General features: G+C 45.8%; 10 protein-coding genes, 1 long non-coding RNA gene and 1 pseudogene across 18 annotated transcripts; 6 read left to right on the top strand and 6 right to left on the bottom strand.

The window, feature by feature from the left end:
- Positions 1-1334: 1334 nt before the first annotated feature.
- On the bottom strand, positions 1335-76359 carry LOC115465948 (zinc finger protein 184-like). The gene is made up of 9 exons (XM_030196882.1): positions 75996-76359; positions 60457-60553; positions 55289-55405; positions 45045-46124; positions 44414-44515; positions 19076-19151; positions 14429-14571; positions 2959-5183; positions 1335-1695 (listed from the first exon to the last, which is right to left on the bottom strand). Exons 2-8 carry the CDS (start codon positions 60524-60526, stop codon positions 3742-3744), a joined length of 3030 nt encoding a protein of 1009 aa, XP_030052742.1. The 5' UTR covers positions 60527-60553; positions 75996-76359; the 3' UTR covers positions 1335-1695; positions 2959-3741.
- Positions 76360-79629: 3270 nt separating this feature from the next.
- LOC115460728 lies at positions 79630-80536 on the top strand (the record flags this gene model as incomplete). The annotated part of the gene is given in 3 exon segments (XM_030190487.1): positions 79630-79756; positions 79952-80360; positions 80362-80536. Coding segments are annotated over 3 exon segments (711 nt in total), but the record flags the coding sequence as incomplete, so codon positions are not given.
- A 10989-nt stretch (positions 80537-91525) lies between these two features.
- On the bottom strand, positions 91526-104389 carry LOC115465414 (zinc finger BED domain-containing protein 6-like). Of its 2 annotated transcripts, none has more exons than XM_030195867.1 (2): positions 104276-104389; positions 91526-96438 (listed from the first exon to the last, which is right to left on the bottom strand). In XM_030195867.1, exon 2 carries the CDS (start codon positions 95155-95157, stop codon positions 91741-91743), a length of 3417 nt encoding a protein of 1138 aa, XP_030051727.1. In that variant the 5' UTR covers positions 95158-96438; positions 104276-104389; the 3' UTR covers positions 91526-91740. The 2 variants fall into 2 exon arrangements, with proteins under 2 accessions (XP_030051727.1, XP_030051734.1); XM_030195874.1 differs by lacking the exon at positions 104276-104389 and adding an exon at positions 100587-100590 and having other exon boundaries at positions 91526-94844.
- Positions 104390-107752: 3363 nt separating this feature from the next.
- LOC115465888 lies at positions 107753-134044 on the top strand (the record flags this gene model as incomplete). The annotated part of the gene is given in 4 exon segments (XM_030196754.1): positions 107753-107773; positions 133149-133202; positions 133205-133330; positions 133526-134044. Coding segments are annotated over 4 exon segments (720 nt in total), but the record flags the coding sequence as incomplete, so codon positions are not given.
- Positions 134045-137204: 3160 nt separating this feature from the next.
- Positions 137205-206098, top strand: LOC115465826. The gene is made up of 3 exons (XM_030196627.1): positions 137205-137318; positions 181737-183776; positions 204868-206098. The coding sequence occupies exons 1-3, from the start codon at positions 137219-137221 to the stop codon at positions 205854-205856; spliced, it is 3129 nt and encodes a 1042-aa protein (XP_030052487.1). The 5' UTR covers positions 137205-137218; the 3' UTR covers positions 205857-206098.
- A 30862-nt stretch (positions 206099-236960) lies between these two features.
- Positions 236961-306292, top strand: LOC115465357. Of its 3 annotated transcripts, none has more exons than XM_030195793.1 (5): positions 236961-237016; positions 254922-255022; positions 271096-271215; positions 275448-277487; positions 304173-306292. In XM_030195793.1, the coding sequence occupies exons 3-5, from the start codon at positions 271116-271118 to the stop codon at positions 305246-305248; spliced, it is 3216 nt and encodes a 1071-aa protein (XP_030051653.1). In that variant the 5' UTR covers positions 236961-237016; positions 254922-255022; positions 271096-271115; the 3' UTR covers positions 305249-306292. The 3 variants fall into 3 exon arrangements, with proteins under 3 accessions (XP_030051653.1, XP_030051646.1, XP_030051662.1); XM_030195786.1 differs by lacking the exon at positions 236961-237016 and adding an exon at positions 252634-252696; XM_030195802.1 differs by lacking the exons at positions 236961-237016; positions 254922-255022 and adding an exon at positions 261558-261589.
- A 12272-nt stretch (positions 306293-318564) lies between these two features.
- Positions 318565-379324, bottom strand: LOC115465375 (oocyte zinc finger protein XlCOF7.1-like). 4 transcript variants are annotated; one of them, XM_030195822.1, is made up of 7 exons: positions 379164-379324; positions 352538-353257; positions 347838-348263; positions 340245-340430; positions 332118-332324; positions 327346-327466; positions 318565-319200 (listed from the first exon to the last, which is right to left on the bottom strand). In XM_030195822.1, the coding sequence occupies exons 2-6, from the start codon at positions 353232-353234 to the stop codon at positions 327372-327374; spliced, it is 1611 nt and encodes a 536-aa protein (XP_030051682.1). In that variant the 5' UTR covers positions 353235-353257; positions 379164-379324; the 3' UTR covers positions 318565-319200; positions 327346-327371. The 4 variants fall into 4 exon arrangements, with proteins under 4 accessions (XP_030051682.1, XP_030051673.1, XP_030051697.1 ...); XM_030195813.1 differs by lacking the exon at positions 318565-319200 and having other exon boundaries at positions 326392-327466; XM_030195837.1 differs by lacking the exon at positions 318565-319200 and having other exon boundaries at positions 326392-327463.
- A 26036-nt stretch (positions 379325-405360) lies between these two features.
- Positions 405361-434760, bottom strand: LOC115465404 (gastrula zinc finger protein XlCGF57.1-like). Of its 2 annotated transcripts, none has more exons than XM_030195846.1 (4): positions 434679-434760; positions 431983-432116; positions 418493-418606; positions 405361-408350 (listed from the first exon to the last, which is right to left on the bottom strand). In XM_030195846.1, exons 2-4 carry the CDS (start codon positions 432086-432088, stop codon positions 407305-407307), a joined length of 1266 nt encoding a protein of 421 aa, XP_030051706.1. In that variant the 5' UTR covers positions 432089-432116; positions 434679-434760; the 3' UTR covers positions 405361-407304. The 2 variants fall into 2 exon arrangements, with proteins under 2 accessions (XP_030051706.1, XP_030051714.1); XM_030195854.1 differs by having other exon boundaries at positions 405361-408347.
- A 61170-nt stretch (positions 434761-495930) lies between these two features.
- On the bottom strand, positions 495931-498429 carry LOC115465753 (annotated as a pseudogene).
- A 1793-nt stretch (positions 498430-500222) lies between these two features.
- On the top strand, positions 500223-1037809 carry LOC115465678 (SCO-spondin-like). Its single transcript, XM_030196374.1, has 114 exons — positions 500223-500278; positions 505655-505864; positions 509210-509292; positions 524464-524634; positions 525539-525786; positions 528133-528235; positions 529149-529307; positions 531246-531331; positions 544480-544608; positions 548375-548537; positions 559565-559805; positions 563319-563457; positions 573708-573834; positions 577951-578123; positions 579149-579370; positions 581478-581643; positions 589602-589851; positions 597142-597322; positions 604847-604941; positions 610582-610838; positions 611804-611938; positions 619942-620144; positions 634363-634490; positions 637836-637945; positions 639555-639704; positions 649312-649405; positions 657194-657588; positions 660899-661129; positions 667366-667554; positions 669340-669576; positions 672951-673073; positions 675454-675557; positions 682773-683010; positions 684222-684374; positions 684508-684648; positions 684840-685022; positions 688764-688914; positions 696678-696837; positions 705931-705989; positions 706922-706942; positions 708676-708684; positions 709375-709430; positions 715152-715370; positions 716842-716969; positions 722368-722509; positions 724548-724676; positions 729055-729244; positions 736571-736722; positions 740125-740245; positions 741546-741762; positions 745214-745355; positions 754453-754641; positions 760285-760440; positions 770505-770684; positions 778165-778329; positions 780813-780992; positions 782685-782807; positions 784694-784823; positions 785564-785689; positions 786490-786581; positions 790425-790607; positions 792783-792953; positions 794215-794467; positions 800060-800106; positions 805181-805351; positions 806712-806843; positions 811128-811270; positions 818155-818249; positions 824683-824732; positions 826156-826326; positions 827566-827733; positions 828499-828507; positions 833023-833102; positions 833324-833493; positions 848865-848911; positions 850055-850255; positions 853822-853992; positions 858263-858460; positions 860740-860836; positions 864188-864408; positions 868160-868309; positions 883034-883200; positions 884826-884986; positions 886009-886229; positions 902462-902503; positions 905253-905420; positions 907074-907283; positions 911152-911319; positions 931397-931528; positions 935398-935638; positions 937619-937771; positions 939082-939128; positions 944309-944483; positions 946185-946351; positions 954769-954927; positions 955286-955416; positions 959108-959247; positions 965109-965155; positions 968034-968300; positions 971460-971621; positions 982943-983059; positions 989554-989692; positions 993846-994048; positions 995494-995664; positions 999601-999728; positions 1011337-1011488; positions 1016317-1016363; positions 1018467-1018631; positions 1019695-1019906; positions 1025218-1025313; positions 1027565-1027625; positions 1030916-1031046; positions 1033878-1034028; positions 1037605-1037809. The coding sequence occupies exons 1-114, from the start codon at positions 500223-500225 to the stop codon at positions 1037625-1037627; spliced, it is 16992 nt and encodes a 5663-aa protein (XP_030052234.1). The 3' UTR covers positions 1037628-1037809.
- Positions 1037810-1041425: 3616 nt separating this feature from the next.
- Positions 1041426-1044831, bottom strand: LOC115465350. Its single transcript, XR_003941401.1, has 3 exons — positions 1044822-1044831; positions 1041852-1041861; positions 1041426-1041518 (listed from the first exon to the last, which is right to left on the bottom strand). It is a non-coding gene; the product is annotated as an uncharacterized LOC115465350 (long non-coding RNA).
- A 19355-nt stretch (positions 1044832-1064186) lies between these two features.
- LOC115465607 (GTPase IMAP family member 9-like) lies at positions 1064187-1064993 on the top strand. Its single transcript, XM_030196251.1, has one exon. The coding sequence runs from the start codon at positions 1064187-1064189 to the stop codon at positions 1064991-1064993; it is 807 nt and encodes a 268-aa protein (XP_030052111.1).
- The last annotated feature ends 29774 nt before the right edge of the window (positions 1064994-1094767 follow it).

Below are 1094767 nucleotides of genomic sequence, written 5' to 3'. Positions count from 1 at the left end.
TCCTGGATATTCTTTGTAGTTAGGCCAACTATGTGGAACACTCTTCCTCTGAAAATGCATCATATTACTTCATTACTAATGTTTGAAAAACAGTTAAAGACATCTGTTTTGAGAGGCATTTCACTGAATAATTGAAGTTAGTTATTTGATGAATTCTGCTATTGTTCTCCATGTTAGGAGTTGTTGTATGTCATATAAACTTTTGTTATCCATTTTACTTTTTATGAGTGTAAATCACAACCCACTTAGACGTACTGGATAATATGTATTGTTACTTGTTTTGAACCTGGTTTGTAGGGATGTAGCAGGATACAGATCTTTAAAAAAAAACCCACAACCTAAACAGGACCAATGTGTGTGTGTGGGGGGAGGAGTCAGAAAATAGCCAAGCTGACATTAACAGTTATTCCCTTCCCCAAATCCGGAGGAACTGGAACAACCGCCTAAGCTTTCTACTCTATATTCACTCTGCTGTAACAGCGCAACAGATAATTCCTATTAAATAAAATATTTCATAGAAAAAAAAAGAGAGGGGTAAATAACCTTAATGGATATATATATATAAGTACAAAATAATCCCAAAGTCTTTTGCATAGATACAAATGTTTGTGACTGTATCTAAATCATGCTACTGCTTCCAGTCAAATGTTTCTGGAGAAAAAGATGTGTTAATGTGCAGTGAAATGCCAAGTCCCCCATTACCCTTAGAAAAGATTACAGGCTGCATCTCCTGAAACGTGGACATATCCAGACTCCTTCAGCTAGCCTCACCCCAGATCCTCACAATCAGTGGGCACATCAAATGAGTTTGGTGGAGGGTGGGGTGGCTCCTGAATGTTTTTCTTATGTATGTGTACTCCTAACTATGTTTTGGCAGTGCCTTTGCTGCATTTTTTAAACATATATATATATATATATATATATATATATATATATATATATATATATATAAATTATTATTAGCATTTGTATAGCGCTACCAGATGTACGCAGCGCTGAACACCTGATACAAAGAGACAGTCCCTGCTCAAAAGAGCTTACAATCTAAATATAAATACATGCTTTTTTTTTTTTTTACAGTACATAATGGAACAGATGTGATCCTAGAGTAAGTAATGCAGATGTATGCATAGGTCTCACCACACACTATGACCTGCTGCTCCCAAAGACTGAGAATAAAGAAATAAAATCAACCATTCTGGAGCTTTAAGAGTGCCTCTAGGTAACTGTCTTTATTCAGCCAGGTGGCCACCTTTGTCCTCTACAATGCCTGCTTGTCCTTTGTGTATTTTTTATTTTTTGTTACATTTGTACCCCGCGCTTTCCCACTCATGGCAGGCTCAATGTGGCGGGCAATGGAGGGTTAAGTCACTTGCCCAGAGTCACAAGGAGCTGCCTGTGCCCGACATCTCAGGAGGCAGCACAAAGCTGTTCCTGCCCTCGATTTTTTTTTCTACACTACTTGGTCTCTGTATGTGCCCTAGCTGTCACAGTGAAGCTCTCTAGCACCCCTCTCTGTACCTACAGGTATTATAAAACCACACTGAGCTCTTTTGGTGATGAGTAAGAAAAGCCATCTACCTCACCCCTCCATGAATGCAAGGGCTCTGCTACTGGGTGGGAATGGTTAGTGTGAGTGGCTGTCTGCCTCCAGTAATCAGCACTGCTCTAGGCTCCACTGTAGGGTGTGGTTTACTAAGGAGTAGAGAGCTGCACGGCTTCCGTCCCCGCGGGAATCCCGCGGAACCCGCGGGATTCCCGCGGGGACGGAGGCAGTTCCTGCGGGGTTCCCGCGGGGATGGAAGCAGTTCTGCGGGGTTCCCACGGGGACGGAGGCAGTTCCTGTGGGGTTCCCGCGGGGATGGAACCAGTTCTGTGGGCCTCCCGTGGAAGTGTAAGCTGCACCTGCACCAGCCTCTCATCTACCGAATACCAATTTATTTGAGTGCTGTCTCCTCTTCCTCTTCTTCCTTGCTTTAACAGCATAAATGTGGAAAGTCTTCCATTAAGGAGATGGTAGAGTCACAAATGATGACGGAATTCAAAAAGGCGTGCTAACCTTAAATGGCTGCATGTGTGTGAATATGTCAAGTGACACTTAGATGGCGACTCTGGCTGTGATGAACTAGAGCTGATACCTGGCAGACTTGTATGGTCTGTGTCTCATACATGGCAATCTGGTGTAGGATGGGCTGGAAAGGGCTTAGACAGCAACTTCAGTGGCTGGAACATAAGGACAGTGCTGGACAGACTTTTACGGTTTGTGTCCCACAAATGAGAACATGAATAGGCTGGAGTGGGCTTCGATGGCAACTCCAGCAGTTGGAACATAAGGATGGGGCCAGATAGACTTCTGTGGTCTTTGTTCCAGAAACACGAAAGAAAGACCATAATCAAGTAGTTAATGTCACACTCGTTGATTTAATGATGAATTGATCATGAGTGTGACTATTGGGCAGAGTGGATGGACCGTTCAGGTCTATTTGCTGTCACTTACTATGTTACTATTAATCCTCTTTGCTCCCAGACTGGTGCACAGACCTCAGCTCTGACACAGGCATGACAATCAGATGTCACCTGACCTACTGGCGCGTGCATGTGGCGACCTCTCAGCACACACTGCCAGTGAATCAGAGACAAATCTTACATGTGCGCACCAGGGTGTTCCAAGTTCCAACTTCCGTTCCTTCCTTGCCTACAGTGCTGTGGCTCAAATCCAGAGAGAGACTGAGGGAGCTGACTGGAACTTTCTTTTATGTACTATTAAATTCTTACGGGGATGGGTGGGGATGGGTTAAATTTTTGCGGGGACGGGTGGGGACGGGTTGGGATGGTTTAAATTTTTGCGGGGATGGGTGGGGATGGGTAAGATTCCAGTGGGGATGGGTGGGGACGGGTAAGATTCCAGCAGGGACGGGCGGGGATGGGTAAGATTTCTGTCCCCGTGCAACTCTCTACTAAGGAGTGAGACGTGCCTAAAATGCTCTCCATCACTGAAGTCCCCCTCCCAAAAAAAAAACCCTTCCCTTATTCATCCATTCTCCATGTCACCACTTAAATAGATTGTGTTGTGTAGACCAGGTGACTAGATTTTCAGCAGCTCAGGTAGGGTAAAAGTACAGTCAGTCTTCTAAGTCCTTTAAAGACATTTCCCTTTCCATTCCCTTTTGCTGCCTCTGAGCATCAAAGATGCATCCAGTCCCACTAGCATAAGTGTTTCTGCCCAGATGCCCTGCTGGGACTGTCCAAGTCTCCTCCTGCCCTCCTCCAGAGGAAGAGCAGATTATTCACAGATCACCAGATTCTGGGGGCCTTCAGCTCATCAGCACTTCTCCAATCCCCGCTGGGACTGTCCGAGTCTCCTGCCCTCCTCCAGAGGAAGAGCAGGAGATTTTTCACAGATCCCCAGATTCTGGGGGCCTTTAAGCTCATCAGCACTTCTCCAATCACCAAAAGCCTCAGGATGCCTCACTCTTACAAAAGAGGGCAGAAACAAAGCAGGTGTTTCTGGCAGCTATTCTGATTTTCTTAGGCATCTTGTCGGCCCTTCAGGCTCCTTCCACCATTTTCCCCAGCCTCACTCCCTCCAGGCAGTATTCCCATTGATCTCTAGTGCCAAGAGCAGCAGCATGTATTTCAACACATGAAGCTACACACTATATGACTGTATGCTTTGGGATTAGCTTTCAAGTACTGCACATCTCTAAGGATTCTGTTGACATCATCAATGCCAAGTGCCTACTAAACCTCCTCCACCTTCACCTCCTTCAGGTGGATTCTTTGGTGAGTGCTGAGATGCTGCTTCAGAGCAAAGATCTTCCCACATTCAGCACATACATACTGTCTGTCCTCCTTGTGGACTGCCTGGTGAACCATGAGAGCAGACCACCAGGTAAAGCTTTTCCCACACTCGTTACAAATAAATTGTCTTTCTCCAGTATGTGTGCGCTGATGCTCCATCATTGTCTGCTGCTGAATGAAGCTTTTATCGCAGTCAGGACACTTGTATGGTCTCTCCCCCTTATGGATTCTTTGGTGGACGATAAGGATTTGCTTCCGACTGAAACTTTTGTCACACTCGCTGCATGCATACAGCCGACCTTCCACATGGGACCTGGGGTTCAGCTTCCCAGACAGGCGCTGTGAGTATCTTGTTCGAATAAATGATCGTTCCTTGAGATGGCCCCTCAAGTGCATCTTCAGGCTCCTCTGACTCTTAAATTTCTTCACACACTCAGGACACCCAAATGGACGGCTCCGGGTATGGGTTTTCTGGTGCTTCTGCAGCTGTGGTTTCTGAATGAAGCTCTTGCCACACTCTGTGCATGCATAGGGTCTCTCCCCTGTGTGGATTGCTAAGTGCCTGATAACATGGTACTTCTGGGTGAATCCTTTCCCACACTCGGTGCATGTATACGGTCTCTTCCCTGTGTGGGTTCTGAGATGTCTCTTGAGATTAGACTTCTGGGTAAAGCTCTTCCCACATTCTGTACAGGGGTAGGGCCTGGTTCCTGTATGGATTCGCTGGTGCATGAGCAGATTGGGCTTCTGTTTGAAGGTCTTTCCACACTGAGTACAGACATATGGTCTTGTTGTATCAAGGACCACAATATGGGTTTTCTGGTGCCTTTTGAGATTGGATGTCTGTGTGAAGGTCTTCCCACATTCTTGGCAGGCATATGGCCGGGTGCCTGTATGGGTCCTTTGGTGTTTCAAGAGATTGGAAGTCTGGGTAAACTCCTTCCCACACTCTGTACACATGTACGGTTTCTTTCCTGTGTGAGTCCTCTGGTGCCTTTTGAGATTAGATGGCTGACTGAACCTCCTCCCACATTCTGTACATAAATATGGCCTTTCGCCAGTGTGGATTCTCATGTGTGCCACCAGGCTGGACTTCTGGATGCAGATTTTCCCACACTCTGTGCATATGAAGGGGCTCTGAGTCAGGGACATGCTGATGACATTGCTGGAGCCTCCCTTCCTGGTGGCTGTGCTTTCCATTTGGCTATGGTTGGAGCTGGGCTCCCGCCACAGTGACACAGGCAGGCTGTTCCAGCCACGGTCCTGGCTGGAGTCACAGAAGGCATCATCACTCAAGGCTTCTGGGAACCTCTGAGTTGACTCCTCTGGGGAACTGCAGGAGTCTGGCTTTTCCTCTTTGATTTTGATGAGAACTCCATCACCTGCAGGAAGAGGGGGCAGAGGTTAGTGTACATCTAGTAGTGCTATAGAAATAATAAGTAGTAGTAGCAGGGACTCGGGCAGCCTTTTTAGTTCAAGCTGGCAGCTCAGACTAAAGCATGGGTGAACATGGCATTGCTCAGTCCCTGGCGCTATGAGAGAGATACAGAGCTTCTACTTCTGACAAACTGGTGCCAGCAACTCCTATCATTAAGCAGTGTCAGGGCTGGCTCAGCCACTAGGTATCCGCCTAGGTCAGCTGCACTTGGAAGGCAGAAGGAGAGCAGCATATCCTTTCCCCACCCTGGACAAGAGTTTACCATTTCCCTCTATTTCCTGTCCCCACTCTACTTCTTACTGTACCCAGGCTGACATTATAAATACTTGGTGCCAATATGGGATCTCTAAATGTAGGCAGTGCTCAAGCACTGCCATGTCCTGCCCTTCACCTGTAAGGAACTCCTGTCTCAGGAAGAGTGTGGGACTCGGCTGTCCTTGAGCACAGGCCTGTGTCTAAAGGTTCCTCGCTGGCACTAAGTGATTACAATGAAGGCCTGGGTCTAGTAAGAAGCAGAGTGGCAGTGGCAAGAAGCTCCTTTGAGCAGGGACTGTCCTTCTTTGTTAAACTGTACAGCGCTGCGTAACCCTAGTAGCGCTCTAGAAATGTTTAGTAGTAGTACTAGTAGATGGTGAACATGGTAAGGAGGGGAAGGGGAGGAGAGATGCTGACTGAGGGGAAGAGTGAGTGTAAGGGGGAATGATGGTCACCTGGAGGGACAGTAAGAAAGAGATGGGAAGTATTGGACTGGAGGGGCAGAAAAGAATAGGGAGGAGAAGAGGAGATGTTGGGACTATAGGGAGTTAGGCACAGGGAGATACTGGACTACAAGGGATAGGACCCTGAGCCACCCCAGGAGGAGGAGGGTGGGCGCATGTCTGAAGGTTCGCACAGGGCGTCAGAAACCCTTGAGCAGTGTACATCTGGGGACTGGTTTACTTAGGGAGTATTTCAAGATTCCCATCCCACAGAAGTTTGAATCAGTGCAGGTTTTACTACAGAAGGTCAAACAAGTACAGGTCCTGCTGACAGGCAGAATTCTCAAACATTAAGTTAGTTCACTAATAATCTATTACCGACAGCTCACTTGCCTTTATTTCTAAGATCCCAGTAGGAATTTAATGAGGAACACCCAAGTAGATAGGTCAAAGCTTTAAACCTGGGAAGGCAATGAAAGCTCTACATTTATATGGATTTTCTAGTGCATTTCAAAGTTACCATCTTGAAAATGACCTGAACCCAAAACTCCAGGTCTTTATTTTTTTATCCAGCCCCCCAGTTTCCTCCTCCTCTTGCGCTTCCAGCACTGTTTGGGACCAGCCTCTGTTGGGCTGTAGTGCCATGAGTCTAATCACAATTACCTGGAACATTTCCCCAATTTTCAAATCCCTCTCCCAATGCAACAGAGCCACTGCAGTGACTGCCCTTAGACAGGGGCCGCAAACCACCTGGCTTCCAGATGTTACTACTGTGCAAATTACAAACTTCCTCCTCTAGCTCCACCACCTCCGTAGCACCCACTGCCCCAGCCAGTGTGAAGGTTCAAAACTAGCCTTAAATGACCTAACCAAAGAAATCTAACCCAGGCCTCCTTCACACAGCTAAGCTAGTGGGCCAGCCCCAGGTTCTAGTCATTTTCCATAACGAAAATTGTACAACCACAGTGGGACCCTCCCCCCAACTCAAATTGCTGACTATGAGGGGCTGATTAGATCTGTCTGGAAGTATAGTGCTTTGTAAATGTCTTCACATCCTTGTATGTTTTTCACACTCTGCTGTCTAAAAAAAACACAATTCAAAATGTTTTGGGAGGTCCTTTTATGAAGCTGGGCTTGCGCTGCAATCGGTACGTGTTTTTGACGCACACTGAGGCCCCCTTTTACCGCACCAGGTAAAAGGCAGGTTTCAATTTTCTTAAAGAAATGGCCATGCGGCATTTGCTGTGCAGCCATTTCGGGGGAGGGGGGGAGCACTTACCACCACCCATTGAGGTGGCAGAAAGGGCTCTCGTGCTAACCCGGCAGTAACTAGGCAGTACACGGCACTGCCAGATTACCGCCGGGTACACACCAGCACTATAAAAATTGAAATCATTTTGCAGCACCGAAAATGGCACACGCTGGGGGAGGGAACTACTAAAGCAGCCCGGCGGTACTTCCCTTTTAGCAAGCAGTAAGCCCACGTTGGGCTTACTGCCACTTTGTAAAGGGGCCCCTAAAGTAGGCATTTACACCAACCCACACTCCCACCTCAATATGGAGGAAAAAATAAAAGTTGGTATCGTCCATGTTGTGGGCCCTCTACACATATTGCTCTGTTGTATTGCCTGTTTTAAAAAATAATAAAAGATAAGGAAAAAAAAGAAGGCATTTGTCTCATTGATTAACATAGTAACAATCAATCACAGATCCTCTTCACTTCAAAAAATATATGCGACAACTCCAAACATACAAGTGAATTTAAGAGCTAACATTCACACTTTTTTTGAAAAAATGGAGGAAAAAGATTCACTGTGAAGAAAACCCTGAATCGGCGGTTATATTTGCACACAGTAAAAATTGTTAATCAGGGGTCAAAAAACCTCCTTTACAAAAAGACTTCAACACATCAGTGTCATACATTTAACAGCACTAAGACTTATCCGTCTACTGCCACATCTGATCAATGGTTCAATCTCAGCGGGATAACAAATTGCAGTACAGTCCCGATGCATCAGCTTCTTCTGGGAATAACACTATGCTTTAAATTCAAGCGAGCTGGAGAATGAATGCTCCCCTGCTGGAACCCTGACACATTCTCCAGCTCGCTTGAATTTCAAGTACCAGTGTTGTCTCCAGAGGAAGCTGATGCGAAAACAGGTCCGTCAGGACCGCACTGGGGCTGGGGAGAAGATCCACCTATCAGTAAGACAATAAGCCTAAGTGTAGAACAAAAGCAACAATGGAGTGGTTCAGCAAGAATAAAGTGAATGTCCTCAATCAGCTCAGTCAAAACTCATACCTAAAACCAACAGGAAATCTGTGGATGAACAGACGGATGCAGAAATGTTAGCGGAAATTAGGGACGCAAACAAACTGGGCAACACAATAATAATGGGTGACTTCAATTACCCCAATATTGACTGGGTAAATGTAACATCGGGGCATGCTAGGGAGGTAAAATTCCTTGATGAAATCAAGGACTGCTTTATGGAGCAGCTGGTACAGGAGCCGAGAGAAGGAATAATTCTAGACCTAGTCCTTAGAGCACATGATCTGGTGCAGGAGGTAATGGTGCTGGGGCCGCTTGATAACAGTGATCATAATATGATCGGATTTGATATTAGCTTTGAAGTAAGTATACATAGGAAATCAAATACGTTAGCGTTAACTTTAAAAAAGGAGAGTATGATAAAATGAGAACGGTGAGAAAAAAAATCTTAGAGAAGCAGCTGCGAGGGTCAAAAATTTACATCAGGCATGGATGCTGTTCAAAAACACCATCCTGGAAGCCCAGGCCAATATTCCACGTATTAAAAAAAGGAGGACGGAAGACCAAATGACAGCCAGCATGGTTATAAAGTGAGGTGAAGGAAGCTATTAGAGCTAAAAGAAAATCCTACAGAAAATGGAAGAAGGAACAGACTGAAAATAATAAGAAACAGCATAAGGAATGTCAAGTCAAATGCAAAGCGCTGATAAGGAAGGCTAAGAGGGACTTTGAAAAAAAAGATTGCGTTGTAGGCCAAAACACATAGTAAAATATTTTTTAGGTATATTAAAAGCAGGAAGCCAGCAAAAGAATCAGTTGGACCGCTAGATGACAGAGGAGTAAAAGGGGCGATCAGGGAAGACAAAGCCATAGAGGAGATATTAAATTAATTCTTTGTTTCAGTCTTCACTGAGGAAGATTTGGGTGGGATACCGGTGCCGGAAATGGTATTCAAAGCTGATGAGTCGGAGAAACTTAATGAATTCTCTGTAAACCTGGAGAATTTAATGGGGCAGTTTTGCAAACTGAAGAGTAGCAAATCTCAAGGAGAGGTTGGCATTCATCCCACAGTACTGACAGAAATGAAAAATGAACTTGTGGAGCTATTTTGTTAGCGTGGTACCAGAAGATTGGAGGGTGGTCAATATAATGCCGATTTTTAGAAAAGGTTCCGTTGGAATTGTGTAGTGAAATTGATTGCTAGTATTACAAAATTGATTATCCCCATGAAAATTGAACATTGCCTGTTACATGTGCGCCCACAGGGAAGTAAAAAATACGCACATCAACTGGCCACACAGATTTTGGTGGCTAGTAAACTAGTGTTGGCGGCAGAATGGAAACAACAGACTTTGCTGGGACTGCGGATGATCCTAAGGAAATTGGACTATATTCAGTTGATGTCTAAACTCACTGCGATGCGACAAGGTCGTTTGATTAAATACCATCATGTTTGGGACCCATATATTGAGTGGTCAGCGCAGCCTGATCCTAGCTTGCCTATTACCTAGGGGGGGGGGGGGGAGAGGGGAGTGGGTGGGGGGAGGGTGAAAATACTTGGGGTTAAAGCTTAAGAGAAGTTACTACAATTTGTTATCAAAGCCACGCTGCAAAAAATCCAAAATCTCCACCACCAAAGCCCAGAAAGGAGAAATGCCACCATCTGCACACCACACCTCAAAACTCCTCCAGGTGCGAATATAATGCAGGGATGTAGATCGGTGACGCGACTGGAGCATGGTTGAAATCACTGGAGCGGAATAACCTCTCTTTGTTAAGCGAGCCCATTCAAGGGCCAGGCCATAAGACAAAATCGAGCTGGATCTGGATGAAGGACCAGGCCTTCCGACATAAGATCCTTGAGATCAGGGAGATGAAGAGGAGGCACAGACTGAAGGCGCTGAAGGTCTGCGTACCATGGACAATGAGGCCAATCGGGTGCCACAAGGACTACCGGACTCTTGTGAGCCTCGATTCTTTGCAAGAGACGACCCAAGAGAGGCCATGGAGGAAACGCATATAGAAGACCGGGAGGCCACTGCTGTAAGAGGGCATCTAACCCCGTTGCTCTTGAGTCTCTTCGACGACTGAAAAAACGGGGAACCTTTGCATTTAGGCTGGAGGCCAAAAGATCCAGGACTGGAACGCCCCACTAATCCACTATCAATTGAAACGCCCGAGGAATAAGAGACCATTCCCCTGGATCAAGGGTGTGACGACTGAGAAAGTCTGCCTGAACGTTTTCGGCTCCCGCCACATGGGAAGCCAAGATGGCGACAGGTGAAGCTCCGCCCATGCCATGAGACTCACTGCCTCCCGTTCCAAGAGTCGACTCTTTGATCCCCCCTGGCGGTTGACATTGGCCACAGCTGTGGCATTATCCAATAGTATCCGCCCCGCCTTGCCCGCTATGAGGGAACGAAACTCCTCTAGAGCTAGACGAATTTCCCTGGTCTCCAACCAATTGATGGACTGGGACACTTCCAAGGGAGACCAGAGGCCCTGCGCAAGCTTTCCTAAGCAATGGGCTCCCCAGCTCCTTAGGCTGGCATCGGTAGTTAACGCTATCCACTGGGGAGACTCCAGTGGCATCCCCCGGGCGGGATTGCCCTCCCGCAAACACCAGAAGAGACTGCTGCGCTCTTGGGAATGCAGGGGCAAACTCAATTGAAGGGAATCCGTCTGAGGAGACCATCTGGACAACAGGGAAGATTGGAGAGACCTCATGTGAGCCCTGGCCCAAGGAACAACCTCTATCGTCGATGCCATGGAACCCAGAACTTGAAGATCATCCCGAGCACAGAGGCCGTGTCTGTGAAGTAACCCCTGAACTTGAGATCGCAGCTTGAGCACCCTGCCCTGGGGAAGGAAAACCCGTCCCTGCGCTGTGTCTAAGGTAACGCCCAAATACTCCAGGGACTGCAACGGTACCAGACGGCTCTTGGCTGAGTTGACCACCCAACCGAGGGACTGCAGGAAACTCATCAGCCAGGCCGTGACCTGCACACTCTCCTGATAAGATTTCACTCTGATGAGCCAGTCATCCAAGTATGGGTGGACTAGGATTCCCTCCTTCCTGAGGGCCGCCGCCACTACTACCATGACTTTGGTGAAAGTGCGAGATGCTGTAGCCAACCCGAACGGCAGAGCCCGAAACTGAAAATGCCGGCCCAGAATGGCAAACCGAAGGAACTTCTGGTGACCGGGCCGGATAGGAATGTGCAGATAAGCTTCCATCAGATCTAAGGCTGTTAAAAACTCTCCCGTACAGAGACCATGACCGACCGAAGGGTCTCCATTCAAAAACTTGTGACTTTGAGAGCACGATTCACGGCTTTGAGATCCAAAATAGGATGGAAGGAACCCTCCTTCTTGGGGACCACAAAGTAAATGGAATACCGGCCTTGTCCGCACTCTAAAGAAGGAAGTGGGCAAATGGCATGAAGGTCCAAGAGCCTCTGTAAGGTGTCCCGAACTGCTCCCACTTTTAGGCGAGAACAACAGGGAGACTCCAGAAAGGCATCTGAAAGAGGCCAGGTGAATTCTAAGACATACCTGTCTTGAATAATTTCCAAAACTCACTGGTCGGATGTTACGTGGGCTCACCTCTGAAAGAACTGCGACAGACGAGCTCCTACAGGGATCAGAGGAGAGACCCTCACCCCTTCATTGGGAAGGACGGGAAGGGGAGTGGAAAGGGGTGCTTGAGTCCCGACCGCCCCTACGTAAACCCCGAAAGGACTGAGTTCTTTTTAAAAAACCTGGACCTCTGAACCTGAGCGCCCCGGCCGGTGCGAAACCTACAGAAATCCCTCGACCGGCCATGGCCAAACAAGGAACCCCGACTATTCGGGCGAGGCCTATTCTCTGGGAGATAAGGAACCCTCGTATCACCCCAAGTACGCACCTGTTTATCCAAATCTTCCCCAAACAACAGAGAACCTTGGAAGGGAAACTTGCTCAACTTAGATTTGGAGGCCGCATCCGCCGACCAGCCCCGTAACCATGGGGAGCGGCGGGCAGCAACCCCCAAAGCTAAGGACTTGGAGGATGCTCTCAGGAGATCGTACAAGGCATCTGTCAGAAATGCAGAGCCCATCTCAATCTTGGCTACCTCTGTATCGATAGAAGTTGGATCATCTGAGGACCTATCTAGCACGCTCTCCGCCCAGTGGAAACAGTCCCTGGCTACCAATGACATGCAGATGGCGGCTTGAACCACCAGAGATGAGACATCAAAACTGTTCTTGCCGAAAGATCTGGTACATTTGACCAAGAGGTCCACCTTGCAGAGTTCTGAGGCCGGGGTCTGGTCCTCCTCGAAATGGAGCGTGGATGAGATTAAGGCGATGAGCTCCTGAAGGTCCTCCTTATGAAAAATCCGGACCACCGAAGAATCTTCTCCCGGAGGCAAGGAAGCCGCCGTGGGATCGGAAGGTAACTGGTCTTCCCAAAACTCTTCCTCTAATCCTTTCTCCTCTCCCAGGAACGGGTCCAGATCCGAAACCAGATCCTCTTCCAGGTCTAAGCAGACTCAAGGTCTTTTAGGAGGAGCAAAGGGTCTGGAGGCCGACTCCCCTATCCCTGCGACTCCCATGCCTGCCTTTTTCATGAGGAAAGCCTGGTACATCTTGAGGACAAACTCATGGGGAAAACCCTCCCGACAATGCCTCAGGCTGAACTGAAGGCTGTGCAGCCGATGGGAGCTCGCGTGCTGCAGAGGCTGAAGTTGCAGGCAAGATGGCCGACTTCCATGCCACACCCTATGGGCCAGCCAGCTCCGCAGATGAACAAGAGGACGCTGAGACAGGCACAGCCTGCGAAGCGTTCGTAGGAAGAGGCGGCTCTGGTACAGCAATCATGGTGCAAAATTTACATACCCCGGGCGCACCTACTCCCCTGCGCTGGCATACAGCACAACGCTTTAATTTCTCTGCCATAGCGTTGTCGCTCTTGGTTTTTGTTTTTTTTTACAAATGCAGCCGTTGCTGAATGCGAGGAAGACAGAAAACTGAAAAGAAGCCAGCAATCACGGAGGAACTGGCTGCTCGTTCGTGCCACGGGGCTTTTGTTTTTTTTTAAACCAGGAGCCGAGAGACGAGAGTAGCCTTTGGGAGAGGCAGCCAAACACCTTTCCTCCGAAAGGGTTAGCCCTTCCCTGCACCAAAGGAAGATAGGGAGGAAGTGGGGGAGGGACCTGGGGATTCCCGAGTTTAGCACCCCAGAGACTGGAGAGGAAACAAGTTGCTATCTACCTAGCCTCTTTAACTAGATTCCTCAGGCACAGGACTTTTTTTTTTTTAACTAGAGAAAGAGAAAGAGAGACTAATAGGCTCACCTCCTACCTGCTGGAGACTCAGAAAATACTGAGGCTAGGGTCACATGGCCAGGGCTCTTATTGGCTCTCTAGAGTCAGAAGTTTCTAAGTCTCTACCTGCTGGAAGGCGTACACAACCCATCAGTCCAACCGTGGGCCGTTCCGGAGGGACGCTAAGGAATTGATCTCATGTATTTTCATTGAGAAAAATCCTGAAAACCCGACTGGGTTGCAGCCCTCAAGGGCTGAGGTTGCCCCCCCCCCCCCCCCCATTGTTCTAGGGCAAGGGGTTGGCCTTCGGTGAGATCATTAGTCACCACCGCTGTGTCTCAGATAGCTTCTATGAAGGTTTCCAACAACTCGTAGCTGTTACTGCTAAATAAACGGCATCCACAAAGTACTGAATCAAAGAATGTAAAAACTTACTTAAAAATTAATTAAGCATAAGAAACCAAAACATTTCTTTGATCTACACAATGTACTCTACACTTTCAACATGAAAGAACAATTAGGCAATCAAGATCAACTCCCACTTTAAAGCATTTTGAATTGGGTTAGACATCAGAATGTGAAAATTGCATAAGGGTGTGAAGATTTTTACAAGGCACTGTACCCTCCAGACAGGCTACACCACATGTTGGAGAAGTAACCTAGTTAGAGCTCTTCCCTGTGTTTTATCATACATTCTGTGCATATTTACACAGCAGGGAAGATTTGCTTTATACATAAGAAATACTTTTCAGTGTAAGCCATTCTGACTTTTCTTTTGCGTTAAGATTTTTCACCTGCAAGAATCTAGCACTTGGCTTCTTACTTGTTCAGTGAGGCTACAGAAGCTGGAGTGGCTCTAGCAGTGGAAGAACTAAAATACTCCCTGAAGCCCCTGTATCAGTCACACTTACGTATGGTGATGGATGTGGTATACAGGTCTCCATCCTCAGTGTCCTCGCCCACATCACCACATGGATCTTCCTCAGTGTCCTCACCCACAGCACCACATGGATCTTCCTCATTCTCCATGCCTGCCGTTTTCCCACGGCATGATCTATGCAATGCACAAACAAAGAGAAGCAAAAGATACTGTAACACACTGAGCTACATTCTGGGCAATTTAAGAAGGAACAGAGCGGAGTCCCTGTCTATGTGCTGAGCAGAGTTCTGCTGGGCCACCAGTACAAAGCCCATGTTCACTCACTGAGCAGAATATTATAACACCCTATCCACTTGCTGAGCCTCATTCCATGGGGTGGTACAGAACCTCTTGTCTATCTACTGAACATGGACCGACAAGGCTTAGTCACTTCAGGAAGCAGACTCATCCTTCAACACTACAGAGTGTCTGCCTGAGATCAAGCAGATGTGATAGTGAGAGATCTTAACACACCCAAAATGGCAAGGACACCACAGACCTGGGAAAAGACCATGGACAATGAGGTATACAATAAAACCTAAACACATAAAACAAATGATGCATGCTTTGACAAAATTCAACTGACCACCGGCTATGGCATGCACTTGCCATGAAAATATCTGGCAAGGTCACACACAAACATGAAAATGAAAGAGAAAGAACCCCTGGCAAAGGAAAGCATGTATTTTAACGCAGTTGGTTTATAAAAAAATCAGATGTGGCAAAACCCTCTTACTGCTTCCTGCTAAGACTCTGCCCTTTGGAGACATCCTGGCTACTGGAAACCTGACCGTGGGGAGTTTCTGCAGATTTGTTTTACAGAGATCCTGCATGATGTCCTATGCTGATATTCTGGTGCATAACTTTTTGAAGTGTAAAAGTCATTTAAAGTTGGCTTTGATCCTATTCTCTTGCTATATAGGGATGCTCTATATTTATCCTATGTCCTTTGAATTCCATCACTGTCTTTGTCCCCACAACCGCCACCGGGAGGACATTCCAGGCATCCACCACCCTTTCATGAAAAAGAGTTTCCTAATTTTGTTTTTAAGTTTACCTCCTTGCAGCATCATGCCATGTCCTCTAGTTTTATAGCTTCCCTATCTTTGAATAGTAACACTGTAACAAACCAGTAAGGTCCAACTAGTCTGCCCAGTAAGATGGGTAGAGTTGTACCTGCTGCTAATCTGTGTGGAACAGGCAGTTTTCCTTCTCCATGCCTTTTTTTTTTAAGGCTGTATAACTTGCAGTTTTTATTAGTTTTTGCTATCTCTTAACAAATGTTCAGTTTAATGTCTGCTGGGTTTTCATTCCTTTCACGTTCTTTGCAGAACATTTTCACAGGAATTGCTCTCCCTGTGTCAACTCCCAAATAAGTACAGGTTGCCGTAATGTCAAAACTACATGTGGTTTTCTATACAATGTCCAGAAATAAAAGGGACCCTCCCCCCAACAGTTTTTCAAAATAACCACAAAACATCCTACTGCAAGCAGAAACTTCTGCCTGAAGTTCGAGATATTCCTTGAGACATTTTGAGTACTTTATTTTTCAACAGGATGGAGCTCCAGCAAATCAAGTTCGCAAACAGTTGAGCTCTTAATTAATGAAACCTCAGAATTCGCTGAGCTAACAGCTCAATGGCAAAGACTTTGTGAACATGTCTGTCAGAACCTGGGGTGAGCCCTTGGGCCACAGCCAAGTGGACAAAACCTAGCCAATCCGAGGGCTAGCTAGACCCTGACTGACTGCTGGCGAGATACTTGGGCAAGGCTGGACTGAAGACAGGGCTGGAACTTGAAGACAAGGCTAGAAACCAATTGGGAGCAAGGCAGGAACACAGGCAGGAACAGGAGACAGGCTGGAACAAGGCTGCAACACACACTAGACAACTCTAGAAGACCTGTTACAAAGGCACTGGCTGGGCGTCAAGAATTTCCTTACATACTACCAGACAGGAAGTGATGACATCAGCTAGCATCCTCTTGCAGGGCTATAAAGGAAGTGCTAGGTTTCCAGGAAGTAAACAGATTCTTCTTGACATGGAATGGTGCTGGAGACCACAGAGAACAAGTAAGAGATGTGACAATAGCTCCTCCCTAGCCTCTTGGGTTTGGGGGGAATAAAAGTGATCACAATGTCTTAAGTACAGGGGCATGAATACTGATAGCAAGTTTCCACAAATTATCCTCCTGACATCTAGAATATTGGGCATACCATAAGACATTTGGGGTCACCAGTATTGATGTACCCCCCCCCCCCAATTGAGGGATCTTCTATTCTGGGCATCCTGTAGACTTGAAGTTGTGTGTCCCTTGTAAGGTCTGATTTCTTGACCACTTGGAGGCTGGAGTTCTCTCCAGAAGTACAATGATCTGGGAGAAGCAAAAATCTTTGTTCATGATGGGTCAGGATTCCAAGGCTAAACCTAGGGTGTCATCTTTCCCTGCTGGAGGTCGTTAGGGTGATCACACTCCCAGTGAGAAGGTAGTTTCATGGCTTGCTTCTTGCTGGAAATGTCTGTACTGGAGGCAGGAGAGGCTGGCGGGTCAAGAGGCTGAGGTGAATCCATCTTAGGCAGGGTTAGCTGAGGTTGAACAGGCGTTAAGAAAGACTGAGAACAGGTTGAGGCCAGGCTAGAATATCTCCAGAGCGTCAGTCAATATGAGTTCAGGTTTCTGCAACCAAGGAAGCACCAAAATGACCTGATGGACAGATCTGGGATGTACATGAAACTTTTATTGTTTCTTAATGCTGAGACCCCACCTGAAGGGAAACAGGTTGAGTAACAGTCCACAAGTGCCCTGGCAGTAGGTCTCCATAGACTGAGGGGTTCTCTGCGGGGATTCACTGAAATGTCATATCAGTGTATCAGCCATTCATCCACAGAGTATCTGGCTGTGCCAGAATCAAGGAGAGCTTGGACAATGATCTGTTTATTTTCTCATTGAAGGGTGATAGGTAGAGTAAAGAACAATTCGGGATGGAACTAGGGAAGTCTCCCCCACCACTCTTAGGCCTAGTAGGTTTCCCGGTTTCCTAGGACATCGCTTAGCACGATGTCCCAGGTCTGCAAAGTATAGACAAAGGTCTTGCACTCTCCAGTGCCTTTTCTCTTCCACCAAAAGTCAAGAATGTTCTATCTCTATGGGAACTTCCTTCAGGGTGGTAGGAGGAGCCAGTGTCTGTGGGTCTTGTAGGGTCCTGAAACTGGGGTATCAACAGCGTAGAACAGCATTTCACTCCAATGCATAGGGAAACCAGGCCATCTAAACTGGATGGGGAGATTCCGTCCCACCAGTTCATCCTTAATATGCCCTGCCAAACCCCACCAAAAAATGGCCACCTGGGCTTCCTGATTCCGTTGCAGTTCCGAAACCATTGTCAGGAATTGAATGACATACTGACCCACAGTTAGTGTCCCTTGTCTTAGGTGCAGGAGCTCAGAAGCTACCAATAACAGACACCCCAGTTTCTCAAATATCTGCCAGAAGCACATGAGGAAGGATGTCAGGTTAGACATAAGCGGGTCATTCTGCTCCCACAGGGGAGACGCCCAAGTCAGCTCTTGTCCAGCAAGCAAGGAGAGAGAGATGATAAAGGTGATCTTGACCCAATCAGATGGAAAGCTGGAGGGTTGAAGCTCAAAGTTTATCATTGCTGGTTAATAAATCCTCGGCATGCCTTGGAGTTCCCATCAATGCGAGGTGGTGCTGAGACTCAAGGCTGAGGCACCGGGTGAGCCAGGAGCGGACCCCAGAGACAGGTTCAGAACCGGAGGTCCTGCAGTTTGCATTGCAGCAAGCTAAGCATAGACCCCCCTCCCCCCGAAATGTTTCTGTAAACGGTCAAAGTTGAGTCAGTTTTAGCTGGACCTCCTGAGTAACATCCTGAAGATGGCCCAGGTGGGTAGTCAGATCCAGAACTGACCCAGACAGCTGCTGAAGCTGGACAGCTGGTTGCTGCTGCAGAAGCTGCAGAGTGGGCGAGTCACATGACCTCATGGCCTTTGCAATCTGTTATGACTGGGGGTAAGCCCTTGGGCTGCAGCCAAGCTGTCACTATCTAGCCAACCTGAGGGCTGGCTAGGCCCTGACTGCCGGCGGGGCATGGCTGCAGCTTGAAAACAAGGCTAGAAACTAACTGGGAACACGGAGCAGGAACAGGACTAGCACATAGGCAGGAAGAAGAGACAGGCTAGAACAAGGCTACAACACATTATATCTATTACACTATGGATGCGGAGGTCAAAGCTCAAAGAGGGTGTTACTCATCAATGTAAAGTGAGAACATCTGAATGTTATATATGGACTGCCTCAAATTTGTTCTGCTCAAAGTACAGCAAGATGTGTATATGGGCTGTACATCTACATAGCAAAAACGTAAGACGTTTAAAAAATCTATTTTATATACACACACATACGCGCGTATATTTTCCATGCATAGGAATGAAATACAAGTCAGTCTGTCTGACGTATTATGTGTGTGCTACACGCATTCGGCTGTCACTCTCACACGAACACCCTTGGCATTCAGGGACCGGTCTCCCATCCCCGTGGTCCTCACATACATACATCTATCTATCTTTCTCTCTCCTCCCCTCCAAACCCATCCTCTGGCCTCCGGTCACACTCAGAGTACCTGAAATTGCCCACAACCAATCCCACAGCTTTCCTTCTCCGGTTCCCCGACCCCTCTGACACAACAAGCTCTATCCCTCACATACATCATTCTCGCCTTGCTAGAAACAGGAAGATGCGTCAAAGGAGGGCGGGGCACTGGAGCAATGAAAAGCTTGCGTCAGAGAAGGGCGGCCGCGGGACCGGCACGTACGCACGTTGGAGAACGGGGTTTGTTTACTGAGGGATAGAAGTAGCTCCTGTGGTTCACGTCATCACGTGCGAGTGTACGTACGAGCCTCTCAATGATCAACTACCTACCGTGGGTCTTCTAAGACGTCCAAGAACTATTTTCTCTTCTCTTCAATAATTCAGTGCAGGGGCATTTGCGCTTTGCCCCCTCTGATGCAGCAAGGCTCACACCAAGGAGGGTTTAAGAGGACAGGAGACGGCATGAGCCTGTCTGGCCCATGCTGCGGGCTGAAGCAAGTGGGCGGAGCTTGCTTGCCGCCATATTGAATGACCCAAAACATTCGCAGAGGCTGTTGTAAACAATAGCAAACATATAAGGTTTATATTGTTTTATTAAACCGGCCTTGGTTTTTTTCTTTCTTTCTGTTAGGAGGGGATGGGGCACAGTGGGGCTTGGGGAGTTTTCAAGGAGTCTATGAAGGGGTGAGGGTTATATTCAAAATGTTTTTGTAAGTGCTCCAGAGCTTGCTTTATTTTTAGTGCTGCATTGTGGATTTTTTTTATTTTTTGTTACATTTGTACCCAGCGCTTTCCCACTCATAGCAGGTTCAATGCGGCTTACATATTATATACAGGTACTTATTTGTACCTGGGGCAATGGAGGGTTAAGTGACTTGCCCAGAGTCATTCAGTACTATATATAATCCCTTTATTTTTTGGTTATGATAATAAAGATATTTCTACATAAAATATAGCAAACGCTTATGCCTACCTATGTGTGATTTGTTTGTTTTTTTTGGCATTTTTTTTTTATTTCTTCGAAAATGGCCCCATATATCTCATGAAATAAAATTGAAAAATCACTAAAACTGCATAAAACAATTAGTGTAGCTGGTAGAAATAGCAGTAATAAACTCTCTAGCTGTTGTGCGCATTTTGTTTTACACAGTTCTATAGAATAGCAAACACTACATAGCCAAATTTCAGTAAGGATAGCCTGGTTCCTGTGGGTTCATCTTAACTGTTGCCTTGGTAAGCCTAGTGTTAACAGAAAGATTTTTTCAGAGGCCTGGGGGAAGGGAGGTCCCTGCCAGTGGGCTAGAGTAGTAGAATGTCCCTGGGTGGGAGGAAGCCCAACCCAAAGGGAGTGCGGTTAAAATAAGTTGCCGAGAGAAAGTGGTTTCTCTGTGGAGAGTGGCAGTAGGGGTGGAGTTTAAGTTTTAATAATAAGAGTCTGGAGCGAGGTACAAGGGGGGGGGGGGGGTTTGGTTGCCTGTACCCCTGCCAGGACCCTTGGGAGCACTGGGGGATCCTGGAGTCCACAGTTACACTTCCTTTTTGTCTTTAGATTAAGTCCCTTTGATATTACAGAAGGAAAAGTTTGCCTTTTTATGGATAATTGCTTACAAGGATATTGAGCAGAACAGGTCCCAGAACTGAGCTCTGAGGCACTCCATGATCATTTTTCATAGTGGCAGGTTTCCCTAAGAACACTCCCTCACTGAGGTTGCAGGTCAGCCACCATACAGTAGGTGGCAGGGCTCAGGCCAGGAGGTGGTTAAATGTTCTAGAGAGAAAGAAAGAAAGAGGCCCCAAGGCGAAAGAGATCCAGAGAGCCAAGATTTCTTGGAGGGAGACCCCAAGGGAAGGAACCCTCCCTAGGGCTGGGCTGCAGTACCTGTGGGGGAGAAAACCAGGGAAGTGGAGAGTGGCCCTAGCTCAGAGGTCTGTACCCTGTAGAAGCCCGGGGAGTACATGAAAGAGGAACTGAAGACTGCAAAAGGTAAAAGCATGTCTTTATTTGCGTGAAGACCCTAGTTCCTGAATGTCCTAGCTGGAGCCAGGCCTGGACCTATGGATGAGTAGTTGGAACTATTGCAGAAGCTAGAAGTGTTAAGAGAGAAGGGAGTAATTGTGATTATTGTCAAGGCGAAAGTGAACCTGTGACAAGAACAGACTGTCTTTTAATTATTTTCCACCAATAAAGTTTTCTTTTCACTTTGTGCTGAACTCTGCCTATGCAGTTTCTATGCCTGTCCGTCGATCATGTTATCACGCACTCCTTAAAGTAAATTCCTTTTCCTAACTCCCTCTGTCAGGCAACCAGACTGTAATCCAGTCCACTACCTTGGGCTGCACCCTCAAACTGCTTTGTATATTGACAAGCCTTCTTCAGTTTTGCTGAAATCCAGGTATGCCACTTCATGTGTTTTTCTGATCTGATTCTCTAATCAGCCAATCAAAGGAATTGATTGTATTTGGTTGAAATGATCCCTCTCTGCTGCAGCCATGCTTGCGTTAGATCCTGTAATATAATGCACTGTGGATTTGAGCAGGCTAGAAATATTTTAAATAAATAAAATCAATCGAACATTCCAAGAAGGTTAGATGGTAGACATCTCACCAGTCTATTTTTTTTAGTAGAGTCTCCATAAAGTTTCCCAGCGCCTAGGTAAGGCCAGCTGGCCTGTAGCTTCATAGAAACAGAGAAAATTGTTGCAGATAAATACCATATTGCCTGTCCATCCGTACCATCTACCAATTTCTACTATCCAATTATAGTCTTTTTCTCCACCAGCTCCTTCAGGAAGCCATTTCATGCATCCACGAACCTTTCCATAAAGAAGTTTCCTTAGCTTACTCCGGGGTTTATCCCCTTTCACCTTCTTCTTATGCTCCCTCATTCCATCTCAAAAAAGATATAGTGGAATTAGAAAAGGTGCAGAGAGGGGCACGGCTTCTTTTCAGTGTGAGTCGAGAGGTGCACATTATGCCTGAATTGAAACTGCTGCACTGGTTATCTGTTGTGCAGCATATTGAGTTAAAGCTTTTGCTGCTGGTATTCCAGGTGTGTCAGGGTGTTGCTCTATTGGCTTTGGTGCAGTGTTTGCAGACTTACTGTCCTGCTAAGGTGTTGTGGGCTCAGAATTTGATTTGCTGGTCGTCCCTTCGCTTCATCAGGTGCGTTTGGAGGAAATTTGGAATCGAGTTCTTGTTGTAGCTGGCCCTTGTTTGTGGAATTCTGTTCTTTTAGCTATGCAACAACTCTCTTCTCTGTCCCAGTTTAAGAAGTAGTTAAAGACCTGGTTGTTTTGTAAAGTGTTCACTTGAGGGGTGGATTTTAGGCTTTTCTGGGGCATTGAATGTTTGTATGTAAATGAGTAAAAAAAAAACGACTTACTTCTACTCATTCTACACCACTCAGGATTTTGTAGACCTCAATCATATTTCCCCTCATCTGTCTCTTTTCCAAGCTGAAGAACCCTAACCTCTTTAGCCTTTCCTCATACGAGAGGAGATCCAGCCCTTTATAATTTTGGTCGCTATTCTTTGAACCTTTTCTACTTCCGCTATGTCTTTTTTGAGATACGGCCAGCAATACTCAAGGTGCAGATGCACCATGGAGTGATACAAAGGCATCAAGAACTCTTGCATCACGTCTCGAAGCCTCGGCTTTGAGGGACTATTCTAGCCTGCAGCAATGCAACTGGTACACATAAATTAACACTGTCTTTCATTGGAAAGTCAAAAACTCTAGGTCCTTTAACAACATGGCTCCTGCTGTACTTCCAGTGTCCTATAGGAACCAGATGAATGCCTGGATGGACAAAGATATTTTCTGTAACTGGTTTTTCAAGGAATTTGTTTCATCAGTAGAGAGGTGTGGTAGCCGTGTTAGTCCACTTTTAAAGGTAATCAATCCATGTTTTATTTTGTTTGATTTCTATTGATTTCATCAGTAGAAAACTTGAAAATGATAAACCTGCCTAGAAAATCAATTTTTCTCTTGGATAATGCACCATCTCACCCTGACAAGGACGAAGTGAGAAGTGCTGACAGAGAGTATTTTTTTTTCTGCCTCCCAATGTCACACGATTGTGTTAGCCAATGGACCAGGACGTAGTGGAAACCTTAAAGAAAAAATATCGCCGTAATCTTCTTCTGATGCGTGTGCACTGAAGGGAAAAGAATGATTGAAGTTTTAAAGAAAGTGACCATCAAAGATGTCATCTACTGGATCGCTCGCTCAGTCATGGGATGAAATCAAACCTCCAACCCTAACAAAATCACGGAGAAAGTTAATTTCTGAGAATAAAAATGAACAAGGATATGACAACAAATGCGGAGCAGCTGAAGAAGATCTCCTTTGTTATAGGTAATACTAGGCTGTGAGAATGCTTGTGAGGATGACATACAAGAATGGATGTAGGTAGATAAGCAAGAAGAGCTAATTGGCAATGATGTGATTGCTCTGGTGAACTGGAATGTGAAAGAAGATGATGCCGAAGACCAGGGCTGCCGAGAGGGGGGGACAAAAGTCCCGGGCCTCCGGGGGGGCCCGGCGCCGCCGCTGCAGTGTGGCCCGCCCGCCTCGCTCCGGAACTAACCTTAAGCCTCCTTCTTTCACTTCGCGCAAGCAGCAGCAGGGCAGGCCACTCCTTCCTTCCGTGTCCCGCCCTCGCCTGACGTAACGTCTGCGAGGGCGGGGCACAGAAGGAAGGAGGAGAGGTCTGCCCTGCTGCTGCTTGCGCAAAGTGAAAGAAGGAGGCTTAAGGTTAGTTCCGGGCCTGGTAGCGGGTGGAGGGGGAGCCCGGCGACCTCGGGGGGCCCGGGGGTTGTCTTGTCCCGGGCCCGGCCCTGCCGAGGACACCTCAAGTGAGGCTGAACATGTAGTAGATAATATTATAAAAGTCAGTCATAGTGAAGGGGTCAAGGCAATTGAGATTGCACTGGCATATGTGAGACAAAAAGAGAAAGTGACTGCTACTGATGTAATGTTATTGAGATACTGGCGAGACCTTGCAGCGAGGAAGAGAAGTAAAATGGGAAAATAAACAATCACAAAATTTTACTAAACAATTTTTATAATTTATGTTTACCAGTTGCATTGCTACTATTAAGTACAGTACTGTTTATGATTGTGGTTTTACAATATTAGTCTTAGTTCACAGTACAGTAATTAAGTTTTAGTGCTCCAATCATGCTTTAGAATGTACTATAACGCTATTAATAAGCAATTTTTGAAAATCGAGAACTCTATGCCGTTGTTCATGTATTGTTTGAAGGGTTAATTCTAAATACAAAACTTCCACCCAATACAAAATTACAATGGTATATGGGGAAAAGCCTCAAAGAGCTCCCAGATCCAATATCAATCTGTCGGAGCTAAAATAGACCAACTGGTCTTCTCTTCATCATAGGCAAAAACCCCTTTTAAGCAGCCCTAGAACAATTTCTTCTAGGACCGCAGTAAATTTTCTAAATTTTTGTTATTTGAAGATAAGAATTTTTAAAGATAAAGCGTGTTATATTGCAATGCACTTAGCTTTTTATTGCTTGATATTCAGTATTGCTACTGCTTCATGCTGCGCTGTTCCCTGTTGAGTTACCCTGAGCCGACGTTGGCCAGCGTTTCGCTGCTTCTTCAAGGTCTCGGGTAATTACTTTAGCTTGAGCTAAGGCTGCAATGTCCAAGAGCTCTTCTTATGAAGTCTCCTCTCTCTCCAATCCTCCTCCACCTTCCCCTGACTGCCACATGGGCTCCTCTACAGACTTCATAAGGTGCAGATGCACCTCTTTGAGGCTTTTCCCCATATACTATTGTAATTTTGTATTGGGTGGAAGTTTTGTATTTAGAATTTGTTCTTATCTCCACACCACCAAATATATTTGTTTGTTTGAAGGGTTACCATTGTTTTCCCTATTATCTGACTTTTCACGTATCCAGCAATGGGTTGGATAATTGAGACTTTACTGTATTTACATTGAGGGAGTGGGCAGATTTATTAGGAAATGGAATTATTTTTCAATAAGTGATTGATAATAAACTAACTACAAATACAGCAACAGAAGTTATTACTGGGGGCAGGAGATGGAAAGTCAATTTTGCTGCTTTTAGAGAGTGTCACTGTCTTCCTGTACACTTGATTTATTTTTAAATTGTAGATTACAATTTATACAGTTATTAGAGGCATGGCTGTATCAGTTTACCTATCCCTATGAGAGCTGCAATCTCAGGGGGGCTTGTAGATTACCCAAACTGGACCCATAACAGCTGGCTACTACAAAGAATCAGATTCTGTTGGGTAGGGCTCCATTTTGGAACTGGTTACTGGAAGAATTGAATTTGAAAAATGATTATCACTCTGGAAGCTTCTTAGGACCTGGATCTTTGAAGATTTGATGAGGATTGGTATTATTTATTTATTGGGATTTATTTACCGCATTTTTGAAGGAATTCACTCAAGGTGGTGTACAGTAAGAATAGATCAAACATGAGCAATAGGCAATTACAGCAGTAAAAGTATTCAAACAACAATACAAAGTATGGCATGGTATACTACTTGCAATGACAACACAATATGTACTAGAACATTATAATTGGTAGTGAAGGGTAAGGAAAAGTTGTAACCTATAGATGAGTGAGAAAGTAGGAAGAATTAGAAAGTAAGGTGATTGATTTGAAGAAAGTTGTACGTGAGGTCAGACAGATGGTTAAATATTAGCTAGGGTAGGGGTGGATAAACATGTCCCGCTGCAGTATGTGCAACCCAAGTCAATCCTTGTGTGTGAGTGAGACTAACAAGTTAGTTACTTATTCCATTAAAAACTTTTTTTTTAGTTCCAATATTTTTATTGTGTTTTATAAATGATAACAAATGGCTAAAATAAAGCAATTAGCCAGCTTAACAAGTTAACAGTAACAAGCATCAGCATACATGTTCAAGTTAGGGCAAGTCAGGGATTATTTCAATAACAGATCATAATCATAAGTCACAGGAGTAATACATAATTTCAATTCTGACAAAGGTTATTACGTAGTGGGTTTAGTAAAGGAGACCATATTTTGTTGTACTTAACAAGTGAGTTACAGTGGTGGAAATAAGTATTTGATCCCTTGCTGATTTTGTAAGTTTGCCCACTGACAAAGACATGAGCAGCCCATAATTGAAGGGTAGGTTATTGGTAACAGTGAGAGATAGCACATCACAAATTAAATCCGGAAAATCACATTGTGGAAAGTATATGAATTTATTTGCATTCTGCAGAGGGAAATAAGTATTTAATCCCTCTGGCAAACAAGACCTAATACTTGGTGGCAAAACCCTTGTTGGCAAGCACAGCGGTCAGACGTCTTCTGTAGTTGATGATGAGGTTTGCACACATGTCAGGAGGAATTTTGGTCCACTCCTCTTTGCAGATCATCTCTAAATCATTAAGAGTTCTGGGCTGTCGCTTGGCAACTCACAGCTTCAGCTCCCTCCATAAGTTTTCAATGGGATTAAGGTCTGGTGACTGGCTAGGCCACTCCATGACCCTAATGTGCTTCTTCCTGAGCCACTCCTTTGTTGCCTTGGCTGTATGTTTTGGGTCATTGTCGTGCTGGAAGACCCAGCCACGACCCATTTTTAAGGCCCTGGCGGAGGGAAGGAGGTTGTCACTCAGAATTGTACGGTACATGGCCCCATCCATTCTCCCATTGATGCGGTGAAGTAGTCCTGTGCCCTTAGCAGAGAAACACCCCCAAAACATAACATTTCCACCTCCATGCTTGACAGTGGGGACGGTGTTCTTTGGGTCATAGGCAGCATTTCTCTTCCTCCAAACACGGCGAGTTGAGTTCATGCCAAAGAGCTCAATTTTTGTCTCATCTGACCACAGCACCTTCTCCCAATCACTCTCGGCATCATCCAGGTGTTCACTGGCAAACTTCAGACGGGCCGTCACATGTGCCTTCCGGAGCAGGGGGACCTTGCGGGCACTGCAGGATTGCAATCCGTTATGTCGTAATGTGTTACCAATGGTTTTCGTGGTGACAGTGGTCCCAGCTGCCTTGAGATCATTGACAAGTTCCCCCCTTGTAGTTGTAGGCTGATTTCTAACCTTCCTCATGATCAAGGATACCCCACGAGGTGAGATTTTGCGTGGAGCCCCAGATCTTTGTCGATTGACAGTCATTTTGTACTTCTTCCATTTTCTTACTATGGCACCAACAGTTGTCTCCTTCTCGCCCAGCGTCTTACTGATGGTTTTGTAGCCCATTCCAGCCTTGTGCAGGTGTATGATCTTGTCCCTGACATCCTTAGACAGCTCCTTGCTCTTGGCCATTTTGTAGAGGTTAGAGTCTGACTGATTCACTGAGTCTGTGGACAGGTGTCTTTCATACAGGTGACCATTGCCGACAGTTGTCTGTCATGCAGGTAACGAGTTGATTTGGAGCATCTACCTGGTCTGTAGGGGCCAGATCTCTTACTGGTTGGTGGGGGATCAAATACTTATTTCCCTCTGCAGAATGCAAATACATTCATATACTTTCCACAATGTGATTTTCCGGATTTAATTTGTGATGTGCTATCTCTCACTGTTACCAATAACCTACCCTTCAATTATGGGCTGCTCATGTCTTTGTCAGTGGGCAAACTTACAAAATCAGCAAGGGATCAAATACTTATTTCCACCACTGTATGTTTTTCAGCCAAAGCATATTCATATTTAGCTAAAATACACACAGAATTCCACCATGATAAATAAGTTACTTTGTCAAGATCTTTCCAACAAAAGAAAAGTGTTCTAAGGGCTTGATGTAACATTAAATCCAGTAATTGTGCTTGATATTTGTCTATTGATGATTGTAACATTAGTGATCCACATATAACTATATTATATGATAAAACAGCTTGAATATTCAAGGTGGAAGATATTGTGTCCCATACAGAATTCCAATATTCTTGAATATATGGGCAAGAATAGATGATATGTTTAAGATTTCCAACATCTTTTTCACAGGTCCAGCATTTATTCGTACTGTTTTTTGGTTTTATTGTGTTTTTTTATATCTACGGAGTTAGTTACACAGTGTTTGAGTTGAACCCATTTATAGTATTGAGAACTTTTAAGACCATATTTTATACTTATTTGGGCAAAAGGTAGCCAAGAATTATCTTTTATAACATCATTGAGAGTCCATACACCAGCTTTTTTCCAAGTATTCCAATTTATGCAACAATTGTTAATTTTGAATTTTGGATTGTTCCAAATTGGGATGTACATAGTATGTGTTATGGGATGTGTGACAACTGAATCAAGTTCATTAAAAACAGTTCTAAGAGTTTTAAACAAAACATTAGAAGAAACATTAGTCTTTCCCTTGGTCTTCCATTAAAGACTTGGTTGAAGAGCCAAGCTGTCACCTGCTTCCTGAAGTAGAGGTAGTCTTGTGCTAAGCGGAGCCTTTCAGGCAATGCATTCCAGAGTGTGGGGGCTACTCCGGAGAAGGCTCGCTTGCGGGTATCACATTGTGTGATGTCTTTTGGAGAGGGTGTAGTTAGTGAAAGTCCTTGGTAGGACCTTAGTGTCCTTGGCGGTGTGTGGCGGATCATCCTATTCTTCAGATACTCGGGGCCATTTCCTTTCAGGGCCTTGAAGATCAGAGTTCGAAATTTAGCCCTGTATTGTACTGGTAGCCAATGAAGTTTTTAGCAAAAATGGTGTGATGTGGTCAAGTCGCAACCTTCTATCAACTAGAGCTGGTGCAGGCCCTTTGTAGTCAGACCATTATATAGTGGAGTGGCCTAGTGGTTAGAGGACTGGTCTTGCAATCCAGAGGTGGCCGATTCAAATCCCGCTGCTGCTCCTTATGATCTTGGGCAAGTCACTTAACCCTCCATTGCCTCAGGTACAAACTTAGATTGTGAGCCCTCCTGAGACAGAGAAATATCCAGAGTACCTGAATGTAACTCATCTTGAGCTAGTACTGAAAAAGGTGTGAGCAAAATCTAAATAAATAAAAAATAGTGCATTGCAGTAATCCAGTCTTGATGTTACCATGGCATGCAAAACTGGGATAAGATTTACCTTCTCAATGTAAGGAGAGAGGCAGCGTAGCTGTCACAAATAGTAGAAGCAGCTCTTGAAGGTTGCTTGGATTTGGGGAATCAGAGTAAGTGTTAAATCTAACTGTATTCCAAGATGGTTCCTGACTTGTGATTTGAGGGGGAGTTCATATTTCCCAAAAGGGATTTTGATGTCAGGTATGTATCCACTTGTGATGTGGTCCCGGAGAAGCTCGGTTTTACTTGGGTTCAGTCAAATTTTGTTGTGTTTAGCCCATTCCTGAATTGATGTTAGACAAGTGATCAGTTTATTCAAGGCTGTAGGTAAGTCAGGTTCAATGGGTATGAGTAGCTGCACATCATCCGCATAGATGTAGAACTGAGTGTCCATTGACCGAATCAGCTCAGCTAGTGGCTTGAGGTAGATATTGAACAGAATAGGTGACAGTATCGATCCTTGTGGTACCCCGCAGGTCAGCGTCCATGGTGGTGATGAGTTGCTGCCAAACATTATGGATTGTTGCCTGTCTGATAGATAGGATCTGAACCAGGCAAGTACTGGTCCATTGATACCTGTTTCTGTCAGTTGTGCTAGCAAGATATCATGATCCACAGGGTCAAAAGCTGCTGAGAAATCTAGCAGTACTAACATCGAGGCAAATCCCTTGTCTCGGTTTCTGTTAAGATCATCTAGCAGGGATACGACTAGGACCGTTTCTGTTCCATAACCAGGTTTGAATCCAGATTGACATGGATCTTGCCAGTTACTCTTTTCTAGCCATTCATTAAGTTGAACACAGACAGTTTGTTTTATGAGTTTCCCTAGAAACGGGATGTTGGATACTGGCCTGTAACTTTCAAGTTTGTTGGATACTGGCCTATAACTTTCAAGTTTGTCCTGGCCAAAGTTGTTTTTCTTCAGCAGAGGGCGTACCATTGCCCTTTTTAATGCTGTTGGTAGTTGCCCATTAGAAAGAGAGGTGCGTGGCTAAGCCTAGAGCGGAATGGCTGCCTGATTCAACAGCTCCCGCTGTTTTCAAGAATCCTGAACTCTCGTCAATGTAAACTTGTTGCCTTTCTGTGTTCAAGGGAAATGGGATTGCTCCCTGCCGACCGTAGTTTCCTATGGCTGTGAAAAATTCAAAACTGGACCTGATGTCGGCCACACTACCAGCTCCTAAGCGGCACAAGCAGGATCTCCGTCCTAACATGGCGACGGCAGCTGCATCGGAGATTTCGCTCCAAGGTATTATGGAGGAACTGCTTTCCATAAAAGCCCTTTTACAGGAGAATCAGACTTCCCTAAAGGATATTAAGGACGAGATCCTGGACATCAAAATGAATCTCTCTCAGACGGAATCTCGCACTTCGGTGCTGGAAAGCAAATCTGAGCGTCAGGAAAATCTACTTAAGGATTTACAAAAGAAGGCCACGGACGTGGATTTCTTAAAAAGAGAGGTCGAAGACCTGCATAACAGACTGCGAAGGAATTCAATCCGGCTGATTGGTTTGCTGGAGGGCGCGGAGGGTCTGAATTTGATCGCTTTCTTAGAAACTTTTCTGCCGAAATTACTGGACCTTCCTACTGAGCAGCGGTTTGAAATTGAACAAGCCAATAGAACGCCATCTTTCAAACGGTTAAATCAACTAATGCCGAGGCCTATTGTTATCAAATTCCTCCGATATCAGACGGCGTTACTCAGCCTGCAAAGAGCTAAAATAAAGGCTCCACTTGCCTATGAAGGTGCGAAGATTTTCATCTTTCCGGATCTTAATAAAGCCACTGTTCAGAGAAGAAAGGTCTTTCTGCTGTTCAGAGATCGACTGAAAGTCCTTGGAGCGCAGTTTGGTCTCCTCTATCCGGTGCGGATGCGGGTGACTATTCATAACACCACTAGAAGTTTTGAGGACCCACAACTTTTGGAATCTTTCCTGGACTCGTTTCGGAAGTGAATTTTTATATTCATTGATGGCTTCTTTTAATTGATTAATGTTTGATGTTAGTTCTCTGTATCTTATTACAAGAGAGGGCAGTGTTCAGCTCTAATTTCCAACTCCCATGTTATCTCGATATCATATCGTTGCTTGCAACGTTTTTCTGTTTATTTCTTGTTTTGTTCTCTGGGGTTCATTTATGTTTGGGGTTTTTTTTTCTCTGGTTTTCTTGATAATTCCATGGCAATACCCATGCTTACGACTCTTTGTGAAGTCATGGGCTGTATCTTTATGGTTAGTGCTTTATTCCAGCTGAGTAGAACTCTCATATGTGCCACTATCACGTTTCTCCTGTCACTTTTCCTTCTCCTGTACTGGGAGGGTTCCTTTGTAGTGGAGATAGCATTTCTCATTTGTCTTGGTTGTCATTCTAGTTTTGTATTTTGCTGCACATTGTCATTTGATGGTGCCCCTTTCCATATTATATATATTACATGCGGACATCACTGGGATGTCATGGCACAGGTATGTTACTTCAATGTACAGAATTCGTGCATGTACCTCTTATGCTTCTTTTATATATGTATAAGACCGAAGTTCTCGTTTTCTCCTTAGCAGTTTTTTCATAATATTTCGTGCCTCAAAACTCTTTTTCAATGATTAATCCTGTACCATTCATGTGTACTTATCTTGTCTTTAGATGAAAATAGTCTCTGTTAATGTACAAGGTTTAAATAATCCTATAAAACGTAAGAAGGTATTGATGTACCTGAGGGGACTGCAGGTTGATATTATTCTAGTTCAAGAGACGCATCTTATTGCATCTGATGTGGCTGGATTCCAAGACCAGTTCTATACTCTTATTGCTGCTTCCTCTGCGGTGCATAAGAAAAATGGAGTTGCAATTCTTGCTCGCACCTCCCTTCCATTTTCCATTATAAACCAATGCTCTGATAATGAGGGGAGATGGATATTAGTGAACTTAAAGTTACATGACTCTAATTGGTTGATAGGCACCTTGTATGCACCAAATTCCGACTCTCCCTCGTTTTTTCACAATATAATCACGGAGATCGTTTCCTTTGGATCCAGCACTATCCTACTTGGTGGTGACTTTAATCAAGTGCAAGATCTTATCCTGGATAGAAAATCCACCTGTCTTCCCAGGATGTCGAAATCTTTAAATAAGATCCAGGACCTTAAGAATGCCCTGGGTTTGGTTGACCCTTGGCGTATTTTTCATCCCACCGAGAGAGATTTTACTTTTTACTCTCCTCCGCACAGGAGTTTTTCAAGAATTGACTACTGTTTGGTCTCCTCGAACTTATTACCTCATATATGTGCTTCAGAAATACTTAGTAAAGTTCTCTCAGACCACTCACCGGTATGTCTTAGCTTAACTGCGGTGTTGCCTAGCCGGGCTGCACCGCCTTGGAGATTTAATTCTCTGTTGTTGCTGGATGTTCCTTTTGTTCAATTTATTACATCCAAGATGGATGAATTTTTTCATTTTAACCCCTTGGAGGAGGGTAAAGCGCTCTTGTGGTGGGATGCTTTTAAAGCTACTATTAGAGGGCACATAATTAGCTATTCTGCCATGAAAACTCTTAGACAGCGAAGAGAACTGGAGGATAAAACTACCCAACTTAAACTATTGGAAAACAAGTTTATTGTCGATAATGATTCGACAACTCTTTCGCTTTTGCAGAATTTGAAGTATGATTTTAACACCACTCTCTCCAAAAATGCGCTGGAACTAATTCATGCTCATAAATCGACATTCTGAGAGTAATAAAGCCAGCCATCTTCTTGCGCAATACCTCAAAACTAAAAGAGGCAGGAATAGGATCTCACAAATTGTTGACTCCGCAAAGGTCCTACGTACCTCAGATGAAGCTATTGCCCAGCAATTCCAGTCCTATTACCACACGTATGCTTCTGAGGTTCATTTCTCTCTAGGATCCTTTGGAGCCTTTGGGAACCATCTTGATAGGCCCCTAATAGACACTTTTCAAAATCACACTTTGGAACAACCCTTCTCCCGTAAGGAGATAATGGAAGCTATTCATTCTCTTTCTAAAGGTAAATCACCAGGGAATGATGGACTCACTGTAGAATTCTATCAGATGTTTGCAGATCTTCTGGCCCCCAAATTGCAAATTGTATATAATTCGCTCTTACTACATGAGGGTCAAACTGGCTCTTTCTATCAATCAAAGATCATTGTTATACCCAAGCCAGATGGGATCTGTCTAAAGTTGAGAATTATAGACCTATCTCTTTGATTAACGTCGATAATAAAATCTATGCGAAAATCTTGGCCCTGCGTCTGCAACATATTGTGCCAGATATAATCCATAGAGATCAAAACGGGTTTACGGTAGACCGGTTGGCTAGTGATAATTCTAGACTCTTTTGGAATATTCTGGCACATGTTGAGGGCTCTCGTGAACCGTTTAAAGAAGTATCACTTGATGCTGAAAAAGCCTTTGACAGAATAGAATGGGATTACTTGTTTCATACTTTGGCCTGGTTTAATTTTGGCCCATCCTTTATTAAAATGGTCAGAGTTTTATATACTAACCCGATGGCCTCAATCTCTGTGAATGGTAATAATTCTCAACTTTTTCCTCTTAGAAGAGGCACTAAACAAGCCTGTCCATTATCTCCTCTCCTTTTTAATATTGCTTTAGAACCATTGGCCATAGCCATCAGGGCTAATTCAAATATAGCTGGGGTCTCTTTGGGAAGAGAGGTATTTAAAGTTTCCATTTATGCTGATGATATTTTACTTTATACCACCCCCAATTCTCTTCCAGCTATTTTGGCTGTAATCAATTCATTTTCATCTCTGTCTGGCTATAAAATAAACTGGTCTAAATCAGCCATCATGCCGTTAAATTCCCTAGTGCATAGATCTCAGATATCTCAATATCCATTTTCCTGGGAACCGTCTAAACTTAAATATCTAGGAATCTGGTATTCAAAATCGGTGGATCAGACCATGTCTCTAATTAAGGATCAAATCTTAACTTTAACCACCTCACTCCTGAATTGATGGTCTCCACTCTATTTAACGTGGTGGGGGCGGAAAGGGGCTATTAAGATGGTTCTAGCTCCAAAGTTAAATTATATATTCAGTATGACCCCCCCTCTCTTTTCCAAATTCGTTCTACACCAAAATAGACTCGTTAATAACTAAGTTCCTTTGGAGACAAAAACCACCTCGCATTGCACTTAAAAAACTCAAACTGCCAAGCCATTTGGGAGGTCTTAATGTTCCTGATTTTAAAAAGTATCACATGGCCTTTTGCCTCACACAATCTTTGCTGTGGTTCCAAAGGGAATTTTCCCATCTGACACCTAGGTGGCAGATTTTTGAGGCTGCCTTGGTGCACCCTTGCCCCCTGTATCTTCTGCCCTCTGCAGATTTGTATCCATATACTAAATGCTTGCGGTTGTTGAAAGCCTCTGCCTCTTATATCCGTACGTTTAGAGCTGGTCTTGGAATTAGCACTAACTCACTGGAAGATGTCTCCCTCTGGTATAACTCTGGCTTGCAGTCTGATCTCCTGCAGTCCCAAAGAGCGGAATGGTCTGAAAGAGGTATATGGCTGCTATCTCACCTATATAATGCAGGTAACTTGTTGTCACCGGATGCTTTGGCTGCATTGTATAATGTTTCCTTACTGGACTCTCACATATGGAAGGACATATCTGCATTTCTCTCGGCCTTTCAAGTCACCAATTCCCTTCTGTCTACTCCTTCAGAATTTGTTGCCCTCTGTCTCAATATTGCAACTGGTAAGAAGAGGGCATCTCTCCTATATAAAAAGCTTCAGGATTTGTATGTTGATGCTGTTGCCCCATTACGCCTGTCTTGGGAAAGGGATCTAAGTTTTGATGCGTCTGACTTTGACTGGTACACCTTTTGGGTTAATTCGATGCATCCTATTAAATCAGCAGCGATATCCCAATCCTCGTACTTTCTTTTCCACAGAGCCTACTGGACCCCTGCTAGAGTAGCACGGATCACTAAGAGTGTCGACCTCCAGTGTAGGTCCTGTCAAGAAAAAGATGGCTCTCTGGCACATATGGTTTTTTAATGTAAGAACGTTAGAGCGTACTGGCGACTCATTTGGGCTAAAATGTGTCTTATTTTTCATCTTCCTGCATCTACAGTGCTCTCTTACAAAGTTGTGATTTTGCGAGCCTCTTATCCTAACCTCTCCATTCTAGAATCCGATAAGAAATTGTTCAATATATTGTTAGCTGTTGTATTACACTTAATTGTATTAAACTGGAAAAATAATGTGAATCTGAATTACAATGAATGGTGGAGTTATGTGTGTGTGATCAGAAAATATGAATCTATTCTGGCCCATAAACACCGGAGAGTTCAGTCTGTGTTGAGGACTTGGGCTCGTTTAGATTCATTTTGTCAGGCTCCTAATAGCGCTCACTGATTGCTGTATAATTGCTGATTGTTTAAGGGTATTGTCATGGACTACTAATACTGTTCTGTCTTTTCAATTATGTTTTATTTCATTTGCCATGGATTGTTGTTATCGTTTGATTTTTCCGTCCTGTTTTATGTTTTGAAAACCTTAATAAAAATATGAAACAAACAAAAAAAAGAGGTGTTCACAATTTTTGTGGCGCCTTCTGTAAGGCCCATACTTGCCTGCTGCACTATCTTTGATGGGCAGGGATCGAGGGAGCATATAGTTGGTCGAAGGTCTCTTAGGATTTTGTCAAGGCTGTCCTCTGTCATTAGGTTAAGTGTTCCATCTGTCTCTGTTAGGAGGGGGTGAGTCTGTGCACCCCTGGTTGACTGGTTGGGCACTGGGTGGGATTGCCTGTAAATCCTGGTGGAGACTTTTAATTTTGTTGGCAAAGTATGCAGTAAAATCATTGCAGTTCAGTTTAGACTGGGCAGGCTGGTTCTGTTGTGGGAGTTGCAGTAGGCTGTTTGGTTGAATTGGCAGCCTATGCAATGCATTGAGAGAGATACTGTTTTTTGGTTGCTGTTAAGGCTTGGCGGTACTTTGCCATGTGCTTCTTGCAGTTTAGTCTGTCTTCATCCGGTGAGATTTACGCCATCTCCTTTCCAGTTTTCATCCTTTGCGTTTAAGGATCCGAAGTTCTGGAGAAAACCAAGGTGAGCGTTTGTGAGTGGGGCATAAGACCTTTTTTTAGTGGTGCTGTTTTCTCTAAGGTCTTGGCTAAATTTGTATTCCAGATGTCAACTTGTTCTGACACTGTTGTCTTTTCATCTACATGTGGATAGTCCAAAGCCTCTAGGAAATTCTCAGCAGTCAGCTTTTTTTTGTCTCTGATCTCCTTCCAAACTCTGGGAGGTGCCATTTGTTTCAGGTGGTCACTTAGGGAGAATTTAATTAGAAAATGGTCTGACCATGATAGGGGTGTTATTTTGATACTGTTATCCCAGAATTCTGGGATATCCACCCCTTTGTAGAATACCAGGTCTAGTATGTGACCCTTTACATGGGTTGGAGAATTGATCACCTGTGTAAATCCTAGTGCTGTCATATTTTAATGCATTCTTGAAGACTTTATGGTTGTTGGTACCATATTTTTCTTTGATTGTGTTGGGAAGTTAATGCTGTAATCTATAATGAAACTGATTTTGGACATAAGTAAAATATAAATGGAAAGTTAAGTTAAAATAAAAAAAAAATAAGACTTAAATCTTCACATCCCTGACTCAGTACAGTTTTATTAAATTTACTATACTGCTCCAACTGGCGAGCAGTGTGGTGGTGTACAAATCAATTAAAAACACATTATAAAATTAGAAAAAAAAAAGGAACTACAATTTTGATAGGGTAGTAAAATCAACAGGCAACAACAAAGGAAAGACTTAAGGACAGGGAGATGGCAACAAAACATAAAAAATAAGAGAGTCTAACTGTCTCTGGGGAACCCTAATTTAAGACCCTAGCCAAAGGCCACACGTCCATTTTTGGCAACAATTTTAAAATGGCATTTTTTGTAGGTGTGCTGAAAAATAATTCTGCGCGCACCCAGAACATGCATCTACACTACCACAGGCCATTTTCAGCACACCTTAGGTAAAGGACCTCTTACTTATTTATGACATTTATATCCCACATCAAACATGAATTAGATTGAAACTTGGGCGCATTTACAATCTTTTTTCCTGTGCCTAGATCAAAAGAAAAAGATGGCGTATGGGAACTTGCTTCTTTTGTTTTGTGGATTGCAGTGGTATGTTATAATCATACACTTGATATTTTTTTATTACTACTATTTAAAAGAGAGATATTGAATGACTCTGGCCTTCTGCACAAAGGTAGCTCTGTCCTCAGTCTAAATGTGGCAACATTGTCCAGTTCAGCACACTATTAGCTATCAAGTTCCTATAAAGTTAATTATGTTCCATGGAAAATAAATCTGTTGACTCAGGCTGCTTGCTAGGTGAATATTCTGTTTTATTATTGCTATCAAGTATTACATATTAAGGGCATTTGCTTTAAACTTTGTGTATCCAGTCCTTACATGTACATGGTTTTGCTTTTTAAACCCAAAGGTGAATCCTAAGGGTGGTTGAACAATTTGGTGTAAACTGTATTGTTTCTGACTTTACTTGTTTTGGACTGCTGTCTGGAATTTTGGAAGATGGAAATGAGAAAATAAAAATTAAGTTTTGGATGTTCTGTGTAGAAGTTGTTTACTTTTGCAATGTGTGTATGGATGCCTGTTCTGGTGTGTGCATGTGATAATATTTGAATAACTGTCTATACTTATGGCTATGATTTCTGAACATGCGGCATCATTAACGGACAGACTTTTAAATGCCCAGTTAGGTATATATGCTAATCTAAACTCTGTTAAACGTTTCTGCCATCCGTGTATATTGCCAGCATGGATAGCAGAAACATTTTTGGGGATTCTTGATATAGCCGTCGGGCGCAGTGGCGTTCCTAGGGGGGGGCGGTGGGTGCGGTCCACCCCGGGTGCATGCCGCTGGGGGGGGGGGGGTGCCGCATGTGCCTGTCCTTTGTTCCATGCTCCCTCTGCCCCGGAACAGGTTTGTTCCTGGGCAGAGGGAGCATGGAACGAACGGACAGGCGCGCGCAGCACCCCCCTAGCAGCGTGCACCCGGGGGGGGGGTTCTTTCGCGGGGGGGGATGTTACGCTGCACCCGGGGGGGGCGCATCGGTGATCCGCCCCGGGTGTCAGCCCCCCTAGGAACGCCACTGGTCGGGCGAAACATGACACTATGTCAAATATAAATATCCCCTTTGAAAACTGTCTTCAGTAAGATAAGTGGCACAGTTGATTCGAAAAAATTTTTATAACATTTGAAATCTTTAAAAGTATAAGTGATTATTGTGAACTTCACAAGACACCTAAAAAGTTTAAAAATTGAGGACCAGTGATGATAGGAGAGTGGCAGCCAAGAAATCATATAGCTCCACAGCTCCGTTTGACTGAGGTCTTCAAAATAAAAAATAAGAACTGCCTTGTACTACATAAGCACCTTTTTGAGATATCATTCAATATGTATTAAGAGCTTATGTCAATATTAGAGCCTTATTTATAGTTGGTTAACAGCTCATGAGCAGCTGTTTATGGAAAGATGGAGATGACTCCTGGGAGGCTAAACAGAGGAATCCCAATCAGGATCCGGGGTGCCACTGAATCCTATACCAGCCTCCCTACTTTGCTAAGGGGTGACCAAACAACACCATGAAAAGAAACCTACAGAAATGAATCACAGTTCTCTGCTCTGCCTACATTCAACTACCAAGCAAGCGCTGTGGTGCTATACCAGAGATCAAATCGCCAGAAGAAACTGGAAGGAATTCATGGCTGAAAAAGCCCATGGGAGTAAAAAAATAGACTGCCTCCCAAGCATTTTGGATCCCTCAAGAGGCTCAGTTCGCTACAGGGTTCTTTAAAGTTCCATATGACCAGGGAGCGAATGTGGCTGGCTTTCTGAAGAGAACTGTAGAGGAGTGACCTATCCCCTCTGTTCCATACTGCTTTGATCATAAATATTCAGGGATATACCCTTTATTTTTTAAACTCATTTAAAATAGCAGGAGAGGCCAAAGGGCAGGACTGACCAGGACCTTTCCCTAGTCCCATAATTCACCTGTCAGGACAGGCATCCACCCATGGAGGAACCTGCCGCATGGCAAGAACCAGGATACTGAAAGCAAGAGCAGTGAAGAACCCCCAGGATGCAGGGACCCCCCTACTGTGAACAGGAGCTCCCTAACATGAACTTCTGTACACACCCAAAGAACAGAACCCATGCTGGACAAATAATCTTCAGGCACAGTTCTTCTCATCCCCCTTTTGATTTTTTTTTTTTTTTTTTTGGGGGGGGGGGGGGGGAACTATTGACCACAGGACCCCAGTAAAGGGGCCACTGTAGTCCAGAAGAAGGAAGTCCCAAGCTTCTGGCTCCAAGCAATCCTAGAGACTTCAGAGGATTCCTGTCCAGCATATTTTGAAAAGCAAAGGAAGTTGCATTCAGGAATAGGAGGGTTTATAATCAAGGTTTGTGCATGAGACGGAGGGTTTATAATCTAGGTTTGTGCATGAGACAATACAGGGGTAATAAGACTTGCCTAACAACACAAGGAAGAGCAGTGGAAAATGATAAAGGGGATGGAATTCCTCCCATATGAGTAAAGGGAAAAGAGGTTAGGCCTCTTCGGCTTCAAAAAGAGACAGCTGAGGGGTGGTATGATTGAGTGAATTGATTTTTCATTCTTTCAAAATGTACAAAGACCAAGGGACACTCAATGAAATTATATGACTATACTTTTAAAACAAATAGGAGGAAATCTTTTTCACTGAAAGAATAGTTAAGCTCTGGAACTCATTGCTGGAGGATGTGGCAACAGCAGTTAGCATATCTGGGTTTAAAAAATGTTTGGACAATTTCCTGGGAGAAAAGTCCATAGAAACGCAAATAGTAGCACCATATCATGCTACCAATCCCAAGGCAAGCAGTGGCTTCCCCATGTCTGTCTCAGTAAGACTGTCACGTACTTGTGACCTGGATTGACACTGTTGGAAGCAGGAAACTGGACTAGATGGACCATTGGTCTGACCCAGTATGACTTTTTATGTTCTCCACATCTCAGCCAGCAGCATCAATCATTAGGCTATTCATCCACTCTTGCCAGATCACCAAGAGGGCACCGCTGTCTTGCCAAGTGGCCTCCTACAATGAAGTAGCCCCTTTTTAAGGGGTGCTACACAGCATGTACTTGCTCAAGGAGTAAAAAGGAGGGGAAGGGCAAGAATTCTGTATGAACCCCTCCCCCCCCCCAGCCTAGCCCTATGCCCTACTGCATCTGCCCCAAAGAATGGAGTTGTGACATATGAGAATTAAGTGACTTGATCAAGATCACAAGGAGCTGTCTTGGGAAGAGGATTTCAGTTTAGATGCATCTGAATTTGATTGGTACACCTTCTGGGTTAACTCCATGCGTCCCACTAAGTCAGCAGCGATATCCCAATCCTCATATTTTACATTCCACAGAGCCTACTGGGCCCCTGCTCGAGTAGCAAGGATCACTACGAGTGTCCACTTCAAATGCTGGTCTTGTCAGGAGAAAGATGGATCATTAGCGCATATGGTCTTTTTCTGTAAAAACGTTAGAGCGTACCGGCGACTTATTTGGGCAAAAACGTCTTATTTTTCACTTGCCCGAGTCTATAGCAATCTCTTATGAAATTGTGATTTTGTGAGCCTCTTCTCCTAATATCTCTCTTCTAGAGTCAGATAAGGAATTGTTCAACATACTGTTAGCGGTTGCTCTACACTTGTTTCAAATTGGAAAAATAATGTGAATCTAAATTACAATGAATGGTGGAGTTATGTCTGTGTGATCAGAAAATATGAAACAATTCTGGCCCATAAACATCACAGTTAAGTCTGTCTTAAAGACTTGGGCTCGCTTAGACTTAATTTGTCAGGAACCCCATAGCACTAATTAACCTTATGTATTTATGCTATTTGTTTAAAGGTATTGTCATGGAAAGACGATAATGTTGTTCTGATCCTTATTTACGATTATTTGCCATGGATTGTTTGACTTTGTGTTTGCTTTTGTGTATTATGTTTTGAAAAAACCTTTAATAAAAATATGAAAAAAAAATAAAAGATCACAAGGAGCCACAGTGGAATCCAAAACCTGGCTCTTCTATTTACCAGTCTGTTGCCCTGGCCATAGGCTACACCTCCACTCCACGAGAGGGCCACTGTTGCCTTCTGTTCCAGCTAGCTAGGAGCATGGGGAAGTCTGCACAGTTCTGCAGGCAGATCAAACAGTGCCAGAGTGGGACAATGAGTCACCCAATCTCCGACACAGGGATCTTGACCATAAGGAGCGTTCTGGCAGCGAAGTTTTAAAGTCAAGATGTTGATCAATAATTTATTATTTATTTAACCGGGCTCCCAATGGGGGCAGGGGACTGCCACCATTACCAAGGCCAAGATTTTGCCCCTCTTAGCCAGCTAGAGCAGCAGTAGACGCTCAGCTAGGAGCCTTGAAGTAATCCCTATGCAGGTCAATATGTTTGCCATTCCCACGCACAGGAACAGGCACCATAAAGCCCGACAGACACAGCCTAGGCACCTGTAGCCCCTCCATGCCAAATATCTTGAGGCATACACACACCACACTGTGTCCATGAGGAATCCAGACTAAACGGGTGAGCTTCTCTTACGTAGCTCTGGAGCGGCACTGGACTTTTAACAAGTTTTGAATGCTGCATCTAATAGCTGCCACCAGCCTCATCATGGGAGTGGGGCGGTGCCAGCACAAGAAAGAAGTGGTGGGAAGGGTTTCATGAAGGCCATCTCTGGGCCTCAATGCCCCTGTAGGATGCTCCCAAACTCACCGGTTCTAGCTGACACTGATATCCCTACTCTCACAAGCCCAGCCGCTGCAGTGACTGTCACCCAAACTGAGATCAACAACTCTTTCCTCACTGAGGAATTTTGGGCACTCTCATGGACCTCATAGTCCCCTCTGCCTTGTCTACTTCTCACACAGCAAACCTATGTCTAGCAAGAAAAAGGTAGGAAGAGGAAGTGGACAACAAAGTGTAAGGAGGCTAAGGAGTTGGAAGAGGGAGGAGGGCGAGGAGTGAGAGCCAGGGGGAGGGGGGGTTGTAGCTTCACAGGACATTCACTCACCTCCACTGCCTGGAACTAATTTTCAACTGTCTCCAAGACAGAATTTAAGACCTGTGAGTCAGAACCCTGTCCTTACCACCCTACAACTAGGGGGAGGAAGGGGGAAGACTGCCTTCTTCGCACTAGCCCAGCCACGCCACAACCACACTGGAACGAGAGCCATAGGCTCAGGGCTAAGGAGAGGGATCAACCCTTCAAGCTCCAGCTAGAGAAAAGTCTATGTACTGATCCCAAGCCTGGATGCAAGAGAGGAAGGGTTAGGTTGCAGCCAGGGAGTCAGGCCTTCTTCAATCAGTCTGCTGCATTGGACCCTCTGCAATACTGTCAAGTTCCCGGACTACGACACCTCATATCCTGATGTTGATGGCACTGAAATGTCAGGTTTTCTCTGCCTCCATCTGCTGTCAGGAAGGGACACAACCCACTTCTATGGACTGCTCTAGCATGATAAAAAGGAATTTGGGTTTGCTATCACTGAAACGTCAGTTTTCTCTGCCTCCATTTGCTGGTCGGGAAGAAACAAAACTCATTTTTCTGGACAGGTCTAGCAGGATGGTAAGGAATTTGGGTCTGCTGTTTCACAGGGTGTGAAGACTTATGCAATTAAAACTTTTTTTTTTTTTAATTGTTAATTAACTTTTGGAATATTTCTATGAATTTGTTCTTCCATGTTGGAAATGTAGAATATGTTCAGTAGATCAGTGAAACAAACTCCCACTTGAATGCACTTTGAAAGACAGTTTTTACACTACCGCATGTGAGAAATGTAGAAAGGAGCACGTTTCGGTCTGGTTTTGGTGCCGAATCCGAAATTGAAATTTGGTCGGCTTCTGCATGGGAGATCACAACCCTGTCTGGTTTTCAGGCTATCCCTAATAACTATGCATGAGAAAGATTTGCCTATAGTGGAAGTAGTAGGTATGCCGATCTCTCATGCATATTCATTATGGATAGCCTGAAAACCCAAATGGCTGGTGGTCTCCCAAGACAGGTTTGAGAACCTCTGCTCTACACTACATAATGCTTCATCAGAGACATAGGCTTGGACATTTTGGTAGGAATTTTCATACGGCTGCATGACAGTGAAAATAAAAGCCTCAAACTGTCTCATGTATCTAAAATCCCATGTTACCAGCTTGGGGTACTGAATGAGCAGAGACAGATTTTGGAATGTGGTTTTGAACACATGCCACCTTAAACAAAAACTGACTTTTCTGATTGGACAATAAAAACAAACTGGATTCTAGCACTTGTTTTAATTTGATTGCAGAATAAATAGGCATTCAGGAACATTTTTCATCAAACAGAGAAGTTCATGTATTCTTTTACAACTGGGTCACAAACATCAGTCCCACATCTCTTATTTTAGGTCTCCGAGGTGCTGAGGATAATAGTGTCGGGTCACGTTACTATCTGCAGCACACACACACCTGTAGATGGAGAATGTCTTTCCAAAGGCCCCAGCACTGGTTCCTTCCTGGAGGTCGTCCTACTGTTAGGAATGCACAACTGGCTTTCCCCTGGCATCGGGGTCTGTGGAATCTTTTAAAGCAAGTGGATCCAGCGGGGGCCCATCAAGGGACGGTTGTACTATACTATACATTGCTTCTAGTCCGCAAACACCTGAGCAGTTCGATTCGGATTACGTGTACAACTAGATGCTAAGGTTACTGAATCAGTCCTGCTTTTTACCACAATACTTGTATGGATGTGTGCTAGCTTCTCTTCTACAGATAGGAATAACTCTGCAGGTGGACATGTGGGGATGTATAAATTAAATCAGGACAGACAACAGTAGAGGCTGACAAAGGACGTATCACGTATTCCTTAGTGTTTTAATAAAGAGGGTCTTTTTCCTTAGTGTTTTAATAAAGACTGCTGGTTTTATATCTCCGCTGGTGATACGTCCTTTGTCAGCCTCTACTGTTGTCTGTTGTGCTTTCCCCTCGTAGAGGTTTTTTTCCTGTTCTATATTTTAAATTAAATCAGGGCCAGCTCACTGTATCTTCGACGGCATGTAGCCTAGCTGCTCACCCTATGGGAATTATTTAAGTTTCCAAAAGTTCATTGTGGGGGGATTTCTAAGAGTTTCTTCTGGGTCTGGTTTCCTTCTTTTACAAGACTCTTCATCTGTCTCTGTGTTTGACCTCTTGTCTCTTAGCAGCTTCACTCACACAGCTTCACTCACATTTACAGCCAGAAACTGGTTTCTCTTCATCTTGTTGCTGAGTAACCTCAATGGTGCAATACTGCTCACACTCAGAACATGAAAATGGTTTCTTCCTTGCAACTGCCAGAAGTGGGTCCTCGTCTTTGACAGGTTTCTTGAGGATTTTTCAGACTCTCTCCTATATTCTCAGCAAAGGGGAGCTCCAAAACAACCCACGCGCTAGACTAAATTTCCAGTGCTAACAAATACCATCAGAAAAAAGAAGGCTTTTAGAATCCGTGAGCAGTGTGTGCACAGCTTTCATGCTGTGGGTTCACAATAACTACTGTGCAACACTCTGCATCTGTCAGTTTTACTTTTCCCAGTTCAGTGTCTGCTACAGGGCATTCTTCATGTCATTTCCTACAAGTAATGAGTGTTCACTTGCAATAAACCACAACATAAAAAAACCATCTGCAAACTACCATGGAATGGGTTTGAAAACTAGGTTTGGAATGGCTTCCAAACGCCAGGAGAGAGTTAAACGAGGGCTGCACCTGGAATATAGCCTCACTTGCAAATCCTCCTGGTTCTCCCTGCCAGCCCCAAACCCATGGTATGGGAGCCCTGCTCTGGCTCGTTCTTGGTACTTGGCCCTGTATTTAAAAGCATACGGCTTCTCTCTTGCAGGGGGTCTCCAGCGTCTCCTTATTCTGGCAGGCCTGCTCACATTCACTACAGACGTGAGCACTCTTGTCTGCCTGTGGCATGGGCTTCTGCGTGAGGTTGGTCTTCCAGCTGAAGGGCCGACCACATTCGGTGCATATATAGACTGCATCCAAGGCGTGGAATCTCTGATGTTTCTTCAGGTCTTTGCACCAGCGAAAAGCCTTTCCACACTCAGCACACACATAAGGCTTCTCCCCCGTGTGAATCCTCTGGTGCCGCATCATATCCTGCTTCTCTGAAAACCTTCTGTCGCACGTCGGGCAGGGGAAGGGTCTCTCCCCCGTGTGGATCCTCCGGTGCGAGACCAGGTTCTTCCTACATATGAACCTCTTCCCGCAGTCGCTGCATTCATGCGGCCGGTTCCCCGTGTGGATCCGGTGGTGCTTCATGAGGTCCTGGCTGTCGCAGAAACTCTTCCCACACTCCGTACATAAGTAGGGCCTCTCCCCTGTATGGGTTCTCTCGTGCCTCATTAGGTTCTGCTTCTGGCTAAAGCTCTTTTCACATTCTGTGCATGCGTAGGGCTTTTCCCCTGTATGAGTTCGCTGGTGGCGGACAAGGTTCTTCTTCTGATTAAAGCGCTTCCCACACTCGGAGCAGTCATGGGGGTCATCAGAGTGGATCTTCCTATGTACAATGAGGTTGTGCTTGTGGGTGAAGAACTTCCCACACTGAGGACACTCATGTGGTCTTTCTGCTGTGCGGACCATCAGAATCTGCAGAGCCCTCTTAAAGCCAGGGAGCTTTTCACTAAAAATGGGGGTGGTGATGGGGGTGGGGTTAGAGGAGGGGGTAGGAGCAGGAGTTGGGGCAGGGACTTCCTTCCAGGCTGGTGGTGCTTGGGAGACAGGCATGCTCTGCTGTTCTTCCTTCTTCGGAAGCTGCTGGCTGATCCTTCTCCACTCCTCATACTGCAAAATCTGGATCTGGTCTTCTGTTAACGGGTTAGTAGAATCCGTCTCCCCGCTATCCTCATCCTCGATTTTCTCCTGTTTGATCACCTTGAGGAGCCCATCATCTGCTGGACAGAGACAAAAAGACTCAGAGTAAGAAGAATGCTTTTCGAGTGTGTACCAGAGGCAGGGGTGATACGTCTTACACAGAACTCAATTTTATGATACACTAAGTGACTGGTAAGGTGATGGTACTGCAGAGGTGGCAGTAAAGGAGTTTTTGATGAACCAGACACTAGTCAGGTACTAGAGTACAAACTAAGAATGGCAGACCTTGGATTTCCACTGGATACAGGGGTTCTCAGTAGGCCAAATATTTTTTTTTTTTTTTGGGGGGGGGTGGGGGGGTGAACTATAACACAATGCTGGCTCTGCCGTTAGAGTGAAAAATGCTGCTCACTTTTCTAAAATCTCAGGGGTGCAGTAGACTATTGGTAGATTGGGGGGGGGGGCAATTTGGTTGCCTCTTTGTTACTTAAGAGGCCTACTGAGATTCAGAATTGTATAAGGATTTCTACAGGTCTGATCTATAGTCCCACCCCTTTTTTTCACTAGAAAGTACAGTTCTCCTGGCATTAATCCCCTTAGGAGAAAGAGGTTGGGGGGGGGGGGGGGGCGTTAGGAGGGGATCTTCCATGCTCATTATCAACAGTACAAATGTGGAGTTCACAGGAAGAAGATAAAGAGGACAGTCCTGAGCCCAGAGATACCCTGAAGCAATGTGACCTCTCAACCTTTTCCTAGTCGGGACACACCAAATGGATGACACTCGCATATGTGACATACTGCACACGTGACGTTTGCTCTGACAAAATATAGCAGCTTTTATGAGTTAAGTGCAAATATACTCTGCATCCACCATCCAACAACAGATGTAGCACACAACATTTCCCAATGGAAGTCACCATACAATAAATATTCTGATTCTCACGTAACTGAAGTAACAGCAACAAAAGCCTGAAAAAAATTCCCACTTAACACATGTGTAGCAAGCACCGCTGATCTGTGATTCAGCAGCAAGAAACCTTGCTTATGAATTGGCAGCACTGTATCACAACACATATCATTTTTAAAGCTCCCTACCCACCAGTGAAATACCTCACCTGTCACACACAGAAACAGCGAGACCTTCAATAGAAATCCACTCTGCACACACAGTGCAAAACTGGAAAACCAGAACCAGAAATAAATTTCCTTCTATGCACTAAAGAAAGTAAAAAATACAGAGATTCACATGCTCACAAAACACATTATGGATCTTTCATCCAATTAAATCCAATCCCCTCTCCTCTCTGCCCCGAACACCAGACTCAGCAATAGTGGGGAGTGAACAATGCAGGGGCAGCACAGACCTAGGAAAAAAGTGTGCAAATGAATGAGGCAGAAACAGCAGCTCTGCCGTGGGAGAAAAGCCTCTGGAACTGCGGTAACCTGAGATCCAGAAATCTGATACCATTTGGCTGCTGCAAATGGCTTTTCCCCATGATTTCCTCCTTAGGAAGATCACCTTTTTGTTTTCCTTACACAATCTGAGATCTATGCATCAAAACCAAAAGCTAGCTGGTTCTGCTGAACTTAGGAGTAGCCTAATGGCTAGTGCAGTGGCCTAAGAACCAGGGGACTGAGCACTGATTGTGTAAATAAATGTGTATAACCCGCACAGCGTATATACCGTGCACCTCTTGCAAATAACCTGCGGGTTATATACTTGAAAATAGAGTCTACGGAATGGCAAGGATACCACACCATTCATGGAAGAAAGCGGACAAAGCAATGAGACCCACTGAGATAAATCCACATATCCTGAAAACTCACAGAGATTCTGGCAAGTCCTCTAAAGCATGTGTTTAATGAATCCTCAAAGATGTAGGAGGTTCTGTGGGACTGGAAAGGGCTGATATGGTTTAAAAAAAAGAAAAAGGTAACAAAGAAGATGTGGGAAACTACTGGATGGTACCTCAGTGCTGAGAAAGGTAATGGAGATGCTGCGGAAGGAAAGGACAGTGAAATTTCTACAATCCAACCGGTTGCAAGATCCGAGGCAACGTGGCTTTACCAAAAAGCAAATCATGCCAAATGAATCCAACTGATTTCTGTGACCGGGTGACAAAAGAACTGGATCGAGGGCATGCTCTGGATGTGGTCTAATTAGATTTCAGCAAAGCCTTTGAATCTGTTCCTTACAGGAGGCTCATGAAAAAAAAACTGAGTAGCTTGAGGATGGTACACAAAGTGGTAAACTGGATCAGAAATTTGACAACTTGACAGGTGACAGAGGGTGGTGGAAAATGGAAGAAAGAAATGTGAGTAGTGGAGTGCCTCAGGGATCTGTCCCCAAGCCGATTCTATTCAATATCTTTGTCAGCGATATTGTTAAAGGGTTAGAAGGAAAGGTGTACCATTTTACGGATGGCGCACAGTAGCGGTGTAAACTGAAGTCCATTTTTGAGGGGTCCCAGTATACTCTCCTCTGTACCCTTCTCCCACCCTGCCATCACAATAAAATATTACCTTTACTGGCAAGGATGCCAAGCCCCTCCGGCTGAAGACATCTCCTGCACAATTCCCGCCTATTACTACTACTACTACTTATCATTTCTATAGCGCAACTAGACGTACGCAGCGCTGTACACTTGAACATGAAGAGACAGTCCCTGCTCGACAGAGCTTACAATCTAATTAGGACAGACAAACAAGACAAGCAGCACTTAAGAACATAAGAATAGCCAGACTGGGTCAAACCAATGGTCCCATCTAGCCAAGTATCTTGCTTCCAACAGTGGCCAATCCAGGTCACAAGTACCTGGCAGAAACCCAAAGAGTAGCAACATTCAATATAGAACCCCAAAGAACTGCAAGATTCTGGAATCCTAAAGAATACAAGATTCCATGCAGAATCTCAAAGAGTAGCAAGGTTCCATGCTACCAAACCCAGGGCAAGCAGTGGATTCCCCCATGTCTGTTTCTATAGCAGACTAACAGATGATAATATTATAATGGATACAGTGGTAGCCCTACCATTGGGCCAACTAAGGTGGGGACCTCAGGCAGCACTCATCATGGGGCAGCATCTTGCTCCTTTCCACACCCCCCACCCCATACTGGCCACGGTCTGCAACTTCCCCCTTTCTTTCTCAATCCCCTTCCCCGAGTCTACCTTCTTTTTAGTCTGCAGCGGTAGCAGCGATTCCCATACGCTGCCCTGCCACCAGCACCAGCTGCTTCTCTCTACTGTGGGCCACAGTAGATAAAAGACGCTGGTGCGCAGGGCAGGGTATGGGAATCGCTGCCGCCACCGACTTTTGGAAGGCAAAAAAAGAAGGGGAAGGGGAGAGATGCCAAATTGGGACAGTGGTGGGGGGGGGAGGAAGTTGGGAGAGAGTGTGAAAGGAGATTTGTTGGACTTTGGGGGGGGGGGGAGCGGGGGCACCATCTCATCCTTGCCTAAGGCAACAGATTGCCTTGGGCCTCCCCTGAATGAATATAACGTACAGAGTTACTGACCTATTGAAGTGCGTACATTTCTGATTAGAATCGCCTTGTGGTTCATAAAAAGGTATTTGCTATGAAGTTGACTAGTATTTCCTTTCCTGTATCACATATTCTTAAATGCCACTGGAGAATTCTGACTGCTTTACCTTGTTTCAAGGATAAGAAGTTGTGGATTGCCTACCAGAGATGACGTAATCTTAAAGAACATTTAAGTAGAGCAATATTACCATATAACTCAACAATCACAAGACATGATGTCTGGCAGATGACGTTTGATGTCAGCAAGTGCAAAATGATGCATGTGGGGAATGCAAGGTTCCACATTAGGAGTCACCGACGAGGAAAAGCATCCAGGTGTCATCGTTGATGATACGTTGAAATTCTCTGCTCAGTGTACAGCGGTGGCGAAGAAAGCAAATAGAATGTTAGGAATTATAAGGAAAGGAATGGAAAATTGGGGGATGGGACTTGATATACCACAGATTACATAGTATATACAGGTACTTATTTGTACCTGGGGCAATGGAGGGTTAAATGACTTAACCAGAGCCACAAGGAGCTGATAATGGGAATCAAACCCAGTTCCCCTGGTTTTCAGGCTGCTGAACTAATCAATAGGCTACCCCTCAACTCCTGTCAACACAGTCACCAGGCGGCCCAAGGTCCTCAGGCCCGTCCTGGTTTTACCCCATAACAAAAAAAGTCAGTGGATACAAGGCTGCAAAACAGACTCACTCAAGCAAGAATCTGGTAACCAAAGGTCTGTGAATCATTGTCTGCTCTGCTTTGTGGAATCCTCTTTTCTTGGTACTAAGCAGTTTGCTTGCTTTTTAAGACAAGGAGAAAAGAACAGTTTAAACCCCTTCTAAGAGATTGGCACATAGAGGGCACAGGCAAGGCCAGCCCAACCATCAGACAGGACTGGGCAGCAGCTTCTGCGGGGTGCCAGGGCAAAACAATGGTTCTTGACAACCATACAAAGTGAAAGAAATAACAGGAACAGCGGGGAGGGTGGCCAGTTTTCAAATACTCCATCTACTCAGATGGGTGTTTGGGTGATCACGAGTGTTGGGGAAGTCAATGGGTTTAAAAGTGAGCTGGCCAAGGCCCAAGGCTGAAGGTTTGCCTAGGCTACCTAAGAGCCTTGCAGCAGCCCTCGGCAAAGGCTTTTCCTTTCATTTCCTCTTACACGGATTTGGGGCTGCTGCACCATTTCCTTGTGAACCCCCACAACGGTGAGCAAACATTTACAAGGACTGGTGCAGAGACAGACCTGCTCAGTAGGGAAATGATCAAGTACAGGCCGGCCTGTGTAACATCGTAAGGAAGCAACAGGAACACGGAAATTGGAATGAAAGCCAGCCTATCTTCACGGATTTCATCTCAAACACCTGTGTAAACAACTCCAATACACTAATACTAGGCGACATAAACCTTCACTTAGAAGACCCCAACTCAGCCAACACACGCGACTGCAGAAACTTCCTACAGTCCTGGGATCTTATATGGCCTCACATGCAACCTACCCACTCCAAAGGACACACACTGAACCTCTTATCATATAAATTGTCCACAGATCACAACCTATCATTAACAGATACCAAATGGTCAGAAACACCTTGGACCGACTACTACAAACTGAACCTATCCCTAAAATGGCGAAAGAAGGGTTCATATCGTACACCAGAATAAACAACTTACACTACAAGAGGGCAATTAGACCCACAAATATTCTGGCAACAGATATACGACAATGACTGGGCAACACGAACCGACTCCTTACAGTATCTCAATCAATGGGAGGATAGATGCAGCAGCATACTTAACGAAATAGCACCTTTAAAAACAAGAATATCAAAAAGACAAAACTCGATACCATGGTTCAATGACGAACTAAAAAAACTCAAAACACAATCCAGAAAATTTGAACGAGCATGGAAAAAAACAAAAGACAAACATACACTTAATGCCTGGAAACAAATACACAGAAATTACAAATATGCAATTAGACAAACCAGAAGGTCCTACAACAAGACTAAATTAGGACCAGATAACAAAGACCTTAAAAAACTATTTCAACTCGCAAATAAGTTACGAGACACCACCCCTGTCACCACATCCAACACTGACATCCCACCCGCAGACAAACTGGCTACCTACTTCAAGGACAAAATAACAAAATTACACAGCACCCTTCCTCCTCACAACAATGACATTGAAAACTTCTTCAATGACTTAGTCCTAATCCCGGGCGGATGCCCAGCTGACCGTATCTGGCATACATTCAACCTACTCACCACCGAATCAGTCCCACAAGCGACTCACAGATTCGCTAACACCCACTGCAAACTGGACATATGTCCCAGTCATCTACTTAAATCCGCCCCCAGCCGATTCACTGAAGACCTCACATCTCACCTAAACTTCATGCTACAACAAGGGTTCTTCCCCGAGGATCATGGTAACATCCTACTTACTCCAATACCAAAAGACACTAAGAAAAAAACTAATGACCTCACCAACTACCGCCCAGTTGCATCTATCCCTCTAATAGTAAAACTGATGGAGAGCCTGGTGACCAAACAGCTTACGGAATACCTTGACAAACACTCAATACTACAAGACTCACAATCAGGATTCCGTTCCCACCATAGTACCGAAACTGTCCTAGTTACTCTCCTGGCCAAATTCAAACAGGAAATAGCCATTGGTAAAAGCATACTCCTCCTCCAATTTGACATGTCAAGCGCATTCGATATGGTAACCATAACATACTACTAAGACTCCTTGGCTACTTCGGGATTGTCGGAAACATACTTAAATGGATCAAGGGCTTTCAGGGAGGAGCAAGATGGCGTCCTAGCTGTGCTCACGGAAGCTGCCGAATTGTTTGTTGGCAATTTTTACTTTTTCCTCGATTTCTATTATGCCCCATACCAAAAGAAAGGGGACGACAAAAGTGCAACCGCCAACTGCACTAACGTCGTCCCCTAACCAGCAGACATTAGACCGCTTCGTGAGAAGCTTACCTCTCGGTTCCGGTTTGGCGAGCCCCGCGTTGGCCGATAACGAAGGAGCGACGTCGGCCAGGGGCCTTGATACCACTTTGTCGCCGCCGACGCTGAACCCGCCTCCTTGTCCCGCAGGAGCCAGAGTTGAGTTAGAGGATCGAGCGGACTCCGAGGAGAGTAACGACTTATCCCTACTTGGCGGTTTCTCTCCTGGAACTGCGGTTGAGAGTGTGCTGGAGCTGGAAAAGCCCCAGGAGGTTACAATGGAAGCTATTTGGACGGCGCTCCAGAGACTGACCATTGAAGTTGCCAAATCTACGAGAGAAATTTCTACGGTAGCTAGTAAGTTGACTTTAATGTCAGAATCTTATGAAGAAATTAAAAGAGAATCTGCTATTCAATTTGCTACAGTAAAAGAAGAAATTAAAACTGTTAAATCAACAGTAGATTCTCTGGTTAATGATAAATTTTTCACTGCTCGTAAATTAGAGCAGATAGAAAATTATAATCGACGCCTCACGCTTAGGATGTTGAATTTTCCTATTTCACCTGCTTTAACTCCTCGAGATTTTCTAAAAAAATATCTACAGGAGATTTTGAAATTTTCCCCTGCTGACATTCCACCTTGCAACAAAGTTTATTATTTACCTAATGTGCAAAAACAAGGAGAAGACTGTCAACCTCCAGTAATAGATATTCAGAATTTAACAGCACTACTAGAAGATTCTATGATAGAAATAACTTCAAGAGGAACTCTTATAATGGTTTTTGAACAGGACTTGAATATGATTATGAAAAAATACTTTAAATATTCGTCAGCCCTGTTTTGTGGTCAGAAAATATGGGTTTACCCCGATGTTACTAAGATAACGCAGCAGAGACGAAAACAATTTCTTATACTTAGAGAAGAAGTAAAAGCGCTCGGTGCAACATTTACGTTAGTATACCCATGTAAATGCATAATTCGAATGTCTGGCATTAAATATGTTTTTTTTGAGCCCTCTCAATTGAAAGTATTTCTGGATGCCAAAAATCCAACTAGCTGAATAAGAAGAACATTTGATATCAGCAAGTATAAGTTAAAGAGAAATAAGAACAGGACTATGCCAATTTTTGTCAAGTTTTCTTTTTCCTTCTCTTTTTAGAGTGACAAATCTCCTTTAGTCTGTTTGACTCCTCCCCCCTTCTTTTTTATGGTGGTCTAAGGAAGAGAAATAAGATAAATACTTTTGACATATATGTTAGAATGGAATGTATTATATATATTTTGATTTTCCTTAAACAATTCTCTGTATTGCCTTACAAACTGGATTTGTTTGTACTATTATTTAAAACTAATAAATATTAAAATAATAAAAAAAAAATGGATCAAGGGCTTTCTAACCACCAGAACATACCAAGTAAAATCAAATTCAAACATTTCACCACCGTGGACAGCAGACTGTGGAGTACCTCAAGGATCACCACTGTCACCGATATTCTTCAACATGATGATGATCCCACTGGCAAAATCCCTATCCAACCAAGGCCTTAACCCGTTCATCTATGCAGATGATGTTACAATCTACATTCCCTTCAGACATGCCCTGACTGAAATAACCAATGAAATCAATGATGGCCTGAACATCATGGACTCTTGGGCAAATTCATTCCAATTGAAACTGAACACAGAAAAAACACACTACCTTATCCTCTCCTCTCAACATAACAACTACAAACCCGCAACCTTAAGCACCCCGGGACTCACACTCCCGATTTCAGACAGCCTAAAAATACTCGGAGTCACAATCGACCGCAATCTCACCCTCGGGAGCCAAGTAAAAACCGTAATAAAGAAAATGTTTTACTCAATGTGGAAACTCAAACGAATAAAACCTTTCTTCCCGAGAGAAACCTTCCGCAAACTAATACAAGCAATGGTCCTAAGCCATGCAGATTACTGCAACGGAATCTATGTGGGATGTAAAGAACAACTTACAAAATAAATCCAAATCGCCGAAAACACAGCAGCCAGATTGATATACGGTAAAACATGATTCGAAAGCGCTAAACCCCTCCAAGAAAAGCTGCACTGGCTCCCAATCAAAGAACGGATCTACTTCAAAATCTGCACTTTGGTCCATAAAATCATCTACGGCTTAGTCCCAGGATATATGACAGACCTTATAGATCTACCAAACAGAAACAGAACCAGATCAGCGCGATCATACCTAAACCTACATTACCCTAACTGCAAAGGGCTAAAATACAAAACAACATATGCACCTAGCTTCTCCTACATGAGTGCACAACTATGGAATGGACTCCCGCATGCTGTGAAAACAATACATGACCACCTAAACTTCAGGAAATCATTAAAAACTCACCTCTTCAAAAAAGCCTATCCCGCTGATCCAACGTAACTCCTCACACCCAGCAACACAACATAATCAAGCATCGTACTGGACAACTTACCATCATCTTCCTCTCGACCCATGACCTCATCTGACCACAATACAATATTGTATTTGTTATCAACCTAAAGGGCAAATGCCTTTACAGTACTTGTAAGCCACATCGAGCCTGCAAATAGGTGGGAAAATGTGGGGTATAAATGTAACAAATAAATAAAAACAGTGGGGCGCTGTGTGGTGGAGTGGAGATCTCTGAGGTGTGGGTTGGTCACTTCAAGAAGATCTGCCAGTGTTTCACCAACCCACCCTTCATTACTCCGCCAGGGTATCACTCACCTGAGGAAGACCCGTGAGTAGCTTCTCCACCCTGGGACTGCTGGGGATCCAGGTCGGCCTCTGCTTTCCATTCCTTCACCTGTGGGGTAACACCTAGCTGAAGAACTGTCTTGCCTGCTTAGAATGGGAGAGAATTAGAGCGTGTCACTTTGCTGTCATTGCCATGCGGCTCTAAATCAGCAAATAAGATTTTGTAAATATGCACGTGCTCACAACCCTTTACAAAGGCCGAAACCTCCTTGTGCTGGGCAGCATTTCGGACACAGACAGAGAGCAACTGCCTCACCCTACACAAAAATCTTAAGAGTCCTTGTGAAAAAACGCATTGAAATCCTCAGCTCAGCATTTGCCAGCATCCAAAAGAGCAAACAGTTTATCGGGAATGATACAGGAAGGAACAAAAAAAACCCCTTCATTATGCCTCTGTATAGATGCCTGGTGCATCTGCACCTTGAGAACTGTGCGCGCTTCTGGCCACCCCATCTTCAGAACTATATGGCAGAACTAGAACAGGTACAGAGAACGGCGACAAAACTGAGAAAGCAGATGGAAACCTCCCTTGTGAAGAAAGGAAAAAAAGGTTAGTTAGGGCTCTTCAGTTTGGAGAAGAGGCAGCTGAGAGGATATGATAAGAGAATTGCAGAATTATGAATGGTGAAACAAGTTAATAAGGGGTGGTTAGTTACCCTTTCAAATCTGATCAGCTCCTCTTCCCATAACATCTAGGAGGTCTAATTTCCCCACTTTTACTTTAGATTAAGACAACAAGGAGTAGAGAGGGCTAAATTCAACTCTATGTCTGACCTTCAAGGCCCTGAAAGGGAATGGCCCCAAGTACCTGAAGATTAGGATGATCCTCCACATACCGCCAAGGACGCTTAGGTCCTCTCAAGGACTATCACTAACCACACCCTCTCCAAAAGACATTACACGATGTGATACCCGAAAGTGAGCCTTCTCCGGAGTAGCCCCCACACTCTAGAATGCACTGCCTGAAAGGCTCCGCTTAACACAAGACTACCTCTACTTCAGGAAGCAGGTGAAAGCTTGGCTCTTCAACCGGGCCTTTAATGGAAGAAGTAACTACTTGTGTCACTCCTTGTGTGTGTGAGTGAGACTGAGCTGCACTTACTGCAGCAGGACATGTTTATCCACTCCTACCCTAGCTGAGATAATATTTAACCATCTCTCTGACCTCATGTGCAACTTTTTTTAAATCAGTCGCCTTACTTTCTAACTCCTCTTACCTATCTATATTCTACATCTTTGCTTTACCCTTCACTATCAATTAAAATGTTCTATTATGTGCTGTGCTGACATTGAAAGTAATATACCATGCCATACGTTTTATTGTTATTTGAATATTTTTACTGCTGTAATGGTCTATTGCTCATGTTTGATTTATTCTTAATGTACACCGCCTTGAGTGAATTCCTTCAATAAGGCGATAATTAAATCCTAATAAATAAATAATGATCATCTCAATGATGCCGCTGTTTGCTTCCACACGGGTGGCACCCAGTTGGATTTCTAAATCAGGTCTTTCATATTCTGGGTCCTTTGGAGATGACGCAAAAACCACATTCCTCAGCTTTTAGTTGGAAGGAAGTAGTGGCCATCAATACAGCTAGATTTAAAGCAAGCAAAACATGGCTCCCAGCCTCAGGGACTGGGCCTGTGCAAGTAAAAGTTAATAGTGCTCTAAAAGAACCTTCAGCCTTACATCCCATGGTCAATTAACTTTCAGCCCCCCCCCCCCCCCCCCCAAAAGACATTATGGGTCTCATTTTCGAAAGAGAAGAACGTCCTTCTTTCGACATAAATCGGAAGATGGACGTCCTTCTCCCAGGGACGTCCAAATCGGTATAATTGAAACCCGATTTAGGACGTCTGCAACTGCACTCCGTTGCAAGGACGGCCAAAGTTCAAGGGGGCGTGTCAGAGGCGTAGCGGAGGCGGGACTTGGGCGTGCCTAACACTTGGACATCCAAAAAAACAAGGATGTCCCTGACGAACACTTGGATGTTTTCACCCGGACCTGTTTTTCTTACGACTAAGGCACAAAAAGGTGCCCGAAATGACCACATGACCACCCGAGAGAATCGGGGATGACCTCTCGATACTCCCCCAGTGGTCACTAACCCCCTCCCACCCTCAAAACACATCTTTCAAAATATGTTGTGCCAGCCTCAGATGTCATACTCAGGCCCATGACAGCGCATGCAGATCCTTGGAGCACTTTTAGTGGGTACTGCAGTGCACTTCAGACGGGAAAACCCAGGCCCATACCCTCCCACCTGTTCCATTTGCTGAGGGAACAGCGAGCTCTCCAAAACCCACTGTACACATATATAGGTGCCCCCCTTCACCCATAAGGGCTATGGTAGTGGTGTACAGTTGTGGGTTTGGGGGGGGGGGGTTGGGGGGATCAGCACACAAGGTAAGGGAGCTATGTTCCTGGGAGAAATTTATGAAGTCCACTGCAGTGTCCCCTAGGGTGCCCGGTTGGTGTCCTGGCATGTCAGGGGGACCAGTGCACTAGAAATGCTGGCTCCTCCCACGACCAAATGGCTTGCATTAGGATGTTTCTGACATGGACGTCTTTGGTTTCGAAAATCGCCGAAAGTCAGAAACGTCCATGTCTAGGAACGACCAAGTCTAGGGACGTCCAAATTTAAGGATGTGGACGTCTCTGATGGTATTTTTGAAACGAAAGTTGGACGTCCATCTTGTTTTGAAAATACGGGTTTCCCCGCCCATGGATTTCGCCATTTTGCAAGGACGTCCAAATCGCAACTTGGACGTCCCTTTCGAAAATGCCCCTCCACGGGGTCCTTTTACAAAGGCATGCTAGTGTTTTCAGCACGCGCTGATTAGAACACGCTAAATGCTAGAGATACCCTTATAAGCATGCGCTAAAAACACTAGCGTGCCTTTGTAAAAGGACCCCTATACTTTTCTCTGGGGGCGTGTCAAAATGGCGGTCTCTGGGGGCGTGTCAAAATGGCGGTCGCGACTCGTGTGTGATCAGGTCGCGTTTAGCTGGTCTCTGAATCTCTTGAAATTATACAAATGAAATAATGCCACATACCAAGAGAAAAGGTCTGGTAAGAATTCAACCGTCGATGAGTCTTACATCTTCACCGGTACAGCTAACGATTGACCGCTTCACAACGAGCCGAGCACCGGAAGCTGGCGTGTTAACCCCTGCAGGGGCCGCCGATGAAGGAGCATCGACGCCCCAAGGGTTTGAAACATCTTTGTCTCCGCCAGAAATCAACCCTCCACCGCGACCAGCTTTTGAAAAGGGTGAGCTGAAGGAGCCGCGAAAACCGGAAAGCGGCGACCACGACTCCTCGTTCGGCGGTAGCTGGCCCCGAGAAGCTGAAACAACAACAAGCTGGGAACGGAAAGTTCCCCAGGTGGTGACGCTGGAATTGATTTGGGAAGCGATTCAAGAACTGACTTTGGCTTCGAGGAAGACAGCTTTAGAGACTGCTTCAATAGTGAGTAAACTTGACTCCTTATCTACTGCGTTTGAACAGTTGAAAAGTGACTCGACATCTCAAATATCTCAGGTTCAAACGGACCTAATAAATTTCAAATCAATGACAACAGCAGTGATGAAAGATAATATGATAATAAACCGAAAAATTGATCAGATTGAAAATTATAATAGGAGATTGAATCTGAGAATATTGAATTTCCCAGTTGTTTCTGGAATCTCCATTCTTGAACTTTTTAAGAAATACCTCATTGAAATACTTCATTACTCATCTTCCTTGTTGCCCCCAATTAATAAGATTTATTACTTACCAAATTCAATAAAATCTATGGAAGATGAGAAAAATGTAGTTTCTTTAGAACAAGAACAAGAGAAAGAACCCCTGGATATTTCTACAATCTTAGAACAGTCACTATCAGATATAAAGACTAGAAGTTCTGTCCTGGTTTCATTTGTCTTCGAACAGGACTTGAATTCCCTGATGAAAATGTATTTTAAAAATGCTTTGACTTTCTTCTGTGGAGCCAGGATATGGATATATCCTGATGTGACTAAAACAACTCAGGACAGACGAAAATTATTTTTGGCTTTAAGAGAAAAGACTAAAGCTATAGGAGCAAAGTTCATGTTGACATATCCTTGCAAATGTATTGTATATTATATGAATAATAAGTATGTCTTCCTCGAGCCTGATCAGCTCAAATTTTTCCTGGATCAGAAAAGTTTAACCAAATAAATTTCCATCGTAAGTTGTATTAATGAGAAACGATGTGCAATTGACCAGGCCATATTTCCTATAAATAAATGCTTCTTTTTGTTCTCCTATTATTTTTACAGCCCTCTACTTTTATTGTGGTCTGAGGCTGAGCTATATTTACTTTAAGTAATACCTGTAATAATTTAGGAAATTCTTTACATTAATTTCTCTCTTTAATTGTTCAAATATTATGATTGGAAAAATATTAGCTCGATATTGCTTGATTCAAGTGTACGCTTGTAAAATTGTAAATTCAATAAAAATAATAATAAAAAAAAAAAAGGACCCCTATACTTTTAAGTGTTAAAATTTGTTTTGTGTGTGTGAAAACTGCCCGCCCTTCCTGCAGGTTAGAAGAAACATTGATGATTCTTTCAGTTTTTGTGGCTGCCTGGATATATTCCTTTGCATGAACTACAGCTGCTTGCTGCTGCCCTAGGCAACTGCCTAGTCTCACCTAATGGTTGGGCTAGCCCTCCTCAGGGCCACTGTTGCAATGACCAGACTTGGAACAGGGGGAGGGAGAGTCTATCCATACGCAGTTCTGAATGATATCAAAATTGCCAGCATGGGTTCAAACTTATGATCCAGGAAAAATAGAAAATGCTGCTGTGCCCAAAGAATAACTAAAAATTAAATTTGAAAAAAGCACAAATGCAGCCCAGATAGCTGAACAATGGAGCGTGGGTAGGAGATATTTAAAACAGAGGCTCAGAGTGAAATATTAATGTCTTTTGTTGCAAGAGTGTGTTAATATATATTTTTAAATACTTTTTATCACAAAAATAAAAAAGAAACAAGAACTGGGAATAAGATGAAGAGAGGTCGTAATGGTGTGGTGGAGTGGGGGTGGGGAGAAATTTGGAAGAATCAAGCTTTCTGTAACGTCCATCTTTTTTCTCTCACCCCAGGAGCTGCTCTGATCTGTTCCTCTTCCCATTGTTTCAGTAAGATGTGCCTTCTCCTCCCATTCCATCTCTGACACGGCCTGCTCCCGGATTACCTGCACCAGTAGGGAAGAGCGGAGCAAAAAACACTTAATAATAAGGTCAAGACTATTGTACATGCATAGCTCGGCTTTCAGAAGCTCTTATCAGATAAATTACACACTTATGATGAACCCTTTATATTTATTTTATTTGTTACATTTCTATCCCCCATTGTCCCACCTATTTGCAGGCTCAATGTGGTTTACATAGTACCGTAAAGGCGTTCGCCAACTCCGGTAGAGAAACAAATACATGGTGATGTTGCGGTCGATTAAGGTTCAGGCACAATGGGAATCGAAGAAAGGAGAGGTTATATAGTGTCCATTACGAGCTTTGGTTTTGCTGTGTTGCAGAGCGTAGGCATTTATGTTGGGTCGGTAGGGTATGCCTTTTTGAACAGGTTGGTTTTTAGTGATTTCCTGAAGTTTAGATGGGCGTAGGTTGTTTTCACAGCTTTTGGCAGCGAGTTCCATAGTTGTGTGCATATATAGAAGCTGGATGCGTAGTTTGCTTTGTATTTGAGTCCTTTGTATGAGGCAGATGAAAGTCTGATTGAACCAGGCTGGGATTTGAAGCTGAAAGCCTCAGGTCTGGCACAGAATTCCACCGACAGCGGCTCTACTTCCAGTCACATGATTGCGACTGATCCTAGAAAAGCTACGATTTGTGTGACAAGCGATGAATATTGCTTCACTGTAGGGCTTCTCAATTTCTATACATTTTTCAGGTTTTGGCTATTATTAGGGCTTACACCTGAGGAGGCCCTGTGGGTCACTCTTGAAAGAGGGGAATAGATTAATATTTATAGTGGAGTAATATACAGACTTCCGTCACAGGTGGAAAAAATGGATAGAGATTTAGGAATTTTGAACTACCACCCGGCTACCGCATGGCCTGGGTGGTAATTTCATTTTTTTTACATGTGTCCACTAAGCGCACCGGAAATTTTCCGACACGTGGCGGTAATCGGGCGATAATCGGCAGTGTATGCGCGTAGACCATTACCGCCCGGTTAACGCGTGAGACTTTACCGGTAGGTCAATGGGTGGCAGTAAGGTCTTGGGCCCAAAATGGATGCGCATCAATTTTTAATTTTGCCGCGCTGAAAAACGGACCTGCGCGTGTCCAATACACCCGTCTACACCGGCGCAGGCCATTTTTCAGCGCACCTTAGTAAAAGGACCCCTAAATTCAGTAAATGGTACCATAAAAATAAATGGTAAGTGCTACTCTATAAACAGCGCTTAGCACCCAGTTTTGAGCGTGAGGATTTTCACCAGCTGAAACCTGGTGTAAATCCTTGCACCTACATTAAGTGTGGGAGTACCACATTCTATAACACTGCACGCAAATTCTAGGAAAACATTCACAAAGTTGCTATAAAAAGGGAGAAGCTCAGAGGACCTTTTACAAAGGTGCACCAAAAAGTGGTCTGCAGTAGTGCGGGCACGTATTTTGGATGCACGCTGGCCCATTCCTCCACCGCATCTGGAAGAAAGGTTTTTTTTTTTTCTTTTGGGCTGGGAAATGGACGGGTGGCAAAATTAAAACCAGAGCGCATCTACTTACGGCCTGAGCCCTTAACACCACCCACTGACTTAGCGGTAAGGGCTCACACGTTACCTGTATGTCAACTGCTGATTACCACCGGAAATTTCCCCGCGGTAGAAAATGATTTTCTACCACGGGGTTTCGACACATGCCGAACTCAGAATTACCGCCAGGTACACGAGCTAGCTGTGCGGTAATGCGAAATTGATGTGTGCTGCATGCGCCTTTGCAAAAGGGCCCCTTGGTGATCCTACTACTACTACTACTACTATTTAGCACTTATATAGCGCTACAAAGCGTACGCAGCGCTGCACAAACATAGAAGTCCCTGCTCAAAGAGCTTACAATCTAATAGACAACAATAATAAAGCAAGCAAATCAATTAATGTGTAGAGGAAAGAGGAGAGGAGGGTAGGTAGAAGCGAGAGGTATAAGTGGTTACAAGTCAAAAGCAATGTTGAAGAGGTGGGCTTTCAATCTAGATTTAAAGATGGTCAAGGATGGGGCAAGACGTAGGGGCTCAGGAAGTTTATTCCAGGCGTAGGGTGCAGCAAGACAGAAGGAGCGAAGTCTGGAGGCAGTAGTGGAGAAGGGAACAGATAAGAAGGATTTATCCATGGATCGGAGCGCACGGGAAGGGGAGTAGGGAAGGACGAGTGTGGAGAGATACTGGGGAGCAGCAGAGTGAGTACAATTATAGGTTAGTAGAAGTTTAAACAGGATGTGAAAACGGATAGGGAGCCAGTGAAGGGTCTTGAGGAGAGGGGTAGTATGAGTAAAGCGACCCTGGCGGAAGACAAGACGGGCAGCAGAGTTTAGACCCGACTGGAGAGGGGAGAGGTGACTAAGTGGGATGTTGATTGGGACAATTGGGTTGCAGGGTCATCTAGAAGCATGGAGATCCTGAATCTCTGCAGACAGTACTAACAACTACTACTAAACATTTCTAAGCAGCGCTGTACAGTTTAACAAAGAAGGACAGTCCCTGCTCAAAGGAGCTTACAATCTAAAGGACAACATGTGCAGACAGTCAAATTGGGGCAGTCTAGATTTCCTGGATAGAGGTGAAATGGATATGCACGGAGGAGAGGGAGGACTCGAAGATGACTCTGAGGTTGCGGGCAGATGAGACGGGGAGGATGAGGGTGCCATCGACTGAGATAGAAAGAGGAGGGAGAGGAGAAGTGGGTTTGGGTGGAAAGACAATAAGCTCTGTCTTGGCCATGTTCAGCTTCAGGTGGCGGTTGGACATCCAGGCAGCAATGTCGGATAAGCAGGCCGATACTTTGGCCTGGGTTTCCGCAGTGATGTCTGGTGTGGAGAGATAAAGCTGGGTGTCGTCGGCATAGAGATGATATTGGAAACCATGAGATGAAATCAGCGAGCCCAGGGAAGAGGTGTAGATTGAAAAAAGAAGGGGTCCAAGGTCAGATCCCCGAGGAACTCAAACAGAGAGCGGGATGGGGGTGGAGGAAGATCCATGAGAGTGTACTCTGAAGGTACGGTGGGAGAGATAGGAGGAGAACCAGGAGAGGACAGAGCCCTGGAACCCAAATGAAGACAGTGTGGCAAGAAGTAAATTATATTTGACAGTGTCAAAAGCGGCGGATAGGTCGAGGAGGATGAGGATGGAGTAGTGACCTTTGGATTTGGCAAGGAACAAGTCATTACAGACTTTAGTGAGTGCCGTTTCTGTCGAGTGTAGAGGGCGAAAACCAGATTGAAGCGGATCGAGGATGGCATGAGAGGAGAGAAAAATCGAGGCAGCGGCTATGAACGGCGGCGCGTTCAAGTATCTTGGAGAGGAAGGGTAGGAGGGAGATGGGGCGATAACAACTGGGGAAGGGGAATGCTGGACCTGGTGCTTACAAATGGGGAAAGTGTTTCTGATGTTGTAGTGATCATCTGCGATCCAGTGATCAGACGCTGTATTATATATATAATAGCAAAAAAGGGGGGGGGGGGGGGAGGAGTCCACTCCAAAAAATAACCATGAAAAGCAAAATGGAGTAATGGTAACCTGACAATATACATTCATTTTGCTTATTTCTCTTATTTTATATTATTTATGTTTCAATTTGTTTATTAAATTTTTAACATTTTAACAAGAATATACTTGTTATTGAAATACAGCCATAATACAATTTATACAGAAATAATAACATTCCTTAAAGAAAAATTCTTACAGAAGTAAAGCCTACTTCAAAAAATAGTCTAAATTCTTAATTAATTATGATAATTATTGCTTCCTTAGACCTCATTATTGGAGGAGACGAAAAGAGTTATGGGGAACATATAACAATAATTCACAAAAATAATAAGGTGGCGTAATATTCCCTTATAATATTACAATTGTTTAGAATCCAGAAAAGATTTAAGGGCATCAGGTGAAAAAAATGTATATTTAACCTGACCCAGTCTCACAAGGCACTTGCACGGATAGGCCAGGAAAAACATCCCTCCTATCTCAACAGTTCTTGATTTCAATGCCAAAAAGGCTTTCCTTCTCTGCTGAGTCGATTTTGTAACATCAGGAAAAATCTGTACTTTAATACCCCCAAAACAGGTTTTTAAATTCTTAAAGTACTGTTTCATTATGTTGTTTAAGTCCTGTTCAAATATTAAAGACACTATCAATGTAGACCTTTCTGTTGTCTCATCAAGTGTTTGTTCAAGTATAGCTGAAATATTTCCAGGATCTATATTCATAAGTTGAGCTTCTTGATTTTTCCCAATCACTCCTTTAGGAGTAGGAATATAATATAACTTGTTAACAGGCGGCATAGCTTCCAGAGGCATTTTCAACACCTCATTCAAATAACTCTTGAATAAATCTAGGGGAGTAATCCCTAGGAGTTTGGGAAAGTTCAATAAACGTAGATTTAACCTTCTATTAAAGTTTTCAACTTGTTCCACTCGTCTCCGAAGTTCAACATTATCTTTCACCACATTTATTTTAAATTCTTGTAAAGAATCTACATTCTTTTGAATAACAGTCATTTTTTCAGCTGTTTCTTCTTTTATCAGGTCTACCTTTGCATTTAACTCACCAAATCTCTTATTAAAGTTACTGACTTCACCTGATGTTTGTTGTAAAGTCATATCCATCCTGTTCAGCTTTACCCAAATCATTTCAAGATTTACCTCCTGCGTTCTCTTTGAGGTTCCTACGACCTCTGCTCCCAGCGTCTTCTGTGGGACTTCCCGACCCTCACCGTGGATCTCACCCGATACACTTCCGGTAGGGCGTTGATCCACATCGGTACTCGCCATCGATGCTGGGCAGGGAGGTTTACTAGTAGATGGTGGAGAGAGAGATACATCCTCTCCCAGCGGGACCTCCACTTCCCCAAGGAGCCCCGCTATGGGATCCACATCTCTGCTTGTTTGGGAAATCGGCCCGAAAAAACGCTCTAGTCCCGTCCGAGTCGATGAAGGAGTCGAGGTAGGTGGGGGAACTATCCTCGTCAACCCCTTCCTTTTAGTATGGGGCATATTGTCCACAATAATTTTTCTCTCAGGCTGGTTCTCGGAGCGAATTTTCGGCGCTGCCTGTTACGCTGCCCTATTTTATATTATTTAAAATTGAGAAAAAAGGCAGGGAGGCATCAGATAATCACTTATAATTAAGAGGCTATTAGATCTCTTATAGCTCCAGCTATTCCCAATCCCAGCCTATGTAACGTGGAGGGGCATAATCGAACGTCGCCAGCGATCTATTTTGGCGGCGGCGCAACAGCTGTCCGGAACTGTATTTTCGAAAAAGATGGCCGGCCATCTTTTTTTCGATAATATGGTTTAGCCCGGCCAAACGCCAGAGTTCGCCGGGTTTCAGATGGCCATTTTTGTTTTTCAGCGATAATGGAACAAAATGCCGGCCATCTCAAACCCGGCGAAATCCAAGGCATTTGGTCGTGGGAGGAGCCAGCATTTGTAGTGCACTGGCCCCCCCTCACATGCCAGGACAGCAACCGGGCACCCTAGGGGGCACTTCTAAAGATTTTTAAAAAATATACAAATACCTCCCAGGTGCATAGCTCCCTTTCCTTGGGTGCTGAGCCCCCCAAATCCCCCCCCAAACCCACTCCCCACAAATGTACACCATTACAGTAGCCCTTATGGGTGAAGGGGGGCACCTACATGTGGGTAAAGTGGGTTTTGGAGAGCTCACCACTTAGCACCACAAGTGTAACAGGTAGGGGGGGGGGGGGGATGGACCTGGGTCTGCCTGCCTTAAGTGCACTGCATTTTTTTTTTCTTACATTTGTACCCTACGCTTCCCCACTCATGGCAGGCTCAATGCGGTAGGCAATGGAGGGTTAAGTGACTTGCCCAGAGTCACAAGGAGCTGCCTGTGTCGGGAATCGAACTCAGTTCCTCAGTTCCCCAGGACCAAAGTCCACCACCCTAACCACTAGGCCACTCCTCCACTCCATTAAAAACTGCTCCAGGGACTTGCATACTGTTGTCAGGGAGCTGGGTATGACATTTGAGGCTGGCATACAGGCTGGTAAAAAAAGATTTTTATTTTTTAGTGTGGGAGGGGGTTGGTGACCACTGGTCATCCCCCATTCCCTTCGGAGGTCATCTGGTCAGTTGGGGCACCTTTTTGAGGCTTGGTCGTGAAAATAAAAGGGCCAAGTGAACCTGGCGAAATACTGCTTAACGCCACTTTTTTTTTCCATTATCCACAAAAGCCAGCCATCTGGTAGCCATGCCTATGCCCGCCCATGTCCTGCCTTCGCTATGCCGCCAACACGCCCCCTTAAACTTGCACGGTGACGGGAAAGCGACGATGCTGTCAAAAAAGCCGCTTTTGATTATACTGATTTCGCCGCTTTTGAGAGAGATCGCCGGCCATCTCCCGATTTATGTCGGAAGATCACTGGCAATCACTTTCGAAAATAAGCCTGATAATCAATCACTTTAGTATTATTATTATTATTATTATTATTATTAAAAACTTACTATACACCCAAACTGACTAAAACTACAAAAAAAATCTGACTATGAGGTGAGTTAAGTCTTATTCCTATGGTTCACACAGCAGAGAGACAAGGGCATACCTACATCAGGGCCTACACTACAAGAGGAAGCCCTGTTCTTTTCAAAAGGAATTCAACAGAGGTGACCCTGGTTTCACTGCTAGTATGGGCTGGCTGGATCATTGGAAGAAAAGATATGGAATAAGACATATGTGGAAAAAGAAGAGGAAGTGACAGCTACTGATGTAACGTTATTGAGACGCTAGCCTGACCTTGAAGCGAGGAAGAGAAGTAAAATGGAAAACGAAGCATTAATCATAAAATCTTACAAAACAGTTTTGTTCATTTATGTTTACCAGTTGCATTGCTATTAGGTATACAGTACAGTATGTACTTTTTCTGATTCTGTTTTTTACAGTTCTGTATTGGTTTTATTTTACAGTACAATACAGTGATTGTAGTTACGTTTTAGAACTCCGATCATGCTGCAGAATGTGCTGTAGTGGTTTTTAATAAAGATTTTTTTTTAATCAAGAATTCTATGCCTTTGTTGATGCATTTTTTAAGGGATCCCCATTGTTTTCCGTATTATCCAACTTTTCACTTATCTGACACCGGGCCGATCCCGGTTATGCTGGATATTTTTATTTATTTATTTTTGTTACATTTGTACCCCGCGCTTTCCCACTCATGGCAGGCTCAATGCGGCTTACATGGGGCAATGGAGGGTTAAGTGACTTGCCCAGAGTCACAAGGAGCTGCCTGTTCCTGAAGTGGGAATCAAACTCAGTTCCCCAGGACCAAAGTCCACCACCCTAACCACTAGGCCACTCCTCCACTCAAGACTCAGTAAAAATAATAAAAAGAAAACAAGCTGAAACTCTAAATATCCTAAGGAAACTAGCAGTATAATGAAAACTCATGATATTTTAATTTTGTTTATTTTTTTCTAATCCTTTTTTTTTTATAAAAAAAAACAATTTTCAAATTGTAAATTTCTGTTCAGAGGTAGCACTCGCTTCAAAGCACAACAATAATACCACGAGGAAAAAGATCTCAATACGCTTACTATGATTTTGGCGTCTTTCACTGGGGTTGTATCATTCATCATTGGTCTAAAAAAAAAAAACCTTCCGATTATTTTTATTTCATTTATTCTTTATTCCTTTCTAATCCTTTTTTTTTATAAAAACAAATTTTCAAATTTTAAATTTCTGTACAGAGGTAGCACTCGTTTCAAAGCACAACAATAATTCACCTACATTCCTGTCTCTTAAGATTGTTGTGATTCTTCGGGAGCAGTTCTTTGGGGGTCGGCTAACTTCTAGTGAAGGGGCTCGTTAGTGCCATGGTCTCTTTGGCATTGAAGGTGATCTTCACCCATTGGAAGTCCTTACACCAGGCCACTTATCTGGAATGGTGGGAACCCATTGCTCCAAATGTACAAATTCAAATTACATCTGGCAAAGAAAACTTCTCGCTTCGCTTCACATAGGGAAAAATGGCTACCACTGGTATCTTATTTTGATTTGGTACAGAGATAAGCACTGAGTTTGATGTATTTTGTGGCCTATGCATGCTTTATACCTTGATTTGTATCCTCCAGCCCTCACCCCCCCCCTTTTTTCCCCCTCTCCTTCTCCTCTTTCTTCCCCTTTTTCTTAATGTGATTGCAGTTGTGGATAGTTGCTTCTTAAATGTGAGCTACAATTTTGCCATGATTTGTAAAATGTTGCTTGTTGTTCTGTGGTGAGCTCTTGTTTTTATTGTATTGTATTGAAATCCAATAAAAGAAATTAAACTTGAAAAAAAAAAAAAGATTGTATTGATGACATAGATGAAACAAGAAAGGTCGAGAAGGTGTCAGTTAAGTGCTCGACTTTTCTTGTTTCATCTGTCATCAATACAATCTTAAGAGACAGGAATGTAGCTGAATTATTGTTGTGCTTTGAAACGAGTGCTACCTCTGAACAGAAATTTAAATTTTTTTAATAAAAAAGGATGAAAAAGGAATAAATGAAATTAAAATATCACAGGGGTCTTTTTAGACCAAGATGAATGATACAACCCCAGTGAAAGACGCCAAAATCATAGTACTACTACTACTTATCATTTCTAAAGCGCTACTAGACGTACGCAGCACTGTACACTTGAACATGAAGAGACAGTCCCTGCTCGACAGAGCTTGCAATCTAATTAGGACAGACAACAGGACAAACAAGAGATAAGGGAATATTAAAGTGAGGATGATAAAATAAGGGTTCTGAACAAGTGAATAAGGGTTAGGAGTTAAAAGCAGCATCAAAAAGGTGGGCTTTTAGCTTAGATTTGAAGACTGCCAGAGATGGAGCTTGACGTACCGGCTCAGGAAGTCTATTCCAGGCATATTAGTAAGCGTATTGAGGTCTTTTTCCTCATGGTACAACAGTGACCATATATTTTTGTATTATTACTGGACTCTTCATTATATTGCTGGATATCGACTCTACTGTATTTGGAAGAGAAATACTTCTAGTGGTTCTACTAATTATTGTGAGTTTTTTGTGCCTCCAAGTGCTTTCCAGAAACAGAGAGGAGGAATAGCCTAACAGAGCAGCAGGCCGAGAACAGAGCTATCAAGTCCCACTGCAGCTCCTCACAACCAGGGACAAGTCACTTAACCCTCCATTACCTCAGGTAGAAACTCAGTGTGTGAGCCTTCCGGGAACGAAAATTCCTACTGTACCTGATAGCTTTTAGGCGCTTGAGAAGAAAATAAATAAATTAATAAATTGGTAAGGTAACGGTAGAAAGAGATGTCACATTGGAAGGAAAATCAGTTGGTATAAATACCAAGCCGAAAGGCAGTTTCCAGTCTGTGGCTGGCCAAGCTACTGCACCCTACAGGACTTCAAGTCTTTGGTTGGCTAAGTCAATGAACCAGTACACAAGTAGTGTTGGGCTCGCTTAGACCACTGCACCTCGCAGTGTATACTCATCAGTTGATTAAGACAACTCTGCCCCCAGACCGCCCACAAATTAGATGGTTTGAGGTCAGGAATCAATTGCAGATAACCAGTTAACTGCCACTGAATATCCGTGGTTAGCATCAGACATATGATTTAAATCGCTTCAAGTATCGACCCCCTAGGATTTTATTGTGAACCGTCCAGGGCTAATAGTAACGATGGCATATAATAATTTTGTTATTTATTATTATTATAAAACCTTGGACTGAACTGGAAGTTTGCTGGAGTGGAAAAACATGGCAGAACGAAAGGTCCCAGGGTCAACAGCCTCCCAGCTGTAGCTGGTCCCATCTCAGAACCCTATAATCCCACGCGTGGAAGACCTAAGCCAAACCAGGCTACCCCCATGAAGTATGTACTCTGGTCTCCCCATGAAATGAAGAGCCACTGGTGAGGCAGCCCAGACCAGGGGGCTCCCACAGTGATCACTGGACACCAGATGAACCCCCTACAATGACATCTGAAACATTCTCCCAAAGCACGAGGGCCAGCATTGGCCTTCCTGTGTGGATTCTTTTACCAGCTGCCTGAACAGTTCTCCCCGCAGAGAAATCCAATATGGCCCAAATTCTAGACAACACTGCAGCAGGGATGCCCCAATCAACGTCCAGCTTAGAAACAGCACCTCCCTATGACGACAATGTTTTGAACATCTTCAATTAAATCTCTCTTTTGTCTGTGAAGGTGGTCTACATCTCACACAAATATAAATCTTTTATTGTATTTATGTTTATTCTTGGTTATTTTACTATCGTTATGCTATTAACAGAATTGTAAGTTTTATGTTAAACTGGACCTGCTGTACACCGCCTTGGGTGAATCTCTTCATAAAGGTAGTTAATAAATCCCAATGAACAAATAAATGGATCTACCGTTCCCTCTTTCATCTCCATTTTTACCTATATTCGGAACTGTTTTCTTCTTATATCTGTCTGTTTAATTTTATTACGTCATCCATGATCTCTATGTAACACCAATTGTTATCTTCCAATCTGGAATGGCGAATGCCATAACGGTACATTGTAAGCCACATTGAGCCTGCAAATTGGTGGGAAAATGTGGGATACAAATGCAACAAATAAATAAATAAATTGATCCACAGCGCCTCCTTCTGAAATCATAAGCCTCTTGCTTTCATATACCATTATAACAAACATGTGAATGTTTAGCTTTCCTTTCCAAATGATGCTTAAGGCAGTGTACAGTATTATTAGAATTGAGGCACAGCAAGTTCCCTGGATCAAAGAATTATAATGTAAGTGGTTACCTAAGGCAAACAAGGGAAAACCTCTGGTTATCTGTGAATGAAGGTACTTGCTGCTGTAGTCCAAAAGTGGCTGGTTATGACTTTGCATTTTTCCCTGTTTCTTTTTTTTTACTTTTGATTTTTTTTTTTTTTGGTTCAACACATTTTAATGATTGAATAAAAATGAGAAAAGTAACACATAGTAACCTAGTAGATGACGGCAGAAAAAGACCTGCACGGTCCATCCAGTCTGCCCAATAAGACAAACATGTGTATACCTTACCTTGATTTGTACCTGCCTTTTTCAGGGCACAGACCTTACAAGTCTACCCAGCAGTATTTCCCGTTTCCCAACCACCAGTCCCGCCTCCCATCACTGGCTCTGGCACAGACCGTATAAGTCTGCCCTCCACTATCCTCGCCTCCCAACCACCAACCCCTCTTCCCCCACCTGCTCCACCACCCAATTTCAGCTAAGCTTCTGAGGATCCATTCCTTCTGCACAGGATTCCTTTATGCATATCCCACGCATGTTTGAATTCCGTTACCGTTTTCATCTCCACCACCTCCCGCGGGAGGGCATTCCAAGCATCCACCACTCTCTCTGTGAAAAAATACTTCCTGACATCTTTCCTGAGTCTGCCCCCCTTCAATCTCATTTCATGTCCTCTCGTTCTACCGCCTTCCCATCTCCGGAAAAGATTTGTTTGCGGATTAATACCTTTCAAATATTTGAACGTCTGTATCATATCACCCCTGTTCCTCCTTTCCTCCAGGGTATACATGTTCAGGTCAGCAAGTCTCTTCATATGTCTTGGAACGCAAATCCCGTACCATTCTCGTAGCTTTTCTTTGCACCGCTTCCATTTTTTTAACATCCTACGCAAGGTACGACCTCCAAAACTGAACATAATACTCCAGGTGGGGCCTCACCAACGACTTGTACAAGGGCATCAACACTTCCTTTCTTCTGCTGATCACACCTCTCTCTATACAGCCTAGCAACCTTCTCGCTACGGCCACCGCCTTGTCACACTGTTTCGTCACCTTCAGATCCTCGGATACTATCACACCAAGATCCCTCTCCCCCTCAGTACCTATCAGACTCTCACCGCCTACCTAACACATAAGTCTCTCTTGGGTTTCTACTCCCTAAGTGCATCATTTTGCATTTCTTCGCATTGAATTTTAATTGCCAAACCTTAGACCATTCTTCTAGCTTCCTCAGATCCTTTTTCATGCTTTCCACTCCCTCCCGGGTGTCCACTCTGTTGCAAATCTTAGTATCAGAAAAACAGAAAGCCAGATACGATGGAATGATAATGAAAATATGAAGTGACAAAAAATGAACTTCGGCCGTGTCAAGAAACATTATTTCTTGCCAAATAATCATCTATGGGCTGCCGAATGGTCATACTTTTCGCGTACCCTTGTGATTTTTCAGCGGCTTTCAATTCGTACTTGAAAACTATGCAAATCATGCGTGGTTTGACTGCGACATTTCTTTCCAGTTATTTAAACGATATTGTACAGCGAGAGAAATTAAAATATCAAATATGTTCTGATAATGCTAAGCCAACACACACAAAAACCCTAACTATAAATGCTCCCTATTTGGTAGCTAACTGGATTATACAAAGCTTAAAATTAAAGTATGGGAGGGAGCCTGGCTGTTAGATTAAGTACTAGACTTCAGAAAAGTGGCCTAGTGGTTAGGGTGGTGGACTTTGGTCCTAGGGAACTGAGGAACTGAGTTCGATTCCCAGCACAGGCAGCTCCTTGTGACTCTGGGCAAGTCACTTAACCCTCCATTGCCCCATGTAAGCCGCATTGAGCCTGCCATGAGTGGGAAAGCGCGGGGTACAAATGTAACCAAATAGATACTATTGGAGATTCTACATGGAATGTTGCTATTCCACTAGCAACATTCCATGTAGAAGCCTGCGCGGCCACATTGGTGATCTGCAAGGGCCGACTTCTACATGGAATGTTGGAATAGCAACATTCCATGTAGAATCTCAAATAGTAGCAACAGTGGAGGAGTGGCCTAGTGGTAATGGAGGAGTGGCCTAGTGGTTAGGGTGGTGGACTTTGGTCCTGGGGAACTGAGGAACTGAGTTCGATTCCCGGCACAGGCAGCTCCTTGTGACTCTGGGCAAGTCACTTAACCCTCCATTGCCTGCCGCATTGAGCCTGCCATGAGTGGGAAAGCGCGGGGTACAAATGTAATCAAATACATACTATTGGAGATTCTACATGGAATGTTGCTATTCCACTAGCAACATTCCATGTAGAAAGCTGCGCAGGCTTCTGCTTCTGTGAGTCTGACGTCCTGCACGTCCAGGACGTCAGACTCACAGAAACAGAAGCCTGCGCAGCCACATTGGTGACCTGCAAGGGCCGACTTCTACATGGAATGTTGCTAGTGGAATAGCAACATTCCATGTAGAATCTCAAATAGTAGCAACAGTGGAGGAGTGGCCTAGTGGTTAGGGTGGTGGACTTTGGTCCTGGGGAACTGAGGAACTGAGTTCAATTCCCACTTCAGGCACAGGTAGCTCCTTGTGACTCTGGGCAAGTCACTTAACCCTCCATTGCCCCATGTAAGCCGCATTGAGCCTGCCACGAGTGGGAAAAAGTGTGGGGTACAAATGTAACAAAAAAAAAAAAAACCCCAAAGATGAAGACAAGTCCATATTTATGTGTATTTCGGCTCCCAGGCTGGAGAGGTTTAAGAGCCCATCCCCCACCTTAATCACGAGGTGAATTTTACCTATTCCACCTATGCAAACATGTTTATTAATCATTATTAATATTATTATTAATGTAACACACGAGTGACACGGGCTGCACATACTACAGCATGACGTTTATCCACTCCTACCCTAGCTGAGATATTTAACCATCTCTCTGACCTCATGTGCAACTCTCTTTAAATTAATCACCTTACTTTCTAACTCTTCTTAATCTCTTACCTATCTATATGTTCTATCTTGCTTTACCCTTCACTGTCAATTACAATGTTCTATTACGTACTGTGTTGACTTAGTATACTATCAGGCTCATTTTCAAAGCACTTAGCCTCCCAAAGTTCCATAGAAACCTATGGAACTTAGCCTCCCAAAGTGCTTTGAAAATATGCCTCTATGCCATACTTTGTATTGTTATTTGAATATTTTTACTGCTGTAATTGTCTGTTGCTCATGTTTGATCTATTCTTACTGTACACCGCCTTGAGTGAATATCTTCAAAAAGGCGGTAAATAAATCCTAATAAATAAAGTATTACATAATGTGTCATTGACATTTCCTATGCTGCTTCAAATGAATGCACATCCCACACAGTCTTATGTACGATGCCTTGGTGATCAGAGTTCAACTCTAAGGCCCACAGCTGCAGGAGAGATCTCCTTCTTACCTACAAATGCATTCAGCCTGCTGCCCCTCACTACCTCTCCTCCCTCATCTCCCCCTATGTTCCCGCCCGTAACCTCCGTTCACAGGACAAATCCCTCCTCCAACACCGCCAACTCCAGGCTCCGCTCATTCTGCCTCGCCTCACCCTATGCTTGGAACAACCTTCCTGAGCCCTTACGCCAAGCCCCCTCCCTGCCCATCTTCAGGTCTTTGCTTAAAACCCACCTCATCAATGCTGAATTCGGCACCTAACTCTTACCGTTCACTAAATCCAGACTGCCCCAATTTGACCGCCCCTATCGGACTATCCGTTCACTTGTCTCTTAGATTGTAAGATCCTTGAGCAGGGACCGTCCCTCTATGTTAAATTGTACAGCGCTGCGTAACCCTAGTAGCGCTTTACTACTACTACTTAACATTTCTAGAGCGCTACTAGGGTTACGCAGCGCTGTACAATTTAACAAAGAGAGACAGTCCCTGCTCAAAGAGCTTACAATCTAATAGATAAGAGTGAGACAAATATAGGACAATCAAGCCATTGTGACATCACTGATGAGGTTGGCTCTTAGGCATTGGTGGAATGAGGCATTATGACATCACAATCTCAGCTCTGGTTAAATCACTGCTATATGTAATACTACTACTACTTAACATTTCTAGAGCGCTACTAGGGTTACGCAGCGCTGTACAATTTAACAAAGAGAGACAGTCCCTGCTCAAAGAGCTTACAAGCTTTAGAAATGTTAAGTAGTAGTAGTAGTAATTTATACAAAGTTATTGTTTTGAGGGGCAATGATAACAAGTGATGTCAACGCTCTCTGTGTTGGCACCCCAGTGCCCACCCCCCCCCCCCCCCGCTTGCATTTTTTTGGGTACATTAGTCAAACACCTGTAATATACAATGCAGTGCAATGCTCTATAGTCAGTATTTGATGCCTGCATCCACCTGGGGCTGGGAGCTCATTCACAACAGCTGAGTCACCTTTGGGTCTTTTTATGGATGCTGTAACATACCTTTTTGGCTGGAGGGGCCAAACAAGCCCCGATGCAGCTCCGCCCCTAAGCTATGATGGGCAAAATGCTGGCTGAGCCAAGGCCCCAATCGCCCCCCTGTCTAGCAGCCCCCAGTATCATAATTACCGGCTACTCCCCTCAGCAGACTCATGCAATACTTCTGATGCCCCAGGATCTCAGCAATTCCAAAGTCAAGCATTTATACAAAGAACCTAGCAAACCAAAAGAGATCTTACCCTTGTAAGAGAGAAAAAAACCCCCACCGACTGATAAGCTTATAGCATAGCAGCTGTGCAGGCTGGGGATCGGGTGCAATTTGAGGCCGGGAGTAAGTGCACGGTTCAATCCTTTCCCCTGTCCTGCTAATCCCCGTGCATAGGCTCAGACCCTCCTCTGCCCCGATCATGCACTGGGCCAGTGTCAACCCTCCATGTTCAGACCCCCCACCAGCTCCGACCTGTCAGCCGGTGAGGGGCGCAGCTCTCCCCCGCCTGGGATTAAGCGCAGCGGCAGTGGTCCCGCTGCCCTCCTCCCGCATGCGATCCGCTGATGGTGGTGGGTGGGTGCGGAGAGCACTGGGTAATGGGGGAGGGGAGGATGCAGCAGGGCCCGGCCGGTGCCCTCCCCTTCCTTCCTCCTGCCCCCGACGCTGTTCTCGCGCGCGGTGCAGTACTGGGACTTGCAGTCCTTCTTGCTCACCATTTACCTGCCAGGGCTGATCGCCGGCCGCTGCAGAAACAATGCTGATCCGATAGCCATCCTGCTTTCCCTTCCAGTGCATTCGTGCCCTGCTGTATTTTGTAGCAAAATAAGAATTAGCTGTGCCCTGCCTGCGGTGGAGTGAAAGCAAAGGATTGGGTCAGCCTGACATGGAGGGACGGTGTAAAAGCCAGATCTGCGGGATCCGAATCCGGGAAGATCCTGAGGATCCCGCTGTATCCGGTTTTTACACCGTCCCCTGACATGGAGGCACAGTGTGTGTGGAAATGTAGCAAGGATGGGTGGATCTTTTTTTTTTTTTTTAACCTTTGGTTTTCTTAACTTTTAGATCAATTTAATCAACATTGCTTCAGTATGAATTGATGTTTATGTCTGCAGGCCATATGAAAATAACACGGTTAAAGTATATACTCCACACTGTGAATCCTCTTATGAAACTGTGGCTAGATAAATCCCACATAGCCCTCTAATGCTTTAAAATCGTGTGTGCTAGCTAGTTTAGGGGTCCTTTTATAAAGCTGTGGTTTTTCTGCACTCTAAGGCCATTGTGGCTGGTTTTCCATTTTACCTACTAATGGCCATGCACTGTTGCCACTGGCGGATGGCTATTAAAAACAAATTACTGCATGAGCTCTTACCGATATCTATTTTGTAGGCGATAAGGGCTCATGTGGTAATCCACTAACCAGTGAGTGTGCAGAAATAAAGCCGTGCTAACTGATTAATGCAGGAACACCCGCCCTCCGCCCCTGATGTGCCCCGCCAAGAAAAAAAAGTATTTTGTAGCACCACTTAGTACGCACCAATTTAGCAGTTACGTCTTGCGGCTAAGAAAGCACATAGAATGTTAGGAATTATTAGGAAAGGAATAGAAAATTGTTATAATGCCTTTGTATCGCTCCATGGTGTGACCGCACCTCGAATACTGTGTGCAATTCTGGTCACCGCATCTACCTGCCCTGTGAACACACCTCAGTCACTACTCATGGCCCCCATTCACATTCTACTCCTTGCCCTGTCCCTCCCTAATCTTTTCCCCCTCCCACCGCTGTATACCACACGATCTCATTACCCATCCATGTCCTCTCCTGTCCTGCTCACTACTGCAATACCCTACCTACCCCTGTGCCCCACCACCTCACCATCCCTATTGTCCTCCTCCTCCTTCCTAGCTCTCAACCTTCAACACCTCCTTCCTGCCATGAACCCTTCCCCATTCCTCCTAAGCACATCCCGTCTTCGTCGCCCTTCCTCACCCACCCTTCTCCGCACTCTCTTGCTCCTCCTGCTATCCGCGGGAGACATCAGTCTCAACCCAGGTCCCCCACACCTGTCCTCGTCCTCATCTCATCTATGCAAACGTTCCCGCGATATCTGCAATCTCATCTCTATTCCCCTCCTCCCCCCTCCCCTTCTCGTGCGCCCTGTGGAACGCCTGCTCAATCTGCAACAAACTTCCCTTCACCCACGATCTCTTCATCTCCCATTCCCTTCAACTGCTCGCCCTAACTGAAACCTGGCTCACCCCTGATGACTCTGCCTCAATCGCGGCCCTATGCCACGGAGGCTATCTTTTCTCCCATTCGCCCCGCCCAGTTGGTCGTGGAGGCGTCGTCGGGCTACTACTTTCGCCCTCCTGCAGTTTTCAACCTCTCCACCTACCTGAGTCTCACTGCTTCTCATCCTTTGAAGTTCACTCCATCCGTCTATTCCACCCGCTGCCACTCAGAGTTGCAGTCATTTACCGCCCCCCCCCTAATAAGTCCCTCCCTTCCTTCCTTACCGACTTTGATGCCTGGCTCTCCGTATTTCTTGAGCCCTCATCCCCATCCCTCATTCTTGGTGACTTCAACATACACATTGATAACCCATCTGACTCATATGTTTCTCAGTTCCTCACTCTTACCTCCTCCTTCAACCTCCAACTGAGCTCCTCCACCCCTACTCACAAATCTGGCCACTGTCTTGATCTCGTCCTCTCTTCTACTTGTTCACCCTCCAATTTCCGCGCATCAGCTCTTCCTCTCTCTGACCATCACCTAATCACATTCACACTTCAGCACCCTCCCCCTCAATCTCGCACAACACTAAATACTACTTCCAGAAATCTCCAGGCTGTTGACCCCTCACCTTATCCTCTAGTATCTCTGATCTCCTCCCTTCCATCATGTCCTCCGAATCTGTTGACAAAGCTGTCTCCACTTACAATGCCACTCTCTCCTCTGCTCTTCCTCTGCTCTAGACACCCTTGCACCGTCCATCTCCCATCCCACAAGGCATACCAATCCCCAGCCCTGGCTGACCCCTTGCACCAGATACCTTCGCTCCTGCGCCCGTTCGGCTGAACGTCTCTGGAGGAAATCTCGCACCCATACTGTCTTCATTCACTTCAAATTCATGCTATCCTCCTTCCAATCCTCCCTATTCCTCGCCAAACAGGACTATTACACCCAATTGACTAATTCTCTCAGCTCTAACCCTCGTCGTCTCTTCGCCACCCTCAACTCCCTCCTCAAAGTGCCCTCTGCTCCCACCCCCCCCCCCCCCTCACTCTCTCCTCAATCTCTGGCCGACTACTTCCGTGACAAGGTCCAGAAGATCAACCTCGAATTCACCACCAAACCTTCTCCTCCTCTTCATCCTATAACCCACTCTCTCAACCAACCAACCCAGGCCTCCTTCTCCTCTTTTCCTGATATCACCAAAGAGGAAACCGCCCATCTCCTCTCCTCCTCGAAATCCACCACCTGTCCTCAGACCCCATCCCCACCAACCTACTTAGCACCATCGCTCCTACTATCACCCCCACCATCTGTCATATCCTCAACCTCTCTCTCTCCACTGCAACTGTCCCGGACACCTTCAAGCATGCTGTGGTCACACCACTCCTCAAAAAAAACATCTCTTGACCCTACCTGTCCCTCCAACTACCGCCCCATTTCCCTCCTACCCTTCCTCTCCAAGATACTTGAACGCGCCGTTCACAGCCGCTGCATTGATTTTCTCTCCTCTCATGCCATCCTCGATCCACTTCAATCCGGCTTTCGCCCCCTACACTCGACAGAAACGGCACTATCCAAAGTCTGCAATGACCTGTTCCTCGCCAAATCCAAAGGTCACTACTCCATCCTCATCTTCCTCGACCTATCTGCCGCTTTTGACACTGTCAATCACAACCTACTTCTTGACACACTGTCCTCCTTTGGGTTCCAGGGCTCTGTCCTCTCCTGGTTCTCCTCTTATCTCTCCCATCGTACCTTCAGAGTACACTCTCATGGTTCGTCCTCCTCCCCTATCCCGCTCTCTGTTGGAGTTCCTCAGGGATCTGTCCTTGGGCCCCTTCTTTTTTCAATCTACACCTCTTCCTTAGGCTCCCTGATCTCATCTCATGGTTTCCACTATCATCTTTATGCTGACGACACCCAGCTGTATCTCTCCACACCAGACATCACTGCGGAAACCCAGGCCAAAGTATCGGCCTGCTTATCCGACATTGCTGCCTGGATGTCCAACCGCCACCTGAAATTGAACATGGCCAAGACTGAACTTATTGTTTTCCCACCCAAACCCACTTCTCCTCTCCCTTCACTCTCTATCTCAGTTGATAACACCCTCATCATCCCCGTCTCATCTGCCCGCAACCTCGGTGTCATCTTCGACTCCTCCCTCTCCTTCTCTGCTCATATCCAGCAGACAACCAAGACCTGTCGCTTCTTCCTCTTTAACATTAGCAAAATTTGCCCCTTCGTCTCTGAGCACACCACCCGAACTCTCATCCACTCTCTCATTACCTCTCGCCTTGACTACTGCAACCTACTCCTCACCAGCCTCCCACTTAGCCACCTATCCCCCCTTCAGTCCATCCAGAACTCTGCTGCACGTCTTCCGCCTTGACCGATATACTCATATCACCCCTCTCCTCAAGTCACTTCACTGGCTTCCGATCAGATACCGCATACAGTTCAAGTTTCTCCTACTAACCTACAAATGCACTCAATCTGCAGCCCCTCCTTACCTCTCTATCCTCATCTCCCCTTACGTCCCTACCCGTAACCTCCGCTCTCAAGACAAATCCCTCCTTTCAGTACCCTTCTCCACCACCGCCAACTCTAGGCTCCGCCCTTTCTGCCTCGCCTCACCCCATGCTTGGAACAAACTCCCTGAGCCCATACGCCAGGCCCCCTCCCTACCCATCTTCAAATCATTGCTTAAAGCCCACCTCTTCAATGTCGCTTTCGGCACCTATTCACAACACCTCTACTCAGGAAATCTAGACTACCCCAACTTGACATTTCGTCCTTTAGATTGTAAGCTCTTCTGAGCAGGGACCGTCCTTAGTTATTAATTTGTACAGCGCTGCATAACCCTAGTAGCGCTCTAGAAATGTTAAGTAGTATTAAGTAGTAGTAGTATATAGCAGAATTAGAAAAGGTACAGAGAAGGGCAATAAAAATGATAAAGGAGATGGGACAGTTTCCCTATGAGGAAAGGCTAAAGTGGCTAGGGCTCTTCAGCTTGGAGAAGAGACGGCTGAGGGGAGATATGATAGAGGTCTATAAAATACTGAGTGGAGTGGAACAGTAGAGATGAATCGCCCATTTACTCTTTCCAAAAATACTAGGACTAGGGGGCATGCAAAGAAGCTACAAAGTAGTACATTTAAAACAAACTGGAAAAAATATTTCTTCACTCAACATGTAATTAAACTCTGGAATTCGTTGCCAGAGAATGTGCTAAGAACAATTAGCGGGATTTAAAAAAGGTTTCGATAATTTCCTAAAAGTCCATAAACCAGGCACAGGCAGCTCCTTGTGACTCTGGGCAAGTCACTTAACCCTCCATTGCCCCAGGTGGAAATAAGTACCTGTATATAATATGTAAGCCGCATTGAGCCTGCCATGAGTGGGAAAGCACGGGGGTACAAATGTAACTAAAATAAATAAAAAAAATTCACAAGTAACTCGATAGCTCTTTGGTCTTGACTAGAGAGCTGCACGGGAACGGGATTAGCGGGAATCCCGCGGAACCCGTGGGACGGAAGCAGTTGGTTCCCACGGGGACAGAAGCAGTTCCTGCGGGATTCCTGCGGGGACGGAAGCAGTTCTGCGGGGTTCCTGCGGGGATGGAAGCAGTTCTGCGGGGTTCCCGCGGGGATGGAAGCAGTTCTGCGGGGTTCCCGTGGAAGTGTAAGCTGCACCTACACCAGCCTCTCATATACCGAGTACCAAGTTCTTGAGTGCCATCTCCTCCTCCTCCTCCTTGCTTTAACAGCACAAATGTGGAAAGGAGGTGGTAGAGACACAAATGATGATGGAATTCAAAAAGGCGTGGGATGAACACAGAGGATCTCTAATTAGAAAATGGAAGTTATAAAAACCTAACCTTAAATGCATGTGTGTGGATGTGTCAAGTGACGCTTAGATGGCGACTCTGGCTGTGATTAACTAGGGCTGATACCGGGCAGACTTGTATGGTTTGTGTCTAATATATGGCAGTCTGGTTTAGGTTGGGCTAGAAAGGGCTTAGACAGCAACTTCAGTGGCTGGAACATAAGGACAGTGCTGGACAGATTTTTACGGTCTGTGTCCCACAAATGAGAAGATGAATAGACTGGAGTGGGCTTCAACGACAACTCCAGCAGTTGGAACATAGGGATAGGGCCAGATAGACTTCTATGGTCTATGTTCCAGAAACACGAAAGACCACAGCGCTGCGTACATCTAGTAGTGCTTTAGAAATGATAAGTAGTAGTGGTAGTAAGTATATAATATCACACTTGTTGATTTAATCATGAATTGATAATGAGTGTGACTATTGGGCAGACTGGATGGCCTGTTCAGGTCTTTATTTGCTGTCATTTACTATGTTACAATTAATCCTCTTTGCTCCCGGGCTGATGCGCAGACCTCAGCTCTGATACAGGCATAAGCATCGGATGTCACCTGACCTACTGGCGCGTGCATGTGGTGACCTCTCAGCACACAGTGCCAATGAATCAGAGACAAATCTTACATGTGCACACCAGAGTGTTCCAAGTTTCAACTTCCATTCCTTCCTTGCCTACAGTGCTGTGGCTCAAATCCAGAGAGACTGAGGGATCTGACTGGAATTTTCTTTTATGTACCATTAAATTCTTATGGGGATGGGTTAAATTCTTGCAGGGACAGGTGGGGATGGGTTAAATTTTTGCGGGGATGGGTAAGATTCCATTGGGTTCAGGTGGGGACAGGTAAGATTCCAGCAGGGACGAGCGGGGATGGGTAAGATTTCTGTTCCCGTGCAACTCTCTAGTCTTGACTCCCAGTCCTTCGACGACCACCAGTGAGTCAGGTTTTCAGGATATCACTATTCTACATGAGAAAGCTTTGCATGTCTATTACCTCCACTGTATGCAAATCCCTCATGCATACAGAGGCCCTGTCTGGTTATATAAACCAAGGGTTCTCAATCTAGTATGCAGGACACTCCCAACTGGTCAGGTTTTCAGGATATCACATAGATTTACATATAGTTGAGGAAGTGTATGCAAATCTTTCTCATGCATATTCATTCTGGATATCCTGAAAATTTGACTGGCTGATTGTGTCCCAAGGAGAGGATTGAAAACTATTACATTAAATAAATAGCAAGATGTCTCTGATGTATTTCTCAAACAAGTTGGGTTAAATTAATTCAGGCTTGGTTGTTTGAACAGAAGTGCCACAGAGAAATACAACTTTATGGTTTATAATGGGCTAGAAAACCCAGATCCTTGTTAAGTCCTGTCTGTTGGGTGTCGAAATATTCAATCATTCTGACTTCAAAGGTTTTGCGTTCCTGTATTGTTTTAAAGTTACCTTTCAGTATTCTCACTGTGAAATCACTGCTACAGTGTCCTGGTTCTGTGAAGTGCTGGGGGCCCTACTGGCTGTATTGTTCATGAGATGTCTATGTAAATTGAATCTTGTCTTAAGCATCTGGCCTGTTTCTCCAATATAGCATCCTTCGCTACATTTTTTACACTGATTGATATATACCACGTTGGAAGATGAGCATGTGAAAGATTCCTTTATGTTGAATATCTTTCCTTTGTGAATGACTGTGGGATCCTGTGAAATGTTTTGCTTATCACCCTCCCCTCCCCACAAACATCCTGCTAGACTATCTATGGAATGCTTTGAAGTCCCCATACACATCTCCTACCCACCCTGCTAGACTGTCTATGAGAGACTGTTATATACACTGTCAGCTACCACATTTGCTTATTTCTGATCTGACGAAGAAGGGCAACCTTTGAAAGCTAATCAAGAAATGTACTAAGTTATGTCCAATAAAAAGGTATCATCTTATTTCTTTTCCATGTTTTAATTTTGTTTGATTTCTATTGATTACCTTTAAGAGTGGACTAACACGGCTACCACACCTCTCTACTTAAGGCTTATTTTCGAAAGAGAAGGACGCCCATCTTTTGACACAAGTCACAAGATGGCGTCCTTCTCACAGGGTCGCCCCAAATCGGCATAATCGAAAGCCGATTTTGGGCGTCCTCAACTGCATTCCATCGCGAGGATGACCAAAGTTCACAGGGGCATGTTGGAGTGTAGCAAAGGCGGGACTGGGACGTGCCTAACACATGGGTGTCCTCGACCCATATGGAAGAAGAAGGGCGTCCCTGATGAACACTTGGACGACTTTACCTGTTCCTTTTTTTCTTACACCAAGCCTCAAAATGTGCCCTAAATGACCAGGTGACCACCGGAGGGAATCGAGGATGACCTCACCTTACTCCCCCAGTGGTCACCAAACCCCTCCCACCCTCAAAAAATTGTTTTAAAAATATTTTTCCAGCCTCAAATATCATACCCAGCTCTATGACAGCAGTATGCAGCTGGAGCAGTTTTAGTGGGTGCAGTGCATTTCAGGCAGGCGGACCCAGGCCCATCCCCCCCACCTGTTACACTTGTGGTGGTAAATGTGAGCCCTTCAAAAACCCACCAGAAACCCATGTTACACACATCTAGGTGCCCCCCTTCACCCCTTAGGGCTATGGTAGTGGTGTACAGTTGTGGGGAGTGGGTTTTGGGGGGGGGGCTCAGCACACAAGGTAAGAGAGCTATGTACCTGGGAGCAATTTATGAAGTCCATTGCAGTGCCCCCTAGGGTGCCTGGTTGGTGTCTTGGCATGTCAGGGGGACCAGTGCACTACGAATGCTGGCTCCTCCCATGACCAAATGGCTTGCATTTGGTCATTTCTGAGATGGGGGTCCTTGGTTTCCATTATTGCCAAAATCAGGGACGATCATCTCTAAGGTTGACCTAAAATTCGCAATTTGGGTGTCCCGACCATATTATTGAAACGAAAGATAGATGCCCATCTTGTTTCAATAATACGGGTTTCCCCGCCCCTTCACCGGGACATCCTGCAAGGACGTCCTTGGGAAAACTTGGGTGCCCCTTTCGATTATGCCCTCCACGTGTCTCCATCCCATGCATTCTTGCAATCTGCCACTGTTTTGGCTCCTAGAACCACAACCAAATCCTGTTCCAGGTGTCCATCACCCTCACAGTAACAGACTTTTTTCTCACATCTACTACTACTTATCATTTCTATAGCGCTACTAGACGTACGTAGCGCTGTCATCCTTGAGCTCCTCTTCTTTGACTTCATATGGCAATCCATGTCTGAGCTATTTGTCCTAAGAAAGATGCTTTCCTCTGGTCCTCTATTGAAGCCTGCTGGATATCTGAATATTAATGTAATATACCTGTTCCCTTTTTCCTTCTTTCTAGAAGTGTTTCAAATTTCTCTTAGAAGCACTCCTAGCCAGTTGGTTTTCAGTATTACCACAGAGATATGGATGGGTAATTCCTAGAGGTGCGTGTGCTGAAGGCCTATTATGTGCAAACCTATCTCAGGTATATTAACTGGGACAGACTGAAGGTCCATCAAGCGCAGTATCCTGTTTCCAACACAATGGGCCAATCCAAGTCACAAGTACTTGACAAGATCCCAAAACAGTAAAATAGATTTATTTCTTTTACCAGGAATAAACAGTGGATTTTCCCAAGTCCACCTTAATAATGGTTTATGGACTTTTTCTTTTAGGACCGTCCAAATCATTTTTAAACACTAAGCTAACATCCTCCTTCAACCTCCAGCTGTGCTCCACCACCCCTACTCACCAAAATGGCCATTGTCTTGACCTCGTCCTCTCCTCTTCCGGCTCACCCTCCAATTTCCACGCCTCAGCTCTTCCTCTCTCTGATCATCACCTGATCACCTTCACACTTCTTCACCCCCCCCCTCAGCCCCATCCAACATTAACCACTACTTCCACGAATCTCCAGGCTATTGACCCTCCCACCTTATCCTCTAGTATTTCTAATCTCCTCCCCTCCAGCATGTCCTCCAAGTCTGTCGCAAGGCTGTCCTCCACTTACAATGCCACTCTCTCCTCTGCTCTGGACACCCTTGCACCATCCATCTCCCGTCCCACAAGGCATACTAATCCCCAGCCCTGGTTGACCCCTTGCATCCGTTACCTTCGCTCCTGCGCTCCGATCTGCTGAACGCCTCTGGAGGAAATCTCGCACCTATTCAAATTTCCTTCATTACAAATTCATGCTATCCTCCTTCCAGTTCTCCCTATTCCTTGCCAAACAGGACTACTACACTCATTTGACCAATTCTCTTAGCTCCAACCCTCGTCGTCTCTTCGCCACCCTTAACTCCCTCCTCAAAGTGCCCTCTGCTCCCACCCCCTCCTCACTCTCTCCTCAATCACTGGCTGACTACTTCCCGCGACAAGGTGCAAAAGATCAACCTTGAGTTCACTACCAAGCTACCTCCTCCCTTTCACCCTTCAACCCTCTCCCTCAACCAACCAACCCTGGCCTCTTTCTCCTTCTTTCCTGATATCACCGAGGAGGGAAACCACTGGCTTCTTTCCTCCTCGAAATGCACCACTGTTCCTCTGATCCCATCCCCACCAACTTAACACCATCTCTCATACTGTCACCCCCTCATCTGTCATATCCTCAACCTCTCTCTCTCCACTGCAACTGTCCCTGACACCTTCAAGCACGCCGTAGTCACACCTCTCCTCAAAAAACCACACTTGACCCTACCTGTCCTTCCAACTACCACCCCATCTCCCTCCTACCCTTCCTCTCCAAAATACTTGAGCGTGCCGTTCACAGCCGCTGCCTTGATTTTCTCTCCTCTCAGGCCATCCTCGATCCGCTTCAATCCGGTTTTCGCCCTCTACACTCGACAGAAACAGCACTCTCTAAAGTCTGTAATGACCTGTTCCTTGCCAAATCCAGAGGCCACTACTCCATCCTCATCCTCCTCGATCTATCCGCCGCTTTGGACACTGTCAATCACGATTTACTTCTTGCCACACTGTCCTCATTTGGGTTCCAGGGCTCTGTCCTCTCCTGGTTCTCCTCCTATCTCTCCCACCGCACCTTCAGAGTACACTCTCATGGATCTTCCTCCACCCCCATCCCGCTCTCTGTTGGAGTTCCCCAGGGATCTGTCCTTGGACCCCTTCTTTTTTCAATCTATACCTCTTCCCTGGGCGCACCGATCTCATCTCATGGTTTCCAGTATCATCTTTATGCTGCTGACACCCAGCTGTATCTCTCCACACCAGACATCACCGCGGAGACCCAGGCCAAGGTATCGGCCTGCTTATCCGATATTGCTGCATGGATGTCCAACCGCCACCTGAAACTGAACATGGCCAAGACCGAGCTTATCGTCTTTCCACCAAAACCCTCTTCTCCTCTTCCTCCGCTCTCGATCTCAGTTGATAACACCTCTCATCCTTCCCGTCTCATCCGCCCCCGCACCTCGGAGTCATCTTCGACTCCTCCCTCTCCTCTCTGCGCATATCCAGCAGACAGCCAAGACCTGTCGCTTCTTCCTCTTTAACATCAGCAAAATTCACCCTTTCCTCTCTGAGCACACCACCCGAACTCTCATTACCTCTCGCCTTGACTACTGCAACCTACTCCTCACTGGCCTCCCACTTAACCATCTATCCCCCCTTCAATCCATTCAGAACTCTGCTGCACGTCTTATATTCCGCCTGAACCGATATACTCATATCACCCCTCTCCTCAGGTCACTTCACTGGCTTCTGATCAGATACCGCATACAGTTCAAGCTTCTCCTTCTCACCTACAAATGCACTCAGTCTGCAGCCCCTCATTACCTCTCTACCCTCATCTCCCTTACGTTCCCGCCCGAAACCTCCGCTCACAGGACAAATCCCTCCTCTCAATACCCTTCTCCGCCAACTCCAGGCTCCGCCCATTCTGCCTTGCCTCACCCTATGCCTGGAATAAACTTCCTGAGCCCTTACGCCAAGCCCCCTCCCTACCCATCTTCAAATCCTTGCTCAAAGCCCACCTCTTCAATGTTGCTTTCGGCACCTAACCTCTATACCTTTCAGGAAATCTAGACTGCCCCAATTTGACTGCCCCCACTTGACTGACTGTACATTTGTCCTTTAGATTGTAAGCTCCTTGAACAGGGACTGTCCTTCTATGTTAAATTTTACAGTGCTGCGTAACCCTAGTAGCGCTTTAGAAATGTTAAATAGTAGTAGTAGTAGTAGTTTTACCACATTCTCTGATAATGAATTCCAGAGCTTAATTATTCATTAAGTGAAGAAATATTTTCTTTGATTTTTTTTTAACATACTTAGTAGCTTCATTGTGTGTCCCCTAGTCCTTGTGAATCTTTTGTTCACTCTTTTCCAAAAGTGCATCTACGTGATCCATTCCACTCAGGATTTTGTAGACCTCCATCATATCTCCCCTCAGCCATCCCTTCTCCAAGCTGAAGAGCCCTAGTCTCTTTAACCTTTCCTCGTAAGTCGTCCCATCACCTTTATCATTTTGATTGCCCTTCTCTGTACTTGTTCTAATTCTGCTATATATTTTTTGAGATGTGGTGACCAGAAGTGCACACAAAATTTGGAGTGCAGCCAACACCACAGAATGATACAAAGGCATTATAATATTTGTGGTGTTCTCCACTCCTTTTTCTACCATCCTATTTGCTTTCTTAGCTGCAACTGCACACTGAGCAGAGGATTTCAATATGATTCTTATGTTCTGCTAAATTCAAAAGAGATTCTAAGAAGATTACAAACAACCCAGATCCTTTTCTGGTGCGGTAACTCCTAAGGCAGAACCTTGCATCATATAGCAATAGTTGGGCTTCTCTTCCCAATATGAACCACTTTGCACTTGCTCAACTTCATTTGGATGCCCAGTCTTGTGAGGTCCTCTTGCAATTTTTCACAATCCTCTTGTGATATAACTTTAAATAACTTTGTCTTGTCAGAAAATGTGATCACCTTACACATTATTCTTGTTTCCAGGTCATTTATAAATATGTTAAAAAACAGCAGTTATAGCACAGAAGCCTGAGGCACTCCACTCTTTACCCTTCTCCATTGAGAATACTGGCCATTTAACCCTACTCTCTTGTTTTCTACCTTTTAACCAGTTCTTAATCCACAATAGGACACTACCTCCTATCCCATGACTTTCTAATTTCAGGAGTTTTTTTTATGAGGTACTTTGTCAAATGCCTTCTGAAAATTCAGATACATAGTATCAACTGACTCACCTTCATTCATGCTTATTCACCCCTTCAAAGAAATATACCAGATTGTTGAGGCAAGATTTCTCTTGGCTTTGTCCTATTAATCCATACCTATGTTCAGTAATTTTGTGGCATACCAACATCAGGCTCACCTGTCTATAATTTCCTGGGTCACTTCTTGCAAATAGCCATTACTTAAAAATATGGAGCATTGAGACTCAACCTTTATTACTCAATGCTATCACTGTTTTTGTATGAGGCCAGCATTCAGATTCCAGACATTTCCTCTTCCTTGAGCTGGAAGAGGCACAGTGCCACAGGAAAGTGTCCCAACCATTGAGCCGAGGTTGGTGCTACTATTAGCCCAGCTGTCTCAAGCCAGTTCTGGAATACCCCCTCTGCAACCAGGTTCTCAGGATATGCACTATGAATATGCATGAGCCAGATTTCCATCCAACTGAGACTGTGCATGCAACTCTATCTCATGCATATCCACAATGATCAGGGCTTATACCAAATATTAATCACAATTGTTATCACAGTGAAATTGATTTAAATATGTGGGAACAGTGCTCAGAACCAGGTGCCCATTAAAATAAGGACAGCCAACCATCTCATCATCGCACTTCACAATCCCTACCAAGTTCTTAATTGAAACAAATTTCTATTGCTCTTGCTGCAAAATAATGATCATTAATCTCATTGATCAATGTCCCCAATGTCCAAAATTCAATAATACTATAGTTCTTCCACTTTACCTTATGCAGCAAATGAAATTTTTCTTCTCAAAATGAAAAAATCCAGTATAATGAATTCATATGAATTGTTCACGTACTTGGAGATATGATGTCAACCAGTTTTGCCACCCATTGCACTGGATTTTTTCATTTGAGAAGAAAAACTGGACAAGAAGCCCTACAACAGATATATTGGATTCATTTAATTTGCTGCAAAAGGTAAAGCAGAAGAACTATAGTATTATTGAATTTTGGACATTGGGGACATCAATAAGATATTAATGATAATTGTTTTGCAGCAAGTGCAATAGAACATTTTTTTCAATTAAGAACTTGGTAAGGATTGTGAAGTGTGATGATGGGATGGGTGGGCTGTCCTTATTTCAATGGGCACCTGGTTCTGAGCACTGTTCACACATATTTAAATCAATTTCACCCTGATAACAATTGTGATAAATATTTGGATTTCTTTTGTATTTGTTTATATAGGATCAGGAGCTATAAGATCTGTTTACCCTTATATATTTATGTTATGCAAATTCACTAGGGTTATCCTGAAAATGAAACAGGTAAGAGGATATTCTAGGGCTGGGTTGAGAAACCACTGGGTTAGATAACTGTTCATGTCATTGCTGGGTTGTACAAGATATTGCAAATGAACTTAAAGTTTGGAAAATTTGGGTCATGGCCAATAAAATCTCCTAGTCCCACCTGAGGCAGGCTCCTATTTTGAACTGGAACCATAAAAGGAGAAAGAAGAAGCCAAGAGCTTCCCAAATTATGAAGAAATTAGTTGAACTTGATTCTTATCTAGAAATTCCACAGCAGTGATATTCCCTATTTTTCTAGCAGGGGCCACCTTGGCAAAAAAAAAAAAAAAAAAACCCTCATTAAAAGAATCAAGATCATTGTTGGGCAAAGTGAATAGCATACTAGGCACAGAATTCCCCTTCCGATGACACAGCTGGTCTGGTAACTTTTCCTGTTGATGCGGTCAGCCTGGCTGCTTACACACATTTAGTGACTCATGTAACTAAAACAAAGTCTACTCCCCACACTCTCTTTCCTCAAGTTCATATCCCCACCCCCATACTCTCTATCCATGTCTTCCATCCCACTACCCCCTATATGTTTCTATTCAGCTCTTCTCCCCTACACTCTTCTCAAACCAAACCAGTCTCAAGTCCACCCACTAGTCCTACTGTCAGCCTTCCCCATCCTGTCTCCACCCTCAACCTCTCATTCCAATTTTCTGATCCCCTTATATTTGCTGCAGAGGTTTGTTGGCCTCTAGATCAGCTATTCCATTTTACCTTCAGCATTTCATGGCTTTTCTCACAAGACTGAAAGAACAGTGAAGGAATCAGGACACCGTACAGTTCAAATTCACTGAAACGTGTGAGGGTTTGGGTAGTACATTGGTTCAAACTTACCAAACACTACGTGGTGTAAGAAAAAAAAAACCCCCAACTATCTATGTAGTACCAACATCAAGTTTTGGGACGGGGTGGGGGGGGGGGGGGAAGAGTCAGTATGAAGGGAGGGTTGGGGGCCATACATAGGGTCAATGGTGGCCACCACTGGGCCCCTTGGCTTTGTAATGAAGAACAATGTTCTACAGCATAAAACAACCCCTCTAGTCACCCTGAAAAATCCATATGGAATCATACAAAGGCATAAATTAAACTGGTGACTAGAACACAGGCAAATTAACAAATAATTACAGAACTTGAAATGTAGAAAAAAAAAGATTGTAAGGAACTTCTTTTATTGAGAAACAAATTCTGAAGAATTGCATTTCCCTCCCTTATTCAACCCCCATTGTTTAAATGTGTCCCTCCATCTGGAATGAATCTGCCTGCACCAAAGCCCCACTGGAAAAAGTAGTCGCCATTAGAGATCGCAGATAGCCTCGCAATCTTATTCCTCATCACTACTGCTCTGTTCCATCTCATTCTCTGAGCAGAAGACTAGAGGAGGCTGAGTATAGTTGGGAAAGTTCTCCAAGTTTGCTTTCAGGAAGATGATGCGCTCCACGCTTTCCGAATCAATGGGGGTTTTCTGGCCGTAAACGAGGCCCTCAGAAGCGTTAAAGAGGCGCTCTGAAAACCCGCTGGAAGGTGGGCAGGTCAGGTAAAAGACACCAAGCTTCGCCAAGGCTGGCCACAGCCATCTTTTTTTCTCCCAATACATGAGAGGGTCTTCCCGGGCCCCGATGGTTTTGTTGTCATGCAGATATTTTTCCACCATTACACATGCAGAGTGACTTTCTGTTGACAGAGAGGCACCGCTCCCTTTAGATGCTAACAGGCCCACACTCTCCAGGTGCTCAATCAATGTTTTCTCCTTCTGTATCAATGGAGGGGCCATGCTGGCTTTCCTCCATACCCCTGAGGCATCCACTACTCCTGTATCCATTTCATGGGGCTTTTCCGTGGCTTGTATCGATTCTGCTTCAAAGTAAGGCTCTTTTATAGCCTGTGTACCAGGGGCAGGTCTGCCAAAATTTGAAGAGGAAGAAGATAAGGAGGGAGAGGGACAATCAAGTAGCATGATCTCCTTCACTTTTTTTACAAGGACTTGTTTCCAGTGATCTATGTCAGAGTCATCTGGGAGTACAGCTTCAATTTTGCCTTTGAAGCGCGGATCCAGCAATGTAGCCAGGATGTATTCTTCCCGGTGGAACATTTCATTTATTCTGCAATCAGTGGAGAGCCTCTGCGCCAAGTTTTCTGCTAGCACAAAAGCAGCACCATCACCAGCGGACTCAAACTGGTCATGTATTTGTTTCAGGAAGATGTGCAGATACCTGACCTCGGGCAGCACCTGGCTGAGAGATGCATTGTCTGCGCTGACCTCCCGCATGGCCATCTCAAAGGGTTGCAAGAGAGCAACCAAGTTGGCGATCAGAGTCCAGTGAGCGGAGGTCAATACAATATCCGGCATCCCTATTCTATGTCTGCCTATATACTCCTGCACTGCCTTCTGCTGCTCCAGGAGCCTCTCCAGCATGTGGTACATCGAGCTCCAACGAGGCGTCATCTCTTGTTTCAGCTGATGCCTTGGCAAACCATTCTGATGCTGAAGCTCGGCTAGAATTCTTCGAGCCCGGATAGAGTGGGTGAAATGACCACAGATTTTATCAGCCACCCCTAACACGTTGGCTACTTGGCAATTACCTTGTAGAAAATCAGTAACCAGTAAGTTCAAACAGTGTGCAAAGCATGGAATATGCACGTAACTTGAATCCTTTATGGCTCGTATCACATTAGAACTGTTGCCAGAGACTAAAAATCCATGGCTGAGGGAGCTGGGAGTAAGCCAGGTATCTATCTGATCCTTCAGTTCTTTCTGGATGTTGCCTTCGAGTTGGTCTTTTGGAATGCCTTTGATACATAATACCGCTTGCTTCCTCTTGTTAGGCTCCTGGCCCTCTGGCTTAAAAACCACCCAGTGTGCAGTTAGTGCCAAATAGTCCACTATCACATCACTGGTGCACACATGAGCTGTAATATGAACTTGATGCCCTTCAGCTCTTTTCAGGTCAAAGGTCATTCTCTCGCACACAGCCTCATGTAGTTGTGGAATAGCTTTTCGAGAGAAGAATGCTCTGGAAGGCACACGGTAGCGCGGGTCAGCCCTGGCCATGAACTTATGGAAAGGTTTGGATGAGACAAATGAATAGGGAAGTGCCATTCCACACAGGAGCTCTGCAATGCTTCGATTCCACGACTGGGCTCGAGGATGGTTAGGTGTATATTTGCCGTTAAAGTCTACCCTTTCGGGCAGCATTTGCTTGGTCCTCACAGGTGATAATCCTGTGGTGCCTGGGTCATTTTTTTTCCTCTTCTGTTTTAGTGTGGTCTCACTTTCACTGTCATATGAAGGAGGGGTATTTTGGACCTCTGAGGGTAGCACAGTTGTGAACTGCGACTGTGAATTAAAGCCTAAAGATCTTAAGGGGCTGAATACATGGGATGAAGCTGGAAACAATGTTTCCATTTGCTCCTCCATTGCCTGATCTTCTTCCTCTTCCTCCTCACCCTCTCCAACACCTATCTTTGGTTTAACTGTCTTTCCTCTACCCCACTCTATGGGATGCTTACCTTCTAGATGGCGCATTAAAGCTGAAGTCCCAAAGTGTCCGCCCTGTTTCCCCCTACTAACACTGGTCTGACACAGGGTGCAAATAGCTCGACATATGTTGTGGCAGTCAATGTAAAAGAACTGCCATACTGCAGAGGTGGACTTCCGTCTCCTAGTCCCAGGGGGCACCAGCGGATAACTGGGGAAACGATTCCCTGAATTTGAGTGATCTACTGAGGCCCCTCCCAAGAATGGCTTCACTATGTCTCTAGGCTTTCTGGTGTATTTGCCACAAGACTTGCTACCCCTGCCTCGGCCCTTAGGAAAGAGGTTCACTTGCCTCTCAATGCCACCCTCATCTCCAGATTCAAACAGCAGATCGGTGCCCATAATCTCTGCCCTTTCCTTCTCTTCTTCTTCCTCCCCTTCCTCACTGGAATCACTGAAATAAAACACGGTGGTAGCACCTGACAGGACCTGAGAGGGCACATTAGTAGACTGAGGGGGAAAACAGGAAGTTCTCTGAGAGCTAAATATTTGGTGTGGTGTTGGGAATAATTTTTCGTATTGTTCCTCCCTCTCATCCTCCTCGTACTCCTCTTCCTCCCCTCTACCAGGGATCTTTTGTTTCATCTCACCTCGCTGTCCCCATTCCAAGGGATGTTTGCGCTCTAAGTGGCGCTTTAAAGCTGTAGTACCAAAGTTCCCTTCTGGTTTTCCCCGGCTGAAGCTCACACCACAGAGACTACAAATAGCCCTGCAGACATCCATAGGGTCACAGTAGAAGAACTGCCAAACCTGAGAGGTGGATTTCCGCCCCCTCTGGACTGATGGCCTTAATGGATGACTGGAGAGGTTGAATCCCAGTAGATCTTTTTGATTTGCCACAAGCTCCTCCATCTCTGAGGGGCATTTCTTCAGCTGGATGCATGGGTCAACTGTACTCTTCCCAGAACTTTCCTGCCCATATGCATGCAAAAGGTCATCACTGCGGACACCTCTCTCTCGCTTCTCCTCCTCCTCTTCATCACTTGATTCCAGCTTGATTTCAATCTCTGGTACATATTCGCTCTGGCTCAGCCCTGCATTGGCTCTGTGGAGGCTAAATTCGGCTATGCTGGGAATAGTCAACGGGTAGTTAGCAGCATGTACAAACTCAAGATGGCTTAAACTGGTGGCGGCTCTCGGTAGAGAAGAATGTAGTGCAGAAGCAGGAGAAGATGCACCGATTCCTCTCCGTTTTCTCTGCATTTTAGCCTGTACCACTTTAAAAGTTGCACGTACAGCGGAGAAGGGAAGCAAGCAAATAGATCACATTCAAACAATACCAAATCAAATAGGCATCTATAAGCCACAAACCTTTAAAGAACAGTAAAAGTCTTTGCTTTTACACATCTTTCCCCAAAGTCAGCTTTGGTCCCAGGGTCCAGACACTGAAAACACTTCTCAAATGCACAATCCAAGGATCAAAAACAAAAACAACAGCACTTTGTACTGTGTAAAGGTTCTATTTTCCAACTTGAGAGTAAAACTTAGTGTTAACGTTCTAGAGGAGGCTGAAGAGGCATAAGCATCCTAGCAGCAAGGATCTCCCCGTTGATAGGATTTGAGGGTGCTATAAATAGAAAGTTCTTACGGTTGTTCCTAAAACTTTGGTTTCTCAGCCTCTCAAGTCTGCTCCCAAACATTGATAAAACTTAAGCCACATCCTCTGACATCCAGTCAAACGATGAAGTGCTTCTGACACAATTCAGACAGCTAATATGCCAAGAGGATGAGAAGAAGATTAAAAACAAAACAAAAAAGGCAGCATTCAAAGGTAATCCAACTTAATAGTACAAGCAAAAAATTTAAATCTGATGCTTTAAAATGAAGGAAGGGCCTAGTGGTAAGAGAAATGGGCCGAGAACTATGAAAAACAGGGTTCAAATTTCTCTTCCAGCACTGATATTCCTTGGTGATGTTGGGTAAATCACTTCATCTCCCACTGCATCAGGTCACTACTTAGATCGTGAACTCTTTGGGAACATGATTTTTGGTACCTGACCCAAATTAATGCTGACAGCTACTCTGACCATCATTTGGAAAGGTGAGCTAAATTCCAAGTCTGCAAATAATCCAGAATACATAACTGAACCGCTCTGGATTTGAAAGTTAAAAAAAAAAAATCAATTTGTTATTTGTACTCTCACACCCTATCGTTCAATTGTTTCCATAATTTATTTTGATGATTTTCGTCTCTGGGTTCATTTTTTTCCCCCTTTCATTTTTGTAGGATTCACAGCAAGGAAGGAAAACATGGGTGTCCCCGATGGGATTCAGGGTATTCTTCTCCTTCCGGTACACTTTTCCATCTCTGGTGCACACTGGCAGTGAGTCCACGATGTTTACTCCAGAAAGGCATTTTATAAATTCTGAGGGGTCTCTGCAAAAGACCACTACAATGACATTACTGCCTCAGAGTCAGGGAAATGTTGATTCTCTGCAGGAATTCTGTCTCGAATCCTGAAGAGCAGCAGTCGTTTGGCATACCTACAAATAAAAATAAGACAGAGAGAGAGAGACAGTTGTGAGGAACAGAGCATCTGCGAAACAAACTTTGGGCCTCTTATTTTAAGCCGCACTAGCAGTCCCAGCCACAGTAATGGGTTTTGTCAGATTTGCCGAACGGGAACTGCTAGCCTGGCTTGATAAAAGAGGCCCTTTAAGGCAACAAGCAAATAATGGGCCTAAGACTCAGCTGACAGTGATCAGCATTTTGCTGCCACCAGCATTAGTAGTGGTGGAGTGGCCTAGTGGTTAGGGTGGTGGACTTTGGTCCTGGGGAACTGAGTTCAATTCCCACTTCGGGCACAGGCAGCTCCTTGTGACTCTGGGCAAGTCACTTAACCCTCCATTGCCCCATGTAAGCCGCATTGAGCCTGCCATGAGTGGGAAAGCGCGGGGTACAAATGTAATAAAATAGATACTATTGGAGATTCTACATGGAATGTTGCTACTATTGGAGATTCTACATGGAATGTTGCTATTCCACTAGCAACATTCCATGTAGAAGGCTGCGCAGGCTTCTGCTTCTGTGAGTCTGACGTCCTGCACGTCAGACTCACAGAAACAGAAGCCTGCGCGGCCACATTGGTGATCTGCAAGGGCCGACTTCTACATGGAATGTTGCTAGTGGAATAGCAACATTCCATGTAGAATCTCAAATAGTAGCAACAGTGGAGTAGTGGCCTAGTGGTAATGGAGGAGTGGCCTAGTGGTTAGGATGGTGGACTTTGGTCCTGGGGAACTGAGTTCAATTCCCACTTCAGGCACAGGCAGCTCCTTGTGACTCTGGGCAAGTCACTTAACCCTCCATTGCCCCATGTAAGCCGCATTGAGCCTGCCATGAGTGGGAAAGCGCGGGGTACAAATGTAACAAAAAATAAAAAAAAAAATAAACCCGGAAATTCAATGCCGGGCCATGTCCAGGCAGCAGCACTGAATTTCGAGAGCCAGCAAACTGCAATATCCAGCACTTAAGTGGCTACAGGGCACAGCATAAAGATAACTTCTATGTGGTCCTATTTATGTGTTGACCTTGGCCAGTTAAGTGCCGAGTATCAGCATTTAACCGGTTCAAGTGCCAACTGCTCCTGGAATGCCTCCAAAATAACTGGTTTTCAAAAAGTTTGGCGCTAATCAGTTATTTTCTGCGGCACCAACCAGTCAAGTGCCACTGAAAATTAGCAGTTAATATTTAACTGGCCAGGAGCTGTGTCTGGCTAGTTAAATTGCTTTGACTACAACCTCTGTATTTTTATTTATTGCATTTGTACCCCACATTTTCCCACCTCTTTGCAGGCTCAATGTGGCTTACAATACATCATGGATAGTGGAAATAAGAAGAGAATATACATTTGGTGTTACAGAAGGATTGGGTTGCATGGTAATGGAATACATGATAGTAATATAGCAGAATACATTATAAGACATTTCAGGATATATGTGAAGAATATTACATGTGTTGATCTTTGTGATATATCTTGTCAAAGAGATGGGTCTTCTGTAGTTTGCGGAAGTTGGTCAGTTCAAAGATCGCTTTTAGGTTGCGTGGTAAACGGGTTCCAGAGTTGCCGTGCTCATATAGGAAAAGGTAGATGCGTGCATTACTTTGTATTTTAGACCTTTACAGTTGGGAAAGTGAAGATTAAGGAATGTGCGAGAAGATTTTTTTTTGTAACACTTCATCTATTCAAGCATAAAAGCAAAACAATTAAAAAAAAGTCCACCTTCCTCCTCATATTTCAGTCAGGACCCTCCCTTCGGATTCCTGCATCAGATTTGTTAGAACCTGCTTCAGTCTCACTTAACATAATGGGAATGGGAAATAGGACTTGATATACCGCCTTTCTGAGGTTTTTGCAACTACATTCAAAGCAATTTACATATATTCAGGTACTTATTTTGTACCAGGGGCAATGGAGGGTTAAGTGACTTGCCCAGAGTCACAAGGAGCTGCAGTGGGAATCAAACTCAGTTCCCCAGGATCAAAGTCCACTGCACTAACCACTGGGCTACTCCTCCACTAGCAACATTCCGTGTAGAAGCCTGCCCTTGCAGATCAGCAATGCGGCCGCACAGGCTTTTGTTTCTGTGAGTCTGACAGAAGCCTGCGCGGCCACAAGGGCAGGCTTCTACATGGAATGTAGTGGAATAGCAACATTAACATTCCATCTAGAATCTCCAATAGGAAAAGGGAAATGGGACTTGATATACTGCCTTTCTGTGGTATTTTGCAACTACATTCAAAGCGGTTTACATATATTCAGGTACTTATTTTGTACCAGGGGCAATGGAGGGTTAAGTGACTTGCCCAGAGTCACAAGGAGCTACAGTGGGAATTGAACTCAGTTTCCCAGGATCAAAGTCCACTGCACTAACCACTAGGCTACTCCTCCACTGTTGATAGTACAGATTAAGTACTACAGTGATTTCTTTTCAGGATCCCTAGGATCCCCCTCCCCCACACACACACCTTCTCCACCTCCCATCCCGTCTCCTCAATCTCCTTCTAGCCAGTGCTGAATCAGCTAAGGACAACAGGGAAAGGTGTTCTCCTTGAAGCCTTGCCTGCACTCCAGATCAACCAGATGTCATTCTGTTGCGACACCTAGGTCTCCCTCTCTTCTGTAGCATGAGGAACTAAGCTGGGTATTAAACCTGGGTTTCCTGTGCAGCTGTGACAGCCCTGCCACCAGAAACTCACTTCACCTAAAACTGTGTACAAAGACACGTGGTCTACCGGTTATAGCTGGTAATCAGGACTTAAGAATTCTTGAGATCAAATCTCCAGTTTTCCACCAGCCATGGGTGCCTTTGGGCAAATCAATTTAGTCTGTAGGTTTAGGTTTATTCATGTATATTCTGTCTATAACTAAGCGGAGTACAGAGCAACACACATTAAAGTATGAATTAACACAAATCATAAACAACAAAAAATATCAGCTATACATAAATATATCTACTACCTTCCTATACATAATCTATACAACCCCCATCTACATAAATCCCACCCTTCACTCAATCATTCAATTTCCATATCTAACCATCAGCCTTTTCCAATTTACTGGAGTCATAATTTAAATTCTAAACTCTGCCTACTCTGTGGTTCCTGAAAGCGTGTCAGATCCATTATACCTTTTACATAGCAACAGCTCTTCAAAAGACTTAAGTTTCTGGAATGGGCGATGCATTCCATGCTCTTGTGCTGAAAAAGATGCAGAAACCTTTCTTTCTTGTTTCCTCCGTGTATAAGTGAAGATTGTAAGCTATGTGGAAATGATATACATTTTTCTGTACTGTTTATAATATGTATTTATTATCAGGGCAATTCTATAAAGAAGGCATCTACATTTAGGTGCCTGATACACGCCTACAAGTTTAGAATTTCGGCAATTAAGAATAGTCTAACGTTGTGCGCTTGTATCAGGCACCTAAACGTAGACGCCTTCTTTATAGAATTGCCCTAATATATAATAACAACGCTCGGATAACAAACAAATGCTACATAGCATGAGTACAGCATAGCTAAAAATGTATGTGTGTGTGAATATTATTATTTATTTAGATTTTGCTCACACCTTTTTCAGTAGCAGCTCAAGGTGAGTTACATTCAGGTACTCTGGATATTTCTCTGTCCCAGGAGGGCTCACAATCTAAGTTTGTACCTGAGGCAATGGAGGGTTAAGGGACTTGCCCAAGATCAGAAGGAGCAGCAGTGGGATTTGACCCGGCCACCTCTGGATTGCAAGACTTGTGCTCTAACCACTAGGCCACTCCTCCACTTGTTATTCTTTAGGGTTCTACATGGAATGTTGCTACTCTTTGAGATTCTGCATGGAATCTTGTCACTCTTTAGGATTCCAGAATCGTTGCTGATCTGCAAGCGTAGGCTTCTGGTTCTGTGAGTCTGACGTCCTGCACGTACGTGCAGGACGTCAGACTCACAGAACCAGAAGCCTGCGCAGTCACGTTGCCAGGTACACTGGATATTCTCTGTCCCAGGAGGGCTCACAATCTAAGTTTGTACTTGAGGCAATGGAGGGTTAACTGACTCACCCAAGATCACAAGGAGCAGCAGCGAGATTTGAACCAGCCACCTCTGGATTGCAAGACCGGTGCTCTAACCACTAGGCCACTCTCCTGCACATATATACCTCATTGCTGCCTAAGTGCTATTCTATTAGTACACCACATACGCTGCATAGTGAACAGTTTATGAGGGTAGGTGTACACACAGGCGGCATCTGGGCTCATCTCTCTGGAACTCAGATGCACATAGGTTCGCCAGCCCTATGTTACTGTGCATCTCACTGTTACCCTAGTATTTTGTAAGGGAATGTAGGAGCCTACATCCCTCTACAGAACAGGATCCTATCAGGTGCCCACTCATAGAATTGCCCCCTATCTGTGAATGATGTAAACCACCTCGATTTAGGAGGAGAGGTGGGTTAGAAATGTTATTAGATGAAATCCTTGTTGAAAGACACTGAAAATAAGATCAAACTACAGAGGTGTCAACCTTTTCTCTCTTTTACGATGGAAACACTTATTTTTGCTATTTTCACTTATGCAGAAGACATTTCCTTACTTTCTCCTGCCTGTACACTTCCTCTTTTCCCAAGTATTTCAGTGGAACATCACTAAGTTATAAACAGTGTTGGTCAAAGTCCTTAAGTAAAAATAAATGTAAATTTTAAAACTAAAAGTACACTAAAAACATATAAAAGTAAAAGTTATTGCTTAATATAATACTTTTTGAGTAGCAAATGCAGCTATTACTGTTAACGTTTTTATCCCAACAACTTTAATGCTCTACATTTCAATCCCATTTGTTTTCAGGAAAACTACATTTTGAAAATGACTGTCACTCATGCGAATGTGTTTGTTAGTCATTAATCTAGCGCAGCTAAAAAGGTGTTAAACAACCGCACTAACAGGAAGTGGAGTGCTCAGGCGGCTAAAAAGGTTTCTTCAAATCAGGCCAGGTTGCACTATTATTGATATCTACTGATTGGATCTGCAGGTATCGATCAATCGCTGTCTGAAACACTTGACTTCCATATAGCAAAGAATATTTTAGCATTATCGTCATTATCATCTGCGTGAGAAGTGGTGCTAATTCATCAGTTGCATCTTCATTACCATTGTCGTGCTAATTACAGAGAAGGCTTTCACAAAGTTGGAATCATTGTCTGTTGTCATTGCTCTACTGATGGCAAATTCTGAATATCTTCGAGAATGTCAAATAGGTGGGAATCCTTAAGCCCAGACAAGGAGACTTCCTCTCTAAAGACTGGCAATCCAGTGTAGAATTTCCCATGGGATGAAAAGCAGTCTGTTGTGGTAGAGACTGACCTCTGATGCTCCTGGCCTGTGCAGGTACCAGCCCGGGCAGAGAACAAGTGCAGCTGTGCTGAATTATTGCAGCGAGGACTCTGAGGACTTGCTGCAGCCCTCAGATGCATTCTGCCTGTTGTGGTAGAGACTGTTCACCAAGAATTGCAACCAGTTTCAGCTTAATCGCTGCTTCAAAGTGACCCAATCATCAATGTTCTGTTTGGGAGGACACCAGTTCAACAAACACAGGCAATTCCACTACTTGCGTGCTTTTTTCCAATAGCAAAATCCAGGTTTTGCTGTTTACTGAGGAATCGTCATTTACATCTCGCTTCTGCGTTTACTTTTAACTACAAGTATAGCTGTAACTGAGTAAAAGTAGTAAAAATTGGGGACATTATTACTTCAGTAAAAGTAAAAAATGTTTCCTGTATCTCTTTACAAGTAAAAGTGACAAAAAGTTTACTTACAGTAAAAGCCATGTTGTAGGTGCAATAGTGCACACTAAATGTTAGCACGTGCTAAACGCTAAAGACCCATAGGAATCAATGGATGTCTTTAGCGTTTAGTGCGAGCTAAAAACGCTAGCGCATCTTAGTTACTATACATCACTGGCTATAAAGGAGTTAAGTTCCCCAAAGAACAGCACCAAACTACAAACCTAATTTAGAATTTAATGAAAACAAAGCGTAACTTTCATTTTTATATTTAGCTCACAACTTTCCAGTGGTAGTCTGTATCGTAATAACACTACATCTTACTTCTCAGCTTGCCTGTATATATGCTCAAGTTATGCAAAAAGAATTATTATATAGAATGTTCAGAACACTAGTGTAACTTGATTGTTTTATAGACAGATTGCAGCAACGGGGTGTCATCTTGGATTGGTAAGGTCCCAACGAGAAGATTACAGTTAACTCAAAACACAAGTGTGAGTGTAATTATCTAAGCTAAAAGAGCCAATGGTATTTCTCCTATCTTGTATTAATTTCACCAAGGTCCGATGAGCTAATATAATACATTGAGAGTTTTCATTCAGTTTCACACACTTTTGCGCACAATTTTCTTCACTACAGCACTCGGAGGGGTTTTGTACAACATTCATGCAGACATTTGCGCACAACTCATTTAAATCCTCAGAGTCAAAATCAACCGCAACCTCACTCTCGAGAGCCAAGTAATACCGTAAAAAGAAAATGTTCTATTCAATGTGGAAACTCAACGAATAAAACCTTTCCTACCGAGGGAAACTTTTCGAAACCTAATATAATCAATGGTCCTAAGCCATGTAGATTACGGCAACGGAATCTATGCGGGATGTAAAGAACAACTCACAAAAATACTCCAGACCGCCCAAACACAGCAGCCAGACTGATATATGGTAAAACATGATTCGAAAGTGCTAAACCCCTTCGAGAAAAGCTGCACTGGCTCCCAAAGAACGGATCATCCTCAAAATCTGCACTTTGGTCCACAAAATTAGCTACGGTATAGTCCCAGGATACATGACAGACCTCATAGATCTACCAACCAGAAATAGAATCGGATCATCACAATCTTACCTAAACCTACATTACCCAAACTGCAAAGGACTAAAATACAAAACAACATATGCATCTAGCTTCTCCTACATAAGCACATAACTATGGAATGGACTCCCAAATGCTGTGAAAACAATCCAAGACCACCTAAACTTCAGGAAATCACTAAAACTCACCTCTTCAAAAAGGCCTATCCCACCGATCCAACATAAATCCCCATACCCAGCAACACAGCATAACCAATGATCGTACTGGACAATCTACTATCCTCATTCCCCTCGACTCCTTAACACCTGATTGACATCTACCTCATTTGACCTTAACATAACTTTGTATTTATCAACCGTATTGGCAACTGCCTCTACAATACTATGGAAGCCACACCAAGCCTGCAAATAGGTGGGAAAATGTGGGGTTCAAATGTAACAAATAAATAAATAAATCCAATTGTAATAAAAGAATCCTAATTATCCCACCAGTTCAGACACTTGGGTTTGCAATGTCCTGCCAGCAGATGGAGACAGTGAACTACTGAGCTGTGATGTCATCACTTTAGAACCCTGTGTAACCCCCCTGGCCAGTCAGTATTTCTCAGACTCCAGCAGGCTTCCAATCCCGGATGACCTCTGGCTCTGGTGAGCTGGTAGGACTTCTATATCCTTTAATTTGGCCAGTCATATTAAAAATAAATAAAAAATAAAGCAGCCTAGGGATTTTTTTTTTCTGGAATTTAAAAAAAAAAAATGAAGTGTTTAATGCCTGGAGGTCCCAGTTCCCCTCACACGCCTAACACCCGTCTTCGCAAGCATTTGGAGACCGATCTCCTCTCACCGTGCACTTTCTATCGCTCTCCCCAGTTCTTTCACCCCCGCCCACTTCCTGTCCGCGATCCGGCACCTCCCCCTCAAAAGCCCTCCCTCAGGCTCATCCTACCGTCAAACTCATACCTGAGCTCGCCCACAACCTATCCCGTAGCTTTTGTTTCCGGTGCCCCGGCCCCTCTGACACAACAACCTCTCTTCCTCAGATGCATCCCGCCTGCCGGAAACGGGAAGTTGCGTCAAAGGAGGGCGGGAGGAGAATTGGAAAAGTTGCGTCAGAGGACGGGGGGAGTCGGACGCCGGAGAAGGAAAAAGTGCGAGGTGCGATCTCGAAGACAGGAGAGCGCTGGGCGGGGTTTGTGGGGTGATCAACTACCTACTCAGGGTCCTCCAAGTACCGCCCCCGGTCGCGTCACTTCAATAATTCAGCGCAGCCGTACTTGGTCTCTGCCGGGCCAAGGCGGTTTAATGACAGGAGAAGGCATGACGTCAAAAAGCTGAAGTCAATGAGCTTGTTCAGCTAATCCATATAAATTTGGTAGATATGTAAGATATGATATGCTAACCAGTAATATACTTCTACCTACTACTACTATTTATCAATTCTATAGCGCTACAAGGCATACACAGCGCTGTACACCATACACAAAAAGCCAGTCCCTGCTCAAAGAGCTTACATCTAGATAAGACAGGTAGACAGAACAATTAAGGGAAAGGGAAATAAAGAGAAGGATAAAAGGACAGGGCACGTGAGTAGTGGTTAGGAGTCAAAAGCAGTGGTAAAGAGGTGGGCTTTAAGTTTTGGACTTGAAAACGGCCAAAGACGGGGCTAGAGTCGCACAGGCTCAGCAAGTCTATTCCAGGTGTGATGTGCAGCAAGACAAAATGGTGTGGTAATGAAACAGGCTAGTGAATCAGAAGACAAAAGGCCAAAATTTGGTTCCAAACAAGGCAACTTTATTGCTAGCAAGTATACAGTACCGAGTAGTCTCGGGACACTGTGTCATACATCATCTGACGCTTACATTTATACTTCCCTACTGGGCCTGCGCATTTGGCCCCTTACACGTCACAACTGGCAATGCGCAGGTAAACATTTGTAGTTCTTACAGTACAAAATTGTAGTCCCAGTACGTACACACGTCATAACACTGAAATGATACTGGCAAGAAAAACGAAACTTAGCAGCTTATGCTTCACACACACACAATGCTTCTTTCTAGCACAGGAGATAAGGTTCGGTTCAGGAATGCAGGGAGGTGTCAGCACCCTCCAAGGTCGTCTATTCAGATGGCGTTGCTACATGCAAGCTGGTCTTGTATAGGCCTTGCTAACTACTGTTACAAGCTATATGTCTAATAGCCCTGCATCCTGTCTTTACATTAGTAAACAGCAACTTCTTTCGTTAGTAAACAGTACAACTGGATAAGGCACAAATGTCCAGTGCAGTAATAAAGTGTGGCTAAACAGCCAAAAGCAGAGGTAGAGTGCATAAGTATAAGTCCATCAGTAGGCACAAAAACATGAGGTTGTCCTGTTGTTCAGTAGTATTCGGGTAGTACTCATAATATTCGAGTAGTATCCGGCGTTCCACTCCTTCATTCCCCCCTTTTGATACTTGAACATCCATTCTGGTGGAGAGTATCACCTCCATGGACCCTGAAAAGGAAAGAAAGGACAAGAGTAGTTAGCGAGGGAGGCAACAAGCGAGCCCTAAGCCCTTGCGCAGCCGTCGGTTGCTTCGCCGGGGTTGAGACGGAGGGCCCCTAGTGGAATCCCCCCCTCTTTGTAGCCGGTCTTATGCTGGCACAAGGGTATTGGCCCATTAAGTATCTCAGGAGGTGAGAAAGTGCACGTCAGCCACAAGGTGCTTCATCGTCAGCTTCATCAGACTGGGGAATGGGGGAGTACATCTGGAGAGCCATAAGTTGTGCCGCAGCTCGGCGGTCAGCGATACTTTCCATGGTGGAGCGGAGACACCTGAAAACTAAGGGGAGAGAGAGAGGAATTAATAGGCAGGACAGCAAAAACAGGCCACCCATAACCAGGAGGCCCTTTAGGCTCCCGGAGGTCGGCAACCAACTGGTGAGGGAGGAGGTCCAATCCCAGGCGCTGTTCCAGGTTTGGATGGGGACGTGGGCCAATTTGACCATCCGGTCAGTTATCTCGCTGATGACGTGGCTTTGGTCATCAATCTGTAAGCAGCAATTACTGAGGTTAAACTTGCCACACACCCCACCCTCATGGGCCAAGAGGTAGTCAAGAGCCAAGCGATTTTGATACACTGCGGTAATAAGTTTAGTGTTCTGTCGGGCTAAAATGTTGAGGGCAAAGGCCGAATCATTGGTAAGGATCTCGAGTACTGCCTGCAAGCGGATAATGCGATTCAGCATGTAGATAGGAGTACGGTACCCGTAGGTGCCATCTTCGGCCCATGTGGCCGGTCCATAGTAATGGATGATGCGTTCTGGCGGCCACTCGTTGTCCTTCCAGTCTCCAATTTGGACTTTGGGTTTTGTGCCGAGAAAGGACCGTTTACGTCGGACACTGTTCTCAGGTCCCTTCTCCGTGTACAAGGGGATGCCCAGTGTCTCGCCGAGTCGCAGGGGCAGAAGGAAGAAACTAGGTCGGACGGTGCCCAAGAGACAGGTACCGTACCAGCGGGCCGGGAGCTGTTCATAGGCCCTGCGCCCGCAAATATAGTAGTAGCCCTCCGGGGCTACCCACTTAAGGGAAGCGTTTCCTCCGTGTGTCCACGTTGCGTTCAAAGTGGGTTCAGTCCAGATGGGCTCCGGTGCAGGCAGGTGGTCCGTCTGCCACCAGGTATGTCGACTGCCGTTAAACTGAAGGACCCCCGTGCAAGCGGAATCTCCCACAGGTACAGAATAACGCTTCGACGGCGCTCGACTAGCGCAGAGGGTACCTATGATATTAGTTCTCAGAGCCCATTCATACGGCTTCGGGCGCTGGGGAAAGGTAATGTTGGTAGTGTTGAGCGCGTCCCACATTTGCTGTCGGATCTCCTTCGCTTCCCAAGGCCATTGCTCTCCCATATCCGTGCCTCCACAAACGAAACAGTTGGTAATTCCCAGGGTGAAGGCGATGTTCTCAGCCAGATTGAGGAACATGTTCCGAGCTTCTGTGGAGATGGGGAACTTAGTCACTGCGTCTTCAGCGCGAGCGATTTCATCGAATACCTCTTGGTACCCAACGACAGTAGTCTGATAGTGCGTGGGAGGCTTTGTTTCAAGGCTTTGATATATGGTAATATACGTCAGCGGATCCATTCCTCCTCCGTCAATGCCAAGGCCCCACGTTCCTCTCAATGGCACGTCGTGGCCTCGGATGGGCCAGTCTAGGGACACATAGTTACCAGGACCTCGACGAAATTCGCCCAGGCCGGTGCATCCGTATATCCTCCTCCCGTGTAAGCGCATACTCGTTCCCAGCCCGAGGCTCGAGTGTCGCCGGCACATTGGGAGCCAAACCCAAGGGGAGCAGCATCTCATGTCTGGACTGAAGGGGCAGACATACTTATGGTCGTTCACATATGCCTGACGCCAACTTTGGCTTCCACACTTACGAGACCAAGGGTGCTTGTCCATGGCGGTACAAACATCGAAGGTGAGTGTAGCCACAGTTTGAATACCGCCAACAAGGATGCGAGTGGAATTAACGTAGTACAAAATGCCATCCCCTTCAACTCCAGGGGGCCCAGCCACATACGCAGGGAGTCCTACACTGAGGGTGACATTGTAATATCTTGGTTTGGTGGGGCTATGGCAGACGGTGAGGTTGCCTTGAAGGCATCTGTGGAACTGCTGGAGGCCATCCGGGGTGATGATGGCACACGCCGGTAGAAGCTTGCAATCACCTTCTGGGGGCTGCGTCTGGTGGATGAGGGTGGTAACCAGGTGATATCCTCCCTCTATACGATGGCGCACCAGGCGCAAACATTCAGTGCAATTCTTGCTCAGGGTGGTAGGATAGCTCGGGACTGAGCAAAGGAGGAGGAGTAGAGTCAGCATTATATATTGGGTGGGAGGTATCTGAGTCTTTGCAGCAAGAAGATTATGAGGCCCACGATGATGGCTACAATGAACGCAGAGCCAAAGACGCAGTGGGTCCAAAAGCTGGGCTTCTGTTGCTGGGCAGGCATGAATCTGTCGTTTCACGTCTTTTCTTAGGGTCAGCCGCAGTGGAGCGTCAGGATGTTGATGCGCAGTCCAACGCTTTGGGGCGCTGCTAGTAGGAGCAGCAGGCTTCAGTCGGGTCCAATGTATCCACACTGGGTTTCCTGCAATTTTAACAGCGGTTGGGGTCGTTAAGAGAACAAGGGAGGGCCCTTTCCATTTGGGTTTCAGACAGTCGGAGTCATCCCACTCTTTTACCCATACCTCATCTCCTACCCTGAACCGATGTGTGGGACTGGTGAGAACCAAGGGAGCTACTCTTTCAGTGTATTGCTGGATGTCTTGCACTACCTCGTGTAATGCTTTCATCTGTCTCACTAAGGAACTCTCGCCCTGTATCTGCAAGGAGTCGGGATAAGAGGGTAGTGGTGGTGGCCTAGCATACATCATCTCGTAAGGAGTAAGGCCGGTAGCCTTAGGGGTACACCTAAGATGCAGCAAGGCCAGAGGAAGCAGGTCGGGCCATTTGGCTTTTGCTTCTTGGCATAGCTTGGCTAGCTGGTTCTTCAGGGATCGGTTAGCCCTCTCCACTACTCCACTGCTTTGGGGTCTCCAGGCACAATGCAACTTCCAATCGAGGCCCAGTCTGGTACTGAGCTGTTGTGTGACTTCACTGGCGAAGGCGGGCCCGTTGTCAGAGTTTATTTGCTTGGGTAGACCGTATCTGGGTAAGATTGGTGAAGCAGTAGGGAGGTGACTTCCTTAGCCATTTCCGTTCTGGTAGGCTGGGCTTCAATCCATCCGGTGTAGGTACACACGACGACGAGGATAGCCTTGTAGCCCGGGCCGGGGGCATGTGTGTGAAGTCAATCTGACAGACTTGGAAGGGGCTTGTGCCTCGGAGGACATGTCCTGGCATAGGACCGGGCCCCGTTCGAGGGTTATTCCGAGCACAGGTTGCGCATCGACTGGAAGCATTTTTGGTCCACAGGGACAGTTTGTTGATGTAGTAGGTCTTCTCGAGCAAGCGCCCCAGAGCGTCCCTGCCCAGGTGGGTGCGGTCGTGAGCCTCCTTGGCCACCGTCCAGGCCAAGGCTTCGGGTATCCATATGCGCCCATCCTGCAGTATCCACCAACCATTGCGTGACTCCAGGCCCTCTTGTCGGGCCCATTCCGTTTCTTGGGAGGTGTAGATGGGGATCTCTGTAGGAGGTGAACAACGAGTACAGGGTCAGAAGAGTGAGTAGAGTGAGGGAGCTGACTTGCCCTTTTTGCAGCATCATCCGCCCGTTGGTTACCGCGGGCAATGGGATCCGTCCGGCCGGTGTGGGCCCTACAGTGCATCACAGCCACCTTCTTCGGTTTCCATACTGACTCAAGTAATTGGCAGATCTCAGTGGCATTTGCAAGTCCTTTCCCCTCAGCTGTCAGAAATCCCCTCTCCTTGTACAAGGCTCCGTGCACCTGGAGGGTGAGGAAGGCGTATTTGGAGTCGGTGTAGATGTTAACAACTTTCCCTTCGGCCCAAAGGAGGGCTTTTGTGAGGGCAATTAGTTCTGCCTTCTGGGCTGACGTTCCAGGCGGCAGGGCCATAGCCTCAATCACATGGTCTTCAGATACAACAGCATAGCCAGCTCTTCGACTTCCCTGTACTACATGGCTGCTTCCATCGGTGAACAGGGTGATGCCCCCTTGCCAGGGTTGGTCCTTGAGGTCAGGTCTGCTAGAATGCACTGTGGCCATTACCTCCTCACAGTCGTGAAATGGTGGTTCAGGGGCCGGAAGGAGAGTAGCGGGATTAAGGTTAGTTGTGTCCAGGATCCGTACCTCCGGATTTTCGCACAGGAGGGCTTGGTATTTAACCAATCGGGAGTTGGTCATCCATCTGGGTCCGTGACTCTCGAGTAGGCCGCGGATGGCGTGGGGTGTGGTCACAAAGAGTGTTTGGCCGAAGGTGAGCTTATTGGCCTCGTGTATCAGCAAGCAGGCAGCCGCAATGCTTCGTAGGCAGCCCGGCCATCCTCGTGCCACATTGTCCATGCTCTTGGAGAGGTATGCTACAGGGCGTTGCCAGGTGCCGACCAGTTGGGTAAGGACTCCAAGTGCCAATCCCTTCTTTTCGTCGATGAACAAGTGGAACGGCTTAGTCACATCTGGCAGTCCGAGCGCTGGTGGGGCCGCAAGGGCATCCTTGAGGTCCTGAAGTGCTTTCAGTTCGCTTTTCTCCCACCGGAGATCTTGGCCCTCGAGTTCAGGTCCTTTCAGTTTGGCATACAAACTGTGGGTCAGGATGGCAAAGTTGATGATCCAAATGCGGCAATATCCAGCGGCTCCGAGGAGTGCCCGTAGTTCCTTCTTATTTGCAGGAGTGGGTTGGTTGCGAATGGCTTGGGTCCGGGGCGTACCGAGCCTTCGGGTCCCTTCTCGGAGGCGAAATCCCAGATACTCGACCTCGATCTCGCATATCTGGGCCTTCTTGCGACTGGCCCGGTACCCCTGGGCTTCCAGGGTCTTCAAGAGGTAAAGGGTAGCTTCTGCACAGTCCGTGTACGTTTCACGGGCCACCAACAGGTCATCCACGTATTGGACGACCGGCCCGTACTCGTCCTGGTACGTTTTCAGGTCCTGGGCCAACTGGTCACCAAAGAGGGTAGGCGAGTTCTTGAACCCCTGGGGAAGCCGGGTCCATGTAAATTGCTGCTTATTTCCCGTCTGTAGGTCTTCCCACGTGAAGGCAAACAGCTTTTGGCTATCAGCAGCAAGGGGGATGGAGAAGAAGGCGTCCTTCAGATCAATGACACTATACCACTTGCTATGGGCTGGCACTTGGGCTAGAATGGAGTAAGGGTTCGGTACAAGAGCAACTATGTCGGCCACCTGGTTGTTGACTTTTCTCAGGTCCTGGACGGGTCTGTACTCCGACGTTCCTGGCTTCTTCACGGGCAATAATGGGGTATTCCAAGCAGATCTGACAGGTCTCAGGACCCCGTGCTGAAGGAGTTTCTGTAGGTGTGTTTGCATGCTATGCCGGGCTGCATAAGGGATGTGATATTGTCCTTGGTTGACAACTTGGGCATTTGGTTTGAGTTCGATCCAGAGGGGGATGGCGTTGACGGCTAGTCCTCCAGGGTTCACTTCTGCCCATACATCAGGCACCTCATCCATTAGGGCCCGTCTCTGCTGAGCAAAAGGGGTGTCCTGGTCGTACCGACAGTCGCCGGGCCCGGCAGGTGGGGGAACGTGTAATCTCCATTCTTCTCTTACTGGGCAGATAAGTGTTACTGGCCGATCTTCAAAGCTGGCTTCCACTTCACCCGTGGTCTTGAACTTTAAGGTGGCCTGAAGCTTACAGAGTAGGTCTCGACCAATCAAAGGGACTGGGCACCCGGGGATGTGTATGAACTGATGAGATACCATTGTCCCTCCGATCTGGACTTGGCGTTCCTTGAGAAGGGGTGCTGCAAGTGATTTTCCCGAGGCCCCCACAATTGGTACGGTTTCTCTCGTGTCCGGGGCTATGGCAGTGGTGATAACAGATCGCTGGGCCCCGGTATCTAGTAAGGCTTTCATTAACTGCGTCCCCACTCGAATTTCCACCAGAGGGTCAGTGGGGACTCTGCCCTCCCGGTCCCTTCATGCGGTACTGTCCCGGGTAGCGTCGACAGCCATCTGCCATTCCCTTTGGTCGTCTCGTCCTCGACCTCCTCGGCCTCGGCCCCGGCCTCGTCTGGGGTCCCCTGCGCGGTCGTTGGTCTCCTCCTCTCTCGGGCGGTCCCAAGGTTCTTCTTCTCTCGGGTGGTCCCGTATCTCCTCAGGACAATCAGCCCACCAGTGTCCTTCTTTTCGACAATTTGCACACTGGTTACGTCCTATGGGGGACCGCGTTCCTCTTGTTCTTCTGCCTCTCCCCTTTGGTCTAGACCTCATCCGTTCTTCCAGCACCGTGGCCAACACATCTGCTTTCTCCCGCATCCGCCTGGTCGATTCCTTTCGGGCCTCCGTCTTCTCTTCCTGGTCGCGATATCCGAACACGCGATCAGCTATAGCTTTCAGTTGGCTGAGGCTCATCCCTTCGAACCCTTCCGTTCTCTGTAGCTTCCTTCGTATATCCGGTGCTGACTGGCTAACAAACTCATAACCACGGTTGGGAGGTTCTTGGGGTCTTCGGGGTTTATTGGGCTGTGCCTTCTAAAGGCCTCCATAAGTCGTTCAAGAAAGTCCCCTGGACTCTCGTCCTTTTGTTGGACTACACTGTGGATTTTCCCCATATTGGTAACCTTCTGCTTCCCCTTCTTTAAGGCGGCCAGGTACGCCTGCTGGTATCGGCGGATAAAGGTTTGGCCTTCAGCGGTTCGGTAGTCCCACGCAGGAGCAGCGATGGGCGCCTCCGTCTCTATTAGGTTCTGTAAGTTGGCATGGGTAGGGTTCGCATCCCGGACAGCTTGCTCCATATTTTGTTGTAAAAGGCGGCGTTCTTCAGTGGTCAGGATGTGGGCACTCAACTGCCTAAGGTCTCCCCAAGTCGGATTATAACTGTATATAATGGCTTCCACCAGCTCTACCAACTGCTCGGGTTTCTGGTCGTAGGACGGCCCATGCAATTTCCAGTTATACAAGTCGGCACTTGAGAAGGGAACGTGGCTATAAACTATTGATTCAATGGGCTGGCCCCCCCCTTCCGCCGCGTTAGGGGTATAGGTGGTAGATTGTCGAACTGGGAATAAGTTGGTGGCTCCCGCTTTCCTGCTCGAAGGAAGGGCATTGCGCGGACTCGATTGGGGGAACCGAGTAATGTTCTTCACAACCCGCTTACTCTTCCGTATGGTTGCGGGGCCAGGTGACTCAGGTGAGTCTGGGCGGGACGTCTCTCCGGCATCCGACTCTGACCCGGAAGCCTCAGCGTTATCCGGGCCCTCCTCCAGGCTCGCAATGTCGGGGTATATCGGGGCATATGGCGGTGGCGCGATGTCGTCTTCGTATGCTTCCGCCGTAGCAAGTATCGGGGCCTTTGTCGGAACCTTTGGAGGCTTCCTTTCGGGCAAACCCTGAACTTTCCCTGGGGTTTTCTTTGGGGGTTTCATTCTAGAAAGTGTGTTGGTCGTACTGGGCGTAGCTCCTGCCTTACCAATGGTAGCAGGGGGCGTGGTCTCGGTGGCTTCAGCGCTAGGGGCGGTAGGCCGTATGGGGGCGGTCCCTGCGGCCTTCGGAACGGCAGCGGTTGCCGAGCTTTGGAGAGCGAAGGCATGGGTCGGCAGGGCTTTAAGTTTAGTTTTCCGGCCTTTCCTCTGCTTTACCAACATGAGGGCGGCCTTTTCTACCTTCCGTTGGGCCCAAGCCGGCGGATCCCGGACTACATCCAACCACGCTTCTATGTATGGAATGTCCTCGGGACAGCCTGGGTTTCCCTCAACTATAACAATATTCATGACCGCCGCCACTTTTTCATACTCGAATGACCCTTCCGGGGGCCATTCAGCAATTCCTAGCCCTGGCCACATAAATTGACATCTCTGTATCATCCCGGCCCTGCTACATTTATCTAGGTCGAACACTTCGCTAAAGTGTTCCGTCATTAAATCTAACAGTGAAGACCCACCCCCGCCCATCCTAACCTGAGTGCCAAAGGACAGGTGACGGACAAAGGGGGAAAGGGGCGGTGGAGGAGTAAGGGGTCTCGTTCCACCAGACACAAAAGGGTCAACACTCGGCCTGACCAGGACGCGGTCGCCCGGCCTGGAACTGCAAGCCCAGTCACACACTTTCATACGCCACAAGAAACCCTCCCATTCGCCGCTCGGTTTCGTCGTCGGAGCCTAGTGAGTTTCGGGACCTAGTCGTATACCAATAGTCCGTATTAGTCACTGGCTAAAAGAGGGTGATCACGCCTCTTCTTCGGTCCTGTCACGGCTGTGGCCGTGACCACCCTCCTACTTACCCTGTTTCTGGGAGTCAGTGGCTGTGCTGGCTTCTGCTTGTCTCTGTGTTTGTCTTTGTCTTAGTTTCTCTCTGGCTCTGTGTGCTGATTGCACTACTGAACCTCACCTGTGTGGGCTTTGCCTCTTCCAAGATGGCTGCTGCCTCTTCGTCTCTGCCAGTATCCAAGATGGCTTCCGCTGTCACTTTCTATGGGATGCCTGCTCTGAGTGTCAAGCCTCTGTTTGGTTGCAAGGTGATTGCTGCACCTGTGGCTCTGGTGTTGGGCTTTATTAGTCATCTGAAGACTACACTCCTGGCCTTTGCATTGCCATTCCTTCGCAGTGCTTTAGGTCCCGAGGTTAGTGTGTTGTTAGCACCGTTTGCTTTCCTTGTTATCTGCCCTGTGGGTCTCCTACCCTTCTGTGGGTGTTCAGCCCTTCTGTGTTTATCGCTTGTGGGTTTCCTGCCCTTCTGTGTTTGCTCTGTGTGAGTTTCTATGTTTGTTTCCAGTGCATGACTAGTTAGCTTAAAGCACCGTCTGGCTTGTTGCCTGTGCTTAGCTCTGCTTGTTCTCTGTGTTTGTCCCTAGTGTTAGATTAGCCAGCTTAGCACCGTCTGGCGGGTTGCCTGTGCTTAGCTCTGCTAGTTCTCTGTGTTTGTTCCTAGTGTTTGACTTGTTAGCTTGGGCACAGCTTTGTTGTTAGTTGATGTACAGCTTACTAGTCTTCTGAGTTTGCTCTGTGTATGTTTCCAGTGTATTACTTGTTAGCTTGGGCACAGCTTTGTTGTTAGCTGATGTACAGCTTTACTAGTCTTCTGAGTTTGCTCGGTGTATGTTTCCAGGGTATGACTGGTTAGCTTGGGCACAGCTTTGTTGTTTGCTGGTGTATAGCTTTACTAAGTCTTCTGCGTTTGCTCTGTGTATGTCTCCAGGGTATGACTTGTTAGCTTGGGCACAGCTTTGTTGTTAGCTGATGTACAGCTTACTAGTCTTCTGAGTTTGCTCTGTGTATGTTTCCAGTGTATTACTTGTTAGCTTGGGCACAGCTTTGTTGTTAGCTGATGTACAGCTTTACTAGTCTTCTGAGTTTGCTCTGTGTATGTTTCCAGGGTATGACTGGTTAGCTTGGGCACAGCTTTGTTGTTTGCTGGTGTATAGCTTTACTAAGTCTTCTGCGTTTGCTCTGTGTATGTCTCCAGGGTATGACTTGTTAGCTTGGGCACAGCTTTGTTGTTAGCTGATGTACAGCTTTACTAGTCTTCTGAGTTTGCTCTGTGTATGGTTCCAGGGTATGACTGGTTAGCTTGGGCACAGCTTTGTTGTTAGCTGGGGTATAGCTTTACAGGTCTCCCGAGTTTGCTCTGTGGGTGTCCTGCCCTTCTGTGTTTATTGTTTTGTGGGCTTCCTACCCTTCTGTGTTATTTGCTTTGTGGGTTTCCAGCCCTTCTGTGACCATTACTTTGAATCTGCCTACTGCCAGGAACCCGGACATTCCCTGCCTGTCTGCCTAGCCATCGCCTAGGGGCCAGTAGGCACTCCTGGACCTTCATTCCTGCGGTTCCTGTAAGTCCTACCGGCTGCCAGAACCTGAGGGCTCAACCCGAGGGAGAAGGCAGTCAAGTGTAGGTGAAGCCTAGGTCCAGTCCGTGTTCCAGTCCAGCGGGTTTCACTCCTGTATGTTCCAGTCCTGTGGGGCCACTCCAGTGTGTCCAGTCCAGTGGGCCCCACTCCAGTGCGCACCCGTCCGGTGCGTTCCAGTTCCGAGTGTTCCGGTGTAGAACTCCAGTCCGGGGTTCCAGTCCAGTCTTGTCTTCTCTCTACCTTGTAGGTGATCTTGCCTGCCACTGCCGCTCCACGGTAGTGGTCCAAGGACTCACGATACCAGTGCTCCCGGGGAAGAAGCCTGACAGTGTGCCAAGGTCCTCGTGCACGTGACAGGTCCTTACTGGGCCGGTCACTACGTAGAGTATACTCGCCTGTCCGCCGGGGTCGCAGGCCGCGCCGTCGTACGCTTCTCCCTGAAATAGAAAAGGTGCCTTGCTGGAACCACACAGCCCCCCTTACAGTCAGGCGGAGTTGATCGGCCCTCCTCCGGGAGATGGACGCTGAAATCAGCGGTGGCCACTCACCACCTTCTCGGGAGGGGATCGATGACCCGATCCGACCGCAGTGGGGGAGGGGAAGAATATAATCCGATTTCCCTTTTGATAACACTCCTGGCTGGCTCGCCAATGAAACAGGCTAGTGAATCAGAAGACAAAAGGCCAAATTTGGTTCCAAACAAGGCAACTTTATTGCTAGCAAGTATACAGTACCGAGTAGTCTCGGGACACTGTGTCATACATCATCTGACGCTTACATTTATACTTCCCTACTGGGCCTGCGCATTTGGCCCCTTACACGTCACAACTGGCATGCGCAGTAAACATTTGTAGTTCTTACAGTACAAAATTGTAGTCCCAGTACGTACACACGTCATAACACTGAAATGATACTGGCAAGAAAACGAAACTTAGCAGCTTATGCTTCACACACACCACAATGCTTCTTTCTAGCACAGGAGATAAGGTTCGGTTCAGGAATGCAGGGAGGTGTCAGCACCCTCCAAGGTCGTCTATTCAGATGGCGTTGCTACATGCAAGCTGGTCTTGTATAGGCCTTGCTAACTACTGTTACAAGCTATATGTCTAATAGCCCTGCATCCTGTCTTTACATTAGTAAACAGCAACTTCTTTCGTTAGTAAACAGTACAACTGGATAAGGCACAAATGTCCAGTGCAGTAATAAAGTGTGGCTAAACAGCCAAAAGCAGAGGTAGAGTGCATAAGTATAAGTCCATCAGTAGGCACAAAAACATGAGGTTGTCCTGTTGTTCAGTAGTATTCGGGTAGTACTCATAATATTCGAGTAGTATCCGGCGTTCCACTCCTTCAGTAATGCTGACACAGCCCATTCACTCTGGAGGTCTTTTAATAAGCAGCGGTAGGCCCAACACGGGCTTAACGCTTGCTAAACCGGAAGTACCGCCGGGCTACTGCAGCAGCCCGGTGATAGCTCCCACCCCCAGCTCATGCCATTTCCACTGCTACAAAATATTTTTATGTTTGTAGCACTGGTGTTTATCCGGCGGTAATCGGCACTGCACGGTTGCCACCGGGTTAGTGCGGGAGCCAATACCAGACCTGCCAAGTCTCCCTCATTCAGTGGGGGACTCCTGCTTTAGCAGGTCATCTCCCGCCAAAGTGGGATAATCTCCCGCTGAGACACACTACACCAGGGGATCCAATGCCGCCACCGCCGCTTCTGCTTCTCTCTTGATGAGCAGCAGCAGCAGCAAAACAAGAAAAACAAGCACGAGGCTGCAGCAGCCTTCAGGCATGAGCTGTTGGCTCTGCCGGTCCTCTGCCCCCAGAACGGAAAATTGACGACAGCGTGGGTAGAGGACAGCAGAGTCGACAGCGCATGCCTGAAGGCTGCTGTGGCCCCACAATTGTTTTTCTTGTTTGCTGGGACCGCTGCTGCGATATCAGGAGAAGCGACAGCGGCCAGGAAACACGGGGTACTGGGTGAAAAGGGTGTTGAGAGGAAGGCAGGTGTTAAATGGAGAGAGCAGAAGGGAGAAAAAGAAGAGTAGGGATGGTGGATGGAAGAGGGATACAGAGAGAGAGAGACAAGTGGAAAGATGGGGAGAGAAAGAGGGGACATGGAAAAGGGCAGGGGAAAGACAAGCTGCTGGGGAGAAGGGAGCAAGGGTTAGACCCTAGCTGGTCAAATGGAGAGAGAAAGAGGAGAAATGCTGGATGAAAGGATGGAGAGAAAGAGGAAAAATGCTAGAAGGAGGGGCAGAAAGAGGGAAGAAGCTGGATGGAAGAGGGGTACAGAGAGATAGGTAAGTGGACAGATGGGGAGAGAAAGAGGGGAAATGGAAAACGGCAGGAGGGAGAGAAGCTGATGCAGAAACTGGGGGAGACCCTAGCTGGTCAGATGGAGAAATGCTGGATGAAAGGAAGGAGAGAGAAGGAAAATGCTGGAAGGAGGGGACAGAAAGAGGGAAGATGCTGGATAGAAGGGTAGGGGAGAGAGAGAGGACATGCTGAATGGAAAAGGGTAGAAAGAGAACTGGCTAGAAGGAAGGGGAGATAGAGGGAGACAATGGATGGAAGGATTGGGAAAGAGTAGATGGGTGGAAGGATAGGGAAGAGAAAGAGTGATGATGCTGGATGGAAGGGTAGGCAAGAAAGAGGGAAGGTGCAGAATGGAAGGATAGGAAGAGAAAGATGAGACGATGGAAGGATGCAAAGAGGGGAGAGAAAGAGGGGAGATACTGGATTGAAAGGGGGAGAGGATAGAGTTACTGAAAGACTGAAGAATAAGAGGAAGGGGCATGGGGAGAACAAAAGTGAGGAAAAGTTAAAAAGCCATAGGTAGATGAAGTAAAAAAAAGGGAAATTAAAGAATAGATAGTAAAAATGAGTTAAATCTGGACAGAGAGAGAGGCAGAAAAATAAATTGAAGAAAACAAAGAAAAAGGAGAGAAAATGGCAAATGGACAGGAAACCCTGGCAAGAGAGTTAAGAGAAGTCAAAGGAAAGCAGAATCGAGAGACTGGGACCAACACAAAAGTAAATGGCTAGACAACAAAAGGTACAGAAAATAATTTTATTTTTAATTTAGGATAAAGTAATGTGTTAATGCAAATAAAACACAAAATAGAAAATAAGGTGATACCTTCACTGATTATAAAACATTTTTGATTAGCCTTCAGAGACATAAGTACATAAGTATTGCCATACTGGGACAGACCAAAGGTCCATCAAGCCCAGCATCCTGTTTCCAACAGTGGCCAATCAAAGTCACAAATACCTGGCAAGATCCCAAAATGTACAAACACATTTTATGCTGCTTATTCCAGAAATAAGCAGTGGATTATCCCCAAGTCCATTTTAATAATGGTCTATGGACATTTCCTTTAGGAAGTCATCCAAACCTTTTTAAAACCCCGCTAAGCTAACTGCCTTCACCACATTCTCAGGCAACGAGTTCCAGAGTTTAATTACACGTTGAGTGAAGATTTCTCCGATTCGTTTAAAATTTACTACTTTGTAGCTTCATTGCGTGCCCCCTAGTCCTAGTATTTTTGGAAAGAGTAAACAGAAGCTTCACGTCTACCCGTTCCACTCCACTCATTATTTTATAGACCTCTATCATATCTCCCCTCAGCCGTCTATGAGACTATGATTGTTGGGGGGAGGAACCAAATGGTCTAAATATTAATTGGAGGGGATGCAAGGCTGAATGTTTGCCTAAGGTGCTTAATACCCTTGCACTGGCCCTGGAAAGCAGAGACTCGGGATCAGATGGGAAATGAGAAGACAGACTCAGGAGCATTCAGATCCTTTGTAAACTGAAACGTCTGACTCGTGCTCTGCACCTGTTTTGGGGGGAAGTTCTATTGGTTGGTCTGGAAATGTCCCATGTGAATGGTTATATTCTATGGGCCAGATTCAGTAGGCACTGGGATGGGCCTGATTCTGTTAGACACCAGGATGATCTGCACTAAATATGAATTCTTCAAAGGCCGTTCCGTGCAGAACAGTCTTTATAGAATACTAGGAAAAAAGGCCCATTTCTGCAACCAAAGAAATGGGTGCTAGCAAGGTATTGGGTTCCTGCAATTAATGTCTTGAAAGGGACTGTTGTGTCTGCCAGTGCCAGCACACAGCCCCGCGAAAACGCAGCATGCGGCTGAGTTCGTGAGAGAGACAGAAAAGAAAACGGTGAAGTGAGGGCCTTACCTTGCGCCTTAAATGTTTGGAGGGGGGGGGGTTGGGGACTGAACCGCTGCATTTTTCCCGCTGTCTCCTGCGGCTCTATCTGCCTTGGTTGTTATTTCTATTTGTCTTTCTCTGCTGGGTTTGGCCGAAAGTTTGCAGGCGGTCCATTACGTTTATTTTATTTTATTCTGGTGGTCTGTGTAGAGGGCGCGTGGCAGAAGTCCAGAACCAACTAAGTAACTCCTCGTTTCTTTTCTCATTACCCGCCCTCGACGTCATCACGTTTAGACGCGAGGGCGGGGCAGAGAGAGATGGTGACTAAGTGGGTTACACACCTACGAACTTACGAACCCTTGAAGCAGTGGTGTGCTGGAGCAGGCTCTCACAGGCTCACAAGAGCCGGTTGTTAAGTTTTTAAGAATTTTGGGAGCCGGTTTTTAAAGTAGGGCCCTCCATGGCTACTTTAACAACTGGCTCCCAAAATGTGGGCTTGGGCCCCCTGCTGAATTCTCTTTTACTTTGCTGGTGGGGATGCTGAGCCCTGCCAGCCAAGTAAATAGACTGCTGCTGCTCCCCGCTCCTTGTTTCCAGCTCTGAGCAGCAGGCTGGGACTTCTCCAGCATGTGTGAGAAGTTTCAGCATGCTGCTCAGAGCAAGACGTTGGGAGTGGTGGCAGTCCATTTATTGGCTGCCAACAAAGGTATGCCTAGTGTACCCGCACAAAGGGAGGGAGGAGAGAGAGGCAAGTGTTGCTCCCCCGGCCACCCCTGGCCCTTCCAACTGCAGAGCTGGCTACGTCCGGAGAAAGAGCCTGTTGTTAAAAGTTTACCAGCACACCCCCTGCCTTGAAGCCATGGAGTCAGCTTCAGAACGTTAAGGGTGCTTTTTATTATAGTAGACTAGGTCAGAGCACATTTCCACATCTAACTTTGAGTGGAAGCATTTAAGCCTGCCATAGGCTGGTGTAAATGCTCGTGCCCAACTAACTGGCAGTTAAGTGTGAAAATGCAGGCATTCCATAACACCGCACCAAAATTCTGGGAATGCCCTCTGACCCGCCCATGCCTCCACCATGACCATGCCCCCTTGGGAGTTGCGCATGAGATAAGTTAGGTGCGCAGGTTATAGAACAGAGGCGTAGAGCAGATCCATGCATAATCTCAAAATAGTGCCAATTAGTGCTTGGTAAGGCTAATTATTATCACCAATTTAGCCAATTAATTTGCACACTGAACACAAATTTACACATCCCACTCTGGGTGACCTATACAGAATTTGGGGATATATGTTTATAACCCTGGGTTTGGTATAAGCATCAGAGGGGCTACACAAATATATTTTCAAGGACCTACTGTGATATATCCAAGATGCATGTTAAATCTAATAGATCTACCACCTAGAAACAGTTCCAGCTTTTCACGATCTTATCTAAACTTACATTATCCAATTTGCAATGGCCTCAAATACAAATCTACCTACGCATCCAGTTTCTCCTTCATAGGCACACAGCTATGGAATGCACTGCCCAAAATCTTTAAAGTCAACTCAGAACCATCTACATTTCAGGAAATTACTGAAGACCACCCTGTTCAAGAAGGCGTTACCTTCCAGACTCAACCTAATTTTACTTGTTTATTGTTACAGCAAAATTAATGGACCCTATTAATCTCTTATTATCTTTTATCATCTTTGTTGTTTTATACGATACCTATATGATTGCCATCTTACTATTACATTGTTTAATTATATTTTACTAAACCGTAGCCTGCTCTACGGTATTGTGTAAGCCACATGGAGCCTGCAACTAGTGGGAAAATGTGGGGTATAAATGTGTTAAAATAAATAAATAAATAAATATAAGATGGAGTTCATAATTATGTTATGGGATTACTTGTGAGAAAATATTTACCCATTGTTGATGGTCCTACTCCCATGAATAAACACTTGAGAATTATTTGTTTTTAAAGTTATAGGATAAGTACGCTTCATTTACAGTTCTGGATGTTATTGGCTTATTTTATAAAGTATGCCTATCAGTCAAATCCTACCTCATCCCTGCCCCCAGGAATGCCTCTGCTCATGCAGCCTAAAGGTAAGGTTTAAGGGTTAATTGAATTTGATTCACCTGAAAGCAGTTTACAAGTTCTTCAATAAAAGTACATAAGTAGATAAATATTGCCATACTGGGAAAGAGCAAAGGTTCATCAAGCCTAGCATCCTGTTTCCAACAGTGGCCAATCCAGATCACAAATACCTGGCAAGATCCCAAAAAAGTACAAAACATTTTATACTACTTAACCCAGAAATAGTGGATTTTCCCCAAGTCCATTTAATAACGGTGTATGGATTTTTCCTTTAGGAAGCCGTCCAAACCTTTTTTAAATCCGCTAAGCTAACCGCCTTTACCACATTCTCTGGCAACGAATTCCAGAGTTTAATTACATGTTGAGTGAAGAAAAAGTTTAGCCGATTCGTTTTAAATTTACTACATTGTAGCTTTATCACATGCCCCCTAGTCCTAGTATTTTTGGAAAGCGTGAACAGACGCGTCACTCATTATTTTATAGACCTCTATCATATCTCCCCTCAGCCGCCTTTTCTCCAAGCTGAAAAGCCCTAGCCGCTTTAGCCTTTCCTCATAGGGAAGTTGTCCCCAGGGCCGTGCTAACCCGGTAAGCGAGGTAAGCATGGCAGGGGGGCGCTTCCCTCTGGGGGGCGCCGCCGCACCATGCTTACCTCGCTCGCCCTCCCCCAACATCCCTTTTCTTTTTAAATTTACCTCCGTGGCGGCGGTTCCGGCAGCGCAGCGTCAGGGAAGGAGGCGGCGCTCCCGCCGTCTCTAGCCTTCCCTTCGCTGTGTTCCGCCTTCTTCTGACATCAAGGATGATGTCAGAAGAAGGCGGAACACAGCGAAGCGAAGGGAAGGCTAGACGTCGGGAGCGCCACCTCCTTCCCTGACGCTGCGCTGCCGGAACCGCCGCCACGGAGGTAAATTTAAAAAGAAAAAAAAAAGAAAAGGGATGTTGGGGGAAGAGAAGAGGGTGGGCATTTGAACAATGAGAGCGGTAGGGCAGGGGAGAAACGACAGCAAGGATGCGAAGGGGGGGCATGGATGCGAAGCGGGGGGAGAAGAGGGCGGGCCAGGCTGGGACATGGGAGAGAGAGGAGCATGGATGCGAGGGGGGGGTCATGGAAGGGAGAGAGGGAAATTGCTGGATAGGGTCAGAGATGAATGGATGGGGCAAGGGACAGATGGGCATGGATTGATGGGAGGGTAGGGCTCAGGGAGAGAATGTAATTGCTGGAAAAGGATGAATGGAGGGGGCAGGGGACAGAGGAGCATGGATGGGCATGGATTGGGAGGGCAGGGCTCAGGGACAGAGGGGAATTGCTGGAAAGGATGGATGGAGGGGGCAGGGGACAGAGGAGCATGGATGGGCATGGATTGGAAGGGCAGGGCTCAGGGAGAGAGGGGAATGCTGGAAAAGGATGAATGGAGGGGGCAGGGGACAGAGGAGCATGGATGGGCATGGATTGGGAGGGCAGGGCTCAGGAGAGAGGGGAATTGCTGGAAAAGGATGAATGGAGGGGACAGAGGAGCATGGATGGGCATGGATTGGGAGGGCAGGGCTCAGGGAGAGAGGAGAAATTGCTGGACATAGAGGGGAGGGAAGAGAGATGAAGGAGATGAAATGAGGGAAAAGAAGAGAGGAGAAAAACTGCACATGGATGAAGAAAATAGGCAGAAGCTGAGGACCAGAAATGAAGAAGAAAGGAGGAAAGGAAAGAAATAAATGGAAAGGAAGCCCTGGAAACGGAGTTAAGAGGACAGATAGCAGCAGAATCAGATACTGGGCCAGCATGATCAGAAAAAGAAAGTCACCAGACAACAAAGGTAGAAAAAAATAATTTTATTTTCATTTTAGTGTTTGGAATATGTCCACTTTGAGATTTATATCTGCTATCTTATTTTGCAATGTATAGCAATTTGTTTCTAAGAATATTGCTGACAATTCCTGTCAGTGTGGCAAGTGGGTGAGCGATCATTTTCACGGGGGGGGGGGGAGGGGGGGGCGCCGCCGCCGCCAACTGATAGTCTGCAGGGGGGCGCCACAGACCCTAGGCACGGCCCTGGTTGTCCCATCCCCTTTATCACAGGATTACAGATAAAACAAACAAAAGCACCAATCCATAGGGCAAGTACACAAGGAGAACAAACACCATAAGTAAAACCTAACCAAAACAATAAACAAAGGTGCATACTATTATTATTAGCATTTATATAGCGCTACCAGACGCACGCAAAGCTGAACACCTGACACAAAGAGACAGTCCCTGCTCTAAAGAGCTTACAATCTAAATAAGGAAGAAAGGGAAAGGAAACCGGAGCCGAGCCACAACCACTGATGTGCTCTTGACACAAACCTGCTTCACTGACATTCTCAAGGGGGGGGGGGGGGGGTGCTTTTATAAATGTGAGCAATTCCTGTGCATAAAACCCTGATCTACATGCAAAAATACTTATAAAAACGAACAGAACAAGGCTTTTATAAAACTGTGGAGATGGATACGTGCGTGCAAGTGAAGAAGAGCAGAAGTGAGTCATTTACACAACCCATTGGCAAAAGGTAAAAAACGGATACATCCCGCAGATCTGCCTTTTTCACGTCCCCAACCCATTATTTCTGAACGTTTCACTTTCAGTCTAACTCACTCAAGCAGCTGCCTTTCCCTCAAGCTGTCGACATTTCTTTCTTATTATAAGGTACGTTGCCTGGTTAATGTACGTACATCCAGCTCATTAAATGTATTCTGAGAACATGCATAAATGCTCACAAGAGAACTCAAGGTAAGTCATTTGCGTCCCCTCCTCGTGAATATTGGGATTTTTCATTTGAATATATTTGCTGCCGAAGCGAATGGCAGATAGTTTTTGCAACTATTTCTCGGGATTTGTTTTGTGATATCCCTCTGTCCTTCCTTGAAAACTTTTCTGCCATCACACATGCCTCCGAGATGTCTGCTTTGCCTTTCACGGAACTGGTGTTTCCATTTCATTTCTATAAAGTGGAAACAAAGAAATACACGTATAGGTAGCGATAGAATGAGAAGAGCAGCGCCTGCGCACAACCCCCCCCCCCCCCCCCATGTAAAGTAAGGCAAAACAAAAGGCGCAGCCTGGGACAACCAAGAGAGGGACAGCACACAAACCTGTTTATTCGAAGGAAGCAGATGCGTTGGCTCTTAATATTGACACCATTCTGGAAATGTGAAAAAAAGGCACCTTTTGGGGTCAGATGAGTTCAACTCAAAAATTAAATGTAGAAATATGGAGACCTTTGTGTTAAAAATAAATGCTGAAAACTTAAAATGGAAAAGCATAAAAATAGCTGTAGAGGATAAGTCAGTGGGCTACACAAATGTTGGATTGGTTGATGGCAGAGCCAAGTTATTGTAGCAAGAAGGCCAGCTGACACAGCCCTCATTCTCTGTGTCTCTCAAACAATAAAGCAGGCCACATAATCAGAGCTGCTTCAATGTGAAGAGTTCACTGCAACTTGGATAGCCAACAGAACAATATCTGCACAAGTATTTACAGTTCCTTGTATATTCCAGTAGAGAGTCTTGCATTGAAAGGTACTAATTTCTGGGTAATCTTCTTCCTTATTCTCCTCTATATACAGTCTCAAAGTATAGGTAGACCTTTCCCAGAGAGAAGTCTGGAGGATTGAGATGGGCTGAGTTCTCCAGATGGATTACTCAGGGGTCCTTTTACTAAGCTGTGCTGAAAAATGGCCTGCGGCAGTGTAGGCGCGTGTTTACTATATGTTTACTATGTTTTGGGCAGCGCAGATCCATTTTTCAGCACACCTGCAAAAAAATGCCTTTTTAAACATTTTTTGCCGAAAATGGATGTGAGGCAAAATCAAAATTTTGGGTCTGAGACCTTATCGCCAGTCATGGACCTATCGGTAATGACCCATGCGGTAACCGGGTGGTAATGACCTACGCGCGTCCAATATGCACGTCTGAAAATAAAAATTATATTTTGGACGCGCGTATCAGACGCCCACCAAAAATGAAATTACCGCAAGAGCCACACAATAGCTGGACAGTAACTCCATTTTGGCGTACGTTGGGCACGCGTAGACGCAGTCACGGCTTAGTAAAAGGGCCCTCATATCTCTTGTCTCTCTCCTTTTCTTCTGCTCCTTGCAGACTGTGTTGACGAACGAACGGGATCCTCATACCTGGGCTCTGTGGAAGCAGTCCAGCTGCTTGTTATCTTTTGAGGCTGGCTCCCCACACTTCCCACTTCTCCGGATCAGTGACTGTATTAGTCCTAGAGCGGTTTTCCCCCAGTGAAGAGGATGTTGGAGGTTAATAAAGATAGTTCCCCAGCATAGTTCTGCTGTAACAGTTCAGGGCTGTGAGCCAAAGACAAATGACCCCTCTTCTGGGCTGAGGATTATAGAAGCCCTGTTTTCCCTCTATGAGATGGATCCTCCGGTCTGACAGGAAAGAAGATAGAACTCCCCACTCTGGAAACTGCAGGATTAGTGGAAGGTCAAAATTATTTCTCTTTCTGGAAGCATGATGAAAGTTTTAGTACTGCTGCACTCTCTCTCTCTCTCTCTGCATATATAATGTAATCAATAGAAATAAAACAAAATGAAACATGGAAAAGAAAATAAGATGATACCTTTTTTATTGGACATAATACATTTCTTGATTAGCTTTCGAAAGTTGCCCTTCTTCCTCAGATCGGAAATAAGGTATCATCTTATTTTCTTTTCCATGTTTTATTTATTTATTGCATTTGTATCCCACATTTCCCACCTATTTGCAGACTCAATGTGGCTTACAATATTACATCATGTCCGTCGTCAATCAAGCATAGATAAACAATTGGATTACATACAAAGAAATAAGTGTAACATAATGGATATAATCAATTCAGAACAAAAAACAACAAGGCACACAACTGCTTACAAAACAGTAAATAAAAAACAACAACAAAGCAGTGGAATCAAATGCATTTATTGGAACAATACCTTTTTTTTTTTTAGCAATACGTTTGTTGAATGTACGTACTGTTTTACCAATATATACAAGTCCACAAGGGCAAATAATTGCATAAACAACCTGAGATGTTTTACAATTCGAATATTGTTTTAGTTCAAATTTTTCTCCTGTCTTTGGATTTTCAAAAAATTTTGCTTTCAAATTTACTGTACAAAAACAACATTTCAAGCATGGGAAAAGTCCCCATACTGGATCTTTCCTTACAGGTACTGGTAATGCTGATGGTGCTAAAAAATCCTTTACATTTCTATTTCTCTTAAATGCTATCATCAGTTGTTTCTCAGAAAAGCACGGTATATTCTGAACAAGTGTCCAATGTTTTCTATATATTTTAATAATATCACATGACCATAGGCGGTCGGTGGCCCAACTGTTTGGGGAGGCTAAAGGGGGCGGGATTAGGGGTGGGGCCAGGGGTGGAGCTTACATCCATAATTGTCTGACAACACAGGAAAAAAAACAAGTAAAAATAAAATAGCTACAATTAATGCCTTTATTTAAATTTAGATATTAGATATGTATCATATGTCAAAGAATAAAGTGGTTGTTCAAAGCATATACTAACCACAAACTGCTACCCTAATAGATCTTCCCCCTTCTGTGCTGAAAGCTAAGATTATCCCTATATCTTTACAGAGACGTACTAAAGTAAGCAATTTACTTTATCTCTGTCCAGTGCATATAGACAAAGCTAGATAGGGTCAATCCAGATAGTAACCTCATCTTGTTAATCAGTTGTAAGCCACATTGAACCGAAATTTGATTTTTGGATACTCGTGGGATACAAGAATGAATAAATAAAAATAAATAAATAAATATTTTCTGCTTTCTGGGTCGCCTATATATGCACAGATAGACAAGGCAAAAAACATCATGACCCATCTGCCACAGCCTGAGAGTTTAGCAAGGACACACGGACACATACATTCACTTTCTCACCCTCATAAGCCGCCTTTTTCTTTGGAAAAGACGCTCAAAAATGAGCCTCCCTAATTTGCTTAGAGCCCGACACAATCTGACTTGACAGCTCCCAGTAGTGTGAGCTGAAGGCGAGCCCAGCCGAGGGCGAGGGGCGACGGGCGAAGAAAGAAGAAGCACGCAGTAAGCACTGCAGGCACACAGGACCAGCGCGCCGGTGAGAGCCCGAGCGGGCGGAACTCAACTGCCTGGGGCCTGGGCGGGCTGAATTTGGGATGGCGTGTCCGTGTCGGCTCGGCGTCATGGTTGCGCGCGTCGGCGTCGCTCCGAAAAAGTTTTGATGAAGATAATCCTGCGGCTGGGCCAAGCAGCGAGCCCCGTGGGCGGAACTGGGGGCTGATGTGGGCGTCGGCGTCATGGTCGGTCCGACCACGACCTGTCAATCATAATTCAACGGTCCTCCGGCTGGGGAGGCTTAGCCTCCCCAAGCCTCTTATACCGGGCGCCTATGCACATGACACATGGTCAAAATACAGGATACCCACAATTTTATCTGCATTCTTATCAGGAATATTATTATTTCCATGGAGGAGGTTACCTCTTTGATGTTCTTTTGTTTTTAATATCCCTTCCTCTATATATCTATGTGGATATCCCCTCTGTTTAAATCTATCAGCCATTACATGCATCTGTTTCTGAAAATCATTAGTATCTGAACATAGTTTTTTAACTCTTAGAAACTGACTATATGGGAGGTTACGTTTCAAACGGTTGGCTATGACAGCTATCCCACATAGCCAACCGTTGAAACGTAACCTCCCATATAGTCAGTTTTTAACAATTAAAAAACTGTGTTCAGATACTAACAGTGTTGCCAGGTGGGCGGTTTTATCGCCCAATTGGGGGGTTTTCCGCGACCCGCTGCGGGAAATTTTTGCCCGCGGCGGGTCGCGGTTTTTTGGGCTTCTTTTTTTTCTTTTCCGCGGTTTTTCCGGCCGCGGGGGGCGGGATTAGTGACGTTTTGGGCGGGGTTAGTGACGTTCTGGGCGGGGCCAGTGACGGGAGAGGTGGGGCCGATGATGGCAGGGGCGGGGTTGATGACGGCGGGGGCGGGGGTGATGACGCAGGGGTGGGGGTGTCAGGGGCGGGGTTTGAGTTTGGCCGGGTTTTGGGCTGTTTTTAGGCTGGATTGGGTGGGAAAAAAATTTTCCACCTGGCAACCCTGGATACTAATGATTTTCAGAAAGGCCAAGGAGAACTACTGGTGAAAGGAAGGCTGTGGTTCCTGATCTGAAACAGATACATTATGTTCAAATGATTAAAAGTGTTTTCTCCATTGCAGGACTGTTGTTGTGGAATAGTCTCCCAGGCCCTTTGCGTTCCTGTTCTTCTTTAATACAGTTCAAGAAGGCATTAAAAGCACATCTGTTTTAACAGGTATTTTAAGTATTTGATAACGCCATTATTGAAAGCTGGTTAACTTGAAATATTACAGTACGTGATATTGTGTTTTTTGCTTTATGTGTATTGTATGTAATTGCTGATTTTATGTATGTACTCTTGTAAGCTACTTAGTATTTTTTAGGCAGGGTATAAGTTTTACAAATAACTATATATAATAATTATACCTTTACAGGACATCTGACCACCACTGTGTCATACCAGTTAGTATGTGTTAGCTTTATAGTTCATTTTTTCAGACTCAGACTGGTCCTGCCTTCTCCACTTCTGCATACTGCCCTCCCCCCGGTGGGACTTCCTTGCCTTCTCCAACTTTGGCTTATTTCCCTCCGGCTGGTGCCCCTGGATCATCCGTTAATCATATAGGGAAGTAAAACCTTGGACTTCCCTTATCTTATATCTGCGAGTCAGGTATTTGGAGAGTGGAGGGGCCATGTTCATCATTTTCAGCTTTGCCCAGTGTAACAGACTTTAAGCTTCTTTTATAAAGCCTCACTGGCGATTCCCGTTCAGCAAATGAGAGGAAGCCCATAGGAAGTGAATGGGCTTCCTCTCATTTGCTGCAGTGGGAATCGGTAGCGCAGCTTTGCAAAAGAAGCCCTTTCGCTTAGCTTTGTGGTTTCCTGCTCTGACCCTGACCTGCTTACTTGCCTTACAATTAACTAAAATGTATGTAAGCTTTAAACCTCAGCTAAAATGTGTTTATGTAGGCCTTAAAAATGTATTTATGTGTCTCCTACTTGCACTTACTTATAATGTATTTAATTTGCTCATAATACTGCATGTTAATCCACTAGCCTTATCCTGCTGTTAGTCCTTTATTATAATGTTCTATATTCTTTTGTTAGTTCCTTATATTTGTGTTATTTGATATTCTCTTAATTTCATCACAAGTTACAGCGCAACCGAAAACAAATCAGCTCCAGAATTGGCTATTTGGTTTCAGAAGAAACCGAAACCAAAAAAGCCCCCTCACCCATGATCACTCTCCATTACCCCTCATCTCGCCCAACCACCCGTAGGCCCTCCCCGTGCTTCTGCTCCCTGGAAATGGCTCTGGTGGTCTAGTGGCCACTTCGGGGGCAGGATCGAGCCCACTCGTTCCTGCCCCATGCCACTGCTTCCTGGGAATGGCATTCAACACATGTAACTTACAGTATTCTTTAAGCTGCACATATAAGTGGACATGCCCATGATCCACCTACACGTACGCCCCCTTGAATTGACACGATAAAGTGCTTATGCACACCTTTATACTGTAAAATAGCATGTAGAGCACTTATACACGTATACTTTTCTGTGCACTTATGTGTGCAAGGCATGTATAACTGCACGCACTTAGTTATAGAACTGCCTTTCCCATTTGTACCTTGCCGAAGATCACAAGGAGCAGCAGCAGATTTTGAACTGGGCTTCCCTGGTTGTTAGCCCAGTGATCGGGACAGTGGCAATATTCAGCCACCAGTCCCCGGATTCTATAAACCGACAAGAGTGGGAGCTATTTTGGATCTAGTCCTTAGTGGAATGCAGAGCATATTTTAAGAGGTAACCGTGTTGGATGTGCTGAGAAACAGTGATCATAATATGATCAAGTTTGAGCTAATATCTGGAGTGAAGCCACAAAGGAAATTGCTGTAGCAGGATTTAATTTTTGAAAGGGCAGCTATGATAAAATGAGGAAAATGGTTAAAGAAAAGCTAAAAGGATCGGCTGCAAAAGTTAGGACTTGAAATCAGGCGTGGCCGTTGTTCAAAAATACCATCTTGGAAGCCCAGACCAGATGCATTCCATGTATTTACAAAGGTAGAAAGAAAAGAAAACGACAGTCAGCATGGTTAAAAGGTGAAGTGAAAGAGGCTATTACAGCCAAAAGAATTCCGTTACCATTTTCCTCTCCACCACCTCCCGCGGGAGAGCATTCCAAGCATCCACCACTCCGTGAAAAAATACTTCCTGACATTTTTCTTGAGTCTGCCCCCCTTCAATCTCGTATCGTGCCCTCTAGTTCTACCGCCTTCCCATCTCCGGAAAAGGTTCGTTTGCGGATTAATACCTTTCAGATATTTGAACGTCTGTATCATATCACCCCTGTTTCTCCTTTCCTCCAGGGTATACATGTTCAGGTCAGCACGTCTCTCCTCATACGTCTTCATCTGCTCGCCCTAACTGAAACCTGGCTCTCCCCTGATGACTCTGCCTCAATCGCAGCCCTATGCCATGGAGGTTATCTCTTCTCCCACACTCCCCGCCCAGTTGGCCGTGGTGGAGGCGTCGGGTTACTACTCTCGCCCTCCTGTAGTTTCCAACCCCTCCTCCTACCGCAATCTCACTGCTTCTCATCCTTTGAAGCCCGCGCCATCCGCCTATTCCACCCATTGCAACTCAGAGTGGCGGTCATTTACCGCCCCCCTGATAAATCTCTCTCTTCCTTCCTCACTGACTTCAATGCCTGGCTTTCTGTTTTTCTTGATCCTTCATCTCCGTCCCTCATTCTTGGAGACTTTAACATACACGTTGATGACCCATCCGACTCTCATACTTCTCAGTTCCTCACTCTAACATCCTCCTTCAACCTCCAGCTGTGCTCCATCACCCCTACTCACCGAAATGGCCATTGTCTCGACCTCGTCCTCTCCTCTTCTGACTCACCCTCCAATTTCCACGCCTCAGCTCTTCCTCTCTCTGATCATCACCTGATCACCTTCACTCTTCTTTACCCCCCCCCTCAGCCCCGCCCAACATTAACCACTACTTCCAGGAATCTCCAGGCTATTGACCCTCCCACCTTATCCTCTAGTATTTCTCATTTCCTCCCTTCCATCATGTCCTCCGAGTCTGTCGACAAGGCTGTCTCCACTTACAATGCCACTCTCTCCTCTGCTCTGGACACCCTCGCACCATCCATCTCCCGTCCCACAAGGCGTACTAATCCCCAGCCCTGGTTGACCCCTTGCATCCGTTACCTTCGCTCCTGTGCCTGATCTACTGAACGCCTCTGGCGGAAATCTCGCACCTACTCAGATTTCCTTCATTACAAATTCATGTTATCCTCCTTCCAGTCCTCTCTATTCCTTGCCAAACAGGACTACTACACCCAATTGACCAACTCTCTCAGCTCCAACCCTCGTTGTCTCTTCGCCACCCTTAACTCCCTCCTCAAGGTGCCCTCTGCTCCCACCCCCCCTCACTCTCACTGGCTGACTACTTCCGCGACAAGGTGCAAAAGATCAACCTTGAGTTCACTACCAAGCCACCTCCTCCCCTTCACCCTTCAACCCTCTCCCTCAACCAACCAACCCTGGCCTCTTTCTCCTTCTTCCCTGATATCACCGAAGAGGAAACCGCCCGCCTTCTTTCCTCCTCGAAATCTACCACCTGTTCCTCTGATCCCATCCCCACCAACTTACTTAACACCATCTCTCATACTATCACCCCCTCCATCTGTCATATCCTCAACCTCTCTCTCTCCACTGTGACTGTCCCTGACACCTTCAAGCACGCCGTAGTCACACCTCTCCTCAAGAAACCATCATTTGACCCTGCCCTTCCCTCCAACTACCGCCCCATCTACCTCCTACCCTTCCTCTCCAAAATACTTGAGCACGCCGTTCACAGCCGCTGCCTTGATTTTTTCTCCTCTCAGGCCATCCTCGATCCGCTTCAATCCGGTTTTCGCCCTCTACACTCAACAGAAACAGCACTCTCTAAAGTCTGCAATGACCTGTTCTTTGCCAAATCCAGAGGCCACTACTCCATTGTCATCCTCCTTGATCTATCCGCCGCTTTTGACACTGTCAATCATGACTTACTTCTTGCCACACTGTCCTCATTTGGGTTCCAGGGCTCTGTCCTCTCCTGGTTCACCTCCTATCTCTCCCACCGTACCTTCAGAGTACACTCTCATGGATCCTCCTCCACCCCCATCCCGCTCTCTGTTGGAGTTCCATAGGGATCTGTCCTTGGACCCCTTCTTTTTTCAATTTACACCTCTTCCCTGGGTTCACTGATCTCATCCCATGGTTTCCATTATCATCTTTACGCTGACGACACCCAGCTGTATCTCTCCAAGCCAGACATCACCGCGGAGACCCAGGCCAAGGTATCGGCCTGCTTATCTGACATTGCTGCATGGATGTCCAACCGCCACCTGAAACTGAACATGGCCAAGACCGAGCTTATCGTCTTCCCACCAAAACCCACTTCTCCTCTTCCTCCGCTCTTGATCTCAGTTGATAACACACTCGTCCTCCCCGTCTCATCTGCCCGCAACCTCAGAGTCATCTTCGACTCCTCCCTCTCCTTCTCTGCGCATATCCAGCAGACAGCCAAGACCTGTCGCTTCTTCCTCTTTAACATCAGCAAAATTCGCCCCTTCCTCTCTGAGCACACCACCCGAACTCTCATCCACGCTCTCATTACCTCTCGTCTTGACTACTGCAACCTACTCCTCACTGGCCTCCCACTTAACCACCTATCCCCCCTTCAATCCATTCAGAACTCTGCTGCACGTCTTATATTCCGCCAGAACCGATATACTCATATCACCCCTCTCCTTAGGTCACTTCACTGGCTTCCAATCAGATTCCGCATTCAGTTCAAGCTTCTCCTTCTTACCTACAAATGCACTCAATATGCAGCCCCTCATTACCTCTCTACCCTCATCTCCGCTTACGTTCCCGCCCGAAACCTCCGCTCACAGGACAAATCCCTCCTCTCAGTACCCTTCTCCACCACCGCCAACTCCAGGCTCCACCCATTCTGCCTCGCCTCACCCTATGCTTGGAATAAACTTCCTGAGCCCTTACGCCAAGCCCCCTCCCTACCCATCTTCAAATCCTTACTCAAAGCCCACCTCTTCGACGTTGCTTTCGGCACCTAACCTCTATACCTTTCAGGAAATCTAGACTGCCCCAGTTTGATGACCCCTACTTGACTAACTGTACATTTGTCCTTTAGAATGTAAGCTCTTTGAGCAGGGACTGTCCTTCTATGTTGAATTGTACAGCGCTGCGTAACCCTAGTAGTGCTTTAGAAATGTTAAATAGTAGTAGTAGTAGTAGTAACGCAAATCCCGTACCATTCTCGTAGCTTTTCTTTGCACCGCTTCAATTCTTTTTACATCCTTAGCAAGATACGGCCTCCAGAACTGAACACAATACTCCAGGTGGGGCCTCACCAACGACTTATACAGGGGCATTAAAACCTCTTTTCTTCTGCTGGTCACTCCTCTCTCTATACAGCCTAGCAACCTTCTACTTACGGCCACCGCCTTGTCACACTGTTTCGTCGCCTTCACTACTACTACTTAACATTTCTAAAGCGCTACTAGGGTTACGCAGCGCTATACAGTTTCACAAAGAAGGACAGTCCCTGCTCAAAGGAGCATACAGTCTAAAGGATGACATGTCAAGTTGGGGTAGTCTAGATATCCTGAATGGAGGTATAACGGTTATGTGCCAAAGGCGACATTGAAGAGGTGGGCTTTGAGTAAGGATTTGAAGATGGGCAGGGAGGGGGCTTGGCGTATGGGTTCATGGAGTTTATTCCAAGCATAGGGTGAGGTGAGGCAGAAAGGGCGGAGCCTGGAGTTGGCAGTGGTGGAGAAGGGTACTGAGAGGAGGGATTTGACCTGAGAGCAAAGGTTTCGAGTAGGAACGTAAGGGGAGAGAGGTAGTGAGGGGCTGCAGATCGAGTGCATTTGTAGGTAAGTAGGAGAAGCTTGAACTGTATGTGGTACCTGATCGGGAGCCAGTGAAGTGACTTGAGGAGAGGGGTGATATGGGCATGTCGGTTCTGACGGAAGATCAGACGAGCAGCAGCGTTCTGAACGGATTGAAGGGGGGATAGATGGCTAAGTGGGAGGCCAGTGAGGCGTAGGTTGCAGTAGTCAAGGCGAGAGGTAATGAGAGAGTGGACGAGTGTTCGTGTGGTGTGCTCAGAGAGGAAGGGCAAATTTTGCTGATGTGGTAGAGAAAGAAGCAACAGGTCTTGGCTATCTGCTGGATATGCGCAGAGAAGGAGAAGGAGGAGTCGAAGATGACTCCGAGGTTGCGGGCAGATGAGATGGGGAGGATGAGGGTGTTATCAACTAAGATAGAGAGTGGAGGGAGAGGAGAAGTAGGTTTGGGTGGAAAGACAATAAGCTTGGTCTTGGCCATGTTCAGTTTCAGGTGGCGGTTGGACATCCAGGCAGCAATCTCAGATAAGCAGGCCGATACTTTGGCCTGGGTTTCCGCAGTGATGTCTGGAGTGGAGAGATAGAGCTGGGTGTCATCAGCATAAAGATGATAATGGAAACCATGAGATGCGATCAGCGAGCCCAGGGAAGAGGTGTAGATTGAAAAAAGAAGGGGTCCAAGGACAGACCCTCAGCCTTCAGATCCTCAGATACTATCACCCCAAGATCCCTCTCCCCGTCGGTACCTATCAGACTCTCCCCGCCTAACACATACGTCTCCCGTGGATTCCTACTCCCTAAGTGCATCACTTTGCATTTCTTCACATTGAGTTTTAGTTGCCAAACCTTAGACCATTCTTCTAGCTTCCGCAGATCCTTTTTCATGGTGACAATTCTGTAAATCAGCGCCATAAATTAGGCACCATGAAAAACCTGCACTTAGTGCCAGTTCTATAATGGCACCGAGGTGTGTCTAAGCTGTCATCGAATACCAGTGTGAGGCAGCACTGGTACACCCAACCTATGTCAACTCAATGGCAGGCGTAAGTGGACATGCCTGAGTGTGCCCTGCCACACGTTCAACTTATTCTATAGGCTGCACATGTTGCTAGGCAAAATGCCCATGACACACACATGCTCTGCCCACATTAAAACTTCCCATGCATTTGCAGACTAAGAAACCCTTTTACTAAGCTGGGGTAAAATCCAGCGTGCAGTTTCTACAGCTTAAATTGGTTTACCGTGGCACACGCTCAAGCGTCCTGTGATGATTTTTGAATCTGCGCATGCAAACTGTGCATTAAAAAATATTTTTAGCACGGGGGGGGGGGGGGGGGTGTATCTGGGGGAGGAGAGTGGATGTTTCTGTGCTAACCGGTGAGCGCATCAGCATTACCGCATGCTAGCACAGAATTAGCGTGTGAGCCTTTGCCACCTACAAAATAGGTGGCAGTATGGGAGCAGGCATCAGAGAGGTGGGCCGCAGTACAGAGAAGAAGCTGCTGCCAGTGATAAGGCAGCGTATGGAAATTGCTGAGGAAGGAAGGGGGAGGAGCCAGACCACAGCCGGTGTGGGGGGTGGAAAGGAGCGATGGCCCGGGAGGAAGGAGAGATGCCACTCCATGAAGATTGCCGCCTGAGGCCCCCGCCTCAGTTGGTCAAATGGCAAGGCCACCACTGTCATCAGGAGTTGGAGTCAGACAGTAGAAGAATAGAGGAGTCAGAGTCGGAATCAAAGGTTTTGTATGCCAACTCTACAGCCCTGGCCACTTACTCCACTTTTTAGATCTGTGCTTCATTCACTTTGTCGCTGCAGATTGAGCTAAAGATGATCTGGCCTGAATACACAAATACATTTCAGGTTACGTTACTACAGTGGTGTGGTGGTTATTGTTGTAAAGTAAAAGAATGGGGTGGGGGGAGAAGGAAGCCAGAGATCACAAATGCAGTTATGTGCTTGGGTGCTGGATTCGGTGACCTTTTGTAATATGAAGTAACACTTGGTAGCTTGCATCTATCTAGCCATGCATTACTGCTTACAACACTTGTTCAATTATTTAATATTGTCTGAATTATAATTTAGGTCTGGGACACTCCAGGACCATGGCCTGTGTTGAAAACAATGCCACTGAAATGCCAGCTCTGGGCCGTCCTTTCCAGCTTGGAATGCTGTACGACTGTCGAAGTGACATTCTTATTCCAGGTAAATGCTTTGTGTAGCACAGTGGTTCTCAAACTTTTTCAGTTCAAGGCACCCTTAGTGTCGGATTGAGAACAGTGCACAAGACAAAGCCGCATCGAAAACTAATGCCAGCTCGGAGCAAGCTTTAGGGTGTTTGAAGAGAGAATTTCTCACAATTCTTTCTTTAAAATCCACTGTTTTTTATTTAATTTGGAAGCAGAAGGAAGCACCTGCAAGCCCCTAAGCACTGGTGGTGAGAGACCAATGTGTGCATGTCAGAGCAAACCTGAACGTGAAAGCACATATTACATAAGTACATAAGTAATGCCACACTGGGAAAAGACCAAGGGTCCATCGAGCCCAGCATCCTGTCCACGACAGCGGCCAATCCAGGCCAAGGGCACCTGGCAAGCTTCCCAAACGTACAAACATTCTATACGTGTTATTCCTGGAATTGTGGATTTTTCCCAAGTCCATTTAGTAGTGGTTTATGGACCTGTCCTTTAGGAAACCGTCTAACCCCTTTTTAAATTTTGCTAAGCTAACCGCTAAACCCAACAGCATACAACTAAACAACAAGTGTAGGCGAACACATCAAGCAGTTACATATCTACGAGCAAGTATGACAGAATAATAAGCAAAAACATCTGACAGCAAAAACTAGGTAACACATGATTCCTTTTTTGTTTGTTTACGACAATCCTTCCACTACCCTCCCACCTCACAACCCCATTTTCTGTTCAAGTTTGTGGAGTATTCAGAATCACCCCTCCCCCCCTTCCTTACCTTAATCTTTACCTTACCAGACAACTAAGATGGCCGGCATCTTATGACCCCAGGCCATCTTGGGAAGGATAACATCCACTACTCCAGTTCCTCCCTCCCCTACCCAAGCTAGGAACCCCGAAACAGTCCTTTATATAACAGTTCCCACTCAGGAAACACTCTGAAACCTATTCAGTAAGTGCTGCTAGCTTTATGGGAGATAGTGGGCAAATAGCAGTTCCAGATAGATATGAAAGCCCTTAGTCCCTTTGGGGAACTCCTAGCAGCCTGTTTCCTGCATTTAAATATAAGCCTTCCAAATGAAAAAAATGGAAAGGCTTATATTTAAAGGCACAAGAAACAAGCACGAATGTGTGCTTCGCTTTCAGGTTTGTTGGCGCATGCGCAGAAGACTTCAGCTTACCGTGACACTCTTGTGGGCATGCGCCAAGCGCGTTCCCCTTTACTTTTGCTATTACAGTACACATATAATTTGAATACCATTTCCTTTGAGCATTGGCGAGCTAGTTTTCTGCACTGTTCCGGAGGTATGGGGTTTGCGCTGTTGGCTTTAGTTTCGTTTCTTGATATTTGATATTCCGCCCTTCAGATTGCATCAGAGCGGTGTACAGTTCAAAATTGTTGAAGACAAAAAAAGGAACTACAGCTTGCACAGGAAAGGGATAGAGAAGGAACCGAAGAGAGAGAAAAGACCATCAATCTAGGTAGGCTTTACCATGGGAGTTCTGAGCATCGGCCCATGAGGTTGGGAAACCAAGAAGGAGGAAATAACCTGTCAGATGCAGGATCTGTAGAGGCAGTTGGAAAGGAGTGTTGCAGCTAACTACTTTGAAGATATGAGAATTTTGCTGACTGAGGAGATCAATGAGAAAGCTAAGCAACTGTCAGTCGAAGAACAGGAAGTGGCACAACGACATCAGGAGATCGAAGGTCTTAATGACCAGATTTATCTTCTGATGGACCATACCCAGGTCTGTTTGGCTGAATCAGAGGCTGCTAGAGGTGAAGCCAGGCAATTGCAATAGGAATGATCTGATGCAGTGCCAAGGTGGCAGTACAAAGAACTACAAAGCCAACTGAACGGAGTTTTATGGAATCATAATGAGGCACTAACCCAAATGTAAAGGTTGGAAGACCCTATTACAAAGCTCCAGATTCAACTGAAGGAGATACGTCTCAGAGAAAGCACAGGAGATAGAAAAAAACAGTACATCAAGAATGTATCCAGCTGACAGAGGGTAATGAGCAGTTCACCCAGCAGCTTACACAATTACAGTTTGTCAGGGCACAGAAGCACCAAGAGAAAGTGGCAGTATTGGACAGTAAGGTATTGATACTAAAAGAGTAGCTCACAAAGACAGGCTCCGCTGGCCCAGGTGGAAGTGTTCAAGAGTGAGATTGAAGAAGCTGGAGGATTTGGTTACCCAGTTTGAGAGAGTTTCTCAAGTAAGGGTCTCCTTGGAGGAATGGACCCATACCTTGGAGGACCAACTTAAAAAAACCATGATGATGCTGGATGAGAAGCAATTGTTACTTGATAGGGAGAAACCAGTATGAATTGGACCTGATGGAAGCTAATGGACAGAGTGATGATGCTAATAACAGAGTGGAAAGCAGTAGGTCCCAGTCGATTCAACTCCTTGTGGATGATAGTTTGAGGCCAGAAGGTCTGTGGCCTTCAGCTGTGGAACTGGACAGTATGTTGGGCAAGGAATGCCTGTCACACAGAATGGTCACTACAAATAAGATATTTAAAGCAGAGGCAGGCTTGGCAGGGACAGAAGTTTCCAAGAAGGTGTTGCCCCAAGAAGATGCTATGTAGCTCAAGAGAGTCCCTTAGGTTCATGCTCCTCTTCCTAATTCCAGTTATTAATACCTCTAGGGAACAGAGAGTCGTAGAACAGGATCTAGAAGCACAGATTGATCCTGATATTACAGAAACTGGGGGGGCTTCACAGAGATACATGAAAGTCATTGGGAAGCAAAGCCAGTGCTGGGCAGACTTCTACGGTCTGTGCCCTGATCGTAGCTGGACAGATTTGGATAGGCTGAAGTGGAGCTTCGATGACAACTTCAGATGTTGGAGAACAAGGCCATTGCGGGGCAGAGTTCTGTGATCTGAGAATGGCAAGGACAAATCAAGATCAAGTATACATATGTAGTATCACATCATACTTTGTGCTATGAATTTATCTTGTTGGGCAGACTGGATAGACCATACAGGTCTTTATCTGCCGCCATCTACTGTGTTGGTTGGTAACACCACATAGGTGATCTGGGCTCCAGACCTCATTGACCATAAGAAGGCTGTGATGGTCACCTCTGCTGCTGGAATTCTCTTAACTAGAGATGGCAATTGGGATTGTGGCATCTGGCAGATGATGTCTCTTGGTATGTGATGGAGAAGAGAAAGAGAACAGAGACATTTATGTACAAGGATGTGTAGCATTCCAGGTGTAGCTTCAGTTCCTGGGCAGTGGAGAGTCAGCTGCCACTGGAAGATGTCTAAGTCTAGATGCAAGAGACTATGAGGCATATTTTATTTTTTTTTTTATTTATTGAATAAAGATCCAACATACAACCACAAATTCAAGTACACAGTCGTGCACCCTCCAACATTTCAGCAACACATCTTCAATATATTTTTTGTTTTTAACCAACTGTGTATGTCCCCCTTTCCCATCATCCCCTCTCCCCCACCCTCCCTCCCCTTTATTGAATTGTCAGGGTAGAGTCTGGTCGTGCCAACCACTCCGTATAGGGGTCCCAAGTTCGATGGTATGGCAGCATATGACCCAGACGCATCGCGGTCAGCTTAGACATCAGCTGAATATAATCCAGTTTATGCAAAATCGGCTTCAGTCCCGGCAAAGTCTGCTGTTTCCATGCCGCCGCCAGCACCAATTTACTGGCCACCAATATCTGAGTGGCCAGTTGATGTGCATACTTTTTACTGCCCTGAAGTCTTATATGCAATAAGCAATTATGAGGCATATTTTCAAAGCACTTTGGGAGGCTAAGTTTCATAGGTTTCTATGGAACTTTGGGAGGCTAAGTGCTTTGAAAATGAGCCTCTATGGGCCTCATTTTACAAGCCCTATTCACATTTGATGTGTGCACAAATCAGCACTTAAAAGTTTATCTTTCATAAACATTAAAAACCCCCATTTTACAAAGCCGGGATATGCATGTATCAGACCCAAGTGCGTGCAAATGGAAGGGGGCATGGTCTGGGCGTATTTTCGGAGGGAGCAGGGCATGACAAGTTCATAGACCTTTATTCCCCATTTGAAAAGGGGACTAAACATCTATGTCCTACAAGATCAATATCAGGAGTTACACGTACTACCAAGCATTTTAGGATTTAGCAAACAGCTGCTATTGAGCAGTGCTCTCCCAGTGGTTTTTGTGTTCCCCCCCCCCCCCACACACACACACACCATGCAGAACTGACAAGGGAAACAGGTCAGTGTGACAGCATCAAGATAATATCCGGTTATGTTTCTAAGATCGCAAAGGTAACTAGTTATGTGCCGGCATTTAACCAGTTATGTTACCATTGTACAACTGTAGGTAGAATGTTATCTAAATAACCCTTATAGGAAAATAACTCCCAACAGAATTATTCAGCCAAGGCCCTATGATACAGAACTCTGCCCAAAGCAAATATTCTGGACTCTTGCCTAGAGGAACGTAGGACCTTGCTTCTGGCGCCTAGCCAGACTTGCCGTTATAGAGAAGTGAAGCCAAAGCTGATATATATTATTTATTTATTAGATAAAGAAGATGTACAAATATAGAATCACTCTGTAGCAAGGCTTAGCAAAATACAAAAATATATATATAACTTGCTGATACTAAAACAGAACTAGATTGCTACTGAATAAGAAACTTACAAACTAATTCTTATTAGAACACTAGCCAGCTCATTTTCGAAAGAGAAAGGCACCCATATTCCGACCCAAATCAGGAGATGGGCGCCTTTCTCTCGTGGGCACCCAAATCGGTATAATCGAAAGCCGATTTTGGGCGCCCCCAACTGCATTCCATCGCGGAGACGAACAAAGTTCCCGGGGGCATGTCGGAAGGGTAGCGAAGGCGGGATAGGGGCGAGCTGGGGCGTGCTTAAAAGATGGGCGCCATCGGCTGATAATGGAAAAAAGAAGGGCGTTTTTAGCGAGAATTTAGGTCACTTTTTTTGGACCTTTTTTTTCACGACCAAGTCCCCAAAGAGTGCCCTAAATGACCAGATGACCACTGGAGGGAATCGGGGATGACCACCCCTGACTCCCCCAGTGGTCACTAACCCCCTCCCACCAAAAAAAAAAAAAAAACTTTTAAAACTTTTTTTCCAGGCTCTATGCCAGCCTCAAATGTCATACCCAGCTCCATCACAGCAGTATGCAGGTCCCTGGAGCAGGTTTTAGTGGGTGCAGTGCATTTGAGGCAGGTGGACCCAGGCCCATACCCCCCCTACCTGTTACACTTGTGGTGGTAAATGGGAGCCCTCTAAACCCCCCCCCCCAAACCCACTATACCCACATGTAGGTGCCCCCTTTCACCCATAAGTGCTATGGTAATGGTGTAGAATTGTGGGGAGTGGGTTTTGGGGAGGATTTGGGGGTCTCAGCACCCAAGGTAAGGGAGCTAATGGTTTTTTTTATTTTTTTAGAAGTGCCCCCTAGGGTGCCCGGTTGGTGTCCTGGCATGTGAGGGGGACCAGTGCACTATGAATCCTGGCTCCTCCCATGACCCAATGCCTTGGATTTGTTCGTTTTTGAGAGGGGCGCCTTCGGTTTCCATTATCGCAGAAAACCGAGGGCGCCCATATCAAATCCGGCCAAATCCTAGGCATTTGGCCGGTTCCAACCGTATTTTCGAAAATACGGTTCGGACCGCCCCTTTTCGTAGACGTTCCCGTTTCGATTATGCCCCTCCACGTAAATTACACAACCTGATTTGTAATACTGAAACTATAGTTCTGAGGTTAATACGGTTATTAGCAGCTCATTCCCTGACCACGAGTTATGACAAAAACCAATCTTTCTGAGATAAATACCACTCACTAATCCCAGACTAGGAAGTAAATCACAGTGATCTCACCGCTGTCTTTCGGCAGTCTTACTATGAGGCAGAAGCAGATTCCTTCATCCTCGAGCTGTTTTTCCCTGCGAGTCTGTGTAGGTCTCTCTGCAGAAAGCAGGTGTCCGTTCCTCCGTGTTGCTTCTCATAGCCAAGATATCTGCCACACGCTATTTTCACCAGCTATGCAGTTCACAAGGTTGTGGGCCTCATCAGGTCTCTCCTGTCTAGGAGATAGAGCAGCTTTTAAACTAGAAATGGGGGGAAAGCCGACAGTCACTGAAAAGTGCATGGTTCGGGATAAGGTATCTTGCAAAGATACCTCACAAACAGGGAAGATAGGGTTTCTGGATAGTGAGGTTGCACAACAGACCGTGGCAGGCCAGGTGCCCTTAAATACAACTAAAGATCAGACAAAAGATGGCAAATCAGTAGTGTCCAGTACTAAGCATCATGCAAATAGGAACAACAAACATACTCTGAAATGTCTATATGTAAATGCTAGGAGTCTAAGAAATAAGATGGGAGAGTTGGAATATATTGCACTAAATGAAAAATTGGATATAATAGGCATTACTGAGACCTGGTGGAAGGAGGATAACCAGTGGGACACTGTCATACCGGGGTACAAAGTATATCGTAGTGATAGGGTGGACAGGACTGGTGGAGGGGTAGCATTGTATATTAACGAGAGCCTTGACTCAGATAGATTACAAATTCAGCAGGATACAAATCACACCTTTGAATCATTGTGGGTTGAAATTCCATGTATAAAAGGGAAAAGGACGGTGATAGGAGTGTACTACCGTCCGCCTCGCCAGGATGAGCAGGTAGACGCAGAAATTATAAAAGAAATCAGAGACGCAAACAAAATGGGCAATGTAATAATAATGGGTGACTTCAATTATCCAAATATAGACTGGGTAAATGTAACATCGGGACATGCTAGAGAGGTACAATTCCTTGATGAAATCAAGGACAGCTTTATGGAGCAGCTGGTGCAGGAGCTGACGAGAGAAGAAAAATTCTAGACTTGGTCCTTAGTGGAGCACATGATCTGGTGAGGGACGTTATGGTGCTGGGGCCACTTGATAACAATGATCATAATATGATCAGTTTTAATATCAACCTTGAAGTAACTATACAAAGAGTCAAATATGTTAGCGTTTAACTTTAAAAAAGGAGACTATGATAAAATGAGAAGAACAGTGGAAAAAAAACTTAGGGGGACAACTGAGAGGGTAAAAACTGTACAGCAGGCATGGACGCTATTCAAAAATACCATCCTGGAAGCCCAGGCCAAACATATTCCACTAATTAGAAAAGAAAGACGGAACTCCAAAAGACAGCCGGCCTGGTTGAAAAGTGAGGTGAAGGAAGCTATTAGGGCTAAAAGAAATGCCTTCAGAAAATGGAAGAAGGAACTGTCTGAAAATAACAAGAAGCAGCATAAGGAGTGTCAAAGCAAATGCAAGGCGCAGATAAAGAAGGCCAAGAGGGATTACGAAAAAAAGATAGCATTAGAGGCAAAAAAACATAGTAAAAATTTTTTTTCGGTATATTAAAAGCAGGAAGCCGGCAAAAGAATCGGTTGGGCCGCTGGATGACCGAGGGGTAAAAGCGGCAATCAAGGAAGACAAAGACGTAGCGGAGAGATTGAATGAATTCTTTGCTTCAGTCTTCACCGAGGAAGATTTGGGTGGGATACCGGTGTCGGAAATGATATTTCAAGCGGACGAGTCGGAGAAACTTACTGACTTCACGGTAAACCTGGAGGACGTAATGGGGCAGTTCAGCAAACTGAAGAGTAGCAAATCTCTGGACCGGATGGTATTCATCCTAGAGTACTGATAGAACTGAAAAATGAGCTTGCGGAGCTACTGCTAGTGATATGCAATTTATCCTTAAAATCGAGCGTGGTACCAGAAGATTGGAGGGTGGCCATGTAACGCTGATTTTTAAAAAAGGTTCCAGGGGAGATCCAGGAAATTATAGACCGGTGAGTCTGACTTCGGTGCCGGGGAAAATGGTAGAGGCTATTATTAAAAACAAAATTACAGAGCACATCCAAGGACATGGATTACTGAGACCGAGTCAACACGGCCTTTGTGTGGGGAAATCTTGCCTGACCAATTTACTTCAATTCTTTGAAGGAGTAAACAAACATGTGGACAAAGGGGAGCTGGTTGATATTGTGTATCTGGATTTTCAAAAGGCGTTTGACAAGGTACCTCATGAAAGGCTACAGAGGAAAATGGAGGTTCATGGGATAGGAGGAAAAGTCCTATTGTGGATTAAAAACTGGGTGAAGGATAGGAAACAGAGAGTGGGGTTAAATGGGCAGTATTCACAATGGAGAAGGGTAGTTAGTGGGGTTCCTCAGGGGTCTGTGCAAGGACCGCTGCTTTTTAATCAAACCTATAAATGGCAAGTGACCGACTCACCTGCAAATGCGCAGTAGAGACTTCCCTCTCTGTCCCGCCCCCACGTCAAGACGTGATGACGGAACAGAGAGGGAAACTCTGCGCTGAGGAGGAGTGCAGTCACTGCCACACGGACCGTCGACGCTGCCGCTAATGGTACCGCTACCCCCCCCCCCCCCGGAGGTCGCCGCTGCCGCTGCCGCTCCCCCCCTGCAGGTCGCCGCTGCCGTCCCCCCCCCCAAGGTCGCAGCCAACCCCCTCCACCAGGCCAGGCCCTCTCTTCTACATTTAACTTACAGCGCCGAAACCGCAGGCAGATCAGCTCCCGTCGGCCTTCCTTCCCAGCCTGTGTGCCCCGCCCTCGCTGACGTTACGTCACACGAGGGCGGGACACAGGCAGAGAAGGAAGGCCGACGGAGCTGATCTGCCTGCGGTTTCGGCGCTGTAAGTTAAATGTAGAACAGAGGGCCCGGGTGGAGGGGGCCGGTGGCGATCTCGGGGGGGGGGGGGGGGAACGGTAGCGGCGACCTCGGGGGGGGGGGGAGGGGCGATAGCAGCGACCTCGGGGGGGGAGGGGAAGGCAGGAGAAATGCTCAGAAGGAGGAGGGGGGGCCTTGCAGCTGGCTGGGAGGGATGGAGGGGGGTGCCCTTGGAGCTGGGAGGGAATCGGGCCTTGGAGCTGGGAGGGAGGGGCCAGTGGCGACCTCGGGGGGGGGGGGGCGGTAGCGGCGACAACAGCGACCTCGGGGGGGGGGGGAGGGGAAGGCAGGAGAAATGCTCAGAAGGAGGAGGGGGGCCTTGGAGCTGCGAGGGAGGGGAAGGGAGGGACGGAGGGGGCCTTGGAGCTGGCTTGGACGGGGGGGCCTTGGAGCTGGGAGGGGAGGGAATGGGGCCTTGGAGCTAGGAGGGAGGGAGGGACTGGGGGCCTTGAAGCTGGCAGAGAAGGAGGGAGGATGCTGGACATGGGAGGTCAGAAGTAGGGGGGCCTTGGAGCTGGGAGGGATGTACAGAGGGGGGCCTTGCAGCTGGCTGGGAGGGATGGAGGGGGGGCCCTTGGAGCTGGGAGGGAATCGGGCCTTGGAGCTGGGAGGGAGGGGCCGGTGGCAACCTCGGGGGGGGGGGAGCGGTAGCGGCGACAACAGCGACCTCGGGGGGGGGGAGGGGAAGGCAGGAGAAATGCTCAGAAGGAGGAGGGGGGCCTTGGAGCTGCGAGGGAGGGGAGGGACGGAGGGGGGCCTTGGAGCTGGCTCGGACGGGGGGCCTTGGAGCTGGGAGGGGAGGGAATGGGGCCTTGGAGCTAGGAGGGAGGGAGAGACTGGGGGCCTTGAAGCTGGCAGGGAAGGAGGGAGGATGCTGGACATGGGAGGTCAGAAGTAGGGGGGCCTTGGAGCTGGGAGGGATGTACAGAGGGGGGCCTTGCAGCTGGCTGGGAGGGATGGAGGGGGGCCCTTGGAGCTGGGAGGGAATCGGGCCTTGGAGCTGGGAGGGGGGGGCCGGTGGCGCCTCGGGGGGGGGGAGCGGTAGCGGCGACAACAGCGACCTCGGGGGGGGAGGGGAAGGCAGGATAAATGCTCAGAAGGAGGAGGGGGCCTTGGAGCTGCGAGGGAGGGGAGGGACGGAGGGCCTTGGAGCTGGGAGGGGAGGGAATGGGGCCTTGGAGCTAGGGAGGGAGGGAAAGACTGGGGGCCTTGAAGCTGGCAGGGAAGGAGGGAGGATGCTGGACATAGGAGGTCAGAAGTAGGGGGGCCTTGGAGCTGGGAGGGATGTACAGAGGGGGGCCTTGCAGCTGGCTGGGAGGGACGGAGGGGGGGCCCATGGAGCTGGGAGGGAATCGGGCCTTGGAGCTGGGAGGGAGGGAAGGAGGAAGGGCGGGGAGCCGAGGGGAGGGAGGGAGGGAGTTATACATCAAAATAGAGCATACCAATACTTGCCCGTTTTAACGGGCTTAACGGCTAGTATATTTATAAATGATTTAGAGATGGGAGTAACTAGCGAGGTAATTAAATTTGCTGATGACACAAAGTTATTCAAAGTCATTAACTCACGACAGGATTGTGAAAAATTACAGAAGGACCTTACAAGACTGGGAGACTGGGCAGATAGATGGCAGATGACGTTTAATGTGAGCAAGTGCAAGGTGATGCATGTGGGAAAAAAGAACCAGAATTATAGCTACGTCATGCAGGGTTCCACGTTAGGAGTTATGGACCAAGAAAGGGATCTGGGTGTCGTCGTCGATAATACACTGAAACCTTCTGCTCAGTGTGCTGCTGCAGCTCGGAAAGCAAATAGAATGTTGGGTATTATTAGGAAAGGTATGGAAAACAGGTGTGAGGATGTTATAATGCCGTTATATCGCTCCATGGTGCGACCAAACCTTGAGTATTGTGTTCAATTCTGGTCGCCGCATCTCAAGAAATATATAGTGGAATTGGAAAAGGTGCAGCGAAGGGCGACTAAAATGATAGCGGGGGTGGGACGACTTCCCTATGAAGAAAGACTAAGGAGGCTAGGGCTTTTCAGCTTGGAGAAGAGACGGTTGAGGGGAGACATGATAGAGGTATATAAAATAATGAGTGGAGTGGAACAGGTGGATGTGAAGCATCTGTTCACGCTTTCCAAAAATACTAGGACTAGGGGGCATGCGATGAAACTACAGTGTAGTTGTTTTTTTTTACATTTGTACCCCGCGCTTTCCCACTCATGGCAGGCTCAATGCGGCGGGCAATGGAGGGTTAAGTGACTTGCCTAGAGTCACAAGGAGCTGCCTGTGCTAGGAATTGAACTCAGTTGCTCAGTTCCCCAGAACCAAAGTCCACCATCTTAACCACTAGGCCACTCCTCCACTCAAAATTTAAATACATTTAAGTAAATTTAAAACAAATCAGAGAAAGTTTTTCTTCACCCAACGCATAATTAAACTCTGGAATTCGTTGCCGGAGAACGTGGTGAAGGCGGTTAGCTTGGCAGAGTTTAAAAATGGGTTAGACTGTTTCCTAAAGGACAAGTCCATAAACCGCTACTAAATGGACTTGGGAAAAATCCACAATTCCAGGAATAACATGTATAGAATGTTTGTACGTTTGGGAAGCTTGCCAGGTGCCTTTGGCTTGGATTGGCCGCTGTCGTGGACAGGATGCTGGGCTCGATGGACCCTTGGTCTTTTCCCAGTCTGGCGTTACTTATGTACTTTGCCAGTTCCAATCTCTCCGATGGTCTCCGACTAACTCCAACTAATTTTTCCTTCTGTTCCCGCTTTTTAGTACCTCTCAGTCAGGTGACAGCAGGAACCCAATCCAGATCTTGCCCTGCTCACTGCATGGGGAAGAAAAGTGCTTTGTTTTGTGACCTTGAAGATGGTAACTTTCTGGTGCTATGGGTCTGACTCCCCTCTCAGCTTCTCAGGATGATATCAGGGGGTGGTTGGAACACAGAATGTCCTTGGCTGTGGCGAGCCTGCCAGTGTTTTTCTACAAGCTGAAAAGCTGGATCTTTCTGACACAGAGATGTACAGGTCAGAGGTTGTAGCAGCCATCTTGTTTGTAACAGGATGCATTAGGCTTGTATGAATCAAGACCAGCTCAGGTGAGATCACAGGGAAATGCCCCTACACCACATAAGTGGTTATGTGCTGGCTTTGAACCCGTTGATATTATATATGTTTATTTTTCTAAAATGGATGTTTATGCTTCGTGCACCCAGCACATAAATCTCCATTTCTCCAGTATTTTAGAACAATAAGTTGGCAGAATCTGTTCTAAAATACTAGTGAAACTTGAAATGTAACAATTCCTGCTTCTATGACCTAAAATGGGGCTGTATACCTGATTGTCTGCATGGACTTGGTGTGGTTCCAAGATGGGGTAGAGTAGTCGGACTGTGTCGATCTGCTCAATCTGGGTTGTAGTTTTAAAGGGGTTTCCTGTCTGGAGCGGGCTGCTGGACTGGGCTAGAGTGCAGTTCCATGGGCCTTGGGTGACAAGGGGGTCCTTGGTTCCCTAGCAGGAAGTTGTCCTTGTCCTTTGCTCAAAGTGGCCCTGGTAGTAGCAGGCACTCACCTTGGGAACATAGTAAATGACGGCAGATAAAGACCTGTACAGTCCATCCAACAAGATAAACTCATTTTACATGGTATGTGATACTTTATATATATACCTGAGTAGAGGAGTGGCCTAGTGGTTAGGGTGGTGGACTCTAGTCCTGGGGAACTGAGGAACTGAGTTCGATTCCCACTTCAGGCACAGGCAGCTCCTTGTGACTCTGAGCAAGTCACTTAACCCTCCATTGCCCCATGTAAGCCGCATTGAGCCTGCCATGAGTGGGAAAGTGCGGGGTACAAATGTAACAAAAAAATACCCGAGTTTGATTTGTCCTTGCCTTTCTCAGGGCACAGACCGCAGAAGTCTGCCCAGTACTGTTCTTGTACTAAGTTCTGAAGCTAACATCAAAGCCCCTTAAAGTTTACACTCCAGCCCATCCCTGTCTATTCAGTCACAATCAGGGCATAGACCGTAGAAGTCTGCCCAGCTCCCATTTTGTTTCCAGTTACTTTCATCGCCACCCAATCTCCGCTGTAAAAAGAGGTCTAAATTTTCTTTGTCCCCTTGCCAGACCAAAAATATGTCATCAATGAACCGGCTCCACATTGCTGCATTCGAGTTATGCATAGAAGGATATACATACATGTTTTCAAATTCTGCCATGTATAGGCAGGTGTCTTGTCTGCAAGGAAGGTGAGCCCTTAGGTCCCGCAAGGCCCCGAAGGACCTCAAAGGACAGCCATGCAACCCCAAGTCTTCACCCGCGGCGACCGCCGTTCACCAAGGGTTGAGCCCCCAGCTGCAGGCGGTCAATGGGACTTCTGGAACCGCGGGGTTGATGAACTGACCCAGGCTGGAACCAGGAGCGAAGAGGGCAGATGGAAAAATGGAGAAGTCCCAAAACAGGCAACAGGTCAGGGCAGGCAGCTCACAGCGTAGTCAGAATCAGGCAAAAGGTCAAGGCAGGCGGCTAGCAGAGTAAACCAGGAACACTCCAAAAGTCAAAACCAGTAGAGCAAGGAAACCAACTGAGAACAAGAACAAACGGAGACTGGCCTCGGGAAACAGAACCAGAAGCAATGTCCTATCTCAGGCCCGCTCCTTAAATACTGTCAGCATTCAACCGCCCAGCCCCCGTAGACATAGCCGGCCAATCAGAACCTGGTTATCGACAGAACCCTTCTGATTGGCTCTGTCCGACTTCCCAGGCGGGACTACAGTACTGGCCTCCCAATCTAACTCCTCTGAGGCGGAGCTTCGGGTTCCCGCGCCCGAGAGTGAAGGAGACGCCGGCCATCGCGCCTCGGCGCCATTTCCCCCACTGAGCAAGCACAGCCCCCATAGCCGGCGATCGAGAGTCCGGCAGCCGCGATCGCCGGCCCCCGGCCTCGGCCCCGGACTGGGCGGCCATCACCGCGGCGAGCCCCAGCTCCCCGCCGCGGCCTCAAGAAAGCCGGCCTTCGCCGTGGCGGACGCCGGCTCCTGCTTCCCGCGGAGGAGCAGCCGGAGGGAGCGACGGATGTGACAGCAGGCTACCGTGGGGGCTACTGTTGCCCCCATTGCTATCCCCTTCACCTGTAATTAGTATGATTGATCATAGCAGAAGTAGTTTCTCTTCAAAACCAACTGACCTATGGACACCAAAAATGATTTTTTATCTGGAGGAATTGATAGCTTATGAACATAGCTTTCTATGACTTCCAATGCTCCCTGTTGGGGGATATTGGAGTATAACGCCTTGATATCCAGCATCACCAATATGACCCGCTTGTCCTCTGGTATCTGACACGTAGTTAGCTTCTGTAGCAAATGAGTCGAGTCCCTTATGAATGAAGGTATGTCACGTAGACAAGGTTGAAGATAGTGGTCTAAGTATTGGGACAGAGGTTCTAGAATAGAATTTTTACCTGTCACTATAGGTCTACCCGGCGGGTTACTCTGAGATTTGTGAATTTTCATTATAAAATATATTCATGTTAGTAACATGCTCCGAACTTCTAACTGATACTGGATTGTCAGATTTATCATGAGTTGTTCATAAAAAGTCCTGTCTAGTAGCTGACGCTGAGCTTCCTGTTTATACTGTTCAACATCCTGCACTACTATTGCTCCTCCCTTGTCTGCCTGGAGAATTACTATTGAAGCGTCATATTGTAAATCTGCAAGAGGTTGCCATTGACTCCTGGTCAAATTATCCCTAGGGTGAAGTACTTTGTGCTCCATTCTGTTTATGTCTTGTAAGACCATTTGGGAGAAGGTTTCTATAGCCGGATCCGGCGGCCCTGGGGGTACCTATACAGAAGGTAGTCTTGTTCATCATCTTGTTGGTTTTCCACGGGGTCTTGTGAATCCTTGAAGTGTAATCTTAATTTTAAAGATCTAAAAACCCTGTGTAATTTTTTTCGTGTCTGAAAAGAGTCATATCTCTGGGTAGGAATAAATGATAGACCCAAACTTAGAACTTGATGTTGTTCTGAAGTAAGCTGTTTGGAGGATAAGTTAAACACTATTGTTTGGTCGTTTTCTGACGTCGTGCTCTGAGATATTTGGAGAGTGCTGTGTCGGGTTGCAGTTGAGCAGTCTGTTGAGTAACCGGTAAAAAAGTTTGTTCAGGTGTATTAATGGAATGAGTGTCTGTTCCTGATGGTTGGTCATTGTTTTCACTAGACGAGTCACTGGATGTATTGAAATAAACTCTCCTATTACGTCTGGGGCGTCTGGGTCTCCTGCTCTTATCCATCCATGGGAATACAAAACCTTCTGTATAATCTGATTCATCTCATCTGAATTTAGCAATTTTTTGTGCCCAGATTTCTTGAGCAAATTTCTTCATCAAATTTTCATGTAGTAAGAGTTGTTGTTGGTATTCCTGTGGTGGTACCGTAGCTTGCAGTGCTCCTAAGGCTGAGTCCAGCTCACTTTGTTGTTCCGTGTTTAGTTTATTCAATTTATCCACCGTCAGTAACATCAAGTCTGGTGAGCACTTGGAGAGAACTTCGTTCCATTGTTTCACAAAATCTGAATCTTCTAGAAATCTAGGCTCTCTATATAGTCGTAATCCTCTGGGGACCCGTAATGCATGGCAATACTCCACCAGAGTTTTTACGTGGTATTGATTTCTAACTAAATTCTTGTTGAATTTTGAAATCTGTGTCCAATCCATCAGAGAACAGTCTTCTGATGTCAAGAATAATCTGTCACTAGATAGTAATTCCTGGATCCGTTCTTCTGTCAAACCCGACTTAGAATCCCACCCTGCAGCCATAATGACCCTCTTTTTGTTAAACACTGTGTTACAATTGGGGTTCTATTGTTCATAACTGGACCGTGTGTTGTAAAATCACCTCACAATTGCTCCAGTACATAGATTTTCAATACTGTAATCAAAACTAATTTTTTTGTATGACGTGGGACCACGTTTCACCACCGTTGGCATCTTCAGGTGAACCTAATGAAGAAATCACATCAATTTATACTTCCATACTATAAAACATACTCTCTCAATATTGGTATACAGCTATACCTTTCACATTGGATATATTCACAATTCATTGCGGCCGCTTATCAGGTAGCGATACCATAGCTCTCCTCTCCTTACTGACAGAGCACTGACGTCTACTTCCTGGTTTTATGTGTTTCTGTTAATTGTGCTCTCCATCTAGAACTATTGAATGGGTTCAGGTGGTAATGGTGATTAAATCAACCAGTCAATTTCCTTGTTCAGTCCTTTAGGGTGGACTGTATCCCACCGATATATGTATATTTCTTCCAGCTGAATTAGAATAGATGTCACATCCCCTCCCCAACGTAACTGTATATGGGATAGAACTACATATTTTAAGTCTGCTTCATTGTGATTGCACAACTCCCAGTGGTCCATCAACGGGGCTTCTTTCTTTTTAGTGCACATAGCTTTCCATGTGCTTAGTGAGTTTGGGTGGTTTTTTTATTTACATGACCTTTCCCTCTGCTATCATGTTTATTCTGGGGGTGACTTTCCAAAATCCCCTGTTTCCTTTTGTCACCCCCACCCTCTAGTTTAAATGTCTAGAAACATACTGTCTGAATTTCTCCCCAAGGATCCTTTTTCCCATCACAGAAAGATGTAGCCCATCATTACTGTACAGCCTTTTATTTTTCCACGTATTACCCCATTCTCCTATGTATCTAAACCTTCTTCCTTACACCAAGACTCAAGCCACTTATTGAATTCCTCTCCCCTCCCCAACGTAGGAATTACTTCAGAAAAAGCCACAGTCCGAACCAAAGATTACAGTCCCTCCCCAAACTTCTGGAATGCTCTCTGTGCTGTAAACTTGCTATTGTTGGCCAGATCATTTGTCCCCAGGTGAATTACAACATCAGCGTTAGAAGCCTCGCTCTCTTCTTGGATCACTTTCAGTATTTGGTCTGTACATCATGTAGCTGAAGATCCTGACATAAGACATAAGCATCGCCATGCTGGGACAGACCAAGGGTCCATCGAGCCCAGCACCCTGACTCCGACAGTGGCCAAAAGAACAAGCATTTCATCCCGCCGTTCCCAGAAATAGTGAATTATTCCCATGTACATTCAATAACATTCTATGGCCTTTTCCTCCAGGAAGCTGTCCAACCTTTTTTTAAACTCCGCTAAGTTAACCGCCTTAACCACTTTTTCCGGCAACGAATTTCAGAGTATAACTACACGTTGAGTGAAAAAACATTTCCTTCAATTCGTTTTAAATTTACTACACTGCAGCTTCATCGCGTGCCCCCTTGTCCTAGTATTTTTGGAAAGCATAAATAGACGCTCCACATCAACCCGTTCAATTCCACTCATTATAGACCTCTATCATATCTCCCCTCAGCTGCCTTTTCTCGAAGCTGAAGAGCCCCAGCCTCTTTAGCCTTTCCTCATAGGGAAGTCGTCCCATCCCTGTTTCATCTTTGTCACCCTTCTCGGCACCTTTTCCAATTCCACTATATCTTTTTTAAGGTGCGGAGAGCAGTATTGAACACAATACTCGAGGTGCGGTTGCACCATGGAGCGATACAGTGGCATAATAATATCCTCATTTTTGTTTTCCACCCCTTTCCTAATAATACCCAACATTCTATTTGCTTTCCTAGCTGCAGCAGCACATTAAGCAGAAGATTTCAACGTATCATCAACGATGACACCTAGATCCATTTCTCGGTCCGTGACTCCTAACACGGATCCTTGCATGACATAGTTATAGTTTGGGTTCCTCTTTCCCACATGCATCACTTTGCACTTGCTCACATTAAACGTCATCTGCCATTTAGACACCCAATCTCGTAAGGTCCCCTTGTAATTTTTCACAATCTTCCTGTGATTTGACAACTTTGAATAACTTTGTGTCATCAGCAAATTTGATTACCTCACTAGTTACCCCCATCTCTAGGTCATTTATGAATACGTTAAAAAGCAGAGGTCCCAGCACAGATCCCTGAGGGACCCCACTAACTACCCTTCTCCATTGCGAACATTGACCTTTTAACCCTACTCTCTGTTTCCTATCTTTCAACCAGTTTTTAATCCATAGTAAGACACTACCTCCGATCCCATGTCCCTCTAATTTCCTCTGGTCTTTCATGAGGGACTTTATCAAACGCCTTCTGAAAATCTAGATACACAATCCTGCTTACAATCGAAAGAGACAAACGCCTATATTGCGACCCAAATCGGGAGATGGGCGTCTTTCTCCCATGGGCGCCCAAATCGGTATAATCGAAAGCCGATTTTGGGCGTTTCCAACTGCAATCCGTCGCGGAAATGGGTAAAGTTGACGGGGGCGTGTCGGAGGCGTGGTGAAGGTGGAACTGGGGCGTGGTTATCGGCCAAGGAGAGATGGGCGTCTTTAGCTGATAATCGAAAAAAAGGCTTTTTTACCGCGATTTTGGGTCACTTTTTTTGGACCCTTTTTTTTCACAAACAAGTCCCAAAAAAGTGCCCCAACTGCCCAGATGACCACTGGAGGGAATCGGGGATGACCTCCCCGGACTCCCCAAGTGGTCACTAACCCCCTCCCACCAAAAACAACCCACTTTAAAAACTTTTTTTCCAGCCTCTATGCCAGCCTCAATTGCCGTACCCACCTCTATGACAGCAGAATGTGTTCTATCCTGTGACAGCCTTTCCCTGGTTCTGATGTGGCTCTTGGGTGAGTGTGACACCTTTTCTGTTATGCGCACCGCAGAGTCACATCAGCAATGCATTGTGGTGGGTGTAGGGTATTGGGCTCCGTGATTCCACTAGCTTGTGGCAAATGCTCACGATGTTGGTAGTTGGTAGGCTCTACTCCCATGGTGCTTTTCCCCCTGCTTACTGGGTCAGAGTGTGCCCTGTTTTGTTTCCGGTAGGTCATGAGGTAGTGGCCATTTTTGTAAGCCATTTTTAGATCCCTTTCACATGTTAGCCACGTTAGAGAATTTAGTTCTTCCCTTGAATGTGGCTGAAAGAGGGCATTGTACAGCATTCTGCCAGCTCTGACCTACTGCTAATCACAGTACCAGCGAGACTCGTTGCCAGTGGGGCACAACCTCTGATCTGCAGTTAACTGTGAGTAAGCGTGCTTAGTCCAATAAAGGACGTTTTCGGAGAGATTAGTCTTCAGGTGTCAACTGGTGTGCCAATGTTATATAGCAGCAACAAGTCCTAGAGGCCTGCATGTATGCAGGTCCCTGGAGCACTTTTAGTGGGTACTGCAGTGCACTTCAGCCAGGTGGACCCAGGCCCATCCCCCCCCCCCCACCTGTAACACTTGTGCTGGTAAATGGGAGGTCTCCAAAACCCACTGTACCCACATGTAGGTGCCCTCCTTCACCCCTAAGAGCTATGGTAGTGTTGTACATTTGTGGGTAGTGGGTTTTGGGGGAGGGGGGTTGGGTGCTCTGCACCCTTGGTAAGGGAGCTATGCATGTGGGAGCTGTTTCTGAAGTCCACCGCACTGACCTCTAGGGTGGCCAGTTGGTGTCCTGGCATATCAGGGGGGCGAGTGTACTACGAATCCTGGCCCCTCCCATGACCAAATGGCTTGGATTAGGACGTTTTTGAGCTGGACGTTTTTAGTTTCCATTATCGCAAAAAAAAACAAACGCCCAGCTGAAAAACGTCCATTTTTTCGAAAATACAGTCTGTCCCGCCTCTTCACGTACCCGTTTTCGGACATAGACGCCCATGGAGATAGGCGTTCGCGTTCGATTATGCCCCTCCACATCAACCAGCTCACCTTTGTCCACATGTTTGTTTACCCCTTCAAAGAATTGCAGCAGATTGGTGAGGCAAGACTTCCCTTCACTAAATCCATGTTGTCTTTCCAGCTTATTTTCGAAAGAGAAAGACGCCCATATTTCGACCCAAATCGGGAGATGGGCGCCTTTCTCCTGTGGGCACCCAAATCTGTATAATTGAAAGCCGATTTTGGGCGTCTCCAACTGCAATCTGTCGCGAAAAATGGACAAAGTTGACGGGGGCGTGTCAGAGGCATGGTGAAGGCGGGACTGGGGGCGTGTTTATCGGCTGAGGAGAGATGGGCACACTTGGCCGATAATGGAAAAAAGAAAGGCTTTTTTAGCGCTAATTTAGGTCCCTTTTTTTGGTCCCTTTTTTTCACGAACAAGTCCCAAAAAAGTGCCCTAAATGACCAGATGACCACCGGAAGAAATTGGGGATGACCACCCCTGACTTCCCCCTGTGGTCACTAACCACCTCCCACCAAAAAAAAAAAACCAACTTTAACAACTTTGTTTTCCAGCCTGTATGCCAGCCTCAAATGCCATACCCAGCTCCATCACAGTATCCAGGTCCCTGGAGCAGTTGTTAGTGGGTGCAGTGGATGTCAGCCAGATGGACCCAGGCCCATCCCCCCCCCCCCACCTGTTACACTTGTGCTGGTAAATGGGAGCGCTCCAAACCGCCCCCAAAACCCACTGTACCCACATCTAGGTGCCCCCCTTCAGCCATAAGTACTATGGTCAATGGTGTAGAGTTGTGGGCAGTGGGTTTTGGGGGGATTTGGGGGACTCAGCACCCAAGGGAAGGGAGCTATGGACTTGGGAGGTATTTTACTTTTTTTAAAAATTGTTACAAGTGCTCCCTAGAGTGCCCGGTTGGTGACCTGGCATGTGAGGGGGAACAGTGCACTATGAATCCTGGCCTCTCCCATGACCAAATGCCTTGGATTTGTTCAATTTTGAGCTAGGCGCCTTCGGTTTCCATTATCGCGGAAAAACGATACTGCCCAGCTCAAATCCATACAAATCCGATGCATTTGCCCGCCACAAACCGTATTATCGAAAAAAAAGATGGACACCCATCTTTTTCGAAAATACGGTCTGTCCCGCCCCTTCACATACTCGTCCTCGGAGATGTACGCCCAGGGAGATGGGCGTTCGCGTTCGATTATGCCCCTCTTTGTCTCATCAGTCCATGCTTTTGTATGTGCTCTGTAATTTTGTTCTTGATAATAGTCTCTACCATTTTGTCCGGCACCGACGTCAGACTCACCGGTCTATAATTTCCCGGATCTCCTCTGGAACCTTTTAAAAATATCGGTGTTACACCACCCTCCAATCTTCCGGTACCACACTCGATTTTAAGGATAAATTACATATCACTAACAATAGCTCCGCCAGCTCATTTTTTAGTTCTATCAGTACCCTGGGATGAATACCATCCGGTTCAGGAGATTTGCTGCTCTTCAGTTTGCAGAACTGCTCCATTACGTCTTCCAGGTTTACAGATATTTCATTAAGTTTCTCCGATTCGTCAGCCTCGAATACCCTATCCAGCACCCATATCCCACCCAAATCTTCCTCAGTGAAGACCGAAGCAAAGAACTCATTTAATTTTTCTGCTATTTCTTTGTCTTCCCTGATCGCCCCTTTTACACCCCGGTCATCCAGCGGGCCAACCGATTCTTTTGCCGGCTTCCTGCTTTTAATGTATCTAAAAAAATTTTTACTATCAGTTTTTGCCTCTAACACTATCTTTCTTTCAAAATCCCTTTTTGCCTTTCTTATCAGCGCTTTGCATCTGACTTGACATTCCTTATGCCGCTTCTTATTTTCGTCAGTCAGTTCCTTCTTCAATTTTCTGACAGATTCCTTTTTAGCTCCAATAGCCTCCTTTACCTCACTTTTTAACCATGCCGGCTGTCGTTTTGTCTTCCATCCTCCTTTTCTGATACGAGGAATATGTTTGGCCTGGGCCTCCAGGACGGTGTTTTTGAACAGTATCCATGCCTGTTGTAGGTTTCTTACCCTCTCAGTCGCTCCTCTAAGTTTTTTTTTTTAAACCATTCTTCTCATTTTATCATAGCTTCCTTTTTTAAAGTTAAACGCTAACATATTTGACTTCCTATGTTTACCTTTTTGAAAGCAAATTTCAAAGCCGATCATGTTATGATCACTGTTGTCAAGTGGCCCCCGGACCGTTACCTCCCATACCAGATCATGCGCTCCACAAATGACTAAGTCTAGAATTTTTCCTTCTCTCGTCAGCTCCTGTACCAGTTGCTCCATAAAGCTGCTCCATAAAGCTATTGTAATGAGATGCACTAACCTTTTCCAATTGCCTTAATGCTGGAAAATGCTGGAAAATCTAACGAGAGGTTTGTACCTGTCGTTGGGGCTGCACGGGATTGGAAAAAATATTAAAATGTAAAAAAAAAAAATCGGGGGACAAAAACGGCCAAGTGCTTGTCATGGACGGCCATTATGGCCATTCTACACCCGAAAACCGCCCAAATGCTTGTCAGGAGTGTTCTTTATAGACGTTCTTCACTATATATATATAAAAAAAAATCAATCAGACTCCGATGCTGCAGGCTCTTTTTTGGACATCATTGAACCCCGGAATAATAAAAACATCCTTTTTGGCCGTGCTTCACTCAGCTGAGAGACCTGGAAGTCTCTTAGCTGAGATAAACGCGCTGTGATTGGCTCAGAGACTTCCAGGTCTCTCAGCTGAGTGAAGCATGGCCAAAAAGGACGTTTTTATTATTCCGGGGTTGAATGATGTCCAAAAAAGAGCCCGCAGCATTGGAGCCTGTTTGATTTTTTTAAATAAAGCTTTGCTTCAAAAACAAATGTCCATTTTGGGTGGCCTCCCCCTCCCCCCGCCTGCAATAATAAAAACGTCCTTTTTGGCCGTGCTTCACTCAGCTGAGAGACCTGGAAGTAAGGGAGAGATGTCCAAGTAAGTAGAGTTGTAGCTGAGTGGTTAGCGCACCAGTCTTGTAATCCAGAGGTGGTGGGTTCAAATCCCACTAATAGGTTTGTTAAAAAAAAAAAAAGGACGAGCACTTGGATTTTTTTTTCCACTTCTTTAAGTTGTATGAAGTCTTTATTGAACATTTATCAAAACAGCATAACAAAATACAGCACTCCAGAACAAGTAAGTAATAGCATAACTGATCAGCTCCAGGTCTCTCTCAGCCAATCCCAGCGCGTTTAGCTGTTAGCAGTATCAACTAAATGCGTTGTGATTGGCTGAGAGAGACCTGGAGGGAGGGTCGTCCAAAAAGTTTTGATTTGTGTCTTCTCACTTCCCGATCTTGGGGGCGCAAGCTGAAAACTGCTTAAGCGTCGCTTGCCTTTGTGCCAGGCTGAAAGAAAATAAAAAGCAGCTTTTCTGGGCTGGAAGGCTCCTCCGTATCGTCAGGTTAGTTTTTATTCTCTTGCCTCTGAACTGTACATTAGCTTGTAGCCTGTAAAAAGAACATCTTTTTAGAGGGAGTTTTTTTTATAGTGAAGGACGGCCATAAAGGACGTCCTTGGCATGCGCAGAGCAGCCAGCATAACGCTTGGCTGCTCTGCGCATGCTCGACTGGCCAATTGGCCGACTGTTTAACGATGGGATAGAGAATGCAAGTGAGCTACAACGAACAGCTCATTTGCATTCCTATTCCTTGATGCATGCCCGTTCCTTACCGATTCGCTAAGGGAATCGGTAAGGGAAGGGCTCTAACGATTGATTAGTGCATCTAGCCCTAAGTCTAATGAAGATACCTGTCCCTTGATTGCCCTATATAAAGGGAGTTTACCTAGGGGTGGGTGGGACTAGGACACAGGTAACCTCAGTTATCAATCAAACCAAGTCTGAAAATGCCCAGCGCAATTCTAAAACCAAGTCTGAAAATGCTCTGGCAATTCTAATGAAAACAGACACCAGATTCACAACCCCAAATACAGACAACATGACTCCCACAACACACAAACTACTCACACAAATAATACACAATATGCATATTCAAAAAATTAAACAATGGTAAAGAAAACCTGCCAGTCATGATCACCATCAACAGAAAGAATCGAAAGGACACAACAAATTTACACACCAAGAAGACAGACAGCTGATAAAAATTAACACTACCTCAAACTCAACTGAACACCACTACCAACAAATACAAATGGGATACATCAATGCCAGATCGGCAGTCAATAAAACCACGATACTAACCGACTGGATCTCAACTGATCATCTCGACTTCCTATTTATCAGCGAAACTTGGATCCATGACCCCAAAGATCCAATAATACTAGAGCTCTGCCCCCCAGGATACAAAATTACCCATTGGACAAGAGAGGGAAAACAAGGAGGAGGAATAGCAATAATTTATAAATCTCAATTCACAGTCACAACAACAGCAGAGTCTATCCTTCCCCAACTCGAAATAGCCTCAGTCAGAATAAACCACCCCAACCTACGTGATCACCTAAACCTAATCTTATTCTACAGACCCCCGGGCAACTGGCAAGACTCACAAACACACTTTCTGGACTTTATATCAAACACCTGTGTTACCACCCAGAACCTCCTCATAGCAGGAGGCATCAATCTCCACCTTGAAGACAATAACTCAAGCAGTGTACGCGAATGCAAAGACTTCCTGCAACTATGGGAACTCCACTGGCGAAACACACAACCCACCCATAACAAAGGACACACGCTAGACATCATCACCCACAAATTTTCACCAGAACCAACTATCACACTAATAGACACAAAGTGGACAGCCAGGCCATGGTCCGACCACCACAGTGCAAACTTCTCCCTCCACTGGAGAACAAAAAAGACACAACAAAAACAACAAACATAAACTACGAGAGGCAAAATTGACCCACTAACATTCTGGCAACAATTCTATACGGACGAATGGACAATACCTACAGACTCACCCCAATTTCTCCAAGATTGGGATAACAGATGCAGAATAACACTAGACAATATAGCACCATTTCAAACCTCACATAGGAAAAACTCAATACCATGGTTGAACGAAGAATTGAAAGAACTAAAAACACAAGTCAGAAGATTGGAAAGAGCATGGAGCAAGAAAAAAGACGAAAACACACACAAAGACTGGAAACAACTACAAAGAAAATACAAATACACGATCAGACAAACTAAAAGGACCTATTACAAAACCAAAATAGGACCAAACTATAAGGATACACACAAACTCTTTTCACTCGTAAACAATCTTCTAAATACTACCAAGGTCACCTTTAACAACGCAGATACTCCATCAGCAACCAACCTTGCGAACTACTTCAATGAAAAAATCATAAAACTCCAACTCAATGGACTACACAATGGACTACACAAATATCCTTGAATGTCTAGACCCAAATCCCGGAGAATACCCAGCAGATCGATCATGGGCCGACTTTGACACGCTCTCATCAAAAGAAATCTCATATTGGCTAAGAAAATACGCCAAATCGCAATGCAAATTAGACACATGCCCTAACAGTCTAATAAGAACCGCACCCAAACAATTCAAACAGACCTCACCAACCACATAAATTACAGGCTCCAAAATGGACTCTTTCCCACGGATAAAGGAAACATCCTACTCACTCAGTTACCGAAAGATGCTAAAAAAAGCACAATGGACCTAACCAACTATCGACCAGTAGCATCCATTCCACTCATGACCAAACTCATGGAAGGCATAGTGACGAAACAATTGACTGAATACCTAAATAAATACTCAATTCTACACGAGTCCCAATCAGGATTTCAGACGAATCACAGCACCGAAACTGTACCAGTGTCCGCAATGAATGCATTCAAACAAGCAATTACGACTGGCAACAACATCCTCCTCCTGCAATTCGACATGTCCAGTGCCTTTGACATGGTTAACCATGATATACTAATACATATACTAGAATACTTCGGAGTTAAATTGGACCGGAGTTAAATTGGACCCGATCGGTGGACTAATAGACCGCGACAGACGGCCTCACTGATCTCCAACACTGGTAAGCGACCTGAGGCTGATTGCGGTTATCTGCCTGCAGCGTGGCCAAGATCAGTCCCCGGCCGTCCCCAGACCGGACTGAAGCCCAGCTGTGCCAAGGCCGACCGACCTCACGACCGACAGCCTTTACGTAGAACAGCCACGAGGCTTGCGATCCCTTGGCCTGGGCCCAGAATCAGAACCGGTGCACAGGGGGATCATCGGAATCTCATTGCACCTGGAAGGCGCGGAACGGGAGGAGACGCCGACCGCCGCGTGGATAGTGAAGAGGAGGAGAGAGGCACTGCATACTTGGCACTCAGCCATAAGCCGGAACGCCAGACTGCAGACCTCCCAAACAGATTGGAATTACCAAGAGACCTACCCAAACTCAGCCTCCCAGTCCGGCATCGACATTGACCTTGCTGAGGACCCACGTGAGGGTGGCCTACCCGCTTAGCGGAGCCGAGTTACCGAGGCCCAAGAACCGGACGGTGGGCCAGTTCTGGTCACGGAGTTGATCGCGGCAGCGGGCCTGCCTCGTGGTCGCGCTGCGTCCCCGACTGCCTTTCTGGTGTGGTCCGAGCCCTCCGGCATCCCCCAGTGCCGGGCGGACAGAGATCTGGCATGTCTCAGTGTACTACCGCTGCACTCCCCGGCTGGAACGGCCCGGGCGCAGACTCACTGGACATGGATCTGGGGTGCACCGACGCGGGAAGATTGCCCGTGGGGCCGGACCAGGTTGTCGAGGTGAGCCGCAATAGCACCTTCTGCGCCCACAGGCTAAGCTCTCATTGCCTCGCAGTCCGTGTCTGTGCTGCAGTTCCTGTGTGCCCCAGATTGTCCCAGCCCTGCTGCTCGGCTGCTCTTTCTCTGCCCCGGCTGCTCCGGTCCGCCTGACCCAACGTATTCCATATACCTGACCCATCCTGTTCCAGTGCATTACGGTCCACCTGACCCTGCCTGTTCCAGTCTGCTTGACCCAGCTTGCCCTAGCATGTTCCAGTCCGCCTGATCCAGCTTCTCCAGCTTGTTCCTGTCTGCCGATTCCAGCCTGTTCCTCCATTCCAGTCTGCCGATCCGGCTTCTCCCTGCATGTTCCAGTCCACCGATCCGGCTTCTCCCTGCTTGTTCCAGTCCATCTGCTCCAGCTTGTACCAGTCCATCTGCTCCAGCGTGTACTAGCCCACCTGATCCAGCTTCTCCCTGCTTGTTCCAGTCCACCGATCCAGGCTCTCCCTGCTCATTCCAGTCCGCCGATCCAGCTTCTCCCTGCATGTTCCAGTCCGCCGATCTGGCTTCTCCTTGCTTGTTCCAGTCCATCTGCTCCAGCTTGTACTAGCCCGCCTGATCCAGCTTCTCCCTGCATCTTCCAGTCCGCCGATCCGGCTTCTCCCTGCTTGTTCCAGTCCATCTGCTCCAGCTTGTACCAGTCCATCTGCTCCAGCGTGTACTAGCCCGCCTGATCCAGCTTCTCCCTGCATCTTCCAGTCCGCCGATCCGGCTTCTCCCTGCTTGTTCCAGTCCATCTGCTCCAGCTTCTCCCAGCCTACTCCAGTCCATCTGCTTGTTCCAGTTCATCTGCTCCAGCTTGTACCAATCCGCCTGATCCAGCCTCTCCCTGCTGGTTCCAGTTCATCTGCTCCAACTTGTACCAATCCGCCTGATCCAGCCTCTCCCTGCTTGTTCCAGTCCATCTGCTCCAGCTTGTACCAGTCAGCCTGATCCTGCTCCTCCCCGCTTGTACAAGTCCATCTGCTCCCTGCTTGTTCCAGTCCGCCTGATCCAGCTTCTCCAGTCCGTTGATCCAGCCTGTCCCATCCGCCTAATCAGCGCGTCTGCTCCAGCTTGTTCCTGCCTGCCTGCCTGCTAGCCAATCAAACCAACCTCCAAAGTGCTACAGCCTGCTCCAGTCCTGCCACCTGCTCCAGTCCATTTATCTCAGCTGGTCTACTTCAGCGTGCTCCAGCCCATCCGTTCCAGTTTACGTCAATCCGTCTGCTCCAGCTGACTCCAGTCCTGCTCCTGCCTGCCTGCCTCCCTGTTAACCCACCAACCAACCTGTCCCGTCTGTGGCCGTGACAACCCTCAGACTTACCCTGTTTCTGGGAGTCAGTGTCTGTGCTGGCTTCTGCTTGTCTCTGTGTCTGTCTTAGGTTCTCTCTGGCTCTGTGTGCTGATTGCCCTACTGAACCCTCACCTGTGTGGGCTATGCCTCTTCCAAGATGGCTGCCGCCTCTTCCTCTTTGCCAGTATCCAAGATGGCTCCCGCTGTTCCTTCCTATGGGATGACTGCTCTGTGTGTCAAGCCTCTGTTTGGTTGCAAGGTGATTGCTGCAGCTGTGGCTCTGGTGTTGAAGGGTTTTATTAATCACTTGAAGACTACAGTCCTGGCCTTTGCATCTCATCTAAAGGTCCTGGTGTATAGAGTGCTCTGTACACAGTTTCAGTGTTTGCTCTGTGTGAGTTTCTATGTTTGTTTAGACTAGCTAGCTTAGGCACCGTGTGGCTTGTAGCCTGTGTATAGCTTTGCTAGTGCTCTGTGTTTGTGTAGACTAGCTAGCTTAGGCACCGTCTGGCTTGTAGCCTGTGTATAGCTCTGCTAGTTCTCTGTGTTTGTTCCTAGTGTTAGACTAGCCGCCCTTGCTAGCCACTATCCCAAGACTGTGATTGTTCCTAGTGTAGACTAGCCAGCTTAGGCACCGTCTGGCTTGTAGCCTGTGCATAGCTCTGCTAGTTCTCTGTGTTTGTTTCCAGTGCATGACTAGTTAGCTTAGGCACCGTCTGGCTTGTAGCCTGTGCATAGCTTCTGCTAGTCTCTGTGTTTGTTTCCAGTGCATGACTAGTTAGCTTAGGCACCGTCTGGCTTGTAGCCTGTGCATAGCTCTGCTAGTTCCCTGTGTTTGTTTCCAGTGCATGACTAGTTAGCTTAGGCACCGTCTGGCTTGTAGCCTGTGCATAGCTCTGCTAGTTCTCTGTGTTTGTTCCTAGTGTTAGACTAGCCGCCCTTGCTAGCCACTATCCCGAGGACTGTGATTGTTTCCTAGTGTTAGACTAGCCGCCCTTGCTAGCCACTATCCCAAGACTGTGATTGTTCCTAGTGTAGACTAGCCAGCTTAGGCACCGTCTGGCTTGTAGCCTGTGCATAGCTCTGCTAGTTCTCTGTGTTTGTTCCTAGGGTAGACTAGCCAGCTTAGGCACCGTCTGGCTTGTTAGCCTGTGCTTAGCTTTGCTAGTTCCCTGTGTTTGTTCCTAATACTTGACTAGCCAGCTTAGGCACCATGTGGCTTGTAGCCTGTGTATAGCTTTGCTAGTGTTCTGTGTATGTTTCCAGTGCATGACTTGTTAGCTTGGGCACAGCTTTGTGGTTAGCTGGTGTATAGCTTCCTAAGTCTCCTGAGTTTGCTCTGTGTATGTTTCTTGTGTATGACTGGTTTGCCTGGGTATAGCGTTCCTATTAGCCTGGGTACAGTTTACTAGTCATTGTGTGAAACCTGCCGACTGCCAGAACCCGGACAGTCCCTGCCTGTCTGCCTTGACTCCGCCTAGGTGCCAGGGGGCACTCCTGGATCTTCATTCCTGCTGTTCCTGCTTGCAAGTTCCAGTTCCGGGTTTTCCTGTAAGTCCTACCGGCTGCCAGAACCTGAGGGCTCAACCCTCGGGGAAAGGCGGTCAAGTGTAGGTGAAGCCTAGGTCCAGTGTGTTCCAGTCCAGCGGGTTTCACTCCTGTATGTTCCAGTCCAGTGGGGCCACTCCAGTGTGTCCAGGCTAGCGGGCCCCACTCCAGTGCGCACCCGTCCAGTGCGTTCCAGTTCCGAGTATTCCTGTGTAGAACTCCAGTCCGGGGTTCCGGTCCAGGGTTGTCTCATCTCCACCTGGAAGGTGATCTTGCCTGCCACTGCCGCTCCACGGTAGTGGCCTATGGACTCACAAACCCCGTGCTCCCGGGGAAGAAGCCTGAAAGGATGCCAAGGTCCCCGAGAGCGCGGCAAGCGTGAGAGACGCGACACAACCTGCCTGCCTGCTTGCTAGCTTGTCAGCCATTGACTCACTTGCCTGCCTGCCAACTTGTCAACCATCGACTTACCTGCTCTCCAGTCCATCAATTCCAAGCCTCCAATCCAGCTTTTCAGCTCTATCTATCTGCTTCACACCTCAGTCTCTACACATACACCTGTTACACCTCAATCCCTACTTATGGCCCCTGTCCGCATTCTCTTCCTTGCCCAGTCCCTTCCCAATCTTTTTCCCCTCCCCCCACCACTGTCTACCGCTGGAACTCATTGCCCACCCATGTCCCCTCCCATCCTGCTCGCTACGGCAATACCCTATTCACCCCCTTCCCTCACCACCTCACCATCTCTCTTGTCCCCCTCCTCCTTCCTAGCTCTTAACCTTCAACACTTCCTTCCTGCCATTAACCCATCACCGTTCCTACTAAGTGCACCCCGTCTTTGTCGCCCGACCTCCCCCCTCCTCCGCACTCTCTTGCTCCTCCTCTTCCTATCCGCGAGAGACATTAATCCTAATCCAGGCCCCCCTCACCTGTCCTCCTCCTATCCATGCAAACGATTCCCTGATGTCTCCAATCTCGTCTCTATTCCCCTCCTTTCCCCCTCTTCCCTCCCCTTCTCATGTGCCCTCTGGAATGCCCACTCGGTCTGCAACAAACTGCCCTTCACCCACGATCTCTTCATCTCTCGTTCCCTTCAACTGCTCGCCCTAACTGAAACCTGGCTCTCCCCTGACGACTTGGCCTCAGTCGCGGCCCTTTGCCATGGAGGTTATCTCTTCTCCCACACTCCCCGCCCAGTTGGCCGTGGTGGAGGCGTCGGATTACTACTCTCGCCCTCCTGTAGTTTCCAACCCCTCCTCCTACCGCAGTCTCACTGCTTCTCATCCTTTGAAGCACGCTCCATCCGGCTATTCTACCCATTGCCACTCAGAGTGGCAGTCATTTACCGCCCCCCTAATAAATCCCTCTCTTCCTTCCTCACCGACTTCGATGCCTGGCTTTCCGTTTTTCTTGAACCCTCATCTCCATCCCTAATGTTAGGAGACTTTAACATACACGTTGATGACCAATCCGACCCTCACGCTTCTCAGTTCCTCACTCTAACATCCTCCTTCAACCTCCAGCTATGCTCCACCACCCCTACTCACCGAGACGGCCATTGTCTTGACCTCGTCCTCTCCTCTTCTGGCTCTCCCTCCAATTTCCACGCTTCAGCTCTTCCTCTCTCGGATCATCACCTGATCACCTTCACACTTCTTCAGCACCCACCTCAGCCCCGTCCAACTCTAACCACTACCTCCAGGAATCTCCAGGCTATTGACCCTCCCACCTTATCCTCTAGTATTTCTAATCTCCTCCCCTCCATCATGTCCTCCGAGTCTGTCGACAAGGCTGTCTCCGCTTACAATGCCACTCTCTCCTCTGCTCTGGACACCCTCGCTCCATCCACCTCCTGTCCCACAAAGCTTACTAATCCCCAGCCTTGGCTGACCCCTTGCATCCGCTACCTTCGTTCCTGCGCCCGATCTGCCGAACGCCTCTGGAGGAAATCTCGCACCCATTCAGATTTCCTTCACTACAAATTCATGCTATCCTCCTTCCACTCCTCCCTATTCCTTGCCAAACAGGACTATTACACCCAATTGACCAATTCTCTCAGCTCCAACCCCCGTCTTCTCTTCACCACCCTTAACTCCCTCCTCAAAGTGCCCTCCGCTCCCCCCCCCCTTCGCTCTCTCCTCAATCACTGGCCGATTACTTCCGCGACAAGGTGCAAAAGATCAACCTTGAGTTCACTACCAAACCATCTCCTCCTCTTCACCCTTCAACCCTCTCCCTCGACCAACCAACCCAGGCCTCTTTCTCCTCCTTTCCTGTCATCACGGAGGAGGAAACAGCTCGCCTTCTTTCCTCCTCGAAATGCACCTCCTGCTCCTCTGATCCCATCCCCACCAACTTACTTAACACCATCTCTCATACTGTCACCCCCTCCATCTGTCATATCCTCAACCTCTCTCTCTCCACTGCAACTGTCCCTGACACCTTCAAGCACGCCGTAGTCACACCTCTCCTCAAAAAACCATCACTTGACCCTACCTGTCCCTCCAACTACCGCCCCATCTCCCTCCTACCCTTCCTCTCCAAAATACTTGAGCGTGCCGTTCACAGCCGCTGCCTTGATTTTCTCTCCTCTCATGCCATCCTCGATCCACTTCAATCTGTTTTTCGCCCTCTACACTCGACAGAAACAGCACTCTCTAAAGTCTGTAATGACTTATTCCTTGCCAAATCCAGAGGCCACTACTCCATCCTCATCCTCCTTGATCTATCCGCTGCTTTTGACACTGTCAATCATGATTTACTCCTTGCCACACTGTCCTCATTTGGGTTCCAGGGCTCTGTCCTCTCCTGGTTCTCCTCCTATCTCTCCCACCGCACCTTCAGAGTTCACTCTCATGGATCTTCCTCCAACCCCATCCCGCTATCTGTTGGTGTTCCCCGGGGATCTGTCCTTGGTCCCCTTCTCTTCTCAATCTACACCTCTTCCCTGGGCTCCCTCATCTCATCTCATGGCTTCCAGTATCATCTCTATGCTGACGACACCCAGCTGTATCTCTCCACACCAGACATCACTGCGGAGACCCAAGCAAAGGTATCGGCCTGCTTAACCGAAATTGCTGCTTGGATGTCCAACCGCCACCTGAAACTGAACATGTCCAAGACTGAGCTCATTGTCTTTCCACCAAAACCCACTTCTCCTCTTCCTCCAATTTCTATCTCAGTTGATAACACCCTCATCCTCCCCATCTCATCTGCCTGCAATCTCGGAGTCATCTTCGACTCCTCCCTCTCCTTCTCTGCACACATCCAGCAGATAGCCAAGACCTGTCGCTTCTTCCTCTTCAACATCAGCAAAATTCGCCCTTTCCTCTCTGAACACACCACCCGAATTCTCGTCCACGCTCTCATTACCTATCGCCTTGACTACTGCAACTTACTCCTCACCGGCCTCCCACTTAGCCATCTATGCCCCCTTCAATCTGTTCAGAACTCTGCTGCACGTCTTATATTCCGCCAGAACCGATATACTCATATCACCCCTCTCCTCAGGTCACTTCACTGGCTTCCAATCCGATACCGCATTCAGTTCAAGCTTCTCCTTCTCACCTACAAATGCACTCAGTCTGCTGCCCCTCACTACCTCTTTACCCTCATCTCCCCTTACGTTCCCGCCCGAAACCTCTGTTCACAGGACAAATCCCTCCTCTCAGTAACCTTCTCCACCACTGCCAACTCCAGGCTCCGCTCAATCTGCCTCGCCTCACCCTATGCCTGGAACAACCTTCCTGAGCCCTTACGCCAAGCGCCCTCCCTGCCCATCTTCAAGTCTTTGCTTAAAGCCCACCTCTTCACCTCTTCAATGCTGCTTTCGGCACCTAACTCTTACCTTCAGGATATCCAGACTGCCCCTATCGAACTGAGCAGGGAATGTCCTTTTAAGTTAAATTGTGCAGCGCTGTGTAACCCTAGTAGCGCTTTAGAAATGTTAAGTAGTAGTAGTAGAGTAGGAGGCACTGTTCTCAAATGGTTCAAAGGATTCCTGACCACAAGATCATACCAAGTAACAATGAACGAGGACAGATCACCACCATGGATACCTGAGTGTGGAGTTCCCCAGGGATCTCCTCTCTCACCAACACTATTCAACCTAATGATGATACCTCTAGCCAAGCTACTAGCCAATCAAAACCTTAACCCCTACAATTATACAGATGTCACAATTTACATTCCATTCAAACATGATCTAAATGAAATCACCAACGAGATCAACCAAAGCCTCCAAATAATGCACACCTGGGCAGATGCATTCCAATTAAAACTTAACGCAGAAAAAACACAATGTCTTGTACTCACCTCACAACATAACACAAAAAACTTCAACACCATAACCACACCATACTGTTCCATTCCGGGTCTTACAGAACTTGAAAATTCTTGGAGTCACCATTGATCGAAACCTCACTCTCGACACCCACGTAAAAAACACGACCAAAAAGATGTTCTACACCATGTGGAAACTTAAAAGAGTGAAACCTTTCTTCCCAAGATACATCTTCCGTACCCTGGTACAGTCAATGGTAATAAGTCATCTCGACTACTGCAATGCACTGTACGCCGGGTGCAAAGAACAGACAATCAAAAAACTCCAAACCACCGAGAATACGGCCGCCAGACTCATATTTGGAAAAACTAGATATGAAAGTGCAAAACCAGTAAGAGAGAAACTTCACTGGCTTCCAATTAAGGAACGCATTGCGTTCAAGATCTGCACGATTGTACACAAAGTCATTCATGCAGATGCCCCAATCTACATGCTAAACCTTGTGGACCTACCTCCCAGAAACGCCACAAGATCATCTCGCAAATTTCTCAACCTGCACTACCCCCAGCTGCAAAGGACTGAAGTACAAAACTGATGCATGCCACTACCTTCCGTACAAGAGTACGCAGTTATGGAATGCATTACCCGCAGACCTGAAAGCAATCAACGAAACAACTATCTTTCGAAAATCTCTGAAAACATTCTTCTTCAACAAGGCCTACAATGAACACCTATAATCTCACTAAGTCACCTCACCAACCCACTCAATTATGAAGCTCACCTTATACAACTATCCTAATCACTCCCTTCCTTCTTCCCTCTTCCCTTCCTTGATCGTTACACATTACTAATTGTATCTGATATCTTGTTATGATGATGTCAACAAATGTATGTAAGCCACATTGAGCCTGCAATAGGTGGGGGGAATGTGGGATACAAGTGCAATAAAATAAATAATGTCACCAGATTAAGTCACAGGTTAAAACAGTTGGCACAGGTTTAAAACACAGTTCCAATTAAAACATAAAAGCATAAAAAGAATAAATCACTAGCATATATTCAAAACACAATTCTCTAAAATCCCTTTAAGGACAATACCCAGCATAAAGTATAAAATCACAGTGCAATATAGGCAATAGGATAGAGACAGATAAAGAACTTATAGAGGTCAGACCCTCTGCAAGTGAAAGGAAAGGTTTTTTTGTGTGTTAATAGGATAGAATAAAAGGGGGGTGAAATAGAATAAAGGACTCAATAGTTTATCAGGAAGATATTAAGAGATATTAAAAGCAGGAGACAGGTTGGTACCAATCAAACCAAGTCTGAAAATGCCCAGCGCAGCTCCCAGCTCACAAGGCAAACTTAGGTTCTACTACCCAGCTCAAAACAAAAAGGGTGAGCTGAGGAGCAGGATATATGATGGAGTTCCTGAAGTAAGTCTGGATTTCCTTAACTGCACTCCACTGGGCCACATTAAGGGAGGCAGTGCTACCCTGCCTAGCCAAGGAGGGCAGGCAGAGATATAGTTAAAATCCCTAGGGTAGAACAGAAGAACAGGGGAGGCCCAGGACATGGAGGAAGGGTTTCTCCAGAGGATTCCCAGGAAGGGTTGAAGTGTCCAAAGACAAGCTCAGGGAAGAAGGAACTGCCCTCTACCTATGCCTCCTTACAAGTGTGTAATGCCAAGTAGGGAAGTCTGTTTCATGAGAATCCTGATCCTGTATGTCCAGGCCAGTTAGGCCTGGCTCTGTGTAAGGCTGTCTTTGAGCTGCTGCATCCCAGGTTTGAGCCTGGCAAGATGACAACCCTGGGAGGGTGTTTCACTGATCATTAAGAGACTTTTAATTGCAAGACAACCAGGCCATGTGCAATAACAGGCTTCAGTATAATTGGTTGAAGCAATAAAGAATTTTTGGTTCACCTTTATCCTTTGTCTGGCTGTTTCTGGGGGATGCTCACTGCAGCTGCCACACCCATGTTATCAAATGATCATAATATAATTTTTTTACTAGAGGGAGGAACCTAAGGAAATCTACTGCACTAGCATTTAATTTTTACTTAAGGGAGTCAATGATAAACTCAGGAGAATGGTAAAAATAAAAACTAAAAGGAGCAGCTGCAAAGATTAAGAGTGTTACATCAGGCAGGAGCATTGTTCAAAATACCATTTGGAAGCCCAGACCAGATGTATTCCATATTTTAGAAAAGGACAGATGGATGGTCAAATGACAGCCAGCATGGTAAAATGTTAGGGGAAAGAGACTATTACATCCAAAAGAACATCTTTCAAAAAATGGAAAAAGGATCTGACTTAAGTAAAGAGGAAGCATAACCATGGGCAAATTAGAATTGATAAGGAAGGAAACAAGAGACTTTGAAAAGAAGCTTGCCATAGAGGTAAAAAGTCATAACAACAACTTTTCAGGTACATTTGAAGCAAGAAGCCTGTGAGAAAGTCAGTTGGTCTGTTAGATGTCCTTGGGGTAAAAAAGTAAACATGAGACCATAGCAACGAGAATAACAGGCCTTTACTGAAGTGCAGTAAGTTTGGACTTAACACACACTAATAGCATAGATTAACGTGCAATTAGTGCAAAGCCTGTCACTAAATGCAGGGGGTGTGCCCTGAATCTAACCTGCATTTACCGCACAGGGCATCCAGTTAGCACATGATGGGCACCATGTTACATGCAGTGCCAGATAGCATGAGAGCACCCACGTTATCAGGCAATGCAGGCCCACTACAAATAATACCCCCCCTCCCCCGGCCACCTCCATGATCCAATCCCCCTGTGACACTCCCAAACCCTCTGAGATCCCTCTATCATACCAAAATCCCGCAATCAAGGCATCACTTCCCCCAAACCCCCCGATCAAGCCTTCATTCCCCCAACAATCCATGATCAAACCGTCACTTCCATGACACCCCCCAGACACAACAACCTCACCCCAAATCAAACTCACTGCCCACAGCCCTACCCTTTCCCCTACCGGAACCTACCTGGGAGTCAGCATAGGTGGTTCAATGAGTCCCCAGCAGCAGAGATTCTCCTCAGGTAGGCACCATCAACCAAAAGAGTGCCAGTGACCCCTAGTGGTAGTCTTGCAATGATATCTTGGATAATAGTGCTGATCCAGGCAGTAGCATAGGAAATAGCTGCCACCAAAGTCCCACTGGACCACCAATGCTGACCCCCAGGTGGGTTCTGGGAGGGGTGTGTGTGAAGAGATGGGGTAGGATAGGGCTCTAGAGGACAAGGTTTTCCTATCAGGGGTGGGGTTGTTGTATCTGGAGGTGTTGGGGTCTGATCGGGTGGTTTCGGGGAAGAGATACCTTGATCGGGGGTGTTGGGGGTGGAAATTGAAAGTCAGGTGTGATCGGATCAGCAAGGATGTGCACTGATCTGGCTGTGGCTGCACTACCGGATTACCAGTAGCACTGCTGCACTTATTGCCTCCCTTAAAGTGGCACTGTGCAGCTGCACAATTGGCAGTTGCCTACAGCTAGCATGCAGTACAGACTTGTGTGGTAGCTGTCACAATGACCATGCCTACGACTCACCCAACTCATGCCCAGTTTCTGCTCGTCCCAGCGTTATGAGGCTAGTGCAGGATTTTGCTGGCTGTTTTAACATTAGTATGGGTCCATGCTAATGCCTACCGTGCGGTAAACCCACGCTAGCTGTTTAACACATCATAGTAAAAGGGCCCCTAAATGAATTTTTTGATTTTGACTTTACTGAGGAAGATGTAAGGGAATGACCCACACCATAAATGCTATTTAATGGTGATGATTAGGCGGAACTGAAACAAATCTCAGTAAACCTAGAAAATGTAATCAGTCAAATCAACAAAATAAAGAGCAGCAAATGTATTTATAAATGACCTAGAGATGGGAATAACTAGTGAGGTAATTAAATTCGCCGATGACACAAAATTATTCAGGGTCGTCAAGTCGCAGGAGGAATGTGAACGATTACAGGAGGACCTTGCGAGACTGGGAGAATGGGCGTGCAAGTGGCAGATGAAGTTCAATGTTGACAAGTGCAAAGTGATGCATGTGGGTAAGAGGAACCCGAATTATAGCTACGTCTTGCAAGGTTCCACGTTAGGAGTTACGGATCAAGAAAGGGATCTGGGTGTCGTCGTCGATGATACGCTGAAACCTTCTGCTCAGTGTGCTGCTGCGGCTAGGAAAGCGAATAGAATGTTGGGTGTTATTAGGAAGGGTATGGAGTCCAGGTGTGCGGATGTTATAATGCCGTTGTATCGCTCCATGGTGCGACCGCACCTGGAGTATTGTGTTCAATACTGGTCTCCATATCTCAAAAAAGATATAGTAGAATTGGAAAAGGTACAGCAAAGGGCGACGAAAATGATAGTGGGGATGGGACGACTTTCCTATGAAGAGAGGCTGAGAAGGCTAGGGCTTTTCAGCTTGGAGAAGAGACGGCTGAGGGGAGATATGATAGAAGTGTATAAAATAATGAGTGGAACGGATCGGGTGGATGTGAAGCGACTGTTCACGCTATCCAAAAATACTAGGACTAGAGGGCATGAGTTGAAGCTACAGTGTGGTAAATTTAAAACGAATCGGAGAAAATTTTTCTTCACCCAACGTGTAATTAGACTCTGGAATTCGTTGCCGGAGAACGTGGTACGGGCGGTTAGCTTGACGGAGTTTAAAAAGGGGTTAGATAGATTCCTAAAGGACAAGTCCATAGACCGCTATTAAATGGACTTGGAAAAATTCCGCATTTTTAGGTATAACTTGTCTGGAATGTTTTTACGTTTGGGGAGCGTGCCAGGTGCCCTTGACCTGGATTGGCCACTGTCGGTGACAGGATGCTGGGCTAGATGGACCTTTGGTCTTTCCCAGTATGGCACTACTTATGTACTAAATCACCTGGACTGAATGGTAAGAACATAAGAATAGCCACACTGGGTCAGACCAATGGTCCATCTAGCCCAGTATCCTGTTTCCATCAGTGGCCAATCCAGTTCAAAGTATCTGACAGAAACCCAAATAGTAGCAACATTTCATGCTACTAATCCCAGGGCAAGTAGTGGCTTTCCTCAATAGCAGACTATGGATTTTTTCCCTCCAGGAGCTTGTCCAAATCTTTTTAAACCCAGATACACTACTGCTGTTACCACATCCTCCGATGAATCCAGAGATGTGAAAAAATATTTCCTCATATTGTTTTAAAAGTATTCCAGTAATTTTCATTGCGTGTACCCTGGTGTTTGTACTTTTGAAAGAGTGAAAATTGATTCACTTTTACCCGTTCTTTACCACTCAGGATTTTGTAGACTCAATAATATCCTCTTCAGCCATTTCTTTTCCAAGCTGAAGAGTACTAACCTTTTAGCATTTCCTCATATGAGAGGAGTTCCCACTCCTTTATCATTTTGGTTGCTTCTTTGAACCCTTATCTAATTCTGCTATATCTTTTTTGAGATATGGCGACCAGAACTGAATTGCAATAATCAAGGTGAGATCACACCATGCAGCGATACAGAGGCATTATAATATTCTTGGTCTTATTTACTATCTCTTTCCTAATAATTCCTAGCATCCTGTTTGTTTTATTGGCCGCTGTCACACACTGGGCATAACATTTCACATATTGTCTACAATGACACCTAGATCTTTTTCTTGGGTGCTGGCTCCTAAGGTGGACCTAGAATCAGGTAACTATGATTCGGATTATTCTCCCCAATGTGCATCACTTTGCATTTGTCCACATTAAATTTTTATCTGCCATTTGGATGCCCAGTCTTCCAGTTTCCTAAGGTCTTCCTTCAATTTTTCAGTCCACATGTGTTTTGTCAACTTTGAATAATTTTGTGTCATCTGCAAATTTAATCACCTCACTTGTCATTCCAATTTCCAGATCATTTATGCTTATACTAGTAAAACATGCCCGTTTCTGGAGGAAATGAAACGGGCGCTAGCAAGGTTTTCCTCCCAAACCGCCCCCCCCCACCCCTTCGGCATTTTGAAGCCACTGACCGCCATTGCTCGCACCTCGTCAATGCACGCCACCTTCATCCACTGACGCCATTGCTCCGCCCTTGACATCATCACGTTGACGCAAGGGTGGGGCCCAGACACAGTGATCTCGGTGGCTTCACCACCACGAACCCTCGAACCGAAGGAAGTGCCCGCAGGAACTGACAGTGACGTCAGTGTCCTCAGAACGTGAGGGTGAGTTTTATTATATAGGATTGTTTATTAGAACTAAGAAAATATACAGAAAACCAACATTTTCTGTGATGATATAATACAAAATTCTTAACATGTACCAATATTTTATATCTGCACCCCCCTTCACCCTCCCCCCCCCTCATACTCACATTGGGATAAGTATGTCTATTTTTAGGTGGATCTGCCTTTTCAACATGCATCAAATGTTCAAAATACAATTTCTTGCACGGGATGGTAATTTAACCTACAATGGTTCACAAGTTGCCTGAAAAATGTTGCCTCTAGGGCTTTGAAGGTCAGACACTCCCTGCCACTCTAAACGCATTTGGATGATTAAATAAGCACACCTTCTGGATAAAGTAGGACCTGTAGACTGCATCCAGGTTAACAGATTAGTTTTAATGTCCAAATAACAGTGCATAATAAAGAAATCTCTTAAATCCATCTACATTATTCCATTAAAAGTATAAATGCCAAATAAAATCTGGATTTTCATGGTAACTTGTACATTCCACAGCTTCTATATCACTTGTAGTAATTTTTGCCAAAACTCATAATCCAGATAATTTGTGTTTAAATTCTATTTTATGATGTTTATGACAACACAAACCATGAAAAATATACATGCTAAATGCATAACACAACACCAACAGTCCTCCAACGTTCCCAGAAACGTCAATGATTTTTCATTTTCTCTCCCCCTCCCCCTGCTTGTTAATATTCAGTGTTTATTGAAACAGCATAACCCATTAACATAGTTGTTTAACCTAACTGGACTCTATGCTATACATTCTCTCTTGCACCCCTTCTTTCCCTCCTCCCCCTTCTCCCCTCCCCCCCTCACCCTCTTCCCCCATCCAGATCATTTATAAATATGCTAGATATCACTGGTCCCAGAACAGATCCTTTCAGTACTCCACTATTCACCCTTCTCCATTGAGAAAAATGGCCATTTAACCCTACCCTCCGTTTTCTGTCCAATACCAATTCCTAATCCACATAAGGACATTGCCTCCTATCCCAAGACTTTTTATATTTCTCAGGATTCTCTCATGAGGAATTTAGTCAGAAGCATTCTGAAAATCTAGATACACTACATCAACTGGCTCATTTTTATCCACATGTTTATTCACGCCTTCAAAGAAATGAAGCAAATTGGTGAGACAGACTTCCCTTGACTGAACCCATGCTGACTCTGTCCCATTTTACCATGTTTATCTATCAGGCTTATTTTCGAAAGAGAAGGGCGCCCATCTTCCGACACAAATTGGGAGATGGGCATCCTTCTCTCAGGGTTGCCCAAATCAGCATAATCGAAAGCTGATTTGGGCGCCCTCAACTGCTTTCCGTCGCAGGGGACGACCAAGTTCACGGGGGCTTGTCAACAGCTTAGCGAAGGCGGGACTGGGGCGTGCTTAAGAGATGGGCCGTCTTCGGCTGATAATGGAAAAAAGAAGGGCGTCCCTGATGAGCACTTGGGCGACTTTACTTGGCCTGTTTTTTTCTTGCGTCCAAGCCTCTAAAAGGTGCCCGAACTGACCAGATGACCACCGGAGGGACTCGAGGATGACCTCTCCTTACTCCCCCAGTGGTCACCAACCCCCTCCCATCCTAAAAAAAAAACTTTTTTTTTTTTTTTTACCAGCCTCTATACCAGCCTCAAATGTCATACCCAGCTCCATGACAGCAGTATGCAGGTCCCTGGAGCAGTTTTAGTGGGTGCAGTGCACTTTAGGCAGGTGGACCCAGGCCCGTCCCCCCCCTCCCTGTTATACTTGTGGTGGTAAATGTGAGCCCTTCAAAACCCACCAGAAACCCACTTTACTCACATCTAGGTGCCCCCTCTTCACCCCTTAGGTCTATGCACCTGGGATCAATTTGTGAAGTCCACTGCAATGCCCCCTAGGGTGCCCGGTTGGTGTCCTGGCATGTCAGGGGGACCAGTGCACTACAAATGCTGGCTCCTCCCACGACCAAATAGCTTGGATTTGGTTGTTTTTGAGATGGGCGTCCTTGGTTTCCATTATCGGCGAAAACTGGGGATGACTATCTCCAAGGACGACCATCTCTAAGGTCGACCTAAGGACGACCATCTCTAAGGTCAACCTATATGTTGAGATTTGGGCGTCCCTGACCGTATTATTGAAATGAAAGATGGATGCCCATCTTGTTTCAATAATATGGGTTTCCCCGCCCCTTCACAGGGCCGTCCTGCGAGGACGGCCCCAGGAAAACTTGGGCGCCCCGTTTGATTATGCCCCTCCATGTGTTCCGTAATTGTATTCTTTATAATAGTTTCCACTATTTTGCCCAGCACTGACATCAGGCTTAGCAGTTTGTAATTTCCTGATTCACCTCTGGAACTCGTTTAAAAAATCAGCGTTACATTGGCCAACCTCCAATCTTCAGGTACTACAGATGATTTAAATGACAAGTTACAGATCACTAACAGTAGATCTGCAATTTCATATTTGAATTCTTACAGTATCTTGGGGTGTATACCATCCAGTACAGGTCATTTATCATTCTTTAAGTTGTTGATTTGGCTCAGTGCTTCTTACGGGTTCACTGAGATTTTTTTCAGTTTACCCTGCATCGTCACCCTTGAAAACCATTTCTGGTATAGTGTTAGGTTTCTATTGGAACCTCTGGGTTAGTGAGCCCTTGGACCATTGCCTAGGAGCGACAGCTGCAGGAGAATCACCCAAACACAAGACAAGGCAGAACAGATGTACCGGCAAACCCAGGACTGGAACTACCAGACGGAGACTGCAGCTGAGGCAACTCAAGCTGGGGCAAGCAGGACAGGAAAACAGCCAAACTTCACCTGCACTTGACCGCCGTTCCCCAGAGTTCAGCCCTTGGGTGCAGGCGGCCGGCAGGACTTAAGGATAGGGCAGGTAGTCAGAACTGCAGGAGTCAGCAGCCGGCAAACCGCAGGTCACTCCAGAAAAACACACCGGAGTCCCAGGCAGGCAGCAAGCAGTGGAGAAAAGCCGGAACAAGCTGGGTCTAGGCAGGCAGCAGACAATAGAATAAACCAGAAGGTAAGCTGGGTCTTAGGCAGGCAGCAGACAGTAAACCAGCAGACAAGCAGGGTCAAAGTCGTAATCAGGAAATAGCACATAAGCACTACAACTAACTCTCACCAAAGGAAACTCCTCTGAGGACCTCTGTTGCAAGGCAAACTAGAAAACTTCCCAGGTGATTAATAAAGGCAGCCTACAAGGGAGTTCACCAGGTACGGGTACTGCTTAGTTCCAAAAAACTCCCAAAACAATCTGGATGGCTGGAAGATCTGGACCGGACCAGAATATCTTCTGGAACATGGGAAACGGCAAGCCATCAGTTCGTAGCAGCCACCAGGTCTAACCACCGGGGGGCGAGGGGACTGAGAGCAAGAAACATGGGCACAACCGTGACATACAGGTAGATCTCTTACATGTTCTTCTGTAAAGACTGAAGAGAAGAATTCATTCAATCCAAGTTTTTGTTCATATTCTCTTTTAACTTTCTTTATCAATGCTTTGCATCTAGCTTGACAGTGCTTTGTTGCTTCTTATTTTCTTCATTTAGATCCTTTTCCAATTCTTTGAAGGATGTTCTTTTGGCTCTAATAGCCTCATTCATTTCACCTTATAACCATGCTGGCTGTTGTTTGCTCTTCTTTCCACCTTTGTTAATACGTGGAATACATCTGATCTGGGCTTCTACGATGGTATTTTTAAACAATGTCCATGCCTGATTTAAAGTCTTAACTTTTGAAGCAATCCTTTTAGCTTCTTTTTAACCATTTTCTTCATTTTATTGTAGTTGCCCTTTCAAAAACAGAAAAAAAGATCGAGGGGACACACTGTTCCAGTTCATAGCTGTGGGTCCTGGCTTCCTCTGACATAATTTCCTGTTCCAGGGCAGAGCCGGTCAGGCGCAAGTGGGAACAGTGCAGCCCTGTGATCTTTTTTTCTGTTTTTGCTGCCACTGCTGAAACAGGGAGTGGGGAGAGCCTGGTGTGCCAGTGGCAGTGGAGTTGTCCGGTGGGGGGGGGGGGGGGGTTGTGTGTTAGGGGGGGGGCTGAAAAAAAGACAGACTGAGACACTGGATAGAGGGAGGAAGAGGACAGATGCTAGATGGAGAATGGAGTGGGGAGGGGGAATAGGTCTGCTGGATGGATGGGAGGAGAGATGGGGCAGATGCTAGATGGAAGGGAGGAGAGATGGGACAGATGCTGGATGGCAGGAGAACAGATGCTGGATGAGAAGGAGAGAGGGGACAGATGTCAGATGGAAAGAGGGAGAGGAGGGACAGATGCTGGATGAGGGGGAGAGAGGGGATAGATGCCCTTGTATTGGTATTTACCCCTATTAAAGTAGAAATATTTCTTTTTCCTAGCAATGCCTCTTGTTTTATTTGTTGTCTCTTAGATAATAATTAAGTTCTGATGTAATATTTGGTAAGTAATGTATTGGGTGGGGTGGTTTTTGTGAGTTTTAGTGTGATTATGCCATAGGTCAGGAGACTCACTACTGCCCCCTAGTACTCACAAAAAAATCCCACCATTCAAACTGGCCCAGTCTCATTTGGCAGTTTTGTCCATATATATTGTGCCAATTAGAGGGACCAGATTTGTAACTAATTAGATATACTCAGGTAAAACTGTGTTGAGCCAGGTATAGCTTTTGAATATCAACCCTTATGCAAGTCTACATCTCCTACTTATCTATTTTTCATATTGTAACTCTGCAGGAATTACACTCTGGAACATTCAGACACTCCTGAAGGATGTAGATTCAAGACCACACCCCAAAAGTGAATTTGAAATAATTGCATCTGACAGCATTGAAACAAAAACTTCTGCTTTGGGTGTCACGGGAGCACTGATGGCTAGTTTCCTGTGTGACCTGATAAAAGTGAATGGATCTGGAAACTATCTGAAAGACATGAAAACATCCAACCAACAGGCCAGAGTTACTCTACAGTACTCCACAACAACAAAGTTTGAACAGCTGACAATGAGTCATTTGGGACCTCAAAATGTCTCTCATCCAGAAGTATTTGACCAAGGGACAGCAACTCATGTTGTCACAGCTGTACTGTATGGGGCCCAGGCTTTCTTTGTCTTTGATCAAGAGGCTTCTTCTGTAGAAAATTTGCTAGATGTACAGGGAAACCTGGAGGCCATGGTAAGGAAGATACCAAAGGTTGCAGTAGGAGGAGATGCATCTCCCCAGAAGAAAAACCAAGATGATACCAACACGAGAAAATTCACTTGTAAATTTTACGGGGATTTCTCTCTGGAAAACAACCCTGTCACTTATCAGGATGCCATTCATACCTATTCAATTCTTCCCAAATTGCTGGGTAAAGATGGAAAAAATGCTGTACCGGTGAAAGTCTGGCTATATCCTCTCAGCCAGCTCAATTCCAAAGCTGCTAAAGTGATGCGTGAAATTCACATAGGGCGCATTTTCAATATACAAGAAGTGACTGAAGAGTTGACTCAGCTGGACATACAGTGCTATGATATGATGAAACATCCAACTGCCATGCACTTCCCTGAAATCAAGCAGAAAATCAAACAGTTCAAAAACCTATGCATGCAATTCAAACAGACCTTCCAGAAAGATCTAGCAAGGATCTTACCTTCTATCCGTGGAGGTGAAAAAGAAGAAAATGAATTGGGTGACATCCTACTTAGGAAGGAGCAATCGCCATTCAACAGTCTATTACTTACAGAATTTATAGATTTAAAAAAGCAAGAGATGAGCTTTGTTACTTTATACCTGGATTTACTGAAGGATGTGAGAGTGCTCTCCTCCAGTGCAGAATTAAACCTAACAGTACAAAATCCAAAAGTTGAGTATGTTGTCTCATTTACATTTACTTCTTTAGATAAAGATGAACGATACTTAGTGGATCTGCAACGCTTCATTAGGAAATCTCGTGAGTCAGATTCAACCAGTAATGATAATGAGAAACGAAATTCCAAGCCATGGTTCAATAATACGAAAATAACTGCTAAAGCCAGAAAACAAGTAGAGCTGTTTTTAAAGTTTGCAAATGGCAGTAAGTCTAATGAGAAGATTCAGTTCGTTGTGGCATCTGTTCCAGATGAGAGCAACCCAGGAGTTTCTATTTATCTTTATGAAAGAGGACAGCTGCTCAACACAAATTTTGAACCTCCATCTATGCCAAATCCTTTTACCATTGAGAGAGTTGGTCACAATAGTATACAACTCCATCGTAAACCAGTGGACTCTGGAAGTGAGGAGATACTGGAGTGCATGATAGATTATAAACATGAAGAGCAGGCAGAATGGACAGTTGTGCAAATAAACAATCCTACAACTGTATGCACCATAACAAATTTAACTCCAGACTCAAATTATCAGCTTCAATACTCTGTGATGTGCAAGCCAGGACTCAGAGCACTCTCCGACAGCATTGACACTGTGAAGACTCTGCCGGTCAGTCCACCTGGAAAGCCATCACTTATCAATGTGTCATCTTCTGCTGTTTCCCTCAGCTGGCAAATGCCAGCTGAAGTTGGGGAAGGAGTCCCCATAAAAGGTTATAAAGTAGAATATCAAGAGGAAACATTTGAAAAAAGTGATGCAGAAAATGAGATATGGCTGGAACAAAGAACAACAAACCAGAGTCATTGTGAGATACAGGATCTGAAACCTGACACTTTGTACAGATTCCGTGTGTCGGTGGTCTGTAACGATGGGAGATTCAGTGTCCCGAGTGATGAGACAGTGGTTTCAACAGAATTACCTGAAAGAGGTAAGGAACACCTCAGAGAAAGTGTTGGAAAGTCTATATGCGGCATAGAATCTAGCATTCAGCCATACAGCTGTGAACAGATGTTTTCTTCTACACTTGGGCTTCCATTGCTGGTATCCCACGCTCCATCCAGTCAATTGCCAGAAACCATGTCCCATAAAGTTTATATTTTTATATTATCTTTCTATTTCCTATGACTCCACTACACATTCTTGACCTGATACTAATTCTTTTCGATCTTATTCCCTACTTCAAACAACTACCCTGTTTCCCCAAAAGTAAGACATCCCCCGAAAATAAGACCTAGTAGAGGTTTTCCTGAATTGGTAGATATAAGGCCTCCCCCGAAAGTAAGACCTAGCAAATTTTTGTTTGAAAGCAGGGCCGCCGAGAGCTGGACAAGGCCGCCCCCGTGCTGCCCCCCCCCCCCACACCTGAGGTCGCTGGGCCCCCCCCTCCACCCACCCTCCGTCGCTCCCGGAACTAACCTTAAACGCCTCCTTTCACCTTCGCAGCAAGCAGCAGCAGAGCAGACCTCTCCTTCCTTCCGTGCCCTGCCCTCCCCTCGCGGATGTTACATCAGGCGAGGGTGGGACACGGAAGGAAGGAGTGGCCTGCCCTGCTGCTGCTTGCTGCGAAGGTGAAAGGAGGCATTTAAGGTTAGTTCCGGGAGCGATGGAGGGCGGGTGGGCCAACCCCAATCCAACCCTGATGTTTCCCCGAAAAATAAGACAGCCCCTGAAAATAAGACCTAGCGTATTTTGGGGGGGGCAAAAATTAATATAAGACAGTGTCTTATTTTTGGGGAAACACGGTACATACCTCAGGACTACCAGTTCTCTACTTTTGTCACCTCACCAGCTCTTTTGTCTTCTACCGTATCCTTTGCTCTTGAGCTTCTACATTTTCTTCCTCTCATTCAGTTATCTACATTCTCTGAGATTATTTCATCCTCATCACAGTTATCATCCTTCCCCTTCTCTTTTCTGTATTCTCCTGCTCCTCTGTCTCCTCTCAAATGGGGATATCAGATCAGTCACAATCTTGGCCCTTCAAGGCAACTCTCATCCCATCTGTGCAGATCAAATTACAACTTCTCCAATCTTACTGATATCCCTCACCTTCCTCCCTCTCTCATGCTCCCCTGTGGAAGGTCCAGTTAGTCTCCAAAAAGCTTGCCTATATTCATGACCTCTTTATCTCTCATACTCTCTCTGAGACTTTGCTTTTCCCTGAAGATTCTGCTTCAGTTGCTGCCATCTGTCGTGGAGGTTACCTTTTCTTCCATGCACCATGGCGGTGGTTTCAGGATGCTGTTCTCTCATTACTGTAGGTTTCAGCCCTTAATTCCGCCTCAACCTAACTCATTTTCTTCCTTTGAAGTCCACTCCTTCTAACTTCACTCTACTGCCTCTCCACATAGTTGTCATTTATCAATTCCCGTTAAGTCCCTCTCTTCCTTTCTCACTGACTTTGACTCCTGGCTTTTCTTCTTTCTTGAACCATCTTCCCCTTCCCTTATTCTTGGAAACATTAACATTCATGCCAATGACACCTTAGACTCTTATGCCTCAAAGCTCCGCTTTATATTCCTCATTCAGTCTCGAATTATGTTTTACTCACCAACATGGCACTGCCTTGATTATGTCTTTTTCTCTAGCTGCTCACTCTCAAACCTTTACACTTCGATTTCTTCCTCTGTCTGACCATCATCTGATAACCGTCACACACAGAAGGGCATTTTTGATATGACGTCTAAAGGTAAAATTATGTATAATCATACCTGATAATTTTCTTTCCATTAATCATAGCTGATCAATCCATAGACTGGTGGGTTGTGTCCATCTACCAGCAGGTGGAGATAGAGAGCAAACTTTTGCCTCCCTATATGTGGTCATGTGCTGCCGGAAACTCCTCAGTATGTCGATATCAAAGCTCCATCCGCAGGACTCAGCACTTAGAGAATTACACCCACGAAGGGACACTCTGCCCAGCTCACCACCGCCGAAACGGGGGAGGGGAATTAACCCAGCTCATCCCCACACAAGTGGGGGAGGGGAATCCGTCCAGCTCATCCCCGCGGAGCGGGGGAGGGACACCACACCCGCCGATGCGGGGGGATCTGGCTTATCCTGCAACCGCAACCGCGGGAGGAGCTGACTGACCCTAACACCGCCGAAGCGGGAGGGGTACAAGCTGCCCTACAGCCGCTCGAAGCGGGAGGGAGTGCCGGCAGAATTTATGTCTCAATCCAGCCCCGTAAAACGGGGGGGAGAGGAATGCAGCAGCTCACTGTAACACAAACTCGTCTCAACTCTTGAAGAATCCAAGTGAAAAAACTTGAACACGAAGTCTTTCTGAAGTAACTGAAGACTACACTTGAACCTGAAATGCAACCAGAATAAAAACAGTACAGATATCTGGGAGGGGCTATGGATTGATCAGCTATGATTAATGGAAAGAAAATTATCAGGTATGATTATACATAATTTTACCTTCCATATCATCAAGCTGATCAATCCATAGACTGGTGGGATGTACCGAAGCAGTACTCACCCAGGGCGGGACATTGAAATCCCTGACCGCAACACTGAAGCTCCAAACCGGGCCTCCGCCCGAGCAGCCACAGTCAAGCGGTAATGCTTGGAGAATGTATGGGCCGAAGCCCAAGTTGCCGCCTTGCATATCTCTGCCAAGGAGACGGAACCGGCCTCTGCCATCGAGGCCGCCTGAGCTCTCGTGGAGTGAGCCTTCAGCTGGATAGGCGGCACCTTCCTTGCGGCCACATAAGCCGCTGCAATGGCTTCCTTGACCCATCTTGCCACTGTAGGCTTAGCAGCCTGCAGACCCTTACGAGGACCTGCAAACAGGACAAACAGATGATCCGATTTCCGGAAATCATTGGTCACTTCCAAGTATCTGATGATGACTCGCCTCACATCCAGATATTTAAGAGCAGAGTACTCCTCTGGGTAGTCCTCCCTACGAAAGGAAGGGAGACAGAGCTGCTGATTCACATGGAAGCGAGAAACAATCTTGGGCAGAAAGGAAGGCACTGTGCGAATAGTCACTCCTGCCTCAGTGAACTGCAGAAAAGGCTCTCGACATGAGAGCGCCTGGAGCTCGGAAACTCTTCTGGTTGAAGTGATAGCCACCAAAAAGACTGCTTTCCACGTCAGGTCTTTCAGAGATGCCCTTGACAAGGGTTCAAAAGGCGGCTTCTGCAACGCTCTTAGCACCAGGTTGAGATTCCACGCAGGCACCACTGAGTGCAGAGGAGGGCGCAGGTGATTAACTCCCTTGAGAAAGCGCACCACATCTGGCTGCGAAGCCAGGGAAGCACCCTTCAGGCGGCCCCTGAAGCAAGCCAGAGCCGCTACCTGGACTTTAAGGGAACTGAGCGACAGGCCTTTCTCCAGACCTTCTTGCAGGAACGCCAACACTGAAGAAATTGGAGCAGTGAAGGGAGAAGTGAGCCTGCTTCACACCACGCTGCAAAGATACGCCAAACCCTGGCGTAAGCAGTAGAAGTAGAGCGCTTCCTCGCTCTTAGCATAGTGGCGATGACCTTGTCTGAGAAGCCCTTCTTCCTCAGACGCTGCCGCTCGATAGCCAGGCCGTAAGACCAAAGGGGGAGGGATCCTCCATCACCACGGGACCCTGATGTAACAGGCCCTGCTCAACTGACAGCCGCAGAGGATCGTCGACTGAGAGCCTGATCAAGTCCGCATACCAGGGACGTCTGGGCCAATCCGGACCCACCCGGATTACCCTGCCGGGATGCTTTGCCACCTGGTCTAGCACCCTGCCCAACATGGGCCAGGGCGGGAACACATAGAGGAGCTCTTGTGTCGGCCACTGTTGGAGAAGAGCATCTACTCCCAGGGATCGAGGGTCCCGTCCTCTGCTGAAAAAGCGCGGCACTTGGCAATTGGCCGATGACGCCATCAGAACTAGGCTCGGCTGGCCCCAGCGCTTCGTGATGTCCAAGAACGCCTGAGCAGATAGTTGCCAGTCTCCGGGCTCCAAGGTATGGCGACTGAGAAAGACCGCCTTGACATTCAAGACTCCGGCAATGTGGGCCGCTGAAAGCTGCTCCAGGTTCGCTTCCGCCCACTGGCAAAGATTCATAGCCTCCTTGGCTAGAGGGGCGCTCTTGGTACCTCCCTGGCGGTTGACATAGACCACAGCCGTGGCATTGTCTGACAGGACCCGTACAGGCTTCAACACCAGTACCGGGATGAACTCCAAAAGCGCCAACCGAATGGCTCTGAGTTCCAGGAGGTTAATAGACCACTTTGCCTCTGCAGGAGACCAGAGCCCCTGCGCTGTCCTTCCCAAGTAGTGGGCTCTCCAGCCCGACAAAGAGGCGTCCGTCGTGACGACAATCCACTCTGGGGTCACCAGAGGCATTCCCGCAGACAACTTGTCTGTCTGCATCCACCACCTCAGCGCCTTGCGCACTGCTGGGTCCAAGGGAAGGCGCACAGCATAATCCTCCGACATCGGAGTCCAGCGCCGCAGCAAAGATTGTTGAAGTGGTCTCCTATGAGCCCTGGCCCAGGGCACTACTTCCATCATGGCCGTCATAGAGCCCAACAGCTGCACATAGTCCCAATCCCGAGGAGGAGAGGCTACTAGGAACTGGTCCACTTGAGCCTGAAGTTTGACAATTCGATTGTCTGGCAGGAACACTCTGCCCACTTGGGTGTCGAATCGAACTCCCAGGTATTCCAGGGACTGAGTCGGGCGCAGCCGGCTCTTCTCCCAGTTGATGATCCATCCCAGGGAGCTCAAAAGAGCAACTACCCGGTTCACAGCTTGCCGCACTCTGCATAAGAGGGGGCTCGGATCAACCAGTCGTCCAGATAAGGATGGACTTGTACCCCTTCCTTTCGTAGGAAGGCCGCGATGACCACCATTACTTTGGAAAAGGTCCGCGGAGCAGTAGCCAACCCGAATGGGAGGGCTCTGAACTGGAAGTGTCGTCCCAGGACTGCAAAACGCAGAAAGCGTTGAAGAGGAGGCCAGATGGGAATATGCAGGTACGCTTCCTTGATGCCCAAGGATGCCAGGAACTCTCCTGCCTTCACTGCCGCTATAACAGAGCGGAGAGTCTCCATGCGAAAGTGCCGCACTTTCAAGGCCCGATTGACCCCTTGAGGTCGAGGATAGGCCGGACAGAACCTCCTTTCTTTGGTACCACAAAGTAAATGGAGTAACGTCCCTTGCCAAGCTGACTGTCTGGCACCGGAACGACCGCGCCCAGGCGGATCAGATTGTCCAAGGTCTGCTGCACTGCCACAGCTTTGACCGGAGACTTGCAGGGAGAGAGTACGAACCCGCTTTTAAGGGTCGGCAGAACTCTAGCTTGTAGCCGTCTCTGATGACTTCCAGCACCCACGCGTCTGAAGTTATTGTGGTCCACTCGCCCAGAAACGAGGACAGCCGTCCTCCAATCTGCACTGGGGCGTGGACCAAGGCCCCGTCATCGGGTACGAGACCCTGGGGGAGGACCGGAGGGAGCACCTCCGGGACGGCGGTCTCTGCGAAAAGAATGCTGCTTGGTGTAGTTTTAAATTCCTCTTGAAGGAAGAAGGGGCAGAGGAGCCCGCTTGCCCGAGCGGTACCGACGGGCTTCCTGCAACCGTCCTCTGAAGGTACCGGGACGAGTACTAGCCCGAGCCCTGACCTCTGGTAATTTCTTGCCCTTAGACGTGCCGAGATCGGTCACGATTTTGTCCAGCTCGACCCCAAAGAGCAGCTTGCCTTTAAAAGGCAATCTAGCCAGGCGGGATTTAGAGGCGTGGTCAGCAGACCAATGTTTCATCCAAAGCCACCGCCGCGCAGAGACTGTCTGAGCCATGCCTTTAGCTGAGGCTCTCAAGACATCATACAGCAAGTCTGCCAAATAGGCTAAGCCCAATTCCAGGGCCGGCCAATCAGCCCTCAAGGAATGATCCGAGGGAGAAGCCCGCTGCACCATAGTCAGGCACGCCCTGGCCACATAGGAACCGCAAACCGAGGCCTGCAAACTTAAAGCAGTCGCCTCAAAGGACGACCTTAAGGCCGCCTCCAATCTTCTGTCTTGGGCGTCCTTTAGGGCCGTGCCACCTTCCACCGGCAAAGCCGTTTTCTTAGTCACCGCAGTGATTAAAGAATCCACGGTAGGCCACAGATAGGCCTCACGTTCACTTTCAGGCAAAGGATAGAGGCGGGACATAGCCCTAGCCACTTTGAGGCTCGCTTCCGGGACATCCCATTGAGCCGAAATTAAGGTGTGCATGGCATCATGCATGTGGAAGGTTCTAGGCGGGCGCTTCGTCCCCAGCATAATGGCAGAGCCAACAGGGGCTGAGGGAGAGACGTCCTCCGGAGAGGAAATCTTCAAAGTGTCCATGGCCTGTAACAACAGGTTGGGCAAATCCTCTGGGCTAAAAAGCCGCGCTGCAGAGGGGTCATCCGCTCCATCCGAGCGGGGATCTATCTCCTCCAAGGAATCCGCAAAGGACCGTTGGGAGACCTCAGACACGCTGCCCTCATCTACATCGGAGGAGACAAAGTCCTCCAAGGCCTGGGAATCAACCCGAGGGCGTTTACCTCTGGGAACCTCAACCTCTTTACCAGACGAGGGAGCAGGGGCAGCGTTTTGCATGAGGAAGGCCTGATGCAGCAGCAAAACAAACTCGGGGGAGAAACCCCCCAGACTGTGCACTTCCGCAGCCAGGGCCACAGCCCTAGACGCACCCTCAACCAGCGCTCGCAAGAGCGGGGGAGAGACATGCTGCGCATCCAAAATGGCGTCCGGCGCGACACTCCGCAAAGGAGCCGCGCGGGAAGAACGGCGCTTAACTTTAGCCGCTTTTGTGCCGTCGCCCAAATTAAGGGCGTTCATGGCATTAATGTCTCCAACCTCAAGGGCGGCCCACGAAGAAGCTGTCCGAGCCGCGTGGCCGGCCAAGATGGCGGAGGCGAGGAGCGGGGGAAGGACGCTTATGGCGGGAAAAACCGCCACGCCGGAGGAAGGACCGGGACATTCATCGGTCACTAAACTGTCACCCATCAAGGGCGAATCAGGCTGTAAAACCCCCGCATCCCCTTTAGAAGCGCTCCAGCGATCCGGGGAGCGACCCTTTGCGCCCTCGCCCTCCGACGCCATATGCCACGAGGAGAAGAATCGGGGAACCCCCTGCCCGCTATAAAAAGGTAAAATTACCTGCTTGCCGCTCCGAGCTGTAACGAACTGGTGTCCCAGTGAGTAGCTGCAATGAACGTTTAAATAAACGTCGAAATAAACGCCTTTAAGGACGTTTAAAATTTTTTTTTTTTTTTTTTTTTTTAAACGGAGCCAGCGGGAGGGGGGAGAAAAGGAGGGACCTGGCACCACCAGGTTTGCACTTGCTCAAAAGAGCCCTCAACCCCAGGCCTCAACAAAACCTAAGGATTAGGCTTGGAGGCCTAGCCAGAGCTGCTGCTGTGTGTGACCACCACCTGCTGAGATAGAGAACATACTGAGGAGTTTCCGGCAGCACATGACCACATATAGGGAGGCAAAAGTTTGCTCTCTATCTCCACCTGCTGGTAGATGGACACAACCCACCAGTCTATGGATTGATCAGCTTGATGATATGGAATCCGATTTTAGATGTTTTGCTGAAAATGCCTAAAAATCAAGTGGCAAACATGGCCATTTTTAAAACAGAAAAACATCTATCTTTTTGTTTCAAAAATGGCCATTTCCTAGACGTTTTGTGCTCAGTGCATTTTTCTTTTGTGACCATTTTTGAAAAAAAAAAAACAAAATCCAAGGGAAAAACACACAAAAACGTGCCATTGAGACATATGAGGGGCCAGCATTCTTAGTAGACTGGCCACACAGACATCCCAGCAGAGCAGTGGGCCACTCTAGGGGGCGCTGCAGTAGACTTCATATAAAAGGTCCCAGGTACACAAGTCACCATTACCCCCTTATATTGTATGGTGAATCCTCCAAAATCCACCAAAATCTTACTGCACCCAACTATACACCATTAGCCCTTATGGCTGCAGGTGTCACCTATATGTGGGTACAGTAGATTTTTGGAGGGCTCACATTTTCCACCACAAGTGTAACAGAGTGGGATATGGGCCTCGGTCCCCTTCTCTACAGTGCTCTGCACTGACCACTAAGCTATCCAGGGACCTGCTTGCTGCTCTAATAGGACTGGCCATAACATCTGAAACTGTCATAGAGGCTGGTATATACTGTTTCTTTCACATCTTTGGAGGGGGGGGGGGGTGGGATGGGTTAGTGATCACTGGAGGAGTAAGGTGGGGTCATGTTTTAATCCCTCCAGTGGTCATCTGGTCATCTAGAGTACTTTTTTGTGACTCAGTCGTGATTGAAACAGGTCTAGACCAAAACGTCTAACTTTCAGCCCTGGATGTTTTTGCTTTGTTTCATTATGACAGAAAATTGTCCAACTTTTGGGAATGCCCAAATCCTGCCCCCAATACGCCTCCTTGTGATTTGGATGCACTGCAGAAAATGGGTTTCAAAAATAGCGATTTGGATGTTTTGGACAAAAAAAAGTCTATCTGCTGTTTTGTACTGCTTTTTGGACTTTTTCTGTTTTGAAAATGAGCACCTTAACCACCCTCCCTCACAATCTTGTCCAATCACCACCAACACATTTAGGAATCTTTAGGCTATTACCCTTGCATGCTTTCCACCACCCTCTCATCTTTCTTCTCATCCACTATTATCAAAGTCTGTCGATGAGACAGTCTTTTCCTATTATATTACACTCTCTTCTTCTTTGGACGCCTTTGCTTCTTCCATTCACTTTCTTGTATGACATACAATCCCAGCCTTGGCTGACCATCAGACTTCATTATCTATGTTCTTGAGCCTATTCTGCAGAGCACTTTTGGTTGAAGTTGAGTTCCCATGCTGACTTCATATATTTCAAATTCTTGCTGACTTCAAGCAAGACTACTAATGGGCTTATTTTCGAAAAACATCCAAAAAGTGTCATAAAGCAGCATTTGGATGATTTTCTTCTCAAAATATCAATAGAAATCTAACAAAATAAAACATGGAAAAGAAAATAAGATGATACCTTTTTTATTGGACATAACTTAATACATTTCTTGATTAGCTTTCGAAGGTTGCCCTTCTTCGTCAGATCGGAAATAAGCAAATGTGGTAGCAGATAGTATATATAAGAGAAACATCAAAGCATTACTTTGACAGTCTGACAGAGTGGGTGTTGGTAGGTGAGAGGAGGGTAATAGAGAAATAAACAGAGAAATACAGCTTTATGGTTTATAATGGGTTAGAAAACCCAGATCCTTATTAAGTCCTGTTTGTTGGGTGTCAAAATATTCAATCATTCTTATTTCAATGGTCTTACATTCCTGTATTGTTTTAAAATTACCTTTCAGTATTCTTACTGTGAAATCACTGGTGCAGTGTTCTGGTCTTGTAAAGTGTTGGCCCACAGGGATGGGGGCTTGACTGGCACCGGCTATTTTCATGTGATGTCTATGCAGGTTGAATCTTGTCTTAAGCATCTGGCCTGTTTCTCCAATATAGCATCCTTCGTTACATTTTTTACACTGAATGATATATACCACATTGGAAGATGAGCATGTAAAATAGTCCTTTATGTTGAATATTTTTCCCTTGTGAATGACTGTGGGGTCTTGTGAAATGTTTTGGCATAGTTTGCAGCTGGATGTGTTACAGGGAAACGTGCCCTTTTCTTTTTCCGCCTGTGTTGGGAGTTTACCTCTGATCAGCTTGTGTTCAAAGTTTTGTGGCTGTTGGAAGGCCAGCACTGGCAGGGATGGGAATATCTCTTTCAGTAATTCATCCCCCTGGAGTAGCGGCTGTAGGTCTCCCATGACCTTCCTCAGTTTCTCCAGCTCTGGGTTGTATGTCACTACAAGCCACAGACAGAATTCCCCTTGTAGTGACATACAACCCAGAGCTGGAGAAACTGAGGAAGGTCATGGGAGACCTACAGCCGCTACTCCAGGGGGATGAATTACTGAAAGAGATATTCCCATCCCCGCCAGTGCTGGCCTTCCGACAGCCACCAAACTTAGAACACAAGCTGATCAGAGGTAAACTCCCAACACAGGCGGAAAAAGAAAAGGGCACGTTTCCCTGTAACACATCCAGCTGCAAACTATGCCAAAACATTTCACAAGACCCCACAGTCATTCACAAGGGAAAAATATTCAACATAAAGGACTATTTTACATGCTCATCTTCCAATGTGGTATATATCATTCAGTGTAAAAAATGTAACGAAGGATGCTATATTGGAGAAACAGGCCAGATGCTTAAGACAAGATTCAATCTGCACAGACATCACATGAAAATAGCCGGTTCCAGTCAAGCCCCCACCCCTGTGGGCCAACACTTCACAAGACCAGAACACTGCACCAGTGATGTCACAGTAAGAATACTGAAAGGTAATTTTAAAACAATACAGGAACGTAAGACCTTTGAAATAAGAATGATTGAATATTTTGACACCCAACAAACAGGACTTAATAAGGATCTGGGTTTTCTAACCCATTATAAACCATAAAGCTGTATTTCTCTGTTTATTTCTCTGTTTATTACCCTCCTCTCACCTACCAACACCCATCCTGTTAGAATATCAATAAAATGCTTTGATGCCCCCATGCATACCCCCACCCTCCCACTCTGTCAGACTGTCAAAGTAATGCTTTGATGTTTCTCTTATATATACTATCTGCTACCACATTTGCTTATTTCCGATCTGACGAAGAAGGGCAACCTTCGAAAGCTAATCAAGAAATGTATTAAGTTATGTCCAATAAAAAAGGTATCATCTTATTTTCTTTTCCATGTTTTATTTTGTTTGATTTCTATTGATAACCTTTAAGAGTGGACTAACACGGCTACCACACCTCTCTTCTCAAAATATCCAAATCGGTATTTTCAAAACCTATTTTGCAGACATTTATCTATGCAATTCGTCTGCAGTATGTCCACATCACAAGGGAGCGTGTCGGGGGGTGTTTTGAAGGCAGGATTAGGGTGTGCCTAACACTTGGACGTTTTACAGCAATAATGGAATGAAACTAAAATGTCTAGGGCAAAAACGTCGACATTTTGGTCTAGTCCTGTTTTTCTAACAGATAAGACACAAAACGGTGGCCTAAATGACCAGATCACCACTGAAGGGATTCAGGGATGAACCCCCTTACTCCCACAGTGGTCACTGACCCCCTTCCCTCCCCCCAAAGATGTGAATAAAAATAGCACTCACCAGCTTCTATGACAGCCTCAGCTGTTATAGCCAGGTCCATTAGAGCAGCATGCAGGACCCTGGAGTAGTCTAGTGGTGGGTGCATTGCACTGTAGACAGGTGGACCCAGGCCCATACATCCCCCTACCCTTTTGTTAGAAACTGTGAGCCCTCCAAAACTCACTAAAAACCCACTGTACCCACATATAGGTGCCCCCTTCACCCATAAGGGCTATTGTAGTGGTGTGCAGTTGGGGGTAGTGGGTTTTGGGTGGGGTTTGGAGGGCTCAGCAGACAAGATAAAGGAGCAACGGTGACATGCGTACCTGGGAGGATTTATATGAAGTTCACAGCAGTGTCCCCTAGGGTGCCTCATTGCTCTCCTCAGATGTCTGGGGGACCAGTCTGTTAAAAATGCTGGCCCCTCCTAAATCCCAATGGGTTGATTTTGTCTGTTTTTAACTTGTGGAGTTTGTTTTAGAAAATGGCCTAAAAAGATAAATGGACAAGGCACAAAACCTTGTTCCACAAGAGTGGAAGCAAGGAGGAGGTTGAGAATTACAGACCTATTAGTCTGACCTCGGTGGTGAGTAAACTAATGGAAACGCTTCTAAAGTGGAGGGTTGTGAGGTTTCTAGAATCAAATGGACTGCAGGACCCGAGGCAGCATGGTTTCACTAGAGTCAGGTCTTATCAGACAAATCTGATTGATTTCTTTGACTGGGTGACCAAACAGTTGGATATGGGAGGGGCACTAGATGTGATGGATTTTATCAAAGCCTTTGACTTGGTTCCACACAGGCGGGGGGGGGGGGGGGGGGGGGGGGGGGGGGGGCTAGAAGGAGAATGAGAGAGACAGGGGCGGGCCCAGGCATTGCAGAGGGATCTGGCAAAGCTTGAAGAATGGTCTAGGAATTGCCAACTCAGATTTAATGCTAAAAAATGCAGGGTCATACACTGACATTGCAAAAATCCAAGGGAAAGGTATAGTATAGGGCAGTGATGGCAAACCTTTCAGAGACCCAAACAGCAACCCAAAATCTAATTATTTATCGCAAAGTGCCAACATGGCAATTTAACCTGAATAACAGAACTTTAAAAGCATTTGGCATGCCATCACAGGTATATTCCCCATCACAGGCATAGGAGCCAAGTTTTCAAAATGATTGGGGGTGCTGAAACTTTTTTTTTTTTTTTACAGGTGGTGCATTCCCCCCTTCCTCTCTCCCTCTCCCTCATTCCCCCTCCCTCTCATCCCCCTCCCTCTCTCCCCTCCCCATCCCCCTCCCCCTCTCCTGGTCTCCCTCCCTCCCTCCTGGCCTCCCTCCGAGTTCCAGGCCCCCTCCCTCCCTCCCTTCGAGTTCCAGGCCTCCTTCCTACTACTACTACTACTGCTATTTATCATTTCTATAGCGCTACAAGGCATACGCAGCGCTGTACACCATACACAAAAAGACAGTCTTATTTTATTTATTTGTTGCATTTGTATCCCACATTATCCCACCTCTTTGCAGGCTCAATGTGGCTTACAATACATCATGAATAGTGGTAATACATGAGGAATTATGCATTTAGTAATAGCAGAAGTGTTTTGGTACATGATAGTGAAATGACATGGTAATATTATAACAAGCAAACATAATAAGAGATATATAGGAGAAATATAAGAATGAAGGAGAGTGTGCATTTAGTGATAACAAGAGATTTTTGGGTAACATGATGCTGAGAAAAAAAGATGGTAGTAATTTGACAACCAAATAAGGTTGGGGTATTTCTGGATATGTGTATAGCATTCATGTTTGTTGATCGTTTTTGTATGTCTTGTTGAAGAGGTGGGTCTTCAGTAGACTTCGGAAGTTAACTTGTTCATAGGTTGTTTTTAGGTTTCGCGGCAGCGCATTCCAGAATTTTGTACTCAGGTAGGAAAAGGTTGATGCATGCATTAGTTTGTATTTAAGACCTTTACAATTTGGGAAGTGAAGATCAAGGAATGTACGGGATGACTTTTTAGCATTCCTGGGTGGTAAGTCTATCAGATCTGACATGTAGGCTGGTGCTTCTCCGTGAATGATTTTGTGAACTAAGGTGCAAATTTTGAACGTGATACGTTCTTTGAGTGGTAGCCAGTGCAAGTTTTCTTGTAAAGGTTTGGCGCTTTCGTATTTTGTTTTACCAAATATGAGTCTAGCTGCTGTGTTCTGGGCTGTCTGAAGTTTCTTGATTATTTGTTCTTTGCAGCCAGCGTAGAGTGCATTGCAGTAGTCTAGATGACTGAGTACCATTGATTGTACTAGGTTGCGGAAGACAGATCTTGGGAAAAAAGGTCTTACTCTTTTTAGTTTCCACATTGAGTAGAACATCTTCTTGGTTATGTTTTTTGCGTGATTTTCAAGTGTTAGGTGTCAGTCAATGGTAACCCCAAGAATTTTTAGGATGTCCGAAATTGGAAAATTCAGTTTTGGTGTTTCAATGGTGGTGAATTTGCTCGTGTTATATTGTGAGGTGAGTATTAGTCCCTGCTCAAAGAGCTTACAATCTAGATAAGACAGGTAAACAGACAGAACAATTAAGGGTAAGGGAATAAATAGGTGAGGATAAAGGACAGTGCAAGTGAGTAGTGGTTAGGAGTCAAAAGCAGCGGTAAAGAGGTGGGCTTTAAGTTTGGACTTGAAAACGGCCAAAGACAGGGCTGGACGCACAGGCTCGGGAAGTCTATTCCAGGCGTGAGGTGCAGCAAGACAAAAGGAACGGTCTAGAATTAGCAGTAGAGGAGAAGGGGACAGATAAGAGAAATTTATCTACAGAACAGAGTACCCAAGGGGGAGCGTAGGGAGAGACGAGAGTGGAGAGGTACTGGGGAGCGGCAGAGTGAATACACTTATCTATATTAATAAATCCCACCTTGAACGTTCTGAAGCTCACTCCAAGGCAGAGAAGCTCACTCCAAGGCAGAGAAGCACAAAAATCCTGTAGTCTTCATAGGCTAGGACCAGTCACCCTCACTCATAGACCCGCCCTCAGCCACGCCCCATCTAATATAATAAAACGCACCGTGAACGTTCTAATGAGGACAACGTTCTGAAGCCATCTGACGTCACTCCCAGGCTGAAGGCTGAAGGGTTCGTGGATTCATGGTGTGAAGCCTTCAAGCCAGCCAGCCGTCTCTGCCCCGCCCTCGCGTCAAACGTCATGACGTCGAGGGTGGAAGAAAAAAAACAAACAAATCCGGCAGCGAGGCGTCAGGGAAGGAGGCGGCACTCCCGACGTCTAGCCTTCCCTTCGCTGTGTTCCGCCTTCTACTGATGTCAAGGATGACGTCAAAAGAAGGCGGAACACAGCGAAGGGAAAGCTAGACGTCGGGAGCACCGCCTCCTTCCCTGACGCTTCGCTGCCGGAACCGCCACGGAGGTAAATTTAAAAAGAACAAAAAAACCAAAAAGGGATGTTGGGGGGACAGAAGAGGGTGGCCAGTAAATTAGAACAATGGGATCGGGAGGGCAGGGGAGAAACGACAGCTTGGATGCGAAGGGGGGGGGCATGGATGCGAAGGGGGGGGGGAGAAGAGGGCGGGCCAGGCTGGGACATGGGAGAAAGAGGAGCATGGATGCGAGGGGGGTCATGGAAGGGAGAGAGGGGACTTGCTGGAAAAGGATGAATGGAGGCGGCAGGGGACAGAGGAGCATGGATGGGCATGGATTGGGAGGGCAGGGTTCAGGGAGAGAGGGGAATTGCTGGAAAGGGATCAATGGAGGCGGCAGGGGACAGAGGAGCATGGATTGGGAGGGCAGGACTCAGGGAGAGAGGGGAATTGCTGGATACGGATGAATGGAGGGGACAGATGGGCATGGATGGATATGGATTGCAGGGCAGGCCTCAGGGAGAGAGGGGAATTGCTGGATACGGATGAATGGAGGGACCAGGTGACAGAGGAGCATGGATGGCCGTGGATTGGAAGGGCAGGACTCAGGGAGAGGGGAATTGCTGGATAGGGATGAATGGAGGGGACAGATGGGCATGGATGGATATGGATTGCAGGGCAGGCCTCAGGGAGAGAGGGGATTTGCTGGATAGGGATGAATGGAGGGACCAGGTGACAGAGGAGCATGGATGGCCATGGATTGGGAGGGCAGGACTCAGGGAGAGAGGGGAATTGCTGGATAGGGATGAATGGAGGGGACAGATGGGCATGGATGGATATGGATTGCAGGACAGGCCTCAGGGAGAGAGGGGAATTGCTGGATAGGGATGAATGGAGGGGACAGGTGACAGAGGAGCATGGATTGGGAGGGCAGGGCTCAGGGAGAGAGGGGAATCGCTGGAAAAGGATGAATGGAGGGGGTAGGGGACAGATGGGCATGGATTGGGAGGGCAGGGCTCACACTCTCTCTCTCATATACAATGTCTTTCTGACTCTCACACACTCTGTCTCACACTGTATCACATTCACTGTCTATGTGCCACACAGTCACACACGCAAACACACACACACACATAAACACACACAAACGCACACACACACAAACACAAACACACACACGCAAACACACACACACACAAACACACACACACACACACACACACACACACATAAACACACACACAAACGCGCACACACAAACGCGCACACACACACACACACATAAACACACACACACACATAAACACACACAAACGCACACACACACACACACACACATAAACACACACACACACATAAACACACACAAACGCACACACACACACACACACACATAAACACACACAAACGCGCACACACACACACACATAAACACACACAAACGCGCACACACACACACACACATAAACACACACAAACGCACACACACACACACACACATAAACACACACACACGCAAACACACATACACACATAAACACACACAAACACAAACGCACACACACAAACACACACACACACACAGAAACACAAACAAACACAAACACACAAACTCATACACACACATAAACACACACACAAACACAAACACACACAAACACACACAAAACACACACACAAACACACACAAACACACACACAAACACACACACACACACACAAACACACACACACACACATACACACACGCAAACACACACGCAAACACACAAACACACACACACACACATACACACACGCAAACACACACACACATAAACACACACACAAACACACACACACACATAAACACACACACAAACACACACACACGCAAACACACACACACACATAAACACACACAAACGCACACACACACATAAACACACACACACACATAAACACACACACACACACGCAAACACACACACACACAGAAACACAAACAAACACACACACACAAAACACACACACAAACACACACACACAAACAAACAAACACACACAAAACACACACACAACACACACACACAAACAAACAAACACACACACAAACACACAAACACATACACACACACAAACAAACACATATACAAATACACACACACAAACAGCCTCGACGGTGCACCTCTAAGTGCCCCCCTCCCGCCGTAACAACCCGTGCAACGGGGCATCAGAAAGCCCCTTCCCCCTTCCCTCCTCGCCGCATCACCCAACCCCTCCCCCACCGCTTCACCAAGCCCCTCCCCCCCACATCGACCGCCTCGCCACCCGCGACCGCTAATACAAACTCTGTCCGGCGGCTGCTGCTGCTTCTATTCAGCAGCAGCAGCCCGTACATAAAGAAAACAAAAAAAAAACAACCTCCTAAAACGCACCTCCATGGAGAACCATCTCACATTGGCTGACGTCTCTGCAGCCGCTCCTCCTCTCCCCTCAACGTCAGTGCCCCTGCCGGAAGACCCCGGAGAAACGCCGAGACGTCAGAGGGGAGAGGAGGAGCGCATGCTGAGACTTCAGCCAATGTGAGATGCTGCTCAACGGAGGTGCGTTTTAGGAGGATTTTTTGTTTGTTTGTTTTCTTTATGTACGGGCTGCTGCTGCTGAATAGCAGAAGCAGCAGCCGCTGGACACAGTTTGTATTAGCGGTTGCGGGTGGTGAGGGGGTTGATGAGGGGGGAGGGGCTTGGTGATGTGCCACGGTGGGGGGGTCGGGTGATGCGCGAAGGGGGGAACAAGGAGCTTTCTTTGGGTGCTGCGCTGGCTGGGGGGGGAAGGGGGGTCTCGCTGGACATGGGTGGCTGGAAGGAAGCAGGGGGAGGGGAGGGTCGCTGCACATGGGTGGCTGCAGGGGGGGGCAGGGAACATGGAGATAAGGATGGGGCTCCACACACCACATGGGTGCCTGTAAGGGGGACAGGGGATACAGGACGGACACTGCAGGGCAAGCAGGGGGACAGAAGGGTTGGTGGTCATCAGGGGGACAGGTGGGTCGATGGACATGGCTGGCCACAGGGGAGGAACAGGGAAAAAGGAGAGGAGTGTCCTCAGACATGGGTGGCTGCACAGGAGAGGAGGGTCGCTGGACATGGGTTGCTGCAGGGGGGGCAGGGGGACAGAAGGGTCGCTGGACATGGCTGGCTGCAGGGAGGACAGGGGAGAGAGGAGGGACGCTGCACATGCGTGCCTGCAGGGGGACAGGAGGGATGCTGGGGGGGCCTGAGACCACATGGGTGGCTGCAGGGGGAGCAGGGGAGCTCCATGGATAAATCCTTCTTATCTGTTCCCTTCTCCACTACTGCCAACTCCAGACTTCGCGCCTTCTGTCTCGCTGCACCCTACGCCTGGAATAAACTTCCTGAGCCCCTACGTCTTTCCCCATCCTTGGCCACCTTTAAATCTAGACTGAAAGCCCACCTCTTTAACATTGCTTTTGACTCGTAACCACTTGTAACCACTCGCCTCCACCTACCCTCCTCTCTTCCTTCCCGTTCACATTAATTGATTTGATTTGCTTACTTTATTTATTTTTTGTCTATTAGATTGTAAGCTCTTTGAGCAGGGACTGTCTTTCTTCTATGTTTGTGCAGCGCTGCGTATGCCTTGTAGCGCTATAGAAATGCTAAATAGTAGTAGTAGTAGTACAGGAAGGACGCAGCAGGGGGACAGGAGGGTTGATGGGCATGGGTGACTACAGAGGGATGCTGGACATGGGTGGCTGCAGGGGGAACACGGGGAGAGGAGGGTCGCTGCACATGCCTGGCTGCAAGGGGGCAGGGGAGAGGGAGGGGGTGAGGGGGTTCCTCACACCACACACGCAGTCACTTATTCTCTGTCTGCCACATACACTCTCACTCACACACTCACTGTCTTTGTCCCTCTCTCTCACACAGTGTCACACAGAAACACAAACACTGTCTCTCACACACTCTCTCTCTCTCGCACAAACACATACACTCTGTCTCTCTCTCTTTCACATTCTCTCTCTGACACACACGCTCCATCTCTCACACACGCTCTTTCTGAAACATACACTCCAAGGAAAACCTTGCTAGCGCCCATTTCATTTCTAACAGAAACGGGCCTTTTTTACTAGTAGGTCAATAAGAGAAGCTTGAACTGAATACGGAAACGGATAGGGAGCCAGTGAAGTGACTTAAGGAGGGGGCGAATGTGAGCATTGCGACTTTGGTGGAAAATGAGTCGCGCAGCAGAGTTTTGGACTGATTGAAGAGGAGAGAGATGGCTAAGAGGGAGGCCGGTGAGAAGCAGGTTACAATAACCAGGTTACAAGATAACCTCCCTCCCTCCTTCCCTTCGAGTTCCAGGCCCCCCTCCCTCCCCTCTCTCTCTCCTTTCCCTCCCCCTCCCTCTGAGTTCCAGGGTCCCTCTCTCCCTCCCCCCGAGTTCCAGGGTCCCCCTTCCCTCCCTTCTTGTAACCTGTAATAATCAGGTTACAAGATAACCTCCCTCCCTCCCTTTGAGTTCCAGGCCCCCTTCCTCCCCTCTCTCTCTCCTTTCCCTCCCACTCCATCCGAGTTCCAGGGTCCCTCCCTCCCTCCGAGTTCCAGGGTCCCCTCCCTCCCCCCCCTGAGTTCCAGGGTCCCCCCACCCTCCGCCCTCCCTCCCAGTTCCAGGGTCGGTCCTCCTTCCCTTCCCCCGAGTTCCAGGGTCCCCCCTCCCTCCTCCCTCCCTCCCAGTTCCAGGGTCGGTCCTCCTTCCCTCCCCCCGTGTTCCAGGGTCCCCCCTCCCTCCCTCCCAGTTCCACAGGATCCCCCCTCCCTCCGAGTTCCACAGGGTCCCCTCTCCCTCCCAGTTCCAGGGTCCCCCCTCCCCTCTCCCTCCCTCCCTCCGATTTTCAGGGTCGTCGTCCCTCCCTTCCTCCCTCCCTCCCTTCCTTCGAGTTCCAGGCCCCCTCCCTCCCTCTGGATTGGCCACTGTTGGATACAGGATGCTGGGCTTGATGGACCTTCGGTCTGTCCCAGTATGGCAACACTTATGTACTTATTCAAAAGCACTAATGCAGTCAACAATCAATGCTAACCACAGGCATGCTTTTTTTTTCTTAATTCTGCACCAGCTAATTGTAAATCTTGGCCAGAGAACTCTATCTCTTTTCAAAATTTATCCATTTAAATTAAGGAGGGGCTAAGGATAGGATCAATATGATGTTCAGAAAGTGGCACAGTTAATAATGCAAACACTAGTGACTCGGAGAGAGGCGACTGCCCTGTAGGAGCAGTTGTCAAGAGGCTTTTGCGTACTCTACCTATTGGTAAATTATGAAACCCCTGTTGTGCAACCTGTAGTGAACCTAAGAACCTAACTGAAACCCTTTTAAGTCTATTCATCAGCCAAGATCTGCAGGGGAGTGTCTGAGTCATGCCCTTTGCTTTCATCTAGTGTGAGAAGTGGTAAGGCTCACTTTATAGGAGGTTCCCTTCTCCAGAGTTCCTGTCTAAAATCAACAAGACATACTGTACAGCTCTGTTTGAGTCATTGAAAACAATTTGTTGTCCTTAGTAGGTCCATTTAATTCTCTATTTTTGTGTTGTGTATTTTGGGAAAATGCTTAAAATTTTGTAAGGCACTGTGGGTATTGGTTGCATATCTAGAAGAAAGGGTCAAGAATTAAGTTGTAGGTGATACCTTTTCATTGGACTAACCCAATACATCTGTGATTAGCTTTCAAGCGCTATCCTTTCTTCAACAGGTCAGTAAGGAAACAGCATAGTTACAATGGGTTTAACAGTACAGCAGCACAAAAGTGCCTCCAGAACTGGAACAATGGTACAATCTTTAATAGAATGGACCTGACACAAGCCATGTTTCGGCGCTCAACAGCGCCTGTCTCAGGGGTCAAATACAATTAGTCTTTACAGGTCTTTAAGTGGTTTCTTAGAATTTCAGCAACGGCAGCTGAGAGTGCTTGGTACAATGTGCTTAAAGACCTGTAAAGACTAATTGTATTTTGACCCCTGAGGCGCCAAAACACGGCCCATGTCGGGTCCATTCTATTAAAGATTGTACCACTGCTCCGGTTCTGGAGGCCCTTTTGTGCTGCTTTGCTCTGTGTACTTTTGGACCCTCTCTTCTTTTGCTGTTTAACAGTACAGCACCAGATAGGCCTATGTACTGGTTCCATAAATTTCTAAAAACATTACTTAAGATACATTTAATTAAAACACTCATATACTGCCTATTGGCCTAAGAAGGCCATTTATTCAGTTTACAGCATTAAAAACAAAACTTATAAACTATGATTCCCATCTTTTCACAACCCCACCAAATTAACCATCATCCCCCTGCCCTACAGCCAGTTCTTCAGTCCTCTATGGAAAAGCTGACAGTCTGATTGAAACAAGAGATCATGGTGGTCTCTAAATTGTGGTATATTTAATACTAATCTTTTTGTTGTTTCCAGGAGATAGCAGAACTGACAGCCGATACAATGGTAGAGATGAACTGAGAATTGTACTTGTGGGTAAGACCGGAAGTGGGAAAAGTGCAACAGGTAATACAATCCTTGGAGAAAAGAAATTTCAAAGCAAGGCTAGCGCCCGTGGAGTCACTCAAACCTGCAGCTATGAAAGCAGCACCTGGCAAGGAAGAACAATTGTAGCTGTTGATACCCCTGGACTCTTTGATTCAACAAACTCCAACGAAGAGACTGCCAAAGAGATTGCCCAGTGCATTTTTATGTCCTCTCCAGGCCCGCACGTCATACTGCTGGTACTGCAGGCAAGTCGTTTCACTCCAGAAGAAAAGGAAACTGTAGAGAAACTCAAAAAAATATTTGGAGAAAAAGCAACCAGGTATATGCTTGTCTTGTTCACCAGAAAAGATGATTTGGAGGATCAGTCAATAGCCGACTATTTAACAGACTCAGAAGACTCGGACCTTAAGAAGCTGATTCAAATGTGTGATAATCGATATTGTGCTTTTAACAACAGAGCTACTGGAGAAGAACGTGAGGGACAGGTCTCAGAGCTAATTGCAATGGTTGACAGCATGGTAGAGGAAAACGGAGGCACATGTTACACCAATGAGATGTACACTCATGCTGAAGAGCACATCGCCAAAAAGGAGACGGAACTGATGAGAAACCTAAAGAATGAAACCTGCAAAACATTAGAAATTGTACGAAAGAGAGATAGTAATCTGCTACACAGACAGTGGAATGAAGGGGCTACAGAAGAGCTTGAAAGCTCCTTCCCATTACTAAGCTATTCTGCTGCCCATGATCTGCGTAGCATTAGAAGTGTTTATGTGACAAGCAGAACTTCGATCAGGAGAACAGCAGTGATTGATACGCTGCCTTTAGCTGTGCAAATTCTAGTAAGACCAATACTTTTTACTTTGTCCTTGATAACAAGTTTAATGTCTGCTTTTGTAAAGCAGCCAGACATTTAACCATAGAACGCAAGTGTCCTTCCACTTATGGGTACTCAAAAAGTAGTACCATCATGTGGAAGTTTTTTTAATGGTTATCATTGCTTATTAGCTCTTAAAAGTACCCAAAGTAATAGGAATACTCCCAGTCAAAATTGGTATAATAAAAATATTTTAGTATGCTTACTGCACCTTGGAATAAGAGACCAAATTTGAAAGGCTTAGTTGAGATCTGCATGCATGAAAAAAGGAATTGTATGGGCAGATGTACTGATTCCATATAAGCGAATTCTAATTTATACATATATTAAAAGGCCAGAGAGGTTTATATTCAGCAACAGATCACCTGTAAAAATGATCTGGTGAACTTGAACTCAATATTCCATACCAGCACTATCCAGTTAAAGTATCACCACGCCTCCGACTCCATCCAGACTTGACCAGTGGAATTTTGTCCAGAAAATTTAGGGCTAAATATCCAGCCAACTGCTGGCGTTATGCCCAGATAATCAGTGCTACGCCATGTCTGGGCACCAATATTGGATATCCAGGAATGTGTGGGCAGCTATCACTTATGTGATTACGGGGTCCTTTTAAAAAGCCACAGTAAAAAGTGGCCTATGGTATTGTGAGTGTGAGCGCTGGGCCACTTTTTACTGTGATTGGGGAAAAGGTCATTTTTTAATGGGCTGGGAAATGGGCGTGGGCATAAATTAAAACTAACGGGTGCCTATTTACAGCCTGAGCCCTTACCGCCAGCCATTGACTTAGTGGTAAGGGCTCACGCACTATCCACGTGGTAACTATGCAGCACGCGCCAACATGGCTGTGCTGCCAATTACCGCTGGGAACGCCCCCTTCGGTAGAAAATAGAAAAATATTTTTTACTGCGAGATTCGGTGTGCATCAAACTCGAAATTACCGCCGGTAGTGACGATTTGGTGCGTGCTACTCGTGCGTTAGCTCTCTCACCTAAGTGCAATATTTGGCACTTAACTGCATAAGTTAAACTGGGCAAAAATAGGACTGGTTTAGGCAGTCCAATGCTGAACATCAGCACTTAACCGCATAGTGCCGATCCCACCTCAGACTGCCCACAAAATCTCCGGCTTCGAGTTTCACAGTTAGTGCTGATATTGAGCAACAGTATCTGGTTAAGTATCGTAGAATATCTGCGGATAGCATCACACAAGTGATTTAACTGGTTAAAAGCAGTACAGAAGTGAGGGGGGAGGGGTCACATAATGCTTCCTAGCTGAATGGACATCTGTCAGCCCTGCTCCACTCTGAATGTACTATAACCTGCAATATTATCGGTTTCCGATCCCCGATGGCTTTGTTTGTTTCACTGCTTGATTGCTTAAGAGCATAGGCAACCCAAGGGCAGCTCACTAATCTCTCTGCGGAATTGTGACGTGGTATGCCGGCGAGAACCCCGAGGTCTGGTAAGGAGCGGGTGCAAGACTGCAAGCCCTAAGATGGCGTCCCAGACTAATACCCCAGTGGTTACCCTACAAGCAGAGGCGGTCCGGGAGCTTACCAAGCAGCTTACTGCAGTTCTTCATGAACGGATCTCCAAACTCCAGGCTTCTGTCGATGATGTTAAAGAAAATCTGGAATGCCAAGGTTTGCGGCTACAGCAAACAGAGGAGAGTGTCACCCACCAGGAAGCTTGCTCTGACTCTGCGGAGGTCCATCTGGCTGCTGTAGAGAACCAGTGCCAACAGCTAATTCAACTGACTGATGATCAAGAAAATAGGAGCAGACGAAACATTCAAATTATTGGCCTAGCTGAAACAGTGCAAGATAGGGAATTATGGGACTTCATTGTAAAATGGCATCCTGCACATTTGGGCCTATCACTATTCGACTCCACCATGCAGGTGAAACAGATATACTGTGTGGGAGCCTTCTGAGAAGGGGAGAAACGCCCGAGGTCGGTCATGGCACATGTGCTCAACTATGCTGACAAAGATTGGCTTATGCAGGTTACCGAGCACGACGCGGAGTATAAAGGCTCTAAAGTGCTCTTATTTCAAGACTATTTGGCACATGTAGCTGATCAATGCAAACGGATGGGCCAGCATTGCAAACAGCTCTTTGAAAAGGGTGCGCGTTTGCATTCCTTTACCTGGTGAAAGTCCGGGTCATGCACAGTAACAAGATTTTTTACTGATGCTAACGATCTCAGAGTATTTGTGGAGAAGTTGCAGTGATTTGCTAATGACATGCTTGGAAGCTCGGGCCTGCTGGTGTGAGTATTGGTGCTGCTGTGCTACAGACTGCTGTGGAATAAAAACGAGTCTCTGAGTAACAGTTGCCTCTCTGCAGGGCGCTGAGACTTTGGATTTTTGTGCTTCCTTACCAGATCTAGTCTGAGAATTGCCCCCTGGGGAGCATTCCTTGATCTCGTTATACCTAGGGTTATCTTGGCCTTTGGGGAGGCATACCTCCATTTAGGGGCCTCGTTTGATGTCATCACATCCTGTTGCTCGAAGCCCTGTTTTCATGCAGTATTGACTGAACATTGACTTCAAGTTATTTTTTTTTCTAGTTTTTCTCTTTTCTTTTATGATGATGTTGTTAGACTTTAATTGTCTCTTTGGGTTGCTGGTGTGACGTTCAGTGTGGGGGTTGAGAGTAATAAGAGGCAAAGGGTACGGAGGATGGGGTGGGGAAGAGTGGTGGGTGAGTGTGGTGTGTCTTGTGTGGCGATGGTATGCTGTTGTGCGTTTGATTTGGGGGGGGGGGGTATTGTACCTATTCTTTGCAGGGGGCAGTGTTGGGGGGATGGGGTGATGGATGAGGGGTACATAAGTACATAAGTATTGCCATACGGACAGACCAAAGGTCCATCAAGTCCAGCATCCTGTTTCCAACAGTGGCTAATCCAGGTCACAAGTACCTGGCAAGATCTCAAAACAGTTGAATACATTTTATGCTGCTTATTCTAGAAATAAGCAGTGGATTTTCCCCAAGTCCATTTTAATAATGGTCTATGGCCTTTTCCTTTAGGAAGCCGTCCAAACCTTTTTTAAACCCCGCTAAGCTAGCCACATTTACCACATTCTCTGGCAATGAATTCCAGAGTTTAATTACACATTCAGTGAAGAAAATTTTTCTCAGATTTGTTTTAAATTTGCTACTTTGTAGTTCTGGAGGGGAGGGAAGAGTGGGTGTCCTGGGTCTCTGTGTGATTTCTTCATGACTGTTTTCTGGGTCTACGGGGCATCGGACCCTTTGTTTGGCCTTGGTGTCTACTTCTCTCATATCTTTGATCCACCTGAAGTGCCCTTGGGAGTTGGGGGAACTCAGCTGGGAGGCTCCCTTGACCCGCTGTTTGCTGACAAACTTTGTCTTGCAATTTATACCTGAATTCCATGGTAATGGCAAGTCTAAAGGCCTTATCTCTAAATGTGGACAGTGTAAATTCCCCTATTAAGAGGACTAGGCTTTTGCAGGCATTGAAGAGACTTCGCACTGATGCAGCAATGCCGCAAGAAGCCCATTTAAATAAACTTGAGCACTTGAAACTAAAACGGGATTGGGTTGGGGAGATTTATTGCTCAGCATTTAATAATCAACAATCGGAAGTGGCTATTTTCATTAAAAAGACTTTGGCTTTCACCCTTCACAAACTTTATCAAGATCCAGAGGAGGGGTTTGTCATCGTAGCTGACACTTTGCAAGGCATGCGAGTTGTCCTGTGTAGCATCTATACCCCCAATACATATTCCAACCAATTTTTTACCCAGTTATGGGCTCGGCTAGCCATGTTCGATGAATGTCCAGTTATTCTTGGGGGAGACTTTAATATCACCAGCGATCCCTCTATAGATTGTAGGCCTCCTAGAAAGCCAAAATACCACACTGTGCACCAAGGTGTTGCTCCAAAGAAAATTTTCTTGTATATAAACGTCTTCAGTCGAGATAACCTCACATACAGTACATTTGGCTGGAGATGGATCCAAACCCTTCATGCATTATCCACTGTACTTCCAGCAGTTGTTTACTGACTTTAACCCCCTCCAAGGTGCATTCAGAGTAAAAGCACCGATGGCAGAATCTCTGGGCTTCATTGCAATATCATGCACATAAAAGACCACTTATGAAATCACCCCAAGTGATGACAAGGAGGCACATACTTTTAAGCGATCCGGGGATAGGCATGTCTGGGGCCATAGTTTTGGCACAGAATGAGTGGAGTCGCAAAGTAGGCCTGTAGGTTATAAAATACTCACCTATGTGCATATGTCATGTGCACACTTTTACATCTGCTTCTGAGCAGGTATAAATGTACGTAACTGCATTTGTGCTGTGATTCTGCAGATTTTGTGAAGCTGTTTTGATAAAGACCCATAGACGCAGACGTATCTTTATCAAATTGCCTCACAACAGGTCCCTGCTTGGCCTCCCAACTAAGGTGCCTTGTTATAAAACTGCCCTCCTACAGGGGGATGATCAGAAGCAAACGCCGGAGCTACTGCCCCATGATCAGAGCCCTCGAGTGCATGAAAGAATGCGCTTGAGGGCTCTGAACACAAGTAGCATGTAAATGCATACTAAACAGGGCATTAGGTATTCCTCCCCAATGATCAGCAGCCAGCGAGCCAAAGATTGGGTCGCTGGCTGTGGCAAACCCTACGCCAGCTCTGAGCTGGCGTTAGGGTTTGCAGATCATTGGGGAGGAATGGTGAGCCCTGTCCAGCATGCATTTGCATGCTGGCAGGCCCCCATTCCCCCCCAACAAGGCAAACCTGCCGGCGACGGGGCTGGAGGTCTGGCGGACTTCCTGTCCCCATGACGATCCCCCCCAGGTTCATGGAGGGCTGGAGATCCGGTGGGTCTCCAGCCCCCCCAAACCCCCAGAAAATGGTCCCTAGTGGTCCAGTGGGTGCCGACCAAACCCCCCTCCCAGCGACAGGGGAGCTGGAGGGCCGCTGGACAGTCGGTCCCCCATGACGATCCCTCCCAGGTTCAGGGAGGGCTGGAGATCCGGTGGGTCTCCAGCCCCCCCCAACCACCCCCCAGCATTGGCTAGGGTCTCTGGTGGTCTGGGATGCGCTGGGCGGGACTACACACCATATAAGGGAAAGTCCCTTATATATTGTGTAGTTTCCAGGACTTTCACCTCGGTTCTAGGGTCTCAGTAGGGGGTGGGCAACCAAAGATCACTACTACTACTACTACTACTATTTAACATTTCTAGAGCGCTACATAGATCACACATTTACCAAAGTTACTTTTATAACCTCTTCCTCCCACCCACTAGGGCTGGGCTTTGTTCTGATTCTCCCACCAGGCTGTCAGTGTGAGCTCTGTTTCCTTAGTGACCTCCCGAAAATCCTTCCACCTCCTGCCTTAATGCCAGAGCCCATTATTGGGGGAGGGGGCACACAGAGTTAGTTTATACACATAACACAGTAACTATTGTTTGTATAGGCAACATCCCTGCAGGTCCCCTCTATGTACACCCCCCACCTGACCCCATAGACCTTTGGAACTAACACATAGACTCCTGCTAAAAAGGAACTGTAGCAAATCAGCATGTGCCATGAAAGAGTGCAGAGAACTCAGAGCTGGAAGTTATGTAAGGCATATACAAGTTGGCATCAAAAGCATCTGATGGAGAGTGGGGGGTCTCAAACCAGTCAAGTCTTTGGGATATCCCTAATGATATGCCCAACCAGTCAAGTCTTCGGGATATCCCTAATGACTAGTTTTATATGCCCAGTATATCCATTATATGCAAATCAGCTCTCTAAAAACCTAACTTTTGATTTGTAGCCTCTAAGGACTGGAATCTGAGACCCTGAATGTAGACTATTGGAAGAATGGGGTGTCTAGCTCTGACCAGCTCCAACCAGAAGCTGTGTGGTGGATTGTGAAAAACCAGAAGCACTAAGAATGCAATTCTAAGGCACATCAAAAGTGCCATTAATTGGCTATTAGGTGCCTGTGTGCCCTAGACGCTATTCTATAAGGTAGCAACAATGTGCTATTCCCTACAGTGGCGTAGCCAGACTGCCAATTTTGGGTGGGCCTGAACCCAAAGTGGGTGGGCACAAAATTTTCTCTCTCCCCCTCCCCCCCCCCCCCCCCCCCAGCAAAATGTAGTCACACTCAGATGCATTTGTCACACAGGGTAAAGTGCTGTTCAGTGCATCAGATTTCAGACAATATATTTAATAGCCTAATCCTTTTCAGTGAGCTTTCAGAGGCCAAAACCTCCTGACTCAGGTCAGTATAATGCTGTTACGGTATCCTCTCCTGACCTAAGGAAGGAAGTATTGGTCTCTGAAACTTTATTAACACCATATTACTTTACCCTAAATTAAAAATAAATTTATTTTCTTTACCTTTGTTGTATGGCCATTTACTTTTTCTCATTGTGTTGCTCCCAGTCTCTAGATTCTGCTTTCCTTCGTTTTCGCTTAACTCTTCTGCCAGGGTTTCCTGGCCATTTCTCATTTTTCTCTCCTTTTTCTTTGCTTTCTTCAATATTTTTCTGCCTCTCTCTGTGTCCAGATTTAATTCATTCTTACTATCCATTCTTTAATTTCCTTCATCTACTTATGGCTTTTCATCTTTTTCTCACCCTTGTTCTCCCCATGCCCCTTCCTCTTATTCTCCAATCTTTCACTACTCCCCCTTTCCATGCAGCCTCTCCTCTTTCTCTCCCCATCCTTCCAATAGTCTCCCCTCTTTCTTTCTGCATCTTTCCATCCAGTGTCACCTCTTTCTCCCTACCCTTCCATCCAGCGTCTTCCCTCTTTCTCTCCACATCCTTCCGTTTTCCCTCTTTCTCTGCCATCCTCCCATCTGTTTTCCCTCTTTCTCTCCCCATCCTTCCGTTTTCCCTCTTCTCTGCCATCCTCCCATCTGTTTTCCCTCTTTCTCTCGCCATCCTTCCATTTCTCTCTTTCTCCCCATCCTGCCATCTGTTTTCCCTCTTTCTCTCCCCATCCTTCCGTTTCCCCTCTTTCTCTGCCATCCTCCCATCTGTTTTCCCTCTTTCTCTCCCCATCCTTCCGTTTTCCCTCTCTCTGCCATCCTCCCATCTGTTTTCCCTCTTTCTCTCGCCATCCTTCCATTTTCCCTCTTTCTCCCCATCCTGCCATCTGTTTTCCCTCTTTCTCTTCCCATCCATCCGTTTCCCCTCTTTCTCTGCCATCCTCCCATCTGTTTTCCCTCTTTCTCTGCCCATCCTTCCGTTTCCCCTCTTTCTCTGCCATCCTCCCATCTGTTTTCCCTCTTTCTCTCCCCATCCTTCCGTTTTCCCTCTTTCTCTGCCATCCTCCCATCTGTTTTCCCTCTTTCTCTCGCCATCCTTCCATTTTCCCTCTTTCTCCCCATCCTGCCATCTGTTTTCCCTCTTTCTCGCCATCCTTCCATTTTCCCTCTTTCTCCCCATCCTGCCATCCATTTTCCCTCTCCCATTCAGGCCCACCAGCCCCAGCTCCCATTGCCGGCCACTGCTGCTTTTCCTGATGAGCAGCAGTGGCCGGCGCTACAAAAGAAGAAGCGCTCAGCTGACTGAGCTGAGCGCCAACGCATCGCTAAGGAAGAGAAAAAAATGTTTTTAAAAAAACGCGGCACTGCACGCAGCCTCGAAGCATTGGCTGCTGGCTCTGCAGGCTCCTTCCGTCTCTTACGTCACTGCCCCTGCTTCGCTACAGGGGCAGTGATGTAAGAGACGGGAGGAGCCTGCACAGAGCCAGCAGCCAATGGTTCGAGGCTGCCTGCGGTGCCGCATTTTTTTAAAAACATTTTTTTCTCTTCCTTAGCGATGCGTTGGCGCTCAGCTCAGTCAGCTGAGCGCTTCTTCTTTTTGTAGCGCCGGCCACTGCTGCTCATCAGGAAAAGCAGCACTGGCCGGCAATGGGAGCTGGCGCTGGCGCTGGGCGGGCCTGGACTGAAATTGGGTGGGCCTGGGCCCACCCAGGCCCACCCGTAGCTACGCCCCTGATTCCCTATCATCAAGCCGATCAATCCATAGACTGGTGGGTTGTTCCATCTACCAGCAGATGGAGATAGAGAGCAATCTTTTGCCTCGCTATATGTGGTCATGTGCTGCCGAAAACTCCCCAGTATGTTCTCTATCTCAGCAGGTGTGTGGTCACACAGCAGCAGCTCTGGCTAGGTCTCCAAGCCTAATTGTTTAGTTTTGTTGAGTACCTGAGGTTGAGGACTCTTCGTGAGCAAGTGCAAACCTGGTGGTGCCAGGTCCCTCCTTTTCTCCCCCCTCCCACTGGCTCAGTTAAAAAAAAAAAAATTTTTTTAACGTTCAAAAGGACGTCCATTTGCAGCTGCTCACTGGAACAAGTCGTCGCTGCTCGGAGCAAGAAGCAGGTAATTTTTACCTTTTACTAGCGGGCAGGGGGTTCCCCGAACGGTCTCCACGTGGCTATGGCCGCGGATGGTAAGGGCGCGAAAAGATGCTCCCCGGAACACGTTCGCGCGCCTAGCGGGGAAGCGGGGGGGATCGAAGGTAGAGTCGCCCTTTCTGGGCGCCCTTTCGGAACCGGGATAGTTCACCGGTTTTTCCTCCAGCGCGGCGGCCTTTCCCGCCTTAGGTGCCCATCCCCCGCTGGCCGCCCTCCCGGTCGTGACCGGCCACGCGGCTTGGTTGGCTTCTTCTTGGGCCGCCCTCGAGATGGGAGACGTTAACAGCATGGTCGCCCTTGAATCGGGCGACAATAAGAAGTCGGCGAAATTAAAACGCCCTTCTTCCCGCGCGACTCCTTCTTGGAGTTTCGTGCTGGACGCCATTTTGGACGCGCAACACGCCTCTCCCCCGCTGCTGGGAGTGCAGATGGAGGGCACCTCTAGGGCCGCGGCACAGGCTGCAGAAATGCACAGACTGGGGGGTTTTTCCCCTGAGTTCATTTTGCTGCTGCATCAAGCCTTTCTTATGCAGAACCCTGCCCACCTCTCTGATCGGGGTGATGAGGCCTCTATGCTTAAGTGCCCTCGGGTGGATCTTCCACCCTCGGGGGATTTGGTCTCCTCTGATGTGGATGATGGCAGCGTGTCTGAGTTCTCCCAGAGATCCTTAGCGGAATCGATGGATGAGACTGATCCTCGCTCGGATGGAGGGGATGGCCTCTGCAGCGCGCCTTTTTTGCTCAGAGGATTTGCCCAACCCGCTTGTGCAGGCCATGAGCATTTTGAAGATTGCGTCTCCGGAGGAAGGCTCTCTCTCAACCTCTACTGGTTCCGCCATTATGCTGGGAACGAAGCGCCCGCGTAGAACCTTCCACGTTCATGCAGCCTTGCAGACCTTAATTTCAGCGCAATGGGATGCCCCTGAGGCGAGCCTGAAAGTAGCCAGGGCTATGTCCTGTCTGTACCCCTTTCCTGAGGGGGAACGGGAAGCCTTTGTCTGGCCCACGGTAGATTCCTTAATCACTGCCGTGACTAAGAAAACGGCGCTGCCGGTGGAAGGTGGCACTGCCCTGAAGGACGCCCAAGACAGGAGAATGGAGGCGGCCTTAAAGTCGTCCTTTGAGGCGGCCGCTCTGAGTTTGCAAGCCTCGGTTTGCGGCTCCTACGTGGCTAGGGCGTGCCTGACTGTTTTGCAGCGGGCTTCCCCCTCGGACCCTTCCTGGAGGGCGGAATGGCCGACCCTGGAGTCAGGTTTGGCCTACTTGGCAGACTTGCTGTATGATGTTTTGAGAGCCTCGGCCAAGGGCATGGCTCAGACAGTCTCTGTGCGGCGGTGGCTCTGGCTTAAGCACTGGTCTGCTGACCATGCCTCTAAATCTCGCCTAGCCAAGTTGCCTTTTAAAGGCAAGCTGCTCTTTGGGGACGAGCTGGACAAGATCGTGACGGAGCTCGGCACGTCCAAGGGCAAGAGGTTGCTGGAGGTCAGGACTTGGGCCGGCAGTGCCCGTCCTGGTTCCTCTAAGGGCCGATTCCAGGAAGCCCGTCAGTATCGCCCAGGCAAGTCGGCCTCCTCTGCCTCCGCTTCCTTCAAACGGAACTTCTCCCCCAAGCAGCATTCCTTTCGTAGGGACCGCCATCCCGGAGGTTCGACCTCCGGCCCGCCCCCAGGGTCGCGTACCCAATGACGGGGACCTGGTCCATGGCCCAGTGCAGATAGGAGGAAGGTTGTCCTCGTTTCTGGGCGAGTGGACCAGGGTAACTTCAGACGCTTGGGTTCTGGAAGTCATCAGAGACGGCTACAAGCTAGAGTTCTGCCGACCCCTAAGAGATGGGTTTGTAAACTCTCCTTGCAAGTCTCAGGTCAAAGCAGCTGCCGTGCAGCAGACTTTGAGCAACCTGATCTGCCTGGGCATGGTGGTCCCGGTGCCAGTAGATCAGCTTGGCAAGGGGCGCTACTCCATTTACTTTGTGGTGCCAAAGAAAGAAGGATCTGTTCGGCCTATTCTCGACCTCAAGGGAGTCAATCAGGCCTTGAAAGTTCGTCACTTCCGGATGGAGACCCTCCGCTCCGTAATAGCTGTGGTGAAACAGGGAGAATTCCTGGCCTCCCTGGACATCAGGGAAGCTTACCTACATATTCCCATCTGGCCGCCTCATCAGCGCTTTCTGCGCTTTGCAGTGCTGGACCGACACTTCCAGTTCAGAGCCCTCCCGTTCGGGTTGGCTCCGGCTCCGCGGACCTTCTCCAAAGTAATGGTGGTCATCGCAGCCTTCCTCCGTAAGGAGGGAGTGCAAGTCCATCCCTATCTGGACGACTGTCTGATCCGAGCCCCTTCCTATGCGGAGTGCGAGAGAGCTACAGACAGGGTCATTGCTCTTCTGAGCTCCCTGGGATGGATCATCAACTGGGAGAAAAGCCAGCTGCGCCCGACTCAGTCCCTGGAGTATCTGGGAGTTCAATTCGACACCCAAGTGAGCAGAGTGTTCCTGCCAGACAACCGGAGCGCAAAGCTTCAGACCCAGGTGGGCCAGTTCCTAGCCTCCTCTACTCTTCGGGCTTGGGACTATGTGCAGCTGTTGGGCTCCATGACGGCCACGATGGAGGTAGTGCCCTGGGCCAGGGCTCATATGAGACCACTACAGCACTCTCTTCTGCGGCAGTGGACTCCAGTCTCAGAGGATTACGCCGTACGCCTTCCTTTGGATCCAGCGGTGCGAAAGGCGCTGAGCTGGTGGCTGAGGTCAGGCAAGCTGTCCGCAGGAATGCCTCTTACGACCCCGGAGTGGGTTGTCGTCACGACGGTCGCCTGTTTGACGGGCTGGGGAGCCCACTGCCTGGGACGGACAGCGCAGGGGCTCTGGTCTCCTGCAGAGACGAAATGCTCCATCAACCTCCTGGAGCTCCGAGCCATTCGGTTGGCGCTTCTAGAGTTTCTCCCGGTACTGGGGCTGAGGCCTGTACGGGTCCTGTCGGACAATGCCACGGCGGTGGCCTATGTCAATCGCCAGGGAGGTACCAGGAGCGCCCCTCTAGCCAAGGAGGCCATGAAGCTATGCCTGTGGGCGGAAGCGAATCTGGAACAGCTGTCGGCGGCCCACATTGCGGGAGTCATGAATGTCAAGGCGGACTTTCTCAGTCGTCATACCTTGGATCCCGGAGAGTGGCAACTGTCTGCTCGGGCGTTCTTGGACATCACGAAACGCTGGGGCCAGCCGAGCCTGGATCTGATGGCGTCCTCGGCCAATTGCCAAGTGCCGCGTTTTTTCAGCAGAGAACAGGACCCTCGATCCCTGGGAGTCGATGCTCTTCTCCAGCAGTGGCCGGCACAGGAGCTTCTCTACGTGTTCCCGCCCTGGCCCATGATGGGCAGGGTGCTAGGCCGGGTGGCAAAACATCCGGCTGGGTGATCCTGGTGGGTCCGGATTGGCCCAGACGTCCCTGGTATGCGGACTTGGTCAGACTCTCGGTGGACGGCCCTCTGCGGCTGCCAGCGGAGTGGGGCCTCTTACATCAGGGTCCCGTGGTGATGGAGGATCCCTCCCCCTTTGGTCTTACGGCCTGGCTATTGAGCGGAAGCGGCTGAGGAAGAAGGGCTTCTCAGCCAAGGTCATCGCCACTATGCTGAGAGCGAGGAAGCGCTCTACTTCCACCACTTACGCCAGGGTTTGGCGTACCTTTGCGTTGTGGTGTGAGGCAGGCTCTATATCGCCCTTCATTGCTCCAATATCTTCAGTGTTGGCGTTCCTGCAAGAGGGGCTGGAGAAAGGCCTGTCGCTCAGTTTGCTGAAAGTCCAGGTGGCGGCTCTAGCTTGCTTCAGGGGTCGTCTGAAGGGGGCTTCCCTGGCTTCACAGCCGGATGTGGTACGCTTTCTCAAGGAGTTAATCACCTGCGCCCCCCTCTGCACTCGATAGTGCCTACGTGGAATCTCAATCTGGTACTACGGACCTTGCAAAGGCCGCCCTTCAAGCCCTTGCCAAGGGCATCGCTGAAGGACCCGACGTTGAAAGCAGTCTTCCTGGTGGCTATCACATCAGCCAGAAGAGTTTCCGAGCTCCAGGCGCTCTCGTGTAGAGAACCGTTCCTGCGATTCACTGAGGCAGGAGTATCGATTCGCCCAGTGCCTTCCTTCCTGCCCAAGATTGTTTCTTGATTCCATGTGAATCAGCAGCTTTACCTACCCTCCTATCGTAGGGAGGATTACCCAGAGGAGTACCCTGCGCTCAAATACCTGGATGTTAGACGGGTCATCATCAGATACTTGGAAGTGACCAATGATTTCCGGAAGTCGGATCATCTGTTCGTGCTGTTCGCAGGCCCTCGTAAGGGTCTGCAGGCATCTAAGCCTACAGTGGCACGTTGGGTCAAGGAGACGATCGCGTCAGCTTATGTGGCGGCGGGGAAGATTCCGCCTATTCAGCTGAAGGCACACTCTACTAGAGCACAAGCAGCCTCGATGGCGGAGTCCAGATCTGTCTCCTTGGAAGAGATTTGCAGAGCGGCTACTTGGTCGTCGGCTCATACCTTCTCACGACATTACCGCTTGGATGTGGCCGCTCGGGCCGAGGCCCAGTTTGGGGCTTCAGTGTTGCGTTCAGGGATTTCCATGTCCCGCCCTGGGTGAGTACTGCTTCGGTACATCCCACCAGTCTATGGATTGATCGGTTTGATGATAGGGAAGGTAAAATTATGTATCATACCTGATAATTTTCTTTCCCTTAATCATAGCCCCTCCCAGATATCTGTATTGTTTGTGTTCTGGTTATATTTCAGGTTCAAGTTCAGTCTTCATTTCCTGTTCACGAGGACTTCGTGTTCAAGTTCTTCCAATTGAAGTCGCTTCGAGTTGAGACGATTTTATGTTACAGTGAGCTGCTGCTTCCTCTCCCCCCGTTTCGGCGGTGGCTGGATTGATAACCAAATTATGCCGGCGCTCCCTCCCGCTTCGTGCAGCTGTAGGGTAGCTTTGTATCCCTCCCGCTTCGGCGGTGTTAGGGTAAGCCAGCTCCTCCCGCGGTTGCGGTAGCAGGATAAGCCAGTTCCCCCCGCGTCGGCGGGTGTGGTTTCCCGCCCACCGCCCCAGCGGTGGTGCGCTGGAATATTTTCCCTCCCCCGCTTCAGCGGTGGTGAGCTGGGCAGAGTGTCCCTTGGTGGGTGTAATTCTCTAAGTGCTGAGTCCTGCGGATGGAGCTTTGATATCGACATACTGAGGAGTTTCCGGCAGCACATGACCACATATAGGGAGGCAAAAGATTGCTCTCTATCTCCACCTGCTGGTAGATGGACACAACCCACCAGTCTGTGGATTGATCGGCTATGATTAAGGGAAAGAAAATTATCAGGTATGATACATAATTTTACCTCGTGCCTAATTGTGAGAGATGGTGTATACATAGGCAGAGCAAGGGTGGGTCATAGGCGTGTCTCAGGTGTGTGCGTAGTTTCTAGAGTACTATAAACTACGCATGTCACTTGGCACACCTAGGCATGCCAACCTACAACAGCCATTGATGTGGCATAAGAAGGCGTGCCTAAACAGGGGCATGCCAATGCCCACTTACACCAGTATTCTTTTTTTTTTATATTTTATTTATTTGCATTTCAATTTTAAACACAAGCATTTACATCTTGTTAAAGTAAATCAGAGCGAAACAGTAAAGAAATACTAAAGGAAAAAATATAACTCTTTCTTAGACCACCTAATCAAAAAGAGCAGTGAGGGCGTTAAGAAACCATGGTGGATTAAATATAACAAAGAAAACAAAGAAAAAAATCAAGGAAGGCCTGGAGAACACCACTTATACTATCTTAAATCCAGCTTTTCTTAAATCTTAGAAAACTATCTAGCAACTTTTTTGATTTTTAAAAATTCTTTCAGTTGCTCGGGTTCAAAGAAAACATATTTTTTATCGAAGTAATTTACGAGACATTTACAAGGGTATGATAAAAGAAATCTAGCACCCAGGCTTCGCGTCTCTTCTCTAAGCAGAAGGAAAGCTTTACGTCTATCCTGAGTGGTTTTCACCACATCAGGATAGATCCAAATTCTATCGCCTAGAAACATTTTTGTAGAATTTCTAAAGAATATTTTCAACAAGAGTTTAAGTCCTGTTCAAACACCATCGAAACCAGCAAAGTTTTTCTTTCCAAAACTGTTATATTGGATTGTTCAAGAAAATCCGTTAAATTTTGTAAATCCACTACTTCTTTCAACTTTTCTCCTTGCTTGAAATCAGGAAGGTAGTAGATCTTACTAATTGGGGGAATTAGGTCTGAAGAATATTGAAGAACCTCCGTTAAATATTTTTTAAACATTTCACTCGCATTGAACTCTGAAGATCTTGGAAAATTCAAAAGGCGTAAATTTAAACGCCTATTATAGTTTTCAAATTGTTCAATCTTGCGGTGTATCATCCCTCTATCCTTTATAAGCATATCAGTTTTAAGTTTTAGATTAGATATGCCCGTCTGGGTGTCTATATTCACTTTTTCTGAATCTTTCTTAAAAGTCTCAAATGCAGAAGTTAGTAAATCCAACTTACTCACAACCGGAGCAACTGTAGTAGTAAGTGTTTGTATTGCTGTCCAGATGGCTTCTAAGGTTATCGCCTCGGGAGCTGTATGCTCGATGTTAATTTCTTTCCCCGGCATTTCAGCTTGTGCTCCAGCAGTTAGATCTTCCTCCACACCAACATCGGGAGTTTCCGGAGCGTCTAGCACATTTCTGAAAGCTGCTGGGCAAGGCGGAGGATTTAAATCCGGCGAGGATAGAGTTGTTGTATTTCCCAGTGAGAGCGGCATTCCACCTGCTTCTCCCAACGCGGGAATCTCACTCGAGCCGGTCAATCGTGGTGTACTGGTGGCAAACCTATCTAGCGTCGTCTGAAACAAAGCGGTATTCACAGCCACTGCCGGTAGGCTCTTCACCGCTCCCTTCCTTTTTGTATGTGGCATTTTAAAAACCGAAAAAAAGTTTTAGCAAGAAACAAATTACTCCGAGGAAAGGTTCAGAAGCTAGAGAGGCGTCCTCCGTTCAATCCGCCATCTTGACACGCCCCCTACACCAGTATTCTATAACAGAATCTTGGTGCAAAAATCCCATTATAAGCCTACAGCATTGAGGCACCTAAACTGTAGCACCAGTTTATAGAATTGCCACCTAAAAGCGCTATTGCTTGAGCTAAACAGCGGGTCCAGAGAACATCTATCGTTTCTGTGCTATTTTATTAGAATAGTTTGTATTGTATTATATAGTGCTGATTTTTCTGAATAAAGAGCTCACATTGTCGCCATTGCTCTACTACTTGTTATGTATTTTACGATTTTTAATGTGTATGTAATTGTGTGAACCACATTGATCACACTGATTCTGTATTAGTTTATAAGTGATTTTAAGTAAATTAATATCAATGCTGTTCTAACAGAAAATATTAAACCTATATACCAACTATACGACTGCTCACTATCAAGTAGTGTGATACTAAAAATCTTACCAATAAAACCATTTATATTTTTACTCTAACTGGCTCTGGTTCATCATTGAAGTGTGTGGGGTGGGGCAGTGGCGTAGCCAAGGGTGGGCTGGGGTGGGCCCAGGACCACCCACTTTAGGTTCAGGCCCACCAAGTAGCAGCACACCTATAATGTGGCTGGCAGGGACCCCAAGCCCCACCAGCCAAAAACTCCCAACAACTGTTTGCTGCCAGTGAAAATCTGCTATTTAAAAGGTATACGGAGGAGAGGGGATGTTTGAAAGACCATATGGCATGCAGGCAAGAGAGGGAGAAACCAAATCACTTGTAGGACAAGGTGGAGTTCTGCCCACCCACCTTGGGTCCAGGCCCACCCAAACTTGGGTGTCTGGCTACGCCCCTGGGGTGGGGGAGAGGAGAGAAGGGGGAGAGAAGGGATGGGTCTGCAGATATCCATTCTATCTGCCTGCTGGAAAATATGAGATTAACTCATCTGGAAATTGTAAGGATTGTGCTTGTATTGTAAGCAGAACTAGCTATAGTATAGTGCTTTGTAGGCACTATAAGAGGGGGTAGGTAAACCATGATCAATGATCCTATGAATTGGATCTCCAGCAATCTTCCTCCCGGGCCTCCTAATTTGACCTTCCTCCTGCCCATCATCCTACAGAGCTACGGATTTGCCCCATTCCAGCCTGCTTCTCAATTCGTCTTTTCGCCCAACCATTAACTCCTACACTAGGGGGTAGGAGTAAAAGGCAGCTCTTGTTCAGTAAAAAAAAAAAAAGGAGCCCTCTGCTGTCCATAGAACAGAGCTGCTGTTTCTGTCTGTCTCCTATCAGCAAGCCATAACCAACTGCAGGGTTCGTGATCCTTGGAACCAGCCTACCTGTACTTTGTAACTGAACTTCAACACAAGCCACACAGTGTCACAAGACTAATTTTGTTTTCCACTAGCAAAGCTCAGATGCAAAGCGATTCAAAATACCAAGCAGATGGAATATTAAAGACATTTATCTACTAGAAGAGAAAGGCAGGCAGCATTTAGCTATTCCTAACCTGTCAGGAGATTGACTCACAGCTCAACACTGTTGTCTATTCTAAAATTCTAAAATGGCTGCTGCTAAATGGACTTAAAAACCACTGGCTCCCTACACCATCACTTAGAATTGCCGTTGCTTGACTGCAGATTGGCCCAATTTTGTCCATCACAGCTTCATTCGGTACTTCGGAGCTCTACCTATTTCTTTTCTACTGGCCTTGGCCCGAAACACCGTAAGAAAGCAATAAATATATCTACCTTAGGGAGCGGTTGTCCATTGCTCCTGATCATCAACTTGTCGGTTGGCCGGTGGAGAGCCTGATTGCATCGGCGGTGCGGTGGTGGGTGCCGGAGTACGTAGACCAGTTCTTGATCGGGAGCGATGCAGTTCTGGGAGCGGGCTGGGCTGGTGGCCGGCTGGTTCAGTTCTTCCTCCAGCCTTTTCGCCAGGCCGATGGTGTCTGTGCATTACATAGTAACATAGTAGATGACGGCAGATAAAGACCTGCATGGTCCATCCAGTCTGCCCATGACAAACTCATATGTGTATACCTTACCTTGAATTTGTACCTGTCCTTTTCAGGGCACAGACCATATAAGTCTGCCCAGCAGTATTTCTCGCCTCCCAACCACCAGTCCCGCCTCCCATCACCGGCTCTGGTACAGACCGTATAACTCTGCCCTCCCCTATCCTCGCCTCCCAACCACCACCCCCTCTTCCCCCCAACTGCTCCGCCACCCAATTTCAGCTAAGCTTCTGAGGATCCATTCCTTCTGCACAGGATTCCTCTATGCATATCCCACGCATGTTTGAACTCCGTTACCGTTTTCATCTCCACCACCTCCCGCGGGAGGGCATTCCAAGCGTCCACCACCCTCTCCGTGAAAAAATACTTCCTGAAATCTTTCCTGAGTCTGCCCCCCTTCATCTCATTTCATGTCCTCTCGTTCTACCCGCCTTCCCATCTCCGGAAAAGGTTCGTTTGTGGATTAATACCTTTCAAATATTGAACATCTGTATCATATCACCCCTGTTCCTCCTTTCCTCCAGGGTGTACATGTTCAGGTCAGCAAGCCTCTCTTCATACGTCTTGGAACGTAAATCCCATACCATCCTCGTAGCTTTTCTTTGCACCGCTTCCATTTTTTTAACATCCTTCGCAAGATACGGCCTCCAAAACTGAACACAATACTCCAGGTGGGGCCTCACCAACGTCTTATACAGGGGCATTAAAACCTCCTTTCTTCTGCTGGTCACTCCTCTCTCTATACAGCCTAGCAATCTTCTAGCTACTGCCACCGCCTTGTCGCACTGTTTCGTCGCCTTCAGGTCCTCAGATACTATCACCCCAAGATCCCTCTCCCCGTCCGTGCCTATCAGACTCTCCCCGCCTAACACATACGTCTCCCTTGGATTTCTACTCCCCAAGTGCATCACTTTGCATTTCTTCGCATTGAATTTTAATTGCCAAACGTTAGACCATTCTTCTAGCTTCTTCAGATCTTTTTTCATGTTTTCCACACCCTCCGGGGTGTCCACTCTGTTGGAAATCTTGGTGTCATCCGCAAAAAGGCAAACCTTACCTTGTAACCCCTCGGCAATGTCACTCACAAATATATTGAACAGAATCGGCCCCAGCCTGCGAGCTCCGCCTGAGCCACTTGCCGCTTGGCTTAGTCACCGGACCAGACCGGGATTGTCTTCTACATTGCCCGTCCCGGCTGCTGCGCGTTGTCAGCTGCTTTGCATTGGAGAGACTTTTCGAGTATGGCTGCACCTTGCTGGGGACTTGCTTCTTTTTGAGTCGCCGGATCCAGCTGATGTCGTCTGCCTCCGGTGACCTCTTCCACTCTTCAGGCCGCATACTGCTGGTTCTTCTGCACCTCACCTGCGCTTCCTGGGCAGGGTTGCCAGGTGGAAAATTTTTTTCCCACCCAAACCAGCCTAAATCCAGCCCAAAACCCACCCAAACTCAAACCCCGCCCCTGATACCCCCACCCCCGCGTCATCAACCCCGCCCCGGCCGTCATCAACCCCGCCCCTGCCGTCATCGGCCCCGCCTCCCCCGTCATCGGCCCCGCCCAGAACGTCACTAACCCCGCCCAAAACGTCACTAACCCCGCCCCTGCGGCCGAAAAAACCGCCTAAAAAACCGCCCAAAAGACAAAAAAGAAGCCCAAAAAACTGCAACCCGCCGCGGGCAAAAATTTCCTGCGGCGGGTCGCGGAAAACCGCCCAATTGGGCGGTAAAACCGCCCACCTGGCAACACTGTTCCTGGGTATTACTACAGTTCCCAATTATGGATTGCCTTGCCTACAGCTGTTTAAGCCACTCTGATCCGTCTCAGCATCTGGTCTTCCACAGTCCATTTTAGACACTCTTACCCTTTCCCTTTTACTTCCTACCCTGTTCCTTTTACCCTGTCTAATGTAATTGTATTTGATTCCTGTGCATTGTAAGCCACTTTGAGTCTGCTTAATGTGGAATAAGTGGGGTATAAATGTTCATAAATAAATACATAAATAAAATGTGTATGGCAGCTTTATTTGTAACTCTAAAATCCCTCCCCAAAAATTATACGAATCCAAATTCTATTGCTCCAGGAACTGACAAGCAAGAAAACAAGCCAATTATTATGAAAATAAAGGCTATTTATTTACATTCAAGTGAAACTGACAAAAGTGAAAACACAGGTAACTAAAAATTATATGCAAAAATGGAAGACAAATGTTCTTACCAGAAAATAGGTCAGAGTGAATGCACATTAAGCCTCCTATCATTTAGTGATAACAGAGCTGTATACAACCTAAATGACAGATGAGGGCACCAGATGAACAGCTGGATGCAGAAGATCCTCGGCAGGTCTCAGCACTGCAGAGTGGATGGCTGGTAGAAACCTGAATGATGGTAATTCAGGCCGAATGGAAAACCAGCTTCCTTTCCCTTCACTTCCAGCACTAAGTAACATGGAGGGGCATAATTGAACGGCGCCGGCCAAATAGACGGCTGACCATCTATTTTGGCAGCGCCGCAAAGAGCTGTCCAGAACCGTATTATTGAAAAAGATGGCTGGCCATCTTTTGTTTCGATAATACGGTTGGGGTCGGCCAAATGCCATAGTTCACCGGGTTTGAGATGGCCGACTTCGTTTTTCAGCGATAATGGAAACTGGAACCGGCCATCTCAAACCCGGTCAAATCCAAGGCATTTGGCCGTGGGAGGGGCCAGCATTCATAGTGCACTGGTGCTTCTGGATGTTTAGATCTTGCTGATCAGTTATCCTATGACTTACTTGTTCTGGAGGGCTGTATTTTGTGATACTGTTTTGAGAAATGTTCAATAAAGGCTTCATACAAATTAAAAAAGTCCCTGATGTGCACTTTCCCTTAATGGCCGTCAGGGCTGTGCCAACTCGGTAAGCGGGGTAAGCACCGCAGGGGGGCGCCTGCCTTCAAGGGCGCCGCTGCGGTGCTGCCCTGCCATACCGCTTGGGGGGTTAGATTTTGTGAAGCCAAGTTGCAGGCAGTGCCTCGCGTCTGCCCTGCTTGTAAAACAAGTAAATCTCTTCTATTCGTCGTCGTCGGGCCTCACTGTGTCCCGCCCTCCTCTGAGGTAACTTCCTATTTCCGCGAAGGCGGGACACAGTGAGGCCCGACGACGACGAATAGAAGAGATTTACATGTTTTACAAGCAGGGCAGACGCCGGCCGGCATCTCCTTCGTCTTGAGTGGAAGTTGCTTCTGTCTCACCTGTTTGGCTTTCCACTTTCTGCGCCCCCTCCCCCTCCGCGATCCCCAGTGCGGGCTTTCTTGAGCACTTTGCACGCCTCCTCCCCCAAAGCACAGGAGAGGTTAAGGGGGGAATGGTGGTCTTGTACACCCTGCTGTACTGAAGGCAGACCCGATCGGGGGTGGGGATCGGAGGCGGCTGCTTCTGCTGCAAGTGCCCGCTTTGCAGCCTGCCATGGACTGTGCTGGCTGATATAATCTCTGGAAGAAGAAAAAAAAAGCCAGCAGTTCTTCTACTCCAAGAGACTGGGCTCCCAGTGAGCCAGCGAGGTCATATGGTGTAAATGAGATAAAGAGACCCCAGTAACAAAGACAGGAACATGCATAATCAAAGCTTAGATCTCTGCAGTTGCAAGGGCTGGCCATTCCTAATTATGTTAAGAGTTTTTAATATGCTAAGTCCCACTGAAAAGCCTCTTTATAAAGGCAGTGCTTTCTCTGGAGAGCAGTGTTAAGAAACAGCAGGAATTGTGTTTATTTTTTTAAACTGCTTTCCTGTGTAAGCTAATTTACACTTTTCTAGTATATGCTTGACATTGAAGGGTGTGGTAGACCCTTTTGTCAGGTCTGGCTGGGCCTGTCAGGTAGCAACCCAGAAACATCTAATGAAGAAGAGACCCGGGGTCTGCAGGAGGGCACCAGAGACCCTTGGCACGGCCCTGCAATGGTTGTCTTTCTGTTTTTGCTCACAGCTTTTTTAGTAGTAACAGTGGGATTTGAACCGGCCACCTCTGCATTACAAGACCAGTGCTGTAACCAGTGCTGTAACCACTTACCACTTGGCTACAGCTCCACTTACTTGGATGTCCCTCCCTTTTGATTATGCCGCTCCAGGACTCTCTCAGCCACTCACAGACGCACTTTGCCATACTGGGAAAGACCAAAGGTCCATCAAGCGCAGCATCCTGTTTCCAACAGTGGCCAATCCAGATCACAAATACCTGGCAAGATCCCAAAAAGTACAAAACATTTTATACTGTTTATCCCAAAAATAGTGGATTTTCCCCAAGTCCATTTAATAACGGTCTATGGACTTTTCCTTTAGGAAGCTGTCCAAACCTGTTTAAAACTCTGCCAAGCTAACCGCCTTTACCACATTCTCTGGCAACGAATTCCAGAGTTTAATTACACGTTGAGTGAAGAAACATTTTCTCCGATTCGTTTTAAATTTACTACATTGTAGCTTCATCGCATGCCCCCTAGTCCAGGGGCGCAGCTACGGGTGGGCATGGGTGGGCCCAGGCCCACCCAATTTCAGCTGTAGCCCGCCCACCCAAGCGCACACACACTGCCCGCCCACTTTTCCTCCAGGTCCGCGCCAGCCCCAGCTCCCATTGCCGGCCACTGCTGCTTTTCCTATTGAGCAGCAGAGCCGGCGCTACAAAAGAAGAAGCGCTCAGCTGACTGAGCTGAGCTCTAACAACAAAAAATGTTGAAAAAAAAAGCGCGGCACCGCAGGCAGCCTTGAGGCATTGGCTGCTGGCTCTGCAGGCTCCTCCCGTCTCTTACATCACTGCCTCTGGAGCGAAGCAGGAGCAGTGATGTAAGAGATGGGAGGAGCCTGCAGAGCCAGCAGCCAATGCCTCAAGGCTGCCTGCGGTGCCGCGCTTTTTTTTTCAACATTTTTTGTCATTAGCGTTAGTGCTCAGCTCAGTCAGCTGAGCGCTTCTTCTTTTTGTAGAGCCGGCCCTGCTGCTCAACAGGAAAAGCAGCAGTGGCCGGCAATGGGAGCTGGGGCTGGTGGGCCTGAATCGGGAGAGGGAAAACAGATGGCAGGATGGGGAGAAAGAGGGAAAACGGAAGGATGGGGAGAGAAAGAGGGAAAACAGACGGAAGGATGGCAGAGAAAGAGGGAAAACAGATGGAATGATGGCAGAGAAAGAGGGAAAACAGATGGAAGGATGGGGAGAGAAAGAGGGAAAACAGATGGAAGGATGGCAGAGAAAGAGGGAAAACAGATGGAAGGATGGGGAGAAAGAGGGAAAACAGATGGAAGGATGGGAGAGAAAGAGGGAAAATGGATGGATGGGGAGAGAGACACTGGATGGAAGGATGGGGAGAGAAAGAGGGGAGATGGATGAAAGGATGCAGAGAGAAAGGGGAGAGACTGGAAGGATGTGGAGAGAGAAGGGACACTGAACAGAAAAGGGTACAGAGATAGACACTGGTTAGAAGGAGGGAGAGAGAGACATTAGATGGAAGGATCAGGAGAGAGGGTAGATGGGTGGAAGGATGGGGAGAGACGCTGGATGGAAGGGTAGGGAGAAAGAGGTGACATGATGGAAGGATGCAGAAAGAAAGAGAGGAGACTACTGGAAGGATGGGGAGAGACACTGGAAGGATGGGGAGAGAAAGAGGAGAGCTGCTGGATGGAAAAGGGGAGTAGTGAAAGACTGGAGAATAAGAGGAAGGGGCATGGGGAGAACAAGGGTGAGAAAAAGATGAAAAGCCATAAGTAGATGAAGGAAATTAAAGAATGGATAGTAAGAATTAATTAAATCTGGACAGAGAGAGAGAGAGGCAGAAAAATATTGAAGAAAGCAAAGAAAAAGGAGAGAAAATGACAAATGGCCAAGAAACCCTGGCAGAAGAGTTAAGCGAAAACGAAGGAAAGCAGAATCTAGAGACTGGGAGCAACACAATGAGAAAAAGTAAATGGCCATATAACAAAGGTAAAGAAAATAATTTTATTTTTAATTTAGGATAAAGTAATATGGTACCTGTGTTAATAAAGTTTCAGAGACCAATATTTTCCTCCTTAGGTCAGGAGAGGATACCGTAACAGCATTATACTGACCTGAGGCAGGAGGTTTTGGCCTCTGAAAGCTCACTGAAAAGGGTGTTAGGCTATTAAAGAAATTGTCTGAAATCTGATGCACTGAAAAGCAGCACTTTACCCTGTGTGACAAATACATCTGATTAGCGTGACTAAATTTTGCTGGGGGAGAGGGGTAGAGAGAAAATTTTGTGCCCACCCACTTTGGGTTCAGGTCCACCCAAAATTGGCAGTCTGGCTACGCCACTGCCCTAGTCCTAGTATTTTTGGAAAGCGTGAACAGATGCTTCACATCTACCCGTTCTGCTCCACTCATTATTTTATAGACCTCTATCATATCTCCCCTCAGCCGCCTTTTCTCCAAGCTGAAGAGCCCTAGCTGCTTTAGCCTTTCCTCATAGGGAAGTCGTCCCATCTAAACAACATACACAACATATTTATAGATTAGCACCTAACACTCAGACACGTAACTACCTGTTTATGCCACCAATCATGCACACGAGTGCTGGTATTCTACAAACCTGGCACATGTTATAGAATTGCCCTCCAAGGCATTTTAGTATCTTTTATCTATTACAAATGACCTAAATGGGATTTCCCCCAGGAGCAGTTAGAAAGGTGGGAGAGGGATAGGGTTGCCAACTAGATCCGGATTTGCCTGACAGGGTTGATCCAGTCCTGGGCTTACTTATTGCACAGAGGGACTTATGGTTCAGATTTCTCCATCGGATTCCCTAAACAAAAGCAAGGCTACATGTCCCTGCTTGCATTGGGGTAAGCCCAGGACTGGATCAACCCTGTCCGGCAAATCTGAGTCCGGCACAGAGAGTATGTATGAGGGAGGGAGGGAAGGATGGAGTGAGAGAGAAAAACCTGACATGCCTCCCCAACCAAATTCATATGAATTCAATCACGCTTATTTTCGAAAGGGATGGGCGCCCATCTTTCAACACAAATCGGGAGATGGGCGACCTTCTCTCAGGGTCGCCCAAATCGGCATAATCGAAAGCCAGGGCATTCCAGAGTATAGGGGCTACCATATAGGCGATTAGTGGCTCAGCTAGGATGGGGCAGGGTTGGGTGGGGCCTGAGTCTTCTATTGTCTGACAACACGCAGATATAAAGATCAGCAAAATAATTGCAGAAAATACATAACTTTAAATCTATATTTAATAAAAGGCTTCAAATGCCGAAGAATAAAGTGACAAAGAAAATCAGACAGTGCAATCTTCAGTAAATATATATATAGGTATCTTGGACAACTGATTTAAAAAGTGGATTTAAAAAGTGTCAGTAGATGATGTCTGTGCCTCTGTAGAGGTCTGGGGGCAGTCAGCTTCCTTCTTTCCCACCTTTCCCACTTGTGGCCCATCTGCCCCTGTCTTTCTCTCTCACACACACATATCTTTTACCCAACCCTCAGAGAACTTGTTGATTTTGTTGTCTCGTGAAATTGGGAATTACGAGGTCAACAGGTTCTTCATGAACCTCAAGTTGTTCCAGTTATCTGAGAGCTCCTTGGCTGCACAGTGTACTTGAAAGGCATAGGGAGGGAGAGGGGAAAGGAAACTGCTGGGCACGGGATTAGTGGAGGGAAGGAATATGTTGGACCAGAGCGCAAAGATGCCAGGGTGTCCCATGCAGAAGAGCAGCATGTACCACCCCAATGAGTGAGGTTTTTCTCGCAGTGCATTAAATGAATAAATTTGGCATGGTGGTGGAGAGACTAAAGCCCAAGGAAGAGCTGCTGGCTACTCTCATTGCAAGTAGTGCCTTCATCTGCATGTAAAAATAGATGTATTTTAAACTCAATTATTTCAAATGCTTAACATTAAACCACATACGAACCTTTGGAAACAATTCAACTGTATTTCAAGATCCCTCATCTGACAGTGTCTCCATAATTTAAACCTGATCACACACGTCTACTATAAAGACAACCACCTCAACCCACAATAGATGTCTGATGTTATGACAAACTAAAACTAAAGTTTTGATGACACTTCAGTAAGGCCATCACACAATGAATCCCTCCACTACAAAACACTATGCACAAACTTGTGAAAAAACACAGTTATAACCTTACAATACCTTAACAGCACTAGCTCCCAAGACTTGGAAAAGCAGCACCAGGGCTGGCGGTAGGGGGTGGCAAACACCCTATACCATAGGGGGCCCCATACCTCCCTCAAGCTAGTGGAGGCAAAGACTGAAGGCCAGCTTGAGGGCCCCCTCCCCGGTTTCTACACTGGGCCTCTGAATGTCTAATACCAGCCTTGGGCAGCACTGTAAATATTACACCGTGCCCTAAAACACCAATACACCACCTAGTGAAAAAACACACAAAAAACCCCAGTCTGCAATAAGATCTCTATGCAGGCAGTACATGCTAGCAGAATACCACACCATAGTCCAGTGATTCCCAAACTGAGGTTTGCAAACTCTCTTCAGGGATTCCTCAAGAAATTAGATCGTAGAATCTGTTTGTATGAACATATAATAAGTTTACATAAATTGAGGGTTCCTCAGTGTATGAAAAGATATTTTAAGGGTTCCGCCATAGTAAAAACTTTGGGAATCGCTGTCTTAGTTACACACACAAAACCCAGATAGACCCTCAACAAATATGAAACAAGGAACCACACATCAGTAACAGAGGTATGAAGGCACAAAACGGAACTGGAAACTTCAAGAAGTCAGACTCTGCACACAATAATAAAAGAGAAAGAGAAACTGAAATGCAAAATACCAGAGATGTGCATTTCCAAAAGCTGACATATTCCAATTAATAAATTCAGAATCAAATACTTTTTTTTCTACCATTGTTGTCTGTCTGAGCATTTTACTTTTTCTCTTCTTTTTGGTTCCTGTGTCTTTTCTGCTTTTTTTCGGGGGGGGGGGGGGGGGGGGGAGGTCCTGTCTTTGCAGGGTCTCCTGTCCATTTAACATTTGTTGTCTCAGTTGTCCACCATCCATCTTCCTTCTGCATCCCTAGCTGTCTGGTCTGGCACTTGCCCTCTGTATCCCTGTCCCTATCCCTATCTCTCCCTCACTCAATGTTCAGCATCTGCCATCTTAGTGACCTTATTCTCCTCTGTTTTCAGTATTTCTCCTCTGCATCCCTATCTTGTCCTGTCCTTAGTCCATATCCCTTCCTCTGTGATCAGAATCACCCCTCCCCCCCAACTATCCAACATTGTCTCAGTGTGTCTTAAGTGTACATATTACTAACAATAGTTCTGCAAGTTCATTTTTCAATTCTATCAGTACTCTCTGATAAATACCATCCGGTCCAGGTGATTTGCTACTCTTCCATTTCTCAAATTGCGCCATTACATCTTCCAGGTTTATAGAGATTTCAATCACCTTCTCTGACTCATCAGCTTTGAATACTATTCTGGCACTGGTATCGCTCCCAAATCTTCCCCGGTGAAGACAGAAGCAAAGAATTAATTTAATCTCTTCACTATGGCTTTGCCTTCCCTTAGTGCCCCTTTTACCCGTTGGTCATCTAGTAGTCCAACTGATTCTTTTCCCAGCTTCTTGATTTTAATATACCTAAAAAAGTTTTTACTATGTGTTTTTGCCGCCAATGCAATCTTTTTTCAAAGTCCCTTTTTGCCTTCCTTATCAGCACTTTGCATTTGACTTGCCATTCCTTATGCTGTTTCTTATTATTTTTAGTCGGATCCTTCTTCCATTTTCTGAAGGATTTTCTTTTAGCTTCATTAGCTTCCTTCACCTCATGTTTTAACCATGCCAGCTGTCGCTTGGCCTTCCTTTCTCCTTTTTTAATAAATGGAATATAACTGGCCTGGGTTTCCAGGATGGTATTTTTGAACAGAATCCAAGCCTGTTGTAAATTGTTGACCTTCGCGGCTGCTCCTCTTTTTTTTTCACCATTCTTCTCATTTTATCATAGTCTCCTTTTTGGAAGTTAAATGCTAATGTATTGGATTTCCTGTATGTAATTACTCAAGAGATTATATAACATCTAATCATGTTATGATCACTGTTGTCAAGCGTCCCCAGCACCATTACCTCCTGCACTAGATCATACGCTTAATTAAGGACTGGGTCTAGAATTGTTCCCCCTTTTGTTGGTTCTTGAACCAGCAACTCCATAAAGCAGTCCTTGATTTCATCAAGGAATTTTACCTCCCTAGCATGCCCTGATGTTACATTTACCCAGTCAATATTGGGGTAATTGAAGTCAAACTTAACAATTTTGGAATCTGTAGAATTCAATATCAATACTATAGCATTAATTCTACAATTTTATATACCAGGTATTTGAAGATGTGTCTTGTAAGTTTCAATGAAAAAAATGCCTTTTTTAAATTTTTGCCAAAAATGGACATTTGGCAAAATGAAAATTGCTGCGTGTCCATTTTGGGTCTGAGACCTGACGGCCAGCCATTGACCTAGCCGTAAGGTCTCACTTGGTAACTGGGCTGTAATGGTCTATGTACATAAAATGCCGGTTATTGACCGATTACCGCCTGTGCACCAGAAAATAAAAATATTTTCTGTCACGCGTAGCGGATGCGCATAAAAAATGAAATTACTGCAAGGGCCACGGGGTAGCTGATCGGTAACTCAACATTGATGCACGTTTGCCTCGCTTAGAGGGGCATTTTTGAACGGGGCTGCCCATCTATAAGGGCGGCCATCTCCGAGGACGTTTCGTTGAAGGGGTGGCCCCAACCGTATTATCGAAAAAGATGGGCGCCCATCTTTTGTTTCAATAATATGGTTGGGGCCGGCCAAATGTCAGAGATGGGCGGTATCGGTTTTCAGCGATAATGGAAACCGAAGCCGGCCATCTCAAAAACAAACAGCTCCAAGGCATTTGGTCGTGGGAGGGGCCAGGATTCGTAGTGCACTGGTCCCCCTCACATGCCAGGACAGCAACTGTGCACCCTAGGGGGCACTTTTAAAAATAAAAAAAAAAACATTAAAATACCTCCCAGGTGCATAGCTCCCTTACCTTGGGTGCTGAGCCCCCCAAATCCCCCCCCCCCAAAACCTACTCCCCACAATTCTACACCATTACCATAGCACTTAGGAGTGAAGGGGGCACAGTGGGGTTTTTTTTTGGGGGGGGGGGGGGTTGGAGGGCTCCCATTTAGCAGCACAAGTGTAACAGGTAGGGGGGATGGGCCTGGGTCCACCTGCCTGAAGTGCACTGCACCCACTAAAAACTGCTCCGGGGACCTGCATACTGCTGTCATGGAGCTGGGTATGACATGTGAGGCTGGCTTAAAGGCTGGAAAAAAAGTTTTTAAAGTTCTTTTTTTTTTTGGTGGGAGGGAGTTAGTGACCACTGGGGGAGTCAGGGGAGGTCATCCCTGATTCCCTCCGGTGGTCAGCTGGGCAGTTGGGGCACTTGTTTGGGACTTGGTCCTAAGAAAAAAGGGTCCAGAAAAAACGACATAAATTCTCACTATGGGCGTCCTTCTTTTTTCCATTATGGCCTGAAGCCGGCCATCTGTTAATCACTCCCATGCCCGCCCCTGTCCCGCCTTCGCGACAGAGTGCAGTTGAAAACGCCCAAAATTGGCTTTCGATTATACCAATTTGGGTGCCCTCGGGAGATGGGCGCCCATCTCCTTTTGAAAATAAGCTGGTTAGGCACCTACATGCCTTAGTAAAAGGGTCTCTGTGTTATTTTGAAAGGCTGGTTATAGGGACACCCTAGCAGGCGTTGTATTGGTGCTGAGATTTTTTCACCTAGTAAAGGGCCACCTGTCTGCAGGTGCACTGCATCCACCACTAGACTATTCCAGGGACCTGCATGCTGCTCTAAAGGACCTGAGTATAACATCTGAGGCTGGCAAGTAATGTTTTTCATCACATTTTTTGGGGGTGGGAGGGGGTTAGTGTCCACTGGGGGAGTAAGGTGAGGTCATCCCTGATTCCCTCCACTGGTCATTTACAGCACTTGTTTGTGGCTTATTCGTTAATAAAACAGGTCTAGACCAAAACATCCAACTTATAGCCCTGGATGTTCCATTATGGCAGAAAAACATCCAAGTGTTAGGAACGCCCAGATCCCACCCTTGACATGCTCCCTTGTGATTGGAACACACTTCTGATGGACTTCATAGAAAAACTTCATAGAGAAACTAGACAAGATGACAAACTCATTCAAGGACCAGCTAAGTTTAACTGCTCAGCCCCAGCCACACAGATAGAAGACTGCTGTTGTGAACCTGGATGTCCTCAGCGGCGCCCTCTGGGCAACAATGGTGCTCCTACATGCACTATCAACTGCGCCTGGATCGGCTGCAGGTCCATGATATCTCGGATGACAGGGAGATTCGCTTTCGTCAAGTCTGGGAGCCTTTTGGCAGACTCTTAAGTCTCATGCCAGAAGCCAGTTGCTGAACATTTGATCATATTTTTTTCTATTCATCTTGCAGTCATACCTCTATAACTGTCATTTTGCTACAAGATCTCCATGGGGGGGGGAGGAGGGGGGGATGTTACGAATCAGAGAAAAGTTTCTTCGCTCAACGTGTAATTAAACTCTGGAATTCATTGCCAGAGAATGTGGTAAAGGCGGTTAGCTTAGCGGGGTTTAAAAAAGGTTTGGACGCCTTCCTAAAGGAAAAGTCCATAGACCATTATTAAAATGGACTTGGGGAAACTCCACTGCTTATTTCTGGGATAAGCAGCATAAAATGTTTTGTACTTTTTTGGGTTCTTGCCAGGGTATTTGTGACCTGGATTGGCCACTGTTGAGGGGAAACAGGATGCTATGGCAATACTTATGTACCTGTATATGTTGTTTCTCTGTTTACAGGGTTTACATTCTTTAGCTTTGTTGATATGTTTATTGGCTTGCATACCTGCCTATGTTGCTACTTTTGGTTCTGCAATAATAAAATTGATTGAAACATAACTATGTTATGGGATTATTCATAAGGAAATATTGACCCATTATTGATGGTCCTGCTCCCTTAAATAGACACTTGAAAATTATTTGAAACAGAAGAGTGGTTTGAGGTTATGAAGTATGTACTCTTCATTTACACTACTGGCAGCTTTTGGCGGATTTTATAAAGTGTGCATATTAGTTGAAATGCCACCTTGACTCTGCTCCCAAGAATGCCTCTGCTCATGCAGCTAAAGGTAAGGTTTAAGGGGGTTAATTACATTTGATTAACTGCAAGTCATTAATAACCACAAAGCAGTGCTTACAAGCGCTTCAATATAAGGGTGAAAAACACACACAGGGATACACAGGTAAAACAAACAAAATCAGTCCATAGGGCAGGTCCACAAGGAAAACAATACAATAAGTAATACCTAAGCAACACATTAAAGAAAGGAGCATAAGGAAGAAAGGGAAAGGAAACCGGAGCTGAGCCACAACAAGTGATGTGCTCCTGACACAAACCTGCTTCACTGACATTCTTAAGGGGGGGGGGATGAGCTTTTATAAACGTGTGCACACCTTGAGCCAATTTCTGTGCATAAAACCCTGATCTACATGCAAAAATACTTAAAGAATCACCTCATGTTTTACATAAAAAAACAAGGCTCATGAAACTGTGGAGATGAATACGTGCCTGCAAGTACTGATGTGAAGAAGAGCAAAAGTGAGTCATTTCCACAACCCATTATTTCTGAACGTTTCACTTTCAGTCTAACTCACTCAAGCAGCTGCGTTTCCTCAAGCTGTCAACATTTTCTTTCTTATTATAAGGTAAGTTGCCTGTTTCTGGTTGTGTTGATTAATGTAATGCATCCAATTCATTAAAAGTATCATGATATCATGTGCATGGGTGGCAACAAGAGAATTCAAGGGGGGTCATTTGTGTCCTTCCCCCCAGTAATGGTTTAAATGACAGTTTTTGCAGCTGTTTCTCTGAATTTGTTTTGTGATATCTGTGTCCTTTTTGTTATTCCTCCTCTCCTTCCTTACCAAAACTTTTTGCGATCATTCCATGCTACTGATCCAGGGGCAAGCAGTAGCTTCTCCCATGTCCATCTCAATAATAGACTACGGTCTTTCCCTGCAGGAACTTGTCCAAACTTGTTACTACATCCTCTGGCAACAAGTTCCAGAGCTTAGCTAGTCTTTGAGTGAAACAAAAAATACCCTCCTATTTGTTTTAAAAGTATTTCCATGTAATTTCATTGAATGTCCCCTGGGCAGAGCCGTAGCGAGGGGAGCTGACACCCGGGGCGGGTCGCCGCTGCGCACCCCCCCCCCCGGGTGCAGTACGGCGCACCCTCCTCCCGCTGGAGCGCACCCCCCGGATCGCATACCCCCCTGGAGCACATACCTCCCCCCCCCCACTGGAGCGCATACCTGCGGCGAGGGACGGGCGGGAGGGCCGATCCGCCCCGACTGCACGTTGCTGGGGTTTGTCGGCTCCGCGCTGGTTCACTGCTCTCTCTGTCCCGGAAGGGGCAGAGAGGGCAGTGCACCAGCGCGGAGCCGACACCCCCCAGCGGCGTGCACCCGGGGCAGACCGCCCCCCCCCCCCCCCCCCCCTTCCTACGCCACTGCCCCTGGGCTTTGTACTTTTTGAAAGAGTGAAAAATCGATTCACTTTTACTTATTCTACACCACTCAGGATTTTGTAGATCTGAATTATATCTCCCTCAGCCATCTCTTTTCCAAGCTGAAGAGCCCTTAACCTCTTCAGCCTGTCCTCATATGAGAGGAGTTCCATCTCCTTTATCATTCTGGTCACTCCTCTTTGAACCTTTTCTAATTTTTCTATATGTCTTTTGAGATACGGTGACAAAATTGAATGCAATACACAAGCTGAGGTCACACCATTGAGCAATATAGGTAACTTTGACTCTATTTATTTTTCCCAATGTGCATCACTTTGCATTTGTCCACATTAATTTCATCTGTCATTTGGATGCCCAGTCAGCTTCTCTGACTCATCAGCTTTGAATACTATTCTGGCACTGGTATCGCTCCCAAATCTTCCCCGGTGAAGACAGAAGCAAAGAATTAATTTAATCTCTTCACTATGGCTTTGCCTTCCCTTAGTGCCCCTTTTACCCGTTGGTCATCTAGTAGTCCAACTCATTCTTTTCCCAGCTTCTTGATTTTAATATACCTAAAAAAGTTTTTACTATATGTTTTTGCCACCAATGCAATCTTTTTTTTAAAGTCCCTTTTTGCCTTCCTCATCAGCACTTTGCATTTGACTTGCCATTCCTTATGCTGTTTCTTATTATTTTCAGTCGGATCCTTCTTCCATTTTCTGAAGGATTTTCTTTTAGCTTCATTAGCTTCCTTCACCTCATGTTTTAACCATGCCAGCTGTCGCTTTGCCTTCCTTTCTCCTTTTTTAATAAATGGAATATAACTGGCCTGGGTTTCCAGGATGGTATTTTTGAACAGAATCCAAGCCTGTTGTAAATTGTTGACTTTCGCAGCTGCTCCTCTAAGTTGTTTTTTTTTTCACCGTTCTTCTCATTTTATCATAGTCTCCTTTTTGGAAGTTAAATGCTAATGTATTGGATTTCCTGTATGTAATTACTCAAGAGATTATATAACATCTAATCATATTATGATCACTGTTGTCAAGCGTCCCCAGCACCATTACCTCCTGCACTAGATCATACGCTTAATTAAGGACTGGGTCTAGAATTGTTCCCCCTTTTGTTGGTTCATGAACCAGCAACTCCATAAAGCAGTCCTTGATTTCGTCAAGGAATTTTACCTCCCTAGCATGCCCTGATGTTACATTTACCCAGTCAATATTGGGGTAATTGAAGTCAAACTTAACAATTTTGGAATCTGTAGAATTCAATATCAATACTATACCGTTAATTTTATATACCAGGTATTCGAAGATGTGTCTTGTAAGTTTCAATGAAGAGTTGGTGGAGAAAAAAAAGACTTCAGTATTTATGGAGATACCTCAATTTGAAGGAAACACCTTCCTGAGTAAAGATGACTCCTCATTAATCATAAGTCTCCAAAAAAAATCCACATTCAATTTTATATTCATGAAATAGCTACATGAATTCCACAATTCGTAAGGGACGAGACTCAATTTAATAGTGAATGTATATGAAAAGATGTTACTTATCTTGGATGACAAAATGTTCTCCTTATCCAATGTCCTCTTCACGATAATAATACTCAAATCTCCCAACAGGGGAACCCTGTTTCGCCTTAACCGGGCTGCTTCAGGGAAAGTTAATTTATTCAATTTACACACATCCAAGATTATATTCTTCACCCAACTAGTCTCTCATAGGCACTCTTACAAAATGGCGATTGGCTTCTTCCGAACACCCAAGATTTATACCTGGCGTATGACGTATAGTTTTTTTGACGTCCCAACGTGACAATTATGTAAATTTTCAGAGGAAGGCTTTTCATTCAATGGAAACATTCAATCCCGCCTCCGTAACAGGAAGTTACATCAGCGTGGAAGGCCCCAGAGCAGGACGTCGGACGTCAGCGCTGCATCTGTAGCGTTGCCGTCGGGTAAAGTGTAAAGCGCCGCCGCGGGGGGTGGGAAACTAACAGCAGCGCCGACAACATTAAATGAAGCGCTGCGGCAGGGGTGGGAGACGGTCACGGCAAGGATCTGCTTCTGGGCGGGCCTGAGGCTAAACTGGGTGGGCCTGGGCCCATCCAGGCCCACCCGTAGCTACGCCCCTGAACTGGGGAGGGAGGGAAGGGCAACACCCTACACCCTACTCCCCATCCCCCAGCTCATAAAGTTAAATAAGGGGGAAGTACAGCTGCTTGCAAACATATCTATCTTTTTATGTTTTAAATATTTTTTTATTCAGTCGTCAATAACCTTTTCAATATACAGGGTAACAAATACTCAATTAGTACATAAGCACAACAAACAAAAGATGACCAAAAAAAAGAAACCAATTTTCTATTACATTCACCCCCGACCACCCCCCACGTACACCACCCAATCCGCCCATACAAACAGTGCGCTAAAATGCACATCAAGGAATAGCTTGTTACCTGCCTCTCTCTAATACAAATATTCTTTTCCAGCAGCTTAAGAAGCACCTCCTGTCACTAGGCCAAAGTCTCATAATAACAGTCACATGATATAGCCGCTGTCAGCCCGGCAGCTGGAGGGCTTCTTTGGGTAAGACGAATGAATAGAGAGCCGTGAAGGGAAGTAATGTGACAAGTTATTTTTGAAGTAAATTATGATTACCAAGTCCTGCCTCCACTATCACAGTGTGGGGTTGCTGGATCAAGTGGACCCCCTTCTTGTCTGCCAGCCCCCCCCCCCCCCCACCCACACACACACCCACTGCAGGGTCTACATAGACAGAATTTACTTATGTAGATCAAGAGAAATCATATTTGCTGAATTTTAGGCTCAGAGTTTCAGAAATCAAGGCATCAATCTGGGGGCAATTATATAAGTGGGTATCTCCACTTAGGTGACTTGAGGACAGATGGTAGGAGCCTCTTCTATAATGGAATCTAGACCTAGGTTACATTATAGAATACTAGGAGAATCCATAACCCAGACCTAGATTCTGTTATAGAATACTAGCAGAATCTATAACTTAGACTTAGGCTCCATTATAGAATATTAGCAGAATCCATAATCTAGACCCACTTCAATCCGGCTTTCGCCCACTACACTCAACAGAAACAGCACTCTCTAAAGTCTGCAATGACCTGTTCCTTGCCAAATCCAAAGGTCACTATTCCATACTCATCCTCCTCGACCTATCTGCCGCCTTTGACACCGTCAATCATAAGTTACTTCTTGACACACTGTCATCATTTGGATTCCAGGGCTCCGTCCTTTCCTGGTTCTCCTCGTATCTTTCCCATCGCACCTTCAGAGTATTTTCTAATGGCTCTTCTTCCACCCCCGTCCCGCTTTCTGTTGGGGTCCCTCAAGGATCTGTCCTTGGACCGCTTCTTTTCTCGATATACACCTCTTCCCTGGGCTCCTTGATCTCATCACATGGATTCCAGTACCATCTCTATGCTGACGACACCCAGCTTTACCTCTCCACTCCCGACATCACAGTCGAAACCCAGGCCAAAGTTTCGGCCTGCCTCTCCGACATCGCTGCCTGGATGTCCAACCGGCATCTGAAACTGAACATGGCTAAGACTGAGCTCCTTGTCTTCCCACCCAAACCCTCTTCTCCTCTTCCCCCACTCTCCGTCTCTGTTGACAATGCCCTCATCCTCCCCGTCTCTTCAGCCCGCAATCTCGGAGTCATTTTCGACTCCTCCCTCTCCTGCTCTGCCCATATCCAGCAGACAGCTAAGACCTGTCACTTCTTCCTCTATAATATTAGCAAAATTCGCCCATTCCTTTCTGAACAGACCACCCAAACTCTCGTCCACTCACTCGTTACCTCTCGTCTATTGCAACCTTCTCCTCGCTGGCCTCCCGCTTAGCCACCTATCCCCCCTTCAATCTGTCCAAAACTCCGCCGCATGTCTTATCTACCGCGTGAACCGATACTCTCATATCACCCCTCTCCTCAAGTCGCTTCACTGGCTCCCGATCCACTACCGTATACAATTCAAGCTTCTCCTATTGACCTTCAAGTGCACTCAATCTGCAGCCCCCCATTACCTCTCTACCCTCCTCTCCCCATATGTTCCCACCCGTAACCTCCGCTCTCAGGACAAATCACTCCTATCTGTACCCTTCTCCACCACCGCTAACTCCAGACTCCGCCCCTTCTGCCTCGCCTCACCTTATGCCTGGAACAGACTTCCTGAGCCCATACGCCGTGCGCCCTCCCTGCCCATTTTCAAGTCCTTACTCAAGGCCCATCTCTTCTCCCTTGCTTTTGGCGCCTAACCACCTTCCCCATTCCAGATACATACACTGACTACATAGCTTATTACCTTTAGATTGTAAGCTCTCTTGAGCAGGGACTGTCCTTCCCCTTGTCTAAACTTGTACAGCGCTGCGTAACCCTGGCAGCGCTATAGAAATGCTAAGTAGTAGTAGTAGTAGTAGCATTATAGAATACTAGCAAAACCCATAATCTAGACCTAGGTTCTATTATAGAATACTAACAGAACCCATAACCTAGACCTAGGTTCCGATATAGATTACTAGCAGAACCCATAAGCTAGACTTAAGTTCCATTATAGAATACTAGCAGAATCCATAACCTAGACCTAGGTTCTATTATAGAATACTAGCAGAACCCATAATCTAGACCTAGATTCTATTTTAGAATACTAGCAGAATCCATAACTTAGACCTAGGTTCCAATATAGAATACTAGCAGAACCCAGTATAGACATGCCTAACATTTAGGCACCCACATCTGCGCCAGCCATGGAGGGCCTAAATGCAGCAGCTACCTGAGTAACTTACAGTGTTCTGTAAGTTATGTGTGTAGGTGAGAGCTCCACCTATGTCCTGCCCATGATTTGCCACTCTGTGCACCCTCCTTGAAAATACGTGCTATGTAAGTTAAGCGGGTATTTGCACAACAACACTTAGGTGTCACGCTGGCATATACATGTATAAGTATGTACATACGCATGAATATGATAGTATTTTAAACATTTATGTGCATAATGCATGCAGAAATATTAGCACCTAGTTTTAGAGTTGCCTGCGTTGTGCTAAAGTTCAATGCACAGAAAGTACATCTGTGAGCAAGAAGGTTTAATAAGATAGGAGATGGCCTAACATCACAAGGCTGAAGCCATCTTCTTGCGCAGCTGCCATCTTGGTACACCCAAAATGAAAGTAAACTATCAGCTGCTGCATCTACATTGTTGTTGTGCATTGTTATTTTATCTCAGTTATACTTAGAATAGGGCTGTCCATTTAACACGTTTAATCACAATTAATCGTGGCAAATTTTTTTGTCTACTTGCACTAATAATTTTAACTCAATTAATCGCATCATGCTGCTCTCTCCTATAAGAAGGAAGAGAAATGGCAGAAAGCTGAATGTTAATGATGTTATAGGGGAAGAAGTGAAGAAGGGAGAAGGAAAGAAAAGAAATAGTGAGGACAGAAGAGGCCCTTAAAATAGAGTTCAGAGCACAGTCAGAGGAACAGAACCAGAGACAGGGAACAAGATGATCAGAAAAATAAAATCACCGGACAACAATGGTAAGAAAAATGATTTTATTTTTAGTTTAGTAACTGAAGTACAATATGTCAGTTTTGAGAACTGACATCTGTAGTTTGTATTTTGCACTATACAGGTGAAAATATGAGGGGGACACTTTATGCGACGAACCATGCGATTAAAAAATGTAATCGCGTCCAGGCATGCGTTTGAAAATTTAAATCGATAAACAGCCCTAATTTAGAAACATGCTGGCTTGTGCAGCATATGGATGTACACAGAGGAACTATCACAATAGAATAACCTTTCATTGGTTAGAGTAGTAATTTGTTTGAAATCGTAATCATTGTGAGGCCCCTTTACAAAGGCGTGCTGAAAAATGGCCTGCGGTAGTGTAGACATGTGTTTTGGGTGTGCACAGAATCATTTTTCAGCGCACCTGTAAAAAAAATGCCTTTTTTAAAGTTTTGCCAAAAATGGACGTGTGGCAAACTGAAAATTGCCGCGCATCCATTTTGGGTCTGAGACCTGACCGCCAGCCATTGACCTAGCAGTAAGGTCTCACGTGGTAACTGGGCCGTAATGGTCTATGCGCATAAAATGTCGGTTACTGCCCAATTACCGCCTGTGCGCCAGAAAATATGCACGCATAGTGGATGTGCATAAAAAATGAAATTACCGCAATGGCCACGAGGTAGTCGGACGGTAACTCAAAATTGACGCATGTTGGGCGTGCATAGACGCCTTCCTGGCTTAGTAAGAGGGTCCCTGTGTTATTTCGAAAGGCTGGTTATAGGGACACCCTTGCAGGCGTTGTATTGGTGCTGAGATTTTTTTCACCTAGTAAAGGGCCACCTGTCTGCAGGTGCACTGCATCCACCACTAGACTACTCCAGGGACCTGCATGCTGCTGTAATGGACCTGAGTATAACTTCTGAGGCTGGCAAGTAATGTTTTTCATCACATTTTTTGGGGGTGGGAGGGGGTTAGTGTCCACTGGGGGAGTAAGGTGAGGTCATCCCTGATTCCCTCCACTGGTCATTTACAGCACTTGTTTGTGGCTTATTCGTTAATAAAACAGGTCTAGACCAAAACATCCAACTTATAGCCCTGGATGTTTTTGTTTTGTTCCATTATGGCAGAAAAACATCCAAGTGTTAGGAACGCCCAGATCCCACCCTTGACATGCCCCCTTGTGATTGGAACACACTTCTGATGGACTTCATAGGAAAACACCTAAAATTGGTTTCAAAAATACCAATTTTTACATTTTTGTGAGATAAACATCCAAATGCAGATTTATGCCACTTTTGGGACATTTATCTCTTTTGAAAATGAGCCTCACGGTAACATAGTAGATGACGGCAGATAATGACCTCTACGGTTCATCCACTCTGCGTAACAAGGTAAACTCATTTCATATGGTATGATGTGATACTTCATATGTGTACCTGATCTTGATTTGTCCTTGCCATTTTCAGGGCACAGACCGTAGAAGTTTGCCCAGCACTGTCCTTGTTCTAGATTTCTGAAGTCGTCAAAGCCCCTAAAACGCTCCACTGTAGCCCATCCAAATCTATTCAGCCAGAATCAGGGCACTGGTTTCGCTTCCCAATTAACGTTGTTGCTAGCCAATCTCTGCTAAGCTTCTTCGGATCCATTCCTTCCAATCAGGAGTCCTTTGTGTTTATTCCACGCATTTTTAAAATTCCATTACCATTTTCATCTCCATTACTTCCGGTAGGAGGGCATTCCTGAGGTGGCCCCCTTTCAATCTCAATTTATGTCCTCTAGTTCTGCCACCTTCCCGTCCAGATATCTAAGCAGTTTATAGTGGAGGAGTAGCCTAGTGGTTAGGGTGTTGGACTTTGGTCCTGGGGAACTGAGGAACTGAGTTCAATTCCTGGCACAGGCAGCTCCTTGTGACTCTGGGCAAGTCACTTAACCCTCTATTGCCCGCCGCATTGAGCCTGCCATGAGTGGGAAACTGCAGGGTACAAATGTAACTAAAATAAAGGGTGAAATAAGAAGGTATTCAAGAAAGAGAGAGAGAGTAATGGAAAGACATATCAGGAAGCTAGGTTACAAAGGTAAAATTATGTATAATCATACCTGATAATTTTCTTTCCATTAATCATAGCTGATCAATCCATAGACTGGTGGGTTGTGTCCATCTACCAGCAGGTGGAGATAGAGAGCAAACTTTTGCCTCCCTATATGTGGTCATGTGCTGCCGGAAACTCCTCAGTATGTCGATATCAAAGCTCCATCCGCAGGACTCAGCACTTAGAGAATTACACCCACGAAGGGACACTCTGCCCAGCTCACCACCGCCGAAACGGGGGAGGGGAATTAACCCAGCTCATCCCCACACAAGTGGGGGAGGGGAATCCATCCAGCTCATCCCCGCGGAGCGGGGGAGGGACACCACACCCGCCGATGCGGGGGGATCTGGCTTATCCTGCAACCGCAACCGCGGGAGGAGCTGACTGACCCTAACACCGCCGAAGCGGGAGGGGTACAAAGCTGCCCTACAGCCGCACGAAGCGGGAGGGAGTGCCGGCAGAATTTATGTCTCAATCCAGCCCCGTAAAACGGAGGGGAGAGGAATGCAGCAGCTCACTGTAACACAAACTCGTCTCAACTCTTGAAGAATCCAAGTGAAAGAAGAACTTGAACACGAAGTCCTCCTGAAGTAACTGAAGGCTAAACTTGAACCTAAAATTCAACCAGAATATAAACAGTACAGATATCTGGGAGGGGCTATGGATTGATCAGCTATGATTAATGGAAAGAAAATTATCAGGTATGATTATACATAATTTTACCTTCCATATCATCAAGCTGATCAATCCATAGACTGGTGGGATGTACCGAAGCAGTACTCACCCAGGGCGGGACATAGAAATCCCTGACCTCAACACTGAAGCTCCAAACCGGGCCTCCGCCCGTGCAGCCACAGTCAAACGGTAATGCTTGGAGAATGTATGAGCCGAAGCCCACGTTGCCGCCTTGCATATCTCTTCCAAGGAGACGGATCCGGCCTCTGCCATCGAGGCCGCCTGAGCTCTCGTGGAGTGATCCTTCAGCTGGATAGGTGGCACCTTCCCCGCGGCCACATAAGCCGCTGCAATGGCTTCCTTGACCCATCTTGCCACTGTAGGCTTAGCAGCCTGCAGACCCTTACGAGGACCTGCAAACAGGACAAACAGATGATCCGATTTCCGGAAATCATTGGTCACTGCCAAGTATCTGATGATGACTCGTCTCACATCCAGATATTCAAGAGCGGAGTACTCCTCTGGGTAGTCCTCCCTACGAAAGGAAGGGAGACAGAGCTGCTGATTCACATAGAAGCGAGAACCAATCTTGGGCAGGAAGGCAGGCACTGTGCGAATAGTCACTCCTGCCTCAGTGAACTGCAGAAAAGGCTCTCGACATGAGAGCGCCTGGAGCTCGGAAACTCTTCTGGCTGAAGTGATAGCCACCAAAAAGACTGTTTTCAACGTCAGGTCTTTCAGAGATGCCCTCGACAAGGGTTCCAAAGGCGGCTTCTGCAATGCTCTTAGCACCAGGTTGAGATTCCACGCAGGCACCACTGAGTGCAGAGGAGGGCGCAGGTGATTAACTCCCTTGAGAAAGCGCACCACATCTGGCTGCGAAGCCAGGGAAGCACCCTTCAGGCGGCCCCTGAAGCAAGCCAGAGCCGCTACCTGGACTTTAAGGAAACTGAGCGACAGGCCTTTCTCCAGACCTTCTTGCAGGAACGCCAACACTGAAGAAATTGGAGCAGTGAAGGGAGAAAGTGAGCCTGCTTCACACCATGCTGCAAAGATACGCCAAACCCTGGCGTAAGCAGTAGAAGTAGAGCGCTTCCTCGCTCTCAGCATAGTGGCGATGACCTTGTCTGAGAAGCCCTTCTTCCTCAGACGCTGCCGCTCAATAGCCAGGCCGTAAGACCAAAGGGAGAGGGATCCTCCATCACCACGGGACCCTGATGTAACAGGCCCTGCTCCACTGACAGCCGCAGAGGATCGTCGACTGAGAGCCTGAACAAGTCCGCATACCAGGGACGTCTGGGCCAATCCGGACCCACCAGGATTACCCTGCTGGGATGCTTTGCCACCCGGTCTAGCACCCTGCCCAACCTGGGCCAGGGCGGGAACACATAGAGGAGCTCTTGTGTCGGCCACTGTTGGAGAAGAGCATCTACTCCCAGGGATCGAGGGTCCCGTCCTCTGCTGAAAAAGCGCGGCACTTGGCCATTGGCCGATGACGCCATCAGATCTAGGCTCGGCTGGCCCCAGCGCTTCGTGATGTCCAAGAACGCCTGAGCAGATAGTTGCCACTCTCCGGGCTCCAAGGTATGGCGACTGAGAAAGTCCGCCTTGACATTCATGACTCCGGCAATGTGGGCCGCTGAAAGCTGCTCCAGGCTCGCTTCCGCCCACTGGCAAAGACTCATAGCCTCCTTGGCTAGAGGGGCGCTCTTGGTACCTCCCTGGCGGTTGATATAGGCCACAGCCGTGGCATTGTCCGACAGGACCCGTACAGGCTTCAACACCAGTACCGGGATGAACTCCAATAACACCAACCGAATGGCTCTGAGTTCCAGGAGGTTGATAGACCACTTGCCTCTGCAGGAGACTAGAGCCCCTGCGCTGTCCTTCCCAAGCAGTGGGCTCCCCAGCCCATCAAAGAGGCGTCTGTCGTGACGACAATCCACTCCGGGGTCACCAGAGGCAATCCTGCAGACACCTTGTCTGTCTGCGTCCACCAGCTCAGCGCCTTGCGCACTGCTGGGTCCACGGGAAGGCGCACAGCATAATCCTCCGACATCGGAGTCCAGCGCAGCAGCAGAGATAGCTGTAGTGGTCTCATATGAGCCCTGGCCCAGGGCACTACTTCCATCGTGGCCGTCATAGAGCCCAACAGCTGCACGTAGTCCCAAGCCCGAATAGGAGAGGCTACTAGGAACTAGTCCACCTGAGCCTGAAGCTTGACAATCCGATTGTCTGGCAGGAACACTCTGCCCACTTGGGTGTCGAATCGAACTCCCAGATACACCAGGGACTGAGTCGGGCGCAGCTGGCTCTTCTTCCAGTTGATGATCCATCCCAGGGAGCTCAAAAGAGCAACTACCCGGTCCATAGCTTTGCCGCACTCTGCATAAGAGGGGGCTCGGATCAACCAGTCGTCCAGATAAGGATGGACTTGTACTCCTTCCTTTAGCAGGAAGGCCGCTATGACCCCCATTACTTTGGAAAAGGTCCGCGGAGCAGTAGCCAACCCGAAAGGGAGGGCTCTGAACTGGAAGTGTCGTCTCAGGACTGTAAAACGCAGAAAGCGTTGGAGAGGAGGCCAGATGGGAATATGCAGGTACGCTTCCTTGATGTCCAAGGAAGCCAAGAATTCTCCTGCCTTCACTGCCGCTATAACAGAGCGGAGAGTCTCCATGCGAAAGTGCCTCACTTTCCAGGCCCGATTGACCCCTTTGAGGTCGAGGATAGGCCGGACAGAACCTCCTTTCTTTGGAACCACAAAGTAAATGGAGTAACGTCCCTTGCCAATCTGATTTTTTGGCACCGGAACGACCGCACCCAGGCGGATCAGGTTGTCCAAGGTCTGCTGCACTACCACAGCTTGACCGGAGACTTGCAGGGAGAGAGTACAAACCCGTCTCTTAAGGGTTGGCAGAACTCTAGCTTGTAGCCGTCTCTGATGACTTCCAGCACCCACGCGTCTGAAGTTATAGTGGTCCACTCGCCCAGAAACGAGGACAGCCGTCCTCCAATCTGCACTGGGGCGTGGACCAAGGCCCCGTCATTGGGTACGAGACCCTAGGGAGGACCGGAGGGAGCACCTCCGGGACGGCGGTCTCTGCGAAAGGAATGCTGCTTGGGGGAGAAATTCCTCTTGAAGGAAGAGGGGGCAGAGGAACCCGACTTGCCCGGGCGGTACCGATGGGCTTCCTGCAACCGTCCTCTGGAGGTATCGGGACGAGTACTAACCCGAGCCCTGACCTCTGGTAATTTCTTGCCCTTAGACGTGCCGAGATCGGTCACGATTTTGTCCAGCTCGACCCCAAAGAGCAGCTTGCCTTTAAAAGGCAATCTAGCCAGGCGGGATTTAGAGGCGTGGTCAGCAGACCAATGTTTCAGCCAAAGCCACCGCCGCGCAGAGACTGTCTGAGCCATGCCTTTAGCTGAGGCTCTCCAGACATCATACAGCAAGTCTGCCAAATAGGCTAAGCCCGATTCCAGGGCCGGCCAATCAGCCCTCAAGGAATGATCCGAGGGGGAAGCCCGCTGCACCATAGTCCGGCACGCCCTGGCCACATAGGAGCCGCAAACTGAGGCCTGCAAACTTAAAGCAGCTGCCTCAAAGGACGACCTTAAGGCCGCCTCCAATCTTCTGTCTTGGGCGTCCTTTAGGGCCGTGCCACCTTCCACCGGCAACGCCGTTTTCTTAGTCACCGCAGTGATTAAAGAATCCACGGTAGGCCACAGATAGGCCTCACGTTCACTCACAGCCAAAGGATAGAGGCGGGACATAGCCCTAGCCACTTTAAGGCTCGTTTCCGGGACATCCCATTGAGCCGCAATTAAGGTGTGCATGGCATCATGCACGTGGAAGGTTCTAGGCGGGCGCTTCGTCCCCAGCATAATGGCAGAGACAACAGGGGCTGAGGGAGAGACGTCCTCCGGAGAGGAAATCTTCAAAGTGTCCATGGCCTGTAACAACAGGTTGGGCAAATCCTCTGGGCTAAAAAGCCGCGCTGCAGAGGGGTCATCCGCTCCATCCGAGCGGGGATCTATCTCCTCCAAGGAATCCGCAAAGGATCGTTGGGAGACCTCAGACACGCTGCCCTCATCTACATCGGAGGAGACAAAAGTCCTCCAAGGCCTGGAAATCAACCCGAGGGCGTTTACCTCTGGGAACCTCAACCTCTTTATCAGAAGAGGGAGCAGGGGCAGCGTTTTGCATGAGGAAAGCCTGATGCAGCAGCAAAACAAACTCGGGGGAGAAACCCCCCAGACTGTGCACTTCCGCAGCCTGGGCAACAGCCCTAGACGCACTCTCAACCGGCGCTCGCAATAGCGGGGGAGAGACATGCTGCGCATCCAAAATGGCGTCCGGCGCGAAACTCCGTGAAGGAGCCGCGCGGGAAGAACGGCGCTTAACTTTAGCCGCTTTTGTGCCGTCGCCCAAATTAAGGGCGTTCATGGCATTAATGTCTCCAACCTCAAGGGCGGCCCCGAAGAAGCCGTCCGAGCCGCGTGGCCGGCCAAGATGGCGGAGGCGAGGAGCGGGGGATGGGCGTTTATGGCGGGAAAAAACCGCCACGCCGGAGGAACGACCGGGACATTCATCGGTCACTAAACTATCACCCATCAAGGGCGAATCAGGTTGTAAAACCCCCGCATCCCCTCTAGAAGCGCTCCAGCGATCCGGGGAGCGACCCTTTGCGCCCTCGCCCTCCGACGCCATTGCCACGAGGAGAAGAATCGGGGAACCCCCTGCCCGCTATAAAAAGGTAAAATTACCTGCTTGCCGCTCCGAGCTGTAACGAACTGGTGTCCCAGTGAGTAGCTGCAATGAACGTTTAAAGAAACGTCGAATTAAACGCCTTTAAAGACGTTTAAAAATTTTTTTTTTTTTTTTAAACGGAGCCAGCGGGAGGGGGGAGAAAAGGAGGGACCTGGCACCACCAGGTTTGCACTTGCTCAAAAGAGCCCTCAACCCCAGGCCTCAACAAAACCTAAGGATTAGGCTTGGAGGCCTAGCCAGAGCTGCTGCTGTGTGTGACCACCACCTGCTGAGATAGAGAACATACTGAGGAGTTTCCGGCAGCACATGACCACATATAGGGAGGCAAAAGTTTGCTCTCTATCTCCACCTGCTGGTAGATGGACACAACCCACCAGTCTATGGATTGATCAGCTTGATGATATGGAATTTTGCATTATAAGGAAAGGGGACAAGAGGTAGGAATAAATTAACCCTAACTGGGACAAAAAGAAAGCAGGGAATAGGGAGAAACTAGACAAGACGACAAACTCATTCCAGGACCAGCTAAGTTTAACTGCTCAGCCCCAGCCACACAGATAGAAGACTGCTGTTGTGAACCTGGATGTTCTCAGCGGCGCCCTCTGGGCAACGATAGTGCTCCTACATGCTCTGTCAACTGCGCCTGGATCAGCTTCAGGTCCCATGATATCTCGGATGACAGGGAGATTCGCTTTCGTCAAGTCTGGGAGCCTTTTTGGCAGACTCTTACGTCTCATGCCAGAAGTCAGTTGCTGAACATTTGATCTCTTTTTTTCTATTCACCTTTCAGTCATACCTTCTATAACTGTCATTTTGTTGCAAGATCTCCATTGGGGGGGAGGGGATGGAGCAGGAGGGGGTGTTACAAATCGGAGAAAACTTTTCTTCACTCAACGTGTAATTAACCTCTGGAATTCATTGCCAGAGAATGTGGTAAAGGCGGTTAGCTTAGCCAGGTTTAAAAAAAGGTTTGGACACCTTCCTAAAGGAAAAGTCCATAGACCATTATTAAAATGGACTTATTTCTGGGATAAGCAGCATAAAATGTTTTGTATTTTGGGGGATTTTGCCAGGGTATTTGTGACCTGGATTGGCCACTGTTAAGGGGAAACAGGATGCTGGGCTTGATGGACCTTTGATCTGTCCCAGTATGGCAATACTTATGTACCTGTATATGTTGTTTCTCTGTTTACAGGGTTTATATTCTTTAGCTTTGTTGATATGTTTATTGGCTTGCATACCTGCCTATTTTGCTACTTTTGGTTCTGCAATAATAAAAATGATTGAAACATAACTATGTTATGGGATTATTCATAAGAAAATATTGACCCATTATTGATGGTCCTGCTCCCTTAAATAGACACTTGAAAATGATTTGAAACAGAAGAGTGGTTTGAGGTTATGAAGTATGTACTCTTCATTTACGCTACTGGCAGCTTTTGGACAAAGTGTGCATATCGGTCGAAATACCACCTTGGCTCTGCTCCCAAGAATGCCTCTGCTCATGCAGCCTAAAGCTTTTATAAACGTGTGCACAACCTGAGCCAATTTCTGTGCATAAAACTCTGATCTACATGCAAAAATACTTATAAAATCACCTCATGTTTTACATACAGAATAAGGCTCTTATAAAACTATGGAGATGAATAGGTTCATGCAAGTACTAATGTCAACAAGAGCAGAAGTGAGTCATTTCCTTCACCCTAATCATTTTCAACGTTTCACTTTCAGTTTTAGTTCACTCTAGCAGCTTCGTTTCCTTCAAGCTGTCAACATTTTCTTTCTTATTATAAGGTAAGTTGCCTGTTTCTGGTTGTGTTGATTAATGTAATGCATCCAATTCATTAAAAGTATCATAATAGCATATGCATGAGTGCTAACAGGAGAATTCAAGGAGGGGCGTTTGTGTCCTCCCCCCAGTAATGGTTTCAATGACAGATAGTTTATGCAGCTATTTCTCTGAATTCGTTTTGTGATATCTGTGTCCTTTTTGTTATTCCTCCTCTCCTTTTTTGAAAAACATTTTGCGATCATGCAACATTCCATGCTACCAATTCCAGGACAAGCAGTTGCTTCCCATGTCTGTCTCAATAGCAGACTGTGGTCTTTTCCTCCAGGAATGTATCAAAACCTTTTTAAAACCCAGATAGGCTAACCGCTGTTACTACATCCTCCGGCAACAAGTTCCAGAGCTTAGCTATTCTTCGAGTGAAAAAAATATTTCCTCCTGTTTTTAAAAAGTATTTCCACGTAACTTCCTTGAGTGTCCCCTAGTCTTTGTACTTTTTGAAAGAGTGAAAAGTCAATTCACTTTTACCTATTCTACACCACTCAGGATTTTGTAGACCTCTATCATATCCCCTCTCAGGCGTCTCTTTTCCAAGCTGAAGGATCCTAACCTCTTCAGCCTTTCCTCATACGGGAGGAGTTCCATTTCCTTTATCATTCTGGTCGCTCCTCTTTGAACCTTTTCTAATTTCTCTATATGTCTTTTGAGATACGGCAACCAGAATTGAATGCAATACACAAGCTGAGGCCACACCATGGAGCGATGTAGAAGCGTTATAGTATTCTTGGATTTATATACCATCCCTTTCCTAATAATTCCTAGCAACCTATTTGATTTTTTAGCCACCACCACACACTCGGCAGATTTCAGCGTATTGTCTAGACACCTAGATCTTTTTCTTGGGTGCTGACTCCCACGGTGGACCCTAGCATCAGGTAACTTTGATTTGAATTATTTTTCCCAATGTGGATCACTTTTGGATGTCCAGTTTTCCAATTTCCTACGATATTTCCTAAGAAAAGAACAACGCTCTTTCCTGCCCGCTGCTGCTATTCTGCCTGGCGCTACCATGTTTTAAAAATGGCTGCTGAGACTCCCTGCGGCAGTCTTGCGAGACCGCCGAGACCAGTAAGACTACTGTGGGAAGTCTCAGCGCCCATTTTGAAAACACGGTGGCCTTGGCACTGGGTAGAAAGTGGTAGTGAGGCCACCAGGGCTCTTCAAGGTAGAACTGGGAAGGGCTCACTGAGGCTCAGGGGGCTGTATTGTGTAGGAGGGGGACGGTGGCAGCGGTGGGGGGGACGACAGTGGCAGCAGTGTGATGGTGGAGGGGGCAGCGGTGGTGGGGTGCTCAATGATCTTTACTGCTGGGGGGCCCAGATTACTTCTCTGGCATCCTGCAGCATGGTGCTTTCGGGTGTCGGTCCCCCTAGGGCATGCATGTACTGAAGAGCCACTGTTTATTCCTTGTGGCAGGGATGCTGGGAAACCCCAATATTTGAGGAATACCCTAGCGTTTCCTAGGGCCCTTCGAAACGAGGTCTCCTGCTTCTGTGTGGTGTGTCCTGTTCCAGCCTTGCCTTGTGTCTCCGTATTCCTGACAAGCGCCTGTCCTGACTTATCTCCGAGTTCCAGTCCTGCCTTTTCTTCGAGTTTCTGTCCTTGTCCTGCTTGTATTGTCCAGCTTTGTTCTTGTTCGTTCCAAGTCCCTGCCTTGCCTTACCCTGTCTGGTTCCAGTTCTTGCCTGCCTTGTCTGGTTCCAGTCCTAGCCCTGCTTGCCTTGTCCGGCTCTGGCTGGCTTAACTTTTTTCAGCCGTGTCTTTTCTGTTTCAGCAACTGTCTTGTCTTGTCTGGATCCAGTCCTAGCCCTGCTTGCCTTGTCTGGCCAGGTTCTTGCCTAGCCTTTTTCAGCCTTGTCTTGTCTGTTTCAGCACATGTCTTGTCTGGTCTGGATCCAGTTCTTGCCCTGTTTGCCTTGCCCTGTCTGGGCTCAGTTCCTGCCATGTCTGCCTAGTCCTGTCTTGCCTAGTCTTGTCTTCAATCAAGTCTTGCCCAGCTTGCCTAGTACTCTGCCTAGTGCTGTGCCTAGCCCAAGTGACTTGCCTGCCATTTCCGGTGTTCGACTATGGTCTGAGGGCTTACTGTTCTCTGAGTCCATGACAATCAGTTCTTCTTTAGCTAGATTACTTAATATCTTTTGTCTCTCTCCTTTTCTTCTGCTCCTTGCAGACAGCGACGGAGGACAGGATCCTTTTACCTGGACTCCGTGAAAGCAGTCCAGCAGCTTGTTATGGTTTGAGGCTGGCTCCCCACACTCTTCACTTCTCCAGGTCAGTGATTGTATTAGTCCTGGACTGGTTTTTCCCAAATAAAGAGGATACTGCAGCTTGGCGGTTAGTAAAGATTGTTAGTGTTCTGTCCTCCAACAGCCTTGCACTAGTTTATAGTGTGACCCTAAAATGTGTTTAATGCCTTTATAGTTATTCTCACTTCTAAGGATTTTTACTGCTGCAGTCCTCACTGCAAAGATATGTGATCAATGCATTGTGTGTAACGTAGTCTCACATGTAATGCAGCCACACCTGCCTGTCTGTATCAGGACTGTTACTATTGGTCTGTGCTACTGCCTAGACCTCTTCTCTTTCTCAACCAAGCTTGGCTCCTTTGTCTACCTGCTATAATTTCCTGGTCAATCTTATTATCTCTGTCCTGAGAGGTCAGCCAGGTATGACCTTTCCCATAGGAGCCAACTTTTCAAAATGATTGGGGGGTGCTGAATTTTTTTTTAACAGGTGGTGCATTCCCCTGCCCCCTCCCTCCTCCCTCCCTCCCCTCCAAGTTCCAGGCCCCCCTCTCCTCCGAGTGCCAGTCCCAACCCCAGCCTGACCTCTTCTCCCACAACAGTCCTCGGTCGGTCCGTCCTCGCCTTCCTGCATGCCGCCCAGAATTTTAAAACTCATCTTACCTCGGGTCCCGGCGGCAGCATTGAAAGGCGAGCAGGCTCGATGCTTCAGCCTTCCCTTCTCTCTCAGCTCTGGTCACACCCTTGTGGAAACAGAAAATGAGAGCAGGACCAGAGCTGAGAGAGAAGGGAAGGCTGAAGCATCGAGCCTGCTCGCCTTTCAATGCTGCCGCCGGGACCCGAGGTAAGATGAGTTTTAAAATTCTGGGCGGCACACAGGAAGGTGAGGACGGACCGGCGGAGAACTGATGGAGAATAGGGCGGGCACTGGGCAGGTAGGCTGGCTGCGAAGGAAACTTCCGACTTCCGGCGGGTGCAGAGCCGGTCCTAGGGTTTCTGGCGTCCTCCTGCAGCCTATTAGTCAGTGCCCCTACACATCCAGGGGTGGGATCACTATGGCTCCGCCCCTACAGTAGTCACACTCCTTTTACCAGCCATGGCATCATTGAAAATATTACACCAGTATAGAAGAAAAATAACTTTTTTTTTGTTTTCATTATAAATAATTTCTGTAAGCTGTTACAGCTCCATTATAATCTAAATGACACAAACCATGAATTATGAGAACAGACAGTCTTGCCAACTCTGAAAAACAATGTGTTAGCAAAATCTCAGAATCTAACAAACAAATCCCTATTCAGACACTTAGCCTTGCAGTCACACATGCAGAACAGAGATAGCCCCTCTTCAAATTCTTCAAAAATTAACCTGAAATCCTAAGAAGTTAGACCCTGCATGCAGCACAATACCAGACAAACAGAAAGAAACACATTGCTATACATTGCAAAATAAGACAACAGATGTAGCAGATGTAAATTCTCAAAGTGGACACATTCCAAACACTAAAATGAAAATAAAATGATTTTTTTCTACCTTTGTTGTCTAGTGACTTTGTTTTTCTGATCATGCTGGCCCAGTATCTGATTCTGCTGCTATCTGTCCTCTTAACTCCGTTTCCTGGGCTTCCTTTCCATTTATTTCTTTACTTTCCTCCTGTCTTCTTCATTTCTTGCTCTATATCCATAAGTAAAAGCTGGGTCCTCCGCAGACTTGACTGTCTAGTGGATCCAGCTTCTGCCTGTTTTCTCCATCCATGTGCAGTTTTTCTCCTCTCTTCCTTTTCCCTCATCTCATCTCCTTCCTCTCTCTTCCCTCCCCTCCATCCATGTCCAGCATTTCTTCTCTCTCCCCTCTATCCATGTGCATCTCGTTCCTGTCTTCCCTTCCCTCCCCTCCATCCATGTCCAACAATTCTCTCCCTGCCCTCCCTTCCACCCACCCATGTCCAGCAACCCTCCTCTCTCCACTGGCCTGCCCTCCATCCATGTCCAGCAACTCTCTGCTCCTTTCCATCCACCTATGTTCAGCAGCTCTCCTCTCCCATGCCCTCCATCCACCCATGTCCAGCAACTCCGCTGCCCTCCATCCAGTAATTCTCCTCTCTTCCCTGCTGCCCCCCCCTCCATCCATCCATATCAAGCAATTCTTCTTCCTCCCCTGCCCTCCCATCCATGTCCATCAATGCTCCTCTCTCCCCTGCCCCCTCCATCAATCCATATCCAGCAATTCTCCTCTCTCCCCTGCCCTCCTCTCCTTGTCCACTCTCCCTGGGCCCTGCCCTCCCATGATCCATGTCCATGCTCCTCTCTCCTCACCTCCATCCATCCATATCAAGCAATTCTCCTTCCTCCCTGCCCCTCCATGTCCAGCAATTTCCTCCTCTCTCCCTGGGCCCTGCCCTCCCATGATCCATGTCCATCGATGCTCCTCTCTCCCCACCTCCATCCATCCATATCAAGCCATTTCCCTCCTCTCTCCCAGGGCCCTGCCCTCCCATGATCCATGTCCATGCTCCTCTCTCCTCACCTCCATCCATCCATATCAAGCAATTCTCCTTCCTCCCTGCCCCTCCATGTCCAGCAATTTCCTCCTCTCTCCCTGGGCCCTGCCCTCCCATGATCCATGTCCATCGATGCTCCTCTCTCCCCACCTCCATCCATCCATATCAAGCCATTTCCCTCCTCTCTCCAGGGCCCTGCCCTCCCATGATCCATCGATGCTCCTCTCTCCCCACCTCCATGCTCCATCCATCCATATCAAGCCATTTCCCTCCTCTCTCCCTGGGCCCTGCCTTCCCCTCCATCGATCAATGCTAGTTTTCTCTCACCTACCCTACCCTCCTGCTCCCATGTTCACCTGCCCGCCCTCTTCTATTTAAATTTACCTCCGTGAAAGCACTGGCCGCTCGCTAGCAGCCTTCCCTTCACTTTGCTCAACAGTGTCCCGCCTTCTTCAGCGTCAGTGAAAGCGCTGGCCGCTAGCAGCCTTCCCTTCCCTTCGCTCGGCAGTGTCTCGCCTTCTTCTGACATCATTTCCGCGAGGGCGGGACATTGTCGAGCGAAGGGAAGGGAAGGCTGCTAGCGGCCAGCGCTTTCACTGACACTGAAGAAGGCGGGACGCTGCGACGGAGATAAATTTAAATAGACACTCAGCCTCAGCTGCAGTCTGCAACGTCGGAGGGGTAAGCGGCGGCGGTGCCCTTCAGAAGTCGGCGCCCCCCGCCCCTGCCAGTGCCTGAATGGCTGAAAATATTGGGGGTGCTTGAGCACCCACAGCACCCACGGAGTCGGCGCCTATGACCTTTCCCTCTAATCGAAGTTTGTCCTCTAGGACCACCCTTGCTACCTGATGGTAGGCTCTGTCCTCATTGGTCTCTTTACCCCCTCCTCCATGGGTGTAGTTTGGGGGGAGGCGAGGGGGCAGTGCCCCCCAAACAGCTTGCCACCTCCTGCATTGCCGATCGCGATTCCGTCTACACCCTCTCTTCCTCCCTCCCTCCGGCGCTGCAGTCTTCAATCTATCTGGGTTCCCGGCAGCGTTAGTAATGTATCCACGCTGCCTTCGCACTGTCCCAGAAGCCTTTTCTCTGCAGCATCCCTTGGTCCAACCTATGCGGGAACAGGAAGTTGAAGAGAAGGCTTCCGGGGCAGACTGTAGGCAGCGTGTATATATCGCTAATGCTGCCAAGAGCACAGAAAGATTGAAGACTGCTGCGCCACAGGAGGGGATAACGATCCCAGTCCTCAAAGTGTGCATGCGCGATCCTGGATCTCACAAGTGGGTGGGCGGGTGGGATGCAACCTGGACTGGGAGAGGTGGGGCACAGCAGAGGGAGGGGTGGTGAGCAGAGGGAAGGAGCAGGAGATGGATGGGACTGGGAGGGGTGGTGAGCAGAGTGAAGGAGCAGGAGATGGATGGGACTGGGAGGGTGGGGAGCAGAGGGAAGGCGCAGGAGATGGATGGGACTGGGAGGGGAGCAGAAGATGGATGGGACTGGGAGGGGTGGAGCAGAGGGAAGGAGCAGGAGATGGATGGGACAGGGAGGGGTGGTGAGCAGAGGGAAGGATGGGACTGGGAGGGGTGGTGAGCAGAGGAAAGGAGCAGAGGATGGATGGGACTGGGAGAGATGGAGCACAGCAGAGGGAAGGAGCAGGAGATGGATGGGACTGGGAGAGGAGGTGAGCAGAGGGAAGGAGCAGGAGATGGATGGGACTGGGAGAGGAGGTGAGCAAAGGGAAGGAGCAGGAGATGGATGGGACTGGGAGGGGTGGTGAGCAGAGGGAAGGAGCAGGAGATGGATGGAACTGGGAGGGGTGGTGAGCAGAGGGAAGGAGCAGGAGATGGATGGGACAGGGAGGGGTGGTGAGCAGAGGGAAGGATGGGACTGGGAGGGGTGGTGAGCAGAGGAAAGGAGCAGAGGATGGATGGGACTGGGAGAGATGGAGCACAGCAGAGGGAAGGAGCAGGAGATGGATGGGACTGGGAGGGGTGGTGAGCAGAGGGAAGGAGCAGGAGATGGATTGGACTGGGAGGGGTGGTGAGAAGAGGTAAGGAGCAGGAGATGGATGGGACTGGGAGGGGTGGTGAGCAGAGGGAAGGAGCAGGAGATGGATGAGACTGGGAGGGGTGGTGAGCAGAGGGAAGGAGCAGGAGATGGATGGGACAGGGAGGGGTGGTGAGCAGAGGGAAGGATGGGACTGGGAGGGGTGGTGAGCAGAGGAAAGGAGCAGAGGATGGATGGGACTGGGAGAGATGGAGCACAGCAGAGGGAAGGAGCAGGAGATGGATGGGACTGGGAGAGGAGGTGAGCAGAGGGAAGGAGCAGGAGATGGATTGGACTGGGAGGGGCGGTGAGAAGAGGGAAGGAGCAGGAGATGGATGAGACTGGGAGGGGTGGTGAGCAGAGGGAAGGAGCAGGAGATGGATGGGACTAGGAGGGGTGGTGAGCAGAGGGAAGGAGCAGGAGATGGATGGTACTGGGAGGGGTGGGGCACAGCAGAGAGAAGGAGCAGGAGATGGATGGGACTGGGTGGTGGGAGAGAGGAAGAAACAGGATGTGAAATGAGGGATATGAGAAAAAGGGCAAGAAAAAGGGATGAAGTGGGAAAAGGTTGAGACATAATATGAATGACCTGGAAGACTGGAGAGAGGATAAGAGACATTGAAAAGGGATTGGGGTACTGGTGAGGGATATAGGAGAAGGGGATAAATCTCTGAAGGGGGTTGAGTTATGGTAGAAAGGGATTAAAAAGATGGTGAAAGATAAGTTATTGGGCATGGGGTAAAAGGTAACAGGCAGAAGAGTGGCCTTGGAGGCAAGGGAAGGAAGGAGAGACTTGGATGGAGCTGGGACTGATAGGGTGATGAGATGCAGTGAAGGGTAGATGAGGGCAAAGGGGGTGAGTACAGAGTACGGGAATGGTGGACTAATGAAGTGGGTGAAAGATGGGGGAGGTATTTAGGAGACTGGGTAAGGGAAAGATAGAGGGGGGAATGGGAGTGCTGGAGAGGGAATGAGAGGGAGATCGTCAAAGCCAGTAGGTAGATAGATACTAAGGACTAAAGAGTGAGAGAAAAGTGGGGGGGGGGGGGGGGGGGGGGGGAAACATAAAATGAAAGATCAGTGCCAGACAGATGCAAGAAGGACAGGAAGACAAGAGAAGAGCGAAGAAATGGAAAATCAACCTTCAAAAGAATTTAGGAGAAGACTGATACATGGAAAGTGGAGACTGGGACCAGACCAACTAGAAAAATAGAATGCTCAGACAACAAAGGTAGAAAAGAAAATATTCTTTGTATTTAATGCTTTTTAAGGACTAAGATGTGCCTGCTTTGTGAAATGTACATTTTTTTCTATTGTTGTATTTTGCAGAGTACAGGAGAAAATACATTTCTGTTTATTTTTTTTACCAGTATTTGCACTGCTTACAGAGTCTGGCTTTCTTGTGGGCATGTTTTTTGTGGTTCCTATTTTGTATCACATGAGAGTCTGTCCATGTTCTGCATATGTGACTGATGTGACGGATTCTGCTAGCATGTAGTGTTTGTGTAGGAATGTGTAACAGTCCAGCTTGTTACAGTTTTCCAGTAGCAGGTATATTGGTGCTCTAGGGTCCAGTGTAAAATTTATAGCACTGTCTTTTCATAGGTGGGTTAAGACTGTTGTTGTGTGTTAAGTTTTCTGTATAGGTTTTGAGTGTCTTTTTGTAGGGTTTTGTGTTATTTCATAAAGTGTCTGGCCCTATTGTTTTTAATATACTGGCTTCATATTCAGCATTTTAGTCTGGTGCGTGTGTGTTTTTGTTGATTTTATTAATAGCTATAATGAATATTTATGAGATGTATATATGCAAATGTGCCAAGCCACACCCTTTGCCCCCCCCCCCAAATGAAACAGTCAAATTACGCCCATGCCCTCCTCCCTGGGTCTTTGTGAGCCCTTCTTGGCCTCTCTTTCTCTCTCTCCATGAGGCATTCTACATCTTTCTAATAAGATATTGCACTTTCCAGCCACCCAGCTCTGAGCTACTTCTACCTCTTCAACTAGAATTACAGAGTCTCTGTGCCCTGGGGCAACACTTCTGAACATCTGACTGTGAGTAAATTATCTATATTTATTCAATGAAGGAAATTTCAGAAAATAAAGAGGCTTCAGGTGTGTGCTGGCGGGCCAAGGTTATACTTCAAGATATTGAGACTTTACAAATAACAAGTCTTAAGAGGCTTGACAGTTAGGCCCTGATGTACAAAGCTTATTGTGCAAGGATCGTCCAGTTTTGACCGGTTCAATCCAGTTTACGGTGCTTGTTTTTCAGTGACTAATGCACAAAGGGGTCCTACATGGCTTTTATCATTTGTGGTAGCAGCCAATGAGAATTGTATGCAAATATATTACAAAAAGCTGATTAGTATTAAAATGAGCATTCTGATCGATGGACAGCCGTTTCCAAGCGATGCACAGAAAGGAGCGCCTCCCTTTAATGAGCAGATTTTTACAGGAGGTCAGGAGCTGTTGTAGCATGATGGTGGCTTCTCGGTGGAGCAGTCTGCTGTCATATTTAAATAGTATTTGCACATGTGTGTGTCCCACACGTTAATAACATTGTGAAGAAGTCGTCTTGGAATCAAAAAGCACATTGTGGAGGCACGCCCATGTAGGGCTACCATATTTGGTCCCCCCCAAAAGAGGACACATGCCCTTCCTCCCGCCCTGCCCCACCCCCTGTCACATATCACCCCACCCCTTTCACCCCCGCCCCCCATACCCCCCTAAGGGTGTCCTATCCCCTAGTCCCCTCCCCTTACCTTACTCTACTGCCCTGGTGGTTCAGTGACCTCTTCAGCCCGCTTCAACTCTTAGTGGTTATTTCGAATCAGTGCTGGGACCATCAGCATTGCAAGGGAAAGTAAGAGAATGCAGGGCAGCGCTCTGGGCAGGAAAGAGGTCACAAGACCACCAGGGCAGTAGAGTAAGGTAAGGGGAGGCAAAACCTGCCCGGTTGCTTGGCCATGTCCTCAAAGAGAGGACATGTCCAGGTAAAACCGGACATATGGTAACCCTACGCCCATGGCAGCCGCAGCTTTGAAAAAAAAACTACACAGGGCTTTCATACATGCACATATAAACAATAACACCCTCCCCCCAAAGCGTGTGAAAGTTGGAAAAAGAAACTTTCACATCCTGGGTGGTTTATTGCTTATATGTGTTTATGAAAGCCATGTGTAGCAGTGTAATGCTGTGGCGGCGTGGCCATAGCACACGCTGCTCTGGGCATGCACATAGCATCAATGCTTAGAGAGCGACTGTCCTATGCACACACTGCTTAGTGGGTGGCTGTTCTAAGCATGTGCTAGCACTTTCCCTACCGAGCTGCTTGCTGTAATTGTGAGCAACTCATTTGCATGAGATTTCCTTTGAGCATCACTCGATATCTCAAATTCGTTAACTTTTACTGGGGATCTAAAATCAGCAGTGCCTTAGTCCCCCAGCACAGTTCTGGTATAATGGCTCAGGGCTGTAAGCCAAAGACAATAACCCTCCCCCAGGGCTGAGAATTATAGAGAGCCCTGTTTACCAGGATGAGCAGGTAGACGCAGAAATGATAAAAGAAATCAGAGACGCAAACAAAATGGGCAATGTGATAATAATGGGTGACTTCAATTATCCAAATATAGACTGGGTAAATGTAACATCGGGACACGCTAGAGAGATACAATTCCTTGATGAAATCAAGGACAGCTTTATGGAGCAGCTGGTGCAGGAGCCGACGAGAGAAGGAAAAATTCTAGACTTGGTCCTTAGTGGAGCGCATGATCTGGTGAGGGACGTTATGGTACTGGGGCCACTTGATAACAGTGATCATAATATGATCAGTTTTGATATCAACCTTGAACTAAGTAGACACAGGAAGCCAAATACATTAGCGTTTAACTTTAAAAAAGGAGACTATGATAAAATGAGAAGAATGGTGGAAAGAAAACTTAGGGGGACAACTGAGAGGGTAAAAACTGTACAACAGGCATGGACGCTGTTCAAAAATACCATCCTGGAGGCCCAGGCCAAACATATTCCACTAATTAGAAAAGAAAGACAGAACTCCAAAAGACAGCCGGCCTGGTGGAAAAGTGAGGTGAAGGAAGCTATTAGGGCTAAAAGAAACGCCTTCAGAAAATGGAAGAAGGAACCGTCTGAAAATAACAAGAAGCAGCATAAGGAGTGTCAAAGCAAATGCAAGGCGCAGATAAAGAAGGCCAAGGATTATGAAAAAAAGATAACATTAGAGGCAAAAAAACATAGTAAAAAATTTTTTCGGTATATTAAAAGCAGGAAGCCAGCAAAAGAATCGGTTGGGCCGCTGGATGACCGAGGGGTAAAAGGGGCGATCAAGGAAGACAAAGACGTTGCGGAGAGATTGAATGAATTCTTTGCTTCGGTCTTCACCGAGGAAGATTTGGGTGGGATACCGGTGTCGGAAATGTTATTTCAAGCGGACGAGTCGGAGAAACTTACTGACTTCACGGTAAACCTGGAGGATGTAATGGGGCAGTTCAGCAAACTGAAGAGTAGCAAATCTCCTGGACCGGATGGTATTCATCCTAGAGTACTGATAGAACTGAAAAATGAGCTTGCGGAGCTACTGCTAATGATATGCAATTTATCATTAAAATCGAGCGTGGTACCGGAAGATTGGAGGGTGGCCAATGTAACGCCCATTTTTAAAAAAGGTTCCAGGGGAGATCCGGGAAATTATAGACCAGTGAGTCTGACGTTGGTGCCGGGGAAAATGGTATAGGCTATTATTAAAAACAAAATTACAGAGTACATCCAAGGACATGGATTACTGAGACCAAGTCAGCACGGCTTTTGTGTGGGGAAATCTTGCCTGACCAATTTACTTCAATTCTTTGAAGGAGTAAACGAACATGTGGACAAAGGGGAGCTGGTTGATATTGTGTATCTGGATTTTCAAAAGGCGTTTGACAAGGTACCTCATGAAAGTCTACAGAGGAAATTGGAGGGTCATGGGATAGGAGGAAAAGTACTATTGTGGATTAAAAACTGGTTGAAGGATAGGAAACAGAAAGTGGGGTTAAATGGGCAGTATTCACAATGGAGAAGGGTAGTTAGTGGGGTTCCTCAGGGGTCTGTGCTAGGACCGCTGTTTTTTAATATATTTATAAATGATTTAGAGATGGGAGTAACTAGCGAGGTAATTAAATTTGCTGATGACACAAAGTTATTCAAAGTCGTTAACTCGCGACAGGATTGTGAAAAATTACAGAAGGACCTTACGAGACTAGGAGACTGGGCGGCTAGATGGCAGATGACGTTTAATGTGAGCAAATGCAAGGTGATGCATGTGGGAAAAAAGAACCCGAATTATAGCTACGTCATGCAAGGTTCCACGTTAGGAGTTATGGGCCAAGAAAGGGATCTGGGTGTCGTCGTCGATAATACACTGAAACCTTCTGCTCAGTGTGCTGCTGCGGCTCGGAAAGCAAATAGAATGTTGGGTATTATTAGGAAAGGTATAGAAAACAGGTGTGAGGATGTTATAATGCCGTTATATTGCTCCATAGTGTGACCGCATCTTGAGTATTGTGTTCAATTCTGGTCACCGCATCTCAAGAAATATATAGTGGAATTGGAAAAGGTGCAGCGAAGGGTGACTAAAATGATAGCGGGGATGGGACGACTTCCCTATGAAGAAAGACTAAGGAGGCTAGGGGAGACATGATAAAGGAAGAGACGGCTGAGGGGAGACATGATAGAGGTATATAAAATAATGAGTGGAGTGGAACAGGTGGATGTGAAGCGTCTGTTCACGCTTTCCAAAAATACTAGGAATAGGGGGCATGCGATGAAACTACAGTGTAGTAAATTTAAAACAAATCGGAGAAAATGTTTCTTCACCCAACGCGTAATTAAACTCTGGAATTCGTTGCCGGAGAACGTGGTGAAGGCGGTTAGCTTGGCAGAGTTTAAAAAGGGGTTAGACGGTTTCCTAAAGGACAAATCCATAAACCGCTACTAAATGGACTTGGGAAAAATCCACAATTCCAGGAATAACATGTATAGAATGTTTGTACGTTTGGGAAGCTTGCCAGATGCCCTTGGCCTGGATTGGCCGCTGTCATGGACAGGATGCTGGGCTCGAAGGACCCTTGGTCTTTTCCCAGTGTGGCATTACTTATGTACTTATGTACTACCCTCTCAGAGATGGATCCTCCCATTCTGTCAGACAGGATGGAAAATACAACTCCCTGCTCTGGAAACTGCAGGGTTAGTGGAAGGTCAAAACTGTTTATCTTTCTTGGAGAGTGCTGAAATTTTGGTACTGCTGAACAGGCAGAACTGTAGCCATGTATACATACAGTATATAAGTATATCATATGAATATTAATAAGTATTTATGAATAGAATAAATCAATGTCATCCTATAAAGCTACTTCTCTTTCATTTTGGTCACTATTCGTAAGATACACAGTTCAAATAAATTCCTGGTGGTAACCTATAAGTTGGACTAAATATGTTGGTTTCAGTATTCAAACCTGGTGATTGTCACAGTGTTTAAAATACTCTGTATATTCAGTGCCAGTATCTGGATAGATTGCAGTGAATTATATGTGAAGAGAACTTGCCGCCAGTGGGTCAATATTCAACCCATGACAATTAGTGTTTGTATAAATCCCGATCGCCGTGGGGTTTTTATACCCAGATATTCTGTGCCGATACCTGGATAAATGACCAGATAGAGTTAGGACAGTATTTTTGCTATTCCAACTTTATTCATTCAGTTACCTGGTTACTAGCAGGCTTATTTTCAAAAGAGAAGGACGCCCATCTTTCGACACAAATCGCAAGATGGGCTTCCTTCTCACAGGGTCGCCCAAATAGGCATAATCGAAAACCGATTTTGGGCGTCCTCAACAGCTTTCCGTCGTGGGGACGACCAAAGTTCACGGGGGCATGTTGGAGGTGTAGCGAAGGCGGGACTGGGGCGTGCTCAACAAATGGGCATCCTCGACTGATAATGGAAAAAAGAAGGGCATCCCTGACGAACACTTGGACGAGTTTACTTGGGCCTTTTTTTTACGACCAAGCCACAAAAATGTGCCCTAAATGACCAGATGACCACCGGAGGGAATCAGGGATGACCTCCCCTTACTCCCCAAGTGGTCACTAACCCCCTCCCACCCTAAAAAAAAGTTTTTTAAATATTTTTTCCAGCCTCAAATATGATACCCAACTCCATGACAGTAGTATGCAGGTCCCTGGAGCAGTTTTAGTGGGTGCAGTGCACTTCAGGCAGGCCGACCCAGGCCCATCCCCCCTACCTGTTACACTTGTGCTGGTAAATGTGAGCCCTCCAAAACCCACCCCAAACCCACTGTACCCACATGTAGGTGCCCCCCTTCATCCCTAAGGGCTACGGTAGTGGTGTACAGTTGTGGGGAGTGGGTTTGGGGGGAGGGGGTTGGGGGGCTCAGCACACAAGGTAAGGGAGCTATGCACCTGGGAGCAATTTGTGAAGTCTACTGCAGTGCCCCCTAGGGTGCCCGGTTGGTGTCCTGGCATGTCAGGGGGACCAGTGCACTATGAATGCTGGCTCCTCCCACGCCCAAATAGCTTGGATTTGGTCGTTTCTGAGATGGTCGTCCTCGGTTTCCATTATCGCCAAAAATTGGGGACAACCATCTCTAAGGACAACCATCTCTAAGGTCGACCTAAATTTCCAGACTTGGGCGTCCCCGACCGTATTATCGAAACGAAAGATGGGCGTCCATCTTGTTTCGATAATACGGGTTTCCTCGCCCCTGTCTGGGGACGTCCTGCGAGGACGTCCTCAGGAAAACTTGGGCATCCCTTTCGATTATGCCCCTGCAGGTGTCTCTTGGCTCCACCCTAACTCTGTCCTTGGACCAGTCCTGCACTGCCTGGATAATGCCAAGGTGATCTGCCTGGAGTTTCAGCGCACTGTCCAGCAAGTGCTGCTGAAAATCCAGGTATGATCTGGTCAGTGGGATTTATCCAGGTAGGAGATCAGCCTGTATGTGGATAATTCAGCCACTGTCCATATAGTTACGAGGTTTAATTTAGTTCAGCCACTTTCTGGCCTCAGTGCAACTGCTGAGTATAGTACCTGAATATCAGTGCTGTCCAAATAGTTAGGTGGGACCAGGGGCGTATCTGTGTGGGGCCACAGGGGCCTGGGCCCCCGCAGATTTTGCCCCGGACCCCCCTACCGCCGTTAACCCTCCCTCCCTCGCCTACCGCCGTCACCTACCCCGAGGTCCGCTTCCTCCGGCTTTTTAAAATATTGCTTCAGCTGGCGGGGGACCCCAACCCCCCGCCAGCCCAGCCGCGATCTTTAACTTTTTCATCCTCGTCGTGCAGCGCGCTGTGAAAGCTGCATGCATCTTTGGATCCAGTTGGATGGAGTCTGTCTGACGTGCTGCGACGAGGATGAAAAAGTTAAAGATCGCGGCTGGGCTGGCGGGGGGTTGGGGTCCCCCGCCAGCTGAAGCAATATTTAAAAAAGCCGGAGGAAGCGGACCTCGGGGTAGGTGACGGCGGTAGGCGGGGGAGGGAGGGAGTGTTAACGGCGTAGGGGGGGGTTGACGGCGGTAGGGGGGGTTGACGGTGGTAGGGGGGGGCTGACGGCGGTAGGGGGGGGCTATAATGTGCCCCCTCACTCTAGCCCCTGCCCCCCCTACCGCCGAACCTCAGATACGCCCCTGGGTGGGACACTCTTGCTCCACCTTAGCTCCACCCAGCCATTGCCCAGATCGTTCCGGAGTGTTTAGAGGGAATTTTCAGCTGCACAACCTAGATAATGTTGTTGAAGATGATTTAAATGTTTAGTGGCGGTTTCTAAATACAGATCCTTTGAATACTGGATTCGTTGATTTCACTTGCCAACCAAACTTAGCCAGACAAATCTATTTGTGGTACAGAACGGCCCCAAATGTATCCACTGATATGCAGCATCAAAGTCTAGCACCAAATTTTGCACTCAGTGCTCTTCTATCAAGACTGCTCATCCGAAAGCACCCTTCATGGAATAGTGTTGAGTGTCGATTTTGATCGGAACCATTTATAAAATCTGGCCCTAAGTGACTTATGCACACATTTTATTGAATAGAGTCTTCCATTTTCATTCCCAGTTACTGCTTAAATCCCATTCATAAATAGGTGTGTTCTTGGTGCCTAAATTTAAGCGTGCTTTATAGAATTGCCCTTCACATGTTTGGTCTAGGCTTGCTGGATAGCAGGCCTAAATTAAACGTTTAGCATCAGCACAGTGACTGCATAATATGTAAATTCAATGCCGCTGACTAAACTTACAGTGGGACTGACATATTAAACTTCAGCTGCTGAAAAGTGACCCTATTATGAGAAACTATTTATTTATTTCATGCTTTTTCAGTAGATAATTTGCATTCATTTAGAATTGGTATGCCCCCCTCCCTAGAGGGCTCATAATTCTATTATTTATTTGGATTTAGCTTACTTTTTTTCCATAGTAGCTCTAGTTGAGTCACATTCAGGTACACTAGGCATTCCCCTGTCCCTAGAGGGCTCAAAATCTAAGGCCCAGATACATTAAACACCCCGCAAAAGGCCCGTACCTTTCCGATCCCCATTGCAGCTTACCGATTCGGAAAAAGCGGGCCATGCATGAAGGAAATCGCATGCAAATGATCTACTTGCAAAAACAGTGAGCAACTCAGTAGGGGGGAGAGCAAATCAGTCTGCTAAGCAAGCATAGAACAGCCAGTTGCTAAGCGTGGCTGCTCTGTGCATGCTTCAGACGTCTTTCATATATGCATACAAGCTGCGTGTATGAAAGAAGTTTGTAGCCTATTTTTGTTTTCCATTCCCTTTCCCCAATGCTAGCAAAATGGCAGTTTCTTTTCCAGTGATGGAGAAGAATGGGGTCACACACATACACAAGTTTTTTGTTTTTGTGGCAGGGAGCAGGGGCAGTGGTGGGTATCCGGACTTGAGAAAACAAAAGGAGAAGATTTGCTTCCCAGGCAGGACTGGCCAGTCTGCAGCTCTCACAGCTTTTGTTTCAGCTGTCAGGCAGGACTGGCTGGTCCGCAGCTCAGCTCTTCTCAGCCAGCCAGGCAGTACCGACAGCTCCTGACCACCGGATAAAATTCATTGTAAGGGGAGGCAGTCCTTTCTGTGCATCGGTAGAAAAAGAGCAGTGCATTACTCTGAATGCACTTTTGAATGGTAAGTAGCTCATTTAAATAACTTAGCATGTAATTATCATTAGCTACTACTACTACTTAGCATTTCTAAAGTGCTACTAGACGCTGCCATGACAGGAAAAGAGCCTGCAGAGCCCCTTTGTGCATGTCTTGCTGAACTCCATGCTCGCTTAACTGGCTACAGCCAGTATAAAACGCACATTTCTGGCTCATTAGTTTTTGTGCATTTGGGTGTAAGTTTGAACCTGAGGGTTAAATGACTTGCCCAAGATTACAAGGAGCTGCAGCAGTATTTGAACTTGGATTCCCTGGTTATCAGCCCAGTGCTCTAATCATTAAGCTACTCCTGAGGCAATGGAGGGTTAAGTGACTTGCCCAAGGTCACAAAGAGCAGAGGGGGATTTAAACTTTGGCTTCTCTGATTAGCCTGCTGCTTTAAGCACCAAGGGCATAGCCAGACCTCAGTGGGAGGGGGGGCCACAGTCAAGGTGAGGGGGCACTGTTTAGCCGCCTCTCCCTGCCGCCAACCCCCCCTCGCCGTCGCTGACCCCCCCCCACGCCACTTTGGACCCCTCCGCTGCCGCAACCGCAAACTCAACCACCCCCCTGCCGCCACTTTGGACTGCCGCCACAACCACAAACCCAACCACTCCCCCCCCCCCGCCACCACTTTGGACCGCCGCCACAACCACAAACCCACCCCCACCCCGCCGCCGCATCTGGTACCTTGTTTGCTGGCAGAGGTCCCCAATCCCCACCAGCCGAAGAGTCTTCTTCAGCACCGGTCGACTCTGGCACCTTCGTTGTGGGATCATCTGTTTCTGACGCCATATGTCCTGCACGGGGCTACATGCATGGTGCAGGACGTAAGGCGTCAGAAACAGATGATCCCACAACGAAGGCCCCAGAGTCGACCGGTGCTGAAGAAAACTCTTCAGCTGGCGGGGTTTGGGGACCCCCGCCAGCAAACAAGGTACCTGATGCGGCGAGGGGGGGGGTTCAAATGTAGAGGGGGCCAGGGCGTAATCTGTGGGGGCCTATGCCCCCTTGGCCCCACGTATCTACGCCCCTGCTAAGCACTAGGCTACCCCTCCACTTTCCAGAGCTGTGCTCCATTCATCAAGTCACTGCAGAAAGATAATGTGGCCTGAATACACAAATCCATTTCAGGTTGCATTACTACAGTGATGTGAGATTGTTGTTGTAAAGTAAAAGGATGGGGTAGGGGGAGAGGAAGCCAGTTGTGTGAATGGGTACTAGATTCACTGACATTTTGTAATGTGAAGTAACACTTGGCAGCTTCATCCAGCCATGCATTACTGTATACCATTACTGTTTACTGTTCAATTATTTAATATTGTATGAATTATATTTTAGCTCTGGGAAACTCCAGGATCATGGCCTCTTTTGAAGACAATGTCACTGAAATGCCAACTCTGGGCCGTCCTTTCCAGCTTGGAATGCTGTATGACTGTCGCTCTGACACTCTTATGCCAGGTAAATGCTTTGTGTAACATGTAACTGCAAGGGGAAAGTTGAGCTGAAATCTTTTCGGTCTGCATCCATTATTCTCTAAGGACAAACAGCATAGCAGTCCTCACAAGTGGGTGACATCATCTAACCGAGTCTGTGCTGCAGCAGTGTAAATAAAGCTTAAGAGTCTTCCAGAATGCTCTAAAAGCATGTATGGCAGCTCCCGCATCCATGTGGAGCAACTCAGTTTCAGATTTTCCCTGGAGCCTGGCTGATGTAATTGTTCCATGTGTCTGTGTAAGATTATTAATTTTTTTAATTCTATCCTGTATTTCTCACCCTGGGACTGCATTGGTTCTCCTTCTCTGTCTCCTAGTTAGGTTTTTTTGTTGTTTTCTTGAATTTGCACATGGCTGTGGCCTGCACGAGTATAGGCACCTTCAGTGACATTGGTCAAAGTTTGTACAATAGAGCTATTAGATTTTGCCTCAGAAACAGAAGCAATCCAGTAACTTCAGGAAATGTGTTCCATGAGGCAAGATAACATCAGATATTGACACCAATTATTTATGTGTAGAAGACCTCTCAGGTAACGGGGTTGCAGGGTTGACCCTAGAAGTGGATACACAATTTCAGTAGTGTTGGTGGCAACATTCTATAACTCTCGAAAAAAGATCCTCTTCCAGTGCACACAGACTAAAAAGAGGTCCCATAATGGCAGGCTTCAGTAGTAGTAATTAGTATGAAAAAGGGTAGCAGGGAGACTGTTCTGAAATGCACAAATATGGTTCTAGGTCAGTTACCACCAGATAGTTCTCACCGACCAAGTCACATCTGGACAATTCACACCTAGTACAATTACCATTGAACCAATTCCTACCACACCAGGGAGGACAATCCCCACCCATAGCTCAAAAAAATAAACCCCAAAACACACTAGGATAAGTGGAGGGGCATAATCAAATGGGGCGCCCAAGTTTTCTTGAGGGCATCCCTGCACGACAGACCCGTGAAGGGGCGGGGAAACCGCTATTATCGAAACAAGATGGGCGTCCATCTTTCGTTTCGATAATATGGTCGGGTACGCCCAAATCTCAACATTTAGGTCGACCTTAGAGATGGTCAACCTAAATGTTGAGATGGTCGTCCTTAGAGATGGTCATCCCCGATGTTCGGCGATAATGGAAACCAAGGACGCCCATCTCAAAAACGACCAAATCCAAGACATTTGGTTGTGGGAGGAGCCAGCATTCGTAGTGCACTGGTCCCCCTGACATGCCAGGACACCAACTGGGAACCCTAGGGGGCACTGCAGTGGACTTCACAAATTGCTCCCAGGTGCATAGCTCCCTTACCTTCGGTGCTGAGCCCCCCAAACCCCACTCCCCACAACTGTACACCACTACCATAGCCCTAAGGGGTGAAGGGGGGGCACCTACATGTGGGTATAGTGGGTTTCGGGTGGGTTTTGAAGGGCTCACATTTACCAGCACAAGTGTAACAGGTAGGGGGGATGGGCCTGGGTCCGCCTGCCTGAAGTGCACTGCACCCACTAAAACTGCTCCAGGGACCTGCATACTGCTGTCATGGAGCTGGGTATGACATTTGAGGCTGGCAAAAAACATAATTTAATTTTTTTTTAGGGTGGGAGGGGGTTGATGACCATTGGGGGAGTAAGGAGAGGTCATCCCCGATTCCCTCCGGTGGTCATCTGGTCAGTTCAGGCACCTTTTTGAGGCTTGGCTACTCCTTCTCCTTCTTCCAAAGATGATGTGTCTAACTCTTTAACACAGACACAATGGGGCCCTTTCACTAAGCCGCATAAGCGTCTACATGTGCCCAACGCGTGCCAAAATGGAGTTACCACTCAGCTACCGCATGGCTCTTGCGGTAATTTTATTTTTGGTACGCGTCCGATATGCTTGTCCAAAAAATTATTTTCGGATGCGTGTATCGGACGTGCGTCCAAAAAATTATTTTCAGATGTGCGTATCGGACTCGCACCAAGTGGCATTTGACATGCGTAGGTTATTACTGCCCGGTTACCGCATGAGACTTTACTGCTAGGTCAATGGCTGGCGGTAAGGTCTCAGACCCAAAATGGACATGCGGCAATTTTCATTTTGCCGCACGTCCATTTTCAGCAAAAATTTTTTAAAGGTATTTTTTTGTAGGTGTGCTGAAAAATAATTCTGCGCACGCTCAAAACATACATCTACACTACCGCACCTACACTTCAGCGCACCTTAATAAAAGGACCCCAATGTTTGGTACCTGTCCCAGTAGTGAGCTCTTATTAATCGTTGCAATCTTCAGTATCTGTGACTGGAAAGCAAGATGTTTCTTTAAAGGATGTATTTGAAGCAATTCTTTCTATGGATAAAAATTTGCAAGAGAATTTGTCCTTATATAGTAAATTTACTGAAGAAACTTCAATTTAGTTGACTGACCATGAAGCTAGCCTTTGTTGAGAAAAATATGGACAAATTAGAGCCTCATTTTGGGACAATCAGCTATTGCTACATCAACCAAAGATAGTTTGCTTCTACATTTGCAATTAGAAGCACTGGAGAATGCTTCACATGCTTCTAATTTGAGATAGTTGAACTTCCTGGTAACCCATTATCTATCAGCTATGGAACTGTTTAAAATGTTCTTAAAGGATGTTCTGCAGCTTAGTCTGGATGTGTTTGAGATTATGCAGCTGTATTATTTGCCTAGGAATATTTGTGGGGGTAATCAAGAAGGTAAATTTGAAACATTGAATTTTCCAGATAGTCTAGATTTGACAAAATTTCAAGTGACCTGTGTACTGCTTTGCTCTATTTATCATATTTATTTGAGTCATTTACCATACTAAGAGGCACATATATATCTCTAGACTTTGGGTACGAACATTTACACCTGCCCTGTGGTTGGTGGAAATGCTCAAGCTTAAGCACAGATGCATAAATACTGTTGTGTTTTTGAGTCCTTGAACCCAGGTGGAGCACGAGGAGACGAACCAGTGCTCTGTTGGGCAGCCGGGCAACCCCGAGGCTTCACCTGTGATGACCGCCGTTCCCCAAGGGTTGAACCCCAAGGTGCAGGCAGCCGACAGGATTTCCAGAAGCAGGCAGGGGTCAGATGACCGCAGGCAGCGAGAATACTGGGTTCAAGTAGAGAGCAGAACTAGGAAGCCACCCGAGAGGGGTGCAGGTCCAGGCAGTAGACTGGTCAGGCAGCAGGTCAGAGAGTAGTCGGGTTCAGACAATGGTTGGGTAAGGCAGCAGACCAAGAGTAGTCTGAATTCAAGCAGAAATCAGGTCAGGCAACAAGCAGAGAGTAGTCTGGATCCAAGCAGAGGTCAGGTCAGGCAGCAAGCAAGCAAGGAAGCAAGCAAGCAGAGAGTAGTCTGGATTCAAGCAGAAGTCAGGTCAAGCAGTAAGCAGAGAGTAGTCTGGATTCAAGCAGAGGTCAGGCAGCAAGCAGATCGCAGCTAAGGATAAATGCAGTGCAGTAATCACCTACTGAAGTAGAAGCCGAAGCGCTGAGAGGAAGGGAAGACGCTCCTAAGTAGCCCCCACCATCGAGAGCAACAGGAATCAGCTGGCAAAGACAATCTTGGATTGGCTAGTAGCTGGAGGGGGGCGGAGCCGGGTTGCGAACATCCAATTCTCGGTAGCCGGAGGCGGAGCCAGAGTCTCCCGCGCTCCCTGGCCCCGCACCTGGAAGGGAAGGAGTCAACAGAGCGCCGGCACTACCAAGATGGCCGGCGCCCCGATTGCATGAACGGAGGTGACCGGAAGGCCACTCGGTGCGTGACCGGCGCTTCCAGATGGAGCCGAGGAGCGTGGCAGCAGAAGCATAGGCCCGGCCATGCTGGCCGATGCCCGACGCTCCCCCCCCCCCTTGGAGGTGGAGCGGAGCAGGTGAGGAGCGCAGCACGGACTGGAGCAGGTGAGGGACGTGACAAATTCATCTGCTTATGATGAAATTCTATAAGGGAAAGTAGGCACTTACTTTCCTTTATAGAATAGGGTTCAAATATAGAAATGCCCTCCATATTAACAGCTAAATTTAAAAATCCCATCCTTCCACCTGGCCATGTCTCAACTGGCAGTTTTGACCACAGACATTTTACCAATTAGAGGGAACTGTTTACCAATTAGATTTACTCATGTAAAACTGGGTTGAGCCAGGTAGAGTTTTGAATATCAATCCTTGTGCAAGTCTGCATCTTCTACATGCCTGTTTTTCATCTTGTAACTCTGCAGGTATTACACTCTGGAACATTCTGACACTCCTGAAGAATGTAGATTCAAGACCACAGCCCAAAAGTGAATTTAAAATAATTGCATCTGACAGCATTGAAACAAAAACTTCTGCTTTGGGTGTCACGGGAGCACTGATGGCTAGTTTCTTGTGTGACCTGATAAAAGTGAATGGATCTGGAAACTATCTGAAAGACATGAAAACATCCAACCAACAGGCCAGAGTTACTCTTCAGTACTCAACCACAACAAAGTTTGAACAGCTGACAATGAGTCATTTGGGACATCAAAATATCTCTCATCCAGAGGTATTTGACCAAGGGACAGCAACTCATGTTGTCACAGCTGTACTGTATGGGGCCCAGGCTTTCTTTGTCTTTGACCAAGAGTCTTCTTCTGCAGAAAATTTGCTAGATGTACAGGGAAAACTGGAGGCCATGGTAAGGAAGATACCAAAGGTTGCAGTAGGAGGAGACGCATCTCTCCAGAAGAAGAACCAAGATGATACCAACATGAGAAAATTCACTTGTAAATTTTACGGGGATTTCTCTCTGGAAAACAACCCTGTCACTTTTCAGGATGCCATTCATACCTATTCAATTCTTCCCAAATTGCTGGGTAAAAAAGGAAAAAATGCTGTACCGGTGAAAGTCTGGCTATATCCTCTCAGCCAGCTCAATTCCAAAGCTGCTAAAGTGATGCGTGAAATTCACATAGGGCGCATTTTCAATATACAAGAAGTGACTGAAGAGTTGACTCAGCTGGACACACAGTGCTGTGATATGATGAAACATCCAGCTGCCATGCACTTCCCTGAAATCAAGCAGAAAATCAAACAGTTCAAAAACCTGTGCATGCAATTCAAACAGAACTTCCAGAAAGATCTAGCAAAGATCTTACCTTCTATCCGTGGAGGTGAAAAAGAAGAAAATGAATTGGGTGACATCCTACTTAGGAAGGAGCAATCGCCATTCAACAGTCTATTACTTACAGAATTTATAGATTTAAAAAAGCAAGAGATGAGCTTTGTTACTTTATACCTTGACTTACTGAAGGATTTGAGAGTGCTCTCCTCCAGTGCAGAATTAAACCAAATAGTACAAAATCCAAAAGTTGAGTATGTTGTCTCATTTACATTTACTTCTTTAGATAAAGATGAACGATACTTAGTGGATCTGCAACGCTTCATTAGGAAATCTCTTGAGTCAGATTTAACCAGTAATGATAATGAGAAACAAAATTCCAAGCCATGGTTCAATAATACGAAAATAACTGCTAAAGCCAGAAAACAAGTAGAGCTGTTTTTAAAGTTTGCAAATGTCAATAAGTCTAATGAGAAGATTGAGTTCGTAGTGTCATCCGTTCCAGATGAGAGCAACCCAGGAGTTTCTATTTATCTGTATGAAAGAGGACAGCTGGTCAACACAAATTTTGAGCCTCCATCTATGCCAAATCCTTTTACCATTGAGAGAGTTGGTCACATTAGTATACAACTCCATCGTAAACCAGTGGACTCTGGAAGTGAGGAGATTCCAGAGTGCATGATAGAGTATAAACATGAAGAGCAGGCAGAATGGACAGTTGTACAAATAAACAATCCAACAACTGTAAGCACCATAACAAATTTACATCCAGGCTCAAATTATCAGCTTCGATACTCTGTGATGTGCAAGCTAGGACTCAGAGCACTCACCGACAGCATTGACACTGTGAAGACTCTGCCGGTCAGTCCACCTGGACAGCCATCAGTTATCAATGTGTCATCTTCTGCTGTTTCCCTCAGCTGGCAAATGCAAGCTGAAGTTGGGGAAGGAGTCTCCATAAACGGTTATAAAGTAGAATATCAAGAGGAAACATTTGAAGCAAGTGAGGCAGAAAATGACATATGGCTGGAACAAAGAACAACAAACGAGAGTCATTGTGAGCTACAGGATCTGAAACCTGATACTTTCTACAGATTCCGTGTGTCGGTGGTCTGTAACGATGAGAGATTCAGTGTCCCAAGTGATGAGACAGTGGTTTCAACAGAATTACAAGAAAGAGGTAAGGAACACCTCAAAGAAAGTGTTTGCAAGTCTATATGCGGCATACAATCTGACATTGAGCCATACAGCTGTGAACAGATGTTTTCTTCTGCATTTGGGCTTCCAGTAATGGTACTCCATGCTTCATCCAGTCAGTTGCCAGAAGCCATGCTCCATCCGAGCTGGCCGATATGCACAACTATTTCACTGGCCAGGAACTGCTCCTGGCTGGTTAAATAGCATTTTAGCGCTTAATCATGGCTATTCATCAGAAGATAAAGCTAAGTTACTTACCTGTAGAAGATGTTCTCTGAGGACAGCGGGCATATATTCTCACATGTTGGTGACTTCATCCACAGAGCCCGGTGCGGACACTACCAAAGTGTGCTTTTGCTTTAAATCTTTGAGGCAGTGCCCCCATTGCACGTATGTGGGTGCTTTCCTGCCCGACATTCAAGCGCGGGACCAGCAGTATAGTACTAAAGCTAAGAAGACAACTCCAAGGGGAGGTAGGAGGGATGTGAGACTATATAACTGCTGTCCTGTGAGCCTGCTGTCTTCTGAGAGCATCTGCTACAGGTAAGTAATTACCTTTCTCCAAGGACAAGCAGGCATAATATGAGAGCTGTTAGAATAACATTGAGATCTAATGCCACTGGAGGTGGTTTGATGTCAAACAAACCTTTTATGAATGTAGCTATCAAAGGATCAGGGCCACTGGGGGGGGGGGGGGGGGGGGGCAAAATTCCCCAGGCCCGGCCTCCAAGGGAGGCCCGGCGCTAGGGTCTCTCTCTCTCCTGCTCCTGACAGAACCCGGGTGATCGTGTCCTGACAAGAGCAGGAGAGAGAAAACTCCAGCACCAGGCCTCCCTTGGAGGCTGGGGAGGAGCAGATACAGCAGGACTTTGGGCCAGGGCCTGGTTTGGCTGGCGGAGGTCCCCCCCAGCAGAAGAGGTCTTCCTTCAGCGCTGCTCTTCACTCTGCCGCATTACCTGCCAAGTGGCTGCTTTTCCCTCAGGCCGTGCAAGCTCAGTTTTGAGCACGTGCGACATGAGAGAAAAAGCAGGGGTAGGGCAGGCAATAAGGCGCCGTGAAGAGCAGCGCTGGAGGAAGACTTCTTCTGCTGGCAGGTCCTTGGGATCCCACCAGCCAAGGTATTTGGAGTTGCAGCGGGAGGGGGCGGCAGCGGTGGCGATCCTGAGGGGGGCAGCAGCCCTCCCCAGGCCCAGCTCAGCCTCTCAACAGCCCTGTAAAGGATGAACTGAAACTGGCTTATTATCAACTTGAAACACACTGATGGCATTCAAATGTGTGCTGACTGAGTTTGTTTTGAGGCCAGAATTCAAAAGGTGGTAGAGATACTCCATAAGAGTAGGCAGAGATCTCGTAGTAGGATCGATAGTTCTGGCTGCACACCAGAGAAAATCTTTTCCATTTTAAATGGTAACATTTTTGTGTAGAAGGTTTCCTAGAAGCTAGGAGTATCCTAGTGATTGCATCAGGAATGTTTAAGGAATGTAAATCTATATATATAGATTTAATGTATATTTATTTGAATTCCTTCAAAAAGACGGTAAACAAATACTAATAAAGAATAAATAAATAAATAAATAATGTTGTCAGGAACCAAGCCATCGGGCCTGCAGAACAAGGGTCTGGATGAAGGAAAGTCCACTGAGGAATTCAGAAGTGGAGACGCACTAATGGTGTTACATGGACTGTGGAAGCCATGTGACTGAGTAGGCAGAGCATCTGACAAGCAGATACCTGGGTGGAGTTGAACACCAGAGTGGCAAGATGTAGTACGTAGTTTGTTCTCAGTTGAGGAAGGAAGGAAAGCTCTGCCCTGAGTAGTATCGAGGAGAGCCCCTATGACGTCTAAGGACTTGAATCGGTTGAAATTGCTCTAGGAGTCTCATGGCAGATAGAATGGAGGCATTCACCGATTCCTGGGAGGCTGCCTTGATTAACCTGTTGTCCAGATAAGGAAAGATGTGTATGAAAAGCATTGCACCTACCACTATCAGACACTTTGTGAAGACTTAGGGAGCCGAGGCCATGCCAAACGGTAAGACCTTGTATTGACAGAGTTCCACAACGGAAATTAAAGAACTTTCTGTATGCAGGGAGAATAAAAATGTGTGTATATGACTCCTTGAGAACTAGAGAGCAAAGCCAATCATTGAGTTGTATCATGGGAAGTAGTGATCTAGTGATACCATGTAAAATTCTTCTTTGAGTAGAAACTTGTGTAAGCTTCGTAGCTCAAGAATTGGACATCTTTTTTGGTATAAGAAAATATCTGGAATAGAACCCTCAACCCTTGTCTGGCAGAAGAACTGGTTCTATTGCATTCTGCTGGAAGAGGGCTGAGAGCTCTTCTCCAAGTAGTTTCATGTGGAGGGAGTTGAAATGAGACTCTTTCGGTGTCTCCAAGTAGTTTCATTTGGAGTGAGTTGAAATGAGACTCTTTCGGTGGATGGTTGGGAGGATTTCTTTGTCAACACAGAGCTTAATTGTGCTGTATGGTACATGGCACCCAATGGTCAGAGGTTATGAGAGGCCACCACTGACGGAAGAGGATGAGTCACCCTCCCACCAGTAGGTTGTTTGGTACAGACAACTATATGGTGGCAATGCTCTCTAGGAAGGAATCAAAAACTGGGTTGCTGTTTAAACTGATTAGGAGTCTTAAATATTTGACCCCGCTGCTGCCTTGGATGTGAGCATTGGGGTGTAGTCCTTTGAGGTGGAGGAATAGGAGTATACTGACACTTAGACATATAGTAATCAGAGCATTGATAACCTCCTGCAAATCTCCTAGAAGAAGTAGCAGAAGTTTGTGGCCAAGATAAAGTCTTCATAGTATCTGTATGTTTTTTGATTAGGTCTCTGGGGAATAAACACAATCACCATTCCTCGTTAGAGGGCCGGCAAAGGGAGGGAAGTACAAATTGATAAATATTGGTAATTTTAGCACTCTGGGATTAGATCACAAACTTCCCACTCACGCAATGCAAATTCAGAACAGTCCAAATTAGAAACACTGAGAGGAAAGGACACAAGGCTTAGGCATTAGAAAAATAGGAAAGCTATTTTATTAGATAATGGCAGCACAAATAGAAAATGTAATCAGAGACAATACTTATGCAGAATTACCCACACTAATGGTAGAACAATGATTTCTTGTATCTGTCAAGGGCAAAGATAATGCACACTACCCTAGTCCTAAAACTTGTAGGACATCTGACACCCCAAGCATTAAGGAGAAAGCAGTTCAACCTGATAGATGATAAAACTCATGAACACCGGATCCGTAGAAAGTCAGAGACTGAAGCAGTGGCGTAGCCAAGGGTGGGCTTGGGTGGGCCCGGGCCCACCCACTTTGGGCTCAGGCCCACCCAGTAGCAGCACACCTATGATGTGGCTGGCAGGGATTCTCAAGCCCCACCAGCCAAAAACTCCCAACAACTGTCCCTCCTGCATACCTTGTAAATAGCAGATCATCACCTGCTACATACATACTATTCACACCGGCCCCACAGCCTTCCCTCTGATATATTCCCGCCTATGCGGAAACAGGAAGTTGCATCAGAAGGAAGACTGTGGGGCCAACATGAGCAGTGTGTATTAGTTTCTGCTCGCTGCCAGTGAAAATCTGCTATTTAAAAGGTATTCAGGGGAGGGGGATGTTTAAAAGATCATATGGCATGCAGGCGAGAGAGGGAGAGACCAAATCACTTGTGGGACAGGGCGGAGTTCTTCTGCCCACCCATCTTGGGCCCAGGCCCACCCAAAATTGGGTGTCTGGCTACGCCCCTGGACTGAAGACAGAGGCTGGAAAGTAGGTTTTACCTCACAATCAGTCAAGGCAGCAACAAAGAACTCAGGCTGGTAGATGGTAGCTCTACCCAGGCAGGTGAGCATCCAGGCAGGGGGGCCACATCTCTAACAAGCCATTGTCCTGTGGCCAGCTCGGCTGGCTGGAGCAGCCATGTTGAGCTGCATCAGATAACAGCCATATCACCCTGTTTACTTAGTAGCCCCTTTTATAACTTTTCCTCCTTAGAAATTGAAGAGTCGTGCTGACTGATGACTATACCTGGGTTTGGAAATGTTGGGTCTTTGGGGGCCCAAGGACCTGGCTCTTGATGCCGTAGATGTTTTTTTCTTGTCCATGAAGATCCCCAGCACAGTAAAAAAAAAAAAAAAAAATGTTGTGAACAGTTATTTTGCCTCTGTTAGCCTTGATGTGGCAGCAATGTGCTTGAGGCCTATTACAGGAACAAGCCTCTGCATGGAAACTGACATGGCCGAAGTCTTTGAAAAGTCAGGTTCATAACGCACAATAATGCTTCATTGTAGTACTACATACTTTGTCCCTACAGTTTGGCCTTTTCCTCAACTTTGTCACCCAACAAGTTTTCTCAACGACAGTTGGGGGGACATATGCTAGTCGTTCCTGGACTGCAGTTTTGAGGTCGGAGATCCTGAGCCAGGAAAGACATCACATCACCACTTCTAAGGCAGTAATGCGTGAGGAAACATCAAAGGCATCAAAGGCTTGCCCTGCCATATATTTATAGTAGTTGAGAAGTTTTCTGTGAAGCTTATGAAATTTTTCAGCTTTCTTTAGGGGGGAAGGAATTCCGCAAAAGATAATGTACTCTATATTAGAGATTTTAAGTAAATTGTGGAACATAAGTTGATAATCCAAGATACAATTGGTTAGCATTGAAGCTTGAAAGGTTTTTATGCCACAAGAGTCTAATGTTCTAGCTTCTCTTCCTGAAGGAATGGAAGCATGAGATCTTGCACTGTGAGTACGTTTTAAAGCAGATTCGACAGCACGGAATGATGGGGTAACTGTGTTTTCTCAAACGCAGTAGATTTTTGTATCCATTTTACCAGTTTGCTTTAGGGCTACCTGAACTGTCAGTGGAATCTCCCAATTTTTAAGTAAAGTATTTTTCATAATTGTATGAAGTAGAACAGTGATTCCTTCTCTAGGAGGAGAGTCATAATCTAGAATCTCAAAAAGATATGAACAAGGCTCCTCCTCTGTTTCTATTTTGAAATGTATAGCTTGAGGCATTTCACTGACAAAGTCAGGAAAAGATATACTTTCTGGAGGAGACCTATATCTCTCATGTTACAGAGAAGGATCAGATGGATTGCCATAAGACTCCTCATCTGAGGTTCTGTGGGTTCTGATCTGTCTCCCAGGAGAGGTCCGAGTCTGACTCTTCAAAATACAATGGCGATGCTTCATAGGCTTTTTATGCTGCAGGTCCCTTGATGTATGGAACACCAACGACAAGGATGTGGAGTCCTTACTGGTATGAGATACCGAGTCTGATGTTGGACCTTCTTGATGTTGTGTCGGTGTACCTGATGTTGATGCAGGTTTCGCATTGAGTACCGAATCCCCTGCCATACTCGATGTGGATGCGATGCCAAACCCAAAAAAACTTTTCACGTTGGATTCTGTGGGCTTTAAAGGTCCATGCTTGTATAGAAAGGCAGAGGTTACACTGTATGTCCCGGTGCTCAGGACCCAAGCACTGAACACACCAGTTATAGGGGTCTGTGCCAGAAATGGTCCTATTGAACTGAGTGCACTTAAAGCCACTCAGCACCCTTGTTGACATGGAGGGAAAAATGGCAGACGTTAGGTCAAAGGGCTGTAGGGCCCAGGGAGCTTGTGTAGTCGCGTATCCCAAAAGGCCAATGGTACCTGGAAACAAAAAGGACTCAAGACGCCCAAAAAGGCTGAAAATTGAAAATAATTGAAAATTTTTTATAATGTAAATGCAGTGCTGAAAAAGGAAAAATATGAAGAAAAATGTTTTTGAAAAAAAGGGAAGGCACCAAAAGAGAAAAGTTTGGCACATTGTGGAGAGATTAAGAGACAACCTCTCTGCTCCTTGGAAAACGATAGACTGCTATCCCGCACTTGAGCATTGTGTGTGAAGGGGACACTGCCTCAAAGCTTTAAAGTGACAGTATACTTTGGCAGTGACCATACTGGGCTCCATGGATGACATCACCCACACATGAGAATATTATGCCTGCTTGTCCTCGGAGAACTGGTTATCTCCGCTGAATATTTTAGCCACTAACCGGCCTCATCGCACAACATAGCCAGTTAAGCATGAATATTCAGTCCCAGTGAGTCAGCTAAGTGCTGTTTGAAAGTTCTCTAGTATGGCCAGAATGGTCCAGTCTGCTCAAGGAATTTTCAGTTCAAGATTAAACTTTCAAATTCCCCTGGAATACAACTTTCCTTTTGTAAATAAATGTAAATATTCCCAATAAATTAAAGCAGTTTCATCAATGTAAAAAGCAAAAGCCTCTTCTCTATCAGAGCTAGGCAGAAAAGGAAAGAGGGTTCACAAAACAATTAAGCAATAATCAATAAATTAAATAAGCATTAAATTAAAGAAAATATCAGGTATCTAAACCTCTAGCCAAAATGTTGAGAAATTAAAATAAAATAATCAGAATTTACTTAGAAGCACTTTGGTTCAGGTCCAGCACATGGAATTGTTCCAAGCAAGTGGTCTCTCAGTCTCTCTATCAGAGCCCAACCCACCTCCTGCTGCCCCTGTATAAGTCGTTGGTGAGGCCCCACCTGGAGTATTGTGTTCAGTTTTGGAGGCCGTATCTTACTAAGGATGTAAAAAGAATTGAAGCGGTGCAAAGAAAAGCTACGAGAATGGTATGGGATTTGCGTTACAAGACGTATGAGGAGAGACTTGCTGAACTAAACATGTATACTCTGGAGGAAAGGAGAAACAGGGGTGATATGATATAGACGTTCAAATATTTGAAAGGTATTAATCCGCAAACAAACCTTTTCCGGAGATGCGAAGGCGGTAGAACGAGAGGACATGAAATGAGATTGAAGGGGGGCAGACTCAAGAAAAATGTCAGGAAGTATTTTTTCACGGAGAGAGTAGTGGATGCTTGGAGAACTCTTTTATTTATAGAGACGGAAATCAATAGACAACCGTACATTAAAAATACATAAATACAAATCAGCCCACTATATACATATTCACAAATCTCCCCCCCCCTACCCGGGAACCCTAATAAAACCAATACCCATCTGAAACCAAAAAATCATGACAGTTTTAACTTAACATGCTTCCACCAAATAAAAAATTTACCAATCCCTACCTCCACCCTTTCCCACCGTGCTACCTCCTGGACCGCCCTTACTATATCCCAACTGACCCCCTCAACAGACCTGTACTCCTGACGCAGGGAAACCCCGCAGCGCGCCATCCAAAGACAGAACCTGACAATGACAGAGATCAGAAACCCCGTTACCGGCTCCAGCTGCCCTTTCCCCTGCTGTCTCCCATAAACCCAATCCGCGTAGGTGTAAGATCGAAAACTGGGAATTTGTAACAGAGAAGCCACTCTGTCACACACCTGAATGGAAAAAGGGCATTCCTTTAAAAAATGGTTCATGGTTTCTTCCTTTCCAACACATTCCCCCCTCGGACAGTCACGGTCCTTCATGTTCCTGTCCTTCAGATTTCCCTTTACAAATAGCTTTCCATGCAAGGACAGCCAAGCAATGTCCCTGTACTTGTGTGGGATCCTTTCTGATGACACCAACCGCAAACCCCGCTCCAATACCGGCCCAGGAGCATCCCTAAGTACCAGTGGAGAGGAAAATCTCTGAGTGCGCACCCTTTCCACCCAAACCTCCCTCCTCCCTTCCTTTATTTCCTCTACCATAACACCCCACAACCGTACTAACTTGACCAGGGTCCGATAATACCCTACCCCCTCCGGAAAGCCTTTCCTCAAAACCCTCACCCTCCACCCTCCCAGCCAGGGGATCCAATATTCCTTCCACCACTGAATAACACTCTCTGTCCACCCCGGGGGTTCTTGATCTACTGCCCGACCCAAATTAAACTGAAGAAACAAAGAACTGAAAACTAACACTGGGTTAACCATACCTACCCCTCCCTCATTCCTTGGCAAGTATGTGATGTTTCTTTTGACTGGGTTCATCCGGTTACCCCATAGCATTTGAAAAAACACACTGTAAAGTGCCGCGTAACAAAGCTCTGGTAACAGACAGATGTAACTTAAAAATAAAAACATTGACACTACATGGGATTTGATCAAACGAACCCGATCTGCCATCGACATCCTCCAGCCCTTCCACCTCTCTACCTTTGCCCTTGCCTCTTCAATCTTCTGATTCCAATTAATCAATCCATAGTCCCCTGCCTCAAACTGTATCCCCAGAACCCTTATCCTCTCTGTAGCCTGTGGGAACCCACCCTCCAATTCAAACCTTGCCCCTGCCGGTCCCACCCATAAGCTTTTACATTTCTGATAATTCACCCGTGATCCTGACGCCTGCGAATACCTTGAAATCATCCCTTGCAATTTCTTGCCTTCTGTCTTATCTGCTACCCAGACCGTAATATCGTCCGCATAGGCCACCACCCGTAGTTGTTTCCCCTTGCTCACCTCCACCCCTTGAAATCCCTCTTCACCAATCAACTCCAAACGCCGCATAAATGGGTCAATGGCAAAGGTATACAGCAGAGAGCTCAAGGGGCACCCTTGTTGCACTCCTGCCATAATCCCAAAATCCTTCCCCTTCCAGCCATTCACCAATGGAAAACACCGCACATTGGTATACAATAACCGAAGCTGTTCTACCCATCCCCTTGGAAACCCATAATGAATTAACACCTCCAATAAAAAATCCCACTGTACCCTATCGAAGGCTTTGTCCTGGTCCAGGGCTACCAGTAACCGCCATTTCTGATCCTCCCGACTGCGCTCCAGACCCTCCCGTACCCATGCCACTGCCTCCAACACCCCCCTGCCCGGAACCCCACAACCTTGTGAGATCGCCAGCACCCCCCCAGATACCTGTCTCATCCGTGCTAAGAGCATATGCGCAAAAACCTTCCGGTCGCTATTTAACAATGCTATAGGCCGCCAATTAGCCATAAGCCGAGAATCTTTGCCTTTACTAAGGAGAACCAGTGCTGACTCTGAAAAAGACTTTGGCAAGGAACCCGTCCTCCGTGCCACCTCCCAGACCTCCAACAAAATCGGAGCCAGCTGATGTTTGAACACCTGATAAAACTCCGCTGGGAGGCCATCAGGTCCCGGCAAGGTCCTGCTCCGCAAGGCCCCAATGGCCTTCTCCACTTCCTGCAACGTCCAGGGCTGTTCCAGAACCTGGAGATGAGGCCCCCAGTTTCCCACCCCCGGGGTCCCTTCTACATACTTCTTCATGACCTCCTTGTCCAAATTCTGATCAGAAAAAAACTGCTCAAAATGATCCCCCACCACCCCCAGGATCCCTTCCCTTGAATCTCTGATGACCCCCCTTTCATTCCTTAACCCCTCTATTATCCTACGTTCCCTTCTCTCCTTGCAGCATACGAAAGGATCCGGGCTCAACAGTTTCCCAAAATCCCTTTCGTACACCAAAGAGGCGTACCTGTTATATTGCACCTTCTCCATTTCTGACTGCACCACCTCTATATCCTCCCTCCTCCCCCCTCTAGAAATTAAATTATCTCTCCTCTTCTTTAATGCCATCCCTAGCCGGGTTACCTCCCGTCCCTCCCGTCTCGCCTGACGTATGAAAAAGACCTTCGTGCGCCGTTTCACTTCCTCCCACCAATCCCCTGGAGATGAAAAAATACCCTGTAAAGACGATTGATCTATCAGAAACTCCAAAAATTCCCTCTGTACTGGCCCCTCCCTTAGCCATTTTAAATTTAGTCTCCACATACCCCTTCCTGACTTGTGAATTCCCGCACCCCCTAACTTAATTAACACCAACTTGTGATCTGAAAAATCCACCTCCACCAGTCTAGGCCCCTGCCCACATGCCCCTCCCCGAACCAAAAACCTATCTATCCTACTTCTACAACTACCCCTGGAAAACGTAAAACCCTCCCTTCCTGCAAAATGTTCCAAAAACATGTCCACCAACCCTGCTCCCTTCATGATCCTTGCCAACCTCACCCCATCATAACACACCTGTGCTGACCTACCCCCACTATCTTCTTTCCTCAGGATCGTATTAAAATCCCCTCCCCACACCAACTGACGGGACGTATACAGATATGGCCTGATTTTCCCGAACAACAGTGACCTCCCCCTCTTACTCTGGGGCCCATAGATATTAATAATTCTTAAAGCCACCCCGTGCAATAACACATCCACCACCAAACACCTCCCTACCCCTAACTCCACCACCCGTTGAATTACCACCTTATGTGTCTTGAACAAAATACCTACCCCCCCATACCTTTCCCCTGCCAGCCCCCAAACTGAAGGACCCCATTTCCATGCCTGTTTCGCCCGCCTGGCAGCATCCAATGTCTGCAATCTCATCTCCTGAATCAAGAAACAATCTGCCTGTATAGCAGAGAGGCCATCGAAGGCCACACATCTCGCCCTCTGGGAGGAGACACTGACCACATTAAGCGTGGCAAAGAATAACAGCACTCCCGCCATCACCTCTATCTAGAGAAACGCCTCCCCTGCACAGACTTCTCCTTCCTCCCTTCCTTCTGCTCTAACCCGCCACCTAAATCCTGTACCTTACCATCCCCCACATCTTCCTCCTCCGCCCAGTCCCTCACTCCAAATTCAAAAATCCCCTCTTTCCTTCCCCCCTCCCCCCTTACTTTCTTCCTCCCCTTCTTCTTCTTCTCCTCACCTACAACCCCTCCTCCCCCTGAGGCACAACCATCTCCCCGCTCCCCCTCCTCCCCACCCTCCTCCCCCTCTCTCTCATCCTCCGACCCTTCCCCCCCTATCTACTGCTTGAAAAACACTATTTCTTCCAGATTTCCTCTTCCCCCCTTCTCCCCTTCCTATACCCCCTTCCCCCCTCCCCCTCCACAATCTCAACTTCCATATCCCCCCTCTTCCAAGCAACCCTCCTCCATCCTAACCTTTCCCCCCTTCTTCCTACCCCTCACCTTTCCCCCTCCCTCCCTCACTGCCTGCTTCCTTCCCCCTCCTGCCATCCTCTATTATCCCCTCTTCCCTCCTCTACTATCTCCTCTTCCCTTCCTTCTACTTCCAAACCCCTAAATTTATTCCCAACCTCTATCCCTTGCTCTAACCCCCTCCCAGCAGCTACCCGCATCCCCATCCCCCTCCCCTTTCCTCCCTTTTGTTTCTTTGAGACCTGTAACCATCCTTTGTCCTCACCCTCCTGCCTCTGAACTCCCCCCCGTTTCTCCACCCCCTGACTTGTCAACTCTTCCTCCACACCATCCGTACCCTGGACCCCTGTCCCCTGTCCCTCCTCTCCCCTCCCCCCTCCTGCATTTGACTACCCCTTCCCGTGCCATCCTCTCCCCCATTATGAGAAGCCTGCGGACAATCTCTAAATGCGTGCCCCAGACCCCCACAAAGATTGCATCTAATGGAGGTACAATCCTCCGTGGAATGCTCCTTGGCCCCACATTTTGCACACTGCATTACTGGGCAGGACATGCTAAAGTGCCGAAAGGACCCACACTTAAAACACTGCCTCGGCTGTCCTTTATAGAAGCACAAAATTCTGTCCCTCCCTATGAATGCCGCTGAGGGAATGTGCTGTATCACCTGGCCCACTTGATTTAATTTAACCAAAGCCCCCCATCCACCCGCCCATACCCTACTGGGGTCCGGGAGTTTAGTCAATGGAGTTCTCAACTCTGCATACCTCTGTAACCAGAAAGCCAGATCTGCCCCTGAAATGGACTCGTTCCGCACCAACAGAGTCACCTGCACCAGGTCAGGTCTGCTGATCGGGACCACTTTATAATTTTTCCACTCCCCTCTCCCCCTTACCCCTTCATACCTCTCCCAGAAGACCTCCATTCCTCTCTGTGTCAAGAAACTGACATCGTACTCCGGGATGTTCACCGGATGTATGCATGCATAAAGGTCCTCTGGGATAAACCCTAGCCCCAAAACCAACCTCAATACTGTGTCCCTGGAAGGCATCCCCCCCTCCCCCACCCATCTAACTTGTACCACATTCCGCCTCCTGGGTACTTGCCCACGACCTCTCCCCTCTTCCCCAAAACCTTCCCCCGCCCTACCACCCCATGGAAACCCTCCCCCCTCTCTTCTCCCCCCACTACCTACTACAGCAGCAAAGGACTTAGCCCCCTGCCCCCACCGCCCTCGCCCACCTTTCCCTGAACTCAGTGCATCCTGCCCATCTTGTACCGTCCCCCCCTCCGATTGCCCCCCTGCTATCCCTTCACTTGCCTCACCCTCCCCCCCTGCCGTGCCCCCTCCCCCTTGATCCCCACCTCCCTTTTCCCCAACAGACAAATGTATCAATTCAGAAAATTCCCCTTCACCCCCCTCCCCCCTCTTATCAATACACATATTTATCACATCAGATATGCCCCCCTCCTTCAAACATTCTCTATCCTTAGCAACCCTCCCCCCCAAGTCCAAACTCAATCCCTCTACAGAGCTGTCCTTATCCTGCAGCAATACCCACAGGCCTGGGCTGAAGATCTGGTGTTTAGTTCTGTCTGCAGAGCATCTTCTGACCCCTGCTGGCTGTCTGTATGCTGTCCTCTCCACACAGGCAGGTCTTGCAGGAGACTGGTAGTTGGTTTCACCTCAGGCTTTCCCCCTTCTCCCTCCTGATTGGATGGGAACTCCTGTCCATCCAACCCTCTGGGGCGTAGCTCCTCAGAACCAGTGTTGCCAGGTGGGCGGTTTTACTGCCCAATTGGGCGGTTTTCCGCGACCCGCCGCGTGAAATTTTTGCCCGCGGCGGGTTGCGGTTTTTTGGGCTGTTTTTTGGGCTTCAGGGCGGTTTTTTGTGCGGCTTTTTCGGCCGCGGGGGGCGGGGTTAGTGACGTTTTTGGGCGGGGTTAGTGACGTAGGAGGCGGGGTCGATGACGTAGGAGGCGGGGCCGTGATGGGGGAGGCGGGGCCGGTGACGGCGGGGTTGATGACGGCGGGGGCGGGGGTGATGACGCGGGGGTGGGGGTGTCAGGGGCGGGGTTTGAGTTTGGGCGGGTTTTGGGCGGGTTTTGTGCTGGATTGGGTGGGAAAAAAATTTTCCACCTGGCAACACTGCTCAGAACCTGGCTGCACAGCAATCTGAACTCCTGAATGAGAAAAATAGGTTGCTGCAAATTGCAATCAGAGTCAACTGGCTGCACCCAGCCTTCCAGAGTACTGCAGTCCTCCTGCCATCTCTGCACAAGCTGTATCCACCCCTTTAACATGTAAACTGCTTTCCTCCTCACTGGATGTTTCTACTAACACCTGCTTGGAAAGCAGACTGCCTCCCAAGTCTCCTTTCTCAGTTTCTACAATGTGCAACAGTTTAGGAATCTTTCTTGTTTCAGATTCTTGTCCCTTAGGTGCTATCACAGGTTCTGAAAAGACACCAGAACCACCTCCTGTCTGGAGCCTTCTTCCACAGTGAGTACATCTGGCTGGCTTGCCAAAGCCTTCATAAAAGTTAAAGTAGCTTGATTATCAGACCCTGACAAGTCCTCTGTTACAGGCTGACGTTTAAACATACAAGCTGAGCCAGACTCTGCCTTTTCTCCTGCTTTCATAGACACTGTAGCCTCTTTCTGGCACACTTCTCTCTCGGGACACAAATGTTCAGAAGCAGAGGCCATTCTTTCCTGATTCAAATAAAGCTCCCTCAAGGGATTATCACTGCCCTTTTTTAAGGAGCCCAACAGCTTCTCTTTCTGCTGGAGCTGTTTTATCAGTCGGACTTCCTCCTTCTTGTAAGCCTTCCTGTGTTCAGCTGGGGCTAACTTGCTCAAAGCCTTAGCCATTTTTTGCTTCTTCCCCAGCTCTGCACACTCCTTTTCCAGGGCCTTGATTTTTCTGACCCTCTCTACCACGCCTTTAGCCGAGTCTTCTGGATCACAGCTTTCTAACTGGACCTCCTCTTCTTCCTCCTCCTCTCAGGGCCGTGCCTAGGGTCTCTGGCAGTGTTGCCAGGTGGAAAAATTTTTTCCCACCCAATCCAGCGTAAAAACAGCCCAAAACCCGCCCAAACTCAAACCCCGCCCCTGACACCCCCACCCCCACGTCATCACCCCGCCCCCGCCGTCATCAACCCTGCCTCCCCCGTCACCGGCCCCGCCTCCCCCGTCATCGGCCCCGCCTCCCCGTCAGCGGCCCCGCCCAAAACGTCACTAACCCCGCCCCCGCGGCCGAAAAAACCGCCCAAAAAACCGCGGAAAAGAAAAAAAAGAAGCCCAAAAAACCGCGACCCACCGCGGGCAAAATTTCCTGCGGCGGGTTGCGGAAAACCGCCCAACTGGGCGGTAAAACCACCCACCTGGCAACACTGGTCTCTGGCGCCCCCCTGCAGACTATCGGTTGGCGGCGGCCCTCCCCCCCCCCCCCCCCCCCCCGTGAAAATGATTGCTCACCACTTGCCACACTGACAGGAATTGTCAGCAATATTCTTAGAAACAAATTGCTATACATTGCAAAATAAGATAGCAGATGTAAATTCTCAAAGTGGACATATTCCAAACACTAAAATGAAAATAAAATGATTTTTTTCTACCTTTGTTGTCTGGTGACTTTCTTTTTCTGATCATGCTGGCCCAGTATCTGATTCTGCTGCTATCTGTCCTCTTAACTCCGTTTCCAGGGCTTCCTTTCCATTTATTTCTTTCCTTTCCTCCTTTCTTCTTCATTTCTGGTCCTCGGCTTCTGCCTATTTTCTTCATCCATGTGCAGTTTTTCTCCTCTCTTCCTTTTCCCTCATTTCATCTCCTTCATCTCTCTTCCCTCCCCTCTATGTCCAGCAATTCCCCTCTCTCCCTGAGCCCTGCCCTCCCAATCCATGCCCATCCATGCTCCTCTGTCCCCTGCCCCCTCCATTCATCCCTATCCAGCAATTCCCCTCTCTCCCTGAGCCCTCCCAATCCATGCCCATCCATGCTCCTCTGTCCCCTGCCCCCTCCATTCATCCCTTTCCAGCAATTCCCCTCTCTCCCTGAGCCCTGCCCTCCCAATCCATGCCCATCCATGCTCCTCTGTCCCCTGCCCCCTCCATTCATCCCTTTCCAGCAATTCCCCTCTCTCCCTGAGCCCTGCCCTCCCAATCCATGCCCATCCATGCTCCTCTGTCCCCTGCCCCCTCCATTCATTTCTTTCCAGCAATTCCCCTCTCTCCCTGAGCCCTGCCCTCCCAATCCATGCCCATCCATGCTCCTCTGTCCCCTGCCCCCTCCATTCATCCCTTTCCAGCAATTCCCCTCTCTCCCTGAGCCCTGCCCGCCCAATCCATGCTCCTCTGTCACCTGCCCCCTCCATTCATCCCTATCCAGCAATTCCCCTCTCTCCCTGAGCCCTGCCCTGCAATCCATATCCATCCATGCTTCTCTGTCCCCTGCCCCCTCCATTCATCCCTATCCAGCAATTCCCCTCTCTCCCTTCCATGACCCCCCCTCGCATCCATGCTCCTCTCACTCCCATGTCCCAGCCTGGCCCGCCCTCTTCTCCCCCCCCCCCCCTTCGCATCCATGCTCTCGTCTCTCCCCTGCCCTCCCGCTCCCATTGTTCAACTGCCCGCCCTCTTCTCTCCCCCCAACATCCCTTTTCTTTTTTTTTCTTTTTAAATTTACCTCCGTGGCGGTTCCGGCAGTGCAGCGTCAGGGAAGGAGGCGGCGCTCCCGACGTCTAGCCTTCCCTTCGCTGTGTTCCGCCTTCTTCTGACGTCATTTCCTTGACTTCAGAAGAAGGCGGAACACAGCGAAGGGAAGGCTAGAGACGTCGGGAGCGCCGCCTCCTTCCCTGACGCTGCGCTGCCGGAACCGCCACGGAGGTAAATTTAAAAAGGAAAAAAAGAAAAGGGATGTTGCAGGAGGGGGGCGAGGCGAGCGAGGTGAGCATGGTGCGGCGGCGCCCCCCAGAGGGAAGCGCCGCCCTGCCATGCTTACCGTGTTAGCACGGCCTTGCCTCCTCTGACCAGCCATCCTCGCTCTCTACCTGATCAGGAACAGGCAGAGGCTCCTGGCTCACCTCCATTCCCTCCTCTCCAACCATCCCCTTAGAGAGTTCTTCAGGGGTCTTTACCAACTTCCTCCCCTCTCCACATTCTTCACGCTCACCTTCCATGAACAGCTGAGTCGTGGAGGGGGTAACGATCCGGCTTCCACCCCTAGACTTCTGCACTCTGCGGTCCACAGGGCTCCTCTCCCTCATCTCTGGGGCTAATCCAGAAAGAGAGCTACTTCTCCGGGCCTTTTGGTCCCTGGCCCCAGTAGGCCCCATGGCCTGGGACCTTCCTGTGGACTTCTCCCCAGGGACCCTCCTCATTGCTGGGGGAAGGAGCTAGGCCCCGCTCCCCTCCCTCCTGGTACTGGCAGAGCCTCCGGCAGCACTTCCTCCTCTGTCAAGGACTAGCCAACAACTGAGCTGGAATGCCCTCCCGCGGGAGGTGGTGGAAATGAAAACGGTAACGGAATTCAAACATGCGTGGGATAAGTGGAGGAGTGGCCTAGTGGTTAGGGTGGTGGACTTTGGTCCTGGGGAACTGAGGAACTGAGTTTGATTCCCACTTCAGGCACAGGCAGCTCCTTGTGACTCTGGGCAAGTCACTTAACCCTCCATTGCCCCATGTAAGCCGCATTGAGCCTGCCATGAGTGGGAAAGCGCGGGGTACAAATGTAACAAAAAAAAAAAAGCATAAAGGAATCCAGTGCAGAAGGAATGGATCCTCAGGAGCTTAGTCGAGATCGGGTGACAGAGCCGGTGGTGGGAGGCGGGGCTGGTGGTTGGGAGGAGGGGATAGTGCTGGGCAGACTTATACGGTCTGTGCCCTGAAGAGCACTGGTACAAATCAAAGTAGGGTATACACAAAAAGTAGCACATATGAGTTATCTTGTTGGGCAGACTGGATGGACCGTGCAGGTCTTTTTCTGCCGTCATCTACTATGTTAAGTTGTTGAGGTCAAAAGTGAAACCGAATATTCAATGCCAATCACAGGATACAGGCCGGCATTGAATATCCGATCTGAGCACTGGCGTTGGGCAGTCACTGCACAGCTCAACGCCGGCTGAATATTGGAGGATATATTTTTATGTAATCCTTTTATTTCCTATGGCTCCACTACACTTTCTCATCCTGATGCTAATTCTCCTCAGCCCTATTCCCTACTCCAACCAAGTGTAAACCTCAGGACTATAAGTTTTCTACATTTGTCACCTCACCAGCTATTTTGACTTCTACCTTGTGCTTTCCTCTCGAGCTTCAACATTTTCTTTCTCTCATGCAGTCATCTCCATTCTCTCTGAGATAATCTCATCTTCAGCACTGTTATCATACTTAATACAGAGAAGGGGAAGCATGATAACGGTGACTATTCCTCTTTCTCCCCTCAAATAGGGATATCAGTGCAAATCCTGGCCCTTCAAGGCAACTCTCATTCCATATGTACAGATTAAACCACAACCCCTCCAATCTTATTCATATGCCTCTCCTTCCTCATGCTCCCTGTGGAGTGTCCAGTCAATCTCCAATAAGCTTGCCTACAGTTACAACCTCTTTACCTCTCATACTGTGTACCTTCTTGCTCTGAGACTTCACTTTTCCCTGAAGATGCTGCTTCAGTTGCTGCCATCTAGCAGAATTAGAAAAGGTAGAGAGAAGGGGTGCCGAAAATGATAAAGGGAATGGGACGACTTCCCTATGAAGAAAGGCTACAGCAGCTAGGGCTCTTCAGCTTCAAGAAGAGACAGCTGAGAGGAGATATGATAGAGGTCTATAAAATATGGAGTGGAGTGGAACGGGTAGATGTGAATTGCTTGTTTACTTTTTTCAATAATACTAGGACTACGAGGCACACAACAGAGCTACTAAATAGTAAATTTAAAACAAACCGGAGAAAGTATTTCTTCACTCAGCATGTAATTAAACACTGGAATTTGTTGCCAGAGAATGTGATAAAAGCAGTTAGCTTAGCAGGGTAAAACAAAATTGGTTAGCTTCCAAAAATAAAAGTTCATAAGCTATTATTAAGATGGACTTGGGAAAATCCTCAGCCTGTTTCCAGGATAAGCAGCATAAAATCTGTTTTATTATTCTGGGATCTTGCCAGGTACTTGTGACCTGATGGACCTTCGGTCTGCCATAGTATGGCAACACTTACGCTCTTATGTCATGGAAGTTACCCTTTCTCACATATAGCTTGCCAGGTTGGTCATGGTTTCAGGCTGCTATTCGTACTGTAGGTTTCAACCTTTTCACCTCAGCTTCACTTATCGTCTTCCTCCATCCGCCTATTCACTCCGCTACCGTCCAGATACTGTAGCCTCCCTGATATGTCTATTCCTTTCTCATTGACTCATGGCTTTTGATTTATTAATTTGATATACCAATCAATACAATAAAATGTGTTAAAGTTTACAATAAAAATAAACAATTTACAATGAAAAATAGAATACATAAAAACAATACAATCAGAAAAATAAATGTAAGCAAAATATATCACAATCATAATATGAACTTTTCTTCTTTCTTGAACCATCTTCCCTTCTTTCATTCTTGGAGACTAAAGTTCATGCCAAGGAACCGTCCGATTCTTATGCCTCAAAGCTCCTTGCTTTACACTCCATTCCTTCCATTTTGCTGTGCCATACACCTGGAATAGACTTCTGATGAGCCCTGATACCAGTGCTGGGCAAAATGGTAGAAAACATGATAAAGAACAAAATTACTGGTTAAGGGGGGTCTTTTACTAAGGTGTGCTAGCATTTTTAGCTTGCGCTACAGGTCAGCTGGTGATAAACACTGAGACATCCATTATATTCCTATAGGCCTCTCAGCGTTTAGCATTAGCTGATTTGTAGCGCTAGCTACAAACATTAGCACACCTTAGTTAAAGACCCCCTTAATAAGGCAAAAGTCAGCATAGAATTTGCCAAGGGACATCTTGTCTCAATCTGCTTAACTCTTTTGAAGGCATGAATAAACATGTAGATAAAGGTGAGTCAGTTGATATAGTGCATTTGGATTTTCAGAAAACCTTTGGTAAAGTCTCTCATACAACTGCAGGTGGGGGGGGGGGGGGGAGCGGGCAGAGAGATGAAGAGTCCGGAGGTGGAAGAGATAGAGTGATGCTGTACAATGGGAGGAAGGGAAGAAAGGAAGAGAGATGCTGGATGGGAGGGCAGGAGGGAAAAAAATGGGACAGATGTTGGACTTAGAGGTGGAGGGAGGGAGGGAGGGAGAGATGCAGGGAAGAAAGAGGGAGATATGTAGGACCAGAGGGGCAGGGAGAAACAAGAAAGAGATGCTAGACCATGGGAGGAGGGGAAAGATAGCAGGAAAGAGAGATGCTGGACCATACTGGGGAGAAGCAGGAGGTAAGAGATGGGCCATAAAGATGCTGGGGGTGGAGGGGAAGACACAGAGATTTCAGGCTAGAAGGGTAAGCAGGGGAGAGAGAAGAGATGCAGAGCTACATGGCTGGAGGAAGGGAGAGGGATGGGAGATGCTAAGAATGGTGGAATCGTGTGGGAGGGGCTATGGGAGGGGTTTCTCAAGGAGATGAGTGAGAGAAGGATAGTGAGTACAGAATGTTTTTTCTATCTACACTTCTTCCCTTGGCTCATTAATCTCATCCCATGGCTTTTCCTACCATCTCTATGCTGATGACTCCCAAATCTACCTTTCTACCCCTGATATCTCACCTTGCATCCAAACCAAAGTTTCAGCGTGCTTGTCTGACATCGCTGTCTGGATGTCTCAACGCCACCTGAAATTAAATATGACCAAAACCGAGCTTCTCATTTTCCCCCCCAAACCCACCTCCCCGCTCCCCCCGTTTTCTATTTCTGTTGATGGCTCTCTCATTCTCCCTGTCTCCTCAGCTCGAAACCTTGGGGTCATCTTTGACTCTTCTCTCTCCTTCTCTGCTCATATCCAGCAGATCGCCAAGACCTGTCGTTTCTTTCTTTACAACATCCGTAAAATCCGCCCCTTTCTTTCCGAGCACTCTACCAAAACCCTCATCCACACCCTTGTCACCTCTCATTTAGACTACTGCAATCTGCTTCTTGCTGGCCTCCCACTTAGTCACCTCTCCCCTCTCCAGTCGGTTCAAAACTCTGCTGCCCGTCTCATCTTCCGCCAGGGTCGCTTTACTCATACTACCCCTCTCCTCAAGACCCTTCACTGGCTCCCTATCCGTTTTCGCATCCTGTTCAAACTTCTTCTACTAACCTATAAATGTATTCACTCTGCTGCTCCCCAGTATCTCTCCACACTCGTCCTTCCCTACACCCCTTCCCGTGCACTCCGCTCCATGGATAAATCCTTCTTATCTGTTCCCTTCTCCACTACTGCCAACTCCAGACTTCGCGCCTTCTGTCTCGCTGCACCCTACGCCTGGAATAAACTTCCTGAGCCCCTACGTCTTGCCCCATCCTTGGCCACCTTTAAATCTAGACTGAAAGCCCACCTCTTTAACATTGCTTTTGACTCGTAACCACTTGTAACCACTCACCTCCACCTACCCTCCTCTCTTCCTTCCAGTCCACATTAATTGATTTGATTTTCTTACTTTATTTATTTTTTGTCTATTAGATTGTAAGCTCCTTGAGCAGGGACTGTCTTTCTTCTATGTTTGTGCAGCGCTGTGTATGCCTTGTAGCGCTATAGAAATGCTAAATAGTAGTAGTAGTAGTAGTAGTAGTAGTAAACGCTGATCATTGCCAGCTAAATTATCCCCTGATATTCAGTGCCAGGCCATGTCTGGGAACCAGCACTGAAAATAGGAGGATAATTTTGGGCAGGCAGGCTGCTGGAGTTTATGCTGGCCTGGCCGATATTCAGCTGAGCCTGCATAAGAAAGTTATGTAGGCTCCATCTGAATCTCGGTCCTGGACCTACATTTTAAAAAAAAGCTGCTATCTGGGGCTGCGGGAGGGGCAAAAAAAACTGTTTTTTTAATATGGGTTCCAGCCCGATATTCAACTTGGGCCCACATACAGATAAGTGGGTGAATGTAGGACAGCTCAATTCATTTGCTTAACTTATGCGAGTCTCAGCTGAATATTGCATAAGCCTGGCTCTTCCCCAGCGCCGCCGGTCAGAGGCGATATTCAGTTGCACTCCCTGCTTTAGTGCTGCTGAATATCAGTGGTTGGACGGCGACAGGTGATTTAAGCAGGTAGGAGAAGCTCCTGCTTACTTAAATCGCTTTGAACATCGGCCCCTATGTTCATGTGTATTTCCTTTCTGGCCCTATTCAAATTTAGACTAAAAGCCCACCTTTTTGAGGCTGCTTTTAAAACTTAAACGCTTACTTCTATTTTCCAAGTTTCTTTTATTCTTTACATACCACTAAAGGGTTTGTGCAATTATAGCAGTTCACAATGGTTAAATATGAGAGATTGTGGAAAAGAACTATAATAATAATCATAGCAAAGAGAAAGGACCTTAGGAGAAGAAGGAGGGGATAGGGGTAGAGAAGGGGAGGAATAGGAACTAGTTAAAAAGATCTGGACAGGGGGGGAATCACGTGACCTGCTCCATGATGGCTGTTTAGGGCCTTTAATCTATCCAAAATTCCGCCGCACGTCTTATCTACCGCGTGAACCGATACTCTCATATCACCCCTCTCCTCAAGTCGCTTCACTGGCTCCCGATCCGCTACCGTATACAATTCAAGCTTCTCCTATTGACCTTCAAGTGCACTCAATCTGCAGCCCCCCATTACCTCTCTACCCTCCTCTCCCCGTATGTTCCCACCCGTAACCTCCGCTTTCAGGACAAATCACTCCTATCTGTACCCTTCTTCACCACCGCTAACCCCAGACTCCGCCCCTTCTGCCTCGCATCACCATATGCCTGGAACAGCCTTCCCGAGCCCATACGCCATGCGCCCTCCCTGCCCATTTTCAAGTCCTTACTCAAAGCCCATCTCTTCTCCCTTGCTTTTGGCGCCTAACCACCTTCCCCATTCATGATACCTACACTGACTACATAGTTTGTAACCTTTAGATTGTAAGCTCTCTTGAGCAGGGACTGTCCTCCCCATGTTTAAACTTGTACAGCGCTGCGTAACCCTGGCAGCGCTATAGAAATGCTAAGTAGTAGTAGTAGTAGTAGTAGCAGCATTTGCTCCCATCGGCACTTACAGTTTTTTATATTCACAGCCCGTTTTTTTTCGGCACTACGGTTCCTATTAACCATCTCCTTTCACTGCTAAAACTACGGTGCACAGATCTTCAAAGCCTGAGCACACCTCACCGATGCAGTCAGTTCCTAAAAGACTCAAAAGCGAACTCAGCACCCCAGATAAGGCTGCTCAGATGCCACTGTCGCCGGACGATGTGGAATCTGCCAGAATAGTGGCCAATGGGGTGCTTTCACAATTATCTCACTTACATAGAGGAATCTGTCAAGGTTGTCCCATCTCACCTCTACTATTTAATTTAGCCTTGAGCCCCTCTTGGCCGCTATTCGACAGCATAAAGACATTTGTGGTATTTCTATTGCTAACCATGATTTTAAACTTTCAGCTTGCTTGCTTAATTATTTATTTTTCTATCCCACTATTATCCTGGCTTACAATTTACATTTTGGTGGAATTACAATAGTGTGCAATGTGGAGAGGGCATCTATAGTTCGAATGGTTATTCATAGAGTTTTTGAAGAGCTAGATTAAGTGGAAAGGTAGTGGTAGCTTTTGTGTTCAATTTTAGAGTTTTGGTGCTATGCATCCAGCTTCTCCTATATAAGCACACAACTATGGAACGCAATACCAAAAGCTGTGAAAACAACATACGACCACCTGAACTTCCGGAAACTACTAAAAACTAACTTGTTCAAAAAGGCATACCCTAACGATCCAACTTAAATGCCTTAACCCAGCAACACAACAAAACCAAAGCTCATACTTAACTCTTCCTTCTTACGATTCCCCAATGTGTCTGTCACACATGAACTTTACTTTGCCACAACCTCACTTTGTAAATAAAACCGGTATTGGCGCTCGCCTCTACGGTACTATGTAAGCCACACTGAGCCTGCAAATAGGTGGGAAAATGTGGGATACAAACGTAACAAATAATAATAATAATTCATATAGTTTTAGAAGAGGTAGATTTGAAAGGAAGGCGACTATATAGTAACATAGTAAATGACGGCAGAAAAAGACCTGCATGGTCCATCCAGTCTGCCCAACAAGACAAACTCATATGTGCTACTTTTTGTGTATACCCTACTTTGATTTGTACCTGTCCTCTTCAGGGCACAGACCGTATAAGTCTGTCCAGCACTATCCCTGCCTCCCAACCACCAGCCCCGCCTCCCACCACTGGCTCTGGCACAAACCGTATAAGTCTGCCCAGCACTATCCTCGCCTCCCACCACCAGCTGGCTCTGCCACCCAATCTCGGCTAAGCTCCTTAGGATCCATTCCTTCTGAATAGGATTCCTTTATGTTTATCCCACGCGTGTTTGAATTCTGTTACCGTTTTAATTTCCACCACCTCCCGCGGGAGGGCATTCCAAGCATCCACTGCTCTCTCCGTGAAAAAATACTTCCTGACATTTTTCTTGAGTCTGTCCCCCTTCAATATCTTTGTGATTAGCTGTAGAATTTTTTGATGAGGTAGGTTTTCATTTCTTTTCTGAATTGGAGGAGATTTGTGATGCTTCTTATGGTTTTTGGTATCGAGGTCCACCATTTGGAACCAAGGTAGCTAAATCCTACTGTGTACATAGTTTTGTAGATGGTGTTTTTGCAGTTTTGTTGGAGTAGGTGGTTTCTGTTTTCTGGGCTGGCATTTCTTGAGAATAGTTCAATCGTGTTAAGCATATATTCAGGTGCTATTCCAAATAGTATCTTGAAGATTAGGGTGGTCACTTTGAAAAACATTCTTGCCTTGACTGGTAGCCAATGTAGTGTTTCAAGCAGTGGGATTGCTCTTTCGTATTTCTATTTCTTGAAAATCAGTCTTGCTGCCATGTTTTGGACTGCTTGCAACGATTTTAGTGTGTTTTCCTTGCACCCTACGTATGCTGCATTGACCTGCATGCTGTTCTAATGGAACTGAGTATAACATCTGAGGTTGGCATAGAGGCTGGCAAGTAATGTTTTTAATCACATTTTTGGGGGCGGAAGAGAGTTAGTGACCACTTAGGGATTAAGGGGAGGTCATCCCTGATTCCCCCCCCCAGTGGTCATCTGGTCATTTTGGGCACGGTTACCTTTTTGTGCCTTATTCATTATAGAAACAGATCTAGCTCAAAATGTCTTAGTTTTAGTACTGGACGGTTTTGTTTTGTTCCATTTTGGCTGAAAAATGTCCAAGTATTAGGAACATAGTAACATAGTAAATGACGGCAGAAAAAGACCTGCATGGTCCATCCAGTCTGCCCAACAAGACAAACTCATATGTGCTACTTTTTGTGTATACCCTACTTTGATTTGTACCTGTCCTCTTCAGGGCACAGACCGTATAAGTCTGTCCAGCACTATCCCCGCCTCCCAACCACAAGCCCCTCCTCCCACCACTGGCTCTGGCACAGACCGTATAAGTCTGCCCAGCACTATCCTCGCCTCCCACCACCGGCTGGCTCTGCCACCCAATCTCGGCTAAGCTCCTTAGGATCCATTCCTTCTGAATAGGATTCCTTTATGTTTATCCCACGCGTGTTTGAATTCTGTTACCGTTTTCATTTCCATCACCTCCCGCGGGAGGGCATTCCAAGCATCCACTACTCTCTCCGTGAAAAAATACTTCCTGACATTTTTCTTGAGTCTGCCCCCCTTCAATCTCATTTCATGTCCTCTCGTTCTACTGCCTTCGCACCTCCGGAAAATTTCCTCCGGAATGCCCAGATCCCACCCTTAACACGCTCCCTTGTGATTTGAATGCACTTCTGATGGACTTCATAGAAAAACATCTAAAAATTCATTTTGAAAATACCAATTTGGACTTTTTCTGAGAGGTCCATCAAGCTCAGCATCCTGTTTCCAACAGTGGCCAATCTAGGTCACAAGTACCTGGCAAGATCCCAGAAAAGTACAATATATTTTATGCTACTTATCCTAAAAGTAAGCAGTGGATTTTCCCAAATCCACTGCCTGAGTCACCCCCTTCCTCCTTGTACTGCCTCAGGATTTCCTGTGTGTACTTACTCCAGAGCTGATGTCAAATCTGATCATGTTATGATCACTATTATCAAGTTGTCCCACACCATTACTTTCTGCACTAGATCATGCGCTCCACTAAGGACTAGGTCTAGCATTGTTCCTCCTCTTGTTGGTTCCTGAACCAGCTCCTCCATAAAGTAGTCCTTGATTTCATCAAGGAACATTATCTACCTAGCATGCACTGATGTTACATTTACCTAGTCAATATTGGGGTAATTGAAATCATCCATTATTATTGTGTTCCACAGTTTGTTAACCTCCCTAATTTCAGATAACGTTTCTGCATCTGTCTGTTCATCCTGGCCAGGTTGGCGATAGTACACTCCTATCACTAACATTTTCCCCTTTACACATGGAATTTCTATCTATAGGGATTCCAAGATGTGTTTTATGTCCTGCAGAATTTGATCCAAGGTCCTCTTTAATGTATAATGCTATCCTTCCACCAATTCGGTACACCCTATCACTGCGATATAATTTGTACCCTGGTATGAGTGTTCCATTGGTTATATTATTTCTACCTGGTCTCAGAGAAGTCTATTATACCTCTATTTCCTTTTTTTGTGTTTTGAATTTTGGGGAAATGCTTAAAATTTTGTAAGTTGCTGAGGGTATTGGTTCCATATCTAGAAAGAAGGGTCAAGAATTAAGTTGTAGGTGATACCTTTTCATTGGACTACAACCGTGAATAGTTTTCAGGCACTATCCTCTCTTCAACAGGTCAGTGTGAAACAGCACAATTACACAGGTTGTAGATAGTACAGCAGCGGCTAGGCAAAGGTACTGGTTCCATAAATTATTAAGCTAGAAGCTGTGAAGATTTTACATCTGATAATGTTTAAGATCGAAATAACAGTGGAATATCTGTATCTTCAATTTGTGCACATCGACATTTTCATCTTGGAGCGTTGTGCTTCCCATCTTATGAACCTCTATTGATTGGATAGGTGATTATCCACCTGGGACAAAAATAAGGAGAACTGAGTCGTGTCCCTGTTGTATGATAATTATAATGGACTATTTGGGACTCAATATAGCTTGGGTTGGTTCTATACAATTGAGTTTAGATGATTTGGTATTTAATGTTTATATGAAACAACATGTGAGATGTGATAGGTTTGAATGAGATATGTTAGCTACTAATAAAAACATTTTTGTAAAAAGCACATTATGTGGCTTGTTTAGAGTATATAAAATTAGTTAGCTGAATATGTATAAATTATTAATAGAGCCATTATTTAAGATACATTTAATTAAAACACTTATATACCGCATACTGGCCTAAAAAGGCCATTTAAGTGGTTTACAACATTAAAAACAAAATGTAAAAATTACCGTAACCATCTTCCCAAAATCCACCCACATTAACCCAGCAGCAGAGAAAAAGCCCACCCCAACACCATCATCCCCCAGCCCCCCTAACAGCCAGTTCTTCAACCTTCTGATTGAAACTATAGATCATGGTGGTTTCTAAATTATGGCATATTTAACTCTAATCTTTTTGTGGTTTCCAGGAGATAGTAGAACTGACAGCCGATACACTGGTAGAGATGAACTGAGAATCGTCCTCGTGGGTAAGACCGGAAGTGGGAAAAGTGCAACAGGTAATACAATCCTCGGGGAAAAGAAATTTCTAAGCAAGGCTAGTGCTCGTACAATCACTCATACATGCAGCCAACAAAGCAGCACCCAGCAAGGAAGGACAATTACAGTTGTTGATACTCCTGGACTCTTTGATAAAACAACTTCAAATGAAGAGACTGCCCAAGAGATTGCACGATGCATTGTTATGTCCTCTCCAGGCCCGCATGTCATAGTGTTGGTACTGCAGGTAAATCGTTACACTCCAGAAGAAATGGAAACCGTAGACAAACTGCAAAAAATATTTGGAGAAGAAGCAACCAGGTACATCCTTGTTTTGTTCACCAGAAAAGATGATTTAGATGAGGATCAGTCAATAGATGACTATTTAACAGACTCAAAAGACCCGGACCTCGATAAGCTGATCCAATCGTGTGGTAATCGATATTGTGCTTTTAACAACAAAGCTACTGGAGAAGAACGTGAGGGACAGGTCTCAGAGCTAATTGCAATAGTCGACAGAATGGTAGAGGAAAATGGAGGCACATGTTACACCAATGAGATGTACGCCCGTGCTGAAGAGGATATCATCAAAAGGGAAAAAGAACCGATGAAAAAGCTAAAGGAAAACATCTGCAGAGCATTAGAAAGTCTACGAAACAGGTTTAGGAGAGACCGTAATCTGTCACACAGGCAACGGGGTGGGTTGAATTATGATAGGACCAATATTTTGTCCAGTGCAGTATCAGCAACCAGAGGACTTGGGGGCTGGGCTGCAGAAGAATCTGTGTTGCCCCTCTATCCACTAAGGCATTCTGCTGCCCATTATCTGCTTGGCACTGGGCATCACTATGATGAAAATCTAGAGCTGAGTTCCATTAGAAATGTTTATGAGACAAATCGAAGATCAATCAGGAGAACAGCAATGATTGATGTGCTGGTTTCAGTTGTACCAATTCTAGCAGGAGTAATAGTTACTGTTTTGCTTGTGATATTAAGATGTGTTTAATTTAATTATTTATTATCCACCTGTATCTAGGTGGAGCACAAAATCAAACTGAAACAGATAAAAACACACAATCCAACCATCCATCATTAATTCTAAACTACCTTCAAACACATATACCCCAATCCTATGCCCATATATAAACACATCACATAACAAAACTGTTATACAAGATAACAAAGTCATTGATTACATGGTGCTGCAACCCCATTCCCCACCCCGATTTGAAGCATATCACATCACAAGCTACCATTAATGGATGTCAAAAGATTACAATAGATGGTAAACCTTTACAAACAAGTGACATTTCAACAATGTCCTGAACTGCACTGTATCAGTGACCTTTCAGATGTAAATGGGTAACAAATTCCACATCATAGGATCTGCAAGTGAAAAAGTAGGCTTGCTGATTTTCTCACAATGAACACTTTGAAACCTGTCACAGTCGGACCACATTCTCAGACCAGAGAGATTGATTTGGAACACAAAGATGTAAAACAGAGGATCAGCAGGAAGCAGATTCCTTTTTCAAAACCTTGCCAATAAGTACCAAAACTTTAAAAACAATTTTTCTTTGTTCAACTGGAAGCCATTACGAAGCATATAATATTGGAAATACATGATGAAAGCAAGAAGAACCTACAATTAGACAGAACGGTGGCATTCTGAACCACCTGCAGTGCTCGCACATTTGCAACTGGCAAGCTTAAATACAGAGAATTACAATAGTCAAGCCCATTCAATACAAGGCTTTAACAACCGAACAGAAGTCAAAAGCAGATAAGGGAAAGTTTTAATCTACTCAACATCCTAAGTCTGAAAAAGGAGCTTTTTACTGCACAAGAAACCTGTGGTGTTAAGGTCAGGTGAGAATCTAACAGGACACCCAAACTACACGCTTGGGACTAGATTCAGTAAATTGTACCAAAAAATCACATCTGCATGGATAGAATAGTGTCTAAAGCGCCCTTTTACTGAGCTGCAGTAAAAGGTGGCCTGTGGTAATTTGGAAGCGTGAAATTGGCACGCGTAGGGCCAGTGGCGTTCCTAGGGGGGCTCCGCCCCCCCAGGTGCAGCGCCCCCCCCCCAGGATGAAGCACAACCCCCCCCCCCGGCGAAAGGACACCCCCCGCGAAAGAACCCCCCTGGGTGCACGCCGCTGGGGGGGGGGGGGGTGCGCATGAGCCTGTCCGTCGTTCGTTTCCATGCTCCCGCTCTGCCCCGGAACAGGAAGTAACCTGTTCCGTGGCAGAGGGAGCAAGGAATGAACGACGGACAGGCGTGCGCGGCACCCCCCCCAGCAGCGTGCACCCAGGGCGGACCGCCCCCACTAGTAACGCCACTGCGTAGGGCCATTTTTTTTAAACCACGGCTGAGAAAAAAAAGGCTTTTTAAAAAAATGAGGCAATAAATGGCCGTATGCTAAAATTAAAAGTAGCGAGTGGCTATTTACTGCCTGAGCCCTTACCGTCACCTATTGACCTAGCAGTAAGGGCTCACAAGCTAACTGTGCGGTAATCATGCAGCATGCACCAATGTGGCCACACTGCCAATTACCGCTAGGAACGCCCCCATGGTAGAAAAATATTTTCTTCTGCGGGAAACAGCGCATGCCAAGTTCGAAATTACCACCGGGCACCCACGCTACCCCAGTGGTAGTGTCAGTTTGGTATACACTATCCATACGTTAGCCCTACCATCGCTTAGTGAAAGGGCCCCTAAATGCCTAATCGACACACACAGAACAACAAACCTCCGCACAGGCAAAACCAGGCAATCAAATACAGCGGAGACAAAAAAGATAATGTAAAAAATGTCCAACGAACTCTAAGAGTTCACATCAGAAGTTTAATGCACATTAAATACTGGAATTGACATGAATCGTGTTTCGGCTGATGAGGCCTGCTTCAGAAGTCCCTGTAATTTATAAGGGGGGGAAATGGGACTTGATATACCGCCTTTCTAAGGTTTTTGGAACTACATTCAAAGCGGTTTACATATATTCAGGTACTTATTTTGTACCAGGGGCAATAGAGGGTTAAGTGACTTGCCCAGAGTCACAAGGAGCTGTAGTGGGAATTGAACTCAGTTCCCCAGGATCAGAGTCCGTTGCACTAACCACTAGGCTACTCCTCCATTAGCAACATTCCATGTAGAAGCCTGCCCTTGCAGATCAGCAGTGCGGCCGCGCAGGCTTCTGTTTCTGTGAGTCTGACGTCCTGCACGTCAGACTCACAGAAACAGAAGCCTGTGTGGCTGTGTTGCTGATCTGCAAGGGCAGGCTTCTACATGGAATGTTGCTAGTGGAATAGCAGCATTAACATTCCATGTATAATCTCAAATATTCCATGTAGAATCTCATTTAGGGAAATGGAAATGGGACTTGATATACTGCCTTTCTGAGGTTCTTGCAACTACATTCAAAGCGGTTTACATATATTCAGGTACTTATTTTGTACCAGGGGCAATAGAGGGTTAAGTGACTTGCCCAGAGTCACAAGGAGCTGCAGTGGGAATCAAACTTAGTTCCCCAGGATCAAATTCCACTGCACTAACCACTAGGCTACTCCTCCACTCCACTTCTGAAAGTACTAGAGAATCTGTAAGCAGTGTATCAATAAGAGAGTAGCCACCACATGCTGAGTAGATGTTAGACGTTTTTGACATCATCTTCTTTGTCTCCTTCACTATATTTGATTCCGTAAATGCCTAAGCCACATTCACTTAAGAAGCCGTGCACTCGGCTGTCAGCACACAGCTGTAACATGCGGCTTTCTGTATCGGCCCCTCAATTATTTCCTGTATATCTTTGTTTCATGTTCTAAGAGCTCAGTATCTGTATAATCTGAGAATATTTTCCAACCTCAATGGAACCCGCTGCTGAAGTTGTTTTATCAGCTGTACAATAAAGTCAATCCTTTGTAGCTCTATAAGGGTTAACTTGAACCTCAACTATGGCAAATGTCAATAATTGCTGGGACTTCTAAGCTGCTTTTTAAAATGTTCTGGGTCCCTGGACAGGAACAGTGATGCAGCTATAGAGAGAAGAAGGCCCATGGGAATGTAAGTAAGGCTCCAAGATTGAGATAATCCCCAGTGATCCAACAGCAGCAGCAAAAGGAGAAGCAATAGAGTGAATTTCTAGAAAAAACATTATGTAAATAGTTGTTCTTTTACCACATCAGCAAAACTGTTGTGGTTAGAAGTTTCTTATCCAAGAATGCAGGCCTATATTGCAGTAGATTGGGATATATACAGTGGTGTGCTGGAGGGGGCTCTCACAGGCTCGTGAGAGCCGTTTGTTAAGGTTTTAAGAATTTTGGGAGCCGGTTGTTAAAGTAGGCCTCCCCATGGCTACTTTAACAACTGACTCCCAAAATGTGGGCTTGGGCCCCCTCCTGAATTCTCTTTTACTTTGCTGACAGTGATGCTGGCCCCACTAGCCAAGTAAATAGACTGCTGCTGCTCCCTGCTCCTTGTTTCTGACTCTGAGCATCAGGCTGGGACTTTTCATGCAAGCGCAAGAAGGTTCCATCATGCTGCTCAGAGCCAGAAACAAGCAGCAGAGAATGTTGGCAGTCCATTTATTGGCTGGCGGGGCTCGGAAAAGGTATGCCTAGCGTGCCCGCACAAGGGAGGGGAGAGAGAGGCATGTATTCCCCCCCCCCCCCCCCCCCCCAAAAAAAAAAAAAAAAATTTCAGGGCCGGCTATGCCCGGAGAGAAAGAGCCCGTTGTTAAAACTTTACCAGCACACCCCTGGATATATACCCCAGACCATCTAAAAACATCTAGTTTTTACTTACAATATATATCAGTCAGCAAACAGCCCTGACCATCGGCCCATCACAGTATCAAGGTGCTAACATACATAACTCACTAATCATAGCTTTAAGTATGGAATTTGCAAGGCTTGTAATGCAGAGTTAGTACTTTATAGACATATCACAGAAATAATTGTATAGCCAAAACCCCTGCGGATCCCGTCTGCATAGACCGTGTATGAACCTTCAGAAATAATCCCTAGACTCTTGCTAAAAAGGAACTGCCTCAAAATCAATGAGTGCAGAAGGAAAGAGGTGAAGTGCAGAGAACAAAGAGCTGGGAGTTATACAAGGTGTATCCAATTCGACATCAAAAGTATCTGATGGCGATCAGGGGGTCTCAAACAGCAGTTCTTGAGGTTTTCAGCATATCAACAATATGAATTCCTGTACACATAGCCAGAATTGCCCCTACAATATCTGCTTGCCAAACTACTACCTTATTTCTATTATCATGTTACCCAAGATCTTCCACTAGTATTAAATGTACACTTTCTTTATAATTCTCAAATATTTCTTAAATCTCTATTACTATGTTTGCTTGTTAAATTAATACCATGTTCTATCATTATCATATTACCCCAAATTCTGCTGCTCTTACTAAATGTATTCTTTCTCATGTATTCTCATTATTCATGATGTATTGTAAGCCGCATTGAGCCCGCAAAGAGGTGGGAAAATGTGGGATACAAATGCAACAAATAAATAAATATCCCTAATGACTACGCATGAGCTAGATTTTCAATGCCCACAACATCCATTATAAGCAAATTAGCTCATGTGTACTAGGGATACCCTAGAAACCTGAATTGGTTTGTGGACTTTTAAGGACTGGTGTCTGAGGCCCTAGATGTAGACTAGCAGAAGGAGAAGGTGTCTAGCTCCGAGCAGCTCCAGCCAGAAGCTTTCTTGTGGATGGTAAGAAAGAAGAAGCAGCAGCAGCAGCATTAAAGCTTGAGTTAACTAGTAGGAGCAGAGAATAACCCCTATCTTTTCCTTGCTATTTTACTAGAATAGTAACATAGTAGATGACGGCAGAAAAAGACCTGCACGATCCATCCAGTCTGCCCAAGAAGATAAATTCATATGTGCTACTTTTTTTTATTTGTACTGTCCTCTTCAGTGCACAGACCGTATAAGTCTGGCCAGCCCTATCCCCGCCTCCCAACCACCAACCCCGCCACCCAACCACCAGCTCTGGCACAGACCGTATAAGTCTGCCCAGCACTATCCCCGCCGCCCAACCACCAGCCCCGGCACAGACCGTATAAGTCTGCCCAGCCCTATCCCCGCCTCCCAACCACCAGCTCTGGCACAGACCCTATAAGTCTGCCCAGCACTATCTCCGCCTCCCAACCACCAGCCCCGCCTCCCACCACCGGCTCTGGCACAGACCGTATAAGTCTGCCCTGCACTATCTCCGCCTCCCAACCACCAACCCCGCCTCCCAACCACCGGCTCTGGCACAGACCGTATAAGTCTGCCCAGCACTATCCCTGCCACCCACCACCGGCTCTGGCACAGACCGTATAAGTCTGCCCAGCACTATCTCCGCCTCCCAACCACCAACCCCGCCTCCCAACCACCAGCTCTGGCACAGACCGTATAAGTCTGCCCAGCACTATCCCTGCCACCCACCACCGGCTCTGGCACAGACCGTATAAGTCTGCCCACACTAGCCCCGCCTCCCAACCACCAGCTCTGTATTGTATTATATAGTGCAGATTTTTCTGAATAAGAGACCTGCCATTGCTGCCTTTGCTCTATTATTTATGTATTTTATGATTTTTAATGTGTGCGTCATTGTGTGAACCATATGGATCAGAGATTCTGAATTGCAGTGTAAGTGATTTTAACTAAATCAATATCAATGGTGTTATAACAGAAAATATTAAACCTATATACCAATTATACGACTGCTCACTATCAAGTAGTGTGATATTAAAAATCTTATCAATAAACCATTTATATTTTTATTCTAACTGGCTCTGGTTCTTCTTTCAAGTGGGTGGGTGGTGGGGAGAGGAATAGCCCTATAGCTATCCATTCTATGTGCCTGCTGGACACGATGAGGTTGACTTCTCTAGAGATTGTAAGGATGGTGCTGGTATCACTGGCAGACACAGGTTCTAGCAGGATGGGGTGCACTAACGAGACTCTAGAAAGTGGCGCCTACATTTAGGTGTCACAATGGACCACCCTTACTGCCAGTTCTATAATGGCATTGGGGCAAGACTAAACTGTTATAGAATTCTAGCAAAAATCCAATTTGGCACACCAAAATCTAGGCGCAAGTCCATGGCAGGCGTAAGTTGGTGCACCTATGTATGCCTAGCAATGTGCTCAACTGATTGTGTGCGTTGCTAGACAAAACACCCATACTCCACCCATAGGCACAGCCCATTTGTGGTGTGTATGTTGTTTAGTGTTCAACTACATTTATAGATCAGAACCTAGCACTTAAACATCTAACTGCCTATGTATGGCACCGATAACATAAGCATTGCCATGCTGGGACAGACCGAAGGTCCATCAAGCCCAGTATCCTGTTTCCAACAGTGGCCAATCCAGGTCACAAGAATCTGGCAAGATCCCAGAACAGATTTTATGCTGCTAATCTTAGAAATAAGCAGTCAGTTTTCCAAAATCCAACTTATTAATAGCTTATGGACTTTTCTTTTAGGAAATTATCCAAACCGTTTTAAAACCCAGCTAAGCTAACTGCTTTTACCACATTCTCTGGCAATGAATTCTAGAGTGAAGAAATATTTTCTCCGGTTTGATTTAGATTTACTACTTAGCAGCTTCATTGCATGTCCCCTAGTCCTAGTACTTTTGGAAAGAGTAAATAAGTGATTCATGTCTACCCATTCCACTCCACTCAGTATTTTATATACCTCTAACACATCTCCTCTCAGCCAACTCTTCTCCAAGCTGAAGAGCCCTAGCCGCTTTATCTTCTCTGCATAGGGAAGTCATCCCATCTCCTTTATCATTTTTGTCACCCTTCTCTGCACCTTTTCCTAGGCAGTGACTCCTAATGTGGAACCTTGCATCAAATAGCTATGGGTTGGGTTCCTCTTTCCCACATGCATCACTTTGCACTAGCTCACATTGAAAGTCATCTTCCATTTGGATGCCCAATCTCGTAAGGTTCTCACAATTTTTCACAATCCTCTTGCGATTTAACAACTTTGAATAATTTTGTGTCATCAGCAAATGTAATTACCTCACTAGTTATTCCCATCTCTAGATCATTTATAAATATGTTTAAAAGCAGTGGTCCCAGCACAGACCCCTAGGGAACCCCACTATCTACCCTTCTCCATTGAGAATACTGACCATTTAACCCTATTCTCTGTTTTCTATTTTTTAACCAGTTTTTAATCCACAATAGGACACTGCCTCCTATACCATGACTTTCTGATTTCCTCAGGAGTCTTTCATGAGGTACTTTGTCAAATGCCTTTTGAAAATACAGATACATAATATTGAGCAGCTCACCTTTATCCACATGTTTATTCACTCCATCAAAGAAATGTTGTAGATTGGTGAGGCAAGATTTCCCTTGACTAAATCCATGTTGGCTTTGTTTCATTACTCCATGCTTATGTATATGCTCTGCAATTTTGTACTTTAAATAGTCTCTACCATTTTGCCCAGCACCGACGTCAGGCTCACTGGTCTATAATTTCCCGGACCCTTTTTAAAAATTGATGTTACATTGGCCACCTCTCCAATCTTCCAGTATCATGCTTGATTTTAAAGATTAATTACATATTACGAACAATAGCTCTGCAAGTTAATTTTTCAATTCTATCAGTACTCTGGGATGTATACCATCCAGTCCAGGCAATTTGCTACTTTTCAATTTGTCAAATTGCTCCATTACATCTTCCATGTGTACAGAGATTTGTTTCAGTTTCTCTGACTTGTCAGCATTGAATACCATTTCTGGCATCAGTATCTCTCCCACACCTTCCTAGGTGAAGATGAAGCAAAGAATTCATTTAATCTCTCCACTATGGCCTTGTCTCCCCTGATTGCTCCCTTTATCCCTTGGTCATCTAGTGGTCCAACTGATTCTTATGCCAGGTTTCTAGTATACCTCAAAAAGTTACTTTTCTGTGTTTTTGCCTCCAACACAGTCTTCTTTTCAAAGTCTCTCTTTGCCTTATCAGCGTTTTGCATTTGACTTACCATTCCTTATGCTATTTCCTATTGCTTTGTCAGATCCTTCTTCCATTTTTTTAAGGATTTTCTTTTAGCTCTAATAGCTTCCTTCACCTCAATTTTTAACCATGCCAGCTGTCGTTTGCCCTTCCTTCCACATTTTTAATATATGGAATATGTTTGGTATGGGCTTCCAGGATGGTATTTTTGAAAAGCATCCACACCTGATATAAATGTTTGACCTTTGCAGCTGCTCCTCTAAGTTTTTTTTGTCACTGTTCTTTTCATTTTATCGTAGTCTCCTTTCTGAAAGTTAATTGCTAATGTATTGGATTTCCTCTGTGTACTTACTCCAGAGCCAATATAAAATCTGATCATATTATGATCACCGTTATCAAGCGGCTCCATTACCTCCTTCACCAGATCATGCGCTCCACAAGGACTAAGTCTAGAATTTTTCCTCTTCTTGGTTCCTGAACCAGCTGCTCCATAAAGCAGTCCTTGATTTCATCAAGGAATTTTACCTCCCTAGCATGCACTGATGTTACATTTACCCAGTCAATATCAGGGTAATTGAAATCACCCATTATTGTGTTGCCCAGTTTGTTAGCCTCCCTAATTTCTGATAACATTTCTACATCAGTCTGTTTATCCTAGCCAGGTGGACAGTAGTATGCTCCTATCACCATATTTTTCCCCTTTACACACGGAATTTCTATCCATAGGGATTGCAGAATTTTTAGATAAAGGCACTCTTTAATATATAATGCTACCTCTCCCCAATTCGATCCACCCTATCATTGTAATATAGTTTGTACCCTGGTATGACAGTGTCCCACTGATTATCTTCCTTCCACCAGGTCTCAGAGATACCTATTGCATCTACCTTTTAGTGCAATATTGCCCCAGGTACAAATAAGTACCTGTATATGTAAGCCGCATTGAGCCTGCCATGAGTGGGAAAGCGCGGGGTACAAATGTCCTAAAATAAATAAATATATATATATATTCAAACTCTCCCATCTTACTTCTTAGGCTTCCGGTATTTGCATATAAACATTTCAAACAATGTTGTTTCTATTCACAACTTGCTCAGCAGTTGACAGTGTTAATTTGCAATCTTGAAAATCTGTCTGCTCTTTATCTTGACACAGTGAAGACATGCAGCGCTCAAAGTTATTGATATCATTCACGTCTTGAGACAGCTTGGTAGCAAAACTATGGCCGCAGTCGGTGTGATTGACTTTCCCTGCACTTCTGTGTCTACTATTATTTAGATAAGTACTTTTTCACTTCTATCCTTTTGGGATCCATGAACTTGCTATTCCTGTGAAGTTTTTAGCAATATGGAATTAAAGAGATAAGGGTTTTTTTTATGCCAATGAAGACAGTTGACCCATGTGACTTCCCCTATACCCTATTTTAAATGTACATTGGGTGGAGGTTGGGCACTGAGGCTTGTTCCATTTCTCAATAATATTCTTTTTGCACTTTGCAGGAATACAGTATTATATGAAGTATTCTGCAACTGTTATAAAGAGAAGTTTTTTTGTATGCTTCTTATATAAAGACGCCTGATCTACTATGATTTCAATAGCAACCTCGCTATCAGGATGCCCTACCTTCCCTGTTTCGCTGATATCTTTTAAAGATACCTTGTTCTGAACCATGCACGTCTGAGTGACTGTCAGCCTTCCCCCAATTTCCAGTTTTAAAAGCTCATTAGTGCAGCTATTGTACAAACCTGGTATGCATTATACAACTGTGTACAATCCTGGTTGCCTTATCTAAAAAAAGAAATAGTGGAATTAGAAAAGATTCAAAGAAGGCTGACCAAAACGATAAAGGGGATAGAATGCCTCTGAAATAAGGAAAGGCTTAAGAGGTTAGAGGGTCCTTTTTCCAAGCTGCGCTAAAAAGGGCCCTGTGCTGGCGGCAGGGCCGTGTTTGCTGCGCACTGCGGCTCTTTTTTTCCAACATTTTATTGAGATTTTCATAAGGTTAACAATAAAGAAAATGACAAGCACACGATCATAACATCAGGTCAACTTTGTTACATATTTAAAAGGTAAATGCATCTATTATTATAGTCAAAGTATTAAGTATAAACAGGTGATCAAGTTTAAAAAAAAAAGTTATTAAACTTGTGAACAGTTAGAGCAAAAAGAGTCCATAGGAGCCCAGATGTTCATTAGAGATTTTACTGAACGCTATTTGTGAGCAAGTACTATTCATATTTCTTTATAGTGCAGACATAGCTCCACCATTCGGAGAAGTTCAGTAGTGAGTTAGCTTTAGTATTGCCCTTTAAGCTCCCATTGTCTCCTTCCAATGTTCAATGTTTGTGTTCCATTGTTGCACTCCTTAACGACACTTCGATTGTCTCGCATAATTCTGCACAATGTAATCCATAACCAATTTGTAACAAATTGTACTTCCATCATTCATTTCTTATTGTAAGCCACACTGAACCCGCAAAAAGGTGGGAAAATGTGGGATACAAATGCAATAAATAAATAAATTATTAAATGTGTGGCAACAGCCAACAGTATGTTAAAGAGTTTATGAGAGGATTCAGGTAAGGAAATTTCTGGGTTGGAGGAGCATAACAATACTGAAGGAGATATCTGGCTGTAGGTGAAAGGTGTCAGAGATTCTAGACCAAATATAGTTCCAATATGCACGGACATTTGCGCAGTAAAAGATCGTGTGTGATAGAGAACCTTCAGTTGAATGACAGGACCAACATGAAGTTAGAGAGGTTTGTTTGGAGATCTTGGCTAGTCTCATCAGGGTCCAGTAGGCACAATGCAATATGAAGAAAGACAATTGAGATATAGCCGCTGATTTAGTTGAGTGCAATGTTTTAGACCAATAGATAGTCCAATCAGCTTCTACAGATATATCAAGATCTTTTTCCCCACAATGATTCTATTTGTAGCACTGTCTTGTAAATCGAGACAGTAAGATGAAAAATCTGATGTGTTATGGTTGAGAGAGGATAAAGGATATGCAGGAGCTAGAAGCGAGGAAACCTGTTTCTAAGGGAAAGAAGGAGTTAGAAGTACATTATACAGTCTAGATATAACATCAGGTGTTAGTAGGTTACCAGCAACGTATAATTGTGATAATGACCATATCCTTTTAGATTCTCATTCTTTTTGAATCTGCTTTAAAGCAGTGCAGTCAGAGAGGAGTACCAGAGTGGGATGTTTGACAGGAATTCAATTTTGTGTTTAGTGATAGTGCGTAGTTCTTTCAAGGAACCAGCTGAAGATTTTAGGATCCTCAAAGATTTGGTATAATTAAATTTGTCCACGAGAGGGAGAAGGTGCAAAGAGCACGGGTGTACTAGTGAGGCTTCAAAAGAGAGCCATCTTGGTATATCACCATTATGCTTTACTGTGAACCAGAATACATTCTCAGAAAGTCTGAAAGCTGTGTGATAGGAAGACCTATCCCTTCTTTAGATTTATGGAGTTTAAGCTTTTTTTAAGGCTATGTGAGGGGGGGGTTTTGTTTCCGGATAAATTTATTTAGCAAATGTGTCAATTTCTTTTCGTAAAGGTTTTGAGGAAAGCGGAGAGGTGTCATACTGAAGATATAGTTTAATTTAGGAGCGTTAGCTCCTTCCATTGGTTTGGAATCCAATTTACAGGTGATTCACTGGAGATCCTGTGTGTGAACACGTTTTGGCAACCTTCAAAAAGTTCTTCTACAATATAATTCTTATTGACTGGGCATCCGTAAGGAAAACCAGTAGTTCGTCTGTATTACAATAATATCTCCAGGTGCAATGGGATATCACAAGCTGTAAAGAATGACCTAAGCTATGAATAAAATTAGACAATGCAATCTGTGTTACTCTTTCTGTATTGCTCACTCTTATCATCACTGGTTCATTAGTCTCAATTCCTGTAAGGTTTTGGAGGAATACTCTTGTTTGTTCAATTACATGAACGAGGGCAACATCTATGCCCCTTGATTAATGTTTTATTGTGTACTTTTATTTATTTAGGATTTATTTACCACCTTTTTGAAGGAATTCACTCAAGGCGGTGTACAGTACCTTAACTTGAATTTGTACCTGTCCTTTTCAGGGCACAGACCATATAAGTCTGCCCAGCAGTATTTCCCGCCTACCAACCACCAGTCCCGCTTCCCATCAGCGGCTCTGGTACAGACCGTATAAGTCTGCCCTCCCCTATCCTCGCCTCCCAAACACCACCCCCTCTCCCATCAGCGGCTCTGGTACAGACCGTATAAGTCTGCCCTCCCCTATCCTCGCCTCCCAACCACCACCCCCTCTCCCATCACCGGCTCTGGTACAGACCGTATAAGTCTGCCCTCCCCTATCCTCGCCTCCCAACCACCACCCCCTCTTCCCCCCAACTGCTCCGCCACCCAATTTCAGCTAAGCTTCTGAGGATCCATGCCTTCTGCACAGGATTCCTCTATGCATATCCCACGCATGTTTGAACTCCGTTACCGTTTTCATCTCCACCACCTCCCGCGGGAGGGCATTCCAAGCGTCCACCACCCTCTCCGTGAAAAAATACTTCCTGACATCTTTCCTGAGTCTGCCCCCCTTCAATCTCATTTCATGTCCTCTCGTTCTACCGCCTTCCCATCTCCGGAAAAGATTCGTTTGCGGATTAATACCTTTCAAATATTTGAACGTCTGTATCATATCACCCCTGTTCCTCCTTTCCTCCAGGGTGTACATGTTCAGGTCAACAAGTCTCTCTTCATACGTCTAAGAATAGATCAAATGAGCAATAGGCAATGACAGCAGTAAAAACAAAGTATGGCATGGTATACTACTTACAATGACTTATTGTGTAGACATTGTAATGTAATATACTATGCCATACTTCGTAGTGTTATCTGAATATTTTTACTGCTGTCATTGTCTATTGCTTACATTTGACTTGCTCTTGCTGTACAGCGCCTTGAGTGAACTCCTTTAAAAAGGCAGCAAAATAAATAGAAAAAGAGTAAAAGTATGTGGGAGAGAGGAAAGGATGGGGTGAAAGAGAGAAAGCAGACATTACTCCCAACCCAAATCTATACGAATCTTAATATGATCAAAAATTGTAAAGCTCCCAGATATGGCCACGAACTCTGTCACAATATTTGCACACTGGTATTAGATACTGCTCTAAAAATGATGGCATTATATACTTTTTATTGCAGTCAACTTCAGGAGTATGAATGCTCCACAAACAGAGTTAATACAGAGACATTAGGCAACACGTGCAGTGGGTTTTTTTTTTTTTATTGTTTATTGCAACAAAGCAGAAACAAAATTCAAAATTTCACAGCAAATCATTTTTGTATTGTCTTCTATTCTGCCTTTAACACATTCCACTACATTTTCCATTTTTCCCCCCAACCCTTCCCATGAAACCACCTATCTTCCCCTTCCAGACATAATTCCACATCGATATTATACTCTAACAGTTAGGGCAGCCAAGTTTACAATACCAATTTTCAAAACTGTGAAAAGAAAAAAAAACCACGACCAACTTAAAAGACATGACACAAAGAGGAAGGAGAAATGAGTGTACAATAATAATAAAACTGACACATTAAGGCATACAAAAATCACTAGCCTGACTTGAAATTCTAAAATATGAACTACAAACACCTAGCAAGTTATATTATTAAATGATTGTCTAAACAGCCAGATTTTAAGCCTATTTTACATTTTCAATAGGGGCGAGTTCCATAATGAAGGTGCCAAACAACTGAACGCAGATTGGACTGTGAGAGGTATCTATATAGTATACATGATGATCCGGCATCAAAATCTTAAACGTGATGTGTGCAGAAATTGGTGACCAATGACATTCTTGTAACAAAGGAATGACAAGATCTCTTCCTTTGGCGCCACATATCAACTTTACTGCAGTACGTCTGAATTAACTACAACCTTCTAATTTGATATTGTAGAGTACCTGCAAGTACAGAATTACAATAACTGAGTCTGTTAATCACCAGTGCACGAAGCAGTATCTTTAAAGCTTTACGATCTATAAAAGGTTTTGTAGATAGTACCTTTCACAAATAATAAAATTATGTTTTAGTTCATTCCACTTCCTCTGTAACACAATACATATTAATTCTCTCTAAACTTTAACACAGTCCTGTGTAACGTTTGTCCCTCTGGGCATTCACATACATGCAGGCTCTTCCTGTAATTAAATGGCTTCTTTCCTTTGCTGTTCTAGAACAGGCACCATTTTAAGTCAGGTTCAGGCGTCCCATTATAGCCTAAGAATCTCTAGAACCGTTCCTCTTCATCCATACTGTTCTCTCCTATGTCTTCCTTGCTTCTTTTCACTCTCTGGAGTCGGCTCATCAAGGACTGGTACCACAGTATTTCAAATGGGTCCCCAAATCCTCTTCTGGCTTCAGTGGCGTTCTAAGGTTTCACTCCCACGGACACTTCACCAACATGGCAACCAAATTCTCCCTCATTGCCAAATAATTTCCCTTACTCTAGCCTCAGAGTGATGACAAATTTTCGGAACCCAATATAGGATGTCCATTCAAATTGCACTCCCAACTTACAGACTCCAATTCCCTTTCAAACAGTGAAATGTATCACCTAGGTCTACCCAATGGAGGGAAGTACCTCTTCTTAGAACACTTTTTCCCACACACCCCAGAATAAGGCCCGCTTTAAATCACCTATGGGGCCCTGGGCAAGATGGGCTCCTCATCCCTGGTCCAGTGGCATCCTTCTCCCTACCCCATTCCCTGTCCAGCAGCACAGCTTCCTTAGACCTCTGCCAGCCAAACCGCTTCCCGCTGGAAAACAAATGTGGCATAAAGGCACAAAGCCAATGTCTAGGCCGCCCCACTGATGGCTTTGCTGGTTCTGACCCTCAGAAACAGGAAGTCCACATCAGAAGGGGTGAGATCAGCAGAGCCATCAATTGTGTAGCCAAGACAGCAGCTCCACACCTCACTGCTTTGGAGTATTGTATTGCATTCAGTTTTGGAGGCCATATTTTGCTATGAAAAGCGACAAATACTGTATGGGCTTTGTGCCGAAAGACCTATGAGAAGAAACTTGAGGACCTCAATACGTATAGGAGAGATATGATACAGACATTTAAATATTTGAAAGGTATTAATATGCAAACAAATCTTTTTCCATAGAACGGTATGAGGTAGGATATGAATTGAGGTTGCAAGAGGGTCGACAGGAGTAATGTTAGGAAGTACTTTTTTCACAGAGGGTGGTATAGTGGCGTAGCTACGGGAGCCTGGGCCCCCTTGCCTCAAAACAGATCCAGGGCCCCTAGTTTGGCTGGCATGGGTCCCCAAGCCCTGCCTGCTGAAGCGTTTCTCTCCTTACATTGCCTGCCTGTTTGGTTTTAGTGAGACTGAGCATGCGTGACACTCCTCGTATGCTCAATTTAATTAAAATCGAGCATACGCAACGCGCCATGGGTTACCCATCCCACAGAGTGAGATTAAAAGCTAATGAGTGAGGTTTTTCTCATGGTGCATTCTGGGTATAAATTTGCCATAGTTGTGAAGGGACTAAGGCCTGAGGAAGTGATGGCTATCATGCTTGCTACATATTTTAAACTCAATTTTTTCAAGCATTTACCAACACTAAACCAAATATCCATCTAGTTACAGTTGAATTGTTTGCACAAAAATCCCTTAAGAGGCAGTGTTTCATACTTTAAACCTGATAGATGACCACCTCAACACACATCAGGTTCTGCAAAATGTTCTAAAACCCTATTATGACAAACTAGAATTATATTAATGTTTTGATGCCATCTCAGTAAGACCAACACACATCCCTCCACTGCAAAGCATATGGGGAAATGGGACTTGATATACCGCCTTTCTACGTTCAAAGCGGTTTCCATAGTATATACAGGTACTTATTTGTACCTGGGGCAATGGAGGGTTAAGTGACTTGCCCACAGTCACAAGGATCTACAGTGGGAATCAAACCCAGTGTTCCCCAGGATCAAAGTTCGCTGCCCTAACCATTAGGCTACTCCTCCATATGCACAAACTAGTGCAAAAACACACTCAGAATCTTAACATAACAGCATTAACTCTCAGCACTCAAAGAGCAACTATCTTATCCATGAAAAGGCATCACTTACTCCTGGGGGAATTCTGCACACAATATCTGAAAATTCTGCTCTTCACTTGTAATTTTCTTGTGCAGAATTCCCCCAATATAAGGGCTGGCTTCTCCTCCCCCACCCCCCACCGGCATGAAATACCACCACAGCAATTTCCCTCCTCAGGCTCCATTTCTCTTTTTAGCTTGTATCCCTTCCCCTGGTAAGTTCAGTTCTTGGCTTTCTCAACCCTTCTCCAGGAAGAACAACTCTTAATTTTTCTCCCTCTTCCCCCACTTGTTCTCTACCCTCTAGCAGCAGTCCGCCTTCTAGAGTTCTCTCCCCCCATCCCTCAGCCCTCACTACCCTCCGTATCCTCTGCCCCCAACTCGCAGCAAGGCCCCCGTCATGTCCACCCCAAGCTCTCTTTCCCTGCTCCCGGGCAAACCACCACCTTACTGTTCTCTACCCCAATACTCACAGTACACACACACTCCATCCACCTTTTGCCAGCTCTCCCCTCTCCCAGGACATACATATGCCCCATCCACCTTTCTCCAGCCCTCCCCCCTCCCATGGCGTACACACACCCCTCATCCACCTTTTATCAGGCCTACCCCCAGACTCCATCCACCTTCATTACAGGCACCCCCACCAGTCATCATTTTTCCACGCACCTCCCACCCTGAAACACACACCAGTGTTATAAGGGGAGAAGCTGCACAGCAGGCTATTTCCTCCTCCTCTGTGGTCCTGGGACCAACTGTTTCTTTGAGCCACGAGGGCCTCCGTACAGCTGTGCAGCTTGAAGGAATTGCTGGAGGCAGAAAAGGCAGAAGCAGCTGCAAAGGTGCGGCTGTGCTGCTGCACTGGAGTGATGTGTAGGCAGCTGCAAAGGTGCAGTGCAGAACAGATGCTCCGCTAACAGCAGATAATTCCCCCAAAAGTAAGCACTGTAAATAATACACTGGGTATTACAACACCAACATACTTACATGGTAAGACACAGAAACCACAGGCTAGCAGAATACCGCACCTTGGTCAAATGCACAAAACACAAACAGACCATCAACAAATAGGAAACAAAGGACCACAGATTAGTAATAAAGAGCTGAAAAGACTGAAATGAACCTTCAAGATCTTGCATACAGCAAGCAAAAACTAAAATGCAAGACATCAGAGATGCACATTACCAAAGCTGACATAATCCAATTAATACATTCAAAATAAAATGTCCGAGCATTTTATTTTCCCATTCGCTTTGGTCCAAGTGTCTGTTTTCTGCTTTTCTTATTTTTTTTCCTGTCCTTGCAGGGTTTCCTGCCCATTTGCCATTTCTTTTCTCCATGTCCATCTTCCCTCTGCATCCTTAGCCGTACAGTCCAGCATCTCCCTTCTGTGTCCCTATCCTTATCCTCCCCATGCTCAGCATCTGTCCTCTCGGGAACCCCCTTTCCAGCACTGCCAGCCTACTTGGCCCTCATCTCCCTCTTTTCCAGCATTGGACCCCTCCCGGGCCCATATTACTCCCTCTCTCTCCTCATTATCTGGGCATTTCTCCTACTTCTTCAATTTGGTTTCTCCCCCCAGAAGTCCTGCACTGCTGCCTTGTCCTCTCCCTTCCTTCACTCTCCCCATGGTCTTTCCTACCTCTCTTTCATTATTAGCAGAGGCACCAACTGCGATTAGAACAGACAGCTTCCCTAGCGTCTCTCTGCAGGGTCCTGTCTATGTGTGCAGAGAGAAAGCTCTGATGCCAGCTGGAAGCAGCAGCTGCTGTAATGGAAGAGAGTTAGGGAAGACTGCAGGGAGGGGGAAGGGAGAGGGTGAGACTGTGTGATGCAGGATCTGCCGGGGAGGGGGGAGGAAGAGAGAAAGAAGACTCACAGCAAAACTTACCAATGGCCAAACAGGCTCCCTTTATGCAGGGGCCTGGGGCAGCTGCCCCTTTTGCCCATTGGTAAAAGAGGCCCTAACCAGAATGTTAATTACCAGTCCTCAGCTGTGAGAGGCACATTGCTAGTAAGGTAAATCCGTAAATCCTTTCACTAACACTTGAAAGAGGTTTTTTTTTTTTTTCAAAACCTCCAATAAAAATAGACGTTGTACATGTACATAATAGAAGATAATTCATTACCCATTTCTGTCATGATCTGGCCACAACCAATCTCAGGCTCATCGCCTGACACCAGCACTCTGTAAACTACAAAGTAAAAAAGTTCTTCACAACCATTCAAGCATATGTGAGTACAAAATTTGCGTAACAGAAAACCGTGGTACCACAGCAACTGTAGATGGCCAATGGGCACTTTCATTTTCCCTTGCGAGTCCTCCAATTTCACACTCTGCTATAAAAGGCTAAACATGGGTGGTTAGAAGGTGGCACAGGTTCCACCGCTCTGAGAGCACAAAGATGCTGCAATTGCCTGCTGCTTCAAGACCGAGCCACAGGGAAGGGCCATGAAGGCGTCAGGCACTGGCCGGGTGAACTCCAGAGAGTATCCCTGCCTGACCACCTCCAAGACCCAATGATCTGAGGTGATGTGGGCCCACTCATCCAGGAACAGCGGCAGCCTGTCTCCCACCCGGATGCATGATGGCCCAGTGTACTCTCATTGGGCCAGATAGGCAGCCGCTCTTCCTCCTGGGGAACTTGTGACAACGGTTCTCTTGGGGCTGCGAAAGAAGCCCTGCTTAAAAGATGTGCCCTGGCTACTTCTCCGGGCTGAGGAGTGACAAGCGGATCGAAAAGACCCCCCCCCCCAAGAGTGCCCTTTGGAGGCTGAGGAGTGATGAACACCCTTCTGCCTCAGCTCCGGTAGTTGCAGAGGACGCGCCTCTTCCATGTCTTTCACTGACTTCTCCAAAGAGCAAGCACCCCCTAAAGGGCAGCTGACTCAACAGCTTCTTGGAAGCCGCATCTGCCACCCAGTGGCATAGCCATAACCATCGGTGACCAACTACCAAAGTGGGCACAGAGCGGAAAACAAGGTGAACCAAATCACAAAAGAACGTCAGTCAAAAAGGCTGTCCCAGCTTCCAATTAAGCCACATCTGGGGACTTTGGGAGCGGCTGCAACCGCCGCATAGCCCTCACCACATAACCATCACAAATGGCAGCCTGAATACTAGAAGCCCCCACAGAAAAGGCCAGGTGGAGCTGCTGCTCCACCTTCTTGTCACAGAGCTCTTGAAGAGCTGAACACTCCTGAACCAGAACAGCCATCCCCTTAGGGAATGTCCAGTACCTACCTCCTCTGGAACGAAGGTATACAGGTGATCAAGAGTCCTGCTGCCCTGAGGGGGCCCATCCAGGTTCTCCCACTCTGCCATCATCATTTGGATAAGTGCCTTGTGTAGGTAAAAATGCTTTGGGGGTCCCACAAGGCCCTCCAGTAGCAGATCCCCTCTATACGGTCCACAGCCGACTATTTGAGCATGGAGAAGGCCCTAGTGTCAATGAGGTGAGACAGTTCCTCTCACTGGAAGAGCCGGACAACATGGCACCGGTCTTTCCGAAGCAGGGGGTCCTGCAAATCCGAGTCCACAGAGGAATGAGAATCTGAGAGGATCTCCAAGTCCTCCCCCGCCTCCTCCGAGGAAAGCGGTGCCTCAAGTATCTTCATGTCGGTCCTACGTTCATCAGCACCCAAATCAGGGCCCTCTCAGTAGAGAGGGGCTCTCCGACTAACTGCAGTTACTGCAGGACTAACTGAGCCAAGCTGTTGAGACAAAACATCCCCTGGGCCCCAAGTGGCCCCCATTGGGACCTCCCAAAAGAAACCCAAAGGGGGTAGGAAAGACCCCCCCCCCCCCGAGCTCCAAAGTAGAAGGAACATTCCCCTTCTGCTGAGAAGCAGGAGAGGATGACCACAGGTCCCAATGCTGTGGCAGGGGGGGAGGTCAGATCAACTCCAGAGGCCCTCCCCCCGCCTCCCTCCTGGATTGTTTCCAAAGTCAGAAACCACCGTCACACTGCGAGCGGACAGAGCCGGCAGCTGTGCTCAGCTGTCTGCTCTTGCAGTTCAAGCAGCCCCTGGAGGCTGACATGCTCAACCATGTGGCAGATACACGTGAACCAACCTCCCTGGTCAAACCAGTCGGCCATGGGATCCAGCTCCTGCGTCGTCCTGGGCTCTCTAGGGGTGTAGAAACAGGGAAATCCCTTAACCGCAAGCATGGAATTTTTCCTACTCTGGGCTGTTCTCTTTTTTTTTTTGTTGTTCACAGCTTTAAAAGCTGCAGTAGCAGCTAAAAAGCCTTATTCCCTTATAGGGCCAGTCAGAACATTTTTGTACATCTGGGATCTGCAGAGGAAGCCCATGGAGACACATCCAAACAGGGTGAATGGGCAAGAGAGGTGGGGGATGAGGACCCAAACCCCTTGGGCATGATCCTGTGAGACCAAGCCTGAGCCTCAGCTAGTGACACTAAGAAGTCACTCCACGCTCCATTGGGTACAGTCAGTGACTATGAACCTGGAAGCGGCCGTTAGGCTCAACCATGCTGTGCAGCCAACAGAGCAGGGAGCTAGGCCAGGGACAGGAGCACCAACAGCAGACCTACCACCTACTGGAAGGTAAAGAAAAATACTGGATTGTTCCAGGGAGCGCCACTGCTTATACAATATCACTGGTAGAATTCAGTTTTCTCTACCTCCATTTGCTGGTAGGAGGGGATAAGAACATATGAATATAGCCATATTGGGTCAGACCAATGGTCTATCTGGCCCAGGATCCTATTTCCAACAGTGGCCAATCAAGGTCACAAGTACCTGGCAGAATCCCAAAGAGTAGCAACATTCCATGCTACCAATCCCTGGGCAAGCACTGGATTCCCGATGTCTGTCTCAATAGCAGACTATAGGCTTTTCCTCCAGGAACTTGTCCAACCCTTTTTTAAACCCAGATACGCTAACCGCTCTTATTACATCCTCCGGCAAAGAGTTCCAGAGCTCAGCTATTCGTTGCGTGAAAAAATATTTCCTCCTATTTGTTTTAGAAGTACTTCCATTCATTCAGAACACACACACATACATATACACACAAGGGTGCCCACACATACACACAGGCAAGTTTCCACAAACATACATACCCTGACACACAAAACTACGCACACCTACACATAAACACAGACATACCAGCCGACACATATACAAAAACCAAAACAGAGATATACACACAACAGATAAATATACAAAACAGACAAAACACTGACACAAGGCACAGGCACAGGCACCCACACACTCAAGCAACAGACACAAACACAGATGGCTGTACAAACACACACAAAAAGGTTTTGGAAAGAATTCCATCAGCCATTCTCAGCATGCTTTCCTCACTTGTTTCAGTTTTTCTTTCTGCATAGTCTAAGATGTCATCACTCAGGTACTTCTGTTCTTTGATTTGTCCCATCAGAGATCAATCGCCTTTTTTTCTTTGGCCTTTTTTTTTTTTTTTCCCGGAGCTTTCTCTGCATAATTTGTGGCATAAAAGTGCAGTAAATTATATCCTTTTTTTAAAAATTCTACTTTTTCGTTAGTTTCCATGGTTCTTCTCCCACTGCGTTATTGCTACCACTATCATTATGCCTAGCGCATAAGCTAAAGTGTAGACACCTTTTAACCCTGCCAGTATGTATTTTTCTTTTTCCTTCCTGCCACATTTTAACTGCAACGGGAGCCTTGCTGAAATGGGACATAATTGCTCTGCAGTGAGGTAGCCACATCAAAGTACTCAGCAAGATATTTAATTCTCTCCCTCCTCAGCATCAAACAGCAGTTCATCTCCTCAGATCTCACCATCTTCACACTTCACAGACCTCTTTACAGTTTATCTTAGCACACCTCTCCATTTCTACAGACCTCTCTGTATCATATAAATTCACAGATTATCTCTAGAACGCTCTCTGCACTGGCAGCTATTCCCACAGTGTCTCTGCTGCTTGCCCTCCTTAGCATGCAGTGGTGTTTACAATATTGTCAAAGTAATTTGATCGCACCGCCATCAGTCCTTCCATGGCATCTCTCACAGGGTTTCTTGCTCCTCATCGGGTGGCTCGACCTTGACAGTCCACAACTGGAGCTGCTCCTCTGCGACCTCACTCAGAAGGCCCTCTGCTGCTGGGGGTGGGGAAAGGACAGAAAGAAATGCACAGAGATTAGTCCTGTATCCCTGGTTTACAGAGGAATCCCATGGAGAATTTGGAAGGATCTGGGGCCATGTGCAGAAACTCACTGCTGGACCTCATCTGCATAAGTCCACAGGAGCTGAAAAGCAAGCCCAACTGCAAAAACACAATTGCTCAGTGACTATGGAAAAGCAGCAAAACACAAAGCAGACCAGCAGGTATAGAAGTAGACTGTTTATTAAAACAAATACCCAATGTGGCCAAGAATATCTTTTAGATTTCTATATCTTTTGAAGGTTACCAATATTTCACTGAGGAAAGGCTAAGTGGCTAGGGCTCTTCAGCTTGAAGAAGAGACGGCTGAGGGGAGATATGATAGAGGTATATAAAATAATGAGTGGAGTGGAACAGGTAGAGGCGAATCGCTTGTTTACTCTTTCCAAAAATACTAGGATTAGGGAGCAATCAATGAAACTACTGAGTAGTAAATTTAAAACAAACCGGAGAAAATATTTCTTCACTCAACGTGTAATTAAACTCTGGAATTCATTGCCAGAGAATGTGGTAAAAGCAGTTAGCTTAGCAGGATTTAAAAAGGTATGGGATAATTTCCTAAAAGAAAAGTACATAAACTATTATTAAGGTGGACTTGGAAAAATCCACTGCTTATTTCTAGGATAAGCAGCATAAAATCTGTTTTACTGTTCTGGAATCTTGCCAGGTACTTGTAATTTGCATTGGCCACTGTTGGAATCAGGATACTGGACTTGATGGACCTTTAGTCTATTTTCTTATGGACTGAACAATGGGCCAATATTTTCCGAGTATGCAAGTGATATCACGAGAGCAGTAGTAATAAAATATAAGCAGCGCTATAGAATAGAAATGGTAAGTAGTAGTAGTATAAGCAGACTATTTTATCCTCAGTTTGTTCGTTTTTTTTCAGTCAAACAGACAAAAGGAGAACTCCTATCTTGTTGTCCTGCTCTAATGAGACTTTCCTTAATGTGTTTGACTGGGTAACCTTTATCATAAAATTTAGCAGTCACCAGTCTCAGATTCACTGTTATATCTATGTCAATTTTTCCTTGCTTCAGTCTTAACAAGATCGATGACTAGCTTTCAACACATCGCTTTGTTTTAAACCCAAAGAAAACGGTGGCCCTTTGGGTAACTGGATATCTGACTGCCCCTGTTGCTGGTCCCACAGGGCCCCTATCCAAGTTGATAATACTCTGCAGGAAACCTCTATCCAAGTTGATGATGCCTTAAGTACTTAGGGATTTACATCGATACTGCCCTCACTTTTCTGTCTTAAATTTCAGCAGTCACTAGATCTTGCTTTTATTCTCTCCATTTAATTTGTTCCATTTCAGCCCTATCTTGAAGATAATAGCTGTGCGACTCTTCTGTATGCTTTAGTTGCTTCCAAGTTGGACTACTGCGATATTATTTAGGCTGGACTTCCGTCAATTGCTCTTAAACTTCAAAAGGTCCAGAATACTGCAATACGCATGGTTACCCATTCTCGTTGCTATGACAAGTTAAAGAGTGATAAATCACCTGGACCGGATGGTATACACCCCAGGGTACTGAAAGACCTCAAACATGAAATTGTTGATCTGCTGTTAGTGATCTGTAACCCGTCATTAAAATGGTCCATATTACCTGAAGCCTGGAGGGTGGCCAATGTGACGTAGATTTTTAAAAAGGGTGCCAGGGGTGATCTAGAAATTACAGATTGGTAAGCCTGACTTCAGCGCTGGGCAAAACGGTGGAAACTATTTAAAGAATAAAATTACAGAACAAGTAGACAAACATGGTTTAATGGGAGTCAGCATGGGTTCAGCCAAGGGAGGTCTTGCCTCACCAATTTCCTTCATTTTTTTGAAGGCGTGCATAAACATGTCAATAAAAGGTAGCTGTAGATTTTCAGAAAGCTTTTGACAAAGTACCTCATGAGAGACTCCTGAGAAAATTAAGGAGTCATGGGATAGGAGGCAATTTCCTTCTGTGGATTAAGAATCGGTTATTGTACAGAAAATAGAGGATAGGGTTAAAAGGCCACTTTTCTAAATGGAGGAGAGGGAATAATGAATAAGTACATAAGTAGTGCCATACTGGGAAAGATCAAAGGTCCATCAAGCCCAGCATCCTGTTTCCAACAGTGGCCAATCCAGGTCACAAATACCTAGCAATAGCCCAAAAAAGTACAAAACATTTTATACTGCTTATACCAGAAATAGTGGATTTTCCCCAAGTCCATTTAATAATGGTCTATGTACTTTTCCTTTAGGAAGCCGTCCAAACCTTTTTTAAACTCCGCTAAGCTAACCACCTTTACCACATTCTCTGGCAACAAATTCCAGAGTTTAATTACACGTTGCGTGAAGGTTATCAATAGAAATCAAACAAAATAAAACATGGAAAAGAAAATAAGATACCTTTTTTATTGGACATAACTTAATACATTTCTTGATTAGCTTTCGAAGGTTGCCCTTCTTCGTCAGATCGGACTAACATGTCGTTGAAGAAAATCTCGTGGTTAAGAGGACCTGATTCTACGAAGTTAAGTAATTTTCAGATTTTTGAGTGTATAACAGTCTTTTGACACAGTTTGACATATTCTTTGAAAACACACATTTAAGAAAAATATTTTTGAGTTTTGAAGATAAAAAGGTGGGGCCGATGATGAAGCAGCCCAGCCCCCATGAGCTATAGAAATACGTATAGCCGGGGGCTTCTTGAGGCCTTTCCTTTATACACTAAAAGTGTGGCACAAATTTAGGTCAATTGAGCATATATTACTTTTATTAACTCTGTCATGACATCATTCGCATACTCAGAAAATATCGGCCCGTTGTTCAGTCCATTCTACACTTTACTGACAAAGCCATATTGGTAGCCTTCAAAAGATATAGAAATCTTAAAGACATTCTTGCACCGTCAGCGCTTCCAGTACCTCTGAAAGAAATATATTGTTTGGGGACATTTTCCTTGTCACAATTGTTCTCTTTGTCAAGTTAATTTAAAAGCCAAAGTTTTAGTATATCCAGTTTTCTGGTCCTAAGTACAAATTAAGACATTATTCCAATTGTAAGACCGAACGAGTTATATATGCATTTATTTGCCCTTGTAAACTATTGCACAGTGGTAAGACTATGAGAGCTTTAAACAAATGCATTATTGAACACAAGTGCTATAAAAAGAAACGTAGCTGAGAAACCACTTGTTAAGCATATGCAAAATAAACAACCTATATTTGATGACTTAAGATTCACTGTATTATATAAAGTAAACTAGCCGTTGAGCCCGTAAAAACGGGCTAGTAAAGGAAGGGGGGGGGGGGTTTGAAAGCCCCCCCCGGATAGGTTGCCGCAGCCCCTCCCCCCCGGGGTCGCCGCCGCCGCGCTCCCCCCCCCCCCCCGCCCCTCCACCCGGGCCGGGTACCTGGCTTCACTATTCAAACCGGCGGAATGCAGCACACAGCTCAACTGAGCTGCCGTCAGCCTTCCTTCTTCTCTGCGTGTTCCGCCCTCGTGTGACGTAACGTCGGCGAGGGCAGGACACAGGCAGGTAAGGAAGGCCAACGGCAGCTCAGATGAGCTGTGTGCTGCGTTCCGCCGGTTTGAATAGTGAAGCCAGGTACCCGGGCCGGGTGGCGGCAGCGACTCCGGGTGGGTGGGGGGAGCGGTAGCGGCAACCCTGGAGGGGGGGAGCGGTGGCGACGGCGGTTCCCTCGCTCGCAGGTTCCCTCTCTGTCACGCCCCCGTCATCACGTATTGACGCGGGGGCGGGACAGAGAGGGTCTCTACTGCGCATTTGCGAGTGAGTACGCCTCTTGCCATTTATATGTTTGATCCACACAGGACATTGTAGACAGCAACTGCAGGCAGAGCAAAGGTTCATATTTAAATATGATACTGCTACACCAAAAGGCTTGTATCAGGAACCAGACGTTTCTGTATTTTTGCAGTCACCAAATAGGACACCGTTTTGTTTTTTGTATTGAAATTTCAATTTAAGTACAAACAAAGGTACGTCCACATCACGGAAAGGAGAACAGTGATAAGGTCATCAGAAAAATAAAACAGAAAAAGAAAAGGTAAAACACAAAAGCAATACAGAAGATTCTGAACAACATCATTCTTCCTGGGTGTTTATGATTGCTTTTATACTTATTTATTGATGTTTTAGTAATATAATTTATGTGGCCGTTATGATTTTAGTGCAAAATGATTATATTCATTTATTTGTGTTTGAGATATAGCAGAATTAGAAAAGGTTCAAAGAAGAGCGAACAAAATGATAAAGGGGATGGAACTCCTCCCATATGAGGAAAGGCTAAAGAGGTTAAGGCTCTTCAGCTTGGAAAAGAGATGACTGAGATGAGACAATCTTTGTGTATTTTTTTCCTGTTTTGAGTCCAATGGTTGAAGCTTTGTATTGTTTCTTGCTTGAATGGCTTTCAATAAATATGATTTAAACAAAAGTGGTTCTTCCATCTCTTTATTCTGGGTGGGTTTTAAACGTAGCTTTTCAACACCGAGGTTACTTAAGCCCTACCTCTCCCTCTTTCTGCTTGGAAATGACAGCCCTCTGTCTCCAAGAATTTGCCTGGAAGGACCAGAGCCTCTTCCTACCTTCACTGTAAGCCAGTGGTTTCTTCTCCATGTGGATGTCCTGCTCATCTTTAGCATTGTGTGTCTGCTGGAAGCTCCACCCGTACGATCTCTCTGTTCTCTGGCATCCCTGAGGCCATGCGCTTGCCTCCTGCCATGTTGATCCTTCTGGTATGTCTCCTGCAGGTTCTATCAGCTCTTCCTTAATCTCCCTCACAGGTTCCGCCACTGCAAAGACACAGCATTACACAGAGGTCAGTCCTTGCAGGGAGGGCAAACAAAATAAAGGAACTTGATTAAAGCATAGAATTTTGGATTACAGGCCCCGATGCTCCTGCAGCAGTGGCTGATGGTAAAAGGCATCTCTGTAGTATTTTTTTTTGGTGGGGGGAGGGGGGGTTAATGACCAATAAGATACTCTGACAGTGTATGCATGGACTCTACTACTACTACTACTAACGAACATTTCTAAAGCGCTACTAGGGTTATGCAGCGCTGTACAATTTAAACATAGAAGGACAGTCCCTGCTCAAAGAGCTTACAATCTAAAAGACAAGAGAACAATCTAAACACAAGTGAACAATCTAGAGGACGAGTGAACAGTTAATCTGATAGGGTGGATAGATTGGGGCATTTTATATTTCTCGAGCGGTTAGGCGCCGAAGGCAGCATTGAAGAGGTGAGTTTTAAGCAGAGATTTGAAGATGGGTAGGGAGGGGGCATGGCGTAAGGGTAAAGGAAGATTGTTCCAGGCGTAGGGTGAGGCAAGGCAGAATGGGTGGAGCCTGGAGTTGGCAGTGGTGGAGAAGGGTACTGAGAGAGATCTCTACTAAAATCTAAAGATAAAACTTCACATCCATCTCTTACCAGGCATTCAGTGGGAAGCTGTCCTCTCCTGTCTGACCTATTACATTTAGGCCTGCACAGGACACAAGCCAGGGCACTAGGAATGCAAGCCACCCTATCTTTTGTTTATTCATTCCTGATGGTTATTAAATAGTTTAAAATTTGTATGTGCTGATGTTTTTGAATTGTATTGTAAATGATCTCAAAGCCTAATAGGAAAGGTGGTCTATAAGACTTTTAATTTTTCTACTGAAATTAGTATTTGTGCAGGGAGCTGGACAATGCCAGACACCTTTATTTATAAATCAAGTACAGCACAGAGAACATAAGCGCACACACACACACAAGTTCACCGCAGAATGGGCACGTCATAAGCAGTAGTAAACGAAGTTACTCATCTGTAGAAGGTGTTCTCCGAGGACAGCAGGCCAAGTATTCTCACAGATGGGTGACGTCATCCGACAGAGCCCAGAGCGGATGCTAACTAGCATATAGATATTTCAAAAAAGTTCTAGCAGCGTCCCACCACACATACGTGGGTACCTTCCTGCCCGACAAGCAAGCGCAGGTCCCTCCGCCAGGTATTATTTACTACATTTACATCCCGCCTTTGTCCAAGGCGGGTAACAATATTCACATACATAGTCTTGAACAAGTAACAGTCGCTAAGTATGTTAAGCTAACACATGATCTCTAGTCTGGTCCTAACCAGAAAAAAAAAAAACACAGAGAAAGAGAGACAGAGGGGTCAATTAGCTAACTAGGGGAGGTGGGAGGGTATGTGAGAATACTTGGCCTGCTGTCCTCGGAGAACACCTGCTACAGGTGAGTAATTTCACTTTTCCCGAGGACAAGCAGGCCATTGTGGTCTCACAGATGAGAATCCCCAGCTACCAAGCTCACTGAAAACAACAACCTTGGGACAACAGACACTCGAAACGTTGAGGTCTGTAAATCAATCAACCTGAAAACTATTTATATATTGGTTGTGAAGGTGCAGCCTGGAATAGAACAAAACTGGGCCTTTGAGCAGCTGGTTGTAAACAAATCTAGGGTAAAATCATTGCTCTATAGGCTGGGCCATATGAGATGAGGGAACAGAGGAAAGCATGACACCTTTAGGATCCTTGCCAGCCTGCATCAAGAAGCTCTGGATTGGTACTGGAAATGGGGTCAGTATACCTCAGAATTAGAACAGGTACAGAGAAGGGCAATGAAAATGATAAAGGGGATGGGACGTCTTCCCTATAAGGAAAGGCTGAAGCGTCTAGGGCTTTTCTGCTTGGAGAAAAGACGGCTGAGGGGAGATAGGATAGAGGTCTATAAAATAATGAGTGGAGTAGAACGCGTAGACGTGAATTGCTTGTTTACTCCTTCCCCAAAATACTAGAACTAGGGGGAATGCAAAGCTACAAAGTAGTAAATTTTTTAAACGAACTGGAGAAAAGTTTTCTTCACTCAATGTGTAATTAAACTCTGAAATTTGTTGCCAGAGAATGTGGTAAAAGAAAAGTCCATAAGCAATTATTAGGATGGACTTGGTGAAACTACACTGCTTATTTCTAGGATAAGCAGCGTGAAATGCATTGTACTGTTTTGGGATCTTGCCAGGTCTTGTGACCTGGATTGGCCACTGTTTGAGGCAGGATGCTGGGCTTGACGGACCTTCGGTCTGTCCCAGGATAGCAACGCTTATGTTCTTAAAGGGGTGGAGCTGGATTCTAGACACTGAACAAGTTCTATAATGTCGGGTATCCTGCTCAAGGCAGTAATGAGATGTGAATGTGTGGCAGATGACCACGCCACAGCTTTGCAAATCTCTTCTATGGAGGCTGACCTCAAGTGGGTTACCGACATAGCCATGGCTCTGACATTATGAGCCTTGACATGACCCTTCTAGAGTAAGCCCTGACTGGGCATAAGTAAAGGAGATGCTATCTGCTAGCCAACTGGAAATCGTGCATTTGCCAATGGCTACCTCTATCCTGTTTGGGTTAAAAGAAACAAAAAGATGGGTGGACTGTCTATGGGCATTAGTCCGCTCCAGATAAAAAGGCTAAGGCTTGCTTGACACAAAGTATGCAGTACACTCTTGCCAGGATGGGCATGAGGTTTTGGAGAAATGCTGGTAGAATGATTGACTGATTAAGATGGAACTCCGATACTACCTTAGGAAGGAACTTAGGATGCATGTGGAGAACTACTCTATTGCGGTGAAACTTAGTGTAAGGTGGATCCGCTTCTAGGGCCTCAAGCTCACCGACTCTGCAAGCTGAAGTGACTGCCACCAAAAATACAACTTTCCAGGTCAAAAACTTCAGATGCAGTTAAGTGGCTCAAAAGGAGTTTTCATCAGCTGGGTTAGGACAACGCTGAGATCCCATGACACAGTTGGAGGTCTGATAGGGGGCTTTGTCAGTAACAAACTTCGCATGAAGCGAACAACTAAAGGCTATACAGAGATGTGCTTATCCCTTACATGATGATGACAAGCTCTAATTGTATCAAGATGGACCCTTATAGAATCAGTTTTCAAACCAGACTCAGAAAGGTGTAGGAGGTATTCAAGCACTTTTTGTGTAGGACAAATGAGGGGATCTAAGGCCCTGCCATCAGACCACAAACTTCCTCCACTTAAACGTGTTACCCCTCTTAGTGGAGTCTTTCCTGGAAGCCTGCTCGATGTGGGAGACACCCTCCAGCAAATTTAAGGATCCAAATTCTATGCTTTCAACATCCAAGCTGTGAGAGCCAGGGATTGGAGGTTGGGATGCAGAAGAGACCCCTGTTCTGCATAATGAGGGTTGGAAAACAGTTCAATCTCCACAGATCTTCTGAGGATAACTCCATAACAAGAGGGAACCAGATCTGCCTCGGCCAGTAAGGAACAATCAGGATCATAGTTCCCTGGTCTTGCTTGAGTTTCAGCAAAGTCTTCTCTATGAGAGATATTGGAGGATACGCATACAGAAGTCTCTGTACCAATGCAGGAGAAAGCATCTGGTGCTAGTCTGCCATGTGATCTCAGCCTGGAACAGAACTGGAGGACTCTGTTGTTGAAATGAGTGGCAAAAAGATCCATCATGGGGGTGCCCCACTCTAGGAAGATCTTGTGGGCTATGTCCATATTGAGAGGCCACTCGTGTGGTTCCAAAACCCTGCTCAATCTGTCTGCTAGGCAATTGTCCTTTCCTGGTAGGAATGTGGCACGGAGGTCCATCCTGTGAAGGTTGGCCCACTGCCACATCCCCACTGCTTCCTAACACCAGGGGTATAATCCCGTACCTTCCTGCTTATTCACACAGAATACTGCAACCTGGTTGTCCGTTTGAATGAGAATAATTTGGTTCTGTAGCCAATCTCTGAAAACCTTTAGAGAAGGGGTGTCCAACCTTGGCCTCGCCAGGTTGGGTTTTCAGGATTTCCCCAATGAATATGCATGAAATCTGTTTGCATACAATGGAAGCAGCACATACAAATAGAGCTCATGCATATTCACTGGGGAAATCCTGAAAACCCAACCTGGTGAAGACTGAGGTTGGACAGCCCTGCTTCACAGCATTCCAAATGGCCCTCAACTCAAGGAGGTTGATGTAAAGATCTGTTTCCAGAGCAGACTACATGAGCTCCCCATCCCATTGTTAGATCCTTCTGAGAAGGTGGAATTTGGAATGGTAGTCCCATAGTCAAATTTATTGAATTGTTCACCATAGAAGGACATGAGTCAACTCTGGTGGAATCTAGATTATATCCGCTAGGGATGTATCAAAATGTGGGTATAGGCATCCTTTAAGCCCAGAGAGCATAGTCAATCTTTTTCCTGAATCATGGGGAGGAGGGTGCCCAGGGGAATCATCCTGAACTTTTCTTTGACTAAGAACTTGTTCAGGGCCCTTACGTCTAGGATGGGACAATAGCCCTCCATTTTCTTGGGCACAAGAATCTCTTCCCTTCTTGCCCTGGTGGCACAGGTTCAACCCCTTTGGCCTGCTGAAGGGCAGCGATTTCCTCTACAAGTACCTGCTTGTGCTGAGAGCAGCTCTATGACACTCTCGGTGAGCAATTTGGTGCTTTTTGATGCCAATGTAGGACGTAACCAAGACTGACTATTTGAAAAACCCATCAGTTGGAGGTTAAAAGGGGCCACCCGTGTTAGTAAAAACTCGCCCTCCCCCCTACCGGTAAGCCGTCCAGGACGGTTACTTTGAGTGTGGCTGTGCTCTCCTGGAGCAAGTCAAAAGCTTGTTCCTTGCTCGACTGGGGAGCCAGCTGGGACTTCTGGGAGCAGGGCTGGCGAAGCGGTGGAAACCTACATCTTTGAGAATAGTAGGGTCACTGCCTAAGCCCACTTGAAAATCTCCTAGAAGAGGAGGCTGCAGCTGGTGGTTGCTGAAATAGGGTTTGGATGATGACTGTATGTTTTTTGATGAGGTCTTATCTCCAAACAAATTGTCACCCTGGCATGGAACGCCCATCACTATATGCTGAACCACTGGTTCTAGGTCAGAGACACGCAGCTATGAGAGTCTGTGCATCCCCCACACCCATGGTGGCCAGTCTGGATACTATATCAAAAGTGTCATATGAGCTCCTGGCCAGATACCTCAGACATTTCAGCTGCTTGTTAGCCAACTGGCAAAGCTCTGCGGTTTGCTCCTGTGGGAGAGTATCCACAAGACTGAGTGTTCTGCAGACCAAGGACAGCAAGTAAAGGCTCGTGTAGAGCTGGTAGGAATGGATGTATGTATCGAGCATCAAGACCTGAAAAGCTTTCCTCCCAAACAAATCTAGTGTTCTGGTGCCAAGGCATGAGTTCTGAAACTTCTAGCTCGTTTGAGAGCAGATTCGACCACAGGAGTGTGATGTGGCGCTGAGTCTTCTTGAATCCGGGAGCTTTACGGTACTATGTATCCACCTTCTTAGGTGCAACCTGCACCAACAGGGGAGACTCCCAGTTCCTCATCAGTGCACCTCTAAGGATAGGGTGCAATAATATATTGTTACCCCTTCATTAGACAAAGACTTGTAGTCCAGGACAGTAAGCATCTGTGCTCTGGGCTCTTCCTCCACCTCTAACTTAAATGGGAGAGCAGAAGCCATCAACTAGATAAAACCAGTGAAAGAGAAACCTTCAGGAGGAGATTTACATCTCTCTTGAGGTGGGGAAGGACCAGAGGTTATCCCATAAGACTCCTCTGAGAAGTAATGCAATTCCTCCCAAACACTCGTCACCATAATACGGATGTACTAAAAAAGAGTCTGTGCCCGTCTCGACTCACATAATCGATATTCACGCTCCGAAGAGTGCCAAAGTACAGCCCTACTCTCCAACTCTGGGGAAGCTTCCTCCCCCAACATTGACAGTGATATAGTATGCATCGATGTTGACGTCGACACACTTCGAGGTGCCGGCGCTGAAGACCTCTACACAGGCATAGCAGGAGTCTCAGATAGAACCTGGGGCTAATCCGCAGCTGGTGTAAGCACCCGATGCCTGAGCAGTCTGCTGCTGCAGCATCTGTACCAGCTCCTCTCTGAGCATTGCTTGAAACGGCTCATCGAAGGAAGGCATCAGCAAAAGCGGGGGTGCTGGGAGAGAGGCAGTCTGAGACGGCATTGGTGTCGAACCAGTAGCAGGGACTTGGCTGCTCTGAGGCTGATGTACCAGCACCTCTTCCAAGGAGGGGGAGTACTGCTCCCAGTGCTGACGCTTCATGGGTATCAGTAATGCCGATGCCCCAGTGCTCCTGGCATCATGCGTCAATGAGGTACGATGCTTGTGCTTCTTAGGCTTCCCCCAATGCTCAGCATCACGGTCCTTTGGTGCTGAGGAGGACGACGCTGAACCTGTATGTGCCCTCAGTGTCAGGTCCAATGCCGACTGGTCCTGGGGTTTATTCTCAGTGCCCAAGATCAAGAGAGGTGGACACTTTCTTGATACCAGTATGCTCTCAGTGGATGTTGAAGCCTTGGCAGCCATCTAGGTCATGCTTCCAGTGCCAGTGTCAATGCACTGGTCTTCGAGGAACCAAAATGTTTCTCCTGTTGAGCCTGCCATGCCCTCTGTGTCCTCAGTTGCATTTTTAAACAGAAAGAACAAGAATTAGACTCGTGGTTAGGCCCAAGGCACACGATGCACCATGAGTGCAGGTCGGTCACAGAAATCACCCAACTGCACTGGGTGCACCTCTCAAAGCCATTGGGGGTCTTCTGGGACATCGAAAAAAGAATTGCAGCCAAATTAAACTCCTCAATTTTGAACCAAAAAAAGGGGCAGTGGTCAAATTGAGGTCAGTGCTCGGCCTAAATCGGGCCTAGCAACACGCGAAAAAGAAAGAAAACTTTAAAGTGCCAAAAAAACTATGAAAAGGAGAATGAAATAAAAATTAGACAAGAAAAAAAAGCCAAAACAATGAGAGAGAGCAAAAAGAGCCACATGGGAAGGCACAGCGAAATTTCAAAAAAATCACACACTGAGAGGAGAACTATGTGACGTGTCCTTCCTGTTCCGTGGAAAAACAAAGATTGAGGGACCCGTGTTCAAGCATCGGGCAAGAAAGCACTCTACATGAATGGTGGGATGCTGCTAGAACTTTCATGAAATATCTATACATTAGTCAGCATCCGCACTGGGCTCCGTTGGATGATGTCACCCATCTGTGAGAATACAATAGCCTGCTGGTCCTCGAAGAATATAAGCTACAAACACACACACGGGCCTGTCACAAAACCAATACAGAAGCAATGTGAGCTCTCACTGCCTTGTCAATGTGCCTCTAGGAGAGTTTGGGGGGATACCACCTCTGGGGTTAAGAGAGTAATTCAGTCTCTCTGCTCAGACCAACATGGATGCTGTTCAGTGCCAAAATGTGATGGTGCTATTTTGTAACATGAGAACCTGTCCACTAAGACTCAGACTACTTACACAAAGACCAACAAACAGCACTCAACTAGAAATGGCTTCTAGTGAATTTCAACTGGTGGAAGCTCTATAATCACTCAGCCATTGTCCCCCCAAGTGCATCACTCTGATAAGAGTGCCTTATACAGGGGATAGGCTTTCTGTCATCAAGGTGTCTTTAGCAGCAGACATCACTGGCTTTTGAAACTCTTCCTACATTCAGTACATACAAATAGTTTCTCTTATGGGTCAGTGTCTGCGAATGGATTTGCTTTACTCATACCATGAAAGGAACAAACCTCATTCTGAGGCCGGTATGCTCTCAGTCCCTTTCCTGTATGTTTGACCTGGTTGATCTATAAAATTTTGTCTGTCCTGGGAGCTCTTCCTACATTACTTACATGACAATGTTTTCTCCACTGCCTGGTGTTGCTCAATCACAGTGGCACCCGTGGCATTTTGCTCATGCCAGGTCCATTCCTCCTGTATGGTTCTTGTAGGGATTTCCGGCTCCTCCTTGGGTGACTCAATTTTGATAATCTGCTCCTTAAGCTGCTCCTCGATCTCTTTCACATGCCCTTCTGATGCTGAGGGGAAAACAGAATTTCATGTGGATCGGTGCCAGCAAACATGGGAGCACCTTACAGAATAGCTTCTACCCAGTTACAGCATTAATTCCAATGAGGTGCCGCAGTTGACATGTAGTTGGGGGTATAATTCCAGTGCAGTAAAGCAGGCAACATTATTTCTTGGTATACAGGGTAATTTTCTGACAGGTCAACTACTGGGTAAGGCCAAGTAGGTGCCTACTTTGAGGCTATTTTAAAAAGACACATAGGACTCCTTTTACAAAATAGTACTACCATGAGCTTCTTTGCATTCAGCGCACGCTAATTGGCAGCGCCGCTTTGTAAAAGGAGCCCATAGACACCTATGCATCAATATTAAACAGCCTCACAAAGCCTGCAGTAATCATGGCTAAAATGTAGCCACATATTATGTACAGCTTAGGAGCTGATGTAAATGTAGAAGGCTGAAATACACATTTAGATGCTTATTTTATGAACTATGTCAGTGGTTTCCAAACTTCTCCTGGAGGATCCCCAGCCAGTCAGGTTTTCAGGATATCCATAATGAATAATCATGAAAGAGATTTGCATGCACTGGAGCTGTTCCCTACTTGAATGTCGGTGGAAGAGTGCGTGTTGTGGTTTCAGAGTGCGTTACAGAGTTCTGACAAGCTTGATTGAGCTGCAGTGTGCACCTGGTTAAGAGGAAGCACAGCATACCTTAAGTGACAGAAACTGCTTAGCAAGCTGGAAGGCTTCCTTAATCAAGCAGAGTCTGCACCTGAGAGTAATCAGCAGAGAAGCTGGTCTGAAACAGAAAAAACGTCCTTGGAAAAGTAGAACTAAGGATTGCTGCTGGTGCTGGAGCAGCTAGAAAGCGCAGATCCAGATTCCAGAGTGGATCTGGAATTGGAGCTGCCGTTTTATTTGTAGCATTTGTATCCCACATTTTCCCACCAATTTGCAGGCTCAATGTGGCTTACATTTGCCGTAGTGGCGATTGCCATTTCCGGTTAACAGAATTACAAATGGTATTGCATTCAAATGTGTATATACATCGTAAAAGAATACATTATGGTATTGCTTATAGGTACCTGAGTGATGGATTGGACTGTAACTTATGTTGTCATCAATTATAGAGAGATCTTATTCGACATAGGGGTTAAAGTGTCATTGAGGAGATTGCAGAGCAGAGGAGTCTGAGATTCCACACTGTGCCCACAGAAAAGTACTGAAAGCTGAACTGCTGCCAGGAAAAAAAAGGAACCTAGTCTAGAAAAGGAGTTACAAAAAGCATCAGGGCAATCGATCTGCAAACTCCAATGTGGTTACAGAAACAAGCAGATCAGATGAAAGGTCAAACGGATCTTATTAGTAATACATAAATCTAAAATGCATTTTAATTTGTGTATTACTAATAAAAAGATCTGTTTGACCTATCATCTGATCTGCTTGTTTCTGTTGCCACTTTGGAATGGGAGTTACAGCCATAGCTGGAGCTATTTCATGGGAAGGATCAGCTCTTAGAGTCAGTGTACACTAGCAAGATTCTCTAAGTAAGGGAGAAGTTAGCTGCAACCAGGTCTGCTGGAAAATCTGGAGTGGGGCAGTTGTGCAAAGGCAGTCTAACTGTATCAAAGGGGACAGCCAATTGGTTTTTGGAGATCTTTTAGGCACCTGCAAAAGGTGGAAAGGAACAAGAAAGTGCAGGATGGGACCAGGAGTGGGAAGATACCTGGTCAAAAACCTGCAGCAGTGCCCTGCAGACAGGGCTAATTACTGTCCCTGGGAAGGGGATGTGCCTGAAGAGAAGACAAGCTCACCAGAAATGTGAAGAGAAGCTAAGAAAGGCAGCTAAGAGAGACCCTGGGGAAAGTCTGTCTGCTGATCTGCCCATACAGTAGGGGGCTCTAGCTCACTGAGGCTAAGAATAAGCCACTTTAGGGTAGGGTAGGGTAAGAAAACACTGTTGAGTCAAGGGGGTGGGGCTCAAGCAGGCAGGAGTTTAAATGTCCTGAGTGCAGAGGACTCCAAGGGTGTGGCAAACAGGGCTGCAATAAGAGCCTGGGAAAGAAAGGTGGCCTTAGCAGAGAGAGTGATACCCTGAAAGTGGCAGAAGCAGATTTGAGGTAGGATAAGTTTATCTTACAACCTGGTTGACAGTGTGACTTGGGAGGACAGGGCCAAGTGGTGACCACTGTGGAATACTGAAACTGGAACAGTGAGGATTCTAGGAAGAGACAAGGTGGATGGGTTGCCTAGTGGAGAGGCGACCAAATCTGTGCCGTTGGTCTACAGGAGCAGGCCACAGGAGAGAGAGTTTAGGAATATAAGAAGTGATTTTGTACATCTATCTGGTATCCCTGACCTGTGGAGAGACAGGTTACATATTTCTCTGCATGTAAATAAATATTTTCCTTTCACCTTTAACCCCTGTGTGGTTGTGTTTAGTAAGGGCCCAGGACTGTCCATGGAGTCACGCTATCATATGTGGCAATATTTGGGGAAAAGTTTGTCAGCATGAACAACAATGGATATCCCAATTAAACACTGTTGAGTTCAACTGACTGAATGTCGCTCACATTGGAATCATTTTTATTAACTGCTTTTCTTTCCATATGACATCATTAATTTGGGGCCTTCTGATTGGCTGTACTTTGGCTATACTCTGATGGCATCTTTTTGTTTCAGGTCGCCATGTTTTTTCCTTTCTAGTCTTGAGAACAGTTGGATTTTGACTCCTGAGGCAGCTCCAGGAAATAGGGACCCTTGTTGAGTCTCCTATTGATTCCTGTAATGCATCCTTCATAGGATTGCTAAAGCTAAGTGAACCTGTCATTCTTGCTATATATTATTTACTTTATTCTGATGGGAAGATGGTGGAGATGAAAACAGTAATGTAATTCAAAAATGCGTTGGATAAACAAAGGAATCCTGTTCAGAAGGAATGGATCCTCAGAAGCTTAGCAGAGATTGGGTGGCAGCGCCGGTGGTTGGGAGGCGGGGTTAGTGCTGGGCAGACTTCTAAGGTCTGTGCTCTGAAAATGACAGATACAAATCAAGGTCAGGTATGCATATAAAGTAGCACATATGAGTTTATCTTGTTGGGCAGACGGGATGGACCATACAGGTCTTTCTCTGCCGTCATCTACTATGCTACTACGTAAGATCAGTGTTGAACATTTATTAATCCTTAGTCCTAGACCTTTTTCTCCACTGCATATATAACAACATTTAATGTTAAGGTTTTTACATTTTGGATATTGGTTATATGGATAGAGGACCTATGATTGAGTTAGCTATAGCCTCCTATTTGAACTTATGTTCTGGTGGAAGCGTTTAGCTCCGAGGTCCATTTGATGGTCTCTCGGGGGACTTAATTAACTATTGCCTAGTATGCAAGTTTTTAATTTTGCGCATACCATAATAGCAATGAACCTCACTCTTAAGCCAGAGTATGTGAAGTATGATCTCAAATTTACTGCCAATGTTTGTTGTAATACTTGCATTGTACCGAAGAGCTTCCTTCTGGAGTCCGTTGCAGAATGATCGTTTGGCAGTACTTCGCTAGATGATATTTTAATCAGTGAAACTGTATTTTGAGACTGAAGACAGACACCTCCATATGTGCTTGGATGTTCATGTAACCCTCGCGATCTTAGTGATACATTGTATTATTTGACCAGATAACATTTGACTCCTGAGGCAGACCTTTGGGATGAAACACGGTCTATGTCGAGTCATTTGCATGTTCAATAAAGAATTTTCTGCCACCCATCGTTCACTTTGCTGTTTTTGTTCAGTTCATAGCATGTAACATGGATAGGAAATTTATCCAGGTGCACTTGGAAGTTCTTTTTGATTAAGCCTGTGGCACCCAAAATGATGGGAAATATTTCTGTATCTTTCTGCCACATTTTCTTGGTCGCTGACTACACTGCCTGGTACTTGAGGATCTTCTCTCTCTCTCACACATGATCCAATGCCATTTTGGTGTTTCTCTCTTTTACCACTATATCCAGTTTTCTTGCATCCAACTTTTTATCAATTGGGATGGGGATGTCTCATGTGATCATAACCTCTTTGTATTCTGCAATTTTCTTCGGGTGATAATCCCAATACTTTTGGATACACTGATGTTGTAATGCTTACAGAGTTTTCAATGAATGAGACGGGCCACCTTATTGTGCCTTTCTGTATAAACATTTTCTGCCATCAGCACTTTGCAGCCAGCCATGAGATGAGCAACTGTTTCTGGCTCTTTCTTGCGGAATCTACAGATGTCTTTTGCACCATTTTTTTTCAATGCTTGCTGTAAACCATCTTGTCTGTAATCTGCTATCCTAGTGACTCCTATATGGAACAGCATAACGTAGCCATAATTTAAGTTGTATCTTCCCAATGTGCATCACTTTACATCTGTCTACATTAAATGTCATCTGCCATATGGCTTCTTAGCCTTTCAATTTTCTAGGGTCTTCCTGCAATTTCTCACAGTCCACATGCGAGTTAACTGAATAGATTTGTGTCTCATCTGCAAATTTAATCACCTCACTTGCCGTTCCTATTTACAGATCATTTATAAATATGCTGTCGTCATGTCCTCCAGGACTGAAGAATCAGCATACAAACACAGTTGAGGGAGAAATGGGAGATGCAAATACATAATTCGAAAGATATGTTGAGATATTCCCCACCAAAAAAAACTGCTGAACACAACCAAAACAGGTGACCCAGGGTTGCCTGCTCTGCCCCGCACTTAATGCAGTTATTATCCATAGCAATGTCCATCAACAGAGCTCTATGCTAACCTGACACTATAATCGCATCTTGATGGCATTACAGAACTGGTGCTAAGTGCATGGCATTAGGGCACCTAGACTGAGGCACCAATGTATAGAAGTGCCCCCACGTTTATTTTAGCAAGCAAGTCTATATTGCTCCAGTGGTGGCACAATAATCCCTCTACTGTTACTCAGTAGAGCAAACGTCTGTATATGTTCATGGTACCGGAGTGATGTAAGGTAGGTTGGAAACAGCAGAGGAGGGGCATGAACTAAGATAGTTCTGCCAAAACGGGGGATTAAAAGGGGGGCATTGGGCGTGGGAAGGAGGGAGGAAGATGATAATAGGAAGCTATAAGAACAAAAGCTTCTCACGCATGCTGGGGGGGGGGGGTATATTAAAATTAACAAATTAATTGTATGTTAGTCAAAACAAATGAAAGATGACTTTCACGTTGTTATGTAGTTTATTTTTGGATGTTGTTGTTCGAATCGTTCAATAAAGATTTTACATAAGCTAGTTGTGCCTACTGTGGAGGAGGGGGGAGATAGAGGGAAGGCACATAGTAACATAGTAAATGACGGCAGAAAAAGACCTGCACAGTCCATCCAGTCTGCCCAACAAGACAAACTCATATGTGCTACTTTTTGTGTATACCCTACTTTGATTTGTACCTGTCCTCTTCAGGGCACAGACCGTATAAGTCTGCCCAGCACTATCCTCGCCTCCCACCACCGGCTGGCTCTGCCACCCAATCTCGGCTAAGCTCCTTAAGATCCATTCCTTCTGAATAGGATTCCTTTATGTTTATCCCACGCGTGTTTGAATTCTATTACCGTTTTCATTTCCACCACCTCCCGCGGGAGGGCATTCCAAGCATCCACTACTCTCTCCGTGAAAGAATACTTCCTGACATTTTTCTTGAGTCTGCCCCCCTTCAATCTCATTTCATGTCCTCTCGTTCTACTGCCTTCGCACCTCCGGAAAAGGTTCGTTTGCGGATTAATACTTTTCAAATATTTGAACGTCTGTATCATATCATCCCTGTTTCTCCTTTCTTCCAGAGTATACATGTTCAGGTCATCAAGTCTCTCCTCATATGTCTTGTAACGCAAATCCCTTACCATTCTCGTAGCTTTTCTTTGCACCGCTTCAATTCTTTTTACATCCTTCGCAAGGTACGGCCTCCAAAACTGAACACATATCAGAGAAGCTTTTGTTCTTGGATTTGGTGTAAGAAACCCCACCAGTTCAAGTTACACAATGGATTGGGGGTGGGGGGCACCTATAATTTGTTATAAAAATGTTTTTCTGAAATGTTTTGGAAGTTTGCTATGGATGTCTTGTGTTGCAATCACAACTTCGTTGATTGTATGTATTGATAGCTGTCTCTTTCCATTTATCCCTTGTTGGTCCTATATTTGACAGGGTTATTTTTTTGAGACCTTTTGAATGCGAAGCAGTTCTATAAATCAGCGCCTCAGGAGTAGCCTAGTGGTTAGTGCAAACCCTGAGAAACTGGGTTTGATTCCCACTGCAGCTCCTTGTGACACTGGGCAAGTCATTTAACCCTCCACTGCCCCAGGTACAAAATAAGTACCTGTATATACCATGTAAACAGCTTTGATTGTAACTACAGAAATGCGGTATATCAAGTCCCCTCCCCTCCCCCCCTTTTCTCCATTTAGGTGCTCCAATGCCGCAAGGTGAGCCTATTCTCTAAGAGCATCTGGGTGCCCAGCTTCCAATATACAATACTAGAGTAACCAAGTACTTTAAATTTAGGCACCTGCAGTTACATGAGCTATGGGCCTGGAGTAACTGTGGGCACCCATATGTGGCAAAGGCACATGTAACATACAGCATTCTGTAAGCTGCACATATAAGAGGCAGCCCAGCCCAAGCCCCTCCCATTTGAACATCCCCATGCATTTACACAGGCCATTACAGACCTTGCTGACCTGAACATGTATACCCTGGAAGAAAGGAGAAATAGGGGTGATATGATACAGATGTTCAAATACCCGCAAACGAACCTGTTCCGGAGACGGGAAGGCGGTAGAACTAGAGGACATGAAATGAGGTTGATGGGGGGCAGACAAGAAAAATGTCAGGAACTATTTTTTCACGGACAGAGTGGTGGATACTTGGAATGCCCTCTCGCGGGAGGTGGCGAAGATGAAAACGGTAACGGAATTCAAAAATGTGTGGGATAAACATAAAGGAATCCTATTCAGAAGGAATGGATCCTCAGAAGCTTAGCGGAGATTGGGTGGCAGCACCGGTGGTTGGGAGGCGGGGCTAGTACTGGGCAGATTTCTACAGTCTGTGCCCTGAAAATGGTAGATACAAATTATGAGTTTATGTTGTTGGGCAGACTGGATGGACCGTACAGGTCTTTTTCTGCCATCACCAACTACGTTACTATATGTTACTATGCAGAACAGTGCTTAGGTGTCCTTGCTGCTGCTTACATGAGTGTTCACTTATCTGCAGACGAGACCGTATTCTGTACAAGTATGCATTCAAATGGTGTGTAAATGTGGGCACCCTGTTCCAGAACTGCCCTTCACAGGTATAATTTTAGAAGAAAACATTCAAACGTACGAACAGTACAGAATCCTTTCTGGTTCACTGCACCTGTATGTAGCGTCTCTCCAATGTGCATCCTCTGATGTACTGTCATATCTGACCAATGAGTGACGGATGTCCCACACACAGTACATATATAAGGTTTCTCTTCTGTGTGGCTCCTGAGGTGCCTGGTCAGCTGAGCCTTGCTGGAGAACTTTCTCCCACATTCAGGACATGAGAATGGTTTCTCCCCTGTGTGGATTCGTTCATGATCTTCCAGCCTCCGTCTGGTCTGAAAGGTCTTCCCACACACGTTACACACGTACGTGGTCTGTGCTGTGCTGTTGAACTGCATGGCTCCGTCTGTGACCCGAGTGAGGCTGTCATCATTCTCATTCCCCGACGCTTTAACTCCATTCTCACAAGACATCTCCAGTTTTATGGCTGTTCCTGTGGTACATTTCTCCTCACTCTTGAACCAGCTGTGACCTGCTGGATGAACAGGACACACAAATTAGTTCTGGGTGTGAATTAAAGAAAATGGGAAGGGGGAACCCACCAAGCTGAAGGCTGCCTTGCTTATCCCAAAATTAGAACCAACATAAAATTGGCAGAGGAATCCAACGAAGTGAGGGGATCAGCAAGAATGTAATCCCTGGGAAGTCATGAGCTGAGCCTGTATCTTCATGTCTCCTCTCCTTCTATAAGGTCAAGGAATGATGGGAAGGCAGGATCCTCGAACAATAGCAGAAGGGCTGAAGGCTGCCCCACCACTGGTGGAGCAGCCTTCAGTTGTGCTCTTCCCCCCCCCCCCCCCCCCCCCCCCAATCCCCTCATCGGCTTATCATTGGAGCCTGGCCTAGTTTCTGACCCCAACAGCTTGAAAGACAAGCCGAAATAACACACAAGACCACAACACCAGACCAACCAACCCGAAGAAGAAAGCTTATCACGCATCACCCCAAAAAACATCCAGTCATCAGAACACCGTCTTATTAGTAGCCCACAGTAAATAGAAACCAAAATGAATACCTTCAAACTACTCCTAATAATCTACTCCTTAACACTGATCCACTTCACACTAACCACCCCTCTCACAGAATGTAACACTATACGAATACTGTACAATCACCAAAGACTGATCAGATACACCATACCTCATCAAACTAACAACTTAAACAAAGGAAAAACAACAATATGCGGACAACCTCTACAACATGAGAAGAAGGGTCCAAACAAACTCACCACAACAAAGAAACGACAACTAATAAAAGTCCACACAACACCAAACGCAGAAGACCTATTCCAAACAATCAAAGTGGGCTACATCAACACCAGATCCGCAGTAAACAAAACAGCAATACTGACAGACTGGATCATGACAGAAAACCTGGACCTACTCTTCATAAACAAAACCTGGATCCATGACCAAAAGGACCCCATAATCCTAGACCTGTGCCCTCCAGGATACAAAATCACCCACTAGACCAGAAAGGTAAAGAGAGGTGGAGGCATATCATTAATCTACAGATCCCAATTTACCACCGAAACCAAGGCCGAGTCCATAACACCTCAACTTGAAATTGCCTCAATCAGAATCCACAACAAAACCCTACGTGACCACTTGAATTGTGTCTTATTTTTCAGACCACCAGGTAACTGGAATGAAGGCCAGACCAACTTCATGGACTTCATCTCAAACACATGCATAGCCGACTCCAATGTACTAGTACTGGGAGATATCAACCTTCACTTAGAAGACCCAAACTCAAAACACACGAAAATGTAAGGATTTCCTCCACCTATGTGGTCTCAATTGGCCACAAATGCAAACAACCCACCTCAAAGGGCACACACTGGATCTCATCTCATACAAACTATCAACAGACCAAAACTTAATAATAACAGATATTAGATGGACAGAAACACCCTGGTCTGATCACTACAAACTAAACCTATCCCTACACTGGCGGAAGAAGGGATCACACCAAACCCAAGAACTCACATCCTACAGAACAAGAGGTCATGTAGACACAAAAACATTCTGGCAACTGATATACAACAATGTATGGACAGCACAAACAGACTCCATATACTACCGCTTGGAATGGGATAAAAGATGCAAAGACATACTAGATGAAATAGCACCCTTACGAAACAAAAACATCACGTAAGCACAACAGTATTCCGTGGTTCAACGATGAACTGAAAAAACTAAAAACACAAACCAGGAAACTCGAACGAGCATGGAGCAAAACAAAAGATGAAATCACACTCAACACATGGAAACAATCACAAAGAAAATACAAATACGCAATAAGGCAGACCAAAACATCATACTATAAAACTAAAATAGGGTCAGATTACAAAGACACAAAGAAATTATACCAACTTGTGAACAAACTACTAGACACCAACCTGGTCACCACATCAAACACAGACATCCCATCTGCAGAAAAACTTGCTAAGTATTTCAATGAAAAAATTGTAAACCTTCGCAACATGCTACCTCAATACAACACAGACATTGAAACTTCCTAAATGAACTGGATCCAACCACTGGAGAATACCCGGCTGACCGAACCTGGTTAAACTTCACCCCCCTAACCGTCGATACAGTTGCACAGGCGATCAGCAGGTTCTCCAACACTCACTGTAAACTAGATACCTGTCCCAGCTACCTAATTAAATCCACCCCTGACTGCTTCATAGCAGACCTCACATCCCACCTAAACTACATTACAGCAAGGCCCCTTCCCTAAGGAAAATGGCAATATACTACTCACCCCGATACCAAAAGACACCTTGAAAAAAAAACAAATGAAATCACTAACTACCGCCCAGTTGCATCCATCCCGCTGACAGTCAAACTGATGGAAAGTATGGTAGCCAAACAACTTACAGATTATATACACAAATTCTCAATACTACACAAATCAAAGTCAGGATTTCGCCCCCTACACAGCACAGAAACAGTACTACTTACTCTCCTAGCCAAATTCAAGCAAGAAATAGCAACAGGCAAAAGCATCCTCCTCCTCCAATTCGACATGGTAAACCATAATATACTAATAAGATTACTAGATAAGTTCGGGATTGGTGGTAACATACTTAACTGGATCAAAGGTTTCCTAACCACAAGAACATATCAAGTAAAATCAAACTCAAACATATCATCACCATGGAAAGCAGACTGTGGAGTACCACAAGGATCACCGCTATCGCCAATCCTATTCAACCTGATGATGACCCCACTAGCCAAGACCCTATCCAACCAAGGCCTTAACCCTTTCATCTATGCAGACGATGTCACAATCTACATTCCTTACAAATCTAATCTAACATAAATCACAAACGAAATCAAGACCAGCTTGAACATCATGGACGCTTGGGCAAACGCATTTCAACTAAAACTCAACAAAGAAAAAACACACTGTCTCATTGTCTCATCTCAACACAACGCGGCCAATCCCACAATCATCCACACCCCAGATCATACCCTCCCTATCTCAGACAGCCTGAAAATCCTCGGCATTACAATGGACCGCAACCTAACACTAGAGAGCCAAGTGACATCCACAACAAAGAAAATGTTCCATTCAATGTGGAAACTCAAACGAGTGAAACAATTCTTCCTAAGGGAAACATTCCGCAACTTGATACAATCAATGGTACTAAGCCATTTAGACTACTGCAATGGAATTTATGCGGAATGTAAAGAACAAACATTAAAGAAACTTCAGACCGCTCAGAACACGGCAGTTAGGCTTATCTTTGGAAAAACTCGATTTGATAGCGCAAAACCACTCCGCGAAAAACTACACTGGCTCCCAATCAAAGAACGCATTGCTTTCAAAATTTGCACTATGGTTCACAAAATTATCTACGGTGAAGCCCAGGGATACATGAGAGACTTGATAGACCTATCAACTAGAAACACATCCAAATCAACACGAACCTATCTAAACCTCCACTACCCAATCTGCAAAGGACTCAAATACAAATCAACTTACGCATCCAGTTTTTCCTACATAAGCACGCAATTGTGGAACGCACTACCAAAAACCTTGAAAACTACATACGACCACCTACACTTCCGAAGAACACTAAAAGCTCATCTGTTCAAAAAGGTAACATAAATGTTTGACCTCCGCAACGCAACAAAACTAAAGCACTAACGGACACAACACAACTCTCCCGTTGCACGATTCCCTTGTGTGGTTGGACCACATGAACTTAATCTTATCTTAACACCACTATGTATCTGTTTACACCGGAGTCTGCAAACGCATCTCCGGTACTATGTAAGCCACATTGAGCCTGCAAATAGGTGGGAAAATGTGGGATACAAATGTAACAAATAATAAATAATATTTTACGCATTTGATAATTTCAGATGTTATTGTGACTTGTATTTATCACTATCTACATTGCCACAATTTTTTTGTTAGGTAAAGAATACATTTAAATGAATTGAAATGAAATGGGGATGGAATCCTCCATCAGCTGACACAGAGTAAAGCTACGGGAAAGCATCCCAGGAACATTGTGTCTCACTATTAAGGCAGCTGAGGCAGGGGGTGGATGGTAGGAAATCTCAAAATCCACTACGAAATTCTCTGCATCTAATCGCTCTACCACAATTTCCACCCTTATCCAATTTTCAGTGAGGCTATGTCGTTCCTCTACCCAGGGCACAGGGCATCTAGTGGCCATGTTTTTAAGCAGTTTACCTCTGGGACCCTCTTCCCCTGCTACACACTCACCTTGGAGACTTCCTGATATAACATGGGTCTTCTGGTGTGTTTTCCACTCTATGACCAGCTGGAACCTCTGCCCGCAGGTCTCGCAAACCAATCGCTTCTCCACTGCTTTCAGTTTATCATGCATGGTGAAGCTTTTCCCACACTCTGTGCTCCTATACAGCCCGTCCCCTTGATGTATCTTCATATGGCAATTCAGGTTTGAGGTGCGGGTAAAGCACTTCCCACACTTTGGACAAGTATTGGGTTTCAGGCCTGTGTGGGATCTCATGTGTTGAATCAGGTTCTTCTTGGTGGTGATCTTCTTTTCACAGCTGGGGCAGGCATATAACTTGTCTTGGGTATGGATCTTGTTATGCACATCCAGGCCCTGCTTCTGGGCAAAACTCTTCCCACAATCAGAACAAGGATAAGGTCTCTCCCCCATGTGGACCTTCTTGTTTGTTTTAAGAGTTCCTTTCAAACTGAAACTCCTCTCTCTGTGTGCAAATGGCTTTTCCCCTGTGTGGGTCCTTTCATGTTCCGTGAGATTCTGCCTGTACTTGAAACACTTCCTACACACAGCACACCTGTATGGTTTCCGTTTCCACACAGTCTGCTGGTGTGTGAAGGCACTCAGCATTTCCTTTCCAGTGCTGCCATTTAAAAACTTCTGGTGAAGGTCTGGTTCCTGGATACCTTCCTCAAGATGTTCCTCCATGGCTCCATCCCTGGAACCTTCATCTGATGAGAAAAACACAAGCACATCCATTATTTTCAGTACTTAGCACCCAAACACTAAACAGTCAGCCAGAAGTGATCACAAGACAAAAAGTATGCATATCAGGGGTTAGTACAGTATGACATGAATCATGAGGGCAAACAGGACCAGTTAATGTACCAGGGGTGGGGGAAGGGTTGATCTCTCTCTTCCAGCTCAATCTGTACCAGTGCTGGGACTGGGTGCCTTAAGCCTTCATTCACAGCTGTATAAGCATTTTCTCTATTTTAATAGTCCTACCCTCCCACTGTTCGTAGTCTGGTCACTGCTATGGGCTGACTCATAGATCTAGCCACCAAATATTCCCCCTCCTCTCACAAGCATCCACAACCCCTGCCAGCCCAAGAAGTAGAAGTCTCAAAACAGAGGTCAAATTGGGGACGTTCCGCATAGCAGCACTAGCACTAAGCCACCGGGCTTTCAGGGCTGATGATTTTTGCATCCAGAGAAAATAATTGTTTCTAAAAGATTTCTTCCAGCAAGTTATACCGAAGCACTTCCATTCTGAAATTTAAATAAGAATTACCTCTACCACCACATTTCCACTTGAAAATAGTTTTGCCATCAACAAGCAGCATTAACAGTCCTGGTATGAAGCTGGTTAGGCTGAAAGACCAGGGTTGTTGAAAATACTCAAGTAGTTTCTTTCTACTGATCTGTGTCACATGAATGAAAGAAAATGAAGGCTGAAAACAAAGGATTCTGGGATATGCTACAGTCAAACACAGCTGCACTGAACACAGAAACCAGTTACTCACCTGTAGCAGATGTTCTCCAAGGAGAGCAAGATGAACATTCTTACTGATGATGGATGAAGTCATCCGACACAACCCAGCACGGAAAGAGCTCCCCAGCATTCTTTCTATAAGCACTGGAAGTTGCTTACTGTGCATCTTTCTGCCCACCATTATCATCAACTTCAAGAGGGGGTGGGGTGGGAGGGGAGGTCAGCGGGGCAGCAAGAATTTATCTCCGAGGACAAGCAAGATAAAATAATTTCACTGACTGGAATCCCTAGCTACCAGGCTGTCTTAAAAGAAAAAGAAAAAAAAAACTGGGACCTGCCACTGGTCTGAGGTTATAAGTAGCCATCTTGCATGGAAAAATTTCAAAAAATTCAAACTCCCTCCTACCAGAAGGTCATCCAGAATGGTTACTGGAATTGGGGATATGCTCTCCGGGAGCCAGTCAAAAGCTCACCCCTTGCTTTGATTGGGGAGCCAGCTGGAACTTCTGGGCCTTAGTTTGTCTTGGGGGGAGGGTCGAGAGGGAGGAGGATACCTATGTCTTCTGCCAAAATACCTTCTGGATGTGGAGGCTGAGCTAGGAGCAAGCCAAGGAAGTGACTTGATGGTTTCAGAATTCTTTTTGATGAGGTCCACTGCCACCTTGTCACTAAAAAGATTGTCTTCTCAGCACAAATGCCTGCCAGCTTCTACTGAGGCATGTAGATAGGCAAGTCTGCACAACTCAATCCTCATGACAGAGGCCCTAGATGCCGTACTGAAAGTATCATAGGGTGCCCAGACCATGTACTTGCCACAATCTTGCTCTTTGGTTACTAGCCAACAGAGTTCCTCAGCCTTCTTCTGAAGGAGAACACCACCACACAGCACACAATGTTCCGCAAGCGTGTGCTCATAGACTGCTGGTAAGATGCTATGCGAGAAGCAAGTATAGCATTCTGGAAGAATTTCTTCCCAAAAGACTCCAATGTCAAAGCCTCCTTCTACAGGGGAACTAAGGAGCAGGTTTTTGAACTCTTGGCTCTTTTGAGAATGGACTGAACCACCATGGACACATGAACATTAAGACAGCCTCCACTTTTCTCGACACGGAGCATCGATAGCACCCGCCAGGATCGGGTATCCTCCTGCGAGCGAGGAAGGATTAGTCATTGTCAACATTGAGGGACTCTGGTGCAATGCCTCAGGCAGATGCCAGGATGCATCAATATCGATCCCCCTCAAGGCCCTCTCAATGTCGATGTATTCTCAGTGTCTAATGCAACTCTTAGAGCCATAGAGATCGATACATCTGATGCCCATGTCAATGGACTTGACTTCTCAGTGACAAAAAGCCATTTGAACTGCTTCTCTCAACCCTTGATGTCTCTCCCTGGCATCTGTGATCAGCGTTTACAAGAAGAGGGACTGTGATCATGCCCCAGGCGCTAGTTATGAATGGCTAGGAGGGACATGGTCCATTGCACCTGAAGCACTTTTTAAGACCGCTGGGAGTTTTCTGGGATATACCAGGAAAAATAACTGAAGCGAAATCTAATGGATTGTTGGTGAAAAATGTCCTTGACCAGGTGCTTGAGGTCTAAGGGGGCCAAGTGGGCCATGAAAAAGAAAGAAAACTTAGAAGTGCCTGACTGGAGAAATACAAGAAGGAGAGGGTCAGTGGCCCTGCATGACAAAACTTACACATGGAGAATTGAAAAATACATGCCAAATCACAATGAAAACACTTCAGAGACACAAGCTGTGTGGGAGTTTAGACTATGCACGTCCTCACTGTTCCATGGAAAACTGAGAACTGAACTGGTCCCATGTGACAATGACAGGCAGGAAGATGCAGGCAAGTGTGGTGAACAGCTTCCAAAAAGAACACTAGGAAGCGCTTCCCACACCAGGCTCCATCAGATGACATCCCCCATCATCAGTGAGATTATTTCATCCTGCTTGTGCTCAAAGAAAAGCATCATAACTTACTAGTTGGCTCAGTGACCTAGAAAAGTACCTCACACCAAGCAGAGGAGAGAAGCCTCATACCATAACAAGAAGAGCGACCACAATGATAAAGGGGATGGAACTCCTCTCATATGAGGAAAAGCTAAAGAGGTTACAGCTCTTCAGCTTGGAAAAGAGACAGATGATGGGAGATATGATTGAAGTCTACAAAATCCTGAGTGATGTAGAACGAGTAAAAGTAAATCGATTTTTTACAGACTAGGGGACACTCAAGGAAGTTACATGGAAATAATTTTAAAACAAATAGGAGGAAATATTTTTCCACTCAACGAATAGTTAAGCTCTGGAACTCTTTGCTGGAGGATGTGGTAACGGCAGTTAGCGTATCTGGGTTTAAAAAAGGTTTGGACACATTCCTGAAGGAAAAGTCCATAGTTTGCTATTGAGACAGACATGGGGAAGCAACTGCTTGTCCCAGGATTGGTAGCGTGAAATGTTGCTACTAATTGGGTTTCTGCCAGGTACTTGTGACCTGGCTTGGCCACTGTTTGGAAACAGGATACTAGGCTAGATGGACCATTGATCTGACCCAGTATGGCTACTCTTATGTTCTTATATGTTCTTATGAATCCAGCCCACTCGGACAGAATGTGTACTAGCATCTGGACCTTCTCTGCCAATTTTGCTGTGCACCGATTAGAGCATAAAAGATTATTCTGATTTGCATATATGTGTCAATAAACTCTGATACATCCAATCATTTTGGAACACTTACCAACCTCCATATGCATACTGGACAGATAACGAGGTGAGCAGGGTACAAAGCATACCCTCAGACAAAGAAAGCAGCTAAAGATTCCTGAAATGCCTACTGCTAATCTGACTTTTTCCTTTACGGTCAAGGTCATGGTCAATTTTTTTGATATACCACCAATCATATGGACAACTAAGTGGATCACAAAATTTAAAATAATGAGATAGGAGAATTCATAAGAACAGATTATGTCCCAGTCTGGAGAAACCAGAAAAACATGCCAACAAAACAGATATGCCATACTGGTTCCTGTTGTGCTCTGTTTGGCTGGCATGCTTTCCTGGTTTCTCAGGTGGGGATATCATCTGATCATTGTCTACTTTGGTCTCCCTTTTGGATCTTATTAGCTCTTGTTACTGGTTTGAAAAAGCCATAGAGAAAAAAGTGAGTTTTGAGTAATGACCAAAAGCTAGTTCAGATCTAACGTAAATGGGAATGTGGTTCCAAAGAGTATGTGTGTGTGTGGGGGGGGGGGGGGGGGGGGGGGGCTGCTACACTAAATGAAGACTGTGTAGTAGCATCAAAACAAAATTGTCAGTGGGTAGCTATAATTAAAAGATTCTGGCGTGATGACCTTAAGTGTTTTTAAAGGAGAGTAAGGAAGAAGATGATTGACCAAGAACGATGGAGATCCTGAAGACTAAACTTGGTAGGTAGTTCCTAGGTTTTTAAAAGGAATCCTGTATGTAACAGGAAGCCGGTGTTCAGGAAGATAAAGGGAGGATATGTGATCTAATTTCTTAAGTAGATAGCCTTATTCTGGATCAGCTGTAGCCTCTTAAGTTGAGAGCTCTGTAACCCCTGATATAATGAGTTACCATATATGCAATTTTATGCTCCTGTCTGCCCTTTGAGGTCTAGCAGGGCAACACAACTAGTGGTACCTTCCTTGACAACTATCCACTACTAGTAGTTGTATAATGTCCATTATTTGACCTCAGCTCTGGAATAAACTGCCTGGCCCTTTATGCCATCTGTCATCTTTTGCAGAATTTAAGAACAGGTTGAAAACTCATCTGTTCGTAAAAGTATATGCTCGATGGATGAGTTATTAGATGAGAGATGTTTTCTGTTTGATATTTTGTTGTGCTGTTTTATGTTGCTTTTATTACGTATGTTTTTAGTTACTTACTTAGTTGTAAGCGGGATATAAATGCCATAAATAAATAGTCAATGTAAGGGCCAAAATGAGTACACAAAGACAAGAACGATCCAACATAGCCCAAGTAGAGTATCTACTTCAATCAAAAGAAACAGCTAGAGATTACTCAAGAAATTAGGTTGTGAAAAGTAAGGGTTTTATCAATAACTACTCCGAGGATTTTTACAGAATTCTTCAAGGAGAGTGACATATCTTTTATACTGGTATACGTAGGAATATTAATTATAGCAATTGCAGTTCTGGTTAAGACCCTAGCATTAATTTTGTTACTCATTTTCATTAACCGCCAATTGCCTTTGGTACAGTCCAGATCTTACATTTAACCATGAAAACTACCAACATGAAGTGCCTAGCCCTTCTGTTGTGTGTGGTCGCCATGCCTATGGTACAAGGAACAAAGGATCTAGAAAGTTTTCTGCAACAGTTTATTACCACCCCCGAAATAACATTACCCACAACTAAAGACACGACCACAATCACCCTTGATGTGTGTGCTTACACAATGTGTGGGGAACATCCTGTACAGCAATATTTGTCAGCTTTTGAGGTATACCTGTGTCCCTTCTCCAATTGCGGAAGTTGGGCACAAGTATGGTGGTACACAGGTTCATGGGTTCCATACTCAGGTAGTGAGATTCCAGATCTCAAAAAGAGCATTTCTATCATGAAATTGCGAGTGAATGGCCTCTGTTCAATGACCAAATGTAATCAAGTGGCTATCACTTTCAGAGGAGTGACGGCTGTTACATACAGAACTTAATCCTTAGGAATTGACGCCTCAGGTAGAGACCCCATTGGAAAATTTAAGATTGTTCCACCCCCAGCCCAACCAGAAACGAATCCTTTGATGCCAACAAAGATCCCAGAAGTAAAGATTCCTTACCAGATCGTGCCAATTAATAATACCAAAGATTTAATGGCATTAGAAACAGGATTTGGAGAGACAAACCTGTGGCTTGAATGGGCGCATTATACTACAAAGAGTTTGAATGTCTCTAATTGTTATTTTTGTTCCCATGCAAGAGCAGAACCAACAGTAGTTCCCTTTCCTTTAGATCTCCACAATGACCCAGATGGTTTTTGGTGTATGCTAGAGTTACTTCAGGTAACAACTGAAGTGAATCAGTCTTGTCAACATCTTGACGAGCACCACCCCTACTTACCCCCTCGGCTGAGGGTTCCACCCGCATTCAGGATTCCAGATCCTGCTACCAGATATCATACATGTCTGGAACGATATGGGGTGAAAAATACGCGGTTTCTAGGAAATTTGACCAATTGTAACACAACTCTAGAAAAAGGGACTCTGCGAAATCTGAACCTCACAGAGTTTTCACAGGCTAGAGCAGACATATGGTGGTATTGTGGAACCCGTACTATCCACCATACACTTCACAGAAGTTGGACAGGCAGATGTGCCTTAGTCAAATTGGTAATTCCAATTGTAATAGCATCTTTGCTCCCTCCTCATAGCAGCTCTTCCTCACGAGTGAAGAGAGATGCAATGCCTGGCTCCTTTGATGATCGGGTATATATAGATGCAATTGGAGTTCCAAGAGGGGTTCCTGATGAGTTCAAAGCCAGAAACCAAATAGCTGCAGGATTCGAATCAGCTTTCTTTTGGTGGGCTACTATAAATAAGAATTTAGACTGGATCAACTATATATATTACAACCAGCAGAGATTTGTCAATTACACCAGAGACGCGGTTCAAGGAAATGCAACACAATTAGATGCTACCAGCAGAATGACGTTAGAAAATAGATTAGTTCTTGACCAGATTTTGGCATCGGATGGCGGAGTGTGCCGGAAAATAGGTACACAGTGTTGCACCTTTATCCCCAACAACACTGCTCCAGATGGATCAATCACCAGAGCTTTGGAAGGCTTAACCTCACTGTCACAAGAGTTGGCAGAGAACTCTGGTGTTGACACATCCTGGACTGGTTGGATGGATAGAGCTTTTGGTAAATGGAAGACATTTATCATTTCAGCAGCCACTACTATAATTATAGTGATAGCAATTTTTGTATTAGTAGGATGTTGCATAATCCCTTGTGCTAGAGGCTTAGTAAAACGCTTAATTGAAACTGCAATAATGAAAAAGACAACAGCAGGACAATATGTCCTGTACGAAAATCTCCTTCCCAACACCACAGGAGATAACACCTTGGACTATCTCCCTCTGAGAAGGACCAATCGCTATGCAAATGCTAGAGACACTAGAGAGATGTCTGCAACTGTATAATCAGGTAATAGCACACAGGGATACAATATAACCATATAAAGCTTTATAAGATGATGTGATATATGAGAAAAATGTCTACATAACCTATGCAAATCTATGCAAATGTATACTCAAGATATAATCAGTATATAACCAAAGAATTTATAATTGATAACAATATATACTCACATAGGTAAGAATAAGTTAGAACCTGCATATTAAAGGGTTGAATCAAAAATATTATTATAGTAATTATAAGTTTTTGTATAACCACAGATATAGATAAGAAGGATTGAAATAATTGAAGTGGTGCCAAGATGGTAATCTCAAACCAAAAACAAATCTGACTGTACCAGTTAACCGTAAGACTCAGAAAATTTGATGGCCTTATAGGATACCTTCTGGAATGGATGGTACCATGGTGTATTAACCCTGGTGTCACCCTATGAGATAGGGTGAAGAGGGGAATGTTAATATGTGGCCTGGCTTCAGACCTACCACTGGAATAGTGGTGGGCTAAGCTACACAGCCTAAAGCAACTGAAAAAGTACTGACTAGGCCAAATAACAAGCTAATGATGTCTTATTTGAGAATCTGCAAAAAGCAGGTCTGAACAATGAGTCTTAACACAACCAGGTACAACCTTCTAATAGGAAATAGCACCTATAATGAAAAAATAATGGGTAAAAGGAATAAAATGATGTTCTTAAAATGGGACTTATTTTCCATAAGATGGCACACAGATCATAAGATGTTATGAAAGGTATTACAAAAGGAAGATGTGAAACTATAAAGATATTTTAGTAAACGAGAAAAACAACTTGTTCCAAAAACATGTTGACATTTACGGAAGTGTGGCAAGCTCTAGAAATAGATAGAACGGAAAAGAAATGGGTACAGATGAACATCTGGCCGGATACGAAAGTATGATCTCAGAAATTGAGAAATATTAGAAAAAAAAGGTACCTCACAATTGACTTGTATTGGGACCTTGGGCTATAAAAGAGATAAGATTTTGACAGGGAGTTGGAGTCTTCCCCAACACTTCTCAGACGGCGGAGCTCTATGCGATTGAACCCAGATTCTGTTTGATGTCTGTACTTAATTGAAAACTTGGTAAGAATAAAGCCTTCTTTCTGAAATCTATCTCTGTCTTTATTTTCAAGTATTCTTCACCTGTCATTGATACTACAACCTAAGCCACACACACAACTGACACTTAGTGTGTAGATAAATCACTGTAGCATTGTAATAGAATACATGTGGGTACATAGATGACCAAGGATTCACTTAGATCCTAATAGACAGAAGGCCATGGTCATGGACATTACCTTTGACTTACGGCTACTAATACCTACACAACTGAGATATCACTGGGATGGAATATCAAAAGGATTTAGGCAGGCGGCCCAACACATAGTGGAAGCGCAGACCCGTTGTCCCTGGAGAAGGGTATTCCTGGGGCGCAAAGAGAGCCTTTAAAATTTACACATTTAATGTCAACCCATTTTCAGAGTCAGCCAACAGATCCAATTTAGTTGAAACAGTGGCCATTACTAAGGAAGAGTGAGGATGAAGGAAAAAAAAAAAAAAGAGAATCTGGATGAAGATAAAAGACTATCTGGATGTCATCAGCAGAGATATAAAATGTGAGGTCTAGTGACAGAATGAGGAGAGAAAGAGGGGTTAGGAAAACATTAAAGAGAATAAGACTTAAAAAGAACTCTGGTAAACACCAAAAGAGAATGACTTTGGGATAGATAAATTACTACATCAGTGGACGATAAAGGATCAACTGTAAGATAAGAGTTGAACCAGGAGAGGACCGAACTTTAACTATCAGTGAAAGTTTTCCTCTCTTGTGGGCACTAGCTGTGACACACTCACAAGCTGGAGTGTGTTTCCTAAACCATCTTCTCTTGTGTTTCAACACCTACCGATATGCTGTGGTAAAAAGAAACAACCCCCCCCCCCCCCCCCAAATCTGCATCCAGAAGAGCTTCAGAGAACACCTGAGACTGTAGTGGATCAGGGGCAATGTCTCCAAACGTGTTATTTTTGCTAATACCATGACAATAGTGAATCTCACTTCTAAGCCAGGATATGTGGAGTATGATCTCAGGCTCTCAAATTTACCTGCTAACGCTCACCATAGTACTTGCATTGTGCCAAAGAGTTTTTTTTCCTGGAGTTTATGTTACGTGTATAGGTATCTATCCAGGTGCGCTTGCTCTCTTGTAACAGACTGCAGTTTTGCTATTCTCAGGAAGCAGGAACTAGAGACATAATAATCCTTACAATTTTCACATTTATTTCTCATAACAAAGTAATCAACTTAGCTGAAACAAGATTTATAGTCTTTATCTTATTTGCCCAAATTATCATTTATACCTTATCAAAATAAAACTTTATATTAGAGAGAGACTTGATCTAAGTGTTCTTATTACTACATAAGAACTTGGATTGGTATTTAGAAAGTTAGTTACAGAACTTATAGTCCGCTATTACCAAATATAGTTCAATGTATGATCCCAGACCAATCATCAAGGATCGAACATTGAGTTGTCAAACAAAATTATGAACTAATTCACTTTAATCCCATTTGGAAGATGTGAGAAAAATGTTGCTGCATGTTTACATAAAAATTGTCTGAAATAATTTCCAGTAGTGGGCACCTTTAGGACTAGGAAGTGTTGAAAACTTAAAGTGTCATACAAGGTGCATTCTCCCATATACAGGTCTACATATTAATGTTGTCATATAACCCTGTATAGCTCCATACTAAACTAGGCTACCCAATTTAAACATTATTTTGGCCTCCACTGGAAGCCAATGCGTCATTACATAAAATGGAGTAATATGTGAAGAAACCTTTAGTGAGAAAACCAAATGGGTGGCAGTGTTTTGTATAGTTTGCAACCATTTTAAGAGACTCTTAGCCACCCACAAATATACTATATTACAGTAATCCAGTTTGCTCAATATTAAAGACTGAACTACCAGTTGAAACCATTCATAATTAAGATACTTTCTAATTTTTCTCAGTTTCTGCATTTCCCCAAAACAGCTGTTTGTCAGATGAGTGGAGTGGAGGAGTAGCCTAGTGGTTAGTGCAGTGGACTTTGATCCTGGGGAATTGAATTCAATTCCCACTGCAGCTCCTTGTGACTCTGGGCAAGTCACTTAACCCTCCATTGCCCCTGGTAGAAAATAAGTACCTGAATATACGTAAACCGCTTTGAATGTAGTTGCAAAATCCTCAGAAAGGCAGTATATCAAGTCCCATTTCCCATGATTTACATAAGTACGTAAGTATTGACATATTGGGACAGACCGAAAGTCCATCAAGCCCAGCATCCTGTTTCCAACAGTGGCCAATCCAGGTGACAAGTACCTGGCAAGTTTATTTGTTCCATCATAGTCGTGCTGCAATCAACGATGACGCCCAAAGGTTTGGGTGGATCTACTACTACTACTAATTAACATTTCTAGAGCGCTACTAGGGTTACGCAGCGCTGTACAATTTAACAAAGAGAGACAGTCCCTGCTCAAAGAGCTTACAATCTAATAGACAAGTGAACGGTCGGTCCGATCGGGGCAGTCAAATTGGGGCAGTCTGGATTCACTGAACGGTAAGGGTTAGGTGCCGAACGCAGCATTGAAGAGGTGGGCTTTAAGCAAAGACTTGAAGATGGGCAGGGAGGGGGGCTTGGCGTAAGGGTTCAGGAAGGTTGTTCCAAGCATAGGGTGAGGCGAGGCAGAATGAGCGGAGCCTGGAGTTGGCGGTGGTGGAGAAGGGTACTGAGAGGAGGGATTTATCCTGTGAACGGAGGTTACGGGCGGGAATGATCTGGTGCTCACAAATGGGGATAGTGTGTCAAATGTCCGAGTGGGTGCCCACCTGGGCAGCAGTGACTATCAAACAGTTTGGTTTGATATAAACAGCTGAAGTGGAGGGCAGCCACTCAAAATTCAAAGTCCTGGATTTCAAGCATGCTGACTTTAGGAAAATGGGGGAATACCTGAGGAAGGAGCTGATGGGCTGGGGGAACATACGAGAAGTGGAAGGGCAGTGGTCCAGGCTGAAAGAAGCTTTAAATATGGCCACAAACCTTTTTGTAAGGAGAGTAAATAAAAGCAAGACAAAAAGGAAACCGATATGGTTCTCCAAGCAAGTGGCTGAGAAAATAAAAGCTAAAGAGTTGGCATTCATGAAATACAGAAAATCTCAAGAAGAGAAACACGGAGAGAAATACCGGATGAAACTGAAAGAAGCCAAGGGTGAGATACGTCTGGCGAAAACGCAAGAACAAATGGCTAGAAATGTAAAGAGGGGCGACAAACATTTCTTCAGGTATATCAGTAAAAGGAGGAAAACTAAAAATGGAATTGTGAGACTGAAAGATGATGCGAACCGCTATGTGGATAATGATGATGGAAAAGCAAATTTGCTAAACAAATACTTTTGTTCTATGTTCACTGAAGAAAATCCTGGAGAAGGACCACGATTGATTGGCAAAAGTACATATGAGAATGGAGCAGATATAGCACTGTTCACGGAAGCGAGTGTGTATGAACTTGAAAATCTAAAGGTGGACAAAGCCATGGGACCAGACGAGATCCACCCCAGGATATTGAGGGAGCTCAGAGAGGTTCTGGCGGGTCATCTTAAAGATTTGTTTAATAAATCCTTGGAGATGGGAGAGGTTCCATGGGATTGGAGAACGGTGGAGGTGATCTCTCTTCACAAAAGTGGTGATAGGGAAGAAGCTGGAAACTACAGGCCGGTAAGCCTCACTTCGGTTATTGGAAAAGTAAGCAATGCTGAAGGAAAGGATTGTGAATTTCCTGGAAGCCAATAAGTTGCAAGATCCGAGACAACATGGTTTTACCAAAGGTAAACCGTGCCAAACGAATCTCATTGAATTCTTTGATTGGGTGACAGGAGAATTGAATCAGGAACGTGCTATAGCTGTAATCTACTTAGATTTCAGTAAAGCTTTTGACACGGTTCCCCACAGGAGGCTCTTGAATAAACTTGACAGGCTGAAGATAGGACCCAACGTGGTGAACTGGATTAGGAACTGGTTGACGGACGGACGCCACCAGAGGGTGGTGGTAAATGGGATTCACTTGGATGAGGGAAAGGTGAGTAGTGGAGTGCCTCAGGGATCAGTGCTGGGGCCTATTCTGTTCAATATATTTGTGAGTGACATTGCCAAAGGGTTAGACGGTAAAGTTTGCCTTTTTGCAGATGACACCAAGATTTGTAACAGAATGGACACACCGGAGGGAGCGGAAAACGTGAAAAAAGATCTGCAGAAGCTAGAAGAATGGTCTAATGTTTGGCAATTAAACTTCAATGCAAAGAAATGCAAAGTGATGCACTTAGGGAGTAGAAATCCACGGGAGACGTATGTGTTAGGCGGTGAGAGTCTGATATGTACAGGCAGGGAGAGGGATCTTGAGGTGATAGTATCCGAGGATCTGAAGGCAACGAAACAGTGTGACAAGGCGGTGGCCATAGCCAGAAGGTTGCTAGGCTGTATAGAGAGAGGTATGACCAGCAGAAGAAAGAAGGTGTTGATGCCCCTGTACAAGTAGTTGGTGAGGCCCCACCTAGAATATTGTGTTCAGTTTTGGAGGCCGTATCTTGCTAAGGATGTAAAAAAAATTGAAGCAGTGCAAAGAAAAGCTACAAAAATGGTATGGGATTTGCATTACAAAACGTATGAGGAGAGACTTATTCACCTGAACATGTATACCCTGGAGGAAAGGAGAAACAGGGGTGATATGATACAGACGTTCAAATATTTGAAAGCTATTAATCCGCAAACGAATCTGTTCCGGAGATGGGAAGGCAGTAGAACTAGAGGACATGAAATGAGGTTGAAAGGGGCCAGACTCAAGAAAAATGTCAGGAAGTATTTTTTCACTGAGAGAGTGGTGGATACTTGGAATGCCCTCCCACGGGAGGTGGTGGAGATGAAAACGGTAATGCATGGGATAAACATAAAGGAATCCTGTTCAGAAGGAATGGATCCTCAGAAGCTTAGCGGAGATTGGGTGACAGCACTTGTGGTTGGGAGGCGGGGCTAGTTGATCACCTCTCTTTATGATGGTATCAAAGGCTGGAATCAGGTTTGATGTTGAAATTCGAAACACTGAGCCAAGGTGCTGGTCAGATAATTGGGATGTGAAGTGAGATCTGTTGTTGCATTTCAGAAGTGAAAAGGCTTCCTCACATAAATAGGTAGAGCCAAACAAAACTAGGATTTTCTGGGCTTCCCAGCAGATATTTTGGGAACTTAGTTTCACACAGGGATATGTAAAAGCAGTCAGATTTTCTGAGTTGTACTTATTCTTCAAGGTGGAGTCACACTGGAGGTCTATGAGTTCCAGTTCCTCTGGGGCTCTCTTATAGTCAGGACTAGGGTTATCATTTTTTGTCCCCCAAAAAGGAAGACACATGCCCCGCCCCCTTTCACACTCCGCTCCACCCCCTTTCTACATAGCCAATCTTTTATGAAGTTTAAAAAAATGTACATCTTTTTTTTTCCACCTTCAATTTTTCATTTGCCTCTCCTTATTTCCTGCCCGGTACTATAAGGAACAAATTCCTGCGCATGTCCAAACGAATTTTCCCACCCCAGCAGGCCCAATCAGCAAGCGCATGCGCTATGGCTCAAACAAGTTGCCATAACAACATAAAACTTTACACCTAGTGAATGCGCAGTCTTTAACAGGCGGCTTCGCAATTTCAGAAATACCATAACGTTTCCCATCTATTGGTATAAACTTGACAAGCAGCGTGCACTAGACTTTTTGAAGTCTGATGTCGCGCACTAGGGTTGCCTGGATACTCCAGCTTCTCAGACTGTCCTTATGCACAGAACATCACTCGGCTAATGGGAAAAAGAAGGGAACCTAAGACTCAGCCGCTTTTAAGCCCGAGTCGAAAGCAGTATCGCCCACATCACAGCCTAAATGCTTTGCTCCCCACCTGCTACTTACCGCTTCCCATGTTTGATATGCTGTCTTTATCGGCTGATAGGCTAGTTCCATAGAGAACCTGAGAACAAGCACTGCAACATTAAAACAGCAACAACTACAGTTTAATTTACATAATCATTGTGCTCCGGTGGGATAAAAAGGCGTTCACTGTCACCGGTTTGATCTAAGCTATAGATTGCCAATTACTAAAACCAATCGCTGCTTAGAATTGCAGACCGTCCTATAGATGCTAACCAATCAAGATTTTGGAGGGGCGGGGATAAAACTTATTGTGCGTGGCTTTGGTAGGTACTTGAGGCAGGGTTGTAAAATAAAATTTATTTCACTTGTCAGCGTCCTGGACTTTTTTTTTTTTCTCTCTCAGATCGAGTGGAAGTTCTAAACTCAATACAAATCGCACCCTGTTTCATTTTTAGAATCCTACTAAGAAGCAACAGGGCTACTTTAAAAAGGAAGGATATCAACCCCAGCAGTTGCTAACTTGTCAATCGTGGGAGACCCACGGCGCCGCCCGCCCGCTTGTCCAGAAATCCAGACAAACGGGCGGGCGGCCAAAACCCCCCGGACGTATGTTATGGTATGGAAAATCCAGACGTATGGTAACCCTAGGCAGGACACCAGCTCCATGATATTTTGGATCTTCTCAAAGTCAGAGAATTGATGGGAAAATTCTGCATGCAAGTCGCTCAGCATTTTACTGTACTTCCTTGCCTGCTCTGATGACACATCCAAGCCTTGGAGTGATGCAAAGTGAGTCAACACGCCTCTCTGTATTGCTTCTGAAAAACATAACAGCATGGCTTTGAAAGCTTTCATGCTAGAATACAACTTGTGTGCAAACATGTTTTTGCCTTGCAGCTTCATCCTAAGGTCATTCAAATATGCCATATCCACCCCAAAAGCAAGGTCATGTACCCAGGCTGAATCCCTTAACTCTGGGAATTCGGTCACCTTCCTCTGCATCTCCAAAAAACAGCTGATCTCATCTCGAAGCTCCCACACTTGCTGCAACACTTTTCCCAAGCTGTGCCAGCAGATATTAATCTGATAACACAAGGCCTGGTGCTCAGTGTCTGTGCCTTCAAGAAGGGACATAAATGGCTGATGATTGTGGCCCTTAGCTTTAATGTAGTTCACCAGTTTCACGACTGTGTGGAAAACATGATCAATGTTCAAGGTAGTTATACAGTAAGCCACCTGCTGGATAATACAGTGCAAAAAAACAAGTTCTTTTGTTGGGTCAACTTCCTTGACTTTGTCTTCAATTCGTTTTAAAAGCATGATATTTTTCCCAGTTAAATTTGGCAATCCATCAGTGGTCACACTTGTTAATTTACTCCAGGGCAGCTCAAGGCAGCCAGACAGCGACCTGTACAAATCCAATCCCCTCGTCATCAATTGCACTGCCAGAAATTCCTCTGTGATTTCAAATCGGTCATTGATTCCTCTGACAAAAATCAAGAGCTGCTCTGGGTCTCTAATGTCAACGCTATGGCCGACAGCTAATGAGAACTGAGTGAAGCAATCCACTTTGCAGACCAGTTCGGAGGACAACTTTTCATCAATTATTTTGATATGGTGCATAATACTTTTTCATGACAAACTAAACCTTGCAAATTGGTTTTGATACTCAGGGCACACTACACCAGCAACATCAACCATACATCGTTTCAAAAACTCTCCTTCGGCAAAGGGATTCTCTTTGGTAATCTTGAAGGTCAAAAGATAATTTGCCTTCATGGTACCTTCCTTGGTGGCAGGTCGTGGTGTGCACAGTTTCTGCTGAGCTTTTAAATTAGCAGCGAGCTTCTCGGCCCTGACTGCCCTTTCTTCAGACGCTAAGTTGTTCCCATAATTAGGATGCTTTGTTGTGAAATGGCGATACAAATTGTATTTTTTTCAATACGGCTATGTTCTCCTGACAAATCAGGCAAACAGGCTTCGAGTCCACATCCATAAAGAAATATTTTGTTTGCCATTCTGGATTGAAATTTCGACACTCATTGTCCACTTTTCTTTGTTTTGGAGTGTTCATTTCTCTCTCTCTACAAATCTGAAAACAATTGAACAGCAGCAAATTTGTCTAAGTCAGCCAGGGCTGGATCTTCTTCAGAGAAGATTTCCTTCACCTTTCATCAAGTGCCTCCTTTATCCTGAAATAAAATAAAATAAAATAACTAGCCAAGACAAATGTTATGCCATGCACGGAGAGTATGCCATTTTATTTTATATTTTTTAGCCTGGTATTTCCACCTCCTTCAGAATCAGTGCTGAGACTGTAGGCACCGTGAGCCTTCACTTGTAACTATCTTAAAGGACCTGCCCTTCACAATCTGGTCATTGTTGCAGCAGTCCTGGGCTAGAAGCCAAGCATCTGGACCCCTTCCAGAACCCTGCGTCATGAGCTCTTAATCAAGGTACCACAACTCCCTCCCCCACAAAGACCATCAACATTGCCTCAGCCTCGGAAGAGCTGGCATGCAGATGTCTAATTCAGGGACCCTTCAAGGAAGGAAATAATCCCCCAACGCAACCAGAGAGGCACAGTGAAAAAACATTAGCCATCGTTCCAAAACACAGAAGGAATGTGCAAGAAGACCCCACCAGAGAAAAAAGTAACATTAGTTTAAAAACCTGAGAAATGCTTTAAAGAGCTGGACCAACAAACAAGAAAAAGCACATCAGACAGTAACTGTACAAATGCAGAGCAGAAAATGCAGAGTTACTCCAGAAACCACAAGTAAATCAAACCTGACACAACAACATTTAAAGAAGGCCATGGCAAATTTTCTTTGAATCTAGAAGCCAACAGCTGAGACCTCTCTTGCCACTCTCTCCACTCCCAACCCCATTCCACCGTTGTCTCCACCAAAGTTTGGGGAGGAAGTGCATGCCCTCTAAAATCTGTTAGTTTATAAGGTCCAAACGGGCAAAAATGTCCATAGCTTCATCTAGGAGCTATGTCTACCACTTTGCTACTAGTATTTTATAAACACACTAGTAAAAAAGCCCAGTTTCTGATGCAAATGAAACGGGGGGGCTAGCAAGGTTTTCTTCTGTGTGCATGTGGGAGTGTGTGTGTCCCTGCCCTCTCTGCCCTCCCCCCCTCCGAGTCCTTCATTGTTACAGAGAGAGCGATTTGATTTCCTGCTTTGCTGTTTTCCTTCACTGTTTGTGTTAGAGAGAGAGAGAGCGGGGGCGGGGCAGACACTCATGGGGAAACCGGATATCTCTCCCCCTTCACACTTCCGGCTGGAGGCTTCATAGAACGTTGGTGTTGCTTTTTATATAGAGAGAAGAGATAGTAAAAAAGCCCCGTTTCTGATGCAAATGAAACGGGGGGGCTAGCAAGGTTTTCTTCTGTGTGCATGTGGGAGTGTGTGTGTCCCTGCCCTCTCTCCCCTCCTCCCTCTGAGTCCTTCACTGGTACAGAGCCAGCGATTTGATTTCGTGCTCTGCTGTTTTCCTTCACTGACTGTGTTACAGAGAGGGCGGGGCAGACACTCATAGGGAAACCGGATATCTCTCCCCCTTCACACTTCCGGCTGGAGGCTTCATAGAACGTTGGTGTTGCTTTTTATATATAGAGATGTAACCCCTCCCCCACTTCTGGGTTAAGCTGGTATTATCAACTTGTTCTGGTTTAGGTTGCAAATGTAGTCTGGACCGGGTGGTATCACCCAGAAGCGGAGAAGAGGTACAAATAAAACTAGTGCGATGGAACTAGTTAAAAAGGGGGGTTTTTTTATTCAACACATTTACTTTCAATTTAACAACTTAATGAATTTTAACAGATGCACTAAAGGGAATTCCCCGGCCTTCCTTAATTCCTGTAAATGCTAAATTTTCTCTTTCACTTACATCTATAACTATTTATTCTCTCCCCGGATACCAGAAGTGCTATTAACACTTGCCTTCTTACTTTGGTACAGGAACCCTTCAGCAAATGAACAACCACTCCCCCCTGATATAACAACAGATCAGATAAGTATAAATTTAATTTGTTCAATCTGTCATAAAACATGAAACAAAACAAACTGTCTAGCAAAAATCAGTTTTCAAGAATTGATTCTTTGTGATCCTTTCCTTTTCAGGTTTCTCATCTATGCAACAGGTAAGTATGTACTCTTTTCTTTTATTCTTTGTCAGTCTTTTGTGCATTTGGAAGTCAATCTCTGTTCAATTAACTTTTGTTCCCACTCTCTTGTAATCTTCAGTTCTTCGCCTTTCTTGAATCGTTGGGTACCATATTTTCACTGCCAGCTGCACTCAGGAACTGGGTCCAGATACCTACTATCCTATGCTTTAAAAATTAATAAAAAAAAAAACCCTAAACCCTAACTAATAGCACCAGTCAAGTAGCCCCTTTCCACAAAACCTATAGGTCACTTCCCTGACTAGCTTTCCCATAAACAAAATGTATAATTATTTATCCCTATCCTAATCCCTCCCACAAATAATATGTCCCAGACTTAAATGTCTGTTTAATATTTATAGATATATGTATACATCCATACAGCCAAAGAAGCTATTGGGCCTACTAAGCAACTCAGAAACTTCAAAGTTTTTTTATCCAGAACTTCTCACAGTTGCCATGCCTTCACTGAAATATTTCATTCATATAATTACTTTCTTTTCCTCTCAAAGTAATTTAACTGAAATAGGCAAGTTCTCTTCCACTCACCAATCTCACAGAGAACTCCTTTCCCACATATCAGACATGAAGCAGCAATTAAATTGTCACCTCTGCCATGGACACACACACAGGGGTCCAATTGGTAATTCAGCCAAGCTTTCCCAGCTTATTAATTTGTCAATGCATGTCAGAGTTATCAATTCATTACAACATTAAAGTTTCCATGTTAACATCCAGTTTCAATCATCACCCTAAACGCCATGAAAACCCCGCAAGGCTTTTAAAACGTATTAATTACTTAATTTAAAACACATTCAACACATCAGCAACTCTCAAAATCCAAATCTTCCGTTTCTAGATGGATTTTTAACACAGCTGAGCAGAGACCACTAACACAAGTCTGCTCAGCGTCCAACTCACCTCCCAACTGCCTAACAGTAACATTTGGAACTCTGTTTATGTCATACACAGCACAAACCCAGCACGAGCCTCTGCACTGCTCACTGTCTCCACACCAGATCCAGAAGGAGCCAGGTAATCTTTTAAACTTTAACCCATAGGGTTACACACACATTAGGCACCTATATTATTAAACAGGCCTGCAATAGGGCCCTACTTGGCCTTCACAGATAGGCAACCTCCATTATATAATGATTTTATTTTCTCTACTATGCTGTTGTAAACCACTTTGACTTTTCATTTATGAGAGTTCACAAATAAATATATTACCCATTTATTTTTATTTTATTTTTGTTACATTTGTACCCCGCGCTTTCCCACTCATGGCAGGCTCAATGCGGCTTACATGGGGCAATGGGGGGTTAAGTGACTTGCCCAGAGTCACAAGGAGCTGCCTGTGCCTGAAGTGGGAATCGAACTCAGTTCCTCAGTTCCCCAGGACCAAAGTCCACCACCCTAACCACTAGGCCACTCCTCCACTGTTGCTACTATTGGAGATTCTACATGGAATGTTGCTATTCCACTAGCAACATTCCATGTAGAAGTCGGCCCTTGCAGATCACCAATGTGGCCGCGCAGGCTTCTGTTTCTGAGAGTCTGACGTGCAGGAAGGACGTCAGACTCACAGAAGCAGAAGCCTGCCCAGCCTTCCACGTGGAATGTTGCTAGTGGAATAGCAACATTCCATGTAGAATCTCCAATAGTAGTAACATTCCATGTAGAAGTCGGCCCTTGCAGATCACCAATGTGGCCGCGCAGGCTTCTGTTTCTGTGAGTCTGACGTCCCGCACGTACGTGCAGGACGTCAGACTCACAGAAGCAGAAGCCTGCGCAGCCTTCTACATGGAATGTTGCTAGTGGAATAGCATCATTCCATGTAGAATCTCCAATAGTAGCAACATTCCATGTAGAAGTCGGCCCTTGCAGATCACCAATGTGGCCGCGCAGGCTTCTGTTTCTGTGAGTCTGACATCCCGCACGTACGTGCAGGACGTCAGACTCACAGAAGCAGAAGCCTGCGCAGCCTTCTACATGGAATGTTGCTAGTGGAATAGCAACATTCCATGTAGAATCTCCAATAGTAGCAACATTCCATGTAGAATCTCCAATAGTATCTATTTTATTACATTTGTACCCCGCGCTTTCCCACTCATGGCAGGCTCAATGCGGCTTACATGGGGCAATGGAGGGTTAAGTGACTTGCCCAGAGTCAAAAGGAGCTGCCTGTGCCTGAAGTGGGAATTGAACTCAGTTCCTCAGGACCAAAGTCCACCACCCTAACCACTAGGCCACTCTGCCACTGTTGCTAATATACATGGAATGTGGCTATTCCACTACCAACATTCCATGTAGAAGTCGGCCCTTGCAGATCACCAATGTGGCCGCGCAGGCTTCTGTTTCTGTGAGTCTGACGTCCCGCACGTACGTGCAGGACGTCAGACTCACAGAAGCAGAAGCCTGCGCAGCCTTCTACATGGAATGTTGCTAGTGGAATAGCAACATTCCATGTAGAATCTCCAATAGTAGCAACATTCCATGTAGAATCTCCAATAGTATCTATTTTATTACATTTGTACCCCGCGCTTTCCCACTCATGGCAGGCTCAATGCGGCTTACATGGGGCAATGGAGGGTTAAGTGACTTGCCCAGAGTCACAAGGAGCTGCCTGTGCCTGAAGTGGGAATCGAACTCAGTTCCTCAGGACCGAAGTCCACCACCCTAACCACTAGGCCATTCTATATATGGCACCTAAAAAAAAAAAATTGGCACTGAAATCAGTGCTAATTGTATTCTATAACTGGCGCGCAGATTATAGAATAAGCTTAGTCGATATTTCAGTGCATCCATTTATACCAACGAAAACATGAGGTAAATAAATCCTGGCGAGTGGATTTAGGTGCACTGGCCATATTCTGTAACTAAATTTCGAAATGCCCACAAACACGCCCCTTTTTGCCTGCTTGTGTTAGAAGTTTGGCGCACTTCGTTTCAGAATGCGCTTAGCGATTTGTGCACTGAATTCCTTTGGGGTTCCACAGGGAAGGCTTTTAACAATTTCATCTGACTCTAATCATTGAACCCTCTGAATTCTAATCAAAACTGAATATCCAAGGGGGTCTGCCTAGGGATGTGCACTTCCCCAGGTAGACCCATAAGGATTGTCATTTTATTCTGGTTAACCTTTTTCCTCGGCCATACCAGAACTCATGTATTGTAACAAATTCCCCATAAGCAAGAAATAAAGAGAATTAGAGACAGGTTCCAATATTTAATTTATTACTCAACCAAGCTAGGTTACATATGAAGCATTGATTTATCAAACATATAAATGGCGAGTGTCGTACTCACTCGCAAATGCTCAGTAGAGACCCTCTCTGCCCCGCCCCTGCGTCAATACATTATGATGGGGGCGGAACAGAGAGGGTCTCTACTGCGCATTTGCGAGGGACAAAACCGCCATCGCTAATGCTCCCCCCGGCCGGGCCCTCGCTCCGCTATTGAAACAGCGAGGGAACGCGGCACACAGCTCTGCTGAGCTGCCGTCCTTCCTTCTTCTTCTCTGCCTGTGTCCCGCCCTCGACGACGTTACATCACACGAGGGCGGGACACAGGCAGAGAAGAAGAAGGAAGGCCGACGGCAACTCAGCAGAGCTGTGTGCTGCGTTCCCTCGCTGTTTCAATAGCGGAGCGAGGGCCCGGGCCGGATGGAGGGGTGGCGGCAACTCGGGGGGGGGGGGGGCGAGCTCGGCGATGGAAAGGGGCTTTCAACCCCCCCCCTTTCCTATACTTGCCAGTTTTTACGGGCTCAACGGCTAGTAAGAATATAATTCAACAGGGTGACATGCAGGTCAATCTCTGGTCTCAGACTGTTCCCCCTATAGGAAGGCTATCAGCCATATTTATACTCTTGATTTACATTGAGTTCTAAAAAAACTATTTTTGTGCAGATGGCCCAGGTGGCCGGATGACAGTTTTTTTTTTAACACCAACCGCAAAAAAAAATGTTTTTAAAGTATAATTATGTCAATGTCCAAAAAAAAAAAAAAAGGAACTAAAAATTACTTATCTTCAAGTAAGGTCAGAACGCAATAGCGCAACTTTGCTATACACTGGCATAATGTTAAGAGTCACTAACAATTTTATTTATTTGTTACATTTGTATCCCACATTTTCCCACCTATTTGCAGGCTCAATGTGGCTTACATAGTACTGGAGAGGCGATCGCCAATATCGGTTTGAACAAATACAAAAGTGAGGTTGTGGTAAAGTTAGTTCTTATGTGAGTCATAAGGAGGAAGAGTTACGTCCAGTATGAGCTTTGGTTTTGTTGTGTTGCTACTACTACTACTAGTAATAGCATTTATATAGCGCTACCAGACGCACGCAGCGCTGAACATTTGACATAGAGAGACAGTCCCTGCTCAAAGAGCTTACAACCTAGGTAAAACAGACAGACAAGACGTTTCGGGCAAGGGAATTACAGGGTAAAGAGGAACAGGGGAGGAGGAGGGCAATGAGTAGCGGCTAGGAGCCAAAGGCAGCAGTGAAAAGGTGAGCCTTCAGCATAGATTTAAAAACAGGTAGAGATGGAGCTAGACGTATGGGCTCAGGAAGACGGTTCCAGGCATAAGGTGCAGCAAGATAAAAGGAACGAAGTCTGGAGTTAGCGGTGTTGCTGGGTTAAGGCATTTGCGTTGGATCGTTGGGGTACGCCTTTTTGAACAAGGTAGTTTTTAGTAGTTTCCGGAAGTTCAGGTGGTCATATGTCGTTCTCACGGCGTTTGGTATTGCGTTCCATAGCTGTGTACTTCTATAAGAGAAGCTAGATGCATAGGTTGATTTGTATTTTACACCTTTGCAGCTTGGGTGACGGAGATTTAGGTACCTTCATGGATTCAAAACGCCACAGTGCAACTCTGCTATTCTTTTGCACAGCGTTATACAGGCACAAGAGCAAATCAGTGTCGGTCCCGACGGGGACCCGTTTCGCCGTGTCCTTTTTCAAGAGACTGATGACATAATTATACTTACATTTTTAAAACAATTTTCATGGACTGTAGAAATAAGACTCTGAAACCGAAGGCTGCACTAGAAACCTCAGCAAACCTTCAGCAACACCCCAGAGCCTCTCTAGTGGGCCGATGCTCAGAACCAAACGCGGGTACTAGAGGCAATCAGCGCCAAATTAGCGCCAATGTTAAAGTGCGCAGAATGCTCAAAGGATGTGGCACTGTAAACAAAGATCAGTACAAGTTGTAGTCAAACAGGCGTTAATGAGATCACGTGATATTCCTTCCCAATGCTCAGAAAACAGCGCTGCAATGCACAGAGGGATTTGACACTGAAACTTAACGCCAGATCTGAGCCAGCGTTAGGGCTCAGAGAAGACCGTTGCCGAACTTTTACCGATTAAAAACTGCAAATTTGTGTCGTTTCACAAAATGAAAAAGAAAAGGTGTGTGAGCGAAACTGAAAATAAAACCATGTTTGATGCTTTCGATCAGGGCGCTTATGTGCCTTGTGACAATTCATGTCAGCATATAATTTGAAAAAGTAAACGAGTGCTACATCTCTTGCTTAAAATGATATAGTAATTAATAAATTTTAAAAAGCAGGATAAAAGCATTTTTACTGTGAAAGGGCATAGTAACAGAGCAAATGACGGCAGATAAAGACTTGTACGGTCCATCCAGTCTGCCCAACAAGATAAACTCATTTTACATGGGATGTGATACTTTATATGTATACCCGAGTTTGATTTGTCCCTGCCTTTCTCAGGGCACAGACCGCAGAAGTCTGCCTAGCACTCTTCTTGTATTACGTTCTGAAGCTAACGTTGAAGCCCCCTAAAATTGACACTCAAGCCCACCCCTATCTATTCAGTCACAATCAGGGCACAGACTGTAGAAGTCTGCCCAGCTCCCGTTTTGTTTCCCAATTACCGGCGTCGCCACCCAATCTCCGCTAAGATTCCATGGAACCATTCCTTCTAAACAGGATTCCTTTGTGTTTATCCCACGCATGTTTGAATTCCATTACTGTTTTCATCTCCACCACCTGCATTTTTGTAGCATTTTTCCTGCTTTTTTTTAAAATTTAGATAAACAAACATTATGGGTCCTGTTTACTAAGGTGCGTTCACATTTTTTAGCGCCCTAACGCTACAGACATCCATATATTCCATTTGGGTGTCTCTAGCATTAGCATACGCTAAAAACGCAAATGCACCTATAGCACAGCTTAGTAAACAGGACCCTAAATGTCAACATTTTGTGTGGATGTGAAAACTCCACTCCTCCCCAATCCATATGCCACAATTCCTCTTAACTTCCCTCCTCCCTCGATCCCAACATCGCTTCCTGTCTGTCTCTCCTGTACTAATCGCCCTCTTTTCATTCCAATCCCACAGACTGAAGAAAAGTGCCGGTCTCACTGGCCAATTCATTTCAGTCCAGGGCCTTCACACATGGGGTTCCAAGGCTCCTCCGCACTGAAATGGACTAGTACTCACCTGAGATCGGCACTTCAGTCTGCGGGACTGGAATGGAGAGGGGAGATCTCCCTGCGGCGAGGGCAGGAGAGAGAGAGACAAGGGGTGACGTTGGGATCTGGAGAGCAGGGAAGATAGAGGAATTGCAACTGCAGTGAGACCAGCACTTTTCTTTAGTCTTGCACGAGTCAGAACAGAGTTTCTTGCGGGCCACAGGTTGCTCACCCCCTGTCCTAGTGTCTGTAACTAACTCACTCACAACCCCCCTAGTAACTAGTATATATTTGCATAGGATCACATCAGTTTATGGCAAAAGGTAAACCGTTTCCCATGTTGGTCCTGGAGTAATATCCCTTGACAGTCAGGTTTTCAGGCTACTCACAATGAATATGTTCGAAACTGATTTGCATAATATGCCTCCATTGTATGCAAATCTCTTTCGTGCATTTTCACTGTAGACTGCCTGAAAACCTGCCTGTCAAGCGGGTACTCCTGGACCGAGTTGGGGAAACACTGAGGTAAACGACGGATACTGCAGGATCGTAGTAAATTTTATTTCTTTGTTGTTCCCTAACTGGAATTCTCTAACTTTGTCTTTATGTGGCAAACTCAATATAAAGAAATTTAAATCACTGTTAAAAGTGTGGTTATTTAAGCAGGCCTATACTGGCGACTGAGAAGGCTCCTGGTGCTTGGGAGCGAGAGTGAGAAAAATGAATTTTTTAAACTGGTATTACCTCTCCTATGAAAATATTGCAGTTAAAAATATTTCACTTTTTTGTTCCAAAATAGTTGAGATGTAGACTTTTTACATACATTACCCCCATAAAAACACACAGAGGCATATTTTCAAAGCACTTAGCCTTCCAAAGTTCCATAGAAACCTATGGAACTTTGGAAGGCTAAGTGCTTTGAAAATATGCCTAATAGTGTCTCACATGAAATGATCTCTGAAGTGCATCATTAACATGCCCCCTCCCTCCCCCAAAAGGTCAGCCTGGGTTATGGAAGCATTACATGGATGTCTGACAGTTCTAACTTGATGCATTAAGACCTCCAGCACTGATTTCAATGTGTAGAATCAAGGATTAATACCACACTGCTTTAGGATGTAAATAATAAAAACAGAAGTTGCTAAACTCGCGGAACTAGGTCAACTTGGCATTTTTTTTTTTTTTATCACCGCGATGTACCATGAACAACTCCCGGAGAACAAGTGTGACACGTGCAAAGAATCACTGTATTGTATCAGGACATTAACGCACACATACACCTCCTGAAAACTAGATCCACCTGCACAAGATCACTGCAGTTTATTATAATTAATATACAGAAACGCACTCCCCTTCCCAAGCCAGCAATCTACTTACACCCGACTTCGCAGGCCTAGAACAGGAGCAGGATTTCCGAAGACAGTGTAGACGTTTACAGGGCTGCGATCTAACCATCCCTCCCTCCCAAGCTGGGCAGGCTGCCTGCCTCTACGGTCTACGCAGAGAGCCCAGCCCCGCCCTCTCGGATCTGCTTCCGGGAGCCGCAGTGTACTGCTGGGAATAGTAGTTCTGCTGCTGTCCTCGGAAGGGATGCGTTGTTCCTCTGCGACTGATTCTCTTTTTTATTTGATCTGGCTCTGGGATGTTTTAAAAGGGTTAAAATGCACAAGACATAAACAAATTTCTTACTTTACAGCACTAGGCTTACAACAAAACAAAGATGAGATGGGATAGTGGAGAGAGAGGCTCTTTTGCTTTCAATCATATTCATATGAACCAAATGCAGTGCATTTTTTCTAGCAAAATACTTGCATGGGTCAATTTTAGCAGACAATGGAAAAGGTGTCGGTACACAGTGCCCCCAAGTACCCCCTCAAAAAAAAAAGCCCTGACCAAATAACACTTTCAGGGGACCCTGATGGCTGGGTGCTCAACCCAGTTCTCGAGTTAACACCCAGCTAATTAGTCTTTCAGCATATCCACAATGAATATGCATGAGATATAGGTGCAAGTACTGCCATCTTGGTATGCAAATTTCTCATGCAACTTCATTGCAGATATCTTGAAAACCCAACTAGTTGGGTATGCCCCAAGGACTGGGTTAAGAATCATTGCCTGTGTGCAAGGTGTACATTCATCTCCCATTCAGTCATGAAGAGTAAGAGTTTGCCCAGTCTGGGTTTTAAACTTACATCTTGAAGCAGCATTAGTATTTGTAATCCTTGATTCTACTCATTGAAAACCGTATAGTAGGACCCATACTGTACCATAAGGTTGACAGAAATCTAGGACTGGCTTAAGATCTCTGTCCTGGAACAGGGTAACTTGGAAGCCCTGGTCTGTGCCAAGCAACATCTGCCGAAAGACAATGCTTAATTTACATTCTGTACACTAGCAATCACAAAAGAAAGCTATTCTTGCTGATCTCTGGTAGGAGATTCTGAGTGCACTCTAGGACCAACCCACAGCAATCACTACATCGTTTGAATGTTTTGACCTTTAATTGCTCAAGTCTAAATTTGGATCCTCCCAACACTGAGCTGATGACGTCCCTTACTAGCTCTGGTGATAGCTTCCAGCTGGCAGGAAATAGTAGCCTCCTGAAGCTGGCCAGAGGGAGGAAGGACCTGAGTTGCTTGTGGTGCAGATGGATTTTAAGTACAAAGATCTGAGACAGCACTGTTTCAAGATGTCACTCAGTAGAAGGAAAAATGTCTGGTCACTGAGTTTGGAAAGGCAGAAATCTGATAGTTTGTATGAATGGGTTATATTCCCCTGAGCCTGCAGGGCACTCCTGGCAGCTGTCGTTTTTCAGATTCAGAAAACTTTCATGGCATAATCCTTTGTACGTCTGTTGCCAAAATTATCCATTTCCAGTAGGGAAATTTCAGGCCAGTCTTTTAATTCTTCTGACCACCTTATCCTGGTCCAGGTAATTAAAAGATTTTTTTGAAATTGAGAATGAGTAAGGAGATTACATAACCTGTTGTCTCTGCAGAACTTTAGCTTAGTGGTACAATCTTATATTATTACTGTAATGCCCTCTATCAGGAGTGACCAGGGAACTGTTTTTGGGCGATGCAGCAGTCCATATACTTTTGGATCTTTCTGAATTTGATCACATTTCAAGTGGGTTGAAAACTATTGATTACCTGTTATGTGGAGGATTCAGTTCAAAATCTTATCTCTGGTGCATAGGGAAAGGGAAATGGGACTTGATATACCATCTTTCTGTGTTTTTTTGCAACTACATTCAAAGCGGTTTACATAGTGTATACAGGTACTTGTTTGTATCTGGGGCAATGGAGGGTTAAGTGACTTGCCCAGAGTCACAACGAGCTTCAGTGGGAATTGTACTAACCACTAGCCTGCTCCTCCACTGGCTTTGTGTACCGTTGAAGGTTAGTTCATTATGCCAGGTTCTATATTCTGTTGATAAGTTGTTACAGGGAGGCATATTTTCAAAGCACTTTGGGAGGCTAAGTTCCATAGGTTTCTATGGAACTTTGGGAGGCTAAGTGCTTTGAAAATGAGCCTCTAAGAGAGGAAGTGACGTCACCGACAAAGATGGAGGCATAAACGGTTAGCTCCAGCTCACCGCAATAAAAATAGCGTGAGTTCTCCCGCGGAGCGTGTCCTCCCGGTGCGATTTTGATCCAAGACACATTCGGAATCGGTGGCGCTCCGGGAAACGATAAATATGCAGCCGGAACTTAGCCAATACGGCTTTAAAAGCGGAAAGACGGCTAACCGCATGGCGGGCCTGGAAACTCAACCCGAACAGGCTGGCAAACACCTAGATGGAGATTTGCAGCAGAGCCCCTGTCTCTTTGGAGAAGACCCAGATCGAACAGCAGCGGACCCGCTCGGGGAGCTAAAAGAATGGTTATTAGAAATTCGAGCAGATGTAAAGGCGGTTCGAGCGGAGCTGGAAACGTTAGGCTCCGACCTCCGCGGTGAGATCAGAGAGCTGGGGAATCGGATGGAAGAGATGGAGTCCCGGGTGGAGGAGCACGCGGAGGAACTTGGATCGCTAGACCGTGCGCTTATGGAAGTCCGAACGGACCAGCAACAGTTGACTGACAAAATGGAAGACTTAGAAAACAGAAGTCGGAGGCAGAATCTGCGATTCCGGGGTGTGCCCGAAACCCCGAAATATTCGGACAGTGAGGCAGTAGTGCAACAGGTGGTGTGTGCTATACTGAAAGAGACGGGCAGCCCAGTGGAAGCATCTGCAGTAGTGATCCAGCGCGCTCACAGAACGCTGGGCCCAGCCCGGAATAATCTACCTAAAGACATTATAGCATGCTTTCAGGATTACAAATTAAAAGAGAAAGTGTTCCAGGCGGCCAGAAGTCTACAAAGTGTTAAATGGGACACACACCAGGTGGAAATTTATCAGGACCTGGCATTGGCCACTTTAAAACGACGTGCGGAGCTGAAGCCCATAACAAAAAAGCTGCAGGAGATGGGAATTCGTTACCGCTGGAAACATCCCTTTGCACTAGCATTCTACAAGGAAGGCCGCATGCACCAAGCAAGATCCCTGGCGGAAGCTAGAATACTTCTTCCAGAAATACAACAAGAGCCTCCGCCGGAAACTCCGGGGAAAACAAGGCGTGATAGAGCCTCAGCATCCCACTCGAAATGGCAGTGAGTAGACAAGGGACAGAAGAGATTGCAACGCCAGCAGTCGGCTGGCCACCTTACATGACTGTGGGTAAGGGGGGCACAAATGCTGTGTTAATATGTGTGGGGTCTTGACCCAATGAAAATTCAGAATGAAAAGCTCGTAAGAGTAATTTGGTTCCGGTTGGTAAAAAGTTTTTGTTGACAGATAGCGGGAGAACAGTTGTTAGGTTGTTTAGTAGCATTAAGAGGGTGAGTGAAGAGGTGAGGTACTTCCTCTAAGAGATACTCTTTCATATATGAGAGAGGATCTACATGAACATTGGGGGAGGGGGGGTGACAGGGAGGGAGGGACAGGGTGAGGGAGGGAGGAGGGGGAGAAGATGGAAGAGGGGAACGATACAAGGAAAGGACAAGGTGGGAGAAGATACTTGGGCTGGCTCGGGGTGCCCGTGGGAAGTGATAAAATGCAAGATATAACACTAGCGATCCTGAATGTCAGAGGCCTAAATGTGCCAATGAAACGACAACTCCTATTTCGGGAGTTGATCCGTTTAAAAATAGATATAGCCCTGATTCAGGAGACTCACTTAAAAAAACAACATGAGAGGCTCTGTAGGCATCGCCAATATCCACATGTGTTCTTTGCATCGAACAAATCAGGCACCAAGAGTAGGGGGGTTATGATAGCACTTAACGACTCCCAGCCATGGCAGATTAAAAAGATCAGTAGAGACAAGGAAGGTCGATACATCTTATTAGTTATTCAGCTGGGAACACGGACTTACACCATAGTTAATATCTATGCGCCCAATACAGATCATGGGGACTTTTTTCACCGACTAGATCAAATACTATTAGCACAGGGGGAAGGAATTATACTAGTGGGAGGAGATTTTAATGTTACTCCTAATCCTCATTTGGATAACTCCTCTACATCAATTCAATATGCTAAGCAGGGACGGGAGCTACTTCACACATTTATAGCTAGGTGGCAGTTGAATGATCTGTGGAGGCAGGCCAACCCAACACAAAGAGATTACACATGCTTTTCCCAAGTGCATAACTCCTCCTCTCGTATCGATTTTTGGCTGGGAGATGCTGTAGCGATGGGCAGGGTTAAAGATCAACACATAGAGCCACGAACTTGGTCAGATCATAGCCCAGTCACCCTCGTTTTGCAAGGGCAGGAGGGAAAGAGAGAGGCCCCACAGTGGCGCTTGGATGATGCATTGCTGGCTGAGGTGACCCATGTACTCCAACTTGAGAAAATAATCAAAGAATATATCCAATTTAACGATAATGGGGAAGTGACTCCAGGGGTGCTTTGGGAGAGCTTTAAGGCGGTGATGAGAGGCCAATTTATTGCCTTGAAAGCACATGTGAGACGGGAAAGATTCCAAGTGGAAGAATCAAGGCGCAATCAATTGGCGCAGGTGGAGAGATTAATCAGTAGACAGGGTAAGGGAGGTCCAGCGCGAACTCTGTTAGACCAAGCGCATAAATTAAGGCAGGAGATTAGAGAGCTTCAACTGGCGGATTTATCTGAGCAACTGCAAAAGGTGCGTCAGACTCATTTTGAATTTGGCAATAAGGCCAGTAAGATACTGGCGCATAAATTAAAACTGCAAGCAAAACGAGCTCATGTAACCCAGTTGAGGAATGATAAGGGGGAACACATAACAGATTCTCAGGCCATACAAGAAACCTTTAAAGGCTTTTATGAAAAACTCTATACTCCAGATATTAGTCCAGAGGAAGTGGAGATAGAGGCCTTCTTAGATAGGAATATACTCCCCACACTGACGGAGAATGCTAAACTTAAACTTTCTAGACCGTTTGAGTTAGTAGAAGTCCTACAGGCAATAAAGGACTTAGCACCCAGTAAGGCACCTGGACCTGATGGATTTACGAATAAGTTCTATAAAACTTTTGGATCCCTGGTGGCTCCCCTGCTGTTAAGGGTGTTTAATGATCTGGGGGAACAAAGATCTCTTCCGGAGACTTGGCATCAGGCGAATATCATAGTTATCCCCAAACCAGGCAAGGATCCACAGATGTGCGGCTCTTATAGGCCAATCTCTCTTTTGGGGGTGGACTATAAGATCTTTACTGCAATTCTAGCATCCCATCTCCAGCAATATCTACCACAATTAGTTCATGAAGATCAAGCGGGGTTCGTGCGGGCTCGACAAACATTTGATAATATTCGCAGAGCGCTTCACCTTATTCAAAATGCACAAATAAGGCAACAACCATTATGTATCCTTTCTCTAGACGCAGAAAAGGCGTTTGACAGGGTGCATTGGCCATTCTTGTTTGCAACCCTGAAGAGGGTAGGTATCCCGGAAGGGTTCATGCATTGGATACATCTATTATATCGAGCGCCCATGGCCTCGGTGAGGGTTAATGGGAGCCAGTCCACACCGTTTTTGCTAAGGAGAGGGACGCGACAGGGATGTGCCTTATCGCCACTCCTATTCGCATTGGTCGTGGAGCCCTTGGCGGCTTACATTAGATCACATCTTGACATACACGGGTTGAGAATGGGAACCATTGAAACACGGGTGCTAATATTTGCGGATGATATTCTCCTTACGTTAACAGACCCTGGTACGTCATTCCCAATTATAGGGGCGGCACTGCGGGACTTTGGATGGGTGGCCGGATTTAAGGTCAATATGGAGAAATCTGAGGTGCTGAATATCTCCATACCAATGAATCAAGTGGCACGATTACGGGCCACTTTTCCCTTTAAATGGGCCTCCAGAAGTATTAAATACTTAGGGGTGAATATCACAAAGAGATTTGAGGACCTATATGCGGCCAATTTCCCTGCAAAGGTACGGGAATTATTTTTAGAAATGGAGAGATGGGAGGGCTTAACAATTTCGTGGATGGGTAGGATAAATGCGATTAAAATGATCTTATTGCCGAAGATGCTATACCTGTTTATGGCGCTTCCCATTTCTATACCTGACAAGTTTCTTAAGGGGTTGCAACGTAGAGTATTCTCCTTCATTTGGAAAAGAAAACCACCACGGGTGCGAAGGTCGGTGATGCATCAGCCAAGGGTACATGGGGGTATGGGAGTGCCCTCGTTCCTGCTCTATTACCAGGCGGCTCACCTTCGCATACTAGCAGAGTGGATGCAGAGTAATGGGAAGGCTTGGAAGGCTATGGAGCAGACTTGGTGTGTCTCGCACCCCTTGCGAGTTATCCCTTGGCTATCTGACCGAGAGATCAAAGACATAATAAAAAAAGAAATACCACCGATTATTAGATGGCCGCTCATAACTTGGAGTAATGTACGCAATAGATTTTTTCGAGGACGCACATATTTTTTGCACACCGCAATACGCCATGCACCAGGATTCATACCGGGATCTTTGGATTCACGATACAGAAGCTGGGAGCGGAGTGGCTTGAGGGAGTTGGGGCAGCTGTGGGAGGAGGGGGAAATATTAACATTTACAGACATACAAGAGGAATACGGGATCCCAATGTCTAATGCATTTCAATATAGCCAACTAAGGGATTACATTATGAGGAGAGCAAAGGAAGAGTTGAGTCTGGAGGAAACATAATTAGAGAAGGCTATGGCCGGAGGGGGAGGCAGAGGGGGAATCTCCAGACTATATAAAGCACTCTTATTGCAAACACAGCCAATTCTACATTATACATATAAGTGGGAGAAAATACTGGGGACCTCTTATGAATATCCAGTGTGGGAAAAAGTGTTTGTTTCGTTGCTTAAGGTGTCAATTTCTAATGCTCTTGTAGAAAATGGTTATAAAATATTGTATGGTTGGTACTATACACCACAGAGACTAGCTAGAATGTTTAAAGGGAGGTCGGCTCTCTGTTGGCGTCAATGTGAAATGATAGGAGATATGGCTCATATATGGTGGGCCTGCCCTCACGCTCAGCAGTACTGGACAAGAGTGGTGAGGTTGATTGTAAGTATAACGAAATCAAACTTTCCTATGACTATGGACTTTTGCTTGTTGCATATGCGACCCCAGGGGTCCAGAAAATATACATACCAACTGGCCACTCAGATATTGGTGGCTGGCAGATTGGTGCTAGCAGCGGCATGGAAACAACAAACTCTACCAGGACTTAAGACTATTATAAGGAAATTGGACTATATTTGCTTGATGTCTAAGTTGACGGCGATGCGACAGGGTCGCCTGGTAACATATCATCGAATATGGGACCCATATACTGAATGGTTGGCGCAGCCGGACCCTGCCTTGCCAGTTAATTAATAGGAAGGGGGGGAGGGAGGGTGGGGGAGGGGGCATGGGATGAATAGGGGGGATTATAGAATATTAGGAACAAAACAAAATTTATGTTGATATTGAAGAGTGAAATGGAGACACTGTTTGTTCATAAGTTTTTTATGTGCGATTTGTGTATGTTCAATAAATATAAATAAACATTAAAAAAAAAAAGAAAATGAGCCTCTAAGTGTTCCTTCATTTTATCAGGTCAGATTGCAGACCCACAGATCTGAGCTTTTCGGTATTACTGGTGCAATTCTGTCAAATTCCTTACCGTTAGAGTTTTCTTATTTATTTATTTGTTGCATTTGTATCCCACATTTTCCCACCTTTTTGCAGGCTCAATGTGGCTTACATATTACCGTTAACCAGTCTGAACAAATACATGGTATGAATGAATACAAGGTGATATTGTAGTAGATAAGGTACATGTATGGTAGGTACAATTGGGGGGAACTTAGAGAGGGAGGGGAGAGGAAGAGTCAGGTAATGTCCTTTACGTTCTTTGGTTGCATTGTGTCACTGGTGTCCATGTATTTTTATGTTGGATCGGTGGGGTATGCTCTTTTGAATAGGTCTGTTTTTAGTGCTTTCTGGAAATTAAGGTGGTCTGGCATAGTTTTTACTGTTTTTGGCAGTGCGTTCCATAGTTGTGCGCTTAAGTAGGAAAAGCTGGATGCATAGGTGGATTTATATTTGAGTCCTTTGTTGCTTGGGTAGTGGAGGTTTAGGTATGATCGTGCAGATTTCGTGGTGTTTCTGGTTGGCAGGTCAATAAGGTCTGTCATGTATCCAGGTGCCTCGCCGTAAATAATTTTATGAACAGTCGTGCAGATTTTGAAAGTGATACGTTCTTTGATTGGTAGCCAATGCAGTTTTTCTTGGAGTGGTTTGGCGCTGTCAAAACGCGTTTTTCCAAATATAAGCCTGGCTGCTGTGTTTTGGGTGGTTTGAAGTTTTTTTTAATGATTTGATCTTTGCATCCCGCTTAGATTCCATTGCAGTAGTCTGCGTGGCTTAGTACCATTGATTGTATCAGGTTACGAAATATTTCCCTCGAGAAGAATGGTTTCACACGTTTGAGTTTCCACATTGAGAAAAACATTTTCTTCATGGTGGATTTCGCTTGGGTCTCTAGTGAGAGGTTACGGTCGATTGTTACTCCGAGAATTTTCAGGCTGTCTGAGATAGGGAGGGTGTATCCTGGGGTGTTAATGTTTGTGGGTTTGTATGTATTGTATTGAGATGAGATGATGAGACAGTGTGTTTTTTCTGTATTGAGTTTTAGTTGGAATGCATTAGCCCATGAGTTCATGATGTTTAAGCTGAGCTTGATTTCGTTGGTGATTTCTGCCAAATCATGTTTGTAGGGGATATAGTTAAGAAAGATCACCCTTACATATGATATGGTTTAGGAAACAATTGAAGGTTTACTTGGTTGTGAAAGCCTTTGAGTGAGATCTTCCTAAGGGAGTTTATTATTGTTTTTATTTAAAAGTAATATTTTTGTTTGCTCCCCCCTTTTACAAAGCCACGTTAGCAGCTGCCGGTGTGGTAATGCTGGCACAGCCCATTCAAAGTGAATGGGCTGTTTCGGCAAAACCACGTGGCAGCTGCTAGCGCAGCTTTGTAAAACGTTTTCCTGAGGGCGTCCCCGCAGGACGTCCCCGCGAAGGGGCGGGGAAACCCGTATTATCGAAACCAGATGGGTGTCCATCATTCGTTTTGATAATACAGTTGGGGACACCCAAATCTCAACATTTTGGTCGACCTAAATGTTGAGATGGTCGACCTTAGAGATGGTCGTCCCCGGTTTTCGGCCATAATGGAAACCGAGGACGCCCATCTCAAAAACGACCAAATCCAACTCATTTGGTCATGGGAGGAGGCAGCATTCATAGTGCACTAGTTCCCCTGACATGTCAGGACACCAACCGGGCACCCTAGGGGGCACTGCAGTGGACTAACATGCACTAACTGAATGGAAAAAGCCCTTCCCTTACCGATCCCTTAGCGATTCGGAAAGGAAAGGGCATGCATGAAGGAAATCACATGCAAATGAGCTGCTCACTGTTAGCTCATTTGCACACGATTTCCTTCCTAAGGAGGGGAAGCCAGTGCAGAGCAGCCAAGCATTATGCGTGGCTGCTCTGCGCATGCCAAAGACGGCTTCATACATGCAGACAAGCTGCATGTATAATAGCCGTCTACAACCTTAAATAAATTGCCATCTACAACCTTAGAAAAATACAAATCCAGGTGAAAACGTCCAAGTGCTCGTCAGGGACATCTTTTTTTTTTTTTAAGAGTATGGGTGAAGGACGTCCTTCGCTCCATCCCTGCCATGGTGACGTCCTTCGCTATGCCTCCGTCCCTGTGATGGCAGTTGAGGATGTCCAAAATGTGGATGTTTCTGTGAGAAGGACATCCATGCCTGCTATTCCTCTGACACCCCCTTTATTTATTTGGATTTTGGATCACAAGTAACAGCAGTGGGATTTGAACCAGCCACCTCTGGATTGCAAGACCAGTGCTCTAACCACTAGGCCCCTCCTCCACTTCACTCCCTTGAAAATTGGCTGTCCCTGTGGGGGGGGGGGGGGCAGTTCAGGACATCTAACGTTTGAAAGAAGGACGTCCACGCCTTCGCTATGCCTCTGCTGACAAACACATACCTCTCCCCCCCCAGGGACCTGCATACTGCTGTGATGGACCTGAGTATGACATTTCAGGCTGGCAGAAAAGTTTTTAAAGTTGTTTTTTTCAGGGTGGGAGGGGGTTAGTCACCACAGGGGGGAATCAGGGGGAGGTCATCTGGTCCCTCCGGTGGTCATCTGGTCAGTTCATGCACCTTTTTGAGGCTTGGTTGTAAGAAAAAATGGACCAAGTAAAGTCGCCCAAGTTCTCGTCAGGGACGCCCTTCTTTTTTCCATTATTGACGAAGGGTGCCCATCTGTTAAGCACGCCCCAGTCCCGCCTTCACTACGCCTCCGACACGCTCCCGGGAACTTTGGTCATCCCTGCAACGGGAAGCAGTTGGGGACGCCCAAAATCGGCTTTCGATTATGCCGATTTGGGAGACCCTGAGAGGACGCCCATCTCCCGATTTGTGTCGAAAGATGGGCGCCCTTCTCTTTCGAAAATAAGCCTGATAGTATAGACTTCAGAATGAGGGGAGGCTGCATGCCAGTAATCAAGTTTGCCAGGATTGTCAAGTACAGATCTCATTGGTTCCCATGATAAACATGACAACAGAATTAAGTTTAAGATTCTTCTTTTGCCACAAAAATCTTTTTTTCTCTGGATTCCCTCCTTCTTTGTTTAATCTTCTCATACCTTATCAACCTTCAAGAACACTGCATTCTTCAGATTCTAGTTTATTGATTGTTCCATCTCCAAGGAAATTGGTTTTTGAATTTTCACGTTCATCTGCTTTCAGTTCTGTGGCTCCATTCCTCCGGAATAAATTGCCCATCACTTTGCGGTCTGATCTCTCCTACATCAGGTTTAAATCCACACTAGAAAGCTGGGGGCCCTTTTACAAAGGCGCAAGCCCACCGTAGGCTTGCTGCATGGAAATGCGGATCTACTGCTGGGCTTCTGGCATGCATGCTATCGATAATAGCATTAACACACATAGAGTCAGCACTTATGCAATCCTGGTTCCACTCTAGTACTTAGACATAACATTTCAATATCCTGATTCTATAACAATGCATGCATGCTATTGATAACACCATCTGCAAAAATAGAAGCACGCCCTGTTAATGCAATCCTAGTTCATTCTAGTATTCAGACGTTTCATGCATTTTTTAATTTTTTTATTATTTATTTTTTTATTTTCTATTCCATCTTATGGTTTCTCTGTCCCATACTTTTTATGCTCATCTATTCCCCTCTCATGTTACTATTCTTCCTTTTCTCTTCTCTTTTCTTCTTCCTCCTTTCTCTACTTTCCTTTTTTCGTTCCCTTTTTTATTTTTTCCTTCCCCCCCCTTTCTCTTTTTCTTCCTTTCCACTTTTTCCTCCCCCATTCTCCCCCTCCTCCCCCTCCATTTTCCTCGTTCCTTCCCCCCTCCCCCTTTCCTCTCTTTTTGCTAGCACATTCTTTTTTACTTTTATTTTTATTATTTTCATATTTAATTTTATTATCTTTCAGGTTCATTTTTTCAATATTATTTTCAATGCATCTAACTTTTTGCAAGTCCCCCTTTTTTAAACTTTTCTCACGTCCTCACGTCGCTACGTTTGAATCATTTTTCCAATCAGTCATAAAAGGGATGCATAGGTACAGACACAATTATGTTTAAAAAAAAATGTCAGTACACTACATATCATAGGATATCCTTTTAATACACAATTTCATTCATATGTCCTGTATGCCTAGTTCCTATTTTATTTAATTATTCATGCGTTTATATGGATTTTATTGTACAGATGTTTCATGCAGCATTAGCTTTCTATGAGTACATTGCACATGAGAATATATATTTATGTAAATATATTTATGTTTTCAAAAAATGTCAGCACATTATATATATTACTACTACTACTACTACTTAATATTTCTAGAGCGCTACTAGGGTTACGCAGCGCTGTACAATTTAACAAAGAGAGACAGTCCCTGCTCAAAGAGCTTACAATCTAATAGACAAGTGAACGGTCGGTCCGATAGGGGCAGTCAAATTGGGGCAGTCTGGATTCACTGAACGGTAAGGGTTAGGTGCCGAACGCAGCATTGAAGAGGTGGGTTTTAAGCAAAGACTTGAAGACGGGCAGGGAGGGGGCTTGGCGTAAGGGCTCAGGAAGGTTGTTCCAAGCATAGGGTGAGGCGAGGCAGAATGAGCGGAGCCTGGAGTTGGCGGTGGTGGAGAAGGGTACTGAGAGGAGGGATTTATCCTGTGAACGGAGGTTACGGGCGGGAACGTAAGGGGAGATGAGGGTAGAAAGATAGTGAGGGACAACTTTATTCACATGTCCTGTATGCCTAGTCCCTATTTTATTTATTCATGTGTTTATATAGTCCCTATTTCATTTATTTATTCATGTGTTTATATAGATTTTACTGTACAGATGTTTCATGCAACATTAGCATTCTATGGGAATATTGTACATGCGAATATGCATTTATGTAAAAATCTTTTCAGTTTTCATTATAAGCGTACTGCCCGTAACTATACACATTATAGCATATCCTTCCAATATACTATTTCATTCATATGCTCTGTATGTTTAGTCCCTATTCTATTCATTATTTATATGTATTCTATTATACGCGTTGTTCTTGCAATATTAGCACCTTATGAGAACATTGTATGTGTGAACGCATTTTTTGACGTTTAGCAAAGGATGTTATTCCCACATTTTATCTTTTCATTTTATTTGTTTTTTACCATATGTTATTGCTTACTGTGGTTTTTTATCATATATGTTTTATGTTTTTTTGCTTAATTTTTTTATTTGCATATGTATGTTTTATAGACTCCTGATGCAGGCCTGACGGCCGAAACACAACAGTTGTGTCAAGTCTTTTCATCAATAAACAAACTTTCTAAGATTCTTGTCTCCAGGATTTGTATTCCCGTGGTCAAACATCCCACTCTCACTTATACTTCTGGGGGAGCCTGGCTGTAGTTCCACCACCACCATGCTCCATTTCCGGTACTGGCAGCAATCAGGCCAGTTTTGGCACCAAAGCTAAAAAATTCAGTCAGCCTCTAAAGCAGCGATTCCCAAACCTGGTCCTGCAGGCACTTCAGCCAGTCAGGTTTTCAGGATATCCACAGTAAACATCCATGAGAGAGATTTGCATGCAGTGGAGGATGCCTCCAGGACCAGGTTTGGGAATCACTGCTCTACAGAAAAGAAATATGAGCCCTGGGAATAGATTTAAGAGGATAGACAGAGGAAAGCAGAACCAGAGAATAGGATCATGATAATTAGAAAAATAAAATCACCAGATAACAAAAGTAGAAACAATCATTTTATTTTCAATGTAGGATTGGAATATATAAATTTTGAGAATCTACATCTATCTTAGTATGTTGTGCGGGTGCAGGGAGGAATGAATCTCTTTCTCATCCATCCCTATTGTCACCAGCTAAAAGTATTTTCTGGAATGACTGGGGGGGGGGGGGGGAGAGAGAAGGTACAGAGGGCAGGTCATTAAAACTTTCCTCTCCCTATGCTTCAAGTGATGGATGGAATATTAGCGATCACCCAGTGCAGATCCATTGTTGGTGTTGTGCCCAAATCCTCCCCGTTACCAACCAGAGCCCCCATATTTGCCCGGCCTCTCTTGAATCAATTGGCTATACAGCTGAGAGATCGACACCCTGATGAAGATTCAAGCCAGGATCGTAAAGTTTTACCATAGTGCGTGGTAAGCCCTGCTGTAGGGTGGGACTGAAGGATAGTGCTATAATTAAGTATAAGCAAACCTGCAGGTCAGACAAAAGAAATGTTAAGCAGACGGCTGAGGGGAGACAATTATAGGTATATAAAATAATGAGTGGAGTGCAACAGGTGGATGTGAAGCATCTGTTCACACTTTCCAAAAATACTAGGACTAGGGTGCATGCGATGAAACTACAGTGTAGTAAATTTAAAACAAATGGGAGAACATTTTTCTTCACCCAACGCATAATTAAACTCTGGAATTCGTTGCCGGAGAACGTAGTGAAGGCGGTTAGCTTGGCAGAGTTTAAAAAGGGGTTGGAAGGTTTCCTAAAGGACAAGTCCATAGACCGCTACTAAATGGACTTGGGAAAAATCCACAGTTTCGAGAATAACATGTATAAAATGTTTGTACGTTTGGGTAGCTTACCAGGTGCCCTTGACCTGGATTGGCCGCTGTCGGGGACAGGATGCTGGGCTCGATGGACCTTTGGTCTTTTCCCAGTATGGCATTACTTATGTACTTATATATAATGTAAATCATTAGAAATCCTAGTAGCAACACAAGCAACCTTGCAGATGGGTTTGTCTCAAAAAGTGCCCCCCCTACATCCCTGGAAGGGACCACAAAACTTACCCTTTCTTGTAGCTATGGTTAGTTCCTGCAAAACTGATAAAAAAGACCAGGAGTCATGCCGGATTTGGGAGGCAGCTGCCATCTAGTGGTTAATTTACAGCTCTCCTTCCAATGTTGGTTGGGCAGCAAGAGAAGGGGAAATACAGTAGTATTTCAGGCTATGTCTTTTTTTTCCTGTCACCCAGGGTAGGGGTGTAGCTACAGGGGGCCATGGGGGCCTGGGCCCCTGCAAATTCCATCCGGACCCATGGTTTGGCTGGCGGGGGTCCTCAACCCAAGGCCCTGAAGACCATGAACAATCTAACAAGCTTCCGCAAAGCTCTGAAAACGCACCTCTTTAACAAAGCTTACAAAAGTCACCCTCAATGATACAAATCATCCCCCAAACCACCCAAGCACACCTAAAACACTTCTCACACAACCTATCCAACATCCGCCCATCTACAGTGGTGGAAATAAGTATTTGATCCCTTGCTGATTTTGTAAGTTTGCCCACTGACAAAGACATGAGCAACCCATAATTGAAGGGTAGGTTATTGGTAACAGTGAGAGATAGCACATCACAAATTAAATCCGGAAAATCACATTGTGGAAAGTATATGAATTTATTTGCATTCTGCAGAGGGAAATAAGTATTTGATCCCCCACCAACCAGTAAGAGATCTGGCCCCTACAGACCAGGTAGATGCTCCAAATCAACTCGTTACCTGCATGACAGACAGCTGTCGGCAATGGTCACCTGTATGAAAGACACCTGTCCACAGACTCAGTGAATCAGTCAGACTCTAACCTCTACAAAATGGCCAAGAGCAAGGAGCTGTCTAAGGATGTCAGGGACAAGATCATACTCCTGCACAAGGCTGGAATGGGCTACAAAACCATCAGTAAGACGCTGGGCGAGAAGGAGACAACTGTTGGTGCCATAGTAAGAAAATGGAAGAAGTACAAAATGACTGTCAATCGACAAAGATCTGGGGCTCCACGCAAAATCTCACCTCGTGGGGTATCCTTGATCATGAGGAAGGTTAGAAATCAGCCTACAACTACAAGGGGGGAACTTGTCAATGATCTCAAGGCAGCTGGGACCACTGTCACCACGAAAACCATTGGTAACACATTACGACATAACGGATTGCAATCCTGCAGTGCCCGCAAGGTCCCCCTGCTCCGGAAGGCACATGTGATGGCCCGTCTGAAGTTTGCCAGTGAACACCTGGATGATGCCGAGAGTGATTGGGAGAAGGTGCTGTGGTCAGATGAGACAAAAATTGAGCTCTTTGGCATGAACTCAACTCGCCGTGTTTGGAGGAAGAGAAATGCTGCCTATGACCCAAAGAACACCGTCCCCACTGTCAAGCATGGAGGTGGAAATGTTATGTTTTGGGGGTGTTTCTCTGCTAAGGGCACAGGACTACTTCACCGCATCAATGGGAGAATGGATGGGGCCATGTACCGTACAATTCTGAGTGACAACCTCCTTCCCTCCGCCAGGGCCTTAAAAATGGGTCGTGGCTGGGTCTTCCAGCACGACAATGACCCAAAACATACAGCCAAGGCAACAAAGGAGTGGCTCAGGAAGAAGCACATTAGGGTCATGGAGTGGCCTAGCCAGTCACCAGACCTTAATCCCATTGAAAACTTATGGAGGGAGCTGAAGCTGCGAGTTGCCAAGCGACAGCCCAGAACTCTTAATGATTTAGAGATGATCTGCAAAGAGGAGTGGACCAAAATTCCTCCTGACATGTGTGCAAACCTCATCATCAACTACAGAAGACGTCTGACCGCTGTGCTTGCCAACAAGGGTTTTGCCACCAAGTATTAGGTCTTGTTTGCCAGAGGGATTAAATACTTATTTCCCTCTGCAGAATGCAAATAAATTCATATACTTTCCACAATGTGATTTTCCGGATTTAATTTGTGATGTGCTATCTCTCACTGTTACCAATAACCTACCCTTCAATTATGGGTTGCTCATGTCTTTGTCAGTGGGCAAACTTACAAAATCAGCAAGGGATCAAATACTTATTTCCACCACTGTATATCCTCTTTTACCTCAGCTTATGATCAACTGTATTTAAATCATGTACTGACTTTATCATAACCTTACTCTGTAAGCCACATTGAGCCTGCAAAAAGGTGGGATAATGTGGGGTACAAATGCAATAAATAAATAAATAAATAAACCCCCGCCAGCCGAAGCCTTCTTCAGTTCAGCCACGTTCGCTGCCCTGCTCTTCTTTCTTCTTGCTCCTCCTGTGCACGCTGATGCTCCTTTACATGAAACTGAGGAGCATCAGTTTTTGCAGGGGGAGTGACAAGGTGGTGAGGGGAAGCAGCAAGGAGGTGAGGCAGGAGGGGGGGGGGTGAGGTGAGGTGGCACTCAAAATGTGCCCCTAACCTCGGACTCTGGCCCCCTCCCACCTTGAGGTCTGACTATGCCCCTGATCCAGGGCCTGATTAGTATTCTTGCATAAGAACAGGACTCAGAAATTTGATCACTTTATGTACCCAGCATACTCTAGTCAAGCAGCATATGCGTGCAGCACCTGTAGAAATACGTTTACTGTAGATGGCTCCTGGCACTTGGGACGCTTTAAGCCTCCATGAATTCAGGTAGTATTCCCCAATTATTTATTTGTTACATTTGTATCCCACATTTTCCCACCTATTTGCAGGCTCAATGTGGCTTACATTATACCATAGAGGCGTTCACCATCTTCGGTAGAGAAACAAATACAGAGAGTTGTTGTGGTCTAATAAGGTTCATGTGTTATAGACACAATGGGAATCGTAGGGAGGAAGAGTTATGTAGAGTCTATTACGAGCTTTGGTTTCGTTGTGTTGCAAGGCACTTAGGTTGGGTTTGCCTTTTTGAACAGGTTAGTTTTTAGTGATTTCCGGAAGTTCAGGTGGTCATACATTGTTTTCACGGCTTTTGGTAGTGCGTTCCACAGTTGTGTGCTTATATAGAAGCTGGATGCATAGGTTGATTTGTATTTGAGTCCTTTGCAGCTTGGGTAGTGGAGATTTAGGTATGTTTGTGTTGATCCGAATGTGTTTCTTATGCTGCAGGGTGAATACAGTCCTAATGTTGTCAATGCCAGCTATGCAACTGTCCAAACCTCAATCCTACAGGTAGCACTGCTTTTTAAAGAGCCCTTTTAATAAGCGGCGGTAAGCCCGCTATGCGCCAATCTGGAGCTATTGCCGGCCCAACGCGGGCGCCAGAAATAGTTCCACCCCAGCACGTGGCATTTTCTGGTGCTAGCAGGAATATTTTAAAAAAACATGTCCGCAGGGGGTTACATGGCGGTAATCGGGCAGCCAGGTTAGCATGGGATCCCTTCCCACCACCTCAACGGGTGGCAGTAAGTGCTCCCCTCATATGGTGACGCGGTAAGAGCAATCTTTCTGCACGGCCATGGCTTTTTTTCCGGCCTTGTTACCCGCTGTGAGCAAAAAGGGCCTCAGTGCACGGCAAAATGGCCCCCCCAACACTTTCACAGGGCCCTTTTTACTGCAGCTTAGTAAAAGGGATCCTAAATGTGGAAACATGAAGTTCCTCTCCCCCTTTCACATACAAAAAAAGGGCTCAAAAACATTTCCCTTCACTTGGTTTATTTCTTCTGTTAAATAGCAAATTATATACCTGATTAATATTGTTCTAGTCATACATTAGTAATAAGAAAAACAGCTACAAAAGTTCAAAATCCAGAATTGGAAGCAGCATGATGAAGCCTACCAATACTAGAGGTGCAATAGAGATGTTCAAAGCGATGGTGAGGACTTGGCCTCGTGACAGGGAAATGCGTTTCTACTGCACAAACCATAGGGGAGGGAAGAGGTCAGAGGTTAAAAAAAAAATACTAAAGATGATGGAACCCTTAAGAAATGCACCAATACTGCATTATAAGTGTGATAAGTGGGATCTTGTAAGTTCTCTGTCACTCCGATGTATTCAAAAATTAAACTCTAGATTTACTGTATGCCACCTAACTGTTGGAGAGTGTCACAAAAAATCCACTTGAGGCATAAACTTGGGAGCAACACTGAAATATGTTTTCAAAGGGTTGTATATGCTAGAGATATGCACTCATTTGAAATGATATGGACACTACCCTTTGAAACGTTTTGGTCTGCACACTCCTAGAGGATGCATGGAACAGTCTCCTGGAGAAAGTAGTGGGCATAGAGCAAAAAAATTTTAGAAAATCCTTAAAAGAAAATAAGAGCAAAGAAAGAGCAGATGTATAACCTAGTGGTACTTGTTTAAAACGCCACCATTTGAATGATTCAATGAAGAGTGTTGGCTGCAAAAATAGACAGTAAAGTGACTGATATAAATCATTAGAAGTCCTAGTGGAAACAAAGGCAACACCACAGATGGGTCTGTCTGGCAGGCTGCACATGCAGTAATAATTAGAAATCCTTATTACAAAAAAAAAAAAGTTAGGTCCCCACTGGCGGAGAGAGGGGGTGCCCCCACTAACAAAATGGCTCCATAAATTGAGGTATGTGAGAGAGATGGAGAGATTGATTGCCGAGCGCAAGCACCAGTTGGGTACTTGGCAGTCGGTATGGCAATATATTCCTCCTGACGCTCTATAATTATGGGCCATACGCTCAGAGAGTGTTCTGCATGGCCATAGCTAGCTGTGTCTTATGGGAGAGAGAGGGCAGGGACTGGGTGGGGAATTATTATACTCTGTAAAAAAACTCCAAAAAATTATTGAAGTTTGGTAATGTAACTGTAGGCCAGTTGATACTGTTACCTGTTACAATATAGGCAGTACTATTAGACTTCTTGTATATGTAATTCAGAAGTGCTTGCCTGTTGCTTGTATTATGTAAATTTTGTTCTGGTTCACTGATAATAAAGACCTTGCAAATAAATAAAAAAAAAGTTAGGTCATCTTACATGCTATATATTCATCCGTTCATCTATTTGTTAACTGCCTTCATGAAAATATTCACCCTAGGCAGGGTCAATGAGGCAAGTTGGTCATGATCAGGTACCATCCAGAAAGACTACAGAATCTAGAAGGCTGAATATTGGAGCAGCAGCTCAAATTATTGCAGGACTTTCTGATTAGCCATGGGAACAAAGGGGCACCAGCTATGAACTAAACAGGGGCTACTGCACACTCATCTATCTACCCAGGAGCCTGGGGAGGGGTGCTCTCCCAAAGGCTGCAACTGCTAATGCTGGATTGGTTCATCTCCTCCTAATGCCAATATGAAAAAAAAAAGGTAAGCAAACTACACCTATGATGATGATGATCCTAACACATTCTCCCACGGGCAAGTCAAGCTCTCTGGTTGGCAGCCAGGATATAACATTGATAGTGTGGACATAAAGAATGGTGCAGACTGGCTGGGCCAATGTCTTTTTAATTACCTGTTAGGCTATCCTGCTGTTAGGCTGTGGCTGTATCGTCTAGAGCTGGCTTGTCCAACCTTTTTCGATCAGGAGCCACATTTATATATATATATATATATATTTTGTCATATTTTGTAACATTTGGAATGCCAAAACACACAGAAGTTTATCATGTATCCCTCCAGGCTTCAAGGCAAGACAAACAGAAGAAAAAAAAAATCCTCCACAGATATGATAGAGGTCTATAAAATAATGAGTGGAGTTGAACGGGTAGATGTGAAGCATCTGTTCATGCTTTCCAAAAATACTAGGACTAGGGGGCATGCTATGAAGCTACAATGTAGTACATTTAAAATGAATCGGAGAAAAATTTTCTTCACTCAACATGTAATTAAACTCTGGAATTTGTTGCCAGAGAATGTGGTAAAGGTGGTTAGCTTTGCGGAGTTTAAAAAAGGATTGGACAGCTTCCTAAAGGAAAAGTCCATAGACCATTATTAAATGGACATGGGGAAAATCCACTATTTCTGGGATAAGCAGTATAAAATGTTTTGTACTTTTTGGGATCTTGCCAGGTATTTGTGACCTGGATTGGCCACTATTGGAAACAGGATGCTGGGCTTGATGGACCTTTGGTCTTTCCCAGTATGGCAATACTTATGTACTTATGTAAATCACAAAAACAAGCAACTGCAGGGTTGACAGAGACACAAGAACATCAGTGCTCACACAAAATCTTTATTATATCAATGAGGGCCTGACTCAAGAGCCATGTTTCAGCTACAGCGCCTGCTTCAGGAGTCTACAACAAGTAAAACACAAATACAAGAAATACAATAATAAAAAAGAAATAAAGTAGGATTGCATATCGCTTAAAAATGTTTGCACAATTAATCTCATAGTGTCCCCATCACATTTGCTCCTGTAAAGTGCAAAATATTGACAGCAGATGTAAATTCTCAAAACTGATATTTCAATTACTAAATTGAAAATAAAATCAATTATTTTTCTTAACTTTGTCTGGTGATTTTATTTTTCTAAGCATCTTGTTCCCTGTCTGTGCTCTGCACTCTGTTTCCAGGGCATTTTGTCCATTCATTATTTCTTTTCTCTCTTCCTTTCTTCATTTGCTGCCCTATATCCATCTTTCACATTCCACTTTTGTGTATTCTTCCTCCTCCTGAAATCTGTCTAGTTTCCATCTCTTCTCTTCCCCTGCCCTCCCCTCCATGGGAAACATTTCCCATCTCTCTTCCCCTCCCATGGGCACCATCTCAGGCATCTCTGGCTGACAGCAGCTCCTTGCCCCTTCACCCTGGCATCTCTGTCTCTCCCTCCCACCCTACCCACCACAGTCTGGATCTCTGCATTCTTTCTGCTGCAGGTCCCAGCCTCTTTGTCTGCCTCTCCCCTCCCCCTAAACTCAGGCATTTGGACTCTGCTTCATGCATGCCTTTACAGTCTCCTCCACCCACATGCTTGGCATCTTCCTCTCCATCCCCTTGATGGTCCCTCCCAGCTTGCCTTTCCAGTCTGCAGCACTATTTCCCTTCTGCAGCATCCCACCTCCAGGGAACAGGAAGTTCTGTCAGAGGAGGTGGGATTTACAGCAGGAGGGCTCCCACCTCAAGAGCAGTAGCGTGTGTGTGCAGTGCTGCAGCCAGTAAAGGCAATCTGGGAGGGCCACCAAGGAGCGGGAGATGCCAAGCATGTGCATGCCAGTAGGACGACCGTGGCAGGACAGAAAGATAACAGAAAAAGGAAGCTGAAATAAGAGGACTAAAGGGAGACACAGAGAAATACAGGCAGCAGGGCAGGGAGCTTGATTATTAATGCAAGTTAAAATTTTAATGCATTAATAGCATTAAAAACACTTTACTACATGTACAGCCCTGGAAAAGGGAATACCTACATTAAAAAATAGTACATAATACAATGTATAAAAATATGTAACAATACCTAAGATGATATAAGTACATATAAATACAATGAAAACATTCATTTTTTATACTGCATACAGTCCATATACCACTTGGATACTGTACCTTATTTTGTTGTAGTTTCTGATAGTCACTGGCTTTTGTTAAACATTATTCATTTTTACTGGTTCTTTTCAATTGTACCTGCTATCTTTCTAGGTAATGCATGAGTTGTTTACTCACTACAAGTTTTTATTTGTGTTTTACTTGTTCAGACTCCTGAAGCAGGCTCTCCAGCCAAAACACGGCTCATGTTGCATCAAATCCTCATTGATGTAATAAAGTTTTGTGCAAGCATTACTGGTGTTCTTGTGTGTCCATCTATGCCACAGTTGCTTGTTTTTGCGACTTCACTCCAGCCTTCACCCAGTCTCTCTCTTGTAACCCCGAAGACTTCACCCAGTCTCTCTCTCATGTACATCGCCCTGCCTTCACCCAGTCTTGTTCTTACAGCCTGCAATCTATTTTCGTCAAAAGTCTGGCTTCTGCTGAAGGAGAAACAGCACCTTTCCTGTTTTCCTGCTGCAACTTGGCTCCCTATAAGCCTGAGCCATGCAGTTCAGGAAGCTCAGGTTCGTCTTATGGTTTCAAGTCTTGCTCACAAAGTTTGTTAATTAAAGAAGAGGGTTCACACCTTTCTTAGCGAGAGAATAAAATTAAAATCACTCTAAAACAAGTATTAATTTTGGATCTCTGAATTAAGACTATTGCAAGCTGAGGATGTGAATGAAGACTGCATGGAACACTAATAACTATAGGAATGAACTGTGTAGTGGTGACTTATGTAATAATATCATACTTCTGCGATTAAAAAGATCAGCAAAAGAAATGGCAATTTGAAGAGTGGTGTTGGCTGCTTGACCGAACCATGTGAGTTCATCCCCTGAAGATGAAACTTCTCAAAACTTGGATCAAATTAGGAGTGAAGAAATTAGGTCTCACCTGATCATTTTCTATCCATTATTCCTTCCCACTATTCCAGATGTCTTCAGTAGGCAGCCCCTGAAACAGGCCAAAGCTGCAACCTGAACTTTTAGAGAACCCAATGCCAATCCTTTCTGAAGGCCTGCCTGCAGAAACACTAGGATGTGTGTGATCTGAGCAAAGAGAGAAAGTCCACACTCAGAATACCAGCCCTCAAACGTCTTCCACTCCCTCACATACACCATGGGATGTAGAGCACCTCCAAGCCTGAAGAAAGGTAGCAATGACAGAATCAGAACAACCTTTTCATCTCAACTGAGTCCTTTCAGTGGCCAAGCCATAAGACCAAAGGGGCACAGATCCTCCATGAGCACCAGACCTTGCTTCAGTAGACTGTGTACCTGTGATAGAGAAAACCTCCATCAAGCGGTCGAATCAGGTCTGAGTACCATGGTCTCTGCAGCAAATTGGAGCTATGAGAATTAATCGACCCTGGTGCAATGTGATCCTTTTGAACACACGGTTTACCATAGGCCGAGAGAAGACACACAGTAGTTGTGTCTCCAGCCAGGGCTGCACTAGGGTACAGTAGGGCATCGATTCCCATCAAGCTTGGTTCTTTCCGACAACTGAAGAACTTGGGCACTTTGGCATTCCTTTTTGTCACCATCAAGTCCAGAAGCGGAAAACCCCATTAGTCCACTACCAGCTGAAACCCCTGGCTGGATAGTTCCCATTGGTCCAAGGAGTACCTGCTGAGAATGTTCGCTTCCACATTCAAGGGCCCCATGATGTGAGCTGCCGACAAGCAGAGATGATTTTTCATTCACCCAACTCATAAGGGAAGCTGCCTCCACCGCCATTGGATAACTGCAGGTCCTGCCTTGCTTGTTGATAAAAACCAAAGCCCACCTTTTTGATGCTGCTTTTAACTCCTAACCCTTATTCACTTGTTCAGAACCCTTATTTTATCATTCTCACTTTAATATTCCCTTATCTCTTGTTTGTCTGTCCTAACTAGATTGTAAGCTCTGTCGAGCACGGACTGTCTCTTCATGTTCAAGTGTACAGCGCTGCATATGTCTAGCAGTGCTATAGAAATGATAAGTAGTAGTAGCAGTGTCTGAGAAAACTCAGATTGAGGGTCCCCGCCAGAAACGGAACAAAGTTGTGTAAGGCATTCCACACTTCCCTCCGGGTGCCCTGTGCCAGATGGAACTTGTAATGAGCTTCCCAAACCAACTTGGTGGCATTCATCATCACAACCTCCCACTGTGTTAATGGAAAGGGAGTACCCATGGTGGAATTCCTGGGCGACAACTATCACTGCATATGCTGTCTGGCAACCAGCACCAGTTGAGAAGAGATTCCTGTAATGGCTGCATCTGAGCCCTTGCCTATGGCACCACTTCCACTGATCCCAGAAACTGGACATAGTCCCACACCCTGGGCCTGAATTGACTGAGAAGATGAATCTGTTGAACCAGCTCAACTTCCTGCACTTTGTGAGGAAGATCCTCTCCGATGCTGTGTCAAACAGAGCGCCTAGATACTCCAGTGTCTACGGTAAGAATTAGTCTGTGTTTTGAAATTGATCACCCAACCCAACAACTGCAGAAGACAGACAACTTTGTCCTTCACCACCATGCTGTCCAAACAGGGTGCCGCACGAATAAGCCAGTCATCGAGACATGAGTGAAGTATGATTCCCCAACACTAAGGAAGGCTGCCGCTGCCACCACCGCCACCACCACCACAATAACCTTGGTAAACATTCCTGGAGCCGTGGCAAGAACAAAGGGCAAAGTCCTGAACTGGAAGTGATGGCACTGCACAACGTAGAAACCTCTGATGTAGCAGCCATATGGGTATAAGTACACCTCCTTGAGATCGAGGGTGACAAGAAATTCTCCTGCTTAGCTATGACTGCTCTTAGTGTCCCCATGCGAAAGCAGGATACTCAGAGGCAGCAGTTTAGACCTTTAAGATCTAAGACCGGACAAAAACTACCCTCCCTTCTTTGGGACTTTGAAGTAGACAGAGTATCTGCCTTGTCCTTGTTCGGCCTGGGGAACTGGAACAGTGGCCCAGAGTGCCAGCAAGGAATCTACAGTGGCCTGAGCCTCAACCGCCTTGGTTCCCTTTCGACAAGGCACTGCAAGAAGACAGCAGCAACTAGGTGGGAGAAACTTCACTTGTAACCTTCTGTAAGAATATCCAGAACCCACTGGTCCAATGTGATTTTGGACCACTGCGTCTGAAACTTCTAAAAACATCCTCCCACCAGAGGAAGAGAAGAGTGGACCAGTCTCATATCACTGTGAAGCTCTGGAGGCACTGGGCACTCTAGCTGAGAGAAAGACTTCCTGTCTACATGAAAGGAAGACTGGTGTGCCTGAAAGTGGGACTTCTATTTGCTGACAACCAGACTGGTACCATCTCAGCTTATCGTCTGGCAACTGCTTTGGCTTAGTTTCCCCCAGTTCTTTAACCAAGTTACCGAGATCTACTCCAAATAGTCACTAGCCCAGAAAGGGCAGTTTAATTAGATGTGACTGATGCTGCATCCACTGCCCAATGTCACAACTAGAGTTGCTGACATGCAGTGACAGTCAAAGACGTTCTGCAGGCCGCAATGTCATAAATAACATCCGCCAAGCAGGCCAACCCCGCTTCTAAACACTATGGTGCATGTCTCGTCTTGCCAAACGTTGATGCCACTTCAGGTATGCTGTTGCTACAAACAAGCTACACACTGTTGCTTAAAGGCACAAAGAGGCCACTTCAAAGGCTTGTTTCAGCGAGCCTTCTAGCTTTCTATCCTATAGGGAGGGGCAGCAGGCAAGAAACTGAATCGCCTTGCAGCAACTCTGAATGTCCCTGCTTCCATAAATAGGTCTGGTTTAAGAGCAACAAACTCTGGAGAAAACAAAGATCCCAGTAATGCTGAATGCTCTGTTGGGCCCTGAGGCTGTAAAATGGCAGCTGTGCTCCTTGTGTGATCAAACAGAGGCTGCTCCTCACCGCTAGTGAGCCCCAGGAAAATAGCGTCTGTTCCCACACTTTCCTGCATAAAACTGTGCACCGACCCTGCTGGAGAGCCCTAAGACCCTGGCATATTCGGATGGTCTCACAGCAGAAACACTACTTAACTGCCTCCACGGGTGTCACCATCCACCCCAACTGATCCCTCCCCTGCACCAAGAACTTTCAACCCTCCAAGAAATTCTGAATCAATTTGGACTTCACATTGCCAATTGCCCCCCCCCCCCCCCCCCCCAGCTCAGTCTCCACAAGTCTTACCACAGATGAGAAAAGCTCTGGGCTGATACTCTGTCCCACACTCTCCAGAAAACTTCTTTTTTTTTGTCAAGGTTGTTGTGCTGGAAAAGGAGAGCTCCACAGTATATAAGTGAGAGGTGAAGAGAGGGAAGAGGTAAATTTGAGGGCACCAGAGACATGGATCTGAAGTCCTCCAGATATGACTCTGCAGACTCAAGCCACCCACAAAGCTCAACTGGGGACCAGCTGACCAACTGGAACAGGAGCAAATCATTCAAAAAGCGAGGCTGAGAAGTGTGTCCATTCACCTGCTGGAGAAAGAAAATACTGAGGAGCTGGACTGGATGCCGAAACAGATATATCTAAGTTTACTGTTCTCTATCTCCACCTGCTGGTTGATGGACACAAATATCCCACAGATTCTGGAATAGTGGGAAGCTATGTAATGGAAATTTTGGCTATGTAAAGCAAAAGTTATGAAGAAAAATGGAACTGACCTATGATTAAAATAGAGAACAGGAATAGCTGTAAGCAATGTCAATGCTGTTGTTGTGAGCTCCCTAATATAATGGTCCTTACCTTACATTTTTTCTTCCATTTTTCATACGTTGACATATTAGTATACATGAATCACTGCATATTTGATAAAACTACTACCAACAAGGCAGGGCTCTCCTCCAAACTGCAGAAACCTGGTGTACTAAACAGTGTAGTAGATTGGCTATCTATCTTTGTGTTGAGGACAAGACAGATATGCCCGTCTTCCCATCTAGAGTCCTTAGCAGTCGTGCTGCCCTCCTTGGTTTCTTAACCTAAGTGTGTCATACGAATGCAGAATACACGTGTGAGGATTGTCATGTCCAAGCAGCCTTCTGCATAATCTCTGGAATTCTGCATGGATACACTGTGTCTACAACCTGCTGTGAAGTTTGCCTTCTTTCTCTTAGCCTGCCAACAAAGCATAGCATTCTGGGTGACATGTAGGCCCAAGTCTGGTTTATTACAACCGCTATCTCACCTAATTCTGAGGCTCTTATTTTTTTTTTTAATTCATGAAACACTTAGGACTGCAAACCAGAGATAGGGGCAGACTACCCTGCTATGCTCCAATTGTCCCTCTAGCCATCCCGGTAGCACTTAAACCAATTGGGACTCAGTGTTTTTCACTCATATCTTCCTGGCCATCAATCACCTCCAGGGAAGTGTTCATTTACTTCACCATAATCCTCTTTGTAGTAACCATTAATACATGCAAAATGGAGCTCAGAAAGGATGACAAGAAGGAGGGAAGCGGGAGGTGGAGGAGCAAGAGCAAACGAAAGATGTTTGTTAACAAAGCTAAGACAGACATTCTCTTTTACCATGCAGGGTCTGCTTCATGAAATTCTTTACACAAGCACAGAATGGGAGAAAGCTCTAGTCCTTTCAGGCCCTATGTGTGGAATTTTGGCATCCAATATAGTTGGTGTGGGAATGTCCCACCAGTTACAGGCATGTTAAAGCAGCAGCGTGATATATACATTTGCCTAGAACTGTTCTCGAGTTTTATTGTGTCCCGCTTTGGTCTTATTCCTGATCTCTTCTTTTCTTCCACTGTCCTTCATTTCTTCTGTTTTTACACACCTTTTTTTATGATCACACCTCATTTCTAAAAATCTCTTTCCAAATATGGTCTATAGTTACAAGGTGTATTCATGCTATGTGTGTCTCAGCCTAAAGTCTGCCTGGTGCTTTGATGAAGATCTGCCATTTTGCTGTTCATGTACCCGTGTGATACCTTTTTGAATCTTATCTTACATAGGTACAAATGCTGTTTCAATGTCACTGGCAATAAAGCTTAGGATCTAGGAGGTGCTATGTCCCACATCACTCACACAAATGTCAAATATCTCCCTGCATTGGTGATTCCATAGTGGGTGTGGGTCTGAGTTCACCCACCCCACCACCCATTGTGCCACAACAGGAAAGATCTTACTGTAGTGCAGCTTTGCTTCTGAGGCTGTTCTTAATGCAACCATCCAGTATGGGTATGCTGGTGCTTGGTAAGATGAGACCTCTGACTGAAGCTCTTTCCACACTGCACACACAGGAATGGTCTCTCCCCAGTGTGAGTTCTTTGGTGCGTCTGAAGATTCCCCTTTTGAGTGAATCTGCTCCCACATTCCATACACACAAATGGTTTCTCACGACTATGGGTTCTTTGATGTGTTGTGAGGTTTATCTTTCCTGTGAAGCTTTTCCCACATTCTATACATCTAAATGATCTCTCGCCTGTGTGTCTCTTCTGGTGCGTTACTAAATTTCCCTTCTGAATGAAGCTTTTACCACATATTAAACACATAAATGGTTTCTCTCCTGTATGCGTTCTCTGGTGAGACATTAAATTTCCCTTCTGGTGGAATCTTTTCCCACAATAGATGCATCCAAAGGGTTTCTCTCTTGTGTGTGTTAGCTGGTGTATTAGGAAAGACTGCTGATAACTGAAACTCTTTCCACAGCTTTTACAGAAAAACGACTTTTCATCTGTGTGAGTTTTCAGATGAGTCATTAAATTTCCCTTCTGTACAAATCCTTTTCCACATTGGGTACAGGTGAATGGCTTCTCCCCAGTGTGTGTTCTCAAGTGCACTTTGAGATTTCCCTTCTGAGTGAACCTTTTTCCACAGAGATTACATCCAAACAAGCGTTTTCCGTGGTCTCTGTCGTGTCTTTCAAGAAGGATACCAGTCTTAAACCCCCTGTCACATTCAGTACAGGTGCAGGGTCTCCCCATTGCCCATTTTGCACGATGCTCAGTGATCTGTGTGAGCTGGCTGAAACTCTGCCCGTACTCCATAGTGTTGCACAGTGTGACCCATGCAGTGTTTGTCTCGTGCATTTCTGCCTGGCAATGACTTTCCAGCCTTCCTGGAGCATCTGGAGATTGCAGAATACATTCTTTCCTTGGGGACATCTGGGAAGGCTCCAGTTTAGTACAATACCCCTGCTGCTGCAGCTGTTGCTGCTGTTGCTTCTGCTTCTGCCTCTTCCTTTTCCTACCACATGGCTCTACTGGAACAAAAACAGAGTGGGAATTATTTTATGTCACCCAGCAAATCCAGCAAATTTAATGCAAAGCTTAAAAGCAGAAAAAGAAATAAAGGGATGTCAGATGTAGCCATATACCACTAAAAAATGAACACTGGAAACTGGAAAGCCAGGATGCCTTGAAAAGATAAGTTTCAGTGCTTTTCTTCCACTCTGCTTCCTGAGGGGTTGTAAGGACACAGACCCCCTGGGAGTGTGGATGGAAGAGGAATGTCCTCTAGAATAATGTGTGGTATTAGAGAAGGGATGGAGGGGGGACCTAATACTGGATGTACAGAGCTGGTGGTGGGAGGCGGGGCAGACTTATACGGTCTGTGCAAGAGCTGGTGGTGGGAGGCGGGACTGGTAGTTGGGAGGCAGGGATAGTGCTGGGCAGACTTATACGGTCTGTGCCCTGAAGAGGACAGGTACAAATAAAAAGTAGCACATATGAATTTATCTTGTTGGGCAGACTGGATGGACCGTGCAGGTCTTTTTCTGCTGTCATCTACTATGTTACTATGTAAGTTGAAGATGGGGTAGGATGTGGGTTAGTAGGGAGGGGAGGAATAAAAGTTGGGTTGGGTTTTCCAAATGCTCTGTTTTACCTTTGCAACGTATTGCCTTCATTGTATTTAGATTCCTCACTGAAAAAAACGACATCACATAACAGAGTGTTTTGGAAGGGGGAGGGGGAAACGATGAAAATTTGATGATCGACTTTGTCTTTTTGACTTCTTGTATAAGATCTGGTAATTTTGACTTTTTGTATATCCAGATTTATAGTTGTATATGTTTTGTATAAGGTCATCAATAAAAAATGTTGAACATAGGCGCCGAGAGCGGACGTGTAGCTAGATTGCTCCAGCCAGTCCTGCTAGTTTTTGTTTTTCATTGAGAAAAATGCCTCATTCAAAAAGAAAAGGAACAGTCCGGGTAGTTCCCCCACCTACCGGGACGTCCACGCCAGCGAGAACTGGTTTGGAGCGCTTCTTCCCCGCTCTTTCTCATACAGTAAGCGGGGTGGATTCCTTGGCGGGAGAATCGGGTGGAGCGGGACTCTCGCCGGAATGTGAAACATCTCTTTCCCCCCCGCCGGTCTCGAAGATTCCTCCAGGCCCAGCGATTGGAGTGAGTCGGCAGGAGAAACCGACGGACACCGGAAGGGTAGAAGTTGGCGGTCCTAGTGGGGTGACTGACTCAACAATAACAGCTAAATCTGCTGGGAAAGAAACGGAGGTCAATCTGGGGACAATATGGTTGAAATTGTTAGAAATGGAAAAAAACCCTTCTAAATTCATCTGAAGAGGTAAAATCCCTAGGGAATAAGATTCAGGAATTGAAAGACTCTGTTGAAATTACTAAACAAGATTTCTCACAGAAAATTGAGTGTTTACAAAAGGAAGTGGAACAAACTAATGAATTTAAAATTGCTGTGATAAAAGACAATGTGGATATTAGGAGAAAACTTGAAAATATTGAAAATCATAATAGAAGATTGAACCTGCGCTTGCTTAATTTCCCCAAATTATATGGGATGTCTCCCCAAGATTTATTTGCTAGATTTCTTAAAGAAAATTTAAAATATCCTCAAGAAGCGATTCCACCATTAGAGAAAATTTACTTTATACCTAACACGATAAGAAAAATAGAAGAGGTAACAAAGGTTCAATCTGGACATGAACTGGATCTGGGAAATATAACAGCGATTTTGGAACAGTCAATAGAAACTGCCACTGAAAGAGCGACTTTGTTGGTAACTTTTCTTTTTCAACAGGATTTAAACGCAGTAATGAGACTTTACTTTAAAACAACGGACCACAATTTTGGTGGAGAAAAAATATGGCTGTATCCAGATGTAACAAAAGTGACTCAACAAAAGCGAAAGCAGTTTCTTTCAATGAGGTTAAAAACAACGGAATTGGGAGGTTCCTTTTTGTTAGTGTATCCATGTAAATGTATTGTGAGGTTTAATAGTACTAAATATGTTTTTTATGTTCCAGATCAGCTTAAGTTGTTCCTAGATTCAAAACAACGATAGAGATAATAAATAGGATTGAGATTGCGGTGTCACTATTTTCCTTTAAATTTATTGAAATTGTTAAAGTAAAGGTATCTTCACTTATTCTAATCCCCCCAACTTTTGAGGTCTAAGGAAGCCATTGACGTATAATGTAAATGGAATATGTAAAATGTTTTCTTTTTTGGCTGTTTTTCACTTAACAGTGTATTTCTGTTTAAGTTTAATTTAAACTAATAAAAATTATGAAATATTAAAAAAAAAAAAAAAAAATGTTGAACATAAACAGTTTCCAGCTCATGGTATTCTTTAAGTATGTGTCTAGATGCAATGGCAGCACGTATCGTGCGGGATGGCATACATACTTACATGACGGGCAAGTCTAGAACTATGCACATGTACAAGTGCAAAAACCAAAGCAAGTTACAAGAAAAGCAACATTCATAAGACCATAACAATACAAAAGATTTCATACAATCTAAATCAATACTGTATACTATATAGGACAAATCGAAGATTAACCTTCCATAAAAGCCTTCACAAAATAAAAAGTTTTTAAAAGTTTCTTGCGTTGAAGTTTCCCAGAACATAAATCGCAAATAACTAGGGAGCTGATTCTACAAATCTGACCCTGCAATGGAAAAAGACCACTTCCATGTGTCAAAGAAATGGCAAATATTAACACCATTGTCTTGCTACTTCAGGTTGAAATGCTCGATTTGGCCGATACATAGTAACATGTGCACATGCCGTAGTGGCATATCACCCCTCTCCTCAAGTCGCTTCATCCGCTACCGTATACAGTTCAAGCTTCTCCTATTGACCTTCAAGTGCACTCAATCTGCAGCCCCCCATTACCTCTCTACCCTCCTCTCCCTGTATGTTCGCACCCGTAACCTCCGCTCTCAGGACAAATCACTCCTATCTGTACCCTTCTCCACCACCGCTAACTCCAGACTCCGTCCCTTCTGCCTCGCATCACCTTATGCCTGGAACAGACTCCCCGAGCCCATACGCCATGCGCCCTCCCTGCCCATCTTCAAGTCCTTACTCAAAACCCATCTCTTCTCCCTTGCTTTTGGCGCCTAACCACCCTCCCCATTCATGATACACTGACTACATAGTTTGTTACCTTTAGATTGTAAGCTCTCTTGAGCAGGGACTGTCCTTCCCCATGTTAAACTTGAACAGCGCTGCGTAACCCTGGTAGCGCTATAGAAATGCTAAGCAGTAGTAGTAGTAGATATGCCCAGAGCACGGGGCTCCCAGTTATGCACGTAATTCACACAATACTGTAAGTTGCACAAGTCCTCTGTTTAGATGCCCGCAGTTACACCAGGTTGATGGCTGGTTTAACTGCGGGTGCTTAAATATGAGGTGCACCAACAGCGGGTTATCCTAGTATTCTCGTATAATGGAACTGGGTGCCCAGTTGCCGGTTAGGCTTTCACCACGCTGCCGCCACAGCCTCTATAATGAGGTACCCACTTACAGAACTGCCACCACAGACTGTAAAATCTGATAACCTATACATGTGGTCTATTGCAATGTAGACAAAACCATAAATATAGGTGCGTTTTCAATCAGTTAGACAGCAATAATTTGGCTCCTTAAAATGGAATTCACGCCATCACCTAAGTAGTAAAACAAACTCTACGCATTTCAAAGCATCCCTACAAACCCATCTATTTCATCCAGCATTTAGAAACTGTGATGCTGCCGGTGTTGGGAACGGCCAAGGAACACCTTTTCTCCGTTCTCTCTTTTGTCTTCCTCCTTTGGTCTCTCTTCTACAGTAACAGATTATAACTATTCCCCCCCCCCCCCCCCCCCCCCCCCCCCCCGGATTTACAAATGTTTGCAAACCGCTTTCTTATATTCTTTTTTTTTTTTTAATTACATTTGTACCCCACACTTTTTCCCACTCGTGGCAGGCTCAATGCGGCTTACATGGGGCAATGGAGGGTTAAGTGACTTGCCCAGAGTCACAAGGAGCTGCCTGTGCCTGAAGTGGGAATTGAACTCAGTTCCTCAGGACCAGAGTCCACCATCCTAACCACTAGGCCACTCCTCCACTGTTGCTACTATTTGAGATTCTACATGGAATGTTGCTATTCCACTAGCAACATTCCATGTAGAAGTCGGCCCTGGCAGATCACCAATGTGGCCGCGCAGGCTTCTGTTTCTATGTGCAGGACTTCAGACTCACAGAAGCAGAAGCCTGCGCAGCCTTCTACATGGAATGTTGGAATGTTGCTAGTGGAATAGCAACATTCCATGTAGAATCTCCAACAGTAGCAATATTCCATGTAGAATCTCCAACAGTAGCAATATTCCATGTAGAATCTCCAATAGTATCTATTTTATTACATTTGTACCCCGCGCTTTCCCACTCATGGCAGGCTCAATGCGGCTTACATGGGGCAATGGAGGGTTAAGTGACTTGCCCAGAGTCACAAGGAGCTGCCTGTGCCTGAAGTGGGAATTGAACTCAGTTCCTCAGGACCAGAGTCCACCACCCTAACCACTAGGCCACTGTTGCTACTATTGGAGATTCTACATGGAATGTTGCTATTCCACTAGCAACATTCCATGTAGAAGTCGGCCCTTGAGGATCACCAATGTGGCCGCGCAGGCTTCTGTTTCTGTGAGTCTGACGTCCTGCACGTATGTGCAGGACGTCAGACTCACAGAAGCAGAAGCCTGCGCAGCCTTCTGCATGGAATGTTGCTAGTGGAATAGCAACATTCCATGTAAAATCTCCAATAGTATCTATTTTATTACATTTGTACCCCGCGCTTTCCCACTCATGGCAGGCTCAATGCGGCAGGCAATGGAGGGTTAAGTGACTTGCCCAGAGTCACAAGGAGCTGCCTGTGCCTGAAGTGGGAATCGAACTCAGTTCCTCAGTTCCCCAAAACCAAAGTCCACCACCCTAACCACTAGGCCACTCCTCCTTCAAGAAGGCTGAAAAAGCAGTATAAGTCTTCCAATAAACTAAATAAGTAGGTGCCTACTTTTCTTTAAAGAATAGGCTTCAAATAGATGCTCCCTTATAGAATTACCTTCTTAGTGCACATATGGCATTTTTAGAGCTTCATACTTCCAAAAGAAAACCTACCCGTTAAAAGAGACAGGTGTGAGCAACTGCTTGTATACGTACCTGCGGCAAGTTTCAAAACAAAAGTACATGTAATTTTCACTGGTGCAAAGCCTGTGGATCTCTATTCATGATTTTGGTCCCGGTGCAAACAGGCTGAAAATTATCCTAATATAAGGGGGTTCTTACCCCAGTCCTCGGGACACACCTAGCTCGTCAGGTTTTCAGGATACCCATAATGAATATGTATGAAATAAATTTGCATGCATTTACTTCCAGTGTGTGTGTGTATATATATGTATATAGATATATAAAACAAATTTGCATGCATTACCTCCATGCATATTAATTATGGGTATGTTTATAGTTTATTATGCTTATGTTTATTTAAAAAAAAAAACTTAACAAAAGCAATGCATATGGGAGGATCTCAGATAAAAATTTGGAGTCACTCTTCTGTAAGGCATATGCAGTGGGGAAAAAATGTATACTCAGGCACTGGATGCAGGCGGAACCACCCTCCGTTTGGCTCTGGAGGAATAGGCTCGATGAGCTAATGCTATGGGAAGCCAGGGCAGCCCATGTCAACTCAAAGAGACGAAGGAACGTTATCAATATATGGAACCCATATTTGCAAAATATTTCTCACAGAGCAAGAAGTGCTGTATTAAATAATTTTAGCAAACCCTAACTTATAGGGACCCCAGTAGACATATACTCTTTGTATTAGACAGGTAAAGTCTGGTGACAGAATTTTGAAAGGAACAGATACCATGAAGTAAGAAGCTCACGGTACAGAAATTATAAGGGGGGGGTAGAAGGGGAGTAAATGTAGTAAAATTGATGATACAGTTAAGATGTACATAAATGCATATGATGTGTCACTATGATAACAGAATGTTTGCCTTTCACAAATCTGTTCCAAGTGTCTGATCATCAATAAAAATCGTTTAAATATAAAAATAGAGGGGGTGGGGTGGGGGATAAAATGTTAAAAGTTTGATGACGGATTGTAGCAATTTGACTCTCCTGAGTACATTTTCATATTTGAGTTCTGCATATTGAGACTGTGGAAAGTGTTTTCTTTGACTTGTCATCAATAAAAAATGTTGAAACATTAAAAAAAAAAACAAAAAAAAAACTTGATTACCCACTCACCTTTTCCTGGAAACCTGACTGGTTAGGTGTGTCCTGAAGACTGGGTTGAGAAGAACTTTCCTAATAGGACTGCTCCAAGCAGCAGCTGGGAATTCTTGAACCAAAACAACTAGCTCACAATGTCACGGAGTCTACAAATCACCACCCCTGGACTAGGATGAAATTTTGACTGGATAAATGTTACATCAGGTAGCACCAGGGAGATAAAATTCAAAGACTCAATAAACGACTGCCTCTTGGAGTAACTGGTCCAGGAACCGACCGGGGGGCGCTTTAGATCTAGTCCTTCGTGGCGTGCAGGGCATATTATGAGAGGTAAGTGATCATAACATGATCAAGTCTGAGCTACTATCTGGAATGAAGCCACAAAGGAAGTTTACTGTTAACTGATTTTAATTTTCAAAAGGGCAACTATAATAAAATGAGGAAAATGATTAAGAAGAAACAGCTAAAAGGATCGGCTGCAAAGGATAGGATGCTAAATCAGGCATGGACATGGTTTAAAAATACCACCTTGGAAGCCTGGGCTAGATGCATTCTACGTATTTACAAATATGCAAACGAGAAAGACAGCCAGCATAGTTAAAAGGTGAAGTGAAAGAGGCTAATTCAGCCAAAAGAATATCTTTCAAAGAATGGAAAAAGGACCCAAATGAAGAAAACGGAAGTAACATAAGCACTGGCAAGTCAGATACAAAGCATTGATAAAGGCGGCTAAAAGAGAATATGAAGAGAAACTTGCCGCAGATGCTGAAACTCACAACAACAACTTTTTCAGCTACATCAGAAGCAGAAAACCTGTAAGGGACCCCATGGGACCATTAGATCATGAAGGAGCAAAAGGGACACTCAGGGAGGGAAAGGCCATAGCAGAAAAAACTGAATGAATTCTTTGCTTCGGTCTTTACAGAAAAAGATGTAAGAGATCTACCTGTACCAGAAATGGTTTCAAGGGTTACGATGTGGAGGAACTGAAAGAAGTCTCAGTGAACCTGGAAGACGTACTGAGCCAAACCAATTAAAGAGTAATAAATCACCTGAACCAGATGAACTCAAGCATGAAATTGCTGATCTGCTGTTAGTAATATGTAACCTGTCATTAAAACTGTCTGTAGAAGATTGGAGGATGGCCATTAAATATTGTTTGTAGTACCTCAAGATTGGAAGATGGGCAATGTAACGCTGATTTTTAAAAAGGGCTCCAGAGGTAATCCAGGAAATTACAGACCCGTAAGCCTGACATCAGTGCCGGGTAAAATAGTGGAAATTATTATAAAGAATAAAATTACTGAACACATAAATAAACGTGGTTTAATGGGACAGACTCAGCAAGGGTTCAGCCAAGGGAAGTCTTGCTTCATCAATTTGTTTCATTTCTTTGAAGGCATGAATAACCATGAATAAAGGTGAGCTGGTGGATGTAGTATATCTAGATTTTCAGAAAGCGTTTGACAAAGTTCTTCATGAGAGACTCCTGAGGAAATTAAAAACCCATTAGAAAGAAGTCAATGTTCTGTTGTGGATTAGGAATTCGTTGATGGATAGAAAACAGAGGGTAGGGTTAAATGACTAAATTCTTTCAGTGGAGTACCCCAAAGATCTTTACTGGGACTCATGCTATTTAACATATTTATTAATGATCTGGAAATGAAAACGATAAGTTAGGTGATTAAATTTGTAGACAACACAAATCCATTCAAAGTTTAACACATATGGATTGTGAAAAATTGCAGGAAGACTTTAGAAAGTTGGAAGACTGGGTATCAAAATGGCAGATAAGATTTAATGTGGACAAGTGCAAAGTGATGCACATTGGGAAGATTAATCCAAATCATAGTTTTTTTTGATGCTAGGTTCCACCCTAGGAGTCAGCACCCAAGAAAAAGATCTAGGTGTTATCGTGGACAATACGCTGAAATCTTCTGCCCAGTGTTGGCAGTGGCCAAAAAAGCAAACAGAATACTAGAAATTATTAGGAAAGGGATAGAAATAAGAAAGAATATTTACAATGCCTCTGTATCACTCCATGGTGCGACCACACCTTGAGTACTGTGTTCAATTCTGGTCGCCATATCTTAAGATATAACAGAATTAGAAAAAGTTCAAAGAAGGGCAACCAAAATGGTTAAGGGGATGAAACTCCTCTCTTATGAGGAAAGGCTTGAGGTTAGGACTCTTCAGCTTGGAAAAGAGACAACTGAGGGGGTGTAGAACAGGTAAATGTAAATCGATTATTTTACTCTTTCAAAAAGTACACAGTCTAGGGGACAATCGAGGAAGTTACATGGTACTACTTTTAAAATGAACAGGAGGAAGTATTGTTAAGCTCTGGAACTCATTGCCAGAGGATGTGGTATCAGTGGTTAGTGTATCTGGGTTTTAAAAAAAGGTTTGGACAAGTTCCTACAGGACAAGTCAATAGTCTGCTATTGAGATAAACATGGGGGAAGCCACTGGGATCAGCAGCATGAACCTTGCTAATATTTGGGTTTCTGCCAGGTACTTGCGACCTGAATTATATCCTGTTGGAAGCAGGATAATGGCCTAGATGGACCACTAGTCTGACCCAGTATGACTAGTCTTATGTTCTTATGTCAAACACAACTGCACAATTACCAGGCCTTAATCTAACTATCCCAGTTCTGTCCAGATAGATTTAGGAGAATTTTTCAGGCAAAAATCTAGCCATTGAAGTTTTACTGAAAATCTGCAAGTCGGTGAGGTTTTATACCTCTAATTATAATGTCTTAAAAATCCAAAAGGGGCTTTTACCTAAAACAGGATCCCACTTCATGCACCATACAACTCTATGAAGGCAATTCTACAACTGGAAGCCTCCATTTAGGTGCCCCAACGGCACATGGTAGGAACCTATTTTATAATGGGACCTGGACACCAAGTTTCTATTATAGAATACTAGCATAACCCAGTACTGGCACATCTAAAAATCATGTGCCCACAGTAATACCAGCCACAGACCGGGTGTCAAGCATGTAAATGAGGCACAGACATGCAAACCTTACAGTATTCTGTAAGGTATGCACACAAACAGAAGCACTGCCTATGTATACAACCCCCTTTTGAATTAACGCACTGTTACTTATGTGCGCTATTACAGAACAGTTACTAGAAACCCTCTAGGCACTTTTGCAGGTAAATGTACACTTACATGCATAATTGCTATTATTCTAGACTTTTATGCACACAAAGGGTGTGTAAATGCGAGATGTCCATTTACAGAATTTCCCTTTATGTGCCAGACATATATAAACTGCCATCTCTAGGCAGCCTGGTGCCCTGCACTCCAATCCAGACTCCAACCAGTCATATAAACCATACCTTCCCCCCAAAAAACCTCACCAGTTTCACAGTCCAGGGCTATCAGTCTAGCACCTGGCCCCATTTTCTTCCTTTCATTTTGCTGGCTGCCCCCACCCACCAAATGGCCTCATAGGCATCTTGCCCTCCTATCTTTTCTCCTCAGCAAGAGTATGAGAAGCCCGAACTTATGTGCACCAGTCTTATCCCTAGTCTGTCAGGTCTGTCCCTACCCTTCCCCTCAGTCTTTTAACCTGGCTACCCTATTCCCCTCACCCCCTTTTTTCCCCTAATCTCACAGACCTGGCAACTCCCTTTCTTTCTCTCTCGCATGTCCGTTTCCGCCTACCTCTATGACTCAATACCAGCTCTTTTCTGCACACCTTTCTCATTGGTTCACACAGGCCCAGCTCTCCATATCGATCCCTACAGCAGTACGAGATGTCATCCAACAAGCATAAGTGAAGGTTCATGCAGAATGTGTCAGGCTGCCCCCCCAGCTGTCCCTAGGCAAATATTTCTCTAACTGACCTGCAGAAGAACTGCCAGCAATGTCTCCACTTTCGGGATCCCTGACTGCACTGTTGCATGCCTTCTCCTCTGCTGCCGGCTCCGTCATGATATTCTGTTTAGCCACTGAATAACCTGTTCAGAGCAAGAGGCAGTTAATGAAGTCTGCATCACAAGAGTTTCACTTATCAGACCATACATTCAGAAAGCAACATTTTTTCTTTGCGTTTTTAAAATGGTACATTGCATAATTTGGGCCAAGATGTCCAAAAACAAAAAAATGTTATTGTGCAATTATTTTTGCTTAAACATTTACTGAAGTCCACAAATTCATAAAATTTAATGGTAAACCTCTGCACAGAAACCATGATACTTTAGTTAGTATCTGCCTGGCAGAATGATTCGCTACAGGCGTTTATACAGAGAATTTTTAGCAGATACACATTCTGGCGCCAAAACAGTCTCCCCGCTAGGAGGGCAATATGGTGAAAGCGCTATCATCTATGGATGTCCAGGTCCTCTGCAAGGCAGTGGCTTTATAGCCAATTTGATCATCACAGATTCAAGGACAGTTTAGTGTTGCCATCTTTCATTGGTTTAGCCAACCACACCTTCTCTAGTTATAATTAAGTGTGCCTTTTACAAAGGCGCACTAGCATTTTTAGTGCATGTAAAAATAAGCATCCACTAAATGCTAGAGATGCCCATATATTCCTATGGGCACCTCTAGCGTGCAGCACACGCTAATCATTAGCGTGTACTAAAAATGTTACCGTGCCTTTGTAAAAGGCCCCCTAAAATTGCTGATCCGGAAATAACACTACTTTGTCCTTATCTCTGCTGCTCAAGGAAAAACAACACAAAGGCCCACATCTCAGGAATCTTTTCATTATACTCCCTTTCATGTGTACTTTAGTGATTTGATTCTGTAAGATTCTTACATTATTTCCTTTTCAATATTTCTTGATGCAAATTTTTTGAAATTGTGAAGAAAATAATTCCTCCAATTTCCATCTCACTGACACAGACGCACAGTTGCACTGTCCTATCAGAAAAACTAAAAAACTCAGGAGCATTTACTGGGGGTAATCCGATCAGTCAAAGCTTCAGTTTTGTAATGTCACCAGTGCTAGTGAAGTAACTTCCTCCTTTTAAAGTATTCAGAAAGTTGTAGTAATAACAATAGAGTCCCCGCTTAATGAAGCCCACAGCGAGTGCTTGCCATCTCATAAACTTTACACCAGTACACTCTGTCTAGAACACTTGATTCAGTTGTGCCAGGATCATTTTTTTCAATATTATCATGGATAGTGCCCAGAGTTTCATACTCGGCACATCACCGAGACAAACTTAGTGGTACTCTGATTCACTGTACAGAAGCCTGGATAAAGGGGAGTTAATATAGTGGCCCAACTGAACTCTACTGTAGCATCTGATGTGGTGGATCACAGAAATCCTACTAATAGGATCGATAATACACTGAAACCTTCTAGTGTGCTGCTCAGTGTGCTGCTGCGGCTAGGAAAGCGAATAGAATGTTGGGTATTATTAGGAAAGGTATGGAAAACAGGTGTGAGGATGTTATAATGCAGTTGTATCGCTCCATGGTGCGACCGCACCTTGAGTACTGTGTTCAATTCTGGTTGCCGCATCTCAAGAAAGATATAGTAGAATTGGAAAAGGTGCAGAGAAGGGCGACTAAAATGATAGTGGGGATGGGACGACTTCCCTATGAAGAAAGATTAAGGAAGCTAGGGCTATTCAGCTTGGAGAAGAGACGGCTGAGGGGAGACATGATAGAGGTATATAAAATAATGAGTGGAGTGGAACAGGTGGATATGAAGCGTCTGTTCACGCTTTCCAAAAATACAAGGACTAGGGGGCATGCGATGAAACTACAGTGTAGTAAATTTAAAACAAATCGGAGAAAAATTTTCTTCACCCAACATATAATTAAACTCTGGAATTCGTTGCCGGAGAAAGTGATGAAGGCGGTTAGCTTAGCAGAGTTTAAAAAGGGGTTGGACGGTTTCCTAAAGGACAAGTCCATAAACCGCTACTAAATGGACTTGGGAAAAATCCACAATTTCAGGAATAACATGTATAGAATGTTTGTATGTTTGGGAAGCTTGCCAGGTGCCCTTGGCCTGGATTGGCCGCTGTCGTGGACAGGATGCTGGCTCGATGGACCCTTGGTATTTTCCCAGTATGGCATTACTTATTTTTTTTTTTTTTTGGGGGGGGGGGGGGGGGGGGGGGGGGGGGGGGGAGAACAGGACACAGATGTTATGGGGAATGTGTCATCATCCCCAAAGATGAAATGTTTCACAGGAATCTTCATTCTTCTTTCTACATTATATAGGACTTCTTGTCTGCAAAAACCAGCATTTTAGTTCATTGCTAAACTAACAATAAGCGTCAAGGAGAAAGAACTCCAGAAAATACATTAAAAACAGGGAAATTACACGGTAAGTAGGAGAAATGACATCCAGGATATCGTGAAAAAAAATAATAGTAATCTGATAAGCTAGCACCTCATAATTCAAAGAATTTTTGACACAGAAACAATTTGAGAGCTTTTCAGAAAACTTGATAATTCCTTATTAAGCGAATCTCTAAAGGAAGAAGGTTCCCATGGGAGGTGGTGGAGATGAAAACGGTAATGGAATTCAAACGTGTGGGATAAACACAAAGGAATCCTGTTTAGAAGGAATGGATCTATGGAATCTTAGCAGCCATTGGGTGGAGATGCCGGTATTTGGAGAATATAACCGGTGCAGGGCGGACTGCTACGGTCTGTGCCCTGAGAAAGGCAGGGACAAATCAAACTCGGATATACATATAAAACATTACATACCAGGTAAAATGAGTTTATCTTTTTTTTTTTTTATTTTATATATTTATTAGTTTAACATTTTACCAAGCATACACTTGAAATTTGCAATACAGGAGTAAGAAAAATGGTAATAACACAAATTATAGAACTTAAATACATATTTCCCTCTTTAGACCACAAAATCATTAACAGGGGGGGGAGATCGTTATTTCTGGAGAAGAAATCAGTTAAAATAAGAAAAAAGAAAATCAATTTAGCATAGCACTACGCTCAGCCTAATATTATTATACAATCCTTTTATCATTAGACAATAAACTACCAACTACTTTAACACTTTTTTATGATTAATGAAAGCCTTCAGTTGTTCTGGTTGAAAAAAGACATATTTCAAACCTAAATATTTAACCACACATTTGCACGGATAATTCAGGTAATAGAAAGCACCCAACTCTAAAGTGTCTTTCCTCAATGCTAAGAAGGCTTTCCTTCTTTCTTGTGTTTGTCTAGTTACATCGGGATATAACCATACTTTTTTGCCATAAAATAAGGATTGTGAGTTTTTAAAGAACAGTCTCTTAACAGCTTCCATATCTTGCTCAAAGACAAATGAAATAACCAGAGTCTGGCGTTCGGTATCCTCTGTTATTGTAGATTCCAATATCTCTGTTATATTCAAAATTTTTTCATTTAAGTCTTTTTGTGTAGAAAACCTTTCCGCAATTTCTTCATCCTGGTTCTTTTTAAGAGGCACATAATAAATCCGGTTTATAGGGGGAATGTGTTCTGAAGAATAGTGCAAAATTTCCACTAAGTATTTTTTGAAGATATCTATAGGGGCATATCCCAGGCATTTAGGAAAATTTAAAATTCGTATATTCAATCTGCGATTATAATTTTCTATTTGCTCCAATTTTCTATGAAGAATAGTTTTATCTTTTATAGTCGCTACAGAGAACTCTTGGAGTTTCTTAACTTCGTCTTTTACTATCGATATCTGAGTTGAAGATTCAGTTTTAAATGTTTCTAGCGATTTTGTTAATGAATCAACCGTTGCAACTAGAACAGAAATTTCTTGCGTTGAGTTGGAAAGTTTAGTATCTAAACTTTGGAGAACTTGCCATATTCGCTCCAAAGTAACCGGCTCCGTAGGTGGATTAGTTCTAATAATAACCTGTTGACCCAGGTCTCCGCATGCTATTCCCCCAGCAGCGCCTCTTACCTGAGGCCTTTCTAGTCCAACTTCGGGGTTCGAAGACCTCTGCTGCAACGGGGAAGCTGCGGGTGGAGGCGGCGGATTGATTTCCGGGGGAGAAAGGGTGACATCAAGCCCCAAGACGAAGGGTTCTCCTTCTCCTAAGTCAGCGGGGTCACTCCCGGTTTTCGCGCTGGGCGTCTTCACCGCAAACCTCTCAATACTCATCTGAGAAGGCGACGAGGTTCTAACCGTTGAGGCTCCGGTTTTAACCAGGCCTTTTCGTTTGGTGTGCGGCATAATCAAGTAAGTAAAAAGTATACTTCCAGATTGTAGAGAGTAGCTCTCAGGCAAGTGAAGTACGTGCCGCCATCTTAGCTCCGCCCCCCAAAAATGAGTTTATCTTGTTGGGCAGACTGGATGGACCGTTCAGGTCTTTATCTGCTGCCATTTACTATGTTACTATATAACAGAAGACAAAGTAATAGAATAACATTTCTCTCCTTCCCCAGGAAAAGTAACCAACTAGTTGATTGTAGAACTCCCCAAGGTAACTCTGCAACAATTACAAAAACCAACAAGGAAACCCTTCCAAGCAGGAAAAACAGAAACACAACAGAGGGAGGGTCTCTGGATTAATCTGCTGCGACTAAAGGAAAGAAAATTATCAGGCACGACATAATTTTACATTCCTTAGCGTCAGCAGCAGATGAATCCAGAGAGTAGTGGAATGTAGCAAAGCAGTCCTCAAGTAGGGTGGGAACTCAAAGCTCCCACTCCAAAGACCGCATTGGAACGCACTGCGACGTCCAATTGATAGTGCAAGGAGAAAGTATGGACCAATGACCATGTCACCGCCCTGCAAAGGCACACTTCTGCCCAAGAGGTTGCAATTACCTGTGTGCAATGAGGTTGGAAATGGTCCGTAATCTTCTTTCCCTCCAACAAGTAAGAAGAGGCAATAAGAACAAGAACAACAAACAAGTGATCTGAGCGACGGAACTCATTAGTCGCCTCCAAATAGCGACAGAGAATCCGGCATACATCCAGAACACGAAAAGAATGAAAATCCCGCGAGTAAGCCTCTTCCCAAAAAGCTGGCAAAAACAGCTGATTGAGGTGAAAGGAGAACATCACTTTAGGCAGAAAGGAAGGAACTGTGAACTACGACAAAAAAAAAAAAAACGTAGAAAAAGGTTCACGACAGAACAAAGCCTGAAGTTTGGAAACTCAGTGCGCCAAGAAAACCAGTTTTCAGCACGAGATCTTTTAAAGAAGCACGCTGTAATGGCTCAAAGGGTGTTTTCTGCAGGGCCCTCAGGACTAAATTAAGGTTCCACTGTGGGCAGAGGGAAAGTACCTGAGGCTTAAGGCTGCTCACACCCTTCAAGAAACGAAGAACATCCGGATGAGAGGCTAACAAAGAAACCTCTAAACCAAGCCAGGGCCACAACTTGAACACACAGAGAATTGTAAGCAAGCCCTTGCTTCAACCCATCCTGCAGGAAGGCTAAAACCTGAGGAAGAGATGTCTTAACGAAGAAAATCGCTCTATCCACACACCAGGTTTCAAAAATTCTCCAAATTCTTGCACAAGTTGCGGACATATATGAAGCACAGTCACAACCACATCAGGAGAATAACCTTTCTTTCCCAGTTTTGCCCACTCAAAAGCCATGAGGCTGTAAGACCAAAGCGGGAGGGATCTTTCATTTGAATTGGACCCTGAACCAGAGGTTGGAAAGAGGGGGTAGCAAAACGGCGCATCCACCTTCAGGCATACAATATCCGCATACTAAAAACGTGGTCAATCTGGTGTCACCAGGATCACTGGGCCTGGATTCCGTAGAACTCTGTGGAGAACCATGCCAATCATGGGCCAAGGAGGGAATACGTAGAGCAGCACATCCACTGGCCAGAGTTCGACGAGCACATCAATGCCCCCTGCACCGTGCTCTCTCTTCCTGCTGAAGAATCGCAGCGCCCTGGCATTGTGCTGGGTTGTCATTAGATCCATGGCTGGAGTTCCCGACTTGCGAGTGATCTGTCGAAACACAGACTCCGCCAGTTTCCATTCTCCCTGGTCCAATGCATGCCTACTCAGATAATCCCCCTGGATAGTCTGAACTTCCTCAAGAAGCAGTAGATTTGCCTCTGCCCAATAAAGGAGAAGCTGGGCTTCGTGTGCTACAGCCAAACTGTGTGTGCCTCCTTGACGGTGGTCACCGCCGTCATGTTGCTGGAGTGAACCCCAACCGGCTTGTCCGACATCAGAGAAACTGTCTTAGGGCTAAGCGGACCACTTGCAACTCCAGCCAATTGATCGGCCACTGCGCTTCTTCCGTGAACCAAACGTCCTGGGCTATAGCACCCAGTGAGCTCCTCACCCCGAGACTTGCATCCATCATGACAACAATCCACAGGGGTGTCGCTAGTGGGAGACCGCGCTGAAGAGATGATATCTGCAGCCACCACTGCATGCTCTGACAGGCTGGGTCTGTCCAACAAAGCGTCTGATCAAAATCTTGGGACACTAGGGACAAACGGCTCAAGAGAGACCTTGGAAAAGGTGCAGCGAAGGGCGACTAAAATGATAGCGGGGATGGGATGACTTCCCTATGAAGAAAGATTAAGGAGGCTAGGGCTATACAGCTTGGAGAAGAGACGGCTGAGGGGAGACATGATAGAGGTATATAAAATAATGAGTGGAGTGGAACAGGTGGATGTGAAGCGTCTGTTCACGCTTTCCAAAAATACTAGGACTAGGGGGCATGCGATGAAACTACAGTGTAGTAAATTTAAAACAAATCGGAGAAAATTTTTCTTCACCCAACGTGTAATTAAACTCTGGAATTCGTTGCCGGAGAAAGTGGTGAAGGCGGTTAGCTTAGCAGAGTTTAAAAAGGGGTTGGACGGTTTCCTAAAGGACAAGTCCATAAACCGCTACTAAACGGATTTGGAAAAATCCAAAATTCCAAGAATAACATGTATAGAATGTTTGTACGTTTGGGAAGCTTGCCAGGTGCCCTTGGCCTGGATTGGCCGCTGTCGTGGACAGGATGTTGGGCTCGATAGACCCTTGGTCTTTTCCCAGTATGGCATTACTTATGTACTTATGACTGTTGCAAAAGTCGCATGTGCGCTCGAGCCCATGGCACAACTTCCAAGGTCGATGTCATCGACCCCAGAGTCTGAACGTAATATCCCAAACCCGAGGCTGGGTACAGCGAAGTAAGGCTCGAACTTGCGTCTGTAACTTGACACACCAGAGTTCTGATAAGAACACCCTACCCTTCGCTGTGTTGAACTGAACACCCAGATACTCCAACACTTGAGTGGGTGCCAGATGGCTCTTGAGAAAGTTTATTTATTTATTTATTTATTGCATTTGTATCCCACATTTTCCCACCTCTTTGCGGGCTCAGTGTGGCTTACAATAAGATATGAGTAGTAGAAATACATTTGTAACAACTTGAATATGGAATACGTTGTGCAGAGTTGTGTGAGACATTCGATTATCATTAGGAATGAAACAATGGGACATCAACATAGAAACATTAGGAGGAGACAGTGGGACAATTGATTACAGGATGAGGGATCTGAAGTGGTTGTATGTTGCATTGATGAACAGTGAGTATGGACTCTATGTGTTTTGGTTCTTTCCGTAAGTTTGTTCAAACAGGTGCGTCTTCAGTAGTTTTCGGAAGGAAGCTTGTTCGTTAATCATTCTTAGGTTGCGCGGTAGTGTATTCCAGGCCTGCGTGCTCATGTGGGAAAAGGTTGACGCGTGTAGCGTCTTGTATTTCAAGCCCTTGCAAGTGGGGAAGTGGAGGTTGAGGTATGTTCGGGATGACCTTTTAGCGTTTCTGGGTGGTAGGTCTATTAGATCAGACATGTACGCTGGGGCTTCGCCGTAGATGATCTTATGGACTAGTGTGCAAACTTTGAAAGTAACGCGTTCCTTAAGTGGAAGCCAATGTAATTTCTCTCGTAGTGGTTTCGCCCTTTCGTATCTTGGTTTTCCGAGGATGAGCCTGGCTGCTGTGTTCTGGGCTGTTTGAAGTTTCCTCATTATTTGCTCTCTGCAGCCCGCGTATAGTGAGTTGCAGTAATCCAGGTGGCTGAGGACGAGGGATTGCACTAGGCTGCGGAAGACGAATCTTGGGAAGAATGGTCTTATCCTTTTCAATTTCCACATGCCATAGAACATCTTCTTGGTTGTATTGTTTGCGTGGGTTTCGAGTGTTAGGTGGCGGTCGATGGTGACTCCAAGGATTTTTAGTGTTTCTGAGACTGGGAGGTTTAGGGTTGGTGTGTTTATAGCGCTGAATTCATTTGTGTTGTATTGGGAGGTGAGTATCAGGCATCGGGTTTTTTCTGCGTTTAATTTCAGGCGGAATGCGTCTGCCCATGTGTTCATGACGTGTATACTTTGATTGATTTCGTTGGAGATTTCTTTGGTGTCTTGTTTGAATGGGATGTATATTGTTACATCATCGGCGTATATGTACGGGTTGAGCTTATGGTTTGATAAGAGTTTTGCTAAAGGGATCATCATTAGGTTGAAAATGGTTGGTGAAAGAGGTGATCCTTGTGGGACTCCACATATAGGTGTCCATGCCTTGGACGTGGTTGAATTAGATGTGACTTGATACGAACGTAGGGTTAGGAACCCCTTGAACCAGTTCAGGACATTTCCTCCTATGCCAAAATGCTCGAGTATGTGTAGCAGGATTCCATGATCTACCATGTCGAAGGCGCTTGACATGTCAAATTGTAGGAGGAGTATATTGTTGCCAGTTGCGATGATTTGTTTGAATTTGGTCATAAGGGTGATTAATACTGTTTCTGTACTATGATTTGATCGGAATCCTGATTGGGCGTCATGCAGTATTGAGTGTTTATCTAGGTAGTTTGTGAGTTGTTTAGTTACCATACCTTCAGTTAACTTGGTTATTAGTGGTATAGATGCTATTGGCCTGTAGTTGGTTATTTCACTCGTGTTTTTCTTTGTATCTTTAGGAATAGGGGTGAGCAAGATTTTTCCTTTTGGGAAGAGTCCATTTTGTAGCATGTAGTTTATGTGGTTTGTTAGGTCTATTATGAATTTCTGGGGAGCGGATTTCATGAGGCTGTTTGGACATATGTCTAGTTTGCAGTTGGATTTAGCATATCTTTTAAGAGTTTTAGAGATGAGGTCTTCTGGCAGTTGTTCAAATTCGGTCCAGGTTCTGTCTGCTGGGAATATTCCTTCTTCTGGATCTAGGCAGTCTAGAAGAGTGGTGTATTCTGTAGGGCTAGTGGGTATCTTGTGCCGTAGTAGTATAATTTTCTCCTTGAAGTATGTCGCTAGGTTGTCGACACTTGGTGTATCTTTGTCGTTGGTTGTAACTGGTGAGGTGTCTAATAGTTTGTTCACGAGGTTGAAGAGTTTATGTGTGTCTTTGTAGTTTGGTCCTATTAATGTTTTGTAGTGAAGTCTTTTCGTCTGTTTTATGGTATATTTGTATTTTCTCCGAAGTAGTTTCCAGTCATTTAGTGTTTGTTCATCTCTCTTTTTGTTCCAGGCTCGTTCTAGTCTCCTGACTTGTGTTTTTAGTTTTTTCAGCTCTTCGGTGAACCACGGATTTGCGTTTTTCCTGTGTGTAGTTCTGGTTTGGACTGGGGCGATTTTGTCTAATGTTGTTGTGCTTATGTCATCCCATTCTTGGAGGAATTGGATGGTGTCAGCGTTTGTAGTCCATTCGTTCTGGTAGATCTGTTGCCAGAATGTTGAGGGGTCTATTTTCCCTCTCGTTGTGTAGGTTGTTCGCTCATGTTTATTATTCGTGTTTAGTTGTGTTTTTTGCCAGCAGAGAGTGACATTTGCTCTATGGTGGTCTGACCATGGTGTTGGTGTCCATCTTGTATTAGCGAGTATGATAGTTGAGTCCGGTTCTAGTCTTTCCGTTATGATATCTAGTGTGTGTCCTTTTTCGTGAGTTGGTTGTATGTTGGGTGTTTGCAGATCCCAGAGTTTTAGGAATTCTTTGAATTCTCTTGTACTTGGTAAGGTGTCATCTTCTAGGTGTAGGTTGATGTCGCCTAGTATGAGGATGTTTGAGGCTGATACGCAGGAATTCGAAATGAAATCCAAGAGTTGTGTTTGGGCGTCTTGCCATTTACCTGGTGGCCTGTAGAATAGGATTGTGTTGAGGTGTCCTATTAGGCTTGAATGGTTGATTCTGGTCGATGCAATTTCAAGTTGTGGTGAGATGGATTCGCCCGTGATTGTGATAGTGTATTCAGGTTTGTATATGATAGCTATTCCGCCTCCTCTTTTTTTTCCATTTCTTGTCCAGTGCGTGATTTTGTATTTTGGTGGGCACGTTTGGAGGATTGCAGGGTCTGTGGGACTATGGAACCAGGTTTCTGTGATGAATAGGAGGTCTAGTTTGTCTGTGATGATCCAGTCTAGTAAGTCTGCTGAGTTGCTTACTGCTGATCTTGCATTGATGTATCCTAGTTGGATTGAGTGGTAGGGTTCCAATGTGGGGTTTGATGTATTTATTTTTATTAGTTGTCTGTTTCTTCGGTAGTTGGGTTTGTTGTTGTCGTTGTTTTCCTCATTTTGTTGGTGGTGTTCATATCCGGTGATTATTCCAGTTGGTTGGTTGTTGTGTCTTTGATTTGGTAGGTTGCTTAAAGGTTGTGCATAGGATAGGTGAGGTGTAGTTGGGTTGTTATGGTTCTTGTTTTGGGCGTGCATTATGTATATGTGAGTATTATGTGATTTGTGAGTAGTGGGGTAGTTATTGTCAAGGTTGTAGGTTGTGTTTGCGTGTATGAGTATAATGAGACACTGGATGGTGAGGAGTGTGTTGCTGGTGATCATGTCTATGTTTTGGGCACTGTGGCAAATATGCTTCTGGTGTAAGTTTAAGTGAGGTATAAAAGTTACAATTGCATTTGAGCTTAGCTACAATTCAAGCGAGGTACAAAAGTTACAATTGCATTTGAGCTTGGCTACAGTTCAAGCGAGGTACAAGAGTTACAATTGCATTTGAGCTTGGCTACAATTCAAGCGAGGTACAAAAGTTACAATTGCATTTGAGCTTGGCTACAATTGATTGGGTCAAAGTTTACAGTTGCATTTGACGATCAAACTCAAGGACTGCAAAACAGAAATGACTTGTGAAGTCACCTGAGCACTCTCCTGGACCGACGAAGCCTGAATGAGCCAGTTATCCAGGTAGGGATGAACTCATATACCCTGCTTTCTTAAGGCAGCCACTATCACCATGATTTTGGAAAATATGCAAAGTGCTGAGGCCAGCACGCAGGTTAAGGCCTGGAATTGAAAATGACAGCTTAGTGCAAAAAAAAAACAAAAAACCAGTAACTTTTGATGCGGAAGCCAGTAAGTAAGCTTCCTTGAGCTCCAAGAAGTTTGAAACTCACCAGGTTTAACTGCCGATAGAACAGACCTCAGAGTTCCCACGCGGAAGTGCTGTACTTTCAAAAATTTGTTAACCCGCTTGAGGTCGAGATCCGGCCAAAAGGCACCCCCTTGTTTTTGGGCACTACAAAGTAAACTTTCTTTAAATCAATCACCTTACTTTCTAACTCTTCCTACTTTCTTACCCTTCTATAATGTTATATCTTTGCTTTACCCTTCGCTATTTATTTTCGCTATCACGTAAAATGTTCTATTATGTATTGTGTTGACATTGTAAATAGTATACCATGCCATACTTTGTATTGTTTTTGAATATTTTTACTGCTGTAATTGTCTATTGCTCATGCTTGATCTATTCTTACTGAACCACCTTGACTGAATTCCTTCAAAAAGGTGATAAATAAATAAATAAAATAAATGGAATAATGGCCTGTCCTCTGTTCGTCTTGCCGAACTTTTTTTGAGTTGCCACACAGGGATTCCAAAAAAAAATCTGCAACGAGAACTGCAAATTCTAATTTTTTACTGCTTTGAATAACGTCCAAGACCCACTGATCCATAGTGATGCGAGTCCACTCCTCGAGAAAGAGGGAAAGCCACCACCCAATCGGAGCCGAGGAGTGACCCTGTGCCCCATTATTGGGTATGCCGGGAACTGGAGAAAGGCCACACTTTAGATGCTGGGGCCCTCCTATCAGCCCAAAAGGATTGTTTATTGGAATCGTGAGACTGTGGAGCAATAGCGGAGCACTCCGGGCGATATCGGCACGGTCCTGAAATCGGGAGCTTGAGGAACTGGGCCGAGATGAAGACTCAGGCTTATCCTCACTCAAGCGCAGAGACCTGAGTCCCCCAGATCCTTAACTAGCTTGTCCAGATCCTCTTCAAACAATAGTTTGCCTTTGAAAGGCAATTTCACTAGCCGCTGCTTAGAAGCAAAATCTGCTGCTCAACAGTGCAGCCACAACCAGCGACTAGCGGCAACTGCCAAACAATATTTGTTTAGTCGAAGCTTGCACCATGTCATACAACGTTCCAACATTCTGGTCCTGTACCTTCCAATGTTCTTCTTCTCCAAGCTCTTAGTCTAAAATTGTTTATGTAGGGCAAATGTATCTTAAATTGTTCTTCTGAACACAGAGAACGTGTTGGAATGTTAAAAAAAAACAACTTATACACAAGCATAAAAACACTTAAATCTTAAATAAGAGTATAAGAAGTTGAAATGCTAATCTAAACTTAATTGAAAGCCAATATAAAGTTATCATGTATATGAAGAGCCAAATTTAAGTTTTGGGCACATAAAATAGCCTAAAACCTGCAAGTCAGCCTGCTTGCACAAACTCTACAGGGTACAGATTTTGACCTATTTTTTTATTTATTTATTTTTGTTACATTTGTACCCCGCGCTTTCCCACTCATGGCAGGCTCAATGCGGCAGGCAATGGAGGGTTAAGTGACTTGCCCAGAGTCACAAGGAGCTGCCTGTGCCGGGAATCAAACTCAGTTCCTCAGTTCCCCAGGACCAAAGTCCACCACCCTAACCACTAGGCCACTCCTCCACAGGTTATATTTCCAGTAACTAAAGGAAAAACATTTTCACATTATAAGAACAGGTACACAAAAGACCTCTGCCCAAGGTTTACAAACCCAAGAAACTCCACTATGCTCTGTACACAAGTTTGGCAATTAGAAATACTTCTTTGCTATTTATTTCCCCTTCTTGTGGCTAGAGGAAATGAAATCCAAAGAGCAAAAAATGTCATTTTGAAAATGGAATCAGGTTAATAGCACCATGGTTTGCTCTCCTTTAGCCCTAAACATAAGTCTGACCTTCAGGCTTGACATGTACTGCAATATACAAACTATGAATCTAAAAATAAGAGAAATATGCCACAAAAGTACAAATACAGGATAAAAAAAAAAGGAGGGGGGAAGAAATAGGCATACCCCCTCTTCCTCAAAGCTATAGCAAAGAAAATCAAAAATGTGTAGATTTTGCTACCTCATGTGAAGATCCCTTATCAGAGAGTTTAAATCCTTACCCAGTGACAAGATGGTCTTGTAGCTTTCTTTCATTACATCCCTGTAAAGCTGCTTCTGCCAATCTTCCAAAAGATTCCACTCTACCTCTGGAATGGACGCTGCCATGTCACAAGATGTGGCTAGCTCCTGCAACCTAAACACAGTCACTATAACATCACCAACAAAGGCAATTTTCATAGTCATTTATTTAGGTAAATGGGCTTTTTGAAAACTACCCACCCTCCCTACGAGGAAAAGTACATGCTAATGGTTCCTTTACTTTCTACGGCTGGGTAGGACTCTTTGCATTACAGTAGGTTTTTGTTGCCACCCTAGATGAATGCCTAGTCTGCGTATTATGGCTACACTGACCCAACATATATGAAATACCAAGTTGGGGGTGGAAACTTGGTATTTCATATATGTTGAGCCACCGTGAAGCATTTTTTAAGAGGTTGAAGCCAATTTTTGTACTGCCCATTTCTACTTCTCTACTTTTTTGTCTGAATTATTTTGCTCATTAGTCTTGTTTTGTTCTTTTTATCATTATTTCATCTTATTGTCGTCGTCCCTCCCATCTCTTCCTCCAGACCCTGGCTGGCAGGAATAAAGCTTATCTTTTGACAGTCCCAACACAGCCAAGGCAACTCCTGTCGTTAAGGGTGGCTTCCTGAAATGCCAAGTCTCACTCACTGGGAGTAAGTCACATTCATTTCAAGGCTCTCGCACTCTGAGCCCCTTCTCTCAAGCCTTAGCAGTATGTCACACTCATTTAAAGGCTCTCTCACAGTCTCTTTGCTTATGTATTTGAGCCTCAGTGCCAGCGCACTGATATTGATCACTGCTTTCATAAGAGGCAAACTTAAGAAAAACTATGTCTATCCAGTAGAATGAAATCTGAACACATCATCTTGCTCACTTTGCCTCTCCCTGCCCCACCTCCTTCCCATGTACATACAAGTACATGCATTCTGAAACCTATGCACATGTATTCAGCCACTAAGTGGAGAACAATTTTCAGCCTGGAAATTACCCAGGTTAACTGCTTATTTACCAGGGTTAACCCCTTTGAAAATTGTCTCACATTGCCTCTGCCCTGTTTATATTTTTTCAGAAGTATCAGGGAGGTAAGGTTCATTTTATATTGCTTTTTTGATTCAAAAAGCTACACAATAAAAAGTTATCTAGATTTATTCCCCCCAACATACCATCTGAAAAATCTCTCTCAGCGTCATATGGTAAGACCACTTCCCAACCTAGTTGGTATATTGCAGACTGTGATCATCTCCTGGAAGTCACTCATCTACGGTCCCAAGATTACTAACTAGCTCGGTGATCAACAAGGTTCAGAAGTCCTGAAAACTAAAATAAGACAGGCTGACATAGCTCCAGTTCCACCTCACACATTTAAGGATTTACTGATGAACTTCCACCAGAGAAATAGAAATGCAAATTCACAGATATGAGGTAAAGACTAGCCTGACCTAGACTGTCCAGAGGATAGAGGGAGTTGCTGGATCATGGGTGGGGAGGGAAGGGGAATGCTGGATCATAAGGGGGAAGGGGACGGGAAGTTGTTGGACCACAAGGGTGGCAGGGAAAGAGGAGGGGTCAGGGAATTGCTGCACAATAGGGGTGGAGAGGAAGGGATTTTGTCTGGTACCTGTGACCTAGATTTGCCACTGTTTGAAACAGGATACTGGATTTGACAGACCTTTGGTCTGTCCCGGTATGTAACACATAAATTTAATCACATGACTCTACTTTTCATTAGGCATCAATGTTTGCTGATTAGGTACAGGATTATGTTGAAAATTCTAACTTCAGTCTTTAAGGTTAAGATAATCAAGCATCCAGAATATCTGGCAGACCTTTTGATTCCTTTTTCATCTGTTATGCTCTGCCTTAGATAATCTGCATGTTCTCCCTCTTCAGTTAGACTGCAGTTGGGTTTCTCCTGCAAAGCTCATTGCTGGCAGAAAGCACTTGCTTTGGGAGATGCATGCACAGAAGGAAGTGGGAGTGTTGGAATTGTGTGTCCAAGACACAGGCATTGCATGAGTGTCTCAAGGATGAAGAGACTGTGCCACATGCAGACCTCTAACAGAACTTAAGTGCCATCACTTTAGGTATGTGTGAACACTGCAGAGCTAGTTTTACTGCGGAGTGCTAAATAATTTGGCTTCACTAAGTACATTTCTAAAAGCACATGCCTGCTTAAGAAATTATTTCCATGCATGTGGTCCAAACTGAAGCCCTGGTTACTTAGACAACATTTGGAGATTGTGTTTGGTTTGACTGACAAATTTGTTTATATGTTTGATGTGCTCTAACATATATTTTTTTACTTCAAAACTGAGCTTCTATTTCATTGTTCTGAGCGGATGTTATATTGAAATGATACGTACACGGTTTTGATATGTTTCGAAAAGGGGATATAACAAAACAGTTTATGACCTATAGCTACAGTATGTGAGCTGTAGTACCAGCTCTACCACTGACTGTTATGTGACCTGGAGGAGCTATTTTATTCCCTATGACTCTGGTAAAAAGCATCTTAGAACATCTTAAAGTGGCTTTCCTAGGGATACTACATGCCAAACACTCCCCCCCCCCCCCCCCCAAGTCTACCATCTCACTTCCGCTCTCCCTTATCCAGCATCTCTACTCTTCCAGTTCCACCACCTAGCCCTCATTCTCCAGCTCCCTGTCCCACCTTCCAACTCGTGTTTAATTCCACCGACCGACCCCGTCGTTTTCCTTCTCCGTCCCGCCACCTGACTGCCGCAACTTCTCTCTCTCCCGGTCCGGAGTCCCGCTTTGGCTCTGCCGGAAACCGGAAGTCGCATCAAAGGGGGCGGGGCGGGGTGCCGGAAAAGGACAAATTAAATGGCGGGGGGGCCGGTGACGGACGATTGGAAACCAGATAGGTGAAGGGGTCGCGTTTGGATTGTGTCAGCTTCTTCTGTTGATGAGTTGGGGGCGGCTTTGATTTCGTTAACATCTCTGTTATACAGATACTTTCCTTCCTGCCTTCTCCTGCAGCATGGAATTTTGTTTGATTTTTTTTTTTTTTAGTATAAATTCATGAACCATTTCACCATAACTCAAGATGGAAATTATTTTGTGTTAGTTTATGACACAGTGACAGCAGGACCCAGATGAAGACAAATGCTGTAATGCCAACTCAGGCAGTGATAAAAATGCTCCTACAAGAGCTTCCAGTCTCCAAAGACATTTACAGTGCTTTCATCCAGAAGTATTCAAAGCTCTGAGTGAGAAAGATGACAGCAAAAGCAAGCAGGGGCGGACAGAGGGTGGTCTGGGCTCCCTGCCCGGCTGCTGCCCAACACCCCCCTGCCGCCGCAACTGATGCCCCAGCCCTACCTGAGGGATCCTGGTAGTCTGGTGGCCTCAGGGGGGGGGGGAGATGTTCTTTCCTGCCCATTGTTCTCCCGCTACTCCCCCGCCTGCTGGCGCAGCCGTGTTTTCAAAATGGCGGCTGAAACTTCCCACAGTAGTCTCGACAGTCTCGCAAGACTTCCGCAGGTTGTCTCGGCCGCCATTTTTAAAATATGGTGGTTCTGGGCAGGGGGAATAGTGGCAGCCCAGTGAGCCAGGCAGGAAAGGGCATGCCCCCCCCCCCCCCCCCCCCGTTGAGGCCACTAGATCACCAGCGATGCGCCAGGCATCTGGGCAGAGCCTCTGGGCCCTCGGGCACTGCCTGGTTGCCTGAATGGTCAATCCACCCCTGAAAGCAAAGAATCAATGCCCAGTACTTACAAGGCAGGCAAAGGACCAGAAAACTTCAGACATCAGTTACAAGATATTTTGTCAGTGACAAAGTTACTGTAACAATGAAATCCCACAACGTACAGCGAACTCAATTTTTTCAAGACATCAAATTAGTCTACTCAATGCTCTTATTAATATTTAATATAATATATAACATTAGACCAATTAAAACAGGAGATGAGAGAAAATATCCCCAATTGTACTTCAATTTATCTGTACAGGATCAAAAATATTTTTAATCTCAAATAATACAAAACAAATCTGTTTAAAAAACCTTTTGTTATGATTGGGGTCAGAACCCCTCTCAAACTTACCTCTTTCCTGGGGGTCAGCTTCTTAGCTGGCTTCTGTTTCTTTTGTCTGTCCTTTCTGAGCTGGCTCTGTCTCTCTGTGCTGGCAGTTTCCAGCAGCATTGGGCTAATTGTTTCACTTTACTACAGCTGTGTGTGTGGACGGAGTTAGCTCTAACTCTCTTTGGGTGTACTGGCTTCAAGTGCTTCACGGTGTTGCATTGGTGTGGGTTGGGCCTCTATGGGTTTCAGTGTGCTCTCTGGGTCAGTGTGCTGTTGCCTGGGTCTAGGGAGTGTGACATCATCAGGGAGGGCCTTGATAAGGAAGTGGTGTTGTTTCCTTCAGAGCCTTTGCAACAGTGGTGTTTGCTTTAGGTAGGGTGGTGCAGTGTGCACTTCTGACTTTGTGTCTAGTTTCCCTGCTTGCTTTTGCTAAGGGCCAGCTTAGTGTTAGTGCAGTGTGCACTGGTGACTGTGTGTTTAGCTTTCCTGCTTTTCCCTTATGGTTCCCCTGCTTTTCCCTCTTGGTTTTGGAAGCATTGCTATGTGTAGGGCTTTGGAAGCTCTGTTGCTGATAGAAGTACTTCAGGGTTTGGTGGTGTTAGGAACACTGCAAATTTGCTGTTAGAAGTACTTCTGGTGTTTGTGCTATTGGGAGCATTGCAGTCTTTGCTGTTGTTGTTTGGTGATTTAGAATCACTTTTGGCTTATGTGTTAGCTTCCCTGCTTTTTCCTTGTGGCTCCCCTGTCTTCCCTTTAAATGCTAGGAGCTCTCCTGGTTGCTTGCCAGAGTAGTGCTTAGGAAGCTCCTTCTTAGTTTTGTATCTAGCTTGCTAGAGCAGTGCTTAGGTAGCTTGTTAGTTTTGTGTTTAGCTTGTTAGTGTAGAGCTCTGCTTGTAGCTTGGTGCTTAGTAGCACCTGTGTTAGCTTTGTGTTTAGTTCCCTGCTCTGTTAGTTTAGGGCTTAGGAAGTCCCTTTCTTGAGCAGGGCTTAGGAGCTCCTGTTTAGTATAGGGCTTAGGAAGTCCTTTTGTCAGTTAACTGTTAGGAACACTCCTGCTGGTTTAGGGCTTGGGAGCAGGTAGATCAGTTTAGGTTTAGGAGCACTTCTGTTTCCAGTCCTGGTCCCTGTGTCATCCGGTATCCAGTAAGTCCTGCCAGCTACTCGAACCCAGGAGCTCAACTCCTGGGGGGCTTAGTAGCTAAGTGCAGGTGAAGCTGTACGGACCAGTCCAGTGTGCTCCAGTCCAGTGTGTTCCAGTCTGGTGCGCTCCAGTCCAGTGTGTTCCGGTCCGGTGTGTGTTCCAGTCCTGTGTCCTCCAGTCCGGAGGATTCCAGTCCATGTGTTCCGGTTCGCTGGGCAGTGCCTGCAGTCCCTGTCGGTGTGCTTGCCCAGTGTTGGTTGGTGGGTTTTGCCTGCTGCTGTCGCTCCTCGGCAGCAGCCCAAGGGCTCACGTTTGCTCCAGAGCCCGGCCCCGCGGGCTCTGAACCTGAGAACCTGACACCTTTCCAATGATACCATACATTTCAAAAAATAATGTCCAAGATTCCTCACACAGTTCACAAAAAAAAAAATATTCTCTTTCATTCTCTAAATTGTAGAACCCACTAAAAATGGTAAATCAAATCATTCATGACGCATCATCTTAAATCTTGATGTAGCAACTTTGCCATGCTCAGACAAATGGTGACAACCCACGAGGGAAGGGTTGATGCTGGATATAGTGCTCACAAATGGAGGAAACGTTTCCAATGTCCATGTTTGATATAAGAGCGAAAGCAGAGTGTGGGCGTACAATTCATTTCTTGTATATCACTAATATCCCCTTTCCAAGGTTCAGTGCAGTTTACATTCTAGGTGAGACAAAAGCAGATAGTGTGAGGTATGAGAAACATTAGAGACCATTGGTGTAATGCATGAGACTAAAAACATTAAAGGAAAGGATAATGGATGATACCAGGAAATAAAAGTCATGATGTATTATTATGAAGCAGTCTTTGGGACGAGAAAGGTTTTTAGCCTCTTCCTGAAGTTGAGGTAGCTGTTTTCTGTTCTGATGGGAATGAGTAGAGAGTTCCATATTTTGACTTCCAAGTATGGGGAATAGAGAGTTGAAAATCTTCCAATTTTGAATTGTCTTTTGAAATGGTGGTGCTAGCACTAGTACAAAACTCAAAGTACTAGATTTAAAATAACAGAAGGCATGGTGACCAAACAACTCACAGAGTATCTAAACAAGTTCTCGGTACTGCACGATTCCCAGTCAGGATTTCGCTCTAATCACAGTACGGAAACTGTACTAGTCACGCTTATGACCAAACTCAAACAATTGATAGCAAACGGCAACAACATACTACTGTTACAATTTGACATGTCAAGCGCATTTGACATGGTTAACCATGGAATTTTATTACACATCCTCGAATACTTCGGAATCGGAGGTAACGTTCTCAGATGGTTCAAAGGTTTCCTAACCACCCGCTCATATCAAGTGACATCAAACTCGACTACATCAGCCACATGGACACCTGAATGCGGAGTTCCACAGGGATCCCCCCTCTCACCGACCATATTCAACCTAATGATGACACCCTTGGCTAAGCTACTATCGAATCAGAATCTAAACCCATATATATATATATATATATATACTGATGATGTAACAATCTTTATCCCATTCAAACACGATCTAAGAGAAATTTCCGACGAAATCAACCAAAGCCTACACATGAACTCCTGGGCAGATGCATTTCGACTGAAACTAAATGCTGAAAAAACCCAATGCCTAGTACTCACCTCGCAATACAACAAGAAGGAATTTACCACCATCAACACACACCTAAGTCTACCAGTCTCAGACACCCTAAAAATCCTTGGCGTCACCATTGACCGACACCTAACACTTGAGAATCATGCAAAAAACATAACTAAAAAGATGTTCCATTCAATGTGGAAACTAAAAAGAGTCAGACCATTTTTCCCAAGGAATGTCTTCCGCTACCTGGTACAATCACTGGTACTTAGTCATCTGGACTATTGTAATTCACTCTACGCCGGCTGTAAAGAGCAAATACTAAAAAAACTCCAGACAGCCCAGAACACGGCAGCCAGACTTATATTCGGCAAACCAAAATACGAAAGCGCAACACCCCTTCGCGAAAAACTACACTGGCTCCCACTCAAAGAACGCATCACGTTCAAACTCTGTACCTTGGTCAATAAAATCATCCATGGTGATGCCCCAGCCTACATGTCAGACCTAATAGAACTACCACCCAGAAATGCAAAAAAATCCTCCCGCACATTCCTCAATCTTCATCCTCCCAAATGTAAAGGCTTGAAATACAAATCAATGCATGCATCAACCTTTTCCTATACAAGCACACAGCTCTGGAACACACTGCCACGTAACCTGAAAACGGTCTACGAAATGACCAATTTCCGCAAACTCCTGAAAACTTATCTCTTCGACAAAATATATCATAAAGAACAACACGCGTAACTCTACATTCTTTAAGATATCCAGGAATGTTCTTTAATGTCTTTTGCTTTCACACTATCATGCACCTAATGTCTATGGCTTTAACACTATCATGTATTTCACCATCATGTACCCAAAACTTCTGCAAAAACAAATGTATACTCTTTTCTATTTCCAGTATTATGTATTTCACCATCATGTACCCAAAACTTGCTGTAAAACCAAATGTACATTATTTTCTATTTCCAGTATCCACGATGAATTGTAAGCCACATTGAGCCTGCAAAAAGGTGGGATAATGCGGGATACAAATGTAATAATAATAAAGTACTGATTTTGGTAAGTAGTAGTAAGGATCTGATGGCATGGGGAGTCATGGGTGAAGTGGAAGCACAGTGGTACAAGCTGAAAACTGCTATAAATATGGCAACTGATCTTTACGCAAGGAAAGTAAACAAAACAAAAGCAAGAGAAAGAGGAAGTCTATATGGTTCTTCAAACAAGTGGCTGAAAGAATAAGGCCAAAAGAGGCTGCATTCAAGAAATACAGAAGAATGTAACAACATCACAGACAAGATTATCGGATTAAACTCAAAGAAGTGAAAAGGGAAATATGGATATCGAAAGCGCAGGTGGTAGAAAAAATGGCTAAAGATGTTAAAGAGAGGTGATAAGACCTTTTTCAGATCTATTGGGGAAAGGAGAAAAGATAGGAATGAAATTGGTGGACTGAAAGATGCTGAGAATGGCTATGTGGAGAGTGATGAAGATAAAGTGAATGTGCTAAACAAATACTTCTCAGTGTTCACGGATGAAAATCCTGGAGAAGGACTGCAGTTGTCTGCCAAGAAAGTATCTGGGAATGGAGAGGATATTGTACCGTTCATGGAAGAAAGCGTTTATAAACAGCTTGAGAAACTGAAAGTGGACAAAGCTATGGGATGGATGGGATATATTCCAGGATATTGAGAGAGCTCAGAGAAGTCCTGGCGGGACCTCTTCAGGATTATTTAATATATCTTTAGAGATGGGAGAAGTTCCCCAGGACTGGAGACGAGCTGATGTGGTTCCTCTTCATAAAAGTGGAGACAGGGAAGAAGTGGGAAACTACAGGCCGGTAAGCCTCATGTCAGTGGTAGGAAAAATAATGGAGTTGCTGTTGAAGGAAAGGATAGTTAACTTCTTAGAAGCCAATGGATTACAGGATCCAAGGCAACGTGGCTTTATCAAAGAAAAATCCTGCCAAATGAATCTTATTGACTTTGACTGGGTGACCAAATAATTGAATGAAGGACACGTTCTAGATGTAATCTGCTTGGATTTCAGCAAAGCCTTTGATATGGGTCCGTCACAGAAGACTCATGAATAAGTTGAGAGGACTGAATTTAGGACCCAAAGTGGTGAACTGGATTGGAAACTGGTGGAACGACAGGTGGCAGAGGGTGGTGGGAAATGGAATCCTCTCAGAGGTTTGAGTAGTGGATTGCCTCAGGGGTCAATGCTGGGGCTGATTCTGTTTAATATATTTGTGAAAGACATTGCTGAAGGATTAGAAGGAAAAGTTTACCTTTTGCAGATGACACAAGGAGAGGGCTTTTTTTGAGGGGGTACTTGGGGGTACTGAATACTGGCACGTTTTCCATTGTCTGCTAAAATTGACCAATGGAACCCAAGATTTAATGAAAGAGCTCAGGCTCTACACACCAATTCTGCCTTTTCATAGGTTCTGTGACTGGTTGCAGGGGGGCTGGCTATTATGGGGAGGGTCCCTCAGTGATTACCCCCACCCCTGAAGGGTGGCCTAGCATTTGAGTACTGGCACCTTTTTCACTAGAAAAAGTGCACTGCACAAGGATATCCAATAGAGTGGATACCCTGGAGGGAGTAAAATTCATGAGAAGGGATCTCCAAACGTTAGATGAATGGTCAAGGGTTTGGCAGGTAAAATATAATGTTAAAAATCAATGTAGAGGAGAAAAGAGAAACAATATACAATTCTTCACAAAAACTCTTTTCAAAATAAAGTAGCAAGCAGTGTTTAAATATCCAATGTTGTTTGATGGAGTACAAAACAAATCTGGTAACGCTTTCAATCAGAAGACGCTACAATAAGCTGAGATACAATTAACACCTTGACACAGCAATTTTGGGCAAAATTCTGGCCACAGTTGGTGTTTATAACAGCTTAAGTTAAGTTTGAATGTCTTTTTGATTTTGCCACTGTATGATTGAATAAATCCTTGAAAGCTAGTTTGTTGAACAAATTTTTCCCGGGGGGGGGGGGGGGGGGTTATTCCAGTGACGTAAAAGTACCCTAGGCAATCCTACCATAATTTTCTTCTGTTGTATGGAAGGAAAGGGTTCTGAGGTTTTTTCCCCCTGATAATTTTTTTTTTGTACTCCATCAAACAAAGTTGGTTAATTAAATACTGCCTACTACCTTCATTTTGAAAAGAGTTTTGGTGAAGAGTTAAAATTTAATGCAAAGAAGTACAGAGTGATGCACTTGGGATGCAGAAATCCAAAAGAGATATACCGGATAGGAGCTCGGCTCAGGGGATGGTGTCCAATGATCTGAAGGTGACAAAACAATCTGACAAGGTGGTGGCCGTTTCCAGAAGGATACTAGGCTGCATAGAGAGGGGTATAACCAGTAGAGGAAAGGAGGTGTTGATGCCCCTCTACAAATTGTTGGTGAGGCCCCACTTAAAGTATCATGTTCAGTTTTGGAGGCCATATCTTAGTAAGGATGTAAAAAGACTTGAGTTCAGAGAAAAGTGACAAAAATGGTATGAAATTTGCATTGCAGGACATATGAGGAGAGACTTACTGACCTGAATATGTATACCCTCAAGGAAAGAAGAAACAGGGATGATATGATAGAGATGTTCAAATATTTGAAAGGTATTAAACCGCAAACAAACCATTTCCAGAGATGGGAAGGCATTAGAACAAGAGGACATGAAGGGTGACGAAAATGATAAAGGGGATGGGACGGCTTCCCTATGAGGAAAGGCTAAAGTGGCTAGGGCTCCTCAGCTTGGAGAAGAGGTGACTGAGGGGAGATATGATAGAGGTCTATAAAATAATGAGTGGAGTTGAACAGATAGATGTGAAGCATCTGTTTATGCTTTCCAAAAATACTAGGACTAGGGGGCATTCGATAAAGCTAGAAAGTAGTAAATTTAAAACGAATCAGAGAAAAATTGTCTTCACTCAACGTGTAATTAAACTCTGGAATTCGTTGCTGGAGAATGTGATAAAGGCATTTAGCTTAGCAGAGTTTTTAAAAGGTTTGGACGACTTCCTAAAGGAAAAGTCCATAGACCATTATTAAATTGGACATGGGGAAAATCCACTATTTCTGGGATAAGCAGTATAAAATGTTTTGTACTTTTTTGGGATCTTGCCAGGTATTTGTGACCTGGATTGCCAACTGTTGGAAACAGGATGCTGGGCTTGATGGACCTTTCTACCTCTCTACCCTCATCTCCCCTTACGTTCCTACCCGTAACCTCCGCTCTCAAGACAAATCCCTCCTTTCAGTACCCTTCTCCACCACCGCCAACTCCAGGCTCCACCCTTTCTGCCTCGCCTCATCCCATGCGTGGAATAATCTCCCTGAGCCCATACGCCAGGCCCCTTCCCTGCCCATTTCAAATCCCTGCTAAAAGCCCATCTCTTCAATGTCGCCTTTGGCACCTAACCACTACTCAAGAAATCTAGACTACCCCAACTTGTCATTTCGTCCTTTAGATTGTAAGCTCTTTTGAGCAGGGACTGCCCCTTTTTTGTTAAATTGCACAGCGCTGCATAACCCTAGTAGCGCTATAGAAATGTCAAATAGTAGTAGTAGTAGTTATGAAGTTGAAAGGGAGCAGACCCAAGAATAATGTCAGGAAGTGTTTTTTCACAAAGAGGGTAGTAGATACCTGGAATGCCCTCCTATGGGAGGTGGTGGAGATTAAAACGGTAACGGAATTCAAAGAAGCGTGGGATAAACATAAAGGAATCCTGTTTAGAAGGAATGGATCCAAAGAAGCTTAGCGAATATCAGGAAGCAAAACCGGTTATTTGGAAGCAAAGCCAGTACTGGGCAGACTTCTACAGTCTGTGCTCTGATCGTGGTTAGACAGATTCAGCTTCAGAAGTTGGAGAACAAGGCCAGCCCTGATCGTGGCTGAATAGATTTGGATGATTTGGGGTACAGCTGTTCAGGGGCTTCAACGTTAACTTCCAAAATTTTAGAACAAGGACAATGCTGGGCAAACTTCTGCAGTCTATGCCCTGAAAATGCAAGGATAAATCAAGACCAGGTATACATATGAAGTATCACATACCGTATGTAATGAGTTTATCTTGTTGGGCAGACTGGATGGACCATACAGGTCTTTATCTGCCGTCATGTACTATGTTACAATGTTACTATGTAGAAGATCTTCTTGTAGCTGCCTCAAAACTCTTCCAAATTCGCCATATACGCTGTGTTGTGTATACACTGCAGCTGGCAATAAGAGACAGTCTACAAGAAGGACATGCTGCTCCTCTGATTGGCAAGGTAAGGAAGGTAGTTATTGCTGCCAGAACACCTAAAATGTATTTCATTTTGAAGAGATGATTCAGAAAAGGGGCAATTATTGATCAAGCCACGCGCTGGTACAATACCTACTTGCTTGACCTGAAACCCTTTCTTGTGGACATGGCCAACCCTCGAGTGATGCTAAGTGAAAGTCAGTGGACACAGGTGACAGAATTGGAAGCGTTGCTTTGTTCCCATTTACAGTACTACAAAATTACAAGCTGAGGATTCCAGGTATATTCTTGAAGGAGTGGAAGCACCTGATATTTCATCTGTCCCAATATGGAGGATTAATTGCAGATGGCATTTCTGCTTCAATGAATTGACGAGAGAAAGCGAGACAATTAGGGCCTGATATTCAAAACTATTTAACTGGCCAGGAACGTCTCCTGGCCGGTTAAATAGCAATTTAGTGCCCAACTGCGGATATTCAGCTGGAGATAACTGGTTCTCTCCCACAAATATTCATTGGGAGATAACTGGTTATCTCCCGCTGAATATCTGCAGTTATCGGCTATATTGCAAAACATAGCTTGCCATCTGTCATGTCCCCTACCTCAACGCAAGCGGCATCCTCAGGCTGCGCGGGGTCCCATCGACACGCACACTTGACTGGCATTGCCTGAGCCATGCGTGTGTAGCCCTCTGGGTTTGTTCAGAGAGTGGAGGTTGCAGGCTCCTTAATTGCTTTGCTTCCATGCACCTGTTTCTGCTCTCTCTCTGCCTGGCTTCCAGGCTCCTTGATTGCTTTGTTTCCACCCACCTGGGTCTGCTCTCCCTCTGCCTAGCTTCCCTTGCTTCTCTCCTATTGGTCTTCCAGTTCCTCCTTCCCCTGCTCTTGTCCTATGGCTGTGCCCCTTCTCCATGCTGGTCTCTGCTGATGTCAGATGCAGCACTTTATCAGCTGAGCTCTCCCTGGACTCGATGCTTTGGTGTTACTTGCTCAGTAGTGTGCTTCTCCTCTACTTTGTTCTTTGTTGCTGACTTTGCCTGTACCTGGATTACTCTCGTGCCTGCTGCCTGCCTACTGACTCTGCCTGTACCTGGATTACTCTTGTGTCTGCTGCCTGCCTATTGACTCTGCCTGTACCTGGATTACTCTCTTGACCTGCTGCCTACATACTGACTTTGCCTGTACCTGGATTATTCTCTTGACTGCTGCCTGCCTACTGATTTTACCCGTACCTGGATTACTCTCTTGCCTGCTGCCTGTCACATTCACCACTCTGCTTTCTGCTCCATCTCGTAAGCCCTGCAGGCCACCCACACCTAGGGGCGCAACCTCTGGGGAACAGCGGTCAGCGCAGGTGAAACCCGGGGTTGTCTGGCCGCCAAGCAGAACCTGGTCCGAGTACCGGGCTCAGCAGCACTCTATTTGGTACAAGAACTCACAAGTCTGACACATGCTCAGATATTCAGTACCAAACTGGCTATATTTAGCGGTTAAAATAGGCTGCATAAATAGCAGGCCTAACTTCAACCGCTAAGCACTTAACTAGTTAACACTAAATATTGGCTTAACCATTTAAGTTGCTGTGGTTAAAAATGAAACCGGATATTTAATTCTGGTCTCCAGAAATGGCCTAGCATTGAATATACAGGTTTAACACTGGTGGTGGATAGCAAAAGCTCTGCCAAAATAATTCTTTTAGGCAGCTGCTTATGTAGACCCAATGCATCAGTTTCTTCTGGATGATGAACAGCTGACTAAAGGGAAAGGTGCTCTATGAGGTAGCAGTTAGGATGAATGAGTTGCAGGAGTGTCAGGAGGAAGAAGTTGAGGAGGCTGAAGACATTGCAGCACTAACATCAGCTGACGAATTTGATTTTGATAAATATCTGAAGTGTCTCCTCGTAGGAAAGGATTCCTCCAAACACATAGAAAATAAATTGAGTATATTTCAACTTAATTTCTCACTTTCACTAAAAGAAGTTGAAAAATTTGATCATTCATCAAAACTAGCAATGCAAAGAGCCATTACTTTATATCCTGAAATTGTAAGAGATGTTGCTGTGGTGATTACTGCTTTACCACTGACCCAAGTTAGTGTGGAGAGGTTGTTCTCGGCCCTGATAATAATTAGATCACGTTTGAGGGCATCCATGAAGAAGGATCTGACTGAGGTGATCATTTTTCTGAGGACAAATTCTTCAAAAATTTATTAAAATTTTTTTGTGTACTATTGGATTCCCCAATTTGTGTACTTGAACTGGCTATATTACAATATAGTGGTGATTTAGCTGCCTGTCAGCTTCACTCACGTACCCAGTTCTGAGCACTGTTCATATTAATTTTTAAATTGCTTAAATCTTTATTTATTTTTATTTTTTGTTACATTTGTACCCCGCGCTTTCCCACTCATGGCAGGCTCAATGCGGCTTACATATTATATACAGGACTTATTTGTACCTGGGGCAATGGAGGGTTAAGTGACTTGCCCGGAGTCACAAGGAGCTGCCTGTGCCTGAAGTGGGAATTGAACTCAGTTCCTCAGTTCCCCAGGACCAAAGTCCACCACCATTTATTCAGATCTTGGCTCTATATTATGGTGTAAAGTTTTTAACAATATAGGTTTCTATTTTTGAGTAACAATATATTACAATAATGTAAAATTTTTGATAGTTACATGAAGATATAGGGCCCTGTTTACTAAGACACGCTAGCATTTTTAGCGCCTGCTAGTGCTAGAGACTATTGGGCTCATTTTCGAAAGAGAAGGGCGTCCAAAAAGCGACACAAAAGGCACACGGGCATCCCTGTGAAAGAAGGTCGTCCAAATTCAATAATCGAAACAGGGCCGTAAAGACGTCCTCAGCGCGAGGACGTCCATCTAAGGACGTCCCCACAGGGGGCGTTAGAGGTGTTATGGGCGGCGTTACGAGATGGGCGCCTCCAACGTATAATGGATAGCGAAATGGTTTCGCATGGGTGGGAACATGGGCGTCCTTAGACCTGAAATAAAAGCGACCAGGGTAAGGGGGAAGTCGTCTTTAGACCCATTAGCAATTTTGTGGAGTTGGAGAGTGGCGAGATCGTTGTTGGGAGAGAAAGCTGAATCATAGTTTGGAGAGAAAGCTGAGTTTATTGAGTTCCTGTTACCTTTGTCTGTGTGCCCCAGTCAGAACATTTTCACCCTCACCTGCCTCTTTTGTGTTTTACCTTTTCAGCTTTCCATACCCCTTCTAGCCCCCAAACCCAGACACTACTACGCCTTCCTTTATCTTCCCCATCCCCTCCCCCTCTCCATTCATTGTCCCCAAGTTCATATTTCATTCCCTTACCTGTTTGTCTCCTCTGTTTGTCTCTTTGTCCTGTGTGCTGCTGCAGCCTGTTTGTGAAGACTGTCATTTGCTGCTTGGAGAGTGATTGGCTAGAGGGTGTGGCAGGAGAGCGTGTAGTGGGTCAGAGAGTGCTTGCAGTGTGGCTCTGCTGTGTGTGACCACATTGTTTGTCGGTGGTGGGAGAGTGAGTGCCAGCTTGTGTTTGTTGCTGCTGTGTTTCACCAGGTTGGTAGGGAGAGGTGAGCAGTGGTGTCACTGCATTGCACCTGTAGTGTGGGTAAATGGAGGCACTAAATGCACAGGTGGCTTACATGTTGGAGGAAGAGGGGAGGCACTGCAGGAGGTAGTCACGTCCCAGAGTTTTCAGGCCCCGTAGCAGTTTCCTATTCCTCACTGACCTGCAGTGTCTTACTAGGTACCGGTTTGATAGGGCTGCCATTCAGCACCTTTGTGACTAGCTCCAACCCCTCCTGCAGCCCAGGATCCATAGGAACAATCCCATCCCTGTGCACCTAAAGATCACTGCTTTTCTATCTTTTCTGGCCTCTGGGAGTTTCCAATCTGTCCTGTGAACCCAGGTTTCACCCAGGCTTCCATTTCTAACTGCCTCACCCAGTTCCTTGATGCCTTCCTTACCCACACCTCTGAGTACATCACCTTCCCCACCACCCCCCAGGTCCTGCAGAACAATATGGCTGACTTCTACCCCGTAGCTCACTTCCCCTCGGTCATAGGCGCCATTGACTGCACATATGTCGCACTCAGACCCCCCTCCCCGCCGTTAACCCTCCCTCCCTCCCCCGCCTACCGCCGTCACCTACCCCCTGAGGTCCGCTTCCTCCTGCAGGCTTTTTAAAATATTGCTTCAGCTGGCGGGGGACCCCAACCCCCCGCCACCCCAGCCGCGGTCTTCTTTAACTTCTTCATCCTCGTCGTGCTGTGAAAGCTGCATGCATCCTTAGTTCCAGTTGGACCAGCACCAGCACAAGACAGCTATGTGTCTTGACGCTGCTTTATAGAGTGCCACAGTACTGCCACCTCCAGCAGCAACTGGTTTGCTGAGTTACAGTATTGTGGCACTGTTGTCCATTGGTGCTGCTGGTGGTGTTGCTGGGACTGGTGCTGGTGTTGCTGGGGCTGGTGGGTGCTGCTCCTGCTCCTCCTCCAGAGAAGGCATATCAGCCCATTGGTCGGGCGCCACTTCCCATTCCCCACCTTCCCCAACCTCCTCCTCCTGCTGCTGCACAGCCTCCTCCTGCTCCTCCTCTGCCTCTGGTGCTTTGGCTGCCACCTCCTCCTCCTCCTGCTGATGGCTTGCATAGTGCAGGAGCTGGCTGGCATGAGGTGGGGGATGGGGAAAGGTGTGGTCAGTGGTGAGCCCTGGGCTAGACGCCCAAGGTGTGAGATGCATGAGATGAAATGACAGGGAACCTTGGAAGCTGGTCTGACACAAGGTACACAGGATGTGTTGGCAGAGCACACGCATTCCTCAGCAGCATGTTTGCATTTTGAGTTATGACTATGGTTGGATGACCATGTTGTTGTTGTTTTTTTTTTGGGCAGGGGGAGGAGTAGGACCTCATGCAGGAATACCACGAAACAGTATCCACCCCAGAAAGGGGGATGCAGAAGTGAGGCATGTCATCTCATTCATCTCAGAGGAGGTTAGTTGGAAGTTGCAGCCACACTCATGGGAGGGTAGCTGCAACCTCAGGCCTTGATCTGGAACAGCGGTGTTATGACTTATTTGTTTGCCTATTAGCCACATGGAAACTGATATTGTACACAATATTTGCATTATTAAATACAGTGCAATCCACTTAAGTGCAGGGGTCTGGGACCAAAGAAATACATGCAGTTAACCGGAGCGTGCACTTAACCATTGTGACCCAAAGAAGATTGACATCTGATAAACATATGTACAGTACTGTTTATTATGCGTACAGTATACAGTCTCCGTTAACTGACGTTAGGCTTACTTGAAATGATCAGTCATAGTCCACTGTACACTCTTGTGTCTGTGAGTTCCATAGACTACGTCTGGTAAAAACTGTCATAGCACTGACATCCAGTGGCCTCCAGATAGGCCTGCACAGTGTTGAGACTCTCCAGCGCTCTTGCAAAAGTGACAGGAGGATGTTGAATTTCGTCAGTATGTGCCTCGCTGCTCATTTCATCATCTGTTTCATCATCAGCCGTTGCCTGCGTGTAGGCGCATATCTGGACATCAGTGCTGTCGTCAGCTGTTTGCAGATCGTAATCAACAGCTACGTAGTGATGAAACTCCTCTTCAGTAACACTGGCTGGAATGTTAATAGCCTGTTCATCTGACGCGTTTGCAACAGCTGCATCTGTTTCGTCCCTCTCCACATCCCTAACAAAGCTTGCCCGCTTGTAGCAGTTCACAATGGTTGCCTGTGTAACATGATTCCAGGCTTCTTTCTGCATACGTAGGGAATCCAACAGTGATAAATTACGAGCCAGTTCAACAGCACGTTTATCCTTGCCAGTCTAGTCATCCATAACGCTCATAAGACGACGTAGCACAAGGGCCCGATAATGTTGTTTGAAATTGGCTATTTTGCCCTGATCCATAGGTTGGATCAGAGAGGTAGTGTTTGGTGGCAGGAAGACCACCTTGAAGTTAGACAGCCTGACATCATCACTGTGTGCAGCACAATTATCACAAAGCAATTCACTTTTGGAATTGGCGGCAATGTGCTTCACTGGTTCAAGGGTTTTCTGGCATCACGAACGTACCGAGTTAAAGCCAATGCAACTATTTCTGCACCTTGGGAGTCACATTGTGGAGTACCCCAAGGATCTCCTCTCTCTCTCCCACCCTCTTCAACCTGATGCTGACCCCTCTGGCGGAAGCGCTTGCAAAACAGGATCTTCACCCATTTATTTATGCAGAGGATGTAACCATCTACATCCCTTTTAATTCTGCTTTGACAGAAATCCATGAGAAGATTGAGGCCAGCTTTTCCATCTTAACCTCTTGGGCAAATGTATTTCAATTCAAGATCAATGAAGAAAAAACTAATTGTCTTCTGCTTTCGTACCAGCACAATAAAGTCATTCCCACCACTCTCAATGTCAATGCCTTTAAGCTTCCCATCCTGAATAGCCTGAAAATCCTTGGGGACGAGCTAGACAACCACCTGATAATGGACACTGAAGTGAAGGTTGTCGTGAAGAGAATGTTTTTTGCTATGTGGCGGTTAAAGCGCATTAGAACTTGCCTGCCTAGAGACCTTTTCCGTACTCTTGTTCACTGGCTCGTCCTTTCTCACTTGGACTACTGCAGTGGAATATACGCTGGCTGCCATGACTACTTACTAAAAAAGCTCCAGACTTCCCAGAACACGGCTGCCAGACTAATTCTAGGCAAATTGCGCTTTGCCCATGCACAGCCATTGCGTTTCGCTCTGCACTGGCTCCCTGTCAAAGATCGCATCAAGTTCAAGATCTGTTCTTTAACGCATAAGATCATATTTGGTGAGGCCCCAGAGTACATGCTCAACCTGGTTGATCTACCCCCTGGGAATGCTCTGTCATCATCACACAACTTCCTCTGTCTTCACTATCCCAGCAGTAGGAAAGTTAGATAAAAGTGTATGTTTGCTTCGACTTTCCCATTTACCAGTGCAAAATCTTGGAATGACCTGCCGAAGCAATTAAAGGGGATACCCGATCATCATCTCTTCAAAAAGTTTCTAAAGACGTTCCTATTTTCAAAAGCCTACTCCCTACCGAGCCCGGCCATTTGACCCTCCTGCTGTTGGTTGGCGGGGGACTCTGATCCACTGGCTCCTGCCGAACATTTTTACCCCCCCCCCCCCCTATGTTTTCTCTGTCTATTCTGTCATCCTATGTTTTATCTTTTCTATTGTATTATTTCATGCACTATTGTAAGCCACATTGTGCCTGCGCTTGTGGGAAAATGTGGGATATAAATGCGCTAAAATAAATAAATACAATCTGACGCTTTTGTGCCCGCATTCTAGTGTCTAACTTCTTTAGCCACTGCTTCCAAATTTCCCCAGTCATCCATGAATTTGCGTTAGCCTCATTCTGCAGCCCCCCATTACCTCTCCACTCTCATCTCTCCCTACATTCCTCCCCGTAAACTCCGCTCACTGGACAAATCTCTCTTGTCGTCCCTTCTCCTCCACTGCTAACTCCAGACTTCGTTCCTTTTCCCTCGCGGCACCTTATGCCTGGAATAGACTTCCTGAGCCTGTACATCTAGCTCCATCTCTACCTGTTTTCAAATCTATGCTGAAAACCCACCTTTTCACCACTGGTTTTGGCTCCTAGCCACTACTCAATTGACCCCCCCTTGTTCCTTCTCACCCAGTACTTCCCTCGCCCTTAACTGTCTTGTCTGTCTGTATTTTTAGATTGTAAGCTCTATTGAGCAGGGACTGTCTCTCTGTATCAGGTGTTCAGCGCTGTGTGCGTCTGGTAGCGCTATACAAACGCTAATAATAATAATAATAATGGAGACCAGTACACTAGAAGGGTTTAGCCATAATTTGGATTGATGGTGAGAGTCACAGAAGGAGCTAGTGTTTGGCTACCCACTACCCAATGCAGTAGAGAAGCTGACAGGAGCTGACAGAAAGACTCTCAAATGAACAGAGATGAGAGGACAATAGGTCTTTATCTACCTGCTCTATTTTACAGTGCTACAGTTGACATCCACCTTTTGTTCCATAAAAACGAGTTCAGTATAAATTAAGTAGAGGAGTGTGGTAGCCCTGTTAGTCCACTCTTAAGGTTATCAATAGAAATCAAACAAAATAAAGCATGGAAAAGAAAATAAGATGATACCTTTTTTATTGGACATAACTTAATACATTTCTTGATTAGCTTTCAAAGGTTGCCCTTCTTCGTCAGATCGGAATGTAACGAAGGATGCTATATTGGAGAAACAGGCCAGATGCTTAAGACAAGATTCAATTTACATAGACATCACATGAACAATACTGGTGCTAGTAGGGTTCCCACCCCTGTTGGTCAACATTTTACAGGACCAGGACACTGTACCAGTGACTTCACAGTGAGAATCCTGAAAGGTAACTTTAAAACCATACAAGAACGTAAGACCTTTGAAGTCAGAATGATTGAATATTTTAACACCCAACAGAAAGGACTTAACAAGGATCTGGGGTTCCTAGCCCATTATAAACCATAAAAGCTGTATTTCTCTGTTGATCACCCCACCCCTCACCTATCCACACCCATCCTGTTAGAATATCAATGATATGCTTTGATGTCCCCATGCATACCTCCGACCCACCCCCATCCTCCCACCCTGTCAGACTGTCATAGTAATGCTTGAATGTTTTCACTTATATACACTGTCAGCTAGCACATTTGCTTATTTCCGATCTGACGAAGAAGGGCAACCTTCGAAAGCTAATCAAGAAATGTATTAAGTTATGTCCAATAAAAAGGTATCATCTTATTTTCTTTTCCATGCTTTATTTTGTTTGATTTCTATTGATAAGTATAAATTAAGAAAGCACATTTCTCTTTTTATTTTATGATGTAGTTGATGAAGCTAAAATGAAAGTGTGCTATAAATAAACTGATTTGGCAACACATATGGAAAAACATTTGCATCTTTGAGAGCTTAAAAAAAAAAGTCACAGAGGCCAAATGAACACATTTTAATATGAATGCTGCTATCTAAGTGCCACATTTTGTAAACTTAGCTCCAACTGTTTGCTGAGTGCATTAAGCAAGAGTTTTCAAAGCTTGTTGGGTTAAAATCAGGATGGAAAAAAAAATTCATAAGCTTCCCTCACAATAGCAGAGATGCCAAGTCTCACTCATTAGGAGTGTGTCACAGTCATTTGAAAGCTTTCTCGTTCTCATACTCTTTCAGCCCTATTTCTCACTAATTAGAGCTTCAGTACCAGTGCACTGATCTTAATCACTGCTTTCATGAGAGGGAAGCCTTAGATAAATAAACCAAGTTGTCCAACTAGTAGAAATAAATCTGAGAACACTGTCCTGCCTGCTGTTTCCCCTTGCTCTGTCCTCTTTCCCTATTCTGCAAGTACATGTTCTCTGAAACCAATATACATTCTTTTAAATTACTGGGTGGAAGACAATTTTCAGTTCAAAACATTTACCCAACCTGCTCCCCACTCTGTCCGTATTTTTTCACAGCCTCCAAAGAAAAGCCAATATCATTTAATGCGGCCTTGATTCATTTGCAAAGCAATACTACACTTAAAATCATTTTAGATTTATACCCTGGCTGTACTATGTGAAAAATCTCACTCTTTGGTCTTCAATCTCACTCCTTGGCATGATAAAGCTCACTTTTTGGGATGGTTCACCCTTGACATCTATGCAATAATAAATACAAACTCTCCCATAATGACCAAAGAAAAGGACTTTCTTCATACACAGCTAGAAAGTCACAAAAGCGTTGATTCAGATGAAACTCTGTCTTGCCTCAGAGTATTAGATCCTCATCACCGTGAGCACTGAAATATGGTCTGCTCTCTATTTAAGTCCTGCCAGATCATATGCAAAAGATTGACCACTGGCACTTCTGGGTTTTCTAGGGTCTAGAAGCTTCTTTTATTTATTTATGTTACATTTGTACCCCGCGCTTTCCCACTCATGGCAGGCTCAATGCGGCTTACATGGGGCAATGGAGGGTTAAGTGACTTGCCCAGAGTCACAAGGAGCTGCCTGTGCCGGGAATTGAACTCAGTTCCTCAGGACCATCACCCTAACCACTAGGCCACTCCTCCACTGTTGCTACTATTTGAGATTCTACATGGAATGTTGCTATTCCACTAGCAACATTCCATGTAGAAGTCGGCCCTTGCAGATCACCAATGTGGCCGCACAGGCTTCTGTTTCTGTGAGTCTGACGTCCTGCACATCAGACTCACAGAAGCAGAAGCCTGCACTGCCTTCTACATAGAATGTTGCTAGTGGAATAGCAACATTCCATGTAGAATCTCCAATAGTATCTATTTTATTACATTTGTACCCCGCGCTTTCCCACTCATGGCAGGCTCAATGCGGCTTACGTGGGGCAATGGAGGGTTAAGTGACTTGCCCAGAGTCACAAGGAGCTGCCTGTGCCTGAAGTGGGAATCGAACTCAGTTCCTCAGGACCAAAGTCCACCACCCTAACCACTAGGTCACTCCTCCACTCCACTTTTTAGAAAAAAAAAAAATGAAGCACTGTTCACTTTGAGATATGTTTCCTTTGGAGAGCCATGAAGGGGGGTAGTTACTAATGCATGTTAAAGGGTATAATGTATGCCCCTTAACGTAAGTTAAACAAAATGTGTTATACTAACATGTGTTAACAGTAAAATAAGCCACTTAGCCTGTATAGCAAGAAGAAGCAAAGTATGCAAATCAAACAATGCTGCTTGCATTGAAAAATCAACTGATGTTATTTTTCCTGCCCAGGAGCACTGGGCCTCTAACATGTGGACGGATGCTTCCGGGCACCATCTGAAAGGGGCCATAGCTTTACAAAATTAACAGTACTCCTTTCTCCCCCTGAAGAACCTCTGGCCTACCTCTATCAACCTTCATGAGATGAGATCTGAGCCAGAAGCAATCCTGTCACTCTTGCCCTTGCTGGAGTAATGCATTGCCCCCCCCCCACCCCCACGGCTCTCTCCACGGCTATAGCCAGCTCTGCAGTTTGGGGGGGGAGGGGGCGCAGAGGTGGACCGGGGAGAGAGCCTGTTGTTAAACATTTACCAGCACACCATTGGGCATGATATATACACCTTGCTCATACCTCTCCTACTCCCTTCACCCTTGCCCATCTCTACCTACCTATCTCTTTTATTATTCTGCTTTAATTAACTTATTTTCTCTTTATCAATTCTCTGTAATCCATATTATTATGTAAGCCGCATTGAACCTGCCTTGAGTGGGATAGCGCGGGGTACAAATGTAATAATAAATAATAATAAATATAAATGGCCTTGCGACCCCTAGCAGTAGTCTTATGGTACTACTGCTAGCAGTCAAAATGCCATATAGAGGTCACTGGGGAATACTTCTGCCCTAGAACATTAGGGATTGATAGAGGTAAGTGCGGGGAGGGGAGGATCCTGCCCCTTTAAGAAAGGCTCCCTAGGAGCTGAACACTGCTTTGTTAGGCTGATTGCAAATTCTGTTATTCAATTACCACAGCAGCAAATATAAATTAGCTTTTCCTCTTTGATACTGAATATTACCATTCTTTTTCACAACTAGATCAAACACTTCCTCAGCTATATGTAACAAAATGTGAGGTTTCCTTCTGTCCTCCCTATGAATTACAGCACTTCCTTATGCCTCACGTACGCAAATCAGGGAAACTATACTCCTGATTGTTACAGATAAATCACAAGGAGAAAACTTACAAAAAATAAGATCTGTTTGGGTCTCAATCATAAATATTATTTGGTTATAAATGTAATGCATCACACTTTTCTCAGTATATATATATATATATATATATATATATATATATATATATATATATATATATATATATATATATATATATATATATATACAGTGGGGGAAATAAGTATTTGATCCCTTGCTGATTTTGTAAGTTAGCCCACTGACAAAGACATGAGCAGCCCATAATTGAAGGGTAGGTTATTGGTAACAGTGAGAGATAGCACATCACAAATTAAATCCGGAAAATCACATTGTGGAAAGTATATAAATTTATTTGCATTCTGCAGAGGGAAATAAGTATTTGATCCCTCTGGCAAACAAGACCTAATACTTGGTGGCAAAACCCTTGTTGGCAAGCACAGCGGTCAGACGTCTTCTGTAGTTGATGATGAGGTTTGCACACATGTCAGGAGGAATTTTGGTCCACTCCTCTTTGCAGATCATCTCTAAATCATTAAGAGTTCTGGGCTGTCGCTTGGCAACTCGCAGCTTCAGCTCCCTCCATAAGTTTTCAATGGGATTAAGGTCTGGTGACTGGCTAGGCCACTCCATGACCCTAATGTGCTTCTTCCTGAGCCACTCCTTTGTTGCCTTGGCTGTATGTTTTGGGTCATTGTTGTGCTGGAAGACCCAGCACGACAATGCCAGGATCCTTACATTATTAAAACACATGATAATGGCAAAGTCTGTGATTCCCATTTTTAAGGCCCTGGCGGAGGGAAGGAGGTTGTCACTCAGAATTGTACGGTACATGGCCCCATCCATTCTCCCATTGATGCGGTGAAGTAGTCCTGTGCCCTTAGCAGAGAAACACCCCCAAAACATAACATTTCCACCTCCATGCTTGACAGTGGGGACGGTGTTCTTTGGGTCATAGGCAGCATTTCTCTTCCTCCAAACACGGCGAGTTGAGTTCATGCCAAAGAGCTCAATTTTTGTCTCATCTGACCACAGCACCTTCTCCCAATCACTCTCGGCATCATCCAGGTGTTCACTGGCAAACTTCAGACGGGCCGTCACATGTGCCTTCCGGAGCAGGGGGACCTTGCGGGCACTGCAGGATTGCAATCCGTTATGTCGTAATGTGTTACCAATGGTTTTCGTGGTGACAGTGGTCCCAGCTGCCTTGAGATCATTGACAAGTTCCCCCCTTGTAGTTGTAGGCTGATTTCTAACCTTCCTCATGATCAAGGATACCCCACGAGGTGAGATTTTGCGTGGAGCCCCAGATCTTTGTCGATTGACAGTCATTTTGTACTTCTTCCATTTTCTTACTATGGCACCAACAGTTGTCTCCTTCTCGCCCAGCGTCTTACTGATGGTTTTGTAGCCCATTCCAGCCTTGTGCAGGTGTATGATCTTGTCCCTGACATCCTTAGACAGCTCCTTGCTCTTGGCCATTTTGTAGAGGTTAGAGTCTGACTGATTCACTGAGTCTGTGGACAGGTGTCTTTCATACAGGTGACCATTGCCGACAGCTGTCTGTCATGCAGGTAACGAGTTGATTTGGAGCATCTACCTGGTCTGTAGGGGCCAGATCTCTTACTGGTTGGTGGGGGATCAAATACTTATTTCCCTCTGCAGAATGCAAATAAATTCATATACTTTCCACAATGTGATTTTCCGGATTTAATTTGTGATGTGCTATCTCTCACTGTTACCAATAACCTACCCTTCAATTATGGGCTGCTCATGTCTTTGTCAGTGGGCAAACTTACAAAATCAGCAAGGGATCAAATACTTATTTCCCCCACTGTATATATAAAAACACACATTAAAAAAAAAAAAACTTTGAACACTTGGGTTGTTCCTTGTGCCCAGATTGCTGTGAGGCACTGGAATTCTTCTGGTTCTTGAACACTGTTCTAACTTGCTTTTTCTTTTCCTCCAGTATGTTCCTAGCACACCTGTTTACACGCTTTCAGTTTTTGTACCTGTAGGACAGAATCATCTTTGTTGTGTCCCCCCCCCCCACCGTGTGGGAAGAGGTGAGCTCCAGTTTGATTTCCCTTTTTTCCACCAGTAGCCAAACTGCAACCAAGGCCTCTGCAGAAAGAGCAAGCGATACTGGAGGAGGGGTTTTCCAGGGATGAATTTAAGATTTTGGTTCCTATAGGCAGCACCAGAAAGCAGATTCCTGTGGAGGATGGGGGGTATCCCCAAAATTGGAGAGCCAGAAGAGCAAAGGAAAGCCATGGTGCCACAGTGGTACCTATTTAAAAAGCACATGGCATTAAAATAAGCGGGAGCAGGCTCCTCTTTGGCCCAGGTAATTAGCAACTTCAAACTTGGCACCCTAGGCAGTCACCTATGTTTATGCTTAAATCTGGGCCTGATGTTTCCTACTTTAAAAAAATGGAGGCTGCTTTCATTAAAATGTGGAGCTTCTTAATGTTTAAAAAAGTTTGGGCTCTTTTAGATTTGTATTGTCGAAATGCTAAGGAATGATTTCGAATGAAATCTCAGCTTATCTGTAATATGGGACAATGCAATGTGTTTGTATAACCTTGGGTTGTTTTCTTTGTTAGTAAAGAGGTTGAACTAAAAAAAAAAAAAAGAAGGGAGAAATGGTAGGTGTAGGGATGGAGGTTGGGGCACAGTGAGCATGTTGTGTTATATTTAGTGTCTTCCCGCCTTTTCTGGAGTGTTATTCAACTGTTTATCATGCATACAATTTGTAGAATAGCAAAACTGCAGCTTTGGGGGTTTCTTCTAGCTGTGAAAGTCTCAGCTACAGTCACTCAGTCAGCAACGCGACATGTCACAAGAGGAGGACCAAGCTGCCATTCACCTGCTCCGTTCTGTTTTATTCTGGTAGTGTATTAGACTTCGGCATCCTTGCCCCCATTCACTTAACAGCAGCTGAAAATCAAGACTGTGGACACTATACACGGACTGAGAACAGTGGTTTCTGAAGCAAGACATCCTTCCTTCTCCACCCAAAAGGATAAAATATTGCAGCACGACCATGTTCTCCTCCAAAAACAGAAGCTATTTTAAAAAATTGGCAAAAAACACAGTTTCCCGGAGAACTCCAGAGGGCTGCTTGTTTGTCTTGTTTCAGCATGACTCTGACTTTCCATCATGTGCTCTTTACAAAATCCCAACTCTTTCACACCAATAAATTAGCTAAAGCCTTTACAGATAGGAAAACATTAGCTGTAGATTTGTTATACTAGTGAAAAATGAAAGGAGTGCACGGTAAAGACACAGGAGGACTACGTGGAAGGTTTACGAGGGGCCTATATACGTGGGATCACCGTCTTTCTTGTTCCTGACATAAAACATGTTCCTGATTCCTTGGTTGATGGCCGTGCGCCCCTTGGACAGTGCACTGTCGGCAATGTCCTTTGGGAAGTAGTCATGGAAGGCGTGCTGGATAGCATGAACTCTCCTTGGACTCAGAGGCAGCTTCTGGTCTGTGCCGTTGAAGTTGTGGCCGTAGAGTTCCTCTTCCGTGTACAGAAGCTTGGCCAGCTGCCAACCGAAAGGGCCTGGGTTATTAACATCCACCTGCCGGCGGATAGAGAGCGCTAGATCCTCGTCTACCCTCAGTTCCACAGCATCAGCCGGCACGTTGGGGGAGTTGATGACCGTGACAGACCCTTGCCAGTCACAGATAAAGCGCTGCCGTCTGCGGCGCTTGATGATGGGAAACCTGGGAGCAGCCGCTGGAGGGAGGCTACCTATGGGGAATGGGTAGGGGTAGGGGTGGGGCTTAACAGGTGGCACATTATCCTCCTCCTCTACCACCTCGATCTTCACTGCATGGAACTCCTCCTGTTTCGGTTCATGGAAGGCACCGTCATCCGGTTCATTGGAAACTGTACTGCTACGATCTTCCTCTTTTGCGGTATTGCTCGCCCTGGCTTTGAAGTCTTCCAGCATCTCCTCATAGGTGGAGTAAATGAAGACTGGGTTGGTCTGGGTCCCAACATCCTTCAGCACTGTGGTGTAACGTCCATTTGGGGCCTGCAACTTCTTGCTGATGGTAGGTTGCTGTAAGGTGCTGTTATCAGATGTCCCCATAGATGCAACCTCCCCATTATCAAGGATCCGGATCACTTGGATGCTCTGGAACAAAACAGTAACAAGCATTACATACAAAGTGTATTGGTGTCATGAGTCTTAAACGATCAAAATCAACTAAGTCTTAAAATGAAACAGCATCCTCTAAAAAGATTTTTTGAAGTATTAAATATGCTGAAAAATAAGGCACAGCTTTAACATTTAATCATTTACCTCAAATGAAAATTGTTGAAAAAATAGTTTTTGTTGTTGCAAAATAAAAATGTTTATCAAATCATCAAACAATGAATCAATTATATTCACAATATAAAACAGACACTTATCTGAAACTGAGTGCAACGAGGCTTGTGCAATTCACAGCGTGCACAACCAGACTTGGGTAATTCCCAATACCAGCTTTGTGGCAGACCAATTGCCTCAAAAATCTTTTTAGTGGATGCTGTTTCATTTTGAGTTAAGACTTAGATGATTTTGATCAACTTTGTTTTGACTGAGTAGTGTAATGTTGGTGTTAGATCACTATTTTTGTCATTGCATAAGCCTTAAAACATCCATTTTCCACTGCCTAAGTGCCAGAAACTGGCCTCACATTTTATAGCTGACAACACATGGAAATTAACTACAAACCGGATACAATTAAGCCTCATGAATATTTATTGAAGGAATCCTGAAAAACAGACCTGCCTGTAGCACTCAACGACCAGAACTCCTCACCCCTATCCTTGTAATACTCCTAAAGGAATTTAGCACTGCTGTTCCATGTAGAACTCTTCTGGGGTGCAGAATTTACCCCTTCCATTACGTCCCAAGGATCAGTCCAGACAAATGGGTTGTGACCATCTTCCAGCAGGTGGAGGCAGAGAACTCTAAGTTGTGCTTTATAAGCTCCTGTGCAAGCAGCCAAGCCAGTATTCGCTATCTCCAGCAGGTGGGATGGCAGCTCCTGTGCAATGTGGTGACTTCTGTGTGGCCTCCTGTCCTGTCAGCTGAGTTTGAGAATATCCTGTGCCTCAGGTGTAAACCTAGATCCCTCCCTGCTCCACTGTTGCCACTTTCTGCCTCTTTATCTCAGTCTTCAATTCTCTTTTTCTCCTATCTCTATCTTTAAAAAAACAAAAACAGCCACAGCGGTTCTTTTTGGAAGTGCTTGTGCTGTAGGAAGATTGCGGGGCTTCACTGCCTTGGAGGTCACGAGACTGGCTATTTTCTGTGAGTATTTTTTTTATTCTCTATGTCTGAACCTATTTGTCAGACACACTTTATGATATTGTCCAAGCGTCAGCTAAGAATATGGCCTTGGCCATTTCGGCACAACACTGGCTATGGTTGAGGCATTGGGCCGCTGTTGTGGCATCCAAATCTCATCTGGTGAAGTTGCCCTTTCGGAGGAAACTACTCTTTGGTATGGATTTGGAGAAGACTGTTAAAGACCTGGGAGATTCCAAGGTCCAACGGCTACCTGAGGACAAGACTAAGCCTCATCTCTGTGCGACTCTTGTTTTTGAGAAGAGCAGAGGTATACACCTGGGAAGGCTAGTGCTTCCGCTCAAAAACCTAACTTTCCTCAGACTCAGTCTTTCTTTTGAGGAAGCAAGAAGCCCTTTTCTGCTTCCTCAAGAACCTCTCCCTCTTTACAGCCCTCGCAATGACGGAGCCAAGGTTCACTCCTTATATGTAGACATAGGTGGGCGTCTTTCCCGCTTTCACAAGGAGTGGATCACCATTACTGCAGACCGATGGGTCCTCGATATTCTCCATGGCAACAAGCTAGAATTTTCAAAGCCATTCGCAGATCTTTTCATGCTGTCCCCTTGCGGCAGCTCTGCAAAGAGTCAGGCAGTGCTAACTACCTTAGCCTCCCTTAAGGCAACTGGGGGCCATTCAGCCCGTTCCTCCGGCAGAGAGGGGCACAGGTCGATATTCCATCTATTTTGTCATCCCATAGAAAGAAGACTCTTTTCACCCGGTTCTGGATCTCAGAGGGATGAACAAGTCTCTCAGAGTATTGCACTTCCACATGGAGACTCTTCATTCTGTCACAGCCTCGGTCCAGCCAAGCGAGTTTCTAACCTCATTGGACCTCAAGGAGGCTTATTTTCATATTCCAATTTGGCCTCTTCACAGGAAATTTCTCAGGTTTGTGAGCCTGGGAGACCATTTTCAATTCAAGGCCATGCCTTTCAGCCTCGCCACTGCACCTCACACATTTTCAAAAGTTACGTGGTGGTGACAGCCTTTCTTCACTGACAAGGAATCCAGGTACATCTTTACCTGGACGATTGGCTAATTTAGGTGCCTTCTTATCAAGAGAGACTTTGCAGCACATAGGCAGTCCTGTCTCCTCTTTTTAAGCTGGGTTGGGTGGTGAATTATAGCAAGAGTCATCTCACCCCCACCCAGACCCTGAAGTTTCTGGGAGTATGTTTCAATACCCAGGCGGGGAAGGTTTTCATGCCTCAGCATCATCAGCTCAAACTCAAACAGCGAATTCTCAGGCTTCTCTCTCTTCCTGGACCGCGAGCGTGGGATTATGCTCAGGTTCTCGGTTCTATGGTGGCAACTTTGGATGTTTTGCCTTGGGTGTTTCACATGCGGCCCCTACAGTTGTCCCTGTTGAGCTGGTGGTCTCCGGTCACAGGGACTTACGACCAGCTGGTGCTGTGGGCACCTCAAGCCAGATGGAGTCTGACTTGGTGGCTTCTCCCTGCGCACACTCAGACAGGGTTGCCCTTACAGACTCCCGGTTGCTGTGTTCTCATCTCCGATGCCAGCCTCTTCGGATGGGAAAGCCCATTATCTTCACCGCTCTGCACAGAGCTGCTGGTTGACAGTGGAGTAGAGAGCTGCACGGGCACAGCAGGATTCCTGTGAATACCGTGGGAATCCCACGGGGATCCTGTGGGGATGGACCAAGGTCCACAGGGATCTCGCTACATAAGCGCACAACTCTGGAACGCATTACCAAAAGCCTTGAAAACGACGCATGACCACCTAAACTTCCGGAAATCACTAAAAACTAACCTATTTAAAAAGGCATACCCTGCCAATCCGACCTAAATACCTGATCTCTGCGACACAACAAAATTAAAATACATAATGGACATAACTCAATTCCTCCGCTGCACGCTTCCCTAAATGTGACTTTGCCACATGAACTCTATCCTCCCACAATATCACTCTGTATTTGTTCTCACTGGAGCCGTCAAACGCCTTCCGGTACTATGTAAGCCACATTGAGCCTACAAATATGCGGGAAAATGTGGGATACAAATGCAACAAATAAATAATATAACCCTACGTGATGCATCAGGACAGGGTGCCGCCGTTTTGCATATGATGGTGCTGGAGGCAGGAACAAGTGGCATCATTCCTGCCTTGTTCAAAATATAGGGCAGGAGGGCCTAAGCAAGGGATTGCAGAGTGGGTAGGGGTCTAACTAGACTACCAGGATTTTTTTTTAAGTAGGTGGGTGGGTGCATACAAATTACTGCATGCTCAGGCAGACAGGAAGGGTGACATTTAAAAAAACACACTCACACATATGCATGCATGCCATGGCAATTGTATTGCTCCCTCCCCCAACACCTGATGCCCTAACAAACTTCCCCCCAACCCAACAGCTGTTCTCAGCCCCCCCCCCCCCCCCATGAAAACAACTGGTGTTTAGGAACAACCCTCCAGCCCAACCCCTGAAACAATTTTGCTGGTAGCCCAGTAGCCTTCCTCCTTCCCTCCACCCATCCCTTCAGCTAAGAATTACTGTTGTAATTTGCATACTTATTGATTATACCATGCAGCGGTACTTTTTTTTTTTTTGCCCTGCCACATGGTTTTCTGCATGGGCCCCTCAGAGTTTAAAAAATGTAAACTCTTCAGGACAGGGTTCTGCTTGTTCAGGACCGTGTACACTGATGGCTCTTTCTCAATAACAGACTGAATTTAAACTATAATTACCTGGCTCTTCTGCTCTGTTTTTCCCAGGCTAGGCAGAGGCCCATTAATCTTGCTGAAAAAGTAAAAAAGGCAAGGTTAGTAACTAATTAGTAACTAATTAAAAAAGACTAGTTCAGAACAGTAAAAGCTCCTGTGTACAGAACACTAAGAATTGGGACTATCTTCTGAGCTGCATGCCATTAGGAAACCCTGAGGCTCAAAAGTGATACAGTCTCTGCCAACTGTATTATCAATGCCACTGCACTTTTCTTGCCAATAAATGTAGTGTGTCAGTACCTCAGTCCAGGGGGCTGATGTGCAAAACCTAATGCTGGTGTTAAAGGCAATTAGCGCTGGGCTAGCATGCACTTTGTATGCAGAATGTTCAGAGGGCTCTAGCGTGGGAAACAATGTGCACGCCAAAGATGGCTGCAAATTGAATTTAAATGTACTGAAACAGATGTTAAAGAGGTCATTTTGTACTCCCTCCCAATGCTCAGAAAACAGCGCAGAAACAAATGCTGCCCTGAACGCTGGTGCTGAAGGTTTTGAAGAGAGGATTTCTTCAGAATTTCTCACTTTAAACTGTTGGTTTTGTCTTACAGACGTGGAAGGAAGCTGGTGCAGCCTATAAATGCTGACAGTGAGAAACAAATGTGTGCAAGTCCAAGCAAAACAGCAAGTGCTAGCTAGTGGGCACCAGCACCTTAGTTAAGCTCTGGAACTCGTTGCAGGAAGATGTGGTAACGGCGGTTAGTGTATCTGGGTTTAAGAGAGGTTTGGACACGTTCATGGAAACGTCCATAGTAAGCCACTACTTGCCCTGGGATTAATAGAATGGAATGTTGCTACTATTTAGGTTTCTGCTAGGTATTTACAGTGGGTTTTTTTGTAGGAAAAAAAGGTACCAGTATTCATACACGGCCAACCTTAAGAGCAGGGTCACTATATGGCTCCGTCCCTACAGTAGCCACACCTATTTTACCAGCCATGGTGCCTATAAAATGACATCATTTAAAATAGTACACCAGTCCCTAGGTCCAAGAAAAGAACCCCTGAGACCATCTATATATATAAAAGGCAACCCCAACGTTCTGAAGCCTCCACGGAAGTTGAGGCGTCCGAGATATCCGGTGTGCCCTGGAGTGTCTGCACCGCCCTCGCGTCAAAATGTCATGACGCGTCAAAACGTCATGACGTCGAGGGCGGAGCTATTGACACTCGAGGGCCGAAACGGCCCACAGCGAACAAGGCAAGTAGCTTCGAGGGACGGAGGGAGGGGGCCCCTTGCTAGCGCCCGTTTCATTCCGCTCAGAAATGGGCATTTTTTCCTAGTAAACTAATAAAATATATAGACAAAAATTCAGCTGAAACCCCTCAAAAGAAACAACACCAGAAAATTTCAAAAACTTACATATTCCATTCACTGCATTACAAATAAAAAAACCCAAAAAATTAACACAGCTACCACATTACTTTATCTTAAATTAATAATAAAATTATTTTTTCTTCCTTTGCTGTGTTCAATTCTGGTCGCTACATCTCAAAAAAGATATAGTGGAATTAGAAAAGGTGCAGAGAAGGGCGACGAAAATGATAAAGGGAATGGGACGGCTTCCCTATGAGGAAAGGCTAAAGCGGCTAGGGCTCTTCAGCTTGGAGAAAAGGCGGCTGAGGGGAGATATGATAGAGGTCTATAAAACAATGAGTGGAGCAGGTAGACGTGAAGCGTCTGTTTACGCTTTCTAAAAATACTAGGACTAGGGGGCATGCGATGAAGCTACAAAGTGGTAAATTTTAAACGAATTGGAGAAACGTTTCTTCACTCAACATGTAAGTCAACTCTGGAATTCATTGCCAGAAAATGTGGTAAAGGCGGTTATAGCTTAGCAGAGTTTTAAAAAGGTTTGGACGGCTTCCTAAAGGAAAAGTCCATAGGCCATTATTAAATTGGACTTGGGGAAAATATTTCTGGGATGAGCAGCATAAAATGTATTGAGCTTTTTGGGGATCTTGCCAGGTATTTGTGACCTGGATTGGCCACTGTTGGAAACAGGATGATGGGCTTGATGGACCTTTGGTCTGTCCTAGTATGGCAATACTTATGTACCATGTACTTTTTGTCAATTGTGTCTGTTCCAGTCTCTGGTTTCTACTTCCATCATTTTCTCTTAATTCTATTGCCAGGATTTCCTGTTCATTTATTTATTTATTTGTTGCATTTGTATCCCACATTTTCCCACCTATTTGCAGGCTCAATGTGGCTTACAATTTTCCGTCATGACTTATGTCATTTCAGAATACATAGACAATTGGCAATATATATAGACCATGAATGCTAAATGAGCAGTCGGGCAAAAAAAGGAAAAATATACAAATGGTATCACATATTGAACATGAATTGCATATTAAAATTAAACAATATGATATAGGGAGAACATAATCCGATTGTTAAGTAAATGATGATGAATTATCATTTTTTTCCTCCTCCTTTTCCTTTCAGCTTTCTTCCATTTGTTTTCTGTCTCTATCCTCAATTCTTTCTTATTATCCAATATTTAATTTCCTTCTTTTGACTGTCTATCTGCGCCTCACTTCCATCACCTGCTCCCTCTCTCCTCCCCACTTCCATCTAGCATTTCCCCTCTCTCTCATCTGCCCCCTCTCCTCCCCATGTCCATCCAGCATTTCCCCTCTCTCCCCTCCTCACTTCCATCCAGCATTTCCCCTCTCTCCCCTTCCATCATCTGCCCCTCTCTTGTCCATCCAGCATTTCCCCTCTCTCTCATCTGCCCCCTCTCCTCCCCATGTCCATCCAGCATTTCCCCTCTCTCCCTCCTCACTTCCATCCAGCATTTCCCCTCTCTCCCCTTCCATCATCTGCCCCTCTCTTGTCCATCCAGCATTTCCCCTCTCTCTCATCTGCCCCCTCTCCTCCCCATGTCCATCCAGCATTTCCCCTCTCTCCCTCCTCACTTCCATCCAGCATTTCCCCTCTCTCCCCTTCCATCATCTGCCCCTCTCTTGTCCATCCAGCATTTCCCCTCTCTCTCATCTGCCCCCTCTCCTCCCCATGTCCATCCAGCATTTCCCCTCTCTCCTCTCCTCACTTCCATCCAGCATTTCCCCTCTCTCCCCTTCCATCATCTGCCCCTCTCTTGTCCATCCAGCATTTCCCCTCTCTCTCATCTGCCCCCTCTCCTCCCCATGTCCATCCAGCATTTCCCCTCTCTCCCTCCTCACTTCCATCCAGCATTTCCCCTCTCTCCCCTTCCATCATCTGCCCCTCTCTTGTCCATCCAGCATTTCCCCTCTCTCTCATCTGCCCCCTCTCCTCCCCATGTCCATCCAGCATTTCCCCTCTCTCCTCTCCTCACTTCCATCCAGCATTTCCCCTCTCTCCCCTTCCATCATCTGCCCCTCTCTTGTCCATCCAGCATTTCCCCTCTCTCTCATCTGCCCCCTCTCCTCCCCATGTCCATCCAGCATTTCCCCTCTCTCTCATCTGCCTCCTCTCCTCCCCATGTCCATCCAGCATTTCTTCTCTCTCTTCTCTACGTTCCTATCTTAATCTGTCCTGCATGTCCATCCTGAGTCCACATCCCTTCACCCGTGATCAACATGGTCCCTGTGTGTCTCATTTTCTTTTTTTTTTATTCTTTATTTATAAATTTTTCATTTACATCTTATGACATAAATTAGGAAGTATCAGAAATGTATACAAAAAGGAAACTCGTGTCAAAATACTTATTACCAATATTGGTTTAAAGTTAGAAATAATAAATTTCCATTTGTCCCCAATAAATTGGATCAAGATACTAGGAAATTTAAAGGAAAGATGCCTATAATAATAAGCCAAATTAGTTTAACGGTAGGGACAAAGCAGATCCTTACAGCCAACATAACAGCACTCTAATTAGGGAGGCAAAACATCAGGTGATCCAACATTTTCCTTAGATGAAATAAATTCTAATAGTTTAGAAGGGGTAAAAAAAATATATAATTATTCAATTCAAAAGTAATATAGCATTTGCAAGGAAATTTTAGCAAAAAAGTGGCACCCAACTTAAGAACTCTAGATTTATACAACAGAAATTCTTTCTTTCTCTTCTGCGTATTCCTTGCCATGTCAGGGAAAATCTGAATTTTTTGCCCCAGTAATAAATCATTTAGATGGCGAAAATATAGTCTTAAGATATTATTTCTATCAGGTTCAAGAGCAAAGGTCACAAGCAATGTAGTTCACTCTGTAATAAGCTCCAGAGAGTTCTCAAGAAATTCAGTCAAGTTCAAATTTGAGATAGCCTGAGGTTGTTCTTTAGATGACTTCACAACTCCAGTAATGTATTGGGACTGTGTTATAGGGGGATATCCCTCTTTAGGGATCCCCAATACCTCAGCAAAATATATTTTAAGCATATCACTTGCTGAAATTAAAGGCGACTTGGGAAAATTCAACAGTCTCAAGTTATTTGTCCGACTATTATTTTCCAAATATTCTAATTTTCTTTCCTGAATTTCTTTTTCTTTAACCAAAGTTACCATTAAATTCTTTAATTGTTTAACTTCATTTTCCATCACGGAAATTTTTTCTCTTTGTTCTTGGACATTTGTAGATAGATTTTGAGTAGTTTGTTTTAATTCCATAATCTCGCCTTTAATAGATACATTCATCTGCAGTAGTGTTTTATTCACCTCCTGGATTGCATCCCATAGTATATCCATAGTCACCTGCTTAGGTCTCTTTAATCCTCCATTGCTCTTGGAAGCCGAACCTCGAGTGGCAGGGGCAGCGACCTGCGTCTGCCCTGGCTTGCTGTTTCCTTACTCGGGGTTGATGTGCCGGTGGGTCCTCCTTCCACACACAACGGAGCTCTAGCTTCCAGCTGTAGTGGACCCGCTGACAACAATACACTTCCGGGTTGTGGAGGGGCGGTGAGAACGGGAGAACTTAACGTCGCTCCCTCAGTGCTGCGCTCATCTCCCGAAGGAGCTGAAGCCGTCGAAGTAGGGGTCTGCTCACCAAGGATCCCAATTCCAAAGTTCTCCAAAGTCGCTTGCCTTGAGATTGGTATCGACGGAGGTAGGGACCAGCGTTTTCCCCTTTCTCTTTCCCATCGATAAAGTAGGGAAGAGAAATTCTCATGGTTGCTCTCAGAAGATACTTGGGAGCTTGAGATCACACAACCGTTAGCGACGCCATCTTGATCCTGTGTGTCCCATTTTCCTCTCCATCCAGTGTTGCTCTTCTGTGTCCTCGTCTCTATGCCCCCTCAATGTCCAATATCTCTTCTTTGTCTCACTTCCCCTCCTCCCACACCCCCTATCTCCTACCCTGGGCCAGTACCTCTCCCCTCTCTTCCCCCTTCCCAGCCTACTATATCTCCCTCTTGGGTACACAGTGTCTTTTCCCCTTTCTCCCTCCTGAGTCTAGTGTCTCCCCCCCTCTCCTCCAGTCTCTGTTTCTCTTACCCTCTCCATCCCTTCTATTCCCCCTGCTAGTCTAGCATTTATCCTTATTCCTGTACCTCTCCCTCTAACTCCTGGGTCCAGCACCGCTTCCTGTCTGTCCCACCCCCCTAGATCCAGTAAATCAGCACCTCTATCTCTCTATCCCTGGGTCCAGCATCTGACCCCTTTCCTTTCCTCCCACCCTTCCCGATTGCAGCGTCCCTCCCCTTTCTCCTTCAACCCTCTCCCGGTTCCAGCATCTGTCCCTTTTCCTTCACCCCCTTCCCGGTTCCAGAATCCCTCCCCTTTCTCCTTCCACCTGCTCCCAGTTCCAGTGTCTGTCGCCCCTTCCCGGTTCCAGTGTCTGTCCCCTTTCCTCCCCTCCCTTCCCAGTTCCAGTGTCCCTCCCCTTCCACCCTCTCCCAGTTCCAGCATCTGTCCCCCTTTCTTCCTCCCCCTTTCCGGTTCCAGCATCCCTACCCTTTCTCCTTCCATTCTCTGCTGGTTCCAATGTCTTTCCTCTTTCCTTCTCTTCCCCTCCTTCCCAGTTCCAGCATCCCTCCCCTTTCTCCTTCCACCCTCTCTCGGTTCCAGTTTCTCTCCTCTTTCCTCCTCCCCCTTCCTGGTTCCAGTATCTGTCAGTCCCTCTCCCTCCCCACAGTCCCTCTGACCTTTTCCCTTTGCCACTGGTAGCAGCAATGCATCAATTAAATCAGCCTGCTTTGGGTCTTCACCATGACACGTCCCAGCCCTCACTGACGCAACTTCCTGCTTCCGTGGGGGCGGGACATGTCACAGTGAAGGCTTGAAGCAGGCTAATTTAATTGATGCAGTGCCGCTATTCTTATGTTCTTATGATCCCGAGTTTACCCCTTTGGACCATCATACCCCTTTGGACTTCTGTTCTAGAGTATTCTTTCCTCTTAAAAGGGTTTTTTATGCATGCATTAGCGACATTTATATACTGTATCGCATAGGCATCAATCATATCTTTCCTTATCCATCTCCTTGCATCTCTAAAATGTACATATTTGGGTCTCTAAGTCTGATCTAATTTGGCTTTTGTTGTAGACTCTTCACATTTTGGTAGATTCTTTTATGATTGCCTCCACCTTGTCTATATCCTTTGATGCCCGCAGAGTAAGACACAATATTTTACGTGAGATCTCTGTCTTAGAATGTCAAAGATCAGATGGTGATTGATGGTGTTAAAAGCAGATGGCAGGTCAAGGAAGACGAGGAGCAAGTAAAGGCCTCTGATCTTGTACAATGGTGTAGAGAGGAGGTAGGGGAAGAAACCCATGTTACTGCTATTTCTCTCCTGCAGAAAGATTGTAGTGCTTAAGAAGCAATTTATGTAAGGGGGGATGGGGAGAGGATATTAAACTGTCACCTGCCTTGAATCCGTTTTGGTAAATAGTGCCACCAAAGCCGGGCCTGGGACAAACAACTTTAAGAGCCCTGCCGCAACATCGGTCAAAAGTAAGGTTATTGACTGGCAGGCACCAGCAATCAAGAGAAACTATTCTGCCGGCCCAGGGTCCTTCCTTTTGTGAAGTAACTTCCTGTTTCCGCATAGGCAGGACATGGCAGGAAGAAGGACCCGTGGTCCACAGAGCAGTGTCGTGATTGCTTCTACCTGCCAGCCAATGACTTTGAGGCAAATAGAGGATGGGAGGGGTGGGAGGTTTGGAATGGAGGGAAAGATACTAATCTGATTGAGCGAGGCTGTCGGGCAGGCTGCAACATCGCTGAAAAAAAAGCAACTTTTCTATGGCCAGCGCCAGGCCCTCTTTGTAGGCCAGGCCCAGGGAATCTTGCCCCCCTCTCAGCGGTCCTGTTGATAAAGTGGGTTATACATGTCAACTTAGATTAAATTGGAGCAGCTTATTACATCCAGGAAAGCGAGAGGCTCCTTAAAGTTGCAAGTACCAACAGCACATAACCTGGCTGACGCCAGAGTCATTAGACCGTGATCTACAAAAGCAACGTAATTTGATAACACGCCTGGCAAGTAACTAGTCCAAAGTACCAACCTTTTCTTCAGAGTCAAGGCCATCTTTCTAGATGCATGGAAAGCAGAAAGGAGGCAGGAAACTTACTGAACTCTGCAAAACACAAAAAGATGGTCCACTGACAAGGTGAAATGGGAACATGAAAAAAAACTGAGAACCGGAAGAGGTAGGAAACTCATCCCATTTGCTGAATTTTTGGTCATCATCACAAACAATAAACTAAGTGACTTGTTGCACCTTCTTGACTAAGAGGTCCTTTTACTAAGCTGTGGGGAAAAGAGCACTGTGATAGTGGTGGAGACCATTTTCCCCACGCGCCTGGACCTTTTTTTACCACAGCTGGTAAAATGGCCAAAAAAGAAAAAGTGGTCACACAGTAAGCTGTTACCGTGTGGCCATATGGTGGGAAGCACTTACCGCCACCCACTGAGGTGGTGGTAAGGGCTCCCCAGTAGCCTGGCAGTAACCGGGCAGTGCATGACGATACCTGATCACCGCTGGGTTAGCACCATGCTAGAGAAAAAAAAAAGATTTCTGGGGAGCGCTGGAAATGGCGCACGCTCAAACCAAAACTACTGACAGTGGCCACATTAGCCCACATTGGGTTTACCACCGCTTTGCAAAAGGGCCCCTAACAAACTTATTGAGGCATGAGCTTTCAAGGACAAGAGCTCACTATGTCAGAAGCTCATGCCTCAAAATTCACCCGAGAAGTAGACTCTTCTTCTTGACAGCATACGTCTCAACAAACCTTTGCTACTACGGACTAACATGGTTCCCCCTCTGGAAGTTTTCATTCACGACAGCTGTGGGTTACAGTTTCAAATTCAGATCCAGGAAACCTGATTAGCACAAAGATTTGTACATGTTGCCAAAATTGTAAAATGTCCAAAAGAGTCTATTTTATAAAAGGTACAAAATAATCTTAAATAAGGAGATCTTTTACTAAAGTTTAGCTCAACGTTATTTGCCATAGGACCCATTTTATTAATATGGACCCTACTGTCCAAACAATAATTATAATAAAGCTGGGCCTTCAAATGTGGCGAGAAAAAAGGAAGTAATAATGCTGCTATATAGCGCTCTGGTCAGACCTTATTCTAGAGACCTCATCAGGATAGAGTTGCAACCACTAAAACCGTCAGTGGTCTTCATCATAAAGTGTATGGGGGACAGACAAAGATCTCAAAATATATACTCTTACAATTCTGGGCTACACCTTACTTGCTAACTGAACCAACAATACTACCAGTATAAATCTCACTGCCAGTTAATTCGTTTTTAGAAAATACCTTTTATTATTTATTTACTTACAAAAGCTAATCTATATATATATATAAAAGGCAACCCCAACGTTCTGAAGCCTCCACGGAAGTTGAGGCACCCGAGATATCCGGTGTGCCCTGGAGTGTCTGCACCGCCCTCGCGTCAAAACGTCATGACTTCGAGGGCGGAGCTATTGACACTCGAGGGCCGAAACGGCCCACAGCGAACAAGGCAAGTAGATTCGAGGGACGGAGGGAGGGGGCCCCTTGCTAGCGCCCGTTTCATTCCGCTCAGAAACGGGCATTTTTTCCTAGTACCTTAATATATCATTCCTTCATACACACTCTTGCATGCTCACTCATACACATATCACAATAAAACCTTAATGGAGCAAACCCACTAATACATGTTATATCCTAACTGTTCAAAACGCCCAGTAACCCCAGCAGGATATTTGTTCAAAAAGTTCCTCTGATGCTAGTGCTGCACTACCCCCACGGGGTGTGCCTGTTGCTTTAATCTTCCATACTGGTCACAGCACTGCACAACCAGTTTAAAAGTTCATCTGATTTTAGTGCTGCACTACCCCCTAGGGCAGTGATGGGCAACCTTTTGAGCTTGGTGTGTCAAAATTCACCAAAAAACCGAGCCTAACTCGGGTGGTGTGTCACTTCAAGAAAAATCACTGCTACTAGGAACGCCCCCCCGGGCCCCCCCTACCCGAGATCGCTGCCCACCCGAGGTCGCCGGGCCCCCCCTCCACCCGCTACCGGGCCCGGAACTAACCTTAAAGCCTCCTTTCACATTGCAGCAAGCAGCAGCAGGGCAGACCTCTCCTCCTTCCTTCTGTGCTCCGCCCTCACGGACGTTACGTCAGGCGAGGTCAGGACACAGAAGGAAGGAGTGGCCTGCCCTGCTGCTGCTTGCTGCGACGTGAAAGGAGGCTTTAAGGTTAGTTTCCGGGAGCGAGGAGGGAGGGCAGACCACACTGCGGCAGCGCCGCGTGTCATCCAAAATGGCTACGCGTGTCAGTGCTGACACGCGTGTCATAGGTTCGCCATCAGGGCCCTAGGGTGTGCTTGTTGCTTTAAACTCCCATCATAGTCACCGTGGGGGCAGTGCAGTACTAGCATCAGAGGAACTTTTTGAACAAATATCCTGCTGGGGTTACTGGGCGTTTTGAACAGTTAGGATATAACATGTATTAGTGGGTTTGCTCCATTAAGGTTTTATTGTGATGTGTGTATGAGTGAGCATGCAAGAGTGTGTATGAAGGAATGATATATTAAGGTATTAGCTTTTGTAAGTAAATAAATAATAAAGGTATTTTCTAAAAATGAATTAACTGGCAGTGAGATTTATACTGAAAATATATACTCTGGAATAAAGATGGGAGAGGGGAGATATATAAATATCTCTGTAGCATAACGCACAAGAGGCGAATCTCTTTCAACCGAAAGGAAGCTCTGGAATGAGGAGGGGGGGATAGGATGAAGGTGAAAGGAGACAGACTCAGGAGTAATCTAAGGAAATACTTCTTCAAGGAAAGGAAAGGGTAGTGAATTAGTGGAATGGCCTTATGGGGGAGAGGGACTGTATCTGACCTAAAAAAACACGGGACAAACACTGAGGATCTCTGAGGAAGAAGATGGGGTTGTACAGACTGGCCTGGTTTTGGATGGGTAGAATGAATGGGCCATATGGTCTTTTTTGCCATCATTTTTATATTCCTGTGTTTCCTAATTACTGGAGAAGGGGACAGAGATGATTACAAGACTCCAAGCACTTTCACAGAATTCTCTAATTAAAAGTTCATGGAGGGAGTGGAGAGTGTACCTGAGGAGGGAGGCCAGTTGGGAAGAGCCTGATGCCGAGGGAGTCAAAAGAGAGGAGAGAGGTTGGGCCTTCCAGGCAGTAAGACTCACCCAATCTTGACATCATCAGTGCACTGGTGCCAGCAATTAAAAACAAGTCTCCAAGCAGCAAGTGACCAAGGAAGAGTGTCCCTTTGCTGCCTTTTTGGCTCTTCCAAAGGAGTAATGATATGCTTCAGTAAAACACAACTCCAATGGTCATTTTATGCGATTTTCTTCAGAATTGCATTCTCTCTATGATTAGGAATTGAGTTGTGCTTTACTGAAGCATATCATTACTCAGTAATATTTCCTGCCTTCCCACGTAAAACATCAGAGGCACAACATATCCTACTGCTCACCATGTTTTCAGACTCCTGACACAGCTGCTGTATCGCGTCTTTGGCGCAGTTCTAATACATTTCCTATACATAAGAACTATTGCGTCTCCCTTGTGTCCTTTGGAAGAGCCAAACTTCCATACTCTTTGGTTTGTGTGCCAAAATTGGTGCATGAGTTTATAGAATTACCCCCTTTTAGCCAAATGCTATATATAAACACTTAAAAAATTGGCGCTGAAAAAAAATGCGCTTAGCACTATTCTATAAACTCCGCCTAAAATTAGTTTATAAAATAAGCAGCCAGTTACACCAAATAAAATCTAGTGTAAATGTCCATGCCTTACACTGCACATAAATTTTAGGAACGCCCACAACCCGCCCATGCTCTTCCCATTGCCACACCCCCTTTTGAGATCCACGTGATGTAAGAATTTACGTGGACTACTTTATAGAATATGCTTAGCGAGTAGTGCATGGAAAGTCTAATTAGTCCCAATTAGTGTCGATAATTGCTTGTTAACATTCAATTACTGGCGCTGATTGGCTCGTTAATCATTATGCACACAAACTGGCTACGTGTGCTGATTTCTAGTCGCCATATGTAGAATCCAGGGGTTATGCCTCTTTTCTGGTGACTGTTTCATATTTCTGTATCTTATGAATGTTTTGTAAATTTCCCAATTGCTTTCCAACTGTTCCACTTATTTGGGTTTGGTTTTGGATATTTGGACGATTGTTTCATATACTGACTCACTATTACATAGCTTTACACTACAGAGCAGGTTACTTGTGTTCCCAGAAGAAAGTTTCTAAGCTCCAAGAGCATGATAAAAGGTTGAGATGGACGGAGATTCAGCCAGTGCTAACATTAATTTCACTCTACATCACCCGGCTGAGATTTTGGAAAACAAATTAAAAATCAGTGGGTTTTAAAAATCTTTCTAGAACTCATCTGCTAGCCCCATTGTTATTGCTCAAAAAGTATTTTCAAAAAACTCTGGAAATCTCTCATGTGGATTCTCCTGCTGTTTCTAAGTTGTGCACTGAGACCTGATGTAATGCTAATTTATATATTTAGATATTCAATCACATTAGAGGTGAATTCACATTACATTATGTTTACAGTGTAACATATAATTAAAAAAAAAAAACAGGGTCCAACCCTTGACAGTGTTATAAGAGAGGAACGGCCTAGTGGTTAGTACAACGGGTTGCAGACCTGGGGAACTGGGTTCTATTCCCGCTGCTGCCTAATGGTCAGCAGTGGGTTGAGAATGAGATCCTGGGGAACCACGTTCAATTCCCTCTGCAGCCCAGTGTGACCCTGGACAAGTCAGTTAGCCACCCAGTGTCCCAGGTACAATCTAATACTAGATTGTGAGCCCATTAGGTATAATTACCTGTACCTGAAAAGAAAATTGTAAACTGCTTAGGTCTAGGTGGTATATCAAATACTGAAATAAGAGATCCACATTATATCGAGCCACATTATATCAGTGTAGTATATTGCCTCAAATGTATTCTTCAGGAGTGAGGCCAACAGGGGCGTAGCCAGACTTCGGCGGGAGGCGGGTCCAGAGCCCGAGGTGAGGGGGCACATTTTAGCCCCCCCCCCCCAGTCGCCACCACCATCTTTGACCCCCTCGGCGCCAACCCTTTTGACCCCCTCTCCCGCTGCCAACTCTCTTTACCCCCCCCCCCCCCGCTGCCACTACCACCTTTGACCCCCCCCCCCGGCGCAGTCGGGTACCTTTGCTGGCGGGGGTCCCCAACCCCTGCCAGCCGAAGTTCTCCGGCACGGCCGCGTTGCTGATCTGCAAGGGCAGGCTTCTGTTTCTGTGAGTCTGACATATATATATATATATATATATATATATATATATATATATATATATATATATATAGGTGATAATCTATACTTTTGTAGTGCACAAGTATATTTTTGTAACTTGCTTTCATTTTGCCACACTGTTATCTTTATATCTATAATAAATAATATATTCCAATTTGTGGCATTTTTCCTTCATTGGTAGTCAGTCTGGCAGAAACTTAAGGTCAAATAAGAGGTACACTTATCCCTAGAAATGTGTCCAGAGTAATTGCTATGTAGTAATTTTCTGCCAGCCCAAGTACCTTAGCCTACATAATTAGGGGGGCTCATCCTACTGTTCACATAATAGGACGTCTCCTACTATTTCTACAGATACTGCCCCACATCTACCCACCCAGTTATGGTATTCTTCATTCTCTAAGCCAGGGTAAAAAAAAACGGAGGCGGACTTGCTCTTATCTTTAAGAGTTTTTTTTCCACGTGTCTTTAGTTAGTTCTGGTGTGTCTAAATTCTGCAATGATTCAAAAGAGACAAATCAAATCACCCTATTCCTTATTTACCGTCCTCAGGGAACTTGGTCCAAGGCAGAACTTCTACTTGAAGAGATTACTTCTTCTGCCATGTCACAATTTAAGGATTATTTTCCTGGGAAACTTAAACTTACATTTGGAAAATTATGCAGACACCAAGGTCCACAACTTCAAATCATTCCTGAAGGACTGCAAATTAACTACATTCTTCAAAAGTGCAATTCCTGAAAAAGGCCATGTTAGACTTCATGACTTCCTATCCTAATAGCTTGATTAGTTCATTCAAATGGGAGCCAGAACCATTCATTTATTTATTTTAGTGCATTTCTACCCCACATAAAGGAATCCTGCTCAGAAGGAATGGATCCTAAAGAGCTTAGACGAGATTGGGTGGCAAAGCCGGTGGCGGGAGACGGAGATGGTGCTGGGCAGACTTATACGGTCTGTGCCACAGCCGGTGGTGGGAGGCGGGGCTGGTGGTTGAGAGGAGGAGATGGTGCTGGGCAGACTTATACGGTCTGTGCCACAGCCGGTGGTGGGAGGCGGGGCTGGTGGTTGAGAGGAGGAGATGGTGCTGGGCAGACTTATACGGTCTGTGCCACAGCCGGTGGTGGGAGGCGGGGCTGGTGGTTGAGAGGAGGAGATAGTGCTGGGCAGACTTATACGGTCTGTGCCACAGCCGGTGGTGGGAGGCAGGGCTGGTGGTTCGGAGGCGGGGATAGTGCTGGGCAGACTTATACGGTCTGTGCCAGAGCCGGTGGTTGGGAGGCGGGGCTGGTGGTTGGGAGGCGGGGATAGTGCTGGGCAGACTTATATGGTCTGTGCCCTGAAGAGGACAGGTACAAATCAAAGTAGGGTATACACAAAAAGTAGCACATATGAGTTTATCTTGTTGGGCAGACTGGATGGACCGTGCAGGTTTTTTTTTCTGCCGTCATCTACTATGTTACTATGTAACTGATGCTAGAATCACCATTCCAAAAGACAATTAGAAATCAGAAGATTTTCAGCTCTCTATTCCCCGTCCTTAATATTTTTTGTCCCATGCATGAATCCAATGGTCTCTAATGGCTCTCAAACCTCACACTAACACTATTTGCTTTTGTCTCACCTAGAATGTAAACTGCACAGAACCCTGGAAAGGGGATATTAGCTGTATACAAGAATTGATTTGAATTGAAAGAGAATGGAAGGAAAACAAAACTTAGTGGTGACGATAACTCCAGTAATTGGGAAATAAGGTCAGTGCCAGGCAGACTTCTATGGTCTGTGCCTCGATTGTGGCTAGACATATCTGGATGAGCTTGAGTTGGCTTTGACGGCAACTCCAGTAGTTGGTGAGTATGTCCAGTGCCGGGCAGACTTCTAAGGTCTGTGCCCTGAAAATGGCAAGGACAGATGAAGATCAAGAATATATGTAACACATGCTATGAATTTTATCATATTGGGCAGACTGGATGGACCGTGCAGGTCTTTATCTGCCATCATCTGCTATGCTAGAACACATGAGGGTGGAGTACATATGTTTTACAGAGGTCTGCCATTGCAGAAATATTGTACAGTAGATATTAACTTGGAATTTCTCTCTACTTCCAAGTTCATTAATGCCCGCCCCCCACCATCATACTCTCAATTATTCTGCATCTTGACATTTTTTTTGTTGCTTCTGAGACAAGAAACAGCCTTTGATTACAAATTTTAAAACTTAACCAACCCAAATCAATCCATTCAGCCAGTTCAATCATCTTCATCAGCAAATAGCAGGTAGAAAAGGTTGGATGGAGATTTCCTGTTTCTGCACTTTATCATCATTTATGGTAGTGAACGAATAGAAAGAAAGCACAAAAAGCCTCAAAAGAATGGTGCTGAGAAATGCAGGCCAGATGGACCCAGAAGTGCTTCTGTGGCCTTTTCCCAAAGGGATTTAAAGGTAATTATAAGTAGAGGAGTGTGGTAGCCGTGTTAGTCCACTCTTAAGGTTATCAATAGAAATCAAACAAAATAAAACATGGAAAAGAAAATAAGATGATACCTTTTTTATTGGACATAACTTAATACATTTCTTGATTAGCTTTCGAAGGTCGCCCTTCGTCAGATCGGAAATAAGCAAATGTGCTAGCTGACAGTGTATATAAGTGAAAACATTCAAGCATTACTATGACAGTCTGACAGGGTGGGAGGATGGGGGTGGGTCGGAGGTATGCATGGGGACATCAAAGCATATCATTGATATTCTAACAGGATGGGTGTGGATAATTGAGGGGTGGGGTGATCAACAGAGACATACAGCTTTATGGTTTATAATGGGCTAGGAACCAGGACACTGTACCAGTGACTTCACAGTGAGAATCCTGAAAGGTAACTTTAAAACCATACAAGAACGTAAGACCTTTGAAGTCAGAATGATTGAATATTTTAACACCCAACAGAAAGGACTTAACAAGGATCTGGGGTTCCTAGCCCATTATAAACCATAAAAGCTGTATTTCTCTGTTGATCACCCCACCCATCAATTATCCACACCCATCCTGTTAGAATATCAATGATATGCTTTGATGTCCCCATGCATACCTCCTACCCACCCCCATCCTCCCACCCTTTCAGACTGTCATAGTAATGCTTGAATGTTTTCACTTATATACACTGTCAGCTAGCACATTTGCTTATTTCCGATCTGACGAAGAAGGGCAACCTTCGAAAGCTAATCAAGAAATGTATTAAGTTATGTCCAATAAAAAAGGTATCATCTTATTTTCTTTTCCATGTTTTATTTTGTTTGATTTCTATTGCTAAGGTAATTATAAAAAATTAAAGGCAACGAGTGGGGGAAATCTACAAATAACTGCGAGATTTTGCAGAAATCCATCAGAAAGCGATAGGTCAAGTTATAGAAAAGAGGAGGCAAAGGTCCTGGGAGAGTAAGAGAGAGGAAAAGCTCAATATAAAAAGGGAATTGGTAGGATTATGGACTGTATAGCAGGATGTCACTGCTGGCCAAATTAAGTTACCCAGGAAGGACCCCTGCTTGTCGCTGGCTGCACTACAGGAGCTCAGTGCCAAGTTTTAAAAGGGGGCGGAGGAAAACTGGTAGTGGGGGATGGGCGACCGAGGTAGATTTACATATACATTAATAAGGGCCACCATTACCTGGCGACCTTCCCCAATCACCTTTCTTCACCCATCTAGGGATGTCTTGATCAGATCAACTCATCCCACCCCCCCCCCTCCTCCTCCTGTGTAAACCCTTCCCTATTTAGCCTTAGGTCAAGAGAGCGAGGAAAGCCCCCTACCTGCACACACACACGGTACGGCTCTCTCTCTCTCTTATGGGAGCAGCAGGTGAGGACTGCAGCCGCCCTCGCACGGATCCTGTTCGGCTCAGATTTCCCACCCCCGATCCCCCCTCCCCAAGTCTGTGCGTGTTGGTGGCTGCAGTAAAAATCCCAGTCTGGGCGAGGGAGGGAAGAAGGATGAAAGCTGGGGGAGGAGGACGAGGAGGGGTCGCTGATGGCAGCGCGTTGTTAACTCATTGCTGGCTTGAAGCTGGCACGGCATTGGGAGCGCATTGGCAGGGGGTTGGCAGCTGGCTGCTAACGAGTTAATAAAGCAGCGGAGCCCCACGTGGGCTGCAGTTTCTGAATAATACATGAAGCCCGCCAGCAGGGCAGGCCGGGGGCTTTGCTTTTTCTGTTATCCCTCCCCCCCCCCCATTTTTTAAAAGTGAATAATCCATTCCTAATGTTGCATGCTCGGTTCCTTAATCCTTGCAATGCTGCAGCCGAAATCTGCCAATGAGGTGTTTTTATGACACAAGTCGTCGGAGAAGGAAGCTCCAGCCAGTGCTGCTTTGAAATGATGAAGGTCACCGCCCCCCGCCCCTTTTTTTTTTTTTGCAAACGGTTTCAATTCTTATGTTCCTCTACCAGCGTCTTGGCGTTGGCAACGCATTGCAAAGTGCTGCGTGCGTGTGGCACGTGCAGGAGGATAATCTTTGCATTGGCGTCTCTTCCATACGGGTAGACAGGGACATGCTGGAATCCCAGGCCAGAGGTGGGCTCAAGCATATAAGTACTGCCACACTGGGACAGACCAAAGGTCCATCAAGCCCAGCATCCTGTTTCCAACAGTAACCAATCCAGGTCACAAATACCTGGCAAGATCCCAAAAAAGTTCAATACATTTTATGCAGCTTATCCTAGAAATAAGCAGTGGATTTTCCCCAAGTCCATTTTAATAATGGTCTATGGACGTTTCCTTTAGGAAGCCGTCCAAGCCTTTTTTAAAACCCTGCTAAGCTAAGAGCCTTTATCACATTCTCTGGCAACGAATTCCAGAGTTTAATTACACATCGAGTGAAGACAATTTTTCTCCAATTCGTTTAAACAATTTATTACTTTGTAGCTTCATTGCATTCCCCCTAGTCCTAGTATTTTTGGAAAGAGTAAACAAACGATTCATGGCTACCTGTTCCACTCCACTCATTATTTTATAGACCTCTATCATTTCTCCCCTCAGTCGTCTTTTCTCCAAGCTGAAGAGCCCTATCCGCTTCAGCATTTCCTCATAGGGAAGTCGTCCCATCCCCTTTATCATTTTCGTTGCGCTCCTCTGTACCTTTTCTAATTCTACTATATTGTTTTTGAGATGCGGTGACCAGAATTGAACACAATATTCAAGGTGCAGTTGCACGATGGACCAATGCAAAGGCATTATAACGTCCACACTTTTGTTTTCCATTCCTTCCCTAATAATACCTAACATTCTATTTGCTTTCTTAGCCGCCGCAGCACACTGAACACAGGGTTTCAACATATCATCAACAACGACGCCAAGATCCCTTTTTTGGTCGGTGACTCCTAACGTGGAACCTTGCATTACATAGCTATAACTCGGGTTCCTCTTTCCCACATGCATCACTTTGCACTTGCATTCATTCGTGGACCCAACACGGCCCTTGTTTTTTCTACTACCTGCGTCAGCAGTCTGTGCCATAAAATACATACAAATTACATTAAAAATACTACTTACTACTACTACTAATTATCATTTCTAAAGCGCTACTGGACGTACGCAGCGCTGTACACTTGAACATGAAGAGACAGTCCCTGCTCGACAGAGCTTACAATCTAATTAGGACAGACAGACAGAACAATAGCACATAACACTAAATAAATCTAAAACCATATAGATAACAATGAAAATGTAACAAAGTCTTCACTGAGTGGCCAAGGATACATTCCACAACATAATCACACATCACATACCTAGAAACATTTAAAACATTCCCAATAATCTATACTAGCATTGTTATTTATTTTACATCTTATGATACGTTTGTGTTAATTTTTATGACGTTTGGGTTTTGTATACTGGACCAAACTGTTGCTCCAATAGTGGATTCATTGCCGAGTAGTTTGGCATTTCGAAAACCAAGAATGAACATGTTGTATTACAAGATGTAAATAATTAACAATGTTAGTATGGATTATTGGGAATGTTTTGAATGGTTCTAGGTATGTGATATATGATTATTTTGCAGAATGTATCCTTGATAATTTTTTTAATGATTTTAGTACCTGCTGTTATTATGCAATGAAGACTTGTCACCTCCACCTGTCTCTCTCCAGAGGAGGCAGTCATCACTTCACAAACCCAGTCCAGCTGCAGTTTAATTATGCACTAACTCATCAAACCAGGTCTCTTGTAAGCAAGCCCAGCTGGACCCTTCTACATCTTAGCTGAGCTAGGATTCTGTAATGTTTTTATCAGTGAGCCTAGACCTAATACATTCCTAATAGCTACACAAATATTTATTATACAACTTCCATCTTACAGTATATTGTAATAGGTTGAGATCCTGGGGAACCAGGTTCAATTCCCTCTGCAGCTCCGTGTGACCCAGGGCAAGTCACTTAACCCTCCATTGCCCTAGGTACAACAGTAGTACAATGTACTAAGATTGTGAGCTCACTAGAGACAGACCCAGTACCTGTAAAATGAAACTGTAAACCACTTAGGTCTAAGTGGAATATAAATACTGAAATGAATGAATGCATAGTACTTATCAGCCTTTTGGTTTAGTGCTGGATGCCTAGTTTCCATCCAGCACCCTTAGCTCTAATATCAGAAGCAAGCCCACTCCAAATAGCTGTGATTCTCTCCCAATCCGTAGCCCCATAAAAAAAACCCAAATTAACTGTTGGTCAAGTGACGTCCCTGCCCCCTTCCCCCCAACTCTACCTTCTGTTCTTCCACTTCCCCTCCTTTGAAATATCCCGTTTCATACTCACACATCACAAAATGATGCTCTAGGTCGCCCTTCAATCCTGCTTGTTTCCACCTCTACATCCAGTAACCCTACCATCTCACTTATCCTCGTACCCAGGGGCATAGCCAGAAAACAGATTTTGGGTGGGCCTAGGCAAGAAGTGGCTGGGCATCAAGTGCTCTCCCCCCCTCCCCCAACAAAAAACTATCTCAGCTGGCAGGAAAACTCTTCTTTCCACCTTGGCAGTCTGCAGCACGCGTGCGCTGAAAACTGAGCATGTGCAGGTGCTAATATTGTAGAGAGTAGCATTTTCGTTACCATCAGGGGGAAGTCTTCAGCTGGCGGAGCTTGGAATCCCCACCAGCTACCACTAAATGTGTGCTACTGTTGGGTGGGCCTGAGTCCTAAGTGGGTGGGCCCCAGCCCACCCAGGCCCACCTGTGGCTATGCTACTGCTCGTACCACAGTTCTGTCTCTCTCAAGTCTTCCTAACCGTCACTCTCTAGGCCACTTACACAAACTAAATCTCAAAAGTCCTGTCATTAAACCAGCTCTCAGTAACAAAGTTAATCTGAACAGTGTGTATAAAGCACAGCCTGTATTTATCCATTGGCAAGAGCATCATGCTCCAGCTGTCCAGTTGTTTTAGGATCACTAATGGGAGATCAGCTTTGCTTGCTCCCCATATGGTCACCCAGTGGGGCAGTAGAATCAGACAGCAGCGATGCCAGTTTTTCTTTGGCTTCCTCCGGGATGGAAAAACATAGGCCACTCCAATGTGTAGTACACTAGATACTCTTTTCAACAAAGCCTTGCTCACCACCCTCGCCAAATAATCCTGGAAGATTAATACCGTCCAGTCTTGATAGCACAAGTCCTTCTGGCAACAATATTTTCACAAGAAAAGTTCTTTATAGCTGAAATTAAGAATGCAGGTTATGACCCTATGAGGCTGGGAGTCGCTCACCAGCGTACACTACAGGCGATGGGCATATTCAGATGCGTAGCGTGCCGGAAGGGTTCTCTCACAGTAAGCTAGGTCTCTAAGAAATGCAAAAGCTCACTGACTTTCAATGGGTCTAGGAGACCCACCAGTCAGGTTTCTTTGTGATCTGCTTTCTAAATCCTCTATTTTCTCCTTACAGTCATGCTAGGCAGTTTTTAGTTTGATAATCTCCACCTGGACTGCGCCTGTTGTGTCCGCCGTGGCACTCAGATGCCACCCCAGCTTGGAAATTAAACCTCTAAATTCCACAACCGCCTGTTCTCATACAGGTAATGTATTTTCCTAGAATGAGGAATCTGGATTTGAGTAACTTCCATAGCATACTGGCAATACGTGCATTGTATATATGGGGTGACCTGCCCTTGTGGTTCGTGGTATATTGGCTTGACATCTCGGAGGATAAAATTGCGAATTTCTCAACACTTAAGCAATATACGAACAGCCCGTTTGGAAGCTCCTATTGTAGCACATTGGTTAGAAATGCAACACAATCTAGAGGAGTTTCGGTTTGTTGTTCTTGATTGTGTTAAATTAGAGAGGGGTGGTAATATGCCTCAGGCACTACTTAGGAAGGAGCAGCGCTACATATTCCAATGGAATACGGTAGCCCCAGCTGGACTCAATAAAGAGATTGAGTGGTTAAACCTTTAGGATATTTAACCCCTGTGTTAGCCTGTGACCATCTATGCGTTTGGGAGAGCAGTTCAGCTCGCCATCGCATTGCTGGTATTCGACTACCTCACCACCTGGATGAGCCAAATTCAAGACCCCTGATGACGCTTTTATAGCGAAACATGAACATGTCGGGTCCTGGTCGTATGGTGGAATACCAAAAGAATATGAAAGAGTGAAACTCTAAAAAGAAGTGCAATAATGATTTAAAAAAATATATATATCTGGAACATTAGATATTGTTAACAGTGAAGATGGGCATCTTGGATATTTATGACTGACATCATCATTGACTGCTCGTGATTTATCACTGATATTATGATGGTCTGTTGGAAGAAAGAATATTATTACTCCACATACTGATGATTTTGATTCATTGAAAGTGATTTGAAGAAAGGTTGCTCTGGTGGGAGACTTCAGAGCACTGGATTGACAAGTGACTAAAAGAACTATGATCACATATTGATGCAAAATATCGCCAGATATATGTTATTTAATGTTGTATTGTAATAGTATTTTGGAGAATTGTGTGCAATTTTAAATGCGTTGGTGAATGTGAGTGTGTATGGATTGGTTTGGTGTAACTATGGGTTAAGGGAATGGATTTAATTTTAGGAAGATTATATTGATTTATTATATATGAATATTCTTTGTGGACATCCTGAAAACCTGACTGGCTGCGGTGCCTCCAGGACCAGGTTTGAGAACCACTGGCTTAGAGTCAGACCATCAAAGCAGGGCCGCCGAGAGGGGGGGACAGGGGGGACAAAATTCCCCGGGCCCGAGCCTCCGGGGGAGGCCTGCTGCCGCAGTCTAGCCCGCCCGCCCTCTGTCGCTCCCTGGCATTGAACTTAAGCGCCCCACCTTCGAAAGCGCAGAAAGCAGCGGCAGACCGCTCCTTCCTTCCGCTTCCGTGTCCCGCCCTCGCCTGACGTAACTTCTGTGAGGGCAGGACACGGAAGGAAGGAGTGGTCTGCCGCTGCTTGCTGCGCTTTCGAAGGTGAGGTGCTGAAGGTCAGTGCAGAGGGCCCGGGGGTGGAGAGAGGGCCCGGTGGTGGGTGGAGGGTGGGCCCAGCGACCTCGGGTGGGGGGGGCCCAGGGGTGGCCTTGTCCCGGGCCTGGCCCAGTCTCTCGGCGGCCCTGCATCAAAGCGGTGTACATAAATAAAAAAGTAAAGAATACAATTACAAACTATAATATACAAACATCAAAGATAGAAAGAAAAACAAAAGTAGAAAAAAATTCTGCTTTGGTCTAACAGGCTCTAAAGATCTGCTCAGTATTACTGAATACCAGGGATCTGTGCCTAACTTACATGCCAGGATTTAACCAGGTTTCAGTTGTTGTAAATCTTCATGCTCAAAAGTTTGGTGTGGAAATCAGCTCCAAAACAGTGTGCAACTCGGAGCACTGTTTATATAACAGCGCTCTGTGTAGATTTTTTTCAGCCCTGAATCTAGTCCTATCTGTTCTGTTCAGTGGAGTGCTCTTGCTCTGCCCTGGCACTAGCTGGGTAGTACTCTAGTCTAGCTTTTAGATGGCATTTTTGTAGATTTCAGCCTCTTCTTCCACCTCAGTCTCACTGCTTTTCTTCCTTCGAAGTCCACTCCATCCGTCTATTCACTCCTCTACCTCTCCGAGTAGCTGTCATTTATCGACCACCTGATAAGTCCCTTTATTCCTTTTCTCACTGACTCCTGGTTTTCCTTCTTTCTTGAACATTCATCTCCTTCCCTCATTCTTGTGGATTTTAACATTCATGACTCTTATGCTTCTCAGTTTCTCGCTTTAACATCCTTTTTTCAATCTTCAACTGTGCTCAACTACCCCTACTCACTAGAATGGCCACTGTCTTGATCTTATCTTCTTCTGCAACTGCTCACTCTCCAGTTTCTGTGCCTCAGCTCTTCCCCTCTCTGACCATCATCTGATATCTTTCACACTTAAACACAATCCCCCCCCCCCCCAGTCCCATCCAATCTCCACCAATACATTTAGAAATCTTCAGGCTATTGACTCATCTACTCTGTCTTCCAGTGTTTTAAACCTCTTGTTAACCATTATGTTATCCAAGTCCGTCAATGAGGCTGTCTCTTCCTATAATACTATTTTATCCTCTGCTCTGGATACTCCAGAGGACTCCAAAGGTCCATCAAGCCCAGCATCCTGTTTCCAACAGTGGCCAATCCAGGTCACAAATACCTGGCAAGATGCCCCAAAAAGTACAAAACATTTTATGCTGCTTATCCCAGAAACAGTGGATTTTCCCCAAGTCCAATTTAATAATGGTCTACGGACTTTTCCTTTAGGAAGTCGTCCAAACCCTTTTAAAACTCTGCTAAGCTAACTGCCTTTACCACATTTTCTAGCAACGAATTCCAGAGTTGAATTACACGTTGAGTGAAGAAAAATTTTCTCTGATTCCTTTTAAATTTACTACTTTGTAGCTTCATCGCATGCCCCCTAGTCCTAGTATTTTTGGAAAGCCTAAACAGACGCTTCACGCCTACCTGTTCCACTCCACTCATTATTTTATAGACCTCTATCATATCTCTCCTTAGCCATCTTTTCTCCAAGCTGAAGAGCCCTAGCTGCTTTAGCCTTTCCTCATAGGGAAGTCGTCCCATCCCCCTTATCATTTTTGTTGCCCTTCTCTGCACCTTTTCTAATTCCACTATATATCTTTTTTGAGATGCGGCGACCAGAATTGAACACAGTATTCGAGGTGCGGTCGCACCATGGAGCGATACAAAGGCATTATAACGTTCTCATTTTTGTTTTCCATTCCTTTCCTAATAATACCTAACATTCTATTTGCTTTCTTAGCCGCTGCAGCACACTGAGCAGAAGGTTTCAACATATCATCAGTGGCAACACCTAGATCCCTTTCTTGGTTGGTGACTCCTAATGTGGAACCTTGCATGACGTAGCTATAATTCGGGTTCCTCTTTCCCACATGCATCAGTTTGCACTTGCTCACATTAAACGTCATCTGCCATTTAGACGCCCAGTCTCCCAGTCTTGTAAGGTCCTCTTGTAATTTTTCATAATCCTCCCGCGATTTAACTACTTGAATAACTTTGTGTCGTCAGCAAATTTAATTATGTCACTAGTTACTCCCATCTCTAGGTCATTTATAAATATGTTAAAAAGCAGCGGTCCCAGCAGAAGACCCCTCGCTCCTCCCATTCCCCGTTCTGTAAGATGTACCAAACCCCAGCCTTGACTGACCTCTAGAATCTCCTACCTACATTCTTGTGCTCGATCTGCCGAACGCCTTTGGCTGAAATCCCATGCCTATGCTGACTTCATACATATGAAATTCATGCTGACCTCCTTCAAGTCTGCTCTTTCACTTGCCAAACAGAACTACTACATTGTTGACAAACTCTCTTGGCTCAAACCCTCAGCATCTCTTTGCCACACTGTCCTCAAAGTGCCTTCACCTTCAACTCCCCTTCCACTTTCTTCCCAGACTCTGGCTGAGTACTTTCATGGTAAGGTTCACAAGATTAAACTTGAATTGTCAAACAAGTCACCTCCACCTCTCTTTCCCTCAGTCCATTCTCTCAACCCTCCTTCAATCCCTGCCTCCTTTTCTTCCTTTTCTGAAATCACTGAAGAGGAAACTGCAAATCTTCTTTCCTACTTGAAACTAATTACCTGTTCCTCTGATCCTATTCCCACCAATCTATTTAGCACTATCTCTCCTACTGTCATCCCTTCTAACTGTCATATCCTCAGCCTTTCACTTTCCATTGCAACTGTTCCTGATGCCTTCAAACATGCCCTAGTTACACCAGTCCTCAAAAAACCTTCACTGGACCCAACCTGTTTTTCCAACTATCGCCCCATCTCCCTCCTCCCTTTCCTATCCAATATACTGGAATGTGCTGTTCACCGCTGTTGTCTTGACTTTATTTCATCTCAAGCTATTCTTGATCCACTTCAATCTGTCTTTCGCCCCCCTTCATTCAACTGAAACAGCACTTGCTAAAGTCTCCAAAGACCTGTTCCTGGCCAGATCCAAAGGTCTCTATCCTATCCTCTTCCTTCTCAATCTATCTGCTGCTTTTGACACTGTTGATCACCGCCTACTTGTCCTCACTTGGATTTCAGGGCCCTGGTTTTATCTGTTCCATATCACTTTTAGTGTATACTCTGGCGGATCCTCCTTCACTTCTATCCCACTATCAGTTGGTGTACCTCAGGGCTCTGTCTTGGAACCTCTTCTTTTCTCCATCTATACTTCTTCCCTTGGTGCTCTGATCTCATCCCATGGTTTTCAGTATCATCTTTATGCTGATGACTCCTAGATCTACCTCTCCATACCAGAAATTTCAGCAGGAATCTAGGCTCAAGTATCAGCCTGTCTGTCTGATATTGTTGCCTGGATGTCTCACCTCCATCTGAAACTAAACATGACCAAGACTGAGCTTCTTATCTTTTCCCCTAAACCTACCTCTCCTCTTCCCCTGTTCTCTATCTCTGTGGATAACACTCTCATCCTCCCTGTCTCATCAGCTCGTAATCTTAGGGTTATCTTTGACTCCACTCTCTCTCTTTCTCTGCACATATCCAGCAGACTGCTAAAACCTGTCATTTCTTTCTCTATAATATCACCAAAATTCATCCTTTCCTTTCTGAGCACACTACCAAAACCCTTATCCACACTCATCACCTCTCGCTTAGACTATTGCAACTTGCTTCTCATAGGTCTCCCACTAAGCCATCTCTCTCCCCTTCAATCTGTTCAAAATTCTGCTGCACGACTTATATTCCACCAGTGTTGCTATGTTCATATTAACCCACTCCTCAAGTCACTTCATTGGCTCCCTATCCATTTCCACATACAGTTCAAACTCCTCTTATTGACTTACAAGTGCATTCACTCTGCAGCTTCTCAACAGCTCTCCACTCTCATCTCTCCCTGCATTCCTCCCCAGGAACTCCATTCATTGGGTAAATCTCTCTTATCTATACCCTTCTCCTCCACTGCTAATTCCAGACTCCTTTCATCTTGCTGCACCATATGCCTGGAAAAGACTTCCTGAGCCAGTATGTCAAGCTCCATCACTGGCTGTCTTCAAATCTAGGCTACAAGCCCACCTTTTTGATGCTGCTTTTAATTCCTAACCCTTGTTCACTTGTACAGTACCCATGTATGTTTTATCATTCCCACATTAGTAATTCCTTTATCCCTTATTTGTCCTGTTTGTGTGTCCTGATTAAATTGTAAGTTATTTTGAGCAGGGACTGTCGCTTCATTTCACGTGTACAGTGCTACATACGTCTAGTAGTGCTACAGAAATGATAAGTAGTAGTAGTAGCAGTAATTTTCAGCTGCTGAAAATTCACAAATAGGGACTTATACATTTTAGCAGAGACTGTTAAACTTACTTGAACATTGTGTGTGTGGTTTGGAAATCTTTTGATCTACTTTTTTTTGTGCTGAGGGGGGTGACAGAAGTGTATACATGTGTTTGTTTGCTAGGGGGAATCAGTATTATATTCTGGGGTACTGGAAATTCCTCAGCAGGTTCAGCCTCTGAACAGGACATGGGGATTAAAGCAGTTCCGTATTTTTCAGCAGCTGGTAAAACGATTGGGGGAGGGGAGTCCTCCATCCTAAAAAAAAGATAAGATTCCTCCAGAGCTGTGACGCCCCCACCCCTGCCGTGAATGCCTCTCCCCTCCTTCAGTCACATCCTAGTTACAGAAGCAGAAGCCAGTGCACACACAACCTAAGACTTGTCATGATGACGCACAGCATCTCTTTCTCTCTTCCAGATCACATAAATCGAGAGAAACCGAAGCAGACATTTTTCTCATAACCTCTTTTATTATTGCTAACCCTTTCTGGTGTGCAACTGGACATATTTTTCCCTTTAGCCTAGTGGTTAGTGCATCAGACTTTGATCCTGGGCACTGGGTTCGATTCCCACTGCAGCTTCTTGTGACTCTGGGCAAGTCACTTCATCCTCCATTGCCCCAGGTACAAATAAGTACCTGTATATACTATGCAAACCCCACAGAAAGGCAGCATACCAAGTCCCATTTCCGTTTCCCTATTTGAGATTCTACATGGAATGTTGATAGTGGAGGAGTAGCCTAGTGGTTAGTGCACCAGACTTTGATCCTGGGGAACTGGGTTTGACTCCTGCTGCAGCTCCTTGTGACTCTGGGCAAGTCACTTAACCCTCCAAAATAAGTACCTGTATATACTATGTAAGCCACTTTGAATGTAGTTGCAAAAACCATAGAAAGGTGGTATATCAAGTCGCATTTCCCCCTGTCCCTATGCAGTGTTGCTAATAAAGATATTGAAAAGACCTGGTCCTAACACTGAGCCTTGGAGAACCTCACTGGCCATTTTATTTTCTCCAGAGGGAATCATAAGTAAGTCACTCACTCACTCACTCACCACCCTCTTCTGTGCCCTCTTGCTCAGCTAGTTCCTCACTGATCAGCAATATTCTCTCATGCTTCCAAACCTACCAGTCTGTTTATTATTCTGCTCTGGAAAACAGTACCAAAAGCTAAAAGTATCTGCTCCATAAAACCAGTCAAGAAATGTATTAAGTTAGTCCAATAAAAAGGTATCATCTTATATTATTTTTCTGCTAATTAACCTTACTGAAGCCCAGATAGGAAATATCTACCTGAACCATCCTGTATCACCTCTTTAAAGACCTCAATCCCCTCTATTTGGTCAGACGTTACCTTTAATCTACTTCTTTAAAAAGTGCAGCCCTATAGTCAGTGGTGTCTCTAGACAGAAATATTTGGGGGTGGCATGGGGGGGGGAGGGGGAGCCAAAGTGATTCTTTCATAGATAATCATAATTATCCCCTACTTACACCTTTAAATAAGCTTTAAAATACACGATAAGATGGAAAACAGAAAAGCAGATCAGTAGTAGATATTTGTAAACTTTATTGGTGATGTTATGCTTTGGTACAGGCGCGCCGTTTATAAGTAAGGGCGTTCCTCATTTGTAGGATTACGACCTATGCTGTTTTTTCCATGATTTTGGTGAAGTTGTTCAACATCAGTTGCTGGATTACAATTTTTTCACAAGCATCTTATAATGCAGTTCATCTAATAGCCCCTGACGCAGCCCTGCTGGGCGAAACATGCCCCGTGTCGTGCGATTTCTTTGTATGAAACATCACCAATAAGGTTTACAAGTATCTACTACTGTCTGATCTGCTTTTCTGTTTTCCATCTTGGAGTTTGCGGATCGTTTGCCTTGCTGTTTTTTGAAATACACAATAAGGACATTTCTATAAATTGGGACCTAAAGACAAGTGTCAGTTATGTGCTTAAGTTACAGAATAATACCACATGTGCTTGATTGATGCCACTAATTGGCAATTACACACATAGAGCTAGATTCTATATATGGCACCTGAAAAATCCACACGGAAAACGAATATGGCTACGCAAATTCTACTGCATGTGGAAACTGAAAAGGATAAGACCATTCTTCCCAAGATTCGTCTTTCGTAACCTAGTGCAATCCCTCGTCCTCAGCCATCTGGATTACTGCGACTCATTATACACAGGCTGCAAAGAGCAAACACTGAGGAAACTTCAAACAGCCCAGAACACAGCAGCCAGACTCATCTTCGGAAAACCAAAGTATGAAAGGGCAACACCACTACGAGAAAAACTACACTGGCTTCCACTTAAGGAACGCATCACTTTTAAGGTATGCACACTAGTCCACAAGATCATTCACGGCGAAGCCCCAGCCTACATGTCCAAGGTGATTGACTTACCACCCAGAAATGCTAGGAGATCTTCCCGAACATACCTCAACCTCCATTTCCCTACTTGCAAGGGCGTGAAATACAAGACGCTACACGCGTCAACCTTTTCTCACACAAGCACGCAGCTTTGGAACACACTGCCGCGCAACTTAAGAGCGACCCACGAACAAGCATCCTTCCGCAGATCACTGAAGACCCCATCTATTTGAAACAATTTACGGAAAGAACCAAAACACATAGAGTCCACACTCACTGTTCATCAATGCATCATACATCCACTTATGATCTCCCATCCCCCATAATTCAACACTACTCATACACTTACTCACAGAAATATGTACACCATATGCCTTTGTGTCTTAACACTGCCCTTAAGCTTCATGTTGACGTCCCATTGTGATATTCCTAATGATAATTCGATTATCTCGCATAACTTGTACAATATAACCCATAACCAAGTTGTAACAAATGTATTTTCATTATTCTTATCTTATTGTAAGCCACACTGAGCCCGCAAAGAGGTGGGAAAATGTGGGATACAAATGCAAACAATAAATAAATAAAGTACTACTACTACTACTTAACATTTCTAAAGCGCTACTAGAGTTACGCAGCGCTGTACAATTTAACATAGAGGGACAGTCCCTGCTCAAAGAGCTTACAATCTAAAAGACAAGTGTCAACATTTTATAAAATAGGCTTAAATTTCTCTGCAGTATATAGAATACACCAAGCACCTCTCCAAGTGACCAAATTTAGTCACGTCCATTTAGGTCGTTTTACTTGGCACAAATCCCGATGCCTATATTAGGCGCAGAATGGGTGTGTTCTATAACAACGTGCATATCTCAAAATATATATCGCAGAATTAGAAAAGGTTCAAACAAGAACGACCAAAATGATAAAGGGGATGAAACTCCTCTCATATGAGGAAAGGCTAAAGAGGTTAGGGCATTTCAGCTTGAAAATCCTGAATGGTGTAGAATGAGTAGAAGTAAATCGATTTTTTACTCATTCCAAAAGTACAAAGACTAGGGACACTCAAGGAAGTTACATGGAAATACTTTAAAAACAAATAGGAGGAAATATTTTTCACTCAATGAATAGTTAAACTATGGAACTCTTTGCCGGAGGATATGGTAAAAGCGGTTAGTGTAACTGGATTTAAAAAAGGTTTGGACAAATTCCTGGAGGAAAAGTCCATAGTCTGCTATTGAGACAGACATGGGAAGTAACTGGGATTTGTAGTATGGAGTGTTGCCATGGTTTGGGTTTCTGCCAGGGACTTGTGACCTGGCTTGGCCACTGTTTGGAAAACAGGATACTGGGCTAGATGGACAATTGGTCTGACCCAGTATGGCTACTCTTATGTTCTTATGACAGGCACTATTAGACACCAACAGTTACAACTGCCATTGACTTGGCATAACTGTTGGCACAGAACTGTAGGTACATCAATGCCGGCTTACACTAGCATTCTATAATGGAATCTTGGCGCCAAGACATTATGGTTCTTACATGTTGGCACCAGTTTATAGAATTGCCACTTATAAGTACCAAGGAATTTTTATGCATAAAGAATCCCACCAGCTAATTTCAGCCACCCCAAAAAATACCCATTGAAAACAAAAGCATTATTTCACAAATTCTTCTATAGAGGAGTGAAATCTGGATTCCATACAAGATAGACCAGAATCCAGACATGCCAAGTTACCTAGTTTCATGACCAATAAAGCAGTGTAAGTTCAAAACCCTGATTATGCTCACTGAAATCCATGCTGCAGGTCTTATAATGCATCAGAACGGGGTTGTTGGAAAAACAGAAATAGCCTCAGATCTCCCTGTTGTGATTTGGACGTCCTTGCAAACGGTCCGATCCAGGGGTGGGGAAACCCCGTATTTTTGAAAAAAGATGGACGTCCATCTTTCGTTTCGGAACTACCGTCAGAGTCGTCCAAATCCTTAAATTTGGATGTCCCTAGATTTGGACAACCCTAGACATGGACCTTTCTGACTTTTGGCGATTTTCGAAACCAAAGATGTCCATGTCAAAAACGTCCAAATGCAAGCCATTTGGATGTGGGAGGAGCCAGCATTTCTAGTGTACTGGGCCCCCTGACATGCCAAGACGCCAACTGGGCACCCTAAGGGGCACTGCAGTGGACGTCATAAATTGCTCCTAGGAACATAGCTCCCTTACCTTGTGTGTTGAGCCCCCCCAAATCCCACTACCCACAACTGTACACCATTACCATTGCCCTTACAGGTGAAGGGGGGCACCTATATATGGGTACAGTGGGTTTATGGTGGGTTTTGGAGAGCTCGCTGTTTCCTCCACAAATGTAACAGGTATGGAGGGTATGGGCCTGGGTCCAACCGTCTGAAGTGCACTGCAGTACCCACTAAAACTGCTCCTGGGACCTGCATGCGCTGTCATTGACCTGAGTCTGACATCTGAGGCTGGCACGACATATTTTTAAAGATGTTTTTTGAGGGTGGGAGGGGGTTAGTGACCACTGGGGAAGTAACCGGAGGTCATCCCTGATTCTCTCTAGTGATCATCTGGTCATTTCGGGCACCTTTTTGTGCCTTATTCGTAAAAAAACACATCTGGGTGAAAACGTCCAAATGTTAGTCATGGACGTCCTTGTTTTCTTTGATTATGGGTCAAGGACGTCCAAGTGTTAGGCACGCCCAAGTCCCGCCTTTGCAATGCCTCCGACATGCCCCCTTGAAATTTGGACATCCTTGCGACGGACTTCAGATGGAGACGTCCAAAATTGGGTTTCGATTATACCGATTTGGATGTCTCTGGGAGAAGGTCGTCCATCTTCCGATTTATGTCGAAAGATGGACGTCCTTCTCTTTTGAAAATGAGCCTGAATGTCTCATACATGTCTACTACTATTACTAATCATTTCTATAGTGCTATTAGATGTACATGCAGATACGTTGTCCCTAGAGGGCTCACAATCTAAGGTTTTTGTTTTTTTGTATCTGGGGCAATGGAGGGTCAAGTGACTTGCTCAAGGTCACAAGGAATTGCAGTGGGAATTGAACCCAGGTCATCAGGCCCAAAGCCCACTGCACTAACCATTAGGCCACTCTTCCTATTACTCTCTGTCTACATTTATGCAGAGCTGTTTGATATCCTCACGGGTCAAGTCTTCCTTTTTCACCAAAATACGGATCTCTCATGGGCTTCTTTGTCACCGCTAACACATCAGTAGGCATTGTGGCAGACAGCAACACAACCTCAGCCTTTGAAAAATCTTAGAGATTTGATCTTTGAACCCCTGACTCAACTTTTCATCTGCTTCATCCAAAACAAAACTTTATCCATTTAGGAGAGAGATATCTCCTGTTTAGCATATCAAACACACGTCCTGGGGTTTCCACCACAATATGTGCAGCCTCTGCCTGAAGTTTTGCGTCTCATTGTGTACATTTGTTCCTCCAATGCAGGTATGATGAGTTGCACCCATTTAGGCGTATTTTCAAAGCACTTAGACTTATAACATTATATAGAGGGGCATAATTGAACGAAAACGTCTATCTCCATGGGCGTTTATCTCCGAGAACGGGTCCGTGAAGGGGCGGACCGAACCGTATTTTCGAAAAAAAAATAGACGTCCATGTTTTATTCGACAATTTGTGAGCTGGGCGTTTTTGTTTTTCAGCGATAATGGAAAATGAAAGCGCCCAGCTCAAAAACAAATAAATCCAAGGCATTTGTTCGTGGGAGGAGCCAAGAGTCGTAGTGCACTGGTCCCCCTCACATGCCAGGACACCAACCGGGCACCCTAGGGGGAACTTTTACAAAAACAAAAAAAAAGGTAAAAGAGCTCCCAGGTGCATAGCACCCTTCCCTTGTGTGTTGAGCCCTCCAAATCCCCCTCAAAACCCACCGCCCACAAGTCTACACCATTACTATAGCCCTAAGGGGTGAAGGGGGGCACCTACATGTGGGTACAGTGGGTTTGGGGGGGTTGGACGACTAAGCATTAAGCAGCACAATTGTAACAGGTAGGAGGGGATGGGCCTGGGTCCACCTGCCCGAAGTCCACTGCACCCCCTAACAACTGCTCCAGGGACCTGCATACTGCTGCCAGGGAGGTGGGTATGACATTTGAGGGTGACAATAAAAAGTTGTGAAACATCATTTTTTGTGGTGGGAGGGGGTTAGTGACCACTGGGGGAGTCAGGGGAGGTCATTCCCGATTCCCTCTGGTGGTAATCTGGTCATTTAGGGCACTTTTTGGGGCCTTATTCGTGAAAAAACAGGGTCCAGGAAAAGTGCCCTAAATTCTAGCTACAAACGCATACTTTTTGTCCATTATCGGCGAAAGGCGCCCATCTCTCCTCGGCCGATAACCACGCCCCAGTTCCACCTTTGCCACGCCTCCGACACGCCCCCATCAACTTTGTACGCTTCCGCGATGGAGTGCAGTTGAAAACGTCCAAAATCGGCTTTCCATTATACCGATTTATTCGTTTTTGTGAGACAAACGTCCATCTCCCGATTTGGGTCGAAATCTAGGCGTTTTTCTCTTTCAATTATAAGGTGGATAATAACCTATGGAACTTTGTAAGTCTAAGTGCTTTGAAAATGAGTCCCCACGTGGTCTCCAAGAGCCAGAATTACGTTTTGGATCTGTTGAACCAGTTCTCTGGTAGGGGTCAATACTAGAGCCTGGGACGTTTGGAGATCAATTTTTAACTGCTGCAGCATGTTAATTGCAAATGTGGTGGCTGTCTTGCCAGTACCTGACTGAGCTTAAGCAATCACATCATAACACCATCGGGAGACTATATGGTTGCAATTTTCCTCCCCTGTGCCCCATCCCCCAAATCCTATATTGCACCTCTCTTCTCTACGGCACTATCACCTCCTTTTTCCTGCTGGTCATCCCTCTCTTTATGTGCCCAAGCATCCTTCTGGTTTTGACCATCGCTTTTTCTACCTGTTTGGAAGCTTTAAGGTCATCAGACACAATCACCCCTAAGTTCCGATCTTCCTTTGTACACTGACTGAAGCATAACATCCATCAGATTTTCCTACTAGGTTGTTTCATGTCTCATACATACACTTTAACAGCATCTGCTTTGTAACAATTATTATATAACCACACTGAACCCTGAAAAGGGGATTTTAGCAGTATACAAGAACTGATTTGAAAATAATTACCACGTTCAGAAGCCAGAAACAGGAGCAATCATGATCTCAGCCTCCCCTCTGAAATTAGAAAATACAAATTTCTTTCTCTTATTTACGCAAATTTGGGGAACAGTGATATGTGTCATTTTGTATGCAGGTCCTCACCTCTCCCATCTGTCAATAGGTCATTTAATATGCAGAAGTAAAGATCTTCATCAGAGACCAGAACAAAATCATTATACAAACAATAGTGAAGAAATGTGACATTAAAAAAAAAATAAAAGGTAAAATGTAACTGAATTGGAAAAACTTCTGCTGTTCTGGAGGCTACAGGAATCTGCCTCCAATCACCTGCTCTTCAGGGCCTGAATACTCTGTCAATATCTTGAAATATGAATCTAGGATATTTCCCCCATCCACCCTTACAAAAAGTGTCTTCTGCTTTTCTCTTCATTGTCCAGATTTGCTCTCTGGACCTGGTCTCCACTGACAGGGCAGCGATGGATCAGAAGCCCTGGCCCTGAGCTGTTCTGACCCATCCCAAAGACCAGAACCTGAGGGTTTTTCTCTCTCTCCTTCTTGTGGAGACAGTCCACTGTGCATCCTGCTTTGGAAAAAAAGGACAGGACCTGGGCTGTAACCTGTTTCCTCTAATCCCTTTAGACAAACATGCTGAGGGAGGTGAAAGGGCCTAAAGATTTTCTTTGGGGATGAAAACACATTGCCTCCTACCCCACCTACTCTCAAGCTTCCATCAGAACAGAGAATGCTAATACCCTGGCCAGCAGCTGTGTTTCTCAGGGGGATCCTCCAATTGAAAGATGCTCAGATGTTGCAGGCTGAAGCAAATCTCCTGCCCCCCTACCCGAACCCACTTATAAAATGCCCCTCTCCAGATGCTGTTACAGTTTACAAGGGGAAGGCAGAGAGAGAAAGAGCAAAGTAACAGATGTGGTAGCCGAGGAATGGTTGTGGAAAGGGAGAGACCAGGAGATACTTGGGACAATCTAGTTGTGCGTGACCAACTGAGGATCCTCCAGGTAAGAAGCATTTCATACCCATGAATCTAACTTATTGGGTGTTGGTTGAGTGGGTTCAGTGGCTAATCCATGAGGGACAAAATGGCTCCAGCCACCCTGAGAAAAGAAAGGCTATTGTTGTTAGTCATTTCTGTCAGCACTGCAAGGGGACACAGCTGTGTGTAAGGGGAAAATTCAATGATCAACTCAAGTTGGTGGGATGCAACATGTAAGGGAGTTACCTGTCATAAAGAGCTTGCCATGCAAGTACAGCAATATTTATACTACAAACACAGTAGTGGCTGTAAGTCCATCCATGTAATGGGCTGAGCAGAGGCGTAGGGCTGCTTCAGTCTGTCCGTGATGAGTCTGAAACCCTGTGGCAATGTGCACATACTGTCAGAGGGAGGGAACTCGCATTGCTTTCTCTAGACGTTAGTGCAGTGTGACACAATACACTGGGCAGAGGGGTTAAAGGATGCGGTGGGGGAGGGCTCTCACATTAGTCTTTATGCTCACCATCCAAACTCACTGCAGGTTGGATGGTGGCCTATGGCACTGAATCCCAAGAAATGGAGGAATATGTTATGCTCTATTCCTTCCTGAGTGTTAGATGAGATGGAAAGTTCTAGCGTACCTGTCATGTGAGTGTAGCACATTGCAGTGCTATATTAGGTTAAACAGGCCAGAAGATGTCCTATAAGTCCCAATAAATAAAAAAAATGGTTCATTTGCAAATTATATACATGTATGGGAGGCTCCTATTAGTAAGTCTGTTTTTGAACATGATATTTTTTATTTGCACTACGGTTTCTACTGGTGAACAGGAACAAGCACCATATTCTTGATGTACGCTCAGGGTGGTATGGTAGACAACACCTGAGCATCACACACCTTTGGCTACTCAGTACTTAGCCGCAGTGTCTGCTTTCGATAGGGGAATTTCCCCTAGAGAAGGGGAGGGGAGATGCGGGGGATTTCCATTCATAGGACTGAGGGGGGGGGGGGGGGTGGAGATGGAGGCTTTCCTAAACTCTCTGACATTACAGATAGACTTCAACACAGCATGAAGATCTGGCGTTCTTCAAGAAGGGGCACCTTGGGCCTAAATGATTATATATCTGAAACTCAGATCTAACTTGTTTCACACTAGCTAACTTCGCTTCTGTGCTTTTGACAGGTACAATTCAAGCCCTTGGTGGGGAGGCCTCAGGTCTGCTGAGGAGCAATGAGAAAGACACTTCTCTTGCTGCCTCTCTGGGTGAAGCTGGCATTCACTGACGGGTAAGTGTACCCTGCTCTCTGGAGCAGACTGGACCGCTTCTCTCTCTTTGGGCTTGGCGTGTGACTATAAGATATTATGATGGATCCCCAATATTCAAACAGCTGGTGAATGGATAAGATAGCTAGATAAAGTACTAGTCAGCAGTACTTACTGTATGTGCATAAAACTACCACTGAATATCTGAATCGCTTGTTTACTCTTTCCAAAAATACTAGGACTAGGGGGCATGCAATGAAGCTAAAGTAGTACATTTAAAACAAATCGGATAAAATATTTATTCATTCAATGTGTGATTAAACTCTGGAATTCTTTGCCATGGAATGTAGTAAAAGCAGTTAGTGTATCGGGGTTTAAAAAAAGGTTTGGATAGCTTCCTAAAAGAAAAGTCCATAAGCCATTATTAAGAAGGACTTGGTGAAAATTCACTGTTTATTTCTAGGTTAAGCAGCATAAAATGTATTGTACTGTTTTGGGATCTTGCCAGGTACTTGTAACTTGGATTGGCCACTGTTGTAAACAGGATGCTGGGCTTGATGGACCCAGTATGGCAACACTTATGTTCTTATTTACAACTTTATCCAGTTAAACTAAGGCAGCCTTCCACCATGTCCAGAGTTCCATACAGAGTTTGATGTGGTGCAAACTGAATATCAGTGCTGAGAGCATAAATGAGTAAACAAACTAAGGGATGCCTCTAACTACAGCTTCACTTGTACAACTAGACTTTATGGACCTAATTCTATAAATAGCGCCTACAAAAATTGACACCAATAAAAAAACCCCCGTGCTTAGCACTATTACTATATACCTCACCTACAGTTAGGCACCGTTTATAGAATACGGGTAGAGGGGCATAATCGAATAGGGACGACCATCTCTAAGGGCGCCCATCTCTAAGGACGGCCTGGTGAAGGGGCAGGGCATCCTGTATTATCGAAACAAGATGGATGTCCAATTTTCATTTCGATAATATGGTCGGGGACGCCCAAATCTCCACATTTAGGTCGACCTAAGAGATGGGCAACCTCGGTTTTCGCTGATAATGGAAACCGAGGACACCCATCTCAAAAACGACCAAATCCAAGGCATTTGGTCATGGGAGGAGCCAGCATTCGCAGTGCACTGGACCCCCTGACATGTCAGGTCACCAACCGGGCACCCTAGGGGGCACTGCAGTGGACTTCAGAAATTGTTCCCAGGTGCATAGCTCCCTTACCTTGGGTGCTGAGCCCCCCAAAACCCACTCCCCACAACTGTACACCACTACCATAGCCTTTAGGGATGAAGGGGGGCACCTACATGTGGGTACAGTGGGTTTCTGGTGGGTTTTGAAGGGCTCACATTTACTACCACAAGTGTAACAGGTAGGGGGGGATGGGGGTAGGTGGGTAAGTCTATAAAAAAAACAAAAACCAAGGAGTAGGGTGTGGGAATGGTGCTTCCTGAAAATCACAGGACAAACCAGAAGATCTTGATGTGCAGAGTTTATTGAAGGATACCAACAGACTCAACATGGCACTATGTTTCAGTGCTAGGCGCCTGCCTCAGGAGTCCAGCATGATGGTACATCAGTCAAACAAGTTCTGTACAGTTTAATGCATGAATATCTGCAATTATCATAAAGGGTGTTGCAAATAGCAGGGCTTGATGTGACACAAAAAGTCTTCAAAAAAGCTTTCGGCGTTGCTACAAGAGTATACTCCAGACTCCTGAGGCAGGCACCTAGGGCCGAAACACAGTGTCGTGTTGAGTCTGTTGGTATCCGTCAATAAACTCTGCATGTCAAGATCTTCTGGTCAGTCCTGTGGTTTTTTTGGAAGCACCATTCCCACACCCTACTCCTTGGTTTTTGTTTGGACTACTGTCGTAGAGATTGGTGTTCCTCCACTTCACGTGGTTGTGTTTTTTTCACCACCCCTTTTTTTGGTAAGTCTATAAGTCAGCACCTCCTTGTAGGCGCTCTGATGCTGTTCGGTGAGAGCCTATTCTATAACCGCTTCTGGGAGCCCAGATACTGTTATAGGATGCTAATACTGCCTGGTATCAGAGTGCCTAAAATCTAGGCATCTGCAGTTACACCAACCATAGACCTGACATAACTGCAGGTTCCTAAAAGTGGCAAGGGCATGAGTAACTTCCAGCATTCTTCATGCGTAAGTGATGGCACTGCTTGTGCCCCTCTTATAGACATACCCTGGAGCAGGGGCATAGCCAGACCGGTGGGAGGGGGGGTCCAGAGCCCAAGGTGAGGGGCACATTTTAGCCCCCCCCTGCCATTGCCGACCCCTCCCCCCGCCAGCGCCGCCAACACCACCAACAACTTTGACCCCCCTCCCCCTGCCGACAACCCTGCTGAGAGTCTTGACCCCCCTCCCGCCACCAACCCTCCCCCGCCGCCTACCTTTGCTGGCGGGGGACCCTAACCCTCGCCAGCCGAGGTCCTCTTCTTCCGGCTCAAGGTTTCGTTCTGTTTCTGTGAGTCTGACGTCCTGCAAGGACAAATCAAGGTCAGGTATACATATAAAGTAGCACATACGAGTTTATCTTGTTGGGCAGACTGGATGGACCATACAGGTCTTTATCTGCCGTCATCTACTATGTTACTATGCTCTGCCCGTGGGAACACCACAGTGCATTTCCACACTGCTTTACTTTACATCTAGTCAGGGTCTCTGAGAGACACAGCCGGGCCAGGGGAAGAATCGCCCCCCCACATCTTGGCCGCTGCCACGCCACCCCACCACCTTGGCTGCCACTGCTACGCCACCCCCTCACTTGTGCCGGCACCCCCCACACATGCCACTGCCCCACCCCTTATTTTCCTGTGTATGATGGCTCCTCCGTTGGTCTGTCGCTTCCTGCTCCTTTGTGCTGGGACCCAGATGACTACATTAACGCGATAACTCGGGTCACCCATGTTATCACGTTATTGCAATCATTCGGGTCCTGGACCTGGTATGCAGGAGCAGGAGAGAGACAGACCCAGAAGCAGGCAGGCAGGACAAAGCTTGTCGGTGCCAGGCCTCCCCCCCTTGGAGGCCAGGCCCAAGGAATTTTGCACCCCCTGCTCCCCTCTCTCAGCGGCCCTGCATCTAGTTTATATACCGCTCATAACCAATTGGATTCTGAGTGGTTTACAAAATGCCCTTGGGAAAATTACAAACATTCATGCAAATACACTAAACAATATACAGAACATAAAACATGATATATAAATAATGGCCGAGTTCATTATATATATTATTCAGATTAATAACTTGACATTATAAAGGATCTAGAAATCTCCTAAAAAGTAATGTTTTCAGACGTTTCTTAAACAACGCACTTACGCACCCCATGCAGAACAGTGCTCAACTGATTTGCTGCTACTTACACACCTTAATGGCCGGTTACTTGTGAAAGTGCATGTATTTTGTAAGTTCACATGCAAAATTGGTGCTTAAATGATTTATTTATTTTATTTATAAAACTTATACCCCACTTAAAACTTATAACAGCATAACATACACAATAATAAAAACAAGCATACAAATGACAATTACTTCATTATCCCATACCCCCCCCCCCCCAAAGATTAGCTGCTGGACTCTGACTGCATCATCTTAAAAAGCCTGAACAAAATCGTGAGTCTTCAACAGCTTCTTGAAGTGTACTGCGTTCGTACATAAATGCAGGTAGCCAGGCAAATCATTCCATAGTACTGGACCTGCAACCGAAAAGGTCTGCAGCCCTCGTAAGCATTGGGTATTCAATAACAAATCAGCTGCTAATTTTTTCACAGAGTCAGATCACAGACCCGTAGCAGAGACAAACAATTCAATCACAGAATGGAAATAGCATGCAACCTTTCCATAGGTTGTCTGGTGAAGCAGATATAGATCTTTAAACTGAATCCTAAATCTCACGGGTAGATGATAGAATTGTCCTTCCAGTGCACATCGAGTTATGTGTATTTAATTTAGCTACTGTAAGGGGTGGAAAATTTTGACATCATGGGGTCGATGATATTCAAAGTGATTTAAACAGCCAGTTAAAATTGCTTGTGCGGGGTCTGTCCACTGATATTCAGCAGCAGTTAACAGGTTAGTGGGTGGTCCGGGGGCGAAGTTGACACTTAAGAGGTTAAGTGCTGATATTCCTCCTGATATTAGACCACATAAAAGCCAGTGCATCTTTATGTGGAGTCACTTAGGGGGCCTTTTACGAAGGTGTGCTAGCATTTTTCTATGGGCGTCTCTAGCATTTAGAACGTGCTAATCATTAGCGTGCACTAAAACCGCTAACGCTCCTTTGTAAAAGACCCTCTTAGACAGTTAAGTGCAGAATGAGCCTGCAAATAGGTGGGAAAATGTGGGGTATAAATGTAACAAATAAATAAACAAATAAAAATATCGCACTTAACCACATAAGAGATACCCATCCGCATAAACCTGGATATTCAATGTCAGTATCCAGAAACAGTTCAGTACCCGTATTTTATCATTCCCACCTTAGTAATTCCCTTATCCCTTATTTGTCCTGTTTGTCTGGCCTAGTTAGATTGTAAGCTCTTTCAAGCAGGGACTGTCTCTTCATGTTCAAGTGTACATCTAGTAGCGCTATAGAAATGATAAGCAATAGTAGTAGTAGTTTATAGTTTTAGTTTATTATTTATAAACCACATCAATCCATTGAATATCTGGGAATAATTCCAGCGGTACCTACAAAAAAAAGACTCACCGCCACCAGCTGAATATTTAATTAATTAATTAATTAATTAATGCATTTATACCCCACATTATCCCACTAGTTGTAGGCTCAATGTGGCTTACATAAGCTGTAGTAGGACTACAGTACAAATAGTATATTTATACAGTATCTATCTCCGAGGTTCTTGTGGGGATAAGTCAAGGACTAGGACAACTTTTTCTTGATGATGTAGAGTTGGCTGGTAAACCTAGCCTTAATCCCTTGACAGGGCTGCCGAGAGACATAGCCAGTTTCAGGCGGCAGGACCCCCCCCCCCCCCCCCCCGACCACCACCACCACTACCTGGGCTACTGTTGCACCAACCTCCCACTCATGCCCCTGTCCCCACTCCCTTACCTTTCTGTGTCTGACTGCCTCTCCCTCAGTCTGTCTTCTCCTGCTTCTGTATGCTGGGACCCGGATGATTGCATTAACACGATAACTTGGGTCACTCGGGTTATCTCGTTAATGCAATCATCTGGGTCCTGGGCCTGGCACGCAGGAGCAGGATAGAGACAGACCCGGAAACAGGCAGGCAGGATGAAGCTTGCAGGCATCTGGGGAATATTGCCCCCCCCCCGTCCCCCCTGCCCCTGGACCAGAGAGATGGAGACCTGATTTCCTTTCCTCTGTGATGCCTCTTGCAGACGTTGGTGTGATCGGACGGTGCAGGTCACTGAAGAGGAAGTTGTCAGCCCACGACAAGAGAAGCTGGTATCCTGTGCTCATGTCTACCAGTACAACCTGCAAGGCTGGCAGCTGGACCAGGAGCGCATGCTCCAGACCTACGGAGGAGATGTAGGGCTAGCACACTACTACGCCGAAAGTGGGACTGCCTCTATGTGCTTCGTTTTCAAGTAAGGATGCACCTTCTGTAAATCTGTCCCTTCTCAGTGTCATCAGTGAAGGTGCTGAATGCAGTTGTATCCCTAGCAAGAGAGGGGAGAGAAGTGAGACGAGCCCGCAAAGTGGCACATAGGAGGAGCTTAGTTATTAGAGGTGGGCTGAAAACTAGGGTTCAAATCCTGAGTCTCCCAGTGATGCTTCTGGTGACTTCAGGCAAATCCCTTCACCCTCCATTGCTTTAAGTATCAGCTTAGACCAGGGGTTGTCAGCCCAGTCCTCGGAACACACCTAGTCATGTTTTCAGGATATCCATAATGAATATGCATGAGATAAATTTGCATGCACTACCTTTATTGTATGCAAATTTATCTCATGCATATTCATTATGGACATCCTGAAAACAGGACCGGCTACAGTATCCAATGTACATAGATGTATCTCATGCATCATCATTGTGGTAATTCTGAAAAGCTGGTTGGCTATGTGACCCTCCAGGAGAGGGCTGAGAAGCGTTGACATAATGTACCTGATTGTAACTCACTTTGAGCTTGTATTTGGAAAGGCTAGTTTAAAAAACAAACAAACAACAATAACAACAACAACGAAGATAGAATAGTGAGGCTGGAGCCCAGCATGTCTTTAATACAATGGTTTTCAACCCAAGCCTCAGGATACCCAGCCAGTCGGATTTCAGAATATCCACACTGAACATGCATGATGCAGATCTGCATGTTTCTACTATATGAAAATCTATCTGATATATATTTCTTGTGAGTACCCTGAAAACCTGACTGGCTGGCTTGAGATTCATTGAGGAGAGAGGCCACATGCAGGCACGGGGACAAATTTTATCCCCGTGTCATTCTCTAATGGCAGCTCCAGCAGTGGGGAAATGAGGCCAGTGCCGGGTGGATTTCTATGGTCTGTGTCTCGTATATGGCCAGACAGATCAGGATGGGCTAGAGTAGGTTTTGATGGCAGCTCCAGTAGTTGGGAAATAGGGTCAATGCAAGACAGACTTTGTAATGGTCTGAGTCCTGAAAATGGCAAGGACGAATCAGGATCAAGTATGCATTCATATTGTATGCTATGAGTGGGGGTCTTGTATATCTCAGTGGGGGAGGGGAAGACATCGTAAAGTGGAACTTTAGCAAATAAAATGTTGTAATAATACAATTGCATTGTTGGTTCAGTAACGATTTGATAATGAATGTGACAGTTGGGCAGACTGGATGGACTATGCAGGTCTTTCTCTGTCATCATTTACTATGGGGCTCATTTTCGAAACAGAAAAAAACGTCCAAAAAATGGCACAAAGCAGCAGATGGACTTATTTATTCATAAAAATGTCCAAATTGCTATTTTCAAAACTCCATTTTTAAGACTTTTTCTATGTAGTTCACCTAAATTTCAAGGGGTCTTCTTGGAGGTGTGTTTTGGGCAGGACTAGGGCGGGCTTACAATTTGGACGTTTTTCTGCGATAATAGAACATTGTAAAAACATCCAGATCAAAAAAATAGGACTTTTTGGCTAAACCTGTTTCAGTAACAACTAAGTGCCAAAAAGGTGCCCAAACCAAACAGGTGACCACTGAAGGGATAAAGGTATGACCCCCCCCCCCCCTTTAATCTCCCATTGGTCACTGACTCCCTCCCACCTCCCTAAGAAGTAAAAGTGACAGCACATACCATGCTTATGACAGCTGCAGATATAATGGTCATTCCTCTTAGAGCAGCAAGCAGGATGCTGGAGTAGCCTAGTGTTTGTTGCAGTGGACTGTAGAGAAGGGGACTGTGATAATGTCAACCACGGCAAGGCATGAAGTCCTCATATGATACAGACGGAGGCAGTGCACTGTCAAACAGACAAAGGTTTTATTCTGTACAAAACTAAGGAAATAACAGGTCTGTTCCCTCACAGGCTTTTCACTCTCAAAGTCTCTCTTAGGTTCAGAGGCAACCTTTACACAGGCTGTAAATCCACAGTATCCACACACACAGGTCTGCGTCCAGCCAGACTCCAAGAACAGCATTCTTATGAGGCTTAAAGCTTAGCCTACCTTGTATCAGGTAGCAGCTTCTAACACTATGCTATGGAGACCCACACTCCAGAGTGGTGTCTTTCCTCCCAGGCCTCTGTATTGGCCCCTCCTTCAGTGTTGCCATATAAAAAAAAAAATTCCCACCCAAAACAGCCCAAAACCCGCCCAAAAACCGCACACACTCCACCCTCGACGTCATCACCCCTGCCCCTTCCGTCATCACCCCCACCCCCGCCGTCATCAACCCCGCCCCTTCTGTCATCACCCCGCCCCCGCCGTCATCAGCCCCACTCCTTCCGTCATCACCCCGCCCCTGCCGTCATCAGCCCCACCCCCGCCATCATCGCCACGCCCAATACGTCACCTCGCCCCGCCCAATACGTCACCAAACCCCGCCTCTGTCGCCGTTAGCCTCACCCCCCACCGGCTGAAAAACCGCCCAAAATCCGCGCGAAAAAAAAAACAAGCCCAAAAAACCGCAACCTGCCGCGGGCAAAAGTTTCCCGCGGCGGGTTGCGGAAAACCGCCCATCTGGCAACCCTGCCCTCCTTAACGTTACTCAGGCCCTGTGTTATATACTTCCTGGTTCCGGCTCCACCCCTCTTCCTGGCTCACTTCCTCTTGGGTGGAACTAAGGCTCTTAAGGTGGCTCAGGCTGTCTGTTGGGTCTATTCTTAACAGAGAGGGGCAGAGTTCCATAAACCCCCTCACAAGGGACCTAGGTCTACATCCCACTCTAACTAGTGCACTTGTGGTGGAAAGTGTGAGGCCCCCAAAACCACAAAATACCTACTGAACCCACACACAGGTGACACCTGCAGGCATAAGGGCTATTGTAGTGGTGTACAGTTGGGTACAGTACATTTTTTGCTAATCCTGGAGGGCTCACCATACAATACAAGGGGATTTTGAAGTGATGTGCACCTGGGACCTTTTATGTGAAGTTCACTGCGGTGCCCACCAAGGTTGCCCCACTGCTCTGCTGGGATGTCTATGTGGCCAGTCTAGTAAGACTGCTGGCCCAATGGTTTGTTTTTGTACATTTTTCCCTTGGACATTTTTTTGTTTGAAAATGGATCTTAAAGAAAAACACATTGAGGACAAAACTGTCTAAAATCGGGCAATTTTTGAACCAAAAAGATAGACATTTTTCTTTTTCGAAAATGACTATGTTTGGCACTGGATTTGGGGGATTTGGACGTCATATCGAAAATGCCCCTCCATGTTACTACGTTGGATGCTGGATTCTCCTCATTTCAGGGAGCATGAAGAGAGAGGGGCTCCCTGCTGTCTCAATGTTTTCCTCTTTTTTAGACCTGAGGATACCAGACCCATGGTGTGGAACCGGACCGTGCGAGCGTGTTGTGATGGGTGGAGTGGCCCCCACTGCACTAAAGGTAAGGAAAGTCTTCCCCATTATACACACACTGCTGGAGTGAGATTAATTTCTGTCATGGTATGTGCAAAGTAATGGACCAACAAGCAAGGAATAGAAAAGGTGAAAGACAACCACACAAAAAAACTGTTACTTCTATAAGCATATTCTTCAAAGGAGGAAATGGCCTCAGATAATTTCTCAACAAGTGTAAAAATACTTTTAAGGTTCCATACCAATTATTGGAACTAAAAAAACTCCTTAAAATTCACTTTCCTAATTTATCAATATTTTTTTATCTATGCATTTTCAATATCTTTTCACAAAAATTCCAAAATCTTTTAACACTTTTCATCACAAAAGTGCTCTTTTGCCTTAGCCTAGTGAAGGCCTTCATTTCACAATCTTTGGAGTGGAGGAGTGGCCTAGTGGTTAGGGTGATGGACTTTGGTTCTGGGGAACTGAGTTCAATTCCCACTTTAGGCACAGGCAGCTCCTTGTGACTCTGGGCAAGTCACTTAACCCTCCATTGCTGCATTGAGCCTGCAAAGAGTGGGAAAGTGCAGGGTACAAATGTAACAAAAATTAAATCATTGCTTCTTCAGGGCACAATGTCCAACAACCATCTTATTCTCAGGCATCTTAAAAACACCACAGTGGTATCAGAAACAAAGCATCTAATCAGAAATCTTCATTTGGCAAGAGGCAATCTATCATATTATCGAAAAATCATCCAATCAGTGTTAATGTCAGCCCAGCAAAACCAGCTTGTAGTCCCATACTTTCGAGAAATCCGCTATGATACCACACGCCGATCTATTTTTTCAGTTCCAGGCCCAGAGCTTTGGAATAAATTACTGGTACATCTTCGTCTCTCACCTTCCCTATCCAAATTTAAAACAGATTAAAAACACTTTCTTATTCCATGATGCCTATGATTAATGGTAACTAAACCCTCTTCATGCACTGCAGACTATACAGTGTCCTGGAAACCACTAAGGGGTATGTTTACTGAGGTGTGCTAGCGTTTTTAACGCGCCTGCAAATTTAAGGTGCATTAAACGCTAATATGCCTATACATTTCTATGGGCACGTTAGCGTTTAATGCATATAAACTGTGGCGTGGAGGAGTGGCCTAGTGGTTAGAGCACTGGTCTTGCAATCCTGGGACAGAGAAATATCCAGAGTACCTGAATGTAACTCACCTTGAGCTACTACTGAAAAAGATGTGAGCAAAGTCTAAATAAATTTACGTTCACTAACATGCCCATAGCACTGCTTAGTAAACATAGGCATACTTCCCCTTCCCAGCTTTACTATCATTAATAATGTATTTCTCCTCCCTGTCCTCAATGCACTCCCTTCCCTACATTATTTTATTGTAAGACGCTCAGATAAGTTTTGATGGGTGGTGTATCAGCCCTAATAAAATTGAAAATTAAACCTTCTGATTCAGCTGTATGCAACTTAAAAATCCCTTGTTGTTCCAACTTTAACAAAGCTTTTCCCCTATCTCCTCCTCGAGTAAACTGCCAAACAGCGCAAAGTAGAAAAAGTCATGTCCTAACTGGGCACAAGCAGCCAAGCAAAGCAGAGATAATCCAGAGAAGGAAAAGTCTCGAGTTCAGCCACAGATACATTTATTGCAGGGGCGTAGCCAGACAACAGATTTTGGGTGGGCCTAGGCAAGAAGTGGGTGGGCACCAAGTGTTCTCCCCCCCCCCCCCCCCCCCCCACTACCACCAAAAAAATATCTCAGCTGGCGGGAAAACACTTCTTTCCACCATGGCAGTCTGCAGCAGGCATGCGCTGAAAACTGAGCATGTGCAGGTGCCAGTATCGTGGAGAGTAGCATTTTCTTTACCATCAGGGGGAAGTCTTCAGCTGGTGGAGCTTGGGATCCCCACTTGCTACCGCTAAACGTATGTTACTGTTGGCTGGGCCTGAGCCCTAAGAGGATGGGCCCTAGCCCACCTCTGGCTACACCACTGATTTATTGAAATATGACCTGACTTGGCCAAGTTTCAGCACTCACATCTTTTTTTTTTTGTTACATTTGTACCCCACGCTTTCCCACTCATGGCAGGCTCAATGCAGCTTACATGGGGCAATGGAGGGTTAAGTGACTTGCCCAGAGTCACAAGGAGCTGCCTGTGCCTGAAGTGGGAATTGAACTCAGTTCCTCAGTTCCCCAGGATCAAAGTCCACCACCCCAACCACTAGGCCACTCCTCCACCTTCGTCAGGGGTCATACTGTGAAGTTGCCAGTATAGCATCTGGTTGTTGTTTCTCCAGCGCTGGAAGTAAGTATATTTGTGCTTTTTATGTGCTAATGAAGATTTGTGCTGTTGGTGAGGTATTGACCCCTGACGAAGGTGCGAGTGCCGAACCTTGGCCAAATCGGGCCGTTTTTCAATAAATTTATCTGTGGCTGAACCTGAGCCTTTTCCTTCTCTGGACGATCTTACTTTGCTTTGGCTGCTTGTGGTGTTTGTACAGAGTATTTTGCTTCTGTTTTTGTTGCTTTGATTGGGCACAATGCAGAGCTATTGGAGCTTCCATTATCTGTATATGTAAGCAAAACATAACTCAGTACAGTCGCGTTCCTAGGGGGGCTGACACCCGGGGCGGATCGCCGATGCGCCCTGCCCCCCCCGGGTGCAGCGCCCCCCCCTGGAACAGCGCGACATCCCCCCCCCGGCGAAAAAACCTGCCGGCTCTTCATTTTCATGCTCCCTCTGCCCCGGAACAGGAAGTAACCTGTTCCGGGGCAAAGGGAGCATGAAAACGAAGAGCCAACAGGCGCGCGGCACCCCCCCAGCGGTGTGCACCCGGGGCGGACCGCCCCCACCGCCCCCCCCTTGGTACGCCACTGGCTCAGTAAGAGGGGTTCTTCAGCTGGCAATATTAAGTCCACATGTACTTTCACTTTCAATTGTGCTGGGGATGCACAAGCCCTCTTCATATAGGTACTTTTCCCATGGAATGCTATCTACATGCCATCTGATAATCTAGACATGCTCCTGCTCAGTATGGTTAAAAGTCTGTGCATTGTTCTAAAACATTGGTTAACAGCTTTAGGGCAGTTTTCAGATGGCCAGTTTACCTGGGAATAAATCATTACTTATCCATGTTTTAAAAAGGTTTGGACGGCTTCCTAAAGGAAAAGTCCATAGACCATTATTACACATATATCCAGAATTGTCTTATAATATTTGCTTGCTACACTACTATCATGTTTCATCATTATCATGTTACCCAATATCCTTATGTAATACTAAATGTATATTCTCTTATATATTTCCACCATTCATGATGTATTGTAAGCCACATTGAGCCTGCAAATAGGTGGGAAAATGTGGGATACAAATGCAATAAATAAATAAATAAATAAAAATGACTTGGGGAAAATCCACTGCTTATTTCTGGGATAAGCAGCATACAATGTATTGAACTTTTTTGGGATGTTGCCAGGTATTTGTGACCTGGATTGGCCACTGTTGGAAACAGGATGCTGGGCTTGATGGACCTTTGGTCTGTTCCAGTGTGGCAATACTTATGTACTTATGACTTTGGAAATTTAATTTAATGTGGAATTTCTGTTCTGCCTTTCCAAGACATTGCCCAGTTCAGTTCAGAGAAAGTACACAAAACAAACCAAATACAAACCATCATAAAAAAATACACACAAGAAACACTGTTCCTTTAAGCTGAGCCAGGGTCCTCCAACTGCATTGCTGCCAGTAGGCGGTGGTGCTTCAATATTGTGTTTTTAATTGCTAGGGACAGGCAGGTTTCCTGCCATCCTGCAGAGCTTGCCTGTCCCTCACTATTGAAATTGTGACAGTGAAACAGCACCCCCTACTGGCAAGACTGCAAGTGGAGGACTCCTGCTCAGCTTAGAGGTAACAGTGAAAAGCAGTAAACTGCAAGAGTGCCAGCTTACCAGACTGAGAACCCGAGGCACTATTTTATTTTTTATTTAGTGCCTTTTTGAAGGAATCCACTCAAGGTGGTGTACAGTAAGAATAGATCAAGCATGAGCAATAGGCAATTACAGCAGTAAAAATATTCAAGTAACAATACAAAATATGGCATGGTATACTACTTGCAATGACAACACAAAACGTAGTAGAACATTATAATTGGTAGTGAAGGGTAAGGCAAAGTTGTAACATATAGATGAGTAAGAAAGTAGGAAGAATTTGAAAGTAAGGTGACTGATTTGAAGAAAGTTGCACATGAGGTCAGAGAGATGGTTAAATATTATCTCAGTTAGGCTAGGAGTGGCTAAACATGTCCCGCTGCAGTATGTGCAGCCCGAGCCAATCCTTGTGTGTGTGAGTGAGACTAACAAGTTAGTTACTTCTTTCATTAAAGGCTTGGTTGAAGAGCCAAGCTTTCACCAGATAGTCTTGTGTTAAGCGGTGCCCTTCAGGCAATGCATTCCACAGTGTGGGGGCTACTCCGGAGAAGGCTCGCTTGTGGGTATCACATCATGTAATGTCTTTTGGAGAGGGTGTAGTTAGTGAAAGTCCTTGGGAGGACCTTAGTGTCATTGGTGGTGTGTGAAGGATCATCCTATTCTTCAGATACTCTGGGTCATTTCCTTTCAGGGCCTTGAAGAACAGACATAGAGTTTTAAATTTAGCCCTATATTGTACTGGTAGCCAATGAAGTTTTTGCAAAAATGGTGTGATGTGATCACGTCGCTTGCAACCTTCTATGAGTCTTGCTGCTGCATTCTGAATCAACTGGAGCTGGTGCAGGCCCTTTTGTATAGTGCATTGCAGTAATCCAGTCTTGATATTACCATGGCATGCACAACTGGGATATGATTTACCTTCTCGATGTAAGGAGAGAAGCAGCGTAGCTGTCGCAAATAGTAGAAGCAGCTCTTGAAGGTTGCTTGGATTTGGGGAATCAGAGTAAGTGTTGAATCTAACTGTATTCCAAGGTTCCTGACTTGTGATTTGAGGGGGAGTTCAAACTTCCCAAAAGGGATTTTGAAGTCAGGTATGTATCCACTTGTGTTAGGGACCCAGAGAAGCTTGGTTTTACTTGGGTTCAGGCAAAGTTTGTTGTGTTTAGCCCATTCTTGAATTGATGTTAGACAAATAATCAGTTTATTCAAGGCTGTAGGTAAGTCAGGTTCAATGGGTATGAGTAGCTGCACATCATCCGCATAGATGTAGAACTGAGTGTCCATTGACCGAATTAGCTCAGCTAGTGGCTTGAGGTAGATATTGAACAGAATAGGTGACAGTATCGATCCTTGTGGTACCCTGCAGGTCAGTCTCCATGGTGGTGATGAGTTACTGCCAATCATTATGGATTGTTGCCTGTCTGATAGGATCTGAACCAGGCAAGTACTGTTCCATTGATACCTGTTTCTGTCAGTCGTGCTAGCAAGATATCGTGATCCACAGTGTCAAAAGCTGCTGAGAAATCTAGCAGTACTAACATCGAGGCGAATCCCTTGTCTTGGTTTCTGTGAAGATCATCTAGCAGGGGATACGAGGACCGTTTCTGTTCCATAACCGGGTCTGAATCCAGATTGACATGGATCTAGCCAGTTACTCTTTTCTAGCCATTCATTAAGTTGAACACAGACTGCTTGTTCTATGAGTTTCCCTAGAAATGGGATGTTGGATACTGGCCTGTAACGTTCAAGTTTGTCCTGGTCAAGGTTGTTTTTCTTCAGCAGAGGGTGAACCACTGCCCTTTTTAATGCTGTTGGTAGTTGCCCATTAGAAAGAGAGGTGTTCACAATTTTTGTGGCACCTTCTATAAGGCCCATACTTGCCTGCGGCACTATCTTTGATGGGCAAAGATCGAGGGAGCAGGTAGTTGGTCGAAGGTCTCTTAGGAGTTTGTCAAGGCTCTCCTCTGTCATTAAGTTAAAAGTGTTCCATCTGTCTCTGTTAGGAGGGGGCGAGTTTGTGCACCTCTGGTTGACTGGTTGGGCACTGGGTGGGATTGCCTGTAAATCCTGGTGGAGACTTTTAATTTTGTTGGCAACGTATGCAGCAAAATCATTGCAGTTCAGTTTAGACTGGGGTGGCTAGTTTTGTTGTGGGGGTTGCAGTAGGCTGTTTACTATACTGAACAGCTGCTTGGTTGAATTGGCAGCCTGTGCAATGGATTGAGAGAAATACTGTTTTTTGGTTGCTCTTAAGGCTTGGCGGTACTTTGCTTCCTGCAGTTTAGCCTGTCTTCATCCAGATGAGATTTGCGCCATCTCCTTTCCAGTTTTCGTCCTTCGCGTTTAAGGATCCGAAGTTCTGGAGAAAACCAAGGTGAGCGTTTATGAGTGGGGCATAAGACCTTTTTTAGTGGTGCTGTTTTCTCTAAGGTCTTGGCTAAGTGTGTATTCCAGATGTCAACTTGTTCTGACACTGTTGTCTTTTCATCTACATGTAGATAGTCCAAGGCCTCTAGGAAATTCTCAGTGGTCAGCTTTTTTTTTGTCTCTGATCACCTTCCAAACTCTGGGAGGTGCCATTTGTTTCAGGTGGTCACTTAGGGAGAATTTAATTAGAAAATGGTCTGACCATGATAGGGGTGTTATTTCGATACTGTTATCCCAGAATTCTGGGATATCCACCCCTTTGTAGCATACCATGTCTAGTTTGTGACCCTTTTCGTGGGTTGGAGAATTGATCACCTGTGTAAATCCTAGTGCTGTCATCGTGTCAGAAAGGCAGCTATGGTGGTATCTGGGGTTTTGATGTGTAGATTGAAGTCTCCCATGATCACCAACCTAGGGTAATTCAGGGTCACTTGAGTAATCAGGTCTAGGAGTTTTTGCACAGATAATGTGTTGTTACGAGGTGCTCTGTAAATCATGAGCAGCCAGATTGGCTTCTCCTCTTCAGGTTGGATTAAAAGAGATTCTGATCCATGTAGCTGGGGGATGGATATTCTGCGCAGTTTGATTGTGTCCCGAATCAAGACTGCTACCCCTCCACCCTCTCTTCCTGGTCTTGGTTGATGTTGGATGTTGAAACCTGTTGGGCATAGTTCAGCCAGTGGTAAACCCCCACTTTCATCTAGCCAGGTTTCACTTATTCCTAGGATGTCAAGATGCTGTTCATTTATGGCATCATGGATCACTGAGGATTTCTTTGCAGCTGATCTGCTGTCAGGGCTCTCACCCAGTCTCTGAAATTGTGAGCCCTTGGGCCACTGCCAAGGAGTGGCAGCGGCAGGCAAATCACCCAAGCAGAAAGCAGTGCTGAACACAACAGGCAGGAACCACAGAATATAACTAGAAGAGGCTTTAATAGTAGACAGTAACAATGTCCAGTAGCACAGCAAAGTCAAAGGGCAGGCAGCAAACACGGGTAATCCATAAACTAACCAGAGTCTTTTAGGCAGGCAGAAAGCAAAATCAAAGTCCAGGTCCAGGCAAAGGGTCAAACACACAGGAAACTTGCAAAGCAGGAACTCCAACGAACCAACAGGAACTCAGGATGACCTTTGATACCAAGGCAAGGCAAGCAAGGCTCAAAGAAGCTAATAAGCCCCTCAGCAGCTGACCCACAGCTACAGTAAATCACCAGCCAAGTAAGGGTGCTGTTCCAGAACAAACCAGCAGAGCAAGTCTGGCAACCTGGAAAATCCGGACCGGACTCACTGAAGTCTGGAACATGGAAGACAGCAGAAAACAGTCCATAGCAGCCACCAGTTCTGGCCACCAGAGGGCAAGGAGAGCACCCATATGGAAAACAGTCACAAACATGACAGTACCTCCTCCTCAAGGCCCCCCCACTCTCCAGAGGAGATTCCGGTCTCCATGGGTAACAGTGGTGAAACCGACGGAGGAGTTTCAAAATGTGACCAGGGGTAGCTGGACTAGAATTCAGACTGGAGGCAGGACCGGAACTCAGACTGGAACCCGGACTGGATTCAAAGCTGGAACTCGGACTGGATTCAGGACTGGAACTCGGGCTGGAGGCAAGACTGGAACTTGAACTGGATTCAAGACTGCAACTTGGACTGGAACTCGGACTGGATTCAGGATCTTCAGGACTGGAACTCGGACTGGAACTCGGACTGGATTCAGGATTTTCAGGACTGCAACTCGGACTGGAATCAGGATTTTCAGGACTGGAACTCGGACTGGACTTAGAACTGGACTCAAGCGCTCGGCTGAAACTCGAGCCAGACTCAGGAACCGCTTGGCAGAAACTCAGGACAGGCTCAGAAGCTTGACTGGAACTCAGAGCAGATTCCGGCGCTTGGCAGGATCTCAGGGCAGACTCAGGCTCATCTGGGCTGGGACTCAGACTCGGAGCGGACTCAGCATCATCTTGGCTGGAACTCAGAGCAGGCTCAGGCACTGGGCTGGAACTCAGAGCAAGCTCAGGCACTTTTCTGGAATTCAGTGCAGACTCAGGGATATCTTGGCTGGAACTCAGGGCAGGCTCAGAAGCCTGACTGGAACTCAGGGCAGGCTCAGAAGCCTGGCTGGAACTCAGGGCAGGCTCAGAAGCTTGACTGGAATTCAGAGCAGACTCCGGCGCTTGGCAAGATCTCAGAGCAGGCTCCGGCGCTTGGCAGGATCTCAGAGCAGGCTCAAGCACTTGGCTGGAATTCAGTGCAGACTCTGGAACATCCCGGCTGGAACTCGCACCCGGAGTGAACTCAGCATCCTCTGGACTGGAGCTCGACCTTAGAGTGGACTTGGCATTCTCTTGGCCAGAACCGCAACTCGATCCGGACTCAGCATCTCGACTGGCACTGGAACTCGGCAGCGGCCTGGCTAGCAGGGCCACTCGAACTGGCATCGGAGACTCAGTCAGAAGCGTCCCTTGGACTGGACTCAGGGGCTTAACTGGCCGTGCCACTTGAACTGGGACCAGAAGCTCGGCCAGAAGCACCACCCGAACAGGAATCAGAGGCTCAATTAGAAGCGTCCCTCGAACAGGACTCAGAGGCTCAAGTGGAAGTGCTTCCTGGACTGGAACTGGAGACTCAGTCAGAAGCTTCGCTCGGGCTAGAATCAGAGGCTTGCGTGACAGCGCTACTTGGACTGGAATTGAAGACTCGGTCAAAAGCTTCGCTTGGACTGGAATCAGAGGTTTAAGTGGAAGCGCTTCTTGGGCTGGAATTGGAGGCGTGGTACGACGCGCCACCCGGCCTGGCCTCAGAGGCTTGGCTGGAAACGTCAATCGAACTGGACAGAGGTTGGCTGGAACGAACATCAGAATCAAAAACTGGACCGGAATCAGGCAGCCACCTTCTTTCAGCTTGGGCTTCAGGAGTATTCCGCAGGGCTGGCTCCGCGAGAAGTTGGACGCGGTACAAGAAGAGCTTGGTAGAGGGATCAATAGCAGAAACTGGGTTTCCAGGGACAACAGGGCCCCAGAAACGCTTTCTCTCTGCTGCCGCTTCAGGAGTATTCCTCAGAGCTGGATCAGACAAAGGTTTAACGCGGTACTCCTGGAGGGTCAGAAACGGATCCAGATCAAAAATTGGGTTGGACCTGGGATCCAAACTGGAATCAGGAAATGAACCGGGGCTGGAACCCGGATGGACAGCAGGGCAAAACGTCTTGGGCTGAAACTCCAGCTGGTAGGGTGATCTTGCCGAGCTCATGGCCTTGGTATTCTGTCAGGGCTCTCACCCAGTCTCTGAAATTGTGAGCCCTTGGGCCACTGCCAAGGAGTGGCAGCGGCAGGCAAATCACCCAAGCAGAAAGCAGTGCTGAACACAACAGGCAGGAACCACAGAATATAACTAGAAGAGGCTTTAATAGTAGACAGTAACAATGTCCAGTAGCACAGCAAAGTCAAAGGGCAGGCAGCAAAAACGGGTAATCCATAAACTAACCAGTCTTTTAGGCAGGCAGAAAGCAAAATCAAAGTCCAGGTCCAGGCAAAGGGTCAAACACACAGGAAACTTGCAAAGCAGGAACTCCAATGAACCAACAGGAACTCAGGATGACCTTTGATACCAAGGCAAGGCAAGCAAGGCTCACAGAAGCTAATAAGCCCCTCAGCAGCTGACCCACAGCTGCAGTAAATCACCAGCCAAGTAAGGGTGCTGTTCCAGAACAAACCAGCAGAGCAAGTCTGGCAACCTGGAAAATCCGGACCGGACTCACTGAAGTCTGGAACATGGAAGACAGCAGAAAACAGTCCATAGCAGCCACCAGTTCTGGCCACCAGAGGGCAAGGAGAGCACCCATATGGAAAACAGTCACAAACATGACATCTGCCATTCACTAGTCCTATAGTTCCCAAGGGTGGTCTGGGGGTGCTGTTGGTAGCTTTGGTGGGACAATGAGGTGATCTTGTAAGTACTGTTATGTAAGTGTTTGACCTCTTGCACTTTTGCCTTCTCTTTGGTTTGTGGGGGTTAAGGTTTCCTCTCTCACACACCACTGGGATGCTTGCATGACACAGTTTTGTGTCAGAAGCTAGTTAGGCAAAATTTCACTGGGTGGCGCTGCAATCCACTCTTTGGAGTACACCCTGTAGATCAGCAGTCTTCCTAGTTGGCAATGCAGGGTTAAGGCTTTAATAGCTGAAAGAACAGACCTTTTAAAGTTGTAAATTCAGACCAGGCCTGTGAGATCAAAGTCTTCCATCAAATAGAGAAACAAATGGCTGCACTTAGCCCCGAGGGTGGGCCGAGCAGACACTACACACTACCCCAGCTACCAAGCCCTGTACAGACACACGCAACAACCAACTTGCACCTCAGAAAAGGGAAGATAGGGCAATCAGGCGGGCCTCACGGCCTATCTGGAACCGAATCACTCAGAATTCAAGCATGCGGGCCTCACGGCCTAACTGGAACCGACTCATACTTAGGGAGGGGAGAAAGAGACTAAATGAGGGGTCTGTGTAGGTGTGTCGCTTTACTCATACTACCCCTCTCCTCAAGACCCTTCACTGGCTCCCTATCCATTTTCGCATCCTGTTCAAACTTCTTCTACTAACCTATAAATGTATTCACTCTGCTGCTCCCCAGTATCTCTCCACACTCGTCCTTCCCTACACCCTTTCCCGTGCACTCCGCTCCATGGATAAATCCTTGTTATCTGTTCCCTTCTCCACTACTGCCAACTCCAGACTTCGCGCCTTCTGTCTCGCTGCACCCTACGCCTGGAATAAACTTCCTGAGCCCCTACGTCTTGCCCCATCCTTGGCCACCTTTAAATCTAGACTGAAAGCCCACCTCTTTAACATTGCTTTTGACTCGTAACCACTTGTAACCACTCGCCTCCACCTACCCTCCTCTCTTCCTTCCCGTTCACATTAATTGATTTGATTTGCTTACTTTATTTATTTTTTGTCTATTAGATTGTAAGCTCTTTGAGCAGGGACTGTCTTTCTTCTATGTTTGTGCAGCGCTGCGTATGCCTTGTAGCGCTATAGAAATGCTAAATAGTAGTAGTAGTAGTGTGTTTTGGGCGCATGCAGATCCATTTTTTAGCGCGTCTGTAAAAAAGGCCTTTTTAAAATTTTTCCTGAAAATTGACATGCGGCAAAATAAAAATTGTCATGCATCCATTTTGGGTCTGAGACCTTACCACCAGCCATTGACTTAGCGGTAAGGTCTCACACAGTAACCATGCGGTAATCATCTACGCACGTAGCATGATGATTACCGCCTAGTTTGTGCTGCGTGCCAGAAAATAAAAATTATTACCGCAAAGGCCTCATGGTAGCCGGGCGGTAACTCAAAATTGACGCACATTGGGCGTTCGTAGGTGCCTACATGGCTTAGTAAAAGAGCCCTTAAATAATTAGAAATACCAATCCCAAAACAATATTGCTAGTTAAACAAGGAATCCTTACATGTCTTCTCCTTTTTAGTTGTCCTCCCCATTCTCCATCTCACCATACCCCAAGTCTCACCCATAGGCAAGAGTGGAACTGGATCGGTGGCTGCTGGAAGTCCTGGGAGGACCTGCAATGCCTGGCCTGTCTCAGCTGCTCTACTGGGGTGGCCCCAGAGCTCTCCATCCCACCTGGACAGGTCACTGGTCTACCACTGCAGCCTCACCTCTGGGTTGTCTCCTCTGGAGACCATGTCTCTTCTGCCCCACCTCCAGACTTTGTTCTCTGATTCCTTCTCCTGGGCTGGGTCTCCATTCCCATGCATTTCCTACTTGCTAGGTCCAAGGCTCAGTGACTCTAACTCTTTGTGAATTAAGTGCTTTTGTGATTCCAGCTGTCAGAGCTCAGCTTGTTTAGCCTGGAGGAACCCCTCCCCTCTCAGCCAAAAGACCAAGAGCCAGGGAGAAGCTATAGTGCAATTAACTATAAACTATAAGATCTCATTTGCAAATGTCTTCTTTTCTTGGATTCCTTAAGTTACTCCAAAGTCAGGTACTGGGGCACAATCCTAGTTTTTCTGGCTATGGTGAAGAGTTTGCCTTCCCACTGAACACTTTCCTTCAGTGTTGTTTAGTAACTAAGTAAATGTAACTAGTTACTGTACTTAAATAAACGTTTTGTTACTTTTACTGGTAAAGAAGTACAGGAAAACTTTGTTACTTTTACTAAAGTAATAATTTTACTAATTTTTACTACTTATACCTAGTTACTTCTGATGCTTGCAGTTAAAAGTAAAAAGTGGCACAGAGACCTAAATGATGATTTCTTAGTAAACCAAATTAAACAGCAAAACCTGGAATAGGATTTTGCAATTGCAAACTTCGTTACATAAACAGTGGATGATCTCATCTTAAATGTTGGTGTTCAGGGAATACAGCCTATGAGTAGAGTTGCCTATGTTTGTTGAACTGGTTACTAAGTCTCCAGCCAAACAGAAAAGTGATGAGTTTGGTCACTTTGAAGCGGAAATGAAGCTGAAGCGGATTCTTGTTGAACAGACATATGTCTCTATCACAACAGACTGCTGGACATCCCATGAAAAATTTTACATTGGCGTGACAGTCCACTGGATTGATAGTCTGCTTGTCTGGCCTTAAGACTGAAGAGTTTCCGTACATTTGGTATTCTTGCATCAGTTCTTGAAGATATTCAGAGGTTGCCATCAGAAGAAAAATAGTTAGGACAATAACAATGATTTCAACTTTGTGAAAGCCTTCACTGTAATTAGATAGCATGACAATGATAACAAGGATGAAGATGCACGCGATGAATTAGCACTATTACTAATGCAGATAATAATGACAACAATTATGGTAAAACATACTCATGTCCCAAACATTAATCTCATAAGCAGGATTAATTAAGAAATAAGCTTAAATTCTTCTGGGGGTCATCAGATTCACATGCAACTCACAACCATATGAACAGTCCTGTTCTATCGCTATAGGCGAAATGGTGTGGTGCAAATCCTCACAGAATCCCCCTTTCCTTATCCTTTTTTTTTGTTATTTTTTTGTTATTTTTTACAGCTTTTATATCCCAAAATTGCACAATATAGCAAAAATATTTAAATATAGCACACGTGCTTCTTCACACAAACTTATCTTTTAAATGGCAGCAACTGGAAAGCGTCAAAGAACCCCCGCCGACATGGCCAAGTTTCGCATTGCTTCATCATGCATCTTTCATATGCTCCTGCATAAACAAAATGGCCGCCTATTATGGTAAAGCATCTTTTGCTATAAGGAAGTCAAGTGTTTCCGACAGAGATTCCCATGATCCATACCTGCAGACTCTGTCAAAAGGCATCAGTAATATTGTGGCCTGGCCTGATTTGAAGGAATTTTTTTTTTTTATCAGACTGAACAATCCACTTCCTGATAGTGGAGCTGTTGAACAACTTTTTAGCTGTGGTGGGTTAAAGACTCACAAGCGCACTCACATGAGTGACAGTCATTTTCAAAATTTAGTTTTACTAAAAGCAAAAAAGATTGAATTGTAAAGCAATAAAATTGTTGGGATAAAAATGTCAACAATACGTTGCATTCACTGTAGTTATGGTACTTTTACTTTTTACTCAATAAGTATTATATTAGGCAATAACTTTTTTACTTTCACTTAAGTACATTTTTTAATGTGTTCTTCATTGTACTTAAGTATTAAAATATACATTTATTTTTACTTTTACTTAAGTACTTTGACCTAGTACTTTGAACAACACTGTTTTCCTGCCACCTCTGTACAATATGTATATTCCAGTTTATACATTCTTATCCTTCAACTTTGAATGGCGTGATTACTTATGTGTGTAAATAATAGTGGTATATGATTTCAGTGAAAATCAGCAATTTGTGTATTCCACCCCTGCTGTTCCCTATAGTTTGGGTAGCTACCCAGTTCTTTTATCTTCAGCTCTTCCCTGCCAACACTATATTAAAGTTTTCAGTAATACCCTTTCCTTCATTTACCCAAACAGTTTACTCCAGCAAAATAATCCTTCAGCTCCCCAAAACCCAGAGGGAAGGGGGGGGGTCACATGGAAGTGCAAGCTGCCATTCCTGCTTGTCTAGGATTAGGACTCATGAGTATGGGCTCTGCCTCTCACACAGCTGTATCAGTACCCCCGGAGCTGGGCTCTGCCGCTCTCTCTTCTTTTACCTAGTATCAGGAGCCATGGAGTTGGAATCTCCTTCCCTCCCTCCCCTTACTTGTCCCTGTCTCTACTGCTTTTCTCTCAGGAAACCTTACATAAGTATTGCCACACTGGGAGAGGCCAAAGGTCCATCAAGCCCAGCATCCTGTTTCCAACTGTGGCCAATCCAGGTCACAAATACCTAGCAAGATCCCAAAAAAGCTCAATACATTTTATGCTGCTTATCCCAGAAATAGCACTGGATTTTCCCCAAGTCAATTTAATAATGGTCTATGGACTTTTCCTTTAGGAAGCCGTCCAAACCTTTTCTAAACTCTGCTAAGTTAACCGCCTTTACCACATTCTCTGGCAACGAATTCCAGAGTTTAATTACACGTTGAGTGAAGACAAATCTTCTCAGATTCATTTTAAATTTACTACGTTGTAGCTTCTTCGCGTGTCCCCTTGTCCTAGTATTTTTGGAAAGCGTAAACAGATGCTTCACGTCTACTCGTTCAACTCCACTCATTATTTTATAGGCCTCTATCATATCTCCCCACAGTCGCCTTTTCTCCAAGCTGAAGGGCCCTAGCCGCTTTAGCCTTTCCTCACAGACTTTGCCAGACTTCACAGACTTTGCATACCCCTGCATTTTCAACAGGACTCTCTCTGTCTTCTTCATGGTGTTGTGGTCTTCTCATTTCAGGTGAAGGCATCCGTGGCCACTGCTTTTCCAGCTGGAACTGCCAGGACTCTCCAGCCATGAGGAACAACTCGCTGATAAGCATGGAGGAGTGTTGCTCCAAAGCCTTGGGCCACAGCTGGAAGAACAGCACAACCCAGCTCTGCTTCAGCTGCTCTTACATTGCTCCCACAGGTCAGTGGCTCTCCGGGCACAGCGATCAACACCCTCACTTCTCACAATCTGGGGAAATGCATGATAGGCTATCTTATGATGAAAGAAACAGTTTGGGCTGTTGATCCTAATCAGGTAATCTAATACTCCAGAGAACTGAAAAACAGCCAAACCCAATCCAGAGGGTTGTGTAAAATGAATGTAAAGAAATGAGTAAAGTGGGAAATACCCTCAGAAACCAAGGCTCTTGCCAAGGTCTGGTCAACGAAACACTATCTACTATAATAAAACTCACCCTCAACGTTCTGAGGACACTGACGTCAGTGAAGCCAAGCCACTGACAACAGTTCCTTCAGGTTCGAAGGTTCGTGGTGGTGAAGCCACCAGGCCCCGCCCTCGCGTCAAACGTCATGACATCGAGGGCGGAGCAAACGTTGAGGGTGAGTTTTATTATCCTATTACACCTCACGCCCCTCCCACACTCTGCCCCCCTCCGCGTAACCTAACCGCCCCTGCCGCCCAGCTGAGCAGAAAACCGCCGCCCCGACACTGCCGCCCTCCCGAACCTGCCACCCAGCTGACCCAAATACCGCCGACCTGCTCTCCCACACTAACAACAACAAAAAAAAGAGAACAGACAGCTGACATCTCTGCAGCCGCTCCTCCTCTCCCCTTACGTCGCTGCCCCTGGAGAAGACCCCGGAGGAGCGCAGACATCAGAGGGGAGAGGAGCAGCAGCTGCAGAGGTGCGTTTTACTTTTAACAACTTTTAAAAAAATGTTTCTTTATGTTCCGGCTGCTGCTGCTGAACAGGAGAAGCAGCAGCAGCCACAGAGTTAGCATTGCCCCTACCATTCCTTCACAAAGATTTGGTTGTGCCATTATTCTAGCTGCCTAGCTGAGAGATTTCTTTGTCTCGCCACAGTGGGATTTCCCTCACCCTATCTCCTGAAGCCTCGCCTCTCCACTGCTTTGATAGGAGGCCCTGTTGGGGACCATCACCGCCTCTTCGCCACCTGTGTGACTTGGTCAGGATTCCATTACCGCAGCTTTGATGGCAAGCACTTCAACTTCCATGGGAGCTGCACCTACATCCTGGCCTCCTCCTTTGATACCACATGGACCATTTACATCTCAAGCGAAACCTGCTCACATGCTGGAAGATGCCCAAAGGTACAGTACCAGTAGCCCTTCCTTTGACGACCTCCTCTCAAAGTTTAGGTTGTTTTTAATTCTTTTTTTGTTTATGCACAGCAGGAATAAGATGAACACATTGTAGCATAGTCAAAGCAGGAAAATAGCCATGCAACACAATCATCAAAATTATATATGACCTCCAATAGGAAACCCATTGTCATACAAACAACATCCCTTGCCATGACCATTCAATTGCAACTTTTATCATACGTACAATACATTGTAATTTTGTTTTAATTGTATTGTGAGATTATACCCATTGCTATCCCTATTACCTTGGACTCCCCCAGCTGAGGGCTGACCTGACTCTTGTGCCAACCCCCAGTACCCAACTTTGCTATTGAACTTAGAAGTTTAGTTTACTTTAATATTTTCATATATCTTTATTCAATAGACATAGCATAGTGATTTACAATAAATAGTAAAAACATCATAAACACAAAACATCAATCAAAAACATCACATTATAAGATAAAGAGACAGGAGTACAAGGAAAGGAAGAGAAAGAAGGAGAATAAGAAAAGTAGAGGCCTTGTTACAATCAATAATAATAATATTAAAAATCCAGTTTTTATAGACCACCCACTACAGAAATTCAGAGTGGTTTACAATAAATATTTTAACAAGAAATATAAAATACAAAATATAAAAAAAAAACTATTAAAAAGCATATTTAAAAAACAACCAGGTCTATAATCAGCTTCCAACCTCAAATGCAAGGAGCTACAGATATGAACATATACTTACGAAGAGATAATTTCCTTAAAGACATAGCGGAAAGCTTTAATTTATTCAAATGTACCGAATGAGAAGAGCGTGATCTTGTTTGAAGATACAAATAAGAATACGGATAGGTTGGTCTAAGACCATGTCAAATCTTAATTGATAAACAAAGCAACGTGAATCAGATCTGTGAAGAAACTGGTAGCCAGTGAAGTGATTTTTAACAAAGGAGCTACCTTCTCAAATTTACCTTTATACGATGTTATTTTAGCTGCAATATTTTGTAATAGTTGAAGTCTAGTTATAGACTTTTTGAGAGAACAAGCATAGACTTGAACATTGGTTCACAGTGGTAATCAACTCAGTCCTTGGGACATACCCAGGCAATCAGCTTTTCAGGATGTCCACAATGAATATGCATAAGATAGATTTGCATGCAATGGAAATAAATCATTCAGATCTATCTCATGTATATTCATTGTGGTTATTGTGAAAACCAGACTGGCTAAATATATCACGGGGACTGGGTTAAAAACCCTTGGAATCAAGATGAGCAAGCAGTTCAGACTGCTAACCAGTTCCAGCACTAGCTGGAAGCTAGTGAGAAATATCAGGTCTTAATTCTGGATTTGAAGTAGGGGTACAACCTCTTGGCTATTTGTGATTGAGGTAAAAAGTTCACTAATAAGGGGTCCAGGAATTCAACACCTCCTCCTAAGAGTTGCTTTGGATAATCCATGATCTTTCTCTGTATGTCTCTCCTTCTGTCTCCCCTCTTGCTTCTTTTCTATTATGTATCTTTCTCCTCTTTCTTCCAAGAGGGGCCCGGTGCCGGCGCCAGAGTCTCTCTCCCTTTCTCCTGCTCCTGTGGAAAACTCTGGTGCCAGGCCCCCATTGGAGGCCGGGGAAGAGCAGACACAGCAGGGCTTCAGGCCAGGGCCTCTGGTTTGGCTGGCAGGGTCCCCCCCCCAGGCCCTGCCAGCAGAAGAGGTCTTCCTTCAGTGCTTTTCTCCACTCTGCCGCATTGCCTGTCAAGCGGCTGCTTTTCTCGTCAGGCCACACTTGCTCGGTTTTGAAACTAAGCATGCGCGATGTGAGAGAAAAAGCAGCTGCAGGGGCAGGGCAGGCAGTTGCAGCGGAGTGAAGAGCAGCACTGAAGGAAGACCTCTGCTGGTGGGACATTGGGATCCCTGCCAACCAAGGTATTTGCAGTTGTGGCGGGAGGCAGCAGCGGAGGTGATCCTGGGGGGGGGGGGGGGGGGGGGGCGGAGCACCTGCCCTGGGCCGGGCTCAGTCTCTCAGCGGCCCTGTTTCCAGAAAAGATGCAGACAAGCAGATCAAGTTCAGTATCAGAAGGTAGGTATAAAGTTCCATGGGAAGCAAGTGGGCAGCCTTCAGGTCAGGGCACTTGTCCTTCCGTTGGAGGCTGGAGCTTTCCGCAGTTCAGATCCAGTAGTGACCAGGCCTCACATTTTGTCTTCTGCATCTCTCCTTTTTCTTCTCTCGGTCTCTCCTTCTCTTTGCTGTACATTCTATTCTCCTGCTTTCTCTCTGGCTCCTGTGGCTAAAAGACTTTGCTGACTCTTCCTCTCCTTTCAGGTTCTTCGGATGATGTTTGGTCCAAATCTAGTTTTGGCCAAAAACAGGAGCATTTCAGTGAATGGAGCAGTGATTCCAGATGGGGAGCCGCACCTTCACAATGGTGAGGATGGAGAGAAAAAACATAGTCTTCCTCCCTCTCATATCATTTTCTATGTTTCTATCAGACTTATTTTCGAAAGAGAAGGACGCCCATCTTTTGACACAAATCGCAAGATGGGCGTCCTTCACACAGGGTCGCCCAAAACGACATAATCGAAAGCCAATTTTGGGCGTCCCCAACTGCTTTCCATTGTGGGAACGACCAAAGTTCCCGGGGGCATGGCAGAGGCATAGCGAAGGCGGGACTTGGGCATGCCTAACACATGGGCGTCCTCAATCCATAATCGAAAAAAAGAAGGGCATCCCTGACAAGCACTTGGATGACTTTACTTGGTCAACCTATGCATCCAGCTTCTCTTATATAAGCACACAACTATGGAACGCACTTCTGACCACTGTGAAAACAACATACGACCACTTAATCTTCCGGAAACTCCTTAAGACTTACTTGTTCAAAAAGGCATACTCCTACGACTCAACCTAAATGCCTAACCCCGCAATATATCAATACATCAATATAAATGTTCATGTTGGACATAACCTAACCTACTCTTCCCCTGACCCCCAATATGTCTATGAATTCTGATCATTAGCCTGTCTTAACCTCACTTTGTATCTGTTCTTGCCGGTATTGGCGACTGCCACTACTGTACTATGTAAGCCACATTGGGCCTGCAAATAGGTGGGAAAACGTGGGATACAAATGCAACAAATAATAATAATAATAAAAGGATCCCTAAGGGCTGAAAATGCTGTGCACTGCCTGCTGAACATCAACCCCGTAATTCCTATTTCTATGAGTCCATAGATGCAATGGGGCAAATCTGGGGAATGCTGGAGGCATCTGAAAGGTCCCATCTTTAACCCTCTTTGTGCTTACACTCTGATCTTTAATTTTTTACCTCTCATTACAGGGATCAGTGTTCTCTGGCTGGGTGACTTCCTCTTCATTGAGAGTGGGCTAGGGGTGCGAGTAAAGTTTGATGGACTGGACACTGTGTATGTGACAGTGAGCGCAGACCTGAGGGGCAGCACACACGGACTCTGTGGCATGTATAACGATGATCCCAGTGGTGAGTATCCATCTCAATGTACCCAGCGGCTGCTACTTTCTGCTCAGTGTCTCCTGGGAAACATCTCATTTTCTCTGGGCAGACCCCTGAAGAAAAGATCATGCTCTCTAAGCTCCCATCCCCTTCAGATAATCCATCTGAACTTTATTCCTAATCTAAACTAACACAGTTTTTATATTCTGCGAATACCTTACATAGTAACATAGTAAATGATGGCAGAAAAAGACCTGCATGGTCCATCCAGTCTGCCCAACAAGACAAACTCATATGTGCTACTTTTTGTGTATACCCTACTTTGATTTGTACCTGTCCTCTTCAGGGCACAGACCGTATAAGTCTGCCCAGCACTATCCCTGCCTCCCAACCACCAGCCCCGCCTCCCACCACCGGCTCTGGCACAGACTGCATAAGTCTGCCCAACACTATCCCCGCCTCCCGCCACCGGCTCTGCCACCCAATCTCGGCTAAGCTCCTTAGGATCCATTCCTTCTGAACAGGATTCCTTTATGTTTATCCCACGCGTGTTTGAATTCTGTTACCGTTTTCATTTCCACCACCTCCCACTGAGGGCATTCCAAGCATCCACTACGCTCTCCGTGAAAAAAATACTTCCTGACATTTTTCTTGAGTCTGCCTCCCTTCAATCTCATTTCATGTCCTCTCGTTCTACCGCCTTCGCACCTCCGGAAATGGTTCGTTTGCGGATTAATACTTTTCAAATATTTGACCTTATCATGTCATCGCATATTACATAGAAAAGAAGCCAGGCCTACCCAGGAAAATACAAATGTAATCCCCTCATACTTAAACGATAAATTCAAAGAAATCCTGAATAAAATTAACCCTATCACATCCTATGACAAATATCTTTCAAATAACCAAGTATTCAGAAATTTACAAAATAAAAGATAACTATTAAAGTATCTAAAATCCGTAGGCAAATCATTCCACATTTTTGTTTGCTGCAAAAAGAAAAGAAGACTGATAAACCTTTTTAAATCTAACTCCTTTAAATGACGGCAAGTGCAAAATCAGAAAGTCTCTCAGTCTTAATATACTGCTATGGTTTGGAAAGGTAATCAATGACAGCATATATTGAGGAACCAAACCATGTAAGATCTTTAGAACAGTAGCACAAACTTTAAAATAGATCCTAGCCTGAACAGGCAACCAATGAGCCTTAATCAACAAAGGGGTGACTTCCTAAAAGAAAAGTTCATAAGACATTATTAAGATGGACTTGGGGAAAATCCACTGCTTATTTCTAGGATAAGAAAACCAGAGGTGTTACGATCAAACATGAGGTGAAGCGCTCCCCCTTGACAAAGCGAGTATTGCGAAACAGGCTACCTGTCGGGGTTTGTGAGCACACCTGTTTGAGAATAAGACAAGATAAGTAACACATTGCCTTAATTTTTATATAATGTTAAGAATAAAAGATTGAAAAATTTAAGTATTGGTAGGTTGGGGGTAAAAGTCGATGATTATAATATGTACGCGGCAAGAGGTTCACCGAGGGAGTGAAGTGACACCAGCCGTCAAGCACATATGAGACTTACCCGTCACAACTTATTGTAACATATTGTACTTTTTTGATATCCTCTACTATACATATTGTTTTGAGTTTATATTTCAGTAGAGAAGTGCCCTTAAACTTTTGACAGTATTTCTAGGATAAGCAGCATAAAATCTATTTTACTGTTCTGGGATCTTGCCAGGTACTTGTGACTTGGATTGACCACTGTTGGAAACAGGATACTGGGCCTGATGGACCTTTGGTCTGTCCCAGTATGGCAACGCTTAAGTTCTTATGTAATTTACCAGCAGAATAGATCAGTCTGACTGCCGTACTCTGCAATGCTGAAATGCAGCACTTAGGTAATACTATCAAAGCCTTCCTGGGTCCCTCTCAGTAGAAATCTCCTGTCTGTTTTTCAGATGATTTCACAGATGTTGGTGGCAGCATCTCCCCGTACCCTGCAACCTTCGGGAACTCCTGGAGAAGCCCAGATTCTATCCCAGAGGTATGTGGTGTGGTAGCCATGTTAGTCTACTTTTATGTTTGAACAATTTTATTGTTGTGAATGACAAACAATATAACAATTGAGCAATTAAACAGGTGTTCCACATTATCTCTCCCTCTCCCATCACAGATATCGACATGTTCTTATTACAGGTTCAATGACTTCCTGTCTTAGTATTCCCCTTGTAGAGGGACCGCATAATGTCTACAAACACAATCTATATTCAGTAGAAACACAATTCCGTAGATAAACAACAATAAGATACCTACTACATAATCCTCCTTTCCTCCCCAAACCCCCTCTCCGGCTGTAACTTCCCCCCTCCCTCCCCACCCTAGCCCTCCCTTTCCCCCCTCCCCCTCATCTTCCCAACCACCCCCCCTCCCCTCTTCCCCTACTCAGCCTGGAAGATCTGTATCGCAACTCTAAGGGAAAGTTCACTTTGCATTAAGAAGCAGACTCCGGCCTCTTGGGCTTAGAATACGTAAGTAAGGGCCCCAAAGAGCCAAAAATGCGATCCTCTTTTTCTGTGAGAATCTAATCTCATTAGCCTCCCAGGAAATCAGCTGATGCAACTGATTCCTCCAGTGCCAGTAGGCCGGAGGGTCTTTGACCGTCCAGTATTGTAGTATGCATTTCCTTGCCAACAAACACATCTTGCGAATTAACAATACTTCAAAGCGATTCTGTCCTCTAAAGGAGTCTGGCAGATCTAAAATTAATTGTTCAACTGTTCCCCGGGTCCTGACTCCCAGTCTCCTTTCCCAAAAGCCCCTAACCTGAGTCCAGAATCTTTTCACTCTAGAGCAACTCCAAAACATATGTAAAAACGTACCTGGGCTCGTTCCACATTTAGTACAATTTGAGCCGTTACCTCCTCCCATGTGTGTTAGTTGTGTCATTGCTACATACCCTCTATGGATGCATCGATATGCACATTCTCTCAAGCGAGCATCCGTGACTAAAGCAGGTATGCGCGCCACTATTCTCGGCACGTCCCATGCCCCCAGTTCAAAGCCCAATTCTTTTTCCCATGCTTTTTTCAGTGATCCATACTCCCTAGGGGGTTGCCATCTTTGTAATGCTTTACAGAGTAAAGAGACCGTAACTTCTCCCTCGCCCATTGAATGAAAAAACTCTCGTAACTTACCCCCCACCTGTCTGGTCAAGGAAGACTCCGGTAATGATGCCATATAGTGTTGTATTTGTCTTATGGCAAACCTGTTACCCCAGGAATCTCCCACTCTACGTAATATTTCTGCAGTTAGCTGGGGCCGCCCATCTCCATCCAACAGATCTCCCAAACATGTAATTCCTTGTCTCTCCCAATCTACAAAATATCGACTTGACATCCCTGGTAGAAATTCGCAATTCCCACAGATTGTAAGTTGATCTGACACTGTTGGATCTCCCCCAAACTGTCGCACCAGTTTCCTCCATGCCTCCCTTAGCGGGCGCACCAACACACTTCTACGCAATTCCTCCGGCAGTGTACTTATTTTATGGTGTAGCAATGAAAACAATTTGTAAGATCCCAAATATGCCTTCTCCATCGCTATAGGAGTATAGCGTTGTGTTCCTAAAAACCAATCTCTTAAATGGCGTAGCTGACATGCTTGATTATATAATGTCAAATTCGGCATTCCCACTCCACCCAACCTCCAGTTACCGACTAAGTAAGAAAATCGGACTCTTGGTTTCTTTCCCTTCCAGCAAAACTTAGAAGCCAGTGAATAAAATTTTTGCAAATCCTTCTTGCACAACCAAATTGGCAGCGTCTGCAACACATAAAGCCACCTAGGGAACAATACCATTTTAATCAGATTGATTCTTCCCAACAGCGATAACGGTAAATCCATCCAGCCTTGTAAAACGTTTCGTGTCTCCTGCAACAACCAAGTAGTATTAAGAGCATATAAACGAGAGGTGTCCATGGGCAGCAGAATTCCCAAATATTTAAAAGAATCGTGCGCTTGCCTCAAAGGGAACTCTCCTCTCCATGCTCTCCATATCTCCTCCGAAGAGGCCAAGGCTTCTGATTTCTCACAGTTCAACCGAAAACCCGCATAGTCTCCATACTCTGAGAAGACCTCCAACAATGCATCCAAAGATTCCTGCGGGTTCGTCAAATGAACTAAAATATCATCAGCAAATGCTGCCACTTTAAACACCTCTCCTCCTATCTGCATGCCAGCTATATCCGGCTGCTCCATTATGTCTCTCAGTAGAGGATCTAACGTGAGTACAAACAAAAGAGGTGATAGGGGGCAACCCTGCCGTGTTCCTCTGGCTATGTCAAAATCTGATGTTACAAGCCCATTCACCGAGATTCGGGCTCTCGGATTCGAATACAAAGCTTTTATTCCTGACACAAATCTACCTGAAAATCCATATTTCCGAAGGACCGCATACAAGAATTCCCAATGGACCCTATCAAAAGCTTTTTCCGCGTCAAAGCTTATTAAGAGTGATTTTTTGTTCTCTCTATTGCTGGCTTCCAAAGATGTCAGGATTTTACGGACATTTTTAGCAATTGTTCTGTCCTTTACAAATCCTACTTGGGTATCCTGAATTAAGTTGGGTAATATGTTTGCTAGTCTATTTGCCATGATCTTGGCTAGTAATTTAATCTCAAAATTTAAGAGTGAGATCGGCCGGTATGATGTCGCCAATTCCGGATCTTTCCCTTTCTTAGGAATTACAACAATACATGCGGTGTTCAGTTCTGGGGGCACCTGTTCTCGCTCCACCAATACATTAAACATTAAGGTTAAAGGCTCTATTATCTCCTCTCCCATTAGTTTGTAAAATTCCGCCCTATAACCATCTATTCCAGGGGTTTTCATCAACTGACTTTGTTTAATGGCCCATGCTACCTCGTCTGTCGTAATTAGGCTATTAAGCCTCTGTTCATCTTGCGCGGTGAGACTCGGCAACTCCATCTGTTCTAAGTAAGAGTCCCCCGATAGGCCTTTATCTATTGGGCTCTCATACAGCTTCCTATAATAGTCATAAAAAACCTCGCTAATGCCTTGGTCCGTGGAGATTCGCTTATTTAGCTCATTTTTCATAGTCAGTATCCTAGTTTTCCCCTGTTTATTCGCAATTAAACGCGCCATTAATCTCCCTCCTTTATTGCCATATTTGTATAACTGATATTTATAATAATTTTGCGTTTTCACGGTTTTTTGATGAAGAAGTTCATTTAATGCCGTCTGTACAGATAATAAATGTTGTTTATTCTCCAGAGAGGGTTGTCGACCATAACTTCTCCTCGCCTTACATACTAATTGGCTCAATCTCAATATTTCTTGTATCCTGGCCTTACGCTTATGGGCCATATAGCTGATGATTTCCCCTCTAAACACCGCTTTAGCCGCTTCCCAATAGAGGATCGGGCGATTCGCATATGGCTCATTATGTAGCTTATATTCGTTCCAACAACGAGTCATAGATGCTTTAAACACTGGGTCTCGATAAAGTTCCACAGGGAATGTCCATCTATTGCTTTTTGCCCTCTCCTCTTTGGGTAACCAGCACATTTCCACCCATGCATGGTCTGAAATTACTGTGGCTCCTATAACTGCACTTGGCACTGAACCAAAAAGCTGTTCCGAAACTAATAGATAGTCGATTCGTGCTTGTGTATCGTGTGCTCTTGAAAGATGCGTATAGTCCCTCCCTTGTGGTTCGAGAGTTCGCCAAACGTCTACCAGGCCTATCTGTCGACATAGATTGGGCAGCCCCCGATTTTCCTGTCTAGGCATCTGTCTCCGTGGCCCAGTACAATCTATCTGTGGGTCCATTACTGTGTTAAAATCTCCACCAAGTATTATGGGTAGAGGGCTCTGCTGTAGTAATTTCAGTGTTATCATCTTATAAAACCTCCTATCGTAGTGGTTCGGGGCATATATATTCCCAAACAGCACTGTCTGTCGATTTATAGTAGCTGCACAGATCAGAAATCTCCCCCCCGGGTCTATATATCGGGTCTCCAATTTATCTACAATCCCTTTTCTGAACAAGATGGCAACCCCTCCTTTCTTTCCCTTGGCTGCTGCTGAGATGCAATCTCCCACCCACCAAGTGCGCAACTTCGCATGTTCCACATCTGATAAGTGGGTTTCCTGCAATAAAGCTATATCTATTTTGTGTCGCTGTAAATGCTGCAAGATTTTAGAGCGTTTAATGGGGGAGGAGATTCCTCCTACATTCCATGTAACAACTTTCAGTGGACCCTCTTCCTATTGGACTCTTTTCTTTGTGATCTATATCTTCTTTGTTTGAAAGAGGGGTGTCCCAGCCACCACCCCCCTCCCAGTTCCAAAGTGTGCCATTGAATTCCCTTCCAGATTTTCATACTTTGTGTCCTCCAGACCTTTACAATTCCCCCCCCCTGAATCCCCCCTCCCTCCACCCTACTACCCCTACCCCTCTTAACTAACCCTAATCCCTCTTGTGTCTTCCCCCAGCCCCAATACAGGACCATGACGTATAACGTCCCTTACCCCCTCCCTCATTTAAGTCAAACCCCCTCGTCCTTATAGCAACAACATAAAATAAAATTATTAGCAATGGTATCGAAAATCAAAACTCTGCATTTGTTCAGTTTTTATACATCAACATCTCTATTTTGCAACCTTTCACTTGTCTCGTCTGCTTGTTAGGCTGTGTCTATTTCTTCAGAATCCTTAAGGACCTGGCATCTCTAATAAGTGTGTCTTGTCTCTCAGCTTCTGGTCCAGCCTATATGTCCCCAGACTTTCTGTTACTTTGCAGGTTCTTATCAACGGCAGCCCATAATAGTTTGTATTTTAATGGTTCAGTTGCTTCACCGCTGCTTGCCTGTTTCCTCTTAATGTCGAAATCAGTGGTCAATAGGCAAAGTGCTGTCATTGCAATAAACAGTAATAACCCATACTCAACTTAACATGTTGTAATCCATATTCATTCCAACCTTATAACTGTCCGCTCTGTATCCATCTTATTCTCAAGCCTTTTGGCTCTCTTATAATCAACGATTCTCAATAGCACTCAAACAGGCCTGTACTTTATCCACTGAAGTAAAGATTTTTGTCTCCGCCTGGTAGGTGACTCGTAATTTTGCTGGGTATTGCAGGACGAAACAAATTTTCTTTTCAAATGGCTGTGTACAAATCGGGGAAAACTTCCTCCTTTGCAACGCCACAGCCGCCGAATAATCCTGGAAGCACAAAATTTTCCAGTCTGTATATCCCCAGACTTCCTGTTACTTTGCAGATTCTTATCAACGGCAGCCCATAGTAGTTTGTATTTTAATGGTTCAGTTGCTTCACCGCTGCTTGTCTGTTTCCTCTTAATATCGAAATCAGTGGTTAATAGGCAGAGTGCTGTCATTGCAATAAACAGTAATAACCCATACTTAACGTAACATGTTGTAATCCATTTTCATTCCAACCTTATAACTATCCGCTCTGTATCCATCTTATTCTCAAGCCTTTTGGCTCTCTTATAATCAACGATTCTCAATAGCACTCAAAAAGGCCTGTGCTTTATCCACTGAAGTGAAGATTTTTGTCTCCGCTTGGTAGGTGACTCGTAATTTTGCTGGGTATTGCAGGGCGAAACGAATTTTCTTTTCAAATAGTTGTGTACAAATCGGGGAAAACTTCCTCCTTTGCAACGCCACAGCCGCCGAATAATCCTGGAAGCACAAGATTTTTTTATTTTCATAGTGCAGTTCTTGATCTTTCCGCAGAGCCTGCAGTATAGCTTCCTTATGTGCAGAATTTAACAGTCGGCAGATCACCACACGCGACCCCCCGCTTTCTGAGCGTCTGGGTCCCACCCGGTGCGCCCTCTCCACTCGAAGGGCTCCCATATCTGCAGGTATTTGTATTTGTTCAATTAGCCAGTTTTCTATAAAAGCTCTCAGATTAGTTGTTCCTAGTTCCTCGGGCAGCCCAACAAATCTCAAATTGTTTCTGCGCGATCTGTTTTCAAGATCTTCCAGCTTTTCTTCATATGCTTCTAATTGGGTTCTGAGTTTTACATTTTCTGCCTCCATTTTCAGTACTGTATCTTCCAAGACCCCCTGGCGTTGTTGAAACTCTGCTAGGTCTTTATTTAATTGTCCTAAATTCTCTTGGACTAAATCTAGTTTGCTGTCAATAGGAGCTAATCGCCGGTCTAGCAGCGGCTCCATGGCATTCGTTACCTCCGCCACCACCTCCGCTACCCAAGCCGAACTCACTGTGTGCGCCGGCGGGCTTGGCGGGGCCGCCATTTTGTCCTCTCCAACACGTGTTTTATCTTTAGCGTTTCGAGCGCTTTTCGCTGCCATAATATCACGCTTGATCAGGCAGTGGTGTACCTCTTGATTTCCGATTCCAGATTTATAAGGTTGGGGGGGTCGCTGCTGCTTAAATCGCCAGGTTTTGAGGGTTTATCGGGCAAGCTGACAGGAGCGGGAGATTCAGCAACCGCTCCTGTTCATGACGTCACGTCCTCCGTTAGTCTACTTTTAAAGATAATAGGTAGAAATAAAACAAAACATAGAAAAGAAAATAACATGATACCTTTTTTATTGGACTAACAATGGTGATCTAGTGGCCTGTGCGGGGGGGGGGGGGGGGGGAGGACATGTTCTTTCCTGCCCGGCCCTCTGGACTGCTGCTCTTCCCCCCACCTGGCACCACCGTTATTAAAAAATGGAGGCCAAGAATCCTTGCAGAAGTCTCATGAGACTACTGTGGGAAGTCTCGGCCGCCATTTTGAAAATACAGCGGTGCCGGCAGGCAGGGGAATAGTGGCAGTGCAGCAGGCAGGAAAGAACATGCCCCCCTCCCCACAGAGGCCACCAGACCACCAGGACCCCTCAGGTAGGACCGGGGCAGCGGGGGTGTCAGCTGTCTGGTGATAATGGTGAACCTTGAGGAACGCCGCAGTCTGATTTCCACATTGGTGATATGTTTGTGTTAGATTTTACTTGGTATGACCTGGTGGTTAGAAAACTCTTGAACCAGTTAAGTATATTTCCACCAATTCCGAAGTGTTCTAGAAGTCGAATAAGTATATTATGGTTAACCATATCGAATGCACTCAACATGTCGAATTGGAGGAAAAGTATGCTATTACCTAAGACTATTTCACTCTTGAATTTGGCCAGGAGAGTGACCAGCACAGTTTCGGTACTGTGGGATGGGCGGAATCCAGATTGAGATTCATGCAGTAAAGAGAACTTATCCAAATAGTCAGAGAGCTGTTTGGTCACCATGCTCTCCATCAGTTTAACTACAAATGGGATAGATGTGACTGGGCGGTAATTGGTGAGGTCATTTGTTTTTTTCTTTGCGTCCTTCGGTATAGGGGTGAGTAGAATGTTGCCATGTTCTTCAGGGAAATGACCTTGTTGGAGCATGTAGTTTAGGTAAGCTGAGAGGTCTCCTATGAAGCGATTGGGGGCGGATTTGAGAAGGTGGCTGGGGCAGGTGTCCAATTTGCAGTGTGTATTGGAGAATCTGAGAAGAGCTAGGGTAACTGAATTGATGGTGAGAAGAGAAAATTTTGACCATCTATGGTCAGCTGGGCATTCGCCAGAGTTTGAGTCCAGATCATTGATAAAATTTTCAATGTCGGTGTTGTGCTGAGGAAGTGTATTGCGTAATTTTATTATTTTATCACAGAAGTATTTAGCGAGACTGTCTGCAGATGGAATGTCTGAATTAGTGTTGATAATTGGGGTGGTGTCTAGAAGCTTGTTTACGAGTTGAAATAATTTCTTCAAATCATTGTAACCTGGACTTATTTTGGATTTGTAATAAGATCTTTTGGATTGTCTTATTGCATATTTGTATTTTCTATGTATTTGTTTCCATGCGTTGAGTGAGTGTTAAAATTATGATCAATAAGTACATTTCTCAACCATGATTTATATAGAATTCACAGGGGCTGCAGCACAGGATGGCTCAGAATTCATGGATCTTGGGTTGCAAGTCATAAATGGTGGACAGACCATTCTAGTACTCATTTAGACGAAAACAAGCATCTGCATAATTGAGATAACGTGAAATTCAGTTGTATCTCACTGGTTTAGGTTGAAGCGGAACCCCAGACTGTTGTGGTCACTATTTAAGAACATAATAATAAAAAAAAAAAGATCTGCTTTTCATTCAGGCCATTGACACTAAGCAGAGAACAGCCTGACTCCCCTGGAAAGCCAGGATTAAGATAAGCCTGAACAACTCTGCAGACAGCCTTGGAAGACAAGCCATCAAAATATTGGACAACTTGCTCATGCCTGGTCTGAGGCACCCTCTATTGCCGCCTTCATCACCCCAAGGTGGCCACCAGCACCTCAGGAATCCTACCACCGGAGTTCTTTTGCCTGTCTCCTCTTATTTCCCAGTGGAGTGGTGTGAAGCTCCGCCTACCCATGACATCAGCAGTGTTTTTTTCCCAACAGGCCCTCACAGTGGGCCATAATAGTGTGCCTGGTTTGAGGCACCCTCTATCACCACCTTCATCACCTCGATGAGGACCCTGCAGGCCCTCACAGTGGGCTAAAACAGCATGCCTGGTCTAAGGCACCACCTATCACCACCTTCCTCACCCTGAAGAGGACACCAGCTCCTCAGGAACCCTACCACCGGAGTTCTTTCACCTGTCTCCTCTTATTTCCCAGTGGAGCGTTGTGAAGCCCCGCCTACCCATGACATCAGCAGTGTTTTTTTCCCAGCGGGCCCTCACAGTGGGCCATAACAGTGTGCCTGGTTTGAGGCACCCTCTATCACCACCTTCATCACCTTGATGAGGACCCTGCAGGCCCTCACAGTGGGCTAAAACAGCATGCCTGGTCTAAGGCACCTCCTATCACCACCTTCCACACCCTGAAGAGGACACCAGCTCCTCAGGAACCCTACCACTGGAGTTCTTTCACCTGTCTCCTCTTATTTCCCAGTGGAGCGGTGTGAAACCCCGCCTACCCATGACATCAGCAGTGTTTTTTTCCCAGTGGGCCATAACAGTGTGCCTGGTTTGAGGCACCCTCTATCACCACCTTCATCACCTCGATGAGGACCGTGCAGGCCCTCACAGTGGGCTAAAACAGCATGCCTGGTCTAAGGCACCTCCTATCACCACCTTCATCACCCTGAAGAGGACACCAGCGCCTCAGGAACCCTACCACTGGAGTTCTTTCACCTGTCTCCTCTTTCTTCCCTGCAGAACAGCGTGAATCCCTGCCCACCCTGTGGCATCAGCAGCATTTTTTCCAGCAAGCCCTCACAGTGGGCCAAAACAGTATGCCTGGTCTGAGGTGCGCTACCAAGGGGGCAGGCCTAGGGGATGTATCACGCACCTTGGTATGAACCTTTGTGGGCAACCTTGAGTGGAAATTATCTAGGGGTGTAACTGAGTCCAATCTATTGATTTTTGCCGCAACAATGAATGTACTGAGCCCTCTTTACTCCCTGATACCCAATAGAGTGCAATTTAGTCGGTGGTCTAAATGTATATTAATCATGTCTCTATTCATGATTGGTAGCAAAGGAGCAACCCATTCCCCTTTTATTCATAATTATTCTCTGCCAAGCTCCCACACTCAACATGTTTTTCCTTCTTTAACAAGAAATAATAATCATCTGCTCAACTGTGCTGATCACATGCAGCTACAAATCCCAACTATAACCAACAATCACCATCATAGAAAAAAGCATTATGATAAAGCAAGGTCAACCCACAAACTCACTAACGTCCTAACCTGGTCACCCCCATCCCCTGTGGCTATATAAATTGCCACTCGGCTGTCAACAAGTCCGAAACTCTTAGAGATTTGTTGATAGATAACCAGTTTGGTTTCCTGTTCCTGACTGAGACCTGGTTCCCTCTTCAGGATGACCCATGATTACAACTACTATGTCCATCAGGAACCAAACTTATGTATTTACCCAGCAAAACAGATCAAGAGGAGGTCTAGTCATGCTATATAAATCTTTTTTCAATGTGAAGCCACTAGAGACCATCAGTTCTCCGTCTCTCAAACTATTAGTCTGTGAAATCAAGTATAACTCCTTTGATGACCCACTATGCTGTATCCTATACTATGTCCCTCCCGGAAAGTGACCCGAGTCAGAAGATTTTTTCTAGGAGATCCTTGCTAGATATCCTGTACATTATGATCTCACTTTCCTGATAGGGGATTTTAACCTACATTTAGAAAAAGTCTCTGAACCCCAGATTATGAAATTCTTAGATTCCTTAGAAGCAGCTGGACTACAACGATTACTTAACATACCTACATGACAGGGGCCACCAATTGGACCTGATAGCATCCACTACTTCCTGTAAAGGAAGTGCATTTCTGTTCTTCAATACTGTCACAACAGTTCCATGGTCAGACCACTCATTGCTGGACTTTACCCTATCCTGGAGAGAAACATCGAGAACAAGATCTACTCCTCAGCACCTCTCTCACTCAGAGCCAAAATCAATCCAACCAAATTCTGATCAAAAGCAGATCGCCAACTTCTTTCAGCCTCACCAAATGACAATAACTTTTTTGAAAGCTGGAACTCAATATTTGAAGCAATACTGGACAACTTAGCTCCGATTAAATGCAAATTGAAAATCGTTTGAAACTCAGACAAATGGTTTGACCAGGATCTAATATTTCTCAAATGGTTGTGCAGAAGATTAGAACGATTTTGGAGACACCATCCTACCCTTGAAAACAAGAAGGCATGACGAACCAGTATTCAAGATTACAAGTCCCAGTTAGCCAAGAAAAGAAGAGATTTCTACTCCAAGATAATTGGGAATAATAACCTAGATGTCAGAAAGCTATTCTCACTCCTTGACCAGATAACCAGTGTTCACCACCTAGTAAACACTGTGGATAATACTTCCCGGTCTGCGACCAACCTGGTCAGCTACTTCCAAACCAAGATCTAGACAGTCAGAAGCCAACTCAACCCATCAAACTCTCACTGCGACCCACCATTTTATTCCCTCACTTCTACAGCTGCCGACAAAATATGATCACAATTCAATGAAGTACAACTCCCAAAGGTGAAACGCATTTTCACAAAATACGCTAAATCAGTCTGTTGTATGGACATCTGCCCACCTTACCTAATTAGGCTAGCTTTTCGGACATTCTTTTCTGCTCTCACTCTGGCTAAACTTTCATTTGCTTTCTGGAAGCTTCCCTCTCACTGGAAGCGACATCATTCTCACACCAAAAAATTCAAACCTGAGCTCATCTGAAGTAAGCAACTACTGCCCAATTGCTTTCATACCTTTATTTGCTAAAACTATGGAGGGCTATGTGTCTGAACAACTAGATCGCTATTTCCAAAAATTTGACATTTTACACTCCTCTTAATTGGATTTCAGGAAAAACTGCAGTACTGAAACTGCCATGTCAGCTCTGATAGCATATGCTAAAGAGCTATTATGTAAAGGTCAATGTGTGATTGTTATGCAATTCGACTTAAGCAGTGCCTTTGACTTAGTAGATTGAGTTGATTATCCAAATTCTGAATCACTTTGGCATTCAGTCTTATCATGGTTCCACATTTTTTAAACAAACCAACACTACATTGTCAAGAAGGATGGGATGCTTTCTGATAGATGGAGCCCTTCTTTCTCATAGAAACATCCAATTTTGGACGTCCTTAACTGCCCATTACAGAAACGTCCAAAATTTGGATGTCCTCAACTGCCCCGTCACAGAAACATCCAAATTTTGGACGTCCTCAACTGCCCCATCGCTATACCTCTGACACCCCCTTGAAATTTGGCCGTCCCTGCAACAGGGCAGTTGAGGACGTCCATCTTCAGATTTAAAGATGGGCGTCCTTCTCTTTTCATTGGTCTCCAGCCCAGACCTGTCATACAAGTGCGGGAGGATTGTGCTGAGTGCATGCTCAGGCACAATTCTCCCGCACTTTTACCTCATGATCAGAGATAATTGCGCAGCTTAAATTTGCATGCATTATTCTGATCATAGGTCTAATAGCGCCCCGCGCTGTTCCAGCGCTATTTTAGAGCGCTGTTTGGAACAGCGCGGGGCTTTTGATCATCTGCCTGTTAAAGAGCTGGTATTAGAGAATGACATGGGGACGGGGACCTGCAGTAACCGTGGGGATGGGGACGGGGAAAGAACCCGCGGGGACAGGGTGAGGATGGGGACAGATCCCACAGAGATGGAGACAGAGCCTGTGAGAACGGGGACAAACTTTGTCCCCATGTCACTTTCTACTTTGAAGCCTGTTAATGAACTGGACTGTTATTATCTTTGATTGATGCAGACGACAATATTTTTATTTTTTGGAAAACAAGCAAACATGCTGGCCACAGCTAGCAAAATTTGCATGGATCCTATATATCCAGCCACCAGCACATCTTCTGTTGCAGGAAGGACTGTGGAAGACAGGAGAGCCAGACTCAATCCTGAAATTGTTGATGACTTCTTTTATCCATAGATTAAAAAATCGTAACAGTGCTTCAACAGGGCAAATTTCTCCCCCTAGGGCATACAGAACGGGTTGTATTTTGTACCCCTGGACAATATAACAGGGTGGATTAGGATTCCTTGAGGTAGTAGAAGTCAGCTATTGTTGGGATTGGAAGGGTAGAGGGTGGTGGTGGTGGGAGGGTTATTATAGCTGCTCGTTGTTATTATTGTTTTCTATTTGTAATTTATACACAACAGTTGCACAGCATATTGTTCCTTTTTATATTTTAATAAAAAGTTTTAAATATAAAATCATAATGTTCGAGGCTTCTTCAGATGAGAACAGAGCCTACAGGGATGGGGCAGGCCGTGGACGGAGACGGGGCGGGGATGGGGACAAATTTTGTTCTCGTGTCATTCTCTAGCTGGTATATCTTTAGCCAGTTTAAAGTTAACCGGCTATCTTAGTATAACGCCGTATCCTGTTAACTTTAAACCACCTAAAAATAAAATGGATATTCAGTGCCAGTCACTGGACATGGCCCGGCATTGAATATCCGGGCTGACCGCCGACCTCGGGAGTTAGCAGAGCACCCTCCCACGGTCTGACTATCGTCCTCAAAGGCTATAGCACAGCTTGTCAAATAATCCAGCCTCTAGAGCTGAAGTCACACGTCTCTCTAACCTCGCTGTCTTACTTTGCTTGGTTTAGCACACCTGTGAAGACGCTGCAGAGATGGGTCACAGCTGTGATGCTGGCGTTGATGCCACCCTGCGGGCAGAAGCAGATGCTGTGTGCCAGAAGCTGCTCACTACTCCCTTCAGTCAGTGCCATCCGAAGGTAAAGGAATGGGTCTCTATAATAAGTTCTCACTTCGCTTTCTCTCTGCTTTTCCTCTGCTTGCTCTATTTTTGGGGTGGGGGAAGGGCAGGAGGTTACTCTTCCTTATTTGTGCTGTGTCTGTCTGTCAGAGAGTTCTTCTCTTGCCAGGTTCTCTTTGCAGTACACATTTCCTGCCAATTGGGAGCGATCTCCTACCCCATATGTTTTCTGCTCTAGATGTCCTCTTACCACTGTCTTAGCTACAGGAGTTCTGTACCCACAGACACTGTCTTCTCACAGAGTCTTGTCTGCAAATCCTCTGATACTGCTTTCTCTTCAGAAACAATCTCTATTTTTGTGCTGTGTCAGCATTCTCTCCATCACCACTGGTTCCTCCACCTGCAATGCTCTCTCCAACACTGCTCTGTGCTCTCACTCTTTCTTGAATGCAGTGCTCTCATTCTCCCTGTTCCATGAGTGCTCTCTCTCTGTCTCTCATAAATCACTGTTGTCTCCACTTGTGGTGCCCTGTCTTTCCCCATCGTTTTTCCCTCTCTCCATCTCTACTATAATCTTTCTCTTCGTGATTGCAATGGTCTCTCTCTCTCTCTCTCTCTCCAATACTGCTCTTTTTCCATTTGCATTGCTATCTCCATCACCATTTCTCACTGTTGGATTACATCTCTGTCACTTTCTCCATCACTGCTCTTCTTCTTGCGGTACTTTCTCCATCACTGTTTTCCCTCTTTCCAGTTGCAGTCCTCTTGCTCTCTCCGTCATGGCCCTGAGTACCTGAAGATTAGGATGATCCTCCACATACCGCCAAGGACGCTTAGGTCCTCTCAAGGACTATCACTAACCACACCCTCTCCAAAAGACATTACACCATGTGATACCCGCAAGCGAGCCTTCTCCGGAGTAGCCCCCACACTCTAGAATGCACTGCCTGAAAGGCTCCGCTTAACACAAGACTATCCAGGGCTTTTTTCCATTGTCTGCTAAAATTGACCCATGGACCCCAAGTTTTAATGAACGAGCTCAGGCTCTACACACCAATTCTGCCTTGTCATAGATTCTGTGACTGGTTGCAGGGGGCCTCGCTATTGTGGGGTGGGTCCCTCAGCAATCGCCCCACCCCTAAAGGGTGACCTAGCTTTTGAGTACCGGCACCTTTTTTGATAGAAAAAATTTACTGAGACTATCTGTACTTCAGGAAGCAGGTGAAAGCTTGGCTCTTCAACCAGGCCTTTACTGGAAGAAGTAACTAACTCGTTAGTCTCACTCACACACACAAGGAGTACTCAGGCTGCATATACTGCAACAGGACATGTTTATCCACTCCTACCCTAGCTGAGATAACATTAACCATTTCTCTGACCTCATGTGCAACTTTCTTTAAATCAATCACCTTACTTTCTAACTCTTCCTACTTTCTTACCCTTCTATATGTTACATCTTTGCTTTACCCTTCGCTATCACCTATAATGGTCTATTACGTATTGTGTTGACATTGTAAATAGTATACCATGCCATACTCTGTATTGTTTTTTAATATTTTTACTGCTGTAATTGTCTATTGCTCATGTTTGATCTATTCTTACTGTACACCACCTTGAGTGAATTCCTTCAAAAAGGCGGTAAATAAATCCTAAGAAATAAATAAACAAACAAATAAATTACCGTCTCCTCAATCTGCAGTGCTTTCTTCATCACTGCTCTCATTCTTTTTGACTGCAGTGCTCATGCGTTCTCCAACACTGTTCTTACAATGCTCAGCCACTTCACTTCTATTGCAGTATTCATGAGAACAACGCCATGTTTCTCACCCTCCACTGGCAGACCTCTTCCCATCACTGCTCTCATTCTTTCTAATTCCAGTGCTCTCGCCTTTGCCGTTACTGTTCTCTCTTCATCACTGGTCTCACTTTGTCTGATTGCAGGGCTTTGACAATCATTGCTTTCTCCTATTGTGGAAGCTGTCTTTCCATTGGAAGTGGTCTCTTCATGTGTTTTCTCTAGCTTGTGTACTGTCTCTACTTTTGCATTCACCTAATGCTACCTCTTCACTGGAAGATCTCTACTTCTGTTCTCTGTGTATGCTTTCTCTCCCTGACTCTGCTCTCTCGGGGTAATTGCATAAAAGCGATGTTAACATTTACATGCCAACTATATGTCCTACTTTCCTTTATAGGATATGCATCTATCAAGTGCACTCTGAGTGCCTGTAAGTCATCGCTGTGTTATAGAATTACTCCCTATGTGCTCTGTCTACAATGTACTGCTCCACTCTGGCAGACTTCCTTCCCCTGTGTCCTGTGTGCTCTTTCCACATTTATATGTTCTGTCCTAATGCCTTTCTCGTCATCCCTTCTTTTCCTTACCTGTTCCTGAAAGACTTGGTAGGATAATAAAAAGCTTTCCAGTTTTTATTCTGCTTGCCCACTTTAGAAACAAAGTGGGCAAGCAGAATAAAAACTGGAAAGCTTTACAAACACAGTAAGACAGAGAGCACAGGAGTCCCTGAGGAAGCCACTTTATGGTGAAACGGTGGCGCCGTTGGACATAAAGCTAAGTGCTATTTTTGTGCTTTGGTAGAGCATATTTTTAGCCCGTGTTTGGCGCTTCCAGTATTGTTATAATGAAGAAGTATTTTTGGTTGTAATTTGGAGGCATTATATTTGCACTTTAAAAAGAAAAAAATCAGTGGAGAAGAATTTATAACCCCTATGATAGAAACTATCAACAGCCATTTCTTTTGGCATGTTGTAAACCTAGGACATATGCATGAGGCATATTTTCAAAGCACTTTGGGAGGCTAAGTTCCATAGGTTTCTATGGAACTTTGGGAGGCTAAGTGCTTTGAAAATGAGCCTCATGGTCCGATAGGTTCTGAGGGGTTTTCTCCTAAATACAATATCACTTGGTGATTGGCTATTTTGACTGGTGTGTTGTTTTGTTTAGTATAGATTTACAGACTGATCACACCAGCTTATTCTTGCATTCATAAATTGAGTGTATAATAAAAAGCTCACCTGCCGCAGGGCCGGATTGACAGTGGTCGGAGCCCCTGGGCAGTAAAGGCCATTGGGCCTCCACCTGGCCACTGCCCGCTGTCCCCCCCCCTCCTGCACACTACAGCTTCCACCCACCACTGCAGTTGCCACCCCCCTTCTCACACATTTACAGACCCCTGAGCCAAAGTGGGCTCTCCCTGGTCCTACCTTGAAGGGTCCCTGGTGGTCTAGTGGCTTCTTTGGGGGAGGGGCAGGAAAGAACCCCACTCTTTCCTGCCCACTATTGCTACTGTGCCTGGTGCCGCCGTGTTTTCAAAATGGCTGCCAAGACTTCCCATGGTAGTCTCGTGGGTCTTGGCAGTCTCGGCAGCCATTTTTAAAACATGGCAGCACTGCCAGGCACAGTAGCGGCAGCGGGCAGGAAAAAGTGGGATTCTCTCCTGCCCCCACAGAGGCCACTGGACCACCAGGGCCCTTCAAGGTAGGACTGGGGAGGGCCCACTGAGGCTGGGGGGGGGGGAGCTGTAATGTCCAGCAACAGCGGGCAACCAGGCAGAGACTTTGGGACCTCAGGCACTGCCCGGTTACCCAAATGTTCACTCCACCCCTGACCTGCAGCATGGACTAGCAGTGAGAGCTGGCACTAACACAAAGAATTGAAGGTCCTTGTATAGAAAGGAGGTTATTGGTGAAAGAAGGAGAAGAGAAAAGAGACCATGGGGAGAGGAAGCAAGTGGTCTTTTACTCACTGTGCTGGCTTTCTGTGGCAGGTGGATGCGAGGGCCTTCCATGATACCTGTGTGTACACCTACTGCCAGGAAAGAGGTGGAGAAGAGAGAAGACGTGCCGCTGTTTGTGCTACCTTTGCAAGCTATGCCCGGGAGTGTGCTCAGCAGCACATCTTTATTGACTGGAGGAGGCAGGGATTCTGTGGTAAGTGTGGACTGCCTTTGCCATAGCAGTTTTGGGATGAAAAGAATATAAGGGGTAATTCCATAGGCGCCCGGTATAAGAGGCTTGGAGAGGCTGTGGAGTCCAGCTGCTCTGAGGGGATTAAATTGTTGATTTACCTCCATCCTCACAGCAGGAGCTGCAGTGAAAGCCCTCTAGCAGTTGTAGAAATTGGTTTATGGTTTGTTTACCTTACTGCTAGGAAAGCAGGGGGGGTTGGCTGGAGGTGTCCTGGGTTGCCAGGGAGATATTTAAGGAGGATGACTTCCTGAGCTGCACTGAGGACAGATAGCAGCAGAACGGATACTGGGCCAGCATGATCAGAAAAAGTCACCAGACAACAAAGGTAGAAAAGATCATTTTATTTTCATTATAGTGTTTGGAATATGTCCACTTTGAGAATCAGGTGCTCAACATTAAAAGTTTATATTTATTTACTTATTTATGGCATTTTATCCCACATTAAACATGAATTAGGGTGTTTTGTGGCTCTACATGAGAACTGTGATGATATGATCCCTTGTTTCATATTGTTGACGGTCTGCATTTTCCGTATGGGTGGTATATTGGTGTATTAGGTCTGCCCAGTGTAATATTTATGGTACAGTAAGGTTCTGAGTGTGTTTTTGGACAAAGTTGTGCATAGTGTTTTGCAGTTGAGTGATTGTGGTTAGAATATGCTTTGAGCAACCACTTTATTCTTTGACATATGATACATATCTAATATCTAAATTTAATAAAAGGTATTAATTGTGACTTTTATTTTTATTTATTTATTTTTTCTGCGTGTTATCAGACAATTAAGGATTTAAGCTCCACCCCTGGCCCCGCCCCCTTTAGCCTCCCCAAACTGTTGAGCCACCGACCGCCTATGGGTAATTCTATCAAGTAGGTGGAAACATATACATGTCAATTACATGTGTAAATGATTAGACTCATGACATATGTGTACACATATACACCTAAATACCAAAATTCTGTCTAAGTGTGGTGGACTTATACCTGCAAGGAAGGTATAATAACCCAGTTACTCAGAAGATTATTCTGGGAAGGGTGGTGTTGGAGTGATGGTGATTATCGGGGGGGGGGGGGGGGGGGGGAGGGGTCTAAATTTTAATGGTGGGCACAAAGCTTAGGGTTTGCCTAGGGCAGCGTTTTCTCAACCCAGTCCTTGGAGCAGACCCAGCCAGTTGGATTTTCAGGATATCCACAATGAATATGCATGAGATAAATTTGCATGCACTGCCTTCTTTGCATGCAGATATGTCACGAATATTCATTGTGGATATCCTGAAAACATGACTGGCTAGGTGTACCCCAAGGACTGGATTGAGAACCAGTGGCCTCGGGCACCTAATATCCTTGCACCAGTTCTGATTGGTGGTCTTTAGTTGATTAGAAAGGATGCAAAGAAATAAAAAAACTTCACGAAAATGTGAGACATAAGAAAGAAACAGTGAGGAAGAGCCAAGGAGGATAACCAAGAAGTCTTTATTGAGATTCTTAAAAACCGACCTGACACGGCCGTGTTTTGGCCCAAAGGCCTGCCTCAGGGGTCTTGGTAAATCTCTGTTGTTGCAGCATAGTACTCTACAACGGAGCAAATGAATGAACGGGTCTGTCAAAAATCCTTCGTTTATCCTCTGTCTTGTGAAAACGCAGAGTAACAACTGCCGAGTAGTTGGCTGATGTAGATCATTGTAATACAGTGTATTTCCGTTTGTCCATGGACAAGCAGGATGAGTCAGCCACACATTGGTGACCTCATCTGAAGGCACCACAGACAGATTGGCTCTGCTAGAACTCGGAGAAGTCTAGAAGGCTTTTCCAAGCTATTGCTAGCCAACCTCCTACCACCTTGCCTCTTTTTTCCACCTCAGTCTGTTCTATCTGCTCTGCCTAACGGATGAGTCCTTCAGATCTCCCTACAATTATTTCTCTTCTCCTTAATTATTTTTATTTTCTTTGGCTTACATTAATTTCTTCATTTGGTGGGTGTTTTCTCCTTTTGTTTATTCTCCTTTAATCCCCCGATTTTGCATGGCTTTTGATGCTCTTTAGTCCAGGGCCACTTTGTTGTATGGCCATGATCTACTGAACTGAAGAGCACAACTGGCTACACTCAAATATTGAAGTGTCTCCACCACACCTTTTTATTGTCCACCTCTTTATATACTATGTTTAGATGTTTTATTCAGTTTGTTTTATCTTGTAAATTAGCTATAATACTGTATGTAAGCCGCATTGAGCCTGCTGACAAGTGGGAAAATGCGGGTTATAAATGTTACAATACAATACTAAGAGCTCCTGCTGGTAGCAGATTGCCTTCCCTATGGCCCAGGGCTTCTTCCCCATCTACTTCAATGAATCCACCCTATTACTCAAGGCTCACTCCTACTGTACTTAAGAGCCCAGTGGACCTCTGGTTCCCCAAACAGATGTGACTTTTCTGGATTGCACTTGGAATAGCAGCAAGATGACTCTCACCTCAAGTGAAAATCTTGTCCACAAAGAACAAAAACAAAAACAAGAATATAAGAATTGTCATACTAGCCCAGTATCCTGCTTCCAACAGTGGCCGATCCAGATCCCAAAGAGTTGAAAGATTCCATGCTTCCGACTTCAGAGATAAGTAGTGGCCTTCCTCATTAATAGCAGTTTATAGTATTCCCTATCAGACGGACTCTATACTCTATACTTGTTCTTAGATTGTACACCTGTCTTTTAGATTGTAAACTCCTTGAGCAGGGACTGTCCTTCTATGTTAAATTGTACAGCGCTGCGTAACCCTGGTAGCGCTTTAGAAATGTCAAGTAGTAGTAGTAGTAGTTTATAGATTTTTCCTCCAGGAACGTATCCAAACCTTTTGTTTTAATCCCAGATGTGTTAACTGCTGTTACCACATCCTCCGGCAATGAGCTCCAAAGTTTAACTTTTCATTGGGTAAAAAAATATTTTCTCCTATTTCTTTTAAAAGTAGTACCATGTAACTTCATGGAGTATTCCCTTGATGTTGTAATTTTTGAAAGAATAAACAATCAATTCACATTCACTTGCTCTACTCCACTCAAAGATTTTGCAGACCTTTATCATGTCCTCCCTTCAACTGTCTCTTCTCCAGGCTGAAGAGCCATAACCTTTTAAGCCTTTCCTCAAATGAGAGGAGTTCCATCTCCTTAACTATTTTGGTTACCCTTCTTTGAACCTTTTCTTATTCCATTATATCTTACCTAACAGGCTGTTTCCAAAGATCTGTGCCCCTGTGGGGTTAACGGGGCAAAAACTCTCATCCTGAGAAATCTCACTCCGTTGAGCGTATCTCAGGAAGAAACCTATTCTTCAGTTCTAACAGCCAGAGTATTGCAGTTTCCTACAATAATGGCAGTTCTGGATTCACAACCCCAGCCTGCTCTGTGGGCTGCGTTTGCACGAGCCTCACAGCACAGACAGTGTGAGCTTCTTTCCACCCTCACTTCCAGTACTCCAACACCGATGAGTTGACATTCACCTATTAGGACGCAGAGCAATCAACGCAAATTCTTGGTGGTGGTGTCCAAAGCGCTATCTGACTACCCATTCCCTGTGCTAAGCAGTATATTTCTAATCTTCCAGTCCATGTGAACTACTAAGGGCAAAAGAAGTGTGCCAAGTCATTGGTAGCATGCTTCCCCTACAGTTACTCATTGGTGTATTCCGCGGTGCCAAAGAATAGGAGTGCTTGCCATGTGGCCCTGTTCAAGGCACTGGTTGTCATACCCAGTGGATACTGCTCCTGTCGAATGGACCTCTTTCCTTGCCTGCAAGTGTTTGCAGTGCCTTGTGATACTCTGCCTACCCATGTTGAGGTTTGGCCTCTGAAGCAGAGCCAACCACTCAGACCTTCCTCCTTGCCTGTATGGATGTTACAGTGCTCCCACTGCACCAAGCCTTCAGTCTTGCAATAGTAATGGCGTTCCATCCAGTCCTCCAGAATTCACACAATCCGCCCTGTTCAATATCAGCCATCACAGGCTCGAACTAGTACTGTAATGTCTCCTGATGGTTCAGGGAGCAGTCCTTATAGGCACCAACTGTTGTCTATATCTACAGTCATCAGCACAGCTTATGAACAGCCACCATATCACCAAAGTGAAAAACAAATAAATAATTGAAAATGGATACTCACTCCCCAATGGAAGAAGTTCTGGTTTGGAGCTATCATGTGCTAACTGCTTGGGTGTGGTTTTGCCAAGCTCACTGCATTTTTCTCTTTGCTGTCCTTGTCAGAGACACACTAAAAAGCCTACATGAGAGACTTCATAGTGAAATAACATATCCTCCACATAAGGAGCAATACCTTTCCTCATCTATGAAGCAAGGCCCCCACCCTGCATTGAAGTGATTCTATAGTTTGCTAAAGGCAGCAGTAAAGTTTGCAGTCTCTCAGCTCTAGAGTTTGAGAAACTGTCTCTTGTGGCATATCCATGGAGTTGTTCAGTGGTTAAAGCAACTAGCAGAGAACTAGGTATCATGACTTTCGTAAAGTACTGAAGTCTCTTCTATTTCAGCAACGTTTTAGTTGATTCTATAATTATATGATGCATTTTTAATTTTTCAGTGCTAAAGCTTTTGTAAGATTGTCACAAAATGCCTAGCCACCCACCTGATGTTACCCTGCGGCCATTTAGAGGGTCTATCCCCAGCGCAGCTCAGGTCCACCTGCACCTGCCATTTGTGCTCTACACTAGCACCCTCCTCCCATTGACTTGAGTCACCACTGCCTCTGGGTGAGTCTCCCGCTCTCAGATTATCCCCGGTGATTTTTAGGTTACTGGAGGCCACACTCCCAGTGTTCCCACAGTTCCCAGAAAGCACTCACAGTCCCAACACACAAACCATCAGGATTCTATATCAGTCCAGACAGGCAGAGGCAATAAACAATTTTTTATTGTCTTAAAAATATATTTAACAATGAACAAAAAATGTGCAATCTGCAAACAATAACAACTGAAACATGGATCAATTATAACACTAATTAAACATATACTAGTAAATAAGGCCCGTTTCTGTCAGAAATGAAATGGGCGCTAGCAAGGTTTTCCTCGGAGTGTATATGTTTGAGAGGGAGTATGTGTGAGAGTGACTGTGTGACAGAGAGAGAGTGAATGTGCGAGTGTGTGTGTGTGACAGAGAGAGAGTGAGCACATAGACTCTCTGTGAGACCGAGAGTTTATGAGACCGAGTGTGTGAGACCAAGAGTGTGTGTGAGACCGAGAGTGTGTGACAGTGACTGTGTGACACATAGAGAGTGAATGTGATACAGTGTGAGACATAGTGTGAGAGACTGTGTGAGAGTGAGAGAGAGAAAGACACTGACTGTGAGAGAGTGTGTGTGAGAGAGAGAGTGTGTGTGTGACAGAGATACCTCCCCCCTCCCTCCCCCTCTGGTATGAGGACCCCCTCCCCCCTCCCCTCTGGTCTCATGATCCCCTCCCTCCTCTCAGGACCTCCTCCCCTCTGGTCTCAAGACCCCCTGCCTCTCCCCCCCTCTGCGTGGTTGGCAGCACCGTGCGAGTGTGTGTGTGTGTGTGTGACAGAGAGAGGGAGACTGGGTGCGAGTGTGTCTGTGAGAGAGTGTGTTTGATTGTCCTCTGTCCCCTGCCCCCCCTCCATCCACCCAGCTATTCTCCTGTCTCCCCTGCCCCCCCTCCAGCCACACTGCAAATACAGGAAAATATGAGTACACTGGAAATACAGAAAAATAAACCAGTCAATGTTGTCGTTCCAGCGATGTTCCTGTCCTGTGTGCTGCACAGAAAATGACCCCTTCTCCTGACGCTCCTCCCTTCTTCCCATGCAGTTCCCTCTGATAGGTTCCTCGACGTCGCAACTGTGCACCGTTGCCTTCACTCTCACTGTTTCGCCCTCGACGTCATCACGTTTTGACGCGAAGGCGGGGCAGAGAGAGATGTGACACACTTACGAATGTTACGAACTTGAATGTTACGAACCCTTCACTGAAGCCACGGAGTCAGCTTCAGAACGTTGGAGGTGCGTTTTATTATAGTAGATATATATATATTTTTTGTTTGTTTTGGTTGTAAATTGCTCAGCCACGTTAGTATCAAGCGGCATATCAAACTAATAAATCCAATCTAATTCTATTAGCAAGTCACTCTACCTTCCTCTGCCTCAGGTATAGAATTAAATTGTAAGCTTTTCAAGGGCAGATAAACACCCAATCCAACTGAAAATAATTCACCTTGACTCAGTGCTGACAAGGTATGAGGCAAAACCCTTCCACAATGAATTATAATCTCAAAGGACATATCCCCTTCTCTGCATGCTAGATTTTCAACAGCCTTCACAGACAATCGGTAACAAGACAACAGGGACAACCATCCATCATTCCATCATCTCCATGTCTTCTGAAGCCATGGCAGACTGTGGATTTTCACACTCATGGAGGAAGGGCTCCCTTTCCCAGCATCCAGAGAACTAAATTTTTCTCTGCCCTACTTGTAGTTATATTCTGTCTGGTCTTCTACAGGAGGAAGCCTACATCCTTCTGTCCTGGGCAAAAGATCCAGTTCCTCCCTGTGAGCTCCACATAATCCTCCCTGTGAGCTCTAGACTTCTTCTTTTTAGATGTGGAAATAATGTTCTGAATGTCTCATCAGAGCTAGGCTGTGGTTGCTGTGGCACATCTTTTGAAGTGGCCGCTGTATCCAAAGTTGTCCCAAATGGCAGAAAATGTTTTTTAACCAGCATGAATATAGCCAGCCATGTCGAACCTTACATCAGCAGATTTATGACCTATAAAGCAACTCTTAACAATCTCATATTGCACCTTTGGGGCTGTTCCTTCTTGAACCATCTTAGTGCTTCCCTTTCTTTCTCATGGTCCTAAATGATCTATTACCTATATTCTGAACTTGTATGGTCTCTTCCCACAACATGGTTCACTCCCTGCCAATTCAGCTGAGAGGGGAGGCAAAATTCCCCAGGCCCGGCCTCCAAGGGGGGCCCAGCACCTGCAAGGCTTGCGGAGGCAGGCAGAAGGTTCTGCTCCCTTGGTCTATCTCTCTCCTGGTCCTATGTGTTGGGACCCGGGTGATCGCATTAACACGATAACCCGGGTCTTGGCACACAGGATCAGGAGAGTGACAGATCGAGGGAGGAGCAGATGCAGAAAGGTAAGGGGGTGAGGGGCAGCGGCATCCCAAGTGGGGTGGCGGTGGCGGCAGCGACCCGAGTGGAGGGGGTGGTGGCGATGGTGGCCTAAGTGGAGGGGGGAGGAGGTAGTGGCTGCAGCCTGAGTGGGGAAGGGGGCAGTGGCTGCGGCAGCCCTGCCCTGGGCCCAGCTCTGTCTCTCGGTGGCCCTGTAGTTCAGGACTAAGAAGGACTACATCTCTGTGATAATGTGAACCACGGCAAGGCATGGCGTCCTCATAAAATACAAATGGAGGCAGTGTACTGTCAGAAAGGCAAGGGCTTTATTTTGTACAAAAAAGGGAAATAACCGGCGTGTTCCCTCACAGGCTTTTCACTCTCAATGTCTCTCTTAGGTTTCTATACAGTATCCACACAAAGGTCTACTTCCAGCCAGACCCCAAGAACAGCATTCTTATGAGTAGTGGTGTGTTGGTAAATGTTAACAACAGGCTCTTATATATGTAAATAACTTTATTATACATTTAATTGGTACCAAGGTACAGTGTAGCAACCAATTTACAATATTAAAATATACAATATTCTTTACTGTAAATTCCATTTGGCCATGCAACCTCAAGAACCCTTCCGCTCCCGTACTCCCCTCCCTTCCTATAAGCCCACCCGACTGTTTCCACTCAACAAAATAACACAACAGATGTACAGAACAATAGGACCCAAAGCAGTACAGAACAAGTAAAGTCATAAACAACACAGTTTATATCAAATTGTTTAACTACCCTTAGGCTTTGCCTTTGGGTTTAACAAGCAATACCATGATAAATGAATTTAAACAATCTATGTTTAAGGTATATGCCCTAAATATGTAAAACCTGGTAGCAATAATGAAAGAGTGATGGAATATTCACATAGCAGGCAGCCAACAGTTTTAATTTCCACTGAAAGTAATAAACTTGAAGAAGAAATAAATATATATCACAGAACTGGAAAATGTTGGCACGTTTAGACTGAATCTGGACTTCTGCATGAAGGTAGCTCTGCCCTCATTATTCAATCTCTCTCTTTTAAATAGTAGTAATAAACAATATTAAGTGCATTTCTTTTTTTTTCCAAGAATTTTTTTTATTGAATTATGTGCATTTCTATAATAATATACCATTGCATTCCAACAAAACAAAAGGAGCAAGTTTCTTTTCATCTATGCACAGGAAAATAAAAGATTTTAAAAGCTCCCAGGTTTCAACCTAATTTATGTTTAATGTGAGATATAAATGCCATAAATAAATAAATAGATAGATAGAAACTCTGAATGTTGAGCACCTGTTTCTCATAACATGATGTCTGTTTTAGTGGCCCTTTACCAGGAGAAAAAAAAAATCTCTGCACGAATATAACAGTGCTAGGGAGTCCCTATAACCAGTCCCTCCAAATAAAATTTATAACAAATTGCTACTGTACCTATGAAAAGTTATTTCATTATTATGTTTCTTGTGTACATCCGTATGCTGCACAAGCCGGCATATTTGAAAATATAAGTGAGATTAAATAAAAATGCTACCAACAATAAAGAACAACGTGGATGCAGCAGCTCATAGGTTTGCTTGCTTTGTTTTGAGTTTATGGTGAAGACAGCTCCGTGGGGAAGGGGAAACAGAGACAAACCTAATTAGCTTCAACTTTTTGACTTCATACTGTCTCCTGTTCTCCTTGTCTAGACCTAACACAGCATCATCATCTGCCTGCCCATCCAGCATACTTCTCTCAGTTTCCCACCTCAGCTGATCCGTTCCCTTCACCAGCCATCCTTCAAACCTCACTACTCTTCCAGCAGCTCTAGCAGTAACACGCTGCCTGGACGACCTGGAACCTTTTCTCTGCCGTGTTCTGCCCTGCTGATGCAACTTCCTGCTTACGCGTGGGCAGGATCTGGCAGAGAAAAGGCTCTGGGTTGGCCAGGCGGCATGTTACCACTTACACTGCTGGAATAGTAGTGATGTTTGACAGATGGCGGTGACGGAGTAGTGATGTTTGACAGATGGTGGTGAGAGAGAGTATGAAGTTGGAAGCTGAGAGAGGTATGATGGGATTGCAAGCTCACGGGTGGGCAGGCAGGGGAGGAGGGAGAGAGGATGATGCTGTTAGCTAGGGGAGGAACCCCCCCTCCCCCCCAGATATTTGTGTGCTGGCTGCTTGGCTCGATTCAACAACTGGCTCACAAAATTCAGCAACATTTAAGAACCGGCTCTTGTGAGCCGGTGTGAGCCAGCTCCAGCACACCACTGCTTATAAGGCTTAAAGCTTAGCCTACCTTGTATTAGGCTGGGGTAGCTTCTACACACTGGTCTTAGTGGTGGAGACCCACACTCCAGGGTGGCTTCTGTCCTCCCAGGTGGAAACCTCTGTATCTGGGTCTCCTTAACCTCTTCCCTGGGCCTCTGTATTGGGGCCTCTCTGAACTATTTTGGCTCAGGGAATTTAATACCCTCCCAGCCTGAGCACCACTCCTTTGGCTCAGGCTCAGCATGAGACTTGGCAGACTAGTGCCACCTACTGCAAGGTGGCTGAACTGTATCAATAGTGAGGGAGTTCTCTTTCCTATACCATCCGCTGTCTCACAATCTCCTAGGATTACAATGAGCTCACATCCTTCCTGAGCACTTATATACTGTCCTAACTTTATCTGCCAAGCTAACTGTGCACCGGTACAGAGTTAACTTCTGGCTGGCCTCTGTAACTGGATATTCAGTGCCTGCAGCTGTCAGTGACTTAAAAACTGTTGATCACTGTGAGCTGATATCTGAATATAAAGTTATAACCTTTAGAAGTTGGAAGCAAAAAATCCTTTGAGTGTTCGGCTTTATATTTATATGTATGTATGTATGCATACACACAAACAATGTTTAATTATTTATGTTCTTCAATTATGCATTTTTGCAGGACTGAGGGGTGGCACTGGGTTGATCATAAGGTCTGAGTTTTAAATATCAAAATCTCAGCAGGTGGGCTTTGTGATCTGAAAGTTAATTCAGAAGTGTGCAAGGCTGAAGGGTCACTTAAACTCTCTACTCCTGTCCTTTTTAATCCATCCTCTTCCTCCTCTAAACCTTATGAGGGCAACTTTCAACAATTCAAATGCTTGTGAAATCTGAAAGTATTTTGTACCTGCAAACTTTATCAGTTATCAAACTTTCTAACTTGACATTTATTTATTTCCAGAACTTTCTGTACCGTTCTAACTGACTAGCATGTATGTATGATTTTAATTAGGTGATATACCTTTGACCAGGGGTTCTCAACCCAGTCCTTGGGACACACCTATCCAGTCAGTTTTTCAGGATACCCACAATTAATATGCATGAGATAAGTTTGCATACATTGGAGGTAGTGAATGCAAATTTATCTCACGCATATTCATTAGGAGTATTCTGAAAACCTGACTGGTTAGGTGTGTCCCGAGGACTGGGTTGATCAAACTTAAACTGTTGATCAAAAGCGTAGCCAGGTTGTGTCGCCAGGGGGAGCGGAGAGACGCACAGCGTAAATACAACAGATCAGCTGAAAAATTAGGCGCCGTCGCCATCTGAAGTCAATTTGGGGGAACGGTCGCTCTCCTGGCACCCCACCTAGCTACACCACTGCTGTTCATCCTTTCTCCAGGACCATACTGAGACAGAATCATGAGTTGTGCGACGTGCCCCCTGGCACCCTTGCTGTGCTGTGACCAGTATTTGGAAGTCAATGGATGGGGCACTATTTCAGCACCCATGTCTCTCTGCCTGCCCAAACTTGGTACAGCCCTGCCTTTCTCTCTATCCTGCACTGCACTGAAGGGCTGTGTGTCTCTCTTCTCCTCCCAGAGAAGCAATGTGGAAACGGGAAGGTGTACTCCGACTGTGTTTCCTCTTGCCCACCCAGCTGTGCCACTCTGGGCACCTCTGAAGAGAGTCACTGCCGGGACGAGTGTATGAGCGGCTGTGAGTGTCCCCCAGGCTTGTACTTGGAAGATGGTCTGTGTGTGAGGGACGAGGAGTGCCCGTGTTACCACCGGCGCCAGAAGTACCTCCCGGGACAGATCAGCAAGCAGAGGTGCAACCAGTGGTAAGAAGCACATCCTCACACCTTGTGCACGGTTGAGTGAGGCGTGTTAAACCCTGCAGGTTAGGAAAGAGAGAGACAGAGGGCTTCTTTCCATTTTTATTGTAATCTACCTTGTGCTCAATGGTAGAAAGGTGGGAAGTCAAACAGAAATAAATAAATAGGTCACAGCCTGTCCTCACCCTCTCCAGGTAACCCCAAGCCAGAATGGAACAAGATAAGAACATACCGCCCGATATTCAAAAGTATAGCACCTGGCCGGTTAAATACCCTCAAGCTGGCTATCCGCCGATATTCAGCAGGATATAACTGGCTATCTCCTGCTGAATATCCCGATCAGCGGCTAGTCCGGTCACTGGCTATGTTGCGTGACATAGCCACTTACCACTGATACTCACTGGCTGACTGGTTAAGTTTAGTGGCCAGATAGACCCGCGTAAATAGCAAGTCTATCTTTGGCTGCTAGAAGCTAGCTGGTCAGCTGATGAATTTTAGCTTAACTGGCTATGTTTGCGGTGCCAACCCCCCTCCTACTCCGGAAATTCAATTCTGGTGGCCGGATATGGCCCCAATGTTGAATTTCCAGGTTCAACACTGGATATTCACAAAATGGAATCCCACAGTCTTTGGTAAAAAATCAAAACATGTTAAACTAGAACCAAGACTATTACTGCTATACTGAGATAACAGCAATTCAATCACACATATATAGCCATATATTTCTCTTTTTATATAGTCTATTTTGATTGCTTTATTCTTTTTCTTCAGAGTTCCCTCAGCAAAAACCACTCTTCAGGCAATTGCATTTCTTTTGCCAAGTGGCATAGCACTTCTTTCATCAGGCTACTCATTTTTTTCTTTGTGTGTGTGCTATTACCTATCAAAATAGTGCTACAACTTAGAATAATAAATAAAAAAAATCAAAAAAACGTGAACTTATCTCTAAACAATATGTGGTCGCACAAAGTCCCTGAGGAAAAACTTCTGAAACCACATATTGTTCAGTCAAGAGAAGACGACTTTAACCCAAGTCCCTGAGGAAAGACTTCTGAAACCACATATTGTTCAGTCAAGAGAAGACGGCTTTAACCCAAGTCCCTGAGGAAAGACTTCTGAAACCCACGGAGTCGGGCATTTTCAGGGGAAGGCAGTCGGAAACAATAGCGGCTGTGGTACCCGGAGAGAGTTAAGCGAGGACTCAGCGTGAATGCCGAAAAAAACATTTTTTTTTGTTACATTTGTACGCTGCGCTTTCCCACTCATGGTAGGCTCAATGCGGTAGGCAATGGAGAGTTAAGTGACTTGCCCAGAGTCGCAAGGAGCTGCCTGTACCAGGAATCAAACTCAGTTCCTCAGGACCAAAGTCCACCACCCTAACCACTAGGCCACTCCTAGTTCACGGTTTTTTGAATTTTTTTGATCTATTATTCTAAGTTGTAGCACTATTTTGATAGGTAATAGCACACACACAAAAAGAAAAAAACGAGTAGCCCAATGAAAGAAGTGCTATGCCACTTGGCAAAAGAAATGCAATTGCCTGAAATGAGTGGTTTTTGCTGAAGAATTTCCGGGTTCGACAGTGATAGCGGGAGTTAGCCGGTCTAATTCTCGCTATCTCAATATTGGAGTCATAGAACATAAGCATTGCCATACTGGAAGAGATCGAAGGTCCATCAAGCCCAATATCCTGTTTCTAATCCAGATCACAAGTGCCTGGCAAGATCCCAAAAGAGTAAAACAGATTTTATACTACTTATGGCTTATGGAATTTTAGGAACTTGTTCAAACCTTTTTTTAAACCCTGCTACACTAACTGCTTTTACCACTTTAATCTAGCAACAAATTCCAGAGTTTAAATACATGATGAGTGGAGAAATATTTTCTCTGATTTCTTTTAAATGTACTACTTACTAGTTTCTTTGTGTGCCCCCTAGTAATTGTATTTTTGGAAAGAGTAAACAAGCAATTTACGTCTACCCATTCTACTCCACTCTAACCATATCATGCATCATATCCTTGGTGCTAATTCACTGTCTTTCCAGATACTGCTGTCGACACATATCACTCGTTCACCCCTTTTGTGAGGGTAGTGAAAGCAAAAGGGGGCCCGGGTGTGCACTGATCAATAGTGTATTTATGTTAGGACAGCTGTGGTCACTTGGTTGTGGTCAGGTCTGCTGAGACAGATTTTTTCTCCCCACATCCTTGTACACAGTGGGCCTGATATTCAGACCACGGAAAGTAGCTGGGCTGCCTCCCGCGGTCGGCGCTGAGCCTGGATATTCAATGTCAGGCTGTTTCCAGTGACCGGCTTTGAATATCCAGTTTATTTTTGGCAGGTTTTTAAACATAAGCAGCCAAGCCGATGTTCAGCGCTGGCTGGTTAAGGTTAAACCGGCAAAAGATATACCTGCTATTTCGGTGACCTAATTTGGCTGCCAAACTTAGATGGCGATGCGCTGAACATTAGTGGATAGCCAATTAAGTGCCATTTAACCAGCCAGAAGCTGTTCCTGTCCTGTCTCTGGCCGTCTTCAAATCTAAGCTCAATGTGCTGCTGCGGCTAGGAAAGCAAATAGAATGTTAGGTATTATTAGGAAAAGAATAGAAAACAAAAATGAGGATATTATTATGCCATTGTATCGCTCCATGGTGCGACCGCACCTCAAGTATTGTGTTCAATTCTGGTCGCTGCACCTCAAAAAAGATATAGTGGAACTGGAAAAGGTGCAGAGAAGGGCGACAAATATGATTCAGGGGATAGGACGACTTCCCTATGAGGAAAGGCTGAAGAGGCTGGGGCTCTTCAGCTTGGAGAAAAGGTGGCTGAGGGGAGATATGATAGAGGTCTATAAGATAATGAGTGGAATGGAACGGGTTGATGTGGAGCGTCTGTTTACGCTTTCCAAACATACTAGGACAAGGGGGCATGCGATGAAGCTGCAGTGTAGTAAATTTAAAACGAATCGGAGGACGTTTTTCTTCACTCAACGCGTGGTTAGACTCTGGAATTCGTTGCCGGAGAAGGTGGTTGGGGAGGTTGGCTTAGCGGAGTTTAAAAAAAGGTTGGACGGCTTCCTGGAGGAAAAGGATGTACAATGTTATTGAATGGACGTAAGAATAATCCACTATTTCTGGGATGGGCGGGACGAAATGCTTGTTCTTTTGGCCGCTGTCGGAGACAGGGTACTGGGCTCGTTGGACCCTTGGTCTGTCCCAGCATGGCGATGCTTATGTCTTAAGCTAAAAGCCCACCTTTTTGATGCTGCTTTTAACTCCTAACCCTTGTTCACTTGTTCAGAACCCTTATTTTATCATCCTCACTTTAATATTCCCTTATCTCTTGTTTGTCCTGTTTGTCTGTCCTAATTAGATTGTAAGCTCTGTCGAGCAGGGACTGTCTCTTCATGTTCAAGTGTACAGTGCTGCGTACGTCTAGTAGCGCTTTAGAAATGATAAGTAGTAGTAGTTATTGTTGCCTCAGTCTTTCTCTCTCTCTCTCTCCTTCTCATATAGCATGTGTCAGGGGGGTCGTTGGAGCTGCTCCCAGGAGAAATGTGCTGCAGAGTGCTGGCAGGTCGGGGACTCACACTATGTCACTTTTGATCGCAAGAGATTCTCCTTCCAGGGTTCATGTGATTACATCTTGGTGCAGGTAAGAGAAGGGCTTTCCGCTTCTGTGCAGCCTCCCTTGCCCCCCCCCCCCCCCAGCCTAATGTATAGTTTCTGTGATGGAATCACAGGGAAGGCTTCCACCAGAATGAGAGGTGAGATTTCTCCAGGACTGAGGTCAGTGCCATTGTGAAATGTCTAACTTGCAGTTTCACAGAGAGATTCTTTTATGAGAGTTATTTTGCTTGTAAGGGTCACCAGTAAGACTGCAAGTATTTTGTTCCAGTAGCAGTAGCCAGAATTGAAATTTTCGCTCTTCCCTTCCTCCCGCTCCTAAATTAAAACTAACAATACTGTAGCTTGCAGGGATCCCCAAGGCTGGGGAATCACTAGTATTGAAACAGGCTCGGAAATCAGGAGACGAAAGACAAATTTGGTTCCAAAGGCAGGACAGCTTTATTGCTAGCAATTGAACAGCACTGAGTAATCTCGGGATACTGCTCCCTGAGCGTCACCTGACACTCGTTCTTATACACTCTTATCAGTAGTCATGCGCAGTTACAGACAGAGGATCTTACACAGAACCCAGGAAACGAAACTTATCTTTGGCTTTGCTCACACCCCTCTATTTCCAACACTGGTCTCTAGTCTATTCACAGTTATTTGGCATTGCATATACCATATAAGGCAATATACTGATAAGCAGCACAAGTTCCAGCACATTTACACAATACAGCCTCTATGCAGGGATCACGAGACTGTGCTGGCAGAGCCAGCTGCCCTAAATTGCTGACTACTACAATTTGTTATCTAGCTGCTGGTTAACAAATACATACTACTAGTAAAAGTCTAAACTGCACAGGTTCTAGTCTTAGTCTAGGCTCATTATATGTAAGGCACAAAAGGTCCAGTGCATTAATAAGGTATGGCTAAAAGGCCAAAAGCAGAGTTAGAGTCCATCAGTAGGCACAAAACATGAGGTTGTTCTGGTGGTCAGTAGTATTCATAGTATTCGAATAGTATCCGGCGTTCCACCCCTTCATTCCCCCCTTTTGATACTTGAACATCCATCTGGTGGAAAGTATCACTTCCATGAACCCTGAAAAAGGAAAGAAAGGACAAGGATAGTTAGAGAGGGAGGCAACAAGCGAGCCCTAAGCCCTTGCGCAGCCGTTGGTTGCTTCGCCGGGGTTGAGACGGAGGGCCCCTAGTGGAATCCCCCCCCCTTTGTATCCGGTCTTATGCTGACACAAGGGTACTGGCCCATTAAGTGACTCAGGAGGTGAAAGGTGCACGTCAGCCACAAGGTGCTTCATCGTCAGCTTCATCAGACTGGGGAATGGGGGAGTACATCTGGAGAGCCATAAGTTGGGCAGCAGCACGGCGGTCAGCGATGCTTTCCATGGTGGAGCGGAGACACCTGAAAACTAAGGGGAGAGACAAGGGTATTAATAAGCAGGACAACAAGAACAGGCCACCCATGACGAAGATACTCTTGAGGCTCTCAGAGGTCGGTAGCCAGTTGGTTAAAGAGGGATCGGTTAGCTCTCTCCACTGTTCCACTGCTCTGGGGTCTCCATGCACAATGTAAGGCGATAGGGTCCATCCGGCCTGTGTGGGCCCTGCAGTGCATTACAGCTACCTTCTTCGGTTTCCATACTGGAATGCACAGTGGCCATTACCTCTTCACAGTCGTGGAGTGGTGGTTCAGGGGCCGGGAGGAGGGTGGCAGGATTGAGGTTGGTCGTGTTCAGGATCCGCACCTCCGGATTTTCGCACAGGAGGGCTTGGTATTTGACCAATCGGGAGTTGGTCATCCATCTGGGTCCGTGGCTCTCGAGTAGGCCGCGGATGGTGTGGGGTTTAGTCACAAAAAGTGTTTGGCCAAACGTGAGTTTATTGGCCTCGTGTATCAGCAGACAGGCCGCCGCAACGCTTCGGAGACAGCCCGGCCATCCTCGTGCCACGTTGTCCATTCCCTTGGAGAGATATGCTACAGGGCGTTGCCAGGTGCCGACCAGTTGGGTGAGGACTCCAAGTGCCAATCCCTTCTTTTCGTCGATGAACAAGTGGAACGGCTTAGTCACATCTGGCAGTCCGAGCGCTGGTGGGGCCGCAAGGGCATCCTTGAGGTCCTGAAGGGCTTTCAGTTCGCTTTTCTCCCACCGGAGATCTTGGCCCTCGAGTTCAGGCCCCTTCAGTTTGGCATACAAACTGTGGGTCAGGATAGCAAATTGGTTGCGGATAGCTTGGGTACGGGGTGTACCGAACCTCCGGGTTCCTTCTCGGAGGCGAAATCCCGGGTACGCAACTTCGATGTCGCATATCTGTGCCTTCTGTCGGCGGGCTCGGTACCCTAGGGCTTCCAGGGTTGTCAAGAGGTGAAGGGTAGCTTCTGCACAGTCCGTGTACGTTTCCCGGGCCACCAACAGGTCATCCATGTATTGGACGACCGGCCCATACTCGTCCTGATACGTCTTCAGGTCCTGAGCGAGTTGGTCGCCGAAGAGGGTGGGGGAGTTCTTGAATCCCTGGGGGAGTCGTGTCCAGGTAAACTGCTGCTTATTTCCAGTCTGTAAGTCTTCTCACGTGAAGGCAAACAACTTCTGGCTGTCGGCAGCAACAACTTCTGGCTGTCGGCAGCAAGGGGGATGGAGAAGGAGGCGTCCTTCAGATCAATGACACTATACCACTTGCTCTGGGCTGGCACTTGGGCTAAAATGGAGTAAGGGTTCGGTACGAGAGCAACTAGGTCGGCCACCTGGTTGTTGACCTTCCTTAAGTCTTGGACGGGCCTGTACTCGGGGGTTCCTGATTTCTGGTAAATTTCAAGACTCCCTGTTGGGGGGTTTCTGCAAATGCGGGGGTTTCTTCAGGGAGATGGATGAGGAGTAGGTTCAGGAGGATAGGGTTCTTGACAGGCTTTCTTGGCTGCCTCGTCCGCACGTCGGTTGCCCCGGGCTATGGAATCTGTCTTCCTTGTGTGGGCCCTACAGTGCATCACAGCGACTTTTCTTGGCTTCCACACAGCTTCAAGCAGGTGACAGATTTCAGGGGCAGATTTCAGGGGCATTTGCAGCCCGCTGTCAAGAACCTTCAGGCGAACACTACACAATCAACAGGTCACCCACGTACTGGACAACCGGTTCATATTTGATCTGGCACATCATCAGATCTCTGGCGGGTTGCTATGTCGAGCTACATAGGGTATACTGTGTGTGTGGCACTGGATGAACTTTAGGATCTTGTGTTTGCAACATGAGACAATACATGCGATCTTGAAACAATATCATACAGGAAACAATCAGTGGCTTCAGAGGCGTTAGTGATGATGCCTATACCAAGTAAGCAAAAAGAAATCATTACAATTGAGAATGTATAGCAATATTCCTATATGGACCACCAGTTCAAATGCTGGCCTAGAGTTTAGCAGTCTATCTAACAAAATGAGTTCAACCAAAATCCCCTTCCAGCATTGGTGCAACCTTAACAGAGTTGTTTTGGGATATAAAGGTTACAATTCTAGAAAGTTCATTGCAGTAATAGGCAACAACCCTGAGAACAGAGGAGAATGCGGTGGCCAGGTCTGTTTCAGGAATGGTAGACAGCAGGCCTTAACACAGACTGGTGCCATCAGGGATCACAGTCAAATGATGTCACGTCCTGCCTGCCAACTAAGGTGAGAGGACAATTTGATGAACCTGGAAAACAAGAAAGAGGACTCCAAACGATACAGGGCCTCTATGTAGGCCTCAGGGCATAAATGATAATAATTCACTCAATATCTGGTCAAACTCTTAACAAAATGCCATTAGCTTACTTCTATACTCAAATTTCATGCTTCTTTTGATAGGTAATACAGAATAAAATATTCTGTGGCCTATCCCCAAACAGTATAGTCCTGTTGAAACACTCCCACATATATCCACTTCCACAACCCTTCTATCTAACTTACAAGTGTACTTTCATAGCACATAATCATGTACTCCTGCCATGTGGTTATTCACACTATTCACACAACTTGCACATTGGCAGTATATCTTTTACAAGCTTCAAACATCTCAGTAACCTTTCAATGACTGGGAACTTGCTTCCATCTTCTTCACAATGTGATGCCCTATGATTTAAAACTTACATTTAGATCTTTATCATGGTACACCTCACCTCTCTGGACAACCTGGTTTAAGCGTCCAGCTAAAATCATGAGACATATGATTTATGGAGAAAAGTTAGAACAAGGATGATGTCAGCACGTAGGCAGGTGCCTAGAAATGTTCTATAGCAGCACAAAGCATTCTCATTCAAGGTACATTAACAACTTCTTAATCTGAACATTCAGCTAAATTCCTTTACCCTGGAGGGGGCAATATCTCTGGAGTCACAATTGCCCAAGGTAAAGTAACACAGATATATTTATCACAAGCATGATGAATTAAACACATTAAGTAGACAAACGGTTCTTTGCATAAATCACATTATTAAAACAAAAGTCTGTAATTGTGAGTCTTATCTGTCTGCCCTAGTCTAGACCGCAAGCTCAGCTCCTTTGGGCAGGGACTGTCTTTTTTTTTTTTTTTTTTTTTTTCTTCTTGCTTTCTTTCTTTCCCAAAGCAACTTGTGCATGTAATACACACAAAGATCAGCAGAGGGAGCAAGTCATCAATAAAAGAAAGAAGAGTGACGTCATAAGCAAACAACTAAACACTGAAACAACGAAAATTCACATGAAACCTAAAACTTATCTCTCTGAAATCTCAATTACCTGGGGTACAGAACATACACGTGGGATATTTCACCAGACAAACATTTATTGTACAAATCCTACTGAGGTATGTACAGAGCATAGGCAAGAAATAGTCTGCAAGTCTCATGAATAACTTAGGAATTTGCATCCCTCCTCTGCAGTGGAGGAAAACAAATTTAGTGCAATACAATTAAGCAGCTGTGATTTGCACTGCCTACGAGACTCATAAGGTTTGCATAAAAGGCAACTGCTCATGGCTACAGGCAGCAGATATGTCCCTGAAGAAAAGCACAAACTGGACCCCCTTTTTTTTTTTTTTTTTTTTTTTTTCCCGAATGCAGGGTTTGTTTAAACTGAATGTATCTGTGCAGAAGTGGGGAGGAAACAAGCTGCAACAAGCTCTCTCGGTAACTTTGACATAAGCTACAAATCTGAGTTTTAAAATCCAATGTTTTAGCGTTTGGGGTGTGGGATACCTTCTGTAGTTTTCTTTACATTCTTTAGGGACTATGGTCAGTAAATGAACACGATACCATAAATCTCACAGTAAATTACAACAGATGCACCGTGCTTTGAACCCAAGTGCAGCATGGAGCTATAATTTCAGTAAATCACAAAGTTGAAAGTTAACATAGCGTGACAAAAACAGCTGGAGGAAAATCAAGGCTGCATTCCTGAAGGGAGGCTTTACATTTAACCTCCGTAATACTATACCCATAAGACTTAAAGAAAAGCATGAATTGTCATACCCTTTTTAACAACCAGATTCAAGAAAGATAAACAACATTATCCCCAGCAACGAAATCCTGGCGCTGCCCATACAAAGCTTGCACCGTCTGCTGTAGAATACATAGTTCTCCTGTTTCAGAGAAACAAAATCTTATCTCTCTATGTAAAAAAACAACACGTCAAAACGTCATGACGTCGAGGGCGGAGCTATAACACTCGAGGGCCGAAATGCGAGGCAAACGCGAACCCCGAACAAGTAACGCGAGTAGCTCCGAGGGACGGAGGGAGGGGGCCCCTTGCTAGCGTCCGTTTCATTGCACTCAGAAACGGGCATTCTTTCCTAGTATCTTATAATAACTTCTAACATGATGCAACAGTTAAGTTCAAAGGCTCATATCACTCTGTTAACATGCACCCGGAGTAATTATTTCCTCGAGCCCACTCCCACCACCGGCTGTGGTCTTATGAGTGGGTCCCAAACCCCGGACTGCTTTTACTCTATAGCAGCCTAAGACAACAAAAACCCTGCACTCCTCAGCTGCTGAACAGTTCATCTGGTTCTCAAGCACGTTATCTACACACATTCCATTCTACAGCTCATGCAGCTGGTGTACACAAGGTCATAGAATCTGCAGTTCAGAGACGCCTGAGAATCTACATTTTCATACGCCACAAGAAACCTTCCCGTTCGCCGCTCGGTTTCGTCGTCGGAGCCTAGTGAGTTTCGGGACCTAGTCGTATACCAATAGTCCGTATTAGTCACTGGCTAAAAGAGGGTGATCACGCCTCTTCTTCGGTCCTTACTGGGCCGGTCACTACGCTGAGTATACTCGCCTGTCTGTCGTCGTCGTTGCAGGCCGCGCCGTCGTACGCGCCTCTCCAGAGAGGAAAAAAGAAAAAGGTGTCTTGCCGGAACCTCACAGCCCCACTGCCAGCCAGCCAGTGTCGGTCAGTCCTCCGTCCGGTTGGACACTGAACTCAGTGGTGGCCACTTACCAGCCGGTTCGGGGGAGCTGACCTCCCTGGCACAACCGTGCAGTGGGGGAGGGGAAAGAATATAATCCATTTCCCTTTTGTACTCCTGGCTGGGCTCGCCAATGAAACAGGCTCGGAAATCAGGAGACGAAAGACAAATTTGGTTCCAAAGGCAGGACAGCTTTATTGCTAGCAATTGAACAGCACTGAGTAATCTCGGGATACTGCTCCCTGAGCGTCACCTGACACTCGTTCTTATACACTCTTATCAGTAGTCATGCGCAGTTACAGACAGAGGATCTTACACAGAACCCAGGAAACGAAACTTATCTTTGGCTTTGCTCACACCCCTCTATTTCCAACACTGGTCTCTAGTCTATTCACAGTTATTTGGCATTGCATATACCATATAAGGCAATATACTGATAAGCAGCACAAGTTCCAGCACATTTACACAATACAGCCTCTATGCAGGGATCACGAGACTGTGCTGGCAGAGCCAGCTGCCCTAAATTGCTGACTACTACAATTTGTTATCTAGCTGCTGGTTAACAAATACATACTACTAGTAAAAGTCTAAACTGCACAGGTTCTAGTCTTAGTCTAGGCTCATTATATGTAAGGCACAAAAGGTCCAGTGCATTAATAAGGTATGGCTAAAAGGCCAAAAGCAGAGTTAGAGTCCATCAGTAGGCACAAAACATGAGGTTGTTCTGGTGGTCAGTAGTATTCATAGTATTCGAATAGTATCCGGCGTTCCACCCCTTCAGTATTAGCAGGCCGCAGTGTGATATGCTCTCTTTGCCTGCTATTTCCTTTTTTTTTTAAATTATAGTATTCTGTTATTCATTACATCCAAAGAATTAACTATTAGATTATACAGCAAAAAAAAAAAAAGCAAAATTAGTATAACACTCATATATTTAGAAAGGAAAAATATCTCTCAGTTTAGTTCACAAACGGTTTGGCCAAGACACTAGGAAATAGTCATTTATATGAAACTAGCCGTTGAGCCCGTGAAAACGGGCTACTTTTGGAATGGGGGGGGGGGTTTCCGAGCCGCCCCCCCCCCCCCCCGGAGTCGCCGCCGCCCCTCCACCCGGCCCGAGCAGCACTGTAAACTTACATCAGCACGCAGCAGCAGGCACATCAGCAAAGCTGCCGTCGGGGCAGGCTTCCTTCTCTGCCTGTGTCCCGCCCTCGTGTGACGTAACGTCGGCGAGGGCGGGACAAAGGCAGAGAAGGAAGCCAGACGGCAACTTTGCTGATGTGCCTGCTGCTGCGTGCTGATGTAAGTTCACAGTGCTCGGGCCAGATGGTGGGGCGGCGGCGACTCCGGGGAGGGGGAGCGGTTCCGACGTCTGCAGCATGCCAGTAGAGACTTCCCTCTCTGTCCCGCCCCCATCATCACGTATTGAAGCGGGGGCGGGGCAGAGAGGGAAGTCTCTACTGCGCATTTGCGAGTGAGTACGGTCACTCGTCTGATTGGCACGGACGGGGAGAGGGATCTTGGGGTGATAGTATCTGAGGACCTGAAGGCGACGAAACAGTGTGACAAGGCGGTGGCCGTAGCTAGAAGATTGCTAGGCTGTATAGGGAGAGGTGTGACCAGCAGAAGAAGGGAGGTTTTAATGCCCCTGTATAAGACGTTGGTGAGGCCCCACCTGGAGTACTGTGTTCAGTTTTGGAGGCTGTACCTTGCGAAGGATGTCAAAAAAATGGAAGCGGTGCAAAGAAAAGCTACGAGGATGGTATGGGATTTGCGTTCCAAAACGTATGAAGAGAGACTTGCTGACCTGAACATGTATACCCTGGAGGAAAGGAGGAACAGGGGTGATATGATACAGACGTTCAAATATTTGAAAGGTATTAATCCGCAAACGAATCTTTTCCGGAGATGGGAAGGCGGTAGAACGAGAGGACATGAAATGAGATTGAAGGGGGGCAGACTCAGAAAAGATGTCAGGAAGTATTTTTTCACGGAGAGGGTGGTGGATGCTTGGAATGCCCTCCCGCGGGAGGTGGTGGCGATGAAAACAGTAACGGAATTCAAACATGCATGGGATGTGCATAAAGGAATCCTATGCAGAAGGAATGGATCCTCAGAAGCTTAGCTACAATTGGGTGGCAGAGCAGGTGGGGGGAAGAGGGGTTGGTGGTTGGGAGGCGAGGATAGGGGAGGGCAGACTTTTATACGGTCTGTGCCAGAGCCGGTGATGGAAGGCGGGACAGGTGGTTGGGAGGCAGGAAAAACTGCTGGGCAGACTTATATGGTCTGTGCCCTGAGAAAGACAGGTACAAATCAAGGTAAGGTATACACATGAGTTTATCTTGGGCAGACTGGATGGACCGTGCAGGTCTTTTTCTGCCGTCATCTACTATGTTACTATGTTACTATATGTTTGATTATTCTCAAGCATCGAGAAGACAGTTATCAATTGTAGCCAGTCTAACAGCATTATTTTATCAAATGGGGTTATTGAAGGAAGCATTTCTTTCATTTTCTTTAAGAGAAATAAACTCAAGCAGCTTTTTTGGGATCAAAGAATACATAGTTGTTAAGATTTAGAGAAACCAAACATCTACAGGAAAATTTGAAAGCAAAAGAACCTCTCCTTTTCTGAGTTTCTCTGGCTACAAAATCAGGAAAAATTTGAACTTTTAAGCCATCTTTTTCGATAATACGGTCTGTCCCGCCTCTTCACATACCCGTTTTCGGACACAGATGCCCATGGAGATGGGCGTTCGCGTTCGATTATGCCCCTCCACGTGTCATCAGCAAATTTAATTACCTCGCTAGTTACTCCCATCTCTAAATCATTTATAAATATATTAAAAAGCAGCGGTCCTAGCACAGACCCCTGAGGAACCCCACTAACTACCCTTCTCCATTGTGAATACTGCCCATTTAACCCCACTCTCTGTTTCCTATCCTTCAACCAGTTTTTAATCCACAATAGGACTTTTCCTCCTATCCCATGACCCTCCAATTTCCTCTGTAGCCTTTCATGAGGTACCTTGTCAAACGCCTTTTGAAAATCCAGATACACAATATCAACCAGCTCCCCTTTGTCCACATGTTCGTTTACTCCTTCAAAGAATTGAAGTAAATTGGTCAGGCAAGATTTCCCCACACAAAAGCCGTGCTGACTCGGTCTCAGTAATCCATGTCCTCGGATGTGCTCTGTAATTTTGTTTTTAATAATAGCCTCTACCATTTTCCCCAGCAGCGACGTCAGACTCACCGGTCTATGTGTGTGTATATGGTGTGTGTTTGTGTGTGTGTATATATACATGTGTGTGTGTGTGTATGTATATGTGTGTGGTGTGTGTGTGCTATGAGTGTATCTCAGGAAGACTGAGAGGAGAAACTTTAAAGTTAGTAGTGTGTAAAATGTCAGCAACAATGTTGAATTGGGTATAATCAAAGAATGTGACTATACTGCAACCAAAATTATAAACACAAAGCATCATATAAAATACTGCCTATATGTGATTGGCACTGTGGCGAATTTCCGTCCTGTTTATGATGCCAGTATTTGATCACGAAGGAGTGTAATCTGCATGGAGTGGTGGGTCTGGTCGCCTTGTTTGACAGACAAGATGGACCATGGAGGACTTTATCTGCTGTCATCTGCTGAATATTGACTCGTAAATTTTCAAAGCTTAGGGTCTGATTTACTAAGCTTTTCTTTGCCATAATCACAGCATGGGAGAAAAGCCCTCGTGAGTGAGACCCGGAGTTTGTTACCCACACAGGAATGCTGTTCTTTCTTGTTGTCCTTATTCCATCAAATGTTAGAGCTTAGGTACTGTTTGGTTACTTTATCTTGGTTGGCTTGTAGGACTTTGTGGATGGGAAGCTGCTGATCACCGCAGAGAATGTTGCGTGTGGGAGTAACAGAGTTGCAAGCTGCCTGCGTGCTCTGACCGTCACTGCGCACAAAACAGCTGTCCGGCTGTGGGCTACAGGTAACTGCAGGTGTTCATTGCTCTGGTACAACTCGTAGTGATGGGAATCCCAGTTTCAGCACTGACCATGGGATATCATGTGCCAGAAAAAACATACAGGATCCAGCAAAAAGAATTCATGTACCTAAATGTAAGTCCTTGAGTTCAGATTTGGAAATGGGAAGAGAAATCTAAAAATCAAAACCCATGTGTCAGATAAACGTGTTTCCACGGGACAGATGATAGGCTTGTTCAGTACCCTTATTTTATCATCTCCACCTCAGTATTTTCCTTATCTTTGAGATGAGAGTGGAGAGGTTCTGAGGAGCTGCAGAGTGAATGAACTTATAAGTCAATAAGTCACGCTTTCCAAAAATACTAGGACTAGGGGGCATGCGATGAAACTACAGTGTAGTAAATTTAAAACAAATCGGAGAAGATTTTTCTTCACCCAACGTATAATTAAACTCTGGAATTCGTTGCCGGAGAAAGTGGTGAAGGCGGTTAGCTTAGCAGAGTTTAAAAAGGGGTTGGACGGTTTTCTAAAGGGCAAGTCCATAAACCGCTACTAAATGGACTTGGGAAAAATCCACAATTCCGGGAATAACATGTATAGAATGTTTGTACGTTGGGAAGCTTGCCAGGTGCCCTTGGCCTGGATTGGCCGCTGTCGTGGACAGGATGCTGGGCTCGATGGACCCTTGGTCTTTTCCCAGTATGGCATTACTTATGTACATACTTATGTACTTATGTAAGAGGAGTTTGAACTGTATGCGGAAATGGATAGTAAGCCAGTGAAGTGACTTGAGGAGAGGGCTAATATGAGCATAGCGACACTGGTGGAATATAAGTTGTGCAGCAGAATTTTGATCAGATTGAAGAGGAGAGAGAGATGGCTAAGTGGGAGACCTGTGAGAAGCAAGTTGCAATAGTCTAAGCGAGAGGTGATAAGAGTGTGGATGAGGGTTCTGGTAGTATGCTCAGAAAGGAAAGGGTGAATTTTGGTGATATTATAGAGAAAGAAACGACAGGTTTTAGCAGTCTGCTGAATATGTGCAGAGAAGGTCCTTTAAGCCTAGTATCCTGTTTCCAACCAGGGCCAACCCAACCATTAGGCCACCTGAGGTGGGGCCTCAGGCGGCACGCTTTAGGAGCAACATCTCAGTGTGTGTGTGTGTGGGGGGGGGGGGGGGGGCTTCACGGCCTAGGTCATTACTGCCCGAATTCTTTACTGCTAGGTCAATGGCTGGCAGTAAGGTCTCAGACCCAAAATGGACGCGCGGCAATTTTGATTTTGCCACATGTCCTTTTTTAGCAAAAAAGGGCTTTTTTTACAGGTGTGCTAAAAAATGAATCAGCGTGCGCCCAAAATCAACGCCTACACTACCACAAGCCATTTTTCAGTGCGCCTTTGTAAAAGGACCCCTTAGTCTTTCCATGTTCAGACCTTCACAAAGCTTTGTCATTGCATCTTAATCTTGGCCTGCTTGACCTCCTTCCTTTCCAATACCTGACTATCTGCCAGTGTAGCTCACTCGGAACCTTTATCGCCCCCCTGCATTTCCAGAGCTGAGAGCCTCACATACAGAACTGCCAATGTACCTCAGTCCTGACCTGTAGCACCCCATTGCTTTTACAACACTGGAAAATCCCCTATTATTTCAGGATTGAGCACACACACAGGTCTATGAATGCCCCCTCTCTCCGTACTGGGTTTTCAGAGCACACTCATACCCTATTGTACAAAGTCCAACCACAGTAAAAGGGACAGTCGAGGCTAAAGTATAAACAATGAATAATATAGTTTCTTGGCTGGAGATGGACAGACTAAGTCAGTGTGGGGTCTTTTTACAACGGCGCACTGAAAAATGGCTTGTGGTATTGTAGGCGCTAGTTTTGGGTGTGTGCAGAATCATTTTTCAGCGCACCTGTAAAAAAGGCCTCTCCCCCCCCCCCCCAAAAAAAAATGGACATACGGAAAAATCAAAATTGCTGCGCGTCCATTTTGGGTCTGAGACCTTACTGCCAGCCATAGACCTAGCGGTAAACAATTTGGGCGGTAATGACTTACGTGTGTCAGATGCCACTTGGCGCATGTCCGATGCCACTTGGCGCGTGTCCGCTACGCATGCCAGAAAATAAAAAATATTTTTCAGATGCGTGTAGCAGATGCGCGCCAAAATTGAAGCTACTGCAACCGTAACCGGGCGGTAACTCCAATTTGGCACAAGTTGGGCGTGCATAGGCGCCTACGCGGCTTAGTAAAAGGGACCCTGTGTTTGGTTAAGCTTTCACTCTGAATAGAAGTCTATACAGTGGTGGAAATAAGTATTTGATCCCTTGCTGATTTTGTAAGTTTGCCCACTGACAAAGACATGAGCAGCCCATAATTGAAGGGTAGGTTATTGGTAACAGTGAGAGATAGCACATCACAAATTAAATCCGGAAAATCACATTGTGGAAAGTATATGAATTTATTTGCATTCTGCAGAGGGAAATAAGTATTTGATCCCCCACCAACCAGTAAGAGATCTGGCCCCTACAGACCAGGTAGTTGCTCCAAATCAACTCGTTACCTGCATGACAGACAGCTGTCGGCAATGGTCACCTGTATGAAAGACACCTGTCCACAGACTCAGTGAATCAGTCAGACTCTAACCTCTACAAAATGGCCAAGAGCAAGGAGCTGTCTAAGGATGTCAGGGACAAGATCATACACCTGCACAAGGCTGGAATGGGCTACAAAACCATCAGTAAGACGCTGGGCGAGAAGGAGACAACTGTTGGTGCCATAGTAAGAAAATGGAAGAAGTACAAAATGACTGTCAATCGACAAAGATCTGGGGCTCCACGCAAAATCTCACCTCGTGGGGTATCCTTGATCATGAGGAAGGTTAGAAATCAGCCTACAACTACAAGGGGGGAACTTGTCAATGATCTCAAGGCAGCTGGGACCACTGTCACCACGAAAACCATTGGTAACACATTACGACATAACGGATTGCAATCCTGCAGTGCCCGCAAGGTCCCCCTGCTCCGGAAGGCACATGTGACGGCCCGTCTGAAGTTTGCCAGTGAACACCTGGATGATGCCGAGAGTGATTGGGAGAAGGTGCTGTGGTCAGATGAGACAAAAATTGAGCTCTTTGGCATGAACTCAACTCGCCGTGTTTGGAGGAAGAGAAATGCTGCCTATGACCCAAAGAACACCGTCCCCACTGTCAAGCATGGAGGTGGAAATGTTATGTTTTGGGGGTGTTTCTCTGCTAAGGGCACAGGACTACTTCACCGCATCAATGGGAGAATGGATGGGGCCATGTACCGTACAATTCTGAGTGACAACCTCCTTCCCTCCGCCAGGGCCTTAAAAATGGGTCGTGGCTGGGTCTTCCAGCACGACAATGACCCAAAACATACAGCCAAGGCAACAAAGGAGTGGCTCAGGAAGAAGCACATTAGGGTCATGGAGTGGCCTAGCCAGTCACCAGACCTTAATCCCATTGAAAACTTATGGAGGGAGCTGAAGCTGCGAGTTGCCAAGCGACAGCCCAGAACTCTTAATGATTTAGAGATGATCTGCAAAGAGGAGTGGACCAAAATTCCTCCTGACATGTGTGCAAACCTCATCATCAACTACAGAAGACGTCTGACCGCTGTGCTTGCCAACAAGGGTTTTGCCACCAAGTATTAGGTCTTGTTTGCCAGAGGGATTAAATACTTATTTCCCTCTGCAGAATGCAAATAAATTCATATACTTTCCACAATGTGATTTTCCGGATTTAATTTGTGATGTGCTATCTCTCACTGTTACCAATAACCTACCCTTCAATTATGGGCTGCTCATGTCTTTGTCAGTGGGCAAACTTACAAAATCAGCAAGGGATCAAATACTTATTTCCACCACTGTATGTAGCATTCTTTTTCACTCCTTTTTCTCTCTGTCTCACATCATTCCTCCATACCTTGCTGCTTGACTCTGGTCTTCAGTTCCTCCCTCTTCCTCAACTTTCCTTCTTGTCTGCTTTGTGTTTTTTTTTCTATTTTCTTACTGAGCCTTTTTCTTCATCTCTTTCTTTAATTTTCATGCCCTCCAATTACGTCTTTCATCTTCTCAGTTCCTGTTTATGCTGTTTGCAGGTGAAATCACCGCTAATGGACGTGAGGTGACCTTGCCCTTCCTCAGTGCGGACCTCTCTGTGAGACGGGCCTCCTCTTCCTACCTCCTGGTCCAGACCTTTGGGGCTCACGTGCTGTGGGGACTGGGGTTTCCGGCTGTCTACATTACCCTTCAGCCAGTATTTGCCAAGAAGGTGAAGGCATTGAAGCTACCTCAATCTGCAGTGTCCTAGTGGCACATGCTATCGATATTTATTTATTTATTTATTTACTTACTTACTTGCTTATTTATAGTCCACAATTACATCTACAAAAGCTTAAAAACATAAAAATAAAATAACATAATTACAACAAAGATGACAATACAATATCCAGCCAATGCAGGTACGTAGGAATGTGCAGGACGTCAGGATGGCTCACTCAGCAACGCACCAGCCCAGAGACTGGCGCTGAAGAGGACAGGTGCAGGGTTCAAGGGTTAAAACAAGTCCATCAGAACACCTCTTCTTTATACAGCCAGAAGGGCACTCGCTAGTGCAGTCTTCTAGTGAATAGTGCCTGGCATTAGGCTTAAATAAAAAGGGAAATATGGATGGAAATGTATGTAAAGTGTGGTGAAAAAGGGAGTCTGCATTCTTAGGAGGAGAGGAGAGGAGAGGACAGGACAGAGCAGCATACTCTTAAGACAAAATGGAGAGTCTGCTTTGCAGAGAGGAAGGGGCAAGAGGACCACTGTAGATTTTTTTCACACTGCTCACTGGAATAAGCACACCGCAAACCCAAAACAAGCCAGCTGGTATGTCAGTCAATCCAAGGGAATTCAGAAGTGTTTTAAACTAATTATGTGAGTGATGCCATTGTACTTTCTCACAGGGGGTGGAGGTGGAGTTTATCCTGCTTGTTTTACACTTGGCTTTGCTTCATGGCCCATTCACTCACATAATGTGAGATGGGATAAGAGACACCAGAATTTGATGAGAATTGTTGAGGGAATTGTGTTCACCATTGCAAAATTGGTTGCTGTTCCACAATTTTTTATTTTTATTTTTTACTTCCCTTCTGGACCACCACATAGAGAGAGCTGTTGGACAAATAGAATGTGGCTGGATTTGATGGGCCTTTGGTTTTTCAATCAACCCAACCAGCAATGTAGCTAAGATTTCTTTTATAAGAGATTAATCGCAGCACCCATTTATAGATCTTTATTGTGTCTTCGCAGGTGCTTGGACTGTGTGGAACATACAACTGGAATCAGAATGATGACTTCACCACTCCCGAAGGGGACATTGAGACTAGTGTTGCTGCCTTTGTCAACAGGTTCAAGGCGAGCAGCAGCTGCCCAGATGTGAGCATGCTAGCGTTTGACCCTTGTGGAACGTACACACAGCGAAGGGAATTTGCAGAGCGAGCATGCTCCATCATCCACGGTGCAGTGTTCCAGGTAGGGTGAGCATGTAAATAGAAAAAAAGGGGAAGGGGGCAGGAGTTCTATTCAAAAGCATAGTATTTTGGGCAATCTGCAGTGTTTGCTCCCAGACTGCTAAAGAGTGTGTCCATAAATCCAGCTTAACACGCTGTGGCCTACTGGAGTAAGTCCGGCCCTGGCCTGTGGCCAAGCTCGAGTAAGAAAGACTGAACTGTGTGTTTGATTGAAAGAGAATTTTGTTTTGTGGCCTGGGGCAAGGGGTGCCCGACCCCGAGGAGAGCTAGTCGGTACTCCAGAATGCTGTGCTGAGAGTGAGACGTGGGTTGCACCCCTAATTCTATAAACTCAGGCCTAAAGTTAGGTGCCAATTGCTCGTGCAGGTTATAGAATAGATGTAAATGGTGCACATACCCACGTAAGTGCTAGTTGCTATTCTGTAACTTACGCACAAAAAAACAGAAAGCGCCTAAGTGCAAAGAGGGAGAGGCCTGGGGGAAACCTGGGCTTGTCCTTAACTTATGCACATGGCTTATAGAATACTGTAAGTTATGTGTCTAAGGGGCAGATGCTCAAATGTTGCTGTTAAATACCATGTGCATTTAGGTTGAGCTTACCGATTTTGAAACAACAACCAATGCTCAAAAGAATGGATGAAAATGAGATGCACGTAAATTCTGCAAGTGGCCTATCACATGCGTAGAACAGTCTCTCAGTAAACATTGATGTTCTGTGCATGCTCAGGAAAAAAGGTGTGCGTCCAGTGACGTCACATTCGGACTTTCCCTTTTTTTGTGTGTTCCACGACAACGTTTTAAAACTACTCTTACGTGTGGGACACATGCACATGGCACATTTCACACACATGTGCAGATACTGTTAAAAAAAATACAAGGAGACTGCTCCATCGAGGTTGCCTCTATACGACAGCAGCAGACCTGCCGTAAAATTTTGCACGTTAAAGGTAGGTGTTCCTTTCTGTGAACTGCACGGAAACGTCTGTGCATTGCACGGAATACTCATTTTAATGAGCTCATTGTATGTCATGGCATTGGTGGGCACACCTAAATGTTGGCACTTAAATTCCAACTTACGCTTTCTTATTAACAGAATCTGGCTGCCCAGGCGCTGTTATAAAATAGCACTTAGCGCTCAGCATTTTCCCCCAGATTCTAAATATGGCGCCTGAATTGCACGCGATCCTGAGATCCACGTGCAAATAAATTAGATAATGAGCCATAAACAGTCAATAATTGGCTGTTAACAAACAATTAACATTAATTGGCACTAATTTGGATTTGGACGCGGATGTGTCTGTGTGCAGTTCTGTAAAGATCCTCGCCCACATCTTTTTGCGCACAACCCAAAAGGGTGTGTGGCCACAGGAGGGGCATGGGCAAGTCAGGGGCGTTCACAAAAGATGCGCACAGTGTTACAGAATTCTGGGGATCGGCACCTAACTTGCACGCCAGGATTAACACCATGTTTCAGTTGGAGTAAATCTTCGCACCCGTGAATCCCCAGTAGGTGCTATACTATAAAAGGCGCTCATTCTGGGGCACCCTTTATAAAATAGTGCTGAGCGCTGATTTTTCCTGGTGCTATTTATTGAATCTTGTTGCCTAACACTTTGTGGCCAAAGGTCTAGGTCTAAGGGGCACGCAATGAAGCTACTAAGTAGTAAATTTAAAAGAAACTGGAGAAAATATTTCTTCACTCAATGAGTAATTAAACTCTGGAATTCATTGCCAGAGAATGTGGTAAAAGCAGTTAGCTTAGCAGGGTTTAAAAAAGGTTTGGATAATTTCCTAAAAGAAAAGTTCATAAGCCATTATTAAGATGGACTTAGGAAAATCCACTGCTTATTTCTAGGATAAGCAGCATAAAATCTTTTAACTGTTCTGGGATCTTGCCAGGTACTTGTGACCTGGATTGGCTACTGTTGGAAATAGGATATTGGGCTTGATGGACCTTCAATTTGTCCCAGTAAGACAATGCTTATGTTCTTAATTGACTTCATTATATTTACATGTGGCTATGATTTGCATGAAGGTTGACTCTTGAAGCTCATCTGTGGTTCTCATTTCTCTCTCTGGTTCTCGTCCCACTGCTTTCTGATCCTTAGCCCTGTCATGATCAAGTGGAGAGGGAACCATACTACCAAGTCTGCCTCCATGACGTCTGTGGCTGTGCTCCTGGCAAGGACTGTCTCTGTAGTGCCGTGGCTGCCTACGCAAGGCAGTGCGTCCAGGAGGGAGCTGCTATCCGTTGGAGGAACCAAACCTTCTGTGGTATGTTATACTCGAGTCTTCCTTTCATTAGTAGTCACCTCTGTATCTACTCAATAAGACTGGCCTGGGAGAACTTGTGAAAGAAGTTTAGCAGGATCAGTTAATAGCTAGGTGAGGTGGGCTGCAGAACACAATGGCCAACCACTGCAATGTTCTGCTAAGTGAAGATCACACTTGGTTGGGCCATAATCACCTAACCACTGCGCCCATAAATGGGTAGAAAGTGGACAGGAATATCATATGTTTCTTTCTGAGGCTGAATTCTGCTTCTGATACCTTACCTTGGAGCAACATAAAAGTCACAGATTTTGGAACCAGGGTCACGTTCAGAAAAGCCTAAAGGTCTCAACTTTGGGAGCAGGGTCACATCACCTACCTATGATGCCTGAAGAAGGAAGCTACATCTTGAAATCTCACATACAACACCTTTGGGTTTTCCATACATTGGTCCAGTAAGGGGTATCACAAGCTGCCGGGAATCCAGTTTTCTCCAGGGTCAATGCAGCTGCTGTTACTCAGACTAATTTAGGTGTGCGGTGTGTAAGATGTCAGTGTCATAACTAGACAATCAACACTGCTATTTTGGCTGCAGAGAAAAGCCATTTTGTGTGGCTAGTGATGACATTGGTGTTGCTGACGGTGTTCCACTTTTGGAGGTGCAGTGCTAATATTCAGCCGAGGCCTTCATCAGTGTCTTATGGGGGAAATCGGAGGGGTGAGGGAGCCCTGGCTAATATTCAGCCAGGGTCTGCATCATGTCTTATGTGGGTTCCAGCTGAATATCATCTGGGACCCTCCTAAGCTCCAGCTGCCAGCATGTATCACTAGTGTAACAAAGTGACTCTCTATTATTAAGGCTGTCTCCAAAGAGACTCAAAGTGAATTTAGGGCTGGATTCTATATATGGCACCTAAAAAAAAAATTGGCGCTGAAAAATACCCACGTAAGCGGTATTCTTCAAGCTGCGCCTAAAGTTCAGCTTGGTTTATAAACGCGTAGGTGGACAGGTCACGTGTAAATTTAAGCACCGCCATGTGCACCGACGAAAATGTGGTGTAAATAACTGCTCCTAAATTTGTGCTCAGAACACCCGTATTCTGTAATTACATGTGTAACTCAAAACCACGCCCCCGTTCTACCCCGAAACACCGTTGACCCGTTTCCACACACTCTTTTTTGGACCACGCGTAAATTTTAGGCACAGATCCCACGCCTAACTTGACACATGTTAGTCCCAATTAAATCTAATTAGTGCCAATACTTGCTTGTTAAAAAGCCAGTTATTGGCACTAATTAGATCATTATTCTATTAAATTACACACACAAATCATGCCTAAATTTGCGCGTGAAATTTTTGGTGATCTTAATAGAATTAGGGAGTTAGTAATGTTTGCAAAGATTGCTAGGGTTGTTATGCAATCAGACTTTTTTTCATAGCCTTTTTAAAGATCTCATTTTGTCAATAGATGTAATCTGCAATGCATTTCTATTATTCTCATTTCCATCTCTCTCTTTCTCACTCTTCTATCTTCATATCGTCGCCTGTTTTCTCCTCACAACTCATTCCTCCTTTCTCATTCTTTTATTTTTTACTTCCAACTTTCTCTTCATTCTTCATTTTTCTCCTCCCTACAATCTTGTCATCTTGCCTCTCATCACTTGTTCTCCTTCCTTCTTATGCTTCCTCTTCTGTTTTTTCCCCTCACCTTGCGTCCTCATCTCTGTTTCACTCTTTCTCCGAGGACAAGCAGGCTGCTTGTTCTCACTGATGGGTGACGTCCATGGCAGCCCCTCCAATCGGAATCTTCACTAGCAAAATCCTTTGCTAGCCCTCGCGCGCCGAAGCGCACCGCGCATGCGCGGCCGTCTTCCCGCCCGAAACCGGCTCATGCCGGCCAGTCTTCTTTTGTCCGCGCTCGGTACGGTTGTGTTTATGCCGTTCGCGCCCCGAAAGTCGACCTCGCGCGTCTTTTTTGGACTTCGATAAAAAAAAAAAAATCCTTTCGGAAGGAGACCTTTTCGGTCTGTTCCCCTTCCTATATTTCTAGTTTTTGCCCCGTGAAGTTTTCTTTCGTCGTCGGGGTAGGCCCCTTTGAGGCCTCGGTTCAAAGTTTTTCTTCCCCTTTTTGTGGTGCCATCTTCGCCATTACGAGTTTTGATCTCGCCGGTGCGATTTTTCCGCCCATGACATCGAAGTCTACCAGCGGCTTCAAGAAATGCACCCAGTGCGCCCGGGTAATCTCGCTCACTGATAGACACGCGTCGTGTCTTCAGTGTGGGGGCTGGGCACCGCCCGCAGGCCTGTAGTCTGTGTTCTCTTTTACAAAAGCGGACTCAGGTAGCGAGATTGGCCCAGTGGAACGTTTTGTTCTCGGGCTCTTCGTCGGCATTGACACCGGGAGTATCGAGTGCATCGACGTCGCCAGCGTCCAGACCTTCATCCTCAGCCGCGATTGCATCGAGTGTATCGAGGCATCGACCCTCTGCATCGGGGCTGAGACATCGGAAGGCTGCGTTGGCGTCGGTGGTACCGGGACCTCCTCGTCTGCTGATGTCGTCGGACGGTGGTGCTTCTTCTGGAGTGCAGGTGAGGGCTGTCCATTCCCCTGCTGGTGGCGGTGAGCCTTCGGGTGGGTCTCCCCCTACCCTGAGGGCTCCTGCGGTACAGCCCCCCCCGAGACCGACCTTCTTCGGCCTCGGCCCCGAGGAAGCGACGGCTGGATTCTACGTCCTCCTCGTCGGTGCCGGGAAGCTCCGGTGACATGCTTTGTCCCAAGAAGTCGAAGAAGCATCGACACCGGTCCCCTTCCCGTGTCGGCACCGAGAGCTCTGGGTCGCCGAGGGAGCCGGCACCCAGCAGGCATCGGCACCGAGAGGACCGCTCACCCTCTGTTCAAGAGGTGTCGATGCGCTCCACTATGGACAGCCCGGAACAGCCTCCACACCCGGAACAGACTCTGACATCGACACCTGCATCGGCTTCCATGTCTTTCTCCACAGCCGCTCTGCACGAGAGTCTCCGGGCCGTTCTCCCAGAGATCCTGGGAGAGCTGTTGCGCCCTTCCCCTCCGGTACCGGGGGTGCTTGCGCCACCGGTACCGTCGAGTGAGGCGCCGGCTGGCCCCTTGCCCAGAGTGAGGTCTCCGACAAGCGGTACCGACTGCGGTAGCCTCCCAGGAAGGCTCCCCGACGACGTCGGCGGAGGGAGCTTCGCCGGTGCGGGCGAGGGAGTCTACCTCTCGACGCTCCCACCGTGGCCGTGGTTCCACGGAGTCGAGCCGGGCACGGCTTCAGACACAGGTTCGTGAACTTGTGTCTGATACCGATGGTGAGGCCTCGTGGGAGGAGGAGGAGGACATCAGATATTTCTCTGATGAGGAGTCTGATGGCCTTCCTTCTGATCCCACTCCCTCTCCTGAAAGGCAGCTTTCTCCTCCTGAGAGTCTGTCTTTCGCTTCCTTTGTCCGGGAGATGTCTACGGCCATCCCCTTCCCAGTGGTTGTGAAGGACGAGCCCAGGGCTGAAATGTTTGAGCTCCTGGACTATCCTTCTCCACCTAAGGAAGCGTACACAGTACCCATGCATCATGTCCTCAAAAAGACATTGCTGGCGAACTGGACCAAGCCATTAAGTAATCCCCACATTCCCAAGAAGATCGAGTCCCAGTACCGGATCCATGGGGACCCAGAGCTGATGCGCACTCAGTTGCCTCACGACTCTGGAGTTGTGAATTTGGCCCTAAAGAAGGCTAAAAGTTCTAGGGAGCATGCTTCGGCGCCCCCAGGCAAGGACTCTAGAACCTTAGACTCCTTTGGGAGGAAGGCCTACCATTCCTCTATGCTCGTGGCCAAAATTCAGTCTTACCAGCTCTACATGAGCATACACATGCGGAACAATGTGCGGCAGTTGGTGGGCTTGGTGGACAAGCTCCCCCCTGAGCAAGCCAAGCCTTTTCAGGAGGTGGTCAGGCAGCTGAAGGCGTGCAGAAAATTCCTGGCCAGAGGGGTGTATGACACCTTTGATGTTGCATCCAGGGCCGCTGCTCAAGGTGTGGTGATGCGCAGACTCTCATGGCTGCGTGCCTCCGACTTAGAGAATAGACTCCAGCAGCGGATTGCGGACTCGCCTTGCCGTGCGGATAACATTTTTGGAGAAAAAGTCGAGCAGGTGGTAGAGCAGCTCCACCAGCGGGATACCGCTTTCGACAAGTTCTCCCGCCGGCAGCCTTCAGCTTCTACCTCTACAGGTAGATGATTTTTGGGGGGAAGGAGGACTGTTCCCTACTCTTCTGGTAAGCATAGGTACAATCCTCCTTCTCGACAGCCTGCGGCCCAGGCTAAGCCCCAGCGCGCTCGCTCTCGTCAGCAGCGTGCACCTCAGCAAGGCCCCTCGGCTCCTCAGCAAAAGCAAGGGACGAGCTTTTGACTGGCTCCAGCACAGCATAGCCGACATCCAAGTGTCAGTGCCGGGCGACCTGCCAGTCGGAGGGAGGTTGACAGCTTTTCACCAAAGGTGGCCTCTCATAACCTCCGATCAGTGGGTTCTCCAAATAGTCCGGCAAGGATACACCCTCAATTTGGCCTCAAAACCTCCAAATTGTCCACCGGGAGCTCAGTCTTACAGCTTCCAGCACAGGCAGGTACTTGCAGAGGAACTCTCCGCTCTTCTCAGCGCTAATGCGGTCGAGCCCGTGCCATCCGGGCAAGAAGGGCTGGGATTCTATTCCAGGTACTTTCTTGTGGAAAAGAAAACAGGGGGGATGCGTCCCATCCTAGACCTAAGGGCCCTGAACAAATATCTGGTCAAAGAAAAGTTCAGGATGCTTTCCCTGGGCACCCTTCTCCCCATGATTCAGGAAAACGATTGGCTATGCTCTCTGGACTTGAAGGACGCCTACACACACATCCCGATACTGCCAGCTCACAGACAGTATCTGCGATTTCAGCTGGGCACACATCACTTCCAGTACTGTGTGCTACCCTTTGGGCTCGCCTCTGCGCCCAGAGTGTTCACGAAGTGCTTGGCTGTAGTAGCAGCGGCACTTCGCAGACTGGGGGTACATGTGTTCCCATATCTCGACGATTGGCTGGTGAAGAACACATCCGAGGCAGGAGCTCTACAGTCCATGCAGGTGACTATTCGCCTCCTGGAGCTACTGGGGTTTGTGATAAATTATCCAAAGTCCCATCTTCTCCCAGTGCAGAAACTCGAATTCATAGGAGCTCTGCTGGATTCTCAGATGGCTCGCGCCTATCTCCCAGAGACGAGAGCCAACAACTTGTTGTCCCTCGTCTCGCGGGTGCGAGCGTCACAGCAGATCACAGCTCGGCAGATGTTGAGATTGCTGGGCCACATGGCCTCCACAGTTCATGTGACTCCCTTGGCCCGCCTTCACATGAGATCTGCCCAATGGACCCTAGCTTCCCAGTGGCTTCAGGCTGCTGGGGATCTAGAAGACGTGATCCACCTGTCCACGAGTTTTCTCAAATCCCTGTATTGGTGGACGATTTGGTCCAATTTGACTCTGGGACGTCCTTTCCAAATTCCTCAGCCACAAAAAGTGCTGACCACGGATGCGTCTCTCCTCAGGTGGGGAGCTCATGTCGATGGGCTTCACACCCAAGGAAGCTGGTCCCTCCAGGAACGCGATCTGCAGATCATTCTTCTGGAGTTACGAGCGGTCTGGAACGCTCTGAAGGCTTTCAGAGATCGGCTGTCCCACCAAATTATCCAAATTCAGACAGACAACCAGGTTGCCATGTATTACATCAACAAGCAGGGGGGCACCGGATCTCGCCCCCTGTGTCAGGAAGCCGTCAGCATGTGGCTCTGGGCTCGCCGTCACGGCATGGTACTCCAAGCCATATATCTGGCAGGCGTAAACAACAGTCTGGCCGACAGGTTGAGCAGGATTATGCAACCTCACGAGTGGTCGCTCAATTCCCGTGTAGTGCGACAGATCTTCCAGGTGTGGGGCACCCCCTTGGTAGATCTCTTCGCATCTCGAGCCAACCACAAAGTCCCTCAGTTCTGTTCCAGGCTTCAGGCCCATGGCAGACTGGCATCGGATGCCTTCCTCCTGGACTGGGGGGAGGGTCTGCTGTATGCTTATCCTCCCATACCTCTGGTGGGGAAGACTTTGTTGAAACTCAAGCAAGACCGAGGCACCATGATTCTGATTGCTCCTTTTTGGCCGCGTCAGATCTGGTTCCCTCTTCTTCTGGAGTTGTCCTCCGAAGAACCGTGGAGATTGGAGTGTTTTCCGACCCTCATCACACAGGACGAAGGGGCGCTTCTGCATCCCAACTTCCGGTCTCTGGCTCTCACGGCCTGGATGTTGAGAGCGTAGACTTTGCCTCTTTGGGTCTGTCAGAGGGTGTCTCCCGCATCTTGCTTGCTTCCAGGAAAGATTCCACTAAGAGGAGTTACTTCTTTCTATGGAGGAGGTTTGCCGTCTGGTGTGACAGCAAGGCCCTAGATCCTCGCTCTTGTCCTACACAGACCCTGCTTGAATACCTTCTGCACTTGTCTGAGTCTGGTCTCAAGACCAACTCTGTAAGGGTTCACCTTAGTGCAATCAGTGCATACCATTACCGTGTGGAAGGTAAGCCGATCTCGGGACAGCCTTTAGTTGTTCGCTTCATGAGAGGTTTGCTTTTGTCAAAGCCCCCTGTCAAACCTCCTACAGTGTCATGGGATCTCAATGTCATTCTCACCCAGCTGATGAAACCTCCTTTTGAGCCACTGAACTCCTGCCATCTGAAGTACTTGACCTGGAAGGTCATTTTCTTGGTGGCAGTTACTTCAGCTCGTAGAGTCAGTGAGCTTCAGGCCCTGGTAGCCCAGGCCCCTTACACCAAATTTCATCATAACAGAGTAGTCCTCCGCACTCACCCTAAGTTCTTGCCAAAGGTTGTGTCGGAGTTCCATCTGAACCAGTCAATTGTCTTGCCAACATTCTTTCCCCGTCCTCATTCCTGCCCTGCTGAACGTCAGCTGCACACATTGGACTGCAAGAGAGCATTGGCCTTCTATCTGGAGCGGACACAGCCCAACAGACAGTCCGCCCAATTGTTTGTTTATTTTGATCCCAACAGGAGGGGAGTGGCTGTGGGAAAACGCACCATATCCAATTGGCTAGCAGATTGCATTTCCTTCACTTACGCCCAGGCTGGGCTGGCTCTTGAGGGTCATGTCAAGGCTCATAATGTTAGAGCCATGGCAGCGTCGGTAGCCCACTTGAAGTCAGCCACTATTGAAGAGATTTGCAAAGCTGCGACGTGGTCATCTGTCCACACATTCACATCTCATTACTGCCTGCAGCAGGATACTCGACGCGACAGTCGGTTCGGGCAGTCAGTGCTTCAGAATCTGTTCGGGGTTTAGAATCCAACTCCACCCCTTAGGCCCATGTTTATTCTGTTCCAGGCTGCACTCTCAGTTAGTTGGATAAATTGTTAGGTCAATCTCAGTTATGTCCTCGCCGTTGCAAGGCCCAATTGACCATGGTTGTTGTTTTGAGTGAGCCTGGGGGCTAGGGATACCCCATCAGTGAGAACAAGCAGCCTGCTTGTCTTCGGAGAAAGCGAATGCTACATACCTGTAGAAGGTAGTCTCCGAGGACAGCAGGCTGATTGTTCTCACAAACCCGCCCGCCTCCCCTTTTGGAGTTGTGTCTTCCCTTGTCTTTGTCTTGCTACATACGAGACTGACGAACACGAGCCGGTTTCGGGCGGGAAGACGGCCGCGCATGCGCGGTGCGCATCGGCGCGCGAGGGCTAGCAAAGGCTTTTGCTAGTGAAGATTCCGATTGGAGGGGCTGCCGTGGACGTCACCCATCAATGAGAACAATCAGCCTGCTGTCCTCGGAGAATACCTTCTACAGGTATGTAGCATTCGCTTTACCGTGTCTCTTGCCTTCTCTATGACTCCATCACGTCACTCTCTTTCTCCCACAGTTGTGCAGTGCACAGGGGGACAGGTTTATGCCGAATGCTCCCATCCCTGCAGGAAGACCTGCGCCGACCTGCACATGGCTGAAAGTGGAGCTTGTCAGGAGCTGGAAAGCTGCGTGGCCGGCTGTAACTGCCCTGAAGGACTAGTACTAGATGACAGTGGTCAGTGTGTCCAGGCTGCCATGTGCCCTTGCCAACATGGGGAAGAGATGCACTCACCTGGCAGTAAGATCCAGAAGAATTGCAATACCTGGTGGGTATCTGTGTCGTAAATGACCTGAACACGCAGTGAATAATTTTCCTGTAGGTGGGAGTCCTAATATGATCAATAAGCATGTTGAGGGTAATTTTACCAAAGAAGAGGTGGAAGAAAACCAAGTCCAAGTGACCAGCCAAATAAAACATAAGCGTTAGAGCTCCAAACAAGGTTTTATTAGGACCCTACACGGTCCGTGTTTCGGCAAGAATGCCTTCTTCAGGGGTCTTGTAGGTGGGATGGACAATAAGTTTGGAATGCACTGCCTGAAAGGGTCCGCTTAACACAAGACTATCTCTGCTTCAGGAAACTGGAAGACGATTCTCCAGAAACGGGCATACAGGCAGCTCAGGAATAAAAACTTATTGTCCATCCCACCTACAAGACCCCTGAAGAAGGCATTTCTTCCACCTCTTGTTTGGTGTGCTTGCCTTTTTGTGGAAGGAAGTGGACCCCCCCCCCCCCCCACCTTTTCCCCTTAGTTTCCGAGGGTAATTTTACAACAGGCACCTAGTTTAATTGGGCAAGAATAGCTCTCTATAAAGACACAGAGGCACCTAGGAGTCCTTATAAAATATTAGTGCCAATCCAGCAGCAATAGCGCCTAATTTGAAGGTGCTCTAAAGCAGGTTTAAATGTCAGTGCATATGCATGTAGATTAGCCTACAGTAAAAGTACATGAGTTCATGCCACTGCAAGTACTTTTCTGCCTACCTAATGTCATAAAAGCCATTTTATAGGTATATGTTGTCAGTAGGAATAGAAAAGGTAGGCCTGGGGTGCCTACAGGGGTGGAGGAGTCTGGTCTGGGGCTTACTGACTTCAGGGGAAGGAAGGAAGAGGGATCAGGGGAGGGAGGGGGGAATCAATGGGGTGAGGGAGCCCTGGCTAATGTTCAGCCAGGGCCTGCATCAGTGTCTTATGTGGGTTCCAGCTGCTACTACTACTACTATTTAGCATTTCTATAGCGCTACAAGGCGTAGGAAGCGCTGCACAAACATAGAAGAAAGACAGTCCCTGCTCAAAGAGCTTACAATCTAATAGACAAAAAATAAATAAAGTAAGCAAATCAAATCAATTAATGTGAACGGGAAGGAAGAGAGGAGGGTAGGTGGAGGCGAGTGGTTACAAGTGGTTACGAGTCAAAAGCAATGTTAAAGAGGTGGGCTTTCAGTCTAGATTTAAAGGTGGCCAAGGATGGGGCAAGACATAGGGGCTTAGGACGTTTATTCCAGGCGTAGGGTGCAGCAAGACAGAAGGCGCGAAGTCTGGAGTTGGCAGTAGTGGAGAAGGGAACAGATAAGAAGGATTTATCCATGGAGCGGAGTGCACGGGAAGGGGTGTAGGGAAGGACGAGTGTGGAGAGATACTGGGGAGCAGCAGAGTGAGTACATTTATAGGTTAGTAGAAGAAGTTTGAACAGGATGCGAAAACGGATAGGGAGCCAGTGAAGGGTCTTGAGGAGAGGGGTAGTATGAGTAAAGCGACCCTGGTGGAAGACGAGACGGGCAGCAGAGTTTTGAACGGACTGGAGGGGGGAGAGGTGACTAAGTGGGAGGCCAGCAAGAAGCAGATTGCAGTAGTCTAAACGAGAGGTGACAAGGGTGTGGATGAGGGTTTTGGTAGAGTGCTCGGAAAGAAAGGGGCGGATTTTACGGATGTTGTAAAGAAAGAAACGACAGGTCTTGGCAATCTGCTGGATATGAGCAGAGAAGGAGAGAGAAGAGTCAAAGATGACCCCAAGGTTTCGAGCTGAGGAGACAGGGAGAATGAGAGAGCCATCAACAGAAATAGAAAACAGGGGGAGCGGGGAGGTGGGTTTGGGGGGGGAAAATGAGAAGTTCGGTTTTGGTCATATTTAATTTCAGGTGGCGTTGAGACATCCAGACAGCAATGTCAGACAAGCACGCTGAAACTTTGGTTTGGATGCAAGGTGAGATATCAGGGGTAGAAAGGTAGATTTGGGAGTCATCAGCATAGAGATGGTAGGAAAAGCCATGGGATGAGATTAATGAACCAAGGGAAGAAGTGTAGATAGAAAAGAGGAGGGGACCAAGAACAGAACCCTGAGGTACGCCGACAGGCAGAGGGATAGAAGTAGAAGAGGATCCACCAGAGTGAACACTAAAGGTGCGGAGGGAGAGGTAGGAAGAGAACCAGGAAAGGACAGAGCCCTGAAATCCAAGTGAGGACAGGGTATTGAGAAGTATGCTGTGATCGACAGTGTCAAAAGCAGCGGAAAGATCAAGAAGAATGAGGATGGAATATTGACCTCTGGATTTAGCCAGTAATAGGTCATTGGAGACTTTAGTAAGCGCAGTTTCGGTTGAATATCGGCTGGGATCCTCCTAAGCTCTGGCTGCCAGCACATGCCGAATTAGACTAGAATATTTAATGCTGGTGTCTGGACCGTGGCCCAGCATTGAATATCTGGGGCTAATTTTGACTGCCGCAGGCTGGATATTGCCTGGATTGTGATTAGACCTATCATCCAGCATTTTTCCTTCCTGTTGATTGGTGGAGGGCATAGCAGGCTATATGTACAGGAAACGCTTTGATTGGAGGCTTCACTAAACCGATTTCCTTCCTGCTCTGTGATTGGTGGATGAAGTGGCACGATTGATACCCAGGGAATGCCTTCATTGGCAGGATTAATCATCCTTTTTCCTTCCTTCTTTCCAATTCATAGATGAGGTGGTAGGAGATGTTTGATGAAATCACCCTATGGCCTGTTTCAAATTATAGTACAGGATAGGTTGATTTCATTGCATGTCTTTACCACGTGACTCCTACTGAAGCTTGACCTATGGATCATTTCTGTTGAAATCTAAAAGAAGAAATCTGCATCCAGCAGGAACAGTCCATTGGAAGTGATTTGAAAGAAAGAGAGAGAGACAGGTCCAGTCAAACCAGCTCCAGGTCATCTTGGAGTGCTTACTCCGTAAATAAAATATAAGTGAAACTGTGGAATGGGGACTCAGGTAGTGGGTGGAAGTGAACTATCACTCCACACTCGAAACCCACATGTACACTGTTTCATTCACACACACAAACACACTCTTCCCCCTCCTTATCCTCCCGTAGCACTGGTGGGTGAAGGATGGCTGGGGGTTGCAGGACATCAGGACTCACAGAAACAGATCAGTGAACGTGCCGGAGACCGGTGCTGAAGAAGACTTAAGCTGGCGGGGGTTGGGGACCCCCGCCAGCAAAGGTACCTGGTGGCGGGGGGGGGGGGGGGGGGGGTCAAACGTGACGGGGGAGGGTCGGCGGTGGCGGGAGGGGTGGTTGGCGGCTGTGGGAGGCAGGGTAAAATGTGCCCCCCCACCTCAGGCTCTGGACCCCCCTCCCACCGAGATCTGGCTACGCCCCTGGTTCTAAGGGGTCCTTTTACTAAGTTGTACTATAATGTGGCCTTAGTGGGCCTTTACATGGGTTTTTCTTCAGTACTAAAGGCTATTTTTACCGCCGATTTTCTATTTTTCCTATTAATAGTCATGCATTAATGTTGCTTAAGGTGTCCTGTAACCTTGCACCAACCTTGACCTGGAAGGGAGAAGATGGAGCAGAACATCCCTTCTGCTATGCCTGTGGACTCTGAAAAGAAGAGGAGGAACTGTGTTCTGGACCATTCCCCCAGAAATTATGGGGCCCTTTTACTAAGCCGCATTGGCGCGTAAGTGCGTCCTATGTGCATCAATTTGGAGTTACCGCCCAGCTACCGCATGGCCCGGGCAGTAATTTTGTTTTTTAATTTTTATTTTCTTGCGTGCGGCAGAAACCGGGCGGTAATCATCATTCTACGCGCGTAGACGATTACTGCACGGTTACCGCGTGAGACCTTACCGCTAAGTCAATGGGTGGTGGTAAAGTCTCAGACCCAAAATGGGCGCGAGACAATTTTAATTTTGCTGCACGTCCATTTTCACCAAAAATTTTAAAAAGGCCTTTTTTTTACAGGAGCGCTGAAAAATGGATCTGCGTGCGCCCAAAACACGCGCCTATACTATCGCAGCCCATTTTCAGTGCACCTTAGTAAAAGGACCCCTATATCTTTCTACTTTAATGAATTAATTACCTGCTTTTCTAAAAATGCAGTTCACAATAAACATCCAGTGAGAATTCCATTCTGATCCCCTTTCTCAAGTAGCCAGGTCACTGCTATCCTGCAGAAGAATGAAAGGATTTAGAAAAGGTACTTTTTGAAAATCTCAGGATGACGTAAGAAACGGGTGGTTGAGAAACAAGAAAGCATGCTCAAGGAACTGGAAGGGGAAGGGAGCACACTGAATTGTTAATAAGGTCAATCAATTCACGGTTAACCAAAAATACTGGACGGAATCCTTTAAACTCCTTCCTGCTTCCCTACTGTCTGGTGGAGCAGGGCTGCTTTAAAAGCTTAACATTTTAGTGGAGATAGGCCAAAATAAAATCTGGGAAAGGGGAAAAAGGCATAATCCTGAATCCAAAAATAGCAAATTCCAGCGCCTATCTCAAAACCGGCTATTTTGTGGGCGTTCCTGGAGTGCACAGCATTTAACCAGCAAAGGTAACCACATAAATGGGACCACATAAAAGTTTGACCTATCTTTATGCAGTGCCCCACAGCTGGTTAAGTGCTGAATATCGCACTTAGGGGATCGTTCACTAAGCTGCACTTATGTTTTTAGTGCACGCTAAAAATGGGCAAGTGCTAACCGTTAGAGATGACAATGTATTCCTATGGGCTTCTCTAACATTTAGCGTATGCCTATTTTTAGCGCACACTAAAAACATAAGTGCACCTTAGTAAAAGACCCCCTTAAGCAGCTATGGCAGTGGTTCCCAAACCTGGTCCTGGAGGCACCCCAGCCAGTCAGGTTTTCAGGATATCCACAATGATTTTTCACGAGAGCAATTTGCATACAGTGAAGGCAGTGCATGCAAATCTCTCTCGTGAATATTCACTGTGAATATCCTGAAAACCTGACTGGCTGGGGTGCCTCCAGGAAAAGGTTTGGGAACCGCTGAGGGGCGTAGCCAGACTTCGGCGGGAGGGGGGTCCAGAGCCCGAGGTGAGGGGGCACATTTTAGCCCCCCCCCCCCAGGCGCCGCCAACCCCCCCCGCCACTTTTGACCCCCCCCCTCCCGCAGCCGCCAACCTTCCCCTGCCAGGTACCTTTGCTGATGGGGTTCCCCAACCCCCACCAGCCGAAGTCCCCTTCAGCGCTGGTGTCTGAGTCTGGTGCGTTCGCTGATCTGGATTCTATTTCTGTGAGTCCTGAAAGCAGGGGGGCCAGGGCTAAATCTGCGGGGGCCCATGCCCCCGTGGCCCCACCTAGCTACATCCCTGAGCTGAGCTATGGTTTAGCCTGCTCTGTAAACCCAGAAATTCAGTGCCGAAGTCCAAACATGTCTCAGCACTGAACATCCACGCATAAAGCTGGTGGCAGTCAACAAAACGCTGAGCACTACCACTTGAATATCTATCCCTTTGTGAGACCTTTTTTTTTTTAAACTTGAGTTGTTTCTCCTCTTCACTGCTATGCCAATACAAAAGGGAAGATCCTCTTTTTTTTTTTTTTTTTTAATCTCCTGTTCTGATATTCATCCTGCCCTTATTAGCAGAGAAAGCAAGGGTACAGATCTCAGGCCACAGGAGAAAGATGAGAGTTTGAATGCAGGATTGGTTGGTCGTTCTGTTGGTACAGTACAGTCTCAATTATCTGACGTAAATGGAACCGAGCATTTGGATAAATGCTTTGTGGATAAATGAAAAGTTGGATAATAAGGAAAGGGTAACCCCTTGCAAAATACATAGAAAACATTTTTTATGCGAAAAGAACAGGCATTAGAGTATCTGTATTGTAGCTGGGTCCCCCTTCCAGGACCCAGCCGGGCTTGACCCTTTAGCTTCCTTCTTCACCCGACTGTTGCCTTGCTCCACACCACCTTGGCCTGTTCTGGGAACTCTGCACCAGACCCCCTGAGAGCTTGCAGGACTTCCTCCTCTCTCTATTGTTTCCACAGAGGCTCAATTAAGGCAAAACGTTTATAGAAAAAAAACTTTATTTTCTTGCTTCCATTCAGCATAGACACAAAAGGAAAACACCTTACTCCCAGGTGGTTAAGGTTTGCTGCCAAAGTCTCATTCAGGGTTTAAACAGTCCATATAACTTCACTTTAGCCAAAATTACTTCTTTTAGGAAACAGTACATTATCAGAAAGAAAACACAATAGCTTGGTAGGTTGCAGGCTCAGACCTTTTTAGTATGAAACAGTTTACACAGTCTTTCTTACAGCACAGCTACACAGCTTTGGTCCCACCTGGTTCAGACTGGAGTTTCAATTTGTGCCCAGCCCTCTTTCTCTCCCAGGGGCTGCACCTGTTTCCTCTTTAGTAGAGATCTCCCCCAGTGCCTCAGTCTCTCTCCTCTGGTCTTCCACCAGTCTCTCCAAGGCACAGCTAGCCACCCTCTGACAGCAGCTTTTCGGGTTTGAGCCAGAGCTCCAATCTCCATCTGTTCCTCCCCTAGTCCTTCAGTAACCTCCATTTTATCCTCCTCTCCAACTTCCCCCGCCCCCAACCTCTCCAGCTGGCCCTCATCACCTTCCTCAGAGACCATTTCCCAAACTTCTATCTCCTCCCCTAACTCTTGCACAGCCGGGTGGGGAAGAGAGGGATTCTGGGACTGGTAGTTCCTCCTCTTCTTCCTTAACCCGGCCAACCTCTCTGCCTCCGGTAGCACAGCTTTCTGAATGTGGGTGTTGTGCACATGAAGTCTGCCCCGTTGGGGTTCCCCGGCTGCCTGTACCCCCCCTTCTGTGTGCCTTCCCGGATCCCCTTTCACCTACCCTCTCACAGTATTTAATATACAGTATTGTTTATTAACACTAACCAGCAGCGCGTGAAGCCGGAAAACAGGAAGAGAACCTGCGCACTTCTTAATGGCAACTCAATGATGACAACAGGGGGTGGGGGCGTGTCTGTCGGATATTCCGGATGGTCGGATTAGCGAAGGTCATATAGTCGAGACTGTACTATAACTTTAAGTGAGCTGCATTCCTGACCTGGGGAGGGGGTGATGAAGGCTGAGCTGTATCTTTCCTTGCCATAGTTTACAGAATAAAAGCCTTCAGAGTGAAAAGGTTCAGCATCCCCTGAGATATCAGCCGGATAACTTACCCAGGGAGAATTCTTCAATGCTGAGCACCTTGGTAGCACTCTTGTAAATGTCTCTTGGATGACGTCTTCTATCCTCTGCTGTTTCTTCCTTTTGCTTGTAATCTCTCTGCTTTATGTTTCAGTATCTGCGTAAATGGCATGTGGAACTGTACCGAAGATGCTTGCCCTGAAGTGGCATACTGCCCAGGGGACCTGGTCTATGCTTTCGGGTCATGTCTGCGCACCTGTGAGAACCTGGAGGGAAATATGACGTGCTCTAGTGCTGTTGAGGGCTGCGTGTGTCCTGATGGTACTGTGCTGCTGGTGAGTCTGCTTTTCTCTGTGGTGACTGTCACATCGTTCAAAAAAGACTGGGGGAAGGAGAGGATAAAGGGGAATTCAAAGGACTTATGCAACTGGCAGCGGATGCTGACTGCGCGAATTCTTTATTTACAAATCCATCACCCTCACCTTTTACTAACATTTTACTATAGAAATGTATGTCCTCCTAATTCTCTAAACTTGCATGGCCAAATTTATGCTTTCTGCACAAATTTGTATGCACAATTATTGAATAAGGGCAGTTGTGCACACTGAGTCCTTTTACTAAGGTGTGCTGGAAAATGGGCTGCACTAGTGTAGGCGCGTGTTTTGGGCGCACACAGATCTATTTTTCAGCGCGCCTGTAAAAAATGCCTTAAAAATTTTTTTTGCTAAAAATGGACACGCGGCAAAATAAAAATTGGCGCGCATCCATTTTGGGTCTGAGACCTTACAGCCACCCATTGACTTAGTGGTAAGGTCTCACACGGTAACTGTGCGGTAATCGTCTACACGTGTAGAATGACGATTACCACCTTGCTTCTGCCGCACGCCAGAAAATAAAAATTATTTTCTGGCGCACATAACAGATGCGCCAGGCGGTAAATCCGAATTGACACACGTTGGGCACACGTAGGTGCCTACGTGGCTTAGTAAAAGTGCCCCTCAGCCTTTAAAAAGGTTAATGATAGTTTTGACTCTTTTGAGGGTACTCCCTTACCTATCGAATCTACGGGAACGGAAATGTTGTGACAGACCCAGAAAACAACAGGGCGACTGATCTGCATACTCCAATGTGGAAAACAAAACAAGCAGATCAATGGAGGTAGAGACAAATTTTTATGTATAAAAAAACAAACCAGAATGATGCCCGGTACAGGCCATGTTTCGCCCACACAGTGCAGTTCTGGAGACCGCACCTATGGAAAGCTATAAACAGGATGGAGTCAGTCCAGAGGGCGGCTACGAAATTAGTAAGCGGTCTTGAATGCAAAAACTATAGGGACAGGCTTATGAACCTCAACATGTATACGCTGGAAGAGAGGAGGGAGAGAGGAGACATGATAGAAACATTTAAATATTTCAAGGGCATTTATGTACAGGAAGAGAGCCTTTTTCAAATAAAGGAGAGCTCTGGAATGAGGGGGCATATGACAAAGTTAATAGGGAATAGGCTTCGGAGTAACCTAAGGTGAAATTAGGCCTTACCTGCTAATTTTCTTTCCTCTAGATCCTCCAGACCGTTCAAGATGCTTGGGTTATGCACTCCTACCAGCAGAGGGAGACTGAGAACACTAAAACTTCTTATACAAGTAGCCTGTGCAGACCTTCTACTAACCAGTAAAACAGTAACAAAGCAGAGGAACAAAACACTACCACCTAAACAAAACCACTGAATCCACACTCAGATCCCCTCCCCTTAAGACAGGGGAATTCAACTGCAGATGGCCACAAATGGTACCACAAACTGCCCTTAGTAAAACTCCAGGACCCAAATCACAGGAGCTACTAGAAATATCAGCAACTGAAGTCTAAAGAAAATATCATATTGAACTGTCCAATACACTGGATGGGCTCCTGAACAGTCTGCAGGATCTAGAGGAAAGAAAATTAGCAGGTAAGGCCTAATTTCACCTTCCTCAGCAATCCTCCAGACCGTTCAAGACGCTTGGGACGTACCAAAGCAGTAAACACATCTAAGGGTGGGACCTGTGAACCCAGAGGACAGGACTGCAGCTCCAAAACTGGCATCCTCCCTTGCCTGTACATCCACTCTGTAATGTTTGACAAAAGAATGCAGGGAGGACCACACCGCTGCTCTACAAATGTCCACCGGTGGAACAAAACTATTCTCTGCTCAAGAAGCCGCCATCCCCCTAGTGGAATGTGCCTTGAGCCCCACCGGCACCATATGGCCATGCAATATGTAAGCCGAAAAGGTGGCATCCTTCAACCACCGAGCTATAGATGCCTTAGAAGCAACTGCTCCCTTCTTGGCCCCCCCATGAAGGACAAATAACCTGTCCGAAGACCTGAATTCCTCCGACCTGCGCAAGTAAACCTTCAACACTCTGCACACATCCAATTTCGCCAAACGATGCTGAGAAGCATCCCCCGTCCGGTCCCCCAAGACCGGCAATGAAATCACCTGATTGACATGAAGGAGGATACCACCTTAGGCAAAAACGAAGGGACTGGACGCAGCAAAACCTTTTCCTTAGAAAACCACAGAAACGGAGGCCTACATGAAAGAGCCTGAAGTTCCGAAATCCTGCGAGCCGACGATATAGCTACCAAAAAGACCACCTTCATAGTAAGGTCTTTTATCGAACAAGATTCCAAGGGCTCAAAAGGAGAACCCGCCAAAGAGTCAAGAACGATATTAAGATCCCACTGAGGAACTACCGGCCGCTGAGGAGGACAAAGCAACTTCACCCCCCTCAAAAAACGGACCACATCTGGGGAAGACGCAACCGACCTGCCCTGCACCTTACCCCGAAAACACGCCAAAGCAGCCAGCTGCACCTTCAAAGATGACAATGAAAGGCCCTTCTCAAAACCATCCTGCAAGAAATCTAAAATGCACGACACAGAAGCTGTCGAAGGGACACACGCCCGGTCCCCACACCAATCTTCAAATATGCGCCACACACGCACATAGGCCAAAGACGTTGAACGTTTGCGAGACTGCAGCATCGTCTGAATCACCTGAGGGGAAAACCCTTTCCTTCTCAACCGTTCACTCTCAAGGGCCACACCGTAAGAAAGAACCGAGCCGGATCCGGCATGACAATTGGACCCTGACACAACAGCACCGAGCCCCCCAGCCGCAGAGGCTCGCCTTCTAACAAGCGCATCAGATCCCCGAACCACGGCTGACGCTGCCAATTTGGAGCCACCAACAACACCGGATCCGCATGACATTCTACCCTCTTTAGGACTCGACCTATCAAGGGCCATGGGGGAAACACGTACAGCAACACCTGCTGAGGCCATAGAAGGACCAACACATCAATCCCTTCCGCTCATGGATCCCGACGCCAACTGAAATACCGAGGAACCTGAGCATTCTGTGCCGACGCCATGAGATCCACTACTGGCATTCCCCACTTTAGAACTATCTGGTCGAACACCGACCGGTGCAGAGACCATTCTCCGGGGTCCAACATGTGTCTGCTTAGAAAATCCGTGTTCACGTTGTCCACCTCGGCCACGTGCTCCGCCGAAATCTGCACTAGATGCCTTTCCGCCCAACTCATGAGCAGAGCGGTCTCGATTGCCCACCGTGGACTCTTTGTACCGCCCTGCCAGTTGACATACGCTACCGCTGTCGCATATGTCATGACTCTTACTGCCTTTCCGACCACAACTGAGCGAAACTCCAACTGAGCTAGCTGAATCGCCCTCGTCTCCAACCGTTGACCATCGCCCCTGCGCGGACTGACCGAGACACTGAGCTTCCCAGCCCAGCAGACTGGCATCCGTTACCTGAATCACCCACTGAGGAGGTTCCAACAGCATGCCCTTTTTCAGATGGGCCGAGCACAGCCACCACTGGAGCCTGCGCCGAGGAGCCCCCCTCAATGGCAACCGCAATTCCAAACTGTGTACTGGGGAGACCACCGGGACAACAGAGCCGGCTAAAGCTGATGCATATGCGCCCTGGCCCATGGTACTACCTCTATTGTCGCTGCCATGAGGCCCAGAACCGGAAGGTACATTCGAACCGTCGGACTCTGAACGGACATTAACAGCCGGACCTGCTGCTGAAGAGAGGAGATCTGAGAATCCGGCAGAAAAACACGACCCACTGCCATGTCGAACCGCACTCCCAAGTACTCCAGACTCTGTGATGGGATCAACGACTTTTGACTACATTCACTACCCATCCGAGCGATTCCAGAAACGCGACCACCTGAGCCGTCGCCACAACACTGTGAGCCTGACACTTCACCCGGATCAACCAGTCGTCCAGATACGGATGCACCAGAATGCCCTGCCTCCGCAAAGCCGCTGCTACCACCACCATTATCTTGGAGAAGGTGCGTGGAGCAGTTGCCAGACCAAAATGCAGAGCACAGAACTGAAAGTGCCTCCCTAAAACAGCAAAACAAAGGAAACGCTGATGGGCCTCTCGAATTGGCATGTGCAGATACGCTTCCGTGAGATCCAGTGACGTGAGAAATTCTCCCTGATGAACAGCCACTATGACCGAGCGCAGAGTCTCCATGCGGAAGGATGGCACCTTGAGCGCCCCATTGACCCTCTTGAGATCTAAAATGGGTCGAAACTGGTGCTTCATCTTCGGCACCACAAAGTAAATGGAATAATAACCCATTCCCTGCTCGTGCCGAGGAATGGGTACCACAGCTCCCAACTGGATTAAGCGACCCAGAGTCTCTTGAATAGCCTTTAACTTGACTCGAGAGTGACAAGGAGAGGGAAGAAACAGATCCAGCAGTGGGTGCTCGAACTCGAGTGCATAACCGTCGCGAACTACCTCCAGCACCCACTGATCTGAAGTAATTTGGGTCCACCCCTGATAAAACAGATGAAGGCGCGCCCCGACCTTCACCAGGGGCTGGACCCGCAGACCTTCATAAGGAGGACTTATTACCATTTCCGGCATCTCCGGAGGAGTCCCGACCTCCTCGACGACCCCCTTGAAAGGACTGTGTCTGCTGGAAAAAACGGCTTTTAGAAGGAGATACAAATCTGCCCGGCCTGTACCGCCTCGCGTCCTTAAACCGACCTCTAGCCGAACCACCTCGACTAGCCGCCTTAGGCCGTAACTCCGGCAACCGTGAGACCTTGGTATCCCCAAGACCACTCATCAGTTTATCCAAGTCCTCTCCAAACAACATAGAACCTTTGAAAGGTAGAGAACACAACTTTGCTTTAGAGGCCGCATCTGCCACCCAGCCCCTAAGCCAAAGAGCCCTGCGAGCCATCACCGCCAGAGCCATATTCTTAGCCGAAGCCCTTAGCAAATCATAAAGGGTGTCCGCCAAAAACGAAGACCCCATCTCCAATTTGGCCAGGTCCTGAACCAAATCAGTCCTATCTAACGCAGGCTCATCCAAGAGCTTCTCCGCCCAACGGAAACAAGCTCTGGCTACCAAGCCCCCACACACAGAGGCTTGCAAGGCCAAAGCCGACAAATCAAAGCTGCGCTTCAGAAAGGACTCTAGCTTCCTATCCTGAGGATCCTGTAAGGCTGTACTGCCATCCACCAGAATGGCCGTAGCCTTAGTAACCGCCGTAACCACAGCATCCACAGTAGGTGGTTTCAGCAGGGCCAAATCTTCCGGAGGCAAGGGATACAGCCGCGCCATAGCCCTAGACACCTTACAAGCAGCCTCCGGCACAGAGCATGCCTGAAAAACCATGTCTCTAATGTCTGAATTCATGGGAAAGGAATCCTCTTAACCAAGGGATCTACCTGGGGTCCCTCCGCAGAGGGAGTGGCTGCCGGAGCAAACTTCAAAGTAGAGATCACCTGATCAATGAGCTCTAACAACTCCTCCTTATGAAAAATGCGCACCACTGAAGAATCTTCCCCAGGCCTTAGCCCATCCTGATCCTCAGACTCATCTAAGAGATCCTCCTCTCCTGGGTCACTCCAAACCTCCGACCCAGGCAGAGAAAGTATCTCCATAGGCTCCGAAATATCCACCCGCGGGCGCTTAACTCCCACTGAGCTAGCAGCCTCCAGGGACCAAACAGCCTGAGAGGGGCCAGCTCTCCAGGCATTATACAGAGACCAAACAAACTCAGGGGGGAAACCAGACCCCCCCCCGATGCTGCTGAAGCCCCAACAACACTTCGCTGCTGAAGCCCCAACAACACTTCCTGCAGTCTCTGAGACTGACCCCCCTCGCTCCTGCGGTGGCAGGTCCATCGCGTGATCCACGGCTAAACTAGGCGCGCTTCCCGCGACACACGGGTCCCCTGGCGCCGGTACGGAATGCGCGGCCAAAAGGGCTGTGCTTCCCGCCAAAAATGGCTCCGTCGAGGCCGACCTGGGACGCGCAGCCAAAATGGCCACGTTTCCCGTCAAAACCGGCCCCGCCGTTGCCGGCCCGGAATGTGCGGTCAAATCGCTGCCCAACACCTCCGCTGACTCAGGGGAAAGCACGGGGGGGCAACAGCGCTCACAACGTAGGCTCCCAACAAAATTTAAATTGGCCACCTATCACTTCAACGCCGCGCTTCGCGCAAAACCGACACCTCTCCAGCTTAGACATAATGGCCGTGAACACAATAAAAACAAACAGTTGCTTTGTGCTCTGACAGACTAATAGGCAAAACCGCCTAAGGCAAGAACGCCCTTGAAGACGTTTTATCTCTGGACTGCCACAAGAACGGCCAAAATAGCCGCCTTTTAAAAACGTTTTTTTTTTTTTTTTTTTTTAACCTCGTTGCTGATGCCTAAACGCCTCAAGGGTACAGAACGAGGTTTGTAGCCGAGGTCAAGCAGTCCTCCAGAGGAAGAGCACAGGGGGAGGGACCCGGCCACCCAGGTGTGACACCCCACTGGGAATAAGAAGCCCCTTAGGACTTACACCCTGTAATAGAGATCCAAGTGTGGGTTCTCTAACATTTACAACCCAACCTAGAAACCCCAATCGGGCCTACCAGACTGAGTACACTGCACAGGCTGCACACATCTACCCTCTGCTGAGACTGAGAAAATACTGGTTAGTAGAAGGTCTGCACAGGCTACTTGTATAAGAAGTTTTAGTGTTCTCAGTCTCCCTCTGCTGGTAGGACTGCATAACCCAAGCGTCTTGAACGGTCTGGAGGATTGCTGAGGAAGGAAGTATTATTTCACAGAAAGGGTGGTAGAGGCGTGGAATGGCCTCCCGGTGGAGGTGGTGGAGTCGAGGACTGTTCCAGAATTTAAAAAGGCATGGGATAAGCATGTAGGATCGCCTAGGAACAGGAAGAATTAGGGGTTACAGAGGATGGGCAGACTGGATGGGTCATATGGCCTTTATCTGCCATCATGTTTCTATGTATGTGTTTCTAAAATGGCTAAGAGAAATGTTTATATTAAGGCACTTAAATGCTTATGTTGCTATTAACATAAACATTTATGTAGCCCATTCTGACCCGTTGATAATTTAGATGTTTATTTTTCTACAATGGATGTTCATGCTGCATGTAACCAGAATATAAACATCTATACTTTGTATTGTTTGAATATTTTATTGCTGCAATTGTCTATTGCCTGCAAATAGGTGGGAAAATGTGGGATACAAATGTAACAAATAATAATAATAATTGCTTATGTTTGATGGATTCTTGCTGTACACTGCCTTGAGTGAATTCCTTCAAAAAGGCGGTAAATAAATCCTAAAAAGTACATATTTCTCCACATGTTTTAGAACAAACTTTACATCAGGAGATCCTGTTCTAAAATGCTAGTGGAACTTGAGATTTTCCAGTTTGAACTTCCTTTTTTAACATGCCGCTCCACATGTATTAATAACAAGCATTATTCATATCTGCTCATATTTCTAGAATGACCGGTGTGTTTCTCCAGAAGAGTGCCCTTGCCACCACAATGGCAAACTCTACCACCCCAACGAGACTATTGAAAAGGACTGTAACACTTGGTAAGGAATCGACACCCAGAGCAAGAACTGTGGCTAGTCAGGACTCTTCTGCACCTCAGAACGGCAGGCTGCTTCTATTCCTCATGCAATTCTGGGAACAACAGTTCCTATCGGTTGTGCTACAGACAGTGCTATGATGTACAATAGTAACATAGTAAATGACGACAGATAAAGATCTGTACGGTCCATCCAGTCTGCCCAACAAGAGAAACTCATTTGGGGTTCTTTTCCTGTGTCTTACATGGTGTGCCCTCTTTCGAAAAAGCGTGTAGCATTGGAAAGAGTGAACAGTGCATGCTACCAAAGATATCGCTCCCAAAATTAAAAATAAAAACCTTAGCAAATGAAAATTCTCATAAACGCCTGATATCTGCAACACAACAAAACTAAAGTACATAATGGACATAACACAACTCTTCCGTCATACGATACCCTAATGTGGCTGTGCCACATGAACTTTATCTTACCACACTGGAGTCTGCAAAGGCCTCTCCGGTACTATGTAAGCCACATTGAGCCTACAAATAGGTGGGAAAATGTGGGATACAAATAAATAAAATAAAATACATAAATAAATTATACATGGCATGAGATACTTTATATGTATACCCGAGTTTGAATTACCTTTGCCATGTTCAGGGCACAGACCGTAGAAATCTGCCCAGCACTGTTCTTGTGCTAAAAGTTCTGAAGCTAACGTCGAAGCCCCTTAAAATTTACACTCTAGCCCATCCCTATCTATTCCGTCACGATCAGGGCGTAGACCGTAGAAGTCTGCCCAGCACTGGTTTTGCTTCCCAATTACTGGTGTTGCCACCCAATCTCCACTAAGATTCCACGGACATCTTTACTGTCAGTGTATCATATCACTATTACTGTAATTTAAATTGGCTATTTTCAGGTTTCCTTCAGTGTTGTAATCGTGTATTTTCTGCCGTGCATTTTGGACGTGTGTCAAAAATAGAATGACTGCCTGGGGCATGCGGTAGCCGGGTGGTAATTCTAATTTGACGCATATTGGATGTGCGTAGGTGCCTACATGCCTTAGTAAAAGAGCTTCTAAGTGCCCACAGTTAATCACAGTTGAGGGGGTTTTCTGCTGCATTGAGGGGTGAAGATTGTTTCTTTGTGGGCTGCTGTTTGGCCTTTTCACTGCTGAAGAACTGTCCGATAAGTGATTGCTAACTCTTTGCTGGCATGGCAATGTTTATGAAGATCCTTGAACTGTTTTGTGATTTTTGTGTGCAGTGATTGATTGGAACAGAGTCCTTCAGTAATTTTATCATATTTATGGGCAAACTTGGTTTCTGAGCACACATCACATCCTATATAATAATTTGCACCTCCGACATTCTACGTCTGGATGCCTGGGTTCGTAACATCCATTGCCACTCATTGCTCCGCCCTCACGTCAAAACGTAATGACGTCAGAGGGCGGAACAATGAGGGGGAAGGGAACGCTGGAGGCAAGATGATGTCAGGAGGAGAGAATCACGGGACATCGAAGGGAGGGAGGGAGGGAAGGGGAGGGAAGGGGAGGGCAGGGCAGAGAAGAATTGATGGGCATGGATGGGATGGGAGGACAGTCATAGGAGCCCCGTATAAGAGGCTTGGGGAGGCTAAGCCTCCCCAGCCCAACCGTGACCTTCCCCTGACTGCAGTTCTCGGACGGTCCCTCCGCTTCTTCTTCCCCTCAGCTCCCCGATCGACAGCCCTCCTCTCCGTTCCTCCCCCCTTACTCGTGTTTAACCCTTTTACTTTCAGGTGCAGCGACGGCAGTGAAGAGGACAACACAGCGGGTTCGCCTCCAGCTTCTCCCTTCCCTCACAGTGTCCCGCCTTCTGCGATGATGCATTTCCTGTTTCCGCGAGGGCGGGACACTGTGTGAGGGAAGGGAGAAGCTGTGCTGTCCTCTTCACTGTCGTCGCTGCTCCTGAAATTAAAAGGGTTAAATGTGCGAGGGGGGGGGAGGAATGGAGAGGAGGGCTGTCAGGGAGCTGAGGGAGAGCAGGGAGAATCGCTGGAAATGGATGGAAGGGCAGGGGGAGAGAAGGGATGGCTGGACAGGAGAGGAGGGGAGGGCAGAGGGAGAGAAGAGATCGCTGAACAGGAGGGGAGGGCAGGGAAGAGAGGAGAATTGCTGGACATGGATGGATGGAGGGGAGGGCAGGGGAGAGAGAATTGCTGGACATGGATGATGGAGGGGGCAGGGGAGAGAGCAAATTTGCTGGATATGGATGGATGGAGGACAGGGCAGGGGAGAATGGAGAGTTGCTGGACATGGATGGATGGAGGGGAGGGCAGGGGAGAGAGGAGAATCGCTGGACATGGATGGATGAATGGGGGCAGGGGAGAGAGGAAATTTGCTGGATCTGGGTGGATGGATGGAGGAGAGGGCAGGGGAGAATGGAGAGTTGCTGGACATGGATGGATGGAGGAGAGGGAAGTCAGGAAGGAGATGCACATGGATGGAGGGGAGGGAAGAAGGGAGAAATGCTGGACATGGATTGAGGGGAGGGAATAGAGGAGAAATGCTGGAAATGGATGGAGTCTGCATACTCTTTATCTTTTAAAAGATGCTATAAAAATCACAAAAAAAAAGATTAAAACAAAAAAAAACATAGATAAAACAATCCGTATATCATACCCCTGGAGAATATTACTCATTATACACCCTTCTCAATTATTACTTATCATGACAGAACATTTTTCCTAACGGTTCCCTTAAAAACATAATCGCCATTACATGATAATCTTGCTAGCGCCCGTTTCATTTGTATGAGAAACGGGCCTTTTTTATTAGTTTCTTACATAAATTTTTTTGGACACTATAGTTTGGTATAAGTAGTGGTGTTCCTTTGTTGGCTGCCACCTGGGGCAGTTGACGCTGGGCACCCCTCCCCCCCAGGTGCAGTGTCGTCCGTTCCCCCGGGTGCAGCACAACACCCCCCGGCGCATTATCTCTGTCCCCCCCCCCCCCGGGTGTATTCTTCTTGCCTGATGGGGTGCAGGGAGCAGCTGCATGGCTGTTGGCTCCGCCGGTTCCCTGCTCCCTCTGATGTTACTTCCTGTTCCAGGGCAGAGGGAGCAGGGAACTGGTGGAGCCAACAGCCGCTCCCAGCATCCCTCCTGCAGCGTGCACCCGGGGCGCACCGCCCCCACCGCCCCGCCCTCGGTACGCCGTTGGTTATAAGCAGGGCTTTTTTTGAGGGGGTACTTGGGGGTACTGAGTACTGGTACCTTTTCCATTGTCTGGTAAAATTGACCCATGGACCCCAAGTTTTAATGAAAGAGCTCAAGCTTTACACACCAATTCTGCCTTGTCATAGATTCTGTGTGGCTAGTTGCAGTGATCACCCCACCCCTGAAGGGTGGCCTAGCATTTGAGTACCAGCAGCTTTTTTGTTAGAAAAAACACACTGGTTATAAGTCACCCTGTTTGTTTTAGTTAAGAATATTTGTGCTTGGGTGCATGTAAAAACATCTGTTCCCCTACTATATATACTTTGTTAATGAATATGTATGAGATAGATTTGCATGCATAATACCTCCACTGTATGCAGACCTATGTCATGCATATTCATTATTTCTCACCAAATTATTTTTTACCAATCTCTTAAATAATCACGTAAAATGTAGTTCTCAACTCTAATCAATATGTGCTATCATTATCGATCATAAACAAGTATATCATAAATATTACCTACCTACTGCTTTGTGGGGGATACACCATCCCCTGTGTGTGTTAATAGACATCTTAGTGGTTTACAAAGTAAAAAAAAATCCAGGGGAGCGAAGCTGAACCCACATCTACATGAAGGATAATAATAGAAAAACGAGCAGGGTAAGAACAATAGATCTAATAAAGTTTTTCATATGCTGAATAGCCAACCAGGAGGGTAGGGGATGAGGGGGATGGAAAGAACAGTATGTTTGCTTACAATGCATCATTGTAGCACAACTTGTATTGGTGCAAAAGCTTTGTGGGAGACACACCATGCCATGTGAGTGTTAAGAATAGGGCTGTGACTCCAGGTGAGAATGAAGCATATTTCTCTTTGTAATGGGAAATGATATACTGCCTTTCTGAGGTTTTTGCAACTACATTCAAAGCAGTTTACATATATTCAGGTACTTATTTTGCACCAGGGGCAATGGAGGGGTAAGTGATTTGCCCAGAGTCACAAGGGGCTGCAGTGAGAATTGAACTCAGCTCCCCAGGATCAAAGTCCACTGCACTAACCACTAGGCCACTCCTCCACTAGCAACATTCTGTGTAGAATCTCCAATAGTAGCAACATTCCATGTTCCACTGCATTATCCACTAGGCTACTCCTCTGCTGTGATGAGATGCTGCACTGTTCCTCTGTAAGCTGAGCGGGAGTTCTCCACCTACAGCCCTGCCAGTGGGGGGTGCTGTTTCACTATCACATTTTCAATCATGAGGGACGGGCAAATTCTGCAGGACTCCAGGGAACCTGCCTGTCTCTAGAAACTGAAAACACAATATTGAAGCACCGCCCTCTACTGGCAGCAATGCAGTTGGAGGACTCCTGCTCAGCTTAGAGGGAACAGTGGATGCTGCCCTAGCTGTCCAGTTCTTTTTCAGGGCTAATCCTGGCACACGTTACTGGCGCGCTCATTCAACCTTTCATATAACCCTGAATTGAAGGATGTGTCAGAGCTGCTTTAGGGATTTTCCTTCATTTATATCTGTGGTTCTCATCCCACTCCTCGGGACACAGTCAGCCAGTCAGGTTTTCAGGATATCTACAATGACTATGCATGAGCTAGATTTGAATGCACTACCTTTATTGTATGCAGATCTGTACCTTTAGATTGTAAGCTCTCTTGGGCAGGGACCGTCCTTCCCCATGTTTTAACTTGTACAGCGCTGCGTAACCCTTGTAGCGCTATAGAAATGCTAAGTAGGAGTAGTAGTAGTAGGAGTGGAGGAGTAGCCTAATGGTTAGTGCAGCGGACTTTGATCTTGGGGAACTGAGTTCAATTCCCACTGCAGCTCCTTGTGACTCTGTGCAAGTCACTTAACCCTCCATTGTCCCTGGTACAAAATAAGTACCTGAATATAGGTAAACCATGTTTCCCATTATCCTTTCTGCTACCTCATATACATTCCTTTCCATCTTTCTATGCCAACTTCCCAACGCTCATTTCCTTCTAAACCCAATTCCTCCTATGTTCAACTTACTTATCCGTTAACCCCATTAATTTTGCGTTTACCACAAACTGTATATTCTTCTTCGACTTTGTAATTCTTTATATTGTTACTATGTAAGCCGCATTGAGCCTGCCATGTGTGGGAAAGCGCGGGGTACAAATATAATAAATAAATAAATAAATAAAAAATATTCGTTGTGGGTATCCTGAAAACTTGACTGGCTGGGTATGTCCCGAGGACTGGGTTGAGAATCCCCTGTTTTATATCCATGTCTTGGTCCCTAGAATATACGGATGATCTGCTGGTGTTGCGTGACGACAGAATTCACCAATTGTATCCTGGGACAGAGGCCTTCTGCCGTAAAAGAACCCTCCGTTTGAAGAAATACTCACCCTCTTCCCTGATGGATTCCGTGAGTTTATCCTCATGTCCCCTGAGCTGTTCTTTCTCTTTTTCTGTAGCGTGTGTAAGAACCACCACTGGCAGTGCTCTGACCGCCATTGCTCCGGGGAGTGCCTGGCCACTGGAGACCCACATTATATCACCTTCGATGGGCGATCCTTCACATTCCTAGGGGACTGCGAATATGTGCTGGTGAGGGAGAATGATGGCCTCTTCACTGTCACTGCCGAAAATGTGCCTTGTGGGACCAGTGGCGTCACCTGCACCAAGTCTGTGATCGTGGTGATTGGGAACACAATTGTCCACCTGCTGAGAGGTAAGGAACGCTGCACTGCCAAGCATTGGACAGTGGGGACATCCCATGTAAATGAAATCATCACCACAGAAACAGTGGTGAAGCCAAAGATGAATTATTGGCTTTTAAGTTCTGGAATTTGTTGCCAGAGAATGTGGTAAAGGCGGTTAGCTTAGTAGAGTTTTAAAAAAGTTTGGACGGCTTTCTAAAGGAAAAGTCCATGGACCATTATTAAAATGGACTTGGGGAAACTCCACTGCTTATTTCTGGGATAAGCAGCATAAAATGTTTTGTACTTTTTGGGATCTTTCCAGGTATTTGTGACCTGGATTGGCCACTGTTGGAAACAGGATGTTGGGTTTGATGGACCTTTGGTCTGTCCCATTATGGCAATACTTATGTACTTATAATCAGTGGCGTAGCTAGGTGGGGCGCCAGGGGAGCGGCCGCTGCCCCAAATGGAGTTCTGCTGGCACCGGCGCCTATTTTTTTCACGTCGTGTTGCATTGAAAATGTGCGCCGGCACCAGCAGAAATCAGCTCTTGCGCTGCTTTCGCTCCCCCTGCGCCGTCAACCTGGCTCCGCTTGTGCTTATAATTGGGTGGAATTTGGTGACTTCCAAAAGAGAGAGAGCATGTTCAGGTTGGGGTTAGGGCAAGAGAGACCCTGCCAACATGATGGGGAGAGGTGAGACGCCCCTTAGGATATGTTTTTACGCTTGGCTAGAATGACACCGCTTCTGGTTATACGATGGGGGAACAACAGCTCCATTTGTAAATGTCCTAAATGAACAAGAACTGCCCTCGCTACCATTTCACAATGCCTAATAGGAATTTGTCTGAGATGTTCAGCAGCTGCCCTGGGGAGGCCAGTCACAGAGAGGAGGATGTGGAGGGGATGTCCGAGTCCTGTAGTCTGATCTCAGGTAAGAATTTGTTCCAGTCTGACAGAGGGCCCAGATAACTGTATTATTCCTCCCAAAACAGGCAAGGAGTTGACGGTGAACGGAGTTGCTGTGAGACTCCCGAAGACCTACAGTGGCAACGGGCTGATTCTAGAGAGAGCAGGGCTCTTCATCCTCCTCCTTTCCAGGCTGGGGCTGACCATATTCTGGGATGGAGGTATGTAACATGTGGTTCTGGTGAGACCATGCTGGAATAGAGTGAAAAATCTGTAAAGCTCCACCAGTGTTTTGAGGGCTCATTCTGTAAAGCAGGTGCTACCATTTTCATGCCTATTACGTGCGTAAATATTTAGAATACTGGCATATAGGTGGGTATGTGTGCACATATGTGCATAAATGCTGAAAATCTGCTTAAGCGCTGTTCTATAAATATACGCATATTCTATAAATATACGCATAGAATGTATTTGACAGATAAGTGTACACATAGGCAGGGCTCCCACTTAGGTAACTCTGGCAGTTTGGTGCCAGGATTTATACCAGGCCCTATGTCTGGCATAAATGCTTACACCTAACCATATAGAAGCATCGAAAAATGTAGGCAGATAAAGTACTACTACTACTACTACTACTACTACTATTTAGCATTTCTATAGCGCTACAAGGCATACGCAGCGCTGCACAAACATAGAAGAAAGACAGTCCCTGCTCAAAGAGCTTACAATCTAATAGACAAAAAATAAATAAAGTAAGCAAATCAATTAATGTGAACGGGAAGGAAGAGAGGAGGGTAGGTGGAGGCAAGTGGTTACAAGTGGTTACGAGTCAAAAGCAATGTTAAAGAGGTGGGCTTTCAGTCTAGATTTAAAGGTGGCCAAGGATGGGGCAAGACGTAGGGGCTCAGGAAGTTTATTCCAGGCGTAGGGTGCAGCGAGACAGAAGGCGCGAAGTCTGGAGTTGGCAGTAGTGAAAAAGGGAACAGATAAGAAGGATTTATCCATGGAGCGGAGTGCACGGGAAGGGGTGTAGGGAAGGACGAGTGTGGAGAGATACTGGGGAGCAGCAGAGTGAATACATTTATAGGTTAGTAGAAGAAGTTTGAACAGGATGCGAAAACGGATAGGGAGCCAGTGAAGGGTCTTGAGGAGAGGGGTAGTATGAGTAAAGCGACCCTGGCGGAAGATGAGACGGGCAGCAGAGTTTTGAACCGACTGGAGAGGGGAGAGGTGACTAAGTGGGAGGCCAGCAAGAAGCAGATTGCAGTAGTCTAAATGAGAGGTGACAAGGGTGTGGATGAGGGTTTTGGTAGAGTGCTCGGAAAGAAAGGGGCGGATTTTACGGATGTTGTAAAGAAAGAAACGACAGGTCTTGGCGGTCTGCTGGATATGAGCAGAGAAGGAGAGAGAAGAGTCAAAGATGACCCCAAGGTTTCGAGCTGAGGAGACAGGGAGAATGAGAGAGCCATCAACAGAAATAGAAAACGGGGGGAGCGGGGAGGTGGGTTTGGGGGGGGGAAAATGAGAAGCTCGGTTTTGGTCATATTTAATTTCAGGTGGCGTTGAGACATCCAGGCAGCAATGTCAGACAAGCACGCTGAAACTTTGGTTTGGATGCAAGGTGAGATATCAGGGGTAGAAAGGTAGATTTGGGAGTCATCAGCATAGAGATGGTAGGAAAAGCCGTGGGATGAGATTAATGAACCAAGGGAAGAAGTGTAGATAGAAAAGAGGAGGGGACCAAGAACAGAACCCTGAGGTACGCCGACAGGCAGAGGGATAGAAGTAGAAGAGGATCCACCAGAGTGAACACTAAAGGTGCGGAGGGAGAGGTAGGAAGAGAACCAGGAAAGGACAGAGCCCTGGAATCCAAGTGAGGACAGGGTATCGAGAAGTATGCTGTGATTGACAGTGTCAAAAGCAACGGAAAGATCAAGAAGAATGAGGATGGAATATTGACCTCTGGATTTAGCCAGTAATAGGTCATTGGAGACTTTAGTAAGCGCAGTTTCGGTTGAGTGGAGAGGGCGAAAACCAGATTGTAATGGGTCAAGAATAGCATGTGAGGAGAGAAAATCAAGGCAGCGGCGGTGAACAGCACGCTCAAGTAATTTGGAGAGAAAAGGAAGGAGGGAGATGGGTCGGTAATTAGAGGGACAAGTAGGGTCGTGAAGGCTTCTTAAGGAGAGGTGTGACCACAGCATGTTTAAAGGCAGCAGGGACAGTCGCAGTGGAAAGTGAGAGGTTGAGAATGTGACAGATAAAAGGAATAAGAGTAGGAGAGATGGCATTAAGAAGGTGGGTGGGAATGGGATCAGAGGAACAGGTGGTACATTTTGAGGAAGAAAGGAGAAGTGTAGTTTCCTCAATAGTAACTTCAGGAAAGGAGGAAAGGGAATGAGGGGAAGGAGAGAGAGGGGAACGGACTAGTGGAGGGAGAGCTGGTGAGGTAGAGAAAGCAATGTTTATCTTTTGAACCTTGTTGTAAAAGAATTCAGCAAGGGTCTGAGGAGATAATGAAGGGGGAGTTGGGGGAGGGGGCACCTTGAGAAGAGAGTTCAATGTGGTGAAGAGAAGTCGAGGATTAGAGCCAAGAGAGTTGGTCAGTTGAATATAATAATCCTGTTTGGCACGTAAAAGAGCAGATTGGAAGGAGGTCAGCATGAACTTAAAGTGTAAGAAATCAGCAAGGGCCCGAGATTTCCGCCAGAGGCGTTCGGCGGAGCGGGTACAGGAACGTAGGTAGCGGATATTAGAAGTCAGCCAAGGTTGGGGTTTTGTACGCCTTACAGGGCGGGTCATCAAAGGTGCAAGAGTGTGTAAGGCAGAGGATAGAGTATTGTTGTAAGAAGAAACAGCCTCGTTGACAGACGTGGATGGTGCCACAGTAGAGAGGAGGTTTGAAACATGGGAGGATAGAGATGAAGGGTCAATATCGTGAAGATTCCTAGATAAATTAGATAGGATAGGACGGGACTGGGAGGGAGGAGATTTAAGTGTGAAAGTTATAAGATGGTGATCAGAGGAGGGATGATCAGAGGCAAGGAAACTAGAAGGTGAACAGTTGGAGGAGAAGATGAGATCAAGACAGTGACCATTTTGATGAATGGGGGAGGTGGAGCATACAGTGGTGGAAATAAGTATTTGATCCCTTGCTGATTTTGTAAGTGTGCCCACTGACAAAGACATGAGCAGCCCATAATTGAAGGGTAGGTTATTGGTAACAGTGAGAGATAGCACATCACAAATTAAATCCGGAAAATCACATTGTGGAAAGTATATGAATTTATTTGCATTCTGCAGAGGGAAATAAGTATTTGATCCCCCACCAACCAGTAAGAGATCTGGCCCCTACAGACCAGGTAGATGCTCCAAATCAACTCGTTACCTGCATGACAGACAGCTGTCGGCAATGGTCACCTGTATGAAAGACACCTGTCCACAGACTCAGTGAATCAGTCAGACTCTAACCTCTACAAAATGGCCAAGAGCAAGGAGCTGTCTAAGGATGTCAGGGACAAGATCATACACCTGCACAAGGCTGGAATGGGCTACAAAACCATCAGTAAGACGCTGGGCGAGAAGGAGACAACTGTTGGTGCCATAGTAAGAAAATGGAAGAAGTACAAAATGACTGTCAATCGACAAAGATCTGGGGCTCCACGCAAAATCTCACCTCGTGGGGTATCCTTGATCATGAGGAAGGTTAGAAATCAGCCTACAACTACAAGGGGGGAACTTGTCAATGATCTCAAGGCAGCTGGGACCACTGTCACCACGAAAACCATTGGTAACACATTACGACATAACGGATTGCAATCCTGCAGTGCCCGCAAGGTCCCCCTGCTCCGGAAGGCACATGTGACGGCCCGTCTGAAGTTTGCCAGTGAACACCTGGATGATGCCGAGAGTGATTGGGAGAAGGTGCTGTGGTCAGATGAGACAAAAATTGAGCTCTTTGGCATGAACTCAACTCGCCGTGTTTGGAGGAAGAGAAATGCTGCCTATGACCCAAAGAACACCGTCCCCACTGTCAAGCATGGAGGTGGAAATGTTATGTTTTGGGGGTGTTTCTCTGCTAAGGGCACAGGACTACTTCACCGCATCAATGGGAGAATGGATGGGGCCATGTACCGTACAATTCTGAGTGACAACCTCCTTCCCTCGGCCAGGGCCTTAAAAATGGGTCGTGGCTGGGTCTTCCAGCACGACAATGACCCAAAACATACAGCCAAGGCAACAAAGGAGTGGCTCAGGAAGAAGCACATTAGGGTCATGGAGTGGCCTAGCCAGTCACCAGACCTTAATCCCATTGAAAACTTATGGAGGGAGCTGAAGCTGCGAGTTGCCAAGCGACAGCCCAGAACTCTTAATGATTTAGAGATGATCTGCAAAGAGGAGTGGACCAAAATTCCTCCTGACATGTGTGCAAACCTCATCATCAACTACAGAAGACGTCTGACCGCTGTGCTTGCCAACAAGGGTTTTGCCACCAAGTATTAGGTCTTGTTTGCCAGAGGGATTAAATACTTATTTCCCTCTGCAGAATGCAAATAAATTCATATACTTTCCACAATGTGATTTTCCGGATTTAATTTGTGATGTGCTATCTCTCACTGTTACCAATAACCTACCTTTCAATTATGGGCTGCTCATGTCTTTGTCAGTGGGCACACTTACAAAATCAGCAAGGGATCAAATACTTATTTCCACCACTGTAGTTGGAGATTAAAGGACGACGTTAAAGCGAGTAACTTGGAAATATAAGAGTTGGAAGGATCATTAGCAGGAATATTAAAGTCACCAAGGATGAGAGAGGGGGAGGAAGGATCATGGAAGAAGGCAAGCCAGGCGTCAAAGTCACTGAGAAAGGATGAAAGGGACTTATCAGGGGGACGATAAATGACCGCTATTCGAAGAGGCAGAGGAGAGAAAAGGCGGATAGAGTGGACTTCAAAGGAGGAAAAAGAGTGAGATTGAGGTGGAAGAAGGGGTTGAAATCTGGAGGAGGGAGAGGGAAGTAGTCCAACACCGCCCCCACGGCCAGCAGGGCGAGGAGTATGTGAAAATAGATAACCGCCATGGCACAGGGCTGCGACTGAAGCAGAGTCATCAGGGCAGAGCCAGGTTTCTGTTATGGCGAGCAGATGGAGGTGACGCGAGATAAAGAGGTCCTGGATATAGGGGAGTTTGTTACAGATAGAGCGGGCATTCCATAGGGCGCAAGAGAAGGGCAGAGAAGAGGAGGGGAGTAGAGGAATAGAGATGAGGTTAGAGAGGTCACGGTGAGATCTGTAGAGTTTGGATAATAGTTGGTGAGGAGGGCCAGGATTGGGATTGATGTCACCAGCTGAGAGTAAGAGAAGGAGTAAAAGAGAGCGGAGGAGAGTAGGAGAGGTGTGGCCACAAAGGCGTCGAAGGCGAGAGGTATTTAGGTGGAATGGGGAAGGCAAAATGGAGGGAAGAAAGAGATGGAGATTAAAAGCCAAGAGGGAGGAAGAGGGTAGGAGAGAAGGTGAGGTGATGAAGTCAATGGATGGGAAGTGAGTTCCTGTAGCGGAGAGAGGTAGGGGGTGAGGGAAAAGATTAGGAAGGGACAGAGCTAGGAAGAGAATGTGAATAGGGGCCATAAACGATTAAGGTACGTTAGCAACTGGAAAAAGATTAGATACAAAAAGAAAAATGCCCCGCGCGCCATTAGGCGCGCGGGCACCTAGAGCGGAGGCCCTGAGTGGATCGGGGTGGACCTGGGTGTCACCCCGGAGAAGGCTGTAAGGATATGCAGATGAGCTGCAAGTCCTCCACAGCACCTGAAAGGCAGCCGGTGGTAGAGGTGGGCACCTCTCAGCTGAGGAAAGGCTTACCAGGGGTTAGGCCGAAGCCAGCATTCCTCCCCCTGAGGGTCGCCTGATCCTAGCCAAAAAGCACCTGGAAACTCTGTGCACTTGGAGAGAAGGCCCTGGGAAGATCGGGGTGGAACTGGAGTCACCCCGGATACAGCTGTGAGGAAATGCAGAAGGTCTGCAAGTCCTCCAGAGCACCTGGTGGGAGCGCTGGGCACCTAGAGCGGAGGCCCTGAGTGGATCGGGGTGGACCTGGGTGTCACCCCGGAGAAGGCTGTAAGGATATGCAGATGAGCTGCAAGTCCTCCACAGCACCTGAAAGGCAGCCGGTGGTAGAGGTGGGCACCTCTCAGCTGAGGAAAGGCTTACCAGGGGTGAGGCTGAAGCCAGCATTCCTCCCCCTGAGGGTCGCCTGATCCATATGGCCTACCTAGTCTGCCCATCCATTCAATCTACTGTCTCCCTATCACTCCCTTAGAGATCCTATGTACTTGGCCCAAGCTTTTTTGAATTCAGATACTGTTTTCATCTCCACCACTTCCACTGGGAGGCCATTCCACGAACTTACCACCCTTTCCATGAACAAGTATTTCCTCAGGTTATTTTCTGAGTCTATCCCTTCCACCTTCATCCTACGCTTCCTCAATCCAGAGTTTCCTTTCAATTGAAAGAGACTCACCTCCAGTGCATTTATGTTGCATAGGTCTTTAAGTGTCTCAATCATATCTCCCCTCTCCCACCTTTCTTCCAACGTATACATATTGAGATCTTTAAGCAGGGCCGCCGAGAGACTAGGCTGGGCCTGGGGCAAGGCCGCACCGCCTCCGCCCCCCGTTGCCCTGCCTCCGCCCCCGTCGCTTCCCCCGCCGCTGCAGTCCACGGTCTCACCTGCCTGCCTCCTCGGCTCCGGGCCCCCTTCATTCAAAGCGGCAGTCGCAGATCACGTCTCTTCTGGCCTTCCCGCCCTGTGTCCTGCCCTCATTTGATGTAACTTCCGGTTTCCGCGAGGGCGGGACACAGGGAGGGAAGGCCAGAAGAGACGCGATCTGCAACTGCAGCTTTGAATGCAGGGGGCCCGGAGCTGAGGAGGCAGGCAGGTGAGACCAGGGACTGCAGCGCCGGCGGCCCGACCCTGGCGCCAGGCCCCCCTTGGAGGCCCGGGCCTGGGGGATTTTGCCTCCCCTGCTCCCCCTCTCGGCAGCCCTATCTTTAAGTCTGTCCCCATTCGCTTTATGATGAAGACCACTGAGCATTTTATTAGCCACCCTCTGGACCGTTTCCATCCTGTTTATATCATTTTGAAGGTGCAGTCTCTAGAACTGTACACAGTATTCTAAATGAGGTCTCACCAGAGTCATCATCACCTCCTTTTTCCTATTAGCATATATGTGCATATACACCCAGTTATGCTAATAATTCTATTACGAAAAGTAGATGCCTACTTTCCCTTATAGAATATGCTCCTTTCAGGCTCCATTTTTTTTATTTGTACCCCGCCCTTTCCCACTCATGGCAGGCTCAATGCAGCTTACATGGGGCAATGGAGAATTAAGTGACTTGCCTAGAGTCACAAGGAGCTGCTTGTGCCTGCAGTGGGAATCAAACCTAGTTCCCCAGGACCAAAGTCCACCACTCTAACCACTAGGCCACTAGAAATATTATTGAACTAACCCCGATGAATTTGGATCTTTATTTTAACAGAACAGGGTGAAAAAAATTTGGTCTTTTTAAAATCAAAATGAGGGCCGATGCCAGATTACAATATTATTCTATAGTGGAATTGGGGTGCCTGGATACCACTATAGGATAGGTTATCGCCGCATGAGATCAGGATGCCTAAAAAGGAAAGCCCACTTATAGAATGCGTCCAATATCTCTGAGTGTTCGAATTGGTACAAAACACCATGAATAGGGTTAAAACTCAAATCTATGTGTGTCTTGTTCTTCTCCCCGACCTTCTCCCATTCCTTATTTTTTCCACATGGGAAATATACCACCTGGTGAAGCATAGCAGGTAATTTTACCCACTGAGAAGGGGACATTTTTAACCACGGCCTTCTAACCAGGTAATTCCTTTGTTACCCAACTAAGGGAGAGTTCATCAAGCAGCGTTAGGGCCTTAACGCACCTCAACGTGCATTAAATGCTAAAAGCTCAAAGGCATAAAATAAGCTTTTAGCATTTAGCATGCGCTAATTCCCTTAACACTCGTTAAGGCCCTAAATGCGGCTTGATGAATTCCCTGCTAAATACCTTTCAAAATGACCCTCCCCATAGGTCTGCTCAAATTTGTCCATCACTTGGCTATCAGGCTACCGGATTTGCCTTACGTCCTTTCACATTTTAGGTCTTCAGTTTGCATGTCTCCCTTTTCTCCACAGGCACACGAGTCTACGTTAAGCTTGACCCTAAGTACCAGGGCCGTGTGAGTGGGCTGTGCGGGAACTTTGATGGCGACGCAGAGAACGACTTCACCAGCCGGCAGGGTATCGTTGAGCCCACCTCGGATCTCTTTGGGAACTCATGGAGGAGCAGCTTGCTGTGTCCAGAAGTGCACAGTGATGATTTTGAGCACCCTTGCACGGTATGACACGTTTGCATGATTGTCTGTTCTGTTTCCAGCTGTTGTACATTAGTGTTTTTGTGATGTAGCTTGGTGATGGCACATAAAACTGATCGATATGGATGTGGGTTCAATGAGGGTAATTCTGTAAAAGGCACCCATTAACTGCCTAGTCTATGAAGCAAAGTAGGCGTCTCCCCAGTACAGTCTCGATAATCCAACCTTCGCTGATCCGACCATCCGGCATATCTGACCGACCCCCAGTGACGTCACTGTGTCGCCGTTAAGCAGCACGCGGCTTCTCTTGCTGTTTTCCGGCGTAGCACAGAGGGAAGTTTCACACCTGAGACAATTAGTTTCAAACCGGGGGCCCTACTTTTACCGCAAAACAGCACTGTTGTGAGCTGGGACCCCTGCTTTTACTGCACAGTGAGTTTTACTCTCTTTTCTGCAACATTTTTAATAGGTAATACTGTATTGTACTGTATTTTACAAAACACTTTTATAATTTTACGATTACCAGTTGCATCGCCGGAACTAACCTTAAAGCTTCCTTTCACGTCGCAGCAAGCAGCAGCAGGGCAGACCTCTCCTCCTTCCTTCTGTGCTCCGCCCTCGCGGACGTTACGTCAGGCGAGGTCAGGACACGGAAGGAAGGAGTGGCCTGCCCTGCTGCTGCTTGCTGCGACGTGAAAGGAGGCTTTAAGGTTAGTTTCCGGGAGCGAGGAGGGAGGGCGGACCACACTGTGGCGGCGCCGCGTGTCATCGAAAATGGCTACTCTTTATGATTGTGGCTTTACAGTATTGGGTCTTATTGTACTGTACAGTAGTTTATTTCTAATAGAAATCTTTGTTTTAGAACAAGCACATGTACAGTGGTTATGTTTTAGCACTCCAATCATGCTGCAGAATATGCTAGAGCCCTGATGGCGAACCTATGACACGCGTGTCAGCACTGACACGCGTAGCCATTTTCGATGACATGAGGTGCCGCCACAGTGTGGTCCGCCCTCCCTCCTTGCTCCCGGAAACTAACCTTAAAGCCTCCTTTCACGTCGCAGCAAGCAGCAGCAGGGCAGGCCACTCCTTCCTTCCGTGTCCTGACCTTGCCTGACGTAACGTCCGCGAGGGCGGAGCACAGAAGGAAGGAGGAGAGGTCTGCCCTGCTGCTGCTTGCTGCGACGTGAAAGGAAGCTTTAAGGTTAGTTCCAGGCCCGGTAGCGGGTGGAGGGGGGGGGGGCCCGGCGACCTCGGGTGGGCAGCGATCTCGGGTAGGGGGGGGGGCCCGGGGGCGGTCCTAGTAGCAGTGATTTTTCTTGAAGTGACACACCACCCGAGTTATGCTCGGTTTTTTGGTGAATTTTGACACACCAAGCTCAAAAGGTTGCCCATCACTGTGCTAGAGTGTTGTTAATAAACAATTTGTTTGAGGGGATATCATTGTTTTCCGTATTATTCAACTTTTCACGTATCCAACAACGGGTTGGTCCAGTTTACGTCGGATAATCAAGACTTTACTGTACCAACATCCATGAGCTGCATGTCCCCTTTTCTCTTCTTTCCATCCCCTTCTATCCATGTGCTGCATTTCCCCCTTTTCCCTTTCATCCCCTCCATGTATAGCATGTCCCCCTTTCCTCTTCTTTCCATCCCCTTCCCCCTTTTCCCTTCCATCCCCTCCATGTGCAGCATGTCCCCGTTCTCTCCCTCCCATCCATGAGCAGCTTGTCTCCTTCTCTCCTTCCCATCCATGTGCAGTTCTTGCCCCCTTGACCTTCTCTCCTTCCCATCCATAAGCAGCTTGAGACTCCTCTCCCTCCCATTCATGCGCAGCATATCAACCCCTCCCCCCACCTATCCATGTGCAGCTTGTCCCCTTTTCTCCCTCCCATCCATGTACAGCATATCAACCTCTCCCCCCTCCTTTATAGCCCTGGTGGTCTAGGGACCTCTTTGGGGCAGGAAAGAACCCCACTCTTTCCTGCCTGCTGCCAGTGCTTCTTTAAAATGGCTGCCGAGATTTCAAGTGGTGGCCTCATAAGACTTCCACGTAAGTCTTGCGAGGTCGCTGCTTGAAGTCTTGGTAGCCATTTTAAAGAAGCACTGGCAGCAGGCAGGAAAGAGTGGGGTTCTTTCCTGCACCGTAGAGGCCACTAGACCACCAGGGCGCATTATGGTAGATTCAGGTGGGGGAGAAAGAAGGCCCACCTACTAGCTGGCCTGCCCACCAGCCAGCCTGCCTATTTATCCAGAAAACCGGACAAACGGGAAGGCTGGACCCCTGACAGTCCCCTGAAAAAGAGGACATGTCTGGTGGAATTCTGACGTATTTTAACCCTATCTCTTCCCCCATCCAGCATTATCTTTCTCTTTGTTTCCCTTCTCCTACCCTGTTTCCCCGAAAATAAGACATCCCCTGAAAATAAGACCTAGTAGAGGTTTTGCTGAATTGCTAAATATAAGGCCTCCCCCGAAAGTAAGACCTAGCAAAGTTTTTGTTTGGCCCCGATGGGACATGGACACAGAAACCTTAATTTTTTTCACTGCAACCCAAAGACGAAATAACATAAAAGAAATGCAAGAAACAAGACTGAGGTGGAAAATCTATCGTCCAGCGGACTCCTACCATCCTCCTTCACGCTTTTGTGAAGATCAACTACCGGTAAGTGAGTCCTGAAAGAAAAGAAACATCCCCCTTGCAGAAATAATAAAAGAAAAGAAAATGAATAACCGAGCCCTTTCGGCGCTGCTCCATCGCCCAAGGGCTAAGTCAGACTACAAGGATGGAAAGTGTTGCGAATGTACAGGAGGAGCGCATAAAGCGCCACCAACGGGGAACGGAGCTACCGTAGAATTTTTTTAACGTTTGTAATATGGTAGGGATGATCCTGCGCCCTAAGCCCTCTCACAACCTCCTGAGACCCCCTGCCAGAGCAGCCCGGCCCAACATTCCATTACCTTCCCTAGTGCATACCCCTCCTCCATTCCCAGCCCGGCCAGGGCGGCTCTGCTCCACTCGAGTCCTGCGGTCACTGTGGGCAGATAGGCGAGCTACAGCCTACTTCTGCAGGATACCGCCCCCCACTTCAATACTGTTCCCGACCGCCACAGTCCCCCTACTACTCCCAAATAAGACATCCCCTGAAAATAAGACCTAGCGTATCTTTGGGAGCAAAAATTAATATAAGACACTGTCTTATTTTCGGGGAAACACGGTATGTATTTCCCCTCTCTGCTAACTCTCAGGCCCATTCAGCACTGCCTGTCTTTCTCCCCCACCTCCTATTCACTATTGCCCCCTCTCTCTTTCCTTCTTAATGTAGCATTGCCCTGTTCTGCCTCTCTTTCTCCCTCCCATCCAGCCTTACCCTGTTTCTCGATTTTTCCCCCCACTCATCCAGTATTGCCCCATTTCTCTCTCTCTCTCTCTCCCTTCCCCTCTCATCCCCTCCACCTCCTTCATGCAGCACAATTTTCCTCCCTCCCATTGCACCTCTCCTGGGTCCACGCTAAAAAAACTACCAAGGAAGGAGCATGTGACTGCGTCTCTCTGCGTGCTGGTCCTGCTTCTTCTGATGTAAACTTCTAGGACCAGCACAGGAAGCATTGGGGGCTGCAGAGAGGCATGGTCTCACCCCCTTTCCTTGGTTGTTTATTAGCGTGGACCTGAGGGAAGTACAATAGGAGGGAGGAGAGGCAACACGTCTGCAGGCCGAGAAGGTTGCGGTTGGGGCTGGGAAGGCTTAGCCTCCCAAGCCTCTTATATGGCACACCTATAGGTTCCCCACTATCTCAATAGTGACTAAAATGGCAGCTTGAATATTTGTATATTCAGGGATCAAACTTTTCTTTGGAAACTTCATTAAAGATATTGGGAATTTATTTAGACTCCCATTTGACTGTGGAATTTCAGATTTTAGAATTGGTTAAGAAAGTGTTTTTTTAGGTTGAGACAGCTCCAATGTATTAAATGCCTGATGAATACATCAGACTTTCAGGTAGTAGTTCAGGCATTGGTGCTGTCTCAACTAGATTATTATAACACACTTTACATTGAGTGTTCTCATTTATCTTGGAGATGTTTACAAATTTTGCAGAATACAGCTGCAAAATTGATTTGTGGACGACATAAGTTTGATCATGTCACTCCTTTGTTGCAATCCTTGCCTTGGCTTCCTACTGAGACATGATGCAAATTTAAGGTTTGTATCTTTATCCATCTTAAGTAGAGGAGTGTGGTAGCCATGTTAGTCCGCTCTTAAGGTTATCAATAGAAATCAAACAAAATAAAACATGGAAAAGAAAATAAGATGATACCTTTTTTATTGGACATAACTTAATACATTTCTTGATTAGCTTTCGAAGGTTGCCCTTCTTCGTCAGATCGGAAATAAGCAAATGTGCTAGCTGACAGTGTATATAAATGAAAACATTCGCGCATTACTATGACAGTCTGACAGGGTGGGAGGATGGGGGAGGGTAGGAGGTATGCATGGGGACATCAAAGCATATCATTGATATTCTAACAGGATGGGTGTGGATAGGTGAGGGGTGGGGTGATCAACAGAGAAATACAGCTTTATGGTTTATAATGGGCTAGGAACCCTAGATCCTTATTAAGTCCTTTCTGTTGGGTGTTAAAATATTAAATCATTCTGACTTCAAAGGTCTTACGTTCTTGTATGGTTTTAAAGTTACCTTTCAGGATTCTCACTGTGAAGTCACTGGTACAGTGTCCTGGTCCTGTAAAATGCTGACCAACAGGGGTGGGAGCCCTACTGGCACCAGTATTGTTCATGTGATGTCTATGTAAATTGAATCTTGTCTTAAGCATCTGGCACATTTGCTTATTTCCGATCTGACGAAGAAGGGCAACCTTCGAAAGCTAATCAAGAAATATATTAAGTTGTGTCCAATAAAAAAGGTATCATCTTATTTTCTTTTCCATGTTTTATTTTGTTTGATTTCTATTGATATCTTTATCCACAAACTGTTTTATGGCTTTATTCCAGACTGTCATGGAACACCTAGCACCCACCAAGGGTTAACTCCGTGGCCACCTAGAGGGTCTGCCCCCAGCACTGCTCAGGCCCGCCTGCACCTGGGCACGTGCTGTATACTAGCCAACCCTCCACCTCACACACTAGGTTCCACTTTTCTCTGAGCGAGTCTCCCACCCACAAGTTATTCCCCGGTGATTTCTAGGACAATGGGGCCACCACACTCCCAGGGGTCCCACAGTTCCTAGAAAGTACTCACAGAGCCAAAACACAAACCACCAGGATTCTTAGCCAGTCCAGGACAACAGGACCAGTAAACTAATAGGTTTATTGTTACAGTAAAACAGTGAATGTTTGAAAAACCAGGTGTAAATGTACAGCAAGCAATAACAGATAACCAAAACAAGGATGAACATTAAAACTATCTAACACTTGTTATTACCTGGGTAGCACCTGGGGAATTTCATGAATAACTGCCACAAGTTTGAACAGGGTCTCAGGACAGAGATGTTTCTCCTCTCTATCCCCACACTGAGATTAAAGAAAGATTCAGTACCTTCAGAATAGATTTGAAGTCCAAAACCAATCAAAGTCCAGAGCACCAACTTTTGAAAGAATCTGGCCAACGGTACTGCAAATTCCCCTTTTCCCAAGGCTAAATTGGAAAAGAGAAAGTAATCTTTTCTGCAACAGCTTAAAACTGAAAACAAGCGCCATCTGCTGGCCAATTAGAAGAAATACATTTTCGTGAAATTATTTACAGTTCACAGGCCTGAAAACCCACTGTTTCGTCACGCAGACTTTCTAGTTGAACTATTTACGATAGGAACATCAGTTTGTTTATTAAGATCAAAGAATCGTTTTTATTACAGTTTCCGTCTGTAAAAAACATGAGATATAAATCTTACCATAATTCCAGTTTTGTATACGGTTCAGTACAATGTTGGAATTCTCTTCCTTTGGAGTTAAGAGTGATGACCTCTTATCCTAGATTTTGTAAATTGTTGAAAGCTCATTTGTTTCCTATATATTTGATTTAGTTCTTTCACTAATCTGTTGATATAGTATAGTTAGGCTTCAGCAGTTCCTCTGAGGGGGATCTCTACTTCCCTGCTGCGTGTGGTCTGCAGAAGCTCCATGAACTCCTCTGAGGGGATCCCTGCTCCCCTACCATAACTGGTCTGACTCTAACCACAAAGTTGAGCCGTGCTGTGCTGGAAGTAGAAGTTAATCTGGTGATATCAAGTCTCACAAGACTTGAAACCACGGGAATAGCCTCAACTTCCAGCACCGTGTGGCTCAAGTTCACAGTTAGACCAGTCGTGGTGAGGAAGCAGGGAACCCCTCATATGATTTCATGGAGCTTTTGCGGGCCAGGAAAATGAAGTTGGCAGGCCGAGTTCTGGCCCGCAGGTTGGACAAGCATGATCTAGATCTAAACCCCACTTGTGAAAAGGAAGCAGGGCCGTGCCGATGCGGTATGCAGGGTAAGCAAGGCAGGGGGGCGCCCGCCTTCGAGGGGCGCCACTGCCCTGCCGTCCCTGGCTTCCGCTCACTTGCAAAATCTTTCACCTGAAGTTGCAATCCCAGAAGTGAAAGCAATGCAGCAGAATTCACTGAGGTAGGCAGGCTCTAAGTTATTTGAGAGAATGCAACCAGATTGCTATATATGCTTTGGTTTGGGGATAACTCTTCACTCAAGGTGAGCTTCAGAGCTTGAACAGCATTCAAATTAAAGAGAACCTGAAATTTTAAAAGTGCTAAAAATAAGTTTTAAAAGTATTTGCATTAAATCTAATTGCAGAGTTCAGGTGCTGGGAGTCTGTAGTTGGTTGTCCTATGCTCAGATTTGTTTAAATCATATGCAAATTAGTCTGTTTTTGGGATGTTCTCATTTGCATATTTAAGGATAAAAAATGATGGAAATGTTTACAGCCTTAATGTTAGGTCATGGCTCTGATCAAAAGTGTGAAGTTTTATCCAAAAACGAAGGGTTTATCTAGTGTTTTTGACTAAAACTTCCCATTACAGTGTCTGTATGTTAATCTGCATTCAAATAGAGCTCACTGATTGGATGATCAGCTTCTGTTAGCAATCTGCTGGGATGGGAACAGAGTGAGACAGCAACTGACCGTTGGTTTGGCCAAGAGAGACATGCAGCTGTGAGTTCCTGTGTGTGTTGACTGAAATTATAAAAGAGTGCCTGATTATGTGGTAAATGAGAAAATATGAATGAAAACAGGTTGGTGGAGATTGAAGTTTGAGGTATCTCTAGTGAGAAAAGGATCTGAATATTTCAGGATTACTTGAAGTTTATGAAGAATAGAAAAGGGTGAATTTCAGTTTAAGAGTGTTTAAATCCTATAAGCTATATAAAGGCTAGGTAGATTTAAGTGACTGTAAGCAAGGAAACCTTAATATTTGATCTGAAATAAATATTTGATCTGAGATAGTTGATCAGAGATAAATGTTTGATCTGAATTACATCCTTCGGTGCAAAGGAGATTAGAAAAAGAATCTTTGGAAACTAAGAGGACTTTGCTCACATTTTGAATTAGCATTCCTATTTTGAGCTGGAAATCTTTGAAGTGTTATGAAAATACATTTTGCTTTAATGAAATTGCTAAACTTTAGAGTCAGAGACTTATCAATGAGGGATACATACAGTGCTATTTTTTCCTGAGGTCTGGCTTACTTGCCTGCGCCCTTCTGTTCCTGCTCTGCTAGACGGAGGGGGGGGGGGGGCACCAACTGATAGTCTGCAGGGGTACACCAGAGACCCTAGGCACGGCCCTGAAAGGAAGTCTACTTTGAAAAAAGTTACAAACTATTCAGAATGTGGTGGTCAGAATAATATATTTAGCTCAAAAATTTGATAGAATTACACCATTTTTGATACATCTTCATTGGTTACCAATGCAAGCTAAGGTGGAATTCAAGTTGTGTATGATAGTATTTAAAATTATATATGGGATTGCTCCTTTTATATGATTGGCCTTGTTCACCTTACCCCTAGGGGATAAAAGATATCATTTTTGTAACCAGATGAAGTTAAGCTTTTCAGTTATAATGCCGTTGTATCGCTCCATGGTGCGACCGCACCTTGAGTATTGTGTTCAATTCTGGTCGCCGCATCTCAAGAAAGATATAGTAGAATTGGAAAAGGTGCAGCGAAGGGCGACTAAAATGATAGCGGGGATGGGACGACTTCCCTATGAAGAAAGACTAAGGAGGCTAGGGCTATACAGCTTGGAGAAGAGACGGCTGAGGGGAGACATGATAGAGGTATATAAAATAATGAGTGGAGTGGAACAGGTGGATGTGAAGCGTCTGTTCACGCTTTTCAAAAATACTAGGACTAGGGGGCATGCGATGAAACTACAGTGTAGTAAATTTAAAACAAATCGGAGAAAATTTTTCTTCACCCAACGTGTAATTAAACTCTGGAATTCGTTGCCGGAGAAAGTGGTGAAGGCGGTTAGCTTAGCAGAGTTTAAAAAGGGGTTGGACGGTTTCCTAAAGGACAAGTCCATAAACCGCTACTAAACGGACTTGGAAAAATCCAAAATTCCAGGAATAACATGTATAGAATGTTTGTACGTTTGGGAAGCTTGCCAGGTGCCCTTGGCCTGGATTGGCCGCTGTCGTGGACAGGATGCTGGGCTCGATGGACCCTTGGTCTTTTCCCAGTATGGCATTACTTATGTACTTATGTAGTAAATAGGACCAAATCCTACAAATCTTTGAAGACTTCTTTTTCTATCAAGCCATGGATAAGCAAGAACTCTCTCCCTTTAGCAGTCAGAATGCTGAGTAACAATCAGTTATACAGAAAGGCAGTGAAAAACACTCTATTTTGAAAGTATTTGTTATCCACATTTTTATTTATATTATGTTTTTATTATGTTAAAGTTTTTAGTATAGGTCATTTGTTGTAATTCCTAGATTGTCCCAGTCTTCTTAACTGTTAACCACATGGACCTGAATAGGTTATTTGCAGTCTATAAGAACCGAAGGGTTATGTTATGTAAATTGGACTCATCCCATGTAAGATTTTAAAAGAAAATGTTGATTATGTATTACAGATGAGTTTGAGGAATTTTGGAGAGTTGGTAGCCTTGTGGCTGCAGTTAAGTGTATTGTATGATTTTCTTTATTGCAATGTTGAATAAAAACAATCTTAAATTAAAAAAAAAAAAGATTTTAAAAGAAACACAATATGAGCAGGAATAGGTAGCAATGATAAATCATAAGCTTCTGGATTATGGGGTCTACTCCTCATTATGATCTATAGTCTAGTTTACTTGCTGCCTACAAAATAGTATTAGCTAAGCAGAGCGTATGCACTGGAATGTCTGCATGAGTACCAAAAGTCGACCGAATGGGATCTTTGAGAGGGGCACAAGTGGCGGAGGGGCTAGGGATAGAAGATGTATGGAGTGCTGTGCATCCTGAGTACAGGGCCTATACTTTTTTCTCACTCCTATAGTTGTCTTTCACTGCAATCATAGTCAAAATTAATGCACATCTGTGAGCATAGGTGGATCTACTGGGCTCACGAGGCGGAAAGATTTACCTGGTCAAGATGAAAATTCTTCCTTGGTTATTACGTGTTTCAAAATCTTTCCTGCTTGATTGGCTTTTAGTGGGATTAATAGTGAATTATTGAGTTTTATTTTGTACTAGTAAAAAAGGCCCGTTTCTGTTAGAAATGAAACGGGCGCTAGCAAGGTTTTCCTTGGAGTGTATGTTTCAGAAAGAGCGTGTGTGAGAGATGGAGCGTGTGTGTCAGAGAGAGAATGTGAGAGAGAGAGAGACAGAGTGTATGTGTTTGTGCGAGATAGAAAGTGTGTAAGAGACAGTGTTTGTGTTTCTGTGTGACACTGTGTGAGAGAGAGGGACAAAGACAGTGAGTGTGTGAGTGAGAGTGTATGTGGCAGACAGAGAATGAGTGACTGCGTGTGTAGTGTGAGGAACCCCCTCACCCCCTCCCTCTCCCCTGCCCCCTTGCAGCCAGGCATGTGCAGCGACCCTCCTCTCCCCCCCCATGTCCAGCATCCCCCTGCAGCCACCCATACCCATCAACCCTCCTCTTCCCCTGCTGCGTCCTTCCTGTCTCCCCTGCTCCCCCTGCAGCCACCCATGTGGTCTCAGGCCCCCCCCCCCTCAGCATCCCTCCTGTCCCCCTGCAGGCAGCGTCCCTCCTCTCTCCCCTGTCCCCCCTGCAGCCAGCCATGTCCAGCGACCCTTCTGTCCCCCTGCCCCCCCTGCAGCTACCCATGTCCAGCGACCCTCCTCTCCTGTGCAGCCACCCGTGTCTGAGGACACTCCTCTCCTTTTTCCCTGTTCCTCCCCTGCGGCCAGCCATGTCCATCGACCAACCTGTCTCCCCTGATGACCACCAACCCTTCTGTCCCCCTGCTCGCCCTGCAGTGTCCGTCCTGTATCCCCTGTCCCCCTTACAGGCACCCATGTGGTGTGTGGAGCCCCATCCTTATCTCCATGTTCCCTGCCCCCCCCTGCAGCCACCCATGTGCAGCGACCCTCCCCTCCCCTCCCCCTGCTTCCTTCCAGCCACCCATGTCCAGCGAGACCCCCCCTTCCCCCCCCAGCCGGCGCAGCACCCAAAGAAAGCTCCTTGTTCCCCCCTTCGCGCATCACCCGACCCCCCCACCGTGGCACATCACCAAGCCCCTCCCCCCTCATCAACCCCCTCACCACCCGCAACCGCTAATACAAACTGTGTCCAGCGGCTGCTGCTTCTGCTATTCAGCAGCAGCAGCCCGTACATAACGAAAACAAACAAACAAAAAATCCTCCTAAAACGCACCTCCGTTGAGCAGCATCTCACATTGGCTGAAGTCTCAGCATGCGCTCCTCCTCTCCCCTCTGACGTCTCGGCGTTTCTCCGGGGTCTTCCGGCAGGGGCACTGACGTTGAGGGGAGAGGAGGAGCGGCTGCAGAGACGTCAGCCAATGTGAGATGGTTCTCCATGGAGGTGCGTTTTAGGAGGTTGTTTTTTTTTTTGTTTTCTTTATGTACGGGCTGCTGCTGCTGAATAGAAGCAGCAGCAGCCGCCGGACAGAGTTTGTATTAGCGGTCGCGGGTGGCGAGGCGGTCGATGTGGGGGGGAGGGGCTTGGTGAAGCGGCAGGGGAGGGGTTGGGTGATGCGGCGAGGAGGGAAGGGGGGAGGGGCTTTCTGATGCCCCGTTGCACGGGTTGTTACGGCGGGGGGGGGGGCACTTAGAGGTGCACCGTCGAGGCTGTTTGTGTGTGTGTGTTTATGTGTTTGTATGTGTGTGTGTGTGTGTTTGTTTGTGTGTTTGTGTGTGTTTGTTTGTGTGTGTGTTTGTGTTTCTGTGTGTGTTTGTGTGTGTTTGTGTTTGTGTGTGTGTGTGTTTGTGTGTGTGCATTCGTGTGTGTGCGTTTGTGTGTGTGTTTGCGTGTGTGTTTATGTGTGTGTGTTTGTGTGTGTGTGTGTTTGCGTGTGTGTGCGTTTGTGTGTGTGCATTTGTGTGTGTGCGTTTGTGTGTGCGTTTGTTTGTGTGTGTGTGTTTGCGTTTGTGTGTTTGTGTGTGTGTGTTTGCGTTTGTGTGTGTGTGTGCGTTTGTGTGTGTGTGTGCGTTTGTTTGTGTGTGTGTGTTTATGTGTGTGTGCGTTTGTGTGTTTATGTGTGTGTGTGTTTATGTGTGTGTGTGTGTTTGCGTGTGTGTGTTTATGTGTGTGTGTTTGCGTTTGTGTTTGTGTATGTGTTTGTGTGTGTGTGTTTCTGTGTGTGTGTTTGCGTTTGTGTGTGTATGTGTGTGTGTTTATGTGTGTGTATGTGCTTGTGTTTGTGTTTGTGTGGGGGGGGGGGTTGCGGGTGGCTTTTGTGGTCATGTGGTTGGGGAGTTTGCCAGCAGTCTGTAGCGATTCCTAGGCAGGGGGAGGAGTACGGAAACACTCCCCCTGCCTGGGTCGTTGTTTGTTGGAGGGGGTTGCCAGTTGGTAGGGGTGCCTTATGGATCCCTTTACTCTCTGTGTTCCGCCCTTGAGGGCAGGGCAGAGAGACATGGTGAGTTGGATGGCTTCACCACCATGAACTTACAAACTGTTTAGGGATTTTGCAGATGGCTTCAGCAGGTTGTCTTCAGAATATTGAGGTAGCGTTTTATGTACAGACTAGTAAAAAAGGCCCGTTTCTGACACAAATAAAACGGGCGATAGCAAGGTTTTCCTCGGAGTGTGTATGTTTGAAAGAGTGTATGTGAGAATGACTGTGTGTGAGACAGAGAGTGAATGTGCGAGTGTGTGTGTGAGAGAGTGAATCTGGGTGCGAGTGTGTCTGTGAGAGACAGTGTGTGAGAATGAGAGTGTGTGCAAGTGCGTATGTAAGACAGTGTGAGAGAGTGTGTTTCACACAGATACAGTGTGTGCGAGAGAGAGAGTGTGTGTGAGACACAGACTCTCTGTGAAACTGAGTGTGTGAGTGACTGTGTGACACAGAGAGTGAATGTGATACAGTGTGAGACACAGTGTGTGAGAGACAGTGTGTGTGAGAGAGAGAAAGACATTGACTGTGAGAGAGAGAGTGTGTGAGAGAGAGCGTGTGTGTGTGTGACAGAGATACCTCCCCCCCACCTCTTAGGTGTCAGCCCCCCCCCCCCTCTCTCTGGTGTCTGAGCGTTACTGTGCAGGGCGCTGAGCTCTGGCTGTGCTTCAAGGAACTGACCAATCCTATTTAATAGAATGCACCTCCAACATTCTGAAGCCGAGAAACCTCGTGTGGTTGGTCACTGCTGCTTGTGACGAACCCCGAAGTATGTGATGACAATTCAGGAGATGGATACAGAGAGCAGGAATGCCTCAGCCATGTAGTCAGCTTCAGAATGTTGGAGGTGCGTTTTATTATATAGGATGGGGCGTGGCTGAGGGCGGGTCTATGAGTGAGGGTGACTGGTCCTAGCCTATGAAGACTACAGGATTTTTGTGCTTCTCTGCCTTGGAGTGAGCTTCTCTGCCTTGGAGTGAGCTTCAGAATGTTCAAGGTGGGATTTATTAATATAGATACGAGGGCTCCCTGGATAAACTTTGATATGGGAGATAGATTCACTAAATTTGGAAGCCTGTTATTGGACTGCTAGGCTACTGGGATGAAGGTGTATTTTAGAGAGGGAGAAGAGCTGTTGGCGTCAGTTGAAGAAAGTGTAAATAGAGAGTCGTGGAGGGGCAAAATCAAACGGGGTGCCCAAGTTTTCATGAGGGCGTCCTCGCAGGATGGCCCCATAAAGGGACGGGGCAACCTGTATTATTGAAACAAGATGGGCGTCCATCTTTCGTTTCGATAATACGGTCGGGGATGCCCAAATCATGAAATTTAGGTCATCTTTAGGTCGTTTTTGAGATGGTCGTCCCTGGTTTTTGGTGATAATGGAAACCAGGATGCCCATCTCAAAAGTGACCAAATCCAGGCCATTCGGTCATGGGAGGAGCCAGCATTCGTAGTGCACTGGTCCCCCTCACATGCCAGGACACCAACCGGGCACCCTAGGGGGCACTGCAGTGGACTTCAGAAAAAGGTCCCAGGTGCATAGCTCCCTTACCATGGGTGCTGAGACCCCCAAACCCCCCCAAAACCCACAACTGTACACCACTACCATAGCCCTTAGGGATGAAGGGGGGCACCTACATGTGGGTACAGTGGGTTTCTGGTGGGTTTTGGAGGGCTCACATTTACCAACACAAGTGTAACAGGTGGGGGGTGGATGGGCCTGGGTCCACCTGCCTGAAGTGCACTGCACCCACTACAACTGCTCCAGGTACTTGCATACTGCTGCGATGGACCTGAGTATGGCATTTGAGGCTGGCAAAAAAAGTATTTGCTAACTTTTTTATTTATGGTGGGAGGGGGTTAGTGACCCCTGGAGTATGGCCCCAGTGTTCTAGACATCACTGAGGAATAATCCGAGAGTGGGAGACTAACTCAGAAGCAAGCAGGACCCAGCTGGTGGGAGGAGGCTGCTAGTATAGAGCACATACCCAGGTGCAGGTAGGCCTGAGCAGTACTGGGGACAGACCCTCCAAGTGGCCGCAGGGTTAACCTAAGGTGGATGCTAGGCGTTTCATGACAGTGGGATAAAAAATAAAGATGCACAATAATTTTCAAGAGCATGCTATTACTGTAGGGGTGGAGGAAGGGGGAAAGGATTGATGTTCATGTGATATTGTTGCTGTCTCTGAAGCCATGTCTCATTCTCAGGAGAATCCTCATCGTGTGACTTGGGCCCGGAAGCGCTGCAGCATAATCATGCAGGCTCCCTTTGCTTCTTGCCACCAGGAGGTGCCCTGCCAGCAGTTCTATGACTGGTGTGTCTTTGATGCCTGTGGGTAAGTGGCTGATGCTTGAAAACTGGGCCTGAGAAGGAAATAGAAGAATTAACTGTGTGTCTTATTCCAGAGGGAAGAAGCAGTACGAGAAGGTTGATAAACTGCAAAGATGCTGCTGTATTTAATTCATTTAAGTCATTAAGGACTTTCGTTCAAAGGCCATCCCTTCTGGATAGTCAGCTCTGGAAGTCTAGTAGAAGACTTGGAAATTGAAATTTGACGCATGTGTAGGCCCTTCTTGCCTGGGTTTGTCCTGGCAGGGTTACTTTATTTAGAATAAAATAAATAAATAAATAAATAAATAAATAAATAAAGTGAGTGAGATTAAGTGGTAGATATGTTGGTAGATATTTACCAGGGTATAACTTTGTTGTACTTTAGATGTATATTTTAAGTAGATCGACTGCCTGTCCCTAGCAGTGGCGTAGCCACAGGTGGGCCTGGGTGTTAGAGCTCAGGCCCACCCAACAATAACACATGTTTAGCGGTAGCTGGTGGGGATCTCAAGCTCCGCCAGCTGAAGACTTCCCCCCAATGGTAACGAAAATGCTACTTTCCATGATACCGGCACCTGCGCATGCTCAGTTTTCAGCGCATGCCTGCTGCAGACTGCCAAGGTGGAAAGAAGCATTTTCCTGCCAGCTGAGATATATTTTTGGTGGTGGTTGGGGGGGGGGGGGGGGGGGGAGAACACTTGGTGCCCACCCACTTCTTGCCTAAGCCCACCCAAAATCTGTTGTCTGGCTACGCCCCTGGTCCCTAGTGATTGAAAACACAATATTGAGGCACTACCCCCACCCCCCCACTTGTAGCAATGCAGTTGGAGGACTCCTGCTCAGCTTCGAGGGAACAGTGGCTTTAGGCCTATTTTCAGCAGCCAGAACATGTCTCCTGCACTTCTTTTACATGCTTTCACTGCTTTGCATTCTTTTCCTGTTGTTTGTTTAATGGTGTAGCAGGTGTCCTTCAAGATCATCTCAGTGCTTTTCGGAACCAGGCAACTCCTTAGGGACCCTGTGAGCACTGCCTCCGCACTATGTTTTAGACAAGAGAGATCTGATGCCCAGATCACTGCAGTTTTCATTGTTCTGGATCTTTTTCATGATTTCACACTACTCTTTTTGCATTAGTCATTGCATTGTGTCTAGGTTTGCCAACTGGCTTCAGATTCATTCAACAGGGTTGATTCAGTCCAGGTTTTAACCTGTTGCATGCAGGGATTTGTAGTTTTGATTTTCATACTGGATTCCCTAAGAAAAGCAAAACAACAAATCCTGGATCAACCCTGTTGAGCAAATTTGGAGCCAGTTGGCAACCCTAATTCTGTCACAAAAGAGAGGGAAAACAGCATACAAATACAACAAGGCAAACAAAAAAAGCAAACACTGGGCCTTCAGGATTGAGAAAAATGTAGGGTCAATAAACTCCTATTGGTCAACTTGCAAACTGTGGCGCAAGAGGTAGGTGAAACAATCGAGGTAAAACTCCTTTAAATATTAAAGTTTTGCTGGAGTCGCGGGCAGCCGGCATTGAAGACATCGGCAGGCTTACGCCGGACCCGACTTGCAACGAGGGAAGGGAAGGCTGTTGGAACCGTTGTAAGCCTGCCGATGTCTTCAATGCCGGCTGCCCGTGACTCCAGCAAAACTATAATATTTAAAGGAGTTTTACCCCGATTGTTTCACCTACCTCTTGCGCCACAGTTTGCAAGTTGACCGATAGGAGTTTATTGACCCCTGATGCAGGCGGTTGTACGCCGAAACACGGCCCTTGTCGGGTATTTGTGATATTAAAGGACTACATTTTTCTCAATCCTGAAGGCCCAGTGTTTGCTTTTTTTGTTAACCCTAATTCTGTCCCATCACCGGCAGTTTGAGAGTCAGTGCCATGGTATCTGTAAGAAGGACTACTGCTGAAATTCTTCTTACTCATTGGCTGCCTTCACTTGCTAACTACAGTGTGCAGCCAGTTGAAATAACACCAACTCTGGTCTGCATCACTTGGAAAGAGTATGACCCAGGGAGAGCTGGGAGTGTGATGCTGAGTGATAGCTATAGTTAGAGGGAAGTGGGAAGTGGACCAATGACTCCAGGGAAATGGGATACTGATGTATAAAGTACCACTTTATTCACAGACTCGACACAGTACCGTGTTTCGGCCACAGGCCTGCCTCAGGAGTCTTAAATGATTCTGGTACTCGAAATCGATCAGTCTGCGGGTTAAATGGGCTTTAGAAAGACTCTCTTTGCTTTTCCTGACGCTTGCTGCCTTACCAAAGGATTGTCTGAACCTGGTGTGCTGTGCTTTTCATAAACAACCACAAACCAGGGTGTATTATGCCTACTGACTAGAAGGACATAAGAAAATTCTTCATTACCCATTGATCAGTTGTAAGCAGTGTATGGCTTTGGATAAATATCGAATACAAAAAATCATGTCTAAAGTAGAACAACAGGAGACATTCTCAGAGTAATAACTCACCCAAGCAGAATGCCACCCTAAGGTCAAAGCAGGGGCGTAGCCACGGATGGGCCTGGACTGGCTCAGGCCCAGCCACTTTTGCTCCAGGCCCGCTCAGCCTCTTCTGCCCGCTCTCCCTGTCCGCGTGGTCTGCTCACTTTTACTGCCCTGAAGTGCCGTTTTCCCTCCAGCACCGGCGATTCACAAAGCCAGCCTTCTGCCAGCGCGCATCGTCGGGGCCTCTTCTCAGGCGCATCCCGCCTACTCTGCAACTTTCTGCGTCCCACCTTTGTGGAAAACAGGAAGTTGCAGAGTAGGCGGGATGCGCCTGAGAAGAGGATCCGACGATGCGCGCTGGCAGAAGGCTGGCTTTGGGAATCGCCGGTGCTGGAGGGAGAACGGCGCTTCAGGTCAGTAAAAATGACCAGAACTGGCCATGTGCAGGGGGCTGTCGTGAGGGGGGGGGGGGGGTAGCGGATGGAGAGGAAATGTGGCGTGGCGGGCGGATGGAGAGGAAATGCACCGGCGGCGGCGGGCGGGGCGGGGGTGGTAGCGGGTGGAGAGGAAATGCGAGGCCTGTGCCCACCCAGTCCATCTCCAGGCCCATCTAAAAATTAAACTCTGGCTACACTACTGGGTCAAAGGCTATTCTTAGAGGGTTAATAAGTTTCTAAATCATTGAAAATCTCTTTATTGTAATATTCACTAATACACCAAAGCCATACACTGTAAACAAAAAATATACAAACAGGAAATATCTTTAAAAAAACAATCATAACAACATCACATACTCATTTGTGACATGCTCTTCATAAAGACAGTTAATAAAGCCAATAAATAACTAACTAATATGAAGCCGCCTTTTTTCTTGGTTTGGGATGCAAGATGCGACACCGGTGGGGACTGTGAGTGTCTTTGTACAGCCATTGCAACATATGCTGAAGAGTGTAACCAACGCGGGATCTATATCCGCTGGAGGTCCCAGGACCTGTGCCGTGAGTAAAAGAACTCATGTTGCTCTGTATACTGGGTTTTACCTTGAATATGTTCTTGTGGGTCCTTGGGCATAACGTGGACCTGCAAGCCACAAAGGATTGGGGGCTTTGAAGATTGCACCTCTTAATGCACTCTGTGCTATGATTTCCTTATTACACATTATTACACATTATTAGATTGTAAGCTCTTTGAGCAGGGACTGTCTTTCTTCTATGTTTGTGCAGCGCTGCGTATGCCTTGTAGCGCTATAGAAGTGATAAATAGTAATAGTAGTAGTCTCTTGTAACCAGAGCTAATATTGTGATGTCATAATGCCTCAGGCCACCAATAAGAGCCAACCTCATCAGTGATGTCACAATGGCTTGATTGTCCTATACTTGGCTTACTTTTATTACATAGCTCTTTGAGCAGGGACTGTCTTTCTTCTATGTTTGTGCAGCGCTGCGTACGCCTTGTAGCGCTATAGAAGTGATAAATAGTAATAGTAGTAGTCTCTTGTAACCAGAGCTAATATTGTGATGTCATAATGCCTCAGGCCACCAATAAGAGCCAACCTCATCAGTGATGTCACAATGGCTTGATTGTCCTATACTTGGCTTACTTTTATTACATAGCTCTTTGAGCAGGGACTGTCTTTCTTCTATGTTTGTGCAGCGTTGGGTATGCCTTGTAGCGCTATAGAAATGCTAAATAGTAGTAGTAGTAGTACACATCTTGTGGTGTGCTACTGTTTCATTAATATAACCTTGTTATGTATTATTGTGTAGATAATTTTAAGCAAAAGGAAACCTCAACTGGCCAGGGGGAGGGGGCTCATCTGCTCCTTTACCCCCAAAATGGGTTAGTGTCATTGGTTTCCCTAAGTACCGGAAAAAAAGAAGTGGTAAGAAAACGACTCTAATTTGAGAAAAAGTTACCACTCCAAAAAACCTGGTTTTAATCAAATGTGCAAAAAACATCATACCACACCGAAACAATTAACTTTTTTTGTTACAAAAAGGCCTTAAATAGTTTGAACCATCAAGCTAGATGTAAAATGAGTTCAGAAAGTCTGCTCACAGCAATGAAAAAAAAGATAAAAAGCTGAATTTTAACTTGTATGCCAATAGAGATCTTCAGAGATAAAGATAGAATAAGCCTAAATTTCCACGCGGTTTTGAGAATATGCTGAGCGCCCATCTGCATGAGTAAATTTAGTTGCGGGCAATTACTCCAAGTAGAACTCAATGCAAATCCCGACGCTTAAATTAGGCGTGGACCGAGTGTATTCTATAACAACGCACATAGATTTGTGAAACGCCCATGACCTGCCAGTTCCATGCTCATGGTCACAACCCCTTTTCAACTATCCGACGTAGAATTTACGCACACCACGTTACAATTAATACTCTTAGACAGTTGTGTGCGTAAATTCTAATTAATGTCAATAACTGCTTGTTAAGTGGCAATCATTGGCACTGACTGGCTCGTTAACTAATTAAGTTGCGCACGCAAATCCAGAATAGAACTGGATTTGCGTGCACAAGTCACGCTATATAGAATCCATGGGGATATGTTTCTGTGAGCTCTACTGTTAACACGAACAATGCAATCTCTTGTCTCCCTCAGCAATGCAGTGTGATCATGGACTGGTGTATGAAGCCTGTGGTCCCGCCTGCCCTGAGACATGCAGGAGTCTGGGGATGGAGTCTGCTGAGCACTGTGACTCTGTGTCCTGCGTGGAGGGCTGCTTCTGCCCGGAAGGAAAGGTCTTGCATGGTAAGGCCCGCGATGCATCTTTTGTCCATGTAAGAGGGACGGTAGCTGGGCGTAATGTGTAAAAAGAGTGGCAAATGAAAATATAGGCTAAGCTCGTCAAACAAATGTGGCAGAAGTGATATAAAATGTTCTGTGCCTTTGTTAATGTCGATGTGAAGGGATCTGAAAGGGAGGGGCATCACCTGTTTGTGGTTGGGGCCACTCTTTTTCTTCTTCTTTTCATTTCATTTCCAAATTATACAAGTGATGCATGTGGGAAAGAGGAACCCGAATTATAGCTATTGTAATAGGTTGCTGGGCGTTGCTCAGCCTCTAGGGCTATCCGCCCTTCTCAGCAGCCTTTAGCATACAAGTCTTGTTCAATAAAGAAACAAACAAAAAAACACATCAGGATCAAATACAAACTTTTCCCTTTTATTGTTCTCTCATTCAGCTTGGGAGAACTCAGCCCAGGCTTCAGCCGCTGGTTCCCCTTTTCGGTTTCCTGGGGCGGAGCGGCTCCAAAAGAAAGAAACTCTAATTCAGTCCCACCCGGGCTTGTTATAACCCAGGCACCATACAGCCTGGGTTCAAAAAAAAACACCCAAAAACAAAACAGCTCAGGACACCTTGGTTTTTATAAATCCACAGTTCAGGTAACCAAGCTCTCAAAAACAGCACTATACTTGGCTCTTTAAATCCACAGTTCAGGTAGCCAAGCTCTCTCAGAATGGCAATATAACTTGGCTTTTTTTAATCCACAGTTCAGGTAGCCAAGCGCTCAAAACAGCACTATACCTTGGCTTTTCAAGTCCACAGTTCATCTGGCTTTGCGCGGGCTCAAAGCCTGGGGTCCCACCCGCTTGGTCAGACTTTTACTTACTCTTCTGACCTCCTCCCGCTTGACCCCTTTCCTTCTCTGGCCTGCTTAGCCAGGGACTGTCTTACTTCTGTGGCTTTCTCTGGGCCAGAGCTGATACATCCATGGGCTCCTCCAGGGTTTGCTCGGGTACTGTCAGCTCCATGGGCCAAGGCCCAAACTCCTCTTTCTCCTTCTCAGGAGCCCAGTCCATACTCTCCTCGCCCCACCCTCTTCCCAGCTGCTCCTCATTTTCCTCATTAACCCTTTCGGGCTTTTTCTCTTCTTTTTCCCACCTGTTCCACCTCTCTTTCCCCCAGGTTGGAGAATTAGTATTACTCCTTCTCCTGCAGCCCCCTTCTGGTGACTCTTGTGAATGCACCCTGGTTTGTCTCTCTTTTTCCCAAGGTGGCTGCTGGGATTTGTAGTTCTTGCCCCTAAGTTGTCTCTTGGGGAAAAGCGGCCGGTAAGGGAGAATCTCCTCTGTGGCTTTTTGGGGGTTGTAGGATCTGGTTCCCTGTGTTTCTCCCAGGTCCCTATGGTTTTCCACATTCCCTTTACATACCCCCCCCCTTAAACTCGCCTCTCTCCCTTTTCTTTCATTTACTCCCTTTTCTTCGTCTACCCGGGATAGGGCGTCCACATGAGCCAAACACTTCCCAGGACGATGCTCCACCTCATATTGAAATGGCTGTAAAGCTAGGTACCATCGCATTAATCGTCCATTATTGTTTTTCATCATGTTCAGCCATTTCAATGGAGCATGGTCCGTTACCAGTTTGAATTTTTTTCCTTCCAAATAAACATTACATTCCTGTACGGCCCACCGTATGGCCAAGCATTCTTTCTCTATTGTGGAGTAATGCTCTTCATGGGGCAATAATTTTCGGCTCAAATATAACACGGGATGTTCTTCCCTGTTATGCTCCTGGGATAGTACCGCCCCCAACCCCCTCCCTGAGGCATCTGTTTGCAGGATAAAGGGCCTCTCGAAATCTACTGCCTTCAAGACCGGCTCTTGACACAGGGCCTTCTGCATCTGTTCAAAAGCCGTCAGTTCCCCCTCCCCCCATCTCAAATGATCAGGGTTCTTCCCTCTTAGCATGTCCGTTAAGGGGGTGGCCATAGCTGAAAACAGAGGGATGAAACGGCGGTAGTATCCTACCATTCCCAGGAAGCGCCTCAATTGCTTTTTGGTGTTTGGGCGGGGAAACTCCTGTATGCTTTTAACCTTATTTATCAAAGGCCTCACTTCCCCTCGGCCCACATTGTAACCCAAATACTTCACCCGAAATTGCGCAAAATGACATTTCTTTGGGTTCAGGGTGAGTCCTGCCTCTCGGAAAGCCTGCAGCACCGCCCCTACCTGTACCACATGGGTATCCCATTCCCCACTGTGTATGACCACATCATCCATGTACGCCGCTGCGTAGGCCTGATGTGGTCTAAGAACCCGATCTAGCAATCTTTGACAGCTCGCAGCTGCTGAATTCAGGCCAAAAGGCAACCTTTTAAACTGGTACAGGCCCATTGGTGTGCTAAAAGCTGTCTTTGCCTGAGCCCCGGGAGTAAGTGGGATTTGCCAATACCCTTTTGTTAAGTCCAGGGTGGTGAGATATTGGGCGGTTCCTAACCGGTCCACCAGCTCCTCAATATAGGGCATAGGATAGGCGTCTGCCCGAGAAATGGTGTTCAGCTGGCGGAAATCGATACAGAACCGCCACTCCCCCTCGGGCTTGGGTACTAGCACCACGGGGCTGGACCAGGGGCTATTTGATTCCTCAATCACCCCAAAGTTTAACATTTCCTGCACTTGTTTTATTACCTCTTGCCTTTTCATGGGTGAAAGCCTATAGGGTTTTTGTCGTACTATCTTTCCCCTCTCCGTTACTATGTCATGCTGCACTAGCTGGGTACTTCCAGGGCAAGCTGTTAATACGTCCTTAAACCTTCTTAGTAGGCTCCCTAACTCCTTTTTTTGTACCGATGTCAAATGGGGATTAACCCCCGGCTCCCCAGGCTGGAAGATATCCCTTATTTGGGGTCCCAACTCCTCTCCCTCTTTTTCTTCCACCCTAGCCTGTAAGCCTACCCTGGCTACCCAGGGTTTTATCAGGTTTACATGGAAAGTTTGGACTCTTCCCTTCTCGTTTTCTACCTCATACGTGAGGGGACCTAGTCGCTTCTTCACCACCCAGGGGCCCTTCCACCTAGAAGCGAACCTATGTGGGTCCTCCGAGATTAAGATGAGCACTCTATCTCCTGGCTGAAACTCCCTTTCTTTAGTACCCCTATCATAATATTTCTTTTGGAGAATTTGGTTCTCTTCGAACCTCTCCTGGGAATATTCTTGTATCTTACCTAATCTTGCCCTCAGATCCTGTAAGTACTCGACTACTGACTGATCCGTGGCCTCTGGGGTTACCCACTGTTCTTGCAGTATGTCCAAAATGCCCCGGGGCCTCCTGCCAAACAGGAGTTCAAAAGGGGACACTCCTAAGGAGTCGTGCACCTTTTCTCGGTAAGCGTATAACGCAAAAGGCAGCAGTTGGTCCCAGCTGGTCCTATCTTCCCCTAGAGCTCTTTTTATCATGCCCTTTAAGGTTTTATTAAACCGCTCTACCATCCCATTGGTTTGGGGATGGTAGGCCGCTGTACGGAGATGTTGTATCCCAAACGCCTCCCACACTTGCTTTAGGGTCCTGGACATGAAGTTGGATCCCCTATCCGTCAGAACCTCCCGGGGAAAACCCACCTCACAGAATATTTTTATTAGCTCCCGGCCAATAACTTTAGCGGATATGCTCCGTAAAGGCACAGCCCATGGATATCTCGTGGCCATATCCATTACCACCAACACATATAAGAAACCCCTTTTTGATTTCGTGACTGGGCCAATAATATCCATTGCTATCCTTTTCCCCGGTTGTTCCACCCTCGGAATAGGATTTAAAGGGGCTTTGGGCGGGAACCTGTCTGACACCTTCTGACAGTTGGGGCAGGATTTACAATAATTTTCCACCTCCCTATAGACTCCCGGCCAATAAAATCTAGCCAAAATCTGAGTCAAGGTGGCTTGGGTGCCCTTATGCCCACCTAACGGGTGATCATGCGCGAGCCTTATGACCAGGGGACGGAAAGCCTGGGGAACTACCAGCTGTCGCCCCCCCTCAGGGCTCTCCCAGTTTGGCACTTGCCGATATAAGATGTCCCCTTCTATCCGGAACCCCGGAGCCTCTTGATCTTCCCCCTGTCGGGCCCTCCCCCAGGCATATTCTAATGTCGGATCATTTGCCTGTTCCCTGTGAAATTGAGGAAACTGTTCCCTCAGTTCTTTTGGGGCTACCGGTAGATAGCTTTCGGCCCTCACCTGCTCCAATGCCTCCTGTCTACCCCTCTTCTCCTTTTTTTTCACGGCCTTCCCTTTTCTCTCTTTTCCCGGCTCCCCTAAGACCTCGCCCTGGAAATGAAAGATATCTTCTATTCCCTCTTCTTGCCCCTCTAGGTCCCGAAGAGCCTGAGCCCGAGTAGTTACCCATACTCTTCTCTCTCTAATACAATCGGAAAAAGGGGGCCAATCCCTTCCCAAAATCATCTCCTGGGGTAACCTTGGAAGAACCGCCATAGCCATTTCTATGTCGCCTGTGGGCCCTTTTAGGTTCACTCTATGGAGGGTGTATCGTGTACTGGCCCCATGGATACACTGTATTGCTACCGCTCCCTCATAGGTATCCCGTCCCCTATTCCTCCTCCCTCTTATTCGGTCCCATAACCGCCGGGAGATCATGGACTGGTCTGCCCCGGAGTCCAACATGGCCACTACCGGTAAACCTTCCACCTCTAAAGGGGCCGTATACTTGGGTTTAAATCCCTCGTTAACCTGGGAGATCCATCCCTCCCGACCCGGGCAATCCTTCCTGAAATGCCCCGTTCTCCCACATTTATAACACTGCTGTACCCCATAAGAGGCCACCTTCTTTTCCTCCCATGGGAACCCTCCTTTCTTTTTCCCCAGCCAAGTGGAGTCCGGCATCCCTTCCTTTTGCCCCATCTTGGAGGAGCAACTTTTGGTACCCCCACCCCCCTGGGGTCGGGGCTTTCCCCCCTCCCTCTCGGGTCCTCCCCAATGTTGGGCTTCCAGATACCACTCCAACCCGGCAGTCACTCCCTCAACTGTCTTACAGCCTCTTTTTACCAATTCTGCTCTTATTTCTCCAGGTAGGCCTTGGAGGAATTGCTCCACCACCAATTCTTGGAGAATTTCCTGGATAGTGTGGTGGTCGGGCTCTAACCATCTTTTTAATAAGTCCATCAACCTATTGGCCACAGCTTTCGGGGTTTCTCCCTTTTCCCACTTAGTGGCGCGAAACTTCCGCCTATAGGCCTGGGTACTAAGGCCATAACGGTCCTTAATGGCCTCTTTCAGCCTCCCATAGTGGGCAGCATCGCCTGGAGACAGGTCTCTAAAGGCGGCCAGGGCCTCCCCTGCCAGGGAAGGGACTAAACGCATGGCCCACTGTTCTTGTGGCCAACTAGCAGCCACGGCCACCCTTTCAAAGGCTGTTAGGAAATCATCCACATTGTCCTGCTCTGTTAACTTTCCCCAGGTCAGTGTGTTCATGGATAGTGTTCCTACCGCACCGCTGTCTCCAGTCCATGGTCCTAAGGCTGCTGGGTCCATGTCCCTTGGAGCGGGGATCCCCCTCTGAAAGAACTCCTGGAGCATCTTTAGCACCGGCTGCTGTTGGTCTCTTGCCGCCGTCAAGGAGTCCTCCACCATCTTAGCTGTTAGTTCCTGCTGTTTTTGGAACTGCATGGTCATCCACGCGAAGATTTCCTTCGGATCCATCCCCTGGCTCCAGAACCGCCTCCTGGAAGAAAAAAAAACAGAGGACCACTCCAAGTGCGATTTCCCCCACTTCCTTGGGTCTTTCTAAGATCCCTCCGGCCCCCCACCTGTCTAGGCCCCGCTTACCGGAACCCAAGATGGGTCTGCGCCTTTATCAGCGTTGGCCCCTCCGTCGGGCTTTTCTGCTGGGCTGGTCTCGACCTCCTCGAGCGACAGGTTCCAAAAAAAAATTAGATCCCACCACTGCCACCAATTGTAATAGGTTGCTGGGCGTTGCTCAGCCTCTAGGGCTATCCGCCCTTCTCAGCAGCCTTTAGCATACAAGTCTTGTTCAATAAAGAAACAAACAAAAAAACACATCAGGATCAAATACAAACTTTTCCCTTTTATTGTTCTCTCATTCAGCTTGGGAGAACTCAGCCCAGGCTTCAGCCGCTGGTTCCCCTTTTCGGTTTCCTGGGGCGGAGCGGCTCCAAAAGAAAGAAACTCTAATTCAGTCCCACCCGGGCTTGTTATAACCCAGGCACCATACAGCCTGGGTTCAAAAAAAAACACCCAAAAACAAAACAGCTCAGGACACCTTGGTTTTTATAAATCCACAGTTCAGGTAACCAAGCTCTCAAAAACAGCACTATACTTGGCTCTTTAAATCCACAGTTCAGGTAGCCAAGCTCTCTCAGAATGGCAATATAACTTGGCTTTTTTTAATCCACAGTTCAGGTAGCCAAGCGCTCAAAACAGCACTATACCTTGGCTTTATAAATCCACAGTTCAGGTAACCAAGCTCTCAAAAACAGCAATATAACTTGGCTTTTTTTAATCCACAGTTCAGGTAGCCAAGCGCTCAAAACAGCACTATACCTTGGCTTTTCAAGTCCACAGTTCATCTGGCTTTGCGCGGGCTCAAAGCCTGGGGTCCCACCCGCTTGGTCAGACTTTTACTTACTCTTCTGACCTCCTCCCGCTTGACCCCTTTCCTTCTCTGGCCTGCTTAGCCAGGGACTGTCTTACTTCTGTGGCTTTCTCTGGGCCAGAGCTGATACATCCATGGGCTCCTCCAGGGTTTGCTCGGGTACTGTCAGCTCCATGGGCCAAGGCCCAAACTCCTCTTTCTCCTTCTCAGGAGCCCAGTCCATACTCTCCTCGCCCCACCCTCTTCCCAGCTGCTCCTCATTTTCCTCATTAACCCTTTCGGGCTTTTTCTCTTCTTTTTCCCACCTGTTCCACCTCTCTTTCCCCCAGGTTGGAGAATTAGTATTACTCCTTCTCCTGCAGCCCCCTTCTGGTGACTCTTGTGAATGCACCCTGGTTTGTCTCTCTTTTTCCCAAGGTGGCTGCTGGGATTTGTAGTTCTTGCCCCTAAGTTGTCTCTTGGGGAAAAGCGGCCGGTAAGGGAGAATCTCCTCTGTGGCTTTTTGGGGGTTGTAGGATCTGGTTCCCTGTGTTTCTCCCAGGTCCCTATGGTTTTCCACATTCCCTTTACACTATGTAATGCAAGGTTCCACGTTAGGAGTCACCAACCAAGAAAGGGATCTCGGCGTTGTTGTTGATAGTTACATATATAGTAGATGACGGCAGAAAAAGACCTGCATGGTCCATCCAGTCTGCCCAAGACAAACTCATATGTGTATACCTTACCTTGAATTTGTACCTGTCCTTTTCAGGGCACAGACCATATAAGTCTGCCCAGCAGTATTTCCCGCCTCCCAACCACCAGTCCCGCCTCCCATCACCGGCTCTGGTACAGACCGTATAAGTCTGCCCTCCCCTATCCTCGCCTCCCAACCACCACCCCCTCTTCCCCCCACCTGCTCCGCCACCCAATATGCTGAAACCCTCTGCTCAGTGTGCTGTGGGGGTAAGAAAGCAAACAGAATGCTAGGTATTATTAGGAAAGGAATGGAAAACAAAAATGAGGATGTTATAATGCCTTTGTATTGGTCCATGGTGCGACTGCACCTCGAATATTGTGTTCAATTCTGGTTACCGCATCTCAAAAAAGATATAGTGGAATTAGAAAAGGTACAGAGAAGGGCGACGAAAATGATAAAGGGAATGGGATGACTTCCTTATGAGGAAAGGATGAAGCATCTAGGGCTCTTCAGCTTGGAGAAAAGACGGCTGAGGGGAGATATGATAGAGGTCTATAAAATAATAAGTGGAGTGGAACGGGTGGAGGTGAATTGTTTGTTTACTCTTTCCAAAAATACTAGGACTAGGGGCCATGTGATGAAGCTACAAAGTAGTAAATTTAAAACGAATTGGAGAAAATGTTTCATCACTCAACGTGTAATTAAACTCTGAAATTCGTTGCCAGAGAATGTGGTAAAGGCGGTTAGGTTAGTGGGGTTTTAAAAAGGTCTGGACGGCTTCCTAAAGGAAAAGTCCATAGACCATTATTAAATTGATTGGGGAAAATCCACTGCTATTTGTGTGATAAGCAGCATAAAATGTATTGAACTTTTTCGGGATCTTGCCAGGTATTTGTGACCTGGCTTGGCCACTGTTGGAAACAGGATTCTGGGCTTGATGGACCTTTGGTCTGTCCCAGTGTGGCAATACTTATGTACTTATGCAGTGTCACATAGCCGGTTAAGGGCTGAATATCACACTTAACTGGCTATGCTTTAGCCAGTTCTGCAAACCCAGAAATTCAGTGCCGAAGCCTTGACATGGCTCAGCATTGAATTTCCAGCCATGCGCTGCTGGTTGCATATGGACCCCATAAGCCTTCCCTGTCTCTATTGTGTTACGACTCTGTTTAGATTCTTTCTTTGAAAGACTGAAAGAGTAATGCTATATCTTGGCACCCGGCACTGAGTGTGTTCGTATATTATAGAATAACACAATTCCATTTACACACATCAGAAATGCCAGTAATTGGTAGCTACATAGGTTCTAGGCACTCTTCTATAACTGATGCACCAAAGGGTAGAGCATGGGCAGGTCATGAAGTGATGTGCACATAAGTACATAAGTACATAAGCATCACCATGCTGGGACAGACCAAGGGTCCATCGAGCCCAGCACCCTGTCACCGACAGCAGCCAAAAGAACAAGCAGTTTGTCCCACCCATCCTAGACATACTGTATTCCCTCGTCCATTCAATAACATTCTATGGCTTTTTCCTCCAGGAAGCCGTCCAACCCTTTTTTGAAGTCCGCTAAGCTAACCGCCTTAACCACCTTTTCCGGCAGTGAATTCCAGAGTTTAACTACGCATTGAGTGAAGAAAAACTTCCTCCGATTCGTTTTAAATTTACTACACTGCAGCTTCATTGCATGCCCCCTTGTCCTAGTATTTTTGGAAAGCGTAAACAGACGCTCCACATCAACACGTTCTATTCCACTCATTATCTTATAGACCTCTATCATATCTCCCCTCAGACGCCTTTTCTCCAAGCTGAAGAGCCCCAGCCTCTTCAGCCTATCCTGATAGGGAAGCCGTCCCATCCCCCCACAAGTTATAGGATGCTATCAGTTGCATGCGTTGCATGGCACACTTAGGTCAATGGCTGAGGTAAGTTGGTGCACCTGTCATAAGAACGCACATCCATATTTCAGCGTGCCAATGCAGCTTAGGCATGACCTGAAGCCTCTTATAGAATTGACACTAAGAACGCACCGTAATGGCTCCTGCGTCTTGGTGCCCGGTTATAGAACTGGGCACCAAGAATGCCTAGTTGATTCCTGTGACCTCTCCAATTGCACATCATATTTTCTGAGGGTCTTGTTTAATTTTATGGTTTCTGCCATCACGCCGTGCTTTGGAAGGAGGTTGAATGAGAAATGATCTCTACATCACAGTGAAATGGAATTGCTTGGTCTCATTGACTGATGTGTTCTTTTTTTTCTCTACCATCTTCATGCTTAAACATCCTCCTCCCTACCCAACTCATCTTTCCTCCTACAAACTGCAGAGGGTAGCTGCATTGAGCCCTCGGACTGCCCCTGTTTCTGGGGAGGAATTCCCTTCCCACTGGGAGCCGTAGTGACACAGGACTGCAGAAACTGGTGAGCCTACTTCATACATACCCACTTGCTGATACTAGGATGTCTGGACTGCTGGAGTTTTCCTCTAGGGCTGTTGGGTGGGGAGATATGGGTCAACACAATGTTGTTTTTAGGACTGGGGATTCTATGCTGGCTTCATTCGGGGTGCTGGCTTTAAGGTTCAATAAAAAGAGGCACTGGAAGTCTGGCTGCCGACCTAAGGGCTCTCCTTACTTTCAGGACCCTGGTATTCTCCACATTCTCCACTCAGATTAGATACGCACAAATTTCTATATGGAACCTGACTCACACTCCCCCTTTCCCCGTGTCCCTCACCTAGCCTCTGATAACTGCCCAACTGGTACAAGTTTGAGAAGCTGCTTGAGGGACTTGCAGGCTTATTTTCGAAAGAGAACGGTGCCTATATTTCGATACAAATCGGGAGATGGGTGTCCTTCTCTCAGGGTCGCCCAAATTGGCATAATCAAAAGCTGATTTTGGGTGTCCTCAACTACTTTCCGTCGTGGGGACGACCAAAGTTCAAGGGGGCGTGTCGGAAGCATAGCGAAGGCGGGACTGGGGCGTGCCTAACACATGGGCAGCCTCGACTGATAATGGAAAAAAGAAGGGCATCCCTGACGAGCACTTGGGCGACTTTACTTGGTCCACTTTTTCTTACGACCAAGCCTCAAAAAGGTGCCCAAACTGACCAGATGACCACCGGAGGGAATCGGGGATGACCTCCCCTTACTCCCCCAGTGGTCACTAACCCCCTCCCATCCTAAAAAAAAACTTTTTAAATACTTTTTGCCAGCCTCTATGCCAGCCTCAAATGTCATACCCAGCTCCATGACAGCAGTATGCAGGCCCTTGGAGTAGTTTTAGTGGGTGCAGTGCACTTCAGGCAGGCGGACCCAGGCCCATCCCCTCCCATACCTGTTACACTTGTGGTGGTAAATGTGAGCCCTTCAAAACCCACCATAAACCCACTGTAGCCACATGTAGTTGCCCCCCTTCACCCCTTAGGGCTATGGTAGTGTTGTACAGTTGTGGGTAGTGGGTTTTGGGGGGGGCGGGTTGGGGGGCTCAGCACCCAAGGTAAGGGAGCTATGCACCTGGAAGCATTTTGTGAAGTCTACTGCAGTGCTCCCTAGGATGGCCGGTTGGTGTCCTGGCATGTGAGGGGGACCAGTGCACTACGAATGCTGGCTCCTCCACGACCAAATGGCTTGGATTTGGTCGTTTCTGAGATGGTCGTCCTCAGTTTCCATTATTGGCGAAAATCGGGGACGACCATCTCTAAGGTCGACCTAAATTTCGCGATTTGGGCATCCCCGACCGTATTATCAAAACGAAAGATGAACGCCCATCTTGTTTCAATAATAAGGGTTTCCCCGCCCCTTCGCCAGGACGTCCTCAGGAAAACTTGGGCGCCCCTTTCGATTATGCCCCTCTTGGAGAAGGAAAGTGGGAGTTGGGTTCTAATTGCGCACATCTACCTAAAGGGGATCATTTTATAGGGAGCCTGTATGACAGTGGTTTATATGCTCAAGTAGACTCTTATAAAATCACCCAGGTGTGTGTGTGTGTATGTGTATATACTCTTATTATCTGTGTTGTTCTTTACGATATGTAATCATTTACTATTTTACTATTACATTGTTTAATTGTATTATAATGAACTGTAGTTTTCTCTATGATCTTGTGTAAGCCACATTGAGCCTACTACTAGTGGGAAAATGTGGGGTATAAATGTGTTAAATAAATAACAGGGTGCCTCACAAAATAGACATGATGCCAAATGTTTTGGCATCATGTATGTTACTATCTAATTTATTACTCAGAAACCTTCATGTAATACCTTATTGTATTCCTCTCTACCATGTATGTATGCACAAGGTATCTATATTAATAAATCCCACCTTGAACGTTCTGAAGCTCACTCCAAGGCAGAGAAGCTCACTCCAAGGCACAGAAGCTCACTCCAAGGCAGAGAAGCACAAAAATCCTGTAGTCTTCATAGGCTAGGACCAGTCACCCTCACTCATAGACCCGCCCTCAGCCACGCCCCATCTAATATAATAAAACGCACCCTCAACGTTCTGAAGCCAACGTTCTGTGAAGCCTTGAAGCCTGAAGCCTTGAAGCCTTGAAGCCTGAAGCCTGAAGCCTTGAAGCCATCTGACGTCACTCCCAGGCTGAGGCTGAAGGGTTCGTGGATTCGTAGTGTGAAGCCTTCAAGCCAGCCAGCCGTCTCTGCCCCGCCCTCGCGACAAAACAAACAAATCCGGAAGCGAAACGTCAGGGAAGGAGGCGGCGCTCCCGACGTCCAGCCTTCCCTTCGCTGTGTTCCGCCTTCAAAACAAGGCGGAACACAGCGAAGGGAAAGCTAGACGTCGGGATCACCGCCTCCTTCCCTGACGCTTTGCTGCACGAACCGCCACGGAGGTAAAGTTAAAAAGAATAAAAAAAAAAAAAAAGGGATGCCTGGATGCGAAGGGGTGGGGGGGCATGGATGCGAAGGGGGGGGGCATGGATGCGAGGCATGGATGCGAAGGGGGGGGGAGAAGAGGGCGGGCCAGGCTGGGACATGGGAGAGAGAGTAGCATGGATGCGAGGGGGGGGGTCATGGAAGGGCGAGAGGGGACTTGCTGGAAAAGGATGAATGGAGGCGGCAGGGGACAGAGGAGCATGGATGGGTATGGATTAGGAGGGCAGGGCACAGGGAGAGAGGGGAATTACTGGAAATGGATGAATGGAGGGGGCAGGGGACAGAGGAGCATGGATGGGCATGGATTGGGAGGGCAGGACTCAGGGAGAGAGGGAAATTGCTGGATAGGGATGAATGGAGGGGACAAATGGGCTTGGATGGATATGGATTGCAGAGCAGGCCTCAGGCAGAGAGGGGAAATGCTGGATAGGGAAAAATGGAGGGGCCAGGTGACAGAGGAGCATGGATGGGCATGGATTGGAAGGGCAGGACTCAGGGAGAGGGGAATTGCTGGATAGGGATGAATGGAGGGGACAGATGGGCATGGATGGATATGGATTGCAGAGCAGGCCTCAGGCAGAGAGGGGAAATGCTGGATAGGGAAAAATGGAGGGGCCAGGTGACAGATGAGCATGGATGGGCATGGATTGGAAGGGCAGGACTCAGGGAGAGGGGAATTGCTGGATAGGGATGAATGGAGGGGACAGATGGGCATGGATGGATATGGATTGCAGAGCAGGCCTCAGGCAGAGAGGGGAAATGCTGGATAGGGAAAAATGGAGGGGCCAGGTGACAGAGGAGCATGGATGGGCATGGATTGGAAGGGCAGGACTCAGGGAGAGGGGAATTGCTGGATAGGGATGAATGGAGGGGACAGATGGGCATGGATGGATATGGATTGCAGAGCAGGCCTCAGGCAGAGAGGGGAAATGCTGGATAGGGAAAAATGGAGGGGCCAGGTGACAGATGAGCATGGATGGGCATGGATTGGAAGGGCAGGACTCAGGGAGAGGGGAATTGCTGGATAGGGATGAATGGAGGGGACAGATGGGCATGGATGGATATGGATTGCAGAGCAGGCCTCAGGCAGAGAGGGGAAATGCTGGATAGGGAAAAATGGAGGGGCCAGGTGACAGAGTAGCATGGATGGGCATGGATTGGAAGGGCAGGACTCAGGGAGAGGGGAATTGCTGCATAGGGATGAATGGAAGGGACAGATGGGCATGGATGGATATGGATTGCAGGTCAGGCCTCAGGCAGAGAGGGGAAATGCTGGATAGGGATGAATGGAGGGGGCAGGTGACAGACAAACATGGATGGCCATGGATTGGGAGGGCAGGGCTCAGGGACAGAGGGGAATTGCTGGAAAAGGATGAATGGAGGGGGCAGGGGACAGATGGCCATGGATTGGGAGGGCACGGCTCACACTCTCTCTCTCATATACAATGTCTTTCTGACTCTCACTCTCACACACTCTGTCTCACACTGTATCACATTCACTCTCTATGTGCCACACAGTCACTCACACACTCGCTTGGTCTCATACACTCACTCAAACAGAGAATCTGTGTCTCACACACACTCTCTCTCTCTCGCCCACACACACACACACACTCTCACTCACACTGTGTCTCACATACACACTTGCACACACTCTCATTCTCACACACACACTCTCTCACAAACACACTCACACCCAGACTCACGCTCTCTCTCACACAATCACACTTTCACTCTGACTCTCAAACAGTCACTCTCACATACACTCTCCCAAACATACACACTCCGAGGAAAACCTTGCTAGCGCCCGTTTCATTTGTGTCAGAAACGGGCCTTTTTTACTAGTATATATATATACCATGATTTGTTCCATTTATGATATGTTCCATGTATGTTCCATGGTATATTTCTTACTATGTATGCTCGCAGATTATTGCAATACCATTTGTAATTCTGTTACCCGGAAATGGCATCCGCCATTACGGCAAACGTAAGCCACATTGAGCCTGCAAATTGGTGGGAAAATGTGGGATACAAATGCTACAAATAAATAAATAAATAAATAAATGTAGACCCTGGAGTAGAAACTGTATTATTTATGACATTTGTATCCCACAATTATCCCAAATAAATTCAGGTTCAATGCGGCTCACATTAAAAGTAGTTCTTCACAAAAACTCTTTTCAAAATAAAGGTAGCAGGCAGTATTAAAATATCCCACATTGTTTGATGGAGTACAAAAAAATCCTCAGGGGGAAAAGGCCTCCGAACCCTGTCCTTCACTTCCATGTAACAGAAGAAAATAATGGTAGAATTACTTAGGGTGCTCTTACGTCACTGACATAATAAAAAACCCTGGGAAAAATTTGTTAAAACTCCAAACAGACTAGTTTTGGAGGATCTATCCAAACATATAGTTACAAAATCCAAAAGATATTCAAACTTAAGCTGTTACAAACACCACCTGTGGACAAAGGTTTGGCCAAAATTGCTGGGTCAAGGTGCCAATAGTATCTCAGCTTATTGTAGCGTCCTTTGATTGAAAGCTTCCAGTGATGCAAGAGCACATGCACACATAAGCATGCCTACATACACGTGCACATACATGGGTGCATACAAGTACACATACACCCACACACAATACACTCGTATACACGTACACACATTTTTTTTTACACATTTTTATTTTATTTGCTATACAGCAAATCATTAATAACATCTATCTGTTTACAATCTAAATAAATATGATCAAGGGTAAGAAGCAGAGATAGAAACATAAAGATCCTATGTTACTGTCACAAAACACCTAGTCACCCATCTGGGGTTACCCCACGGCCATTTAGAGGGTCTATCCCCAGCACAGCTCAGGTTCACCTGCACCTGTCACTTCTGCTCTACAATAGTACCCTCCTCCCACTGAATAGGTCACAACCGCTTCTGGATGAGTCTCCTGCTTTCCAATTATCCCCAGTGATTTCTAGGTTACTGGAGCCACACTCCCAATGGTCCCACAGTTCCCAGACAGCACTCACGGACCCAACACATAAACCACCAGGATTCTTTATCAGTCCAGACAGGCAGAGTCAACAAACTAAACAGGTTTATTGTCACACTGGAACAATGAACAAAAAAAAGTGCAATCAGCAAGCAATAACAGGTAACTGAATTATGGATCAATTCTAACACTAACTAAACATCTGTATACTGTCTAAACAGTACCTGGGAAGGTCAGGGCATATAATTCATAGAGCCTCAGCAAAGAGATCTGTCTCTCTTTCCTCCTGGGCTAAGACTGAAGCAACAGCCAGCACTACTGGGCAATTTTTCAAACTCCAGGCCAATCAGAGCCCAGTCAACAAGTTTTAAAAGTATACTGCTGCTTGTGTTAAAGAAAAAGAACATTCAGTTCCCTATAACAGCTTTACAGCAAAGAAACAGCACCTGCTGGTCAAATAGGAGAAATACACTTCAGGACATAATTAAAACAGGAAAATATCTAATACATTTTACAGGTTTAAAACACACTGTTTCTTCACAGTTACAATTTACAATTTATAAGGGAAAGGGGAAATAGGTTGGAAATAAAGTAGCTCAAATAACTCAGAAGGATGTTAGGTTGTGCTGAAGAATTCGAAGAGACATATGGTGGAAGTCACATCGGGACAGTCTGGTGTGTATCTGTTGGTCATTATCATTAATACACACACACACACACACACACACACACACACACACACACACACACACACACACACACACACACACACACACACACACAATATTAACCTGCCTCAAAGCAGATATAGATCTGTACACCTACTTTCTGAGGTGTAATTTGTTTGAGACATATAGCAGTATCATAAGCACCTCTATGCCTTGACACCGTGGGTACCCAGCTCTGATAGCGAGATGTACAAGGTAAACATGGGAGCGCATGGATACAATGAATAATTAACAGAAGTCAGTGGAAAGGTGCTCCTTGCCTCTAAGAGCATGAAGGACAATCCTATAGAGGGCACCTGGAAGGAGCCTATTCTATGAAGGAATGTAGGCGTCTACTTCCCTATATAGAACACTAGCCTAACTGGGTAGATATGTGCCTAACATTTAGGCGTGAGCACTCTCGCCAACCCTCGAGCTGCTGTAACGGGGAGGGTGGTGGGGGACCTAAATGCTGAAGATACACACGTACTTTACAGTCTTCTCTGAATTATGCGTGTAAACATGCATCCCTCTCGTGCAGTGCCCATGTGCATTTCCACCATGCAAATACGCGCTATGCATGATAGACACATATTTACAGATTAGAGCTTAGGCAGGTTTTTGGCAGATTCATGTGCGCACAGACATAGGTATATGCAAGTATTCTAAACATTTACTTGCATAAATGTGAATGGCTGCCTTATAGAATTGTCTCATACCGTCTTAATAGGAAGAAAGCAGATGCTAGAATGGTAGGTCCCAAAGGAGGGGGTAGTTTAGAGCTAAAGGCCTTATATTGAGCAAATACTGAGCTCCCAATTCATGCTCCTAAGTTTACTAGCTTGTACTAAAGCTTAGCGCACACTAATGGACATTAACATGTGCTTAAGTGCCACATGGCCCATGGGCATAAACTAGGGTGAACAGTATTTAGTGTATGCTAAGATTTAGTAAAAGGTCCCCTTAACTTCCTAAATTGGTGCCCTATTTTCATCCAAATTTAGGAGCATAACTTCTCAGCTGAAAATTCACCTTAATATAGGTGCTTACAAGTTATGCTCATAAATTTAGGTCGACCATTAATTTGGTTAGAGTTATGAACCTAGTGCTGAAAATGAACGCTAAGCTCTAACTTCTTTTCCCCACCCTAAATCCGCCCTGTTGCCTTCCACTTATTATGCTCCTAAATTTAAAAGTTTATTGAAATTTTGAGTAAAGGTTTATGCACTCGGCCCTAATAAATTCTCAGTGATGCCAATTTATGAGCATAACTCTCAAAAGTTAGGAGCATAAATCCTTCCAATACCGGGCCCTAAATCAGTTCTTTTCTATCTTTTTGTGGCTGTGACCCCGTGATTGCATCCAAATAAAATTGTGTGACCTCCCTAGAGGTACAGAATAATGATGCACCTATGGAGAGTCCACCAGGGTCACGACTCCAAATGTGGGTTTTATGACCGATTTGGGTCCTGACCCACAGTTTGGGAAGCTCTGCCCTAAATATTCTCCTACAGAGAGGAATTTATATGGAAGAAAAGAGGGAAGCTGCTTAATGTTTTGGAGACACAGTAGCTTTAAGTGTTGGAAACGACCATTTCTACATTTTTGTCCTACAGCACCTGTGAGGCTGGGCTCTGGCAGTGCACTGCAGACCCTTGCAGCTTGCCACCCCGTTGCCAGGATAACGAGTTCCAGTGCCACACCTCAGAACGCTGCATCCCCGGCGCCTGGGTCTGCGATAACGAGGATGACTGTGGGGATGGCTCGGATGAGTTCTGCGTGCTCACCTGCGCTCCCCACGAGTACCAGTGTGCCAATGGGCAGTGTGTTCCTTGGGGCTACCGATGTGATGGCACCACAGACTGCGTGGACCGCTCGGATGAGTGGGGCTGCCCTACCCTGGCCTGCATGACTGAGGAGTTTCGCTGTGACAATGGACGCTGTATCCCACGTGCACATGTCTGTGATGGGGACCTGGACTGTGGCTTTGCCGATGATTCCGATGAAGCTGGTAAGTGGAACTGTCTAGGCTTCTAGAAGGGACAAGGAGGCCAGTTGTGGTCTTCACAGCTGGCAGGGACTAGAAATGATTTCAAGGTGTTTTTGTAAATGCTTATATATTGCTAAACAGATTATTTCTCTACCTTAACAAACAAGGCAAGCCTTTAATGTAAGAGTGAGCTCAGGTCCAGGCTGAGGTCAGGAACCAGGAAGTCAAGACAAGAAAGGATGTAGGAAGAATCAAGGAACAATTGTGGACCCAAATGCTCAGAACTTAATGCTGGTGTTAGAGCTGATTAGCTCTGAACTAGCTCCAGTACTAATCTGCGCAGAACATTCAGAGGGCTTTAACATATGTAACCCGGGTCCACCTCTGACCAGCTCACTCTCACCAACAAAACCCAGGCCACAAACGTTTCTCTTTTTATATCACTCTCACAGTGTCAGGTTTCAATCACATGAGCTTGGACGCAAGCCGGGACCAGACTTACTTCAGTAGGCCATGGGATATTAAGTTGGGCTTTATTCATTGTATCCTCACCAGTCCTGGAGTCAGCTCGTCACTCACTCTCTCGTTCTCTCAAAAACGATACGCAGCATACCCAAGGGTTATCTTTTATGCAAAACATTTGCTAACTTCTGCAACAGCAGAAAATCCAAACTTCAAACTCATTATGTACAGTCAGCATTTGCTTTAAGAGGTTCTCGTTCCAATCCAGCCAAGACCATTTGATACAGTCTCTTTTCCACTATTTCAACAACTTCAGATGGCAACTCGAGATATGTACAAAATATACACTCCTCTTGTCCAATACCCATCCCTTTGGGCTTTATAATCCAAGACTGTTCCCGATGTCTCTTATCACAATCCACTTCCCTCAGGATCAGACCTCCCTGTCTGCCCTCCTTCCAGTGTAGTAGCTCTCAGGGTTACACCCTGGCCTTGAACAGGCTTCCCCCATTCTAACTCCTGCTCTCAGGCTGGGTTCCCCTTACCCACCTGGAGCTCTTTCACCATCACAGTTACTGCTTTTAGGGCAGGGACTTCTCTTTATTTCAGTTTTTTCTGCCTTTCCAGAATACCATCTCTCCTCCTAGGGTCCTGGCGGGGGTGAAGGCAACCAAAGACCATGAGCTTAAACAACAGGAACTTTTATTAACTTCAAACTCCTCATTTAACAAACCCACTTTCTCTCTGCAAGTTATGTTGCAACACACTCCCCTTGGGCTGGGCTTCCCTGTCATCCATGGATGTCCCACATTCTCCCCAACAACACTTACACTCTGCCCCCAGTAAATAAAAGTTGACTTTCCTGGTTCCATCACAGGAATCATCTTCCCTTGTCCTCAAGGGCCAACTTTATTACTCCCCTCATCCCTAAGGGTCACCAACCATTTAATAGCATCAAACATTTTGCAGAACATAATTTCCATTCTCCGAGGACAAGCAGGCTGCTTGTTCTCACAATTGGGTCGATGTCTGCGGCGGCCCAAGAAACCGGCAAAAATTTTGCAAGCAAAATAAAAATCTCTAGAGAACGCTGCGGCGCACAGGCAGAGCGCACCGCACATGCGTGAATGGCTTCCCACCCGCGTGTCACGAGCGTATCATCCTCAGTTCCTTTTTTTCTGTGACCGAGGTGACACTGAGTTTTTCGCTGCGTTACCTTCGGCCCAGGAGATCTTAGCTTTATGCTTCCTCTTTTGCTTCTTCATTTTCATTTTTGTTTAGTTTTTCACAAAATTAAAAAAAAAAAAAAGTTTTTTCTTAGTCCCTTATTTCCTTACTTTTCTCACCGAGTTTAAGTTTTCTTTCTTTTCGTTGCGGCCGTTTTAGGTTTATTTTTCCCTTTTTGATTGGCATAATCGCGTCCTCATTCTGCCCTCTGGTGCTATAGTTCTCAAATCTGACCAGGAAGAACACCAGCCAGTCAGGTTTCCTGGATATCTACAATACATATACATGAGATAGATTTGCATACAATGCCTATGTCACATGCAAATTTGTCTCATGAATATTCACTGTGGGTGTCCTGAAAACCTGGCTGGCTAGTGTTCTCTCAGGCCAAGTGTGAGAACCACTGCTGTAAAGACATTCATATACCTCAAAATATAAATACATAATGTATATGCAGCAAATGTTTTTAGTGGAAAGGAAGTTCTAGAAAATGAGGTCATAATGTGAGGAACAAAGGAGGTATAGTCACAAGTAACAGAAAATATCTATATTTATAAAAGGCACCACTGAAGCCTCCAGCCGGAAGTGTGAAGCGCCAGAGATATCCGGTTTCCCCATGAGTGAAGGAAAACAGCACAGCAGGAAATCCCAGGAAACAGTGAAGGACTCAGAGGGGGGAGGGGAGAGAGATGCCCTCACTCTCTCTGTAACAAAAACACAGAACAGCAGGAAACAACACTGAAGGACTGGACTCGGAGGGGGGAGGGGGGAGAGGGGAGGGAGAGAGGGCAGAGGGCAGGGACACACACTCCCACATGCACACTCTGAAGAAAACCTTGCTAGCCCCCCCCCCCCCCCCCCCCCCGTTTCATTGCATCAGAAACGGGTTTTTTTTTTACTAGTTTCTTCATAAAAAAGGTGGTGAATGTATGGAACAGCCTCACCAGTGAAGTGGTGAAAGCTGAAATAGTAACAGAACTAGGAAGAGTCAGGAATAATCACGGAAAATCCTAAGTTGCAAAGACACAAATGCTAGATTCTATATATATGATGCCTAAAAAAATCAGTGCCGAAAAAAATACGCCTAAGCGCATTCTATAAACTACACTTAAAGTTAGGCGTGGTTTATAGAATACACCTAGTGCCCATCCCTGCCATTAAATATAGTCACGGACATTTATGCCAAGTAAAACTTGGTGTAAATTCCTACGCCTAACTTAGGTGCGGAAACGGGTGTATCCTTAACACTGCATATAAATTTTAGGAACACCCATGACCCGACCATGCTCCGCCCATGGTCACACCCCCTTTTGAGATCCACGTGGTAGAATTTATGTGCACTACTTTATAGAATACTTTTTAGCAAGTAGTGCGCAAAAATTCTAATTATAAACAATTAATTCTGTTAATTGTTTGTTAGGGTCCAATTTTCAGCGCTGATTGGCTCGTTAATCAAGTTATGTGCATAATTTGGCTGTGCAGCCAGAATTGCGCACATAACTCTAGATGCCATGTATAGAATTTACTGGAAAGTGGGAAAACTAATTGCACTAGGCAGTACATTTGACAGACTAGATGAGCCACATGGGCCTTTTCTCTCATCTACTTCTGTGCTCCTCTGCCTCTCTGATGCCCCCTGCAGGGTGCAGGCCAGATTGCAGCAGCTCAGAGTTCCGATGCTCCACTGGGAAGTGTGTGGCGTACGTTCACCGCTGTGATGGACATGACGACTGCGGGGATTTTAGCGACGAGAGGAACTGTGTGTGCAGCTCTGGGCAGTTCCAGTGTCCTGAGTCACTGTGCCTGCGGAAGGAACAGGTGTGCGATGGAACCTGGGACTGTGCCCTCGGGACAGATGAATTACTTTGTCCAGGTAACAGCCTGCCTCACTTTATCTTCTTGCTAATTAAGAGAGTCCCATTTGTCAGCTACAAGCAGGAATGAGTCAATCCAATCCATGTATTCTTAGTGCTTATGTCTCAGATATACCGCTGTGAAACCTGATATTCTATGGGTCACATTGATAGGAAAAGAGATATCCAAGTTGGAATATTCAGCATTTTACAAAAGGTTCACGGAATGTGGAGCATTTTGTAAAATACCTATAAGGATGTAGGAAAAAGCCATGCATTTAGTGATGTGGAGTGGGAGCAGCCATTTGACAAAGAAACACATTCAAAAGAGTGACTTCACTTGGGGTTTTGAATGCGTAAGTAGAGGCATATACACATGTAAGTACTGGATTTCATGAGACTGGACATCCAAGGAGAGCCAAGCTCCAAACCTCTAAGCAGTCGATATTCAGCCTGCAGTGGTCAGTGTTTTTTAAAATGCTGAGTGCCACATACAGTATTAGCCCCAGATATTAAATGTCGGGCCCTGTCTGCATATCGGCATTGAATTTCCAGGGCTAATTGAAACTGCACTGCCACCAGAGTTTATGTAGATCTTGGCCAATATACCCCCCCCCCCCCCGGTCTCAATCCTGCCTTCCTCCTGCCATGCCTGAAGACAGATGCAGCCCTGGCCTGATCACCCCCCAGTCCAAATACCCCCTCTCTCCCACCCCTGAATACAGATGCAGCCCTAGCCTGATCAACCCCCTCCCATCCCAATTTCCTGTCCTTCCACCCCCCCCTCCCAAGACAGATGCAACTGTGGCCCAATCTTCCCTCCCTCCTGCTCCTCAAAGACTCCGTCATCCCCACCCCCGTAGGCCCCCTGGGCCTTCCTTGAATGTCCCTGGTGGTCTAGGGAGGGTTGTATGAGCAGGAGTGATGTCCACATGTTACTGCTCATTGCAGGTCCAGCTTCAAAATAGCTCCCACAACCAGTAGCGGCTGCCTATCGTGCCCGATTAAATCACTTTGAATATTGGGCGGTAAGTTTTCTGCTTTATGGAGTGAATTTAATCAGAGTTAATCAAGTTGCCCTCTTAGTCACTCCTCAGTAGTCTAAGTCCAAATATGCCATTGCATTATACATGACTCAGAGCAGGTGTCAGTTTTTAAAAATTATACATATATCCCCTTTTTCTATAAAAGTCACCAAAAATTGTATGTGCAAATTTGACGCGTGCCTAATTTGCGCACGCAGTTTAATTGAATTACAAGCCAATTAGCACCAGTAATTGGCTTAAGCAATTATTGACATTGACTGAAATCGATTAACATGTATGTGCACAAATTTAGGCATGTGATCCACACTTACGTTTTACACGCATCCTGGAAAAGGGGGTGTGGCAAAGTGAGTGTCATGGGAGTGAATTCCAGTTACGCATGCAATTTTATGTTTATGTTTGTCAGAAAATGCCTAGCACCCACCTAGGGCTAACCCTGTGGCCACCTAAAGAGTCCAACCCAGCACTGCCCAGGCCCACCTGCGCATGTCCACCTGCGCATGTCCACCTGTGCATGTCCACCTGCTCAGGCCCACCTAGCACCCTCCAGACACAGCAGAGGGTCCCGCTTGCCTCTGGGTAAGTCTCCCACCTGAAAGTTAATTCCCCAGTGGTTTCTAAGGACTCTGGACTCACAATCCCAGGGGTCCCACAGTTTCTAGAAGACACCCACAGACCAAGAACACACATTACCAGGATTCTGAGTCAGTCAAGGACAACAGAGCTTATAAACTAATAGGTTTATTATCATAAAAAGGTAGAACAGTGAACGGTGAAAATGTGTAAACAGCAAACAATAACAGGAATCAACATTAAAACTAACTAAACAGTTTCTTACTACCTAAGTAGTACCTGGGAAGTTGAGGAAAAATAACTGCTCACAGGATTTGAACAGGGTCTCAGTGCAGAGATCTCCACTCTCCACGCTCCTATCCTGAGACTGGGGGATTCCAACACATTCTGACTAGATCTTGCACTTCAGGGTCAATCAGGGCCCAGAGCATTAACACTGAGGGTATTCCGCCAGTGACACTGTAGGTTACTTTCCCTCAGGGGCTTTCCTCTAAAGCACAGCTCTAAAGAACAGAACAGGCACTACGCTGGCCAATTAAGGGAAATGAATGGTAGGGGGGAGATGTCATACAGCAACATAATAAATAACAGACATAAGTCCCCTGTTTTGCCACAATGTTTATTCAAACGTTTGATATACCGCCTGCCAGAACCTGATCGAAGCAGTTTACAAATACATAAAAAGCATTTCTCAGTTTAGGAAAAGAACGCCATTACTTAGGACAGTTAACACAATCACTCAGGAAGGGGTTGATAAGAAGATTAAACAAGGTATAAAGAGAAAGAAAATGATAGAATAAGGGGGCACTACATGTAAATTTAGGCGCGGGCATTTGCACCACGTTTTCATTGGTGCAAATGGATGCACCTAAATGTACGCTCAACCCCTAAACCCTAACTGTAGGCGTGGCTTATAGAATAGCACTTAAGCGTTTTTTTCAGCACTGATTTTTTAGGTGCTGTCTATAGAATTCACCCTATGGAGGTAATGTCATGTACCCTACCTCAACGTAAGCGGCGTCCTCGGGCTGCACAGGGTCCCATTGACACGCACACTTGACTGGCACTGCCCTGAGCCATGTGTGTGTAGTCCTCTCTGGGTTTGTTCAGAGAGCGGTGGTTGCAGGCTCCTTAATTGCTTTGCTGCCATGCACCTGTTTCTGCTCTCTCTCTCTCTGCCTGGCTTCCAGGCTCCTTGATTTCTTTGCTTCCACCCATCTAGGTCTGCTCTTCCTCTGCCTGGCTTCCCTTGCTTCTCTCCTATTGGTCTTCCGGTTCCTCCTTCTCCTGCTCTTGTCCTATGGCTGTGCCCCTTCTCCCTGCTGATGTCAGACGTCAGCACTTTATCAGCTGAGCTCTCCCTAGACTCCTTGCTTCGGCTTCTACTTTGGTAGGTGTTACTTGCTCAGTAGTGTGCTTCTCCTCTACTTTGTTTTTCGTTGCTGGCTCTGCCTGTACCTGGATTACTTTTGTGTCTGCTGCCTGCCTACTGACCTTGCCTGTACCTGGATTACTCTTGTGTCTGCTGCCTGCTTACTGACTCTGCCTGTTTCTGGATTACTCTGGTGTCTGCTGCCTGCCTTCCGACCTTGCCTGTACCTGGATCACTCTCTTGCCTGCTGCCTTTCTGGCCATCACGTTCATCACCCTGCTTCCTGCTCCATCTTGTAAGCCCTGCAGGCTGCCTGCATCTAGGGGCTCAACCTCTGGGGAACGGTGGTCAACACAGGTGAAACCTGAGGTTGTCCGGCCGCCAAGCAGAACCTGGTCCGAGTATCGGGCTCAGCAGCGCTCTACTTGGTACAAGAACTCACAGGTCTGACAGGTAATTCTTTAACTAGGTGCTTCCATTTTGGCACCCTGACGTTGCTTGGTAAGAACCTATTTTATAATGGCATCTGGGCGCTCAGATTCTGTTATCAAATACTAGAGTAACCCAATATAGGTGTGTCTTGCATTTATGCATCCACAGTTATACCAGTGTAACTGGTGGTCACGTAAAAGTGGCAGGGGTGTGCATAACAGACAGTATTCTGTAACTTTCAAAGAGGAACTTTGAAAAAAAGATTGCGCTGGAGGCAAAAACACATAGTAAACATTTTTTTAGGTATATTAAAAGCAAGAAGCCTCAAAAGAATCGGTTGGACCTGTGCCCTCCCTAAATGCAGGCTGGGGTCTGAACCAGAGGTTGCAACCACTAGTCCTTAATTATTGCTATATGTTTTACTTTAAATTCTAAATTCTTGGATTCCAAAATTTCCTAAACTTGTGGACAGAAAGGCTGTTAATGATATTTCTCTTTATTTTTGCCTTTTGTATAAATGCCGATTGCATATTCACGTATTGTGATGATATATGGAAATATATGAATAAAGAAATAATAAAAAAAAGAGAAAAAAGAATCGGTTGGACCGCTAGATGACCGAGGGGTAAATGGGACAATCAGGAAAGACAAAACCATAGCAGAGAAATTAAATTAATTCTTTGCTTCGGTCTTCATCGAGGAAGATTTGGGAGAGATACCGGTGCCAGAAATGGTATTCAAAGCTGACAAGTCGGTGAAACTGAATGAAATCTCTATAAACCTAGAGGATGTAATGGGGCAATTTGACAAGTTGAAGAGCAGCAAATCCCCTGGACCGGATGGTATTCATCCCAGAGTACTGATAGAATTGAAAAATGAATTGGCAGAACTATTGTTAGTAATATGTAATTTATCTTTAAAATCGAGTGTGATACCGGAAGATTGGAGGGTACACTATGTAACACTGATATTTAAAAAAGGTTCCAGAGGGGATCCGGGAAATTATAGACCGGTGAGCCTGACGTTAGAGCCGGGCAAAATGGTGGAGACTATTATAAAGAACAAAATTACAGAGCATATTCAAAAACATGGATTAATGAGACAAAGCCAACATGGATTTAGTGAAGGGAAATCTTGCCTCACCAATGATCTATTACATTTCTTTGAAGGGGTGAACAAACATGTGGATAAAGGCAAGCCGGTTGATATTGTGTATCTGGATTTTCAAAAGGCATTTGACAAAGTACCTCATAAAATACTCCAGAAGAAATTGGGGAGTCATGGGATAGGAAGTAGTGTCCTGTTGTGGATTAAAAACTGGTTAAAGGATAGAAAACAGAGAGTAGGGTTAAATGGTCGGTATTCTCAATGGAGAAGGGTAGATAGTGGGGTTCCTCAGGGGTCTGTGCTGGGACCGCTGCTTTTTAACATATTTATAAATGATCTAGAGATGGGAGTAACTAGTGAGGTAATTAAATTTGCTGATGACACAAAGTTATTCAAAGTTGTTAAATCACGAGAGGATTGTGAAAAATTACAAGAGGACCTTACGAGACTGGGAGACTGGGTGTCTAAATGGCAGATGACGTTTAATGTGAACAAGTGCAAAGTGATGTATGTGGGAAAGAGGAACACGAACCATAGCTAAGTAATGCAAGGTTCCACGTTAGGAGTCACCAACCAAGAAAGGGATCTCGGCGTCGCTGTTGATGATACGTTGAAACCCTCTGTTCAGTGTGCTTCTGTGGCTAAGAAAGCAAATAGAATGCTAGGTATTATTAGGAAAGGAATGGAAAACAAAAGTGAGGATGTTATAATTGCTTTGTGTTTGTACATGGTGTGACCACACCTCGAATATTGTGTTCAATTCTGGTCACCGCATCTCAAAAATATAGTGGAATTAGAAAAGGTACAGAGAAGGGCGATGAAAATGATAAAGGGGATGGGATGACTTCCCCATGAGGAAAGGCTGAAGCATCTAGGGCTCTTCAGCTTTGAGATAAGACGGCTGAGGGGAGATATGATGGAGGTCTTTAAAATAATGAGTGGAGTGGAATGGATAGACATGAATCGTTTGTTTACTCTTTCCAAAAATACTAGGACTAGGGGGCATGCGATGAAGCTACAAAGTAGTAGATTTAATACGAATCGGAGAAAATGTTTTTTCACTCAACATGTAATTAAACTCTGGAATTCGTTGCCAGAGAACGTGGTAAAGGCGGATAGCTTAGCGGGGTTTTAAAAAGGTCTGGACAGCTTTCTAAAGGAAAAATCCATAGACCATTATTAAATTGACTTGGGGAAAATTCACTGCTATTTCTGGGATAAACAGGATAAAATGTATTGAACTTTTTGGGATCTTGCCAGGTATTTGTGACCTGGATTGGCCACTGTTGGAAACAGGATGCTGGACTTGATGGACCTTTGGTCTGTCTCAGTGTGGTAGTAGTACTAATAACTTATGGGTGTATGCATCTTAGTAAAAAGGCACACAGGGTTTTACAAGTAGAAAGGAAAAGATTTTATTATTTGACTCAACATGTGCACCCAGGGCTAATGTTAGACATTCAGGGGCTTAGGCAGAAACTGGGGAGGGGGTCTGAAAGCTGGCCTTCAGCCTATGCCTCCTTCAGCTTCAGACAGACTTGGAGCCCCCTATGGGGCCATTAGGGGGTGATGCCACTCAAGGCTTCTAAAATGACCTCTAATATGTACTACTACGCTCCTTAGCGCCTAATACATTTTAAATACTCTTTCTGCTTTTGAATACTGATACCATAACTTGGGTGCCGAGTCTTCATGGATTTCATTGATGATATCTTATAATTTGCAGGAGCGGTGACCTGTGACCCAGGACAGTTCACGTGCCCAGGCGGCTCATGCATCAGCCGATGGAAGGTGTGTGATGGGGTGTCAGACTGCACTGGAGGCTTTGATGAGGATCCAGCGCAGTGCCTGAGTGCTGTCCCGACACCAAGAGTTACAAGTGTTGAAGGATCCTCCAGAACTATATTACCCACCAGCGGCAGAACTTCAGGTGAGGGTGAAAACATTTCTTGAGTGGGTGGGTGTCTGACCTTAGAGGAGCATTGTGGAAATAGAGAGGGATTTCAGGACGCTGAGCACCCCACATATCTATAACCACAGCTCCTTCATCATTTGTTATGGTGCCTCCTGCTGGTCAGGAGTAGGCAGAGAACAGCTGCAAGCCCCTTCATCTCCCTGCTGTATTCCTTCCCTGAAACACTTTCTAATGGAACATGCAGGCAGTGGCGTTCCTAGGGCGCTGACACCCGGGGCGGATCGCCGATGTGCCCCGCCCCCCCCCCACGGGTGCAGTGCCCCCCCCGGAACAGCGCGACCCCCCCCCCCCCCGGTGAAATAACACCCCGGGTGCATCGCGACCCCCCGGCGAAAGAACCCCCCCCCTGGGTGCATGCCGCTGAGGAGGGGGTGCCACGCGCCTGTCGGCTCTTCGTTTCCATGCTCCCTCTACCCCGGAACAGGAAGTAACCTGTTCCGGGACAGAGGAGCATGAAAATGAAGAGCCGACAGGCGCGCGGCACCCCCCCCCCCCAGCGGCGTGCACCAGGGGCGGACCGCCCCCACCGCCCCCCCCCCCTTGGTACGCCACTGCATGCAGGGACTGCTAGAGCTGTCTATTTCATTTCTCTGCTCCCCTCTTCCCTTCAGCACTTAAAGGACTCTTGTAGTTGCTATTTCCAGGGCTGGCTTAACTAGTAGGCAAACTTGTGGGCGGCAAAGAGCAGTTGTAATAAAAACAAAACAGTAGGTCCTGACACCACACAAATTCAGAGCTATCTGCATGTACATGTACCTGTGGGGAGGGTGAGCAGTTTTCTAATAGCCAATTTACCTGGTTAAATGGCTTTTGGAAATTTCTCTCATTATTTTTTTTTTGTTACATTTGTACCCCACGCTTTCCCACTCATGGCAGGCTCAATGCGGCTTACATGGGGCAATGCAGGGTTAAGTGACTTGCCCAGAGTCACAAGGAGCTGCCTGTGCCTGAAGTGGGAATCAAACTCAGTTCCTCAGGACCAAAGTCCACCACCCTAACCACTAGGCTACTCCTCCACTGTTGCTACTATTGGAGATTCTACATGGAATGTTACTATTCCACTAGCAACATTCCATGTAGAAGTCAGCCCTTGCAGATCACCAATGTGGCTGAGCAGGCTTCTGTTTCTGTGAGTCTGACGTCTTGCACGTACGTGCAGGACGTCAGACTCACAGAAGCAGAAGCCTGCGCAGCCTTCTACATGGAATGTTGCTAGTGGAATAGCAACATTCCATGTAGAATCTCCAATAGTAGCAACATTCCATGTAGAATCTCCAATAGTATCTATTTTATTACATTTGTACCCCGCGCTTTCCCACTCATGGCAGGCTCAATGTGGCAATGGAGGGTTAAGTGACTTGCCCAGAGTCACAAGGAGCTGCCTGTGCCTGAAGTGGGAATCAAACTCAGTTCCTCAGTTCCCCAGGACCAAAGCTCACCACCCTAACCACTAGGCCACTCCTCCACTTATGGTTATACAATATCAGTTTAATTGTCAAATTCTCTGCAGTGGGAGAACTTAAGGCCTTGAAGTTAATTGAAGGGGATTCAAAGCTGATGGTTGGCCTAGGGCACCTAAAACTCCTGTACAAGCCCTTCTTATTTCTGTACTTGCTGCTGACCTCTGCTAAAGGTGATACCCCCACCTTTTTCTTTGCTGCTAATAAGACATGTCTCAGCTCTGGCTCTTCTTGGTATTTTTGTCCCCCCCCCCCCCCCCTCCAGTCTCTCCCTGCAGTCGCTATGAGTTTCACTGTCGGAGTGGGGAATGTACGCCACGTGGATGGGTTTGTGATTATGAGGCAGATTGTGTGGATGGGAGTGATGAAATGAACTGTAACCGTACCTGTGGTCTCAATGAATACAAGTGCTCGCTGACGGGGGAGTGCATCCACTATACCCAGCTGTGTGACGGGATCCCGCACTGCAGGGACCAATCCGATGAAAGCACGGACAACTGTGGTAAGTGATCAGCCGGAGGAGATGAAATTTAATGTGGACAAATGCAAAGTGATGCACATTGGGAAGAATAATCCAAACCGTAGTTACCTGATGCTAGGGGTCCACCTTAGGAGTCGGCACCCAAGAAAAAGATCTAGGTGTCATTGAAGACAATAAGCTGAAATCTTCTGCCCAGTGTGCAGTGGCACTAAGAAAGCACACAGGATGCTAGGAATTATTAGTAGAGAGATGTGGTAGCCGTGTTAGTCCAATTCTAAAGCCAGTCAATAGAAATAGAATAAAATAAAACATAGAAAAGAAAATAAGATGATACCTTTTTTATTGGGCTAACTTAATACATTTTTGATTAGCTTTCGAAGGTAGCCCTTCTTCGTCAGATCAGAAATAAGCAAATTATGATAAGTAAGCATATATAAGTGAAACATCAAAGTATTTCAGTGACAGTCTGAAAGGATGAGGGAGGGGTGGGCTAGGTGAGAAACAGCCCTCAGCCCTCTTTGTTTCTCACCTAGCCCACCTCTCCCTCATCCTTTCAGACTGTCACTGAAATACTTTGATGTTTCTCTTATATATGCTGGTCATTTCGGGCACCTTTTTGTGCCTTGGTCATAAGAAAAAACAGGACCAGGTAAAGGCATCCAAGTGTTCGTCAGGGATGCCCTTTTTTTCCATTATGGGTCGAGGACGCCCATGTGTTAGGCACGCCCAAGTCCCACCTTCGCTATGCCTGAGACACGCCTCCGTGAACTTTGGTCGTCCCTGCGATGGAAAGCAGTTGGGGACTCCCAAAATCGGCTTTCAATTATACCGATTTGGGCGACCCTGTGAGAAGGATGCCCATCTTCTGATTTGTGTCGAAAGATGGGCGTCCTTCTCTTTCGAAAATGAGCCTGATAGTGATGCAGGATATGGGGGAGAGATATAAAGTGATGCTGGATATGGAGGAGAGTTATAGAGCGATGCTAGATGGGTGGGGGGGTTGAAATATAGAGTGATGCTGGATATGGGGTAGAGATGGAGAATGATGCTGGATGGGGGAGATATATAGAGTGATGCTGGATGGGGGAGAGATATAGAGTGATGCTAGATGGGGTGAGAGATATAGACTGATGCTGGGTAATAAGAGAGATAGACAGAGTGATGATGGATGGGGGAAGAGAGACAGAGAGAGATGGGGTGATGCTAGATGGGGAAGAGAGATAGATAGAGATAGGTGGATGAGAAGAGAGATAGGTGGGATGATGCTGGATTAGGTGGTGGAAGAGAAACAGTGTGATGCTGCATGGGAGGAAGAGAGACAAAGAGAGCATGATGCTGGAAAGGAGAAAAAGAATAAGAGAGAAACAGAGTGGAAATGCTGCTTGGCAGTCAGGTGGGGGACAGAGAGAGACTGAGAGGAGATGTTATATGGCAAAGGGAGAGAGGGAAGAGTTAATGAAAGAATGTGGAATAAGAGAAAGGGATATGGATAGGCCTGGATGAGGGGAAGACATGGGAAGCTGTAGGGAGATTCAGTGAAAAAAGGGAACTTAAAGATTGGATAGTAAGAATGAATGAAATCTAAATGCATAGAGGCAGAAAAATAGAAGAAATGAAATGATGAGTGTCAGAGATGGATGTAGTGGATGAACTGAAGAAGACAGCGAAAAAAGAAAAATGGAGAGAAAACCCTGGCAAGAGAGTTAACAGAAGATAGAAGAAAGCAGAAACTAGAGATTAGGACCAACATGGTTAGAAAAATTAAATGGCCAGACAAGAAAGGTAGAAAAAGAATTTTATTTTAAATTCAGGATAAAGTAGTTTAGTAGCCATGCTAGTCCACTCTAAAAGTTAATAAAAATAAAACATATCTGTTCAAAGTTTACTCTTTGTAAAAATTAAAATTCAATAAAGATTTAAAATTAAAAAAATAAAATAAAAATAAAACAAAAAATGGAAAATGGAAAATTACGTGATACATTTTTTTGTTCCAACTTAATACATTTTTTGACCAACTTTTAGAGGTGAAAACCACCTAACCATGAAAGTATTATACTACCCTGATCTGAGGTAAGAGGTTTTGTTCTTTGAAAGCTAATTAAAAAAATGTATTTAGTCCAATAAAAATATATTGCCTTATTTTCTTTTTTTTTTGTATTTGTATTTGTTAATTTCTAATAGAGTGATTGGACTATGTCAGTTTTTGAAATTTGCAGCTATAATCTTTGTTTTGCATGCGTCATGGTTTCTACTTCTTTGGTGTTGCAATGTGTGCAGAGTCTGTCTTCTTGGGGGGTTCAGATTAATTTTTGTCTACATATGTCTATTTTTAGGTTATGGTTGCTTATTTTGTATTTGCTGAGGTTCTGAGTGCTCTGTGTGGGTGAAAGAGGCCTGATATTTTGTAAAGCACTGGACTGCTATGTAGGATCAATCTGTACTAATACAGCTTGTTTAGTTTTTCCAGTAGGTATATTGATGTTGTGGTGCCCTCTACAATATTTACGGTGCTGCCTTTTCCTAGGTAGGCCCTTATCGTGTGATTCCTGGAAGTTAGTGCTATTATGGTATGCTAGAGTTGCTCTATAGGTGCTGAGTGATGTTTGTAGGGTTTTGTATTACTTCATAGTGTAGCTGGTTCTGGATTTTGGATTTGTATTTAGTTCATACCTCATAGTAGTAGTTGAATGTGAGTTACATTCAGGTGCAACAGGTATTTTCCTGTCTCTGGAGGCTTACAGTCTGAAGTTTGCACTGGCGGTAATGGAGAGTTAAGTGACTTGCCCAAGCTCTCAAGGAACGGCAGTGGGATTTGAACCCTGGCTTCCCTGGTTCTCAGCCCACTGCCACTTCTCTAACCATTAGATACAGCTAATACAGATAATACCTATTCCAAATATGTTTTGTTACTCTACAGTAAACTAAAGACCAGCAGATCTAAAGCCTGATGGCCATTTGGCAACTTACCAAAAAATTTGATAGGCAAATCATTTTATGGTTGCCAGTAACCACAGGATTTCTGTTCCAGTTCTGCTCCCCCTGATGTCAAAACCTGGCTACGTCTCCAGCTTTGCACCCTCAGCACTGGACCCCTGTGTGGCTGTACTATGAGAAAAGGCTTACTTGGTGATTGCACGGTCAGCGCAGATGGGTTTCTGAGGTGTTGCACTATAAACTCTAGGCCCCAGCAGCATTGTATAGTAGTGGACTTTGGCGAGATCACTTTCTTAGTCATTTTCTTGTGTTGAAACACAATCCCTTTTCTGTCACCATTCAGTGTGTTCTCTCTGTCTTGTTTCATCGTTCTCTAAGGCTGAAGTGCTGTCAGTTTCTTGGTGTTCCTTTTCTCTGGCATTGAGTTCTGATCACTTTCCCTATTTACCATGTTCCTCTAGGCTCCGCACAGATTCCACCATGCCCCGGTCATTTCATCTGCAGTAACCGGGTGTGCGTGAACATCTCACAGGTCTGCAACAGTGTTCCCGACTGTCCGCAGGGCGAGGACGAGATGGCATGTGGTAAGAATCTTTGGTAATGAGTAAATGAAGCTCCTGTGGAGGGCGAGGGATGAGAGATCATTCCCAGAGTGAAGACTCTCCAGTCTCCTGCATGACAAAGACCTGGTTAATCCAATTTGTTAACCCGAACAAGGGAGCATTGGTAGCAAGGTAGACACATTTGTAGGAAAAAGAAATATATATAATGGCTTTACAGAATATACTGAGCCATACATTTTTGAGTTGATATTCAAAGAAATGTAACCAGATAGAAACGTCTCCTGGCTGATTAAATCACCTGCTCAGAGCTAATTGGCTAATTAACAGCGGCACTTAACCCGGCTATTTTGGGGGTCTTCCCGAGGCAGAGTCAGCACTTAACCAGCTAGGGTAAGCTCATAAATAGGACCGCATAACAGTCAGTTCTGGTTATGTGTCGAATATCCCACTCAACTGGCTATACGTTAGCTGGCTTTGCAAACCTAGATGTTCAATGCTGGTGCCTGGATATGGTCCGACATTGAATTTCTGGATTTGGCGGTCAGCAAAACACTGATCACCGCCAGCTCAATATCGGGCCCTTTATTTAAAAACATATAGTGAAGGGGTTCTCAAGCTTTTCAAGGGAAGGGCCACCTAGGACATTTCAAATTGCCTAATGGGCCAATGGGGGATGGGGGAGGAGGGTCCCTCTTAGTTTGTTGAGTTTTCCACTGTCATCTTTGGCTGGTGGAGCCTGGGATTCCTACCAACTTTGCTGCTTCTGATGCTGTTGCACATGAAACAAATTTAAAATATCTTTCATGGGCTGGATTCAGCTGCAGGCAAGAACAGTAGAGCAGGTGGTATTTACTTCTCATCCTCGGGGGCTGCCAATGGATTAGGTTTTCAGGATATCCCTGATGATTATGCACAGAATAAATATATTATTGATTCTACCCCCTAAACACTTTTCTCATACCTAAAACATTAGTTCAAATAATAAATTATGGTTTAGGATGAAAATCACCACACCAGTAGTGCACTAAAAATTGACTAAAATATAAGAACAAAAAATGTACTTATCTTAAATCAATGCGCTATTGGGGTTCTCCATTATTCTTCCCGTTGCAATGCACCAAAGTGTCCACACTGTGGAATCCTCTGCTGATGAATTGGAATTATAAAAAGTTCTTCAAGAAATCCACCTTGATGCCAAATGATCTCACAGTCCTCATTATTCAAAGCGCACAAAAAATTCCTCAAAAATTCCAAACAATCTATAATCCAATTCATACCAGAGCGCTCTGGAAAATCCCAACAGTTGATCTGTGGAAGGCAACTCCATCCAATGATCTTCCCAAAAACAATTTATCTTCTTCTTTTAATAGTACTATGAGTTTGTTCTTCTCACTCAAAATAATCACCAATTCCTTACACACAAAGAGGGGCATAGTCGAATGGGGCGCCCAAGTTTTCCTGGGGGCGTCCTCACAGGACGGCTCCATGAAGGGGCGGGGAAACCCGTATTATCGAAATAAGATGGGTGGCCATCTTTTGTTTCAATAATACATGGTTGTCCTTAGAGATGGTCATCCCCGGTTGGATCCTCCAGTTAAAACCATTCCATTCCTACCCGATTCAAGCTACTGATGACTTCTTTTTGATGCACTTCTTTTTGAGCACCATTATATCACCATTTAACTTTATTATTTGAACTACTGTTTTAGATTTGAGAAAAATGATTAGGGGGTAGAATCAAGAATATATTTATTCTTTGGAAATTGAATTTGTTGCTATGTATCATTAGATAAGCCCATTTATTGATAGCATATGTTGTATGCATGAGAGGTTTGCATGTCTACTACCTCCACTGTATACAGATCTCTCTCAGCCTAGTAGCACTTTAGAAATGTTAAGTAGTAGTAGTAGCTGTCTCAGCTACGTTACTTGTTCAGAGCGCAGTCCTGTTTATAGAGCAGTAAGCAGTGAAAAGCTCTAGTGTAGGTATGACCAGGCCGAAACCTTTTGCTTGGAACTCATACCTCCTTCCAGCTTAGGCAAAGATGTAATGCCATTATGTGAAGTAGGCTGACTCGTACGTCAGCCTACTGCTCTACCCGCTAGATTACTCCAAGGAGGTTTAATAGACAGGAGGCGATGTCATGTGACAAGGTTGAAGCCTTAGCTGTCATCTTGATACACTCAAACCAGAGCAAACTACTGGTCCACGGCAAGCCACACATAGGCAGTCCTTATTTCTAATAAGCGTTTGTTATTGTTTTGGTTGACTCAATATGGCAGCAAGCTCTGCCCACTGGCTTCAGGCCAGTTAACGGGCCAAGCATGTTCCCGCCAACTCCTGTCAATTAAACCTCCACGGATTACCCTTAATGAGGTTTTTGTGGTTCTATGTTTGCAGACAGTGAGACGGGCACCACAGTGCCCCCAGAGGATAGAAACCAGACACTCATCCCCTGCGCAGAGTACTCCTGTGCGGACAGCAAGTGTATCACCTTCAAACAGGTGAGAGGTCAATGATTTTATTTATTCATTTATACTCTACCTATCTTATATCTTAAGCGGATGCAGGGGATGTCTCTTCTCCTTTCTTCATTGCCTTGATCTTATACTCTTATCTCTTTATTTACTCCTCTTTCCTTTCCTTATTCTTTCTTTTTTTCCATTAGGACCTCATTTACTAATTTGTGTTACTGTGCTAAAATAAACTTCCATAGAAAGGATTTACTGCACATTTAATAAAGATGCTCGTGGAGCCTATTTACCAACTATGGGGGCAACTCTGTAAAGGTTGTGAAAAGTTAGGCACCGAGATGCAATGAGCCAAGCACTCTTTCTTATAATGGCATCTGGGTACCAGATTCTTTTACAGAATACTAGCGTAAGTCAGCCTTTACAGGCCAAGATTTACGTACGCCCACTTATGCCTTGTCAATAACAAGTGTAAATGCATGCACTTAATGTGTTACCATAGTCAGTAACATAAAGTATTCTGGTGTACTGGGTGTACTCAAGAAAAAGATCTGGGTGTCTTTGTAAATAATACGCTGAAATTCTTTGCTCAGACAAAAAAGCAAACAGGATGCTAGGAATTATTAGGAAAGGGATGGTGAATAAGACCGAAAAAAAACTATAATGCCTCTATATGGTGAGTCCGCATCTTGAGTATTGAGTTCAGTTCTGGTTGCCGTATCTCAAAAATGATACATCGGAATTAAAAAAAATTTCAAAGAGCGACCAGAATGATAAAGGGGATGGATCTCCTCTTGTATGAGGAAAGGCTAAAGAGGTTAAGGCTCTTCAGCTTGGAAAAGAGACGGCTGAGAGGAGATATGATTGTGGTCTACAGAATCCTGAGTGGTGGAGAACTTTTTTACGCTTTCCAAAAGTACAAAGACTAGGGGACACTCGAGGAAGTTACATGGAAATACTTTTAAAACAAATAGGAGGAAATATTTTTTCACTTAACGAATAGTTAAGCTCTGGAACTCTTTGCCGGAGGATGTAGTAACAGCGTTTAATGTATCTGGGTTTTAAAAAGGTTTGGACAAATTCCTGGAGGAAAAGTCCATTGTCTGCTATCGAGACAGACATGGGAAGCAACTTTTTGCCTTGGGATTTGTAGTATGGAGTGTTGCCACGATTTGGGTTTCTGCCAGGTACTTGTGACCTGGCTCGGCCACTGTTTGGAAAACATACTCTTATGTTCTTATGTAAGTTATGTGCGTAAATGGGGGTTCTGCCCATGCCCCCTATATGAGCCTCCCCATGTGCACACCCCTTGCATTTTACTAAGCTGCGGTAAAAGGTGCCCTGTGCTAGTGGTGGCGGCCGTGTTTCCCATGCGTGGAGGCCCTTTTTACCGCAGTGGGTAAAAAGGCCGAAAAAAGAAATGACCATGCGGTAAGATAACATAAGTATCTGAGGACCTGAAGGCGACGAAACAGTGCGACAAGGCGGTGGCAGTAGCTAGAAGATTGCTAGGCTGTATAGAGAGAGGAGTGACCAGCAGAAGAAAGGAGGTTTTAATGCCCATGTATAAGACGTTGGTGAGGCCCCACCTGGAGTATTGTGTTCAGTTTTGGAGGCCGTATCTTGCGAAGGATGTTAAAAAAATGGAAGCGGTGCAAAGAAAAGCTACGAGGATAGTATGGGATTTGCGTTCCAAGACATATGAAGAGAGACTTGCTGACCTGAACATGTATACCCTGGAGGAAAGGAGGAACAGGGGTGATATGATACAGACGTTCAAATATTTGAAAGGTATTAATCTGCAAAAAAATCTTTTCCGGAGATGGGAAGGCAGTAGAACGAGAGGACATGAAATGAGATTGAAGGGGGGCAGACTCAGGAAAGATGTCAGGACGTATTTTTTCACAGAGAAGGTGGTGGACGCTTGGAATGCCCTTCCGCGGGAGGTGGTGGAGATGAAAACGGTAACGGAATTCAAACATGCGTGGGATAGGCATAAAGGAATCCTGTGCAGAAGGAATGGATCCTCAGAAGCTTAGCTGAAATTGGGTGGCGGAGTAGGTGGGGGGAAGAGGGGGTGGTGGTTGGGAGGCAAGGATAGGGGAGGGCAGACTTATACGGTCTGTACCAGAGCCGGTGATGGGAGGCGGGACTGGTGGTTGGGAGGCGAGAAATACTGCTGGGCAGACTTATATGGTCTGTGCCCTGAAAAGGACAGGTACAAATTCAAGGTAAGGTATACACATATGAGTTTGTCATGGGCAGACTGGATGGACCATGCAGGTCTTTATCTGCCGTCATCTACTATGTTACTATGTTACTATGATAGTACTTACTGCATGGCCATGCGGAAGGGGGAGCACTTATTGCCACCCATTGAGGTGGTCGTAAGGGCTCCTATGCTAACCCAGCGGTAATGGGGCAGCGCACAGCGCTGCTTGATTACCATAGGTAATTGCTGCGATAAAAAATAGGGACCTATCTTCCCTAGCATCGGAAATGGGGGTGGAACTACCGCAGGCGCCCACATTGGTCCGGCGGTAGTTCCGGATTGCTTCGCAGTAAGCTCGTGATAGGCTTACCACTGCTTAGTAAAAGGGCCCCTGAGTTCTGTGCTAGAATTAGCAGGGCTTTTTTGAGGGGGTACTTGGGGGTACTGAGTACCGGCACCTTTTTCATTGTCTGCTAAAATTGACTCATGATCCCCAAGTTATAGTAAAAGAGCTCAGGCTCTACACACCAATTCTGCCTTTTCATAGATTCTGTGACTGGTTGTAGGGGGCCTGGCTATTGTGGGGTGGGTCCATCAGTGATCACCCCACCCCTGAAGGGTGGTCTGGCATTTGAGTACCGGCACCTTTTTTGATAGAAAACATGCACTGAGAATTATAGATTACCGCCGACCGTCCAACTAGCACTTAACTGTCACTTTAGGTGGCTTGTTATAGAATGAGAGGGTATGGGCTTAACTAGAATTAAGACACATTAATAAATGAGGCCCTTCAATTATGAGTCCTCTGGGGTACCTGCATGTAACTCACCTTGAATTCACATTTGCAAAAAGGAGTGCAATCAAATCTAAATCTAAATCTTACTTCTCTTTTCTCTTACTTTACTCCTTTCTTCTTTTACATTACTACACTTTCTCTCATCTTCTTCCTTTTTATCTTTTTCCTGTTTCCTCACTCTTCTCTCATTTATTTAATTATGTCTCCTTCATCTGACCTTAATCCTTTTTCCATTCTCATGCTTTATTCCTCTTCTCATAGTTACATCTCTCTTTTTCCCTTATTCTTCTTTCTTATGTTTCCCTTCCCTTTATCTTCCTTCTCTTTCTTTGATAGAAACATAAAATACATAGAACATGACAGCAGATAAGGGCCAAATGGCCCATCCAGTCTGCCCAACCTCAGTAACCACTAACTCTTCCTTTCCTAAGGGATTCCACATACCTGTTCCACGCTTTCTTAAATTCTAACACAGTCCTCATTTCCATGACCTCCACCGGGAGACCATTCCACACATCCACCACCCTTTTGGCGAAGGAGTATTTTCTTAGATTCCTCCTAAGTCTATTTCCTCTTAACTTCACTGTATGCCCCCTCATTCCAGAGTTTTCCTTCATTTGTACAAGGCTTGCTTCCTGTGTATTGATGCCACTGAGGTATTTAAACATCTCTATCATATCCCCTCTCTCTCTCTCGCCTCTCTTCCAGCGTATACATGTTGAGGTCCCTAAGCCTGTCCCTATATGTTTTATGACAGAGAGCACTTACTAATTTTGTAGCCGCCCTCTGGACTGACTCCATCCTGTTTATATCTTTCCATAGGTGTGGTCTCCAGAATTGCACACAGTACTCAAAATGGGGCCTCACCAGAGGCTTATACAAGGGCACTATCGCCTTTTTCCTGCTGGTCATCCCTCTCCTTATGCATCTTTCTGGCTTTGACCATTGCCTTTTCTACCTGTTTGGCCACCTTAAGGTCATCAGACACAATCACCCCCAAGTCCCATTCTTCTTTCGTGCACAGAAGCACTTTACCCCCTATACTGTACTGTTCTCTTGGATTCTTGTACCCCAAGTGTATGACCCTGCATTTCTTAGCATTAAATCTTAGTTGCCAGTTATTGGACCATTCTTCAAGCTTCGCTAGATCCTTCTTCATACCATCCACACCCTCTGGGGTGTCCACTCTATTACAGAGTTTGGTATCACCCGCAAAGAGACAAACCTTACCAGACAGTCCTTCAGCAATATCACTCACGAAGACCGAACCCTGTAGTACACCACTGATATCAGCCCTTTCCTCAGAGCAAGCTCCATTTACCACTACCCTCTGTCTTCTTCCACTTTAACCCAGTCAGTCACTTTAGGTCCCATACCGAGGGCACTCAGTTTATTTATCAGTCGCCTGTGTGGGACTGTGTCAAAGGCTTTGCTAAAATCCAAGTACACCACATTTAGCGTCCCTCCCTCGTCCAATCTGCCTTTAGTTAAGCCATGTTGCCTTGGGTCCTGCAGTCCATTTGATTCAAGAAACCTCATGATCCTCTGCTTTAGAAGCGTTTCCATTAGTTTACTCACCACCAAGGTCAGACTGATAGGTCTGCAATACCCAACCTCCTCCTTACTTCTGCTCTTGTGCAGAGGGACCACACTGCCCTTCTCCAATCCTCTGGGATCACTCCAGACTCTAAGGAAGCATTGAAGAGGTCAGACAGCAGTGCAAGAGAACATCGACGAGTTCCTTGAATACCCTCAGATGTATCCCATCAGGTCCCATCGCTTTGTCTACTTTTAGTTTAGCCAGCTCCTCCTGAACAGAGTCTTCTGAAAATCGATCCCGGTCTACCATCCATCCATCCCCATTAGCATTTGTTTTCTGTGGTCCTACCCCTGGCCAGGGCCGCCGAGAGCCAGAGCCGGGCCCGGGACAAGGCCGCCCCCGGGGCCCCCCTACCCAAGGTCAAGGTTGTCGTCGTCGTCGCCGGGCCCCCCACCCGAGGTCGCTGGCCCCCCCCAACCCGCTACCGGGCCGGGCCCTGAACTAACCTTAAACGCCTCCTTTCACCACCTTCGCAGCAAGCAGCAGCAGGGCAGACCTCTCCTTCCTTCCGTGCTCCGCCCTCGCGGATGTTACGTCAGGCGAGGGCGGGACACAGAAGGAAGGAGTGGCCTGCCCTGCTGCTGCTTGCTGCAAAGGTGGTGAAAGGAGGCGTTTAAGGTTAGTTCTGGGAGTGACGGAGGGCGGGCGGGCCGGACTGCGGTGGCGCCGGGCCCCCTCTGGAGGCCCGGGCCCGGGGACTTTTGTCCCCCCTGTCCCCCCCTCTCGGCGGCCCTGCCCCTGGCCTTTCATCCATGAACACAGAACAGAAATAATTGTGAAGCAATTCAGCTGTATCCTTATCAGCTTCTACATATTCCTCCCCCTCAGCTTTGAGTCTCACAATGCTATTATGGCACTTATATATCTGAAAAATGCCTTGTCCCCCAATTTTACCGTATCGGCTATCCTTTCTTCCATTTGCCTCTTTGCATTTCTGACAGCTTTTCCAGCTTCTCTTAGCTTTTCTAGGTATTTTTTCCTGTCCTCTTTTTTTTTCTGAGCTTCTTGTAATGTATGAAGACTTCTGTGTTCAAGAACCAGAGTGGCCTTCTTTTTCTCTTACTGTTATGTAGTTTTCCTAACATAAAAGTTAGCCTTTAAAATAGCTCCTTTCAGTTTCACCCACTGCTATTCTACTTCCTTCAGCTGTTTCCATCCAGCTAACTCTTTCCTTGAGAAATTCCCACATCTCTGCAAAATTAGTTCTTTTGAATCTAGGACCTTGAATCTCAAATAAGCCCTCTCCTCCTCTGTCTTAATGTTGAACCACACCATTCGGTGATCACTAGATGCCAAATGATCTCCCATCGTAACATCAGAAACATTCTCCCTGTTTGTGAGCACAAGGTCTAGGATAGCTCCATCCTGCATCAGTTCCGTTACTTACTGCCAAAATAATTCTTCCTCTACAGTATCCAAGATCTCTTTGCTTCTAGACAACCGCGCAGCAGGGACTCCCCAGTCGACATGATCTATATCCTTCCCTTATTTTACCTTTCTCATTTTTCCTTTTCCTTGCTTACCTTATTTCTTTTTTGTCTCACCGTACACCTGCTTTCTCATAGGTAAGAGTCAAGGATTTCATACTTTATCTGAGCTGGCCTTTTGTTGTTGATGTTTGGTTTTTAGTTCCTCATTCTCGTTCTCTTTAATTCTTGCCCTAACTTTATTCGTGGTGACACCCCTTTCCCCTGCTCCAGATACTATGCACACTTTACCCCACAGAGAGGGGTAAGCAACTTTACCTATTGAAATCTCTTTGAAAGTTGTTTCTTTAATAGTCTTTATTTCATTTTCCTTTAATTTGGTTCCTTTAATCTTTTATTCTTTTTTAATTCTTCTGCTTTTTCTCTTCTTTCTCCCTTCTCTTCCTCTCTCTTTTCCTTCTTCCTTTTGTGAGAATGTCTCCCACACCATCCCTCTCTATTTTCCTACCTTCTCTGTCTAGCTCTTCTCTGCAGCTCCTTGTGACTCTAGGCAGGTCTATAAAATACTGAGTGGAGTGGAACGGGTAGACATGAATCACTTGTTTACTCTTTTTCCAAAAATACTAGGACTAGGGGACAATAAAGCTACTAAGTAGTACATTTAAAACAAACTGGAGAAAATATTTCTTCACTCAATGTGTAATTAAACTATGTAATTCATTGCTAGAGAATGTGGTAAAAGCAGTTAGCTTAGCAGAGTTTTAAAAAGGTTTGGATAATATACATTTCTTATAAGAAAAGTCCATAAGCCACTGCTTTGATTATAAGGTCAGAAAGGCGGTATATCAAATCCCATCCCCTTTCTCTTTTTTTCTCTGTGGGGATGCCTCTCATACCTCACTCTATGTTCTCTTACGTGATATGTCTCTGATTACTTCTTCTCGTGGTCATGGTCGTGATCATGGATTTGATATATCACCTTTCTGTAGTACAATCAAAGTGGTTTACACATATGCAGGTATTTTCTCTGTCACTAATGGGCTCACAATCAAAGTTTTTTGTACCTGGGGCAATGGAGGGTTAAGTGGCTTGCCCAGGGTCTCAAGAAGCTGCAGTGGAAATTGAACCCTTCCACAGGATCTGAGCCTGCTCCACTGTTCTCCCTTTTTTTTGGAGATGTCTCCTATTCCTCCTCTTTCTCTTCTTGCTGCAGGTGTGTAATGGGATAGCAGATTGTGGGGATGGAGAAGAGGCAATGGGCTGGATCCCCTCTGATGAAAAGGACTGTGGACTTTGGAGCCCCTGGGGTCCCTGGAGTACCTGCAGCCGGACATGTGGAACAGGCATCCAGCTGCGTAGACGAACTTGCGCCAGTCCCTCGGGTGATGTTTTGAGACATTGCCGGGGAGAGGAGATACAGGCACAACAGTGCTTCTCCGTGACTTGCCCAGGTGAGGCCCAGGCACACCTACAGAAGAGGACACATTGAGAGGCATAATCGAAAGGGGCGCCCAAGGTTTGCTAAGGCGAAGGGGCGGGGAAGCCCGTATTATCGAAACAAGATGGGCGTCCATCTTTCGTTTCGATAATACGGTCGGGGACGGCCAAATCACGAAATTTAGGTCGACCTTATTTTTAAGACAGAAGAACTATCAAATAAGCTTAACCATAACCATACCTATTCTTTGCACAGATATTATATGTGGGCTAGTACATATAATAATGTGCAAATCATGCTTTACTTCATAGACGTATTTGTGATTTGCACATTTTTAGGCATCCAAGTAAACCAAATGCTAGCTCAAGAATGCACACCCCTAACTGACACCCTAAAAACTGAGATATTACATAAAGAGACCCAGACACTAACACCACAAGAGACAGGACATTACTCAGAAAGAAGGAGGTACTGTCACCGTGAGAGATAAGATATTACACAGAATAAAACAGATACCATCATTCCATGAGACAGGATGTTACACAAAGAAATCTAGGCACTGATATCTCAAGAGATGGGAAATTATATAGAGAGAACCGGATACTGACACATGGGACATTGTATAGAGAAAAGGGAATTACTAATGTATATGCAGGCTCCTTGGAGACAGCAATTATTGTGGTGGATCCAGGTGGAGTGACAGAGTTAATCTATATAAATAAAATCACTCCTCAGAGTTCTGAAGCTCACTCCATCTGTGGCAGTGAAGCCCTGAACTCCTGTCCTCCTGGTAGGCTAGGCTACTATTGGGACTACTCACCCTCAGTACTCAGCCATGCCCATCTGCTCCCTATAAAACTCATCCTCAACGTTCTATTGGCTTCTGACGTCACTGAAGCCAAGGTTTGTATGTTCGAAGCTCTGAAGCCTCGAAAAACACAGTCTCTGGGCCCCGCCCTCGCGTCAAACGTTATGATGTTGAGGGCGGAGGCGGAGCAATTCACCGCCCTCGCGTCAAACGTTATGACATTGAGGGCGGAGGCGGAGCAATTCACCAACATCGACGACGGGGGGCGGGGGGCCACAGGAAAGCCTTGCTAGCGCCCGTTTCATTGGCTCCAGAAACGGGCCTTTTTTTACTAGTATTATATATTAGTCAGGAGCACCTCTCTTTGCTTGCCCCTTCATGCCCCCTCACTGAATGCTTCTCTTTTTTCCCTTTAGTGGATGGATCCTGGACTGCCTGGACCACTTGGTCGAACTGCTCCCAGGACTGCTCAGGCGTGGTGATCCGACGCAGGGAGTGCACTCCTCCACAGAACGGAGGCAGGTATTGTTCTGCCCTGCCTGGCTCCTCTTCCAGCACCATGGAGATTGGTAAGTGCTCTGGTCATTTTCTCCCCCTCATGTTGGGGTGATTAGATATCTGATATAGATATGGTAATGCAGGGTGTATCTGTAGATTTTTACTGGATTCACACTGTGTGTTGTGTGTTTGTTCTATGCACAGAGTCTTGCCACGTGGAAGGCTGTCCCAGTCCCACGGCCTGTCCTCGTGACCTGGTAGCTGGAGACTGTGCTCCGTGCCCTGTGACATGTGCTGATATTGCTAATAAGGGGAGCTGTGAGAAGGACAGGCCCTGCAGTCCTGGTAAGGATTGGTGCTTTCTATTACTTCCTTTTGCAGGTCATCTCCCACATTCCCACTGAGGAGCCAGGAACTCATGCTGAGTAGCCTTTCCTTCCATTGGCAGCAGGAGATCGTGCATGCTGGGTGATGTTACTTCTGGGCCAAGCAGGGACGATTCCATGAGTTCTGACCTGTGATCTTTGCTTTCTTAGGCTGCTGGTGTCCCAAAGGCTTGGTGCTGGATAGTGACCATCATTGTGTGAAGCCAGAGGAATGCCCCTGCCAAGTGGAAGGTGTTACCTACTGGCCGGGGCAACTAGTGAAAGTGAACTGCCAGATCTGTAAGTGCCAGGGAGGTCTAATGAAGCAGTGCCGTCGCAACCCAGAGTGCACAGGTGGGTCCAGAATTCAAGCAACAGAGAGGCCAGACCAGGTCTGAGCTGAGAGGAAACTGTATGGGAATAAGTCAATACTGAATATCTGGGTTTGTGCAGCCAGCTGTCCCTTATCGATTAAGTGTGATATTCAGCACTTAACAGCCTAAGAGAAACCAGATAATATAACATAACATATAAGGTCTTATATACTGTGTTGCACCAGAAGGCTCGGAACAATTTACAACAGAACAAAGATACAAGTAATAAAGAAGAAAAAAAATACAATAATCTAGAAGAAAATAAAAATACAATAACATACATTAAAAAAAAAAAAACAATTCTAACATAAACACATTTTATGCATATCACCTAGTAAAAAGCTAGCATTTAAGTAATTTCCGGAATCGCAAATAGATAAAGACAGCAGTGGCGTACCAAGGAGGGAGCGGTGGGGGCGGTCCGCCCCAGGTGCACGCTGCTGGGGGGGTGTCGCGCACCTGTCCGCTACGTTCGTTCTGTGCTCCCTCTGCCCCGTAACAGGTTACTTCCTGTTCCAGGGCAGAGGGAGCATGGAAACGAACGAAGTGGACAGGTGCGTGGCACCCCCCTCCCCAGCGGCGTGCACCCGGGGGGGGGGGTTCTTTCGCTGGGGGGGGGGGGGGGGGGGGGGGGCGCTGCACCTGGGGGGCGGGGCGCATTGGCGATCCTCCCCGGGTGTCAGCCCCCCTAGGAACGCCACTGAAAGACAGAACTGTGTTTTATGTGGTCCAATTTGTCTGGTTAAGTTAGGCAGTTAAGTAATGAATAACGGCACTTAACCGCATACGTGCGAAATCTGCCTGCAGACCACCCATAAAATAGCCAGCTTCATGTTGGCGGTGTCACTGAATATCAGCAGGTAGCCCTGCACAAGCAATATTACTGGCCAGCAGCATCTCCTACCCAGTTAAATCACTTTGAATATTGACCCTCAAATGATTTTATTGTACCTGAATTCTAATAATCCTGTAACCTGCCTTAAGCATTCTTTGGGAAGTTGAGCAAATATATTAGAGAGGAAGAAAATGACACACTGAGAACTTGTAACAGCATACGTAAACTGGACCAAGTGGTCCTGATCTTTCTTCTGTGTTTCTGTTGGATCTTGGATGATTACATGTTCTAGGATCTTAGAGAAAAAGGGGAGTGGTGTGATAGGGCTATACCGTATGAGGATGTAAAGAAGGATTTGTAAGAAATGAAGTGAGCAGAGAAATAAATAAAATTAAGACTAAGAAATGGTGCTAGAAGAAACAGTTAAGAAGGGAAGGAAGGCTCAGGGGCTGATGCTCAGAACTCCCACGGTAAAGCCAACAGCACAGAACCCATGCTGCAGGGACAGTGCAGAGAACTAGTTCGCCAATGCTCAAGGGAAATGTTATTCAAATTATGTGCTCGCTGTAAAAGCGAAAGCAAGGGGGGAACGTGTTTGGTGTACGTGCAGAAGAGTTTTGAGGTAAGCACATCTCTTGTGTGCATGCACCAGTCAAACATGAAAGTGAAACACACATTGGTGCCGTTCTTCTGTGCCTTTAAATATAAGCTTTTCAACATTTTTTAACCTGGAAGGCTTATATTTAAGCGCAGAAAGCAGGTGCCAAATTGTGTGCTTTCACTTTTGGGTTTGCTCGAACTCACACACATTTTTTACTCAGTACCAGTGCTTACAGGCTTGCACAGGCTTTCTTCTGGCAGATTTTAAACTGAAAATCAAAAGAAATCCTTTCTTCAAACCCCTCAACGCCAGCTCAGGCTGGCAGTAGGTTTCCAGCAGAAAGAGCAGGGTTTACTTGTGTGCTGTTCTCTGAGCATTGGGAGGGCATAGCAAAAATCGGTATAATCGAAAGCCGATTTTGGCCAGCGCCAACTGCTTTCCGTCGCGGAGCCGGCCAACCTTCAAGGGGGCGTGTCGGTAGGGTAGCGAAGGCGGGACGGGGGCGTGGTACGAGATGGCCGGCTTCGCCCGATAATGGAAAAAAGAAAGCCGGCCTTGATGAGCATTTCGCCCAGTGGCCACCAACCCCCTCCCACCCAAAAAAAAAAAATATTTTTTTGCCAGCCTGAAATGTCATACCCAACTCCCTGACAGCAGTATGCAGGTCCCTGGAGCAGATTTTTGTGGGTGCAGTGCACTTCAGGCAGGTGGACCCAGGCCCACCCCCCCTACTGGTTACACATGTGGTGGTAAATGTTAAGCCCTCCAAAACCCCCCAAAACCCACTGTACCCACATGTAGGTGCCCCCCTTCATCCCTAAGGGCTATGGTAGTGGTGTAGAGTTGTGGGGAGTGGGTTTTAGGGGGGAATTTGGGGGGCTCAGCACCCAAGGTAAGGGAGCTATGCACCTGGGAGCTATTTTTGAAGTCCAGTGCCCGGTTGGTGTCCTGGCATGTCAGGGGGACCAGTGCACTATAAATGCTGGCTCCTCCCACGACCAAATGCCTTGGATTTGGCCGGGTTTGAGATCGCCGGCATTAGTTTCCATTATTGGCGAAAACCGATGCCGGCCATCTCAAACCCAGCCATCTCTGACATTTGGCTGGCCTGAACCGTATTATCGAAACGAAATATGGCCCTCCATTTTTTTCGATAATACGGTTCGGGACTGCTGTTTGCGGTGCCGGCCAAATAGATGGCCGGCCATCTATTTGGCCAGCGCCGTTTGATTATGCCCCTCCATATGGCCTAGCCACTCTGCCCATCCATGCCATATACTCTCCCTATCACTATGTACTTGTCTCAAGCTCTCTTGAATTTAGATAATGTTTTCATCTCCACCACTTCCACTGGGGGACTATTCCACGAATTCACCACCTTTCCATGAAGAAGTATTTCCTCAGGTTACTTCTGAGTCTATCCCCTTTCACCTTCATCCTATGCTCTCTCATTCCAGAGCTTCCTTTCAATTGAAAGAGACTCGCCTCCTGTGCATTGTTTAAATGTCTCTATCATATCTCCCTCTCCTGCCTTTCTTCCAAGATATTGAGATCGTCTGTCCTGATATACTTTATGATGAAGACTACTGACCATTTTAGTAGCCGCCCTCTGGACCGACTCCATCCTGTTTATATCTTTTTGAAGGTGCGGTCTCCAGAATTGTAGTCAATATTCTAAATGAAGTCTCACCAGAGTCCTATACAGAGGCATTATCACCTCCTTTTTCCTACTGGTCATTCCTCTCCATATGCACCCAAGCATCCTTTTAGCTTTCGCCTTTTCTAGAATGAGTTGTGAGGGAGTAGGAATGATGGAGGGAGATGAACAGTGGATGGAAAGGAATAAGTAGAAGGAGGAAGTGGGAATGATGGAGGTAGAACAGAGTACTGGAATGAATAGTGGAAGGTTGTGAGAAAGATGGAGGGAGGTGAAACAGTAGAGTAAATGAAATGAGCAGAGAGAGGATTGGGAATGATGAAGGGAGGTGAAAAAGCGGAGGGAATGGAATGAGTAGATAAAGGGAGTGGGAATGATGGAGGGAGGTGGAACAGTGGAGGAAATGGAATGAGTAGATGGAGGAAGCATAAATGAGGTAGAACAGCTGAGAGAATGAAATGAGTAGAGGGAGGGAGTCAGAATAATGGAGGGAGGTGGAACAGTAGGAAGTAGAGTGTACCTCATGCCTTGTAGTCTATTGGAGGTGTGTCTAGTCAGGCATTCACTCGTGTAGGTTATTGTTGATGTATATCATTATCTTTTACCTGTGTTCTCCTCTTCTCCCTAGTGCACTGTGGCTGGTCCATGTGGTCTGCATGGGGGGAGTGCCTTGGGCCCTGTGGAGTTCAGAGTATCCAGTGGTCTTTCCGCAGCCCCAACAATCCAAGCAAGCTTGGCAATGGAAAGCAGTGCCGGGGAATTTATCGCAAGGCACGCAGGTAAAGAGTACTGAGGAATCTACTACGAGGTTCATGAGCAAAGGGTACTAATAAATCAACTTTAAGGCTTGTAGGTAAAGAGTGCAGAAGAATCTTCCATAAGATTCATATGAAAATTGCTGAGGGATCCACCAGAAGGTTCACAGGTAAAATGTGCAGGGGCCGTCTATTACAAGGCTTTCATGTGGCGTGACAGAATCTACTGAAAGGCTTACATGTAATAATGCTGAGGGCTTTATTGCAAGGTTGCCAGGTAAAAGGTGACAGGGGATCTACCAACAGAGTGGCAGGTAAAGAGTGCTGCAGGATCTACCACATGGCTTGTGGGTATGGCAGTGCATCTGCATTGTATCTTGTATTCTCCGAGGACAAGCAGGCTGCTTGTTCTCACGACTGGGTGACGTCCGCGTCAGCCCCCCACCAACCGGAAGAAGCTTCGCGGGCGGTCCGCACGCAGGGCACGCCCACCGCGCATGCGCGGCCGTCTTCCCGCCCGTGCGCGACCGCTCCCGCCAGTTCCTTTTTTTCCGCGACTAGAGGGAGTCGTGCTTTCGCCGCTCTCTCTATCCTCAGCCCCGGAAAAACCGTCGCGTTTACGCGAGTCTCTTAATTTTACTTTATTTTTACTTTATTAGTTGCCGCACGCTCCACTTTCTTTTTTCTTGAAAAAAAAAAAAAAAAAAGGAGCACGCGCTCCTATTTTCCCTCGTTTCTAGCGGGGGCGTCGCGTTGCGGCCTAGTGGCCGCACGGTCGATTTCTTTTTTCGAGGTGTGATTACCGCCACCATCGACGACTTTAACTTCGCCGACGCGATTTTTCCGTCGATGTCCTCGAAGGTCCCGAGTGGATTTAAAAAGTGTGGTCGGTGCGGCCGGCCGATCTCGCAGACCGACACCCACGCTTGGTGCCTCCAGTGCCTCGGGCCGGAGCACAATATCAAGTCGTGTTCCCTGTGTCTCGGTCTCCGGAAACGGACTCAGGTTGCGAGGCAAGTTCTTCGGGACCGTCTTTTTGGAACTTGCGCCGGCCCCTCGACGTCGACCTCGACGGCATCGGTATCGACGGCCGGTTCTTCGGTACCGGTATCGATGCCCGAGAAATCGGCACCGATGGCATCGACCCCAGGAGCACAGGTCCCGTCGGCCCGCCGGTCCGCCGGCGAGGGTAGGGGTGAGAGGCCGCGTGGGCAATCGGCCCCGGTCACTCCCTCGGCCCATGGCCCTCGGGACCGAACCCTGTCAGACCCGGTTCCTCGTGACCGAGGGGGATCGACCTCCTCCTCCTCTGCTCCACCTGGCGCCGATGACGGGCATCGCAAAAAATCACACACTCACCGTCATCGGTCGCCCTCGATGCACCAGGGTTCCGGTGCCGGCAAGGAGTCGACGCCGAAGCATCCTAGTCGAGAGGAGAGATCCCCTTCGGTTGTGGAGGTACCGCCGCGTCAGGGTCCTAGCACTTCGGTGCCGTCTCCTGGACCCGAGCAGCTTCTGGCACTGACACCTCTACCGGCCCCACCGTCTTTCCCGGCAGCGGGCCTGGACGAGTGCCTCCGAGCCATCCTTCCGGGGATCCTGGAAGGGCTGATGCGCCAGGCTGTGCCGGCGCCGGGGGTGCTTGCGCCCTCGGCGCCGTTGACTGTGGCGCCAGCGAGCTCTAGCCCGGTGCCGAGGCCATCGACACCGCCGCCGCTTGCGGCGCCGGTCTCGACCGCCACGCAGGTGGAGTCCCCGTCGACGTCGATGGAGGGAGCTTCGTCCCCGCCGGTGCGGGAGTCCACCGCTCGACGACACCGAGGCCTCGGTGCCTCGACGTCGAGCCGGGCCCGGTTAAGGACTCAGCTACATGAGCTCATGTCCGATACCGAGGAAGAGGCCTCGTGGGGGGAAGAGGAAGACCCCAGATATTTCTCCTCAGAGGAGTCTGCGGGCCTCCCCTCTGACCCCACGCCTTCACCGGAGAGGAAACTCTCACCCCCGGAGAGCCTCTCCTTTGCCTCTTTTGTCAGGGATATGTCTATCTGCATTCCCTTCCCCGTGGTCTCTGTGGATGAGCCGAGGGCTGAGATGCTCGAGGTCCTCGACTATCCATCACCACCTAGAGAGTCCTCCACGGTGCCGTTGCACAATGTCCTCAAAGAGACACTGCTTCGGAACTGGATGAGACCGCTATCTAATCCCATCATCCCCAAGAAAGCGGAATCCCAGTACAGAATCCACTCTGACCCAGAGATAATGCGGCCCCAATTGCCCCATGACTCGGCGGTCGTGGATTCTGCTCTCAAGAGGGCACGGAGTTCGAGGGATACCGCCTCGGCGCCCCCGGGGCGGGAGTCTCGCACTCTGGACTCGTTTGGGAGGAAGGCCTACCAATCCTCCATGCTCGTGACCCACATCCAGTCATACCAGCTCTATACGAGCATCCACATGCGGAACAATGTGAAGCAACTGGCGGACCTGGTCGATAAGCTCCCGCCGGAGCAGTCCAGGCCTTATCAGGAGGTGGTCAGGCAGCTGAAGGCGTGCAGAAAGTTCCTGTCCAGGGGTATCTATGACACCTGTGACGTGGCATCTCGTGCTGCGGCCCAAGGTATAGTGATGCGCAGGCTCTCATGGCTGCGTGCCTCTGACCTGGACAACCGCACCCAGCAGAGACTGGCCGACGTCCCTTGCCGGGGGGATAACATTTTTGGTGAGAAGGTCGAGCAGCTGGTGGACCAACTGCATCAGCGGGAAACCGCCCTCGACAAGCTCTCCCATCAGGCGCCTTCAGCATCCACCTCAGCAGGTGGACGTTTTTCCCGGGCCCGGCAGGCTGCACCCTATTCTTTTGCAAAGCGTAGGTACACCCAGCCGGCCCGAAGGCCTCATCAGGCACAGGGACAGCCCCAGCGCGCTCGTTCTCGTCAACAGCGTGCGCCTAAGCAGCCCCCTGCGCCTCCACAGCAGAAGCCGGGGACGGGCTTTTGACTGGATCCACGGGAACATAGCCGCCCTCAAAGTGTCCGTACCGGACGATCTGCCGGTCGGGGGGAGGTTAAAATTTTTTCACCAAAGGTGGCCTCTCATAACCTCCGACCAGTGGGTTCTCCAAATAGTGCGGTGCGGATACGCCCTGAATTTGGCCTCCCTGCCACCAAATTGTCCTCCGGGAGCTCAATCCTTCAGCTCCCATCACAAGCAGGTACTTGCAGAGGAACTCTCCGCCCTTCTCAGCGCCAATGCGGTCGAGCCCGTACCACCCGGGCAGGAAGGGCAGGGATTCTATTCCAGGTACTTCCTTGTGGAAAAGAAAACAGGGGGGATGCGTCCCATCCTAGACCTGAGAGGCCTGAACAAATTCCTGGTCAAAAAAAAGTTCAGGATGCTTTCCTTGGGCACCCTTCTGCCAATGATTCAGAAAAACGATTGGCTATGTTCCCTGGATTTAAAGGACGCATACACTCACATCCCGATACTGCCAGCTCACAGACAGTATCTCAGATTCCGCCTGGGCGCACGGCATTTTCAGTATTGTGTGCTGCCCTTTGGGCTCGCCTCTGCCCCACGAGTGTTTACAAAGTGCCTCATGGTGGTGGCAGCGTATCTGCGCAGACTGGGAGTGCACGTGTTCCCATATCTCGACGATTGGCTGGTCAAGAACACCTCGGAGGCAGGAGCCCTCCGGTCCATGCAGTGCACTATTCACCTCCTGGAGCTGCTGGGGTTTGTGATAAATTACCCAAAGTCCCATCTCCAGCCAACCCAGTCTCTGGAGTTCATAGGAGCTCTGCTGAATACCCAGACGGCTCAGGCCTTCCTTCCCGAAGCGAGGGCCAACAACTTCCTGTCCCTGGCTTCGCAGACCAGAGCGTCTCAGCAGGTCACAGCTCGGCAGATGTTGAGACTTCTGGGTCATATGGCCTCCACAGTTCATGTGACTCCCATGGCTCGTCTTCACATGAGATCTGCTCAATGGACCCTAGCTTCCCAGTGGTTCCAAGCCACCGGGAATCTAGAAGATGTCATCCGCCTCTCCACCAGTTGCCGCACTTCACTGCTCTGGTGGACCATTCGGACCAATTTGACCTTGGGACGTCCATTCCAAATTCCGCAGCCCACGAAAGTGCTGACGACGGATGCATCTCGCCTGGGGTGGGGAGCTCATGTCGATGGGCTCCACACCCAGGGTCTGTGGTCCCTCCAGGAAAAGGATCTGCAGATCAACCTCCTGGAGCTCCGAGCGATCTGGAACGCACTGAAGGCTTTCAGAGATCGGCTGTCCTGCCAAATTATCCAAATTCGGACAGACAATCAGGTTGCAATGTACTACACCAACAAGCAGGGGGGCACCGGATCTCGCCCCCTGTGTCAGGAGGCCGTCGGGATGTGGAGTTGGGCCTGCCGGTTCGGCATGCTTCTCCAAGCCACATACCTGGCAGGCGTAAACAACAGTCTGGCCGACAGACTGAGCAGAGTCATGCAACCGCACGAGTGGTCACTTCATTCCAGAGTGGTACGCAAGATCTTCCGAGAGTGGGGCACCCCCTCGGTGGACCTTTTCGCCTCTCAGACCAACCACAAGCTGCCTCTGTTCTGTTCCAGACTACAGGCACACGGCAGGCTAGCGTCGGACGCCTTTCTCCTCCATTGGGGAACCGGCCTCCTGTATGCTTATCCTCCCATACCTTTGGTGGGGAAGACCTTACTGAAGCTCAAGCAAGACCACGGCACCATGATTCTGATAGCGCCCTTTTGGCCCCGTCAGATCTGGTTCCCTTTTCTTCTGGAGTTGTCCTCAGAAGAACCGTGGAGATTGGAGTGTTTTCCGACTCTCATTTCGCAGAACGACGGAGCGTTGCTGCACCCCAACCTTCAGTCCCTGGCTCTCACGGCCTGGATGTTGAGGGCGTAGACTTCACTGCGTTGGGTCTGTCTGAGGGTGTCTCCCGTGTCTTGCTTGCCTCTAGGAAGGATTCCACTAAAAAGAGTTACTTTTTCAAGTGGAGGAGGTTTGTCGTTTGGTGTGAGAGCAAGGCCCTAGAACCTCGTTCTTGCCCTGCACAGAACCTGCTTGAATACCTTCTGCACTTATCAGAGTCTGGCCTCAAGACCAACTCAGTAAGGAATCACCTTAGTGCGATTAGTGCTTACCATTATCGTGTGGAAGGTAAAGCCATCTCTGGAGAGCCTTTAGTCGTTCGATTCATGAGAGGCTTGCTTTTGTCAAAGCCCCCTATCAAGCCTCCCACAGTGTCATGGGATCTCAACGTCGTCCTCACCCAGCTGATGAAACCTCCTTTTGAGCCACTGAATACCTGCCATCTGAAGTACTTGACCTGGAAGGTCATTTTCTTGGTGGCAGTTACTTCAGCTCGTAGGGTCAGTGAGCTTCAGGCCCTGGTAGCTCATGCTCCATATACCAAATTTCATCACAACAGAGTAGTGCTCCGCACCCACCCAAAGTTCCTGCCGAAGGTGGTGTCGGAGTTCCATCTTAACCAGTCAATTGTCTTGCCAACATTCTTTCCCAGGCCGCATACCCGCCCTGCTGAACGTCAGTTGCACACATTGGACTGCAAGAGAGCATTGGCCTTCTACTTGGAGCGGACACAGCCCCACAGACAGTCCGCCCAATTGTTTGTTTCTTTCGACCCTAACAGGCTAGGGGTCTCTGTCGGGAAACGCACCATCTCCAATTGGCTAGCAGATTGCATTTCCTTCACTTACGCCCAGGCTGGGCTGGCTCTTGAGGGTCATGTCACGGCTCATAGTGTTAGAGCCATGGCAGCGTCAGTGGCTCACTTGAAGTCAGCCACTATTGAAGAGATTTGCAAGGCTGCGACATGGTCATCTGTCCACACATTCACATCACATTACTGCCTCCAGCAGGATACCCGACGCGACAGTCGGTTCGGGCAGTCAGTGCTGCAGAATCTGTTTGGGGTGTAAATCCAACTCCACCCTCCAGGACCCGAATTTATTCTGGTCAGGCTGCACTCTCAGTTAGTTGTTCTTCGTAGGTCAATTTCTGTTATACCCTCGCCGTTGCGAGGTTCCATTGACCTGGGTTCTTGTTTTGAGTGAGCCTGAGAGCTAGGGATACCCCAGTCGTGAGAACAAGCAGCCTGCTTGTCCTCGGAGAAAGTGAATGATACATACCTGTAGCAGGTGTTCTCCGAGGACAGCAGGCTGATTGTTCTCACCTACCCTCCCTCCTCCCCTTTGGAGTTGCGTTTCATAATTTTGCTTGTCATTCAACTGGCGGGAGCGGTCGCGCACGGGCGGGAAGACGGCTGCGCATGCGCGGTGGGCGTGCCCTGCGTGCGGACCGCCCGCGAAGCTTCTTCCGGTTGGTGGGGGGCTGACGCGGACGTCACCCAGTCGTGAGAACAATCAGTCTGCTGTCCTCGGAGAACACCTGCTACAGGTATGTATCATTCACTGCTTCTCCAGATTAGCAGGACAGGTGCAAATATATTAGCGTGCTGCAAGGGGTTCATGATACACAGTTTATGATAGATAACTGTCTCTGTAACAAGGGCCAGGCAGGCCCACTGCAGCTGTGGAAAGAGGGGGCGGGGGTACTATAGTTTCTGTTTAAACCTGTGCAAGTTCCATCATTATATCCAAGTATCCTGTGTAATTGTGACACCTTTCAGTTGCCATGTCTTGCTGCTCTGGGACATCCAACTCAGATCTACTAAAATACATTTTTTACATACTGTCATAAAATGCCTAGCAACCACATAGGGCTAACCCTGTGGCCACCTAAAGGGTCCAACCCAGCACTGCTCAGACCTGCTTGCACCTGTGCATGCGCTCCTACACTTGCACCCTCCACCCACGGCACTGGGTCCCGCTTCCGTCTGGGCGAGTCTTCCATCCGCAAGTTAATTCCCCGGTGGTTTCTAAGGATACTGGGATCACAATCCCAGGGGTCCCACAGTTCCTAGAAAACACCCAGAGACCATGAACACAAACTAACAGGATTCTGAGTCAGTCCATGACAACAGAGCTAATAAACTAATAGGTTTATTATTATTATAAAAAGCTAGAACAGTGAATGGTGAAAGGGTGTAAACAGCAAACAATAACAGGTAAAAAATAACAGGAATCAATAAACTAAACTCTTTCCTACTACCTAAGTAGTACCTGGGGAGTTCAGGAAAAATAATTACTCATAGGATTTGAACAGGGTCTCAGTGCAGAGTTCACCACTCTCCATACTCCCACTCTGAGACTGGGGGATTCTAGCACATTCTGGGTAGATCTTGCACTTCAGGACCAATCAGGGCCCAGAGCATTAACACTGAGTGTATTTGACCAATAGCATTGCAGGTTACTTTCAGGGCTTTCTTCTCTTCCTGTTGAAGATAAGCTGAAAGGAAAACAGCTGCAGCTTTAAATCACAGGAAAGGCACCACCTGCTGGCCAATTAACGGAAATGCACTGGGAGGGGGAGGGGAATGATGCCATACAGCAACATAATAAATAACAGACATAAGTCCCCTGTTTCACCACACACACCTAGTCACTGCCCAGTGAAAATGGGAAGCTCACACTTTGTTTTCTTGAATATGAGCAGAATTTGGTAGTCCATTACTTTATGATATTCTAGGAACTTCAGGCAAGTTGATCTCATTTGGAGAACTGTGTGCAGGTGCTCGAGCATAATGTTGGCAGATGAGAAGTTCAGAAGAATGGTGGGAAGGTGATTCATCAAAAAGATGTCTTCATGTATCTCATGGAAACCCCCCTTATTTTACTTCATCACACTGCAGGTGCCAGACAGATCCATGTGAAACGTGCGAATACCATGGGAGGAGCCATGGTATTGGTGAACGCTGGAGATCAGGTCAATGCCAGGTCTGCCAGTGTCTGCCCAGCGTCACTGTCCAGTGCTCCCCATATTGCCCATACATCACTCTGGGCTGTCCAGAGGTAAGATGGACTCGATAAAGTGCCTAGGGAGTGGAGGGGTGGCTAACAAGTTTTCCTAATCTGAATGGTGTTAGCATGGCTCAACGTTTTGCTTCCATCAGTAGACTCTAGAGGTTTGTAATCCTGCTTAATATCAAATCATCAAACACAAAATGGGTCCAACACCACAGAAAAAGGGAAAACACCCAACAATAACTCTGTGGATGAAAAATAACGATACACACAACAACAAATTTGACTTGTATAGAAAAGAGGGCTTTCAATGTTTAGATGTCTTTAGGTGATACAAATTAATGTAGTAAATAATGCCTGAAAACGTCAAAATTGGCTTTCCAATCTGCTCATAGAGATTCAGCCAATTAACTTGTTTATTTAATTATACTGTATTCTGCCAAACAGTGAGGAGGATCACAACCATACGTACGTAATTTGTTTAATTTAGGTAGGTGCAAGTATAACATCCCTTATGGAACTGAACTGAACTCCCTCTCCCCCAAGTATTTTACTTGTCCTCTTCAGGCATGCCTAAAATCTGCCAATCTGGTGACCTCCATTTCTTTTCTGTTATTCCTTTAGTACACCATTTCAGGCTTTGCCGTCGTCAGCTTTGCTTCCCACCAAACCAGTACCCAGTCCAACACCTAGAGCCCCTTCCCCTCTCGTTATTTTATAATATGGTTTATTGGGTTTTAATATACCACCTTTTAAAACAAAAATCAAATAGCAAAGTGGTTTTACAATACTCCCATATAAGACAGAAAATAACTCCATCATAATAAGACAATAAAGAGACAGTTGATGACAATATGATGACCTTGCTCCAAATTAGGAAGGATGGCAAAGCACAGCAGAAGCTACAAAGTAAATATAATAGAGCCTGATAAGAATAGATACGAGCTACAGAATGCTCAAAGGCTTGCAGTAGTCTTCACTGTACTACAAAATTAGCGCCACAAAAACGCCGCAGTAAGCTCTAAACAATGAGCATGCAAATTACTGCCATGTTAAAATTGTGGCAGTAATCTGTGGCTCATTGTTAACTCCCTAATTCTATAAAAGTTGCCGAAAATTGCACACTCAAATTTGGGCACACGCCCAATTTGGGCACGCAATTTAATTGAATAACAAGCCAATTAGTGCCAATAAAGCGAATGCTACATACCTGTAGAAGGTATTCTCCGAGGACAGCAGGCTGATTGTTCTCACTGATGGGTGACGTCCACGGCAGCCCCCTCCATCGGAATCTTCACTAGCAAAGGCCTTTGCTAGTCCTCGCGCGCCCATGCGCACCGCGCATGCGCGGCCGTCTTCCCGCCCGAAACCGGCTCGAGCCGGCCAGTCCAGTATGTAGCAAGACAATACAAGGGAAGACACAACTCCAAAGGGGAGGCAGGCGGGTTTGTGAGAACAATCAGCCTGCTGTCCTCGGAGAATACCTTCTACAGGTATGTAGCATTCGCTTTCTCCGAGGACAAGCAGGCTGCTTGTTCTCACTGATGGGGTATCCCTAGCCCCCAGGCTCACTCAAAACAACAACCATGGTCAATTGGGCCTCGCAACGGCGAGGACATAACTGAGATTGACCTAAAAAATTTACCAACTAACTGAGAGTGCAGCCTGAAACAGAACAAACAGGGCCCTCGGGGGGTGGAGTTGGATCCTAAAGCCCAAACAGGTTCTGAAGAACTGACTGCCCGAACCGACTGTCGCGTCGGGTATCCTGCTGCAGGCAGTAATGAGATGTGAATGTGTGGACAGATGACCACGTCGCAGCTTTGCAAATCTCTTCAATGGTGGCTGACTTCAAGTGGGCTAACGACGCAGCCATGGCTCTAACATTATGAGCCATGACATGACCCTCAAGAGCCAGCCCAGCCTGGGCGTAAGTGAAGGAAATGCAATCTGCTAGCCAATTGGATATGGTGCGTTTCCCCACAGCCACTCCCCTCCTATTGGGATCAAAAGAAACAAACAACTGGGCGGACTGTCTGTTGGGCTGTGTCCGCTCCAGATAGAAGGCCAATGCTCTCTTGCAGTCCAATGTGTGCAGCTGACGTTCAGCAGGGCAGGAATGAGGACGGGAAAGAATGTTGGCAAGACAATTGACTGGTTCAGATGGAACTCCGACACAACCTTTGGCAAGAACTTAGGGTGAGTGCGGAGGACTACTCTGTTATGATGAAATTTGGTGTAAGGGGCCTGGGCTACCAGGGCCTGAAGCTCACTGACTCTACGAGCTGAAGTTACTGCCACCAAGAAAATGACCTTCCAAGTCAAGTACTTCAGATGGCAGGAATTCAGTGGCTCAAAAGGAGGTTTCATCAGCTGGGTGAGAATGACATTGAGATCCCATGACACTGTAGGAGGTTTGACCGGGGGCTTTGACAAAAGCAAACCTCTCATGAAGCGAACAACTAAAGGCTGTCCTGAGATCGGCTTACCTTCCACACGGTAATGGTATGCACTGATCGCACTAAGGTGAACCCTTACAGAGTTGGTCTTGAGACCAGACTCAGACAAGTGCAGAAGGTATTCAAGCAGGGTCTGTGTAGGACAAGAGCGAGGATCTAGGGCCTTGCTGTCATACCAGACGGCAAACCTCCTCCATAGAAAGAAGTAACTCCTCTTAGTGGAATCTTTCCTGGAAGCAAGCAAGATGCGGGAGACCCCCTCTGACAGACCCAAAGAGGCAAAGTCTACGCTCTCAACATCCAGGCCGTGAGAGCCAGGGACCGGAGGTTGGGATGCAGAAGCGCCCCTTCGTCCTGCGTGATGAGGGTCGGAAAACACTCCAATCTCCACGGTTCTTCGGAGGACAACTCCAGAAGAAGAGGGAACCAGATCTGACGCGGCCAAAAAGGAGCAATCAGAATCATGGTGCCTCGGTCTTGCTTGAGTTTCAACAAAGTCTTCCCCACTAGAGGTATGGGAGGATAAGCATACAGCAGACCCTCCCCCCAGTCCAGGAGGAAGGCATCCGATGCCAGTCTGCCGTGGGCCTGAAGCCTGGAACAGAACTGAGGGACTTTGTGGTTGGCTCGAGATGCGAAGAGATCCACCAAGGGGGTGCCCCACACCTGGAAGATCTGTCGCACTACACGAGAATTGAGCGACCACTCGTGAGGTTGCATAATCCTGCTCAACCTGTCGGCCAGACTGTTGTTTATGCCTGCCAGATAAGTGGCTTGGAGCACCATGCCATGACGGCGAGCCCAGAGCCACATGCTGACGGCTTCCTGACACAGGGGGCGAGATCCGGTGCCCCCCTGCTTGTTGACATAGTACATGGCAACCTGGTTGTCTGTCTGAATTTGGATAATTTGGTGGGACAGCCGATCTCTGAAAGCCTTCAGAGCGTTCCAGATCGCTCGTAACTCCAGAAGATTGATCTGCAGATCGCGTTCCTGGAGGGACCAGCTTCCTTGGGTGTGAAGCCCATCGACATGAGCTCCCCATCCCAGGAGAGACGCATCCGTGGTCAGCACTTTTTGTGGCTGAGGAATTTGGAAAGGACGTCCCAGAGTCAAATTGGACCAAATCGTCCACCAATACAGGGATTTGAGAAAACTCGTGGACAGGTGGATCACGTCTTCTAGACCCCCAGCAGCCTGATACCACTGGGAGGCTAGGGTCCATTGAGCAGATCTCATGTGCAGACGGGCCATGGGAGTCACATGAACTGTGGAGGCCATGTGGCCCAGCAATCTCAACATCTGCCGAGCTGTGATCTGCTGGGACGCTCACACCCGCAAGACGAGGGACAACAAGTTGTTGGCTCTCGTCTCTGGAAGATAGGCGTGAGCCGTCCGAGAATCCAGCAGAGCTCCTATGAATTCGAGTTTCTGCTCTGGGAGAAGGTGGGACTTTGGATAATTTATCACAAACCCCAGTAGCTCCAGGAGGCGAATAGTCATCTGCATGGACTGCAAGGCTCCTGCCTCGGATGTGTTCTTCACCAGCCAATCGTCGAGATATGGGAACATGTGCACCCCCAGCCTGCGAAGTGCCGCTGCTACTACAGCCAAGCACTTTGTGAACACCCTGGGTGCAGAGGCGAGCCCAAAGGGTAGCACACAGTACTGGAAGTGACGTGTGCCCAGCTGAAATCGCAGATACTGTCTGTGAGCTGGCAGTATCGGGATGTGCGTATAGGCGTCCTTCAAGTCCAGAGAGCATAGCCAATCTTTTTCCTGAATCATGGGAAGAAGGGTGCCCAGGGAAAGCATCCTGAACTTTTCTTTTACGAGATATTTGTTCAGGGCCCTTAGGTCTAGGATGGGACGCATCCCCCCTGTTTTCTTTTCCACAAGAAAGTACCTGGAATAGAATCCCAGCCCTTCTTGCCCGGATGGCACGGGCTCGACCGCATTGGCGCTGAGAAGGGCGGAGAGTTCCTCTGCAAGTACCTGCTTGTGCTGGAAGCTGTAAGACTGAGCTCCCGGTGGACAATTTGGAGGTTTTGAGGCCAAATTGAGGGTGTATCCTTGCCGGACTATTTGAAGAACCCACTGATCGGAGGTTATGAGAGGCCACCTTTGGTGAAAAGCTTTCAACCTCCCTCCGACTGGCAGGTCGCCCGGCACTGACACTTGGACTTCGGCTATGCTCTGCTGGAGCCAGTCAAAAGCTCGCCCCTTGCTTTTGCTGGGGAGCCGAGGGGCCTTGCTGAGGCGCACGCTGCTGACGAGAGCGAGCGCGCTGGGGCTTAGCCTGGGCCGCAGGCTGTCGAGAAGGAGGATTGTACCTAAGCTTGCCAGAAGAGTAGGGAACAGTCTTCCTTCCCCCGAAAAATCTTCTACCTGTAGAGGTAGATGCTGAAGGCTGCCGGCGGGAGAACTTGTCGAATGCGGTGTCCCGCTGGTGGAGATGCTCTACCACCTGTTCGACTTTCTCTCCAAAAATGTTGTCCGCACGGCAAGGCGAGTCCGCAATCCGCTGCTGGAGTCTATTCTCCAGGTCGGCGGCACGCAGCCATGAGAGCCTGCGCATCACCACACCTTGAGCAGCGGCCCTGGACGCAACATCAAAGGTGTCATACACCCCTCTGGCCAGGAATTTTCTGCACGCCTTCAGCTGCCTGACCACCTCCTGAAAAGGCTTGGCTTGCTCAGGGGGGAGAGCATCAACCAAGCCCGCCAACTGCCGCACATTGTTCCACATGTGTATGCTCGTGTAGAGCTGGTAAGACTGGATTTTGGCCACGAGCATAGAAGAATGGTAGGCCTTCCTCCCAAAGGAGTCTAAGGTCCTAGGGTCTTTGCCCGGGGGCGCCGAAGCATGCTCCCTAGAACTCTTAGCCTTCTTTAGGGCCAAATCCACAACTCCAGAGTCGTGAGGCAACTGAGTGCGCATCAGCTCTGGGTCCCCATGGATTCGGTACTGGGACTCAATTTTCTTGGGGATGTGGGGATTAGTTAATGGTTTTGTCCAGTTCGCCAGCAATGTCTTTTTTAGGACATGGTGCATGGGTACTGTGGACGCTTCCTTAGGTGGAGAAGGATAGTCCAGGAGCTCAAACATTTCAGCCCTGGGCTCGTCCTCCACAACCACCGGGAAGGGGATGGCCGTAGACATCTCCCGGACAAAGGAAGCGAAAGACAAACTCTCGGGAGGAGAAAGCTGCCTTTCGTCAGAGAAATATCTGGGGTCTTCCTCTTCCTCCCACGAGGCCTCACCCTCGGTGTCAGACACAAGTTCACGAACCTGTGTCTGCAACCTCGCCCGGCTTGACCGTGGAGCCACGTCCACGATGGGGGCGTCGAGAGGTAGACTCCCTCGCCCGCATCGGCGAAGCTCCCTCCGCCGACGTAGTCGGGGAGCCCTCCTGGGAGGTGGCCGCAGTCGGCACCGCACGCGGTACCGACGTCGGGGACCTCACCCCGGGCGATGGGCCAGCCGGCGCCACGCTCGACGGCACCGGAGGCGCAAGCACCGCCGGTACCGGAGGGGTAGGGCGCAACAGCTCTCCCAGAATCTCTGGGAGAACGGCCCGGAGGCTCTCGTTCAGAGCGGCTGCAGAGAAAGGCAGAGAGGTCGATGCAGGCGTCGACGTCAGAACCTGTTCCGGGCGTGGAGGCTGTTCCGGGCTGTCCAGAGTGGAGCGCATCGACACCTCTTGAACAGAGGGTGAGCGGTCCTCTCGGTGCCGATGCCTGCTGGGTGCCGACTCCCTCGGCGACCCAGAGCTCTCGGTGCCGACGCGGGGAGGAGACCGGTGTCGATGCTTCTTCGACTTCTTCCGAAGCATGTCACCGGAGCTCCCCGGCACCGACGAGGAGGACGTAGAATCCATCCGTCGCTTCCTCGGGGCCGAGGCCGAAGGGGGTCGGTCTCGGGGGGGCTGTACCGCAGGAGCCCTCAGGGTAGGGGGAGACCCACCCGAAGGCTCACCGCCACCAGCAGGGGAATGGACAGCCCTCACCTGCACTCCAGACGATGCACCACCGTCCGACGACATCAGCAGACGAAGTCCCGGTACCACCGACGTCGATGCAGTCGCCCGATGCCTCGGCGCCGATGCAGAGACTCGATGCCTCGATGCACCCGATACACTCGCAGCCGAGGAAGAAGGTCTGGACGCTGACGACGTCGATGCACTCGATGTCTCCGGTGCCGATGCCGACGAAGAGCCCGAGAACAAAACGTTCCACTGGGCTAATCTCGCTACCTGAGTCCTCCTTTGTAACAGGGAACACAGACTACAGTTCTGAGGGCGGTGCTCGGCCCCCAGACACTGAAGACACGACGAGTGCCTATCAGTGAGCGAGATTATCCGGGCGCACTGGGTGCACTTCTTGAAGCCACTGGAAGGCTTCGATGTCATGGGCGGAAAAATCACGCCGGCGAAGTCGAAAGCCGAAATGGCGAAAAGAGCACCAAAAACTTTGAGGGAGAAAAAATCTCGACCAAGGCCAAAATAAGGCCTACCCCGACAACGAAAGAAAACTTATGGGGCAAAAACTTGAAAATACGGGAAGGGCAGAAAACCCGAAAGGGGCTTCCGGAGCACTTCTGGAGCACTTCCCGAACAATTTTTCCGAAGAAAAGCAGAAAAACACGTCGAAAAAGGACGCGCGAGGTCGACTCTCCGGGGCACGAACGGCGTAACACGACCGTACCGAGCGCGGACAAAAGAAGACTGGCCGGCTCGAGCCGGTTTCGGGCGGGAAGACGGCCGCGCATGCGCGGTGCGCATGGGCGCGCGAGGACTAGCAAAGGCCTTTGCTAGTGAAGATTCCGATGGAGGGGGCTGCCGTGGACGTCAACCCATCAGTGAGAACAAGCAGCCTGCTTGTCCTCGGAGAATTGGCTTTTTAACAAGCAATTATTTATTTTATTTTTGTTGCATTTGTACCCTGCACTTTCCCACTCATGGCAGGCTCAATGTAGCTTACATAGGGCAATGGAGGGTTAAGTGACTTGCCCAGAGTCACAAGGAGCTGCCTGTGCCTGACGTGGTTCCTCAGTTCCCCAGGACCAAAGTCCAACACCCTAACCACTAGGCCACTCCTCCACTCCAATTATTGGCACTAATTAGATTTAATTAGAACTTACATGTGTAAATTTAGGCACGGGATCCATGCCTAAATTGTACATGCGAGTAAAAAAAAGTGTAGCAGAAATGGAAGGGTCATGAGTGGAACAGGGGCGTTCCTAGCATTTACATGCATTGTTATAGAATAATGGGGATATGCACCTAATGTAGGCATGTACATTTGCACCATGTTTCAGCTGGTGCAAATGGTTGCGTTTAAAGTTAGGTGTGAGTCCAAGACGTAAGTGCTATTCTATAAACCACACCCAATTTTAAGTGCGGCTTATAGAGTAACACTTTTTTCGGCACCATATATAGAATTCACCCCTAAATGTCAACTATTCTGTCAGTACCTGAATGAATAATATTGTTGTGATTGGAAGAAGGATCAGATGTAAGCCGCTCAAGGACAGCGGCATGAGCATAAAGTTTTAACTTCACTTTCACTTATTCACCAATTACTCGGCAACGACTGGAGAACAACTGGCCACAGTGTGATTACATCGAACTGCACCTCCTCCAGAGCTATGAGTCACTATGAGTCCACCAGATGCTATGTAACCAAATTGATTGAATTATGTCTCTGGCAATGTAGATTCAACACACAATTCTAAAGAACACTTTAAAACAGACATCAGAGTCACCAGATTCTATGTAACCAGATTGATTGGATAAGTCACAGGTTTAAAACACTTGGCACAGGTTGAAACACAGTTCCAATGAAAACACCTTTAAGACAATTCCAGCATAAAAAGATGAAATCACTAGCACAGATGTTCAATCACTCTCTCTTCCCGAGCTTTATGTTCTCACCTCATCTCTTCTTCCCTCCTTGCACTGTCTCCTGAAGAGCAGGATGGCTGAATTCCTGGTTCAGGTCTTTTCCTGGGACGCTATAGAGGGGTTGTGCTGATTCCCCAGATTCAGATCTTTCCCCTAGCAAGCTGCAAAGGGGATGGTCTGAGTTGCCAAGTCCCCAGCTTCATTCCTTTCCCTGAGGCACTTCTGGAAGGAGTAGACCGAATTCCCAAATTCAGGTTTTTATTTATTTATTGCATTTGTATCCCACATTTTCCCACCTCTTTGCAGGCTCAATGTGGCTTACAATACATCATGGATAGTGGTAATGATAAGAGAATAGACATTTGGTGTTACAGAAGGATTTTGGGTTGAATAGTAATGGAATACATGAAAGTAATATAACAGAAGGCATTATTAACATTTCTGGATATATGTGGGAGTTTCACATGTTTTGATCTTTGTGGTATATCTTGTTGAAGAGATGGGTCTTTAGTAGTTTACGGAAGTTGGTCAGTTCATAGGTCGCTTTTAGGTTGCCGGGCAATGCGTTCCAGAATTGCGTGCTCGTAAAAACCCCAAGGTTTTGCCTTGGGGTAACTGCAAACTATGTGTGCTGAGTCCTCAGTTTTAGGCCTTTCTCTGGGGGTAGCAGTGGAGTGGGTGTGTTTAACTTATTACTCTGGGGCAGCTACAGTCAGTGGGGAGAGATGAGTCCTTGACTTCAGGTTATGCCCACAATCCCCTTTCTCCTTCTGCAGGGCCATGTTTTGGTTGAGGGGACTGTGGACGTCTGCTGTTACTGCTCTGAGACTGGTGAGTGTCTAGCCTTTGATGGACGTACAAATGATTCATCTTTGAACTGTGAATGTACTGTGCCCACTGGGCACAAAAGATTCTGAGCTGTACCAGGGGAACATAATGAACTGTAGTGTCTGTAAAACACTATGTATAAACCTCAGCACTGTGCTGTGTTAGTGAAGAAATGGCAGCACGGTCGTGGATCAAGGGATGTTGAAGGCCGACCAAACTAACAGACATGACTGTAGTTAGAATGGCATGTACAGGAGTTCAGGAAACAGAACATGAGATAATAGAAATGGAGCAGGGAGTTTTGGGCTGTACAACATAAGAGAGAAAGATGATGAGTGAAAGAATGAAGTAATGTCTTTTATGTGTAGAAACAGCATATAAGCAGCAGCCTGATTAGTGAATGTTGGAGACAGTTCCAAGCCAATACTTTTGTATAAGCAGAACTGTACTCCTATGAGAAAATCTTTAATTCTGTATACTCTATTGGTAAGTTAATAAACTGCTTTTCTCATACACGTGGCCTGGTCTTTTATCATTCCAATCTTTTATATGTATGATTGTTGGGACAGTGGTAAAAAGACCTAAATCTCTTAATCACATTAGATGAGAGGACAAAACCATAGCAGTGTCTTCCTAAGCAAGAAACATTTCTGACACATCCTATATAATAAAATGCACCTCCAACATTCTGAAGCTGACTGCATGGCTGAGGCATTCTTGCTCTCTGTATCCATCTCCTGAATTGACATCACGTACTTCCGGGTTCGTCACAAGCAGAAGTGACCAACCACACGAGGTTTCTCGGCTTCAGAATGTTGGAGGTGCATTCTATTAAATAGGATTGGTCAGTTCCTTGAATCACAGCCAGAACTCAGCGTCCTGCACAGTAACGCTCAGACACCAGAGAGGGGGGGGGGGGGGGGGTCTGACACCAGAGAGGGAGGGGGGAGAGGTATCTCTGTCACACACACACTCTCTCACAGTCAATGTCTTTCTCTCTCTCACTCTCACACACTGTCTCTCACACACTCTATGTCTCACACTGTATCACATTCACTCTGTATGTGTCACACAGTCACTCACACACTCTCTTGGTCTCTTACACTCAGTCTCACAGAGAGTCTGTGTCTCACACACATTCTCTCTCTCGCACACACTGTATCTGTGTGAAACACACTCTCTCTCACACTGTCTCACATACGCACTTGCACACATTCTCATTCTCACACACACACTCTCTCACAGACACACTCGCACCCAGACTCACTCTCTCTCACACACACACACTCGCACATTCACTCTCTCTCTCACACACAGTCACTCTCACATACACTCTCTCAAACATACACACTCCGAGGAAAACCTTGCTAGCAGCCGTTTCATTTGTCAGAAACGGGCCTTTTTTACTAGTAGGTGTATAAGTGTCAACATATCAAAATGATGGCTGGTGCCAAACACAATACAAATGACCTCTCCCTGGATATAAGGATGTGGCTTAGCACCCACAAAACTGGCAGGAGCTTTCAGTGCTGCTGAGGAAATAAGACACCATGAAGGAAGATGTGAGTCAAGGAGCAAAACAGCAGTAGTGGGAGAATGAAAGCAAGGTGCTGGAGCTGGAAGGGAAGCTGGGGGAGTGTTTCTAATCTCTTAAAAGTGTAATATTTTCTTAAGCAGATATGTGCCAAAAATAATCAGACAGTATAAGTTCAGCACAGCAGTAAACATCAGAAGTCTCCTTTCTTTTTCTGAAATGGACTTTTATTGAATAATTATAGCCAATTTATTTATTTATTTGTTGCATTTGTATCCCACATTTTCCCACCTATTTGCAGGCTCAATGTAGCTTACATATATGAGGCATATTTTCAAAGCACTTAGCCTCCCAAAGTTCCATAGAAACCTATGGAACTTAGCCTCCCAAAGTGCTTTGAAAATATGCCTCAACGTACCGTTAAGACGTTTACCCAGTCGGTTGATAACAAATACAAGGTTGTATAGTGATCGAATCAGGTATATGTGGAGGGTCGGAAGGGATGAAGATTGTGTGTTGTCCAGTACGATCATTAGGCATGCTGTGTTTTGGATGAAGAGGGTTAGGGTTACTCACAGTTAGTAGATTCTCAGAAGTTTCTGCCCCGAGGCAAGAGACTTCGTAGTTGTGAGAGCTGTAAAGGAGGATGAAGATGGAAATTTGAAGAGAGAGAAGCTTTATGGCAGAGGAGGGACAGCTGATAGGTGAATAAAAGTGGTTCAGAGATGGGATGCTGAATGAGCGGAGATAAAAAGACGAGTTCACCGCAGAGGGCCAAGAGGACATGTGCTGTCCGAGACAAGATAGAGAATGTCTGCCTCATGAAAACAGAGAGGTCAAGAAAAGGCACACACAAGCCCAGGGAGGGGGAGGTAAAGAGGCCAGTAGGAACAGAACCCGAGACCAAGTAGCAGAGGTGGTCCTGGAGGGCAGTCCTCAATCGGAGAGAACGGTCATACCCTAGCTGACCCATCAGGACAAAGATAGTAGGAATAATCAGAAAATGAAAGTAGGTAGACAAACTGTTGCCAGATGGACAAAAAATTCCCCACCCAAAACCAGCCCTAAACCAGTCCAAAACTGCACAAAGTCAAACCCCGCCGCCAACGTCATTAACTCCGCCTCCGACGTTGCCTCCGACATCATTAACAGCCTGCAGCCCGCCTCCGTGGGGCTTCTATTGGTCCAAATTGGACCAATAAAAAAGCCGCCCAATCCCGCAACGCGGCCACGAAAAAGCCACCCAATTTCCCGCAGCCCGCAGCCGACGAAAATTTCCCGCATTTGGTCGCGGAAACCCGTCCAATTGGGCGGGAAAACCGCCCATCTGGCAACAAGCATGGCTGAGAAAGGGAGGAGCTCTTTGTAGGAGAACAGACCACTCGTAACAAGCTTTATACAAACAAGCAGGGGTGACTGTAGTACATATGAGACTACATTTCACACAAAGCATTGCTGATATGTCTTTATAGTGAGTGACTGCAGCAGTGAAAATCCCCAGAATAACGGTAAAGACATTCAACACATTTTAGGGCTGCACACTATAAAGCTAGTGTGAGAGTGCCGGGGGCAGAACAGGGAGGATACAAGGCCCAGCTTTCCATCCAGTTAAAGAGTTTAATATGCCAGATTTTAGCACAACAGTGGAAATGCTTGCATGGAATCAGGTGTGTGTGTCTGTGTGTGTATAATTGCTACATGTGTGTGTTTAATCAGGACTGGCACAGGGCTTTGTGTGCATGTGGTGTATGTGACCAGTGATTCAGAACTGCCACAGCAATCTTCGTAAGCAATTTTCTCTTCTATGTGCAGCTGAGAATAGATCGGTGACACCCACGCCTTTGGAGACCTGGACTAGTGCCCGCCCACCTACCGCCGTCCCTCTCATCACCTATCCTTTGCCATCTGTTGGGGGTAAGTCCAAATGTCATTACGTGCAGGGTCTTTCATAGGATGCCAGGGATGGGGCAGTTAACAGTGTAGTAGGTGGTAATTACTGCGGAGATATGCAATGTCATTTCAAAGACAGCAATTCACACACAAGTCTTCAAAATATCAACGTGCTTCTTTTTTTCTTGGAATCTTTCTTTGGAATATTGAATACTTACCTTGTGTTGTCAACTCGATTGAATTGATTTGACTCCTGAGGGAGGCGCTTTTTGCGCCAAAACACAGGACTGCGTTGAGTCTATTGTTTTGATTTTAATAAATGATTGCCCTTGTGCTGGAACTTGATTGATCTTCCCCCCTCCTTTTTATTGTCTTTCTTTTCTTTTTTATTGACAGGGTGTGTGGGGAAGCATGTTCTTTATCCAAGATCAAATTTCATGTTTTCCCAAATTCGTTCAACATCTTTTACAATTGTTTTCACTGCTATAATAAAGGGTGGGCAACTTTGATTATGTACAAAAAAAACTGAAAAACAGCCAAACACAATCTCAAAGGGTCATATAAAAAGAGATTGCACAGCAATAGCTAACTAGTGGGAAATACTCTCAGAAACCAAGGTCTTTGCCAAGGTCTGAACACCAGGACACTGATATCTACATGAGATTTTTTTGTGCCTGTGATCTTGTCTCATTCATAGGGTATAATATCCCACCTGTTTTCAAACAAAACTATTCACAACAAAACTAATAATTTGAAAAACATAATCAAAAATGAAAAATTAAACATTCCAAGCTTAGCATGAATAAACTTAGCTTTTTCAAGGCTGGCTTGGTAACCCTACAATCCAACTGTTAACTTTCAATTGTTCAACGGGGCCCACATACCTTTCATATAGATCTCCAAGAGTCTCCACTCATTCTGTCTAGTACCCACATCCTCTGTATGGCCACATCATTTCAGTCTCTTCTGAGTGTTGTCCTCTCCCTAGCCCCTATCATTTGCCCTTGGTCCATCCGTTTAATTATTTTGCTGTGTTCCCACATGCACTGAAACCTCTCCTGCTTCGCATGGAAAAGTTTAGGTTCATTTTTTATTTTTTACAATTTTAACATTTTTTTGTTCTTTTTCTGCATTTTAGCAGGCACTACAACTGCTTATCATTGGTTTAACCACTATCCAGCTGATTTTCGAAAGTGATCGCCGCCCATCTTCCGACACAAATTGGGAGATGGGCAGCGATCGCCCAAATCAGCATAATCGAAAGCCGATTTTGGGCGGCTTCAACTGCGTTCCGTCGCGGGGCCGGTGAAAGTTGAAAGGGGGCGTGTCAGCATGGTAGCGAATGCGGGACGGGGGCATACGTTGAGATGGCCGGCTTTGCCCGATAATGGAAAAAAGAAAACCGGCCGTCAGGAGAATTTGGTCCGTTGTATTTGGACCCTTTTTTTTTTAGGTCCAAGTCCCAAAAAAGTGCCCCAACTGACCAGATGACCACCGGAGGGAAGCGGGGATCACCTCCCCTTACTCCCCCAGTGGTCACCACCCCCCTCCCATACACACAAAAAAAAATCAGACATTTTTTGCCAGCCTGTATGCCAGCCTCAAATGTCATACCCAGCTCCCTGACAGCAATATGCAGGTCCCTGGAGCAGTTTGTAGTGGATGCAGTGCACTTGAGGCAGGTGGACCCAGGCCCTTCCCCCCCATCTGTTACACTTGTGCTGGTAAATGGGAGCCCCCCAAAACCCCCACTATAGCCACATGTAGGTGCCCCCCTTCACCCCTTAGGGCTATGGTAATAGTGTAGAGTTATGGGCAGTGGGTTTTGGAGGGGATTTGGGGGGCTCAGCACACAAGAGAAGGGAGTTATTTTTATTTTTTAGAAGTGCCCCCTAGGGTGCCCGGTTGGTGTCCTGGCATGTGAGGGGGCCAGTGCACTACAAATCCTGGCTCCTCCCACAAACAAATGCCTTGGATTTGGCCGGGTTTGAGATGGCCGGTTTCGGTTTCCATTATCGCTGAAAATCGATCCTGGCCATCTCAAACCCGGCCAACTCTGGCATTTGGCCGGGGCCAACCATATTATCGAAGGAAAAGATGGCCAGCCATCTTTTTCGAAAATACGGTTGGCTCCGCCCACTTGCGGCGCCGGCCCCGGAGATGGCCGGCCATAGAGATGGCCGGCGCCTTTTGATTATGCCCCTCTATGTGTTCCATAACATTGTAACAAAGGGCCCAAAATTCAGAAAATGCCGAGCTCCCAAATTTATGCTCCTAAGTTAAGTTAGTCTCCTAAGGGCCCTGTTTACTAAGGCGTGTTAGCATTTTAAAAACGCCTACAATTAACACATGTGCTAACCATGTAGGTGCCTTTAGGGATATTGTAGGCACGTACTCAGTTAAAGCGTTAACTTGGAAAAAAAAAAGGAGAGTCATTTTATCTCCCTCTGCCTAAGTTCTAATCCCAGCTCTGGCAGTGACTCTGTGAGTCACTTAAGAGATCTGTGCATGAAGCTAAATTACTTACCTGTAATAGGTGTTCTCTGAGGACAGCAGGCATATATTCTCACAAATGAGTGATGTCATCCAATGGAACCCAGTGCGGACACTGCCAAAGTATACTGTCACTTTAAATCTTTAAGGCAGTGCCCCCATTGCGCATGTGCCGGTGCCTTCCTGCCAGACACGTGAGTGCAGGACAGGCAGTACAGTGTTAAAGCCAAGAAGACAACTCCAAGGGAAGGCAGGAGGGGTGTGAGAATATATGCCTGTTCTCCTCGGAGATCACCTGCTACAGGTGAGTAACTTAGCTTTCTTTGAGGACAAGCAGGCATGATATTCTCATAAATGAGACTCACTAGCTACCAGGCTCACAGGAAAAATGTATTCTAATAACTAAGCAGAGAATGAGCCTGATGGAAAGAACAGGCCGGAGGGTGGAGTTGGATGTTATACATTAAAAAGATTCTGCAGAACTGCTTGTCCAAACTGGCTATCCCGCCTGGTATACTGCTCCAGACAGTAGTGAGTTGTGAAGGTGTGGATAGAAGACCATGTAGCCACATTGCAAATGTCTTGAATAGAGGCAGAACGGAAATGGGCTACTGAGGCTGCCATGGCTCGTACATTATGAGCGGTGACACGGCCATGGAGGGTTAGCCCAGCCTGAGCATACGTGTAAGAGATACAGTCAGCCAACCAAGTAAAGACTGTACACTTGTGATGGGAATTCCCAACCTATTAGAATCAAATGACACAAACAGTTGGGAGGATTTTTGATGAGGTTTTGTGTTTTCTAGATAGGATGGTAAAGTGTGCTTGCAGTCTAAGTTATGCAGCGCTGCTTTTCCAGGATGAGAATGTGGTTTAGGACAAAAGACAGGATGTGCAATGGACTGGTTGAAATGGAACTCTGAATCAACCATTGAGAGGGATTTGGGTGGGTTTGGAGTACAACCCTGTCGTGATAGAACCTGGTGTAAGGTGGATCTGCCACAAGAGCATGGAGCTCACTGACTCTTCTGGCAGAAGTAAGAGCTGTTAAGAACAATACTTTGTAGGTGAGGAATTTCAACGAATAAGAATGCTTCCCATGCATCGAAGACATTGATGCAGGGGAGGTATGGGCCAAGTGCCTAGAAGGAGATCGAATGCAATGCTTCTTAGGCTTTTTTGTGCTGCTGGTTCCTCAATGCACACAGCACCGATGACAAGGACATACAGTCCAGACGTGATCGTGGCATTGAGTCCGTTGCAGTACCCTCTCTGTTGCATAAGTACACTCGATGTCGATGCCCATGCCTGTTCTCCATCAATGACCATGTCTCCTGCAATGCTCGATGCAGATGCTAATGTTGATGAACTAAACAATTTTTAACACTGGATTCTTCAGGTTTTAATGGACCTCACCTGCATACGCTGAGAAAGGTGACAATGAAAGTCTCAAGTCTCTGGAGTCTGGACCTAGGCATTAAACACACCAGTTTTGGGGTTCCTTGCCTGAAATAGTCCTATTCCAATGAGTACACTTTTATTCCAATGAGTACACTTCTTAAAGTCACTTGGAACGTTCGATGACAAGGAGGGAAAAATGGCTGATGCAAGGTCAAAGGCAGTGGTGTGCTGGAGCAGGCTCTCGAGAGCCGTTTGTTAAGTTTTTAAGAATTTTGGGAGCCGGTTCTCCATGGCTACTTTAACAAATGGATCCCAAAATGTGGGCTAGGGCCCCTCCTGAATTCTCTTTTACTTTGCTGGCGAGAGAGAGCCCCCTGTTAACAATTTACCAGCACACCCCTGAAGGGCTCTATAGCCCGGGGAGCTTGAGTAATCACATATCTGAAAAAGGTCAATGGTTTCTGGATAGAAAAAAGGGCTTAGAGGCTCCTCGGGCCGAAAAATTGAAAAAATGTGGAAAAAAACAATAAAACTAAAGATGCTATGACAGAAAAAGATAACATAAGAAGAAAATTCATCCTGAAAAGGGAAGGCACCACAAGGCAAAGATTTACATGCTGAGGAGAGAGAGAGAAAAAAACACAACCTCTGTGATCTGCGGGGAAAACAAAACACTGCCAGTCCCAGGAAGGGAACCATGCCTGCATGGTGGGGGCATTACCTTAAAGATTTAAAGTGACAGTACACTTTGGCAGTGTCCACACTGGGCTCTGTCGGATGACATCACCCATTTGTGCAAACACAAAAGAGAAGGAACAAAAGGAATCCCCAAAACGGTTGCTTGCATCAGGGGTCTGAACACATGCACTGCTAGTAAAGGAACAATATTCACATGGGAACAATGCTCCAAACAACTGCTTCTCTATTACAAATCAGAGAAACTCAAACAGCAAATCACTCCACAAAACAGCATAAACTCTCACTGTGTTTCAGTGGCGTAGCCATGGGTGGGCCCTGGTGGGCCCAGGCCCACCCAATAGCAGCACACCTATGATGTGACTGGCAGGGATCCCCAAGCCCCACCGTCTGAAAACTCCCAACAACTGTCTCTCCTGCATACCTTATAAATAGCAGATCTTTGCCTGCATGAGCAGCAACTGATACATACTGTTTGCACTGGCCCAACAGCCTTCCCTCTGATGTATTCTCAACTATGCAGAAACAGGAAGTTGCATCAGAGGGAAGGCTGTGGGGCCAACATGAGCAGTGTGTATTAGTAGCTGCTCACTGCCATTGAACATCTGCTATTTAAAAGGTATGCAGGGGAGGGGGGGATGTTTGAGAGACCATATGGCATGTAGGCAAGAGAGGGAGAGACCAAATCACTTGTGGGACCGGGCGGAGTTCTGCCCACCCATCTTGGGCTCAGGCCCACCCAAAATTGGGTGTCTGGCTATGCACCTGCTGTGTTTGCTGATCTTCACCATCCATTTGTGAGAATATCATGCCTACTTGTCCTTGGAGAATAAATGTTACCATAGATTCTAAGATATTTGAACTTCTTAGAAATGCAAAAAAAAAAAAAAAAAAACCCAAACGTTCTCGGTGCTTCAGAAATGATAATTGAGAAATAACACAACACAAGGTTTTTTTTACCTTCACTCCTCCATTTTCACCTCTCTCCTGTCTCTCTTTCTTTCTAGTTGAATTTCTTTATTGGGCAAGAAAAACAGTACAAACACTACACAAGAGAAATATGTCAATTTGTTATATCTTTTAAGAAATCTGCAAATAACAGGTTGTTCTTCCTTTTCTATCTGGCCGTCTTTTTTTTCATATTTCTTGTAGAAGACCACTGCTATAATCCTCTGAGGATCTCCTCCTTGCCGGATAGCAGTTTCACTGCCTCCTCCCAGCAGTCAGAGAACCCGGCACGTGCAGGACGCCTAAATTACATGAATTCCAGGGCAGACCTACAGGGCTGGGGTCCTCAGCCAGACGAGTACCATGCACTGCATTCCACACCACCCTATTTGCAGGTCGATCTCCTGGAGATGCATAATCTGACGGGTAGGTAAATGGTCACACTGGTGGGTGGTGGTGGACAGGTAAGGGTGGAGATAAGGTGGGATCAAACTGCCCTACACACAATGATAAGAGAAACGTTATTTGTATAAGAGATTTAGGCTGTTTGGGGGGGGGGGGTTCTCAGTTCTGTTCCCTATGCTCCCAAAGAGGTCTGTTTTTGAAGGTAATAAACATTCAAAGTAATAGTGCATAAATACTCGAGAAAGCAGAGGGGACCCTTTGGCTTCCAAAATGCAAAGCAAACAGATCTGGAAATCTGTGATTTATTCACATAGGAGAGAGTTAGTTGCAGCCCAGGACAGCGGATTGAAAAATCTGGTACAACAGACATCTGTAGATTGTGTAAGAATGAGCCGGAAACAGTTACTCATTTTGTGGCTGGCTGCGAAGCGCAGATGGTAGCACGTTTTTGTACAGAAAGGCACAACAAGGTGGCATGTCTCTGTAAACATTACAGGCCCGATATTCAGCCAGCAGCGAGAAATGTTTTGCTGACCATCTCTCTGGCATTGAATTTCAAGGTATACCGAACCGACGAAAAGATATCTGGTTAAGTGCAATATTCAGCACTTAACTGGCTATGAAGAATTGCATAAAGAAAGGACTGCTTTTTATGCAGTCTTACTTATGTAGTTATCTTAGCTGGTTAAATGCTGAAAATAGGCATGTAGGGCCCTTTTACTGAGCGTCTATGTGCGCCCAAATGGAGTTTAGGGACAGTATATCAAATGAGAATGGGACTTGATATACTGCCTTTCTGTGGTTTTTGCAACTACATTCAAAGCAGTTTACATAGTATATACAGGTACTTATTTGTACCTGGGGCAATGGAGGGTTAAGTGACTTTCCCAGAGTCACAAAGAGCTGCAGTAGAAGTTGAACCCAATTCCCCAGGATCAAAGTCTGGTGCACTAACCACTAGGCTACTCCTCCACTAGCAACATTCCACGTAGAATCTCAAATAGGGAAAAGGAAATGGGACTTGATATGCTGCCTTTCTGTGGGGTTTACATAGTATATATAGGTGCTTATTTGTACCTGGGGCAATGGAAGGTTAAGTGATTTGCCCAGAGTCCCAAGGAGCTGTAGTGGGAATTGAACCCAGTTCCCCAGGATCAAAGGCCACTGCACTAACCACTAGGCTACTCCTCCACTTGGTAGTTATACCCTTATTATATATTATATATAAGTATGACCTGTGACCCATGACTGACTACATCTGCTGAATATTCACTGAATATCTTGAGAATTGACCTTTTTTGTAGTCCGGGAGGACCAGAGCTGAGAACCCCTGAGTTATTCCTATTTTCTCATTTTCCCAACAGCCAGCTTATTACAGCTTCGCCTTCAATCACTAGGCTCTTTTGAGGTGACCCGAAGGGATGGAGTGTGGTTGCCTTTTCTTGTGCTGGATTTTTGCCTGTGGGGAAGTCTAACTTTTGTGTTGCTGCAGGGGTCGTGGTTCAGGGAGCTGGCTCCTCGGATGCGTTTATCACCAGTTTCATCCTGCAGTTCAGTGTTGATGGAGTCAGGTGGCACAGCTATCGGGATATTTCATCCAGCTTTCAGGCTCAGCCCAAGGTACCTCTTCTTTGTCTTGCTCATCAGTTTATTCCTTAATTGCCTTTTCTTGCCTGAGGACAAGGAGCTCAGGCATATTAGGATATTGCTCTTTTCCATTTCCCTCTTGTCTTGCCTGAGCCGGTGCTGTGGATGGCAGTCATCTCACGGCCTCTGTTCACTTCACTGTGTCCTGATCTTGCTTCAAAGGTTCAGGGGTTCTTTTACTAAGATGCGCCGAAAAATGGGCTGCGGTAGTGTAGGCGCGTGTTATGGACATGCGCAGATCCATTTTCCAGCACACCTGCTAAAAAGGCCTTTTTAAAATTTTTGCCGAAAATGGTCGTGTGGCAAAATAAAAATTGGCGCACGTCCATTTTGGGTCTGAGACCTTACCACCAGCCATTGACTTAGCGGTAAAGTCTCTTGCGTTAGCCGTGCGGTAACTGCCTACGCACGTCAATTCAGCGTTACTGCCCGATTTTCACCGTGCGCCAGAAAAGAAAATATATTTTCTGGCGCGCGTAGCGGACGCACATCAAAACTGAAATTAATCGCACGGGCCACACGGTAGCCGGGTGATAACTCTGAATTGACGCATGTGGGGCATGCCTAGGCGCCTACGCGGCTTAGTAAAAGGGCCCCTGAATCTCTCTTGCAATGCAAAAAGGCATTGGTTCAGTCCCTAGAAGCTGCCCTGTGGTGTCTTTGCCCTGATAGCAGCTCTGTTATAATATCTACCCCAGAGGCAGCTGCTGCTTACGTGTGAAGCTCTAAGACCACAGATCAAATCAGGAATCTGTCAGACTGAAACAAACATGTTCTGCCCAATATTGAATTCCAGAGCAGTTAAATGTGTATATTTGTTATACTGTATCACGGTGGTTCTATTATTAGGTTTCAATTTACTGTTTTCAAGTTTACTTCATTTATTTTATTTAGTTTATTCTTGGTTATTTTACAATTGTTATGCTGTTAACAGAATTGTAAGTACCTGCAGTACACCGCCTTGGGTGAATCTCTTCATAAAGGTGGTTAATAAATCCCAATAAATAAATTAATATTCAGCCTGTGGTGATAAACAGCATCTGAGCCGCTCACAGCCACAGGCTGAACTGATCCTGGGTAGTCAATGCCAGGGCACATGCAGCTCCCATGATTGAATATCTGGGTCTCAGTGTTCACCCGGAAGTTAATCGGGCACTGGTCAATATTCAGACCGGCATCCAGTTAACCTCATTGCATAAAGCGAGGACAGCGTTTTTGCTATAATTCTGTAATGCCCCTGACATGCCCATGCGCCCTCCCCTGGCCACACCCTTACTGAATTAGGAACAAGAGCAGTACATCGCAAAATCATATAGAATAGTGTGCATCTAGATGTGTGTAAATTTTAATGGGTCAGATACAGTAGACAGGAAAAAACCTCTACAACGAATCCACACAGCATAAAAGGAGTAAAGGCTGACCAGAAACCAAACCAACTTGGGAGATGGTGCTGAGAAAAGCTTTATTGGTTATGCCAAGGACCTGACCCGGTCTGTGTTTCGATGCAACAAAGCGCCTGCTTCAGGGGTCACAAATGGTATACCCAGAGTGCACTGACTAGATAAGGTTGCTGCCAAAGGTGCACTCTGTAAAGCTAAAAACCAAATTTCCACCAAGTACAAACTCGAAAGACATAAAACAACCAGCGTGGCAGTGGCGTTCCTAGGGGGGGCGGTGGGTGCAGTCCGCCCCGGGTGCACGCCGCTGGGGGGGGGTGCTGCGCGCACCTGTCCGTCGTTCGTTCCATGCTCCCTCTGCCCTGGAACAGGTTACTTCCTGTTCCGGGGCAGAGCGGGAGCATGGAACGAACGAAGGACAGGAGTGCGCGGCACCCCCCCAGCGGCGTGCACCCCGAGAGGGGGTTCTTTTGTGGGGGGTGTCCTTTCGCTGGGGGGGGGGGGGTTGTGCTGCATCTGGGGGGGGTGCTGCACCCGGGGGGCGGGGTGCATTGGCGATCCGCCCCAGGTGTCAGCCCCCCTAGGGACGCCACTGCAGTGTGGCGGTGTTTTCCTGCTTTTTTGCTTCTTTGCTTATACCCTATGTTATTAAAATATTTTATTACGTATTGCGTTTACATTGTAAGTAGTATACTATGCCATACTTTATACTATTATTTGAGCATTTTTACTGCTGTAATTGTCTCTGTTTGACTTATTCTTGCTGTATACCACCTGGAGTGAATTCCTTCAAAAAGGCAGTAAAGAAATCCTAATAAATAAATAAAAAGTCTGATAATGTGTAGTTTGCAAGTGGGCATACACATAGGTGGACTCTGTGTGGAATGGGAAAGGGGTGCATGTTTACACATTTAACTTGCGGAATACTATCAGTTATATGTGTATCTCTGGTATTTAGGTGCGAGCCCTATGGTATACACGATTACGTTAGTATTCCATAAAGGTAAGTAGGTGCTTATTTTCCTTTATAGAAGGTGTCAATCAGGTGACCTGCTATACTACTACTACTATTTAACAATTCTAAAGCGCTACCAGGGTTGCGCAGCGCTGTACAATTAACAAAGAAGGATAGTCCCTGCTCAAAAGACCTTACAATCTAAAGGACAAAAAGTGCAGTCAATCAAGATTGAGGCAGTCTAGCTTTCCTGAGTAGAGGTGTAGTGGTTAGGTGCTGAAAGCGACATTGAAGAGGTGGGCTTTGAGCAAGGATTTGAAGATGGGTAGGGAGGGGGCTTGGCGTATGGGCTCAGGGAGTTTATTCCAAGCATAGGGTGAGGCGAGGTAGAAAGGGCAGAGTCTGGAATTGGCGGTGGTGGAGAAGGGTACTGAGAGGAGGGATTTGTCCTGTGAGCGGAGGTTAGGGGTAGGAACGTAAGAGGAGATGAGGGTAGAGAGGTAGTGAGGGGCTGCAGATTGAGTGCATTTGTAGATTAGTAGGAGAAGCTTGAACTGTATGCGGTACCTGATCGGAAGCCAGTGAAGTGACTTGAGAAGTGCCCTCTATATTATAGAGTATAGAAAAGAGACTGTGCAGTTAACCCTTGAGAACTATGCTTTGTAGAGTGTGCTACCTCACTGTGGGGATTCTTTAAGTTTCAAGGAAGAAGGAAAAGTGAGGCACAGGGAGAACTGAAAAACGAGCTTGCGGAGCTACTGCTAGTGATATGCAACTTATCCTTAAAATCGAGCGTGGTACCGGAAGATTGGAAGGTGGCCAATGTAACGCCCATTTTTTAAAAAGGCTCCAGGGGAGATCCGGGAAATTATAGACCGGTGAGTCTGACGTCGGTGCCAGGGAAAATGGTAGAGGCTATTATTAAAAACAAAATTACAGAGCACATCCGAGGACATGGATTACTGAGACCGAGTCAGCATGGCTTTTGTGTGGGGAAATCTTGCCTGACCAATTTACTTCAATTCTTTGAAGGAGTGAACAAACATGTGGACAAAGGGGAGTCGGTTGATATTGTGTATCTGGATTTTCAAAAGGCGTTTGACAAGGTACCTCATGAAAGGCTACAGAGGAAATTGGAGGGTCATGGGATAGGAGGAAATGTCCTATTGTGGATTAAAAACTGGTTGAAGGATAGGAAACAGAGAGTGGGGTTAAATGGGCAGTATTCACAATGGAGAAGGGTAGTTAGTGGGGTTCCTCAGGGGTCCGTGCTAGGACCGCTGCTTTTTAATATATTTATAAATGATTTAGAGATGGGAGTAACTAGCGAGGTAATTAAATTTGCTGATGACACAAAGTTATTCAAAGTCGTTAAATCGCGACAGGATTGTGAAAAATTACAAGAGGACCTTACGAGACTGGGAGACTGGGCGGCTAAATGGCAGATGATGTTTAATGTGAGCAAGTGCAAGGTGATGCATGTGGGAAAAAAGAACCCGAATTATAGCTACGTCATGCAAGGTTCCACGTTAGGAGTTACGGACCAAGAAAGGGATCTGGGTGTCGTCGTCGATAACACACTGAAACCTTCTGCTCAGTGTGCTGCTGCGGCTAAGAAAGCGAATAGAATGTTGGGTATTATTAGGAAAGGTATGGAAAACAGGTGTGAGGATGTTATAATGCCATTGTATCGCTCCATGGTGCGACCGCACCTTGAGTATTGTGTTCAATTCTGGTCGCCGCATCTCAAGAAAGATATAGTAGAATTGGAAAAGGTGCAGCGAAGGGCGACTAAAATGATAGCGGGGATGGGACGACTTCCCTATGAAGAAAGACTAAGGAGGCTAGGGCTATACAGCTTGGAGAAGAGACGGCTGAGGGCAGACATGATAGAGGTATATAAAATAATGAGTGGAGTGGAACAGGTGGATGTGAAGCGTCTGTTCACGCTTTCCAAAAATACTAGGACTAGGGGGCATGCGATGAAACTACAGTATAGTAAATTTAAAACAAATCGGAGAAAAGTTTTCTTCACCCAACGTGTAATTAAACTCTGGAATTCGTTGCCGGAGAAAGTGGTGAAGGCGGTTAGCTTAGCAGAGTTTAAAAAGGGGTTGGACGGATTCCTAAAGGACAAGTCCATAAACCGCTACTAAACGGACTTGGAAAAATCCAAAATTCCAGGAATAACATGTATAGAATGTTTGTACGTTTGGGAAGCTTGCCAGGTGCCCTTGGCCTGGATTGGCCGCTGTCGTGGACAGGATGCTGGGCTCGATGGACCCTTGGTCTTTTCCCAGTATGGCATTACTTATGTACTTATGTACTTATAAGCAACCACTTCCTGCCACTCAAAATACATCCGCCCCCTCCCCCACCCCCAAATCTACAGCTCTGCTGGCTGCTGTTGGCAGATGGGTTTCTTTCTATCTGTGGTTCTTCAGACTGGATCCTGACCTACGTGCCCATGGTTGTGTGGGGCTGACATGATCCTATGCATCAGCTGTTGCAAGTGCAATGTACGAAATTCCCACTGACAGGAACAGGGGCTGGAGCTGGAGGTGAAGCAATGAAAAAAATATGCCATCTGGGATTTCTCTGCCGACATTAATTTATGTATTCGGGATTCATGAGCTGCTTGAGTCCACCCCATGGAAAATTCCTGGATTATGGGTGGGGTTTAGGGATCTCAATTATAGGTTACAATTTTATGGTTCATCTCAAATTTTTCTTCCTGATTCTTGCTCTCTTGGAGTTCCCTGTGTCCCTTTTGCCTTTTTTTTTAAATAAAAATGAAGAATTAAGGAGCAATGAGCTTTATGGTAAGATAAATATTTTCACCAACCATATCTCTAGGAATCTGATAACTTTGGCATTCACTTTGGAGCTGTCATGGTCTAAGCTGTGATATAGGGAGTCCTTTGAAGGATCATGCTGTATGCGCCTCCTGGCTCCTGCCTCACCTCTGGTTGACTAAAAGATAGGAGATTTTAAGATGGATGTTTTTTTCTTCATGCAGTTGTTCCAGGGTAACTCGGATGACTCCACTCCTGCAGTTAGAACTTTTGAGAGGATGATCAGTGCCCGTCATGTTCGAATTCTCCCACAAGATTTTCACAATGGCATTTTCCTCCGCATGGAGCTCCTGGGCTGTGGAGAAGGTACTGAACCACTGCAGACTCATGCAGCCATTCTAGGAAGGAGGATGCTATAACCAGATGGTATACACCTCCTCTCTGTTTTGATTTGGCATGGCTTGGAAAATAGGGGATTAGTGAGGATCCTTACACTTGTTAAGTGGAATTTTGGATGAATTTGCTAAAACCTTTAGGGTGAGTTTTAGTAAATAGGCTCTTATGTCTTTGAAAATATACCCCAACTGACTCAACACACTAGATTTATGCCAAACTATTAATGTTATTTGCATAACAAAAAGAACCATAAAATTATACCTTTTTTGTAAGGCAAGAGAGCGTAAAGGGGAAGGTGTGTGCTTGTGCCCCTCTCTGCTGCTTGGTGGTCTGGGGCAAGAAGGTTTAATGACAGGAGATGGCATGACATAAAAAAATTGAAGCTGGTGTCCACAGCAGCCAGCATCTTGGTACTTCCAAAACAATCAGCTTCTGCATGGGAATGGGGTTTGTAGGGATCAAAGTAGTTCCTTTGGGGTTATTGTGGGAGTGTATCAAGCCTCTCGGTGACCACTTACCTCACACTCTCACACGCCAAGCACCCCTCCTCACACGTATTCAGGTCCCAGGAATCCGCTGCCACTCCAATCATCCTTCCATCTGGGCCGGCCTTCAGGGACAGAGCAACACCAGGATCTGGCATCTCTCAACCGGACATTGCCATCCCTATGGCTTCTCCTCACTGGGAGAGACACTGCCACCCTCTGTCAGTCACAGTGCGGCCTTGTGTGTGTAGGGTCCCCGTTGTGGAGAAGCGAAACGAGGTACGGGGTCTTCCTGATTGTTAGAGAGTCTTTCCCCTTCTCCGTCTTCACACATGCATTTGGGCATCAGTCTCCCCTCCCTGTGGTCTGCTATCTCTCCTCCTCTCGAGTCTTCTACTCTCCTCCATCTAGCATGTCTCCCTCTCTCCTCCCTATCCGCGATCCGGCAATTTTCCCTCAACCCCAACGCCCCCCATCAAACTCATACCAGAGGTTGCCCACCAATGATCATGCAGATTTTCTTCTCCGGTGCCCCGTCCCCTATGAAACAACTTCCTTCCCTCTGAGACGGCCCGCTCAAGGAGTTTTAATATCTTTGTCATTATAAGTAAAAATAAAGGCATATAGAGCAGCACTGAAATCTACAATACGCTGTACAGCATTGCAAATAACAAAGCAAGCTCTGGGGCACTGACAAAAACATTTTGAATATAACCCACAGACCCCTTAAAAACTCCTTAACTCCTTTACACCCCCCCCCCCAAGATCCCCTTCTAACAGAACGAATGCAAAAACAATATAACCTTCACAAATTTGCTATTGTTTTGGACTAACCTATATGGCGGCAAGCTCTGCCCACTGGCTTCAGCCCATATAATGGGCCAGATAAGATCATGCCATCTCCCGTCATTAAATTCCCTTGGTCTGGGGTTCTTCTGTGCTGCTTCTGCAGGGAAGGTGGTCAGAACACTTTCTATGGATCAACAATATGTGGTTTCTATAGCAATGAGACGGGAAAAGGAGGGCAGAAGGAGGCAGACTGCTTTAGGATGAAAGGAACTTTGTTCTGCCACCTAGAGGACAGGAGGACAAAAGTGGAAGAGGCAAGATTTCTTGGGGTTGAAAGAGATATATCAGGTCTATAATAATGAGCAGGAAGAACTAGAGATGTTAAGTTACTTGGTTCCAAGCTGGAGATTTTTTGACCTGTCCTGGTTTTGGACATACATCCCAAAGCAGTGTGGGATTTGTAATGCCTGATCCTGCCCATTAAAATCAGTGCTGCAAGTTCCATAGTGTACCATGATGGGCTGGTCAGAAATCCAGGACTGTTCCATCTCTATCCTTGAACTGGGTATCTTGGCATCTCTGAGAAACATATGGATGTTAGACCTTTATCCATGTTTATTTGTTTGGTTCTCCAAGACTATGTTTTGGTTAAAATAGAATTGTAAATATATTTTTATATAGTAAGTCTCACTGTTTAACTGTGGTGCTTTTCATCTTGTTCCCAATCTATGAAGTGTCTGCAGTGCCCTGTCGCAGTGGTGAATTCCATTGTCACAATGGCCGTTGTGTTGCTGCTGGAACAGACGGTGTGGTCTGCAATGGAATTAATGATTGTGGAGATGGATCTGATGAGCTTTATTGCGGTAATTAAGCTTTTCTTTACTAAGATCCCATTTCCATTGGTCAGAGGTTAGTGTTATGGTTTAGCTTCATCTTCAGCTCAAGTCCAAGCCAGTCCCTGAACATTCTGGAAGCTTCTCAGTGTTTCAAACTTTGAAACAGAACATGAATTTATGATGTGTATCTGAATAAGGAGGTTGCCCACTTTTTAAAATTATCTTTACAGAATGAGATTACGTAGAAGCTGTTGTCCAATAATGACCATTTAGCTAACTCCCTCTGCCTGCACTACTTTAGCTGTGGTTATTCAAGTCTCCTGTAACCACAGGAGCTTGGTAATTAGAAGCCCCAATATCATGGAGCATAACCCTGGCAGAGCAATCACCTGAAGTCTCTATTATTTTATGAAGTCTCTTTTATTGAATAAATCACAGATAATTTACTCACAGATAGATGTTCAGGATACAGAGACTTCTTAATCTGGAGGCTGTGGGAGGTGGAGATCTGAAGAGAGGTAGTTGTATTGCAGGGGGAGGGGAAGGTAGTTGAACAGGTAGAAATAGTCCAAAGCTGGGTGACTGGAATGTGTGATATCTCATTTGGAAGGAAATATTCTCAGGGTAAAAAACCAGGTTCTTTATAGGGAGTTCTCAGCAGGACAGAGCTGTGTGGAGCCACATGGTGTTAGCTCCATGTCCCTGGCTATAATGGAGGAAGAAGCCCCACATGGCTGAAAGGACAAAGAAGTGGTGGGGCTTCACACAGGGAGGAGCAGATAGAGACCAATGGGGACAGAGCCTGCTATCAGATAGCAAGGGGTAGTCCTAGAGATAGGAGGGAAAGGTCATACCTGGCTGACCTCTGAGGACAGATAGTAAGACTGAACAGGAAGACAAAAGAGCCAAGCTTGGCAGAGAGAGAGGGAGAGAGAGGGAAGGAAGGAAGGTGTGACCAGCCTCACAACCAGTGGTAACAGTTCTTACACAGCCAAACAAGTGTGGTTGCACTGCCTGTGAACTACATTACCCACAGTGCATTGCTCATGTATTTTTCCAGTGGGAAACTGCAGCAATGATAGTCCTTCGGACTGAGAATAACAGTAAAGGCATTACACACATTTTAGGATCACGTTATAAACTAGTGAGAGGCTGTCGGAGGACAGAACAACCATCACCTTTCCTTACCCCTTCCAATTCCCAAATGTGCTAAAGATATTTATTTAATACTTATTTACTTACTTTACTTATACGTTATCTACCCTTCACACAAACTGAAGGTGGCCTACACCATAAAACAATAGAGAATAATAAAACAAAAAAACAACGATATAAAAAATTAAACATAAAACCAATCAAAGTGTTAAAGATTTAAAAAAAAAAAATCCCAAATAAAAATAACAGCTAATAAAACAATCTAATCGATTAAAAGCAGTAGAAAACAACCAAGCTTTCATTAGAGTCAGCTCCAGACCATGCCCCACGAGTGGGTATATGTCCTTCTACCAGCAGATGGGGAGACTGAGGCACAAACTGTGAAGTGGATACACTTGATGTTGTGGAGCCCTGTATCCCTCAGTCTCCTCAGCAAGATGGGGTAGGTAGGTGCTGTGGGCTCTGCATTACTTGATAGTTTGATTAAAAAAAAATGTTGTGGGCACTTTTCAGGAACAACATTTAGAGGCTTGTTAAAAAAAAATAAAAGGAAAGAGCTTCAGGCTCAGGCAGCAATACGGTACAAAACAAAACAAAACCTTCTTAGAATGGATATAAAGTTCTTTTAGCTGCACAACGGATCTCTGCTGCCTCCGCTTTCTCAGCTTGTTCGTCCATCCGTTCCTCTAAGGTCTCAATTCTACCCCCCAGCTCGCGGAGGTCAAGGCTGATGGTGTCCACATGTTCAAGAATTTCTTGTTTGGACGCCATAATCTCTGCCCTGATATCCTTCAAGCATTTAGCCAATTCTTTAGACAGGGCCGCTTTCGGGGAAGTTCTCCGCACACCAGCACTCGATGCGGCCGATCCGGATCCCGATGAGTGATCCGGGGCCGGTGACACATGTCTCGATTGATTCTTCATCGACTGTCTCATCGAGCTCCGCTCTCCCTCTCGCGCCTGGGACGCAGATATTTTGCTCATCTTGCTCCTTGGGTTGCAGCGAATCTCCAGAAGCTGTTCCAGTACAAGAACAGGACCAGGTTCCCGCTATTAAAGCAAATTAAAAGCAGGAAGTGCGGAGCTAAAGGTTCAGGCAGCCATTCTTCTCCGTGACGTCACTTCTATCTGCTTACAGCGTTTTTACCAGAGGTGGGTCCACATCACGTCCAACCACTGGGTCCTGGACTGTTGTGAATCAGTTACCTTCTGGAGTTTCGCCATTTTCTTCGGGAGAAGTTTCTGCTGTCTCCATGGAGGTCCCCGGAGAAGAAAGCGTCCGTTCGATGTGGTATACTTGGATTTCAGCAAAGCTTTTGACACGGTTCTGCACAGGTGACTGATAAATAAATTGAGTGCCCTCGGTATGGGACTTAGAGTAATGGATTGGATTAAAAATTGGTTGACTGGTAGGAGACAGAGGGTAGTGGTAAATGGAGCTTGCTCTGAAGAAAAGGATGTCATCAGTGGAGTACCGCAGGGATCGGTCCTAGGGCCGGCTCTTTTTAACGTCTTTGTGAGCGATATTGCAGAAGGGCTATCTGGTAAGGCTTGTCTCTTTGCAGATGATACTAAACTCTGCAACAGGGTGGACACCCCAGAGGGTGTGAATGACATGAGGAAGGACCTAGCGAAGCTAGAGGAATGGACCGATATTTGGCAACTAAGGTTTAATCCCAAAAAATGCAGGGTCATGCACTTGGGTCGCAAAAATCCAAGGGAACGGTACAGTATAGAGGGTGAAGTGCTTCAGTGTGCGAAGGAAGAGCGGAACGTGGGGGTGATTGTGTCTGATGACCTTAAAGCTTTCAAACAGGTAGAAAAAGCAATGGCCAAAGCCAGATGGATGCTTGGGTGCATAAAGAGAGGCATGACCAGCAGGAAAAAGGAGGTGATAGTGCTAGTCTCTAGTGAGGCCCCATTTGGAGTACTGCATGCAGTTCTGGAGACCGCACCTACAGAAAGATATAAACAGGATGGAGTTGGTCCAGAGGGCAGCTACGAAATTAGGAAACGGTCTTGAATGCAAAAATTATAGGGACAGGCTTATGAACCTCAACATGTATACGCTAGAAGAGAGGAGGGAGAGGAGACATGATAGAAACATTTAAATATCTCAAGGGCATTTATGTACAGGAAGAGAGCCTTTTTCAAATGAAGGAGAGCTCAGGAATGAGGGGGCATATGACAAAGTTAAGAGGGAATAGGCTTAGGAGTAACCTAAGGAAGTATTATTTCACAGAAAGGGTGGTGGAGGCGTGGAATGGCCTCCTGGTGGAGGTGGTGGAGTCGAGGACTGTTCCAGAATTTTAAAAGGCATGGGATAAGCATGTGGGATCGCTTAGGAACAGGTAGACTTGGGGGTTACAGAGGATGGGCAGACTGGATGGGCCATTTGGCCTTTATCTGCCGTCATGTTTCTATGTTCGAGAGAGACATTGCATCGTCTTTTGGAGTTGCAGCCATCGAATCAGTGTTGTCACGCAAGATCGGTTTTGGCAGGTATTCCATTTGTTTTGTGGTTCCCAAGAAGGAGGGCTCATTTCATCCCATTTTGGAGCTCAAGGGTGTCAACAGCGCCCTCCAGGTCTCCTCGTTTCTCATGGAGACTCTGAGGTCCGTGACTGAGGCTGTGCATGAGGGCGAGTTTCTCATAGCGTTGGACCTCTCCAAGGCTTACCTCCACATTCCCATCCATCTGAACCATCACAAATTCTTGCACTTCGTGATCCTGGGCCAGTATTACCAGTTCTGGATGCTTCTGTTCAGCTTGGCCACGGTGCTCAGGTCTTTCACCAATACAAAAAAGATTAATTACCTTCCATTAATAACTTTTTAAATAGATTTCAACATTTTTCGAAAATACAGAATACTTCTTTGAGACCTAATAACTTGTAGGGAGAGAGTTCCTCCATTTCGTGGATAGATAAAACTGGAGGCGTGAACAGATTTATACAGTAACTTTGAGCAAGAAGGAAAATTAAACTTCAAATAATGCCTTGCTCTCGAAGTTGCATTTCAGGCTGATAGGTTAATAAGGCTCATAGACTCTCTTCTATCTGCCTTTATCATCCAGGGGCTTCTTATCTGAGTATAAATTTCAGGACATCCTTTCCCAGTTGCAGCAGTGAAAATGATAATTTCTTACATTAATGTCAGAGTAAAATGCGGCCAAGATGCTACACAAGCACTGAGAACCAGTGATCCCCTTTCCCATGATCTAAACTTTCTCTCTCTCTGTGGCTTCCAGGGACTGCTCTTTCCCCAGTGACTCCAGGCCACCGGAGATGCCGGCTCTTTCAGTTTTACTGTGTGGCCTCCGGCAGCTGCATTGAAGCCTACCGCAGATGTGATGGAATCCTGGATTGCCCAGATGGTGCTGACGAGATAGGATGTGCTGCTGTAACTCAGAGCACCACAGTGCCCACTACCACAGCCAGGTAGGTAAAGAATCTCTGGTGACAGGGAACGAATAGGTGACTGGAAGTGCATAACCGTCAAATGCCTTTTGTTTTTTGCTTGAGAGATGGCTTTTTTCACCAATACTAGTTAGTTATAGTAGTCCTAAAATATAAATACAGAACTGTTTTACTTTTATTAATACACATACCCCATAGCAATATGTGCCTAAACTAATGAACAAATTCCAGCCTCTGGAGCTGATATCCAAGAATGCAGATAGGGCAGTAGAGTTACTCAGGGCTGGCTCAAGGGGCGTGCTGAACCAATTTGCTTTGGTGGCATCCCCTCCATCACATTGCTTCGGCGCCCCTCCCCCCTCACGGGTTTGGTATCTCTCCCTCCTTTGTTGCTGGCATCTCTCCCCCTCCTCTGTCCTCCTTCCCGTGAGTCTGGCACTGCTCCCTTACCTCGCTCACTCCCCTGTGGTCCTGTAAAGATTGTCAGTCACTGGTGGCAGCAGTAGCAGCATGACAGGCTGCCTTCGGCCAACCTCTGGTTTTTCCCTCTGCCACGTCCCGCCCACAGGAAATTGCATTAGAGGAGGCTGGACATGGCAGAAGGATGACCCAGAGGCTGCTGCTGCTGCTGGCGACCAGTGTAAACTTTACAGGACTGTGGGGGAGTGAGAGAGGTGAAGGAGCAGTGCTGGACCCTCGGGGCGGGAGAAAAGGGGAGAGACCAGACCAGGAGGTAGGGGGAAGAATAGGCTTAACCTGTAGACCAGGTAAGGTCAGGGGCTGTGTATTTTGGTGCCCTTAGTTGGCAGAGTCCTGGGTCAGAGCCTCACCTAGTCCGATGGTTAAGCTTCCCTTTGAAGATGGGGCTTGCACCAGGGTAAACCCTACCACTGGGTAAAATAGGCAGTCACCTAGGGCAGTGGATTTCAAACCTGTTCTAGGGGACTACCAGCCAGACAAGTTTTCGGGATATCCCTAATGAATATGCATTCTATTACGTGATCACTATATACTACCCCAGACACGAAAATATATTAATTATCAATTACGTGACTGCTGTAAAGTTTTTTACAATGATCACTTTATTAACCTTTCCGTATACATTTCAATATACTTTTAGCTCTATTGCTCCTGTATCGTTATTCTCATACCTCATTCATTCTGAATCATACTTCACTTTTATTCATACACATAATCTGTGTTCAAGGTAAGTACATGAAACTTAATTCACAACAATACAAAGAGGAATCCTTCAATGGTCACTAAACTTATAAGTTGTTATATCAGTCCTTTGAGTATCCCACTATCCCATAAACGACACATTTTAGGCACTAACGTGTGCTATTTCAGCACAGGTCCCATTTTATGCAATGAAACCTACTTACCAATACTTGGGGTTAAAAGTAAAATAACAAGTCCTAATAGTATCCCACATTGATAACTCCCCCCCCCCCTGCTTTAGGGCCTTTATTTAGAATTCCCACAAGTAAACAGCAGCTTTTAAATGTATAGCTCACCTACATGTAAAATATTAATTTTAGAAAGCTGCTGTTTACATTTAGAAAGATTGCAAGGAGGTGTGATTAGACCATGGAAAGGAAATGGTTTGGTGGGTCTTACAAGGGGAATACACATAGATATAAAAATGTAATGCACTGGCATTTATATCTGCCCTGAGGCATACATAAGTGCCTGTCTGAATGAGCAGCTGCAAAGACTGAGGCCTAACCTTCCCAATCACTTCAACATTACCAATTCCTTCCGATTCTTCCCCCCACTTTAAATCTCCAACACAGAACATAACATAAGAACATAAGCGTTGCCAAACTGGGACAGACCCGAACGTCCATCAAGCCAAGTATCCTGTTTCCAACAGTGGTCAGTCCACATCACAAGTAACTGGCAAGATCCCAGAACAGTACAATGCATTTTATGCTGCTTATCCTAGAAATAAGCAGTGGATTTTCCCAGGTCCATCTTAATAATAGCTTATGGATTTTTCTTTTAGGAAGATATCCAAACCTTTTTAAAACCCTGCTAAACTAACTGCTTTTACCACATTCTCTGGCAGTGAATTCCAGAGTTTAATTACACATTGAGTGAAGAAATATTTTCTCCAATTTGTTACATTTACTATTTTGTAGCTTCATTGCGTGCCTCCTAATCATAGTATTTTTGGAAAGAGTAAACAAGCGATTCATATCTACCCGTTCCACTCCACTCAATATTTTATATACCTCTATCATATCTCCCTTCAGCTGTCTTTTCTCCAAGCTAAAGAACCCTAGCCGCTTTAGCCTTTCCTTATAGGGAAGTCATCTCATCCTCTTTATCATTTTCGTTGCCCTTGTCTGTACATTTTCAAATTCCATTCTATCTTTTTCTGAGATGCGGTGACCAAAATTGCACACAGAATTCAAGGTATGGTACACCATGGAGCGATACAGGCATTATGGAGTCTTTGTCAAATGCCTTTTGAAAATCCAGGTACACAATATCGACTGGCTCACCTTTATCCACATGTTTGTACACCCCTTCAAAAAAGTGTAGTAGATTGGTGAGGCAAGATTTCCCTTCACTAAATCCATGTTGACTTTGTCTCATTGATCCATGCTTATGTATATGCTCTGTAATTTTGTTCTTTATAATAGTTTCTACCATTTTACCTGGCTCTGACGTCAGGCTCATTGGTCTGTAATTTCCCAGATCACCTCTGGAAGCCTTTTTAGAAATCGGCATTACGTTGGCCACAGACAGAAAGAACTCCTTTGAACAGTTCTACCTATCAGCAAAGAATTCCCCCTCCTGACATCCCTTAGATAAAAAGCACCTCCCCCCACTCAGTGATCCTACCTCCAGCTCTTATTGGTGGTTCCGGGTGTGTCTTGGTGAGCAGGAACAATTTCTAGTCAATCCTTCTCCTTTGGGTCCCAAGTTCAAAATAGTTCTCATGACCCCTCGCTGTAGTCTCATTGTACTACCACTAGCTGTCAAGCTGCCAAATAAGGGCAAAAATAAGACCGACACTAGGGGTCAGAGAGTACCACGAGACTACTGCTAGGGTTTATAGGTGAGGATGATTGGAAGAGATTAGTAATGTCAGGAGCGGGAGGTACATTGTGCTGCTGTTTCAGGAGGGGATCTCCGTGTTAAGGGGATGGATGGTGTCAGGAAAAACAATTTTAAAAAGCTGCTCCCGTATACATTTGTGGAAAAGCTGGATGCTTTTTTTTTTTTCACCAAGTGGAGCTTTTTAAAATGGCTGCTTCCATTGGATGTGGTGAGATGTGGTCATATGTAGTAACATACCAGTGAAAATAGACTCTTAGATTTGATCTTGCTCCTGCATTAGTACTTGAGTTGTGTCTGGGAAACAGTTTTCTATTTAGCTTTGACCTGTTTTCTACTGCTGTTTTTTTTTCCCCTGGAGGATTACATTTTTATTTTGCGTTTTGTGGAGACACTCTCTCCAAGTCATCAAGGTCACGTATCTTGAGCTGTGACCTCTGAGGAAGGCATACAGCCGAAACACAGACCATGTCAGGTCCAGGTGGTTCATGTGACTTTTTGAAGGAGAATGAACCTTTTTGGAAGACTACTGACTTCTATTTGTTCTTTGGAACATTCCTCCACCCTGTTGGTTGGTTGATTGATCGCTGTGGAAGGACTTCCCCGCTCTTTCTCTCTTAGTAATATAGTAAGTCACGGTAGAAAAGACCTGAATGGTCCATCCAGTCTGCCCAACAGTCACAACCATTATCAATTCAAGATAAAATCAACAATGAACGTGATATTATATACTTGATCATAGTCTTTCTTTGATGTCTCATAGACTGTAGAAGTCCGCCCTGCTCTGTCTTTGTGTTCCAACTACTAGAGTTGCCATCAAAACCCACTCCAGCCTATCCAAATCTGTCTTGTCATTTGTGGGACACAAACCTTAAAAGTCTGCCTAGCACTGTCCTCAAGTTCCAAATTACTGGAGTTTCCGTCAAAGCTCTTTCCAGCCCTTTCTACATCCAGATTTCTATATGCAGGATTCGGAGTGGAGGAGTGGCCTAGTGGTTAGAGCACCGGTCTTGCAATCCGGAGGTGGCCAGTTCAAATCCCACTGCTGCTCCTTGTGATCTTGGGTAAGTCACTTAACCCTCTATTGCCTCAGGTACAAAATTAGGTTGTGAGCCCTCCAGGGCCAGAGAAATACCCAGTGTACCTGAATGTAACTCACCTTGAGCTACTACTGAAAAAGGTGTGAGTAAAATCTAAATAAATAAATACTGTACGCACCAGCCTTAGTTAATACAGCCACAGTTGCCATTTAAGCACCACTTGACTTGCAAACACATATGCAACCCTTTAAGTCCTTGTGTATGAGAGGCTCTGTAAACTCCAGTGGGAATTGTCCATGTCTTGACCTGGATGTGTTTATTCCCCTCTCTGTGACCTATCTAAAATGGGCCTTCACAGATGACTGATCTCCAGAGATGATGATGACCTATGGAGAGGGAGGTTGAAGCTGGGTTTAATTATGTTCTTGGTTTTCTAGTGGCAAGGAAACAATCAGCGCTGGAATAAAGTTTGAAAGTACACGGAGCCCTATGTGGCCTCAGGGTCCGACATCCTCTTCTGGACTTCCATTACCCTACACTGGGGAGGTAAGAACCTGGAACTGAAATCCCTGGCTTGTGATATGACAGAATAGAAACCTGCACGATGAAAAAAATGGATCAGCGCTGAACTGCTTTAATGCATCCCAGCTGTTGCTAGTGTACTTTCTGGGGAAAGTGGGCTGAAAGGGAGTACCTGTGTTTCAGTCCCAGGGGAGAAGATGAATAGGGGATTGATGGCAGACAAAGAGAAAGCAAAGATTTCTACATGACTGGATAGTGCAGAAAGACAGATGAATAGCTTTATGTACACATAACTGCCTATTAATTTATTCCAACCCACTCAAGATTTTATAGACTTCCATCAGTCATCTCTTTTCCCAGCACAGTCCTAACTTGTTTAGCTTTTCTTCATAGGTAAGCTGTTCCATCCCCTTTATCATTTTTGTTGCCCTTCTCTGAACCTTTTTGAGTTGTGCTGTGTCTTTTTTGAGATGTGGTGACCAGAACTGAGGGAGGAGTGGCCTAGTGGTTAGGGTGCTGGACTTTGGTCCTGGGGAACTGAGGAACTGAGTTCGATTCCCACTTCAGACACAGGCAGCTCCTTGTGACTCTGGGCAAGTCACTTAACCCTCCATTGCCCCATGTAAGCCACATTGAGCCTGCCATGAGTGGGAAAGCGTGGGGTACAAATGTAACAAAAAAAAAACTGTGCACAGTATTCAAGGTGCAGTTGCCACCATGGTATCCTGTTTTATTCTCCATTCTTTTCCCAGCACTATTTGCGTTCTTGATCTTTTCCACACATTGAGCTGAGGATTTCAATATATTGTCCACACTAACCTCGAGATCCTTTTCTCGATGGTTACATTCTGGATGATATTCAGCCCTTGGCAGTCAGTGGTTTTACAAATGCTGACTGCCGCAGGCAGATTTAGCCCTGAATAGTTGTTGCCGGACCATATCTGGGCACCCGCAATGAATATCCAGGGCAGGGGCGTAGGTACGTGGGGCCACGGGGGCGTGGACCCCCGTAGATTTGGCCCTGGCCCCCTCGCCAGACTTCGGCGGGAGGGGGGTCCAGAGCCCGAGGTGAGGGGGCACATTTTAGCCCCCCCCCGTGCCGCCGACTCCCCCCGCCATTTTTAACTCCCCCTCATTTTTTACCTCCCCGCCGCCACCACCACCTTTGACCCCCCCCCCCCAGCGCCAACCCTTTCAACCCCCCCCTGCTACCATCGGGTACCTTTGCTGGCGAGGGTCCCCAACCCCGCCAGCCGAAGTTCTCTTCTCCGGCGCGGCCATGTTGCTGATGTGCAAGGGCAGGCTTCTGTTTCTGTGAGTCTGACGTCCTGCACATGCACATCAGCAACGCGGTCACGCCGGAGAAGAGGACTTTGGCTGGCGGGGGTCTCCAACCCCCGCCAGTAAAGGTACCCGACGGCGGTACCGGGAAGAGGGGGTTGAATGGGTTGGCGCTGGGGGGGGGGAGTCAAAGGTGGTGGTGGCGGCGGGGAGGTCAAAAATGAGGGGGAGTTAAAAATGGCAGGGGGAGTCGGCGGCGCCGGGGGGGGGGGCTAAAATGTGCCCCCTCACCTCGGGCTCTGGACCCCCCTCCCGCCGAAGTCTGGCTACGCCCCTGATCCAGGGCTAAATAATTTTAAGGAAGCATAAGGTGTTCTCTGCTCTTCCAAATCCCCTTTCCATTCTCTGTGCCCCTGATCCTTCCTTCCTTCCTCCCTCCCACTCCACAGGTATTTAAAGCTGACTCAGGCCCCCCCTCCCTATCCCCTTTGTGGCTTCCTGTTCATACCTTGTGATTCAGTAGAGTCATATGAGAAGGACCAATGCCCAGTTGCTCCTGCCTGTCATGGCAGTCTCACGGCCTTTGCTAATACCGTGAGGCTTCCTCTAGAGTTCACATCATCCATTTTACACTGGCTGCCACAAAAGGCAGGAGCGACTGGGCTTCGCTCCTGCCCAAATGACCCCACTGGACCACCAGGTATTTACAGGTAGGCCCAGGAGGGCCTATGAGGGTGGGGGTGGGCAGGGGGCCTCAGTTGGCTTTAATATATCTGCAGACTGGGGTCACAGGGAGGGAAGAGGCATCAGGACAGCTAGTATTGCAACCCAGAAGCTAACTAAGCACCGGTCAATATCCAGACCAGTGCCCAGTTAGCTTTGTAGCTAAAGCTAGGACAGCCTTTCTGCTGTCCTACCTTTAGTCGCTTACCGAACTGATTAGTGCCATGAACATGGTCGCTAACTGGTTAGGTCTCAGCTCCTCCCATGCTCTGCCCAAAACTCCGCCCACGGATTACTTCGGTAGTGCACGGGCAGCCTGTGGTGACATTTAGTGGCATTGTCTGGTTAAGTGCTGCTGAATATCACCACTTAGGTGGTCAGAAGTGATTTAAACAGGTAGAAGCTTCTCTTGCTGGCTTAAATCACTTTGAATATCGGGCCTACAGATTATTTTTCCCCATATGTATCAATCTGTACTTCTCTACATTACATTTTATCTACCATTTACATATCTAGTTTCTTAGGCTGGCAACTCCACACAGGCTGCCTGTGTCTCAGCTACTGGGCAGATGGATGCTTGGCTGAAAGGATAGGTGGGGAGTGATATATAAATGATAAGAGATGAGTAGGTGAATGCTATAAGGTTCAATGTCTAGACAGTAGGGATGAGAATGCATCACGATGTTTTACAGGTGCTTCTGTTTTCTAACAGGGAGTTACAGGACCTGACGGTGGTGTTTCCCCTTCACCAACAGGTAAATTTCCTGGGCAAGGATCCACTTTTCCCCCTCAGTACAGGAATGATCAAGCCCCCAGCAGACGACAGGCCAGATCTGTACCACAGAGTCCAAAAGAGATGCAGCTGTAGATTTATTTATTTATTTATTTGCTGCATTTGTATCCCACATTTTCCCACCTCTTTGCAGGCTCAATGTGGCTTACATTATGCCGCAATGACAATTGTCATAAGCGGTATGATAAGAACAAAGTATCAGGGGCATAGCCAGACAACAGATTTTGGGTGGACCTAGGCAAGAATTGGGTGGGCACCAAGTGTTCTCCTCCCCCCCCCCCCCAAAAAAAAAAATGATCTCAGCTGATGGGAAAACGCTTCTTTCCACCTTGGCAGCAGGCATGCACTGAAAACTGAGCATGCGCAGGTGTCGGTGTCATGGAGAGTAGCGTTTTTGTTAGCATCAGGGGAAAATCTTCCAGCTGGCGGAGCTTGGGATTCCCACCAGTTACCACTAAACATGGGCTACTGTTGGGTGGGCCTGAGCCATAAATAGATGGGCCCTGGCCCACCCAAGCCCACCTGTGGCTACGCCACTGCAAAGTATTGTTACAATTAAGGTACATTAGATATCAAGAAAACTAGAAATAAAGAAATAATTAATACATATTAGATATGCAGAATGTAAGCAGCCTGTAGAGCATAACGGTGAGGCATAGAAGGACCCTGCACCCACCAGTCCTCCGTAGGGGTTGTTCACTTTCATCACTTCTCCCCATCATTAGCTCTAACGAGGCTCTGTGAATACTGTGTTTCCCTGTTCTTCAATGGTGGAGCAAGGTCAGAGTTTTCCAAACCTGTCCAGAACAAAGGTCTGTGGAACTGTTTTGGGGAGCACGCGGAGGCTGATTTTCAAAGGAAAGTGAACCAGGCACTTCAGTTTTAGTCACTTAAAGACTGGTGAAATTTAAGCTGAAATCACATGCCTATGATTCAGGCTTAAAAATTCATCTGAGTCTCCTAAAGTTAGGGCTGCTGTTTACTTTCCTAAAGGAAAGTGCTTAAGTTAGGCAGCTTGTGCTTCTAACTTACATTCCCATCTCCTTGCCTCGGCTCCTAGCCTCTCCTACTTTCCAAGTGACCTAGATTTAGATTCTCAACCCTGGTTAGTTTTCAAAGGGGCAAAATTAGGCATCTAAACCATTTAAAATTTACTTTTGAGCTTTACATTGGGCAATAGTCCTAACAGCTCCACCAACTACAATCCTCCAGTCAGTGGCATACCTATGTGGGGCCACGGGGGCCTGCCCCCCCCCCCAATTTCCTCTGGGCCCTCTGCTCAATTTCATTAAAAGGAGTGTGCAGGACGTGAGGGGAACACAGAGCAGGGCAGGCAACGCTTCAGCTGGCAGGGGTTGGGGACCCATGTCAGCCAAGGTATTTGTTGTGGCAGTGGGTGGGGAGTGGCGGGGTGGTGGTGGGGCCCGCGTTGCGGCGAGGCAACAGACCAAACTGTGCCCCCCACCTCATGCTCTGGCCCCCTCCCATTGCAAGGTCTGGCTACGCCCCTGCCTGCAATAACAATGCACCCATGGGACTGCAAAACAAAATACGAAAGCACTAAACCCTTACGAGAAAAATTGCACTGGCTCCCACTTAAAGAACGCATCACGTTCAAAATATGCATCCTAGTCCACAAAATTATTCACGGAGACGCACAAGCCTACATGTCAGACCTGATAGACCTACCACTCAGGAATGCAAAAAAAATCATCCCGTACATTCCTCAATCTTCACTTCCCAAATTGCAAAGGTCTTAAATACAAACTAACGCATGCGTCAACCTTTTCCTACCTGAGCACACAATTCTGGAATGCGCTGCCGAGAAACCTAAAAATGACCTATGAACAAGCCAACTTCCGAAGTCTACTGAAGACCCATCTCTTCAACAAAGCATACAACAAAGATCAACAAATATGAACTCCTGTACACATATCCAGAACTGCCCCTACAATATTGGCTTGCAAAACCACTATCCTATTTTTTTCGATATCACTAAATGGATACTCCTATATAATTCTTATATAATTCTTAAATATTTCTTACTATGATTGTTTGCTAAAATACCATCATGTTTTATCATTATCATGTACCCAAGATCCTCTGTCAGTACTAAATGTACACTTTCTAATGTACTTTCACTATTCATGATGTATTGTAAGCCACATTGAGCCTGCAAAAAGGTGGGAAGATGTGTGGGATACAAATACAATAAATAAATAAATAAAATAAAATAAAAATAAAGCAAATCTGAGGTTTCCCTGTGAAAGTGTAGCCAGTTAGGGGCAACTGGACAGGATGTACCCACACACATTTGCACTTTCTTTGTAGCAGGTGTAAGTACACTTGCGTAAAGTACTATCAGACTTTCAAAATGAAAGTTCTTTACATACTTTGCTTTTCTCCTAACCTCGCTCCACCCTGGGTCGTAGCCACGGGTGGGTCACTTTTGGCTCAGGCTCACTCAGCTGCGGTGCACCCTTGTGGTAGCTGTTGGGGATCTCCAAGCCCCTCCAGCTGATTGTCTCTCCTGGTGACACCCAGAACTCTGCAGCTCAGCTCAGGCAGTCGGCGGTAGCTCTATGAGCCGCTGACACCAGTACCCACATGCATGCTCAGTTTCCATGTGTGTGCCGCAGACTACATGCCTAGAAAACTGAGCATTTATGGGTGCTGTCGTCGGTGGCTTATGGAGCCACCGCCAGTTGCTGAGCTGAGGCTGCAGAGTTTTGGGTGCTGTCGGTGGGAGGTCTTCAGCTGGCAGGAGTTGGGGATCCCCACCAGCTCGTGTATTTATGGGCCCGATATCCAGCCTGTGGCGATCAGCATTTTGCTGACCACCACCGACGTTTAACTCAGAAATTCAATGCTGGGCCATGTCCGGGCTCCGGCACTGAATTTCCTGGTTTAGAGAGTCGGCTAACTCATAGCTGGTTAAGTGCAATATTAGGCACTTAACTGGCTATGAAGAACTGCATAAAGATAGGACTGCTTTTTATACGGTCCTTTTTATGCAGTTATCGTTAACTGGTTAAGTGCTGAATATTGTACTTAGCTGGTTAAGTACGATATCCGCACTTAACCAGTTCCCCTGAAACCCCGCAAGAATAGTCGGTTTGAGGTTTGGTGCTAACTGGTTATTTGCAGCAGCACTAATTGGTTAAGTTCGGCTGAAAATTAGTCATTAGCCCCAAGCAGGCAATTTAACCTGCCAGGAGTCGGTTAAATCGCTTTAAATATCTTCTCCTATATTTTTTAAGATAACTCAGGGGAGGAGTGGGGAAGAGTCAGAGTGCCCACCCACTTTTTGTGTAGGCCCACCCAAAACCTCCTGTCTGTCTACGCTACTGTCTGGTTGTTGTAGACAGAAGTGGACAGTTTTCAATGGGGCTTTCTATGTTCTGAAAATGACCCTCAGTTTGCACTGTGCATATGACCAGCAGGTCCTGTGAGTTCTTGGCTTCTCTCCGCAGGCCCCTGTGACGGCACCTTGGGTTTGGAAGATGGACGAATTCAGTACCATCAGCTCAGTGCCTCATCACACAAGGAGAACAATCCCCCAGATGCTGGACGGCTGAACATTGTCCCTAATATGTAAGTGTCTTGTTTTCTGTAGAAGATCGGAGCTTCACTGCACCTCCACAAAATGGGTTGAGGTCCTCATCACCTCTCTGCGTGGGGTGAGCTCAGCTCCACCTTACTGGAATGGACCGAACACTGCTGCTCCATGAGATGGGTTGAGATCTGGTATTTCTTCAAAGGACAGAGTGATCTCCAGGGGTGGACTTGACCATTGGGACAATACAGCAGTGCCCAAGGGCCCACAACAGTAGGGGAGGTCAACTCTCCCCTAGCGTCCATCAAGTTTAATCATTTTTCATAGGTGATTAGGGGCTTATGACCCTTATTCCCAGGGGTCCGGGTCACTGTTGGTCCGCCTCTGGTGAATTTTGATGCTCCATGTTCGAGTAGGGTATACAAGCTAGGTGGAATGGTGTGTCTCTGGTTTTTGAGTCACCATAGAGCAGGGGTTCTCAAGCCAGTCCTCAGGACACACCCTGAAATAAATTGCATGCATTACCTGAATTGTACGCATATTTGTTGCATGTGTATTCACTGTGGGTATCCTGAAAACCTGACTGGCTGAGTGTATCTCAAGGACTGGGTTGGGAACCTCTGTTATGGAGTATACATATTCAATACAATTGGTTGTCATTGAGGCATATTTTCAAAGCACTTAGCCTCCCAAAGTTCCATAGAAACCTATGGAACTTAGCCTCCCAAAGTGCTTTGAAAATAAGCCTGATGGTGTTTCAAGTATTTCAACACTAATGGTTTGGGGATAAATTTTCAACTTAGTCACCTTTCACATAGATTAAAATCTAGAGGTCTGAAAACAAAAACAAAATTCAGTTGACCTCTAGGTAATTTTATAATAAGTTGCCTAGGCTGGGAAACCAGCAACATGCCTATTTTGAGACTATTTTATAAAGACTCAAAAGCAGCTGAAATCGTGGCTAAAATGCAGCTATGTACATTTATACCAGTTCAGGAGCAGGTGTAAATATATGTGGTTAAGTATTTTATAACCTACATGTGTATTTTTGACTCACCGTGCTTCACTGAAATTATGCCTTGAAACGCACCTACGTGTGGGTCACGTACTAGATACACCACCTTGTCATAGCACATACTTTTGCATGTATCTCAGCACAGTTTTATAATGGTGTAAAACACCATTTGCGCAAAAAAAAAATCCTTACAGTTAGGTGCCACGTTGAAAATTTACGCTGTAGTTGCTCATGAATACATGTGGTCACTCTGATGCCACCCAGGCACTCTAACATATTGCCACGAGGCTGCCAGGCCTTTACACTGTAATTCTCTCTTCTAGCTTGAACATTGTGCCGGGATGGAGCCCCTTGGACACTGACCGCAGACCCTACTTCCAGTTGGACTTCCTCCAGCCCACTTTCATCACGGGAATCATCACTCAGGGTGGCAGGCAGTCGGGTGGCTACATCACCAAATACTGGCTCATGTACAGCCACGATGGACTCCGTTATCATAACTACACAGATGGAGGCGATAGGACCATTCATCGTGCCAAGGTACTACTGCCCCATCCTTCTTAAACAAGGAGATATGTTCCAGGCAATCTCATAAGAGTCTCAGCTTTACTTTGATTCATCTGGGGGCTAAGATGTGAGCTCTTGGCATTGTACCTCAGAGCTGTCTGGTTCTACAATGCTGGACTTTACCTTTGAATGTTTTAGGCTTGCCCTTGACTTTCCATCCACGTTTTAGGAGACCAGAATGGCAAAAAACCAGGAGCATTAGGGTTGACTCCCATCTCTACTACTTTCTCACTTGGAGAGTCTTTTACTAAGGCGCGCTCGCGTTTTTGGCGCGTGCTAAAATTGTGGACACGCTAAACGTTAGAGACACCAATTCTTTCCTATGGGCGTCTCTAACGTTTAGCACGGCCACAATTTTAGCGCGCACTAAAAACGTGAGCACTCCTTAGTAAAAGACTAGCTAAGTAATCATAAACCTTTTGTTGTTTAAACCTGTTTCTAAGAATAACAATGCTAGCTGGCATTGCTCACCTCTCACCTTTTCTCTTTCCTCACTCTTCTCTTTGATCTTGTAGCATCGGCTGCTCTACAAGATGACTCGTATATAGTTTAGTGTACTGGAAGTCTTAATGTACTGCTTCTCAGCCTTAAATTAAGACACAGCAAAGCGGTTACAATCAAAATCTACAAGAGATTTAAGAAAAAGTGATCCTGACAGTCACACAAACTCCAAGAAGCTTAGGGTGCAGGTGGATGGAGAATTATTTGCCTGTGGTTGACTATGGGAAGGTGTTGGGGGTTTGGTTGGGGTTTGGTCAGAAGCAGGTTATGGCTGTATTGTGTCAGTTCTGTGGAAAGTTGAATGTGGTGCATAAATTTAAGGCCTTATTTTCAGGAGAGTTTGTTTCAGTCGTTCAGCAGGTGGTGCAGGAGTGTGTTGGACTAGCGTGATGTTTTGTACTTGTGTCTGATGAATGTTTTATTATAGAAATTTGAAGTGGCTCAAAATTTGTTAGCTAGGTATGCTAATGGATATAACACGCGCTAACAAATTAGTGTGTGTTAAGTGTGAGGCTTCCCTAAGGGGCCCTTTTACTAAGCTGCGTAGGCGTGTATGTGCATCCTATGCGCATCAATTTTGAACTGCCACCAGGCTACTGCATGGCCCAGGCGGTAATTTCATTTTTGATGCGCGTCCGGTATGCGTGCCGGAAAATATTTTTTATTTTACAGTGCACGGCGCTAACCGAGCGGTAAACGGCATTGTACACGTGCTGTTTATTACCACCTGGTTAACGTGTGAGACTTTACCGCTAAGTCAACGGGTGACGGTAAGTCTCAGGCCCAAAGTGGACGCACGCCAGTTTTCATTTTGCCGCGTGTCCATTTTCGTCCCAAAAAACCAGGCCTTTTTTTGCAGCTGTGCTGAAAAATGGATCTGCGCGTGTCCAATACACCAGCGCAGGTCATTTTTCCGACGCATCTTAGTAAAAGGACCCCTAAATTCTTAAATTCAAGAGCTGAGGGTGGGGGGGAGGTACTTAGATCTTTGCAGCTGGAGGGTGTGTGTGGGGGGACTATTAGAGAGGCCAGGAGGGGTATCAGGGAGGGCTTTAGTAATTAAAAATAGTTATGTGGGTGCTGGCCTGATATTCCGCTTTTAAGCTGTTCTAAATTAGGCCGCTTAGCTATGTGAGTGCTGGCACTGAGTACCGCCGGCATCCGCATATCCCTGGGCTTAGTTTTCTAAATGTATCCTCATATAACCCTACAGGGTTAAAGATTAATTTACCCTCTCTTCGGGCGGGTTCTGGGGCTGCTGCTCTACTCCGGGTGCATGATGGGGCAGGAGGACTGGACAATAGAGAGCATCGCTGTGTAGCCGCAATAGCAGGAAGGTTTGGGTGTCCGAGGCAGGCTGTGAGACTCTCAGTGCTATGTAATCTGGGTCTAGAGGCAGGAAGAAGTTGCAGTGGGGCTGGCAGGATGCCAGGGGTCTACCGTGGACGTGAGCAGCATTGAGCCACATGGACGTGGAGGCATCTGGGCACTTGAGTGGTCTTCCACACATGCACTAGGAGCCTGAGGGGCAGGCTGTGTTGGGCCTGTCCGGGTCCCTGTTTGAGCATGTGCATTTTTTCCCGTCCTTGCTCATATGATGCACTGGATCGGGCCTGAACAGAACCGGCCTGATTTGGGGAGCTGAATTGCTCATTATGACAGTATTCTTGTCTCGGGAAGATTTAACATTAAAAATTAGCATCAGAAGTCCTGTAGGTGGCAGTGGGATTTGAAATCACTGTGATAGTCTGTGTACTGAAGGCTAAAAAAAAACCCCTTAGAATTGATAAAATTCCTTAGAATGAGCTGTGTGTCCTAATATCCCGTATAAGCACAAGAGCACATGAAGTAAACGTGTATAAAGGTTGAAATAAACATTTTGAGTTTTGACTGATAGGCAGCATTGACCCTGCCCACGGTTTCTTTCAAGGGTAAGCTTGTAATGTTAGGGTAAAGCAGCTTTATACTGCTAGAACTGTGAGGGGCAGATAAGCAGTAAAAACACACATGTGCTGAGTGTAGGATTATCTGTGGGTAGGCTAGCAGGGACTTTAATTAACGTTTATTTTCTAAAAGATAGTTGTAGGGACAGTGGAAAAAATATTTTGAGGTCATATAGTATAGGCGTAGGGTCTTTCTTCCTTTTAATTTGGTAAAGGCAGGCAGGAGGTACCCCTCAGCAAAGGAGAATCCAGAGGCTCCAACGTTACAAGAAAGGAGAAGGCAGAAAAAATAAAGAAAGATTGGTGAGACAACATTGGGACAGAGAAAAGACACAGACGACACATATAAAAGGAAAAGAGAGGGACAGATAAGGAGACATAAATAGGAAAAGGAAACAGTTTTACTTACCTGAAATCCTGTTTCCGGAAGCGTTATCGCACCTGTTGAGAGAGAAATAGACACTTTAAAGTATCAATCCTTTGTAGTGATACATTGCTGCCAACTGCAAATGTTAATAGAAAGCTAAACATAACAGCATTTATTTAATATTTGTCTTGTACTGCTATGGTCTGTAAATTGTACCAAGTATAGGTCACACTTTTGTTTCACAGTGTGTTATTCAAGAATCCATTTAGATGAAGAAAAATAGAAACGTACCTCATTCTCCTGTACCGTGGATATTTCCCTTACCTATTCTCTTCCCTTTACCCATCCTTCTATGGAGGCCCTGTCTCTCTGAGAGAGAGATTGCATTTGAGATATTGGCCATCAACTACAAAGATAGCTGGCTCTCAGGGGGTGGAGCTTATAACTGTCTTTCTCGCTGTATATTTTCTGTCTGTTCTCATTTGAGACACAAAATCTTTTTCAATCTTAGGTAATGCTTACAGTGCCCTCGTCCATGGCTCCCATCGTCCATGGACAGCGGAAAGAAGTTTTCTACCTCAAACATTTTTCCCCTTCTCTGTTTTTCCTTCAGATTTTCGAGGCGAATCTTGACAGCGATACACCAGTGAAACGGCAGTTAGGCCGCACACTGCTGACGCGCTTCCTGCGTATTATACCTGTGGAATATCACCAGAGCATTTATCTGCGGGCAGAGTTGCTGGGCTGCTCCTGGGGTAAGCTCACAGTCACGAATGTCATAACTTATAGATCAGAACTGAAAGTTTAAAAAGGCACCTAAATGTAGGAACCCAACAGTGTCTGATTTAGGTACATATTTTCAGTTGAAATTGGAAGCCTAAGAGTCAATGTTTGGCCATGCGAATGCTGTCCATCCTGGACTGTCCATGGTCCATTTTAAATCTAAATTGATAAATTTTGACTAGACATTGAGATGTCTAAAATTTGGTCCATTAGCCTGCACTGATGTAAAAATAATAATAATAAGTTTTTATATATTATCTCTACAGAGGGCTTTAGATATTTTACAGTAATAAAATAACAAATATAAAGCAGATAACAATATATTCATTAAAAAAAAAACTACAAATCTAGCCCAAGTACTTTTTGAATTATCATGTTTTCAGCACTGGTTGAGTTGCTGAAACTGATGGTAACCACAACTTTTTTAAATGAGTAGAACGAGCAGGATGAGATTAGAGCACAAATGTATAATATATATAATATGTAAGCCGCATTGAGCCTGCCATGAGTGGGAAAAGCGCGGGGTACAAATGTAATAAAAATAAAATAAATAAAACAGAAACCGGGTAAAAAGGACAGAACATATAAGAAAATATGACCCCCTAGCAGTAGTAGTGCAAGACTACCACTAGGGGTGCCAGTGTCCTACATTTCCCGAATTGTAAGAAAATAACCTACAAAACAATCCATACTGCTAAATTTTTATATCAATCAAGGCACTAAGATTTGGAACTCCTTACCTAAAACCATCAAGTGCACCGATGATTATTTCTTATTCCGAAGTCTATTGAAAACTCACTTCTTCAGTCTAGCCTTTAAGGAAATACGCACTCTTCTCAAATAAACTCAGGGCATTAATTTTTACCTCATCCCACCTCCCACTTATCCCAGTTAATCCTAACCCTTTACCCTTTTCCTCTATATTTCGTCGTCGATGATACGCTGAAACCTTCTGCTCAGTGTGCTGCTGCGGCTAGGAAAGCGAATAGAATGTTGGGTGTTATTAGGAAGGGTATGGAGTCCAGGTGTGCGGATGTTATAATGCCGTTGTATCGCTCCATGGTGCGACCGCACCTGGAGTATTGTGTTCAGTACTGGTCTCCGTATCTCAAAAAAGATATAGTAGAATTGGAAAAGGTACAGCGAAGGGCGACGAAAATGATAGTGGGGATGGGACGACTTTCCTATGAAGAGAGGCTGAGAAGGCTAGGGCTTTTTAGCTTGGAGAAGAGACGGCTGAGGGGAGATATGATAGAAGTGTATAAAATAATGAGTGGAATGGATCGGGTGGATGTGAAGCGACTGTTCACGCTATCCAAAAATACTAGGACTAGAGGGCATGAGTTGAAGCTACAGTGTGGTAAATTTAAAACGAATCGGAGAAAATTTTTCTTCACCCAACGTGTAATTAGACTCTGGAATTCGTTGCCGGAGAACGTGGTACGGGCGGTTAGCTTGACGGAGTTTAAAAAGGGGTTAGATAGATTCCTAAAGGACAAGTCCATAGACCGCTATTAAATGGACTTGGAAAAATTCCGCATTTTTAGGTATAACTTGTCTGGAATGTTTTTACGTTGGGGGAGCGTGCCAGGTGCCCTTGACCTGGATTGGCCACTGTCGGTGACAGGATGCTGGGCTAGATGGACCTTTGGTCTTTCCCAGTATGGCACTACTTATGTACTTATATTTCAATTATCTAGCTTAGATCACTGGGCTCTGTTTGCTAAGCCGTGCTATAGGCGCGCTGGCGTTTTTGGCACACACTGGAGCTTGGCACACGCCAATGCTGGAGACACCCATAGGAATTGGCGCATGCTAAAAACGCTAGTGCACCTTAGTAAACAGGGCCCTAAGTATTTAATTACATCTGTTCCTAACTCAAGTTTTACTGGTCTAACATTATATGATGTAATTTACTTTCTGTTAATATATTTTGAATATGCTTTTCTAATTGTTATGTAATCCACACTGAACCTGAGTTCTACTCAGGCTAATGCGGGATATAAATGTCATAAATAAATAAATAAATTATAGACATGGCACCAACAGGGTAGTAGTGACTGGGGATTGCTGCTGCCATTAGACCACTGGACCACCAGATATGGGACTAGTAGACCCATGATGATGGTGGGAGGCTTTTGAGGGGGTGGGAGGATGTGATTGGGAGTGGGGGGGAGATTATTGGGGAGCGGGGGGATATGATCAGGGTTGGATAATGTGATTGGGGTTGGGGGTTAGGAGGGTTATGATACGGGGGGGGGGGGGGGGGGGGGACAGCACCGGCTCCTTTAGCCTCCAGCCCAGGAGCATCAGGCTGCAGCTTTGAGGCTTGATGTTCCCAGGCTGCTCGTAAGTAGCATTATTTGTTTACCACAGTAGTCAGCAACCTGCTGGACTGTTATACCACAAGTTGCTGATTGCCATGGTAAATCGGCCGGGATACATGACAGACTTGATCGACCTACCAACTAGAAACACATCCGAATCAACACGAACGTACCTAAATCTGCACTACCCAAGCTGCAAAGGACTCAAATACAAACCAACTTACGCGTCCAGTTTTTCCTACATAAGTACACAACTGTGGAACGCATTACCAGAAGCCTTGAAAACTACGAATGACCACCTAAACTTCCGGAAAACACTAAAACCTAACCTGTTTAAAAAGGCATACCCTACCGATCCAACATAAATGCCTGATCTCTGCAACACAACAAAACTAAAGAACGTAATGGACATAACACAACTCTTCCGTTGTACGATTCCCTAGTGTGGCTGTGCCACATGAACTTTATCTTACCACAACATCACTTTGTATTTGTTTACACCGGAGTCTGTAACGCTCTCCGGTACTATGTAAGCCACATTGAGCCTACAAATAGGTGGGAAAATGTGGGATATAAATGTAATAAATAAATAAACAAACAAACAAACAAATCAAGGTGTGATAAAAGCTCACCTTTTACCACACTTTGATAACTTCCCCCTAAGTGCTTGTATAATATAAGCTCCCAGATCCAACCCCAATAGCGCACAAATGCCGATACCCACATCAGCTCTGAAGAAGTTGTAAACGTGTGCTTGACCTCTGTGCATGTACTTGTGAATTTGATAAAATACTTGCATCTTCTACAGCTCCAGTTCCACTCAAACTAAAATCCACCCACCCCCCCGAACGCCTACTAGCAATGAGGGTATAAGTAGGTGCAATTGTGGCGTGCATACTTATATGCGCATATGTAGCCAAGTAATATTGTAAGAGGCATTTTTTGCACATGCAAAAATCTACCATGGAAAAATCTGTGAAAAAATTACCCCTTCAGAGCACTTGCACACGTTTGCACTTTCTTTGAAACTGGTGTCTGTAGGGGAAAATTAATGTGCTGTTAACAGGCCTCATATGAATTCATTTTATATAAAACTGGTGCCTTTGAGACATTTCACATAAGCATCTTGCTATATAAATCATATCCATTATGCCTTGAGATATGCGCACAAATGTGGGCGTGCACCCAAATTGCGCATGCATCTAAATTGAATATTGAGCCAATTAGCATCAATTATATGGCTTTTTTAAAAAGCAATTATTAACATTAATTGAAAACAGTTAACATATATATGTGTAAATTTAGGCATGTGATCCATGCGTAAATTTTACATGCGTCCCTGAAAAAGTGGGTGCAGAAATTGGAGGGTCATGAGCTTTTAGGAGGTGGAGCGTGGGCATGGATTCAAGTGATATGCGCAACTGTAGAATAAGGATCTCTGTGTATAAATTTAGGTGCGGGCATTTGCACCACGTTTTTGCTGGTGAAATGGTCAAGCCTAAATTTACGTGCGGCCCCCGTGCTTAAGCGATATCCTATAAACTGACAGGTGTGGCTTATAGAATACTGCTTAAGCAGAGCTTTGTCGGCGCCAATTTTTTTAGGTGCATTTATTGAATCTAGCCCTATATTTCTGTAAGGTTTACTCTCTGTGCCTTCCGCCCTTCTGACACAGGTGCATCATGGTACAAGTACATTATTATTAGAAACCTTTTTCAGGAGCAGCCTCCCTTCTATCAAGTTGGAAGTATAAACCTTTTGAATATCAGCTGCTTAGGGCCAGATATTCAAAAGAACTAATCCATAAATCTCAAAGTCTATAAATGGCACACCAAGTTAGGCACACAATGGGATGCACAGTTACAGAACAGGGTCAGTTATGCATCTAACTTAGGGGGTTGTTTACTAAAGCTTAGCTTGAGTTACCTGCAGCAGGGTCTATAGGAATAAAATGGGCTGTGCTGCAGATAACTCAAGCTAACCTTTAGTAAACGGGGTTAATATGTTAATTAGTGTTAAATTGACACTTAGGGGCCCTTTTACTAAGTGGCCTGCGGTAGAGTAGGCGCGTGTATTGAGCGTGCACCAGGCCAATTTTTACCGCATCTACAAAAAGGGCTTTTTTTTTAATGGGACGGGAAAAGGGCCTGTGTAAAAATAAAACCAGTGTGCGGCCAAAACTAGCCTGAGCCCTTGACACCACCCATTCATTTAGCGGTAAAGGCTCACGCGCTACACACCCGGTGACCGGTTGGCGCGCGTAGGAGGAAATAAATAAATAATAAATCCATGCATTTTGGGTGCGAGCCAAATCTGAAATTACCACCAGGAGGGTGCACTGGCCTGGTGGTAGTCTCATTTGGGCACGCTGCACGCGTGTAGAGCCTATCGCGGCTTAGTAAAAGGGCCTCTTAATTGACTTTACAGTAAATAGCAATAATTTGCCTTAACAAGCGTTAATTGTCAAAAATGTGCTGTTATGCTAATAACAAATTGTATTTCCATTTTTCATAACGTATTGTAAGCCACACTGAGCCCGCAAATAGGTGGGAAAATGTGGGATACAAATGCAATAAAATAAATAAATAAATAACTGACTTATGCCCGTATCCTCTAAACTGACAGGCTGATATTCAGACCATGGGAGGCAGCCCAGCTAACTTCTGCAGTTAGTGGGAAACCCGGAATTTCAGTGCCAGGCCATTTCCAGCGACTGACATTGAATTTCCAGGGTTTTTTTTAGCCTCTATGAACATAGCTGGTTAATCCAATATTCATCGGCTGACCGACTAAGTTATAGCATCCAAAGATAGAGCTGTTATTTATGTGGGTCTATCTGTCCACTAACCTTAGCTGATCAACCGATGAATATTGGCACTAACCAGCTATGTCTCGTGACATGGCCAGTGACTGGGCTAGCCACTAAGAGCTAAAATTCAGTGGAGATAACCGGCTATCTCACTCTGAATATTAGTGCATAGTCGGCTTAAGGCTGTTTAACTGGCCAAGAGCTGTTTCTGGCTTGCTAAATTGCGCTGAACAGGGCTGCTGAGAGACCAAGCTGGGCCCACCCCCCCGGATCGCCGCTGTCCCCCCAAGATCGCTGTTGCACGGCGCAACTGGAAATACCTTGGCCCACCACCAAAAAAGTCTCCTCCTCCACTCCAGCGCTGCTCTTCTTCACAGTTCTGCTGCATGACCTGCCTCTGCGGCTGCTTTTTATCTCAGATCGCGCAAGCATGCGCACCTGAGGGGAAAAGCAGCTGCTTGGAAGGCAATGTGGCAGTCGACTGTGATCTCTTCTGCCTGCTATATCTGCTGCTCATCTGGGCCCTCCCCAGCCTCCAAGGGGGGCCCAGCGCCAGAGTTTTCTCTTTCCTGCTCCTGTTGGGATGCGATCACCCAGATCCCGTCAGGAGCAGCAGAGAGAGAGAGAGAGAGAGAGAGAGACCCCGGTGCCGGGCCCCTCTTGGAGGCCCAGGTCTGAGGAATTTTGCCTCCCCCCCTCTCGGCAGCCCTGGTGCTGAATATCGGTGGGAAGGGTGAGTGCTTAATTTCTGTGGTGGGCAACTCCAAAGGGGGCGTAGACGTTGGAGGGGCATGTGTGGATCAGGGGCATAACAAGCAATTGGGCGTGATGTTATAGAATACTGTCCTTTATGGCCCTAACTGCCGGTACTTAGGTGCTTAGGCGGCCATTTTTTCTCAATGTGAGAGAGTATGCAAGTTGCTGATAATCAGTGCTTTTTTTGTGCCGGTACGCAACGGTACGGCGTACCGGCACCTTTTTCTCCTCCTCCCCTCCCCTCCCATTATTTCCAGCGATTCTCCGCCTCTCTCCTGCCCTCCCATCGACGTGCAGCGATTTTTCCGTCCCTCCCCTGCCCTCACCTCTCCCATATCCAGCGATTCTTCGTCCCCCAGCGTCCTCCTTCACTGCCTGCCAGCCAGCGTCGGATGCAGAAGTGAACGGTGCAGGCAGCGATTGGCTGGCAGCGTCGTAGCTTCCCTCTGCAAGTCCCGCCTATGCGTAAACAGGAAGTTGTAGGCGGGACTTGCAGAGGGAAGCTACGACGCTGCCAGCCAATCGCTGCCTGCACCGTTCACTTCTGCATCCGACGCTGGCTGGCAGGCAGTGAAGGAGGACGCTGGGGGACGAAGAATCGCTGGATATGGGAGAGGTGAGGGCAGGGGAGGGACGGAAAAATCGCACGTCGATGGGAGGGCAGGGGAGAGGCGGAGAATCGCTGGAAATAATGGGAGGGAAGGGCAGGGGAGAGAGAATTGCTGGACATGGGATGAGAGGGAAGGGCAAGGGAGAGAGAATTGCTGGACGTGGGAAGGGCAGGGGAGAGATAATTGCTGGACATGGGATGGGAGGGAAGGGCAAGGGAGAGAGAATTGCTGGACATGGGATGGGAGGGAAGGGCAAGGGAGAGAGAATTGCTGGACATGGGAAGGGCAGGGGAGAGAAAATTGCTGGACATGAGAGGGAAGGGCAGGGGAGAGAGAATTGCTGGACATGGGAAGGGCAGGGGAGAGAGAATTGCTGGACATGGGATGGGAGGGAAGGGCAGGGGAGAGAGAATTGATGGGATGGGAGGGAAGGGCAAGAGAGAGAGAATTGCTGGACATGGGATGGGAGGGAAGGGCAGGGGAGAGAATTGCTGGACATGGGAAGGGCAGGGGAGAGAGAATTGCTGGACATGGGATGGGAGGGAAGGGCAAGGGAGATAGAATTGCTGGACATGGGAGGGAAGGGCAGGGGAGAGAGAATTGCTGGACATGGGAGGGGCAGGGAAGAGAGAATTGCTGGACATGGGAGGGAAGGGCAAGGGAGAGAGAATTGCTGGACATGGGATGGGAGGGAAGGGCAGGGGAGAGAGAATTGCTGGACATGGAGGGGAGAGAGGAGAATCGCTGGATGGGGAGGGGAGGACAGGGAAGAGAGAATTGCTGGACATGGATGAGAGGGGAGAGAGGAGAAATGCTAGAAATGGATGGAGAGGAGAGCAGGAGATAGAGGAGAATTGCTGGACATGGATGGATGGAGGAGTTGGCTAGGAGAGAGGAGAAATGCTGACTTGGATGGAGGAGAGGGGAGAGAGAATTATTGCTTTATATGGATACAGAGGAGGGAAGAGAGATGAGAAATGCTTGTCATGGATAGAGGGGAGGAGAGAGGAGAAGTGCTGGACATGAATGGAGGGGAGGAAAGAAAAAAGAAGATGCACATGGATGGAGATGAGGGAAAGGGAAGAGGAGAAAAACTGCACATGGATGGAGAAAATAGGCAAAAGCTGGATCCATGTTATACCTCCTCCAGTCAATTCCATGGAGGAGGACCCAGCTTTTACTTATGGATGCAGGGCAACAAAAGAAGAAGAAAGGAAGAAAGTAAAGAAATAAATGGAAAGGAAGCCCTGGAAATGGAGTTAAGAGAACAGATAGCAGCAGAATCAGAGACTGGGACCAATATGGATAGAAAAACAAAGTCACCAGACAACAAAGGTAGAAAAAAATCATTTTATTTTCATTTTAGTGTTTGGAATTTGTCTTATTTTGCACTGGGTATACTGGAGCTGTAACAGCTTACAGAAATTATTTATAATGAAAAGAAATCACATTATTTTTTCTCCTATACTAGTTTAATATTTTCAATGATGTCTGTTTATATGCACCATGGCTGGTATAAGGGGTGTGACTAATGTGGGTGTGGCTATAATAGGGGTGGTGCCATGTGTGGTGTCCCCGCCCACAATGAGTACCGGCACCTTTTTTTCTACAAAAAAAGCACTGCTGATAATTGAACCTCTTCCCTGAGGAAGATGCAAAACTTGGCCATGTCGGTGGAGGTTCTCACAGTGTGGAAAACAACGGCAAGTTAATTGGTGCTAGTGATATTAACTAAGTTTTAATTTCTTTTTGGACTGTTCTTAAAGAATAATTAACAAAAGGTATTTAATAATTATGAGAAAGCTTGGACAAGTGAAATTATTTTTTTAAAAACCTGAAAACGATGGATCGATGAAGATTTGCATATCGTTGTTCTTCAAAGTCTGTATTGCAACGATGATGCTGTGAATTCTGATGATCCTTTTAAACTTAAGAAAATGTGTGAAAATATGTTGGGAGCATGCTGAATTATCTATGAAAGATTTTCTGAAATATTTACTCTGCTGTTGTTTTGCATTTGAAGAAATAGTTGCCTGGGGACAAAGAATATTGTTGTATGTATGTCCCTGTACATCTAGACTTTTTGTCCGTTTTATTGGATTTATCGATTACGGTACTTAGGTACTAGCATTTTTTGAGCTGGCAGAACTGCTCATGTCTAAAATTAGCGTAAAAAATGCAGACTCATGCTAGTATTTTATAAAATACAGTTCTGCACGGAATTGCTGTTATAGAATCGCCTCTTAGTTCCTAACTGTAGCCGACCTTTCTTCAATTTACCCCATAGTGACAGCATCTGTACTACTACTACTACTACTATAAGCACCCTATCCGCTAATATTCATCAGCACTAGCCAGATCGTGCCACTGAATATTCTTATAGACCATCTCACCACCATTCAGATAGCACCGGGGTGCAGCAGGGGCAAAGCAGAGGTGTTCTACCTAATGCTATGTATAGATGGTGCTGTTCAGCTATACTTTGGAAAAAAAAATACCACAAGCCGAGAGTGATTTAGACCATCATTTACACAGCGCTGTTTGAAACATTTTTTCCCTCCTTTAGTGGAACCCACCTTCTCTCTACCTCCGATCACACCCTTGGGGATAGTGACTGACTCTAGGGAGGTGAGGCCCACCCGCTGCCGACGGGGAGAGTTTGAGTGCCGAAGAAGTGGGGAGTGTGTGGATGTCCTCTCAGCCCTGTGTAATGGCAAAGCTGACTGCAAGGATTTCTCAGATGAAGAAGGCTGTGGTAGGTCTGGAGCATCAGCCTCTTATAAGCATCAGATATAATCCCCATTGCCAGCAGAATATTCCCGATTCATAGTGCTACCACTGGAGTAGTATACAGGATGATTTTACAACAGGGTGTGGAGGCACAAAACGTCTTATGAAATTGCTCCATAAAGTCCTCATCTATGATGCCACTGTTAGAAAACCACTGTGAGGGAATCTGTAGGAAATGGCCACTTTTCCTTAAAGATACTCCCAGTCCCACCCTCACTGTGTTAACACCAATTTAAATTCTATAGTCCACCCAAGGGGAAGTGACATGGAAGGGGTGGAGCCAGAAGAGCAGAAACTAGGAAGTATAAAAGCTAGGGGCACAGCTAGGTTAAGGAGGCCCAGAGGGAAGCAGTAACACCCAACCGCATTTGCCTCCACTACCTACATGTGAACTGCAGCTGTAGGCCCAGTGCCAGTGGGGATGCTTGACTGTTGTTGACTGGAGACCCACGTATGCCGTGGCCTGCAGGGGCAGGACCATGAGAGGACTTTTTACTTAGACCTAAGGACTATTTTGTCTTATTTTCCCCTCGGCTGTGAAGCTAACAGAACTCCCATACCTAGCACCTTTAAGGGCTACTGTGTACAGCTGTGGGCAGTGGGTTTTGGGGGGCTCAGCAGACAAGATAAGGGAGCAATGGTGAGATGTGTACCTGGGAGCTTGTTTTTGAAGTCCACTAGTGTGCCCCATTTATCTTCTGGGATGTCTGGGAGACCAGTCTACTAAAAATGCTGGGCCCTCCTACATCCCAATGGCTTGATTTTCTACGTTTTTCACTTGGACGTTTTTGTTTTGAAAATGGACCAAGAAACAAAACATCCAAAGCACAAAACCTTGTTATAAACAGTATTTTTATAAAACAAAAGATAGATGTTTTTCTTTTTGGAAAATGAACTTCTTTCTTATTCAGATTTTGGACGTTTTTTTGCAAAACATCTAAAGTCAGACTTAGACATCATATCGAAAATGCCCCTCCATGTGTCTTTATAAAATAAGCTGAAAATAGGTGGTTTTCCCTCTTCACACTTAGTGGGAGGACAATTTTATAATGGAGTATCCAGGCAAGAAGGGCCCACAGGAACATATGTTGTGCCTATTTTATATATTCACCCATGATTTCCAGAATTGCCCTTCACAAGGGGAAATTCTATAACTGGGCTCCTCCATTTAGATGCCCAAGGGTGCTATCTAAGTGCATAGGCTCCATTATAGAACACTAGTGTAACATCTGCACTTACCACCAGCCATAGAGTTGGTTTAAGGGTGGGCACCTAAATGCAACAAGGAAGTTGATTCAGAGGGAGGTGGGACAAATCAGAGAGAGTACTCCAGGGCTGGAAGTAGGCAGCCTACGAGGATCTGCTGCACTGCTGCGGCTCTATGGAAACTACTTCTGCAGGTACACAGAGAGGGCAGTGGGGATTGACAGGCTGAACATGCGGCCTGACAGAGGGAGGGGAGGGAGAGGGAACAGTTTTGGACCCTGGAGGTGGAAGGGAGAGAGGTACTGGCCCAGATGAGGGCCTCATAGATAAGACGACCCAGATATATGTGTATATATGAAAGTTGAACGTTTACATAGTACTGCTTAATCTAGTCATTATACTTATATACCACCTCTTCCCTATAAAATAGAGCCTGAAGTGGTTTACAAAATTATATAGCAATTAGCAAAAATAAACCAATGAGACTAAGAGATGTATTTTCAATGCACTTAGTCTTACAAAGTTATGTGGAGGGGCATAATCGAACGCGAATGCCTATCTCCATGGGCGTCTATGTCTGAAAACAGGTAAGTGAAGAGGAGGGACAGACCGTATTTTCGGAAAAAATGGATGTCTTTTTTTTTTTTTAAATATGGTTTGTACGGACCAAATGCCATGGATTTGTTCATTTCTGAGCCGGGCGTTTTTTTTTTAAGCGATAATGGAAACTAAAACCGGCCAGCTCAAAAACGTCCTAATCCGAGCCATTTGGTCGTGGGAGGGGCCAGGATTCGTAGTACACTCGCCCCCCTGACATGCCAGGACACCAACTGGACACCCTAGAGGTCAGTGCGGTGGACTTCAGACAACGCTCCCTCATGCATTGGTCCCTTACCACGGGTGCTGAGCCCCAACCCCCTCCCCCAAAACCCACTACCCACAAATGTACAACACTACCATAGCTCTTAGGGGTGAAGGGGGCACCTACATGTGGGTACAGTGGATTTTGGAGGCCTCCCATTTACCAGCACAAGTGTTACAGGTAGGGGGGGATGGGCCTGGGTCCGCCTGCCTGAAGTGCACGGCAGTACCCACTAAAAGTGCTCCAGAGACCTGCATACACACTGGCCTCTAGGACTTGTTGCTGCTGTAGAACCTTGGCACACCAGTTGACACCTGAAGACTAATGTCTCCAAAAACGTCCTTTATTTGAATAAGCACGTTTACTCACAGTTAACTGCAGATCAGAGGTTGTGCCCCACTGGCAAAGAGTCTCCCTGGTACTGAGAGTAGCAGTAGGTCAGAGCTGGCAGAATGCTGTACAATGCCCACTTTCAGTAACGTGGGTAACACATGAAAGTGAGTTAAAACTGGCTTACAAAAATGGCCACTACCTCATGGACTACCGGAAACAAAACAGGGCACACTTTGACCCAGTAAGCAGAGGGAAAAGCACCATGGGAGTAGAGCCTACCAACTACCAACATCGTGAGCATGTAACACAAGCTAGTGGAATCACGGAGACCAATACCCTACACCCACCACAATGCATTGCTGATGTAACTCTGCAGTGCGCATAACAGAAAAGGTGTCACACTCACCTGAGAGCCACATCAGAACCAGGGAAAGGCTGTCAGAGGATAGAACACATTCTGCTGTCATGGAGGTGGGTACAGCATTTGAGGCTGGCATACAGGCTGGGAAAAAAGTTTGTAAAGTGGGTTTTTTTGGGTGGGAGGGGGTTAGTGACCACTGGGGGAGTCACTTGATTCCCTCCGGTGATCATCTGGTCAGTTGGGGCACTTTTTTGGGACTTGGACCTGAAAAAAAAGGGTCCAAATAAAGCGGACCAAATTCTCGTCCAAAACGCCCTTCTTGTTTTGATTATCACCTAAAGACACCCATCTCTCCTCAGCCGATAACCACGCCCCAGTACCGCCTTCACCACACCTCTGACATGCCCCCATCCACTTTGTTCGTTCCTGCGACGGAGTTGAGTTGAAGACGACCAAAATCGGCTTTTGATTATACCGATTTGTTCGCCCACGGGAGAAAGACGCCCATCTCCCGATTTGGGTCGAAATATGGGCGTCTTTCACTTTCGAAAATAAGCTGGATAGTAACCTCTGGAACTTTGTAAGTCTAAAGGGTTCTTTTACTAAGCCACTGTAAAAAGTAGCCTGCAGTAGTGTAGGCGCATGTATCGGGCGCATGCTGGGCCAGTTTTTACAGCGTCTGCAAAAAAGTGCTTTTTTGTAATGGGATAGGAAAAGGGCATGCGGTAAAACTAAAAACGGTGCGCGTCCAAAATCAGCCTGAGCCCTCAACGCCACCCATTGATCTAGTGGTAAGGGCTCATGCGCTACATGTGCGGTAACCGGTCAGCGCGTGCCAACTGCCAATTACTGTAGGAAATGATGTGCATGGGAGGAAATAAATAAATCATCCAGGTGTTATGGACGTGCGCCAAATCTTAAATTACCACCAGGGGGGCACAGTAGCCTGGTGGTAATCTCATTTAGGCGTGCACTGCACCCATGTAGTGCCTAACGCGCCTTTTAAATGGGCCCCTAAGTGCTTTGAAAATGAGCCCCTAAATTTCTTGATAGTATTTTTGAAAAAAAAAGTCTTTACATTTCTTCAAAACAGAAGATAAGAATCACAGTTCTTAACAGAACTGGGGAGAGTATTCCAAGCTAAGGTTGCCCTGTATGAAAAAGATTGCTCTAAAACATTTTTTAAATGAACAGACTTAAAAGAAGGGAAAAAAATCAGCATATACACTGTACTTTGCCTATGAGCTACCTTTCCTGAAAAAAGAAATATACTAGTAAAAGAAACTCTTCTGGAATGAGGCCATTAAAAAGTTTAAGAGTGAAACATTGATTCTTCAATTCAGTCCTAACATGTAAAGGCAACCTATGAAGGTTCCGTAAAGCAGAGAGACACACTCAAATTTAGGTTTACCGAGATGAGCTGCTGTGTTTTGAACAAATTGGGTAACTTACTCAAAACACCTGCTGTTACACCTCCATAAAGGTAGTTACAGTAATCAAGCTACGTTAACATTGTAAACTGAATCAGAACTGCAAAGTGAATAAATTTTAATAGAGACGAACAGATCTCAATTGGCGCAATTTTAAAAAGGTGGCATACTGGCAAATATGCATGTAAGTCCACATCTATGCATGTATATGTTAGCATGTTGAGCAATTACACATGTGTAAATATTAGTGCCTAGATTGTAGATTTCCTTTTCTGCCAGTAATTCTGTCAGGTAGGCGTTAACACATGCGTAAATGTTTAGAATACTAGCATGAAGACTGAAAGAAGAAACTGAAGAACAGCCCTCCACAAATTTCAAACCAGAGCCGCAAAACAGCAGAAGTGGCACAAAACGGAAAACAACGCTGTGGATGGTGAAAAGGTTCTGTATTGTAGATAAAACTAGACTCGACGTGGGCTGTGTTTCGGCCAATAGGCCTGCATCAGGAGTCTGAACAAAATGTTACCTATGTTATATATGAGATGTGGGCCAGAAGTTGTGCGTTTGTTTAAAGCGCCAATCTGATCGGCCAGATATTGAGAAAGCTGTTACGGCGATTTCCTATGTGACAGTTCATTTGGATCACCTTTTTTTTGTTGGTGTGTGACTTCATCACATCTCATATACCGTGTGACATTTTGCTCAGACTCAGTCTAGTTTCATCTACAATAAAGAACGTTTTCAGCATTTTCAGTGTTGTTTTCTGTTTTGTGTCACCTCCGCTGTTATGTTGCTATAGAATACTAGCAGGACTGCGTGTTCATATCTTGCATTGCTTGTATTTGCAATCTGTTACTATCCCAAATGTAAACAGAGCTGCCAAAGTATGCTATGAACTTGGGAGACCCCTGGTATATTCCTCTGGCCAGCACACACGGTGGGCCCTGGTGCTTAGACTAAGATAATAAAGCTCTTTTGGTCAGGGACTCTTTGATAGTATAGTATTTCATCTCTCATGCTTGGGGCTATGGACAAGGTAGGCAGATAAACATTTATTGCAGTGAAGGAGGCCCTGGGGCCTGCTGTCTTGTAGGAGAAGAAAATCCTTTGGCAGGGAATACAATGTTGAAAGTAAGGTGACAGAGTGAGAGAATAACAGAAGTGGATAGAGGTGGGAGGGACCAAGCAGAGGAAGGTATGAGTTATGACAAAGGCCATGAAGTGATAGTACATAAAGATATTCCCTGTCACTCCAGATGTATTTTGTGGATGTATTTTTGCTACTGCCAGATGATTGTATAATGTTACTGTATTGTTTTGTCATCAATAAAAACAGTTGAAATATATAAAGATATTCCCTGTGTTTGTGGTCTTTCCCTGTGATTTGATGCTAGTTGTCTTCTTTTCCTTTACAAGGCACCTTGCCCCCTCTGAGTAGATCCCCAACAGTGTTGACTGGGGGGACACTGTTTCCACCAGAAGGGCTCCCTGGGACATCCAATGAGAGCAGTGAGGCCAAATCTGAGGACAAATCGGTCACCCTCTTATATCCAACAACAGGATGGAGAGGAGGTGAGTCTTATTTTAGCTCTTTCCTATGTGCAGTTGTTCGATATCTCAGAAAGATGTGCTGCTGGGGGGGGGGGGGGTATATATCCCATGCGGAGGGACAGTGAGAACACAACCTGAAAAAAACTGAAGAACGTCTTTCCGTTAGTTCTTCCCACTATTCCAGGCCCACCGGAAGTTTCTGAGATGTTCAGGCGGTACAAACTAATGGGTCAAATGAAGCCTTTCACCTTGCACAGTGCTTCCCGCATATCTGTAGTTCTCTACAGGTTGTCCAGAGATGAGAGAGGTCCATCCATGTTTCCTCATCTGGTTAAGTTTAGCGAGTTGTTCAAGATTGTGTTTATAATGAACTCAGTGGTGTAGCAAGGGGGGGGGCGGGAGGGGCAGTCCGCCCCAGTGTCAGCTCAGGGGGGGGGGGTGCTCCCTGCCAGCTCCCCCCCCTCGGCGCATCGACACCCCCCGACCAGCTCCCGCACCCTACCTTTAAAAAGAATATCGGAATCCGAGGCGAGGCACAGCCCCTCGCGCCTGCCCTGCACGTAAAAGAAATGTGGACCCTCGGGCCTTCCCTCGCTCTATCTGTCCCGCTCTCCTACTACTACTACTACTTAGCATTTCTATAGCGCTGCCAGGGTTACGCAGCGCTGTACAAGTTTAAACATAGGGAAGGACAGTCCCTGCTCAAGAGAGCTTACAATCTAAAGGTAAAAACTATGTAGTCAGTGTAGGTATCAGGAATGGGAAGGTGGTTAGGCACCAAAAGCAAGGGAGAAGAGATGGGCCTTGAGTAAGGACTTGAAAATGGGCAGCGAGGGCGCATGGCATATGGGCTCAGGAAGTCTGTTCCAGGCATAAGGTGATGCGAGGCAGAAGGGGCGGAGTCTGGAGTTAGCGGTGGTGGAGAAAGGTACAGAAAGGAGTGATTTGTCCTGAGAGCGGAGGTTACGGGTGGGAACATCCAGTCCGCTGACGCAACTTCCTATTTCCGCAAGGGCGGGACAGACAGAGCGAAGGAAGGCCCGACAGTCCACATTTCTTTTACGTGCAGGGCAGGCGCGAGGAGCTGCGCCTCACCTCAGATTCCGACATTCTTTTTAAAGGTAGGGTGCGGGAGCTGGTCGGGGGGTGTTGATGCGCCGGGGAGGGGGATGTCATCGTGCTGCACCCGGGGTGGGGGTGCAACGGCGAACCGCCCCGCCCCAGGTGGCAGTCCCCCCTGCTACGCCACTGAATGAACTTGTCCTTACGGCTCGTCTATATAAATACTGAGGAGCTGGACTGGATGCCAAGAGAAATATGTCTCAGCTCATTTTTCAGTGCCAGGCAAAATATTGGAAATGATTATAAAGAATAAAATTTACAGAACACATAATTAAACATGGTTTAATGAGACAGAGTCAGCATGGTTTCAGCCAAGGGACATCTTGCCTCACCAATTTGCATCATTTCATTGATGGCGTAAATAAACACGTGGATAAAGGTGAGCCAGTTGATGTAGTGTATTTAGATTTTCAGAAATCTTTTGATAAAGTTCCTCCTGAGGAAATTAAAGAGTCAAGGGATAGGAGGCAAGGTTCTGGCATGGATTAGGAATTAGTTATTGGACAGAAAATATATTTATAAATGATATGGAAATCAGAACGATGAGTTAGGTGATTAAATTTGCAGATGATACAAAACTATTCAAGGTTGTTAAAAGACATGCGGACTGTGAAATATTGCAGGAAGACCTTAGGAAATTGGAAGACTGGGCATCCAAATGGCAGATGAAATTTAACGTGGACAAATGCAAGGTGATGCACATTTGAAAGAATAATCCGAACCATAGTTACCTGATGCTAGGGTCCACCTTGGGGGTCAGCACTCAAGAAAAAGATCTAGATGTCGTTGTAGATAATGCACTAAAATCTTTTGCTCAGTGTGCGGTGGCAGCCAAAAGAGCAAACAGGATACTAGTTATTATTAGGAAATATGGTGAATATGACCAAAAATACTATAATGCTTTTGCATTGCTCCATGGTGTGACCACACCTTGAGTATTGCATTCAGTTGTGGTCACTATATCTCAAAAATATATATAGCAGAATTATAAAAGGTTCAAAGAAGAGCGACCAAAATGATAAAGGGGATGGAATTCCTCTCTTATGAGGAAAGGCTGAAGAGGTTAGGGCTCTTCAGCTTGGAAAAGAGACGGATGAGGGGAGATATGATTGAGGTCTACAAAATCCTGAGTGGTGTAGAACAAGCAGAAGTAAATCGATTTTTTACTCTTTCTAAAAGTGCAAAGACTAGGGGACATTTGAGGAAGTTACATGGAAAATACTTTTAAAACAAATAGGAGAAAGTATTTTTTTCACTCAACAAATAGTTAAGCTCTGGAACTCTTTGCCAAAGGATGTAGTAACAGCGGTTTACATATCTAGGTTTAAAAAGGTTTGGACAAATTCCTGGAGGAAAAGTCCATTGTTATTGAGACAGACATGGGGAAGCAACTGCTTGCCCCAGGATTGGTGGCATGGAATGTTGCTGCTAATTGGGATTCTGCCAGGTACTTGTGACCTGGCTTGGAAAACAGGATACTGGGCTAGATGGACCATTGGTCTGACCCAGTATGGCCACTCTTATGTTCTTATGTAATTAGCTATTCCAGTGGTTCCCAAACCTGTCCTGGGGACTCCCCAGCCAGTCAGGATTTCAGAATATCCAGAATGCATATTCATGAGAGAGATTTGCATACACTGCCTCCACTGCATGCAAATCTCTCTCATGAATATTCATTGTGGATATCCAGAAAACCTGACTGGCTGGGGAACACCCAGGACAGTTTTGGGAACTACTGAGCTATTCCATGAAATCATACATTGGCATGACATAACTGGCTGATCATATATCCCATTATTCTCTATCAGATATGCTGAAACCCAGAATAAAGATTCCAGAGTAGTCTTTAGTATTTTGCCTGCCTTAGCCTTCCTGCTGAAAACAGTATGGTAGTAATATATAAGTACATAAGTATTGCCATACTGGGAAAGGCCAAAGGTCCATCAAGCCCCTAATAATGTCTCCAACAGTGGCCAATCCAGGTCACAAATACCTGGCAAGATCCCCAAAAAGTACAAAACATTCTATACTGGTAATCCCAGAAATAGTGGATTCTCCCCAAGTCCATTTAATAATGGTCTATGGACTTTTTCTTTAGGAAGCCGTCCAAACCTTTTTTAAACTCCGCTAAGATAACATCCTTTACCACATTCTCTGGCAACGAATTCCAGAGTTTAATTACAGGTTGAGTGAAGAAAATTTTTCTCCGATTCGTTTTAAATTTACTACATTGTAGCTTCATCGCATGCCCCCTAGTCTTAGTATTTTTGGAAAGCGTAAACAGACACTTCACATCTACACGTTCCACTCCACTCATTTTTTTATAGACCTCTATCATATCTCCCCTCAACCGCCTTTTCTCCAAGCTGAAGAGCCCTAGCCGCTTTAGCCTTTCCTCATAGGGAAGTTGTCCCATCCCCTTTATCAATTTCGTCGCCCTTCACTGCACCTTTTCTAATTCCACTATATATTTTTTGAGATACGGGGACCAGAATTGAACACAATATTCGAGGTGCAGTCGCACCATGGTGCGATACAAAGGCATTATAACATCCTCATTTTTGTTTTCCATTCCTTTCCTAATAATACCTAACATTCTATTTGCTTTCTTAGCCGCAGCAGCACACTGAGCAGAAGGTTTCAACGTATCATCAACGACGACACCTAGATCCCTTTCTTGGTCCGTGACTCCTAACGTGGAACCTTGCATGACATAGCTATAATTCGGGTTCCTCTTTCCCACATTCATCACTTTGCACTTGTTCACATTAAACGTCTTCTGCCATTTAGATGCCCAGTCTCGTAAGGTCCTCTTGTCATTTTTCACAATCCTCCCGCGATTTAACAACTTTGAATAACTTTGTGTCATCAACAAATGTAATTACCTCACTAGTTACTCCCATCTCTAGGTCATTTATAAATATGTTAAAAAGCAGCGGTTCCAGCACAGACCCCTGGGGAACCCCACTATCTTGTAGCTAGTTTTCCAATCATTGATTTTCACCAATAAGATATTGATGTATAATTTATTGGCATAGCCCAAGTAATAGGTAACTTTCCATAATGCTTCATTTTATGTTTTATTGATTACTTACAGCTTCTGTTGTTTGCAAATGTTGACCAATTTATATTCTTCCTGGCACTTGTTCAGGACCAGGGACAGTTACTGGATTAACCGGACCCACTGGAGGGCCAGGAGTTGATCAAGGACCAGAAGTCATAGGAACTCCGGGAATAGCGACCTCCAAGCCTGGCCACGGAGCAACAGAAGAACCCGGAACAGGAATTACAGGTGATCCAGGAATTCCAAAAGAGTTGGAAACTAGTGGAAAACCTGAAGTTAAAATTATAGAGAAACCTGGAAGGAGCATAGAACCATCTGTTCCAGTCCCTTCTGGTACAGGACTTCCAGAGTCTCCTGCCACAATGTCTGGTATTACAATTGCACCAGGGATGTCTTGGATTACAATGGATGTAAGGTTTACCTCGAGGGTGATAGGAGATGGCTTTACAGGGGTACCTGGATATATACTGCCACTTACCGCCTGGAGTACATCAATTAGATATTCAGACAGTGGCAGTCAGTGTTTTTTGACCAGTGGTGGCTTTATCCCCAGATATTCAATATCAGACCATGTCTGGGCACCAGCATTGACTATCTGGGCATACATGGCCACTTAAAACTTCTGCAGTTATATTCAGCACTTAACTACATTAGGCGAACCATATAAAAATAGGATTTTGTTATATGTGGTCCTATTTATGTGGTTAAGCGCTGAACAATATAAGATCATAAGAGTAGCCATACTGGGTCAGACCAATGGTCCATCTAGCCCAGTATCCTGTTTTCCAAACAGTGACCAAGCCAGGTCACAAGTACCTGGCAGAAACCCAAATCATGTCACTACTCCATACTACAAATCCTAGGGCAAACAGTTGCTTCCCATGTCTGTCTCAATAGAAGACTATGGACTTTTCCTCCAGGAGTTTGTCCAAACCTTTTTTAAGCCCAGATACTCTAACCACTGTTACTACATTCTCCGGCAAAGAGTTCCAGAGCTTAACCATTCGTTGAGTGAAAAAAATATTTCCTCCTATTTGTTTTAAAAGTATTTCCATGTAATTTCCTGGAGTGTCCCCTAGTCTTTGTACTTTTGGAACCAGTAAAAAAAATCGATCCACTCAGGATTTTGTAGACTTCAATCATATCTCCTCTCATCCATCTCTTTTCCAAGCTGAAGCTCCCTAACCTCTTTAACCTTTCCTGACTGATTGATAGGAATTCAGATACATCTTTAGGAAGGAAGTTTGGATGCGTTCAAAGAACCACTTGATTGTTATAGAATTGTGTGAATGGGGGATGATGGACTAGCATTTGAAGTTCACTGTCTCAGTGCGCCGATGTGATAGCAATGAGGAAGATGATGTGCTTGAGTGTTTCACTGCCTAGTGGTTAAAAACGCTAACGCGCCTTAGTAAACATATCCCTAAATGTCATAAATAAGTAAATGTATTTATTTATTTATTTGTTACATTTGTATCCCACATTTTCCTACCTATTTGCAGGCTCAATGTGGCTTACATAGTACCGGAGAGGCGTTCACCGACTCCGGTATGAACAAATACAAAGTGATGTTATGGTAAGATAAGGTTCATGTGGAACAGACACAATAGGGAATCATAGAGCGGAAGAGTTGTGTTATGTCCATTACGTACTTTGGTTTCATTGTGTTGCAGGGTTCAGGCATTTAAGTTGGATCAGTAGGGTATGCCTTTTTAAACAGGTTGGTTTTTAGTAATTTCCGGAAGTTTAGGTGGTCATACGTTGTTTTCAAGGCTTTTGGTAATGCGTTCCACAGTTGTGTACTTATGTAGGAAAACTGGATGCGTAAGTTGATTTTTATTTAAGCCCTTTGCAGCTTGGGTAGTGGAGATTTAGATATGTTCGTGTTGATTCGGATGTGTTTCTAGTTGGTAGGTCTATGAGGTCTGTCATGTATCTTGGGGCTTCGCCGAAGATGATTTTATGAACCAGGGTACAGAATTTGAAAGCAATACGTTCTTTGATTGGGAGCCAGTGCAGTTTTTCACGGAGGGGTTTTGCGCTTTCAAATCGCGTTTTTCCAATATAAGCCTGGCTACCGTGTTTTGAGCTGTCTGAAGTTTCTTTAAGGTTTGTTCTTTGCATCCTGCATAAATTCCATTGCAGTAGTCTACATGGCTTAGTACCATAGATTGTATCAAGTTGCGAAATGTTTCCCTCGGGAAGAATGGTTTCACGCGTTTGAGTTTCCACATTGAGTAGAATATTTTCTTTGTTATGGATTTCACTTGGCTGTATTGGGATGAGAGGATGAGACAGTGTGTTTTTTCTTTATTGAGTTTTAGTTGAAATGCATTTGCCCATGAGTCCATGATGTTCCAGCTGAGTTTGATTTCGTTGGTGATTTCTGTCAGTTCATGTTTATAAGGAATGTATATTGTGACATCGTCTGCATAGATGAAAGGGTTAAGGCCTTGGTTGGATAAGGACTTGGCTAGTGGGGTCATCATTAGGTTGAAGAGGATCGGTGATAGTGGTGATCCTTGAGGTACTCCACAGTCTGCTTTCCACGGTGATGATATGTTTGAGTTTGATTTCACTTGATATGTTCTAGTGGTTAGGAAACCCTTGATCCAGCTAAGTATATTTCTACCAATCCCGAAGTAATCTAGTAGTCTTAGTAATATATTATGGTTTACCATGTTGAATGCACTAGACATGTCAAATTGGAGGAGGAGTATGCTTTTGACATTTTGGATTCAATTCACTGTGGGCTACTAGTAGGCCGTGTTCGATAGAATGCGTGATAGGACTTTGTTCTTTGGTATGGAATCCGGTGTTCTGATCTTGTGTGTTTTTCAGCTTGCCTTTGAGCTGTTGAGATCAACAGTGGCTCCGGTTTCAGTGATATGTTAATGAGCAGAGGGCCAACTCAGGAATAATGTCAAGAAGTACCCCCTCACCGAGGGGGTAGTAGACACCTGGAATGCCCTCCCACGGGAGGCGGCGGAGACAAAAACAGCAACAGAACTCCAAAATGTGTGGGATACACACAAAGGAATCCTATTCAGAAGAAATGAATTGGGAAGCAAAGCCAGTGCTGGGCAGACTTCTGCAGTCTGTGCCCTGATCGTGGCTGGACAGATTCAGCTTCAGAAGTTGGAGAACAAGACCAGTGCTGGGCAGATTCCTACAGTCCATGCCCCGTTCACGACTGAACAGATTTAGATGGGCTGGGATGGGGCTTTTCAGGGGCTTCGAAGACTACTTCACAGGTTTTAGAACAAGGACAGTGCCAGGCAGACTTCTGTGGTTTTCGCCCACACCCGGCAGCCTTTGCAGTATGACGCTTCAAAAATCCTCCAGAACTACTCTGTGCACCAGAGTCTTATGCTGGCAGTGTCCCTCCTATTGTCCGACACCAGTGAGTTTCGATTACCTCTGCTTCAGGGACCTGGGTTCGTGCTGCCGCAGCAGTTTGGTGTTCATAGCATTTTGCAGGGTGCAGAGACTCAGCAGTACTGGGAGCTGTATCGGTATTTGGAGGTGGGAAGCAGCAGAGTTGCAGCAGTCTCAGCCCAGGCTCCGCTTCCTCGGTCCAGGCTCCATTTTCCCTAAGCTTGGAGCTCCTACAAGTTTGTCTTACTCCGACGCCATCTTGAGATAGATAAATACAAACTACAGTTCATGTGGGGGGGGGGGGGGGGGGCAGTGCCCCCCGCACACCCCCAAACTAGGTTTCAACCTAATTCAGCCCCTCAAAATGACACACTGATTATGATTCATAACAAATTACTACTCTGCCTATGAAAAGTTATTCCATGTTTATACTTACTCTGTGTATATCCATATGCTGCTCTAACCTCCTTATTTCAGACGCCATAAAAAAAAGCATCGTCAGGACTTATGAGACCCGATACAAGAAAGAAGCTACAGTCAGTTAAAAAAAAAGGCTAGGGAGGGTGGGAAATGTCCAGGGGGGAAAAGTTCTTGGTGGGAATTGTCCCGAGGGGAATTGTCCTAGGTGGGAATTATCTTGGGGGGAATTGGTGGGTGGGAACTCGCCTGATACCTTTAACCAAAGTCACCAATAGAGTAGCATAGTGATACTTATTATAATTTTGTGTGAATATTTTTATTTATTTATTACATTTGTACCCCGCTCTTTCCCACATACAGCAGGTCCAGTGCGGCTTACATAGTAAAAGAAAGCATCTTACATGGTAAAGAATACAGTAAAAACAAGGAAATGTAGGAACAGTATTATAAATTGTGATGATCATAACTACTTACATTATGAAAGGCATTACAAAGGACATGTGAAAAGAACGTAATGAACTAGAATAGAGAAGGTGATATGATAGGTGAAAGGGAAGGAGAATGGGAGGGAAATGGTAAAGGATGGAGGGAAGAAGATGAGGGATTGAGTATAACACATTGGGGTCACAGTAAGCGTCAACGTCTTAGCAGGAGTATCATAGATGATCTGGTGGAATTTCAGATGATGTATATTTTCCCATATTGCCAACAGAGATATCTTTGAATTCAGTCAGTTGTTCTTGGGATTTAAGTCTGCTTTCCAGAGCACTAACATGAAGTTTCAAATTATATTCCTCTGATAAAAGCTTTTTTAAACCTAAATCAGCTATTGCTAACTATATCGTGTCCAATGAGATATCAGAGGCTTATGAGTAAATATACCAGACAGAGAGGAAGGCTTGTTCAGAATCAGTTTCCCATCTATACTCCTCCCTCAACTCCAAGGGTAGGCTGTTCCCGTGGGTTCACAACCAAAGAACTGGCAGACAGATATTTTTCACAAGGCCAGAAGAGAATGATGAGGAGATCCCTGGCCCCCACTGGGATCTAGGACATGGAAAGCCCCTAAATAAATAAGGGGCCCTTTTACAAAGTGGATGTGCGGCAAAATAAAAATCAGCGCTCGTCCATTTTGGGCCTGAGACCTTACCCCCACCCAGTGGTGTGCTGGAGCAGGCTCTCACAGGCTCGCAAGAGCCGGTTGTTAAGTTTTTAAGAATTTTGGGAGCCGGTTGTTAAAGTAGGGCCCTCCATGGCTACTTTAACAACTGGCTCCCAAAATGTGGGCTTGGGCCCCCTGCTGAATTATCTTTTACTTTGCTGGTGGGGATGCTGAGCCCTGCCAGCCAAGTAAATAGACTACTGCTGCTCCCCGCTCCATGTTTCCAGCTCTGGGCAGCAGGCTGGGACTTCTCGAGCATGTGAGAGAAGTTTCAGCATGCTGCTCAGAGCAAGACGTTGGGAGTGGTGGCAGTCCATTTATTGGCTGCCAGCAAAGGTATGCCTAGCGTGCCCGCATGAAGGGAGGGAGGAGAGAGAGGCAAGTGTTGCTCCCCCCCCCCCACCCGGCCACCCCTGGCCCTTCCAACTGCAGAGCTGGCTACGTCCGGAGAAAGAGCCTGTTGTTAAAAATTTACCAGCACACCCCTGCCCCCACCTATTGACTTAGCGGTAAGGTCTCATGCGTTAACCGGGTGATAATCGTCAGCGTGCATACACTGCCGATTACCGCCCGGTTAGCACCACACGGTAGAAAATAGAAATGATTTTCTGCCGTGCATTTTGCACGTGTGTAGAAATTAGAATTACCGCCCAGGGCACGCAGTAGCCAGGTATTAGTTCTAATTTGACGCACGTTATACGTGCATAGGCACCTACGCATCTTAGTAAAAGGGCCCACAGTGCAGTCTGTCAGCAATAATTAAATTTTTATTGTAATAATAATTTTTCTTTCTGTGACAGACAAGGTTGATATTTATTTCACCTGTGACATAATATTTGGTTCCTGTGCTCTAGTTTTGGCATTTTGGGTTTTAAAGATTACATGGTTTGGTGATGTCATTTCCCCCCCCTCCCCCATTTTTTTTTTTTTTTTTTGCAGGAAGTTCAACAGCTATTCCAGTTCCTACTGCAATGATTTCTCTGTGGACTGGTACCACCCTGAGTCCAGGCACATGCTCTGGTAAACAGTACAGCTGTGGCAGCGGGGAGTGTATCCATATAGACCGGAGATGTGACCTTCAGCATGACTGCCTGGATGGCTCCGATGAAGCAGATTGTGGTATGGAAGGTCTAGTGACTGCCTTATTCTCAGGGTACAGATATAAGAAGAGCCCAGCATCCTGTCCTTGATTGTGTTCAGTTTAGATTACTTGGACATTCGCTGCTGTGCATCCTATTTGCAGCCTGTATCTTCGTAGAAAAACGGTTTTCAAATAGTATATAGGAGACCATCTTCAAGGTACTTAAACTGGTCTTATCATTAGAACATAAGTGTTGCCATACTAGCACAGACCAAAGGTCTATCAAGCCCATTATCCTGTTTCCAAAAGTGGCCAATTCAGGTCACAAGTACCTGGCAAGATCCCACAAATGTTGCTTATCCTGGAAATAAGCAGTGGATTTTCCCAAGTCCATCTTAATAATGGCTTATGGGCTTTTGGGAGACCGGGCATCTAAATGGCAGATGACGTTTAATGTCAACAAGTGCAAAGTGATGCATGTGGGAAAGAGGAACCTGAACTATAGATACATAATGCAAGGCTCCATGTTAGGAGTCGCCGACCAAGAAAGAGATCTCGGCGTTGTTGTTGATGATATGTTGAAACCCTCTGCTCAGTGTGCTGCGGCGGCCAAGAAAGCAAATAGAATGTTAGGTATTATTAGGAAAGGAATGGAAAACAAAAATGAGGATGTTATAATGCCTTTGTATTGCTCCATGGTGCGACCGTGTTCAATTGTGTTCAATTCTGGTCTCCGCATCTCAAAAAAGATATAGTGGAATTAGAAAAGGTACAGAGAAGGGCGACGAAAATGATAAAGGGGATGGGACGACTTCCCTATGAGGAAAGGCTAAAGCAGCTAGGGCTCTTCAGCTTGGAGAAGAGATGGCTGAGGGGAGATATGATAGAGGTCTATAAAATAATGAGTGGAGTGGAATGGGTAGACATGAATCATTTGTTTACTCATTCCAGAAATACTAGGATGAAGCTACAAAGTAGTAAATTTAATATGAAACGGAGAAAATGTTTCTTCACTCAACGTGTAATTAATCTCTGGAATTTGTTGCCAGAGAATGCGGTAAAGGCTGTTAGCTTAGCGAAGTTTAAAAGGGGTCTGGACGGCTTCCTAAAGGAAAAGTCCATAAAGCATTATTAAATTGATTTGGGAAAAATCCACTGCTTATTTCTGGGATAACAAAGTATAGATAATGGCTAAACTTTGTCCAACGATAATTTGTAAAAGGTACACAACAAAAACTGGACAAAGTGCACGTATTGCAATAGAACCTTACATGGCTAAAGAGGTTATCTCATAACAACAGAAATATCCGTGTGTGCCAGCTACTGTTATGGCTCACCGGTCTGTATGTGTTTGTAATCATTGAACACCTCCAGCCAGCCAATGGTACCCCCTGGTGCTCATATGTGAAAGAATAAAAGCCTCTCTCTTGTTCATTAATTTCAATATATAGGCATAACAATGTTTGTGGGTACCACTGTTCAAAAAATTCAAAAATTAAACACTATTGCAATCAATGAGCAAGTAATGCACAAAATCAACTTAGCTTGTAGGCTCCCAGCTCTGTCTAATACCATCTACGGCTGGAGCTCAACGGGTTTCGGTTTAACCTTATGAAACCTCTTGGGCAACTCCGATAGTCTAATAGGTAGCAGTCTGGATTGTTGTCGGTAAATCCAGACTGCTACCTACATGCCCTTGACAAAGCAAGAGACCGCGAAACAGGGTCCTGTCGGGCCTATTAGACTATCGGAGTTGCCCAAGAGGTTTCATAAGGTTAAACCGAAACCCGTTGAGCTCCAGCCGTAGATGGTATTAGACAGAGCTGGGAGCCTACAAGCTAAGTTGATTTTGTGCATTACTTGCTCATTGATTGCAATAGTGTTTAATTTTTGAATTTTTTGAACAGTGGTACCCACAAACATTGTTATGCCTATATATTGAAATTAATGAACAAGAGAGAGGCTTTTATTCTTTCACATATGAGCACCAGGGGGTACCATTGGCTGGCTGGAGGTGTTCAATGATTACAAACACATACAGACCGGTGAGCCATAACAGTAGCTGGCACACACGGATATTTCTGTTGTTATGAGATAACCTCTTTAGCCATGTAAGGTTCTATTGCAATACGTGCACTTTGTCCAGTTTTTGTTGTATTTCTGGGATAAGCAGCATAAAATGTTTTGTACTTTTTTGTGATCTTGCCAGGTATTTGTGACCTGGATTGGCCACTGTTGGAAACAGGATGCTGGGCTTGATGGACCTTTGGTCTATCCCAGTGTGGCAATACATATATACTTATGTAGTTATGTACTTCTGTACTTTCCTTTAGGAAATTATCAAAGCTTTTTTAAAACCCTGCAAAGCTAACTGTTTTTACTACATTCTCTGGCTATGAGTTTAATTACACGTTGAGTGAAGAAATATTTTCTCCGATTTGTTCTAAGTTTACTACTTAGTAGCTTCATTGCATGCCCTGAAGTCCTTTATTTTTTGAAGCAGTAAACAAGCGATTCACATCTACCCATTCCACTCCACTCAGTATTTTATAGAACTCTATCATATTTCCCCTCAGCTGTCTGTTGTCCAAGCTGAAGAGCCCTAGCTTCTTTAACCTTTCCTGATAGGGAAGTAGTTCCATCCCCTTTGTCATTTTCATCACCCTTCTCCGTACCTTTTCTAATTCTGCTATATCTTTTTTGAGATGCGGTGACCAAAATTACACACAAAATTTCGCACCATGGAGTGATACAAAGGCATTATAATATTCTCAGTCTTGTTCTCCATTCCTTTCCTAATAATTCCTAACATTCTATTTGCTTTCTTAACCGTCACTGCACTCTGAGCAAAGGGTTTCAACATGTCATCATTAATGGCACTTGTGACCTTTTTTTTTTTTAATCAAGCCTCGCTAGTGGTTCCCGGTGTGTTAATGCCGACAAAGCCCATTCACTTTGAATAGGCTTCGTCAGCATTGCCATGCCAAAAACACTAGCGTAGCTTAATAAAAGAGGCACATAGATCCTTTTCCTGAGCAGTGACTCCTAATGTGGAACCTTGCATCATGTAGCTATAATTCGGGTTCCTCTTTCTCATATGCATCACTTTGCAATTGCTCACATTAAATGTCATGTGTCATTTGGATGCCCAGTCCGCCAGTCTTGTATGGTCCTCTTGCAATTTTTCGCAATCCTCTTGCAGTTTAACTGTCACGTCCTGCCGCGCTCCTACCTGCTCTCCCGCCGTGGGGGGCGGGAGTCGGCGGCCTCCGCAGCGCGGAGGGGCGTTCCAGAGGCGCCAGAGTGGTGGGGGGCGTTGTGACGGGAAGGGCGAGCCGGCCCAGGACCGCCAGCCGGCGACGGCGACCACTGGCCCCGCTATCGCCGGGTCTGGAGGCAAGCTTCGCGCCGCGCAAGATGGAGGCGCTGGGATGCGGGCACCGGGGTCTTCCCTGCTCCCGAGCCGGCGCTCCGCCCACCAGGCTCCGGATTGGAGGGCTGAGGCCGGGGCTCCACCTGGGAAGGCGGGCAGCACCAATCCAGGCAACTCTGTTCACTCCTGGAGCCGGATTGGTGGTCTGCTTCCACGAGGGCGGGGCGGCTAATCGGGCTCGATATTTAAAGAAGGAAGCTAAGCTGACACTTCGCTTCCGGTTCTGTTGCCGTAGCCACCTTGCTAGCCGCTTTCTAAAGACTGTGCTGGGATTATCTCCAGGATTGCTAGCCGCCTTGCTAGCCGCTCTCTAAAGACTGTGCTGGGATTATCTCCAGGATTGCTAGCCGCCTTGCTAGCCGCTTTCTAAAGACTGTGCTGGGATTATCTCCAGGATTGCTAGCCGCCTTGCTAGCCGCTTTCTAAAGACTGTGCTGGGATTATCTCCAGGATTGCTAGCCGCCTTGCTAGCCGCTCTCTAAAGACTGTGCTGGGATTATCTCCAGGATTGCTAGCCGCCTTGCTAGCCGCTTTCTAAAGACTGTGCTGGGATTATCTCCAGGATTGCTAGCCGCCTTGCTAGCCGCTTTCTAAAGACTGTGCTGGGATTATCTCCAGGATTGCTAGCCGCCTTGCTAGCCGCTCTCTAAAGACTGTGCTGGGATTATCTCCAGGATTGCTAGCCGCCTTGCTAGCCGCTTTCTAAAGACTGTGCTGGGATTATCTCCAGGATTGCTAGTCGCCTTGCTAGCCGCTATCCAAAGATTGTGCTGAGATTATCTACGGGATTGCTAGCCGCCCTGGCTAGCCGCTAGCCTAAGACTGTGGTGTTTGATTACTAATTAGGGCAGTCCGTTAACCCCGTGGTTCCAGCAGTCCTGCTGGCCGCCTGCAGCTGGGGGCTCAACCCTTGGTGAACGGCGGCCGCTGCGGGTGAAGAGTCGGGGTTACACGGCGGCCCTCTGAGGTCCTTCGGGGCATTGCGGGGCCTAAGGGCTCACCAACTAGAGACAAGACATTAACAACTTATTTATTTGCTGCACTTGTATCCCACATTTTCCCACCTATTTGCAGGCTCAATGTGGCTTACAAAATGTTATAGCAACATGTACACATTATAGGATAAGAATTTCAAAATATAGATATAGATGGGTACATAGAATATCAAAGCAATCATATTAACGGAATAATAATTTTACAATTATTACAAATAAGAATGCAAAAGTAAATCATATTGGATTGGAAGTGGATTGAAAGATCAACATAACATAATGATATCAGGACAAGATATAATATTCAGTCATGAGGATGTAATTAGGATGAACAGATAGGAGGGTTCCTTAATAGTTGTGATTGGAATAATTCAATAACTTTGAATAACTTTGTGTCATCAGCAAATTTAATTACCTAACTAGTTATTCCCATCTCTAGGTCATTTATAAATATGTTAAAAAGCAGCGGCCCCAGCACAGACCCCTGGGGAACCCCACTATCTATCCTTCTCAATTGAGAATACTGACCATTTAACCCTACTCTCTGTTTTCTATCTCTTAACTTGTTCTTAATCCACAGCAGTGCACTACCTCCTATCCCATGACCTTCTAATTTCCTCAAGAGTTGTTCATGAGGTACTTTGTCAAATGCCATTAAATTCATGTAGTGTTGAACTCTATTTGGGGTTGATATTCAAAGGCATTTATCCAAGTAGAAGCCCCTGAAAATTTCCCCTGACTGCCTTGCCTGTATCCTGATAGAGGTTATCTGGTTAGTGCTGCTGGTTGACTAACTAAGGGGTCCTTTTGCTAAGCTGCAGGAAAAAGGGCCATGTGGTAATGGCAGGAGACGATTTTCCTGCACGCCAGGCCCTTTATACCACAGTGGGTAAAAAGTCTCCTCCCCCCAAAAATGTCCATGCAGCAAGATAACTCTTACCACATGGTCGTGCGGCTGGGAGCTCTTACCGCCACCCATTGAGGTGGCGGTAAGGGCTCCTGTGGTAACCTGGTGGAAACTAGGCAGTGCGCTGTGATGCCGCCGGGTTAGCGCTGCACTATATTTAATGGTGCACGCTTGAACTAGAACTACTTCCAGCGGCAGCGTTGGGCCGGCTATAGTCCCAAGTTAGCGTGCGGTAAGGCCGCGTTGGGCTTACCAATGCTTTCTAAAAGGGTCTCTAAGGATGCTATCCATGTATTGCTGCCAGCTCTCTGCTCTAGCCAGATATTCATCAGCAGCCACTATCCCGATACTGTGACTGAATAGTCCACATTTTTATGCCCATGCAGCCACTGCTGACGTCGGCAGGATCAATATCGGGGTTTGATTTTAGTGCTTGGCAATAAAGAATGATGACTGACTCCCTCCAAAGAGGATCTCAAATCATTTGGTAAGAGTTCAAAGACATATAAATGCATAGCTTTGAAATAGCAGTTAATGTGTGATCCAGCCACGTGGTGTAGGAAGATGGGGAAGTCTTGTAGTTTCGAGTTCCATAAGAATTCCCTAACTTCCTGCACAGCGCGACTCAAGTGTCTGCAGAGCCCGGCCGTACAGGCGAAGACAAGGACTTTGACACTGCACCAGGAAGGAGAAAAAATCCTCTTAGAGGTAAACTAGGGGGAGGGGGAGAGAAAGTGGGTGAAGGTTGTGAAAGGGGGCATGTTGTTCTCACAAAGTGTTGCCAAATACTATGCCTCCCCCCTAGCTTATACTCGTTAACAGCTTTCCCTCCTTTTTCAGGGGAAAGCCATTATCTCAGCTTATACTCAAATAGGCTTATATTCGAGTATATACAGTATATATTCCATAATGGATTTTTATTGGCACAATCTGTTTTTCTTCTTCATAGGTTCATATTTTTTGTACCTCTGATGCAGGCATTCCACCGAAACATGGCCCATGTTGGGACCTTAAATAAACATTTCAAATGCCAACTAGTTTTTGAAGGCTCATTGTGCTTCCTTTTGAAATTGAACTGATGTTAGTCATACATGCTAATGTCCCCTTTAATTTGGTGGTATCTGATCAATAAACTCCCACTGATAAAATTCAAAGGGGTAAAACTTAGGCCTCGTTGAAGGTCTTTCGTGCCTCCATTGGATATATGGGGCACCACACTAATTGCTATACAAAGCTAAGTATTTATGTGTCTTTGAACTTGTATCAATATTTTCAAATGATTTGCGATCCTCTTTGGGGGATTCACTTTAAGTTTTTACTCTTTATTGCCAAGTGCTAAAAATAGAGCTAACTCTACCTAAGTTTGTTTTCGTGTTTATGATTACACCAGTTTAAGTACCTGCTGGGCACATCTGGAGCCAGTTGGCAACCCTAGTTTTCAGTCTGTATATCTCACAAAGGGAACAGACAGAACCCAGTGGCCCCTGTTCCCTTTAAGCTGAACAAGAGTGCTCTAACTGTATTGCTGCCAGTAGGGGGTGGTGTTTCAGGATTGTGTTTTCAATCACTAGAGACAGGCAGTTCCCTGGAGTCCTGCAGAGCTAGCCAATCCATCACTACTGAAAATGTGATCATGAAACAGCATCCCCCACTGGCAGGGCTGTAGGTGGAGGACTCCCGCTCAGCTTAGAGGACAGTGGTGCCCTACCATTAGGCCAACTGCAGCGGGGGCCTCGGGCGGCATTAATTATGGAGCGACATCTTTTCCCCTTTCTTCCTCAATTCCCCTTCACAGCCTACCTTCTTTTTTTGTTTTTCAAAAGGCAGGGTTCAGCAGCAATCCCCATACGCTGCCCTGCCGCTGGCACCAGTATCTCCTCTGTACTGCGGCCCGCCTCTCTGATGTAACTTCCTGTTTTTTCGGAGGCGGGCGGCAGTACAGAGGAGACGCCGGTGTTGGTGGCAGGGCAGCGTATGGGGATCACTGCCACCTCCGGCTTTTTAAATCAACAACCAAAAAAAAGAAGGTAGGTGGAGGGGGTGAGATGCTGGGGGGCTGGTGCGCCATTTTATCCCTGTCTCAGGTGGTAGATTGCCTTAAGCCGCCCCTGTTAGATGGAACAGTGCCAGTGGCTTGTCTGTACTCAGTTTTTACATCCTGCTGACACATTCTGCTCTGTTTTTAGTGGACTGTATCCTCTCTCCCTGGACTTCCTGGAGTCAGTGCAGCCAGTCTTGTGGCTTAGGAGTGATCTTCCGTCGGAGGGATGTTATCCGTCAGCGTCTGCCTGGGGGGGATTGCAGTAGTGTGGGCTTTGACAGCCGCACCTGTTTCCTGCAGGCCTGTCCAGGTAAGATCAAGTAAAGAAGAGGGTGGGGCTTTGATGATGGAGCCATGAGACAGTGCATCAATTAGGGGGAATTCTAGAAATTGGCACCTCATTTTAAGTACTAGAAAGGCAAGCTTAGTGCCAAATCTATATCAGCTTAAACGCATGCTTAAACTGTTATAGAATACTAGCACAAAGCTGTAGTTATTCAGTCATTAGTTTGAGTAAACTGGACTACTTTAACAAAGTTTGTTTGGGGTGGCAAAGAGTCTTTTGAAACGATTATAGACTATACAAAATACTGCAATTCTCTTGGTCTTCTTTCTAAAAACTTTCTTCTCATATTATTCCGTTTTATTTAACTGACTTGTAGTAGAGGCCCTAATTTTGTTTAAACTCGGTAGTTTAATATTTAGGATACTATATGGAGTTACTGTTGGATATATGTTAGCATCGATATGTAGGCCCGCATCTTGTACGTCGCTTTAATTTGCTGGCATTTCCAGTTCTAAGGGTTTGCGTTACTGGAAACTATTTCAAACAGTTTTCCCTTTTCAAGCAGCAACCCTCTGGCCATCGCTTCTGGATAGTATTAGATCTCTACCTAGTTTTGATTGTTTTAAGAAAGCAATGAAAACTCATTTATTCTGGAAGTATGTTTTGGGTACCGTTAATTAAATTTGTTTTGGGGGGGAGATAATTTGAGATGTATGATCTAGTGCTATTGATGTAATCTGCTTAGAACTATACAGGGCCACCGAGAGGCATAGCTGGGCCCGGGGCAGAGCCGGACCGCCGCAAGCTGGACCGCCCCTCCCCCTTATCTTTTTGTCTTTGCCTCCATGGAGGGAGGGCCCGGCGCCGGCAAGCTGCTTCTTCTGTACCTGCTCCCATGGTCTGTCCTCTTTTGCTCCTGTCTGTGCCAGGAGTCAGGACTTGGATGATTGCATTTACGTGATATCGCACTAATGCAATCATCCGGGTCCTGGGCGGCACACGCTGGAGCAGGGGAGGACAGACCCAGAAGCAGGCAGCAAGAAGAAGCTTGCCGGCACTGGGCCCGAGCCCAGGCCCCATCTTGGAGGCTGGGACCGGGGAATTTTACCCCCCCCCCCCCGCCCTCCTCTCAGAGGCCTATGTACTGCCCATGGTAACGCTCCCTTGCATTTGCGCACAATGCAAAATAGGTGCACTGTTTATAGAATAGCAACACCACTTAGAAGCATAACTGTCAATTATTGGCGCCAATCATGCGCGTAAATGCTAGTATTCTATAAATTTGAGGTCTCTTTTACTAAGCGGCGGTAAGTCCATGCGGGCTTACCGCTCGATATTCCGGAACTACCACAGGAGCCCAGCTGTAGTTCTCACCCCCAGTGGGCGCCATTTCCAGAGCTACAAAAATATATTTTTATTTTTGTTGCGTCGGTGCTTTCTTGGCGGTAATCGGGCAGGTCAGCGCAGGAGCCCTTACCGACAAGTCAGTGGGTGCAGGTAAGTGATACCCCGTGAAATGGCTGCACAGTAAGTGGGTCACTTACTGCATTGCCATTTCTTTAAAAAAAAAAAAAGACAGCCTTTTACCCACTGCTGAGGGGGGCCTCCAGCGCACATGAAAAACACACACTGATGCTTACACAGGCCCCCTTTTTCCACAGCTTAGTAAAGGGGCTGTTGGTGCTTATATTCAGGTACCAGTTTATAGACTAAGGGGAATGTTGCTACTTCTTTCTGATCCACCCTCACTGTTTTTGGCCTAGGTTAATTCCCTGTTGCTACTATTGGTGTTTGGTTATGCAGAAGTCAGAACCTGCAGAGAAATAGTCAAGGAGCTCAGAGGGGCTTTCTTGGCAGTAGTCATTTATTCTGGCACAGGGAAATTCAGCGGCAATTGCTGTACTGAGTTTCCACTTCATGTTGCCCAAGCTTGGCCCTTAGACAGCTTCCATCTCGATGCTCATTACAGCCTCTGATCACCAAGATTGCCATGAGAATTATGTGGGTGCCTTACTGTCACTGAGGATACTCCTGTCTTCTCCACACATACGGGCACACCAGACTACAAGTTATTTCAAAAAGGATATATTTATTTGCCTACTACAATGTTCCAAATATGATAATAAATGTGTCAAGGAAATGCGTGAACTTTCCTTGACTCGGCTATGGGAACACTGCTCATGCGTTTGATCATGTGTTTGGTGTTTGTGATCTTCTTCGTGAGGTTTTGGTCCTTCTCTGCTGTTTTCATGTTTCTTAACTATTTCATAGCAAGGGATTAGCAAGCACTGAATGGCTTAGTAAAAGGGCCCCTTAATATTTGCATTATGCCAAAGAAAGCTTCCTTCTAGAATTCATAAGGTTTACTATGTATACGTAACATATCAAGGTGAAGTTTGACGTTTTTTCCAGTCAAGCCAAAGGTGCCCAGTACATTTGGCACACTTTCTGTGGGGATCTACATGTCTGCATGTGGCATTGTTCTCACATCCTGTGTTTTCCATTAGTGAATGGTGCCTGGGCTCATTGGGGTGAGTGGTCAGCCTGCGATGCTGAGTGCAGGGGAGGAATCAGATCTCGAAGGAGGGGTTGTGCAGACCCTCCTCCTAAGAATGGAGGCTTGCCCTGTCCTGGAGACCCTACCCAAACTGAACCCTGCAACTTGCAACCCTGTGGAGATTCTAGAGGTGAGTTCTGGTGGTTGGGGAAATAACTTGGATATGGTTGAGGAAGGATGCAGGGAAGCAATTGCAAGTGATGTGTCGGTGGATATATGGAATAATTCAGAGGCACTGGGGAATTATTAAGGGTCAGGGGAGTGATATGGCGTGTGAACTATGGTGGAGATGGGGGGGGGGGGAGATGGTAGTTTGAACGGTGAGTGGTTTGGAATGGGGGCGTGAGTGACCCATGAATAGATTCAGTGAATGATTTGTGATAGGGTGAGATGGAATTCAGAGGTGGGAGTGAGACAGGGGATAGTTAAGAGCAGGGTCTTGAATAATTCAGTGGTATGAATTGTGAGTGAGTCATGGGAAGTGGTTTGGGTGCGCTGCAAAAAAAAACGCCCAGAGCCAAAACTGCACTTCAGCACGAGTGCGTTTCCATTTTGTGGTGGGGGTTGTTCTTGCTGCTGGCGCTACACGACAGACCCCTGATGAAGGCTTTTTAAAGCCGAAACACGGACCGTGTAGGGTCCAAATAAAGCTGTATTTGGAGCATCTTATCCTGGTGTTTGGACTGATCTCTTGAAGCTGGTTTCTTTTTCCACTTCTTTTTGTTGGTGTTGTTTTTTTGTGGAAAGTGTGAACCCCATCTTGTTCTTGAAGTGGTTTGGGTGGACATGGGCAGTAAGGAAAGTGGATGGAGAGTGGTTACGGATAGGGTGAGTTGCTAGTCAGTGATTTGGAATGGGATGACATGTGAACCAGTTGTTTGAGATGGGGTGGGGAGTGATTAGGAATGGGGTTGCATGATAGTCAGTAGTTTAGCATGGGGAGGGAAGTGGTTTGGAATGAGGTGACATTTAAGCCAGTGGTTTGTGATAGGATGGAATGTTGTTGGGGAAGGCTAGCATGTAAGTAAGTGGTTTGGTATAACTGGGACTGGGTGACGTGAGTCAGAGAGATTTGGAAGGTAATGGCATGTGAGTCAATAATTTGGGGATAGAAGCGGAAACTAATTTAATTTGTGGACGGGGACTGATATGAGATAGTTTGGAGTGGATCGAGGTTGGTGAGAAATGGTTTAGTGGTGTACACGGGAAGTGGTTTGGTGGGTGTGTGATGGAAGATTCAAGGGGGGGGAGAAGGGGAGTGATTCAGTGATTTAGAGAAGTGACTCATGGCTGGGGTGTGGAATGGCTTAGGGGTGAGGACAGGGGAATGGTTTGAGATGGGGTATTAAGAGATTCATAGGTAAGGTGTGTTTTTATGTCTATGTTTACACTTATGTTTTTAGTTAAAACTTTACACCTCCTGATCTGACAAAAAGGTCAAGGCAGTACAATCTAAAATAAATAAAGGAAAGGAACGGTATTCAAAGATAGGACAGAAATTAAAACACATCAAAACAAACCAACTGTTCAATCTAATTGCATTCTGAGAGGCCAAAGTCTGAGTAAGTGAAAGTCTGTACCAAAGGCAAGAGCAAAAAAGTGATTTTTAAAGTACTGCTTTGAATCTACCAAATGACTGTTCATTACAGAGAGAGAGAGAGAGAGAGAGAGGTCATTCCAGAGTTTAGGTCCACAAAGTAAAATGCTAATGCCTATTGGTTTCATGACATGTATATTCGCAAGTGCAGTCATAATTGCAGAGATGCTGACATCTAATTTCATGCTTTTCGTATCTCCTGCCCTCTTCTCTCTCCTCCCACAGACTGTGGCCCTGAGATGATGTATGTTCATGTTGAAGACTGTGAAAGGGCCCGTCTAACCCCATGTCCCCCAACATGCCGGGAGCTGAACTCAGAGAGTGTCTGCAGTGCACGCTGTATAGAAGGTGAGCACCTGAAATTAACTCCTGTGCTGTTTCCTGCCCCCTTATGTCTTGTGGGCCCAGAATATTGATATACTAAAAGCAAATCCTTTATGTGTCCCCACTGGGTAGCAGAAACCTTTCCAGTGCCTTTAGCATTCAAAATTTACAAAATTTCCAAGTCAGCAGCTGTGTATGGCCTGATTCCTCATTATATGATTTCTCTTGTATGCCAACCAATATCAGGACAACATTATAGTACTCAAAATTCTTTCTCATGTTCTTTTCCCAGTCCGCAGGTGATTATTTTGAAGAAACTGTTTACTTGCTTATTTGCATATCAAGCAGTTAGCTTATGGAATTCCCTTCCATTTAAAATAAGGCACACGTCCATTTACGATATCTTTAAGAAGGGATTAAAGACAATGTTGTTTTACAAATATGTGAGAAAAAGGTAATATGTTGCAGTACCCTAGGTATGATGTGGTTCTGTAAGGTTATTGATGCCCATAATATCAATATCTGTGATAATTTAGGATTATTCTGTTACATCCTAGATTTATTTTTGATGTAGTATCTTAGTTGCAATCCACTATGAACTATGTCACTGGTATTAGTGGGCTATAAATAAATTAACTGTAACTGTAGCAGCTGTATATCTGACACTTTTCAAAGGCTGTAAGTTTTACCACTTCCAGAGGACTTCAACCAACTGTGGTTCAACTCAGTGCCTGTCCAAGAACTGTCCAATATGAAACTTCTTGGTATCCAGTCAAAATTCAATAGAACTTGTTCATATATATCCCAATCTGTTTCTTAAGCTTTTCATTCCCTTTAGATATACTTTACATAAGATTCCCAGTGACCTCAAAGTGAACCTATGAAGATATACATCGCCATAAAAACTTTTGTATTGTTGGCGATGAACATCACTGAGGTCACTGGAAATCTTATGTAAAGTACTAGTAAAAGAGGCCCGTTTCAGAGCAAATGAAACGGGCGCTAACAAGGTTTTCGTCGCCAACACCCCCTCCCTCCCTCCCTGGCCAACCCCTTCGTTGTTCTGCCATTGCTCCGCCCCCAACATCATGACGTTTGACGCGAGGGCGGGGCCCGGAGCGATTCCCGCCTCCCTGCCTCCCTCCATGCCAACCCCTTCGTTGTTCTGCCATTGCTCCACCCTCGAGGGCGGGGCCCGGAGCGATTTTGGTGGCTTCACCACCACGAACCTTCGAACCTTTTTGAAGGAAGTCAGGGCTTGGCTTCACTGACGTCAGTGTCCTCAGAACGTTGAGGGTGAGTTTTATTATAGTAGATAACTAAAGGGAATGAAAAGCTTAAGAAACAGATTGGGATATATATGAACAAGTTCTATTGAGTGTTGACTGGATACCAAGAAGTTTCATATTGGATATTCATATGGTTCCAGTTTAAATATTGTGAGTCTTGCCTTTAGCTTAGTATTGTCCAGCAGCTTTGGCATCTGTTCTAAAATGAGACATTTGTTGCAGAGTTTCTAAAACCAAATTTCTAGCTGAACTCTTGAAATATTTGGCAGTATTTGTGAGAAGGTCAAACACTCGGTTCTCTCCTCTTGCTGAGAGCTTCAGCTGCACCTGTTCTTTCCCAGGAGATTCTCATGGCCTCCAGCCACGTATGCGCTTCCCAGGAAGATTGTCAGGGTCTCCCAGACATGTCTGTACTGACCAGAGAGTCTCAGTGTTCCTGATCATGTCTGTGGTACCTAGGAAGACTCCTGTAGCCCCAGGCCATTTCTGTGCTCACTACAGAAATTCTCAGGGTTTCTAACTACTTTTTGTTCCATGGAGGAGATTCCGAGGGCTCCTGATCATGTCTCCTTTGTCTGGGATATGGATGTTGAAGGTCTGTCACGTTTTTGTTTATTGCAGGCTGCCGATGCCATCCAGGGCTTTACCTGCAGGATGGACTTTGTGTGAACATCAGTCAATGTCATTGTTACGCACAGGATGAACGACACTTCCCAGGGGTCGTCTTCAGCAGGGATGACTGCAGGCACTGGTGAGTTCAGGATCCAGTGTGCATTCCATTCTCTAGGAAACTCCATCAGGGCTAGCTTACCTGTCAGGCAATAGCTCTCCAGTGATGAACAGCAGGGCCAACCAGTTCCTCAGGGAGTAGCTCTCTGGCTGTGAACATCAGGGCCAACCAGTTCCTCAGGGAGTAGCTCTCTGGCTGTGAACATCAGGGCCAACCAGTTCTTGAGGGAATAACTTGTGGGCTGTGAACATCAGGGCTAAACAGTTCTTCAGGGAGTATCTCCCCAGTTGTGAACACCACCATGAGCACCAGAGACAGCTTATTCTTTAGGGAACAGCTCCTCATCTATAAAAACCAAGATGAGCAAGTTTATCTGGAAATGACACCCCTTCCCTGAACATTAAGGTCAGTCCCTTTCTCAGGGAACAGCTGCCTTTTATGCAGAAACATCCTGCCTTTTCAGATCCTCTGTCTCTGGATCACTGGCCCTACCAACAGGGACTACACTTACAGATATACAGAAATACAACCATAGCTAAAAAGTGCCCCACAGCCATGTTGTGACTCCATGTGTACACACTGTATTTGCAGGTCACATGTGTTCATGCACAAGCACTGTATATAGCACATCTGAAAATAATAACTGTTTATTGCAGAAGCCCTGAGAATATGAATCTCCTCTGTTCTTGCTGGGAGTAAGGCTGCCTGTGGAGACTGAGTTTGCTTAACATTCCTGACCCATGATCTCTCTCTTTCCACAGTGTTTGCCACAATGGGAAGATCACGTGCGATGACTCCTTTTGTCCGGTGAACTGTACCTGGTCCACATGGTCACACTGGACGCCTTGTGACAGAAGCTGTGGCTCAGGGATCCAGGAGAGATTTCGGTACATACAATTCACATCTGTACTTTATTTTCTTTTAAAGAGTTAGTCATAATAAGATTCATTAAATTCTATATTGCAGTGATGTAGACATGGGTTGGCACAGGCCCAGCCACTTTGAACTCAGGCCCACTCAGCAGCAATACAGCTGTGATGTGGCTGGCAGGGATCCCTAAGTCCCACCAGCTGGACTCCCAGCATCTTCCCCCCTCCCCCTGGGCAATCATGTGTTTCTTAAGTGCACTCCCCCAACCCCCCCCCCAGTACCTTTTAAATCTTTCAGTTCTTTGCCGGCAGTGATCAGAAACACATAAACACTGCTCGCGCGAGCCTCGAGCCTTCCCTCTGACGCAACTTCCTGTTTGCGAGACCAGGAAGTTGTATCAGGAAGGAATGCTCTGGGCCAGCATGAGTGTGGTTATGAGTTCCTGCTCGCTGCTGGTGCAGAACTAAAGGACTTAAAAGGTACCAGGGGGTTGGGGGAGTGGAGTTAAGAGACGATCACCTGGTGGGGAGGGGTTCTCATGCCCACCCACTTTGGGTTCAGGCCCGCCCAAAATTAAGTGTCTGGCTACACCCCTGTCCCATCCTATCAGCCAGTTTAGCAAAAAAGCGAAGATTGGAAACAGGTCTTTAATTTGAAGGAATAGGAGCATCCAGTGAGCTTGGTTTCAAAATATATGCTTCTAAAATGACCTTCATGATGTATTCTCCTGTACATTCTGACCTGACTCAGGTATTTTGAAGGTATCACATGTTCTTGGGTGTACTGTTACTTTTATTCACATTTTTTTCCCTCCCAGATCACCCTCAAACCCTGCTGCTGCATACGGCGGCCTTCCATGTGAGGGAAATGCCAGGGATGTGCGACCGTGCTATTCCACCTGTGTCACAGGTAGGTCAAATACACACCCATATCAGAAACTGGCTGCAGGTCATCTGTGCCTGGGAGATGCTGTGGCATCCTCCTTACTCAAGCATCTCTGCTGATCACTTGCCCCGAAGTCATTGAGCTAGGGAAACTTGATCAATGCTGGGTCGAGTTTCATTGGCTGATATATGCATGCAAATAGCACATCATGAAATGTTTTGATATAATCCAACGTGTCTTGTTGTTTTTCTTTATAAAAGTGGTATATAAAGAGGAGATTAGGAACTACAGGCTGGTAGTCTGAGTTTGAGGGTGGAAAAATTAATGCAGATTCTTCTGAAGCAAGGGATAGTGAACATTGTTATTCTGGTGTGTTGCATGGTCTGAGGTGGCATGGATTTAAGACTATCAGGCTTATTTTTGAAAGTGATCGCCGGCCATAAATCTTCCGACATAAATCTTTTTCGAAAATACGGTTCCGGTCAGCTGTTATGCCGCCGCCAAAATAAATCGCCGGCGACCTATTTCGCCGGCGACGTTTGATTATGCCCCTCTATGTCAAACAAAATCTAATTTGATTTTCTTTGATTGGGTGACCAAAGAATGAGATCAGGAGTTTACACTGAGTGTGGTTTACTTGGATTTCAGCAAAGCAAAGGCGTTTTTGACAGCATTGCCGCTTTCCCGTCGCCGCGCTGGTGAAAGTTCAAGGGGGCATGTTGGCGGCGAAGCGAAGGCGGGGCATGGGCGTGGCTACCAGATGGCCGGCTTTTGCAGATAGTGGAAAGAAAGAAAGCGGTGTTAATCAGTATTTCGCCGGGTTTACTTGGTCCTTTAATTTTCACGACCAAGCCCCAATTGACCAGATGACCACCGGAGGGAATGGGGGATGACCTCCCCATACTCCCCCAGTGGTCACCAACCCCCTCCCACACTAAAAAAATAAAAATAAAACACTTTTTTGCCAGCCTGTATGCCAGCCTCAAATGTCAAACCCAGCTCCCTGACAGCAGTATGCAGGTCCCTGGAGCAGTTTTTAATGGGTGCAGTGCACTTCAGGCAGGCAGACCCAGGTCCACCCCCCCTACCTGTTACACTTGTGGTGCTAAGTGTTGAGCCCTACAACCCCCCCTCCCAAAACCCACTGTACCCACATGTAGGTGTCCCCCTTCACCCATAAGGGCTATGGTAATGGTGTAGAGTTGTGGAGAGTAGGTTTTGGGGGGATTTGGGGGGTTCAGTACCCAAGGTAAGGGAGCTATGGACCTGGGAGCTATTTGTATATATTTTTTTAATTTTTACAAGTGCCCCCTAGGGTACCCAGTTGGTGTCCTGGCATGTCAGGGGGACCAGTGCACTACAAATGCTGGCTCCTCCCACAACCAAATGCCTTGGATTTTGCCGTGTTTGAGATGGCCGGCATTTTTTCCATTATCGCTGAAAAACAAAACCGGCGATCTCAAACCCGGCGAACTCTGGCATTTGGCCGGGGTAAACCGTATTATCGAAAAAAAGATGGCCGGCCATCTTTTTCGAAAATACGGTTCCGGTCAGCTGTTGCGCCGCCGCCAAAATAGATCGCCGGTGACCTATTTCGCCGGCGACGTTTGATTATGCCCCTCTATGTCAAACAAAATCTAATTTGATTTTCTTTGATTGGGTGACCAAAGAATGAGATCAGGAGTTTACACTGAGTGTGGTTTACTTGGATTTCAGCAAAGCTTCTGATGTTGGCCTGCATAGGAGTCTCACAAATAAACTAAATAGCCCGAGGTCAGATCCCAGAATGATGGCCTGTATTGAGTGCCATAGCGAGGGGAGCTGACACCCGGGGCGGGTTGCCGCTGCGCACCCCCCCCCCCCCGGGAGCAGCACGGCGTACCCTCCTCCCGCTGGAGCGCACCCCCCCCCCCCGGAGCGCATACCTCCCTCCCCTGGAGCGCATACCTGCGGCGAGGGACGGGCGGGAGGGCTGATCCGCCCTGACTGCACGTTGCTGGGGTGTGTCGGCTCCGCGCTGGCTCACTGCTCTCTCTGTCCCGGAACAGGAAGTAACCTGTTCCGGGGCAGAGAGGGCAGTGCACCAGCGCGGAGCCGACACCCCCCAGCGGCGTGCACCCGGGGCGGACCGCCCCCCGCCCCCCCCCTTTCTACGCCACTGCCTGGATTAGAGAGCAATTGAAGGACAGAAGATTGTGGCAGTGGCAGCACTGACAGGAATAGCTGTGTCTTTTTCTACTTTACTATGAGGGGAATTGGTGGTAGTTATAATAGTAGTAGCAATTATACTACCAGTAAGAACAGTAGTAATAGCCGTAACAGCAATAGAAGTGATAGCAAAAGAAATGAAAAAGTGATAAATTCTTCAAGAAGACCTTCTATTCATAAATTCTACCAGGGAAAGGGGTGTGCTCTGAAAAAGTGACACTTCATATTGTCAGGACTTTTACCTGGAAGATAGGAGGATACCTGCTCTCATTCAGTAACTGTTATAGATCCTGTACGAGCTGGAGACAGAAACCAAGTCTTCTGATTTACACATCAGAGTTCTGACAACTGGGTGTAAAGTAGAAACTCTACTTACAGTCCTATAGCTTCCAAGTGCAGGGATTATTCTGGTTATAGCTTCAGGGATTGAATTGAGGTTTCCTGGTTATTGCTTCAGGGATTGAGTCGAGGTTCTCTGGTTATGGCTTCAGGGATTGAACTTCTCCTGGTTAGAGCTCCAGGGACTGAATTGAGGTTTCCTGGTTATAGCTTCAGGGATTGAATTGAGGTTCCTTGGTTATGGCTTCATGGATTGAATTGAGGTCCCCTGGTTAGAGCTTCAGGGACTGAATTGAGGTCCTCTGGTTATGGCTTCAGGGACTGAATTGAGGTCCCCTGGTTAGAGCTTCAGGGATTGAATTGAGATCCCCTGGTTATGGCTTCATGGATTGAATTGAAGTCCCCTGGTTAGAGCTTCAGGGACTGAATTGAGGTCCTCTGGTTATAGCTTCAGGGACTGAATTGAGGTCCCCTGGTTAGAGCTTCAGGGATTGAATTGAGGTCCCCTGGTTATGGCTTCATGGATTGAATTGAGGTCCCCTGGTTAGAGCTTCAGGGACTGAATTCAGGTCCTCTGTTATAGCTTCAGGGATTGAATTGAGGTTCCTTGGTTATGGCTTCAGGGATTGAACTGAGGTCTCCTGGTTATAGCTTCAGGGATTGAATTGAGGTCCCCTGATTATGGCTTCATGGATTGAATTGAGGTCCCCTGGTTAGAGCTTCAGGGACTGAATTGAGGTCCTCTGGTTATAGCTGCAGGGATTGAACTGTAGCCCCCTGGTTGTAGCTTTAGGGATTGAACTTAAGTCCTCTGGTTGTAGCTTCAGGGGACAGTCGCCGGGATCTTAATGAATGGCGATGGAATGCATGTTCCCCGGACAGAGTTCCAGAAGTCATAATTAAGCATAGACCCTTTGTTCAGTTTATATTCATAGAGGTAGCAGTTGGAAGCAGATGCTGAGCTGCTAGAACACCATCAATGTATCCCCCCAGCATCAAATGACTGAGATGCATTGGGGAAGGAATTTTATTGCACGTAGCAGGAAGACATGCACCCTTCATTGTGGGTTCTATTGCCTCTTTTTAAAAGTTCCATTCAGTTTTATTGAGTGATTCTTCAACTTTACAAAAACAACGAACACAAAATTAAACAAAGACCATACAGTCATCTACAGTCTGTCTCATAGACAAGAGCATGAAATCAAAGCTTATCAACTCACATCATATTCAAAAGTCACCGAATATTTGACAGTTGACAAAAAATCAGAAATTGGCTTCCACATTTGTTGATTTTGTTCTCTCTTTGCCCCTGATGCCCAGAGTCTCCTAGCTTTTGGAGTGAATGGAGTGCTTGGTCTCCCTGCTCCACAACCTGTTTTTACAATGTGGAGCAGATGGGGATCAGGAAGAGATTTCGTTACTGTAACAACATGCTTGTGGGTTCGCTAGATTGTGAAGGAGAGGCTGTGCAAGAGGAGTCATGCAACACTTCGCTTTGTCCAGGTAAGAGAAGCAGAATCATCAGAAGTCTTGAGCTTTGGAACCTCTTAAAAATTTCAGGAAATAAAAGAGGGTGGAATGGTGCCAGGAAATGAACTAAGATCTATCAGCAATGTTCAGTCTTATGGTCCTGTGTTAGGATGTGAGGTTAAGATCCAAAGTGAAAAGTCTAACAGGAAAATGATTTCTGTTTTATCTATCATCCAAACAGATATTTAACAATGCCATAAGGTAGCCCTTCAGCCATTCTTTTGGCCCTTTCGGACCACCTCTGGATGCTGTGCATCATCTGTCAGTCTTTCTCGTTTCTCTCTCCACTTTCTGATGTGACTAGCGTTCTGATGCAACCCCAAACAGAATCTGTGTGCCCTGGCCAGGACTGCCGAGTGGGGGGGGGGGGGGGGGGGGGGGGAGCCAAGATTCCCCAGGTCTGGCCTCCAAGGGGGTCCTGACGCCGGCAAGGCTTCCAGAGGCAGACAGAAGGTTCTTCTCCCTTAATCTGTCTCTGTCCTGCTCTTGTGTTTCGGAACCTGGGTGATTGCGTTAACACAATAACACGGGTCCCAGCATACAGGAACAGGAGAGTGACAGACCAAGGGAGGAGCAGATGCAGGAAGGTAAGGGGGCGGGAGGAGGCGGTAGAGGCTGCAGTGACTGTGGCACTGGGTGGGGGGGGGCAGCAGCCCTACCCTGGGTCCAACTCTGTCTCTTGGCGGCCATGGCCATGGCCCTGGCCCTGGCTCTCTGGCTTTGTTTGGGCTCTTCTTCCTGGCTTTTTATGTCCCAAATAGCATTCTCTTGTCTGGTAGCTGTGGGTCCATTCAGGGTTCTGTACTGGTCTACTTTAGTTTCTCTTTATCCGGAACTCAGGCTGAGCTCCTCTGGCTGCCTCCTCTTCAGCCTTTTCTAAGCCCTTGGGTGTATTGACCTTTGCCAAGAGAAGTAGACTCAGGGCCGCCGAGAGACTGGGCCGGGCCCGGGACAAGGCCGCCGCTGCTGCTCCCCCCCCCCCCCCCCCGAGGTCACCGCCGCCACTCTCCACCTGCCCCTCTCCGTCTGCCACCGGGCTGGGCCCCCTGCATTGAAATCACAGTGCCTCTCACCTCCGTGTGAAAGCGCTGCAGGCAGCAGCAGATCGCCTCCCTTTGGGCCTCCTTCCCTCCCTGTGTCCCGCCCTCGCAGAAGTTACATCAGACGAGGGCGGGACACAGGGAGAGAAGGAGGCCCGAAGGGAGGCGATCTGCTGCTGCCTGCAGCGCTTTCGCATGGAGGGGAGAGGCACTGTGATTTCAATGCAGGGGGCCCGGCCCAGTGGCAGACGGTCGACGACGAAGGGCGGGTGGGATTGCGGCGCCGGGCTCCCCTTGGAGGCCCGGGAAACTGTGTCCCCCCTGCCCCCCCTCTCGGTGGCCCTGAGTAGACTTATTTGGGGAAAGCTTTTCTGGGGTCTTCCTGATAACTGGTGAACTTTAGCTTGTTATTATCCACTCTTGTATTCATGACCCTGCACTTTCCCGTTGACAATGTAGTCCACTCTCTTGGCCAGCCAGGCTAGTAGTATACTCTACACCCATCAGAAGTCCCTAGTGAATGCATATGCTGTCCACTTCATGTGGAATACAAAAGGTCAAAATATGTGGCTTCAAAGGGGTAGACTGAGGAGGAACATTGGGAAATGTTTCTTAAGTGACAGAGTGGTGGGTACATGAAACAGCCTCCCAGAGGAAGATGAACAAAAAGTGTATTGGAACTCCAAGAATTTTGGGATAAATACAAAGGATCACTAGAGGCATGGAAGTGAAAATAAAGTGAGAAGTATTTTGTATTAAGTTATTTACTGGAAGGTTAAATTAAAAAGTCTTTATCTGTTACTATATTCTGTTTGTCTACTTGCATCCATATCTGCAATCATACACTTTCATAATTTTCTTTTTTCCTTCTCTTTCATGCCTCGTTACCCTTGTTATCTTTTATCATCTGTTGCTATTCTCGTTTTCTTTTTCCTTTTTTCTCCTCTGTCCTTTTATTATTCTTTCCATTTATTCCCTTTTCTTCCTTGCTGTTCTTCCTTCACCCCCTTCTTCTGCTCCATTTAATCTTCATCATCTGTTCTTCTTTATCCCATCTCACTTGTTTCTCCTCTTCTCATTTCTTCCTTTCCTCCTCTTCCTCTCTCAGTGGAAGGAGGCTGGACTCCCTGGATGCCTTGGTCCGAGTGCACAGAAGCCTGTGATTCTGGTGTTCAGACCCGCAACCGGACCTGTTCCAGCCCAAACCCATCTCATGGAGGACTGGACTGCAAAGGTCCACTGATCCAAACCCGAGACTGTAACACGCATCCCTGTAAAGGTAAGAGAGCATCGCTTATCCTAAAATCCCTCTTACTCAGGACTGTAATGCACAACCCTCTTACAGAGAGAGAGAGTGCCACTGACATCCGATCTCTCACAGCCAAGCCAGTAATGTAGCAGTGAGGATGCACTCATCATGGCTAGTAGTGGGGCAAATCCATACTTTGCATGGTCAGATTTTTCAAGGAGTATGCTTTATCTACCCCACTGCCGAGCACCAAAACCTCTGCCTCATCTTTTATTTTTGTGCTTCCAACCCAATTGGAACTGGGGTGAGAATCTGGTCCTTTCATTCACAACTACCTGGAGTGGCCTAGTGGTTAGGGTGGTGGACTTTGGTCCTGGGGAACTGAGGAACTGAGTTCGATTCCCAGCACAGGCAGCTCCTTGTGACTCTGGGCAAGTCACTTAACCCTCCGTTGCCTACCGCATTGAGCCTGCCATGAGTGGGAAAGCACGGGGTACAAATGTAACAAAAAAAAAAAAATTTCCCCTCCCCCCCCACATTTTATATTTCATCTTCAACACACCTGGCCTTGTCATTGCAGTCAGACTGGGCAATGCACCAGCGCTCCTTCCAGAACTCACTGATCACGGGCTTTCAATCCATTCGTTGGCTGCTACTGTCACACAATGACTGAAACTTTCTCCCCCCAGGGGCTATGAGTGCTGTTCTCCCCCACCACCACCACACAACATGCCCATGCTTTGATTCATTTACAATCCACTGCCTTTGAAGCATCCTACCCTTAACATTCATTCCCCACATCTTTGGATACCTTCCTATGATCCCACTGCTCATGATTTAACCTTTCTTTTTCCCTCCGACCTGAAGCCTACGATCATCAATCACCATTACCTACTCTTTTGTATACCTTTTATGATGTCTGAACTGTCTTACCTCTTTCCACTAGGTGATTCTTCATATTTTCTGTCTTTTTTTTTCTGTAATTTAGTTAACTTAGCTATGTGAGTCTCTGTAAAAGGCACCCCGGAGCATCTACAGCCGTAAAACAAGCAATAGTAACAAACGAATGAATGAGCAGTACACCAATGCCCTTGCGGGTACTGGAATACCTGGCGGTGGGGGTTCTGTTGTTATATTCACTGAGTCAAGAGGTTACAGCTCTTTAAGAACTGCTGTTCTGTGTTGAACTCATGAGATCAGTGCTTAGCTCATCCTGTCAGGACTTTGAGGAGGAGCTCGGGGCCTTTGTCAAGGAGGCAAGCATCAGATCAACTGTTATCACTTTTTGCAGAACTATGTCCCGAGGACATGATCTTCCAGACAGTGGAGGAATGCCGCAGTGGTCGAGGAGCCTGCCCACGGCTCTGCTTGGACCAAGCCGCCAGTGTGGAGTGTGCTTCTACATGTTATGATGGGTGCTACTGCCCTGAGGGGCTTTTCCTGCAGAACAGCAGCTGTGTACCACCAAACCAGTGCTTGTGCTACTATCAGGGCGAGCTTTATGAGCCGGGGGACACCGCTGCACTGGATGCCTGCAATAACTGGTAAGTGTTTTAATCAGTGTGTTTTTTCTAGCGAAAAAGGTGCCATTGAGGGACCCACCCTACAGTAGCCAGGCTCCCTGCAGCCAATCACAGAATCCATGATGAGGCAAAATTGGTGTGTAGAGCCTGGGGATTATGGGTCAATTTTAGCAGACAGTGGAAAAGGTGCCGGTACTCAGTGCCTCCAAGTGCCCCCTCAAAAACAGCCCTGGTTTTAATAATCCTGCACTGGGAGTCAGAGCCACGCTAGAGAATTTACACTGTGAGCTTCTAATACCCAGTTCTCAGCACAGCAGTGTCTGGGACTTGTTATAAGTGTATCGGAGGTGCTTACTACAGTCAGATATATGTTATAATGAGATTATACTGCATTTAGAAGTCCTGATATACTTATAGCTAGTGAGGTTATTTATGCCGCTGCATGGGAAGGAGAGTGAACAGAAATATATAAAACAGCACTAGAAAGACAGAGAGCAGGGAAGATACCCAACTGGAGGCAGAACAGGGAAGAGAGACATACCTAAGCTAAAAGAACGGGGGGGGGGGGGGGGGGGGGGGGAGAGGAAGACTCCAGGATAGGGAGAACCAGTGAACCATAAGCAGGGGGAGTAGGAGGGATGAACTCCCCCATTTAAGGGAGAGGGAAATCCTTGTGGAGGTAAAATTGGTGAGAATAATACCCTAAACAATAGGGGGAGAGGATACTGGGCTAGATGGACCACTGTTCTGACCCAGTATGGCTACTCTTATGCTATGTTAACCCTCCATTGCCCCATGTAAAAAACTTAGATTGTGAGCCCTCTAGGAACAGAGAAAGTACGTTCACATAATGAATGTAAACGGCTTTGGTTGTACCCAAAGAAAGGTGGTATTTCAAATCCATGACCTTCTACCCACTTAATTACAAATAACTGAATAAAGGTATGTTGTAAGATCATAGTTTTAAATATTAAACTTTGTTTTACATATCTCTGCATGTTGAGAGTAATTCTATAATGGGGCATTTACTAAAAACAAGGATTATGTCTTCTGTTTTAAGCCTATTTTATGAAGAAAAGTAAGCACCAACTTTTCTTTATAGAACACTAACAAAAGTGGTTGAAAACATGCTTACTTTACACCAGCCCTGTAGCTGGTGTAAATGGTCGGGCCTAGTTGTGAGCTAGAACATGCATAAATGATAGTTATCCATAATTTACACAGTACTTGTGTGCTCTGCTCGCACTCCACCCAAAAGCCATCTAAGCACATGCCCACCAGCAAAACTCATGGTGTATACTTTTCCCTTAGTTGGTATTACTGTTTCTTCTAAGCTGAATGGGGACTCCTCCAACTGCATTGCTGCCACTGGGATCTGCTGTAAAGGTTAGGACATTAAATCAGGCGTGGACGTTATTCAAAAATACCATCATGGAAGCCCAGTCCAAATGCATTCCATATATTCGCAAAGGTGGAAAAAAAGAGAAAACTTCAGCCAGCATGGTTAAAAGGTGAAGTAAAAGAGGCCATTACAGCCAAAAGATTGTCCTTCAAAGGACCCAAATGAAGAAAATAAGAAACAACATAAGCACTGGCAAGTCAGATGCAAAGCATTAATAAAGAAAGCTAAAAGAGAATATGAAGAGAAACTTGCCGCAGAGGCTAAAACTCACAATAATAACTGAAGATTGGAGGGTGGCCAATGTGATGCCGATTTTTAAAAAAGGGTTCTAGGGGTGATCCGGGAAATTATAGACCGGTAAGCCTGGCATCGGTCATTTCTCTCAATGCAGGAGGGTGAACAGTGGAGTACCACAGGAATCAGTACTGAGACCGGTGCTATTTAACATATTTATAAATGAAATTGGAACGACGAGCGAGGTGATCAAATTTGCAGATGATACAAAAGTATTCAAAGTTGTTAAAACACGTTCAGACTGAAATATTGCAGGAAGACCAGGCGTCCAAATAGAAGATGAAATTTAACGTGGACAAATACAAGGTGATGCACATTGGAAAGAATAATTCAAATCATAGTTACCTGATGCTAGGGGTCCACCTTGGGAGTCAGCACTCAAGAAAAAGACGTGGGTGTTGTTGCAGATAATATGCAGAAATCTTGTGCTCAGTGTGCGGTGGTGGCCAAAAAAGCAAACAGGATGCTAGGAATTATTAGGAAAGGGATAGTGAATAAGACTGAAAATACTATAATGCCTTTGGTGTGACCGCACCTTGAGTATTGCGTTCAGTTCTGGTCGACGTATCTCAAAAATTATGTACCGGAATTAGAAAAGGTTTAAAGAAGAGCGACCAAAATGATACAGGAGATGAAACTCCTCTCGTATGAGGAATGGCTAAAGAGGTTAGGGCTCTTCAGCTTGGAAAAGAGACGGAGGAGGGGAGATATGATTAAGGTCTACAAAATTCTGAGTGGTGTAGAATGAGTAGAAGTAAATCGATTTTTTACTCGTTCCAAAAATGCAAAGACTAGGGGACACTCGAGGAAAGATACATGGAAAAGGAAATATTTTTTTTACTCAGCAACTTCTGGAACTGTTTGTCGGAGGATGTGGTAACAGCGGTTAGCGTATCTGGGTTTAAAAAAGGTTCGGACAAGTTCCTGGAGGAAAAGTCCACAGTTTGCTATTGAGACAGACATGGGAATCAACTGCTAACCCTGGGATTGTAGTATGGAGTGTTGCCACATTTTGGTTTCTGCCAGGTACTTGTGACCTGACTTGGTCTGGCATTGGTCTGACCCAGTATGGCTACGCTTATGTTCGTTTTGTGTTTTCAGTTGCTAGAGATAGGCAGGGTTCCAAGGAAGTTAGAGAAAGAACCGTAGTCAGCATGATGTCACAAAGCTGAAGCCGGTCCACCCAAGGAAGTTTTAATTCTCCCCAAAGCAGCCGCCACCATCTTGGCACACCCAAAACAATGTAATTGATAGGGCGACAAGCTCCACCTACTGGCTTCAGCCTACATAATGGGCCAAATAGGCTCATGCCGCCTCCTGTTCTGATTCCAGTCTCATTGGTAGAGCTCACAATTGAAAATGTGATAGTGAAACAGCACCTGCCACTAGCAGAACTGTAGGTGGAGGACTCTCGCTCAGATTAGAGAGAGCAGTGGTTGGTATTCTATAAGAGGCCATTTATGCTCATAAGTGACCACTTACTAGGGAACTCTATATATGGCACTTAACGTTATACGTTATTTCTGTGCCAATTTTCTGCACGGAAATGCGTTATAATGGAAGCAAGGTGCCAAAATGGCCCAAAAATGGCAGATGGGCATGAAAACTACACTTATGCATGTCCTTGAGGATCTGAAAAGGGGGCATAACGATGGGAGGGACATGGGTGGGTCGGGGTGTTCCCTTAAAATGCACGCAGTGTTATAGAATTTGGAGGATCTGCACCTAACTTGTGCGCCAGGATTTACATCTGGTTTCAGTTGGTGTAAATACTCTATAAAGTGTGCCCATCCCAGAGAACCTTTTATAGATTCTGTTTGACGCCACTTTTTTTCAGCGCCATATACTGAATCCAGTCCTTAATGCATGTATACAGCTAAAATATAAACTAACGCATGCGTCAACCTTTTCCTACCTGAGCACACAATTCTGGAATGCGCTGCCGCGCAACTTAAAAATGATCTATGAATTAATCAACTTCCGCAAACTACTGAAGACCCATCTCTTCAACAAGGCATACCACAAAGATCAACAAATATGAACTCCTATACATATATCCAGAATTGCCTTACAGTATTTACACGTCAAACTTCTATCATGTTTTATTGTTATCATGTTACTCAAGATCCTTCTATTATATTAAATGTATATTTTCTTAAATATTTCCACTTTTCATGATGTATTGTAAGCCACATTGAGCATGCAAAGAGGTGGGAAAATGTGGGATACAAATGCAATAAATAAATACCGTCATTTACTGGGTGGTTCCTTATAGAGTTACCTCCAATAAGGACAATTTTCAACAAATTTTACTTTGGTAAATGAGCTGTTTGAAATTTGTTGACCCTCCCTCTTCCGTGGGTAAAAAAAAAACACTCTATTGGTTCTTTGAGTTTTGTGTAACTGTCAGGACCCAGTGTTCTGCTCTGACAGCACATTTGATTTTGCCCCCCCCCCCCCCCCCCCAGTCAACTGCCTGATTTTCCTAATGGTTAAACTGGCTCTACCAAATGAAATTAATAGAGAAAGTTGAGAGGAAATTTTCTCTTTAGACAACTTGGTATAAGCATAGGGGTGTTGCCATTAGTGTAGTACCCATGAGGAAGTTGTGGTCCTGATAGGACACTCCCAGTAATGACCTAAAGCTTACAATACAGCAGGGGTTCTCAACACACCTAGCCAGTCAGGTTTTCAAGATATATCCTGAAAACCTGACTGGCTAGGTGTGTCCTGAGGAGTGGGTTGAGAACTATTGTAGTAGAGAGAAGAAACTCCCTCTCAACCCAATGCTTGTCCATAAGCTCTTTCTACTACACTGTAACACTTTTAGATTACTTCAATTTTTATTTTTGTAATTTTAATTTATTTCTCTCATGTTGTTTTCACTTTATTAAGTTCTGTTTTTTGTCTTTATTTATGTCCATGTGTTTATGTGTTCACTCAGAGGATTCTTGTATGTTGGAAGTGCCTAATTTTCAACTCTTTTGACCAGGGACATTGCCAGACACCCAATTTTGGGTGGGCCTGGGCCCCAGATGGGTGGGCAGAAGAACCCTGCCCTGTCCCACAGGTGATTTGGTCTCTTCTTCTATTACCTGCATTCCATATGGTCTCGCAAACATTCCCCTTCTCCCACATAAATTTTAAATAACAGATTTTCACTAGCAGCGAGCAGCAACTAATACACAATGCTCATGTTGGCCCCACAGCCTTCCTGTTTCCGCAACACATCTGAGGGAAGGCTGTGGGGCCGGTGTGAGCAGTATGTATCAGTCGCTGCAGGTGAAGATCTGCTATTTACAAGGTATGCAGGAGGGACAGTTCAGTTGTTGGGCGTTTTCAGCTGGTGGGGCTTGGGAATCCCTGCAGCCACATCATAGGTGTGCTGCTTCTGGATGGGCCTGGGCCCATCTTTGGCTATGCCACTGCTTTTGACTGAATATGTGCGGAAGATGATTTATTCCATTGCAGATCCAACGGGTTGGAATAAATTACTAGTGACTCTTAGGAAGCAGAAGAACTTGGCAGTGTTTAAGAGATTGCTAAAACAGCATTTGATGTCTCAGGTTGATTTTTGAATAGTGATTGCAATGACTGTAGAAGTATTATCCGGTTGATTGTCTTCTTGTTTTGTTTTTATTTTTGTTAGTGATTTGAATTGTGTGAAATGTATTTTATTATGTGTGTGTGTTGTACTCCGCTTTGGATAAAAGTGGATTCTAAATTGGAATAAATGAAATGAAATATTGTTATGTTTTATTTTTATAATACTTGGACCTCTGGGAAAGGTGGTTTATTAAATGGGAGAATAAATAAATATCTCTGAATACTATTGTATTGTGAAGACAGTTTGACTAGCTTTTTTTCCCCCTTTGGCCCTGAAGGAACTGAGTTATTCTCTTTTCTTACCATTTCAGTACCTGCATTTCTGGAGAGATGGTATGCGGGACTCAGCCTTGCGCAGGTAATTCACATTTTAATATTTTTGTGAAGATTTCAAACTTGTCAGATAATTGGGAGAGATTCCCCTCAGGTGTGGCTGCCCTGGCTTCCGCAGCCATGTTGCCAGCAAGACTGTAGTAGATGCGAGCATCACAGGCTTGGCTGTGGTACAGTTTAGTGTTACAGGGGTGACACTCCTACAGTTACAATTATCTTCTTTTCTTCCATTGAGTTTGATTGGGCCTTCATTTCTGAGCTGCCCCTGGCTTTCTCTTTTCTGTCTCCTTTTTGACAATAAGATAAAGTTCACATTCACACTTGAGCTGTTACTGTACTTGTCAATCTTCTTTCTGAGAAACAAGGAAGATTTGAGCAGAAAAGGACCACTTGGTCCACCAGTCTTTCCATTATATTGTGAGAGGTGTTGATCTGTGGTCTTTTCCCCTCCCTCTGCCACTCAGTGTCCATTTTGTCTATCCCGGTGTGCATGCTTGAATTCTGCCACTGTTCCAGCTTCTTTAACTTCTGTTCCAGCTGTTCCCCCAATCTGCAAGTGAAAAAGTATGTCCTTGTTGATATTCAAAATGATTTAACTGGCCAGAAACAGACGCTGACCGGTTAAATCACTTGTTTGGGGCTATCATCTAATTTTCAACAACATTTAACCGGTTATCGCCACTGAAAATTAGCAGTTAGCGCCTACGTGAAAACCAGCTATTTTGGGGGCATTCCAGGGACAGAGTCAGCGCTTGGCCAGTTAAAAATGCCGATATTCAGTACTTAAATAGCTAGGGTAACCACATAAATAGGACAGCATAAAACACAATAAACACAATCCTATCTTTATGCGGTGTGTCATAGCCGGTTAAGGGGTCCTTTTACTAAGGTGCGCTGAAAAATGGGCTGCGCTCATGTAGGCGCATGTTTTGGGTGTGCGTAGATCCATTTTTCAGAGTGCCTGTAAAAAAAAAGCCTTTTAAAAATTTTTGCCGAAAATGGAGGTGCAGCAAAATAAAAATTTGTTTGCGTCCATTTGGGGTCTGAGACCTTACCACCACCCATTGACTTACTGGTAAGGTCTCACTTATTAACCGTGCGGTAATCATCTACGTGCATAGAATGACGATTACCACCTGGTTTCCGCTGCGTGCCGGAAAATACAAAATGCTGACCGCCGCTGGCTGAATATTTTCCCCTTCATCTCATTCTTGTTGAACTTCCCTTCCTTTATTTTCATATGGAGCTCACAACCCTGGCTGCAAAGTACCTGTGAATTGCAGACTCAGTTTCAAGGGAAACTCCTTATGTGCTGAAAATATGGCTCCTGAGCGCAGCTAAATTAGGATCCAAGTGTTTTATTCCTGCTTGGGAGCAGGTGCAAAGTACACAACAGAATGTACACACAGGGATTTGAAAATGAACACTTCCTTGACCTATTCCTGCTAAACAATAGTTCTCGCAACATTGGCTTCTGCAGTTGTACCAGCAAACAGCAAAAAAAGTCCAGGCTGTGCAACAGGCGGCTAAATTACAGTGATTAAGGCTTAGTAAACACCAACTTAACCAAACTGAGGATGAGCCAGATGCTTTACCGAGGCCCTTTGAGGAAGTAGCAGTGGATAAAGCAGAGGAGTGTGTGCTCGACTCCGTACTTCAATGGGAAGCTCGAGCCTTACATAGAAAATTGTACCATTATGCGTTAGGGAGATCTACTGGAATCAGATCATCAAACCACCCTAGCTGAGGTCTCATTATTGATTTTTTACAGAGGCAATATCACCTCATCTGTTCTTGGTCATTTAGGGAAATTAAAATATATCAATATGATAGATTCTAGAAAATGATACCGTCAAATTCTTTTGCTATGCAAAAAAACAAAAAGGAAGAAAAAACCCCTATAAAGGTTGCCTATCGATTATTTATTTACTATACTGTTTCAAATTGCATTCACAAAACAGAACGGTTTACATCATAATATAAAATCTCATATTAAAAAAGCATATAAGAAATCCATCAATTAATAGAAAAGCACAGCAAAACTAAAAGAACATTCTAAAAATAATAACATCATTGAGCAAGGACAACCATTCATAACAGACTACATAAGCAAACATATTATGTTACTGTATATTCATTCTGCATATTTTCTCACTTTTAACTCAGATTATTTTCAAGCGTATTCTGAAACAGATATGTTTTCAGAAGTTTACGAAACCGAACATAGGACTCTTCTAATCTTATGATCTTAGGGAGACAGTTCCAATGATAGGGGGCTAGAAAGAAGAAATCTGACAAGAAAAAGTAGGTGTGGACCCTCAGTTCCTCCAACACAGTAAAAAGCAGTAATACTAGAGGGTAAGGCAAAATTGTTTTATTGATCTACCGTGTTTCCCCAAAAATAAGACAGTGTCTTATATTAATTTTTGCTCCCAAAGATGCACTAGGTCTTATTTTCAGGGGATGTCTTATTTTCGGCGAAACACGGTACAAGCCATACCCAAATGCACCACACTAGAGAACCAAACGATTACACATACAAAAAAAAAAATCCCAACGATGGCCCCTGATAGAGGAAGAACGAGGAAAAGAATGTGTTGCTTTGTGTTATAGACGTCCGGCTCTCACAAGGACACAAAAAAACAACCAACCTCCCCTAATAAACCACAACATAGTACCATATCGCCATCACTACCTCCACACTAATGGGAACTGGGCTGGGTGGCTAGTTGCCAAATAGTGAGCTTCTGGTGGGAGAGAGTGGGCACCCATCGGGGCCAAACAAAAACTTTGCTAGGTCTTACTTTCGGGGGAGGCCTTATATTTAGCAATTCAGCAAAACCTCTACTAGGTCTTATTTTCAGGGGATGTCTTATTTTCGGGGAAACAGGGTAGGTAAATTATAAGCAATACAACACTGCACCAAGAGGCTTGCCAAGATGCACAGGCTTGACATGGGACCCACCGATTCACTGGAATCAGCTGCCACGCTCAGAAGCATCTGGTACGATCTGTTATGGAAAGTCTCCAAAGGACGTTTTTGAGACATTTGCTCTTTATCCAGGATATTAGCGTTTGACTCCTGAGGCAGGCACACATGGCACCGAAACACGGCCCGTGTCAGTTCCCTTTTATTAAAGATTGTACCATTGTTCCAACCTTTGGTGGTTTTCATTAACTGACGGCGTTCTACAGGAGTTTCATTAATTACTTTGGCTGTCTTCACTGACTGACGGCGTTTTATAGAAGTATCTTATATTTCTCTAGTGGGCAATTGAACCCCCCCACTTGTATATCTTGAAATTAAACCTAGACCCCTGAGGCAGGCATTGTTTACGCCGAAACACAGCCTGTGTCGGATCTTATCTCAATAAAGGACTCCTGTTGTCTCAGTCTTGAAGGCCCAGTTGTGCTATTTTCTTTGTACTCCTGAGGCAGGCGCACGTGGCACCGAAACACGGCCTGTGTCGGGTCCCTTTTATTAAAGATTGTACCATTGTTCCAACCTTGGAGGCCCTTTTGTGCTTTGTTTTGTTGATAGAATTGACTTCAAGCAGCAAATTGCATGTTAGGGAATAGCATCTCTGAATATAAAGAATGCAGCCCCGCTGCCCCAGAAGTTCCTTACTTACCAGAACTTTAAAAAAAAATGCCTGCCATTCAACGGCAGCATTAAGACCCTGTGGTTCAATGGTCTGTAATCTATTGATCCATCTCTGCTCGTTGAAGGTCACACATACTTTTTGTGACCTTGCAGTTCAACACATTTCCATTATAATGAAACTCACCCTCAACGTTCTGAGGACACTGACGTCACTGTCAGTTCCTCTGGGCACTTCCGGTTCAAAGGGTTCGTGGTGGTGAAGCCACCGAAATCACTGTGTTGGGGCCCCGCCCTCGCGTCAAACGTGATGACGTCGAGGGTGGAGCAATGGCGTCAGTGGCTTCACAACCAACGACTCAGCACATTGAAGGTGGCGTTGGCGTGCGTTGACGAGGTCCGCAACAATGGCAGTCAGTGCCTTCACAACGCCGAAGGGGTGAGCAGGGAGGGGAGGGGGGGGGTTCGGGAGGAAACCCTTGCTAGTGCCCGTTTCATTTGCGCCTGAAACGGGCATGTTTTACTAGTTATACATAAATACATTTTTTGTGCCATTACTACCAATTGCGCTGGCGCTATCTGGATAATGTTGGGGTACTCCAGGGGTGTAGCCATGAGTTATCTGGTTAGTGATGATTTTCAGTCCACTAACTAGGTAACTATCCAGATAAAAATTAGGACAATTTTATCTGGGTGCTTATCCGGGTACTTGTCTTAATATCACCTGTAGCCAGATAACTGCTGGCAGCTGCTTTCTACCCAAATATTCAATGCCCGTATCCGGGTGCAGCCCACACTGAATACCCAATAAAAACCCATGGCAACTGGCGCTTAGAAAAACGCTGACTACTGTGGGCTGAATATCGAGGGGCTAGAATACAAAAGCATACAACGATTGTAATGTCCATATAGTCTGCCTGATTTCCTTTCTTTTTCATTATTGCAGACTCTATGTTCAATTCAATTCTTGTATACAGCTAATATACCCTTTCCAGGATTCAGTGTGATTTACGTTCTAGGTGAGACAAAAGCAGATAGTGTTAGTGTGAGGTATGAGAAACATTAGAAATGCACAAGGCTAAAAACATTAAAGGAAAAGATAATGGATTATACTAGGAAGTAGAAGCCATGATAGATTATTATGAAGCAGTCTTTGGGAAGAGAAAGGTTTTTAGCCTCTTCCTGAAGTTGAGGTAGCTGTTTTCCGTTCTGATGGGAATAGGTAGAGAGTTCCATATTTTGACTCCAAGTACGAGGAATAGAGAGACTTCTGGTTTACATACAATTCAGATTATTTTATTCTTTAACACTCTAACCTTCTGTTACAAAACATCCATTATTCTCTTCTTAACCGTTAAGGCCTGGGCCCATCTGCCATAGTCCAATTCTCTCTTCCTTCTCTCCAGTCTTTCAATTATCATTGTTTCTCTTCTTTCCCTACCAGCTAGTGTTATTATCAATCTCTTCTCAGCTGTCACTGTCTGATCTTCTTTTGCAGTGGATTGCAGCTGGAGTAGTTGGACTTTGTGGAGTTCCTGCAGCAGAAGTTGCAATGTGGGGACACGACGTCGGTACCGCTCTGGTACAAACCCCCCTGCTACATTTGGAGGTCTTGATTGTGTGGGCCCTAATGTTGACATTGAGTTTTGTAGCCTCCAGCCTTGTCGAAGTAAGTGCCGGTGGCTGGCCTTTCCTACTGTTCTCTGTTCCTCTTCTTGTCAGTGCTTGGTTCTTTTAATAGCTCCTTTAACTAAGGCCCAATGTTACAGACAAACTCTGAGGAGGCACCATCAGATCTAATGACGACTATTTGGAAAAGAAGAAGAGCAAATATGAAGGGCAGACATAGAAGAAAATAGACAAGATGTAAATGACAGGAGTGTGAGAGAGGCTTAAGTACAGGATAAGATGGAGAGCGAAGATGGGATTAAGAATTTAACTTCATGTTGGCTAGAGAGGTTGGTATGTAGGAGATGATGAGTAGGAGGAACAGAAACAGTAGGCAAGGATGCCTGGGGTATCTGATGGGCTGAACAGGAAGAGGCAGCATTAATAATGACATTTTTGAAACCACAGTGAGGATAGAAGAAGTGATCTTTGGATAGTTGGGTTTTTTTTTTTTGTTACATTTGTACCCTGAGCTTTCCCACTCATGGCAGGCTCACTGTGGTTTACATGGGGCAATGGAGGGTTAAGTGACTTGCCCAGAGTCACAAGGAGCTGCCTGTGCCTGAAGTGGGAATTGAACTCAGTTCCCCAGGACCAAAGTCCACCACCCTAACCACTAGGCCACTCATCCACTTCCTATATTGATTCAATAAAAGGTATTACAATATACAGATAATCCAAAGGTAAAGACATCTAGATAGGAGAGGTTAGGAGAATCTGTGGGGGAATGAGAACTGTCTGAAAAGAAATATGCAGCAGTAGTAGAAACATGTCAGAATGACCAGATACATTAAGGGTGTGCCTGTCAGAAAGGGACGGTAAAAGAGATAAAAGCTATGAATTACAGGTGGCATTTCCAGTGACATGGAGCTTAATTAGCCTTAGGTAACTGGAGCAAAGGGCACAGTGGGATCAGTAAAGAGGAGGAAGCAAGTGAGGTGGAGGAGGATGAAGAAAGGAGAGGATCTCAATGTTTTCAACATTAAACTTCAGTGTGTAGTCACTCTTCACTGCAGAAATGATATGATAGAAAAGTAAAACACCTTCTGTACATTTAAGATAAGAAAGGTTGTACTCCTGTGCCATGACTGAGGCTGAGTGTGTGTTATGGATGTAGGAGAGGCTGCACTGAAGCTCAGTAGGGATCATGGTTGCTGTTGCTGTCTGTTCCTCCCTCTGTCTTTGTTCAGGTGCAAAATATATGCATCAAATGTTTGTTTGTGCATGCATTAATGTTTGCACTGTCTGTGTGTCAGTGGTCCCTATCAGAGTGCAGGATATGTTTCAGCGTTTCAATTTTGTTGAATGTCTAAGCGGTTACATGCATTGTTACATGCGTGTGCTGTCTATCTCTTTTTCAGGTCCTCCTGGTGAGTGGGGAGCCTGGTCAGAATGTTCTGTGCCTTGTGGTGGTGGTTACAAGAACAGGACACGAGTCAGTGTCGTGCTGCGCAGGATCGAGTTCTCTACCTGCAACCTCCATGCCTGTGCTGGTGAGACTGCTCTCCCCCTCATGTCTCTCCCTCTCCTTTCTGCCTGAGAGGAAACCCTTGAAACGTATGTTGTCACTGAAAATCAGGGGCGTATCTGTAATGGGGCCACGGGAGCATGGGCCCCCGTAGATTTGGCCCTGGCCCCCGCTCGCTGCCGCCGCCAACCTCCCTCCCCGCCACCAATGGAAGCCTATGGACGCCGCGGGGGGTGGGGGTGGGAGGCGCGAAAACGTGCCCCCGCACTTCGGGCTCTCGCCCCCTCCCGGCAAAGGTCAGATACGCCCCTGCTGAAAATGCTCAGCTTGCAGAGGTCCTGGTCTTGGTGCTGGAAACTTGTGGTTCAGCTCTGTATACTTCAGCTCTCAGGGCAATATGGAAGTACGGAAATGCCAGAGACCATCTTTGTACATTTCTCCCTTTAAAAACAGGGGTTCTCAACTTAGTCCTCTGGACCCATCAAGACAGTATGGTTTTCAAGATATCCACAATGAATATGCATGAAATAAATTTGCATGCAGTACCTCAGTTGTATGCAGTTTATAGTTATGTACATTCATTATGGATATCCTGAAAAGCTGACTGGCTGGGTATGTCCCAAGGACAGGGTTGAGAACATGTCTGGTCTAGATGTACGTTCCGTAAACTATAGATGTTTTACTCTCCAGTCCCAGGAGCTGCAAGCACAGGCTAACAACTGGGAGAACTATTTTAACAAGGACTTCTCAACAAATACGGGAGGTTTAGGTTCCCAAGTCAATGCAAAAGTAGTTAAATACCCTCTGAGAAAGACACTTGGTGAGAATGTGTAAAAAGAAGTGATTACCAGCTTTTTATGCTTACCCAAACTATGCATAAGTAACAAAAGAAAGTAGCATTGAGATGTTTCCCATTTTGTATTTAGTTATAAATCTGATTAAGGACAAGCATGACACAGATTCTTACTAAAACTAGCCATTGAGCCCGTAAAAACGGGCTTGTATAGGAAAGGGGGGGGGGGGTTGAAAGCCCCTTCCCGTCGCTGCTGCAAGGCCCCCCCCCCCCGCCGCCGAGCTCGCCCCCCCCCCCCGAGTCGCCGCCACCCCTCCACCCGACCGGGCCCTCGCTCCGCTATTGAAACAGCGAGGGAATGCAGCGCAGCACACAGCTCTGCTCAGCTGCCGTCGGCCTTCCTTCTTCTTCTCTGCCTATGTCCCGCCCTCGTGTGATGTAACGTCGTCGAGGGCGGGACGCAGGCAGAGAAGAAGGAAGGACGGCAGCTCAGCAGAGCTGTGTGCTGCGTTCCCTCGCTGTTTCAATAGCGGAGCGAGGGCCCGGCCGGGTGGAGGGTGGGTGGCGGCGGCAACTCCGGGTGGGGGGAGCGTTAGCGACGGTGATTTCGTCCCTCGCAAATACGCAGTAGAGACCCTCTCTGTTCCGCTCCCGTCATCACGTATTGATGCGGGGGCGGGGCAGAGAGGGTCTCTACTGCGCATTTGCGAGTGAGTACGACACTCGCCATTTATATGTTTGATAGGGTAAAGGAATTTGGATATTGGCCTACGCTGCGGACATTATACAAGCCTGATGCACAATCTAGAATAAAAATGCCCATTGATGTTACTGAATGTGAGGACTATATGCTCTGAAAAGTTGCAATCAAGAGCAATACATTTCTCAAATTATTTTTTAATATATGAATTTCATTTCATTGTTATATCATTTCCCTACCAACACTATAAGCCAGCCAGTACTTATGCTTGAAAACAATCACTGCAGGTTCCTTTCTCATAGAATCTAGCTTCTGCCACCACAAGTTTGATTAAAATGCTAACTCTTCCTCTCTATGATTCCCCAATGTGTCTATAACACATGAACCTTATTCGTCCACAGCAACTCTATGTATTTGTTTCACTACTGGAAATGGCGATCGCCTCTACGGTATTACGTAAGCCACATTGAGCCTGCATATAGGTGGGAAAATGTGGGATACAAATGTAACAAATAAATAAAATAAATAAATAAATACCCAACAGAGCATAGAAATTCTGTAGGATCACCCAAATAGTATTCAAGCCAGAATATATATAACAATTTAAATAATGAAAGACCATATTTTACCAGCATGCAAAATAGCCTCCACACACATGGACCTCAGTTAATGAAAACTGAAACTAAAAGCCACAGTGCTTTTATAATGGCTGACTTTCTGCCACATTTGGAGTGACAGCTGATGCCATTTCTCCACAGAGAGGCTAATTCCTACGGAGCAGCCGCGCATGCAGGAAAATGGTCCCGGATGCTTTCACTTTGTTTTTAGAGCTGATAGTGCTGCCGCCTGCCGACAAGCTTGAGAAATGATATAAAAGGATGATTGGGAGAGGGGGGGAAAGAGAGATCTGTGATGTTTTTATATGAAATCTGTTTGGGGGCGCGGCTGCTCCCATTGCGTCCCGTGCCCCCAACTATGCTTCTGAGCTTATCGTCCCAAATTTACAGACTTTAATTCCTGTTAAACTTTTATATCTAAAGAAGAATTTATTTGGGGCACTCTATTTACCATATAAACTACTGTGCAAGATCATAACTGCATTATTTTGCAATCTTATCACTCACACAAACACACAACAAAGATTAGCCCTTTCCTCCTGCAGACTACCTTATAATCCCTGGTGGTCTAATGGTGTAGTCAGGACAGGAGTGATCTCCAATTGCTCTGGCCTGTGTTAGCTCTGCTCTCAAAATGGCTGCTCTGACCTCTTGAGGGGAATTTTCGAAAGGGACGTCCAAGTTTTGATGAGGATGTCCTCGCAAAACGTCCCCATCCAGGGGTGGGGAAACCCATATTTTCAAAACAAGATGGACGTCCATTGTTTCGATAATACGGTCAGGGACGCCCAAATCCTAAAATTTGGTTGTCCTTAGAGATGGTCATCCCTAGACTTGGTTGTTTCTGATTTTCGGTGATAATGGAAACTAAGGACACCCATCTCAGAACCGACCAAATGCAAGTCATTTGGTTCTGGGAGGAGCCAGCATTTGTAGTGCACTGGTCCCCCTGACATGCCAGGACACCAACCGGGCACCCTAGGGGGCACTGCAGTGGACTTCATAAATTGCTCCCAGGTACATTGCTCCCTTACCTTGTGTGCTGAGCCCCCCCAAAAAACCCTAAAACCCACTACCCCCAACTGTACACCACTACCATAGCCCTAAGGGGTGAAGGGGGCACCTAGATGTGGGTACAGTGGGTTTGTGGTGGGTTTTGAAGGGCTCGCTGTTTCCTCCACAAACATAACAGGTAGGGGGGGGTGGGCCTGGGTCCGCCTGCCTGAAGTGCATTGCACCCACTAAAACTGCTCCAGGGACCTGCATACTGCTGTGATGGAGATGAGTATGACATCTGAGGCTGGCAATCAATATTTTTAAAGATGTTTTTTGAGGGTTGGAGGGGGTTAGTGACTACTGAGGGAGTAAGGGGAGGTCATCCCCGATTCTCTCCGGTGCTCATCTGGTCATTTCGTGCAAATTTTTGTGCCTTGGTCGTAAGAAAAACACGACCAGGTAAAGTCATCCAAGTGTTCATCAGGGACGTCCTTGTTTCTCTCGATTATAGGTCGAGGACGTCCTAGTGTTAGGCATGCCCAAGTCCCACCTTTGCTACGCCTCCGATACACCCCCTTGAACCGACGGAAAGCAGTTGGGGATGTCCAAAATCAGCTTTCAATTATACCGATTTGTACGACCCTGTGAGAAGGTTGCCCATCTTCCGATTTATGTTGAAAGATGGGTGTCCTTCTCTTTCGAAAATGAGCCCACTTGTGGCAGTCCCACGAGATTGCCGCTAGAGGTCATGGCCCCCATTTTGAGAACAGAACCAGCATGGGCAGGAGTGACTTGGGATCAATTCTGCCTTGACTACATCCCTATCTTGCCAGGGTTTGTAAGATAGGCCCAAGGGGGGCATCTGCATATGGGTGAGGGGAGGCGAAGGCAACTCCTATTTGGAGGGGAGGGGAGGGAGGGAGACAAATAAGACAAAACATACATTTTCAGCTTCCACTGAAAATACACAGTCACTTTCGGCCAAAGCCTAAACCATGTCCATAGCCTTTTGGCCGAAACTGAAACTGGGCAGAAAAAGGATTTTGGGCCAGTTTCGGCACCGTAATCAAAACCAAAACTGAAATTCAGTCAGCTTCTAGGGCGTTTTTGTTGTTGTTGTCTGGGCTTGCCTATCCTTTCTACAGATGTTGACATGTCCTTCACGCTCATATATAACACTGATGATTTCCTCCTCTGCTCAAGGTGAAATACCAGGAGTGTGCTCTGATGGGAAGGTGTGGATGGACTGTGCCCATGGTCCAGCTTCCTGTGCTGATTTAAGCACTAACAACTTCAACAAGACCTGCCAGCCTGGATGCTACTGCAGTGGTGGGACAGTTTTGCTGGTGAGTGGCAGCTATCCACGAGTGTCCAGACTTGTTAGTCTCACTGTTTCAACTCCTGCAAGTAGGCCCATCAGTAAAGTGATGACGGGCATTTATAGTGGAGATCCTGATTGGCTGTAGTTTCATGGTGACGGTCACCTCTGTCATAGGCACTGATCAGCTAGAGAACGGTAATAGTCATCACCTCTATCAGAAGTCTTTCTTGCTTGTTCTAATAGCTCAGTGTCACCAGGTCTTGGAGTAGTACCATTAGGAATCTGTGTACGATATCTTATTCCCTGAATGCAGATATTTTGGATTCTTCTCCTTAAATCTGCTCACCTTGACAGGAAGGCTCACACGGTTTTAATAAATGCTCCATTTTAAAGCATGATGGACAATGTGTCTGGAGATAGAAAATGAACTGGGCCAGATTAGCAGTTAACACTATATTGAGATACATACACAGTTGGTTTGACAGAAGGTTCATCAAATTGAAACTTCTCTTGATTTATTTATTTACATTTTTTAATCCACACTATCTGCAGTTTTAAGTGGGGTACAGATTTACATACTGATGCTGATGTAGAATCTTCTCATAACCAATTCATTTTATTTCAATGCCAGATCCGTACGAGATAAGAATGTGATCATAAGGGACCTTATTGATGAAACACAAGTAGGGTTTGTTTTTATTACTGAGACTTGGCTTAATGAATCTGATTCTTTAATCTTAAACGATCTTGGTCCATCTGGATATACTATTTTAAGTTTTCCTAGGCTGGGAAAAAAGGGTGAGGGTTTAGCCTTACTTCATAAGACATTTTTAAAAAATTGTCTTATGTGATTCTCTCAGTATTCCTGGTCTTGAAGCTGTCTCTTGTAGATTGTAAGATTCCTCTGTTTGCAGAATTCCTCTGTTTCTGGCTCTCTGGGTTTTATTTTAGTTTATAGACCCCCAGTAGCCTGGAACAAAGTAGGACAATCTTTTGTAGATTTTATTGCGCAACAATTATTATCTTTTGAATCGTTATTGCTTGGTAATATTAATCTCCATTTGGAGAATCAGTCCGACCAGGATGTGGCAGATTTTCTGTTTATTTTTAGACATCCACTCAATACATACTTGTGATTTGAAGATTACTGATGATAAGGTCATAGTTTTGATTGGTTGTCAGTCTTAACAGGCTTTCACGCCTGTTTGGAAGTTAAAGATGTTATTTGGAAACATGTCCCACGGTCCAACTATTATGTGGCTGATTTTACTCTTTCCTTTTCTTTTTTTTTTCTTTTCTTTTTCTACCTGTTCTCAGTTCTGCCCCAAGTATTATACAATTCAGGTGTAAGGTAGATCCTTCCCAATTTTGATGGTGTGTTTTCTCTAAGTTTGATCTCTCTACTACAACTGACCTTTTGGTGAACTGGCATGACCTTCTCTCTTCAACAGGGGAGAGTCTGTCCCCATTAATTACGAAATTTAAACCACAGACATCAGCTTCCCTGGTATAATAAAGATATTGCCGAGCTAAAGAGATGTTGTCGTAAACTGGAACCTCTTTGGAGGAGAAGCAAAGACTAGACTGCTAAACTGAACTGGAAATTAGCTTTCCGGTGATATAAAATAGCATTACAAACTGCTGAGCAAGCCTATTATTCTGCTCAGATTGAAGATTGCACTTTAGATCATAGGAAGCTGTTTCAGCTGTTTTGAAAATTGACAACTCCTTGTTTGAATAAGGACACCTTACACCCTAGTCCATCAGCAGACTCTTTGGCTATTTATTTTTTAGAAAAAATTGAGAGAATTAGAACTATTATTCCACCTGAGCTTGATTCTATTGTTGATCTTCAAGATCAATCTAATGTTGCTGTATGTCCTTTTGACAGATTTTGGACTGACTTTCCCCCTCTTACATCTCATAAAGTTAATTACACAAATTGTCTAAATCCAATTGCTTTCTGGACAGTTGTCCCTCATTTCTTATGAGAGACATTCCAACACAGATAATTTACTGGCTAACTTCATTGTTGAATGATTTCCTACTATCAGGTTCATTTCCACCTCAATTGGGTAGCATTACCTATAGTTAAGAATGCTTTACCAGCCAGTTATAGACTGGTAGTTGGTCGAGTATAAATACCATGTCATTATTATCATTAAAAAACACAATATGACAAGAGTGGAGGAGTGGCCTAGTGGTTAGAGCACTGGTCTTGCAATCCAGAGGTGGCCAGTTCAAATCCCACTGCTGCTCCTTGTGATCTTGGGCAAGTCACTTAACCCTCCATTGCCCTTACTACTACTACTACAAATCATTTCTATAGCGCTACCAGTCATACGTAGCGCTTCATAATTGAACATGAAGAAAAGACAGTCCCCGCTCAAAAGAGCTTACAATCTAAATCAGGACAGACAGACAGGACAAATAAGGGATAATAGGACACATAGGGAAAAGGTACTATTGAACAGAGGTAGACAAGATAAAGGTTACGAGCAGGTGACAGGTTAGGAATTGAAAGCAGCATCAAACAGGTAGGCCTTTAGCCCGGATTTGAAGGCGGCCAGGGATGGAGCTTGATGTAATGGCTCAGGAAGTTTATTCCAGGCATAAGGTGCGGCGAGATAAAAGGAACTGAGTCTGGAGTTAGCGATGGAGGAGAAGGGTGCAATTAGGAGAGATTGCCTAGTGAACGGAGTTCCTGGGAAGGAGTGTAGGGAGAGATGAGGGTGGAGAGGTAGTGAGGGGCAGCAGAGTGAATGCACTTATAGGTTAATAAGAGGAGCTTGAATTGTATACGGAAACGGATAGGGAGCCAGTGAAGTGACTTCAGAAGAGGGCTGATAAGGGCATAGCGACTTTGGCAAAATATTAATCGTGCAGCAGAATTTTGAACAGATTGAAGAGGACAGAGATGGCTGAGTGGAAGACCTGTGAGAAGCAAGTTGCAGTAGTCCAAGCGAGAGGTGATGAGAGTGTGGATGAGGGTTCTGATAGCGTGCTCAGAAAGGAGAGGGCGAATTTTGGCGATATTATAGAGGAAGAAACGACAGGTTTTAGCAATCTGTTGAATATGTGCAGTGAAGGAGAGGGAGGAGTCGAAGATGACTCCAAGGTTACGAGCAGAAGAGACAGGAAGAATGAGCCCTAGGTACACATCTCACCATTGCCCTCTTATCTTATATGGTGAGCCCTCCAAAACCCACCAAACACCTACTGTACCCAACTGTACACCACTACAATAGCTCTTATGGTGGCAAGTGTCACCTATATATGGGTACAGTAGGTTTTTGGTGAGTTTTGGAGGGCTCACACATTCCACCACAAGTGTAACATTTAGAGTGGGATGTGGGACTGGGTCCCCTTCTCTATCAATTGTGAAGCGCTGCGTATGACTGATAGCGCTATAGAAATGATTTGTAGTAGTAGTAGTAGTGCACTGCGTCAATCACTAGGCTACTCCAGAGACCTTTTTGCTGCTCTAGTAGGATTGGTTATAACATCTGAAGCTGTCATAGAGGCTGGTATGTACTGTTTCTTTCACATCTTTAGGGGGTGGGAGAGGGTTAATGACCAGGGGTCATGCCTTAATTCCTCCAGTGGTCCTCTGGTCATTTAGGGCACCAGGTCTAGATGAAAACGTTTAAATTGTAGCCTTGGACATTTTTTTTGTTTTGTTCCATTATAGCAGAAAAACATTCAACTGTTGAATGTTTTTCTGCTATAATGGAACAAAACAAAAAAAATGTTAGGAATGCCCAAATCCCATTCCCAACACATGCCCAGCATGCTGCCTTGTGATTTGGATGTACTGCCAACGAACTGCATAGAAAAATGTCTAAAAAATGTGTTTCGAGAATAGCAATTTGGATGTTTTAGCAAACGTTCAAGTGCCTCTTTGTGCCGCTTTTTGGACATATTTCTGTTTTGAAAATGAGCCCTTTATAGGCTTATTTTCAAAAGAGAAGGACGCCCATCTTTTGACACAAATCGCAAGATGGGCGTCCTTCTCACAGGGTCGCCCAAATCGGCATAATCGAAAGCCGATTTTGGATGTCCTCAACTGTTTTCCGTTGCAGGGATGACCAAAGTTCATGGGGGCGTGTCAGAGGTGTAGTGAAGGTGGGACTGGGGTGTGCCTAATACATGGGCGTCTTCGACCGATAATGGAAAAAAGAACGGCGTCCCTGATGAACACTTGGACGACTTTACCTGGTCCTTTTTTTCTTACGACCAAGCCACAAAAATGAGCCCTAAATGACCAGATGACCACCGGAGGGAATCGGGAATGACCTCCCCTTACTCCCCCAGTGGTCACTAACCCCCTCCCACCTTCAAAAAAGAATTTTAAAAATATTTTTTCCAGCCTCTATGCCAGCCTCAAATATCATACTCAGGTCCATCGCAGCAGTATGCAGGTCCCTGGAGCAGTTGTAGTGGGTGCAGTGCACATCAGGCAGGCAGACCCAGGCACATCCTCCCCCCCCCCACCTGTTACACTTGTGGTGGTAAATTTGAGCCCTTCAAAACCCACCAGAAACCCACTGTACCTACATGTAGGTGCCCCCCTTCACCCCTAAGGGCTATGGTAGTGGTGTACAGTTGTGGGGAGTGGGTTTTGGGGGGGGGGGTTTGGGGGACAGCACACAAGGTAAGGGAGTTATGCATCTGGGAGCAATTTGTGAAGTCCACTGCAGTGCCCCCTAGGGTGCCCGGTTGGTGTCTTGGCCTGTCAGGGGGACCAATGAACTACGAATGCTGGCTCCTCCCAGAACCAAATGGCTTGGATTTGGTCGTTTCTGAGATGGGCGTCCTCGGTTTCCATTATCGCTGAAAATCAGGGTCGACCATCTCTAAGGACGACCATCTCTAAAGTCAACCTAAATTTCGCGATTTGGGCGTCCCCGACCGTATTATCGAAACGAAAGATGGTCGCACATTAAGTTAATTAACATATATAATGAGTTTTAACGCACATTAAAATGTTTTATCCAAAATACGTGACATGAATTGAAGAAAGGTCTGAAAATTATTCTCCCCTTCAGTCAGTTTGTAACCAGCTTCCAAATGTTATCCTTAAACTCCCATCTGTCTTAACACCCCCTCACCCCCCGATTATATACATGGCACCCAAATTTGGGCTAATGAACTGTTAACCATCAATAACAGGATGCTAGCAACCAATTATTGATGTTAATTGGCACCAGTTAGGTTTTGCATGCGCATATGGCTGTGCACTATTCTTATTTTTTTATTTTTTTGTTACATTTGTACCCCGCGCTTTCCCACTCATGGCAGGCTCAATGCGGCTTACATGGGGCAATGGAGGGTTAAGTGACTTGCCCAGAGTCACAAGGAGCTGCCTGTGCCTGAAGTGGGAATTGAACTCAGTTCCTCAGTTCCCCAGGACCAAAGTTCACCACCCTAACCACTAGGCCACTCCTCCATTACCACTAGGCCACTCCTCCTACTATTTGAGATTCTACATGGAATGTTGCTATTCCACTAGCAACATTCCATGTAGAAGTCGGCCCTTGCAGATCACCAATGTGGCCGCGCAGGCTTCTGTTTCTGTGAGTCTGACGTCCTGCATGTACGTGCAGGACGTCAGACTCACAGAAGCAGAAGCCTGCGCAGCCTTCTACATGGAATGTTGCTAGTGGAATAGCAACATTCCATGTAGAATCTCCAATAGTAGCAACATTCCATGTAGAATCTCCAATAGTATCTATTTTATTTTTGTTACATTTGTACCCCGCGCTTTCCCACTCATGGCAGGCTCAATGCGGCTTACGTGGGGCAATGGAGGGTTAAGTGACTTGCCCAGAGTCACAAGGAGCTGCCTGTGCCGGGAATTGAACTCAGTTCCTCAGTTCCCCAGTACCAAAGTCCACCACCCTAACCACTAGGCCACTCCTCTCTCCTGGCTTAGGACCATTGATTGTATCAGGTTGCGAAATGTTCCCCTCGGGAAGAATTGCTTCACGCATTTGATTTTCCATATTGAGTGGAACATTTTCTTTGTTGTGGATGTCACTTGGCTCTCTAGTGTTAAGTTGCGGTCCATTGTAACACCGAGGATTTTCAGGCTGTCTGAGATAGGGAGGGTGTAATCTGGGGTGTTGATAATTGTGGGCTTATCCACGCTGTGTAGGGATGAGAGGATGAGACAGTGTGTTTTTTTCTTTGTTTAGTTTTAGTTAAAATGCATTTGCCCATGAGTCCATGATGTTCAAGCTGATCTTGATTTCGTTGGTGATATTCTGTAACACTGGGCACCTAAATCCCATAATATGCAACCCAAAAGGGGATGTGGTCATGGCAGGGGCATGGGCGGGTCAGGAGTGTTGTCCACAAAGTTGCATGCAGTGTTCTAGAATAATGGGTCCCTTTGCTCACCTTGGGCACCTGGATTTACACCAGGTTTCAGTAGGAGTAAGTCTGGCACTCTTTATAAAGTAGGGCTCAAAACCGATCTTTTCCAGTGCCCATTTTTGAGCACCTTTATAGAATTCCCTTTTCTGTGAGTTACTCCTGTATGTGAATTCTGGGGGCCGTGGTCATTTCCATCAAGGCAAGTAGAAAAGAAGGAAATGACCCATGCCACTTCCTGTTGAGCACAAAAGAGGCAAACCTAACTGTCTATACAAGTGCTTTTTCCAGGGGGAGGGAGGGAGAAAGGGAAAAGTGAAGGAAGGGTGAGGGGAAATAGAGGGAGTGAGGGAGTGGAGATGGTGTTAGAGGGGTTGAGAACCAAAGATAGTGCAAAGGTGAGGTAGGATGAACACACATAAGACTAAGTGTAGCCTTTTCTCCTGCCATACTCTGCATAGGGTAGGAAAGACCCTGTATCTAAAGGATTCACCTGCAGCATTTCACCACAAACCATTTTTTATCTGTTTTCAGAATAACCGCTGTGTTCCTGAATCTGATTGTCCCTGCACAGAGGATGGAGCACTGTATGAACCTGGGGAGATTATTCCAAGAGGATGTAACAATTGGTGAGTAATCTGATCTAACCTAGACACATCTAGGAGAAAAGAGGATCCCAAAGACTCTCCTTCCAGCCACACATCCATTTGCTGTCCATCACATCCCCATCCAAGAGCATAGGTGATCCTAGAGACTCTGCTTCCAGACATCTGTCCCTTTGCCATCCATCACAAACCCATCCAGGAGCAAAGATAATCCCAGAGACTCTACATACATCCCTTTGTTCACCATCACACACCCATCCAAGAGCATAGACAATCCTAGATAGTCTGCTCCCAGCCACACATCCATCCAAGGACAAGGAGGATCCCAGAGACTCTGTTCCCAGGCATTTGTCCATTTGCTGTCCATCACATACCCATCCAAGAGCATAGGTGATCCTAAAGACTCTGCTCCCAGGCACACATCTACTTGCTCTTCATCACCCATCCATCCAAGAACAAGGAGGATCTCAGAGACTCTCTTCCCAGGCATATGCCCATTTGCTCTCCATTACACATCCATCCAGGAGCAAGGAGGATCCAAGGCAATTGCTGTAGGCCCTATACCACAGAGGGCCGCAAGCCTGCTTGATGCTCAAGGAATCCAGCAGTCTGGTGGGCTTTGGGATGCCCTCTCAAATTTCTACCCTGGGACCCAGCATGTCCTATTCCAGAGAGTCTGCTCCCAGACACACATCCGTTTGCTCTCTTTCTGTTATCTCTATTGCTTTATGATCATTCTTTGCACTTAATTTGCCCCCTGACCTGTCCTTGCTATGGAGAAGCTGCCTCTAGGTTGAGATGGACAATCTCTTCTATGACCATTCCTTTCCTGATCTCTGATTTCAGCCTGCTGACCTCAGTGTTGGTTGGTGACAATCTGGGGGCAATTCTATAAGGAGCCACCTAGATTCAGGCACAATGCCAGTAGTCTGGTCATTTATATACATATGTCAAAAGTGTAGGTAGATGACAATAAACTGATCATATGCTATTCTGTAAGTATGTGCCAATCTTTGATTGTGCTCAAATGATGCTCACTCAAAAATAAAGAAAGATGGAGGAAAAAAATATATACTGCCCATATTACAAAGGAGCTAACATGTTGCTGCCGTTGTAGACCAACTGTAATCACTGGCTCAAAAAAACTCCATCTTCTGTGAATGCATACTTCATATTTAAAGTAAATTCAATTCAGTTCAGTTCAGTGCCATTTAAATGTTAAATGTTTAAATACACAGTTGAGAGCTACAGTGCAGGAATTTACAAGATCCTCTGATGAAGCCATTGGTGAGATGGGTCCCGTCGGGATCGCAAGTCCAAAATAAGTTTACCCCACTCTGTGTGCTTGCATATAAACCACTCAGGAGACAGCGAAGGTGATTCAATAAAACGATGTTGCTGTATGGTCAGAACAGTTTATTGGTCAGCAATAGTGACTCAGCAGTGACGACTCGACATGGCTGTGTTTCGGCCCACTGGCCTGCCTCAGGAGTCTTCCTATAATATGTGGCTGGGTCTATCGGCATCACTTCCTGTAATGAAGTATTCCTATACTGAAAATTTGTTCTAGACTTCGGACAAAGACTAGCTGTCATAAGTCTAGAAGACATTTTCAGCGATCAAACCAGGAATACTTCATTACAGGAAGTGACACTGATAGACCCAGCCACATATTATAGGGAGGGGAGGGTGCTAGAGTTGCTACTGGTAGGTGGGAGGGAGAGGTAAGGCTAAAGATTTTGTACCGAAAATGGCTTTCAAGGGTGATGATGTGGAGGAACTGAAACAAATATTGGTGATCCTGGAAGACGTACTGAGCAAATCAACAAATTAAAGAGTAGTAAATCTCCTGGACCAGATAGCAACATCTAAGGGTACTCAAAAACTCAAGCAAAAAATTGCTGATCTTCTGTTAGTAATGTGTAACCTGTCGTTAAAATTGTCCGTAGTACCTAAAGATTGGAGGGTGGCCAATGTGACTCCAATTTTTTAAAAGGGTCCCGGGGTGATCCGGGAAATTACAGACTGGTAAGCCTGACATCAGTCCCGGTAAAATAGTGGAAACAATTATAAAGAATAAGATTACAGAACACATAGACAAACATGGTTTAATAGGACAGAGCCAGCATGGGTTCAGCCAAGGAAGTCTTGCCTCATCATTTTGTTTCATTTTTTTGAAGGCGTGAATAAACACATGGCTAAAGGTGAGTCAGTTGATGTAGTGTTTCTAGATTTTCAGAAAGCTTTTGACAATCCTCATGAGACTCCTGAGAAAATTACTCATAGGATAGGAGGCAATATTCTGGTGTGGATTAGGAATTGGTTATTGGACATAAAACAGAGAGTAGGGTTAAATGGTCATTTCTCTGAATGGAGGAGGGTGAACAGTGGAGTGTCGCAGGGATCAGTACTAGGACCGGTGTTATTTAACATATTTATAAATGATATTGAAATCCGAATGACGAGTGAGGTGATTAAATTTGCAGATGACACAAAACTATTCAAGGTTGTTAAAACACATATGGACTGTGAAATATTGCAGGAAGACCTTAGGAAATTTGAAGACTGGGCATCCAAATGGCAGATGAAATTTAATGTAGACAAATGCAAGGTGATGCACATTGGAAAGAATAATCCGAATCATAGTTACATGATGCTAGGATCCACCTTAGGGTCAACACCCAAGAAGAAGATCTAGGTGTAGTTGTAGATAATACACTGAAATCTTCTGCTCAATGTGTGGTGGTGGCTAAAAAAGCAAACAGGATGCTAGGAATTATTAGGAAAGGGATGGTGAATAAGATTTAAAATACTATAATGCCTCTGTATCACTCCATGGTTTGACCTCACCTTGAGTACTGCGTTCAGTTCTGGTTGCCATATCTCAAAAAAGATATAGTGGAATTAGAAAAGGTTCAAAGAAGAGCGACCAAGATCATAAAGGGGATGGAACTCCGCTCATATGAGGAAAGGCTAAAAAGGTTAGGGCTATTCAGCTTGGAAAAGGGATGAGTGGAGATATGATTGAGGTCTACAAAATCCTGAGTAGTGTAGAACAAGTAGAAGTAAATTGATTTTGTACTCGTTCCAAAAGTACAAAGACTAGGGCACAGTCAAGGAAGTTACATGGAAATACTTTTAAAACAAATAAAAGGAAATATTTTTTTCACTCAACGAATAGTTAACGAATAGGTAATCTCTGAAACTCTTTGCCAGAGGATGTAGTAATGGCGGTTAGCGTTTCTGGGTTTAAAAAAGGTTTGGACAAGTTCCTGGAGGAAAAGTCCATGGTCTGCTATTGAGACAGTCATGGGGAAGCAACTGCTTGCCCTGGGATTGGTAGCATGGAATGTTGCCACAATTTGGGTTTCTGACAGGTACTTGTGACCTGGATTAGCCACTGTTGGAAACAGGATACTGGCCTAGATGAACCATTGGTCTGACCCAGTATGGCTGCTCTTACGTTCTTACTAGTAAAAAAGGCCCGTTTCTGACACAAATGAAACGGGCGCTAGCAAGGTTTTCCTCGGAGTGTGTATGTTTGGGAGAGTGTATGTGAGAGTGACTGTTTGAGAGTCAGAGTGAAAGTGTGAGTGTGTGTGTGTGAGAGAGAGAGTGAGTCTGGGTGTGAGTGTGTTTGTGAGAGAGTGTGTGTGTGAGAATGTGAGTGTGTGCAAGTGTGTATGTTAGACACAGTGTGAGAGAGAGTGTGTGTGTGTGTGTGGGCGAGAGAGAGAGTGTGTGTGAGACACAGATTCTCTGTGAGAGTGAGTGCATGAGACCAAGCGAGTGTGTGAGTGACTGTGTGGCACATAGAGTGTGAATGTGATACAGTGTGAGACAAAGTGTGTGAGAATGAGAGTCAGAAAGACATTGTATATGAGAGAGTGTGAGCCCTGCCCTCCCAATCCATGCCCATCTGTCACCTGTCCCCTCCATTCATCCCTATCCAGCAATTCCCCTCTCTCCCTGAGCCCTGCCCTGCAATCCATATCCATCCATCCCCTCCATTCATCCCTATCCAGCAATTCCCCTCTCTCCCTGAGCCCTGCAATCCATATCCATCCATGCCCATCTGTCCCCTCCATTCATCCCTATCCAGCAATTCCTCTCTCTCCCTGAGCCCTGCCCTCCCAATCCATGCCCATCCATGCTCCTCTGTCCCCTGCCCCCTCCATTCATCCCTTTCCAGCAATTCCCCTCTCTCCCTGAGCCCTGCCCTCCCAATCCATGCCCATCCATGCTCCTCTGTCACCTGCTCCCTCCATTCATCCCTATCCAGCAATTCCCCTCTCTCCCTGAGCCCTGCCCTGCAATCCATATCCATCCATGGTCATCTGTCCCCTCCATTCATCCCTATCCAGCAATTCCCCTCTCTCCCTGAGCCCTGCCCTCCCAATCCATGCCCATCCATGCTCCTCTGTCCCCTGCCCCCTCCATTCATCCCTTTCCAGCAATTCCCCTCTCTCCCTGAGCCCTGCCCTCCCAATCCATGCCCATCCATTCTCCTCTGTCCCCTGCCGCCTCCATTCATCCTTTTCCAGCAAGTCCCCTCTCTCCCTTCCATGACCCCCCCTCGCATCCATGCTCCTCTCTCTCCCATATCCCAGCCTGGCCCGCCCTCTTCTCTCCCCCCTTCGCATCCATGCTGTCGTTTCTCCCCTGCCCTCCCGCTCCCATTGTTCAACTTTACTGCCCATTCTCTTCTCTCTCCCCTATTTCTATTTTTTTTTTCTTCTTCTTTTTAAATTTACCTCCGTGGCGGTTCCGGCAGCGCAGCGTCAGGGAAGGAGGCGGCGCTCCCGACGTCTCCAGCCTTTCCTTCGCTGTGTTCCGCCTTCTTCTGACGTCAAGGATGACGTCAGAAGAAGGCGGAACACAGCGAAGGGAAGGCTGGAGACGTCGGGAGCGCCGCCTCCTTCCCTGACGCTGCGCTGCCGGATTTGTTTGTTTTTGTTTCCGCCCTCGACATCATGACGTTTGACGCGAGGGCGGGGCAGAGACGGCTGGGTGGCTTCACACCACGAACGCCACGAACCCTACAGCCAGGGAGTGACGTCAGATGGCTTCAGAACGTTGTCCTCATTAGAACGTTCACGGTGCGTTTTATTATATTAGATATACTCATTTTACACAAGCTGCTGCAACACTCATAAGAATATAAGAACATAAGGGTTGCCATCCTGGGACAGACCAAAGGTTCATCAAGCCCAGTATCCTGCTTCTAACAGTGGCCAATCCAGGTCACAAGTACCTGGCAAGAATCCAGAACTGTAAAACAGATTTTATGCTGCTTATCCTAGAAATAAGCAGAGGATTTTCCCAAGTCCATCTTAATAATGGCTTATGGACTTTTCTGTTAGGAAATTATCCAAACCTTTTTTTAAACCCCGATAAGCTAACTGTTTTTACCACATTCTCTAGCAATGAATTTCAGAGCTTAATTACACATTAAGTGAAGAAATATTTTCTCTAGTTTGTTTTAAATTTACTACTTAGTAGCTTCATTGCGTGTGCCCCAGTCCTAGTATTTTTAGAAAGGGTAAACAAGTGATTCACATCTACCCATTCCATTCCACTCAGTATTTTATAAACCTCTATCATATCTCCCCTTAGCCGTCTCTTCTCCAAGCTGAAGAGCCCTAGCTGCTTTAGCCTTTCCTCATAGGGAACTCGTACCATCCCCTTTATCACTTTCATCACCTTTCTCTGTACCTTTTCTAATTCTACTATATCTTTTTTGAGATGCTGTGACCAGAATTGCACACAATATTCGAGGTGCGGTGGGACCATGGAGTGATACAAACATATTATAACATTCTCGTTGTTTTCCATTCCTTTCCTAATAATTCCTAACATTCTGTTTGCTTTCTTAAGGTTTTCATTGTATCATCAGCTCAAACATTGATGACTTATGATCCTGCTATACTGAGTCAGAGTTTTCATGCAGAGAAAACATTCAAATTCCTCTGCTTTCGAATTCACGTTGTCTCCCAATAATTACAAATTGTTTGACATATTAGTTACTATAGCACAACGTATGATTCTAAATAATTGGAAAACCTCTTCAGTATTAAATGAACATTTCTGGTGGCAATCTGTTCTAATGTACCACAAGCTAGAATTGGCTTCCGCCACATTCACAGGATCAATAATTAAAACAAATACTGTATGGTCTCCAATTGCTTCCTATCTTGATTCCATTACAAATGAAACTACATAAATGATAACTACCTATCTTATATTACTATTATAACTATAATTATATAATTCCTTGGCACACTATAATCCATTATATATCTCCATAATGCATCTTTATTTCTTTTGGTTAATGTTATGTACTATTTACATTGTACTAAAATCAATAAAAAAAATCTTGAAAAAAAAAAAAAAATTCCTCTGCTTTCTTTGTCCTACTGTTTTACATTAAACCCTGATTTTGTTTTTATCTCCCCAGTTCTTGTCTCTCTGGAAGAATTTCCAACTGCTCACAGCTGCCTTGTGATGGTGAGTTTGGACAGACCCGAAGACAGGGCTGCCAATAGCTCTTTTTTTTTTTTTTTTTCAAGAGACGCTAATCCAGATCTGGTTTTTCCCCACTGCATGACTGGGTAGTTGTAGTTCTGATTTCCCATTGATTTCCCTAAGAAAAGCAAGACTACAAATCCTTTTGCCATGGGGTAAAACCAGGATTGGATGCCAACCTTAAGGGTCAAGGGGAGATATGATACAGACATTTAAATAGTTGATAGGTATTAATATATAAAACAAATCTGTTCCAGAGATGGGGAAACAGTAAAACTAGAGGACATGAATTGAGGTTGCCAGGTGGTAAACTTAGGAGAATTGTCAGGAAATACATTTTCACAAAGAGGGCGGCCGATGCCTGATGTGTCCTTCTGAGGGAGGTGGTGGAGACAAAAATGGTGACAAAATTCAAAAAGTATGTGATGAACAGAGGATCCCTAATTAGAAAGAGGATGGTATAAAAACAAAACATAAATGACTGCATGCATGTTGATGTGTTGAGTGGTACTTAGATGGCGACTCCAGATGTGAGGAACTAAGGCCAGTTTCGGGCAGATTTCGACACTGTGTTTCATGTACGGCAAGACAGATAAGGATGTACTGGAGAGGACTTTGATGGCAACTCCAGTAGTTGGGGATCACTGTTCCTTCTAAGCTGAGCAAAAGCCCTCCAACTGCATTTCTGCTAGTAAGGGGTGGTGCTTGTTTTTTCAGTTGCTAGGAACAGGCAGGTTCCCTGAAGTCCTGCAGAGCTTGCCTATCCCTCACATTGAAAATGTGATAGTGAAGCAGCACCCCCTACTGGCAGGACTGTAGATGGAGGACTTCCACTCAGCTTAGAGGGAACAGTGGTTGGGATGTCCTGAAAATGGCAAAGATCAGGATCAAGTATATGCATTTTATACCACATTCATTCATTGTTGGTTTAATCATGAATTGATAAGTGTGACTGTTGGGCAGATTGGATGGACTGTTCAGGCCTTGATCTGCGATCATCTACTATCTTACTTTAAAAAGAATCTTCTTTCTCTAGTGGGTTATAGCCTAAGCTCTATCAACGAAGCCTTAATTCTCATAGGGGATCAAATCTTTTCAAACTTTGGTGCTGTTAGTGTAGTTGGTTGTTGATGGTTAGGTTCTAAGCTCTTTCCTGGTTGCTGGGTTCTTAAAACAGTGATTGAGCAGTTCATGTAGTCGATTGGGCCCAAGGTGACATCTCAGTGGACATGGAATACCTCTCACCTCCAGGACTAAATATCTCTCTGCTTTGCTGATCCCTTCAGATAAAGAAACCACCAATCTTTTGATGTGCCAAATTTGTTGTAGCCCATCGTTACTGTGAGAGAATAGAATATGAACAAATGGGACGCATCTCTAATTCTTATGTTGGATTTCTCACTAGTGAATGGGAATTGGTCAGAATGGACACCTTGGAGTCAGTGTTCAGCCACCTGTGGAATTGGACTGCAGAGCCGGTATCGATTCTGTACTGACCCTCCTCCATCTGGGAGTGGAAAGCCATGCTTCGGCCCAGACCATGAAAACCAACCCTGTAATATTCAGCTCTGCAGCAGTAAGTCCTTGACCTCTCTTTCTTTCTTCCCATCCACCCCTCCCCCCAGCTCCCAGATACCTGCCAAACTCTAGGATGATTCTCTTAAAGTACCTATCATACCTAGAGGCAAGTATTTAAGCATTCATAGTGCTTATTCTCCTGATTCAACAACAGCCTTTGGAGATGCCAGAATGAATGGAAAATGGTTAATATTTATTTATTAAAACATTATATATATACAACAAAACCTGAAAACTCAGTTTGCTCTGGTGTTTTTGGATACTCATTTAACCAACCGAAGTGGCCAAAAGACATTCAACAGTTGCTATTTGTGTTATATAAATGGAGGAAAAAAGCCTCTGTATTCCCGCTTCAGAACATAATCACGTTTGTTAAACCGGGGTGGAATCTTCATAGGCTAAAAAACCTCCAATTGAAACTTTAATAAACAAGAAATCACATCAAACGAACACTTATCTTTAGTGTCTCCAATGCAGTTGCAATTTCACTCTTGTGCGCCTGACGGGGTCCCGTTTCGCCGTCACAGGCTTTGTCAAGGGAACAACCTCATGCTGCGATGTGAATCTGCTTATTGTGCTGTGCAGTTTTGCTTAAAACCAAATTGCAACTGCATTGGCGACACTAAAGATAAGTGTTCGTTTGATGTGATTTTTTGTTTATTAAAGTTTCAATTGGAGGTTTTTTAGCCTATGAAGATTCCACCCCGGTTTAACAAACGTGATTATGTTCTGAAGTGGGAATACAGAGGCTTTTTTCCTCCATTTATATAACACAAATAGCAACTGTTGAATGTCTTTTGGCCACTTCAGTTGGTTAAATAAGATTTATTTCGAATAACAGTGGCAGTATCCGATTTGTGTATAAAAGTTGTTTTTGGATACTCAACAATATTTTTCATGAGTTGCACTTGTCTGGGAAGATGAGCTAACCATATGAGGAGTCATATTGACTGACAGGTCTCAAGAAAACAGCAGTGCTAATATGTTGTAGAATATTCCCATTGAAAATGTTATCTCTTCAATCCTTTCAGTTACTGACCAGCAAAATTCCTGTCTGTAGTTCCTGCCCAGCAAAATTCCTGTCTGTACTTCCTGCCTATTCTTTCTGCTGCTTCCTGAAGGCAGTGCTTGGAATTGCTTTCATTTTCCTAGCTTTTCTTCTCTCTCTTTTACCTCCTGTCCTTCCTCCTCCTTCCCTTCTCTCTGCCATCACCACTTTGTGTTATCCTTCTGACAGGAAATGGTAACTGGAGCGAGTGGGGTCCCTGGACGGGATGCAGCAAAACCTGTGGGGAGGGGGTGCGGACCAGGATACGGAGCTGTGATAATCCGGCCCCTCTGGGAGATGGAGATTACTGCGAAGGTTCTGGTGTGAACATGGAGGCATGTCACCTGGAGTGCCCAGGTAATGGAAGAAAAAGAGGAGACCAGAAAGGAGGTCAAAGGCAAGCACAGAGCAGTGAGCCTGTGGAGTGTAGCTCCATTCCCCACTTGTTAATCTGTGACCTTGAGGAAGTCTCTTGAGCTTACTGGGTTTAAAATTTTGAGGGGCACTGTTGTGAAAACATTTTCAGTATCTTGTGGCTTTCCCACTCATGGCAGGCTCAATGCAGTAGGCAATGGAAGGTTAAGTGACTTGCCCAGAGTCACAAGGAGCTGTCTGTGCCAGGAATTGAACTCAGTTCCTCAGGACCAAAGTCCACCACCCTAACCACTAGGCCACTCCTCCACTCCAACTATAAACATTGACAAGGATGCCAAGGGTGGACCATTCCAACAAATGAGATTTACCCACACAAAGAGTAAGATAGAAGACCAATGAATGTTTTCTTGTTGTACATGTGGGGTATATATTTGGAACGATCTTTGTGTTGTATTTTTTTGCAAATGAAAGGAGCACCACAAAATGATACTAAGCTTTCTTTGGTTTTAATTTGTATTTTTTTCAATTCCATATGAAAAATGGATGCAACACACACAAAATGAAGTTTGTCATTTGGTAACACAAACTAGAGCCCCATACATTATGCATTACTAAATATTTGTAACCTGGGTCTTGCTACCTCCACCACTAGCTCAGTCTCTCGGGTTTGGAGCACTCCGCAGACTGGGACACATACAGTTTTCACTCTTCCACTCACTCTCTTAATTCTCCATTCGCACTTGGGAGTAGGTCAGGGTCTGGAGTAGAGATCCGGGCAATGGGGCTTTCTAAGAGTGTTCTGCCAGTCTGGGAAAGCAAGCGTCCTCGCTCCAAAGAACCACTCTGTACTCTGTACTCTAAGGATTTGATTTTTATAGAAATTTGGAGGGACTTAATGGAAAGGGAAGGACATCTAATCAGTGGTGCACTGGCTAGAGCACTGCGCTTGCAATCAGAAGGTTGCTGGTTCGATTCCCCCTTTTACTATCCTGGTAATTTAGACATCCCTGACTGCACTTGCTTGTTTTTTTTTTTTTCTTCCGATTTTTCCTCTCTGCATGGGTCCCGCACAGCACTAACTAAACTAAAATTACTTTGGGGACCTGCATACTGCTGTCATGGAGCTGGGGATGACATTTGAGGCTGGCTTACAAGTTGGGAAAAAAGTGTTTAACATTCAGTTTTTTTTGGTGGGAGGGGGTTAGTGACCACTGGGGGAGTCAGGGGAGGTCATCCCCGGTTCCCTCCGGTGGTCATCTGGTCATTTAGGGCACTTTTCTGGGACCTGTTCGTGAAAAAAACGGGTCCAACAAAAGTGACCTAAATTCTCTCTGAAAACGCCTTTCTTTTTTCCATTATCGGCCGAGCACGCACATCTCTGCTCAGCCGATAACCACGCCTCAGTCCCGCCTTCACCACGCCCCCGACACGCCCCCGTCAACTTTATGCGTTCCCACGACGGAGTGCAGTTGGAAACGCCCAAAATCGGCTTTTGATTATACCGATTTGGGCACCCACAAGAGAAAGACGTCCATCTCCCGATTTAGGTCGGAATTTGGGCGTTTTTCTCTTTCGAAAATAAGCCTCCAAGGGTCCCGGCAAGGTACAGGCAACCAAGAACCCTGTTTACAGCTCACCACTAATGTTTATCATCTCTCTAGTACCCCCCCCCCCCCCATGTCATTCACTGTCCACCCTCAAAGTCACTCTCTTCTCCCAGAAGGCTCTACATACTTAACCCTAGTAATCCCCATTATAATGGTGGATTACATATTGTATTAATGAGTTTTCACAAGAGCACTTAAGGACACATGGAAAGCTATTTTGCTTTGTGCTTTGGAAACTTAAAGATTGGGGTTTAAAGGAGGAATCGTAGGTTAGTGTTAGGCAAAATAAAAATATAAAAAGCAAATTTTATCAACTAATCTCCATAGTCTTTTCCATTTAGTTTCAAAAACTTTGTACCACAGCATTAACAAATAGAATCTAGCAGGTACTGCAGGATCTAGTTTAGGATAATCAGTGGGACACTGTCATACCGGGGTACAAATTCTAGTGATAGGGTGGATCAAATTGGTGGAGGGGTAGCATTGTATATTAACGAGAGCCTTGAATCAAATAGATTGAAAATTCTGCAGGAAACAAAACACTTCTTGGAATCACTGTGCATTGAAATTCCATGTGTAAAGGGGAAAAAGATAGTGATAGGAGTGTACTACCGTCCGCCTGGCCAGGATGAACAGACGGATGCAGAAATGTTAAAGGAAATTAGGAACGCAAACAAACTGGGCAACACAATAATAATGGGTGATTTCAATTACCCCGATATTGACTGGGTAAATGTAACATCGGTGCACGCTAGGGAGGTAAAATCCCTTGATGAAATCAAGGACAGCTTTATGGAGCAGCTGGTACAGGAGCCGACGAGAGAAGGAAAAATTCTAGACCTAGTCCTTAGTGGAGTGCATGATCTGGTGCGGGAGGTAATGGTGCTGGGGCCGCTTTGCAGTGGAGGCAGTGCTTGCAAATCTCTCTCATGAATATTCATTGTGGATATCCTGAAAACCTGACTGGCTGGGGTGCCTCCAGGACCAAGTTTGAGAACCACTGCATTAAGCCATTTAGATATATTAGACACTTCTGGTGATCCAACTATGCAAACAGGTACTTTATATTTAAATGTTTTTTATTCGGGATCAAAAGAACATCATACAGCAATCATCTAGACAAGAAAACCAGGTAACGCGATCATATACAGTGCAGTAAAATGATGATAAGAGAACAATAAACAAAGCGCCATAGGAACCTATGATCCCAATTTTGTTACCATCCCACTACCACTCATCCAAGTATCCATTAAAGGTATGACACTGACGGCCTGTGTCTAGACTCTTATGACTCCAGGCCATGCATTAGGGTGAGCGTTACCATAAACCTAATCCCCACCCCACTCTGCAAACGGGAACTTTAATAGCAGATTTTGTGTTGGAATCAGAGACTAGATCTTAAAGCTGTTCTTTAGGAGGAGAAATAAAAAATTTATGGACATGAAAATTAATGTTTTCCCTGATGTAGCAAAAAATACTCAGAAAAGAAGGAAATAATTTTTATTGTTAAGGCCAAGAGTTCTTCAGTTAGGAACTCGATTTTGGTTGAACTACCTATGTAAATGTGTGGTCAGAAGGCAAGGCTCTAAATATATTTTTATGATCCTCAACAATTAACCGTTTTCCTCGCTGGGAAACAATCTGCTCCCATGGCTTCTTCACTTCCTGTTACCTCTACTTAGGGATAGAGTTGATCTCCTCGATATATTACAATGCCTGGGAATTATGGGCCTGATATTTAGACTGCGGGAGGGAGCCCGGCTAACTCCTGCGGTCAAGCCCGGATATTGAATGTCAGGCGGTTTCTGGTGACCGGCATAGATTATCCAGGTGTTTTTTGGCCAGTTTAAATTTAAACAGGCAAGCCGATATTCAGCACTGGCTGGTTAAGTTTAAACCAGCCAAAGATAGGCCTGTTATTTCGGCTGCCTAATTTGTCCGCCAAAATTAGCCGTCAATGCGCTGAATATTAGTGTATAGCCATTTATATTGTCTGATTTAACCAGCTATCCACTAAGCACTAACCTAATGGTGATACCTCTAGCCAAACTTCTAGCCAATCAAAACCTCAACCCCTACATATACGCAGACGATGTCACAATTTACATCCCATTCAAACATGATCTAAACGAAATCACCAACGAGATCAACCAAAGCCTCCAAACCATGCACTCCTGGGCGGATGCATTCCAACTAAAACTCAACGCAGAAAAAACACAATGTCTTGTACTCACAGCACAACACAAACAACTACTCCACCATAACCACACCATACTGTTCTCTACCCGTCTCACAAAATCTGAAAATTCTTGGAATTACCATCGATCGAAACCTCACACTCGATGCCCATGTGAAGAATACGATGAAAAAGATGTTCCACTCCATGTGGAAACTCAAAAGAGTAAAACCTTTCTTCCCGAGATACATCTTCCGAACCCTGGTACAGTCAATAGTAATAAGTCATTTGGACTACTGCAACACACTATACGCTGGCTGCAAAGAACAGACTATCAAAAAACTCCAAACAGCACAGAATACCGCAGCTAGACTCATATTTGGAAAAACTAAATATGAAAGTGCAAAACACTTAAGAGAGAAACTTCACTGGCTCCCACTCAAGAAACGCATTGCGTTCAAGATCTGCATGATTGTACACAAAATCATTCACGCAGACGCCCCAATTTATATGCTAAACCTCGTGGACCTGCCTCCCAGAAACGGCATAAGATCAGCCCGCAAATTTCTCAATCTGCACTTCCCCAGCTGTAAATGACTGAAATACAAGCTGATACCCGCCACCACCTTCTCTTACATGAGCACGTAGTTGTGGAATGCACTACCTACAGCCCTGAAAACTATTGACGAAATAACTAACTTTCGCAAATCTCTGAAGACTTATCTCTTCAACAAGGCCTACAAAGATAACCCATAGCCTTACAAACTACACATCAACCCATTCAACTATTAAAGTCTACCTTCTATACTACCCTGCCTAATACCTTCCTTCTCTCTTCCCTTACCTAATCTTTGTACATTACCAATTGTATCTGATATCCTGGAATTACTATGTCATAACTAAACTCTGTAAGCCACTTTGAGCCTGCAAATAGGTGGGAAAATGTGGGAAACAAATGCAATAAATAAATAAAATAAATAAATAACAATATTCAGCGGGAGATAATTGGCTATCTTTCACTGAATATTCCTGGATAGCAGGTTGAGTGCCAGTTAGGTTCTTTTAAATATTGGGGAGTATGTCTTTGTTTCCTTAGTTTTGGTTGCATGGAATTATGTTTGACACGCTCTCCTTTTAAATTGAGGACTGAGTAGAAATCCGAAGAAAGACTTTTCCTTTGAATGTTTATTCTGCATTTATTTTATGTTCTGTTACTACTTTCCAAGAAGGTTATTACACTTGTATTATTTTTGTTTTTGAAATGCAAGAAAATAAAACAAAAAAAATCTCAAGAGGGCTGCACATTGGATACCTCTGATGTAGGGGACTCGTTCAGTCAAATAAGTTTGTGGGTGAACAGCCTAGCTGCTTTATCTCCATTTAGTATTTCTGGAGAAAAATGTTTTATCTATCCTTTGTGCTGCTGTTTCGGATGTTTCTTTAGTATGCTTTCTTTCTTACATGGCCTCCCCTTTCTCGTTCTAACAGTGATGAACTGCTTGGACATTGCAGGCTCTGTGTACAGCAACTGTGGGCCCTCGTGTCCAAGGTCCTGTGATGATATCTCAGTAAGTGACCTTTGTCAGATCCTCTGTGCTCTGCTCTGCCATATTGCCCAGTGCTTCCCTCCTCGATGATTTCAGCACTGTGAGAGAAAGTAGGGGATGTCGTAGGTTAGTTTTCTCCCCATGGCCTCTCTTTGATCTTACCACTATCTCGGAAGGTTGACGAGGTCTTTCTTCAGTGTGATATACTCACTTCTCTCCATGTGACTTCTCTCCGATTTCAGCACTGTGTCTGGAGCTGTGAGCCTGGCTGTTACTGCAGCAGCGGGCAGGTATTGAACGAGAATGGCACTGCATGTGTGGAGAGAGAGGACTGCACCTGCCTGGATATGTTGACTGGAGACAGGTATCTCCCTGGTGAGAGTGTCCTGCGAGATGACGGCTGCAACAACTGGTAAGAGGCATTGTAGGTGCACATTCTTTAGTTCCAGATGATCTACGTATCTAGATTTGATTTACTTCTGATTGTTGCCATGATACTGGAGTTCTACAGAAGAGGTGGAGCTAAGTCTCCTCCCTCTCCATCCCCGGCACCCTACACAAAACATGCAACACAGTGGGCATTATTGTTTGTCACAGCATATAGATTGAGAATGAGGACTCAGTGACACATTTGACAATCTGGATTAAATAGGAAAAACTGGGGGGAGGGCAGTATGGTTGGAGTTGAGGAGATTGTTGGATTAGTTCACTGGTGGAGGAAGATTTTAGGTGGTGAATGTTGGGTTAGGGTTACCATATGTCCTCTTTGAAGAGGACATGTCCTCCAGGTTTTTTTTTAATTTTTAGGAACATTTCCTCTTTTTCAATGTGTGTGCCTATGACCAACACACCTACCCACATAATGAGAGAAACCATCTCTGGCCTATTAGTCAGTCTGGACACATGGGGGTGCTAAAGAGAAAGAAAGGCATTGCTGATCTGTCTGTTTTCCTGCTGGTTGAATCTGTCAAATTTTTGTTTGTGCAGTACAACTAAGTATATGTCATGCAAAGACTTTCACACATATCTCAGAAACCAGCTAAAGTTGTTGAGGGATTTCTGCCCTTCTGATAAATACGCTTGAGCTCAGACTCGGTCAAACTCAAATCTGGAAGTTTTTGAAAAGTAGATTATTGTCTACTGCTGTACTGGAAGTCAGTCACTGTTTGATGTGTGTTCATTAACTGAGAGGCATTTATACATTTGCTATGATTATATATTTCTTTAGCAATGGTAGCAGCCATATTTATTTTTTGTGTCTTCTATTTTGTCTTGGATTGGTCTGTAAGGGAAAGGGTGAGCCTGATTGGTGGGAGGTTTTCTAGATTTTTAATTGTATTGATTTGTTGTGTTAGTGTACACTGCACTGAAAAGTTTTGTTTTATAGAAACTATGGCATCAGGTTCTATTTCTCAAAGTGGTGTCTTGACCTAAAAGGATATGTTGGTTGAAGGCAGGAGAATGAAGAGGGACAACAGGCAAGTGTCTGTCAGAGAGAGGACTGGGATGATGGGTTGGCTAAGGGACAGTGGAGCAAATTAGATACGGGATAGAAAAGGCAAAGAGCTACTGCCAACCTGAATATGTCCCCAGTAGCCCTTGAATGAGCAATTTTCACAGTGACACTGGTGAGTGTAGGCCCATAAGTACAAGATACCCATGCAACTGCAAGCACATTTTCAAATTAAAACTATTTATTGTCTTAAACCAAGAACAAGATTCAACATGAAATCCTAGCATGTTGTTGGCTGGTTTTGCCCCCCAACCCCAGCCCCTGGCTGTACCTCTTCATAGGGGGAGGGAGATTTTTAGCCCTCCATTTTACGATATAATGCCATTATATCGCTCCATGGTGCTACCGCACCTGGAGTATTGTGTTCAGTTCTGGTCGCCTCATCTCAAAAAAGATATAAAGGAATTGGAGAAGGTGCAGAGAAGGGCAACGAAAATGATAAAAGGGATGGGACGACTACCTTATGAGGAGAGGTTAAGACGGCTAGGACTCTTTAGCCTGGAGAAAAGGCGGCTGAGGGGTGATATGACAGAGGTCTACAAAATAATGAGTGGGGTAGAGCGGACAGATGTGAAGCGTTTGTTTACGCTTTCTAACAATAATAGAACTAGGGGACACAAGATGAAATTAGAATGTGGTAGGTTTAAAACAAATCGGAGAAAGTTTTCCTTTACTCAGCGTGTGGTTAGACTCTGGAACTCATTGCCGGAGAAGGTAGTGACGGCAGCTGGCCTTGCTGAGTTTAAAGGGGGTCTGGACAGATTCCTGAAGGAAAAGTCCATTGATCGTTATTAAATTTTGGGTTTTTGCCAGGTTCTTGGGGCCTGGATTGGCCGCTGTCGGAGACAGAGTGCTGGGCTTGATGGACCTTTGGTCTTTTCCCAGCGTGGCAGTGCTTATGTACTTAAGTAAAATTTTCTGAAGATTGTACTCTCTGCACTTACAACCTTCTCATGTACAATAATTTACCCTATCTTGGGGCTGATGTAATAAAGCACATGAGGCTTTTCTCGTACAGCTTAGCACAACTTCTGCACATGGCAACCCAATTCTAAAAGGAGTTTTGCACATGAGCAAACTGACATCAGTGCAGAGCTCATTTAAATCCCATGGTGAAAAGGAATTAGCTCAGTTGCAAAGACCTGAAGACTGAGCACATGGCCCTCTAACACCAGGATTTTAACACCAGGTGTGTGGAGGAGTAAAAGGCTAGCTGCTTCTTCTATAGCTGGCATTAATGAGGATTTCTTGTCTGTATCTTAATCCTTCTGCAATCATGAACATAGTAAATGATGGCAGATAAAGACCTGCCATCATTTACTATGGAGTGGAAGAGTAGCCTAGTGGTTAGTGCAGCGGACTTTGATCCTGGGGAACTGGGTTCGATTCCCACTGCAGCTCCTTGTGACTCTGGGCAAGTCACTTAACTCTCCATTCCTTAGCGTCCCTCCGGACCGGACCAGGATTGGACTGATGGGTTGTGCTCGCCTACCAGCAGGTGGAGACTGAGAAAAAACTCTGACTCTAGAGAGCCAATAGGAGCCCTGGCCATGTGACCTTAGCCTCAGTATTTTCTCAGTCTCCCAGCAGGTAGGAAGCGAGCCCATTAGTCTCTCTCTTTATCTTTTAGTGGTTAATAATGCTACCTCTTCTTCTGTGCCTAGGAATTCTCTGTTTAGACGCTGGTCAGGCAGGGATTTCTTTTCCTTTCTTGTTTCCTTTCTTTACAGCCTCTGGGGGTGTTAAACTCGGGTGTCCCCGAGTCCCTCCCCCCTTCCTCCCCATCTCCCATACGTGGCTGGGAAGGACTACCCTTTGTTTAGAAAGGTGTATGTCTTTGGGAGAGGCAGCCACTATAGAAAGTTAAAACTTATGAGCATTTTAAAGAGCAAGCTAAATCACGAGCAGGCAGCTCTGTGTTTTTCCCCATTACTTTAACGAGCAGGCAGCTCTGGTTGCTGTTTTGGGTGTCTATATTGTCTAGCTGTTAAAAAAAAAAAAAAAAAAAAAGAGGCAGCAGTAATTTGGAGGAGTTTTCTTGGCTGGTTATTGCTCTTCCTTCTGTTTTTGTGGGTCAGTTTTAATTTTAGCGGTTTGTTCGGCGGAACAGGGCTTCAAAAAAAAAAAAAAAAGGATTTTGGCGCGAATCGGGTACGCGCGTGCACGCGCATTACCGTCATGTCCGAGAAGCTGAGACGCTACGCTGTATGCCAGCGTCGGGGGATCTCCTCTTCCAGCTCTTGTAAATATTGTACACCGCTGGGGGGTGCGTCGGGACCTTCTCTTTCGCCGTTTTCGGGGCTTCAGTTGTCAGCTCAGAGTTCCTTGCCGTCGCGGTCTGCTGTAGCAGTCTGGATGGGTCAGGTGCACCTCCGGATGCCGCTCCCGCGAATTCTGCGAGTGCGGTGCCCATTTTGTTTGTTTCCCACGACGCGAAGTGTTTTTATTTGGATGTAGAGAGCTCCATTATGCAGGAGAGGCTGCAGCATGTTTTTTGTCAGCGCCAGAGTGGTTTTCTGTATTGCAGCCTGCTCCTTCAGATCGCAGTGCTCTGTGTTATGTGTAGTGCTCCACGCAGGGCTCGGTGTTATGTGTGGCAGTCCGTAATTTAAATCTACAAGGTGGGAGTTGCGAATTATACAACAAATTATACGAATGAGAACAAAAGAACGCATTTATGCACTCCATTAGCACAAATGGTTTGAGGCTGCTTGCTCTATATTCCAGGATTATTTTTCTCTCTGGTTTCCCAGTGTTGCGGTTACCATATTTTTTATTCTTTTTCTGCCTTGAGTCTATGGAAATTCTGCAAGGTTGTAATGTCAGTTTTGACAAGGTTATGATTTTAATTTTTGTATACACAGAGTTTGTTCCTTTTAAGCATTTCTCTCATTGGCAGAATTTAAGAATGTTTATCTATAGGCATAGAGTAGATTGTTTTTGATGCCAAAAAATATATATAAGCTCTCTCATGTTCTCTGGGGGACTGCCCTGTCTATCAAGCTCCCAATCACTCAGCTGCAGGAATGCTTGGTTCATGTCCTCCCTCTCTTCCAACTGTCTTGAACCCTCTCATATTTAATTTTGGCTTTCTTCTGATAGTTACAGGACAGATGACCACTTAGACAATGAGGTCACTTTTTCATTTTGCATATTTCCCCCTTGAGGATAGTGGAAGGTTCTCAAACCATCTAATGGAGTTTTTTATCTTCACTATCAGTTCAGCATTGGCAGATGGTAAACTTTATGGTTTGGTCCAGTATGCCTATACATACCATCTACTATCCCTTCCTCTTCCTTAGAGATCTTATATTCTTGTCTCCAGCTTTCTTGAATTTAGACACAGTATTGTCTCCTCCACCTTCGCCAACAGGCTGCTGTGCTAATCCACCACCTTTTCTGTTAGCAGGATTTACCTCAGAATGGTAACATAGTAGATGATGGCGGATAAGAATCTAATAGTCAATGATTGGTGCTCTACAATTCTTGCTATAATATCTTATTTCCATGGCTATAGTATTCTACAGTGTTTTAAGAACTTAATAAATTTTTTCTATGACATAGAGTGCATTGTTCAGAGGCCATGGGGATCTATAGCTCTTTTGTATTCCCTGAGGGACAGTCTGGGCTACTAAGCGCCCAATTTTGTAGCTGCCTTTGAGGGCATGCTTTATTCATATTTGCCCTACTTTTCCACCTGGCGTGAACCTCTCATTTTTTCATCTTGGCTGTTTTCTGGTAATTACAGAACATATGAGGTCATTTATAGTTTTTTCTATTAATACCGCATTAACAGTTTGTAAACATTCTGGTTTTTGTCCGGTATGCTCGTTCATAGCACCCACTATCTCTTCCTTAGAGATCTTATGTTCTTGTCTCAAACTTTAGTGAAGTCACATACAGTCTTGTTTCCATTGCCTTCTCCAGAAAGGCTGTGGCACAAAATTTCACCACTTTTGTCCGTTTCACATATATATATACAGTGGGGGAAATAAGTATTTGATCCCTTGCTGATTTTGTAAGTTTGCCCACTGACAAAGACATGAGCAGCCCATAATTGAAGGGTAGGTTATTGGTAACAGTGAGAGATAGCACATCACAAATTAAATCCGGAAAATCACATTGTGGAAAGTATATGAATTTATTTGCATTCTGCAGAGGGAAATAAGTATTTGATCCCCCACCAACCAGTAAGAGATCTGGCCCCTACAGACCAGGTAGATGCTCCAAATCAACTCGTTACCTGCATGACAGACAGCTGTCGGCAATGGTCACCTGTATGAAAGACACCTGTCCACAGACTCAGTGAATCAGTCAGACTCTAACCTCTACAAAATGGCCAAGAGCAAGGAGCTGTCTAAGGATGTCAGGGACAAGATCATACACCTGCACAAGGCTGGAATGGGCTACAAAACCATCAGTAAGACGCTGGGCGAGAAGGAGACAACTGTTGGTGCCATAGTAAGAAAATGGAAGAAGTACAAAATGACTGTCAATCGACAAAGATCTGGGGCTCCACGCAAAATCTCACCTCGTGGGGTATCCTTGATCATGAGGAAGGTTAGAAATCAGCCTACAACTACAAGGGGGGAACTTGTCAATGATCTCAAGGCAGCTGGGACCACTGTCACCACGAAAACCATTGGTAACACATTACGACATAACGGATTGCAATCCTGCAGTGCCCGCAAGGTCCCCCTGCTCCGGAAGGCACATGTGACGGCCCGTCTGAAGTTTGCCAGTGAACACCTGGATGATGCCGAGAGTGATTGGGAGAAGGTGCTGTGGTCAGATGAGACAAAAATTGAGCTCTTTGGCATGAACTCAACTCGCCGTGTTTGGAGGAAGAGAAATGCTGCCTATGACCCAAAGAACACCATCCCCACTGTCAAGCATGGAGGTGGAAATGTTATGTTTTGGGGGTGTTTCTCTGCTAAGGGCACAGGACTACTTCACCGCATCAATGGGAGAATGGATGGGGCCATGTACCGTACAATTCTGAGTGACAACCTCCTTCCCTCCGCCAGGGCCTTAAAAATGGGTCGTGGCTGGGTCTTCCAGCACGACAATGACCCAAAACATACAGCCAAGGCAACAAAGGAGTGGCTCAGGAAGAAGCACATTAGGGTCATGGAGTGGCCTAGCCAGTCACCAGACCTTAATCCCATTGAAAACTTATGGAGGGAGCTGAAGCTGCGAGTTGCCAAGCGACAGCCCAGAACTCTTAATGATTTAGAGATGATCTGCAAAGAGGAGTGGACCAAAATTCCTCCTGACATGTGTGCAAACCTCATCATCAACTACAGAAGACGTCTGACCGCTGTGCTTGCCAACAAGGGTTTTGCCACCAAGTATAGGTCTTGTTTGCCAGAGGGATCAAATACTTATTTCCCTCTGCAGAATGCAAATAAATTCATATACTTTCCAAAATGTGATTTTCCGGATTTAATTTGTGATGTGCTATCTCTCACTGTTACCAATAACCTACCCTTCAATTATGGGCTGCTCATGTCTTTGTCAGTGGGCAAACTTACAAAATCAGCAAGGGATCAAATACTTATTTCCCCCACTGTATATATATTTTTTTTTTTTTTTTCACTTCCTGTGCATTTTTGCTATCGGTACATGAGTTTTGTCATACGGGGAAAGACTAAGATTCCGTCAAGCCCACCATCCTGTTCTCAGTTGGGGTACATACAGGTGGCAAATACCACATTCATCTTGGTACATCTCAGTATGGGAGGAGAGATGACCATGATACAAAAAGGATGTTGAGAAGGTCCTCATTACCAGTTTTCTTGCCCTGCTCTTCGGTCTAGCGGCGGCTCCGCGCACTTTCACTTAAGTTATGGTCGTAGTAGCAGTGGCGCTCATGAAGCAAGGCTTCTCGTTTCATCCTTTCCTAGACGACCGGTTCATTAGAGACAATCTTATTGGCAGAGTTCTCACGTCAAGCAACGGGTGGTGCATTTCGGACAGACTCTAGGTTACGTGGTGAATGTAGCCAGGTCTCTCATTTGATCTCTCTTTTGAGCTTTCATGGGATCTCATTAGATTTCATTTCATATCTCTGTTTTTTCTCTCTTTGTTTAGTCAAGTTCAAGCATCCCACTTTATGTTTTTTCTTGATGATCTTGGGCCTTTGGCCATTTCCTGCCTCTATTTTGCAGAGTACAATTTTTCTTTCTAGCTCCCAAGAAGGAATTTCTTCTGCATTCTCTTTGGAGTCTCGGTAGTCTCCTTTGGCAACTTTTCACTCCGTCAATTTCAGGGGCATTGGAATAATGGAAATAAATAAATAAGAGAACCTTATGTGTGTTTTTTTTGTGTGGGTTTTTCCTCCTTGATTTCTCCGTGCTAGACTCTCTCCTTCTGGGCGTTGTCAGCAGAGGGTACCTTAATGGGATGTCCCAGTTCTAGAACCTTTTGGTTTTGCTCTGACCTCCCATATTTCTCACTTAGTCTCTTGCTGGAAAGATTCGTCAGTGGCACGGATACATGCCCTCTCGCACCCGGATATTTATCTTGGATGGTATTCCCTCAGCTCAGTTGGCCTCTGTATTCTCAATAGTGCAACACGGGTCTGGTGGTTGAGATTGAGCATCCTTCCTGCAGGTATGCCTGGAGAATATACACAGTGGACAGTTTTTGGTGGCTACATCGAGGAAAATATATATGTATATATATAGTCTACTACATAAGTACATATGTAATACCACACTGGGAAAAGGTCAAAGGTTTCATCGAGCCCAGCTTTCTGTCCACGGCCAACCCAGGCCATGAGCACCTGCCTAGATTCCTAAACGTACAAACATTCTCTGCATGTTATTCCTGGAACTGTGTAGTGGTTTATGGACTCCTATATGTATCTAACAGATAAAAGGTACGGACATGTGTCTACTGTTGTTTTATTCCCGTTTCCACTAATTGGGGTCTACGACAAGAGTCTCAGGTGATCTGCTTGCAGAGGCAACAGCTACAGACGATTCTTTCTCTCTCATTTGAATTGCGCTCTGAGATATGTTTTCTTCATATTGTCTTAACTGCAGCGGCTGGCAGTTGATTGGGACCTTCAGTCTAGTTTGCAGCAGGAATTTAGGTACCTTCTTCTCCTGCATGGTATTTTATTCTAGGCTGATTTATTTAACGGCACTCTTATTTTTACCTCTTTAGCTTCAAGTGATCAGGTACTTTCTCACTGACAGCCTTTACATACTTCCAATCTGTTGCTAGGTTGGCAAGGGTCTAGGATATCTGCAGGAATGGTAGATTCATTGCAGATTTTTTGTTTGTTTGTTTCAAGGCGGCTCCGTCTCTACTTTTGCCTTCTTTCGTTCAGTCGTTTTTTCTCGACTCTCTGTCTGTCCTTTGCGCTGTACTAATAGTGCGGTAGGGAACAATATATAGCGGCCCTTGGTAGGGGGCATGTTCAGCGTCGCTTGGACTTTTCAGTTTTCTGGCTTTGTAGTCATCCTGTTTAGTTTGTTGGTGGCTCTTGGATCGTCAAGCTTTCGGCTCGTTATTCATCCTAGTTTGGGTGTTTTAAGGGACTCTACCGCGTTCTCAACGTCTGTCCCTCCCGTAAGATTACTGCTTTGGTACTTCCCATCAGTCCAATCCTGGTCCGGTCCGGAGGGACGCTAAGGAAGGAGAAATTAGATCTTACCTGCTAATTTGCTTTCCTTTAGTCCCTCCGGACCGGACCAGGCCCCTCCCATTTTCGTCATCTTTTCAACGGAATATTAAAAAAAAAAATCAATAAATCAATACAAAATGAATAAAAAAAAAAAAAAAAAATAACAACCACCACAAACAAGCAATTAAGCCAGAAGCGTGTGTAGATAGAATTTTAAGTGAGCCATGTCACTTCTCTGGTCGAAGTTGCTGGTGGGCTCCGTTCCTGGTATATGTTTATATGTATCTTGGTAGATATCTGTACAGCTTTAAAGGGCCATACCACTTCTCTGGTGGGAATTGCTGGTGATCTATAATACAAGTGAGCCATACCTCTCTTCTGGTGAGAGTTGCTGGGGAGCTATGATACGAGTGAGCCATACCTCTTCTCTGGTAAGAATTGCTGGTCAGCTATAATACGAGTGAGCCATACCTCTCTTCTGGTGGGAGTTGCTGGTGAGCTATGATACAAGTGAGCCATACCTCTTCTCTGGTGAGAATTGCTGGTCGGCTATAATACGAGTGAGCCATACCACTTCTCTGGTGGGAGTTGCTGGTGAGCTATGATACAAGTGAGCCATACCTCTTCTCTGGTGAGAATTGCTGGTCGGCTATAATACGAGTGAGCCATACCACTTCTCTGGTGAGAGTTGCTGGTGAGCTATAATACAAATGAGCCATACCACTTCTCTGGTGAGAGTTGCTGGTGAGCTATAATACAAATGAGCCATACCACTTCTCTGCGGAGAGTTGCGGGTGAGCTCTAATACATAAGGGGCCATACCACTTCTCTGGTGAGAGTTGCTGGTGAGCTCTAATGCATAAGGGGCCATACCACTTCTCTGGTGAGAGTTGCTGGTGAGCTCTAGTACTTGGCTTTGCCGAGGAAGTTGTGGCTGCTAGGATTCCATACGGCACAGAAGGTCTTTCTTTCTTTCCTGCTTTGTTATTCAAATACTGAGGCTAAGGTCACATGGCCAGGGCTCCTATTGGCTCTCTAGAGTCAGAGTTTTTTCTCAGTCTCCACCTGCTGGTAGGCGAGCACAACCCATCAGTCCAATCCTGGTCCGGTCCGGAGGGACTAAAGGAAAGCAAATTAGCAGGTAAGATCTAATTTCTCCTTGCCCCTGGTACAAAATAAGTACCTGAATATATGTAAACCGCTTTGAATGTAGTTGCAAAAAACCTCAGAAAGGCAGTATATCAAGTCCCATTTCCCTTTCCCTATTTGAGGTTCTACATGGAATGTTGAAACTATTTGTAGATTCTACATGGAATGTTGCTACTATTGAGATTCTGTTGCTACTATTTGAGATTCTACATGGAATGTTGCTATTCCAGTAGCAACATTCCATGTAGAAGCCTGCCCTTGCGGCCGCGCAGGCTTCTGTTTCTGTGAGTCTGACGTCCTGCACATATGTGCAGGACGTCAGACTCACAGAAACAGAAGCCTGCGCGGCCGCACTGCTGATCTGCAAGGGCAGGCTTCTGCATGGAATGTTACTAGTGGAGGAGTAGCCTAGTGGTTAGTGCAGTGGATGTTGATCCTGGGGAACTGGGTTTGATTCCCAATGCAGCACCTTGTGACTCTGGACAAGTCACTTAACCCTCCATTGCCCCTGGTACAAAATAAGTACCTGAATATATGTAAACCGCTTTGAATGTAGCTGCAAAAACCTCAGAAAGGCGGTATATCAAGTCCCATTTCCCTTTCCCTATTTGAGGTTCTACATGGAATGTTGAAACTATTTGTAGATTCTACATGGAATGTTGCTACTATTGAGATTCTGTTGCTACTATTTGAGATTCTACATGGAATGTTGCTATTCCAGTAGCAACATTCCATGTAGAAGCCTGCGCGGCCGCACTGCTGATCTGCAAGGGCAGGCTTCTACATGGAATGTTACTAGTGGAGGAGTAGCCTAGTGGTTAGTGCAGTGGATGTTGATCCTGGGGAACTGGGTTTGATTCCCACTGCAGTTCCTTGTGACTCTGGGCAAGTCACTTAACCCTCCATTGCCCCTGGTACAAAATAAGTACCTGAATATATGTAAACCGCTTTGAATGTAGTTGCAAAAAACCTCAGAAAGGTGGTATATCAAGTCTCATTTCCCTTTCATCCAGTCTGCCCAACAGTCACACTCATTATTAATGCATGATTAAACCATCAATGAATGTGATATATAAAATACTTGATCATGGTCTTTCTTTGGCATTTCTGGAACATAGACTGTAGAAGGCCCCCCAGCAGTGTCCTTAACATTCCAACTATTGGAGATTCAGTCAAAGCCCACTCCAGTGTCTCCAAATCCGTCTTGTCATTTGCAGGATACAGACTGTAAAAGTCTGCATGGCATTGTCCTCCCATTACAGCTACTGAAGCTGCTGTTGAATCTCTCTCCAGCCCATCCTAAACCGGTTTGCTATATACAGGACACAGACCGTACAAGTCTGCCCAGCAACAGCCTTAGTTCTTCACAGCCGGAGTTGCCATCTAAGTGCCACTTGACAAATTCACATGCATACAGCCATTTAAAGTTTTTGGGGGGTTTTCTACACCACCTTTTTTTCTAATTAGAGATCCTCTGTGTTCGTCCCATGCCTTTTTGAATTCCTTCACTGTTTTTGTCTCTACCACCTCCTTTGGGAGGATATTCAGGCATCAATCACCCTCTCTCTGTAAAAGAATTTCCCATCATTACTCCAAAGTCTACCACCCCGTAATCTCAATTCACGTCCTCTAGTTTTACCATTTCCCCTTCTCTGGAAAAGATTTGTTTCTATATTAATACCTTTCAAGTATTTAAACTTCTCTATCATTCTCCCCTGTCCCTTCTTTCTTCTAGGGCAGTGGTTCCCAAACCTGGTCCTGGAGGCACCCTAGCCAGTCAGATTTTCAGGATATCCACAATGAATATTCATGAGAGAGATTTGCATGTACTCACTGTATGCAGATCTCTCTCATTAATATTCATTGTGGATATCCTAAAACCTGACCGGCTGGGGTGTCTCCAGGACCAGGTTGGGAACCATTGTTCTAGGGTATACATATTCGGGTCTTCCAGTCTCTTCTCACACATCTTTTGGCACAAACCCTATACCATTTTGTCGCCTTCCTCTGCACCGCTTTTTACATCCTTAGCAAGATATGGCCTCTAAAACTGAACACAATACTCCAGGTGAGGCCTCACCAACTCCTTTCTTCTGCTGGTTATGCATCTCTCTATGCAACCTGGCGTCCTTTTGGCTACGGATACCACCTTGTCACACTGTTTCGTCACCTTCAGATCTTCCGACACTATCACCCCAAGTTCCGTGACGCTGAAGCTTAAGCCAACTAGATGGAATGGGGTCAAGGGAACAGGTAGTGAGGTGCATAGAGGATACCTGGGTCAAGGAAGGGAGGGAAAAAGTGTCCCAGGTATAATGGTGAGTCAAGGTAATTGGTGGACATGAATCCGAGGGAGCCAGGATCGCGGAAGGGAGGTTATTCCAAAGAAGAGTGCAGGACATTTAAACATTTCTTATAGTCTGTATACCTCTCCAGAAGGAATATTTCTGAGAATAAGAGAACTATAAAATATAATTACAGTATCCAACATATTTTTTGTGGACCATCAGATGGTGAAACTCAGAAGCGCAGGCTTTTATAGCCACACCTATATTACTCATTTAGTGTGTTTTGCCAACCTCTAAAAATCATCTCACAATGTCTTCTCAATGTTCATTCCACATGTCCTCAAATTTTTAACAAGTACTGATCACAACAAAGTCCATAAATCACATCAAAAAGGATTCAGTAATTTCCAAATAATTTCACTTCAAACAGCAGAAACCCTGTAGTCTTTCTGGACCGCTATCTTTTCATCAACACTGCGTCAGGGAAACATTATAGTGACTGCTAGATTTTCTGGTACGTGCATATACATTTCTAACATTGTGATCTCCAGAGTGAATGACACCTGTTTTGTATTCTATGGAGTTCTTTTCTGTCTGCTTGAATTTTTATTGTGAATCGCAGTTAAAGGCAATTTTATCAAATGTCACTAAACCATAAACCATTATTAATAATCTTTATGTGCAGAATAGGCGCATTCCAGCACGTGTGTATGATATGCATGCAAGTCTGAGTGCCGATACTGTTTATTTTCTGTGCATAATATGGCTGCTGCCATGGCAGACTCATGTGCCAAAGAGCTGCCAGCCAAATGTTAGTCATGATTCCAAGTGCACACTCTGAAGGGGAGATGCACAGAACTCCAGTGCTGTTCTCTACAGACCTGGAAAAAAACGAGTGGCACACCGCTTTTTTTTATTTTTTTAGTGACCAATGCTCAACAGTAACAGCATGCAAATTATGCACACTGATAGTGCTGAGCGTTGGTCGGTAAAGGGCTCGGAACTTCCTGGCTTGGGCTCAGAACTAGGATTACCATAAGTCTGGATTTACCTGGACATGTCCTCTTTTTGAGGACAAGGCCGGGCATCCGTGCGGGTTTTACCAGCCTGTCCATTTGTCCAGATTTGCAGATGAATGGGCAGGCTGGTGGGGGCGGGTCTCAGGGGTGTCCTCTCCTCTCCTCCCATACCTTAGCGTGGTGCCCAGGTAGTCTAGTGACCTCTTTGGGGCAGGAAAGAGCTCCCTCTTTCCTGCCCGGCGCAACTGTAGACTTCTCTTGCGATAACCGATTCAAAATGGCTGCTGAGAGTTCAAGCAGCGGCATTGCAGAAGTCTTGCATGGTCACTGCTTGAACTCTTGGCAACCATTTTGAATTGGCGGCGGGAGGAAGAGTGGTCTACTGCCGCGCCAGGCTGGAAAGAGGGGGCTCTTTCCTACCCCAAAGAGGCTGCTAGACCACCAGGGCACTACAGTAAGGTACAGTTGGGAAGGAGTAGTGAATGGAGTCATGTGGGTGGAGGGGAGGGAGAATGGAAAATTAGGGAGGGGATTAAAATGGGGGGGGGGGGAGAGAGGGAATCTGGCTTTCTTTGGGGGGGGGGTCAAAGTGGCAGGGGGTAGGTTGGGGCATGTGTCCTCTTTTTTTCTTGGGGAAAATATGGGAATCCTACTCAGACCTTCCTGGAGTATGCCCACAAGAGCTGTGCAGTAGATGTAGCTCTTGTGCGCATGTCCATTGAAGGGGGAGGGAGGGAAGCAAGAAAACGTTTTGGCAGCGGCTGGAAGTAGGAAATGACAGGGTAAGGGGGCGGGGGAGAAAAAGCTGCTGCTGCATGAGGAGAAGTTAGGGAGCAAGAATGGCTGTAAAAGTCACCCTGCCCTCAGGAGCTATTAGGCCAGAGATTTTCTGTTTGTCATTGTTCTGAGCATTACATGAAATTGCTAATGAACTTATTTTAATACAAGTGAGCTCATTAGCATAAGACTTTCAGTCACTGCTTCTGTACACGGTTACGCAGAAAGCCTCTATGCATTAGCAGCAAAAAAAAAACATTTCATTTAGACTGGCTAAAACCAATGAAACATTGCAAGCCCGGTTTGCTTTCAGCATCGTGGCCTGAGAGACAAATGGAGATGATGTCAGTGGGAAGTGTGTCCTCTACTAAGCCTTCCTTGGAGGGTTCTGGGCAAACTAGATGGGCTTTGCAGCCTTTATTTGCCGTCATAGTCTCTATTCCAAGGTCCAAGCATTAGCTTGAGTGCAAGATAAGTCAGACATTTTTCCCTTCAAGACTTGAGTTCCCAGGCTGTGTCTCCGAGTATTTTAGCAGCTTGGGGTGGGGTAAAGCAGGTAGAGAGTCTTAGAGTCATGAATGAGGTTTGCGCCGGGCCTCATAATTTCAGGCTTTGATTTTACCCTTTAGTTCAGGTAATCCTTCATTACTTGAGTATTAAAGTACCATTGAACTGAACACCAAACATATACTCCACCCAAAAAGTGAATCACTACAATCAAAATATGTAACTGACACAAGGTTACCCATTTTTCACACACTTCCTCCAAGTACCCACTGTTTGCCATTGATAGCAGAACTTACCCAGTTCCAAGAACAGACTTTTTGATCAGTCATGGTTTGGACTTGCAACTCAAAACAGTATGGTATATGTATTTTCTCATACTAACATTTGAAATTGGTGCTGCAACTCCCATAGTACATCAGGATGAAGTTGTCAAGGATCCAAGGCTGGTATAAAATATTCTTTATGGAGCTGGATAACTTGACAACTCTGAAACAGGAAACCAAGATAGATGGCCTTTTAGTCCAACCTGGTGTTGAACCTGTAGTCTACGTAATTTGTATTAACTGGAAAACACCAGGCATATTTTATAGGCTGGGGTTGGAAAAGGCTATGGCTTCTGAATGGGATCTAGGCTTAGGCCTCAGCCTGATTTCTGTCACCACTTCTTTTCAGACTCCAGAGGAGCAGGTGTGTCCTGCACTAGTCTAGCCCGTTCCTTCAAGTCAATCTGGAGGGAAGGGAATGATTGTGGGGCAGAACAGGGAACAATCAATCTACTCCCTATTCCAGTCCTTCTGCTCCTTATCCTAATCTGCCCTCCTGTTCCGCAGTTCCACTTCATTTTTGTCTACAAATTAAGCCTGGATGGTAACTGCTTTTCTTATTTGTCTGCAGCACCTGTGTGAAAGGGAAACTGCTCTGCACTAACCTGCCCTGTGCTGGTGAGTGTCCATTTCTACCAGGGACAGGAAGAGAAACGGGAGGTGGATGACATTGCAAAAGAGAGGAGCCTGCATTCAGATGGGAGAGCAGCATCTCCCTCCCCCGCTCCACCCCCCAGCATATAAAACATCTTTCAGTAAAGCAAAAATGCATGACAGTTATTGATATTACTAAGAAAGAGCAAGGGGGGGGGGGGAGAAAGAGAAGGAAATGATATGTAAGGAGGGAGAGAATTTGGGTTAATGTAAGGGAGCAATTGAGAGAGGGAGGAATAGGAAGGTGAGAGTGGGCTGGTAATAAAGAAAATCTGGAGCTTGGTTCTCAAACCTGATCCTGGAGGCACCCTAGCCAGTCAGGTTTTCAGGATATCCTCAATGAATATTCATGAGAAATATTTGCATGCAGTGGAGGCAGTGCATGCAACTCTCTCTCATAAATATTCATTGTGGATATCCTGAAAAGCTGACTGGCTGGGGTGCCTCCGGGACCAGGTTTGGGAACCACTGGGCTGCAGTATAGGAATTCTGGTGCTGGAAGTGGCAGAGCTTCCAAGTTACCCAGTTCTAGGAGGGAGAGTTTTAGGCCAATCCTGGATTTCTGACAGCCTTATCCTGATGCATTATAGGCTTCGATTTCAGTGGGTAGAATTGGGAACTACAAATCCCACACCACTTTGGGATGTAAGTTTAAAACCAGGACTGGACAAAAGATCTCCCTCCTAGAACCGGTAACTTGGCAGCTCTGGAGTAGGTGGGACTGGGAGTTGATAGATACATGGGGTAGGCTGCAGTATATGAATCACGGAGCTGGTAGGGCTGAAATTTGATAGATTGTATACATATGTGCTTGTCCTTCTGATCACAGAGATGCCAAGTTACCTAGTTCCAGGCTGGAGATTTCAGGCAGTCTTTGTTTTGAAATTACATCCTGAAGCAGTGTGGGATTGGTAGTGCCTGAGCCTACTCATTGAAATCAGTGTTGCAAGTTCCGTAATGCACTAGAATGAGGTGGTCAGAAATATAGGCCCAAAATCTCCAGCCTGGAACTGGGTAACTTGGCATTCTCTGTGGTCATAGCCTCGCCTCAGAGCTGAGATTTTGCCTCTGTCTAATGTTTCTCTCTCTTTTTCCACGCTTCCTCAGTCTCTGGGGGCTGGTGTGAGTGGTCAGGCTGGACTCCCTGCTCAAAGACATGTGGCAGCGAGATGAGAACCAGATATCGCACTTGCTCCTGCCCGAGTCCTCAGAATGCTGGTCTGGAGTGCGAGGGGGTGGAGCAGTATTACAGTGACACAGGGGTGCAGCTTCAGAGGAAGGAGTGCTTATCTGCAGCATTTTGTCCAGGTACTGTACACCCAAAGAGGTATGGGGTAGTTTAATCATTTAAATAACAGGCATGTATGATCACCTTCCTGTTTTGAAGAACCGCCACCCCTGAGTCTATTCTTTGACTGGCTTTACATGTAGTACTGTGATACCTGCTTGGGGATCTGATGCACTTTGATTCATGATGGTGAGAAACAGTAAGACTGTTCTAAGCCGTCAAACCCTGGCACCTCCTCAGGTACGAAACAGTGGCGTAGCTACGTGGGGCCACGGGGGCCTGCCCCCCCCCCCAATTTCCTCCGGGTCCCCTGGTTTTGCTGGCAGGGGTTCCTAACCTCCGCCAGCTGAAGCCTTTTCTAGCACCAGTCTCCAGTGCTGCCATGTTGCCTGCCTTGCTCTCTCTTAAAGGAGCATGCAGGATGTGAGGAAGAAAAGAGAACAGGGCAGGCAACATGGCGACGCTGGAGAAGGCTTCAGCTGGCAGGGGGTTGGGGACCCCCACCAGCCAAGGTACTTTGCTGCAGCGGAGGGTGGGGAACGGCAGAGTGGCAGCGGCGGCGGCAGACTAAAATGTGCCCCCTCAGCTCGGGCTCTGGCCCCTTCCCACCGTGAGGTCTGGTTACACCCCTGGTACAAAATGAAAACCAGAACTAAAGAAAATATATTGTAATGATTTTGGTTAGGAATCAACAGAATTATTTAAATTTTGTTTCCTGAGGTTACTGGTGTAATCCTATATATTTCTCTGATGAAATATCATTTTGTATACATGTTTTGTTAATTTAAAAAAAGATTTGAACTCTGATCATTAAGGAGTAACTGAAATCAATCTCCTTTATTCTTCCTTCATTTGTTGCTTTTAAGCATTTCTAATATTTTGTATTCCTCCTATCCACCTGATACTGTAAGTGGACTTTTTAAAAGCATTCTTGTCTTGTTCTCCTCTCTGGATTGATTTCTTGAATAACCAGATTTCCCAAGCTGACCGAGGCAAGAGGGGAGACCATCCCAGAATCTGATCCCATCACGGGTCCCCTTAACTTTAATATTATCCTTCCCCCTCACTCTGCAGTCAACTTGGAGCCCATGAGTATATTCTGCCAGCCCTGAGGAACAACTGAATGTGGATCTTCTACAGAGATGCCAAGATACCCAGTTCCAGGAGGGAGACTTTTCGGCTGGTCCTGGTTTTGAACTTGCATCCCAAAGCAGTATGCGAGTTGCAGACCCTAATTCTACCTATTTAAATCAGTGCTGCAGGTTCCATAATGCTTCAGGATAGGGTTGTCAGAAATCCAGGACTGACCTAAAATCTCCCTCCTGGAACTGGGTAACTTGGAATCTCAGAATACTTCCAGTCACTACCGATTCAAAATGGCCGCCAAGAGTTCAATGAATATGCATGAAAGAAAGCATTCACCGGCTGTTTAATGGAATACTGACAAGTGAGATCTAAGCAATGCAGGAAGGCTGAATCCACAGCATGAGCTACAGATTATAAAGCAGCAGGGGTTTTTTCAGCCAGATAAGTCTAAACATTGATCCTGCTTAACAAGTATAAACATTGTTTCTGCACGGGTTTAAGCTCTGTATATAAGCTACAAACGATAGTGCATAAAAATTTACAAAAAAATGATATGAACCAAAGAAGATCTTTTTGGTTCATAAGCACAGTTGAAATATGGATTAATTTACTGTAGAACTCTGATTTTGAGGTGGTTGGGGGTAGTCGATGATTATAACTGAGTCACTAAAGCTGAGGCTTTAAGGAAGCACAAAAAAGAAGTGCCTGTGTGACAGTATGAGACATCCCCTCATTAAAACATAAATAAGTGTGAGCTGCTCCACTGACAGTTTGTTGTGTATAGTGACTAGGACAGCATTTCCCAAATCCAGTCCTTAAGTACCCCTTGCCAGTCAGGTTTTCAGGATATCCTCAATGAATATGCATGAAAGAAATTTGTGGCTATTGAAAGGTAGGGTTACCATACGTCCAGTTTTACCCGGACACGTCCTCTTTTTGAGGACATGGCTGGGCAACCGGTCCTGGCGCCGATTCAAAATGGCCGCCAAGAGTTCAATGAATATGCATGAAAGAAATTTGCATACAGTGTATGGAAATCAAGTTCATGCATATTCATTGTGGATATCCTGAAAATCTGACTGGCAAGGGGTACTGCAGGACTGGACTTGGGAAACACTGCTCTAGGACACTTCTCTGAGGGTGCACCACAGATCCTACCATTATCACAGCAACAACCCTAACTGAGGACTCTAGTGCAAACTCTCCATACCACATCTGCACAGTTCATGTCATTATCGGCAGCCATGCCCTTCACAGTGGTCTTCAGTTCATACCCTCCTAAAGTTGCTGATTGGCTCCATATTTGCTCAACAGGGCCGATCCAGTCTTTGAATATAGGGACTTCTCTTGCTTTTCTTAGGGAATGCAATTGGGGAATCAGAACTACAAGTTTCTTCATGCAATGGGATAAAACCAGGTCTGGATCAACCCTGTTAGGTAAAAATGGAGCCAGTTGGCAACCTTATTCTTACCCTGTGAGTCCTGAGAGGGTGACACAGTTTACAGTATTAATTTCCAGCCATGCTGCTGCCTGGGCTTTTGGTTCTTCTAGCAGGCCTTCTGATGTAGCAGGCTGTGGTGTGGGCCTTGTTAAACAGATGGGAATGATTTTTATTAGTTCAGTGTGTGAGCTTTGGGACTGTCCACGTTGGACTACAGGCAGTCATATCACATGGAAAGTGAACATAAGAACAGCAGTTAGCGTATCTGGGTTTTAAAAAGTTTTGGACAAACCCCTGGAGGAGAAGTCCACAGTCTGCTATTGAGGCAGACATGGGGAAGCCACTGCTTGCACTGGGATTGGTAGCATGGAATGCTGCTATTATTTGGGTTTCTGCCAAGTACTTGTGACTTGTATTGGCCACTGTTGGAAACAGGTTACTGGGCTTGATGGACCAATGGTCTGACCCAGTATGGCTATTCTTATGTTCTTATGACCTACAGGCAGTAGGATGTGGCTACTGAAAGGTAGGGTTACCATATGTCCGGTTTTACCCGGCTGGGCAACCGGTCCCGGCGCCAATTCAGAATGACTGCCAGGAGTTCAGCAGAAGTCTTGCAAGGTCACTCTCGGCGGCCATTTTGAATCAGCACCAGGACAGGAGGAAGCAAGACAGTCTGCAGCTGCTCCGAGCAGGAAAGAGGGTCTCTTTCCTGCCCCGAAGAGGTCACTAGACCATTAGGGCAGTACAGTAAGGGAAGGGGAGGGAAGGATAGGACACCCTTAGTGGGTGTGACAGGGGGGGCGGTATGTAACAGGGGGCAGGATGGGGGTGGAGCAGCGGCGGAACATGTGTCCTCTGTTTGGGGGAGCAAATATGGTAACCCTACTGAAAGGTACAAGTTTTCTATCTATTTATCCATGCATTTCTGTTACTAGAGTCTGCATTCTTCATACTAGTGTCAGGTGAGAGGACTGTCTCACTCAGTGCTCAAACGTTGGTTAACTTTACGTACAGACTTACTCCCCTGCCTCTTGCCTTTGGTCCTGGTTCTGTAGTTGATGGCGGCTGGAGTCCCTGGAGTCCTTGGTCCCCATGTGATGCCTGTCTAGGAGAGTCCTGGCGGTCACGGGAATGCAGCAATCCCCCATCTCGCTTTGGGGGTCTGCCCTGCTTTGGAGAATCTCGGCAGAGCCAAGTGTGCTTTGGAAACAGCACAGTGTGTACAGGTGAGAGAAAGAGACAACCAACAATAGTCACAGATATGTATGACAAAAATTGTCTTGTAAATATTATAATGAAAAAAAAAACATTTAAGTAAGTGTATTAAAACACATTAATACAATAACATATCTACTTACATCTGTTTTATGATAGCACTAGATGCTTCACCTTTTTAAAAAGTTCAGTAATATGTCTACTTAAATATTCCTGATAATGGTGTCAGTATGTAAGATACATGTACAAGATCAAAGTCTGCAACACCAACATTTAATTTCCTAACAAAGCAGGGTCATCTGCTAACTATAAGAAGTTATAAAATCCTTCCTGGTTGGGGACTATCACCACCCAATACATCAAAAATAAAATAATGTACTAAGTCATTTTTTAAAACATTCAATATATAAAAAGAGAATCAACATTAGTTACACAACTTGCAAGCATGACTTTATTTAAAAGAGCGTTACAACTGAAACATACAGCTAAAAATATTATTAGTCCATTTCTCCTTAATTCACAGCCAGAACTTAATTGCAAAAACAATTATGTAAAACAAATACTCAAAATCTTGAAAGGACTCACTGTCTTGAAAAAGCTACTGGGTGTGTGCTGATCAGTTCCAGAGGAGATCTCTTTCTACCATCCACTACTGAACATAAACAAACATCTACTATAATAAAACTCACCCTCAATGTTCTGAGGACACTGACGTCACTGAAGCCAAGCCCTGACTTCCTTCAAAAAGGTTCGAAGGTTCGTGGTGGTGAAGCCACCAAAATCGTTCCGGGCCCCGCCCTCGAGGGCGGAGCAATTGCAGAACAACGAAGGGGTTGGCAGGGAGGGAGGGAGGCAGGGAGGCGGGGTGGGAAATCGCTCCGGGCCCCGCCCTCGCGTCAAACGTCATGACGTTGGGGGCGGAGCAATGGCAGAACAATGAAGGGGTTGGCCAGGGAGGGGGGGTGTTGGCGACGAAAACCTTGCTAGCGCCCGTTTCATTTGCTCTGAAACGGGCCTCTTTTACTAGTAAAAGAATAATACCTATCAGTGTTTATATAAAAGGTTTGTTAACAAATCACCAAAAATGAAAGAAGCCCTACCATAGGTTGTAAGCTTTGGAAACATGGCCATCCTGTCTTAGGCTTTACAGCTGGGAGACACCATTGCTGTTTGATATTGAAATCATTGTATTTTGTGGCTCATCCAGCAATTCTCTTCTCTCTGAGCATGGGGTGTACTGAGCTTGCGGTAAAATGCTGAAATAGAGCAAGTTTATAACTAGTGAGCTGCAGTGCCAAGCTTAGCACCTGATCATTTGGCAGCCTTCTTATGACTGAAAAGCAGAAGAGAAGCTATGGAAACGGACCTATCCCTACTATCTGATGAGCCCTCACTCTGGACCAGGAACCTAGGGCTGCCACGGGGTCCTGATTTTTGAGAGGGAGATTTTAGTACATGCCCTAGCCACGCCCACTCTGGCTTGGCTGCGCCCACTCAACCTCATGTCATCATTTTCTTTTGATGTATTCATAGCGGAAAAAAAATTTTAAATGCTCCCAGGTTTCAACCCAATTCATGTTTAATGTGGCACATAAATGATATAAATAAGTAAATAAATAAATAGAAATTCTGAATGTCGAACACCTGATTTTCATAACATGGTGTCTGTTTTAGAGGCCATTTACCTTGAGAAAAAAAAAAATCTCTGCACAAATATAACAGTGCTAGGGTGTCCCTATAACCAGCCCCCCCCCCCAAATGACACACTGATTACACTTCCTAACAAACTACTACTCTACCTATGAAAAGTTATTCCCTTATACTTCCTCTGTGTACATCTGTATACTGCACAAGCCAGCAGTGTTTGAAAATATAAGTGAGATAAATAAAAAAAATGCTACCAACAATGTAAGAATGACAACTTGGATGCAGCAGTTCAAAGGTTACCGTTTGCTTACTTTGTTGAAGGAGAAACAGAGACTAACCTATTGGCTTCAACTTTTCATCCCATCTTCCTCCATGATGCAGCCTCTGCAGCTGCTGCGACAAAAAAAAAAAAAAAGCAAACGCAGGGCCGCATCAGCCTTCAGGTATGCGCTGTTGGCTGTGCTGGTCCTGTGCCCCCACTGACGTCAAGTTCGGGGAGCAGAGGACCAGCAGAACTGACAGCGCATGCCTGAAGGCAGTGCTGCAGCTCCGCATTTGCTTTTTTTGTTGTTGTTGTTGTTTTGCCTCCGCTGCTGCATTGGGAGAAGCAGCAGTGGTAAGAAAAAACAATTCCATAAGTACATAACTACATAAGTAATGCCATACTGGGAAAAGACCAAGGGTCCATCGAGCCCAGCATCTTGTCCACGACAGCGGCCAATCCAGGCCAAGGGCACCTGGCAAGCTTCCCAAACGTACAAACATTCTATACATGTTATTCCTGGGATTTTGGATTTTTCCAAGTCCGTTTAGTAGCGGTTTATGGACTTGTCCTTTAGGAAACCGTCCAACCCCTTTTTAAACTCTGCTAAGCTAACCGTCTTCACCACATTTTCCGGCAATGAATTCCAGAGTTTAATTTCACGTTGGGTAGTATAAATGTGTACTACTATAATTTTAGTGACATGTTAGCAGTTAACAGTTAGTGATATATGTAGCTGTCAGTAGTCACTAGTGGACATGCAATTTAGGAAAGGGGTGTGAGGGTTTCATTGAACAGATTAAGGTTCCCAGACCTGCCAAGTTTCCCGCATTCAGTGGGAGACTTTCCCGCTTTGGAAAGAATATGGGAGATGGCCCACCAAAGCGGGAGTCTCCCGCTGAATGCGGGAAACTTGGCAGGTCTGGGAACCTTAATCTGTTCAATGAAACCCTCACACCCCTTTCCTAAATTGCATGTCCACTAGTGACTACTGACAGCTACATATATCACTAACTGTTTACTGCTAACATGTCACTAAAATTATAGTAGTACACATTTATACTACCAATAACCAGGGCCGGTCTTAGCAATTGCGGGGCCCTGTGCAGACAAGTTCGGTGGGTTACCCTTGGCCCCTTGCCTAGCCCCGCCCCTGATGACTGTTTTTTTAAATTTTATTTATGATCTCTGGTGAGTCCACTTCCATAAAACATGTAAAAACAACCCTGGCTCAGGTCTTTCATTCCCCAGGTTTATTTAAGAACCCATCCCAATACAATACACACACGATACAGGATACAGCCACACAACAAGACTGAGGTTGGCTAGGTCTAGGAGTTCACAAAAGTATCTAGTTTTCCTGGGTTCTTAAATAAAGCTGGGGAATGAAAGACCTGAGCCCGGACTTAATAGATCTGTCTCTGTCTCCTTACTTACCAATTACCAGTGCTATCCAGTTTTGTTGGAGTTCAGTTCCTGGCTCCTTGGGGGGGAGGGGGGGGGGTTAAGAACATGAGCCAACACAGAGCAGCTGGGCTGAGAGACGACTCGTGACAACCGGATTGCATTCAGAGCCATGCCGTGCCGATGCCATTTTTATTCACCACTGCAGCAGGTCAGCGGCCCGGCCTCAAGACTCCTGAGAGCAGCTGTACTTCTCTGGACTCAGCCAGTTTCTTCATGTGGCTGAGCTGCTAGAGAAGTGCAGCTGTGATTGGTCAGCGAGCCCTCTCTAGCGCCTAAAAGGGCACTCCTGATTGGCTAGAAACCGGGAGTAACTTAGATTCTGAGTTACTCCTGGCATCCAGCCAATCAGGAGCACCCCTATGGGTGCCAGACAGGGGAGGACTGGTTGTTTGCTGCACAGTCAAGAGGTAAAACTAAAGCCGACCGAGGTAATATGGTGGGGTGGAGTTCAGTGAGACAAGAGTGATACTTGATGCCGACACTGACATATCATCATGTTGGGGCCATGCAGGGGCCCCTGGAAGCAGGAGGCCCTGTGTGGTTGCCCCTGTTGCCCCTTCCTAAGACTGGCCCTGCCCATAACTGTCTTAATAACTGCCTTCACTGTGTCTAGAACGTTTCAATAAATTGCCTCAGATTTTAAGACCTTTCTCTGCACTTTTTTGACATGTTCCCGCACTCCTTGTCAGTGCGAGCACCATGGGTTAAGAACTGCTGTAGGCTCATAATCACCTCCTCTGCTGCTGCCTCAGAAATGTTTGCTCTCAGAGGTTGTTGTCCATAAATCTCTGCCTATAGAAAGAATTATTTCAAGGAAAGTAACAGAGAGCAGCGTTTGCAGGGTGTAATGTGTGGTGCTGGCTCTGGTTCTTAGGCTCTTGTGATCTTTCTTTCCCATGTTTTAGACTGCGCAGGGGGTCAGGTGGAGTTTATGTGTGGTAAACCCTGCCCCCGCTCCTGTGAGGATCTCCAGGAGGACACCATTTGTCTGGACAGCGCTGAGTGTGAGGCGTCATGCGGGTGCCTCGAGGGGCGACTGATGCAGGATGGGGTTTGCGTGCCTGTAGAAGAATGCCGCTGCAAGTATAAGAACATCTCTCTTGGTGAGTGTGAAATTAAAGTTACAGACCTGCCAAGTCTCCCGCTTTCGTGAGTCATCTCCCTCCGAAGTGCTGGGATCTCCCGCTGAACAGCTCCGTTTCCACTTTCCAGGGACAGCAGAAAATGCCTTCATTAAATGTCATCTCCTGCTGCTGCTGCTGGTCTTGCAGCAGCAGGAAATGATGTTTTACAAGGTGTTTCCTGCCATCGCTGGAAAGGGAGGCTGTGCTGGGAGGAGCTGTTGGTAGTTCTGGGTGGAGCTATGGGTGGGTTGGGGCACAGCTATCAGCAGGTTGGGGCGGAGCTATCAGTGGGCCCTAAATCTCCCGCTCGGGAGGCTGACCCCCTTGACTGCTCTGAAGCTAAGGTGTTCAGAGCAGTGGCGTAGCCACAGGTGGGCCTGGGTGGGCCCGGGCCCACCCACTTAGGGCTCAGGCCCACCCAACAGTAGCACATATTTAATGGTAGCTGGTGAGGATCCCAAGCTCAGTCAGCTGAAGGCTTCCCCCTGATAGTAACGAAAACGCTACTCTCCACGATACCGGTACCTGCACATGGTGGAAAGAAGCATTTTCTCACCAGCTGAGATTTTTTTTTTGGTGGTGGGGGTGAGGGAGAACACTTGGTGCCCACCTAGTTCTTGCCTAGGCCCACCCAAAATCTGTTTTCTGGCTACGCCCCTGGTTCAGAGGCCAAACAAGCTGAGCTCACGATAGAGAGAAAGGAAAGGCCATGAGACAGATTTCATCAGAGGGACAGGTTTCTGGGGAGGGATACAGAAGAGACTATGGGGAGAGATCTCAGTAGAATGGCACAGGAGACCCCATGGGGAAAAGACTCTGGAGAGTGGAAAAAAAGAGGAGAGACCATAGAGCTAGGGCTCAGCATAGCTGGGCTGCACTTAAGATACCATAGAGCAAGCCACATGATGGGACAGGAGAACCACAGAAGACAGGACTGCTGCAACACAGTAAGCCCAGTAAGCATGGCAGGGGGGGGGGGGGGGTGACAATGTGCGGTGATGCCAAAACCTGTGAACTTGGTTCTTCAGCTTCAAGCCACATGGTGCAAGCAGGAAGAAGAGATAGGATGGTGGGGGTTACTATGGCACACTCCAGGTGGTGTGGGAGAGGAGGTGTAGTGGTAGGGCAGCTCCAGGGAAGCACCAATTTCAGTTTGCAGGGGGTGCCAAACACTCTGGCTCCACCCCTACATAGAGACAAACTAAGGAGAAGGGGACAGGAAGATCATGGGGGCAGAGTTGAGGAGAGGGGGACCAGGAGTTGTCATAGAACAGGTCTTAGGGGAGAAATTTGCATTTTGGTTTTACTTACCTTCCTGAGTTCAAGCCCAAAGGATTTTTAATGTAAGGGCTAGATCTATTAACAATAGAGACAGTCCAGAGAAAGGCTGCAACAGTATCCCTGGTTCTGAACCATAAGCTGTAACTTGCAATTCTGTAACTGGGCACCTCCATTTAGGTGCCTCAAAACAAATCATAAAAAATATTTCTTTGCTCAACATGTAATTAAACTCTGGAACTCATTGCCAGAGAATGTGGAAAAAGTAGTTAGTTTAGCAGGGTTTAAAAAAGATTTGGATTCCTAAAAGAAAAGTCCATAAGCCATTATTAAGATGGACTTGGGAAAATCCACTGCTTATTTCTAGGATAAGCAGCATAAGATCTGTTTTACAGTTCTGTGGTAGCGTTCCTAGGTTGGCTGCCACCCGGGGCAAGTTGCCGCTGCGTACTCCCCTGGTGCCCCCCCCCCCCCCCACCAGCGCATCGCTCTCATCTCCTGGGGGTGCAGGGAGCAGTCGCACGGCTGTCGGCTCTGCCGGTTCCCTGCCCCAGAACAGAATGTCACGTCAGAGGGAGCAGAGACGAACTGCAATCTGTGACACTGTAGCAAGAAGTAAGTTGGGAAGACTGGATAGACCTTTCAGACTCTTATCTATTAGACTATTCTATATTTTTAGGGGAGGGGGACAGGAGAAACCATGAAGACAGGTCTCGGAGGAGGGGGAGAAACCACAGGACAGATCTCTAAGGCAAAGGAAGAAGGAACAGTATAGTTCAATAGTCTGAACACGATCAGACATTGGAACGGTATTGGAGAAAGAGGTGGCCTCTTATTCTGTTATGAATAGCCTTCTGCAGCATCCAACTCTCCTTGAAAGTTTTCCATCCTAGTACTGGTCAGAACTGCAGGGAAAATATTATGGATTATATTAACCCAAAGCTTCCTCTTTTTTTAATTTTCTCCTTCTCTCTGTGTAGGAATGGCTGAAGACGGGAACAGCACAACATGGGCTGGCCTGATTCCGTGGCAATATGTGCAGCCTGGGGAGACTGTGTCCAGCCCCTGTCAAAACTGGTAGGTAGATGAAGAACTCAAAACTGTTGATGAAATATTGGATGAATTAGCACAGAATTCCAGGGCCACTGAGAGGGGGGGCAGGGGGGACAAAATTCCCTGGGCGCCGCAGTCCCCGGTCTCACCCGCCCGCCCTCGTCTCCGTCGACAGCCCCCCTTTGTCTGCCACAGGGCCCCCTGCATTCAAATCACAGCGTCTCACCTCCGTGTGAAAGCGCAGCAGCAGATCACCTCCCTTCAGGCCTTCCCTCCCTGTGTCCCGCCCTTGTCTGATGTAACTTCCTGTTTCCGCGAGGGCGGGACACAGGGAGGGAAGGCCCGAAAGGAGGCGATCTGCCGCTTCGCTTTCACACGGAGGTGAGGCGCTGTGATTTGAATGCAGGGGCTCCAGTGGCAGATGGAGGGGGGCTGTCAATGAAGCTGGAGGTGAGTGGGTGGACACTGGGGACTGTGGCGCGGCGGCCCCGGGGGCGGCCTTGCCCTGGGCCAGGCCCAGTCTCTCGGCGGCCCTGCATAATCCAAAAAGCAAAAAAGAACTGCAGCCACCTCTGGTGAGGAAAGCAATGGCAACTTAGTGCACTGCAGTGGCACTTGTAGAAAGGAACATGAGAGAGCGAAAGAGAGGCTGAGCACCAGGAGATTAAGTGCCTTTCTGAAAGTCGTGAGGTGAAACTGACATTTGAACCTGGCTTGGGGATATGATTTTCTTGTATTGCAACTGAAAGATAGGTGGGGAATGTAGCTACCTGAATGGAGCCAGTATAGAGCCAGGTGGCAACTGTAAACTCTTTCAGGAAATGCCTCGAAAAATGGATAGTGTTTCTGTTAACAGGCATCCTATACCAGCAACAGCAGTTTGGCGATAGGCAGTATCCTCAGGATTTGGGGTAGTGGGTGGTATATTTAGCATTCTGCGGCCTACTCGAGGGAAGTCAATGGATCTGTGTTGAATTTGCCTGGCAAATCTAAGCAAACATATGTTACATGATTTGTTTTTCCAATAGGAAATACAAATTTTTGATCCTCTTTTTTTTTACGTACGTTCGAACTCAGCTTAGTTGAAAGCTGAGTGTACCTGGATGCTCATTATCTGCTCATGATGGATTTGACCGTATATTTAGGGGGAGGGTCCAGTATTTTGAGAAATGATGCCCTAAAGGACAGCAGTTGACAAGTCACATGATACTTTCTGACAAATTTTTCGATCCATTGTTCCTCACCGTAGAGGGGGGACCAAGATACTCTCAACTGCAAGAACATTCTGGATCAATTGTTCTGCTTTTGTTTGTGCTTCATACATTTGAAGGTTGTCTGAAGAGTCAATAGTTTTTTGCATTAGTATGGACAATGTACCTAAGAAATGGAGAAAGAGGATGACCACTGGTTTATGGGAATCTACTGTAAATGGATGGAGCAATCTAGGGAGGGATCTGACCAAGTAATCCAGCTCTGTGCTGACTGGTACTCACAGTCTATCCGCCGGGGGATCCTGGATGTTTGGAAGGTTTTCCTACACTTTCTCTATCCCCTTTCAACTGACCTCTCTCTTTCCTGTTGACGCATCTAAAGCGGACTGCTGGTGACAGGTTTTATGAAAATACTGGGGTGAGCTTTAGGCTGTGGAGCAGCAGAAAGTGAGGACATGCTCTTTGTGATTGCAGGAGCAAGAGATAGTACATTCAGGTTGGGCCTTTGGTACTTTCTGATACCTCTCTGCTTCCATAGATTTATTTATTTAGATATTGCTCACACCTTTTTCAGTAGTAGCTCAAAGTGAGTTACATTCAGGTACACTGGGTATTTCCCTGTCTCTGGAAGGCTCACAATCTAATTTTGTACCTGAGGTAATGGAGGGTTAAGTGACTCGCCCAAGATCACAAGGAGCAGCAGTGGGATTTGAACTGGCCACCTCTGGATGTCAAGGTTGGTGCTCTATCCACTAAGCTACTCCTCCACTAAACTAAGAGATGCACAAGTATGAACCTTCTGCTCTCAATGAAACTCCTCATTCCTTCCCTGTTTTTTTTTGTCTTCGCACCCCATTGCTTGGGTCCCTGAGGATAATTAAGCAGGAGAAATTAATTCTAGTTAATCTCATTTCCTGAAATCCAGCTAGATGAACACATTGCACCCCCCTGCCAGCAAATGAGGGAGACAGAGAAAACTAGAATTTTGCAATGACATCATCGCCTGTATAACGCAGGACCCTTCTCCCTCTCAATTTTCTCTAGAATGCAGGCATCTGACTTATAAAGCTTTGGCGTGACCTAGGAGAGAGTCAGCTAGACGTTCTGACATCTGGGGGAATTTGGGACTTTCTTCCTTTACAGGGGAGGGGAGGGGGACAGCCCCAGAGGAACCCAAGGATAGCTAAATGGGAGATGCTTGGTTGGAGGAGCCGGGTCACCTGATCTCCTTCTCCGGGGTTCTGGGGAGGATGATGAGAAGCCTGGCACTCCATTAGGGAGTCTGGTTGCAGAGGAAGATGACTCTTTGGTTATCCATCTCTTTTGATGGAAAGAGCTGGCTTCCCTTTTTGCACAGGTCATCTCACTACTTTGTTGTTTCAGAAGCAGCAAGAGTCCAGTCTTGGAAGGGCTCGAGAAACCTTCAAGGGCCTTTCTCCTCTTAATATAGCTAACCGGAAAGTGAGACCGCTCAAAAAAGAATATTTAATTACCAATCTAATTTGTAAATACGGGAGCAGAATCACTGGTCACTAAGGGGATAAGAGAGAGTAGTGAGTAAGTGAGAAGTGGGAGGGAAGAAGTGCTTGTGAGTCAGTGGTTGGGGTCACAAGGGGGGGGGGAGCAAATGAATAAGAGATGGTCAAGGGACGAATGAGTTAGTGGACAGAGAGAAAAAAATGAATGAGAGGAGAGTGTTTTGGGGTGTGAGTGAAAGGATTGGGGAGCAGCCCTCCTACTCTCTATGCCTCCAACCTCCTCCTCCTTCTGTCCCTTTATCCTTTTTGCCTGAGATCACTTCTTTTATTTCCCTCCTCTGAGATTTTACCCAGATTCCTTTTTCTTTCTCTATTCTATATCCCTCTCCTCCCTGCCCAGCACAGATCACTAAGACCCCCCCCCCAAATGTCCAAATAAAGTAACCAAGTATAAACAAAATGCCAGAAAATAATTTTCTTATAGAGTATAAAAACCTAATTTTATATGTAAAATACATAAAATGTTATGAAAATGTGCCACATAATTGCTTAAGCATCTTAAAAATTTGCTGAAGGAACACAGGGTGCGGGAACTGTGTGTGTGTGTGTGTGTGTATATATATATATATATATATATATATATATATATATATATGTATTCAGATGACATTAAACTCTGTCCTCAGCACCTGTGAAAGTGGCATCCTTCAGTGTACAACAGATCCCTCTTGCCACTTGGATGGGGCATGGAGTCCCTGGGGTTCGTGGAGCACCTGTTCTGAGAGCTGCGGGGTAGGATCTCGGTATCGACTGCGTGAGTGCAGTAATCCTGCGCCCCAGAATGGAGGAAGGGAATGCCTAGGACCAGACCAGCAACAGAGAGTATGCCATGGACAGGACTGTGAGGGTAAGAAAACTCATGACCCCCCCCCCCTTGCATCTTGTGATTTCTGATGGTCAATATTATTTAAAACACATTTTGCTTCTAACAAATCTTTTTCCCAAGATAAATTATTGTGCTGTCTTTACCATAAACCATCCATTGTTTCCCAGTCTGTGTGTGGTGGAGAGTAATTTTAGAGCAGGTTGCTTAGGTGGAGAGTTTAGATTAGTATATTGATTTATATTCTGCATAATTAACTATGGCCCCCTTTTACTAAGGCGCGCTCACGTTTTTAGCGCGTGCTAAAATTGTGGGTTCGCTAAACGTTAGAGACGCTAATGCATTCCCATGGGCATCTCTAATGTTTAGCACGCCCATAGTTTTAGCGTGCGCTAAAAACGTGAACGCGCCTTAGTAAAAGGGGGCCTATGAAAATAACAAAAATTACATACATAATCATAACGCAAACAAAATTGTCTACTCCTCAATTTATCCCTTCAGCCAGCTGAAAAAACAACAATTTCATCAATCATTTCTTGAGTAAACTGATGTGGTTGCCATGTTAGTCCACTTTTAAAGTTAATAAATAGAAATAAAACAAAACAGAGAAAAGAAAATAAGACGAAGTCCTTTTTATTGGACTAACAATACATTTTTTTTGATTAGCTTTCGAAGGTAACCCTAGAGAAAGAAAAGATTTTCTAATCTGCAATCACAGCATTTTTACGAGAGACTGATCCCAGAATCTAGCCGCTGGAACAAAGGGTCATAATTCAAAGTATACAATTGGGAGATCTCACTGGGAATCTGAACCTCTAGATATTTGAAACTGCCTTGAGTGCACCGAAAGGGAAAAGTCCAAGCCAAGGAGTCGCGCTCCTGCTGTCTGATAGAAACGCCTATTAGCTCTGATTTATCATAATTTATCTTGAAGCCGGATAGTCTATTAAAATTATTTAATTTGTGCAAGAGAACTGGTAGGGTAAGACCAGGAAGCTCGCACATAGAACATTACATCATCAGCAAAAAGCGCCAACTTATGTTCTCTATCTCTAACTCGGACTCCTTGAATATTCACCATTGACCGAATCCTCTGGGCCAAATGCTCGATAAAAAGAGCAAAGAGCAGGGGGGGATAGCGTGCATCCTTGTCAAGTGCACCTCTCGATCGAAAAGGCGGAAGAGTGACCCCCCATTAATTTTGAGCCGTTCCACAGGTTTCTCATACAAACAACTTAGCCAGCCTAAAAGACCCTGACCGAACCCCATACATTGCAACACTTGCCACTGAGAGGGCCATTCATCCCTATCAGATTCTTTCTCAGCGTCTGTTGGGCCTCCCATAATACATGCATTGTACATCGGATATGCCTTGTGTATCGCTCCATGGTGCGACCGCACCTCGAATATTGTGTTCAATTCTGGTTGCTGCTTCTCAAAAAAGATATAGTGGAATTAGAAAAGGTGCAGAGAAGGCGACGAAAATGATAAAGAGGTTGGGACGACTTCCCTATGAGGAAAGGCTAAAGCGGCTAGGGCTCTTCAGCCTGGAGAAAAGGCGGCTGAGGGGAGATATGATAGAGGTCTATAAAATAATGAGTGGAGTTGAACGGGTGGATGTGAAGCGTCTGTTTACGCTTTCCAAAAATACTAGGACTAGGGGGCATGCAATGAAGCTACAATGTAGTAAATTTAAAACGAATCAGAGAAAATATTTCTTCACTCAACGTGTAATTAAACTCTGGAATTTGTTGCCAGAAAATCTGGTAAAGGTGGTTAGCTTAGCGGAGTTTAAAAAAGGTTTGGATTGCTTCCTAAAGGAAAAGTCCATAGACCATTATTAAATGGACTTGGGGAAAATTCACTATTTCTGGGATAAGCAGGATATAAGTATTGCCGTATTGGGACAGGCCAAAGGTCCATCAAGCCCAGCATCCTGTTTCCAACAGTGGCCAATCCAGGTCACAAATACCTGGCAAGATCCCAAAAAAGTACAAAACATTCTGTACTTATGTACTTATGAACAGTTACACCAGCCAAGCTATTTTTGGAATTTTGTTTCAGCTGGTGACCTGCTGCTCCTGACACAGCCATTTTATACTGGTGAAACATGGCCATGTTGGGCTTTTTATATTAAATTTCTGGGAGCTTTTGATCTATTAATAAAAGCTGTGTTTTTTACAAGGTCTACCTTGTTGTTTTATCTTCCATATTGGATTTGGCGGACCATCTGCCTTTCTGCTTTTTGACTCCAGAAATAAGATGAGCCCCCGTGTTGTGGACAATCTGCAATGCCAAGTAGATGCCTGTTTTATAAAGACAGATAGGCGCCTCTATCTGTATAAAATTACTTCACTTAAGAAACTGAAATTGTGTCTAAACTGAAGGCATGTACATCTATTGCAAAGTAACCTAAAGAAAAAGAGAAAGGAAGAGAGCCCACGTAATCAACACAAAAATACTCTCCCTTATACAAAACCAAAAAACATTTTCATTTGATGGACCTTTTCAGCTGCTCAGTGTGTTGAGTTATAGTTAAAATTTCCTGGCATTAGGTTGGTAAATACCTACAGTGCTGCCCTTTGACATGTGGCCAGTGCTTCCAGGCCTCAAAATCGCACATGTTAGATAGTTCTGAATATAATATAGTATGGACCATCAGAAAGTAAGCACAGTTATTTACATATGACTTACAGTAAAGGGCATCCAAAAGGTTATGCCTCTGATCCAAAGAAGTTTTAAATTTATTCTTCAATATGTAGCATATTCAGAACTACCTATCTTGTGTGATTGTGTTTGATCTTTGGGAAACTCTGTGACTACAGTCTGTGAAATGACCACAATATATATCTTCTCAATTGCTGGATACTTCGCTAGGCCTCGGAGCCAGCCATAAAAATTCTCTGTTTCGTACATTGCAGCAGCATCTAAAGATTTCCTGTAGCTCAATGTGGCTCACTCCCCCGTTTCTGTGTTCTTCATGGTACCGAATTTAACAAAAATTGATAAGGGGATCTACACTAGGAAGCATGAAAAATTCTTCATTCATTGAGAAGAAAAGGCCTCGAGAAGCCCCCAGCTATAATAATGCTGTTAGGGGCTGGACTTCATCATCATCGGCCCAAAAACCTCTTAACATTCATACTTTTTTAATTCTTATTTTTTTTTTCACTTTTTTTCAAATTTTTACCTCACTATCAAATTTAAAAATTAGAAAAACACCGGATTGTACTTATCTTAATCAGGTACGGTATCATGCGGGTTATTCCAACACAGCGGCCATGACCAACGGTGGCCCCCTTTTCGTGGACCTGCTTCAGGGTCTATGGTCCGTGTGTTACCTGAAAAATAAATAATAAAGAGAGGGAGAATCAATATCTGTTAACATCCCCTCAAATCAGAGGAACTCAGCCTCACAAGCGGAGGCGCTCCGATACTCAAGCATTTAGCTAGTGAAGACAAAAAATGGCCGCCCTTTAAGACCAAGTGTGTCAGACGCCATGCTTAAATAATGGCCAATCAGCATGGAGATTCTCAGGGGCCGGTATCCTCGTAACACTTGAATACAAAACTTTATCATGACAATCAGATCTGAATAACAAAAATCCAAAAAGATGGTACCAACATGATGTAATTTGATAGGGTGTAATATGACTACTCTTCCACTTGTATAAGGGAGTTCCTGTCTCTGAAACTCCTTTACCATGGTAGGGACTCCTTGCTCAGTCACCTGTTTTGTGAACCCTGAGCTCTCATCTTCTGCCTTGGATTGTAGATGCAGAGAAGTGGAGTGAGTGGTCCCCATGGTCAGCCTGCAGTGTATCCTGTGGAGGAGGGGAGCAGATTCGTACTCGGAAGTGTAATTACCTGGAGTGTGAAGGCCTGGGAGCACAGAGTAAAACCTGTAATACCCAGGTCTGCCTTGGTGAGTATAAGTCTACTGTCTCTGCATCACCAGTTTTATGGCTGTGGTTTATGATGCTTAATACACCGCTTTTCTAAAACTGAACAAGGCAGTTTACAAAAATAGAAATATTGAAATCAAGGTAGGAAAAGAACACCATTCAAGATAGGAAAGAAAAAGAGAGAGAAAGTGGTTAACATAATACAAATAAATTAATAAGAGGGGGAGGGTAACAGATGTCAGTATAGGTGTTTATAATAACACTAGAAGTTAGGTTCACCCGGGTATATGCTCCATCGCCAAAGGCCTCGTGAAATAGGTGCATCTTTAGGGCACCTTTACATTTTTGAAAAGATAATTCAAGATCAAGATTAGAAGGAAGGGCATTCCAAAGTGAAGGGGTTATACAATAAAAGGCCCTATCTCTGATTGAATCCAGTTTTCTATGAGTATGTATCCCTTCAAATGCCAATGTGCAGGAAAAATCACCCCAAACCTTGGCTTGTCTGATTGTGTCACTGTCTTATTTCTGCATGGAGGAAGTTTGCTTTTTTTTTTTTTCCGTCCCAAACTCAAGACTAGGTCAGTGCGTATCCTGCTATCATGATGGCACCTAGTGTTTCAAGCGAGCTCATGCCCTTAAAACTCACCTTTTTACCAAGTCTTTCTCATAGGTCCTTTATCCTAGCCGCTCGACTGAGTGACAGCACAAAAGCTGACTAGTCAGTCGGCTGAGCGGCTAGGATAAAGGACCTATGGGAAAGCCTTGGTAAAAAGGTGAGTTGCTACCTCTCTACTTTTTGCTTCTAATGTCTTTACTGTCCTCTCTTTTTCTTCATAGTTGGCATTCTTCATTCTCTTCTTATGTTTTTATTGATTTCATTTGTAAACCACTTTGATTTTATGAAAGAGGGTATATTAAATGAAAACAAACTAAACTAATGAACACATCCAGTAGGACTAACCAGTAACATGGGTATCTTTTTTATTACTTTATTTTTTCAAAAATGATTTTTTTTTATATGATCAACAGTCTCGTACAAACAACAACACATTGTTACACTAATTTACTCTCAGCTATGTCCTATTGTCTCCCTATAGCATAAACCCCCTTATCCTTCTCCGTGGCCTAGTGGCTAGGGTGGTGGACTTTGGTCCTGGGGAATTGAGGAAGTGAGTTCGATTCCTACTTCAGGCACAGGCAGCTCCTTGTGACTCTGGGCAAGTCACTTAACCCTCCATTGCCCCATGTAAGCCGCATTGAGCCTGCCATGAATGGGAAAGCGCGGGGTACAAATGTAATAAAATAGATACTATTGGAGATTCTACATGGAATGTTGCTATTCCACTAGCAACATTCCATGTAGAAGGCTGCGCAGGTTTCTGCTTCTGTGAGTCTGACGTCCTCAGACTCACAGAAACAGAAGCCTGTGCGGCCACATTGGTGATCTGCAAGGGCCGACTTCTACATGGAATGTTGGAATAGCAACATTCCATATAGAATCTCAAATAGTAGCAACAGTGGAGTGGCCTAGTGGTTAGGGTGGTGGACTTTGGTCCTGAGGAACTGAGTTTGATTCCCACTTCAGGCACAGGCAGCTCCTTGTGACTCTGGGCAAGTCACTTAACCCTCCATTGCCCCATGTGAACCGCATTGAGCCTGCCATGAGTGGGAAAGCGTGGGGTACAAATGTAACTAAAATAAAATGTAATTCTACTCCAAGCTAAACAGTCTATGACTTGCAGCAACAGATTCCAGAAAGTACAAAACCCTAACCGCACCTTTCTTGCCTCATTAGAATTAACAGGGTCATCCTGACCCTCAGGAGGTAGCTTTGACCCCCAAGCTGCAACAGGAACCCAAATAGTCTCAAATTTCTCCAGTCTATTATGACAAATTGTAGTCTACTTATTTAGAAAATAGACATTCTAGAGCCTCTGATAGAAATCAGTTATCCTCGAGCATGAACCAGCCTCCATGCTTTAGCTAATTTACAGCGACCTGAGTCAGTGCAAGACATCAGTAGGTGCACAGTGCTATCCTTAAATCTGCTAGCATTAATTGTAGAAGAAAGACTTTGGCTGTTAAGGGGAGGCACACACCCATAGTATCATAAAATGGCTCATGACACATGCTCCAGAAGGTCTGAATGACAGGACAGTCCAACCAAATATGCAAGAGTGCCCAGCAGCCCACAATAATGCTATAGCCAAACATATTTTATGGAGATACTGGGGGAAGGGGTAGTAACAGGAAGCCATACTGCTACCCTGTTGGTATTTAAAAAAAAGGGTCCTTCTGATCTGCTGCTCTAAACCTTCACCCAACTCCACCTCCCAGTGTTTAATGTGACTGGGTTTGCATGATTTCAGATAGCAAACCTTGTAGCCCTGGAACTCTCCTCTTTCAAAATCACTTCAGAGGGAGAAGACTCCTGCACCAAACTCTCCCAGCATGGTGGGCAGGCAAAGATGTGTCACAACTGTAGAGATAAGAAAATTTTTTTTACTGGGAATATTAAAGACATCCTGGAGAGAGAGGCAGACATTTGTAGGTCATCTCTGTTATACATTGGCCCAACAAGCAATAGGTCAGGAGTCTCCCATTGGTTTACCCCTGCTAGTCATGATCCAGGGACAAGAAGGATAACAACCTAAGAGGTGTCAATCATGGCGCACATCTCATTTAATAATGGCCTCTTCTCTTCTCCCCAGAAGTAAAGAGTCAGACCCAGATAGGGTGAAAACATCCTCCCCATCACCTCATCTACTGCTACCAGGACAAACATGAGATTCAAGAGGGTGACCTCCCTCAGTAGCCTGTTCAATGTGCACTCATTGCTTAGAGGGAACCCTCTACCATTCAACCAATGACAATTGAGCAATCCTGTCATATCTCTTCATATCAAGTACCCCTAGCCCTCCATCCCACTTATCTAGCATAGACTCTGGAAGGGTTCTGCTTCCAGATAAAAGAAAAATCTTTCCACAAAAGCCTTTCAAGTCCCTATCTGGAATTGTCAATAGTAGAGTCTGGCATTCATATAAAAATCTAGGCAAAAATAAACCCAGCAGTGTGACCCAGCTATGAGTGAGTTAGCCTAATCCATCCAAGTCTTGACTATGCCTCTTATGTAAGGAGAGGAAGGAAGAATTTAGCCCCAGTGCTTTTGGGTCCAGGGTCCAAGTGGGCTGAAGCCTCCATGAGGTGCAGACTCTGTCAGACCCTCTCTCACTTGGTACGCGGTGCCTCCACCTGTGGAAAGAAGTGTTAGCGAGTGGGATTATCCTCTTCTTCCCCAGGAACCCGAAAGTCAAAGTCCAAGCCCCTGTGAGAAGCAAGGCTGGCAGTTAGGATAAGCTGTCTTGGGGTGACAGCTGTGCACTTTCTAGTCCAAAATGACCACTCTTCAGTCAGCAGCTTAACTCAGAAAAACAGTTTATTCTTTATATTTCAACTTTTTTTATTGATGACAATTTGAAAGAAACATATCCAACAATATGAATGTACAGAACTTCAAATATCAAATGTACACAATAAAAACAGCATATTAAGGCAGTCATCAAACTTTTAACAATTCCCCCCCCCCCCCCTCCTCCCTCTCTTTTTTAAAAATTCAACAATATTTTATTAATGACAACATCAATGACATAGATGCACCATAAGTCATCAACAATTCTCCGGTACTTTTGATTCTCTATAATAGGACCCCTCAGGCACATTCTATCTTTAAGTTTTTTCATTTTGTTTCTCCTCCCTATTCCATTAATTGTACCTTTTCAATAGTTTTATTATACAAATTTGGCATCTTCACTATTAAATATACAAAAGATCAAGCTTAAACTGTATCCAAGAAATTAGCATGCATCATTATTAGGAAGAGCCCCAGTCCTTTACCTCACTGTTATGTATCTTTCTTTTAATATGGAGCAATCCCAAACAAACGAGTCATCACATCCTTGCGCCCCACATTAATCAAATCCCCACCATTCCCTTGGACAAGTATTTTAATGCTGTCATTTGCCATTGAATATACTTAACCCCCCACCCTCCTGTTTCCCCTCCCCACCCCTCCATCCCATCCTACTTTACCTATCATAAGAATCAGATGTATGGTCTTATGTGTGTGTGATTGTAAGCAGCAGGCTATTCTTTCTTAGGGTGTGTGGCATCCCAGCAGCTTCACAACGTATTAAGAATGTGGCTTCTACCTTTCTGTGTTAGAGTCCCCAAGAGTGGGCCCCAAATACTAAGGAAGCACTTTTTACGTTTGCACGATCCTCTTGCCTCACGCGCTTCCCAGGCCATCAATTGATGTGCTTGGTTACGCCAATGCCAGTATTCTGGAGGGCTCTCCGACACCCAAGCCTGCAGTATGCATTTCCTGGCTACTAAACTCAGCTTACGGCACAAAAGTGTCTTAACCGCTGATAAACCCCCAAATGATCCTAAACAATCTAAGATTAACTGACAGGGGGTGCCTGTTATCCGTGTTGATAATATATAAGACAAAAATTCCACTACTCTTTGCCAAAATCTCTGTATCTTTACACATTCCCAAAAGGCGTGGTAAAATGTGTTTTCGTGCTGTCCACATTTCAAGCACACTGGTGACTGAATCCCTCTTGCCCGGAACAGTTGTGTTTGTGTAAAATATGCCCTATGAAGTGTCCTAAAAGCACATTCCCTATACCGGGCGCCCGTAATTAGTTTAGGGATCCCTTTAATTTGTCTGTCAATATCCCAACTGGTTAAATCTAATCCTAAATCTGCTTCCCATCTCTGCCGAAGCTGAGTCCGCCCTTCTCTCGGAATCAAGGTCCATAATTTTCTGTGAATGCCCGAAATAGATGGATTCTCTGGCACAATCTCATCATAAAAAGCCTGTACCTTTTCCCCCAGATTGAACTCTAATTTCTCCATACCCAAGGATTTAACATAATGACGTATCTGATTATATGCAAATACATCCCCCCATCTCTGCTCAGCACGTGATATTAATTGGTCTAAAGACTTAATTTTCCCTGATGTGTCTAATATATTATTTAGCTGACAATATCCTCTGGTTTCCCATTGCTGAAATACCAGATTTTCAAGTCCCGGTACGAATTCTGGGTTCCCTTTAATCGTTATTAATTCCGATATCCTTGGGTCTCCCCCTAAGCTTCTCCCTAGGAATTGCCATGCGTCCCTGAAGGGCATTAATAATATGCTATGTCTAAAGGCTTTTGGTATCATCTGTCTTCTGGTATGTAACAAAGCGATTAAATTAAAGGGCCGAAAAAGGGCCTCTTCCAACTCACGCGGCACATGTATATTAGACCCAAAGATCCAATCTCTCAACGCCCTCAAAAGACAGGCCATATTATAATACCGTAGATGGGGTAAGCCGAAACCTCCCTGACTCCAATTTCCCATCAAAAACTGCAACTTAAGTTTTGCCTTCTTTTTTGCCCAGCAAAATCTCATCACAACCTTATAAAATTGCCTAATGTCCTTTTTAAGAAGCCGCAACGGTAATATTTGCAATACATACAGCCACCTAGGCAGTATCACCATCCGGATAAGACTAATGCGGCCTCCCAAAGGCATCATCAACACATTCCAGGCATCCAATTGCCTTTCTGTCTGCTCTAACAGCCTGTGGACATTTAGTTTATATATCTCTGCAGGGTTAGCTGTCAGACGGATCCCCAAGTAACGAAATGTGCCTTCCGCCCATTTTAAGGGGAATCCCTCAGCCCACAAATCACGAGTGTCCGCTGTTACTGTTAAGGCTTCCGATTTATCCAGGTTCAATTTAAAGCCTGAGTAATCTCCAAATTCGTGAACAAGATCTAGTAAGTCTTCCAATGATGGTCGCGGGTTTGTGATTATGACCAATAAATCATCGGCGAATGCCGCAATTTTGAACTCCTGTCGACCTATCCTCACTCCCCTAATGGCTGGACAGTCCTGGATGTCTCTGATCATGGGGTCTAAATAAAGAGCAAACAGCAACGGGGATAAAGGGCAGCCTTGCCTGGTCCCCCTGTTAATCTCAAAGTCCTCAGATCTCCCCCCATTCACTATTATTCTGGCCTGAGGTGAAGAATATAGCGCCTTAATCGCTTGCACAAACCAACCATTGAAACCATAATTATCCAAAACGGAGAACAAAAAGGCCCACTCCACCCGGTCAAAGGCCTTTTCAGCATCAAAGCTGATCAAAATCGCCGGTTCCGGGTCTTGCCGCAATTTTTCTAAAGCCGCTATGATACTCCGTAGGTTCTTAGTGACAGACCGGTCTTGGATGAAACCTACCTGCGCTTCATGGACTAGCCTGGGCAACAATTTGTTCAACCGATTAGCCAATATCTTTGCAAATAGCTTCACTTCATTATTTATCAACGAGATAGGCCTATAGGAAGATGCTAACAACGGATCTCTGTTGGGTTTGGGCAACATTATGATTTGAGCCAGGTTTAACCGATCAGGCAGGCGCCCCTCCTCCACCCATTCATTAAATGCCTCAGTTAATGCAGGAGTTATATGATCCCCCAATAGCTTATAGAATTCGGCCTTAAATCCGTCAGGGCCAGGGGCCTTTCCCAACTTGCTTTGTCCAATGGCCCATTGAACTTCATCACTGCTAATAGGAGTGTTCAATTTTATACATTCTCTTTGTGTCAGCATAGGAGTCCTCACATTTTGTAAATATATATCTCCCTGTAGGCCTTGAGAATCTCCCGCTTTATAAAGGTTCTGAAAGAAGCTGCGGAAGACTTCTTGTATTTTTTTATCAGTGCGCACTATTCTGCCCTCCCTATCCTTGATACCTAGAATGTGCTTGGATGTAGACTGCGGCGCCACTAGTCTTGCCAATAGTTTGCCCCCCTTATCCCCATGCTTGTATAATTGATATTTGTAATATACTTGAGACTTTACTGCTCGATCATGGAGTAATGAGTTCAGTGCTATTTGGTCCGTCTCCATCTCTTTCCTCACTCTAACACCTGGGGCTTTCCCATATTGCTTCCGCAACTTAGCCAAGCGCTTCTCTAGTCGTAGTATCTCCCCATCTTGGGCCTTTTTATAATGGCTAGCAAAACTAATTATTTCCCCTCTTATCACCGCTTTGGCTGCTTCCCAGTAAGTCGAGGCCCTCTGTACTGTTCCCTCATTAAATTGCTTATACTCCTCCCATTTTTTACATAAAAATTCTCGAAATTTTTCATTGCCATAAAGATAGCTTGGAAATGACCACCCCCATGTTTCCTGATCTGGGCTTTCTATCTGCCAGGTCATCCATACCGCAGCATGGTCGGAGATGATACAGGGGCCTATGACAGCTTCATTAATATGGGTAAAGAATGTTCGTGAAACCAACAGGTAGTCAATCCTAGAGTGGGTATTGTGTGCCCTTGATTGATGGGTGTATTCCCTCTCCCTAGGATGCAATGTGCGCCATACGTCTATGAGGTCTAGAGCATCACACATGTCCGGTAGTCCCCTTGTTTTCTTGGGTCCCCCTGCTGCTGGTGGGTGAGACCTATCAATCTGTGGATCCCAGGCTACGTTAAAATCTCCGCCCAAGAGAACAGGAAGTGAGCTATTCTCACTGAGGATCATAGTCAGTTTCTTGTAGAATGTCATGTCTAATGTGTTTGGAGCATAGATGTTACCTAACATGAATTGTTTCTTTGCAATGGTGACTCTACAAAAAGCAAATCTTCCTTCCAAGTCTTTGTGCAACTGGTGAATCTGTGAGGCAATCCCTTTTCTAAATAGGATAGCAACTCCCCCTTTGCGCCCCACCGCTGCAGACGTTATACAGTCTCCTACCCACCATTTGACCAATTTTGCATGTTCTAGGTCCGATAGGTGGGTTTCTTGTAAAAGGGCCACATCTGCCTTAATTCTTTGAAGATATTGTAAAATTTTTGACCTTTTAATAGGCGAATGGATGCCTCCTACATTCCAAGTCACTACTTTAATCCCCCCCATCACCTAGATCATTGATTAATCTCTGATGGTTATTTGTAGTTATCGAGTGGAGCCATCCCAGCCTACAGCTCCCCTCTGTCCTATAATTCTTTTGTTGTTCTTGTTCTAATCCTTCAGCCCATTCATCCCGCCACATCACACACCAAACATTTTCTGCTCTCTCAACCACACATATAACTCCTCCAAAGAGTTGTCCATTACCATTCCATCCCTCTTTCTCTTTGAAATCCCCCCTTCTGTTTCCCTCCCCCCCTCCCCGCCCTCCCATCCCGTTCCCAAATTCCCCATCCCTCAATGCTTCCCTATAGAAAGCCGTCACGCTTAACGTTTACCCCACTACTCTATGGAATTCCTAGTCCCAAACTCCATATTCCCCCTCCTTCCTCTTTTAACCCCTTTAGCAGATAATACCTCCCCTCCCCATTTTCAATCCAGTATAGTTCTCACATTTATATAAATCCACTTTCCCCAATCGTACCATAATAGATTCACCCCATTCCTTACTCCTCCTTCTTATTATAATGCAGTAATCAAAATCTTTGTACATATTAAAATGGCCATCCTAACTTTCTCGGTATTCTTTAGTTATTTTCCACACAAACACCAGTTCAACAGAGAGCCCCTCCCCCGTCTGCACCAAGGTGATGGCCTCTTAAATCAGTGATAATTTTTTTTTTTTCTTTTTTTTTTTTAAAACAGTATATCTACTTCATACCTCCAGCGTTGAGTTCAATAATAGTAAAATGTTCACCTCTCTTCCATTGAGAGCTCAAAGCTTAAAGGACGTATACTGGGCTTGTTATCCAAATGCAGGGCTCTGGCGCAGTCACAGACGTTAAGATCTCCGATTGAAAATCCTTCCCATCAAAAGGTCTCTCACCTTGCCTTAAGTTCCATAAAGATAACCTCTGCGCGTTCCTTCTGTGTTTTTATTAAGGAGGATTGTACGAGTTCCAAATGCTGCAGCTTGAGAAACCTTAATACTATAACATCCAACGATTAACTCTCAACCTTACTATGAATATAAAACCAATTGTTAAATGTTGTGCCACTTTTCAATATGGCTTCCCGCTTTAAACTCGTTGCCATTCCCTTGCGTTATGTGCCACTGCACTTTGTAATCCCTTCTAGGTGCGCTTTTGAACCCTTCAGGTTTGCCCGCCATCTTCCGTTGCCAGTCGATTTGAGTTCGCCAATTGATCCACATATTTTTTGGCTTCTTTGTCAGATACAAATGATCTTGTAGCGCCTTTATATATGATTTTCAAAGTGGCAGGGTATTGAAGAGTGAATCGGATCTTCATGCTGAATAGCTGGGAGCACACCGCTGAAAAAGCGCGCCGTTTTGTCACTATGGCGGCCGAGTAATCTTGGAAGCACAGGATCCGTGATTCCTCAAAGGTCAGAGCCTTATCGGAGCGCGCTGCTTGGAGTATCAGTTGCTTATGCGCGAAGTTTAATACTCTGCATATCACCACTCTTGGTTTATTTCTTTCCTCTTGCCGAACTCCTAGTCTGTGGGCTCTCTCTATGCGTAGGGGCCCCAAGTCAGCGGGAAAATCAATTGCCTTTGTAAGCCATTGCTCCAGCACTCGCTCCAGCGATCGGCCACCGAGAGCCTCCGGTAATCCTACCAGGCGGATATTATTCCGCCTGGAACGGTTTTCCAAATCTTCTATTTTAGCTTCCATTACCTTACATTGGCTTATTAGATCTATTTGGCGTCCTTCCATTACAGTCATTTTTTCCTCAACTTCGCTGGTCCTAGTCTGATACGATCCGCATTCTCTAGTCAGCTCTTCCAGCTTCGAACTTAATAGTTCAAGTTTATTGTCTAATTTTTTGTCAAGCGGAGCGAGGCGGCGATCTAGCAAGTCCTCCATCACCACCGTCATCTCCGATGTGATCTCGCTTATCCAGGCTGACGACACCGAAGGTCCTGCCTCGGGAGGAGAGGCCGCCATTTTATATTCAGGTATCTTCCCTCGGAGTTTGTCTTTTTGTGCGGATTTCGCTGCCATCCTGCTGTATTAAAGTTTCTTTCTTATTTTATCTCACTCACTGCCACTTTTTGTCTCGGGGAACCTTCCGTTCTGGACTCCGATTCTATTATTGAGTCTAATAAGAGCAGTCAGGCCACGGAGAAAAGCTCACACACGACTTCTCTCCACCATAACGTCACGTGACCCCCAGTTTATTCTTTAACTGTAGACCACAAGAATATTCCAACTGCTTGAATTGATCTCAAGGATATTCCAACTGCATGAACTCTCCAACAACAAGTGCAAACTCTAAACAAGATGCACTTCTGACGTTCCGCAGGGGAACTCCAATATTCTCCTCCCTTGGGTGTACTTAAAAGGTGCTCGGAAGTAGAATTATTTATACTTTGTACACGCTCCTGTCTGTGCCTGTCCCCAAAAACTGTGTCCCAAAGCTTATGCTCCTTCTGTATCTCAGGTCCAGACCCTTGTGGTCTGACCTCCACCCAGGGTGACATTTGCAGCCTCACCCTATCTACGAGATGGGCACTCGTTGGCTCCGATCCCGCCCTCCTGGCCTGGGTCTCTTCACTGCTCACCCAGAGCTGTTCTTCACAGGTTCTGTTTTTCTTAGCAGCAACTCCCCTTTTCTGTAGCCAGTGGACTCGCTTCTTTTTATTCTGAGAGTCCCCTTCACGCCCCCCCCACCAGGTCAATGGCAGAGAACCATCAGGCAACCAAAGACCAGTGAACAAAAGTGAACTAAAGGGCAATTAACTGTTTTATTAACAGTAACTCCTCCCCCCCCCCCCCCCCCCCCACACACACACTTTTACTCCTGTCCAGAAGGGCACTATTTTTCTGAATCTTATTCCAAAACTACTCCCCTTGGGCTGGGCTTCCTTCCACCCAGGGACTTCCCAGTCACTCCCCCCCCCCCACCCCCAGTGACTCCCGACAGGAATTTAGTAATCCCATCTAACAAGGGATTACACTTGTCTGCTCCAATTTGTATCAGATATTTTAAAACCCAATGCAAAAATAAGAGAGTGAGAAAAGAAAAGCACTGTGGCTTAGATCCTGGAAGTTGATATTATAATGGCACAGAAGTTGTCACAGGCATCTGAGGTCTCTTCCCCCACCATTCATTTTTAGTGCCAATTTACAGAGAATTCTTTTCTCACTCTCTTATTTTTGTATTGGGTTTTGCCATTTTTGAGTGAGTTTCCAGTTATTATTGTTGTCAGATATTCTAGCAATTCAGTTGCCCCTTGAAAGGGGAAGGAGTGGATCAAGATCACCTCCTCTGGATCTAGCGATAATATAACTGTAAAGCCAGAAAGCCAGCTCTGAGTGCAACACTCTCTTGTGAGTGTCCCTGGGTCTGGGGCCAACCTGGCAGGAGTTCCCCTCTGGCAGGCTCCGTCGGTCCCTCAAATGATTGGCACCCGCTTCCTTCTCCTGGGGAAGAAAGGTGTTACCGCGGCTGAGATTTCCTTCCTTTCCCCCCAGGAAAGCCTAAAAGATGTCTGCAAACAAGGCTGGCTGAAATGTTAAACAGTTTAGTGAACTATTTACAACTTATGTTATATAAAAGCAGTACACATTTATTTAGTTATTTATTATGACATTTCTACCCCGCATTTTCCCAAGAAATCTCAGGTTCAATGCGGCTTACTTAACAAATAAAGAAGAAACATTACAAGACAATTAATATGAGAAGTAATACTATTAATACTAATATTAATACTTATGAGAAGTATTTTGATATTCAACCTATTAAGCATTCTGGATGAAAGATGTTCATTAAACAACCTACTGAGCAACCTCTAAATAGTAACATAGTAACATAGTAGATGACGGCAGAAAAAGACCTGCATGGTCCATCCAGTCTGCCCAAGATAAACTCATGTGTATACCTTACCTTGATTTGTACCTGTCTTTCTCAGGGCACAGACTGTATAAGTCTGCCCAGCAGTTTTTCCTGCCTCCCAACCACCTGTCCTGCCTTCCATCACCGGCTCTGGCACAGACCGTATAAAAAAAGTCTGCCCTCCCCTATCCTCGCCTCCCAACCACCAACCCGTCTTCCCCCCACCTGCTCTGCCACCCAATTGTAGCTAAGCTTCTGAGGATCCATTCCTTCTGCATAGGATTCCTTTAGTAGTCTTGGAACCACTCAGTCTCTTTACCAATGTGGTAGCTTCAAGCACATATCCCTGTTCCTTCATTAAGTCTTGTCATCAGAGTGGCAGTATTATGTAGTAGCCAACCTCAGGAATGAGATTAGCATAGGAAAGAAAATATTGCTATTACAATTCGATATGTCCTTGGTGTTTGATTCGGTGGACCATCACATCCTACTGAGACTTCTGGATGAAATTGGAATTGGAGGTGAAGCACTTTCCTGGTTCAAAGGATTCCTAACATCGAAGGCATACCAAGTAAAGATGGACCAAAACCAGGGCTTTTTTGAGGGGGTACTTGGGGGTACTGAGTACTGGCACCTTCTCCATTGTCTCCTAAAATTGACCCATTGAACCCAAATTATAATGATAGAGCTCAGGCTCTACACACCAATTCTGCCTTGTCATAGATTCTGTGACTGGTTGCAGGGGGCCTGACTATTAAGGGGTAGATCCCTCAGTGATCACCCCACTCCTGAAGGGTGGCCTAGCATTTGAGTACCGGCACCTTTTTTGCTAGAAAAAACACACTGCCAAAAACTATCATCGGCATGGAAGCCCACTTGCAGAGTCCCCCAGGGTTCCACCATCTCACCAATAGTCTTCAATGTAACGATGATCCATCTGGCGAAACTATCATCAAAAGAAGGCTTTCACCCTGTCATATACTCAGATGACTTCTCCATATATATTCCCTTTGAAAATAATATGAACAAAATAAAAATCAGCCATAAGTATTTATTATTATTATTTATTTTTTATTTTTGTGCATTTTTACCCCACATTTTCCCACAAGAGCAGGCACAATGTGGCTTACATTAATACACGAGGAAACTATACAATACATGGAGGACACAGTTACAGAGTGAGATAGGCAGGGAATGAAATAGGGGACTACACAGGATGAGAGAAAGGGGCAAAGTACATAAGTATCGCCATACTGGGACAGACCAAAGGTCCATCAAACCCAGCATCCTGTTTGGCAAGATCCCAAAACAGTACAGTATGTTTTATGCTGCTTATCCCAGAAATAAGCAATGGATTTTCTCCAAGTCCATTTTAATAATGACTTATGGACTTTTTTTTTTTTTTTGAAAGCTATCCAAACCTTTTTTAAACCCCACTAAGCTAACTGCTTTTACTACATTCTCTGGCACATTAGGTGAAGAAATATTTTCTCTGATTTGTTTTAAATGTACTACTTCGTAGCTTCATTGCGTGCCCTCTATTCCTAGTATTTTTGGTATGAGTAAACAAGCAATTCACGTCTACCCGTTCCACTCCACTCATTATTTTATAGATCTCTATCATATCTCCCCTCAGCCGTCTCTTCTCCAAGCTGAACAGCCCTAGCCGCTTTAGCCTTTCATCACAGGGAAGTCGTCCCATCCCCTTTATCATTTTCATCGCCCTTCTCTGTACTTTTTCTAATTCCACTATATCTTTTTTGAGATGCAGTGACCAGAATTGCACACAATGTTCGAGGTGCAGCCAGCTATCTATGAATGTCCAAGATGCATCAGAAAGAGTTACCAAAACCACTGCTAAGAGAGGCACTTCAAATCATTGCTACATTGTGACCTGCAAGCTATACTTGACCATGATCTAGAAAATGAAGCAACCCTTGGCAATGTGAACGATGAGAAACAAACAAACTGAGATCGTTCAGCATCAAACAACTCAAGAATAGCAAGGCAGATGGGCTAGATGAGGTCTGTGTGGAAGCCTTAAAAGAAGGAGGTAGTATTGCTGTTGACAACCTATGTGGACATTGCTAGCTGAAGACTTGCATCAGCTGAAACTGTTCCATATGAAATGTTCGCATACTCTTCTTGGCATCTTGCTTCTTGGCCACTGGTACATTCATAGATAGCTGGCTGTGCTTGCCTGTGAGTGCTTTTAGCAGCAGCTTCCATGTCCGCAGCAACTTGGTTCCAATAATCTTCCCTTTCACTTTTCAACTTCTGAATTTCTTTCATTAATTCTCTTTCTTTTGCTGAATTCACAAGTGTAGCAGCATTTCTCGGTTCTAGAAGCTCAATATTCTTGTCTGAGATCCATTTCTGTCTCTGCTTTTTCTTAGCCTTGGGCAAACCCGTTATCACAGTTTCAGTTAACACCCTTTTCCTTCTTGCCCATTGTATCTCAGTCAGTGTCGTCCGAAGTTTGGAGGGCCTCAAAGCGAATGAAAAGTTCAGGAAGTAGTCAGTCATACTGGCTGCATATAGAGCACGAGAGTACCAGGAAAGGGGTCCATAGAGCTAATGGCTTAAGCAACCATTCAGCCTGGTGACATCACTGCCCCCACCCCCAAAAAGGGCAGCTTTTGCAACAACCTCATGACATCACTTATTCTGTGACCTCAAAATGATAATTGATAGAAGACATTTACAAAAGCAGTAGTACACTGAATGAAAGAATTTTGATGGACATCCTGAAAACTGAGGGGCCTTAACCTCTGACCCCTGGGGGGAGTGTCAGAACCTTGTAGTGTACATTCAGAAGTAGTCTATTGCCGATATACCGCTCCTCTTTTCAAAAGGGCTATGACTGTGTTATCTGACTGGATTGTTTTTCTCTTCTCCTCCAGAGGTGGGCTGCCCTGTGGATCGCCTTTACCGGGAGTGTCTTCCAGAAGAGGGATGCCCATACAGCTGTGCCCACCTCACTCATCGGATGGACTGTTTCTGGGATGGCTGTGAGGAAGGCTGCCACTGCCCAGTTGGCATGTTGATTCACGAAGGATCCTGTGTCACGGTCCGTCTCTTTAGATTAATGGTTGTCTATTTACTTCAACTAATCTTCTTGGAGAAAAGCGATCCTGGGGCCGTTGCACCATAATTCCCACATTAAAGGGTTATATTATCATAAGCTAGTTGTAGAAAAGCTGATAACAGCAATACAGGGCAAGAGGCAGTCTCTATTTCTGCCATTATGGCAACAAAATCATTAAACAAACAAGCAAAATATTAACAAATATTGTACAAATTGCCTATAATACATTATCCAGCCCTAACCCTGCATCTCCTTGGGAATCATTAGGGGAGTCTTTTACTAAAGATTAGCTCGAGTTACCTGCAGCAGGGCCCATGTTATTCCTATAGACCCTGCTTCAGATAACTCGAGCTAATCTTTAGTAAAAGACCCCCTAGATGCAGTAAATGCTAACTAGTGTTCCATATGTAATCTCACAAATATATATATACATATTCTTTTTTTTCACCCAAGGATATATTTATTGGTACTACCCTACCATGGCAGTGCAGTGTTGGTAGAACTTCCCTATCTCCCCACTAAGCATGCTTAGCTGTTGTTTGATGAATCCACAATATCAGTGTCTCCGGCAACATTCAATGACATATACACACAAACCAGGACTTGTAGCCACCAACTCAAAGAGAGTGCTTGAAACAGTTCACACCAGTATAATATAAGAGTACCCTCAGATATTTACCACTATTACTGCAGTCAATAATGCTGCTACAAGGTGGCATAGCACTTCTTTCATCGGGTAACTCTTAACAAATTTTTTGGGAGGAGCAACATATGCTCATTTTTTCATGCTTCCCAATCACCTCAGTGCTATAAAATCGCTTATCACTTTTAAAAAAGGTCTTGCTTTGTCTTGTTGATTGCTTGAGAGAAAAAAGAATGAGGAAGAAAAGAATTATGCAGCCTTAACCCTTGTCCCTGAGGAAAGTGATTGAAACCCCACGGACTCGGCCGGTTTCAGGGGAAGGCAACTGATGAATGTTTCAGCAAGGCAAGATAGTTCTGCCAGGGAGGCAAGAATTTGTCAAGATAAGTGCACAGTTTTCACTTAACATTTTTAAAAGTGATAAGCGATTTTATAGCACTGAGGTGATTGGGAAGCATGAAAAAATGAGCATATGTTGCTCCTCCAAAAAAATTTGTTAGAGTTACCCGATGAAAGAAGTGCTATGCCACCTTGTAGCAGCATTATTTACTGCAGTAATAGTGGTAAATATCTGAGGGTACTCTTATATTATACTGGTGTGAACTGTTTCAAGCACTCTCTTTGAGTTGGTGGCTACAAGTCCTGGTTTGTGTGTATATGTCATAGCTGTTGTTTGATGGCATACAAAAGTGCCTTGGGTGCCTTGTCTGCTATTTTATTCCATGTTTCTCTGCTTGTGTGGCCTTTGTTTTCCGTATATGCTGCTTGTTTGGAATGATAAGTGCTGTGCGCGGCTGTACATTTTAGAAGTCTGTGGGACTGGTATGTCGTGGGTTGGTTAAAGATAAAATGGTCCCTGTCCTTTTTTTTTTTTGCAGGTTTTCCTTGCATGATATGGAGCCTTATTAAGCTATAAAATAGATACATTCTGTAGTCTGCTTTGCTCTTCTTTCTCTTTGTATAGGACTGTCCGTGCATTCTGACTGAGGAGACACGGCAAGGGTTCAGGAACCATTCAATCTGGCCCAACATTCTCCCTGTTGTCCATACTAAGCAGGGCATTCCAGTCCTTGTTGGCGAGGAAGTGGTGCCGGAAAGCACTATCCACCATGAGTGCAGCTCTTGGTATGACAGATCTTGGTCCGACCGTGGACTCCTTCATTAAAGTAGACCTAGCTTCTGCTCTGATTGTGTACATCTAAAGGACTGTAGCACCACAGCAGTGTGGCTGATGTAGATTATCTCCAACTGTAATATGAAGGAAATCAAAAATAAGTGAGCCATTCTGTCTACTAATAGAGCCTGATGATAGGTTTCACCTTAGTGTCTTAAAACATCAATACAGTAGTGTTCTCTTAATTTTTATGATTGCACAGAAAGTAGCTGGGGTGAGTGTGAAAATGAAACACTGCTTTACGAGTGGGTTGATTCTGATATCACTGGTGAGAGATCCCTCCCCCTGCCCAGTCCAGTGAGGCAGTGGTGTAGCTACGGGAGGTCCTCGGGAGCCTAGTCCCCCTCACCTTGGCTCAGGCCCCTTCTGCTTTAATGGCTAGTAGGGCTGGGTTCATTAAAGGAAAGAAAATTATCAGGTATGACATAATTTTTCCATTCATCTTCCCTTTGACTTTCTCTGTAGGAGACACATACTCTCTCTTTCTGAGAAACACACACAGTCTCTTTGAAACTGTCTTGGAGAAACACACATTCTCACTTTCTTTCTCTTTCTGAAAAATACACCATTCTCTTTGACTTTCCATCAATACAGCTCAAGGACAGACACAAGGTAGCAGGAACTCCTTGCCTTTCTCATAGCCAACTTTATAGAGTATGCCCAAGAGATGAAACTGGAAAACATTTGTATGTGTTTGTCCCTAAATGTACACACAAAATATTGTATATCCCAATACCTAGCAATAAAAAATCTGCTCTAATAAATGTTTTACAAAGTTTATTTGAATTTGACTGTTTTCTAATAAGCCAACCTTTAGATACTGTATTTCCTGAGCAATACTGGAAAACTGAGTAACTATGATAAACCTAGAGGCATAATGCTGTATTGAACATCTTCAGAATAAACAGAAGTTGTGCTGTAAAAAAAAAAGCCTTTTATCATTTTTATCCTTATATTGTCAATTCCATTTTAGTTCCTGCTACAATGGTCAACTGAACTGCACATTCAACTTATGCACTGTGGATGGTGCCTTTGCTCCCTGGGGACGGTGGACTCCCTGCTCGCTGACCTGTGGTGGCCTGGGGAACATGACCAGATCTCGTGAATGTTCCAACCCACCACCAGCCCATGGAGGGAAAGATTGTGTTGGCCCTAGGATTGACATCAAATACTGCCAGACTCCTGAGTGCGAGGGTAAGAGAGCACATGGGTTTCCTTTCAGTTCATGACTCCCAAATACTAAGAGGGAGACCCGCTGCTGTGGGTGATGTGATCTCCAGGGCATTTTGCAGAGAGCTGCTTCTGTGGATGATGAGATCTCTTGGGACATTCAGAGAACGTTGCTTGAATGCATGGTAAGATCTTTTAGGGCCCTTAAGAGAGATATAATTCTGTGGTTGACGTACTGTATTCTTCAAGGAGATCTGCTTCTTTGGGTAGTGCAACAGTTACGTCTATCTTAACCACTGAAAAATAGTTGTTTATCAACCACTTGCACTTGCTGATTTCCCGAATACAGCCTGAAATTGAATGATTGATTTTAGGTTCCTTAGCATCCCACAGATCAATCCAGAGACTGGTGGGTTATGTCCCTCTGCCAGCAGGTGGAGATAGCGAGAACTTCTGAGGCTCTATACGTGGTCATGCGTAGCTACCCAAACCTCAGTATTCTCTCTGTCTAGCAGGTGGATAGTCATAACTCTGCAGCTCTGGATATTGGGGCTCCTCGCCTGGTCCCGCAGGCCAAGTTGAGATTCCCTACGGGGTTGAGAGCTCGCTAAGGTGCTGAGCAGGGACACCTGGTGGTGCCAGGTCCCTCCCTTCCTCCCCCCTCCCGCTGGTTCCTTTGCAGGTGCACGTGAATTAATCTCCTGTAAAAAAAAAAAAAAAAAGACAACTTTTGTTAAGATTAGGCTAGCACTCACAGTAAGCAGGGGTTCTGCTGGCAGCGAGTCCAGGGGGAGCCGTTTTTGTGGCAGGCAGGGGGATCCCTGTAATTGTTTTTTCAGCTGAGCACATGGCAGCTCTGTCTGAGTCAGGGGCGCAGCCAGACTTCGGCGGGAGGAGGGGTCCAAAGCCCGAGGTGAGGGGGCACATTTTAACCCCCCCCCCCGGCGTCGCCGCTGACCCCCCTGCCATTGCCGACACCCACCACCCCGCCATTGCTGACCCCGCCGCCACCAACTTTGCCCCCCCCTGCCAATGACTCTCTCGACCCTCCCCTCCTGCCGCCAACCCGCCGTCGCCTACCTTTGCTGGCGGGGGACCCCAACCCCCGCCAGCCGAGGTCCTCTTCTTCCTGCACAAGGCTTCCTTCTGTTTCTGACGTCCACATTTAACCCCCCCCCCCGGCGCCGCCGCCGCCCCCCTGCCATTGCCGACACCCACTGCCCCGCCATTGCTGACCCCACCGCCACTGCCACTGCCACCACCAACTTTGCCCCCCCCGCCAACAACTCTCTCGACCCTCTTCCCGCCGCCAACCCGCCGTCACCTACCTTTGCTGGTGGGGGACCCCAACCCCCGCCAGCCGACGTCCTCTTCTTCCCGCACAAGGCTTCCTTCTGTTTCTGACATCCTCCCGTACCTTTCCCATGAATAAAGACCTAAGAGATATGGTCATGCAGGAGTGGTCCTCCCCAGACTCTCCCTGTAGGGTCTCTAGAGCCATGACGAGGCTTTATCCTCTTCCACAGGAAGATAGGGATTCCTTAAAGCCTCCTACGGTGGACATGGTGGTGACTGCGGTTACTAAGGCCACGGTTATTCCTGTTGATGGGGGGGCTGCTCTCCGGGATTCCCAAGATAGGAAGTTGGAATCTTTTATTAGGCGTAGTTTTGATCTGTCAGCCTTGTCGTTGCAGGCCTCTGTGTGTGGGGGATTAGTTGCTCACGCTTGCTTCCACTGGGCTGAGAAGCTCTTGGATGATCCGGCTGTGGACAGATCTTCCTGGGTCCAGGAGCTGGCTAAGCTGGAGATGGGATCTTCTTTCTTAGCGGATGCCCTTTACGACTTATTGCATGCATCACCAAAAGTTATGGCTCTGGTAGTGGGAGCTTGTCGGGCTCTTTGGCTTCAGGGTTGGGTCGCAGATGCGGCCTCTAAGTCCAAGTTGTGTTCTCTTCCCTTCAAGGGTTCTATGCTCTTTGGGGAAGAACTGGATAAGTTGGTATGCAGTCTTGGGGATGCTAAGATTTCGCGTCTGCCAGAGATGCGTCCCAAATCGAGTGTTCGAGGGCTGTCGGGGCGTGGTCGTTTTCGAGACACGCGGCAGTACAGACCTGGTAGATCTAATGGAGTGCCTAGAGGTCGGTTTTTTCAGCACACTCAGCCCTTTCGGGGAGGCTGCCAGGGAGGTCGGGATGCAGCTTTGGCGGGTTCTGTCTGTTGGATTATTTGTAGTAAATAATTAGCAGATTTTAGTACACACAGCTTCAGCTTTAGAAATGTTAATTTCTTTCTTCATCTCTCTCTCATTCACCCCTGAATAATTCACTGCTGAGTCACTTTAAAGTTGAAGTAACAAAACATCTGTTTACTCACAGTTTGTAGTTAGATTATAATCAGACAGGCTTATATATACATATTACTATACATTTGTATTATCAGCTCCTTCCATGTGCTTAGATGGTAATGGATGCTCACACCACCATAGATCCTCTCAGGTTAGGAGAGATCATGAGCTCCATGTGCTCCATGTGCTGCATGTGCTGCATCTAACCCCCACAGGAAGTTGCATAGCTATGTGACCTCTCTAAGTAATTCACATCAGAGGTCACAGAGTAATCACAGAGAAATAATAGGTGACAGGCAATGCATGTAAAATACAATTACATTCCAACAAACCCCTTCTCATGCATAACTGTCATGCAATTATTTATTCATACAAAGTCCAAGCTTTATACGCAGATTCACAAAATGTTCTCTGGGTAACGGTTTGGTCATGATGTCAGCTGTCATCTCACTGGTGTGACAATAGTGTAGACTGATGACCCCTTCTTTCGCCAGCTCTCGCACGTTGTGGTATTTCGTTGCGATGTGCTTGGTGCGTGACTGAACCTTGTCATTCTGTGACAGTCGGATGCAGCTCTGATTATCTTCCATTAACTGGATTAGTCTCTTTTCAGCTATTCCAAAATCCAGCAAAAGTTTTTCAATCCACATCAGTTCTCTGCACGCTTCCGATACGGCCACATATTCAGCTTCTGTAGAAGACAGACTCACAATACTTTGTTTATGACTGGCCCATGAAATTTGTACATTTCCATACATAAACACATATCCACTTGTGGATTTATAATTAGAATGATCCCCTGCCCAATCTGAATCACAGTAACATATTAGTTTTGGATTACTATTGGCTGAAATCTTTAATTTACAATCAATGGTACCCTTTAAATACCTTACCATCCTTTTAACTGCAGTCCAATCTGATTTGGTAGGTGAGCTGACCCTTCTGCTCAAAATTCCTACTGCATTTGCTATATCAGCCCTGTATGTGGTAGCTAGATATAAAAGCTTACCTATGGCTGATCTATATTGGATGTTATCTGGTAAAGGTTCTCTTACTGTTTCATCCTTCAGAAAATCAGTGATCATGGGAGTGCTTACAACTTGGGCATCTTGCATACCTAAACTTTCAATAAGCTCATTTATTTTCTGCTTCTGGCTTAGAAGATAAGAACCATCATTTTGTTTCTCAATTTCTATACCAAGATAGTATGACACATTACCAAGTTCTTTTATCTCAACATTGTGGTTTAAACACTTTACAATGTCCTTGTACTCTTGCTCACTTTTGCTTGCAATGAGCAGATCATCAACAAAAGCTAAAATGTATGCATATTGTCCATTTGTGCACCTAGTGTACAAGCATTTATCTGCTTCACCTTGCTTAAATCCTAAATTTGTCAATATTTCATGCAATTTTTCATTCCAACATTTTGCACTTTGCTTTAATCCATAAAGACCTTTGTTTAATTTACACACTAGCTGTCTTTGTTTTGTATTTATGAAACCTGTTGGCTGTTCCATGTACAAGTCTTCAGTTATATCTCCGTGAAGAAATGCTGTTTTCACATCAATGTGGTTGACTTGCATGCCTTTTGAGACTGCAATGCTCAGAAGTGTTCTGATTGTCGTGTGTTTCACTACAGGTGCAAACACTTCATCAAAATCTTCTCCATATTTTTGAAGATATCCCTTTGCGACTAATCTGGCTTTATACCTTTCCACTTTTCCTTGTGCATTCCTTTTTAACTTGAATACCCATTTGCATCCTATAGCTTTCTTGCCAGGAGGTAATTTTGTAAGAATCCAAGTATTATTTTTATCCAATGCATCAATTTCTTCTTGTGCAGCTTTATGCCATTCAGCAGCTTCTTCTGCTGGCATTTTCTCAATCTCGTCCCATGTTAAGGGCTCTTGAGCTTCTGCTGACTTTGTTAGGTAAGACAGTCTTGGGGGTGGAACACCTTTGTTTTCCCTGGATGAGCGTCTGACAACAGGTTGGTCTGACCTTTCCGCATCCTCTAAATCTGAGAGTCCTTCTCCAATTGATTCCCCTTCTCCAACTGTACTGTCTTCTTCAATGATCCTTTCTGTGTCTGCTTCCTCTGCCTGTTCCTCGTTAGATACAGATGAGTTGCTTTCAGACATCTGCCTTGGTATGGCATTTATATACACTGGCATGTCTATTATGGTTCTAGTTTCATATTCTGGATGATAAGGCTCATCTGGGATAATCCAGCCTTTATCAACCCTTTTGTTTTCATCAAAATATGTAACATGTCTTATGCCAACAATGCCAGTTTTCAGATTCAAAATTCTATATCCTTTGTGTCCTGGAGCATAGCCAACTAAAATGCCCCTTTCTGTTGTGGAATCCAGCTTATGCCTTCTTTGCTTTGGTATATGAGCATATGCTGTACTTCCAAATGTTCTTATGTGTGACAGGTTTGGCTTCCTACCATGCCATGTCTCATGTGGTGTGCGCTCAGCGCCTTTAGTTGGCATTCTGTTTTGTAGGTACACTGCTGTGAGAATGGCTTCCCCCCATAGTCTTTTAGGGAGATTGCTATCTGACAGCATACATCTGGTCATTTCCACAATTGACCTAAATTTTTTCTCTGCAACAGAATTTTGCTCTGGTGTATAAGCTACTGTTGTGATATGTTGAATGCCTTCTTGTTCTAGAAATGTGCGCATGCTTTGTGAAGTGAACTCACCACCATTGTCGGTCTGAAGAACCTTCGGTTTCTTTCAAATTTATTGCTCACCATGGCTACGTATTTCTTCAGCATGTCTGTGACTTGACTTTTCTCTTTCAGCAAATAGGCCACACAATATCTAGAGAAATCATCCAAGAATATTAGCACAAATCTGTTATTTCCCAATGATGGGATATTAAACGGTCCACATAAGTCACTGTGTATTAAGTCCAGCACTTTATTACTCCTATTTCCTGTGTATGCAGGAAATGAGGGTCTCACACCTTTTTGAGTAACACAGTCTATGCATTTCTCAATTTTACCAGCATCTGCACTTATCTGAATGCCGGTGGCCAGTTGCTTACTGTAAAGATCCTGGATCACCTTAGAATCACGATGTCCCAGGCGGCGGTGCCAGATTTCCAGACTACATTTTCCATCATTCTTCCTTACTTGCGCCATATGTGAGGCTTCACCTGAAATGTTCAGCTTATAAACATCATTATGCATAAAAGCTTCAGCATACACTTCATCATTTTTAGAGATTGTGCACTTACTGTTTTCAAAATGAATCACAAATCCCTTCTTATCTAATGTAGATACACTAAGCATATTGCAAACTGCTTGGGGAATATACAAGACATCACTTACAGGAATTTCTTTAACTTCATTAGACACTTTGCATTTTAAGAATCCAATCCCTTTTGCTTGGATCTTAGCAGTCCCTGCGTTTGCAGTTTTAAGAATACCTTCCTCTGGACACATTTCCTGAAAGAAATCTTTACAATTGGTTAAATGGCATGTGCTCCCTGAATCCAAAATCCAAGTACTTTCATTTGAATTATTATTTACCATAGTCAAAGATTTTTCTGTCATTAGAAAGCCCTTGTGTTTATCTTTGTCCTTCATACATTTCCTGGTTTGAAAATTCTTTAGTTCCATTGGCTTAGGTGAGCTAGAGGGAGTGTTTTGTGTTTCCTTACACCATTTAGATACATGTCCCTCCTTTCCACATGAGTAGCAAATCAGCTTGCCCTTGGGTGGAGTTTTCCCATAGCTCCGCCTTCCTCTGTTCTTTGCCAAGAAATTTGTTTCATTTCTCTCTGACTGACTTTGAGAACACATCTCCTCAGAATCATTTATTATGCATTCCTGCCTTAGTTTTGATGTTGTCTGTTCAAAAGATTGCCCTTCAATGGCCTCATTTACAGACCTAAAAACATCAAACTTCTTTGATAGTGAGGTAAAAAGAAATGCTCTTTTCAATGCATCACACATGGGAATTCCAGAAAGTTCTAACTTTTGAAATGAAGACATAAGATGCATAATGTGATCATTACATTTACTTTTATCCCTTAATTTGGTTTCATTCAACTCTGCTAACCAAATTGGTTGCTGCTTTGCATATGTAGTTGCATACATAGTTCTCAGTTTATATAAAATGTCCTTTGGTGTATCTTTTCCCTCCACTAATATGGCTTGTTTTTCTGAGAGAGCTTCTAGAAACATGCACTTCACATAATAGTTTGCATTGTCCCATTCAGCCATATTTTCAGCTGTTCTGTCTTGGTCTAAGCATATATTCAATCCTTTTGCTCGAAGGAGACATATGAATCTTAGTTCCCATTGCTGATAATTAAACTCAGTTAATTTAGGCACCTTGAGAGAATAGAACAATGGTGAATTTCTTCCCTCAGCCATTTTCTTAGCCTTCTGTCTGCTGTGTGGGGGGGGAGAGAGACAGACTGAATCTTTCCTTTAAAACTTAAGAGAAAAATGTGGCCTTTTTTTTCTGCCTGGTAATATTTCTCTTCTTTTTCAATTCCTGAGCCCTGGGCCCATAACCCTTTTGTTGGATTATTTGTAGTAAATAATTAGCAGATTTTAGTACACACAGCTTCAGCTTTAGAAATGTTAATTTCTTTCTTCATCTCTCTCTCATTCACCCCTGAATAATTCACTGCTGAGTCACTTTAAAGTTGAAGTAACAAAACATCTGTTTACTCACAGTTTGTAGTTAGATTATAATCAGACAGGCTTATATATACATATTACTATACATTTGTATTATCAGCTCCTTCCATGTGCTTAGATGGTAATGGATGCTCACACCACCATAGATCCTCTCAGGTTAGGAGAGATCATGAGCTCCATGTGCTCCATGTGCTGCATGTGCTGCATCTAACCCCCACAGGAAGTTGCATAGCTATGTGACCTCTCTAAGTAATTCACATCAGAGGTCACAGAGTAATCACAGAGAAATAATAGGTGACAGGCAATGCATGTAAAATACAATTACATTCCAACACTGTCTCGGCATGTGCCTCCCGATGAAGGTGCAAGGGTCCAGCCTCTGGTTCGCATGGGTGCTCGTCTACATCAGTTTTACCAGAGGTTGACCCAGATCACGTTGGATCAGTGGGTACTGTATAATTATAGTACAGCAAGAGGCCCTCACTGGATGCCCACCGGAAGGGTGGAAGGCCAGATTTTAGGACTCAGGCTGTAAAAATACCAGCTAGGTTTAAAAATCTATGACTGGCTGAGCAAGGACTTGCTTTTCCTGCAAGTTAATATGTGTTCTAGCTTAAGACCTATCCACTGGAATAGTGGTGGGCCAAGCTACATAGCTTTAAACAGCTGAAAAGCACTGACTAGGCCTGATAACAAGATGATGGCCTTATAGCAGAGAGCCTGCAAGAGCAAGGACTGCTTGGCGAGTTCTAATGAAACCTGGTGCAACTTCCAAATTGAGTGTAACACACATGATGTAGAAATTAAAGACAGAAATGATAAGAAGTTTGGTTCATAACACGGAGTCTGTCTTTAATAAGTTGGCACCCAGATCACAAGATGTTATGAAATTGATATATCTATATTTAGATATCTTCATAAGAACAAAGTGTTTACAAAAAAAGGAAATTACACAATAGCCATGTTTGGATGTTTGGATGTCCGTATCTAGGGAGATGTTGACAAAAAGGGAAATTGCACAATAACTTGCAATAGTTAGAACGGAAAAGTGAGGGTACAGATGGACACCTGCCGGAAATGATTCAGAGGTTGGGCAATATTGAGAAAAAAAACAGGGTCTTGCCATTGACTTGTATTGAGATCTGCGCCTATAAAAGAGATGAGATTTTGGCAGATCATTGGAACGGTCCCCAACTCTTCTCGGAGGGCAGAAGCTCTGTGCAATTGAACCCAGAACCTGTCTGATGAATGTATTGAATAGAAGACTTTATTTTGGTAAGAATAAACAAAATCCTATTTCTGAAAACTATCTTTGTCTTTATTTCTACTGTTTATCTATCATTTGCTCTACCAAATAATCCACACACAAGTGACACTCACTCCCCAAACTAATTTGGGTAGATTTTGATATTAACAGGGTTTACACCTACATTATGATATCATAGCCAGTATTAGGGTTTGATGTTACCCTTGTATCTGAGCAATATCAACTTCAAGGGAAATTGCACAATAACTTGCAATAGTTAGAACGGAAAAGTGAGGGTACAGATGGACACCTGCCGGAAATGATTCAGAGGTTGGGCAATATTGAGAAAAAAAACAGGGTCTTGCCATTGACTTGTATTGAGATCTGCGCCTATAAAAGAGATGAGATTTTGGCAGATCATTGGAACGGTCCCCAACTCTTCTCGGAGGGCAGAAGCTCTGTGCAATTGAACCCAGAACCTGTCTGATGAATGTATTGAATAGAAGACTTTATTTTGGTAAGAATAAACAAAATCCTATTTCTGAAAACTATCTTTGTCTTTATTTCTACTGTTTATCTATCATTTGCTCTACCAAATAATCCACACACAAGTGACACTCACTCCCCAAACTAATTTGGGTAGATTTTAATAATATATATGTGGGAACATAAATGGCCCAAGATTCACTTAGATCCGGATAGACAGGAAGCCGTGGTAATGGGAATAAGATTTGAACTGCGCCTTTTGATGCCTCCCCAGCACCAATACCCATGGGAAGGTCTCTGTATACCTCCGTGTGGCTAAGTCCACCGGGGGTCTATAGAGGGGAGGGCTAAACAGTGGTGTCAAGAGTGGAATTCCTGTATCATATACTGAGTCCAAAGCATTTGTAAAGATGAACTTTAGAGAAAATAAGAACTACAAGGGTTAATCTCTGTTATTCGGTCCTAAGGAAATCACGAAATAACGGCGTTTCCTGTGTCTAATTTGAGTTTACTGCTCACTGGAAGCATTTCATATATCCTTTACCCCACTTGGAGCTTAGTCAAACCTACAGAAAGATATGCAGCTTAAGTAAGCCTATACCAGAGTTAAACAATTGCATAACTGGTTGATATTAACAGGGTTTACACCTACATTATGATATCATAGCCAGTATTAGGGTTTGATGTTACCCTTGTATCTGAGCAATATCAACTTCAATTTAAATTACATAAACAGAAATAACGGGGAAACTATTAGAAAAACATTTAGAACATCGGTATCGGTATCAAACCCAATAGTTATAGCGTAACACTGGTACATAAGAAAATAAACAAAAGTATAGCATACCCCAGAGAAAAGCCTCTGAAACCTACTTCAGAGGTGGTAAAATAAGAGAGAATAAAAATAAAACAAAATATTATACATCTGTATTAGAAAAACAGTACTCAAAGTGGTGCGCGACGGGTATGCCCTAGAGCTCGACGGCCCTCTTCTCGGCTTCTTTCTGGGATCTCCGTGTCGCTCTCGGCGCAAGACCAGGGCAAATCGCCAAACCCTCCTTCGTTTGATCGATCTGGGAGCTGTAGTTCCTGTCCCCAACTCGGAGCGGGGGGGCGGGTTGCCTATCTACATATTCCTATCTGGGCGGCTCATCAGCGTTTTCTTCGTTTTATTGTCTTAAGGCAGCATTTTCAATTCTGTGCTCTGCCTTTTGGTCTTGCGACGGCACCTCAGACCTTTTCCAAGGTTATGGTGGTCGTGGTGGCGGCGTTGAGAAAGCAAGGTGTCTTGGTCCATCCGTATCTCGACGATTGGCTAATTCGAGCCAAGTCACGACAGGAGAGTGCAGAGGCGACCGCGCGAGTAGTGAGTTTCTTGGAGTCACTCAGCTGGGTGGTGAGTGTAGACAAGAGTCACTTGGTTCCGTCACAGTCCCTGGAGTATCTAGGAGTCCATTTCGACACGTCGAAGGGCGAGTGTTCCTGCTGTCAGCTCGGATTGCCAAGATTCAGGTTCTGATTCGTCAGCTTTGCTCCGAAAGAATTTCTTCGGCTCGTTCTTATCTGCAGGTATTGGGCCTCATGGCGTCGTCGATAGAGGTAGTCCTGTGGGCCAGGGCTCATGTGCAGCAGTTACAGTCGTCCCTTCTGGATCGCTGGTCTCCTCAGACACAAAACTTGGAGGAGAGACTCCCTTTGCCGGCGGCTCCCCACCTCAGCCTTCAGTGGTGGCTCCACACGCCGAATCCGGAGAAGGGCATGCCTTTGGATCCTCCAGAACGGATTGTTCTCACCATGGATGCCAGTCTGGGGGGCCCATTGTCTCAGACAGGTAGTTCAGGGCCGTTGTACGTTGGAGGAGGCCGGATGGTCCATCAATCATCTGGAAACGCGAGCGATCCATCTAGCCCTGCAGGCCTTTCAGTATCTCCTCAGCGGCAAGGCTGTCCGAGTCTTGTCCGACAATGCCACGGCCATCGCCTATGTCAATCGTCAAAGGGGTACGTAGAGTCGGGCGGTCGCCAAGGGGCAGCGGAGTTAATGCGCTGGGCAGAGGTGCATCTGCAGGATCTCTTAGCAGGTCACGTGGCCTGCGTGGACAACGTGAGCGCGGATTTTCTGAGCAGACACACGTTGGATCCCGGGGAGTGGTCGCTTCATCGTCCGCTGTTTCGTTGTCTAGTGTTGGAATGGGGTCTGCCTGTGATGGACCTCATGGAGACGTCCGACAATGCCCAGGTGCTGCGATTTTTCAGTCATTGGCGATATCCTCGGTCATAAGAGATCGACGCCCTGGTGCTTCCGTGGCCTCCTCAGGAGTTGTTTATGTGTTTCCTCCTTGGGCCCTGGTGGGTCGGGTGATTCAGAGAATAGAGCGGGACTCAGGAACGGTGATTCTGGTTGCACCGAATTGGCCTCGTCGTCCGTGGTACAGGGATCTAGTGTGTCTAGCAGTACGGGGTCTGCTTCCTCTAGAGGAGCCGGTGCTATTGGTTCAAGGCCCCATCATGATGCCTGATCCGTCTCCGTTCTCGCTTACAGCCTGGCTCTTGAGAGGAACAGGTTGCGGAAGAAAGGGTTTTCATCCAGAGTAATTGATACTATGTTACAGTCTCGTAAACGGTCCACCTCGTTCGCTTATGTACGCATGTGGTGAATTTTTGAGAATTGGTGTTGAGCGTTCTTATTCCCCTTGGCGCACTTCGGTTCCAAATTCTATATGTTTTATTAAAGCGTTTGTCATACAAATAATACAAAAGTGAACACTAAAGCAAACAAAACCCCCCCAAAAATAAACACAAATATGTTTAAAAAAAGAAAAAAGATCAGCATAACATAATCAGAGGTCCATGGCAATACCTGTAAACAAATAGTATGGATACCCCAGGTTCCAGATGTGGTTCGATTTTTGCGGGGGGTGAGGTTGTTCCGTCCCCCTCGGTGTCAAGTGGTTCCTCCATGGGATTTGAATCTGGTGTTGGAAGTTCTGGTGGGTCCTCCCTTTGAGCCGCTGCATTTGAGTACTTGTAAGGAGCTTACTCTGAAGACGGTGTTTCTCTGCTTTGTTATCGCTTTACTGGCTGCTTGGGGTTTGCAAGTGGCTTATACAGTGTTAAAGTTTTAGTGTTCTCAGTCTCCCTCTGCTGGTAGGCATGCATAACCCAAGCGTCTTGACCGGTCTGGAGGGTCTAGAGGAAGAAAATTAGCAGGTAAGGCCCAATTTTACCTTCCATCATAGCCACAGTTCAGCCTGGCGAGTTTCTTACTTCGCTGGACCTCAAGGAAGCTTACTTGCACATTCCCATTTGGCCGCCTCATCATCAGTTTCTGCGGTTTGCGGTCCTAAGCCAGCACTTTCAATTCCAAGCGCTTCCCTTCGAGTTGGCAATGGCACCCCGAACCCTTTCCAAGGTCATGGTGGTAGTCGCGGCGTTTCTGCGACAGGAAGGTGTACAAGTGCATCTTTATCTCGACGACTGGCTGATACGGGCACCGTCCTTTCAGGACAGCATTCAGGCGACGGACAAGGTTGTCAGCCTGCTGCGTTTGTTGGGTTGGGTTATCAACCTAGAAAAGAGTCATTTGGTTCCCTCTCAATCCTTGGAATACCTCAGGGTTCTTTTCGACACCTGGTCGGTCAAGGTTTTCTTGCCAGAGAATTGGAGGCTGAAGCTGCAGGCGCAGGTTCAGAGTCTGTTGCACATTCCAGCTCCCAAGACCTGGAATTATGTTCAAGTTTTGGGATCCATGGCAGCCATGCAGGAGGTGGTTCCGTGGACCAGGAGTCACATGAGGCCTCTTCAGAAGTCCCTGCTGAGCCGCTGGTCTCCGGTCTCGGAGGATTACTCAATTCGGCTACCCTGGGATTCGCTGGTCAGAATGGACATGCGCTGGTGGCTGCGTGCCAACAAGCTGGGGCTGGGGATGCCCCTGGCGGTTCCGGACTGGGTAGTGGTGACTACGCATGCCAGTCTTACAGGATGGGGAGCCCATTGCCTGGGTCACACAGTGCAGGGTTCTTGGTCTCCAGAGGAAGATTCTTGGTCCATCAATCAGTTGAAACTGAGGGCAGTTTGACTGGAGTTGCAGGCTTTTTGCACGGATCTGGCGGGGAGACCGGTTTGTGTTCTCTCTGACAACGCGACGGTGGTAGCCTATGTCAATCGCCAGGGGGCACCAAGAGTCTTCCATTAGCCAAGGAGGCGACGTGCCTCTGCCGTTGGGTGGAGGAGCACTTAAGTCGCGGGAGCATTAAACATCGAAGCAGATTTTTTGAGTCATCATGTATTGGATCCAGGGGAGTGGGAGCTCTCCAAGAAGGCATTTTCGTTGATCACGAGCCAGTGGTGAGTTCCTGCTATAGACCTGATGGCGCAAGCAGCCAATGCCAAAGTGGCGCAATTTTTCAGCAGAGGCAGGGATCCCCAGTCTCAGGGGATCGATAGCTTCTCCAGCCATGGCCTCTGACAGATCTTCTGTATGTGTTTCCACCATGGCCCATGAAAGGCAGGATTTCCAGGCCGCTTGATCTTAGTGGGTCTGAATTGGCCCAGGTGTCCGTGGTACGCAGATCTGGTTCGCCTTCAGGTTGACAACCCATTGCGACTGCATGCTCGTTGGAGATTGTTACGTCAATGTCCCATCGTTATGGAGGATCCCTCCCCGTTTGGTATTACGGCCTGGCTATTGAGAGAGTAAGTTTGAGAAGGAAAGGTTATTGCCACTATGCTGTGAGCTAGGAAGCGTTCCACGTTGACAGCGTACGCGAGAGGTTGGCGGACTTTTGAGTCTTGGTGTTCGGCAGCAGGGATCTCAGTCTTTTCGGCTTTGGTGGTTTCAATCTTGGCCTTTGTACAGGATGGCCTCGACAAGTGCCTGTCGTTGAGCTCTTTGAAGGTTCAAGTAGCGGCTCTGGAATGTTTTAGGGGCCATTTATGGGGGTCTTCTTTAGCCTCCCACCCAGATATTGTTCGGTTTTTGTGGGGGGCAGGGGGGGGTCAATCATTTGCAACCGCTGCGGACCTCAGTGTTTCCTACCTGGAATCTGAATTTGGTGCTGAGGCCATTACAACGGCCTCCCTTTGAGCCTCAGTCTCATTTGTCAGTGAAGGATTTGACATTGAAGACAGTGTTTTTGGTCGCTATTTCGTCGGGAAAGAGAGTTTCCGAACTACAGGCTTTGTCCTGTAGGGATCCGTTTCTTTGGTTTACTGAGGCAGGAGTTACACTGCGGACAGTCCCTTCCTTTTTGCCCAAGATTGTGTCATGTTTTCATTTGAATCAACAACTCTATCTTCCCTCTTTTCGTAGAGAGGATCATTCGACAGAGTTTCGCGCTCTCAGATGTCTGGATGTTAAGCGGGCTATTATCAGGCATTTGGAGGTTACGAATAACTTGCTTGGATCATCTGTTTGTGCTTTCTGCGGGTCAAAAAAGGGACAGCAAGCTTCTAAGGCAACGGTGGCTCGCTGGTTGAAGGAAGCTATTGCGTCAGGTAAGGCTCCGCCTGCTCATCTTCGGGCTCATTCCACTAGGGCGCAAGCGACTTCTGTGGCGGAGTCTAAGTTAGTAGCATTGGAGGAGATTTGTAGATCGGCTACCTGGTTGTCTGTTCATACTTTATCAAAGCACTATTGATTGGATGTAACAGCGAGGACTGACGCTGCGTTCGGGACTTCGGTTCTGCAGACTGGGATTTCTGGGTCCCGCCGTACTTAAGAACTGCTTGGGTACATCCCACTGGTCTCTGGATTGATCTGTGGGACGCTATGGAAGGTAAAAATTAGTTATTACCTGATAATTTTCTTTCCATTAGTCCCGACAGATCAATCCAGAGGCCCTGCCTGGAATTTTCTGCTTATTTTGTTTGTTTGATTTATAGTTCATATTTGGAGTTGCGTTTTCAGATTGTTCATTGTTTGTTCAACGGGGATTGGAGCGAATTCCTTACTTGCTGTGAGCTGTACGAGTTTCTCCCACTGTTGCGGTTGCAGGGTGTACTTAAATTTTCTGAGGACAGGAGAATGGCTCTCTAGTTGTGAGTTGAATGTCTACATGGCTTTGATATAGATAATACTGAGGTTTGGGTGGCTACGCATGACCACATATAGAGCCTCAGAAGTTCTCTCTATCTCCACCTGCTGGCAGAGGGACATAACCCATGGATTGATCTGTCGGGACTAATGGAAAGAAAATTATCAGGTAATAACTAATTTTACCGTATTTTGTTAGCCTTGGTAGTCCCCGTCTACTCTGGATTGTTGTGCCACATAGCATCCTTGTAACAGAAAACAGCACTTTCTAAATTAAATCACAAAGCAAAATTCAGAATGTTGTCTAACCACAAAAGTAAATCTTGATTTTTGTTAATCTTTAAGTGATGTCGATATGGTACCTTCCATTTGTATTCGTAAATGGAAGAGTCTCTCATGGAGATCAAATTTGGTTCCCAACCAAAGGCTTCAATTCAAGATGGCACCCAAAGCCTCCTTACGACCCCTTTCGTATCTCTCAGCAATGTGCTAAGGAAGATTCTTGGGAGCGATTCTGTCCTTCTTTGTTACAGTTTAAAAAGGCTCTAAAAACACATCTTTTCCTTCAGGCTTTTATGGGAATATAATGTTTAAATTGATGAGAGACTGTTGTCATATATCATGTTTGTGATTATTTTGTGTTTTTTTTATTGTATGTCCCTTAGTTTACTAGGCGGGTATCAGGGGCGTATCTGCGGGGGCCACAGGGGCCTGGGCCCCCGCAGATTTCGCCCTGGCCCCCCTACCGCCGTCAACCCTCCCCTCCGTCGCTTACGTTTGCTGGCAGGGGACCCCAACCCCCGCCAGCCGAGATCCGCTTCCTCCTCCGAGTCCTACCTTTAAAAATATTTCTTCAGCTGGCGGGGGACTCCAACCCCCGCCAGCCGACCCGAGATCTTCTTTAACTTTCTTCTATCTTCGTCCTCTGCGTGGCCGACGTGTTGCTGCTGTTGTGCAAAGCTGAAATCCAGTTTCAGAGTCTGACTGACGTCGTAACGTGCTGCGACGTCAGACTCCGAAACTGAATTTCAGCTTTGCACAACAGCAGCAACACATCGGCCACGCGGAGGACGAAGATAGAAGAAAGTTAAAGAAGATCTCGGGTCGGCTGGTGGGGGTTGGAGTCCCCCGCCAGCTGAAGAAATATTTTTAAAGGTAGGACTCGGAGGAGGAAGCGGATCTCGGCTGGCGGGGGTTGGGGTCCCCCGCCAGCAAAAGTAAGCGACAGCGGGGAGGGAGGGTTGGCAGCAGGAAGGGAGGGGGGTGTCCGGTAATGGCAGGGAGGGGGGCGGCGGGGGGGGGCTAAAATGTGCCCCCTCCCTCTGGCTCTGGCTCCCCCTACCACCGGAGTCTAGATACGCCCCTGGATACATTAAAAATAAATAAAATAAGAATTAATTTTTAATTCCTTGGAAGATATGTAGGGCCCAAAAAAATGGAACTCAAAACCCTACTTTTCTTTCTTTCTTCTTTTCAGCAGCCCTTGGTCCTACTGTGGAGCCTCCTACAGGCATGCCAGGTAGCTAACATTCATATTTTCTGGAAACTACTTTTTATTTATAGGACCCTAGGCTTGAAGGACCAAGTCGGTGATACAGCATATCCATCTAACTCTTAGAGCGAAATATTGTGGGTGCCATGTTAATCTGCTCAAATATTTAACAATGAGGTGACAATTAGAGTGACTCATTAGTAGCCAAAGATGTAATGAGTTGACCCAGTGAAAAGCTATCACCTACAACTGGTTGTTGATACTTAGTCTATGTAAATATTAGAAAACATGATTACTGCTGGCATTCTCCACATGCTTTCGAAGCTTTCGACATACAGTGGTGGAAATAAGTATTTGATCCCTTGCTGATTTTGTAAGTTTGCCCACTGACAAAGACATGAGCAGCCCATAATTGAAGGGTAGGTTATTGGTAACAGTGAGAGATAGCACATCACAAATTAAATCCGGAAAATCACATTGTGGAAAGTATATGAATTTATTTGCATTCTGCAGAGGGAAATAAGTATTTGATCCCCCACCAACCAGTAAGAGATCTGGCCCCTACAGACCAGGTAGATGCTCCAAATCAACTCGTTACCTGCATGACAGACAGCTGTCGGCAATGGTCACCTGTATGAAAGACACCTGTCCACAGACTCAGTGAATCAGTCAGACTCTAACCTCTACAAAATGGCCAAGAGCAAGGAGCTGTCTAAGGATGTCAGGGACAAGATCATACACCTGCACAAGGCTGGAATGGGCTACAAAACCATCAGTAAGACGCTGGGCGAGAAGGAGACAACTGTTGGTGCCATAGTAAGAAAATGGAAGAAGTACAAAATGACTGTCAATCGACAAAGATCTGGGGCTCCACGCAAAATCTCACCTCGTGGGGTATCCTTGATCATGAGGAAGGTTAGAAATCAGCCTACAACTACAAGGGGGGAACTTGTCAATGATCTCAAGGCAGCTGGGACCACTGTCACCACGAAAACCATTGGTAACATATTACGACATAACGGATTGCAATCCTGCAGTGCCCGCAAGGTCCCCCTGCTCCGGAAGGCACATGTGACGGCCCGTCTGAAGTTTGCCAGTGAACACCTGGATGATGCCGAGAGTGATTGGGAGAAGGTGCTGTGGTCAGATGAGACAAAAATTGAGCTCTTTGGCATGAACTCAACTCGCCGTGTTTGGAGGAAGAGAAATGCTGCCTATGACCCAAAGAACACCGTCCCCACTGTCAAGCATGGAGGTGGAAATGTTATGTTTTGGGGGTGTTTCTCTGCTAAGGGCACAGGACTACTTCACCGCATCAATGGGAGAATGGATGGGGCCATGTACCGTACAATTCTGAGTGACAACCTCCTTCCCTCCGCCAGGGCCTTAAAAATGGGTCGTGGCTGGGTCTTCCAGCACGACAATGACCCAAAACATACAGCCAAGGCAATAAAGGAGTGGCTCAGGAAGAAGCACATTAGGGTCATGGAGTGGCCTAGCCAGTCACCAGACCTTAATCCCATTGAAAACTTATGGAGGGAGCTGAAGCTGCGAGTTGCCAAGCGACAGCCCAGAACTCTTAATGATTTAGAGATGATCTGCAAAGAGGAGTGGACCAAAATTCCTCCTGACATGTGTGCAAACCTCATCATCAACTACAGAAGACGTCTGACCGCTGTGCTTGCCAACAAGGGTTTTGCCACCAAGTATTAGGTCTTGTTTGCCAGAGGGATTAAATACTTATTTCCCTCTGCAGAATGCAAATAAATTCATATACTTTCCACAATGTGATTTTCCGGATTTAATTTGTGATGTGCTATCTCTCACTGTTACCAATAACCTACCCTTCAATTATGGGCTGCTCATGTCTTTGTCAGTGGGCAAACTTACAAAATCAGCAAGGGATCAAATACTTATTTCCACCACTGTATGTGCTCACATGAATGCTCCAGTCATGCTTTTCTTTTAATGATTTGGGAACCGAATGTGCTTTCTATATGAACATTTTACCAGCACTAGAGGCAGACCAAATTTCATTTTTGTTTTCGGATTTGGCACCGAAACGGTTCCGAAATCTAGGTTTTGGTTTTGGCTAAAAATGCCTGTGCATTTTCAACTGAAACCCAAAACTCACTCCTCCCCTTTTGCAATCATCCCACCCCCCCCCCCCCCCATCCCTTTAGGAGCCAACTTTTCAAAATTATTAGGGGTGCTAAGCACTATGGAAATAACCCTTCCTTGGACACATACAAGGAATTTTCTCAATATTGGGGGTGCTCAAGCACCCACAGCACCCAGAGAGTCGGCTCCTAGGAGGGCCTGATGGTCTAGTGGAGTCTTCAGTGCAGGAACAAACCCCACTTGTGCTGGTTCCAGTTGCAAAATGGCTGCCGGGACCTCCTGCAATGCAGTCGTTGCAAATGGAGCTGTAACACGGGGCTGCCCTCAAAGACTCCACAAGACCGCCAGGCCTTCCTAAGGGGAGGAGGGTTGACTCGGCTCTGGACGGAGACTTTTTTGGTCAGGTTGGGGGAAAGGGGGAATTTTGTTTTTCAGTTTAGGTTTCTGCCAAAACCGAGCAGCCAGTTTCGGCCTCAGATTTGGTTTTGGCAGATATCAGAGATGCTGGGTTCGGTTGGGCTGTAACCAGCACTCAATATAGAATAGGTTTTCCAGCCTTCTGATATCTTCTGATTGATACTGCACTATTCTGTGCAGTATTTTCCTTCTCTTGTCTGGTCTACTAGTGTGGATTCTTTGCATTTGTCCTTTCCAGGTTGGGAAGGGGGGTTTCAGCCCTGGTCCTCCTGGACTCCTTGCTCAAAGACCTGCACTGACGCAGAGAATCCAGCAGTGAAAACTCGGACACGCTTCTGTGCCAGAGGGATGAATTGCACAGGAGAATCGTTCCAGGAGCAAAGCTGCAATCTTCCTCAGTGCACAGGTAACACGCCACTACTCAACCATCTTCCTTCCTCCCCACCAGGCACTCAGTTAACATACTAACCTCACACTGAGCTACTGACAAACCCACAGCATACAAGTAACACATCACCACACTCACATATCACCATTGTAGCTCAAAGATAACTCTCTCCATCCTCACACGGCCCTGACATCTGCACAGTACACATCACACTAACCTCACACTGCATTCACACCACTACAGCATTCACACATACTAAACCACTATTCATTAATATCATATTATACCCGCACCACCACAAATGCAGCAGGTAATATATTCACCATTTTCATATTACATTTCATAATATACTGCAATTTATGATTGGAGGAGTGGCCTAGTGGTTAGGGTGGTGGACTTTGGTCCTGGGGAACTGAGTTCAATTACCACTTCAGGCACAGGCAGCTCCTTGTGACTCTAGGCAAGTCACTTAACCCTCCATTGCCCCATGTAAGCCGCATTGAGCCTGCCATGAGTGGGAAAGCGCAGGGTACAAATGTAACAAAAAAAAAAAAGTAGCTAAGCTGTTTACAGCAAGAATAAAATTAAATATAAGGTAAGAAAGGGGATCACACAGAGAACCTAGGTTACAATCAATATCGTTAAAAGGAATGGGGAAGGGACAGAATTATTGCTAAGAGACAATACGGGAGGGAGGTAGTGAAAAGAACATGAATACCTGGTGTGTTTTTTTTCTAGCAAAAAAGGTGCTGGTACTCAAATGCTAGGCCATCCTTCATGGGTTGGGTTGGGTGGTCACTGAATGACCCACTCCACAATAGCCAGGCCCCCTGCAATCAACCACAGAATCTAAGAAAAAGCAGCATTAGTGTGCAGAGCCTGGGTTCTTTCATTAATACTTGGGGACCATGGGTCAATTTTAGCAGGTAATGGGAAAGGTGACGGTACTCAGTACCCCCGAGAATCTCCTTTAAAAAAGCCCTGCAAATACCTGATGGAAGGGGTTGCACTTAGACCATGGTGAGGCAAGCATTCATAGCCTATAAGGTGGAGTGGAAAGAAATTCCTTAGAATAGAAGCTGACACCCTACAGCAGAAAGATCGGGCAGAGTGGGATTGAATTTGGAGATGGGAGGGAATGACTAATCGATGTTGATGAGAAGAATGGAGGAAATGGCCTGGAACATATGGAATTAGAAAATCATATAAGAAAGATGATACACCAGTGCAGATCATCTAGTAACATAGTAGATGACGGCAGATAAAGACCTGAACAGTCCATCCAGTCTGCCCAACACTCATTATCAATTCATGATTAAACCCACAATGAATGTGATATAAAATACTTGATCCTGGTCTTTCTTTGCCATTTCTGGGATATAGACTGTAGAAGTCTACCCGGCACTGTCCTTACGTTCCAACTACTGGAGCTGCCTTCGAAGTGCACTCTAGCCTATCTCAATCTGTCTTGTCGTATATGGGACACAGACCATGGAAGTCTGCCCTTTCACTGGGTTTAGGTACATTATTATTTTGATATATTCCAAGTGGATCTGCAGCTTCCTAGATATTGTTCCTGCCTTGCTGTCATTTCACAATAAGTGATGTTGCCCTTGGAAGACTCTTCTGGTCTCTCTGATATTTTTCCTCCCCTTATTGTGATTCCTTCAGATACCCCTCTATGCATTGGTGAGGACTGCCACAGCAGGAACTGCTCCTGGAACACATGGTCAGACTGGAGTGAGTGCTCTCGCTCCTGCGGTGTGGGACAGCAAAGACGCCTGCGCACATACAATCCTCCAGGGGACAGTGGTGTCTGGTGTGAGGACATCCTGACAGGAAACAGTGAGAGGCGTTTCTGTAATCTCCAGGCCTGCAAAGGTAGGAAGACTTCTCACATCAAGCTCTGCACTCCTAAGAGAAATGCTAGTCACAGTGCTGCCTCTCTCCCCAGCTAACAAACTAGGGCCCTCATGATCAAAAGCCCCACGTTGTTCCAAACAGCGCTCTAAAAATAGCGTTGGAACAGCGCAGGGCTTTTCTGCATCGATAATCAGAGATAATGCATGCAAATTTAAGCAGCGCTATTATCTCTGATCAAGGGGTAGAAGTGCGGGAGAATTGTACCTGAGCATGCGCTCAGCACATTTCTCCCACACTTGTTTGACAGGTCTGGGCTGTCAAAAGCCCAAACCTGTCAAACACAGGGGCTGGAGGTCCATGGGACCACCAGGCCCTGACTACCCCTGCCCCGAGCAAGGCAAAACAGGGGCTGGAGGTCCGGCGGACCTCCAGTCCCCCCGACGATCTCACCCCCCCCCAGGTTCAGGGAGGACTGGAGATCCGGTGGGTCTCCAGCCCCCCAAACCCCCAGAATATGTGAAGTGGCCGCCGCCACTGGCCAAACCCTCTCCCACCCTCCCATCCAGCGAGCGAAGCCACCCCAACTCCCCCCCCCCCAGCGTATACCAATCTCTGGTGGTCTAGCGTGAGTAGAAGTAGTGACAACCCCCTCCCGGCTCCCCCTACCTTTAGTTGGAGGAGGGACGCAGCCTGCCTCCCTCCTCTTCCAGTGGACGACATCGCAAAATGGCGACGCCCAGCCCTGCCCATTGCATCCTGGGATGCACTGGGCGGGACTACAGACCATGTAAGGGAGCGATTACCTTACAAGGTTTGTAGCCCCGCCCAGCGTATCCCAGGATGCAATGGGCGGGGCAGGGCGCCGCCATTTTGCAATGTCGTCCACTGGAAGAGGAGGGAGGCAGGCTGCGTCCCTCCTCCAACTAAAGGTAGGGGGGGCCGGGAGGGGGGTTGTCACTACTTCTACTCACGCTAGACCACCAGAGATTGGTATACGCTGGGGGGGGGGGGGAGTTGGGGTGGCTTCGCTCGCTGGATGGGAGGGTGGGAGAGGGTTTGGCCAGTGGCGGCAGCCACTTCACATTTTCTGGGGGTTTGGGGGGCTGGAGACCCACCGGATCTCCAGCCCTCCCTGAACATGTGGGGGTGGGATCGTCAGGGGGAACGGAGGTCCACAGGACCTCCAGCCCCTGTTCGCGTTTGCTTTTGGGGGAGAACGGGGGCCTGCCAGCATGCAACTGCATGCTGAACAGGGCTCACCATTCCTTCCCAATGATCGGCGCAAACCCTAACGCCAGCTCGGAGCTGGCGTAGATTTTGCCGCGGCCAGCGACCCAATCTTTGGCGTGCTGGATGCTGATCATTGGGGATGAATGCATTAAGCGCTGATTAGCATGCATTTGCAAGCTACTTGCGCTAAGAGCTCTGTTTAGCATGCATTTGCATGCTACTTGTGCTAAGAGCCCTTGAGTGCGTTGTTTCACGCGCTCGAGGGCTCTGATCATGGGTCGGCAGCAAACTCCGGCGCTAGTATGGCATTAACAGCCTCTAGCGCTGGAGTTTGCTTTTGATCATGAGGGCCTAGATTCCTGGGATCGAGGATAACCCCCACCTATTGCTTGTAACCACAGTAGACAGACTGCTCTGTACTCCAGGGGCTTTCTATATGATTCTCATGCTGCGGTTTATATCACATTTCAGCTTTATGCATATGTTTAGTTCAGATTCCAGGGGCGTAGCCAGACTTCGACAGGTGCCCAAGGTGGGGGGGCACATTTTGGCCCGCCTCCCTGCATCCTTTCTGCCACTGGAAGGTACTGCTTCTGCCACTGCCTCTCCCCCTCCACCGCCGCCACTGCCGCTGGAAGGTACCTTGGCTAAAGCGTTTGTCCCACACTACTCTTAAATTGCCTGTCTCCCTGTCCTGCTTTCAGTGCATGCTCAGTTTCATTAAAACAAGCGTGCACGGTGCTGAAAAACAGGACAGGGCGCCAGCAATGTAAGACCAGCGTGAGACAAACGCCTTAGCTGGCAGGGATTGGGGGTTGGGGACCCCTGGCTAGCCAAATTGGGGGCCCCAAAGCCGGTTTGAGGGGGCCTAGGCCCCCGTGGCCCCCTGTAGCTACGTCACTGGTTCAGACAGTTGTTGTAGTGATGGTCCGGGGCTAGTGGCCATGCAACCAGGCTCTTTCAGACCTTTGCCACCATAGACTCTTAATCTAACCATCAGGTGTCACTCTTAAACATTTAATATGACTCCCCTTGGGCTTTGAATGGTATCTTTTTATTTTCCATTAAATTTTTACTGAATTTATGTAACAAATAAAATACAACAGTTATAAATGTACAAAATAGATATTGAAAACGCATAACTATTACGCATAAGAGACGGAGGTAAATATAGAAAATAAAAGTCTGTAACTTGATATGTTGGAGTTACATAACAGAGTCAAGTAGCGTTTACAGAGGAAGTAAGAAAATCTGTGAGTGGTGACCATACAGCTCTTTTTTTTAATTGCTGAACCCCAAATTTCAGCAGAATCAAATTCATATTTGTGATATAATAAAACAGATTTCCACCACAAATGGTCATTGAGTAGTGAAGAATTTTTCCAGTTAGAAAGCATCGTTTTTTTGTGTTATATTATTTTTTGTTATTTATTATTATTATTTCTTTGTAATGCTTATACCCCGCGCTTTCCCACTCACTAGCAGGTTCATTGCGGCTTACATAGAGTGGATGCAGCTGTAATATAGTAATTAAAGAGGTGGTCGTTTAGATGCTGTGGAGGAGTGGCCTAGTGGTTAGGGTGGTGGACTTTGGTCCTGGGGAACTGAGGAACTGAGTTCGATTCCCACTTCAGGCACAGGCAGCTCCTTGTGACTCTGGGCAAGTCACTTAACCCTCCATTGCCCCATGTAAGCCGCATTGAGCCTGCCATGAGTGGGAAAGCGCAGGGTACAAATGTAACAAAATAAATGTGGATAGATAAGATGGGCAAGAAGGAGGATGGTAAAGGTAGGGGAATGGGAGGAGGGTGTATATTGGGATTAGCATGTTGTTATGTATGGGAGAATGTATAGTAATGAGAATATCAAAAAGGGGTTTGTGGCATTCTGGTATGTCAACACATAAGGAACAGAGGGGCCTTTTACAAAGGTGCGCTGAAAAATGGCCTGCGGTAGTGTAGAATGCCTTTTTAAAAATTTTTGCCAAAAATGGACAGGCAGCAAAATGAAAATTGTTGTGCGTCCATTTTGAGTCTGAGACCTTACCTCCAGCCATTAACCTAGCGGTAAAGTCTCACGTGGTAACTGGGCGGTAATGACCTACGCGCGTCAAATGCCACTTGGCGCGCGCCCAGTACGCGCGTCCGAAAATAAAAATTATTTTTTGGGCGCGCGTATCAGACACACGCCAAAAATGAATTTACCGCAAGAGCCACGCGGTAACTCCATTTTGGCGCACATTGGGTGCGTATCGACGCTTATGAAGCTTAGTTAAACAGCTCCAATGTACCTTTGAAGTATACCCCACCAACATGAAGAATGCAACACCCCACTTGAATAACCAACCAGGGACCTACATGGCAGTGCACAGTATTTATCACTCGAGCCACAGGGCTGACTCCTTCTGTTGTTTGAACAGGGTATAGCTAAACTCTAGGGAAATGTGCTAATCCAGAGATCAGAAATAGAGCCTTTAGGAATTGCTTCATTGCTCTTCCCCTGCTTCATGCATATCTACATTTTTTTTCTTCTGCTCCAATTCTTCTAATTTTGTTTTCTCACATTGTTTTCTAATTCCTTCTTTCTATTTTTCTTGTCTCTTGTCCCTTACGCCCTTGCCTCTCTCACTCCCCTCTATGTCTTCTCTGACTTTCAGTGGATGGCAGCTGGTCCAAGTGGAGCCCATGGTCTTGGTGTGACCGGACCTGTGGAGGTGGAAAATCCGTGAGGACTCGAGCTTGCGTCAGCCCTCCACCCAAAAATGGAGGCAAGGAGTGTCCAGGAGAGAAGTATCAACTCCGGATCTGTAATCCCAAGGCTTGTGGTAAGGATAAAGAGGCTCATTGGGCAGGGTCGGTGAACAAGGAAAGGGTGTGCACAACCTGAAAACTCAATTGGCCCTGAGGACTGGATTGAGAACCACTGATATGGTCGAGTTTCCTTTGTTTCAGCTCCAGGCAAGATCTGCCTGATCTAAAATCTTTCAAAAAAAATGTTTGTCTGACTCTAAAAATCTCTAATAATGGAAATGCCACTATTTCTGAAGGTACCTTGTTCTAGTGCTTGGCTCCCCTCACAGTTAGTGGTAGAAAGAAGCAGATCAGAATCAGGAGTATTTTCTTCACACTTTTAATTCTCTGTGAAGTCTAAAATACAACCAGACAAGCCCAACACTGGCTGTGTTTCGCCCACGAAGGGCTGCATCAGGGTTAGGTAATACTAACAATAAATAAAACAGAACCATGTTAGTAAAAAATGATATTTTAAAATAAATGAGGGATAAATTAAGTAAATGAACATAAATACTTGGGCTGTACATTTACCACGTTAATAACGAGGTTAACACGCTAAATGCTTAACTAGTGTTAAAAATTTTTAACACAGTTAACGCATTCCTCTGTCTCCCCATCCCCCAAATCCAGCTTCCATATCATCAAGCTGATCAATCCATAGACTGGTGGGTTGTGTCCATCTACCAGCAGGTGGAGATAGAGAGCAAACTTTTGCCTCCCTATATGTGGTCATGTGCTGCCGGAAACTCCTCAGTATGTTCTCTATCTCAGCAGGTGGTGGTCACACACAGCAGCAGCTCTGGCTAGGCCTCCAAGCCTAATTTTTAGGTTTTGTTGAGTGCCTGGGGTTGAGGGCTCTTTTGAGCAAGTGCAAACCTGGTGGTACCAGGTCCCTCCTTTTCTCCCCCCTCCCGCTGGCTCCGTTAAAAAAAAAAAAAAAAAAAAAATTTTGAACGTCCTTAAAGGCGTTTATTTCGACGTTTATTTAAACGTTCATTGCACTTACTCACTGGGACACCAGTTCGTTACAGCTCGGAGCGGACAGCAGGTAATTTTTACCTTTTTATAGCGGGCAGGGGGTTCCCCGATTCTTCTCCTCGTGGCATATGGCGTCGGAGGGCGAGGGCGCAAAGGGTCGCTCCCCGGATCGCTTGAGCGCTTTTAGAGGGGATGCGGGGGTCTTACAGCCTGATTCGCCCTTGTTGGGTGACAGTTTCGTGACCGATGAATGTCCCGGTCCTTCCTCCGGCGTGGCGGTTTTTCCCGCCATAAACGCCCATCCCCCGCTCCTCGCCTCCGCCATCTTGGCCGGCCACGCGGCTCGGACGGCTTCTTCATGGGCCGCCCTTGAGGTTGGAGACATTAATGCCATGAACGCCCTTAATTTGGGCGACGGCACAAAAGCGGCTAAAGTTAAGCGCCGTTCTTCCCGCGCGGCTCCTTCGCGGAGTGTCGCGCCGGACGCCATTTTGGATGCGCAGCATGTCTCTCCCCCGCTCTTGCGAGTGCCGGTTGAGGGTGCGTCTAGGGCTCTTGCCCAGGCTGCGGAAGTGCACAGTCTGGGGGGTTTCTCCCCCGAGTTTGTTTTGCTGCTGCATCAGGCTTTCCTCATGCAAAACGCTGCCCCTGCTCCCTCGTCTGGTAAAGAGGTTGAGGTTCCCAGAGGTAAATGCCCTCGGGTTGATTCCCAGGCCTTGGAGGACTTTGTCTCCTCCGATGTAGATGAGGGCAGCGTGTCTGAGGTCTCCCAACGGTCCTTTGCGGATTCCTTGGAGGAGACGGATCCCAGCTCGGATGGAGCGGATGACCCCTCTGCAGCGCGGCTTTTTAGCCCAGAGGATTTGCCCAACCTGTTGTTACAGGCCATGGACACTTTGAAGATTTCCTCTCCGGAGGACGTCTCTCCCTCAGCCCCTGTTGGCTCTGCCATTATGCTGGGGACGAAGCGCCCGTCTAGAACCTTCCACGTGCATGATGCCATGCACACCTTAATTTCGGCTCAATGGGATGTCCCGGAAGCGAGCCTTAAAGTGGCTAGGGCTATGTCCCGCCTCTATCCTTTGGCTGTGAGTGAACGTGAGGCCTATCTGTGGCCTACCGTGGATTCTTTAATCACTGCGGTGACTAAGAAAATGGCGTTGCCGGTGGAAGGTGGCACGGCCCTAAAGGACGCCCAAGACAGAAGATTGGAGGCGGCCTTAAGGTCGTCCTTTGAGGCGGCTGCTTTAAGTTTGCAGGCCTCAGTTTGCGGCTCCTATGTGGCCAGGGCGTGCCTGACTATGGTGCAGCGGGCTTCCCCCTCGGATCATTCCTTGAGGGCTGATTGGCCGGCCCTGGAATCGGGCTTAGCCTATTTGGCAGACTTGCTGTATGATGTCTTGAGGGCCTCAGCTAAAGGCATGGCTCAGACAATCTCTGCGCGGCGGTGCCTTTGGCTGAAACATTGGTCTGCGGACCACGCCTCTAAATCCCGCCTGGCTAGATTGCCTTTTAAAGGCAAGCTGCTCTTTGGGGTCGAGCTGGACAAAATCGTGACCGATCTCGGCACGTCTAAGGGCAAGAAATTACCAGAGGTCAGGGCTCGGGCTAGTACTCGTCCCGGTATCTCCAGAGGACGGTTGCAGGAAGCCCGTCGGTACCGCCCGGGCAAGTCGGGTTCCTCTGCCCCCTCTTCCTTCAAGAGGAATTTCTCCCCCAAGCAGCATTCCTTTCGCAGAGACCGCCGTCCCGGAGGTACTCTCTCCGGTCCTCCCCCAGAGTCTCGTACCCAATGACGGGGCCTTGGTCCACGCCCCAGTGCAGATTGGAGGACGGCTGTCCTCGTTTCTGGGCGAGTGGACCACAATAACTTCAGACGCGTGGGTGCTGGAAGTCATCAGAGACGGCTACAAGCTAGAGTTCTGCCGACCCTTAAAAGACGGGTTTGTACTCTCTCCCTGCAAGTCTCCGGTCAAAGCTGTGGCAGTGCAGCAGACCTTGGACAATCTGATCCGCCTGGGCGCGGTCGTTCCTGTGCCAGAAAGTCAGCTTGGCAAGGGACGTTACTCCATTTACTTTGTGGTACCAAAGAAAGGAGGTTCTGTCCGGCCTATCCTCGACCTCAAAGGGGTCAATCGGGCCTTGAAAGTGCGGCACTTTCGCATGGAGACTCTCCGCTCTGTTATAGCGGCAGTGAAGGCAGGAGAGTTCTTGGCTTCCTTGGACATCAAGGAAGCGTACCTGCATATTCCCATCTGGCCTCCTCATCAACGCTTTCTGCGTTTTGCAGTCCTGGGACGACACTCCCAGTTCAGAGCCCTCCCATTCGGGTTGGCTACAGCCCCGCGGACTTTTTCCAAAGTAATGGTGGTCATCGCGGCCTTCCTACGAAAGGAAGGGGTACAAGTCCATCCTTATCTGGACGACTGGTTGATCTGAGCCCCCTCTTATGCAGAGCGCGGCAAAGCTGTGGACCGGGTAGTTGCTCTTTTGAGCTCCCTGGGATGGATCATCAACTGGGAGAAGAGCCAGCTGCGCCCGACTCAGTCCCTGGAGTACCTGGGAGTTCGATTCGACACCCAAGTGGGCAGAGTGTTCCTGCCAGACAATCGGATTGTCAAACTTCAGGCTCAGGTGGACCAGTTCCTGGGAGCCTTTCCTCTTCGGGCTTGGGACTATGTGCAGCTGTTGGGCTCTATGACGGCCACGATGGAAGTAGTGCCCTGGGCCAGGGCTCATATGAGACCACTTCAACACTCCTTGCTGCAGCGCTGGACTCCGATTTCGGAGGATTATGCTGTGCGACTTCCCTTGGACCCAGCAGTGCGCAAGGCGCTGAGCTGGTGGATGCAGACAGACAAGTTGTCTGCGGGAATGCCTCTGGTAACCCCAGAGTGGATTGTCGTCACGACGGACGCCTCTTTGTCGGGCTGGGGAGCCCACTGCTTGGGAAGGACAGCGCAGGGGCTCTGGTCTCCTGCAGAGGCAAAGTGGTCTATCAACCTCCTGGAACTCAGAGCCATTCGGTTGGCGCTTTTGGAGTTCATCCCGGTACTGGTGTGGAAGCCTGTACGGGTCCTGTCGGACAATGCCACACCCGTGGCCTATGTCAACCGCCAGGGAGGTACCAAGAGCGCCCCTCTAGCCAAGGAGGCTATGTATCTTTGCCAGTGGGCGGAAGCAAACCTGGAGCAGCTTTCAGCGGCCCACATTGCCGGAGTCATGAATATCAAGGCGGACTTTCTCAGTCGCCATACCTTGGAGCCCGGAGAGTGGCAGCTATCTGCTCAGGCGTTCTTGGACATCACGAAGCGCTGGGGCCAGCCGAGCCTAGATCTGATGGCGTCATCGGCCAATTGCCAAGTGCCGCGCTTCTTCAGCAGAGGACGGGACCCTCGATCCCTGGGAGTAGATGCTCTTCTCCAACAGTGGCCGACACAAGAGCTCCTTTATGTGTTCCCGCCCTGGCCCATGTTGGGCAGGGTGCTAGACCGGGTGGCAAAGCATCCCGGCAGGGTAATCCTGGTGGGTCCGGATTGGCCCAGGCGTCCCTGGTATGCGGACTTGATCAGGCTCTCAGTGGACGATCCTCTGCGACTGCCAGTGGAGCAGGGCCTGTTACATCAGGGTCCCGTGGTGATGGAGGATCCCTCCCCCTTTGGTCTTACGGCCTGGCTATTGAGCGGCAGCGTCTGAGGAAGAAGGGATTCTCAGACAAGGTCATCGCCACTATGCTGAGAGCGAGGAAGCGCTCTACTTCTACTGCTTACGCCAGGGTTTGGCGTATCTTTGCAGCGTGGTGTGAAGCAGGCTCACTTTCTCCCTTCACTGCTCCAATTTCTTCAGTGTTGGCGTTCCTGCAAGAAGGTCTGGAGAAAGGCCTGTCGCTCAGTTCCCTTAAAGTCCAGGTAGCGGCTCTGGCTTGCTTCAGGGGCCGCCTGAAGGGTGCTTCCCTGGCTTCACAGCCAGATGTGGTGCGCTTTCTCAAGGGAGTTAATCACCTGCGCCCTCCTCTGCACTCAGTGGTGCCTGCGTGGAATCTCAACCTGGTGCTAAGAGCATTGCAGAAGCCGCCTTTTGAACCCTTGTCGAGGGCATCTCTGAAAGACCTGACATTGAAAGCAGTCTTTTTGGTGGCTATCACTTCAGCCAGAAGAGTTTCCGAGCTCCAGGCGCTCTCGTGTCGAGAGCCTTTTCTGCAGTTCACTGAGGCAGGAGTGACTATTCGCACAGTGCCTTCCTTCCTGCCCAAGATTGTTTCTCACTTCCATGTGAATCAGCAGCTCTGTCTCCCTTCCTTTCGTAGGGAGGACTACCCAGAGGAGTACTCTGCTCTTAAATATCTGGATGTGAGACGAGTCATCATCAGATACTTGGATGTGACCAATAATTTCCGGTAATCGGATCATCTGTTTGTCCTGTTTGCAGGTCCTCGTAAGGGTCTGCAGGCTGCTAAGCCTACAGTGGCAAGATGGGTCAAGGAAACTATTGCAGCGGCTTATGTGGCCGCGGGGAAGATGCCGCCTATTCAGCTGAAGGCTCACTCCACGAGAGCTCAGGCGGCCTCGATGGCAGACGCCGGTTCCGTCTCCTTGGAAGAGATATGCAAGGCGGCAACTTGGGCTTCGGCTCATTCATTCTCCAAGCATTACCGTTTGGCTGTGGCTGCACGGGCGGAGGCCCGGTTTGGAGCTTCAGTGTTGAGGTCAGGGATTTCTATGTCCCGCCCTGGGTGAGTACTGCTTCGGTACATCCCACCAGTCTATGGATTGATCAGCTTGATGATATGGAAGGTAAAATTATGTATAATCATACCTGATAATTTTCTTTCCATTAATCATAGCTGATCAATCCATAGCCCCTCCCAGATATCTGTACTGTTTTTATTCTGGTTGCATTTCAGGTTCAAGTTTAGTCTTCAGTTACTTCAGAAAGACTTCGTGTTCAAGTTCTTCCTTCACTTGGATTCTTCAAGAGTTGAGACGAGTTTGTGTTACAGTGAGCTGCTGCATTCCTCTCCCCTCCGTTTTACGGGGCTAGATTGAGACAAAAATTCTGCCGGCGCTCCCTCCCGCTTCGGGCGGTTGTAGGGCAGCTTTATACCCCTCCCGCTTCGGCGGTGTTAGGGTCAGTCAGCTCCTCCCGCGGTTGCAGGATAAGCCAGATCCCCCCGCATCGGCGGGGTGGTGTCCCTCCCCCGCTCCGCGGGGATGAGCTGGACGGATTCCCCTCCCCCACTTGTGTGGGGATGAGCTGGGCTAATTCCCCTCCCCCATTTGTGTGGGGATGAGCTGGGTTAATTCCCCTCCCCCGTTTCGGCGGTGGTGAGCTGGACAGAGTGTCCCTTCGTGGGTGTAATTCTCTAAGTGCTGAGTCCTGCGGATGGAGCTTTGATATCGACATACTGAGGAGTTTCCGGCAGCACATGACCACATATAGGGAGGCAAAAGTTTGCTCTCTATCTCCACCTGCTGGTAGATGGACACAACCCACCAGTCTATGGATTGATCAGCTATGATTAATGGAAAGAAAATTATCAGGTATGATACATAATTTTACCTTTGCCACGTCTTGTCTGTCCTCTTCCCCTCCCACTGGCTTACTCATTTTAGATAGTCTGGAGTTCGTGCGCCGATCCCCTGCTTTTCTCTTCACCGTGGCTGTAGTGGCAACAAGCAAAAGACAGTTGCAGGGACGTTCCCTTCTGCATGCTGCTGCTGGCTCTGCTGGACCCAGAAACTGGAAGTCTGTCGAAGAGAGCCAGACAGCCACATCTCAGGTAGTCCATCTGCTACAGCATCTGGGTTGGGTTGTCAATGTGCCCAAGAGTTTTCTGTCCCCAAGCCAGTCCTTGGAATATCTGGGTGTGCGTTTCGACACTCAGGATGAAATGGTACATCTTCCGGAAGCATGGATCCTGAAAATTCAGCCTCAGATTTGTTGGGTTCTCGCTGTCAAGGATCTGTCCTCATGGGAGATTCTGCAGGTTCTCGGATCTGTGGCGGTGAACATGGGTGAGAGCTCACATGAGGCCTCTCTAGTCTACTGTCTCGGTGTGCTGGTCTCTTCAGTCAGATGCACTTTTATGCAGGGTGTGGCTCTGCTGTGCAATATGCCTCAGCCTTCAGTGGTGGCTGGACCGGCATCATCTGAGTTGGAGCATGCCCCTGGACCCTTCTGACTGGGTGTTGGTGACAATGGATGCCAGCCTCTCCGAGTGGGGAGCCCATTGTCAGGGGCAAGTGGCTCAGGGATGATGGTCGATCAAGCATCTGGACACTCAGGCAATATGTCTCGCCCTGTTGTCATTTCAGCGGTTGCTTTGCCTTCGAGACATTGAGTGCTCTCAGGCAATGTGATGGTGGTCGCTTATGTCAATTGCCAAGGGGGTACCAAGCATCCTCGGCACAAGAAACAGCACTGATCTTGGCCTGGGCGGAGCAGAACCAACGATTACTCTTGGTGGTGCATGTGCTGGGTGTTACCAATCTGGAGGTGGACTATCTTAGTTATTATCGCCTAGGTCCAGGGGAGTGGAGTCTGGTCCCCTTTGCGTTTCAGCTCATTGTAGACCACTGGGGTCCTCCAATCATGGATCTCATGGCCACAGCCAAGAATGCCAAGGCCCCTCGGTTTTTCAGTCACTGAAAGGAGCCGTTGTCGGAGGGTCTGGATGCATTGGTTCAGCCCTCACCTTGTCAGGGGCTGCTGTTTGTGTTTCCTCTGTGGCCGCTCATCGGTCATGTTCTTTAACGCATTAAGGGTCACGACAGTCAGGTAGTTCTTATGGTGCCCGACTGGCCATGCTGGCCATGATATGCAGATCTGGTGCAGTTGCAGGTGTGCGATTCACTTCGTTTTCCCATAGAGGGCAGTCTGCTGAGGCAAAGTCCCATTCTAATGCCTGATCTGGCTCGGTTCTCGCTTACGGCTTGGTTGTTGAGCTGGCAAAGTTATTGAAGAAAGGTTATTCTGCCGGGGTGGTTCATACCCTCTTGATTTCCAGGAAATGATCCACCTCCTTGGCCTACTTGCGGATATGGCGTATTTTTGAGGCTTGGTGTGAGCAGGGAGATGTGCTTCTCTTACAGACTTCTGTTGGCACATTTTGGATTTTCTTCAATGTGGCTTGGAAAAAGATTTGTCTTTGTCTTCCCTTCGGGTGCAGCTGGCAACTCTGGCTTGTTTTCGGGGTCCGCTTCAGGAGAGATCGTTGGCTCTTCATCCAGATGTTTCCCGGTTTTTCCAAGGAGTCAAGTAGTTGAGACCTACGCGCCTGGTCGTTCCTCCTTGGTACTTGAATTTGGTGCTGTCAGCCTTGGTTAAGACCCCATTTGAACCTCTTCAGCAGGCCTCCCTTAAGGATCTTTTTCTCAAGGTGGTGTTTTTGGTGCTATCATGGCGCAACGTATTTCAGAGTTACAAGCCTTGCCATGTCGGGAGCTGTTTCTGGTCTTCTCTAGGGAGAAGATGTCATTGAGGCCGGTTCTGTCCTTTCTTCCCAAGGTGATTTCCCCTTTTCAGGTCAATCAGTCTATTTCGTTACCATCTTTTTGCAAGCGGAGTCACCTCCTTCTTTGTATAGGCTCGATGTCCTTAGGGCGCTGAAGTGCTATGTTCGCTGAATGTTGGATTTTCGTAAGACGGACTGTCTCTTTGTTTTGTTTGGGGATCTATGGAAGTGGGAGGTGGCGTCTAAGGCCTCCATCGCTGGCTGTATTAAAGAAGCTGTTTCATTCACATATTTGTTGTGTGGTAGGGACGTACCTGCAGTGTTGTGGGCACATTCCACGTCGACACTGGCCTCCTCCTGGGCAGAGCATTCTCTTTATTTCTCCACAGGACATTTACCGGGTGGCAACTTGGTGCTCTTTTCATTCTTTTGTCAGGCACTACCGGTTGGATGTTCAGTCCTGGCAGGATGGTTCATTTGGAGCTTCGATGATGGTCCGGGGACTTTCCCACCCTTGGTGAGTACTGCTTTGGTACTTTCCACTCATCAGGAATGGTCTGGAAAAGACAGTAAGTAAGGAGAAATTAGATCTTACCTGATAATGTGCTTTTCTTGAGTCTCTCCAGACCATTCTTGAACCCTGCCCAAGAAGAGTGTGTGGGGTGATGGGGTGCCTGATGGTTCGGGTGCTGCAAGCAACAACTGTGATCGTATTTATTCATGATTTGTTGGATGAATGGTGCTCTCTCCTTTCCAGGGGTTCCTCAGGGAGACTAATGTATTTCTCTATTTCGGGGGGGGGGGGGGGGGGGGGGGGGGGGGGGGGGGGGGGGGGGGGGGGGGGTTGATTCTTTGTATTATGCTTTGCTATTCGAAATATGGAGCAGGTCAGGGTTGCACAGTCCCTTATATACAGGTGTCACTAGTCAATAGTTCTCAGTTTCCCTCTGCTGGTAGGACTGCATATTATCTGCTAATCAGGAACGGTCTGGAGAGACTCAAGGAAAGCAAATTAGCAGGTAAGATCTCATTTCTTAGTATCAAATATGAATACCAGATTCCTCAGCAATCCTCCAGACCGGTCAAGACGCTTGGGTTATGCATGCCTACCAGCAGAGGGAGACTGAGAACACTAACTTCAAACTGAGTACATATAACCTGTGCCTAGCCATCTATCTCCAGTATTTTCTCAGTCTCAGCAGAGGGTAGACATGCAGCCTGTGCAGCTTGTCCAGTCTGGTAGGATTTAGGTTCCTTGTTGTAAGATTAGTTAATTTTCAGTTGTTTTCTGGAGAACAGTGTTAATCCCTGTACCTGGAATTCTGTGGTGTGCAAGGGGTTGGTAGGTCCAGTGGGGCCTGCCATTGTCCCCTCTGGGGTGTCACACCCGGGTGGCCGGGTCCCTCCCCCCGACTGGCTCTCCCGTTTTGGGCAGCGTTGTGCCTCGGCTGCAGTGTTAATCCTGCAGCCTTGAGTGCCATACAGATTATAGCAGCAGGGCTCAAATAAAGTTTAAAAAAAAAAAAAAGAGCACACCTCGTGTGGAGAGCTGCAGGAGCTGCACTCCGGTGTTTCTGGAGTTGTTCAGCCGGTCTGGGAGAGCTGAGCCAGTAATTAAGCGCCGGTGAGTGTTTTTTCTTTTTATTTTCGCCGGTTGTTGTAATCAGCTGATTCTGAGGCGTGAATATGTCGGGGAAGTTGCTTCGTTGCCGGCTGTGTGCGCGTCTGGGTGTAGACGCGGCTGGCGGTCCCTGCCGTTTTTGTGGAGAGCCCAAGGCCCTATCCCTCGCACCACCGGTGTTAGCGGCGGAGGTTCCTTCTGCTGGATCGCAGGAGGGTTGTGCGGCTCAGTTTGGCGCTTCAGCGGCGGTTCCGATTTTGGCGGGAACCGCCGCCATCATGGATTCGGGTCTTTTGGGCGCTGAGACGGTTGTGGGGCCGCAGTCTCTCCCGATTTCGAGCCCCGCTGGGGGGGAGGCCTCGGGCAGCATGGGGTTCCCTCCAGAGTTTGTTTGGAGTTTGTTTCAGGCTTGGAAGGCGGGCCCATCGTGTGCAGAGTCCCTTAGTCCCGGGTTGGGGGGGCTACCGCTAAAAGACCACGGGTGGAGTGGTCTGAAGATGTAGAGGTTTTTTCTCCTCCAGACTCTGAGGGCGATTTTAGCCCCCTGGAAGAGGAGGAGGGGTCGGCTGCAGGTCAGGATGGGGACCTGACTTTGCCAGGGGAAGACCCCTCGGTGGTTCGGATTTTTCACAGGGATGAATTATCTGAACTCACTGAACAGGTGTCTGCCACTTTAAGGTTTGATCCTGCGGCAGCTCCCATTGGGGATGGGAAGCAGGTGGATCCTTTGGTTAAGGGGATCAGGCGGGTCTCTCGCTCTTTTCCTATGAATGCGGACTTGAGAGATATGATCACGCAGGAGTGGCATTCGCCGGAGGCTCAATGTAAGGTGGCTCGGGCTATGACCAAGCTCTATCCTCTTCCTCAGGAGGACAGAGATTCTCTCAGGCCCCCGACGGTAGATGCCGTGGTGACGGCAGTGACTAAGGCTACTGCTATTCCAGTGGATGGGGGGGCCGCGTTGCGGGACCCTCAGGATAGGAAATTGGAGACCTTCCTAAAGCGGAGTTTTGATCTGTCTGCCTTGGCGCTGCAAGCGTCTGTTTGTGGAGGTCTGGTGGCTCGGGTTTGTTTTCGCTGGGCTGAGAGGCTCCTGGATAGCCCGCAGGCTGATAGGGCTTCTCTTGTTCAAGATCTGGCCAAGTTGGAGATGGGGTCGTCTTTCTTGGCAGATGCGCTGTACGATTTGTTGAGGGCGTCTGCTAAGAACATGACCTTTGCGGTGGCGGCTCGGCGGGCCCTGTGGTTGCGGGGCTGGGTGGCCGATGCCGCCGCCAAGGCTAAACTTTGTTCCCTTCCTTTTAAAGGCTCTTTGCTTTTCGGGGAGGAATTGGATAAGTTGGTGAAGGATCTTGGTGATGCTAAGGCCCCTCGGCTTCCTGAGCTTCGTCCCAAGGTGTCTAAGGGGGCTGCGGGGTGGGGGCGGTTTCAGGAGGCTCGGCGGTATCGGCCCAGTAGGCCTTCTGGGGGGACTAGGGGTTGGTTTTTCCAGAGAACCCAGTCCTTTCGAGGTGGCCGTCGCGGGGGTCGAGGCTCCTCTTCGGGAGCGTCCGGTACGTCCCGTGTGTCTCAATGATGGTTTGGGGACCCAGCCTCTGGTTCGCGTGGGGGCTCGCTTACGCTTGTTTTACCAGAGGTGGGTCCAGATCACGTCAGACCAGTGGGTGCTGCAGATAGTGCGAGACGGGTACGCCCTAGAATTCGACAGTCCCCTTTCCGATTTCTTTCTCGTGTCTCCCTGTCATTCAAGATGCAAGGCAAGAGCAGTGCGGGACACTCTGTCGCGGCTAATCGGTTTAGGGGCGGTGGTACCTGTTCCCATGTTAGAAAGAGGTATGGGCTGTTACTCCATTTACTTCGTGGTGCCCAAGAAAGAAGAGGGTTCCTTCCGGCCCATTTTAGACCTCAAGAAGGTCAATGCAGCCCTAAAGGTTCCCTCCTTTCGGATAGAGACGTTACGCTCAGTGATTGTAGCGGTGCAAGAAGGAGAGTTTCTGACTTCTTTAGACCTGACAGAGGCTTACTTACACATCCCCATTCTAGAGGCGCACCAGCGTTTTCTTCGCTTTGTGGTCTTAGGGAGACATTTTCAGTTTTGTGCGCTTCCATTCGGCCTGGCGACTGCGCCTCGCACCTTTTCCAAGGTGATGGTGGTGGTGGCGGCGGCATTTTGGTTCATCCGTATCTGGACGATTGGTTGATTCGGGCCAAATCAAGGTCAGAGAGCGAGGAGGCCACCGGCCGTGTGGTGACCTTCTTGCAGTCGCTGGGTTGGGTGGTCAATCTGGCAAAGTGTCACCTGGTACCTTCCCAGTCCCTGGAGTATCTGGGAGTTCGCTTCGACACGAAGAAGGGCCGGGTGTTTTTGACAGCTCCTCGCATCTCCAAGCTGCAGGGACAGATCCGTCAGCTCCGAGCGCAGAGGGCGCCTTTGGCTCGGGCGTATCTTCAGGTGTTGGGTCTGATGGCAGCAACAATAGAGGTGGTTCCTTGGGCCAGGGCCCATATGAGAGAATTACAGAGAGCTTTGTTGTCTCGTTGGTTTCCTCAGTCTCAGTGCCTGGAGGAGAGTTTCCCTCTGTCGGGGGTTGCCCGTCGCAGCCTTCGCTGGTGGCTCCACTCTCCGAATCTAGCGAAGGGCATGCCGCTGGACACTCCCAATTGGATGGTGCTGACCACGGATGCGAGTCTCTCGGGCTGGGGAGCGCATTGCCTGGGTCAGGTAGCCCAAGGACGTTGGACGTTGGAGGAAGCATCTTGGTCCATCAATCGCCTGGAGACTCGAGCAATTCGGTTGGCTCTTCGGTCCTTTCAGAGCCTGCTAGAAGGCAAGGCAGTCAGGGTTCTTTCCGACAATGCCACGGCCGTCGCATATGTAAATCGGCAGGGGGGAACGAAGAGCCAAGCGTTAGCTGTGGAGGCGGCGGAGTTAATGTTGTGGGCAGAAGCTCATCTTCAGGGTCTCTCGGCGGGCCACGTGGCAGGGGTGGACAACGTGAGCGCGGATTTTCTAAGCAGGCACACGTTAGACCCCGGAGAGTGGTCCCTCCATCCCTCAGTGTTCAATCGACTGGTGTTGGAGTGGGGTCGGCCGGTGCTGGATCTCATGGCATCGGCCGACAACGCTCAGGTCTCTCGCTTTTTCAGTCGTCGAAGAGATCCTCAGGCCGAGGGCATCGACGCGTTAGTGCTCCCGTGGCCGACTCAACAGTTGCTCTATGTATTTCCTCTGGTGGGCCGCGTGGTGCAGCGGATCGGGCGCCATGCAGGTCTAGTGGTTCTGATTGCGCCCAATTGGCCTCGGCGTCCGTGGTACGGAGACCTGGTTCGGTTATTAGTGCAGGCTCTGATTCCGTTGGGGCCCGGGGTGAGATTGGTTCAGGGGCCGATCGAGATGGCCGACCCTTCTCCATTCTCGCTTACGGCCTGGCTCTTGAGAGGCTCAGATTAAGGAAGAAAGGTTTTTCAGCCAGGGTAATTGATACCATGTTGCGTTCTCGTAAGAGGTCTACTTCTTTGGCTTATGTGCGGGTGTGGCGCATTTTTGAGAACTGGTGTCAAGAGCGGGATTATGTTCCTCTACGTGTTTCGATCACGGAAGTTTTGGAGTTCCTGCGGGACGGTCTTGACAGGGGGCTCTCGCTCTCTTCCCTGAAAGTGCAGGTTTCAGCGTTGTCTTGTTTCCGTGGAAAGATTCAGGGGATTTCCTTGGTGGCTTCGCCGGACGTGGGGCGGTTCTTGAAAGCTGTCAAGTTGCTTCGTCCGCCTCGTCATCCGACGGTTCCGCCTTGGGATTTGAATTTGGTCTTGGAGGCTCTGGTAGGCCCTCCGTTTGAACCATTGGCTTCCATCTCGTGTAAAGATCTTACTTTAAAGACAGTGTTTCTGGTGGCCATTGCTTCGGCGCGTAGAATTTCGGAGCTACAGGCTTTGTCTTGTAGAGAGCCTTTTCTCTCCTTTGCTAAGGAGAAAGTGACTTTGCGGACAGTTCCTTCGTTTGTTCCTAAGGTGGTATCCTCCTTTCATGTAAATCAGGTGATTTCGTTACCAGTGTTGGGGGATAGGTCTGGTGATCTCTCTCAACGTCGTTTGGCTAAGTTGGATGTTCAACGCATTTTGCGGTCGTATTTGAGCAGAACGCAGGACTTTCGAGCGTCGGATCGTTTGTTCATTTTGTTTGGAGGCCCCAGAAAGGGTGAAGCAGCTTCCAAGGCTACTCTGGCTAGATGGTTGAAAGAGACTATTGCCTCGGCGTATTTGTTGAAGCGTCAGGCAGTTCCCTCGGTACTAAAGGCACACTCTACTCGGGGGGTAGCCGCCTCTTGGGCGGAAAGTAGTTTTATTCCTCCGCAGGACATTTGTAAGGCGGCGGCGTGGTCGTCCATTCATTCTTTTGTAAAGCATTATAGAATTGATGTGCAGGCAAAAGAGGATGCTCGGTTTGGAGCGGCTGTGTTGTCTTCTGCTTTTCGTGGGTCCCACCCTTAATGTGTCTACTGCTTTGGTACTTCCCAAGCGTCTTGACCGGTCTGGAGGGTTGCTGAGGAAGGTGAAATTAGGCCTTACCTGCTAATTTTCTTTCCTCTAGACCCTCCAGACCGGTCAAGAGCCCGCCCTGTCTCTTATCAGAAGTATTTTTCAGCCGTGTCGATTATCAGAAGTATTTTGAGCCGTGTTCTGCTATGACTGTTCATTTTATGTTCAGTATGGTCGGAGAACTTTCTTTGACTCTAATATTCTACAGAGTGGGACGCCTGGGCGTTTCATCTGTTTAAGCACACTGTTGGTGTTTAACTATTAGTTTTCCAGGTACAGGGGTTCTATTAGTTTCAGAGTTACTGTTCCAGGGATTTGTTTCTCTGCTTTGCTAAGTGTATACTGAAGATAGATGGCTAGGCACAGGTTATATGTACTCAGTTTGAAGTTAGTGTTCTCAGTCTCCCTCTGCTGGTAGGCATGCATAACCCAAGCGTCTTGACCGGTCTGGAGGGTCTAGAGGAAAGAAAATTAGCAGGTAAGGCCTAATTTCACCATATGTATATGTAAAAAAAGGACACCTACCCAAGTGGTGCTCAAAAATCACCTTACCAACTTGGCCAAAGCTAAAAAAAATAAATGTTATGTTATGCCAGTTCTTGTATTCTGCCTATACCTATTCAGTTCAAGGATGGATTATAGTAATCAAAAGCTGGACCAATCAATCCAGGAGCTAACAAATAATTGAAACAAACTAATAGCATAGATAGACATTAGATAAACCCACCTTGCAAAATAAAAAAGCTTTTAAATGTTTCTAAATTGAATATAACGGGAGTACAACGGGAGCTGGTGCCACGAGTTAGCTAACTGATATTGAATAGTGTAAGGTGTTTGTTAGATTTTAGACTCGTATACATTGGAAATTTTAACTGAAAAAGATTGTATTATATCTGGAAGAAGATCCTTGTAACAAGGATACTAAATTCAACATATAATCAGGAATTTCCCAAGTAAGAATTTTAAAGGTGGTAATACCTAATTTAAACTGAAAATTTCCAGCAACTGGTAACCAATGAAATCTGAAATAATAAGATTGAAGTGACTCAAATCAAGATAATGCAAAAATCAATCTAACAGCAGAGTTTTGTACCAATTGTGATCTATAAATGAGCAATTTTGAACAAATAGCTAACATAAGATTACAATAATCCAGTCTTGGGAGAATTAGAGACTGGACCGGAATTCCGAAAACCTCTAAGTTGAAATACTTTCTAAAGATCCTCAACTTTCTTAACATTATAAAAGTGTTTGATGGTAGACTGGATATGAAGTGTTTGATGGTAGACTGGATATGACAATGCATAGTCAATAAATGGTCCATCTCCACTCCCAAACGTTTTGAATGAAGATCCAAAGAAAACTGATTATCATCTAAGGATATAGACAGTGGTGTGCTGGAGCAGGCTCTCACAGGCTCGCAAGAGCCGGTTGTTAAGTTTTTAAGAATTTTGGGAGCCGGTTGTTAAAGTAGGGCCCTCCATGGCTACTTTAACAACTGGTTCCCAAAATGTAGGCTTGGGTCTCCTGCTGAATTCTCTTTTACTTTGCTGGCGGGGATGCTGAGCCCTGCCAGCCAAGTAAATAGACTACTGCTGCTCCCAGCTCCTTGATTCCAGCTCTGGGCAGCAGGCTGAGACTTCTGGAGCATGTGAGAGAAGTTCCAGCATGCTGCTCAGAGCAAGACGTTGGGAGTGGTGGCAGTCCATTTATTGGTTGCCAGCAAAGGTATGCCTAGTGTGCCCGCACGAAGGGAGGGAGGAGAGAGAGGCAAGTGTTGCTCCCCCCCCCCCCCCCCCCCCCCCCCCGGCCACCCCTGGCCCTTCCAACTGCAGAGCTGGCTAAGTCCGGAGAAAGAGCCTGTTGTTAAAAATTTACCAGCACACCCCTGGATATAGAGTCAGCATATCTTGGACCTGTTTAAGAACCCAACCATAAAAACTTGGTTTTGCTCTTAATTAATTTAGGCTTATGAAATGCAATTATCTCACATAGATAACGTATCAGACCACAGCTGGTAAACGGGTAAAATCACAATGATGTCATCTGCATATATATAATATTTTATCACTTGGCTTGATCGAGGGTTTCACCCAAAGACTGCATTGATAAATTGAAAAGGGAAGGGGAAAGTGGGGAACCTTGGGGAACTCCATTTGAAGGATTCCATGTTTCAGAAAAAACCCCGTCCTTCTGTACAGTATAATGATGATTTGTCAAGAAACCATGAATTCAAGACAAACTGGACTTTGAATGCCAAAGTAGTTCAGAATTTGAATCATCAGTTCAAAATCAACTAGGTCAAAAGCAGTACTTAGATCAAATTGAATGACAATAGCACATTGACCTGTTCAAAATAATTCTTTAGCCTACGCTATCAAAGTTGATACAATAGTTTCAGTGCTGTAGTTTTTCCTTAAGCCTGATTGAGAGTGGCCTAATAGTTAATGTAGTGAGTTAAGGACCTGGGGAACTGGGTTCAATTCCTGCTGCCGCCTGATGGTCAGCAGTGGGTTCAGATCCTGAGGAACCATGTTCAATTCCCTCTGCAGCTCCGTGTGACCCCGGGCAAATCATTGACCCTCCAATGCCCCGGGTACAACAGTAGTACAATGTGATTGTGAGCTCATCCCAGTACCTGTTAAATGAAACTGTAAACAGCTTAGGTCTAAGTGGTATATAAGTACTTGAATGAAATGAAAAAGATTTAGCATATTTTTTAAATAATTGTTTTACATCTGGGAGTTGCATTTCATCAAATTGCAACCCAAGTCTAGCAACTGGAACAGAAGTTGAGACGTAGAACTGTGAAACAGAACAAAAATTAGATAAATTACGCTGATTCCTAACAGTCTGAATCTTAGCTTGAAAATAAGTAGCCAAGTCAGAAGCAGATGGAGAAGGTGTTTTCTAACTGATTTTTTTTTTGTTACATTTGTATCCTGTGCTTTCCCACTCATGGCAGGCTCAAGGTGGCTTACATATTGTATACAGGTACTTATTAGTACCTGGGGCAATGGAGGGTTAAGTGACTTGCCCAGAGTCACAAGGAGCTGCCTGTGCCTGAAGTGGGAATCGAACTCAGCTCCTCAGGACTAAAGTCCACCACTCTAACCACTAGGCCACTCCTAGTATCTGGTTTAGCATTTCTAACTAATTCAGAGTAATACTCTCTCCTCTTTTTAGTCAATAAAGACTTATATTCATGGATCTTATTTTCTGAAGTAGGAGAGCGTCTCCACAATTGCTCTAATCTGCAAGAGCGTTTTAAAAACATAAGGCGTTGATCGAGCCATTTATCTGAATTTATTTCTACAACTTTTCAATCTGTGTTTAACCCGGGGCTAGAGTATCTACAGATAGAGTTCCAACACAGAAGAAAATTATCATCAGTGAACGAAGCAGAAAGAAGCTGACAATCAGCTTCTTTCCAAAATTCAACTGAACTAACCTTGTCTCTATAACAAGAGAGGGGCAGATTTCTTCCTAGACACTTCTCTTCAAGATAAAGTAAAATCTAATAGGAAGTGATCAGACCATGGAACAGCTGTAATTGAATTAAGAGACAAGCAGGCTCATTTTCAAAGCACTTAGCCTCCCAAAGTTCCATAGAAACCTATGGAACTTAGCCTCCCAAAGTGCTTTGAAAATATGCCTCCTTTAAGGTAGCACACCCCTTGAAAATTGCAGTGGATGCTAACAAATCTACTTGATGGCCAAAAAAAAAATCCTCCTCTTAGCTCTCTCCAAAAGATGGCATCCTCACATAACATTCAAGCAGTATTGATTGTGGCAGCAATACTGTTTCTGCTATCCAGGGATGCCTGTATATGCCTCATGCTTAAGGTCAAAGCTTATTTGGTCAAAATATGTGAAAAATACTCAGAACACTAAAAAGGCTAAAAGCAGACCAAAATCCTTAACAGATAAATATCAAAATATGAGCAAAGCACTAATATTGCGCTAAAAACGTCACTTAGTAGTATAAAAAACACAAACAGTCCAATGCAAAATGGCACCAAAAAAAAGGAGTGGTCAATAAAAATCACTGAATATTATCATATCTGGCTAAAAGCAATAAAAAATGCTACAGGAACGCTAAGAAAATCACTCAAAAAATGTAAAAAAACAAAAGTTAGTTGAATCGCTATTATTTGCTTGTTCAAATGGTGTCAATGCATTCCCCTGATGTCATCATTTATTTATTTATTTGCTGCACTTGTATCCCACATTTTCCCACCTATTTGCAGGCTCAATGTGGCTTACAAAATGTTATAGCAACATGTACACATTATAGGATAAGAATTTCAAAATATAGATATAGATGGGTACATAGAATATCAAAGCAATCATATTAACGGAATAATAATTTTACAATTATTACAAATAGGAGTGCATAAGTAAATCATATTGGATTGGAAGTGGATTGAAAGAGCAACTTAACATAGCATAATGATATCAGGACAAGATATAATATTCAGTCGTGAGGATGTAATTAGGATGGACAGATAGGACGGTTCCTTAATAGTTGTGATTGGAATAATTAGGAAGTCAGATCGTTATGGGGAATCTTTATTGTACGCCTTTATGAATAAGTAGGTCTTTAATAACCTTCGGAAGGTTGTCAGGTCGTGTGTTGTTTTTATGGCAATCGGTAATACATTCCATAGTTGCGTGCAGGTGTATGAGAAACTGGATGTATGTACAGACTTGTATTTAAGTCCTCTGCAATTGGGATAAAGAAGGTTTAAGCAGGTGCGTGATGAACGTTTATTGTTTTTCTCTGATAAGTCAATTAGGTCTGACGTATGATGGGGCATCTCCATAAATGATCTTATGGACCAAGGTACATATCTTGAATGCAATACGGTCCTTCAGTGGGAGCCAGTGCAGGCTTTCTCTAAGGGGTCTGGCACTTTCATATTTCGCCTTGCCGAATATTAATCTGGCTGCGGTGTTCTGGGCTGTCTGGAGTTTAATGCGTTCCCAACATAATGTCAAACACATTCTCTCCCTTTTGCTCCAGGTCTCTCTCTCTCTCCCCCCCCCACAGGTCCCACTTTGAATGGGCTGTGTTGGCATTGCTGCGCGGCAGCTTCTAGTTTGGCTTAGTAAACGGGGGGGAGGGGAGGGATAAGATTTTATGTACATGTTCTGTTTTCATACTTGATATTTATGTTCATTTACTTAATTTATCCCTCATTTATTAAAAAAAAAATTTACACACAGCCAGTGTTGGGTTTGTTTGGTTGTATTTTAGACTTTGCAAAGAATAAAAGTTTGAAGAAAGTACTCCTGATTCTGATCTGCTTCTTTCTACCTTTTGCAGATAGTAACATAGTAACATATATAACATAGTAACATAGATTTTGCAGATCTTCTGCTTTGTTCCTTCCCCTCACAGAAAGGTCTCTCTAGTAACTAATATGAATCTACCCTGCTATACTTTAAGCTCATGACTTACATTCTCTTTTCTGTCTTTCTTCCTTCATCTTTCTTTCTGTGCAACTGCCATTTCAAGCCGAGGGTTGCCCCCCTGAGATGGAGAACGTGATATGTGCCAATAAGTGTCCACGGCACTGCTCTGACTACCAGCAAGGCATCGCCTGCAAGGATGGAGAGATCTGTGAGGTCGGCTGCCGTTGCCCTCCAGGTAAAGAAATTCTTGGTGTGTTCGGCAGTAGAGCATCTTTGTAGCTGTGCCTGTGACCAGGGCCACCGAGAGACTGAGCTTGGCCCAGGGCAAGCCCCCCCCCCCCCCAGAATCATCACTGCCTCCCCCCCCAAGGATCGGCGCCATCCCCCCCCCACCCCTCAATCGCTACTGCTGTCTCCCTCTCCTGCTCCCAGGCCGCCAGCACTGCAGTTCCCAGTCTCCATCTACCTACCCTCTGCTCCCTTCTGCCTGCCATCTGACCCCCTTCATTTAAATTAAAAAAAATCTCTAAAGCAGCAGCGCCTTCTGTGCAAAAGCTGCAGATCGCCTCGGGCGGGCCTTCCCTCACTGTGTCCCTCCCTCGCAGAAATAGGAAGTTGCATCAGAGGCGGGCGGGACACAGTGAGGGAAGGCCCGCCCGAGGTGATCTGCTGCTTTTGCACAGAAGGCGCTGCGCTACTGCTTTAGAGATTTTTTTTTAATGCAGGGGTTGAATGACAGACAGAAGGGAGCTGAGGGTAGGCAGTTGGAGACGGGACTGCGGCACCAGCGGCCTGAGAACAAGAGAAGGCAAGAGACTCCGGCGCCAGGCCCTACTTGGTGGCCCGGGGAATTTTGTCTCCCCCCCCCCCCCGGCGGCCCTGCCTGTGACGTCACTGTGCAGAAGGCTCTTTTGCAGAGTCAGTGTTCTAGTGGTTATCTCCATTGTTGTGAACCCATGGGAAAGTCAAAATGAGTCAGGAGTGGTTCCAGAGAACTGGAGCAGGGTTGCCAGATGGAAATTTTTTTTCCAGCCCAATCCAGCCCAAAAAACAGCCCAAAACCCGCCCAAACACAAACCCCGCCCCTGACACCCCCACCCCCGCGTCATCACCCCGCCCCCGCCGTCACCGGCCCCGCCTCCCACGTCACTAACCCCGCCCAAAACGTCACTAACCCCGCCCAAAAAACGTCACTAACCCCGCCCCCCGCGGCCAAAAAAAACCGCCCTGAAGCCCAAAAACAGCCCAAAAAACCGCAACCCGCCGCGGGCAAAAATTTCCCGCGGCGGGTCGCGGAAAACCGCCCAATTGGGTGGTAAAACCGCCCACCTGGCAACACTGAACTGGAGACGGGCGGATGTGGTCCTTCTCTATAAAAGCAGAAGGAAGGAAGAGGTTGGGAACTACAGGCTGGTAAGTCTGACTTCTGTGGTAAGTAAATTAGTGGAAATCCTTTTAAAACAGAACAGTGAAGTTTGTGGAAAACAATGGATTGCAGGACCTGAGGCAACATGGTTTCTCTAGAGGCAGGTCTTGTCAGACAAATCTGATTTATTTCTTTGTCTGGGTTTTGGATCGAGGGAGAGCACTAGATGTGGTGTATTTAGATTATAGCAAAGCCTTTGACATGGTTCCACATAGGCAACTAATAAATAAACTGAGTGCCCTCGGTACGGGCCCTAAAGTGACTGACTGACTGGGTTAGGAACTGGTTTAGTGGAAGGCGACAGAGGGTAGTGGTAAATGGAGCTCACTCTGAGGAAAAGTGGTGTGCCGCAAGGTTTCGTTCTTGGGCTGGTTCTTTTTAATATTGTTGTAAGTGATATTGTCTTTATTTTTCTCTGTTTCAATGTTTAACATATACCTGTAAGAAGTATAAATCCACAGGTCCAGCGTCTCTCTCTCCCTCTCCCCTTCCCACAGGTGTGACATCTCTCTAATCCCCTCCCTCTATGGTTTTGACACTCTCCAAGCCCCTTCCCTTGCTCAAGCTGGGTGTATCTCTAACCTCTCCCCCCTCCCCCCTACCCGCCGACCCAAAATCTTTCTAACCTCCCCCACAATGGTCTTCAAAATATGTCACAAGTCGCCAGCAGAAACCAGTTGAAACAGGCTGCCTCTGCCTAGCCCTACTGGGGCCTTTTCCTGTGCCGTGTCCCACCCAACCCACAGGAAGTTATATCAGAGAGGCGGGGCAGGGCTGGGTGGAGGTAGCCTGTTTCAGTCTCTGTATCTGCTGGTGACCTGCAACACATTTTGAGGACTGCAGGGAGGGAGGGGGGGTTAGAGATGTCAGGCCCAAGCAGGGGGGTTAGAGAGATGCTGGACCTGCACGGTGGAAGAGGCAAAGAAAGGGATGGGTGCTGAAGGGAAGGTTCATCACCATAGGTGGCCCCTACTATTGGGTGGACCTAATCATTTTGCTGGGCTCGTTCAATTGTTACTATGCCCCTGGGAAAATGGTCTGTGTTATTTGTTTTGTCCTTGGAAGCTTGCAATTGCTCTTTAAGTAATAATGCTCAGAATTTCAGTAGAAAAAGATCATTTAAGATCAGGGACTCACTTGGAGAGTAATTTAATCAACTTTTTTTTTCACATGTAAAAGGCGTCTTATGAAATTAAATCATACTTAAAAGTACGCAGGGTGCAAACCAGCCTATATAGCAGGTATGCCCATGGAAGGAATTTGTGCAGGTCATGGATGGAGTCACAGTTTACATGCATATTTTAGAAAACATGCATTCGCATTTACATATATTCTCATGCAGATATTTATTTATTTATTTATTTATTGCATTTGTATCCCACATTTTCCCACCTCTTTGCAGGCTCAATGTGGCTTACAATACATCATGAATAGTGGAAATATATTAGAAAATAGACATTTAGTGTTGCAGATGATAATGATAAGACATGATAGTAGTATAACAAGCAGATATTGTAAGACAGTTCTGACTGTATGTGGAGGAGTTGTGTATATTCACATTGGTTGATCCTTGTGGTATGCCTTGTTAAAGAGATGGGTCTTCAGTAGTTTGCGGAAGTTCATTAATTCGTAAATCGTTTTTAAGTTGTGCGGCAATGCGTTCCATAGCTGTGTGCTCAAGTAGGTAAAGTTTGACGCATGCGTTCGTTTGTATTTCAGACCTTTGCAGTTAGGGAAGTGCAGATTCAGGAATGTGCGGGATGATCTTTTGGCATTCCTGGGTGGTAAGTCTACCAGGTCTGACATGTAGGCTGGTGCATCTCCGTGAATGATTTTGTGAACTAGGGAGCACACCTTGAATGTGATGCGTCCTTTAAGTGGGAGCCAGTGTAGTTTTTCTCGTAGGGGTTTAGCACTTTCATATTTTGTTTTACCAAATATGAGTCTAGTTGCAGTGTTCTGGGCTGTCTGAAGTTTCTTGATTATTTTCTCTTTACAGCCGGCATAGAGTGCATTGCAGTAGTCTAGATGACTGAGCACCATTGATTGTACCAGGTTACGGAAAACAGTCCTTGGGAAGAAAGGTCTTACTCTTTTTAATTTCCACATGGATTGGAACATCTTCTTGGTTGTGTTTTTCGCGTGGTTCTCAAGTGTTAGGTGTTGATCAATGGTAACTCCAAGAATTTTTAGGTTGTCCGAGATTGGAAGGTTCAGCTTTGGTGTGTTGATGGTGGTGAATTTGTTCTTGTTATGTTGAGAGGTGAGTATTAGGCATTGGGTTTTTTTCTGCGTTAAGTTTCAGCCGAAATGCATCCGCCCATGAATGCATAATATGGAGACTTTGATTGATGTCATTAGAAATTTCCTTTAGATCTTGTTTGAATGGGATGTAGATCGTTACGTCGTCTGCTTATATGTATAATGTTTATGCCTTCCATCTAGGTGTGATTGCTGCTGGATTTGCACTAGCATTTAATAAAGTCACGTAGACACATGCGTGACTTTATAAAAGTGCTGAAATAAGCAACTTCCTGCTCACTTAATCTCTAAATGATATCTCTGGGGCCATTACATGATCGTACCTGAAGCAAAGTATAACCCATCAGCCTGGAGAGTATGGGGCAGACTAGTGCTTCCTCAGTCTAACCCAAATTCTGCTGCTGCTTGTTGCTCAGGGCTCCTGGAACAAGATGGTGCCTGTGTGCCGTCCCACCAGTGTGAATGTACCGATATCCATGGGCACAGCTGGGCACCTGGAAGCACGCACGAGGATGAATGCAACAATTGCACCTGCTCTGAAGGACGCTTGCTATGCACCAACGATACCTGCCCCACGCTGAGCTGTGAGTGGAGTATGTGGTCCACCTGGTCTCAGTGCAGCGTTACATGTGGGAAAGGGCTCCAGAGCAGATTCAGGTAAGAAACTAACATATCCTGTTGCCTTGACTCTTTACCTCCATATTAGAGCGCCCTCAGTCCCAACCACCTTCAGCAGGAGGCGCTGCTGTAGGGAATTTGCAGGGTCGATGAGGAAGCTCACAGATCCTGCAGTTCCAGCTTCTTCTAGAGGGAGGTGCAATGGGGAATGGTAGAAGAGAGCACTGATATCCATGAAGAGACGCTCACTTGTCCTGCAGTTCCAACCTCTCCCTGTGGGAGGTGCTGGGACTACATTTAAGAGGAGAAGTTACTCTATTACCAGTTGCCCTCAGGAAACAGATGAATTTGGCAATGTTAAAGCAGCATTTGGTTAGCACAGGCCAGTTTATGAACTTTGTAATAGTGTTTTGCTGGATTCCTGCTTGCCTGATTTTTTTTTTTATTGTTGTTTATAGTTTGGTATTGTGTCTGATGTTTTTATTATTATATATGTTTTATGTACTCCACTCTGGATAAGAGCAGAATATAAAGTGTAATACATGAAATGGAAAACAAAATGAATAAATGATATTTCTGGGGTTCAACATCATCTCAAAATGCAAAATAATTGAGTTCTGGAGCTCAGCTCCTTAACTGGTGGCCCTCAGACATGTAGTTTTACTTACGTGTGTAAGTGGTAACACATAGAAGTAGAAAAATCGCTACTTATATGCGTAAGTGATGCTACTACACAGGAAAAGCCCCTGAGATATGCTGCTCTATTTTGAAGATGTACTTTTTTGAAATAGCTGCTGCTTCTTATGTGCACGCTGCCACATATATATATATATATATATATTTCCTTCACACTATCCCCTCACTCTGTGTAGTGCACTACAAGTTAGACACTAATTAGGCAACTACTTTTAGGTGCTCAAATGGAAGTTAGGCATCTAACTGCATTTACTGCTATTCTATAAATTAGTGGCCAAGTGCTTTAGCGCCTAACCGCAAAAGGGGTGTGCTTTTGGGTAGGGCAAGGGCAGGGCATGGGTGAGTCAATCACTCATGCACCAAACTTATAGAATACTGAAAGTGGAGGGCCTAGGTGCTAACATTTACACCTGCCTTTTACATGGGGTAAGTGTTGGCACTTAAAGTTACTCCCAAAAGAAGTGGAAAAAGCCAACTACAATGTCCAGGGAGACCAAAAAAATGTTTTTTAATTTTTTCAAACAGAAATTGCTGACATAATAACCCAACATGGGCCTTGTTTCGACAAACACAGTCGTCGTCTGGGGTTTCTTTCAAATTAGCAGTTTAAACCAGCCAAAGATAGGCCTGCTATTAGGGTGGTCCGATTTGGCCGCCAAACTTAGCTAGCAATGCGCTGAATATTCGCAATATAGCCTGTTATCCGCTAAGCGCTGACCATGAACATTCAGCGGGAGATAACTGGCTATCTCCCACTGAAAATTCACAGATAGCCAGTTAAGCACTATTTAACCGGCCAGGAGCTGTTCCTGGCTGGTTAAATAGCGCTAAATATCGTGTGAAAGGTTCTTACTGCTCATCCTTGAGGGTGCCTGAATGGAGGTGCTCAGATGTAGAATTTTCCCCTGTACTGTACATATTTTGGGCTACATTGTGCACTGTAAAAAAATTGTGCATGGGTCTTTATAGAATAGCGCTTAGCAAGATGAGTGCGCAAATTTGCCGATAATTGATACCACCCAATTATTGGCATTAATTGGCGCATTTGCATGTCACGTATAGAATCCAGGGGTTTATATTTAGGGAACCTTACATGAAATCTAATGCAGTTATGCATGCATGGCCCTAAATGTCAGTTTTTCAATATCGATATCATACACATTTTAGACTCTAAATAGAATTCCCTTTTAGTTCAGTAAACAAGTTTTACCATTAAAAGAGGGCCCGGCTATTTGCAGGGGCTACAGGAGAGTTTAAAGAATATTAAGGTTTACAAAATCTCACATTTGTTTTGATTTTGTTTTCATGACTGCTGGTGAACAGGACATCGACCTCCGAATCATCAAGTGAAGACTGCTGGACAGCACAGACACGGACCCGGCCCTGTTACCAGGGATCCTGCCCTCCTCTGTGTCTGCACGATGACCAGGAGCGCCACCTCGGGGACACCTTTCTGGTCGGAGAATGCCAGCAGTGGTCAGTGTCCATGCACATTCATTATTGTTTTTATTGTAGGGAGGACTCTGATCTCATCTGTCTGTCAGTAGCAGAACACCCATGGGCAAGTAAACATCCTAAACCCATGGGAATGGGAAGGAGAGGCTAGTCAGAAACAGATCACCCATGGAGGAGAGAAATTGAACATTTAAGGTAGAGAGGGAAGTTGAAAACTCATAAGTACATAAGTAATGCCATACTGGGAAAAGACCAAGGGTCCATCGAGCCCAGCATCCTGTCCACGACAGCGGCCAATCCAGGCCAAGGGCACCTGGCAAGCTTCCCAAACGTACAATTTTGGAGTTTTCCAAGTCCGTTTAGTAGCGGTTTATGGACTTGTCCTTTAGGAAACCGTCCAACCCCTTTTTAAACTCTGCTAAGCTAACCGCCTTCACCACTTTCTCCGGCAACGAATTCCAGAGTTTAATTACACGTTGGGTGAAGAAAAATTTTCACCGATTTGTTTTAAATTTACTACACTGTAGTTTCATCGCATGCCCTATAGGGAAAAGAAATAATAACATTTATGATATAGTAGGGCTGCATTTTGATTAAAATTTTTATCACGATTAATCATGTGATTAAAGGTGGGGCGTAGCCAGTAGCCCATTGGGAGGGCACAGGGATGAACTTGGAGGTGGGGGGGCACACATTTCCTCTCCCTCCCTCCACATTAGATATCGTAAAGCCCCGCCAGTTGAAAAAATCCACTGCCAAAGTGGCCCCCTTCCTCCCTTTGCTGCCTCTGAAGCGAGGAAGTCAGCAGGATGCCTCTAGATGCTGATGTCAACACTTCCCGAACATTCTCAGTTCATGCACAAACCGAGCACGCTTGGGGAGTACAAGTATTGGTTGCTGGAGTCACCCCACTGACTTCCTCGCTTCTGCGGCAGTACGAGGAAGAAGGGAGTGACTTCAGTCTGGCTTAAGCTACCCCACCAGCCATTGAACAGGTACTGCAGCTTTGGAGAGGGCCTGAGCCCAAAGGAAGGGGTTCAGGTTTTCAAGCTCCTCCCCTCCCTTGTGGCTATGCCACTGATTAAAGGCACAACATCTTCCTTTATCCCGCCTCCAGGTCCAACTCGCTCTCCCTTCATCCCCTCTACCCCCAGGTCCATTATCTCTCTCTCTCAAATTTGAACTGGTGAGGTCTAAGAGAAATGCTGTGAATGTTCCCTTTTCCAGCTCTCTCTTACTGTGTGTTGGAAGTGGGCCAAGCACTTAGAATATTCTAGAATAAATCATTAACTAAAATAAAATGTCTTTTATCTCTTTTTTTCTTTCGTCAGCATCTGCACTCCAGAGGGGATTTATTGCCAGGATATTGACTGTAAAGGTAAGAATGACATACAATGGAAGTCCTAAAAATAGTGCCAAGGTGGAGCAAATTTCATGGGGGAGATTTCAGCACTGGCCACGTAGCTGTCCCTACAGAGAAATGGAGTATCCTAATGGTTGGATACTGCAACTGTGTGTGATTTTTATTTCCTCAAGGAGCAGAAAAATATCTACCATTCCTGAATGTATAACCTTCAGGCTTGCAAGTTTCTTATACATTCAGGTAAAAGTGGGTAGCAGTGACGTACTAAGGGGGGGGGCAGTGGGTGCGGTCTGCTACGTTCGTTCTGTGCTCCCTCTGACCCGGAACAGGTTACTTCCTGTTCCGGGGCAGAGGGAGCATGGAAACGAATGAAGCGGACAGGCACGCGGCACCCCCCCCCCCCCCCAGCGGCGTGCACCCGGGGGGGTTCTTTTGCCAGAGGTTGTCCTTTCGCCGAGGGGGGGGGGGTCGCGCTGCACCCAGGGGGGCGGGGCGCATCGGCGATCCACCCCGGGTGTCAGCCCCCCTAGGAACGCCACTGGTAGGTGGTCCTCCAGGTAGTCTCTGGGGGACTCACAAATTACAACAAAAATGACAAAGAGCTGAAGTGAGATTTGAACTTGGATCCTCTGTTTCTCAGTCCACTGCATTAAACATTAGGTTACTCCTCAACTCTGCATGGAGGTCTATTAAGAAGTTAATTAAAAAAAAAAGATTACAGTACCATGAATGTCCATAGTTCCTGAAGCTGTCATGGAGTTCCATAGTCCATATCGCATTTGGGGAGGCAGGTGTACAGCAACCACTAGTGAATTAAGGAGGTTACTTGCCTTAATCCCTCTGGTGGATGGCTGCTCAATCAGGCCTAACTAACAGTGTCTATTGCTTTGGACATAGATATCCGTTCCCCTTCTGAAATCAGAGTTGGATGTCCATATGATGCCCCTTCCTAGTCCCTCCCAAAACACGCCCAGACCACACTCCCTTGACATATGGATGTACTGCACTTTTAGACGTCCGTATTCTGGCTTTATAAAATCAGCTTAGCTGGGTTTAAAAAAGGTTTAGACAAGTTCCTGGAGGAAAAGTCCATAGTCTGTTATTGAGATGGACATGGGAGAAGCCACTGCTTGCCCTGGGATTGGTAGCACGGAATGTTGCTACTAATTGAGATTCTGCATGGAGACTTGTACTCTTTAGGATTCCAGAATCTTGCTATTCTTTGGGGTTCTATATGGAATGTTGCTACTATTTGGGTTTCTGCCAGGTACTTGTGACCTGGATTGGCCACTATTGGAAGCAGGAGATTGGGCTAGATGGACCATTGGTCTGACCCAGTATGGCTATTCTCATGTTCTTAAATGCCGGTTTTCAGTCATCCAAAACACAAATAGAGTTTCTAAAATAAGCGATATAGCTTATAAGTAGAAGCCCAGTATTCAGATATTGTGCATAGATATATACAGTGGTGGAAATAAGTATTTGATCCCTTGCTGATTTTGTAAGTTTGCCTACTGACAAAGACATGAGCAGCCCATAATTGAAGGGTAGGTTATTGGTAACAGTGAGAGATAGCACATCACAAATTAAATCCGGAAAATCACATTGTGGAAAGTATATGAATTTATTTGCATTCTGCAGAGGGAAATAAGTATTTAATCCCTCTGGCAAACAAGACCTAATACTTGGTGGCAAAACCCTTGTTGGCAAGCACAGCGGTCAGACGTCTTCTGTAGTTGATGATGAGGTTTGCACACATGTCAGGAGGAATTTTGGTCCACTCCTCTTTGCAGATCATCTCTAAATCATTAAGAGTTCTGGGCTGTCGCTTGGCAACTCACAGCTTCAGCTCCCTCCATAAGTTTTCAATGGGATTAAGGTCTGGTGACTGGCTAGGCCACTCCATGACCCTAATGTGCTTCTTCCTGAGCCACTCCTTTATAGCCTTGGCTGTATGTTTTGGGTCATTGTCGTGCTGGAAGACCCAGCCACGACCCATTTTTAAGGCCCTGGCGGAGGGAAGGAGGTTGTCACTCAGAATTGTACGGTACATGGCCCCATCCATTCTCCCATTGATGCGGTGAAGTAGTCCTGTGCCCTTAGCAGAGAAACACCCCCAAAACATAACATTTCCACCTCCATGCTTGACAGTGGGGACGGTGTTCTTTGGGTCATAGGCAGCATTTCTCTTCCTCCAAACACGGCGAGTTGAGTTCATGCCAAAGAGCTCAATTTTTGTCTCATCTGACCATAGCACCTTCTCCCAATCACTCTCGGCATCATCCAGGTGTTCACTGGCAAACTTCAGACGGGCCGTCACATGTGCCTTCCGGAGCAGGGGGACCTTGCGGACACTGCAGGATTGCAATCCGTTATGTCGTAATGTGTTACCAATGGTTTTCGTGGTGACAGTGGTCCCAGCTGCCTTGAGATCATTGACAAGTTCCCCCCTTGTAGTTGTAGGCTGATTTCTAACCTTCCTCATGATCAAGGATACCCCACGAGGTGAGATTTTGCGTGGAGCCCCAGATCTTTGTCGATTGACAGTCATTTTGTACTTCTTCCATTTTCTTACTATGGCACCAACAGTTGTCTCCTTCTCGCCCAGCGTCTTACTGATGGTTTTGTAGCCCATTCCAGCCTTGTGCAGGTGTATGATCTTGTCCCTGACATCCTTAGACAGCTCCTTGCTCTTGGCCATTTTGTAGAGGTTAGAGTCTGACTGATTCACTGAGTCTGTGGACAGGTGTCTTTCATACAGGTGACCATTGCCGACAGCTGTCTGTCATGCAGGTAACGAGTTGATTTGGAGCATCTACCTGGTCTGTAGGGGCCATATCTCTTACTGGTTGGTGGGGGATCAAATACTTATTTCCCTCTGCAGAATGCAAATAAATTCATATACTTTCCACAATGTGATTTTCCGGATTTAATTTGTGATGTGCTATCTCTCACTGTTACCAATAACCTACCCTTCAATTATGGGCTGCTCATGTCTTTGTCAGTGGGCAAACTTACAAAATCAGCAAGGGATCAAATACTTATTTCCACCACTGTATATATACATAGGTATATGATGTCTTTTGTGAGGAAATGCCATTGGCCAATAGTAGTGTGAAGTCTTCTCAAAGGGTGTGTACCATGTACAAAAAGAGCACACTCTTATTAAAAAGTGAGCAGCATGAGCAAAGAGGGTGCATGTTTTCCAATGGTGAAAGGGGTGCACTTTTTAATAAGTATTAGGCCAATATTCAAAGCAAGAGGCTCCTTGCTCGCTTAAATCACCTGTGGCCACCTACCTTCCGATATTCAGCGGCACTAAAGCGGGCAGTACTACTGAATATCGCCTCTGACTGCCGCCAAAAAAGGGGTGGATCAGGGGCGGTACCGGGGGGGGGGGGGGGCGTTAGAGAGGAGCCCGAGATATGCGGGTGCTGCTAGTATTCAGTGCCGGCACCCATATAGCTAAGTGACTAAATTTAGGATAGTTCAAAAGCTGTCCTAACTTTTGCAGGTCCCAGCACTGAATATTGGCTGGGAACCGCATAACTTTTCTTTTAAAATTGTTTCCCCCCCTCCCGAAGCAGGCCGCCACGTCCTTCCCCCTTCCCCCAGGCCGCCACCAGTCTCAACCCCTGTCCCCTGCCATCTCTGGGGCTACCTGTAGTCATTGGGAGCAGGAGCGAAGGCCACTTGGTCCTGCCCCATGCGGCCGTTAAAGGAAACTGGCTGCCACAACCTCTTGCTGCAGCTTGCGGTACTTCACAAAGCTGCTGCAAGAGGTCACAACAGCTTTTATCCTTTAGTGGATGCAAGGAGCAGGAATGTGTGGTCTTCACTGCTGCCCACAATGACTCCCATGGACCATCAGGGACTTCAGGTAGGCCCCAGGTGGCTTACCTAGATGACAGTGTGGGGAGGGGGCGGTTTGTGACTGGTAGTAGCCTGGAGGGAGGGGGGAGAGAAGTGGCAGCTTGCTTTGTGGGGGGGGGGGGGAGATTTTTTAAAAAGTTATGTGGGTCCCAGTCGATATTCAGCTGGGGCCTATATAACTGTCTTATGTGGACCCCGGCTGAGTATCAGCCGGGACACACATAAGCTCTGGCAGCCAGGACAGAAAAAGTTAGGCCCCAATATTCAGTGCCCATGCTAATTTAGCCAGCGACAGTAAGCATTTTAAAAAAATGCTGACTGTCGGCATCTGAATATTGGAGTAGGGGGTGGGGGCATGTGCCCTCTTTTCACATAGTAACGATATACATTCCTGAATGAAAAATAACCTCTGGGGAAAAAAATGAAGTATTATGCTGTACAGTTTGCAATCACTGCTTTGCATTATAGCCTACTACTACTACTTATCATTTCTATAGCGCTACTAGACGAATGCAGCGCTGTACACTTGAACATGAAGAGACAGTCCCTGCTCGACAGAGCTTACAATCTAATTAGGACAAACAGGACAAATAAGGGAAATACTTAAGGTGGGAATGATAAAACAGACATGGGTACTGAACAAGTGAATAGGGGTTAGGAGTTAAAAGCACCCTCAAAAAGGTGGGCTTTTAGCCTAGGTTTGAAAACGAAGAAAGATGGAGCTTGACGTACTGTTTCAGTAAGTCTATTCCAGGCGTATGGTGCAGCAAGATAAAAGGAACAGAGTCTGGAGCTGGCAGTGGAGGAGTCCCTGGCAGAATCCCAAAAAGTAGTAAGATCCATGCTACCAATCCCAGGGCAAGCAGTGGCTTCCCCATGTCTGTCTCAATAGCAGTGACCTATCCTGTCTCAGGAGCCTTCTTCCAAAACCACAACGTAAGCAGCCAAAAATAAATGGGTCTTCAAATAGATTCTAAAATTCTTTAAAAATATTCCCCCCCTGATACGATTACATACCATGCAGAACTGCTCTCTGGTGTGAAGAGATTTGACAGTTTAACTCCTCATTTCAATGTCATTGGCTTCGAGAACAATTCTGAATCCAATATAAAATTCTCACCCTTACACATAAATTTATTTACTCGGACACCCATCAATATCTCTTCTTCAGCCTCCAGTTGACTTCGTAGAATGACACTCTTATGTAGTAAGATCTTATTGCTAGGATTGTGACGGTCTGCAGGTCCAGACACACTGTATGGATGGCTATTGAGCCCCAATCTAGAGAGTAATCTTACTAATCTAGCTGCTCTTTCCCTTAGTGGATGGTGCTTGGACCCCTTGGTCGCCCTGGTCGGACTGTCCTGTCACTTGCGGCCAAGGCATTCAAATCCGTACTAGAGCATGCATCAATCCTCCCCCTCGCAACAATGGTTCAGACTGTCTTGGTTCAGATAGAGAAGTGCAAGAATGTACCATTTTTCCTTGTGGAGGTAAGTACAATAGCACTGTATTATGTACTATATAGACCATTCCTCTGCTGGGCTGAGATATTTGAGATTGCAAACCCACAGAAGCCAGGCCCTGAATGTTTTTGCATTTTACTGCTGCTGGAGTGCATAACTATGACACAAAAATGGCTGGTGTAGCATTTATTGTGGCAGCTTGTTGTGACCTACTGCGTGACGTAACAGTACAGTTTTTCTTTTCCTGGCCCACAGCTTCGACCTTCACTGGCCTTTTGGATGTACTGGCACTGGTGCTTCTGATAGCTGGATGTTTTCCTTATCTCTATTCCTCTCATTTAACCCAGCCATTGCAACAGGGCCGCCGAGAGACTGGGCTGGGCCCGGGGAAAGGCTGCCCACGCCCCCCCCCCCCCCGAGGTCATCGTCGCCCCCCCTCCGTCCACCACCGGGCTGGGCCCCCCTGAATTCAAATCATAGCGCCTCACCTCGACCTCGCTCCGTGTGAAAGAAGCGCAGCAGCGGCAGTCTGCAGATCGCCTCCCTTCTGGCCTTCCCTACCTGTCCTGCCCTCGCGCTAGTTACATCATACGAGGGCAGGACACAGGGAGGGAAGACCCGAAGGTAGGCGATCTGCAGACTGCTGCTGCTGCACTTCTTTCACATGGAGCGAGGTCGAGGTGAGGCGCTATGATTTGAATTCAGGGGGCCCCAGCCCGGTGGTGGACGGAGGGGGGTGGGTGGAGGGGACTGTGGCGCCGGGCCCCCCTTGGAGGCCCGAGGAATTTTGTCCCCCCCTCCCTCTCGGCAGCCCTACATTGCAATAGCAGTCATTAGTCAGGATCTATAGACTGTATATATGCAGCCTGCGTCTGATCAGGTGGTGTCTAACCCAGGGAATAATAAATGCTGACAGCATCAGGCCAAGGAACAGAAGCTAAACTCAGGCATGAAATCCAAGTCTTCCCCATGGCAGTATGCAGCACAGCCATGACTCACTGAGTCAGCCTTACCTTTACAGTTCTAATAGAAGCAGTCAAGCATCCTTACTTTTAACAAGGAAATGTCTTCTACAAAATTTAATGAGCACAGTATTCAGTGGCAAAGCTGCCATATAACTTCTAAACGGATAACTGCCCTCTTACAATAATGAGGATTTTCAGTGGCACTTATCTGTATAAATGCCATTTTCAAAATCTACATATATCTTTAAACGGATAGTTATCCATTTAGAAGTTATGTCTGCTATTTATTTCTCAGACGAATAATTGATATGTTCAGTTCCTGGCTTGATCTCAGCTCTCCAAATCGCTACCCATTTGTGTATGGATACATTTGGATGTTCTACAGATAAAACAATCAAATTGCCAAATTATGTGTAGAATTGCCACAGATAATTTATTAACAAAAAAAAAAGCCTTGAAGTATCAGTGGGTCTGTAAACTGCATAAATGACTTTTATATCGGCCCCAATATTTCTAAAAGAAGAGTGATCAAATGTATACTACATTGTCATTCTATGTTCTTTCTCACTATTTTCACCTGCAACCTTATCTCTCTTTACCTTTCTATTGGACTCACATTTCTTTTTCTTTCTCATTTTCTCTGATTCTCTGAATCTGAAATCTTTCACTTTTCCTTTGTCTCTGCCTGTCCTCCCTCTTCTCTGCTTCCTATTTTGTCCCTGTCTCCACCTCTCTTATTCTCTTCCTCTCTCCTTTTCTGTAGAGAGTACCCGGTGTGAATGGTCAGATTGGAGCCCTTGTTCCAGAAGTTGTGGCACTGGAATAGCAAGCAGGAAGAGGACCTGCCAGTGCCCAGCCTCTGAGTCACCAGACGCCCCATGTAACGAGACAGAGCACATGGAAGCACAGGCCTGCTACACTCAGGCTTGTGATGGTAGGTGCACTCATGCTGTGTTAGTGATACAGCTCTTCCACTTAACTTGAGTCCTTTGTTGGAGGACTCTCACACTTCACAAAGGTCAGGGAGATTGAGGAAAATGCCCAGAAGAGCAGGGCCGCCAGGAAAGGGGGGGGGGGGGCCCAAGGTGGGCCCAGCAGCTTTTTTTCAGTGATGCTGCAGATCCAGCATCTGTCTGTCCCTTCCAGCTGCTTTCCCCCTCCCCCGTCTTCTACTTGCCTCAGTCATTGGCTGGCAAGCAGCAGCCATCAAGAGAGACTGCTTTGCCAGCCATGGGTCCTTCCTGCTGTGTCCTGCATATGCTGAAACAGGAAGTTACTTCACAGACTGATGTGGTGGGGGGGGGGGAGGGGGACACGACGGTGGTGGGGTGGGAGGATACAGCAGCGAGGGTGGGGGCAGCGATGGCGAGGCCCTTAAGATTGTTTGGCCCAGGCCCAGCTTTGTCTCTTGGCAGCCCTGCAGAAGAGAGGAGTAAAATGGCTGAAAGATGTAGATAATCCAACCTAGTGGGAAAGGTTGAATGGGTCAGGTTGATTTGATTTGGAAAAGAGACAACCAGGTCCATCTGGCAGGCTCTATAGAGGATTTAGGAAGCTGGGTGTTTTTGGCATGAGCAGGTTCGTACTGATGGCTGTTTAGATCGTTACAGTCTCCTGGTTAAACTGGAGGCATCTTGTATATTCTTCTGCCCAAGAAGGTGGAATACGAAAAAGGAAGACACAAAAGATTGCACTGAATAAGGAGAAAGCTTGCAGCTGCTCAGACTCTGTGGCTGGCAGCTGGAATATATTCTTAGCAATGTGTGCAGGATAATTCAACAGACTGGATGGGCCAGATGGGCTATGTTAGTATACAGCACTACAAGGTGTTCAGACCACTGTATGGGTAAATATACAGAGACAGTCCCTGCTCTATGGAGCCTAGTCTAGACCAGGGATTCTCAACCCAGTCCTCAGAACACATTCAGCCAGTCAGGTTTTCAGGATACCCACAATGAATATGCATGAGATAAATTTGCATGCACTGCCCCCATTGTATGCTAATCTATCTCATGCATATTCATTGAGGATATCTTGAAAACCAGACTAACCTGGGGTATCCTGAGGACTGGGTTGAGAACCTCTGGTCTAGACAACACATATAGACAAGACAAATAAGAGCGGAAGGGAAATGAGAGTATAAGATTTAAGTAATAAAGATAACCTAATAGATTGATTTATTAAGGATAGGGACCACTTTATGCAGTTGTGAAAAACTGCAAGAAATCAGACCTCTGCCCAACTTACAATCAACATATGAGAATTAGGAAATGGGGTGGGTGGGTGAGGGGGGGTGGTAGGAAGCCTATGTCAGATTTTTACCACCTATCAGAGAAACCGAAGTAGACACACATGCTAATCGGTTTGATATGTTTAAGCAATAATAACTTACCTAAAAACATTCCAGGTTGATTCTGAGATAGCTTTTCTCTAGGTGTGATGGTCTTTTATGGCCAACATTCAGTAATAGTATATCCAGTTAAAGTTAACCAATCATCTCTTTCAATATCTAGTTAAGTCAGCACTGCGGAATGAAACTAAATAAGTACAGTTGGATAAGTTACTCTGCTATCTGGTTATAGTAGATGATGACGGCAGAAAAAGACCTGCACGGTCCATCCAGTCTGCCCAACAAGATAACTCATATTTGCTGCTTTTTGTGTATACCCTACTTTGATTTGTACCTGTGCTCTTCAGGGCACAGACCGTATAAGTCTGCCCAGCACTATCCTCACCTCCCAACCACCAGCCCTGCCTCCCAACCACCGGCTCTGGCACTGACCGTACAAGTCTGTCCAGCACTATCCCCGCCTCCCAACCACCAGCCCCGCCTCCCGATCTTGACTAAGCTCCTGAGGATCCAATCCTTCGGCACAGGATTCCTTTAATGCTTATCCCACGCATGCTTGAATTCTGTTACCGTTTTCATCTCCACCACCTCCCGCGGGAGGGCATTCCAAGCATCCACTACTCTCTCTGTGAAAAAATACTTCCTGACATTTTTCTTGAGTCTGCTCCCCTTCAATCTCATTTCATGTCCTCTCGTTCTACCATCTTCCCATCTCCGGAAAAGGTTCGTTTACTGCCAGCTGCAGTAAGTACTTGTGCCTAAAATTAGGTGCAAAACTGCAAACTCAAGCTAGCACTCTGTAACAGCATTACACGTGGAACTGTCGTTTTAGAATTCGCACTCAGCATGCATCATCCCGGCGCCTAAATTTTAATGCTAATTATAGAATTGCCCCCTTAGTGTCTACTGGGGTCTGCTTGCTGATTGTTTTAGTTTTGATTTGTGGTTTGGATTGTAAATTCTAAATGAAGGTTTTAATTGATAGGCAGACTTTCTTCTTTTCAACGTAACTGTTTATAGTATCTGTGCCTGTTTTATTAATATTGCATCTGGTGAGGGTTGACTTTACCATTCCGTGAACTAGGTATCTGCCTAGCGTTCCAGAATTTTGAGGGTTGACTCAAATAGCTGACAATGAGGAGCTGCAGGGTGGAGCAACATGGGTGATGGGATTCCTCAGACCCTCCCATCCAAAGAGAGAGCAGTGTATTACTCAGCCGATATCTCAGCCGAAATCCAGGCCAAAGTATCAGCCTGCCTGTCTGACATTGCTGCCTGGATGTCTCAGCACCATCTGAAACTAAACATGACCAAGATTGAGCTTCTTATCTTTCCCCCTAAACCAGCCTTTCCTCATCCCCCATTCTCCATTTCTGTGGATAACACTCCCATCCTTCCCGTCTCATCAACTCGTAACCTTGGGGTCATCTTGGACTCCTCCCTCTCCTTCTCTGCACATATTCAGCAGGCTGCTAAAACCTGTCATTTCTTTCTCTATAATATCAGCAAAATTCGCCCTTTCCTTTCTGAGCACACTACCAGAACCCTCATCCACACTCTTATCACCTCTCGCTTAGACTATTGCAACTTGCTACTCACAGGTCTCCCACTTAGCCATCTCTCTCTTCTTCAATCTGTTCAAAATTCTGCTGCACGACTAATATTCAGCCAGTGTCGTTATGCTGTTATTAGCCCTCTCCTCAAGTCACTTCACTGGCTTCCTATCCGTTTCCTCTTATTGACCTATAAGTGCATTCACTCTGCAGCTCCTCAGTACCTCTCCACTCTCATCTCTCCCTACATTCCTTACCGGGAACTATGTTCACTGGGTAAATCTCTCTTACCTGCACCTTTCTCCTCCACTGCTAACTCCAGACTCCATTCCTTATCTTGCTGCACCAGGTGCCTGGAATAGACTTCCTGAGCCGGTACGTCAAGCTCCATCTCTGGCGTCTTCAAATCTAAGCTAAAAGCCCACCTTTTGGATGCTGCTTTTTAGCTCCTAACCCTTATTCACTTGTTCAGAACCCTTATTTTATTATCCTCACTTTAATATTCCCTTATCTCTTGTTTGTCTGTCCTAATTAGATTGTAAGCTCTGTCGAGCAGGGACTATCTCTTCATGTTCAAGTGTACAGCGCTGCGTACGTCTAGTAGCGCTATAGAAATGATAAGTAGTAGTAGTAGTAGTAGTAATTAATACCTTTCAAATATTTGAACGTCTGTATCATATCACCCCTGTTTCTCCTTTCCTCCAGAGTATACATGTTTAGTTCAGCAAGTCTCTCCTCATACGTCTTGTAACGCAAATCTTTATTTATGCTATTCAGTGTATCTGTGAACAGCGTTAACCAGTTAATTTCAATCAGGTAGCACTACATTGCCAAATGAAGTTTTTGTCTTCCTCCAGTACACTTCTTGTTTCTATCAATTTTAACTGGTTAACTTTTGACAGGTCATTGGGTTATCTGGCCAAAACTTAACCAGTCTGCGGGCATCAAACATGAGGAACCATTTATCCAGTTAACTCCCAAAGTTAACCAGAAAATGTCTTTAAAAATTGGCCACAGTGTTTTTTGTCATGCTAACTGTCATGTAACACATTAGTGCTACCCTGAACACCCACCTGAGAAGAACCCTGTGACCACCTGGAAGGTCTGACCTGACACTGCCCAGGCCCACCTGTACCTGCACACGTGTGCTTACACTGGCAAGGGGGGGTCTAGGGGCAACGAGGCCACAATCCCAAATTCTTGGGGGAAAAAAAACACCCACAGACTGTGAGCACAAACTGCCAGGATTCTTGGTCAGTCCAGGACAACAGAGCTAACAAACTAGCAAGTTTATTATCAGAAATAGAACAGTGAATGGTAAAAGGTTGTAAAACAGCAAACAAACAGGTAAAATAACAAGGATTCAGTGTTAAATATAACTAGACACTTTTTACTACCTAAGTACAACCTGGGGAGCTCAAGAAAAGAAACTGCTCACAGGAATTGAACAGGGTCTCAGTGCAGAGGTCTATTCCCTCCACACTCCCAACTGAGACTGGAGAGTTGTAGCACATTCTGGGCTAGGTCTTTGGCTTCGGGGCCAATCAGAACACAGAGCATTAGCACTCAGGATGTTTGACCAATGGCACTGCAGGTTACTTTACTCCTCAGAGGTTTGCCTTCTAATAAAACAGCTGTAGTGCAGATGTCAAACACCATCTGCTGGCCAACCAAGGGCAACATGCTGAAGGGGAAAACATATCATAGGGCAGCAGTATAAATCACAAAGCACTGAAGTCCCCAGTTATGCCTCCCCCCTTCAAGAGAGACCCCAGACTGTGGCTTGTTCAGACTGCTGGTGCTGTATGGTGAAGTTGTACATCTGTAGGGACAGGCTACACAGAAGTAGCTTCCCATTCCCTCCTGAGACCCTTTTAAGCCAGATCAATGGATTATGATCTCTGGTGACAGTCCCACCCAATCTTGACTCAGGCCCACTCAGCTGCAGCGCCACACTATTCTCTTCACCTCTCTCCTCCGCGGCGTCCTGACATCTGCAATCTGGTCTCTGAACCCCTTCCCTTCCTGGTGTCAGTACAGACATTCTCGGTGCCTGCAGCGATTCATTCTTGCTGCTTGTGCCGGCCCCGCAGGCTTCCATCTGCCACGTTCCACCAGACAGGAAACAGGCAATGACATCAGCGAGGGCGGGACAAGGCAGATGGAAGCCTGCAGGGCCGGCTCAAGCAGCAAGAAAGAATCACTGCAGGCACCAAGGACGCCTGTACCGACACCAGGGAGGGAAGGGGTTCAGAGACAGAAGTGCAGATGCCAGGACACCGCAGAGGAGAAGGAGAAGGTGTGGCGTAGGTGAAAAAAAAATACCTCTCATGTTCTTAAAAAATATCTCCGGGAAGATATTTGGGGGGGGGGGGGGGGGGCACGTGCACATGGAAGGGCCCATCCAATTTACCTCTGGGCCCATCCAAAATACTGAGTCTGGCTACGCCTGTGGCATGAGAGGGGCCAGTTCTATGCAGACATTAAAAAAATCATATCAGCTGAGATCTGCTGCTAAAGTTCAGACAACTATACTCATTTGTATATTTGAGAAAATGTCTTTAACATTGTTTATAGGAAATAATCCCAGATCTTCATGCAAACTATTTAGTTAATAAACTGTTAACAATCAACAATTGGGTTTAATTAGTACTCATTTGGGTTTACACACAGATCTGCACTGTGCCCTATTCTATAAAATGCGCACCTAAATTTTATAGCACACAACTCAAAAGGGGCATGGCCATGGGAGGGGCATTCCCAGAAATTAGGTGCAGTGTTATAAAATAGTATCATTTACGTGTTCAACTGCCATTAATTGTGTGCCAGCATTTACGCCAGGTTTCAGCAGGCGTAAATACCACAACCAAAGTTAGTAGCAGGCTCCACGCTAAACTAGTATTCTATAAAGGGCGTTCCACCCAGACCGTCCTTTGTAGAGGGCTAGTTTATCTTCCTGGCGCCTAGCTTTGGGTGCCGTTTCTAGAATTCCCCCCATACGACTTATGCACACCCTTACAGAATAGCACATCCTCGTTTTGCCGCTACTTATGTGAAAGTGCTGGTATCCTGTACTTTTACGTATGCAAGTGACGTGTAAATGCAGGCACCCTGTTACAGATTTGCCCATGCAAGATCCAGTGTGAATTCTGTGGGGTGTGGACCCTAACAGAAGAAATTCCTCTTCGCTTATGCTTTGGTGCTGTGCTTGTCATAGGAGATGAGGTGAGAACCCCCTGCAGGGTGGTAAGAGGGTAATGTTATCAGTGGCATTCCTAGACTGTTCACCACCCGGGGCGGATCACCACTGCGCCTCCCTGACAAGTGACCCCCCCCCCCCCAAAACGCATCACCAGATCTTTCCTCCAAGCAAGAGGGTGTGCGGAGCAGGCCTGTGGCTGTCTGCTCTGCTGATCCCCTTCCTCGGAACAGGAAGTAACGTTAGGGAGGGGCAGGGGACCGGCAGAGCCAACAGCCGCACGCCTGTGCACCCCTTTGCTGCCTGCATCTAGAGTGGACTGCCTGCACCGCCTTGCAGCGGCATACTGAGGGTGGAGCAGTGGGGGCAGTTCGCCCCGGGTGCACACTTCGGGGGGGTGCAGGGAGCAGTCACGTGGCTGTCGGCTCCACGGGTTTCACCCCTTTGCTGCCTGCACCTAGAGTGGACTACCTGCACTGCCCCGCAGCAGCATTATGAGGGTGGAGCAGTGGGGGCAGTTCGCCCCGGGTGCACACTTCGGGGGGTGCAGGGAGCAGTCACGTGGCTGTCGGCTCCGCGGGTTCCCTGTTCCCTCTGATGTTACTTTCTGTTCCAGAGAGAGGGAGCAGGAAACCGGCAGAGCCGACAGCCGCGTGGCTGTTCCCAGCACCCCAGGAGGTAAGAACAATGCGTCCGGGGTGTGTGTGTGTGTGTGTGTTTGGAGGTTATGCGCTGGGGGGAGGGGGACGACACTGCACCCCGGGGGTATGACGCTGCACTCGGGGTTTGCGCAGTGACGATCCGCCCCGGGTGGCAGCCGACCAAGGAACACCACTGCTGCCCTGCCCTTGGTACGCTACTGAATGTTATAAACCATTTTCATGCCTGAAGCTCTGTTTTATAAAATTAGGTCACGCTTAATAGTGTACAGACTTTTACAGTAGCCATACTAGCAGGTAGAGTTGCAATTTATGCACATATTTGATAAAATATGCACGAACTCATGTAGAGTAAAACTAACCTTTACACTTCCTCTCAAGCAGGCATAATGTCTGGATTTGCATAAGTATTTTATAAAGTCACATTCTCTTATGTCTTTATAAAATAATGCCAACATAAGTGCCTTCCTACTCACTTAACCTAGGTGCCTTGCTATAAAATTATCCCCTAACCCCCCTGATTCTATAAAAGTCACCAAATTCAGGCAGTATTGCTGAATACCGGGGATCCATTCCTAAAATCTACGGCAAGGATCAAAACACATGAAGCCCATACAATCTCATAGACATGCACCAATACACTCTCTGAAAAATCTCTTCTCCCGCGCTCTCACCACTCCTAAACCCTACCCACAGATAAAATTGTCAGACCTCCCTGTTCCCTCGATACTGCTTTGTCCCCCTCTCAACTCACCACTGTCATATTCCACTGTTCCATCCCCTAATAATATCCTGTATTTACTCTGTCTTATATAACTCTTCACAATGTAACCCATTATTGTACTGCAACCAATTGTACTTCCATTATTTACAATGTATTGTAAGCCACACTGAGCCCGCAAATAGGTGGGAAAATGTGGGATACAAATGCAAATAAATAAATAAATAAAACTTCTGCACCAGGTTTTACACCAGATGTTAGCTGGTCTAAATCCTTGCGCCCAATGTTTGGTGCGGAAATCGGCTCTAAGCGCTGTTCTATAAACGGCACACAACTTGGTTTTAGAAAGGCGTTATCAATTCTGTTTGCTCCCTGTTGGTCTTGCTACAGCCCCTTGCACCTTCTCCAAGGTAAGGGTTGTAGTAGTGGCCGCATTGCTTCAGGCAGGGATCCTGGTCCATCCGTATCTGGACGATTGGCCGATTCAGAGGCGAGATCTGTCCAGGAGAGTGTGTGGCCATGGATCGGGTGATTCAGCTGCCACAATTGTTGGGTTGGGTAGTCAACCTGGCCAAGAATCATATCATTCCCTCTCAGTGGTTGGAGTATTTCAGAGTTTGATTTGACATGTGTCTGGGACGGGTGTTCCTTCTGCAAACGAGAATTCAGAAGCGTCAAGTCCAGATCCACTCCCTCTTTCATTCTCGATGCCCTCAGGCACAGAATTTTCTCCAGAAGCTGGGCTCCATGGCGGTGACCTTGGAGGTCGTACAGTGGGTCAGGTCTCACATGCAACCTATACAGTACACTTTGGTCCTTGTGTTGTGGTTTTGCACGTTCCTTTCATCTTCATTGGCTGTTTCTTCCAGGTGATTGTGCGTGGGGCCCCTGGACTCATTGGACCGAGTGCTCCTGTAAATCTCTCATTCAGCATCGATTTCGAGACCAGCTGGGCCCAAGTTATGGAGACAAACCATGCCATGAGCTGGGGACAGAGCTGAGAAAGTGTGATCTCTCTGATTGCTCAGGTGAGGGGGGGAGGACATGAACATTCATGTGTGAGAGGAGTGACAGATTTGGAGTGGAATGTATGAGTTCCTGGGTGAAAGAAAGTGGGGGATACAGCTCATGGAGTGGGATGTGGAAGTACTTGGGGAGAAGCAATGTATAAGCCCTCAGATGATAGGTAGCCTGAGTCAGAGATGGGGAGAAAGGGGGAGGATATGTGAGCACTCAGCTAAGAGGGACCTGCAGACAGAACTCAGGTGTGGGATCTGTGAAAGCAAGGGCAAGAGGAGGGGGTCAGATCTGGGGGACAGGAATGTGTAAACCCTCAGGTGATAGGAGGTGAGGAACAGAGCTGACCCACATTGTAATTCCCCGTAGAATCCAGCTGTGATCCTCCCTTTGAGTTCCAGGCCTGTGGTTCTCCCTGCACTGTTCTCTGCTCTGCCATTTCTCGAAAGGAAATCTGCAAAAACATGTCAGAATGTCTTCCTGGCTGCTACTGTCCACAGGTAAGTCTCTCTTTTACAGACTTGGCTAATTCTAGGATGTTAGTGCATGCGGCCTGTGCTTGGTATATCTACACAGGTTATCAGAAATGTCTTTTGAGACATGGTGTGTGCTGGTGGTTCTTCATAGCTGTCTGCTATGTTATAAGAGATTTATAGCCCGCCAACTCCCTCAACTGAGATTCAAGGCGGGATACATAGTAACATAGTAGGTGACGGCAGAAAAAGACCTGTACGGTCCATCCAGTCTGCCCAACAAGATAAACTCATATGCGCTACTTTATATGTATACCTGACCTTGATTTGTATCTTCTAACGAATATTAATACACTCAAGCTGAATGTAATAAATGAAATTCCTAACACAGGTTCACACACCCTGTGTAATTGTAATGTGGAGCCCCCACTCAGTTATCGGCACACTCCAATGTTTTTGAAAGTGGAGAAAAAAAGCTTCAGAGTCGCCACCCAGCCAGTCCAACACAGCAGACTATAAGACTTGAGCTCGGTGTGCCATCATATAGCTTTAAAAAAACCTCCACTCCTATGTGTATGTTAAGTTACAAATCACCAAATACACTGTGTGCACTGCTGTCTACTTTGTGTGTCCACTATACCATATGTCAATGTGCTGTATACTGATAGTGGAATTCTTGAATCCTCCAATAATCTGTAGAATGCTAATATCAAGTCTTTCAAGAAGATGTCACCCGAAACCACTTAGCTCAATTCTGTTGCTTTAGTGTTCCTCTCCAGGTGGCACTCTCCACTTCATAACCCGACAGGGAGCCCCCGTTTCGCTAATGCTGCGTCAGGGGTTGTTTCAGAATTTTCCACTCAAAATTACATTCACAGTTATTCCACTCTGTTTACTTCTCAGACTTACTGCAGGTCGGTAAGCCTCCATTGTTCTCAGACGCCATTTTAAAGAAGCATCGGCTCCTCCCATCTGTTCCTCAAACATAGACTACATCACTTCCTCCAGCTGTGTATGAGCTCATCTTTAATTGCATCATATGTAGATCTAAATCGGTACGGCTATTTCCCATTAAAAGAATGCCGACCACTCTACTCTAGCATTTAACCCTTCTGGTTCCACAGTGTTGAAAAAGAAGATCCATTTCTGTTCCTTCTGATGAAGCATTCTGCTCAAATCAGCCCGTCTCTGTGATGGTTTAATCTGTTCTAATACCAGGCATGTTAACTCATCAAATTTATGCTTTTGTCTTTCATTATGTATCACCATTGGTGCCTCACGTTTCACCAATCTCATGCATGATCGATGTTCCATCAATCTCACCGTTAAACTTCTTGTGGTTTGCCCGATATATAATAATCCACAGCATAGGAGCCAACTTTTCAGAATTATTGGGGGTGCTAAGCCTAGTAGAAATAACCCCTCCCTGGACACACACAAGGAATTTTCTCAATATTGGGGGTGCTCAAGCACCCACAGCACCCACAGAGCTGGCTCCTATGATCCACAGGGGCATTGAATGACATATATTACACCAATCGATTCACAAGTGGTTTTAGCTTTCAAGGTGCATTTACGCCCTGTTCTAGGCTGAATAAATTCACTGCCTTCTGCCATTATATGGTATACCGAACAGTGACCACATTTTTAAATAACTTCTTGTTTTTAAAAGAGAAAGAATGTAATCAGATGTATTATTTCTAACTACTATTGGACAATAAGTATGTTTTCAATGAAATGATTTGACTATACGCCGTATTGGCCTTGAAGAAACCAACCAGATGATCAATGTGGAATAATATCTGGGGATAATCCGGTTAATACCACGGGTTTTTTTCTGTTTACTGTTTAATTGATCTCCTTGTCTTGTTTCACTCTCCCTATTTAGTGGTCTAAGGAAGAGAATAGAATTACCTGACTGAAATAATTCCTATATATTACTTTCTCTGTATTTCCAGCAAGTTGTTTTATCTCTTGTAAAAATTTAAATGGTTATAAATAAATAAATAAATAAAAACTCTTCTAAGCTAACCGCCTTTACCACATTCTTTGGCAATGAATTCCAGAGTTTAATTGCATGTTGAGTGAAGAAAAATGTTCTCCAATTCATTTTAAATTTACTACTTTGTAGCTTCATCGCATGCCCCCTAGTCCTAGTATTTTTGGAAAGTGAAAACAGACGCTTCACATCTACGTACCTCAATTCTATAATAAAAACAATTAGAAGACCGCTGTGAAAATCCTCTTAAACCTAGAAAGTTCTGTTCCAAATTTCATATGCTGATAGTCTGCATCTGCTGTAAAATAGAAAGAAGACTTACCTTGCCATCTTCTTCATGTCTCCTTGCAATCCCAACTGCTTCAGCAGATGCTATGTACAAAGGGTTTCTTCACACTCTTCTTTGCTGAGACGCTGTCTTTACTGCTGCCATTCAAAAGCCCCCCCCAAATAAACAGGCAATCATAAAAAACGGATAATCATAAAGAATGAAAAAGAATACAAAAACTCTGACGCAGTACCTCTGTATCACAAAACAACACTGCGTCAGAAGCTAAGTTCAATACTGGAACTATCAACTATTGAGCTTACCTCCTGACGCAGCGTTTTTTTGCGAAACAGAGGAGTCACTGTTGAGGTTCTTGCATTCTTTATGATTATCCGGTTTTCATGATATCCACAACGAATATGCATGAGATAGATTTGCATAGAATGGAGGTAGTGCGTGCAGATTTAATTCATGCATATTCATTGTGGTTATCCTGAAAACTTGACCGGCTGGGTGTGTCCCAAGGACTGGGTCGACAACCCCTGTTCTAGGAGGTCATTGGCGGTTATTCTATAAGTGGGTGTTCCAGTGTCGCATGGTGAGAGTCAATTCTGTAACAGCATCTGGGCCCCCAGATTCCATTCTAGAATACCAGTGTAACCTGGTATCGACACATTATTATTATTATTAACATTTGTATAGCGCTACCAGACGCACGCAGCGCTGAACATCCAACATAGAGAGACAGTCCCTGTTCAGAGAGCTTACAATCTAAAAATAATACAGACAGACAAGACAATTAAGGACAAGGGAAGTACTAGGCGAGAAGGAACAAGGGGAGGGCAAATTGAGTAGTGGCTAGGAGCCAAAAGCAGTGGTGAAAAGGTGGGTTTTTAGCATAGATTTGAAAACAGGTAGAGGTGGAGCTAGACGTACAGGCTCAAGAAGTCTATTCCAGGCATAAGGTGCAGTGAGGGAAAAGGAACAAAGTCTGGAGTTAGCGGTAGAGGAGAAGGGGGACGACAAGAGAGATTTGTCCAGTGAGCAGAGTTCACAGGGAGGAATGTAGGGAGAGATGAGAGTGGAGAGGTAATGGGGGGCTGCAGAATGGATGCATTTAAAGGTCAGTAAGACACCTTACATCTAGGCACCCGCAATTATACCAGCTGTAAACCTGCTGTAACTGTGAGTGCCGAAATGCAGCAAAGACGTGCCTAACTTATTTTGTAGGTTACGCCTGTAAGTGGCAGCCCCACCCATGCCTTTCCCATGCTTCGCCCTTGTATAGAACCCCCTTGCAAGTACGTGCTTTGCCACTTAAGCAAGCAAGTGCAGAATAGCGCTGAGGAGGACTAATTGACATTCATGTACAGTACAGTAGGCACCTTGTTGTAATTAGGAAGTGTACTGACCAGTAAATGGAGGATTCATGAGTGTGTGATATTTCCCAGGGTTTGCTGGAGCAGAATGGAGAATGTATCTCTCCCTCGGAATGTGGTTGTCTCCACCTTATGCACATAGACGGTGTGCCACCAGGGACTCCCGTGTACCTACCCCCAGGGGAAACTGTAGTTACTGGTTGTAAGGAATGGTGAGTGACCCAAACTACTGATTATCTTTGTAATACTGGAAATAAGACCTCAAGAGTCTATCACCTTAAAAAAGAAAAATGTGTTTTATATGTATTTTAGTGAATAGGATCCTTTGATTTGATTTGCATTTTGCGTCCGATATACCATAATGTTTTTCATATATATTTCAGAAATCACATATGATACAGACAGACTGTAAAATTCATCACTGCATGTTAACAGGCAAGGATAAGAACTGCACATCTAGGGATGCTAGAAGATTAGAATCTTGAAATGGGACATGAAGAGGGGACGAGAGCGATTGTGACAATAGCTCATTCCAGAACGAAGGGCAAGCAGTAGATCTTTCTCTACCTTTCTACTGTGTAATACCAGTCCCATTCCAAACTCAAGAAATATAGTTCATGTTTCATGTCCTTTCAACATGAAAATTCTCAAAAGATGCAGATGCAAAGAACAGAATACTAATGTTAAGCTATTTACATTACTCATTGGTGATGAAATAATCACCAATGAGTTTAGTAAATAATAATAATAATTGATCAACATCTCTCATTTGAACTACAAGTATCCAGATTAGTGTCTAATGTATTCAAATCATTATGGAAACTAAAAAAAATTAAGACCTTATTTTCAAAACACAATTTTTAGATCATTAACTCAGTCCTTGGTACTATCAAAATTTGATTACTGCAATGCAGTCTATGCAGGACTTAAAACCTCACTAATTAGAAAATTACAAACTGCTCAAAACACAGCAGCTTGTCTTGTACTTAAAGCTACCCGATACTCCAAAGCAACCCCACTTCTCAAACTAAACTGGCTTCCTATAAGTTCACGCATTACTTTCAAATTATGTGCATTCACCCACCAAATAATTTATGGTTCATCCCCATCTTACATGCAGAATCTTATAGAGCTATCAACACGTAATGCTAAAAAATCATCCAGAGACTTCCTTGTATTACACTTCCCTCAATGTAATAAAATCAAATATGAAAAGGGGGAATAGTGGGAAAATGACCACGGGTTCCAAACACAAAGTGGACAATCTTGATGCTTGAGAAGGTTTATTAATCAAAGCAGTGGCGTTCCTAGGCTGGCTGACACCCGGGGCGGATCGCCGATGCACCCCCCCCCCCCCCCCCCCCGGCGAAATTACACCCCCCCCCCGGGTGCATTTTTACCTGCTGGGGGGGGGGGTGCCATGCGCCTGTCGGCTCCGAGTCCGCTCGTTCCCTGCTGCTCTCTCTGCCCCGGAACAGGAAGTAACCTGTTCCGCGCAGAGGGAGCAGCAGGGAGGGAACGAGCGGACTCGGCCAACAGGCGCGCGGCACCCCCCCAGCGGCGTGCACCCGGGGCGGACCGCCCCCACCGCCCCCCCCCCCCCTTGGTACGCCACTGAATCAAAGACTCTGACATTCTCACAATCAGAATCAAAGACTTGCATGTTTTGCTTGAAAGGTCTTTTTTAAAACCAATCCATTGAATTACAGATTGAAAAGGCTTATTTCTGGAGATCTTGAGATCCATTTCTCAAAGTAGACTCCTGAGGCAAGCTTTTTGGCCAAGACACAGTACTGTGTCGAGTCTTTGATTAATAAACCTTTTCAAGCATCAAGATTGTCCGCTTTGTCTTTGGAATCCGTGGTCATTTTCCCACTATTCCCCCTTTTTATCTGTTTTCTTCCATGGGACTACAGAGTTCACCATCCAGGTGGATTTCTGCTGGAACATAAAATCAAATATAAAACTATCCACAGTGTTGGTTTTTTTATACCAGAGTACAACCAGATGGAACTCTTTGCCCAAACAACTCCGTCAGACTTTTGACAATCTCATATTTCGTAAACTATTGAAAACTCACTTGATAAGATCGACCTGTAATAATAAAAATAGCTAATCCTCTAACTAAACTTGCAATAACAACTCTGTCCATATTCACATTCTATCCTATGTATTACAAACATGTTATAAGATCAGGATTTCATGTTATGCTGTTAGTAATTTTGTGTTATATATATATACTAGTAAAAAAGCCCCGTTTCTGATGCAAATGAAACGGGGACTAGCAATGTTTTCTTCTGTGTGCATGTGGGAGTGTGTGTGTCCCTGCCCTCTGGCCTCTCTCCCCTCCCCCCTCTGAGTCCTTCACTGTTACAGAGCCAGCGATTTGATTTCCTGCTCTGCTGTTTTCCTTCACTGACTGTGTTACAGAGAGGGTGGGGCAGACACTCATAGGGAAACCGGATATCTCGCCCTCTTCACACTTCCGGCTGGAGGCTTCATAGAACGTTGGTGTTGCTTTTTATATAGAGAGATAATCTACTTTGTTCTATGTAATCAGAACGCCTTGTCAGTTCTACTTTTGTTATATTGTGAGCCACATTGAACTTGAATCCTATTTGAGATAATGTAGGATAAAAATGTCATAAAAAAATAAAAAAATTAATGCAGTGGCCTGACACCATCTCCATTGCTACATAGTGATTTGGCCATTTTATACCTGCATTGTAGTCACGTTTTGAATTTGTTGCTGAACATAGCATCTGAACTCATTGTCTAGTTTAAATGTGATCCCAAATTTTTAAACTTAGCCATCCTTTCAGTGGACCAAATTCCTACATACAGTGGTCATAGAAATAGAGGGGGGGGGATGCATTCTCAGAGATTTTCCTCATTCCATGCACAGGACCGCAAAGGTAGACCAAGCTCCAGAGTCTCGATGCACGGATGAGATGATACTGCAGACAAGTGAGCTTTGGATTTGTTATGAAGTGGGCAGCATGGTGGACAAGCGGAAGCCTATTCTGATTTATTTATTTATTATTTGTCACATTTATATCCCACATTATCCCAAACAAGTTTGAGTTCAATGTGGCTTACAATAAACAGTATGTAAGGAATTCAGGGGCGTATCTGCTTGGGGCCACAGGGGCCTGGGCCCCCGCAGATTTCGCCCTGGACCCCCCTACCATCGACCCTCTCCCCCTCCCTCCCGCCCGCCACCAACCCGTCGCCGATCTTTGCTGGCGGGGGACCCCAAGCCCCCGCCAGCTGAAGTCTTCTCTTCCGTGCAGGATGCAAGTTGCAATGCTTCGCTTCCTGTTCTTCTGAGTCTGACGTCCTGCACGTACAACGTGCAGGACGTCAGACTCAGAATTTGGAACTCAGTCTGACGTCCTGCGCGTTGTACGTGCAGGACGTCAGACTCAGAAGAACAGGAAGCATTGCAACTTGCAGCCTGCGTGGAAGAGAGGACCTCGGCTGGCGGGGGTTTGGGGTCCCCCGCCAGCAAAGGTAAGTGACAGCAGCGGGGGAGGGTTGGCGGCGGCGGGAGGGGGTGGAGAGTGTCATTGGTGGCGAGGGGGGGGTCTGGCAGTGGCGGGGGGGTCCGGAAATGGCGGGGGGGGGGGGGATCGGTGGCGCCGGGGGGGGGGCTAAAATGTGCCCCCTCCCTCTGGCTCTGGCCCCCCCTACCGCCAGAGTCCAGATACGCCCCTAGTAAGGATACATAACAAAGAATAATGCATAAGAAAGTAATTTGTTGTAAGAATCCAGTTTTACAATACAGTATCATAAACGTACTGGGATAGCTATGGATGTTTAACATTTAGAAAATCTATTATGAATGAGAAATTATACATGAAACAAAGAGAAAGTTAATAGTAAATAGAGTAATAACCAATTCAGGCAATAATTACTCGTTTGAGATATGGTTGTTCTTTGTGAGGGTTTGTTTGAAAAGGAACGATTTGAGGATTTTGTGGCACTAACCTTTAAAGAGGTGATAGAGCAGCGTTTAGATATTAATTGAAAGTTCACACAACTAAGGAAGAAGGATCAATGAAAGTTGTCAGATACTCAGCAGCACTTGGTTCAGAGTAAGGCATTATCAAATAAATACTGCCCAAACTGTTAAGTTAGAATATTGCAATAGAGAGTTTCTTTTAAAGGGTGAAGTATCCCAGGTACATTTAAATAAAGAGCAGACTGAGATAAATGATACCCCCATGCAAAAAGTTGCTTCAACCATCATCTCTCATTGGCCTTGGTGAAGTCAGTGAGGCAGGTGCACCAGTGGGCAAGTCTCACAGGGTGCAATTAGCTTGGTAGGGTCCTGCTGGAGAGTTACAATGTATGACAGTAAATGAAAATATAGCCCTAGAGATCTGGTGGAAGGAAGACAGAGAGGAGTTATAGAATCAGAGGAAATGGAAGAGGATGAATAGGAACTTGGGCTGAGGGAAGTCAGGAGAGGAGTAGAGAGGAATGGGGAGAGATTATAAGTGATAGGAATAAGGACGGAAGGAAGGCAGGAATTAAGTCTGTGAAGGGTTCTGAAAGCTAGGAACATTGTTTTGAAGTGGAGCATGATGGGGGGGGGGGGGGGGGGGGTCAGCTATTGGCATTTGGTGAGGACAGGGTAGGATGCCCTGAAGCCCAGCATCCTGTTTCCAGCAGTGGCCAATCCAGGACACAAATACCTGGCAAGATCCCCAAAAAGTTCAATACATTTTATGCTGCTTATCCCAGAAATAAGCAGTGGGTTTTCCCCAAGTCATTTTAATAATGGTCTATGGCCTTTTCCTTTAGGAAGTCGTCCAACCCTTTTTTAAACCCTGCTAAGCTAATCACCTTTACCACATTCTCCTTCAACGAATTCCAGAGTTTAATTACACATTGAGTGAAGAAATATTCTCTCTGATTTGTTTTAAATTTACTTCTTTGTAGCTTCATCACATGCCCCCTAGTCCTAGTATTTTTGGAAAGAGTAAACAAACGATTCACATCTACCTGTTCCACTTCACTCAGGAATTAACATGTGATTGTAAAAACATGAATAAGGATGCCTAAGCCAACAAAGTGGCACAGATGCTGGTATTGGAGAAGTGAGGAGCAAAAGAAAGATTGGGATCAGGAGTGAGAATAATATTACAGAGATAGATAGGGGATGAGTGAGGATCAGACTCACAGATTAAGCTACAAGTGCAAGCACCTTTTATCCAGGAGAACTCCAAGACAACTGAAGCCACGTTACAAGTCCCTGTGCTTTGATGGATAGGTTTTGGCAGTAGTTCCCAAACCTGTCCTGGGGGGAGGGGGCAGTCAGTCAGTCAGTCAGTCATGTTTTCAGGATATTCACAATGAATATGCCTGAGAGAAATTTACATGCAATGGAGGCAGTGCATGCAACATACGTGATGGGTATTCATTGCAGATATCCCAAAAATGTGACTGAGTGGGGGTGGTTTGGAAACCTCTGGGTTATGATATGACAGGTCAGCAGTGGGGTAGAAGATAATTCAGTGGATTACAATGTGTCATACTCAGGGCTTTTTTTGAGGGGGTACTTGGGGGTACTGAGTACCGGCACCTTTTCCATTGTCTGCTAAAATTGATCCATGGTCCCCAAGTTTTAATGAAAGAGCTCAGGCTCTACACACCAATTCTTCCTTGTCATAGATCCTGTGACTGGTTGCAGGGGGCCTGGCTGTTGTGGGGTGGGTCCCTCAGTGATCACCCCACCCCTGAAGGGTGGCCTAGCATTTGAGTACCGGCAGCTTTTTTGGTAGAAAAAACGCACTGGTCATACTAGTGAGTAGGCATGAGGGTGGGGAGAGGGGGTCTGAGTGAGGGTCCTCCCCCCCTCCAAATTTGCCATCTGCTTTGCTGGATTCCTAAATCCCCACCAACTGAAGAGTACTTGGAGAGTTCTGGCCACCAGCCCAGAAGCAGAGAAGATGGTCTTCAGTTGGCAGAGCTTGTGGCATGTGTAATACTTAGTATGTGGCCTAGGGCCTATACCCTGTGGCACAGAGGCTTTCAGCATCTCATTGGCATTTTTCTGTTTCTGCAGTATGTGCCAGGATGGGGAGCTGCAGTGCACCTGGAATAAATGTGAAGGTAGGAAATTGCTTTATCTTTTTTTTTACCTTGTAGCCTGTTCCTCAGAATAGACAGCAACTCACCAATTGCCCATCTCCCGGGTATTCCAAAGCATCCTGTCAGCCTGGACTGGACTCATGATAGATTAAGACTTTTTAATAAACAGTTTGCAATCCATCTGTTTTTAGTAAATATTTCTAGGTTCAAAGGCAACAGCTGTAGCGGGATGAAAAAAATGTTTTAAAATGTGTTTTCTTTTTTCAGTTTTTCAATTTATTTACATAAGTACACAAGTATTGCCATACTGGGACAGACCGAAGGTCCATCAAGCCCAGCATCCTGTTTCCAAAAGTGGCCAACCCAGATCCCAAAACAGTACAAAACATTTTATTCTGCTTATCCTAAAAATAAGCAGTGGATTTTCCCAAGTCCATTTTAATAATGGCTTATGGACTTTTCTTTTAGGAAGATAATAATGCATCCTTGCCCTGCAGAAAGACAAAGGAAACTAGAAAGGTACACCTATATGTTATCTCTTCTGTAGAACTCTCAAGAGAAAACATCTACCGGATCTTTCTTATCTGGGGAATTACTTTGCTTCCTAGATGAAACAAGAAGATAAAATATTTTCTGCAGTGATGGAAGAGTAGAATCCTTTTAAAAATTTTCTTTGAGAAATCTGTTAATTCCTTTCATGTAGACACCATAATTCTAGGAAAGTTCAACAGTCTCAAATCCAAGAATTTTGTATAATTTTCAAAATTCTCTATTTTACGATACAGTATCATCTTATCATGCAAAGCAGTATTTTGAGTAGCTGGATCTTGCGGTGGGAGGGGACCAGAGCCCGAGTTGGGGGGGCATATTTTAGTCTGCTGCCCCACCGCCTCGCCGCTCCCCCTGCCGCCCTGCCACACCCCACAGCTGCAAATACCTTTGCTGGCGGGGGTCCCTAACCCCCGCCGGTTTCCAGCGCCACCGCGATCCCTGCCCTGCTCTCTCTTCCTCACGTCCTGCACGCTCCTTTAAGTGAAACTGAGCATTTGGCCGGCTCCAACTGCTTTCTGTCGCAGAGCCGGCCAAAGTTAAAGGGGGCGTTTTGGAAGGGTATGGGAGGCGGGACGGGGGTGTTGTAAGACATGGCCGGCTTCAGCTGATATTGGAAAAAGAAGGCCGGCTCTGAGGAGCATTTCGCCGGCTTCACTTGGTCCATTTTTTTTAGGACCAAGTCTCAAAAAAGTGCCCCAATTGACCAGATGACCACCGGAGGGAATTGGGGATCACCTCCCCTTACGCCCCCAGTGGTCACCAACCCCCTCCCACCCAAAAAAAATACTTTTTTGACAGCCTTTATGCCAACCTGAAATGTCATACTCAGCTCTCTGACAGTAGTATGCAGGTCCCTGGAGCAGTTTTTCGTGGGTGCAGTGCACTTCAGGCAGGTGGACCCAGGCCCATCCCATCTCCCTACCTGTTACACTTGTGGTAGTAAATGGAAGCCGTCCAACCCCCCCCCAAAAAAACCCACTGTACCCACATGTAGGTGCCCCCCTTCACCCATAAGGGCTATGGTAATGGTGTAGAGTTGTGGGGAGTGGGTTTTGGGGGGGGGATTTGGGCGGCTCAGCATCCAAGGTAAGGGAGCTATGCACCTGGGAGATATTTTAATTTTTTTTTTAATTTTTAGAAGTGCCCCCTAAGGTTCCCGGTTGGTGTCCTGGCATGTGAGGGGGACCAGTGCACTACAAATGCTGGCTTCTCCCACGACCAAATGCCTTGGATATGGCCGGGTTTGAGATCGCCGGCATTAGTTTCCATTATGGGCGAAAACCGATGCCGGCCATCTCAAACCATCTTTGACATTTGGCCGGCCCCAACTGTATTATCGAAACGAAAGATGGCCGGCCATCTTTTTCGATAATACGGTTCGGGACCGCTTTTTGCGGCGCCTGCCATCTAGATGGGCGGCCATCTAAATGGCCAGCGCCATTCGATTATGCCCCGCCACGTAACATAGTAGATGATGGCAGAGAAAGACCTGTACGGTCCATCCAGTTTGCCCAACAAGATAAACTCATATGTGCTACTTTATGTGTATACCTGACCTTGATTTGTATCTGCCATTTTCAGGGCACAGACCGTAGAAGTCTGCCCAGCACTATCCCCGCCTCCCAACCACTAGCCCCGCCTCCCACCACCGGCTCTGCCACCCAATCTCGGCTAAGCTTCTGAGGATCCATTCCTTCTGAACAGGATTCCTTTATGTTTATCCCACGCATTTTTGAATTCCGTTACTGTTTTCATCTCCACCACCTCCCGCAGGAAGGCATTCCAAGTATCCACCACTCTCTCCGTGAAAAGATACTTAAATGCTATAAGTTATACACACACTGAATCTAGGCATGAACATTTATATTTGCTCTATGGCTGGTGTAAGTGTTCATGCCTAAGCACATACATGTATATACCTGGGTATGCCAGTATTCCATAATGGAATGTAGCTCCTACTTTCCTGTGTAGAATAGGCTCCAACTAAGTGATGTTTTATAGAATTGCCCTCCTTGTTTTCAAACTCGTGATCAATTTTGTCAAATTATTTCAATTTTTCACCCTTTATGGAGGGGTCTTCAAATGCAGTCCTTGAGGTCCACAACCCAGCCTGGTTTTTAGGATTTCCACAATGAATATATATGAGATCTATTTGCACGCAGTGGAAGCAGCGAATACAAATAGATCTCATACATATTCATTGTGGAACTCCTGAAAACCAGGCTGAGTTGTGGACCTCAAGGAGTGCATTTGAGGACCTCCAGAGTTATAGCATATTTACTCTACTACAGATGCTACAAACAGTAATTTTGCTTTCACTTATGTCATATATTTTTGCTTCCCTCAGAAATCGTGTCACTGAGTGAGTGGTCGGAGTGGACCCCCTGCAGTTCCTGTTTGCCCCTCTCGTCTTTCAGCCCCGACACACTCGCTGCCTTCCTGTCTCAGAATGGTACTGATGTTACCATAGACCTTCCTCTCTATGCTTCCGTCCAGCACCGGTTCAGAGTATGCCTCAACCTGAAAACTGGCTTTGCCTGGACTGGAAATAAGTCCTTCTGCTCTGGAGAGCTGCTGCAGGAGAGGCCCTGCCCCCACACTGGCATCTGTGAAGGTACATCACAGAGACAGAAATCCCGGGCTTCTACCAAAGACTTCCATGGATTCCTACAGGAACAGTATACTTAATTCGTCATTCAGTACCATTGAGCAAGCCTGGCAAATAGCACAGGGCTACTTAATGGTAGGAACCTGGTTCAAAAGGGAAGGGGAAAGAGGGGGAGAGATGCTGGACCATAGGGGGAGGGGGTCAGAGTGCCATAGGAAAGATGCTTGCCTTAGGGTAGGAGGTGCACTAGGAAGGGAAAAGAAAGGGGAGAGGTTTGGCATGGGATGCGACAGGAGCACAGAGAAGAGATGCTGGGCGTGCAGAAGTATAGGGACACAGAGGGGAGATACTGAACAGGACAGATAAGAGAAACAGAGGGAAGATGGATAGTGGACACACACAGAGAAAAAATGTCAAAAGGAAAAAGAATTAAGAGAATACTGAGAAAAGCAGAAAAGAGATATTGGGAACAAAGCAATGCTCAGACAACAAATGTAGAAAAATGTTTTGTTTTTTTGCAAATTTATTAATTGTAATATGTCAGTTTTGGGAAACGTGTATCTCTATTCTGTTACTATGACAGGTTTTCTATGTAGGTCTATAATGTGTTTGTTTTTGCAGGGTTTGTTTAGTGGCACTCTGAAGGGGTTTCCCTTTCTTTTACTCCTTCCCCTCCCCCTAAGGAGAGATGGTGTTATAGGGAGCCCATCTTAATTCATGCGCCTTAGATCCTTTCAGTTCTAGATACACCATTGAGTGATGCTTCTGGCAATCTTTCCACTTTAACTTTGAGAATCAATGATTTCTGATCATAGCCACAGGTACTCTTGTCTCCAACTGGAATACAACCAGGTAGGTGTGATATTCAGCCCTCAGCCCTCTACTCAGTTAGCTAGCCAGGTAGTGGGCTGAATATCTGGTTTCCTTCTCTGGTGATGCTGCTCCCAAACCCCCTCCCTCTCCAAAAAGAACATAGACACTCCTCCCCATGAACTTCCCCTTTCCACCCCCTCTTTAACCCCCCCTCCAGCCTACATTATGGTTCCTAGTGGTCTAGGGGAATGCTAGGTTCGGGTAAGCCCTAGTTATGTCTGCCCATGCCGGCTCCAGGTGCAAGTGGCTAACACCACCTTTAGCTAGGTGTCATGGTACAGTTCAAACTCCTCTTATTGACCTATAAGTGCATTCACTCTGCAGCTCCTCAGTACCTCTCCACTCTCATCTCTTCCTACATTCCTCCCCGGGAACTCTGTTCACTGGGTAAATCTCTCTTATCTGTACCCTTCTCCTCCACCGCGAACTACATACTCTGTTCTTTTCTCTTGCTGCACCATATGCCTGGAATAGACTTCCTGAGCCGGTACGTCAAGTTCCATCTCTGGCAGTCTTCAAATCTAAGCTAAAAGCCCACCTTTTTGATGCTGCTTTTAACTCCTAACCCTTATTCACTTGTTCAGAACCCTTATTTTATCATCCTCACTTTAATATTCCCTTATCTCTTGTTTGTCCTGTTTGTCTGTCCTAATTAGATTGTAAGCTCTGTCGAACAGGGACTGTCTCTTCATGTTCAAGTGTACAGCGCTGCATACGTCTAGTAGCGCTTTAGAAATGATAAGTAGTAGTAGTAGTATCACTAGGGGTCAACCTTCTATGTAAGGGCAAATCGCCTATGCACGTACAACACGTGTCAAATTATAACTGCCACCCCGGCTACTGCGTTCACCGGGCGGTAATTCTAATTTCTACACACATCCAAAATGCGCGGCAGAAAATAATGTTTATTTTCTACAGCATGGCACTAACCGGGCGGTAATCAGCAGTGTATACCCACTGACGATTACTGCCCGGTTAACACATGAGACCTTACCGCTTAGTCAATGGGTGGCAGTAAGGTCTCAGGCCCAAAATGGACACGCACTGATTTTTATTTTGCCGCTCGTCTGATTTTGTAAAAAAAAAAAAAAAGGCCTTTTTGCAGTCGCACTGAAAAATGGACTTGCGTTTGTCCAATACACGCATCTACACCAGTGCAGGTCATTTTTCAGCGCACCTTGGTAAAAGGGCCTCTTAAATTCTTTTGAATATTAGGCCTCTAATTTACATTTTATAAACACTTAAGAATAGAAGCCATCTACAGATTTCTAGTGGCACTATCTGGATAACAGTACCATGGCGGTACATGGGCAGAGTGAGGGCAGAGCGTGAAATTATCCAGATAGTGGTGATATTCAGTGCTGCTACCTGGATAACTCAGGACAGAAAGGGGTCCTTTTACTAAGGTGCACTGAAAAATGGGCTGCGGTAGTGTAGGCGCGTGTTGTGGACGCACGCATATCCAAAGGCCTTTTTAAAAAATTTTGCTAAAAATGGACAGGCGACAAAATAAAAATTGGTGCGCCTCCATTTTGGGTCTGAGACCTTACCGCCATCCAGTGACCTAGCGGTAAGGTCTCTCGCGTTAACCATGTGGTAATCACCTGTGCGCCAGAAAATAAAATATATTTTCTGGTGCGCATAGCAGACGCACGGCAAAAATGAAATTAACACACGGGCCAGGCAGTAACTTCAAACTGATGCACGTTGGGCTCGCGTAGGCGACTATGTGGCTTAGTAAAAGGACCCCAAAAATTGTTGTCCTAAGTTGTCCAGATAATTATCCAGATAGCAGCACTGAATATTGACATGATCCCAATTGCTCCCAACATTGCTATCTAGACAACAACCAGCACTGAATATTGCAGGATATTTTCAACGCCGTGGCCAGCATTTAAATGAAATGCCGATTGTGGGGTTTAACTATTGACTCTCAAAGATATAAGTTATGGGGCTGAGATTCATAATTGGAGAGCAATATGAATCCTGTTGTATGTGTTCATTTGTTCTGTGTCAGAAGGTTTTTCTTGGGGCAATTTCTCCAAAATGGGGGGTTAGTTTTGCACATACTAGGACAGGAATGAACCTCACTCCTTCGCCAGGGCAGTGAAGTATGATCTCAGTCTCTCAAATTTACAGCTAATGCTCAAGTTTGTAAGATGTAATAAGGCTGTGAGAATCCTCATGTGTATCAGAGGTTCGTTAGGATCTTTATGGGAAGAGTGGCCCGGTCTCTCTTTCATATCAGAGAGCCACATAACAATGATTGTAATTTGTTGCCTTGCTTCTTAGATCTCTGTGTCTGGAGTGAGTGGAGTCCTTGGAGTCCATGCCGAGAGCCCTGCAGTGGAGGCTTCCGCGTCCGTTGGCGTCACGTGCACCACCCGGCAGGAGGGAAGAACTGTCAGGGCCCCAGGTTCCAGTCTGAGAGCTGTAATACTGCTGCTTGTCCAGGTAATGCTGAATGCACCCTGTAACCCATTACAACCTCGACACCAGTATCCTGATTCCAGAGTCTCACATCTGTGACGCCAGACAAAGGATGGCTTAGAGGGTCTCAATAAACAGCAGGGCAAACGATCTGCAAACTCCAGTGCGGTGACAAAACCAAGCAGACTGGATGAAAGTCAAACCAGATTTTGATTGACACAACATAGACACAAACTGCCCAACACAGGCCGTGTTTCGCCCACACTAGGGCTGCGTCAGGGGCTCTAAGTAATGTAAACAAAAAATGTTACCACTTTGGTTTGACAAAAATCTCCTGAAGACTTTATGTGGTTTATAAGCAAACACTGCCATCTTCAGGGGATTTTCATCTGTTCTGCTTGTTTTTGTCACCACATAGGCTCTTCTTAGGCCAGAAACTACTGTCATGCATTTTAAGATAGGTGACCCAACTCTACTCCATGGTGAATTATAGTGCGGAAGGACTGGAATGTGAGGACTTACAGAAATAGATCCACATAGAACCATTTTTTGTTTTTTGTTTTTTTATTTGTACCACGCACTTTCCCACTCATGGCAGGCTCAATGTGGCTTAGGTACTTATTTGTACCTGGGGCAATGGAGGGTTAAGTGACTTGCCCAGAGTCACAAGGAGCTGCCTGTGCCTGCAGTGGGAATTGAACCCAGTTCCCCAGGACCAAAGTCCACCACCCTAACCACTAGGCCACTCCTCCACTCCTCCATTACCACTAGGCCACTCCTCCACTGTTGCTACTATTGGAGATTCTACATGGAATGTTAATGTTGCTATTCCACCAGCAACATTCCATGTAGAAGCCTGCCCTTGCACATCAGCAACCCGCGCAGGCTTCTGTTTCTGTGAGTCTGACGTCCTGCACGTACGTGCAGGACGTCAGACTCACAGAAACAGAAGCCTGCACGGCCTTTCTTACATTTGTACCCCACGCTTTCCCACTCATGGCAGGTTCAATGCGGCTTACATATTACAGTGGGGGAAATAAGTATTTGATCCCTTGCTGATTTTGTAAGTTTGCCCACTGACAAAGACATGAGCAGCCCATAATTGAAGGGTAGGTTATTGGTAACAGTGAGAGATAGCACATCACAAATTAAATCCGGAAAATCACATTGTGGAAAGTATATGAATTTATTTGCATTCTGCAGAGGGAAATAAGTATTTGATCCCCCACCAACCAGTAAGAGATCTGGCCCCTACAGACCAGGTAGATGCTCCAAATCAACTCGTTACCTGCATGACAGACAGCTGTCGGCAATGGTCACCTGTATGAAAGACACCTGTCCACAGACTCAGTGAATCAGTCAGACTCTAACCTCTACAAAATGGCCAAGAGCAAGGAGCTGTCTAAGGATGTCAGGGACAAGATCATACACCTGCACAAGGCTGGAATGGGCTACAAAACCATCAGTAAGACGCTGGGCGAGAAGGAGACAACTGTTGGTGCCATAGTAAGAAAATGGAAGAAGTACAAAATGACTGTCAATCGACAAAGATCTGGGGCTCCACGCAAAATCTCACCTTGTGGGGTATCCTTGATCATGAGGAAGGTTAGAAATCAGCCTACAACTACAAGGGGGGAACTTGTCAATGATCTCAAGGCAGCTGGGACCACTGTCACCACGAAAACCATTGGTAACACATTACGACATAACGGATTGCAATCCTGCAGTGCCCGCAAGGTCCCCCTGCTCCGGAAGGCACATGTGACGGCCCGTCTGAAGTTTGCCAGTGAACACCTGGATGATGCCGAGAGTGATTGGGAGAAGGTGCTGTGGTCAGATGAGACAAAAATTGAGCTCTTTGGCATGAACTCAACTCGCCGTGTTTGGAGGAAGAGAAATGCTGCCTATGACCCAAAGAACACTGTCCCCACTGTCAAGCATGGAGGTGGAAATGTTATGTTTTGGGGGTGTTTCTCTGCTAAGGGCACAGGACTACTTCACCGTATCAATGGGAGAATGGATGGGGCCATGTACCGTACAATTCTGTCGCGAGCCCGCCCATGCGGGACGCGCTCTCGAGGTCCTTTGCATACCTTCAGGCTTCTTCCCCGGGAGCGCGGGGTTTGTGAGTCCTTTAAGGCAAAATCACCCTCCAGGTAGAGAGGAGACAAAACTGGACCGGAACTCCGGACTGGATTTCTACACCGGAACACTCGGAACTGGAACGCACCAGACAGGTGCGCACTGGAGTGGGGCCCGCTGGACTGGACACACTGGAGTGGCCCCACTGGACAGGAACATACAGGAGTGAAACCCGCTGGACTGGAACACACTGGAACGGAACTGGAACACCCTGGACCTAGGCTTCACCTACACTTGACTGCCTCCCCCTCGGGTTGAGCCCTCAGGTTCTGGCAGCCGGTAGGACTTACAGGAACAACAGGAAGGAAGGTCCAGGGGTGCCCCCTGGCACCTAGGCGAAGGCAAGGCAGACAAGCCGGAACTGTCCGGGTTCTGGCAGTCAGCAGGAATCAACACAATGACTAGTAGACTGTACCCAGGCTAATAGGAACGCTATACCCAGGCAACCAGTCATACACAGGTACATACACAGAGCAAAACTCAGGAGACTAGAACCGCTATAAACCAGCTAACAACAAGCTGTGCCCAAGCTAACAAGTCATGCACTGGAAACATACACAGAACAAACTCAGGAGACTTAGCAAAGCTATACACCAGCTAACCACAAAGCTGTGCCCAAGTTAACAAGTCATACACAGGAAACAAACACAGAGAACTAGCAGAGCTAGGCACAGGCTACAAACCAGACGGAGCTAAGCTGGCTAATCTAACACTAGGAACAAACACAGAGAGCTAGCAGAGCTAGACACAGAAGGGTAGGAAACCCATAGAGCAAAAAACACAGAAGGGCTGAAACCCTACAGAGCTATACACACAGAAGGGCTGGAAACCCACAAGCGATAAACACAGAAGGGCTAAAACCCTACAGAGCTATAAACACAGAAGGGCTGAAACCCTACAGAGCTATAAACACAGAAGGGCTGGAAACCCACAAGCGATAAACACAGAAGGGCTGAAAACCCACAGAAGGGTAGGAGACCCACAGAACAAATAAATACAGAAGGGCTGAAAACCCACAGAAGGGTAGGAGACCCATAGAACAAATACATACAGAAGGGCTGAAAACCCACAAAAGGGTAGGAGACCCATAGAACAAATAACAAGGAAAGCAAAACGGTGCTAACAGCACACTAACCTCGGGACCTAAGGCACTGCGGAGGGAATGGCAATGCAAAGGCCAGGACTGTAGTCTTCAGGTGACTAATAAAGCCCATCAACACCAGAGCCACAGGTGCAGCAATCACCTTGCAACCAAACAGAGGCTTGACACTCAGAGCAGGCATCCCATAGAAAGTAACAGCGGGAGCCATCTTGGATACTGGCAGAGACGAAGAGGCGGCAGCCATCTTGGAAGAGGCATAGCCCACACAGGTGAGGTTCAGTAGGGCAATCAGCACACAGAGCCAGAGAGAAACTAAGACAGAGACAGAGACAGAGACAAGCAGAAGCCAGCACAGCCACTGACTCCCTGAAACAGGGTAAGTATGAGGGTAGTCACGGCCATAGTCGTGACAGTACCTCCCCCTCAAGACCCCCCTCCCGGTCCCCACAGGGGATTCAGGTGTCCAAGGGTAAGTGTGGTGAAACCTCCTGATGGGCTTCAACACACCAACATGAATCACTGGACTGGCAGTAGCAAGCACAACTGGAACTTGAAAAGAGGAGTGGCCCTTGAAACCAGGAAGTCTTTTTGGGCAACCACTATGCCGGCTTAGAGTCTGAGATGCAGCATCTTGGCTGGAACTGGAACTCGGAGCAGGCTCAGCATCTTGGCTGGAACTGGAACTCGGAGCAGGCTCAGCAACTTGGCTGGAACTGGAACTTGGAGCAGGTGCAGCATCTTGGCTGGAACTGGAACTCGGAGCAGGCTCAGCATCTTGGCTGGAACTGGAACTCGGAGCAGGCTCAGCATCTTGGCTGGAACTGGAACTTGGAGCAGGTGCAGCATCTTGGCTGGAACTGGAACTTGGAGCAGGTGCAGCATCTTGGCTGGAACTGGAACTCGGAGCAGGCTCAGCATCTTGGCTGGAACTGGAACTTGGAGCAGGTGCAGCATCTTGGCTGGAACTGGAACTCGGAGCAGATTCAGCTGCAAGGCTGGGCGCCCCCCTCTGGCCGGACTGGGACGTCTCTCTAACATTAGCTTCAGGCAGCGTCTGCCGAGCAGGGTTCAAGAGGGGACGGCCCTGGGATCCCCAGAGCATGCTAGCAGGCTGAAATGCAGAAAATGGGTTTCTCCGGGCCCCAAGCCGTTGAACACATCTTCTCTCAGCTATTGCTTCGGACTGAACAGGAGCTGAACCGGGACTGGGACCCGGACTACAATCAGAGTCTTGACTGGAGCGGGAACTCTGGACAGGAGCTGAACCGGGACCGGGACCCGGACTGGTATCAGAAGCTTGACTGGCAGGGCCCCTCAAACTGGACTCAGGAGCTTGGCTGGGAGCGCCCCGCGAACTGGACTTTAACTGAGGCTTGACAGAACACACCCTTTGGACAGGGATCGGAGGCTCGAGCGGAAGCGCCACTCGAACTGGCCTTCGGAGCTTGATTGGAGGTACCCTCCAGACTGGAAGCGGAGGTGCCACCTGAACCACCCTGTGGACTGGCACCGGAGGCTTGATTAGAAGCCCCCCTCGCACTGGACTCAGTGGCTGGACTGGACGGGTCACTTGGACAAGAACTGGAGACTTGACCCGGAGTGCCACTTGCATAGGCCTTGGAGACTCCATCGAAGGCTTCCCTCGGACTGGACTCGGAGACTTCAAAGGGCGTGCCACTTGAACGAGGACTGGAGGCTCGACCTGGAGCGCCACTTGCATAGGAATCTGAGGCTCCGTCAGAAGCATCCCTCGGACTGGACTCAGGGGTTTCAAAGGGCTTGCCACTTGAAGGAGGACAGGAGGCTCGGTCAGCTGTGCCACTCGAACAGGAATCGGAGGTTCAATTTGCAGCGTCCCTCGGACTGGACTCAGCGGCTTGACTGGGAGCGCTACCTGAACGGGAATCGGAGGCTCAGTATGAAGCACCCCCTGGACTGGATTCAGGGACCTAGGTGTCGGCCCTTCTTGGACTGGAATCAGAGGCTTGGTACGCCGTCTCACTTGGCCGGACCTCATGGACCTGCATAGAACCGTCCCTCGGGCTGAACTCAGAAGCTTAGCTGGCGGCTTCACTCGAACAGGATTCGAAGGCTCTGCTTGAAACCCTCCTCGGACTGGACTCAGCGCTGGTGGACTGTAATCCTGAATAGGAACTAACCCGCTATGGTACCGCAGGCTGCTCTGCTGAGGGGGCCTGAGCGGAGGAATTCCCTGGCGTCTTCTTTCGGCCTCAGCCTCCGGAGTATCCCGCAGAGCTGGCTCCTCCAGAAGTCTGAGGCGGTAATCCCAGAGCGAGATAGCAGGATTCATGTCAGAAACTGGGCTATGGCGGACCAGACGCCACCAGAGACGCTTTCTTTCAGCTGCTGCTTCAGGAGTATCCTTCAGGGCAGGATCAGACAAAAGTATTTCCCGGTAATCATGGAGGGTCAAAACAGGGTTCAGAGAAAAAATTGGGTTGTAGAAATCCACACCATAATCAGGAACTGCACTGGTGCTGGACCCTGGATTGTCCACAGGGAACGAAGCTGTGGACAGGTAGCCAACCTGGACGGCTGATCTTGCCGAACTCATGGCCTTTGCATTCTGTCGCGAGCCCGCCCATGCGGGACGCGCTCTCGAGGTCCTTTGCATACCTTCAGGCTTCTTCCCCGGGAGCGCGGGGTTTGTGAGTCCTTTAAGGCAAAATCACCCTCCAGGTAGAGAGGAGACAAAACTGGACCGGAACTCCGGACTGGATTTCTACACCGGAACACTCGGAACTGGAACGCACCAGACAGGTGCGCACTGGAGTGGGGCCCGCTGGACTGGACACACTGGAGTGGCCCCACTGGACAGGAACATACAGGAGTGAAACCCGCTGGACTGGAACACACTGGAACGGAACTGGAACACCCTGGACCTAGGCTTCACCTACACTTGACTGCCTCCCCCTCGGGTTGAGCCCTCAGGTTCTGGCAGCCGGTAGGACTTACAGGAGCAACAGGAAGGAAGGTCCAGGGGTGCCCCCTGGCACCTAGGCGAAGGCAAGGCAGACAAGCCGGAACTGTCCGGGTTCTGGCAGTCAGCAGGAATCAACACAATGACTAGTAGACTGTACCCAGGCTAATAGGAACGCTATACCCAGGCAACCAGTCATACACAGGTACATACACAGAGCAAAACTCAGGAGACTAGAACCGCTATAAACCAGCTAACAACAAGCTGTGCCCAAGCTAACAAGTCATGCACTGGAAACATACACAGAACAAACTCAGGAGACTTAGCAAAGCTATACACCAGCTAACCACAAAGCTGTGCCCAAGCTAACAAGTCATACACAGGAAACAAACACAGAGAACTAGCAGAGCTAGGCACAGGCTACAAACCAGACGGAGCTAAGCTGGCTAATCTAACACTAGGAACAAACACAGAGAGCTAGCAGAGCTAGACACAGAAGGGTAGGAAACCCATAGAGCAAAAAACACAGAAGGGCTGAAACCCTACAGAGCTATACACACAGAAGGGCTGGAAACCCACAAGCGATAAACACAGAAGGGCTAAAACCCTACAGAGCTATAAACACAGAAGGGCTGAAACCCTACAGAGCTATAAACACAGAAGGGCTGGAAACCCACAAGCGATAAACACAGAAGGGCTGAAAACCCACAGAAGGGTAGGAGACCCACAGAACAAATAAATACAGAAGGGCTGAAAACCCACAGAAGGGTAGGAGACCCATAGAACAAATACATACAGAAGGGCTGAAAACCCACAAAAGGGTAGGAGACCCATAGAACAAATAACAAGGAAAGCAAAACGGTGCTAACAGCACACTAACCTCGGGACCTAAGGCACTGCGGAGGGAATGGCAATGCAAAGGCCAGGACTGTAGTCTTCAGGTGACTAATAAAGCCCATCAACACCAGAGCCACAGGTGCAGCAATCACCTTGCAACCAAACAGAGGCTTGACACTCAGAGCAGGCATCCCATAGAAAGTAACAGCGGGAGCCATCTTGGATACTGGCAGAGACGAAGAGGCGGCAGCCATCTTGGAAGAGGCATAGCCCACACAGGTGAGGTTCAGTAGGGCAATCAGCACACAGAGCCAGAGAGAAACTAAGACAGAGACAGAGACAGAGACAAGCAGAAGCCAGCACAGCCACTGACTCCCTGAAACAGGGTAAGTATGAGGGTAGTCACGGCCATAGTCGTGACAAATTCTGAGTGACAACCTCCTTCCCTCCGCCAGGGCCTTAAAAATGGGTCGTGGCTGGGTCTTCCAGCACAACAATGACCCAAAACATACAGCCAAGGCAACAAAGGAGTGGCTCAGGAAGAAGCACATTAGGGTCATGGAGTGGCCTAGCCAGTCACCAGACCTTAATCCCATTGAAAACTTATGGAGGGAGCTGAAGCTGCGAGTTGCCAAGCGACAGCCCAGAACTCTTAATGATTTAGAGATGATCTGCAAAGAGGAGTGGACCAAAATTCCTCCTGACATGTGTGCAAACCTCATCATCAACTACAGAAGACGTCTGACCGCTGTGCTTGCCAACAAGGGTTTTGCCACCAAGTATTAGGTCTTGTTTGCCAGAGGGATCAAATACTTATTTCCCTCTGCAGAATGCAAATAAATTCATATACTTTCCACAATGTGATTTTCCGGATTTAATTTGTGATGTGCTATCTCTCACTGTTACCAATAACCTACCCTTCAATTATGGGCTGCTCATGTCTTTGTCAGTGGGCAAACTTACAAAATCAGCAAGGGATCAAATACTTATTTCCCCCACTGTATATACAGGTACTTATTTGTACCTGGGGCAATGGAGGGTTAAGTGACTTGCCCAGAGTCACAAGGAGCTGCCTGTGCCTGCAGTGGGAATCGAACCCAGTTCCCCAGGACCAAAGTCCACCACTCTAACCACTAGGACACTCCTCCACTCCATATTGGAAACAAATGTTCTTTTTAGATCAGCCCTGTGAACATAGAACAGGAAGGTGAACTACTAACAAGTCTTCACTGTTATGGATGTAAACTGAGGAGTAAATACTGAGCCCAGGGATGGACAGAGTGGTCTGGGCCCCCCTCCTGGCCGCTGCCCGACACACCTCCTACCACCATGCTGCTGCCCCACTACCGCCGCAGACGACGCCCCTGCTGCCCCGGTCCTACCTGAAGGGCCCAGGTGGCCTAGTGGTCTCTGCAGGGGGGGAGGGAGCATGTTCTTTCCTGCCCGCTGCTGTGCTGCTATTTCCCTGCCTGCCAGTACCACCATTTTCAAAATGGTGGCCGACTTCCCGTGGTAGTCTCGCGGGTCTCGACAGTCTTGCGAGACTTTTGCAGGGAGTCTCAGCTACCATTTTTAAAGTACGGCAGTGCCAGGCAGAGGAACTAGCGGCAGCACAATGGGCAGGAAAGAACATGTTCCCCCCCCTGCACAGGCTACTAGATACTCAGCGGCGCGCCTTTAAAGGTAGGACCGGGGAGGGCTGTAGTGTGCGGTGGGCATCCGGGCAGACACTCTGGGCCCCCTACGGCCTCTGGGTCCTTGGGTACTGCGCGGTTGCCCGAATGGTCACTCTGCCCCTGACTCAGCCTGTGTCAGTGAGCATTTTTCTGACCACTGCTGGTGTTATTCCTGAATATTTAATGCTGGGGCCATATCTGGGCTTTGGCATTGAATATCCAGTTTATGTGGCACTAGGTAACACATAGCTGGTTAAGGGCGCTGTTTACTAAGCTGTGCTGTAGGCGCGCTAACTTTTTTAGTGCGTGCAAATGCTAGAGGCATCCATATATTCCTACGGGTGTCTCTAGCATTACTGCATGCTAAAGAGTTAGCGCGCCTACAGCACAGCTTAGTAAACAGGGCCCTAAGTCAATATTCAGAACTTAACCGACCATGAGTTGCCGCATAAAGATAGGACTGTGTTTTAATCAGTCCCAGTTACGTGGTTACCCTGGCCGCTGAAGTGCTGAATATCAGCACATAACTGGCTAAGTGCGAACTGTGCCCCCAGAACGCCTCCAAAATAGCTGGCTTTCATGTATTTATTTTTTTATTTATTGCATTTGTATCCCACATTTTCCCACCTCTTTGCAGGCTCAATGTGGCTTACATTATTTAGGTGCTAACTGCTAATTTTCAGCATTGATAACCGGTTGAGTGCTGGTGAAAATGATCAGATACCCTGAATAAGTGATTTAACTGCTCAGCAGCCGTTTTTTGCTGGTTAATACATCTTGAATATCGACCAGTAAGTGTCTTTTGAGCAGGGGTTCTTAACCTGGGGAAGGAGGTCATGGATAAATTTTAAGGGATCTGTCAACTTGGATGGTAAAAAAAAAATTACAACTTTATTTTCACTAAATTTACCTTTTTGTTCAATTATGAATGTAGGCAATAGACTCTAGAATGTTATTTTCTGATCCTGCCAAAAGCGTGTTTTTTCCTCCTGCCAAAGAACGGTTCCCCCAGATGCACCTAAAGTCGGCACATTTACCCCCAGATCCTATATATGGTGCCAAATTTTTTTTTTTACTTTAAATTTTTATTGCATTTTTCATATAACCATCAAACCATGAAATATACATCAATTCTTTTATCTGCCTCAGAACTTTGTCACAACATACAAACTTTTTTAACTGCCTATTCATGCAAAACCGCAATACCACCCCTTTGTTCCCATCCATTTCCTTTGACCAAATTTCTCCAGCCATGCTGCCCCCTACGTTTTCCCCATATTAATTAATCTTCTTTCCATCCCAGGTGAAAGGATCTGTATGATCGCCAATACCCCCCTTCCTCCCCCCCCCCCCCCCCCCCCCCCCACCCCTATACCCTTAATGGTGCCAAAATTTGAATGCTGAAAGTTTGGTGCGGATCCAAGGTATGCGTCCAAACAAATTAGTCAATCAGTTGACCCTAACAATCAATTTTTGAAGTTAATTGGTACTAATTTGGCTTTGCATGCAGATCTCTGCCTGCTCACTATTCTATAACACTGGGCACCTAAATCCCATAACATGCATCTGAAAAGGGGGCATGGCCTGGGGAGGTCAGCGGTGTGCTAAAAAGTTGTGTGCTGTGTTATAAGCCCCATTTATGCCCCCAAATTCCATGAGTTCAGGACCACAAAGAAACAGAAGCAATAAAAAGGGCCTTCAGGAGTGAAATAATCAAGAGAGGCCTTTATTCAAAAGATCCTCACAGGCTGTGTTTCAGCACTCATGCACCTGCATCAGGGGTCAAATGGAGATCAACTCTCTTAAACAAAACTATAAATGAAATAGCTTTGGATGCTACCAAAACGAATTGAAATGAAATGAAACCCGCATCTCAAACTGACACATCTTCAGTAGTCGATGCTTAACTGCCAAAAACTCTTTTTTTTTTGGCAGTTTCACTAGGCATTGACTAGGCATTAGGCGGGTTCCATTGCATTCCAGAATTCTGTGGAGGATGTACCTTTCTTCCTTAAAAATCTTTGGAGTCCTTTTATATAAAAACAGAGAAAAATGTAGGCAGATAAAGACCATATGGCTTATGCAGTCTGTCCATCCATGTGGTCCTGAACTCACGAACTCAGTTTTCATTTAATTTCACTTCAATTCGTTTTGGTAGCATCCAAAGCTGTTTCGTTTATAGTTTCGTTTTGTTTGAGAGAATTGATTTCTTTTTCACCCCTGTCACCAAAACACGGCCTGTGAGAGTCTTATGAATAAAGGACTCTTGATTATTCCACTCCTGAAGGACCTTTTTTTGCTTCTGTTTCTTGGTAGTGTTTGTCTGTATTTTTGGATCCTCTTTTTCTTTTTTCTTTTGCTACTGTGAGTTCAGCACCAGCATTTACACCTGGTTTCAGCAGGTGTAAATACCGGCCCACAACTCTGGATGCAGGAATCGGCTCGCGGTGCTATTCTATACGTTGCACTCATCCCACAGCACCCTTTATAAAATAGTGCTTAGCGTCAGTTTTTTCTGCTGCCAATTTTTCAACGCCACTTATAGTACTCCCCCCAGTATGTATATGTGTCTGTCAGGTTTGTGTGTTCGTGCAGAGAGATGGAGGTTGAACACCAGAACTGATTAAACTTTGCTTCTTCCCTTCAGGTGAGGAGTGTGAGGATCGAGGGAAGGCTTACAGGATGTTATGCGCTAACCAGTGCCCCCGTGCCTGCACTGACCTATGGGAACATGTGGAATGTCTGCAGGGAGAATGCAAGACAGGTAATGCAGTGCCCCCCGTGCTCTGAGAGACTTACAGGAAGTGAGCACCTGCAGTGAGAGCGTAGGATAGGTTATGTACGGTACCACTGTCACTCCTCCGTGCTCTGAGAGACATGCAGAAATCAAACAGTTGCAATACATGTACAGAATCATGGCCACTCATTTCTGAGAGACACACAGGAAAGGAGAGGGTAGAAACAGGTCATGTGCAGTAACTCATTGCCACGAAACGCCTAATACCCGCCTGGATTTAACCCCACAGCCACCTAGAGGGTCTGTTCCCAGCACTGCTCTTCCTTCTCTTGTTGGCTTCTGTACCACAGCTGCACATTGCGCTACATTTTTTCCGGGTAATCGCGTCTTTTTAAAGACTGTTATCCTGACCCTTAGATTTTACCAGTGATTTCATATACAGACCCCTGATGCAGGCACTTTGCCGAAACACTGTACTGTTTCGGGTTGTTGAAGAATTAAGGGTTTTTGAAGAATAAAGACTTTGATATCTAGAACTCTCGTCTCCTCGTCTTCTGTGGAAGAGCCCTGCTACCTTCACTACTCCTTTCACCTGTTTCAGTACCAGCTGCTCCATAAAACAGTCCTGATTTCGTCAAGGAATTTTACCTCCCTAACATGCCCTCCTGATGTTACATTTAGCCAGTCGATATCGTGATAATTGAAATTACCCATTATTATTGTGTTGCCCAGTTTGTTACCCTCCCTAATTTCTGATAACATTTTTACATCTGGGTGTTCATCCTGGCCAGGTGGGTGATAGTACACTCCAATCGCTATCCTTTTCCCCTTTACACATGGAATTTCTATCCATAGGGATTCCAAGATGTGTTTTGTTTCCTGAAGAATTTTCAGTCTATGTGGTTCATGGCCCTCCTTAACATACAATGCTATCACTCCACCAATTCAATCCACCCTATCACTACGATATAATTTGTACCCTGGTATGACAGTGTCCCACTGGTTATCCTCCTTCAGGTCTCAGAGATGCCTATTATATCTATTTTTTTCATTTAGTGCAATAAATTCTAACTCTTCCATCTTATTTCTTAGGCTTTTGGCAGTCGTGTATAGACATTTCAAACTATGTTTATTGTTCCTTTTTGCATCTTGCTCATTAGTTGACAGTGTTAATTTGCAATCTTTTGTCTGATTTTTATTTAAGGACACGGTGTATTTTCAAAGCACTTAGCCTTACAAAGTTCCATAGGTTACTATGGAACTTTGTAAGGCTAAGTGCTTTGAAAATGAGCCCCAATTTCTACTATGGTCTCTTTTGCAACCTTGCTATGGGGATACCCTATCTTCCCTGTTTTGGTGATACCTTTGAAAGATACATTGTTCCGAACCATGCACTTTTGAATGACTGTCAGCCTTCCCCCAGTTTCTAGTTTAAAAGCTGCTCTATCTCCTTTTTAAATGCTGATGCCAGCAACTTGATCCCACCCTGGTTAAGGTGGAGCCCATCCTTCCAGAATAAGCTTCCCCTTCCCCAGAATGTTGCCTAGTTCCTTACAAATCTAAAACCTTCCTCCCTGCACCATCACCGCATTCACACATTGAGACCCCGGAGCTCTGCCTGTCTTTTGGGCCCTGCATGTGGAACGGGTAGCACTTCAGAAAAAGCTACCCTAGAGGTTCTGGATTTGAGCTTTCTACCTAAGAGCCTAAATTTGGCTTCCAGAAACTCTCTCCCACATTTTCCCACATGTACCAAGACAGCCAGCTCCTCCCCAGCACTAAAATCCTATCTAGGTGACACATGAGGTCCGCCACCTTCGCACCAGGCAGGAAAGTGACTAGCAATCCTCACGTCCACCAGCCACCCAGCTATCTACACAGTGGCGTAGCCAGAAAACCAATTTTGGGTGGGCCTGAGCCCAAAGTGGGTGGCACAAAAGTTTCTCTTCCTCGCCCTACCTTCACCTCAAAATATAAATACTTTAGCTGATGAGGATCCTCAAACTCTGTCAGCTGAAGACTTCCTCTGAAAGTGGCCAGAACTTCCTTTTACCAAGCTTGGCAGGCAGTAGCAACATCCCTAAGCGACTGAAGCTGGCACCCCTTGCATCCTTAGTTGTCAGTAACTCAAAGATGCTGTCGCCAACTGCAGAGCTTGGTAGAAGGGAGCTCTGACTGCCTTTGGAGGATGGATGCTTGGGGAGCCCCACCAGCTATAAAGCAAGGGTAAGGGCCAGTGTTAGACATGCTCTGGCCCAGGTCAGAAAATAAAGGAGGGCACTCTCTCCAATCCCCTCTCTTCCCTGCCTCCCTTCCGATTTCTGTATCTGCCATTACTGTCACACTGACAGACCCTCACCAAAAACAGAACAAGGGATCACAAGTTAGAAATAAAAATATTTACACAAAAATTGAAGTGAGAACCTCAAGAAGTTAAACTTAACATGTACTACAACCCTGGAGAAATAAAAACCAAAAGTGCATTTCCTTTCTACTGAACACAGTGCAAAGACATTTGCTATGCACTTTTCACAAAGCTAACATATTCCATTTAAACATTCAAAATAAAATGCTTTTTTCTACCTTTGATGTCTGGACATTTTATTTTTCAATTATGTTGCTTCTAATTTCCTGTCTGTCGTCTACTAATTTTCCTTCAAGTGACTTCTGCTGTCCATTTGTCTTTTCTCCTCTCTACTGTCACTACATTCCCTCACTACATCTACCTCTGACATACTGATCATTCCTTTTTAGCTCTTTCCTCTTTTTTTTATTTTTTGCCTGTCAACTCAAATTTTACTCTCTTTCTCCTTCTTTTTACTTTACAGCTGCCTATCAGATCGTCATCTTCTTCTCTCACCCACTACCTCTCCCATTACCCAACTCACTCCTTCTCCAGCCATTCCCTTTCATCTTTAATCTACTCCCCATTACTATATTTCTATCCTCTGTAATCACTATCCTCTCATCCATTTTCTTGCCACCCTCTTCCACATGGTTCCACCATTCCCAGCATCTTCCTCCATCCACCCTTCTAGCTCAGTATCTACTCCCTCTTTCTTCCCTCCCTGCTCTCGTAGCCCAACATCTCCCTGTCTTTTCTCTTCTCTCCTCCCCTGTCCCCCATGGTCCAGCATTTCTCCCTCTCTCTTCCTTCACTCCCATTGTCTGGCATCTCTCCATCATTCTCATTTGCTCCTGGATCCAATATCTCCCTCTCTCCCCTCTCCTATGAATCTCCCCTGCCTCTCATCCAACCCCATGTCCTACATCTCCCCCATTGTCCACATCCTTCTTTCCCCCTCCCTTGTACCCCAGATCCAATATCTGTCTTCCCCCTCCATCCCATGCAGCATTCTCTTCCTTCCTCCACCATGTCCAACATTTCTGCCTCTCTCCCACTGTCCACCATCTCTGTCTCCCCCCTCCCTTGTGCCCCAGAGGTCAATATCTCTTTCTCCTCCTCCCATACAGCATCTCTCCCTTCCTCCCATCCACTGTCATGCCCATCATTTCTCTCTCTCTTCTCTGGGCACCATCTCTCCCTCCCCTCTACCCCCATATACAAGATTTCTCCCTTTATTGCCCCCCTCTACCCCTTTGTCTCTCTCTCCCTTCCTCCCCTCCACCCTCATGCACCATCTATCCCTCCCCTTCACCTCTGTGTCCAACATTTCTCCCTGTGTTCTCCCTCCCCCTCCGTGCAACATTTCTCCTTCTCCATCCACCCCATTATCTCATGTCCCTATCCCCCTCTTCCTCCAGGCAGCATTTCTCCCTCTCCTCCGCTATATACAACTGATTTCTCCCTCTGCTCCGCTGCCTGCCCGGTACCTTGGCTGAGCCCAAACTTTTAGCTATGCGCACTTCTTCCCGGGCATCTGCTTCGCTGCACGATCGTCGCTCCCTGCATTCTTCTTCTCGCAAGTCACGCTGCACGCAGCACTGCCATTCACACAGGCAGCTGCGCTCTCCTTTGCCGCGTCCATCCGGTCCTCTGATGCACTTCCTGTTAGGACCGGATAGATGCGGTAGGGGGGAGTGCAGCTGCCTGTGTGAATGGCAGTGCTGCATGCAGTGTGACAGGCAAGAAGAAGAATGCAGAGCGATGCAGCGAAGCGGAGCTGGGGAGAAAAGGCAGCCAGCGAAGAAGGTGGATGGGTGGGCCTGGAGGCAAAGTGGGTGGGCCTGGGCCCATCCAGGCCCACCTGTGGCTACGCCCCTGTATCTACATGCCTAATAATCGAATCACCAGCTACAACAGCTGTCCTAACCCTTCCCTCCTGGGAAGTAGCTCCTGGAGACACATCCTTGGTGCGAGAGGATATTGCTTCCCCTTGTGTTCTGTCTACAGGATTACTTCCAGCTGCACCAGGGTGATGCTTTCCTTTTAGAAGACCTCCCTCCTCCAAGGCAGCACAGGGGCTGCCAGATTGGAGGTGAGACTTCTCTACAACATCCTTGTAGGCCTCTTCTATGAACCTCTCTGTCTCCCTCAGCTCCTCCAAGTCTGCTACTCTAGCCTCAAGAGAATGGACTCATTCTCTAAGAGCTAGGAGCTCTTTGCATTGAGCACACACATATGACCTCTCACCAACAGGGAAATAATCATACATGTGACACTGAATGCAAAAGACTGGATAGCACCCCTCTTGCTGCTGGACTACTGTCTGCATCTTAGTATTATGGAGTTGTTTAATTAAAACTTCTTAAGGTACTAGGGATATCAGATGAATTGTCCACTGTTCTATTTCTGTGATAATAAACCCATTAGTTTATTTGCTCTGTTGTCCTGGACTAAGAATCTTGGTGGTTTGTGTTTTGGGTCTGTGGGTGCTTTCTAGGAACTGTAGGACCTCTGAGAGTGTGGCCCCAGTGTCCTTAGAATCCACTGGGGAATAACTTGAGAGTGGGAGACTCGCCCTGAAGCAAGCGAGTCCCAGTCGGTGGAAGGAGGGTGTTAGTGTAGAGCACATGCCCAGGTACAAGCGGGCCTGAGCAGTGCTGGGGACAGACAGTCCAGGTGACCACAGGGTTAACCCCAGGTGGGTGCTAGGCATTTCGTGACACCGTGCCTAAATCTAGGCACCACTTATAGAATATGCTAAGGCAAAAATGTTTTCCGTGTGGATTTTTCAGGCGCCATTATATAGAATCCCCCTCCCTTTATTGCTTAATATAGGCATTAGCTATAGCTTTAGCAGCAGTTTGGCTTCTCTATTGAGATGTTGAGCCAGAGCAAGCAATAGGTCAACAGGTCATGAGTGAGTGGATTGAATGGGTTGCAAAAAAAAAGTGAATGGGTCATGGATCTGTACATTAAAAATGTGACCCATTTTTTAAAAAGTAGGGACCTATGTATGGAAGCTCAATTTCAAATATTATTTCACAGTTATCTATTGCAGTGGTTATTTCACGAGGGAATTCATTGTCCCACTGTTAGCAAGGTGGCAGAATGCTTAGGAATCATATAAATATAACTCTCAAGGTAATTGGCAAAAGAAGACTCTCAAAAGAACACAACAACTATAACTCTGTGAGGTGCATTCGTATTGTTTGAAAGGGTAAGGGAAAAAGCCTCTGATTCAAGCCCAACCTCTGGTCTAGCGAAACTATGACCAGAGTCGGCGTACTGAACCAATGACTCACACATTTCCCTGCACTCACACTTGAAAGCTAAGTTTGGATTTGATTCTTTCATGTTTTATTTGGGTCCCTCATATACTCTGTGGAGATAGCATTTATGTATATCAAAGGGTTTTTTTCCTATGATGAAAAATATACCCAACATTTACATTTACATACATAAAAACTCCACCCTTGTTATTAACCTATAACTATTGGGTTGGAGGTTGGGCTTGAATCAGAGGCTTTTTCCCTTACCCTTTCAAACAATACGAATATACCTCACAGAGTTATAGTTGTTGTGTTCTTTTGAGAGTCTTCTTTTGCCAATTACCTTGAGAGTTATATTTATATGACTGGATTTGGTACTCTCTTCCCTTTCATTGGTGATAGAATGCTTAGGAATGACATTCTCCTTTTAAGCAGTTACAGAATTAATAGCTATTGATTATATTCAATATATTGTGGGTGGATTATGTATAATGGGTGTGTAACTGATGGGTCATGGGTCACTGGTTACATGAGTGAGCTTGGATGGCCCATTGCTTGCTCAGAGCTGAGCTGCTGCTGAATATCAGAGGAAATTGAGAGTGAAGTGACTTGCTCATGGTCACAAAGAGCATCAGTGATATTTGAACCAGGGTTTTTCTGATTCTCAGCCCACTGCTCTAACCACAAGGCTACTCCTCTGCTGTTGTACCATATGACTCATTCTTCATCAGTTGTTGAATCTCTTTATCGGCTACCTGACCCCCTCCTAGGCTTCTCATGGGCTCTATGCCTCTGATCTCTGAGAGGCACACACTCTTCACATAGTACAGTTGGCAGGATCTGCCCTCCAAAGCGTTTTAGAAGCCTTGATCATTTGGATTTAATACTCAACCTTCTATCCTCAGGTTGCCGTTGCCAAGATGGATGGCTCCTGCAGGATAGGAAGTGTGTCCCCATCTCAGACTGTAGATGTGGCCTCCCTACAGCCAACACCATTCAGGAGTACCAGCCTGGGGAGCAAGTGCTGATGGACTGTAACAGCTGGTAAGGAAAAGCTTGGATTTGTTTCTGACCCACACCACAAGGGCATTAGAATAGCAGGGCTTCAGTCTTTGGTGGGAAAAGTTGTTCAGATTTAAATATTTGTGTACAGTGGGGCCAGTATTCCAAAAGTTAAAGCTCTTAGGTGGTTCCACTATCCGGATAGCGCCTATTTGCTGTCCTAAATTTAGCCAGATAGATATTGGGTTAGCGGACTGAACATTGTTGGTAACTGGATGAATCCTAAACGCCCAAGCTCCTGCCCCGGCACTATCTGGATATGCCAAAGCGGTCTCTAAGGATATTTAATGGTACTGTTTGGATAATGTTGCTGAATTTCCATGTATAGGCCCAATTAAGCCATGTATGAAGATAAAGGCAGCTTTTATCTCAATAAATGGCTTTGAATATTGACCTGTTGTTTTCCAGCTTGGGTTCAGGATGTGCAGTAAATTAGGGTGTCTATAATTAGGCACCTGGTAGGAACCTATTCTATAAAAGAACTTGGTGCCTACTTTCCTTGATGGAATACTAGCGTAACCTGTCGATATGTGCATAGGCACAAGCACGTATGCCAACCATAGAGTGGATGTAAATGCTTGCACCTAGTTTCCAGAGATACACATATACTTTATAATATTCTCTTAAGTTATGTATATAAGTGTGAGTCCCGTCCATGCCCTTTCCAGACTCCGCATCATGCTCTTGCCATTGTGAAGGTGATCCAGTGAGGCAATGGCTCACCTGGCTCATGCCTTAAACTGGCCCTGATAGATACACAGAAACACACACAGAGATAGACACACACACACACACATATACATACACTCCATTTAAGTGCATGTCGGATAAGCGCATGCTCTGTTTAACTGCATGCCATACTTCGGTCCCGTTTTTGGCACCATCAGTTTCTATGGGGACAAACTTCGGTTTAGCGCACCACTGATAAGTGCAAGGTTCGCTTATAGGCATGGTTCAAGACCGCTCCTTTGCAGGAAAGACTCCGCATAAGCGCACACATGGAATATGGAAGCCGATTGGCGTGTGACAACCGACGAGATTTCAAATTTACTGCCACAGGCAGAATAAGCGAAAGAATGTTGTTAGAGCGTACACTGGGGTTGTCGTCGCGGCGGAACTGTAAGACTTTAACACTGGCTGAACGAATAGAGTTTCTTAAAAAATTAGAAAACAAACAAAGTCAAGCATCTATTGTTAAAGAATATGGTGTCAATCCCAGTCAAACTTCACATATCTTGAAGCAGAAAGACCAGCTTCTGGAAGACTGGCAAAACAGTACAAATCCACAGTGGAAACGAAAATGGGCGGGAAAAGCTGAGGAGGTAGAAGATACTCTTCTTCGGTGGTTTTCTCGAGTCAGGAGCAGACAGTTTCCTGTCAGTGGTCCACTGCTTATGGAGAAAGCTAACCAGCTAGCTGAAAGTCTTGGACTAACTGAATTCAAAGCCACTGTTGGATGGTTGAAAAGATGGAAGGAGAGGAACAGCATAAAATTCAAGAAACAGCATGGTGAGAAACAAGACGCTGATGACTTTGGTGCTGAAAATTGGGTTGTTTCAGTTCTTCCTACCATCTTGAACGAGTTTGCACCTCATGACATTTTCAATGCGGACAAAAATGGTCTCTACTGGTGAGCGATTCCTGATGGAACACTTGCATTCAAACATGCCGAAACTACTGGAGGTAAAACATCGAAGGACCGACTGACAATCCTCCTTTGCTGCAATATGGATGGGAGTGAGAAGTTGGAACCCCTCGTCATTGGAAAGAGCAAACAGCCTCGTTGCTTCAAGAAAGTTAAGCGACCTCCTGTGTCATACGAGGCTAACACAAATTCATGGATGACTGGGGAAATTTGGAAGCAGTGGCTAAAGAAGTTAGACACTAGAATGCGGGCACAAAAGCGTCAGATTTTGCTGCTTTGTGATAATTGTGCTGCACATAGGGATGATGTCAGGCTGTCTAACGTCAAGGTGGTCTTCCTGCCACCAAACACTACCTCTCTGATCCAACCTATGGATCAGGGCATAATAGCCAATTTCAAACAACATTATCGGGCTCTTGTGCTACGTCGTCTGATGAACATTATGGATGACCAGACTGGCAAGGATAAACGTACTGTTGAACTGACTCGTAATCTATCACTGTTGGATTCCCTACATATGCAGAAAGAAGCCTGGAATCATGTTACACAGGCAACCATTGGGAAAAGCTACAAGTGGGCAAGCTTTGTTAAGGATGTGGAGAGGGACGAAACAGATGCAGCTGTTGCAAACGCGTCAGATGAAGAGGTTATTGACATCCCAGCCGGTGTTATTGAAGAGGAGTTCCATCGCTACGTAGCTGTTGATTACGATCTACAAACAGCTGAAGACAGCACTGATGTCGAGATATGCGCCCACATGCAGGCAACAATGGCTGGTGATGGAACAGATGAAGAAATGAGCAGCGAGGCACATGCTGACGAAATTCAACAACCTCCTGTCACTTTTGCAAGAGCACTGGAGAGTCTCAACACCGTGCGGGCCTATCTGGATGTCAGTGCTGACAGTTTTTACCATCTGGCAGACGTAGTCTATGGAACTCACAGACACAAGAGTGTACAGAGGACTATGACTGATTACTTCAAGTAAGCCTAACGTCGGTTAACGGAGACTGTATACTGTATGTATAATAAACAGTACTGTACATATGTTTATCAGATGTCAAGTTTCTTTGGGTCACAACGGTTAAGTGCACGCTCCGGTTAACTGCATGTATTTCTTTGGTCCCAGACCCCTGCACTTAAGTGGATTGCACTGTATTTAATAATGCAAATATTGTGTACAATATCAGTTTCCATGTGGCTAATAGGCAAACAAGTAAGTCATAACACCGCTGTCCCAGATCATAGTAACATAACATAGTAGATGTCAAGTTTCTTTGGGTCACAACGGTTAAGTGCACGCTCTGGTTAACTGCATGCACTTCTTTGGTCCCAGACCCTTGTATGTAAGCGGATTGCACTGTATATATATACACATACATACATAGACAAAGTACACCTAGACAAACACATACAAAGACACACCCACACAAAGAAACATAGGCCCATGCAAAGACACATACACACACACAAAGATACAGATACATACATAAAGACAAAGAACCCCCCCCCCCCACACACACACACACATGTCTCATGTAGCCCTGGTCAACCTAACAAGACACACTTTACCATGTCTTTTTATACCCAATCCTTGAACGGACATACGCGAGTTTGCAAATGGAGGAATGGGAATTGTGCCATTTTGTCACAGTGTAAGTGGGCACTTTTCAACTTTCTAAAATTCTTGTATATCATAGCCAACATTATATTTAAAATTCTGTTATAACTCCAAATTAACTGTATTTCACACTTGAAACCCAACACCATCGGATTATGTTTATCTCTTAAAAAAAATACAAGTCAGAAAACACATCTTGATAGACATACATAAGCTCATTCTTATCAATTTAAATCATGATAACATGTACCTCATGTTTTCCTTCCACAGAGATAAATGAAACATTTTAGGGGTATTTTCCACCTTAGACTACTATATAAAAGGAGTCCAAGTTTTTGGAAACTTTGGGAGGTGTTGCTGTCTACGTAATTGCTGTGATATTACTCCTCATATAACAGCCAAATATATTTAAGACCCATTTGTTCATTAGGTCTATGGGGTTTCTTCCAGCGCAACATCCTTTCACTCAAGTTCAGGTAAGATTTAACCAGTCACTTGGGCAAGAAATTTGGAAGCTGAGCTTTGTCTGGTCAACTCTCAAAGTTAATTAGAGAAATCTTTTGAAGAAATATCTAGCAGAGGTGCTCAGCTTTTTTGAATATAGATTGTAAGCTCTATTGAGCAGGGACTGTCTCTCCATGTTCTATTGTAAAGCGCTGCATACGTCCGGTAGCGCTATAGAAATGATAAGTAGTAGTAGTAGTAATATAGACCTGGACATGTATTTCAGTATGAAACACAGCTCATATTCATTAGGATTCTTTCACAGGCTAATACAATGATGTAGTCTTGTGGGAATCTTTTCACCGGTTAATAATATTTTATTTCTCAGAATGTTTATACCTCTTTTTTTCTTTTTTTTTGTACAGCATATGTGTGAATGGCACCTTTTTTTGCACAGATCTGGAATGCCCAACCTATGGCCCCTGGTCAGCCTGGAGCACGTGTTCTGTGAGCTGTGGAGGAGGGTACATGATGAGAAACCGGACCTGTGAGGAGCAGGCCGTCAATGGGGCCCCCTGTGGGAGTGAGACCCTGGAAACCCGAGACTGCAACACACAACTCTGCCCAGGCAAGTCCCAAAGTGACAGCTGAATATAACCTACAGTCCTGCTGAGGAAAGTTCCAGTGTCTCAGGTAGTCACAGGAGGTACCTGGATTTCTGAGGGGGACAGAATACATTTCTGTCACCAAGTCTTGCTAAGTACCTTTATGTTGTGATCTCATATGACATCTATACCAAAATACTGAAACTCACAAACAATGTTTCTAGAAACTGTCATGCAGCTTTCCTTGACAGGATACTCAAATCACTCAAAAAAAGTGGAGAAAAAAGACCTCAGCAAGTCAACAACTGCTCCTTAACCAGCAGTACAGACATACCAGCCATCATAGGTCACTCATAATGTAGTTGTATCCAGGGGCGTAGCCAGACCTCACGGAAGGAGGGGGCCAGAGCCCAAAGTGTGTGGGGGGGCACATTTTAGTCTACTGCCCCACCGCCGCCTCACCCACCCCAGCCGCCTCGCCGCTCCCTCCTCCCGCCGCTCCCCCTGCCACCCTGCCGCTCCCCACCCACTTCTGCAGCAAAGTACTTTGGCTGGCGAGGGTCCCCAACCCCCGTTAGCTGAAGCCTTCTCCAGCACCGGTCTCCAGTGACGCTGCATTGGCTGCCCTGCTCTCTCTTCCTCCTCATGTCCTGCATGCTCCTTTTTACTCCTTCCCCTTGTTCAATATATTTTGTGGCTGCCATTTTGTGACCTTCCTTTTGGTGCTCTACTTTACGTGTTTGAATCATTTTTATTAATAGCAAACAGGTTACAAAAGAAAAGGCTAAATCACTCAACTTTTCAAAATGGAAGCATCCAAAAAAATAAAAATAAAAACCCAACTCCTCCCCACCCCCATCCAACCCAACCTCACCCCATGTGACAGGGTGCAAAGAAAAGATAAAGCATCAACAACTCAAAAGGGCAAATTCAAGACATTACTACGGGCCCTAGGAGTTAAAGTGGATCAAAATCGTTCCCAAATTTTCTGAAAACAAAGTCCTTTAATAGACTGAATTTGTGAACATCAAAATGCTTCATTTGCAGTAAAAGAATCATCTGTTGTTTCCAGAGGGGCAAGGAAGGCGACTGGTGAAAACCAAAGAAGAAGTACAGTCCTTCTAGCCATTAAGAAAGCTTGAGACAGAAACCACACAAACCAGGTGGTAAGGGTTGAGTTAGGCCATATTGACCAAAGAGTAATTGTGGTTCACAGCATATAGGTCGATGCCACATCTGCACAATATAATCTCTTACTTGTTGCCAAAATAGCAGGACTTTGGGACAGAACCAGAACATATGTCCGAGAGCAGTGCTCTATTTTAATTAAAACATCTATTAAATCCTGTACTTTCCACTCCTCCCTGAGGTATTATTCAAACTCAGTTTAGAATGCTATCCTATCTCATGCTCATATGGATTTCTCTCTCTCTCTCTCTCTGTCTCTCTCTCTCTCCCCCTGTTGTAGCTGACTGTGTCATGAGTGACTGGTCCACATGGAGTGAGTGCAGCTCCACCTGTGGAGGAGGAGTGTCTGAGAGAAACAGGAGTGTCCTAGCTCCCCCTGAGCCTGGTGGACGGGAGTGTCCCACCTCTCTGTTACAGCACAAGACCTGTCACACATTCAACTGTACACCAGGTAATACCCAGCAGAAGTGCCAGCTCACAGGATTACAGATTTTAGCTTCTTTTAGTATTCACTTTTAAAACAAATAGGAGGAAATAGTTTTTCACTCAAAGAATAGTTAAGCTCTGGAACTTGCTGCCAGAGGATGTGGTAACAGTGGTTAGTGTAGCTGGGTTTAAAAAAGGTCTGGACAAGTTCCTGGAGGAAAGGTCCATAGTCTATTACTGAGATGGACATGGGGGAAGCTACTGCTTGCCCTGGGATTGGTAGCATGGAATGTTGCTACTAATTAGATTTATAGAAGAACAGCAAAAAAGTAGCAAGATCAACACGACACTCCCAAGACACCGTGGGTACGAGTAATAAAATGTTTTATTAAATGAAAATTTTAAAAAGAGTCTTTTTTAATTTTCATTTAATAAAACATTTTATTACTCGTACCCACGGTGTCTTGGGAGTGTCGTGTTGATCTCGCTACTTTTTTGCTATTCTTCTGTTTTTATCCACGTAGCAGATCCAGTTTCTCCACTGTTTGTTGTTTTTTGTTTTTTACTAACTAGGTTTATGCCAGGTACTTCTGACGTGGATTGACCACTGTTGGAAGCAGGATACTGGGTTAGATGGACCATTGGTCTGACCCAGTATGGCTATTCTTATGCTCTTATGTTCCTCTTTTTCCATTCATCTCTCTTCCCTCTCCTCCTCTTGCACCTCTGTTTGGTATTCTATCTGTTATGTAATGGGTCTGAATCAATCCCTGTATCATCGATTAAGCCTTTGGACATCTGAGGGGTTGTGAGAATGAAGTGGGGTAAGGGGAGATGCAGGCGACCTGGTAGAGAACTCAAGATTGTCCTTGTGAACCTTGCCATGGAAGTACTCCCCATAATCTGGGAAGAAGGTGAAGGGGGTTTGCAGGTGGAGGCACTTTAAGGAGGGAGTTCAGTATGGCAAAGAGTCAGTGAGCTTTGGAGGCTAGAGAGTTTTTTTAAGTGGACCTAGTACTTTTGTTTGGCAAGTAAGAGCAGACTGGAAGAAGGTTGGCAAGAATTTTGAAATGTGTAAAGTCAGCATGGCCATGGGATTTTAGCCAAAGGTGCTCAGCACACCGAGCACAGGAATGTAGTTAACTGATTCTGGAGGTCAGCCAAGGGCTGGGGTTTGATACATCTTACAGAACAGGTCAATTTCATGATATTAAATTGACAATTCCTACGAAGTCTGTATTCTGATTAATTAAGATTTTTAATAGGACTATATTAGGAAAGGGCTCTGAACGTAATGTGAATTTCAGACATGCTGCGAAGACCTGGTTATTTCGAAAGTTCTTTGGAACATAATATTGTGATTGACTGTGAATGTATTTAGGTTTGTTATTTTATTTAGGTTTGTTTGTTTTTTAATGTCATGTTAGTGCTTTATTGTTGTTTTTTGTTTGCAGATAGTTACCAGCCAATATTCAAAACGATTTAACCAGCTTGAAACGGCCACCAACTGGTTAAATCGCTTGTTCATGGCTATCCAGTCATTTTCAGTGGCCCTTAACCATTCATCTCCGCTGAAAATGACCAGTCAGCTCCAAATTCAAAAGCAACTAATTTGTAGGCATTCCATGGGCAGAGTCGGGTGAAGTGCCAATATTCAGCCCCTCACCACATAAGTAAACTGTTTAAATCAGGCCGCATAAATAGCAGTCCTATCTTTAAGCGGTTTGGGTTATACAGTTATGGGCTGAATATCGATGTAACTGGCTCTTTGTTAGCTGGCTCAAAAAACCCCCCAGATATTCAATATCGAAGCCCGGACAGGGCCCAACATTGAATATCCAGGAATAATGCTGGCAGCAGTCAGCAAAACACTCACCACCACTGCCAGAATATCAGCCGGTTAGTGTATATGGGTAAAACCTTTTACCCATGTAAATGGATTTGAACATTCTTTGCAAGTATATTATAAAATCTATTGGGCTGATATTCCAAGCCAGTTTCTTTGTTCACAGCATGTCCACTTATTTCAAAACCTATACAGATACTATTGGATGGGGTGAGGGTAGGCTAAAGACTTATCTGTTTAGCGGTGATATTCAGTAACCAGAAGGTAATTGAACAAAAAGGTCCCACAGAACAAGCAATAGTACACAAGGCAGTGGGAACAGAGGAAGACTAGACAACACTCAGGAATGATACAGTTAAAATTGAAATTAAAATTAATTGCTTAAAATATATGAAAAGGTAACATAAAATAATATATGTAAAACAATATACAACAAAATAAATACACTAAAAGTACAATGATATACAGTAAAAGTGATGTCAGTGTTCAAAACTCACTGAAAGTTCAGTAATGTACACTAAATATTACTGATATTACTTTTAGTGTACATTACTGAACTTTCAGTGAGTTTTGAACACTGACATCACTTTTACTGTACATCATTGTACTTTTAGTGTATTTATTTTGTTGTATATTGTTTTACATATGTGATTTTATGTTACCTTAGCATATATTTTAAGCAATTAATTTTAATTTCAATTTTAATTGTATTGTTCCTGAGTGTTGTATAACCTTCCTCCGTTCCCACTGCCTTGTGTACTAGTGATGATATTCAGCTATTATATGTTTAGTTTAGGCCCAGTGAATAGCAGGTCTAAACTAAATAGATAGTGTTGGGGGCTACGACTGCATTTTGTGCTGCTACCAATAGAGGGCCTCTTTTATCAAGCCGCACTAGCGGCTCGTGGTGCGCTAATGCCGACAAAGCCCCATTCGCCTTGAATGGGCTCCGTCGGCATTGTCACGCAGGAAACACTAGCGCAGCACGATAAACTAAGCCCAAAGATAGTGGCACTGAATATACTTATTAATGTGAGCGCTGGTACTTAAGTTCATGCCGACTCCATGTTGGCTGAAAATTTATATCCCACACTATCTACTACTACTACTACTACTATTTAGCATTTCTATAGCGCTACAAGGCATACGCAGCGCTGCACAAACATAGAAGAAAGACAGTCCCTGCTCAAAGAGCTTACAATCTAATAGACAAAAAATAAATAAAGTAAGCAAATCAAATCAATTAATGTGAACGGGAAGGAAGAGAGGAGGGTAGGTGGAGGCGAGTGGTTACAAGTGGTTACGAGTCAAAAGCAATGTTAAAGAGGTGGGCTTTCAGTCTAGATTTAAAGGTGGCCAAGGATGGGGCAAGACGTAGGGGCTCAGGAAGTTTATTCCAGGCGTAGGGTGCAGCGAGACAGAAGGCGCGAAGTCTGGAGTTGGCAGTAGTGGAGAAGGGAACAGATAAGAAGGATTTATCCATGGAGCGGAGTGCACGGGAAGGGGTGTAGGGAAGGACGAGTGTGGAGAGATACTGGGGAGCAGCAGAGTGAGTACATTTATAGGTTAGTAGAAGAAGTTTGAACAGGATGCGAAAACGGATAGGGAGCCAGTGAAGGGTCTTGAGGAGAGGGGTAGTATGAGTAAAGCGTCCCTGGCGGAAGATGAGACGGGCAGCAGAGTTTTGAACCGACTGGAGAGGGGAGAGGTGACTAAGTGGGAAGCCAGCAAGAAGCAGATTCTAAGCAGCTTACAAAAAAAAAAAGATATTCATAATAAAATCACATCTACAAATAACATCATAAAACAGTGAACAGCAAACTTTTACCCTAAAATAAGGCTGAAGAGCATTCAGAAGCTTGTTGGGTGGGGGGGAGCTTTTATTTGCTTTCTGAAGAAAAAGCAAAAACTGAACTTGTCACACTTGCGGTCTCTGGATGATAGCGTAGTTATAAGAGGCTGAAATGAGCAACTTTTCTGTTGCCTCCATGAAGTGTTCAGGCCTAGACGCCTCCTGGAAACTACCACTCAGGAGAGCAGGGTATAAGGAAGGGAACCTCTCTGGATGTGCTGTTGTCCTTTCTCTCATTTCTGGTTTCTTGTATGCTATTGTAGAATGTCCAGAGGGTCAGGAGTACACTGAATGTGCCACCATCTGTCCCCACACCTGTGCCGACCTCCAGCCTGGGACCGAATGCCTGGAAGAGCGCTGTGAGCCCGGATGTGCCTGCCCTCGCGGCCAGGTATGTCTCTAGATGTCTTTATTTTATTTTTATTTATTTTATTGCATTTGTATCCCACATTCCCCCACCTATTTGCAGGCTCAATGTGGCTTACATAAATTTGTTGACATTGTCATATCAGGATATCTGATACAGTTAGTAATGTGTAGCGATCAAGGAAGGGAAGAGGGAAAAAGGAAGGGAGTGCTTAGGATAGTTGTATAAGGTGAGCTTTCATGATTGAGTGGGTTGGTGAGGTGACTTAGTAAGGTTATAGGTGTTCATTGTAGGCCTTGTTGAAGAGGAATGTTTTCAGAGATTTTCGAAAGATAGTTGTTTCGTTGATTGCTTTCAAGTCTGTGGGTAATGCATTCCAGAGCTGTGTGCTCATGTACGAGAAGGTAGTAGCATGCATCAGTTTATACTTCAGTCCTTTGCAGCTGGGGTAGTGCAGGTTGAGAAATTTGTGAGATGATCCTGTGGCGTTTCTGGGAGGTAGGCCCACGAGGTTTAGCATGTAGATTGGGGCGTCTGCATGAATGATTTTATGTACAATTGTGCAGATTTTGAACGCAATACGTTTCTTCAGTGGGAGCCAGTGAAGTTTCTCTCTTAGTGGTTTTGCACTTTCATATTTTGTCTTTCCAAATATGAGTCTGGCGGCCGTATTCTGGGCAGTTTGGAGTTTTTTGATTGTCTGTTCTTTGCACCCGGCGTACAGTGCATTGTAGTAGTCCAGATGACTTATTACCATTGACTGTACCAGAGTACGGAAGATGTATCTCGGGAAGAAAGGTTTTACTCTTTTAAGTTTCCACATGGTGTAGAACATCTTTTTGGTCGTGTTTTTCACGTGAGTGTCAAGCGTGAGGTTTCGATCAATGGTGACTCCAAGAATTTTCAAGTTTTGTGAGACCGGAAGGGAACAGTATGGTGTGGTTATGGTGTTGAAGTTTTTTGTGTTATGTTGTGAGGTGAGTACAAGGCATTGTGTTTTTTCTGCGTTAAGTTTTAGTTGGAATGCATCTGCCCAGGTGTGCATTATTTGGAGGCTTTGGTTGATTTTGTTGGTGATTTCATTTAGATCATGTTTGAATGGAATGTAAATTGTGACGTCATCTGCATAAATGTAGGGGCTGAGGTTTTGATTGGCTAGTAGCTTAGCTAGAGGTATCATCATTAGGTTGAATAATGTTGGTGAGAGAGGGGATCCCTGGGGGACTCCACACTCAGGTATCCATTGTGGTGATCTGTCCTCGTTCGTTATTACTTGGTATGATCTTTGTTTACTTCACTGATTAACGGGGTGAGGACGGGATTTGGGAAGTAGATCATGGCTGGGGTTTTGGGAAATGGAATACACCCAAACCTTAAAGCTTTCAAACAGGTAGAAAAAGCGACGGCCAAAGCCAGAAGGATGCTTGGGTGCATAAAGAGAGGCATGACCAGCAGGAAAAAGGAGGTGATAGTCTCTGGTGAGGCCTCATTTGGAGTACCACATGCAGTTCTGGAGACCGCACATACGGAAAGATATAAACAGGATGGAGTCGGTTCAGAGGGCGGCTACGAAATTAGTAAGCGGTCTTGAATGCAAAAATTATAGGGACAGGCTTATGAACCTCAACATGTATACGCTGGAAGAGAGGAGAGAGAGAGAGAGGAGACATGATAGAAACTTTTAAATATCTCAAGGGCATTTATATCTCAAGGGCATTTATGTACAGGAAGAGAGCCTTTTTTCAAATGAAGGCGAGCTCTGGAATGAGGGGACATATGACAAAGTTAATAGGGAATAGGCTTCGGAGTAACCTAAGGAAGTATTATTTCACAGAAAGGGTGGTGGAGGCGTGGAATGGCCTCCCGGTGGAGGTGGTGGAGTCGAGGGCTGTTCCCGGATTTAAAAAGGCATGGGATAAGCATGTGGGACCGCTTAGGAACAGGAAGAATTAGGAGTTACAGAGGATGGGCAGACTGGATGGGTCATATGGCCTTTATCTGCCATCATGTTTCTACATTTCTATGTTACTTCTGGAGCTGCTCCCCATAAATATGTCAGCTCCTATTCTACCACTGCTGGGGCTGGCTCTGTTTGATATTTTTGTATATGATACTACAGAGAAGCTAGTAGGGAAGATTTTGTCTTTTTGCAAATGTTATAAATGTCTTCCATAAAGTTGACACTCCATATGAGCTAAAAAATGAGATGTGATCATGGGTAGGAGTGACTGGGTTTCGCTCCTGCCTTGCCTTACCCACCTAGACGATCAGAGACATAAGGTAGGCCCAGAGAGCCTACAAGATGGTGAAGTCTTTAGGAAGGAAGGAAGACTGTGTGTGTGTGGGAGGGGGAGGTCAGGAATTGGGCTGATCTTGGGGTGTGGGGCTGATATGAAAAATAGTTGAAGAGGCAGGTAATCTCTTGTGTGGGAGGCTTGGTAGGTGGGGGAATTTGGGGGGAGGGGTTCGAGAGAACAGCATGGAAAACGTAATATTCAATCCACCGCTCAGTTAGATAACCGAGTAGCGGGCTGAAAATTGCACCTGCCTAGTTGTATTTTGGGTACGATGAGATCCTGCATATTCAGTGCTGGTACCCGGAGAGGTGCCAACACTGATTCCATATCATCAAGCTGATCAATCCATAGACTGGTGGGTTGTGTCCATCTACCAGCAGGTGGAGATAGAGAGCAAACTTTTGCCTCCCTATATGTGGTCATGTGCTGCCGGAAACTCCTCAGTATGTTCTCTATCTCAGCAGGTGGTGGTCACACACAGCAGCAGCTCTGGCTAGGCCTCCAAGCCTAATTTTTAGGTTTTGTTGAGTGCCTGGGGTTGAGGGCTCTTTTGAGCAAGTGCAAACCTGGTGGTGCCAGGTCCCTCCTTTTCTCCCCCCTCCCGCTGGCTCCGTTTAAAAAAAAAACAAAAAACAATTTTTAAACGTCCTTAAAGGCGTTTATTTCGACGTTTCTTTAAACGTTCATTGCAGCTACTCACTGGGACACCAGTTCGTTACAGCTCGGAGCGGACAGCAGGTAATTTTTACCTTTTTATAGCGGGCAGGGGGTTCCCCGATTCTTCTCCTCGTGGCATATGGCGTCGGAGGGCGAGGGCGCAAAGGGACGCTCCCCGGATCGCTTGAGCGCTTCTAGAGGGGATGCGGGGGTCTTACAGCCTGATTCGCCCTTGTTGGGTGACAGTTTTGTGACCGATGAATGTCCCGGTCCTTCCTCCGGCGTGGCGGTTTTTCCCGCCATAAACGCCCATCCCCCGCTCCTCGCCTCCGCCATCTTGGCCGGCCACGCGGCTCGGACGGCTTCTTCGTGGGCCGCCCTTGAGGTTGGAGACATTAATGCCATGAACGCCCTTAATTTGGGCGAAGGCACAAAGCGGCTAAAGTTAAGCGCCGTTCTTCCCGCGCGGCTCCTTCACGGAGTGTCGCGCCGGACGCCATTTTGGATGCGCAGCATGTCTCTCCCCCGCTCTTGCGAGCGCCGGTTGAGGGTGCGTCTAGGGCTGTTGCCCAGGCTGCGGAAGTGCACAGTCTGGGGGGTTTCTCCCCCGAGTTTGTTTTGCTGCTGCATCAGGCTTTCCTCATGCAAAACGCTGCCCCTGCTCCCTCGTCTGGTAAAGAGGTTGAGGTTCCCAGAGGTAAACACCCTCGGGTTGAATCCCAGGCCTTGGAGGACTTTGTCTCCTCCGATGTAGATGAGGGCAGCGTGTCTGAGGTCTCCCAACGGTCCTTTGCGGATTCCTTGGAGGAGACGGATCCCCGCTCGGATGGAGCGGATGACCCCTCTGCAGCGGCTCTTTAGCTCAGAGGATTTGCCCAACCTGTTAGTGCAGGCCATGGGCATTTTGAAGATTTCCTCTCCGGAGGACGTCTCTCCCTCAGCCCCTGTTGGCTCCGCCATTATGCTGGGGACGTAGCGCCCGCCTAGAACCTTCCACATGCATGATGCCATGCACTCCTTAATTTCGGCTCAATGGGATGTCCCGGAAGCGAGCCTTAAAGTGGCTAGGGCTATGTCCCGCCGCTATCCTTTGCCTGAAGGTGAACGTGAGGCCTTTCTGTGGCCTACCGTGGATTCTTTAATCACTGCGGTGACTAAGAAAACGGCGTTACCAGTGGAAGGTGGCACGGCCCTAAAGGACGCCCAAGACAGAGGATTGGAGGCGGCCTTAAGGTCGTCCTTTGAGGCGGCTGCTTTAAGTTTGCAGGCCTCAGTTTGCGGCTCCTATGTGGCCAGGGCGTGCCTGACTATGGTGCAGCGGGCTTCCCCCTCGGATCTTTCCTTGAGGGCTGTTTGGCCGGCCCTGGAATCGGGCTTAGCCTATTTGGCAGACTTGCTGTATGATGTCTTGAGAGCCTCAGGTAAAGGCATGGCTCAGACAATCTCTGCGCGGCGGTGGCTTTGGCTGAAACATTGGTCTGCTGACCATGCCTCTAAATCCCGCCTGGCTAGATTGCCTTTTAAGGCAAGCTGCTCTTTGGGGTCGAGTTGGACAAAATCGTGACCGATCTCGGCACGTCTAAGGGCAAGAAGTTACCAGAGGTCAGGGCTCGGGCTAGTACTCGCCCTGGTACCTCCAGAGGACGGGCTCAGGAAGCCCGTCGGTACCCGCCCGGGCAGGTCGGGCTCCTCTGCCCTCTCTTCCTTCAAGAGGAACTTCTCCCCCAAGCAGCATTCCTTTCGCAGAGACCGCCGTCCCGGAGGTGCTCCCTCCGGTCCTCCCCCAGGGTCTCGTACCCAATGACGGGGCCTTGGTCCACGCCTCAGTGCAGATTGGAGGACGGCTGTCCTCGTTTATGGGCGAGTGGACCACAATAACTTCAGACGCTTGAGTGCTGGAAGTCATCAGAGATGGCTACAAGCTAGAGTTCTGCCGACCCTTAAAAGACGGGTTTGTACTCTCTCCCTGCAAGTCTCCGGTCAAAGCTGTGGCAGTGCAGCAGACCTTGGACAATCTGTTCCGCCTGGGGGCGGTCGTTCCGGTGCCAGAGAATCAGCCTGGCAAGGGACGTTACTCCTTTTTCTTTGTGATTCCAAAGAAAGGAGGTTCTGTACGGCCTATCCTCGACCTCAAGGGGTCCATTGGGCCTTGAAAGTTCGGCACTTTCGCATGGAGACCCTCCGCTCTGTTATAGCGGCAGTGAAGGCAGGAGAGTTCCTGGCATCCTTGGACTTCAAGGACGCGTACTTGCATATTCCCATCTGGCCTCCTCATCAACGCTTTTTGCGTTTTGCAGTACTGGCCGACACTTCCAGTTCAGAGCCCTCCCGTTCGGGTTGGCTACTGCTCCGCGGACCTTCTCCAAAGTAATGGTGGTCATCGCGGCCTTCCTGTGGAAGGAAGGAGTTCAAGTCCATTCTTATCTGGACGACTGGTTGATCCAAGCCCCTCTTATGCAGAGTGCGGCAAAGCTGTGAACCGGGTGGTTGCTCTTCGAGCTCCCTGAGGTGGATCATCAACTGGGAGAAAAGCCAGCTGCGCCCGACTCAGTCCCTGGAGCATCTGGGAGTTCGATTCGACACCCAAGTGGGCAGAGTGTTCCTGCCAGACAATTGGATTGTCAAGCTCAGGCTCAGGTGGACTAGTTCCTAGTAGCCTCTCCTATTCGGACTTGGGACTATGTGCAGCTGTTGGGCTCTATGTCGGCCACGATGGATGTAGTGCCCTGGGCCAGGGCTCATATGAGACCACTTCGACAATCTCTGCTGCTGCGCTGGACTCCGATGTTGGAGGATTATGCTGTGCGCCTTCCCTTGGACACAGCAGTGCGCAAGGCGCTGAGCTGGTGGACGCAGACAGACAAGTTGTCTGCAGGAATGTCTCTGGTGACCCCGGAGTGGATTGTCGTCACGACGGACGCCTCTTTGTCGGGCTGGGGAGCCCACTTCTTGGGAAGGACAGCGCAGGGGCTCTGGTCTCCTGCAGAGGCAAAGTGGTCTATCAACCTCCTGGAACTCAGAGCCATTCGGTTGGCGTTTTTGGAGTTCATCCCGGTACTGGCGTTGAAGCCAGTACGGGCCCTGTTGGACAATGCCACGGCTGTGGTCTATGTCAACCGCCAGGGAGGTACCAAGAGCGCCCCTCTAGCCAAGGCAGCCATGAATCTATGCCAGTGGGCGGTAGCGAGCCTAGAGCAGCTGTCAGCAGCCCACATTGCCGGAGTCATGAATGTCAAGGCGGACTTCTCAGTCGCCATACCTTGGATCCCGGAGAGTGGCAGTTATCGGCTCAGGCGTTCTTGGATATCACGAAGCGCTGGGGCCAACCGAGCCTAGATCTATTGGCGTCATCGGCCAGTTGCCAAGTGCCGCACTTTTTCAGCAGAGGACGGGACCCTCGATCTCTGGGAGTAGATGCTCTCCTCTAACAGTGGCCAACACAAGAGTTTCTCTATGTGTTCCCGCCCTGGCCCATGTTGGGCAGGGTGCTAGACCGATTGGCAAAGCATCCGGGCCGGATAATCCTGGTGGGGCTGCCAGTGGAGCAGGGTCTGTTACATCAGGGTCCCGTGGTGATGGAGGATCCCTCCCCCTTTGGGCTTACGGCCTGGCTATTGAGCGGCAGCGTCTGAGGAAGAAGGACTTCTCAGACAAGGTCATCGCCACTATGCTGAGAGCGAGGAAGCGCTCTACTTTTACTGCTTACGCCAGGGTTTGGCGTACCTTTGCAGCGTGGCGAAGCAGGCTCATTTTCTTCATTCACTGCTCCAATTTCTCCAGTGTTGGCATTCCTGCAAGAAGGTCTGGAGAAAGGCCTGTCGCTCAGTTCCCTTTAAGTCCAGGTAGCGGCCCTGGCTTGCTTCAGGGGCCGCCTGAAGGGTGCTTCCCTGGCTTCGTAGCCAGATGTGGTGCGTTTTCTCAAGGGAGGTAAGCACCTGCGCCCTCCTCTGCACTCAATGGTGCCTGCGTGGAATTTTAACCTGGTGCTCAGAGCATTACAGAAGCCGCCTTTTGAACCCTTGTTGAGGGCATCTCTGAAAGACCTGACGTTGAAAGCAGTCTTTTTGGTGGCTATCACTTCAGCCAGAAGAGTTTCTGAGCTCCAGGCACTCTCATGTCGAGAGTCTTTTCTGCAGTTCACTGAGGCAGGAGTGACTATTCGCACAGTGCCTTCCTTCCTGCCCAAGATTGTTTCTCGCTTCCATGTGAATCAGCAGCTCTGTCTCCCTTCCTTGCGTAGGGAGGACTACCCAGAGGAGTACTCTGCTCTTAAATATCTGGATGTGAGACGAGTCATCATCAGATACTTGGAAGTGACCAATGATTTCCGGAAATCGGATCATTTGTTTGTCCTGTTGGCAGGTCCTCATAAGGGTCTGCAGGCTGCTAAGCCTCCAGTGGCAAGATGGGTCAAGGAAGTCATTGCCGCGGCTTATGTGGCCGCGGGGAAGGTGCCGCCTATCCAGCTGAAGGCTCACTCCATGAGAGCTCAGGCGGCCTCGATGGCAGAGGCCGGGTCCGTCTCCTTGGAAGAGATATGCAAGGCGGCAACTTGGGCATCGGCCCATACATTCTCCAAGCATTACCGCTTGACTGTGGCGGCACGGGCGGAGGCCCGGTGTGGAGCTTCAGTGTTGAGTTCAGGGATTTCTATGTCCCGCCCTGGGTGAGTACTGCTTCGGTACATCCCACCAGTCTATGGATTGATCAGCTTGATGATATGGAAGGTAAAATTATGTATAATCATACCTGATAATTTTCTTTCCATTAATCATAGCTGATCAATCCATAGCCCCGCCCAGATATCTGTATGGTTTCTATTCTGGTTGCATTTCAGGTTCAAGTTTAGTCTTCAGTTACTTCAGGAGGACTTCGGGTTCAAGTTTTTTCACTTGGATTCTTCAAGAGTTGAGACGAGTTTGTGTTACAGTGAGCTGCTGCATTCCTCTCCCCTCCGTTTTACGGGGCTGGATTGAGACATAAATTCTGCCGGCACTCCCTCCCGCTTCGTGCGGTTGTAGGGCAGTTTTGTACCCCTCCCGCTTCGGCGGTGCTAGGGTCAGTCAGCTCCTCCCGCGGTTGCGGTTGCAGGATAAGCCAGATCCCCCCGCATCGGCGGGTGTGGTGTCCCTCCCCCGCTCCACGGGGATGAGCTGGACGGATTCCCCTCCCCCACTTGTGTGGGGATGAGCTGGGTTAATTCCCCTCCCCCACTTGTGTGGGGATGAGCTGGGTTAATTCCCCTCCCCCGTTTCGGCGGTGGTGAGCTGGGCAGAGTGTCCCTTTGTGGGTGTAATTCTCTAAGTGCTGAGTCCTGCAGATGGAGCTTTGATATCGACATACTGAGGAGTTTCCGGCAGCACATGACCACATATAGGGAGGCAAAAGTTTGCTCTCTATCTCCACCTGCTGGTAGATGGACACAACCCACCAGTCTATGGATTGATCAGCTATGATTAATGGAAAGAAAATTATCAGGTATGATTATACATAATTTTACCATATTATGGCCTAATTCAGCTTTCAGCAATTAAGCATTAAAAAAGAAAAAGAACTAGCAAACATTGACCTCCGCTGTCTGAATATTACCCCCCTTGTTCTTCATTCTTTGCAATTCTGCCAGATTGTTGGTCCCAGTGTGTTTCTGATACAGCGATGATGTGAAGGGCAGTTCTGTATATTGGCCGCCCAATATTTAAAGGGAAATGACTGTCAAAATAGTACCTAGCCGACTATCCCATGATTTTCAACGTGGAGCCGGCTGAGTATATGTCCACCACAATAGGTAGAATAACTTTGGCCAGCTCCAACTTAATCGGCCAGCGCTGGAAATCGGCTTGGCCAGTTAAAGTGAAACTGGCCAAAGTTAAACCGGATATTCAATGCCAATCACCGGAAATTGCCCGGCATTGAATATTCGAGTTTCATCGTGGACTGCGGGAGACTGCCAGGCTATGTTCCATAGTCTGAATATCAGGGTCCAGGTGCTTACATTTATGTGCCCATTGTCACATAGTAGATGACAGTAGATAGACCTGTACGGTCCATCCAGTCTGCCCATTAAGATAAACTAATTGTATGTGTAAATATTTAGAATACCAGCACATATGAGCACATATACCATGTACCTCCTTGCCGGGTGTCTAAGCACTGTTCTGCAAATACCTGCTTAATTTACATAACACGTATTTGTAAGAGGGGTGTACATGGGGTAGAGCATGAGCAGGACATAGGGATCGATATTCAGCCCGTAGCGTTAAGCGACCTGTAAGTTGCTCACAGCCATGGGTGGTGTTAATGTCGGAGATTTAATGATGGGGAATGTCTGGCCTCTGGCATTTAATATCCAAGTGCGGTAACCTACCCGCTGATATTCAGACCAGTGCGCAATTAGCTTAGTGGACAAAGTTAGGAAAACCTTTCATGGGTTCCCAAAGCTAATCCTGGAGGCACCCCAGCCAGTCAGGTTTTCAGGATATCCACAATGAATATTCATGCACTACCTCCACTGCTTGCAAACCTCTCTTTCCCACAGGCATCACTTTGCACTTGCTCACATTAAACGTCATCTGCCATTTAGATGCCCAGTCTCACAAGGTCCTCTTGTAGTTTTTCACAATCCTCTTGCGATTTAACAACTTTGAATAACTTTGTGTCATCCGCAAATTTAATTACCTCACTAGTTACTCCCATCTCTAGGTTATTTATAAATATGTTAAAAAGCAGCGGTCCCAGCACAGACCCCTGGGGAACCCCACTAACTACCCTTCTCCATTGAGAATACCGACCATTTAACCCTACTCTCTGTTTTCTATCCTTTCACCAGTTTTTAATCCACAGTAGGACACTACCTCCTACCCCATGACTCTCCAATTTCCTCTGGAGTCTTTCATGAGGTACTTTGTCAAACGCCTTTTGAAAATCCAGATACACAATATCAACCAGCTCCCCTTTATCCCCATGTTTATTCACCCCTTCAAAGAAATGTAGTAGATTGGTGAGGCAAGATTTCCCTTCACTAAATCCATGTTGTCTTTTTCTCATTAATCCATGCTTTTGAATATGCTCTGTAATTTTGTTCTTTATAATAGTCTCTACCATTTTGCCCGGCACCAATGTCAGGCTCACCGGTCTATAATTTCCCAGATCTCCTCTGGAACCTTTTTTAAATATTGGTGTTACATGGGCTATCCTCCAATCTTCTGGTACCACAATCGATTTTAAAGATAAGGCATGAGCCGTTGAAGAGGAAGGCAAGTCATGGTTCATGTACTCATGTGAAACAAGTTGCCACTGATGGCCTTTTAAAAGCGTTGTGTAGCATAGTCATCTGTAGCTACACAACGCTTTTAAAAGGCCACCAACGGCAACTTGTTTCACATGAGTACACGAACCATGACTTGCCTTCCTCTTCAACGGCTCATGCCTATCTTAATGCCTTTAAGTTAGGCATGGGCCAATAAAGAGGAAGGCAAGTCATGAGTATGAGAGTTGAAAAAAAGCTGATATAAATTTTTTTTTATGTACAGCTTTGGGATTTCTATACATAGTGTATGTTCTGCCCCAGCTTAAGACCTACTCCGATTGAGTGAATTGGACCCCTTCCAAAATAGCATTTGAATGCTTTTATTCCCTAGTACAGTGGTTCCCAAACCTGATCCTAGAGGCACCCCAGCCAGTCAGACCGATATGCTCATATCACCCCTCTCCTCAAGTCACTTCACCGGCTTCCGATCAGGTACCGCATACAGTTCAAGCTTCTCCTTCTTACCTACAAATGCACTCAATCTGCAGCCCCTCACTACCTCTCTACCCTCATCTCCCCTTACGCTCCTACCCGTAACCTCCGCTCACAGGACAAATCCCTCCTCTCAGTACCCTTCTCCACCACCGCCAACTCCAGAATCCGCCCTTTCTGTCTCGCCTCACCCTATGCTTGGAATAAACTCCCTGAGCCCATACGCCAAGCCCCCTCCCTACCCATCTTCAAATCCTTGCTCAAAGCCCACCTCTTCAATGTCGCTTTCGGCACCTAACCATTGTACCTCTATCCAGGAAATCTAGACTGCCTCAATCTTGATTGACTGCACTTTTTGTCCTTTAGATTGTAAGGTCTTTTGAGCAGGGACTGTCCTTCTTTGTTAAACTGTACAGCGCTGCGTAACCCTAGTAGCGCTCTAGAAATGTTAAGTAGTAGTAGTAGTAGTAGTATTACATATAGCAGTGATTTAACCAGAGCTGAGATTGTGATGTCATAATGCCTCATTCCACCAATGCCTAAGAGCCAACCTCATCAGTGATGTCACAATGGCTTGATTGTCCTATATTTGTCTCACTCTTGTCTATTAGATTGTAAGCTCCTTTGAGCAGGGACTGTCCTTCTTTGTTAATTGTACAGCGCTGCGCAACCCTGGTAGCACTTTAGAAATGTTAAATAGTAGTAGTAGTAGTATATCTGCAATGAGTGTTCATGAGAGAGATTTGCATGCACTGCCTCCACCTCATGCAAATCTATCTCATGAATATTTATTGTGGAGATCCTGAAAAACTGACTGGTTGGGGTGCCTCCAGGATCAAGTTTGGAAATCACTGCCCTACTAAATATTTTCTGTCAGGTTTTCCCCAGATCCTGGAATTGGGTGACTTAACTTTGTTAATTTCTTGTCGCTGAGTTGCAGGTGCTGCAGGATGGGAAGTGTGTTTCCCCAGACAACTGTCGATGTTCCTTCCTTACAGCATTCAGCATCCCCTGGTCCTTTAATCTTTCACTGGAAGAAAGAACACAGGAGCATCCAGTGGGTACCATCATACACCACCAGTGTAATAGATGGTAAGTAACTGGGCACTCAAACCAAGCAGTGGGCTCAAATCGGGCTGGGATATATGAAGACCATCATATACCACTATGTTAATTGAACAAGCCCTCGGTACAGGTAGCAGCCTTAGACATGGGCAGAGAGGCAGCTGAGTGATGCCCTGGGACATATTTCATAATTCAGTCATTTTAGATCCATCCTCTGAGGATAACTCCAGTAGGTTAAAGATGAATTGCCTCAGTCTGTGTATGGCTCTGTGTGTGTTTGAATGTGTTTGAATAATCACCTTGATAGGCAAAACCTTCAAACGTGGGAATATTATTATCAATTAAATCAAATCCTGACTCATATATATTTCATATCTTATGTTCTTTTATTACTACTACTACTATTTAGCATTTCTATAGCGCTACAAAGTGTTCGCAGCGCTGCACAAACACAGAAGAAAGACAGTCCCTGCTCAAAGAGCTTACAATCTAATAGACAAAAAATAAAGCAAGCAAATCTTTTATCTCAAAAGTACCAGATAATAACGCTACTATTCGAGGTACTCGATTGTATCAATTTTCTATTACTAGCCATGAATTTTATGTATTAACATTTTTTGTAATATTTTCTTTTAAAAAACATTTTAAAGTCTTCCAAATTTTTCAAAGGACCATTGGAAGTAGCATCTTTCAGATGAGTTGTCAAATATATAAACTTGCAGCTCATTTTATCTCATCATCGCTCCTACTAATATATTTAAATATAACAAATCACTCGTGTTAACAAATCCTAAAATCGTCCATTCTTCAAATGTAATCATAATTCTGAACTCTTAAGTTAAATATCCATCAGTGGTGTTCTGGAGCCAGCTCACACCGGCTCTGCAGAGCCAGTTGTTAATTTTTGAACAATTTTGCAAGCCGGTTGTTGTACTCTCAGCCGGGACTTGAAGGTTTTTTGTTTTTTTTTTCACATTTGTACCCCGCACTTTCCCACTCATGACAGGCTCAATGCGGCTTACATGGGGCAATGGAGGGTTAAGTGACTTGCCCAGAGTCACAAGGAGCTGCCTGTGCCTGAAGTGGGAATCGAACTCAGTTCCCCAGGACCAAAGTCCACCATCCTAACCACTAGGCCACTCCTCCATTGCCACTAGGCCACTCCTCCACTCAGCAGGAGGCTGGAGGCATGCATGCCCAAACACACCAGCTGTCACCGGATATTGGTGCATGCGTGGTGTGTGGCAACCCTGCCTCCTCATGCTGCACTGCAGGCAAGAGATTTGTGTGCTCGTGGGCTGGCTCGCTCACCTCAGCAGCGCTCCTGATCACAGCCCAGCTGGTTGTGGAGCTGTACCGCACAGTCCAACGCTCCGAGTTCAACCTCAACTTGGCTGCCCCGCCGCTGTCCTCCTGAGAATTCAGCTGCCAGAGAGGACGGAGGAGAGCTCTGCTGGCTGCTGGGCTGATCGTTGCTACAGAAGTGCACAGCAGCAGCATTACCCTCTGGTAAGAATTGCTGCCCTTCCTGCTGCCCCAAGCATCAATAATTTTGTCCTTTCAGCTTCTTCCCTCCCGCATCCGCTCCCTCCCTCAACCTCTCCCCCCCCCCCGCCCCAGTTCTCCAGACCGAACCATTACCGTATCTGCAGCAGGCAGTGGTTAGGACAGGATGCCGGCGTCGGGGTCCTTCTGCTGCCACGTCCCACCTACTCTGATTCAACTTGCTGTTTCCGCGTAAGCAGGACGCAGCAGTCAAAGGACACCATCGGAACCAAGGAGGTTTGAAGTGAGCCTATCTAGTCCATGGTAAGCAAGGAAGCCAGTTTGGTTAATCTCTGTTTTCACTCCCCCGCACAGCTGTCATCTCCTCTAGTACACTCAAACCAAAGCAAGCAAACCTATGAGCTGCTGCATCCACGTTGTTGTTCTTTATTGTTTGTCCATCTGTAACAAGTCTAAAGCTGTTTCAATTGGATAGGTAGTGCCTTAAAGGGTAGAAGTCAAATGTTTTGGGGGGTTTTTTTTACTTATTGGACAGCTTTTTAATTTATTTGAAAGCTTCCCATATAGATATAAATATCATGAAATAACAAATGAATATCAGTAAAACATCTTTAAAAATTATTATAGCTGGTAGAAACAGCAATTTTAAACTCTGTAGTTTGTTCTCATTTTTCTACACTAAAAATAATAATAATAATAATAAATAATTAAATACACTGTATACAATACAGATGGCCAAATTTCAGTGAGAATATCCTGTTTCCTGATGGGTTCATCTTAAATGTTGTTGTAATCTACCTTGGGAAGCCTGGTGTTATAAAGATGATGGAATATATATTGAAATTAAATGGAAGTAGAATTAAACTCTCCTTTCATTGGGGCACACGGAATCAGATCTTAATCTGTTTTGTAGAAGTTTATCTTTTAGATACACAAATGGATTATTCTGTTTTGAACATGTTTCAGGGGCAAGTGGTTTTATTAGTCAAAATTAAAAATAAATATTTTGTTTCATGCAGATTTCTTTTGTTTAAACATAAATGGGCCATAAGCCCCTAATGCAGCCCATATTGGTTTTCTTATATTTTGTTCTTGTGATAACTTATACTGTGCCAAAACCGAAAACTCTTATCTCTGTCTGGTCAATAATAAAAGGAGCTCATTGTGAACGCTGTCCACCCTAAAAGGTTATTTTGTGGCTGTACATGAAGAATTGTGATATTGAATAAACGTATGTGTGTGTCCCTAGTCATGATGCATCCTAAGTTTATATACTCCTTTCAAGAAATCCAGTTAATCTTTTAACTTATTAGTGGAGCATAACCACAGAGGCTTAGTATGGTCGCGTTTTCAATATGGTAATACTAGGGCCCAGCTAAGGAAGAGCCAGGTTATTTTGAGTTAGTCTTCACTGGACCAAACTTGCTTTCCTTGTGCCATCACCATCCAGCTGGATAGGCAGTGTCTTAAAAGATGGAGGATAAAGGATTATGTTTTTTTTTAAACATTTATCACACATTATTCCAAGCAAAGTCGGGTTCAATATGGCTTACGTTTGAAAATACAGTGAGACAGAATAATAGAATTCAATTATATCATGGGAACAAATAGATGGAAATGTCTGAAACATTTAACAAAAGTTGAGATTAGCATATATATGATATATACCCAACTGAGCATTTAAACGTTTGTCCTTTAATGATACCATATGTTCAGAAATCCATAGCCATTTAGTATAGGCAGTTATTCAAAGATTATCACATTCATACACCAGAACTTGCATCCATCACATTGCAAAAGAGTACATCCAAAATTTAATTTTTATTTCCTTATTTCTATCTTCCAAAATTCCAGACAGCAGACGTACAGATCAGTAGGAGGACCCAAAGCACTGCAAAACCATGTGCATATCCTTTGTATCAATAATGTATAATACATAGTAACATAGTAACATAGTAGATGACGGCAGAAAAAGACCTGCACGGTCCATCCAGTCTGCCCAACAAGATAAACTCATATGTATATACCTTACCTTGATTTGTACTTGCCTTTTTCAGGGCACAGACCGTACAAGTCTGCCCAGCAGTATTTCCCACCTCCCAACCACCAGTCCCGCCTCCCATCACTGGCTCTGGCACAGACTGTATAAGTCTGCCCTCCACTATCCTCACCTCCCAACCACCAACCCCTCTTCCCCCACCTGCTCCGCCACCCAATTTCGGCTAAGCTAAGTTACATACAACAACATAGATATGTACAGTTTTTTGTTTCTGTCAAGTCCCACCAGCCAAATAAATAGACTTCTGCTCTGCCACTCCCTGCCAGCAAAGGAATGCCTAGCATGCCTGCATGGGTAGTAAGGTAGAGAAATGTATTGTGCCCCCCCCCCCCCCCACCACACACACACACCCAAATTGCAGGGCTGGCTAAGCCCGGAGAGAGAGTCTGTTGTTAAAACTTTACCAGCTAACTCTCTCCCTGGGAATAGCCAGCTCTGCAATTTGGGGGAGGGGCGCAGAGGTAGACCGGGGGGGGGGGGGGGGGGGAGCACAGAGGTGGACCAGGGAGAGAGCCTGTTGTTAAAAATTTACCATCTCCATCCACCAATTACCTAAATCTGCAAATACAGTAACAGACTATGGCAGTATGGCATTATGAGGAAACACAATAGTATAGGTAATTGGTGGATGGAGAGATATGGGTTGTTCCACCTAAGGTGTTTCCATGGGGGGGGAGGGTGGGAGGGGGATTAAAACATAGAAAAATGTGGTTGGGGGTCTCAAGTATGCGGAGAAATTATGTATCTATATTGATTGGAATGCATTATGGTATTTCTTGCCTGTTATCATTTATTGACTGCTTCCGCTGCCAGTGGAGTGCGGTTGCAGTCTGTTCTTCCTCTCTATTTGTATTGATGAGAACCTCAATAAAGATGATTTAAAAAAAAAAAAAATTACCAGCACACCACTGATCCAGATCCACTGCCAACATGGCCAATGTTTTGTGGTCTGTATCTGGGGAGTGGTCCAACATTCTCGGCAATCCAACCCATTCTAAGTACATTAAAAATACATAAAATTCAAGGTTAGTAATAGAAGATTGATGCAATCGAGTACCTCAAATAGTCGTGGCATTATCTGGTACTTCTGAGGTAAAAGAACATAAGATATGAAATATATATGAGCCAGGATTTGTGTTTGAATAATAGCATGCATGTTGGTATCAGGTATATGCATATGAGTATCGGTGGAGTGGAGGGAAAGCTGACTCCTGTTATAGCATCCTTTTGAAATGACTGTGCGATCGACCTCATCTCCATTGCTGATATGCCTGGTTTTTTTCTTTCCAGCATCTGTCAGGATGGAGCTTTTACTTGCACTCAGGAGGACTGCAATGGTAAGCAAATTCCTCTGAGACTTCAGGCAGAGGATGTTGATAAGAAGGGACTTGAGCCCTGCAATGCACTGGCGTAGGAAGGGGGGGGGGGCGGTGGGGCGGTCCGCCCCGGGAGCACGCCGCTGGGGGGGTGTCGGCTCCGCTGGTTCACTGCTCTCTCTACCCCGGAACAGGTTACTTCCTGTTTCGGGGCAGAGAGAGCAGGGAACCAGCGGAGCCGACGCAGCTCCCAGTGACTGCACTCGGGGCGGAGCGGTCCTCCCGCCCGCCCCCATTGGTAAGAATGCACTCTGGAGGGGGGGGGGGGGTTGCGCGCTCCGGGGTGTGCGTTCGCGTGCCGAGGGGGTGTACTGCACCCGGGGGGGTGCGCAGCGGTGAACCGCCCCAGGTGTCAGCTGCCCTCGCTACGCCGCTGCTGCAATGGTAAGCAAATTCCTCTGAGACTTCAGGCAGAGGATGTTGATAAGAAGGGACTTGAGCCCTGCAATGCACTGGCGTAGGAAGGGGGGCGGTGGGGTGGTCCGCCCCAGGAGCACGCCGCTGGGGGGGTGTCGGCTCTGCTGGTTCACTGCTCTCTCTACCCTGGAACAGGTTATTTCCTGTTTCGGGGCAGAGAGAGCAGGGAACCAGCGGAGCCGACGCAGCTCCCAGTGACTGCACTCGGGGCGGAGCGGTCCTCCCGCCCATCCCCATTGGTAAGAATGCGCTCCGGAGGGGGGGGTTGCGCACTCCGGGGGGGGGGGGGTGCGTTCGCGAGCCGAGGGGGGGGTGCGCCGTGCTGCACCCGGGGGGGGGGCGCAGCGGCGAACCGCCCCGGGTGTCAGCTGCCCTTGCTACGCCGCTTCTGCAATGGTAAGCAAATTCCTCTGAGACTTCAGGCAAAGGATGTTGATAAGAAGGGACTTGAGCCCTGTCTAATCCACATCCAGGGTACTGAGAATAGGGTCCCTGGTAGAGCTGCGAGCCCAGTGCTTCCCAGAGTACCTTTCTCTGGTGGCACAGTCTACCCCAAAAGATGCTCTTGTGCTTATTGCAGAAGTCATGTCCTGCTGTAATTGTGCATGTCTGTCTATTTCTTTGTGTCTGTCTGTCTGTTTGTATGTGTACGTAGATGTTCCTTGTTTTCTCCTCCCTTTCTTTTGAGAGAGTGAGGGGTGGTTTGTTTGCAGTATTAGTCTCCCAACCCTGTTACTACACTGTTGTCTGTGAAGCTGATGTATTAGCCCAGTGGTATTCACTTCCAGCTCTTGAGGGCCACCAACACGTCAGGTTTTCAGGATATCCCTAATGAATGTGCATGAAAGAGATTTATTTATTTAGTTAGTTATTAGGATTTATTTACCACCTTTTTGAAGGAATTCACTCAAGGTGGTGTACAGTAGGGATAAATCAAACAAAAGCAATAGACAATAACAGCAGTAAAATTATTCAAATAACAAGACACTCACTTTAATATTCCCTTATCTCTTGTTTGTCCTGTTTGTCTGGCCTAATTAGATTGTAAGCTCTGTCGAGCAGGGACTGTCTCTTCATGTTCAAGTGTACAGCGCTGCGTACGTCTAGTAGCGCTTTAGAAATGATAAGTAGTAGTAGTGGTCTTCAACATAGGCCTCACGGCCCTTAATAATATTGCCACTGCTTCACAATCTGAATGTCCTGAAGACAGCAACACAATGTAACCTGAGTGAGCGTGCCCATTTTTGCAAAACTGTGTATTAATGCTCTGTTTTGCATGTTTTTGCATTGTAGCAGCTTGTTAATGGAGAATCTAAATAAACCTTCAACTGTAGTGAAATAACTTCACAGCTTCATATATCTGCTTCAATATTCTGTCACTGTACTGGTTTCTACCATCTCTGCTAGTACGTTATTCTAGGTATCTGGCACCCTCTTAGAAAAGTACAGTATTTTTCTCATGTTTCTTCTGTACCTCCCTTCTCCCTAGTTCATATGTGATCTCTCGTCTTTGAACATTTTTTTACAACGGAACATCTGTCCTTCTTGTGATTCATTGAAGCCTGTCAAACACTTGAATGTTTCTAAGCTGATTCAGCAGGTCAGCCTTTCCGGTTCCAGTGTAAACGGTGCCCTTTCTCTCTGCAGTGGACTGCCGGTGGTCTCCGTGGTCTCCTTGGTCCCAGTGTTCCATGACATGTGGGAATGGGGTGCAGACCTCTATACGGTACCAGAGCCAGCAGCGTCTATATGAGGGGAAGGAGTGTCTGGGCGCCCCCGTACGCCAGCGACAGTGCACCCTCCAAGATTGCAGTAAGAGACGTGGAGACTTCCTTTATGCACTGTTTACAGTCTAATGATGTATGTTGCCATGTTGTCTCTGATATTAGAATACAGTATTTCTCCACTTCCAACAATCCAACTACATTCTATGTTGGATACTCTTCCTCAACTCTCCTTCCCAGGGGTGTAGCCAGACACCCAATTTTAGGTGGGCCTAGGCCCCAGATAGGTGGACAGAAGAACCCTGCCCTGTCCCACAAGTAATTTGGTCTCTCCCTCTCTTGCCTGCATGCCATATGGTCTCTCAACCCCCCCACCCCCACCCCCCACTTACTTTTTAAATAGCAGATTTTCACCAGCAACAAGCAGCAACTAATACACACCGCTCATGTTGGCCCCACAGCCTTCCCTCTGATACAACTTCCTGTTTCCACATAGGTGGGAATCCATCAGAGAGAAGGCTGTGGGGCTGGTGCGAGCAATATTTATCAGTCACTGTTCGCTGCAGGTGAAGATCTGCTATTTACAAGGTATGCAGGAGGGACAGTTGTTGGAAGTTTTTGGCTGGTGGGGCTTGGGGATCCCTGCCAGCCACATCATAGGTGTGGTGCTACTGGGTGGGCCTGGGCCCACCCTTGGCTACCTCACTGCTCCTTCCTCGAATGATCACATTAATAAGTGGGTAATATTTCTCCTATTATTGTGCAGTTGCCTCTTGGTCTGGTTGTCAAGCAGATTGTTTGACACAGTTTTTGACACACCAGTATTTCTCTGACCATAGCACGTATATAAACATCTATTCCATTTATGCTGGTTTATGCTAATTCTGTTTCTTTTCCCTTCTTTTTCCTTCACCTGTAAATGTTCCTTTTACTCTGGTATCATGTTTATTATGTTCAAAATGACGTCTACCTGCCTCCATCTTATACAACCATCTTAAGACCCTGTATATGACCAAATTCCTCACCTCATTTTGCCCTTGTAGATTTAGTTGCAGACACAATCTGGGGTGGGTATTCAGAGCAGTGTAACTGGGCAGGAGAGGCTCCTTTCATTCCTGGATGTACGCTGACTTGCCGCTTCTTATCCCCAGAGTGTCCGCAAGGTGAGCACTGGAGAAGACCCTTGCCAGACGCAGCATTCTGCGAGCGGACGTGTCAGGAGATCTACGAGGAGCCCCAAAAGAACTGCAGTTCAGGAGAAACTCAGGGCTGCGTGTGCGAGGCAGGACGGTACCGGAGTGTGAGCAGACTGTGTGTCACTGCTGCTCATTGTGAGTGCATCCAGGGTGACCATGTCTATCTGGTAAGAAAAATGAGGTTGTGATATTTTATGCTTATGTCTGTGTGGTAGGGACAGATCCAAAGAAATTATTCAGCTAGACATAGCCTCTGATCTGATGAAATGATGTTAGTTTGTATTTGGTAATGCTACCCCGTTCTACTATGGTCCAGAAAACTTCAAGGAATCTCTCGCTCTCACCTTACAGCATCCAAGTTTGAGATCCAGTGGGAGCCCTGATTTGACTGGTTTCTCATGTTTGCTCCGTATCACAGTGTTGGCTCTGTTGTGACAGTGATCTCTGCTGTTTGTTGTAAATTCCAGTGTCAGCCTTTTTATGGCTGTGATCTCTTTTCTTTGTCTGTATCTTGATGTCAGTCCCAATGTGATTGCAGCCTCTCAAGTTTGAACAAAACAAAGAGAACTGCTGTCACAAAATGACTACTAACAACTGAATAGTATATCAAAATAGCGGAGAAAGCCTCAAAAAGCTTCCAGGTCTTGAATTGATCTGTTGAAGCTATATCGGGTCAAAAGACCCTGCTTTCATCATTGGCACAAAAAAACGCTACTGCTTGGACTAATTTAAATTTCATTAATTTTTGTGCCAATGATGAAAGCAGGGTCTTTTGACCCGATATAGCTTCAACAGATCAATTCAAGACCTGGAAGCTTTTTGAGGCTTTTTCCGCTATTTTGATATACTATTCAGTTGTTAGTAGTCATTTTGTGACAGCAGTTCTCTTTGTTTTGTTCACTGATGAAGTCGATCTGCAACCGGACATAGATTTGGATATTAGTCTCTCAAGTTTGACCTAAATCCCAACATCTGCTTGAATAGGATATGTTTCTGTGAATCCTGATGTGCACTCCAGTGCGACTGTACCTCTCTGCTGTGTGTTACAGTGTTAGGTTCAGTATGGCCGTGATCTCCACTGTTTTATGTGATAACATTTGGGGGGGGGGGGGATACTAGGCACTGCCCATTTTTCTTCCCCTCCCCCTTACTTTCCTTTGACTCCTACCAAACTTTGAATTAATACCTTAGCTGGTGGTGATCCCCAAACCCTGCCAGATGAAGAAATCCAGAGGTGTGTCAGAATTCCGGATGCGAGTTGCCGTTGCCAGAGCCACTAGTATGTTGAGTATTGGTGTGCTCCCGGAAGAACCGAACGTGCTTGCGGTGCTGACATCAGTGTGGATTTCTTTTGTTGACTTACCTCTGGATTTCTTCAGCTGAGTGGGGAGGGGGCTTGGGGAATCTCCACCAGCTACCAATGGTGCATCCAGCTGTTGGGGGGCATGTTTAAGGCAAAAGTTTTGGTGTAAGTTCCCTTGTGACTGTGATCTCTCTACTCTCCTGTTTCCTGGTGTCAGCTTTAGTGTGATTGCAGTCTTCCTTTTTTTACTTTCTATGTTTTGCTGCTGTGAGCTCTGATGTGATTGTAATCTCTTCTCTTTGCTGTTTGTGTGATCTCTGGTATGATTCTGTTGTCATCTGTTTGCTTATCCCTGTGTTACTGTGGGATCTGATGTCTCCTTTTTGCTGTTTATCCTGGTGCAAGAACAGGTGTGACTAAATGATTTCTCCTGTTTTGCTGTGTGTCTCAGTATCGGCCCCATTGTTACTGTGATTGGTCCTCATTGCCCTGTATTCTGGTGTAAGCTCTGGTGTCACTCTGATCTCTACTGTTTATATTCCAATTTTTGCTCTACTGTAACTATGATCTCTCCTGTTTGTTCGTATCCCAGTGTGAACTCCAGTGTTATTCTGGTCTCTCTTGTTTCTGTGTATGGTTATGGTTTATTTTATTTACTAAACCACCTGCCAAGTCATGCAAGCCAAGGGAGTTTACAGGCTACAATTGAGCCAAAAGAAACAAAAATCCACTAACAAACAGGACAGGATAGAAAGGAGACTGAGTTAGTGCATCCCAAAAGGGGACAGGAGAAGAGTCATAGATATCCTGGCAGCATAAACCACACCCTACTCCCAAATTCAGTCTTATCCATTGAATGCCAGCAAAAATAAGTAGGTTGTTTTAAGGGTTACCGTGAATTAGATGTAGGTTCGTTCTAAATGGAGAGAGAAAGAGGCAGATTGTTCCATAATGAAGGGGCAATGAAGAAGAAAGCACTTTGCCGTGTACTTTCTAAGTGGGCACGTGATACCAGAGGAATCTATAGGTGCTGTTCATCACCAGAGTGAGGCACGCAAATGGGTGTATGGAGAATGACTAAGAAAGTAAATAGTGAGGTATACCATTGTGTAAAGGTTTGTAGGTCAGAGCCAAAATCTTGAAGTAAATTCTAAACTGTTCAGGAAGTCGATGATGTTGAAAAAGTAAAGGAGTTGTATGATCAAATTTCCGCACATGGCACAAAAATGAAAAGGTAAAAGCATCTGCCACAAGGTAACAAGTGTATTGCAGAGATTGACCATGTTATACTAGTGGGACATCTGATATAAATAACTGAATCTGCAGTGCCCACTGCTCCAATACAGAAACCTTTATTATGATTCAAAACCTGTTGAGTCATGCTTGTTCTGAGGAAAGGAACTGTGACCCTGATGCAGATAAAGGAAATGTGGGCAATGCAGTCATATCAATCCCCAGACTGCCTGGAGTCCAGAAAACATCCAGAATGACATCAAAAGACATTCCTGTGGGTTTTTCAAGCCATAACATAAATGGCACAGCCAGTCACCTTCTGTGATGTTATCAGATCATCAGATATTACTGATAGCAAAATTATATCAAAACCTTTAGCAACTTCAACGTTCATCTGAGCTCAGCTAGACCTACTCATCTGAACTGATCTACAACTTTAATCTTATCATCAGAACACTTCAGAGCGAGCATTGCCTATAAAGATAAACACCTGCTACTCTAGTTGTTCCAAAGAGAGATTTGCAACTCATGCAGGTTGTATGGTCAAGATCTAAATCACTTTGGGGTAACAAGCTGGTGGCACTTATTCTGTGTCTCAGAAGTGTGTGTGTTCATTCTAGCATTTAAAGAACTGATATTTTACTTTTATTCTGTGAGATTCTAAATGTTTATATGCTACTTTTATTTTTCAGTTATTTCTTTATTCATTTATTTGCTTACACTTTATCTTTGTAACTAGTTCGTATTCTACATGTAAAGAAATTATTTGTTATTTCTATCAGTTACATGTTATTTAGGCTAGTAGTATAAACATATATGTGAGCATCTCTGGGAAATGGTGACTAAAGTCTCATTAAAAAACTGACCATTCTCAACATTTTGGATCTGTCATGGGTCGATAAGAACTATGAAAAAGTTACATGTTTGAACTTCTGGAACTTTTTTATTTTTTTCACATAAAAGTATAGGGGTTGGACTGTTGTATTACAAATTGTTTACGCTAACAGAATTCATTAAAACATAATTTTTTGTTTCTGGTGATTTTAATCTCCTTTCCCCAGAGATGGTCACATATTAGAAGGATTTAGAGCTCATTACAGCTAATTGGGAGAAGTGGGTTTAATAATAACAACCTGAGTGCAGAACATAATTTAGTATTTGCACGTCTCTACCTAGACTGCCCAGTAGGAGTTAGTTTACTCCTACAAAACCCTGATGGCTGTATTCTGAATAGACTGAAGCCTATTCCCATATATGCCACATTACAATATTGAGGCGAGAAGTAATCAGGGAACGGAGAAGTATATGCCGGGAGGGTTCATCTAGGTAACATGGACCAACTGAAAGTGTCTTAAGGTGATGAAACAGGACATAGCAATAGCAGCTATCTGAGGTTCGAAGGAGAGTTGATAATCAATATAACACAAGGTATTTAAATGAATCTACTATAGTAATGGGAGAACCAAAAATCTGGGAGCAAGAGATGGATGAGAGGGGTGACTGGTAATCCAAGATGCTGCAGTTTTTGCAGGATCCAGGACAAGGTGGTGTGCTTGCAGCCAGGTTGCAACAGAGGCCATGCAATGCTGAAGCTGGAACCAATCAGGGTTAAGCAGATCTAGATATCCTACAAAGAGAATATATGCATAGTGAAATGTGTTCACACCATGATCCTGAATTAAGGTAGCTAAGGGAACAAGAAAGATTCTAAATAGGAGGGGAGTGAGCATTCAGCCCTGTTGCGGAGGCAAGATAAAGGGTGAGTGAAAGACACCGAGGATAACATAGATGCTGTGAAGGTGCGTCCTTGTGGAAAGGAGTTGAACCACAAGACTACACCACTCAGTCCAATCTCTGTAAATCTGGTCAGTAGAACGGTATAATCCACCAGTTCAAAGCAGCAGAGAGGTTCAAATATACAACTAGAGCCGCCCTGCCACCACCCAGCATGATATGGAGTTCACATAGAAAAGCTGCTAGAAGAGTTTCAGTGCTATGGCCTGGTATGAATCTGGATTGACAGGGATGTAGAATAGAGGAACATTCAAGCTGTGAGAAAACTACTTTCTCAGTGAGCTTGGACAAAAAAGGTAGATTAGACACTGGCCCTATAGTTGGAGACAATGGAGGGGTCCGTTGAGGATTTCTTAGGATAGGGTGAACAATGGCATGCTTCCAAGAGTTTGGAACAGAACCTAGAGCTAAGCTCTGACAGTTGAAAGAGCAAGAAGTAGAAGACAGTGGCAGAGAATATTAAGCCATTTAGATGGGATAGGGTCAAGGGAACAAGTGATGGGTATGATAGTAGAGAGGAGCTTTGACAAAGAAGAGTGTAGCTGGATTAAAAGAAAAACATATCTCTGGAGGTAGGGAAAGTCTGGAGGAATCATCACCAGGGGAAGATCGGTCAGGCTCAATTGACGAGGACAGGATGTCGGAGGCAAATAAGGCAGAACGTGTTAGTCATAGAATGAAAATACTTGGCAGGATCCTCTGCAAATAGGGTGGAAGCAGAGGAGGAAGGGGATGGGTTGAAAGAAGACTGTTCCAACAGAACAGAGAACAGTTTTTTTCAGGTGGTTAGCTGAACTGTTGACTAAATTAATATAGTAGGACCTCTTAGTGGACTTTAACACCACTGATAAGAGCAGAGGTGTTATTCACAGATGTGCAGTCTTTTGAAGGTTATCGTTGAGTTGGTGTTTGGAGGTTGATGTTGGTATGCTGGTGTTGAACTCTTCAGGATGGTTATGATCTCTCCTATTTGCTGTTTATCTCCTCTCTGCCGTTTATCTCAACGTGAGTTCCATTATGTCTGTGTTCTCTTCTGGTGTGAGCTCCAACAAGATTGTGATTTCCCCTCTTTGCTGTATATCCTGATGTGATCTTACCTCTTAGCAGTGTAGCCTGATGTGACCATGTTCTCTCATTTTTCTCTCTAGCCTGGCGTGGAGTGGCAGGAGGGATGTCAGACATGTCACTGTGTGAACGGGATAAAAGTCTGCACTGCAGGTTGCCCTCCTCTCCACTGCATTGAGGTAAAGAATTGAATGCTGATTTTTATTTAAAAAATGTGTAAACCACCAGAACCAAGAGAACATTTTGTTCACACTGATTTACAGACTACTGCAATGGAATTTAAGCAGGATGTAAAGAACAACTCACAAAGAAACTCCAGACCGCCCAAAACACAGCAGCTAGGCTGATATTCGGCAAAACACGATTCGAAAGTGCCAAACCCCTCCGAGAAAAACTGCATTGGCTCCCAATTAAAGAACGTGTTACCTTCAAACTCTGCACCCTGATCCACAAAATTATCTACGGCGTAGTCCCAGGATACATGACAGATCTCATAGATCTACCAGACAGAAATAGAAACAGATCATCACGAACATACCTAAACGTCCACTACCCAAACTGCAAAGGACTCAAATACAAAGCAACCTATGCATCCAGCTTCTCCTACATAAGCACACAAATATGGAACGCACTGCCAAAAGCAGTGAAAACAATCTACGACCATCTAAATTTCAGGAAATCACTAAAAACCTACCTGTTCAAAAGGGCATACCCTACTGACCCAACATAGATGCCTACACTCTGCAACACAGCAAATCCAACGATCGTACTGGACACTATATAACCTTCCCACTCTTTGACCCCCACTGTGCCTGAAACAAACGCACCTTTATTCAACCACATTCTATATCGATCTTGGCAAACGCCTTTCGGTACTATGTAAGCCACATTGAGCCTGCAAATAGGTGGAAAAATGTGGACTACAATTGTAACAAATAAATAAATAAATATCCATAGACAAACATCATAACAGATCATTAAAATACCCAAAATACAACCATAAACAGAAATTCATGCTGAAACTATCAGCTGTAACCATTTGATCCTTGTGTTTGACCTTCACTCACAAAGATCTTTTCACACTTGTACTACAGCCCAACTGACAGATTGACCATTAGAACAATTTAATCTCTCACATTGACTTCCTGTCACTTGCTGACCTGCTTTATTTTCCAGCTGCAGGAATGACCCCTGACCTCTCATACTGACCCTGCACATTTCCTCGACTTGCTGACATGCCGGACTGTTCTTCATAGGTGTAGTTTGATTATTTCATTGGGGGGGGGCAAAGGGAGGAAGGGCTTGACAAATTAGCATATTCATTTGCATACATACGGTTATTCAAATCACACTCGCCAGATTAAAACACTGAATATGAAGCCAGCATATCAAAACAGTAGATATATATATTTTTTTTTTAAACTGAAATAAGCCAGCACCATGGGAAATTTCTCTCATTATGCCCCCTCCCACATTGACATAAATTAGCAAGGGGAGAATGCACTTTCCCTTACCTCTTACCTAGGCCTGACACCATCACCTACCCATTTTCTCCTTCTCCAGATCGCAGATCTTTCTCCCTTCCTCCGTCCTTACCAGCAACTCATCATACCATGCATATGGATAGAAAAACATAGCCCCCTCCCCCCAACCCCATCCCAAACAGGCAGAACTTTTTTCCTTGTGATTCTGGGCAAGTCACTTAACCCTCCATTGCTCCTGGTACAAAATAAGTACCTGAATATATGTAAACCACTTTTAATGTAGTTGCAAAAACCTCAGAAAGGCAGTATATCAAGTCCCATTTCCCTTTTCCTATTTGAGATTCTATATGGAATGTTGCTACTATTGGAGATTCTAGATGGAATGTTGCTACTATTGAGATTCTGTTGCTACTATTTGAGATTCTACATTCCATGTAGAAGCCTGCCCTGCACGTCAGACTCACAGACCACGTTGCTGATCTGCAAGGGCAGGCTTCTACATGGAATGTTTCTAGTGGAGGAGTAGCCTAGTGGTTAGTGCAGTGGACTTTGATCCTGGGGAACTGAGCTTGATTCCCACTGCAGCTCCTTGTGCTCCTGGTACAAAATAAGTACCTGAATATATGTAAACCACTTTTAATGTAGTTGCAAAAACCTCAGAAAGGCGGTATATCAAGTCCCATTTCCATTATCTGCCACTGCCTTAAATTCCCAGTTAGAATGTATGCTCTCTAGGAAAGAGAGTGGAACTTGTTATGCCAATATATAATAGCTTGTAAGATGACCTGATTTGAGATGCTGCATAAAAGTGGAAATAACATTGGTGATGTTCTGGTAATCATGGAGAGTTTGTCAAAAGGGATGGAGTGAAGTGGCGATCTGGCGGAGGGGAAGATCTGTCTTGAGCAATTCAGTATTCTCATCTTCTGTTTGTACCTCTGTTTAGGGTGAAGTGAAGGTGCAAGAGCCAGGCAGCTGCTGTCCGGTTTGCAGGAAGGAAATTCCAGGTAATGAAACACAGAATGCAATCCTGTGCCCTGTGGCTTCCTCTCCGCGGGTGAGAGAATTAACACCTTCTATTCTAGGCCCTAAGCCTGATGTATAAAAGGGTGCTTCCAAAAAAAAAGAAAGGGAAAACACATGCTCCTTCCAGAATTCAATAGGAATCTGCCCAGCTGAGGTAGAGGCACTCCTGACCTGATCTGGGGGATGGATTAATGTCTGAACACATGGAAGGCACCTGTTCAACACAACCCAATATGTGGAAAATTTCCAGAGGCTCTGCTGGGGAAGCTTGGGAGAAATGGTTCCACTGATAGGATTCTTGCTATAGTTGCACAGTCCAAAAAAAATCTCTTCGGCCTTCAGTAAAAGGGCTGGTGATGAGAAATGTGGGGCCCCAGGCAAAAATTTGGGAGGGGGTCCCCAAAGCTCACAAGCAGGCAGAGATGGATGCACAATCAGGCAGACGTGGGGGCCCCCTGTTCAGTAATACAGTACTTGAAAAAAAAATATCAGAGTGGTTTACAAGTAATAATAAAAGCAAATATATAAATGCAGCTTACAATCCATAATTTAAAAACAGAAATTAAAAAAATACACAAAAAACAAATAAATGCTAGTCTTGGACACAATCAGGACTCCACAGCAACAATTTAACACTCTCCAAGAGCAATATAAAAATAATAAGCGTTCAGGCCAGATTTAAAATGGCCCAAAGATTGCTTCATATGGAAATATTTAGGTAGTGAATTCCAAAGCAATGGAGCAGAGTTGCATGTGGATTCATGATCAGCTCTGGCAGGAAACTGAACATATTGTGAGAACGAAGAGTATGAGAAGAAACATGGAATAAGTACATTAAACAAAGCAGCTGGTGACCAATTTTCAGAGTTCTAAAGGTTTAAAATGGAGCCAGGCAATGAAGATCTGAACCAGATAATTCTTGTACTTAACGACTGAAAACAAGAGTCACCTGACACAGCTATGTTTCGGCACACTATGCGCCTGCCTCAGGGGTAGATAATTCTTGATTAAAAAATGTCAAATGTTAAGAAATGAAGAGAAAAACTGGTTCTGTATTCAATAATTCTTTGTCAGCAACTTGCACAAAACTTAGTGAGTGAAAATGCATTTGGCACTGTCTTGCACAAAGCCTCTAACATTTTTCAACAAGAATTATCCACCCCTGAGGCAGGCACATAGTGTGCCGAAAGATCAGGGCTTTTTTGAGGGGGTACTGAGTACCAGCACCTTTTCCATTGTCTGCTAAAATTGACCCATGGTCTTCAAGTTTTAATGAAAGAGCTCAGGCTCTACAAACCAATTCTGCCTTGTCATAGATTCTGTGACTGGTTGCAGGGGTCCTGGCTATTGTGGGGCGGGTCCCTCAGCGATCACCCCCATCTCTGAAGGGTGGCATTTGAGTACCGGCACCTTTTTTGCTGGAAAAAACGCACTGCGAAAGATAGCTGTGTCGGGTGACTCTTGTTTTCAGTCGCTAAGTACAATAAAGAATTATCTGGTTCCGATCTTCATTGCCTGGCTCCACTTTTTTCTTGTACTTTTGGTTTGCCCCACACGTAGAGTTTTTTCCTTCTCCTTTTTGATTGATAAAGTTTTAAAATGAACACTTTATACTTAATCCTAATTGAAACAGGGAGCCAATGAAGGAGACACAGTCAGTAAGTTTGAGATTAAACAAAAGTTGAACAGCTATATTTTGAATGGTTTGAAGTTTCCCAAGAACATAATTAGGTAAACCATTGTAAAGAATATTGAAATAATCAATGCAAGAAATAATAAGCATATGAAGAAATACCACAATGAAACGTCATGAAATTATCTAACACAGTGGTCCTCACTAACTTTTAAGTTAGGGCCACTTTGGATCGAAACAAGCTGAAGGAGAGCCACCAAATAATTGCCCATGCAGTGCTGCGACACTTTTGATCAGTGTGTATCAATAACATCCATCATAACTAGCCGACCTTCAAATTTTTCATTGAGGCTATCCTCAAAGAGGTGTTCATTTCCAAATGCATTCACTTTGTTTACTGAGACATGTCTTTTCCTTCAAGCCTGCAGCTCTCCCCCCATCCGCTTTCCCCTTTCTGTCGAGAGCTTGGTTAGAGAGGCAGATAATAGCAGGACCCCCCCCCCAGGAAGATGATGGGGGAGGGCCACTCCAGAAGACGCCGGAGGCTGTCATTGGCCCCTGGGCCTTGCATTGAAGAACAATGATCTAAGACATTTAGGGGCCCTTTTACTATGGTGCCTACGCGCACCCAATACACATCAAATTAGAGCTACCGCCCGGCTACCACGTGCCCCGGGCGGTAATGCTATTTTTGACACACATGCAAAATGCACAGCAGAAAATATTTTCTATTTTCTACTGCTTGGCGGTAACCGGGTGGTAATCGGCCACCCAAATACCCAGCTAACAGACCCCACACAATATGTATCACCCACTCATACCCAGGCATCACAGATTAGTCAGCCAAACAGCCATGCAGTGACGATATCTGTTCAACACCCACCATCCTTCCAAATAACCCCACAGTATGCATATAAAATTAACCATGCAATCTTTACTCCAAAGCAAACAAACCTGAGCAGCACACACCGCAGCTCATGGCCACAGTGTCTTCAGATGCTCGTAGCACACATGACTGTACCACTTACCAAGAGTTAGCATATGGCACTGGACTTGTTGCCCAAGCATGGCCCTGTGTGCTATGGCACAGGGTGTCTGAGTTTGGAAGCTCCTTCTGGGTCATCTGGGTCTGGGCATGGCATAAAGGTGGTGCCCTCAAGCTAGTGGAGGGCGGAAGGAAGCAGCTGCTAATATGGCAATCCCTACCAGCTGACAATTGGTGAGGAGGATATATCTCGGAGGCACTCCTTCAGAGTTTGAGTCAGCGAGGGGCTGTGGGCCACCCAGACTGCACATGTGAGGTAGGGGAGGTGGGGAATAAGAAGGAGTGTGTGTGGAAAGAAGAAATTGCAACAGAGATGGTATTACAAAACTCAGTACAGGTGTCATTCACAATTTCTTCTCGAAGACCAATTGATGCTTTGTCTTCTTGTATTAAAGACACCCCTTTGGTAAAGGAGTTATACCTGTGGTGTATATTATCACTTCTTTTATGTTAAGGGTGCAGTTTAAAGTCCTCAAGTGTTTTCAGTGGCCATCTTGTACAAGAACTGGGATCCTATGGAGAGGGATGGGATGTTGTAGGGAACAACCTTGTTAGTCAAGTTATAACACCCCTAATGTTTTCTCTGAGAGCAGAAGAGCCTCCGTCTGAGTGTCATCGTCTCACTGAGCTCAGGAATGTCACCAAAGGAAGTTGTCACCTGGATCAGGTGGAGGTGAGCTACTGCAGCGGGAGGTGTGTGTCCCGGACCAACGTCATTCCTGAGGTAAGGACAGGAGGAGGGGGCCACTGCTTTCATACACAGCAGCTGATCAGAAGCAAAACAACCTTAAGTAAAATCCCAGTTAATTCATTTATAGCCTGCTAATACCAATCACATAGTTCATCGTGGATTACAACTAAGATACTAGATCAAAATAAATCTAGGAAGTAGCAATATTAATCCAAAGTTGCTATAGATGTTAGTAGCACAGTCATTAATAAACCTCACAAAAACACATCTTCACTTACTGTATGCAAGTTGAAGCCTTCTCCCTTTTTGTGGCACATCACTGTCTCCACAACTCTTTAACATTACATAAGAATATAAGCATTGCCAAACTGGGACAGACCGAAGGTCCATCAAGCCCAGTATCCTGTTTCCAACAGTGGCCAATCCAGGTCATAGGTACCCCAGAACAGTAAAACATTTTATGCTGCTTATCCTAGAAATAAGCAGTGGATTTCCCCAAATCCATCTTAATAATGACTTATGGACTTTTCTTTTAGGAAGTTAGCCAAACCTTTTTTAAATCCTGCTAAGCTAACTGCTTTTACCACATTCTCTGGCAATGAATTCCAAAGTTTAATTACACATTGAGTGAAGAACTATTGTCTCCAAATTGTTTTAAATTTACTACTTAGTAGTTTCATTGCGTTCCCCCTAGTCCTAGTATTTTTGGAAAGAGTAAACAAGCAATTCACATCTACCCGTTCCACTCCATTCAAGTTGAAGACTTCTCCTTTCCTGTGGCTCTTCACTCTCTCAATAACACCTTAACGTTATACTCTTCACCTTCTTTTCAACTCCCTGCTGTCCATTGACCCACCTTCTACCACCATCCTATCTCACAGCCTGTGCCCCCATCCTGCCCTCCATCATTCTACTGTCTATCACAACCCTTCCTTCTCCCAGTCTGTGCCCCTCCTGCTGTCCATCATTCCATCTTCTACCAGAACCCTTCCCCCTCCCAGCCAGGTGCTGGCTGGAACCTGGGAGGGGGGCTACAGGGAAGGGAAAGAGGTGCCGGACCAAGGGTAAGAAGGAAGAGAGAGCCAAATACTGAACCCACAGGTGAACCAGATGCTGGAATGGGTGGGAGAAAAGGAAAGAAGGTAGGTTGGGTTGGAGAGGAGAGAGACACATTGGTATGGAAGAGGAAGAGAGGGGAGAATCTGGACACAGCAAAGTAACAGAAACAGAGAAAAAATTATGTGCAAGGGGTGCACAGGGACAGGGACACAAAGGGGAGATGCAGTGTAGACACAGAGGGGCAATGTCATACACAGAAGATAGATGTTTGACACAGGGAGAGAGGATAGGAAGAGGGAAGTTATGATGGATGTGGGGATATGAGCACAGGGGAGATAATGGAGAGGAAAGTATAGGGACACAGAAGGGAGATGTTGAGCCTGGAGGACGATAGGGACACAGAAATGCTCAGTTTAGCGATAAAAGGATTTTCTTTTCTTTTTTCTGTTTCTATTTTTTTTTAACAATAAATAGTTGGAGAGAACCTGGGGATTAGGACAGTACCCAATCTTTTTGGATGACAGGGATGTCTTTGCCAGTGACTCATGCTTTCTGCCTGATGGTGTCAGAGCTTAAGCTCTGGAACTCTTTGCCGGAGGACATCGGGAGAAACACAAGCAAGATGAAATCAAACGATTGGATGGCAAAAATATTGTCTGATGCTACTCAATGCATCACTATCAATGCAGGCCTCAGCCACGCAAAACATCAAGGAAAGCTGAAAAACCTAAATAAGATCTTACTGTGAGGAAGAAAGGCATAATTGAGGTGGTCCCAGTGCAACAAACATGAAAATAACATAGAATTTTCAACTCATGGTCTATGGAAAAACTGGAACTGAGGTAGCCCTGTGTAACAGCACTGATGCAGAAACTCTCACACATTTGCTGCATTATGGAAAGCTCTTGAGCTCTGTTTACAATGGCCTGGTCCTGGGCTCTGTTGGATGATGTCATCCACTTGTAAGGACTGTCATCCTGCTTGTCCTCAGAGAAAACATGTATGGGAGAGGGATAATAGAGCACCATGGGGTCCTTTTACTAAGGTGTGCTAACAGATGTAGTGTGCGCTAAGTGATAAGAAGCCTATTATATTCCTATGGGCATCTTATCATTTAGCGTGTGCTAATCGTTAGCACATGCTAAATCTGTTAGCACGCCTTAGTAAAAGGACCCCCCCCCATATGAGAAGTGATTGATAAGATATAAAGTCCCATTTCCCTTCATGTGCCTATAACCAACACACCTACCCACATAATGAAAGAAGCCATTTCTGGCCTATTAGTCAGTCTGGACGCACGGGGGTGCTAAAGAGAGAGAAAGGCATTGCTGATCACCTCCCTGTTTCCCTGCTGGTTGAATCTGTCAAAGGAAGTTTTTGTGCAGCACAACTTTAAGCTTATGTCATGCAAAGACTTTCACACGTATCTCAGAAGCCAACCAAAATTGTCGAGGGACATCTGTTCTTCTGATAAGCACATTTGGGCTCAGACTCAGTCAAATTCAAATCCAGACGTTTTTGAAAAATAGATTGTCTACTCCTGTACTGTAAAGTCAGTCACTATTTGATGTGTGTTAGTTAACTAAAATCCATTTACATATTTGGTATGATTAAATGTTTCTTTAGTAACCATTTTTATTTTTTGTGTCTTTCTTTTTTGTTTCCGCAAACGTGGTAACCCTATCTTTCCCCAACTCTCATGGCCCATTTTGGCCTCTCTGTCTCATTCTGCCTCTCACTGGCTCTTCTTGTCTCCCTCAAGCTCAAGCAGCCTGCCTAACCTAGCTAGTGCTTTTTCTCTGCAGGAGCCTTACTTGCAGACCATGTGTGACTGCTGTAGTTACCGTCTGGACCCGGTCAGCCCTGTGCGGATCCTGAGCCTGCAGTGCGCTAATGGAGAGGTGGAGCCGGTGGTGCTGCCCATGATTCATAGCTGCGAATGCAGCAGCTGTCAGGGTGAGTCCTGAGGGTAGACGTAGGAGAGGGGAACTGAAGTACATTCCCACAGGAGCAAAGAACAAAAGCAAAAGGAGCCTTCAAGACAGCAGGCGTCAACTCAAATTTATTGAACAGACCCGACACGGTCCGTGTTTTAGCAAACATTGCCTGCGTCAGGGGTCTGAGGACGCCAAATTAATTCCACAAAAAACACTTGGATTATAAATATTAAACCAAACCACTATACACACAGCGCAACTCTGCCAGTTAAAGGTGTGTGCTACAACCATAGGAGCCGACTCTGTGGGTGCTGTGGGTGCTTGAGCACCCCCAATATTGAGAAAATTCCTTGTATGTGTTCAAGGAGGGGTTATTTCCATTGGGCTTAGCACCCCCAATAATTTTGAAAAGTTGGGTCCTATGGCTACAACGGTTTGGTTTAATATTTATAATCCAAATGTTTTTTTGTGGAATTCATTTTGTGTTGAACTTTGATCTTAATTTGCTTGTGAAAGTTGCAGCAGCTGCAATACAACCTCTTATTCTGGGCTTATCTTGTACTGGACTGCTTTGACACTGAGGTATACAGCGGTATTTAAAATGAATACATCCAATCCAATATGCAAGAGGGATGTCTTGCCTGTGTTGGTGATTCAGGTGAGCCCGGGGTACATGCCATCAGATTGTGGGCAGGTCCAGATCCTGTGGGACAAAATTGCAGGTTTTGTTGATGACCTAGTTGGGCAGGAGGTTAGGCTTGGCTCAGAAGTAGTTTTGTTAATGTATCTTGTAATTATTTGTGAAATTATAAATAAATAAATAAATTTAAAAAAAAGAAGTAGTTTTGTTAGGTGACCTGTCACCTTGTAGTCTGAGCAGGGAAGGTGCCTGGCTCCTGTTGAAAAGGCCTAATTAATGCAGAAAAAATGCACATTTATGAATTGGAAAAGCCCTGAATGAGACTGCAGTGCTATTAGCAGTAGAGGAACCTGTTCCACATGTTAATGTCTTTAGCAGGGGCGTATCTGAAAGTCGGCGGTAGCGGGGGCCGAAGCCAGAGTGAGGGGGCACATTATAGCCCCCCCCCCCGCCGCCGCCATTTCCGACCCCCCCCCGCCGCCGTGGGTACCTTTGCTGGTGGGGGACCCCAACCCCCACCAGCCGAGGTCCGCTTCCTCCTGCCGCTGCGAGGTTTTTTAAGTTCTTCATCGGGATTCGTCCTCCGTCACTCTCTCTGTGCTGCTGTTCAAAGAAGCTGCTAGCTGAATGCAGTTTCGGACTGAGTCTGACGTCGCTGCTGCACGTTGTACGTGCAGGACGTCAGACTCATGTACAACGTGCAGCAGCGACGTCAGACTCAGTCCGAAACTGCATTCAGCTAGCAGCTTCTTTGAACAGCAGCACAGAGTGACGGAGGACGAATCCCGATGAAGAACTTAAAAAACCTCGCAGCGGCAGGAGGAAGCGGACCTCGGCTGGTGGGGGTTGGGGTCCCCCGCCAGCAAAGGTACCCACGGCGGCAGTAGGGGGGTCCAGGGCGAAATCTGCGGGGGCCCAGGCACCTGTGGCCCCACGCAGATACGCCCCTGGTCTTTAGAGAACTTGGCAGGCTGACTTCTTGTAAGCAGGGGCGTAGCCAGAAAACAGATTTTGGGTGGGCCTAGGCAAGAAGTGGGTGGGCACCAAGTGTTCTCGCCCCCACCACCAAAATAAAATCTCAGCCGGCAGGAAAACGCTTCTTTCCACCTTGGCAGTCTGCAGCACTCATGTGCTGAAAACTAATATGCAAGTGCTGGTATCGTGGAGAGTAGCATTTTCATTTCCATCAGGTGGAAGTCTTCAGCTGGTGGAGCTTGGGATCCCCACAGCTACCGCTAAATGTGTGCTACTGTTGGGTGGTCCTGAGCCCTAATTGGGTGGGCCCTGGCCCATCCAGGCCCACCTGTGGCTACGCCACGCTTGTAAGTGCAGGAAAGCTTTTTTGGAGGTGTGAGGGCTCTTTGTCCAGCGGCTCTCTCTGTTGGCTTGGAGTATTTGGGAGTGGAAGGATAGAGTGAGGAAAGGGAAGGGACCTGAGAGGGGCCCCATGAGTGAGGCAGAGAGAAATTAAGAGACCTGTGAGTGGTTGAGTAGGGGCTTGGGGGGGGGGGGTGTTGTACAGTGGTTACAGGACAGATAGCAGTGGTCTAATCCACAGGCATTGCAGGAGATGGGGTGAGGGGTTTGAACTGAAGGGTGGGGCAGGGAGAGTTTCTATGAGTTCAGTGGGCTAGGGCTGTCCTGTGACAAGGAATAGCTCTATGTCAGCCCTCAGTGCTAGGTTTGTCTGCAGAGATGGGGGGAGGATAGGGGATTTGAGGGGTCACACCAAGAGTATTTGTTTCTGTGAATGTTCGTTTTAAACATGTAAAACCGGGATGTTTGTAAAATTATGGCTCCTCGAGGAGGGACTGATAATGCTTTACAGTTATCCTGTCATCTTTGCTACTGTCGTGGGCTGAAAGTCATGGAGTTGTTGAGTCTTTAGAATCATCTTCCTCCTTTATCTTTGTGCTGGTGGGGAGGGACTGGGGAAGGGTTCCGGAGGAGCTGGAGTTTTTGTAGGATTTGGTTGTGATGTATAATATGTAAGTGTTAAATTAATAAACAGATTCAAACAGAGAGCAAAAGTCCATGCTTCCTTTTAACTTTGAAAACTCCCAAAGAAAATTCTACCTGCCCAAACTTCATTCTCCTTTTTTGTGTGGATACTTTTTGAAAATACAAAAGTGCATGTCACCCTGACCTGCCCCCTGGGAACACCTCCCAAACGCAGGTACGGGTACACATATTGCTGCACTATGACCATATTTCTACACTCACACACAAGAGTGGGCAATTTTCAAAGACCTCATTTCCATACATGATGCACCATTTTAGCTGCACAAATGGCTTTCAAAATCACTCTCAATAGGGAATGCTGAATTGAGAGTTTGTGATTTTAGAGCCTTTCAGGCAGAGGCGTAGCCACACACCCAATTTTGGGTGGGCCTGTGCCCAAGATGGGTGGGCAGAAGAAATCCGCCCTGTTCTACAAGTGATTTGGTCTCTCCCTCTCTCGCCTGCATGCCATATAGTTTCTCAAAATATCCCCCTTCCCCGCATACCTTTTAAATAGCAGATTTTCACCAGCAGCGAGCAGCAACAAATACAACACTGCTCATGTTGGCCCCACAGCCTTCCCTGTTTCTGCATAGGTGGGAATACATCAGAGGGAAGGCTGTGGGGCCGGTGCGAGCAGTATGTATCAGTCGCTGCTCGCTGCAGGCTAAGATCTACTATTTACAAGGTATGCAGGAGGGACAGTTGTTGGGAGTTTTTGGCTGGTGGGGCTTGGGGATCCCTGCCAGCCACATCATAGGTGTGCTGCTACTAGGTGGGCCTAAGCCCAAAGTGGGTGGGCCTGGGCCCACCCGGACCCACCCTTGGCTACACCACTGCTTTCAGGGCACTTGCCTTTCTCTACTAATCTCACATGCCAAATAGCGATTGAGTGGATTATAATTCATGAACCTTTTTCAACTTGTCTGAAACCTTTCTATTTCTCTTTTCTAGGTGGAGACTTCTCAAAGCGTTGATGGCAGACTGAAGTGAGCAGAAGCTGCTGAGGCTGTGTTGACTGAGGGAGATACTGCTATTGCGTTCCTCCTGGCAGAACCTGTAAATGTCTGTTAGTGTTTTTTCTACCAAAGGACTTTTATCCTGCTGCTTTGAAAATCAGACCTGTTAAATTTTACTGCTGTACAGAGTGAAGTTCATAATAAAGCTAGCTGAGAGAATGCGTTGGAGGACATTGTTTTATCTGGACTGGAGTATATATTGACCCTCTTTGGCCAGAAGGAGATGGTCCAAAGCTAGCTAGTGGCAAATACACACAAATATCCTCACCATTGAACATTTGTGCACTATTTTTTGTTCAGTCCTTGTCCACCAGATTTCTCCCACAGTCTCTTATCCATCTCACGTGACATCCTATCTCAGTGCCATCCAGATTTCACCTAACAAGATGAAAGGTTTGAGATGTATCATAGCCCTCTGCTGAAGGAAAATAACCAGATATATATTTCCTGTTAACCATATATCCACTTAATTTCTGCCATGTTTGAGCAGTTGAGGTGGGGGAGAGAAGAAATTAAGCTAGTTACCCAAGCAGTGGGATGGAGGCAAAGGTCAATGACCCATCAAGCCTGTCCTCCAGTATTTTCTCTGCTTTCTTTGGCACAGACCAAATACTCCTGGTGAATCATTTGCCCAGAAGTACAAGTTACATCAACCTTGTTTCTAGTTGAACATCCAACATGTACCTCGTCCATCCACTAAAGCAGTGATTTGTCAACCCAGTCTTTGGAACACACCCAGCCAGCTGGATTTTCAGGATATCCTCAATGAATATGCATCTTTCTACCCCTGTGAGAAATTTCTTCAATAAGTTACATTTACTATATTACCTCTACTTAGTAACTTTAGCCATTTTCAATATATAACAAAACTTTATTTATTCAATATTTCTTTTACAAATTACACAATCTTAAAACCCACCTTATCCTCACTATTTCAATCACATACACATATACCATACACTTCTCTTCATTCTAACTGTATTCAACCTTAAAATCTATAAACATCACAGTGGATATAACAACAGAGTAATTCATGGTCATCAATGCACAAGTTTAATTTCAATCATGGACATGAGTTAATGTGGATTATTCACACTGATGTTTATAGATTTTAAGGTTGAATACAGTTAGAATGAAGAGAAGTGTATGGTATGTGTGTATGTGATTGAAATAGTGAGGATAAGGTGGGTTTTAAGATTGTGTAATTTGTAAAAGAAATATTGAATAAAGTTTTGTTATATATTGAAAACAGCTAAAGTTATTAAGTAGAGGCAATGAATATGCATGAGATATACCTGCATGCAAATTTACCTCATGCATATTTATTCTGGCACAGCTAAAAACTTGACTGGATGGGTATGCCTTGAGGAAGGGGTTGGGAAATACTGCTCTAGAGTCAACTTGAGGCTGCTCTTTTCCCATATTAAACCAACGAGCTAAATAATAACATATTAGAAGCATTTCACTGTTATGAAAACACTAATTTCTTGTACACCCACAGAAATTGTGAAGTGGTAAATCTGCACCTTTTTGGTTCTCTCAACATGAAACATGCAAGCGTAGATTCGATACTGAGCAATCTCTGGAAGAGCTCTGGAGAGTGATTTGTGTCTCCTATCCACAGCAAATATCCAAAGGAAAACAGCCACTATCTCAGGACCAAGGTTAGAAGATGGTTCTATGCCACCTTGAGTGTATAAATTTTGGCAGTGGAGGAGAAGGAACATCATGAGAGAGGCCAAGTATGGTGGTTGACTGTCATAGAATACAAATTATATTTCAATAATTTTCAATATAAACATTGAATAACAACAGTGACAAAATTCACAAAGATGCAAATACTATATTACATTCTAGTGTAATAAAAGGCTATGCAGATTAACATTTTGATCATATTACAATTCCTTCCCTAATCCCACCCTACTCCTTTCTCACCTTTAATTCACTAATATTATTATTATTACTATTATCCCTTATTGTCCTGTCTGTCTGTCCTGATTTAGATTGTAAGCTCTTTTGAGCAGGGACTGTCTTTTCTTCATGTTCAATTGTGAAGCGCTGTGTACAACTGGTAGCCTATAGAAATGATTTGTAGTAGTAGTAGTAGTACACATACCAGGAGGCTTTGCTCTTATACCTCCTAGTAATACAAGTCTCGATTCCAATTATTTGGAAATCTGGTTTAAGTGAAAAATAAGGCAGTCAAAGTTCATAGGTACAAAAGAAAAACGTGTACTCAAACCCACACAGTATACCCACCCAAATCTCCCACCCACCCTCCAGTGTACCCACATGAAAACTATCAGTACTAAACAACTGCCTAGGTCTCAGCCAAAAGGGTTCCCATTCAACCTGAAATTGGCGACCCACAGGGCTATCAATTGAATAGATTCCTTGACTCTCTATTCTCGTCTGTTTTATCATCAGTGTTCTCCAACTTACCACAGTCAGTCCAGTCGAGGACATCCAGTGTAAGAGAATGGTTTTCAAAAATAGAACTGCTTTTCTAAAAAAAATGTTTAAAGCCAGGTGGGATCTGTGCCTGATTTTCCCAAAAGCCAAATAACAGACGTAGATTGTTTGGTACCGTATATTGCCAATAAGTTGCAACTAGTCAGCAGCATTTTCCAAAATCGGATCACATATGGACAGTTTACCACATATGTCATAGTTTACCACACTGGAGGCATGAGTCTGTGACAACAATGTGGACTAGGTATGCTCTTGTGAGGACAGTAATGCAGTCTTTAAGCAAATGTATACATCAATTCTTTTAGTTCTATGGACACTGGAAGGCAATGAAGTTTCAACACATACTGTCTATAACACTCCTGGGTGATATCACAATGGAAGTCCACTGACAACTTCCTAGCCAAAACTGCAAACTGTAATTCTGGTGTGGAGTTCTTCAAATATAGATGATGGTAGGATAAGGGCACCTTCTTTTATGCTCCCAATGTATATGCTTCAGAAAAGGTCTCTTGGACATCTTCCATGAAGTCTATCCATTGTAAGGTATGAACATAATGCTGTAATTGTAAGCAGGGCCGGTCTTAGCAACTGCGGGGCTCTGTGCAGACCAGTTCAGTGGGGCCTCCTGCCCCGCCTGTAAAATTTGACACATGTATGTACATTTGATGATTATTTCACAAATCCTGTATGATGTTATGACAAACTAAAATTAAATTAAAGTTTTGAAGTCACCTCAGTAAGGCCAACACACAATTCCTCCACTGCAAAACACTAAGCACAAACTCGTGCAGAAACACACTCAGAACCTTACTGTACCATAACAGCACTAACTCCCAGGACGAAAAGAGAAACAACCTTATCTGTGAAAAGACAGCACTGTAAATATTACACAATTCCCTAAAACCCCAATACACTATCTAGTGAGGAAAAAAAAACAGGACTGCTACAGATCTCTACACAAAAACTACATGTTCACACATACGAAAAACAGATAGTCTATCAACAAATATAAAACAAGGAATCACAGAACAATAATAGCGATACAAAGGCAAAATTCTGAGCTGGAAATCAAGGAGTCAGACTCTGCATATACAGCAATACTAGAGAAACAGAAATGGAAATACAAAATATCAGAGATGCATATTTTCCAAAGTTTGACATGTTCCAACGGATAAATTAAAAAATAAATAATTTTTTCTACCTTTGTAGTCTGAGCATTTTATTTTTACATTTGATTTGGTCCGTGTCGCTTCTGTTTTTCCTAGATCTCCTGTCCAGTTCATATTTCTTCTCTCTCCATGTCTGCCATCCATCTTCTCTCTGCGTCCCATCTGTCCTGCCCAGCATCTCTCCTTTGTGTGCCTGTTCAGCATCTGCCTAGTTTCTTTTCCACTCTCCTTGTGTCAGTCTTCTCCTAAATTTTTTTTCCAGGATGGCTTTGCCATTTTTTTTCTCCTGTTGTCTTCTTCCTTTTCTTCTCTACATCTGTCTGGCACTGATCTTTCATTTTATGGGGTTCCCCCCCCCCCCCCCCCCCCCCCCCCCACACACACACTTTTCTCTCACCCGCATTTATCTACTAGCACCATCTCCCTCTCATTCCATTTCCAGCACTCACGTTGCCCCGTCTCTTCCTCACCCAGTCTCCTAAACCCCTCTCCCATCTTTCACCCACTTCTTTAGTCCCCCATTCCCATCCTCTGTACTTACCCTCTTAGCCCTCATCTACCCTCCGCTGCATTTCATTACCTTATCAGTCCCAGCTCCATCTCTGTCTCTCCTTCTTTCCCTTGCCTCCAAGGCCATTCTTCTGTCTTTTATCCTATACCCAATAGCCTCTTTCTTTCACCATCTTTTTAACCCCATTTCTACTCTCACTCAACCCTGTCAGAGACCCGTCCCCTTCCTCCCATATCCCAGTATCTCCATCCCTTTTCAATGCCTCTGATCCTCTCTCCAGTCTTCCTGGTCATTCACGTTATGTCTCAACCTTTCCCTACATCATCCTCTTTTCTTGCCCTTCTTCTCATATCCCTCATTTCACACCGTCACTCATTCTCCCAACCCATCAATATACCCCACCCCTCAAAACTAAAATTGCCAAATCTTCTCTATCCCCTTCAAATTCCCACTCTATCTCCCCTATCTGTAATTTCCTGCCCTGTTCCTCTTCCTCTCCCATCCTCCCACACTGCCTAGCCACATCCACTCTGTCCCCCACCTCTCTACCCATACCTCCTAGCCCCATCCATCTCCTGCTCCTTCTCCCACCCATCTGCCCCATACTCCTCCCCATACCCCCTAATAACCTCATCCATTTCTTGCTCCTTCCCCCCACAATCCTAGCCCCACATAATTGTATACCCTGTCCAGACTTCATCCATTTATTCACCCACCTTTAAACTACATGCTATCACATTTAGGTGTTATTTTATAGACTAGAACAGTGGTTCCCAAACCTGGTCCTGGAGGCACCCCAGCCAGTCAGGTTTTCAGGATATCCACAATGAATATTAATCGGAGAGATTTGTATGCAGTAGAGGCAGCAAATGCAAATCTCTCATGAATTTTCAGTATGGATATCCTGAAAACCTGATTGGCTGAGATGCCTGCAGGACCAGGTTTGGGAACTACTGGACTGCACATTGCCAGAATACTGGCTTTTACAAGCGTATGTGCACATTTACCTGCTTATATGCTGATATTCTGATCAGTTATGTATATTCTTGATGTCTAAATGTTGACAACCCTCCTTACAGAATTCCCCTCCCCCTCCCTGCTAGTGCTGGAAATCAGCAGTGAATGTCCCTGCTTTGTTCCCTTGTCTGGTCCCTTCTACTAGCCATACCACTTTCAAGGAGCCTAGACTTAGGCAACTAGAAGAATTAGGTGCCTATGTTTAGGTGCTCAAGTTTTTGGACCTAACTCCGTAAGTTAGGCGCCTAACTCTTTTCAGTACTGGTGATAGAGAATATTTCTCCATGGACTGTGTGGATCTCTAAGTCACACGATGACAGAGCCAGCCAGAAGAGAGGATTCCTGCCTACTGTACACTGTGCAGCAATCCATATTGTCAGTTACATTCTTTCTGCAGTAGCGGCAAGGCCGTTAGCAAGGATTCTCTAGTCAGTTCGATTTTCACAATTAAAAATTCTTCACTTACCCTCACTAGTAGGGTTTTGAATGGGTTGTGTCAGCATTACTGTGCGGCAGCTGCTAGTGCGGCTTTGTAAAAGGAGGGGTTTAGTGTACAACCTGCGTAGTGCACAACTGCAGACAGGGCACATACGTTTGCAGAGCATGAGTGAGTCCCACACTTATGAGCATAACTTCTAGAATACAGTGTTTTACTTGCTCAAATACATTATGTACTAACATTTATGCCTGCCGTTTACATGGCGTGATAGCGCCCAACTGCTGACATACTCTAAAATGGAATTCTGGCGCCCAGATGCCATTATAGAATTCATGCTCAGTGCCTTGCATTTTAGAACCCAAATTTGGGTGACCTTTATAGAATTGACCGCTATCAGATTAAGTGCTGCTGAATATCATGTGGGGAGCCAGTCAGTAGGAGTAAATGAAGCAGGAGCTGCTCCTGACCAGTTAACTTTCACCGAATATCGATCTCTAAGTGACCACAAACTAAAAATAGAAAGATATAGACAAAAATTAAACTGCATATCGTCCTATATCTAACATCTCCCTTTTATCTCTCTATTCCCTCTATACTATGTTCAACATCTACTATCGCCCAATTCACCCCTTCCATATCTAGCATCTCCCCTATCTCCCTATTCCCCCTCCCCATTCCTGTGTCCAGTGTCAAGAAATGCCTAGTCACTCACCTGGGGTTACCCCGCGGCCACTTAGAGGGTCTATCCCCAGCACAGCTCAGGTCCACTTGCACCTGCCACGTGCTCTACACTAGCACCCTCCTCCCACCGACTGGGTCACAACCACCTCTGGTCATAACCCCAGTCTCAAATTATCACCAGTGATTTCTAGTTTACTGGGGCCACACTCCCAGTGGTCCCACAGTTCCCAGAAAGCACTCAGAGACCCAACACACAAACCACCAGGATTCTTTATCAGTCCAGACAGGCAGAGTCAATACACAATTATTTATTGTCTTTAAAATATATTGAACAATTAACAAAAAATGTGCAATCAGCAAACAATAACAGGTAACTGAAATATGGACCAATTATAACACTGACTAAACATCTGTTTACTTTCTAAAAAGTACCTGGGGAGATCAGGACATATAGCTGCTCACTTGTTATCAAATATAACTGTTTTTTACATGGCATCAGCAAAGCGCTTTCTCTGTCTCTCTTCTCCCGGGCTGAAACTGGGGAAAAAACCAGTACAGTTTAAAAAAAAAAAAGAGCTCCTGGGCCAATCAGAGCCCAGTCAACAAGTTTTAAAAGTATACTGCTCACAGTACTGTACATTCACTTCTTCACTGAGTGGAACTAAAAGATGGCATTCACTTTTCTATAAGAGTTTTAACATAAATCATGAACCACCTGCTGGCCAAGCTAGAGAAATGCACTTCAGAATTAATTTAGGCAGTTTACAGGCTTAAAACACACTGTTCTGTCACATCCAGTATCTACCCCATCTCATTATTCTTTCTCCATATCCAGCATCTCCCTTATATCTCCCTATTCCAACTCCCTGTCTAGTGTCTCTCCTCTGTCTTCCTATTCCTGCCCCCATAGCCCATTTCTCCTCCAATCTCTCCCCATCCAGGACCAGTCCAGGATCTCCAATGTGTTCCAGCCCTCACCAACAGACAAATTCTCCTCAAGTTCAGCAGCATCAATCTCCCTTCCCCACCTGCCAAATGACAGTACCTCTGTGTTATCACAGCCACATCATCCCTGTCTGGGACTTGCAACAGTGTCAGCACAGCAGCACACAGAGGAGGCCAGTCTTTTTTAGAGAAAAAAAAAGACCCTTGATGCAGGAATGTTAATCAAGTGGGGGGGGGGGGGGGGGTTATATTGGATAAATCTCTCTCCACTACTTCTTTAGGGAAGGGAAGGGAAGGGAAATGATATACTGCCTTTCTGTGGTATTTTGCAACTATATTCAAAGTGGTTTACATATATTCAGGGCCGGTCAAACCCGGTAAGCAGGGTAAGCACTGCAGGGAGGCGCCTGCCTTCAAGGGGATCACTTTGCAAGCAATCAAGCTCTGCTGAGTATCTAATCTCTGCTGCTCATCTCAGTCTGGCTCCAAAGCTGTCAGCTCTCTGTCCCAACCCCTCCCCCCTCCCAAGCAGAGAAATATCCTCCTTGTGTTTGTCAGAGGACATCACTGCTCCAACTGAATCTGGCTCTGAATTAACTTGTGGGAGCTCAGCTAACCTCTGTCCTCTGCCCAGAGAGGGCTCAGACAGAGACAGCACAGCAGAGCCTGGACCCTTGTTTTGTCAGAGACTGCTGTTTAGTGCTGCACTTGACCCACCCTTTTCCACCCCCACCCCACCCCCAACACAGCAACTCACAGGACAGGAGGGCTAGATGCCTGCTTTCAATTCCTAACCATCACCTATCTCTCATTCCCACTTCAGTAACTCCTGTTAGTCTGTCCAACTCAGACTGTAGAATATGTTAGTTTATGCTGATTAAGTCTGCCCTAGCTAGATCCTAAGCTCTGCTCGATGGGAAGGCTATTGTGCTGCATGCAGAGTCTAACTTCTTAGGATTTCAGGTTAATTTTTGAAGAATTTGAAGAGGGGCTATCTCTGTTCTACATGTGTGACTGCAAGACCAAGTGTCTAAATAGGGATCTGTTTGTTAGATTCTGAACTTTTGATAACACATTATTTTTCAGAGTTGGCAAGACTGTCTGTTCTCCTAATTTCTGGTCTGTGTGCTAAGTTATTTTTCTTCTATACTGGTGTAATATTTTCAATGATGCCATGGCTGGTAAAAGGGGTGTGTCTACTGTGGGGGCGGAGCCATAGTGATCCCGCCTCTGGATGGGTAGGGGCACCGACTAATAGACTGCAGAAGGGCGCTAGAAACCCTAGGGCCGGCCCTGCATATATTCAGGTACTTATTTTGTACCTGGGGCAATGGAGGGTTAAGTGACTTGCCCAGAGTCACAAGGAGTTGCAGTGGGAATTGAACCCAGTTCCAGAGGATCAAAGTCTGCTGCACTAACCACTAGGCTACTCCTCCACTGGTTCAAATAGATAAATAAGTTCAGGGAAGAGACTAAGAAAATAAAAATTAATGAAAGATCTTGGAGGGAGAGAGCAGTTTAACTGGTACCCTTAAATTGTATATGTTTCGTAGACAGGCAAAGTCAAGGTTATCACTTCCTGCACATTATCACTGTAGAGTATTTTCTGGCTGTAATTCTTGACGGTATGCAGGAAAAACAATTCCTCAGCTAGCAAATGTTTTTTCCAAGAAAGGACAAGCTAAACTTTAAGTCTGGCATAAGTAAGACTCAAGCAAGCTATAAAAAATTATTACAAACTAGAATGTTTTTGCCAGCAATCAGCTGTTGGATCCAACAAGCAACACCTGGCTGTAAGTGCACTGAAGTTTAAAACTCACTGAGTAATTGGTGACAGTGGGGTGTGGGCACAGTAAGATGACTACAACGTGTGTTATGAAAGCAATACTATGTCCATCCACCAAGATTTTTAAAAAAGACAACAAAATCAATCCTACTGCTCATAAGGCTGCTCCAAACCTAACACTTGTGTAAGGATTGTATTCTTGATATTCTTGTTCTGTTTTGGAGACCTCTGGGCTCATTTTCGAAAGAGAAGGACACCCATCTTTCGACATAAATCGGAAGATAGGCGTTCTTCTCACAGGGTCGTCCAAATCGGTATAATCGAAAGCCGATTTTGGACATCCCCAGCTGCTTTCCGTTAAAGGGACGGACAAAGTTCAAGGGGGCATATCGGAGGCATAGCAAAGGCGGGACTTGGGCGTGCCTAACACATGGACGTCCTCGATCCATAATGGAAAAAAAAGGGCATCCCTGATGAGCACTTGGACGACTTTACCTGGTCCTGTTTTTCTTACGACCAAGGCACAAAAAGGTGCCCGAAATGACCAGATGACCACCGGAGAGAATCGGGGATGACCTCCCCTTACTCCCCTAGTGGTCACTAACCCCTATTCTACCCTCAAAAAACATCTTTCAAAATATTGATTGCCAGCCTCTATGCCAGCCTCAAATGTTATACTCAGGTCCATCACAGCAGTATGCAGGTACCTGGAGCAGTTTTAGTGGGTGTAGTGCACTTCAGGCAGGCGGACCCAGGCCCATCCCCCCACCTGTTACGTTTGTGGAGGAAACAGCGAGCCCTCCAAAACCCACTAGAAACCCACTGTATCCCCATCTAGGTGCCCCCCTTCACTATGGTGTACAGTTGGGGGTAGTGGGTTTTGGGGGGGGGGGGGGGCTCAGCACACAAGGTAAGGGAGCTATGTACCTGGGAGCAATTTATGAAGTCCACTGCAGTACCCACTAGGGTACCCGGTTGGTGTCCTGGCATGTCAGGGGGACCAGTGCACTACAAATGCTGGCTCCTCCCATGACCAAATGGCTTGCATTTGGTCATTTCTGAGATGGATGTCCTTGGTTTCCCTTATTGCCGAAAATCAGAAACGACCAAGTCTAGGGATGACCAAGTCTAGGGACGACCATCTCCAAGGACGACCAAATTTCAGAATTTGGGTGTCCTAGATCATATTATCGAAACGAAAGATGGACATCCATCTTGTTTTGAAAATACGTGTTTCCCCACCCCTGGATGGGGATGTTTTGCTAGGACATCCAAATCGAAACGAGGACGTCCCTGTCGATTAGGTCCCTCTTTGTATGCAAGACACAAAAATAATGCCCAGCCACCAAGAAGAGCTATTTTCCTTTCAACAACAGCAAAAAAAAGTTGTCTGTCATTTCAAAATACTTTCAATCACAGAAACATTTCAGACCAAGCCATTCCGGGTTTATGTGCTGAATCTCTTCTCTCTTGTAGTGCCTGAATAGTTTAAATAAACATGCCATTTCAATAAACACATATTCAAATGTGATCTATAATAAATTACCATATTGTGTAGTATAACAGTAAATAGCACTCACAGGCTAATGTAACTTTATGTTTTAGGTTTTAGCGCATGCCTTTCCAGAGGTAGTTCAAGGCATGTTATATTCAGCTACATTAAGTATTTCCCTGTCCCCAGAGGGCTTACAATCTAGGGGCCTCTTTTACTAAAACACAGTAATGATTTCGTACGGGAATCACTAGCGGGGTTTGGTAAAAGAGGCCCTTAGTTTGTACCTGAGGCAATGGAGGGTTAAGTTATGTTATGTTATCAGGTTCTTATAACCTGCCAACTCTCTCAAAAGGATTCAAGGCGAAGTAACAAAGTAAATGCTGAAACATATATCAGGATGTCACAAAGTAAAAACTATAAAAAGATAATACTCAGATTACTTATACCAAAACTTAATAAGGAAAGAAATGTGTTTTTAACACCTTCTGAAGAACAGACAAATTCCTTAAAGAATTAAGCTGCACTGGTAAATTATTCCAAATAAGAACAGCAGAAAACCAAAAAGAACCAGAAAATATTGCTTTAAATCAAATAGATCTAATGAATGGAAAAGCCAGTAATAAGTGACTACATGAGCGAGAAAAATAATTATTTGTTTTTTTTTAATCATACAATGTACATACACCATATAAGGATTTAAAAACCAAACTAGCCTGAACCGGCAGCCAGTACAACCTAGCCAATAGAGGAGATACTCTCTCATACCTAGAACTAGAATAAATTAGTCTAACAGTAGAGTTTTGGACCATCTGAAGTTTAAAGAGATGTTTAGCTGTTATTTCTAAATACAAAGAATTACCATAATCCAACAATGTTAAGATTGACAGTTGAACAATTACTCTGAAATGATCATATAAAAAAACATGACTGTCATAGACGTAATTGTTTAAGTTTTTGAAATAAGTAACTTGTTCAAGACCACAGGAGCATCAGTGGGATCCAAACACCTGGTCTCTTTCGTTCACAGTTTAGTAGGCTTACTCTTCCACAAAGAAAAAGTTTTGCTCATGTCAACCCAATCCTTAGAAGGAACTAACTACACTGGGGAAGGCCCAATAAATAGATTTTTTCATATTGATCCCTACCAGTCTCATGTAGTTATTTTCCTGGTGTGAACTGGCTTTTGCTTGTCCAGAAACTATATAACCAGCTTACAGAGACTCTTGATCACTGTTCTGTGTGCCTGGAGAGAAAATGATGGAGGAGATTCTGATATTGTGACCACAGATACCAACATCCTGTCTCAGGGATCCATTCTCAGCTCCAATACATTGGCAGACCAGTGATACCTAGTTGATATCTGCAGCTGTTGCCTTCCCCACTGCACACAAGAAATGTCTATATTCTGCACCCTGCTGCAGCTCCCTGCTCCCCCAATGTAGTCTATAGAGGTCACTCACACATAGCCAGCTAATAGGCAGCAGTAGCTCCCTCCTCCTTCTGCAACCCATTGTTCAAACATAATCAGCCAATAGGCTGGTGCAGCTCCCTCATCCTCCTGCAGCCCATTGTTCAAACACAGCCAGCCAATAGGCTGCTGCAGCTCCTCTCATCCTCCTGCAGCCCATTGTTCAAACACAGCCAGCCAATAGGCTGCTGCAGCTTCCTCCTCATAGCCCATTGGTGAAGTACAGCCTCCCAATAGGCTGCAGGGGTGATGGGAGTAGTAGCCTAAGAGAGAGGAAGTACTGCTCTGTGGATATATACTGCTGGAGCTGTCAACTCTCAAGCCAGAGAAGTGGAGGACAGAATATTGGAACTGATGCCTATATAATACATCCAGAATATACAAGGTATATTCCTTTGATGTCTCTTTTATTCATTATTTGTTCCTTAATGTTGAAATTGGTTGAAGAAAGAAAGAAACCCCTTTCACATATATTTAAGTACTGTTAAGGTTTGTAACATAAAACATCCAGAATCCAGGAAATGCCAACATCTGCTGATCATTGGCTGACACAATGGTGACATCACAGGAGACATCATATATTCTCCATGGACAGGCAGGATATAATCAGCCACACACATGGGTTAATGCCATCCCGACGGCTGCAGACTGGACTGTCTTTCCCAAAGCCCAGAAGAGACAGAAAAAGCTCTCTGGCATGTGCAAATGCTCCTTCCCTAGCAACTGATGCCCCGTCTTCACTCAACGTGTAATTAAACTCTGGAATTCGTTGCCAGAGAATGTGGTAAGCAGGGTTTAAAAAAGGTTTGGATAACTTCCTAAAAGTAAAGTCCATAAGCCATTATTAAGATGCACTTGGGGAAAATCCAGTGCTTACTTCTAGGATAAGCAGCATAAAATGTATTGCACCGTTTTGGGAGCTTGCCAGGTACTTGTGACCTGGATTGGCCACTGTTGGAAACAGGATGTGGGGCTTCATGGACCTTCGGTCTGTCCCAGTATGGCAATGCTTATGTTCTTATGACCCCACACAAAACCCATGAGAATCACTGTGCTGAAACTCACAGGGCAGATAAGGGAGCGGATAAGTAAGCTCTCTAAATAAACTGGTGCAGGGATCACCTTCGTCCACATAAAGAATTTGGTGATATTTTTCCCGCTCACACTGTATTGGAACAAGCTGAACAGAGTGTTAAGAGATTCCACACCACTTTTTATAAGCTACCACCAGAAATTGTTAAAGTAGATCATATTACAAAACAGAATTAACTCACTGTCTATTTTAAACTTTTAAACAGATGTTTCTTTCACAACAAATTTGTCAATTTGTAAGGATGAACAAGGGCTATTGAAGTGCAGTCGCATCTGTTGGCAAAAACTTAGAACGTCCTCACTTCTCTTGATTCAGAACCCCACTGTTCTATGGACAATAGGACAGTTGGAACAAAACTCAGAGAACAGTGAACAAGATGGACCAATCTGCTGTTGAAAAGAGACGGAGTCTTCCAGTTCATCTGTACAAAGGTAAAAACAAACAAAAAAAAAAAACCTTTGCTTTAAATCTGTAACTTGTTAAAATATTATTACCAAATCATAAATGATTATATACACTGGCTTAATGGATTTGGTGCTTTGTTATAACAAACCCAGTTGATGACTGTAGAGTGTAGATAGCACAAATCATTGCAGTAGATTGGATCATTTCCGTGGATTTAATAAACACGCCCTTCTCTGCTCAGGAGGAAACATTGGTCTATCTTCAGGATTTGTTCAGTGATCTTCTCTAGCAGAAAAATTCACCCCACACATCCTCAAGGAATTCCTTTGCTTGAACATTTATCACCCATGACATTTTGTGTGTGGTTGGGGGAGGGGGGAGAGAGGAAAGGCTGGGAGAGAGGGGAGTAATCACAGTTCACAAAATGACCTGGAATTCTTTAGTCCCAATCTATTGTGCTTAACATCTGATCTTTGATTTTTATAGCCATTATTCCAAGCCATTTTAAAGTATTTTGTACAGTTAATAATTCTGTCTCAACTAGATTACTGCAATTCTATGTATGTTGGAATTACAAAAAAGTAGTTACTGAGCCTTCAGATGCTCCAAAATGCAGCAGTTAGACTTATATTTTGTAAAGTTAAATAAGGTCATGTATCCATCTACTGTTGCTTGAGTTGCATTGGCTTCCATTAAGAGCAAGGATAATTTGTAAATTATGTTTTGTTTTGTTTTTAAAATATTAGAGGGCAGCTGTCCATTTGTTATCTTGCTAAGAACTGGAAGAATGCAACATAGTTGCACTCATTTTATCTTCAAGGCTCCTTCTTTTCGAGGGATTAAATTTAAAAGTATTAGAGAAAGGTCTATAATATTTCAAATGGTGAGGTTTCGGAATGCTTCCAGTAAATTTGAGACCGCTGTCATTGAATACAGTGTTTCGAAAACAGTTGAAATCTCATTTTGTTCTCTGAATTTTTATTACAGAGTTGGACTGAGGGAAAGGTGATATTATCTGTAATTTGTATTTTACTGAGTATTCTGTTAACCCGCTCTGAACCTGTACTCGGGGAAGTTGCAGGTTGAATGTATAAGAAACAAAGGATAGATCGCAAACTCAATACCAAATACATCAGTCACTTGACAAACTGGATATTACATTCAAAGTCATTTTTAAAAAACAAAAGGTAATGGCTGTTCATGTTTTTTTACTAGTATCAACGAGTGGTGAAGTTGAAAACAAATGAAATAAGAATTTCCTTAGCGTCTCTCCAGACTGGGTTATGCACTCCTACCAGCAGGTGGGTGGAGACTGAGAACTACAGAATCTCCTTCCTACCCTATACCTCCTGGTTCCTTGGCCCTGAGGGGTTCCTTTTTGTTTCTGGAGGTCCTTTTAGTGCCTTGGCCCCTGGTACTCTCCAGAGACATTGAGTGCCTGGGACATGAGCCTCATCTTTGCTTTGTCTCTGGTTTGGCAGCAGGGGCGTAGCCAGACAACAGATTTTGGGTGGGCCTAGGCAAGAAGTGGGTGGGTACCAAGTGTTCTCCCCCCTCCCCCACCACCACCAAAACAATATCTCAGCAGGTGGGAAAATGCTTCTTGCCACCTTGGCAGTCTGCAGCAGGCATGCGCTGAAAACTGAGCATGCGCAGATGCCGGTATCGTGGAGAGTAGCGTTTTCGTTCCCATCAAGGGGAAGACTTCAGCTGGCAGAGCTTGGGATCCCCACCAGCTACCGCTAAACGTGTTCTACTGTTGGGTGGGCCTGAGCCCTAAGTGGGTGGGCCCTGGCCCATCTGTGGCTACGCCACTGTTTGGCAGTGCTCCACAATCTCTTTTTGTTTTGTGCTCAGTTTGGCAGCATCCAGGCTTTGTATTGCTGGCGGGCATTTTTCAGCAGTGTTCTCGGACCCCCCCCCCCAGCCCCCTCCTGCAGCTCTTGACTTTGATCTAGCTAGTTTTCAGCTGAGCTGTATTTCTTCCATGGAGGCATTCTCTTCTGAGCCAGTTTTATTCTGAGCTCCTTTGGCCTTGGAGGGGCTTTTTTTTTTTCTTAACCGGTATTTCTGCTGTATTTGTCAAGGATAGGGGTGCCTTTCGGTTTTTCTCCTGACTCAGTTTATACCTGGGTTTCATTGAGTTTGGGAGTGCCCTGTTTGGCTCTAGCTCCTGTTAAAAATACATTAAAAAAAAAAAAAAAAAAAAGAGAGAATTACGAACCACAGATGGACTCCTATGAACTGTTAAGTGGGAAGTATCGCCTGCCATAGGCAGATCGGTACCCTTATATGCAGTTGCAACATTATGTTCTAGGCTTATTTCATACCAACCCGGTAGGTGATGATAGGTGGCCGCTATTGGCAGTTCATAGAGGCCTTACCAGCCTATACTATGCTACAGTTAAGAAAGTAATAGATGCTACTCCATTAACAAGAGTGGTATCCCTCTGGGAACAAGATTTTGGAGAATATACCCTAGAACGTTTGTTGTTGACTTTGAAAGAGGGACCACGATTGGCGGGCAGTATCTGTTTGCAGGAAATACATTATAAGGTTTTTTTTTACTTATGTATATACACCCAACTAGGGCAAGGAAGATGGGAATGCCTAATACGAAAGCATGTTTGAATTGTGGGAATCCTGATGTTACCTACCGTCATATGGTGTGGGAATGCCTGGCAATTCAAGCTTTTTGGACCAGACTATGGGCTTATTTGGGGGACCTCTATGGGCGGAGATGGGTGGCCACCCCAAGAATGTGTGTTTTAGATGATATTACTGGAGTAGCAGAGGGCTCCCATAAGATTGTCCTTTTTCTTCGTAAGTCAGCCCTGATGGCTAAGCATTGTGTTTTGGTACAATGGATACATCCAACTCCCCCTACCATCACACAGTGGAAGAATCTTATGCATGACCTCCTCACTATGGAGCATTTAACAGTAGAAGAGAGTGGTGTAAAGGCAAGGAAACATTTTATAACTTTATGGACTTCATATTTGCAGACCTATACAGTAAGGATCAGATCAGTGTTCCTTAATACATTATCTAATTGTATACAGGGCCGCCGAGAGACTGGGCCGGGCCAAGGCCACCCCTGGGGCCCCGCCCCTGCCACTGCTGCCCCCCCAAGGTTGCTGCCGCCCCCTCCCCCCCGAGGCCACCGCACCACGGTCTCCACCCGCCCACCCCCGGCCCTGTTGACAGTCCCCCTCCATCCACCACTGGGCCGGGCCCCCTGCATTCAAATCACAGCGTCTCACCTTCATGTGAAAGCGCAGCGGCAGCAGATCGCCTCCCTTTGGGCCTTCCCTCCCTGTGTCCTGCCCTCGCAGAAACAGGAAGTTACATCAGACGAGGGCGTGACTGTTATGACCTGGTGAATGTGAGCCCTTGTGCCCCGACTGAGCACGGCGAAGATGAAGTGGCACCGCACTCGATCAGGCAGCCAGACAACCCCTAGCTTCACCTGGGGAGCGACCACCGTTCCCTGGTAGTTGAGCCCCCAGGTGCAGGCGGCCACCAGGACTTCTGGAACCGGCGGGGTTGCACAACCGCTGACCAGGCTGGCAGGCAGGCAGGCAGACACAGTCCAGGAGCAAAGAGTCAGTGAAGCATCAAAACAGAGAGCAATCCAAAAGTCTGGGCAGGCAGCAACACAACGCATGGTCAGTAAACAATCCAAGGTCAGGAACACAGGAAAACACTGGAACAGATGAAGACCACAACCTCTAAGCGAATAGAAGCCGATGCATGGAAGGACTGGAAACAGGGCTTTAAATAGAGCAGGAATTAGGCTCAACCATGAGCAGCTGTTCCAAGATGGCTGCCCCCATCAGCAGAGGTGCCTACATCCAAATATGGGCTTCCTTCCTGACCTCGTTACTCCAAGATGGCTGCCCCCTCCTGAGCTAGCCAAGATGGCTGCTGTCCATGATCCAACACGGATGACGGCTGCTAGGTTAGGAAACAGAAACCAACCCATCCTGGAGAAGTGTAGCAGAGCGTAACAGTGACACAGGAAGGGAAGGCCCGAAGGGAGGCGATCTGCCACTGCACTTTCACACGGAGTTGAGGCGCTGTGATTTGAATGCAGGGGGCCTGGCCCAGTGGCGGACGGAGGGGGGCTGTCGATGGAGCCGAGGGCGGGTGGGTGAGACCGGGGACTGTGGTGCCGGGCCTCCCTTGGAGGCCTGGGCCCAAGGAATTTTGTCCCTCCTGCCCCCCCCCCCTTTCGGCGGCCCTGATTCTACAGCAGTTATGTATAATTGAGACTGAAACAGTATTTGACTTGTATTAGGATGGGAGGGTGAGAGAGGGGAGGGTTTTGGGAAGAGGGGAGGACCCTGGAAAAGTTAATTAGCAACTTGAATTTGGCTTATTCTATTTGCTCTTATTGCCATTGAACTATATCTATGTTTGGTATTATTGTGGTTTGCATTGACAATAAAATATATTAGACATAAAAATAAGAGAATTGAAGTAGAGGTACATCTCAGAGGTCTCCGAGTTCCCCACCCAGACCATTGAAGCTTTCTTTAAAAGACAGCATGATGAGTTTGTGCTGTGTTATTTTCTGGAATTTTTGGGGTTTTTTTCCCCCAATGTCAGTACTCTGCCACTGTGAGCGTGTGTGTGTGTGCCTCTACCCTCTTTCAAGCATAAGAACAGTTTGCTTTCCTTTTTTCTTGTGGAAGACTTGATTATTGACAGGATAGGATAGGATATGATGAGTTTTATAGCCCGCCAACTCCCGAAATTCTGGTTCAAAACAGGTTGCAATATTGAAACAGAAAATAATCATAATATAAAACTTTTTTGAAAAAGGTAAGTCTTCAAACTTTTACGAAAGGACCAACAAGTAGGAGTTGTTCTAAGAGAAATCGGTAAAGTGCACAATAAGGATAAGGAAAGGATAATTCCAACGACTTCTTATATCTGACATCCAATAACAATGGAAAATACAGGAATCGAGACATACCTGCTCTGGAAAAAGAAGGTGACAATGGAAAAGAAAATCATTTTACCAAGTATTTTGGACTAGATCCATCAAAAGTTTTATAAATCAAACATGCCAGTGTAAAAGAGATTTGAGCAGATGCTGGAAGCCAGTGGAACTTTGTAGCATGGTTGGACCTCTTTTTGCAAAAAATTAACTTGGCTGCTGTACTATGTAAAACCTGTAATCTGGACAATAAAGTAGACGACAATAAACAATGTAGAGTATTGCAGTAGTCTAGATGAGAGAAAATGAATGACTGGACCAGAACCACAAAATGTTGTTCTGATTAATAAAGCATGAACATTTCTCAATTAATGACATTTTTAAAAAAAATTTAATTAATCTGAGGAGCCAGAGATAATGAAGTGTTCACTTATGAACTTTAATGCAATACCACTCTGTATTTCTCATTCCGATAATGGCGATCGCCACTACGGCATAACGTAAGCCACATTGAGCCTGCAAATAGGTGGGAAAATGTGGGATACAAATGAAATAAATAAATAAATGCACTCCCTAAACTGTGGAAACCCTTTCTAACTCAAAGGTCAAAGCATTTCCCAATGAGAATTTTGAAGAAGTATATATGTACCAGATCGATTTAACCATAGTAAATTTTTTTTTTGTTAAGCTTAAACCCATGTGCAATGCTAAGCTGTTCAATTCAGTGGCGTAGCCACAGGTGGGCCTTGGTGGGCTGAGGCCCACCCACTTAGGGCTCAGGCCCACCCAACAGTAGCACACATTTAGCGGTAGCTAGTGGGGATCCCAAGCTCCGCCAGCTGAAGACTTCCCCCGATAGTAACGAAAACACTACTCTCCACGATACCGGCACCTGTGCATGCTCAGTTTTCAGCACATGCCTGCTGCAGACTGCCAAGGTGGAAAGAAGTGTTTTCCCGCCAGCTGAGATATTTTTTTGGTGGTGGGGGGGGGGGGGGGGGGGGGGAGGAGAACACTTGGTGCCCACCCACTTCTTGCCTTGGCCCACCCAAAATCTGTTTTCTGGCTACGCCTCTGGTTCAATTCTCTTTATATTTGCATAATACTAGGTAAAACAGAGGTTATGTCCTTCTCGACTGGGAGTAGTAAGAGAAATAGCACTGAGGGAGATAAAACCATGACAAAACAAAGACATATAGACATTAAATAGAGCTGGAGAGAGAGGAGAACCCTGTGGGATAGGTCAAAATCTCCCAAAGCTCCTTCTCCTTTGGCTGTGGTAAGGTGTATTTTACCACCCCCCACCCCCAAAAAATGTGATTATAAACATTGCCAGCACTTTTTTTTTTCTCATGTGTTTGACTGTTTCCGCAGGTATGTACCAGTTCCGTCTTGCACTATCTTTCTTCTGTCGTATTAGCTCCCCCCCCCCTTTTTGTCTTTTTACACTTATCTTTGTTTGTTTGTTTGTTTATCATTTACCTCCTGTCCCCTTTCTCTTTCACTTTGCATTCATTCCCTGGCAGCTCCTTGTGACTGTGGGCAAGTCACTTAACCCTCCATTGCCCCTGGTACAAAATAAGTACCTGAATATATGTAAACCGCTTTGAATGTAGTTGCAAAAAAAACTCAGAAAGGCAGTAAATCAAGTCCCAGTTCCTTTCCCTATTTGAGGTTCTACATGGAATGTCGCTACTATTGGAGATTCGAGATGGAATGTTGCTACTATGGAGATTCTGTTGCTACTCTTGAGATTCTACATGGAATGTTGCTATTCCACTAGCAACATTCCATGTAGAAGCCTGCCCTTGTAGATCAGCAACACGGCCGCGCAGGCTTCTGTTTCTGTGAGTCTGACGTCCTGCACGTATGTGCAGGACGTCAGACTCACAGAAACAGAAGCCTGCACGGCCGCATTGGTGATCTGCAAGGGCAGGCGGAGCAGGTGGGGGAAGAGAGGTTGGTAGTTGGGAGGCGAGGATAGTGGAGGGCAGACTTATACAGTCTGTGCCAGAGCCAGAGATGGGAGGCGGGACTGGTGGTTGGGAGGCGGGAAATACTGCTGGGCAGACTTGTACGGTCTGTGCCCTGAAAAAGGCAGGTACAAATCAAGGTAAGGTATACACATATGAGTTTATCTTGTTGGGCAGACTGGATGGACCATGCAGGTCTTTTTCTGCCATCATCTACTATGTTACTTTGTTACAGGGACTGTTACTAGTGGAGGAATAGCCCAGCGGTTAGTGCAGCGGGCTCTGATTCTGGGGAACTGGGTTCGATTCCCACTTCAGCTCCTTGTGACTGTGGGCAAGTCACTACTACTACTACTACTACTTGACATTTCTAAAGCGCTACTAGGGTTACGCAGCGCTGTACAATTTAACATAGAAGGACAGTCCCTGCTCAAAGGAGCTTACAATCTAAAGGACAAATGTACAGTCAGTCAAATAGGGGCAGTCTAGATTTCCTGAAAGGTATAAAGGTTAGATGCCGAAAGCAACATTGAAGAGGTGGGCTTTGAGCAAGGATTTGAAGATGGGTAGGGAGGGGGCTTGGCATAAGGGCTCAGGAAGTTGATTCCAAGCATAGGGTGAGGCGAGGCAGAATGAGCGAAGCCTGAAGTTGGCGGTGGTGGAGAAGGGTACTGAGAGGAGGGATTTGTCCTGTGAGCGGAGGTTATGGGCGGGAACGTAAGGGGAAATGAGGGTAGAGAGGTAATGAGGCGCTGCAGACTGAGTGCATTTGTAGGTAAGAAGGAGAAGCTTGAACTGTATGCGGTATCTGATTGGAAGCCAGTGAAGTGACCTGAGAAGAGGGGTGATATGAGTATATCGGTTCAGGCGGAATATAAGAAGTGCAGCAGAGTTCTGAACAGATTGAAGGGGGGATAGATGGCTAAGTGGGAGGTCAGTAAGGAGTAGGTTGCAGTAGTCAAGGCGAGAGGTAATGAGAGCGTGGACGAGAGTACGGGTGGTGTGCTGAGAGGAAAGGGCGAATTTTGCTGATGTTGAAGAGAAAGAAGCAACAGGACTTGGCTATCTGCTGGATATGCGCAGAGAAGGAGAGGGAGGAGTCGAAGATGACTCCGAGGTTGCGGGCAGATGAAACGGGGAGGATGAGGGTGCCATCAACTGAGATAGAGAGTGGAGGAAGAGGAGAAGTGGGTTTTGGTGGAAAGACGATAAGCTCGGTCTTGGACATGTTCAGTTTCAGGTGGCAGTTGGACATCAATGCAGCAATGTCGGATAAGCAGGCCGATACCTTGGCCTGGGTCTCCGCGGTGATGTCTGGTGTGGAGAGATATAGCTGGGTGCCATCTGCATAAAGATGATACTGGAAACCATGAGATGAGATCAGTCACTTAACCCTCCATTGCCCCTGGTACAAAATAAGTACCTGAATATATGTATGTAAACCGCTTTGAATGTAGTTGCAAAATACCACAAAATGGCTGTATGTCAAGTCCCATTTCCCTTTCCCTTTATTCATATGGCACTTCTCACTCTCAGTCACACTCTTCTCCCGCCCTTCTTTTTAGCAGTCCTGCTATATCGCTCCATTGTTAGTTTCTTTCACATTTCACCACACTGCTTCCCAGCACCAGTTCTTCTGCACTCGCGTTTTTGTCAGCTTAATACCGCCTTTCAGTATCAGTTTTTCTATACATCTTCCAGCTTTTTCAGCAGCCTGCCATATTATTCAGTTTCTCTATCCTCACCATCTCTCACAGAATATTGCTTCTCAGCACCCACTTCTCTGCACTTGTGTTACTGTCACCTCAGTACCGTTCCTCGGCACTAGTTTCTTCGTGCCTATGTCATTGTCTTCTTATCACTACTCTTTACCCCCAGTTTCATGTGCATTTTTGTATTATTTTTTTTAACCTTTTTATCAGTACCATACCTTTTCCCATACAACTCATAGAACTGTTGCTACATTAATTGATGTATCCTCTTATTGGCTTTTGCATTAAATGTTTATTCACCCTCTAGAATACGTTCCATGTAATATACATTCTTCTTGGATGATTATATTATATTTTATCCCTTTTTTAATATGTTTCATATATATGTAATCTTTTAATTTAACAATGAGCAGATGTCTGGGGGACCAGTCTACTAAAAATGCTGGCTCCTCCTACGTCTCAATGGCTTATTTTTGTGCATTTAACACTTGGACGATTTTATTTCGAAAATGAACCAGAAAATAAAAAGACCAAATCACAAAACGTCCAAAAAGCAAAACATCCAAATCATTTTCGAAACAAAAAAAAATAGACATTTTTCTTTTCGAAAGTGAGTTTTCCTATTCGGATTTTGGAAGTTTTTTGTTAAAACGTCCAAAGTCTGACTTAGACGTCATATCGAAAATGCCCCTCCAAGTATTTTTAGATTCAGGATTTCCACTGATGACAAAACTGTTTCGGATTTATTAAAGGCATTCGTAAAGCAATAACTGGCTTATTATTGCTGCTGTGTATCCGGCTATATGTTCCATTTGGGACGTCTTTGTAAGGATCAACAGAAAAAACTGCTGACTTGTTTGACTGCAATTAAGAATTGGATGGTGCTGAATAAACTCCAGCTGAACTCATCCAAGACTAAACTTCTACGAGTTCCTAGAGAGAACTGTACTTACTCCCATCCTTCCCTGTTATGGGGGGATCTAACATCATGGCAAAGGATCAAGTATATAGCTTTGGAGTTCTTTTAGATACTGGACTAACTTGGATGTTTTTCTGCCATAATGAAACAAAACAAAATCATCCAGGGCTAGAAGTTGGACGTTTTGATCTAGACCTGTTTTATTAACAAATAAAAATAAAAAAAGGTGGGATATAAGCCAGGCTATCCAAAGACTGAAGCCAAACTAAAATTAAAATATATAACGTTTAATGATTTTGAAACAAATAATAAAAATCAATTATACATAGAGAATAACTCAAATGACTCGACACAACGTTGTGTTTTGGCCAGATGGCCTACATCAGGAGTCTGATAATTGAAATATACATTGAATAGAGATTATGATCAGTTATAATCAAAAAATCTCAATGCTCAAAAAGGTGCCAATTGGTGCAGTGCGTAGCGGTAGACGGATTACTCAGTGAACGGTCTTTTTCAAGACCATGTTTAGATCCTGTCTGCAGATCTTTTAATTGGCACTTTTTTGAGCATTGAGATTTTTTGATTATTTCTTTCAAAACCATTAAACGTTATATATTTTAATTTTAGTTTGGTTTCAGTCTTTGGATAGCCTGGCTTATATTCCCAACTTTTTTTATTTTAATTTGACGCCTCGTGGGATCTATTGAGTTCTCCACACACGTGGATTCTCTATAGACATTATTAACAAATAAGCCACAAAAAAGTGCCCTCAGATAACCACTGGAGGGAATCAGGGATGACCTCCCCTCCCACCCCCAGTGGTCACTAACCTCTCTCTCCCTCTGCTTTTTTCTGTAGATATTTTCCCCTTCCAAAACATGCACCTAGTTTTGAAAAAGCAAAATTACTTTCATCGTTGGTTTTGTCAACCTGACCCAGTATCTGAGGCTACCTCCTTTCCCCAGGGTAATAGGATGTGCTCTGTGGATCCCTATCTGTACTTTTACTGTAGACAGGATGTGGGCGTGCAATTTTCAGAACACATAATTTCCCAAGTAAAAGACTTTTGAAAATTGTCTTTGTTGGAGTAATTTTATAACAGGTGCCTATTTGAGAAGTCTACAAAGGTTCGTATTTTAAGCCAGAAAGATGTAGGTATGGAGAAGCGAAACACCCCAAAAGTAGATGATGACGCAACAGTCTGGAGAATCTGGAAAACTGAAGGAATAAAGGAGTAAGCACCAGTATGGCAACCATGACTCTTTGTTGCTTCATGACATAGAATTGACATGGCCATGTTTTGGTGTAAGCCTGCATCGGGGGGTGGGGGGGGGGGTACATGGTCATGATGAAGCAAACATCAAATTCATGAAGGAGCATCAGATGATTTAGAAATAGCAATAAATCTGTCCCAGTAGATTCAGCCAAGACGCTAACACATTGAATCTACTGGGACAGATTTATCGCTATTTCTAAATCATCTGATGCTCCTTCATGAATCTGATGTTTGCTTCAACATGACCATACACCCCCGATGGCAGGCTTATGCCAAAACGTGGCTGCATCGGGTCTGTCATGAATCAATAAAGCATCATGGTTGCCATACTGCTGTTTCTTTATTTCTTCAGTTTCCCAGTTTCTCCAGACTGCTGTGTGGGTATCTACTCTTATTTTAAGCGTACTTTATAAAATAGGCTCCCAGTGGCATTCCTAGCTTCGACGGCACCCGGGGCGGATCGCCGATGCGCCCCCCCCCCCCCCCCGGGTGCAGCGCCCCCCCCCCCCCCCACGAAATGACACCACCCCCCAGGTGCACGCCGCTGGGAGGGGGTGCCACAGCGCGCCTGTCTGCTCCCAGTTCACTACACTCGCTAAATTCTCTCGTTCGCTGCAGGTCTCCCTCCCTCTGCCCCGGAACAGGAAGTAACCTGTTCCGGGGCAGAAGGAGGGAGCTGCTGCAGCGAACGAGAGAATTTAGCGAGCGTAGCGACCTGGGAGCAGACAGGCGCGTGCTGCGGCACCCCCCAGTGGCGTGCACCCGGGGCAGACCGCCTCCACCACCCCCCCTTGGTACGTCACTGTAGGCTCCCAGATTCATCCCCAATAGCGCACAAATGCCCATGGACATAGTTACACCTGCTCCAAGAAAGGATAGATGAGTACTTATATCCTATGTGTACTTGCATGTTTTATCAAATAAATCCGCCTCTGCGCCATCTAAAGAAGAGCCCAAAGAATTCCTGCACGCATATTGCATAAAGGTAAGTGCCCTCTATTTGTGTACCTCATTACCTCTCTACTCTTATCTCTCCCTACACTGCTCTCCGGAAACTCCGTTCACTGGGTAAATCTCTCTTATCTGCACCCATCTCCTCCACTGCTAACTCCAGACTCCGTTCCTTTTATCTTGCTGCACCATATGCCTGGAATAGACTTCCTGGGCCGGTACGTCAAGCTCCATCTCTGGCCGTCTTCAAATCTAAGCTAAAAGCCCACCTTTTTGATGCTGCTTTTAACTCCTAACCCTTACTCACTTGTTCAGTACCCATGCTTTATCATTCCCACCTTAGTAATTCCCTTATCCCTTATTTGTCCTGTTTGTCCTAATTACATTATAAGTTCTGTTGAGCAGGGACTGTCTCTTCACGTCCAGTGTACAGCGCTGCATACGTCTAGTAGCGCTATTGAAATGATAAGTAGTAGTAGTAGTACCTACTTTTAACATGCATTTGTGGTCATGAATTTTTATGAAAGGCCCTTTTCCATGAGTAAGACACGCATACCCCGGGATTCTATATATCACACCTTAATTTCCACATGGAACTCAAAGCGTATCCTATAACAATGCGCATAACTTAATTGTTTAACTAGCTAATCAGCACTGTTAATTGAATGTTAACAAGCAATTAACAGCACTAATTGGCATTAAGATTTACGTGTACAACTCGCTAAGCATATTCTGTAATGTGGTGCACGTAAATTCTAATTCGTATAGTTGAAAAGGGGGTGTGGCCATGGGCAGGGCATGGGTGTTTCTAAAATCTATTTTAGAATACACCCGCTCTGTGCCTAATTTAGGCATTGGGATTTATGCCAAGTAAAACATGGCGTAAATGGCCGCCACTAGATTTGGTCATGTCTAGAGGCGCTCGGTGTAATTCTATATACTGTGTGGAAATTTAAGCATATTCTATAAAATGTAGGCATACTAGGCATAAGTTTTTTTCTGCATAGAAGTTTCAGGCGCCATATACAGAATCTAGCCCATTATGCAGGAAAAGCTTTATAAAATTGCTCCATAAAACATGGTGCTGATGTAATGTCTCATCTTCTTCTTGTTCATTCTGTTCATAAATATAATTCTGAGCCTGCATATAGAAATGGTAGGCATCTACCCACATTTCTTGACTTATTGCTCCTGCATCAAGGTGGTTCTAACCTGTACAATTTGTTTCTAATAGATTTGGAAGAAGATCAAAATGGTATGAGCCCAGAACTAAGATTAGCTCTAGTTGGTAAAATTGGAACTGGGAAGAGTGCAACAGGAAACACCATTCTTGGGAGAGAAGAGTTCCGCACAGAGCTATCTCTAAGTGCAATAAGTAAGGTTTGCAGCAAAGGCAGCCGAACCTGGAACGGGAGAAAACTAGTGGTTGTTGATACTCCAGGCCTTTTCGACCCAGAGCTTACTCTTGAGCAATCAATCAAAGAGATTGGCCGTTGTGTTGTCCTGTCCTTCCCAGGCCTCCATGCTATAATACAAGTGTTTTCATTGACTAGTCGTCTCACTGAAGAAGAAAGGGAAGCATTCCATCTAATCAACGATATCTTTGGAGATGAAGGAACGAAGTACATGATTATATTATTCACCAGGCTAGATGAGCTAAAAGGCAGAACCCTAGAGAGTTATTTACATGCAAATAAGACTAGAGATGTTGAGATGCTGATTGATCATTGTGAAGGGCGGTTCATTGCTTTTAACAACAAGGCACCCGAGGAGGAGCTCAAAAGGCAGGTTTCCAAGCTGATCGACATGGTGGATGATCTGGTGATGAAAAATGGGGAAACGTGTTACAGCAATAAAATGTTCATCAAGGCTGAAATAGAGCTCCGGGAAGAAAGAAAAAGGATGAGGAAAGAAATTAGAGCAATACATAAAAAAGAAAGGAAGCTCTTAAAAGCCATGGAGTCTCGGCACCTTACTTCATCGGATGGCGAATTACGTGAGGTCAGGGAAATGGGTAGAGAAAACATCTGCATGGGATTATTAAAAAACTGTTGTATTATTTAATATTTTTACTTAGAAACCTTTCCAAAATGGTAACACAATGTCCCTGTAAATCTATAAAAAGAAAATAACAGTAAGCGGATCTCTTCTTTACTTCTAGTGGCCTTGCCTCTTTGATTAATAAAACATTTTGACTCCTTTAGAACCAGAAATTAATCTGATTACTAAGTGTCTGGTTAATGGCAATAGCTTAGAAATACTGAATGTCAATATGGGATGTCAAATGGCAGGTCCTAGAAGGCCTGGTTTTTAGGACATCTCCGGGATATTTGCATGCACTTCTCTTATAGTATTCAAATACCACTAATGCCTATTCGCAAGGGATATCCTGAAGGGGAGCTTGTTGAGGGCCCTCGAGGGCTGCCATGTGGCACTCCACTTTAAGCACAAGTAGTTAATAATTGTAATAGAGTTCATTATATAATCCATATTGTTAACCCCTTTCTCTCATCTATTACCTTCCTCTTTTATTCCATAAGAATTACCATATATCTCACCTATTGGCTCATGTACTGTGTTTTAATGTATGGTGCTCATTACACAGCAAGCAGACAAATACATATTGTATAAAACAGAACTGGAAGAAACATGTCTAGTAGAGAACATTCATATTGATCGAGAATATGTTGGAAACATATGGATCATAAAATAATATATCCATAAGCAATCTTGCAAGTAAGAGGCAAAATGTATTTATTATTTTGATTTTACTCACACCTTATTCAGTAGGTAACTCAAGGTGAGTTGGGTATTTCCCTGTTCCTAGGGGGCTCACCATCTAATTTTGTACCTGTGGCAATGGCGGCTTAAAGGACTTGCCCAAGATCACAAGGAGCAGCAGTGGGATTTGAACCAGCCACCTCTGGAGGTCAAGACCAGTGCTCTAACCACTAGGCCACTTTGTTACATGGACCAAGTAGCATTCAAATAATTTTGAACATATGTACATTCATATAGCATATGTTTCATAGTGTTCTGTCCTCCGACAGCCTCGCACTAGTTTATAACGTGATCCTAAAATGTGTGTAATGCCTTTACTGTTATTCTCAGTCCCAAGGACTATCATTGCTGCAGTTTCCCACTGGAAAAACATATGAGCAATGCACTGTGGGTAATGTAGTTCACAGGCAGTGCAACCACACTTGTTTGGCTGTGTAAGAACTGCTATCACTGGTTGTGAGGCTGCTCAGACCTTCTCTCTCTCTCTCTCTCTCTGCCAAGCTTGGCTCTTTTGTCTTCCTGTTCAGTCTTACTATCTGTCCTCAGAGGTCAGCCAGGTATGACCTTTCCCTCCTATCTCTAGGACTACCCCTTGCTATCCGATGGCAGGCTCTGTCCCCATTGGTCTCTATCTGCTCCTCCCTGTGTGAAGCCCCACCACTTCTTTGTCCTTTCAGCCACGTGGGGCTTCTTCCTCCATTATAGCCAGGGACATGGAGCCAACACCATCTGGCTCCACACAGCTCTGTCCTGCTGAGAATGCCCTGTAAAGAACCTGGTTTTTACCCTGTGAATATCTTCTTCCAAATGAGATATCGCACATTCCAGTCACCCAGCTTTGGATTATTTCTACCTGTTCAACTACCTTCCCCTCCCCCTGCAATACAACTACCTCTCTTCAGATCTCCACCTCCCACAACCTCCAGATTAAGAAGTCTCTGTATCCTGAACATCTATCTGTGAGTAAATTATCTGTGATTTATTCAATAAAAGAGACTTCATAAAATAATAGAGACTTCAGGTGATTGCTGTGTCAGGGTTATGCTCCATGATATTGGGGCTTCTAATTACCAAGCTCCAAGAGTCATGACACATAGAGCCTAGCTCTTTTTTACAGGACCAACAATTTTTGGAAAATGAAGGATCTAGACAGTGTGATCTAAATGGGAGTCTAATGGGATCTGTGCCAGAGAAAATGTATTTATTTATTAGGATTTATTTACTGCCTTTTTGAAAGAATTCACTCAAGGCGTTATACAGTAAGAATAAATCAAACATAAGCAATAGACAATTACAGCAGTAAAAATATTCAATAAATATAATGTATGGCATAATATATTAATTACAATGTCAGCACAATATGTAATAGAACATTATTTAATAGACAGCTTAGGGTATAAGGAAAGATGGAACATATAGATAGGTAATAGACTAAGCGGATTTAGAAAATAAAGTGACTAATTTTTAAAAAAAAGTTGCACCTGAGGTCAGAGAGATGATTAAATATTATCTGAGCTAGGGTAGGAGTGGATAAACATGTCCTGATGCAGTATGTGCAGCCCGTGTTACTCCTTGTGTGTGTGAGTGAGACTAACAAGTTAGTTACTTCTTCCATTAAAGGCCCGGTTGAAGAGCCAAGCTTTCACCTGCTTCCTGAAGTAGAGGCAGTCTTGTGTTAAGCGGAGCCTTTCAGGGAGTCCATTGCAGTGTATGAGGGCTACTCCAGAGAAGGCTCGCTTGTGGGTATCACATCACGTAATGTTTTTTGGAGAGGGGGTGGTTAGGGGTACCCCTTGGTAAATACATAGATTGAGTTAATACAGAAGATCTGGATGAGCAAATTTTGATGAACCAGAACGTGTCTCGTTCCCCATCTTGGAAAGTATAAACTTTTCAGGCCACTCAGTTTATTGGAATTTAGAGATTTGAGTATCATATAAAAATGAGAAGCTGAGTGACCTAATGCTATAAATTGTCTACAATAGGATAATGAATCAGGAAACTCTTTCAAATTTGTAATAGCTAAACTGGATTTCTTAATAGATGAAAAAAGTTGGAGCCATTTAAAGAACTGGGAAAAAGATAAGTTAAAATGCATTTTTAAAGCTGCATAAGTTTTACAAGAAGGGGGGTGGGGTGGGATCAGTACGAGGACCAATGTCCTAATGTTTGCAGGTAGGCCAAAAATCCTTTTTCTACCAATCAAAATGTGAGGCTTATACTTCAGGCTTATTTTCAAAAGAGAAGAACGCCCATCTTTCGACAAAAAATCGGAAGATGGGCGTCCTTCTCCCAGGGTCGCCCAAATCGGTATAATCAAAAGCCGATTTGTGGCGCCCCCAACTGCTTTCCGTTGCGGGGATGACCAAAGTTCCCAGGGGCATGTCGGAGGCGTAGCGAAGGCAGAACCATAATGGAAAAAAAAAGGGCATCCCTGACAAGCATTTGGACGACTTTACCTGGTCCGGTTTTTCTTATGACCAAGGCACAAAAAGGTGCCCAAACTGACCAGATGACCACCGGAGGGAATCGGGGATGACCTCCGCTTACTCCCCCAGTGGTCACTAACCCCCTCCCACCCTCAAAAAAGAACTTTAAAAATGTTTTGTGCCAGCCTCTATGCCAACCTAAAAGTCATACTCAGGTACATCGCAGCAGTATGCAGGTTCCTGGAGCAGTTTTAGTGGGTGCAGTGCACTTCAGGCAGGTGGACCCAGGCCCATCCCCCCCTACCTGTTACACTTGTGGTGGTAAATGTGAGCCCTCCAAAACCCACCAGAAACCCACTGTACCCACATCTAGGTGCCTCCCTTCACCCATAAGGGCTATGGTAGTGATGTACAGTTGTGAGTAGTGGGTTTTGGGGGGCTCGGCACACAAGGTAAGGGAGCTATGTACGTGGGAGCTTTTTCTGAAGTCCACTGCAGTGCCCCCTAGGGTGCCCGGTTGCTGTCCTGGCATATGACGGGGACCAGTGCATTATGAATGCTGGCTCCTCCCATGACCAAAGGGCTTGCATTTGGTTGTTTCTGAGATGGGCGTCCTTAGTTTCCATTATCGCCGAAAATCAGAAACAACCAAGTCTAAGGATGACCATCTCTAGGGACGACCTAAATGTCAAGATTTGGGCGTCCCCGACCGTATTATCGAAATGAAAGATGGATGCCCATCTTGTTTTGATAATACGGGTTTCCACGTCCCTTCGCCGGGGACGTCCTCAGGAAAACTTGGGCGCCCCTTTCGATTATGCCCCTCTATATGGCATAGTAAAGTGATTTGGACCACGGGGTTTCTGAAACTCGATCCAAATCTTTAAGAGTTTTGTAAGTAATTTTAATCATAGGATTAGCAGTGTAAGAGGAAGTTCCGAGAGAAGAGGACATTTCTCTGGTAAGTGAAAGCTATTTTGCTTTGTGCTTTGGGAACTTAAAGATTGGGGTTTAAAGGAGGAATTGTAGGTTAGTGTTAGGCAAAATAAAAATATAAAAAGCAAATTTTATCAACTAATCTCCATAGTCTTTTCCACTTAGTTTTAAAAACTTTGTACCACAGCATTAACAGATAGAATCTAGCAGGCACTGCAGGATCTAGTTTAGTCTTCCCACCCACCCCACCCCCAACACCCACCCACCCCTAACACCCACCCAACCCTAGGATAACTCTTCATTTATAGTCAGTTATTGTAATTAGGGTAACAAGCAAGGAGTGTTCTTACAGAGTTTTAAATACATTTCATTACCATCTAAGAAGGAAACACTAAATAAATCATACAATATACTATGTCAGCATAAATGTGGAAATGGACATTAACCCCTGAATTCTATAAATGGCACTTTAAATTGTGCACGCAAATGTGGGTGTGTGCCCAATTTACATGTCATTTAATTGAATAATAAACCAATTAGTGCCGATAATTGGGATTTTAGCAAGTAATTATTGGTGCTAATTTGCTTTAATTAAAATATATGCACCTAAATTGGATGCAGGATCCATGTGTAAATTTTACATGCGAGTCTAAAAAGAGGGCACGGCTATGGGAGGGTCATGGGCGAAATCAGGGGCATTCCTTTTATTTATGCGTGTTATTATAGAATTCTGGAGATCCCTGCCTAATTTAGGCGTGGGGATTTACACCAGGGGGTTTGTTGATGTAAATGGCCGCTCCTAAAAGAAGTTGCGGTTCCTGGCGCTAAGTGCTATTCTATAAATGACGCCTAACTTTAAGCGCCATTTATAGAATAGTGCTTAGCGATATTTGTTTGGTGCTGGGGGGGTTTTAGGCATCATTTACAGAAGTCAGTCCTAAAGGAACAGTTTTGTAACTGGGCCCCACAATTTAGGTGGTTAGATGAAGTGCATTGAACACTAACTCTATAATAAGAACATAAGCGTACTGACAATTACCGTCCAGTTAATGCATGAGACCTTACCACTAAGTCAATGGGTTGCGGTGAGGTCTCAGACCCAAAATGGACGCATTCCAATTTTTATTTTGTCGCATGCCCATTTTCAGCCAAAACTAACGCCTTTTTTACAGGCGTGCTGAAAAATGGAGCTGTGCGCATCCAGAAGACATGCCTACACCAGTGGCGTAGCCAAGGGTGGGCCAGTAGCAGCACACCTATGATGTGGCTGGCAGGGATCCTTAAGCCCCACCAGCCAAAAACTCCCAACAACTGTCCCTCCTGCATACCTTGTAAATAGCAGATCTTCGCCTGCAGTGAGCAGCGACTGATACATACTATTCTCACCAGCCCCACAGCCTTCCCTCTGATGCATTCCCACCTATGCGGGAACAGGAAGTTGTATCAGAAAGAAGGCTGTGGGGCCAACATGAGCAGTGTGTATTAGTTGCTGCATGCGAGGGAGGGAGGATGCTTGAGAGACCAAATGGCATGCAGGCGAGAGAGGAAGAGACCAAATCACTTGTGGGACAGGGCAAAGTTATTCTGCCCACCCATCCTGGGCCCAGGCCCACCCAAAATTGGGTGTCTGGCTACGCCCCTGGCCTACACCAGTGGAGTCCATTTTTCAGCATACCTTAGTAAAAGGACCCCTTTTTTTCTTACTCCTGTTACTCTATCTTATCTACCTATATGTTCTATCTTTGCTTACATCCTATGCTGTCTATTAAAATGTTTTATTGCGTATTGTGTTGACATTGTAATGTAATATACAATGCCATACTTTGTATTGTTATTTGAATAGTTATACTGTCATAATTGTCTATTCCATTTCATCATGCTGATCAATCCATAGACTGGTGGGTTGTGTCCATCTACCAGCAGGTGGAGATAGAGAGCAAACTTTGCCTCCCTATATGTGGTCATGTGCTGCCGGAAACTCCTCAGTATGTTCTCTATCTCAGCAGGTGGTGGTCACACACAGCAGCAGCTCTGGCTAGGCCTCCAAGCCTAATTTTTAGGTTTTGTTGAGTGCCTGGGGTTGAGGGCTCTTTTGAGCAAGTGCAAACCTGGTGGTACCAGGTCCCTCCTTTTCTCCCCCCTCCCGCTGGCTCCGTTAAAAAAAAAAAAAAAAAATTTTGAACGTCCTTAAAGGCGTTTATTTCGACGTTTATTTAAACATTCATTGCAGCTACTCACTGGGACACCAGTTCGTTACAGCTCGGAGCGGAAAGCAGGTAATTTTTACCTTTTTATAGTGGGCAGGGGATTCCCCGATTTATCTCCACGTGGCATATGGCGTCAGAGGGCGAGGGCGTAAAGAGTCGCTTCCCGGATCGCTTGAGCGCTTCTAGAGGGGATGCGGGGGTCTTAAAGCCTGTTTCGCCCTTGTTGGGTGACAGTTTCGTGACCGATGAATGTCCCGGTCCTTCATCCGGCGTGGCGGTTTTTTTCCCGCCTTAAACGCCCATCCCCCGCTCCTCGCCTCCGCCATCTTGGCCGGCCACGCGGCTCGGACGGCTTCTTCTTGGGCCGCCCTTGAGGTTGGAGACAATGCCATGAACGCCCTTAATTTGGGCGACGGCACCGAAGCGGCAAAAAAAAAAATAAGCGCCGCTCTTCCCGCGCGGCTCCTTCGCGGAGTGTCGCGCCGGACGCCATTTTGGATGCGCAGCATGTCTCTCCCCCGCTCTTGCGAGCGCCGGTCGAGGGTGCGTCCAGGGCTGTTGCCCAGGCTGAGGAAGTGCACAGGCCTTCCTTATGCAAAACGCTGCCCCTGCTCCCTCGTCTGATAAAGAGGTTGAGGTTCCCAGAGGTAAACGCTCTCGGGTTGATTCCCAGGCCTTGGAGGACTTTGTCTCCTCCGATGTAGATGAGGGCAGCGTATCTGAGTTCTCCCAACGGTCCTTTGCGGATTCCTTGGAGGAGACGGATCCCCGCTCGGATGGAGCGGATGACCCCTCTGCAGCGCGGCTCTTTAGCTCAGAGGATTTGCCCAACCTGTTAGTGCAGGCCATGGGCATTTTGACGATTTCCTCTCCGGAGGACGTCTCTCCCTCAGCCCCTGTTGGCTCTGCCATTATGCTGGGGACGAAGCGCCCGCCTAGAACCTTCCACGTGCATGATCCATGCACACCTTAATTTCGGCTCAATGGGATGTCCCGGAAGCGAGCCTTAAAGTGGCTAGGGCTATGTCCCGCCTCTATCCTTTGCCTGAAAGTGAACGTGAGGCCTTCCTGTGGCCTACCGTGGATTCTTTAATCACTGCGGTGACTAAGAAAACGGCGTTGCCAGTGGAAGGTGGCACGGCCCTAAAGGACGCCCAAGACAAAGGATTGGAGGCGGCCTTAAGGTCGTCCTTTGAGGCGGCTGCTTTAAGTTTGCAGGCCTCAGTTTGCGGCTCCTATGTGGCCAGGGCGTGCCTGACTATGGTGCAGCGGGCTTCCCCCTCGGATCATTCCTTGAGGGCTGATTGGCCGGCTCTGGAATCGGGCTTAGCCTATTTGGCAGACTTGCTGTATGATGTCTTGAGAGCCTCAGCTAAAGGCATGGCTCAGACAATCTCTGCGCGGCGGTGGCTTTGGCTGAAGCATTGGTCTGCTGACCACGCCTCTAAATCCCGCCTGGCTAAATTGCCTTTTAAAGGCAAGCTGCTCTTTGGGGTCGAGCTGGACAAGATCGTGACCGATCTCGGCACGTCTAAGGGCAAGAAGTTACCAGAGGTCAGGGCTCGGGCTAGTACTCGCCCTGGTACCTCCAGAGGACGGTTTTAGGAAGTCCGTCGGTACCGCCCGGGCAGGTCGGGCTCCTCTGCCCCCTCTTCCTTCAAGAGGAACTCTCCCCCAAGCAGCATTCCTTTCGCAGAGACTGCCGTCCCGGAGGTGCTCCCTCCGGTCCTCCCCCAGGGTCTCGTACCCAATGACGGGGCCTTGGTCCACGCCCCAGTGCAGATTGGAGGACGGCTGTCCTCGTTTATGGGCGATTGGACCACAATAACTTCAGACGCTTGGGTGCTGGAAGTCATCAGAGACGGCTACAAGCTAGAGTTCTGCCGACCCTTGAAAGACGGGTTTGTACTCTCTCCCTGCAAGTCTCCGGTCAAAGCTGTGGCAGTGCAGCAGACCTTGGACAATCTGATCAGCCTGGGGGCGGTCGTTCCGGTGCCAGAAAATCAGCTTGGCAAGGGACGTTACTCCATTTTCTTTGTGATTCCAAAGAAAGGAGGTTCTGTACGGCCTACCCTCGACCTCAAGGGGTCCATTGGGCCTTGAAAGTTGGGCACTTTCGCATGGAGACCCTCCGCTCTGTTATAGCGGCAGTGAAGGCAGGAGAGTTCTTGGCATCCTTGGTCATCAAGGAAGCGTACTTGCATATTCCCATCTGGCCTCCTCATCAACGCTTTCTGCGTTTTGCAGTACTGGGCCGACACTTCCAGTTCAGAGCCCTCCCGTTCGGGTTGGCTACTGCTCCGTGGACCTGCTCCAAAGTAATGGTGGTCCTCGCGGCCTTCCTGAGGAAGGAAGGAGTTTAAGTCCATCCTTATCTGGACGACTGGTTGATCCAAGCCCCCTCTTATGCAGAGTGCGGCAAAGCTGTGAACCGGGTGGTTGCTCTTTTGAGCTCCCTGAGGTGGATCATCAACTGGGAGAAAAGCCAGCTGCGCCCGAGACACACAAAGTGGGCAGAGTGTTCCTGCCAGACAATCGGATTGTCAAGCTTCAGGCTCAGGTGGACTAGTTCCTAGTAGCCTCTCCTATTCGGGCTTGGGACTATGTGCAGCTGTTGGGCTCTATGACGGCCACGATGGATGTAGTGCCCTGGGTCAGGGCTCATATGAGACCACTACAATAATCTCTGCTGCTGCGCTGGACTCCGATGTCGGAGGATTATGCTGTGCGCCTTCCCTTGGACCCAGCAGTGCGCAAGGCGCTGAGCTGGTGGACGCAGACAGACAAGTTGTCTGCGGGAATGCCTCTGGTGACCCCAGAGTGGATTGTCGTCACGACAGACGCCTCTTTGATGGACTGGGGAGCCCACTGCTTGGGAAGGACAGCGTAGGGGCTCTGGTCTCCTGCAGAGGCAAAGTGGTCTATCAACCTCCTGGAACTCAGAGCCATTCGGTTGGTGCTGTTGGAGTTCATCCCGGTACTGGCGTTGAAGCCAGTACGGGTCCGGTCGGACAATGCCACAGCTGTGGCCTATGTCAACCGCCAGGGAGGTACCAAGAGCACCCCTCTGGCCAAGGAGGCCATGAATCTATGCCAGTGGGCGGAAGTGAACCTGGCACAGCTGTCAGCGGCTCTCTTTGTCGGAGTCATGAATGTCAAGGCGGACTTTCTCAGTCGCCATGCCTTGGAGCCCGGAGAGTGGCAGCTATTTGCTCCGGCGTTCTTGGGCATCTCGAAGCGCTGGGGCCAGCCGAGCCTAGACCTGATGGCGTCATCGGCCAATTGCCAAGTGCCGCGCTTTTTCAGCAGAGGACGGGACCCTCGCTCCCTGGGAGTAGATGCTCTCCTTCAACAGGGGCCGGCACAAGAGCTTCTCTATGTGTTCCCGCCCTGGCCCAGGTTGGGCAGGGTGCTAGACCAGGTGGCAAAGCATCCAGGCCGGATAATCCTGGTGGGTCCAGTCTGGCCCAGACGTCTCTGGTATGCGGACTTGATCAGGCTCTCAGTGGACCATCCTCTGCGGCTGCCAGTGGAGCAGGGCCTGTTGCATAAGGGTCCCGTGGTGATGGAGGATCCCTCCCCCTTTGGTCTTACGGCCTGGCTTTTGAGCGGCAGCGTCTGAGGAAGAAGGTCTTCTCAGACAAGGTCATCACCACTATGCTGAGAGCGAGGAAGCGCTCTACTTTTACTGCTTACGCCAGGGTTTGGCGTACCTTTGCAGCGTGGTGAAGCAGGCTCATTTTCTCCATTCACTGCTCCAATTTCTTCAGTGCTGGCGTTCCTGCAAGAAGGTCTGGAGAAAGGCCTGTCGCTCAGTTCCCTTAAAGTCCAGGTAGCGGCTCTGGCTTGTTTCAGGGGCCGCCTGAAGGGTGCTTCCCTGGCTTCGCAGCCAGATGTGGTGCGTTTTCTCAAGGGAGTTAAGCACCTGCGCTCTCCTCTGCACTCAGTGGTGCCTGCGTGCAATTTCAACCTGGTGCTAAGAGCATTGCAGAAGCCGCCTTTTGAACCCTTGTTGAGGGCTTCTCTGAAAGACCTTACGTGGAAAGCAGTCTTTTTGGTGGCTATCACTTCAGCCAGAAGAGTTTCCGAGCTCCAGGCACTCTCATGTCGAGAGCCCTTTCTGCAGGTCACTGAGGCAGGAGTGTCTATTCGCACAGTGCCTTCCTTCCTGCCCAGGATTGCTTCTCGCTTCCATGTGAATCAGCAGCTCTTAAATATCTGGATGTGAGATCAGATACTTGGAAGTGACCAATGATTTCCGGAAATCGGATCATCTGTTTGTCCTGTGTGCAGGTCCTCGTAAGGGTCTGCAGGCTGCTAAGCCTACAGTGGCAAGATGGGTCAAGGAAGACATTGCAGCGGCTTTTGTGGCCGCGGGGAAGGTGCCGCCTATCCAGCTGAAGGCTCACTCCACTAGAGCTCAGGCGGCCTCGTTGGCAGAGGCCGGGTCCGTCTCCTTGGAAGAGATATGCAAGGCGGCAACTTGGGCATCGGCCCATACATTCTCCAAGCCTTACCGCTTGACTGTGGCTGCTCGGGCGGAGGCCCGGTTTGGAGCTTCAGTGTTGAGGTCAGGGATTTCAATGTCCCGCCCTGGGTGAGTACTGCTTCGGTACATCCCACCAGTCTATGGATTGATCAGCATGATGAAATGGAAGGTAAAATTAGGTTTCATACCTGATAATTTTCTTTCCATTAATCATAGCTGATCAATCCATAGCCCCTCCCAGATATCTGTACTGTTTTTATTCTGGTTGCATTTCAGGTTCAAGTTTAGTCTTCAGTTACTTCAGGAGGACTTCGTGTTCAAGTTTTTCACTTGGATTCTTCAAGAGTTGAGACGAGTTTGTGTTACAGTGAGCTGCTGCATTCCTCTCCCCTCCGTTTTACGGGGCTGGATTGAGACAAAAATTCTGCCGGCGCTCCCTCCCGCTTCGGGCGGTTGTAGGGCAGCTTTGTACCCCTCCCGCTTCGGCGGTGTTAGGGTCAGTCAGCTCCTCCCGCGGTTGCGGTTGCAGGATAAGCCAGATCCCCCCGCATCGGCGGGCGTGGTGTCCCTCCCCCGCTCCGCGGGGATGAGCTGGACGGATTCCCCTCCCCCACTTGTGTGGGGATGAGCTGGGCTAATTCCCCTCCCCCACTTGTGTGGGGATGAGCTGGGTTAATTCCCCTCCCCCGTTTCGGCGGTGGTGAGCTGGGCAGAGTGTCCCTTCGTGGGTGTAATTCTCTAAGTGCTGAGTCCTGCGGATGGAGCTTTGATATCGACATACTGAGGAGTTTCCGGCAGCACATGACCACATATAGGGAGGCAAAAGTTTGCTCTCTATCTCCACCTGCTGGTAGATGGACACAACCCACCAGTCTATGGATTGATCAGCTATGATTAATGGAAAGAAAATTATCAGGTATGAAACCTAATTTTACCTTGATTATGTTTGACTTTTTCTTGCTGTACACTGCCTTGAATGAATTCCTTCAAAAAGGCAGTAAATAAATCCTAATAAGTAATAAGTAAATAAGAACATAAGCATTGCTATACTGGAGCAGACCGAAGGTCCATCAAGCCCAGCATCCTGTTTCCAACAGGGGCCAATCCAGGTCACAAGTACCTGGCAAGATCCCAAAACAGTAAAACAGATTTTATGCTGCTTATCCTAGAAATAAGCAGTGGATTTTCCCAAGGCTTATGGACTTTACTTTTAGGAAATTATCCAAATCCTTTTAAAACTCTGCTAAGCTAACTGCTTTTATTATATTTTCTGGCAACAAATTCCAGAGCTTAATTACACGTTGAGTGAAGAAATATTTTGTCTGGTTTGTTTTAAATTTGCTATTTAATAGCTTCATTCCTAGTATTAGTGGAAAGAGTAATCAAGCGATTCACATCAATCTGTTCCACTCCACTCAGTATCTTATACACATCTATCATATCACAATGGAATCTGGGTGCCAAGATTTCGTTATAGAATACTAGTATAAATTAGCATCAATAGCAGGCTTAAGTGGGCATTCCTAAATGTTGCAATTCTGTAAGTTACACTTGTAAATGTTGGTCTTGCCTAGGTTTTCCCATGCTGCTCCCCTGCGAACACCCTTAGGCATCAAAACACAGCAGCTGTGTTGAGTCGCTTGACGGTTTCTCAATAAAGACTTTCAACTGCAAATATGTCTCCCTTGGTTTTTGGAAAGAGCCAGCCTACCCTATTCCTTTCTCTGCCTGATTGTTCTTACGTAGGAATTGAGTGTTCCTCCACTTTTGTGGCTCCCCTTCGTAATAGAATGAGGGGGTAAGTGCATGCAACTTCCAGAACAGGGGTACTAAATAAAATTTTAAAAAAGAGTTGTTGACAGGGCAGACCCCTGTGGGACTCCAGTTAAAAAGTGTTTAAATGAAGACAATCCATTCCCAATTTTAACTTCCTGTGATCTATTTGTCATGAATGAAGTAAATAATCGTAAAACAGTACCAGAAACCCTAAATAATTAAAGGCATTCCAACAGAACAGGGTGGTTAACCATGTCAAAAGCAGACAATCTAATCCTTGCCTAAAGACCTGAGTAGACGACAGCAGCAACATCTGTGCTGTCAGCCCTGTGAAATCTGCATTGAAATTAGTTTCTCTGCTTTATCCGGGTAATTGTTGACTTGTAGTATCACACCACATTTTCAGTTATCTTAGCAAGGGTTGTTAAGGTTAAAGTCAGGAGGCTCTTAAATAAACTGGATGGGCTGAAGATAGGACCCAAAGTGGTGAACTGGATTAGGAACTGGTTGACGGACAGGTGCCAGAGGGTGGTGGTGAATGGAGTTCGCTCGGAGGAGGGAAAGGTGAGTAGTGGAGTGCCTCAGGGATCGGTGCTGGGGCCGATTCTGTTCAATATATTTGTGAGTGACATTGCCGAAGGGTTAGAAGGTAAAGTTTGCCTATTTGCGGATGATACTAAGATTTGTAACTCAGTGGACACCCTGGAGGGAGTGGAAAACATGAAAAAGGATCGGAAAAAGCTAGAAGAATGGTCTAAGGTTTGGCAATTAAAATTCAATGCAAAGAAATGCAAAGTGATGCACTTAGGGAATAGAAATCCAAGAGAGACGTATGGGGAGAGGGATCTTGGAGTGATAGTATCTGAGGATCTGAAGGCGATGAAACAGTGTGACAAGGCGGTGGCCGTAGCTAGAAGGTTACTAGGCTGTATAGAGAGAGGTGTGACCAGCAGAAGAAAAGAGGTGTTGATGCCCCTGTACAAGTAGTTGGTGAGGCCCCACCTGGAGTATTGTGTTTAGTTTTGGAGGCCATATCTTGCTAAGGATGTAAAAAGAATTGAAGCAGTGCAAAGAAAAGCTACGAGGATGGTATGGGATTTGCGTTACAAGACGTATGAGGAGAGACTTGCTGACCTGAACATGTATACCCTGGAGGAAAGGAGAAACAGGGGTGATATGATACAGACGTTCAAATATTTGAAAGGTATTAATCTGCAAACAAACCTTTTCCGGAGATGGGAAGGCGGTAGAACGAGAGGACATGAAATGAGATTGAAGGGGGGCAGACTCAAGAAGAATGTCAGGAAGTATTTTTTCACAGAGAGGGTGGTGGATGCTTGGAATGCCCTCCCGCCGGAGGTGGTGGAGATGTAAACAGTAACGGAATTCAAACATGCGTGGGATAAACATAAAGGAATCCTGTGCAGAAGGAAGGGATCCTCAGGAGCTTAGCCTAGAATGGGTGGCACAGCTGGTGTTTGGGAGGCGGGGCTAGTGCTGGGCAGACTTATACGGTCTGTGCCAGAGCCGGTGGTGGGAGGCGGGACTGATAGTTGGGAGGCGGGGATAGTGCTGGGCAGACTTATAGGGTCTGTGCCAGAGCTGGTGGTTGGGAGGCGAGGATAGGGCTGGCCAGACTTATACGGTCTGTGCCCTGAAGAGGACAGTACAAATAAAAAAGTAGCACATATGAATTTATCTTCTTGGGCAGACTGGATGGACCGTGCAGGTCTTTTTCTGCTGTCATCTACTATGTTACTATGTATGTCACTCGATAGCTTTGAGAAAAGAGCAGGTTGTTTTTCTTTAGAACTGTGAGGAGGATAGTGGTCTGGCTGTGGCTCATGAGATGTCCATGGGTGACTCTCACAACTATCCCCCAACCTCGTTGATACGCTGGCAACAGAGACTGACACCCAGTATCTGGAAAAATAGTTTAGTTATCTTAGCTAATAAATACTAATACAGGATCCTAAAATGGTTCAGTTATAAATCCTATTACTAAAGTTCATGTCCTAGATAAACACTAAGAACACCCCCCCCCCCCCCCCGAATAACAGTTATCTTCTGACAAGGTTAAACATGATACACATTGATTCGGCTCACACATAAGAAAAATAAGAACACTTGTTATCTACCCCAAATAGGAGAATTATAAATGCCTTACAATCTTGTGTAGTGATGGCTTTTGCCAGAGGAAATCATGGCCGAGATGCAGCTGTGATCCCTCATAAGGTGATGTTCTTCTTTCTGCTCCAGCCAGCCAGAGATGACAAATTAAGGGGACCTTTGTTGTGCGGTGTTTCCCTATCCAGAAAATATTTTTCTATTTTCTAGTGCAGGGGGCGGGGAGTAGGCATGTCTGCCAGTAATCAGCCATTGCTGTGCACTGTCTGATTACCCTCAGGTTAGCGCGTGAACCCTTACCAGCTACTAAATAGTTAGCAGTAAGAGCTCAGGCAGTAAATGTATTTATTTAGATTTTGCTCACACCTTTTTCAGTAGTAGCTTAAGGTGAGTTACATTCAGGTACACTGGATATTTCTCTGTCCCAGGAGGGCTCACAATCTAAGTTTGTGCCTGAGGCAATGGAGGGTTAAGTGACTTGCCCAAGATCACAAGGAGCAGCAGTGGGATTTGAACTGGTCACCTCTGGATTGCAAGACTGGTGCTCTAACCACTAGGCCACTCCTCCACTTGTTATTCTTTAGGGTTCCACATGGAATGTTGCCACTCTTTGAGATTCTGCATGGAATCTTGTCACTCTTTAGGATTCCAGAATCGTTGCTGAGCTGCAAGCGCAGGCTTCTGGTTCTGTGAGTCTGACGTCCTGCACGTACGTGCAGGACGTCAGACTCACAGAAACAGAAGCCTGCGCAGCCACGTTGCCAGGTACACTGGATATTTCTCTGTCCCAGGAGGGCTCACAATCTAAGTTTGTGCCTGAGGCAATGGAGGGGTAAGTGACTTGCCCAAGATCACAAGGAGCAGCAGTGGGATTTGAACCAGCCACCTCTGGATTGCAAGACCAGTGCTCTAACCACTAGGCCACTCCCTGTGCCAATAGTTTCATTAGCTTACGACCATTTATGACATCCATTTAAAATAATGGGAATTCCGGCCGCATTAACAAATGGCTTTGGCGTGTGGCAATTTCACGGGCCCGCACTACCGCAGGCCACTTTTTACTGCAGTTTTGTAAAAGGACCCCTAAACGAGGTCCAGAGGATGAGCAAGCAAGATTGAAAGCAATAACCTGAGTTTTTAGATGTGTGTCTCTTCCATCACTGACAGTGACCGGCCATTATTATGTTTCAGTCCCATGGCTGTTTGCATGGCCTCCGTAAGACAATCTTTGCAGTTGGTGGCATGTGATTCCATCACGTTGATACAGCCAATCCGAGCAAGACTTACTGATATGGGTCATCAAGGGACAGTGTCTCTGACGTCCTTGCGGCAAACCCCTCTCCTAGAATGTCATGTTGTGGTTTGGCTGGCAGTTCTGTTCAGGTAATGGCTGTCTGAAGGCAATGAGGGGGTCTTTTACAAAAACACGCTAGTGTTTTTAGCGCATGCTAAATGCTAGAGAGGCCCATAGGAACTAAAAACACTAGCACGCCTTTGTAAAAGGACCACTAGATCTCTAGCTGGATTGAGCAGGTCCATGGCAAGGAATAAACATGGGAGCACAGTGTCTCTATTCACTTCTGACCCCAAAGCAAGGCTACAGCAGTGAATCCAATCAAGCAGAAATCCGTCTTGGCTGGCTAAGTTTGGTCCCGTACTGCACATGAGAACACTGGGGGGGTCCTTTTACAAAAGAGCACTGAAAATTGGCTTGCGGTAGTGTAGGCACGGGTTTTGGGCATGCGCCAATCCATTTTTCAGCACGCCTGTAAAAAAGGACTCTTTTTTCCCCCAGAAATGGACATGCGGCAAAATCAAAATTGCTGTGCGTCCATTTTGGGTCTCTGACCTTATCACTAGCCATAGACCTAGCGGTAAAGAATTTGGGCGGTAAGGACCTACACGTGTCAGATGCCACTTAGCGTGCGTCCGCTACATGTGCCAGAAAATAAACATTATTTTTCAGATGCACGTATTGGACGCAAGCCAAAAATGAAATGATTGCAAGAGTCACACGGTAGTCGGGCGGTAAGTCGATTTTAGCGCACGTTGGGCGCGCATAGATGCTTATGTGGCTTAGTAAAAGGGGCCTTGGGTCACTTAAGCCCCACAGAATTGGGGGTATGGTAGCTAACATTAACGAATCAGGAAGAATCCCTGATTGTAAAGACTGATTAAGTAGTATCAGAAATCATCTGCAAAACAAATGGGGAACAAAAATCTTGAGAGGATACTGCTGGCTTCAAAGAATGGAATATCTGTTTCGCTTCACTGGAGCTAACAGTTTCAAAAACTAGATTCAGATATTGGCATTATATTTTGAAATGCCTTGATAATCCTTTTGAAAGGCAGTATACCAAATACATTGAAATAAAATAAATACAAATAAAAAGATGACTTCAGATTTTGTTGGATAACCAACAATTAACTATTTGTTGCAAATCCTTGGCCAGCTCAACCTATGGACCAAATGAGGCACTGGCCCAGCAGGGCGCCGGTGTTAAAGCACACTAAAATCCTGATCTAGCTTCTCTCCCTCCCTCTATCTTTCTACCTTTAGTTCGATATCCACAGGATAGGAGGGAGGGAAAAGAGAAGGAGAAATGCTGACCTGGAATTTTGACTTCCTTTATCATCAGACGAGGGAGGAAGGGGAGTTGAGAGGAGGAGATACTGGATCACCAGCTGGAGGATGAGAGTGGAAGAAAAGATACCGGATTGCAGACGATGGTGGTGGTGGTGAGGCACCCATACAAAAGTTGGCTCTGGGCGCCATAGTCCCTTGAGCCAGTCCTGGTACTTCAGCTTCATCTATCTCTCTACATAAAACGCACCTCCAACGTTCTAATGAAGCCGGAAGCTGTAGTTGTGTAGATCGCTGTTTGCACATGAGTGTCTGCCCCGTCCTTGTGTCACAACGTGATGATGTCGAGGGCGGAGCACTGACACCGAATCGCATTGCTCACCCGTTGCTACGCCACGAAATGTTATGTCAGACGCATCACGGACCTATGAGAACGATGGACATGAAAAAAGTAAGGAGTATCAGCAGCTGCTGGAACTCGGAGGGAGGCGGGGAGGACCCTGGAACTGGGAGGGAGAGAGGGAGGAAGAGGGGGGAGCTTGGAGGGGGGAGCTTGGAGGGGGGACCCTGGAACTTGGAGGCAGGGGAGACCCTGGAACTGGGAGGGAGGGGGGACACGGCCCTGCAACTCGGAGGGAGGGAGGGTGAGAACACATTTAGCCTAACAATCCCTTTCAAAACATTAATTGCAGAAAGGCAATACCTTGCTAGCGCCTGTTTCATTGTTTTCAGAAACGGGCCTTTTATCCTAGTGTAGTAATAAAACTCATACCTAACCTCTGCTTCAGGGTAGTAGCAGTGCAATGAAAATCTCTCTATATAAAACGCACCTCCAACGTTCGAATGAAGCCTCTGTTAGCCAAAAGTGAAGGGGGTGAGATCGCATTGTGTCTGCCCCGCCCACGCGTCAAACGTGATGACGTCGAGGGCGGAGCAATGACACTCAACCAATCGCAACGCTCGGCAGCGAAGCGTCAGGGAAGGAGGCGGCGCTCTCAACGTCTAGCCTTCCCTTCGCTGTGTTCCGCCTTCTTCTGACGTCAAGGATGACGTCAAAAGAAGGCGGAACACAGCAAAGGGAAACCTAGACGTCGGGAGCACCGCCTCCTTCCCTGACGCTTCGCTGCCGGAACCGCCACGGAGGTACATTTAAAAACAAGAAAAAAAAAAACCATGTTGGGGGGAGCGAAGAGGGTGGCCACAAAAGAAAAACAATGGGAGCGGGAGGGCAGGGGAGAAAAGACACCATGGATGCGAAGGGGGGTGGGGGGGGGGGGAGAAGAGGGCGGCCCAGGCTGGGAGTGGGACATGGGAGAGAGAGGAGCATGGATGCAAGGGGGGGTCATGGAAGGGAGACAGGGGACTTGCTGGAAAAGGATGAATGGAGGCGGCAGGGGACAGAGGAGCATGGATGGGCATGGATTGGGAGGGCAGGGCTCAGGGAGAGAGGGAAATTGCTGGAAAGGGATGAATGGAGGGGGCAGGGGACAGAGGAGCATGGATGGGTATGGATTGGGAGGGCAGGACTCAGGGAGAGAGGGAAATTGCTGGATAGGGATGAATAGAGGGGACAGATGGGCATGGATGGATATGGATTGCAGGGCAGGCCTCAGGGAGACAGGGCAATTGCTGGATAGGGAAAAATGGAGGGGCCAGGTGACAGATGAGCATGGATGGGCATGGATTGGAAGGGCAGGACTCAGGGAGACGGGAATTGCTGAATAGGGATGAATGGAGGGGACAGATGGGCATGGATGGATATGAATTGCAGGGCAGGCCTCAGGCAGAGAGGGGAAATGCTGGATAGGGAAAAATGGAGGGGCCAGGTGACAGATGAGCATGGATGGCCATGGATTGGAAGGGCAGGACTCAGGGAGAGGGGAATTGCTGGATAGGGATGAATGGAGGGCACAGATGGGCATGGATGCATATGGATTGCAGGGCAGGCCTCAGGCAGAGAGGGGAATTGCTGGATAGGGATGAATGGAGGGGCCAGGTGAAAGAGGAGCATGGATTGGAAGGCCAGGACTCAGGGAGAGGGGAATTGCTGGATACGGATGAATGGAGGGGACAGATGGCCATGGATGGATATGGATTGCAGGGCAGGCCTCAGGCAGAGAGGGGAAATGCTGGATAGGGAAAAATGGAGGGGCCAGGTGACAAAGGAGCATGGATGGGCATGGATTGGAAGGGCAGGACTCAGGGAGAGGGGAATTGCTGGATAGGGATGAATGGAGGGGACAGATGGCCATGGATGCATATGGATTGCAGGGCAGGCCTCAGGGAGACAGCGGAATTGCTGGATAGGGATGAATGGAGGGGCCAGGTGACAGAGGAGCATGGATTGGACTCACACTTTCACTCTGACTCTCAAACACTCACTCTCACATACACTCTCCCAAACACACACACTCCGAGGAAACCTTGCTAGCGCCCGTTTCATTTGTGTCAGAAACGGGCCTTTTTTACTAGTATTACATAATATTAGCATCAGGATAAAGCCCTGGGGAACCCCACAAGACAGGCAGTGGTGAGGTGCTCATCAGTCTGTATCCTCAAAATGTGTTTGCTTGTTTGTTAGATTCTTGACTTACTGCCTTTCTGTGGTACAACCAAAGCGATTTACATGTTACATACATGCACTTTTCTCTGTTCCTAGTAAACGCACACCCTAAGTTTTTTATACCTGAGGCAATGGAGGGTTAAGCGACTTGCCAAGGATCAGAAGGAGCCAAAATGGAATTGAACCCAGTTCTCCTACTTCTCAGTCCGCTGGGCTAATCAGTTTGATAAATAGGATTGAAACCATATAAGAGCTGTACTTGTTAGACCAGTCTGGCTAATAACAGAGAGTAATCAGTAATATCATAGGCTGAGGTAAGCTCAAGTTGAATGAACACAATATCTTTGCATGCATCTTGATATTCATGTTTATTTCAGTGCTTGGTATATCACCCTTCGTAGTGACAGCAGAGCTGTTTACAATATTAGATACACTAAATGTGCAAGGTCACAGCAGCGTAGTTTACAATATTACAAAGTCCAAACAGGTTAGTATGGTGTAGGGTTACCATATTTTGTCCTCTCAAAAAGAGGACACATGTCCTGCCCTCCCTGCCCCGCCCGTCTCTTTCCCATCCTCACCTTGCCCATGCCCCGCCCCTTTCACATTCTTGCCCCTCCCCCTGTCACATATTTCCCTCCCCTCCCCCCGTCACCTCCCCTTCCCGGGTCACCTCCCCTCCCCTTACTTACTATCTACTGCCCTGGTGGTCTAGTGACCTCTTCGGGGCAGGAAAGAGCCTCCTCTTTCCTGCTCGGAGCTCTGTCCTTGCCCTGCATCCTGTTGCTGTGACGGTCTCAGGATTCAAAATGGCCGCCGAGAGTTGAAGTTTCGCGAGGCCACTTCAACTCTCGGTGGCCATTTTGAATCCCGAGACCATCACAGCAACAGGATGCAGGGCAAGGGCAGTGCTCTGGGCAGGAAAGAGGGGGCTCTTTCCTGCCCCGAAGAGGTCACTAGACCACCAGGGCAGTAAATAGTAAGTAAGTGGAGGGGAGGTGACAGGGGGAGGGGAAATCCGGACAAATGGGCGGACTGGCAAAACCCGTCCGGACATGTCCTCAAAAAGAGGACATGTCCGGGTAAATCCGGACATATGGTAACCCTAGTATGGTGTGACACCCCGAGCGAGGAGCGAGGGTGGGCCTGTGGAATAACACAGCCGGACAAGGGATATAAGTGAAAACAAGTGTTTTATTTAGTTTAATCCTGAGGCCTGTTATGTCACAGCCCAGGAACAAAAGACAATGCCTCTGCAGTTCAATAAGCAGTCTTAAGCAGGCCTCAGGCTAGCAAGGCCCGAACACAGTCTATGGCTGGTAGGGAGGCCCCGCCCCAAACACAGCCTGGGAGTCCTTCTCGGTTCTTCTCCAAGTACTAGGGTCTGGCTCCAGCCAGACCTCGAAGCAAGGTTTGTCAGTCTCAAACAAAAAGCAAAAGTAGGGTTACCATCCAGCTCATTTTCGAAAGTGATCGCCGGCCATCTTCCGATACAAATCAGGAGATGGACAGCGATCTCCTGAAACCGGCCAAATCAGTATAATCAAAAGCCGATTTTGGCCGGTGCCAACTGCTTTCCGTTGCGGAGCCAGCCAAACTTCAAGGCAGGGTACAGAAGGCGGGACGGGGCGGTGTGGGGACGGTGTGGTGGCGTGGTTATGAAATGGCCAGCTTCACCCGATAATGGGAAAAAAAAAGTCAGGCTTGATGAGCATTTCGCCGGTTTTACTTGGTCCCTTTTTTTTCACGACCAAGCTTCAAAAAGGAGCCCCAATTGACCAAATGACCACCGGAGGGAATCGGGGATCACCTCCCCTTACTCCCCCAGTGGTCACCAACCCCCTCCCACCCAAAAAAAAAAAAACTTTTTTGCCAGCCTGAAATGTCATGCCCAGCTCTCTGACAGCAGTATGCAAGTCCCTGGAGCAGTTTTTAGTGGGTGCAGGGTACTTCAGGCAGGTGGGCTCAAGCCCATCCCCCTCTACCTGTTACACTTATGGTGGTAAATGGGAGCCCTCCAACCCCCCCCCCCAAAACCCACTGTACCCACATGTAGGTGCCCCCCTTCACCTATAAGGGCTATGGTAATGGTGTAGAGTTGTGGGGAGTGGGTTTTGGGGGGGGGGGATTTGGGGGGCTCAGCATGCAAGGTAAGGTAGCTATGCACCTGGGAGCTATTTTTTTTTTTCATTTTTACAAGTGCCCCCTACTGTACCCGGTTGGTGTCCTGGCATGTGAGGGGTGGCCAGTGCACTACAAATGCTGGCTCCTCCCACGACCAAATACCTTGGATTTGGCCGGGTTTGAGAACGCCGGCATTAGTTTCCATTATTGCAGAAAATTGATGCCGGCCATCTCAAACCCGGCCATCTCTGACATTTGGCCGGGCCCAACCGTATTAGCGAAGAAAAAGATGGCCGGCCATCTTTTTCAAAAATACGGTTGGCTCCGCCCATTTACAGAGCCGGCCCCGGAGATGGCCTGCGCCGTTCGATTATGCCCCTCCATATGTCCGGATTTCCCCGGACATGTCCTCTTTTTGAGGGCGCCGTGGGGAGTCCGGGCGGGTTTCCAAGTTTCCTCGATTTGTCCGGGTTTCTCAGTTCGGGTCATCACATGACCTGTCCTGACCTATCATGAGTATGCACGAGGTGCGGGCCGACGCCGGCAGGAGGGCTGCACCATCTGTGCCTGCAGCCTACCAGAAATCAGCTGATCTAAAAGTCATCGGGGGGCAGGCGGTGGTGGCGGCGGCGGCAGCAGCAGCAGTGAAGGCGTGCAGGTTCCCTCCGAGTCCCCCCCCTCCTCCCCCTCCTTCGTCCTTCCCCTCCGAATTTAAAAAGTCATCTCTCTTCTTACCTCGTCAGGGTTAAGGCGGCGGCAGGCTGGCAGCAGCAATGAAAAGCGCTGTGTGCACACTTCAGCCCTTCTTCCCTTCTCTGTCTCTCAGCTCTGGTCCCGCCCTCATTTCCTGTTTCCGCAAGGGCGGGACCAGAGCTGAGAGACAGAGAAGGGAAGAAGGGCTGAAGCGTGCATGCAGCGCTTTTCACTGCTGCTGCCGGCCTGCCGCCGCCGTAACCCCGACGAGGTAAGAAAGAGATGACTTTTAAAATTCGGAGGGGAAGGAGGGGGAACCCTGGAACTTGAAGGGAGGGAGAGGGGGGTCCTGGAACTTGAAGGGAGGGAGGAAGGAAGGGAGGGAGAGGGGGGCCTGGAACTCAAAGGGAGGGATGGCAGGCGGGCCAGACCACCAGGGCAAAAGTAAGGTAAGGGGAGGGGGTGACGGGAAGGGGGAGTGATGGGGTGTGTGACAGGGGGGAGGGGAAAATGTGACAAGGGGCGGAGTGAGGGCATGAAAGGGGTGGGGCGGGGCGTGAAAGGGGTCAGAGCGAGGGTGTGAAAGGGGCGGGGCAGGGTGTGAAAGGGGGTGGGGCATGTGTCCTCCTTTTTGGAGGACAAAATATGGTAGCCCTAAACAAAAGCAGCTTACCTCAGCCAGGTTACAATTCTTAAACATAAGTGGTGGCATACACTGGGGCTTCAATTCCTGCTTCTCTCTGGATCCCTTAACCCTAGTCAGGCCCTGTCTTATATATTTCCTGGTTTTGGCTCCACCTCTGTTCCCAGCTCACTTCCTCTCGGGCGGGACTAGTGTTCTTAAGGTGGCTCAGGATGTCTATGGGACTATTTTTAAGGGTGAGGGGCACAGTTCTATAAACATCCTCACAGATGGATACAAAAGAGTTAACAGTGCCACATGCCAGTTTTCACCCAACCACAACTGAGCTAGTCCAGACTAAAGCCATGGCAAAATAGTGGGCTTTAAGGCCTGCTTCAAATTCTTGACCATATATTTCTAAACATAAGTATTTTGGAAAAGCATTCCTAAAGAGGAAAACTAATATGTAGAACGCCGAATCTCTTGTGCTTTCAGCCATGCTTGTGAAGGTTCATTGCTCAGCGCTATTTAACTGGCCAAAAAAGGAGGCTGACTGGTTAAATAGCGTTTTTGCGGCTTACAGAGAATATTCAGATGTAGGAAAAATGGGAAGGACAATTTTCAAAGTAATTTACCTGGGTAAAATGACTTGTTGAAAAACAAATCCCTGTGGTTGGCTCAGGGGCGTAGCCACGGGTGGGCCCGGGTGGGCCTGGGCCCACCCAATTTCGAGTCAGGCCCGCCCAGCAGCAAAGTTCCTGACGGTGATTCCAGTCGCAGCGATTCCCACACGCTGCCTGCCAGTGCCGGCTGCCGCTCGATCTCCTTGCACTACTAAGCGCTAACCCGGAAGTCTCTCCTCTGCAGGAGAGACTTCCGGGTTAGCGCTTAGTAGCGCGAGGAGATTGTTGAGCGGTAGCCGGCAGGCAGCGTGTGGGAATCGCTGCGACTGGAATCGCCGTCAGGAACTTTGCTGCTGGGCGGGCCTGCAAGGAGGGTGAGATGCTGCAGCTGCAGAAGGGGGGGGGGAAGATGTCGCATGGGGGAGGGAAGACGGGGGGGGACACAGCAGCTGCACAGGGGGAAGGGAAGATGGAAGATGACTTGGTTGGTGGGTGAGGGAGATGCAGGGGGAAAAGGGAGAGATGCAGCAAAGGGGTGGAGGGGTGAGGAAGGGAGAAGTCTTGGCTGTGTATGAGGTGGAGGGGAGGGACACATGCTGCATACAGAGGGGATAGGTGGGAGGGGGAGAAGTGGTAGGCATAGGGGTGGAGAGGAGGGAGAAATGGTGGGTATAGTGGTGGAGGGAGGGCGGAGCAGAGAAAATTTTGTGCCCACCCACTTTGGGCTTAGGCCCACCCAAAACTGGCTGTCTGGCTACGCCACTGGGTTGGCTAACTGCATGTGTAGCCCTTACGGCTACAGGTGTTACTTATATGTGGGTACAGTAGGTTTTTGGTGAGATATGGAGGACTCACACTTTCCATCACAAGTGTAACAGGTAGAGTGGGATATGGGCCTGGGTCCCTTTCTCTACAGTCCACTGCATCAACCACTAGGCTTGTCTAGGGATTTGCTTGCTGCTCTAATAGGACTGGCCATAACATCTGAAGGTGTCATAGAGGCTGGTATGTACTGTTTCTTTCACATCTTTAGGGGGTGGGAGGGGGTCAGTGATCATAAGGGGGGATCATGCCTTAATTCCTCCAGTAGTCATCTGGTCATTTAGGGCACCTTTTTCTGACTTAGCAGTGATAAAACAGGTCTAGACCAAAACATCTAAATTGGAGCCCTGGACATTTTTGTTTAGTTCCTTCATGGCAGAAGAATCTCCAGGTTTTGGGAACACCCAATGCCCACCCCCAACATGCCCCCTTGTGATTTGGACTTACTGCCAAATAACTGCATTGCAAAACATCTCAAAAATGTCCATCTACCGCTTTGTGCTGCTTTTGGTATGTTTTTCTATTTCAAAAATGAGCCTCTTTATAATCATGGAAGAGCAAGAATATAAGCCTTTGATTTTTGATTTTTTTTAACTTTATTTTATTACATTATAAACATAATTTTACAAGTATCCATTGATTCAGAAATATGATTAATTTCAAAAAAGAAAAAAATATTACAGTAAAGAATATTTCCAAGAAATTAAACGATCACAACGTCAATCCATTAGACCACAAATTTAACTCAGAGGGGGAGGAAAGAATAGATGGAACTTCTAAAAAAGAGGAAAAAAAAGAAAAGATAAGACAATAAGGCATTGGCATGATGAGTGATAACTATCCAGAATACAACACTTCAGAACAAACTAAGCAGTACTAGACTGGGGGAAGATACCAAAGAGGAACAAAGCTGTTCCGAGACAAAGAATATATATCTAGTATCAACATACTTAATTCTACATTTGCAAGGATATCGTAAGACCTCCTGATGCATAGCCAGAAAAGCCTTACGTCTATCCATAGTCACTCTCGCCAAATCCGGAAATATCCATACTCTCTGTCCATAACACTGTGCTTGCAAGTTGCAGAAATACAAACGCATCACCATATTTAAATCCTGTTCAAACATAAAAGTCCAAGATAGCAGATACATCTAAATTAGACTGTCCATTTTCAGCCGATACTTTAGTTGGTAAATAGAACACCTTATTAACTGGCGGAATTGATTCTGCTAGTAAACTCAAAACCTCAGTCATATATTTTTTAAAGGTATCCAATGGCCTAGAATGTTTGGAAAATTAAGTAGCCTTTTATTCAGAGCAAAGAATTGGGGTCCCTGTGTTGGTCCACTTGGATATTTGGAAATAAAGATCAGCAAACTAGATGTAGGTGATACCTTTTTGTTAGATTAGCTTAACATATCTGACAAACTTGGAGAAAAGACGGCTGAGGGGAGATATGATAGAGGTCTATAAAATAGTAAGTGGAGTGGAACAGGTAGACGTGAATCGTTTGTTTACTATTTTCAGAAATACTAGGACTAGGGGGCATGCGAAGAAGATACAAAGTAGTAAATTCAATACAAATTGGAGAAATTTTTTCTTCACTCAACGTGTAATTAAACTCTGGAACTCGTTGCCAGAGAATGTGGTAAAGGCAGTTAGCCTCGCAGGGTTTAAAAAAGGTCTGGCTGGCTTCCTAAAGGAAAAGTCCATAGACCATTATTAAATTGACTTGGGAAAAATCCACTGCTTATTTCTGGGATAAGCAGCATAAAATGTATTGAACTTTTTCGGGGCTTTGCCAGGTATTTGTGACTCTGGATTGGCCACTGTTGGAAACAGGATGCTGGGCTTAATGGACCTTTGCTGTGTCCCAGTGTGGCAATACTTATGTACTTATAACTGGAAAGTTATCCTTTCTTCATCCAGCTAGTGAAGAAACAATGCAGTTACACTGGGTTTCAATAGTACAAGCTCATCTTGGTCTGAGGCTGTTTGAATATGCCATTACAGGTCAGTAAATGGAGGCAGGGGATAGACAGAGGTGATGAATCAGTAACACTTTACAAGAGAAATGCCCAAGAACTTATTTTGTGTTTAAGATTGTATTCCACATTAGATGGGATAACAAAAGAGCAGAAAGGACACATTAGGGCTCTGTTGAATGCAGTATGAAAGACAGTTTGTAAGGATGATTGAATGCATTAAGGATTAATAGTGAATCAAAAGAATTACACAGGATACGAGGGAAGTGTATATACAGTATATATAATGTGTTAATGATTTGAATGCAAGGATTATATAGCAATAAAATAATAAGTTTGGGAAATAAAACTGTTACTTGAAGTACTGTATAGATAGTCGTATTCAGTTATAAATTGATAACTCAGTGAGGCACTCTCACATATTATCGGGGCACCGAATCGGAGACATCCTGTTATGGAATTGCTCCCTTACCCCTTCATTCAATATGGTGTGCCAAAGGTTAGGCATCAATTCGACCCATAACTTTAACACTACAACAGCAGTTATTTATTTTATTTATTTGTTGCATTTGTATCCCACATTTTCCCACCTATTTGCAGGCTCAATGTGGCTTACATTGTACCATTATGGCGATCGCCATTTCCGGATTAAGAAATACAGAGTGGTGTTACAGTATTGTTCGTATATGACAGAGTAAATTAAGCAGTCAAGTTTTAAAGATTCTTTTTCGGAATGAAAAGTCAAGTGGTAATGCGTTAAAGTTCAGTAATAGAGTAGGCGACGCAGTCAAGTATTAAGAGTTCATTTTTGTCTATTTCTAGTATCGGTTTTGTTGTCTGGTATTTAGGATGGATCAATTGTGCTATGCCTTTTTGAACAGGTTGGTTTTTAGTAATTTTCGGAAGTTAGTTAGGTCATGCATTGTTTTTATGGCGTTTGGTAGTGCATTCCATAATTGCGTGCTTATGTATGAGAAGCTGGATGAGTATGTTGATTTATATTTTAGTCCTTTGCAGCTAGGGTGGTGGAGGTTCAGGAATGTTCGTGCTAACCTTTTTGTGTTCCTGGTTGGTAGGTCTATGAGGTCTGTCATGTAGATCGGGGCTTCTCCGTGAATAATTTTGTGGACCATGGTGCAGATTTTGAACACAATAAGTTCTTTAAGTGGGAGCCAGTGTAATTTTTCTCTTAGGGGTTTGGCGCTTTCGTGTTTTCTTTTTCCAAAAATGAGTCTGGCTGCTGTGTTTTGAGCAGTTTAGAGTTTCTTAATGATTTGTTCTTTGCATCCGGCATAGATTGCAATGTAGTAATCTAGGTGGCTTAGTACCATTGATTGTACCAGGCTGCGGAATGTTTTCCTTGGGAAGAAAGGTTTTATTCTTTTCAGTTTCCACATTGAGTGGAACATTTTCTTTGTTGTATTTTTTGTTGGAATGTATTGTATTTTTACATGCATTGCCTGTCACCTATTATTTCTCTGTGATTACTCTGTGACCTCTGATGTGAATTACTTAGAGAGGTCACACAGCTATGCAACTTCCTGTGGGGGTTAGACACAGCAGATGCAGCACATGCAGCACATGGAGCACATGGAGCTCATGATCTCTCCTAACCTGAGAGGATCTATGGTGGTGTGAGCATCCATTACCATCTAAGCACATGGAAGGAGCTGATAATACAAATGTATAGTAATATGTATATATAAGCCTGTCTGATTATAATCTAACTACAAACTGTGAGTAAACAGATGTTTTGTTACTTCAACTTTAAAGTGACTCAGCAGTGAATTATTCAGGGGTGAATGAGAGAGAGATGAAGAAAGAAATTAACATTTCTAAAGCTGAAGCTGTGTGTACTAAAATCTGCTAATTATTTACTACAAATAATCCAACAAAAGGGTTATGGGCCCAGGGTCCAGGAATTGAAAAAGAAGAGAAATATTACCAGGCAGAAAAAAAGGCCACATTTTTCTCTTAAGTTTTAAAGGAAAGATTCAGTCTGTCTCTCTCTCCCCCCACACAGCAGACAGAAGGCTAAGAAAATGGCTGAGGGAAGAAATTCACCATTGTTCTACTCTCTCAAGGTGCCTAGATTAACTGAGTTTAATTATCAGCAGTGGGAACTAAGATTTATATGTCTCCTTCAAGCAAAAGGATTAAATATATGCTTAGACCAAGACAGAACAGCTGAAAATATGGCTGAATGGGACAATGCAAACTATTATATGAAGTGCATGCTTTTGGAAGCTCTCTCAGAGAAACAAGCCATATTAGTGGAGGGAAAAGATACACCAAAGGACATTTTATATAAACTGAGAACTATGTATGCAACTACATATGCAAAGCAGCAACCAATTTGGTTGGCAGAGTTGAATGAAACCAATTGGTTGCTGCTTTGCATATGTAGTTGCATACATAGTTCTCAGTTTATATAAAATGTCCTTTGGTGTATCTTTTCCCTCCACTAATATGGCTTGTTTCTCTGAGAGAGCTTCCAAAAGAAATGTATGAAGGACAAAGATAAACACAAGGGCTTTCTAATGGCAGAAAAATCTTTGACTATGGTAAATAATAATTCAAATGAAAGTACTTGGATTTTTGGATTCAGGGAGCACATGCCATTTAACCAATTGTAAGGATTTCTTTCAGGAAATGTGTCCAGAAGAAGGTATTCTTAAAACTGCAAACGCAGGGACTGCTAAGATCCAAGCAAAAGGTATTGGATTCTTAAAATGCAAAGTGTCTAATGAAGTTAAAGAAATTCCTGTAAGTGATGTCTTGTATATTCCCCAAGCAGTTTGCAATATGCTTAGTGTATCTACATTAGATAAGAAGGGATTTGTGATTCATTTTGAAAACAGTAAGTGCACAATCTCTAAAAATGATGAAGTGTATGCTGAAGCTTTTATGCATAATGATGTTTATAAGCTGAGCATTTCAGGTGAAGCCTCACATATGGCGCAAGTAAGGAAGAATGCTGGTAAAATGGAGAAATGCATAGACTGTGTTACTCAAAAAGGTGTGAGACCCTCATTTCCTGCATACACAGGAAATAGGAGTAATAAAGTGCTGGAC

The sequence above is a fragment of the Microcaecilia unicolor genome, chromosome 1 (assembly GCF_901765095.1).
Source record: "Microcaecilia unicolor chromosome 1, aMicUni1.1, whole genome shotgun sequence".
NCBI lineage: Eukaryota > Metazoa > Chordata > Amphibia > Gymnophiona > Siphonopidae > Microcaecilia > Microcaecilia unicolor.
Note: the sequence above shows the minus strand (reverse complement) of the source record. Positions and strands in the feature narration are given on the sequence as shown.

Coding starts and splice junctions, on each gene's coding strand:
- LOC115465948 (XM_030196882.1), bottom strand. CDS start 60,526: ATGGAATGGGAGGAGAAGGCACATCTTACTGAAACAATGGGAAGAGGA. Junction 46,125..55,288: donor TACTCACGGGTCTTCCTCAG/GTGAGTGATACC, acceptor GTCTCTGTCCAG/CAGATGATGGGCTCCTCAAG. Junction 19,152..44,413: donor ACCAGTTTCTGGCTGTAAAT/GTGAGTGAAGCT, acceptor GATGTATGTGAG/GGATAGAGCTTGTTGTGTCA.
- LOC115465414 (XM_030195867.1), bottom strand. CDS start 95,157: ATGCAGAGAAAACGGAGAGGAATCGGTGCATCTTCTCCTGCTTCTGCA.
- LOC115465826 (XM_030196627.1), top strand. CDS start 137,219: ATGGCCTGTGTTGAAAACAATGCCACTGAAATGCCAGCTCTGGGCCGT. Junction 137,319..181,736: donor AAGTGACATTCTTATTCCAG/GTAAATGCTTTG, acceptor GTAACTCTGCAG/GAATTACACTCTGGAACATT. Junction 183,777..204,867: donor AACAGAATTACCTGAAAGAG/GTAAGGAACACC, acceptor TGTTGTTTCCAG/GAGATAGCAGAACTGACAGC.
- LOC115465357 (XM_030195793.1), top strand. CDS start 271,116: ATGGCCTCTTTTGAAGACAATGTCACTGAAATGCCAACTCTGGGCCGT. Junction 271,216..275,447: donor CTCTGACACTCTTATGCCAG/GTAAATGCTTTG, acceptor GTAACTCTGCAG/GTATTACACTCTGGAACATT. Junction 277,488..304,172: donor AACAGAATTACAAGAAAGAG/GTAAGGAACACC, acceptor TGTGGTTTCCAG/GAGATAGTAGAACTGACAGC.
- LOC115465375 (XM_030195822.1), bottom strand. CDS start 353,234: ATGGAGGAACATCTTGAGGAAGGTATCCAGGAACCAGACCTTCACCAG. Junction 348,264..352,537: donor TATATCAGGAAGTCTCCAAG/GTGAGTGTGTAG, acceptor CTGTTCATCCAG/CAGGTCACAGCTGGTTCAAG. Junction 340,431..347,837: donor TGGAGAGACGCTACATACAG/GTGCAGTGAACC, acceptor TTTTCCCCTCAG/CATCAGAAGGGCATGTGAAA.
- LOC115465404 (XM_030195846.1), bottom strand. CDS start 432,088: ATGGCAGCGTCCATTCCAGAGGTAGAGTGGAATCTTTTGGAAGATTGG. Junction 418,607..431,982: donor CAAGACCATCTTGTCACTGG/GTAAGGATTTAA, acceptor TGCTCTGAACAG/GTTATTCAGTGGCTAAACAG. Junction 408,351..418,492: donor TGCTGGCAGTTCTTCTGCAG/GTCAGTTAGAGA, acceptor TTTTTGTTCCAG/TAGAGCCATGTGGTAGGAAA.
- LOC115465678 (XM_030196374.1), top strand. CDS start 500,223: ATGAGAAAGACACTTCTCTTGCTGCCTCTCTGGGTGAAGCTGGCATTC. Junction 528,236..529,148: donor GGAGCCGCACCTTCACAATG/GTGAGGATGGAG, acceptor CTCTCATTACAG/GGATCAGTGTTCTCTGGCTG. Junction 579,371..581,477: donor TCCACGGTGCAGTGTTCCAG/GTAGGGTGAGCA, acceptor TCTGATCCTTAG/CCCTGTCATGATCAAGTGGA.
- LOC115465607 (XM_030196251.1), top strand. CDS start 1,064,187: ATGAGCCCAGAACTAAGATTAGCTCTAGTTGGTAAAATTGGAACTGGG.